Below are 941,068 nucleotides of genomic sequence, written 5' to 3' on the forward strand. Positions count from 1 at the left end.
ACTTGGAGAGGGCGTCAAAACGAATGAGGGATTGGCATCCCCATGATTTGCCAACAAGAAACTCAAGGGTGAAGTAGCAAAACCCTTCAAAGACCACCGGGATCAGCATATCAATCTCTTACATCCTGAGGACACAAGACACCCTTGCTAATCGGAGTAGGAACCCACACCTAAAATGGTATACTTTAAAAAACAAAGGCTCTGCCAGCCTATGGATAAGAACGTCAGGAACAGACTCATGGCAGAGTGCCCAGGGCCCAGGATAGAGGGCAAATTGGTCGCTCCCCTAGAATTGGACACTACTCTGATCACCTTCTTAAGTAAGCAGATTAAAGACCCCAAAGGAGGCACTAAAATATCCTGGTTGGCTTACCAGCACTAGCTCTTATCCTGTCAGGTCCCCTTACAAAAATTTTGGAATTGGCTAATGCAGTTGAGGACACAGACACAGAGGTTCTGTTGGGTTGGGCCCACCTTGCTATCTTCACCTTGGGCATTGCACCCACAGAACGTAGGCCCTCCATCTTGCTTATATTGGACTTGAAATTAGGGGAACTAGTCTCTTCAGAAGCGCGTCTCAATGCCACGGTCACTGTGTTTGGTGATTCCCTTGTCAAAGACCTATGCAAATTTCTCCAAAACTTCACGGCGTTGGATGGAGCTCAAGCCTCCCTAAAGCGAATCTGCTCCTGTACAGTTTTGGGCTTGGCCAGACATGAAAGGGGATGCTCATCTGGGTATACTTTCTCATAGAGTTCCGGGTCCAAAGAGAAACGACTTGTCAGACCAAGGGAATACACCCCTTTCTTCCCAGCCCGGACAAAGTACAAGAGAGGACGCTCACGCAGACAATTTGGCAGAGGAACCACAGCTACCACTTTCAATGATTCGATATTCTTCCCTAATAAAACTAGGGAGCAGGATGCCTACACTAATGGAAGAAAATTTCCTCCGATGCTTAGGTCTTCGAGATGGTCCAGCGAATCCAAATAGAAATCAGGTGTTGTCCGAAATTTCCAGTTCCTTTCATTAACCTCTCTCTTTTTTGTACGCATTTAGCACTCTGATATGAGTTTTGACTACTAGACGAGTACATGAAGTCCGAGGATTAGTTTAAATTGTATAATAATGTGATATGTCAATAATCCTGCTGTAAATTGCATATTCCGTTGGAACTAGACCCATGTGAGATTCTGCATTACATTTGATATATGAAATTCCCGAAACAGAATTTTAATGCACTGAGCACAGGGATGACTAGAATGCAAGCAGCTATTGCTCCTGGCACTTGTGGTTTTTGTGCTTTTTTGGCACGAAATTCGTCCTGCTTTTCACTTTGAAATGTCAGCTTTGCATTTTGTGTAAACTGTGTTTAATTCCACATAACTGAGGAAGTAGGCAAGTTAGGCGAATTTCACGCGTCCCTACGTGCATGAGCCTTTCTGTGTCTTTTGAACCCGCCACATGGAAGGAGTGGTCTAGGCCAGAGGCCAGCTACTGTTTTGCAGAGCTATATACATGAAACATACTTTAATTGTTGTGCCTGGGAGTGTCCTGAAGGAACGAACTAAGCGAACACAGGATCTGACTCCGAGACAGGTGAATACAATGTAATGAAGCTGTGCAGCAGAACATGACTGTGTACTTTGGTAAATTACACTGCCTTCTGACGGCAGTGGAAGCATATTGTGAACAGGTTGGCAGCCTGAAGTAACCGCGGGCATGCCTCCCGCCGCAGCTAGGTTCTCACTGCTGCCTCCATTATGGCAGGTTATACTGCTGTTCTTTTGTTGTCAGCATGTATAGTGGGCTCAGCTCAGGCCACCCATAGACTTTACCCACTCACTGCGCAGCATCAGTGCCAGCAAGGTGTCACAATAAAGGTTCTGAAATAGAAGTGTATGAATAGCCTATACCGAGAAATGTTTTTATGCCCTGACAAGCTATTATGCAGCAATCTAACGTGTTTAGTATTCAGACTCTCGGCAGGAGAGAACGTAGTGGGTATATTCGGTACACACATCTTCTGTGTGAGTTACTCAGATGGGAGAATTTTTTATATATTCTATGGCCTGGTTTACAGCAGGCTTCTGTTGTACTGAAATGCATCCATGGTCTTAGTTATCATAGAAGACATACTGAGGTTCTCACAGAGAAGAAAGAACCGAGACGGCACGGACGGTGCCATCCTGGTATGTGTAGACTCGCAGCCTGGAACTTTAGACTCGAGGAAGAAAGGGAAGGTCTCAGCACCAGTCTCTGTTTTTGCTCATCAGCTGCTTTGCGACCTGCCCTCCCTGCATGATAGCATTTAAAGTCAACTGTAAGGAGGGCTAGAAGAGTACCCCAACATGGTGTTTTGGGAACATAAGTGGCAAATAGCGAGTTTTGCCCATATTAGGTTTGCATGATTGATGAACTCTAAATGGAATTTAAAAGCAGTTTTTCACACGGGAGATTTGGAAATTGGAGAGGTCTATCTTATTCATTTATGAGAAAAGGTGTGGCACCTTGTAGATATTTTGATTACTTTTCCTAAATACATCAGTCAAAAATGCATGATCGAGCTTACAAACAAATAGGAACACAGACATGCATGAACAGGTTCAAGCCAACCTCATGTATACCCACCAGCAAACAACAATGGATGGTCTGTCAAAAATGAGAAGTTACTCAGACAGCCAGCAGCAAGATAAGATTTGTTAGGGATCAAGTCATTGTGTGAGCTTAGGGTGGATGTAGGTTTGGTCTGTGGCCTAGTTAGGGACTCTAGATTCATCCCCAGTCAGAGGGGCAGAAGCTGACCATACAGCAGGCCTTTCGCAAGGAACTGCCATTTAATGGCATTTTCACAAGTTGGATCCTGCCCTCTGGTAGCTTCCCTCCTTGTTTATAGTTGCGTGGTGCTTGACATTTGGCTGCTCAAGAGTGGCCAACTGTCCATGGGAAATAGACACCCTCCCCTTTTTCTAATGCATGAGGTTCCTTACAGAAACGCCTGATGGTGGCAGTCTCAAAACAATTAATCTTGCTCATACAGACATGCCAGGCCTGACCTGCCCACCTCTCCTTTTCTCCATTGTGACTGTAGAAAGCTTGGAAGACTACGACCTGTCCTGGAAATGGGAAATATTTTCCAGGATGGGATATTAACAAGTGTGGCTACAGGTGTGACTGATGGTTAGATTATGCAGAATGAGCAAAATGATAGGCTGCCAAATTGAAGTATAGATTAGGATCTCTTGCTTTCAGAGCTACAATAGAATGAACACTATTAAATATGTCTCTTATAATTTTGAGCAACAGTACCAATACTTTGCAGTGGTGCTGCTAAGAATACAGTCATCAGCGGCAACGTTTATCAGCAGATACATTTAGTTGCCAATAACATAGGAGATAAAATCTAATTTAAGTGATTTTGCAAAAGACGTGGATGACCAGTAACAGTCAGACCTTACTAGAACTTTCAAGACCACTTATCAGGAGCATATGTGGGTTGTGTTCCAAATCTATTTTTAGGTCTCACATACACAACACATGCACTGTGATGCAAGACCTATTGTTTACAATTTAGCGGGCTTCCAAAGTGCCCCCAGCATACCATTAGTTATCTTTGTTATCTTTATTTGCGTCTTTTGATTGCTTCTCTCCCTGAGGTTTCCCTCCCTTTCCTGTATTAGCTCCTTCCTGGAGCATGGACCCACTACATGTGTTCATCCTCATCTTTGTTCTTCCTCGTATTTTTGCAACACGCTATTTTAAAAAAATTTATCAGCATTTCAGTATTTCTCCTGGACACGCAAAGTACTTTCCTACTTTTAAACACAAGCATATGCCCTCTTATTTATCTTGCTTTCACTCTACTTGCTGTCTTTATTGATGGCTTACTTACTTACACCCACAACTGTAAAACTCTAATCCAGTCAACTCTGTGCCACTATACTCTATGCCATTGTACTCTACACCACTCCTCTGTACTATAAAAACCACTCTACACCACTCCACTGCACAACTCCAATTTACTCTATGCCACCTCACTCCACACAGTCCTACCCTATGACACTCTACTCTATGGCAATCTACAGTACGCCATTCTGCTCTACGTCCCTTTATGACACCACACTCTATGCAACACCATTCTACGTCATGCTACACTACGCCACTCTACGCAACTCTTTTCTCCTCTATGCCACCTACTCCACGCCTCTCCACCCCCCTCTATGCCACTCTACACCATTCTTTGCCACTATATGCCACTCCACGCAACTCTACTGTATGCCACTCCACTCTATGCCACTCTACTCCAGTCTATTTCACTCTATTCTACACCACTCTTCTCTGTGCCACTCTATGCCACTCTACTCTAGCCTACTCCACTCCACACAGTGTCACCCTACTCCACTCAACTCTACACCATTCCACTCCATGTCATTCTCGTCTACACCACTCCATTCTATGCCATGCCACTCTGCTCCACTTCACCCCACTCCACACAAAGCCACACCACTCTATTCAACTCAGCTTTGCACAATGCCACTCTGCACCACTCCACTCTATGCCACTCTTCTTTATGACACACCAATCCACTCTATGCCACTCCACTCTATGCCATGCCACTCTTTGTCACTCCACGCCACTCCTCTCAATGACACTCTTCTACACGTCACTCTACTCCACGCAACTCTGTGCCATCCCATTTTCTGCCACTTTGCCCTACTCCACTCTACTCTATGCCACTCTACTCTACTTAATGTCGTGCAACTCTACACCACTCCACTCTCCTTTACTCCCCTTTACTCTACACCACACCACACCGCTCCACTTCACACAACACTACTCCATGCCACTCCACTCTATGCTACTCTACTCCATGCAACTCTAATCTACTCCACCCCACTCCATTCTACTCTATGACACTCTACGGCATTCTACTCTATGCCAATCTACACATCTCCCCTCTATACCAATCTAATCTGTGCCACTTTATGCCACTGTGCCTGTCATTCCACTCTAGTCTATGCCACTCCAGTATATGCCACACCACTCTACACCACTTTTCACCACTCTAGGCCACTCTATTCCACCCTACTTGATTCCACTCCACACCACTCCACTCTATGCCATTCTACTCTAAGCCATTACTTTCCACTGTACATGACTCTACATCATGCTATGTCACTCCCCGCCTGACCACTGTATGCTACTCTACACTACTCCACACTACACCACTGTACTCTACATCCCTCCATTCCACTCTATGCCACTCTTCGCCACTCCACTCTACACCATCCCACTTTATGCCACTCTACTCCATTCCAATCTATATCATTCTACTCAATGCCACTCTCCACTACTGTATGCTACTCTGCTGTACTCGATGCCTCTCTACTCTATACCACTGTACTTTATTCCACTCCACTCGACGCCACTCTGCTCTAAGCCACTCCACTCTATGCCACTCTACTCTATGCCACTCCACTCCACTATATGCTACTCTACACCCCTCCACTCTACACCACTCTGCTCAACTCTCCTCTGCGCCACTCTACTCTACAACACACCACTTACTCTTAGCTATGCTGAACAGCGGCCATGGAGCTTTACAACATGGCTAAAAGACATTGGTAAAGGCAGAAGCTCTCGCATAGGTGAAACCTATTGGCTTCGCCAATTCTTGCTTAGAAAATAAGTGCAAACATTTGTATTTGAGAGTACATCAAGTCAGTTACACAGTCTCGCTCTCTCTTATTGCCCTCCAGTCCAGAATCTCTGTCTGCTTTCCCTCACTTGGACTTTGCCCCTCCACCCCTTTTCCTATGTGTCTTTGTCCTGTTTTGCAGTCTCCTTTTCTTTCCCCCCTCTTCCTTGTCCTCACCTTCAGCCTTCTTTTTTCTCCCTTTTCCTCTGTCTCACTTCAGCTGTCTCCTTCCTTTTGTTCTTTCTCCATCTCTATTATCTCTCTTTTTCTCTCCTTCTACATGTGGCAACTATAGCCTCCGGACCCTTCAACTCGCCCTTCCTCTTTCCTGTGTTACTATTTCACATTTTCTGTCTCTCCCTCTCCGTATGTGTTCTGTTCTCTTTTCTGTTTCCTCTTTGTTTTACCCGTTATATCACACTATCTCCCCCTTGATTTCACTCGTTGCTTTGTCTAGCCTCCCACTTCATCATTTTCTTCCTTTCTCCCTGTCACACTTTCTTTCACTGTCCTCCTCCTTTTCCAGGATCCCTTCTGTCTCTCTTCTCGTTCTTTAGTCATTTTCATTTCATTAGATCTTTATTTCAGCCAATAGTGACCATAAAAGCACTTAGAAACACTGGAATAGTCAATAATATACTACAAAATCAGTAAAGTTAAAACTACCAATCACAAATAACACACATAATACATATCACAAAAGGTATAAATGATAAAAAACTTTGTAAAATACAGTTAAAACAGCATTGATTCACGAAGTTTAACAGATGATTTTAAAAACAGATACCTTCTAAAACATATTTCCTGCGTACACAGTGACTGCAAGTAGAGAAGCGCTACTCTGCAATTTTTTACCTTAGCCTTTCGGACCGCTTAGACCCTTAGACAATGCTTTTTAATACTTACACAAAAACAAATAGGTTTGATCAGATCATTTATGGCAAGGGCAGCAACTGATGGTGATAGTATCATACTGACCAAGAGGGAAACACAATTCCCACCTGACAGAGCCCGGTGAAGTCTAGTGAGAAGTGATCTCTTCCAAGGGTGGTTAACCCACTCCAGATATGGCTAAATCACACAGCACATTTGGATCACCGTATAAGTTCTGAAAGAATCCAAAATGGACAAAGCCAGGTCCCTATTCCTGGCCTGTTTCAACAGAAAGTTATCCTTCAACGACCTCTTAGCCTCCTTCTTAATGGAGGTAGGATCGGTGGAGAGGCTAGGTCTGCCAAGGCCAGAGAAATTAGTCTGTATGTACTTTATCCAAGATAATGAGGGGCCCAAAGCACACGCGAAGCAATCCTCAATCACATACCTGCTAAGGGAGGCACAAGCATTACACCAGATAGAACATCAAAGTACAAGGGGAGTTAGTTTTATACCATCTTACACATAATCTAAACCAAACTCCTCATGCATCATACAATTGTTACTGCTGGGAGGTACCCCGAGTAGCCTGCAAAGCACCCTGTTTTCTTCACCCTGTAAAAAAGCCTGTGTTGCTACAGCACCAGATCCCGGCCACGCTTGTAGATCTCAATATGCAGGTGGATAGCCCTTAATGCTAAGTGTTCTTTTCTTCCAATTCTTAGGGTCACAGACTATTATGAAAATTTAGGATCTGTTGGTTTCCAAGTTAAGGCTTTCCATTAAACTCACAAAACCATCAATGAGGGCCTTACGGCCACTGGGGGTTTTAGATAACAAGACAATGTCATCTGCTTCGAGAAATGCTGGCACCAATCTATGTTACATTTTTGGAACGTTCGTACCTACACCTAGCAAAATGGAATCTAGCTTGTTGATGTATAGTAAGAACAGGAGCGGTGCGAACACGCACCCCTGCGGAACACCTTGCTGTAGGCTAAAAGGGTCAGAGAACTCGTCATTATTCCCATATCTCACTGTGGCATGGGGATTCAGATGCAGCTCTCTCAGGAACTGTAAAAAGCCCTTCTCCACCCCTATAGCGGCCATGAGATCCCACAGCTTGGATCAGTTAATGCGGACAAATGCTCTGGACAATCCATAAATGTGAGATGGATGGAACTTCGCTTGATCAGTTTATACTTGCTAAGTATGGGATGCAGCTCAATGGTACCTAGAATGGGTCAAAAGTCGAACTGAACCCCCAACAGGACCGACCTTATTTTCACTAATCCAATGCTCTAGTGTAGCTAGAATGATACATCCCACAGATGTAACAGAGGAGTCTAATAGAGAAATGGAGAGGTAACCGGACAGATCCTGCCTTTTCCCTTTTTTTAAAAAATGGGACGATAGCTGCAAGCCTCCAGGACTCAGGAAACCCAGCCGCACAAGAGGAGTTAAAAAGATCCATAAGCAGGGGTGCCCAAAAATTAATATTGTTCTTATACACGTCCATTGGGACGCCATCGGGCCTTAGGCTTTGTTAGCTGGAAAGCTGTTGTGACCTCACCGAGACAGAAGGCGATTTCAGTAGGAAAGTTATGTTCGGCAGGGTCCGGCTCATTATGAGCACTATCCTTCAGGTCATATATGTGCCGAAAATGGTTCACCCATTCCTCCAGGGCAGTATTACAGCTAAGAGCCTGCTTGGATGTATCGGCCAAGAAATAATTATTGACCATATTCTAGAAGGCCCTATAGTTTTCAAAAGTGCATGCCGAGCCAACCTGTCCCAATGCATACTTCTCACCTCAGCTTTCTGCACTACCAAAGTCTGTGTATATTCGTTCCGCAGTTGGCAATTTCCTTGATTTCCTCAAGGTGAGATGCAATTTCCTATTCAGTAACCTACAGGCTTTGTCAAACCACGCAGCCACACCCAGATCATTTGCTTTAGCCTTCTTCATGATTTTTGCTTTTATAGCAGATCCCAGAGACACAACAAAATCGACTACCAGATGACTATCGGCTTCTAGGAAGATGCAGTTCAAAATATTAGTCTAATTGCCACCCACTAGCTTAGCAAAAGTTGTGCAACATCTGCATGCGCCATACCCGTCTGCCCAGGTTGTCCTTAAACTTTAACAAAGAGTTACTCACCATGACACCACTTTTAGCTTTCAATAATTGATTAAAAGAGGGCTGAAGAGGGTTATGGTCACTAAAGATATTTGGGGTGACTCTGCAGCAAACGATTCTGGTGAACAAATTTCGAGTGACAATAACATAGCCTGCCGCTGCTGGAGAAGATCCACTTCCTAAGCACATTTTGAACTTGAAGGGTGCTCAGCACAGGGATAGATTGAACGATAGAGAACCTCTTAATCCAATAGTGGTGCTCAATTTGGGGACATACCCAAACAAAGATCACCAAAGAAGTGTGATTTGTTTAGGAATTGGCCAGTGTGGCAACACTTTCCTACCACGTTGGATATCTTTATATTTTTGACTTATAGTATCCATATGGAGAAGCGCCAATACTAGCGAAGTAAAAGTATGGCATTCCCTTATGAGAACTTTGGCACAATTCCAAATAGGCCATTGGAAAAAAGACAGATATCACAACCCTGCAGAGGTGTGTTAATGTTCTGTTCTTGAAAGTTTGCCACACGTTTAGAAATTTCTGAAATGATCCATTAAATAGCAGCTCTAAAGAGATGTCATGTGAACTTTCCACAAGTGTATGGCACTGTTATGCAAATATGCCTGTGCAGCTCCGTGAACAGTATGGCTGTTTTGGTTATAAGTGCTGCACAGTTCAGTAAAAAAAGTATTATATACCTGCAGAGAAATGCTGTCTGCTTAAAAACATAGGAGCCCTGTTGAGATGTATCCACTATAGTAGCCCTCAGGAGGCATCAGTAATGTGCCCCATGAAAGCCTCAAAACCTTGCTGATAAACAAGGCTTCTACAAGGCACTATTTTACCTTGCAGAGATTCTGCCTTCAAGCTCCAATTTAGAAGGTCGGGGCAGAAGTGGGTATACAACCAATATTAGGATGTGATTCCTACTTCTGCCCTGACAGTGATCTGCCAAGAACTGCAAAACACTCATTTTCGAGACCAGTCGGTGTTCACCAAGATGTCCCGCAAGGTTTGATCCTCTCCCCAACCCTCTTCAACCTCTACCTAGCACCACTATTTGTGATTCTCAGAAACTCTGGGATTTTATGGCAAGATAGGAGGCTAGCGATATGCAGTCATCTTTTTATTCACTACTTCCAAGCAGCCTCTTTAAAGCTCTATATTAGAGGCAATTATGACAGCATAAGCAAAAAGAACTTCCAGTCCATAAAACTCTTCAACACTCCACACTCTTTCTCCTTTTTTTTTCACGATTCTGAGCAGATAAATATAACTTCCGTTTGGGTGGTGGGGCTGGGTTGTCCCTATTGGGCTGGGTGTGGCCAATGCTAGAGTGCAATTCTTGCACACCTTTCTTTTGCCTCAAATGAAAAATCCCTGGTGTCTAGTGGGCTTTCTACACATTGGGTGGCTAATTGGGGGCAACCTCCCAAATTCTGACATACCTCCTATCTGCCCCAAATGTGGCACAAAGACACTATCGCCCCTCATGAAGCGGGGGGGGGAGGTGCTTGATCTCAGAGTAGGTCACACCTGCCTTTTGTTTGAATTGGCACCATTTGGAATCCCCAATGTCTGGTGAGCTTTCTGCCCCCACTGCCTGAAAGAGGCAGATTGGGGCAAACCTCCAATCGATCACTGGGAGGGCAGAAATACTGTTGCTTCTTTTTTGTTATGGGGTCATGGTCATGCACATGGTGGGCTGCCCCAATCCTCCTTTTACTAATTATTTATTCCCTGGTGTCTAGTAGGCTTTCTGCCCACCCCAAGGGCACATTGGGATACTCACCCTGATCGCCCCCTCCCCCCCCTCCCACGGGGATGTACAAACACTGTTTCATCCAATTTTTGCGGTTGGGCATATACATGCTCAAGATGGCCCCCCCCCTCCCCTATGATTTTTTCCCTATATTTTCCTGCAGTCCAGTGGGCTTTCTGCCCCCTCCCCTAGGGGGCTGCAAGACTCTTTCCCTTTTTGGGGTTTGGGCATAGCCATGCCCATGGTGAGGAGGCACTATCCACTCCACTTCTTTTTTGTAATTGTGTGATTATCCTGATGTCTTGTGGGCTTTCTGCCTCCCCTCCCCGCGGGCACAGTTTGGGGGTAATTGCCCCCATTTGCCCCCCAGAGGTGAAAGCAGAAAGACTGTTGAACCCTCTGTTGTGGTGAACACATGGCCATACCCATGGTTGGCAGCCACCATGTCTAAAGGTTTTTTATCTCTATATTTCCCTGGTATCAAGTGGTGTTTCTGCCCCCCCACACTCCCAGGCGAGGAGGTTTGGGTCAAACCTCCAAACTGCCTGCCGGGGGCACGAAAGAATGTTTGCTCCTTTTTAGAGTTGGGCCATGGCCATTTCCATGGTGGGCAGCCCCTACCCCTTCCGTTTTGTAATGTTTTTGATTCTCCCTGGTATCTAGCGGTCTTTTTTGCCCCCCTCAGGGGAGGGCAGATTGTGGGTAACCACCTCCATCCTCCCCCCTGGGGAGCAGAAAGGCTGAACATTTGGGGAGTACTGGGAGTACAACTCCTTGCCTAAGAGGCTGCTCCCTCGTATCCCTGGTTTCTAGTGTGGGGATTCCTGCTTGGAGATCGGTCTCCTTTGGTGATCCCCAAGTAGTGAGTACCATTCTGTCGCTAGGAGAGTCTTTGACAATGTGAATAGCTGAAATTTCACTTATGTGGGACTCACCATCTCTGCTGTAGGAATCAAAAATACTGCACTCTTTTTTTGTGACAATTTCTTAGAAGGCATCACCTAAGAGGTCTTAGCCAACTTTCTTTAAAAAATGAGTTTGTTTCTCTTAAAGTCAACTAAAGCTGGGTCCGCTTATTGCAGTGTGGATGTTTTGTCTCTAGCATGAACCACTCATTTTTACTTCCTCTTCAATCTCAGGAGCATATAGTTAGGTCACTATTGTTTTAAATTACCATCTTGTGCATGGTATTCCCGTAGATTTTTGTCTTCTGTTGCTGAACCTGTTGTTATTGGCCAAAGAGCTCTGAGCACTATCCCGTGCCAGTCCGTACGAAAGTGCTTGTGCTCTCCTTTTTAAAGAATTGTACATTTGGTCTTCACCTAATTGGTACATTTAATTTACTTATACCTTCCTGGTACATGGCACAATCTGTACTCATGGCCGGCAAATTAAATGTTACTAGTAGGCTGCAACCCTTATTGTGCCATTCACTGCAGTAGTCCTGTAAAGCACATTTCCAAGGCCTACCACTGCAGCCTAATACTTCAGTTTTTAAACTGAAAATTCGACCTCTCAAGTTCACTCTTATGACTGGCCTAAAACTTCGTTTTTAATATTAGTAAGTCACCCCTAAGCTAGGCTTTATTGCCGAATAACGCAGGGTGCATGGAATTGTAAAAACAGGACATGTAGAATTTAATAAAGTCGTTTTTCACTGTGTCAAGGCTGGCTCTCCCACAGGAAAACACTGGGTTACATCACAACAACCTAAAATGCTTTATTTCAGTGTGGGAGCTGCAAAACGATTCAAGGACTCAGTCAATCAAGAAAACTTTATTCTGCTCAAGAAACATCGCCAAAACGTGTACTGCAATCCATATATTATACAATAAAATCCATCAAATATAAAAAAAAATCCATACAATTTAAAAAACATATTTACTATTCATGCTTCAGCTATACAGTTTCCTAATTTTCAAAGCATTACTGATAAAATTAATTACAGCTATTCAATTTGATTCAGTGGCAAGCTGATATAGAAAGATCTTAGCTTGACTAAAGTGCTATATATTTAGTTTAAGGCACAAAGGTATTAAGAAGCATCACCTTGGGATGGATTAAAGATGTATAAAATAGAATAAAATGTAAAGTGCTTTATTCTGAGATATTACACACAGGCACTTGGGGAGGTTGGCAAACCAGCTGCTTGCTTGTGGAACGAGAATACAAAATGTAGTGTATTTAATCTTGAACGAGTCAAATAAACTCTGTGCTGTGAATACTTTACATATGATAAATATAATAACTATGACTTGATACTCCCCAAAGTCAACATATATGGTTCAACAATGTAAGCTTGTTCTGTCATGGCCCAGAGGTCATCATAATTATTAGAGAAAATATCTCTCACTGTGTTTTATCACAGCAGTAATACACCCTGGCTTGCTAAAAAAATAAGATACCCCAGTGTGGTATATGTGTGTTTCACCTAGGAGAGTTATGGAACAGCCTCCATATTGTCTTGAGCCATGTGGCTCAAAGTACTTCCTAAGAGAAACTAGTCTTGTATATGGCCCAAGTTGGAGTCCATAAAAGCAATGGCCACATTCTAATTTGATCCTTCATGTAACTAAAACCCAGCTCAAAATAACATATATAAGTTGGGCATGCCTGAGCCACGGCTATCAATCTGTGTAAAAATTGACTCTCTTCCATCTGCAATAGATACACGTCTGTGTATCCCCAAGATCCAACAGCATACAAACCTACTGAAATGCATTTACTCTTGTAAATTTGTAGTAATTCTCTTAAAGGTTTGTGTCTCGACTTTGACACAAATCTAAAAACAGCTTCAGCAGATCTCAGGAATTTTGCACTCTTACTTTAAGTAAATCCTCAAGCCAGGATGCAGTCAGAAGGCATACCCAAATACGAGAATGCCTTCCCCCGGCTCACGCTGGAACCTCGTATAAAATGTGATCTCACTTTTGTATTTCTCAGTCCACAGACCAAAGTGAAGGGCTTTGTTAATTTCATATCTAAGCCCAGATGCTCATGAAAACAAGTAAAATCATCTAATAATCCCAGTAATCAATTTTCAGTCCTGGATAACAGGACTACATCATCTTCATATGACAGTGGTATTGGGCACTTCCCCAATTGTGACATATCCTCACCATTGGTCAATAAGTATTTTTCTAGCCCATTTATGTACAGAGTAAAGAGAAAGGTCCTCCAGCACATAGTCCTGGTAGACCCCTCTCTTAGACTCTGTACATTTGCCTTTTGGTCCCTAGTGGACTCCTCCGGTAATATCCCAGTACAGTTGCCCAAGCATGGTTACTAAGGGCTTCTCCAACGCCATGGACAACATGATCAACCAAAGCTTTAAACCGTTTACTGTGGCAAATGCACATGATAAATCCATGAACGTCACATGTAATGCACTTTTCTTACCTTTCGGCAGGGAGACCAGATCCTCTGGGCCTGCATACGCTCCCAACATGTCCACCACTAGACAGCTCCAAAACTCTGATAGAAATATCACAGAGCCTGAGAGAGTCCAAGCGGGGGAAAAGGGGATTAGGATGGGAACAGCTGAGAAGGAGACCTGTAGGAAGCAAAAGGTTTAACAACACAATATCAAGATATTATCACTTTGATTTTCACTAGACTATGATTCTAAGCATTGTCATACTGTAACCATGGATAACTTAAGAAAGGACTATAACTAGACCTCAAGATGTCTGGGTACCTGGGAAGGAATCAAGAAGGAATCAAGAATGGTTAATACAATGTTTCATATGAACTTTTCATGAAATGTCACATACTCTCTAGGAATATAAGAACCTTCTAGAATTGTGTTTCAGAACAAACATTGCCTCTTTACATGAGGACAAAAGGTAATCTGAACATTCCCTGGAAAACAATAGGAATTATACTAAGGACTTAACATGCACATAGAAGGTAACATCTTGAATTTAACATCTTTCCAGAAAATTCAAAGGCCCTGGATAATCGTGTGCACTTCAGGAAACACTACACATCAAAGTTTTAATTGCCATGAAATGATTGCGCACACTGTAAGCGATCTGAACATCAAGATTTAAATGCGGGAAATGAATCACGCACACTGCCGATTCCAACAAGTACATGCAAATGCCATGAAATGATCGCGCACACTGTAAGTGATCTAAACACCTAGATTTAAATGTGGGAAATGAATCGCGCACACTGCCGATTCCAACAAGTATATGCAAATGCCATGAAATGATCGTGCACTCTGTAAGCGATCTGTACATCAAGGTTTAAATGCGGGAATGAATCGCTCACACTGCCGATCTCAACAAGAATATGCAAATGCCATGAAATGATTGCGCACTCTGTAAGTGGTCTGAACATCAAGGTTTAAATGCGGGAATGAATCGCGCACACTGCCGATCTCAACAAGAATATGCAAATGCCATTAAATGATTGCGCACTCTGTAAGCGATCTGAACATCAAGCTTTAAATGCGGGAATGAATCGCGCACACTGCCGATCTCAACAAGAATATGCAAATGCCATGAAATGATCGCGCACTCTGTAAGCGATCTGAACATCAAAGTTTAAATGCGGGAATGAATCGCGCACACTGCCGATCTCAACAAGAATATGCAAATGCCATGAAATGATCGCGCACTATGTAAGTGATCTGAACATCAAGGTCTAAATGCGGGAATGAATCGTGCACACTGCCGATCTCAACAAGAATATGCAAATGCCATGAAATGATCGCGCACTCTGTAAGTGATCTGAACATCAAGGTCTAAATGCGGTAATGAATCGTGCACACTACCGATCTCAACAAGAATATGCAAATGCCATGAAATGATCGCGCACTCTGCAAGCGATCTGAACATCAAGGTTTAAATGCGGGAATGAATCACGCACACCGCCGATCTCAACAAGAATATGCAAATGCCATGAAATGATCACGCACTCTGCAAGCGATCTGAACATCAATGTTTAAATGCGGGAATGAAGCACTCACACACCCGATCTCAACAAGAATATGCAAATGCCATGAAATGATCGCGCAAGCCTTTGCCGATCCGAACACCAAGATCTGAATCAAAGCAATGATTTGCGTACTCTGAAAGTTTTACGAGTAGGCCCCAAAACTCAAGGGACTCTTAGAACGGGGTTGGGGGCCCAGCCCGACCTCACTCTTACCACCCTGCTCAAGGATCACCAAAAGAATGCGGGGCAGGCCTGGAACGCCAAGGTAGGCCTCCGGAACAGGAGCTCAGGAAAATGCTGCTGCTCTGCACCGGGACCTCTGAATAGTGAGCACGTGGAACTGGGCTAGCTCCCTTATATAGAGTCTGGCCCAGCCGACAACCACCTCCAGACATGCTGCAGAGAAAGCTTCTGGAAGGCCCTAGAAAGGGACCACACCCTAACACACTCAGTAAGTCTGCAGCAATACCTTGCAAAAGGACAGTTATTGCAAACATCATTAATAGTGTTCTTCAAGGTTAAAGTCTGCAATGCAAAAGGTTAACATAAACACAATGCATGAATTATGCTCTTGCATAAAGGCTGGGTTTTTGCATTCTAGTCGGCCGTAGAGCACGCACTGCCCTGATGTTGACACCTTTGACATATTCTCCTGTTAACAGGTAAAGATTTAAGGATTATTCCACTGTTGCTAGGTCTGGGCAGGGATTACATTTTATCACCAACAAAATGTAATTTTCTTCTGCCTATACATCCAATGTGATTTATAGTACTCTACCTAAGATTGTAATGATAGAGTCGAATAATGGGATTAGGCAGTAAGGGATGGGCATATTTCTATCTCATTTTTGAAAAACTGGTATGATAATTGCCTCAAACCAAACCTGTGCATTTTTGCAAACTAGAGACCTAGGGGAATCCAAGATGGGGTGACTTGTGGGGCTCTCACCAGGTTCTGTTACCCAGATCCTTTGCAAACCTCAAAATGTGGCCAAAAAAACACGTTTTCCTCACATTTCGGTGACAGAAAAGTTCTGGAATCTGAGAGGAGCCACAAATTTCCTTCCACCCAGCGTTCCCCCAAGTCTCCCGATAAAAATGATACCTCACTTGTGTGGGTAGGCCTAGCGCCCACAACAGGAAATGCCCCAAAACACAACGTGGACACATCCCATTTTTTGACAGAAAACAGAGCTGTTTTTTGCAAAGTGCCTACCTGTAGATTTTGGCCTATAGCTCAGCCGGCAGCTAGGGAAACCTACCAAACCTGTGCATTTTGGAAAACTAGAGACCTAGGGGAATCCAAGATGGGGTGACTTGTGGGGCTCTGACCAGGCTCTGTTACCCAGAATCCTTTGCAAACCTCAAAATTTGGCTAAAAAAACACATTTTCCTCACATTTCGGTGACAGAAAGTTCTGGAATCTGAGAGGAGCCACAAATTTCTTTCCACCCAGCGTTCCCCCAAGTCTCCTGATAAAAATGATACCTCACTTGTGTGGGTAGGCCTAGCGCCCGCGACAGGAAATGTCCCAAAACACAACGTGGACACATCCCATTTTTTGAAAGAAAACAGAGCTGTTTTTTGCAAAGTGCCTACCTGTAGATTTTGGCCTCTAGCTCAGCCGGCACCTAGGGAAACCTACCAAACCTGTGCATTTTTGAAAACTAGAGACCTAGGGGAATCCAAGATGGGGTGACTTGTGGGGCTCTGACCAGTTTCTGTTACCCAGAACCCTTTGCAAACCTCAAAATGTGGCTAAAAAAACACGTTTTCCTCACATTTCGGTGACAGAAAGTTCTGGAATCTGAGAGGAGCCACAAATTTCCTTCCACCCAGCGTTCCCGCAAGTCTCCCGATAAAAATGATACCTCACTTGTGTGGGTAGGCCTAGCGCCCGCGACAGGAATGGATCACACAAGGATCAATGATAGTCCTTGCATGAGGGCTACTGTTAACCGTGGAGTGATTCATTCCTGAAGCAGGCACTAGGCGCAGGCACACAAGCGGGGTTGTGTTTTTATCAGGACAAGTGGGGAAACACTGGGTGGTAGGAATTTTGAGGATCCCTGCACATTCCTGTAGTTTCTGTGATAAAAAAGAAAGGAAAAATAGTGGTTTAAATCAACCTTTCACTTTTGCAGGGTATTCTGGGTAAGAAAACGTTGTTAAATCCAAACACACCACATTTACGTGGGCTGGCTTGGGTGTCTAGTTTTCAGAAATGTCTGCGTTTGGTAGGTTTCCCTACATGGCTGCCGAGCCCAGGACCAAATACTTAGGTGACTGTCTTAAAAAACGAGGCTGTTTTGTGGTAGGTAATTTTAATGGCTCCCTGCAGATCCCTGGACTTCTGCTCATTGGAATGCAAGGCAAATGTGTTTTTTAAGCACATTTTGTGATTTCAAGGGGATTCTGGGTGAAGGAAAACTGGTGAGAGGCACGCAAGTCCTGCACCCTTGGACTCCCCTGGCACTAGTTTGTTAAAGTTAACCCACCACTCACACTGGTTGGTTTTAGCACCTCCAGAAATGATGGTTTCAAAGTATGAATACTTATCAAAGTATCTGAATATTGAAACCAAGCCTTCTGAAGGTGGGCCATAAAGCCGCGTCCAGGCACAAACCTCTTTATGGTCCATTCACACGCCATTCATGCACAACAAACAACCCTTTCATATCGCCAGTCACTGGCCCAATCCAACCAATCACTGCACTCACATTAACTTACCGCTGCCATACAAGGGCCCATCACATTCACACGCCACAGAACGGAATAAGTTTGACTACATTTTACCGCCTGTCAAGTAACTGCCTCCTTCTTTCTTAACATTACCAAATGCATGCGTAACGAACCTTTACTAATGACTCCTGTGACAGCCACCTGAGTCTCAGGAAGACATGTTTTTCATGCGCCTTTAATGCACTCTCTGTGCTAAATCCAACTCCTTTCAGTTTATGGATGCAAGTTGGGGGTGTCCGAGTATGCCATACAAAGCGATTCCTCGAACTGAGAGAGCATATCTGCCTTTGAAACTAAGGGAGACATGCTGGGGATTTTTCATGATGTTACCTAAAGAGAAGGTCATAGGCTAACTGCCTCCTTCTTCCTTAACATTACCAAATGCATGTATAACAAACCTTTACTAATGACTCCTGTGACAGCCACCTGAGGCTCAGGAAGACATGTTTTTCATGCGCTTTTAACGCACTCTCTGTGCTAAATCCAACTCCTTCCAGTTTGTGGATGCAAGTTGGGGGTGTCCGAGTATGCCGTACAAAGTGATTACTCGAACTGAGAGAGCATATCTGCCTTTGAAACTTAGGGAGACATGCTGGGGATTTCTCATGATGTTCCCTAAAGAGAAGGTCATAGGCTATGAAAAAGGGTAGTGTTTGGTACATAGGGGAGTCCATGAGAACGTAGCATATGTCCCAGCCAACATTATGTGCAGTGATGTGACTATAATGCACTTATACAGGAAATTGAACATCTACTAAGTTCTGATGGAGGATGAACATGAAAAGCAGGTCAAACACTGACCTATACAAGTAATTCTCCTTCAGTGCTGGGATGGCACCAATGCGTTTGAATCCATAGGTGTAGATGATGTACATCTGTACTACCTTTACTATCTGCCTTCTACCTGTGCAATAACCCTGTAAAGGCACTCCTCCCATAAGCTTTCCTTACCCATTCATGTCTCTGTTCTCATCAGAGTCCTGGCTAATCCTGTATAATTGCCAAGTGAACCTATACTAGTTTGTGGATGCAAGTTGGGGGTTTCCAAGTATGCCGTACAAAGTGATTCCTTGAACTGAGAGAGCATATCTACCGTTGAAAGTAAGGTAGACATGCTGGTGAAGAAAGGGTACTCCGTGACAATGTGGCATATGTTCTGTCCACTAGTATATGCAGTAGGGGGAATATAATGCATGTTAATTGAACAGAACACCGACCACGTTCTGACGGTGGATTTAGCTCTCAAGCAGTCTAAAAGGAAGTCCATGATGAAGTAAAATTCTGTGGCTCCTTGCCTAACGAAGCAGTGGCCCATGGACATTCGGTATCCATGCACTGCCACTGAAAGGATTACCCAACGGCAGCTCAACCTCAGTCGATTTCCCAGAACTTTGCTTTAGTATGATACAACGTAAAGCAAGTAGGGATACAGAGGCCTGGTTGTGATGGACACTGGGGACAGTAATACCGACTCTCCTGCCGCTTTCCATGCTTCGAGCACACTTTACAGCGATGACATGGACGATCCTTTTTGGGTGTTTTAGGAATGCGATCAGCAAAGTGTCGCTCCTGCAGCCTTGCCACATCCTCCAGAACATATGAGGTGGAGGCTGCTGCTGCTTCTGTAACAGCAGTGAGGCTTTCAATTCCAGACAACTGGAAGTCAAGGAAAGTCATGAGTCTTCCTGTGGTTGTCTGACGGTAAACAACATACGCATTATATGTTGCCATCTGAATCAGGTGGGTAAACAGTTTCTTGTACCAAGTGCGAGTTTTACGGCACGCATTGTATGGTTGAAGAACCTGGTCGTTCTTGTCCACTCCGCCCATATACTTATTATAATCAAGTATACAGATGGGCTTGTGGACTTCGGCCATCTGACCCCAAACCGTGATGGGAGAAGTGCTCTCATCATGAATTGTAGTGAGCAAGTATACATCACGCCTATCTAGGAACTTGACTGCGAGAAGTTCGTTAGAACGCAATGCAGTACTCTGGGATTTCTGGAGCTTCTTGCAAACAAGCTCCTGCGGGAATCCTTTGCGGTTACAACGAACTGTACCGCAGGCCACAGTGCCAGCTTTGTAGAGCTCACTGAACAGCTCTACTCCTGTATAGAAATTGTCTACATAAAGGTTATAACCTTTGTGAAGAAGTGGCCTGACAAGTTCCCATACAATCTTACCTGTGACCCCTAATGCGGGAGGGCAACCTACAGGGTTTAGGGTAGAATCCTTCCCTGTATACACTCTCAAGCTGTACACATAGCCAGAAGAGCTCTCACACAGCATGTACAGCTTTATGCCATAGCGAGCTCTTTTGCTCGCAATGTACTGTCTGAAAAGCAGCCGTCCTTTGTACAGGATCAAGGACTCATCGACTGCTATATTCTTTCCAGGAGTATAGATCTCTGGAAACCTGGCAGACAAATGTTCCACGACAGGCCAAATTTTGAACAACCTGTCTGGATCTGATCTGGATGGTCCCGAGGCAATGCAGCAGAATTGTCATTGAAATGCAGCATGCGCTGCAGTAGCAAAAAACGGTCTCTGCTCAATATGGTGCGAAGATGGGAGTTACCCAAACCGTGCAAGTCGTCCAGTAAGACTGCAAGGTGGGTTTCTGCACTAACCCCATTTTGAGCGTAAGGCCCAAAAATATCTTCAACTCTGCCAGCGAAGTGGGAGTCCACTGGCGTGCCCTAGAACAGGGCCCTAGAGTGCCTCCGCGCTCCCTCAGAAATTGGTTTGCACGCAAATTTGTTTGCTGCACAATTTTCTGAAGGAAGTCAACATCCAAAAATAGATAGATGTAGTCGACTGGCAAAAAGTTAGCTGTATCGACTTTACATCCAGCGTCACCAGTAAAAGGTGGAATTTGGGGCTGCACTAAACAGGGGGGCTGCCAAGAGAGCACTCTCTCTGTGCTTGTGGCCCCAAACACGTGCTCTCTGGGTTCGGCTAACCCAATGTGGTCCCGCTGCCCAGAATGTGCTTGCGAAGGGTCAGCACGGATGTTGTCATTGTCTCCTTCAGACTCACTGGAACAGGTGTCGTCGGATGGGACTCCGCCGACTGAAAAATCACTCCCAGATTCTGCCCCATTGTCCTCTCCCTCAGATGCTGTCTCAGTGTCTGCTGTCTCAGTCTCTGAGCCTACATCAGAACTGTCCTCCATAACCCGAGTTAGGGCTTGATCAGCAGTCATCCAATGAGACGCCATCTCTGATACTGGCTAAACTGTCCCTCTAAATTACTAGCCTACGTAGAAGGCAGATAGTCACAAAATTGCTCGTGGGTATGTTTGTTGTGTACAATAGGAAATGTCGTCGCCTTACCTTCGCTTCTTCTCCAATCATGCAGATTCTCTGAAAACACTGAAAAAAACAAAAAAAGAATGTATTACTTCACCTTACCACACACCCAGTGCAACAGTCATTTTTGGTGCTCTGCCTCCCATTACCTCCTCTTCTAAGTCCCTCAGTACTACCCAACAAAAGTGCCACTCATATCTCCATAGTCCCCCTGGCATAACATTTGTTTTAAAGCGCAGGTAATGCTTGCCTTTACTAATCCACTCAGCTAAATACATATAAATGTACCTCCTTTGCAGCAGGACAATAAACCATCTGCGCTACTTTATGGCAACTGCCACTACAGAAAAGACATACATGTATGCATATATATATATATATTTTGTGAACAAGAATCTCACTGCACTCCACAAGGTTCAAATTGCCATGTTTTATTGCAAGCAACAGCCACGTACGCGTTTCGACTCTCAAGGAGTCTTGATCACAGTAAATGAGTCCCTCTTTTCTTAAATTTTTTATACTTGCAATAAAACATGTTAATTTGAACCTCGTGGAGTGCGGTGAGATTCTTGTTCACAAAATATTTTTGAGGTTGCTCTCCTCCATCATCGAGCACCGGCAGTGGAGTGTGCTGCGCAACAATCTTTTAACCAATTTGTGTTGCATATATATATAATATATATATATATATATATATGTTTAGAAACAAAGTGGTCAAAGGGTTGCTGGGCGGCGCACTCCACTGCCGGTGCCCAGTGACAGAGAAGACCAATCTCGAAATGATGTAATGCCGAAAAATTTCACCGCACTCCACGAGGTACAAATAAACGTGTATTTTATTGCAGTCAATAACCACCAACGTGTTTCGACTCACCAAGGAGTCTTGATCACGGTCCTCGTGGAGTGCGGTGAAATTGTTCGCAATTATATATATATATATATATATATATATATATATATATATACATATATATATATATAACTTTTATGTATATGTGTGGTTTCCCTGGGGGGCCAATTGTGGCTCCCAGAAAACAACACACAAAAGAAAAACAAGCATTTACAATGCAATGGGTCTCGCATCTGCTCGAGTTAGAGCTATTAGCGTTATAAACTCCTAACCCAACTTTTCTTGCCAAATAAATTGAAAATTGAAAGTTAAACACCTTTCACATAAGGGAGCAGATTCACGGTGCCACGGCCACCATGAGCATCAGGTGAAGAGATACACAAAAGGAAAAGAAATTCGCTCGCAGTTAAACGTAACAGCAAAAGTGCAATTAGCCATGTACCAGGGGCGATGGCCAAGGCGGTAACGAAACCTCCCCAAGTAGGGTCAAAGGTAAACCATTTACCAATGTAATCAAAGGATTTTTGAAGGGCAAGCCCACGAACGAGTGGTAGTGATGGGCGTGAGGTGGGCTTTATTAAAAGCCCAGATACACACCAACACGTCAGAAAAGCAGCGCATGCGCACTGCAATGCTCGACCTGACAAAAAAAAAATATATATATATATATATATATATATATATGTGTGTGTATATATATATATATATATATATAGAGAGAGAGAGAGAGAGAAAACAAGACACTCCTTTTACATAACTTTTTTTTTCATACATGTGTGCTTGGCAAAGCACTCATGTATAAAAATAAAAAAAAATGGCCCCATAGATGGTCACCCTAAGGGCTGACCACCAACAATTCGATATTTTTTATTACAATTTTTACCCTGGGAGGGCGACCCCGCCATTTTGTTTTAAATTTTTATGCTTTAAAAAAAAAAAACATTAAATGTTCTGGGATGTTGGTGTTCGATGATTTCGGAGAACATGATTAATAAACCTCAACGTTTGTGTAGCGTGCAGCTCATGCAAGCTAGTTGAATTTATCTTCTGTTTTTGGGACTTACTGCAACTTCCTGTATTCGTGGACACTTTCACCTTTGATGCTATCTTCAAACCAGCACCCAGTGGGGTTTAGAGGCACAGCAAGCTTTTCAGCTTTTGGAAGAGAGCTTTGTATGTGCCTCGATCTTACGACATTCTGATCTCACACAGCCATATGTAGTTGTAGCTGATGCCGCCCAGGTTGCAGTGGGTGGTGTTATTTCACACAGAAATAAGACTAATGGGAAGCTTCATCTTGTTGCTTATTTTTCATATAAGTTGAGTCCTGCAGAGACTAACTATTCCGTGGGTGATAGAGAGATGCTGGCAATAAAAAGGGCCTTCGAAGGATGGAGACACTATCTGTTAGGTACCCTGCACACTATCACAATATTAACAGATCATGGGAATGTAAAGTTTCTAAAGTCTGCCCAGGCCTTGTCAATGCAGCAACTTCCCTGGACTCAATGTTTTAATTACTACAATTTTGTAATCCAATTTCGACCTCATCGGTGCAATGGCAAGGCAGAAGCTTTATCCCGACTGGGGTATGAGGACTTAGAGCAGACTAAAGAATCTCCTTATATTATTCCTACAGAAATAATTCAGGGAGCTCTTTCTACTGATAGAACGTTTTCATCAAAGGTATCCATTGAACAACAGACAAATGGGGCGGCAGACATTATTCAAACCAACAAAGGGCAGAAGTTAAATGACCTGATTTATATTCGGGGATGGTTATATATTCAAACCAGTATCCGGCAAAAACAAGCATTAAAATGGTGTCACACACAGTTAATGGCTGGTCACCCGGGAGAAAAGAAGACTCTGGAATTTATCAAACAACACTTTTGGTGGTCTTCCATGTCCATCAACACTAAGCAATTTGGACATAATTGTCTTATTGACGTCCAAAGTAAAATTTCATATCAAGCACCAACTAGTTTGTAACTCCCTTACCTACTCCACCAGCACTTTGACTTAATGTTTCTTTGGATTTTGTGGTGGATCTAACTAAAACAGCAGAGGAGTATACCACTATGTTGGTTACGGTGGATCGTTTGACTAAAATGGCTCATTTTACTCTATTAAAAAACCTACATCTAGAGAGCTAGCAATTATCTCCCTTCAGGCAGTGGTTTGTTTCCATGAGCTTCTATCTTTACTAATTTCTGATTGAGGCCCTCAACTTTTCTCAAAATTCTGGCAGGCCCTTTGTAACCTGTTAGGTATGGATGTTTGTTCATCCTCTAGTCATCATCCCCAAAATGATGGACAGATGGAGAGAGTCAATCAATTTATGGAGGGATATCTAAGTTGTCAATTGTTGCATGATACCTAAGATTAGGTTGATTATCAGTGGCAGCTGAACTTGCATACAATAGTGCAGTTAACAGTTCAACTAGATTGTCTTCATTTTTTTGTAATTATGCATACTATTCTTGAATGTTAGCGATAAACTTGAAACCTGTGTTAGATGTACCAGCAGGGCAGGATTTTCTGAATCACCTACGAGACATTCAATTATCTGCACCAGTCAATCTCAACAAAGCCAAATAATCATACAAGAAGCAAGCTGACAAGCATCATCGACACATTCCATTATTTCAGGAACTTCAGGAATTATGGTTGTCACACATGTAATAATTGTATAAAAGTTCTGCGAAAGTTCCAACCACAGTATATAGAATGATAAAAAATCATTAACAAGATAAATGATGTGGTTATGAAGTTGGAACTTCCGACAACATTACAGATATGTCTTGTGTTTCATGTATCCTCAGTGAAACTTGTTACACCAGGAACATTTTCCCATAGAAACAATATTGGTGGACAGTGGACCTGAATTCAAAGCCAAAGCTATATTGGATTCAAAAAGAGTACGAAATAAGTTATATTATTTGATACACTGGGGTATAGTCTAGAGAATCGTACTTAGGAATCTTCAGGGCACCTGCATGCCCCCCAGTTGTTAAGATGATTTCATTGCAGATATCTTAACAAGGCAAAACAAGTTGGAGAGGTTCTTCGGGATGTACTGTTGAGCTTGCCTGGCATGCCTAGGAATGGAATCCTGCAGCCAAGCAGGAAACGGACATGCTGCTGCACCACCGCTGACTTGTGGCTCTAACAGCTATGTTGAATGGAGGGGTTGCACTGGAAGCTGTGGCTAGACAGCAACTTCCTGTTTTCTACCTTTTCTGATGATGTCTGCGTCCTCATGTGTTGTCGACGTCTTTGTGTGTTGTCGACAATCTTGGTGCGTAGTCGGCATCCTCGACAAGTCCGACTTTCACGGTGTTGTCTGCATGTTCAACGGTTCCTATACGGCATAGAAAATCTTCTGGAATGTTGGTGCTCAATGATTTTGGAGAAACTATAAAATAAAGGAAATTTTAATAAACCTCGACATTTGGGTCACGCACAGTGCATGTAAGCTAATAAAATGTATCTTCTGTTTCTGGGAATTCCTGCAGCTTCTTGTATTCAGGGAAACTTTTACCTTTGATACAATCTGCAAAGCAGAAAGGAAATATTACATTAACTACATATTGAAGTTATAGTTTCAGATTTGAAGAGGACAATAGAACTATGCAATTTTGATCTGCAAAATCATGTTTAAGAGTTCGTAATAGCATGAAGTAATGTTATGATCACTATGTGCAGTTGAGGACTGTTTATTGTTATGTTCTATTTACTACTTACTTTTTATCAGAACTATTGTGTGTTTATGGTATATGACCATCTACTTGTTTGTGTGATTAACAGCAAGCTAACTTCCAAGTTACAGCTATGATTCCTCATATAAATAGGAATTTGTATATTACTTATAACACATTCAAATATGATTGAATAATTGATTGAAGATAAGAACTTGTTGATATTATTTATTATTCATATGATCAGCTCCAGAAGTTTGAACTTCCACTCCTAAGAAAAATCTTCAATGTACTTATATGTGGGAGAAGGCTATATCCAGGTAGAGTTGGTTATATTTGGGAATTATAGAAATCATTGGAAGATTATTGTTAAGGCTCCCAGTTTTCCATTTCCTTGTGGATGAGTCACAGCACCCTCTGATACTGCGGGCAGGTTACTGCCTGAATTTCTTGAGATAGGAAGCGTATACAAGGCCCCAATGTCTTATCAACTTGGGTCAAGACTGTGGTGAATTACTGCCATCAATTTCTCCATACATAGGAGGCCCCACAATCTGTGGAGCCAGTCTAGTCTTGTCAGGACCACATCCGTCTCCTACTTTGTCAGGATAGTTTGTTTTGCAGCACACAAGGTGAGGGTAATGGTTCTGCCTCTCATAAACCTCAGGGGATTTGTTAGTGCAATATGGAGTGCCAGGATGATATAGCTTGGGAAGCGTGGTATGTCGGTATTGAATATGTCATTGATATCTATCATGATCTTCGACCAAAAAGTCTGCAGTTTAGGGCATTGCCCCAGGATGTGTCTAAGGGTTCCTGATTAGCCACGGTGCCACCATCAACTGTCTCCCTTGCCTCTTCTCCATTTTGCCAATCATGCTGAGGTATAATGCCAGTAATGTACAATTTTTATCAGTGCTTCTTTTCCATGGGGGCTACAAGCTGAGGTGTGTGCTCTGTGTAGAATATCTGCCCATTCCTTGGTGGGGAAGGTAAGTTCACATTCTAGATCTCATTTCTTTTGTGAAGTGGATGGTGACTTATGTGCTGGGGTATTGAGGAACATGTATATGTCTGATAGGGGCCTGTTGTCTGTGGTGCGAGTGAGGAGCCATATTTTGAAGGGTGAGAGTGGGCGACCAGCATGTGGCTTAATATGCAATTGAGTAACCCAATATCTGAGAGCTAAATACTGACAGTATGCAGCGAAGGGAAGGTCATAGTCTACCTGGAGTTGAGCACAGGCCATGAGGCCTTCTGAATCAAAGAGGTCTCCCACCCTTTCACAGCCTGCAACCTGCCATTGTGAAAAGGATTTATAATGGAGGGCCAGGGGAAAATCTGGATTCCAGAGAATAGGCGTTAGCGGTAAGATGCGCGAGGATAGTCCCTTCATAAGCTGCACCTTGTCTCAAACGCCCACCGCGGCTTGGAGAACGGAGAATGTAGACACTCGAAGGGCGATGAGACCTAGGTAGCCAGGGTACCTTCCAAATGTGGACTCCAGCTAATGCTTGGTCGATAAAGAATCAATGCCCCTCTGTCACTGGCCTGGACAATTCCACTATATATCTGAGTTGCACTGCTTGGTAATAGTGTAACAAGTTAGTGAATCCGAAGAAACCCTCCTTTGCAGGCCAATATGTCTGTTTTCGCACCATGCATGCCTTTTTGCTGCCCCATATATAGTGTTCAATTAACTGCTGTAGTTTCCCTAGCACTTGTGAGGGGGTTAGGTGGGTGGGGGGGGGGCGGTAGAGAGGCAAGGTCTGCATCACTTACAGAATTCTGGGAAGGTGGGTAATTTTGATCATGGCAAGTCGGCCCAGCCAGGTCAGCGCACCTCCTGTCCAGAATCTCAAATCTGTACAGGTTGCAGAAAGAAGCGCTCCATAGTTGCACTCCACTGTCTTCTCAAGGGTAGAGTATATCTGTAGGCCTAGGTAGGGGAGCTCCTGAGTAGCCCATGTGAAGGGAAAATTGTGTGTCATCTGCTACTGATCTATTTGTGGAATTGCAAGTCTTAATATTTGTGTTATCTGCAGATTGATTTTAAACCTGGAGGCCTTGCCAAATATTTCCAGCTCTGCTAGCGAAGGTGGGAGCGACTGGAGCGGCTGAGTAAGCAATATCATCACATCATAGGCGTACATTGCCAATGTATGTTCCCCTGCCTCCCAAGAGGATACCCTTTATAAAAGGGCTGCCTCCTATCCTCCCTGCCAGGGGTTCCATATATACAGCCAAGAGTAGAGGGGACAGAGGGCTGCCCTGTCTGGTACCATGGCCAATCGGAAAAGGCCCTGACAATTCCCCAATTACTCTAACTCTCTCCCTCACGTTGGCCTAGCTGCTCCACACCCATTTCTGGAATCTGGGTAGTACTGAATGCAAATGTGGGCAATGAGCTTGGTCAAATGTCTATTCTGCATCGACTGATAGGAGCAGAGCCGGCACTGGAGACCAGTGGGTCTTATCAATGAGGTAACAGAGGCGCTTAATGTTGTCACTACAGACTCTCCGGTATGAAGCTGGCCTGGTCGGGCGTCAACCAGTCTCTGCATATAGGGGGCTAGGCGGGCTCCCAATATACTGGTGAAAAGCTTGGTGTCTACGTTTAGGAGGGAATGGGGCAGTATGAGGCCCATTGTGTGGGGTCTTTCCCCGGTTTGGGGATCACTGTTATCGTGGTGTCTCCCACGGTATATGCAAGGGTCCCTGTTTCGCTAAAGGAATTATATAGCTGGGCCAATATGCGGGCCAGCGTCAGAGCAAAGCGCTTGTAAAATTCAGAGGGCTAGCCCGGTGCCTTGCCAGATTGGAGTCGTTTGATGTCCGTGAGGACCTCCATCACCTGGATATCGCCGTTGATGAAGCTGAAATGAAGGTTTTACATTTATTAGCGCTTAAACGTAGATTGCAATAATTAAGTGTGACTTTAACCGAACTAATAAAGATTGTACAGGGACAAAATGTGCCCTTAGAGTAGTTTGCCAACATTTATAAGCGTGCTTTATATAACGTGATGTATTAGAATTGCACTAATCCGACATAATCGTAAACGTGTGCTATGATTTGCTTGTTTGAAATGTTTTAGCTTAGCATAACTTTAGTGGAGGCTTTGGCCTAGTTGCCTGGTCTCACAGTTTAGATGCTCGTATTTTTCCAATGTGCTAATAAACGTGTATTTTTGCTTGAAGCTGTACTCTTCCACTGAGATCGTTCACATGCTTATCTTAAGGTTTCGTGCCAGCGTGGCATTTTTCTCTTTACTCCAAGGTCAATCTGCAGGTGCGGACAATGGAAGCTCTGAAAGTGAGTTAATTGGTATAAAATGTTGCAACTTGCGTACCCATCTCCAAGGATAATGTATGCTTAAGTAAAAGCTTGAGAACTGTTGTTTTTGATTGGACAATTTGAAGCTAACCTATGAACCCTCCAATGGAAGACCCTACTGGATTTGAACTGTTGTCTATTTAAACCAGGTGCACGAGAAGAAAGTAGCCATTACCCGACATCGCACCCATTTTGTAGACTTTGCAGCTATTATGGCCCACCTTGCTGCGACGCCATTTTGAAAGAGACTTTGATGCTTTCTCTAATCGAGAGAAAGAGACCTTAAATGATTCTTGCCCTAGAGACTTTAACTTTGATCCCTTTGCATGAAGTTGTAGTTTTACTTTGCCGCCGTGAGGCAACTGCCCCGTCCACCCCTGCCCCTTTGCCCCGTCCCATGCTGATCGAGAAACGGTACCTGTGAGACGAAGACTTCCTTGTATGCTGATTGTAATTGGTAAATATGAAAGGAAATTGTACAATTGCATTGTGTTTCTTTTAGGTAACCAACTGCTGATTTTTGATAAGAGCCCTAGTTAGGAGTTTTTCCAAATTAATGTTGCTAAATTGTTTTGCATGAAGTCCTACATGCCGATGCTAATTTGAGGTTAGATGAGGATTCCTTTTGTTGCACGATGCAATTTGAGACCTTGTTATGCTGACTAAATGTATGCAATTAGTTCATTACAGATTATCGTATTAGTGATTTGCATTGCTATTATCGAATGCCTTGTTATTCAAATGCTGCATAGATTGCACTTGTTTCGCCGCTATGGACAGCTATTAATGTTCATTTACGTTTATCATTTGATGTTGAGACACATTTATATTGTGCTAGCTTTGTTAATATAGGGAAATAAATTCACTAACTTTGAATAAACTGGTGTGGTTATTCCTGACTGAAAGGTCAGGGTTCGTCGAAATGTATTCTGGATTAATTGTTAAGTGTTATGTTGATCAGGGTATTGCTTATGTTCGTTATTGATTATTGATTTAATGAAATTGGCTGATTAAGGGTGTCGAGGGTCCCACTTAGCCAAAAGATTCATCGGCCTAAAGAGCGTCCAAATACAGGTAAATTATTAGTACGGAACGCTCTATCAGTAGATGGTAGCAGAGGACGGTTTCGCCTTTTGGGACCCCGTACTCTTAAAGTACATGGTGTTGAATTAACGGTTACGCCCTTTGAGACCCCATTCGAGAAGTTGAATTAGATTTTTTTGGATAAAACTGATTGACAGAATGATGATGGGCTAGGTCCACCGCGACTTTCCCGGGATCTCGGAGCTTGCGAATGAAGAGAATGGAGGTATGGAATCAGCGTTGGCGGTACTAGTGATGGTATGAGTGAAATTAGGGTTTTGCGCTTGCACAGCTTATTGCCGCAGATTGTGTGAAAAGGTTGCGAGGATTTTTTTTTTCTTTTTAGAGGATAGCGGAGGTGCGACTCCAAGTGTAGAAGTAGAGAAGTCGTCGAACTTCATAGAAATAGCGGAGGTGCGACTCCGAGTGTGAGAGTAGGGAAGTCGTCGAACTTCATGTGCGTGTGGCGCTTTGTGCATAAAAAGGTCCACGTGGTTGTTGTTGTTGAGACGGGCCCTGCGAGGTCAAGAGACTCCGGAGTATGTTGTTTTATGTTGTGGTCTGGGCGGTTTAGTAGGTTGATCGGGCGTGGTCAACGAGTCGGTACGTGTGTTAAGGGAGTGAAAGAAACTTCGACTTCGGGCTTTGACAAGATTCTAAGTGCACTAGAATAGATCATTGACAAGTTGAGAGTAGGTCTGCGGGTCAGATTTGCTTGCGAACGTGGGGACCGAGAAAGATGGAATAACTGCCGAGGCTAGTGAAAAATCCCTAAGGTCCTGAAGCGATTGTGTTACCCTTCCTGTAGTAAACCGACAGATCTGTTTTATTTTTGGTAGCTCGCGATACATGCAAGAAGTTGTTACGAGAGGAGCTGAGTGAAGGAGGACTAGCCGCGAGGCTTTGTCAGCCGCAGTGTGTGTGAGTGTGACGTCACTAGGAGCCGCGCTGGGATAGGTTGGTTGCAGAGAAGGGTCGCGCACGGATTGGACGCAGTCCGTGGGGCTCGATTGGAAGGGGAAAGGAAAGCGAAGAGTATTCCGGGAATTAAAGTCACCCATTGATTACAAATTTTGTGAAATAAAAGACGAGAAAATGAAATTTTTTAAAGCATTAAGGAGTGCGATGAAGGGGGAGTCTTACATTAAAGCGAGCGTAGGAGAGGAGACGCCACCCGAAGGTACACCAGCTTACATTGTAATGGAGGAAAAAGGGGTAGCTCCGTGCCTTTGGCTAAAGCAATGGCACAAGCTAACAGAGAAACATGGGAGCGTAGCGTTCCCGATACATGGGACATTCAATATAAGGATCCTAGAGAATTTGAGATTCGCGATGTATGACATGAAGGTACCTCCAAGGCCAGCACAGTTTGAGGCTCTAGCAATTTGGGAACTGATGGCTAGACAGCAACAGCAAAATAAGTTCGAGACCAGGATAAGGAAGGTAGAAAAGACACTAGCGGACGCTAGGTGGGATAATGCACAGAAGGTGTGGAGGTCAGATGTATTGCAGGGGATAAAATTGTTTCGCGCAATTACTAAGGAAGAAGAGGAGACAGGTAAGAAAGCTACCTGTAAGACAAACAGGAGGTGTTCCAAGGATAGAGAGGACGAGGAAAAGTTGAGAAGAGAAGAGGAGTTAGAGGATGAGGAGTTAATCATGCAATTGCTGAACGACCGTCCACCACCTTATGCAGAGAGTGGACAAGGTCCAAGTACCAGTTCTGCCCCTCCGGCATCGGTACAGAACGGTGAAACTCAGAGTTCAGGAGCATCATCGGGATCTAAGGACCCGAGTTTACTGTTCACCCCGCAGATACCGCAGGTTAGGAGAATATATCCAGATGTGCCCATGTTGAAACCAGCAGAAAATTATCAGCCGCAGATTCCAGGATACTATAGCAGTGACAACAGTGCAGGAATGATTCTAGATCCAACCGTAAGGGGAGTACAGAGTGGTCACAACCCGACATTGGCACAAGCCGAATCAACTCAGTTTTTGATGCCTCAAAAGCAGATGCAGGGGGGAAATGCACATGCTCAGATGACGGGGAGTCAGATGGGCATGCCGGCAATGATGACCCATAGTGTGGGAATGAACATGTCTCAGAACATGGGAAATGGACAGAACCCAGATGCGATATCACTACCCATTACTGTAGGTCCACCGGTACCTTTGTACAGTCAGCCTAACTTGGGTATGAGCGGCCAGGGATCAATGCTGCAGAATGGGACAGAAAGGAGGTGCATAGAAAACACTCCAGGGATAACTCCGATAGCGGCTCAGCCAACTGGATCCGGATCCTTGATGGAGTTTAGTCCCATATGTGCTCAGTCAACACTGGTGAGGTCGAGTCCCCCACTGGTGATACCGCTATCATCGAATACTGAAAAGTTGCCGCAACCCTTGATGGCAGTCGATGTGAATGCTACACTCACTGATGGGGTTGAATGCACAACAGCTGACACAGTGGTTCAACAGTCTGAATTCCACTCAAAGTTCAGCCAGTGGGAAGGGAGAAGATTATATGAATAGGATGAGGTTGAACATGGAAGCACAAGAATTGGTGGAAGGGACTATGGGTGTGAATAGGTTAGAGTCCTACTCGAAAGAAGAGCTGAGGTATCTATGTCCCAGGATAACGAAAGAAGTGAATAAGGTACATAAAAGCTTGCAGGAAATAGCTGACAAAAACGGGGTGGATATAGACAAGACAAAACACTTAAGCAGAAGCTACAGATTGGATTTTGGGACCACAGATTTTGAACACATGAGGTCAGCAGGCATGAAGGCGCACCTTAGAGAATTGCTGCAGAGTGCACAAGTGTGGAGGTGCTTAGACAAGTGGGAAAGCAGGTGGGTAAAGAGAAAGGAAAAGAGGAGGGACAGTGCTACAGAACTCAACGAGAAAAGACCACAGAGTAGTGATGCAGTAACCATGTTACCAATGAGGGAGACAGCAGGGGGAAAGTTAATACATGTACCATGGCACAGAAGCGACATTCAGTCTTTTACGGATGATTTTCCCAAACTGAGAGAGAAACCGATTGAATGGTATCAACAGACTGATAGGTTTGTGAAGCTTGCAAAATGTCTCTGGGAAGACCTGAACACCCTCTTTGAAATTGTGGTTCCGGCAGATTTGTGGGAGGATTGCAAAAGAGCTGTAGGTTGGCCGACAAGTGAACCAGAGAGAGACAGGGAGACGGGTGCACCATCACCTATGGTGATGAGCTTGTACTATAAGGTGATTGAGCATTTGAAGACGAAGGTTGCCGCGAAAAATGTGGATTGGCAGAAGATCGATCGAACGGCCCAAGAGGCTAAAGAGTCGATTCATAGTTACTATGAGAGGTTGTTGAAGGCGTTCAAGAATTACAGTGGCACGGAAACAATAGAGGCGAAGGACATGCTTCATTTTGTGTTCAGATTTGTGGAAGGGCTGAGACCAGAGATAAGCCAGATGATAAAGTCGCATTTGATTTGTTGGCAGTCGAAACCGATCGATGAGGTGTTGAATTATGCGAAATACTGTAGCGACGAAATTGAAGTGAAACAGAAAAGGTTGAAAGAGAAGGTGATGATGATGCAACTTAAAGCAGCTCAGACAGGTCTGCAAGGTTTGCAAGGGATGCAAGGGTTCCAACAGCAGGTACCGCAGCCGCAGTTGCAGGGAAATATGATGTTTCAGCCACAGGCGAGAGGCAGAGGTAGAGGAGGTTTTGTGAATAATGGTCCGGATTTGAACACTGTTGTGAATGGTGTGCAGGCAATGAAGAAGGTGATGCCGTGTCACGTGTGCGGAATTGTCGGACATTGGAAACGCGAGTGCCCGATGGTGGTGCAGGAAGGTGCAGGTGCAGGTGTTGGTCAGCAAAACAATGATGTCAATGCATTTCAGACAATGAGGGGACCGAAAATGAGAGGTCCAAACCCAAATTTTCAGACCATAAATCAGTTGCAGGGATTACAACCGATGCAGCCGCAGCAGACGCAGATGCCCCGTATGCAGATGACGCAAATGCAGCCAATGCAACAGCAGTTTCCCATGGTACCTAATCAGCAAATGCAAATACCTTTGGCACCAATGAGTCAGCAGCAAGTGATGGTTCCTCCACAGGTCTCGGGTCAGGTAATGAGTACAAATGGCACAGTACAACAGTTCCCACTACACAGTGAGAGTGGAATAAACAATGTATGGGAGAGTGAAAGTTCAGAAGAAGAAGGAGATTGTGTGCTTGCAGCATCCTTGGAAGTTGATCAAAAGGGTCCGTACGTAGAGGGAAGAGTAATGGGTCATCGTGTTTCATTCTTGGTTGACACAGGAGCCACACGTTCAACTGTTAAGAGCAGTGAAGTACCAAATTTGCCACTCTCAGGGAGAACAGTTCAAGTGGTAGGAGTAGCAAACAGGCACCTGACGAACCCAATAACAGATCCGGTACCAGTCAGCATCGGTAACTATCAAGGGGTGCATCAGTTTGTGGTATGCGACTCAAGCCCGATAGCACTGTTAGGGAGAGACTTGTTGTGCAAATTGGGTTGTTCGATTATGTGTTCGAACGAGGGAATTAAAATTCAGACGAGCAGTGATGGGGAAGAAGAGGACAGTGTAGAGGGGGATGAGATGGAAATTGTCGATGAAGAGTATCCTCTGATTTGCCTTTTCCCGATGATAACTGAAGAAGATATTCCAGACGAATTACGGGAAACAGTCGGAAAGGAAGTGTGGGATATGACAGGGAAAGAGGTGGGATTGATGAAAGGAGTGGAACCAGTGAAAGTGACCGTAAAACCCAATGCAACCTTTCCCCAGACCCCACAATACCACATGGCACAAGACACCCTCATGAAAGTTGCCCAACTTATTGACGAATTTGTAAAACAGGGAGTACTGAAAGAAGTGTTAAGCAGTCCATGTAATTCACCAATAATGGGACTAATAAAGCCAAGTGGAAAGGTCCGACTAGTGCAGGACTTGAGGAAAATAAATGACATTATAGTCAAGTGTTGCCCTGTCGTACCAAATCCAGCTGTGATAATGTTTCAAGTCCCTTGCGATGCTGAGTGGTTCTCAGTCATCGACTTGTCACAAGCATTCTTTTCTGTGCCTCTTCATGAGGACAGCCAATTTCTCTTTTGTTTCAAATTCTTAGACAGAGTGTACAGTTGGTGTCGAATTCCTCAAGGGTTTTCTGAGTCACCGTCCATCTTCAATCAGATCCTAAAGAAGGACTTGGAAGCATTAGAATTGCCATTCGAGTCAACTCTAGTACAGTACATTGATGACTTACTGATTGCATCAAAGACAGAAAGTGGCTGCACAGCCGATACCATTGCCCTACTGAACCATTTGGGAAGGAATGGACACAAGGTGTCTCCTTCAAAGTTGCAGTTCTGTCAGAAGAAAGTGAAATACTTGGGTCACCAGATAGAGAAAGGGTCACGGAGAATAATGAAGGAAAGAATTACAAGTGTACTTCAAATGAGTCCACCCAATACAAGGAGGGAGGTGAGGAAGTTTTTGGGGATGGTGAGCTACTGTCGCCAGTGGATTCCCAACTTCTCAACTCTAGCGAAGCCTTTACTGAAACTGACCCAGAACGATGCGTTGGATCAAATTGAGCTGAAAGGAGATGAGATGGATGCTTTTATTGAATTGAAAGAATGCATGTGCAGGGCTCCAGCTTTAGGTATGCCTGATTACACAAAGCCTTTCACATTGTTTTGTCATGAACGTGATGCATGTTCTCTGTCTGTCTTGACTCAAGCCCATGGTGGCATAAACAGACCAGTAGCGTATTTTTCAGCTACTTTGGATCCGGTCGCAGCAGCACTTCCAGGGTGTTTGCGCGCCGTAGCAGCAGTTGGTATCAGCCTCACTCAAAGTGAAGGAATAGTGATGGGACACCCAGTAACAGTCATGGTCCCTCACTCAGTTGAGATACTTTTGACCCGCTCCCAAACGCAACACATGACCGGAGCAAGACTCACAAGGTATGAAACGGTAATTCTGGGCTCACCGAACGTGCAGCTAAAAAGGTGCACTACGTTGAATCCAGCAACCTTGCTTCCTGGTGAAAATGCTGAAATTGAGAACGCTGAAGACGTCGAGCATGACTGCCTTCAGGTGACTGAATTTTGCACAAAACCTCGACCTGACATTAAGGATACTAAGCTCGATGAAAATGACCAAATTGTTTTTGTTGATGGTTCATGTCTAAGAGATGGGATGGGAATTTTGAAAGCAGGATATGCTGTATGTACTGTAACAGGTGTCTTGGAAGCGGGCTGGCTTCAAGGAGTCTATTCTGCACAAGTAGCAGAACTTGTGGCCCTTACAAGAGCATGTCAACTGTCTGCATTGATGAAAGTCACCATTTACACTGATAGTCAGTACGGGTTTGGGATTGTGCACGACTTTGGCCAACTATGGTCACAGAGAGGTTTCCTGACTTCTTCAGGATCCCCAGTGAAAAACGGGGAGAGAATAAGGGAATTGTTACACGCCATTCAAATGCCAGCCGAAGTTGCAGTGGTAAAGTGTAGTGCTCATACAAAAGGACAGGACTATGTTTCTCTGGGAAATGCATATGCAGATCAAGTCGCAAGATTTTGTGCCTTGAACTGTATATTACTCAGGGATGAATGGAATTCGATAAATGAACCAGAACTCGAACCAGCTGAAGCATTTGCCTTGAAGGTCTTAGATACAATAGATGAACTAAAAGCATTACAGAATAACGTCAGGGAGGATGAAAGAGATTCCTGGATTAAATCACAATGTATAAAGAGACCAGATGAGTTATGGGTTTCAAATGAGGGAAAATTTGTTTTGCCAAATAGTCTCTTATCACAGCTTGCGCGGTTCTATCATGGGCAAGCTCACCTAGGGAGAGATGCCATGATAAGATTGTTCAAAACTGATTGGTTTAACCCCAGATTTCGTCAAGCTGCAGAAGCAGTTTGCCATCGATGTGTCACTTGCCAGCAGATGAACCCAGGAAACAGTTGTGAATGCGAGCCACATTGGTAGAGCAAGTGGCCCGTTTAGTCGAATGCAAATGGACTTCATTGAGATGCCTGTGCATGGAGGTTTGAAATATGTGTTGGTGATTGTGTGCATTTTTAGTCACTGGATTGAGGCGTACCCCACACGTAGAAATGACAGCCTTACAGTTGCAAAGCTATTGTTGAGAGAGTTGATACCACGTTTCGGATTCCCGATCTCTTTAGAATCAGATAGGGGAAGTCACTTCAATAACGAGGTGATAAAGTTACTTTGCGAAGCGCTGAACATTGAGCAAAAACTGCATTGTAGCTATCGCCCTGAAGCATCAGGACTGGTGGAGCAGATGAATGGTACACTGAAATCAAGAATGGCGAAAATATGTGCATCGACAAATTTGAAATGGCCTGACGCATTGCCCTTGGTGTTAATGTCAATGAGAAACACCCCTGATAGAAAGACTGGATTGTCTCCGCACAAAATTCTCATGGGCAGGGCTATGAGACTTCCTGCAGTTCCCGCAAACGCGCTTTTGAATATTACAGATGATATGGTGTTAGACTACTGCAAGGGTCTGGCTGACGTGGTTCGCTCTTTCTCTCACCAGGTGGAAGCAACCACCTTGCCACCGATACAAGGTCCAGGACACGCACTGAAAGCAGGTGACTGGGTCGTGGTAAAGAAGCACGTGAGGAAGTCGTGTCTGGAACCCCGTTGGAAAGGCCCTTTCCAAGTGATCCTGACGACAACTACCGCTGTGAAGTGTGCGGGGGTTCCCAACTGGATTCACGCCAGTCACACAAAGAAAGTGTTGTGTCCCACAGATGAGGAAGTTGAAGCGCTGAAACTGCCAGTGCCTGATAAAACAGTGCTGAGTGCTGAGACAGAACAAAACCGAACTGAAAGCGAACAGGCAGAAACAGGAGAGAGAGAGATATTCTTGGAGGACGAAGAGACCAACTCACTTGGGGAAGACCAAGGAGAAAGTTCAGACAGCGACGAAGCAGCTGAAGGTGACAAAGAACCTGAAGCAGCTGAGGGTAGCAAAGAGCCTGAAGCAGCTGAAGGTGACAAAGAACCTGAAGGAGCTGAAAGTGATACAGAGCCTGACGAAAGTAACGGTGACGAAGGGCTCGAAAACGTGAAAAAGCAGGAGAGCCTGATCAGAGGAGGGCTTTCCCAGAAGCAGACGATACAGAAAAAGAAAAAGAGAACGTGATCGATTCCCCAGAAGGAGGGGACAAGGCAGGACAGAACGAAAAGGTTCAAACTTCCACAGAAAAGGTCGCAGGTCCAACAAATGGACATGGTGCAAAGAGGAGACTTAGGGGGTTATTCTAACTTTGGAGGAGTGTTAATCCGTCCCAAAAGTGACGGTAAAGTGACGGATATACCACCAGCCGTATTACGAGTTCCATAGGATATAATGGACTCGTAATACGGCTGGTGGTAAATCCGTCACTTTTCCGTCACTTTTGGGACGGATTAACACCTCCTCCAAAGTTAGAATAACCCCCTAAGTATATCACCAGTAAAACAAAGGACTGAAGAAAGTTTGAACGACGGAGAAAGGCCAAAAGTGAAAGAGAAAAGAAAAGAAGTGCCTGTCGTGGTACCATCCTCAAGTGAAGGAAAAGACTTGGCCAAAGAGGAAAGTACCAGTGAGGCAGAATCAAAAAGAGAAGCAAAATTGAAAAGGAAAAGGATACCGAATAGGAGATATTCCGGTCCAGAATGGGCATATGTAGTAAATGACGATTGGACTGACGAATTTGTATCTCTAAGCCTCGAGAACGAAGAAGAAGAGATACCAATAGAAAAGAAAAGTTTTATGGACACTGTTGATTGAAAGGGTGATGAATGACATTGCTTGCTACAATCTAACGTGATACAACCAGCTGAGACATTGCTAAACCGGATGAGACACTTGCTGAACTGATAAAAGACTGAGTTATTGCCGAATTGAGACAAATGCTGCTAACCGATAAGTGACTGGCCTCTTGAAGAAAACTGTGTGAACATTGCGCTCGTTCAGCCTTGTAACTGAATTGCTAAATAGTTTCTTTATAGGTGCTTCTAGCTCTCTGATTCTATACAGATCATGACGCAAAACAGTAGAAAGAAATATTGTAAATATGTGTGTATAGGCTTGATAATTGCATGTGTACTAATAATAATGGCAATAGTGCTTGCAATGCATGGAAAGGGTGAGAATGAGAAAATTGACGCTTCTACTTTTGCTCCTGTTACTGTCACTGAACTAACCGCATTGAAAAGACTAGAATTAGATGAGAGACACTTGCATGATAAGAAAGAGCTTTCGTATAACGTTTTCTATCGCTTACTAACAGAGTATGTTGAGACTATGGATGCGAAAGATTGTTATGTGTGTACACAGATACCGACATCAGTAAAGGAAGGGGTGACATATCACCACATGCCTCTTACATACGGGATTACATGTAGTATAGTAATGTCTAGATTTTATGGTCAAACTAACATACAGTATTTTTACTCAAATTATGATGTTACCTTTGCATATGTTCCTATAATAGCGCAGCTAAGCCAGATTGCTAAAGATTGGGATGCTAAAATAATGAGGGAATTTTTCGAGCCAATGCTACCTTTGGAAACGGCTCACGCTCATAGGGAAAACCTTACCTGCTCGCTCTCTGCAGTAGAAATAAGCTTTTTAGATCGCACAGATGATAGAAGGGCACAAATGAATGCGAAATTAGAAAAGGAGCTAAGTAAGAGGACTTCAGTAGATAATTATGATTTTGCCGCAATAAAGACACAAGGGAGAATAGCTTTAGATGCTTGGCATGTAGGGAAATTTTGTATATATCGAGGTGAATCTTATTATGACAACATTTTTGTAAGAGCGAGTGAGTGTAAACATACGTTTATCTTTAAGGCCAAATGGACATTCATGATGAACGGACTTGACCCTGTCATTCCAGGTGTATATTACATTTGTGGGTATAATGCCTATTATCGTCTTCCGAAAGGATGGTGGGGGAGATGTTATTTGGGTATAGTGTTCCCAAAGGTTTATCAGCTGGATGACCTATCGATGATTCAAAAGACATCTGGATCCCATCGTATCCAGAAAAGAGAGACCGCAGCTGCTGTGGTAGGAGATATATTTGGAGCCATGATTCCTTCATTGGGAGTTGTGTTGAATTCCATCAAAATAAGAAAGTTGTCTACTATAGTGGATAACATGTTGACAAAGTTTTCAGGTGCTATAATCCTGATAGATGCTGAACTTGCAGCGGAAAGAGCTATGACTCTTCAAAATAGGCTTGCTAGACATTCTTTTAGCAAAGGATGGCGGTGTTTGCAAAATGCTTGGTGCACGACACTGTTGTACGTATATTCCCGATAACAGTGTGAAAATTAAAACTATGCTTGCTAATCTAACAAAAGAGAGTGCAGAATTGAAGGAATTGAAAGAACCAGGAGTGTGGGAGAAGGTTGGAAAAGGACTTGCTTCAGTGGGAAACTGGATTGGGGGAATTTGGAATGGAATATTACTAAAAATAATACAGGGAATATTAATTGTACTGATTTGCATATTTGGAATTTGGGGAATAAAAAGGGGAATAATAATGATTATGGAAAGAATTAAAAGAAGGAAGGAAGAGAAAATGATGAAAAGAATGGCAGAAGAATACAAAGTGAAAACTAGGGGAATTAAAAGGAAAAGAGAACTGACAGAATTTTAATGGAATAAAATTTGTGGGAATAGTTTGTGTGATGACAAGTAGTCATCAGAGGAGGGATTGATGAAGCTGAAATGAAGGTTTTACATTTATTAGCGCTTAAACGTAGATTGCAATAATTAAGTGTGACTTTAACCGAACTAATAAAGATTGTACGGGGCCAAAATGTGCCCTTAGAGTAGTTTGCCAACATTTATAAGCGTGCTTTATATAACGTGATGTATTAGAATTGCACTAATCCGACATAATCGTAAACGTGTGCTATGATTTGCTTGTTTGAAATGTTTTAGCTTAGCATAACTTTAGTGGAGGCTTTGGCCTAGTTGCCTGGTCTCACGGTTTAGATGCTCGTATTTTTCCAATGTGCTAATAAACGTGTATTTTTGCTTGAAGCTGTACTCTTCCACTGAGATCGTTCACATGCTTATCTTAAGGTTTCGTGCCAGCTTGGCATTTTTCTCTTTACTCCAAGGTCAATCTGCAGGTGCGGACAATGGAAGCTCTGAAAGTGAGTTAATTGGTATAAAATGTTGCAACTTGCGTACCCATCTCCAAGGATAATGTATGCTTAAGTAAAAGCTTGAGAACTGTTGTTTTTGATTGGACAATTTGAAGCTAACCTATGAACCCTCCAATGGAAGACCCTACTGGATTTGAACTGTTGTCTATTTAAACCAGGTGCACAAGAAGAAAGTAGCCATTACCCGACATCGCACCCATTTTGTAGACTTTGCAGCTATTATGGCCCACCTTGCTGCGACGCCATTTTGAAAGAGACTTTGATGCTTTCTCTAATCGAGAGAAAGAGACCTTAAATGATTCTTGCCCTAGAGACTTTAACTTTGATCCCTTTGCATGAAGTTGTAGTTTTACTTTGCCGCCGTGAGGCAACTGCCCCGTCCACCCCTGCCCCTTTGCCCCGTCCCATGCTGATCGAGAAACGGTACCTGTGAGACGAAGACTTCCTTGTATGCTGATTGTAATTGGTAAATATGAAAGGAAATTGTACAATTGCATTGTGTTTCTTTTAGGTAACCAACTGCTGATTTTTGATAAGAGCCCTAGTTAGGAGTTTTTCCAAATTAATGTTGCTAAATTGTTTTGCATGAAGTCCTACATGCTGATGCTAATTTGAGGTTAGATGAGGATTCCTTTTGTTGCACGATGCAATTTGAGACCTTGTTATGCTGACTAAATGTATGCAATTAGTTCATTACAGATTATCGTATTAGTGATTTGCATTGCTATTATCGAATGCCTTGTTATTCAAATGCTGCATAGATTGCACTTGTTTCGCCGCTATGGACAGCTATTAATGTTCATTTACGTTTATCATTTGATGTTGAGACACATTTATATTGTGCTAGCTTTGTTAATATAGGGAAATAAATTCACTAACTTTGAATAAACTGGTGTGGTTATTCCTGACTGAAAGGTCAGGGTTCGTCGAAATGTATTCTGGATTAATTGTTAAGTGTTATGTTGATCAGGGTATTGCTTATGTTCGTTATTGATTATTGATTTAATGAAATTGGCTGATTAAGGGTGTCGAGGGTCCCACTTAGCCAAAAGATTAATCGGCCTAAAGAGCGTCCAAATACAGGTAAATTATTAGTACGGAACGCTCTATCACCGTCCAAAAGTGTAGATTCCCTAACTGGGATGTGATCCACCGGTACACGGTCAAAGTAATGAATAGCTGATTTTGTATCCAGTATTTCGGCGGCACTTAGCAAGTCATACAAGTGTTCGAATTCCCAAGCAATTTCCGAGTTCTGACTGACAGTGTTACACTGTGTCATCACTAGCTCTGCTATCCGTTGTCGTATGGCCTTGGCACGCAGCCTATGGGCTAGCATGCACCCTGCTTTGTTACCCCCAGTGCAAAAACGTTTGTCTAATGCTCAGGAGTGCATATTCTGCCTTATCAACATCTAATTCTTTAAGCTCCTTACGCACGGTAGTGAGTCGGCGACACACTGGGGAACCCGTCCTCCTCCTTCAGGGCCCTTCCTCGGATTTCCAGCAGGAGTCTATTATCCTTCCTATCTTTATTGTATCGGGCGGAGATAGCTATGAATGTTACCCTGGTCTTACGCCATACATCTTCAAGCCTCACTACTCTAAGCCATTGCAGGCCTGCAGCTATGAAAGCCCCGGCCTGGCCTGTTCTCTGAGCGGGCCGATCCATGTGAGTGTCTGGCAGCAAGGTAAAGTCCCCACCCACCAGGACGTCTATACCTGGGGTTGTTAATATTCTGACTAGTGCGTCTTGGATTAAAGGCTCTTAGTAGTCATTAGGAGCATAAATGGTGGCTATCGTAAGTGTGTAAGAGTGTATGGCAATGTGGAGCCCAAGCATTCGACCTGTTGTCTCCACCTGTGTTTGTATTACTCGGCCCGGGAAGCATGTTACCAGAAGGATGGCCACTCCAGCACATTCCTGTGGACCTGAGAAGAAGAACTGACGGTCGAACCAGCAGGAGCTCAGGTGATGCCGATCTCTCCTGGAGTAGACAGATAGCGCATTTAGCGTCCTTAAGCATGTTGAGGAGTGCCTTACGCTTCACTGGGGCATTAATCCTCTAACATTGAGACTAGGTATTGTAATCATGAGGCATAAGGTAGTGCGCTGTTAGGGGTAGGAAGGTGCGTATTGAGAGGGCCGTGTGGCGAAAGTTCTCCCAGTATGGTACCACAGCTATTTTGCCATTCCAGAAGATAGCTCATAGTGAGCGTACAGGAGAAGGGATAAACTTAATACAACAATAATAGAACATAACATTGTTCCCATTCCTGGTAGCCTATAAACTCAAATAACAAGGGTCCATGGCGATCCGGGCTCTCTGTGGTCATCTGGAACCCACAGGGGAGGGTCGGGTGCTCGTTCACTTGATACTTGTGCAGTCACCGCTGAAACGAATAGAAGGTAACAGCTCGGCCAGGGACAGAGAGGCAAGCAGCTGTTAAGCAGGCAAGGGAACTACTGCAAAGATAGTACGCTCCATGTGTCGTTCAGATGCAGTAGGTTTCACCGTACGTGGCCTAGTACTGCGTAAACGGCAATTGAGTTTGGGAGTGGATTGTGGTGTGGTGAAATTTGGGAGGCAGGTCGGGATTTCAGATCCCAAGATGGAGTGCGCCTCCTCAAGCCTGCGAACAGTGTGCATTTCTTTATTTTAGGTGAAGAGTAGGCAGAAGGGGTGACCCCATCTATACCAGATGCCATTCTCCAAGAATGCTGTGGCCAGTCTTAGCACTCTGCGGCGTTGGAGTGTAAGTGGGGAAAGGTCCTCAAATATCCCAACTTTCGCACCCTCAAAGTCAGTGATGGATCTGTCCCGGACAGCCAACATAATTAGCCTGCATGAATGGAGGAAAGTATGTCCTAAAGCATGCCAGGTGTCCTCGCAACCCTGCCCGCTCTATGGGTCTAGTGCAGTGTGAAGTGTTGGTCTCCCAGATCGGGAGTCAACTGCTGAAACATTTGTACCACATATTCCTCTAGATGCTCGAGTCTGCTTGCAGTGTTACGCCTCTAGTTTGGATGTTGGAGCGTCGGGAATGATTCTCCAGTTCTACCAGGTTGATAGCACAATTCCTCATTTCTATCCCTCAGCCCCAGCAGCTCTCGTATATGGTCATTCAGCTCCCCCTCATGATGCTTCCCAGCCTGTTCCAGTGTGTCTATGCATTGGGCCATCTCCCCCTAGCTCGTTCTTGAGCTCCTTCATGTCCGCCGTCACATCATGCTTAAGGGCTGTAATGTCTTCCCGTAACACCCCAAATAACTGCTCCAGGTATGTGTGGGTCACCGGCTCCTCAATCTGTGGAGCATCAGTCCTGATGGGGAAGGGGGGACAGAGGCCTGCCAGGGTTCTATTTTTTTTTATTGGAGGTCTTATTCCACATTTCTTTACTATTAGCCTCCTTGTAGGCACGATTCGAGGCCATTGTGTTTTGTAGGGCATTCTGGATTAGTTGTGGCAAGCCCCCTCCTGTAATGTTCCTACTCTGTCAGGGGGGAGCAGTTCCCTGTCGTTGTCAAGTTCAAAGGGTCGGTGTCCCAGGGAGGAAGGCACAGTGGTTGGCAATGCTGAGTCCTGGGCCTACGGGGCACTTCCAGTTAAGGTGCTCTGGCTCCCCTGTTCCGTCCAGCGACCTGGGTGACGGTGCGTGGGTCCCTTCAGGGCTGTTGTGGAGTGCTGTCATGCCAATTATCCCCTCTACCAGGACACAAGTGCCAATCTGCTGGCAGATACAAGTGCAGTGGATAGCCCTGAGTGTGCCTAGTTGCTTGTGGCCAGCTGTGAAGGAGACATCACTTGGGCGCTTCCTGGCCCCGTCTTAAGCAGGATTTGTGCATGATATATAGGTGGCCCTAGCCCCTGTCAACCGTGCACCAGTTCAGCCAATGTAGGCTACAGGGTCCCAGGAAAAGGCAGTCGGGAGGACCGCAAGTCCAAAGAAACGTGTTTCCTATGGGACTGCGGTGTGCTTAGTGCTGGTATCGGCGATCTCACCTCTCGGTTCTCTCAAAGATCTGCATCTGTCGCCGGAAAATAGGGAACACTCCCATCCGCGTTTCTCATGTGCCTCAGAGTGCTTCACGGCCCCCACTGCCTCAGACCATCTGCGAGCTCCTCATGGCAGCTGCAATGTTGGATTGAAGGCAGCTTTGCTGGGGGAACCGGTGCTAACAGTGTCCCCAGGCAGGCCAGTGTCCTCTCTGTGGCAGCACTGCCCCAGCAACACCATCACCGTTGTTTTCAATTGTAAGTACAGCAGAGCTCCATGTTCGAGCTGCTAGCGCGGTGCCATCTTGGCCACACCCCTGTAGTTTTTTTTTTTAAATGTTCTGGTTGTCCGGTTCAGAAAGGTCCTGGCTTGACAGTTTTGGCTGGGCTGTTCGCTAAGGAGCAGACCAAGACTTATTTGCATATGGCTCGGTCTAACCTAAGGTTTAATGATGGGCAAAATAATTATGGGTTGGAAACCTACCCTGAGCAATTGCCAGTGGTTAGACAAATTTGAAGCATTTCTCCCATCTCAATTTATGTGCTTGTCTAGCAGCATTAATGTGATTGCTATTAATGCCTGCATTGTTGTGACCATAACAGACATACCCATGGTGTGTGCACTTTCACTTACCTCGTATCTCACATCTGCCACAGGATCAGGTTCTAGTTATAGAGACATTGCCAGTATAAAAGTAGTGCTGCTTGAAACCCCTGCAGTGGCTCAGGCTCACATCAGACTAGAGGACATGGTACCATTGCCTGTAGAGTGTTTGCAGGTGCTCCACATGCAGAAATCATCCACTGAACAAATATGCCCATCTGAACCGCAGGACGTATGGAGTCTACTAAGTTATACAAGAGAGCATGAGACTTGGACTCTCTAATGTAAGGAAAGAGAATGCTTAGAGCATTTCACAGCCAACCAAGACCTTAATCAATGTATAAGTAATTTGGAACAAACATTTGCAATAGGTTTCACATTTTCTTGAGTTAGAGCTATTGGCATTGTAAATTCACAACTGGACTTTTCCTGCTACATAAATTGGTCAACCCTGCTTCATAATTTTGTGTTTTCCTGCCACATAATTCTAGTAGCCCTGCATTTAACGAAAGCACTTCCATTTACCTTCTTCCTCTATCTGCAGCCAAAAATGAAAATGTTTTCATTTAGCATCCTAATTTAAATCTGCCATGCTAATTCCAATAGAATATCACTTTCACCACCCCACCATCAGAGTTGCTGACTGGCTAACACAATTCCCCCGAAAAAGACACAAGACAGCCATGAAGGAGTAACAAGAGAAATAAAACAGAAGGATCACCCAAACATATCAATAGTGTTCAAACAGTCATAGTGTAATAAGGGTGTTGGGTTGGCCTGAATCATGGTCATAATTGCAATAAGGAGAGATTGATGAAATATATACAATTATCTTGTAAACCCAATAAAAACCTTTATCATGAATAAACGTTTGGCATTAGACTGTAATGCTCAGAATAGCCCCTAGAGAACATCACAACAAAAATAGCATTTGTAAGAAATATATTCATGTAAACATATACTTAGACCCTGGAGGGCATAACCACAAGAAACAAAAATGTTAGGCAGTATAGCACTGTAACCATATATTTAGCTCCTAGATGGCACAGCACTTTACATCTTTTTAGGGATAGAAGGCCTATTGCAATGAAATTACAAACAAGCCTTTAAAATAAAAACTCCTCCCAGCTGTAAAACAAAGGTTAGAACTATGAGAGTACTTAAAATGACACTGAACAGTAGGAGGGGTTATTATTTTGGGGTTCCCACTAACCTAGTGTGGGGACCCAGAGATGATGTAGATAGAAAAAGTACATTGTGGTGAAGGTTTTGAAGGTGGCCCATTGTCCTAGGACCACCACAGACTGAGTTACAAGCAAAAATGTTTTGTAAAAGTAATGCCCTGCAAAGCATTATGGAGCAAGTTTTCATGGCTGCAAATATTGTCGTTTGCTGACTGTAATGCTCAGAACAGTCCCTAGAGGACACCACAATAAAAATAGCACCTGTAGGAAACATGGTCATGTAACCACAAAGTAAGCCCCTAGAGGGCATATCCAAAAGAGAATGGCTGAAACTAATGCAGTATAAGCATATCATTAGCCCATAGAGAGGGTAGTGCATTACATGTTTTGAAGGCTAGCAGACCTGCTGTAACAATATAAAAAACAAGGCCCTTAAAAAAAAATTACCACAGCTACAAAACAAACGTTCCAGCCATGAAAGAACTTAAAACGTCATTGAATGATGGGAGGAGTTATTATTTTGGGGTCCCTTCTAACCTAGTATGGGGAGCCAGAGATGATGTAGACAGAAAGGCACCATTGTGGTGAATGTTTTGAAGGTGGTCCCATTGTCCTAGGACCACCACACGCTGAGCTATGAGCAAAAATGTTTTGTAATAGTAATGTCCTGCAAAGTATTATGGGGCAAGTTTCCCTGCCCCAAATATTGTACTATGTTGATATGTTGGCTGTAATGCTTAGAATAGTCCCTAGACAACACCACAATGTAAGTAGCAGTTGTATGAAACATAGTCATATAAATATATAGTTAACCCCTAGAGCATATAACCACATGAAGAGAAAATAGCAGAAAATAATGCACTGTAACCATATATATATATATATATATATATATATATATATATATATATATATATATATATACACACTAGAGAGCATAGTGTATTACACATTTTCAGGGCTGAAAAGCTTACTACAATGGTATTATAAACAAGGCCCTTAAACTACAAACTACTCCCAGCTGTAAAACAAAAGTTCCATCCATAAGACAGCTTAAACAGACACTAAATGGTGGGAGGGGTTATTATTTTGGGGTCCCCAGTAACCTATTGTGGGGACCCAGAGATGATATAGACAGAAAGAGCATGCTGTCATGAATGTTTTGTTGGTGGGACCATTATCCTAGGCTCAGTTATGAGCAAAAATGTTTTCTAAACGTAATGGCCTGCAAAACATTATGGGGCGAGTTTCCCGAGTGGAGAAAATACTGTATCAGCTCTCCCAAGGATTTCTGTATTTTTTTAGGTAAATCATTTATCAATTACGTTTTTGTGAAAGCTATGGAGTGTGAAAGGGGAGAGCCAAAAGAAATGACTCTGATTAGGTAACCGTGTGAACAATGTGACCAGCACTTCAATACTGCTGATGGAGTTCATGCTGTTTTGCGCTGTGAGCGCCATGGTGCCGAAAGGAAAAAATTATTTGCGCATGGTGAAGTATATCGGCAATCGTGCAATAATCCATGTAACAGGGTTAGTCTGCAAGGCAGTAGCAAAACCGCCCTAAGGTGGGACAAATGTAAAGCAATTACCAATGACATCCAGGGATTTTTAAAAGGCAAGCCCACGAATGAGTGAAAGTGATGGGCGTGGTTAAAAATCCGCAGAATGCTTATAACAGGTCGGAAAGTGCTTGCACGCTCAACCTAAAAAGGACAGAAAACTCAACTCACTACACGTGGCAAACAATTGGAAAGTCAGTGAACCATTCCTCCGATGAGAGACATTTTGTAAAGGGATGAGAGATTTTGCAAGGATCTAAAGGGAGCAATAATGGACCAACACACATGCATTCAACAGTCTTACATCTCCTATCGTGAGCTTACGCTGATAGATGGTAGATGGTCAAACAAACACAAGCGCTTCACCAATACACCAGGAAGGGTGCTTGAGAGGCTGAATATGTTACTGTCTCAAATGATATCTTGCAGATATGAATAATACCACTTCATCGAGTGTAGTATCAATTTCATCAACAGCACCCTCCCTTCAGGTCACACCCAGATGGTAAGAAGGTGGTCTACTCTTATTGCCCAACTTGGTAATCCTCCAGAGTAATCTTGTGTACATGCTGTAGCAGTATGGGTATCTGGTACAACACCATGACCTGTCCTAGTAGGAGGAGTTCATCTACAGTGGCATTGTGTGACATGCTTCCATAAGGGCTGTTTTTGTAAGCATTTGTTGGTGCAAATGTAGGGCCAGATTTATACTTTTTGTCGCAAAAAATGTAGCGCCGGCTTGCACCATTCCACTGCGCCAGCCTGGCACCATATTAATGCAATGGCGGAAGCTGGTGCTAAACTTGGGCTATCGCCTTAAAAAAAGATGCTAGCTGGGTGGGGGTGGCGGTAGGGAAAAGAAAGAGGTTGTGCATCAAAAAATTACGCTTGCCTCGTTAGAGGCAAAAAAATGCCTCTAACCAGACTATCGCCATTTCTTGGCACACAACCACCAAAAACATAGCTCCTGTCTTAGGAAAGACAGGAGTCATGCCCACCACCAGAATGGGCAGCACAGGGGACAAGTGTTCCCTGGGCATGGCCATTGCACCCTGTGCCATGCAGGGGGCCCCAAGTTAGGGCCTCCAATGGCAAAAAATAAATATTGAAAAATACTTACCTGAGATGGGGTCCCCCATCCTCCGGGGTCCTTCTGGTCGGGGTGGGGGTGTTCCCGGGGCTTTGGGTAGGCACCTTTAGCCATTGAAATGGGTCCACAGGTCCCCTAACGCCTAGTCTGACCCAGGTGTTAAATAATGGTGCAAAGCCATTTTTTAGATGGAAACGCCTACCTTGCATCTCATTGATGCAAGGTAGGTTCACGCATCCAAAAAATGGTGCAAACTCCAATACATCGATGTTAGACATATCTTGCGTCAAAATATAAATAAGAAGTTACGTTTGCGCCGAATTTGTGTAAAACAAAATGACGCAAATTCAGCGTAAACAGAGTATAAATATGCCCCTTGGTTGCATCCACATGTTTTTCTGATTAGTATGCGGGCGGTGGTGCTAAGAAAATTTCTTTCCAACATTTTTTTTCCAAGTGGCCAAATATCTTTTTGTTTACATTTTGATAGTGATGTATTTTTTGATGTATGTTTCACATGGCTGGCCTTGGTGCCTCTGATGAGGGAGGAAAACCGGTACAAGAGGGAGTCACATACTTACAGGCAATATCAGCATTAGGGAAGACTGAGTTCGCCACACCGACTCTTAAATGTAAAGGAACAGACCCATTAGAAAGAGGTAAAAGATAAATAGGGAAACAAGAGAAAACACAGATGTAGGCAAAGGACTCAAATTCTTCCCTTAGGTAGAAACACTCTGGTGCCATGGGTTGTGGTGTTGTCGGGTTGACATGCGCTGGCCTCCAGTATCAGTAGAGGCATCAGGGCCAAAGCCTGCGCGGTTCCCAATGAAACGTGGACCCGACTGATGGTACAAGTATTCCTTGCCACGAGGGTGAGTTCCAACTGGCTCCACCTCATTAGTTCTCGCCTTTATTTTTTTAAGACACATGACCCCCCTGGGCTAAACCACAGGGACAGAATCACAGAAGAGGCGAGCTACCCAACCCTGGTCCCTCCTCTCCTGTGCACTTGTTACATAACACGTGCAACATTACATTACTTTCTTGTTTTAGAACAATTGCAACAACTCAGAACATATTCAAAACAGACTTCCCCATACTCTAGTCCGGGGAACTCACTGGTACATTATATGGTTCCTTAGCCGAGTGGAGGGGACAGGATTGCCCCTCCGATGGCTTCTCCCACCGGGCAGGGGCCGCTTCCTGCTCTCTCTATGCTGGGCTGTCCTGGCTGTCTGGTGGGTGACTCGCCTCATGCTCGAACCCTCTCAACTCTGTCGAGGTGTCCAGCAGGGACCCTGCTATTGAGAAATTGTCTCCATCCTCTCCAAAGGATTCCTCCATTTCTGTCCCTGTGCACGGGAACGTGAGCGTATGGGATTTTTTAAAATGCAAAATATTTCTAGATACTACTTCATCCCCTCACCGAGCAGCCACTCTGTTGTGCTCTGCGGTGCTGGCTGGTGCAGGCATTTAACTGTTGGTAATTGGCAAGGACTCTTTGGTCGTCCAGTGGGGCCGGGGTCCACCCTGGATGAAGGGGAATAGAGTCTTGCACCACTGTGCCCATTAGCAGGTGTCCTGGGGCTTCTCCAGTGGTGGAATGAGGTGTATGGTGGTACTCTCTCAAAAATGCATAGTTAGCCCAGTCATATAAGAGATTTGAATTAACTTATTTAATGTCCTCATGAACCATTCTACTTTCCTAATGGCTTGTGGCCATCTCAGGGTGGTTCTATGGTGCGTGATGTTCCAGGACTTGAGGTACGTAGCCATCTCGTGACTTTAAAATGACAGGCCATTATCGGTTTTCAGTTCTCTGAGCAGTCCATGTGTAGTCATTATCTTTTCCTGCTTTGGTAGCACTTTGTGAGCAACTTGTGATGATATGGTTTCTACTTTGGGGTATTTGGAACAGACATCGATGACTACCATTGTCTACCTTCCATCAGGCAGGCTGCCAATATCTAAACTAGCACAGATCCAAGGTTGCTACAGACCCTCCTCAGTTATTACGGGGCAGGGCTGAAGCCGCACCGGTGGCTTGACACCAGGGGTAGGACCTCACCAGGGCTTCTACCTGCTCATCCATGAGCGGGAACCATACTTTTGTGCACAGCCGATTCTTTGTCTTGACCATTCCTTGGTGGCCGGCATGAGTGAGTTGCATCACTTGATCCTTGAGGCTGATGGGAATGACAAGTCTATCTCCTCGAAGCAGGCATCCTTCCAAGTCAGCAACTACCTCTTAGCAGACATGGTATAGGCTCTCCATGATGCGTTGTGCCTCAGGCGTTTTCTGGATCCATCTCTCTTTAAACAGGTGCCAATGATTGTTTCTCACGGCTTCCAAGGCCTGTTCTAGACATTCATCTTGGGCTGTGGCTTGTTGTATTTGTTCCATGCGGGTGGGTAATTGACGGGACCGGTCCACCACAAACTGGATGTACTCCTCCGACTCCCGAGCTTTGTCTTCTTTACCTGTAGTCACTGCTCTTGGGTGCCTGGACAGGTAGTCTGCTGGGTTGGTGGAACCAGGCCGCTACTTTACCTGACAGTCATATTCTTGCAGTTGCAGCATCCATTTTTCTTTTCTCAGGAGTGGCTTTGGTGCGGTCCCTTGGAAAAGAGGAATGAGGGGTTTGTGGTCAGTAGTGACCACGAATGGCCGGCCATAAATGTACAGATAAAATTGCCGGCACCCCCAGTAGATATCAATGGCCTATTTCTCTATCTGTGAGTATTGCTGTTCTGTGTCCGTGAGGTATTGGATCGTGAATGCCACTGGGGCCCCATCTCCTCCTTCTGGTTGCTGCATTAAGACCGTCTGTAGTCCTTTTGGTCCAGCATCAACAGCAATGGTGGATTCTTTTTTGGGGGCTTAATACTTTAGGGTACTGTCACCTGAAAGGGCCGCTTTAGTTGCTTGAAATGCTCAATCTGGCGTCTCCCACCAGTGCCAGGGTGTGGAGGATTTTCTTAGTTTCCAAAGAGGTTGTGTCAGTGTGGTCAGGTCAGGGATCAACCTACCAGAGTAGTTCACCCTCCCTAGAAAGCTGCAGACCTTGGATACGGTTGTGGGGGATGCGGCTTCTTTGATGTCATGTACTTTTTTGGGGTTCTGGGGCTATTCCTTCCGAAGAGAATGTATATCTGAAAAAGCTGATTTGTTGGGTTAAGGATTCACACTTGCCCTGGTGGAGAGTGAAACCAGAGTCTTTGATCCTTTGGAGTATTCCCCTTAGTCGACTGTTGTACTCTGGGAGGGAGTTTGCGTATATCCAGATGTCATCGCTGGTGTTTATTACCCCATGAATGCCCCCTAGAATCACTCCGATGGTATTTTGGAAGACTTCTGCGGCACTGGAGATGTTGAAGTTCAGTCTGCGATATCGCCGAAGGCTGACATGGGTCAAAAAGGTGGTAATGTACTGAGATTCCTCCGCCAGAGTGAGTTGGTGGTATCCTGATCGCTGGTCGACCTTGGAGAACCAGCAAGCTCCGCATATTACCCCATGGAGGCCGAATAGAATCTCTCTGATGGTATTTTGGAAGACCTCTGTGGCACTGGAGTGCCGAAGTTCAGTCTGCGATGTCGCCGAACACCGACATGAGTCAAAAAGATGGTGTTGTACTGCGATTCGTCCGCCAAAGTGAGCTGGTGGTGTCCTGATCGCAGGTCGACCTTGGAGAACCAGCATGCTCCGCTTAGCTCTGCTGGTAGGTCATCCACAGTGGGGATCAGGTGTTGTTTTCTTTTGATTGCTACTTTGGGCAGCATCATGTCCACACATATGCGCACCTCCCCTAGTTGTTTTGGTTTTCAAGTTACTACAATTGGGGACACCCACGGTGTGGGCCCTGATACTTTTTCAATGATTCCTTCTGATTCCAGCTTTGCAAGCTCTCCACTTGAGGCCTCAAGTGGAATGCAATTTGTCAGTATCTCAGGGTTACCGGCTTCACCGTCTGGTCGATGTGGAGTGTTATTTCTTTAGCTTTTAGGCTTCCAATTCCTTTGAACACCTCAGGAAATTCATCTAGGATGTGGGTCACTCCTACCTGGTAGACGCCAAGGACCACTGTGACGATCCTTAGGGATTTTGCTGTTCTGCTCCCTAGCAGCATGCCGTTGCCCTCTTCTGTCAGTTAGACAACCGAGTTGCAGGACTCTCTGTGATGGGTTTCTGGAAACTTCCTTGAATGGCTAGTGGGTGATGTTGTCCATATACAACCTTTGACCCTTGTTTGTCTGGAGGGGCAGTGGTGGTTGCAGCTTCTGGTACGTTTCTCTGGATAGTAAGTTGATGGATGCTCCGGTGTCTAATGTGGCAAGTACCGGATGGGTCCCCACACGTACTTGTCATTGGGGGACAAGGTGTTGAAGTTATATTGCTGTCCCCACAGTGAACACAGTGTGGACTGTGTATCAAGCCTCTTCGTCGACAACCATGTCACTATGAGGATCTGCTAGGGTGTTGATAGCTGCCCGGATTGGCCCTTTTTTTTTTCTGGAGCGACATACTTTTGCAAAGTGGTTGTACTTGCCACAGGCTGCATATTTCTTTCCTTTTGCAGGGCAGTCAGCATGGTGGTGTGTGAGGCCACAGCAGTATCTGCATGACTTTGGTGATGGTCCTTTCCATGAGGGTTTTCTTGGTGGAGGTGTTGACATGGCAGTGTTGACCGGTTCTGCCTTCATAGTCTTCTGAAGAGCGATCTCCAAATGAGGTGCTCGAACTTTGTATAGCTCTTTGTTTCTGCCCATCGTTAGAATATCTGCTAGGGATTTTCCACGTTCTTCCAGGATGCGCTTTCTTAGTTTTGCTGATGCACAGCCCTGAATGATTTTGCCCCGGATTTCTTCTCCTTCATCAGTGAACCCACATGTACTTGCTAGCTCTTTAAGTCTTGCTTACGATACATTGAGGGACTTGTTCTCCTGTTGTCTAGCTTGCCTGAAGATGAATCGCTCATAGTCTTGGTTGACCACGGGTGCGAAGTATGTATAGTGCGATGTTGCGAGGGTTGCATGTGTTTTGGGGTCGCTTCTGTTAGCGTCTTGGATATTCATGTAACTCAAGGCACGTTTGCTCTCGTCCTCTATCTTCATTGCATCAAAGAAGAGGCCCGCCTTTGTACCCTGTCTTTCCATCGGGACGCTTGTGTAGATGGGGTGCCTTCTATGATGAATGGTTTATTGGGAGGTATGTTGGACATCTTGGTTTCGCTTTTGGTGACGTGCATTGTGATTTGTCGCTTCCTGTGCTTCCTTTTCTTTGTTATTCCTTGCGCAGACGTGATACCAGGGGTCACTTGGTTTGTGTGACAGGAATCTGGTGGAGCGCTTGTGTTGGAAATTGAGCACTCCTTCCCCTGCCACTGGGCCCTTGCAAATTCACTGTGGGTCATGATGGCTTATGTCTGTCTAGAGAGCGGTGTCTCTCTTGCATTGTACCTGAATGTTGTATGGGCGCTTGCAGCGTGGGAGGCCTTGCTGTTCTGTGAGTGTGTCCCCAGTGGGTGGAGATGGATTTGCACACACCACCACAGTTGCATCGGAGGCTGAGTCCAAGGGCCTTTTCCCAGTTTCTCTGTGTTCTTCTTTTCCAGTTGCACTGTGCACTTGGGAGCGTGTCACTGGTGGAGCGCTCACCGCGCTGTATGCTCTTGTTTCCCAGAGCGTGGCCCATCCACCGTAAGCGAGCGCCCTGGGGTTGGAAGTTGTTTTTTGGCAAGGAGGCACACCTGCCGTTGGGTTGACGTTCACCGGCCTCCAGTTTCACTTAAGGCATCGGGGCCAACGTGCGCTAGCGCTGGCACTGGGCCAGGGCCCAGGACCCATGAAACATGGACCTGGGTGATGGTACAAGTATTAAGAGGGTGAGTCCCAACTGGCTCCACCTCTCTAAGTCTCACCTTTATTTTTTGAAGACACATGACCCCCGGGCTAAACCACGGGGACCAGCTTCACAGGTGAGGCGAGCTGCCCACCCTTGCAGATGGCAGCCTATTACATGAGTGTAACATTACAAGGGTCAGCAAGTCCAGAGAAGCACTGCTTGGCTCATTCAGGTCAGTGTCAGACTATGGGAGAAGGCTGGAGGGAGAAGGAAACAATCAAAGTTATTATTCCAGAAAGACAGACATGTTAGGTCTCAGGAATGAGGTGACTCTTAGTGGGTATTAGTCCTTTACTTTTGGCGGGTAAACACTTGTTTAATCCAGAAAGAAAAAGTTTAACTTGATTTTTATGTGTCATTTTAATTCCTTATACTCTCTAACCAAGAAAAGATGAATACGCTTGATTTACAGGAAGTACAGGGAAAGCATATAAAAGACTACAGAAAAAATGTAGAGGAAGGAAAAGCCAAAAGACAAAAGGGAAGGCGACAGGAAATGGAGAAGAGTGAGGAAGAAGCAGAAAATAAAAAAGAAAACAGGGAAAAGAACAAATACTTGTTATTTCTCTCTTTTCTTTCAGGGCATTACTGTCTGCCGGAAGAAAGTCTCTGGAAAAAGAAAAGCAAATCTGTCAAGATAAATCTTGAGAGGAAGACAATAGAAAGAAAGCAACATAAGAAGAATAAAGGACTTTAAGTTCAAGAAGTTGAAACCTTACATAAAGTGCTTTTGTTCAACCCTGGTGTATGAATTTAAGTCTTCAGGCGGACCCTGGTCCATCACAGCGCCATTTGCCACTTGCCTGGTTGAGGTATTTTTCAGGGGTATTTTACACTAGAATTTAAGCAAAATGCAGAATTGTAATAACTTTTTTTATTTCCCTCGTGCTTTAAAAATTGCATGCTCTTCTATCATTTTTGTTATTATAACTACGGCTATTTTATGTGTCCAGTAATTAGCAAATGCGATTTTCTATATGAGATCATTATCGAATGTAGTCTTATATTTCTCATGACAGGCACATTTTTAAAACATATGTGGTAACAGGGCTAATGAGGACCTTTGTCTTTATTCTAGGCCCTTACTTCAGACACATTTCAGTAAGTTTGACATGCTGAAATCTGTCAGGGAAAAAGAGTGAGAGTGCAATAATTATAGCACAACTTGGAATTCTGATCTCTGCATAAACTACTGTTTGGGGAATTCAGATCCCACTTTGTAATTAAGGCCTTGATTTTTAAAATTGTATTACACGTCTGCACTTTTTCAGAGAAATAGGTAACTGGAAATGTGCACGTGTCTCTCTCAAGAGCATTCTTAAACTGTCTACTGACAAGATTGTCATCTCCTTATGCCTTGATTGCAATAATCTTCCTTTGGAGAAAATGTAATGTTTTATACCAGTTCCACAGAATGCTGAGTATGGTGGCAGACAGATGCACTTATCCTATTTATTTTTTAAAAGCTCTGATACATCATGAGGAAAGGGTGTCTGAACACTCAACAGCTATTTTCAAAAGGATAAATATGAAATATGAACATTAGCAATGTAAACTATTTTACTTCTGGATTTGCAAATATCTTAATAAATTGATAGATATTTGTCATTTCAATTTTAGAGTAGGCACTAAAAATAAACACAGGTGAGAAATAGTTATGAAAAAACAAAAAACGCCTTTAAATGCCCCAGAGTTAAAAAGCGCATGCTGAAAGTCGGCCGGCAACACTGCCAGTTCAGGATTGGGTGGAGATGTTGTTCCTAACATCAGAAGGCTATAGGGGAAAATATGTTGAGTTGGGGGAAAAAGTATGATCTCCCTCTCCCCATTAAAATGCATTCATCAAAATGATTAATCGAGAAAGAAAAAATACGTTGACAAATGCTAGGACGCAAAATCGTGGCTTTCTACCCTAACTGAGGACATCTGTACTGTTACAAAACACACATAAAAGCACTCCCTTTTTTGAGTATTACAAGCAGCCTGCTATCTGTCATGGTGGTGGAGGTACTACTGCCCGCCATATTTAGGGATCTCTGTTGGGCCTGCAGAGATCTTTGTGCTTTCCTAGGATGGCTACTCTGAAGGCTCTGAAAGAATGCTGAGCAGCTGCCATGTTTCTGGCAGCTTCTCAACAACCTTTTTTTGTTTTTCAAAAACAAACTCCCAAAGTTGCAGTTTGTTTAAGAAAAGCAACAAACTAATGAGCCTGACACTCTGAAGGGCTTTCTCTGAGGGTGTTGAGATATTTTTTTTTTCTTTTTAGGATTGCCAGGGTTTTACTGTCAGCCAAAGAAAGTACATTAGACCAGCACCTGTCTTCCTTCACAGGTGGCAAGAAGCACTCTACAAATCAACTGATTGATTAATTGACCATCCTCTATAAATTGGGTGGACAGTCTGATGCACCTACACCAATGGCTGCACTCCTTCAGGCTGTTGGTGTAGTGTTTTCCCTGGCTGAGAAAGTGAGGGCACTATTGTAAAAACATGAATAGTCAACTCTAAAGGGACTGACTGAACGTTCTGTTTGGCAGACAGGCTACTGTACCTCTATTGTGGTGCAGTAGCCTGTCTGCCCACCTCTAAATCATGCCTTTTGTGGTTCCAGGCTATTCTGTGTGAAGAGCTTGCCTGCCCCTCACAACACACATCGAAAACCAAGCAATGAAGGCAGTATTTTGGTACACTCCAACCTCACTGTAATAGGGTCATGTGTTGTCCAGTGCAAAAGGACACATCATGGTATCACTTTTGTTGATGCAGTCACACTAGATGCTGCCATTTCTTGATGTGTTTTGACCACTCAATGTGGTGCACCACCTAGTTCTTGCCTACTTAGAAAAATAAATGTAAGGCTCCAGCACAAGTGCTAACTTAGAATAGTATCGTGCTGGAGATGATGGCACACTGCAGAAATGGAAAGCACAGGTTAACCTGCCTCTCAATATACAAATGGTAGTTCCCTCACCATGTTGAAGAGGGTGCTGAAGGCCCAAACAAGGGTAAATGCAGTCAACACTTCGATGTGTCCTTGCACAACTACAGTGGAAGGTAGTGTTTTTCAAAAGGGACAATCATGTCTCTCTTTGGAAGTGAGGGCGTGGATCTCCGTTAGATGTGCAAGCTGTAACTTGATTCTCCTTTGCGGGGCATAGCAGAGCATACCGTAAGTGCTAAGGAGAACAACTGTGCACAATTAGAGGTCACTGAAGGTTCTTCTGGGAATTTTTTTTATCACCTCTCAAAGGTCATCACACCAAATGCAAATTAGAAAACTCTCACCTTAATTGCCCAGGCAATAGGTGCTACACAGGAGACCTCACAGATATTTGCAGCCCCTTCAGTATTACCACATTACTCTAGAAGTGCAAAATGGGCAAACTACTTTTTTCCTGTGAATTAATTGAGATACAACCAATGGTGCATGTACAGAGAAGGATTCATTAGCAACTGTGGAAATGTTAAACTTCAAGTATTCTCAAAGTCAATAGGATTGGGTTTTGTGTAGTGCACACACAAAGGCAGGTATCAGAGGGACACATTCAAATAAATGCAGATACCTTGCATACAGGCACTCATCTATTGAACTGTATTGTACTGTTTTGAATTGTGGTTGCATTTATATTGTGCCCCATACCCCTGATGGGGCATGAAGCACATTAGTAATGAGTAGTACTCTACACCATTGGTTGTGCCTGGTTAGAAGGGTGTTATTCTGCAGTGTGGCCTATGTTGGAAGTGTTTTGGTGTTGAGTGTGATTACCAGAGTGAAGCTTTTATCCTGTCATATGTTGCTGCAACTAAGCATGTAGTGGAGTGAGGAAGAATTATGGTTTGCATGCTTGAACTTTATATTACTGTTGTGTCTGGGTGGAAGGATATAGATTGTGAGTGTGGCCTTTGTCAGAAGTGTTTCGCTGTCCAGCATGATGAGTAATGGATTGTTAATTTCCTTTTGCTGTGATTGTGTAGTTGCACTTATGCCTGGAAATAAGCCTAGAGTGAAAATTTAATGAATGTATTGTGCATTCCATATTTGTATCGGGAATAGTTTCTGCTTCTTGGATCTTTAGTGCCAGTTAACTACCAAGCATGATAATTTTGAACCAAAAAAACCTTGAAACAGTAACAAAAGACGAAGTAGATGTGTAACTAAGACCTGGATCACCTCGTTCGACTTATCTGCCCCAGGCTGACTGAAGTGCGTAAAAGTAGTGCTGGTTCTGCACCAATCGACAATTAGAGTGTCATTCAAAACATACCCAGGATTCCTTTCCATTGACAATAGGGCTGTGAGTGCCCCACTCCGATACACCATCAAAAGTAGTTTAGCTTAACTAACCATCTGATCAGTATTGAAGGAGGGTGGCCTGAAGCCGGCAGAGATGGCCACCGAACAGGGTAGCTCCAGTTGCTGTGAACATAATCCTGCATCAACCGCCCATCCTGCTGTCTCGGCAGGTGCTGGCTTTATGCCCTGGAACCCTTCACCCAGTTTGTATGCCCCCAGCATGGAGGCATCACCTCATGCCCTCTAAACCACTGTAAGGCTGGGGTGCAGTAAATAACCACGCCGGAGGCCTCTGCCAGCCTCCGCGCCAACATGTGAAGGGAGAGTGCTGCCTGATCTGGGGTCCTCTGATTGCCTGCTCTGAACCTGGGAGCAGAGCATGGGAGCCACGAGGGGCCGAGCCGTTTGAGAACCTTCGATCGAAGAAGTGCGGACCTGCTGCAGTGATTGGTTGGATGGGCTGGCTGCAGGGACCGCTGTGATGCTGGGGCTGCCTGACCCTACTCTGGCCCACAGGCGAGGCGAACGTAACTGCGCTAGAGGTGGGGGAGCCTGAACTGCGAGAACTGTGCCCCCCTGGTGACGGTGCCACGAGAAGGATCTGAGCGGCCCCACTTGCTGTACCGGCCTGAGGAAGCGTTCGCCTGTGCACCCCCCTGCTCGCTCGTAACAGGGCCATAGAATCTGTGGTGCCCGTCGGGTTGCTTTCACTCGGGGTGATCCTTCCAGCTGAAAAGGCGGCACGGCTTAGACACTGAAGTAGGCCATACCTGGAGGCGGCAGTGAGTCACACCCGGAATTGTTGTGAGGACATGGTCGCACCCATGAGCTGCAGAGTTGGTGCAAGTAGACACGGTCCTGCCTCTCCGCAATGATAGTGCTGATGGTGGGGTCAGGGGATGTCTTGGCACCCTCCCGCACTGGAACCAGTCCTGTGATCAACGAACTGTCAACTGTCCTCCCGCTCTGATTCCTCCCTGATGTGTATGGCTCTCTCATTGTTCTCTGACTGTTGGACACTGGTGGGGACACACAGGGGGTGCACTGGCTGTGGAACATTGCCTACAATATAACCATATGCCCACATCTGTACTTCTTGCGCCCACGGGAGAATGTTCAGTACAAGGAGGACGGTTGACACAAGATTTATCTCCCATGTGGTGGAGTTTAGGATTACCTGTTTGACCCTGTGCACAGGGTGTCTTAACATAAAGTCCATGTCGCTTATGGTATTGCCCTTGAAAACACGTGAGATTAGACACTGCGGAGCTTCCAGTAACATTGACTGTACATAAACCAAAAAATATGGAACCCAATCAATACTGCCCGTCGTGGATCTGTTGGTGGGTCAGTGGCACTGAGTGGTCACAACATGGCGAAAGATAACGGAGGTAGAACAGCCCAATCAAATAAGAGAGACAGTTTTATCCAGGTGCTTGCCATAGCGGACCAGTCAGGAACCCAGCAGGCGCCATCACTGGCATGGACAGCATAGATGGTGGCCCGGCTTGAGCTACATGTGCAGTGAGATACACAGGCGTCTATTGGAATGTTCAATGTAAAATAGCATTGTTGATGACACTTAAGAGTCCTTGTGGCCCTCTGTTGTGTTATCCCACTGACATATTGTACCGACTAATTATTCCTGGCAGTGTTGTTGATAACTGCAAAATCTTTCAGACTAGAAAGGTGCTGTCAGTCCTGGGCCAAAGCTTGACTTAATGGTGTGTCCCCGATGTAGGAATACTTTCAGTTCTCCTTTATTTCTCCTCTCCATTGTCATCATACTCTCTTCCTTGCAATGAAAGCACGACATTAAAAGTATGTAGAACATTATTTTCATGCTGGGTGGTGGGGAGACATAGGGTCTGAGGGTCCAGGCACTGGGGAGGTAAGGCAGAGGTGTCGCCTTGCGACCAACACTGGGTACTGTTCTCCAGTGAAGCAGATAGCTTCTAGTTCATAGACTTTGGTTAACTAACACACAGAAGTAGAGGTATGGGGGGAGACTACGGAAGAGTGCACTACCTACTGCATGGCAATGCAAATTTTAGTTACTGTCCAGGGGGTGGGGAGCGTTGCGGGTAATTGTTCTCTTGGGATTGCTATTGTTATTTTGGGGAAATAGCTGTTCCAAAAAAGATATGATTGTGCATGTTAAATGATGGATGTCAATGAATGGTCTTTATGCTATCTACATTTGATGTGACAGATGGCGGATGAGGTATTTAAACTCCTGACATGGAATGTCAGGGGGTTAATGCACATGGAAAAAAGACTAGTTTTTACCTACCTCAAATGTTATCACTTATCTGTGGCCTTCCTGCAAGAAACACGTGTGGGGTGAATGTGTCCCCTGAGTGCATAAAAGATAGCGAGGGCAATTGTTTGCTACATCTTACTTTGGCTATGCACGCGGTTCCATGATCTGGGTGGCTCCCATGTTCCCCTTCTTCCACAGGGGTAGTAGACCCGGAAGGCTGTTTTGTAATCCTGCTACGTGCACTTGATGGGCGTGAGGTGTGCTTTCTGAATGTATATGCCCCCAACAATGACTGCCCACATTTCTACGCTGACTTATCAACGTCATGGCCCCATACTTGACAACTGAATTGATATTGATGGGTGACTGTAACTGTGTCTAGGATGGATTATTAGACTGTGATCCTTCCCGAGATATAACAAAGCAACATATGACTGGACAATTAAAAGAAATGACACAGAGCTTAGGCCTCCTGGATGTGTGGAGAGATAGACACTTGAGCTCCAGAGTGTTCTCCTGCTACACCCCAGCAGTGGGGACGCATAGTCGTTTAGACCACTGTTTGATGACCCCTGGGTTGTTACAACGGGTCCAGGAAGCATCCTCCTTAGCACAATATATATCTGACCCCCCCCCCCCATTCTGGTGAGTCTGAAAAGGGTCTATGGTCGGCCTGCAGTGCCCCTGTGGCACCTGCATGCTGAGGCGCTGACAGACCTGCCATTTGGCACCACAATTCGCGTGGAGCTGAATTATTGTTTCCAGGAAAATTGGGGGAGCTCGAGTAGTAGGGCCCATGACTGGGACGCCATGAAAGTGGTGATAAGAGGGGTTTGTCTGAAAACCAGCTATTGGGTGAGACAACAGTTGGTCCACGACCTGACGAATAATGAGTCACTCCTGCAGGATTTAGAACAAGCCCTCCTTTCTCAGCATCACTAAATGGAGGAATGCCATCAAACTCGTGGTGAACTCCTAGAGGCCTGGCAGAGATTAGAAAACTATACCCATGCAGCACACTGTCAACAACTACATGCAGAGGGGGACAAGACGGGTTCCCTGCTGGTGCGGCTAGTGCAACAGCTGAAATCCAGAGATCCGATACTGGCAATATGTGATAAGAATGGCACGCTGGTCAACTCTCAGATAGTAAAAAACTGACAGTTTAGGGATTATCTTGAAAAGGTATATGCGGAGAAGGGCGGAGATCAGTATAACAGTGTGGAAGCTATCCTGTCAGATATAGATGCCCCTAGGTTGGATTCAGAGGGAAGGAAGGCATTAGATGGAGATGTGACAAGAGAGGAAAATAATGCGGTGATATGTCACCAAAAAACATAAAAAACACAGGGAGGGGATGGCCTACCAGCTTCATTTTATCATAAATACGTGGACGTGAAAGTAGATAGACTCCTGGAGGTATACCATAAGGTGCTTTGGTGTGGCAGCCTCCTGCACACAATTTATGAAGCACAGGTAATCATGATTCCGAAGCAGGGTAAATGTTGCCGTCAAAATCTTAAGTGGCCTCTTAGCTGCACAGCTTATTCCAAATTTACCGACTCTGAAACACGACGACCAGTGCAGCTTCACCCCCCAAAGGAACACCATGTATAATATGCGTTGTTTATTTCACATTGTTCATTCCTCGAGCTTACAACAGAATGCTTACACTCTAGCATTCCTTGATATCAAACAAGCGCTCAATTCTGTATAGTGGGATTATCTCTGCTTCGTCTTGACGTGTATGGGCCTTGGACCAAAATATGTCCCCTGGGCGAAATTATTAAATGCAGAGCCAAGAGCTAGAGTTAAGACTGGAAGGATGATAGCTCCATGATTTCATCTGCGTTGGGGAACCCGGCATGGTTGTCCCCTATCGCCCCTGTTATTTGCCATCGCAATGGAGCCTTTTGCGATACTCCAGCGTAGATATTGGAACCCCCGTAGACTACAAGTGGGTGACACTACACATGTGGTGTATCTCTACACAGACAATGCCCTAATATATTTGTGTATCCCAGCAGACGATTCCGATATTGTCAGATGCCCTGCGAATATTTGGGAACCTGTTAGAAATGGGGTCTCTGGTTGGCAGTCAGTTTGCACTCTGTCAAAACAGCACTGACCCTGTTCGTTTTAGCAACAGTCCATCCCGAACCTTGTTGATTTCACCACTTCACCTTGCAGCCCAGTACTTCTTTAACTGGGAAAATTGAGATTCACCCTCCCCCCAATCCCTAATCTCACTGACTAAATTAAGTCCCTGATTACACAGAACAAATATTCTTCCACAAATACAAAGTAATGCGAAACTTAACTTTATTTACAGCATGTGTTAAAGAAAATCTTTGCACAAAAGGCCTTCAGTTTTGGAGCTTTGGAGCTTGGAGTGGGAGAAAACATGCATCCAACAGTGTTTCTCCATCTTCCAAAATGATTTCAACATTTTTTTAAATTCTTTATAAAAATACATACATACATGGGCTTTGTATCCGCCTTCTTAATCCATAGATCTCTACAAGTGTCAGTAATATTCTACTTCCACGCACAACAGCATACAGCATGGGGGCAAAGGGTAAGCCCACTTCAGCCATTGGTATTCTTGCCCTGCGACAGACAATATTTTTCCTGCTGACTTGTGCACGGCGCCTGAAAAGGACTACAGTTCAGCGCTAGGGCTGGTGTGCCTGGTCTGTGTCTGTGTTTTATATTTTTACCAATTATTTGAGATACTAAATATGTTTGTCAAAATACATTTAAAAAAACAAACATCACGATCTTGCAAAAAGCCAGACCTATGGGCATTGCCCGTGCGTGTTCATGTTGCCCTTACGTGCATGTTATTACTTCTTCAACATAACATCTGCGCACTCTGTTGCTCTACCAAAATAGCTTATCCAGCTTGTACATAACAATTTCTGTTCTCTTACGTTCCTTAAAACGTTACTCTCTTTAATGGATGCATCAACCATGTTTCACAATTGGTATTTCTAAACACTACATTTGATCTGTCTAAAGTAGGAAGTCAACTGTTGTCGCTGGGTAATTTTCCTTTTAACGTGACATGATGTTTTCGGCACCTATTCATTTCCGTGGCTTTTTTAGTGTTGCGTGGGCCTTGTGTTTTTTGTTTACGCGGGCACAGTAATAGCACTATCCCGTTGAAAGTGGTTGTTTTGACTATTCGCTGCTCTGAGTGAGGTCTAGTAACATATTGCTTTGTAAAAGACGACTGTTTTATGGGAAAATAATAAAACCTCCATTATTTAAATTTCAGCATGGCAGTTTCCTGACTACCAGCTTAGTCAATGTCGTGGGTGGAGATGGAATTAACAACATTCTTAAAACCATTAGGTTTGACCATACATTAATTGACTAACATTCTCTTTAAATAAGAGTGGGGGTGTTTTTCTTGGTAGATTTACTCTAAGATTCTATGTGAGGAAAGGTGTGTCGTGCGTCATTAGAATGAGACGCTTTTAAGCCTTAATAAGTGAGTTCATTTGTTTAAGTAGATTTTATGCTAGTTATACTCATTCATTCAATGCTGTATTTTCTGAAACGATATTATGAATTTGCTATTGGTCTAAAAGTAAAATAAAGCAATTCGTACAATATAGTAATGTCTTGTTATTCTTGGAGTAGTAAGCCTCGTGTGTTTGATTGCATTTTCATCTAATTCAGGTTCAGTTGGAGGAAGGGTAGGTGGCTTAAAAAGAAGGATTAGAAAAGGTTGTCACTCAATATGACCATAGGATAGAAAAGAGTACACTGATAAGGAAATGTAAATCGTTATATGCAAAAAGAAATTAGATAATTACGAAATTCGAGGGTATAGGAATTCATTTTGAATATGCTTGCGTTTGGGAAACTGAGGGGAGGGTTTTAGAACGACATATTCTACTACCATATTAATAATGGGAGGTTTTTCACACAGCGTCATGGATTTTAATATTAGTATGTTGGATTAGTTTATATACATAGCACATTATCTAGTGGTATCAAATATATTGCACAGGAAACCATGAAATATGGCAACTATTTAAAAGTTCCCTTTAAATATGTTTCATCATCATAATGAGTTCCCCAAACTACTTTGCGGATGTTGAACATTGTCAGGACCACTCTCTTTATCCGCGACACTCAGGAAGTGGGCCCTCGAATTATGCAAGATGCTTTCAGATTTAAGATCAACTATAATAAATCTGGCCTGGTACCACTTAAGGGAGCAGGGAGAGAAGTGCCATGGCAGCCATGTGTCCAAATACAAATTGATAATTATAAATGCCTAGGCATGCAAATAGCCCTTCTGACACATATGACATGGACACTCAATATCCCCCCCCCCCCAACGACCGAAGTGAATGATGACCTACCAGATGGAAAACTCTCCTCCTATCAGCAATTGGTAAACTTGCCTTACTAAAAACGATTGTTCTCTTTAAACTCCTGTACACCATGCAAATCTACCCACGCACCTTCTTCAATACCATCCAAGCTAGCTTTCTGAAGTTCCTCTAGTCGGGCAAACCACCATGGGTATCATGGCCAAATGCATACAATCACACTACGAGGAAGTCCTTGGTATGCAAAATGTCCAGTTCTGTTATTGTGCTGCACCCTTAGTTACCATCAATAATTGGATGATTGGATCTTTGGGGACATGACTAACCCAGTGTAGAACTAGATTTGTTCTTTAAAGCTTACTACCAGTCCACACTTATCACTAACCTTCCTCCACCCACGACCCAGATGTTGAACATTTGGCACAATGCACTAAGACACATTGGCTGGGATGACAAACTTCATGCGAGACCCCCTTCTTGGTTGGAGACTGGCTACAGACAGGTGTTGCTTATGTTCTAAATGTGATGTTGTTTTCTGTGCAAAGCATAGTGCAGCGCAATAAATTTAGGGCAAGTGTCATGTGATATATTTTCTATTTAATCAATGGATGGGTTAATGTTACTTTATCTGTCAGACCCCCAGAAACTGCACAGTTTCTCTGGCTAAAAATATATAAAGTCTCAAAATGTTGATTTGCTTATCAGTCCATTAGTATTTCCAAGTTCTTTCTCTCCTGCGTAATTGAGCAGTTCTTATGATGCCGGCCCCCTTTTTTACCTCCGTAAAAAAATTATTGCCCAGAGATGTTCATTTTTGATTTGTGTTTTTGGATCATTAGTGAAGTAATTTAGCTGCTGATCGGCGCCAAAATTTTCTGTGCAACATTTTTTTAAATGGCTAATGTGTTGCAGTGATGATGTAATATTGAGGAACCATGAGACCTACATACTTCGTTTTGGTGTCAAAACATAGGTTTTGGGGGTCAAGTAGTCTTATAAAGACAGAAAATCACTCCTCAGAGCAACCCTTCTGCCATTTCCCAAAATAGCGGCTATAATAGAGGAAGGAGAGACATATATAGAAATGAAACAAATAAAAATGTTTTTCAATCCTTTTGTGTAGACACGAAACAATGTTTATGATCTGAATATGGAAAAAATAATGTTTATCACTCCTGTTTTAGACACATTTTCATAGTTCATTTTGTTTATTTGTTTCGACAATCGTTAGTGGTACATTTGCAGAATGTTGAACATTTGAGAAGATCATATTGACATGGACATCTTTTTGTAGCATAGGTTTAGCAAGTACACGTATGTGTAAGTTCTGTGGGTAGAGGCTTTAGAAATTTCATAGGTTTTAGCACCCCATCAATATCTTCCCAACCAAATTCAAACAGATCTTTCTCCACATATGCATGATCCAAAACACTTACACATCTTCTGATCAAATAGATTTCTCTTTCAATGTGTCCACTCACAGAATATGACATTGGTGGAAGGTCACTTAGCGGGACTGATTTCTTGAAATCACTGTACCGAAGCTCATCAAATATGTGACAGTCAGAACTCATTTTTCACACAAGGTATTTTTCCACGTCTTTAAAGTAACATTCTTCTTTTGTCTCAGCAAATTCTTTTAGAAACTTCACAGGTTCTGCAAATAAAGCTCCAAGCTTTGTTCCAATTTTGCTGATAATGTCATCAACTGTAAAAATATGTGCCTTGATAAGAACACTGGGCATCTCTGGGTCAAGTTTCTTATACAGAATATGAATCAGGATTCAGGGGGTTATTACAACTTTGGAGGAGGTGTTAATCCGTCCCAAAAGTGACGGATATACCTCCAGCCGTATTACGAGTTCCATAGGATATAATGGACTTGTAATACGGCTGGTGGTAGAGCCGTCACTTTACCGTCACTTTTGGGACGGATTAACACCTCCTCCAAAGTTGTAATAACCCCCTAAGTGTCTTTTCTTGCCTGTTCCATAACTTATCCATAACTCTTGACAAATCTTGACTTATGAACATTGCAACAAATCTAAGTATCCAATTATAACACCTGTGTCATTTGACAGTACAATGACTCAGTCAAAACCATTTTGAACAGCACACTCAACATGTGGCACAACACGAAGGTCAGCTTCCTCCAATTTGCTGTTAAGTTCTTTAACAATATGACCCGTACCTTTTGAATATATCTCTGCAGGCACCAACTTCTCATTGACAATCATTCCACTTGCAATAATTGGAAATTCATTGTTCACTGAAGCATCAGCAGTGTTTTGGCATGTTAACATCTTCAAGTTCATCTTATTCATGTTGATGACCAGAATTTCTCAAGTTGCACAGGTACTGGTGTCGAATTTTTGATGCAGGCAAGGTCAATTGTTCCACTTGTAGACATTCGTCTGACTCTCTCACACTCTTTGATAGATAGTTCAAGATAACTGTCAAAGACAATGTGAAGTTCTTGCAAGGTGCACACTGACTTTGATATCTGTAGAACAGTTTGAACGACCTCTCCGAAGTTTTGCATGGACGAAATCTTGACCATTTGCAATTGTGACATATAGTCCACAACAACAGCAGTTTTCAATGAGGACACCTTTTCGAACTGTAATTCTTCAGGTGAAAGTTTTTTTTGAGGTCTTATACGAGTTTGTGCTTCACTGGTCTAGTTGCAGCATCTCCATCAAATAATGAGTTTCTTCGAAGAAGATCATGCAACAGAATGTCCTTGATAAATTCACCCCTTTTTTTTTGCTACATCCATCTATCTACGTGCTTGAGAAAGGTGTTTTTTGTAGCCTGTTTTGTAGTGGCTGGTTCGACAAATCTCTTACTGTGGCAATTAAAGCATGAAAGTTTACCTTTAGTGATTATGTCAAACAGCTTTTCCTGTTTCAATACAAATCTCTCCTGCTTCAGTTCTGCGTGCAGTATCGATCCATATTGCCGGACATCTAGCAGACATGTCTTTATATTGTTATCCACTTATTGTTTGGTCACAAAGTTGTGTGCACAGGCTCAGTCATTTCAAAGGGGTTTCCTTGCTGCTGCATGAAATGATGAAGTCTATCAACATGTTTATTAACTCTGCTTCCCACAAGTTCATGGCGAGGAACAGTTTCAAGATGGTCTATTAATTCTGAATATGTCATCTCTCTGAAAACATTGCAAATGGAAAGGACTTCACGGTAAACTAGATGTCATTGAGCAACAAATTCACTTTTACGTGTCTGACCAACAATTACCTCGGAGCTTTTCTGTGATCTCTGGATCTTCTGTTCCAGTGTCATATCTGGAGCCATAGCATTGAAACTTCCTTCTCTGTCTTTGGATGAATTTTCCGTAGAGGTATTGTTTTTCCATCTCTAGCTTCTTCACTGTTTCCAAATACCAAGACCCATATCTCAGGTAGTTTTATGCAATCAAATTTGTGAAACACAGAAATCAGTGACTCCACAATCTTCAAGTCCAGCTTCCAAACACCTTCCCAATCAGCATGTATCAAGTTTCTCTCTAGGGCTACCATGTGTAAACCATTTCCCCAATACGTGCAAAGTTCAGATTTTTCTTCACATTCTTTGACAAACTCAATGAACCTGTTTTTCAGGTTTTCTGATTTTGAACTGAGTGTACTGAACATTGCCTGGCTTTGCATTATGTCTTTTGAATGAAGAGCAACCTGTGCCTTGTTCAAGTCTGAGATAAGATATGCAAACCTAATTTGCCATTCTTGTTCCAGAAAACATTCTGACGCAATGTTTCTATTGCCTCAGATATGATGAACATACTTTGTAACAAACAAACATAATAAGTTCCACTCAATATTGAATGGACAGTTTACTTTCAAAGATTTTAGCCTCAATAAGTGCATTGTCTATGCCACAGCCACTGAGATAACTTCCTTCACACTGCAACATAACTTTTGTCAAGTGGAAAATGCCTATCATTGGATAAAGAGCATCACATTCTACTAGAATGCTCATACAAATGTCAGCTTCAATATGGAAAACACCTTCATAGCAGAAAATTGGCAGGATCGGCTGGTCTTGAAGCTGAACATGCACATTTTGGAAATATTTTAGAGCTGTTTATACTGTTGCATAGTTTGTGACTAAAATGGTATTACTGGTAAAACCACAACCTTCTTCTGTGGGATGGTATTCTGGGAGATCAGAGCATGAATTCTAGCCCACGGAGGAACTGGCTTTTCTGCATCCTTCAGTCTGCACCGAATAAGCGATATGAAAAATTCAGTTCAATCAGCTTTGCGGGCCGCTGCATCAGGTATAAGAAGATCCATTTCCTCAGCCACTTTGAAACTTTCTGGTAGACTAGGACATGTTGATGGTTTGTAGTGATTTTGCACATGTTGGCAAGGCAGTTGGGCTATAAGTTTGCAGCTTTGTTTGTTTATGCCTTCAGCTGACACAGCTTGTTTTCATTGGTACAGTCTTGAAAAAGCACCATGACTGTATCATGTGTGCTGGATGTTCCACACAAAGAAGAGCTGTCTTCAAAATTGAAATTATCAATAGAAGCAATGGTAAATCCTTTCCTGGTAAAGTGACTTGAGAGTGGCGTGATGTTAGATTCCCAAAATTTTACAGCATGAGCTGCTAACAAGTTCTTGCTCCATACTGTGTCATCATAACTTGTTGAAACACATTGAAGTGATTAGTTCTCTACTTTTGCACTTGTCATAGATTGCGTGGCCAGTCATCATGTGTAGTGGAGTTTTCTTTTTGCCGTAATTTAATTAATAAAACGTGATTTGGAAAAGACAGTATATTTGTACAGCATAAGCCTGTCGGTCCATGGGACCGCCTTCCACTTCTTTGCTTATATCTTCAAAGCCATCAACAATGGTGTCATCTTCTGTTCCAAACTCAAGAACTTTAGTTTGTAACAGTTTTGTTTTGCTGATATTAAATAATGATGTAAAAAATGTTAAGACAATATCAGTCATTCTTGTTGACTCCCATGATTTGTGGAGCTCTGTGGGATCACAAAATTTGTCATTACATCCAAAATCTAGATCTTTCAGGATGTTTCTTAAAATGGTTCCTGCTGATTTTATTGCATCCTGTGCTCTTATTTTGGCAGCAAGAACTCCAGGAGTCAAATCAACTGAGAACACCATAAGTGGCTCATTCTTTTCATTACACTGCAAAAAACAAATCCTCTCAATGTACATTATCACCAGAAAAATCTTAATTTCATTATTATGAATTAAAACAGTTTCATAAATGTTGACCATCATTTCTCTGATTTCACTGAGTGTGAATCCATAGCTAGCACTCAAGAGTGACTTTAAAACTTTATTTTCTTTTTCAAAGGGTGCAAACTTAACTGATGTTGTTACGTTGCTTTGGGGATCTCATTGTACATTCATATTTTCAAATATGCACATATGCAGTTCAAGTGGGCATACAGATCCGCTGCAGATACATTCACCTCTCTGTTTAGATCAACTACTCAGCTGAAAACAAACTTAATTTTGGAAGAAACTAGATGCAGATAAAAGCATGTTTGCCCTTTGAGATCCACATACTTTGTACTTTGTTCTTTTGTCAGTCTCTTTGGCCCTTGTTCTGGCTTAACCACAGATAACACACTGAAGATCCTCTGCTTTCTGACCAGTTGTTGGAGGTGGACAAGGGGTAGCCATCGATCTTCTAGGTGGATGGGCATTAGGTCTGGTTGTTGTTGCTTTCTCAGCATCTTGGGGCCAGATGTATCAAAGGGTGTTGCCCATTCTGTGTCTATGGGAAATGTGTTCGTACATATGGCCCTTGGATTCTTATGTGATTCACTGGTTTCTGCTATTTTTTGACAATTTGTTTCCAGGCTTTTTTCCATTGCATATGACTTGTAGCACTTGTTGTTACAATGATAACATTTTTGATCCTCTTCAGCCATCAGTTTCAATCTTTTGTGAACTTCGTCTTGCAATATTTCTGCAGTATCTTGAACTCTCTTCTTTCCAGTTGCAGTAGCTTTTCTTTTGGATTAGTTAGGCATTTGACGCATTTTTCTTTGTTGAAGGAGTCCTCGGATTTTGTAGTTAGTAACACTGTGTCAGAGGTAAAGATCCTCTGCTACCACCAGGTTCGCTCTTGTGTACGAATCAACGGAAAACCTGAAACAAAAACAACATTAAAATAAATGACCAACATGATGGCTTAAACACATCATCATAGAAATGCCATTTTGGAAAATGGTAGAAGGGTTCCTCTGAGGAGTTCTTTTCTGTCTCTTTAAGACTACGTGAGCCCCAAAACCTATGTTTTGATACCAAAATGAAGTATATAGGTCTCATGGTTCCTGAAATATTACATCATCACTGCAGCACATCTGCCATTTTTAAAAATGTCTTCCAGAAAAAATCGGCCCAGATTAGCAATGTCTACCCAAGCTAAGTTACTTCTCTAATGATCCAAAGACATAAATAAAAAATTAAAATCTCTGGACAACAAGTTTTTTATGAAGCTATATCAAGGTGTCAGCACTATTATGACAAATTCTCCTTGATTCTTTTTTGATTTGTGCTTGACCATATTTGCTGTGGCTATCCATTAGATTAGGATTTAGTTTCCTTTGATATTTACCATTTATTTACATTTTGAGCATTTTGATACGATATGACAAACCAATACCTTTTGTTTTCTGTGTTGACTTCTTAATTTTAAAGTAAACATTCAAAGCACAAACAATGCTTCACTCTAACATATGGAAAGGTCCAGTAATATTCAAAGCTGTTTTGTTCTAGGGTTATTCATCTTATGTAGTTCCAGCTTGGAACATGCAATGGTTATTTGGTCACTTGGTTATCAATGTCTCTATCTAGTCCTGGCCACCAAAAATTGGCCCTGGTCCTCATCATGGAATTCATCCCAGACTGTCCTTCATGTTATATGTCCATTATTCTTGGCCTCAGTGTCTTAGGTACAACCAACAGCTCCTTCCGCCGCAAAACATCTTTCTGCCACAACAATTCTACATCCTCATTTTTGTAAATATGCTCTTTATAGCTCAGTACCTTCTTCCTTTTACACCCTTTTTCTAAATACTGTACACATTTACTCCATATCTCATTTTCCAATACTTGCTCACTCCATTTTTCTAGCGACTCGCACCTTGTAGTTACATTTCTCATCATTGCAATAACATACTCCTCTTCCTCCTCCACAGTCTCATTCACACTTAAGGACAACTGAGACAGTCTGTTGTCATTTTCTTAATGTCAAACATGTATTCCATATCAAAATCAAATTCTTGTAGTCTGAAAAGCCACCTGGCTATGCTCTCTTGAAGTGAAAAAATCCACCAATGGTTTGTGGTCCATACTTTTAGTAAATGTTATTACTATAGTAAATTTTATTACCATATAACTGCCTAAAATACTTGATGGCTGACATACAAGCCAGTGCTTCTCTCTCTAATACAGAATACCTGGTTTCGGCCAACCTCAAAGATCTTAATGCTTACATCACCTTTACCTATTGATACTCTTTAAACTGCAACAGAACTGCTCAAATGCCATAGCTCTTGCATCTGTCACTATCACAGAATGACACCTTGTGTTATGATCCCAAATACAGTACCCTAATTGTTTCCTTCAATGCATCAGATACATCAGATTCTGCATCACTTTCATCACACCATTCACACTTGGTGTTCTTATTAAGCAGCTTCCTCATAGTATTTGTTTTATCAGCAAAGTTTGCAATTAAGTTTGCATAAAATGTGGCAAGTCCCATGAACGAACACGATTGTTCTGTGGAGAAGGAGCTTTTTTGATTGCTTCAACCAAGCACAATTTTGGCCCCATACTATCGGAATCTATGTGATGTACCATGTAGTTTATTCCACATACCCCAATTATGCACTGTTCTTTCTTTCTTTAATTGTTAAACCACTGTCCTTCAGGAGGTACAAAACTTGCATTAGAATGTGATGATACTCTTTTCTGTCCCTTCCACAAACAAGAATATTGTCTTGGAAGCAGGTTATATTCCTAATGTTACTGTTTAGTTGTTGATGCCTCTCTGAAACACTGCTGAAGCGAAGCCAGACAAAAGGGCATTCAGCACTACCCGTATGCCCCCACAGGTGGTATAAATGATGTCAACAGTTTGAAAGCCATGTTTCAAAGCTATATGATGGTAGACTGAGGAAAGGTCTGAGGGTGAAAACACTGCAGCTCCCTTCAGTGTTCCCAGCATTTCATCAACGTTCACCAAAGTGGTGGTGATCTACTCAGATAGCCTTCTCATAATCATCCAATTTCTCTCTTCTTTCTTCAATCCCACTTATTACTGGTGGAGGAAGATATTTTATTATCTGTGATAATGCAATCCCTATGACAGAGGAATCCAACATGGCTGCCGTACTCAGCCCGTACAAAGAGAGAGGCAGCAGATTAGTGTTTAGGCCTGACTTCATCAGGATACTGGAGCTTGAGGCAGTAAAAGGGGTCCTGGATTGGAGGGCGGTGGAGATCGATGCATGGTGGATGGAGAGGCAAGGAGGGGCGGTGGTGGAAGCAGATCAGGACGAGGTGAAAACGGAGAGGAGAATGAGTGCTATCATGCGACGGACCAAAGGAAGCTGGAGATGGATCCCAAAGACCCCCGCTCAGTACCTCACCAGAGTCCAGCAGTCCTTAGAAGCAGAGGGACGCTGTGACATCGACACATCGGTCCGAGAGGACTGTGGTCGTAGGCAACTACCCGCAAAGCGTTTTGCCTTCTTTAGAAAGTGGTGGGCTGTGGGAATGCATGGTCACTCTGAGGACTTGGGTGGGAATGCCACTGAGACCTGGCTGAAAAGCTGGATAGACGAGTGTGGATAGATGAGTGTGGTGACCGTGCAGTGTATTATCAACTCTCAAGGTGAATAACACGGTGATGGTTCTTTACTGCCTTGTACCAAGCGGTGTTATTGACGTATACATTCTATTTTTCTTTTGAGGGTCATTGCCTACTTCTACTCCTGGACTGCCCAGCAGAATACCAAGAGAGAGGGAAGCCCTGCAGTATCCAAGGACAAGTGACAGAGGCAAAGAAAATGTTTTTTTTTCTCTAGAACCCTTTTTGTTTCTATCTCAGTACCGGAATGCTTTCTCATTCTGTGAGATAGCAATCATAAAAATGTACAGATAAAAAGAACATCGTGGAAACCTTCACAATGGGATTTAGTGGTCAATGTTGGCACCCAGGGAATACAGCAGTATCTTTCTGCCATCTGTTCCCAACAAAGTTTAAGGATAGCCAACTTCCTTTCCACAGTAAATATATTCCCACCTACTGTCTGCATGTCAGCTTATAAGTTCTTCCATTTATGCCTTTCTAATAATGGATGATTAAATGAGAGTACAAATGCAGGCTGGGCACCCACACCCTCCATACTCAACTAAAACTTAGACTGATATTTTGGTAATTTTTTTTAAAATTATCCTTATTTGGGTTCCTAACTGTGGCCTTACAATTGTTCTTAATAAAGATTTTAAAGAAATCGTATTGCTATAATTGTACAATTGTCTAATTGGGTGTACAAGTCACCATCAGAATGTGAACTCTCCAATGGCCTTCACAATCACCTTAAATAAAATTCTTACTCGGTGTGCACATCAATGTGTTAATGTGGCTAATGTAGTTTTATATTGGTGTGCATCAACCCCATTAGATGCTGTTCCCTTCAGTGGTGTGTTTGTCACTGTTATGACATACTTTGTGAAACACTGTCCCTCACACTGGTTTGCACATCACTGCCGTAATGTGCTCCAGGTACATGCCACTTTCCTGTGTTGAAAAAACAACAACAATAAGTTGAAGGATGGAATGTGTTCTCTTTTTTTTTTTATCATTCGGTACCGGTAACCCTCTACATACCAGGTAATGAAGTACAAAAATAGCCAGTGGATGTAATCATAGGACAGAGAGTTCTTGAGAGCTCCTCCATAATGCTTCATCGAATATCTATTTTGTGCCCTTCTTGTTCCAACCACTTTACCATAGGTGTCCAGTACTTATACTTTTTATTTTCCAAATCTGTCTTGCCCGTTCTAAGGGTATACTCAATGGACCTCATCGAATCCACCCAAAATGGGGGGAGATTGTTTAACCATTTCCTACAAATCTCCCTGCGGGCTAGGAGAATCATATAGAAAATCACCTTCAGATCGTCTTTCCTCAGGGTATGCCATCCATCCAAAATACCAAAGATAACGAGGCAGCCGTTTACTAGGACATATACCGCTTGAATAGACGTTAAAGCCTGACTTACATCCTCCCAACGTTTCTGGATTTAAGGACATTCAACAAACATATGAATGTCATCTGCTTTTTCGAATCCACACATCATGCATCATTTCCTGACTTTTCCATCTTGAGTGGTATCCAATAGGCTCAGTGTAGTGAGAAAAGGTGATTCCTCCTTAAATTGGCAGGCTTGACAGTACTATGAAGGACATTCAGGGATACTCGCCATAGATGATCTCACTGGAGCTTTGGCAAGTGTTCTTTCCACAGTTCCTCCGGCAACGTGAAGTCTCCATCTGCCATTTTAATCATTAGCCAATACAACCTTGAGATTTCCTTGTTCTTGGGAGGCCCCAAACTTAAAGTCTCTTCCAATTAATTTGAGCCACCGATCTCCATGGCTGACTCTTGTTACCAGCTCTTAATTTGAAGGTACTTAAATCTTGAAACAGTGTTATCCACCAGTTCACAGATATCATCCCAGGATATGAACCATCCATCCTCAAACAATTCGCCCCACCTTACGATGCCCACCTCTTTATACTAAGAGTTTCACTGCCTTCCTAATATTGTACCATACTTCATCTATACCCCGCAGTATCTTAAGCCTGACCTTTTTATAGAAATTGGGATCGGCAAACTTATACATAAAACCAAAGTCCCCGCCTCAAATACTTTTTAAGCTAGCTGTGAGCATAGTGCCTATCTCAGACCTGTCTGGGCTGTATAATAGCATCTTTCCATTTTTTAGCAAAAGGGCCCGGGCATAGTATTGCAGGTCCAGGAGACCCAAACTACCTTTTTTGTTTTTCATCTGCAATTTCTTCCAGGCTGTCGGTACCCCCTTTGAGGCCCAGATAAACCTGTTGATCATACCTTGCAATTTTCGTAACTCTTCAATCTTGAAAGGGAGGGGAACTACATTAAATAGAAAGGTAAATTTTGGCAAAATATACATCTTAACCAGATTTGTTCTTCCATAAATAGTGAACGATAAATGCACCAAGCTCGACATCAGGGTACACACTCTTCCGGTAGTAACCTGATATCTTGCATAATTTTAACCCCTAGATACCTCATTTCATTCTTAATCCGCCTACCCGCCCCAGGCACTATCCAAGCCATAATTTCTGTCTTAAGATTGTTTACAGAATAGCCAGCAACTTTCCAAAGCCTAGGGTCAATTTCTCAATTACCGGTAGTGCCCTCTGAAGGTTGGAGGTTTAGACCATGAGGTCGTCGGCATAAAGAGCTACATTTTTTGCCCAACCATTACATCTGAAAGGGAATATGGTTTCCTCGTTTCTGACTTTTTTAGCAGTGTAGTGATTAAATAGGAGTGGTGATAATGGACAACCCTGCCTAGTCTCACTGGTTATCCTAAATGAAGGGGTCAAGTTCCCATTTACTAAGACTTTGATGCCAGGATGTTGATATATCAAAGCTAGAGACCTACATAAGTTGTCACCTAAATTATACAGCTTCACTATATATAACAAATAGACCCAGTTAAATCGATCAAAAGCTTTTGCAGCATCCAAGGTTATAACTGCAAGGGGAACCTTATATTCAAAGGCAAGATCTATAGAGCCAATTAGACCGTAGGTTAGCTCATGGAGGGCCCCACCCTTCATAAAGCCTTTCTGGCCCTCATGCAGAAAATCCGCAATCACCCCATTGAGCCTCTCTGCCTGTACCTTAGCAAAAACCTTATAATCACCATTTAAGAGTGATATTGGCCTGTAAGACTTGCAAGCTCTAGGACGCTTTCCTGGCTTCAAAATTAATGTGATTGTGGCTTCATTCCATGATGCGGGAAATGATGACCCTTTCTCAAATATCTCACTGAATAGGTTTGTCAACACCGGCAGCAGGGGGTCTTTCAAAATCTTATAGAGCTCAAGTAGTAGGCTGTCTGGCCCTGCCGCCTTGCATAGTTTACCAAACTATATGGCTGCTTGACCGCCCCCGAAGTTATAACACTTATGAGAAAGATATTATTTTCCTCATTCAGCCTGTTTATATCTTCTAGGCCTTCTTGTCTCAACCAGGACTTCACCCACTCCTTTGAGGTCACTAAATCCTCAGATATAGATTCTCGAAAAAGCCCAAGAATGCCTTGCAGAGCTTGCATTCGTAGGAAAATATTCCTCAGTCTCAACACGAAGCACTCTTACCACCTCCTCATCCGCAAAGAAGGGTGCAATCTAAAGTCCATCTCCTGGCTCCCACTGTACGTACTAGGGTTAGATCCAGTAACACACCTGAATGTTCCGAAATATGAACCCCTAAATGTTCAATCCCTTGTACCTGGGTCTTTATAATTTGATCTACCAAGAAGTAATCAATTCGGGATTGGTGACCTTACTTTTTATTATTATGTAAATCCTCTTTTGGACCCAGCCCTCTCCCTCCAGATATCACACAGCCCCAACTGAGACATGATCAAATTGATCTGAGATAACATTTTTGTATTTATTATCGACCTACTCTTGATCGATCTGTCTAAAGTATTGTTTAAGCGTTAAAATCCCCTGCTAGGATAATGGGATCAGAAAATCCTAGGAGGTTAGCTAGCATATCTTTGAGGGGACCTGCATCATCTACTTTTGGACCGTAGTACCCCCCAAGGTTTACCTCTGATCACATCTCACTAACCTTGCAATAACCCATCTCCCTGATTCATCAACAATACTTTTTTTAATATACATTTTTGGGTTATTCTTTAACAATATAACTACCCCTTTTGTATTGCCATTGTGATTCATACATACCAATTGTTGAACCCATTTACTCTGTTTAAACAGATCAGTACACTCCCTCTCAGTCAGATGAGTGTCCTGCAGTATGAAAATGTGAGATAAGGAATCTTTTATGTATTGTAGTAATCTTGCCCTTGGCCCTTTCATTTGCAAACCATTCACATTCCAAGATAAGTTTTTAACCTGGGCTCCTTAATCTTGTACCATCCTCCCTTATCTAGGAAACAACAACACCCCCGCTGGGTATAGAACAGGATGAAAGGCAGACAAACGGGCAATGAGAATACCAGAGATGTCTGAGATTTTATGTTTTTTTTTCCCCTATTGGTTCCCACCCTATGCCCCCATTTCCACCTCCACCCACCTCCCCTGGAGCACCCACCCTAGCCTCCTCAAGACCCACAGCCTTAGGGAGCACTTCCACCATGGTAAACCTTTATGACAAAATAAAATAATCAAAAGTACACAGTAAAGGACCATTCAATTGAAAAAGGAGACATACTCAACTCTGCAAAGAGACAAAGGGGCAAAACAACATCAGCAAGACCACCTCGCCTTCCTTCACTCCTAAATGCTATCACTATTGGAGATTGTTGTGAGAAAGTCATCCACTTCCTTGTAGCACCTACAATTGTGCATCTTGTTATTAAACATCACTCTTTGAGTGGCAGGGAGTTTCAGCTGAGCTGTGGCCCCCAGCTATCTTAAAAGGTCCTTTCCTTTTCCCCAACTCCCACTGCTTGTTTAAAGTACTCTGTGAGACATCTGATTTGATTTCAAAAGTTATGCCTTCACCTGTCAATGACTTAAATTTCAGGACACTTAAAAGAATACGTTCTTTTAAGATTTAAGTATGAAAATTAATTAAAATCTTCCTCGACTTATTTCTGTTTGGGTTCATCTTGAAAGGGTCCCTATGTACCCTTTAAATGTCTTTGAAGATTTCCTGTTCAGAATCGTCTATCTGTGTTTCTGCCTTAATCGGCTCTGCCACAAATATTTTTAGGTTGTCTCCCTCTGCCTTCTACGGGACATTTAGAATTCGTAGATTAAGCCTTTTCTGATTGTTCTCAAACGACTAGCTTCCTCTGGTAGTCCTCCTCCAACACCTTCAGAAGGCATATGTCCTCTTTATTAATCTGTGCTAAGAATTTAATATCTTTAACTGCGCCCTCCAGGATTGCAGTTCTATTAATCAGGTCATCTATATTCTTCTCCAACTCATCACAAACCTCCCCAAAGTCTTTTTGGTTATGTTCAGACACCTCAAACATGCTCCTAATCTCTAAGGTAAGAGCCTGAAGCAGTGATTCAACTGATTGGCCTCTCTGTGCCTCGTCTGGAGACCAGTAAGTAGCTACTAGCCCTGAAGTACTAGGTGAAGGATTTCCACCAGACGCAGTCTCGCTACCGGGGAGAGTCTCAGTTGCCAACGGTGATTGTGCAGCCATATCTCCTTCAACTGACTCCTCTACTACTAGAGCTTGATACCTGATGGAGGTAGGCAGATCTAGGGGGCCCCCAACAGCCATATTGCCTGTCAAAGGTAGCTTATGTGGGCCCTGAAAATTCCCCTGTAGCTCTTCTCAGATGGCCACCTTTTGCGTGCCTTCCTCTTCAATCAAAATTACTGTTGTAGGCACGACTTTGAAGTAGGTTTGCAGTTAGGGAGTGATTTTCACCTTACTCTCGGATGTCCGAGACTTTCCCCGCCCTTCTTTCCTAGTGTCAATCCTCTTATGGGGGGGTGATTTTTTAATAATGGTAGAGTTTTTTAAAGAAACACTAGATTCTTTCTCAGCCCTTACTGGGTTACTTGAGTCAATACTCCTTGTATCGACACTTCTCAGCGGGTATCTGGTGTTTCGGTTAGGCACGCTCTTGTTTCTACACCCCTTCACCTTAACACTTATTTCTTTATGTGCCCTATTTTCATTTGGCAATAATAGTCTTACTCCAGAGTTGGACTCTTCTCTGTTGATTCCTAATCCTGCTCCAGAGTCTCTTGCCTGTGGGCTCTGCTGGTGTATCAATGCCGGTCCTACAGGTGCCACAGGCCCGCCAGCTTTAATGCTACTGTCTTTAGGGTTATCGCAGTCTCTAGGGATTCCTCCTCTTCCCCTCCCCTGGAAAAGATTCCTTGCTGCTGCTGCTCCACCCTCTGAGCAGCTTGTGCGTAGCCCTCATCCAGCGTACTTACCTTTCACTCTCTCCCAACCCTGAAGCACATTCCGTGACTGCTCCACAGCTCTGTGGCTCTGCTGAGCCCACCACTGCCCCATCTCAAAAACTATGGTAAGCACAACCGGGAAAAGTTTTAACCAAACCAGGACTAATCTTCCTCTCTCACACAGAGGGGAAGATTGGAAAACAAAGTTCTTTCCAGGTCCTTCATTTGTGCCCGCAGTGGTGTCAGCTCCCGCGACCTGCCTTTAGCTGGTCACCATGTTCTACTCCAGAATCCCAAAGTCAGCCCATCTTCAGGTGGATGGAATGCTTGATTTAATCTCAGCCACTGGCAATCACTCAGGCCGCATCCCAATCCATTGTTTTTCATCCAACATGCCACCTCAGTGTGGATCCAGCCATATGCAAATTATTCTTGACCCTGCTCCTCATGGAAACAGTCATGCCCGAACTGCTGAGTCCTCCCAGAACCAAAACACAAGTAACCTACGATCAGTTTTGCACTGGTTGGGCTCTTTAGCTAGATATACCTTGCTTTTAGTGGTACAGCGAGCTTGGGACCCATGTCTGGGCACACCCCTCACATTTAAGGAATCAAAACCATGGTGAAGGATAGAACACTTGAATTAATCTCAGCCATTGGCACTCGGTCGGGCCGCAACACAATCCATTGTTTTTCGCCCACCATGCCACGTCAGTGTGGATGCAGCCAAATGCAAATCACTCCTGACCCTGCTGCTCCTGGGAACAGTTCAGTCCGAACTGGCAGTCCTCCTTATGTTGTGCGTATCACCATAGCAACGTGCTTCTCTTGTTGTGGTTACGTTGTTTTGCTACTAAGGGTTTTTCCTTTAGCCCAGTTATGACACGTTCTTCCTTTTATAATGTGCACATCACCATGGCAAAGCGTTTCCTCTTCCGGTGTTGATCGTTGCCTGGGCTTCCCTCATGCCTAGTGCATTGACATCAACTACTCCTCCTCAACGGCAAACATGAGCCAAAATGCTCTGCTCATGTTGGTTTGCTTACATCGTTGTAATCCACGCACCTATGGCACATGTAGCAGTTAAGAAATGTTTTAAGATATGAACCACAAGGAATTACTGTGCTCTCAATACTTCAGAAGTAAAAATCTTCCAAGTATTGTCACAGGTGCTGCTTTCCCTCCAGGAGGCATATTCCAAGATTCCCAGGTCTGGTCATTCATCTTACAGAGCACCTTGTGTGGGTCTACTTCAGCACTCATCACCCCTGTAAACTTTCACTGGAGGAACAACTCCAAAAGTCTCCTGGTAACTAAACTTGGTTTATCCATAAAACAGGTAAACATGACTTGTTATATAAAGAACCATCCTATAGCAGTCACTTCCCGAACATAAACATTTCAGAATTCTATGGAGAATAGAACCCTAATAATGCTTGAAGGCCTGTAAGAATTATCACTAGAATGCTGATCAAAGATAAAGCATAGCGTTATACTACAGAAACGCTATAAAAACACTCTGCATGCAGCATGGACAATGTGATGTTACTTTCGTCATAAGACATAACAAAAATATGATCTCCAGCATATCAGGAATGGCTGGACCCGGGGAAGCCTTCTACACACCCCATATGGGCAGTGACAGGCCCAGAATCTGGACTCTCCCCAGTAAAAAGGGCCAATGTTGCGTACCGGCACCCACGAGCACAAATTAAGTACTTGTTTATCAGAGCATGCATTAAATTTCTTGCACTAGACATCTACCACTAGTCATACATGGCACTCTGATTCAGGAAGCACACTGAATGGTGTTTTTAGTACCATACCTCAATAAAAGTATGCTAGTTTCATGGTTGGACTACTTTCCAGAACTGACTTTTACAGGGTTTGCAACCAACAGACTAATAGCAGGAGACTGGTTTTACTTTTCACCATTTCCACTGTGGGTCATAAGTAGCACCAAGCGTTTTACTCGAAGAGCAACCATCTGCCATGAAAGTTGTTCTGTGGTTCTAGCTTAGTGTGTAACTTGCAAAACCCATGCTGAAATGTGTTGCAGAGTCTACTTTGGAGATAGGAGTTTTGATACTACTGCCAAATTATGTTGGAATTTGTGCTACAACCATGCTGAGATTGTTAACATACTATAGACTTTTGTGCATTTAACATACGTAATTGGCTCTTCTGACTCCCTGTTAAATATCCAAAATCATTGTTATGGTGCAGATTTTTAACATACTGAACTTCACTTATTATGTCTAATATACATATATAGACCCGAGGGGATGTATGAACTTTGACACCGCACTCTATGACTATGAGCACAAATACTCTTCATTTATAGGAGCAATTGGTCTTTGGTGGGAGAACGACGGAGTAGGGAGGACTTCAGCATGGTGATGCAGACACCACCATACTTAGGCCTATGTTCCACCTGGAGGCCCTACATGACTACCTGGCGGAACACATGGGTGGATCCCATCACTGCAGGGTTGCCTGTGCCCGTAGGCCCATTGGTATCACTGGGATTTCAATTACATTGCTCTACAATGCATGGTAGTGTGGGAGGATGCTCTTACTGACTCACCGGGACCGAGGACCGCAGCACTCATTATTAGAAGAATGCATAGGCTTCCCCAATTGCTGATGAGTGGTTGTTCACCCAAAAGAACAAACTGATCAGTATTGCTGAAGTATCCGAGAGTGTAGGAGTTATGGGACCAGGGTAATTTGGCCCCAAGGAGTAGGGTACAGAGGCTAATAACAGCTCAAAGCTGGCAGCCACCTCTTCCTCACCACTGCCTAGCTACGTTGTGAGTGGCTAATACCCAGACGTTTGGCAGAGGCTGAGTCAGTGACAGCACCGGGTCAGCAGTTGGTGGCAGGACAATGACTTGCTTTGCCAAGGTTTAAATCAAGGCCAGAAATGGCACCCTACACTCTAACCTACCAGTTACCCCATTTTGAAGGTACTCAGTTAAGATGCTCATCTATTAAATAAAGAATGTTCAACTTAAATGCAGAATTGTCAGTGTACAGAAAAATAATAATGCGAGCATTAAAAAATGGTTTATTGCCACAGATACCTTGTTAATGGCATGCAGCCTATAATGCTAACTGCGTAAAAATGGCAGAAAGCTTTACCAGAACAACACAAAGGCCAAGCACTTTATTCACAGTTGTAAAGACATTGTGGTCTTCTTATGTTACACAGGGGAGTCAATCTTCTGTATGCCACATATTGTCTTCTGTCTGACATGAGTTTGTCTCCAGTCTAGTCACTCATTGTTACTGAAGATATTCTGGTTAGTTTATTTTCTTCCGCTATGCAATATACTCAAATTAACTGTGTTGGAAAGTCATCTTTTTGCCATGTTCACCCCAGTTTTTATTGCTGACTGGTGCTGATGGTAACTGACTCAGACTGTGTCCTGGGCTCTGTTAACGAGACACAGGTCAGTACTATGTCAAAACACACTGTGTAATAGAGTACACTATGTGTTAGGGTACCCTTCCAATTGGCCTGACAGACCCTGTAAGTCCCTAGTATATAGTAGGGCCAGGGGGTACATTCTGGCTATAGGCCCCTAGTATATAATACGGCATGGAGATTACATACACAGCATAATTTCTTTGCTTGCATTTGTGCACTGCTGCGTGCTTTCTGTCCTTTTAAATGCAGGCTTGTCTTGCAGCCTGTCTTTAAAAGTTAAATTCATACCATTTGCATGACAGCCCCTATAAGTCCACAGTAAATAATATGGCAAGTGAGTGCCAACTACCTATAAGGCCCTAGTACGTAATAGGGCATTGAAGTAGAGGCCCATCAGAATTGCTGCCTTTTGCATGTGGGCACTGCTGGAGTTTTTCTGTCACTTTTAAATGCAGCCTGACTCTGCAGACTGCATTTAGTTGGAAATGGTGCCCCAAATCGACATTGGTGCTATGGGCACTTTAAATGTGGTGGTCTACCTTATTGTCACATATTAGGTACCCCCATGATCTCCCCTAGGTGTCCCAGGGGGAGGGAACATTTAAATATAAGCAGAAGCCTTATAAAAGATGTTTTATGAACCCTGGTGAGGGAAAAAAATCATAATTTCATTTCCCCCCATTGTAGATACTGGGCTCCATAGGCTACCATTGTAATATTTTATTTATACTAAATATAGTAACGTAGTAAGGAAAAGTGTGGAAAAGTCATTTAAGCACTTAAATGATTTGTTTTGATAAATCCAGCAATTTGACATTGGTGAATTTGTCATAACTTGTACAGAAAGTACGTTATAAGGCTTTTCTTTCTGTAAGCCTAAATCCAGCCTTCTGAAGGTCCCCTGTGGTTGGTCAGTGCTAACAGGATTAGCAAAGCTGTTTTAATTAGGTGATAAAGGGGTGCCCAGGGGAGAGGCTATCTGGTGAAGGGCAGCTCTGCAGCTACATAGGAATGCCTGAGCACGAGCTGGGTACTAAAAAAATCAAGCCTCACAGGAGAGCAGGATAGGTAGAGAATTCCAGGTCACCTGCCCCTACCCCTCAGCCAGACACTAGGCTTAAGGAAGGAATTTACAGATGTTAGGAGGAGGGAAGCTATGGAGATGAGCTACACTGGAGGTTGGTTTAGTCAGCTCTGACTGCTCTGCTGAAATTTCAGCCATCATGGATTTTGGAAGAATGGTGCTTTCTGGGACTGGAATATTCCACACTTTAGAGGAAGTGGTCATGCATTTGGGTGTCACCGGGCAGTGTATTGGTCAGAGGTGCCCCCTTCCTGATGCCCAGGAGCTGTAAATAAACCTGTGAGAGGTGCATAGCCTCTCAGAACTGCTGCCTGAAACTACAAAAAGGAAGAAGGACCGTCCTGCTGGAATCTGGATCTGCACCCTTGGTCTGCACTTCTGAATGAACTGTGTCTGCTGGACAATCTGGTACTACAACCGTGGGGACAAAGCCTTGCTTCATGAAGGACTCGTGAGAGGACTCTCTGCAGCTACAGGCTAACAAAGCTTCATCTTCATCATCTCCAGCAAGAGTTCCCAGCCAGGACTGCATCCAGTGGACATTTAAGTATTTGGCCAGGTGGAGAATTGTGGTCCAATTTTCCAAGGACCATCCAGGAGATTCCAGACCATTGGATTTGTGTTGTGGACCCTTTGTACCTGCAAGGAGGACTTCAGGAAACACATCCTGAAGTTTGGAGAATTTTTGGTAAAGTTGGCGCTTTGTGTTTCTGAGCACTAGAAAGTGTTTATACTTTTAAAATACATACTTCTGGTTCCCTACATTGGATTTTTGTTGTTTTGATGTTTATTTACTCATACAAATATGACCTATTTTTATAAATTGGTGTGGGAGATTTATTGTGTGCCGTATCTCACTTATTTACTGTATTGGAGTTTTTGAATGCTTCACACTCTTGTTTCCTAAGTTAGGCCTGCCTGCTCGGTTACAGATACAAAGGCTTGAGCAAGGAGCTAATTTACTGAGACCTTCACTGAACATATATTTGGTTAGTGGCCTTACTGCCAGTGGTAGGTTCATACTTACCACTACCAATGACCCACTTTCCAACACACTGTATTACCATATCTGATCTGAACTTGAATCTGCCTGGACCCTGTGTATTTTCAACAGGAAACCAAAGTCCAGTTTATTTCTAAAACTAGAAATATACACTTTTATTCATTCTTATGTATCAGACCCTGTGATTTTACCTCTGACAAACATCAGGCTATTGAACTGTATAAACACAGTCATCCCACCATTGTCAATAACATCATATCCATATTTCTTCTAGGAAATGAGGATCTGTCCACTTTGAAATTTTACATATAATTTATAACTTCCGAATCTGTTCACATGAACGGGTGTTTTTTGTGGCGTAATTACATGATCTTGAGAACACTGCCTACTTGTGTGATTGTGTCTCTATGTTTCAGGTTACATGCACTTTTCACTTGTGGCAAACCATTTGTAGAGATTACCGTTTCTCCTTGACGGCTGTGGCCATTCCACTTTGCTTTCAGTCCAGCAGCAAACAAAAATAAAACAGGATTGATGCCTCATCTGCAATAAAGGTGATAGGTTTACCCTTGCACTGTCCTTCATGAATTTATCAATAGGCACATAATGGCTTTGTTCCCAAAGGACTGTGCATTGAGCTCAGGAATCAGGCTCTGGGACGCAAATCATGGTACATAGAAAAGAATAAACAGATGGGACAGACCACTGATTCTTTAATGATGAGTACTCTGTTTTGAAAATGCATTAAATAGGCGCCTCTATATATTCTTAGCATGTATGCTTCAAGTACATATATGTGATCCAGAGCCGCCATCTTCCTCTGAGAATGGTTGCCTCTCTAAGCATAGTTTATAAAACCGATGACATAATGTACTATGTATATACAAGCGGCCCTGGTCCCATCTTTCTTGGGTGCCGAGGGAACGCCTTGTTTTTATTTTTATGGACAAACGGTGGTTACTCATGGTTTGCACATAGCTGTGGATGGCCAATGTTTAACTGGGTTTTTGACTGCAAATTTGACAAGGGAGTACAGAGTTAAACGTATCTTGTTTCAAGGTTTGTTTTACAAAAATGATCCTTGCATGTTCACCTGCATATTTCGATTACATTTGCAAGCATCTTTTAGTTTTGTAGCTATTCTTCCAGTGCTTTCACACACAACAATTTTTCTACCTAAAAAAGCTGTCACCTGGCCCTTTGTCATGAAACTGGCATTACAGCTTTGCCTGTCTTTCATCTAATAGTATCAAGCATAGCGTGACATGCAGGCTCATATTTATAAGCAGAAATCACATACTTCAAGTCCCAGCATGCCTCTTCAGTCGGACTAAAGACTAGAACTGGTTGAAAGCCACGCGCCTGACAAGGGGCTGGTTGACAGTTATGTCACTAAAAAGTATTTCTGTTTCTGCTCCGAAATGTAAAATAGCGGAGCGTGGTCAGCTGGAGAAAGGGATGATCCCTCGCCTCTTCTTGCTTTTCTCAGAGAGAGGCGAAAGCCCCGGTGGCTTCCAGCTTCTCACTCAATAGGCGCAGACTGCCTTAATCATCTCATAATGGAGCTAATGGCTGTTTGTCATCCTTGGAGAGATCCATTTCCTGGCGATGTCTGCTGCAGTGAGTGCACGAGCCCGTGTGTGCACCGCGTGCCAGCAGAGGTTGCGCGAGGAAGGGCAGCTGCCTCATTAGGGAGAAGGAACCGAGCCGGGGCTGCTCCTGCCGCCGCGCGCTGACACTCCAAGGGCCAGACATGGACAATGCTGCCGGTAAGTGAAGCCAAAGCGCTGCCAGCTTTTTTGGCATTCCAGAGGTTATCTGCCGCCTCCTTCGCTGCGTTCAGAACGCCTCGACAGAACCCTCGCCAGCTCTCCTGCCCAGCGCGAGCTATATTTACACTTCGCGACATGGTGCTTTTTCTGGGAAGCTGTACCATGCTAGTCCGCAGCACATGCCGTACGTTTGCGATACTTGGGCAAACACACAGGGTCCCGCAAGTTGCAAATACTGTGGATTTATTTTTAATTTCTTATCTTACTTGGTGTACACTGTCTTGTGCAAACATTGTGTGCGTAGCTAGGAAGATAGAAACTGGTATTTTAATACATACTGGGTATTAAATAGTGCATCTTTGTGAGGCAAGGAACTTGCATTTCCAATGAACACTTTGATATTGGAGCACAAAGAATGATGCGCATTGTAGATGTGCTCTCTCGGAAAAAGAAGGTGCCACGTTTATTTGTGGTACAGCATATGCCTTATTATTGCAGCAACGTCTTTAAAGCAGATTTAAACATTTTCATTTGGAGTGAAGGTGTCTGGCTTGAACAGAGGGTGAATAGTGGAGAACCGCCGTGGGAGACTTCAGCAAATGTGACTGGTAAGCTTATTTATAATTTAAGTGGGTTCATAAACAGCCTTTCCAGGCAGCAGCCCACTTATGTCCAAAGCTTGCATGCAGCACAGTGAAGACACTGGGTTCTTGGATTAGAAGTGAGTAAATGGAGAACAGCTTGACTCGGTTTCTAAATTTAGGAGCTTCTGCACAACTTGTACGTAAGAAACACTGTGCTCTGTGAGAGTGGTTACATTGGGCACGGGTGAACGGAGTCCTGTGGCAGGCACCTGGCTATCAATAGTGCAGTAGGCGCAGTAGGACCCAGTCCAATTCTTCCCAGTAAGTGGCTTATTTTGCCACCAAACCTGGAGAAGAAGCGCTATATTTTCTTGCTTGAGTTAGAGCCACTGCGTTCCTGAGACCCTACTGATGGGTGGGGGCGGACTTGGGGGGGGGGGGGGGGGGGGAGCTACGATGAGTTTTTAAAGGTCGAAATGTGGAAAACGTCAGATTAAAAAAGATAAGTATTTCAATAGTATCAGTAAAAAATGTTTTCTTTGGGTGCTACAGTGAATGTTGGTTTTGGGATGACTGGGCCTGATTTATGCTTATGGTTCACTAACCATCGATCACCTGGGATATGTATCTTTTTGATGGATTGGTTCACAAAGCCCATAAGTAGGAGGCATTTGAAAAGGTTTTGTTCTAAATGTAGAAAGGCGTACCATTTTGAATGTTTCAGCAAGCCTGTGTAGATTAAGCACTGAGCCAGGACTGCAGAGCAAGTGATATATGTGAGCTACGGTTTTGTACTATACTACAAATCATGTTGTAAAGAACTGTGACTGTGAACAAATATGATTTGTGGTGGGAGGGCCATTGGCCATCTTGGGCCTCAGTAGATAGTCTCTACACCTAAGTTGTGTTTCATGAGAAATGGCTGTAGAGTGGGAGCAAGTTAGACGGTGAGAGTGATAAGGTCAGGACCTTGCATATCTGACACCAAGGAAAATGGGGGTACTTAGAGTTTGGTGGGTGCCCAGAATCCACCAAAAACTGATTAGTAATGCGTTTCGACTGTATACATGAATATACAATTTAAATAAGGTGGACAAGATATTCCTCAATTTATGGAGGATAGTATTAAATTAATGCGACACCCGTTTGAGAAATTCTCACCTCCACGATAGGTGCTAAAGGATGAAGGCCTCAAACAAATTGGGACGTTAGATGAAGGGCTAACTGGACCTAGACAATGTTTATTGTTTTGTAAAGACGATTATCACAGACCAAATCAAAGTAGGCAAAGGTTTTTGAATATCGAGGTACATTCCCAGATAAAGGTGTAGGGCAGGTCTCTTCATCTGTTAGACATTATAAGAAAAGATGCCTCAGCCGTAATATGTAAGAGTGGTGATAGATCAGTCTCGGAGGTGATTCTGTGATACTTGCTGGAAGGGTGGACACGGATCAGCTTACTGGTAATGATGAGTTAAAGAGCCAGTGCTTCATGTAGTATTACTCGGTGTAACATTAAAGTCTTATTTTCGTATGTGCTTATATTGAGCCGACTTTCTTGCTTTGTTTAAATATGTTGCTCAGCAGTGTTGTGCATCATTATAGTTGAGGTGAATCTCAGTGTAATCAAAATATAGGGAAGGCTTAAAATGTTCTATCGCTCACCCTTAGATGGTCGCAAGAAATCATTTTAGTGTGTTCAGTAAACCAAGATCACCAGCAAATCAGCATCTGGATTGGAAGCTATGGCTAGAGTTTCAATCTCCTCTCCAAAAAAAGGATGAGGAGGGAGACCTCAGCAGCTGGCTTCTTTGAGCATATGCACCCTAACAGTGTAGAAGTCTTGGTTGTGGCAGAACTAAACTATGGGTGATCTGGATCAGGATAGAAGCAAAATGTATGTACTGATTGGTGAGTCTACCACTGTGCCCAGGAAGCAAACTCACCACTAAAGAACTGGTCACTCAGTGGATCCAACAAGGGTATTCATTTCAGCATGCACAGTTATATCTGTAGAAGACAGGTGTAATCTTAATATTTTCTTCTTGACACCTACGAGCTGCACAAACTCATAGTAGTCACAGGGACTGTGGGGACCAGATGACCATAGTCCTGTTGAATGTGAATGGAAACAACAAATAATGCTATGTGAATGGCAGAAACATGTCAACTGCGAATATGTGGAGTGCCCTACCAAAACCTCTTGGTTTACTTTTGTGACAGGGGCGTCTATAAATATCAGTTTTACCTACTGTCTCACGTTTTTCATTGCTGTTCCTATTTTCCTTCTTACCTCTCAAGCAAGGAGAGACTGTAACTATAGGTCACACTTCTCAACGGGAGCAGCCAAAGACCTCTCAAAAGGTCATTTCTTTTGTGGGTGGAGTCCTTTTAACTAAAAGTTTCTAAGTTCCTCCATTGATTAGGTTCCGCTGAGTAAAGGAGTCCATTGATATATACTTTTTTGGCAATTTGTAAATAAGCATGCAATACCATTAGTGTGTATATGGGTAAAAGGAAGGGTGCACTAAGCTTGAGAACCAATTAGGTTCTCACTCCTCTATAGCTGTAGGTAGACCCTGTTTGATTGAGGACATCATGATGCATGTGATTGAGTGAGCTAAATGAATGAAAACATGTGAAACACATGTTGAACTGTTTTCAGGCTCTGTTCAACATATTGCCTACAGTGATTAATCTATATTTTTTTAGAATAGATAAAGCTTTCAAGGAGGATGTAAATACAACAAAGGAGGATGTGAGTCTAATATTCCTGAGACGTTCATTGAAGAGTTTGGCCCAGCATAGGAAAAAGCCAAACAGCCTGGTGAGAATAACTGACAACAATCCATAGTACTTAGATATTTTTCCACAGAAGAAACTAGATCGTTCTGTTGGGTAAGGTAGAATGTACATAACACACAAGTCACAGTGACATTCATAGACCGTAACATAAGGCCTGATTTAGAGTCTGGAGGATGGGCTACTCATTCACAAACGTGACGGATATCCAATCCACCGTATTTCAAGTGCCATAGAATATAACGTTCTTGCCAGAGGGAAATATCACGTTTTTGACGGAGTATCTCATCCACCAAACTCTAAATCAGGCCTCAAAATCACATTTGTGTAACTACAGGAGCACAGTGTAGTTTATTTCAAGCTTCTCATACATAGATGGTCTCTAGACGGATGGACTGAGGCCCACATCCCCCCCAAGCAACTACATTTGGAACTTTGAAACTTTCAGTAATGTATTCAAATGTTTGTTACCAATCTCCAGACCACTGGCATAGTGAATGTGGGAGTTAGCAGTAATTTCTTTTGTAATTTTTTTTTTTATTGGTTTTAGAAATTAACAGTTAAACAGGCATTACAACCAGTCTAGCAGTTTATATTGATATTTGATATCTTCCAAACCACAATTAATATCAGGGTATTCCGTAGCACTGTCCCAAGAGGGCTCAATCCAGCCGTGTCCACCCACAGCAGTTGGGTTTCATGCCACTCCCCTTAGACTCCTCTGGTGTCCCTGCACCTTGACCCATGATCCTATTTACCATTCCCTCCCGTTGCTCTAAATCCTCTTCCAATCTTTTATCTCGCTTCACATGTTTCTTGTGTTGAGTGTCATTACCACCCGTTTCTCTTCCACCTCAGCACAAGAGGGGGCTGAGGCGACTTCCAGTGAATTGCAATCCTGCATTTAGCCAGGACCATTCCTAGTGCCATCACATGTTTCCTCTTTTTTCGTGCAGCAGAGGGAATTAATAGCTTCACCTTGGATCAGTGACTGTCATCTGCACTTTTGAGGAACCAGATGTCAACAACTACACAGATCTTCCATATCTTCTGCAAAACAGAGATTCTCCCTGGTAAATCCAAATAGGAGAGGGCCGTACCCACTCCCAAACTGGAATGTGGGTGTATCCGAATTAGAAGCACTAAAAAAGCACCAAAAAAGCTAATCGAGCATCTTGTTAGAAATTGCAATATATAAAGTGATCACTTGAAGATTTGCTAAATAATGGTGGTTATGCTCTCTGGTTTGCCCATCCAAAAACACACATCATATTTGGGGAAAACTGTAATATCCAAACACACACTGTTGAATAGGTGTCTTCCTGGTGTATGCACCCAATCACCAAGGGTGTTATTGCCAGACTGGAAAAAATCCATGTGAGGCTATAAATTCTACAAGAATACCAGGACACACTGTAGAAGTCCAAAGAATGCTGTGTTTTGCACCACAAGTACATGAAGTTCCCAAGACCTATAGGAGAAAATTGTAATTTATTCTTCAGAAGAACAAAAATTCCAGTGTATAGTTTACAACCAACACGTGTTTCGTCATCAAGACTTCCTCAAGGCTGCAAAGGTTAATGTACATATATTACAGGTTTTATATACTGATGGAAACAAGGAAATATACAAGTGTTTCAGTGACCATGAGTCCCACATCTTGGTGAGAAACAATTGTACCACTCAAAGATTTATGTGATGAAATGTCAAAATAAAGGTCCATCACCATGTGCTAAATGGTGGATATTTCAAAAGAAAGAAGAAAAAGGTTTTCATGCAAAGACATCCATAGTGTCCAAAATTCTTAAAACCAAGACGAGTCTTTTTTATGCCGTGGAGATGAAGAGAAGTGAAAACAGAGTAAACCGTGGTCTTAAGTTATAGATATGTGGTCAATATCGTATTGTGTGAATGTGTGTTATAATTTAAGATAACGTACCCTAATCAAACAATATGTGTCCTTTTGTGGCGCAGTTCCAATTTTCAATTTTTAAAAGAAGTCTGAAAACTGCAACCAATATTAATCAGGATGGTGTCCGTCAAGAAATATAACAGCCTAAGTAGTAAATGGTTAAGTAATAACGCCAAGAAAACAAATTGGAAAATTACCTCGGGCAAGGTCAGTCACTGAATAAAATTGAATAATATATAACCAATATGAGTCTAACCGGTAGACAGTATATCTGTACATATAAAAGTAGTGATGAAAAAAAAATAATACCAGCATGCGTAGTGTAATCTTTCATGCGTCACCCAGTAATAGCAATAGTTCGGGGAGCTATGGCCATGATAAGCCTGTGATCAATGAAATATTTACAAGAATCTAAGGCATTCGATGAGGAGATGCAAGTAAGGAAATCATTACGCATAATATAGATGCTGCTCGCCTCTACACTAGATACTGTACATCACTTATATCACCATGTAGCTAAGCCCAAGTGTGCAACTCAAGTGCCACAATTTCAAATTAGAAACAGGCTGTAGATAGTACAAGGGAGTGGTGATCACCGTCTCTGTGTTCCATTTGCCTCTTGGATAATATTAAAGATACCAGTCTCTACCAGGCTCTATGTGTAGCCTGTGAATATATACAAGGCAACTCACAACCATGTAGCTATGTAATCAGCATGGCAATATCCAATTCTATGGAGAATTCACTTACATCTTACATACTAGTGAGGATTCCTGCACTGAATGCTTGATTTTGGCCCGTTAGTATGTACAAGAACACGCACAATCGTATTTCTATAGTTAATTAGATATACATCTCCAATAATACAATCAGGTGGGAGTGTGAAATTACTATTGTGTAGACTATGGCAAATCCACACACGATATCACGGCCGGTAATCTATGTTCACTCAAGTTACCAAGTACTGCCAAGATAGATGCAAGCACAAGCAACATATCTCCACATCTTGGATTCCAATCATTTGTATAAGCCACTCACCTAGAATTTGTGTTGTTGAGCTTAACCAGCATGAACGTTGTGCTATGTTTGCTGGCACTGGCATGCCGGTTTAAAAGCTAAGTGAAATTGGACTAAGTCTCAGTGAAGTGGAGAGACAGACAGCTGGTGGCTGCTATCTTGTAACATTAGCGTGAGTGATCTCACCCGTGTGTATAGGTCAAAACAAAGGTGTAGTAATCCAGCCATGCGCACAAGTAAAATAGCCATGCACTGTAATAATGGCATACATATACTGTAGAGTTGTTAAATACTAGAACACCCAAAGCAGACAACCTGTTTGTATTTCTATGGTGTGATAGAAACAAAATAGGAATAGGTGTAGTTTACAAGAAAAAAGTATGACAAACAAGATGAACTGTCAGTACCATCTTAAGTATGGTAAATTACGACTCCATAATGTATATTTGTAAAAACAACCAAATACAATAATAATTAATAAAGAGTTTTCATAGATGTTTGTACGTTGCTGTGTGAATATTTCCAATGAACGCTCATGTAAAACATGTTACAATCTTGGGATTTATAGTATAAAAAATCATTACTGTTTGCAGTATGCCCTGAATGATATATTTATTTTTCAAGAAACACAGGTAGATTCTTTTCAATATTTAAGCTCTCATCAGCTGCTCTCAATTGTATGATCCATTTACTTTCTATGCTTAAAATCAAGGTCTTGTCGCCACCCCTTGATAGAGTGCTTATTGTGTCGATACCATGAAAAGGTACTCCCAGGCAGTGCTTAATTTGTGCTTGTTGTTTCTGGTGCTGAGCACCGGCACTTATTTTTGAGGGCAGGCGCTTAGTCTTCTGCCTCAAGCATTTGAAAGACGGGGGAAGAGAAAAACGAAAAAGCGTCACAATGAGAGAACGCAGAAAGCTGCAGGTATGAGCTGAAGGGGCAAGGAGTGGCTCTAAGTGGATTGAAGAAGCCCAAGATGGCTTCAGGATTACACTGCCTCGGTATTCCGTGTTCGCACATTTAATTGCAGCAGCCGCGTTTTTAAGAGGAGGGCTTTGGGCACTGGCACCTTTTTATTTACAAATTAAGCACTGCTCCCAGGATTTCTCTCTGTCTATGGAACATGTTATCATGTGTAGCAAAGGGATAGTCCCTGTTGTTGTTTCTGACTGCCCTTATATGTTCCTGAATCCTCTCTTTTAAGGGCCTTATAGAACTACACACATAAATGTGATTACATATGCATATTAGACAATAAACTACAAGTAGAGTGTTGCAGTTAATGAACTTCGCGATCTTGTATATTTTCTTGGTATTTGATTGAAAAAACAACAGTTTTATCCTTATCATAACAACAGATGTTGCAATAACTGCAGTTGTAAAACTCACTAGGTGGTTTGGGTAACCAAGTCTTTATGTCTGGTGGTAAGTAACTATGACACAAAATGTCCCTCAGTGAACGGCCCCTGCTGTGTGTGAGGCTCGGCTTAAATGTGATGCCACTTTTGAGGGTGGTATCCGCTCGTAAAAGAGACCAGTGTTTCTGTAGAATCTTGTATACCTGAGGGCTAAGAACACTATAAGGAGTAATGAGGGACACATTTCTATGGTCTCTGATTTCACCTTTAGCGTGTCCCGCTCAACTTTCCCAATCCTTTCCTTAGTCACCTCTAATACACTTTTAGAATAATCCTATATCATGAAACTATGTTCCATTTTATGTAATTTGGTCTGAAATACTAAATCCTGACTGCAATTCCGTCTAATTCTAGTAGCTTCTCCGTAGGGAATGGCCCTGATTCGAGATTAGGGATTGAAACTCTTGGCATGAAGTATGAAGTTACAGGCGGTAGGTTTCCTAAATAATTTGGAGCATATTTTATTATTCTCTCTATATAGAATAACATCTAAGTAATCAATATTGATGGTGCTGAATTGACTATAGAATCAAATGTTGTATCTGTTATTGTTGAGATGTTGTCTAAATTGGTTAAGGGAGTCTGAATCACCGGATCAAAACTTTAGCTTGATGTCAATGTATATACCCTAATGTATTTAATAAACAAAAAAAACATATATAGGTTGGTAAATGATGGAGAAAATGTTGACCCCATGGCTACTCCATGTGTCTGACTATACCATTCTCCATTGTGAATGAACACATTGTTTTCCAAAACAGTTTCAATCAAATCAATTAACATATCTAAATGCTCAAGCAAAGTGGCACCCTGTTTCTTTAATTTTTGGAGATGGCTGGTCACCTCTTTGTAAAAGATATCAATAACATTGTCAGGAGAAAAACATGAGATGAATCTAGATGTTCTTTTAAGTCCATTGTTTACTTCTAAGTTAGTCTATGTTGAGGGCCTCCAGAATATCTGCAAGTGAGGGAGCAGTATCTGAGTATGCTCTATGTATATTACAGTCTGAATAACCACTATCTCTTTTATAGTCATATTACAAGGCATAGGTGTTCTGAAGGTAGAGACAGTATGTACATCCTTTTCCTGAAAATACTTATATAGCTTACATTTGCGAATTAATCTGAATAAGTTAATATGTAGTTCTGTAAAATTTGGTAAGGATGTAGGCAAACCTTTTCTGAGAACCTTTATTTGTTGCATGTTCAAATCCAAGTTGGATAAGTTAACAATAGAAATTTCATTTAGAAAATCCCCAAGATCATAAAGAATATAACCTAAGTTTGGTTCTTCTAATTGCGGGATATTGACCTTGTGGTTACCCCTCCCTCTCTTTTTGTTATTCTCCTGTGCTTACCATGTCCCCCTCTAATACTCTTGTGTATGCTTGATGTCTTTTGTGAGGTTGTTTGTCCTTTGCGGTATCTTTCTAGTTCTAATAAAAAAGAGGATTTGTCAACACCGGTAGTAGTTAATTATCTTGTTGAGCTTGTCAATTCTCCACTGGTTAGACTGGAGATGCTGGATACTTCAGTGTCGCTAGTAGAGGCAACAGAGTAAATCAATATTGGTCTTATGATTGATATCTCCTGATACAACGACCTTAATACTGTCAAATTTAAATGCATATGTAAATACCCTGCCATTTATATAGTTCTTGTCATATCTTTGTAATTTACGCATTTTTTTCACCTTGACATAATGTGGATGATTATGAAGAACCTCCTTGAGGATTTTATAGTTTTTGTCTGTTACCTCAGGTAGGTTGACATCTCTGATCTCCTTTTCTAGTACCTCTATATCCTGTATCAGTTTGTCTCTTTTGTTAATGGCATCTCTAATGAGGATGTCCATCATACCAAAAGAGGAAGTAATCAAACATTGTTCCCATTGTTTGAGGAGGTCAGGACTTAAATTCTCAAAGGAGGAGAAAATGACCACATGCAACCCTCTAGGGATTTGTTCTCAATACATTTTTGTAGAATGGTGAAATCCTACCATCTGGATGATTCCTGTTTCTTCAAACGTTCTAATTTGACAAATTTCATCTTTAGACCTTCCTTGGTGTTGACTGATTTGATCGTAGAAGCTGATTGTGTATTCTTTTGAAACAATTCTTCCAAAAGTGTGTCCATGTCATAAAATAAAAGCAGTAACCATGCAGTAGAATTCCCCAATTTTGTTTGAAGAGTGCAGAACAGCGTATGGTAAACAATTTGCTAAATAATGGTGGTTATGCTCTCTGGTTCGCACATCCAAAACAGACATCATATCTGGGGAAAATTTTAATATTCTAACAGTGTCCAAAAGGTGCCTTCCTGGTGTGTACACCCAACCACCATGGATGTAATTGCCAGACTGGAAAAAATCCATGTGAGGATATCAATTCTACAAGAATACCAGGGCACACTGTAGCAGTTCAAAGAATTCTATGTTTTGCACCACAAGTACATGAAGTTCCCAAGACGTACAGGTGAAATTTGTAGTGTATTCTTCACAAGAACGAAGATTCCAGTATATAGTTTACAGCTGACACGTGTCACCATCAAGACTTCCTCAAGGCTGCAAATATTAATATATATATTAAGGGTTTTATATACTGACGGAAACAGGAAACAATTGTATCACTCATAGATTTATGTGATGCAATGTCAAAAGAAAGGACCATCACCGTGTGCTGAATGGTGAATATTTCAAAAGAAAGAAGAAAAAGGCTTTCATGCACAAACGTCCATAGTGTCCAAAATTCTTAAAACCAAGATGATTCTTCTTTACGCCCTAGAGGTGAAGAGAAGTGAAAACAGCATAAACCACGGTCTCAAATTATAGATATGCGGTCAATATCGTATTGTGTAAATGTGTGTTATAATAAAAGATAACATACCCTAATCAAACGATATGCGTCCCTATGTGGCGCAGTTCCAATTTTTAATTCTTAAAAGAAGTCCTAAAAATTCAACCAATATTAATTAGGATGGTGTCCGTCAAAAAACAATTATAAACGTCCCAAGTAGTAATTGGTTAAGTAATAAAGCCCAAAAAACGAATTAGCAGGGTCAGTTACACACAGACCCCTCTATCCTGACCCCCTATATACTACTTACACTTTATTTCACTCTCTGGAAACTGTGTTTTGATTCACATAATGGCGGCCCCAGCTTTTCTCTCAGGTTGCTGCAACCAAATCACAGCATTGCTGTTTGCATGTGGATCTGGATCTGCGGTGGATCTGCATCACTAGATATACATAAATCTTTTTTCTTTAATAACTCCAAACGTTCTGAACAGATTAATCTCAAATTCCAAACAGCACTTTTTCTGGACCAAGATCTAGCTTTCTGCCAAATTTGGTGTAATTCCGTCCAGCGGTCCCGGTTGAACTCATGTCTAAAATTCCAAAGGGAAATTGCATGGGGAAAAAGCATTTTGGGACCCTCCTTTGTATCAGCCCCCACTTGACAAACCACCCCAAAACTTTCCAGATAGCAGCTGAAGTTAGTAGCAAACTAGTTTTGAAAATTTCCTAAAGATTTGTCTAACGGCGCTAAAGTTATTAGCAAAACAAAAAACACTTTTCCTATGGAAACTAGGTACTAACTATAGCTACCTACTTGTGACCGCCAGTAGGTAATATTTATATATACAGTCACAGTACATTCAGAGATAGCAGAAGAAGTTGCAAGATATTGCACAACAATATATTCAGGCACCTCCACTAAAACACCTCATTATGCACATGCCTTCACAAACATATACAACTACCCTGGCTTGTACCAGGAGATAGATAAGAATTGGAAGCAAAGATAGAGCATGGTAAAATTTCAGCAATTAGAGACTTGCAGTCCCGTATTCCATAGAGTTATATAAACACATGGCTTCTAAAAGGGCACCGTACATACTCTGCATGGATAATGAGGTAAAAGAAATAAGCCAACTCCCATCACATCAGGGATTGGCCACCTTAGTGGTCATACCTATGAGATGAGCCACCCAATGAATGAGCCTCATATAGGCCAATCTGCCTACTAAACGAAGAAGTAAAAATACTGGCCAAGATATTGGCCACCAGACATTAAAAAGCTATCATGACCCTGGTCCACCCTGTTCAGGTGTGCTTTATGCCCACTAAAGGGACAAGTATTAATCTTTGGCTATTTGCATTGTTGGGATTCACTGATAGCATTCTGGGACACACGTTGGTGATCTCCCTGGACGTCACAATGGCTTTCAACACTATTGAATAGAACTATATGTTTGCTGTACTGGATAGACTGGGCTTTGATCCCTTGCTTTATGACCTGGCAGAGGCTGTTGTACAAACAGTCATTGGCCAGGGCTAGGGTCAACGGAGCTCAGTCCAGTATTTTTGAATTGCAGAGAAGCACACAACAGGTCTGTCTGCAGACCTGTTGTGTGCTTCTCTGCTGTTCATGCTGGCACTCAAGCCACTAGTTACATGGATCCAACAAGTCCTATTGGTTAAAGGGCCACGCTATGTGACAGACCTGGAACTTACTACCACTAAACTGATGCAGATTCTGAGCAATGTCAACAAATATGCAGGCTATGGTTTTAATTCCCAGATATACCTGCTGACTGGAGACACATTGAAATTGCTGTTTGACTGTGTAATGCCAATAGTATCAAATGTTTTCAAATATTTGGGCCATATATCTAACTAATGCCCCAAAGGTATTTCTGGAATGAAATCTTTATTTATTCCTCAAATAGATTAAGGCGAAACTTTCACCACTGCTAGGCATTGTTACTATCTCCTTGGCAGAACGGCCATATTAAGAGGATCGTATTGGCCTGGTTCCTGTATGCTCTACAGAATACGCCCTATAAGTTACCCTTGGAGTTCTTTAAGAAGCTGACTGCTGTGGGATGGAGGCCCCCCAAGAGAAGCTCTACACAAATTAAAGTGTGGAGTTTATGATTGAGGAATCACCTTATCAGGTATTACTGGGCAGCCCACCAGACCGCGATTAATGACTGGGTCTATATGGCGCCAACTGAACCAGCGGTGTGGATGACTTGGTATAGGATGGAAGCTGAAGAATATCCTGCAGCCCTTTATAAAATACCACCCGAGCAGGTTGCCTATCCATACCAGCACAGCGATCTCAATATGGTGGGAGTTCCAGGCATACCTGGGATATAGAGGGACGCTCACAGCAGAAGCGCCACTATGGGACAGTGACAGGCTCTTGACATTGGGACAACTAAAAGGATTTGCCCGATGGGACCAGATAGACATCTCTAAGTTGGGAGACTTGTCGGTGGGGGGAGACTTTATTCCGTGGGGCATTCTCCGTAAGGAATACCAACTGGTAGCAACTCCGACCTTCCACTTTCTACAAATCAGACATGCTCTATTGTTCCACATCACGAAGGGGGACAGAAATTCCACACTTATCGCCACTGGATGGCGGCATACTTGCAGACCTGCTAACCAGGGCACCATTTTGTTTTTTATAATAAGTTTATGAATAACTCCCAAACTGTTTTGGAGGCCCTCCATGGGGTGTGGGTGGCCACCTCGGGCCTTTGAGGAAGGGGAGTGAGAGGAAGTCCTAGAGAACCCAGGGGTGATAGAGATACATACAGTGCTAAGGCTAGTTCAACTCAACATACTACACAGCTCCTACCACTCCAGAACAGCCCTGATAAAAATGGGGTGAGGTCACTTTGACAGATGACTGAGAGGAGATGGGCAGATGTGGAAGTTTTTCCATACTGTGTGGGAGTGTCCACGAATACAAAACAATTGGAGAGGAGTTGGCGGGTGGGTAGATTACCAACATTAGAGTAATGACATGGACATTGGCTGAAAACACATATATGAAGGTAGGGGATGCACTAAGAAAAGGGGGAAGTATGGAATACACAGAATTCATACAGTGGTATGAAATATGTGTGGCCACCTAAGCGGGGACCATATCCAGGAAACAAACCTTGCTGCATAAGATTACCTGGGAGCAAAATGTAAAGGGAGGACGGAATACTGTTTTATGACCGCGAAACCACAAGTTTTATCCTATTCATGTATAATTCAGAGGAAATGCAATTAGTCTGTGTTTGGTTTTTAAAATGATAATAAACACATTTCTTTTAAAATCCTACCATGGGCGCAATTGGGTTGTTTAGGAGCTGTCTAGGTCAGAGATTGATGGAAGTGCTAAGTTTAAGTTTTTTAGATATTTTTCATAGCGCTGAGATGTATTGTTTTTGTGGCTCATTATCCTGTGTAGAAGGATAATATATCTTCTGTTATTTGTTGTGCTTGTGTGTGGGTTGTTCCTGAAGTGTCTTTTTATTTAAAGAATATTTATTATGGCTCATTTTTAATTTTAGATAAGCTGCATGCACTTTACCTGCTTTGTGTCTCTCACAATCACAGGGATTTTTGTTTCAAGATCCAGGTTTCTGCTCTAGCACTAACAATTATATTATATAAGGGATAAAGTACCTCCTGACGTATATTATAATGATATTGCAAGTCACTGAGGAGTTCCATAACCATATAGAGGAACGAGGCTGAAGGCTGAGTTCCTTTATAAAGTTATGGAACTCCCAAGTGACTCGCAATATCCTTATCGTGTACGCTAGGGTGTACTTTATCCCGTGTAATATGTGATCATACCATCACTGTTCCTACAAACCACTTAAAACCATGGTGCACAGGTCTTTCATATGAAATAGTGAGCATGTTTGAAAACATTAAGAATAAAAATAAAACAGGTAGTGAAAAATGAAACACATCAAAATCCTGTTAGATAGTTGTTGCAAACAGATATTAGAAACAGTTCATTACAAGTCAGTTTAAAAAAAACTGCAGTAACTCAAAACGTGTAGAAAATGTAGAAAGATGCTAGCTTTTCTCTATCAAAGGATTGCAGAAATAAACATATTCTCTCTGCTTGTCGTTATAAGCTATTAACCTGGAGCATAAGAAGGAAAAGCAATGTTCTGTGAGTTGCTTTAAACAGTTGCTTTAATTATGCTCTGTGACCTGACCTACATATCACCTCTGCTGTTGACCCTGACAGCGAGCATTGTGATGTCAGAGCTCAACTGCAATAACCTTAAAATAGTTGTGTTCTGATGTCTTTTCTTGATGTGTCACAAATCGCTGATTATAAAGAAATTAGGGCCAGATGTAGGAAGCCGTTTGCATGTTTTCAAATCGCAGTTTGTGCCATGCAAAGAGCCTAACGCAATGCACATTCACAAATTGCGAGTCGGTACCGGTACCAATTTGTGAATGCGACTCGCAAATAGGAAGGGGTGTTCCCTTCCTATTTGCGACTCTCATCGCAATGTAGAATTGCTTTGTGACCGCGAATGCGGTCGCAAAGCAATTCGCAGTTACCACCAGTGTCACACTGGTGGTAACTCATTCGCAAAAGGGAAGAGGTCCCCAGGGGTCCCCTTCCCCTTTGTGAATGTGGGCATAAAGGTTTTTTCCAAATGGTTTCGTTATTTTTTTCATTTTGCAAGTCGTTTTCCTTTAAGGAAAACGGGCTGCAAAATGAAGAAAAAAAAAAACAGCTTTGTATAAAAAACAGTCACTGACATGGTGGTCTGCTGTCTGCAGCAGGCCACCATCCCTGTGAGTGCAGGGACTCGCTATGGGGTCGCAAAAAGCGACCCACCTCATTAATATTAATGAGGTGGGTCTTTGCAACCCCATAGCGAGTCGCAGACGGTGTCTGAGACACCGTTCTGCATCCGAATTTGCGATTCGGAAATTGCGAGTCAGACAGACTCGCAATTTCCGAATCGCAAATTCGTACCTTCCTACATCTGGCCCTTAGTGACTGCCATTTATACAAGGATTACAGAATCCCATGTAATATATTATTTCATGTTGTTGAATATGTCCAAATGTATGTTACCCTTGCAGTGCCTAAATTACAATTCTGTGTTAATCTCATTATTCTTTTTTACCAATCATGATGACTCTGATAGTTACTTTAAAGGCATCCCTCACTTGGGGAGAGGAACAGGAATTTGTATTTCTAACAAGTAGATTGTAAATTCACCTTTGATAGCCTTAACATTCCTGTCTTTGTTCAGTAGTTTCTCTTTCAATCATCAGCCCTCTGCCTCTCCTATCTTTTATAGGCGTAGATCTCTGCACACAGAGGTATATGTTTTAGTAGAATATTTGGGAGAAACCTGGGGGAGCGGATGGAAAATGAGGATTACTTATTCCTAAATAGAATCGAATTAGTGAGAGGTAAGAAGGGGCTTAGGGAGAGGTAAGGAAGAGCTTAGGCAGACACATGCAAATGTAACCACTTTTAAGAGTAAACCCATTACTATTCAACGGCTACATTTGAACTCCAGCCCAGCCTTCAATTAAATTCAGTTACACAGATGGACGCTTTCAAATACTGCTACACACTCTCCTATAAAATAATGGAGGCAGAGAATTACCTAACATCACATAGGAAAGAATGGTAAGTAAAATCAATTATTTCAAATTTTAAATTGTATGCTTTCTTCCCCATCTTCTTAACACAGGCAGGGCAGTGCAATCCTGGTGACCAGCTCGCTGGTAATATATGCTCAGTTTCCCTCTGTGTGCCACAAAGAAAGTTGAGCACACTCCATGCAGCAAGTGCAATAAAGTATTTATTTATAGTTCAGAACTACAGTAACGCATTTCCAAACCATGTCTTCTTTGTCAGACTTTCTTTGCAGCAATGTTACTTGTTATATTCAAATGTAAAATTATTTTTTGACCTCAAATATTTCAGTTGTTTAAAAATCATTACATTTATTAAATAAGCTGTATCTCATTTCCAGTGATATTGTCAGGCTACTTTATTAGATTCCATATCCCGGTTGAGCAATGTACTCTCTGGGCCAATATTTAACAGAACATGAGACAAGAATCCAACTACCTGTTTTTATTAAAATATTTAGTTTGCCCCAAAAACTCGGAACAAATCATTGAGGAATATAATATACCAGGCTTTCAAGAATTCTTCTCATTGAAGGACTGCAATGCCTGAGACTGGGTGGAAACTCACTTCGAGGGGAACCACCATCCCACGACGACCAGCAATAATGCATTCCACCTGGGGAGGAGGAGGAAAGAATGTGGTCAGTGGTGGGGCAAGACCAGGGGGACTGCCAGAGCACCCAACCCACACAAGTTGAGACAAAGTCCACAGTCGGCCATAGAAGCACTTTGACAGTCCTCACCCCCCCCTCGCCCCCAACACACTAACTCCACCTCGGTCGCGAGCGAAGAGGACATAGCCTCAGGTAACTCCAGACACACAGGGCTGCTGGCTGGCCCCATGATCACACCGTAATCAGTGGACGACCTAATCTGACACTTTAATCCCCAGCCACAGTGATGATCTATCAGAGGGCCAGCACCTGGCCGAAGTCTGCTGACCCAGCATAGACTCTGGGTTGAAGATCGTGGTCCTCCTTCCTCCGAGGGGTCCTCCCATGTCTTTCCCTTCTTCCCCCCGCTTATGGCCACTCCATCTTTATTGAACTACCTATTGATGAACCGAGGAAAGACAGTCCGCCCATCTGTGCCATGATCTGGATTGCACACATGCAACTTCTAACCCTGACACTTTGACTCTCGACAGGAGTCTACCACCACCTCCCTCTATATGTAATGGCTTTTTGAGAAAATATTTGGGGCATGAGACCTCTAGCCGCAGGCTCTGGTTCTTGTTTGAGTTTTAATGTTTACTGTCAACTGTTCTTTGTCTTGCAGCATGAGCAACAAATGACTCCCTCCCCCACCTCTTCAGTGGACAGGAGTGGGCATTTAGAGCAAGCGGCTACCCCATGTCTCTCCCACCTCTCCCACACACACCTGACACCACCATAATGGCCAACAGGTGGACCACCAGATTTATCAATTTAAATGTGCGGTGGATGCACACAACATGCTGTTGTTATTTCGTCTACCCCTTATCAAGAGACGGCAAGCACTCGTCAGTTGCCTTGAGGAAACTCATCTCATTAACAGCAAGCTTCAGCAGCTTCGTAGATGCTGGTGAGATGCAGTTTATGGCACAACATGATCCACGTATGCTCTGGGTGCCCTACTGTGGATCCGCCCGACCCATGATATAGTCTGTGGACCCTTCCAGACCCACGATACAGTCATTGACAAGGAGGAGAGATACGTATTTGAAGAAGGCTGACTAGATGGCTACCCAGTAGTCCTGGGCTGTATATCCACCCGAACACAGATCAAGCAGCATTCTGGGCCACGCTATTGTGAGTCCCAGCCCTATAGGTTCGCATCTCCTGGATATCGGGGAGGGGTTACAACAATGTACTGGACCTTTCACTTGACCACTCCCACTCCCTACTCCTCCATGACCCCACCCTCCAACACTCACAGCAGTTCTCTCACTGGACCCAACAGTGGTCCCTTCTTGATGCATGGAGAGTACACAGCCCATGTCTGTGCTGATACTCCTACGACCTATACGTCCACCTGGATCGCTTTATGTGCACCCCAGAATTGATCTCATGGCTTGCGCACTCTGACTATCTGGACCGAGTGCTGTCCGACCACACTGCTCACATAGCAGACATAGAATGGGGCATGCCACGTCTTTCGGTTCCCACTTGGTGGTTGTCCAAAAACATGCTTGACTACCCGATATTCTGCGACACTCGACTAACCCACATTGCCCAGTACTTTGAAAATAACCACAGCATGGCCACCACCCACGCAGTTGAGTGTGATTTCTTCAAAGTAGTCACAAGAGGCTCCTGTATTTAAAGCACACCCAGTGTTCGCAGGGAATTGACCGGAGCCCTTCAAGGGTCAGATGAAACAGTGAGGGCACTGGCTACCTGCCCCCTCCAGGACAATACCACATGCCGAGCCCTGACAGATGTCAAAGCAAACCAGCCTACCCTTATTGAGCATCTCTGCTGCTATAGTTTCATGGCATACACATCCTGGCTTTATGCCATGGGCGACAAACCCGAACACCTCATCGCATGGCTAGCCGGTCAGGAAACAACCCGCCCCCCATCACGTAAATCGTTCTAGGTATCGGCCCCACTTTGCGTTCTCAGTCAGCCATCTTACAGGCAGTTAACACCTACTATGTCAAACTATACAAGGAACCCCTGCCGTGCACATCAGAGCCATTGGACGCTTCTTAGCACCACTCCCCTTACTTTCCAAAACCGCCATATGCGCACTGAACTTGACCAGTTGATAACGGTAGCATAAGTGAAGAAAACAATACACGATTTAGCCCACAACAAAACCCCTGGGTTAGATGGTCTTCCAATAGAATAATATGACTGCTTTTTTACTCATATTGCCCCTAAATTAGTTGAGGTTTATAACGAGGCCTTCACCACCAGTGCACTCCCTCCCTCCAGGAGTTTCTCCTAATTTCCATGGTGAAACCTTATAGGAATCCCACTCACCTCACCTCTTATAGACCCATAGCCATACTGGGTGCTCATTATAAGATATTTGGCAAGGTCCTTGCTGAACGATATCTACAAGTGCTACCTGCTATAGTCCATCCTAACCAGAAAGGATTAGTCCTGGGTCGTAACACATCTAATAACATCAGGCGACTCTTCGATTTCATGGATCAGGCAATATGTGCTTATGATTTGTGATTGGAAATTACTGTTTTAGGATCTTGTAAGAATTATGAATTAAGTGTTATTTTTTTAATACAATCTTTTAATAAAACACGAAAATTGACAACTTTCAATAACATTTACTAAATAGTTTTTAATATGAAAATGATAGTATGGGTGGGATTTTTATTAAATTAATTTATAATAATAATTATAAAATAAATATTGTACTTAATTATTTTAGTTCTAGGTTAATATTATTTTAAGTATTTTTTTTATTTTACATTTATATGTTTCCTTATTATTAAACCATATTATTTTTCCCCACACATCAGTGGTGTAGATCTTCATCTATGTGTGCAAAATTATCAATAGTAACTCTACAGTTTTAAATGTTTTTCTAGCAAGCTTCACATCTATTTTAAGGGTGTTGAGGCATGTAAGTCTGCCCCTGAAAGTACATTTACACTTGTAAATGGTGAACAGCAAAAAAAAAAAAATTGCTACTAGGTGCTGCAGTAAGTTTACACATGAGTAAATCTACATTTGTAAATTACCTTTTTGAATAGGTCTCATTGAAGGGAACAGACTTAGGAGTAAAGTAATAGAATTAAAAAAATAAAAAAATAAATCAAAGCCCCCCATTCCTCCTCTCTTTCACCCACCCACCATCTTGAATCAGATAGAGCAAGCTTCCTCCAACCATCGACATGCTCTAATCGAGTCATGTACCTCTGGAATTCTGCAATGGTGTATTCTCCTTCTTGAAGAAAAAATATCATAAAGTGCACTCTAGCTTTCCTCCTCCATCCTCCGAAGAAGTCCTTCTTCTAGAGCCCTTATCAAGCTCTTCTACTGATTAATCACTCTCTACCTTTGAACAACTTATCTTAGAAGAATTCTCTACTTAGTCCATCAAGTCCATCTCACCCCTTAAATCCCTGCCCTCTGCATATGTATGTTTGTGCACCCGACACTATTCTCCCCCCTTGGCAACCACTGTAACAGGTCCATACAATCTACTGCAGAGCCTGATGATTGGAAACATGCAATTGTCATTACCCTCTTGAAAAAGCCTTATGAGGACCATACTAATCCCAGTATCTGTTGGCCTATATTCTTACTGCGGTTTCCCTCCCAAAACTTTGAAAAATCTATTAACTAACACCTATCCACCTATTTCAAGACTGTTTTCTTGACCCTGCTTAGTCTGAAATTCAGCTAGTTTACAGCAGAGAGCCAGCTCTTCTTTCAGAAGCAGATGATCTAAGAATAATCTTGGACCAAGGTGGCTTTGCTGCCTTTGTCTTTTTACATTTCTCTGCAGCATTTGATATAGTATCTCACTTTCGGCTGTTCATATGCTATTTAACTTTGGCATTGGTCAATCAGCTCTTGAATGGATCTTCTCTTTCCTGACAGACCTAAAGCTGTTTTCTTGACTGCTTTTCTATCTTCCTTTAAGTATGCAAACTGTGAAGTCACACATAGATCTCCCGTAAGCTCCACTTTATTTAATTGCTAACTATTTCCTTTGGCTGTCCTCGTAATGTTTCATGTCTTTGAAATAATGTTGTATGTGGATGACACCCAAATTGTTGACTCCATATCTGATGACCTGGCCTAAACCCAACACAAATGCAACAGTTGTATATCAGATGTTGCTTTTTGGTTGAAACATAGCTCCTTTGAACTAAATGGTGGACACTGAAATCATTATATTTGAAAAAAATACCTCTATCTGGTCACCAGCTCAGTGGCCAAACAAACTTGGCCACCCTGTCTCACTAAAACCATCAGCTTAAAACTTTGGCATTTTCAGTGATCATAAATTTTCTTTACCACTCAGATCAATGATATAACAGCAACCAACTTCGCTATGCTTGGGATGCTTCGTAGCCTGATTCCCCTTACAGCTTTTGACGCCATGCAAAATGATAATTAAAGCAATCATTATCTCTCGCCTTGACCATGCAACTCTATCTCGACCTTCCTTTCCTTTCTATTTGGACTCTCCAGACTGTACAAAAATCAGCCACACAGCTATTGTTTAAGTTTCCTCTGTGTTCCTCAGGATCCAACCACCTCACCAATGTGCATTGTTTGCCTGCCTTATAACATATGTACTTTAAGTCTCCGTGCATCATGGATAGAGTGATGACTCTTTCAGGTCCTGCTTATTTTAGGCCAAGGTTTAAATTTTATCATCCATTGAGCAACTTACATTTTTCAGCATCTTAATTAGGGTTGCTCCAATCTGTCTGCCAAACAGGAAGCAGATCCATTTCTAACTTGGGTACCAAGTTTGAGAACACCGTGCCACAAAACCTCAGAACCATCTGCACTTCTGGAAAAATCTGAAAGCCAATTTGTTTACTTGTTTCCTCAGCACCTGTATGCCCTCTTTGGGGTATTTGTTGCGGTTTACAAATATCATGACTCAGCCTTCAAGTCAAACGTAAGGGAATTGACAAATGCTATACCAATGTATTACATGGGTTTGTGACACAATCAAGAACCACACTGCGGATGACATTTGCTGAACGTAATGAAATAATAATTGTAGGTGCAGCTGCAGCTCTACTTAATCTAACAACAATGTTTGTTTCAGCATCATTCTAAAAAAGTCCATTAGTCATTAGTAGAAAATAGGTATATTTGAAGTAGACAACAAAATGGCATTGATGTAGCTTAAAGAAACCAGCAACAGATAGCCGTAGGCACATTTTATTCTCCTTATTACATGTAATGTTTAATTAAACTAACTGTTAGATTACAAGAAGAAAAATACTTTAGGAAAATCTTACTACTGGGTGAGTGCTTCTGTGTCCTTTTCAGATTTCAAGATTTTATGTAGAAAATCAGATAGGTTATTGTGGTTTCGAAAGACTTGTTGTCCGTTTGAGTATAAGTTTGAATTTCAAAGTGCTGACAAAGGAAAATGACATGTTCATACTCTTCTTCCTTGGCCTGAGTGCAGGGAAGCTTTTCTGAATGAGGATAGAACATTGTCTTTAGAGTGAACTGGGGGATTTGGATCTTAGGTCACTTTTCCCTTGGATGTGTTTGGTACGTTGCATGTAGACCAAAGTAGTTTCTACGTGTTTGCAGCAGAGCGTTTGCATATGATGGTCATCAGAATTTTGGCACTCTGAGTCTTATGAATAAGCACTATGCAGGCTTTTTTCTAGTTCAAATTATTTTTCAAAGCTTATTTCTTGTGCATTCGGGAGCCATGCGTCCAAAAATTTGCCAGTATCTTCAACCTCCTCAGGAAGGCTGAAGATCCTCGGGTTAAACCTGTGGTTGAGATTCTTCAGCTCAGCTATGTCTCATTGTAGAAACAAACATTTACGATTAGGACAGGGATATCTGGTCTCTCTGCAACGGTGAGTGAGCTCCAGGAATCAGCAGCAGCCATGGGTTCTAAATGTCAACTTGATGTTGCCAGACAAATAGATTGCTCAGTATAGCAATGGGAGAGGCTTTGATCCTGGGCATCAACTACCCAAACAATATTGGCTATCGATCAGTGTAGAGAGCGCTGTATAATAGAGGTCACAATTTTGAAGTTAGGCAGCAATTGAGTAAGGATCATGACATTTTTTTACACTATAGGCTTGTTTGAAAAGGTACAAGCAGATTTATAGAGAAACTGGGCTCACCTTCTTTCAAGAAAATTCCGATCTCAACCTTCTGTGCTGTCTACCTGTTATTGTCTAGATATCTGTTATTTTCTTTGTGCTTCATTGATGATCAAATACTGTTTTCTAAGGTGGGCTCATTCATTTAGGGCAGCATGCTGTTCTAAATGTAAGGAATCTTGCAGCAACTAGGTTTTCCAGCTGTCATTTTAGTGTACTGTTTCAAGTACGATGATTTTCTGATGGGTGCTCAACCCTGGAGCTATGCTGCCATTTTCCTTCATGACCAAGCCACAACCCCCACATAGAAGAAGAACTTCAAGGGATATACGATAAACAGGCAATTTGATGTCCTCTGAAGTAGAGTTAATTTGGATTCATCGAAAAATATTTTGAGTTGAGTGCTCAGAAAATATTTTAAATGTTCCTGCGTTCCTTTGAATTTTATTCAAATTAAAAATTAACACTTTTGGATAAAACCCTTTCTTATGATGAAAGCTAAAATATAGGTTTTGTGAAGTCCAAAATCAAATCCTAGTTATCCCCTTCTTCCAAAGTTTTACAGAACACAAACTACTCATTGTGGCATACTTCTGCTAATGCTTTTTGTTGGTCCTTCAGTACTTTGATCACACTTTCCACAATGTCTTGAATGGAGTCATTTATTGTTTTTTGATACTAAGGGACTCTTGTTTCAAAATTTGGGTGCTCAAGTTTGCAGCCTTTTTGATTAGAGCTATATCAAAGCATGCCAGTTAATTTCTAAAATATTGCTGAAACATTTTCAGATTTGGCTTTGTAGTAGAAGTGTGCCTATCACTTTTCTCTATTTAAGAACTCTTCTGCTCTTCAGAAATATCATTCTGCAACTGCGTTTTTTTTACTGCGAAACAAACAATTTTATTAATTGTAAGGCATCTTTGGTTTTATTTCCAGCTGTGTGTCATAGAGTTGAAATTTTTATCTCTTGCCATTTTTCTCAAAGCAATGACTTCTGTTACTTTTTGTTGGCAGTTTGTATTGCGAAAGTAATCATCAATATTTTTTGCTTTTAACTTTATTCAGTTCTTTAAGTGAACAAGTCATTTCACTGTTACTGATGATTTGCATGCCACATTAGGACATTGTTCCACTGGGAAAGACCATCACAGGTCCTATAAACAGAGTGCAGGTGGGTGTTCCTTGACCTTTCAAGTGATAGAATGCCTAGGTGTGGGCTGGACAGTGCTCTGCAGTGAACAGACAGCTAACACGTTGAAGCAATAAGCCATAGCCCCTGACAGAGGTGGAGGCAGGGGCTGGTGCCAGCTGAGCAGTACAACAAGCTGCAACAGTGAAAGCAGACTCTGGACTGACAGGATAGATAGAGCTTAACATTTGAGAGGGGCCTAACACCACGACAAAGACTCTTTATCCTGACATAACCATGGCCAAACTCACATAAAACAGTTCAAATTGCTATAAATAAAGATACTCATCATAAAAATTTCATATAACTGTCTAAACTGGGTTATGACGCCTTAACTTGATCCAAATACGCTGCATGGCCTGCTGCCTTGGCAAAGACATCGCCCTCCAGTTCTCCCCAGCCCACTGTGGGTCTCCCAATAAGGAGTGCAATTAATGCATTCTTATCATACCTTAGCCCAGATGGGCAGGTTGAGAGCCAGACGGGACACCTCAGATTGCCCTGTGGATTGGGGTCTGAATTGGGGTTCATTATGGTCTACTCATCATTCCTTTGGGCCACGGGCTCCGTGGTAACCATTTGGGAGCCTCAACGACTGGCAGAGGTAGGTAGTAGCTGCTAGTAGGCTGCCAGGGATGTGGAATTCACTATATCCTTTCCGTGGCAGTGACTGGGTGGGCACTCAGGTTTGCTACTAGTAAAAGGAGTAAAGTGAGGCTGGACTGGCATAGGAAGTGACCAGCATAGATGATGGCGTCAGGTTCCCTTCTCTCAGTGAAACAGCAGAAAAGGGGCATGGGGATCCCCATTAGGACACATGTGACAGCAGTGACAGAGGCTGCAGGGTGACGTGACTCTAGAACTCCTTCATCAGAGCAGGTAAGCCCTGTTGGTGCATCTGACCTTATTTGGCTTTTTATCTTCAATTTATAAGTTGACGTGTTAGAGGTTTGATGGCCCTTTTGAGTGCGCTCAGAGTAATTCCCACCATCTGACCCAGTTTCAATACCAATCAATAAGACCCATAATCTTTGTAGTCAGTAATGTCCACGCACCATGACCCCTTTGGCCATGAATAATCACACCTTTATGTAAAAGTTAGAATGTTAATTTCCCTATATTAACAATGCTAATATCACATAACATAATCTCAAAATCAGATGATGAACATACAGAAACAACACTGGTTGACCAAACCTTCTAAGGAATCTCAAGTTAATCAAAGCATGTATGGTTACACATTTTAAGAATACAGTACAACTCAATAGCAAGAATAACTGCACAATATAAATAGCCTACATTTAGATTCAGCAAAGAACTGACATCAACTGTAGTCCATAATTAGCAAACATCTTTTTTGTGTCTCCTGCCTAACCTTCTGATTAGAATAGCATGTTTGGGCTTCATGCAAAACAATTTAGTCAACACAAATTTGGAAAAACAGCTAGCTATGGCTCTATCAAAATTAGCGGTTGGTACCTAAGGACAAAAGACAAATTTCATCAAGAACAGTAACATTCTGATATCCCTCTCCTCGGTATGGTTCAGCAAGCTGCGATAGTCTTTGTCAATTGGACATCTGTTTTTCTTCAACATCAGCATAGGGACTTCGCAATAAAGTTTAAAATAGAAATGTCTCCGCAATAGGAATAATCGGAATAGCACTTCTCAGTAAAAGATTAAGGAAAAGTGAGCTCTCTCCTCTCGGTGCAGTTGTGCTAAGTTAAAGTTCCCTAGGACACATTCCCATGTTGCTATTGGTCAAAGGATCGTACGTTTACAGTTGGTCCAATGAAAGTAGAACCTCAAATCTAAGAGATAACTAAACTGTCTTTCACATGTCAATGATAGGCTCCCCTTCTCCTGTTCCCATCATCAGGCTCGTTAGGTAACAGTTTTGTATCTCTCTGTATTCCAGTCAGTGCATCCATTGTTAGCTCCTGGGAACATCTCTTTCACACACACTAAACTTTACATCGTAACAATAGCTAATACAGCGTATTCTAGCAAGCAGTTCGCATGAGAACGAAAATCATCTACTAGCATCTGGTCAACACGGTGGAAAAATACAAATATTCATTCCTCTAAACAGCCATTTTGTGTGAATCATGTAAACAGTGCAGCTTAACATGAGGCTGCGCAACTAGGCTCAAAACCTCGCTAACTTAAGGCCTAGCATTAATAAAGCAAATAGAGAATAAGTAATCATTAATATAACACACCACTACATTAATCTAAACATAGGCACATCATATCATATTAATAAGCAATTAATAAGGACACTTCGTGATTCTGACTGCCACTCAAGTAGTCACATTTTCAAAGTTGTTCGTTATTTTTCTATATTAACTCATTTTCTATGCAGAGTCGATACTCAGAATACATGAATATTTATTAGTAAAATTTGGCGTTAACAGCCCCAATTGGGAAGGTCAGATACAAGAAGTTAATGGACTAAGAATGTCAATTAATTTGTGTTGAGGGTTTTCTTTTTTTATCCATTTTTACATTGGCAGTCTAAATACAAAGGGAAAACGGACATGTTCCCTTATATTCCATATTTATGAAACTTCTTGTTCCCACATGCAGATTAGTGCTTCATTATACCCAAAGAAAATGTGATTTTGTTGCTCTTGCTCTGCGTTTTATTTTTTATCCTAGAAGTGGCCACTTGACTCTTTCCTTATTCTGTCATAACAAGAGGTGCCTTTTGCTCTTCAGCTTTCTCATGTACTTCTTAACATTCCCCTTCACCTTCCAATTCCCTGGATTAATTTTATTGTGTGTATGGGGAACTGGCAGTAATTGTCTCACCAAATGTCTTCTTGAACCATGGCTTATGCTGCCCCTTCTGCAGTCGGGTAACTGCCACTAGCATCCCCAGTAAGTTATGCCTTTGAGGGAGAAGAAGGGCACAACTCTCCGGGAGCTGTGTTCAGGGCTGCATCGTCCGTCTTGGGTTCTTCTGGGAAAATTGCATTATCCTGTGCTTTAGGACTGCAGTTTGCCAAGATCCCACTTAGAATTGCATATACCTCCTGCAATAGTCCTATATAATGCCTGCTCCCACTCTACATCAATCACCATCCACACTGCTTTTTACCGGATTGGGCTTTCAAAGTCAGTAGCAAAAACCACATTTTCAAGACAAGTGGGTGGAAGGGCAAAACTGCACCTAGTTTCTGTCTCCAAGGGGCACTCTCCAAATTACTTACTGGTACAGACTTTGCTCACAGTGGCAGCTCCTCCACAGTGGCAGTGGCAGTGGAGTGTCACCATACTGGCTCAGAGCCAGCAGCCGAAAAATAAAACAATAATTTATAATTCTTTTTATTTTAGAGCTGCTGGCAGAGCCGGCCTGTGCAGGGAGGGGCGGGCTGGGCCATGGGAGGTGGGAGGAGGAGTATAGTGGATTCACTGGAGTGCATTTAAAAGGGCACATGTCAGTTTGGCTGTCCGTCTTAGGTCAGGTTATAAAAACAGCACAGACTCCCATGCACTGTCTGAGTGGCAGACTAAGCCACTCCGACCAATCCTGGCACTGCTCTCATGCTAGGTGTAGCATGTGAGCAGCATCAGTATTGTGTAGGTGAGCCTGTGCTGGTGTCCCAGAGACTGCTGGGACACCACCAGGAGCAGGAGAGAAGAGAAGCGATATGGCTGGCAGCGCCAGCAGCAGAACAAGTAAGTTTATTTTTTTATAATTACTTTCCTAATCTCCCCCTCCCTTTGAGATTAGTGGCAGCTGCCACTCAGGTTGCCGCTGCCATTTTTTCAGAAGAAATGTAAACCTTGGTTTCTCTGTAATTTCAGATAACATTCCAAGAGATTTGTGAATTTATTTGTTTAGATTTAGGCTCATGAAGTGTGCAGATATCCTGCAAATCCACGTCTTGCTCTTTATAAAATAAGTGAAACTTCTACCAGAAAAGAAAGTTGTGCTGTGTTGACGCATTTACTTCACTAGATCTAGAACGTACAGTCTTCATAAGTGTATTTAGATGTGTGGAATGACCATAACACACACTTAAACTAAGCACACTTGTTGGATGAATATGTAAAGAGGGTACTCCAAGTCTGTATCTGAGGAGTGACAAGGATTTTTTTTTTTATGTAGTTTGTTGCCACCGACTAGTAACGTTTGGGCTTTAACAAAAATCTAAGGTTGCTTCCCCGATACCTATCAAAGCATCTAAAGTACTCTAGATTGTGCGAAATTGTTTCATTTCATGAAAATTTCATGAAATTATGCTTTCAGCTCAAAATATCTTTTGCCAATTCTTTGCTTGACTTTTTTAAAGATAGGGCACACTTTGAGCTTCTCACTTGGTGAGACATTTTTTGCATTAACCAGTGTGCCACTGTCAAAAATAATAAGATTTTCCAAATTTCACAAATTTTGCGCAACAAGAAATTCAATAATTTTGCTTATTTTTCTAGAATAAATTTTCACAAAGCCCTATTGTAAACCCAATCGAAGTGTAGTAAGTTGTAATGAAAGTGTAGTAATGTAGACAAATCCAGTGGCGGCTGGTGACATTTGAATGTGGTGGGCCTAAATGTTCGGTAACCTTTCGCAAACAAGCCCGACTGTCATAAGGGTGGTTCTCCCCATGAGAAATTTTTGAAAAAAGAGTGGGCAAATGGTGCATTTTTAAGTAAATTTGAGAAAGCAAGAAGGCTAATAAGGCAATTGTGAAAGTGTAGGTATGACATCAATAAAGAGATTTCATATGATAATGATGTAGGTATTGCTTATGGGACTTCATAACAGGCTATGAGGTAACAATGCTGAGTACCATATAGATTTTCTTATTTGTTGATATACCTTCATAAGTTAAATCTACTGCGGAAATACAAGCAAACCTCTTCTTTGCAAAAGAGGTTGGATCCACAGCATACATATGATTCAGTGCTTGGCTTAATGGGCTTTTCTTTAAAGAAGTAAATCTCTCTTCATTCTTTTCATTAGGTATACTGCTGCCTGTCTGGCGGCCCCTCTTTCTGCTATAAAAAAGAGGTATTGGGGTGTGTGCTGGTGGCTGGTGTTTCATCACAGCACAAACATTTCAAATGTTATTTTGCTGGAATTTAAATGCTACAATTAGCGACAATATAATTGCAGTTTTCCTGATTTACATATCATATAAAACATTGCACAAAAGTTTTAACAGGTATTCGTTGTTATTGTTTTAATCCTCTTCAAAAATAAAACATCTAAAAAATAAAAAAAAAGTATTTTTCTTCTTTTGTGTAAAACATGGCTGACTGCGTAAGCAGTGAAATACAGCATACATCTTGGAAATACTTTCCCAGAATGCAAAGCAGTCTACAACGTAGCAAGCGGGATGACTTATTGACTTCATTAAATTAAAGACCAGGGTTGGGAACATGTATATGCCGTGTTCAGTGGTAGCAAAGCATGGCACTGCCGCACGGCACAAGTGCTGAAACCCCTGCGCTAATTATAATTGTTGTCTTTCTATTCGGAGTAGAAAAACAAAAACAGTATTTGCCGCCGACTGGGGTTACATTAGGTACTGCATATAAAATTTGAACTCCACTGCCAGTGCCACTGAAAAAGTAGACTTGTCCAAACATGGCACCGCCGCGCTGCCCGTACCAACATTCACAGCAGCAGCAAGGCGGACTTGGTGCGTGCGTGGTGCCACGGTAGCTAGCTACGGCTACTGCTACTGAAAAAGTACACGTGACTCCTGACAACGCCAGTAATACAATAATGCCATTTGCCATTGAAAGCTTCTCCTTCCTCGGAGACAGAGCACTGCAGGAGACTAAGATTACTATGTAAGCCTTGAGTCGCACATTATTAAAACCATGAACTTCATTGAGTAAAACGGATTCAGAAACCTTTTTCGAAAAACCCAGTCTGTAAAGTGTAAACCATGACACTAAAGTTGCCCTGGAGCCAGAGGATCTATTGAACATAACCATCACATGATCACTTTCTTTGTTGGTTCCGTCAAACAGTCACACTCACAGTGACAATTATTTATTTAATCTCTCGGTCAAAGTACAAATATCATCTTGAATATAATGTGTGCTGTCACTGTGCCGTATTCTTATACTGAATACTTGATGACAACATACTGTATTATTACTTAAACCAACTCATAAACTTACCCGTGGAAACTCATGACAACTCAGGTTTCAGGAATGGATCAATGGATTAGCAACCAATGCCTGGAGTGCCATGGCCTGGCCTATCTCCCCTCATGCTGCATCAAAAAGGAGGCGAGAGAAACAGCCTCCTCCCACCGCTGTGACTTTGCGTCAGGTGCACTTTAATTTCCAGGAGAGGTCCCTGGTAACAACAACACCCCATGCCTAAGCCTAGCCAATCCTGTTGCTGCTCCTGCTCTTGCTGCAGCACCAGAATTGGCTGGGGCAGGGGACTTCACCGCTCATTACTGAGACCGAGAGCTGCGGCTTTGAGCCAATGGTTCACTAATAAACGCTGTTGCTGAGACGTAGTGCGCATGTCAGGATGGCTGGAGGAATTATGCCGTCCAACCAGACATACGTGATTAGGTGCGTTGGGAATACTGAATCTACATTAACTGAGACTGACTGCCTGGCAAGTGGCAACAGTGTTTCAATTTTAAGCCCCACCCCCCTCAGGACCGCACTGAACCCACCTGGCTGCCTCAGGAGGAGGGCCCCTCGCTCCAATCGATCACAGCTACATGCTCAAAAAGTCAATGCGCTTACAAATAATTTATTGTGGGGCACAGGCAAAACTACTTAGATGGGCAGTGCCCCAACACCCTAATGGAGGCACTGCTCCTGGGCAAATCTGTCCGTTTTTATTAGATTCTTTAAAGCATCTTTACTGAGATTGGCATTACATTTAAAATTATTTTTCTAAGAAATTAAATTCCACATTTTCTATGTTCATTGTACACTTTGCACACTCACCAATTACAAGATTATTGAAATAGGCACAAGTAACCAATGTATGTGAGTAACAAGTGCGTGTTATGCCCTTACAATAATCCTCTCTTAAAAGGGCCTGTTTTACAAACACAATGAATTATCAAAATCACATAGGAAAGAGAAAAGGATACTTTTGGGTTTGGTTTTTATACATCACATATATTTTTACACATAGATCTATATGTAATTGAGCTGGGAAATGGCTGAAAGTAACAATATCTTTAAAAAGAAGTGTGGAACTTTGAAATTACATTTTTAAACTGGTTTTAATGAGTAAACAAATGGGCCCAATTCACAAAGGTACTCTTAGACTACAAGTCATAGTCTATGTCTTTCAGTATTCACAAATGTAAGTTACGTGTAGTATCTTTTTGTCTGTACTTGGGGTGGAAACTCCACACTCAGGACAGAATCTCTGCGTTTGTGGCGGAATCTCTACCCCGAGTGCACAGAGTCCACTCCTGACCCGGAGTGGAATCTCTGCATTTGGAGCAAAAAATCCGTACTTGGGGCATATCTCTGCCACGAGTGCGGCGATTCTTCCCCTAGTGAGAACATAAAGATATTACTCGTAACTTACCTTTGTGAATACCAAAAAGTAATAAAGTTAGACTTTTTGTCTAAACTTAGACCAAAAGTCTAACTTTACCTTTGTAAATCAGGCCCAGTGTGTTTTTCAACATTAAGCTGGGTGTCAATGCGCTTTTCTTAACTGCTAATGTTCTGTATCCACCTTCAAAAGCACAAAAGTGCTTCACGTTTGCAGTTCATTAAGAAATAGAAGGAGAATATAGCTTAACCCCACTTGAGTCATTCTCACATAAACTGGTTGCTGTCATTGGGATGCGAAGTTTACAAACATCTTGAAGCCAGGTTACAAACATACAATGTTTGCAAATGCAAGCAGCTGTGGTGCTGAGTTATCCCACAACCTTGTGCTAAGGGAAATGGAGTCCCCTTTGTAAAAAAAAGTTGGTGGGGAAAATGTACACCATCGTCCAAATGAGGCGAAGTTACATGCATAAAGTGTTTTCAAATGCATGCAGCTGCAGCGCAGGGGCACAAGGTGACACTTCTCAGTCTCATGCTAAGGGGAACAGAGTCCCCTTTCTAAAAAATAGTGGGGGCCTCCATACAACCACGTCCACCCCTTACATGTGCTCTGTCTAGCCTTCTTCTGTTGCTTTTTATCCCTCCCATATTATCATTCTCTCTTTCTCCTCGTCCTTCTTTTATCTGTGTTTTGGGGGGTCCAAACCCCACCCTGACAATTCTTTTTAGATTATTTTCCCGAGCCTACATCACAAATTTACTGAAATAAACAAAGTTAAAGTGACCTGATGGTTCCAGTTCAAAGTTGTCGTCCAGTTAACGAGTCATAGCTCTTGCTTCTGCGGTGCCCTGCTCTTGACCCTGAATGCCAAGTGTGGCTTACCGTTATGGATACTTGGTGTTCACAGACTTCCAAACATTGTAAGGAAGTCTAAAAGGCAATTGTCTCAGCTAAACATATAGTTGGAAGGTTGAGTGATAGCAAAAGTCAAAACAATTCATGCAATCAACATAGAATACATTGTGTATTTGCCAACAACATAATGTCCACATATTCAAGTCCTAGAATGTGGCTTGACACAATAAAAGCTCTAACCTGCACGTTCAACATTTGTGTGATGTTATGCACTGATATAATTGTGGAGCCATTTTTAAGATATCATTGATATATATCAACAACAGGGATGTTGTCAATGATGTAATTGCTTTTGTCTTCAATTATGTTTTAGGTGTCATCAGTTATGTCATCAATTATGTCAGTTGAAATGTCATCAGTCATAGCATGATCAGTGCTACTAGTATAATACAGGGTATACTAGTTAAGGTTCTTGTAGAGGACTGTGAGTCTAAGGGGTTTAAAAAGGTTTTTTTTAAACAGCAATTTTACTTTCACTGTGGTTTTTCAGTGAATTTCTTAAAGTTTTCACCCTTTGGAAGGTTAAAGTGTTGTAGTATCTGAACCATACCTTTGTCTTAACACTGTCTTTGTCAGTCATTTCTATGTTTTTTTTAAAAGAGCATCACTAGGTGGACGCAGGGCCACCATCTTCAACTGTGCACAGTGGGGATTGGATGGAGGGCAGAACTGCTTTTCATCTATCAGCTGTCCTTCTTGGAATGTTTGGAATAATGGTGATTTTTCTCATAATGAATTGCAGCACATTAGAAAGATGTGTCGTGCATGTGGAGTTGTATTTCCTGACAAATATGGTAGTTATATTTTGAGAATATGTAAGATTTGTATTGATCCTGTTTTAGAGGTAAACTTTGTTTCCTTTTCTCAAGCCAGTAGAGTAACTAATGCCTTAATTCGGGAGGTGACAGTTACGCAAAAACAGTAGAAGTGACTAGTAGTTCGGTTACGCTGTAATCAGTCATCGCTGCTAATTACTGTGACATAGGACAATAATTTCTGGCAATGATTACCAACAACCAAAGGCTGATTCAATAAAGCACAGTGAAAGCTGATGACTCAGTAATAGTCCACAAACCAGTTACCCCTCTTATCACAAGCCGACTGTGTTGTTCCCTTGCACCCTGTGCAGGGGCTGCTGCCTTTAAAGTTGGTTTGAGCTATACAAATATAACACAAATGCATCCAGTAAATATGGTGCGGCATGGGTACCTATATAGCTCTTACTACCATTGGCAAGACACTAGAACATTTTGGGGACAGGTTCCACGCTGCTCCGTTGGAGCCTAACAACAGTGATTAGTCTAGTACAGGGGCTGTAGTTAGTTATGCTGTTTAGTTTGGTACTGTGCAATTTGAAATATTCTTCTCGTTCTGATTAATACGATATTGTGCAGAATCCAAGTGTGAAACTGATTTCATGTACTTGAGTTATTAAGATGTTTTATGCTATTGATAACATTGTCATACACATAGATAAATACTGAAATTACAGTTGTTACTAATAAAAATAGTGAACAAAGCTTGAGAACAATGGTAAACCACAATATTGGACTTGAGGGGAAATTTGTCCTAACACATTGACCATGGAAGATCCCAAAACACAGAATATATATGTGAGACAAATATGCTGAAGCCTATGCAGGTTATTTCAAAGATATCAATGCACACAAGATATTCATTTAGGGAATTACGAGCAAATAACCGGGATCAAACAAGTGCAGACCAATCTTCCACCTGATTGAGGCCAGTCTGGGAGCTGTTGACACACAAGATTCACTTTAATTCCCCTTTATTAAGTAATGCAGTAATATCTGCCCCGGAGATGGTGGTTTGATGACTGAAATCACAATATCATGGTTTACCATTGTTCTCAAGCTTTATTCAGTATTGCTATTGGTAACAGCTGTAATTTCACTAATTTGTTGGCATGCAAATTTTCAACATTTTCTTTTAATCCCCTTTTCTCTTTTGTTCTGATATCCTGGTATCATTTAATATAACCTGCATATGCTTTTTCATACTTGTCTTACATTTGTTTTCTTTGTGAGGGTTGCATATACATTGTGCCATGATATATTTTTAATCAAGCCCAATATTTGGGTCTACTATTGTTTGCAAACTTTATTCCTTGTCTATTGGCAACAATTGTAGATTTTACTATTATGTTGGATTATCCTACTTCTAAACTCTCTTTTAATCCCTTTATCTCACTTGTACTTATCTTCTGAACTTTTCAGGGGGTCCCTCCCTTTCGTCCTTACCCAAACTCCCCAATTCCCCCCCAAAACCTTTCCTTTCCCCACCGACCCCTACTCCCTACATTTCACCAGAAGTCACCTGCACTGCATGACGCTTTGTGGGATCCTTTCAACATGGCACCTGCTTTCTTACCCAGTGTTAACACTGGCGCAGACCACATTGGTCGGGCATGCTAGTATCACTTCTTTATGGCCCTTTGTGGCCCGCTAAGGTAGTCTTTCAATATTTAAATTTCTTCATTTTGTTACTTTCTGCAGTGAGCTGCTCTCTTTTAAACACTAGTACTCCTCTTACCACTTTAGGATGGCAGCCCTCTTTTCAGCCGAGCATGACTGTGATGATTTACGTAGCTTACGTACTGTGCTCATCTGAGATTCTCTCAACATGGCACCTGCGTTCTTACCCAGTGATAACGTTGGCGCGGACAACCTTGGTCACGCGTACCAGTTTCACTTCTTTATGGCCCATTGTGGCCCGCTTGAGAAATTGAGGTCTCTCAATAATTTCATTATTTCAAATTAATTTGTTACTTTCCCTTGTGGACCACTCCCAACTAAACACTAGTACCCTTTTTACCATTTTAAGATGGTGGCCCACTTTTGACTATTTAACTTTGTTGTCCCTCTATGGTTCCTGCCGTGAACTGAGCTGCCTGGAATTGACCGATCATCCTCTCATCTGCTTTTCAGTAAGTTGATTTCTGCTTGAGTCCCTTGCTATTTTTGCCTTTGTGGCTCCTGGACACCCCCCCAGTTTATCAGTTTTGCCTTGATCCAGCTTGAATCCCTGATTGTTACTTTACCTAGTCGTCCCAAGATATTCTTAAGGAGATGGTACATGCCTTGGTTTTGAGGTAAAGGTTTTTTAGCCTATATGCCTGTCACACCTTTCTTTCTACCATCACAATAGTATACTGATATCTGGTTTAATTTCAGTTTTGATTAAAGGTTCTTGGTATGGGCCACTGGAAATCTGTGGTCCTACCCTTTCGCTTATGCCCTTCCTGGGTCCCTTAATTGCGCTACCATGGCATCTGCAGTCAATCACGGTGAGGGCATTGATGTTGTCTTTTGTGTTATTGCACTATCATGATGCAGAATGTCTCCCACCCAGCCACATCCTCTGGTGTGTGTGTGTATTGCATGAATGGGTTTATAGTCACTTGGTCATCTACTATTGAGTTTTATAGAACCTGTCGCTGATTTTAAATCATAGCTACTAACATAAACTTTTTATCTTTTCTCTTTTGCCTGGTCCTTTTCCACAGCACCCACTTTTTTTAACACTCCTCTGTGTATCCTGTGGTTGGTATTGGATTACAATTGGTGTAACCTTACTATTGTCTCAGGAAGATTTAACTGTCTTGGTGATGATCACTTTATCTCTTTAAGAGATTGAAATGTGGTTGACTAATGTACTTTGACTCCATTATTATACATATTTATTTATTGTATGAGCATTGGTACTTGTAGTATGTGATCTAACCATTGTGTTTTACGATGCCACTATAACAGGCCTGAGTGTGGTAAGTTTGTTTTGTTTTCTGTTTGTTTGTTCCCCCACTTTTTATCATGTTCAATGTATACTAATAAAAATCTATCCATTTGGAAACGATATGTAGATTTCATTGTATCTCTATGTATAACAAGTAGTTTCATTCTGTTGATAAGGAACAGTTGCTCCTTGTAAATATATACACCCCGGGTCCCTTTACACCTTCGGGGTTTCCCTTGTTGTAACTCAAATGCAGGCCCTCTAATAGCATTTAATTTACAGGCCCTGGCTACATGGTATGTCTCTTTACAAGGGACTTACTGGCAAATTAAATATGCCAATTGTGGATACACCAGTGTTACCATGAATTGTGGAATACACCAATGTTACCATGTTTTAGGGGAGAAGCACATGCACTTTAGCACTGGTTAGCAGTGATAAAGTGCTCAGAGACCTAAGGCCAACAAAAAGATACAGCAACAAAACAGGAGATAAAGGCAAAAGGTCTGGGGTAACACCACCCTAAGGATGTCCGGTCTAAGAGTGATAACCTACAACTGAGCAATACGGTTTAACACTGGGACGCAGAAATTTGTCAGGCTGGAAAAATCCATTTTAATTTCAAAGTAAGGGCTAGTGCCCCTGCAGGGAAAACACTATGCCATCATTAACTTGATCTTCATTACCACCCATAACCACAGCTTCACTTGACAGAAGGTGGCTATGATTTTTACCAAATTGAAGACAAGCTCGGAGCTGAAGGAATTGTGTGCACCAAATTATCACACCATATTTTAAACTTTAATGGGAATTGCTAGCAGGCTATAATTTTTTCCCAGCAAAGTGGATTTATCCAACTGTGCGTAGGGGATGTCTTGCATTTGTGTGTTGATATAAGAGGAAGATGTTTTCCAATGAAGAATCTATTGGTTATAGATTTTACCTGTGGTACATGTCAGTGTTTGTTTTTGGGTTGTTTTGTCAGATAGGGAGGGGCGCAACCTATGTGTCCCCATCTTCTACCTGAGTGAGCTGGTGCATGGTACTCTAATCCCCTGGTGTGGTATTACCCCACTATTACAAGGATTATTGTTGGGAATTTGGAATAACTCTGGAAAGTGGCATGTACTCACCAATTCCTGCCATTTTTCCCCGCATTCTGACGGTTATTCCATGGACAAATTCCTCTTGATTTACCAGGCAAAATCTTTCTCGAAGAAAAACCCAACCGAATGTTTGGGTTTCTCCCTTGCAATCCTGTTTCTTCCTTTAACCTCGGCTAACTCTGAAATCAACATTTCTTCTAGACATATTAAAGGGCTAAAATAAACCTACTTTGCATTATGGCTAACTCACCCGCTTTGGCTATGCTCCCCTCACCGCCTGGCGTCATACTTCAGGACTACTCTCACTGCGCTGCCTGCCATGCCATTATCTGCTCTGTCTCTGTGTGTTTTTCATCTAACTGGCCGTCTGGTGACGTGCAATTCTTGTTTCAGTTGAAAGTGAAGCACCTAAATCCCCAGGGTGCTAAAGCGCTGTATAAGAAGAATACTCTCTAATTTTCATCGGGACATACTTCAGTGACACCAGTCGTTAGTGTAAAAGGTCATTTATTAGGACAGGATTGTAACAATAATACATATTTAAACTTAAAACGCTTACAACCCAACTTTAACAGATCCACCCTTTAACCTTTCCCCGCTCATCTTTTAACTTCAAACCCCCCACCTTTTCCGCTGAGCACTCCCCTTTTCTTTTCATGCCCTAGTTGTTTCGTGCATCCCCCACGCTGTGATCCTTTTCCTGGTTATTTTTCTCCTGGAAGGGTGGCCAAGCCCGCATCTGACTCTCCACCCTCCCTTATCTACTGCCATCCAGCATAAACCCACTTGGCGTTTTGCTGCCCCACCAATCTCAATCTTCCTTGTGTTTTTTTTTTTTTAATTGCTGTTTGCCCTTATCCCTTCCTTTGTCCTTCTAGCCACATCTCACCTCCCCACAGATCTCCTACCAGCAATCTCAGCTCCGTCAAATAGTACGCATTCCCCAACTGTGATAAATGCACCCCGTCATCCCGTAAAAGAGCCACATCCTGTTCCTTGATATCCTCATGCTTCAAAACCTTTATCCCTTGCGACCAGCAGAAAACCCTCATGGCCCGATTGAGTTTTTTGCGAGCCCGCTCTATGGCTCCATGCCTAACTGCCTCTCTCCATGCCCTCTGAGGCACAAATTCAGTCCAGACCAGACAAGTACCATGCAACTTCTGCTTAAGGAGTTCCAAATGTCTCTGCATGTGTTGCAGCAAAGTGATTCCTTACAGTTTCACAAGGTCATTCTCCCCAAGGTGAATCAACAATAAATCTGGACAGCCCCAGTTCGGTATACTTGAAGTAATAAACGGCAGCAGGTTCTCCCACCTCTTGCCACTTTTACCCCACCAGAGGACTTCGTGTTGGTCACTAGGCAGCCCCAAAGCCCGTCCGTAAATCTGCTTTTCTGCAAACTTTGCTGCCCAATAGATAAAGGAGTGGCCGACCAGCCATGTGGTTGTCTTGTCCCTCTGCGGTCCATACACGCACCCTGCAAAGAAAAAGAGCTGTAACAATGGTCTCTACCTTTAGCCCAAAAAAAACCATCCCCTTTGCCTGAAATTGACCCCCCGTATGTAACCCTTCTCCAAAAACTCGCTAAGGCCTCACGTAGCGCTCGCAGCATCTAGACTTCCATCTCCCTATCGCCTTAATCTTTGCCCAGTCCCAACCCAGATGCGCCGCAGCAGTAGCCGCCCCAATCCTAAACGAGTGAATGCCAAAATCCATAGCCTGCCGCCCTGTTCGCCTCAGTGCCATACGTAAAACCTGAAGCAGTTGAAAACTAGTAAGCTTCGCCCCTGACTTGTGCACGAAAACCCCACTCTCCTCCGTCAAACGCCGTACCCCTTGAAAACTTATCCATTCCGTTAACGGGCATGCAGCCTGATTGCCACCTCTGTCCAACCACACCCATTTCCCTTTACCCAACTGATCTGTCTTTGAGCGCCTGAGCCAAATCCCTCAACGATGCCCATGCAAGTATACTTCATTAACCTTTACCCCAAACCCTTTGCCCACCCCTAACAATTCAGAAACTCGAAAAGCCCCAAAGAACATCCATACCATGCACAGTCTAAATAAAGCCAATTCCCATTCGGCAACACAGCAGACTGGCAAAACATGCAAGTGCTCTAGTAACAAGTCAAAAGTAATGGGCTCTCTAACTGGTCCTGCTGAACTCGACCTAACCCTTCCCCAGCCCTTTAACATCTTCCCTAGCAAATCATTGCGTGCTGGGTCACACACAAAAAAGAGGTTCCTGTAGAAGGACACCCCTGCCAGCTTGCCACCTATGGTTGCTGGCGACAAACCTCTCTCAATCAATGATAAAACAAAACACAACGCGCGTAACTCTAACGCCTTCGCTCCCTGCTACCAAAATTGGCCCGACAGGACTCAAAGGATTGAAAATCCAACCATGCCAGCCTGTAACTCCGCCGAGTGGATTCCGCTAGGGACATCTCCACCAGCTCAGTGATTGTCACGCCCTCCACTCCCAAATGTCTGCCGGGACCATGGTCTTGTTCCGCTCTGCTCCTGGTGCCAAAGTGCGGAAACGTTGCCACTGTGAACGAGACAGGGAATCCGCAATCTCATTGTACAACCCACGTATGTGTGCAGCTTTGAAAATTACATTCAATGATAGACAACGGAGCACAAATTGTCGCAACAAGCGCAAAACCCTGAGATCCCTCGCCCTCTGTCTGTTCACCAGATCAACGACTGTCATGTTGTCCACCTGAAAAAACACTGTTCTGTTTGCTAACTCATGTCCCCACACCGCCAATGCCACCAAGAGGCGAAAAAACTCCAGGAATGCGATGCTCCTCCCTTGCTGCATCCACTGTGTTGGCCATGCTTCTGCACACCATCTCCCATCCCAGAAAAGTCTGAAACCAGAAGCCCCTGCAGCATCTGAAAATATTTGCACTTGCCATACTGTATTGGTGTCGCAGAAAAACATGGACACACCATTGAAATCTGCCAAAAATGTTTCCCAAACCTTGATATCCTCCCTCACACCTATTGAAACACGTATCCTATGATGTGGCAGCACAGCTCCCGACATGGCTAGCCCTAACCACCTACAGAAAGTCCTGCCCCCCCTTACGACCCTGCACGCAAAATTAAGATAGTCTAACAGCTTCTGCGCTGACCGCAGGTCAATCATGCGGAGTACCTTTATTTTTCCCGAAAATTCCAGCATTTCTTGCACCTTAGGTCCCGGCAGTCTAGCCACCATGGTGTCCGTGTCCAGTTCTGTGCCTAAAAAAGGTTAAAACTGACTGTGGCCCTTCTGTTTTTTCTGGAGCCAAATGCACCCCAAAATCCTGTGCTAGGTTTTGAAACAATGTGAGCCCCCTCCTGCAGTCTCCCGAAGAGGCGTTTCCTACAAAAAGGAAATCGACCAAATAGTGCGTCACCGTCCGATGACCGCTCTGTTTGACAAAAACCCACTGAATGAAAGTACTAAAGGTTTTGAAAAGTGCACATGAAACTGCGCAACCCATAGGAAGCACCCTGTCTACATAAATGGCGCCCTCAAATTGCATTCCCAGCAAGTCAAAATCGTCCGGGTGTATTGGCAGTAGCCTAAACGCTGATTGAATGTCGCACTTTGCCAGTTCCGCATGCCTGCCGCACCCCCTAACCAGCTTGATGGCATCGTCCACAGATGCATACACCACGCTAGTGTCTTCGGGGTGCAATGAAATCATTAACCGAGTTACCCTCTGGCCAAGACAAATGGTGGCTCAAACGAAATTCCCCTGGGGCCTTTTTGGGCACTACCCCCAAAGGTGATATCATCAATTGTGCGCTTGGCCACTCGTAGTAAGGCCCCGCAATTCTGCCCATTGCCACTTCCTTATCCACTTTCATTCGCACCACTTGTGGCATTTCCTTGGCGGACCGCAGGTTATCCGCCCATCTCCTTATTCGCGGGCCCTGGTAGCCCACCTGGAAACCCTCCTTAAAACCCCACTCTAACTTACAAGCTGCGTCAGTATCCGGATAACTGCGTAACGAGGGCAGAAGGGTCCTCAACCTAATTGGCGTAGGAGCCCTTTGCCGCAGGATTGCCCTGCATTCCTCTTCCTTTGGACGCTCTCCATTGCTCAGCTGGGCTGGAGAGCGTAAAACATTGCGTGACTGGATGACGACCCCCGCACTTGGAGCAGTCATGTTTGAACTTACAGGGCTGTCTGGAACAGAAAACTTTATTGTAGTTCCAACATGCTCCTGTTGTGGACACCGGGGGGCGCTGTCCCCCACCCACCCCTCCCTGGGCGGGACGTGCCTGAAAAGGCTTGTAGATTACCGGCAAACCACTTGCGGTGTGCGTAGATGCCGTGGACTGTGCTGACGCCATCCACTGCATCCATAATTCTGGGTCCACATCCCCCCAGGGCTTGTCAGGATTGACGCTCACCCTGGCCCTGAATTCTTCATCATAGCTCAGCCAAGCAAAACCCCCAAAATGCATCTGAGCTTTCCTTATGATATCCATATACTTGAAAAGTGCAGTGGCCCTGTCCGGAAACTTCTCGCAGTATATGCAAGCGAAAATCAAAAAGGCTGATGTCCAGTTGTCCATCGTTATCGGCACCCTAGGTCTGCGTGCTAACTCCCATTCCTCCTCCTTGGAGCCCTCTTTGGCCTGAATATCTCTATGTAACAGCTTAAAAACATCTACGTATTCGTGTTTCCAAATTCTGGCTTTAGTTTTCTCCGCTATGTGTGAGCCCAAAGACATGGCAAGACCCATGTAAGGAAGCTTCTTCTTGTGTCCTCCCCCCCCTCTTTGTCTTCCGTCCCAGTGGCCTCCCCTGCCGTCCGATTACCAGTCTCTTTTGTTGCCGTTGTCATAGATGCCTTAACTTGACCCACTTCGCCCCTTGTATCCCTGCCCCATCTGCCGTGTCGTGCACTGAAAAGTCTCCTACCCCTATGGACTTGCTCGTGCGTGTCTCACTATTTTCGGGATTATTCCCCTAAACTGTCCACCATTGCCCCTTACCTCTGCCTTGACCCGCCAGGGGCCGCGCCACCTTTCTTGCCCCCCGACCTCGGGCCGGGCCGCGCTGCGCCTCCAGTGGTCTGCAAACTGCCATGGGATCCTGTAAAACAAAAGCAGAAACAGGGGTTGCGCTGCACTTGCGCCCTTGTACCCTCCCCTGTGTTCTGCTCACCTCCGTCTCGCGGATCTCTCCCTCTTCCCATTCATCTATGTCCTCCTCGTAATTGAGGTCAAGCACCTCGCCCTCAGCCATTTCCCCCGCATGGCCCGCACTTTCATTCATCCGCATCTTATTCGCCAAAAACTCCTCCTGGCCCTCATGGCGCATACCACCTGTGTGTTCCCCTCGTTCCTGCCGTGTAGAGAAGGCCGCCGATGACCCCTCTAGAGCTTCGGACCAACGCGCTAGGGCCGTGTTGCGCCCCATTGGCTTCGCTGTCTTCCCGCCAGCCTCTACCACTGGCATTGAATGTCCTTGTCCAATATGACCGTGTGCGCCACTGGGACCTTCCATGCCAGAACGCCCTCCGGCCGTCTTAGCCTCCTGACCCTTCCCTTCCCCTACCTGTGGCACCCAAACCCAGCTGCCAGGCCCCTTGTCTGTATACGGGTGGCCCCTGCCCTCCTTCATTCCAGCTGTCTCCCCCCACTGCCTATCGCACGTCACCGCCTCCTCCCTATCCCTACACAGTTGAGCCCAGCGTTCCTCCGTTTCCGCCACCACGCGGCACTGCTCTTTGATTCTGGCTTCTAATTCATCCACTTCGCTCTGGTCCCATTTGGCCTGCTTGGCCCCTCCCCTTTTCACCTGCCCTGTTAGCCCCATCCTGGCCCCCACTTTGACCCTCTTGGCCTGTCTGCTCACCACTTTTGCCTTACTCTGAAATCCTTTCACCTTGGCTTTAGCCTTGCCCCCTTTTTTAAATGGGGGCCCGGGGCCCGGACTGTGCTCTGTCCCCCCTGCCTGACATGACAGGTCCAAAGGGGCCCAGTCCTGACTGGGCCCAGCAAGTGTCTCCTCACCTTTACCCATACCCATACCCATGACTGGCCCTGTGACCTCCAACAAATTTAGGGGTCCCCCAGGGGCCTGCTCCCCACTACCCTCAATGTCCAACCTTTGCCCAGCCTCCTCTTCTGGCTGCTCCTCGCTCTCCTTCAATTGCCCGCCCCCGCCGCCTTTTTAAAACGTTTGCCCCCCCCCCTCCTGGGGGACGTATCAGGTGAAGAACATGCGGCAACTACAGCCACTACCCGGCTCGACGCCTTTCGCGTCGGCCGCACCATGCCGACCCAGGCCTGGTCAAGCACGCCTGAGGAGATCAGCTCAGCCGGCTTCGCCAAGTAGGCAAAGCGCGGCCCTCACGGCTTCATCGTCATGGCTTGTTGCCATGGCGCTGACGCGGAAGCGGCGAAGCCGCCGCTTATTTAACACTAAATGAGACGGAACTAACACCGGGGCAGCAAGCGCGAGCTTACCACGCTCCACTCACCGTATAAATATCCCCACAGGAAAAACCCTCCAGCCGCTCAGCCAAACTTCGCACCTAACTAGTTTTGGCACGGAAGAGGCAGAGCCCTCCCAGCGCCCCTTTTTATCCCCTACTTAAGACCCACCCCGCTTACCTAACATCCTGCCCTACTCCCCTATGTCACTTCCCCTCTGTCCCGAATATGCCCGCGGAGACTAGATCGTGTCTCATCTCCGCGGGCCCCTCCATAGGAAGCACGCCGATGCTAATGAAGATATAATCCGTGCAAATGAGACAAAGTCTCTCAACAATCGTGTCAGTGCCAGCTTGACACGTCACATTCTATGCATTCTGTACGATTACCAGGTTTGGCCCAATTATGCCTTGATTGAGGCCCACCACTTTACATAAATCTTCTGGCTGATTAAATGGGACACACATTCCAACAGCAAATACAAATTAAGGTGCAGGGCATAAACTGATCATAACCAACTACTGAAGAGGCAGTTATTTAGTTTGAACTACCAGAGGAATCCCAGAGCTACCGCTGGTGTAGTTGTGCATACAGGGGAATAGAAGACCAGTGTAATTCAGTTATTGTCCATTAATTAAAAGGGACCCGCGGGCATCTAACAAGTGGATGCTAATAAGAGACCAGCAATATGTTTGAGGTCATTGATCTGATAACGTGTAATGCCTAATTAACTTGTACTTTAGCAATTCCCCCGTTCATTGGAAAGGAGATAATTATGTGTGTAGAGTGAATACTTGACGGAATCTGCAGCAAAATAGATGTTTGTTTCTGGCATTACAGCTGCTGCTTCGGGTACTAAAAATAACTTTTTTTTAGCTCTCGGTATCAGAAAATGAGGTCCTTGTTTTCAGTTTGAATTCTGAGCCAAGCAGGCTTTTAGATCATGATTACGGAGTTTGGCGTATGTACCAGATAAGTGTAAAACCGCAGCTATTTATGGCAGCCATTGGCGTGGTAGACACCAAGCAAATTAGTAAAGCACAGAAAAAAATCCCAAAAGGGATTCTTCCTGATGTAGGATTGATTGTATGAGAGGGAAGATACAGAGGCCGGAGTTAGCAGTTCCAACCGGTAGTTTCCCCGATCATGAGTTTCTGAGCGCAGAATCGGGGAAAGCGTGTGGGTCCTGGGATTACCAGGCTGAGTCTGGGATGCGGTACTCATATTCCAGGGGCGTACACCTCACACATTTTTCATATGCTGAAAGTGAGTGGCTAAAGTGGGTAGTAAAGCAGTGTCTTTTAATGATCTCCTTCCTGCACTTGGTAAAACTCAGAATACTAAGGTGATATCAGTGCTCCCAGCCAGTGCTTAATTTGTAAATAAAAAGGTGCCGGTGCTCAAAGCCCCCCTCTTAAACACGCTGCTGCAGCAATTAAATGTGGGAACATGGAATAGAGAGGCAGCGTAATCCTGAAGCCATCTGGGGCCTCTTCAATCCATTTAAAGCCACTCCCTGCCCCTGCAGCTCACTCCTGCAGCTTTCTGCTTTTGCCCTTTGTGACGCTTTTCCGTTTTTCCCTTCCTCCGTCTTTCCCAAATGTGTCTTTTGCTCGCAGCAAATGCTTGAGGCAGAAGAATAAGCGCTGGCCCTCACATATAAGTACCGGTGCTCAGCACTGAAAACAATAAGCACAAATTAAGCACTGCTCCCAGCTAGTAATGGGACCTTAGGAAGGCACTTTACACTATGTGAACTGAAGCCTAAGCTCAAGCGCAGTGTGATCTTTTGTGTACAAGGGCGTAGATTCATTAAGGGTGTTCGGGATGTTACACCCCCTCAAATAAATGCATTCGTGGCCTGGTAGTTTGGTATTGGGAGGGGGGGGGCAGGACGGTTCTGAATCAGGTGTACTATGTCTGTGTTGTTTTTTTTCTCGTCATTCTGATTTCACTAAGAGATTTTAACTTGTTCAGTTTTTGCATCAGAAACTAAAATATGAATAAAGATATACATAGTGACCGGTTTACCCAAAAAGTAGTAACCCTACACCCCTACACATACTCTTTGATAGGTGCAAACTTACTATTTATTTGAAATTCACAGACTTTGACAGTAGTAAGCTTGTAAAGTTCTGCCGGTTTTTAGGTATACAACAGCCAGTCAAACACCCAGAAGGTGATGGAATGAATGCTTACAAATAGTTTAACTACTGCCAGTTGCATGGGATTGCTGTGCAACCCATTGTTTTCTGCCCCTGTGCCACACTACACAGGGCTTGATTTAGAGTTTGGCGAATAGATTAAAGGCAGACAGTATGCGTAGGACTTTGTCCATCATCCTCCTTCTAACAAACTAAACCATATGTACCAGCCTTGCAGACATGTCTGTGCATTGGCAGGAAATACCATCCTAGTGTTTCCTTTCAATATAAGAAAAGTTAATTATTTTTCAGAAACAAACTCCCAAAGTGGAAGTTTAAAAAAATAAAATAAAAAAATACCAGATGACCCCACACCATGGGATTTTAGTCCCATGGTGTGGGGGTTATTTTATAGCTGGTGGTGATGGATTATAAAAAAAAAGCCCTTGGGCCGTGCACTCTGAACAGAGGGGATGGTTGCATGGCTTATCTCCATTGACCCCTACTCCATCAGGTGGTTAGATGATGTTTTATGCCATTGACGTAAAATTTGCAGTCTGCCCAACTCAAAATCGACCTGGTGGACGTTGAGTTTAGGAGGCAGGGTACTCCATACCTGATAAAGTGTAGTACCCTGCTGTCAAGCTCTAAATCAGCCCCAGAGACCCACCTAATGCAAATCAGTATTGACCCTGCTCCTCACGGGAACAGTCCATCCTAGACATTGGTCGTCTTGCCCATTCACCCTGCAGCCCACTGCTTTTTTCAGTAGGACATTTGAGATTCAGATCCCCTGAATCTAACTGACTAAGCTATGCCCCTGTATGCATATTTTTAAGAGTGTACTATCACTCACCAGGATTATAGTGCTGGATGTGAAAGAGTATCCTGGTGCAAAGCAGGTGTGAGTCTAACCACGCCTTGTGCAGGAAGAGATACTCTTCAGGGAGCCAGCGTTTCAGCTTCTGGCGGAACTGGAGCACTGAAAACAGGTTTGCTCTTTTCAGACAGTGTTTTCTTATGGCCACTACGAGGCCAGTGTGAAAGGGATTCTCTTCTTCCTCAGAATGCAGTGGTGTTGTCCTGTGAATTTTGTCCTCTGAATCCTCTCTGTACATGAGTGACTGAAAGACAGAGTGTAGTACTAGATACTTGTTCAGTTGTGTGTTCCTGTAAAAGCTTTTTCCTGGAACAATCATAATAAAATATTCATCAAAGCATGTTCTGTGAAGGCAGTTTAGAAGGCTTTCATGGCATGTTTTCGACATCATGAAAATGAATCTAAAATCATCAGAATCAAATGTAACTTTTTTTTTAATAGATCATTGCGGTTAAAGGCAAAGCAAAATATTGTTTTTACATAACCTTTGTTTATGCAATTGGTGCATTCTAACACTCATCAAAACTTGTGTGTGTTTATTTCCTAGGCAGTGAGACATGATGTAACAAAATGTCATTAATCTTTACATATGTTGAACCTGGCCCTCTGCTGGGTCACCCCCCCAAACATTTTGCCTTTACCCTCCATTTTTTTGCTGAATTAATTTTTGTTGGCTCTAGGACTCTGTGCACTTTACTACTGCTAACCAGTGCTAAGTGCTCTTTCAATAAACATGGTAAAATTGGGACACACCTGGCTGACATATTTAATTTACTTATAAGTCCTTTGTAGAGTGGGTATACCATATGCGCAGGGCCTGTACATTAAATGCTACTTGTGGGCCTGTGGCTCCTATTGTGCCACTCACTTAAGTAGCCCCTTATAACTTGTCCCAGGCATGCCATTGGATCCTGAAGGCATCTTCAAAATGCTAATTCGACTTGGCATTATAACCCCCTTGACAAGCCATAAACCCCTCTTTGATTGTAAATAAGTCACTCCTAAGGTAGACTGTAGGTAGCCCAGAGGGCAGGGTGCAGTGTAATTAAAAGGTTGGACATGTACTTTTGAGTTTTACATGCCCTGTTGGTGAAAAACTCCTAAAGTCGTTTTTCACTACAGTGAGGCCTGTCTGTCCCATAGGATAACATTGTGTTGCATTTTTACATTTAATAAGTGCTAACTTTCATTCAGGAACAGATAAGCATTTCAGGTTTGATATCTATGGATTAGTAATTAAAAATCCTCGTTAATAGTAACATTGGATTTTAAATTTCAGTTTTGAAATGCCACTTTAAAAAGTTTAAAATAGGAGAATTTTGTGACCAACACATTGTTAAATAGATTATAAATAATTCCTACAGCAACACTTTTTTCCTTGTACAGTGATTTAACCAGTTTTCTGTGGGAATATTGGGTTCCCCTGTTGCGAAAGAGACTTTTAAAAAGTTGGCGATTTCCTGCCCTTACCCATTTGGTGCCTGCATCTTTCCCTGGGTCACATGACTGGGTGTAGTTGGCGGTTAGGACCTTGTGAAGTTCTTCCAGACCGTTACACAATAGAGACGTTAGATGAGCCTGAATTGGCCATCTGTTGACAGGATGGGGGGGCAGATCTTGGCACAGCCCCCCCTTGCAACTATATAGGCTGTGCTCTGCCTTCACACAAAGGACTTGTCACAAATGCATTGTCTCTGTAGTCAGCTTGGAGCCGGGCTGGGAGTAGGAAATTCAAAGCACTTCAAAGAGAAAGCTCTAGAAACTTCCTCCATATCAAAGGAGGCACCAAGTATAAAAATAGGGCCCTAAGGCCCACTATTCAGTTCACTTTCTGGACCTGCGGAAGGAAGCTCTGAGAACGTCCTGCTGCTGTCACCTGCTTTGTACTCCACAAGTGCTTTTCTGCACCTGGAAGGACTGCTTTGCTGCCTGGGGCCTTCCTTGAGCCATCAGAGGCCAGCCCTGCTTCTTCACCTGAACCCAGGACTTCCAGAGTGACAACAAGGGCTATTTTGTTGGCCTTCTGTTCAGAGCCACAGGGATACAGCAGGCTCCCACCATCTTCAACCCGCACCTGGACCAAGTCTAAGTGAGTGCCAACCCCCCCCAAGTGGTGCCCCTCCAGTCCTGGACCTTAGTGGTGGTTCTAAAGGTTCCCAAATAATCCAAAACTTGGGACTTAGAAAATGGTTGGCTAAAAACTGCTCTGAGAACAGAGGGAAGAGTAGGACCAACCTCCTTGGAGGTTTGCACAAGTTGCATTGCAGGTCAGCCTAACTTTGCAGCTGATTCCTCTACGTTCTTCTCCACAGCAGCAAGTCCTGTTCAGTGGTCTTTCAGCAAAAGGGTTTCCAGCCTCCTGGAACCTTCATTGGCTACAGCCTCCAGCCTCATCCCACTGGATATTTTCAATTTCCATAAAAGTGTCCACGTTCGAACGTCAAAACCTTCACCACTGCTTCATCCAGCGGCTCCCCGAATATGACTCTCCCTTCTCGGACACTGCCTTCAGCCTTGCCCCGCTGAATTTTATCTTCTCAAAAAAAAAATCTTGAAAATTGTTCTATGTCCGAAGATAAGCCCCAACCGGGCCCAATTCACTTCTTATCTCTGACCCAGTCTCGATCACAGTCAGTCATAGTTTTTGACCTTAACCCGATCTTGCACCATGAGATGTCTGCAGGTGACAATTTGATCTTTTAGGCACTAGATTTTACAAAAAACTTTAAAAATTCATAATTCCGGTTCTACTGATTTGACTATTGTCATTTTATGGTCCAATATTGTATTAAGATGTACTCCATTTTTCAAAATTGGTGTGGCATTTGTCTTGTGTTGTGTTTTCACTTTATTACTGTTTTTATGCTGCATAAATACTTCACACATTGCCTCTAAGTTAAGCCTGCATGCTTTTTGTACCAAGCTACCCAACGTTTATCTAGTGACTTTTTGTGGTTTCCCCTGCCAGGGACTGTGTCTTTTGCTTGACCAGGGTTAACACCCCAGCCAACCAACTACCCAGTTTCTCACTTTATATGTTGCCCTTTTGGCCCAGGACTATCGAATCCTATATCAAATTCTGTTTAAGGAACCCTAGGGGACCTTATTTTGTTCTTCTTTCCTTTCTTACTGCTTATTCTTTCCTTTTATTTAAACTCGATGTGGGTTCCAAATACAATCTTTGTGCTGTTTCTGCTGACAGGGTGCTGGTTGAGGGTGAGGCATTTAACTCAATTACTGGCATCAATTTCTCGGTCAAGGAGGCAGTGGGACAGGAAGCCAGTTCCAATTAATCAATCAATCAATTAATGAGGATTTATAAAGCATGGCAACTCATCTCTAGGGGTCTCAAGGTTCTGGAGTTGCTAGCTGCTTTGTGGTGAAGAGCCATGTCTTGAGACCTTTCCTGAATTCCTGGAGCGATGTAGCATTCTTGAGGTGCAGGGGAAGGCAGTTTCAGGCTTTGGCCACCAGGTGAGAGAAGGAGTGTCCTCCGCTGTTGAATTGGTGGCTCAGGGGTGTGGAGTATCTGCGCAGAAGAGGGAGTCGGATCACATGTGTCTGGTCGGTGAAAGGTCATTTATTTGTTGATGTATGCTGATTCTTCATCATGCAGGGCTTTGAATGCGTGGGTCAGCATCTTGAACTGGCATCTCTTCTGGATCGGGAGCCAGTGAACCTTCTTGAGGTGCCGGGTGATGTAAGTCCACCTGGGGAGGTAATGGATGAGTCTTGCTACTGAGTTTTATATTGTCTGCAGTCTCCTAAGGAGGCATGCAGTGATTCCTACATAGAGTATTACCGTAGTCCAGCCTGCTGGTGACGAGGGCTTGAGTGATGGTCCTCTTGTGTTGATTGGGAGCCACATGAAGATCTTACGTAGCATGCGTAGGGTGTGGAAGCAGGTGGACGAGACTACATTCACCTGTTTTTGCATAGATAACTTTCTGTCCAAGATGATGCCGAGGTTGCAGGCGTAGTCTGTCGTGGAGGGGGAAGGGCAGAGCTCAGCATGCCACCAAGTGTAATTCCATGGCGAGGTGTTGTTCCCAAAGATGAGGACATCTGTCTTATCCATGTTTTGCTTGACACAGTTGTCCTTTATTCATTTGGCAACGTTCATCATACATCTGTGGAAGATAGTTCTGGTGAGGGAGGGGGCTTTTGACAGCGAGAGGATGAGCTGGGTGTAATTGGCATAGGAGATGATGAGGACATGCGACCTGACAGTGTTGGCCAGGGGGGATCGTGTACATGTTGAAGAGGGTAGGTCTCAGGGATGATCCTTGTGGGATGCCGTAGATTATCTTCTTGGGTTCAGAGGTGAATGGTGGGAGAAGGATTTGCTGAGTTCTTCCATTGAGGTGATCCATTTGATGGTATCTCCCTGGATTCCGATTTGGTGGAGTCTGTTGATCAAGATGTGGTGGGAGACATTGTCGAAGGCGGCTGTCAGGCCCAGGAGGATAAAGGTTGCTCTTTTGCCACAGTCAAGGAGGGCTATGATGTCGTCTATGGCTGTGAACAGGGCTTAAAAGATGTAAGATTAAATATATATATTTAGTTGGGCTGCACAGGATCTCTGGGCCCCTGAGACCACCTCCTCACTGGTGCAACATAATAAAATTAAGGGGGTGTATGTTGACCCAGGTCCCGGGGATCACTACCTCCCTGGGACAACATTATATAAATATATGAGAGGGTCGCATGGACCCCGCCCCCTTCACCCTTGTGCCCCGGGGACAACCACCTCCCTGGGGTAACATAATAACAATTGTTAGAGGGGGCCACGTGGACCACCTCCGGGCCCTTTGGGACTATCACGTTCCCAGGGGTACATTAAATTAAAATAAGGTGGGGCGCACAAGTAACTATAGCTTGTACCCTAAGGAAATTATAATTTGGGCCCTCTCCATGCATTGCTAATTACCCCAGATATTACAGCAATCATGACATCTTTTATAACATTATTGATAATGTCACTATAACATTTGCAGTAACATTATTGATGAGAAAACTGTGCATGGTGGAGATCCAAGTTATAGTTGCCTTATGGTACGAATTATAGTTACTTGAAATAACTCTAGCTGCTGATTTTCTATGGTTTTGTATGTTTAAAATGTGAGCCTAACTATAACTTCCCTGTAACCTTTGTTTTTTTAAGTGAATATCTGTTTTTTGAAAATTCTATTTCCTAACTATAACACCCCTGTAACCTTTGTTTTTTTCAGTGACTATGTATATGTTTGTACGTGTGTGTGTATATGTATATGTGTAGATATAAATATATAGATATAAGCTAGTGGCAGTCACCACTAGGTAGTTCTGGTTAGGACCTAGTTTCTGTAGAACATCATTTTTTGTTTTGATAATAACTTTGGCATCGTTTGATTGGGGGGTGTCCCAGAATGCTTTTTCCCCATTCATTTTTCCATTGGGATTTCGAACAGCAAAAGCTCCTGAACCACTGAACAAAATTACACCAAATTTGGCAGAAATCTAGCTCTTGACCCAGAAGTGTTCTTTTTGTGATTTTGTGTAAACCCCTTCAGTAGTTCTGGAGCAATTAGAGTTTAAAAAATGTAGATATATAGGGACTCGGATCCAACTTTCCCCGTGCTGATATCTGATTAGCTGCCAACACTTCAATCGGGAAGTGTTGGCAGCCATCTTGAGACTCAGCTTTAGCTGACTCCCAGAAAAAAATGTTCAAAAAAGAAAAGGGGCCAAGGTAGGGACACCCAGACATAATTTTGATGTTTCCCTTAGCTCTGGTGCTGGGGTCCCAGAGAGAAACCGCCAGGACTAAAAACTTTTTTTTTTTTAAATTGGAAAAATTCTGCGGATCCAGATCCACAGATTTTTCTGATGTAAAAAAAAAAAAAAAGAATGGTTTTCCAACATTTTCTTTTACTGAAGCCCCCGGGTGGGCCAGTTCCCAGCAGTATGCAAAAATAAGGAGTTGGGGGCACTGCCCCCCCCTTGGACTTACTGAAGCCCCAGGGACCGACTCCTCCCTGGGGTGATAATTAGATTGCATGTGGGGGGGCTCACGGCCCCCTAGCACCCCGAGGACAACCACCTCCCTGGGCCAAAATGCCTTAGTTAATGTAGGGTGGTCCTGCAGAACCCCCTGGAGCCCCCGGCACTGTCAACTCCCCAGGTCTAATGTTTAATTAAATGCAAGAGGGCTGCCTGCCCCCGCACCCTCATGGACCGCCACCTCCCTGGGGCCCAATAGTAATGAGATGTGGGGTGGCTGCACGCCCCCCCTGCAGCACCAGGGACCGCCTTCTCCCTGGAACACAACAATAGTAATGACATGTGGGGGGACGCACCCCGCCACCCCTGAGAGTCAGCTCCTGCTATGACCCAGGGGTGCCCATCTCCGTAACATAGCTGTCTAACAGCTCCCACTGGCAGAAAGCAGAGTTTTCATCTGTGTCCCTGGAGGCAAATATACGTGCAGGGAAACAGATGACAACGTTGTTCCCGCCAGCAGGAAGCTGCTACGTAAAGCAGCTCCCTGCCTGTGGGAGCAATGCCGGCTCCCACAGGATGTGGGCAGCCGGCTAGGACCATGGAGCCTTGAGGCTCCCCCTGGGGTCCTGTCACTTTCTCTTCCTCTCCCTCTCTCTCTCTCTTCCATTCCCATAAAGGGATGGAAGAGAGAGAGAGATTGTTACTGTAATGATCTCTCCATACAATGACTTCAAAGAGTCAGACTAGCAATATATTTGGTACGAATGTTATAGTTAAGTTTGGATGCAGAGCGGAACAGAAACTTCCGCACTAATGGTCACTCGGTAGGCTGAAGGTTCAAATCCTTGTATCGCTTGACAGGGTGTTTGTTTATTTACTAGTGTTTTGACTGTTAACCCCTTGGGTGCCATGGACATAACAGTTACGTCCTCGGCTGCAGCTCTGCTGTGCCAGTGACATATCCATTACCTCCTGGACCCGACCCCTGTGGGTGACCCACCCACACCTCCACAACGGGAATGGCAGCGGAAGACCTTCCGCTGCCATCCCTGACCCCCCCCCAGTGACATCTGATGATGTCAGCGCACACTGCGCACAGAGGACATCAGAGGTCGCCTGATGCGCCAAAGCATAGCCTCCAGCACATCCCAAGGAGAAACTGATTAGTTTCTACTCGGTAAGGGGGAGGTCAGAGAGGCATGAAGGGAAAGGCTTTTCCTTTCCTTTCATGTCTCTCTGAGCATTCCTGCAGCCCTATGCGATCGTGCTGCAGGAATACCCACTAGACACAAGCAATTATATTTTTTTCACATAAAGGGAACAGTCCCTTAGGCAAGAGTCGCTCCCCAGGGGGACATTATAATTTAGGCCATCTGCCTATTTTAATTAAGCCCATATGCCCCCAAGGTGGGCAGAAACAACTGGACACCAGGGATTTTAAAACATTTTATTTTACATAAGGGTAGTGGCCCATTAGGCAAGGGTCGCTCCCCGTAGGGGCATATTATTTTAGGCCATTTCTGCCACCTTTGGGGGCAGATTGGCCTATTGTTATTAGGCCCGTCTGCCCCCAAGGGGGCAGAAACCACTTAGGCACCTGGGATTGTTGTGTGTGTGTGTGTTTTGTTTGGGGGGGCAGCCCTTTGGGCAAGGTCGCTCCCCTTTTGCGGAGGGCATTCATTTTGGCCATTTCTGGCCCCCTTGGGGGCAGATTGGCCTATTTTCGTAAGGCCCATATGCACCCAAGGTGGTAGAAAGCTCACTGGACACCAGGGATTAAAGAAAAAAAAAGAAAAAAAAAAGAGAGTGGGGTATGGCCATACCCCCTCCCCAATAAATGAGGACAAAGGCGTTCTGCCCACTGGGGGGTAGATGGGGTAATTACCCGCGATCCCCCCCCCCCAGGGGTAGAAAGCCAACTAGATGCTAAAGAATAAAAAAAACAGAGGGGTGGGGACTGCCAACCACTACGGTCATGGTTATGCCCCCCTACTCCAACTGAAGGGAGTAACAGGCTTTCAGCCCCCAACCGGCAAACCAAAGCATCTCATCCTAATGGCAAGCAAGAGGACATTTGGCTCTTCTGGGTTTTGATTATACATATGGGCCAAGAGAGCTTGGCTAACTCCAAATATTGTCCCGCCTGGAATGGTGAGCTGCTGCACTTTTTGGACTTCGGTTCGCTGCCACCTAGAAAAACCTACCAGACCTACACATCTGGGTGAGTCCAGGGTGGTGTGCTTCACATACATCCCACACCCTTTTTTTACCCACAATGCCCTGCAACCTTGCAACTTTGCTTGAAATCACACATTTTCCCTACATTTTTGTGATGGAACCTTTTGGAATCCACAGGAATCCATAAAATACCTACCACCCAGAATTGTTGTATCTATACCGATAAATATTCTGCCCCACCTGTCAGCTTAAAGATGTTTTTTTTCAAACTGCCCTTTTTGCCCCACTTTGGTTCACCCTCAATTTCAACATATTTTTGGCCCTTATCTGTCACAGGCAATTAGCCCACTTACACAAGTGAAGTACCTTTTTTATGGGGAGACCGAGGGAAACGTTGGGTAGTAGGAAATTTGTGCCAGTGCCCTGATCCCACACAGAAATGTGAGGAAAATGTGTGTGTGTTTTTTTTTTAAGCTAAATTTAAGGTTTGCAGGTGATTCTGGGTAAGAAAACACTGGGGAATCCACGTACGTTACTCCTCCCTGGACTCCCTCTGGTATCTGCTGTTCATAAATGTCAGAGTTTGGTAGGTTTCCCTAGATGGCTGCCAAGTTCAGAACCAAAAACGCAACTGCCCCCCTTGCAAAAACAGGTAGTTTTGTAATAGATAATTTTGATGTTTCCCTGTTGTGTTTTGGACCCTTCCATGTTGCCGGCACTAGGCCTAGCCACACAAGTGAAGTACCATTTTTATCGGGAGACTAGGGGGAATGATGGGTTGAAGGAAGTTAGTGGCCCCTATCAGATTCCAGAACTTTGCAGCAGCGAAATGTGAGGAAAAGTGTTTTTTATCAAACTTTTGAGGTTTGCAAAGGATTCTGGGTGTCCAAACCCAGTGAGAGCCTAACCTGGACTCCCCTAGGTGTCTAGTTTTTAAAAATGTGCAGGTTAGGTAGGTTTCCCTAATTACCCGCTGAGCTACAGTCCAAAATCCACAGCAAGACACGTTGCAAAAAACAAATTGGTTTTCAGTGGAAAAAAATGTGATGTGTTTATGTTGTGTTTTGGGGTGTTTCCTGTCACGGGCACCAAACCTACCCACACAAGTGCAGTTCCATTTTTTTGGGAGACTTTGGGAAACACAGAATAGAAGAACAAGTGTTCTTGCCAATTGTCTTTCTCTACATATTTGCCTTCCAAATGTAAGACATTGTGTTGCGAAATGCCCTGTAATTCACCTGCTAGTATGGGGACCCCCAAATTCAGAGATGTGCAAATAACCACTGCTTGTAAACTTCATATCTTGTGCCCATTTTGGAAATACATAGGTTTCCTTGATACCTATTTTTCACTCTTTATATTTTGCCAAATGAATTGCTGTATATCCGGTATACAATGGAAACCCATTGCAAGGTGCAGCTCATTTATTGGCTCTGGGTTCCTTGGGTTCTTGATGAACCTACAAGCCCTAAATATCCCTGCAACCAGCAGTGTCCAACAGTATTTTGCTTTCAAAGATCTGCCATTGCTGGAAAAAGTTACAGAAGAAAACGTAGACAGAAATGGCAGGTTTTTTAAAAACTCAATTTCAATATTTTTTTGTTTCAATTGTTACTTTCTATAGGAAAACCTTGAAGGAGCTACACAGATGGCCCCTTGCTGAATTCAGAATTTTGTCTACTTTTCAGAAATGTTTAGCTGTCCAGGATCCACCATTGGTTTCATACCCATTTCTGTCATTAACTAGGAGGAGGGTGAAAGCACAAAAAATAGTAAAAATGGGGTATGTCCCAGTAAAATGCCAAATCTCTGTTGAAAAATGTGGTTTTCTGATTCAAATCTGCCTGTTCCTGAAAGCTGGGAAGATGGTGATTTTAGCGCCACAAACCCTTTGTTGATGACATTTGCAGCGGAAAAACACATGCGTTCTTCTCTAGCACGTTTCTCACATTTGTCCCAAAAAAACACATTTTACCTGTATTTTGGCTAATTTCTTGGTCTCCTCAGGGGGAACCCACAAACTCTGGGTACCTTTAGAATTCCCAGAATGTTGGAAAAGAAAGATGCAAACTTGGAATGGATAGCTTATATGTACAAAAAGTTATGAGAGTCTAAGTGCAGACTACCCCAAATAGCCAAGACAAGGCTTGGCACAGGAAGGGGAAAGGCCTGGTAGCGAAGGGGTTAACCCTTCCTAGTGATGGAACATTCACTTTTCTTTTCCGTCACATGTGTGGGTTGACTGTCATAGGTATGTCTGGAAACATCAATGTAAGGAGTCACCTATGGCCTAAAGGTTAAGGTCAGAGACCCTCACACTGAAAGTCGAGGGGTCTACTGCAGGTGTGTCTGTGGTCAATTCCCCTTCTATAATTTATTTTAAACTTCAAAAGTATAAGGTTCATACTGAAAGGTGATCTCACTCTTTTTAATTGTCAAAAACATTTGTCTTTTCAATTTGTCCAGAAATATCTCATTCTAAGTATATCATTCATCAAAGCCTAAAAAACTCTCTCTCCCCCCTCTCTCTGTTTCTCTCTTTCAATCTTTCTCCTACTCACACACCCACTCAGACTCATACACGCTCACTCACAGATCCACTCAGACCCTTGTGCACCCACTCACAGCCCCACTCAGACCCACACGCACCCACTGACCGACACACTCACTCTCACACACCCACTCACAGACCCAGTCACTCACAAACACCCACTCACAGACCCACACAGAAACTGACACACCCACTACCACTAAGACACTCTCACATCCATGCTCACACCCAGATACACCCTCTCACACATATTCTCACACCCAGAGAGACAAGCCGCAGCCAACTCCCACCGCACATAGCCAAAGGCAGCATGGGGATGTGTGGCTAGGGGAATTGGCTGCAGGGTCTGGCCACATCCCCAGGCTCTGCAGCCAGCCCCTACCACACAAGGGCTCTGGCCATGTGCAGCACAGGGTTGGGTGGTTATAGGGGGTTGGCCGAAGGCCCTCTGGCTAAAGGCCGTGCGTGGCTGTGTTTGGATTGGTGTATAATAATGAAAATTACTAGTTTACTGAAAAAAAACAAAGGCTACAGGGACATTATAGTTTGGAAATAGAATAAAAAAAAAAAAAAAAGAAATTCACTAAAAAAAAAAAACGTTACAGGGACATTGTAGTTAAGATCACATTTCAAACATACAAAACCATAGAAATTCACCTATTATAGTTAGGGTTATCTCAAGTAACTATAACTCGAGCCCTAAGGTAACTATAACTCGCACCTTCACCATGCACTACTGTTAGAAATGGGGTCTGCTAATTACCCCACACATTTCAGCACTCATGACATCTTTGATAACATCACTGAAAATATCAATGTAATATTTACAGTCAAAAGTTTGATGAAAAAAACTGTGCATGGCTAGGGCACAAGTTATAGTTACCTTAGGGCACAAGTTATAGTTACTTGAGATAACTCTAACCATAACAGGTGAATTTCTATGGTTTTATATGTTTAAGATGTGTGCCTAACTATAACATCCCTGTAACATTTGTTTTTTTAGGTGAAGAGAAAAAAAATATATACATATATTCCAAGGCTCCGTCGGCAGTGACGGCGTGCAGCCTGAACATCAGCTGGCGCTTGCTATGGCCTGACGGCCAGCACACCTATAGTCTCCACAAACTCTCTTCAATTCCAAGAAGTAGTGATGCTCCAATGCTTATTCAGAAAATCTTTATTTCACTGACTATAACCAAGGCGTTTTGATCACCACGGGACCTTTGTCATGGTTACAGTCTGAACAATCCCACTTCCTCATAAATAGAAAAACATGCATCAAAATGGAAAAAAGGACCAACCAAATCAAGTCACTCATTGTTTCTGTGGCGGCCATCTTAAGCAAGTCTTCTCCAAAAGAGTATTACATTTCCACTGACACGTGACATCGAAAAGCATGCTTACATATAAAATACCAATTTAAATTAAAATGATCAAACCTGATAATTAATAATTATGACAATCCATTGCTTGGCTCATAATTAGAGACTTGATAGGAAGTACACTTTGTCATATTACACACAATCATACCCTAGTGGGCTTTTCTCATCCGGGTAAACCTTTCCTACCCAAATTAACTTTCATTTTCTTCACAAATCTTGCCTACTTCTCCATCTTCTCTGATCTTTCTACCCATTTATCTCATTCCTTTTTCGAAATTTCTATCTATTCTCACTATCGACAATATTGATCCTGAGGTAAACTAATAAACACAATAAACAACAAAGGTAAAACCAAATGTTACAAACCAGCATGGAGACAAGCAGTTAAAAAGTAGCAAATTACACTGTATAAATATTACACAAATACATTAAACTCATTATCGACATTTAAACCCTTCGGATCTAATGTATCTAACCTAAGGATATTCCTCGCCTTCAATTTCCTTAAAGCTTTTTCCCTCTTACCAGTTCTAGGACTTCTTAGGATAGTGTCTAACACTGAGTATTTCAATTTATTTACATCTCCCTCATGTTCCTTTAATAAATGCTTCACTACTGGATAGACATTATCCCTAGTCTTGACTGCCTTTAAATGCTGCAAAGTGTGTTTATGTACTTCTAATATTGTACTGCCAATGTACATTTGGTTACATTCACATTTGAGCATATAGACAGCATGATCAGTTTTGCAAGTCAAATGTTTGTTCATCTTTAACTCAAATCACTAAGAAGTCATTATCGAGGTCAAGTTGCTTCCATGCCTGCAGGCCTTATATTTATTACATTTGTACAAGCCCACTTGTGGTTGGAGCCATACATTGTGCTTACTTCTTATATCACTAGATACCAACATATCCCTGAAGGATCTTGCCCTTCTAAAAGATATCTGTGGTTTCCCAGAAATCTAGTTGCAGTAGCTGATTTACTCCTCAGGAGATGCCAATGCTTATTTAGCATCTTTCTTACCGAGAAGTGATCCATTTTGTAGACAATTTTAATCACATCTTTTTGTTGTTTCTTTTTTGGGGCGCTCTCTGAGGAGTACTGTCTCAAGGCTTTCTCTCTCTGGGGCTCTGGGGGGTTAGGTTGTTCATAACTCTGGGTTATCATAATTTTAAGCCCCCTGGGGATTCTTCCCACATCTGTACAGTTTTTCATTGTCCTGCATTCCCACCACTTGGAAAGCTCCAGCTTATTTAGCCTCTCCAGATTATTAAAAACTGGTTGCAAGGTTTTTTCATTACCAATTCCTCCATTTTCTGTCGCCTGTACATATCTACCAGGGCACTTAGCAAATAACTCTTCAGCTGCTTTTTCTCTCACCTCCATGCACGCAGTCATTTGTATCAAAGTCTTCCATTTCACTTAATAGCATTAGCGTATAGCTCGCTGGGCGGCAGACATTTTACTCACCGCTGCAACTCCCGCTTTCAAACCATCTTTACGGCGCCTCTCGTGGTAGAAGAAAGAGCTCTCCGGTTCTTTCTGCACTACGCATCTGGCATCTGATTCTATGTCAGGACCAGAGGCTCAGATTATGCTTCTCTTTCCATGCTTTATTTATACACAGCAGCCAATGAACATCATGGAAAACAAAAAACTACATGACCCAATATCAGTCATGACACGTGATGAACCATAGAGGAGGAAGCCTATAAAATGTTGAATCACACCAAGTCACTCCTCTTTCTTTGCTGATTCGCAGCCAGATAAGTGTGATTTTAGTTTTACTATTGTTATGTTAAATAATGTTAGGAGTGGGCTTTTCCCCTCCTTATAAGCCCCCATTTGAGCGCTTTTACTAAGTGGAGTGGGAGTAAGGGAGCAGGACTCGCGCTTGCGCGGTCCTAGTTACTGCCGTGGAGATGTTTCCCTTCTAGTTTAAAGTTTTGATTTTATGATCCGCGCTCGCCGTGAGCGCGTTTTATGGCCCCCTAGTCGGTCTGCCTTATCTTTTTTTCTTCTCTAGTCGCGCGTGCGAGACCTCTCTTTGTCTCTTCCCGCACGCGCCTGCCGGCTCAGTTGTATTTTATTGAACGCTCGCTTGGAGCGTTTTGTTTTATCTAAGATTTCACGCTCGGCTGAGCGTGAAAAAATCAATAATTCTTCCTTTTTCAGCGCCGGCTTTCAGCGCTCCTGCCGAGCGCTGGTTTCGGTCGGAGTATTTCCCTCCCCCGGGGCCTCAAATTTATCAACGCTCGTTCGGAGCGTTTCTAGTGATTTGTTCACGCTCAATTGAGCATTGAACAAATCATTTTCCCTCGCTCCGGCTCCGGTTCCCGCAGCGCTCTTACCAGAGCGCGTGTTCAGTTAATTTATTTTAGTTTTCTGTCGTCCCCATTTTGAGGGCTTTATAGAGGCTCTGCCTCAACAGCATTCAGCGCATCTGCGCCAGTTAACCCCTCTGCTAGAGGTTATTATTTGAGAGGCTCTGCCTTGTGTTTTACAAGTGCTCCTGCACTTAAGCCCAGGTTATATACATCTCCATCGGCTCAGCTCCCACTACGCCCCAGTGCTTGGACGCTGGGGTTGAAATAATTTCTATTCAGGCTGGGCCTGGTTTCAAGGACATTAAATCCCATCAGGGCAACTCCCTCCACACCTAAAAAAGTTTTTTAAAATTCTTTAAAAAATTTGTATTGCCTTGATTTGTTATTTGATTGATTATACTGCTCCTCGGGAGCTACCTTTTTACTGTTTTCAGTATGGCTGGTTATGATGACCAAGCAGAGGACTTGTACTATTTTGATGATAATACTGGCTCTTTTGACCAGGATTTGGTGTATGCTCTAGACACGGGGATGCGTCATTCAGTCAATCAGGCCTTAGTTCAGGCCATTCAACCCCTTAAGCATCATCTCTTGGGTTTGGTCGACCAGCAAGCCTGGTCAGCGCCCGCGGGCGCCCCCTCCCTGGGAGACCCTTCTTTTTCGGCAGACACACAATCTGCAAAACAAACCTCTAATCCGCATGCTGCAGATTTCCAATCCCTTCTTAGGAATATGGCTAGAGAGCATGATTACAATGCGGGATCGCTAAAGAAAGCTGTGGATGCTCCAGCATCTTCTTACGCTTCATCCGGTCATTCTTCAGAGCAGGAGGACGCTCCTCCACGTAAGCGCAAGAAGAAAGCCCACCACCAAGATGCTCCTACCCCGAAGGTGTTGACTTTCGAGCCGGAAGACATCGTGCACCCCAGATCCTCTCTGTGGTTGCCACCCCCTGAGGTGGCGGACTATGTAGAAGCCCACATCAGGCACAGGTTTGATAAAGATATTCGATCTAGACTAAGATCTTAGTGCCCCAGACCTGACTTTCCCTCCAAAGTCACAGAGACTCCAGAATTAGATCCTACCCTTGTTACGTTCCTCAAAAAATCAGCCAAGGATCCGAAAAAGGGTATCGATCGCGCCTGGCGTGGATGTCAGGACAAACTTTTAGACGTTTCTGGACCGCTAACTAAGATTCTGGAATTGGCCTTTCAAGCCAAGGAATCGGGTGATCCCATTAACCCGGATATTCTAGTTGGTTGGGCACAGAGGGTGCTATGTTTCTTGGGCAATGCTAATTGCGCTATTTCTTCTGAACGACGCAGATCGGTCTTGATGAAACTAGACCCCAAACTGGCAGACCTAGCTGTATCAGAATCTGGTCCCGTGGCTCAGGGCTTACTATTTGGTTCTCCTTTCATGAAGGAACTGGCTAAGTTCGTATCCACCTACGCCAGTCTGGATAAGGCACAAGGATCCATTCGGAGAGTGCTGCGTCCACTTTTTCAAGGGGCCGGACGCTACAGAGGGCGTGCCTTCGGCCGTTTCAATCAGCAAAGCCCCTATCGTGGATCCTTCCAACAAGGAAGAGGGGTTACGATTCCTCATCCACCTTCTACCCATCAAGACCTAGGTATGGTCGAGGTATGGTCGAGGCAGATTCCGCAGAGGAAGAGCGAAGGGACAACAATCTTTCTCCCAGGACTCGGGAGCCACAGGTGAGCTTGATTTTGAGTTCAAAAGTAATGTTGGGGGGCAGAACTCAGAGTTTTCTAGAGAATTGGCATCTTATCTCAGCAGATGCCTGGGTCTTAGAGACCGTTCAGGGGTTCAAATTAGAATTTTACGAGACTCCTCATCAAACATGCCTTCCCAGGCAGGGGTATTTTTCCCATCAAGAGCACAATCTTATTTCCGCAGAGATTACAGCTCTGCTCAAGAAGGGTGCTGTTATCAGAGCTCCCCTTCACCCTTCAGGGTTTGTCAGTCCAGTCTTTCTGGTAGAAAAGAAAGGGGGCGGATCTCGCCTAGTTCTAAATTTAAAAGACTTCAACGGTTTTTTGCTATATCGTCATTTCAAAATGGAAGGGATCCATTTACTAAGAGATGTTCTCCAAGAGGAAGACTGGTTAGTTCGCCTAGATCTAAAGGATGCTTACTAGACCTTCAGTTCTTTTGGGGAACCGAATGTTACGAGTACAAGGTCCTACCTTTTGGCCTGTCCTCTGCCCCGTGGTGTTTCACGAAGGTCATGCGTCCAGTAGTAGAATTTCTTCGCTCCCAAGGGGTCAGACTTATCGTCTACCTAGACGACATACTAATCATGGCTCAAGATCGAGATCTTCTGTTGGATCACCTCAATTGGTCGGTGTCTCTTCTTCAGAGTCTGGGTTTCATAATCAATGCCCAGAAATCTGTCTTGATCCCCTCGCATCAGATAGACTTTCTGGGTTTCCAGATAGACTCTTTGCGGTCTCTTCTGATTCTTCCTTCGGGGAAGATCCGGTCTATCAAGAGAGAATTGAAGTTTCTATTATCCAGACAGACTGTTTCCTTGAGAGCGATTGCTCGCATGGTGGGCCTGCTATCTTCTTCGATTCAGGCGATTTTTCCGGGTCCTTTGCATTACCGAGCCCTTCAGCGTTTGAAGATTTCCCATCTTCAGAAGGGTCTCAGCTATGCGGATCAGGTTCCATTGTCGGAGGAGTCACGTGCAGAGATGCATTGGTGGCTCGATCATATGGAAGCCTGGAACGGCAGAGCCATATTCAGCTCTCTCCCGGATGTAGTGATAGAGTCCGACGCCAGTCGTTGGGGCTGGGGAGCCCGGTGCGGCTCAGTGTCTACGGGAGGCAGATGGTCCAGCTCGGAGTTGAATCTCCACATAAATTGCATTTGCAATCAAGAGTCTTTCTCCCATCAGAGCGAATTGTTGCATTCTTCTTCGCATGGACAATATCTCGGCAGTGAGATATGTCAACAAGCTGGGGGGAACTCGTTCCCGCATTCTAGCAGAAATAGCCAAGGAATTCTGGCACTTTTGTCTTCAGCACAGGATTTCTGTGGTGGCGGAGTACCTCCCGGGGACCAGCAACTTAGTGGCAGACTGGAACTCTCGACACCTGAGAGATTTCAGCGATTGGAGGTTACATCCCAGAGTTTTCCGGACTCTGTCTGCGAAATGGGGTCCTTTTTCGATAGATCTGTTTGCATCTCGCCTCAATCAGCAGATGAAACATTTTTTCAGTTGGAGACCAGATCCGGAGGCATCGAGGACGGATGCGTTTCTTCAGGACTGGTCTCAGGAGCTAAGTTATGCATTTCCTCCTTTCCTGATGATTCCCAGGGTTTTGGCCCAGATCAGACGTCAGCAAGCGGAATTAGTTCTAGTGACGCCCCTTTGGAGATCGCAAGCGTGGTTCCCGATAGCAATGGAACTCAGTTGCGATCATCCGATCCTTCTTCCCTTCCAAGAGAATCTCCTCCAGGACCCTCAGGGCTTGTTTCACCCATTGATTCTGGCAGGCAAGTTGTCCCTGATGGCATGGCGTCTTTCAGGCAGAGATGGGCCATCCCAGGACTTTCGCAGGAGTCTTCCGATTTCATTGCAGGTTCCTGGTCCGCCAGCACTCACAAGAGATACGATTCGGCGTGGAAGCGATGGAGTGCTTGGTGTAGTTCTAGGAGTGCAGATCCTTCTTCAGCAGGTAGCTGTCTGGTCCTGAATTTCCTCTCCTCCTTAGCAGCGTCAGGTTTGGCGTACCGTTCTATTAATAATTACAGGTCCGCTATTTCAGCAGGCCATTTACCAGTAGAAGGTAAACCCATTGGTGAGTCTCCTCTTGTGTGTAAATTAATGAGGGGTATCAGATTAGCTAACCCTCCGCGACCACGTTATTAGTCCCTTTGGGATGTTAATGTGGTTCTTAGGTTTTTAGAATCCTGGCCTGCTAATAGATTTTTGTCTAGAAAACAGTTATCAGCTAGACTCACCATGTTATTGTGTTTAATATCATGTAAGAGAGTGTCAGATGTTAGGGCTCTAGATTTGGCGGGGAGAGTTTTTTCTCCTGATGGAGTTGTTTTTTCCATCTCCCGTAGAACTAAATGCATTTTAAAATCTGTGACTTATCCATGTTTTGTGGACAACCCCAAGATTTGTGTGGTACAATGTCTTAAAGCTTACGAGGTAAGTACAGAAGAGTTTCGTTCTGATATGGGGGGTCAATTACTCATTTCTCTGGTTAAACCATATCATCCTGTTTCATCAGCCACTCTCGCTAGGTGGATGCGTTGGTTGCTGAGTGAAGCAGGTATTGATATTTCTAAGTTTGGTGCGCATTCTGAGAGCGGGGCTATGGCATCAAAGTCTTTGGCTTTAGGTTCTCGTTTGGAGGACATTTTAAAGGCAGCAGATCGGTCTTCGCCTTCTACGTTTAAAACTTTTTATTATAAACCTATTGTTGATATAGCCTCTGTAGTTGTGAATCAGCTTTGAACAAGCATAATCTGAGCCTCCGGTCCTGACATAGAATAAAAAAAAATCTAGCTTTCGCGCTAAGAATTTTTCAATTCTATTAAGGACACGGAGGCGAGGATTATCCCACTATATACATAATGTTGCAATGGTATTATATCTGTTGATATGATGTGCAAATTACTGTACGATAGTGCTTTCCCACCCTTTTGTTTGGCAATATAAGTATTTCTTATGTTATTCAGTTATTATGGCCTGGATTTTTTCATTTATTCTAGGAAATGATGAGAAGTAAGAAGATCAGACGCGATTTCGTTCTTCCAGTCAAGTGGGATGCCGGTTCGTCTGCCTTTCGGGATTTCGTTTATAAGTTTTGGATTGAGACTTTTGTTTCTTTTTTTGCATATTTTGTTTTTTTGGTTTGAATTTTGAATTGGACAAAGAAAGAGGAGTGACTTGGTGTGATTCAACATTTTATAGGCTACCTCCTCTATGGTTCATCACGTGTCATGACTGATATTGGGTCATGTAGTTTTTTGTTTTCCATGATGTTCATTGGCTGCTGTGTATAAATAAAGCATGGAAAGAGAAGCATAATCCTTGCCTCCGTGTCCTTAATAGAATTGAAAAATTCTTAGCGCGAAAGCTAGACTTTTTTTTACTCCGCTTCACAGTATCCTTTCACGGCACTCCAACCTCGACAGCGCAGGGGGCACACCAACAGAAATAAACACCAAAGCTCCGTTGTGGTTGCATGCAACAACTGGGGATTTGTGTTTGTGTGTGTTAAAATCTGAATGTATTGCCACACATTGCTGAAAAATAATGAGATATTATAATGAAACTGAGCTGCTTATGAAGTTGATGAAGGGGCAGCATTTGTTATATTTGAAGGTACTTACTGTTTAAAGTGAAATTGCAGTGTTTTATGCATACATTGTTTGGGAGCATAAGGGTGTGACCACTTTTCTGGATGACATTGCCGGCAGTGGATGCCAGAAGAGAGATTGAAGCATAATTTGGCACTATGATGTATTGTTAAAATACTAAAAATAAGCAGCTTTCCACTATGTCAAGAAACGTATGTATTTATATAAGAGCATGTGTGATATATGAAACATGCTTTTCTGAGATGATATATTGCCTCTGCCCAGGCTACCAATTCATGCTAAATGGCAAAGCCCAACGTGTCTCATTTTTACACTTACCCAAATATTCTCAAAATTTTCATCTCAGTTTCCTTCAGAAGCTGAACAACTAAAATAGTATTACCAAAAGCCACTAGTGAAGCATTATGTATTATTTATACTAAGAATGGACGGTGCATTAAGAATTATGTTTTTTCTGCCAGTGTACTTAAAGCAACAATCACAGTGTTAGGGTGTGTTTAATGTCTATGCAACCACATACAGGATAGGTGCTGCTCTGTGCAGCTTTATGAGGATAAAGCGAATACCAGTTCCATTGAACCATGTGTAGGCAAGCAGAGCACAATATTTTTGTTATTAAGTGGGAGACTCTTGTTTACATGTGGGCAGCAGATTGATTCAATAATTTATGGGGTGTAATCTTTTAACAATTAGGGGAGGTGATAGATAACCTCTGTGAGTGCTGGTACAGTAAAGGTACAGCACATTTGACAAGATTGGCCTCTAACACACACAAGTATACATTCACTTTTACATACATTAGTGGAGGACGATATGTAGTGAATGACTGACTACTTGTTCCTTATTGTCTCGGAAAGGAATTGCAAATGAGGATGAAGTGGATGCACTGAATATGAGCAGATTTAGAAGCTTGAGTTGACTGGTTGATATGTGAGGATGACTGCAGCAAACTATGGAGAACTGTATAAGATTCAAACAGTTTGTTCTGAATTGTTGGCTAAGAGTTTTTGCCTGATGTAACTCACCAATTGAGTTTAGCAATGGATACCGATTCAGTATTTGCAAGAGGCGTGTTATAGGTGTCCCTTCTGTAGTGTCTTCATGGCATGCATGTAGAAGGTAGGCCTTGCACCACCCTGCACAATGAACAGGTCAGCACAACTACTTGTATGTTGCTGAGAGTGCCTCGAGCGGTCACCCCAGCATTTATTTATAACTTTGAGCCAAGCCCGGCCCTTAGGTTGTGTGTATACAACAATGTACTATAGAGTTCGGGTGGCACTCCACATCCCATTCAACCTTTAGATTCTTTGCTAGGGCACAAACAGATAATATGGTTATATTTGACATACAAAGTCTCAGAGTCTCTGGCTTGGTGTCGCGTTGGGGTGAATATTGTACCTTTGACTGTGGACCCTGCTGCTTCTTGGATCGCTTGTTGTCTCTCCCTCAGTGGAGGGCATCACACTGGTAACTGGGGGCCTGTAGTTCTTCAGAAGCCCAAATGTCACCCTCTTGCCTTGGCCCAGTACCATGGCTCCCTCCTACATCAGCTGTTCCAGGGTCCACCATTTCCTCTCCTTCAGTCAAGCTCGCCTCTCTTTTTTTGGCGGTTCGTCTTGAGAGAGAGTTACCTCCTTGAACCAGGATACGTTCCGTACCACTGCGGATTGCCCTCTTTTTTCAGTGACCATGGTCCCTTGTATTTCAATGTCTGTCCACACCTTATTTTCGAACCAGGTTCGAAACTTCCATCCCGGGTGGTGGTCTTTCATGACAACCTGGTCACCCACTGACAATGTTGGGGCAGTTGCATGCTGAGCCCGGCTGGCTTGGTCGTTGTTCTTCCTTCTTTTCTCTTGTGCCTCTTGCACATTAAGAGCCATAGACTGCCAGCTCAGGCCTGCAGAGATGCTGCTCTAGAGGGCTGTTGAATTAGTAGACTCATTGGTGTGCAGTTGGTGGCGCTGTGTGGAGTCTTGCAGTATACTTGCAAGAATCTGTGAAGAAGCACTCTGCATCCTCTCCCTACTCCACTCCGATGCTTAAGGCTCAGTTCAGAGTGTGCATAAAGTGCTCCACTTCCCCGTTGGCTTGAGGACACTGCTGAGTCACCTAGTGATGTTTGATATTTAGCAACTGCAAGTACTGCTGAAACTGTTTCCGTTGGAAGGGAGGCCTTTTATACTTTTGGATTTCGTCAGGCAGTCCAAAGGCAGCAAAGACCTTTTCAAACACGAGCTTCACTTTAGGGAACACTGTGGATTGTACTAGTTCCACCACTGGGTACTTGGTGTAGCTATCAATCAGTATTACCTTCAGCCTCCCATTTGGGAAACTGCCAAAGTCTATACTGAGGCGTAACCACGGTTTCACACACAGCTCCTCAGTGATGATTGGGGCAGGCTGCAGTTCTCCACTGGTGGTTGTACAGGTGTGGCAATCCCCCACCTTTTCATTAACCAGTGCATCCATTCTGGGAAATCACACCTTGTCAGGGAGCAGTGCCTTTGTTTTTGCTACCCCTTGGTGGCCTTGGTGTGCCTAAGTCAACCACAATTCTCCAGAGGCAGTGGGGCATCACGATGCATCACCCCCGCATCATCAGCCCTTAGTTACTGGCACAGAGCTCATCCCTGGCTCTCCGGAGTTGGGCCATCGCAGCCTGGTCCTCCGAGGTTAAGGACTTCGCTCTTTCCAGAAACTTTTTCTACTGTTTCTTGGAGAGTGCTTCCCTAGCAGTCGATAAGGTACAGCCTAAAATGGTCACCTTGACGACTTGTTCTAGTGACAATGCTCAAGGGCACGCATCATTCACGATCATCTGCACAAACCCCTCTGCACCTTCATCTTCCAAACATTGACTGTCACTCAGCTGCTTCTGAGGGTGTTGAGACAAATAGCCAGGTTGGTGACTCCAGGATGATACTGCACATCGAAGGAGTATGGCTGCAGTTGTACCGTCCATCTCTTAATGCGGGGGCTGTTGAGAGGTCCTTGCAAAAAGGGGAACAAGTGGCCTGTGGTCGGTGAAGACTTGGAATTGCTGAACACACAGTTATGGGTGTAAGTGGTGACAGGCCCATCTGATCCATAAAACATCACACTCGATTTGGGGGTATTGAGTCTCCGTGCCTGAAAGTGCCCCACTGGCATATGCTTTCATGACCCACAACCCTGTGCTGCTCTCTTGCAGGAGGACAGCTCCAAGCCCAACAGGGGTGGCATCTGCGACCAATTCTGTTTTGCACCTTGGGTCAAAATACGCCATTGTAGTGTCAGCCTGAACTGCTTTCTTCAACAGTTGAAATGCCTTTTTGGCCTTGTCAGTCGATTTCCAAACAGTGTCTGCTTTCGTCAAAGTTCCTAAGGGCTCAGACAAGGTGGCTAGTTTCGGAATGAAACGACCACAGTTGGTTGCCATTTCCAAGAAGCTCCTCACCTCTGATTCGTTCGTGGGGTTGCTGCATTTCTTATTGCATCCACTCTCACTCCCTCTCTTGAAAAGACATATCCGAAGAAGTCTACGGAGTTCTTTTATAAGGAACATTTGTTCTGGTGGAGCATGAGGCTGCACTTGGTTAGGCTTTCCAGAGTCGCTCTGAGCCGCACATGATTTCAGAGAAGATCAGGATGTCATCATTTATGTTTATGACATCAATGAGGCCAGAGAGGGTCTCATGGATGCTGTTCTGGAACACCACCACTGCCAAAGATATGCCAAAGTTCAGTCTGCGGTATCTCCTGAGGCCCAGATGTGTTTAAGATGTTAAGTAGCCAATTTGAAGAACCATTGGGTTCCGTTGAAATCTGCCACAATGTCATCCATGGTTTGAGTTATGTGTCACTCCCTCTTGCTGGCCTTGTTAGGAAGCTGCATGTCCACACAGAGCCTGACGGCCCCTGGCTGCTTGGGTGCTATGAAAAGGGGGAAGACCCATGGTGTGGAGTCAGAGACCTTTTCGATTACGCCCTGCCATTACAGATTCCATAGTTCTTCCTCCACTTGTGGTCTCAGGTGGAAGAGTACCCTTTGGTGATGGAGTGTGGTGGGCCTCACCGATTCATCAATGTATAACCACACCTTGATCGTCTTGAGGCACCCACGTCCTTTAAAGAGCTGGGGAAACTCCTGCATGATGGAAGCAGCATTCGACTCGTGGACTTGTCTCAAGAAGAACACTAGCCCCAGGTCTTCTGCAGTGTGACAGCCTAGGAGGGTGCCAGTGCTGCCTTTGGTGACATGGAAACAAGCTTTCATCAATCGGTCCTCACTACTGTGACTTCAATCACCCCCAGTAGGGGCAAAAACTCAGTTCCGCCATATGTGTATATTCTTGCTCTTGAGCGAGATAACTTTGATCGTGGCACTATTATCTAAAACTTAGTGGAGTACATAAAGTTGACTGATGCTCCTGTGTCAATCAGGTATTTTAAAAAGGTGTTTCCAATCTCCACTGTGCACATGGGCGGTGGATGCTTACGGTTCCCTCGGTTCCAAGCAAAGGAGATGGTGAAGACCTTGTTGTCATTGTTAGCCTCCACAATGGGGTGGGATCTTTGGTTGTTATGCAAGGATACATCCATATGCTCTCTGTCATCGATAGACAGTTGTCGCAGTGCTCCCCTCAGCTTACTGGTGTTGGCAGCCTTTGCTCCTCTACCTGAACTCCAGCACACCTTTGCGAAATGATTCATTCACCAACAGTGGGAGCACACATGCCCCTAGGGTGAGCAGACATCAGGCATCTGGTGTTCAAGGCTGCAGTTCCCACACCTGCTTTCCACTCTCCATGGGGCGTCAGGGTTCGATGGGAGGGCAGGTCAGTTTCGGATACCTCCTACCTGTTCCTCCTTCACTTTTATGGTGCCAGCCACATTGGAGGTGAATGCCTTCTTTCACCAGGGCCACTTCTATGTCATTCACTTGGCAGCTTGCCAGTTCATGCGAGCAAGCCCATACCAGAATGGGGTCTAACATGACACCTGGTTGACGCAGGATAAGCCTCTGTAAGACTGCTGACTTGCAGCCCTGTATTATCTGCGCCCTGATCTCCTCTGTTTGATCAATGTTGAAGCATGTGCTCACCAACTTCCAGAGGCGAGCGTAGAAGATGTTGATCATCTCTTCTTCAGCTTGCCTGGCCAGTCCGAGGTTAAACCATTCATTGTCCGGGTTTACCTGGAGGTCGAAAAGCTTGTCGAGGGCCACCACCATGGCATCGAAGTCTGAATCATCACTGATGTTGGGCTAGGTTTTGAATAGTTCATACAGTTCTGCCCCTCCAAAGTGTAGCAGCAGTGACCTATTTACCGCCCCATCTTTCTATCTCGTAGCATGAAATTAATGTCTGTCTTCCAACCCACGTGCACGATTCTAAACGTTTGCTCAATGGTGGCAAAGCTGTGACAGATGAGTGGGTGTTCAGAATGTGGTTCAAGGGCTGTGGATTCTGCTGCGGTTTTGACATTGTTCAACGTCTATCTTGGGCTGCAGTCAGGTAATCACCCTGTATGTCTAAGTGAGTCTGCTGGTCTCGGTATGGCAGGCAGGATGGTCACCAGGCTGGTTGTACACTCTCATGTGTCCCTTCTTGTCGCTGCGTCACGCCCACATCACCAAAATAGCCCTCCATGGCTTATCTTGTGAGGGAGGTACTGTCGTTTTTGTTTTCTCTTTGTTTGTTTTTCCAACGGTATCTCCCCCAGGTGCAGCTCCTGCACGCTCCCAGTATCACCACAAACTTGCACAGCTGGAGGGAGCACCTTGTACTCATAGCCGGTCTGTTGCTGTCTTTTTAGCTCTTCCCCAACAGCTCTTCTGAATCCTCCACATTCTCCCAGGATGAGGGAGAGGGGGCTTCTTGATGCGAGCCATGTGGGTGATGCTCCCGAACCGCCATCCATAAACTATCAGGCTGCTTGGCCTGGACACGCGTAGGCCCATGCTGATCGGAGCCTTGCAAGCTGGCTGTAGTTTGCTGCATGCTAAAGCAGGTGGCGCTGATCACGCAGCCTCAGAGGGGCTCTCTGCATAGTCCGCTTGATGCGACAGACACCTGCAGCCATAGGCAATGCTGCAGGCAGCAAGGGGAGCTTGCGCACCACGGTACATCCTATCTTGACTCTGGGGCTCACATGGCAGGAATCTGTACCAATGCAGTCGTAGGGAGGGCTAGCCCTCATCGCCAGTGTAGTGTCTTCGTGGCATGCATGTAGAATATTGGCTGCAGCAGCAATGAACAGGTGAGCACCATTACCTGGATGTCGCTGGGAGTGCCTCATGCGGTCACCCCAGCCTTTATTTATACCTTTGGGCCGAGCCTGGCCCTCAGGGTGTGTTTATGAAACAATGTAGTGGAGAGGCCGGGTAGCACTCTGTCTTCCAAATACCAAATCGTTATACTATGTATTAACGATTTGTGACCAAATTCTGATCACAAAACATTGAAGAGTTACCAAGACCTCAAAGGAGTTGATAACCCATTTGCAAAAGGGTCGTGAACGTTTAAAAACTACGGCGTAGAAAACTATACTCCGGTCCTTTGTCAACTGTCAAATAAACAGAAACAAGTAAACATTTATTTTCTTTTATTTTCTTTTTAACTGTAGCCCTGTTTCCTTTAAGGAAATTCTGTTTTAAAATGCATCTTTGGCGATCCATGAAGAGCCAAATGTCAATTAATGAGGCTTTAAGAGGCATGCTCTGTTAAGCTTTTGGTGTTGTAAACACAATGGAGATACAGTACAAAACTGTCTTCCATTGAGGCTATCTGCTTCAGCTCCAAAAGTACAGTACATTCCAGAAATGCCCTAAGAGCATGCCTGTTCAGCTCTTCCTGTCCTTCAGAGATGTCCAGGATGGAGATTTTGTGACAATGTGTGCGTATCTTCCACTCAGCAAAATGGTTTGGTTCGGTGTCCTAAGAGTGGCCAAGGCTTCTGTCACCAGCAGATGGTTTCAGGAGTTGTAAAGGTAAAACTTGTTTAATTTAGTTTAGTCCACTAAAAGCACATAAAGATTTTAAAAAAAACCTTCACCAGCTCGTTTCCCGGGGTGAATGCAGGTGTGGGCTGAAGAAAATGATATGTAAAGAGGGTTTGCATCAGTGATGATTGGATTGTTAAAAGGATCTGTAAGAGTCATGCAAGAGGCACTTTGATAACAAAGAAGCTGTGCATTCTCACATGATTGTGGCAAGAGATTGGATAATGGTGCAAAAGCCTCTTTGGAAGCAAAAGGGTATGACTAAGTTTTTCAAACTGTCTTGAGTGTGTGATAGGTCTAGGGATGCTCAGACACATAATTGCAAATGGTGGAACCCTGACCTTGTGATTGTTTTACAACATCAGCGACAGAAGCTTAAATAATGATAAGTGCACGGAGGGAGATTATAATGGCCCATTGATGATTTTGTGGCTGTGACTAGAAAAGTCTGAAATATTGGGGAAACCAGGTGTAATGGTTGTCGTGATGTGCGATCTTAAAAAAAAACCTGCAGCCATGACTCTCTGATCCCCAGACGGACACTGGACACCACTTCTTGCGCTGGCCTGGACAGGAAGAGGGGGATTGAGGACAGAAATTATCATGGCTGAGAAGGGACTGCCTGGGTGGAGGCATGATCCCCAGGAGTAGATGAATGAGCATGAAAGAAAGGCCTACAGAATACTTCAGAACCATACCAGGCTCCAGGTTTTCAGTTTTTCTCTTCATATAGAAATCGACACAATTGAGCATGTCATTGTAGCAGAATTTGTGAAACCGGGAAATAGTGGGGAGATTGAGCTGGATTACCCCTGTTGGCAATGTTGTATGAGTTGATACTAGCCAGTTAAGAGAGATATCACAATTTGAGTATGTGCTGGTGTGTGATGAAGATACCAAGGTGTTTCAAAACGTTTGCAATGCAAAGTAAATCTTCTTTTTAACAGGATGGTCATATTGTATTTCAGCACATCTCGTTGAGTGTTCCATAATAGGGTATATTTATGGAATCTGCATTTCATCTCGGTGAAACGCAGTTATTGAGGGTCTAGCTTGACTAGCATTGATCCTGCTGCCCTTTTTCTCAGGTGCTCATTAAATACATCATTATACTCACTGCTTGTGGTCGTCCTTACAGTTACATGAAGGAAAACTGTGTTGCATAGTGATTAAACAGCCACTGATTTCCTCCTGTGTGACACTGACAATGAAAAGCTGGTGCAACATCATGGTTCTATTGATCTGGATGGATATGTTTGGGGGTTACACAAAGTTGGGCCTTTTAAAAAGGATATGACAGCTTTTAAGCAAGCAAGGTTGACATTTATTTATTAGTATAGCAAGAGGACCAGCCCTTGACAGATGGTTTGATAGCTCCCTAGGACCCAACAAACTGTATTCCTGTTTTGTCGTAGGCATTGTACTTGGATTGCCAGTGCCCAAACCACTTCATAAGTACATCTTCCTCTGAGTGGAAATACTTAAGTAAAAGAGATAGAGACACAAGAAGGAACAACAAAAAATTTGAGTGCTTATTGTAAATCAATACACTTGTTCTACAAATACATTATCAAAAGGTCCAAATAGAGGAGCCTATTTCCATCTTTCCCAGGGTGGGAGTGAGCTGTAAGGCATGTCCCCTGAAACATCACCAAAAGTGAGACCACTGGAAGTGACATCTTGGAAAGTCCCAACAACGGAATTTAGATTACTAAAACTGATTTGTGGTGACCTGCATGTTAAGTTTGTGCATGATTTAGTGGAATGCCAGGGTAATATGGGTTCCTGGAAGTTACAGTTGGCAGAGTCAGTGGCAGCCACCACTAATCTTGAGGGGGGGGAGTAGGGCAGGGGATTGACAGGGAATAATAAAATAAATAGTAAATAAAAAAAAACACTTTCCTCTCAGCTGCCGGCCGCCTCACTCCTCTCACGATCATGTTGGTGTCCCAGCAGTCCCTACGACACCAGCACAGGCTCCCCACGCAGTCCTGACACTGCCCTCTTGCTATACTTAGCATGAGAGCAGAATCAGGATTGGTCTGAGCAGCTTGGCCTGCCGCTCAGACACTGTGTTGGAGTCTGGGTTTTTTCTCCAACCTGGGTGTGCAATACAGCCAGGTTAGAGAAGCCTAAGATGGCCAGCCAAACTGACATGTGCACTTAGGTGCACTCACTCCACCCCTCCTCCCATGGCCAGAAGCCCCCACATATGCTGGCTCAGAGCCAGCAGCTGAAAAATAAAATGATAATCAAATATTGTTTTATTTTTCAGATGCTGGCTCCGAGCCAATGGGGCAAAGCTCCTTCGCCATTGCAAAGGATCTGCCCCTGGGCAGAGTAAGCCTAACTGTTTATAGTGAAACTACTTTTCCTGGTTGTTGGTGAGGGGGGTGGCTCTATTAGGATCTTGCTACGGCCTCATCTCTACTTACATTTACATGCCAACAATAGACACTTTAATAAAGATACCACTGGCCTGGGAGGTGTACGTGGAACCCATGCATGATGTTGATTTGAGAGAGGCAGTGAAGGCCCCTCAAGAGTAGGTGATTGCCTCCCAATTTAGACTAATCCAATTTAAATATCTACATTGCACCTACTTTGCTTGTCAATCATTGTGGTGATTTGAGAAGAACTCCTATCTCACCTCAGATGTGGATATTCTTAGGGAGAACTCATGCACCAGTATGGCTCTGTGATAAGCTTTGCAATTCCTGGGAGGATGTAACATAACCCTAACAAGAGTAATTGGTTGGCCATTTGACCTTGCCCCATTGATGGCACTACGTGGCATCCCCTCGAATCTGTGTGCAAATAGGGAGGTCCAGGCATTTTTTAGTACAGGCCTTATCCGTGGTTGGAGAGTCATTGCAGGGAAGTGGCAGAATATAGATCCTACTGATCCAGAGAGCTGGGTTACGGAAATGAATCACACTTGGTCCTAGAAATCCCAGCATAGGGGGCTTGAGGTTTCCCACAAAAACATCACAAACTATGAGGTGGATGGAGCTTGTATAGATGTCTAGGTCAGGCACGAGAATTCCCTTCTTTCTTGGGACATGTCTACCCCTCATCTGGGAAGCATCCCCATTTTCCTCTTTCCACACTGTGAATACCAATGGAGGGTTCTTGTCAGCATTTAGGCACACTATATGTGAGGCATGCGGTTTGAAACATGTTTGAACATTGAATATGTCTGCTCTTGGATTTGTTGGTGTATGGTTTAGGTGGGTCTAAAAATCACTTTAAAATTTTTATAAAAAAAAAAAATGGTCACCGAATATACAAACCCAGGGCTATCCCAATATGACATCATAGATGCCCACTGAGCAGCAGAAAATGTGTTGTCAGATGCCCAGGTCAATGAATTAAAATTGCCACAACACCACCCATACTTTGCTACTCAGGGACAATGCAACCTCTTTCAACATGCACAAATGAACAATGATTTCTGGAAACAAGCACACAGCCACCAAGAGCACATGATCCAGAGACACCAACTGGACATCTTCACGTCTGTGTTTCATCCAAAAGGCATTGTGCTCCACCCATCTGGGAAGAAATACAATAGAAGACAACACAGCTAGACAAGGATTTGCTGCATAAATATAAAATGCTCCTGGACGAGTACTTGAAGTTTCTCATTCTAGCGATGAGCGAAGGGTCCCCAGCGCTACCCTACCTTTATATAGCTCACTGGGACTTTGCTGCTGTGGTAGAGTCAAGCCTGACATTGCTGTTGCCTCATCAGCATCCGCGAACAGCGAGACTCCGCCCTTCTGTGACGAGGTGAGAGGAGTGCTTGACAAAACATCCACTGGCTGGCCTTCAATGACACGCCCACACCGACCTCAGGCCGTACTAGTTCCGTCTTCATCAACGCCTTTATCTCTGCCCAAGGCCAGCCCCAGGGAGGAGCAAGAACACTGTACAATGAGTAGATAAATCCCCTGAAACCAAAAGAACATTTACTTACTGTGACCACTGGAGGGAGCCCAATCTTTGTACAAGTGATGTGGAACAATCCACTATACATATATTGCTGCGTGTACTAAAGCCAAGTTCTCCAATTCATCTGCTTCATTAACAGTACTTGTCAATTCCTTGTGAAATTGCATTAACATGGCAGGAATAAAGAATGCAGTTGCTATAGCCAGCTCCTTTCCATAAAAACCAGGACCACCTGCTGAAAGTTAGACCCAGTGGGTCAGATGCTTTGAAAAGCACATAGAAGCTATGAAAATAATTACAACCTTCCCAAAAAAGGCAATGATGTATAATTGTTTGGGGCAGAAGGGAAAAGGTTATTTGATCATAACCCCTGTTGAGAAAGAGGAGGAGGATCAAGAATGGAATGTATTCACTGAAGCTAAAACTAAAATGAAAAATTATTTTGATATAACTTTGAGTGTCACAATGGAAAGGTGCAATTTCTACTACCGTTATGAGGCACCTGACGAATCAATTGAGTCTTATATTGCGACAATAAGGATGATGGCCACAACATGGTCCTTTAAGTACATGGGTGAGATGATTCGAGATAAGGCAGTAATGCGCACCATGTTTGTGAAAGCGCAAGAAAACTTTTATGTCATTGAAACCCCAGTCTAGAAAAAGTGATCTCCACTCTATAAAATATTGAAAAGTCTGCCAAATGTGTACAATTCTTGCACAAACCCAACAACCATTATGCAGATATCAGTTTGATTTGTAAAGAAGGAAAAGCTTCAAAAGGCCAGTCAAGCAGAAGTAGCAAAAGTAACTTGAAGTTTTGTAGAAACAAACCTGCATGTTTTCATTGTGGGTCCAATACACACGCGGCATCAAACAAGGAATGTCCTGTATGAGACAAGGTGTGTAAAGGGTATGGTAAAACTCGACATTTTGATAAAGTGTGCAAAACGAAACACAAAGAAATTTTTCACAGTGAAAGAATTAGAATTAGAGGAAGATTCTGATGAGCATGAACTAATGGAAAATGTGGCAATGCTTGTGGCCATCATCAATAAAGAAGAAGGACTGAATCAACCTAAATGTAGTGTTCGAGTGAACAGAGAAAATATAGAAATGCTTGTTGACACTGGATCAATAATAGCTTTGCTTTCAAAGGACGCTTATAATAATTTGGAATGCAAGACTCCACTAGAAGCCAGTAGGATCCTTCCAGGAACCTACACCGGTCACAAAATAAAACAGGGAGTATTTAAAGCAGATTTATCATACAAGGAGATAAGTGTCTTTGCAACAGTCTTAGTGGTGTATAACAATGTTAACATTCTTGGGTGGCTGGAACAACAGAAACTGAGAAAGATGTTAAATACATGTCAACCTCCTTATGTGTTCAATGTCCAAGAAGACTGTAAACAATTCTTGACTAATAAAAAGGAGTATTCAGTGAAAAACAAGGATGCCTAAAGGACCCTAAAGGATACCTAAGCACACAATCTTAAAAAGCAAACAAACTGTCAAAGTGTCAGGAACATACCCTTGTCAGCCCACGCAGAGGTAAAGACGATGTTTAAAGACTGGTGTGCCAGTGGAATAATTGAGCCAATTAATGCATCAGAATAGTTATCACCAGTAGTGATACCATTCACTTGTGCATTATCCTTCTCCAACTTAAACGCCACATTGTAGCAGATTGTCATCCTTTGCCTCTAGTAAACAAAATGGTGATAGCATTGGACCATGCTAAAATCTTTCCGGCACTCAATTTTAGTACAGTCTATCACTGGATTCAACTGGATGAAAAGTTTAAGAACTATACAGCGTTCATCACTCCCGAAGGGGGCTACCAGTTTCACAGATTACCTTTCATATTATGTTCAGTGTTTGCTGTCTTCCAGCATGTGATGAATAAACTTTCTGCTTTCATGGGAGGTCTAAGAACATTTCAGGATGACATATTAATTTACAGAAAAACATACATCAGTATCAAAGAAAGTACTACAAAAAATTCAAGACAGCAATCTGACTTTGCAGAAAAACAAGTGTAAATGTTTTAAAGGAACTGTGGAATATCTAGGACACCTCTCTGATGAACATGATGTTTGACCAAAACCATCTCTGATAACTCACAAAGTCACTGACACCAATTAACAAAGAGGACCTTTGATCATTTTTGGGCATGTGTGAATTGCATTCTGAATTTATACAAAACTATGCTGTGAAGGTAGAACCTCTTCGAAAATTAATAAAGAAAGATGCAGAATTTGTGTGGGATGAGAAATGTGACAAGAGCATGAAAGACATAAAAAACAAACTTGAACTTGCACCATCCCTGCAGTCATTTAGTGAAAAATGACAAATTACTGTAACAACTGACGTGATCCAGATTGGATTAGGTGTAGTACTATGCCAGAAAACATAGAAGGATCAAAATACTACTGCTTTTGCATCACATCAACCAAGGGGTCCAGAAACAATATATTCAGTGATTGAACAAGAATGTTTGGCTTGTGTTTGGACATTAACCAAATTCAAAAGGTTTCTTTGGGGTAAAGAGTTTTCTATTCACACAGATCACAAACCACTGGTTAGCATTTTAGAAGCGAATGGATCTAGGAAAACGTCACCAACAACAGCGAAGTTGGCATGTAAATTGAAAGACTACTAAATCAGAATGGAGCATATCTCTGGTAGAGTGAATGTTTTTGCTTATTACCTATTGGGAGCTCCCTGTGACAATGAGTCAGATTGTGAGGAAACTGAGGATGATGATTTACTGGTTCATTTTTGTTTGACTCAGATGACTCCAGTGGCGTCATTGCAAAAAAAAATGGAAGATGGCTGTTAGCAATGACGATGCATTAACAGAAATTAAAAAATACATTATCAGTTGATGGCCCCTTGTAAAAATATCAAATGAAGCAATCAGGCCATATTGGAGGGGGGAGAGAGGCCATGGTGAAATTCTGTCTTTTGGAAACTATACATGACTGGCATTGGACTCTTGTTAAACTCAAGGCTGCAGGGCTACTGCCTCATTCCAATTGCTGGTGCTGCGATCATACATTCTGCAACATGGTACCCATCCTGCATGACTGCCCTCTGTTCAAAACTCCTGGGTAGATGTTGGAACCACGCTGAGTGAGACAATAGCAATCCCATCCTTGATGTCATGCTCCCTGATCATGCTCCAATCCATGATACTACAGACTCCTCTTCTTATCCCACCATGAACACAGGCTGCTTCATAGTGCACTAACAATGGCGAAGATATGTGTCCTTCAGCACTGGTACTCCCCACACCCACCCACGAGAAATGGCTCATAGAAAGTGCAAAACAATCTCATACAAACAACTCATTTATAATCTGCAAGACAAGGCTGATACATTTCTCCACATATGGTAATCCTTCCTGCATGATGACTGATGGTGGTCGGTGGGCATCTAGACATTGGTCTTGGCTGCTCAAACCCAGGCTTTGGCCTCAGCTGCTGACCAATGGGTTGACATCAGACGGCACCTCTTCCTTCCCCCGGCCTACCAGATGCCCATAATGATCTCCCCCCCCAAATTGTTTCCCTCCCCCCAATGCCTGCTTATCCTTATCCCCGTGGCCAATCCTCTTCCTCTTACTTTTCACTTTTCTCATCCCTACTAGCATGGTACCCAGGCAAAGGGTCAAGTAAACATGCTGTAACATGGACTCTTTCTTTGTTTAATTAATATTTTATATTCACTCCTGCATCAAAATTACCAATGTGGGGTGCCAAATGTGTTTCTGTAACAACTTGTTAAAAGATTAAATAAACTCCAAAAAAAGGAAGTGCTACTTGACAAAATGTGCTCAGAGGGTATAATTCAGCCAACTGATTCTTCATACTGGGTTTCTCCAGTTGTTTTGACAAGAAAACATTCTGGTGATTTGTTTTAATTTGTGAGTTTTCAGTCAAAACATTTTGGTGGATTGTCACTCATTACCGCACAGACAAGAAATACTAACAGACACTGGGGAAGCCAGATACTTCTCAACTATCGATTTACATTCTGCCTACCACTAGACTGTTTAGACCTTACAACTTTTGTGATGCTCCTGGGAGCCTTTGATTAGTTGAGATTGTCGTTTGAATTAGTATCAGCAGCTAGTGTCTTTCAGAAAACGATGTTTGTGAGCTAGACAATGTTCAAGCTTTCCAAGACGATAAATGAATATCCACAAAAGAAAGAGATGAACATTTGTTACTGCTTGAATGTGTTTTAGATATCTTGAATGATAGGGCAATGACTGTAATGCCAGAGAAATGCTAACTATTTGTTCAAACAGTTGAATACTTAGATAAACACCATTTAAGCTGATGGGATTAAGTTCATGTTTTGTAATGTGGAGGTGATTCGTAAGGCATCCCATCTATGTATATGGACTCATTGCGGTTATTTTTAGGACTTTGTGAGCACTACACTCCAGGGCATATTGTAGCTGTGCAACCATTGAGATTGTTGTTAAGAAAGGTATCAAACTTGACTGGACATCGGATGTAAATGTTGCTTTTGAAAAAGTTACAAAAATATGTAGTACATGCACCAGTTTTAAGCCCTTATGTACCTGAAGGGAAACGTTTTCTAATGGTTCATGCTATGGTGAAAGAAATTGCCGCTGTCTTTTGGGGAGTTAGTGAATGGTAAAGAAACAACAGTTGCATTTACCTCCAGAACACTTAAAGTTGCTAGAATAAAATACAGTACCATTGAACGAGAGGCTTTGGCTTGTGTATGGTTCATACAGAAGATAAAAACATATATCTGGAGTACTTCCTTTGATGTCTACACAGATCATAAAGCTCTAGTTTATTTATTGAGTGGTAATGGTCTTGTGAAATCTTCAGCACACTTAGTTAGGATTCTTTCCTAACTCCAAGACTGTGACATGAAGTTCAAGTGTATTCAAGGGGGAAAACACTTTCGAGCAGATTGCCTTTCAAGTTTGCCCAATTCTGCTATTGATTATAGTGATGATGTCGATGATGATTTTAATTGTTTTTTGCTCTTGATGAAACCAAGGGTTTAATTTCAAGAAGATGGGTGCTTCTCAGGATTTCGTTTTTAAATACATTAAGGAAGGTTGGCTGCACTCTAAAAGTCTTCCTGATGATCTCAAAGTTTTTTTCTTCATATATCAGATCTATCTTGTGAAAAGTATATTTCTGTAAGGAATCACCTCCTGTGACTTTACATCATGAGACAATAATTGGGATAACTCAAGAGTGTCTATTGGGTATGTTGGCAACTTGTAAGAAATTGAGATATTTTTATTAGCGGCCGGCAATAGACACGTAAGTAGGAGGTTATATCAAAGCCAGCACATAGTGTGTTGTTTCTGATAAACAATGAAAAATGGTGGAGAAACATTTGTGTCCTGTTTTGATACAGAATCAGCCTTGAGACAAGGTCGCCTTGGATCTTTCAGGCCCATTTCAACTATTATCTTCTGATAACAGGTATATTATTGTATTAGTAGATTGCTTTTCCAAATGGATATACTATGCCTTTGTACATTTTCCTAACATTAGTAATGTACCGAAGTTTCTGGAAAATGTATTCCATTTGGTAGGTTCTCCAAATGTGATTGTCACAGATAAGACACACATTTTGTCTCTAGTGAAATGAAGGAATTATTGAACAAACAAGACATAAAACATCTTCATATCACACTTTATAGTCCTGCAAATGGTCTGGTTGAAACTGCAAACCGTTTGCTAAATAAGGAGCTCAAATTGTTCTTCCAGTATGATTAAATGTCAATAATTTTGTCAGGGAGAAAATTTGAGCTTATCTCACTTCGGCTTCTTTCCACTACAGGAATTTCACCATTCAAGTTGTTAAGAATAAGAGATCCTAAGTCCAAATGTGTGCCGAGTTGGTTGTCTCTTAATATTTCTGAAAAGGTATTTAATGAAGATGTGAGCAAAATAGAGGAAAGGGTTATTCATAAACAACTTTAAAAAAAGGAAACTTTTGATGACAAGAAAAGTTTGAAACATTTGAATTTTAAAATTGGTGTTAGGTTCTCTTTACAAAACCTTACAGTGTGAGGAAAGTATAATCTAGATTCACTTCTCCAGTGAAAATTGTAAAGTTGAGTAAATGTTCTGTGTGACTGTATGTAAAAGGTAGGTGGAATAAAACGTTTTTGGTTCCTATTTCTAATTCACAAGCAGAAATGTACAATCACACATTCCAAGGTGTGAGAGAGTCTTTGATCCTAATCCAGGTTTGGGCAATTCTTTAATGTTCGGTTCTAGCTTTCTTCACTTTAATGTAAGAGGGGCAGCTAAAAATATATGTCAAGTGAACCTTCATAAGAGTGTTGCAGGAAGTTTGAATCAAACACGTAGAACACATAGGCCCTCATTATGACATTGGTGGTAAATTCCACTTACCGCCATGCCGACTGCTGCCAACATAACGCCGCCACGGCGGATATCTGCCAACCATATTATGACACATACGTACCAATCTGTCACCATACAGCCACACACACATGTCCGCCAGCCCAAACGTCGGTGATAAACTGGTGGTATCCAAACCCACACCATTACTCAAACAGAACTACGCCCACAACATTATGACCCACGAATCACCGCAGTGGATGTTCAATGGCGGGAAAACCATTGGTAGTACATACCGCCGCGCTCAAAATATACACACACACACAAAACATACATACAAAACAACACCACATTGGACAATTTAAATAACACACACCTGACACCCATACACACACCACACCCACACCACTATAAAACACACACCCACATTACCCCCAACCCTTTACGACTACAAACCATTGCCAACAGAGAGAAAGACAGCAAGAGCACACACACAACCAGAGCCACATACCGCCATCACCTTTACACCACCCACGCACCTTACAACACACATCCCAACACATCACCCCACAAACCCTCACCTACACCACTCACACCACACTCATGGCACCACAACAACACCCCAGGTGCTCTGAGGAGGAGCTAAGGGTCATGGCGGAGGAAATCATCTGGGTAGAGCCACAGCTATTTGGATCACAGGTGCAGCAGATATCCATTGCTAGGAAGATGAAGCTATGGTGGAGAATCGTGGACAGGGTCAACGCCGTGGGACAGCACCCAAGAACAAGTGATGACATCAGAAAGAGGTGGAATGACACCCGGGGGAAGGTGCGTTCCATTAAAGCAAGACACCAACTCGCCGTACAGAGGACCGGCGGTGGACTCCCACCTCCTTCCCCACAACTAACAATATTGGAGGAGCAAGTCTTGGCAATCATGCATCATGAGGGCCTGGCAGGAGTAGGAGGAGGACTGGTCTCTGGTAAGTCAAATCTCTATTACTATCACCCCCTACCTGCATACCATCACATACCCCCTCTCTCACTCCACCACCTCCCACATACGCCACCATCACAACCCGCTAATCCCAGTGCCAAGCCCTGCATGCAACACCAATGCATGGACACCCCTCACAGACCTCCATGGACACCTATCACCACAGCATGCACACTAGAGAGAATCACCTAGCCCACCAAATAACAACTCACACAAGGCAAAGCTGTCAGGGCAATAACAACCATAGAGGGCAACACACCCATGCACAATATGTCACACACAGAAACAATAACACTGCATTTACATCCCCACAGGTAACCCAGCCAGAGGTGCCAGCAACATTCAGTCCCCCACACAGAAGAGGCCCACGGTGATGACAGCAGCTCTGGTCGCCAGGATCTGGATGACCAACCTGGCCCATCAGAGACCTCCGGAAAGTCGGTTACCCGGGCGCACTCTCACGCCACCACAGAGCCTTCTCCCCTGAGGAAATACCACCACAGCACCCACCCAGCGGGCCCATACCTCTGTCCCCAGGACACGTCAATCAGCAGTGTGTCCACCAGTGGCAGTGGGCACACGGTTCTGGGGACAGAGGCACAGGACAACAGGGAAGCTGGGATGACTGCTGTGCGACAGGGGGAGGAAAGGCCCAGGGAACCGACTCTCCAGGAGGCACTCACCGCAATCCTGGGAGCATACCAACATTCCTAGGATACGCTGGGCCAGATTCTGGACAAGTTGCAGGAGAACATGCGGCTGCAGGAGGGATAGTACCTGGGGATCAGGGAGGACTTGAAGGCCATCAACCCCACCCTGGTATCCATTGCAGGGGTGCTAACAGACATGGCCAACAGTATGAGGGAGGCAGTGGCACACCACCGGGCCCCTGACACTAGGCAAACCACTGAACAGCCCTTCACCTCCGCTGCCGCTAGTGGACAGGAAGCCCCGCCAAAGGACCAACAGGCCACTAGCACCCTTCCCCCTGCAGAAGGAGATCCACCCGCAAACATTCCCTGTAATCCAGGCAGAAGCCAGAGACTATTGCTAAGACCCCGCCAGGAAATAAGACTCTCCTGAATGTCACCCTTGTGTCCCACTCTGTCACCCTGTCCACCTTGAACTGCCATTGCTCCCCTTCCTATGCTCCCTTGGACAATGCACCTGTGATACAAATAGACTGGACTCTAACCTGGACTTTCCTCCATCATAACCCCAGCCCATTGCACTACCCCCTCTTCTTCAGAGCACTTCAATAAACACACTTTGATAAAATACACATATGGTGTATGTCAAATGTTTTCAAAATGTATTCGTTTAACCAGGTTCAAACATTGCAATTCAACTGTACAGTAATGTTTACATTGGAAAGACCTGTAGTTGGCTGCACTGAACACACCAGGAGCAATAGTGGGCAACCAACATCTGCAAAAATAGATGCCAAAGGGTACAGTGAGTGGGCATAGACGTAGGATTACACAGCCTGCCAGTGACATTGTCACACATCAAACTGTCAATTATATGTGTATTAACAATGTCTTACCTGTGTCTCATTGGAAGTATTGACGAATAATTGCACTTCTGTTGTCCTCATCCTCTGCCTCCTCATCTTCACTGTCCACAGGATCCACTGCTGCCACACGGCCTACTCCTCCTGCCGAAAAGGCACCTGGCGACGCAAGGCAAGGTTGTACAACATACAGCATGCCACAATGATCTGGCAGACCCTCTTGGGTGAGTAGCACATGGATCCACCTGTTAGATGGAGGCAACGAAACCTGGCCTTCAGGAGGCCAAAGGTCCTCTCTATAATCCTTCTTGTTCGCCCATGTGCCTCATTGTAACGTTCCTCTACCCTTGTCCTGGGATTTCTCACAGGGGTCAGTAACCATGAGATGTTGGGGTAACCAGAGTCACCTGCAAATATCGAGGGACAACTGTTAGCCACACACTATGCCATATGGCCCACACCATACCCATACACCAACATCCACTGGGTGGGAACCAGGGCTCAACTATTAGCCACACCCTGTGCCTCTGTAGTTGGGCCATCACATTTGGGATGCTGCTATTCCTCAGGATAAAGGCATCATGCGCAGACCCAGGATACTTTGCATTGACATGGGAGATGTACTGGTCCGCCAGGCACACCATCTGGACATTCATGGAGTGAAAACTCTTTCGATTTCTGAACGCCTGTTCATTTCGCCGGGGGGCGGGGAACAAATGCAATATGTGTTCACCGATTGCCCCAATGATGTTGGGGATATGTCCCATTGCATAGAAGTCAGCTTTCACTGTGGCCAAATCCTCCACCTGGGGGAAAACAATGTAGCTGCACATGTGTTTAATAAGGACAGACAACACTCTGGTCAGCACAATTGAGAATATTGACTGTGACATTCCTGCTGCCAAACCCACTGTCACTTGAAAAGAGCCAGTTGCCAGGAAATGGTCCACTGATAGGACTTGCACAAGAGGGGGGATCCCGGTAGGATGACGGATAGCAGATATTAGGTCAGGCTCCAATTGGGCACACAGCTCTGTGATTGTGGCCCTTTCAAGTCTAGGTGATGATAATGTGCCTATTCATCTGCAGCGGTTGAAGTCTATGGGGAAAAAGAGTGAGCAGCTGGTCATTATCTCTACATTCCAACCACTACAATTCAATGCATATTGTGATTGTAACGTTATTTTGTTGGAGATGTCCCAATAGTGCATGCGTGTACTGTGATGCAGTTAGGATCCTTGGCGTGCACCTCCCAACTGAAATGGCGTCCGCCTGTCCTGTATGGAGGGACAGGTGGAAATGAGGTAATTCTTCTGACGTTGTGCGCCGTTGCGGGAGGCGGTCGAGAACCACCATGCAACTTCTCGTTGGTTATCATTGGGCCCTATGGGGTACAGTGGCCAATGGTGATGTACGCCAGCGGTAACGGTACGCACCGCCGCGGACGTGGCCGACATTTTCTATCTGTGCACTCACTTGCAACCTGACCTGCAACAGGAGAGGACCTACACTACTTGTGCTGCTGTGACCTGTGCCTGGAACCGACCATGGCTCGTGTTACTGGGAAAAGGGCCCCTGCCTTCACCTCGGCAGAGTTGGAGCGATTGGTGGATGGGTTCCTACCCCAGTACCGACTGCTGTATGGGCCTCCAGACCAACAGGTGAGTACACCGTGAGTACGATGAATGGGGCGTGAATGCATTGAATGCTGTGTGTGAAGGTCTCATGTAGGGGGGGTTGGTGGATGGGCAGGGTACAGCATGTATGGTGGGCCATGTCTGTGCTAATGGGGATGGGAATGGTGGGCCATGAGTGTAACAGGCAGGACGGTCGGACTAATACCTTTCCCTGTGTCTATTTCCCTGCAGGTCAGCGCCCATCAAAAGAAGGGTATATGGCGTGCCATTGCCAAGGACGTGCGGACCCTGGGGGTCTACGGCAGGCGGAGCACCCACTGTCGGAAACGGTGGGAGGACCTGAGACATTGGGCATGGAAGACGGCGGAGGCCCAGCTGGGGATGGCCTCCCAATGAGGAAGGGGTGCCCGTCAAACCCTGACCCCCCTGATGGCCCGCATACTGGCGGTGGCCTTCCCAGAGCTGGCTGGGCGCTTGAGGGCATCACAGCAACCACAAGGGGGTGAGTACAGTGGGCATTACTACAATAATTGGTAGGTGGCATGGGATCCGGGTGGTGGGTGTGAGTTAGAGGGTTCCCCTTAATGCCAGGTCAGACATTGCAGCGTGATCCAGCTCATGGCTAATGGGTGTATGGCAAATACAGGTCACCTAGCTAGTTAGCATTTCATGTCAGATGGGCGCTTGGGGGCATCACAGCTGCCACAAGGGGATGAGTACAGTGCCCTAGTTTACAACTTATGCCTGGTGGGGTGGTATCCGTGTAGGGGGGGCTGGGCCCGGTGGGTGCCCCTAGGCCAGGCCTGGCATTGCAGAGTAGGTCCCATGTTGGGCAGGATTCTGATGTGAAAGTCCTCCTACCAAGCTTGCGTTAGATGTTCCTATCCATGGGCTGATGACTAGCATTGTGACTGGTAGTGCATTGCCTAATGCATAGGGCTGTTCCCTGTGCATGAGTGTGTTGTGTACGCCAACAGTGGTGTTGGTGAAGCCATTGACAAAGTGTATCCTTTGTCTATTCCCCCCCTTTTTGTTTTGTCACCCTGTCCTTATGTGCATTAGCATCATCTGGACGAGGAGCAGAGGCACCGGCGACGGAGGGAGCTGCATCCCACAGGACTCCGGAGGCCGAATCCACCGACGGTGAGGGCACCAGTAGGACAGAGGGCGAGGGGAGCACCACGGCGGAGACAGAAGGGGACAGTACGGACACAATACCTCCTCCGATGGAAGCTCCTTGGTGGTGGCAGACACCTCGTTGTTCACCCCAGCTACAGGTACAGCTGCCACCCCCGTACCAGCACTGCCCTCCCAGCAGCCCCCCATCGAGTTTCCTGTGCCCGCTCACCCAGGATGGTGGGCATCTCCTTCGCCCCAGGCACCTCAGGCCCTGCCCTAGTTAGCCCTGCTTCCCTGAGTGAGGAGGCTATTGATCTCCTGTGAACCATCTCTGTTGGGCAGTCAACCATTGTGAATGCCATCCAGGGGCTGGCAGCCCAAATGCAACAGTCCAATGCGTTTCTGGAGGGCATTCACACTGGTTCGGCGGCCCAACAGTGATCAATCCAGGCTCTGGCCTCCTCTCTGATGGCAGCTATTGTCCCTGTTTCCAGCCTCCCCACTCCAGCTTCCTCTTCCCAGTCCCATTCCACTCAACCCCAACCAATCCCAAGCACACAGTCAGACGAGCATGCACCCAGGACAACACACATGAGTAGTTCAGGCAAACACAAGCACCACACTTCATCCCACAGCCACTCACACAAACACCATCCAGAATCCAACATACCAACATCCACTGCCTCCACTGTGTCCCTCTCCTCCTCGTCCTCCCTCCCAGTTGCGTCTACACTCACACCTCCTTGCGCTACATCCTCATCCATTACCACCATTACCAGCACACCTATCAGTACATACCCATCACTGACAGCCACCACCCCCATATCCATGCACACGTCCTCTGTGTCCTCTCACACTGTCTGTGCCCCCTCCTCCCAAAGTCCATAAACGCAAGCACTGAGACACGCAACAGCCATCCACCTCACAAAAGCATCCAGCCCATGCACCTGCACCCAAACACAGCAAACTGACACCTCTTACCACCACTCCCTCTTCCTCCACTCCCAAACCATTTCCCTCTTCCCGCCCCAAGGTCCCTAAGAAGCTTCTCCTCGCCACTACTGACCTCTTCCCTAGCACTCCCCTGTCATTCACGCCAGGCCAGGGTAGTCAAAACCCAGGCAAGCACCTCAGCCACCCAGTCCACGAGCACAGTAGTGTCCCCAACTACTCCAGGTGGGAAAGGATCCTGGCCACCAGCCAGCCAGACGGAAAGGGTGCCTATCCCAAGTGTGTTAAGGAAGGGCAAGGAGTTAGCCCCTGCTGCAGGAAGGAAGGGCAAGGAGTCAGCCCCAGCTGCTGGAAGGAGGGCAAGGAGGCAGCCACAGCTGCAGGAAGGAAGGGCAAGGAGGCAGCCCCAGCTGCAGGAAGGAAAGGCAAGGGGCCTGCAGCAGGAGGCAGTAGAGACAAGGGGCCTGGTGCTGGGACTCAGTCGGAACCTCAACCACCAACCATGGTGGTGCAGACGTCCGAGGCTGCAGGGTATGTGCTGGAGCCTTCCCCCACCACTGCCAGCACCGCCACCAGCACTGCCACCAGCAGCCCAGTGGTCAGCTGTCCAAGGCTGCAGGGGATGGGCTGGAGCCTCCCCCCACCACTGCCAGCCCCGCCAGCAGCACCCCCAGCAGCAGCAGCAGCCCCAGTAGGCAGCCTTCTGAGGCTGCAGGGAATGGGCTGGAGCCTCCCCCCTACCACTGCCAGCTCCACCAGCAGCATCACCACTGCCACCATTGAGCAGCCGTCACCACCGGCAGACAGTGTGTAGTCCTGCATCCATGGACTGTTGTGCGGCCTGGCCCCTGCAAATCCTGTGGGTCTGACACCCAGGTGAGAGACTGTGACCTTGCACTCCCCAAGATCTGCATCACAGGGCACGATGCCCCCTCCAGAACCAGTGGAGAAGCCATCCACTCACCCCATCCTCCCCAGGATGAAGCTCACAGGGCACAATGCCCCCTCCAGAACCAGTGTAGAAGCCATCCACTCACCCAATCCTCTCCAGGATGAAGCTCACAGGGCATGATGCCCCGTCCAGAACCAGTGGGCAAGTCACCCACTTGAGAGACTGTGGCCTTGCACTCCCCAGGACCAAGCACAGGGCATGTTGCCCCCTCCAGAGCATGTGGGCAAGTCACCCAGTTGAGAGACTGTGGCCTTGCACTCCCCAGGACCATGCACAGGGCATGTTGCCCCCTCCAGAGCATGTGGGCAAGTCACCCACTTGAGAGACTGTGGCCTTGCACTCCCCAGGATCAAGCACAGGACACGTTGGCCCCTCCAGAGCATGTGGGCAAGTCACCCACTGGAGAGACTGTGGCCTTGCACTCCCCAGGACCAAGCACAGGGCATGTAGCCCCCTCCAGAGCATGTGGGCAAGTCACCCACTTGAGAGAAGGTGGCCTTGCACTCCCCAGGGCAGAGTGATGGGCATGTTGCCCCCTCCACGACCAGTGGCGTTGTACCATCTTCCGGCTGAGGTGCCCCTCCATTCGCCGTCCTCCCGAGGTGCATGGCTATTTTCAACCTGATGCCCCTGCAGTATTCTCTCCGTGTTGTTGCAGGAGTGAGGTGGGGCCTTGGACTTTGTGATGTGGCCCTGTGGCCCACGAACATTGAGGACTGGGCAGTGTCCCTTGATTAGTAAATATGTATATACTTTTTGATATGATGCACGTATTGCTATTATATTTATCTCATTACACTCTTTTTACTCTATTGTAGTTGTCCTTGCTTTATTCCTGAAGGGTACGGGGTGAATTTGTAATGTTACTGCATCTGCTTGTGTGTATGGTGTTGGGGGGTTTTGCATGTTGCTTGTATGTATCACTCGCTTTTTCCTTCCCCCCTCCTCTGAGTGCTAGGCGGCAGTACTCACCGTGGTCGTCTTCGCTGGCGCTGGTGTTCGTAGTGGAGCAGAACGTAGAAGAACAGGGGGAACACATGCAACTTGGACTCCATGGCGACGTTGTTCTTCCTTGAGTCTCCAGAGGTGAGTTGTTTCCTTTCTGTGCAGTGTTTCCACTAGGCTTTTGATGTTCCTTGGTCCCACCCTGGAACAGGTGGTGGATTGGTGTGTCATTATAAAGAGGGCGGAACATTGTCTTCCGCCTGCCTGGCTGTAGGCGGTTACCGCAGTGGTGCCTGTTGATTTCGCCATGGCGGTCGGTGTGTTAAAGTGTCTGTCTGTCTGAGCGTTTTCCGCCATGGTCATGATTTCATAGTTATTACCGCCATTATATCACCGACCGACAGGGTTGTAATGAGGGCCATAATGTAAAAATGCCTACTAGATCATGATTTGTCATACATGTTTGATTATAGTTTCATCTCTTTTGTTTTTCTGTGTTATTAAAGAGGGGAAGTAATGCAGTGCTTGTTTGCATTACTTACATATTAACATGTTTCATTTATTCTTGTCCTGTATCTTTAATATATTACTCTCTGTCTTGGAATGTCTCTGATGTTCCAAAGCTTTGGCATGGTTAGATGCTGCTGCCCTTGGGACTGACCAGACACGTACACTATTGTGGGTCGTTATCTGGATACAAGTCCTCTTCTACAATATACCAGTTGAAATTGGTTGTGGTACTTATTGCATCGTTTTCCGTCCAATTGCTATACCCTACCACTGCCATAACATAATGTACTGCACTCAACCCTAGATCACACAGAGTCAAGCCCAATTATGTGCCCAGCATGCCATCTGACAGTGGGCAAATTGAAGCATCTCCAGCTGTAAGCATGTTCAGCGTACAACATGAGTAATGCAAAATATAAATCCATAGAGATCCAGCAATTTTGCCCCCACTTCTCTGCGACCTGCTGGCCACACTTAGACCATTACAATAGGTATTCATTCACCACAGCTATCTCCTTGGGCTTAGAGGCTTCAACATGTAGGTATCAGTTTCAGAGGCATGAGATTAAATCACCACTCAATGCAAGCCCACTCAGTCTCCCAGGCTGTCCCCATATAACAGTCTTTTCAGTGGTGGAACTAATCCCTCCTTCCAACGACACCCTTAACATTTCTTGTCTTCCGAAACAGACATTGTAAACCCTTTCCTACTCCACCCCCTGCTCTGATTAACCGGCTCACATCTCTAGTTGTCACACCAACAGTGGAATACAGCATCTGCCACTGCCCCTGGCGACCTGCTGTGCCTGGCTGCTGATTTTGACTTCCACAGATCAGATGTAAAGCAAGAGGTCCAGATCCTGCCACTGGAACACAGTGAAGAGTGAACAATGTTAGTTTTAGTTTTCTCCACTGCCTGTGTCGCCACGGTGCACTACACATTGTCCTTGAGGGTTTTATAACTTGTGTACCATACTTTTGTGAGAGTCCTGCAAGACTACCCTGCCATCTACTGTCAAAGCATAGTGCATGCTATGCCCACTCGGACCTGTCTGGATTCTCATAGCGGGAAAGACGCACACAGATAGGGAGCCAGATGGTGCAGGTCTTCCTTTGTAATGTTTTGCGAAATGGGGATGTCAAACAGTCAGAATCCAGTATGGGCCCTTCTTCACCTCCTATGGGATAGTGACCCTGAGACTTTGTAGATAGCATCTCTGGGGTCAGACAAAAGGTACATGATTTTTCCTTCTAAATTTAGAGAATTATAATATAATACAGCTGTAGTTCCTCTGCTATGGCGGAGTAGCTCCCCCGCACCCCGCCATCAGCTGCAGCTGCAAAACATGAAAAACAAAATGATAATAAACTGTGTTTGTTTTTCAAGGGTGCAGGGCTGTGAGGGATGACAGCCATGGCGAGGAAGTGGTGTGCACACTCCTCAGTGCGCATGTGTGTTTGGCCATCTCAGGACGGCAAAACACACCTGTCCACTGAACTATCTCCAACCCGAACTGCGTTGCCGGATCAGAGACAGCAGGCACAGACTCCCAGTCTGCCTGGGAGTGCAAAGCCAAGGTGCTCAGGCCAATCCTGATGCTACTCTCATGCTGCCAGCAGCATGAGAGCAGTGGTGGGATTGGCTGCAGGGCAGGCTGGGGACCTGTGTCTTGAGTGGGGTCTGAAGGCCAGCGATGCAGCGGAGATTCAAGTACGTTTATTTTTTTATTTTATTTTTTGTTTTGTCCCCATTTCCCTCCCCAGGCCGGGCCGCCACTTCACTCCACTGCCACCCTCATCTGGTAAAGTATTGTTTTTCATATCACCTGACAGTGCCTCAAACTGGAAAAAATAAGACTTCAGATAGACAAAGGCAAATCCAAACTTTATTGTAATTTTCTTGGGGGCCTGAACGACTGCATGGCGTGAGTGGCGGCTCAGTGGCTATAATGGATCCTTGAGAAGGACGTCTGTCTCAGCAATGTCAGATCATGTAATAAATAAAAGGAATATGTTAAAAAGGAATTCATCAGCAGGTTCATTATATAAAATGCAACTGTAAAATTAAAATACAACACTCGGGGTAGTCCATTAAGTCTAATATTAATATAAATAGCCAAAAGGCAAGCAAAATAATATAAAGCATTGACATTTCAACAGACCAGAGCTTTCGCCCTAAATCAGTTGGGGCACCTAATTCTAAAGTCCATACATTAGGTGGTAACTTTTTAAAATATTTTGGTATTACAAGTGAATGGAAGGGGGAACATGTAACTGTAAATGCAACTAAAAACTGATACTAACTAATGAGCGGGTGCCAAGATCTTTTCACAAAAAAGAATGTAAGAAGACCTTGACGAAACGATACTGAAGGCACAGACAAGAGCAAACTCCTCTATTATCAAACATCCTTGTTTCATGATAGGCCTATCCTTTATTTTTATGTGTAGAGTTTTCTGTCTGACTGTGGACTCTGCAGTCATTATGTTACTATTAAATTGTAGTTTATGAATCACGAAAAAGAGTAAACGTACACAAGAGTGTCAGTTTATTTTTGTGAATCAGGCGCTGAGTATAATGTACCAGACACTGCAGAGGCCTGTTCCATGACCAATATTGAGCACAAAACTATTGCTACAAAAATGTCACCAAAAAAGTATCCTTTGCATAAATAGATCTTCATGTACTTATAATAGGAATGACAAAATATACTCGAAGGAGACATCATCAAAAATAAGGTAGGAATATCGATTTCCTAATAAATTAACACTATAACACATCAGGGATATCATTATAGTTAAACACACATATATATATATATATATATATATATATATATATATATATATATACACATATATAAATACATATATATAGATACATATAAAAAAATAGAAACATGAACATTTTTTTCAAGTATATTAAAATTAAAAAAAAAAAAATTCAATAATATAAACATTTTACAACTATTTCTATGTAACACTACATAAAATATTATAGACATAAAACTATTATATATATATATATATGTGTGTGTGTGTGTATATATATATATATATATATATTGTTAGAAATGGGTTCTTTGGTTGGCAGTCAGGTTACCCCCTGTCCAAGCAAGGACCCTCCCTCTAGTCAGGGTAAGTCACACACAATCCAAATTATCCTGTGCCCACCCTCTGGTAGCTTGGCACTGAGCAGTCAGGCTTAACTTACAAGGCAATGTGTAAAGTATGCAATAACACATTATAAACACCACAAAAATACACCACACCGGTTTAGAAAATATAGAATATTTATCTGATTAAATGCAGGGTAAAATGATCAAGATTTGATAAGTACATGTTGAAATATCACTTTAGAAAATGATAAAAAGAGTCTTAAGTTCTTAAAAGCAATAAGTGTCTCTTGCAAGCACAAAGTACCTGGTTTGAGTCTAAATTATCCACAATCAACCGCAGAGGAGGAGATGCGTGGAAAACTGCAAGGTGTACGTCGGTTTCTCTGGGCGCACACAGACGATGTGCCGAGATTTTCCACGCAGCAAGGGCCTTGCATCGATTTTCGGCGCGCAGACTTGGATCCCCTTTGGTTTTTGGGGTATTTTGACGCCCCGGGGACGATGTGCAGAAATCTTGGGCGTGCGGAAAGAGGTCACTGGAGCTGCGTAGATCCGGTGGGTGATGCAGGGAAATTTGTGTTGCACAGCAGGTGCTACGTCGATTCCTCTTCGCAGGAAGTCGGGCTGCGTTGTTCCGGCTGGGCAATGCGTTGATTCAGTGGATTGTTCGTTGAGGTTCCGGTCGCAATGCTGTGCTGCGTCGATCTCCACTCGGGGAGCTGGGCTGCATCGTTCCAGTTCGGCGTTCGGTGATTGTCTCTCTGCGATGCAGGCTGTGCATCGATTTTTCGCTGCACAAGGAGTTTTTTTTTGCAGAGATGAAGTCTTTTTGGCCCTGAGACTTCAGAAAACAGGATGAAAGCTAAATCTAAGCCGTTGAAGAGCTCTTCTCAGCAGAGGCAGAGGGCAGCAAGGCAGCAGGGCAACAGCAAGGCAGCAGTCCTTCTCAGAAAAGCAGTCCAGGTGAGTCTTTTGGGCAGCCAGGCAGTTCCACTTGGCAGGTTGTAGGTTCTGGGGAAGAGCGTCTGGCCCAACAAGTATCTTGAAGTGTCCAGAAGTGTCTGAGTTGGTTGGGTCAGAGGCCCTGTTTAAATACTCAAATGTGCCTTTGAAGTGGGGGAGACTTGAAAGAGTGGCTTAGAAGTGCACAAGGTCACCTTTTAGTTCCATCCTGTCTGACAGGGTCCCAGTAAGGGGGTTGACAGTCCATTGTGTGAGGGCAGGCCACTTTCTTTTGACATGTAAGTGTCAGGCCCTCCACCCTCCCAGCCCAGGAAGACCCATTCAGTATGCAGATGTGTGCAAGTGTGACTGAGCATCCTGTGTTTGGGGCTGTCTGAGTGAAATGCACAAGGAGCTGTCAACAAACCCAGCCAGACGTGGATTGTAAGGCACAGAAGAATTTAAGTGCAGAGGAATGCTCACTTTCTAAAAGTAACATCACAAAACAAAATAAATTGATGGACGGAGTGTTGAAACTTTTTAAACACTCAGCCCCAATCACAGATCTGGGTTTAATCCATCGTTATTTTGCTCGCCACGTCACCCCAGTTTAGACCCAGCCATATGCAAATCAGTCATGACCCTGTTCCCCATGAGAACAGTCCAGCCCGAACTACTAGGCCAGGTCCTCCCTGGACAGGAAACAAGAAGGGTATGCCCAGACGTGGGTCCCATGCTCACTGTGCCACTGGATTCAAGCTAGCCTGGCTGATGAAGCGTGATACCCTGAAACCGGTCCTTGGATGCTTGTTTCCGGTCCAGGGAGGACCTGGCTTAGCAGGTCGGGCTGGACTGTTCCCATGTGGAACAGGGTCAAGACTGATTTGCATATGGCTGGGTCCAACCTGGGGTGGCGTGGTGAGCAAAAAAACAATGGATTAAACCCAGATCTTTGTGACTGGGGGTGAATGTTTGATTCTTTTCTTTTTGCACTTTCTAAAAGTGGCATTTCTAAAATAGTAATATTAAATCCAACTTCACCAGTCAGCAGGATTTTGTATTACCATTCTGGCCATACTAAATATGACGTTACTCCGTTCAGATCAGAATCTACCACTCAAACAGTATATGATGGTAGCCCTAATGTTAGTCTATGAAAGGAGCAGGCCTCACAGCAGTGTGAAACGAATTTAGGAGTTTTACACTACCAGGACATGTAAACTACACAGCTACATGTCCTGCCTTTTCCCTACATAACACCCTGCCCTATGGGTTACCTAGGGCCTACCTTGGGAGTGACTTATATGTAGAAAGAGTGAAGTTTAAGGCTTGGCAAGTACTTTAAATGCCAAGTCGAATTGGCAGTGAAACTGCACACACAGGCCTTGCAATGGGAGGCCCAAGACATGTTCAGGGGGCTACTTATGTGGGTGGCACAATCAGTGCTGCAGGCTCACTAGTAGCATTTAATCTACAGTCCCTGAGCACATGTAGTGCACTTTTACTAGGGACTTATAGGTAAATTAAATAAGTCAATTGGGTATGAGCAAATGTCAACATGTTTTAAGGGAGAGAGCAAATGCACTTGAGCACTGGTTAGCAGTGGTAAAGTGCACAGAGTCCGAAAACCAGCAAAAACAGTCTAAAAAAAGTGGAGGGAGGCAGGCAAAACGTTGAGGGTGACCACCCTAAGGCTGTCAGGTCTAACAGTAATATATAGTAATATATATATATATATATATATATATATATATATATATATATATATATATATATATATATATATATAGAGAGAGAGAGAGAGAGAGAGAGAGATAGAGAGATATAACATCACCAACATATTTTCAATTACCAACATATTCCCAAGTAAAAGATAATCCAAAAATAACATTAACAGTGAACACATTATAAAAAGTTATGTAACAAAGTTGTAGAATAAAATATAACATTTAATTACAGGAATATAATAAATATTTTTTTTTTTAAAAGGAAATCTGTTTTATAGACATAATTTATACCGTAAACAATAGAAATAAGCCTTAACCTGCATTTCCAGGAGCTACACTGCCTTGGGAAGCCGCTGTATATTACGGCAGCTGGCACTACCAGTCATATGCCCCTCTGCTGACCAGTGATTTCATACTTGCACTATTAAAGCGCGACGCAGCCCCTTGGTGGAGAGGAGCCTTAACCTGCATTTCTAGGAGCTGAACTATGCTGCCGGGTACAGCCCCTGTTCATTACCATCGCTGGGGACTATGAGTCCTATGCCTCTCTGCCGACCAGTGACATCATCCTTTTGTTATTAAAGCGGAAGGCATCCCTGCTGTGGGGGAAGCCATAACGTAGATGTCCAGGAGCTACACTACGCTGCAGGGGAAAGCAGCTGTTTATTACGGCCGCTGGAGGCTACGAGTCACATGCCCCTCTGCCAACCTGATGACTAGTGACATCCTTCTTAGTGCTATTAAAGCAACACACAGCCACACTGCGTGGGATTTGTCTGGGACGCAACCTGGCAAAGCCCAGGCCAAGGGCTGGTTCACCCTGCACCCATCAGTGCCAAGAAGAGGCCGGGCTTGGGCACCTTTCTTGGCTTTTCCTGAAGAGGTACTGCATTTTACCGTAATTTTCTATTGAGTGTTTTTCGGACATTGCCTTACATGAGCAAGGCTAATCTCAAGCTATAAAACTAGCAGCAAGTGCACTTTTCAATCATTTTCTTGTCCCTTTTGGTCATTGTGGACATTGACCTTATTTATTTGATGTGTTGTGCTGTTTTTTACAGGTTGTTTTCATAGTACTTGAATAGCTTACTCACTGTTATTAGCCCCACAGTTTCAATTATTTTTATTGTTGATTGTTAGGTGGCATAACACCTGATCTCATTAGGTTCTGTTTAGCCTTTACAAAAACCTTTACCACCATGGGAAAGCGTAAAGCATTAGAGCCCGCGCAGAGCGCTGCAAAGCATAGCAAGGCATCTCACACCCAGGTAATTGCACCCTTAATGAAATTAACTTGCTAACAGAGGAGGTTGAGCCTACTATAAGTGCTGTTTCTGCTCCAAAAGGCAACTTATCGGGCCATTTAAAAAAGCCATCTCAAACTACTGACTATTTCAAAAAGCCAGCTAAGTCCGTCATTCAGAAAATTCCACCTGCACACGATGCCATCAAACAATGCCCGGGGACTGAGCACCCAGTGAAAATGTAACTCACCCCCAGGAGTTACTGTGTCTTGCAGCAACAGGTTTCTTCCTCTGTTGGAGTTGAACGAGGAGCAATGGTCCCCTGTTTCAATAGATGTGCCCATTCTTAAACCCATACCCTTTGCCCCACCTACTGCTCACTCAGTTAATTATATTTCTCTTGTTATGGAGTTAAAGGCAGTGGTCAGGGAGCTCAAGTCTATGATAGGGCAGTTAACTGGTAGGATGGACCAAATTTTGACATCTAGAGGGCAAAAACGTTCAGGAAATGGATGTATCAATTGGAAGTCAGGCAACCATGTTGCCTGATCTACCCCATAGTTTTCAAGGGAGACTCACTAGTATGGGTCTACCTTTGAGGCACTGGTTTGATGCATTCTAAACCCCCAGGGGGAGTCTTCTGAGACTGGAATATTTATGTCTGACTAGACCCAGTAGATTTCAGGGTGAATGTACTTCTTTAAATTCACCTAATGTTGACTTAGCACAGATAATACAAACAGAAATCCATCCGTTTGAGTATCTAATGGTAACGGCCAGTCAAAAGTGATTAATCATGAAAGTAGGCACCCCTCACTCAAATTGCCATGATTAATGTCACTAAACTGCCTTCTCAGAATAGCTTTGAAGGTGAGGAGTCCATCAAAACAAAGCTATCCACTAGAAAGGGCATGTGAGGGGATGTTGCTCAGTCATTAGGGACAAATTTCACTAGTGCTAGAAGATGCTCTTCAAGTGCCTCTTACTATAACTCAATTGTGTTGAGATTTCAGGGATAGTAATATTGCTGATAATCTTGCAGAAATTAACATGAGGTCTTGCCTCCAAACTACTCTAGTATCCAGTTTTAATATTTTGGGTAAGGGGGTAGTAGGCCTACTGCCTTCCGTAACCCCCCGTTCAACATCAGGTTTCTCTGGGCTGGATGTAACGAATGACAATTGGAATGCTTTGGTAAAATCTCTCAATCTCTTTTCCAATCATTGCTGGCTCCTGAAACTACCTTTCTTCTTGAGGCAATGTGCTCCATTAGTTGCCACCAGTTGATTTGATTCTGTGGGTGGTCCTCCCAGTGTTATCAGCCCCATAACCAGCTCTCACATTCAAAATTCCTCAACACTTGTATCTAGCATTGGTGTATCATTGGGTTCTCAGGTAACATCCCAGGCCTGCCTAGCTAGTACGCCGTGTGAGAGAATTAGGATCGCTCTGTCTCTTGTACCCAAGTTCAAACTCCGGTGGTTACTCCTCAGGCATTTGACATGCTTACGGACATCCAACTATCAGCAATGATATCTCTTGTGTCTTGCAATGTGGATGGCCTGAGGGCTGAAATGGTACAACCCCAGTGATGCTAATTTATTGCTAATTATGATATTTGCCTGTTTTGAGAAACTTGGAGCACTGAACCTATATTTAAACTGGGCTATTTAAATTATCATATTCCTGGAAAGGAAAGCAAGTTTTGGAGGCCTGTGGGTTGACTAACAACATGGGTGAAGGCCTCGCTAAACTGTAAGATCCAGCACTTAAAGTAAAAATGGGCAGGGACTCTAGTGTTGCACTTTTTAATATTATGCTAGAGGGGTAGCTTGGTTTCAAAGACCATACAATTGCTTGAGGACTTTTTGGATAAACACCCTTTGTGATCAGATTTGATTTAAGTTGGGGATTGTAATACTACTTTTGAGCCCCTTGGTAATGATGACATTGAGGAGGATGAAATATGGCCACTCCCCAGCTGGAGACTGCCCCATTGAAAGATGGACTTAGGCCGCCCTAAAGCTAAATGCTCTATATTAAAATGGCTGTTAGGGCTACTAACAGCCAGATTAAATCAGATCGTGAGAGGGCATATACTTTTAATAACCAGATCTGCAAAAGTTGTAACAATTATATCCTGGTTAATTTGAGATTATGGCCTCTAGTTGATAACATGATCATCCTGGAAACGGTGAAGAGTGATCAGAACCCACTACGTCTTACAATCACTTCTATATTTGATAAGCATATGTATGATCCCTCTCCGCCTACTAGCACTGGGCTTATTGAGTCCACTGCCAACATGTGTTGTCTCAGATGGTGCCAAGTTGCTCTGAAACCAGAAATTCTGCATGCTATTAGTAACAACGTGCAAGCAGTAGTATCAAAGCTGCTGGATAGCTGCAATAATGGTGCAGATTTAGCAGTCCTAATCGATATTTTATCCTATTTTTTAATCCCCTCTTCAACTAGCAAGAAGCCCTCCTGTGAAAGCAACTCATGGTATAATAACAAGTGTAGACAACTTAGGCGTTCTTTGACAAAGACCATACAATCAAAAAATACTGCCCAGATTCCTTTTATTAGAAAGACTTATAAACTTAGCTTGCATAAAACCAAAAAGGATTGGGATGACCAAATGTGGCGGGATCTAAGTGATGCTTGTGCATCCAAAGACTATTCTCAATTTTGGTCATTGGTAGCTAATGTTTCAGGCCCTGAGCCCTCAAATCATGTTCCCCCCACTGATTGGTTCACACACTTTACGTCACTTTATTGTGATGATGTTCCCAATAACTATGAGGGAGCTATGAAGGACAGCAGGTGTGTGAATTATGCCACTCTGCTGATTGTCCTAGATGATGTCAAAGCCGCCCTGACCACTTTTCGGGGATACCAATAGATGTTTTTATGCATGACACAGTTTTCTGGTCTAAATACATATTCATTCTATGCCGGACTCTTGGCAGGTTGCTGAGGTAAAACCAGCCAGTTAAAGACCCATCAGCCTTAATGACTGTATTCAAAAGATACTCTGTTGGATGGCCCTAGCTGAAATCCAGAATTGGATCACAGGGAATGCCATTATAAGTCCCTTCCAAGCTAGTGTTCGAACAAAAATCTCTGCCATCGAGCAGGATTATGGTATGTACAATTTACTGGAAGACTGTATTGATTTGCAGGGGTAACCTATTTGTTGCCTTTGTTAACCTAAATACTGCCTTTGATTTGGTGCCTCGTCCTAAACTTTTCGCAGGTCCTTAAGGTGATGGCTATGCCACAAGATGTCTTATCTCTACTTTTGCGATTACACAACAAAAAATTTGCCAGAGTGTAATGGGGAACACAGGGTCAACTAACTGATAGGATTCCTGTACTGAGAGAAGTTCACCCAGTACTGAAAGAAGTTCACCAGGGCTGCCTTTTGGCCCCCACTTTGTTTTCCCTGTACTTAAATGACATTGTGTAGCTCCTCTATGAGATCCCTGCTGATCCCCCTTCTATAGCTAATGTGAAAATCCCTCATACTTTTATTTGCTGATGATACCTTATTGAGCTTAAAAAACGTCAAGTGAGCTCCAAAACGTCTGGAAAGCTTTGGTGATTTCTGCCATGACCATGTATTCGAGATTAATGTTGCTAAAACAAAATATATGGTATTTAATCACAGTAAAATGTTAAAAGGGAGATTAGTTCTAGGGGTAAAAACCATTGGAGAGGGTTGAATCTTTTGATTATTTGGGCATTAGAATCTTGTCCAATATGTCATGGTGGCAAAACATGAATATAGCATCTATTAAGCATTGCAGATTGTCGGTGCTACTCTTAAAGAGCATTATGCATCTTTCATCAAACCTGTTGCACCAGCGCCCCAAATGTATGAGGCCAAGGCCCTGGGTGCGGCTCTTTATGGGGCACAGCTCTGGGGTTTTGTCCATATTGTTGATCTGGAGAGATCCGAGCATAAATTCATAAGAACAATAGCTTCACTTACATCAAGCATCCCTTTATATCTTCTGTTATTGAATATGAGCCTAAAAAAGATAACATGCAAAGCAAGACTCCGCCCATTGTTATTTTGGAGAAGAATATGGGCCACTCCAGAGTTGGTGCACTATGCAGCAGCCCTTGAGGATATTAAGGCAGACAGATTTAATAATATCTCTTGGCTTACTTCTATGAAAAAGCTTTCAATTTCTTTAGGCCTAAATTATTTTTGGACGTTTACGTCCTGAGACCAAATTCCCTCCAACCAATTTCTGAAAAAACAGTATTGGTTGTACATTGTTCAAATGGAGGAACAAAGAGCTGCTTGTGCCACTCTGACTGGGGATTTTTTGTTTTTTAGTCTACCCATGCTCTTGAGTATTACTGGGACCTAATCACCATCCCGCTGGATAGGAAGTTATATTTTCAATTCAGAGTGGGGACACTACCGCTGAAATCATTTACAGCAAGGTGAGCAATGTCAGATTCTACAATCTGCCCACTCTAACAACTTGAATGAAACTATTCTGCATGTTTTGTTCATGTGTTCAGCATATGCTGAGATGCGATCCAAATGGTTAGCACCCATCTGTAAACAATTGGGCACCTTTAGTCATTGTATTGCTCTACGAATTTTAAGAGCTGATTCCTGCCCCTTGCTCGCTTGTGCAGTTGCAAAATATGTGGGTCTAATGTGGGCGAGAAGAAGAAAAGTTTGTTAAGCAACATGACCCTGTAGCCTAGGTGATATCCTAACTATCATAACCTGCCAAATTGTGCACCTTTTTGATGTTATTGTGTGCTACAAACATTTTATTTGTATTATGATACTGGCTTTTATGAATTGCGTCTTTTGTTTTGGGGTAATTGGAGTAAAATGGCAGCTAACAGATTTCAGGTTACTGGATGATCGTTAGCCCCCTTTTGTTTGGATTTAACCAATTAGAATCATGTGACACCAATACATCAACTTAATATATCAGTAACTGTGATTTTTACCTACTTTATGTATCTATTGTTGCATTTTAATCATATTTATTGTATACTTTTATAGCTTCACAGCAAAATAAAGTTATACATGACTTGACTTGGTTTGAAAAATATCAACATAAAATAATAAATAACAATTATTATGAACATCATATAAAATATTGAATTTCCCAAAAACATTTGACTATTCCAAATCCATCCTATTAAACAGCAAGTGTTGGACTTCATAGGAGTTATGTTTACTAATCCCTCTCTAATCTAAACAACAGCATGGAAAGTGTTGGACTTCCGAAGGGTTAGATTTACTATTCACACTCAAGTCTACACAACAGCAGAGAAAGTGCTGGACTCTAGAAGAGTTACATTTACTCTTCCTGTTCCAATTTATGAAACAATAGGGAAAGTGTTGGACTTGAAATGATAAAGATTACTATTGTCACTCCAGTCTAACCAAGAGTATGGAAAGTGTTGTACTACGTGGAGGTTAGATTTGCTATTCCCTTTCCAGTCAAAAATGAGTTAGGAAAGTTTTGCTCTTCAGATGGGTTAGATTTACTATTTTCACTCCTGTCTAAGTAACAGTAGGAAAGGTCTTGGTTTCCGAAAAGATTAGATTCAGTATTCCCACTCTAATCTACATAACAGTAGGGAAATTGTTGGACTCTCTGAGGGGTTACATTTAGTATTTCCACTGACAGTCTACACAACAGTAGGGATAGTGTTAGACTCTGGAAGGCCTTGATTTCCTATTCTCACTCCAGTCTAAACAACAGTGGGGAAAGTGTAGTACTCTGGAGGGGTCACATTTGCTATTCCCACTCCAGCCTATGCAAAAGTAGGGAAGGTGTGGGACTCCAGAGGGGTTAGATGTATTATTCAGACTCCAGTGTAACCAACAAAACAAAAACTGTGGCTTTGGAGGGAACTACAAAAACAATCTACCTCCTAATCATATTGTATAAAATATATAAAAACCTAAAATTTAAACAAAAATACATGTATTTGATAAATAAAAAACACACATGATATTAAAAAATAAATTAATGGTAATAAAATGTAATTCCCTACAATAAAAAAAGGAAATATCAGAAACCATAAATGACATACTATAGCCAACATTTTTCTGCAAATATTACTTTAACAAAAACAAAACGTTTAATGCACTGTACAAACATTATATTTAGAAACAGTTAACTCTAAATTATTAAATAAAACAAAGAATGTACATATATTAATACTATAATTTATATAATAATCAATTAAATAATATTAACAATTAATTTAACTTGAACTATACTTCCAATGCCTTCCTACCCTATTCTCCTATAAACCCAAGAAACAGCTACTACATTATACATTACTAACTCAATTAAAAAAAACATTTTATATTGCATATTGTATCATAAAAAATAACAATTGCACTAAAAAAACCTACCATCTGAAATTAATAGTATAACCACTAAATATTAAATTATACAGAAACAATAGTTTTACAGCAATTTTTAAGTAAACAATGTCAACCAAAGCAGTATCATTTAAGATATTTTTATAGCAAAAAACTATATTCTTAACAAAGAAATTCTGTAACACATTAGTTTTTCACTAACAATACCTTTGATACAATATTTTTCTTTCACATTATTATAAAATATCAGTATTTTGTCTAAACAATTGGAGGAGTGCCTCTACTAGTCTTAAAAAGGTTCAGTAGTCTAGTAAATTTGAAATAAATTACCTTCTGCCACATGTTATAAGGATATTGTAAGTCTCTGAGGAGTTCCACCACCACACAGAGAAACAATTCTGAAGATTAATTTTATTAATAAAGTGAAGGTACTCTGATGAGACTTACAACGTCCTTTTAGGATACAGCAGGGGTATTTTACCCCTTGTAATACTACTCCCCTTCTTACAAACCACTAAAATCCTTGCTGTCTTGCTCCTTGATACAAAGAGTTTTTGGTTGCACCTTGGCTGCTGGATCTGGTAGCAGGCATTATGACTTCACAACTCAACTGTAATAAATTAATTATAGTTGATCAGCAGCATCATCTTTGTATTATAGATGCCTAGAGATGTCACAACTCAACTGTATTAAAGAAGTTCTAAACTTTTATCTACTGGTATTATAGTTGACCATCTATTATAATATAATAATGCACAGGTAAATAAATGTTTTATATCAATAATTGGGAAACTGACTAGATGCTTGCAGATACACAAAAAACCCTGCATGCATGTAACAAGGTGAATAGCTTAGGCATTGCGACCTGGCTGGCACACAATTTAGAGTTCAATTCACCAAAATGACAGGGGTACCGGAAATGACATTGCACGAACATCATTCACCCTTTGTCCTTAAATTTCACCCTCACACATGTGCTTACATACACACACTCACATGCACTCTTGCATAAACACACACACCTGCAAGCACCATACAACATACATTTAAAAGCATTTTTTCAAATATGAGCTGCCACTGTGTTCCAGGCACTGACTTTGCCACCTGTGAGGCCAGGGGTCGCAAAGGCAGTGTTAGGGGTTGCAAGAGGCAAGCCGGGGGTCGTGGCGACCCCTAAATGGCATCCATGAGTGTTCCCTCAAGCACCTCATTGTCACATTACTTTTTTCAGAGGAGATGTAGCGTCACAGAAGAGTCCAGATGCGACACACTGTAAGCATATTTAGGGTTGGTTAATTGTCGCCTTCATGGGAGCAAGCACAGGGGTAGGGCAGATAAGTCCAGCATAGTAGTTGTCTTTATGCAGGAGGGCCACTTGCTCAGGGGCACTCTGGTTGCCATTCTTGAAGCTTCTGTGAACTCCACTCAAGTCTATACGCTACAGGAGGGACACAATCTATGAGTGCTGTATTATGCCATGCATGTTTTAGTGTTTTAGATGGCCGCAACTGCCAGTAGCAGCAGAGGTGTGAGATGGCTCTCAGATGCTATGACAACAGGGGCAATGGGTAAGGTGACCACCTGTCATAGAGGCGAATTCTAGACAGGGACGTTAGAAATTCGGTACGAAGGGTCAAAAACCAGTTCGAAAATTTAGGACAAAAGGTCAATTTTACAAACACATCTGTGCAAGCCAAGAAATAACATAACAGTGGGTAAATAAATTGCAGACATAAGTAAATTCAAAGTAGATTTATGCTGTTTGGGTTTTATAATACACATCAGTATTGAGCATCAGATGTAACTGAACTCTGGGCCTGATTTAGTGTTTGGCGGAGGGGTTACTCTGCCACAAATGTGACAGATAACCGTCCACCTTATTACAAGCTCCATAGGCCATAATGGAATTGTAATACGAAAGATTGGATATCTGTCATGTGTGTGATGGACTAACCCTCTCTGTCAAACTCTAAATCAGGTCCTTAATAACCTAATAACAATTAGAAATATTTGCAAAATGTGACACCTGACTTAAGAGACAGTTAACATATAATTCTCCCATCTTGTGGTGCAAGCAGCACCATAAATAGTGCTCTATTGATAAACGTGGATTTCCAAGTCAAAGGTAGTAATAGTAGGGATAGAGATCGAGAGAAATGTTGCATAAGTATTTGCATCATATTTGAGGGAGATGGAGTATGTGTGTGTGTCCATGTACCTGAAGCCCCTTTGAGTAAGTTTAGAAAACAGTATGTTCACCAAGAATGACAAAAGAAAAATTACACAGTTAAACCTAAAAACATGAATGAGAGATACTAAAGGAGCACACACAACATTTTGAAAAATTCCACACATACAATACTTTATCATCATACCAGAAGTGTGTCAAACAGTGCACTGCCATATGCTCTGGTCAATTCACTATTAGTAGCTGCGTAATGTACCCCCACCACCAGCATAGTACACCACCGCACAGGACATTCAATTATAACCTGAGGCACACAGTATCATCGCTCTCAGAACCATTCACCACCACCTACTTAAAAGTGCGCTACCACCCACTGAATAATGTACTCCTTCAAATGGAAAAGTGCGCCAGTATAGAAAGCACAGTGCACTACTACCATGAAATAAAAGACTGAATGCTCAGATTACAGGCAGTCCATGTAATTAGTGGACATGTGGTCACCCAATCTAAGGAAAACGTTCAAGGGAGCTAGGCTGGTTGCTGGAATATAATTGTGACAGCCAGTGCAATAAGTACTTTTAGCACAGTACAGTCTGTGTTAGTTTTTGACTTTCTTTTTGATGATTTGAGTTTTTTAAAACAAGATTTCTGGCCTTCAGATGCTGGAAGAATCTCAGCTAAATGTTACCTTCTTTTCTGATCCAGCTGAGAAGGCCGCTGAGCCCAGTACAGGAGCCCTTTGCAGAGAATCGAAGTGGTATATATGGCTTGTGGAGCACTAGGCACACAACATCCCTCAATGATATGGTAGCATGGTATAACAAAGGATACAGGAATCATTAGATTTTGTGGCCACTACATTTTCAACAGAATTATGGATTTGCCTCTTTTGTCACGTAATCCATCATCTGCTGAATAGTATGTAGATTTTAACAAACATTTTTTGTTGCTCACAAGGATCAAACGTTACTAAAAATTTAGCAAGACCTTTTCCTGAAATGTGGAAAGCCCTTCCCAAAAGCTGACTGCTCACCTTCCTGCTGCTCATTCCTGTACTTGGCTGTTAAATCAGTACTAATGAGGTGTTAGTAAATATAAAAATGAGTAACAAAATCAAGTAATACTTTTACACTATGTGCTGTATTACTCCCCATAATGTCGATTAAGCTTGCATAAGAAAAGAGGGCTGTTCTCAGTCAAGATTTGTATTATAGGGTTATACTATCGGTGATTGGTGTGTTACCTGGACTACAGCTTGTTTACCATTGGCCACTTTTTCTGTTGCCTCATGGGAGTTGTTGTTCTTAGAAATTTCCATAGAAATCATGTTTTCCATTTCCGACGAAAATTGGGGCGGATGAGGGAAGACTGCTTGAAAAGGCGCTGAATAAAGCTCTATAGTATAGCCCTGAACTGTGTTCAAAACCCAAGGATCTGCTGTGAGAGATTGCCATTTTGGAAGGAAAAAAGCAAAGCGACCTCCCACCGGAATAGTAAAGAGATGACTTACCGGGTTGGGAAGAGAAACGGGAGCCTCGGCCGCCCCTGCTCCTGAATCCTCAGTTCTTCTGAGGGTAAAGCTGAGGCTTGAATTCCTGGTAAGTGGTGGCATAAGGGCCTCGGGAACCTTGGTTGCTGTATGATCGGCTGGCAAAGCAGTTCCTGCCTCTGCCGGCCCTGGAGAAAACCCGACTGTAAAACACCTTTTTCAAGGATTGCTGTGCTTTTTCTGAGGAAGCGAACGTGGCCACATATTTGCTAAGTTCCTTGGTGAACGATTCACCAAATAAACAACCTTCTGCTTTGACCCCTGGGTCCCAAGTTGCCAAACTGACCAACTTAGGATCTAACTTGAGAAGAGATCCCTTCCTGTGCTCGTGGGTTATGGCTCAGTTCGCGTTCCCTAATAGGCAAACGGCTCGTTGTACCCACAATGACAACTCAACGGGATCCAGAGTAGTGTCTTCTAAACGGGCTGCCTCCGCCATATCAAAAATACGGGCTAAGGGGCCCACCACATCCAAGAGCTTATCCTGGCCTTGTCAACCCCCTTTCGAGGGTCTTTTTCCGAATTTAGAAAAGAAGCTTATGAGGGAAGCGTCAATGACCGGGGTAGTCGTTATCTTTGAAGTCAGGGAGGGACGTGGACACTCCGACCTGAGCTTCGACCTGACCTGTTTGTTCAGGGGAGAGCGTAATTTGGAAGTAAGATATTCTGCCACATGATCCGCAGGCAACCACTCGGTAGAGAGTGGGTGCTGAATATCATTAGGATCAAACATTAGCTCACCCTCCAAGTCAAAGACCTTGCTGGATTTGGAACTCAAAAGGGTTTGCATTTTTGCTTTTTTGTGAGGAGGAGAAGAAGTGACGGAGTCTCTATTGTCTTTGTCGGAAAGATCCGAATCCTGATAAATATCATGCGCATTATCATCATCAGAATCCAAAATTTTGGAAATTACAATGGGTGTAATGTGTTTAGTTTTTGCTGCGCATTTTTTTTGACTATTTTTTTCCCCTCTCTTGAGGGAGGCCTTTGAGGAACCACGTCCTCCGCCTTGTGTGAGGAATCCTCACTGTTCAAAAGCGTTGTTTTATTTTTAAAAATTCCTCGACGTTCTCTGCTTTCCCCCGCAGAGTGGGCCAACGTCGTCTTGGACATTAATTGTCCCACTGAATTCTCTAAAGTCTTCGATAATTTATCCATAGAAGCAGAAACTGCTTGTTGTACTGAAGACTGGATGAAATCATTAAGATTTTCCTTAATCATTTCCTCCTCCTCTGTGGCAGTATGTGAGAATGGAGAGCTGTCCATTGTAGCAGTATTTATTAAATTGAATAGGAGAAAAACTGGCTGGAAAAGAACTGGTGAGGAATGGGTTACAAATTCTCCTCAGGTCGACAAATGCACTGAAACTCCACCTCTGGGTGGGGAAAACACAAGGCACCAGGAAGTGTCTCGATAGGAAAGACGGCCTTTCAGCAGCCGTCGGAAGGACTCCGGTCAGAAAGAACTAAACGGCAGCCAAATTGAAAAACCGGGGAAGCACTCGGAACCGGTGAGGGAAAGAAACAACAGTTGACAGATTCAGCGCGATCGCCGAGCAAAATGGCGGACGCACTGAAGTTATAACAGCTTAAACAAACGATTATCAGCGCGCGCTGGAGCAAACAATACGATGCGGCTACAAGCCGACTGGTCACGGAGAATAGCACGCTAAAAGGCAACGCGCATATTTCTAACTGTCGCTAAGCGAGGAAACCACAAATAGAGCCTAATATATACCAAATACTGTATAGATAACAGAAAGGCAAATACTTATCTTGACTACGAGCAGCAAGAAAAGAGGGCTGTTCTCAGTCAAGATATGTATTATAGGGTTATACTATCGGTGATTGGTGTGTTACTTGGACTACAGCATGTTTACCATTGGCCACTTTTTCTGATGGCTCATGGGAGTTGTTGTTCATGACTGCAGCTGCTGTTTAATAAAATAAGAAAAGAAATGCATAATAGGAGCCTCCGGTCTTGTCATAAAATTTGTCTTTTCATGCCGCATAATTTATTCACCACTGCCACATTTAACTGGTCCTGAGTATAATCTTGCCTCCAGCAGGATTCAAGGCTTGTCAGATGCTCACTGTGATTGCAACAAGAGAAGCTTGGAGAGTACAGTATGTGTCTGACGGGCTCCAAGAGTATCGAACTACCTTTAGTGTTTCTCACAGATTTTCCTGGAATGGACATAGGGAGCAGCAGCTACTTTATATCATAGTCCAAGCCGCAACCCCTTTACCTCTGGCAAATTCAAATTAATTATCAAAGCACATAGTTAATTAAAGCCATTACACCAAGAATAAGGAAAAAGCAATAAAAGTTACAATTCAATAAAACTGTCCATGTTTAAATAAAATACGATTACACTTTTACACCTTATAGCAGTACTTTGACTATTAAGGTATGGTTTAATACACTATTTTATCCCTGGTTGGCTGTGACTACAGCGCATTGATGCCCTTCTGTAATTGTCAGGCTTTATAAATTTAAATCAAATCAAATTACTTATTCATTTCAAATTAGGAATAAAAAATTGAAAAGGCTCCAAAAGGAAAAAAGTACATCCATTAAACATTGGATGTATGCGCAAGTTCCTAAGTGACTTTACGTAACCTTAAATTACATTTTAAAACACTTCGGGTATGGTTCTTGGGGATTAAAGTGCCTCAAAAATGCCCATGGTGTATTCAAATAGTCAGTGCATGGACAAGATCTTCAAGGGGCTTTGCCAGTGCTATATTGTGGCCTCTGCATCTTCTGTGTGTCTTTTACTCTGGCTTCAAAAAATTCCAGGAACTTTACCACCCTGATGTTAAGCTGTATACATTTTGGATTCATTGCTGCAATGATGGCTTGTCTGCATGTTCATGCAGCTACCTGATTAACATCTTTCTGCATTCTATTAGCATTGATGGGCAGGACAGAGGATGTGAATTAAGGTTTATTTTCTTCACCACAGAGTCTGCAGTTTATATTGGCCAACTTTAGCCAGAGGTGTAGTTGATCCAGAGTGTCTGGATACCTAAGCAAAGGCCCATGAATTTAAGTTTACAGTAGTAGGAAACTCAGTGTTCAAAATATGCTTGCAGCTTTAAAATGTTGCAGGAGTTAATACTTTGCCATGCGTGTGTATGCTTTGCCAAGTTCTGTTTGTCTTCTTGCAGTGCAATGAGTCTGGTGGATCTATTTAATAATTTTTTTAACTCAGCTTTTCCAATCACAGTGCTCCATAAGTCAGAGGCTTGCAGTAGCTGAAAAGCACCACAGAAATTGTGTCTAAAAATTGATTTTGAGTTTGGCTGTTTTTTTCAAGCCAGACATGTGTTGCTAGTGTGTTGTCCTCTCCTAATCTAATTTAATCCATGGCACATTTTCAAGAAAGAGCACTTTATGGCAATTGATAATTTTATCAAGCCTAGCTCTAGGCATAGTTTGGTCTGCAGTGTATAGTTTGGGAGTCTATGTAGGGCCCAATATGTTTTTAGCAATTAGCAGATGCCACCTTTGTTCCTACCATTACTTCGCAGTCATACAAGACAGATGGAAGTAGTTTTGTGGCCATTACTTTTTGGAGAGGACAAGCATTGGTCCATGTAAGGATTTCAACCAGGTGTTAAAGCCAAATGTTAATGAGATGGCTTTGGATTTCATTATGTCCATGTGTGCAGAGAAGGTGCCTCTTTAGTTCAAGCAGATCCGAAGATATTTGTATTTTGGTTTGACTAATAGTCTGACCTGCTCTACCTGCTAGGCTCCAGCTGTTTTTGTTTTCCTACTGAACTTCAGCACTTTTGAATTATTAAAGTTGATTTCTAGTCTGTGCCCCATGGTGAAGATTGTAAGAATGTCTAGGAGCTGTTGCAGGCCTGTAGGGGTCATACTATAATAAAGCAGGTTGTCTCTCCGTATAGCATGTGATTAGTGTGGTAACCACCACATTTTGGTAGGTAGGAGTTTATGGTATCCAAGTCTGTGGATAACCTTGCGAGACAGATGTTATAAAGTATGGGGAGAACACACACCCTTGTTTCAGCCCAGAGGTTGTGTATATTTTCAGCGAATGTTTTGAGCCATCATCCAATTTAACATGCAGCCAGGTGTCCGTGTAAAGAAGTTGGATAGCCCTCTTTTCTTTTCAGCAGTGCTGCAAGGCTGGTAAGTTTTTCCCACGATAATTTTCAGGGGACCCTGTCAAATGTCAGGGAAGCAAGGTTGGATAAAGTTCCCTGGCCAGTACAAAATCCTGCTTGGTTCCGAGGGATAAACGCCATGTTGTCCACCAGTTCTTGCAGGTCTTGCAGCACTAAGTTGTGTAACACTTAGAATGGGTGCAAAGCAGGGCTATTAAGCGATAGTTTGTGGGTCACTTCTGTCTTTCTCTTTGAAAATTGGGTGGTTTACTGAGCCATGCCACAAATCTGGAACTGATTGAAGGTTCACTGCGCAGAGGAGAAGAACCAGGTTTTTTTAACCTGTAGTTCAGGGTTGGTTTTACAGAAGGCAGGAGGCATCCATTTGGCCCTGGGGCACCACTGGATTGGCTATTCCATATTATTTTTCTTTTTCTTTTAAATTCATTTTATCTGAATCTTCTTCTCTCTTATGCTGCTTCGTCCCTGATTTTGTCATTACTATTCCTGCTTCTTGGAATTGTGGCTCTGCTTGCTCGGTCTCCTCTCCAAAGGGGCCCTGCAAGTTGAGCTGTCTTGCTGAATGGTTCTGGGTCGGGAGGTTGCCGCAAGCTTGATAGAACCCTTCATCTGGAAAAGCCAATGGTTCTTCTTGCCTTGCTAAGTACAATTTTTGCAGATGCTGGACCATACCTCCTCACTTATCTTAGCCCAGAAAACCAAAGTGTTGTCTTCAAAGTGTGGATTATTTTCCAGAAGGCTCTAGGGTCACTGGAGTTGCATAAATGGAGCATCTTTGCCCAGAATATATCTGAGTGCTGTTTATTGGCCAACCACACTGCACTCTTGTACTCTTTGCACAATTTATTGGCTTTATCTTACTATTCCTTCAGCCGATGATTACATTTCAACAGGCTGTATTCCCTGATTTAGAGCCCCTTTTACCAAGATGATATTTCTTGTCATCCATGGAATGATTCTCTTTTTAGTATTTAGTAGTAGAGGGTTGCTTTTTTGTCTCCTGTGCCTTGATGTCAGGATTCGGCAGTACTGCTCCCAGTCACTGATGGCATTGGACGTTGTGATAAGATGTATGTCTAGTAGGTTCATGAAGTCTGATAGGATTTATTCTTGCCTTTGTGCCAACCAGCGCAGCCGCTACAGGTTTTCAGAATTTTGGGTCAGAAGTAAGCGTGTTGGTTGAGACATAAGCTGCAGGTTGGGAGTTCACTGCTGCTATCTATGGATTATGGTTGGTTTCCTTGCGGGTTTTGATTTTAAAATCTATGATGTATTAAAAAAAGCCAATGAAGATGTTATATAATCTTTTGTGGTAAAACTTTTTGAGATGTGTGTCCAGGCTGTGGGTATGTCCCCAGTGAATTTCTTGTTAAGGATACCTGATGCAATTAGGCTTGAGGCAAGCCATGTGCCTAGGTGGTCAGGTGAATGTTGTGGAATGGTCCATATTTAGTCATGTGCCTGGAGATTGTTGTCATTTTTGCATGGGATTAAGAGGTTAGAGTTGAAGTCCCTAAAGATTTGTATAAACTGGGTATACAAATCCCAGTTGTAGGCTGGTTTTAGGTTTATAATTGTTGCTTCCAAAATCAGAATCACTGCCAGCTTTGACTGCCATTTTAGATTAATGTAAGCAATCAATAATATCAACAGATGTTTCATCTTGAGTGCCCAGCCTTCTATTCCGCCTGAAGTCAGTTCTCCGGACATGTTATTGATTTGTCTTGTAGATTTCATTGCAGTGAGATATATATATATATATATATATATCCAGACTCCCTTTTGCTTAGCTCTTGTTACTTAGATTTGTGGAGATTTTTGGAATTCCCATGTACCCCGCCAGAGGGCACTGGGCGTTCATCCCATGTCTCTTGCAGCAGTATCACTTGGAACTGCGGGAGATATTCAATCACTTCCGGGTTTGTGACCTTTTTCTTAATGCCAGATATATTCCATGAGCATATTAAGAAGGGGGTAGCTTCGGCCCGATGTTACTGGTAACCTGCTTCTTGGTGACATGTGGTTGGGATGCTTTCCTCGTTCCTAATTCCCTCTTTTCAGACAATACTGAGGGGGCCAGTACCAGACAGATTTTGATGGTGTCCTTACTTGCTGGGACGCAGCTAAAGTCGTGTCAAGTCAAGACATGGTTTGAGTCGGTGTAATGGGTCTTGAGAAACCAATAGGATTTCTGAGTATGGAAAAGGGAAGGTGAGATGACTACTTCATTCCTGCCCACATGTCATTGTCAGTTGCTTTATGTGGTAATGGGCTCCCCAAAGCTGGATTTTGTGCAGCCAATGCAGTGCCTCATATAATTTTCTGTGGGTGTGCTGCCAGAAAAGACTCAGATGTTTGTGAGGGGAATTGGGTAGAAGATGTCATTGTAGGACCAGTTCTGGATTCCCCATTCTTGAAAAGTTCCTTTTTCTCCTAGCACTTTTCGAGCTGCATCGGATGATGCCAAGGAGGTTATACCCCACTGGTTTTTACAAATGCTACGGAGGAGATATCTGATTATTTAAAATGTTCGAGAGACTTGATGTTCTTAAAGAGTTTCATCAGGTTGCCATGGTTTAGAGTGTCATGAGGACCTATTGAGGCATATTGGGGCACCAGCAAGACTTTATTGCCAGTATAGGATGGCCATAGAACATTGGTGTCATTGGTCATCTTTTTAGGTGCTTGACAGTAGTTGGTCAGTGTAATTTTTTCTTTAGATACTCTGCGCTCTTTGGTACTCCTATCTACGTTTTTCATTAGATGCTGGTACACCAATGTTGGGGTGCGCTTTTCCAGGGTGAACTTACTCATGCCCCGCTGGGACATGGTGTTGGGTGACTGTCCACACAAGTATTGGCCTTGCTGCAATTCTGGCAACACAGGTTGATGTGCTTGACCAAGCTTGATTTGTGTTGAAAATGGGGAATAAAGTCCCTTGTGCATCCGCTGTCATTGGTGCGGCGGTTGTAGTGTTGTGTTTCTGCCATTTAGAGAGCATTTGTGCTCTCTCTTTAACAGGGCACCACCTACCTTTTTGATTTGACTAGGAACCTCTGCATCTTGCTCCCCCTGGGAATAGACCCTTTAAGGCTTCTGGCCAAGACTTGTTTGTGCAGGTCGTGTAGATAGTGGGGGCTTCTGGCCAGAGCTGCGTTAGTTTCTGCCTGTGCTGGTACATGGAGGGGGGGAGGCATTAGGTTGGCTGATGGCCTATGTATTTGCTTCTGCGGGAATTGCCTCAGGGGGCCAAAAGGGTTGGTAAGTTTGGGATAGGCTGCTGTGTGGCCATTGAACGTTATTGATTTACCCCAGCTCCCAATGTGATTACTTCGGCATAGGTGAGTGGCTTCATGGGGCAGATGTCAGACTCAGTGGAATCTTTGGCTTGCACCTCCTGGGATCTCGAAGGGACGGTGTGGGCAAATGGTTGGATTCTTTCTTCATTAGTGGTTACATGCTTCATCCAGTTTGCATTTTTCTTTAGTTCCTCCAAGAGGCTGTTTGGAAACTGTGGTAAGGTGTGTTAAAGGAAAATATCTTAATTAGAAATTATTAACGAATGTTTATGTATTTTTTGGAATAATGAAAAAGGTAGAAAATGACTAACGTAGAAAAATAATGTGCGCGTTTGAAATTGTGACCTCGGAGAGCGGTCGCCAAAATTCACGAATTATATTAAAAGAACAACTAGCATATGTGAAATATATTTAAAATTTATTAGAATAACGTAGTAGTATGTCGTATTAAGAGATATAACTTATGTTTTACGTTATATTGTAGAACTTAACTTAGAAAAGGGGTCGTGGCCTAGTTTTGCTAGGCCTCGTGCAGAAGCTGAATATTAACATTAAATGAAAAGATGCTGACAAATCAAACTAACCGTGAACTGCGTATTGTTTAGTAAAATTTGCTTAGCTGAAACCTTTGCATGAACCGACGGACAGGAGACGAGGGAACTAGAATGTATCACATACTGTGTAAGGCGCTCTGAGTGTACTTTCCCAGGACTCGAACAATAGAGACACTGACTGGAGAAGAAGATGCAACATTTTCGATACCTGACGAGCCAGATGATGAGGACATCGCAAAGTGAACCAATCACCTACATGAGAACTGTACAGTATTAAAATTCATAGATTTGGAGTAAATTTACTATTGCATAGAATCATAAATTGTGATTAACTGACCAAATAGAAATTGGGGTATAGTCTGGGTGACTTTGATATAATGCAGTGACAAAGGAGGAAAACTTCAGGTGAATGGATGGAGACAGATGAGAGGGGCAGATGTTAGATGAGAGACGAAACTGCAAAATCAAAGAAGATTCGAGATTCTGTCATTGGGCTCATGCTCTTGAGGGCCTGATGTGATACTGATCGATTGATGACCTGAGGACGAAGAGTGACTTTGCTGCTGATCCCTACCGAGGATAGGTAGATATGACAATATCACTGAATTAACTTTTGTGCCTTTTCTTTCTAGGTACCAACTGCGCTGCCTAATAGTTTTCTCTTAGCTAGATGTTTTTTTACATTCATGTTCTAAACTGTTTTTGCATGAATTCCCACATGCTGATGCTAGGTTAGGTGAGGTTCCTACCCTGTGACATTGACAACACAGAGAGAAATGATTGACAAACTAATTTGCTGAACTCTGCGACTTATGTTGGCTTATTCATTCCTGATTCGATTGTTCACTTACGCTACAGCTTTAGAATGTACTGTGATGCAAGTTTTGATTAGGTTATGTTTTTTGGCGCCTTTTAATGAATTAATACGGATTTGTTGACTCAAATAAAGTTTGAACTAATTTTCATGACTTGGTATTGAAACCAATAGGGAATAAAATTACTAAAACGTATAATAGGCTGTGGTTATTTCATGACTGGAGGGTCATGGGGTGTTATGTTCTTGATTCAATAGTGATGATGACTAATGTTTATTAAGTTGTGTATTAATCACTAGTGTACCAGCCAGTAGCCTAGCTAGGATACTTCATGCGAATCAAAAGGTTCATCGACCTATGTGCGTCCCCTTGTAAGTTTACTTACGAAGGACGAGGCTTGATAGTTAGTTTCCTTGGAGAACTAGTTAGGTGGTTATGGTAATAGATTAAGGTTGGTTAGTTATTCATTATTGAGATTTGGATTTTGTTTTCTGAAATGGCAATTGTAGCAAAGATGTTGTCCCCTTAAGCCCAGAAATGACTTTCACAGATTCTGGATCCTGCAAGTAGAGTTGGGTATGTTCTCGCGTTTCAGTGATAATGTGAAAGTGATAGGTTGCGCTTGCACAGATTATGTGAAAGGAAGGTGAATTGTGACATATGTGAGGGAAATTACTGAGTCTGCGTACTCCAGTTGAAGTTTAGTAGGAGTGTGCGTACTCCGCAGTATGAGAGTAGGGAAGTCCTCAAACTTCATATGTATGTGGCGCTTTGTGCTAAAAAATTGTCCACGTGGTTGTTGATGTACGGACCATGCGGGGTCTAAGACTCCGGAGTATATTGACAAGTGTAGGAGACACTTGGTTATATGTTGTAAACTGGCTGGTTTAGTAGGTTAATTGTGTGTGGTCAACAAGTCGGTACGAGAATTAAAGTGGACAGAAGACATTTTTGACTGAGATCTGGTGAGTCCTGTGTGCATCAGGACAGACCCATTAATCAGTTGAGAGTAAAATTTGCGGGTCGAATTTTACTTGAGAATGTCAGAGACTGAGAAAGAGGAATAACTGTATGAGCGAGAGGGCCATCAGTGAAAATCCGTAAGGTCTCTGAAGCGATTGTGTTACCTTCCTGTAGTAAACCAGCGGATTTGTTTTGGTTATTGATTTTTGATTAGTGCTCGCAATAATTTGCATTAGGTTGTGTGAACTGAAGAAGGACGAGCCGCAAGACTTTGTCAGCTGCAGTGTGTGTGAGTGTGATGTCATTGCAGCCGCGCTTGGATAGGTTGGTTAGTGAGAAAGGTCGCGCACGGATTGGCAGCCGTCCGTGAGAGGCAATTGGTTGAGAAAACGAGTGAAGGGAATCTTGGGAGTAAAAGACATTTCCTGATTTGATTCGAATACACAAAAAGTAGAAAAGATGAAGTTTTTCAAAGCGTTTAGGAGTGCCCTGAAGGGAGATACATACATTAAGGTGACTGTAGGGGAGCCTACCCCACCGAAGGGTTCTCCGGCTTATATTGTGATGGAGGAGCGACGTGTCGTGCCATGTCTTTGGTTAAAGCAATGGTGCAAATTGACAGAGAAACAGGGAGTTTTAGTGTTCCCAGAGCATGGATCATTCAATTTGAGAGTCCTGGATCAGTTGCGAATGACGTTGTATGATACAAGACCTCTTCTGAGACCAGCACAGTTTGAGGCACTAGCGGTTTGGGAGCTCATAGCGAGACAACAGCAAGAGATAAAGTTTCAGAGGAGAATAAGAAAGCTGGAGAAGTCTTTAGCAGTAGCAAGATGGGACTGGGAACAGAAGACGTGGAGGACAGTGACATTACAGGTTGAAAAATTGTTCCCTGCTATCACAGAGGAAGATGTGACAGAAGGGAAAGAGGAGACTAGCAAAAGTGATAAGAGTTCGTCAGGGAGTAAAAAGAAGAAAAAGACCTACATAGAAGAAGAAGATTCTTATGTTGAGGATCTTATTACTCGGGTACTGAGGGACCGACCTCCACCATATGCGGTGCCTGAGGGGGGGTCCGAGTACAAGTTCTGCTCCAACTGCCCCAGTACAAGTGTGAGGGACAGCGGGACCGGTGCGGGCAGATAATGGACAGGTACAAGGGGTAGTGCTGAGTCCTCCTAATGCATTATCAGCTTCAGTAGTCCAAGCACAGATGTATGTGCCACCGATACAGAGAATTTATCCTAAAGTACCGATTTTTGAGACCACATCGAACTTATTGGTACCTACGGAGCAAGTGGTTCCGAGACCATTGTTAGTCCGGACTGAAACAACACCAATATTGATGCGCCAGGCACAGCCACAGGGTTTGCTGAGGTTTAACCATTAACAGGGGACACAGTCCGATGTGACTCTGGTAAGGAACCAGAGTATGGGAGTAACTCTTCCACAGAATGCAGGAGCTAGAGCAGCTCCAAATGCAATATCGCTGCCGATTACTGTTGGTGCAGCGGTACCATTGTTTGCACAGCAGAAACCAGCCACTGGAGAACAGAGTGAAATGTCACAAAGCCTAGTGAGGAGGGGGGTAAGAGAACATGTGCAGGTAATTTCATCAATGGGACAGATTTTTGATGGATCCAGGCCACTGATGGATCTCAGTCCACTAGTCGCGCTTCCCAATACGGTAAATGGTCCAAGTGCAAGTCAGAGCTTAAAGCTCCTGACACCGCAACCTCCAGGTGCAGTGGCGCAGCAGGTGCCATCACCAAATGTGAGCAACATTATGTTACAAGGATTGACAGCACAGCAGTTGAATGAGTGGTTAGATAGTTTTGGAACACTCCACAGAATGTGTCCAAGAGTGAAGAGCAGGTTGATCGTGTTAGGTTGAGTACAGAAATAACTGAACTAGTCGAAGGGACAATGGGAGTGAATAGGTTGGAATCCTATACAGAAGAAGAGCTGAGATACTTATGCCCAAGAATCACAGGAAAAGTGGGCAGGATACATCAGAGATTTGCAGGCCTAGCAGAAAAGCACGATATTGAAATTGGAAAGGCAAAACATTTGAAAAGAAGTTACAAGTTAGATTTTTGAGGCAAAAGATTTTGAACACATGAGGTCAGTCGGAATGAAAGCGCATCTTAAAGAATTATTGCAGAGTGCTCATCTATGGGGAGCATTAGAGAAGTGGGAAGGCAGATGAGCAAAGAAGAAGGATAAACGAAAATGAGATTCACAAGAAGTGTCCGAAAGTATACAAAAAGAAAAGAATCCAGTGAAAATTTTACCAATGAGAGAAATTCCAGGAGGGCATTTTTTTTCATGTTCCATGGCATAGTAGTGATATTATGTCATTCACAAATGATTATCCGAAGCTGAGGGAGAAACCGGTTGAATGGTACCAGCAAACAGATGGATTTGTAAAGCTTTCAAAATGTTTGTGGGAAGACCTGAATACTCTATTAGAAATAGTGGTTCCAGCTGATTTGTAGGTCGAATGCAAAAGAGCTGTAGATTGGCCGACAAACGTACCAGAAAGGGATAAGACTACAGGTGCACCATCCCCTGAAGTAATGAAGCATTATTATAAGGTGATTGAATTCCTAAAAATGAGAATTTCATCTAAAAAGATTGGCAGAGAATTGACAGGACAGTGTAGGAGGTGAAGGAGTCGATACATGCGTACTATGAGAGGTTGTGGAAAGCTTTCAAGGAGTACAGTAGCAAGGAAGCAATCAAGCCGAAAGACATGTTACACTTTGTGTTCAGGTTTGTGGAGGATTTGCGACCTGAAATAGGTCAGATGATTAAAGCCACTTGATTTGCTGGCAAACGAAGCCGATTGATGAGGTATTGCAACATGCAAAATACTGTAGTGATGAGATTGAGTTGAAGCAGAAAAAGCTGAAAGATAAAGCAATGGTGATGCAGATTAAGGAAGTGCAAATAGGAATACAAGGGACTTTTGTTCAGCAGATACCACAGCAGCAGGGAACTGTCATGTTTCAGCCTCAGGTGAAAGGTAGAGGACATGGGATTAATATGAATCGTGGTCCAGATTTGAATACTGTAGTGGTTCAAAATGATCAAGGGATGAAGAAGATGTTACTGTGTCACATTTGCGGAAACTTGGGACACTGGAAGCAGGAGTGTCCAATGATGGTTCAGGATGGTGTCGTTCAACAAAATGGGGACGTCAATACATTTCAAAATGTACGAATGCCATAAATGAGGGGTCTTAATCCAAATTTTCAGAATAATGCGAAACAGATGCAGAATTTTCAACCCATGCAGCAGGTGCAAATGCCACGTGCACAGTTGACCCAATTGCAACCAATGCAGCAGCAGGTTCCTATGGTACCTAGACAACAAATGCAAATACCTCAAGCCGCGATGGAGCAGCAACAGATGATGCTTACTCAACAGGTCACGGGTCAGATACAAGACAGAAGTAGTAACACCGTGCACCAATTTCCGTTACAGAGTGAGAAGGGACTGCATAGGTTTGTAGTCTATGATTCCAGTCCAGTATCCCTACTGGGAAGGGACTTGTTGTGCAAAACTAAATGTTTGATCTCTTGCTCAACTGCTGGGATAGAGATTCAGACAAATAGTGATGATGAAGAAGAACTAACTCCAGAAAATGACAGTACCACTGAAGAGTTCCCATTGATTGAGCTTTTTCCAATGTTTACAGAAAGAGAGCTTCATTCAGATTTAAAGGGAACAGTGCAAGAAAATGTGTGGGACCTAGAAGGTAAAGAAGTGAGTTGGAAGCGAGTGGAGTCGATTAAGGTTACCATGACGCCGAATGTAATGTTTCCGCAGCTTCCACAGTACAACATGCCACAAGATGTCATGATGAAAGTAGCCCAGATAATTCGAGATTTTGTGAAGCAGGGAGTCTTGAAAGAAGTACTAAGCAGCCCATGTAAATCACCAATAATGGGTTTGAAAAAGCCATGTGGATAGGTATGAATTGTACAGGATCTGAGAAAGATAAATGACATAGTGGTCAAGTGTTGTCCTGCGGTGCCAAATCCAGCAGTAATAATGTTCCAGATTCCATGTGATGCAGAATGGTTTACTGGGTTGACTTGTGGGTTGACTTGTTGCAAGCTTTTCTTCCTGTGCCTCTTCATGAGGAGAGTCAGTTTCTCTTTAGTTTCAAATTCCTAGACAGAGTCTACAGCTGGTGCAGGCTTCCTCAAGGGTACACAGAGTCACCATCCTTGTTTAACCAAATCCTGAAAAAGAACCTGGAGTCATTGGAATTGTCATATCAATCGACTCTGGTACAATAGGGAGGAGTGTAAGTATGACTCAATTGCCCTATTGAATCATTTGGGAAAATTTGGTCATAAAGTGTCCCCATTGAATTTGCAGTACTGTCAGAAGTCGGTGAAATAGGGTTCAAGGATGATTTCCAGAGAAAGAATTACAATGATATTGCAGAGAAGTCCCCCGACGTCACAGAGAGATGTCAGGATGTTTCTGGGAATGGTAGGCTATTGTCGTCAATGGATTCCAAATTTTGTTGGGATTTCAAAGCCATTGCAACAACTGCCACATAAGGATGTCACAGATCCCATAACATTAGATCAAGAACTGATGAAAGCGTTCACGGAGTTTAAAGTTTCTGCAGAGCTCCAGCGTTGGGTATGCCTGACTACACAAAGCCATTCACACTGTTTTGTCATGAACGTGATGCTTGTTCTTTGTCTGTCTTGACACAGGTCCATGGAGGTGCTTATCGCCCAGTAGCCTATTTTTCAGCTACCTTGGACCCAGTTGCAGCATCCTTACCCGGTTGTTTGCGTGCAGTTGCCGCAGTTGGTCAAAGCCTTTCACACTGTGAGGGAGTAGTGATGGGATATCCCCTGACAGTAATAGTCCCTCACTCTGTTGAGATTTTACTGACCAGGACAAAAACACAGTATTTGACTGGTGCCAGACTGACAAGGTATGAGACGAGCATCTTAGGTACTCCAAATGTAACATTGAAAAGGTGTACAGTGCTGAACCTGGCAACCTTACTTCCAAGTGATACTGTTGAAATTGAAAAGGAAGAAGACATTGAGCATGAATGTCTCGAGGTACTGAGTTGTGCACAAAACTAAGACCTGACATCAGACATACTTGATTGGAAGAAAATGATCAAATTGTTTTTGTTGATGGTGCACAATTACAGGTACTTTAGAAGCTCCTTGGCTTCGAGGTTTATATTCTGCAAAAGTGGCAGAACTGGTTGCTCTTAAGAGCATGCCATGTGTCTGCAAGATTACTATCTATACACACAGCCAATACGGATTTGGAATTGTTCATGTTTTGATCAATTGTGGCCGCAAAGAGGTTTCCTGACCTCTTCTGGTTCACCGCTGAGAAATGGCGAAAGAATAAAAGAATTGTTGAATGCAATACAATTGCCTGAAGAAATTGCTGTGGTAAAATGCAGTGCACATCTAAAATCACAGGACTACGTGTCACTGGGAAATGGATATGCGGATCAAGTCGCAAGGTTTTGCGCATTGAACTGTATATCGTTCAAAGACAAATGGGAACTGAGGTCTGAAGAAGATACCACATGTACAAGTTATGCATTAAATGTGATTGACACAATGGAAGAATTGAAAAATTTGCAGAGTAATGTTGACAAGGAGGAGAAAAGAGGGTGGTTGAAGATGTAAAGCACGCAGAGACAGGACGAGCTATGGGTATCAGAAGAGGGTCAAATGGTTCTTCCAAATAGTTTGCTATCACAAATGGCAAGGTATTTCCATGGTCAGGCACACATTGTAGCGATCGCCCTGAAGCATCAGGACCGTGGAACAGATGAATGGTACTCTGAAATCAAGAATTGCCAAGATGTGTGCAGCTACAAATCTGAAATGGCCAGATGCATTGCCTTTGGTGTTGATGTCAATGAGAAGTACACCGGACAGGAAGACAGAACTGTCGCCCCACGAGATTCTTATGGGCAGGGCAGTGAGATTACCAACAGTTCCAGCCAATGCACTTGTCAATATTACAGATTATATGGTGTTGGACTACCTCAAAGGTCTGGCTGATGTGGTACGCTGTTTCTCTCAGCAGGTGGAAGCCGCCACACTGCCACCAATTCACGATCCTGGGCACAACCTAAGAGCTGGCGATTGGGTTGTTGTCCGCAAGCACGTGTGCAAGACGTGTTTGGAGCCTCGTTGGCAGGGACCCTACCAGGTGATCCTACAACCACAACAGCTGTAAAGTGTGCAGGACTTCCGAACTGGATTCACGCAAGTCACACAAAGAAAGTGGCATGTCCACTGGATCATGAAGAAGCATTGTTGAGAGCACAAACAATTGCGAAACAAGTTGCAGCACCTGAACCAGAAAAAGAACAGAGCGCCTGAAATTGATCAAGAGCTTGTGGAAGATGATTCAATCACCCCTGTAAGAGACAAAAGTGAAGAAGTACAGGAGGGTGCTGGAGAGTCAATCTCAACTGACACAGCAGGAGAGCCTAGCTCAGCAGGTGTTCTCCCAGAAGCAGACGGTTCTGAGAGACAAACAGAGAAAGTGCCAGACCAAGAAGGGGAGGGAGTAGAGTTGGATCAAAGTCAAGGTGACTTAACTCCTCCTGAGCCGGTTGCAGGTCCATCAAGAGAAAACACTATAGAAAAGGAAAAGGAGAAAAGTCCAATCCTGAGAAAAATATTGACAGAAGGTTTGAGGAAAGGAGATAATTGGCCTGAGTCACGAATAGAGGAAAAAAAGGAAGTGGTCATAAATGAAACAATAGAGGAAGAAGTAGATACCACAAGAAAAGAAGAATTAAGTGAATGAGAATTGAGTGGTGATCGAAAGTTGAAAAGAAAAGGAATAGCAAGTCGAAGATACGTAGGTCCTGAATGGGCATACGTAGCTACAAACGAATGGCAGCACAAGTTTGTCTTTTTGTTTTGATAGAGAAGTTCCGAGTCAGTATTTTGATGTAACCTGAAGGAGATCAAGGAGCTGAACTGTTAAACCAATCTGAAAACATTTTGAGAAAAGAGGCTGTTAAGATATAACTGGACAAGACATTGAATAACCTGATTTGACATTGAAAACGGGATGTGACAAGCTGCTAATCGATATTGACAAGGATAAGGGTTCCTGGATGTGAAACTGAACTGTTGAAAGAAGAATATTTTATTTTTGATTTTGCTGCATTTTCCAAAAGTTACTTCTGCTTTCTGATTCTTTACAGAGCATGGCTGAGTTCAATAATCAAGTTAGGGATACTAAGCGCTGTAAATATCTGAGCATTGGATTGGCAATCATGTGTGGGATTTTGTTTATTGTAATGATTGTGGGAATGTCTGTTCTTGATGCGAAAAGAGCCATACATACTACTGCTTTTGAAACTACTACACTAACAGCTTTGGATCAGTTTAAGTCAGATGAGAAATATTTGCATCATTATACTAATGCTCAATGCTTCTAATGTCTTCTATCAGTTGTTGAGTGAGTATGTTGAAACGATGGATGCAAAGGATTGCCTCGTGTGTACGCAAATTCCTTTGTCAGTGGAGGAAGGAGCTATGTACCATAGTCTTCCACTAACCTAGGGGATAAGTTGTAGTCTGCTACTAACAAGGTTCTATGATCAAGAGTATATACAGTATTTTTACTCTAACTATGATGTAGTGTTTTCTTTTGTTCCTATTAATAGGTATTTGAGTAAGGATTCTTTGGGCCTACACTAATGTTTGGAACCGCATATGCACATAAAAACAATTTTACATGCTTGCTTACACCTTTAGAGAAGAGCTTCATAGGTCATACTGCTGATAGGAGAAAAGCATTAAAGGAGAAATTAGAAAAAGGCTTAGAGAAAAGGACTTACAAGAATGATTATGCTTGCACTGCAATTAAGACACAAGGAAAATTAGCTTGAGATGCATTACATGTAGGGAAGCTTTGTACATATAGGCCAAATTCGTGCACTGACACTTTATTTGTGGTAACAAGTGAATGTAGGCATGTGTTTTTGTTTCAGAGTAAATTAACTTTTATGTTGAATGGTCAGAACCCTGCGGTTCCAGGTATTTACTATATTTGTGGACTTAATGCTTTTTACTTTCTTCCAAGAGGATAGTATGGGACGGGTTATTTGGGAATAGTGTTCCCAAAGATTTACCAGATAGAGGACTTGAAAAAGTTTCCAAAATTGAGTGAATTACATCATAAGAGACAGAGAAGGGAATCCTCTTCTGCGATAGTGGGAGATATATTTGATGCAGTGATTCCTTCATTGGGAGTCATCCTCAATTTGATCAAGATTCAAAAGTTGTCTACTATTGTGGATAACATGCTGACAAATTTTACAGGGGCAATACTCCTGATAGATACTTAATTGGCCACACACAGTTGATACATTATTATGGACTGCGGTAGCATGCTTGCTTGATATTAATTTTTGGCCCTCTGGCCAGAGGGGCTGTGGAAGATTATGTTGTCCTGACAGTAGTTATTTTATTTGTGGCTGATGCTTGTTTTTCACTGGGAGACTGGTGTCCAGAACTTAATAAGGAGGGGGGAGTTGGCTGCCTCCTCAAGGCTGCTAATTGCTCCATGTTCTTTCTTGCTTGGCATTTACATTGTGACAGGAGGTGAATTTGCATGGAGGTTGTTGCCAGCTGGCCTTCCACCAATTGGGCCTGTGCTGTTCATAAGCCAAACATGGATTAGGAGGATGGCTGGAATGATGGTTTCAGTGGGCCCTTGCCTTTGAGTTCAGAATCCAATGAGTACATGCTGTGGATGAGGACACTCTTCTCTTCCTCCTCAGGGACCTTGCCTGTGCTGAATTGGCTGGTGCTACAACTTGGAGAGGCCTCATTAGCTAAAGTATCGATTTTTCTTAAAGACGTTAAACACTGTGGGAGGGTAGGCAGCACAGACATTTATGAATTTGTACCGGGGAGGGCGTTAGGGTGACTGGGCCTGACTTAGAGTGTTTGCCCCAGGCATAATTTCTCCTTCTCCTTATTGTTGTCACTGATGTAAGTCTTCCAGATCTCATTGTTGCCAATGCTTTTCCTCAGAGCGTGGGCTTTTGTCCAGTGTGCAGGAGTGGCAGGGGCTCTGTTCCCAGGGATGTCGGGGGAGGCTTCAGTCATTCAAGCTGCACTGGTACCTGGATCAGCTGCCTCAGCCCTTTTCTGGAGCATGCAGACCACCTATGGGTAGGAAGCCGAAATGGTACCTAGCAAGGGCGGCCAGTGACCTACCTGCCTTTGTTGCCGGTCCTGCTCCTGTTCATAGTCCTGCTTATCTGCTGCACTTTCCCTTTTTTCCTCTAAATGCTGTTTGAAGGTGCAGTCTTGTGTTCATGGATTTGCGTTTAGAAATCTGTCCTAGTTTTTTTCATAATATGATGGTGTAGGGGTCCTTGCCGAGGCACTGGGTGGTGCAGTGGGAGGCACAATGATTTGTTTTGAACAGTCATGTGGATTTTGCTCTATCAATCATGGTTCTTATAGAGCCCAGCTAATCACCGTGAGAGTCTCAAGGTGCTGGGGGTAAGAGTGGATTCAGTTGAAGAGCCAGGTCTTGAGGTCCTTCTTGAATTGAGGTAATGAGGGCGATTGCCTGAGGTGTAGCTGAAGACCGTTCCAAGTTTTTGTGGCAAGGTAATAGAAGGACCTTCCTCCAGCTGAGTTCTTGCATTTCCTTGAGGTAGTGGCAAGGGCCAGTTGGGCAGATCCGAGGTGTCTGGTGGGCATGTGGTAGGTAAGGCAGTAGTTGAGATACATGGGTCCGACTTTGTGAAGGGACTGGTATGCGTGCATGTGGAGCTTGTAGGTGATTCTTTTGTTGATCGAAAGCCAGTGATGGTCCCTCAGGTGACCGGAAATGTGGCTGTGGCGGGAGATGTCCAAGATGAGTCTGGCTGTGACGTTCTGGATTCTCTGCTGTTTCATTTGGAGTGTTTGGTTCCTGTCGGCATAGAGTGCGTTGCCATAGTCTAATTTCCAGGTGAAAAGCACCTGGGTCACTGTTCTCCTGGACTCAATTGGGATCCATTTGTGCTGCATTTTGTTGCATCGCTGTTACCTCTTCACCTCCTCATTGCCATCCATCCTCCCTCTGTTGTCCTCCATTGGTTTGCGTACATCTCTGTCCATCATTGTACCTCCTGCAACCGCATGATATTCCATGATGCACAATGCTTAATATTCTACACTACCAGGGGAATTTATAGTGTGAGTACTGGTATGGGTTTCAGTGTATGCAGAGACCGAAAGGTTACAAAGTGGTGGGTCTGGCAGACTGGCAGGTCAGGCAGTCCACAGTTTGCACTCAAGCCACCCGCAGCTGTCTTTTTGAGCTTTTTGTTTACGCTGAGAGGCTGTTGCCTGTCGACTCCGGCAGCCTGGTTCGTTTGGCCCGTTCCTGCTGCTCTGCGCTGCCTTGTCTTACCCTGTCTTGCCACAAACTATGCCTCACAGTGCAAGGCAACAGATGAATGGCGGATGAATGGCAGTAGTTGGTAGGAGGCTGGCGGGTGGTGCATGCTGAGCAGGTGAACGCACTTTGGTGCAATCAAGTGTGGTCTCTGGTGCAGGCCAGAGCAGAGCTCCAGGTTCCAGTCTATGGCAAGGGAGCAAGCAAGGGCCTGAGGAATGTGGCATTCAATCATTCCAGCAACCTCCCCCCACTTGTAGCAACCTGTCAATGCCTGCTGCTGTCCAGCGCATAGTCTGGCCTAGTTGGAGCCAAGCTGGGGCAGGGGGGGTCTACAGGGCCCGTCTGATTGGTGATGGTGGCAGCAACTACAGGTCTGGACCGGTTTGGCTCGACAGCAGCTCAATGTGGCTGTGGCACAGAACAGCTGTCAGCTCACCACCCCTTGTCACATAGTGTGGTTTCCTAAGCATCAGATCCTCTTCCCAGCAACTACTAGTTACGCACCCAGGACAGCTTTTCCTCTGTGAAGTACAGTAGGATGCTGCTGATGTAATACTGCTCCTCTATGCTGCAAAAAAAAGAGAGCACATAAATAAGCAGGGACCTTAGGTAAGGTAACTCTAAAGGAACAATGGTCCCTGAATTAAAAGATGAATGCTGCACAAGCAGCCAAGACCAGGCCAGCTTTCTGCTGCATCCACAAGGGGAACTGAACTTGCTGCCCCAGTGCCTATACAATGCCTCAGCCTGTCCCCCCCGGTATCCACTGCAATTCAAGGGTGAATCTACGCCGGCACGGCATGTGGGTGACGGGACGCACGATTGGAAGAATTATGGCTTGGCTTCTATATTGACCTCTTCTTCTGCGAGGTCCATTCATATCCTTTACCTAATTCTACGAGGATTCTATCACGAGTTGGTTTAGTCATTCTCATAGGAGAACTGTACTTGCAGACCTTAACCACTGACCCTGTATCCCATCCCTCACCCCTCCCCGAGCCCCCACATACTTTATACGGTCCACGAGCCATACTGGCCTGGTCATGGCTGCTTGTACAGCATTCCTCAGTCACTCAGGCACATCCCATGTCCTGATGATGATCCCTGTACTAATTGTGGGAATGAAATATTGTTGACTAAAGTTCCCTGACTCAGTGTTGTAGCTAAGTTAATGTGTACGATCATGGCCAACATATGTATGTGACTTATTCTGTATTTCTGTCAAGTCACGATCAATTTGTCTGAGGACCATTGCTTTTAATGCTTTTGGTTTCCCAAGTTATTTGTCTATTTAATAAATGCAAATACCATTTTGAAACAATGTATTTACCTGTTTTCAAAGATTTCATTGCAACTCTATGATTATTATGTTCAACTTATTTGAGGGACCATTGTTCCTTTAGAGTAAGACAGTGTTCGGAATGTTAACAGTACACCTATCCTTTCCAACACCCACACCTCCGTCCATAAATCCATTCAGGCACCAACCAAGAGCCATTCATTCATCCAAGCACCCCATTGCCTTTCTATCCATGTGTCTATCAAGATCCATCTATCATTCTGCCATCCATTCAACCACCCAGATCCATCCACTCCCATATCTGCTCATTTACACCCATGCACACCCTCTTCATCATCCGTTCATCCATCCACCCTTTTCATAATCTACTCCTTCATTCACCCCATACTCTCCACCCATTGATTTACATTCTCTTGATTCATCCCAAACTCTATCCTTCCATCCACTATGTTCACCCTCTTCATTCACCCACAAGCTCTTTAATCCACTCATCCACACCCTCTTTATTCATCCAAAAACTCTTTAATCCATGCATTTACACCATCTTCAATCATCCCTAAACACTACATCATCCAGCCATCCATCTTCCCAAATAATGCAGCCATCTAGTCACCAATCCACTTATCAAAGTAGCTTTTGTCCATATTAAAATATTTAAGGAACTTTTCTTTGATCACAGGCCATTTGAGGTTTGGAGGGCATCGAGCATTGTGAAATTATGTAGCGCTACGCAACAAATAATGGGGTGTTTCATTGCAGTAATCATTGTTTAATTTAATTGCAACGCAAAACATAGATGAGCTGTGCTTCAAATTTTTTTATCATGTACTACCAAGCAAAGCCAAACATCAGAAGCTTAACCTAAATGAAAATAAAAATGGGCAACCTTACATAAAATTAATAAACAGTTTGTCTGTGTTTGCACACTAGAATAAAAAGGGCTTGAACTGTACTCGCTCTGACAGAGGTGGGAGGAAGGAATGGGGGAACTGGAGGAAGTTGAATGGCTGGAGGCATGTGTGGCTCCTAGGGAGCTAATGATCTCGGCCCGTCTGGGTTTGTTCCAGCTATATTACCTCCACCAAACCTACATGACTCCAAAACGACTGGGTTATGCAGGTATCCTTTTGGACCCCAGACGTGCCCGCTGACAATCTCCAAAGGCAGATTTCTATTATATGGTTTGGCGATGTCCAGCAATTGCTCAATACTGGACCCGGATTAGCACTGCCCTCTTGGCGATTGCAGACAAATCAATCTAATTGACTCCAAATCTGGCACTGCTGGGAATAATGGATGCTTTTGGGGAGACCCAGGGAGACAGAGCTCTGGTGGAGTTGGCGAACCTGGTGGCCAAAAGGGACATAACACAATCCTGGAAACAACCAGACCCACCGACGGCACAGGGGAGTGCTGGTATGGACTGGTGGGCCAAACAGGAGGAACTGATTTATATTGCCCGGGTTGTCCAAAGAAATTCTTTAAAATTTGTGGTAAATGATGGGATTGCTTTGCCTTTTAATATGGTTTGAATTTTGGTGGGTGTGGAAGAGGGGGACCGAGAACGAGGTGCCTTGTTTTGTTTATGGTATGTTGATTTATTTGTACTCCTTTTGTCAAAATCAAATAAAATCTGTTTATCAAAAAAGGTGCTGGCGAGAAAACGGTTTGCTTCCCTGGGTATGTACCACACATTGAGATGCAATGTAAACATTCATGTCTCTTTGGCAAAGTAGAAATTCGCCTTAAAACTTTAATGAACGTCTGTGCTGAGTCAGTAGTACATTTTCTAAGTGGCTAATCCACTAGACCGTGCTCAAACCAAAGAGGTGCCTACCCTGAAACCCATCACTCCTCCTCTGAAAAGCGTTTTGACCCAAACCAGACATACAATAGCCTTTGCTGAAACAGCTTCTAGCAGGTGTGGGGAGAGGCAGTAGCGACATGCACGGGGGCAAGGAATGTAGATACCTGAAAGGCATGTTACTGTTTAACCCACTTTTTTGGAATACACATACAGGGATACCACACACCAACATGTACACCATAATTACACAAACAGTAGGTTTTTCCCAAACGTGGTGTAGATATAAACCCCCTTGACTAACCATCAGATATCACCATTGCAAGTCTGCTGTGCAGCAACATCAAAATCTTAGTGCAGCACGTCTCAGGGGACTTATGCCACAAGCCTCCTTATCAGGAGAACATCCCAGGTATATTAAAACTGCTTAAATCAGGAGGAAGGTGACATGGGATTCATGTGCTCGTGGCCTTAGATCGAATATGCTCAGAACCCAGATTGTCACTATTTAAAACAAGTTTAGTAGACAACTTTCTGTGCTACTTGTCCCACGGATGGTACTACACTGCTGAGTCAACAAGGCTAGCTCATTCGTTGGGTGACTTTATACAGAATGCTCACATTGAATGCTTGGCCTTGTGAGAAGTGGATGGGTCGCAGTCGTGTATTTTTGTTCCACCCGTTTTTGATGTGATTTGTGATATCTAAGGGAGTTATAGCGGTGGATTCGGTCTCTGCATTTCGTCACAGTACTAGCTACCTACGACTATGGCCTAGTATCTTTCCACATTGCAGTGACTCAGTTGTTTGGCACCATCCTTGTAAGGCAATTTGAACTATGTGGTGGTAAGGTGGTGGGGGACATTCATCAGAAATGTTTGATTGTCACGAGGTGGGTCTTGCGTACTTCCAATGCTGAAAGACAGAAAAGTAGGTTTATTTTCTGCTATCCTTAAGGAACTAAAAGTACCATCTGTATCTGAAGACCCTTTGCTTGAATGGGGATGCTTGCGTTTGACAGGCGAAAATTTCCCATATAACTGTTCGTGGTGTATTATACGACAAAATGTTTGTGTGCGGTGTCTCTCTGTTTCTGTGCTAATTTCTGTTCCCTTTTTGAATGAGATGCATTTTTTTTATTTGTAAATAGATAATGATGAATGATACGAAATAAATTGTATAAGGATATTTTTGCCACACAGGTTACATTTTTACAGTGTAATTGTTTGGCTAAATTTCTTGGCGAGATGTTAGTTTACCCACAAAAACTACTCTGTAACATTTTAGTTTAAATAGAAGCAGTTTTGTATGAAGGGCCTTCCATATGTGATACCAAAAGGACGTACCGAGTTGGCCAGTGTTACCAGCTCAATGCAGTTTCAGACAAACACATCCAGATAAGTTCGAACACCCCATATGAAATAGTGTCAAATAAGGGAAAAAAGTCAGTGACACTGTCTAAGAGTCAACCTCAAACAATGAAAACAGCAGGGACATCAGCAGTAATCCGGCACACAGGCATTTCTGGAAATGCATTCATGCCCGGAGACAGTATAAAATATTGATAGGGGTGAGCCCTTATCAATCTAAGAGCAAGTGGGCCCTCATTCCATAAGATTTTTACCTGAACAGAGGATTTACCAGATACCTAACCAATAAGCCAAGATACATACCATGAATGTTGAATCTTGAACATATTAACAGAGGTGTGGGGCGAATAACTGCTGAGTGCACAAAAAGCAGTATTTAATTTTAAGCCATATGTGCTGGTGGCCTGATACATGTGCTGCAAAGACCGAGCAGGCCTGGCATTTTATTTAAATCCACCTGAACAATCACATTAGGTGTGGCGTTTCACACCGATTGAATATGCTGATGTAGATCACGTGGGAGATGATAGATACGTTTTTTCATGAATAGCTTGGATTTGAGTGCTCAGGAGTTTTAAATATCAGATTGTAGCTTGTGATGTAGCCTGTCTTAGTGTGTGTTTGTGTGGTGCAGACAATAGAAGATCCTCAGCACCTGATTCATTCCCATATGTTCCATCTGATTAACTGGAGCAGATCTATAACACTGCCCTGAGGATGGTCACAACTCAATTTGTGCAATTGAATCTCAGGTTCCCACGATCAAAAGTACTCAATTTTAACATTTGGAGTCAGTATTAATGGTTAATACACTGAACACCTCCTGGTTACTTGGTTTTCTGATGCTCTGATACCCTTCCAGCACTTCCCACGGCAGGATTAGTTTGGCATTCGTGGCAGCCCAGAGTGTGTCTGGCCCAAGCCTCAGACTCCTCTGCCTCCCGTTCTGAACACCTGCCATACTCAATGGGCTACCTTCTACGAGCCTGTGAGTCTGCGAGCCACAACTCACAACATCGGGCACCACACCGAGTGCAGTAGATATGTCAGGCGGATAGGTGCTTGCAGGCGACTTTCGGGCAGGTAGGCATCCTCGGTCCGTGTGCCATGAGGCACAGCTAACAAACTCGGGCAGGCGGGACTGCAAGTATCTGTTGGGGGTGCTTGTGCCTGTATGGGCAGTGTGAGAGCACAACCCCTGCAGGCTCTGCCCACGCCCTGCTGCCCGTCCGACCCTGAATGCCTGGCACCTGAGCGGCAGGAGGTTGTTAGAGTCTGCTACCTGCGCCCAGGGGGATAGTGTGAGGCAGCGCTCTCTGGAGGCCTAGGGACATACCACCACTTGAGGGGCCTCGAATTGGACCGTGGAGCCCCACAAACCTGTCTAGAGCTGTGGTAAGTGGTGGTGGGAGTATGGTAGGCATGGTAGCTGCTTAGTTGCATCACAATGGGTTGTGCCCTGGCTCATGAAAGCGGCCCGCTAGGTCGGGTGAGGCTTGTGGACCTGGTGTATGCTCCCCCCTTACTTCCTTGCCACCCTCAGCTCCTCCAAGCTGACCCAATTGTGTCCCTGATGAGACACCTGGAGGTACCACTTACATCTCACAGCCACACTCACCACTCCTGCCACGTTCACCAACTCCACAGGTTAAAAGCAAGTAGGAATACCTCAGGGATGTGGAAACTATCACATAAATTCTTTATTTTAGGAGGGCACAGGTCATGGTCAAGAGGAAAACACACATATGGAAAAGCCCTGGTAACGTCAAACACAGGGGATGGTACAAATCATTCAGACAATAGGATCCCGTGGGGCAGCACCCCACCAGCTTCAAAATACCCAAGGGTCATCTGGTCGTGGGAGACCTCGAGGAGACCCAACAGTAGTAGCAGGCAACTGCCCAACATCATTACAGCATATTTTATGAATGCTTGTTATGAGGAACAAGAAAAAGAAGAAGGAATCCCTATATTTACGCTGATTCCTACTACTTCTGCCTTGTATGAGGCAGAACAGTCATACGGGGAGCAACGTTTGAATAAAAGAAGGTATACACACTTATGCACGGAGATAGGCGGCTGAAGTCCAACACTGGAACGTTCAGCAATAGCAACTATACATTCACCCTAGAATGAGGAGCAAGGGTTGGAACAAAAGAACTGGTTGCATCATTTCCACTTTGCGAAACCCCAAACAAGGCAACAAAGAATCACAGTTACCGCACAGGTTCACACGAAGAATGGACACAAGTCAGAGAAGGGCATGCAATCTCTCAAGACAGACAAATCCACATGCCCAAAAACGGGCAGCACCCCCAGGCCTCAAATCTCTCATAGAGTTCCATATGCCATGGCCATTTTGAATCGCCACAAGAGAGCTCCAGTTATTCACTACAAGCTTGCTCCCTCTACCAGGACAAGTATTAAGGTCTATTAACTCAACATTGGTGGCTGCAACGAGCACCCTGGCATGGCAGCCTCATAAATTGGAGGTTTATATGGAACAACTAGGTAAAGGCCCATACAATGGCTGAAAAGGCTAGGAAAATGCGACAACATAGATAAAAGGGCCACAACACATGAATATCATTGCCCAAAGCTCGTAGAAAAATGGTCCACCTTACCAACAGTTCTCTCAACAATGGTCGCCGATTTGAGACAACTTCACCAGCTGGAACACAAGCCATGCGAGAAGTGGAAGGTGGAACCAATAATCTCAGGGCACAGACAGCGATAACAGAAATGAATCGAAGGAATAACATCTTGAAGGCATTGGAACAGGAAGCGAATCGGAAGGTAGATGCTACTGCAGGTTACTCACTGCCATCGGAAACAAACAGCCCTGCGCCCCAACGGATTTATAGAAGGATTGAGACGGCAAAGAAAGGACAACGCATCAAACTCCCATCAGCTGTTGCAGAGAGCAAAAAAGTGTCACAAAAAAAATGCCAAAGGACCAGCATGTGAAAAAAGGAGGGCTAAAGATCTGACCAGAGCTACAGGTGGAATCAGCAAAAATAGACGGTAAGAAAGGCTGGATAAATAGTGTTAGTTGCACTAACAGGGGCCAAAATGTGGTCCAACAAGCCCGCAGGCACGATTCCACTCCTACCTCAAATAGGTTTACATATGTACAACTTGTGTATCAAAAAGTTGGAGAGAACAGCCATTCAATAAAGAATGAGGTAACAACAGAACTCCCTAGGGGAGACAAGCAAAAACAAAGCTGGAATTATGAGGGAGCAAGTTTCCCTCTACTCAGGGCCAAATTCCAAAACTCCAAATATATAATCTCCAGACGCCAATAGGCTAACCACAAGTGACTCATCTGAAGACCCCTCAAACAGGACATCAAAAACATCAATGACGTCCACAAATGTACAAGCCTGGGGACTACAACCCAGAGACAAGGCCAGCTAACAAATGATGAAGGAAATGGCGGATGCCTCACCACAGAGACAGGTAGCTCAATTACATCAGGAGAGACATACAGTGTCCCTGGGGGCTCTGCAAATGCAACTAGCACGGATTGCATGACCACAACTAGCCGAGAGGGACCGGAGTGCCCTCGCTCTGAGGAAAATATTCATTTTACATGTACAGCACCACGACAAGCATCACACATAGCCACCAGGTGGGTCACACATGAGCCATAAGCGGGCGATCTCCAATCCATTAAAATGGCCACCTGGCACCCATTACATGCTAGTAGAAAGTCTGACGCTAGTAGAAAAGGACATCCAACAAAAGACAATATTCATCCCGCAATATGAATCTCTGGGCAACTTGGACATTCTCAATCGATCCAGCATTCTCAAACACCTACAGCATGTACCCTCACTAACTTACAACAAAAGCAAAGTCTTACTAAGTGTGAAATTTGTTTCCTCAGGCCAAGGTCAATTGAGTGAATCCACAATAGTTACTTAGACACATGTTGACGTGTCAAGAATGGTACTACTGGAGAAAGAGCATGTTGCTAACTGGGAAATCGTTGTGTATACCAAAGATGACAAACAATATCCCTATGTGTTAAAACACTCGGTTGCTGTTCACCAGTCCCAGTCTACAAAAAAAAGCATACTCATAGGAACCTCAAGCTGGCACTTTAATTTCAGCATCAGGAATGTAACCATTCTGTGTCAACCGGAGGCACACAGAAGAGAACAGAGAATACTCACGATGCCGGGAGCAGGAAAACACCAAGAAGATGACGGGAGCTGGATAGCCACAAACCTTGCTCAGGGAAAACTTAGACATCCCTACGCTGTCCCCACAGCTGAGAAGAGGGTAAATCATCAGGCCACAGCAACAAAAATTATATTGTTGAATGTAGCAGGTCACACAAATCCTACAGAGTAAGAACACAGTCAAAATATTGAAAGAAGCCGATATCGTCTGCCTTCAAAAGACTTGGTCAACCACAGCCACACGCCTTTGCAGGGATCCACAAGCCAACTCAAAAAGTTCATCTATTTGGGATCCCTCTGGCAGCATATCAATATATGGAAAACACTCTGCAAAACGTACTGTTACTGAAATATAAGTTAAATCAGAATTTATTACAAGCTGGCATCATTAAGGAATACAAACACAATGGAGACAAATGCATAGTTCAACTTCCAAATCAGAAAGAGGTTGGAGAAAACAGAAAAAATGATTGCCCTATTGGAAGAACTAATCAGAGAGCACATGTCATCGGAAATCATGATGATGATTAATTTATTGTACAGATAATAAAATCCATTACAAAAAATACAAAAAGGCAAAAAAACACCCAAAAATACAAATACAATCAAAAACTGAATTCATGCTAAAAACACAACTTGATTTAAACACGCATGACATATTAAAAGAAGACATTCCTGCCTGGAAATGTAAAACAACCCTGAGATATAAAAATAAAATGAACCACCAAGCACAGAACCCCACATAATACATAATAAGACAAAATACATAAGGCACAAGCCCTAAAGTGCGTGGTGCATTGAATAATAATTACACCACATACCAACATATACCGTTGGAACTCCACAACCTGACCAATAAAAGGCAGTATGGAAAGAGCGAGGAAAAAAATCCATTTATGCTTATCCATTGCTCGCAGTGCCACTGCATTTAGATTGTGCAATTTTAATGAATGTAATCAATAAAACATTCAGCATTGAGTTAGCTGAGTCCAGAGACTGGATGATATCCTGTCAACAGAAGCGAATTCCCAGTTCATTCCATTTGCTCCGAAGCAGAAATCTACGCTCCTTTAGTAAAGCTGGGTACAGACAAACCACATGATCAACAGTTTTGTCCGCATTACTACAGCCTCTGCATGTTACACCTTCCTCAGGAGATAACTACCATTGGGGTAGCTGTTTCAAAAAACCCCAATCGCCGATCCTTAGGGCCTTAAAGGCCTTTTTCAACCAAAACCCATAAGAACAGGAAAAAAAGCTAGAAGACATACCTGGCTTAAAAGATTCAATTACTGCCCAGGCATGCTTCCGTTGAACAAGGAGGGAAAAGTCTGAGTGATAGGAACACATTTGAATAAACCTTTTTACATCTAGTTTAAACAGAGAATAGGGGGATTACTTGCCCAAAGATCGCCAGCACCAAGTCGCCATTTGCATTCAACCAAAAAATGAAAGTAAGAACCCTTCGATTTTGATTCACTGATTTATTGCCACAATACTGCCTCCAAGTGGCCATCCGTGGCCTGACGCAGCTTATGACAAAGCTTCAAAAAAGCACCAGCTCCAGCTGCCACCAAATCCGGAAGCCCAAATTCCATCCGTACCTGTGCGGGTGAAGCAAGGTGCGGGACATGAAAGACTCTCTTGTAGATTTTATTGACCAGCCTATTTAATAGGCAAGAGCCTTTGCCCAACAAAAATTCTTGACCATAGGCCAGTGAAGGGATAATCTTTGCTCTCATATCTTCCATTAAGCGAAGAAGGGTCGGCCCCGTTAAAACTTTAGATAATCGAGAGAAGGCCGCCTGCAGTGCCACAGCTTTGAGTTCAATTTCCTTCTTATGTTTAACAAAACTGCCCCTGGAATCGGAGTGTACCACTAAATATTTGTAAGACTAGTCGGAAACAAGTTTACAGATTTTATAATACCAACTAGAGCCCAAATGTTTTTTTCCTTCCAAAGGAGACCACTTTTGTTTTAAGCAAATTAACTTCCAATTGATTCACCAAAGTATAAGATGCAAGTAAGTTAAGCAGCCGTTGAAGGCCAATCTTAGTGTAACTAAATAATGCAAGATCATCGGCATAATGCAGATGACTGAGCCTAAGGCCGCCAATCTTGGGAGGATGAGAATTAACAGCGCCAAGCGACGTTGACATGTCTGCGATGAACAGATTAAAAAGAAGGGGAGCAAGCACACAGCCCTGTTTCACACCACGAGTGGTGGGAATTTTTCTAGAAATGGAGCACCCATCACCGAGCTTAATACGGACCCAGGTGTTTGTTTGGAGTTCTATAATAGCACCCAGGAGTACTGGAGGGATGCCACAGTTTTGTGGTTTAGCACACAGGGCACTTCGGGGGATCCAGTCGAATGCTGCCTTAAAATCCACAAAACAACAATTCAACGTCAAGCCTGACAGAATCACCCTGTCGATCAGAATAGAAAGTGCTAACAAATTAGTAGAAGTGCCTGAGCCAGCAGAAAACCCTGTTTGGACAATGGGAACTAAAGCCTTTGATTCAGCCCAGGCACGAAGATCTTGCAACAAAAGGCTAGCATAGAACTTGGCCTCGTTGTCCAGCAGGGCTATCATCCTAAAATTGGCAGGGTCTGACCTTGAACTACTTTTATATAGAGGATGGAAGATGGCACCACAGCAGGACTCAGGGATTATTGAAGTCAAGAGGCAGTGCTCAAACAGATGGGCAAAATGGTTGGCCCAAAAGAGAGGATCCTGTTTGAACAGTGCCTGTGGAAGGCCGTTGGGACCAGGGGCTCCAAATTGCTTAGCCCTCGAGATGAAATGAGGGAGACCTAGTTGAAAGGACTTCTTCACTCCTTGCGAGGGAATTGAAGAACCTGTAAGCAAGGTACACGTTTTAAACAAAGCAGGAGTAGAGCTATAAGCCCCCTCATCCAACAGTTTCCCATTCTGCTTGCTAGCGGAGAAGTGAGTAGTCAAGTAAGACATCCAGACCTCTTCTGAAATGTTGACAGCACCAGTGCCCCTTTAGTTGCTATTTAAATTGTTAATAAGGGACCAAAATTTAGTAGAATTTGGATCTTTACTTGCACTTAAAAGTTTAACCCAAAACTGATTAAGATAGGTCTGATGGTCATCATAAACAGCTTTCCTATAATCTTTCCTCAGTTGTTTGTATTTAGTAAATAAACACTCAGAATAGGTTTTTTTTCTAATTGCCCTTTCTAGTCTGTTGTGTGCTTTCTTTAGATTCCTGGTTTTCCTAGAAATGACAAAAGACCGGGGTGGGGCACAAATAGGCGCAGGTTGATGAAACCTTGACCATAAAAGGCAAGAAAGTTTAACCCATAACTTCATTGGGGCCACACAACCCGATCCCTCAGAATCAAAAAAGTTAATACATTCAGTCAATACTATACTGCCAATAGAAGCATTCCATTTTATACGCCCTAGTGACTCAAAATAGACACCGCCACCCACCGCCCGCATGACATCGTGCACAGGAAATCTAGATTTGATGGATACAGTTTGTGGACAATGATCACTCTCACTCCGGGAAGAAATCAGAAACCTTTCGATGAAAGAAAACAGTTCAATATTGCAAATGGTGTAATCTAAATAGGAGTGGAATCGACCATCTGATCTTGTCCACCGGGGCGGGGGGGGTGTCATCATCACGTAAATGGCAATTCAGAACTTTAAAGCCCATGCTATTAAGGTGCATTACTAAGTACTCTCCCAACGGGAATGCAGACAACCCGAGGCCTCAGTTGTTCGTGAATTAACTGGCGATTACAGAGATCGGGACCCTCAAGATCCTCCATTGTATCCTGAAACAGGTATGAATTAAAATCACCAGTTATAAGGTAATTAGCACATGGGTTTTCCTCAACTAAGTCACCCAAAGTCTGCATCAATGGAGACAACCTGCCCCTTTTTTCCTTTGTTCCGGGAGCAATGTAGACATTAATTACTATGAGCGTTTGTTGCGCGGTCCCATTCCTGATGACAATCCCCTAGATCCAGTTATCATCTAAACCAGTGGCAAAATACTCCCATTTAGTTTAACAGTTACATAGGTGACCAATCCTCCCTTGGCATGGCCATTATTGCTTGTTCTATGGGCAGGTTTCCATATTTCTGAATACCCTGGCAACGGACAGCTGTGCTCAGCTCAGGTTTCCTAAAGGGTGATTACATCGTAACTGTTCAAAAATGATAAAAGGTCAGCTGAGGCGAACTTGTGCACAACCCCGTTGATGTTCCATGAGCATAAGGGCAAACATCCAGGTGTTTGCACAGAACCACACACCCGTAGAGGTCAATGGGGACGCCCATGCAAAAGGGTAGAGGGCAGCCAATCCCAATTAGAGGTCTCCTGGAAACCAGAACCAGTGCGAGGAGCACCATTTAAAGTAGAAGTGCCACCTAGGGCCCTTTTCAAAATTGAAAAGGGCTTCAATACTGTGGGAGCCATTGAACATTGGGATTCTGATAGCAACAAAGGATAACCGGACTCCTTATAGGTAATAATTGTAATGCCCCATGAGAGAAATAAATCTCTCTTGGAAAAAAATAGACTGAGCAGTTGCGGCAGAAAATAGCGAAACCAAGGTGGAGTCCCTTGGGTAGGACCCCCTTGAGTCCAGAAATTCAATAAACGCAATCTCCTTAGAACCAATTTTGTTAAGATCCGAGGTGGCGTTAAAGAGTCTTAAAATGTTCCCCCTATTCAGTATGTCATGAGGGCCCCTGGAGCAATATTCTGGGATGAACTCAAGTTTAAAAGTTGTGCATTCCGGTGGAGCCGTTGGGGGATGCAGGGGGAATGAAGGCTGTAACTGTTCCGCAGCATTGAATGGGCCCACAGGGCCCCCCAAGGCTGGAATATCAGCAGAAACGGACCGGAAGCTTGATGGCACAATTACAGGAAGGCTGCTTTTGTTGTCAGAAGGCAGCTCGAGGGAATTGGAAGAGTCAAAACCCAGAGCATCACCATCGGTATCCCCATAAACAGTTTTAGATTTGAACAGTGTGGCGGCGGGGCGAGCAGGTACCCAACTACCCCAATGTTGGGCTACTGAGTCCGACACACTGCCTAGGTTGCCTTTCTCAGCCGAGATCAGGAGGTCCTTGAAGAGGAGTTCTGTTGCCTGCACAATAGTACCAGCCGAAGGATCCTTAGCAGGCTCAATCAGGAGGGGAAGGCCAGGGGATGAGGTCAACAAGGGATTGGGCGGTGAAGTCTCCCTGGGGGCCACCTGCAACTGCAAGAGCTGCTGCGCCTCAGGATGAACCGACGGTTGGGCATTATTTGGAAGTCCTTGAGGGGGTTGGCTACACCTATTGTTTTGTTGTTTGCAAAGTCTTTTTTTTCCGTCTTCCTCAACGGATGTTGAGCCACTGGATCAACTCCTGAAGGCGTTGGATGAACTAAAATAGGTTGTACAGGAATGCAGGAAGAATGGGAGGAGGTAGGCACCGTGGACTCAAGTTCAGGTAGAGGGGAAGATTGATAGAGGTTGCACTCTTGACTGGAAAGAAGTAATCGTCTAATGTTTTTGGGTGAATAGGCTCCTAAACCAAATCAGGGTGGGAGCTTGAATTAGGCGAGGGCACCGGGGGCGCAGGTGCTGAAGATAGCCTCTTGATTTCACATAGAACCGAACTTAAAAGAGTGGGCAGGGATGAAAGGCTTTCAATGATTGGAGAGCAGCAGCATGTTGGTTGCACAAAGTTAGAGCTTATGTGTGCTCTAGTGATTAGCTGTTTGAGGTTTTCCATTTTTTGATCAATACCAGCTACATAAGAGGCCAGTGTATTCAGCAAATCGACTTGGACGTCCAGCTTGTCAGAGTGATAGTTCAGAGCCAACACAGTGGATTGGAGAGTTTGCAAAAGCTGAAGCCAGGCAGAGCTGGTTACCGTTATCATAGAGGAGGGCATAGGGTTGTATTCCCTGTCAGCACCTCCCATGGAATGAGATTGAAGACAGGAAAAGGTCAAGGACCAATTGGTCATTGAGCTCGCCTTTAATGAACTCAGTTTGAGGGCTAGGGGCAGCCCAGCTGGAAGACCTTATTGGTAACATTGGATGAATGCTGCCGGTTGAACTACGGGTCCATTGAGCTGCCAGGGGGCTGGATGGCAGAGGAATGCTATGATCCTGTGGGGAATCGTGGCAGCTCGCAGCCAGCCCGCCCTGCCTGTCCTGCCGATGGAAAACAGCTGGAGAGGCCGCTAAAGAAGACACCCACTCTCCTACATTGAAGGAATGGTCACTGGAAATAATAATTGGTGAAAATTTGTGTTTTGACAAAAGTGCGGCTGGCTGGCCCTCGTGGGATGGAGAATGGCTCACTTCATCCGGAGATTCTAGCTGGGAAAAAGCGGGTGAAACTGGGCGATGAACGTGTGCCGCTGTTGTCAAATAACCAGAAGCAATGGGTAAAACATCAGTGACTGCAGGCTCCATGGGGACAGCCCGGCCTGGCTGCGGCTCGATCTCCCCACCGTTTGGCAAAAGTTCCAGCTTAGGTTTTTTCTTAAAGTAAGCTAGAAGAGAAGACTCACAGAGTTTCGAGGAGCATGGATACGGCGTATGAACAACGGAAAGTTAATACTTTAAAGTTGCTGAACTGAGCGGATCAGCAGCCGGTGGAGGAGAGGCCGCTGTAATTACAGTGGGTGAAAGGGGATGAATCCACTTTTTGGGGGCTGACGGTGAATGCTGGGTCGCATTGCCCACATCGTCACCGCAGCGGCATTTCTTAAGCTTTTGAGGGCTGGGGTGCTCCTCCCCTACTTTACCAGACCTCATAGTGAGACAAGCTCCAAAAGTCCTTCCTTCAAATCTGGGGAAGCTCAGGGAAGGAAATAATGTTGCTCAGAGTCAATAAGTTCTTAAGGGGGCGGTTTGCAGCACTTGTTGTGGGGTATCTGTGCTCCACTTGAAGGCTTGCAGGCTTAAAATGAAGAAAGGGAGTAAAGGAGACTTGTTGAATTGGATTTCACAAAGGGCAGGAGAAGGCAGGAAGATCAAGGCAACACGGTCCAGACAAGCCGCACTGGCCTAACACCAGCCACCTCCATCAGACACCGGTTGCCTACAGTCTAAGCTTCAGTTTGTGTGCTCCCCGGCACCTTCACTTGGCCCTGCTTACAAGATGCCAAATACTTGCCTTAGACCACCGTATCCTGTGTAGCTCCAGTCCAGGAAGTCCTGAGAAGTGCTGAAGAGATTGATATTGGCACTGGCCCAGGCCCAGAATTCTCTCATGCGGCCCCCACCAAGGGACCGTCCGTCGTGGAATGGCTGACCCGGCAAAGTGGTCTTCGCACGGCCCCACCAGAACCTGGAGCCAGGGCCAGCAACAGCTGTGACCGTCCAAGGAGAACCTGAGGCAAGCCGGGGGGGGGGGTGGAGCAGGGGAGCAGGCAGGAAGTTCAGCCCCCCCAGCCACTGCTAAGCACAACTGGCTGACCACAGCAGCTCGGCTCAGCTCTGCTCAGCCAGACAACTGCACGGCAGAACCTCTGCACGGCCATAGCGTTCGCCCCCAGATGCCACTGCTCCAGCGAGGACGGGACTGGAGCCTGAAACCAAAAGCCAGAGACCACAGGGGGAGGCCAAGGAGGGCCGGGAGCTGTAGACGTAGAGAGCCCCATCGTGCAGGGGTCCTCGTGCGGGGGTCCGCTCTCCGCAGTTCTCTTCAGTTCACCACTCCCGCCTCCTGCACGGCATACAAGAATGACGTGCAAGCGCGACGTCTCTTCTCTCTCTCTCCGCCTCCAAGCACCATTGTTGAGTCCGTGCAGTCAATGGAAATTATGTTAATAGGCGACTTTAACATGCACAGCCTTGGAAAGACAACGCCGGCATAAAAACACCCTGCCAAGCAAGTTGGAGATTTAACATCTTCCTCCATACAGGTAAACTTGAATCAGCACAGGTTACAGCAATAAAAAACCACCCACTCATTAGATAACCTTATTCTTAAACAACTCATCTATAATCAGTTGTATATTTCAGAGCACTAATCTGAGCAAAGCATTATTAGATTTCAAGATAGCCCAGAAGGCAGAAAATGACCATGCAGGGGCGGCTCCTCAAAATGGACGGAGGAGTGTCGCCCCGCTGCCAGCAGCACAGCTGCAAACCTTTGCCCAAAAAACAATCATAAACTATGTTTATGATTGTTTTTTGGGAAAAGGGGTGGGGCCACGGGGGTGACTAGCAAAGAGGGGAAGTGCCCAGCACCCCACTCAGAGCGCATGGTGTTTGGCTGGTCGTGTAGGGCCGGCCAAACACACATGCACACAGGGCTCTCTAGCCTGCACAGGCTGCACAGGCACAAGCTGCACAGGCTTCCCAGTCTGTCCCGCCCTGGCTGGTTGCTCCCAGCCAATCCTGACGCTGCTCTAAGCAGCATCAGGATTGGCACAGGGCAGGCTGGGAACCTGTGCCTGCGTGCAGCGAGACAGGAGGAGGCAGAGGAGCGATGCGGGAGCACAGGTAAGTGTTTGTTAATATTTTTAATTTAATTTAATTCTACTCCCCCGCCACCCCTTTTAGTCAGTGTGAGCCGCGACTGCGACCATGCTGTGCTGACGGTCCTTTTGCCTCTACAAGGAACAACTTTTAGGCTACCAGCAATTGAGAAAACAAAAGGTGAGAAATGCCATAAACTGAAAGAAGGATAAAATGGAAGACCTTAAGCTTAACCAAGACAGAAACCTGGAAAAACCAGTGTGATTCAATCAAATCGCAAACTTACAATATCTTCCCAGACTGGTCAGACCTGGTCAACAATTTGGCTACCCCGACACAAAAACAACAGTCTAAACAGATATACCCTAGGTCCCATGTGTGAGGTCAAATTAAGCACCTGTAAATTAAGGTTTCTATCTGGGCAAACAACAGACTAGGAACCATTGCCACCCAGCAAGGGGTAGCAAAGGCCACAAATAAAACACAAACATCTTGTTTGAGCCCAAAAGAGAAAATATCAGGAGGCTAATTGGGTCGACATTTTTGATTTAATGTCAAGAAATAAACAGCAGCAATTTTGGCATCATTTAAATACTCTGTTATGCCAAGATTGACAGGCTCAACTCAGTAGCAGCACACAAATGGATAACACACGTCAAGACCGTATACACTGAGACATCAGCCAATCATACGGGATCATCATAGACTGAGCACTTGGCATTAGATGAGAAGACTAGCGCACAACCCGCAAAGCCATAACTCACATCACTGGATGAACAGCCAGTAATTAACATGCTGCAAAAAGGTCTGGAGGGAGGGTGCAGAGAAGATCCCCCCACCACCCCCCCCCTGGCAACTGTCCTCTCTCCTTTGTATCTAGAGTGCAAAATAAACAAAGACATCTCAGACTCATGGCAGTGTTCATTACTCCAACCAATCCATAAGAAGGGGAACAATACAGACCCCAAAAATTAAAGGTTCATCTCACTACTGGACATCGAGGGGAAGGCTTACCCAAGCATCCTAAAAAATAGTTGAATGGGTTACTGGCGAGGGTCTGCTCCCTTTCTATCAAGCTGGCTTCCGTGAGGGAGGATCAACAATAGACAACATTGTGGCCCTCTCATAAATAGCCCATGAAGCAACCGCTCCGAATAGCTTGCCCATGTTTGCCTGCTTCATCAACTACTCTGCTGCGTTCAGTGGAGTGGTGCACAACAATCTCTGGCAGAAACTCAAAAATGTAAACATACTGAACAAACAGCTGAAAAACATCATGTCACTCTACACCAAGACATGTATACGCATCAAGATTTCCAGTGAAACGACTACTTCCAAAATACTAACAGATCGCAGGCTTAAACAAGGATGTGTTCTTGCCCCCATTTTGTTCAATATGTACACAGAAGACTTGGGCCTCGCTCTATTCAGAGCCAATCTGCCAACCCAGAGGATAGGCTAGAATGAGATCTTTCTAATGTAGAATGCCAATGACCTTATCCTCCTAGACCAAAGGAAAACAGGTCTTCAGAAGGCACTGCATGCATTAAACAAATATATTGAAAAAAATGAACTTGTGCCAATGCAACCAAAAAAAAGGGCCCAGAAATGGAGGCAAGGGTCACAGAAGAGAGCGAGCTTTCAGACCTACAATTACCTTGGTGTATGGTCCAATGACACAGGGTAACCCAGCGCAAATTGACAGAAGATGAAGATTAAAGGAAAAGTGGCTGTACCCGCCCTGTGCAAGCTATACTCCAGTCTTCATACTCCTACAACAGAGGTTATACGGAGGGTGATAAAATCAAGGTTCATGCCAACCGACAGCTATGCAACACAAAAGGATGATGGACGGAGTGCTGAACAATGCAAACACTCACCGCCAGTCACAGATCTGTTGTTCTTTTGCTCACCATGCCACCCCAGTTTGGACACAGCCATATGCAAATCAGAGGGAACAGTCCAGCCCAAACTACCAAGCCAGGTCCTCCAGTCACAAAGATCTGGGTGTAATCCATCATTTTTTTTGCTCACCACACCACCCATATGCAAATCAGTTTTGACCCTGTCTCCCATGGTAACAGTCCAGCCCAAATTGGGAGGACCTGGCTTAGCAGTTTGGGATGGACTGTTACCATGGGGAAACAGGGTCAAGACTGATTTGCATATGGCTGGGTCCAAACTGGGGTGGCGTGGTGAGGAAAAAAAAGATGGATTAAACCCAGATATTTGTGATTGGGGGTGAATGTTTGCATTGTACAGCATTCCGTCCATCATCTGTTCTTTTTGCATTTGTCGCCCCAAATGGGAAGGGTATGTCCAGACGTGGGTCCCGTGCTTATTGTGCCACTGGATTAAAGCTAGCCTAGCTGATGAAGGGTGATACCCTGAAACAGGTCCTCGGATGCTTGTTTCTGGTCCAGGGAGGACCTGGCTTGGCATTTTGGGCTGGACTGTTCCCATGGGGGACAGGGTAAAAACTGATTTGCATATGGCTGGGGTGGTGTGGTGAGCAAAAGAAATGATGGATTAAACCCAGATCTTTGTGACTGGGGGTGACTGTTTGCATTGTTAAGCATTCCATCCATCATCTGTTCTTTTTGCAACCGTCAGCCATGGCCAGCAAGCATACCCTGGTCTACTTAGCACTGAATTAGACAAAATTCAATGCATGGGTTACAAGCGAATTTCACAGCTTCTTCCTTACCCACGGTATATATTTGTTCACTTGGAGTTCCACCTAATATCACAAAATTTTGAATGTATGGCCTCTCATGCAAAATATTTTGTCTGGAAAATTAAAGCTCCAGAAAATTCAATGAAAGTGGTTCTTGAATTTATTTTTACTTCTGGGAATAATCCATGGAACAACTACTTGATCATTGCTGCAGAAAAGTTGAATCGGCCACAGAAAATTTGGGCGAAGATTTGATTCCATATTGTGCGATTAAATTCTCCATAAAAAAGGAACTTCACCAACAGCCTAGTGCATTGGACAACAAGGCTTTATTGGACAAAGGGACATACGCTCCACTTGCAACAGCTTATACAACTAGTAACACTCAATCATATTTGCACCAAGCATTGGGAACACGCTGCCTAAAATAAAAATACAATGGGTCCGATTATTCTCACCTTTAGTAAAATAAATGAATATTGGCTGGAAATCTCTTACCAACACTGTACGTTGTAGTCTGTACAGCTACGAAAAAAGAGTCGCTGATCCATTTGATATGCTGCTACCCAGCCCTGCAAAACACCCGATGTTGGCTTTTAAAGCCAATCTTTCTATGTCACCGGACAAGCACGGTCGTGGAAGCGCCGAGTCTACTGTATTCCTTAGACACCACGTTGGATCCGTCAAAAATTGGCAAATACACGTACCAGATGCGAACAGTGCTAAACGACAGGCCACACGAGTATCTGACACATTACACCCCTCCGATCCTAGCTCAAAGATGTAGCGATAACGGTCGCATGGAACACATTTAGAAGGCCACGAGCTGCTCGAAGTTGAGTTTATCCTGTATTCACACGTGCAGTGGAGGTGGGGGTTTGCTTACATAGCTGGACAAGTCACCTGCACTTTAGATCACCAGAAGTGCTAAGGCATGATCCTCGACAAACTGCATTTTCTTTTTCAATACATGAGATAAATTTGCTCCGTTTCATTGCTAGTTTTTAACGGTATGGTTTTTTATTGTGTCGTCATTTCTTCATTAATGTAATGATTTTAAGCAATCCTACAATAAGCCATTCATTCATTTTTTTCATACTCAGTTTTAACTTATGGTTGACCATTCACTGCTTATTACATACAGTCAGGCACTGTTGCTTTGCAGCAATAGGTGTTGTATTTTGCTTATTTCACATATCATAGGTGATTCACTAGGTTGGACAAAAGTATAAAGACTCAAATTAAAACAATGTCGATAATGCAACGCACGTAAGGACACAAATGTTGGTGTTGGCAAAAGAGGATTAATTATGCATTAGAACGAGAAAAAAAATCAACCCAGGGGAGTGCCTGATGATGGACACTAACCTGCTGTAAGCATTGCAGCAGAACTGAATGTCCATGGTGCCTTCAGAGAAGTCCACCAACATCAAGGCAGCAAGACTGCCCACTTTCACTTCTGCTCTCAGATCGTCTGCAATAGACACAACCACTAATGCTGCACCTTTGACTGAGCAATAAGCCTTACTGAATCGAGGGCAAAATATTACTTCTCTCTGTAAATGTGTGGAGTTGCTGCCCTTTTTGACAATGTAACTGGCTATACATGTTATACATAGTACATCCGACTACGAGGCCATGTGGGTTGACTCCTGCCTTCTTGTGAAGCAGTGTTTTGGAGAACAATTAAGCTTATCAGGAGCACCACCCTGTTGTGGAGTCAGGAAATGAAAGAACCACACAACTCTGTTTGGCAAATAATATGAGCATTTATGAATATAGGCCGGGAGGGCAGCAAAGCTCAGTGACTGGTACTGCACTCAACTTTGTCATCACGAACAACTTCTTTTCTAGTTTCAAAATACCTTGAATGCTTCTTATCACTTGTCATGCATATTGATTTAAGCGCTTGCTTGGTACATTGTGATCTCCACTTACGTTAGCACAAAGCAATATTTCTCCTTGGGAAAGCATCTAATTATGCATTCACAGAAAAGCAAAGTTTACACATCTGCCATGGACACATTTGCCAATAACCACAGTGCCTTTTGATCTCACGTTCTGAAGCCTATCAGTATGTCCTTCCTCAGCTAGCTCCACGCTTGGAAACATTTCTGGTTATCCTCCCTTGCACAGCTACTGGCCTTCAAGCATCAAAGCTTATCGTGTTCCCTTTCCAAAACCACCATAGAGTACACTTTCCCTTGTGAACATGGATCAGAATGTATGCCCTCCCTGTGAGTGTGTTATCAAGTTATGGCTCAAGCTTTCATACTGTGGCCTTCTACTTCCAGTTGCATTATGAATAAATGTTTCTGCTAGTCCCGGTCCTTGCACCCCAGTATCCTCTCTATCCTTGGCTCTCTGTTTGGACATCATGAACATTCTAGGCCTGTATTCTTCTCTGATCATGTAAGAGTCTGTACATTTTCCTCCTAATTCATGCATTAGCAAAAGTTGGCCTTCTCCTTTTTTCATATTTTCAGTAACATTCCCCCCTTTAGTTGAACTTTCAACTTCTTCCTCACCTTCCCTGCTACATACATTCATTACTGTGTATATGTTGTCCTCGTCCTCCTGCACTTTCCTGACCGCCCTAATAGTGAACATACCACTCAACTTCTGGCTAACCCTCTTGCAGAATCCTACCACTACCTGGAAGATACAAAAAATCAATAGGATCACTACAAGGATCGGGAATAACCCCTTAAACAGTCCTGACAACCAGGATGGCATCCATACAAACCACCCTGAAAAACATTCGTCGGGGGCACCCCCCTCGTCTGCCATCTTCTTCTGCAGGTTATGTACCGTCTGTATGGCCTCCGTTATTGTTCCATTGTCTGCATCGTTAGCTGGCACGTACGTACAGCAGGCAGCTCCAATTCTGGCACAAACCCCACCCTCCATGGCCGTCATCAAGTCTAGCACATACCTATGTTGCATAAGCATCATCCTCACAGCCCGCATTTCTTCCTTGACTGCAATGAAACCATCTTCAGTCGCGTTGATGGTCTTCATCAGTTCCATTGGGTTATTTGCAGCTAGTGGGCAGCTGTCTTTGCTTGGACGAATTGGAAGATGCTTCTGAAGAACAACTTCGGCTGATTCGTCGCATCCGCTATGGCCTGAAAGAATTAATGCAGGCGCACCATTACATCTGCCAGAACGGCTTGTAAAAGAATGTGTGGCGGTTGATGTGGAGTCATCCTTATATGCTACAGACTCCAATGATATGGTGATTCCTTTTCCAATAAGATTACCACTATACGACATGTGGGTTGATGCCTTTAATGATCAATGACGACCAATGGTTCTGGTTACTGTCACTTGTGAGATAACTGCAATAAGTGAACTAGAAACATCGGATATGATAGGTGCTATCATTATAAAGAAATTCCCAGTCCTGATGATGACCCATTGCTGATTGATATCTGTTCCCAGGGTGGAAACGTCGACATAAATTATGTATGGCTTGATGTTTCATAATTCAGTGACTTTAGGACTCCTGGATTGAAGGAGCCTACTGGAAGTTCATGTTCAATTTCTAACCACACTTTTTGTATATCTTTGTATATATTGTACATAACACCAGCACTTTCCTTGTGTATCACAATACCCACCTTCACTTTTTTGATTAGGAGCAGCTATGACTTACTAACAATGATAATGAATCCATGAAGGAAATTTGGAAATTAAAATGGATGATTCAATAAATAGATGTGATATTGAACAATCCTAAGGATACCGGACTGAATATCTGTGGTTCCTTATTATTTTTTTACTGTTTATTTTTGCCGTGGAAGTGAAGGCATACACTTCCCCCTGTTTGGACCATAGTGTTCGTAATAGTTAATTATCCAGGTCTAAGGGTTATTGGGTTGCATCATTTTTTGAACTTCTGAAGAACAACTGGGCATCATTGAACAACATGTGCTTTAATGGAATGTCTTTCCAGGTTGTAGTGCCTAAATAATTTGCAGAACTCTTCTTCCGATAATGGTGTAGCAAGGTAGTTGGACGGCTCCTGGGATGGTCATGTAACTTTGAAACGTCTACCCCTGGAATCACCAAGGAGGGGGTGTGCACAGTAACCAAACAACAGAGATCTCTCCATCCGGAAGGTAGTCGCGTATACAGCCATTCTCTGCACTGCCAATAGTAGTCCATCAGACTGGAGGTGCCCCATTGCATGTCAGCAGTGGTGATGCAATTGATGTTCCTCCCCAGTGGGACTGTTCCATTCCCTCTGAAACATAAAAAGAAAACAATTGGTGTTCTACCTGCTCGAAGAGTGGATGGCGTTTCTATACAGGTGAATCTAGATATATTTTCCTCCCATAAGCCTGACATTTCTGTTGTGTGCTATTGTCACTCTGATTTCCCATCCATAAGGGGAGAGAGCTCTACATCCAAAATTTGCACCAAGGTGCCACTGACCATGGACCTATACTGATCCATTTACTCAAAAATATGGCCTCTCTTGACAATCAAGGGGCATAGGTGTGGCTGAGTAGTTTCTACAGAAAAGTGTAGGTCGTAATATTCTCAGGAATCCCTTCCCTAATATTCTAGTTTTCCATTTCTTACTCTTATACCTCATGACTCCTGTCTCAGCCATTGTTTCTAACTTCCCTATTAACTCTTTGTGGTCTGTCAGGTCATTCATTATATCGGCTAGTTCCTCCTCATACTGTGTGGTGTTTATTAGGAACGCTCCCTGCCTTATCTGTAGGGTTGTATTCGTGCTCGCATTCTACAAAGATACAGGTGTAACAAACATAGAGTAACATTCTGGGGTACCTCTTTTGACAATTGCAGCCTGTCTGTGTCACTGGCATGTGGAATCAGGGAACAAAAAAAAATGACTTATTAGTAGTCTGCATGCCTATCTCTGTCATATGCTGGTACTACCTATTATCTAACAAACTAACATGGATATTATGGGATACATTTTCATACTTATATACTTCTCTCTGCAAGCGCTTAGTATACTGACATTTTGTCATGCATGGGCTAAAATACCATTGAAATGCAATTGCTAACATAACAAGACATGAACAGAAGAACAAAAATGAAATACATAACTGTCCACTAGCAGTATCGAATAGGCACTCCGCTGGCATCTTTAAAGGGGATGTTGTCTTTTGTCTTTTTCTTTGCCTTTCTTTAAAAGTTCCTGTGAAGATGGAATTGCGTGACATGAAGCAGGGGCCAATCGAACGTCTGACAGATGTATCCATGGCTTCCTGCCCTCCACTTTCACTGCTGTGGGGGTGCTCTGGATAACTAAGTAGGGGCCCTCAAACTTGCTGTCTCTCCATCGTCGTACGAAACTGCTGACATATACTTGCTGTCCCACATAAATTGGACTGGTTTGCTGGGCTGCAGTAGTGCATTTCTGCCGTAACACCTGTTTAGAGAAGAATTTGGCAGACTTCAATAACTGAGATAAATAACAACTCATCTCCTGTCCTAAAACCTCAGCTGTCTTTTGAGCATCTGTCTTCTGTCTAGCTATTGTTAAGAAAGTCGGCATAGGACGCCCTGTCACGATCTGTTGAGGGGTCAGGTGATGATCACTTCCTGGTTGGTTTCTGAGGGCATATAAAGCTAGTGGAAGGCAATATAGCCAGTTTTTCTGCGGTGTGGCACATAGTTTACTGATTTTGTTTTTTAAAAGGCCGTTAAGGCATTTCACTGTACCATTACTTTGGGGATGATAAACAGATGACAATTTATGTTTTATTCCTAGAGAGGTGCAGATGTGCTGAAACATTGCATTAACAAAGTTTGTGATGTTATCTGAGCGGATCACTTCTGCAATTCCCCACCTAGGTATCACCTCTCTTTTCAGAAAATTGGCTGCTGCTTTAGCATCATTATATGCACATGGTCCTGCCTCGATACACCTTGAAAAAGGGCAGACCACCACAATAAGGTATTTGTAATTGTTACATCTCTCAATCATGTCGACAAAATCTAAATGTAGATTTTTGAATGGGCCTGTTGGATGTGGTATTGTTGAGGTAATTAATTTTAGTGTGGGTCTAGGGCTGTATTGTTGGCATACTGCACATTCTGCAATGTACAGAGTAATAATTTCAGATAATTGTGGAATGAACCAATCTCTCTGTAGCGTAGCAAGAAGATATTCCTTGGTAGTGTGTGCAGGGAGGTGTAGTTGCTCTAGGGGTGTATATAACAGGGCTTGTGGCATTACTGGTTTGCCTGTGCTTTCTTGCCTTAGATGAAATCTGTTGGTGACTGTATACACCCTCACTGTTCCCACAGCTCCCTTTCATGAGGTAGTGCTTGTTCTTGCAATTAGCTTAAATGTAATTGGGCTGTCTCTTTATATGGGGGTGGTAATTCAGCAGCATTCTGTTGTCTGCTTGTCATCATCTCTAATGTGTGTTTATCCTGTGCACTATAATCTGGAGATGTTTTAGCTGCTTCTTTTGCTGCCCAGTCTGCTAAGGCATTACCCCAGGAGACAAGGGCTTGCTTATTGGTGTGTGCTGCACATTCTATAACTGCTACCTTAGATGGTAGAATTAAAGCCTTTATCCATTGCGCCAATACATCTTTATGCATTACAGGGGATCCATCAGATTTAGGAAATCCCCTCCTTTCCCACCTGTGAATTCTTTATAATACATGGTCACACCATCACTCTTCCCTCAAACTAGCTAGGTTCATCTGAAAGAGGTAGTATGACTGCAGACATCGAAAATAAAGGTGACTTCTGGAGCAAAATTAAACACATCTTGATACACTTAGTAATTTGTTGCAGTAATATATTAAAAACAGTTTAATGTAAGTCAGATTTAAAAAGTGTTGAGGCCCAGAATGTGCGTAGAGGGAATCTATTTTTCCTCTAATGACCTTTAGTGTACAAAAAAAAAACATTTTGTCATGAATATCTCCTTTCTGCTCAGCGTTTGTTTTGGAAAATCATAGAATGACTAGTAAGTTTTAATTTTCATTACATTGTTTAAACTGCAGCTGTAAATATGCACTTTGACCTGCCTTTGACCGTGGATGCAGACCCTAAATTTAAATGTAATACTGTTCCGATGAACCAGTAAGCATCAGGGTCGCAACCAGTAGTGCTGCAAATTAAAATTAGTATGACACCCTTACAAAGGGATGCCCATGTTTCTGTTCTTTTCCTGAAGCTCAACCCTTCATACTATCTAGTCTAAAAGCATTCTCTTGGCTTGCAGCTTTGGGGTTTCAGCCCAAGCATTGAAATTATCCATTATAGCGAGTGAAGTCAAATCTGTTGTAAATTGGCAAAGTAAATAGGTAAATTTGTCATCTAACTAAGAATCAGGAGTTCGTGGTCAGTAGACTAATGAAATTTACCCCAGACAGACTTTAATGCAGTAGACAAAGTCCTGGTCTAGCTAGCTCATCACCATCTTATCTGCTGGGTCAAAAAGCTGGAAAGAACAGAAACCCGGCAGTCTTACTCTTCAAGTTCTTTAGCAGACATCCATTAAATACATGTCAAGTGGTCCATGGGACTGACACACGCACTGGCCTCCGGGCACACACTTCATATGTCCTTTCACACACACAGTCCAACAAACTAAACCCCTTCAGTTCTCACTGTTAAACTCACCATTGTATCCTAGTCCTTCACTTCTATACAGAAATTTACACACAGAATAAAAGATGCACACATAAAATTCCAGTTCAGCCACATTTAAAACAACGCATTAAATGCTATGACTATACCAAGACATCTAACTTCCACATGCTTTAGAAATTGAAACATTCTCATGGCATATTTGATGCTGATTGATAACAGTAGCACGGTATAAAATAAAACAAAGTTCCAACTCTGAGATGAATACGCTAATGTACCAGAAACTGATAATCATGCTTTGTGCACACTGTCATTTTCACTCTGCAAACAGAAACAACATGGACCTATGTACTTTGTAGCTCAGGACAATCATGTTAGTATTGTAGCTTCAACATCCACAATGACTCCAAGATAGTGGACACATCCCACTTCTTGTTGATCCAGGACTCCTGACTGCTATGCATCCTGGCCCAAGATCACACATGCAAAGAAGAAATGTTTGGTTTCCATGCTACTTTTGGCTACGTAACTCGGTGGAATGACGTATTATGTTGTGACTCTGCTTAAGATACTACAGTTATGATTATGGAATACATGACCTCTCCCATCATCTTGGGTAAACTTCCACCCTTATTCCGCAGACCTACTCTCAGGTCTGAGGCCCAAGTCTCCTCTAGTTCTTCATTCAGCTTTTATTTTCTTCCAGATTAGCATCATGCTCAGTTCCCATGAGTCCCACACATCTCCCCCTGAGAAGGACCACATAATGGCACACTGTTAGACCTGTCAGCCTTAGGGTGGTCTTCCCCCAAACGTTTTGCCTTCCTCCCTTTATTTTTGATAATCTCATTTTTGCTGGTCATAGGACTCTGCACACTTTCACACTACTAACCAGTGCTATAGTGCCTGTGCTATATCCTCTAAATATAGCAGGATTGGCTTATCCCTGTCGTAGATGGACTCTCATTCCTAGCGAGACTGCTGATTTAGGAGCAGCAGCACTTATTTTTTGTAGGCGACTGGGTCACTCTTACAACAAGTCACAACTGTCAACCAAACCCTCCCAGCTCACAAGCACCACCTCACCAAAACTCAGACAGTAAAGGTGATTTCTGGCAGCCTCACTCATGGACTCTAAATGAGACCACTCAGGGAAGTCGTTGTGGAACGGAAGTTACCCTTTTCTCTCGCTAGCAATAAGTCTCTCTTTCTCACATACACACACAATGAAGGAGATGCAGGAGACTTTTCAAAATATTGATTGAAAAAACTGCAATGTAAGGTAAAATGCATGAATTGCAATAATTAGGATAATGAGCAATAATAAAAGCAGAATAGTGAAGATGAGAGTTGTGAATATAAAAACTCTCACCATATTGCAATAAACGTAAGATACCCTGATGAGAGCTAGGAGTGATAAACCCTAATCTGCCAGTGCCATGTCCATGAGAAGCACCCGCCATCCCGCGTTACCTTGGATTGAGGTCTCCGGATCAGACTGGGAGAAGATACAAAGGCTGAGTTCTGCAGCCTGGTGGAGTGGAGTGTAGATGGCATCTAGAAGGAACTCCTCTAATGACCTTGTCCATGTGAAGTGTATTTATACAGCTTATGTAGGATCCCTGACGCAGGTATGTTCCTAAACAACTGATAATGTGGCAGACTTGTGTCTGCAATTACATACCCTAACAAGTATGCATAATTTTCCTGTCATACGTAAGTGAGAAAGAAACATGATCACAATACCTACGTACATCACTGATAATGACGTCTTCTCAAAATGGCACTAAGCAAAAGTAAAAAAAAAAAAATGAAATGTAGACAGCTGCAAAGTGCTAAAAGAAATAATAAAATGTATGGAATAAAACAGAGCATGCTGAGTGGGTAAAAGGTCAATAGGTGATGGGGCAGCAAGCCTGCAAGCCAAAGGCTAAGCTGACTCCTGTGCCCAATGGGAAACTAAAATGGATTCACCACAACCAAATTGGAATATTTAATTTACTTGTAAGTCCCTTGTAAGGTGGCACTACCTGTCTCCAGGGCCTGTACCTTAAATACTGCGAGTGGGCCTGCTGCACTGATTGTGCCGCCCACTTAAGTAGCACTTTAAACATGTCTCAGGCCTGCCATTGAACCCTGTGTGTGCAGCTTTCCCCTGCCATTTCGGCTTGGCACAATAAACCCTTCTGCCAGGCCAAAACCCTCCTTTTTAATACATATGCCAGCCCTAGGGTGGGACAACCCAGAGAGCAAGGTGCGATGTATTTAAAAATTGTGACATGTACTTTTAAGTTTGAAATGTCCTGGTATTGAAAAACTTTTACATTTGTTTCTCAATACTACAAGTCCTACCCTTCCCATAGGACAACATTGGAATTACCTTATTACCTTTAATAAGCTGTACTTTCCAAGTGGGAGCAGATAACCAGCTCATGTCCGGTGTCTTTGGAATTGTAATGAAAAATCCCAAGTTATGGTGAAGTCGGATTTTAAATTAGAATTTAGAAAATGGCCTCCATCATCCTTTTGTGTTGCTAAAGTTGCCCTAGGTGGGAAGGGTATGCCCAGACATGGGTCCCGTGCTCACTGTGCCACTGGATTCAAGATAGCCTGGCTGGTGAAGGGTGATACCCTGAAACTGGGCCTAGGATGCATGTTTCCGGACCAGGCCTGGTAGTTTGGGCTGGATTGTTCCCATGGGGAACAGGGTCAAGACTGATTTGCATGTTGCTGGGTCCAAACTGGGGTGGCATGGTGAACAAAGGAACAATGGATTAAACCTAGATCTATGACTGGGGATGAGTGTTTGAAAAGTTTCTGCACTCCATCCATCATCCTTTTGTGTTGCTAAAGTTGCCCTAAGTGGGAAGGGTATGCCCAGACGTGGGTTCCGTGCTCACTGTGCCACTGGATTCAAGGTAGACTGGCTGGTGAAGGGTGATACCCTGAAACCGGTCCCAGGATGCTTGTTTCCGATCCAGGGAGGACCTGGCCTGGCAGTTCGGGCTGGACTGTTCCCATGGGGAACAGGGTCAAGACTGATTTGCATATGGTCCAACCTGGGTTGGCACGGTGAGCAAAAGAACGATGGATTAAATCCGGATCTGTGACTGGGGGTGAGTGTTTGAAAAGTTTCAGCACTCCATCCATCATCCTTTTGTGTTAATTTTAAAAGTTGGCATTTTCCTGTCTTAGCCATTTAGGCCCTCATTACAACCCTGGCGGTTGGTGTTAAAGCGGCGGTAATACCGCCAACAGGCCGGCGGTAAAAAAAATGGAATCACGACCACGGCGGAAACCTCCAACACAGACAGCCACTTTAACACTCCGACCGCTATGGCGGTAGCAACAAACACTGCAGCGGTAACTGCCAACAGACAGGCGGAAGACAAGGTACCGCCCACCCCATTACAACCCGCCCATCCGCCTACTTTTCTGGGGCGGTACCCACGCCATCAAAAGCACGGCGAAAACAGTACACAGAAGGGAAACCACTCACCTCTCGACATTCAACAAAGAACCAGGACACCATGGAGCCCGAGCTACAGGTGTTACCCATGTTGGTGTATCTTCTCATCTACCAGGAGTACAAACGGCAGCAGCGACGACCATGGTGAGTACTGCACCTAGCACACAGGAGAGGGCGGGAGGAAAAAGAGAGTGACACACACGCAACACGCAACACCCCCACCCTCACCTCCAACACCATACACACAAATACATGCATCAACATTACAAATACACCCCGTAACCCTCTGGAAGAACGCAAGGACAAAAGGAATTGAATCAAATGAGTGTCATATTAGAAATAGTCAGATATGAGTTATAAATTTAAAAACAGTATTTGCAAAATATACAATATGTACATAAGGCGGTACAGTGTCCATTCAAAATGTGCGTGGCCCACTGGGTCAACACTCATAGGCCAAGCCCACACTTGACTCCTGCCTCAATACAGAGAGAACACTGCAGGGGCATCAGGCCGAAAACACACAGGCACCTCAGGGGGACGGGGATGTGGGAGGCACCTCAGCCAGAATATGGGACAACGCCACTGCTCCTGGAGGGGGCTCCATGCCCACAGCGATGTCCTGGGGAGTGCAAGGCTACAGTCTCTCAAGTCTCTCAAGTGGGTGGTTTGCCCACTGCCTGGTCCTGGGGAGTGCAAAGCCACAGTCTCTCAAGTCTCTCAAGTGGGTGGTTTGCCCACTGCCTGGTCCTGAGGAGTGCAAAGCCACAGTCTCTCAAGTCTCTCATGTGAGTGGTTTGCCCACTGCCTGGTCCTGTGGATGCATTTCTCCACTGGTTCTGGAGGGGGCTTTGTGCCCAGTGTGCTTCATGCTGCCAAGGATAGGGTGAGTGGATGTCTTCTTCCACTGGTTCTGGAGGGGGCTTTGTGCCCAGTGTGCTTCATCCTGCCAAGGATAGGGTGAGTGGATGTCTTCTTCCACTGGTTCTGGAGGGGGCTTTGTGCCCAGTGTGCTTCATCCTGCCAAGGATAGGGTGAATGGATGCATTTTTCCACTGGTTCTGGAGGGGACTTTGTGCCCAGTGTGCTTCATCCTGCCAAGGATACGGTGAGTGGATGCCTTCTTCCACTGGTTCTGGAGGGGGCTTTGTGCCCAGTGTGCTTCATCCTCCAAGGATAGGGTGAGTGGATGCCTTCTTCCACTGGTTCTTGAGGGGGCTTTGTCACCAGTGTGCTTTATCCTGCCAAGGATAGGGTGAGGGGATGCATTTCTCCACTGGTTCTGGAGGGGGCTTTGTGCCCAGTGTGCTTCATCCTGCCAGGGTTAGGGTGATTGGATGCCTTCTTCCACTGGTTCTGGAGGGGGCTTTGTGCCCAGTGTGCTTCATCCTGCCAAAGATAGGGTGACTGGATGCCTTCTTCCACTGGTTCTGGAAGGGGCTCTGTACCCAGTGATGCAACACTTGGGTGTGGCAGTTCACAGTCCCTCATCTGGGTGTCTGACCACGAGATTTGCAGTGACCAGGATGCATGATAGTCCATGGAGGCAGGGCTAGAGTCCATCCGCCGGCGGCTACGGCTGCACAGTGGTGGTAGTGCTGGTGGGGCTGCTGCCAGTGGTGGACGGAGGTCCCAGCCTCTCTCCTGCAAACCTCGGACGGCTGCCCACTGGGGCTGCTGCTGGCAGTGGTGCTACTGTCAGCTGTGCAGGTGGCGGTGCTTGCGGCGGTGCTTGCTGTGGTGCAGGTGGCAGTGCTGGCTACGGTGCAGGTGCCGGTGCTGCCAGTGGTGGGGGGAGGCTCCAGCCCTTCTCCTGCAGCCTTGGATGGCTGCCCACTGGTGCTGCTGCTGCTGACAGTAATGGTGCTTGTGCCAGTGCAGGTGGCAGTGCTTGCGGCGGGGCTAGCGGTGGGGCTGCTGGGGGTGCTGGCCGCAGTGCAGGTGGCAGTGCTGGCGGTTGTGTTGGTAGCCACCAGGCCTTCACCTGCAGCCTCCGACGGCTGAAGTGCCTTGCCTGGTGTTTTGTGCCCCTTTCGCACCTTGGCAGATTGTGGTGTCACCTTGGGTCTGGCAGCTGGAGTCTTTGAGGTGGCCTTGCTGGGTGGTTGTGGCTCCTTCCCCTTGCTGTATGCTGTCCCCTTCTTCACCTTGCCAGGTGGCAGAATGGTTTTTGCCTTGGCAGGGGTTGTGGCACACTGGCTGGGCTGACGGGTGCCCCCTTTGAGCCTCTGACAGCTGCAGGAACCACAGCGGACGTGGACTTGGTGGCTGAGGTGCTGGGCTGGGCTTTGGCCACCCTGGCCCGAGGGGAAGGATGGGGGGAGGGGTAGGGAAGAGGATAATGTTTGCAAGGAAAAGCTTCTTAGGGACACTGGGGCGGGAAGAGGGAGAAGGTTTGGGAGTGGAGGAAAAGGGAGTGGTTGTAGGAGGTGTCTGTCTGCTGAGTTTGGGTGCAGGTGCATGGGATGGATGCTGTTGTGAGGTTGATGGCTGTTGGGTGGGTGGGTGCTTGTGTATGTGTACTTTGGGAAAGGGGGTCACAGACACAGTGGGAGAGGACACAGGGTACTTGTGCATGGATGTGGGGGTGGTGACTGCCAGTGAGGGTTTTGTAGTGATGGGTGTGCTGGTGATGGAGGTAGTGGATGTGGATGTAGTGCATGCAGGTGTGAGTGGAGATGCTACTGGGAGGGAGGTGGACGAGGAGGAGTAGGGGGACACAGTGGAGGCAGTGGATGTTGGCGTGTCTGCATGGGGATGGTGCTTGTGTGAGTGCCTGTGAGATGAAGTGTGGTGCTTGTGTTTGCCTCAGCCACTTCTGTGTGTTTATTTGGGTGAATGCTGGTCTGAAGGTGTGCTTGGGATAGGCTGGGGTTGAGGGGATTGGGACTGGGTAGAGGAAATTAGAGGGGGGAGGCTGGAGACAGGGACAATGGCTGCCATCAGTGGGGAGGCCAGAGCCTGAAATGCTCTCTGTTGGTCCGCCACGCCAGAGTGAATGCCTTTGCAGGTATGCATTTGTTTGTTGCAAATGCCTCTTGACACCCTGGATGGCATTCAGAATGGTTGACTGCCCAACAATAAGGGATCTCAGGAGGTCAATAGCCTCCTCACTGAGGGCAGCAGGGCTGACTGGGGCAGGGCCTGAGGTGCCTGGGGCGAAGGAGATGCCCACCCTCCTGGGTGAGTGGGCACGGGAAACACGCTGAGGGGCTGCTGGGAGGGCGGTGCTGGCAGGGGGGGTGGTGGCTATGCCGGTTGTTGGGGTGGGCACAGAGGTGACCGCCAGGGAGCTTCCATCGGAGGAGGAGTCTCTGTCTGTGGTGTCCCCTCCTGTCCCCATTGTGGTGCTCCCCTCGCCCTCCGTCCCACTGGTGCCCTCACCGTCAGTGGATTCGGCCTCCAGGCCCATGTGGGATGCAGCTCCCTCCATCGCCGGTGCCTCTGCTCCTCCGCCAGATGATGCTAATGCACACAAGGACAGGGTGACAAAACAAAAAGGGAGGGGGAGAGAGAGGATACACTTGGTCAATGCCAGCAACAACACTACTGTTGGCATACACAACTCACAGGGAACAGCCCTATGCACTATTCCATGCACTACCAGTTACAATGCTAGTCACCAGCCCATGGGGTACAATGCCTAACGCCATCAGCTGCACACCTGAAACAAACAGGGCCCTGACCAGTAGTAGATGCCCACTAACACTATTGGGGTTAGAGTGCTTCAGGGCCTGCCCAACAAGGGACCTACCCTGCCATGTTTGCCCTGGCTTAGGGGCACCCAGAGTCCACATCCCCACCCAGGTAAAACCTTAACATGCGCAAAGTAATGAATCTGAATTTGTACTCACCCCCATGTGGCTGCTGTGATGCCCTCAAGCGCCCATCCAACTCCGGATAGGCCACTGCCAGGATGCAGAACATCAGGGGGGTCAGAGTACGACGGGCACCCCTTCCTCGTTGGGAGGCCAGCCCCAGCTGGGCCTCCGTTGTCTTCCTTGCCCAGCGGCTCAGGTCCTCCCAACGTTTGTGGCAGTGGTTGCTCTGCCTGTCAAAGACCCCCAGGGTCCGCACCTCCTTGGCGATGGCACGCCAAATACCCTTTTTCTGATGGGCGCTGACCTGCAGGAAAAAGACAGCAGAAAAGGGAATTAGTTAACTGTCCGGACCATCACACTCATAGCCCACCATATCCCTCCCATCCCCTTCCGCACATACATAGAACACCATACATGCAGCACTCTGGCCAGGACGCCTCAGCCCCCCCTACATGTGGCTTACACACACAGCACTCCATACATTCATGGCCCACGCATCATGCTCAGTGTACTCACCTGTTTGTCTTGAGGACCGTAGAGTAACATGTAATGGGATAGGACCCCATCCACCAGTCTCTCCAACTCCTCTGGAGTGAAGGCAGGGGCTCTTTCCCCAGACACATGAGCCATCACGCTTCCAGACACAGGTCACAGCAGCACTTGCAGTGTAGGTCCTCTCCAGTTGAAGGTCAGGTAGCAAGTGAGTGAATAGATAGAAAATGGTGGTCACGTCCGTGGCGGTGCGTACCGTCACCACCGGTGTACATCGCCATTGCCTCCTGAAAACCATAGGCCCAATTATAACAATGTGAAGTTGCGCGGTGGTCATCGACAGCCTACCGCAACGGCGAACAAAGCCAGCGGGATTACCTCATTTCCACTGATCCCTCCTCACAGGTCAGGCAGCTGCCGTTTCAGGGGGGGCACAGGCCATGGCACCTAACTTTGTCACAGCAGACATTGGCACAGCTACTGACTCTCGGATTCACATACTGGTTCTGTAAATGTAGAAATGCATCATTATTGCAATAGATGTGTGATTATGACCCTCTGCTCACCGTTTTCCTTCATAGGCTTCAACCGCTGAGGATGAATATGAGATGGAGACATCCTCCAGTGTACAGACCCCTGGTGGACCTTGCGACAATGGAGGACAGATACATTATACTAACATACAGACTTTACTGGGCCACAATCCAAGAACAGTGTGCCCAATTGGAGCCAGACATGGTGTCAGCTATCCACTAGCCCACAGGTATCCCCCCTCTAGTGCAGGTCCTGTCAGTGCTCCATTTCCTAGCAAGTGGTTCCTTCCAAACAACAGTAGGCATGGCATCAGGGATGTCTCAGCCAATGTTCTCTAACGTGTTGACCAGAATATTGTTAGCCCTGCTTAAACACATGTGCAGCTACATTGTATTCACATAGGTGGAGGATTTGGCCACAGTGAAAGCTGACTTTTATGCCCTGGGACACATCCCCAACATCATTGGTGCCATTGATGGTACACATGTAACATTTGTCCCTCCCCCAGAGAAATGAACAAGTGTTCAGGAATAGAAAAAGCTATCACTCTATGAATGTGCAGATGGTGTGTTTGGCAGACCAGTACATCTCCCGTGTGAATGCCAAGTATCCTGGCTCTGTGCATGACGCCTTTATCTTGAGGAATAGCAGCATCCCATATGTGATGGGCCAACTCCAGAGGCACTGGGTGTGGCTAATAGGTAAGCCCAAGGTCCCCACCCAGTATATGTTGGTGTCTGGGTATGGGGTTGTCCCTAAGGGTTAGTGTGTGTCCCTCAGTGTTTTCAGTTGACTCTGGTTACCCCAACCTCTCATGGGTACTGACCCCGGTGAGGAATGCCAGGACAAGGGCAGAGGAACGTTACAATGAGGCACATGGGCGAACAAGGAGGATAATTGAAAGAACCTTTGGCCTCCTGAAGGCCAGGTTCCGGTGCCTCCATCTGATAGGTAGATCCATGTACTACTCACCCAAGAAGGTGTGCCAGATCATCGTTGCATGTTGCGTGTTTCACAACCTGGCCTTGAGATGCCAGGTGCCTTTTCTGCAGGAGGATGAGCCTGGAGATGGTCTTGTGGCAGCGGTGGAGCCTTTGGACAGTGAGGAAGAGGAGGCAGAGGAAGAAGATGTGGACAACAGAAGTAATATCATACAGCAGTACTTCCAGTGACACACAGGTAAGACAATTTAACTTCACTTTACTTTTCAGTTTTCTGTTGGACATTGTACATGGCAGCCTGATTTCCATATGTCTATGGCCACTTAGTGTACCCTTTGGCATCTCTATTTTCAGATCTCTGTGGCCCACTCTGGCTCCTGGTATGTTTACTGCTGCCCACTAAAGGTCATACCAATGTATATATAACTGTACATATGACTTGCAATGTTTTCAGAATGTTGTACTAATACATATTTCAATCATTTGACAGACTCCAGATTTGTATTTGTTCCAAGGGTGTTTTTTCAAGTGCTCATAAGTAGAGGGGAATGTGCAATGGGCTGGAGTGTTGGTGGAGGAATGTCCAGTTAGGGTCAAGTCTCTTGGTTTCACAGGTGCATTGTCCAATGGGGCATAGGAAGGGGAGTAATGGCAGTTCAAGGTGGACAGGGTGACAGAGTGGGACAGAAGGGTGACAATCAGGAGAGTCTTATTTCCTGGAGGGGGTCTTGGTAATGTTCTCTGGCTTCTGCCTGGATCGCTGGGACTGTTTGTGGGGGTGGTTCTCCTTCTGCAGGGGGTGGGGTGCTGGTGGCCTGTTGTTCCTGTGGCGGGGCCTCCTGTCCACTAGTGCCAGCGGAGGTGGAGGGCTGTTCTTCAGTGTGGATAGTGTCAGGGGGCCGTTGGTGTGCCACAACCTCCCTCATGGTGTTGGCCATGTCAGCCAGCACCACTGCAATGGTGACCAGGATGGTGTAGATGTGTTTGAGGATCTATCTGATCTCCAGGTGCTGTCCCTCCTGCAGCTGCTGGGTCTCCTGCAACTTGTCCAGTATCAGGCCCATTGTCTCCTGGGAATGGTGGTATGCTCCCAGGATGTTGGTGAATGCCTCCTGGAGAGTGGGTTCCCTGGGCCTGTCCTCCTCCTGTCGCACAGCAGTCCTCCCAGCTTCCCTGTTGTCCTGTGCCTCTGCCCCCAGAACTGTGTGCCCACTGCCACTGACCCCAGGTCCCTGATCGTCCTGTGTTTGTGAGTTTGCCTGGGGTCCCTGTAGTGGCGGACACAGTGCTGATTGACGTGTCCTGGGGACAGTGGCATGGGCCCGCTGGGTGGGTGCTGTGGTGGTATTTCCTGAGGGGGAGGCTCTGGGGTGGCATGGGACTGTGGCAGGGTAACCGACTGTCCAGAGGTCCCTGATGGGTCAGGTTTGTCATAGTCATCCAGGCGTGCAGAGCTGCTGTCATCACTGTAGGCCTCCGCTGGGGGGGGACTGGATGTTGCTTGCAGCTCCTCTCCGGTGACGTCGAGTAGGGGTCCTGTGGGGATGCAAATGCAGTGTTATTGTATCTGAGTGTGCCATCTTGTGCATGGGTGTGTTTTTCTGTATGGTTGTGATTGCCCTGTCAGCTTTGCCTTGTGTACGTGGTGATTTTGTGGACTAGGTGATTCTCTCTAATGGGCATGCTGTGGTGATGGGTGTCCATGGAGGTCTGTGATGGGGGTCCATAGATTGTTGTGACATGCAGGGCTTGGTATTGGGATGGGTGGGTTGTGATAGTGGATTATATGTGAGGTGATGGAGTGATGGGGGTGAGGGTAGGGGTAGGAGATTGTGATGGCATGCAGGTAAGGTGGCGGATATAGTAGTAAAGATTTGACTCCAGTCCTTCTGCTCCTGCTGCGAGGCCCTCAGGATGCATGGTCGCCAAGATTTGCTCCTCCCATGTTGTTAGTTGTGGGGGAGGAGGTTGGGGTCCACCGCCGGTTCTCTGTATGGCTACCTGGTGTCTTACAACCACAGAAAGCACCTTCCCCATAGGTCGTTCCACCTCTTCCTGATGTCATCCCTTGTTCTGGGGTGCTGTCCCACAGCGTTGGCCCTGTCCACGATTCTCCGTCATAGCTCCACCTTCCTAGCAATGGACGTCTGCTTGACCTGTGATCCGAATAGCTGTGGCTCTACCGGGATGATTCCCTCCACCATGACCCTTAGCTCCTCCTCTGCAAACCTGGGGTGTCTTTGGGGTGCCATGGATGTGGTGTGAGTGATGTGTGAGGATGTGTGGGGTGATGTGTGTGGTGATGTGTTGGGGTGTGTGCTGTGAGGTGCGTGGTTGGTGAATGGGTGATGGTGTTCTGTGGCTAAGATTGAGTGGGTGCTTCTGGCTTGTGTCTCTCTCTGTTGGCAATCTTTTTTTTTCGTTGAAAGGGTTGTGGGTAATGTGGGTGTGTGTTTTATATTGGATTTGGTGTGTGGGTGTGGTGTGTGTATGTGTGTCAGGTGTGTGTAGTTTGAATTGTCCAATGTGGTGGTGTTTTTAAGTGTGTGTGTATTTTGAGCGCGGCGGTGTGTACCGCCAATGGTTTACTGCGGTTAAAAGACCGCCGCAGTGATTCGTGGGTCTTGATACTGTGGGCGTATTCCTGTTGGCATAACGGTGTGGGTTTTGGTACCACCAATTTATCACTGACCTTTGGTCTGGCGGACTTGTGTGGGTGTCTGTATAGTGGCGGATTTCTCTGTGTGGGTCATAATACCCGTTGTGGTATACCGCCGCGGTCATGGTACGTTGGTGGCCATCAGCACGGCGGTAGGCGGCATTTACCGCCAGGGTTGTAATGAGGGCCTTAGTGGCTGTAGCCTGTCTCTGGGTCATAGGACTGGATGTAGTTGACAGTTGGGTTTTGTGTATTCCTCCTAGACAGCCACACACAAAAGAGGGTTTTGGTGTGTCTAGATAGGTCATCACTGGCAAGATGGGAGGGGGAAGCTAGGCACAGCCCCACTTACATTTGATTAGTCTGTATGAGGGCTTCCAGGGTAACTGGGTATAAATATTGGACCTCATACACCACCCCTGCAGTATACTTCTGGACTAGTGGATACTCTACCATGAAGAAGGACGGTTGGGCTGCTGAATGGACTGCCACTCTGCTGGACTACTGCTCTGAAGACCTGCTGTCATGCTGCGTTGAGCTGCTGCCCTCTTGGCTGGGTGAGAAAGACTGGACCTGCACCTGTTGCAGGTCGGGCACAAGCCACTCACACCACAGCCAGCCCAGCCGAAGCTCCCCTGGTGCCAGTAGAACGCTCTCACGTGCTGTACGTATAAAAAAAAAAAAAAAAAAAAAATGAGGAGCTTGATATCTAAAAAAAAACGTATAGCACTCTCCAAGCTCTAGAGATGGAGGTTTGGACTGACAAGAGGCAGCAAAACAGCACCCCTTGAGAACACGAGCCCAAAGCAGGGCAGTTATGCAGAAGGCCAGCAGACAACAGAGCCCATGGTTCCAGTAGCAGTTCCTCCTGGCAATACCCCCAATGCCTTGGTGCGGAGGGGGGACCAGAGTCAGGGAGCAGTGGCAGCAGGGTAACAACTGATGATTCCTTTGTGCCATCCAGCAGACACCAGGCAGCAGGGCAACAAACAGAATGGCAGTCCAGATGAGTCCTTTGTGCAGTCTAGTAGCCCTCTGGCAGAGGTTCATTCCCAGTTCCAAAAGTGCTCTCCAAATGTAGGGGAAAACCCCCTATACTTGTAATCATTTTGTGCAGCCTCTACAAAAGGGGGGACGGGGTTCCAACCAGCACTAACTGGTTCCAGGGATACCCACTTTTTTCTCCAGCACTGGCTCCAGACATCAGCGGGGGGTAAACAAGCCCTTTGTGTGAGGTCAGGGCACAGCCCTTACAAATGCACATGTGCCCCGCCTCTCCTCTCCAAACTCAGGAAGACCATTCAATATGCAGATGTCATTTTATGACACCTCCACCCTCCCTGTGAATAAACTGTCTGAAAAGTAGGCACAAAGTCCGGCTGTCAGCCGGCCTCAGACGTGGATTGGAGTCAAGCTGCAAAACACAAGAGTCATAAGCACAGAGAAATGTTCACTTTCTAAAAGTGGCATTTCTAATATGATAGTAAACAAATTCCCCTAAACCAGTAAGCAGCATTTCTCACTGCCATTCCAACCATACCAAACATTCCTATGCCACCCCTCATAGATCATAGAATACCACTTAAACATATGTTAGGGCATTTCCAATTAAATCCTCTGAGGGATGCAGCACTCACAGTAGTGAGGAAACAAAAAGGCTGTTTGTCACTACTAGGACATCTAGTACATAAATTCATATGTCCTACCTTTTACATACACAGCACCCTGGCCATAGGGCTAGCTAGGGCCTGCCTTAGGGATGACTAGTAAAAGGGGAGGTCCAGCCTGAGAAGTAAATTTAGATGCCAGATCCCTGTGTCAGTAAACAGCGCATATAGACTCTGCATGGCAGGCCTGAGACTGGTTTGAAAGGCTACGTTTGTGGGTGGCACAAGCTTCACTGCAGGCCCACTAGTAGCATTTAATTTCCAGGTCCTGGGTTTAGGGATACCACTGTACAAGGGACTTACTGGTAAATTAAATGTGCCAATTAGGTGTAAGCCACTCATTCCAAGTTTAGAAGGGAGAGCACATGCACTTTAGCGCTGATCAGCAGTGGTAAAGTGCTCCAAGTCCTAACGTCAACAAAAAGGGTCAGAAAAAAAATAGGTAGAAAAAGGCAAAAAGTTTGGGCATGACCCTGTAAAAAGGGCCAGGTCCAACATGAGTGAAGACTGGATATGCAAAAAATCAATCTCAGTAGTGTAAGTCAACAAACACTGCTCATTGAGAATTTGCGGACATGTGACACATTAAATATTAAAAATGACAGATGGCAGTCACACTATCAAACGTAGCATCAAATAAAGGTTCGAAATGCTAAAACTTGAGCCTGACTTTGGGTCACTATTCAGAGAAATACCTTTCCATGCATGCAAAAGTACAAGAACCTTTCAAGTGCTAGAGACACAGAAGCCAAAAGAAGAGTATCAAATGGATTCCAAGAAGCTGGACACTTTTCCTTGCCATAATTGTATACACTATACTTCATCCCCACAGCGGAGCCTCTATCTGACTCAAATATTGCAGCTACTGCAACACAAACCACAGAGAGTTGCAGATATACTTTGAACTGTCCATATGTGCTTCTATAAATTGTCAACACTGAAAGAAAATTGAAGCTACACTCATGTGAACCTAAAAGCAACACCTGTAACAAGTCAGTGACATCCACGGTTGATGCACAATACAACACAACGTCACACAATTGAGATTCCAGGTGATACAAAAAATAAATATAGATCCTGCAAGAGGAATATACCAGGAACTCCTACCCAGAGTATACATGCCAATAGACCCGATTCAGGCAGCAGACTCCCAATTTTAGGAGCAAAAACTTACTTTATTCTGGATGTCTCTCTCTTGAAATTGCCTCTGCGTCAAAAGAAGTGAAGGGGTGGAAATATATTCTCCTGCTTATTTTTATAAAATGTCCTCTTCTAAAATGTTGGCATGTGTGGATTAGATATACTTCAACTCAAAGGGCTCAATGGCCGGATCGAAATGCCGTTTTTATTTAATGACTTCAACCGAGGGAGTTTATTAATTGCATCGAAAAATTCAGTTGTCCACACTGTTTATATTTCTGTAATCCTGTACCTTATTTTGAATGGTACTGCCCATGCCAATTTTCTTTGTCTATGCATTCAGCTCATATTTTGAAAGCTCTTTTGAATGAGAATGACCAAAAGCAGACTCAGTGACATGCAAGTTTGATTCTTTTACACACCTGTGGTGTACTTAGGTTTTCCTTTCGCATTACTCGCCAGACCCAGTAATAGTCGGTATTTTATTCCGTCACATCAGCGACCTATTCGTTTCATACACAACAGCAAGTCATACAAGAATACATGCGATTTCTTAAGCCAAAAATGGCTTTATTCCGTCTGTCTCCTGATTGAAATCGCCTCTGCTCCAAAAAAATTCAATGAGGAAAATGAATTCTTCCGATTATTGTTTTAAAATCTCCCACTTTCATCTTCTCAAATGTTGACGTGTGCACAAGCAATCTTCCTACATTTACTTTCAGATCCATGACTCTCTACTCCATGACCCACATCACGTAATCTACGTTTCATGTCACTACCATGTATTCTTTTACTTAGACATATTATCACGCATCCAACATCGCAGAGCTTAGGTTTCACACCCCTTTTTTACCCATTACAATATGGCTACTTTTGTCCACGACGTTCGACAAGTGGCACAGTGCGAAATAACCAAACTTTTACATGTGAAAAGGCTCAATCAACTACACCCCTAGCTAGCTTCTTTCCTCAAGCATCTACATTTGCCTTCATGCAAGAGTGATCTCACATATACACGAAACCTTTTGCCTGATTGGACACTTTAATTGTAATTAGACGTTTGCGCTTCCACTCAAATTGATTGCTTTTAATAAACACTGTTTCTCCATAGTTTTTATCAATTTGAGCGAAAGGGTACAGCACAATGACTGACAACTTTATGTGTGGAAAAGCCGCTTTAATGAGGCAGGTACACATTATATTATTGAAATCTAGGCCAATGCCTGTACAGATCTAACCTCCTCACTATACATGAGTGATTACCTACCGGTTGTCCTACCCCCACCCCTATTTAAACTCCCCTACAATTCCCCCACCCAGAGGACCTGTCACTGCACCTAAAGCTGTCAAACCTAAATTAACATCACTTACTGTAACTGCAAACATTTTGCGTCCTGCCTTGTGCATGTGATAAAGTACTCCTAGTTCTAACCTCCTCTTGAAATTGCTTCACCCACCCAAACAGAAATAAAACCGCTCCCAAACCAGAAAAACTTTTGGAAACTGCCTAATTGCACTTACTCATCAATGACAGCTACACATATTGTCCTCTTGCGCACCTGACTGAAAGGTAACCCCTTAAGATCAAAATTCTAATCTTCCTCAATCGATATATATAAGAAGGGAAGGGCAGGGTAAAAACGCCTGCCCATGCCTGGATAACCTACCAGCCGCCATGTTTCATGCCACAAAATGATGGCTGGTAACCCTACCTTTAAAGCCCCACCCCACCTACTGAACAGGGGTGGTTCCCCCATAAGGGCGGAGGAGTGTCGCCCTCCCCCCCACCACCAGCAGCAACTGCTGCAAATCCTTTCACAAGGAAGGGATGTTTATTATCCCTTCCTTGAGAAAGGGGTGGGGCATTGGGAGTGGCGAGCAGAGGGGAGTGCCCTATGGACTTCCCTCAGAGCGCATGTGTGTTTGGCTGGCCATCTCGGGCTGGCCAAACACACATGCACATAGGGCTCTTTCCATCCAAGCAACACAGTTGAGAGGCTCCCAGTCTGCCTGGAGTGCCGTGAGCAGTGTCATGATTGGCCACATGGCAGACTGGGAGCCCGTGCCTGCATGCAGCAGAGGAGCAGAGGTAAGTTTAAAAAAAATATATGTTTGTTAATTATTACCCCCCTTGCGCGCCGCCCCGCCCCAGGAATCCCCGCGAGCGGTGACTGCCCCTGAACCTAGTCAAGAAACCTACTGGCAGTCCTAAGAATTGTACAACCTGCCCAAAATGGTCAGGGGCAGACCTCAACAGTCGTCTGCTCTCCAAACCCTTATTGGGCGAGAGGGCACAGAACAAATGACTGGCAACTTTGTGTGGAAACGGCCATTTTAAAGAGGAAGATGCACATCGCATTATTGAAACCTAGGCCAATGCCTTTACACATGTAACCTCCTCACTATACATGAGTGATGACCTACCACATGCCCTACCCCCTCCACTAATTAACCCCCACACAGCCCCACCTACTCAAACAGTCTGTCACTGCATCTAAAACTGTCAAACCAAAATTAACTTAACTTCCTGTAACTGCAAACCTTTTGCTTCCTGCCTTTTGTGTGTGAAAACGTACTCCCAACCTTCACCCACCTCAACAGCAATAAAACCGTTTCCAAACCTGAGAAACCTTTCTGCAAACCGCCACTCAGGAGAAACCCACCAGGATTCTTCTGCCTCCCGTTCCAACATACTAACAAACCCCTACTGTTATGTGGTGAGTGCCTAGTAATCTGACCCTCGCTTGATCCATAGCCGGACCTCCAAACATGCCTCCAACACTTCCCGTACCTGCAACAGATATAGCTCCATACCCATCAATGACAAAGGCAAACCATTTCCATAGAAAACTGTTGCGCCTCATAGTGAAACTCCTGGTGGACTATCCTCCTTACTCCTTCCTCCCTGCAGAAATGTTGTCCTTCCCTGGTAACTATCCAGGCACGGCTTGCTGGAGGGAAAAAGGGGAGGGCGGCACAGGGCAAAAAAATTATAATAAAAATAAAAAAGTACCTTTTTTTCTGCGACACACCCCTCCATCTGCTCTGCTCTGTCATTGCAGGCACAGGCACCCAGCCTGCCCTGCATCCAGTCATACTGTTGGCAGCAATAGGCCAGTCATAGTATTGGACGGAGCGCCCAGGCAGGGTGCTCCAAGGCAGAGTGGGAGCCTCTGCCTGCTCTGTATGTTTGGCCAGCCTGAGAATGCCAGCCAAACATATATGTACACAGTGCTGTGCACTCCCCCTCTCTCCCCATCACGCCCGTGGCCCGATTCCACTTTTATAGTAAAAACATAATAAACCCAGTTTATTATGTTTTTATTATAAAAGTTTTGCAGCTGCTGCTGGTGGCGGGGAGTGGGTGGATTGGGGCGACGCTCCTCCTCCATAGCAGAGGAGCCCCCCCCATAACTATTTTCCTTGTCTTGTTTATTGCCGCCAGCCTCTGTGCTCCTCACCACTGCCACCGGAGTATCAGTTTTGTCCATAATAAGTGTGTCACCGCCCACTCTCTTTTCGCTTCCTTCATATCTGTTTTTGAAGCTTTTATCAATGCTAGCCCTTTACTTCTTACCAGATCATTCTCCTCCAAATGAATTACGAAAACATCCAGACACCCATCACAGCCTAGAAATTTGTTTAAGCTCTTCAGAAATTCTTTCCATAACATGCCTTTTTTGCCATGCCAGTGCACCCAAACATTCTGATACGCGAAACCTAGCTGATGTCCATAATTCATGCTGCCCACCTGTCTGTTTGCCATCTTCATAAAAGAATGTCCTGTGATCCATAGGGTGAGGTACTCCCGGTCTGGGCCTGGAACGGAACCTAAAACAAACAAAAATTAATAAGCTGTTAGACCCCCAGGCCTCCCCTCCTGTCTGTCGCTCGTATATCTTGTAGCAATCTGATGACCATCTCCCCATCCGCTGTATCCGATCAGGTGCCTAACCTCGCATATGTGACTCTGTCACTGCCCCAATCCTAAAAGAGTGCACCCCGTACTCATTTTCATGCAAACCTACATGAGCCAGTCTTCTATAGCACTACTAGAAATAGGAAAGCTGTCGCACGTGAGCCGTCCTGGTGTCTGAAAACTTCTGTAACAACCCCTGAGTAACGCTTTCAACACCAGAGGCCCCAATATATACCGGGCTAAATTGTAGAACTGGGTAGGCCCTCAGATATACATGTGACACCCCCTTGCCAATTGATCGGTCTTGGACCACCCAACATGAATCTGCACCACTTCCTGCTGCAATTGCATGTTCCCCACATCCACACCAGTTCCTTTTGTGCTGAACACTCAATAGGTCACAAAAAACATCCAACACCTAAGCAGCAAGAACAAAGTTGCTTCTTTGCCATCGTACCATACTGTGGTCAGTGCACCCATCACCCAGCGAAACTCCATCCACACCAATAGCCTACGTTTCCAATCCCCCTTTACTCTTCTCCCTCACCCATCCCTCCAGCAGATGCTGATGATGCATAACCCCATAGCAACTTCCCTACAAATGCAATGCCCTCTAACTTACCCACAATGGTAATCATTGACCAACCTTTCTCAATCATATCCAATATAAAACAGACAGTCACCAGTCCTTCACCACATTTCTTCCTGTATACTCCTCCTGCATGCCCATGACTCAAGAAATTCCAGCCATGCCTGCCTATTTTCCCTTCTAGTAGATGGTGCCAGGGAACCAACTACCAACTGTAACAACCCTGCACGCCTATCTGCCACAGATTCTCGGGAATTGGCTCTGAGGATCTGCCTCTGAAGCAAGCCCACGGAACCTCTGCCACTATGAACGAGATAAGGCATCCACTGTGTTACTGTCCAGTCCTGTTACAGGTCTTGCTCTGAACATAATGTCGTGCCTCAGGCAATCAACAGGAAGCTTAAGGCCAGGCCAGGCCAGGCCAGGAATAGGTCTGGAGTAGTGAGAACAGATGTCAAACTCATCTAGAAACAGATTATGAATATACTAGGGTACTAAAGATAAAGCCTGCAATCTGTGAAGAACACACAGATCTGTCGACCATAATTTTTACCCCATTTTATGTTACTCAGGGGTCATGGGATATTCTCAATAGATCTAATATCCTACGATTACTACATAATATTTCAGCATTTGCAAACTTAGGCCCTCATTACGACCGCCCGCCCAATGCGGCCGCACTCCCGCCGCGACCATTATGAGATCCCCGCTGGGCTGCCAGCCCAGCGTGTATCTCGGCCGCAACACAGGAGCCGGCTCCAAATGGAGCCGGTGGTGTTGCGGCTGTGCGACGGGTGCAGTTGCACCCGTCGCGCTATTCACTGTCTGCTATGCAGACAGTGAAAAGCTGCACGGGGCCCTGTCAGGGGGCCCCTGGACTGCCCATGCCAGTGCGACTCCCCGTACCGGCAGGCTGGCAGTAGGGGGACTCGTAATCCCCTGGGCAGCGCTGCCCTGGCGGATTAAAACCGCCGGGGCCATTGTGGCGCTTCCACCGCGGTTGTAATATCCTGGGAAGCACCGCCAGCCTGTTGGCGGTGCTTCCGTCAAAACAGCCCTGGTGGTCTTGGACCGCCCAGGGTTGTAATGACCCCCTTAATGTCAGAAGACTTAATAGAGGTAAACTTTAGCACTCTCACATGGATTAGCAAGATTGAATCAACAGTGACCACGTGGTCGGCACAAAGTAATATTGATAGAATCTTTGAATAAGAAGGTCTGTTAGAAAATTGGGGCATAAGAATTAGTAAGGAAGTCAGAGATTGGTAACCACGAGCCGCATCCGCCGGAAATCAAGCCCCATCTCTGGCAAGAGAAAATCTCAATGTATTGAGAGGTTCCTCGGCTATGAATCCACTATTCTCAGGGGAAAAAAATAACCATACATCTGATAAGGGAAACTGGTGAGCCCAACCAGGATGGGCCTAAGAATATAGGTAGGGCTGAATCTGGTGGGCTAAATGAGTGCCTTGATACTTTGAGGGGGCAAGGATAGTGTTGGCTTCCTGCAGCACTGTCTACCAGAAGGAAGAAGTGCATTTAGCTTTGTAAGCACTACCAGCAAACTTGAATCAAATCCAATTAAAATAATTAGCTGGAACGTGGCTGGCCTGGCTTCATTATTAACCGGTGCAGGCTTTAAGATTTTTGAAGACAAGGCAGACATAATGTGCTTTCAAGAAACATGGACGGTAGAACCAATGGCCATAGAGGGCTTCATAACATTTCAGTCCCCTGCATACAAAAAAAATTGTTTGGTAGATGCATTGGAGGCCTTGCTACATATGTTAAGTTAAATCCGGCCACTAAACTAGTAACGTGGGAGAAATCTACTAGTAACATGCTACTGCTAACAATACATGACTTAGCCTTATGTAAAAAAAATCACTCCGGTCACAGTGATAAACATATATATTATCCCCTTCCAAGATAAGAAATTGATGATGGACAAATCTACACTGGCCCTATAGAAAGAGTTTGTCCATGATCACCCTGGCCATGAGTATGTGTTGGCAGGGGACTTTAATATTCGGCAGCTTGGCCAGGAAGGGGGCCACTCTCGATACCCCGTACGACTGGCTTTAGAAGCTTTTTTGAATGAATATGACATAAAAACAACTGATCGTAGCAATAAAGCAGTGGGCACCTGCATCCCTACTTTTAGAGACATATCCACAATAGATTATATCTTTTTAAGCCCAGGACTCCTGAGCCGGTGCCTAAGCCACAAGGTGGTTTACAGATTTGAAAATGAAAACAACCCAGTGGTAATAAAAGTTGCTATAGGGGCTATGAGACATGACCTCTATAAAGCAAGTGGTCATCAATTCGCTGAAGGCCCCACCATAAAACGCATTAAATGGTATGCTCCTTGTAAAAAAAAATATGAGGCTGCTTCACCGGGGGACTGGTCAAATAATAGATCAATGGGGGCTGGTGCGTAAAAAACTTCAAGCTCACCTCTGCAATAGAGTGCAGCCCAGTCAAACTGGGTGTAAACAGAACAGGGTGGTTAAGCAGCTAGTACCCAAGGAATGGTCACAGTATAAAAAGAGGTATCGGCAGGCAGAAAGGCGTTACAAGAGGCTCAAAACTCCAGCCTCAGATGCATTAAAGAAGTCGACACGGAAAGACTATAAAAAAGCATTATGGATGCTGAAGACCAAAGAGACGGAAGAAAGTTGGAAACATCTGGCAACACTGCTCCCATCCACCAAAAGTAGAGAATTTGGGGATTTCATCAGCACATTGCTTTACGACTCCGAAACAAACACTAACGTGATCTCGGCCAGCGACTGGGAAAGGCATGTGGGAAATTTGTATGTAGACATAAAATATGTAGGGGACCAAGCTCACAGCGCTGGCCTTAACGAAACGGATGTACTAGATGACAAAATTGGCTCCATCACCATTAACACTGTGCAAACTATCCTTGGTAAAATGAGGCGGGATGGGGCCCCTGGACCCAATGGCCTGCCAGGGAGCATCTTCAGAGATGACCAAGCTTACTGGGACGCACCCCTGACTGCTTTATTCAATGACTGCTTACATTTTTCAGTGGGTCCGGCAGCATGGAAGGGATCAATACTTCAACCTATTTATAAAAAAGGGGACATCACTTGCTCTGAAAACTACAGACTGATAGTTTTATTGGATGTAGATGGTAAAGCATATGCAAGGATTTTGCTACAAGAGCTGGAAGAATGGATCTCAGCAAATGGCATAATTCCACCTTATCAAACAGGTTTTAGACCTAGTTCCTCTATGTTAGATAATGTCCTGGCATTTTCATATCTTGGACAAGAAGCGGTAAAACCAATGTCTCCACCGCTTTTTTCATGCTTTATTGACTATAGTGCGGCTTTCGATGGGGTTGGTGCGGCACAACCTGTGGAAGAAACTAGCGCCCTGGGGGATTCCAAGGAAATTGCTAGCTTCAATAATGGCCCTATACCCGGACACCTTGGTGAGAATAAAAATCACAAAATCATGCGTGACTAGGAAGATTTTTACCAACAAAGGCTGCGTCATAGCGCCCACTCTCTTTAATTTATATACAGCTGACCTGGGTGCTGAGTTGCTCAGAGGTAATACGTTTCCCAGGCAGGTAATTGGGGGCAATTGGTGCTCCCCATAATACAATATCCGGACGACATCGTTATGCTTGCCCGAACCCGGATTGGGCTCATAAGGGCCCTTGATATACTGCATGAATACAATGAAAGAAATGCTTAAAAGCGAATGCAGAAAAAACTAAAGTTCTGTTTTTCAGCCGTCAGTCAAAAAATCTGTATAGAAGATGGAAACTTGGTCCTGTAAGTATAGAGCTGGAAGATAAATATCACTGCTTGAGGGTCTAGTTTTCAAATATGGGGAGAATAACACATCAGGCAGCAGCATTGTCCTCTAAAGCAGTAAAAGATCTCACACGTATTAGCAAAACTCCATCAGCGGATTAAGGCACCCACATTCGAACCCCTAGGGAGGGTGATAAGAGCCAAATTATTACCTTCAATTAGTTATGGCCATCTGGCTTTTCCGGGCAAATTGACAGTGACTCTAGAGAATGCCCAGATGAGAGCCTACAAAAGGATCCTTAAGATCCCCAGATCAACAAGGCATGCAGGGATATGGTTGGAACTAGATATAATATGTATGGATTTGTTGTGCAAAATAGATATGATAAAGTTTTATCATAGTGTCAGCAGGGCAGAGAATTGTAGCCTCAGGGGGGCTTTGAAAGTAATTTTCAAAAATAAAACAAGCAACTGGGCTATCTATCTAACAAAGGCGGAGGAACAGTTCAACCTGGCTCCTTCCTACTCTACAGACCCTGCCATCACTAAAGCGGTTCTGAAGAAAAAACTGAAAGTGCTCGGTGTGCAAGCTTCAAGAGCCAAAGATATCTTAACAGTCAGGGACATTCGTGGAGCTGAAGGCCTGCATGAATCGTATGCAACGTTCAAAGGCCAGCCTTATCTAAAAGCCCCGTTAGGAGAACGAGCGTTCCAGTACATCCTTCAGATGCACCTTTTAACCTTACCTGTCTGGGAATATCGCCTGAAGTGGAAAAGTGCACAAGGGCACATGCATGAATGCATGTTGTGTAAATACCACACTGAATCAATAAAACATATTGGGGGTCATTCTGAGTCTGGCGGGCGGCGGAGGCCGCCCGCCAGACTTCCCCCCTCCAAAATACCGCTCCGCGGTCGAAAGACCGCTGAGGGTATTTTGGCTTTTGCACTGGGCTGGCGGGCGACGGCCAAAAGGGCGTCCGCCAGCCCAGTGCAAAAAACCCTTCCCACGAGGACGCCGGCTCAGAATTGAGCCGGCGGAGTGGGAAGGTGCGACGGGTGCAGTTGCCCCCCCCAGGGGCCGCGACACCCCATACCGCCATCCTGTTCCTGGCGGGAGAACCGCCAGGAACAGGATGGCGGTATGGGGTGTCAGAATCCCCATGGCGGCGCAGCAAGCTGCGCCGCCATTGAGGATTCATTAGGGCAGCGGAAAACCGGCGGGAGACCGCCGGTTTTCCCTTTCTGACCGCGGCAAAACCGCCGCGGTCAGAATGCCCTGCGGGGCACCGCCAGCCTGTTGGCGGTGCTCCCGCCGACCCTGGCCCCGGCGGTCCGTGACCGCCGGGGTCAGAATCACCCCCATTGTATGTTGTTGCCCCTGCTTGGCATCTGAATGGCATCTCCTGTTAAAACCTCTGTTTTTGAAACATGGGGTGAGAACATGTAACAAGGCCCTAAGCCTTATCTTTACCACAGTAGTCTCCATGGAACAGGCCCGTTTTGGAAAATTCTTCCATAAGCTGTTTTACATCAGGCAAGGAGCCAAACTAGCAAGGGTACCTGTGAAGAGCGGGGGGACCTCAAAGAAACAGCTCTGACAAGATGGCTCCTGCCGCCCAAGTCATCTCCCCCTGTCACCTGATGGCCTTGGATACTGGAAACGAGTCTGGGCCAACATGCAAACAATTGGCTGACGTTCGCAGAAGGTTGTATTATGGGTATTAACTTGTGTACACAGCTTGTGGTTAACATCTGTGGACACCAGGTTGGGGCAATTTTCTGGGAGTTATGGTACTTTACAGCATTCCATAGAAGGTGCCATGATCAGGCATCACTCTTGGCACTGGAAGGGTATGTCTTGCTACCTATTTTATTTATTTAATTTTATTATTTTATACATGTTGTAAAGATTTTAATTAATCAGGCAATAAAGATTCATTCATTCATTCATTCGTGCCTCAGGCAGCCATGCACAAACACACTCAGCGACTACTACATCTCTAGCAGATTGCTTGTTGACAATCTGTACCAATGTCATGTTGTCTATGTTGAAGAGCACTTTTCTGTTAGCAAAATCCACATCCCATAAAACCAATGCAACTACTAAGGGAAAAGTGTTTAGAAAGGCTATGCTTCTCCCTTCCACATACTTCCATTCCTCTGGCCATTGCTCCATGCTCTAATGCCCTTGCCAGTAGAGGATGTGCCATAGCTGGCTCCGCCTACCGCATGTGAAAATATCTGAACCGTCCACTCCACTGCATCCCGCAGCCCCTCCAAAAAAATGTCCTTGAACTGGTCCAAAAAGAAACGCTACATCAAGTCATCCGCAACCCCCACTTTCAAACCTAGCCTGTAGTGTGGTAATGACAAACCAGATAACGCCAGCCCAAGTCTCCTGCAAAATGTCCTTCCCGCTGGTACCACTCTGCATGCAGAATTCAAATGTTCCAATAATACCTGTACTTCTTTCACTGTTACTTTGGGCCATATGTACGAACACATTTTCCCATTGACACAGAATGGGAAAAACCCTTTGCTACATCTGGCCCTTTGTCCTTTGCCAACATTGTATCAATTAGTTTCACCATTACTTTTTTGTCCACTGAGAGCCCTCTCCCATGTAGTTAGTGTCTGCTGGAAATTGCCTTTCTGCAGGGTCACCCCCAATCTTTTTGCCTTCCTCCTTCTCTTTTTCTGACCTCATTTTTGCTGGCTTTAAAACTCTGCGCACTTTACCACTGCTAATCAGTGCTAAAGTGCATATCTCTCCTTATAACATGGTGACATTGGCTTATTTAATTTACTTGTAAATCCCTAGTCAAGTGCACTAAATGTGCCCAGGGCCTGTAAATTAAATGCTACTCGTGGGCTGCAGCACTGGTTGTGCCACCGACATAAGTAGCCTCCTAACCATGTCTCAGGTCTGTCATTGCAGGGCCTGTGGGTGCAGTTTCACTGCCACTTCGACTTGGCATTTAAACGTAATTGCCAGGCCTTAAACTCCCCTTTTTCTACATATGTTACCCCTAAGGTAGGCCCGAGGTAGCCCATAGGGTAGGGTGCTATGTAGCTAAAAGGCAGGACATGAATATGTGTGTTCTATAGGTCCTAGTAGTCTAAAACTTCTAAATTCGTTTTACACTGCTGTGAGGCCTGCTCCTTTCATAGGATAGCATTAGGGCTACCCTCAAATACTGTTTGATTGGTAGAGCCTGATCTGAAAGGAGCAGCCAGGTCATATTTAGCATGACCAGAATGGTGATCCAAAATCCTGCTTTATGGTGAAGTTGGATTTTACATTACTATTTTAGAAATGCTACTTTTAGAAAGTGAGCATTTCTCTACACTCAAATCCTTCTGTGCCTTCCAATCCACGTCTGGCTAGGTTTAGTTGGCAGCTCCCTTGTGCATTCACTCAAACAACCCCAAACACAGGATGCTCAGTCACACTTGCACACATCTGCACATTGAATGGGTCTTCCTGGGGTGGGAGGGTGGCGGGCCTGACACTTATGTGTCAAAGGACAGTAGCCTGCCCTCACACAAAGGACTGCCACACACCGAGTGGGACCCTGGCAGACAGGATCGAACTGAAAGGGGACCTTGTGCACATCTAAGCCACTCTTTGAATTCTCCCCCACTTCAAAGGAACATTTGGGTATTCAAGCAGGGTCTCTGACCCTATCAACTCAGTCACTTCTGCACAAGATACCACTGGTGAAGAATCCCTGAACCAGAACCGGCAACCTGCCAAGAAGAACTGCCTGGCTGCCCAAAGGACTCACCTGGACTGCTTTTTTGAGAAGGACTGCTGCCTAGCTGTTGCCCTGCTGCCTTGCTGCTCTTTGGCTGTGCTGAGAAGTGCTCTCCGAGGGCTTGGAAAGAGCTTGCCTCTTGTTCCCTGAAGTATCAGGACCAAAAAGATTTCATTCCTGCAATAGAACTCCTTGTGCAGCAAAAATCGATGCACAGCCTGCAAGAAACAACACACAGCCTGCCTCACAGTGAGAAAATCACTGCATGCCGAACCAGAACGACGCAGCCCGACTTCCCGACGAAGAGATTGATGCATTGCCAGCGTTGCGACCGGAAATTTGATGTACGGCCCTCTGGATTGACGCAAAGCCAAGTCGGAACGACGCAGCCCGACTTCCTGAGAGGAATTGACGCAGCACCTGCCGTGCAGCAGAAATTTCCACGCATCGCCCACCGGATCGACTCAGCCCTTGTGACTTCGTCCTGCACGCCCAGGATTTCAATGCATCCTCCCCGGGGCGTCCGAAAACCCCGTAACCCGAAGAGGATCCCAGTCTCCTAGCCAGAAATGGACACAAAACCTGCCCTGTGTGAAAACTCAATGACGTATCGTCTGTGTATGCCGGAAAAAATGAGGCACACCGCCCCGTTTTCCACGCCATTCCTCCTCTGCGGTCCCTTGTTGAGAATTTGAACGCTAACCAAGTACTTTGTGCTTGCAAGAGACATTCATTGCTTTTTAAGAACTAAAGACTCTTTATATAATTTTCTAAGTGATATTTCAACGTGGACTTATTGAGTCTTAATCGTTTTGGCCTGCTCCTTACCAGAAAAATATTATATATTTAATCTAAACAATGTGTGGTGTATTTTTGTGGTGCTATACTGTGTTATTGCATGATGTATTGCACAAATCTTTACACATTGCCTTCTAAGCTAAGCCTGACTGCTCAGTGCCAAGCTACCAGAGGGTGGGCACAGGATAATTAGGATTGTGTGTGAATTACCCTGACTAGAGTGAGGGTCCTTGCTTGGAGAGGGGGTAACCTGACTGCCAACCAAAGACCCCATTTCTAACAGTGTCGATGTCAATACCCAAGAATGTCATCCTCTTGTCAGGTCATAATGTCTTTTCTGCTATCAGGGAAACACCTATATCTGCCATGAGCACCCTTAAACAGTCCAACATGTGTTGGTAATCTGTGGAGCCTATTGGGCCGACAAAGAAAAGTTAATTCAAGTAATGTGTCACTGTGTTGTATCCTGTGGTGAATGTAAATAGCCACTGCAAAAATGAACTTAATTTCTCAAACAGTGCACAGGAAATTGAACACACCATGGGTAGCACCTTATCAACATACCATTTCCACACAAATTGGATTGCCAGCAATTAAAAATCTTTTGGGGCCCAGGGCAAAATGGGGAATGCCGACTTTGTCACTCTTTGCAATGTGCGCTCCAGCTGTGTTCACCAGATCTATGGCCATGTCTGCTGAGGAATATGACACTGTGGACAGGTCTTTGGAAATATAATCATTCACAGATTGTCCTTCCACCCATAAGAGGTGTTGGATTAGCCAAACTCCTCTTTTTCCGATCTACCCCAACAGGTGAAACTATCAGTCTGTCCCTAGAGGGCACCTCAATAAAAATAGCATTTGTAAGAAACATGGGGGGTTATTACAACTTTGGAGGAGGTGTTAATCCATCCCAAAAGTGACGGTAAAGTGACGGATATACCACCAGCCGTATTACGAGTCCATTATATCCTATGGAACTCGTAATACGGCTGGTGGTATATCAGTCACTTTACCGTCACTTTTGGGACGGATTAACACCTCCTTCAAAGTTGTAATAACCCCCATGGTCATGTAACCATACAGTCGCCCCATAGAGAGCATAACCACATGAACACAGAATGGTAGGATGTAATGCAGTGTAACCATATATTTAGCCCCCAGAGGACAAACCACATTACACATTTTCAGGCCTAGTAGGCCTACTAGAATAATATTTCAAACATGGCCCTTAAAACACAAACTACTCCCAGCTGTAAACCAAAAGTTCCAGCCATGGGAGAACTCAAAAAGGGGTTATTATTTTGGGGTCCCTCCAGACCTAGTATGGGGACCCAGGGGAGGCCTAGACAGAAAGAGCGCGTCATGCTGAACATTTTGTTGGTGATCCCATTGTCCTAGGACCACCACAGGGTGAGTTATGGGCAAAAACGTTTTCTAAAATGAATGCCCTGCAAAGCATTATGGGGTGAGTTTATGAGTGCAGCAAATATTGTAGTATTTTGACTGTAATGCTCAGAACAGCCTCTAGAGGACAGCACAATAAAAATAGCATTTGTTAGAAACATGGTCATGTAACCATATATTCAGCCCCTAGAGAGCATAGCCACATGAAAATCGAATGGCAGAAAGTAAGGCAGTGTAACTGTATATTTGGCCCCTAGAGAGCTTAGTGCCTTACGCATTTTTCAGGCCTACTCCAATAATAGTATAAAGAAGGCCCTTAAAAACACGAACTACTCCCTGCTGTAAAACAAAGGTTTCATCCATGGGAGAACTTAAAAAGACACTGAATGGTGGGAGAGGTTATTATTTCACCCCCAACCTAGTGTGGTGACCCAGACATGACCCAAACTGAAAGAGCGTGTCGTGCTGAATGTTTTGGTGGTGGTCCCATTGTCATAGGGCCGCTACAGGCTGAGATATGGGCAACAATGTTTTGTAAAAGAAATGCCCCACAAAGTATTATGGGATGAGTTTCCTGAGAGCAGTGAATATTGTAGTATCGGCCCTCACACTGTGCCGGGAGATCCCCGTTGAGGATTTCTGTGTTTTTTCTGTTTAAAATGTGCCAGTTTGTATATTTTTCAACTGCTAAATTTGTACATTAGTGGTACTCATGTAAAGTGCTCTTCTGATCCAGTTTGCGCTACATGAAGCTTAAAAAAAAAAAAAGAACCTCCCTCCAACTTGCAGCCTTTGGGCACAGACACCACAAACAAAGAATGTCATGCCCAAAAACAAGGAAGAGGAAGAAACAACATACAGCCACAGAATGTAAAGCGGAGAGGCAAAAGAAAAAAGTAGTGCGCCACACTACAGTATATGGCCAATCGTGCAATAATCCATGTTACAGATTCAGTCTCCAAGGTAGTGACAAAACAACCTTGAAGCGGGACAAACGTAAAGTATTTACCTATGAAATTTTATCCTTAAACGTGTAAACACAGAAATGCCTGATTTTATGATTTGGCATCATGCAGTTAGGTGATACCCTTGTAAAATGTACCACCAATTTTCTTCCACAGCTAGTTTTAGTTAGTGTTGCGAACCCCCTATATGGACCCACTGTAAAGAGGGTACCTTACATCATGAAGTAGTTGTGGATTTTCTTGTTATTAGTGTATTTTATAAGTTAGATATCCACAGGCTTTTTGTCTTTGCTAAAGGCATGTAGCTGTGTGGTAGGCCGGACGGAAACCCAGCAAGGTGGTGATTCTTAGTATTCCAGTAGCAAATAATGTTTGCAGCTGGAGTACTGCATCTTTTCCTTTTTAAGTGATTTTTTTAAGTGATCCACTATAATGCAGTATCAAGGGAGTGTACTGGTCCAATCCTGGGAATTACCATTTCACCCTGGGTTGCTTGAGAAGCCCTCTGTAGTCTTGTTGTTCACCTAAAATGTACATTTTTGTGGTCAACATTCTGGGGTTTACTTCAAAGTTTTCTAAGGATTTTCACTGCAATGATTTCACTGGCAGTGTCACTGTCGTGTCACTAATGGCATTTAGTTCCGTGTGGAGTAATTCCCATCAATAGGCTGTTTTTAAATTACCAGCTGTGCTCCAGTTTTTTTTATTCTCCACCTTCTCTATCATCATACCTTTTGTTTATTCATTGGTGCCCTTCCCCTGGAACTCATTTGTTGTTTTGGCGGAAGCACAGCAAACGATGCTGGCAGGGTTGATGATGATGGCAATGCTGGAGTTAATGGTAGAGGTGGTGATAACAGTGATAACAGGGTTATTGATGGTTGGGTTGGAGATGTTGGCAATAGTGGTGGTGGTACTGGTAGTGATAGTACGATAATGGTAACGGTAATGATTTTAATGGAGGTGGTAATGGCTCAAAGGAGAGCACAATGGGGCAACATCAGGGATGCTGCCAGATGGACTGAAATTGTTCCGAGCTGCCTGTCAGCAGTAAGCCATGGGAAGAAGCAAGGAAAATTGTAAACAAAACATGCACTGCGTGAATTAAGAGAATCCACAATGCTGGTGAAAATGTAAGCTGCAAAAAAAATAACACACAAGAAAAGAAATCATACAAAGTTCTATATAATATGCGTTTTGTGGCGTTTTCATGTAAGAATTGCAAGTCATGGAAATGTTGGTCTACACCGAAAATTCAAACAATTGCTGCCTCTGCCGTAACAATGTTGAGGACGTTTTGACCCTAAGTGAATGGACAGGCCATCATCAGGACTAGGGGCCAGATGTAGCAAAGGTTTTTACCCATTCTGTGTCTATGGGAAAAAGTGTTCGTACATATGGCCCTAAGATCAATAAGAAGAGCAGAGCAGATAACCAGTTTTGCTACAATTTAGTGAGGTGGAGGCGTTATACCATAGAGAATTAGAGAATGTATATTGTAGTTGGGGCGGAGAATGCATCCACGCTCGTGTGAGAAAGTCATGCATGAAGGCAAATCACTTTAGCGAAAGGTAAGGTCCCACGGGGAATTGTGGTGCCATAGACCCATATGACAAACATTTGACTCAAGAGAAGGCAGTTGATGAAGTATTCGTGAAATGGATGCCTTGCAATGTGCCTGTAGGAGTTCAATCAATGTGCATCGAGCAGGACAGGGGACCTGCGCCAGGAAAAGCTAAATCTGCAGACAGAAGGGCAACAAATAACTTTTGTCTTTCAGTAGAGCAGGCAGGGATTCGGCATCAGCAAGGGGAAAGAGGCATAATGTATTAACATCATGTGAACCGCCTGGAGTAATTGGGTAAATAACAACCGATTGGTGCTGCATTGACTTGAATATGATATCAAGCATAGTGTGGGTTAATGAGCATTGTAATACCTCCCTCTTTGTGCCTCAAACATTACTTTCATGTAGTAAGCCTCTTTTTAAAATACAATTAGCATCCTAGTTTTACATTATTAGTTCTAAAGCTTTTTCTTCCAATCTGTGATGAAAATCTGTTGACCATTGCAGCAAGTGTCTTTTTTGTAAATTTCCACAAAGGTAAATTTGGCTATAAACTTACGTTTACAACTGAATTTACCTCATTTACACCTGTTCGGAATTGATGAAGGGTTTGAGGGCAGACATAAGCCATTTACTTGTGGAGTGATCACCACCACAACTGCTTGTTTAGCCTTTGAAGTTTAAGAATGTCCACAAACACATATTTATGTGGGCATTAACAACTCATCTAGTTCCCCTTTTCAGCCTGAAAAGGGTAGGAGATGTCCTTCAGCCATATATTGGAGTAAATACCTTTCCAGGGTAGAAAAGGAAATCGATCCCTGCCAAACGTGGTGGGGGTGTAGGGGATTCCATAATGGAGAGCTCCACAAGGAGATAATTTAATCACAATGGAATTAATGATTTATTCCATGCAATCTGCATGAAAAACTATTCCAGGCATAGTTTTCCATTGGGATTCCAATTTACAAAAGTAATATAACTACACTTGGACTTAGATTTCAAAGTCTGAGTGTACTTTTACTACTTTCTTCTGTGAACATGTTTAGCTTTGGGGGAAACTTCTCACTGGCTGACAGAACACTCACTTGCTTTTCTTTGATATGATTTAGCACAGCATTTATATTGGAAAAAGATGGCGGTGAAAGACTACCAATATATATTACCAGGGCCTCAGCTCCTGCTACTTTACTTAAAATTATAAGGCTTACTTCAGCTTTTTCTTCCAACCACGGAACTGTGTCCAAGGAAAATCTATATGTGCTGAATTGTAGCAGGATAGTGCCATATATGGTCAAAGTTTATTTCCTGAGGGCATGCTATACAGTTATCATTTTAAAGAGTACCAGGTGGCCCATGTGTCCCTAACTGACCACATTAGTTGGGTTGGTTCAGCCCCTAACTTTGGATTCACTCAAAGTATTCTGTACAATAGCAAGGTTACCTTTATTTTTTAGCATTCAAGGTTTCTCAGGGCACCACTCCTATTTTCCCTTTTTCTCTAAAATATTCCACTCATTTTGGGTACCCATCCTTCTTCATTCTTTGGCTCCAGGGATAATAGTGCTTGCTATGGGCATATTCAAAAACTTTCACCATTCTATTCCACATAGACTCTGCTGTTGATATCATCTTCTTTCAGACAGATTGCACAGGGACATCCTTTCTGGAGCAGTCTCCTAGTGCAGTAGACTAGACGACCCGCATTAGAATATTAAGAAAGGAAAGCGACAATCCCAAAACGACCTACCACTACATATCAGAACTTCGTTCTATTTCTTGAGATCCAAAAGAATCTCCCAGGTGATAGTACGCTCTGCAAATACACATAACACAACATACCATAACAAGCATTGTCAAAGCCAATAGATCTGGCTTCGGTGTGTCATTACAGGTAAACACACGTATACACAAATGTTTATCATATAAAAGCTGACCCTAATGTCTTTGCTAATGGTGAGAGAAAAGTAGCACAAATGATTGCTTTCACTATAAAATACATATAGATGAACAGTTTAACATGACAATTGGTGTGATCATTTAGCGTACTTTTCAGTTTTAAATGTCTTCTGTACGTTCTATTGGAAGCACTTAATAAAAAGCTGATCTATATTCCAAATAATAAATAGGAACATGTGAGCAAGTAATACACCTGTGGGTGGGGCTAAAGCCCACTCTATGTATTTTTAAAACGCTAGTAACAATAGGCCAAGCAGACAATTGTGTTGTCAAACCAGACCTAAAACCCACATAGGGAAAAGGGGAGGGATTGCAACACTGAGGCAGGCCATAGAAACCAACCAATGTTTTGTATCCAGGTCGAGGACTATTTCCATGACTCTATGGAGATTTTACCACTAAAACCACCACTGTTATGAACACCATCGCTACTACAACTACTGCCCTTCTTAAAGCCAATGCCACCATTATCATTAAAAGCACCATTATGAGTGTGACTACTGATGAAGCAGAAAAAGAAAGGCTAACAAACGCTTATATATCATGTAACAAAATCGAATAAGGCAATGTGATTTTAGCAAAGAAAAATAATGTATGTGGGAAAATGTGCCCACGAAGTAGTTCGCCATTATTATAAACAAGCTTAATTAATCACGAAGAATCGATAATGTAGTAATCCGTCATAATTGCAGATGTATTTTATGATTTTCTTGTTGAAACTGTTATATGCTTAGCTTAAATTTAGCAGAGGCTTTGGCATAGTTGCCTGGTCTCAAATTTTAACTGTGTGGTTTTCACTTGTATTAACAAAACGTGATTAAAGTTTAAAGGCTGTGTTTTTCCAGTAGAAATGACTAATACACTTATCTCAAGGTTTCGTGCTAGGCAAGTTTCATCCCCTTTGAAGCAAGGTCAGTTTCTGCAGGTGCAGACAGTAAAGACACTGATACAGAAATAATTGGCAAACTTTGTTGCTACTTGTGTTCCAAAACTCCAAGGACACCTTATGCATAAATGAGTGCTAAGAGAAAGACACTATTCATTGGTCAAAGAGAAACCACCCTATGGACCCTCCAATGGAAGACCCTGAAGAATTTGGAACGTTTCTTACTTAAACCCACCGGACAAAGAGAAGCAAGCCATTTTCTTTGATGCCATTTTGAAGCAAGATTCAAGAAGCCATTTTGATGACACTTTGATGCTTTTTCTCTATCCCAGAGAGAGAGACTTAAGAAATTCTCACCCTAGAGACTTTAACTTTAGTTTTACCCCGTCTTGCCCATACGATAACTTTTGGCCCATTTTTGTTGCTGCAAGGAAAAGTTGCCATACACTTTGCCCCTTTGAATTCTGCCCCATGCTGATCGAACCGATACCTGAAGGACGAAGACTTTTCCTTGAATGCTGATTGTAATTGGTAATTATAAAATGATAAAATGTATTATGCATTGTGTTTTCCTTCTTAGGTACCAACTGCTTAATTTTGACAGAGCCTAAGCTAGAAGTTTTTCTAAATTTGTGTTGACTAAATTAGTTGTGCATGAAGCCCCACATGCCAATGCTAATCAGAGGTTAGTTGAGGTATTCATTTGATGCACCATGATGAATTGAAATCTTGTTATGCTGACCGATGTATGCAATTAGTAAAATTCAGTTACTCTTATTAGTGATTTGCATTGCTATAACCGAGTGCATTATAATCCAAATCTTGCATAGATTGCGTTTCTTCCGTCGCTATGGACAGCTAGTAATGTTCGTATACATATATCATTTGATTTTGAGACTTACTTATATTGTGTTAGCTTTGTTAATATAGGGAAATAAACTCATTAACTTTTAATAAACTGGTGTGGTTATTCTTGACTGAAAGGTCATGGTGTGTCTAATTGCTGATTTTCTGTTTAACTAATTTGTTGATTGATTACTAATCGAGTATTGGTTATTGATTGTAAATGATTATTAATTATTGATTTGAGGGATCCGACTATTTTGGATGAGGAGAACCCAACTCGGTCAAAAGGTTCACCGACCTCCGGCGTGTCCAAGTATAAGTAATTTATAAGGACTGGACGCGCTGTCACTACTCCCTGACAATTACCATCACTATTACCAGTAACACCACCACCATTCCCACCAACACAGTACTGTTACCATTTCCAAAACCACCATGCCAACCCACACTACCACTGCTATCATCAATACCACCCCTGAGCAGCAGCCGTTGCATATGTCAATGGAGGGGTACGTTTAAAAAAAAAAAAAAAGAAAACACTGACTTTGCGCCGCCCGTCTCCTGCCACCGTCTCCTGCCACCTTGCTCCTCCTGTGGTGTCCCAGCATCTGTTGGGGCACCAGCACAGGCTACCCAGCAATCCGGGTGCTGCTTACATACTAAACATAGCAGGTAAGTAGCGTCAGGATTGGTCTCAGCAGCACTCACTGCCTCTCAGACGCAAACCTGGGATCTGTGCTGTTTCTCCAGCCTGGCTGTGTATACAGCTGGGATGGAGAAACCTAAGTTGCGCACGTGTGTTTTGCCGGCCTCAGGCAGCCAGTCAAATACACATGCGCACTTAGGTGCACTCTTCCCTCCTCCCCCCTCCCTCCTCCTGTGGCCCAGCCCCGCCCCTCCCTGTACTCTCTGCTGGCTGAGCCACCAGATGAAAAATTATGAAAAATAAAACAAGAGAAGGCTATTGTTTTATTTTGCATCTGCTGGCTCAGCCAGGGGGATGACACCCCTCCGCCACTGCAGAGAAGCCACCCCTGCCACCACTGCGATGACCACAATCCCAGTATTATTACCATAACTACTAACCCCACCATTACCATTTCCACACCTATTAAGCTGACTAGCACCACCATTATCATTACCATCAACACTATCCTCCTTGCCATAACCATTACCACCACCACCACTATTACCACAACCAACATACAATCAAATCCACCCCCGCTAACACTACCATTAACCCCATCATTACTACCACAATTTTTACCATCAAAAATACTGCAAACACCATTGCCCCTACCTCCATTAACGCCACTATAAGTACCATCATCATCATCGATACCACCATCTGCCACTTTGATTACACCATTATTAATACCACTACCATTACCATCATTGAAAATTACTACCATCATTACTAATACCACCACTGCCATTGACACCACTACTGTTAACACTACGAACATGAGTATAGTCACTACTAATACCACCACCAATACCATTGCCACCATTATCACCGCCATCATCATCACCACCCCCAATATTACCACCAGTTGCGCAACAATTCTAACCAATATTACAACCAATGTCAATGGAACTGGTTTCAATGAACTGGAGCAACCAGATATAGGCATGAACAAATACTGTTTGCATTTGATAGCACATTAAAGCCAGACATTTTGGCTTGTTAGGTCTAGCAACAGTCAACGTTAGCTTCAGTGTTGTAATCAATTCTTCAAAAAGGTATGAAAAGAAGTACAGAGAGATAATGGCACATGTGTCAGCCCCTTCAGCTAATGGCTTTCGTGTGTTTTTCATGGTTTGACATTGATCGGGTAGGCTTTCAATCAAGGCTATGGCATCTTGTGTATCGTTACATATTTCCAATGTTTTTCCATTGTGTTTTGATGCTGGGGAATCGAGAATGTCGATTTCATGTATGGTTGCACTTTTGCATTTGTGTTCCCATTATCTTTTGGTGATGGGACAGCAAGTAGTCCTTTTTTACACATGGGCCGTAGTGTGTTCTTTGAAGTTTTTACTTTGCTGACACTATGACATTTTAATTGTTTGTTAATGGATTTATTTAGGAATCGGTGGCAGTTTGAATGTCTTCGCATATAATAAAGCTAAAATGCTACTCACTATTCACATTTACATGTTTATTTGTTTTATTTTGCTGCTGTGCTATTGTTGGATTTACAGCTTTTTATGTGCACAATATATTGATGTATTTGCACATAGGCTTTCTTGAAGATGCAACGTAAATGCTGGTCCTAGTTCAAAATTATCTACCCCGCAATATTTTGCAGTACATATCTTTGGATGTCAACACTCACCATGCAAAATTAATCTTCCTGCTCCTTTCCATAGCAGTCCTCTTTGAAGATGCAACTTAACTGTACTAATGCAGCTAGCTCAGCAAATGGGCGTCATTATGGGATTTTGTTTTTATGACAGCTGAGGGCAACACTCCATTCACTCGCCTGTTACCAAACACACACCCCTACAAATAGCCAGTTGGGAGACTATCTTTGGGGTCTAAGACTATATACTGGAACCAAACAACAGAGCAGCAGAGACATGACCAGTGTTTATTGTCCAAGAGTAAATAGGAGGAAAACAACTAATTGGAAAGTGTAATTTCTTTGGTTAGCAAAGTCATTATGACTATGATGTAAAATGTTTTTGATTGTTCCTTCTTTAGAAAATAGTTATCAACATCAGTTTATTTTTACTTTAGGAGGACATGTGATCAAAAGTGGCATTTGTCAGAATGCAACAGGCCATGCTGGAACAAAGGAGCAAGCTGAAGGTAAGAGTAGATCCTCCAAGTCTATGTTCTACACGTAAAATAAGATAATTTCTTGCTATGCTCATAATGAAAGACAATTTGACTGTACACGAATGTTGTAAAATATTGGCGAACAAAATCCTTCCGAAAAAAATAAATAATTAAAACAGTATTGTAAAACAGCCTTTCTTAAGGGATATTGAGTGAGCATCTACATCTAGAGTTTGAGGGAAAAGTGGCTAATATGGCTATTTCATTTGCTTTTTCACGGAGGTTGTTATACAGCATGGTTGTTTGCCTGATAAATTATCTCTGTGCTAGATGTAATGCTGGGTGGATCTGAAGTAAGCTGTGAATCAGGGTACCTGTATATTTAGTGATGGAAGGATTTAGTGGTATGGGCAGAAAACTATGCAGTGGAGGTCAACTAACTAACTGTAGAAAAGAGTGCTGGGTGTAGGTCAGCTAGATGTCAGTGTCGAATAGAGCTGCAAAGAAAGTGACGAATGGAATGCTTGAATTAATCTCAGCTACTGGTAATTACTTGGAGCACCCCAGCTCATTGTTATTATGCACACGATGCCACCTCACTTTCCACCCAGTCATTTGTAAATCGGTCTTGACCTTGCTCCTATTGGAACAGTCCAGCTCGAACTGCCAGGTCTGGCTTAGCAATTCATGCTCGATTGTTCAAATTGAAGCAGGCTCAAGGCTGATTAGCATATGGATGGGTATAACCTGAGGTGCATTGTGGCCATGGACTTAGATGTGGCTCAAGTAATTACGAGTAGCTGAGATTAATTTAAGCATCCCGCTCATCACTTTTTTTAATACTTCAGTGTTAAATAGAGCAGCAGATGATCCATGTTGTGCTGGGTGCATGAATATCACACTTGGTCTTTGATATTTGTAGAAATGACAAGGTATTTAGTACTGGAATGCAGTGCTGTGAAGAAAAATTGGAAGAGAGTTTCTAAAAATGTAATTAACTTAATCCAGTTTTCTTTAGTAACATAAGATCGATAATTATGTCACGACATTACCTCCAGCTTCATATAACAAAATGTATTATTGCTTATTATAATAAACTGAATGGGTCTCGATAGTGGACCTGTCAGAGCCACTGAATTCTACTGGGGTTTGATACATCAGACATTAGAGAACATTAGTTGTACATGACCTCATCTGTGAAAAAAGTTCAGCAGAGAAGGACAATGTGTCCAGTGTCAATGAATGCACTAGTGCGGTGTATGGATGGGTGCTGCCTTTACGTTATGTGTATACATATGAATTAATTTATAGAGGTATCAGAAAGAGTACTGTGGATAATGGTCCAAAACTACATTTGGATTTGGTGATAAAATAAACAATAAGCTCGAGGTCCAGACAGTTTGTAAATGTCACCAGAACCCTGAGATGACTTTATTGAACTAAAATATATATGTTCTCCATTAAGAACAGTAATTACTACACATTTATTTTGAGGACGTTGTGCTACATGAAAAATACACTTTATGACAGAAAAAATGTATTGAAAACTCTAATGGAAAACCAAGGCAATATTGTTTGTATGCAGTAAGGAGAAGAGGAAATGTGAGTATATTTTTAATGTGGTGGGATTTTGTATTAAACTCGCCTTGTCTGTAAATTTGAGAGGGCTTTGAAGCTTCTGACTGCAAGGTTCAACTAACAACAGTCAGTTTTCAGTAAAAAGAAACCTTGCTAATATGTAAAAAAAACGATGGTGATAGTATACATAACGCAGAAAAAGTCCTGACTTAGATGAAACTTGAATTATTTGCACAAGTCACCAAGGGGCACATGTATCAAACATTTTTTGCATTTGCAAACAGTGCAAATTGCTAAATTCCACCGTTTCTGAATACAAAAGTGTCTTTCCAAATGTATGAAAGGCATTGGCAGTCCCATTTTAGGGAATCCCAATTTTTTGCGATTCCCTAAAATTGCAACTCCAAATAGGGAATCGCAGTTAGTGATTTCCTAATTAGGAAATTGTAAATAGGGATTTCCTAATTATGATTCCCTAAGCACATGTAACAAGCATTTCCTAAATGCAAAATGGGCATTTTATTTACTTAATTTAACTTTGTTTCAAAGTGCTCCATTGCAATATGGTACTTTGGCAAGTTACATATAACAGACTTTCTCACATTTGCAGTGAATATGAAAAAAATGTTTTGCATTTAAAGTGAGAGCAAGGAGGAGGATTGTGGAAGAATGTCAGAATGTGATAACAGTTAGGTCTAACAAATTGTTAGTAATTTTGGTACAAAAAAGTAATTAGCTTGGGAAGAAGCAATTAAGGTGGTTTCCTAAGGGCTTCCAGAATGCAATGAAGGCTGTTGCACAGATAAATTATGATGTTCTGGGCAGCAGTCACAGCTCCTGTGAATGATTTCTTCTGGGAAAGAAATACTCTGATTTGTAGGCTGTTGTGACTATAAAAGCTATTAGTCCACCAGAGATGAATAATAGATTAGGCTCTAAGGATTAGCAGATTTGTATGATAGACAGCATACTTTGAGACTCATCCTTTCATTGTAGGGCAGCAAATGGACTTTATACAGGACTGGTGTAATGTGGTAAATTTTGCCCAAACTGGTTAGCACAATGGCCACTGAGCAGAGTATTGCCTCAAGTGGTGCAACAACTGATAGAGGAACACCTGCAATGATTGCATCCTGGACTCTAACCGAGAGTAAAGAAGAGTATCATCTACTATATTCGGATAATCTGTTGAAGTAAGTTGTTAAACTTTCTTTACTCAGTGGATGAGTAATGTTGTTGATTTTGCCACTCTGTTATTGTGTGTTATGAACAATAGGGTGATGTCAAGGGTAAAATCCAAGAGTTTTTTTTTACGTGGGAGAGAGTGAGGAGTAGATTGTGAGGTTCAGGAGTCCACGTTAAAAGGTTAAACTTGCATTTGTGAGAAGGTGGGAATAAAAGGAATTCTGTAAAGAATGTTTTGAGCAGCAACTTTTCTGACAAGTGCACAGGGAGAAGATGTTGATGTTTTAAGGCATATTTATGTATTATGGGCATAATGCTGGAAGTGGAAGGGCATGCCTGCATTCCCATGGCTCAGAGTCTTTAAGTACATCTTGCATTAAATATGTTCTAGGATAGAGATCTGGAGAATAATTTTAGTCACCCCAGCGTCTGAATCACTCATCTTCACCAGTTGCAGGAGTATAGGTGATGCATGCCCACCAGGAGTACCTCATGCACACAAACTTTTACTTCAACATTTATGGTTCTCATTTGTTGCCCCTAAATATTTTCTTTTTAGTGAGACTTTTTACTTATTTTTACTTTTTATTCAACCCTGATTTCGATTACAATGCTCAAATTTCATTTACATTTTATGAAGAGGATGCAGATAAAAAGAAATTGCTCTGATGAAAGTCAAAGGTGTGGTTAGGGTCCTTCATTATCTGAATGCATTATTATGCCTTGATATTAGCTAACTGATGGAAGAAAATTTTATTCAGACTAGATTTCTCAATTATGCCGGATCTGCAAATTATCAAAAGGTATTTGTGAGTGTAACATCCTTTTGATGGAAGGATTTTGAAACAATCCATTAGGGAATGGGGAAGGAGTGTGGTGCCTGTGTTTGTGTGCTTTATAAATATCCATTAGGGTAGTACAAATCAATTCTTCCGTTATGGAGAGTGTTAAACCTTAGGCTGCTCTTTCCCCAAACGTTTTGCCTTCACTCATCCTATATTTGCTGAATTTGTTTTTGCTGGCCTTAGGACTCTGTGCACTTTATCATTGTTAACCAGTGCTCAAGTGTTTGTGCTCACACCCTAAAAGATTAAAATTGGCTTACATCTGATTGGAATATTTAATTTTCTTATACTCCCTAGTAAAGAGGTATAACATATACTCAGGCCTCTAGCACTTATTGTGCCACCCACTTAAGCAGCCTATTTAAACATATCTTGGGCCTGCCCTTGCAGCCTGTTAGCTGTTAGCAGTTTTAAACTGCAAATTCGACTTGGCAACCTCCTTGCCAAGCCTTAAACTCAATTTTCTTTTTACAACATAGGGCCATAGACAACCATAGGGCAGGGTGCATTGTAATTAAAAAGTGGGGCATGTACTTTTAAGTTTAACATATTCTGGTAGTGAAAAACTTCCAAATTTGTTTTTCACTACTGCGAGGCCTGCCCCTTCCATGGGATAACATTGGGTTACCTTATTCCATTTAATAAGTGCTAACCTTTGATTGTGAGCAGGTAGGTCGGAAAGTAATGTTTGGTATCTGTAGGAAGTTGGCTCTGTATGCACTATTTCAAAGTAAGGAATAGTATGCACAGAGTCCAAGGGTTCCCCTCAGAGGTAAGATAGTGGCAAAAAGAGATAATACTAATGCTCTATTTTGTGGTAGTGTGGTCGAGCAGTAGGCTTATCAAAGGAGTAGTGTTAAGCATTTGTTGTACATACACGCAGGCAATAAATAAGGAACACACACTCAGAGACAATTCCAGGCCAATAGGTTTTTGTATAGAAAAATATATTTTCTTAGTTTATTTTTAAGAACCACAGGTTCAAATTCTACATGTAATACTTTGCATGAAAGGTATTGCAGGTAAGTACTTTAGGAACTTTGAATAATCACAATAGCATATATACTTTTCAAATAAAACACATATAGCTATTTTAAAACTAGACACTGCAATTTTCAACAGTTCCTGGGGGAGGTACATATTTGTTAGCTTTTGTAGGTAAGTAAACCACCTACGGGGTTCAAGTTTGGGTCCAAGGTAGCCCACCGTTGGGGGTTCAGAGCAACCCCAAAGTTACCACACCAGCAGCTCAGGGCCGGTCAGGTGCAGAGTTCAAAGTGGTGCCCAAAACGCATAGGCTTCAATGGAGAAGGGGGTGCCCCGGTTCCAGTCTACCAGCAGGTAAGTACCCGCGTCTTCGGAGGGCAGACCAGGGGGGTTTTGTAGGGCACCGGAGGGGCTACACAAGTTAGCACAGAAAGCACACCCTCAGCAGCACGGGGGCAGCCGGGTGCAGTGTGCAAACACACGTCGGGTTTCCAATGGAAATCAATGGGAGACCAAGGGGTCTCTTCAGCGATGCAGGCAGGCAAGGGGGGGCTCCTCGGGGTAGCCACCACCTGGGCAAGGGAGAGGGCCTCCTTCAGGTCCTGGGGGCTGCGGGTGCAGGGTCTTTTCCAGGCGTCGGGATCTGGGAGTCAGGCAGTCGCGGTCAGGGGGGAGCCTCGGGATTCCCTCTGCAGGCGTCGCTGTGGGGGCTCAGGGGGGACAACTTTGGTTACTCACAGTCTCGGAGTCGCCGGAGGGTCCTCCCTGAAGTGTTGTTTCTCCACCAGTCGAGTCGGGGTCGCCGGGTTGCAAGTCTCACGCTTCTGGCGGGAAACGCTGTTGTCTTTAAGTTGCTCCTTTGGAAACAAAGTTGCAGTCTTGGGTGAACAGAGCCGCTGTCCTCAGGAGTTTCTTGGTCCTTCTAGAGCAGGGCAGTCCTCTGAGGATTCAGAGGTCGCTGGTCCTGGGGAAAGCGTCGCTGGAGCAGTGTCTTTTCGAAGTGGGGAGACAGGCCGGTAGAGCTGGGGCCAAAGCAGTTGGTGTCTCCGTCTTCTTCTGCAGGGTTTTTCAGCTTAGCAGTCCACTTCTTCTTAGGTTGCAGGAATCTGAGTTCCTAGGTTCAGGGGAGCCCTTAAATACTAAATTTAAGGGCGTGTTTAGGTCTGGGGGGTTAGTAGCCAATGGCTACTAGCCCTGAGGGTGGGTACACCCTCTTTGTGCCTCCTCCCAAGGGGAGGGGGTCACATTCCTATCCCTATTGGGGGAATCCTCCATCTGCAAGATGGAGGATTTCTAAAAGTTAGTCACCTCAGCTCAGGACACCTTAGGGGCTGTCCTGACTGGCCAGTGACTCCTCCTTGTTATTCTCATTATTTCCTCCGGCCTTGCCGCCAAAAGTGGGGCCGTGGCCGGAGGGGGCGGGCAACTCCACTAGCTGGAATGCCCTGTGGTGCTGGAACAAAGGGGGTGAGCCTTTGAGGCTCACCGCCAGGTGTTACAGCTCCTGCCTGGGGGAGGTGATAGCATCTCCACCCAGTGCAGGCTTTGTTACTAGCCACAGAGTGACAAAGGCACTCTCCCCATGTGGCCAGCAACATGTCTCGAGTGTGGCAGGCTGCTAAAACCAGTCAGCCTACACGGGTAGTTGGTTAAGGTTTCAGGGGGCACCTCTAAGGTGCCCTCTGGGGTGTATTTTACAATAAAATGTACACTGGCATCAGTGTGCATTTATTGTGCTGAGAAGTTTGATACCAAACTTCCCAGTTTTCAGTGTAGCCATTATGGTGCTGTGGAGTTCGTGTTTGACAGACTCCCAGACCATATACTCTTATGGCTACCCTGCACTTACAATGTCTAAGGTTTTGCTTAGACACTGTAGGGGCACAGTGCTCATGCACTGGTGCCCTCACCTATGGTATAGTGCACCCTGCCTTAGGGCTGTAAGGCCTGCTAGAGGGGTGACTTATCTATACTGCATAGGCAGTGTGAGGTTGGCATGGCACCCTGAGGGGAGTGCCATGTCGACTTACTCGTTTTGTCCTCACCAGCACACACAAGCTGGCAAGCAGTGTGTCTGTGCTGAGTGAGGGGTCCCAAGGGTGGCATAAGATATTCTGCAGCCCTTAGAGACCTTCCCTGGCATCAGGGCCCTTGGTACCAGGGGTACCAGTTAAAAGGGTCTTACCTGGATGCCAGGGTGTGCCAATTGTGAAAACAAAACTACAGGTTAGGGAAAGAACACTGGTGCTGGGGCCTGGTTAGCAGGCCTCAGCACACTTTCAAATCAAAACATAGCATCAGCAAAGGCAAAAGGTCAGGGGGTAACCATGCCAAGGAGGCATTTCCTTACAGTATCTGAGAAATTCTAATATAAAATCATCTTCCATTGTAATGTCAGATTTTAAGCGACAGTTTTGAAAATGGCACTTTTAAAAATGTAGCATTTCCCTGTCATAACTAGTTGGTGCCTGCAGCCTGTTCCTGAGTCACATGGCTGGGTGTAGTTGGCAGTTGTTTTTTGTATATTCCTCCCAAACAGCCACACAATACAGGGGTAGGTGTGTCTGGATGGGCCACAACTGGCAGGATGAGGGTTGGTGGTAGAAGGGGATGGAGCTGGACACAGCCCAAATTGCTAGTCAATAGGGTGTGCTCTGCCTTTACACAAAGAACTTCCCACTAGCTTTGTTTGACTGCAAACAGACTGGGACCAGGGCGGGGAGGCATGAAATTTCTAGCACTTTTGAAAGGGGGACTTAAAAAAAAAAAGGACCAACCTGCTCATCGATCCACCTAAGGTGCATTACCAGTTGGCGTGACTTAGCGGCAGCTCCCGCTATATTCTTCTGAGCAGCTGCAAATCCTGTTCAGAGACTCCTTTTAGAAGGGGTATCTGGCCTCATGGAGGCCTCATCAGTTGCAGCCTGAATCTTCATCCTGTTGGAGATCTTAAACTTCCAAAAAAGAGAATAAGAGCCTGATTTAGATTTCAGCGGATGGGTTACTTCATCACAACAGTGACGAATATCCCGTCTGCCGAAATATAACTTCCACTGGAAATAATGGGATTAATATTTTGGCAGATGGGATATCCGTCACCATTGTGATGGAGTAACTCATCTGCCAAAATCTAAATCAAGCCCTAAGTCACAATGAAGAATAGTTAATTGCGACTTCAGCCAGTGGCTCTCTGACAGCCCCGGACACCACCAGCTGCCTTGCCCTGCTGAACTTTACCTTCTCAGTCATTTTTCTGCCAAATTTCTTCAAAGTCCGGAGGTAAGTAGAGACCAGGCCCAATCCATTTCTTGCATCCAGCCCACACTCCATCACAGCTGGTCCTAACTTTCCACTTTGGTCCACTCTGACATGACTAGATTTATGCACTTAGCGATGAGCTTTGAGGTGCTAGTTTTCATCTTAAACTTTAAAAATGTATAACTCCGGTTCTGCTGATTGGATTTGTTTGTGGATTGTTTGGGTGTCAAATAATGTATTACAATTTACAGTATTTTCCTAAATTGCTGTGTGATTTTTCTTGTGTTGTGTTTTCACTTTATTATTGTTTAAGTGCTGCATTAAAACTTTAAACATTGCCTCTAAGTTGAGCCTGACTGCTTCTGTGCCAACCTACCAGAGAGTTAAGAACATGGTAATTAAGTGACGTCTAGTGGTTCACTGTGACAGGGATTGTGGCTGTTTGCTTGAGCAGGGTTTCCCACCACGCAACCAACAACCCAATTTCTCACAGGGAAGCATTTTCTAAAGACAGCTGCTAGAAGAGGGGGTGGTGATCTAGTTTGTTGACATATTATATGAAAGTTGACATTTCTTCAGAGTAACCAAATAAGTGAATGAATGAGTTACATATTCAAAATGTAAAATGTCCAAAAAGGGCCTCATGAAGTGAACTAGTTGTTTAGTGGGTGTCAGATAATTTATTAGATCTTGGTTGTTTTATGTGGTTGTCTGTTTATCCTTTGTATCAATTATATTCTACTCCTCATAAAGCCACTACTGTTTATTGTTTAAAAGACGCATGGGATGAAGGTGCACTGTAAGTTAGGTTCAAGATTAACGTGATGGATATCCTTACTTGTCTACCCTTTACCAGCTTGTTTCTGCAATATTATTACATATTATGTATTGAGGCTCAATTCTATTGTGATTAGGTTAGCCATAGACTGTTTATTGTGTAGTAGTTGCAAAGGTGAAAGTAATTTGATCAGCACATATTATGATATGGTTCATTTATTCTTGTCAGTCCTTAATAAGAAAAAGCTTGGCTCAAACCACATAAAAACTCTGTCAGCTATGCACCACTTCATAAAACAGATTGCACCTATAATGTGAACTACCTAAGCAGGCAGAGAATGTATTTGCAAAGTTGATGGTAACTGCAGTGCAAAACCATCTTTTTGACTGGGTTAAAATCCTAAATGTCCTTCACATACTTTGCACATACAATATACTCTGTCATAACATACAACAGTATGTCTTCACATGTTCATCTTCACTCCTCCCTACATACACTTTCCCATCCTTTCCCTACTGTGATTAGATTAAACCTTGACATTGTTGGCAACTGCAGTTAGTTAGAATATTGAGATATATAGAAATGTGTGTAATATGAGTGAAATCCATGTATCTGCAGACATATAGAATTATACATGGCTAATTGAAACTAGTGGTGATGTTTTTCACCAAGAGGTTCTACGTGGCATCAGACAAATAAAGAGAGTGATGCTCAAGTTGACTGTGATGTAATAGAGAATCCACCAGTTACACTTCTCCAATTTTGTGTTATGTATTGCCCCCCCACACCCTTTTCTCCTACTCATGTTAGGAGCACTGAAGTAAAGGAATCATGGAGGGAACCACTCATAGCCAGGTGTCTGGTCAACCAACCTAACTATGTTCGGTATTAGGTTCCCAACCCTGACCACATTCTGTGCATTTCCTCTCCTTCCCCTTTGCCCCCTACAAAACAATAATCTCTGGAGACTATGCTGATGTGTGCAATTATAGAGAAGTGAGTGCTTCCCCTTATGATGTAGGAACTGTTGCTATACTATAGCAGTGGATAACAGATTTTGAATCCAGTATTCCTCTTAATGGATCTCAATAAATGCTATACACAGCCACTGTTTATGCTCCCTAAGAACCCTATGTATTTGTCTAGCTCACTTAAATAAACACAGTGAGCACTGGGATGGCAGAAATTGCTTTATGCACGTCATTGGAAGTAGGCACTGTTTGGTTTGGTGGGTAAGGCAGCATGGTGACTGTAGGAAAGTACCATCTTGCCTGGCATGTTACCCCCATATTTCACTGTATATATGTTGTTTTAGTCTATGTGTCACTGGGACCCTGCCAGGCAGGGCCCCAGTGCTCATACTTATGTGCCCTGTATGTGTTCCCTGTGTGATGACTAACTGTCTCACTGAGGCTCTGCTAACCAGAACCTCAGTGGTTATGCTCTCTCTGCTTTCCAAATTTGTCACTAACAGGCTAGTGACTAAATTGACCAATTCACATTGGCATACTGTTACACCCATATAATTCCCTAGCATATGGTACTAAGGTACCCAGGGTATTGGGGTTCCAGGAGATCCCTATGGGCTGCAGCATTTCTTTTGCCACCCATAGGGAGATATGACAATTCTTACACAGGCCTGCCAGTGCAGCCTGAGTGAAATAACGTCCACGTTATTTCATAGCCATTTACCACTGCACTTAAGTAACTTATAAGTCACCTATATGTCTAACCTTCACCTGGTGAAAGTTGGGTGCAAAGTTACTTAGTGTGAGGGCACCCTGGCACTAGCCAAGGTGCCCCCACATCGTTCAGGGCAAATTCCCCGGACTTTGTGAGTGCGGGGACACCATTACACGCGTGCACTGTACATAGGTCACTACCTATGTACAGCGTCACAATGGTAACTCCGAACATGGCCACGTAACATATCTAAGATCATGGAATTGTCACCCCAATGCCATTCTGGCATTGGGGGGACAATTCCATAATCCCCCGGGTCTCTAGCACAGAACCCGGATACTGGCAAACTGCCTTTCCGGGGTCTCCACTGCAGCTGCTGCTGCTGCCAACCCCTCAGACAGGTTTCTGCCCTCCTGGGGTCCAGGCATCCCTGGCTCAGGAAGGCAGAACAAAGGACTTCCTCTGAAAGAGGGTGTAACACCCTCTCCCTTTGGAAATAGGTGTGAAGGCTGGGGAGGAGTAGCCTCCCCCAGCCTCTGGAAATGCTTTGATGGGCACAGATGGTGCCCATCTCTGCATAAGCCAGTCTACACCGGTTCAGGGATCCCCCAGCCCTGCTCTGGCGTGAAACTGGACAAAGGAAAGGGGAGTGACCACTCCCCTGACCTGCACCTCCCAGGGGAGGTGCCAGAGCTCCTCCAGTGTGTCCCAGACCTCTGCCATCTTGGAAACAGAGGTGTTTGTGGCCCACTGGACTGCTCTGAGTGGCCAGTGCCAGCAGGTGACGTCAGAGGCTCCTCCTAATAGGCTCTTACCTCTCTTGGTAGCCAATCCTCCTTCCTAGGTAGCCAAACCTCCTTTTCTGGCTATTTAGGGTCTCTGCTTTGGGGATCTCACCAGATAACGAATGCAAGAGCTCACCAGAGTTCCTCTGCATCTCCCTCTTCACCTTCTGCCAAAGGATCGACCGCTGACTGCTCAGGACGCCTGCAAAACCGCAACAAAGTAGCAAGATGACCTCTAGAAACCTTGTATCGCTTCATCCTGCCGGCTTTCTCGACTGTTTCCAGGTGGTGCATGCTCTGGGGGTAGCCTGCCTCCTCTCTGCACCAGGAGCTCTGAAGAAATCTCATGTGGGTCGATGGAATCTTCCCCCTGCAACCGCAGGCAACAAAAGACTGCATCACCGGTCCTCTGGGTCCTCTGGGTCCCCTCTCAGCACGACGAGCGTGGTCCCTGGAACTCAGCAACTCTGTCCAAGTGACTCCCACAGTCCAGTGACTCTTCAGTCCAAGTTTGGTGGAGGTAAGTCCTTGTCTCCCCACGCTAGACTGCATTGCTGGGTACCGTGTGATTTGCAGCTGCTCCGGCTCCTGTGCACTCTTCCAGGATTTCCTTCGTGCACTGCCAAGCTTGGGTCCCCGACACTCTAACCTGCAGCGCTCAACCTTCTGAGTTGTCCTCCGGCATCGTGGGACTCCCTTTTGTGACTTCAGGTGGACTCTGGCTCACTTTTCTTCTAAGTGCCTGTTCAGGTACTTCTCCGGGTGCTGTCTGCTTCTGTGAGGGCTCCCTGACTTGCTGGGCGTCCCCTCTGTCTCCTCATCCAAGTGGGGACATCCTGGTCCCTCCTGGGCCACAGCAGCATCCAAAAACCCTAACCGCAACCCTTGCAGCTAGCAAGGCTAGTTTGCAGTCTTTCTTCGTGGGAACACCTCTGCAAGCTTCTTCACGACGTGGGACATCCATCCTCCAAAGGAAAAGTTCCTAGTCCTCTTCGTTTTTGCAGAACACCAAGCTCCTTCCAACCAGTGGTTGCTTCCTTGCACCCTCAGCTGGCATTTCCTGGGCTCCTGCCCACTCTCGACACTGTCGCGACTCTTGGACTTGGTCCCCTTGTCTTACAGGTACTCAGGTCCGGAAATCCACTGTTGTTGCATTGCTGGTGTTTGTTCTCCTTGCAGAATCCCCCTATCATGACTTCTGTGCTCTCTGGGGGTAGTAGGTGCACTTTACACCTACATTTCAGGGTCTTGGGGTGGGCTATTTTTCTAACCCTCACTGTTTTCTAACAGTCCCAGCAACCCTCTACAAGCTCACATAGGTTTGGGGTCCATTCGTGGTTCGCATTCCACTTTTGGAGTATATGGTTTGTGTTGCCCCTATACATATGTGCTCCTATTGCAATCTACTGTAACTTTACATTGCTTGCATTACTTCCTTTTGCTATTACCTTCATAATTATGGTTTGTGTACATATATCTTGTGTATATTTCTCATCCTCATACTGAGGGTACTCACTGAGATACTTTAGGCATATTGTCATAAAAATAAAGTACCTTTATTTTTAGTATATCTGTGTGTTGTGTTTTCTTATGATATTTTGCATATGACACCAGTGGTATAGTAGGAGCTTTACATGTCTCCTAGTTCAGACTAAGCTGCTTTGCCATAGCTACCTTCTATCAGTCTAAGCTGCTAGAAACACCTCTTCTACACTAATAAGGAATAACTGGACCTGGCACAAGGTGTAAATGCCTCTGGTACCCACTACAAGCCAGGCCAGCCTCCTACAGTGACTAGAGCCACAAATGTGACCTTCTCAGTGTCTCCACCAGCCTTTTAATAAGCTCCTTTTCATGAGTTCCCTTGGTAGTCGTGGTTACTCCACAGATTCTGCCTTGCAGGTACAGGAAGTTGCTGTCTGGCTGTCAAGATGAGGCCAGATCTTTTGATGGCCTCTCCCGGAGATTCCATTCTGGGAATTCTCCCGCATTTTTTTGTTTACCTGCCATTGTATGAGAGATTTAAAGGGGCCGACTTGGTGGAAGTCAGCAATGTACAGTTTGGAAAGAGAAACAAAGGTGACAAAAAGGAGAGGAGGGAGAAATAACGGAAGTAAAATAGGAGAAAGCAGAGAGATTTTAGAGGTTTTGTTTATCAAAGCTGGTTTTCCACTAACAGAAACAATTACTGCTAGTTGTCCTTCTGCTGTATCTAGTCCTACTCCTCCACCCTGTATAGCCTGGTGCAGCTAAAGAGCGACAGCAAGATCTAGGTGGTCCAGAAGTGCACAGATTGTGTTTGATAATCAGATATTTTGCCCTCTCTGTGCTTATTTTCTCCTACTACTCTTTAGGATACCTGGGGCAAAGAGTCCAAAGAGGCCCAGGAGCGAAGAGGTTCCATGCACTTCATCAACTCCCATAAAACATTATCCTGATCCTTTGACAAAGAGACCATGAGAAAGCGGCAACCTCCTTATTAGAGGTCAGAATAAACATCAAACAAACAGACCAAAGCAAAGAATCAAGGCTAAACCTCCTAAGTAAAAACTATATCACCCACCTGCACCAGTGAGATCTAGAAACATAATGAAAACTGAAAGGGCGTCAGCATGTGAAACTAAAAATATGGTGATTACGATGAAATCAGCAGAAAGGGTTGATAAGGACCTTTAGGCTCTTGTGCAACACCTCGAGACTAAGAGGAAGTTAGAGATCAGATACTAAGAAGTTGGTAAAAAGTACCTTTACAGGGCTCCCAAACTATTTATCAGACATCTTTGAGAAAAGTTACCAGAAATCCAGTCCCTGTTGGATCATGTCAGGGAAATAATGGAGCTTCAAGAGACACTGGCGTACAATTTGGTGAGCACCTAGCCAGCGTTGTGCGCCGCCAGACCAAATCACTGAAAGTGCCTGCCCCTAGAGTAAAATAACCCCGCTTTCTCCCAGGGGAGCAGCCAGGATATTTCGGATACAACAGAGAATTCTATGGTTTCACAAAACTCTTTTTAGCACTTGATTGAGGTTTGCACACTTTATATACATTTTTGTGCTTACATTTTTCAAATATCTCATGTATGCGTATACACCTATTTGTTTAACACGCGTTAGCACATTGACGCGCAAGCGAATAATATGCTTTGCTGTTAGTTTTTTGTCTATACTGCTTAATACCTTCAATAAGAAGGTATCAAAAATTTAAAATGGTGTGGCGACTGCCATCAGAGGAATATTCTTATAAAAGGGGCAAAGATTACTCCTTGATATCTCTGACAAAGGTGTGTTTCTTTCAAGGTTGTTTGGGTTAGCGGCATATGACAGTACACAGCTCACAGGGAGTAGCAAAACAAATATATTCTCCAAAATGCTGAAGTCAGTACTCCCCTGATAAACTTAATGTCATATTTATGTCTTTCATGTAGAGTGTCTCTATAATTCCATTCCTCACTCATTTCTATTATTCTTTCTTCCTCGTTTTCTGTTCTGTTTTGATCCAATTTAGTTGACTGGGTTCATTATTGTATACAATATATGTGTCTGAAGTATTATATTGCTGTATACAGATAAGGCAAACACTAAGGTGTTTATATTTTAAATTGGGCTACAGTGAGACATTCTTTTCGAAGCACGATTTGTAGCACGTTTTTTCCTATTTATCCAATTATGTTTATCAGATACGGCTTCTCCGTTTGGGTGGAGGAGTGTCACCCCTCACCAGCAGCAACTGCGGCAAATCCTTTCACAAGGAAAGGATAATAAACTCTGTTTATTATCCTTTCCTTGTGAAAGGGGCGGGGCATTGGGGGTGAGGAGCAGAGGGTAGTGCACTGTGCACCCCCCTCAGATCGCATGTGTGTTTGGCCGGCCGTCTCGGGCCAGCCAAACACACACATGAGCACAGGGATCTCTCCAGCCCAGCAACACAGTTGCTGGGCTGGAGAGAGCTGACACAGGCTCCCAGTCTGACTGGGAGCACCCTGGCTGGGCACTCCCAGCCAATCCTGACGCTGCTCTGAAACGTGGGGAAGAAGAGTGCCTGTGTGTCTGTGGGAGGGGGGGTGCTTTGTGAGACGTAACCCCACTGCACTTCATGTGTAAGTGGAGGTAATCAGTGCTCCTGTTGTCTCGACTCCACCCCCAGGCAGTTTTCAAAGACCCCCTTTGTTACCAACAGAGAGGAAGGTGCTGGAGGAGCATGTGTTTTCAGCCAGTATTGCTTGACTTTCTCCCACCCTCCCCTACTCCATCCTAACATTTAAAAAAGACAATTAAACCCTACCGACTGCCTGAGCCTGCTTCCTTCCATCCGAAATAGGATTGGCATCCTTCATTGTATGCCCCTTCCAGTACTAAAGTTAGAAAAATAGCATAAAGCCTATATTTTGCCCCTTATCAGTACACACTTATGACAGTAAATGATAGAGGCAACCACTTTAAAAATGTGTTTGACAATTGCCCTGATGACCCCTGACTGACAATTAAAGTAAAAAAAAGACAGAAACAGTATGCTAAAATGAAGTTAGTGGACTTTATATAAATTTGAACGTAAGAGTCCGGTCCAAATTCTTAAAACGTGAACAGATGGCTAGTATTTTTCTGTGGCAAAGGTGGCAACCCTCATCCCAAAGCCATTTCCACTGATCTTTGTGCGAGAGCTGATACCCGGCACAGAGCAGATTGCTGCTTCAAGCAACCTGTTTACAGGACTGATATATCTTGTCAGTCGTGGGTGAACCGCATTCCCTCAACACTCTTAGTTGTGCAATGTCCTTCTAGAGGCGAGAAAACATGGGTGAATTGGCAAACCATCAGCCACTGTGCCACCTCCTCCCCTGAGTCCCTGAAAACTGGGATAAGGTGGCAGCCCCAGCTTCAGGTCATGGTTATGCTATCCTCTCACTTCAGAACAATGAAAGACAAAACTCGTTTTCACCGCTCCCATGTCAGAGCACTGAGTAGGTGAAACAATCTGAAAGCCTAACACTATCTTATGTTTGTGGAATACTCATGTCTCACCTTCTCCTTATCTAATTTCTTTCTCGGTGAAAATGCTAAGTGAAGCAAATGTCCATTAGATCTTGAAAAAAATTACATATTGGGAAACCACACAGAGTACATTCTGCAGCCTGTGCGACAGTATTGTGCGTTTGTGTGTGTGATTTATCGTGATATTGTATTCATGTGCTCTAATCCAATTAGGTCAGACCTCACAATAGCTTTTGTAAAGCCACCAGCAATTCTGTAAAATACCACACAACGAATAAGGAGTACCCAAACAGATCGTCTATCGAGCAATTCAACAATTCTTACGCTGCACGTTTTTGCTACATTGTTCCCAAAGAAATGGGTAATATTTAGCAATAATTCACAACCTTTATTTCCAGTTATGCGTGCCCAGCTCTCTCTGATCCCTTGCGCTTCCTGGCGTGTGATGATTCTTATACATTGCTTCTTCTATGCGCACAACCTCAGTTAGCCCACTTCCCCAATAAAAATGGTCCTTTTTAGTAAAATAAAAGTTCCTTTTGCTAACATGAGAGATTTGAAACCCATTACTTGAATCTGTAAGATGTATACAAAATGCTGATGAAAAATAGAGTATGCACTATATGAGAAAACGTACAACCCAATACAACACCCAGCTGGAGGTTACCCAATTTACAGTTCAGTTAGCGGTACCTCAGCCGTTGTTTACAGCAAACTATTCCAAAATAACATGGAACACAGAGAATTTTAAGGTTCCGTAGCTAGCATTATGTTTTAGCAACCTACTTATAGTCAATGAGCTACATGAAAGACCCTGGGATTTCTCTGGGATTTCATGCTGTGGATGCAGATCTGGAACAACCATGCTGATTGAAAACGGACATCTACTGCACAGTTGTCCTAAGTGTGAATCTTCAGCAAAGTTGTCCCAGATCTTAGAAGCCTTTGATTTATTTAATTTAACATTTTCGAATATTTGTACCGGGCACTTTAAGAATCAAAATCAGTTTGGCGCTTGAATTTGAAATAATTAAATATATTTTAACCCATCAGTCACTACCTTGTTGACACGAGGTAAGAGACTGATGGTACCTATATTAACGATGGTGACAAAGATCGCAAAAGTGGAGCACACAACACAAAGGTAAATCTATGTCCCCAAGTAAGAAATGTTCTTATTAGTTCAGAGGGGTGGAAGCCCCACTCAAATAATAAACACAATCCTTCTCAGGGAGAACCAAACATAAACATCACTAAATAGCCTGTGCTTAACCCTTTGGCAGCATGGCACAAAGCAGTCAGGCTTAATTTCGAGGCAATATGCAATGTGTTTATTCAGCACACAAACAGTAATTGAGTGAAAACTACACAAGAAAAATCCCAAACCATTTAGAAAATAAAGTAGTTTTAATAATAAAATAACAATAAAATGACAAAAACCTAATCAGTGGTAGCACAGATAGGATTTTTCAAACCTTTGGTGACAATAGAGCCAATAAGCACGAAGCACCAGTCACGATTTTCTGGTCATGCTAGACCAAGGGAAAGTCACAAGTTCAGGCTTGCTGAGATAGAGCACGAGTTGGATACAGGGATCAGGTTAGTCCCACCAAAGAATTACCTTTTCAAAGTCCGCATGAAGAATTCCGTTCATATTGGCAGGGGTGGCAAGGTGGTCATCCTCAGCGTGTGAAGCAGGTCGAGAAGGAGTTCCATTTTGGCAATTGTGTGCTGTTGAAGTGAAGTGTAGGTCTCACATTGCCAATTGTTGTGGACAGTTGCTGCTGGCATGAAGAACAAGTCCCACTGGAACTTTGCATTGGCGGGCAATTCTCAGTGCAAAGGAGTCACTTTGCATTTGTGAGTAGCCCAAAACGTCTGTATCTCAACCCTTTCTTCAGGAGGAGTTCAACCTCATGCCACCCAAGCATCCAGGACCTAGAGGGCACCTCTTTGGAATCTGGACTCACTCCAGCAGAGTCCTGAGTAAGGACTCCTTGCAGGTCCAGTTGGTGATAGTCAGCTGAGCCGTTGCGGGAGGTCTGTGGAAGCTTGTTGTGTCCCTTTAGAATGCTCAACTAGGAGGTCGGCCAGCTCATCCTTGGAGTCACTCTGGAGGGCCTGAGGACGAGACAAGCAGGTCCAGTCTTCCTTCTTCAGTTCAGCAGGGTAGTCCCTCTTCTTCAGACAGGAGTGCAGTCCTTCTTCTAAATCTTCCACAGGTCCAGGAGTGTTCTGACGAGAAGTTCTGAAGGCCCCAGTTTCAAACTTGGTACCTGAAAAACTGGTCATAGCCCTTGCCCTTCCTCTGGTCCTTACTCCAAACTGTCTAGGATGACATAAGGCAGGGCTAGCCTGGTGTGAGGTTCCTTTGAATGTCCTGCAAGCAGGGAAGACCTTTTGAAGTATAATCAAGACAGGATACAACTCCTGCTCAACCATCCTATCAGGAAGGCTTCTTCCCTCACACCTAAGCTTCTTTTGCCTCACTGTTTGGAAGCAATACATTACCCATAACAGCAGAGCCAGTCACAATCATGAAACCCATGAGACTGGCAGAAAGACAAAGTTGGTTTGAGCAGGAATATGCCAACTTTCTAAAAGTGTAATTTTCAAAATTGTACCTTAAAATCTGACTTTACCGTGAACGAGGATTTTAAATTACAATTCATTTGCATGTAAACACAATTTCTCTATCCATTCCAGTCTGCCGTTTGCACTTATTAAATGCAATAAGGCAACCTAGTGTTAGTCTATGGGAATGATAACCCTACTGAAGTGAATAACAGCTTTAGGAGTTTTTCACTGCCTGGAAATGTAAAAATGAAACACTCATGCCCTTCTTTTAAAATACCATGCCCCCTGCCCTATGAGCCCTTAGGTCTTCCTCGGAGGTGATTTCTAAGTATCAAAAAGGAAGGTTCAAGCCTGGACACAGTTGCAACGCTCAACCAAAGGAAAATTGTTGTTTTAATGAAGTAGATCTGCACTACATAATCACCAAAACATTCTGGAAATGTCGTATACTCTAAAGCCAATCTTTACAAGGCACCAAAGCACCTAACGACTATGCCCACTATGTTTGTTTGTGTGTGTGCGTGTGTGTGTGTGTGTATATATATATATATATATATATATATATATTTTTTTTTTATATATAAACCCCTCATAGAATTGAAACGTTGGCACTCCATGCAGATTACTGTCCTTTATTTACATCCAAAATTCCATTCCAATGTCAAAAAATCCATAATAACACAGAAACAAAAATAGGGCGACGCGTTTCAACCATCACGGTCTTCTTCCTTGGCCCTACAAATATACAGCTTATGTGGCCCCTCCTACCCTCTATATATCCACTGACCATAGACATAGAAAAAAATATATATATATTTTTTTGTTATGTTGTATATACATTGATATTTCATGTTTCTCTTTTCCTTTCCTGTGCCGCATGTATATACATCCCATTGTAACTCTAAAATAGTAATTGTCCAATAACCTAATTTATCACTGTTATTTACTAAACTAACCTATCCAATTCAAATAATATATTCCCGTATTTCCAACATTGTTAATTAAACTAACTGGTAACCACATGTGTTGCTGTAAACAATAAAATAATGAAAAATTGAAGCTAAACATAACCAAATCTGAAACCCTGCATACATTCTCTTATATCTCAACAAAGTCTGACTAGCCAATGTGAATAGAAAGTTCTTCATCCTTCTTTAATCCCCAAGGATGTTGGGAAATTCAGCCGAATGATGTATTCCGATTCCAACTTTCTCAATTGTTTCTCTCTGTCCTCCCCCCCCCTCGGGGTACCCAGCACTCTATTGATGCCAAAGAATTTCATCTTGTCCACCTTCCCATCATGTATCAAGTTGCAGTGCCGCGCTACTGGGTATGTGGTATCCTTATTCACTATTGCTCTTCAGTGTTCAAGAATGCTTTTCTTGAGGGCAAAGATTGTACTTCCAACATACTGTAGCCCACATGGGCACTCAATAAGATAGATGGCAAAATCTGAAATGCGATTTATGAATTTCTTGATATTTTCTTTTTTGCCCGTGGTAGTATGTACTGCTTATGACTAATGCTGTATTAATGCTGTATCTGCATGCTTTACATTTAGCACATTTATAGAAACCTTGTTGTGTATCTAAAAAGGTTCCCTTCTTTTTACTCATGTAACTATGTACCAATATGTCTCTCAAAGAGCTGCTTCATTTGTACGTTATCATTGGAAGAGGACTGACTAACCGGCCAATTACTTTATCAGCCTTAATTAGATGCCAATATTTTGTAAGGATTTTTTTAACTTCCAACGAATATGCATTGAAAGTTGTCACAAATCTTGGAGAATTGCTGTCGGTATCTTTCTTCTTCGGAACTAAAAACGTTGCCCTCTGAACTTCTACCTTTCGGCAGGCATTGTTAACAATTTTGTATGGATACCCCCTGGATCTGAACCTCTGTGTCATTATCTGTTGTTCCCTTTCAAAACTTTGTAATGTGCTACAATTTCTCTTTGCTCTAAGCAATTCCCCATAGGGTATGCTCCATTTAACACTGGGTGGGTGGTGACTAGAGGCGTGTAAAATACTATTCCCAGCCGTAGTTTTTCTGAACAATCTGGTATGTAAAGTGCCTTCTTCCACACTGACCTCTACATCTAAGAATTCCATAATCTGTTTGTGTATTTTATGTGAAAAATATACATTTAGATTGTTATTTGGTAGCGAGTTCAAAAATTCACGTAATAGTGATTCAGAACCATCCCGGATCATGAATATATCGTCAATATACCATGTCCAGAAAATGATATGCTGGAACCATTTCACATTTTCATCGGCCATCACCACTTGTGATTCCCACCACCCCATAGAGAGACAGGCATAACTAGGAGATCTGGCTCCAACTGGCTACACAGTTTCCTGAGGGTCTGATGCTTCAGACGATGCGTCTATATAATGTGTCTTTCTTCCATGGTAGCAAGGTCGACTAGGGGCGGTAGACCGGTGCATTTCTCAATTTCCCCATTGAACGGTAGCTAGGCATAGGACAGAACACATTTCAGGACATCTGTTACACTGTTGTTACTGAAGTACACCATAAAAGTAGAAAACAGCATAAGTCATGTAAGGTAATTGAAACCTGACACAGGGAAACAGTTATTCACAAATTACACAACTGTGACATCCTTGCTGTCAATTCTATTGCTATACTTGTCACATGGGGTCTATACAGAGATGGAAGTCGGACACAACAAACTCGTCCATAAGTCAGATACAGGTTTCAAACGTCCACACATTGAAAAGATTTTACATCAGACATTTTGTCAGGTGACACTCACTTCACTAGTGAGTTCACATGAGTTGACATCATACATCAAGCAACTAGTGATTAACTTCATGCTATGATACACTAGCTTGACATAGATATCTTAAAAGTATGTAAAATGGCATCCGCCTGTCCTGCATGCAGAGAACAGATAAAAGTGACCTCATTCCGCCGTTGTTAGTCGTCATGGCGGAAGGCGGTCAGAACTGATGTGCAACTCCTCATTGGTAAACATTGATGTCTATGGGAAACTGGGGCCAATGATGATCACTGCCAGTTGTGACGGTCATAACTGCGGCAGCCGTGACTGCCATTTTCTATAGCCCATCTCACTTGACTCCTGACACTTGAGCAAACAGGACCTCCACTGCGTGAGCTGCTGTGTTATGTATCTGGAAGCCACAATGGCACGTCCTGCAGGAGCTAGGACCCGAGCCTTCACCCCAGAGAAACTGGAGACACTAGTGGAAGGGGTCCTACCTCTCTATGGACAGTTGTACGGGGTTTCAGATAAACAGGTCAGTGCAGTGCGGTATACTTATCAGCTAGGGTGGTGTTTAATGGCGAAAGTGTGTGAATATACACATGGCATGACTGACTGCTGGGGTTGTGTTGTATGGATGATAATGGCGTATTGTGGACTCTGTATGAGCATGTGCTGTGCATGCTGTGTGTAGGCCACTGCAGTAGGTGTACTGTAACACTACATGAATATCTCCTTTTGTCTGTGTCTCCCATGCAGGTCAGTGCCCATCAGAATAAGGGGCTAGGGAGAGCCATTGCCAAGCAAGTGAAGACCCTGGGGGGGATCGATAGCCGGTGGAGAATCCACTGCAGAAAGTGGTTTGAGGACCTGAGATGCTTGGCCTGGAAGACTGCGGAGGCCCAGCTAGGGATGTCCTCCCAACGAGGAAGGGTTGCCCATCGGACCCTGAACCACCTGATGGCCCGCATATTGGCTGTAGCCTACCCGGAGATAGATGGGCGCTTCAGGGCAGCACAGCAGCCACAAGGGGGTGAGTGCAGACTGATTAATATCAGTTGTATTGGCTTCTATTGTGTCAGATTATGTAGGTACTAATGAGGTGTGTGTATATTAGATAGGATTATAGACCTGGCTATTACTTCCACTGTTTAGAAGTGGTGTGAGTTAACTTTTAAACACCATGCAAGCAGTAATATGTTGGTGCTATTCTTCCTTGTCCAGTTACGTGTAGACACACTCCTATGTTGAGTGATTTCCAAACCTTATTTCCCTATCCCTGAGTCTGCTTTAGATAGCAAATGCAATCCAGTTAGGGCTGACATTGGGTAATACGTCCTGTGAGTAGAGAATTTCTACTGTGAAATCATTGCATTCTCAATGGCCTTCTGCACATCATGAATCCTTTACCAACCTGTCCTATATTTTGGGTGCAATGTACATATCCAGGACATTTTAAAAGCAATGTGTCAAAAGTGTCTGATTGGTAAGTATATGTGGGTAGTTGGTAGTTTTTACCATTGTAGAACGACTGATGACAGACTGCAGCATGTCCAACCTGGTCATTTTGTTGGAATTACAGCTTGCATATTCGGTTATGTCTTCATGACTCATGTTTGGGGACAATATTTCATGGCCATTTCTTGCCACGCCAAAGGAGGAGTAGATTACTTGTTGGTATGTGTTCTACATGGGTAGGTACTGACCCTTTCCTCAACCCACCCTCTCTCCCTTTCCTCTTCTATCCTTGTGTGCATCAGCATCATCAGGCGGTGTGTGGGGATGCTGCAGCCCACGGGACACAGGAGGCAGAGTCCACCGACACCAAAGGGACCAGTGGGACGGAGGGCGAGGGGCACACCATAGGGGAGACCGGTACAACAGCATCACCTTCAGATTCCTCCTCTGATGGAAGTTCCCTGGCAGTGGCGGACCCATCTGGGCCCATCCCAGCACCACCCTTGTCCGCCACCCCCTTACCAACATCGCCCTCCCTCTAGCTCCCCACCGAGTTGTCTGTGCCTGCTCACCCAGGAGGGTGGGCATCTCCTTCACTGCAGGCACTCAATGGCTATTGACCTCCTGTAGTCCATCTCTGTGGGGCAGTCAACCATTGTGAATGCCATCCAGGTACTGGCATCCCAGATGCAACAAAGTAATGCCTACCTGGAAGGCATTCACAGTGCCTTGGCTGGCCTGCAGAGATCGTTTTAGGCTCTGGCCTCCTCTTTGACGGCAGCCAGTGTCCTTTCATCTTCTGCCCCCCTTCCAGCTACCTTTTCCCAATCCAACACCCCTCTCCCCTCACCCATCCAGAGCACCCATACAGACCAGCATTCACCCACTACAACAGTCAAGGTGCGCAAAGACCAACACAGGCACCACAGGACACACCACAAGCATGCACACAGTCAATACACACCTGCAGATACTACAACAACCACTCCCTACACTGTCTCCCCACCACCTCCTCCATCACAGTCACATCACCACGCACACCTGCAATCACTACACCCATACTCCCTAATCCTGCCACCAGTCCTGTCATACCCACAGACACCACAAGAGCTGACCTACAGACATCCACCCCACCCCACATCCACACTCACCACAACCATCACGGCCACATGCAGCACATCCACCTTACTTGCAGCCACCACCCTAACGTACGCTCACACATCTTGCATACCATCTCCCTGCATCTCTTCCACCTCCCAAAAAACATAAATGCACTCACTCACCTACCCAAAATACACCCACAACACACAAGCACACATTGCACACACCTGCATTCACGTCTAGCACACTAACACCTCCTACAACCTCTACCTCCACTCCTAAACCTTTTACCCATAACCGCCCCAATGTAACTGAAAAGGTTTTCCTTGCCAGTCTTGACCTGTTCCCTGCTCCTGTCCCACCCTGTGATTCTCCTAAGCACCATGTCAGCCTGCCTCAATCCAGACCTTCCACCTCCCAGTCCTCCCACGCCTTACCTGTACATAGTTTTAATTATTTATTTGATTTCAAATACATCTGCCCACATAGCTGTGAGGGTCAAGTTTGAGAAATTGTCCTGGATTTCCTTCAACATAGTTGTGTTATATCTGTATGCTTTGATGTTTGTGTTGTATATGTATGGGATGTATCTATGTTGTTGCATGCGCTGGGTTGATGACTTGAGCCATGTGCTCATTGTGATTTGTAGTTATGGTTGTGTGTGGCATCGTTTGGTAGTGGTGTGTGTGTCTGTGTGTATAGTGAAGCATCTGTGATGTCCTTAGTATGTTGGTTGGACGTGACGTGTCACCTGAGACCTTGTTTGGATGTCTGTACTATTTCTATGATTGTGTGTTGTTGCTACGTATTGCCGACAGTATGTGTTGTGGGGTGGAGTTGTTCGATGTGCCTTTCTGACAATGCATTTATGTGTTTGTGATGTTGTTGTCGTTGTGATTGTGGGGTGTTGTGTATGGATATGTTTGAGTGACGGTGGTGTGCGTGTGCGGTATGCATTGTGAATTGCATGTGTCTATTGGTCGTAGTGTGTGTATTTGATGTATGCATTTGTGTAGTTAGTGTGTGCGTTTGTGTCTGGAGATGTGTGTGCTGGTACGAGCATTTGTTTGCATGTGTGTGTTTCCATCACTGTCCATTCCGGGTGTGTGTGTGTTGTGTGGGGGTGTGTAATACCGTCCTTCCCTCCAGTGTGTGCTAGGTGGGGGTACTTGCAGTTGCCGTCTTCGTTGTCGTCACTGGTCCTGGTGGTGTATGGCGGGATACAGCAGTGGCAAGACTTCCAGTTCGGGTTCCATGGCGGCCTCGGACTAGTCTATGTACCTGGAGGTGAGTGTCTCCTTTTATGCTGCCAGTTTTCATCAGGCTTTTCGTAGCGGTCGCACCGCCATAGAAATCCTGGCGGTCTGCTGACTCATATTATGGTGGCCAGTGAATTGGTCCCCCCGGCCTGGAGTTGGCTACCGCCATCAGTGGCGGTCCAATCTCAATGGTGGTACTGGCAGTGACTTGGCTGTGTTGCAGTTGGATCACTGCTGTGGTTGTAATATGGAGGTCTGCACCACCAGACTGGCTGCCAGTGTGGCGATCCGGTGACCGCCAAACTTGAATGAGGGCCTCAGTCTTTTGTGAGCAATTTCACTGTCACAGCTCACCTTCTGCAGTGTCTGGCAGAGGGGGCAGGGGTAAATCAAAAGTGTCCAATAACAATATAGATTCTGAGGCAAGTTACCCCACTTCATGCAGACCAAAACCACAAGCACGTGGTCTGGCAGTGCTGATGTTTCCTGGACTGCAGTGGGGCAACTTCAGTTCTTTGTGCCCAGCTTCTTATGAGCCTTCTTCGTGGAAGTGCACATACAGCACCCCTCTTTGGCAGGAAGAACAGTTTATTGGCCCTTCTCCCCATGGTAGTCTCAAGGCAGCATTTCTACACAGAATGCAGAACTTTCAAGTTCCTGTTCCTGACCCTGACAAGATTCTACCATCCTGCCACGGTCCTTTGGGAACCAGCCTTCACATCAGTGTAGGAAAATATACACTTCTTCACTTAGCATACTTAGGGCCAGATGTAGCAAAGGGTTTTTCCCATTCTGTGTCAATGGGAAAATGTGTTCCTACATGTGGCCCTTAGTTTCTCTTCACAGTCCAGTCCAGGTTTTTGTCTCACTTCCCTAAAGTATTACGGTCCTTGTAGTTCGTTCTGTTATCAGCTGCTTCCTATATCACGTCCAGTGGTGGCCGTTTGTTTACTACCTCGGTCCTGGATCCTATGGTTATTCTAACCCTTTTATAACTGCACTGTGGACCTTTCTATCACTTGGCTATAATCAGTTCTCTGTTCTTGGCTTTCCTGTCTCCTGTCATGTGTCTCCAGGTACCCTTGTTTTTTTCTTTTACAAGCCCCAGTTTAGCCATCACTTCATTGGTAGTTCCATTGTTCCTTAAACCTGTGTTATTCCTTGCACCTGTATCCTGTTGAGTCTCATTGTGCTTTGTCATGTACGTGCTGCTTTATTTCCCGGTTTTCCATTTGATTTAATTTCTATCTCTCGTTTTCCTGTCTCTGGGGTTCAGTGATCATCATTATTCTTAGTCTTGTCTGCACTATTCTTGATCTGTCCTGTTAGATGTAAAGTCCTTGCCCTATGTTCGGTGTATTTTTGTCCTGAACATGACATGTATTCCAGTCCTGCTTTTTAGAGCCCCTTTTCTGTCTTTATGTTATTCTTTCCTTTATGTTCTGTGTATTCTGGTCCTGAACCAGACCTTGATTCCAGTTCTGTTTCTGTGTTCCTTCCACTGTCCCCCTTTGTCTTCTTGTGTGTTTATATTATCATCTTGATTTTCATTGCCTTCAAGGGTACCAGTTAGACTCCAAAAAGTGTGCCTTTAGTGCAGAGAACCACTCAGAGCTTTTTCTCTGTTGAAGCTGCTGGTTGTCTCCCGATCTCTGTGGCATTATTCTTCGCCTTGCTTTCTTGTAAAATCTTTTCACCCTGTAGAGAGCTCACCATCCAAGGAGCACACAAGCTATTGTTTATGATAGTTTGTTTCCCTTGTACAACTCTCTTGTTGAATTAGTGTAATCTTTCGTTTTTCCTTTGCAGTCTTTTCAGTTTCCTTCACAATCTCTTCCAACCTGAACCAGTCCTCAGCTTCCTCCCTTCGTTAAGTAGTAAACTTACTCAAAAGATTAATCTTACTCAAAAGTGTAAGTTATCTTTATGAATCAGACCTGGTGTTTGTGAACACCGATAAACATTAAACTTACTGAAAACTGTAGGTTACCTTTGTAAAACAGGTCCGCAGTATTTAGCTTCTGACTACCGATGGCGCTCAGGAACTCGCTTCATGCCTGGGTAGTCCTCAGACAGTTGCAATTGGTTGAGGCCAAAAAGACATGGCTAGCCACCCAAAGTAGGATTTATCATTGGGCCAATAAGTCCACCAAAACCCTTCACTGATTATGCTCTAATGCTCTTAAGCGAAGGAGTTAAAAGAAGATCTATGGATCTCCCAGGAATTTGCAAAATACTACACAACCTCATACTCACTTGTGACTCTGCCTGATTTGGAAGCCCCATGGGATTTTCTGAGGTACCTCTCGATTGTGGTGCTGAATAAGGAAAAAAGACACTTTGGAAGAGGACGTCATAGGGGAAGATTTGGCAGAGGTCTTGCATGCAGCTCTGCCCTGTGAATTACAACCTCATTCCCCACCAGCCTTTTCATGGTGGTAACACCCCCATGAAAAGGCTGGCGGAGAACAGGGGCAGGGGGCCACAGGTGGGCTCCTGCACTGCCTATGCACTTGGCATGGGCAGTGCAGGGATCCCCCTACCCAGCACCATAGCAAGGTTCACTGTCTGCTTTGCAGACAGTGAACATTCCCCGGGTGCTGGTGCACCCTGCTGGCTACAGCATTGCTGCTGGCACGATTACAAGCCGGAGACAATGTTGTAGCCTGTTTCCCGCTTGGCTGGTGGCCAGAAACCGAGGTTTCCGTCTGCCAGCCTAGCGGGAATCTCTTAACGGGTCCGGCAGGGTGGTAGCCAGTGTGGCGGCAACCTCCCCATCGGAAGTTTAGCTGATGGTGCAAACTGTCCGCCGATTATGGTTCTATAGAAAGTCTTTACGCATGGAATTAATTTTTGTGACGAAAGAGTGCAAGATCCTGTATGTAAAAATGTTCTACCTATTAGAGCAAACATGACATGGTCACCATCTTGAATACTACTGAATGGCCTAGCAGAGATAGTGGAAGGGCTGTCCAGTACCTACTTTCTTCAGTCAATCTATTGATTTGTGGTTGGATATTTTTCGTCATAAGCCCTTATGATGTCCCAACTTTACATACATTTCTAGGTACCTGAACCCTTGTGTGACTACCTGGAAGTCTTTTGTCCACCACAGAGGGCCAGTTATTAGGAAAACTGATAACTTAGTTTTGTTAATCTGAAGTTCCAAGATTCTACCAAAGATAGGTTGAATCTGCAACACCCATTGGCTCACCCAGTCCAGGTGTCCCAAGAACAACAAAACATCATTGGTGTAGAGTGCCAAGTCATCCATCATTGCTCATGCCTTTTCATAACCCCACACCTGGATGTCCATCTAAACCTTGCAGCCAGAGACTATCACTATGGCAAAAAGTAAAGGGGGACAGAGAGCCACCCTGCCTGGAGCCCCGCTGCACCGGAAAAGTGTTAGAGATCTCACCCTTAATCCTGACATGTGCTGTGATATCTGTATTTAGTATTGAAAGTACTTGCAAAACCTATGCCAAAATTCAGTTTTTCCAGTGAGAACAACAGGTAGTCCTATCTTACTGAATCAAACGCCTTCCCGAAATCCACGAGGACTGGCAGCGTGCCTTAGCATCTGCCGACAAGGCAAAGCATGATATACCTTTATAATGTTGTGTTGACTGGCTAATTTTGGCACAAATCCAGGCTTGTCAGGCTTGACTAAACAGCCAATAATATATTTCACAGAACTTTGGCTATTATTTTAACCTCAATGTTTGGAAGAGAAAAGGGGCTATAAGACGAGCATCGGTCTTCCAGAAGGCCAGGTTTGTGGATGACTACTATCTCCTCTTCATGGAGATCTGGTCTGAGTGCCCAATTGCGCCTCAAAGACCACCCTAGTACAGCCCAGCCTGTCTAGACATTAAGGGCCTCATAAGGAGTTCGGCAGACACGCTTATGCCTATGATGGGAAGGACAGAGTAGGGATATTCTTCACATGGTTTGGAGCTGTGAGGTAGTTGTTGAGTTTTGGGGTGGAGTGCTCACTGGGGGAAGTGATGGGTTGGTGTCTTTCTTGGGAATCCAAGATATCTCTGTTGTATCTCACCATTGATCTAGACAGCAATCAATATAAATTAGCATTTTGTGTGGATTGGTCTCTTGGTTGTCAAACGAGACGGTTATAATTAGGAGGAACCAAAGCCTTATCACTGGATATTTGGAAAGTGGCAGTAGATCACAATATGAGCCTAGAAAGGTCTGTGTTGGTTGTAAGTGGATGCCCATCGAAGCACCAAAAATGTTTGGTAGACTGGGCACACTAAAGAGGTATTGCAATGAAATCCTTTGTTTGTAAAACCTGGTCCTTAGATACAGAACGTCTTAATTACAAGGCCTAAAACTGTAGAGTTTCTATAACTTTACAGGATGGGGTCAAAATGGAGACAGCGGGGTTCTGTAGGGGACTTTTACCATGCAAGGGAGAAAGGGAGGATTGGAAACTGTTTATGATGTGTGACAAATACCTTCTTTGTTATCAAAATCTAATAATAAACATTTAATCAAATAAACAACCTGTAAATGTAAACATAGATAAATTCACCCTGTAAACAATCGTACCACACATCAACGTTAAGAACAAATCCAAATACTTAAAAATAGTTATTATACAAACTATCTAACATCAAAAATACAGATAGGCTAAATCACATTGAGGCTTATTAAGGAACGCCAAAGTACTATGAGAAACCCCACACTAACTATAAGCTAAAACCACATACACATTAAACTACTAATCTATGTAACAATATAAAACCTTCCAGAGGCATATCAACTACAGAAAATGGATTAAAATTAAACTTACCTTCGCAGGAGAACAACAATGAGGGAACGCTAATCTGTATAGCAGCTCACATTCCAAAAACGATAATAATACATTACAAAATAAAGCAAAAGGTGCAATAATGAAAAAGAAAAAAGGCTTCCTTTCTAGGCAACTTACTGGAATAATTAAAATTTAGTAATGCACTCGTTTTATTAAAAAAATATACAAAACCTTTGAAACATATACATAAATGTCAAAATTGTTTAAAAATATTATACAAATTTTACATATATTTAAAAAAACTGTTAAAAATGCAACATAATTTAGTTGCAGTATTTTTAATACAAAGTATAAAAAAATAATCTCTACGTTTAAATTTAAATGCCTTCTGTTAAACAAAAGTTAACAAAAATATGCATGTAAATATCTTTAACCCCTTCGCTGCCAGGCCTTTTCCCCCTCAGGTGCCAAGCCTTTTTTCTGGCTATTTGGGGCAGTTCACGCTTAGGCCCTCATAATGTTTTGTCCACATAAGGTACCCACACCAAATTTGCATCCTTTTTTCCAACATCCTAGGGATTCTAGAAGTACCAAGAGTTTGTGGGTTCCTATGGAGGACACCAAGAAATTATCCAAAATACAGCGAAACTTTTGTGTTTTGTTTTTTTTTAAATGAGAAAAAGGGATGCAGAAGAAGGCTTGTGATTTTTTTCCCTGAAAATGGCATCAACAAACGGTTTGCAGTGCTAAAATCACCATCTTTCCAGGTTTCAGTAACAGGCAGACTTGAATCAGAAAACCAATTTTGGCATTTTACTGGGACATACCCCATGTTTACTATTTTTTGTGCTTTTAGACTCCTTCCAGCTAGTGACAGTAATGGGTGTGAAACCAATGTTGGATTCCGGACGGCTAAACACTTCTAAAAAGTAGACAAAATTCTGAATTCAGCAAGGGGTTGGTTTTCCTACAGAAAATAACAGCTGAAATAAATAAAATATTGAAATTGAGGTGAAAAAAACAGCCATTTTTCTCCACGTTTTACTCTGTAACTTTTTCCTGTGAAGTCATATTTTCAAAAGTAATATACCATTACGTCTGCTGGACTCTTCTGGTTGCGGGTATATATAGGGCTTGTAGGATCATCAAGAACCCTACGTACTCAGAGCCAATAAAAATAAAGGAGCTGCACCTTGCAATGGTTTTTCATTGTATACTGTTTATACAGAAATTCATTTGGTGAAATATAAAGAATGAAAAATAGATATCAAGGAAACCTTTGTATTTCCAAAATGGGCACACGATAAGGTGTTGAGAAGCAGTGGTCATTTGCACATCTCTGAATTCTGGGGTCCCCATAGTAGCATGTGAATTACAGGGTGTTTCTCAAATAGATGTCTCTTTTACACACTGGGGGTTATTCCAACTTTGGAGGAGGTGTTAATCCGTCCCAAAAGTGACGGATTTACCACCAGCCGTATTACGAGTCCATTATATCCTATGGAACTCGTAATACGGCTGGTGGTATATCCGTCACTTTACCGTCACTTTTGGGACGGATTAACACTCCTCCAAAGTTGGAATAACCCCCACTGTCTTTCATTTGGAAGGAAAAAATGTAGATAAAGACAAGGGGCAATAACACTTGTTCTGCTATGCTGTATTCCCCCAAGACTCCCGATAAAAGTAGTACCACACTTGTGTGGGTATGCCCAATGCCCGCAACAGGAAATGCAACATGGATACATCACATTTTTACATTGAAATCTGATGTGTTTTTTGGAAAGTGCCTAGCTGTGGGTTTTGGCCTCTAGCTCAGCCGGCACCTCGGGAAACCTACCAAATGTGCATTTTTCAAAACTAGACCCCTAGGGCAATCCAGGATGGGGTGACTTATGGGGCTCTCACCAGGTTCTGCTACCCATAATCCTATGCAAACCTCAAAATTTGGCCAAAAAAACACTTTTTCCTCACATTTCAGTGATAGAAAGTCTGGAATCTGAGAGGAGCCACAAATTTCCTACCATCCAGCATTCCCCCAAGTCTCCCAATAGAAATGGTACCTCACTTGTGTGGGTAGGCCTAGTGCTCGCGACAGGAAATGCCCGAAAACACCCAGAATCCTCAGCAAACCTCAAAATTAGCTAAAAAATCAAATTTTCCCCACATTTGTGTGGGATCACTGCACCAGCACAAATTTCCTACCAGCCATACATTCCCCTCAGTCTCTCGTTAAAAATGATACCTCACTTGTGTAGGTGGGCCAAGTGCCTGTGACAGGGAAGAGCCAAAACATGTCAAAAATGAGGGGAAACCAAAGCGGATCCAAAAGGGCAGTTTGAAAAAAAAAATGATTTTAGGCTGACAAGTGGGGCAGAATATTTATCCGTATAGATGCAACAATGCTGGGTGGTAGGAATTTTGTGGATTCCTGCAGATTCTGGAAGGTTCCATTGCAAAAATGTGGGGAAATGTGTGATTTCAAGCAAAGTTTGGAGGTTTGCGGGCATTTGGGGGTAAGAAAATGGTGTGGGGTGCATGTGAAGCACGCCACCCTGGACTCGCCCAGATGTTTAGTTTTCAGATGAGTCTAGGTCTCGTACATTTTTCTATATGGTAGTGTCCCAAAGTCCAAAAAATGCAGCGCTCACCATTCCAAGTGGGACGATTTTGAGAGTTAGACAAGCTCTCATGGCCCAAATGTAAAACCAAAAACCCAAAATAATCAAATGTCCTCTTGCTTGCCGTGGGATACGTTTTAGTGTGCCAGGGGAGCTGAAAGACTGTTACCCCTTTCAGTTGGGGTGGAGGCATAGCCATGTTCATACTGGTTGGTAGCCACCACCCCACTTTTTTTTTTTATTCCCTGGCATCTAGTAGGCTTTCTGCTCCCCTTCCCCCTGGGGAGTGGATCGGGGTAACTGTCCCATCAGCTCACTGGTGGGCAGAACAACTTTGTCCCCATTTATTTGGGGTGGGGGTATGGCCATAACCCCACCCTCTTGTTTTTGAAAAAAAAAAATCCCTGGTCTCTGGTGGGCTTTCTGTCCCCCTCGGGGGCAGATGGGCAATACAAAAATAGGCCGATCTGCCCCCTAGGGGGCAGAAATGGCCAACAGTAATGTGCCCCTATGGGGAGTGACCCTTGCCCAAGGGGCTGCCCCCAAACAAAATACACACACACACCAATCCCTGGTGCCTAAGTGGTTTCTGCCCTCGTGGGGCAGATGGGCCTAATAGAAATAGGCTGATCTGCCCCCAGAGGGGGCAGAAATGGCCTAAAATAAAATTTCCCCCCTTTGCCTAAAGGGTCGCTCCCCATTTGTAAAAAAATATTTTTTTTAATCCCTGGTGCCTAGTGGTTTCTGCTCCCCTTGGGGGCAGATCGGCCTAATTAAAATAGGCCCATCTGCCCCCAAGGGGGGCAGAAATGGCCTAAAAACAATGTGCCCCCAGGGGAGTGACCATTGTCTAACCCACATCTAAAAAATTAAAAAACAATTAAAAAAATTATCCCTCCCCACCTTGGGGTAGATCGGCCTAATTACCCCTAAGGGATCGCTACCCTTTATTGTAAATATGAAAAAAAACTCCCTGGTGTCTAGTGGGCATTTCTGCAGCCCGATCGCTTCTTGATCGGGCTGCAGAAATGCTCAGAGAGACATCAAAGGAAAGGATCTTATGATCACGCCCCCAGCCCGTGATCATAAGAGAAATGCAAAAGCAATTGGGGGCGGCCTCTGATAAGGTCAGTGCCCAGTCGCGTGCTGATGTCATCAGGCGACACTGGGGGCTTTGGAGGGGGACAGGGTGGAAGGGGAAGTGATTCCCATTCTATCCCTGCCCATGGGATGGGGGGGTGCGAGGCCCTCGGGGAGCGCTAGCACTTTCCCCCGAGGGCCTATACCCGGACAAGGAGATTACGTCCCTGGCACCCGAGCACCATGGCAGCGGACGTAATCACCTCATCCCAGGTACCCAAAGGGTTAAAAAGTTGTACACAAATGTATGTGCAAAAAGTATCATTTTTTTTAATGATTACTAACTTTAAAGCACTGCACTTAAAAATAAAACATATGTAAATGTCAATAAAATTGTTAAAATTAACTGTTTTTGTGTTATTTACAAAAATGTATAGAAATAAACTTGTAAAAATATTAAAATGAATTGTATATCATAACTAAATGATATAAAGTTGTATTACCTCCTGACAACCAACAGAACCAAACTAAATGCTAACTTCCATTAAATAGTTCCAATCCAAACTTAACCTCATTAGGGAAAGTGTTCGACTTTAGGTGGGATCAGATTTATTTTTGGCACTCCAATCTTAACCACATTGGGAAAAGTGTTGGAATTTAAATGAGCTAGATGTACTTATCCCACACCAAATGTAGCCACATTGGGGAAAGTTTTGGACTGGGAGTTAAAATTAACATTCACTAGCAAATGTTATCCACATTATGTTAAAATTTAAATTAATTTATAAAAATGACACTAAAAATTAAACCAGTTTCTTACAAATAGAAACCTTTAGAAACACCTTCTGCTTACTAACACTATATAAAAGAAAAACAACATTTCAGGTTAAAAAAAATACATTAGAATTCATATTTTGTTAGACGTAATTTCAAAACATAATTTCAAACTACAAAATCAGTCTCCCAAAAGTTTTATACACTTTATTTCACAAATTATGAATTACTAAAACACTGAAGAATACACATACAAAAATAAACAAACAATATATAATTTTTAAATTGTGGCAAATGTAAATAATTTTTTTTTTAAAGCACTTCCCGTCCAGTAGTCCTACTAACCCTGCAACTCGCTTCAAAATCACTAAACAAAATTATACGTTTTACTAAATATTCACAAAAATAAAACATAACTTAACAAAATAAACGCTCAATTTCTTAAAAATACAAACCTCTAAAACTGTTATGCTTACCAACACAGTATACAACAATCACCAAATGTATTTATTACTTGTAGTTTTGAAAGACAAACATATATAAATGTAATAAATGTTATTTATTGCAACATAGTTTCGAACTGAATCTTAAAATTAAAACTCCATCTCACAAAAATATTCTACACTTAATTTCACAAAAATATAATAATTAATAAAAATACACAAAAATGTAACAAACAAAAGTAACATATTTTTTTACTAATTACTAACAGAATAATTTTCAATTAATTTAATTTAGTTAAGGCCTCCCTAGTCTTGGTGAGGGCCTGGTCACTTAGGATTTTTTGTTTAAGGTCTGCCAATTCTGTTCTTGAATGTCTGTACATATTCCAGGCCTGTATCAATCCCAAACTCCACTCAGTGTCTGTAGTAGTTGCTGGCCACAGAACTTCAGCCTTCCCTGAATGTGGGATTATTTCTACAAATAAATGCTGGTTTATTTTTGATCGTGGAGTAATTTTTTTAATAAAGTCCTTTCTCTGACATAATTAGGAGGACAGGAAAATTGGTGTAATCCACACCACAATGAAAGCCCTTGTAGGTATGCACATAAAATAAACCACAGTTCAAGACTCTATGGTAACCATATATTCATCAGAACCTGGTTATAATAATCAGTGTAGGAAACAACGGTTCTTGAGGACTATCTAAAGAATATCATGTACGATATTGTGAAGAGTCAGAATATGCCCTCTCCCACGTGAAATGCCTGTGGGAAGATAAGCACAGAGTCCAAAGTATGATGGGGTACTATACTTACCATCTGTCCATAAGTTATCATTGTTTACAAATACAAACATCATTAGGAGAGGTGCTCCATGTGAGAAACACGAATCATGATGACTCAGTGCATGTGAGTTGTGAAGAAACTGGAAAAAACGGAACCAAACAACTCAGATAAGTATAACAGACGAACGGGTGCCAATTTATTAATTCAAATTCGTAGATGATTGTATAACTCATTATTCATCCATTGCTCTATGTAATGTTTGTGAAGGCAGTCCAATAGTTCCAATTAGTTGGCATTTTGACCCCGTTAATCGCTTGAACAACACAAGTTACTAGCCAAGTTCACAAACAAGACTTACAATTACTAGTTACTTAAATAGTAGACTCCACCAGCCCTCGATATGCCATTGTCAAAAAAAGAACTTGAACCCACGAAGCACAGTAAAAATGCTTACAACCAATAACAAAGACAAATGAGTTTCTGAGAAGAAAACAAGTGATACACTCTCTGACTCACCTTTAATCCTTAGTAAAAAGGGATCCATATGGCACATGATATAATGTACTCCTGTAACAATGCTGTACACAGTCACTGTTTTTGTAATAGCAAATTGAAAACAAACCATTTTCTCTTCGTTCTGTGACATCACACACAAACATATTTGTGACCAAAATGCCATCTGCACCAGAAATCTGCACATTGCCTCCTTGTCTGTTTTTTGTCCCAGTCCCAACAGCTTAAGCATTGACTTGTCATGCAGACAGAATGTACTTACCCTAACTAAAACCTTCAAACTTACTCTGTAACATGGCCACAATTCTAGGCTCATCCCGGAAGTCATGAAGTGGGCCCACTCTCTAAACTATTTCTCATTTTTTCACACACCTGATGGACATCATGCCTTTCCTCTATCCTACGGAGAGTGTTGCTTTTACTAAAACACTACTCCTGTTCTGATTTGACCCCGCAGCTGTGCTGTCACCAGTGCAAGGTGTGCTGACTCTGTCATGGTGAGAGATCGTGACAGGATGGGTCCTGTGGTAGGGATCCCAACTTCAGCCTTCATTCTCCAAATCAGAGTGCAAATTAGCTCATCAGACATTGGCTTAGGTGTCGAGACAGTGGGCATGCGGCATGCTACTTGTAGAGTTTTGCATGTGGCCAGATGGTGATTTACTCCCCGATACAGGATGTTGTACGGCACTGGCAAGCGTTCTCCTTGCTTGGGCAAGCAATCTCTCGGCCACCACCTGCATCTTAATCAAATTGGTGGCAGTCTCTTAAGTCTTTTGGGTTGTCATGTAGTTAAATTGCCATACAAGAAGATGCAGGAAACATTTGTGAGATCTCCTGGCTGGCTTTAAAGGGAAAGTTCCCATTTTGCTCAGTTGCTGCTTGATTTTCCACTGGAGCCGTACAATTTGCATAATGTGAAGAAAGTTTTCAATCACTTTCAAATGTACCTGTCCTTCTCAGATCACCCACCAGTTACTAATGAGTAAGACACCTTTAAGTATTATAAACAGAAGGAGCCCAAGTGCCTTCCTCTACATGGAGCAGTTCATAGGGTACTGCCCTGGGTATGGAAGGAGGTGGAATACCCTGTGTTTCCCAGATTCTTGAAAGAGAGCTACCTTCTTTTCATGTTTAGTGAGAAATTCCTCTTAGTTGTCCAGGTGGATTTCTTGATAGCAGGCCTTGTTCCTCAGGGACAATAATTCCTGCCAATACATATCCAGTGCACATCCTTGAAAATATATTGACCTTTATGAAAATTAACTCCTTCTCAATCTCTACTTTTGCTGTTCTGGCCAACGCTATGCTAAGCATACAGTGCAGTCGCTCGTCATGGACTTCCAGACCTTGAGGGAGGAAATTTATCAGGGACCCTATTTCTCAGGACTCTTTTCCAAGATGAATGATGAGCCAACAAGTCCAGTTATTGTCAGAAAACTCCATCCACTGTCACTGGACTGTGGCATTAACTTAAGGTTCCCTCTTAGCTGCTTGCTCCCACATCTGGCTGCCGTCCTTGAAGGCAAACAATTCACAGAAGTCACTTATGGTTCTCTTCCTTCCAGAGGGGCCCTCAGTTGGAGGACCTTATGAAGAAGTAAGCGGAGGACTGCTTGCTGATTACCCAGTTCTTCCTCTCAGGTATGGGATGAGAGCCAATTCTGTGCCGGGGCCATGGCTGAGCGATTTGCTATGCTAACAAGTTTTCATTCCAGCCTACAGCCAGACATCCTCCTCTTCCAACCCCAAAAGCTTGACTAATCCACTGCTCCTCATGTTCGTCCAAGGCTGATGGGTGATCTTCTTCAACTCTTCTGCTTTGGAATTTTGGGTGTCTATGATTATGGAGTCAAACCACTACAGTTCTGGGTGGTTCCAGGGGGGTTCTTCCTCTCCCCCCGTGGCTGAACCATCACCAGATTCTTCAGCATGATGTACAGGACTTACTGGACAAGGCTGCTGTGGTGACAAATCCAGTGATATAATGGAAATAGAGTTGCTGCTACATTCTGTTCATGGTGCAGGAACTTTCACAGTACTTCCATCCCATCCTGGATGTGAAAATGGTGAACCTCTTTCTAACTCACCTAACATTCACGGTGGTAATAATTCAGTAAAGTGGTAATTGGTCACCCCAGAAAATGTCCTGGTCTCCCTGGACTTCATAGATACCTAGTCATATGTCCATCCCAAATGACATCCCAGATATTTGTCTAATGCTCCATTCTGTGCCACCACTACCAGTTCCACGTGCTCCCATTTGGCCTGGCCTCTGATCTCAGGACCTCCACGATGATCCTGGCTCCATTCAATGGTATACTGCATTCCCAGAGAATCCCTGTCTTTTCGAATTTGGACAAGTGAATATTCTGTGCTTCTGTTTTTTCCAAAGTGAAAAGGATATGCATCAGGTCTGTAATGCACCAGGTTCCATGGTTTCCTACTCAACTTGGCAGGGTTCATCTGGTGCCTTTTCAACCCTTTCAATTACTTTGTTAATTTTCAAAAACAAACTTTGGAGAGGTGTTGCTCTCACCTCCGAGAAAGTTAAAGATGGTGACTTGTCTTTTGGCTCTGCAACTCCAATATGGGCTTTTGCTTCAGTTTAGTTGTGAATTCAGGGTGAAATGTCAGCTTGCTTCCTGGTGACTTGCTGCACACACATCAACTCCAGGGCAATGAACTATAATTTAGTGGGTCAACACCCACACCCCCACAGACACACAAATAGTGGAAGGACACACAGGAATGAGCAGTAGCAGAGGAGAAAAGATTGTGTATAGTAAGAAGAGGCGACAATGCCGAACAAGACATAGAAAGATGGGTAGAGATGTTCAACAAACTGTCTATTCCACCGGGCGATAAAACCACCAGTCTGTGTTGGACTCACTAGTGGCCCCCTTTGGAAACCAGCCAAGGTGCACTGCTCAGGGATGGCGTGGGGGGGAAGTGGGAGGATGGGAGGATGTAGGCACACATAGTGCAGAGCATAGGGACTCTCAGAGCACACAAGCACATCAGGAGAAGGTGACCCTCTAGACTTAGCGCTTCCTCCCAGCTAAAGTGGAGATACCCGGGAATTCCCTGGGCCACCTCAGTGCACGACTGAAAATTGCTCCCATTGCTTCATCCCATAACAAATTTTGCTACATGTCGATGAGGCAAAGTTTTGTTTTTTTATCTGTTTGATGCTACATGTCCCTGTACTTAATAAGTTCTTGAAAAAAGAACTAATTTCCTAAGTCACTGGAAACCATACTCAGTGATTGATTCCAGAGAATCTGGACATGAGGGTCTCTTTGGCTTCTCCCCTGCTCTGATGCTGAAAACAGATGCCAGCTGCAGGAGTTGGGAGATTACATTTGGGCAGACTCTGTTCCTCCAACTTAACAGCAGTTTATTTTCAGAGGACAGAGATTTGGCAGGCTATGTCCAGTCCTGTTTCAGTCCACCTAATATAGTTGGTCAGTAGCTAGAGCTTTTCATATAAAAAATTTGCGGGATTGGCACTCCGTCCCTTCAGCAGCCATGGTGTCTTCTGTATGCATTTCCTTGCAATCCCCTACATACACTCTGGGATAACAAGGCAGAGGTTATTTTGATAGATCCTGGCTGCCCTTGAAGACCTCGGTTTCTAGTTCAACATCAGCTTTCTGTGCAGCCATCCTGGATTATGCTCATGCGTCTCTCATACTTGAGAACTTCTAGAGTCCAGTCTCCAGTGCTTGCATCTGAAGTCTAGGGATTGAAAGGTGAGGCTTTCAGGGTAAGGGTTTATCCATTGAGAAAGCTCTTAGTACCAGCAGCACAAGCATCCAGGTGCCCATAAGGTCTATACATGCCATTAGCTGAATTTGAAGGCCTGGTGTTCCTTTAGAGGTGTGCTGGCTGCCTCATGCAAACCCGAGGGCTGCGATCTATGCTCCTAGATGTTGATAGATTCAGACAGTGGCATTACTGGCTTCCAGGCTCTTGAAGAAATGCTTTCCACCACAGTCCGGTGGTTCTTTCCCTGGTTCCTTTTACACCAGGTTCCTTTTACACCAATGGATTCTGTAGACTTGAAGTTTCTGTCTGCTACATTTATGTTCTGCTGCTCATTTCCTCTGGCACTCCTGTACCACTTTTCTACATTGTTTTCGGACAAGATGGTGCTTGTCTGGGCCGTGTGTTCCTTTCCAGAGTGCCTTCAGATTTCCACTTTTCCAACAATTTTTTCCTGCCTCTTTTCCCTCTCTTCACTTGGCTGAGGAGGTGAAGTTTCATATTGGATGTGCAGAGGCCTCTCTCATTTTGTATGGTAAAGATTGCCCACTTCCCAGAAGTTGACTCTCTGTCACATACTTGATAAAGGTTGTCATCGGTCTACGGCAACTCTGAGCCAATGGATCTGGTTGGCCATAATCTTTGGTTCCAGGGCTGCCTGTGCTTCCTTTAGATGTCCTGTTCGCGATAGTGTAATCGGAGGTTGTCTAATTCTTGGGCATCCTTCAGAGGAAGCCTGTCTGAAAAACGCATGTATTGCTGCAACCTAGGCAGTTTCATGTCGCTACTTGGGCATTGTCACAGAATTAATTAATCATTAGCAGTTACAGGTTAGCTGGGGTCTCTTTGTTGAATGTGGATCTTGATAACGCGTCCAGCCCTTATAAATTACCTGTACCTGGACACGTTGGAGGTCGGTGAATCTTTTAACCGAGTCGGGCTCTCCTCATCCTAAATAGTCGAGCCATTCAGATCAATAATCAATAACTATTGTAATCGGTAATCAATACTCAATTAATAGATCAATATAGCACATCAGAAATCAATAACAGTTGGTATTTCGGCGCACCATGACCTTTCAGTCATGAATAACCACACCAGTTTATTAAAAGTTAGTGAATTTATTTCCCTATATTAACAAAGCTAGCACGATGTATATATGTCTCAAAACCAATTGATATATGTATATGAACATTACTAGCTGTCCATAACGGCGGAAGAAACGCAATCTACGTAAAATCTGAATAATGATACACTCTGTTATAGCAATGCAAATCACCAATATGACTAACTGTATTTGACTAATTGCATACATTGGTCAGCATAACAAGATTTCAAATTAGCATGATACATCGAATGAGTACCTCGACTAACCTCTAATTAGCATTGGTATGTGGAACTTCATGCAAAACGAATTTAGTCAACACAAATTTGGAAAACTTCTAGCTAGGACCCTATCAAAATTAGCAGTTGGTACCTAAAAGGAAAAACACAATGCATAATACATTTATCCTTTCATATTTACCAAATACAATCAGCATTCAAGAAAAGTCTTCGTCCTTCAGGTACCGGTTGATCAGCATGGCGCAAATTTCAAAGGGGCAAAGTTAAGGGCAAGTTTCCTTGCAACGGCAAGGAGAATAGGGCAAAGTTACTGCATGGGCAAGACGGGGGCAAATCAAAGTTAAAGTCTCTAGGGTGAGAATTCTTAAAGTCTCTTTCTCTCAGATAGAGAAAAGGGCATCAGGGCGTCGTCCAAAATGGAGTCTGGCATCAGGCTTCAAACTGGCATCGAGGAAAATGGCTGCCTTCTCTTTGTCCGGTGAGTTTAAGTAAGAAACATTCCAAATTCTGCAGGGTCTTCCATTGGAGGGTTCATAGGTTGGCTTCAAATTGTCCAATCAAAATTGTCTTTTACTAGCGCTCATTTATGCATACACTGTCCTTGGAGCCTTGGAACACAAATTGTATCATGGTTTGCCAATTATTTTACTATCTGTACCTTCATTGTCCGCACCTGCAGAGACTGACCTTGTATCAAAGGGGATGTAACCGGCCTAGCACAAAACCTTGGAGATAAGTGTACCAGTCAGCTCTACTGGAAAAATACAACTTCAAGCAAGAATATATGTTTCATTAGTTCAAGGAAAAAACACGCAGTTAGAATTTGAAACCAAGCAACTAGGCCAAAGCCTGTACTAAATTTAAGCTAAGCAAAACAGTTTTCAAACAAGAAATCATGGCATACATTTGCGATTATGACGGATTACTACATTTTCAATACTTCATGATTAATAAAGCTCGTTTACAATGATGGCGAACTACCCCGAGGGCACAATTTCCCTCGTACATTATTTTCTTTACTAAAATCATACTACATTACATGTTTTGATTATACGATATGTATGAATATATGTTGGACCTTCTTTTTCTGCGTCATCAATCCCTCCTCTGATGACTAATTATGTCATCACATCAAATCTACCCACAAATTTTATTCCATTAAAATTCTGTATAGTAATTTGGCACTTCAGTCAATTCCCTTTTTCTTTTAGTCCCTTTTGACTTTTCTCGATATATTTCCACCATTTTGTTCTATATTTTCTCTTCCCTTTTTCTTTTGTTCCTTGCTTTTAACATTTTGAAAGCTTTCCATATTCCCCAAGAGCCTAATAAACAAATTAATATTATTAATATTCCCTTTACTATTTTTAGTAACAATCCGTTCCAAACGTTGCTGAGCCAATTTCCCACAGAAGCAAATCCTTTTCCAACTTTCTCCCAAACTCCGGATTCTTTCAATTCCTTTAAATCTACACTTTCTTTAGTTAAGTTTGTAAGCATTGTTCTAATTTTTCCACTGCTGTCTGGTATATATGTACAACAGTGATGTGTACCAAGCATTTTGCAAACGCCGCCATCCTTTGCTAAAAGAATGTCTAAGGCAAGCCGATTTTGAAGAGTCATAGTTCTTTCTGCAGCAAGTTCAGCATCCATCAGGATTATAGCTCCTGAAAACTTTGTCAACATGTTATCCACAATAGTAGACAACTTTCGTATTTTGATTGAATTCAATATGACTCCTACTGAAGGAATCAATGCTCCAAATATATCTCCTACCACACCAGAAGCTGTCTCCCTTTTCTGAACATGATGTGATTCAGACAGCCTTGGAAATTTCTTTAAGTCGTCTAGTTGGTAAACCTTTGGCAACACTATTCCCAAATAACACCTCCCATACCATCCTTTAGGAAGACGATAATAGGCGTTGAGTCCACAAATATAATATACTCCAGGAATAACCGGGTCTTGTCCATTCAGCATGAACGTCCACTTAGATTGAAATGCATAAGTATGTTTGCATTCACTCGTTCCCACAAAAACTGTGTCATAATATGATTGAAATCTATGTATACAAAATCTTCCCACATGCAATGTATCTAAAGCTATTTTCCCTTGTGTCTTTATTGCAGCAAAAGCATAATTATCTACAGACGTTCTTTCGTGTAATTCCCTCTCTAATTTCTCCTTCATTTCATTCTTCCTATCATCAGTGCGGTCTAAAAATTCTATTTCTACTGGTGAAAGCAAGCATGTAAGGTTCTCTCTATGTGCGTGAGCTGTGTGAAAAGGTGACATCGGTTCGAAGAATTCCCTCATTAATTTGGCATAATAATCTCGAGCTATCTTACTCAGGTGCCCTATTATGGGGACATATGCAAAAGTAACATCGTAATTAGTATAGAAATAATGAATGTCCTTTTGAGCATAGAATCTGGAAGCTACTATACTACATGTAATTCCATACGTAAGAGGCATGTTGTGATACGTTACCCCTTCCACTACTGAGGTAGGTATTTGTGTACACACATAACAATCTTTCGCATCCATGGTCTCAACATACTCACTCAGTAAGTGATAGAAAACGTTAGATGAAAGTTCCTTCTTATCATGCAAGTGTCTCTCGTCTTGCTCGAGTCTCTTCAGAGCTGTTAGTTCAGTAACGATAATAGGTTTAGAAGTAGAAGCATCATTCGTCTCACTCTCGTTTTTACCATGCATTCCAAGAACTATTGCTACAATTATTAGTACGCATGCAGTTATTAAGCCTATACACATGTATTTACAACACTTCATCTTACGCCCCTGTGTAGTGAAGCTAGTCATGATCTGTATAGAATCAGAAAGTTGAAGACACTTTATCAAGGCGTGTTTGCAGGTATTTACAAAGCTGAACGAGTTCAATGTTCACACAGTTTTCTTTAGCAGCTTAGTCTCTTATCGGTTAGCAGCGTTGTCTCAAAATCGGTTTCAAAGTCAATCAAGTTAGCAATGTCTTAGCCGGTTGAAAAGTCAATCAGGTGATCAATTTTAACAGAGTCCATAAAGTTTTTATTTCCAAAATGAAGTTCTGCCTCTTGCTCGGTATCCTTTTTCTTTTCAATTTTGCATCTCTCTTTGATTCTTTCTCACTGGTACTTTCCTCTTTGGCCAAGTCCTTTTCTTCACTTGGTGTTGGTACTACGACAGACACTTCCTTTCTTTTCTCTTTCACTCTTGGCCCTTCACTGTCATTCAACGTTTCTCTAGTTCTTAATTTTACTGGCGATATGCTTGGTCTTCTTTTTGCACTGTGTCCACTTGATGGACCTGCGATCTCTTCTGAAGGAGTTTGAGCAGTTTCGTTCTGTTCTGCCTTGTCCCCTCCTTCTGGGGAGTCAATCAGGTTTTCCTTTTCTTTTTCTGTATCGTCTGCTTCTGGGAAAGCCCTCCTCTGATCAGGCTCTCCTGCTTCTTCACCTCTTTCTAGCCCTTTGTCACCGTTACTTTCTTCAGGCTCTTTGTCACTTTCAGCTGCTTCAGGCTCTTTGTTACCTTCAGCTGCTTCGTCGCTGTCTGAGGCTCCTCCTTGGTCTTCCCCAAGTGAATCAGTTGCTTCGTCCTCAGAGAATATTTCTCCCTCCTCTATTTCTGCCTGTTCGCTTCTAGTTCTGTTTCGCTCTGTCTCAGCGCTTGGTACTTTGTTATCAGGTACTGGCAACTTCAGCGCTTCAACTTCCTCATCTGTGGGACACAACACCCTCTTTGTGTGAGTGGCGTGAATCCAGTTGGGAACTCCCGCACACTTCACAGCGGTGGTAGTCGTCAAAATCACTTGAAAAGGTCCTTTCCAACGGGGTTCCAAACACGACTTCCTCACGTGCTTCTTTATCACGACCCAGTCACCTGCTTTCAGGGCGTGTCCTGGACCTCGGATCGGTGGCAAGGTGGTTGCCTCCACCTGGTGAGAGAAAGATCGAACCACATCAGCTAGACCTTTGCAGTAGTCTAACACCATATCATCTGTAATATTCAAAAGCGCATTTGCAGGAACTGCTGGAAGTCTCATAGCTCTGCCCATGAGAATCTCGTGTGGGGACAGTCCAGTCTTTCTGTCAGGGGTGTTTCTCATTGACATTAGTACCAAAGGCAATGCGTCAGGCCATTTCAAGTTTGTTGATGCGCATATTTTCGCCATTCTTGATTTCAATGTGCCATTCATTTGCTCCACTAAACCTGATGCTTCAGGGCGGTAGCTACAATGCAGCTTTTGCTCAATGTTCAGTGCTGCACAAAGCAATTTTATTACTTCATTATTGAAGTGACTTCCCCTATCTGATTCTAAAGAGATCGGGAATCCAAAACGTGGTATTAACTCTCTCAAGAGTAGTTTTGCAACTGTGAGACTATCATTTCTCCGTGTAGGGTATGCTTCAATCCAGTGACTAAAAATACACACAACCACCAACACATATTTCAAGCCTCCATGCACAGGCATCTCAATGAAGTCCATTTGCATCCTGCTGAATGGACCCGCTGCTCTTCCAATGTGGCTCAAATTTACTACGGTTCCCTTCCCTGCGTTCATCTGTTGGCAAATGACGCAACGGTGGCAAACTGCTTCAGCAACTTGACGGAATTTAGGGTTAAACCAATCAGTTTTAAACAACCTAATCATGGCATCCCTCCCAAGATGAGCTTGTCCATGGTAAAATCTGGCTATCTGTGTCAAAAGGCTGTTTGGAAGAACGAATTTCCCTTCACTTGAAACCCATAATTCATCTAGTCTCTTTACACATTGTGATTTGGTCCACGAGAGTTTCTCATCCTCACTGACATCATTCTGTAAGGATTTCAATTCGTCCATCGTATCTACCACCTTTAGAGCAAATATTTCGCTTGGTTCGAGTTCTGGTTCACTTATCAAATTCCATTCATCCCTAAGCAATATACAGTTCAATGTGCAAAACCTTGCACCTTGATCCGCATATCCATTTCCCAGAGAAACATAATCTTGTCCCTTCGAGTGTGCACTGCATTTTACCACTGCTACTTCTCCTGGTAGTTGGATGGCATGTAACAATTCTTTTATTCTTTCACCATTTTTCACTGGTGATCCTGAAGAGGTCATGAAGCTTCTCTGTGACCACAATTGTCCGAAATCATGCACTATTCCAAACCCGTACTGGCTGTCAGTGTAAATGGTAACTTTCATCAATGCAGAGAGTTGGCAAGCTCTAGTAAGGGCTACCAATTCTGCTACCTGTGCAGAGTAAACTCCTTGAAGCCAAGATGCTTCCAAAACACCTGTTACCGTGCATACAGCGTACCCTGCTTTCAATACACCCAGTACATCTCTTAAACATGAACCATCAACAAAAATAATTTTATCATTTTCTTCCAATCGGGTATCTTTGATATCAGGTCTTGGTTTGGTGCAAAATTCAGTCACCTGAAGACAGTCATGCTCGATGTCTTCAGCGTTCTCAATTTCAGCATTTTCACTGGGAAACAAGGTTGCTGGATTCAACGTAGTGCACCTTTTCAGCTGCACATTCGGTGACCCCAAAATTATTGTTTCGTACCTTGTGAGTCTAGCACCAGTCATGTGCTGTGTTCGGGAACGTGTCAAAAGTATCTCAACTGAGTGAGGGACCATGACTGTTAAAGGGTGTCCCATCACTATTCCTTCACTCTGAGTGAGGCTGATACCAACCGCGGCTACGGCGCGCAAGCACCCTGGTAGTGCTGCTGCGACCGGATCCAAAGTAGCTGAAAAATATGCTACTGGTCTGTTTACGCCACCATGGGCTTGGGTCAAGACAGACAAGGAACATGCATCACGTTCAAGACAAAACAATGTGAAAGGCTTTGTGTAGTCAGGCATACCAAAAGCTGGAGCCCTGCACGTGCATTCTTTCAATTCAATAAAAGCATCCATCTCCTCTCCTTTCAGTTCAATTTCATCCAATGCATCCTTCTGGGTCAGTTTCAGTAAAGGTTTTGCTAGGGTTGAGAAGTTGGGAATCCATTGGCGACAGTAGCTCACCATTCCCAAAAATTTCCTCACCTCCCTCCTCGTCTTTGGGGGACTCATTTGAAGCACACTTGTTATTCTTTCCTTCATTATTCTCCGTGACCCTTTCTCTATTTGGTGACCCAAATATTTCACTTTCTTCTGACAGAACTGTAATTTTGAAGGAGACACCTTGTGTCCATTCCTTCCCAAATGGTTCAATAGGGCAATGGTGTCGGCTGTGCAGTCACTTTCTGTCTTGGATGCAATCAGTAAGTCGTCAATGTACTGTACTAGGGTTGACTCGAATGGCAATTCTAACGCTTCCAAATCTTTCTTTAGAATCTGATTGAAAATTGACGGTGACTCCGAAAACCCTTGAGGAATTCGACACCAACTGTAAACTCTGTCTAAGAATTTGAAACAAAAGAGAAATTGGCTGTCCTCATGAAGAGGCACCGAAAAGAATGCTTGTGACAAGTCGATGACTGAGAACCACTCAGCATCACAAGGGACTTGAAACATTATCACAGCTGGGTTTGGTACTACAGGGCAACAATTTATTATTATGTCATTTATTTTCCTCAAGTCTTGCACAATTCGGACCTTTCCACTTGGCTTTATTAGTCCCATAATTGGTGAATTACATGGACTGCTTAACACTTCTTTCAGTACTCCCTGTTTTACAAACTCATCAATGAGTTGGGCGACTTTCATGAGGGTGTCTTGTGCCATATGGTACTGTGGGGTCTGGGGAAAGGTTACATTGGGTTTTACAGTCACTTTCACTGGTTCCACTCCTTTCACCAATCCCACCTCTTTTCCTGTCATATCCCACACTTCTTTTCCGACTGTTTCCTGTAACTCAGCAGGAATATCTGCTTCAGTGATCATCGGATAAAGGGTAATCAGGGGATACTCTTCATCGACAGTCTCCATCTCATCCCCTTCTACACTGTCCTCTTCTTCCCCATCACTGCTCGTCTGAATTTTAATTCCATCATTCGAACACATAATCGAACATCCCAATTTGCACAATAGGTCTCTCCCTAACAATGATATCGGGCTTGAGTCACATACCACAAAATTATGTGTCCCTTGATAGTTACCAATTCTGACTTGTACTGGATCTGTGATTGGGTTCGTCAGGTACCTGTTTACTACTCCCACTACTTGTACTGTTCTCCCTGAAAGTGGCAAATTTGGCACTTCAATGCTCCTAACAGTGGAACGTGTAGCTCCTGTGTCAACCAAGAATGAAACGCGATGACCCATAACTCTTCCCTCCATATACGGACCCTTTTGATCAACTTCCAAAGATGCTGCAAGCACACAATTTCCCTCCTCATCTGAACTTCCACTCTCCCATACATCGTTTATTCCATTCTCGCTGTGTAGTGGGAATTGGTGTACTGTGTCATTTTGACTCATTCCCTGACCCGTGACCTGTTGAGGAAGCATTGCTTGCTGCTGATTCATTGGTGCTAAGGGTATTTGCATTTGCTGATTAGGTACCATAGGAAACTGCTGTTGCATTGGCTGCAATTGTGTCATTTGCACACAAGGCATTTGCACCTGTTGCGGTTGCATGGGTTGTAAACCCTGCATCTGGTTTATATTGTTTTGAAAATTTGGGTTCGGACCTCTCAATTTTTGTCCTCTCATAGTCTGGAATGCATTGACATCATTGTTTTGCTGACCTATACCTTCCTGCACCATCATTGGGCACTCCCGTTTCCAATGCCCGACGATTCCGCACGTGTGACATGGCATCACCTTCTTCATTGCCTGTATACCATTTGGAATCATAACGGTATTCAAATCAGGACCATTATTCACAAAACCTCCTCGGCCTCTGCCTCTCATCTGCGGCTGGGACATAGCATTTCCCTGTTGCTGCTGCTGCGGCATCTGTTGTTGAAAACCTTGCAAACCTTGTAAACCTGTCTGAGCTGCTCTGAGCTGCATCACCTTTTCTTTCAATCTTTTCTGCTTTGTCTCAATCTCATCACTGCAGTATTTTGCATAATTCAACACTTCATCGATCGACTTTGACTGCCAACAAATCAAATGCGATTTAATCATCTGGCTAATTTCGGGTCTCAGCCCTTCCACAAACCTGAACACAAAATGGAGCATGTCCTTTGGCTCAATCGTTTCCGTGCCACTGTAAGTTTTAAACGCTTTCAACAACCTCTCATAATACGCGTGTATAGATTCTTTAACCTCTTGAGCGGTCCTGTCAATCCTTTGCCAATCCACATTTTTCGACGCAACCTTGATTTTCAAGTGCTCGATCACCTTGTGGTACAAACTCCTTACCGTAGGTGATGGCGCACCTGTGTCCCTATCTCTCTCTGATTCACTCGTCGGCCAACCTACAGCCCTTTTACAATCTTCCCACAAATCTGCCGGAACCACAATTTCAAATAAAGTATTCAGGTCTTCCCAGAGACACTTCGCGAGTTTCACAAATCTATCCGTTTGTTGATACCACTCAATCGGCTTCTCTCTTAATTTAGGAAAGTCATCCGTAAAGGATTGAATATCGCACCTGTGCCCTGGTACATGTACAAGTTTTCCCCCTGCTGTTTCTCTCATTGGTAGCATAGTTATCAGATCGTCATTCTGTTGTTTTTTCTCATTCCGTTCTGGAGTATTTTCTTTCTTTTTGTCCTTTTTCTTAACCCATCTACTTTCCCACTTGTCTAAACATCTCCAGACCTGTGCACTCTGCAGTATCTCCTTAAGGTGTGTTTTCATCCCTGCGGATCTCATGTGTTCAAAATCTTTTGTCTCAAAATCTAACCTGTAACTTCTGCTCAGGTGTTTAGTCTTACCTATATCGATCTCGTTTCTGTCTGCAATTTCTTGTAACTTCTTATGTATGTTGCTCACTTCTCTTGTAATCCTAGGGCACATGTATCTTAGTTCTTCCTCTGTGTATTATTCTAATCTGTTCAAACCCATTGTTCTCTCTACCAGTTCCTCTGCCTCCATGCCCAACCTTATTTTATTCAGGTATTCTTCTCCCTTCCCGCTTGATGTACTCTGTGGGGAGTTCAGGCTGTTGAACCATTGTGTTAACTGTTGCGCGTTCAGTCCCATCAGTGTAGCAGTTACATCAACTGCCATTGACGGTTTCTGTAATGTTTCAGTCTGTGAGGTTAACGGTACTAATAGTGGTGGATGTGACCTTACCACGGTTGACGGAGCACAAATTGGAATTGGACTAAATTCCGACAAGGACCCAGATCCATTTGGCAGTGCCGCTATCGGAGTTGTCTCTGGAGTGGTTTCTATGCATCTTCTCCCTGTCCCATTCTGTATCATTAACCCTTGGTCGCTGGTGCTTGAATTTGCCTGTATGTACAGTGGTACTGATGGACCTACAGTGATAGGTAGAGATATTGCATCTGGATTCTGTCTGTTTCCCGAATTCTGTGGCATGTTAATCCCCACATTGTGGTTCATCATTGCTGGCATACCTAACTGACTTTCTACTACTCGCACTTCTTGTGTCTGCTTTTGGGGCATCGAGAACTGTGTTGATTCAGCTTGAATCAATGTCGGTCTCTGATAGTTTTGTCCTCCCTGCGCCATTGAATCAGAAGTCATTCCCACATTATGCTCATCGCAACAGAGCCTTTGAACCTGTGGCTGATAGTTATCAGCAGGTTTCAATGTTGGCACGTCTGGGTACATTCTCTGAATCCGTGGTATTCGTGGTGAAAAAGGCATATCAGAGCTGCTCGGCCTCTGAGATATTCTCAAATTTGGTGTTACATTACCCTGTATTGGTTCTGGAGAGGCAGTACTAATGCTTGAGCCTTTTTCGCTTTCCACGTATGGTGGTGGGCGATCATTCAGCAATTGTATAATGAACTCCTCATCATCTGACTCGTCTCCCCTTTTCGAGTTTCTATTGCTCTCTCCCTCTCTGGACTGACTCCTGTTTGTCTTACAGGTGGCTTTCCTTCCTTCCGTCTCCGCTTCCTCGGTAATCGCTGGAAACAATTTAATCCCCTGCAATACGTCTGATCCCCAAACCTTTTGTGTGCTGTCCCATCTAGCATCCGCTAGTGTCTTTTCTACTTTTCTTATTCTTGTCTCAAATTTCTTTTGTTGTCGGTTTCTAGCTATTAGCTCCCAAATTGCTAGTGCCTCAAACTGTGCTGGTCTTGGAGGTACTTTCATGTCGTATAGCCCAAATCTCAGATTTTCTAAAACTCTTAGATTAAACGACCCGTGGGTGGGGAACGCTACACTTCCATGTTTCTCTGTTAATTTGCACCATTGTTTTAACCAAAGATATGGCGCTACACCCTTTTCTTCAATGACGATGTAAGCTGGTGTACCCTCAGGCGGTGTTTCTTCTCCTACATTTGCTTTAATATAAACATCTCCCCTCATGGCACTCTTAAATGCTTTGAAAAATTTCATCTTTCCGTCTTTTGTTTTTCTAAAATATGTAATCAATAAGCGACTTTAATTCCCGGAATACTCTTCGCTTGCCTTTCCCCTTCCAATTGTGCTTCACGGACTGCGTCCAATCCGTGCACGACCCTTCTCACCAACCGACCTATCCCAGCGCGGCTCCTAGTGACGTCACACTCACACACTGCGGCTGACAAAGTCCCGCGGCTTGTCCTCTTTTCATTCGGCTTCACTCATAAACTAATTTCTGCAATATAACGCGAGCACTTAACCAAAAAAAATAAAACAGATCTGTCGGTTTACTACAGGAAAGCTAATACAATTGCTTCAGAAACCTTAGGGATTTTTCACTAGCCTCCGCAGTTATTCCATCTTTCTCGGTTTCCCACTTTCGCAAGCAAAATTTGACCCGCAAATTTTACTCTCAACTGATCAATGAACTATTCTAGTGCACTTTAGAATTCGTCAAATCTCAGAGTTGAAGTTTTCTTTCACTCTGCAACATTCATACCGACTTGTTGACCACGCCCGATCAACCTATTACACCTGACCAGATCACGACATCAAACAAGTGTCACATACACTTTTCAACATACTCCGGAGTCTCTTGACCTCGCAGGGCCCGTCTCAACATCAACAACCACGTGGACAATTTTTCTGCTCAAAGCGCTACACACATGTGAAGTTCGACGACTTCCCTACTCTCACACCTTTGGAGTAACACTCCTCTAATATCTTTTAACCCCTTAAATCCTCACAAACTTCTCAATTAATCTGCGGCGATAAGCTGTGCAAGCGCGAAACCCTAACTTCACTCATACCGTCACTAGAAACGCTGAGACCATTCTCATACCTCCATGTTCCTCATTCGCAAGCTCCGAGATTCCGGGAAAGTCATTGGGGACTTAGGGCATCATCATCTCTCCAACTTGTTTTATCAAAGAAAATTCTAACTTAACTCTATCTATTGTTCGGATGGGGTCCCAAAGGGCTAAACCATCAATCTCTGCTACCATCTACTGATAACGCGTCCAGCCCTTATAAATTACCTGTACCTGGACACGTTGGAGGTCGGTGAATCTTTTAACTGAGTCGGGCTCTCCTCATCCTAAATAGTCGAGTCATTCAGATCAATAATCAATAACTATTGTAATCGGTAATCAATACTCAATTAATAGATCAATATAGCACATCAGAAATCAATAACAGTTGGTATTTCGGTGCACCATGACCTTTCAGTCATGAATAACCACACCAGTTTATTAAAAGTTAGTGAATTTATTTCCCTATATTAACAAAGCTAGCACGATGTATATATGTCTCAAAACCAATTGATATATGTATATGAACATTACTAGCTGTCCATAACGGCGGAAGAAACGCAATCTACGTAAAATCTGAATAATGATACACTCTGTTATAGCAATGCAAATCACCAATATGACTAACTGTATTTGACTAATTGCATACATTGGTCAGCATAACAAGATTTCAAATTAGCATGATACATCGAATGAGTACCTCGACTAACCTCTAATTAGCATTGGCATGTGGGACTTCATGCAAAACGAATTTAGTCAACACAAATTTGGAAAACTTCTAGCTAGGACCCTATCAAAATTAGCAGTTGGTACCTAAAAGGAAAAACACAATGCATAATACATTTATCCTTTCATATTTACCAAATACAATCATCATTCAAGAAAAGTCTTCGTCCTTCAGGTACCGGTTGATCAGCATGGGACAAATTTCAAAGGGGCAAAGTTAAGGGCAAGCTTCCTTGCAACGGCAAGGAGAATAGGGCAAAGTTACTGCATGGGCAAGACGGGGGCAAATCAAAGTTAAAGTCTCTAGGGTGAGAATTCTTAAAGTCTCTTTCTCTCAGATAGAGAAAAGGGCATCAGGGCGTCGTCCAAAATGGAGTCTGGCATCAGGCTTCAAACTGGCATCGAGGAAAATGGCTGCCTTCTCTTTGTCCGGTGAGTTTAAGTAAGAAACATTCCAAATTCTGCAGGGTCTTCCATTGGAGGGTTCATAGGTTGGCTTCAAATTGTCCAATCAAAATTGTCTTTTACTAGCGCTCATTTATGCATACACTGTCCTTGGAGCCTTGGAACACAAATTGTATCATGGTTTGCCAATTATTTTACTATCTGTACCTTCATTGTCCGCACCTGCAGAGACTGACCTTGTATCAAAGGGGATGTAACCGGCCTAGCACGAAACCTTGGAGATAAGTGTACCAGTCAGCTCTACTGGAAAAATACAACTTCAAGCAAGAATATATGTTTCATTAGTTCAAGGAAAAATCACACAGTTAGAATTTGAAACCAAGCAACTAGGCCAAAGCCTGTATTAAATTTAAGCTAAGCAAAACAGTTTTCAAACAAGAAATCATGGCATACATTTGCGATTATGACGGATTACTACATTTTCAATACTTCATGATTAATAAAGCTCGTTTACAATGATGGCGAACTACCCCGAGGGCACAATTTCCCTCGTACATTATTTTCTTTACTAAAATCACACTACATTACATGTTTTGATTATACGATATGTATGAATATATGTCGGACCTTCTTTTTCTGCGTCATCAATCTCATGTACTGGCCTCGTGGACTTCTTGTGTATTTTTTCCTGACTTTACATTTTCATGAATGGCTGCATTATTTCATCTGTGTTATTTTTCTTTTATCTCTCTGCAGCATTTTTAAAGTTTCTTTCTTTTGGTACATTCTCAAGCTGTAAAGATGGGGACAAGGAAGATGGAAAGAAATGGTCTGTTAACTCACCAATAATATTATACTGAGTTATACGGATTGGGCAACTTCAGGGACTTCTTGATACTTGATAATTCAGGAGATGTTTCTGGGGGTTCCAGAGTGAAGTGGGTCAAAGGTTAGAGGCCATGAAAAAACATTGGGGGCATATTTATCAACCTTTCATGCACTGCAGCAAGTCACCTTGCTGCTCTGTGTGCAAGGGCAGGAATGCACATATATCCTGCCTTTTCTAGCGCTGCCGCACTTTTGCCAGCCTAAGGCCAAAGCAGGCTCCCTTGCAACATGTTGCAAGGGTTCCTGCCTGCATTGTAGGTAGAATTATTTTTTGCAGAAAGGGTCACCTTCCTGCACAAAAACAATCCTGAGAGGCATTTTCCTCTTTCTGTGTGCTGCAGAATGCATACATAGAAAGAGGAAAAAAACGAGGAGAAATAAAGATATTTCTCTTTGTTACTCCTTACCTGGGGAGGCATAGCATTTTGACACATTCACAGGTCAACCACTAAAGGTAAATCTGAGAATGTGCCAAAATCCATCGATGGATGCGTGGGAACACCCATGCTCCACCTATGGAACGCTTCCCTGACGCAAAGTAATGCAAGTTAGTGATTTGTGTTGCCTTACATTACTCTAGATTTATCAAGCTGTGCAGGGCCACGCAAGGTATGGCTTAATAAATCTTACTTAAGTTTTGTGTTGCACTTGCGCCCCCTTGCGGGGCCCAAGGACGACTCAAATCCTTGAAAAATGTGCCCCTAAGTTTGAAGTGTTTTTAGTCATTGTTAGTATAGGTAAATCCTATCTTCATGACAAGGCTAACGTCGAACTGTCAGGCCTGGGGTGAAGAAGAGTAGGACTTACAGTGATGAAGATTACTACTAAGTAACTGGGCCATTAACAGATTCATGCCTAAATAGCACACTATTGAAGAAAAGCTATATTATTTCAAAAGTCACAAACACTCCATTGTTTGTTCCAGTTTATTATGATTTTTCAAATTGCATCATCGCACTCCGTGAAGCTAAAGACAAAGTTGCAAACCTTTTGACTTGAAAGTGTACAGACTTTACAAGATTCAACTTAGAAGGACACATTGGTTTTACTCATATTAGTCAAATAGGGCCAAAGTTATAGTCGATTTAAAAATAAAAGGAAAAGACAACCTGACCTTGGCATGCAAAGGAAGGGCCAGCTCCAACAGTGTCTAATAGCATAATAATAGCTTCTACTGTGCTTTGAAATGCCAGTCTTAAAGTGGACAAAAGACTGCTCAGGTAATTTGTTGCATTCAGTGTAATTACTGGCAGCTGTGTTTAGTGCTTTTTGAAGGATTTTCTTTCAGTCACCAAGTCGAGTGCGCTACCCGAAATCTATGTTAAGAGTGGAATCCATACCTTTGGCCTGTCTCGTGTTCTCTTGAAGCTTATGTACGCGTGCTGACTAATAACGAAGAGGCATAATTACTCATTTGACTTTTAACCAGAACAAGTTTGCTGTATGTTGTTGCTGATTGCACATAACAATAACTGGATTAGTATTACACCTGAAACCTTTATCCCGGTGAAAAATAGCACCAACCACCTACACCTGGATACACCCAGGCAGCGCTCCGCAGTATCCAAAACATGACAGTATTTTTAGCATTGCTAAGAGGACAAGCCTCATTGGGCTGTCAGCGACTGCCACTGACTGTTTAATTGGATATATACAGTGGGAGTTGGATTACCAGCTGTGTTCTCCAGTATTACTTTAAAAAGAGCATCTGTTAAATAGCCGAAATAATTTAAAGGCTTGAGAAATTGTTTATCATCTATTCAGCACAAGCCCAAAGGGGTTGTTTAGAGTTTGGCAGATATGAGACATGCGCCAAAGATTGGAGGGTGTCCTGGCCCTCCATTTAAATGGGATACATTGATATACCCTCGAATTTATATGGACGCACCATCCGAGAAGCTCCTAATAACCACAGACGATATGGCACATGTGATGGAGTTTTAAAATTGGTCCACTTCTACTTTTGCTCCAGGCATTTATAGTAGTAAATGGAAGGGTTCTCGGATTTCAACGGGTAGGGAAATTACATCATGAATCTTTTGATCCCTAGTAATGTCACATGGTTCACCCCCAAAACCTCTACAATCGTTTATGTGCTGCTTTGTGTCTACGGGGACTGTGGGGTGGGGGAATACAGTAAGCAAACAGGACTCAAGAAGACAAATCTAAGTTCAATAGAGTTTGGCAGAAGTTGAGCAGAAAAGCGGAAATTGGATTGTGGTTGTAATGTCTTCATGACGTGTATTTCCCTACATTCTAGGCTATTACTTTTTTGTTAAATTCAGTGCTGGAATGAATGGGGATCCAACCAGAACCTTTATCTGGCAGCTATTATTGAGCCGGATCGTGGATTTGTCTGGCCTCAGTGAAATATGTTGAATTTCTCCTGAGCTATTCATGACTACACCCCTCGCGATTCCACCCCCTTTTTGTTGCCACACCTTGACCCCCAATTTATGGGTTCCCAGAGTAAAGTTTTTCCAATGCCAGCACTGGTTATATCTGTCATTTATAATGGCTGTTACCTTAAATCAACTTACCTCAAATAATAACTTTCTTTTGATTTTAAACTGAGTGTGAATCTGAAAATGGAGAAGTTTGGTGCTTGCGCATATTTCCCGCAATTAAACATCCCCCGAAGTATTTGTCTACATTTGCAAGGAGAACGGTGGAAGATTTTTTTTGGGGGGGGATGTTCGAGAAATGGCGAGCATTTTTTGCGGTATGTCTAAATATCTACTGTGTTATTGTGTGGGGCTGTGAGTCCTACTGCTTCCTTCGTGCAGTCAAGAAGTTTTCTTTGAGCCAAATATCCGCATTTCCTATAGCAGGATTCGAAAAAAAGGATCTTCATTTCTAATGACCACCAGATGACGCTGTATGCTTATAGGCTGGTCGCTAAAGGTCTTCCATTTGCCGTAATCTCTGTAGAAAACTGCAGTGAAGGGCAATCTTCCAAGTACAGGAACTGTGTGCAATGCTCGTAGAAATTAAGTACACAACATTAACAGGTTAACCTGTACTGCGATTCTTCTATCATAACCCATAATGTAGGAAGGTTATTTCTTTGCCCGTTGCAAGAAGCAAAGGCTCTGCCAAGCGACCCTACTATGGAACTCTAAGTGACTGACTTAAAAAGGTGTGAATGAATGTACAACAAGTAATCTCGTGATTTTCAGGGAAGCTACCCTAGACTGTTGTGAATTGGACACGGGAGTTTGCTATAGCTGCATAAAATCATGTCTCTAATTACCTTATTACAAGCGATTTATGAGTCACCTGTAATAAGCAAATTACATAGCTTCTCGTCTGTAGTAAATTATAGTTGGGTTGTGTGCTCACAATGCTTGCTGCCAGCAGTCAATGTGAAAGGCAGGTCAAAGGGCATCATTACAGCTGCAGTTTAAACACAAACGAAAACTGGCTTTTCATCGTTAGGATAAAAAAATTTCTCAAAGGAGCACAGCGATTAGCAGAAAGGAGCTATTTATAGAGCATGCTTAATTTTTTGCACACTAAAGGTCATTACAGGAAAACTGGAATATCTCTGCAATTATCTACATCAGGGGTCCCCAACGAGTAGTTCCGGTGCTACTCGTCAATACCCTAAAAGTAGCTCCATGAAGCACAGCCCAGCACTGAACATAATTCTGAGGGTGAAGCGATTCATAAGATTGCAGCGTTTCAAGTCCCCATATCTTTGGAGCTGAAGCAAGGCGAACCAAAGACAGAACCACACTCTTACACACAAACACACACACTGCAGTATCGGCAACATGCCTACCTGTCTCCAAAAGTCAAATGGAGATTGTTCACTCTGCAAGCCCCACTCTATCGCTCATAGAGTATCTGTGACAACTGGGCCAGAAAAGAAGTGCCAGCAATAATCAAATTGGAGTCGGTAGACTAGATTGTGGGACTGCCGGTGACATAGCGGAAGTATATGATAACCGTCTAGTACCAGCCCTTTACCAAGGAGAGCGGAGGGTGGGTTAAGAGTGGAGGCAGATAATGGCCTTGTATTTTTTCAGACGGTGGAAGTGGTATGTGCATGAATATATGTGTATTTGTTTAAATACTTATCTGTGCATATGCATGCATACGTGCACTATTATATATGTGTTGTGTATGCTGTGTTCTTCATGGAGACACTGTCTCACCCTGGAAGCCGTTAATGCTATGAGGGGACACCAAATGTATATGGTTTCCCCAATGTAAAGGTTTCACTTCAGGCAAAATTAGGACAAAGCCCATAGTAAGCAGTGACTATTTTCACTGTCTAAAAGTAGCTCGCATTATAGAAAAGGCTGGAGACCCCTAATCTACATTACAATCTCCTTAATTTGACTTACATCAAACTGATTCTAATATCTTTGTTTAACAAATTACTAACTGCTTTTTCATGTGCTTCATTTTGCAGTAGAAGTCATGGTATGTATCTGACCAAGTATTCAAGGGAGTTGTTGAGTCATGGGAAGAGAGAGAGGGATCCCGTCTGTAGAGCTGTGCCAGGCTAGTTTACTGAGGCCTGTGAAACTCATGGGCAAGTAGGTAATCCTTGTGGCAAGTATTGCTTGGACTGTCTCAAATCACTGGATCCAGAAACTACTATGAGATCACTTGCACTTTAGCACTGGTCAGCAGTGGTAAAGTGCAAGTGATCTCATAGTAACCCAGAGTCCTAAATCCAGCAAAACTGAAGTTCAGCACAGGATCATAACAGGAGGTCAGAAGCCAAAAAGATAGAAGAAACCACGCTAAGAGCTGACACATCTAACATGTGTACCCCTCAGCTGAAAGTGGGGAGACCTACACAACCTCAGCAGAGTTCTCATCACTAAGGCGGAAGAACCTGGACAGGCCATCAGCAGTAGCATGTTCCACCGTAAAGTCCATTCCCCTGTAGGGAGATAGACCACCTCAACAGTTTAGTATTCTAATGCCTCATCTGCATTACTCATTCATCTGAGGGGCCTGTGGTCTGTCTGAACACAGAACTGAGTCCCAAACGAGTAGGGTCTTAGCTTCTTCAGCCCCCATACCACAACAAAAGCCTCTTTTTCAATTGTGATCCACCTCTGTTCCCTGGGAAGTAACCTCCTACTGATGAAGGCTACGGGTTGATCTAGGCCCTCTTCCTTAAGCTGTGAGAGCCTGGCTCCCACACCGTGCTCTGAAGCATCTGTCTGTACCACAAATTCTTTGGAAAAGTCAGGAGCTCTGAGCACGGTTGCTGTGCAAAGGGCCTCCTTCAGGGTGTCAAAAGCAGCCTGGCACACCTCGGTCCAGATAACATGATGGGCCGGCTTCTTGGAAGTTAGCTCTGTCAAGGGGGCAACAATGGTGCCATACCCCTTGGCAAATCTCCTGTAATAACCAGTGTGTCCTAAAAAGGCCCTTATCTCAGTCTGGGTCTTGGGGGTGCCAAAGCCAAAATGGTTTAAATTTTGGCTTGTAGGGGTGCCACCTGGCCGCTCCCTACCTGGTTTCCCAAGTACACCACAGACCTGTGCTCTATCTGGCACCTACGGGCCTTGATACTGAGGCCTGCACTCTGCAGGGCCCTCAACAATTCTTGGAGGTGGTGTAAGTGGTCCTTCCAGCTGAAGATAGCAATGTTGTCCAAGTAGGTGGCACTGAAGTTCTCCCACCCCAGCCAGGACCTGGTTGACCAGCCTCTGAAATGTGGCAGGGGCATTCTTCAACCCAAAGGGTGTGAGACAAGACTGGTAGTGCTCCTCTGTTGTTAAGAACGCAGACCTCTCTTTTGCCCCCTCGGTAAAGGCAATCTGCCAGGACCCAGACGTCAGATCAAAAGTGCTGAGGACCTTGGGGGCTCCCAACCGGTCAATGAGCTCATCAGCTCTGGGGATAGGGTGTGCGTCAGTCCTTTTGATGGCATTGAGCCCCCTTTAGTCCACACAGAGCCTACGTTCAGGTGTGACCCCGGGTGGGGCAGCCCTGGGGACCAGGACAAAGGGGCCGGACCAAGAACTGTTGGAATGCTCAATCACCCCTAACTCCAGCATCTTAGAGACTTCCTCCTTGGTGCTGTTTCTCACTCTGACAGTTAACCTGTAAGACTAGTGCTTAACAGGCAGACTGTCCCCAGTATCAATGTTGTGAGTGCACCAGTGGGTGACCCCAGGTGTAAGTGAAAATAGGGAGACAAGACAGTCCCTCTGCTGATCCTGGGTCAGAATAGGGGAGAGGTTCACACCCTCCACTGACCCATCCTGCTCTTTGGAAGACAGGAGGTCGGGGAGAGGTTCACTCTCTTCCTCCACCCTGTCATCAGTGACCAAAAGAATGGTCAACTCAGACCTTTCAAAGTGTGGTTTGAGGTGATTCATGTGCAGGACCCTTAAGGGGTTCCTAGGAGTCTGCATGTGGACCAAGAAGGTGACACCACTTTTGCACTTGTTCGCCTCAAATGGCCCAGACCAATGGTCTTGGAGAGCACAGGGCTCTATTGGGGCCATCAACCACACCGTCTGGCCAGGCTGAAACTCAACCAGGGGGGTATTCTGGTCAGACCATCATTTCCTGTCTTCCTGGTTAGCTTCCAGATTCTCCTGGGCGAGTTCCTGGAAGTGGGCTGTCTGGTTCCTGAAGGTCAGCATGTAGCTGAATACATCCTGATGTGGTTTCTTGGGAGCTTTCTCCTAGCCCTCCTTCACCAAACTGAGAGGCCCTCTCACAGTGTGCCCATACAGAAGTTCAAAAGGACGGAATCCAACCCCTTCTTTGATACCTCCCTGTAAGCAAACAACAGACATGGTAACAAGACATCCCACTTACACCTCATGGGTTCAGCGAGACTCATAATCCTGCCCTTCAGGGTACGGTTGAATCTCTCAACCAACCAATTGCTCTGGGGGTGGTAGGGCGTGGGGAACTTGTATGTTACACCACACACCTTCCACATGGCCTTCATGTACAGTGACATGAAATTGGTGTCCGGTCAGATACCACCTCCTTAGGGAAACCCACATGGGTAAAGATCCCAATAAGTGCCCTGGACACTGTGGGCACAGTCACTGTCCTCAGGAGGAAAGCTTCCGGGTACTGGGTAGCATGGTACACAAGACCAGGATAAACCTGTTGCCCATGGCTGTCTTGGGATTCAGAGGCCCAACCGTCCGAAAGGGGTGCTCACACAAGGAAAGGGTTAAGGAGGAGCCTTGCACCTCTTCCCAGATTTGCCACTTGCCTGCCAGGTCTGACAGGTCCTGCAGAATGCATCTGAGGCCTACTTCATGTGGGGCCAATAAAGTGGGTGACAAGCCTGTCAAAGGTCTTGTCTTGTCCTGCCCTAAATGACCTGCCAGTGGCACACCATTGTCGCGTGGGCTCTCATTATCCTAAATGAGACTACTGGATTTCTAGGCAGCAGGATCGATCACGGTGTGGGGGACTGAGTCGGACCCACGTGTAAGGAACTCTGTCACCCTAAATCCGGTTTTTGCTCCGGCTAACTAGCAGTGCCTCATTTCTCCCACGGGGAAGAGATGATTGGGCAGCCGAGCGCATGACATCTTTGGAACTTCTCAGGGAAGTCGTGGTCACTCAGATCCAAACCAACTCTCTCATTTACAGTATGATCTCATATACAAATGACAAAGACAGTATAGGTTTTATATAATGTTTTAATAAAACTACTGTATTTTAGATAATAAGGCGTGAGCCGCAATAACCAGAACCATCAACACAGTAGGATTGAAATAGTCACCAGGAGAGTAAAACATAAGAACAAAGCTATCATCGTGTCTATTAGTTTCTACTCTCCCTCTGCTTGATCTATTTCGAGCACAGCATGTTAAGCTTCTAACTTGCCTTTCTGAATCACTGGGGAGACATCAGCCCTCATACCTGAGCAAAGGCCTGTGATCTTGGTTCAGCATCTGCAACGAGGCAGTCAGCGTCTAGTTGTGGTTCCCTGGTTGGAATCTCCCTCTTGCGTGTATTGGGACAAGGAAGTGATTTTATACCTAACATGTCAGCGTGATCACAAAATGTCCCTACGCAGGAATGCCAAGTCTAAACTCCTACCACGTCTATCGGCAATGTACCAGACTGTATCCTTGACTGAAGCACAGAGTGAATGTGTTATGGAGAACTCCAGTGCTGAAGTAGGCTAAACAGTGTGATATGAATAAAAAACAAAACTGTAGAACTGGCTATTTGAAAAATAACAGTACGAAGCCTAATAAAAAGCATTTAGAGCAAAGTGCACAGAGGCTCTAAGCTGCCAGCAAATTAATAAAATACATCCAGGGCAAAGTGCACAAAGGCCTAAAGCCTGAAGCTAACGCGCAAAGGATACGTAAAACTAACCACACTACACCCTCCCCTTGTCGGTAGCAAGTTGTTCCAATAATATAGAAATATGCCCCAGATATAAGCGATACCTAAAATTATATACATATTTCGACAAGGTCAGAAGACAACAAAGTCATAAATTTAGGAAACATGTGACAATAAAGCCAAATTCAATATAATGTCAATTTTGCAGGAGAGGAAAAAAATCCAATTGTTTAAACAGAAGCAATAGAAAGTAGGAGCTCCTCCACTTCGATATATGTCAATACCGGAAGATCCACGCCACAAAGTACCATGGAGCAGGTGTGTTCCAAAGCCCCAAAACCATTCAGGGCGGCACCCCGTGCAGGGCCTATGAATGAGACAAAACCATCTTCCTCCAGGAAGGGAATCTCATAAACTGCCTCACGAAGCAAATGCAACCGTAGTGCACAATTCTGGGAATGAGCCCTAATCGGGAACATCAACAGATCAGGATCGACCATTGGAGGGCGCTGCAGTGAGAGACAGAGAGCAAGTGCATGTTCAAACGAGCACCAAAGGCACCGAAACACAGGTTGCACACAATCCAAAACCGGTCGGAATGACAGAGACCAGTCACACTCCAAATGGCCCAGGAGTGTTGCTCCAAAATGCTGCATCATGCGTTCACGACACAGCTGCGCTGACGGGAGCAGCAATATAGGATCTTGTCGTGGCGGGACAGCCATTGCGAAAAAATAGCAACAACAGCAAGACCCCAGCCAATAAAGCCAAAGTAATCGGGAAACCCCCAAAAATGCTTCCGAAAATAGAGTGTATAGCCGAAGGTATCAAACCGAATATGGAAGAGAAGGTGTGAGCAAAACCAACACCAACGGCTTTGAAAAAATGTGCAATACCAGCAGTGCTGGATGCATTAAATATACGTCCCACAAGTTCACCGAAGTGACTTGGAAAGTTAGTATTCAAAAGGGACTGTATTTCCGCCGATGACCTTGCCACCTGAAGTGCGTAGGTCTCGCTAGCAGATGTAAGGGCCACATGCTTTTGAAACAATAAAGCTTTTAGTCGACTCAACTTGTCGAAATTAACCTTGGAAGTACCAATATGAGGCCAGATGTCCGCTACCTCCCTAATTTGAGTGGGGGGAAACAACACATTCCCGCAGCACGTAACGGCCTTGTTGACAACGACAACGTAAACTATTCCGGCACGCATGCCACAGCAGCGTTCGCTGTTAAGAACAATGTAACTGCCGTTAGAAAGCACCTGGAACTCCCTTCAGATAACAAGCAACGTTAGCAATCGAAGCGTTACACGCTCCGTGCAAGGACAGCTGTTTACAAACCATAGAATGGCTGACAGAAGTTTCGCATTCACTACCGCTAGGAAAAACCTCCCTCAAACCATTAATACATCTGTATTGAAAGGGAAGCTCCCACACCTCGTGTATGTAACTGTCTCCCAATAGTTCATATCAACCCACCGGAATGTGCTTCAAACAAGAAGTAAATTGCAGAGTGGAGATAGGCAGATTAATAACCCCATGAATCAACCACTCAGCTGACGGAATCTCAGCAACCGTGAAAGGCAGTTTCTCCAATTTTTCAATATTCAACATGACATACGTCGCTTCCTTCTTAGCCATCAGCTGTTGTTGACGAGTCAAATAAAGGAGACAAAGATCTCTCTGGCACGAATGTGCTGCCATGGAACGCGACCTGCCTTCAAGGTCTTAAGAGTCCAACCCAGCTGCATGATGGACCGCGTCTGACTCTGCCCATGATATAAAGAAGACATGTCTGGTTTAATAATGTCAATAGCAGAGGAAACAATGCTGTCAATCGTGTAAACACGGTCAGAAAGGATATGCATGCCATTATCAACAACAGACAAAGTCTGCATCAGGTTTTCCTGATCAATCTGCCTCAACCGGGCTGCAGCCTCCTGTTGTGAAAGCTTCCAAATCTCATTATAAACTTCATATGAAAATCTTTTCTTCCGTGGTACCTTGGGACCTGACAAAAAATCTTGTAAATCAGTATCATTAGACAGTAACGTGAGATGTGACTTAACTGCATCCAGCGTGGATGACTTCAACCATTGCTGACAAAGCTTCCCCACGCTGTATGTAGTTATAATATCAGCATGTTCTGGTGAAATGTAACAAGGGTCTGCCCTACTAGTCCTGAACCCCCCTGAAGAGGTGACAAAACGTTGATGACACTTATTAGTGTCTACAGGCTATAATAACCACCCGCCCGGATGTATCGATGAAGTGTTAAGCGTACCATTCTGGACCCAATGTGTAAATTCACTAAAAGTAGCATTCACATAGTGCTGCCAGTTGTTTAATTTGGAAGGGACAGGTATACTAGGCAAATTCAACTCTCTAATTGTTGGCAAGCCCAAACAGCTAGTCTGTTGTACTGTGTCATTGAGGAAAATCATCTGCACAGGGATAATACATGCTCTAAATAATGTGTCCGTGCCTTGCATCTGCCAATTTTTCGTACCCCAAACACTTTTCAAGTCAACAGTCTTAAACCAGTATTCATACCTCTCGACCGAAAGTTTAGATACAAACAAATTTGAATACAGTAATTTAGTATCGGTCAATAACATTTGCTTATTAGAATACGGAGTAACTTTAAAATAGTAAGACCTAGCATTTCGTTGATTATGCCCAGAAAAATATGCAAATTTATCATAATACGTTTTCGAACTCCCTTGTGGGGGAGTCGAGCAATGTTCCCATTGCACATAATTAAATATGGACTTAGGGCTACTAGCTTTATGAATAAAGTGGTGTCCATAATAGTTGTAGCAAAACATGTCACCATGATTATCTCTAAATTGGTAAGCATCTTCATCGTCATAGACAGTATAATATTGCAAATCTGTCAGCAGAGAATCTACTGTCTTCACATCCCAATCATCAGAAACAATGCCTGGTATAACAATATCATTCATTGATAACTTGATGACATACGGTATTTGAATCAATTCAGTGGGACCATTTATATCAAACATTACTTTATCCCACACAATCCCATCCGGAATCGGTATTGCAGAAATGTTTACATTGGACAAGTCTATTCGAACCATATGAGACGAAAAATGTGGTTTTAACATAGTCTCCACGTGCTCAATGTCAGATTGTTCAGGAAGAAAATGACCATGTATTACTAGAAAAAAAGTAACCACAAATCCCAACCACAAAAAAAGAGTCATTACAGCCATAAAAAGCCACAAATAGTTCCAAGGAAACACAAAATATGTGCGTCTAAGCCAACACAGCAGCTTACGTGGACCCCGGACTGAAGACATCGAGGACGAGGAGCCGGACACCGCATCATCAGTGTCGTTGAAGCAGCCAGAGGCAGTTCTTGCAAAAGGAGCAACTGCGAACAAAGAAGCAGATGGAGGCTCTCGCCTAGGCACGCTATAAACCACATGTTCAGAAACATCAGTAGAACGTACAGCAACTTGATCAAAAGATTCCATATTAATCATCGTCTGTGGAACAATCGCAAGATCATCTTCCACCCTCCCCAAGCTCGGAGAGGAAACAGCGTCGGTGTAAATCACCTGCAGCGGGACTTCATCCCCAGTAGTGAGAGGGATTCCGGAACTACTGGGTGTCCCTCTTGGTCTGCTGTGCAGAATCGGCCACATGTTGTAACTTGACATTATCAATGGAAACAAAGCGATTTCCTTTGGCCACTTGCAGCGGCGGTAAAATCACAGTTCTCGTGCCCCTAACCCCTAACACAGGGACAGGTGCTCGATAAGAAGGACCAAATTCTTTCTTTACTGCGACCTTTTCACGCACTAGATCCCCAATCCTGGGAATCCAACCAGTAGGTGTTACTGGCTCATCCTTAATTCCTGAGGAGGCAGCACTTGCAGAAGAGTTATCTTCACGGAATTGTTGTAAATCCTGCAAAACAGTGACACGATCATTTATGTCAAAGGGCGTATCTGCCGCCTCCACACCAGGACCATCTAGATCAGGAACATACATTCGTGTTCCAAACAGGCACTCATATGAAGTACGACCCCCCAGTGACCTTCTAGGCAAGTTATTAAGTGCTCTCTGTACTCCATACAGGTGGGCTAGCCAACCACGACCCGTACCTATAACCCTGGCCGTTAAGGATTGCTTTAAATCACGATTTAAACGCTCCACGACAGAATTTCCCTCAGGATGAAATGGAGACGAGAATTGGAGTTGGACCCCCAACGAAGCCATGGTGTCCCTGAATGCCTTAGAGGCAAAAGCAGGGCCCTGGCCTGAATGAAAAGCAGCTACTGCAAATGTATCGACAAAGATGCGCAAATCTTTAATAACAGTCCGAGCGTCAGCCGAGCGTTGTGGCCAGACCCACACAAATCTGAAGCATGAATCTACAGCAACCAAAATATATTTGTGTGCACTATCTGGTGTCAGCGGACCACAATGATCTAAGTGCACACACTGTAAATGTTTATTTGAAATCAGAAGGGGCGTCTGCTGCGGGCGTCTAGCCGACGAAGCTTTAATCTGTTGACAAACATCACAACAAAGGACATATTGCTGTGTCTCTTTATAGAGACCAGGCCACCAGTAACGAGCCTGTAAAAGTGAAATCGTGGCAGCCACACCAGCATGTGCAGATGCCACCCCCTCATGTGCTGCAGAAATTAATCGAGGTCTCTCAATTTTATTGGGTAGTTCACGTACGCCAATGCCTGGAATATTAACAACAGCATGTAGCGCACTACTCAAGCAGTAACTGTATTTAGAAGGAAATCCTTTAGGAAATGGCGTGCCATCAGCCGTAGCTTTTATGGCAGCCAAAATCTCTGTGTCTGGTTTGGAACTCGAACGAGTCACTGCGGCCACAGTGGCGACAGCCACTGCCGATTTCGCGGCTTCATCAGCCAAAGTATTCCCAGCAACGTGTATTCCAACGCGCTGGTGTCCAAGTGTATGTACAACATGGACCTTAGGAAGCGTCTCTTTCAGATCCGCAACCTTACCCCACAACAATTTGTGTTTAATGGTGTTGTCTTTAGAATCTCTGAACCCATTCAACTTCCAATAGTGTAGATATTCATTGAAAGACTGTACACAGTAGTAGGAGTCACAGACCAGCAAGGTTATAATCGCCGGATCCGCGTGCTCCAACGCTAACAATAGAGCTTTGAGCTCAGCCAGCTGTGCTGTGCAATCTCCCAAATTTTTAGCATAAGTATGTCGGGGCAGAACACTTCCCCCTCCATCGTGCCGCTCACCACCGCACATGCAGCAGAATACTGCTGTTTAGTCCCAAACGCTGGTTGTGCAGAGCCATCGGTATACATGGCCACCTGATATTGGTCAATAGGCAATGTGCCAGCAGGGACTGGGTACTCCATTTCATATTGAAGAAATTCTTGAGTCTGCAGTTTAGGGTCAAATATGTAATCTACATCAGTGGCCGTCAAAGACGTAGCCCATTGTATCCATCGCAGGTGTAAAGCTTTCGAATTAGGGACACTCGCTTTTGTAACAGCCTCTAAGGCCGGAATCGGGGAAACGACAATAATGCCTTGGCCCTGGGCAAGCGGTCTTTCTTTAATCACAGCCATCTGTACGGCAGTGAGTATTTTCTCAGTTTGCGCAAATCGTTGTTCTGCTGCAGAATACAAGTGGGACTTGTGTGCAATCGGGACTGTCTCACCCTCATTAAAGGTGACATATGTAAACCCAACAGCCCCAGGTATCACCCTGATGACTAAATGTGTCTTATTGTCCCGTGTGGGTAAGTGTTTAACTGCTAAGAGATCTGTTTGCACATCTCGTAGTATATGTGTATGCTCAATCGTCCAAAATCTACTCGAAAAATTCGGACGAATTAACTCGTATAAGTGTTTTATACGCGTAGCATAATCAGGAATGTAAGTTCTGCCAAAATTCAGAAACCCCAACAATGACTGGAGCTTCCGAACCGCATTAGGAGACTGCAATAAAGCACATTTCTCCAAAAAATGTGCCGCTAAGCTCTTGCCCTCACTCGACAACTCATATCCCAGGAAAATGACGATGAGGAAGGCAATCTTCGATTTCTTAAAATTAAACTTATAGCCAATTTCAGCAAACCCCACAACAATGCGCGATACACGCCTTAGATGTTGCAGAATCTCATCGTCTGTCTGATATATGTCATCAACATATGATAACGCTTCAGGGTCCAACTCGTGCAGCATTTCAGTCACACGAGCCGAAAACAGTCCTGGGCTATTCTTATACCCCTGAGGCAAACGAAAAAACTTTTTCTGAGAGCCAAACGCACTGAAACTGGTATAGTCCCGACTTTCGGGCGCTATATTTTGGCAGAAAAATCCATTCGAGATATCTAACGTAGTTTTGTATTTCTTACGCACTATATTATTCATAAGCGCTGCGCTATGTGAATTCTGTATTGCATATGTGCGTGTATGACCATTTAAATGTCTGTAATCCACCACTATCCTATATGAATGGTCCGGTTTAGCAACCGGAAATAAGGGATTATTCATCAGCGAGACACAGGGCTCAATTACACCCTGGTACTCCAATTGTGTAAGAATTTTCCTAACCGATGCCCTTGCCTCAAATTTGAAAGGATACTGCGGCTGTGGCTGAGGTTCGCCCTTTATCGGAATTACATGATAAGGTGATTGTCTATCCCACCCCATGTTATTTCTATATAGGGCGGGAGCCTGTGCTAGAGCCCATGTTTTACTATAGGACTCCGCTAGTTCTCTCGGAACAAGTGGTGAGAAGGAAGGTGTAATAACCTCCTCCCCAACCGGACAGTCGCGAACAAAGTCAGGTGGCCAATCCTGTTCGGCCAGCAGAACATCATATGATTTTACCACATGGTCCCAAAAGATGGCGTGCACAATGCAGTCAATGTCCCCTTCTAATCACAGAGTCACATTATATACTCTATCAAGATCAGAGACTCGCATATCCGCCGTTTCGACTTGTATGAAGTCATCAGTTGCTTTCACCTCCAGATGCTCTAGAAGACTCCGGCGAACTATTGTGCTCTCTCCCACGCTGTCTAACAGTGCCAACGCCCATGTCTTGTTCGTCAAGAGAACTCTCTTCTTGAGCGCATGTCTAACTGAGACTGCTGCCACTTTCTTCTTTTTAAATTGCTGTTTTTGTTGCAGCGGTTTCTCTTCTTGTTTAATAGAAACCTCCGTTGAGCGTTGTGAATCCTGTCTTAGTTTCACGTACTCCGTTCTCTGCTCTGACCGCCCACCTCTCTCACTTCTCTTCTCTGAGGAGTCCTGAAAGGAACGAGATTGGCGTGTATCAGTATATTGATATCTATCAGGCGTCTTCAAATTATCCCTATTCCTGAGATTATACCTATTCTGTGGGGTCTCCGGTTGCGGAGACTGTCCCCCATCTTTCTTAGGTGTTTGCTGTTTCTTTTCCCAGCGCTTTTTAGTACCCTCATGTTGCTGCTGTTTAGCATTATCTTTATTATTTTTACCCTGTAATTGGGGTTTTTGCGGTCTAGCCCCTAGGCTATCGCGACCAATACTGGAATATGTCTCTGCTATTATTCTCGGAAGTTCCCGCTCCTGATTAATCTGCGGAACATCCTGAAGACGCATTCGCACTACTAGTGCTACTGCCTCTCCCTTGAGATTACTCAAAATAATAGAAGAAACTGCGTCAAAATTGCCCATTAACTGCATGCCCAAATCTAAGGCAGGGGCAGCCCCATATTCATCCTGAATTTGTTTAAGCACTTCCGGTAAATTAGCTAATGTCGGTGTACCGTGTGCAGTAGTGTAGAGCGTGGCAAACACCGTGCCCCAGGTATTACAAAGGTCCACCGGAGGAACCATCCCATACGGCAAACACATCGTCAATATTCTATGTTTATCCTGAGGTCCCGTATGGGGAAACACTGCTTCCAGCGTATTAATTTTTTGCGCCAGCCAAAAAGGAGTTTCCTCACGTTTAGCCGGTACCTTACCCATAACTGAGTGTACAGTGGCCGGATTGATACCCGGAACCACCGCCTGTGGGTGCGCCGGAGCAGCTCGCGCTGCGTTTGTATTTACTGTCTGCATGACAAACTGAACTAATCGTCTATATGTAGCCGTTAAGTCTGTATATAAACGACGAACTTCAACCACTGTCAATTGAGCAGCCGCAGGATGAGGTGTATATGTAGCCAATAAAGGCCAGGTAGGACCATCATTACTCAGTGGACCTAACCTAACTTGTGCTACTGTGTGTGGGAGGGCGCCATCAAGCCAATTATGGTGTTCTTGATAAGATAAAGGTATCTCTAAGTATGCATAAGCCCTGTATTGTCCAGGGACATTCGCAACAGTGTATTCATGAAAAGTATTTGTACCCCATCAACTGCTGGAAATACGACCCAAGAATAAAAAAGTTCTGTTCTATAGGCTGCATGGGCGTCCACCACAAAAGTGACCGGACCCCCCTGGACCGTCAGTCCATGTGCTATCAGATGTCCTGTGAGCGGTTGTCGCATATTGATTGCTATATTCACTCCATTAGGATTCGCCATTTGTAAAAAATAGCTCTAGGTCAGAGAAGGCACACCAATATTGGGGTTTTTCCTCTCAAAGTTCAAGCTTGAACAACCAACCACTAAGTAATAGGATGTACCTATCCCGTGGTGGCGGAAACCCTCAGCCCCACGGACGTCTCCGCTTACGGAACCGAGGAGTCAAAATATATATGAGACCGAGAGAGTCAGTCGGACCTAAATATTAGAGCCAGACCAATCGTTGGCGGCGCCATGTCGCGCGGGCTCTCATTATCCTAAATGAGACTACTGGATTTCTAGGCAGCAGGATCGATCACGGTGTGGAGGACTGAGTCGGACCCACGTGTAAGGAACTCTGTCACCCTAAATCCAGGTTTTTGCTCCGGCAAACTAGCAGTGCCTCATTTCTCCCACGGGGAAGAGATGATTGGGCAGCCGAGCGCATGACATCTTTGGAACTTCTCAGGGAAGTCGTGGTCACTCAGATCCAAACCAACTCTTTCATTTACAGTATGATCTCATATACAAATGACAAAGACAGTATAGGTTTTATATAATGTTTTAATAAAACAACTGTATTTTAGATAATAAGGCGTGAGCCGCAATAACCAGAACCATACAACACAGTAGGATTGAAATAGTCACCAGGAGAGTAAAACATAGGAACAAAGCTATCATCGTGTTTATTAGTTTCTACTCTCCCTCTGCTTGATCTATTTCGAGCACAGCATGTTAAGCTTCTAACTTGCCTTTCTAAATCACTGGGGAGACATCAGCCCTCATACCTGAACAAAGGCATGTGATCTTGGTTCAGCATCTGCAACGAGGCAGTCAGCGTCTAGTTGTGGTTCCCTGGTTGGAATCTCCCTCTTGCATGTATTGGGACAAGGAAGTGATTTTATAACTAACATGTCAGCGTGATCACAAAATGTCCCTACGCAGGAATGCCAAGTCTAAACTCCTACCACGTCTATCGGCAATGTACCAGACTGTATCCTTGACTGAAGCACAGAGTGAATGTGTTATGGAGAACTCCAGTGCTGAAGTAGGCTAAACAGTGTGATATGAATAAAAAACAAAACCGTAGAACTGGCTATTTGAAAAATAGCAGTACGAAGCCTAATAAAAAGCATTTAGAGCAAAGTGCACAGAGGCTCTAAGCTGCCAGCAAATGAATAAAATACATCCAGGGCAAAGTGCACAAAGGCCTAAAGCCTGTAGCTAACGCGCAAAGGATAGGTAAAACTAACCACACTACACCATGAGCCAGACCCAGTAGGAAGGCTCTGAAACACTGGGGTACCACCAGCACATGTGCTGCCCCAGGCTCAGCATCCTTAGGCTCACTGTACAGGAGATCATTCACCTAGTAAATCAGGTGAGATCCAGAGGTGTCACCAGCTGCCTGGGCCACGGCCTGTTTCCGAAGGCCCTCAAGAGTGGGGCATATTTTCTGCACTGAGCAAAACTCCTCCTTGGTAGGGCCTCCTTCCTGCTGCCAATGGGTCAGCTCAGGCAGGTCCCTTAGTTCAGCTACTTCTTCCCCTGTAGGTTCTGGGATTTTCTCCTCAGATTCAGCCTCCTCCAGGACCGTGGGAATCTCAGGAGTGGGTTTCCCGTGCCCCTTGCCCCTCCTTTTTTGGGCAGGCACCAGGGCCACTGTTTTAGGCTCCAGGGACTCTTGGTCACCCTCTCGGGCAGCCATGGACTGTGTAGTCATGCACTTCCACTCTGGCAATCTTAACATTTCCAAATGAGCCCTCAGCTCTACTTTCTTCCAGGCGGTATTCTCTAGGTCATTCTCTAGCAGTCATCAGGCATGGATGGACTCACAGATATACTCAAGGAACCTAAGACCCACCCCCCATTCAAAGGAAACCTGAGCTACCAAGCATTGGCGCTCACTGTTGTCTACTGCTACAACTTGGTGGATCACATTAGGGATTACCTGTTCTTGAGACACCAGATGACAGCGGACTGTTGTCATATTGGCTCCACCCGCCTCCAATTGATGGTCACCCACTGCCTGTACTTCTTTGTATTACCAGGCATAAGGCTTCTCTAGACCACCTCACCTTTCACCTAGGGAGACTAGGGTTTTCTCAGCTGGCTCCCCACCACTAACTGGAGCCAACTCCTCCCCAAGCGCTACACTAGCCACCCCAAGCGACTGCCCACCTTTGGGGGGCTGTGCCTGCTTAGGACACTTGGGACTCCCTCTGATGTGTCCTTCCTGACTACAGGCAAAGCACTTGATGGGTTCCTTCCCTGTAGGCTTTCCTGAAGTAAACCAACTCTTTTTTTCAACAAGGGGCTGGGAATCCTTACCCTGGGAACTAGTTTGGGGCCCTTTAGAAAACTCCTTACTTTTATCTTTGCCCCCCCCTTCCTTGTTCTGTTGGGGGTCCTGCCCACCCCTGGCTGAGTCTCTCACATACAACTTCTGTTGGATCCTGGTGCTGAGCCAGTGGTCCGCCTCCTTGGCAAGCTTCCTGGGGTCAGTAAACTTGCTGTCAATCAAGTGCTGGTGCAGCTCTGGAAACAACGACTAGACAAGTGTTCCTATGCAATCAAATTGTATAGCCCCTGGTAGCCTGTTACCTTGCTGCCGTTCACCCAACCATCCAGTGCTCTGCAGAAAAAATCCACATACTCCACCCATGTTTGTGACCAAAGTTTAGCACTCTCCGTAAACTTTACCCTCTGGGGTGAGACCATACCTCCTGGTTAGGGTGTCCTTCATGGTAGGGTACCTCATCTGATCCTCAACTTCTAAGGCCAACAAGGTATCCCTCCCTTCTACTGAAAAGTACTTCCACAGGCCTGCCCCCAATCTCTCTCAGGGACCCTTGCATCCTCAGTGCCACCTCATAATCCTAGATCCACTGCTCTAAGTCATCACCCACATTAAAATCATTTACCACATCCATGGTATATGTACCTTCTCCTCAGACTGCACTGGAATACTACTGCCACCATATGTGCTGGACCTGCTCTTTAGGTCCGGCTCCTTCAAGCTCAGCTCATGAGCTAACAACATTGTTCTCTCATCCATGGCCATTGCCATTTTCTTTGCCTCTGCCTCTATCTCTCCATTTAGGCCAATTCCAGATTGAGCTTCTCAAGCTCCAAATTATGCCTTCTCTCTGCTTGTCTGTCCCTCGGTTCCTGTGTGGTCAGACCCCTAGCAGTATTTCACTATCAGGACATGAAAAACACACTAGAATATGTCCTACTTTTTAAATAACCTGCAGCCTGCCCATGGGGCTGCCTTGGGCCTACCTTAGAGGTGTCCTATTTGTAGTAAAAGGGAAGGTTTGGGCCTGGCAAGTGGGTTCACTTGGCAGGTCGACAGGGCAGTTGAAAACAGACACACACACACACAGAAACAGCAGTGGCAGGTCTAAGATATGTTTACAGGCTACTCATGTGGGTGGCACAATCAGTGCTGGAGCCCCATTAGTAACATTTGATTTACAGGCCCTGTGCAGTGGCGGCCTGAAGCTTTAGGAGAGAGGGGGTGGGCGGGGCACACAAACACACACACACACTCATTCTTTCACACACACACACGGACGCACGCACATCCATTAACAACACTCATACCATTCAAACATGCACGCACCAAACATTCATTTTAAAACATCACACACACTCATTCTTTCACACATGCACGCACATCCATTAACAACATTCATACCATTCAAACATGCATGCATGCAACAAACATTCAATTTGAAACATCACACACATACACACACACACACACACACACACACACTTACCTTTAGCCTCCAGGTCCCAGAAGGGTTGGGACTGCTGCCTTCCCTCATTGGCTGACCCTGGGTCAGCCAATGAGGGAAGGCAGCAGTCCCAGCCTCGTCACAGAGTGGGATGGGGTCAGTGAGACTGCTGACCCCACCCCACTCTGTGACGAAGTGTCACTGATTGACACTCGTCCTGGGCACTTCAGGGCTTAAACTGAAGCGCCCCGGGAGAGTGTCAATTGGTGACGCTTTCCTCGTCACCCAGGGGAGGGCCTCAAGGCACCTTTGCTGGGCTGAGGAGGTCACGCCCATAAGAGCTGTGATCTCCTCAGCCCAGCAAAGTTCAGCTCAGGCAGCCATGAGTCTGTGCAAATTGCGCATGTCTGCTCCTGGCTGCCTGACCTGAACATGAAGAGTGTCTGTCAAGCTGACCTTTGTTCAGCCTGACAGACACTCTTCATGGGGGGCAAAAGGTGGGGGGGCGTGGCCCCTCCGCCCTAAAGGACGGGCCACCATTGGCCCTGTGCACCTCTAATGCCTTAACAATGGACTTACTAGTAAATCAAATATGCCAATCATGGAGAAAACCAATCACCAAACCAGTTTGACAGAGTGCACTTGCACTTTAGCACTGGTCAGCAGTGGAAAAGCGCCCAGAATCCTAAAGCCACCAAAAACGAAGTTCAGCACAGAATCATAGCAGGAGGTCAGAAGCCAAAAAACAGGGGAAACCATGCCAAGAGCTGACAGGTCTAAGAGTCCCAAAACTCCTTTACCTAGTTGTAATGTTGATCTAATAAACCACTGTTCCTTGTGCCATTGCTGGCACATACTCCCTGTGACCATATCCTACAGTACTTACCTTTCCCACCAACTTAAACAAACAGAAGTCACTCCATTAACACTTTTACTGCAGGTATTAAGTGTAAGACGCCTTCAGATGCTCATACCTTTCAAAGTAGAAATGCTATAATGTAACAGAAAGGCCCAGAAGCCCATCTGATCGGAGCCTACAAAACCTGTTCCTCACCTTCTCATGAAAATCTGAATAAGATCATGGCTGGGCCTACCTGTTAACCTTGTTTTGATAATACAGCTTCCAACTGGCACCTCCAGGTCAAAAGGACAATGCCGCTGTTCACCATGAGCAGGAGGAGTGTGCCCCGCCCTCTTGTAGATCTGTAAGTAGTTGCTGCAGGGACAATGTACAAGGTAAACACCAAGCACATCGTTCTGAGTTACATGATAGTCCTGCAATGTATCTAATTCCGAGATGTGGAATTTGGAATCATGAGGCAATACCATACCGAGTAAATACTGTACCCCACTGTACTTCTCTGGTGCTGCATTACTAGAACAAACGACCGCCGGACTTATAATGAAACTTCTAAGGGCAGAACCCAGAGGCAAAACCTCACATCATATTTACTTGTTCCTATCAAATATTTCTAAAGTAAGATGTTCTGATATGAGGCTGAAAGGGTGACGAGATTCACTTTATGTGGAGAAGTGCATAGTCTCCCTTCTTAAATTGCCTAGATAAAAATAAAATGGATTAAAAAAAGAGATGGGCATAAGATAAAATAAAAAAGAATGTGATAATAAACCTCAAATTGTTCTTTAGAGAATTCAGCGTACTTTCTAAAATCTGCTTTTTTAATTTCTCTACATAAATATTGTACTTACATCTACAGCATGACGAGTGTTTAGAATGATGGAGGAAATTGAGCAATGCTGAGAATTAAACACATTCCTCTGACAATGACTTGCTTCTGCGTGTTTTTGCAAAACCCTCCAGATTATACGTTTGTTGCTGGTTATAAATATTCATAGATCTCCATTTAAAACACTCCAAGAACTGGAGCTAAATTAACTTTTTGCCCGTGGCCAAATGGATATTCCATGTCATGACTCCGGATAATGCATTTGAGCAGCAAAGAGATTATCATATAGATTGATTTATTCTGTTACTTCTCTCCTTCTACACACACACATTTACTGTGCTTGCAGTGGCTTCTCTTGACGGGCACACAGATTTAGCTAAATACTCTTATTAAGGGATACTACTAAGATGAAGTGAGCTGTCCCACTGTTCTTTTTCCAAATGTTCTAATTTTCTTTGGAAAATACTTCATGCTTCTCTAGAGATTATGGGAATTGTCTTAAATTCGAAGGTTATTTCTACAGAACCTCTGCAAAAGAGTTAACAAAGGACAGATTGCAATGTAACAATACAGAGTGGCAAGAACAGCGAATTAATCTGTCTGAATATAAAAATAAATCTTCAGGTTCCTGGGGAAAGACTACCCCTTAATTCGATGGCAGAGGCAATGAAATACCTAAAAGAAAATCTGTTTAGGTACCAATGACCAAAAAAACACGCTTTGAGTTTCTGTCACACGCAGCAATGATGAATTTTTGGCTTCTGTTCAATTCTTTGCTGATGAGACCGACCCTTGAAAGCCATGAAAACTGACTTTTCACTAAGCACTTCATGCAAGCATTTTGTCCTACACTAGACACCAGGGAATTTTATACTTTTTCTATCATATACTTACGTATAAGGGGAACGGCCTCTTGGTTAAGGTCCGCTCCCCAGGTGGAAAAATAATTTTTAGGCCATTTCTGCCCCCCGCCCGGGGGCAGACCGGCCTAATATAATTAGGCCGATCTGCCCCCGGGGGGGGGGGGCAGAAAACCCCTAGACACCAGGGATTATTATTTTTTCTTTTTTTCTTTTATGTTTAGGGAGGGACCCCTTCAGCAAGGGTCACTCCCTGGGGGCCAAATTGTTTCTGTTCCCCCCCCCCCGGAGGCAGATCGGCCTAAATAATTAGGCCGATCTGCCCCCGTGGGGGCAGAAAACCCCTAGACACCAGGGATCTTTTTTTTTTTTTTATTTTTATTTTTTTTTATTTTATGTGTAGGGAGCGACCCCTTCGGCAAGGGTTGCTCCCTGGGGGGTCAAAATGTTTTTAGACCATTTCTGCTCCCTCTGGGGGCAGAAACCACTAGATCCCAGGGAGGTTTTTTTATTATTATCCTTACGCCCCTTGGGCACTAGATCCCAGGGAGTTTTTTTTTATTATCCTTACGCCCCTAGACAAGGGCCGCTCCCCGGGTGGGCAAAATATTTTTAGTCTTTTTCTGCCCCCCCTTGGAGGCAGATCGGACTAATATAATTAGGCCGATCTGCCTCCGGAGGAGGGCAGAAACCTCTGGACACCAGGGATATATATTTTTTTATTTACTTTATGTTTTTATGTATGGGGAGCGAACCCCTAGGCAAGGGACGCTCCCCTGGGGGGCAATTGTATTTAGGCCATTTCTGCCCCCCTAGGGGGCAGATCAGCCTATTTTTGTTAAGCCAGTCTGCCCCCAAGGGGTGCAGAAATCACTAGACACCAGGGATTGGTGTGTGTATGTGTGTGTTTTGTTTGGGGTGGCTGCCACTTTGGCAAGGGTCACTCCCCATGGGGGCATATTACTGTTGGCCATATCTGCCCTTGGGGGCAGATCAGCCTATTTTTGGAAAGCCCATCTGCCTCCAAGGGGGGCAGAAAGCCCACCACAGACCAGGGAAGATTATTTTTCAAAATAAGAGGGAGGGCCATTCCTCTACCCCAAATAAATGGGTCCACAGTTGTGGGGCAATTAACCTCGATCCACACCCAGGGGGCATGGAATTAAAAAAAAAGTAGTGGGGTGACGGCTACCAACAAGTGTGGGCCTGGTTATGCCCCCACCCCAACTAAAGGGGGTAACACTCTTTCAGCTCTCCCCCACACACTAAAACATCTTATCCCACGGCAAGCAAGAAGACATTTGATTATTTTGGGTTCTGGCTCTTCCCTGTCACAGGCACTTGGCCCACCTACACAAGTGAGGTATCATTTTTACTGGGAGACTGAGGGGAACGTTGGGTGGTACGAAATTTGTCCCGGTGCGGTGATCCCACACAGAAATGTGGGAAGAAAGTGATTCTTTAGCTAAATTTGAGGTTTGCTGAGGATTCTGGGTAAGAAATCATTGGGAGATCCACGCAAGTCACACCTCCCTGGACTCCCTTGGGTGTCTAGTTTTCATAACTGTCTGGGTTTGGTATGACTGCTGAGCCCAGGACCAAAACGCAGGTTGCCCCCCCCAAAAACAGGTAGTTTTGTATTTAATAATTTTGATTTGTCCAGATAGTGTTTTGGGGCATTTCCTGTCGCAGGCACTTGGCCTACCCACACAAGTGAGATATCATTTTTATTGGGAGACTTGGGTTGTGAGAGTGGGGGGGTAACAGGAGAAATGTTAGTGGGATCTGAGAGTATTTTCATTACCTGAAAGAGTTGTAGGGCAGTGTTGAGACAAGATTATTTTATACGATTAAAAAGAGGCTTTAGTGATGCAACAGTTTCTTTTATAGTCCTTTAAAGCCAACTTATCCCGCTGTTTGTCTTCTTTACTATAGGATTCACAACATGCTCTTTCCAAGCACAAACATGTCTTTTTTTCGTGCAGTCATTACACCAAGAGGCTGGAGAAAGGGTTTATGGTGCTTCAGACAGTATAGGAATTAAAGAGTTGAGCAAAGACCTGAGCCAGGTATCAGTAAGGGATATGTTTAACTTCATTGAATTGCTCAGCATATCGCAGTTGGACTCTAAAATGTGATTAAGAGCTGGGACGTTGAGTCTTGCCCAGTTCCTGCCTGTGAAGACATGACTGAGTCTCCCCAGTGGAAGTCCCCAAGGAGGTAGAGTGGGAAAAAGGGATTGGAAAGTGATGTGAACAAGATAGAGGATTTGGCTGTTTAGCCTGGAGGCTCCTGAAGAGAGGTAAATAGAGGGTCCAGCAGATGTCCATCCTCATGGGTGGGAGCGTTATTGATGAGCTGGATTTCTAAGGCCATAACTTTCTCTGTCATAGAGGAGGTAATTTTGCAACTCCGTACACGCACCCCCACTCATCCTCACAACTCCATACCTGCACCCCCACAAATCCGCATGACTACCTGACATACACTCCCACTCGCTTGCTCTTACCCATGCAAACATCCCTCCTCGCATGCATCCCAATAAACACACCTACTCACTTGCACCCCGACACACCCTCTCCCCTCTGCTTCCATTCAGACACACACACCCTCCACGCACATATACATACATACATACACACATGCATTCAGACACACCCATACCACTACACATACACGCACACACCACACACATGCAGACATCATCGATCCATTTTGGTCCAAAACAGAAATGAGTTGGTTTCAATTTTAAAAGCCACATCTTGAGCTTGGTAACCTGTGTAAATATGTATACTGGCCTGTTTTCAGTGTAATAACTCTGTGTATTATGTGTGGCATATGTATAATACATAATCTCCCTGATTTATGAACAAAATATATTGATTACACAGTAATGTTGAATTTTAATTTTCTTCTTCAGACCTGTTTGCATATCTTTCAGTAACTGCAATTTGAATAGAATTATCATGCAGGATTGTGTTCACTGTCTCTCCAAAGGAAGCACTACCACTCTGAGACAAAATTTAGCATTTGTCATTTTTTCCTTCAGCATTAGGTCTCGCACCCTCTAAAATAGAAACTCCCATCGGCATTGCTTGGGGCGTCAAGGTGACAGTCGGACTCTGAGTGCTCCAGACCACTCCTTCCACCACATTCCTCCTTTCGTTATAGGAGTTCCCTGCTATGCCGGTTGGCTAGCTAAACACCTGTAATTGATCTCGCCTGACTGATGTGGTCATAGCTCATCTGATGCTTCCGGGAGAGCTGCACCATCGTGACTGCCGAGCATAGCCCAAAGATGGCAGCCCTGCATGGAATGCTCATCTGCTGCTTCCCTACAATGTAGAACCACTGGTGATCTGCTCGGGCCCGACCGTGCTTGGCTGTGTGGACTGCTGACGAGCACAATGACTGACTATGGGTGAGCAGTGCTGAGACAGCAACGAGGAAGAGGTGGCATATCTGACATTGGGTCCACGTGGCACCGGAAGGCCCCATAATGTTAAGACAGGCCGTTCAGTGCAACGCACAGAGTTTGCTTAAGTTTGCACAGCTGACTTTCACTGCACTCGGGGGCCTCCCTCCCGCTCCAAGATTGACATGACTATTGCTCCTTAATCTCCTTCTGCATTTGAGGGACCCTCCGAACTGTAGCCCACTGGGGCACGAAAAGGCCCCCCCTTTGATTTTCAGCAGCCCACCAAGAACACAGCAGGCAAAGCATCCTCCGTCCTGGGCACACGTTGGGGGCATGCAGGCTAATGAGAGACAATGGGGACGAATTGATATTCCCATCCTGGACACTGCTTACTTGCCATAAATGCGCCTTATTGCTCCACGTGCGCGCAGTGGCGAGCATCTTAGTGGCGGCGTTCTGAGTGGTGGTATGCTCGCATTGCCATCAGCACCACTTGTGACCTGAGGCTACAATTCGAGGTGAATACCTGCACAGATTGTACATTGGGGTGGATACTCCTTTCTCTGAGAAGGGCATGAGATGCCTTTGACTTGCCCTCAGTAGAGTTGGACTGCTACACCGTAACCCCGAGAGAGACCTCATAGAACTCTTGGTGTACCTGTGCTGTGGAGTTGGCCCCCGGGTCCTCCGGCCTCTAGTCTGCCAGCCTCCTCCCCTTCCTCCTCCTGCGCCTTGCCTACCTGATGGAGCCTTTGGTGTTTCTCCCAGCATCTGTCTGCTCATGCTGCTAAGATTTGTGGCAAGTGAGTTGGGCCGGGGCACAACTCCACAGTGAATCCCCATTGCAAACATGGGAAAGGACCAAAACCTGAAACCACACTCCTCTCAGCCCCACATTAACCAATGTACTATTGGACCTGGTGCGAATGGATCTGAGACAGTTGGCAAGGGGACCTTGCCTGAGGGAGACCTGGCTATGATACTGCAAGCCATACAGACATCACAGGCCGTTGTTGAGTCCAAAATGTGGGAAGTTCATGTTGATGTGGTGCTCCTCCGTCAAGACTTGCGAAAAGCCACCGGGAGAATCACGGAGGCAGAGGGGCATCTCTCAAGAGTTGAGGAAGACATGATGGATTTTAAAGCCAAAGTCGCTTGCCCCCTCTCCCAGATGGATGATTGTATCACCACACAGAAGATGCAGAAAACCACTCCTGGCGCAGCAACCTCAGATTTGTGGGGTTTCCTGAAGGAGTGTAGTCTAAGCAGCCAGCTGAGTTCCTGGAACAATCGATCAAATCATGGATTTTAGTTGAAAAAACTTTCGCCCTGGTATGCGGGAGAACATACTCACAGGGCGCTCACCCCCAAACCTCCATCTGGAGCACTGCAACAACCCATAATCGCCGGATTCCTTAATTTTAAGGACAGGGACTGCAACCTAAGGGATGCTTGAGTGCATTCCAAAATCTGCTGCCAAAACTCTAAAATTCTCATATTTCCAGACTACACCAAGGGAGTACAAACGAGACGACGATTGTATGAAGCAGTCAAGCAGAAACTCAATGCCCTTAATCTATCTTACATACTCATGTTCCCGGCTAGGCTCAAATTGATTCATGAAAACAAAATGCACTTTTTGAGACCCCAGATGCTGCTGGGGAATGGCTCACCGAAGGGAAACAGCTTCATATACCACACCACTGGCTGAGAAATCAGCAAGTACAAGTTCTGAAATGATTCTCCACAGAAAGAGGGTCCGCATCTGCACTTGCAAAGGAAGACAACAAACACGGGCCTCCTCCCCTCCATTAGCTCTGGCTCACCAGTGCCATCAACCAGGAGGTTGGCCCACTGGAATTTGCTGGAGGACAGGCTAACACTTTGATCCGAGAGAAGATTGCTCAGCAAGGAACGCCTCCCCATCCTACAACAATTGACAACCTCGAGCCGGGCTGATGCTGGGTTGGAAATACTGAGAGGCATACTTTGGGCAAGGGAACCCAGGTGCAGCCGGCTGGGCTGTACACTCACGAAAGCTATTGATCCTAAATTAAGTAGGGATCCACCACTCCATACCTGAAGATACGTTGGTTCTACGTTTTGTTACCAGTTCTAGGGCAACAGATGCTTCTGAGGGGACATGTTGGGGGGGTCTTTTGTTTATGGTTTTATTTGGTTAATGCCTGTTTTTTTTTTATCAATGCAACTACTTATCTTGTTATACTCCAGTGTTACAGCTGTACCTGATGAACTACCAACACACTGTCCCACTGAGGTGCGCTACCCCACATCAGGTACCACCACCTGTCCTTGTTAGACCACATCTCCTGGCTCTCTAATCATACCTTGTACTGCCATTGTGTCTCTCCACATTATGACGTAGAATGTAAATGGCCTCCTAGATCATATAAAATGCTCCACAGTGTTATGCTATGCCCACCGTTTCCTACCCTTTGTTCTGATGCTGCAAGAAACAAATTTGATGGGTGGGTACTGCCCGTTTCTGACTCACCAGGGATACAAGTTTATCATGCTGGCTATGTCCGGGGCTTCCAGGTAGTGTTGAACTTTCTGCAGTGTGGCTTTCCTTTGGTGGTTGCCCAGGCGTGGCTGGATCCCCAGGGTAGATATGATGCCCTAACAGGGATGCTGGAGGGATGACCACTGTGCCTCTGTGTCCCCCGAACAGCTTTAGAATCCAGCCTGGACACTCGCACAATGACACCAGCTAATTTCCCTACTGGGCCTACATATATAAGAGGTGATTTTAATGCAGTCCTCAACCCTGTTGCTGACTCCACAGGCGCTCTGTCAGAGCACTGCAGCAGTGGTGCCCGGCATCCCTCCAACTTGGTAAACTTGTTGGGCCTCTCAAATGTTTGGAGACTGTGGAACCCTTGGCATAGACAGTACAGGTACACCTCAGCCACGCACAATATGCATGCCCACATTGACATGATACTCATGACCGCCAAAGACTGCTTTTCCATCTCTCATATCCAAATCCTTGTGTGTAGAATTTTGGATCACGCCTCTGTACTGCTCCAGCTGGGGGTGCCGAAAACCACCCTGTGTCTCCCATGTGAAAACTTAATGTATGGTACCTCCAGGAAAAAACGTACTTTCACACAGTGAAGGAAGCAATAAAAGCGCACTTTCAGTCTAATGGCAGATCAGTGAGCTCCGTGAGTACCCTCTAGGTGGCCTGCATGGCCATCATTAGAGACCATGCTAAAAGTTTAATCTAACAGAAAAGAAGGCCAAACATGATCACATCATACAGCTGGAGGTTAAAGCCCTCTGAGTAGAAGCACAGCTTCCCACAGACCCTGAGGGAGATGTAACCTGACAATTAGCACTGATTCATGAGGAGATTTGACTTGAATCTCTTGTAGCAGCAAACAGCTCTGGCAAGTGGCTGCTGTAAGGTTATATGATTGGGGTGACAAAAATTTTAATTTGCATCTGGTAAACAGGGTCATACCGGAGATTATGGACAACCAAAGTACTGTACATCATACCTCTCATGCAATAGCCCAGACATTTGCTGCCTGCTACACTCAACTTTATGCTGCAGTCCCACATCCCTTGTGCAAGGTAGACTTCACCCTGTTGGACAAGGTGCCTCTTCCTCAACTCCCACTAAAAGGCAGGACTTGGACCAAACAATCACAACTGAAGAAATCAGAGTGGCTATCTCGGCGATGGCATCTGGAAAGAAGCCTGACCTGGCAGCTATCTCACAGAGTTTTATGCTAAATACAGAGAACTCCTTGCTCCTCACTTTTCGAACCTTCATGAGGAGGCGGTAAAGGCTGATTCCATCCTGCAGGAGACAAATCAAGCCACTATTGTGGTTATACCAAAGAGCCAACCTACCTCTGTCTCCTGCACGGAGTATCAAACCATCTCCCTCATCAGTGGAGGGATTAAAATCCTGGCAACTATCCTAGCCTTGCACCCTCCTCCAGACCCTCATACATGCAGTCCAATGTGGCTTTATGCCAGTGTGGAGTATGAGACAATGTCTGAAGTGTCTACAGGTGTCCTTTGCTCGAAACCACCTTCTGCCACCTCAACTGGCCTCATCAACTTCAAGAAGGCCTTGGACTAGATGGATTAGTACTATCTTGCTCTGGTCCTACGGAGAGCTGGGACTGGGCCTCTTTTTGAAGACTGATTTAGGTCCTCCACTCTAGTCCCACTGCCTGAGTACAAATTAATGAGGTGGTGTCAGACGTATTCCCCATAACCTGTGGGACCAGACAGGCTGCCCATGTCCCTCCTATGTATTGAGCTGCCAATTGAGCTGTTAGATTGACTTATTAGGTGTGATGCACAGGTTAGTGGATGGACCTGGGACAGAGACCATGAAGACTGCAAAACGATATATGCGGACAATGTCCTCCTATATCTCTTGAACCCGGAGATCAGCGGCTTCCACTGTCTTCAGCATCTCCAGCTTTTCGCTGAAGCATCAAGCCTAAATGTCAATCCTGCTAAATCGATCTTGGTACTGCTGTTGCCATCATAAACTCCGTGGCACGGCAAAAAAATATCCCTATATCCCTACCCTACCTGTATCCAAGTGGTGCTTCACCCCGCTCTAACATGGTCACTTAATATCACTCCTTTGGTATGTAAAGTCAAAGCGAATCTTAAAAAATGTCAGTCTCTCCCATTGAAAATGGGCAGAATAACCTGTATAAAATAATAATCCTACCATGATTCCTCTACCTTGTCCAAAAACTCCCACAGATGTTACCCTGTCACTGTTTTTTGGGAAATAGACTCCTGGGCCATCGCCTTTCTGTGGCATAATTCGAGACCACGGTTGGCCTACACCAAGTGTCACTGCACCCCCTATGATGGTATCCTTGGCAAGGCCAACTTATATTTGGCCCAGCAGCTATTAGAAATAAATGCCTGGCTCACTGGAGGATGGTCTGACCCAGCCTTCAGGGTTGAACTTACCTCTGTGGGATTCCACATATTGATGGTGATGCTTTATGGTGATGCAGTCCCTACTACACAGCCAGAAGTGACCTGAATGGTATTTCTTGGATGGTGAGCGGGGTTGAACCACATGAGTTGGGCTGCCACATTCACCCAACAGACTCCATTGTAGTAGGGAGGTGGCTATGGGAGGTGTTAGTGCTGGAGGGTTTCAGTCGATGGTACACAATTGGTATTACACAACTAGGAGATGTATGGTCTGGTACACATACACCCTCTTTTCAGGAGTTCCAAACTACATATGCACTGTCCACAACACAATTCCATAAGTACCTACAGTTGCACCATAGACTATATACCCACATCACGCAAGGCACATCCTTCCTGGAATTCATTCCCCTTGAGGCCAGGCTTATGATGGGTGCTCTCCCAGATCTACCATACACTTGTCATCAATGCCCCTGATGTTATAGAACCCCTCAGAGCCCAATCAGAAGGGTGGATAGGCCCCTTGGAAGACAAGGGCTGAAGAGTCGAGTTGATGGCTCCCAGAATCATTACAATATCTTCTAGAATTAGACTGATACAAACATACAATCTCCTTTGTGCATATCTCACTCCAAACAGTCTGTACAAGGTGGGTCTCCTTAAAGGCTCTGAGTGCCTATGCTGCTTCCAGACTACTGCAGACTTCTATCACATGATCTGGGACTGTCCCGTCATATAACTAATCAGGGAAGCCGTGGTTGCAGAACTGTCAGCAGTACTGGGTTGGGGGACAGACCTCTCTCTGTCATTGTTGATACTAGGAGTGTTTGAGGGTACAGGGGTCATGTAGGCAGACTGGGCTCTGCTGGGCATGGCCACCGTGGTAGCAAAGGGAGACATAGCGTTGCACTGGAAATACTCTGAACCTCCCTCAATAACTCAGTGGCTTTGAGGAATAAATTAGTGCGCCCAACAAGAGAAGCTGGTGTACAAAGCCAGGGGCTGTCCTGCCACATACCTCAAGATATGGGACAAGTGGTGGGAGGACCCAGGACTAGATTTCATGACTTAACCACAGATAAAGCACCACCTGTCTGGCTGTGCTGCTGATTCTACATAGGAGCAGTACTGCTTACCTTGATGCAATTAGCTAATAATAATTGTGATGAAATGCTTGTGACTTGCTATGTTGTTATAAATATCGGTGAAGTAGTGTAGGAGGCTGGACTGGCTTGTAGTGAGTACCAAGGGGTACTTACACCTTGCACCAGGCCCAGGTTTCCCTTATTAGTGTATAGGGTGTCTAGCAGCTTAGGCTGATAGATAATGGTAGCTTAGCAGAGCAGCTTAGGCTGAACTAGGAGACGAGTGAAGCTCCTACAGTACCACTAGTGTCATATGCACAATATCATAAGAAAACACAATACACAGATATACTAAAAATAAAGGTACTTTATTTTTATGACAATATGCCAAAAGTATCTCAGTGAGTACCCTCAGTATGAGGATAGCAAATATACACAAGATATATGTACACAATACCAAAAATATGCAGTATAGTATTAGAAAACAGTGCAAACAATGTATAGTTACAATAGGATGCAATGGGGACACATACGGATAGGGGCAACACAAACCATATACTCCAAAAGTGGAATGCGAACCACGAATGGACCCCAAACCTATGTGACCTTGTAGAGGGTCACTGGGACTGTAAGAAAACAGTGAGGTTTAGAAAAATAGCCCACCCCAAGACCCTGAAAAGTGAGTGCAAAGTGCACTAAAGTTCCCCAAAGAGGACAGAAGTCGTGATAGGGGAATTCTGCAGGAAAGACCAACACCAGCAATGCAACAACGATGGATTTCCAAACGAGAGTACCTGTGGAACAAGGGGACCAAGTCCAAAAGTCACGATCAAGTCGAGAGTGGGCAGATGCCCAGGAAATGCCAGCTGTGGTTGCAAAGAAGCTGCCACTGGATGGTAGAAGCTGTGGATTCTGCAAGAACGAAGAGGGTTAGAAACTTCCCCTTTGGAGGATGGATGTCCCACGTCGTGAAGAAGCTTGCAGAGGTGTTTTCGTGCAGAAAGACCGCAAACAAGCCTTGCTAGCTGCAAGGGTCGCGGTTAGAGTTTTTGGATGCTGCTGTGGCCCAGGAGGGACCAGGATGTCGCCAATTGCGTGAGGAGACAGAGGGGGCGCCCAGCAAGACAAGAAGCCCACTCAGAAGCAGGCAGCACCCGCAGAAGTGCCGGAACAGGCACTGCAAAGTGGAGTGAACCGGAGCTCACCCGAAGTCACAAAGGAAGGTCCCACGACACCAGAGGACAACTCAGGAGGTCGTGCACTGCAGGTTAGAGTGCCGGGGACCCAGGCTTGGCTGTGCACAAAGGAAATCCTGCAAGAGTGCACAGGAGTCGGAGCAGCTGCAAATCATGCAGTTCCCAGCAATGCAGTCTAGCGTGGGGAGGCAAGGACTTACCTCCACCAAACTTGGACTGAAGAGTCACTGGACTGTGGGAGTCACTTGGAGAGAGTTGCTGAGTTCAAGGGACCTCGCTCGTTGTGCTGAGAGGAGACCCAGAGGACCGGTGATGCAGTTCTTTGGTGCCTGGGGTTGCAGGGGGAAGATTCCGTCGACCCACAGGAGATTTCTTCAGAGCTTCTAGTGCAGAGAGGAGGCAGACTACCCCCACAGCATGCACCACCAGGAAAACAGTCGAGAAGGCGGCAGGATCAGCGTTACAAGGTCGCAGTAGTCGTCTTTGCTACTTTGTTGCAGTTTTGCAGGCTTCCAGCGCGGTCAGCAGTCGATTCCTTGGCAGAAGATGAAGAGAGAGATGCAGAGGAACTCTGATGAGCTCTTGCATTCGTTATCTAAGGAATTCCCAAAGACAGAGACCCTAAATAGCCAGAAAAGAGGGTTTGGCTACTTAGGAGAGAGGATAGGCTAGCAACACCTGAAGGAGCCTATCAGAAGGAGTCTCTGACGTCACCTGCTGGCACTAGCCACTCAGAGCAGTCCAGTGTGCCAGCAGCACCTCTGTTTCCAAGATGGCAGAGGTCTGGAGCACACTGGAGGAGCTCTGGGCACCTCCCAGGGGAGGTGCAGGTCAGGGGAGTGGTCACTCCCCTTTCCTTTGTCCAGTTTCGCGCCAGAGCAGGGCTGAGGGGTCCCTGAACCGGTGCAGACTGGCTTATGCAGAAATGGGCACCATCTGTGCCCATGAAAGCATTTCCAGAGGCTGGGGGAAGCTACTCCTCCCCAGCCCTGACACCTTTTTCCAAAGGGACAGGGTGTAACACCCTCTCTCTGAGGAAGTCCTTTGTTCTGCCATCCTGGGCCAAGCCTGGCTGGACCCCAGGAGGGCAGAAACCTGTCTGAGGGGTTGGCAGCAGCAGCTGCAGTGAAACCCCGGGAAAGGCAGTTTGGCAGTACCAGGGTCTGTGCTAGAGACCCGTGGATTCATGGGATTGTGCCAACAATGCCAGGATGGCATAGAGGGGGCAATTCCATGATCATAGACATGTTACATGGCCATATTCGGAGTTACCATTGTGAAGCTACACATAGGTAGTGACCCATATGTAGTGCACGCGTGTAATGGTGTCCCCGCACTCACAAAGTCCGGGGAATTTGCCCTGAACAATGTGGGGGCACCTTGGCTAGTGCCAGGGTGCCCACACACTAAGTAACTTTGCACCTAACCTTTACCAGGTAAAGGTTAGACATATAGGTGACTTATAAGTTACTTAAGTGCAGTGGTAAATGGCTGTGAAATAACGTGGACGTTATTTCACTCAGGCTGCAGTGGCAGGCCTGTGTAAGAATTGTCAGAGCTCCCTATGGGTGGCAAAAGAAATGCTGCAGCCCATAGGGATCTCCTGGAACCCCAATACCCTGGGTACCTCAGTACCATATACTAGGGAATTATAAGGGCGTTCCAATATGCCAATGTAAATTGGTAAAATTGGTCACTAGCCTGTTAGTGACAATTTGAAAGAAATGAGAGAGCATAACCACTGAGGTTCTGATTAGCAGAGCATCAGTGAGACAGTTAGTAATAACACAGGTAACACATACAGGGCACACTTATGAGCACTGGGGCCCTGGCTGGCAGGGTCCCAGTGACACATACAACTAAAACAACATATATACAGTGAAAAATGGGGGTAACATGCCAGGCAAGATGGTGCTTTCCTACAAGTAGTTTGCCAAAAAATAAAAAAAATGAAATCCCTTCTCTTTCTCAGATGTGGCCATGTGATCCCATAATTCACTAAGTTCAACTATGTTTTTGTAAGCTCCAGCAAATCTCCATGTTTCCACTTTTTATATTGGTTTATTTTAATTTTAACCTTGGATACGAGTAATTCCAGGGCAGACTTATTGTTCGAGCTGAGTTGTCAATGATAAGTATCTGTCACAGGCAGTGCTTAATTTGAGCAGGTGGTTTCCAGAGCTCAGCACCGGCTCTTAATTGTCAACATCAGCGCTTGTGATAGTCTGCCACAAGGCAATTTAGAGATGACTACAACAACAGTTAATTATTCATTCAATATACATAAATAATCACTATTACCTGCCTCCTGAGCTATTCTTATAGTGATGGGGGCCTGGAATAGTCTGAACTGTCACACTTGAGGGAGTGTGATGGTGTGAGCTGCTGTGGCCACCTGACAAGAGTCCTGACACTTATTTGTTTACAAACTAAGCACTGCTTGCAGGTCCTTCTCTCTGATTTCCATCTAGTGGTGGAATAACCAGCATACCAATGTCTTTGTTTCTCTCAATTTGCACAGGAAATGTATGTATGCTAAATCAAAGTTCTTTTAAATTCTTTGAGGTCTGTGGCCTGCTTAAGGCCATCAACACATACTGGTTCTGTAGTTAGTGAGGGTTTGATTACAGTCATTTTCCTGATACCTAAAAATGGTAGGTGTGAGTGAGAAGTGAATACTTTGACGTTTTCCTCTGGTCAGGCCTTGTTGATGTGTTACATTGTGATGGTCACTCAATAATGGCTCTGTCTGGAGGAGATGCCATCATAAAGAATCTAAAGCAGAATGTAGTGCTTCATGTGGACAATCTAGCTTTTGTTTGCAGATCTAAGATGAAGTAGGCAACATTTGGAGGACATAAAGTGGACACAATACCATTTGAAAAAAAGCAATTAAAGATAAAGTGGTCTATTGAGGAAGAAATGTTTATGGGCAGAGACATACATTTGTGGGCATTTCCAAACTTGGATGTATGTGTTTGTATGAATTCCCATACATAAGAGGCAACCCACACATTGGAACACCCACTTACCACTCCTTCAGTAGGATTTACTTCTGTGAGCTTCTATGCATTTGTGGCAGAGATATCTGTTGTAGTAAATGAAAAATTGATATGCCCAAGCACGCACGTTTTAGAGAGGGGCTTGGTGTTTCAAAAAGGAAGGATGCACATGGAAGCACACAGCCTAGAGGGAACATAGCTTACTATATACAAAAATATGTGGTCCGTTTTCACAAAATTCCTGTTTGGCACTTGATATATTATTTGGAAAACTACTTTGGGGCAAGAAACTGCATTAATCTACCTTTCATGTCTATTATTTACAGGTATAAATGAGGATTTAGTTTCACAAATATTGTAAGATAATGGATAATCAATTGGGGTAGGTGACTGCACACCTCAAAGAATAATCACAACTCTTGTCAGGGTGAATCCTTAAAGTCCCTAAATGACCCTAAGCTCAGACCTCTGGTAGTTATGGCACAGAGAAAGCAGGCTTCATTTAGGGCACTGTTAAAGTATCTATAAAGTACCAAAATAGTGATAAAGTCAAAAAACCAAGCAATAAAAAATCCCAAAATGAATTAGAAAAATAGAGTACATTTTAATAAATAAAATGACACCAAAACGATAGAAATGTGTAATTATGGTATAAGTGACAAAAATTCAATAAGAATAACCAGAGTTATTAATTTTTAAATTTTAAAGTAAAGATACCACTAAAAAGCACCAAACACCAATGCAGTTGACTGATTGTGACAGACTAGGTCCTAGATATGATTTCAGTCCCACAGCCATGAAGTGACAGTCAGATCATGAACCAGGTCCGACTGGGTCACAGGTTTTACCTTGGGAGATAGTCTAAAAAATGGAAGTCTAAATCTTTCAGTAGGGCAAGGTAGCAGATTGTGTCCGAGGTTTACTCCGCAATGTTGGATAGCTATTGGACCAAGGTCCTACTGAACAGTTCTATGCCGGAGAATCTGAATTTTTGCACTCTGGTAAGTCCTCTCGCCATTCAGATACTTTTGGCGATTTTGCTCCAGTCAAGATTTCTTTATTCAGACATAAGTCCTGGTTTAGAACTCGGAGGACAGGTTACTCCATCACAACAGTGACAGATATCCCATCTGCCGAAATCTAAATCCCATTCTATCATGTAGGATTTAGTTGTTGGTGGATCGGATATCTGTCCCCATTGTGATGGAGTAACCCTATCCGCTGAGTTCTAAATCAGGCCCTAACTCTCTTTTTCTGAGCTCAGAGTTGCAGGCTCTATCCAAAAGGGTCCACGGGCCATATACCTTCTCGTCAAGGTCCCACTGAATCAGATTGCTGCTCTTGAGAAGCTCTGAGTGGGAGAAACCTGTTTCTTTAGCCCAGAGAGAGCATGCCTTGGGCAAATCATCATGGCAGGTCGGTCCTAGTCCTCTGGAGATCTTCAAGACCAAAAAGGTTCTAAGTCCTAGGTCTTAAGGGGTGGTAGGAGACATCCTGATGAAGATGGACATATATCCTGAAACATGTCTAGAGATACCCAGCACTGGGTGCACCAACAATGCTGAATAACAAAGTCTTTCCAGTAAAGTTAATGTTACCATGCACTGTGTTTACCACAATGCATCTGGATCTGGGCAAATAGTGTGGTGGCATGCCAGGCATTGTGCTCCCTCTCCCGTTTTGTGATTGGCTCCTTTGAGCTATTGGGCTGACAAGTTCATTGGGATGCACCTGCAATCTGGAATTGGTAGAGAAACCAGTGAAACAGTGAGCATCATTCCCAGCACCCCCAAACGTAAGGTGTTACTCTCTACTGAATAAGGACAAATATCCTGAAACATGTCTAGTGATACCCAGCACAAGCTGCACCAACAATGGTGAATACTAAAGACCTTAAATTATAGTGAGTGTTACCATGCACTGGATTTATCACAACGCATCTGGGTGTCAGTGAGGATGAGTAAGAGTGACTGACAGAGTGACTGATAGTGCATGACAATAAGCTGGGTCAATGTGAATGAAAATAAGTGATAATGCGAGTAAGAGTGAATAGTTAATCAGAACGTATGAGTGAGTGAGAGCAACAGTGAGACTGAGTGAATGAATGAGAATGAGCGAGTTAGAGTGAGTGAGACCAAGTGAGAGTGAGTGAGCCTGAGTGTGTTACAAGTGAGTTTGAGTGAGAAAGCATTAGGAAGAGAGGGTAAAAGTCAGAGTAGGTGAGTGCAAATGAAACAGTGATTATAAGAGAGTAAGTGAGAATGATTGAATGAGTGAGCATAGAGTAAGTTATAGTGAGTGTGAGAGAACTGTAAGGAGTGTGAATGATTGTAATTGAAGGTGATTGAGATTATGGTATTATATTTGAAAGTCCGCTGTTGGCCTGGCATAACGAAGGCAATTATTTTCTTACAGAAGCAACTATGGCAAAATGGTAACACTGATATACTGGAGGCAGTTATTAGCATAAGATGCATTTAGATGCAAAACACGGCCCTGACAATATGTGGTGGATAGTACTACAAGTACCCAGATATGACAGTAACAACCCAAACTATTTATTTAAGATCGAACAGAGATGGGTTTTTCGATTGAAAACCCACAAAGAAGAACTGAATGATGACATACTGTAGACGGGTCCCGGAGGACCCGACACACTCACCTCGAGTCCGCCATCTTTCGGCTGAATCCACGGAAACGACGCGGCGTTCCCCTGGCAACGGGGAGACGCCACGTCGTCACAGCATCGAGGACTTCCGGTTTCGCGGACTAAAAAGGGAGACAGATCCGGAGAGGGGTCGCGTCGGAGCCCAAGGAGGAGAAGAGTGGAGAGCGACACGAGTGCGTAGCGGAGAGGAGGCGAGCGGAAGGGAAATCCCGGCCGGGGAGAAGAGGACGAACCGGTTAACCACCCCGACGAAGAACCAGGAAGAGACGCCCAGAGGAACCACCGAAGCGCGAGAGCGGGAAAAGGAAGAGACACCGGAGAAACGAGAAAGCCGCCACGACCCAGGAGGGTCGTGGCTTCACAAGGTACGGTCCCTCCTAGGGATGGGAGGGTCACGGGGAAGGTCGGTTACGGGGAAAGGCACCGGGGGAGTGGGAGGAAGGACGGGGAGGGTGAACGAGAGACAAGGGAAGGGGCAAGAAGGGAAATAGGCACAGTGTGGACCCCCGCAACCCTAAAACCCCACCCTGATCACCCCTTCACGAACTTGCCCGCATGTTGCCTTAAACCCTCACGAGCACCGTACCCCACTCACTATCCCAGAAGTACTTACCGATTCTTTATTTTATTTTGTTTCTTTCATTTCGGCCGGGGTCCGGGAGAGACGTCCATCCTACACAGACCGAAGGCGACCGCGAAACGAGGAAAACCCTAGAAGAAAAGAAAGAAGTCAAGGGAAACAGAAACCCAGAGACTTAGACCCTTAACCCTACCGTTAAAAGAAATAGGCTGTGACTAAACAGAAAATAAAAACTTAAATTAATCCACTCTTTTGACTCTCTTTGATCCGCTCGTAACGCAGCCCACCACAGTGGTGTCAGAAGTGGGATACCCCTTCTCAGGTGGGCTTACGAGCGTTTCATCATGAGCGAAGCCCCTTCCCTGGAGGACATAATTAAACAACTCGCAGAAGGGCAGAGACATCTGCAGTTGGTGTGGGAAGCACACCAACGCGAAGCCAAGGAAGACCGGGAGGCCTTGCAATCCGCGTTAAAAAGTCAGGCTACAATACTAGCCAATAATCAACTAGTACATGAGACTGCAATTCAAAAGCTAACCAATACAATCGCGGCTAGTAAGGTACACCCAAACGTTCCCAGTTCGGTCCTCCAAAAATACCAGGAAGGGGAAGACCCAGATTCATTTTTTACGAATTTCGAGAGGGTAGCCTCCTCTGCTCAATGGCCAGAGGAACGCTGGGGTCAGTACGTGGCCCCCTTGCTTACGGGACTCCTGCAGGCTGCCTACCAATCAGCCAATCCTGATGGTACGACATCCTATCAAGAGATAAAAAAAAGTATCCTGTGGCGGGTTGGACATGATCCGGAATATTATCGTTTACGATTTAGAAAAATAAAATGGAGCGCGAACGAGGACCCTCGCTCCTTCTATTTTAGGGTGAAAGACCTAGCTCAAAAATGGTTGGGTCCCATGGGGACAACTCGGGAGGATGTCATTAAGACAATTACTTTAGAACAGTATTTGGATTCCCTACCCCTTAACACCAAGAACTGGATCCGACAACACCCAAACATGAACACTGAGGTTGCTATTGACTTGGCTTGTGCTTTCCATCGCTCCACAGAAAGTAAACCCGTCACCCCGAGACCTTTCCAAAAAAAAACCATCCCTCCACTAAAACCAACTCCCAGGTATTTTCCTGAGGAAACGCGGTTCCCTATACCCGCAGAACATCACACTATGCAGTCCCCACAGTGTTTCCACTGTGGTGAGTGGGGGCACATTTCCAGAATATGTCCCAGGAAATCCGAAGGACCGGAGCCTATGGAAATTGGGGTCACACGACGTAGAGTATTGTGTACAGGAAAGGGGAATGAGAAATTTAGATACCTGGTCACCATAAATGGACAGGTCATTTCAGCTCTAATCGATTCAGGATGTGGACAATCTGTAATCAGGAAGGATATAATCCCTCTGGGTACTTCGGTCACCAACCGCTGGGTATCCATATGTTGTATACATGGAGACAAAGGAACTTATCCCCTCACCACGGTTAAAATAGAATGGGGGCCCTTTCGGGATATGCTTTCGATAGGGGTTATGGAGCAACTAATCGAGGACTGTATTATCGGGACTGATTATAGTCGGTTCTACGACCTATTAGATCAAGTTTGTAAGCCTGCTGGGACTCCCGAGTGGTGGACTGAAGCCCCTTTTTCCCATGTCCCTATAGAAGTACCTCCATACCGAAAGAAACTTACGCAAAAGGAAAAAAGACGGGAAAAAAGACAATATCAGGAAACCCAAAAGGCGAAGGAGGTTCCTACATTAGTAGCAGAGATTAGTAGCCGACCCATCTCTTTCCAAACGAGCCAGAGAGAAGATCCTACCCTTTCCCATGCTTGGAACTCAGCCAGAACAGAGATTACTAATGAGGTGGGTCCTTATTTTCTTATCAAGAAACACCTCCTATACCGGATAACTAGGACGGGTAAAGGGGATACCAAACAACAGTTAGTTGTTCCAGGACCATTTAGAGCTCACGTACTGTTTTTAGCCCACAATCAACCTGGGGGTGGTCACTTTGGTCGGGAGAAAACAGAAGAATACCTGATGCGAAAATTCTATTGGCCAGGAATATATGCTCAGATACGCAGATATTGTTCCCAATGTCCTAGATGCCAATTAACTGAACCAGGGATGCCCCGGAAAGCACCGTTATACCCCTTACCCATTATTGATATCCCCTTCAAACGGGTCGGTATGGACCTGGTGGGACCCCTCCTTCCCTCTTCTAAAGGTCATACCTACATCTTAGTCATAGTTGACTATGCGACTAGATACCCAGAGGCCATACCCCTCGCCAGTATGACCACCAAAACCATAGCCCAAGCCATGATAACCGTATTTTCCCGCATAGGTTTTCCCCAGGAAATATTGACGGATCAAGGCACCCCCTTTATGTCGAGACTCATGAAGCAAATATGTCAGTTATTAGGGATTACCCAACTACGCACCTCAGTCTATCACCCACAGACAGATGGACTGGTAGAACGGTATAATCGCACAATAAAGACACTGTTAAGGAAAACTGTAGATGAATCCGGTCGCAACTGGGATCAGAAGCTTCCCTTGGTTCTATATGCTATACGGACCCACGAACAGTCCTCTACGGGACATAGCCCCTTTGAATTGGTTTTTGGAAGGCAACCTCGCAGCCTTCTGGATATGGCTGCAGAAACCTGGGAGGAAGAACAGGAAGAAGGGAAACCCCTGATGGATTATGTCCATCAGCTCAGAGGGCAGTTACAAACCCTCTGGGAAGACGTTCATAGCCACCTAATCATGGCTCAAAAACAGCAAAAGGCCTACTATGATAAGGGAAGCAAAATTCATTCCTTCCTCCCTAACGAACAGGTCCTTATTATGCGACCTACATCTGACCATAAGTTGATCGCCAAATGGCAAGGACCCTATAGGGTTATTAAATCAGTCTCCCCGGTCACTTATCTATTAGAGATAAGCACCCACCCAAGAAAAACACAAATTTACCACATAAATCTGTTAAAACAATGGAAATCGACAGAAGAGACTACCGACCAGACGGATATTGGGTGTTCGGTCTCTTATGCCCAAGAACGAGAACTGGAGTTATGCCCTATGAGAGAAACCCCTCCTGAAGAAAAACCCAATATTAACAGAAAGCTAACTGATGCTAAAAAAAACCAGCTAGATACCCTAATCGAGCAACATCCCCAATTTTTCTCCAAAACACCGGGAAAAACTACATTAACCTACCATTACATTAACACACCTCTAGGACAAGTAGTGCGACTACGTCCATATCGCATCCCCGAAGCCCGAAAGCCTGTCATTGAAGCCGAAATCGAAGCAATGTTAGCCTTAGGGGTCATTGAACCCTCTAATAGTCCTTGGAATTCCCCCGTGGTGTTGGTTCCTAAACCGGACGGATCGATAGGATTTTGCATTGATTTTCGCAAACTTAATGAGATTTCCCTTTTTGACACCTACCCCATTCCAAGGGTGGATGACATCTTAGAAAAGTTAGGCAAGGCTCGTTATTTGTCCACCCTGGACTTAACCAAGGGGTATTGGCAGATTCCCCTCTATACCGAAGCTAAGGAAAAGACGGCCTTTTCAACCCCTTCCGGTCTTTACCAATTTACGGTTTTACCTTTTGGTCTTCACGGCGCTCCCGCGACCTTCCAGCGTCTGATGGATCAAATCTTAAAACCATTCCAAACTTTCTCAGCTGCCTACCTCGATGACATAGTCATTTTTAGCGAAACCTGGCAAGAACACTTAGTCCATCTGGATACAATCTTTTCCACCTTAACGGAAGCCGGTTTAACTGCCAACCCTAAGAAGTGTTTACTGGGAAACACTGAAATTTCCTATTTGGGGTGTGTCATAGGAAATGGCACCCTACAACCCCAACAAAACAAAGTTGAGGCTATATTACGAACGGCTGAACCTAAAACAAAGAAAGATCTACGGTCGTTCCTAGGTTTAGTAGGATACTACCGCCGGTTTATCCCCAATTATTCCACCATAGCTGCCCCTCTGACTGACCTCCTGACCAAACAAAACCCCACCCGATTGGCCCCATTCACCGATTTCCAACAACGTAGCTTTGAACGCTTGAAACGGTCTCTTGCACAGACCCAATACTAAAATGCCCGGATTTCTTAAACACTTTCCACCTATATACGGATGCATCGGACGTAGGCCTGGGAGCCGTACCTACTCAGCCCGATGAGGAGGGGTTTGACCACCCAGTGGTTTTTCTAAGTAGGAAATTATTTCCGCGTGAGACCCATTACCCCACGATTGAAAAAGAATGTCTCGCCATTAAATGGGCCATAGACTCCTTGCAATATTATCTCCTAGGGAGGTCCTTCGTTTTATTCACTGACCATGCCCCTCTCACCTGGCTTGCTGCTCACAAAGACTCCAACTCCAGAATCTTGAAGTGGTTCTTAGAACTGCAACCCTTTACATTCCAGGTTCGCCATATCCCTGGTTCCCTACAAGGCCCCGCCGACTACCTCTCCCGGTTCCCTCCGTCATCGGATCTCGAACAGCCCCGATCTAGGGTAGGGGATTGTAGACGGGTCCCGGAGGACCCGACACACTCACCTCGAGTCCGCCATCTTTTGGCTGAATCCACGGAAACGACGCGGCGTTCCCCTGGCAACGGTGAGGCGCCACGTCGTCACAGCATCGAGGACTTCCGGTTTCGCGGACTAAAAAGGGAGACAGATCCGGAGAGGGGTCGCGTCGGAGCCCAAGGAGGAGAAGAGTGGAGAGCGACACGAGTGCGTAGCGGAGAGGAGGCGAGCGGAAGGGAAATCCCGGCCGGGGAGAAGAGGACGAACCGGTTAACCACCCCGACGAAGAACCAGGAAGAGACGCCCAGAGGAACCACCGAAGCGCGAGAGCGGGAAAAGGAAGAGACACCGGAGAAACGAGAAAGCCGCCACGTGGCTTCACAAGGTACGGTCCCTCCTAGGGACGGGAGGGTCACGGGGAAGGTCGGTTACGGGGAAAGGCACCGGGGGAGCGGGAGGAAGGACGGGGAGGGTGAACGAGAGACAAGGGAAGGGGCAAGAAGGGAAATAGGCACAGTGTGGACCCCCGCAACCCTAAAACCCCACCCTGATCATCCCTTCACGAACTTGCCCGCATGTTGCCTTAAACCCTCACGAGCACCGTACCCCACTCACTATCCCAGAAGTACTTACCGATTCTTTATTTTATTTTGTTTCTTTCATTTCGGCCGGGGTCCGGGAGAGACGTCCATCCTACACAGACCGAAGGCGACCGCGAAACGAGGAAAACCCTAGAAGAAAAGAAAGAAGTCAAGGGAAACAGAAACCCAGAGACTTAGACCCTTAACCCTACCGTTAAAAGAAATAGGCTGTGACTAAACAGAAAATAAAAACTTAAAAACTTAAATTAATCCACTCTTTTGACTCTCTTTGATCCGCTCGTAACGCAGCCCACCACACATACCTTGGAATCTTTTAACATCTTAATCTTTGGAAGAGTAAGGGTCATTATATCCTTCTTCGATACATTATGTACATCTTTGACAGACTGATATTGACCAGCTGCCGCCCCCCCCCCCCTTTTTTTAACTGAATTGACATGCATTTCTACATATCCAGTTAAGTGATCCTAATAGACCGGGAAATACCTTCTTCTGCATTGATTATTCCTTTCTCTTTATTGCTCCTATGAAAAGGAAACACTCTTGTTGTTAACATCGTTTTTATTAAAAAGAATGGTGCCCCAGGTTATTTTGTCATTTCAGCACCATCAAATGGTTTCCGGCACTGTTTTCTAACGTAAGATGGCCCCCACTGTGACCCCTATTTGGCCTTGGCAGGAACAGTACCCTTTCACAACAACACGATGTTTTTTGATGACTCCAAGATGGCCGCTGATATTAGATACTTTGGTCCTTTCTCTATTTTTAGTATCCGGAACAACTGGCTGGTTTGTTCCGGCATGCACGCGCTAAACAGCGCCTGCTTAAATAACCTCCCGCCGCACCGGCACGTCGTCTTCAGGCGCGCGGCACGGGGCAGGTTTTCCGGATGCATCGAGGAGCAATCCAAGTAAGCACGGGGCCACGGAAGGTATTTCCTCCGTCCCCGTTTTAAGACTCTTCATTTTTCCATTCTTTCATTTTTTTCACTGTTTCCATGGTATTTTCTTTGCCATATTAACCGGGTGACCGTCATGGTGCACTAAGACCCGGCAATATACCTTGTTTTCTACTTGGAATAATGAATGGGCATGTGGTAACACATACTAGTCCCTCTAGAGCATATAAGCAATTACTATCTTCGTAACAGCGTTTTTTTGGGCCAAAGATGAATAAGGTCTGTTTTTTTGTTTTTTTGTAATATGACCAAAAAGTACTTACGAGGTGGTTTGCTTTTGAGATGATTGAGCAGTTACATGGCAGTAACACTTTAAATGTTAACTACATTGCCATAGAGCTCATAATAACCCACTCCTTTTCATATAATTGATTTTTAACAAACACTATATATATGTACATACATCTTTTTGCACCAGTCTGTTCAATATTTAATTCAGTGATCTAATCCAGACGGAAATACTAAGATTTTCCCAATGTCATGTCACTATGTACTGTTCTGCGGTGCTATATTATTACATATTATTATTTTTATCTAGTACGATCTCCTTGGTTGATGCTAGCGCAGACCTAGGGAGCCCAATCTCTAATATGGGATGGCAAGCATCAAGAAACCTATTCATTTTTATTTATTATACACTGACTGAGGGTGGTTGTCACTATAATTGTTTTTCTGTGTTGATCACTGGCACTAATTGTTTTGTGTCTTTTTGATTCTATGCAGGGCGACTGTACTGACCAACTGACTTAGACATACTCTGTCTTCTATTCTGTAAGTGACTTTGTGTGCACTTGATTAATTGTTGACACATAGGATAAGTAGTTTAATAACAACGTTTTTTTCGTGGGTCCTGAAGAAGCGTCATAGGATCACTCTGTGACCGACCATAGACGCGAAACATGTTGACCATGTAGGATTAGGTAAACTACCTTCCCTAATTAGAGAGTGTAACGGTACATTATTTCCAGTAACACTCCTATATTCTCGTTTTTTAATCTTGGCCTGGACCTAATTTCTAACACATTAAAATAATGGCTCAGGTACAGAGCTAATTTTAAGAGTTTTGTCTCTTTTTCACACTCTCCGTTTCTTAGTCAGTCTCTTTCCCAGACTTTTGTTGTCAGCAATTTAACAATGGTTGAGTGCCACCCAGAATGCTGGGTGGCCCGCCAGGCATTGCAGCAGCAGTCTGGCGAGGAGTAAGCCTGATGATGATACCTGTCACCCAAGTGGGTGCTTGAGGGCTCTCCTAAAACACTCAGTATAGACTCGCCTTCGCAGAACTTAATTGGTTCTCTTGTTTTCTCTCTCTCTTGTGGAACAGTGCACTTATATTGATATTACAGTTATTAGCATAAGACATGCCTGTGACAAAGTACTGCCATACTAGAGGCAATTTTGTGGCATAACAGAGAACCATGCAAAATGCTGGCATACTAGCGGTAATCCTTGGCAGATGGTCCCTCCATGGAAAATGCAGGTATACAAGGTTAAATTCATGGCATAAGAGGCACCTGTGGCAAAATACTGGCACTGACATGCAAGAGATAATTACTCGTATACAGGGCAGCCATTGAAAACTTTTGATGCAGGCATCCTGGATGATTTTTTGGCATATGAGGTCCCCATGGCAAAATGCTGGCGTTGGCACATTAAAAATAGCCCTTGACAGGAAGGACAACTGTTGTGGCATTTTAGGAGCAACTCTGTGGAAATGCTGGCCTGGCCATAGCATAAATAGACTTTGACATAACAGTCACACATGATATATTGACGGCACTAATTACAACAGTTCTGGCACTGGCATTCTGTATGTAATGTTTGGTATAAAGTGACACCCATTGCATATGGGGGGACACATGACAAAATATGGACCCTGGCACATTCTATGTATTTTCAGATATGTGGGTGCATCAATAGCACATTTTTTTTAAATGGCGTCAACTCCTGGGGGAAGTCAGCTTCTTCTGGCATGCCATAGCTTAAATGGACTTGAATATTTAATGAATTCCCTTTCAGACCGTACACCTTTTTATTGTACTTTAAAATGGACTATTTGACCATATTTGTTCAACCTATTTGTCCAACAGCGCAGTCCCTGGAACCTTCTAAACCTCCCTAGGAGAAGTGGGGCTGCGTTCGCTACACTTTTCTGCAAGTATTATTCCACTCACTTTGAAAGATCATCAGCTGCCACTGCTCCTCAATGAGGCCCAAGCAATCTGTCCCACACTCGTCTCTCCTCACTGCCCTTTTTTAGGGTCGAGCCTGCGTCGCTTACGCGTGCGTTTTGCTAAGCGAGATGCTTTAGGAATTAAAAAGGGCTCGGAGCCCCGTCCACGTCACGTCAGTGTCTTTCATTGGTACGTGGGCTTGCCTGTTAGGATCTGCTTGATTTCATTAGTGGAAGGCACGCATCCGTCATGCCTTTTCCAGTGGTTAGCCCTCCTCGAGCGCATCAACCAAGTACAGAAAACATACGAGGCTCGCTGTTTCCGTCCAGTTCGTGGACTACTTTTTCTCTATTTTCGCAACCTCTGCGCAGAGGTTTCTGTGTGGTTTGTGTTGATCCCTTCAAAAACATTCAGTTCTGCTGGCAGGGGACGTAACCAATCACATCCTTCAAGCAGAGCATTTTAGCTTTCAAATCATTTCAAATGAAATAGCACGCCAGGTCATCCCAAGGAAGGGGAGTGACTGGCTTTAATGCTTAGTGCAAAGAGACAATATTTTAGCTGAATGTGAGGCGAAAGGAAACACAACATGAACTACTGTAAGTCTTGCATGTTGATGCAGAGTGAGGTGCAAGCTAGACACGTTATATACTTGTTTCTGGTGATGGTCTATACATACTTAAGCTCTCTTTCGAGCACTCACATCCATAGTCACTGTACTGCCCTGTACAGTAACATATTCTAGGTCACCACCTGTTGTCAGGGCGATCACCTCTTAGCATGACCATGGAGACATGGAATTTGTAAGAACACATGTAGATGGCATTGCACCTTGTCATGAAAGACGCAATTGTGACTTGTTGATGAGATGATTATACACTCACGGATGACGTTTTTGCACTCATAGTGTAAGCAGAACACTAACCTGGAGGTTATACTTCTTTGAGTGCCATCTAGAGACCAATCCACCAATGCAGATGTGAGCGCACCCGTGAACACTAACCCATGAACCCATGCACCCATGAACACTAACATATAAGCACATAGTGATTGTCAAGCTCTTTCTGCTAGGCTTACACCTCTCCTCTTTTCTCATATTGTCCAGCACTGTGATCCATGAGGGTTCGAAGTTATTTTTTCATCACAAGCAATCTTTTTTAATATGATGGGAAAACACTTTTAGACTGGCTATCGAATGTTCAGCTTCGTGTCTGTTTTGGTAAACCTTGCGCATTTTTTAGTCATGAGTAGTACTGACAGAGGGTACTTTGCTGATCACCTTGTTTGACTGATTTTATGGGTGGCAAACTATGAAGCTTCAAGCTGCTGAGCAATTCATATTTTTGTATGTACTGGAGAACAATTAGCACCTGTCACTTTTGAGGTACTGTATTTGGATATTAAGGTAACTGGACAGAGGTAAAGCGAATCAACATAGTGATAGGTTTCACTATAGACAGAGATAGTCACAAAGACAGGCAGGCTGCCAGAAACAGCAGGCAGACCAATGTAAAGACAAAGGCTAATATAGTTATATTTACATTGAAATAAAGAGATTGAGAGACAAAAGCTTGCGCATGCGTTTTGCTAAGTGAGACGCTTTAGGAATTAAAAAGGGCTCAGAGCCCCGTCCACCTCACGTCAATGTCTTTCATTGGTTCGTGGGCCTGCCTGTTAGAATCTGCTTGACTTCATTAGTGGAAGGCACACATACGTCAGGCCTTTACAGGTGGTTAGCCCTCCTCGAGCGCATCGACCAAGTACAGAAAACATACAAGGCTCGCTGTTTTCCATCCGGTTCGTGGACTACTTTTTCTCTATTTTCGCAGCACGATCTCGTTGGGCAGAAGTTTCCAACTCTTCATCCCTTTCTCCCTTCTTTCTCCTGTCCCCTCTCTCTATTCAAACCCTTTGCAAGCTCAAAACGTTTACACTCTTCCAAGCTTCTCCAGCCGTTTTCTCTTTCCCTTCACCTTTCTACCCCTCTCTTACTGTTGCTTTCCCGTGACCTGACCCTCCACCCTTGTTTCTGCATATCCTGCTGCACAACACGGTATTTCTGCTAAGATGTTTTAACATTCTCTTTCACGCTGTAAGTATCAGCTACCTCATTCCAGTGCAAAAGGTACTTCCTCTTGATCCGTATTTTTATCACTGCTAAAACCCATGTCTTTCATCGCCGGTCCTCCTCCTCCTCGTATCCCCAGAAGACCTCTTCCCTTCCCCAATCCCTCATGTAAGAGTCTTTGTTTCCTTTCTCATTTCCTGCATCATATGGAACTGAGCTGAAATCAAAATCGCCCTCCTATCTTTTTTGTCCCATCACATAAACCCCCATCCACTGCTTTCCTTCCACTGACTTCCTCATCACTTTCACCGCTGCCTAATGCTGTTCCTCTTTCCTTCCTGCCCTTGGCCATCCTTCTCCTTTAACCCCATTACCTGCACCTTTCTTTGACCAACACTCATCCTCCCTCTTTTTCTCTCCCATGTTTTTTCCTCTCTCCCAAGCTCCCTTCTTTCTCTTACTTTGATGAACTATATTACTCGTGTGTCCTTCTCCCAGTTGACTGTCTTTCTCCCTTGTTTCCCTTCCAACTCTCTAGCCTTTTGTTCCCATGTTCTACCTCCTTCTAGGCCCTGCCAACCACTTGTTTTATCTGTCTCTCAGGTGGCTTGTGAACCTCTACTTCCCCGAGTGGCTTTACCCACTTTTTCAACACCTTGCCACAGAACGGAGTTTCATCCATCCATCCTGGAATCCTCCGTGGTCTGGATTGCACTATTTCGATAGTGGCCCAGGAGAGTCCTTTTTTCAGCAGGATTGGCACCGACTATTCTTGGTGTTGGCCATCTAGTTTTTCTTGACCCCTCTTGTTCCCATTCGCAGCTGGTATGTGCAGCGTCAGCCCCACATGAACTGAGCCATCTGGTGTTAAACTCTCCAGCTCTTCTGATTCCTGCATGGTGTTTTTTGCTTACTTATAAATTCTAGGGGACTTCCTTTACATTAGCGACCCCAAGGTTCAAAGCAGTTGTACGGTCGGGATTCCATAATAAGAGTCATGCCAACGATATCTAACTTAATTATCTTCAGGTGCCCAAAAAAAACAGAAAAATATTTGCTGTCATTAAAAATAAAAAAATTGCAGTCGACAGGCCCAGACGCAATTTCCAGTCCCACCCACTTCTAAACCCGGTGCTTAGGCTCTCATTAAGAGTGACTTCTTAATTCTGATGAAGTTGGTATCTGCTGTGATTTGCCTCATTGGAATTATGAGATATGCAGGAACATCTCAGTCATTTTTTTAATCACACGAAGATTATTTCAATTGAAATCAGCCAAAATCTCTGGGTAAACGTTTAAGGCAAAATGAAGATTTACCCACATCCCAACAATTGTTCATTTCTATAAGGAGTCTCACAGTGCTATCTTTAATTCCCGTTAATCCTGCCTCTTGAGATTAATGGTTACTCTAGTATCGATAACTACAGTTGGAGAAAGGGGATGAGGGTGGTTTAACATAACAAAATCCTGGGTTTACCAATGAGGCTCATAGTCTTGCATGTGCCATCTGTCCCAATACAATGTCAACGATGAAAACATGACCAATTTCCCAAGAAATCAGTATAGAAAAAACAACCGCAAAAAAAGCAATCAAATAACATGCGAGAAAGCATGAGTTGTCAAAAGCAACCAGGTTTTTTTTCTGAAAAGGAGAATTAATTAATTAGAGTTATATAAATGTCCCTCAAGAAACAGTTTGAACGGTAAAGGCAGTAATGCTGCGTAGACGTATCTGACAATTTGCCCGCTGGAGCGCGCCTGTCGCCCACAAAGATCTGACTCATGAGTGTAGACGGTGAAAAAATGTCAACTAATGCGGCACAGCTGATGAACAGTGATTAGCAGCAAGCCTCCAGAGACAGCAAGCTGCCTTCTACTGGAATTCAATCAAACAAGATCGGTAAGGCATGGTGCAGAGCTGCGGATCTGAAGGAACAACTCCAAACGAGAGCCAATAAGACTATGGGCCAGATGTACCACACATTTTACCAGTATTTGTGACCAGTAAAATGCATTTTCCTATGTAACCTATTACCGACTCGCAAAATAGTGTTTGCGAGTCTCTATTAGGAAGGGGCGTGTAAAGGGCGTCCCTTCCCAATAGTGTCACACTGGTATCTATGACTGGTTTGTGACTGGGAATGCTGTCAAGAAACATTCACAGATTACCACCAATTTCAATTTGGTTGTAAGCCACTCACAAATGGGAAGGGGGTCCACAAAGGACCCCCTTCCTCTTTGTGAATGGGGGCACCAACGTTTTTACAGAACAGGCAGTAGTTACACTGACCACTGCACGCTGTTAAAAAATGAAAAAAACTTTTCATTTTTATTTTTGAAATGCATCCTGTTTTCCTTTAAGGAAAACATGCTGCATTAAAAAAATGGCTTTATTTAAAAAGCAGTCACAGACATGGTGGTCCGCTGATCCCAGCAGGCTACCATCCCTGTGAGTGCCGGCCATTTCCAAAGAGTCGCAAATTGTGACCTGCCTCATGAGTACTATTGAGACAGGTCCCTTGCAGCCCATTTGGAAATCGCAAACCGTTTCTCACACCTGTTGTACATTAGTGTTTGCGACTTGCAATTTGCGAGTAGCTAAAAATTGCAAATTGCGAGCTGCAATCAGTGACGGGCATACATCTGGCCCTATATTCCTGGCATCTTGATGAAATCCTGGACAGCTATTGAATGTAATGCTGGTGGAATGCCTTGCCTCTGCACTATCTGTTGTACAGTTGTCAATTGTACAGCTCTTGTGGGTTGGGAATATTATGTGGGCTGGCACCACAAGAGTCTCACGTGTAGGTGGAAAAGCTAGACCCTGGTGTGCAAAATTTCAAAAAATTTACCAGCTTGAGTTACAAAAAAAGTGTAAATCTATCATTCTTATGCTTAGGACCTGAGTACGATGGGCCGACTAATCTCACTTAGGGTGCAGACTTCTGTTTAAGTCTAAAACAGAATTATAGTCTGAGCAGAAAACTCTGTTGTCCGCTCCCATGATTTGTTGCAGGAATACCCCCCCACACACAAAGCAAGCAAAATGTCATCTAGCATTCCCACATTGCTTAATTTGAGCCGGTGTTGCCAGTGTGCGTCACCGACACTCAGTTTTCAGTCTGATGGGGCCCACTGGCACTCATTTTTTGGGACTGACACTTATTTTTCCTCAGCCAACATTTCTCGAGCACATGAGAGGTGAAACGCACTACGGAGCAAGAATGAGAAAAAGAAAGATGAAACACTGTCACAAAGGGATAAAGTAGAAACCTGCAAGAATGAGATAAAGGGTCAGGCTGTGTCTGGAAGTTGGTTAAAGCAGCTTGGGGTTGATTCCTGACTATGCAGCCTTGATAATCTGTGCGCCTGTGCAAAGCTTTGGGTACTGGATCCCCAGTAGCGGGTGAAACACCCATTTTTATATGCTCTAATTGTACTTAGTCTTTCATTGCATATCCGTTCATTCACGCACCCCATGCTATCTGAAATCAGAACATGCATGATTTGCACCTGATTTTTGCAGCCCAGTTGTGATGAGGCCCTAAGTATATGATTTTAGTAGATTTATAATTTTTGGATTTCCAGGGGTATGCCTAATTCTTTTTATCCAGTGTGGGTATGCTACAAATTCCAGGAATACTGTTAAAAACAGCACATGTTTTTACAAGAAAAACTTGCATATGTATATGCAAATCTTAAAAAATAAGCAATTTATGTTATTTCACTGTACTAACATTGAAAGAAAAAACCGTTGCATGAAACCTATGAAGGCTTTTTCTATGAGTTGTCAGGGGAATTTTGTCTATCAATGTCAAGAAGCAATGTTAGGGCACTTCTCATACTGGATCATTAAGGTCCATGCAATAGTGTAAAATCAGGTGCACAAAGTATTGCACTAATTTTTAGGTTGCTACCTATCAGGCAGCGCAGCTGTGTAGTTTTCTAAAGTCGCCTTTAGGTCTTTGCCTACCAGCCAGTGCAGCTCTCTGGTTTGCTAAAGATATGTTGGTGACTTTCAGAAAGTTGAACTAGAAATGCATTCCGCTTGTTGATTACCATTGGCTTTGTAGTTTGCAACTCACACTTTCTGGCTTTCCATTTGCTGGTTTTATTTACTTTAAACTCTCCAGGTTCAGTTCGTCCCTCCTGTTGCCTAAACCGTGTTTTCTGTGTTCTTACACAAACCCGTTTTCTATTATTAGCCCTTAAATCTTGTTCTTATCTCATCACATTTGCTATGCATTCAAAGACTGAGGTCAATGCCATGCGCTTGTTTACTGTTCTTTCTCTACCTTCAAAGATTTATGTGACAAACTCTTTCCTACCCCCAGTGTCCAGCAAGATTTTTTCTAGCACTCAACAACATTTAAATTAACTTTGTATGTATTTCAGAATATATCAGAATAAAGAACACACAAATAAAGAACATTTTTTTTGTTATTTCTGAAGTGTGTTAGAAACAAATACTTTAATATGATCAAAAAGAATCACTAAACTAGGTGATGCAATTTCCAAATATTTTGTCTGTGTGCTGTATAGTTTTATTAGTAAAACTGTATGTCTGTGCAAATGTAATGGTAATTTTAATTGAAAATGTGTTGTCTGTATTGGCAGTGTGCTACCACACCATGAATACTCCGATCCACACCATTGCACTCTACTGTGCACCACTCCACTTTTACACCACTGCACTCAACGCCACTTCCGGCTACGCCTCCCTACTCTACTCTATGCCAAGGCACTCTTTGCCACTCTACACCACTACACTCTTTGCCGCTGCACTCTACACCACATGAGTTTAGGCCGCAACAATCTACTCTGCACAGCTCCACTCTATGCCACTGTACTCAATACCACTCTGAACACTGCACTCTACGTGACTGCACTGTAAGTCAATACACTCTACACCAATGCATTTTACTCTCTACCACTCAACTTTATGCCCCTGCACTCCACGCCAATCCACTGTGCTCCATTCTAATCTACTCTGCATCACTGCACTCTATACCACTTTATGCCATTACACTCTATGCCACTCTGCGCAACTGCACTCTACTGTGCATCACTGCACCACTCCATTCTCAGCCACTTCACTTAATTCTGAAACAATCTACTCTGTCACTGAACTCTACACCATTTTACTCCACTGTGTGACACTCCACTCTGCCACTTTACTCTACGCCACTCTACCCCAATGCACTCTACACAACTGCACTCTGTCACTGCACTCTAGGCCACTGCATTCTGCTCTGCATCACTGTACTCCACACACTGCTCTCTACGCCACTCTACTCCACTCTACACCACTCTAATCCACTCTACACTACTTCACTCTAACATTATACTCTGCAACACTCCGCTCTATGCCACTCTACTCTGCACTACTCACTCTACGCCACTGCACTCTATGCCATTATACTCTACTCTGCACCATTCTATTCTACTCTACACCACTCTATGCCACTACACTACACTTTTCACTGTACTTTACTGCACTCTATGCCACTCGACTCTATGGTGCGCCACTGCCCGCTGCATCACTCTACTCTACGCAACTGATCTGTAAGCTACTGCACTTATGCAACTGTACTCTACTCTGCACCACTCTGCACCACTCTACTCTGCCACTGCACTCTGCTATGCACAATTCTAATCTACGACACATCATTGTATGCCACTGAATTATTTAATGCCACTGCACTCAATGCCACCGCATTCTGTGCCACGATACTCAGCAACACTATGCCAATGCACTCTACACCAGTCCACTCTACTCTATGCCACTCCGGTGTATATCACTATACAGGACTACAGACTATGGGGGTTATTCTAACTTTGGAGGAGGTGTTAATCCGTCCCAAAAGTGACGGAAAAGTGACGGATTTACCACCAGCCGTATTACGAGTCCATTATATCCTATGGAACTCGTAATACGGCTGGTGGTATATCCGTCACTTTACCGTCACTTTTGGGATGGATTAACACTCCTCCAAAGTTAGAATACCCCCCTATGTCTCTCCAATACACAACACTCTCTGCCACTCCACTGTGCAACACTCTACTCCACGCTTCACCTTTCCACTCTGTGACACTACACACCACTCTCCTCTATGCCATTAACTTTTAGTTGTGCTGGTGTACAACATGGCTAACACACATTGCCAAGCCAATTGCTCTTGCATAGGCAAGACCTATTGGCTTTGCCAATGCTTGTTATAGCATTGCCTTTTAGGAAATGTGTGCAAACTGTTCTGTCTTCTGTGTTTGCATGGCTAAGCAGGCACGACTCCTCCACTGTGGCAGAGGAGCGCTCCCTCCCACCCCCCACCCCAGCCAGCAGCAGGAGCTGCAAAATGAAAACTAAAAACAATAATAAACAGTGTTTGTTATTGTTTTTTTCTTCAGGAGGTGGGGCCACGGGTGATGACAGGGACGAAGGGGCACAGCAATCCTCTCAGTTCGCATGTAAGTTTGGCCAGCCGGCTTGGGCCAGCCAAACACACATGCTCACTGGGCTCTGTCGCAGGCAAAGGCTCCCACTCTGCCTCGGAACACCAAGCCAGGGCGGTCTGGCCAATCCTAATGCAGCACTCATGCAAGAGCAGCTTTAGGATTGGTCGCAGGGCAGACTGGGAGCCTGTGTCTGCGACAAGTGGAGCAAGAGCCAGAAGAGCGGCAAGGCAGCGGCAGCAGAGGTAAGTTTCTTTTTTAAAGATTTATTTATGTTGTTGGGCCCCCACCCTGCTGCATTGCCCCTACAGGAGCCATCCCTGTGGCTAAGTACTACTTGTGTATTAATCTGAGCAAAATAATCGCTGTAACACAAGTTATTACCAATTTTGAGATCTACAAATTGAGTGCAAAAACACTGAGAGCACCCTATGCAAAAGTTATTAAGCGCCAGATTCCGGTCAGATTCTACGTGTTTCTCGAAGTCCCTTCTATCTGTAGTAGTCTTCTAAGGAGTTGTGATGTCATGTGCCTTACTGACTGTATTGATATTTAGTATATGAAAGCTGTTTGCTCAGGTCTTTCACAAAGGGAGGATGATGAAGGATGGTACAATGTACAGAAGTAGGGGGTGGAGGTATTTAAAGTGGCATCTTGGTTGAGCTCGTAAAATAGTTCCATCTGGTAGTGAAATGTCGCAAAATATATATTTTGAACAAAGAAAATATACATTTTGTTTTTCTTTCTACATTCAAAATCAATGTATAAAAGTCAAGAATGCTAGTTTATAACAGATTACTTACTGAGTTAGCAGGTAAAAAACCTGTAAATTACATGCTTATTCCTTTTGCATACTGTTGTGCTATACATTTGAGCAATAGGTATCAATTCTGTCAATCCTTGAAAAATGTGGCTGATTATATGCCAATGGAAATAACTAAAAATGATAAATGTGTTATGTAGAGTTGTGTACTATGTGACATAAACACAGAGCAAATACCATGAACTCCAGAGCCAAACAAATTGATGGCGCCAATTGCAATGAACACTTAAAAAAAAAAGTAAAAACAATAAATTAAAATTCACAAAAAACACAATGACAGCTTTAACAGCGTCCAAAATGTCGGTGTGTAATGTCCTGGCAGACAGACTATTGGAGAATAACATGATAGTAGAGAAGTGTATATAGGATAAAAATGAAAAGGCTAGCTGAAAAGATAAATGTCTTTGTGAACAATAGAATATGGACAACCGCCAATATATGTATTGCCAAACCTTCACTGATGAAATCACTGTCTGTAATAAACCTGTATGTCAAAGAAATCTTCCAAGGCTGTAGGTACAGATATAATGAGAGTAGAATACCAAAGAACATAATTCTGGTACAGATTACAGTACTCGATTGGTGTGATGCTAGAATAGTATAAGCCAAACTAGCAAACGATTTCCCATTAAAAAAAAAACACATGCAAGGACGATGTAGTCAGGGTTCTGGCCAATGCCAAAACTTTGGAGACATTGTGAAAGTCAAAGATGAAGGAGTCTAGTTTATTTCATAAGAGCACTTCAAACTTCCAGAGGATCATCTCTTTGCTCTATAACCGATAAGATCCAAACGGATACATTCGATAGCATGGGTACTCACAAACTTTTTCTCGGGGCCAAATTTGCAGTATGGTTTGCGGCCGAGGGCCGCACTGAAGTGACAGCGGGGGGCGGGGCTTAGAGGGGGCGGGGCTTAGAGGGGGAACAACCACCCCACCCCCTTTTTCAAAACAATGCCCCTACCCCAGTAACACACACAGCGCGCACACATACAGCGCCATCTGCTCTCACCCCTACCCCAGTAACACACACAGCGCGCACACATACAGCGCCATCTGCTCTCACCCCTACCCCAGTAACACACACAGCGCGCACACACACAGCGCCATCTGCTCCCACCCCTACCCCAGTAACACACACAGCGCCATCTGCACACAGCGCCATCTGCTCTCACTCCTACCCCAGTAACACACAGCGCCATCTGCTCTCACCCCTACCCCAGTAACACACACAGCGCCATCTGCTCTCACCCCTACCCCAGTAACACACACTGCGCCATCTGCACACAGCGCCATCTGCTCCCACCCCTACCCCAGTAACACACACAGCGCCATCTGCACACAGCGCCATCTGCTCCCACCCCTACCCCAGTAACACACATAGCGCCATCTGCTCTCACCCCTACCCCAGTAACACACACTGCGCCATCTGCACACAGCGCCATCTGCTCCCACCCCTACCCCAGTAACACACACAGTGCCATCTGCACACAGCGCCATCTGCTCTCACCCCTACCCCAGTAACACACACAGTGCCATCTGCTCTCACCCCTACCCCAGTAACACACACTGCGCCATCTGCACACAGCGCCATCTGCTCCCACCCCTACCCCAGTAACACACACAGCGCCATCTGCACACAGCGCCATCTGCTCTCACCCCTACCCCAGTAACACACACAGCGCCATCTGCTCTCACCCCTACCCCAGTAACACACACTGCGCCATCTGCACACAGCGCCCTCTGCTCTCACCCCACCCTAGTAACACACACAGCACACACACAGCGCCATCTGCTCTCACCCCTACCCCAGTAACACACACACACAGCGTACACACACAGCGCAATCTGCTCTCACGCCTACCCCAGTAACACACACTACATTAAAAACAAATAAATAAATAACCAAAGAGCCTTACCTGACTCAAAGCACTGTAAAGATGCCACAAATGTGGAACAGCAGGCAGGCAGGCGGGCAGCAGACGTGGAGCCGGTGACAGGAAGCAGACGACCAAAGCCCCATAAAAGTTAGCTGCAAGCGCTGACTTTTATGGGGCTTTGGCTTCCAGGATCGTCAGGGCAACGCCATAAACAATGGCCGCCGTATGTAAACATAGAGGAGGGCCGCGGGAGCATGCTCCCGCGGCCCTCTTCTATGTTTACATACTGCTGCCATTATGATGTGGCGTTTGGTGTGCGTCTCGCGGGCCGCCAAGCTAGGTCCGTGGGGCCGCTGGCGGCCCGCGGGCCGTACTTTGAGTACCGTTGTTCTATAGTAATGGTGCACGAGGAAAGACGTGAGATAAATTAGACATAAGACACCTGAAGGCAAATGACGAGATAGGATGTAGGGGCTAGGTGGGAGCCCAGAACAAAGAAAATGAAGTAAACAGGATTGCTGCAATTAAAACGTAGCTGAGAACAATACATGTTGGTCCCGTGTTGTAGGAAAGCACCCTTTTTGGCATGGTTACTGAGGTAATTTTGAATGTGCAGTGGGTCCCAGTACCAAAGCTACCAAAGCTATTTCCCCAAACTGCACAGTTGTGTTGCACAGTTGACACACTCTATAGCACCCACTGCAAGTCCCTTATAAATGGTATCCCTGGTACCTAGGACCTATGGGTACTAAAGGAAGGTCCCTGAGGGCTGCAGCACTAGTTGTGCCACACCTCACCAAACCCACACAGTGCTGCCACTGCAGACTGCGTGTGTTGATGCTGGTCAAAATTGAAAACACAACCTTTCACACACCCCTGTGTGCAAAGGTCCCCTACTACAGTATGTGCCAGGTGTAAGTCATCCCTAAGGCAGGGTGCACCCTGACACATGAGAGGGCATATGTATGTGAGCACATATATCCCTGCTATGTCTCTGTCGATTCTTAGACATAGTAAGTGAACAAGGAAGCCATTTTAAATGCATGTGCTGGTCACTACGAGTTTCCCAGGGACATGATGGATTCTCTGAATAAAGGCACGTTTGGCATCAAACATCTCAGAGTAATAAACCCTCACTGATTCCATTGAGGGATTTATTAATAACTGCAACCAGAGGGCACCTTAGAGGTGTCCCCTGAAAACCTACCAGCTACTAGTGTGTTGACTGACTGGTCCTGATCAGTTCAACCACCTTAGACATGTTTCTGGCCCCCTAAGGTGAGAGGTAGCACTCTTGAGGGCCTAAGACAAAAGCCTGCACTGGGCAGTGGTGTTAGCAGGACGAGAGCTTCAAAGGCCTAGTCGCCTTTGTAATGCCACCCAGGTCTCTCCAGATGGCGGAGATGACCAACTCCCCTGTCCTGAACCCATTTTTGGCAGCACAACAGGCTGGAAGAATAGGCGGATTAGGTGGTATGTCCACTTCATGTCAGTCCCACTGCTAAGGTGGACAAACTGAAGTGAACACCACCTTTTAAATTCCTCAATCTTTGTGGAGAAGGAATTAGGCCACTAGCGTTGGGGTTAAGCCCATATCTCTGCGGAAGTGGTCATAAAAGGGGTGTAGTCACCTTAAAGGTGGTCAGCCCATTGGCTACCTCCTGGCACTCTTTGTAACGCCACAAAATTTAGTTTTTAGGTGGCACCCCTTAACCCTAGAACTCAGATCATGATGACCCACGAAGAAAAGAACACAGAGGAGTCACACCTGCAGAGGAGGACAAGAAGCAGCAGTTGGCCTGGTACAGCCCGCCTGCTGACCTTGATGGACTATGCCCAAAACGATGACTTGTCCTGCAGCTGAGCCTCCAGAAACCCAGGAGGATTGCCTGCCTTCCACAAAGACTCAAGACTCCTGTGAGCAACAGATCTGCTCTGCAACAAAATCTCAAGAAAGGACTCTGCAGCCTCCGAAACAGTAAAGACCCGACACCCAAATTGACCAGGGCGGCTCCTCCGTGAAAGCAAAGGAGCATTGTCCTGCTGGAAAAATGCTCAGGAGCAGCTAAAAAATAAAATAGTAATAAAGTTTATTTATTACCATTTTACTTTTGAGCACCCCGTCCTGAACAGAGTGTCAGGACAGGGCAGGGCAATTGCTACTGAATGGCAGCAGGAAGCTGTGCAGTGTGTTTAAAGTGCTCATGTCCCTTTGCCTGGCCGTTTTGCGATAGGCAGCGTGACATGCGCACTTTAAACTTCTTTAACTCAGCTGTCTTAAGACAGCTGGGTTAGAGAAAGCACAGACCTCTAGCGCTCCCACCAATCCTGATGCTTCTCTTATGCGGTTTAACAGCATGAGACCAGCACCAGGATTGATTAGTGCAGTTTCCTGGGTCTGGACCTTCAAAGACAGAAGACACCCGAGCAAGGAGGACATTGTGGCATGTCAAATATATAAGGTAAGTGCCTTTTTTATTATGTTATTGTTGCCCACTATATATATATATATATATATATATATATATATATATATCCAAGCAAAGCGTTGCCCAAACACACAAAGCACGTCGGCGTTATCAAAGCAACGTACCACGACTGTTATCACCAGCGTGTTTATTCTAAATCCAGCAAAGAAAAATCCTGACGCGTTTCGGAGCCTCCGCTCCTTGCTCACAGGTTACAAAAGTGCCATTCTGATTCGGTGACTATATATAACAAACTATTACACTCTAGATGGAGACATAAACAATGGACTAAGAGAATTTACTGATATTGAATGTAATAATTTCGGCCATCTTTAAATGTACTGAGATCACATTATTCCTGCCTCAGCATTATATATACAAACAGCATGAATAACTTCTTTACACATCAATAATTAATATAGAAAACCTACTAATTAATTACTATTGATAAAACTACTCCAATTTGTACCAAACGTAATGTAAAAATGTCACGCATGATTTATATAGTTTTTTATCAAAATGTTGAGAATCGCACAGACATCATGAGATCCCCTTTGAACAGTATATCCTAAATGAAATAAGAACATCCAAATATATCAACTGTAAATAAATTCATACAAAATATAGGATTTTTTTTTAACTTAAGAATTCTATTTAAAAAACACGCTGGTGATAAGAGTTGCGGTACGTTGCTTTCATAACGCCGACGTGCACTGTGTGTTTGGGCAACGCGTTGCTTGGAGATGTAAGGGCTCGCTACTCTGCAGTGGACTTGCCGCTATCTAGAGGCCGGAACCTAGCGGTCTAAAGATGGTGTGTGTGTATATATATATATATGTAAATATATATAGCAGCCGCCCTTGGAAGTGACCACTGCACCCAAGGTGAAGCAAACCAATGATGCCAGCAAGGTTCCCCAGCTGTCCAGAGCCCAAGTCCACCCGGGTTTCACCCCTCTTGGACTCACCCAAGTTACCTGCAGCCTCTGCACGCAGGCTCCCCTCTCCAGTGGCCTTGTGGTGAGAGAAAACCCAACAGCTCCAGCAACCCCTGCACCTGACTCTCACGTCCCAGTCCAGGGTGGGTCACTGGTGCCACCAACTTCCCCTGGCTCCCATGAGCTCGAGTCCACTGTGGTTTCATCCCTCCTGGACTCCCCAACGACGCTTGCAGCCTCAACACACAGGACCCCTTGACCGCGAGTGCTCCAATACAGGGAAACTCGATGCCTAAGGACACTCCTGCATCCATCACCCCTGCGCCCTGGAGAAAAGGATCAAAGGTGCACCTATGTCACTGAGCGCCCCACTTCTACAACTTACCTGTTTGTTGTCCCCGACTAGCTTCCTAGCCAGAGCCTGCAGCCTGTTTTCATGAAGACCAACTCCCATTGAAAACCATTGCTCACCTGACACCTTACTACATCTCTGCACCAGGCTCCCCAGTGCTGCCTGGAGTGACCTGCTAGTGTGGTTCTGATCTATGCCCAGTACTTACCTTAATTCTCTGAGATTGGCTTCCTAAGTCAATATTAACTGAGTGTTTGCTGAACATTGTTTTCCTCCATAGGTTAATATTGAAGAACTGTTGATTTTTTTAAACTAAAAAGTATTTATGTTTGAAAACGTACTTACCTTATGACGATGTTCTTGGGTTTAAAGTATATATAAACAAAAGTATTATTTTTCTAAATTAGTCTTGGGTTTATTCTTTGAAGGCATGTGCCATTTATTACCTCTATGAGTACCTCAAATGCTTAGCACCTCCCCCATGGTTAGCCACACTAACACACATTAGAGCATTCGTCCTATCTACTTTTGCCTCTGCCAACCAATTGGGGCTCCACTGGACTCTCTGCCCGGTGTGCTTCTTTTTAGTGCACCAAAAAGAGCCCCAGCTTCCCACACGTTCACTGAGCCAGTGGAACCAAGCTGCACTCTGCTGATTAGGCCCCTACAGGCCGAAGTCTGTCTGGGGCTGCTTATTTTCCAGTTCAGAGGGGACCTGACCTAATCTGGCAGGTTGTGCTGGGCATTTCTTATTGGAGCAGGACCAAAGCTAATTTGCATACAAATGATCCAGAATGAGATAGCAGGGTGAACAAAAAACGATTAACTGTATTGCAGCCTGCATATTGACAAGTTGTTGAGATTGAATCATACATTCCACTTATTACTTTTGTTTGTTTTCCTTGATGCACTTTCCTTAGTGAAACAGGCATCTCCAGACATGGGTCCTGTACTTGCTGTCCCACTGGAACCAAGCTATACCCTACAGATGAGCCCCAAAGAGGTCCTAAAGTCACTTGTGCTCTGGTTCAGAGGGGGCGGGGACTTGACCTGGCAGTTCAGACTGGACTGTTACTATTGGAGCAGGACCAAGGTTGATTTACGTATAACTGCTTCCTTGTTGAGGTACTGAGGTGGCATGGGGGGGGGGGCAACAAAAAATGATGGACTGGAATGCAGCCCTGAGTAATTACCAGTGGCTGAGACTGATTCAAACATTTAACCCACCACTTTTTTGTTTTCCTCAGAACACTACCCAAGAATGTTCCCCGTAAGAAAACATAATATTAAATCCAGGTGTTATGTTGCCTGATGTATTTAACCTTCCACCTAATCTGTAATTTAACCTGTGGTGATGTCTATTGACACTTGTAAACTTGCCAACATTCCATAGCCAAAAAGAGGTAGACATTTTCAAGTTTCAAAATCGCCACAAGAGGTGACATCATCAGGAATGACATCGCACAACCTTTGCCCACAAATAACATTGCAAAAAAACTGTATAAAAACGTCTTGAAAAAGAGTGTCATTTTTCAGGTGGAACGGTTAGAAGCATGTGACTCCTCATTGTGGGCGCATGAGTGAACTCTCAGGGGTTTAACAATTTCAAATGTATGCATCACTGGTTAAGGGTAAGTCACAAATAACATCGGCCATTAGTGAAATGGGATACTTTCATCAGAAAATATAAAACATCCCAAACTACTGCACTCCGTGTTCTTGTCTGAAGGTAGGGAGACAACTTCCGGTGCGGTGTGTAGTAATGAAACAAGATGAGAGAGGATCATCAGTATCATTTTATTACATACCACACATACTCCAAAATCTGACGATGCATGGGATTACTTTTGAAAAACGAAAATGATATTTAAGACATGGGAAACCCACGGTCGACATACTCATAATAATCCAAGAGCTGTTTTGGAAGCAGAAGTTTAGCCACCCCCTGCATACCTCGCCTGACTTAAAATCTTTAGCATTATTTATGATTTGCATTTTTCAGCTCATCTCTGAAACAGAAAACTAGAGGCAGGCCAGACTCCTTACCAGTGGGACCAAAGGGTGCTAAACGTAGGTGTGTGGGAGTTGCTACAGCACCCCCAAGGTAACCTGCAGGAGTATATGAAGGGGATGAGCCGTAAAGAGGGGTGTACATTTTGTTTTTATCATGTTGCAACTGCTGTGAGTTCAAAGAAAGAGATTAAAGCCCTTATTTATTGCGAGTCTGGCGGTCCTAGGACTGCCAGACTCGCAGTGGCGGTCGTACCGTCGCCAAAGCAGCGGTCCGACTGCCGGCACTGCCAGGTTGCCGCCGTTCGACACCCTGGAAGTGCCAGCGGTCTTAATCCTCCAGGGAAGCACTTCAGGCAGCTCTGCCGTGGGGATTACGAGTCCCCTCTCTGCTGGCTTTTGATTGGCGGTTCCACTGTCATGCAAAGGCTGGCAAAGACAGGGTCTGGGGGCCCATGGGGGCCCTTGCACTGCCCATGCACTTGGCCCCGTTGCACTTTTCACCCGACGCACCGCAACATTGCAGCTGGCTCGATTACGAGCCAGCGTCAATGTTGTAGCCTGCTTCCCGCTGGACCAAGGGGCAGAAAAAACTCAGAGGGCCAGCAGGCAGAAAATCAAAGCAGCGGTTTTCCATCCCAAAGAGTTTGACAGGCAGCCTCTGCCGCCCGCCAAACTCCAAATGAGGGCCTTAGTGTCATTCACAGCCTTCTGACAAACTACTGCTTATTTAACATATGGATGAGTGTTTAGTTTTTTCCCTTACTTTTTTCTTGATGGCAAAGGTAGGGCATTTTGTAATGGGAAACAAGAGCCAACTTTACAGAAACCATGAAAAGAAAGGCTGCAGAATGTCACACAATAAAGTTTGTAAAACTAGTAGAGTAACTTTACAAAGATTTCAAAATATATCTAGCAGCAAGAAAAGTTAAAATGGCGCTCATTGTTGAATTTCTAATTCTCCAGTGTGTGGGGAAATTTCAATATGAGTTTCTCATGGAAAACTAATAAATATGTGCAGAAATGCGATTTTCACACCTTTTCATTTGTGCTTCCTAGGTTTAGCATTAGAACTACATGACTGATAAAAATGTGGTGGCAATTTCAATGGAAATATGCTCTCTGTAAAAGGCAGCTATGTAGCACACCAGACTTTAGCCATATATTTAGGACAGTGTGCTCCACAATCCACCACTGGACCAGTGCTTAATTTGTGCATGTTGTATCTGGTGCGGAGCACCAACACTTATTTTTGAGGGCCGGCACTTATTTTTCTGCTTCAGCCAATTATTGCGAGTTAAAGACACATAAGGGAAAGATGGAGGAAGAGAAAAACGAAGCGCCACAAAGGGAGAAAGCAGAAAGCTGCAAGAGTGAGCTGAAGGGGCAGGGAGTGGCTTTAAATAGATTGAAGAGGCCCAATGTGGGTTCAGGATTACGCTTCCTCATTATTTCTTGCTCGCACATCTAATTGCAGCAGCCACGCAATTAAGAAGAGAGCATTGGGCACCAATGTTAGTGCATCTGACCTTAATTAGTTTCTTATCTTTAATTCATAAGGGGATGTGTTAGAGGTTCAATGGACCTTTTGACTGCGCTTACAGTAACTCCCACCATAGGACTCAATTTCAATACAAATCACTAACAAATATCAATCAACAGTATCAATAATCTTTGGAGTCAGTAATTCTATGCACCATGACTCCTTTGGCCATGAATAACCACACCATTATGTAAAATTAGAATGTTTATTTCCCTATATTAACAATGTTAATATCACGTAACTTAGTCTCAAAATCAAATGATATGCATACAGAAACAACACTGGTTGACCAAATCTTCTAAAGAATCTCAATTTAACCAATGCTTGAACTGTACAGTACAAATCACCAACAAGAATAACTGCGCAATGGAAATAGCATACATTTTTTGATTCAGCAACGGAGTTATATCCATTAATTTTTAATAGCAACCTAGTAGCATTTTAGGTCTTCCCTCTCTAACCTTCTGATTAGCCTAGCATGTTTGGGCTTCATGCAAAACAAATGTAGTCAATTTGGAAACAAGTCTAGCTATGGCACTATCAACATTAGCAGTTGCGACCTAGAAACAAAAGACAAATTACATCAATCAATAACATTTGATTAATACCTCTCCTCGGTATGGATCAACAAGCTGTGATTGCCTTCGTCAATTTGACATCGGTTCGGTCAGCATCAGCATCGGGCCATGAAAGGAAATGGTTCAGAACAGGAGACTCTAAACTAGCTGAACCAGTTGTATAGTCTAAGGATCAGAATTCTGCATTAAAAGTCTAAGCAATAAAGTTAAAGATAGAATTCTCTAAGTAAAGGAAATCAAGGCAAGTACACCTCATCGGTGGAGAAGGAAAACAGAAATAAGCCTCTCTTCCCTCGGTGCGGTAAGGCTAAGTTAAAATCATCCACAACTCTTCCCACGTTGCCATTGGTCAAAGAATCATACATTTACATTTAGTCCAATGAAAGTAGAACTTCGAATCTAAGATCTAACTAAACTGTCTTTCACATGTCGATGATTTGCTCCTCTTCTCCTGTTCCCATCGTTGGACTCGTCAGGTAACAATTTTGTATCTCTCTGTCCTTCAGTCAGTGCATCAATTGTTAGCTCCTGGGAACATTGCTTTCTCACACACAGAATTTTACTTTGTAACAATAGCTAATATAGCATATTCTAGCAAGCAGTTCTCATGGGAAAAGAAAATATTTACTGGTGTTTGGTCAATGCAGTGGAAAAGAACAATTCAGGTATTCATTTCTGAAAACAAACATTTTGTTTCCAAAGTATTATCGTAACAGTACAGTTTAACATGAGGCTGTGCAATTAGGCCCAAGACTTGCTAACTTAAGGCCTACAATTTAATAAAGCAAATACATAATAAATAATCATTAATATAACATACTACTACATAAATCTAAACATGAGCACATCGTTTCATTTTAATAAGAGATTAATAAGGACACTTTGTGATTACTGTCGGCCACTCAAGTAGGTACATTTTTCCAAGTTGTGCATTATTTTCTATATTAAGTCAAATTCTATGCAGACTCAACATTCAGAATACATGAATATTAGTAACAATTCAGTGTTCACAATGGCACATTTTTATTTACAAATTAAGCACTGCACTGGACACATAGTACTTGCTTGCCATTGCTCTGCCAAATGCTGTGGCTCCTTTACTACATTTTGTCCAGCACATGGATATTTTCACATCCCCTACAGAAGATTAAGGGCTGCACCTCAACTCTGAAAATTGTTCCAGCGCCACTGGTGGGACAAAGTCCCTGTAGGCGGCAAACTTCAGGTGCAGGAGCCCTGTAGGAGTGGACATCTACTAACATACTTGCTAGCAGAAGCACATGGACAGTTTCTTTCTGCAGCTGTGCTCAAATATCCAGTCAGTCACATGTTTCAAACGGGACTGCTAGAACGAAAACAGTGAGAAGTCCCACCCACCCTTTGAATACTCATTGGCTGAGACCCTGCATAGCCACCAATTATTAGCTCTAAGTTCTCCTCTCAGTTCCAGGCGGTCTCCTTTGGACTGCTGGGGCTTGCTTTCAGTTTTTCAGGTATTGGTGTATGTTAGAAATGGGGTCTCTAGTTGGCAGTCAGTTTGCACCCTGTCCAAGTAGGGACCCTTACTCTAGTCAGGATAAGGGAGATACCTGCTCAGATAACCCCTGCTCACCCCCTTGGTAGCTTGGCACGAGCAGTCACGCTTATCTCTGAAGCAATGTGTAAAGCATTTGCTCATAACACACAGTAACACAGGGAAAACACTACAAAAGGACACCACACTAGTTTTAGAAAAATACCCAATATTTGTCTATTTAAAACAAGACCAAATACAATACAAATGCAGCATACAGTAATAAAAATGTGAATTCTGCAAGATTTACTCAACAATACAGTTCCTTCAAGTCAATAGCTCCACCTGGGGCTATCACAGCGTCGTGATCAACAAAACCAACAGTTCAGGCTGGCCGCGGCATCACAGGCCAGCTACGGTGTCGGAAAGACACTGCAAACAGTACAACACTGCAAACAGTACCTTGGATTTGTAGAGTGTCATGATCCTCACGGTGAGATCTGGAGAGCGGCGTCGCTGACGTTGCGGTGTCGGTTCCAGAGTCGGTGCAGGAGTTGTCGGGTCCTTGAAGTCACATGCTGATGAAGTCAGGAGCGCTGCCGTGGATGGCATCAGGGCTGCGGTGCGATCTGGGACGATGCAACGTCATCGGTAGGTCCAAAACCAGCGGTGCGGGGCGGGACGGTGCTTCGTGACCCTCACGAGTGGTGTCCACAGACCCCAGTGCAGGCAGGAATGCCTGGTGATGACACTGGAGTCGATGGTGCTGTCATCGGTGGACCGGGGTTGTGGTGCGGGACAGGGCTTCGTGCTCCTCATGAGCGCTGTCCACAGGCCACAGTGCAGACAGTGGTGCTGGTGTCAGCAGGAGCGTCGTCAGCAGGGACGCCGAGGCTGGGTGTGAGTATTCAATGCCGGAGTGCGGGGCCCACAGGTCGCGGTGCGAGCAGCGGCTAGGTGAAGTCGTCTGATGATGACGTCGATGACACCAGGGTCCCAGTGCGAAGTGGGGCAATGAGACTCCTTGCGGCATCAGCAGGTCACGGTGCAGGCCAGGGGCGTCGTTGGCGGCATTGCAGTGGTTTCTCCTCTTGAACAGCACAAAACACACAGTTCCCAGGGCTGCAGGTCGAGGAAACTGAAGTCTTTGGTGTCCCTGAGACTTCCAACAGGAGGCAAGCTCTACTCCAAGCCCTCTGAGAACTTTCTCAACCAGGGCACACAGCAAAGTTTACCCTTTGCACTCTTTTCAGGCAGAAGCAGCAACTGCAGGCCAGTCCAGCAAAGCAGCACAGCAAAGGGACAGTACTCCTCCTCCAGCTCTTCAGCTCTTCTCCTTGGCAGTGGTTCCTCTTGATTCCAGAAAGATTCTAAAAGTCTGGGGTTTTGGGTCTTCTTCTTATACACCTTTCTGCCTTTAAAGTTGGCAAACTTCAAACTAAAGTCTCAAGTGTTTGTGAGATCCTTCCTTGTTCAGGCCAGGCCCCAGACACCCACCAGGTGGCTGGGAACTGCTCTGTGTGAGGGCAGGCACAGTCCTTTCGGGTGTGAACAACCACTCCTCCCTCCCCTCTTGCTCAGATGGCTCATCACGATATGCAGGCTACACCCCGCCCCCTTTGTGTCTCTGTCTAGAGAGGTGCAAAACAGCCCAACTGTCAAACTGACCTAGACAGACAATCCACGAACAGGCAGAGTCACACAATGGTTTAAGCAAGAAAATGCCTACTTTCTAAAAGTGGTATTTTCAAACAGACAATTTAAAAACTAACTTCACTAAAATATGTATTTTTAATTTGTGAGTTCAGCTACCTTAAACTCCACATTTTTATCTGCTCTCAAAGGGAATCTGCGCTTTAAGGATATTTATGGATCAAATCTGTTTATTGTTTTCAAGTTATTAACATGTCAAGTACAACTCTTCACAATAAGGCATTCACAATGCAGCGGTGCTAGTCTGGAAGTATGGGGGTAGCCCATAACAATCCACTCCTGCTCAGCCATGTCCGAAAGGGCCACCTCCTCACCTCCTCTATGTACTCCCACCCCTAAGGGGGTCACCCACCATCATGTGCTGCACTGTGAAGCGAACTCCATGCATGGTAATATACAATGTAGAAATGATTAATAAATCATCAACATTGTTTCCCTGAAAGGCCCGCCATACAGCAATCTCTCGAGCCCCCCGCCCTACCCCCGCCAGGTCCTGGTTCTCCCAAGAATCTCTCCCGCAAACACACTCCCAGAAGCTCAGGTCAAACCCAGCACTTTCAAGTAAGCCGGGCATGTCAACTCCGTAAACTCAGTAGATAAGATCTGCAATAATGGTTGCCGCAGGTCCCTGAAATCACCCCCCTGCTGCTGTGAGGTCAGAGTAAGCTTCTCCATAGCCAGAATGAACCACAGCTTATGAAGCCATGATGTAAATGTCGGAATCCTGTCAGTACCCCACATCGCTAATATCAGCTGCAACGTCGCATTGAGGGCCAGGGCCATCTGCCGCCCTTTCAATGAGCTCAGGGGGAAGGTGAGCGGGTTGGGCAGACCCAAAAAGGTATACAATGGGAATCTGGGGATCTGAGTACCAAACGCTGTATCAATAGTGTCTATAACACTCTCCCAGTATCTATGAAGTTTGGGACAATGCCAAAGTAAATGCACAAGCGTACCCCTGCCCCCACACCCCCTCCCACAGAGGCTAGACTTAGTGGGATCCCAAAGGTGAATCCTTGCTGGGGTGACGTACCAATAGGAGGCCACCTTATATGCTGTCTCTGTGCCTGCCACATTGTAAGCCGTGTGGTGTATCCTATAAAAGATGCTATCCCAATCTTCGTCAGACAGTTCCCTTTCCAGCTCCCTCTCCCATCGCAACTGACCTTTAGATTTAGACGGGCGACCCTCCCCCTGCAATATTCCGTACAGCTCAGAGATCACCCGTTTATCATCCTTTTTCACTAGGAGCCATTCCTCAAACAGCATTAGCGGCCTATCAATTAATGCTCTATTAGCTGGTAACAGGGCCTAATGCCGTATTTGCTAGTACATCATCCTGTCTGCCTCTGTTAAGCCATATGTCTCCCTCATCTGGTCAAAGGAGATCACCCCCTGCTCATCAAAGAGACACCCCACCCTTTTACAGCCCCCTTCATACCATCGGCGCAACGCTTCCACTTGTAGCCCCGGTCCAAAGTCAAGGTTCGCACCCAGAGGGGTCATTGGGGATGGGAACATCGTCAGTCCCAGTCGACCGACCACCGCATCCCATACATGCAACGTTACTTCAGTAATCGGGGATGAATAAAGACCGCTCGCCCTGTGCCGGCGTCGGAGCCAGGGCTCCTTCCATGTATGGGAGCCCGCCACCGATTGGTCCATGAAGCACCAATGTTTCTCAATAGACGGGCGACTCCACTGTAGTAAAAACGCAGATGCGCCGCCTGAAAATATCGTAAGAGGGAGGGAACCGCCAATCCCCCCCATCCCCTTGGGGCGGTACAGAACCCGTTGTGGAAGACGCGTGGCTCTACCCTCCCAGATGAATCTCAGAACCGCCGTTTGAAGGGTTGCAGTTGTTCGGGCGGAGGCTTCAAGGGAAGCGCCTGGAACACATACAGGACACGTGGCAGGATAGTCATCTTTACCGCCGCCACTCTGCCCAACCAGGACAGCTTGAGTCTCCCCCAGGTCTCTAGATCTCGCTGCACCTCCCGAACCAATTTCGTGTAGTTCAGAGTCGCCGTTCTAGCAACGGAAGGCGCCAAATCAATCCCCAAAGAAGGAAGCCGTGAGGACGACCATATAAAATGGAATCAGGCCCTCAGGTCGCTTTCATGCTCAGCGCTAATAAACCAACTCAGGGCCTGTGACTTCTGCATATTCATCCGGAATCCCGAAACCCAGCCAAATTCATCAAGTATCCCCATTAGCGCAGGCAGCGAGGTCGCGGGCTCTGCCAGGGTAAGAATCACGTCATCCTCATACAGGGAAATGAAATGGTCATCGCCCCCGAATTTCACACCATTGATCTGAGGACTATCACGCAGCCGCTGCGCCAGTGGCTCCATATAAAGCGCAAATAAGAGAGGAGAGAGCGGACATCCCTGCCGAGTCCCTCGTCGGATTGGGAACGGCAATGATAGCGTCGCATTAACCCGGACCGCAGCACGAGGCGTCTGGTAGATACAGCGGATCCACGCCATAAAGCCCAGACCAAAGCGTTCAAGCACCCTGAACAGATATGGCCAATGGACTCTATAGAACGCCTTTTCCGCTTCAATAGAAACGAAAAGTGGCGTGAACGATCCGTTTTGTCTAGCAGATGAAGCAATTGCTTCGTATTATCGCTACACTGCCTGTGCGGTATAAAACCTGCTTGGTCAGGATCCACAAGGCCCGGCATGTAGTAATTAAGGCGATGGGCAAGTATTCCTGTTAATAATTTGGCATCAATATTCAAGAGCGAGGGTCGGCCTATAGGAGGCGCATTCCTCTGGGTCTTTCCCCGGCTTAGGTATAACCACAATAGTGGCATCCAACATACTGGCTGTTAGAACTCCCGACGCTCGGAGGAGTTGAAAATCCACACTAATATCGGTACAAGTGCCACACAAAAGGTCTTGTAACAAAAGTGCTGTGAAACCATCTGGACCAGGGGACTTCCCCACCTGCAAGCGCGAAATTGCTGATATGACCTCTTCCTCCCTTACAGGTTGATCTAATGAAGCAGTATCCCTCTCGCCCAGGGGAGTAATTGCTATACCCTCTAAAAATGCATCAGGAGCCACATTGCACTGATCATCCGCCTCATACAATCCCCGATAGAACTCCGCAAACGCCTCTGCAATTTGGTCACTCGTTCGCGCTTCCGCTCCTGAGGGAGAACGGACCAGCTTTATCATCGACGCTGCGCTCGTAACTGGCGTGTCAAAAGCTTCCCACATCTATTACTCCCAATATAATACTTGTGCTTAAGGCGTGCCACCGCATACTCCGCCCTGTCCCAATCCAGCCATTTCAGCTGCTTCCTTACCTTCTCCAGCTCCCGCCAAATTCTAGGGGCACCCGTATGTTTATGGGAGCGTTCCAGTACCGCCACCCTCTGTTCCAGCTCCTCCCTCATCAGTCTCCTTGCTTTATTATCCCTAGCGGACAACGACATCACCTCACCTCTCACCACCACCTTCAATGCCTCCCACAGCGTCGCCAAGCAGGTGCTCCCATCGTCATTAAAACTAAGGTAGTCCGCTATTGCACGTCGGATCGACTCCACCGTTGCGACACTCTGAAGCATCAAGTCCCTGAATCGCCACCGCCACGCTGTATCTACCATGTTCATAGCAACCTCTACAGTGGAGGGAGCATGGTCCGACAGGGCCTGAGGCTCAATCGCAGACTCCATAACTCGGGAAAGGAACTCTTGCGAAGCCAAGAAAAGGTTGAGCCGAGCATATGTCTTGGTCGCTGCTGAGTAAAAGGAATAATCCCTAAGCGTGGGATGCGCCCTCCTCCACACGTACTCCAAACCACACTCAACCAACCACTGGCGGTCAGCCGCTGTCAAGGACCCTGTCTGCCCATGGCGGTGACCGGAGCGGTCCAGATCACCATCCATCACCAGTTTAAAATCGCCCCCCAACCCGGTGAGTGCAGCAGCGGGGTCAGAGCCTGCTTCAGGAAGACTTCCTGCTGAGTATTAGGAGCATATAGGGAAGCAATAGTAAAAGAAAAGGCCCCCAACATCATCCTTATGGCCAAAAGCCTGCCTTGCAACGCATGTAATTTTGCCACCACTTCCCCGGGGAATGAGCGCGCTAATAGTATCGCAACCCCTGCATGCTTCGAGGAAGCTGAAGACCAGAATTGCCTAGGGAACCACTTAGAGCACATGCGGTAGATGTCCTTCTGCACGAGCTGTGTCTCCTGCAACAGGCAGATATGACTCTCTGACCTCTCTAGGGCCGACAGGATGGCTAACCTCTTAGTCGGACTATTAAGCCCCCGGACATTGAAGCTTATGCATTTAATAATCATACCTCAAGATGAATAAGGCGGTCAAGAAGGGAGAAACCTCACGGGAAAACCACACCCCAGACCAAACCATCAACCACTCCGAGCACCGGGGCCAGAGCACACCTCCACACAAAACCCAGCATCGCAGGGAAACACGCCAACATACAACCAGTACGCACAACAGGTGCTCACAACCAAAAAGTCCTCGCACGTCCATCTCCACGAGGTGAAGTCTCCACAGGACTGTAGAACCACTCAAGTTCATCGAACCAGGTCCATCGAGCCCGCCGCCCTGGGCCCTCTTCAGCGGCCACCAGGCCGAAAACGGTGCGACCCTCAGCAGACCAGCTCTCCTCGGCCACCGCTCCCCTAGGCGTTAGTCCCAGCGGCCACGCTACTCAAGACCGATTCCCGCTCCGACCTCAGCTCCGAAGCCGTAGGGCGTTGTAGTTTCCTCCTTTTCTCCTTCCGCCGCCAAGGTGGGTGATCCCCGCCAGCCAAGCCCACCTTATCGCCCGAATCCTGGCTGGCATCCTCCAAGCACAGGATCCGGTTTCCTCCGATATGGACCTCACCTGCCGGAGCTGATCCTCCCACCGGAAGACAAGGAGGAACGGGTGGCCCCAGGAATAAGTCACATCATGCGCTCGCAGGTGCTCCGTAATGGGCTTAAATTCTCGCCGCCTCTGCAAGGTCCGCACAGAGAGGTCCTGGAATAATTGGAGCTCATGACCTCTGAAATGCACCTGCTGAAGATTGCGGGCCCGCTGCAAGATGCTCTCTTTAAGCCAGAAGTTGTGAAAACAGGCTAGAATGTCCGGTGGTCGGTCTCCAGCCCCACCGGCATGGCCCACTCAATGAACTCTGTCCAAGGTAATCTCCTGGGTCTCATCCAGGCCAAGTAATGAGCGAAACAGGCCCGCCACAAAGACCCCAATGTCCTCCTTCTCAGCCCCCGCCGGGACCCTTCTGATGCGGATATTATGCCTTCTTGAGCGATTTTCTAAATCCTCCACCGCTATCTGGAGGAGGTCCTGCTGCTCCCGGAGGCGGACGACCTCCTGTTGGAGGCCCGCCACCTCCTCGCCGCGAGAGATCTCGCCACCTTCCATCTGTGCTACTCGCTCCCCCAGGGACGTAACCTCACCTCGCAGCTCTCGCACCTCTTGAGAAATGTCCCTACGAAGATCCTGAATATCACTCCGGAGGTTAGGAAGCCCTTCGTGACCGGGGAGCTCTCGTCCAGCTCCGTGTCCGCCTGCATCTCTGGGGACTTCGTCACCGGCGGTTCCTCAACCGCGCCACCCTGTGCCGGGCGGGCCCCCTTCAACATTTCTCTAACTGATCGCTCCCGCCTGGATTTGGACGCCGCCATGGCACTTGTATGTTATCACGATCGTGCAGGCTGCCCTCCTGGGCCCCTTCTCAGGCTCCCTCTGGGGCCAGACCACCAGAAGCCCCCCGTGCCCGGAACCGCAACTGGCCTTGCGCTCTTGTGCTTCCTCTTGCCAATCGTCGCCCCACTATGTCGGCAGAGCAATCACTCAGGGGCCCAGTCCTGTCTCTCCGCCCTGCGTCTTCCTACTTCAAAATCGGGGCGACCCAATGCACCCCGTACCTCTGCCGCCACCTCCAGGCCTCACGTCCATCGAGGAAAGTCCAATTGGGAGGGCGCCTCCACCTGACCCCCAAGGAAAGCCCAGCAGGAACGGCACTCCCACCTCACAGGGACGCCCGCGACACTCAGCTCCTCAGGCCTCCAGCTCCGTCCTCACCGCATTCTGGGCCCAGCGCCGTCCTCCTGGGCCTCTGCCTCTGTGGCTCCACATCCAAGGGAGCAGCCGGATCGGGGCCCACCACGTGGCTCGATCCGCTGCGTGGAGCACACTGCGGCTTCGGACGCTGGCCAAGGCTGGCCGCTCCTCGCCCGCACTTCGCGGTGCCGCACGCTCCCCGGTCTCCACTGGGCGCCCTCTGGTCCGCGGCACCACTCACCGTCCCTGGGGACCCCGGGCCATCCCCCTGCCGGGCCGTGTGTCAGTGTTCTGGGGCCAGGGCGGCAGAGCTCAGACGAACACGTCCACTCTTGGCCACGCCCCCTTTAAGGATATTTAAAGGCAGCCCCCATGTTAGCCTATGAGAGAGATAGGCCTTGCACAGTGAAAACCGAATTTGGCAGTATGTCACTGTTAGGACATATAACACACACTAATATATGTCCTACTTTAAACATACGCTGCACCCTTCCCCTGGGGCTACCTAGGGCTAACTTAGTGGTGCCTTACATGTAGTAAAAGGGAAGGGTGATGCCTGGCAAGTGGGTACATTTGCCAAGTCGAATGGGCAGTTAAAATCTGCACACCCAGACTGAGCCATGGTTACAGGGCTACTAATGTGAGTGACACAACCAGTGCTGCAGGCCCACTAGTAGCGTTTGATTTACCGGCCCTGGGCACCTCTACTGCACTTTACTAGGGACTTACCAGTAAATCAAATATGCCAATCATGGATAAAGCAATCAACAGTACAATTTACACAGAGTGCATATGCACGTTAGAACTGTTTTAGCAGTGATAAAGTGCCCAGAGTCCTAAAGCCAACAAAAACTGGTCAGAAAAATTAGGAGGAAGGAGGCAAAAAGACTGGGGATGACCCTGCAAAAAAGGCCAGGTACAACACTGTAATTAGCCTTTATTGCTCCTGGACTTAAAAGCAGTACAAATCAGACTTAAATCAGCAAGTGGTAGCGCTGCTGAAAAAGCAGATGCCTACCACCTAAATAGGTAGAGCTGACAAATATGTACTTCCATATGTATACTATCTTGTTGTGTTACTCTTCGTTCAGCTCTTTTGTACACATGCACTCCACTTGCTGTAAGAACATTTTTTCACGTTACTGTTCACTTACTTATCTTTGTACAGCACTCTAAACCTTCCATCTGGTACACACTTTACATAACCACAAATAAAAAAATAAATGTCCAAGCACGTCTAATTCTAGGCTCATGTGCATTCTTGTAAGGTGTTGCTCATTACAGAGGAATTGATGCAAGACAGCTACTGAATAGGGTTGCTAAAAAGTTGCAGAATTCCGTGGAGTTGCATTAAAACTCTGCAGTATTCCACAGAGTTCTGCCAAGAGGTGGAAATATGCATGCCATGCTGGAATTTAGTGTTTGTTGCATGAGCAGCACGAAAAAATCAGGAGCAACAGCACCATCTGGTGCACAACAGTGTGCTCCCCTTCGAATTGATTTTGCTGCTGCTCGATTAGAAAATGTACTCATGCAGCAGCTAATGTACTCGAGAAGCAGCTTCTCACTGCGACTGCTTATGACCACATGCAGTAGAAAATGGCGCTGGGGGGCACCAAATCTCATGCTTGCATTTCTGGAGCCTTGTGTCAAAAAATTCCACCACGTGGTGACTGGCAGAATTTGGCTGGAACTCTGCATCACAAGAGTAACACAAAGTCTCCAAATTCTGCCAATTCTGCCGGAGGAATGAAACACTCTGCTCGCATCAGCTCTTCCACTTGGCTCTCTGTTCGCTTTGTATTGCAGTAGTGCATTGCCACTTGAGTGACTAGCTGCAGGTGTACGGCAGGTGAAGCTGCTGGAAGAAGAGATGTTGATACTGGTGTATGGGCTCCATCTCACTGCTGTCCCACACAACTGTGGATGATAGTTGCTGACCAGTGTAGTTTCATTATTTAGCATCTGTGATCTCCCCTGATTATGTCTTCTGGCCAGGGTGTCCAGTCCATATGACACTACTTCACTGGCCACTTCTAGCCTTTGTCAACATTGGCAAAATAATTACCTTCCTCTTCCCCATATCATTGTACTTCTTATAATTTAATTCCAGGTTGGGTGTTGTTGGCTATCGATGGGAGAAGGTGCACTTCCTGGTTCACTGTAGCCAGTATTATCAGCCGCTTAGAGCAGGCCACTTTGTCTTCGGATCATAAGGGAGCCTCATCTAGGACTGTCTGTTGGACTGCAGGTGGGGGGTTGCTGTGCCCATTTATTATTCTGGACTATCATTGCCCTGTTTTGCTTCAATTCACTTCTGCTTTATTGAGGAAGTAACATCTTGCCTCGTTTTCTGTGACATCTTATGTCATCTCCACGAAATGTCTAGATGTGTGTGCATGTTTCATCTGACTTGCTGATGAGCTGGGATGACCAGACTCTTGCCACTGGCCATGGATTGTGAAGGGGTCTTTTGACACTTGAACTTAGATGTTGATGTTGTACCATCTCTCCTTTCCTTCCATTTGAAGGGCAGTTAAGAGACTGTATTGTATTCTTACATTCAGCTCACATCACTGCTGCTATTTGTTTACCTTCTTTCTTTCTTTTCACCTCTGCTCTTCTTGTATTATATTCTTCTTCTTTTTTTTATATTTGCTGCTCTTTTAGAATCATTACGTTGATCTTTCTGATCGTTACCTTAATGATGAGCGCTTTGAATCAAACCATTATACTAGATCAAATAAATACATATAAAAGGAATGATCATTCCGAGTCTACATATAAAATACAGAGGCATACCTCTAGTATAAACACTGCAGGACAATACACAGCTGCTGGGAGAGAGCAACTAATTAGATGTTCAGAAGTAATGCTTGATAACACGCCCAATTAGAACATTGGAATGTAGGGTTGATCCATTGAAAACAATGGAGTGCTCTGGGCTTCTCATGGCCGACAGAAGCACAACATTCCATTGTTTTTGTTAACAGCTGATTTCAATCCCCTCTTGCTCCTTGAGGCCTTTGTTTTATTTATTAGAACATTCTCCCCTCTAGTGGCAGAATGTTTTAATAGCCTTATAGCCCTCGGTAGCTAAGATATACCAGCATTAAAGTCCAGCTCCCTTGTTAAAGGCCCTCGCCTTCAGCTTGGGCCTTTAATGCTGGAGCAGACATTTAATGGCTGGAATAGCCTGCTAGGATGGGCTGTAAGGCTATATTGTGTTACAATTCTTAGACTTGCCACAGGAAATGTACTCTACTCATGCAAATATACCCTACCAGATGTGGCTTTGGTGAAAGCTTTTCTTAACTCTGTGCTGACCAACAACGTCGGGTGAATACCATTACAATGATATTGGTATACTATGTATACACAGAAAAAAAAGTAAACAAGCCTTTCTACCACAATGCAGAGAAACACACATCACCACTTATATAATGTTGGACTCTTGTGGAGCTCAGGAAACATTTGCCGCAAAGGCCTCAATTATGAGTTTCCCAGATCTGGATGAGGTATTTGCCACACACAGTAAGTTCAGTTACCCCAGAGTGAGGGATTCATTGGGTGAGGCAAACACCTAATTATCAGTTTCCTCAAGAAAACGTGGGAGTTACATACAAAGGGAGAGCTTTTTTACACCAAATTCTACATATATCGGAATTTGCTGGGTATCTTTCCTGATGTAAATTTTGGTAGGTTTGACTTGCTGAAATTTAACAAGGGAGAAATGTGGGGGAGTGTAGTAATGGCTGTCAGTATTCATAATTCTAGTATGAGCTGTAACATTAGTTGCCAAATGAACTAGAATTTAACAGTGTCCTCGTAATCGAGGCTTTACTAGTCCTGTTCTAACAGGAAATTTACAATCTACCACCAAACATTATACTCATGCTTATACATATCCATGCACGAGCCTTTCATTATTCACCGCAGGAGACTACAGCTTGTTTATCAAAAATGTTGCTGCAGATTGTCAGCTGCAATACGTGTCGCACAATCTTTTAGAAAGCTTTTTAATATTTCTAACTTGCTTTTTTTAGCCTAAAATCTGCTTTTCGTATATCTGTCAGACATGGAAGATCTTCAGATTCAAGTAACGAGTTTTTAGATGTATTACAATTTCTTCACGTTTTCCCATGGTATTTTACTGCTCTCAGCAGTTAATGTTTATGGTCCTCTGGTGATTCACGTGACTAATGTGTAAATGGCTGTTATTGATCTGCCTTATTCTCAAGGAGATGTGAAGCTTGCCTATCGACTGAATATGCTCGCTGTGTAAGTCTTAGTAACAACCAAAAGTACTTTGTAGAAGTGTTCGAAATGTGCATAGTATCAAGACACAAGATTTAGATGTAACAAATGTGCATGTGCAGCCCGAGGGTTGCTAATTTGTAAACGTATTTTCCTTTGCTCAGAAATGAGTTCATTGCTCTAACTGACAAGTCTGTCCTCCCTGAAAAGGCCTAAAATATTTAAAACAAGGTCTATCACTTGAAGCACGGACCCGATTTGATCAAGTTTTTCTTTTTCATCTTACTTTTTTCCGCATCCACTAGATTTTAAGGTTGTAAAAAGTGCTAAAACATTTTCACAGAATATAATCTCATTTGTCCGATCTCCTTGTGTCATTTATCTATGTAAACCGTACATTTGCTCATGCATTTTACATGCATGTAAAAGTGACGGGCTAAGACAGGCGTAAGGCTGCATATTCCGTTTAAAAGCATATGTTTGGAAACTATAAAGGTTTTTTTGCATTTTTGAATTCACATTTCACGTTAATGTACAAGAATAGTTGCCTTTTTCACAGACTTACAAACAGAAGTGAATAAGTGGGGTAAAGCTTAACCAGAGGAGATTATACATGAACCATCAAGAAATAATTAGGAACATACAGCCTGCATTCCTAGGTAATGACCTTAACCCCTTCGCTGCCAGGCCTTTTCCCCCTCCTGTGCCGAGCCTTTTTTTGGCTATTTGGGGCAGTTCGCGCTTAGGCCCTCATAACTTTTTGTCCACATAAGCTAGCCAAGCCAAATTTGCGTCCTTTTTTTCCAACATCCTAGGATTCTAGAGGTACCCAGACTTTGTGGGTTCCCTTGAAGGAGGCCAAGAAATTAGCCAAAATACAGTGAAAGTTTCGTTTTTTTTAAAAAAAATGGGAAAAAGTGGCTGCAGAAGAAGGCTTGTGATTTTTTCCCTGAAAATGGCATCAACAAAGGGTTTGCGGTGCTAAAATCACCAGCTTCCCAGCTTTCAGGAACAGGCAGACTTGAATCAGAAAACCCAATTTTTCAACACTAATTTGGCATTTTACTGGGACATACCCCATTTTTTAAAAAATATGTGGGTTCAGCCTCCTTCCAGTCAGTGACAGAAATGGGTGTGAAACCAATGCTGGCTCCCAGAAACCTAAACATTTCTGAAAAGTAGACAAAATTCTAAATTCAGCAAGGGGTCATTTTTGTAGATCCTACAAGGGTTTCCTACAGAAAATAACAACTGAAAAAGAAAAATATTGAAATTGAGGTGAAAAAAACATCACTTTTTCTCTACGTTTTACTCTGTAACTTTTTCCTGCAATGTCAGATTTTCGAAAGCAATATACCGTTACGTCTGCTGGACTCCTCTGGTTGCGGGGATATATAGGGCTTGTAGGTTCATCAAGAACCCTAGGTACCCAGAGCCAATAAATGAGCTGCACCCTGCAGTGCGTTTTCACTCTATATACTGGGTATACAGCAATTAATTTGCTGAAATATAAAGAGTGAAAAATAGCTATCAAGAAAACCTTTGTATTTCCAAAAAGGGCACAAGATAAGGTGTTGAGGAGCAGTGGTTATTTGCACATCTCTGAATTCCGGGATGACCATACTAGCATGTGAATTACAGGGCATTTCTCAAATAGTTGTCTTTTTTACACACTTTCTTATATTTGGAAGGAAAAAATATAGAGAAAGACAAGGGGCAATAACACTTGTTTTGCTAATCTATGTTCCCCCAAGTCTCCCGATAAAAATGATACCTCACTTGTGTGGGTAGGCCTAGCGCCCGCGACAGGAAACGCCCCAAAACGCAACGTGGCCATATCAAATTTTTTTAAAGAAAACAGAGGTGTTTTTTGCAAAGTGCCTACCTGTAGATTTTGGCCTCTAGCTCAGCCGACACCTAGGGAAACCTACCAACCCTGTGCATTTTTTAAAACTAGAGACCTAGGGAAATCCAAGATGGGGTGACTTGTGGGGCTCTGACCAGGTTCTGTAACCCAGAATCCTTTGCAAACCTCAAAATCTGGCTAAAAAAACACTTTTTCCTCATATTTTGGTGACAGAAAGTTCTGGAATCAGAGAGGAGCCACAAATTTCCTTCCACCCAGTGTTCTCCCAATTCTTCCAATAAAAATGATACCTCACTTGTGTGGGTAGGCCTAGCGCCCGCGACAGGAAATGCCCCAAAACGCAACGTGGACACATACATTTTTTGAAAGAAAACAGAGGTGTTTTTTGCAAAGTGCCTACCTGTAGATTTTGGCCTCTAGCTCAGCCGGCACCTAGGGAAACCTACCAAACCTGTGCATTTGTGTAAACTAGAGACCTAGGGGAATCCAACATGGGGTGACTTGTGGGGCTCTGACCAGGTTCTGTTACCCAGAATCCTTTGCAAACCTCAAAATTTGGCTAAAAAAACACGATTTCCTCACATTTTGGTGACAGAAAGTTCTGGAATCAGAGAGGAGCCACAAATTTCCTTCCACCCAGCGTTCCCCCAAGTCTCCTGATAAAAATGATACCTCACTTGTGTGGGTAGGCCTAGCGCCCGCGACAGGAAATGCCCCAAAACGCAACGTGGACACATACATTTTTTGAAAGAAAACAGAGGTGTTTTTTGCAAACTGCCTACCTGTAGATTTTGGCCTCTAGCTCAGCCGGCACCTAGGGAAACCTACCACACCTGTGCATTTATGAAAACTAGAGACCTAGGGGAATCCAAGATGGGGTGACTTGTGGGCCTCTGACCAGGTTCTGTTACCCAGAATCCTTTGAAAACCTCAGAATTTGGCTAACAAAACACATTTTCCTCACATTTTGGTGACAGAAAGTTCTGGAATCAGAGAGGAGCCACAAATGTCCTTCCACCCAGCGTTTCCCCAAGTCTCCCGATAAAAATGATACCTCACTTATGTGGGTAGGCCTAGCGCCCGCCACAGGAAATGGCCCAAAACACTACGTGGACACTTCACATTTTTTCATAGAAAACAGTGCCTACCTGTGGATTTTGGCCTCTAGCTCAGCCGGCACCTGGGGAAACCTAGCAAACAAGCGCATTTTTGAAAACTAGAAACCCAGCAGAATCCAAGATGGGGTGACTTGTGGGGCTCTGACCAGGTTCTGTTACCCAGAATCCTTTGCAAACCTCGAACTGTGGCAAAAAAAACACGTTTTCCTCACATTTCGGTGACAGAAAGTTCTGGAATCTGAGAGGAGCCACAAATTTCCTTCCACCCAGCGTTCCCCCAAGTCTCCTGATACAAATGATACCTAACTTGTGTGGGTAGGCCTAGCGCCCGCGACAGGAAATGGCCCAAAACACAACGTGGACACATCACATTTTTTCATAGAAAACAGTGCCTACCTGTGGATTTTGGCCTCTAGCTCAGCCGGCCCCAGGGGGGGCAGAAATGGCCTAAAATAAATTTGTCCCGTCCCCCCCAACCCCCCCCTCCCAGGAGCGACCCTTGCCTACGGGGTCGCTCCACCTGCGTGACATTGGCGCCAAAAAAAAAATCCCCAGTGCCTAGTGGTTTCTGCCCCCTTGGGGGCAGATTAACCTAAAATCGGCCAATCTGCCCCCAAGGGGGGCAGAAATGGTCTAAATACAATTTGACCCCCAGGGGAGCGACCCTTGCCTAATGGGTCGCTCCCCATCTCTGAAAAAACAAACAAACAAAAACAAAACACAAAAAAGAAATGTGTCCTGGCGCCTAGAGGTTTCTGCCCCCCCTGGGGGCAGATCGGCCTAATAACAATAGGCCGATCTGCCCCCAGGGGGGGCAGAAATGGCCTAATATAAATTCCCCCCCCCAACTCCCCCCGGGAGCGACCCTTGCCTATGGGGTCGCTCCCCCTGCGTGACATTGGCGCCCAAAAAAAATCCCCAGTGCCTAGTGGTTTCTGCCCCCCTTGGGGGCAGATTGGCGTACCAAAAATTGGCCGATCTGCCCCCAAAAGGGGCAGAAATGGCCTAAATACAATTTCCCCCTCCAGGGGAGCGACCCTTGTTCAAGGGGTCGCTCCCCATCTGTAAAACAAAAAAAACAAAAAATCCCTGGTGCCTAGTGGTTTCTGCCCCCCTTGGGGGCAGATCAGCCTAATCAAAATAGGCTGATCTACCCCCCAGGGGGGCAGAAATGGCCTAAAATAATTCCCCCCCAGGGAGCGACCCTTGCCTAAGGGGTGCTCCCCACCTAAAAAAGAACCAAAAAAAAATAAATGATCCCTGGTGCCTAGAGGTTTCTGCCCCCAGGGGGGGGCAGAAAAGGCCTTCCCAAAAAAATGCCCCCCCGGGAGCAACCCTTGCCCAAGGGGTCGCTCCCTTATGTCAATTTCCCCCCCAAAAAAAAATCCCTGGTGTCTAGTTGGGTTTCAAAAGCCGGATTGCAAGCAATCCGGCTTTTGAAACCCTGGGAGGGACTTCAAAGGGAAGGAAATACATTTCCTTCCCTTTGAAGCCTCTCCAGGCCTCCCCGACGTGATTGAAAGAGAAATGCTGAGCATTTCTCTCCAGCGTGATGGGGGAGACCCTGTCGCACTGACGTCACAGGGGGTAGGTGGGGGGTGAAAGGGGAAGGGCTTCCCCTTCCATCCCTGACTTGGGGCGAGAGCGCTCCCTCTGGGCTGTGTGCCGAGGACGTAGTGGTTACGTCCTCGGCACAGCAGCACTGTGCCGAAGGACGTAACCACTACGTCCTCGGCACAGAACCGGTTAAAGAATAATGACATATCAATAAACAAGCTTTAGATCCAAGGGTTGTGCCTGTTAAGTTAACATGTTCTCTCTCCACAGTCTTAAGATATTAGGGAGAAGCATCTGGGGGAGTGTCACAAATATGCAGCCAACATAGGTAAGGTGTATATAAGGGGGGGAGCATACACAACCAATTAATGATATATACATTTGTGTGCTCTTTTGCCCTTCAAGTCAATCAATACATTTCCATTGTTATGTCGTCTTGACAGCAATCCTCACTGACTCAGTAGAGCCTACTGGTGTCTCTTGGCTGTCTCATACTTGTGCAACCACGTCTGCTACGGTTCATATCTCATAAGACTGTTATTTCAGCTCTAGTTCAGTTCTGGACATCCACCAGAAATTGCATTATTTCTGATGGAAGCCTGGCCTTCTAAGCTATACCACTGGCCTGTTAACTAAAATCAGGACAAGATCCAGAAACCTGCAAGTTGGCTTATCAGCTTTTTTGTGTGTGTTCTTGTCATAGGAGACACCATAATCTGTTCCGGGGTATCACTTACCGGATACTTGGAACCATATCACTTGTGACCTATAATGAACATGCACCCCTGCCCTGAGTGCCTCACTGCACTGTTATGTGGATCCCTAATGCTGATTTTTCTTGTTATAGGTAAACAAGAATTATGCATGTGCGCCATGACATAGGCCTGGCTCATGCATTGCAGTCTTGTTAGAACGGGATGGGTGCCCAAAGCCCTATCCTCATAGAGGTGGAAGGGTACTGCCTACACCAGAATTTAAGTGGCATGAGTGTGGTGGTGGCAGCATACCATGTAGTGATCAGAAGGAGTAAACAGGTCCCTTTTAACCTGTGTCACTGGAGTGAGCCCTACAGGCTCACTCACTTTTTAAAGTCCCACTTTTGTGTGCTTCACTCACCCTTGGCCTACAATAGTTAGATGTGAAGGGCTGTACAGTGCAGGTGTGGTGACTGCGCTGGAAGTGTGTGTGTGAAGGAAGGTTACAATACAGGTATAGAGCAGTGTTGTGCAGTGCATGCATGTACTGGGTGTATGTGTAACTTTAAGGAGTGCAGTACATGAAAGGAGTAGTGTTGTGCAGCGTGCGCATAGTGAATGTGTGCGCTGGGTATATGTGTACTTGCAAGTGGCACAATACGGAGAGGCTACAGAACTGAGCAGTGCACAGAGAATGAATGTGTGTGTGCTGAGTGAACGTGTGCCGTGAGGACTGTGGGTTCCATTCAGAGAGGCCAATGCCTGCCTGGTTAAGACATGAGGAGGTAGAAAAATTCTCCCAGACAGATTTGTATATTGCTGCATTGCTGTGAGCTGGGTGGGACACACTGTATAAGGGGGAGCGAGGCTCCCTGTGTACACTTCAAAGGGTGTTTTTGATTCAGTGAGAGACAAGGAAGGGGCCTGGATACATCTCAGGAAGGAGATGGGTCTGAAAAGGGAATCATAAAGAGAGTAGCTGGGAGCCTGAGATTAACGTTTTGATGCACTTATCACTGTGGCTGACACCCAGGTGTGACCTCTAGCCACTTCCATGGCCTGTGTTGTGGGATGCTCTGCTACAGAGTCTTTCCTGCTGTGACAGATAGCATTTCAAGAGGAAGAGATAGAGGAGAAGTATATTCTTCAAAAGAGCAGAACCCCAACATAAAACTTCAAAGATCCAGACACTAAATCATAGTTGGTGTCTGGAAATGGACTATAAAAAAGAGGGAGGTTAAGACCCTAAAAACTGTCTTCTGCCAAGCAGCCAGACAGTCTCTGTGAGGAGTGGAAGTTCTGCAAGACTTCTGCTTGTGATCTGGACTGGGGGCCAAGGCCTGCTCGTCTCGTTTCTGGGTGCGTGAACATCACCCAGGGAAATCTACACCACCTGCTCTGGAGCCTGGAGCACAAGCACCTGCCTTGAGAGGAAGAGAAAAATGCCGGAGGGAGTAAGATTCAGTGGGGATCCCTGTTGAGTGAACTCCGGGTGTAAGGGGATGGCTGCTGCCCAATTGGGTTGTTGCTCATGTGCAGGACGGAGTTGGTGACTCTAGTATGACAGGAGAGGGCCGCGAATATAGCAGTGTAAAAAGATTGCCAAGCAGTAAGGGTGGAAGCCTGTTCAGCACCTTTGTGGTGACCCCAATGAGTCAGGAGGAATCGCCATGTTAAAGAGTCCATTGGGATCGGGGCAGAAGCCTGAGTAACACCATTGAGGTGACTCAGTATTCAGATGGATGCTGCCATGATAAAGATGCCATGTGGTAAGTGCGGACACCAAGCAGGGCAGTGATGCAGCAACCTTGTATGCCAGGAGGGGCTGCAGGAAATAATGGTGCCATGTGAATTGGCAGGAGCCTGTGAACTGTGAGCAGCGGTGACCCATAGGTCACCACGAACAACGAGAATTGTAACTGACTCGTCCCCATGAACCGAGTGAGTACACTCTGGTAGCATTGCCACTTCAGTGGGATCAAGATCTGCAACATCTGAATTACCCACCCTTATGTGAGGGGAAACGTATTCTGCAGTAGGAGCTTAGAAATACCTCTGATCACTGCCGGGGCATAATGACATAAGGTAAAGAGAGATCCTGCACTTGCCCAGTGCTCCAGCTAAATTTGCATGCAGCTGACTCACCTGAGCAGGACCTGAACTGTTGAGAGTGCCCTCGGATGGGGCACCCTGCAATATGCACCAGGATTCCGGCCTGCCAGAGCAGGGAAGACTTGCTATGGGTCTACCAGGCCCAGGGGGGCTGACAGCTGAAAGCACTGTGGCGCTAAGACACTTTTGACTGTATTCGAAGAGTCAGAGTGGACTTTTGAGAAAAGGCCTGCTAGTGAGCATTCCCTGGATTGGGCCACCAGTGAATGGGGAACAACCTTAATCATATTGTTAGGGACGGGTGGGACAGGGCCTTGCCAATGAAACACTAGAGCCCCAACCTCAAAGTAGATATGTGTTGTCTTTGGATGCTGTAACCTTCATTTCAATGAGTAGGGTTGGAAATAAAATACTTCTTTTGATTATAAATGTAAGTATTTTGCTAGACATTGATTTATTGCTGCTGCTGCATGCTCTTTGAGTTATGAGCCGTGTTCGCTAATCTGTATTCACACCTGCCCCCGAGGGACACTTAGACTGCTCGCTCAAGTCTACCACTGAGAGTCAGCTGCATATGGGGTAATTGGCCCAGGTGCTCAAGATTCATAGTGCGTCAGGCCCCAGGACATTAGGAGTAAAAGGCCTCAACCCCCACGGTTGGGCTGAGTAACCCCTGTGTGCCCTGTGGCCCTCTGAAAGGGGTTCGGAGTTCAGTCAAATTGAGGATATTGAGTGACTGCCTTAGTGTAAAGCAATATTCTGTCCCATTCTTTGTTCATCAGTTTCCTTGCCAGTGTTTCCTCGGATCATGTCTTTATATCTGTCAGCTCCACATGTCAAGCATTAGAGATGACAAAATAAAAGCAAGATCTCATTCGTCTGAAAGTCTTGTATGTCAACATCATCAGAATGACGTTAGTAGGTGGTTCAGCATCTCCTTGTTCCCAGGTGTTCTTAGCTGCCGTCGTAAAAGTACCATGTGTAAGAAATTGACCAGTGCCCCTGTTTGATTTGTCTACCAAGGTATCATATATATGCAGAATACCATTTGAGTGTAGATCCCGACCACCTACACTCCAGCGTCAGTCCATACGTGGTGGATGTGTATTTTGGTCACGCCTTAAATTCTGGTAGAAGCCAGACTGGAATCTCCGGCACGTACTATTCACAGGACCTTAATCGTCTCCATAGCTGTTGCGAGCACTGTCAGGCCACTTGAAAATCCCGGAGGCAATGAGGAGGGAGGAGGCCTCTACACAGAACTTCCTCATTCATTGGAATAGTTATTAGCGTGGGCCAAAGCTCTGAATATTCAGGATTGGCCCCAGGAGATAACCTTCTCATTGCTCATTGCTGCTGGGCGGCCTAATAATAGGCTTCATAGTTCGGGGACCCAAGTCCCTCACTATCCAGCAGTCTCATGAACTTACGGAAGGCTATTCTCCATCGGTCTTTGCCCCACAAGGGGTCGAGTTCCTTGAAGAGCTGTGGTGGTAACAACACTGGCAAGCTCAAGAAATAATAAAACACCCTGGAGAGTAGCAGCATTTTGTCAAGAGAAATATGTCACATGGGTGACAATGGAAGTTCACACCAAAAACTAAGCAAGTGCTAAAGTGACATATTGTACTGCATTGCAGTATTTATACAGCACTTACTTACCCCTGTGTGGTTTGAAAAATGATGAACGAATTTACACCAAACCAAGCAAAGGTGCTTCCTTGAGTCCAGTTCTATTCACATACCAAGTTGGTGTATTCCCGCTCCGGCATTTCTTTCCATATTGAGGAGCAAATAATCCTATGGGAGTAAAAATAGAAATCATCACTTTTGGACCCTCTCCCCATATTATTTAAACACCCCCGCCCCACCCCGAGAGATCTGCACCAAAGGTGCCATGAATGCTTCAAGTAGATGTATTTCTCTTGGAAAGTTCCATTGCAAAGTGGTCAAAATGCTTTTCAATGAAATATCAGACCTAAAGATAACTACAGAGATGCTATTGCGTAATCTACATATAAGTAATACATATGTATATATTTAGCAAACTGTACCAGTGATGTAATGACAGAGCATAACATGCCTGTTTAACGGGTAGCAAAAACCCTAAAATGCCTAATTTAATATCAATTAGCCATACTGTTCGACATCATGTTTTACTCCGTCTTGAGGATTCGTTAAGCTAGCCCAACGAACGATGCTTGGATTTCAAGTCTCAGCAATACAAATGGAATATCAAGGATATGTCTCTACACTGTCTTTAACAACAGAATTCTTTGACAAGAGCAGATGGCAGACCATAGTGTTCCTCTTCCAAGTTTCTTGCAAGAGATAGAAGATATTAAATTATCTATTTGTAAGTCAAACAGTAGATAAGTACGAAATGTGGATAAACACTGAGGTCTACACACGAAAAACCGACAACAAAAGGGAGGCTTTCTTACATAAATCTCTTAATAATCGGTTCAGCACGAACTATATAAGAATATACAAATGTCCACTTTGTGTCCGAGAAATGTTTTGAGGTCCCCAACACCCTGGCTGCTAATGAAAGAGAGCCGCCATCACTGGATGTCATGACCTCGGGTGCAGGCAGTCGCAAGCACCACCTCCCTTTGCTTTTACACTCATGCAGGCACTGCCCTGCCAAAAGTGGACGGATTTATGGCCTGTTCATAGGTGTTCATCCGGTGGCCGAAGAAGGGCAGGTGACACTTGTGCCAAAAGCAACCGCTTAAAATATGTAATCCACAGGTGACGAAAGAGGAAAACAGACAAATGTGTGCCCGATTTTTACTTGTGCAGGGTGACTTCTTAGAGAGTTCTGGCGATGCAAAGCAATAAGGCAGCAGCAAGCAATGATGAATGCGTGAGAGAGAGTTGTGGCAGAGAAGCCAGGAATGGTGCACCTACAGGGGCAGACCACCAGATAAGCCTTGTCACTGAGCTGCAGGCTGAGCCGCCGATCGACAGGAGGGACTGGCTTACCGATAATAAAAAGAGAAGTTAAAATAAACTCTGCTGCCGGCTGGGAAGTGTCTCACTGAACCCTAATGACCTTCAGTAAGAGAAAAGAAAGCACCCACGTGTCTTCTGAAGCAGGAACAGAGCTCTGTCGGGGTCTCTTGATTATAACTAGCATTGCGCACAGCGCTATTCAGTAGGCGTCAAAAGGGGAGCGCAGGTACTGTTCGTGCCCTGAACAGTGGATAGGTGGGGGTGACAGGTGGGTTCGGGTTTGTTATATACTGTGTGGGACAGGGCCTGTCCTAGGACTTGTGGGGCTACGGGCAGTATAGGAACTCGAGAGGCCCCTCTAATTTGCATAAGATGTAAAATCACAGGAAGTTACATTTTAGGGAGTGTTAATTGCCTATTCAGGCACTGAAAGAAGCTATTTATCTAGTATGGATATCACTGAGATGGCTCCAAATACAAATAATAACCCTAATAAAGTAAGTGTAAATATTGTAAATATCTAACATGTGTAAATGCAATACATCAAACTTGGTTGAAAACCTAGGCCTATTCTCTCAAAAATCAATGATTCCCGATTAATGCATGATTAAAATTTTGAGACAGATCCTCCCACAGATATACAGCGGGTCTTCAGGTGACTCCCTCATACTCCAGTTATGCCAGTGAAGTTCAAGGTTAAGACATTAGGGGCCAGATGTAGGAAAGCTTTAGCGACTCGCAAACGGCGAAAAACGCCGTTTGCGAGTCGCTAAAGCCCATCTGGTATGTAGAAATGCATTTTGCGAGTCGGAACCGACTCGCAAAATGCATTTCATAGTCGCAAATAGGAAAGGGTGTTCCCTTCCTATTTGCGAGTCGCACTGGTTCGCGGTCGCAAATGGACTCGCAGTTACCATCCACTTGAAGTGGATTGTAACCATGGGACCCCTTCCCCTTTGTGACTGGATCAAAAAATAATTTTTCAGAGCAGGCAGTGGTCCAATGGACCACTACCTGCCCTGAAAAATACCGAAACAAAAGGTTTCGGTTTATTTTTCAAAGTGCAGCTCGTTTTCCTTTAAGGAAAACGGGTTGCACTTTGAAAAAAAAAAAAACTGCTTTATTTCAAAGCAGTCACGGACATGGAGGTCTGCTGACTACAGCAGGCCTCCATCCCCGTGAGTGCCCTGACTCGCTACGGGGTCGCAAATTGCGACCCACCTCATTAATATTAATGAGGTGGGTCTTTGCGACCCCATAGTGACTCGCAGAAGGTGTCTGAGACACCTTTCTGCATCCCAAATTGCGACTTGCAATTTGCGAGTCGAAGGGACTCGCAAATTGCAAGTCGCAATTTGGGAAGTTGCTACATCTGGCCCTTGGTTTTAGCATTCATGGGCATCAACACAAAGGAAACCATGGTGGTTCAAGTGAGGGACTTGAGTGCTCCAGCAAACAACAGAAAGCACCAATTGTAGAAAATAAGAGGATTAGATGGCACAGATGGCATACACAGGTCGGGTGGCTAAAATATTGGCAGGCAAGAGCACCAAAGGCTGGACGCGACCCGCAAATTGAATGCCTAAACACAGCAATTAGTCTTCATCTCCGTTTTTAAGAGATACAAAGAGCTGAACTAACAAAGATATCAAGATGAGATGGCTAAAAAGGGACAAGAAATTGTATTAAAAAAATAGCCAAAAGATAAACTGGGAGCCACTCACTAAACAAACATGTAGTAAATTAAAGCAACAAAACAAAAGGGATTTATTATAGCAGACTCAATGCAGTTTTCCCCTACAAGGAAATGAAAGCTAACAATGTGGAATAGGTTATGGGAGGTGGTGTTTGACTTTCAAAATAAAGCTTCCATAATTCCTGAGATTTGCAGTTTTAAAGATTTTAGGTCACGTCCTTTATATCGGAGAAGACACTTAACAAATTGTGAAGGATCCAGACCCATGTTGTTCAACTCGTATTTAGCCTAAGAAGTAATAACCAAATTTCGCCTACCCTCAGGTAAATCCACTGGATTTCAGTTAGAGATAATTGAATGCAAGACCCTTAAAGACCATTTCCATCATCCACAAGTTTCACCACTCATTCCCCAGGCTACCTAATAATTAATTTTGGTCCTTTCAATCGCCAATACAAGATTTGCCTCCCTAATCCTACTGGCCACCTACTCACATAGGTTCAATCATTGGCTGACCACTCCATGTAAATGATGTACTCTTTAGAATGACGGCTTCACTCCTCAGTCAACTCCCCCCCCACAGCCCCGTCTCCTGTACACTGCCCCATCTCCTCACCTCCTAAGCAAGACTAGTTCAAACTGTGCTGCTGAAAAGCAGCAATTTCCCCAGGCCTCACTGTCACTCCTTGAGGTTTGGGCTAATTTGTTGTGGGAAGAGGCATGCATTATTTTGTGCTCGCCCGGGCCTGCCCATTGTCATAATGCACTTGACATTCATTCGACAGTCTTTCTGAGCATGACCAGACTGACCCTGTGTAGCAACCTAGTGAATGTTGTATTTTAATACACTTTAGGACAGTATAACTAGTGTGTAGTATAATGGCCCTAGTTTCTTGGACTGTTAGGGCCTCATTACGACCTTGACAGAGGGGTTTCCTCAATCACAAATGTGATGGATATACTGTCTCGTCTACCGTATTATGATCCCATAGTATTCTATGGAGATCGTAATACGGCAGACGAGACATCCATCACATTTGTGATGAAGGAAACCCCTCCGTCAAGGTCTTAATAAGGACCTTTGTGACAAATGATGCACAGTAAAAAATGCTGGGCAGATACCTAATAAGCCTTCAAACTACTTTTACAAGATATTTGGGCTTCTTCACCTTTCCATTTTTTCTGGGTGTTTTGTTAAATTACACCAAATGGTGCAGTTTATGCACATTTCTTTAGTTGTTATTCTACTGAAAGAGATGAATGAAAGTAGCACACCAACAGGGTATCTGGGCGCTAACGGATTTCCGAAGGAAAAGTGCAGACTGTACTAATGTAGGGAAAGGCCAGTTTTAAGTTTTTTTCCAGAAAGTTTAAGATGCACCATAGCTCAAGGCGGAAAGATTTCCTGTGCAGCTAGACAGGAGAAAGATCCACCTCCAATATGTCAATGCCACACCTCTAGCCAAGAGAACTGAGAGGAAGTGTAGTCATTGGACTGAATAACGAGAGAGCCTTCACATATAAACCGATCTTGCCTACAAACCGTGCAGGGATTGATGTCCCTCAAACAGTAGCTGCCAAAACCGTTTCCCCCGGGAGGGTCTGCCGGCTATATCCATCTTTGATATATATATATAGGAGTGTTCCTAGTCAGTCTGCATGGCGCGGTGGGGTTCTTCCTACCAATTTCCGACATATTTCCCGTCTAGCCAGGAGGGTAGCATAAAAAAGAAGCTGCTTCTTATCCTTGCTAAGCTGCTCTGGCCCCTCCTTAGACCCACAAATGATTAAAGAGAGGTCTATCTTCAAAGTTATCACCATAATGCTTGACAATGTGTTTCCCACTTCCTCCCAGAACGGCAGTGTTGCTGGACAGTCCATAAACATGTGAGTGTCTGTAGCATCTTCTAGACCACATTTTGCACAATTAGCAGGCCCCATTTTCCTTATTTTTGAAATTTGGTAGGAAGATAAATAAGCTCTATGAATTGTAAAAAGGTTATTTATTTTTAGAGAGGCAGGTTTGATGATGGCAAATAGTCCCTGCATTGATGTATCCAAATGCCCTGTACTTGATCCCTCGGAAAACATCCCCCCCTCAAGAGCTCTTCTGGCAGCGTAAAATCTCCATCGAGAGCCTGCAGAATCTCCCAATACCAGATAGTTCTTTTCTCCCTGGGGCAACCCCCACAAGCATTTGTTCTGAGTGGTTTACAGGACCCAAGTCCCCTTGCAGACTCTTCACTCAACAAGCCAACTGCAAGTGCTTAAACCTTGAGACGTTCCCCCCAGTTTTCTCACATAGGTCTTCCCAGGATAGTAGCCCTCCCACTCGGGCAAGATCACCCCAATGTTCAAAACCTTCCCTCTTTATTGGTAGGGCCAACTTATCTTCTAAACATGTCGGAGTTCCAGGAGAAATCCCAAATGGGGTCCAAATACCTATACTACCCTATCTCCAATACCCGTCTGACACTACACCAGACCTTCGCCATTGCTTGCAGCACTTTCGATTTGGTCTTTTTGAAGAATTTTGGGTCTCCAAATTTAAATAGGGAATGGTTGTCTCCCCCTTTAACCTCCCCTGACATGGCTTTAAACAAGCACCCAATCCATGCTAGTTAAAAGATTTTTGTACCCCTCCTCCAGTCTCTTACATTTTTGCTGATTCTTCACACTTACATCCACCTCTCTCCTCTATGCTTCTTTTCACCTCACCTCTTGCCCAGCCTATTAGCTTCTTTTGCTGGTTCAACCCCTCTTATATCCACCTCACTCTACATATGCTCCTGTTAACATTTCCCTCTTCCCTCCATCCCCAGGCCTCTTACTTTTTCTATCTGGTTCTGCCACTCTTCCATCCATCTTTCCCCTCATTCCTCCATGCTGTACTCTTCACCTCTCATCTTTCTACCCAGCCTCTCACATATTCTTGATGGTTCTGCCCCTCTTACATCCACATCTCCCTTACCTGTCCTGCTCTTCACCTCTGAACTCAGCCTTTATCTTCTCTCTCTCTTTTCCATGTAAGGCTTCTTGATTGTTCTGCCTCTCTTACATCTGGATCTCTCATCCATGTTCTGATCTTCACCTGTCATTTCTTCCTTCAGCCTCCAACCTTTTTTGCTGGTCTGTCCCCTTTATATCCACTTCTCCTTTTTGACCCCCCCCCCTGTCTCGTAACCTTGTTTAACTGTTTCTGCGTCTTTACACGCACGTTTCTCCCTCGTGCTCTACACTTCACCTTAACTCTCCTACTGTCCTTTACCTTTCTCAATGATTCTGCCCCTGTTACACCCACCTCTCACCTACCTGCTGAACACTTCATCTCTTATCCCCCCCCAAGTCTCTAACCTTCTCTCTCTGGTTCTACCTCTCTAAAATGTCCCTCTCCCCTGCCTCTCTCCCCCAGCCTTTTGCCTGCTCTTAGTTGTCCTGCCCTCTTACATCCAACACGCAGCATTCCCTCTTCATGACTCTTACGTTTTGCTGATCGTTCTGCTTCGCTTATATCTACCTCTCCCATCCAAGCACTGCCTTTCACCTTTCATCTTTCTCTTCAGCCTCAACTTTGTTCCCTTGTTCTGCCCTCTCTATGTTCACCTCTCCTGCCCATGCTGTACTCTTCGGGTTTCATTTCTCTCACCTTTACCTTCCATTGCTGGCTCTGCCCCGCTAGCTTCAACCCCTCCCCACGTGTGCGGCTATACATCACTCTTCTCCTCCAGCCTCTTACCTTGCCTCACCTCTTGTGCCAGGACACAATACAGGCCCCTGCATTGCGCAAATAGGCCCTCAACACTTCAGGGGGTCCCAGCCGACTAATAAATAGCTGTGAGATGCGGGAGACTCGGGGGCCTATCAGCACATTCTGCAGAGGGAAGCCCCATCATTTTGTGTTACACCACTGCTCTTTTTATTTTACATCTTTCTCTTCCCAACTCTTTTTTGTGTCTGTTTGGATTCTCCCCCCCCCCCCCCCGCCCCACCCCACATTCCTCTCTTTTGCATGTTATTCCTTTTACCAAGACTCTTCCCTTCTCTCACCGGTTCTGCCATTACACACCCATCACTCATTCCCCATCTCCGTTTCCTCCAGCGTCTATTTCTTTATGCTGTTTTGCCTCTTATGTTCAGCTCCTTGCCTCTCTGCTGTACTCTGTCATCTCTCCACCTCTTGCCTTCTTTTGTTTGCCTTACCCCTTTAGATTTGCCTCTCCCGCAATATTTGTATTTAAAGCAAAAGAGGACACCAGACCTCCTAAGGTGCACCTGGGAACATGGGAATTAGGGATATCGGATGTAAACAAACATTATGCTGCCGATTAGTGCAACCTTGTCAAATGTGTGAAACAAGGAATGGTGTGTGTCTAGATGGGTTATATGACTTGGTGTATCCTGGCGAGTGGATGTGGGGGTCAACTCTACTTCCCTTAACTTAATTTTATCATCTCTACTATTCTGTTACAAACCCAATTATTCATTATTCCTTTGTTTCATCTAAATTGCATGAAAGTAAAAAGCTCTGCCCACTTATACTCAACTGGGGTTACTATTAATGTTTAACTCTATTTATGTTAGTTTTGGATGCTCACGCCTGTCGGAAAAATAAAACAATGAAACAGAGTTGGAAAAAAAAAATTAATAGCCTCTCTCTCCACTTTCCTTTAATTGGAAGTGAGCAGCACCCATAGTGATTCAAGGTCATTCTTTTTTTTGTGAGCCCTGCAGGATGTCCTGTTTTTAAGTTTTGCCTATATGCATGCTTGCGTGCTGCTTGTGTGCTGCTGGCAAAATCTACTGTTGATAGAAAAAAACCATAAAAGGGGCTTAGGCCCAGGCCCTTACTTACTTGTATTTACCATTGGCTTAGTCCAACGTCGCTCTAATTTACGTGCTTCTGATTGACCTGCACATCGTCTACACATCATCATGCTTCACTTCCTATTGTCTTCTTCGCCGTTCTTGCCGTCGGGTTGCCTCTGGACCAAGTACTCCTTCCAGACACTTCCCTTTGTACGCTGGCCATTGTCCTTCCTCTCTGGTTACCACACTGAAGATACTTCTTTTTTTATTTCTTTTGCTTTGCGCTCCGTGGCGGTATGTTGTTTCGGCATGTCGCTGGTTCTTGTCACTGTTTCTTTGGTGTCTGCACCCATCGACTTGAAGGTATTGGAGTGCTACACTAGAGAAGTAGACATTCATTTTTGGGAGGTACAGGAGATTAAGCGATTTGCCCAGAATCACAGGATGTTGAGCTGACACTGAGACTCAAACCTGGTTTCCCAGTTCCAAAGTTGGCAGTTCAGGCTGTTAGGCCACATCCTCTCCCCTAGGGTTTGTGTGTAACAGGCCTACAATTACTGTGATTACACAATGTTTCAGAGTGGGCTGCTTTGACTCTGTCTTTGATTTCTTTCTGAAGTCTGTGTTATTACACATGGTATTGCCTCTTGTTTTGCACTTCGAGCCCCAGTGTGGCTTGCTTTGTTCTTGTATATCTTTCTACCTCAACCTCTACCTATCCCTTCCCCTAAACCTACCTCTATCTAACTCTACCTACACTACCTCTACCTATACCAACCTACACCTATCTCCAACTCTATCTACACCTACCTCTACATACACCTACCTCTACCAACCCCTACTTACACCTACAATTACCTCTACCAACACATACCTCTACCTACCTCTACCTACACCTACCTCTACCTCAATCTACAACTACCTCTACCTCTTTCTACACCTATCTCTATCTACACCTACCTCTACTTACACCTACTTCTACCTACACATACCTCTACCTACCTCTAGCTACACCTACTTCTACCTACACCTACCTACCCCTACTTACACCTACGTCTACCTACACATACCTCTACCTATAGCTCCCTCTATGTACACCTACCTCTAGCTACACCTACCTCTACCTACACCTACCTCTGCAACTACCTACCTGTATCGCTACCTAGCTCTATCTAGACCTTCCTCTACCTACACCTACCTTTACCTACAATTAGCTCTACCTCCCTCTACCTCTAAAGCTACCTTTATCTAACTCTGCCTACACTACTACCTATACCTACCTACACCTACCTCTACCTACCCCTACATACACCTACCTCTACCTACCTCTACTTGTACCTACACCTACCTCGACCTCTACCTATACTACCTCTATGTACACCTATCTCTGCCTATCTCTAGCTACACCTACCTACACCTACCTCTACCTACATCTACCACTACCTACCTTTACCGCTACCTGTCTCTACCTTTACCTACACCTACCTTTATCTACAATCACCTCTACCTACACCTAACTCTACCTACACCTGCACCTACCTCTACCTCCACCTCAATCTACACCTACCTCTACCTGTACCTACACATACCTCAACCTACCTCTACCTACATCTACCTCTACCTACACCTACATCTACCTCTATCTACACCTACCTCTACCTACCTTCACCTCTACCTACATCTACCTCTACCTACTCCTACATCTACCTACACCTTTTGATCTACACCTACCTCTACCTACACTTACCTCTACCTGTAGGTATACCTACCTTTATATATACCTACCTCTACATCTACCTACACCTACCTCTACTTACCTTTACCTACACGTACATCTACCTCTACCTACCTCTACACCTACCTCTACCTCCACCTCTCTCTCTGTCCCTCTCTCTCTCTGAAGTCCAGGCACGTACTGAGGGCACTTACAGCCTATCAGTAATACAAGGTACTGCAATACAGGGAGCCGCATATTGAGGGCACTTAAAGAGTATTGGTACTACAATACAGGGATTGGTTCTCCATCTTCTTGGCATCATGCCAATAGGTTTGGCCTTTGTTTCTTCCTTCTATTTAACTGGGATATAAATATTACAAAAATGTTGTAATAATGTTTGTTTCAAAATGTTATAAACCATTAACAGTTTATCCATTTTAAAACAAAAATTATTATAACGTTTTTCTAATATTTTACAATGCACTTTTTGCTTTGCCAATACTTGTTCAGTCAAGCATGGGCAGGGCTCACTTCACACCCCAGGCCAATTCAAGCACCCCTCTAAGCGCTGTTACCACACACGTGCAGCGATTGGACCAAGAGAAATAGGTGCCAGCAAAGGAAAGCCATGATTTTGCTCCTGTTCCGACAGCAAAGCACCATCATACAAAGTGCCCACAAAAGTCTATATTAACCCGAGAAAGACCAGGATTAAATCATCAATTTGCAGCTCTGAACTGTAATTGCAATGTTTGAAACTGCTGAGACTAATTTGTCCTACTGAGCACTGGTTCAACCTCAGGAGGTGTTTTTTTCATTTTTAGCATGCACGTTTTTACTGTTTGAAACTGCTGGATTGTTTGCTCGTTTTTGTGGTTTTGGTTCTGTTTTATTTCCCAATGTGTGTCTGCAGCAGGATTTTGTGCTCGCCTCTTGAGGATGGTCTTCAACTAAATACGATTAGACATCTCTCTCAAGGGACCAGCAGACCCACTACTGTGGTGTCTGAGGTGACCTTTGGGCAGTGCCTGCATCACATCTGGGAGGCCTGATTGGCCTACTGATTTGCTATCTTTAATTCATCCTGGGTTGCTGCATTTATGCTTCTGCATGGACTACATATATCGACTACTATAGATTCACTTATTATCATGAGCACCAAATCTAAATACAAGACCTCTATGCTGCATTTTGTGGTCTCTGCATAAATAATAGAGACCAATTGCTGTGATGCCAATAACTACTGTGATGACATCAAATTCACTTTCTACCAGCATCCTGATCTCCATCCCTCTCCTAACCATCTGCATCTCCGTTACTCTCACCTCTCCACGTTGCCTTCCTTCAACCCACCCCTCCTTTTAAATATGCATACTTCCCCTCCACTGTTCAGGCCCCCTGTCACTCGGGCATTCCTTTCATCTACTCTCCTTCTCAATGTCTGCTCCTCTTCTTACCCAATCTAACAACTCCCCGTTTCCCCCTTGAGCCACATCCTCATTGATCTAAACCTATGTCCAATCCATGTCCTCCCCGCCACACCCTACTGATTGTTGCAATCTTCAACTTTCTCCTAACCATCCCCTCTCTTCACTATTCTTGGTCATAATATTAAATCCCCCTTCTTCTGGAGGGACCATCATTGATCTGTTTTCATGTTACTACCCCAGCCTGAACAAGCACCACAAGAATAGAGACAACTATTATTACTTACAGGCAATGCCTTGACTCCAAACTAATGAAACCCTTTACCAATAAATAAACTCCAGCAATGGATCAATTCTACATCCGGTTGATCAAATGCTTCAACAAACATATTTATGCACACAAAATTCCGAAACAAGGAGTGCAAAGTCACCAAAATTCCAGGCTCTGGGTACACTGGCAAACCTTCTGTGATGCTATCACTAACAAGCTTGTCACTAAACCAAATAACTTTGAAGAAAACATCAGAAGCAAGACTGCCCAAGTCCAGCCAACAAAGAACATTAAAAATAAAATAGACCATAAAGGCAGTTTCTGATACCCTTCAAACAGTAACCTGAACGCAAGTCAAGGAATTTGTTAGGGTATGCAGACCATCTGGATCTCTCTCAGACCTTTCTCAGGAACAAATCGTCAAATAAATCTTACATAGCACAGCTGCATACTCTCCAGGAAGAAACATAGTCAATAACTAAGTAGCTCCTTAGCAACAGGAACCATCCCCTTGGAACTTACAGCCTTCTTTGTAAGACTTTCCATTGAAACAAGAAACTCAATCCATGAGACCACAACAATTACAAACCGATTTCCAGTGTCCCATTCCAAGGAATGCCTGTTAAAAGAACTACTACCTCCCAGGTCCTAGACTTCATACAGGGACACAATCTTCTCTCCAAACACCAAGCAGACTTCCGTCCAGGCAAATCACTAAATTACTCCTGATACCTACCTGGTGTGTTCTTAAAAATTGCGGTGGACAGAAATAGAGTAACTGCACCACTGCTGTTGGGATTTATCAACTGCCTTTGTCACTGTCCACCACCAGAAACCAATATCAAGACTAACAGTGCTCCACGTTCAAGGATGTATCCTATCTCCAAAGCAGGCGCAGTGTTGTTTCTCTATTGACCTGCGCATTGTTGGCAAATGACTTTGTTAATCGTACCATGCATGTGAAGTGTTTGTGATGCAACAAAATATTGCCTTACACAGCTTTTGTGCAGTGCACCATAAAAGGGCTGCTAAGTGCACCAGTATCATGAGAAAGCATGAACAAATAGTGCTTTGAATGGAAACTGCATTGAAAACGTCCTAGAGTCATAAACATTGTGCGGCACATACACCAAAATGGAAGGTTTAGACAACTCCTCATTGTTTACAAAGTAGCTTTAGTTACAGTGCTCAGTATGTGCCATAGACTGTTTAAGCATCTATGACGGGAGGGTCTCAACACTGCGAAGGACGCCATTAAACGAGCAGAGAAACGAAAACATAATAAACCACATTCACAAAAATAATTGCGTGACTTACTGTTGTGCCACTCGTGGCTTCCTGCTGAATCCCAGGAATAAGCAATAAGCTCATCTACATGGTTCCTGGAAGCCGGAAGTAAATCACGAGCGCTACATGTAAGGACTAGTCATACCAAAATCTTTGTGATTCCATCCCGAGTTTTTTGAAATAGCGAATCCTTAAGGAAGGACCATGGATGTTAAGGAGCTGAGACCTAAAGAATATAAGACTGCAAAATATGCTGATAGTGGTGACTCGTCATTATTGTTTTCTGTTAATACAAAGAGTGAAGTAAACTTGCACATTGTAAAATGCTACAAGGACCGTAGTTTGCATCTGCATCATTCAGCTTCCAGTGTGTGCTGCGACGACTCATCCCATATTCAAATGGCAAATAGCATTCGTCAATATATATTTTGAGCAAAAACAGCTAGGAAGTCAAATGAAAACACGAAAGCCGCCCTCGCGCTTGCAGATGTAGATGAAAACCAATGCCACCTTTGGCCCCCAAACCTTTACCCCCACCCCTGCACCACAGCTTCAGACTGTAATACCATTGTCTGTCTCCCTCTTTTTCGCCCTATCTTCTCGCTCCCTCAGCCCTCGTAGCCACTCTGTAAGAACCGAAGTGAAGAGCAAGCCTTCATTGCTGGCCAGACACCATATACGCAGTACCGAGCCATCTGGTGCGGGGCATGCTTTTCCACCAGCACGCAGCAAACAACTGCTTTACATGAAGAAATGTGTGAATGTTTGGCCTGGTTCTAGAAATGCATTACAAATAGCCCTGGCAATAGAGTCTAACATGCTTTAAGTTATATTTTGGAAGTGCATGACACAACACTGTGGAAAGGTGGGAAGCGCGAACCAAATATAGAATTGCAGTCTTTATTTTATTCCATTTATTGTTTTTATAGTGCACTGATATGGCCAAAGGACTCTACAGAGCGCAAGGCATGCAGTAGAATTAAGGGGGGACAAACACTTGGTGGAGAGGTGGGGTTTCAGTTGTTTGTGAAGAGAAGATGTGTCCTTCCATCCAAGGTAAAGAAGCTGCGGGAAAGAGTTCGAGGGAGGACCCCTGATGAAGCAGAACCCCCCAATCCCAAACCAGTCGAATCTAAGCGCGACCAGTGTGAACGAGAGAGCTGGGCAGCCGCTCATGGCCGGCGGATCTGCTTTTCATTAAATAGTGCTCACGTGATGATTAATGCCAACACCGAACCGTTGCAGCGTTTTCCGGGCCTGTTAATTGGCCGACATTGGTCCAAATAGCTGTGCAGGCGCATCTGGATGTGATGCTGTTAAAGACAAACCAGACGGTGAAACTTTCCTTTGCAAAGAGATGAAGTTGGTAAGAGGAACTGATGTGCAAGAGGTGATAGCTAAACATAATGCTGGGTGGGAAGTACATTTAGCCGATGGGATATGCAACAGATAATGAAATGGAATAAAAATGCAGTACAAAGGCTGGAGGAGGAGACCGACATGAAGAGGCTGCTAAGAGAGGGGAAGGGACCAGAGGGACGGCGTTACAGGACTACATAGTGGTTCGAAAAGGGCAATCTTAGGTGCAGGCGACCGTGAGAGCGACACCACCACAATGACATAATAAAGACTGCTTTAGTCAGTTGACAGGGTTGGAGCTTTGAAGTTTAGGAATGTTCAATAAAAGCAAACGTGTGATAAACAAACCAGGTGAAAAGGGCTTTTCTAAATCGTCTTCAGAAACCTGCAGGTGAGCCAGTCTGAAATGGTACGCTATTGTGGGAGGAAAGTGTGTTTTTTGATATGTAATGTCTGCACTTACTGCCCAGATCACTTTTCATCCTCAGATCTAATAATCTCATCCATATTCTAATATTGCTGCCTTGTTTGTAACACGTTTAGTTTAGTTTAAAAGATTTATAAAGCACATAGCTACCCAAAGGCTTCCCATCGCTAGAGAGGCGGTAACAGCTGTGATGCAAAATATTAACTAAACAAAGAAAGAGGAAGTTAGGTCGGAAAAAGAACAGTTTTTAGTTTTTCCAGAATGTGAGTTCCAAAGGTTCTTGCAGGAGTGCTAGAGGTAGGGAATTCCAGAGGCGAGCTGCCTTGATTGAAAAGGAGTTACCTACCCATGAAGCCATCTTGAACCGTGATATATGAACCAGCTGTGTGGTGGAGGATCTCAGCGTTCTTGTAGGGGCATAAAGAGAGATGCTTTGTCTGAGAAAATGGGGTCCTTTGTTGTGCAGAGCTTAATGTATCATGCATAGGGCTTTAAAGTGGATACGCTGTTTTATAGGTGGCCAATGAAGCGAAGCTAAGGCTGACTTGGCTGAATGGTGTCTAGGTAAATTCATCAGTAGTCTTGCGACCGGGTTATGTACGACATGAAGTTTCTTCACTACGTAGTCAGGAGAACTGAGAAAAAGAGAGTTGCCGTAGTCCAGTCGAGACACGTGACAGTGTATCTGGGTGACTGCATTGGTTTTGGAATACACATAGGTCAATATTAACAAGGAATAATTGAGGAATACAGGTAGAGAACTTTTTTAAGCAGCACAGTTAATGAAAGGATATGGATAAGCCATTTTGGAATTCTGTATGAGATGGTTTATTGAATACTTTTAAGAGCTATTGCCAACCTGATTAACCTTTTAGACAATGATTTTTATTGATGGCTGTTGGTCCACCAACGTTTTACTTTCGAAATATTGAACTCTAGGACCAGGCAAACCAGCCTGAATTAACATGAGGTTCATGCGGAGGCAAGAGAGATGCGTTATCCCTGTGCCTGTTCCTTTACATAAGCCCCCTTCCTCACCACACACCCTCCATACAAACTCACTGTTATTAACGATGGCCAACTGTGGGATGATCTCCTACCAGACCCAGGACACTGAAAGACAGCTGGCCTTAGTGGTACATTAGGGCATGCATAGTGGTTCCAAAAATAATACATATTTGGTTTGTCTCTGTCACTGATTTTTATTTTATTTATTTGGGGTTTTGTATAGTGCTAGATGGCATCTTGCAGTAGGCTCTAAGTACTTTGGGGGTAAAGATTTGTGAAGGACGAAGAATATTCAATGAAACTGGAGTTAAATGAACTAAACACCCTCTCAGCGAAAGGTTAGACTCCAAAGGTAAGATCCTTGTGCTTATGGTTCCCAAAAATGGTGACAAGCTTTGAAGGAGAACCACAAAGTCCTAGGGACCTAGAGTGGAACCGCAATGTGGGTATTAGGCATCTTACTAGCAGGACAGAAGGATCTGTACTCTAGAGGTACTTGTGGAATTTGTCACTGTCAATCTCAATTCCATCATGTTGGAATAAAGCAGTGATGAGAATAAAGTCAAAGGTAGAAAATAAATACTCTTTCGTAAAGTAGAATAAACGTAACACAATGAGGCAGTTCTATCTTAAGTCATTTATGTTATACTGTTCAAAAACAGGAAAATCTGTTTCTCAAACAAGGCTTTCAGCTTTACCAAGACAACACAATGACTATGGTTATTTTTCAGGGTCTGTCTTATTAATGCGTTTTTAGTAGTCGTATGTGGAAGTCATCTGCCAAATTCTTTCGGGGATAGAAGGTAAGGAACTCAAGTTTACCAACTGGAGTTATTGACTTCGTGATTGGTAATGCTGCCAGAGTCGTACCATGAATGGCGTTTAGACTTTGAATCATAATCTTCAAGTAGGATCTGCAATTTTTTTTGATTTGGTGCTGACTGAAAGCATGTTTTTTTAGGTCGAGCACGCAAGCGCTTTCACTTATTGTATTGTGGGATTTTAACCACACCCACCTCATGCCCATCACTTTCACTTGTTTCTGTCATTAGTAATTGCTTTACATTTGTCCCGCCTTGGGGCAGTTATATTACTGTCTTGCAGACTGACCCTGTTACATGGATAATAGCACGATTGCTAATATCCTTCGGTGTGGTTAAATGATTTTTTTCTTTTGTCTCTCCCCTTCGTGCCACATGGCAATCATGGCCCTCACAGCGCTTACAGCAAACTCCATCAGCGATATTGGAGCGCTAGTCACATTGTTCACAGTTACCTAATCAGAATCATTTTTTGGGCTCTTCCCTTCACGCTCCATAGCTTTTCCCGAAACCCTTATAATTGATACATGCTTTACTAAAAAACACAGAAATCCGCACTGCAGCTCTCCTGGCACTGCGGGAGAGACGATATTACAATATTCACTGCACTCAGGAAAATGTGTCACATAATGCTTTGCAAGCTTTCTTTTTCAAAACATTTTTGCCCATAACTCAGGTTGTGGTGGTCCTAGGACAATGGGACCACCACCAAAATGTTCAGCATGATGCACTCTTTAGGTCATCTCTGGGTAGCCACACTAGTTTAGTGGGGTCCCCATAATAATAACCTCTCCCAACACTCTGTCCCTTTTTAAGCAATGTTATGGCTGGAATATTTGTTTTACAGCTTGGAGTAGTTTGTGTTCTAAGAGCCTTAGTATGGCAGTAGGCCTGAAAATGTGTAAGGCACTATGCTCTCTAGGGGCTAAATATTTGGTTCCAATACATTACTTTGTGCTGTTCTATTTTCATGTTATGTCCTCTAGGGTCTAATAATATAGTTGCATGACCATGTTTTTTACAAATGATATTTTCATTGTGGTGTTCTCTAGTGGCTGTTCTGAGCAATACAGTCTAATGCCTAATGTTTATTTCTGATAAAGGTTTTTATTGAGTTTATATGATAATTGTATATGTTTTATTAATCTCTTATTGCAATTATTACCATGATTCAGAAGACCAACTCAACATCATTATTACACTATGACTGTTTGAACACTCTTTTTAGGTTTGGGTGACCCTTCACGTTTACTTCTCTCATTACTCCTCCGTGGCTGTCTTGTTTTGGGAATTGTGTTAGCCAACTAGCAACTCTGATGGTAGGGTGGTGAAAGGGGCATTCTATTTAAATTAGCATGGGAGATTTAAATTAGGATGCTAAATGGCAACATTTTCATTTTTGGCTGCAGAAACAGGAAGAAGGTAAATGGAAGTGCTTTAGTTATATGCAGGACCACTGGAAATATGTGGCAGGAAAAGACCAAATTATGAGGCAGGGTTGACCAATTTATGTGGCAAGAAAAGTTCAGTTATGAATTTACAACACCAATAGCTCTAACTCAAGCAAACGCGAGACCCATTGCATTGCAAATGCTTGTTTTTGACAACCTCCATTACGGAGACTTGCATTTGAAATATCAATAGGGTTGTTATGAGCTACTTTGAAGATTAAAGCCTCTCCCAATATGAAGATTTATTACACACAATCCATTATCTGATGTGAATGTAAACAAACAGAGGGTACTGAAAATGTCTTATGCCAAAATGTTAGAAAGAATTTAATGTTACATATTATATATAGTAAAATTATGCCAAAGTATGTCAGCTGGTACGAAAACAGTACAACCAGACAAATTAAGTGAAATTTACATCATAGTAAATGTCAAATGTTAGTTTGTTTTGGAAAATGAAGCTTTGCACGCATAATATGTGCACATTGCAAAGTGCAATTCGGGTTGTAAGATAGCTCCATGTTAAACACCATGGGGCATATTTAAGAAAGGTGGCGCTGCACACTTTTCTTGAGCCCCTTAGCACCCCCTTAATTATTTAAAATACAGTGTACCGTGGCGCTAGTTAGGGGACTAGCGTCAAAAGTTTTGACGCTAGTCTGACGCTTTGCAGGATTAGTGTCAAAAAGTTTGACACTAATCCTGCAAAGCATCCAGAGGCCCATTGGAACTCCTTTTAACGTCTGCTCTGAGCAGGCGTTAAAAGTGCCAAAAAATGGTGCAAGGGAATCTCTTAGATTACCTTGAGCCATTTTTTTGGCCTCCTAATGGGGGAATGCCCCCTTCGCATACATTATGCCAATCAATGCATTGGGCCACTTTGTAAATATGGCACAGCATTTTTGGCCTTCTTAAGCCGCATTAACGTAAAAAAAATTACGCTAATGTGGCATTGAAATGGCACTAGGGGCTCATACATATGCCCCCATGTTTCTAGCTCTGGGTTTTCAATTACCAAATCAGTGCTTCTGGGACATAGACTTTGGTTGCTCCGTGTGATATGAGTGGACTAACGCTTGATAAAAGTGGTTTCGAAAATTACAGACCCTTTACAAGATGGATTTTGTTCACTGTGCATAGGTGGTCTAAATGTAACCTATTCATTCTAGAGAAATGCAAGAACTGAAATAGAACACTACAATATTATGGCAAGGAGGACAACGTGAGAATGGGCCATCAGAGCGCATTGTATTGTTGCCTACAGGTGGTCACTCCAAAGAAAGGAAGGATTTAGGAGGCACAGGCATTGACGTCTTTCTTCACCCAGTGGCAGTAATTTTCACGAGGCTGAATGGAAATTGACACTGCACTGCCTTCTTCTCCTTAACCGTGATTTCCTCCGAAGAGGGGTTGGCTAAAATGGGAATATGAAGCCCAAATCTTCCCAACACCAACTAAGCATCTATTCATCCGTCGATCTATTTTTAAGTCACATATTTATTTTTGCAAGACCAGTAGACAAGTTTGCAGGAGGGAAGAATTAGTCATGGCATTTCAGAATCTGACATTCAGAGACAGACTACCAGACTATTTTGCTCATTGGCTCTCACATCTTGCTTCTATTGCCGACCCCCTTTGCTTTTTCAGAACCATTAATCCCATGCAAGTTTATATAGACACGTTTTGAACTTAATTTACTCTTTTTCTACCATTTCATATGGATGGCTACAATATGTAGTTCACTCTAACTGTTGGGTAGTGCTTTTAAGCAGTGCTTAATTTGTGAATAAAAAGGTGCCGGCGCCCAAAGCACTCCTCTTAAACACGCGGCTGCTGCAATTAAATGTGCGAGCACAGGATACTGAGACAGCGGCATCCTGAAGCCATCTCATGCCTCTTCAATCCATTTGCAGCAACTCCCTGCCCCTTCAGCTCATTCCTACAGCTTTCTGCTTTCTCCCAAATGTGTCTTTTACTTGCAGTAAATGCTTGAAGCAGAAAAATAAGTGCCAACCCTCAAAAACAAGTGCTGGTGCTCCGCACCGGAAACATCAATCACAAATTAAGCACTGCTTTTAAGTCACCACGACCGTTTTAGGTGTCACATTCAAGAGGGCCTTTAGCTGTCTGGTCACCAAAATCTTTTTGTGGGATATACCAAGAACACACAGTGGGCTTAGACCCCACCCACTGCTTCTATTGGTTGGCTTTATTGTAACTCTAATTTGGAAGCCTCTTATATGACATTCCTCCTACTTCCTTCCTCTTACTCCTAAGAAGCATGTCCTCTTTACCATCCTTTTGAGAGGCTGGCTTGTATCCTCCTTTTGCTCACTTTTATGCAACTACTTTTTTCATTCTACCCTGGAGTTAGCACTACGTCTAAATGCATGTGCTTTCCAGCTCTCTCCCTTGTGTGCTTCTCCCCTTGATAAGTGCATGTCCATCATGCTCCATTGCTCCTTCTCTTGTGTGATGTTTACTCTCGCTTATGTGCTTCTCTTCCACCCAACGCTGTTGCCACACCTGCAGGCTGGATTGCTTTCTCCCTTGTGTGCTGCTTTCCCCCACATAGGCTTTATCTTTGTGTTTTTTAATAACACCCCAGCCCACGTCCCTTTTGCTTCATCATACTTGTTCCTCTCTTGCACGTCCGCTTCTCACAGTCCTTTCTATTTAATACTTTTGAAATATTTCGCGAATGGCCTAATACCTTCCATTTGTTGCCGGGCAGTTCTGCTCCTTGAACGTACTGTAGCATAAATCAAAGTTTGTTGTTTTTATTTACTGAGCCGAGTGGCATCCACCATTGGATAATGATAACTAAAAGGTGCCTTTGTCATTCAGTAGTTGTATTCAGGTGTGGTGATGCATGAACATGCATACGTCATTACACATGGATGTGCCTACTGAATGACATTGCCACAAGTAGTGTCATGATACATATGTGCTCTGACCGCGTCAAATCATGACGCTTTTTTCTTTTCCTTTTTAAGCAGTTTTCTTTCCCCCCAATGTATGACATCACAAAAAAAAAAAGCATTGGAATGCCAATAGGTTCCAAATCTTGTTTTATTTAGCTCATGTTCCCACCATTTCTTGGTAACTTTGCCTGCTCTACGGGCATCGAGACTGCCATACTCCATCATCTACAACGTAAGGAGGGGCCAAGGACTAAAATGGCATTTACGTGTCATGAATTTCTTCAATCCAAATTGTATCTCCCCTTCATAAAACCTAGAGAAGTGTATAGGAAACCTGAATATATTTGTTCCTCCATTTTTTCGTCCATCTCTCTGTCTGCCTACCCGTAACTTTAGCGGTCTACATAAGCATCCTAGCACGCTCTTTTACTGTATGTGTGTTGTGTGGAACTGTGCATTTGTTTGTGTGCATGTGTGCGTGTGAGAGAGAGAGAGAAATGTGTGTTCTTTTGTGTGCATTGGTACTTGTACATCTACAACTGCATATATGGTGGTTTGTATACATGGATACTTCACGACAAATGCTGTTGCTTTGAATAATAGGGAGGCCTCTCGTCACAGACCAGTAAAACAGCAGGCCTCTAAATCCCCAAATTTAGCAAAACCTCATAAATTATAGAATAACATAATGTATACTTGTAAAGTGCATGTTCTCCCCTTGGAGCATTTTGGCGCTGAATATAAGATGTTCATTGGTATCCAGCTCAATGATACTCATTTTATCGACTTAGACAGGATAAACAGTTAAGTGGACCTGCTGAGATTTTAACCTGAACCTAAACATCCCTGGAGTGCAAGCATTAATTTCCTAGGCAACCAGACTCAGATGGAGGTGCTTAGTGCCAGGGCTAGTGATTTCAAAATTTCAGTTTGGCGACTTAAGACCTGTGCACACAGAACCCATTTGAACAAGCTGACCTTCTATTCTGTTATAAAGAGAAACGAAATCAACCAAGATGTAAACCTACAATTGACTGCATGAAAAAAAGCATACTTTAAAATCACAAATAACACATTTCAACTCCCTAAAGACACATCAAGGATTAACAACACTCGGTTTGTCTGTCACATTGGAAGAGATATTGATCAATTACTGGAACTAGAAGCACGCCAACATAGAAAGAAACAGCACTAACTACAGAGAAGACTTTTTGTTGATGATTATTTTCTTTAAGAATGTTTTTCTCTGGTTTGACAAAAAAAGCAAGCTGAAGAAAACCATTTTTGGAGAAATATTTGTTTATTCATTTATTGTACTGTTTAGAAGGGGTTTAGCCCTCTTTATTAAATGATCCCCATTAAACACTGTCTCCTCCCCTCCTTTTTATTAATACCCAGGTGTTATATACTCTTCCACTCTACTCCTCTTTTTTATTTTTATTACTTCCCCCACGCCTACATTTCCCATCCTATAACCTCTTTCCCTACTATCTTTAGCCTTTTTACTTCCCTTTGCTTTTCTTTAATACCTATACATCTTGTACCGTCCCACTGCACCCCTTTTTAAAAGTTTTGTACTTCTACTAATTGCCAGACACCATTTATGTTTTCCCCCACCCAATAAACCCTTCCCATTACCTTCCCCCTTTTAGTCCCCTCTACTCTTTTATCTCCCCTTCATTTTCTTTGAGACCCATATTCATTCCATCATTTTATTTTATTCCTTTTTTAATTTTACTTTTAATACTTCACCCACCCCATCTACATTTTCCTTCACCCTATACACCCTCCTCTCTTACCTTCTTGCTTTTCTCTTGATGACATATGCCTTTTCCAAGAAAGCACACTGTTTTTGTGGAAAATATATTTTGTCATTTTGGCATTTTTCGAACAGGTTGTTTGGTCAGGCTCAAATTCTCCTGGACCATTGTCTATCTGTGTTCAAGTACTGGTGCGTCCCAGTGCTCCACATGCTGTCTATATTATGAGTTCAACCGGAACAAGGGTCCTTCCCTGATGACTAGCTGTAATGATAACTAGACAGAGATGGGGCATCTTGACCCGAAGAAGAAAGGGCTATTGTTGGTGCGTGAAACTCTATATCAAATGCCTGCTCATAGGATGCTCCAACATCTAGGACTGGTGGTGGTGTAGTCCCGATAGGGACTTTGGTGCTCCCCAATTGGAACCTTCTCCATTACTTATGAAAAATACATGTAATGATGCCAGGGCATTCTCATACAAATCGCAGATAAAAAGGCTCTTTTCAATCCTTTATATAGAATTAATTTGTAAGTTCAAATAAAGTGCCAAAAGTAAATAAGCTGCGAGGCATAAAATCATAAATACAAGAACTTAGTACTGTTCTCAATTAAATCCGGCTTAGATTTGCCTTCTAAGATAGGAAATAGGGGTCTTCTCTATGGCTACCAAATTTGCTCTGTTGTATAGAGCTTTAAACAAGGAAGTTCATACATTCTGTTGGAATACATCATTCTCAGGATTTGAACCAATGAGAAACATTCTAGAAGGAACATTTTACCACAGAATATATTCAAAGATTTTCCCAGTATGTTAGGACATTGAGATTTAACCTTTTTCACAGCCATAGCTACACAGTTGAGCTGATACATTGTTAACCCAGGCTGAGCCAGTAAGAACTGTCTTTGATTCCCAGTAATACAGAAGTTTCTCTGAGAACATTTTTTTTTCTACTTATGCAAATGGAACCAGTTAAGTTTTATTTAGAACCGGAATCAACAACATTCATCATGTGTCATTTGTGACACTGCACCAAGATGGAGGTCAGTGTAAACACAAGCTAGTGTTAGCATAAGCTCAAATCGTGATGTTCTCTTTATTAACCAAAAAGCAACGTTCACACTATCTTCAGGGTTGCTACTCTGTACAGGCCTTATAAACTATATAATTCTAAAAGACACACTCCAGGACGTTTGCACATAATTGAAAATGTAGACATAATACACAGAACAGCAATCTTGTCCCCCAAACCGAACACACATACTTGTAATGTAAATTCACTGCACAAGCACACTGTGGCACAGTGCTGCACACAGAAACTCCCTCAGACACGAAAACACCCATCCACACATTCATAAACTAACACACCATCTATATTTAAGGGCTGTGGCCTCACAGAAAGAGCACAAATAGTGTACACAGTAGCACAAAACATACTGGCATTTTATTTCTCAAAACATTTTATTGTGACACACAGGCAAATACTTTTGCTCACACAAAGAGAAACCTAAGCACACTCTTCATACAGTCACTGCCTCTCTCTCACAAACGTGCACACTGTAGCATTCATAAACATCAAACAAATACACACAAACATTTCCATACAAAATCTTTTCATTAGATCAGACAAGCGGCTCTCATAAGTGCGTACACACACACACACACTTGTTCTCCCTCACAGACAGCCTCCATAAACTCTGTGATACACATCAAACATACAGACACAATGAAAACATGAGTCACTCCCTATTCCCTTGACCCAAGTGCAAAGCTCTCTCACACATGCACAGAAAAATATAAGCATTCACACAATTTGTCGCACAAACATATGCTCAAACACCAAATCACTCATACCAATCGCACACATACTCATGGTCATTTAATGCACGCTAGCATTCACTTCCTAAAATATTGTATGCAGAGACACATACCCCTGAACACACACACACACACACACACAGACGTAACATATTACCTAGATATAGAAATCTGAGGCACACAGAGCTCTGATAGACGTCTATTCCTGAAAACACAGACATACACATTCTCTGGATGTATATTCATGTGTCTCTGAGGTGTGTGTGTGCACAGTATGTGTATGTTAGGAAGTGTTATCTAAATAAGTGTAACAACAACTACTATACGCCTTCCAAAATAGTAAACGTGACAACTTTAAGCAATGCTGTCTGCATTGATTTTTTTGGTGATGATTTTTTACCTGTGATGTGGCCCACAAAACAAGCATCAGAAATGGGCTTTATGAAAATACCATGTGTTAGAGTGGAATTTTTGCTGATGCTTTAGTGTTACAGAAATCGGCATTAGGTAACTTTATATTCAAATTTGAAAGCCTAACTGAGATGCACTAAGTTGTATTTTAAAGTGTACACGTGTTGTCTTATGGTGGACATTGTGCCTACCATGGGTGGGTATCGTGTTTACCATGGCAGATGTTGTGCCCACTTGTGTTTAATAAAATGCAACCTGATTTATAACAATGTTTGAGAATAATCATTAGAGTGAATTATTATGATTAGAAAGTAATTATGATTTCTGTTGATTTCTGTGAGTAATTACTTTAAAGCTACATGTGTGCAGAAAAATAAATGTATGTCTCAGTCATATTTAGTTCATTAACAAAGATTGTAATTTTAATTGAAAAGATTTACATATTTTATGATACAATATTAATGAGATATATTCATGAGTTTTCATATTTTGCATGTTTTATTGGTGGTCATATTAATGCATTGTATTTCTTGTGTTAGCATAATTAGACCTAAAGTTTCATATTCGCAGCAGTAATGAAAAGACGGAATAATTTTTTTTCCTTTAACCTGAATTTTGTTCATTAGGTCATCTCACATGTTTAGTAAATAGTTTTATTGTATTGTGTGTAAATTCGTTCTGCAATAGCCTTGAAATGCTACCCTGAGAGAATCTGGAGATGTTGCAAACCTCAGGGGCATTCTAAATTTCATTGGACATTTGTCATTTTACAAATTATGGCTCTACACAGTGGACCAATCAAATTGCATTGAACATTTCTAGGTAGGCAGAGACTTTTGAAACTTTTAGTCAGTTCCCTTCTTCCTTTTTATGCTGTTAAGTCACCACTTAGTCGCCTCTTGATTTTCATACTGTTAAGTCCCCTCTCTATTTCTGTATTACTAGTGCCCCTATGAATCTCAAATTTTTAATTTGTCTCATGCATGTTCCTGATATGCAGCTTGTGTTCTGAATTCTGTTAGATCTGACGTATTTTGCTGCTAAACCAGACATAAATGCTGTTTCCAGGAGAGGTATAAAATTGCAATGTTTTCCTTCCCTTGCCTTATTTTAATTAGTTTAGCATGCTGGCACCTGTTTTCTTTTGATTTTTATTAGTTAGTCTAATCTAACCCGAGATAAATGATTCATTCAAATTATTTTTGTCTTCTTTTTCTTTTTGCCTGCATGTGTTAGTCCTTTCCCACACATGCTTGTCTTAATTTGTGATAGCAGTAGGGAGAACCATCTTTATAAAATCTGATGTATTGAACTTTGAATTTAGATATTGACTGATGTCACCATCTAATGAATTGAAATATGTTTCTGTTGCACAAATATTATCATTGCTTGTTTGCATAATTTTGTTGGAATGTGAAATGGTATTGATTGTGAATAGATTAAATTTGATTCACAGATTTGGCCAGCCTATGGCTTTCGTTTAGCTTTATAACTTAGTTATATGTACTATTTACATGACTTTGGCTTTGTGGTTGTAATAAAGCTTTGAAACTTTTCATTGATTGGAGTTTTGTTTCCATGGCCAAATTGGTTATGGTGTTTAAATTTATAGTCGTATTGGTTGAGATTTGATTGAATGTGTTTAGTTTTACCACACTCTTCACTGGGTCCAAAGATCCCCTCGACCTCAGTACAAGTATTTTCGAATCCTGACCTGGAGGAGAAAACACGCTCACACATATCTATCTTCACCTAGTGTGGTACTAGCCTGAAAGTCTTCCAGGGCCTCCAGCGGGCACCAGAGAGGACTGAAATAGCAATAACTAGGCCACAGTAACAGTGCAGACATTTGTGCTTGCTGCATCTTGCACCGGGTCAAAGACAGATTCACATCACCTTATTAAAAGCATTGGGCACACAAAAACACATCACCCTGACCAGTACATTTTAATAGCAGGCTAGTACAACACTAAACACAGCCCAATAATTTTGACCAGGATTTTTGTACAGTTTAAGAAACATTTTCACTGATATCAAATTTACCCCAACATTTATATCTCTAAGGATTGAGCCCTTTTATATCGTTTACATTACTGAGTGATTGCCAATGATCTCTAATCTAAAATTACCATAATCATACCATAGCAGGGCCAGCTTTAACGCTGGTGGCGCCCACTTCACCAATTTTTTTTGGAACCCCTCCTCCTCCATGACCTTCCACAGATTCCCTCACTACTATCCTCCACGATTGCTCCTCATCTCTCCATCACCCCACTCTCACATACATTTTAATTGTTTTAAGGCACTGGCTGGGATTGGCTTTGCAAATATGATTATATTTCTAACCTAACAAACTCTTTTTAGCAACGTTAGGAATAAATAACAAGAGACTGGGGAAACATAACGTCTTAACCTATGCTGTGCAGTTTCTATGCAGCTCTTTGATGACAGTTCATGAGTCACTGTGCTATAATAGAATTGTGATTATGAACTGCAAGTAACAAATAATCTCTGTGATAAAATCAGTAACCCATTGTGCTATGCACTTAAAATAGAGTTCTATGATCTGCATAGTACAGGTTCTGTCTCTGTTACTGTGTGATGTCAAGCCACCACGAGACAAAACTCCATCTCTTTCCAGCAGGAACATTAATCACTAAAGTTATCTTAACATTTTTATTGTTGCTCGAAATCTTCTGGATATACAGGAAACTGCAACATGTGTCTGTAACCCCATAAGTTATTTCTAAACACAGCGCTCCCTAAGGTCAGCGCCAGGTGCTGCTGCACCTTTTGCACTGCCTGATCGCTTGTATTTTGTTAAGGTACTCAAGACAAAGTTTTTAAAAAGTATACATTTAATCAAGTGCACAACTTTAAAAAATGTCTCAATGTGAAAAGTTAGAAGGGATTTGTGAGCAAGAATTGACAAAGCCAATAGGTCTCACCTGTTTCAAAGCTATTGGCTCTGTCAATTTATTTTAGCCATGTTGTACAGCACTGCAGCTGCTAAGCAGCGTGGCTGAAAGTTAGGGAAAAAACGAGCATTAGCAAAGCCAATAGGTCTTGCCTATGCAAGAGCTACTGGCTATGCCAATGTGTTCTAGCAATCTTGTACACCAGTGTGGCTGCTGTTCAACACGGCTAAAAGTATGTGGCATAGAGGAGAGTGGCGTAGAGCAGCATAGAGTGTTGTAGAGTGGAGTGTCACAGCATCGTAGAATGCAGTGGTGTAGATTACAGTGGTACAGAGTAGACTAGAGTGGCCCATAGTGCAGTGGATTTGTGATGCCCTGGCGTAGTGGTGCAGAATAGAATGTAGTGGCATAGAGTGGTGCAGAGCAGAGAGGCATGGTGTAGAGTTTAATACCATGGAGTAGAGTGATGCAGAGTAGAATGCAGTGGCATAGAGTGGAGTGCTGCAGAGTGCAGTGACATAGAGTGCAGTGGCATAGTGTGATGCAGAATAGAGTGGTGTACAGTGCATTGGTGTAGTGTGGCATAGAGTGGTACAGAGCTGAGAGGCATAGAGTGCATTGGTGTAGAGTGCAGTAGTGTGGCGTATAGTGTTGCAGTGCAGAGTGCAGCAGCATAGAGTCTTGTGGCATAGAGTACAGTGGCAGAGAATTCAGTGGCATAGTGTACAGTGGTGTAGAGTACAGAGGCATGGTGTAGAGTAAAGTGGCAGAGTACAGTGGTGCAGAGCAGAACAGAGTGGTGCAGAGTGCAGTGATGTAGAGTGCAATGGTGTAGGGCAGAGTGGGGTAAAGTGCAGTGGCGTAGAGTAGAGCATTGCAGAATATGTTGGCATTAAGTGCAGTGATCCAGAGAGGATTGGTATAGAATGCAGTCACATAGAGTGCACTGGTTTTTAGTAGAGTGCATTGGTGTAGAGTGAAATGCGTTAGAGTGGCGCAAAGTGCAGTAGCGCAGAGTAGATTGGTTTAGAGGGCAGTGCATGGAGTGGAGTGGCACAGACTAGGCTCACATAGTGTGCAGTGGCATAGAGTGCATTGTTTGATTACAGTGAAGTGTTGCACAGTGCCGTGGCGCCGGGCAGAGTGCAGTGGCATTGAGTGGCATAGAGTAGAGTGACAAGGAGTACAGTGATGTAGACTGCAGTGGTGCAGAGTAGACTGGAGTGGTGTAGAGTACAGTAGCATAAAGTGGAGTGGTACAGAGTACAGTGCATTGGCATAGAGTGCAGTGGCACAGTGTGCAATGTTGCAGAGTAGTGTGGCGTAAAGTAGGGTGGTGCAGTGTGGAGTGGCATAGACTGGAGTGGTGTAGAGAGCAATGGCGAACAGTGCAGTAGCGTAGAGTGGCGTAGAGGGCACCAGCAAAAAGTAGAGTGGTGCGCAGTAGATTTGAGAGGCATAGCTTGAAGTGGGGTAGAATGCAGTGGCATAGAGTGGAGTGGTACAGAGTAGAGTGCAGTGACACGGATGGAGTGCCGTAGATTGGAGTGGTGCAGAGTGGAGTGGAGGGGCACAAAGGAGAGTATGCATGGTGTGATAGCGCACTGCCATTACAGACAACACATTTTCAGTTGAAATGACCGTTGCATGTGCACAAACATACATGTTTACAGATAAAATTATACACAAACAATAAAGTGTGGAAATGTCATCACATAATGTTTGATCATATTAAAAGGTTGATTTCCACTGCACTTCACAATTACAAAAAATCTGCTTTATCTGTGCTTACTAATTCTGATATATCCTGAAATACTATCCTGAAATGCCTGCATAGTTCATTACAGACATTTAAACTGTGTTGTGTGCTAGAAAAAAAACCTTTCACAGGACGATTGTCACATAAATCCTCTCTCTTTGAAGTCAGAGAAAGAAAAGTAAACACTAAGCTCCCTTGGAAGACATAGGCTGACATTTGACCTCTGTCTTTGAATGCACATCAAATGTGAGAACATAACAATATTTAAAGGCCTGTTTACAAAAAGGGAGCACTTAGAATGATACAGTAAATATGAAACATTCTTCACGATGGACAAACTCAATCTGGAGAGCGTAAAATAAATAAAGCCAGCAAGCAAGTGTAAGTTACAAACCACAAAGCCAATGGTAAGCAATGAGTCAAATGCATTATCAGAGAAGCTTCCTGAATGTCCCCAAGATGTCTTTAGTAAACTAGACAGCTGAGCTGTCTGGTAGGCTTCGACCTAAAAAGCACTATGATGCAGCCAGCGCTAAACTTGAGAGGCAGTGATCCATTTTCTTAGTATGGAACCTTTCTCTGCCATCACAATTTTTTTTTAATTATCTTAAGTTCAAACTGAAATTTGTCATGTTGGCTTCAGTTTGCGTCAGCACCAACAAAGCCATGCAGAGCAGGGAGCACATCACTGCTAGGATCTTTGCAGCATCTTGAAACCCGTTAGCTTGACTTTTGGGCACTATTATTTCTAGTGGGACAGGAGGGGACAATCAACGAAGGGAGAGAGAGCTGGGGCTGCGGACGGGGAAGGCAACAACAGGGGCGTGGTGGACTGGACATGCAAACACGTAAGAGGAGGGTAAGGGCAGGGCAAGCCACAAGGTGAGAGGGGGAAGGGAGGAACGGGGTACAAGTAAAAAAAAAAAAAAAAAATATCCCTGGAAACGGCGAGCAGTGGGAGGACACTGGACCAGGGAAGTAGTACTCGGGCGATGCTTCAGAATAGGGACCAATGCACAAAGAAGATGTGAAGCTGGCACTTGCTGACCAAAGAGAATGAAGGCTATAAAAGTGCTGATGAAGCCAACCAATTGTAAGAAAAGGTGAGTTCTAACCCCCTGTAAGTAAACAAAATATCTTGTAAGCAACAGCGCACATACTGTTTCAGGTGAGACAAATTGTAGGATATTGGGTGAGGTGGGGGATAAACTGTCAAAGAGCCAAAAGAGCCAACCAAACATACTGAAAAGCATAAAACAACAGACAGTGCCTCAAAATATTTAGGGGCACCAGGGTGATGGTGAAAGGGTGGGATGTGTCCTGCCTGAGGCTAAATAGCCTTTACGTTGCAGCCTTTACTACACAGGCCTTTACCATGCAGTATATACTACACAGGTAAAAACCATGCAGGTAAGTATGTGCACCTTTACCATGCAGTATTTTACCATGCATGTAAGTATTTATTAAGTTAATATATTTTTTATGTTATTTAAAAAAATATTTTATGGTTCAGGGATGAGTAGAGGTAAGGGTGACTTTATGGTTCAGGGATGGGTAGAGATGAAGGGGGTGAGGGTGACTTGAAAGTTTGGGGTGGGTAGAGGTAAAGAGGGTGAGGTTGACAAGGGTTTTGGGATGGGTAGTGGTAAATGGAGGTTAGGATTAGTCGATGGTTTCGGGCTAGAGAGAGTTAAAGGGTGCTGAGAGTGATTTGAGAGTTCAGGTTTGGATAGAGGTAAAGGGCGGTGAGGGTCACTTGAGGGTTTGGGGGTGGGTAGAGGTAAAGGTGAGGTGAGATTGACTTGAGAGTTCAGGAGTGGGTATTAAGTAAAGGGATGTGAGGATGAGGTGAGGGTTCTGGAGGGTACAGGTAAAGGGAGGTGAGAGTGACTTGAAGGTTTGGGGTGGGTAGAGGTAAAGGGAGGTGAGGGTGTGTGTAGGGTAATGGGGTGGGCAGAGGTAAAGGAAGTGAGGGTAATTTTAGGGGTTAGAGATCAGTAGAGGTGTAAAGGTGGAAACTTTTCAAGTCACTGTGTAGTTAATGATGAAATAAACATCCTCTAAATTATAAAAGATGTAACCAAGAAGTAAGCAAAATGTGACACAACTACAAACGTTTATTCAGAAAAAAACACATACCATCTGTAACATTTTTAACCCTACAGTGTGGGCGACGCCCACACTACCTCCCTGGTGCGGGTCACGACCAGCGGCCGACACCAGGGAGGGGGTTAAAAAATCATTTTTTAAAATTTGAAAATACCCTGGGAGACACGGAAGATCTTCCGTGTCTCCCCCCGCCCCACACCACCCGCGCGCTGATGTCACTATCTGTTTTCTCCACCGGACCAGGAAGCGGCCTTGCGCCCACTTCCTCCTGCAGTGGGAAAAACATCCCCAAACGGCCTTCCCGACGTTTGGGAAGGCCTCGATAGAGGGCTAGGAAACCCCCACTAGACACCAGGGATTTCACTTGAGGGGGTCGGACCCCTCGGCAAACCACACAGCTATTAAAAAAAATTATATATATAGATCTATATTTAGACATATCTATGTAGATACATCTGTCTATATAGATAGATATATCTATATATAGATATCTATATATATAGATGTGTGTATATATATATATATATATATATATATATATATGTATATATATATATATACATATATATATATATATATATATATAAAGATAGATAGATAGATAGATAGATAGATAGATAGATAGATAGATAGATAGATAGATAGATATAGCGATCACTTTTGTCAATGTGTGTGTGGCTTCCCTGGGGGCTGCAGTCGGCCCCCAGGAAAACCACACACATATAAAAGTGATATATATATATATACAAACTTCGCCACCAGTTCTCTTGCAGTTGCAGTTGCAGCTTGCATCTCCAAAGCAATGCACATACTTCAACTTGCACGTTTCAACTGTAGCTTTTAGGCAGCAATAAAAAAGTCAAGTATGTCTTGAGATTGTTTCTGCTACAAAAGGATCTGACTTTTGTCTAGTGGCAGTTTTGATGCCGTAAAGTAGAGCAGAAGGTTTATATTCCTACTGCAAAGATCAAATCTGTATTTTATGTTAATAGCTTAGTAGATTAGTAAAGTCAGCCATTACTTGCGCTATAATACAAATGATATGTATGTGTGGGGGGCTATGGAGAGATGAAGGGCAGTTTTGCCTGGTGGTAGTGAGTGAGTCCGAGGAGGAGGTCATGGGAGTGGGAGCACCAATAATGATTGTTGGACTGGGCACTAGAGGCGCTAAAGACTGTGGCGATTAGTATGTGACAAGGTGAGGTAATAGTGTGTCTTTTTTTGAGTGTCTTGAAAGAACGTGCTGATTCAGGGAAGAAGCGAAGATAGGGTGACCTCTAATGTTGCACGTATCACACACCCACCAGCAACTTTGTGACTGTCTACGTAGGCTAGTCTTTTAGAGCAACAGTTTAGTCAGTAGCAGAGATGGCATCTTGTTGGATGACTGCTGCTGAAGCCCTCACTCGGGTTATAGAGGAAAGCTCTGACGTAGGATCAGAGACTGAGACAGCAGATATTGAGACAGCAACTGAGGGATAGGACAATGGCGCAGACTCTGGGAGTGATTTTTTCATTTGTCGGAGTCACATTTGATAACTCCTCCTCCATTGATTATGAGGGAGGTGATGAGGACAGTTTTGCTGTCCCTTCGCAAGCACAGTCTGTGCAGCGGGACAAGAGCGGGTTAGCCCAACCCAGAGAGCAGGTGCATGGGGCGGCAAGCACAGAGAGAGTGCTCTCTTGGGAACCCCCCAATTTAGTTCAGCCCCGAATTCCACCTCCCAAATCGTATTGTGGAGCCATCAAAATTACCTATCACAAAACAACCTGGTTTTATAAGGCAGGCACCTGGGTTTTTGGTCCTGGGCTCGGCGGCCCTATAGGGAAACCTACCAAACCCAGACATTTCTGAAAACTAAACATTCTGAGGGAGTCCACAGAGATGTGACATGTGTGGATTCCCCAAAGTTTTCTTACCCAGAATACCGTGCAAAGGTGAAATGTTGAATAAAAACTCAATTGTTTCTTGCATTTCTGTCACACAAACTACAGGAATATGCTGGGATCCACAAAATTCCTACCACCCACTGTTTTCCCCACCTGTCCTGATACAAACACTACCCACCTGAGTGCCTGTACCTAGTGCCCGTGTCAGGAATGGATCACCCCAGGGTCAACAGTTACCCTCATGTAAGGACCAACATTGTCCGTTGTGTGATCTATTCCTGTCGCGGGCACTAGGCCTACCCAGACAACTGAAGTACCATTTTTATTGGGAAACTTGGGGGAATGCTGGGTGCAAGGAAATTTGTGGCTCCTCTCAGATTCCAGAACTTTCTATCACCGAAATGTGAGTGAAAAAGTGTTTTTTTTGCCAAATATTGAGGTTTGAAAAGGATTCTGGGTAACAGAACCTGGTGAGAGCACCACAAGTTACCCCATCCTGGGTTCCCCTAGGTGTCTACTTTCCCAAAATATATAGGTTTGCTAGATTTCCCTAGGTGCTGGCTGAGCTAGAAGCCAAAATCCACAACTAGGCACTTTGCAAAAAACACGTCAGTTTTCTTCGGAAAAATGTGATGTGTTCTGTTGTGGGCTCTAGGCTTACCCACACAAGTGAGGTACCATTTGTATCGAGAGACTTGGGGGAATGCTGGGTGGAAGGAAGTTTGCGGCTCCTCTCAGATTCCAGAACATTGCAGCACCGAAATCTGAGGGAAAAGTGTGTTTTTTTTAACCTGGTGAGAGCCCCACAAGTCACCCCATCCTGGATTCCTCCAGGTGTCTAGTTTTCAAACATGCACAATTTTGGTAGGTTTCCCTACGTGCCAGCTGAGCTAGATGCCAAAATCCACAGCTAGGCACTTTCCAAAAAACACGTTGCGTTTCCTGTTGCGGGCATTAGGCCTACCCACACAAGTGAGGTACCATATTTATCTGAAGACTTGTGGGAACACAGAATAGCAGAACAAATGTTATCACCCCTTGTGTTTCTCTAAATTTTTTCGTTCCAAATGTATGACAGTGTGTAAAAAAGACGTCTATTTTTTAAATGCCCTGTAATTCACATGCTAGTATGGGCACCCCAGAATTCAAAGATGTGCAAATAATCACTGCTTCTCAACACCTTATCTTGTGCTCATTTTGGAAATACAAAGGTTTCCTCTATACCTATTTTTCACTCTTTATATTTTACCAAATAAATTGCTGTACGCCCGGTATACAATGAAAACCCATTGCTAAGTGCAGCTCCTTTATTGGCTCTGGGTACCTAGGGTTCTTGATGAACCTACAAGCCCTATATATCCCCGCAACCAGAAGAGTCCAGCAGGCGTAACGGTATATTACTTTTGAAAATATGACATCGCAGGAAAAAGTTACAGAGTAAAATGTGGAGAAAAATTGCTGTTTTTTTCACCTCAAATTCAATATTTTTTTATTTCAGCTGTTATTTTCTGTAGGAAAACCTTGTAGGATCTACACAATGACCCCATGTTGAATTCAGAATGTTTTCTACTTTTCAGAAATGTTTAGCTGTCCTGGATCCAGCATTGGTTTCACACCCATTTCTGTCAGTAACTGGAAGGAGGCTAAAAGCACACACAATAGTAAAAATGGGGTATGTCCCAGTAAAATGCCAAAATTGTGTTGAAAAATGTGGTTTTCTGATTCAAGTCTGCCTGTTCCTGAAAGCTGGGAAAATTGCGATTTTAACACTGCAAACCCTTTGTTGATGCTATTTTCAGGGGAACAAACACTTGCTTAGATCTGCAGCCCTTTTCCCCATTTTTCTGAAAAAAACATATTGGCTAATTTCTTGGTCTCCTCCAGAGGAACCCAGAAACACAAACTCTGGGTACCTTTAGAATCCCTAGGATGTTGGAAAAAAAGGACGCAAATTTGGCGTGGATAGCCTATGTGGACAAAAAGTTATGAAAGCCTAAGCACAAACTACCCCAAATAACCAAAAAAGGGCTCAGCATTGGGTGAGGGAAAGGCTCAGCAGCTAAGGGGTTAAAGGAAGGGAGCATATTTACAACTTCATCATCAATAAAAGTGACAATCGGACAAAATGTATGTAACGGATATTGGTCACATGCCTCAAAGTTTCGTTATTGCTAGTTGTTTGCATTCAGCTCTTGGAAATAAAGGGAAGTACAAACCTTAACTCTGATGGTTTTAAGTTGTCTTGTGAGGAAAACAAAAGTTTAAAAAGTTACCACAATCTGAGTGCAAGCAGCGAAGAACACCACTAATCATGAAATCAATCAGTATGTGGTCTATGCTCCAAAGAAGAAACAAAACACACAAAGACAAAGTGAAGCTTACATGGGTTGGTTCCTTTACCAGTGAAAAGGAAGAAAATAAGATTGACAATGATGCCAACCAATGTTAACTAATGGGCAGGCTAAAAGCCCATTTTGAGATTTTATTTAGACACATTAGATAGTAGCACTAGACAGCACATGTACGGTGTGACCTACCCATGCATTTCGTTCTTGGCAAAAGTCCCCTATGCTTATTTCATTAATTGTTTTTAAAACTACTTGATATGAACTAAGAGTAATTTAAATGAAATGAATGATTCATATGTTTAATTTATCAACCGAAAAATATGCATACTGCATAATTTTAAAGTATACTACAATTTCAACAACATTTTATATTCTTTTTCTCTACTAGGATGGTTCCCTGCGGACATATCTTACTCATCCAACCCTCTAATATTTTATTCTATTAACGGGGCATTACGGAATTGTTCACTTTTTAGAAATGTCTTTCAAAACAAGATTGGATTTCTTGTCAGTTCGTCTGGTCAGTTAATCAGGAACGCGCCGTCCTGCACATATATGTGGAGTGCTTAATGAGACAACAAAGTGGTTTCGAGATGGTTGCCTCGTGTCCTATTTACATGTCCAGCCAAAAGAAGCTCCCCCTGACCTTACTACATTAGCATAGGTATTCTGCTTTAGATGTAGTTCGTGCTTAGGTCCTAAATCTATGCTAAATGTAAACATCTCACATTTCTATTATGATTAGGTAACATGGCAGTAATCTATCTATATGTACTAGCCATGCCCAATATTTATTGTTCTGTAATTGATATTTTTGTAAGTAGCATTTTTTAATGATTTTACGTTTATATATATTATGCTGTTTTGACAGTAACTGTACACGCTTATATGATTTGTTATTGTTTGTTTTTATGGGTTGGAGATTAAGCCAAAATACACTGAATCTTAATTTGACTTGATTCTATTTTGAGATGATTGACGGGCACAATAAATACATTGATCCAACCGCTTCACTAAAGTGTTCCTCTGAGGAGGAAGCAGAACCGAGTTGGCATCGTTTTAGTAATTTCATGCCAGAACAAAATATTCAGCTGTCACTAAGGTCTCCTGGGCAGCCAATCCGATATTTTACATCTGATTTCACAAGCACACTTCTTCAGGTATGCAGAAAGAAAGAAACTTTAATTTTTCTGCCTTGGATTACAGTTCTGTGGATGTCTTGCAAAGGAAAATGTGCTGTATTGTAGAAAAACGTGAGCGTATCAGTTTTGTGCAGAACTCTACCTGGCACATGACACCCCAAAGCTCAGAAGACTCTTCAGAATACATATCTAGTCCACATGTTCCGCTCACCTTTTCCTGTGTGTGGGAGGTATAGACATTATTTTGAATTTTTGGACATTAGCTTCAAAAATAAAGAATGCATATTTTCTGCCAGCCAAAAGCAAAATCTTTTATCTCTCCCTCTCTAATGGGTCCAGAGGGTTAAACAAAGAGGAACTATATAGTTTTCTTATGCTTGGCTGTGGCCCGTGTCTGAAACTGGCATCAAATGAAGGTTGTGCCCACATGTTATATAATTACACACATGTACTGTTTCTGTCTTATTACTAGTGGAGACAAAAGACCTCTACACGTCTGGTAATGCTATACTCGGAACACATACAGAATGTATTATCTGGGTGGAACTTACCTATTGACATATTGCTATATTTGAGAAAACACAGAGAAATGTCAGCTTGTGTAGAATTCTTGTATCAACGCACGGAGTAAATATTTCTTTATGTCTGCTAGGTAGTTTCGGTATATCAGGGAACTGACGGTACCTTCGATAGAATCTTTAGGGTATGATTTTGCTGTTTGGTTTTAATCTTTTTACATAGGAGAGGCCTGATTCTTCTGTGAGGGGTCTTTCTAACCTCAACTTCCTGAAAGTTGCCTATTTTAGGTCCTCATTACATGTGTAGAAAATATGACACTGATGTGTTCAGAATCCATCGGGTGAGATAATGTATTGGGCCATCTGAGGGCCTATGGGTTTGTGAATATCCAAAAGCTGCTAACAACCAATGTTTGGCACCAACAAATTTAAAGATTCCAAACATTATATGATGAGCTCATTCCTCAGTACAAGCCTCTGTCACCATTAAAAACCTTCTTGTCTTGTTGAATTAACTGATCCCTCTACTGATACACCAAGAGCCGGATATAGGGTGAAATGTCACAAAATGACAAGGGAACTTTATAAGAGTAAAATATTTTTTCGTTAGTATAGGTATGCAGCTGGACTTCATGGTTAATTACACTATATAAAAAACACCTCATTCATAGATTTAAACAACCTCTCCCCTCCTACCCTTGAACCTCTCCACGATATGAAAAACACCCAACCAAACAATTCAAACAATCAGCACCATCCCTTTTTCATTTCATTCACCGCAATTCCATACCTAACCCAAGCATTGTTCTCCTGTGCGCCATGTGCAAAAGTCCACCTAGCATGGCCCCAACCCTTCTGACCTAGTTCCTAAACCCTTCTTGTCTGCCAACCAGGAAAACCAGATTATAGTCATTTTTCCTGCACCCCGCCTTATTTTTTAGGTTGAGCGTAAGTGCTCGACCACATGTATACTTTTAGTATACTTCTTATGACTTAAAGTGATTTCATTTGTTGGTTGCAGTGTTCTTTAAAAGTTCTTTATTCCAGTGCTGTCCTCGTTTACCTCCAGCTCCTAAAATAACCTTATTTTACAAAAGAAACACCAGGTCATTAAGCTCACTGCTCACGGAAGCCACAATATGCCTTTTCTGGTATAATATAGCTAAACCTAGTAGCAATGTTGTGAAATTTGGTTAGCCTTGCATGGCACCCCCAGTCTCTCTTTCCAGGGCCTCTACCTGCCAGCACTCACAACATCATACACAGGGCATGTTTATCTCCTTTATTGAGGCCATACATCTTCTCAGGCTGCTCTTCTCCTGTGAGGCAAGAATGCTTGCAAGACTTTTCATTCTGTTAAAATAAAAATAAAAAACTTTTCCAGCCTTATTTTAAAATTTCTGTTCAGATTTCTGATGTCAGTACCCGCCAGCGACCACCAAAACATGACAGGAAAAGACAAAATTATGAGGCGGGGTTGACCAATTTATGTGGCAAGAAAAGCCCAGTTCTGAATTTACAATCCCAATAGCTCTATCTCAAGAAAATGCGAGACCTCTTGCATTGCAAATGCATGTTTTTGTTTTGTGTCCGAAAAGGCTGTCGTCTCATCTGAAAAATTAGGGCTGTCGCTCCAGCTGCCAATTCCTTCAATGCTCTACTCTGAAGCAGCACTGCCAGTTTCTTATCTAGCCTATCTTTTATTTCTACTAAGTAAAACTCATTACCAAGAAATTACATGGGTACCCCATCCTGCCTGAACAATGTGAAATCCTGCTACGTAATATCACTGTGCTCAATAACTCCAATATCTCTAGTCTGACAAAAATGGAATATATCTTTGTTAACTTTTTGCCTAGCTTTCTCAGTGATGTTCTACTTCACTGCACCCCCATCAAACATGTATTTGAACCAGCTCTGTCCAAAAATTGTATGTTCTTGACCAAAACCTCCCAATTGTTGACAAGTCGCTATTTATAGCCTTTATTAAACCTAAACATGACGGCTAAACCAAGTAATTCTCACTCAGGTGAACCAATAACACGTAGGGGCAAGGCCTAACACTCATCAAATTAGTCATGGCAACAACTTTCCTCATTTCATTCCTCACTACCCCACCAACCAATCTTGAAATATGTCTCCCAGAAACCCTAATTGTTTCTAACATTTTGTGTGTCTGCTTGTTTCACAGACCACTTATGAACGAGTATCTAATAATCCAAATTGAAAACAATGCCATGATTGGACCTGCAAGACAACCTAAAAACAAAGAAAAAAACATGTTAAGTTCCATTTAACACATACCTTCCATTTGCGTATATAGCGTACGCAACAGTCTGATGACCATCTCCCTAAATGCATTGTATCCCTCAAAGAGAACGCCGGACTGTTAGCTCCAGGAGCTCCTCCAATCAGAAATATATGAGTACTAAAAGTTTCTGATTTCTCTCCTAGTCCTGTTAGTATTTTTCTCCTGACCACCAGCAACTGAGATGCCATTAACTTTTTCCCATCTTGGTAATAGAAAACTCCTCGCCCCCTGGCTGCTTTGAATTCCTTCCACGTAAATTGACTGTCCACTCAAATAATTTCTTTTATGAAAAAAGGAGAATTTATATACAAACACAAAGTGAAATACATAATGCACAAGCAATAGATAAGAGTCTACTGAGGTTGGGCTCTAGTGTTCGAAAGATAGACTCCTGGTCCCACTTTCCCCTCACTAGTGGTAGTAATTTTCTGTTTATTATAGGTGACATTCAGGTTAAGCCCCACTAGTAGTTTGAGTCTCAGAGATGCCACTCCAACTCCTTTTAAAAGTCAAACGTTTTCCAGCACTCGAAACGCTTTATGGCATAACAAGCCCCCCCTAGGGCCTTCAAGCCTTATGATCAGTCTTAACCTCTCTGAAGGGATTGCATGACTGGAGTCTCCAGCAGTGCTGTGTTCACCAGCAGTAGGGATTGCTGTGGTGGCTGCTGTTGGTGAAAAGCACTTGCGGCTCTGCAGGAGCAGTGGCTGGGCATGCATGGCGCTTTTCCTTCAGTGAGATGGTAAGTTTCTCTGATGCTTCCCACAGGTGGGAGGAGTCATCTGCTGCAGTTCCGATCCTCAATTGGTGGCTCGGGCCTGCACAGGTGACCATGGCGGCCTCTCGTTTCAACAGTAGCTTGCACCAGGCAACAGTACTTGTCTTTTCTCATGGCCCTCTTTGTCATACATGATCACCAACTTTACTCCGTACGTGGGCGATGGCACGATCGGCATACCCAGAAACAACTTCTTCATGGCGGCTCCCTCTACAGGTTGCCAACATTACTCCACATACGGGCCATGGCCCAATTGGCATGGCAATAATCTTCACGGGAGCCACCTCTGGTTTACAAAGTCACCGATTTCAGTCCGTACACAGGCTATGGCCCAGTCGACATAGCAGTAATCTTCATGGTTGCCCCCTCTGGCATATGGGGTCGCTGACTTCATTAAGAGCACAGACTATGGCTCGATCAGCACAGCAGTATTCATCACCTCTGGTGGCACCCTCTGACATACGGGAATGCCGACTTCACTCTAGATAGAGGCTATGGAGCGATTGGCACAACAATGATGCCAACCATGGCTACTTCACGGCAGCCCCCTCTGTCACAGGTAGTAGCTTCACACTCTATTCGGATGACAACCCAATCGGTGTAGCAGCCATCTCCTCACACATTGCTACAGAAATCCACTTTTTTTGTAAATAGATTGTATTGCATTTCTAAATGTGTACAAACATAGCTCTCAACCCACAGAAATATTGCATCACTTGGGTATATCTACCATGTTTAACGTTATGTTATAGTGCATAGTCTCTTTTAACAGTAGTTCTTAAGCAGTGTGATAACATATGAGCTTGGTTTGAACCTACCAGATACAAACAACAGTCCACCCCACCCAATCCCCCCTCCCTCTCACTGAGCCCCCAGACCTGATCTCTGATTCAGCTATAATGCACAGCCCTACTCCTTTCAGTGGTTCAAGGTTCTAACTAGATATTTTCCGGCTTTAACTCCCAGGATGACAAGTATTATGACAGGAATGTGTAGTTCCTCATGTGTCCTCTGGCACAGGCGTGTCAGGGGGCTACCCTGTTCTGGGTTGGTTAAACAGTCTACCAGGTGTTCCCATTCTCAGGCCTTAACCACTGAGCCGCTGCCTCATCTTGCTTCCCTAAGCAGGACTGCCCCCTCATATTCTGCCCATTTGATGAGTTCCTATTTCCATTTGGTCAGTAGAGGTCCTCAGGTAGATTTTCAATTTGTTGTAATCTCTCTTTCGCTAATGTCAAAGCTAAGTCTATGAATCTGGTGGTCATCTTACGTTTGAGGACCTGGGGAATCCTCCCTACAAACATACTACTGGGGTGTGCAGGATCTCACGTATTATCACTTCATTGATGCAGGCCACTACTTCCCTCCAGTACTCCTCCAGAGTTGGGCAGGACAATACCTTGTGGAACATCTCTGCAGCTATTTGGCCACAGAGTGAGCAGGTTGATTCATGTGCCCCAAAGTGTCTCATAATACGTACTGGGGTTAGGTAGGCTCTATATAAGAGGTAAAAACGTATCAATATGAATCTTGAATTACGGGTCACAGTGTAAGTGTTCCTAATAATTTTGTCCCAGTCAGTGTCTGCAATCGGGTGTGAGGTGTCCCTTTCCCATCAGTCCTGCAGTGTTCCTAACTGCTTGGTAAAATCATGTTGTATGGCTCAGTAGAGGTAGGTTACCGCTTTAAAGCATAGCATATGGCATCCACTATGATGGGGAGGTTCCACTAGCCCCCGCCCCAGTGGTACTTCAATGTCGCCCACACTGCTCATTGTCGTAGGAATTGACACCTTGGTAAGTCTTCAAATGCTAATAGTTCCTCATCTCCATACAGGTCACCCACACGGTTCACTCCGAATGTGGACCACTCGGCTGTAAGGCCTGTCTTTGTGCTATTTGTTCTAGGCCCTGTAATGGGTGGTCGGGTACATATGGTACCACTGTCTGGGAGTGTTGGAGGCTAATTGTCCAGCAGTGACGGATGACTCAGTTTGGATTTGTCATTCGTCAGAGGGCACCTGGGGTCTAGGAGGGCACTGTAGAGTGAACTGAGGCACAGTTTTGTTCTTGTTTCAGTGTCTCTGCACTGTCCTTCGGAATGAAGCCATTGAGCGAACCACTGGAGATGAGCTGCCAGATAGTACGTTTCCATGTCTGGCCCCACTAGCCCTGCAGGTGAGTGCTTCAATTTAGCTAATGCCACTCTCTGTCTACCTGTACCCCATATGAGTTCTGTCAGCTGGGAGTCCAATTCCCTAAAAGTCCTACTAGGTATAGTGATGGGCAGTGTGGATAAGTAATACAACAACCTGGGAAGGGCAATCTTCTTAGCTATTTCAATTCTACCTTCTAATGATAGTGGTAAGGTCTTCCGAAAATATACGTTAGCCCTCAGTTTTTTCACCACTGTCCCCACATTGCCCTCTAATCTGTCTACGGGGTCATTGTATATTCAGACCCCAAGGTATTTAAGGCATGTTCCCTCCGAAGCAAGGCCTCTCAGGTTCTGTGGTTGGTGTGTCATCCTGCAGAGGGGAAAAAGACTAGATTTTTGCTAGTTAATTTTGAGGCCCAATACTATGCCAAAGTGCCCTAGAAGTTCTATCGCATGGGCCAATTCAGCGTCTGCATCTCTCAGAAATAATAAAATAGCATCCGCATATAGGGCGGAATGGTGTGTCACTCTCCGTATTGTCAATCCCTGGAATGCCATGCCAGATCTTGCTCTACTAGCCAGTGGTTCTAACGCAATGCAGAACAGTAATGGGGAAAGTGGGCAAGCTTGTCTGGTGCCTCGTTTCACTTCATATGTCTCTCTGTCTCCCCAATCGGACTCTGGCAGTGGGCTTTGGGTACAACAGTTTGACCCACTCAGTAAATCCTGCTCCTAGGCTCATCTTTGCCATCACCCGGTATAGGAAGTCCCACCGGAGGCAATGGAGGGCCTTCTCAATATCTATTGCCACAATCATCACCTCAGTGTTATCAATGGGATTTGCATCAAGGATCTCAGATAGCCAATGAGTTTTTCAAGCTGTTTTGCACCCATTTATGAAACCTGTTTGAGCCTCATGGATTAGGGCAGTCATCTTTGGGAGAAGTAGAGTGGCAGGTATCCTACTTAAAATTTTATAATCTATGTTAAGCATAGGTAGAGGATGGTGTGCATGCACACCCTGAGGTGAGTGACCCGGTTTTAATAAGGGGATTACTGTGGCTTCCCTTGTAGTTGCAGGTAGGTATCCTGTATCCCAGGCCTCTGCATAGAGCTCCTTTAATTTGGGGGCTAATTTGTCAATGTATGTTGCATAGAACTCCACTGGGAGGCCATCTGTACCAGGGACTTTACCCAAAGCCATTGCTTTAACTGCTGCTCTCACCTCCTGTAACATTATCCTCCCCAGCCCTTCTGCTTCTTCCTGTGATATAGTGGAAAGTTCCACGAGGTCAAGGAAATCATGCACTTGTTGGGGATCTATCTCAGATGGTGATGCATATAATATTTAATAGTATTCCTTAAATTGTTCATTTATAGCTCCCTGTGTATATCAGCACTCTCCTGACTCCGAGTTCCCCTCCACAATGACAGTACCTCTAGCGGAGGGATTGGCCAGCCAGGCCAGTAATGTTCCAGCTTTTTCCCATTCCGCATGTGCTCTTATCATATACTCATGGTAATCCAAACATCAGAGTTTTCCATGCTTACCACCACTTCCTCTTTTTTGTCAAGCAACTGTTACTTCTGAGCTGGGTTCCCAGGAATTGCGATCTCTATTTCCCTAAGTGCTCTTTTGTGCTGTTTGAGGTCCTTAAACAGGGTACCTCGCTCTCCTACCACTTCTGCTGTGCATCGCCCCGGAATGAATGCCTTAAAGGCATACCATTCAATCATTGAGGAAGATGCCATGGCCCCATTTTCCATGAAGTAAGACCGTATAGCTTCCCCTAAGTTGTGATGGAACACCTGGTGCTCCAGTGTCTCTACTCTCAAGCGCCAGTCGGAGATGCGGGGTGTTCTCTAATCCAGTCCAGAGACAACAATATTGGGTTGTGAACCGATACCGTTCTACATAGATATTCTGTATTTTGGACTGCACCCTGTACCCCAGAGGAGCTCAGGAAGGTGTCCAGTCTTACATGGAGGTCCTGCATTCCTGAGAAGAATGAGTACTCTCTGGTGTCAGGGTGGGTATGTCTCTATGAGTTTATTAGTCCCCATCTTCGTTGCCAACTCTTGGACATCCAGGTTAGTCTATTGAATCAGGTGAATCAGGTGGTGGGGGTATGATCTATCTAATAATGGATCTGCCTCGCATTTATAATCCCCACCAAACAGTATGTCGTGTCACGTACGGTGCTAGGATTCTGGATAGTTCATCAAAAAACCTCCCTTTACCTATGTTCGGTGCATAGGCACCCACCACTGTCAAGTCACAGCTAGTTAAGCGTCCAGTCACTGACACATATCTCCCATCTGGGTCTATAATTTCAGGTGTTACTTGAAATGGAACTCCAGGTCGGACCCATATTAGAAACCCCCCCCCAGTGAAGGCAGAGTATGTTGTGTTATATAATTGGCCTTGCCATCTTTTTTGTAGTGCCCACTTTTCAGGCGTGGTACAATGTGTTTCATGTAATATAGTGAAGTGAGTTCCCCTCCTCATCAGGTACAATTAGACCTTGTATCTCTTGTCCATATTATTGAGGCCTCTCGCATTCTAACTGAGAAAATTATAAGGTAGGGAGGGTGCCATATTTGCAGCACATAGGTAGGTGGAAGGACCAGCCATCCATATCGAATGTCAGTTCCATGTGTGGACGATCCTGGGGCTCTAGTGTCAGCAAGGGGGTCCCAACTTCTAATTTCTAAAAACGAACAACAAACACCCCAAAGCGAGAACCCCGGGACAAGAGGAAACATCTGCACAATGTTAGTGGGAGGGAAGCTCTCCACTCAACACACTTCACATCACACCACTCATCTGTTTTTCAAGATATTAGGAGCCTGCCTAGGCCCAACCATTACTGTTCATTCTTCCCCTCCCCATGCATTTCACACTGCAATCTGGGTAGTGGGGCGCAGTATGACATAGTACTAATAAAGATACATCTATTAAATGATCTGATCAGAGATGCCCAGTGTTATTCATGGTCATGAGGATGCAGTGTCTCTGGAGGACACTGAAGCCAGTTCTGAGTCCGAGTTCTCTGATTTGTTGTCGTCTCTCAGGGAGGGGTGGCCATATTCAGCTGCCCTATTTGCTGCCACTTCTCTCACTACTCTCTGTCTTTCCATCATGGCTTGTGATCTGGAGGAGACCACTTCCATTAGGTTTGCTGCCTTTTTTCTCGGGGATTGCTTATTTGGTTTGCGAGTACCTGATCCTTGGAGCCCCATGTTTGTGGAAGGCTATCGATCCAGTCCCAGGGTGCTCTGGAGGTGGAGAGGAACTGCACAGCATTCCCATGAGTCACTCAAGTCTTGCAGGGAACAACTCTGCATAATGTATATTCAGAGAACGAAAGTGTTTTTTGCTGCTAAGAAAGAGACCCATTTTTGTTGGACATCTCTGGTGAAGTCAGGAAAGATCACAACTCTTTGATTTTCCACAAGGCTGTCTCCTTTGATCCGGGCATGAGTCAGGATGTGGTCACGGTCTCAATAATACAAAAGCTTGGCTACTTCAGGTTGTGGAGCTGTGCCAGGCCGAGGTGAGCGCGCCAATATGTGATGTGTGCACTCTAGGGCATAGTAAGTGGACAGGACTTCAGGTGCTAACTCTTCGCATAGCCATTTCTCTAGATGGGTCACCATATCTCTGCAATTCTTTCTGGTAATTAATATAATATTCCTTCTGGCCCTATTTTCGGAGACTTCTGCCCTTTTCTCTAGTTCTTTGATCCTAACTTCCACTTGTGACATCCGGTTAGTCACAGCCGTCATTTCAGGGATGATTGTTTCTAAAGACCATTCTGTAATATTTACCCTCTCAACCAATTGCCAGTGGTCATCTCTCAGGAGGCCTATATCTGCTGCCATAGTATCTATTTTCAGCTCAAGTGCTTCTTGGGATGCTGTGATAGCCTGCAGAACTATGTCCAGCATCACAGATCATTTTGAGTGGGTCCTGTGGGTATGTTCACTTGTTCTTCAGCACTTAAGTGTGCTTCTTGGGATGAGCTTGGGTTGTTCAGTCTCTTTTTTCGGAGGATTTACCCATTATTCTTCCTCACTGTCTTTGTCAGATGAAAAAAGTCTGAGTAGGATTACAGTGTCATCCTCCTACTCCACAACTGGGGAGCACAGTTGGTATTCTTCAGGACTGTCTGTGGCCCCCAGGTGTTACCAATAAGGTATCCGGTTGCGCAGCTTTGGGTCTGTATGTCAAGCAAATATGCATCTCCAGTAGATTTAGGTAGACACTTTCCACCTCTTTGTATCGTTTTGGAAGCCTGAAGGTATAGTGATTTGTTTCCTGTCTCACGCTGATATATTTTTGTGTCTCTCTTTCAGATGGGGCCCATGTGTCAGAAGATTTATGGAGTATTATAGGGTATCCAGTTGGGTGCGGGGTGTAATATCACTGAATCCTGTGTCACTACAATGTTTGTTGAGGTCTCTTGTATTTACACCCCCAATTGTTAGTACAGGAACCTTCTCCTGCCCTTTTAGGTGTTCCTTTGGTGGTCCAGGGGTAGCGACGCTCTCTTCTCTATTGTTTGGTCACGCCAGTGAGATGGGACCCCTGCGTTAGGTTACTGTGATTCGTACATGTGAGATTAATGTATATATGATAGTCTGCATGCCACTCTGCGTCTTATCTGTCAGGTGGTTTTCTGTGGCGTTCCCTGGCTCTCCAGTGCTCTGGGTGCCTCACACCCAACTGCAAGCAGATTCCCTCAGTGGGCCTTCTTTGTTTTTTTAGGCCTCATTAGGCAGTGCCTCCAATGTTTGCGTTTGTTGCCTGCCGCCCCCAGGGTGCCTTGGTTTACACCATGCCTACACACGGGGTCTGACTCCCGGCATTACTGTGGGGATGTCTATGGGCGTTCACAAGTTTTCAGTGCCCAGTTCTTCCTCCTTTCAGCCGAGTGGTGGGGTGTGCTGTGTATGCTCTCACAGTGTCATCAGTGTTGGGCCCGCCGCCGCCTCACCTCTCGCTACTTCAGTTGGCAGCAGCGTCTGTCCCACAGAGGGCTTTCAAGGCTTGCTCTAGGTCGCACCTTTGTCCGGGATTCAGCCCGCATTCTCCTGCCTGCTGCCCTGTGTCGTTGCTCTGTTCAAGGGCCACTGACATCCCTAGTTCACAGTGGCTCCGCCCCACAGTCTGCTTCAGGAGTCCTCTCCGTTTGCTGCTATTGGTAAGGCAGCAGTCTGGGTGTTACCTCTGGTTCCATGTCCAGGCTCCACGCCGCAATTTTACAAGGCTGCCGGGCGGCCCGACTCACTGTTTTGCCAAGTGCTATGTTAGTAGGTGCCCTCTGCTGCCGGTCTTATAGCATCCGGGCAATGCAGGGCAATGTGCTACTTTCTGTTGGGCTGGGGCTGGTATTACAGCTGTAGATGGTGCCCGGCGTTGCAAGGCAGCGTGCTATGCTCTGTTGGGCCGGTGCGGGTATTAAAAGAGTTCGGCCAGGAGCACCACAACTCATGCCCTACTCCACTGGAGTCTTAGCCACGCCCTGCTACAGGAATCCACTTGCTAGGATTCCCCACTGGGCCTTGCTCTCTCAAGTGCTCGCCTTTCCCTCAAAGGGCACACTGATCTTGGCAAGCAGGCAGACACTGGTGCTCCAGGCGCAGGTGGTCTTGAATTTCCCTGGGTTCATGTCCCCTCACACAGTTGGGAGACTAGCAGGCTTTAGTCCCTAGTCCTGGTCACAGGAAGAAGCCTTACAGAGTTTCTTCTCATCGCACAGCCTGATTGGCTGCCTGGCTGTTGACAATTTTGGAGGCAATGGACTCTCATTTTTATAGTCTTTTTTCAGACACAAAATATGATTTTGTATCGGAGTCTTTGAGGTTCATGTTGGGGATCTGCTTCCTTTTGAAATGCCTTCTCCTATGCCCTGCCCTTACTCCAGAAAGTAGTCTGTCACAGCAGGAGCGACTACAAATCTGATAGCCCCACACCACAGGTCATGAGAGTGGCTAGAGGTTAACTCCTGGATGTCAGCCACAGCTATATATGCATCAAAAGGATCCCCCAGTACCCCAGCCCTATATCAGCTCTATCGCATTCCAGAGAAGCCCCATGGCTACTTTCCAGTGACATCTCCCTGTATGAAAAAGCATCCTCTTAAGTGTACTGAAAAGCCCAGAATGTCTTCCTCCAGTGTGTTTTCCACCCAGCTTCCAGGAATGAAGCAATCCACAAATCTATCTGGGGGATTCTTCTGCCTCCACATGCTCCTTCAGTCAGCCCTGGGTCTCAAAAAATGGAACGCAGAGTCCTCCATATATTACATCTGTGGTTCCAAAACTTTTGATTTCTGTGGACCCCCACTTTACAATTAGTGGAAGCCAGGGACCCCCACTGAATCATTATTTGAATCCGGGGACCCCTCCATTGAATTATTACCGGAGCCGGGGACCCTGGCCGAAACATTGTTGATGATTTGCTATGCAACACAAAACAGAAAATATACAGAAACAAGCATTCATCAAACACATACACAAATGCTGACAAATTTTATTTCATTTGTTAGAAAAATATAAATACAGAGATTAAAAAAAAATAATAGGAAGGTGGTAGCTTTTCTAAATTCAATTGCAGCCACACATCGTCCATTCTGTATTCAGTTTGATGCTCCCACAAATCAATTTGAGGATACTACTTTAATTTTTTGCCTCCAATTTCAAATTCTTTGACATTAACAGTATGTTTTAAAATCTTCAATTGTACATTTAGCCACTTTATTTACATACACTTTATTAACCTGCTAATATTCTTCAATTTTCTAAGCAGTAGCGGACCCCAGGAGGAGGCCTTGAGGACCCTCAGGGGTCCCCGGACCACAGGTTGGAAACCACTGTATTACATAATTCACAGTCACACATATGCCTAGCACATGCATGCCACCACATGCCCACTGTGCAGCTCTATAGAATAATTTGATATAAGAAGAGTTAAGCACACACCAGCGGAACTTCACGAGTGAGCCTGTAGGCCTATCTCCAGTGACAGAGTAAAAAGGCTCTGTTCACTTCTTATCACTGAGATATGCTGCCACCATGGTTGTGCTGCTTAACTCCTGGTAAAGGCAGTAGTCTTTCACCATCATGAGGGTAGCGTTTTGGGCGCCGCTCCCACTTCAACAAGACCACAAGATGTGAGACACACCTGTTTCATGGAGCACAGGCATGATCTGTGTTCCCCCATGACAACAAAAATCAACACCAGAGAACCAGATATCATTGTTGCTGGGGCATTCAGGGCAGGAGTGCACGCCTGTGACCATGGAAGGGACATTTCCGTCTCAGCACTGACTCAGACTTGCCAGCAACATCCGCACCACACCACCGGAAGCCCCATTTGTATAATTTGAACATCTTAGCAAACCTCTTGGCTTTTTAGCTACCAGTTGCCTTTGCTCGTTTCACCAGTGGCGTAGCAGGGGGCCCATTGGTTCTAAAGCAAGTACACTAATTGGACCCCACCCCTAAATCTCTTAGTTCGGTAGTAAAGAAAACTGCTATATTTTGGGCCCAATAGGCCTCTCACTCCCCTAGGCTCTGGTGCTGCTGCACTTATTGCACTCTTGATAACTACACCGTCATAAATGTCGCCTACTGTACCCTAGTTGTTCTCCATTTTCCATCCTCCTACTTATACAATTATTACATGTGTGTCGTATGGCAAAGTTTCTTATTAATAAATATGGCCCCTAACACCTTCACTGCCACTTTGCACTCGGTTATGAAATATACTCACCTTGAGCAAGAAACCCACAAAGATAGGATAAATCATTATAACGAGCAATGTCTTATCTAGCAGCATAAAATGATACTGGGAGCGCGTAGAACAGTGCTCACTGGAAGGAGAAAAAACACAAACCGTGGTGGGGGAACAGATTTTAAATCATTTCAACTCCAGTTTAACAATAAGTGTCTAACAGATTTATGGAATTGACTGTGAAACAACTGCGTGCTTTCTGTATTGGTTCTAAAACTTCAGCCTCAATATGCCGAATTGCAGTGGCGATAAGGGGCACTCTCTACCAGTGGCTTTCAGATTCTCTCTTGCAAAGCGCTTTGGGAGGCAGAGTTTCGAAAAGCTTGCTACGATGTAATGTAAGTTAAACGGGAAGGCTCCCCCGCCCTGTCCCCCGGACGCAGGGGCGGCGCCAGTTCTTTTACTAACATTTGCGACCGGAGCCAGGCTTCCTGTGCGCGCTTAGGGTCCGCCGCTGCTGTCCTCTCTCCAGTACTGAGGGCCGCAAGGCCGGCAGCGAGGGGCATGTGTCCGCTGCCTGCTGCAGGCCCGTCCTCTCCCGCCCGCTGACCACGTCGAGGCGAGCGGCACACAGGCATGTAGCGGCCGAAGACCCGAGCACGAACTGCCTGTTGCGCCGACAGGAGGGAAGGGGGGAGAAGACGCCTCCACCAGCCCCGACTTTACACCCACCGCCTGGTGAGGGGAACCAGAGAGCCGCGACCCGGACCCCACGCCCCCGGGGACATGGTGGTGCCGGGAGAGCTGCTCGACTCGGAGCCTTGCAGAGCCACACCATGATCCTGGGAGTTGCCGGGAAACTTTGTGCCGGAGATGGGCCAGACTTCGGTTTCCACTCTGTCCCAGCAGCAGGAGCGCCAAGAAGGAAGCGGTGAGTACAGGCCGATCTGGGCACTTCTATATATTTACGTGTGCACCCGCACCCCCGCCGGAACTTGTGCTCTCGGTATAGCCAGTTTGTATACGAAGTGGTTTTCAGCCTCTAATAGTGGCAGGAGGGCGATTTTAGATTGCTATTCTGCGAAGAGCATTTTCTGTGCATTTTGTATTTCCCGACTGTGCGGAGGATTCTCGCTGTGCGTGTTACTTTTTTCCTGTCACTGGTGGGGTTTGTGTTTAAAGGTTGTGATAGGCGTTGACCACCACTGATTGGAAGTTTTGGGGTAGTGGGACTCGCGGAGTGTGAAAGGAGCTGCAATGCAATCCGGGAAACCCCTTGGGAACTTCTATTTGGACTGATCACGAAACGTGCATCCATGATGTGAATTTTCCCCGTTGAAACGTAAGCAGCGCCTTTCTTCTCTGCGTAGATTTTAGTGCATCTTCCCTGTCTCACCATTCGTACTCATCGCATTTTGACATAATTGCATAAGGGGTCTTGGTTCGACCTTTTCACTTTTCCTTGATTTTATGTTGACCAACGTCTTTTCGTTAAGAAAAAATCTCGAGGAAAGGTGTGTGCAATTTTAGTCTTTTTTTCGTCTTTACAAAATATAATATGCATATCTTGGATTACCCTTCCTACTAATATGATTGCAGGTTGCACTGTTTGAAGTAGCTGTTGACTCTCCTACTCCAGATGTTACTTCAGGAATGTTGTGAGATGCTGCTGCTGACGATAAATCTCAGGCGCGTAATGATATAATTTAGAAAATGGTCATCTGCTGAGACCTGCTCAGTGTTTTAGAAAGGGGTGCCTTTGTCTACTTGAAGAGCACAAGTCTGTTTTTGACAGTGTACAGAACACACTGCTGGTACTGGGCTTGGCTCCCTTGAGAGAGGAGGTAGGGCGGTCCAAACTACTTAAGAGCTTTTGACGGATCACTGAAATGCTTTCAAAAGAAAAAGTGCGTTTAACACAAACAAAAAACTGTAAACACAGTGAAAGCGTGCGGCTAATGAGCTTCAATTATTTATTGGAGTGCTCGAAGGATGATTTTTCTCCTGTTTAATTGTTTCATTGAAGTACGACAGCCAGATGACCCAATTGCCAGTCTTGAGTGCTTATTTGCGAAGCCAGTGCATTCTGGTAGTTGCAGTCTTGGTCCTTTAGCGCTAAAGAAATTACTCTTGTAATATTTGTTTGTTCCCATGTACCCCCTGAGTGTAGCCGTTTAGTGCCATTGCGTTAATGAGACCTACTACACCGAACTCGGTATAGGGTTGAGACATACACAAACACTTTATCAATTAGTAAGGTAGAGGGATTTATTATATTCCTATGTTTGAATACATTAAAATATTACTATTGGGTTCCTTAAGCCACGTCAACAATTTTCAGTGTGCATGCCCAAAGCCTCTTAATTATGCCTAAGTACAAACATGCATGCAGTATCCATTTTTATTTAGGTAACAGCCATTCAGACCAGATCACACGAGTTTATTTTTAATACAAACCTACTATAACATTTCATTAGTATGTCCTTGTTTTTATTGTTTTACAGGGAAAGAGGTACGTTGCGTTTGGGTTTATAGGTAATGGAATGGTGGACTAGAATGGAAGGAAGTGCGGATTCTTATAGTGTCAGTTGCTGCTAGTAGGGGCATTCTGAGGGTGTGCATATTATCTCTGAATAGTAGAGTCATTTTTTAATTAGTAGTTTTAAATTGTATCTTCATTATTTTGTCTCAAGTTAAAATCTTTATTGTCCTCTTACCAATTACGAAATAAAAATACTTAAGTACTGCCTAAGAGCAATTTTCAATTAGAGGTGATCCACTGTAATTCACGTTGACGTGTCATTTATTCATGCAGACAATAGCATGACACTAGTGTCGGTTAGTTCCACTTAGGGGTAGTATTACAATGTCATCTAGATATTTCAAATTATCTCTCAGTCCAGGGCGACTCGACGTCAACCGTATCCATATCTTCGTAGCTTAATGATTCAGTGAAGAAGGGCCATACTCCCAGTCCCACCTCCCATCTCCTGAGCCTTCAGCATTAGACTGTATGGTAGGAGATGTCTTCTAGGCATGCACTCCAGTCTAACAAGACCTTTGCTACTTTATGATCCGTACGGACCAATTTAATTTTTATTTTTCATTTTGGCTATTCTGCAGCATCTTTAATCCATCCCTCAATTGTTGAGGGTTCTTGGCTCAGCCAGTGTATATTTATTGTAGGTTTAGCCAGTAACGGAGTAAACAGTGCTGCTTTCTTCCCGCTTCTTAGCTTTGGTCTTAAAAGAAGATATGCCCAACAAACATGCACTCTTAGAAAATGAATCAGTAGTTTTGTATTTTAAATACCTCCGACATCTATGACCAATAATTCTGAATGCAGGGGCTTGACCACGTCATATGGAAAAATGTCACCCTCATTATATTATATTTTGGGCATTGCCCTAGCCTTGTCAGGTGTATCCAGTGGAGTGTGATGTATTAGTGATAGAACATATTTGTTTGTATTGGGCAGAATCTAGCATTGCTGGGTTGATTGCGTAATGTGTATGTTTGCTTTTATTACTCGGTCTGTGTTCCTCAGCACAGTCCTATCCCGATTTGCTTCTCACCAGCAATCTCTTTTTAGGCAGGTCCCTATAAAGTGCCTGATACTCTTGTTATTGTCCGCTTTGGACATTGTCAAACAGCATGTCGTGAGTGTAGTTGATGGCTGTGGGGCCCGAGGAAGCGTGTGCCATCAGTCCATTAATACCTTAGATATTCTGCTATATTAAAGAAACTGCCCCCGTGCCACCTGAAACATCATTCTGAAACCAATCAGATGCTAAGAAACATGTTTGTTTGTGGATCTCCCATTATTGCGCATCCTTCCCACCGCCTGCCTTGTCAAATCCTTGTCACTGACGGCCACTAGCAGTCTGCTTGTGAAAGCCAAGCAAAGACTGTATATTGTAAGGGAAATATGGGCCCATTATTAGCCGAACAGGAAAATCTTTGAACACATCCACTGTCCATTTAAAAGGAATGTGGAGCACTACCCCTCAGTTAATTTGCGTGATAGAGAAGAAGCACCCACGCAGGGCCTGGGAAGGAGTTGACCACAAGAATAGATGAGGCAATGTGTCCATCAAGAGAAGTCCAAACAGCATCTGAAATGACAGTTAATAAATAGGGGCAGATTCAAAAAGGGTCGAGGCCAGTAAATTGGAATAATCAAGGCGGTTTATTAAAATATTAAAGTGCACTACAGAAGGCAAAAACATACTCAGTTTCAATAAATTAGCCATAGGAATTAGAAATAAATTGCCATGTAGGTTGGCAGCATTTAAAAAACATGCAGCATTGAGTAAAATTGGAACAATAGACTGTCCAAAATGTGCAGCAAATCGGTAGATAAATGGGCAGCATTCCTAGTAGTGACCCAAAGAAGTCCGACTCACTCCCAAAATTAGAGACTTTTAAAATGCATTTTACAATGGAAAGCATGCCACCATCCCAGCATTTCCCCTAAATGAATACTAAAAAGTATACCTCTGACCTAATATCATCGGAGGTGTCAGAACAAATCTGCTTACACAGACAATAAAAAGACTCATTAATGAATAGTCTAGAGTGAGCAATCAAGAAGAACCTTGAAAAGTATCTAAAGGCCTCCTTTGGAGTTCTTTAAGATCAGCTTGTCATCACAAAACAAAAGTGCACATTTTGCGGTGTCAGTGATAAATAAAAGAACCCAATGAGTAATGAAAGCAACCATACAGGTAAAATATGGAGTTCAGGTCTAGATTCGCTTATGCTAGGAATTTTTTTTTGTACATCACAGCATTATTGTTTCAATTGCAGCTGGATTCATGTTAATTCTAATCAGAAATTAGATATAACAAAACCACTTTTTTATTGGGTTTCAGTTGCAGGATACAGTTAGAGGCATACATTGCTTCTGTACACTCTGTGGCTCACAGGTAAAACACATAGGTGTCTCATTGCTTTCAACAAGACATAACAGCGTCCTAAAAGCAACCATCACCCCCACCTTCCAGACCGGGACTTCCTATCCTTCCCTTCCCATCACTCCAGTTGGTAGCCTTATCAAGGTTGTGCAATAACCCTCGTTAATACCAGTCGTGCGTTGTGTTTGCTGCACCTGGTTGTATGAGCTAAGATGAGTCAGGAGGGATACTTTTCAATACGTTTGGGTACCCAGGGCGTTCTAACTCGGAGGATAGGTATTTTAAGAAGTGCATAGAATATGTCTGCTAAAAGGCCGCTCTCCACGTCAAATCCCAGAAATATAAGTCAGTTAGCCAGTGTCTTCTTTCCAACTACACAGCCTTCGAAGCAAACCTTCCAGCTACTGTCTAGATGAGGAAAAACCTCTGTTTCTCAGATTTCTCCCTCTTCTTCTCCACCACTTAACACAGTTGCTCTGCTTGGTAATATTGAAACACTCCCAGGAAACCCAAGTGCCTTTCCCTAATAGAAGTGAAAGATAAGTCTTTTGAGACACATGATTTTTTCTCAGCCCAAACAAAGTTGTTAAAAGCCTTCACATATTTTTGAGAAGGGAAACGGCACCAAAAGTGGCAAGGTCTGAAACAAGAAAAGCAGCTTCAGGAGGAGAGACATTTTGACTGCAGCCAGACACCCAAACTACAAGAAGCCATATAGGTGCCATGAGATCAGATTTTTCTGCATCACTTTGAGTCGTGTAGGGTAGTTCGCATCCATTGTTTGCTCTATTTTAAATGTAATTTGCACTCCTAGATTTGTTAATTCATCTGTGGCAAACCTGAAAGGAAAGCACGTTTTCAATGCCTCTGAAGAGATCCTGGGGTATGGCCATATCAAGGGTCTGTTATTTGTCCAGATTGACTTTGAACTCAGAAACCTATCTGAAATGGCCATCTCCCTCAATAGTGATGGAACAGAATGCTCTAGCTCAGTTAGAGTAAGCAGAACATTTTCTGTGTAAATCATCATTTTTAGAGCCCACCCCACCCTTCTGACTCCTTTTTTAATCTCTACATTCCTGCTTACCAACCACGTGAAAGGTTCCAGAAGCCAATGCAAACGAAAGAGGATAAAGTTGGCAGCTATGACTCATTCACCTCATGATTTGAAAGAGGGGCGACAAGCCTTCAATCACCCTTACCTAGAATTTGGTAGCCCATCTTTACCTACTTTGAGAACTTGGGACCAAAAGTAAACATGTTCAGTGTTTTTCCCTAAAAAGCCCCAACAGAACTGTTCAAATACCTTTCCAGCATTTAAAGATTGGAGAAGAAATGTCTCTTTGCATGATTTTGAGTCGTCCTCAGTGTATGAAACCGGACTGGTCAGAGCTGACCAGTCTGGGGAGAAGCAGTAGGAGTCTTGCAGCCAATAAACAATTTATGTCAAGGTTGGGAAGTGAAATCAGTGTGTGTCAGGTGCAATGTTTTCCTCTTGGTGATGATCTCAGTTATTGCCTCTTCCATTGACTTTGAGGCTGAGTCGGCCTCTAGGAAGGAACTGAAAAATTGTGACAAGGTAGGAGCAAGAATTTGGCAGAATGTCTTTTAGAACAGGGAACTGTAATCACCTGGAGAATAAAATTGGAGAACAAAATTGGAGTGTGGCCTGAGAATGCAATATGATGAATCTCATCTTGCGTATGTCTGTGGAGCCTGTGGCTCTTGTTAATGAAGTGGTCTTATCTAGCATAGGTCACAGGCAGACAAAGTAATAGGTGTAAGCTATCTCCCTTGTGTAGATGCCCCCATTTATCTGCCAAGCTCATAGTAGTTAGTCATTTTTGGAAGTCCTCACTCGTTGTACCCTCCATGTCATAACTTACCAGTGACCTGTCCTTCACCCGGTCTATAACCACATTAAAATCACCCCCTCCCACCATCTCTATTACCATTTATACTCTCCAATCTCTACATTTTGAGTGATTGGGAACTTAAGAAATGTATTCTTTCCACTATTCAGGTTCTCAGATAATGGGTATAGTGTACCTTTCAGATTCCACTGTAAGGATCAACGTCAATGACCTGCCGTCATGGCCAGCCACCTCCCACAAAACCACACCCTGAGAAGAATTGGCCAAATAAATGGTGACTCCTCAGTTTTAGTTGTCCCAGAATTAAATAACTAGAGAGGAAGCCACTGGGATTCGTGGTGGAAGCTATTCTTCAGCACATGGGCCTCTTGTATGCAGTAGACTTCACAATCTGACTCATGCTCCAAATTCAATATTGCACTTCATATCACAAATGAATTGAGACCCTTGACAGTTAAACAAATACATTTCAACAGCATGACATCCTCAGCGAATTAGTAGCAAATGGACAGTGCATCGTAGACACGCTGTGTAAGTCCTACCCTTCGATTGGGGCATTGAATGGTGGCGTTGAAGGCCCCAGTATTACACTAGTTATCCTCTAAAACAGAACTAGAACCATAACCAAACCAATACCCCCTTTTACAATAATGACTCAAAACCAAGAACACATGTTGGAGACTGAACTTCAAGTGAAACCACACCTCTTACGGATGTATTATCCCATACTCTAAAAGGTTCAAATGATGGTCCTCCTAGCTCCCATCATGCTACCTAAACTACCTCATGCTGCCACTGAAGTGGCTATAATTGTATCTGAGACAAGCTGCCTGTTACAATTCTTGTTGAGCTTCTTTATCCAGCCCTTTGCATCTTTGATCTCTCCTTGGGTAACTGACCACTTCAGGGGTCTCAAAACATCTTCTCAGACTGCAGCCATAACATCTGGGGATGGCATGTCATTCATTCTGGGGTCCCTAACCCTGTGCTGTTGATCCTTCATTGCCATCTCTGCGGTTGGTCAGTGTCCCACATGCTGTGGTGTTGATAAATCCCAGGAGTTGTTTGGCTTTTTAGAGTAACCTGTTGATAGTCCTCTTCCCTTACCCGGGGAAGATTTATGCAAACGGGTGACCCTAGTAAAATGATACCATTTGCCTGAACAGAAAATCTTTGATGGGTTTAAAGGCTCTTCTCTGTCCAACATGGTGGACATGAACTTCCAAAACAGCTACTCTTTGTGGCCATGATATAGCTGGTTTCTCTTTTATTGTGCAGTAAACATAATTTATTAATTATATGATAGAAATAAACTCTTGTGATAATGTGAGGAAGGGCCTTTCAGTCTGTCGCTCGATGCTCACTCAGTGAATGCAGTACAGTTGTATGGAAGCACCTCATGTGTGTCTCTGACATGGTGTAGCTTAGATTTGTGGCTTTAGAATCAGAAGCCTCAATCTGGATATTAAAATTGCAAGATTCTGGTCATAATTGTAGCAAGGCAATAAGCCTCTGCAGAAAAGCTACTGGGCATAATAAAATATAAACGGAAGTGACGTTTGTCAGGTTGCTGTGCACAGCCAAAGAGACTGTGTGGTTACAGGTACAACACCTTTCGGGTTCATAAGCAGGCCAGGCAACTTACATGGGGCCACCGTGTGTCACATGATTTCGGCACCCTTCACACAGTTACCCCACGAGGAGCTGAAATCACACTGTGGCAGGGAAAACAAGCTGAAAGCCACTGAGAACAGTGTGTTTCCAGCTCGTTTTCGGAGGCTATACGCACCCAATGTCCATAGAAGGTGTGAAAACATCCCAGGACATCAGCCACAGCCTCGATGACACTTTTTTTTTTTTTTAATGAGGTGGTGGGGTCCTGGTGAGGAGCAGAGTGCCTCTTAGTTAGCTGTTGGCTCCAGGCCCTATGCCCTCCAAGTGCCGGCCCCCTCTCACACTGTGAAAATGTTTTGTAAGTTGGCAGTTCTGCTTATACACGCCATATGATCAGGAGTGGCTCGCTGCAAGCAGGTGGGGATGGCAGCACGAGGGGAGAATTAAAATAAAATTAAAAATCATTAAAAACAAAAAACACTTACCTTAACGCTGTGAGATGCTCCGCTCCTCCGTCTCCTCGCTGCAGGCACAGGCTCCCAGCCTGCCCTGCAGCCAATCCTGACGCTGCTCAGAGCAGCGTCAGGATTGGCTGGGAGCGTCCAGCCAGGATACTCCCAGGCAGACTGGGACCCTGTGCAGGCTCTCACCAGCCCAGCATTTGTGTTGCTGGACTGGAGACAGCCTGCTGCGCATGTGTTTTTGGCTGGCCCTAGATGGCTGGCCAAACACACATACGCTCTGAGTGGGACTGCTAAGCACTCCCCCTCACTGCTCGTCACCCCCGTTGCTCCGCTCTTTTACCAAAAAATTATATTGTTTTTTGGTAAAAGGTTTGCAGCTTCCGCTTCTGGCGGGGGTGACACTCCTCCACTCTAATGGAGAAGCTGTCCCTGCATATGATGAATCTTAATGAGATTACATAGTGTCTACATTGCACCATCATGTTTCATGCATTTTTTCTAAGGTGGCGAAGGATATCCTTGAGGCAAATATATATACATATTTTAGGCAGAACTACAGTGCTGCATCTAAACCTATTCATTTGCTGCTTCTAGATGGTGTCCAGGCGGGTGTGTGTTCCGTTTACATTGCTTACACAAAGGGGATTGGAGGAATGCTTGGCACAATGGGTGAAAAACAATGGGTTGCAATGCTACTCCGAGCAATTGCCAGTGGATAGGATATTTGCAAACATTCCTTCACCTTTTGTATGATTGATGTAACACCTTAAGTGACCAAGGGTATGCCCACACATAGGTCCCTTACTCGCTGTGCCACAGGATCAAAGATATACCTCCTTACAAGGTCTAATAAGGTTGCTTAAGTTCGCTTCTGGAGGCGGGCCTATCCTGGCAATTTGGGACAGACTGTTACCGTAAAGAGCAGGGTCATACTCACTTTCACAAGGCAGGACTTTGTCCAGACTGGTACAGTGACTGAAAAACAATGGGTTGGAATGCTACCCTGAGTAATGACCAGTGGTTACCGTTCCTACTATCGCATTTTGTGTGATGTATTCCTTTTACATTGCAGCAGGAAAATTCCCACTAAACATTTTTTTCCAATTTGCCACATGAGAAACTCACAGTAAACCCATCATCAAATGATAGTTAATGAGTAATATACATCATGTTATTCTTATGATGTTTGTCCTTTTTTCATACAATAACTTAACTATACTGTCTACAGCTTAGACTTAGTATAAGGGAACCAGGGGGAATGGCTAGATCACAATTTAGGGAGCATGTTTCAGTGGGACTTTTTGTTTGGGCCTGTTTAAATATATATATTTTTTCTTCACAGAAAACACTATAAAAAGGGACGAAACGCCAACATATTTTATGATGTTTAAAACATTACTTACGTTTGAAATCTCACAAGTAGTTCTTAATTTGTAAAAGATTTAGGGGGTCATTCTGACTCCCGCCGGCCGTGGTATCCGCAGGGCCGGCGGGAGCCGCCAGAATACCGCTGCGCGGTCACAAGACCGCCGCGGGTATTCTGGGTTTCCCGCTGGGCTAGCGGGCGGCCGCCAGAAGGCCGCCCGCCAGCCCAGCGGGAAACACCCTTCCACAAGGACGCCGGCTCCGAATGGAGCCGGCGGAGTGGAAGGGGTGCGACGGGTGCAGTTGCACCCGTCGCGATTTTCAGTGTCTGCATGGCAGACACTGAAAATCATGGTGGGGCCCTGTTACGGGGGCCCCTGCAGTGCCCATGCCAGGGGCCCCACGACACCCCATACCGCCATCCTGTTCCTGGCGGCCAAAACCGTCAGGAACAGGATGGCGGTATGGGGGTCGGAATCCCCATGGCGGCGCAGCAAGCTGCGCCACCATGGAGGATTCCCCAGGGCAGCGGAAAACCGGCGGTACACCTCGGGTTTTCCGTTTCTGACCGCGGCTGTACCGCCACGGTCAGAATGCCCTTGGGAGCACCGCCAGCCTGTTGGCAGTGCTCCTGCGGTCCCCCGCCAGGGTCGGAATGACCGCCTTAGTGCTAGGACAATAGCTAATTTCTGAACTCTGCAGCCAGTGCCGCCGAATGTTAGGGTTTCTGAATACCATTCCTCATCCTGCCTTAATCCATGTCATCCTAATTCATCTACAGCCGTACAGTCCCTTCCCCTTTATTTCGCTTACAGGGTCGTTTTCATCCCTGCTTTCTCCCCTTGCCATTTTATTTTCTGCTTTTTCCTCTCGTTCTGGAATAGTGTGATGATGAAAAATAAGTCCCAGTGTCCAAAAATGATTGCTATTGGACCCCCCAGGTCAAATTAAGCATTGCTCACAAGACTAATGACCAGTTGGAATCTGTTCATCATTTTCCATGGTGCTTAGATGGGAAAGCTCCATTGATTGGGTTGACTTCAGGTTCACTCCCAATTAGAAAAACTGAATGCAGGAGATGTTATGCATGGAAGTATTTCATGGCCCAACACCCAAGGGACAACCACAGGCCCATATTTTAGTGGATAGGTGGAAATGGAGGATGTCCAGTTGCTTTTAGGTCTTGGTTGTGGTTGCTGCAGCTTCTGTTGGTGACCTCATGCTACCTTTACACTCCTCCATACACACAACATAGATAGAGTATAGCAAGTGGGCTTTTGGTAAGCCCCCTATAAGCTACTGGTGTTGGGCTGTCCTAACAGTCATGTCATCTTGTGGAAGGTATATGGTGCTTTAAGTAGTCCCTATGGTAACCTTTCTGCTGTTGCCAATATCATTCTGCCTCCTGCTGTCTCCGTGCCCCCTGTGCCATATGTGAATCCACTGCAATCTGCTGCTGCTCACTGGTGGATGCTGCCATTGCTCAGGCTTGTGTCTTTGCTATTGCTTATTGCTTATTGTCAGACCCTTTGGCAAAGTCAGCTGCATTGCACATCCATATGGAATGACAAAAAACTTATACGAGATGGCCACCATGCATACCGAAGCAAGTTTAATTTCAGAGTAGAGTATCAAGTCTGTTGGCTACGTTACAGATGTTAGAAGAATACTAATATGAAGATGGGGTGGGATAAATGCTGGTGATGATGTGGATATAATTTAGTCAGGAATTGTAATGGTAGAGATTGCAAAGGTGGTGAGGTGAGGGGATATAAACGTTGTGGAATTTGATAAGGAAAACAAAAGGCGTGTGGAGTGGTAGGTTGGACAAATGTGGAAATCAGGAGATGTGAAATTATCAGAATAGCATGAGAGGGGAGAGAAGGGGGTTAGAAGGTTGTCGGAGAGGTAGTATTCATGATTGGGTGACCAGAATGCAGTAGTTATTGCGGATATGTTGAGACAGTGTGCTGACTTACCAATGATCATGAGGATAGAAGGACTAAGAGGAAGAAAGGTGGGGGAAGATGGAAGGAAAGCACACAGTGTAATGAAAGGAGAGGGTAAGTGATGATGAGAGTCTGGGGTGGTGAGAGAATTCTGATGTAATGGACAAGGTAGAACAAATAGTTATAAAGTTATTTAGAAGTTACCGCAAAGCACTCTACAACGCCGGCCATGCTTACCTCAACGAACGACTCACCTTTTACACTCCCAACCGTCAACTCCTCTCCGCCAACCTCACCCTTTGCCACCGTTCCTCGCATCCACCGAACTACAGCCGGCAGCAGATCGTTCTCCCACCTCGCCACCAAGACCTGGAACACCCTCCCCGCCCACCTACGACAGACCCAGGACCTGCTGACCTTCAGGAAACGCCTCAAGACCTGGCTGTTCGAGCAATAGCACCTCCCCTGCCCCTCTCCCGGCCCCTCAGCGCCTTGAGACCCTCACAGGTGAGCAGCGTGCTCTACAAATGATTGATTGAGAAGTATGAAAATGGAGGTCAGATGTGGGTCAGTTATGATCCCATACTTCCACCATAAATGTAATGTTGTCTGAAGACGGAAATTAGGATGTTAGACTTGAATGAAATGGAAGAGGGGATGGTGAACTTACGGCAGTGGGACATTTTAGTAGACTGAATGCTTGAATATGACTGAATAAATACATTTGACAGACGTATACACATTTAAGAAAGCTATTAGAGTTAGCGGGAGAGGTAGATGGGGAAGACATAATACACAGAGGAAGATAGGAGATAGAGTAAATAGCCAGGAGGTAGCCATGTCAATAGAAGAGAAGTGTACTAGTAGGATGAGAACAATGAAAGAAGTGGGGCTAAGGAAATGGGCACACATGAAATAGTGGGTAGTTAGCACATAATTACAGAGGTATGGCAGTGCTAGAGGGAAATTATAAAGCTGAATTGAAAAGCTAAATAAAGAATTATAGGCTTTGTGCATAGCAGGACCTAAGGTTGCAGCTAAGAAGGAAATGACAGGAGTTGAGGACTGTAACAACAAACAAAAAGTAAACTTGAAGTAGGATAAAACAATTTAAAACAAATTTACAGTAGTTAAGCTTAACAGTAAATGTGAACCAAAACAGAATTGGTTAAACAGGATTACAGTATCTATGCACAGGAATGAAACGTAAAATTGAATTGGCCACAAGAGGAGATAAGCTTCAAAACAACAAGCGATGTAAAGACAACATTGAAATCATGTAGAGGCTTCTGTCCTCAACCAGTCTGTCTACCAGCATGGGGCCACAAGATAGAAACACTAATAATGGTAGTTAGCAGTCTGGCTCGCCAATGATTGTAAGAGAAGTTATAACACAACTAAGCTTTAAATAATCAAAAAGTGGTTGTTATACAGCAGAGCTTGAAATAACTAAAGCAAAAAAGCAATATAAGTTATCAGTTTACAAAACAGATGTGCTATTACAGATTCCTTTTATGATTAAAGACTGGGCAAGAGACACTGCTCAGCTGGCTGCCACCATTGACTGCAGCCCACACATCTTGTGAGTTGACTATAGTGGGCTGAAATCGTGCCACAGGCGATTTACGATTCTCTGCTTTCACACAAGGAGGCCTTCTTCAGTTCCACTCACGAACCAGATAGAGGTGCCCTTAAGACACTCAGTCACCTTTATTTGACGATCACCATCTTGCTGATGTAAAAGCCCCTCGTAGACTAAATGCAGTAAGTTCACCAGCCATTAGAAGATGGTGCTGGGTCCAAGGGACTGTTAGCCACTGGAGAGGGACTCCGATAGCTACAGATGTCTGATCGGGAAAAAGCAAAAAGCAAGAATCACTTGGATTTGCCAACGAATCACAAAAACAAACCACATTCAGCATCGGTTATTACAGGGCTGCCAGCATCCAGATCCTAGTACCAGACCCCTTAACTGATGTTCCCTCACTGTGCTTGAAACAGCCTTTTTAGAACACCTTCACCAACAACAGTTGCTAACACTGGCATAGGTCTTCGTGCATACCAGCCTGTGCACCTGATCCAGTGTAGAACATGGTCGGGGTGCAGTGCTTCATAGGGTTTCTCACACCAGAGCAGGTGCAGCATAATCATAAGAGTTGAACTGAGGCCCAAAATGCGAACAGGCAAAACTAAACATTGGTAGCCCGATTTCGGGTGTCGATAATAAGATTGATGCCACTTGATTCACACTGTTTTTTTCAACAGGGGTGTTCTTCACAAACCGCCTCCTCTGGATTCCATTGTATTCTCTGTTATCTTTAAGGCAGCTCATACTTATTGAGAATTAAATACTTTCTTCAGAAGGGAGGCAATTTTGTTAATGTCACAATCGGTTAATTTGTTTCAAGGTAATAATAATGTGTTTGATGCAATGTACTACTGCAGAAAATGTGACTGTTTTGGATAACATGCTTCTGATTTATTATCTTATAGTAAGTTCAGTCATCTTTATTGGAATGCCGAAAATGTATGTGGTAATTTCTCCTGTTTTATTTGTGTTTAAATTTAATCCACTCCAAGTGATTAAGGCCCATCTCTGCAATTGATACGAGTCCTGCCGTTGGTTGTTGACAAATTAGGCGCAAGGCTGGCATGGTGGAATTTTGGGGCCCGATTCACAAATTGTTTTATATTGGTTGTGCCTTATATAGCTGGATAGCGACCCAGTCACGCTCGCAAGACATTTTGGATGGAGTAGTTTCCAAGAGTAAGACATCTTTACTGATAGAGAATGAGCAAGTACGTGAATAAGCAAGCCCCATTGAAGGAAGTTCATTAGTAAGTCACAGGGTGGCCTGGAGTAAGGCCATACGCGCCAATTCACCGAAATGCCAGGGGTAGCACAAATTACATCACACGCCATTTGACTTTTACTTTGACACTCGCACACACATGCTTACACATGTACACATATTCACATACTCTTACTCACAAACACACTCTCGCCTGTAAAGCTTTTTCATTACCCAAGCTACCATAGAGTGTCATATTCGTGCTAATTATACTCCATTCTTTCTTACACATTATTCACTTTTTCTGGAAGTAAAAAAACGACATAAAACCAAGGGAAGTGTTGCCCTAACCAACGTTCATTAGGACGATCTACCCCTGTGTTCCAGGCACTGATGTTGCCACCTCTGAGGCCAGGGGTCGCAAAGGGCAAGCCAGGGACCCCTGGCGAACCCCTAAATGACGACCATGAAAAGGCGTGCTCGTAGAAAATGGTTTGTAGATCTTGCTTGGGTATTCAGGTGTAACACACACCTAAGTCTGGAGTAAGGCACACTCTGAGGAAAAGCTTTTTGTATTCGCCTGATGTCGTCTTACGGCAGCTTCACCACGAAAGGTGTGTTTCATATATACTCCCTGCGAAACCGCATTCTTAGCTTGGCGCCAGCGCTTGCTCGTGTTGAAAGCTTTAATTTCTAGCTGCATTGCATTACTACATGCCTTTGGCGAGAGCAAGAGCACGGCTATCGCTTATCTTTGCAAGAACGTGTTTCACAATAATATGCACCGCCTTTCAAAGGAAAACATCATTAAACTGGGAAGGAACAGAACGCTAGCATTTGCCCAAGAAGCCAGTTGTATCCACTGGTAATCTAGAAGTGCCGTCCTGCTTTTTATTGTATGCAAAATAACGACCATCGTGGGTTGAATATCAACCACAGTTAAATACCTTTGCCCGCTGCGGGTGGGGCAAAAAGGTTGTTTCTAAACGCGCATTCATTTTATTGTCGACATCACAGGTAAATGAGGGTGTGCCTAGCCGCAGGAGCACAAACGGGCCCTTGCTGGTCGCCCATTGTCCTTATTTACAGCTGACGCCAACAAAACTTTTTTTTTAGCCAGCAAACTAAATAAAGGGGGCAGGGAAAATGTGCTGTAAAGCTATTGTATTGTATTGTATGGTTTTACCTCCCTCCAGCTGGTGTTTTGCACCTGTGGTCCATATTACTACGAAGGGTGATGGTACTTTTTAGGGTAGTGCCTGCGAGTGCATGCGCTTGCAAGGCTCTGTTGTGTACAGTGAAGGGCTTGGAGCCCGCCTGTTGCTTACCATTTGTTGTTTTGCATGGCACTCTTCTTTCCAGCCTAGTAATTCGTCAAGACAAGCCTGGCATCATTTCCGTTTCTCTGTGTGAAGCAGGGACCAAGCACAGATTTATTCAACTTAATTAGTGCCTGTCTACTGCTCCCGGCGTGCTAGAGGTATTATTTTGTTATTTTTATAAAGTTCTAGTGCCCTGCAAACAGAAAGCTTGTGACTGGTAAAAACGTGCCCAGCAGCACAAACAGAATGGCAAACATTTGTTTTTTAAAGCTAACTTTCTTTTAATATGCTAAGTCATCTTTTCTCACTTTCCAAAGCAACATTGTTTATCATGCGGCTTTTTTTTTCATTATATCTTTAATCATTTTTTCATACAATACAAGTACTTAATCATGACTTTACCACCACGGGGCGGGAAGTGTACAGTGCAGCAATATGCATTATCAACATACAAGAGTAGAAATCCATACAGTATCAGTTTCACATGTTCTGGTAGCAAGTAGGAAGACATAAACAATTACGTCAGTCTCACAGGCCATTTGAGAGCATAATGAGTATGACCATACAGGTGAAGACCAAGCCAGAGAGAGTCATAGGCAGCTAGAGTGAGTAAGTAGTCCCTGAATGGTTGCCATATATCCTTCGACATGGATGAAGGCATTTGGAGAGATGCATACAGTTAGCTGGTGTTATCACTGTAGATGAGGCTGTTCAACCACATCTACGTTGTGGTTGGGTGCCTACTGTCCCAATGCAGGGCTATCTCCCTTTTAGCAAGAGCAGGGCCATGGCAAAGAAGTGCCTTACACGTTTAGGGACATCTCCCACATAGTCCAGTAGAGCCAGGAGTGCCCGGCATCTGTGATAGATGAGTAAACACATTGGTCCCGAATGGGGCAGTGCCCCTGCATGTCCAGGTCATGTGTGGGAAATTTGCAATGTGCGTGTGACATTTAGGGTAGTATGACGAGTGGGAGGGGTCAATACATGCCAGCGCAGTCGGCATGGTGAAGGTCCTGCAGAGGAATTTAAAATGTATAAGCTTGTGTCGGTGGTTAAAGAAAACTAACCGGGTTTGGGCACACCACCCCAGACAAATTTTATCACAAAGCGGGCGCCCAGTGTCTGCTTTCCAGGCAGTCCTGAGTTTCAGGTCAGGCACCGGGATGAGGCCATACATGTGTCATAGAGTTTGGAGGTAAGCCTGGCCCCTTGAATCCGTAGTGGTTACCAGAGTTAAGGGTGCGAATTCTGCATGGGGCCAATGGGTATGACTGGAATTGCGTGCAGAGAGCGCTTTGAAGCCATCGGAGTATCAAGTGGTCCAGGTATGTGGCATCAAAGAAGCGTTCATCTTCCGTGTGTGAGAATACATGGCCATCTGGAAATATATCACCAAATGTGTGAAGATGTAAGGCCGTCAATGCATGCTGGACTAGTGCCTCTTGTGTAATGTGTTATTGGCCAATGTTATTGCAAGGGAGTAAAGCAACTTGCCGCTTAGAAGACGGGTGAGCTTGCTCCAAGCCCAGCTAGTGGTGGATAAGATCTGAATGTCTTTGGGATCTGGGGAGACTCCCAGCTGGAGAAGCACCAGCAGTGGTGTCGGGGCAGCTCAGTCACACTCTGGAACGCATAGGGGGGCATGCATCAAGGTGATACTAATGGCAGGAAAACTGGCATTGCCCAGCAAGATAATAAAGTTGAGAATGTGCGATTCCGAATCTTTTGTGCTCCTATGAGAGAACCAAAACTTTCATCTACTGCAGGGGCACCTATCCGCCCATTTAAGCCAAAGGTATAATCCATGGAGGGTGTCGAATAAAGAAATTGTAAGTGGAAGGGAGGCATTTAAAAATAGATATGAGTTGGGGCAGCACCACCATTTTGATTAGGGTGATGCAGCATGCCATTGATAGAGGATGTTGGATCCAGCGGTTCAGTTGTGCAGTCACTTTATTGATTGCCGGCCTATAGTTCAGCCGTATGACTTGTTTTTGGCACGGTGTATGTGTATGCCTAGGTACCTAATGGAGTTGTTACACCGCTTTAGGGGAAAGTCTGTTTGCACCGTGTGATGCCTGCAAGCGGGGAAAAGTTCAGATTTTACCCAGTTGATATGCAAGCCTGAGAACTCGCCAATGTGGACAATCGTTCAAAGTACAGGTGTTAGGTTTTCACTAGGACGAAGGATGAACAGTAGAATATCTTCTGCGCATAAGTACATCAGCAACAGACCGGTAGCAAATTGCAAGCCCCTGTGCCTATGTTTTTCCTGTAGGTTAGGCACTAAGGGGTCAATTGCTATAATAAAGAGCCGGGGTGACAGTGAACACCCCTGTCTAGTACCTCTTTCTGGAGAGAAGAGTGGAGCCAGCAACCAATTCAGTCGTATGGTAGCTGTCGGGTGAATGTATGAAAGCATGACGAGGGATGTGAATCCAAGCGGAAGCCCCAGTTTACAGAGTGAGGCGTTGAGGAAAGACAAATCAAGGGAATAAAAAGCTTTGGCCACGTCTACTAGTGCAATCGCTTCCAGTGTGGTTGGGGATACTCTGTTCAGCACAGAAAAGATGGTATGGAGGTTTAGAGATTTAGAACGATGAAGGATAAAACCTGATTAAGCTGGCGAGATGATTTGGTCCATCAGGATGGAGAGATGCGTGTCTAGTAATTTGGCTAGTTTCTTACTGACAAAATTGAGGCGAGACAGGGGCGGTAGGAGCCACTCAGGTGTGGGTTTTTGCCTGGCTTGGGAAGGAGAGTAATAAATGCCTCCCGCAAACGTTGGCGGGAGCTTGCCCATCTCAAGAGCCTCGTCATATGCAGCGAGGAGGTGTGGTGCTAGCAACTGTTTGTAGGCTTAATAGCACACTTCTGTGAACCCATTAAGGCCGGGAGTTTTAGATCCATCTAGGGCCTGCAATATCTTCTCCATGGTGAAAGGCTCACTTTGTTGTTTTGTTGTTGGGCCATGGTCAGCCAGACCATTGCTATTTCTGCAAGATAGCGTTCCAGCTCGATCGATGGTGGGATAGGGTGGGTCGTGCCAAGTAGAGGTTACTATAGTAGTTGAAAAACTCTGTACCTTCGCCACACCCACAGCATGAGTATCATCATCCCTGGGCAATTCAAGTATATAGTCAGAGGATCTGGGTGGGTGCAGCAGTCTGGCCAATGTGCATTCCGGCCACTGCCCCTCACTATACTTGCAGGTTTTAGCATTTTTACCCATAGAATTTGCCTCGCGTTCCACAAGTATGTCTAAAAGAGCTGCACACTGATGGAGTTTGGAGCCAGTGACCTGGTGTACCACAGATTTCTCAAGTTCAGCCAGCTGGGCCTCTACGCGAGCCAGCCTGTCTTATGTCACATAATACCCCAGAGTGCTTGGCTACCCCTAGTGTATGTATCAAGGCATCCCACAAGGTCGCCTGGGTGCTAACTGAGGCTTTATTTAAAGTAAAATAATCTGTGATTGCATCATGGAGCTCGTTGCAGAAGAGAGTCAGGCAGGGCCATATCTGTGAAGCACCATGGTCTCTCCAGACCACCTCGTATACGGATGCGAACTGAGAGCAGCATCGGGGAGTGATGAGAGAGTGTGCGTGGCAGAGTGTGCATGGGAGGTGTGTAATAGAGGCAAATCATTGGGAGACAGTGGTGGTAAGCAGCCAGTAGTCAATACTCGTCCAAAGGCCATGGAATGCAGAATGAAAAGTAAAGGCCTGGGGCATCCGTGTTGTGTAGGTGCCAGGGATCTAATAATGTATAAGTGTCACAGAAGCCTCTAAGGATTTGCAGAAAATGTGGTTTAAGAGTAGGAGCTATAGTTGAAGCGTTGAGCACAGGGTCTAGTATCATGTTGCAATCTCCCCACACAATGATTTGAACAACATCAAAGTGGTCTATATGGGAATGTGGGGCCGGAAAAAATGCTGCTGTGTTGGTTTTAGGGGCATATACATTTGCGAGTAGGACTTTTTGTCCCACAAACTCCCCTGCGACCAGTACATATCTGCCCCCCTCATCAATACAGTCTGCATCTGGTTGAAATGAGTGCCTTTTATATATCAGAATACAGATGCCACAGGGGTATGTGCTATAACTACAAAAATAATGGTGCAGTCCCCATGCGTTAACAAAAGAGTACGTGGTATCCAAAGGGAGATGCGTTTCCTGCAGAAAGGCCACCTGGAGGATATGTATGGTCAAATACAGCAGGACAAGTTTGCCTTTATGGGGATTGTTGAGGCCACGTATGTTCCATGACATAAAGACCATGTCTGCAGCTTGCTTCCTATTGTGAGTGATGCTTGTCATCTGCATACAAGTGTTATGAAAAGCAGTTGTTGGTATGAGTAGTGTAGTCAGCACTGAGGACGATTAGAAAAACAAAGACAAACATCACAACTAGTGGCTGTTCCCCACTCCCCACCCACACGTGGCAGGAACCTGCTTGGTGGATGTCATATATCGCAATGAAACAACAACATAACCTAACAGTTAGCAATTTGGTATCAACCGTGTGAGCGTGACAACTCAACGCCGGTGAACCACATCCACAAAGGGGTTATGAATAACTAAAGAGAATGTGGATGGGCAAATTACAAGAGCAATAAGTAAGCAGGCAGCGTAGGACAACTTAGCAGAGCCAACAATATAAGATGGAAAAGTGGGGTTGTGAGTGAGCAGTTCACATCCCCAGGAGGGGAGTGACAGGTTCAGTCTAGGGGAAATAGATCCATGCTGGTGGTAAGCTGCTATATCTGGGGCCATGCAGTCTGGGGTTGTCTGCTTGGGTGCAGCACAGTTCTTGGCATTTTGCCTACAGAACGCCAGGGTAACCGTCGGATTGTCAAAGAAGCAGGATCTGCCATTCACATCCACCCGTAGCCTGGTCGGATAAAGCATGCCATAGCAAAGACGCAATATGCAAAGGGCATTGTTGGCATCTAGGAATATGAATCTGGCCTCCTAGACTGCTGGTGTGAAGTCTGGGAACAGTAAGACCATAGTTCCCTCGTAGTGGAGTGGACCCAGCTCCCGGGCAAGTCTGAGTGCTGTATCACGGTCCCATTAGTTAAGAAGCCTTGATTATGGGATGCGCATGGACTCCTGGCACAGGTCACAGACCAAGAGAGCAGTGTGCCCTCTCCACCACAAAAGTAGATGTATAGTTCAGACACCCCCAACAGTTTAGCAAGGAGGTTTTCTGCAAATATGTCCATGTGGCCAGTGTTGGTCGTTTCTGCAATGCCTGAAATGCGCAGATTATTACGGCCGCCCCTGGCCTCCAGGTGATCATTCTTTATTGCAACTGTCTTGAGTCTGGATTCTAATTTCTCCAGTCGCTTTTCCGTTCTACTAGGGCCGTGCTCTAGTCCAGAGACACTCACAGCTGTGCTCGCCAGGTGAGTTTGTTGCCTGGTCACATGCTCCCCCATTATGTCCAGTCTGCTAGTGAGGGTATCAAAATGGGATTCTATGTCGTGGAAGCCCGCACAGATCTCTGCCATCATTACAGCTGCCCATGTGCAGTGCCTCTTGCAGCATCCCCTCCATGGCTGGCACAGAGGCACTCACGTCTGTAGCTTTAGTTTTCTCGAAGAGAAGTTTGAGATGTTTCGGGTCGCTGCATACCATGTCCGCTTTAAGAGCCTACAGCCTGCCCCCCCCCCCAAGGGTGAAATGAGATGGGGTGCAGTGACCCAGGGCACTGCAGTAGGACTCTAAAACCCCCACGACGTGCAGGCAATCCAGAACAATCAAGGGGTGGAGCGGAGGGGCACAGTTTCTCCCTTGAGCAGATGCAGGCAATTGGGGGGAGGGGGCAGCGCCAAGGCTGGCGAAGATGGAGTCCTGGTAAGCCAGGAGAGGAGGGGGGCCCTATGACACTTGTTGCACGTGGAGGGTTTGGCGATCCTTTATTCCCCCCTACTTGGGGGTAGAGCTAGCATACAGTGCCCCCAGTAAGGAAGGGTGTATTTTGTGGGGTGCCCCTGCTCTGTAGTAGCAGTCACTGTCAATAGAGAAGTGGGGGAGGAGCAGGCTTGCAGAGTTTAGCATTGTCCCAGAGGTCTTGTGTAGGTATGGTGGGCACAAGCATTTGCGTGGGCAGCGTCGCCAAGGATACAATGTGGAGAGGGAAAAATGCTCCAACCTCGTACTCTTTGTCAAAACCGCCTGCTCCTTCCCATGTGGGTGGTGGCAGCCACTGTAGCCTGTGTCTGGGACCACCAGGCCGCAACACGATGCATGCAGGCCGAGACAGGTCACACGCATGCAGCAGAATCACCACCACCCGCTCACTGTCTTTAGTGGTCCCAGCCGGTGGCTAATGGAAGGTGGGGGAGGAAGGGAGCAGCCACTTGTTACTCGGGCAGCACTGCGCTGCCCGGCAGCCACAAGCTTCAGGCTCGCCCGCAGCGCCTGTTGCTGCGGGGCCTCCAAGGCGTGAGGGCCAAGGTTGAGTTGATCGTACCTCTGCTGTGGCGTGGCCGTGTGCTGGATAGTGCTTGGTTGTTGCCTCGTCTCCCGCCACAAGTGTCATTCCCTGTCCCCCCACCGCATTCCTCACGCCACAGTTATGCGGTGAATGCCCATCTGACAGGATTTTGGGGGCCTCGCTGCCAGAGCTTCAGTGCTGTGTGGCCATTATGGTCGTCAGAATGGCCACCCCCCCATTATGTGTCACTTCTGAAATGTTTTAACACATAATGATGCAGTACATGCCAATCCACCCCACTCCAATCTGCCCCACTCCAATCCACCCCACACCATTTCACCCCACTCTAATCCAAACCAGTCTCTCAAATCTAATGCTAACCCACCCACTCTAATAATCCCAAACCACCCCAGTCTAATCTGCCCCACTCCATGTCGTCCCACTCCAATCAAAAACAATCTGCCCCACTCCAGTCTAAGACAATCTACCCCACTCCAATCTAAGACAATCTGCCCCGCTCCTGTCTGCTGCACTCCAATCCAAAACAATCTACCCCACTCAAATCTGCTCACTGCAATCCAAAACAATCTGCCTGCCCCACTCCAATCCAAAATAAATTGCCCCACTCCAGTCCTCCACACTACCATCTGCCCTATTTCAATTCAAAACAATCTGTCCCACTCAAATCTGCCCCATTCCAGTCTGCCCCATTCCAATCCGCCCCATTCCAATCCAAAACAATGTCCCACTCCTATCCAAAACAATACGCCCCACTCCATCCAATCCACCTCACCCCAATCCAGTCCACCACACTCCATCCCACTTCACCCCCTCCAAACTAACCCACACCAATCTACCTCACACCAACCCATCACCCCCATTTCAATCCATCCTAATACAATCTGCCCCACTCCAATCTGCCCTAATCCGAAACATTCTGCCACACTTCAGCCTGCCTCCTGCAATCTAAAACAATCTGTCTCACTCCAGTCCGCCCCATTCCAATCCAAAACCATCTGCCTTACTCCAATCCTAAACAACCCTCCCCACTCCAATCTGCCCCACTCCAATCCAAAACAGTCTGTCACACTCCAATTGGTCCCACTCTATTCCAAAAACAATCTGCCCCACTCCAATCCAAAACAATCTGCCCCACACCTATCCATTTCACTCTGCCCCACTCCACCCTGCCCCATTCCAATCTGCCCCACTTTAATCCAAAACAACCTACCCTACTCCAACCTGCCCCACTCCAATCCCAAACAACTCACCTCACCACATCCCAATCAAATCCACTCCATCCCAATTCACCCCTCTCCAATCCACCACAGTCCACCCCACTCCACTCCAGTCCCATCCACCCCACTCCAGTCCAGCTCACTCCATTCCAGCCCACCCTACTCCACCCTACCCCACACCAATCAAGTCCACCACTACCCAATCCACCCCACTCCAATCCAATACACCCAACCCTAATACAGTCCACTTAATCCACCCTACTCCAGTCCAATCCACCCCACCCCACCCCACCCCAAACCACTTTATTCTACCCCACTTCAATCCAGTACACCCCTCTCCAATCAGTCCATCCCACACCTAACAAAACCATCTCACACTAATCCAATTTACCTCACTCCAATCCAGTTCACCCCACTCCAGTCCAACCCCACACCACTCCAATCCAATCCATCCTCCTGCAGCCCAAACCAATCTACCCCACCACATTATAGTCCACTCCAGCCTAATCCATCCCACCCCACTGCAGTCCACCACTCAGTGGGTGGATTACTCCAATCCACCCACTCTATCCTGATCTTTTCCACCCAGCCCTGTTCCAGTTCAGTCCACCCCACCCCACCCTACTACAATCTGTCCAGCCCACCCCAATCCAATCTGCCCGCTCCAATCCACCCACTCCAGTCCACCCCACTTCATTCCAGTCCACCCCACTCCAACCATTCTTATCCACACCAGTCCAGTATAATCCACCCCACTCCAATCCAATCTAGTCCACCCAACCCAGCCCGATAACTTCATTCGAACCCACCCACCCCAATCCAATCTACCCCACTCAAATCCACCCCAATCCCATCCACCTCACTCAACTCCAATCCAGTCCACCCCACTCTACTCCTATTCAATCCACTCCACTACCTTAACCCACTCCACCCTACTCCACTCTACGACACTCTTTGCCACTGAACTCTATTCCCCTCTATTTAACTAAACAACACTCTGCTCCTCATACTTCACTCTAAGACAATACAGTAAATTCACTTTGACACTGTACTCCCCCACTTCACTCTGACACTCAACGCCACTAACTTTTAGCCTTGCTGAACAGCAGCCACACCAGTGTACATCATGGCATAACACATTGCCAAAGCCAAACGCTCTTGTATAGATGAGACCTATTGGCTTTGCCAATGCTTGTTTATGTTTGGTATTAGCCAGCCAGTAAACAAATAACCCGACAACTCAATTTTCTTTAGACGATTTAAAGAAATACATGATAATAAACGGTACAATAACTAAAGCAGAGCAGAACAAAAACTTGCATTATCTTTGATTTACAAATGTGTTCTATCACATCAACAAACTACTGCACAATATCTTAATCGTTTTTGCTAACCATCACGCCTATTAACACAGTCTGCATAATTCATCGTTATTCCAAAAACATATTTTTTCATAAATTACAGTGAGTACAAAATAACTGCAAACACGGGAAGAAAATAAAATGCTGATGAAGGTTTTGGTGCACTCTCTCTTCTCTTGAGATATTTCTCGTTGGATCAGGCTTTTTTTTTTTCTTGCACAGTCTGGCTGATATATAGGCACAAAAACAAACGTGGCTAGTTGGGGTACGAGCACTCCCCTGATACGTATAGGCTTGTGTTGTGCTCTGCTTTGGTCATTGTATCGTGTTGTATAATGCATATGGTATTTATCTAAAGTAAATCGGGGTGGCAGGTTATTTGTGTATTGGTTTGAATTTCCCCATGTCCTGCGTCCCATATCAGTAATTTCATGGGCTTCTTGTAAATTTTATTACTGGAGTTAGCCAGGACCTTTTTTTATTGTACTAAAGTTATACGTATAACAAGCTTACTTACAGGGGATTTAAGCCAGCTTTCTATATCCACTGGTCTGTTATTGTCATTCACAGGTTTCTTCCTCCCACTACAGCATACAGAACTGGGGCAGTGGTTCAGTCAACTTCAGCCATTGCCCAACTTCACTGTGAGTGATGGCATTCTGCCCTCTTACGAGGAGCGTGTCCACACAAAGTAGTTCTGTTAGGTGCCAGGGACTGCTTCATGACAACGTGTGCGTTTTAAGAACAAAAATACATTTTTACTTTTAGCTATTGTTTGCGGTTTTTTCAGTTGATGAGGGCAGAACAACTTCCCCAGCTATAAAGTTTTGCAAAAACCCTAACCAAATAAAACCAGCATTGACAAAGCCAAAGGGCTGGTTGCCAATGCCAGACATGTTGATTTTAGCAGTGCTTGTTGTTGAACTGTCTCCTAGCTGGTAGGGAAGTCTGCATTCATACCACAGGACTAAACGAGCTCTGTTTTTCTTGGCCTCGCTGTTGCCGTACCTTTGAATGTATGTTAATCAGAATGTGGATCGTCTTTTATTTTATAAACAATCGAAGATGCAAACTATGGAATATGTCCAGTCTGCAGGGTTTCAGATAGTCTTCTCCGTAAGCTTCCAGTTAGTGTTGTCTTCCCCAATGTCTTATTGTGCCTTTTTACCCAATCTTTGCTGTCTCCATTAACTTCTTCATTGAGGCTTCCGCACTGCACGTCTGCTCCTCTTCGAAATTAAAGATGGAGGCCCTAGCATCTTTCTCAACGCTGGACTTTTACTAAAGATACATTTTTTTGAAAAACTGAAATCAGTTCTGTCCAGTCCTTCTAATCTTTGGACCACACACCTCGTTCCCCACTATTCTCCAAAATTCACTACCAGTATCGGCACAAATTTAAAAAAATAACATGGCACCTGGCTGCATAGAGCCCTTTATGTCGAAAACCAAAGGAGTCGTCATTGCTGGTGATTGTCTCCTGAACTTAAAGAGAAGGCTCCTTTCCTTCCTGTCTGATCCTGGAGCCTGACCTTGGCGTCAGTGGGGTGCTATTCTTCCAAGCATTTATCCATTTCTGCCCTACCCTCTCCCACCCCTTCATTTGACCTTTGACCTTTATTCCTTCTCCTTTGCCACCTTCCTTCCCTTCTTATATTCCCAGTTTCATTCTTTGTGTCTACCCCTTGCCTCCTTTTTTGATTGACTCCTTTCTTCATTTTCTCTTTTTTTACCCTCTTTCCCCGTTTGTTTCTTCCTTCCCTGTTGCCACTTGTCAGTGCCCGCCTTTCTTCTGTAACATCTATATTCTTAAACGTCTGGGGAAAATAAGAGAGGAGGAAACCGGTTTACATGTGAAATATCACAGACCGATTGCAAAAAAAGGACACAAAGGTCGAGGAGATGAGAGCTGGTTTGGAAAAATCACGATGGGGTTTTCCTGTCGCTGCCATCGAGCAGAAGCGTGGGGACTGGCCTCTCCCGCTCTGGCAAATGTCATGAACGCGCTGTGCCTGTGTAGGATGCGGTTGCGACACAAGCCATCTGGCCCTGTTCTTGTGGCACATTTCATTTGAATCGGAAAAATAATACTGCGATTGAAGACTGTTCCATTTTCAACAATAAAATCTGCTGGTAAAGCGCAGACTAATAACATATAAACTGAAAACGAGTTTTAAGAAAGCTGTTGCTTCACCTGGTTTTGTTCCATATTCGTAATTTGAGATACAGCACTTGTTATGCGCCGTGAACTCACTGAGTAGTCATTCCTTTTTTAGGGGCTCTTGCTAGGAACATTAGTTTGGAAAAAGCACTCGCTGTCAAGGGCTCAGAATGTTCACTTGTGATGCAGACGCTCATTGTTACACACCACAGACCGTTAGTTTGTGAGGAGGACGCTTGTTATGAAATTAGAATGCCAATTTGTAGGTGCACTTAATGTTACACTTTGGAAACATTAGTTTATAGTGAGGGTAGTTGTTATACGTACAGAATGGTTGCGGTAGCAACACCAGTTTTTACATTCCAGAACGTTCGTTTGTGGTCAGTGCCCCCATTGTTATACGCTCAGTGTTAGTGTGTAATTTTTCAGGTGCGTAGACTCTCTACATCTGCTCACGATGTTACGGTTTGGGGTTTGTGCTCATTGGTGGTACATGCATAGGGTGTCACCCGTTATTTGTGGTGCGCAATCTAATTGGCACGGGGTCAGAACCTTGGTTTGTTGTGAGGGCACTCCGTGTCAATGGTTTTTGTTCCCTGCGTCAAGTATAGGTGTTTTCTAGCCTGGTCACACTTCATGCTCCCAAACTAAGGGCTCAGCAGGCAAAAGTTGCATAAGGCATTTCCAATCATGCTACGTTTGCTTCCCCCAACCATAAACTGTGGCATCTCAGCTTCTAACTACTCTGTATTGCTTGTTCAAAGCAGGAAGACGCAGTAGTTGAGCACAGAGCATCTCCAAAGAAAGCTATCTCAGACGTGTCACATAACTAAGGACCTGTATTTGCTTATCTCGAGAAGCCCTTGTGCAGAAGGAAGGCGGGAGAGCATCCCACAGGCTGATATGTCTCACATTTATTAATAACTGTTAGAAAGTGCTACTTGTCCTCTTTTGGTTACTTCTGAGTGCTTGACAGATGGGTGAATGGGCACACTCGGTAGCAAGGTGAGGACGGTAGTAGACGATGTTTGATGTTCTTCACCACCCCTGTTCAGTGTTGAGCTCAGTTGAATGCAACTTGCAGTAGGTAGTTCACTTTTCAAAAGCTTTCTGTTTTTGTCGGGATCACCAGTTCAGACTGAGGGTATTCCAGAGTCTAGGCCCTTGTGTGCCTAGTGTTCTTACTCTGTGTTTTTTCTTCTTGAGTGATCATTGATTGCTCCAATTAGTAGGCATTGAACGTAGGCCTCCATTTTGTGCATGCTGTGCTGCCAGTTTAGACATAGGCCTTTGCCCCATTATTTTATGATTCACAAGACCTTAAATTCAATTCTATCCTGAAACCAGCGGGGCAGTGTATCTAAGATGTTGAAGGAAATACCCCAAAGCGGATGACCATTGAGGAATGCTGCAGGACAGAAGATGAGCGGAGAATTTAACATGTTTAATCCTGACTTTTTGGCTGCAAATAGAGAAGAAAGCATGCTCCCATTACATTGGACGTCCGGATTTGCCTGCCCACTGTTTAAGCATCTCCAGTAGGGTTGTGTGATCATATTGTCGTAGAGGACCAGACAAGTTGTGGCCTACTCTGCACTCATCTAAGGTTTTCTTTAAGCTCTAGGGGGCCTTGAGGGTCAAAAGTCTGCATTAAAAGAGCATGAAAGAGCAAATATTGGCACTTAAAATGCTTACCCATGAAAATGGTGTTATATTTCAACAAAAAATGTAGGTCTAAAGCATTGAATAAATCCTACACGGAAAGCACTATACCTGAAGAGCATGCAGACACACCAGCAAGGGATGGGTTTTATAACTAGAATGGGTATCCCATTGGCCGACATTACGGATTTCACCTTTTCCCTATACTGGTTTACTATGTAGACTACGAATTGAGTACTTGGGGCCGTATCACACATATGGCGCATTATCCTTTTTTGCGCCGGGCGCACTTTTTAAAAGGTGCAACTAGGAAAATGCCCTGTATTAGCATCAATGCTCTGCCCCCAGGGCAGCTGTGAACCCGCATTGCCCTTGGGGCAGTACATTCATGTGCAAAACAGAGTGGCTGCTTTAAAACTGCTATGTTTTTCACTGTGTAGGTGGCAACCTGCTTACACTTTTAAAGGGGATTAGAACTCTACTAGTAGGTGTGTGCAGTGAGTAGCTGTACCCACCTGCAAAGGGATGTCTGCGGCAGGGGGGGAGGGTGGGGGTTTGTAGGGTCCATGGGATTCCCTTTCCCTGCTCCATAGGGCTGACATCAGGCGGCGCACTGACAGTGTGCCTCATTTTAGGTGTCAGTACGGCTCCTGTCAGCTTCTTTGTGTCTGTAATAGGGCGCGGGTGCAGAGGCATTCCCTCCTTTGCATGGGGACACATCCACATGAGGGAACACCTCTGGTGATGGCACTGGTAATATATGTGTGTCAGCGCTATCATTATTACATAAGGGGCTGCACAATCAGCTTCAGCCTTTCTGTAATACCAAAGTTCCCAGAGGCACGCAAAGTGGGTGCACATGACCGTTGCGCCTCTATAAACGATGATCGGTATCAAATATGGGAGACAAACTAGAGTAGAAATAGACCCGATAATAAAGCATGCTTCATGTTGTAGGTGAGGGTACCAAATTGTATGAACAATAAGAACCAGAGTACCTTTGCTGTCATGACAGTATGATCAGGAGATCTCATATCATTGGTGTGTGATGTTGCAGGAGCCGCAGGTTCTCTCTCAGGGGGCAGATCAGTGTCTGCCTAAAAGCAGTACGCAGTATATATTTTTTTTGAGTGAACAGCATTCACTCACTCCGAAACTTCTAATTTTCCAGTGTTAATAAGGTTATAAAGCATCCAGGCCGCAAAATCAGCCCTTCAGAATGTAGCTGTGGGCGTCAATCATTCTTGCAGAGACATTTAACTTTCATGATTTTAGGACTTGCGAAGTTCTTAGTGCTCAATGTCGTGCTTTAGCATTCCTTTTCAACAAATATTTGCATCCTCTTAGACTCATTCTTACACTGTGCCTCTCCACTTAGGGACATTCCTTTGTGGGTAAGAGAGGGAAAATAAGAACGCGAGAAGGTATGGGTGTGCATAGATGCCTGCAGAATTGTGCTTTACCATAGATGCTTGTTTGTTATATAGGGGGTTATTCCAACTTTGGAGGAAGTGGTAATCCGTCTCAAAAGTGACGGATATACCACCAGCCGTATTACGAGGCATTATATCCTATGGAACTCGTAATACGGCTGGTGGTAAATCCTTCACATTTGGGACGGATTACCACCTCCTCCAAAGTTGGAATAACCCCCATAGTGTCATGTTTGTCTCCCTGACCATTCTCTTAGAAAGCTAAATGTATTGGTATATCTATGCTTGTTTGAGTTTGTCGCACATAAATATGCAACAATATACTCAGAAAGTTGGCCAGGCACCAGATACAGCACAGGCACTCGCCCAGGACTGCCATTCTCAAACCTGTTTATAAGTTATTTTGTACTCTGACTGATATGGAGGTGGGGGAAAATCGATGGTGGTGTTGACATCATAGATACTGAGGGGATACATCAATATCTACATCTCGCACCAGTTGATGAGCCTTAAAAATTAGAATTTGTGTTGCCACATTTGGGGCCAAAGATCACCATTGAAATTTGCCCTCATGCACAGGATTTCCATCTTTTAGTGTTAGATTCCGTATCGGTGATATAGATTCTGAACACACGGTTGGCTACTCTGCCTTCTCTCTGTAAACTTGTCTGTTCTCTTGTTTTGGGTAGTTATAAATTGTTTGCTGTGAACAATGATCAGCAAAAAGAGTTAATTGCAAATCAAACTGTATTTGTGACCTATGTACTGTAGGGGTTGAGATGAATAAATACAATTTCGTGAAATTATGATCCCTGTCATTCTGCATTTATTAATTTTGTTTGATTCCAGGGAAAGGTGCCAATGATCGATTCACACAGAAAAGGGATTCAGTCTTTAATTAATACAGGTTTTCAGATAAAAAAAAATCTGTCCCTTTCGGTCTTGCCTAAGACTGTGTATGTGCTGTCGCTTGCAAAACATATTGTTTTCGAACACTGGGCTTAGAGGCTGCCCATTGGCTGGCCTAATTGTCACTCTCACTTACGCTTCTTATTGGTCAGCTTCAGTAGGTTTCCTTCCTCTTTATCTGTCGCTCCCCTGGAGCATAGCTTGCAGTACTTTTGTCCTTCCACTGTTAATTTCTTTAGGCACTATTTTTATTCGTGTTTAAGTACTGAACCGGAGTGCATTGTTTTCAGCCTTTTCCGTTGTGTACTTCTCCCTGGTCCACCCGCAGACCCTCCATTGTCCACTGTGTTGCCCCCAACCTCCTGCTGTCCATGCTGATTTGTCTGTTGGCTGTGATGGCCACTGCATAGTGCTTTTATTTAACTTTGTCATGCTGTACAGGAGCCGCGCTGCGGTACAGCATTGCTAAAACATTGGCAAAGCCAATAAATTGCGTAAGTTAGAACTATTGAATTTGCCAATGTTTGCTTGCTTTGTGTGTCACTTTGGTTTGAAGATGGAAATGGAATAAGCTGCCTTAGTGCATATTTTCTCCTAGATGTATTATTGTAAGTGCAGTGCTTGATAACATTTTAGCTCTTCTCACAATTGTTGAAAAGTTGCCTTGTTGACACAGTTAGTGTTGAGGATCACTGGACGTGTTTCCGGGTTTTTGTCCATCAATGGAGAGTAACACTTCGTTTTTATGGTGAGTGGGGTTGTGGGCAGGGGTTCTGGGAAACTCTTAGTGTTGACCCACCTGCATGCTTATGATAATCTTACAAAAATGCTTTCATCCTGGTTTTGACAAATTCAAAGAGTTGGTAAATAGGTAGGGAAACAAAAATTAGTGAAAGAAATCAGGAAGTAAAAAAAAAGTTCCAGACAAGAAATTGGGGTGGGCGAAATTGTGATCAAAATGATGTGGATTCATGGAAATTTTGCAAAACTTCTTTCGCTGATATTGTGCTTAAAAACCGAAGCACAAGAACATTCTTTCATTTTTCACAAGTCACACAACATGCTGACAGGCACTGTTTAAAATGTCACTTGACGATGATTTCATCATTTCCACAAGGCATTTTCAGCTTGAACCAGTGTCTTGTATTAAAATTATGCGAAATTTCACACGAGTACAATTTTGTGAAATGTGTATGACGTGAATGTTGCAAGATTTTGCTGCTTCACTAACATTTTGCCCTGGTACTGACAACAGAAAGGAATGAAAGATTAAACGTAATATCAACAATGTCATGCGTTTTCTGGAGTTACTCTTGCTGCATGCAGCAATGTTTGAAAAGCCACTCTTGGGTACAAGGTTTAAAGCTTATCGGACAAGGGTCACCAAGAAATGCTGAGTTTTGCTAACTGTGTGGTGCAATAAGGACTTGCACAAAAGTGCGTTTCTTTCGTGTAGAGTCTTCCCAAAAATATGCTTTCATTCTCACCAGACATCCAATTTCTGTTTTACATTCAAACAACTAATTACAGTCTTGGCCAGATAACGGAGCCAAGTTTATCAGCAAATATAAATTTAATTGAAGCAACACATCGTCCATACTATATTCTGTTTGATGCATCTGCACTGCTCCAATGCCCACAAATCAATTTTAAGATGCTAATTTAATTTTTAGCTTCCAATTTCAAATTCCTTGACATTTACAGTACGTTTTAATTTTTTTTTCAATTGTACATTTAGCCACTTATATACACATTATTGATCTGTTAGTATTATTTAATTTTCTAAGCAGTCGTGGACCCCCTGAGGAGTCTTTGTGGACCTTCTGGGGTCCCCGGACCACATGTTGGGAACCACTGGCATACGCAGCTTGTATTTTGTTTATTTATTACATGCACTGTTTAGAATAAACCGTATCTAGTTGCGACAGTACTCAGAGAACAAACTTGTTTCATTGATGTTTGTCAAAAGTAAGTTGAACTGCAAGCAGCATTTAGGATGCTTTAATATATGGCAAGACCTCCAAAAAGGGTATTCTATAGGTGGAGTTTTGAAATTACCTATGGTCGGACCACAGATAGTTGAGTATCCTGTGGAAGAACATCACACTGTCTACAGATTTGATGCCGTAGAAATTAGCTGTCCATGACCACTTAGTTGATATGAGAGCGAAATGTCATGTGGATATCCAATAAGGCACCCATTTAAAAAAATATATATATTTTTTCTACTATATCGGACTGTGCAACCGAAGCACTAAGTAAGATTGGACAATGGGGAACCCCGAGTGGGAGATGGTCAGGTGTCCTTTGGGCCCAAGAACATCATTTCAGTTTTTTTACTCATTCACTTTCATGGCATTCAGACACTGGTACCCAATGGATGTTCTTTATCTCACAAGTTTAGTTTGACAAATGAATTCGTCCAGTCCAATAACGCCAGGTGGAACTGGATGTCCTCGCCATATGAATGAAAACTCAAGTCACCCACCACGAATCAGATGAGAAAATGGCCAAGATAAATATTACCTAGTACCAGGGAGAGAGAAGATCCCCCCCATACTTAGTTTTATTCCATTTGTGACATTTTCTGGGTGAAAAAAAGGATCCAAATGTTCACCTTTTTTGTTTCTTGAAGGCAACCCTCAAGAAACAAAGCAAACGTTAATGTCACATTGGAAGCTCCCAACGAAATTCGAAGCTACTCCATTGGAAGTGAGTGACAGACTGTTCTGAAGGCAAAACCAGAAGAATATGCCACCTTGGTCTGGCGTAGCCAATAGCTTTTTCCAGACTTTCACTGAAGTCATCTGCCTCTCATGTCTTTGGTGAAAGCCAGTGTGTTGGATCTAGACATTTGTGTTCCTCAAGATGAGCTTGTAACAGAACACTGATTGCTTTTTCATTGTGGTTTTCATATTTTATTATTTCTGCACAGTTGTGGAGCACACATTCACCCCTAAGAGTGTGTTTTGGACTTATTGACAGGTAAATTATGTTATTTATATCCCAATCATTTCACAGACCTTAAAAAGATTAAAGGCTGATTGGACTCAATGAGAATTGAACCTGTAATCATTGGGTCATACATATCTCTCTGTAATGGATGCATTACTCCACTGAACCACCAGATCTGGCTAGGCATTTTTGTATACTTAATTTAAAATTATAAATTTGCAACTTAACGATACAAGCATGCTCAAAGCAAATATCATGTCTACCTTTTAACCCGTTCTGTGCCTTGGACGAGGTGACCTCGTCCAAGGCTACAGTTCCCGTGTGCCTTGGACGAGGTCACCTCGTCCAAGGCACACGGGAACATAGGGGAACGCTAGCACGCCCCCCCCTGTGCACCCCTCTCCCCCCCAAGGCAGGGATGGAAGGGGAAGATCTTCCCCTTCCACCCCCGACCCCCCCCCCCCAACGCTCCCTGTGACGTCAGCGCGCATGCGCACGCTGATTTGTCACAGGGGCCTCCCCCATTGCGAGAAATGCTCAGCATTTCTCTTTCAATCACTGGGGGAGGCGCGAAGGGGCTTCAAAGGGAAGGAAATGTATTTCCTTCCCTTTGAAGTCTCTCCCAGGGTTTCAAAAGCCGGATTGCTTGCAATCCGGCTTTTGAAACCCCACTAGACACCAGGGATTTTTTTTCTTTCAGAAATTGACATAAGGGAGCGACCCCTTGGGCAAGGGTCGCTCCTAGGGGGGGGCATTTTTCAGGAAGGCCTTTTCTGCCCCCAGGGGGGGCAGAAATCTCTAGGCACCAGGGATAATTTTTTTGTTGTTTTTTAATGTTTTTTTTTCTTTTTAGGTGGGGAGCGACCCCTTAGGCAAGGGTCGCTCCCCTAGGGAGCAAATTATATTTAGGCCATTTCTGCCCCCCTTGGGGGCAGATTGGCCTATTTTGATGTGGCCAATCTGCCCCCAAGGGGGGCAGAAACCATTAGACACCAGGGAGTTTTTTCTTTGCGTGAATTTCACGCAATGGGAGCGACCCCTTAGGTAAGGGTCCCTCCCCTGGGGGGCAGATTGTATTTAGACCATTTCTGCCCCCCTTGGGGGCAGATTGGCCGATTTGAGGTCAATCTGCCCCCAAGGGGGCAGAAACCACTAGGCACCGGGGGTTTGTTTTTTGGCGCCAATTTCACGCAGGGGGAGCGACCCCGTAGGCAAGGGTCGCTCCGGGGGGGGGGGGGGGGGGGAATTTATTTTAGGCCATTTCTGCCCCCCCGGGGGCAGAAACCTCTAGGCGCCAGGGCAATTTTTTTTTGGTTTTGTTTTTTTGTTTGTTTGTTTGTTTTTTTAGAGATGGGGAGCGACCCGTCAGGCAAGGGTCGCTGCCCTGGGGGGCAAATTGTATTTAGACCATTTCTGCCCCCCTTGGGGGCAGATTGGCCGATTTAGGTCAATCTGCCCCCAAGGGGGCAGAAACCACTAGGCACCGGGGATTTGTTTTTTGGCGCCAATGTCACGCAGGGGGGAGCGACCCTGTAGGCAAGGAATGTTTTCTTTAAAAAAATGGGATGTGTCCACGTTGCGTTTTGGGGCATTTCCTGTCGCGGGCGCTAGGCCTACCCACACAAGTGAGGTATCATTTTTATCGGGAGACTTGGGGGAACGCTGGGTGGAAGGAAATTTGTGCCTCCTCTCAGATTCCAGAACTTTCTGCCACAGAAATGTGAGGAACGTGTTTTTTTTAGCCAAATTTTGAGGTTTGCAAAGGATTCTGGGTAACAGAACCTGGTCAGAGCCCCACAAGTTACCCCATCTTGGATTCCCCTAGGTCTCTAGTTTTAAAAAATGCACAGGTTTGGTAGGTTTCCCTAGGTGCCGGCTGAGCTAGAGGCCAAAATCTAAAGGTAGGCACTTTGCAAAATACAGCCCCATTTTCTTTAAAAAAAATGGGATGTGTCCACGTTGCGTTTTGGGGCGTTTCCTGTCGTGGGCACTAGGCCTACCCACACAAGTGAGGTATCATTTTTATCGGGAGACTTGGGGGAACATAGATTAACAAAACAAGTGTTACTGCCCCTTGTCTTTCTCTACATTTTTTCCTTCCAAATATAGGAGAGTGTGTAAAAAAGACATCTATTTGAGAAATGCCCTGTAATTCACATGCTAGTATGGTCACCCCGGAATTCAGAGATGTGCAAATAACCACTGCTCCTCAACACCTTATCTTGTGCCCTTTTTGGAAATACAAAGGTTTTCTTGATAGCTATTTTTTACTCTTTATATTTCAGCAAATGAATTGCTGTATACCCGGTATAGAATGAAAACGCACTGCAGGGTGCAGCTCATTTATTGGCTCTGGGTACCTAGGGTTCTTGATGAACCTACAAGCCCTATATATCCCCGCAACCAGAGGAGTCCAGCAGACGTAACGGTATATTGCTTTCGATAATCTGACATTGCAGGAAAAAGTTAGAGTAAAACGTAAGAAAAATTTATGTTTTTTTCACCTCAATTTCAATATTTTTCCTTTTCAGTTGTTATTTTCTGTAGGAAACCCTTGTAGGATCTACACAAATGACCCCTTGCTGAATTCAGAATTTTGTCTACTTTTCAGAAATGTTTAGGTTTCTGGGATCCAGCATTGGTTTCATGCCCATTTCTGTCACTGACTGGAAGGAGGCTGAAAGCACAAAACATTGCAAAAATGGGGTATGTCCCAGTAAAATGCCAAAATTGTGTTGAAAAATTGGGTTTTCTGATTCAAGTCTGCCTGTTCCTGAAAGCTGGGAAGCTGCTGAATTTAGCACCGCAAACCCTTTGTTGATGCCATTGTCAGGGGAAAAACCACAAGCCTTCTTCTGCAGCCACTTTTTACAATTTTTTTGAAAAAAACTAAAATTTCTTGGCCTCCTTCCGGGGAACCCACAAAGTCTGGGTACCTCTAGAATCCCTAGGATGTTGGAAAAAAAGGACGCAAATTTGGCTTGGTTAGCTTATGTGGACAAAAAGTTATGAGGGCCTAAGCGCAAACTGCCCCAAATAGGCAAAAAGAGGCCTGGCACAGGAGGGGGAAAAGGCCTGGCAGCGAAGGGGTTAAAGAGAATCGCCCAAAATAGTCATAGATGCTTATTAAATGCAAAGTAAGTGTTGCTGTTGCTAGATGGTAAGCACAATGTTGTGACCTGTATACTGATTGATATGACTCTGCCACAGGGATCCACCACACTGAAACACAAAGCTAAGATTACAGCTGACCATGTAATGAAACCTAAACGGACAAGGCTTCCTTGCTGTTGCTAATAGAGGCATGTGTGAAACTTCTAGAGATTTGCACTGACTCTAGGCAACCTAAGTCAAAAGCGGTCTTCACTTTTCAAATACATTTGTGTCCCCTGGATCACCTGAGTTCTTAGGAAAACAAAACACAGCTGTGAATTGGAGTTGAGCCTCCAATGCTCCCTGATGAATTATCCTTCAGGCCTCGCCAGTGACTTGCATGTTTCCTGAAGCCATCATGATCTGAGGAGCCCTCGGTCTCGCAGCTATCACGATAGTTAAAGGTGTACCTCGTATTATCCCACAAGTCTCGGACACCACCGCACCTCAGGAGTTTATGATTTTGTAGTTTGCAAAATAATTGTGAAATCTACACTTTTGTAAATATCCTGCAAGTTTTAGAAATGACCATCAAAATTTTACATGAAAAAAGGGGCCAACCTTTATTGCCACTGCGCTGCCACTTGGCCATTGAAAGACGTGTTAACAGGAGGTAGCAGAGGTGTTTCCTTCCTCAGTTACTTGAGGGTAGTGGCCTGGCTCCCTGTACAGCCGTGTAGTCCACCTTATCTTCTAACAAAATTAACTGCCAGAGACATTTATCAGCAAGTATGTGCACATCCCAGACCCCTTTGGCAGCACCACTGCTACTGGGCCCCCCTTCATTTGCACTCAGTCAGCTGTGCCCTCTTCCTCTATGATCAGCCGGTCATTCCCTGCCCTGGGACTTCTCTGGCCCCTCTTTCTCCGAGCTAGGTCTCCAGGTGCCCTTCCTTCCCCGTGTCTCCTCTGGTCCCCCTGTCTCCTGCCCCCCCCCCCCAACTGTCTCTCTCTTCATTTCAACTCTGGGCCCCTTCCTCATGTCTCCTGTACCCCTGCCATCCTCTAGTTGCTGCCCCCATATCTCCCCTGGCACTCACAGCGATCTGTCAGAACTGAAAAATTGAAATGTGTGGTGCCAAAGTGTGTGGTGCTTTCAAATTGAAATCTGTTCTCTCTGACACCAGACATCTCCCTGCTGCATGGCGCAGTGCTGCTGGAGACTCTGCCAGATCACAAATTGGTGAGTATAAAAAGTGGTAGCTAGCTTTTTAAGATTCAGAAGCATCTGTTTCTTTTATGGGACCGCAAATAAAAGTTTGACTTTAGCCAACTACGTTTTATGAAAAGGCAACCGGTTATAAATGAGATTGAAACCTGAAGAGAAATGTGTAGAAATCCAAGGAGTTTATGGTAACAAAACAATCATGGGTCAATTGATATTCAACTGTGGAGTTCATGGGAATGCATGTGGTTCGTTTGATGGACCAAAAAAACACCCTAAAAAGCTTGGTGGGCCAAAAGGACAGTGGGTGTCTTTCAGGGCTGGTTGGACTGAGAATTGTTTTAAGTGGGATTTTTTTTTTAAAGGGGGTTGGGGAGTGTGTGGTTAAACTTTAAATTACTAAAGGGTGCTGCCTAATACATGTGAAATACCATGCACTGCTAATTACCTCACACCTTCCCTCTCGTGACATGTTCTATGGCATCATTGATAACTTCACTGCAATATCTAAAATTACATCACTCTGCATGGTGGAGGTGCAAGTTATAGTTACTTTAGAGCTTGAGTTATAGTTACTTGAGATAATCAGTGAATATCAGTGATATTGTTTGTTTAAAAAATTATTTTTATCTGAAAACCTTACTAAAATGTCCTTTTCACCTTTGTTTTTTCTCAGGGAACATATATATAGACTGTGTGTGGCGCAGGGTTGTGCCCTTATAGAGGTTTGGCTGCAGGGCCTGGCCACAGGCCCTGCTTTCAACCTCTGCCACACACGGCCAAAGGCTTTGTGTGGTGCAGGGTTGGATGGTTACAGGGTTGGCAACAGGCTAGGCTATGCAGCCAACACCTGCCGCACACAGCATATGGTCGTGCACAACAGTGGTTGGATTACCGTAAAATAATTAAAATTACTTAATGTTTAAAAACCATAGAAATTCACTGAAAAAAACCACAAAGGTTTCAGGGACATTTATAGATAGGAAATAGACTGAAGAAAAACATAGAAATTCACTAAAAACACCAAAGGTTACAGGGACATTATAGTTAGGTTCTGAATTTACTTGCACAAAGCCATAGAAATTCAGCAGTTATGGTGAGCTGAAATAACTATAACTCGTGCCCTAAGGTAACTGTAAATCGCGCCCATGCCATGAACTGCCAATTACTCCACATATACTCGTGACATCTTTGATAACATCATTAATAATAATATCATTGTAATATTTGCAGTAAAATTATTGAGGAAAAAACTGTGCATGGCAGGGTGCGGGTTGTAGTAACCTTATGGCCTTGAGTTATAGTTACGTCAGCTAACTATAACTACTGAATTCCTATGGTTTTGTGCTTGTAAATTCATAACCTAAATATAATGTCCCTGTAACCTTTCTTTTTTTTAAGTGACTATATATATATATATATATATATATATTATTTATATATTATATATTTAAACAGCATGCAAATACCGTAAGGTGTCCTGACACCGAGCTTGCTATGAATGCCTCAGGTGATGCACTTCCTAGTTCCTAAACAAATGAGTCCTAGGTACTTAGCTAAAGTCCAGTTAGCTAGATTGGCATCAAAGCTCCAAAGGTAAAGAAATCCAGGCAGTAATTACTTGGAAGGACACCCCCATAGCTGGAGTACAAACATGTGGGTGGTTTATAACAAGAGAATATTTGCTTAATGATAAAGAAACACTATAATGAGAAGCTTTGAATCAAAGGTAGAGGCTTTTGAATACGATGCACTTCTGCATGAGAGTCAGTTCAGGGACCACGAAGTGAAGTGGTCTGTTAGGGAAACACAACAAGGTAATTTGCAAAATAGTTGAGTGGCTGCAATAGTCTGCATCAGTTGAAACTGTGATAGTGTACTTTTGGGCAGACAGAGGTATTGCACATTGATGTAATCTATTTGAGCCCCAACAATTACTTTTAGGGATAGTGTGTCATCTGTAAGGAAAAATATAATTCTCCTTAAAACGTTGAGTTGGAGAAAACATGCTGAAGAAACTTTGGCGATCTGAGTTTTTAAAAATGCATCTGCATCAGATATAACTTCTAGGTTCCTAACAGTCCAGAATGGACGGATGGGTGGTTGCCTATCCTGTCCAGCCTTCAACCTGAGGACCAAACCAAGGGATGGTCTCCGAGGTCCACTATCTCATTTCTGTCTTAGTTTAGTTTCAGGTGGTTTTTGAACATCCAGTTAGCCACCACTCACTGTAAGACCTGATCGACTTTGTTTAATAGGCCACCCCCGAGTTCACACATGATATAAGAATTAGCAATGAATAATCGGCACAGTGCATGCACAAAAGCTGCAAGACTCCAAGCTCTGCACATATAAATTGAATAGATTATAACCCCTGAAGTACCCTGATGGACTCTGCAAAAAAACATGTGGCTAAGAATTAGTACGTAAGAATTAGGTTGAGTACGATCTTTTGAAAAAATAACAAATCCAATCAAGAGCTTTCTCTGACTTCCACCCACTGTAATCTCTCCACCAGCGTATCATGACACAGTGTCAAAAGAGATTAGCAACTCCTTCCTGATCCAGAATCCACTTTAGCTCCTTGTGTGTTGCGACCAACACAACTTTTGTACCATGATATGCTGTAAATCCTGTTTGTAGTGGATCAAAGAGAGAATTCTCCTCAATAGAAGATTGAGGGTTGACACTTAAGGCAACAAGGAGATAGGTCTGTAAATGCTTTACACTGACGGGCCAAGGAGGGCGTCTTGTTTTTTTAATGTTTTAATTTTATTTTTTAGCAAGTAAGCAGAGGCCAGATTGAGAGGAGACAGCCTGCATCAAACGATGTGTAGACAAATTGGAGTGAACAGCCTTTTTTACACTGTTTCACTCTACTCTTTGCCAATATACTCTTTGCCACTCTACTGAACACCACTGCAGCCTTTGCCACAACTCTCTACACCACTCCAGTCTAGACCACTCCAATCTACTCTGCACAGCTCCACTCTTCACCACTCTGCAACACTGCACTATACACAACTGGACTCTATACCAGTCAACTCTACGCCAATGCATTTTACTCTGTAACTCTCAGCGCTATGCTCCTGCACTCTATGCTGACTTGGATGGCGGCCTGCTGACCTCACTGGGGCGCTGTGTTTAGCAATAACTTACAAAACTTGCGATTTAAAAGCACCAGCTGAAATGTTCCTTGTTGTGTCCAGCCTTCAGTAAGCAATTAATATGCCAAGATAACTCTTGTGAATAATGTTCTTGCTAGAAAGAGAGGGTCAGTTTGTCCAGTGGCAGTTTTTGACTCGATATAAAGCAGCACAAAGGGTTAATATGCCTCCTGTAAAGAACAGAACTATGTTCTATGTAGTTAGCTGAGTGGATTAGTAAAGCCAACCTTTACAGGCACGTTAAAACAAATGAAATGTATGTGAGTGGGGCTGTGGAGAGTTGAGGTGCAATTTTGCTGGGTGGTAATGAGGGAATCCGAGGAGGTGTTTATGGGGTGGGGGGCAAAAAAAGATTGTTGCCCTTGGCGCCACCAGCGCTGAAGCCTGCTCTGCCATACCAGTCCGCTGTGCGCCACACTTAGCTACTATGCACCAATGCACTCTATGCCACTGTACCCTGCAGAACTGCAGTCTATGCAATTATAGTCTATGCCACTCTACACAACAGCACTCTACTCTGCAGCACTCCACTCTGCCACTTCACTCTACTCTGAAACAATCTACTCTTCAGTACTGCACCGTACACCACTCTACTACACTGCACTTTATGCTGCTGCACTTTATGCCACTCTACTCTTAATCACTGCACTCTATACAACTGCACTGTATGTCACTGCAAACCACTGCACTCTACTCTGCAATATTACACTCTGCCACTGAACTCTACGCCACTCTACTTTTCACTATTCCACTCTACCCCACTGCACTCTGTGGCACTATACTCTACTCTGCACCACTGTATGGTACTCTACGCCACTGCACTTTATGCCACTTGATGTACTCTTCACCAATGCTCTCTACATCATTCAACTGTATGCCAATCCACCCTGTGCCACCCTAGGCCACTCCACTCTATGCCACTGCACTCCATGCTAATCCACTCTATTTTGCACCACTCTAATCTATGCCACTGCATTCTACAACGCTGCATTGTACGATGCTGAATTCAATGCCACTGCACTCTACGCCACTATACTCTGCAACACTCTACACCAATGCACTCTACACCACTCCATTGTACTCTGTGGCACTTCAGTGTATGTGTCTCTATGCAGCTTCACGCTATGCCACTCCAATACATGACACTCCCTGCCACTGCACTCTACAACACCCAACCCACTCTTGACTATCCACTCGGACACTCCATGCCACACCACTCATCTCTGGGCCACTACCTTTTAGCCATGCTGAGCAGCAGCCACACTGGTGAACAACATGGCTAAAACACATTGCCAAAGCCAGTAGCTCTTGCATAAGCAAGACCCATTGGCTTTTCCAATGCTTGTTTCTGTGGGGCTCCCTTCTCCATTTCTTTTTGGTTTCTCGCAGTTTTTCTTGGATGTTAACTTTTTATATTTTGGCAGATTTCATTCAGTATTTCAGTGGTTGAACTTTTATCGTATGGAGGGGTTGTTTATATTACTTTTCTTTTCATAACCAGTTAAACGCGAGGTCTTTTAAATTTTTTTTTTTTTTACATGTTTATTTATTGGTATTTCAGGTGGTACATCATCTAATTCACAGGATCAAAACAGCTTACGTGGCCATACAAGTCACTTTTCCATGACAATTTTGAAACAGTTAACCAGCACTGCTACCATGTTATATTACCCCCACTCTGAGGTTTGTTCCTCGTAGATCTTCGTTCACAAGTGAAAGAGTTGCAGTGGTGGTGCCGGTGGTTCCCCGGTTCAGTGTGGTGTGTCCGTGAAGCAGGGTGGTAAGCACCACCATTTTCAGCTCTGGGCTCTCAGGTACCTATCCACTCTGAATTTAACAACTAACAAGCAAAACAGACAACTTGCCCAGTGATGTGAACCAAACTACTTGGCCTGCGGGTGTGCCTGTGATTGTATGGGGTCCTACCACGGGGGGGGTGTCAGGGGGTGAGGACCACGAGTGAGCGTTCAGGGAGGTCCTGGAGCTCTGTAGCTGTTGTAGTCCTAACTCTGCTGATTAAGCATCCCATCTGCGGCATAAGCCATAGTTGCCTCGAGAGTGTCTGATGTTCCTGCCACCTCCCCTCAAAAGGGGGATATCGGTCTGTACCTCTCCCCTCTCATTTCTTCCCTCTGAAGGGCCCGTTTTTCCACCCTGGCCCAGCAGGTAACATCTGCCACCCATGTGCTCAACCTAGGCCCATTGCTATTCTTCCAGGCCATCACTACCCTCCTACGTGCCAGTCCCAATGTCAGGTAAATAAATCTGTTCCCTGCCTTTTTTTGGGGAGGGGGCTACCAAAAAGTCCCAGTAAGCAGACAGCCGGGCCATTATCCATCTGCCTGTCCAGAATGCAGTTAAGTTTATTAATAACCTCCCCCCAGAAGTGCTGCAACACTGGGCATCCCCAAGTCATATGGCAGAAGTATGCGTCGCTCAGCAGACATCGTGGGCATATCCCTGACGTTGCGCTGTATATCAGATTATTCCTATGCAGGGTAAGATATGTCCTGTGGACAAAGTTATACTGGGTGTACTTCAAGCATGTGTTTCGTGAGATTTTGTATGGGTATACCAGTGTCTGAGCCCATTCAGCGCCCGTCATCTGTCTCCCTAGATCCGTGTCCAACTTACGACTCAGTCGCTCCAATGATCGGTCTATCATCCCATTCAGGGCTCTGTAGAACCATGTTACCAGGTGGGATCCGCCCCCAAGAATCAGCATAGATTGTAAGATCACAGCCGCAGTGGATTCCTCGCTTCCGTCTCCCCCACATGGCTTCCAGGGCTCTTACGATGGCCTCCTAATTTACGAACTGGCCAGCGACTAAGCCTGTTTGGTCCGTCAAATCGCTGAAGTGGATCAACATCCCTCCCTGGTACAGGTCCCCCACCATTGCGATCCCCACCTCCATCCACTGTTGCAGCTGTCGTGCCGTAAAGGAGGAGCAGGGGTCACCATGTGGGAGGTCGACCAGTGGGAGGGCCGGGGCGTAGGGGTTTGTCAAATGTGTTCGCGTAAGGGCCCAGCGCCAGGGTGCCAATGCCACGGCCAGCCGTATATTCGATCCAGGAAGAGGCCGTTTCCCCCGAAGTACACAAGCCAGGAGTCTCACCCCTTAGGTAGCCCCCTCGTCTAGGTAGACCATCGAGTTGTCCAGCCCATTGAGCCATCTCGCCAGCCACTAAAACTGAGCTGCCAAGTGGTACAGTTCGAAGTCGGGTGCTCCAAGCCACCCCTCAGGCGGCAGGCGGAGCGTTGTCAGGGCTACTTGGCGCCCCATGTCCCACACCAGCTCTCGTAACAGCAAGTCCAAGGTGCGAAACCAGGACACTGGGATGAACAATGGTAGGTTGGCGAGTAATAAAAAAAAGCCTCAGGAGCATCACCATTTTGGACAGGGCGATCCATGCCAAAAGGCTACTGCAGACTTCAATGCCCGGTATACTCCCCCCAGGTCACCCTTGCAAAGTTCTTTCAAGTCAAGATAAATTTTAATTCCCAGGTACTTAAGGGGGTGGGGGCCCACTGGACATTCTCTGGACAGGAGACAGGGCGTGGCATCCCTGCTATCATCGAGAAGACACACGTCTTATGTTCATTGAGGCACAGGCCTGAGAGGTTGCCAAAGTCCTCCAGCATCTGCAATACCTGTGGCAGCACCACGTTCCCATCCCGCAGGTCGTCAGCATATAGGGAAATAATGTGTGGGGTTCTCTGCCTGATCACTCCCCACTCTCTGGCCACAGCCCATAAGCTCCCCACTAGCGACTCTATTGCAATGGCAAACAATAAAGGCGAGAGGGGGCAGCCCTGCCTGGTTCCCCTGCAAATGTCATAACTACTCAAGATTGTATGTCCTGTCTTCACTCTCACCGTGGGTTGGGTGTATAGTAGATCAACCCATCGTTCCCATCGCTGTCCCAGTCCAATCCGCATTATCACCGCTTCTAGATAGTCCCATTGCACAGTGTAGAAGGCCTTTTTCAAGTCCACCGACTCTATCGTAGTCACCATCTCAGGGGGATGTGGGCCATCGTAAAGTAGGGAATAGAGTCGCCATAGGTTTTGTGATGTACTACGTGTAGGTATAAACCCACTCTGATCTTTATGAATGAGAGTCTACATGTGTGGTAGTAACCGGGTCTCGAGGACCTTGCTAAGCACCTTAATGTCAGTATTTAACATTGATAATGGGTGGTAATCAGCCACCGTCATGTCAGTCCGTTTACTCTTGGGGAGAGGTAACACTAAGGCCTCCCTAGTGGATGGTGGTAGTTTGCCTGTCTCATAGGCCTCGGTATACATCTCTACCAGTCGGGGCACCAGAGTTCCGGTAAAGCTCTGATAAAATTCTGGCGGGAGGCCATCTGTTCCTGAGGTTTTCCCCATCGCCAGGGCTTTGATGGCAGTTCCCACTTCCTGGGCACACATCTGTGCCCCCAATGCCACGCTGTCCTGCTCTGTTAACGTCACCAGCTGTAGACCCACTAGGTAGGTTTGGAGAGTCCAAGTCGGCCCCCCTGGTGCGCTATACAAATATGTGTAGTAGGCCCTAAGCTCATCATTGATGTCTGTCGTGGAATAGAGCGGAGTCCCGGTTCTGGATGTCAAGCGGGTAATCGGTGTGCCCCTAATCTCCGATTGAATCAGCCAGGCTAATATTCTCCCTACCCTTCCCTCTTCTTCAAGTATCCTGCCCTAGTATGCCTTGTAGTCGTGGCATTTAAGGCGTTCTAAGGCTTCGGTGTGGGCTTCTTGCATGTATGCTAGTTGTCGAGTGGCCCACGGGTCCTTCCTCAGATTTGACTCCCACCTGTGCAGCTCTGTCTCTAGGCGGATTAGTTCCTATTCTAGTTCCTTCTTGATCCCACTGTTTGTCCAAGGCAGTGTCCCCTAATAATCACTTTCAGGGCTTCCCATTCCAACCCGCTAGAGGAGGCGGACCCTTGTTCAGGTTGAGATAGTCCGTCAGTTTAGAGACTAGTGCATTTCGGAAGACCTTGTCCTCTATGGTCCTAGGGTACAGTCATCATGTCAGTATCAGTGGGCGCCTCCCGAGTGTCTGCTTTGTCAGCAGCAATGGGCTGTGGTCAGAGACTGTTCTACCCAGGCATTTGGTATGTAGCGCATCACTCATGAGTGTCGTGGAGCAGAACATGTGATCGATCTGTGTGTGCACTTGGTGGAGGGAAAAGTAGTGTGAGGTTGTTGAGTCCGCCATGTTTCTTCCATACCTGATATCCATTGCGCCAGACCTTTCGCCACTCTAAGTGTTGCGGCTCTCTGCAGAATGGGGAGAGAAGCGATCCCAGTGTGGGTGAATGAAACTGTTGTAATGCCTCCCCACAGCAAATAGGGCCCGTCTGGGAATCACGCCAGGCGGGCTGAAAGAACCAGCCAACAGAGATTCTGGTCTTGGTTAGGGGCGTATACGCTCCCCAAGACTATCAGTCTGCCACTAAGATGCCCCTCCACCAAGACATATCGCCCTTCTTTGTCAGCATCTAGTGTGATAGCCTCAAAGGGCACCCCTGCCCACACCCATAACAGTGCGCCTCGTACATAGGCTGAATATGTAGTGGCTAAGAGCTGCCCCCACCAGTGTCTGCAAAGACTATGAGCCTCTATCTTAGTGAGGTGGGATTTTTGTAGGAATGCTACATTGAACCCTCTCCTCTTCATGTAGGTAAGTATATTGTGCTATTTTAATGTGGTCCCTATCCCGTGGATATTCCAGGACATCAATTTAATTGCAGTGCCGTTATTCAACATATTTTTGCAGTGTCCACTGATCTACCTCCCCCTCCCACCCCCCCTGCATCACCCCACAGTCCCCCACACCGCCAACCCCACACGAGCAGCGCAGAGCGGACCCCTTCATCACATAGTGCCTTCTTCACAGATAGCTATGAAGTCCCCTTCGCCTGCACCGCTGCTGTGTAATCGGGAAACATGTTGACTCTGCTCTTCTCTACTGTAAAAGGGCCTGCCTCTTATTCTCTCTGTAACACGATGTTTCGTTCCTTATAATGTAGCAGCTTATCCACTACCGGTTTGGGGGACCGGCCCGGCGCCAGTGGTCTAGGCGGCACCCTGTCCTCTCTTTCCAGTGCAAAAAATGAAGTAAACTGCTGTTCATCGAGGAGGGATTTCATCCAGGGCTCCAGGAAGGCCACCATATCAGCACTTTCGGCCCTCTTCGGGAGTCCTATAATGCATACATTATTGCGGCGACTGCAGCCCTCTGCGTCTTCTGCCCGGTATTCTAGTCTCTGCACTTTGTTGGTGAGGTGGGATATCTGTGTCTCGTGTGAACGCTGCTGGGTTCCAAGACTTGTCAATTATTCTTCTGTGGTTTTCACCCTGTCAGAAAGCTTCTGGTGGTCCTCCCAGCTATGTCAACACCTTCCCGATCTCTTGCCTAAGGGTATTTTTCGATTCCACAATCTCTTCCACTATCTTTTGTAAGGTGGCCTGCATTAGTGGGGTTGTGCAAGTGGTTGCAAGAGTGGCTCCCCCGCACCCTGTTCGCTGTCAGGGTTGAGTGGTCTCTGTGCCCGGAATTTAAGGTGTTGTTTCCCCATTGGGGGGGGGGGGGGGGGGCTCTGTGGTTGTTCTCATACTCGTCTGACTGGCCATGGTGGGAGGCGACTGGGGAGGAAACCCCTTGCATCGTTAGTCCCCCTTTAGCAGGCAGGCTCCCCCGGTATTCGGCTGGTTCCAACGCCGCAGGCGTCCTCTGCCGGTGAGTCTCTGCCACTCCCCACCGGGTGTAGCTATGTGCAGGCGGTATGCTCCAGGTGGGGCCCATCCTCTCCGGACTCAACACGTCACTGGGGGGCGCCTCACTCACCTCTCCTCAGTGGGTTTGCAGACCCCCACCGCCGCCGCTCATTCCCACGGGGTATCCAGGGCCCCCCCTGATTCCTATGCATGCCCCGCGGGGGGGACACCCGATAGTCCTAGTCCGCTCGCCAGACTCTTCAGGGGTTCAGTCGCCTTCACTCCTGCGACCACCCACAAAGCTCTCGCAGCCCTCCTCACTCCATCCGTCCCAGGGCACTAGCACCTACAGGTGCTTCTCTAAACTGCTGCCAGACAGTGTTGCGTCTCCCAGCGGCCTTTGCTGCCCATGTTGTCACCGCCTCAGACCCTTCCGGGGTGGTGGTCCCCAGGGCCCACCTGCAAACCCCCCCAAACCCCCACCCCCCCTGACTAGCACTCTCCTCCTCAACCGGCCAGGAGTGAGCCTTCCGGGTCCCGGCATGCAGAATTCCCAGGCCTCCCGGCTCTTCGGTAAGAGGGGGGGGGGGGGCAGAGAGCTGGGCCGCACCCATCACCTTTCTCCTCACCTCTCCTGTTGTGCCTTCTGGGGTCCTCTGGAGTCTGGCCTTCCCCCCCGCCCCTCGTTTGCTGGCTGCTACAGACAGGGAGGTCAAAGCGCCATGGCCTTGCCCACCTCTTCTGCGGCCTGCTCGGTGTCCTCACAGCTGCGCGGCCGCCATCTTGCGCTGTCGCCGGTGCAGGCCGCCTCACCCGCCTTTTCGGTGCCAGCTGATGGCAGCAGGCGGGTCGCCGCTCGCTCCCCCAAGTCAATACACCTCTCATGGTCTCTCGGCTGTGGCCTCGTTGGGTCAGGATCACTTCGGGCTAGTCCGGAGCTCGTCCTCTCTACGGCCGCCATCTTCGGATGGTTGGCTCCCTCCCCACCCCAAATGCCCTGTCTTTTTACCAATTGATCTTTCATATCTGTCTTTTTCTTTGCAGTGTCCATGTTTCAGAATATCGTACCAGTCAGCGGCAATCTTCTGCTGACAACCCGCATGCTGGAGAAAATAATATTTTGCCCCACTGCGCCTGCTAATGCATTTGGCTCCATGCACAGGACACCAAGTGTCCCCGAGTCTTTCAGCTGCTGGCAATCTTTACCCAAATATTTCCAGTCACCGCTCGGGTAGGTGCTAGTACTATATGTATTCTGTACCTACCATGGTCAAGGCTTTACACTAGCCCTCATCTTTCACCAGCCTTGGCCTGCTCTCCAGTTCTCTTTGCTCTACACTACCGCTGTGTTAAAACTAGGGGTCCAGTGTAAATCGTGCTTGGATCCCACCTTGTTGGTGCGAGTGAAGGGTGTGTGAACTTCGGGCCCCATCCTTCTTGTAGACGGGCATTTTCCAGCCTCAAATGCTGAGCCTCATTAAACAGTGTTGCAGTTTCAGGTGTCAAAACGCCTGTTGGCAGTGTGGGAATGTGAGCTGATGCACGGGGAAGTACTCACCATAAATAAAAAAACAAAAACTAAGAAAATGCAATCGCCAAAGGGTAAACTCCTGAGTCGACAGCGAGTCGGGGTTAGCCCCGCGGTGAAATGCCCGCAAATTAGTAGTGGGGAGTGAGCTTGCTGGTTAGATGAGAGCTACACTGTGCACGACAGACCCATATCACCAAACAGGGATATGCCGCAAGCGTCTCTGAGAAAGATCGAGGGTTGTGGCCAAAGGTCGCCATATTTTTATGCTTTTAATGAAATAACTAATGCAAAAAGGCAAACTAACTACCTTGGTATTGAAAAAAAGCATGTCGCCGAGGACACGTGGGATATTGTGTTACATACAGAATTTAGCATTAACAAATGATGAAGGACTGAGAGAACAAAGCTGTAAAATAAAAAGTCCACTTCCGAAATAAGCAAAAAGAGGCTCTGTGTGAGTAAATAAACACGAATGCCCATTAATTTCATTAACAAACTGGACAGACACGAACCTCTCAGAGCAGAATTAGCCAGTTCTGCTTGTTTTTTCCTTCTTAACTCCAAGCAGATTTCCACCATTATTCTGGCATCAGCCTCCGTACTTCTAGTTTTTCTGGCACCTTCCGTTTTTGTTCCTTTCCCTAGGCATAATTGGGTTCACTTTTCTAATTAGTTTAGTAATAGTAATTTTCCACTCTAAAAGCATTTTGAATACATCTCAACAAAAGTACTTTCTTTGCGTTGCGATCGCAGTGCACACTAAAGTTAAGAATCATATCATTTCCGCACTAGTTTTTGCTACTTAAACATGATCTGCATAAATGCCAAAACTCTCTTATTGCGGGGGTACGCAGAGAAGGCGATAAGGTCAATAGGTTCAACGTCGTTTCTATGCTTTTCAGTGCCTACGTGTACCAACGACTATCTCGTATTTCCTGTTCTTTAAATAAAGTTATTTATTCCGAAAAAAAATACCCTCACACCCTCAACAAAATCACCGCAATTGTAATTTAACGCCTGCGCTGGCAGACTGAAAAGTTTATTATATAATGGTGTTAAAAAATAAGGCAATACCTTGCTTGAAAATGTCCTGGCTCAACAGATTACCCACTGCATTCTGCAAGGCACAAGGCCTGAGCTAAAGTTCCATTATGGTGGCGTAATCGTATTTCATGCTTAATACAAAAAAAAAACACGACATTTTGCTATTAAGCCATGTTCCTTAATTACGAGCCATTGGCGGCAAAGGCATCGCGCTAGTGCCTAGGAACAATCCAAAATGTACACGAGGATTTATTTCTTACTAAAACATTGAAAACATTTGGGTTTTGCTCTTCGTGTAAAGAAGTGATTTCGCTTTCGTTATCTGAAATTTTACTTCGGTGCAGATTATGCAAATATCACACACTGCTACAGGACAATACGATATAAATCAGTGTCAAGAGCTTTTGCACCCAAATAGTAAAGGATTGCTGATTCCGAGGCCTATTGGGCACAGCGACGGGGAACATTGCTCAGAGGAAAAAACTATGGATATTGGGTGAGTCACTTATATTAGCTTTTTAACGGAGAAAAAAACTGAGAACATATATTACCCAATAGGCTGACAAGTGCATGGTTCCAAAAATATTTATTTTTATATGTCCCTCTTTACCTTCCAGCAATAGTTTTAACATTGCGGATCAGACTTAGATACGAAATGAAAATGTAAGAATATGTCTCGTTTGTCCGTTTTCCACACCAAATAGGGGTGACAATTAGTTTCATGTTAACGTCCTTCTTCTTCATCCTCCATTTCATTTAACTGAATTAGCAAGATGGCTGTCCCCCTGACTGTCATGGTCACTAACCCTCTCCATATGCTTGCACGTTTCTCCAGGTGGAAATTCAAACCCCTTCCGATCCACCGTCATTCAGGTAGACTGGACCTCTGTTGATTTCTCAAGTTCCTCTGTCCCTGACTCTCCTTCAACAAATTGACTTGCATGGCAGGTTCATGGCGCATCTCTGCCTCGCGCTAAGCATTAACCAGTGCCACTGCTCACACTTACAGCATCCATTTTAGGACATCCTCATTCCTCACTCCTCATCCCTACTTTTCATCCCTGCTTCTCTTCCATCATCCCTACTTCTCTTCCATCATCCCTGCTTCTCTTCCATCATCCCTACTTCTCATCCACCATATATCATCCCTACTTCTCGTCCATCATCCCTACTTCTCTCATCCCTGCTTCTCATCCATCATCCCTACTTCTGATCCATTGAGGCATGAGGAGTAGGAGTGGTGGAAGATGGAAGAGAAGTAAGGATGAGAAGCAGGGATGAGAAGTATGGTTGATGGAAGAGAAGTAGGGAAGATCGAAGAGAACTAGGGATGATGGATGAGAAGAAGGGATGATGGATGAGAAGTAGGGATGAGGGATGAGAAGCAGGGATGATGGAAGAGAAGCAGGGATGTTGGGTGAGAAGTAGGGATGATTGATGAGAAGTAGGGATGATGTATGATGGATGAGAAGTAGGGATGATTGATGAGAAGCAGGGATGAGAAGTAGGTATGAGGAGTGAGGAATAAGGATGTCCTAAAATGGATGCTCTACACACTACCTTCCACTGTCCCAGGTGCGTGCTTTGTATCCTTCATCCCTTGGTCATGTAAACTTCAGGGCCCTAGTAACTAGAGTATCAGTGTGACATAGTGAATACGTAGGATTCGCACAGCAGGTAGTGGGGACGGACCCAGTTGTTTAGGTGGCACTCTTGGTTCACTGCGCAAGCGATTTGTTAGAACTCTTACACTTGAATGCTCATACATTCTGTGGCCTCCTTTGTTGTAACATAAAAAGAGCAGTGCATGTGGAACGGTATGGTTGCGTAGGTAAACATAAGAGAAAGTAATCTTTCTTTTTTTTTTAGATTTTGGGTCATAAAGCTAACATCCCCTTTTACTGGTGTTTTTGAAGAAATTTTGCAAGTTATTTTAATGCTAGTTAGTAACTGGTCAGCTTTAGCAAGTGTCTGGCGAGCTTACCTTTACCCGCAGCATAACATAATAGGGCATATCTCAAATTTATTCATTGACTTTGAGCTGAATGGGGGGCATCTGAAAGGGTGTGTCCTCTGACGTGTTAGGGCCCCCCCTGCGCCAGTGCTCTATTCCACAATAACCGCTGGGGCTGAATGAAGCATATGAGTAGTAGAAATTGTGCCACATGTTGCTGTTCTGCTGCTAACTGGAACACTAGGTATAACACGTGTTTCTTAGGTGCAATACGATGAGTAAAGACATTAGAAATAAATGAAAAGCTGTTCTGTGTAGGGCTGTAGAACACTAAAGGCTTGTGGGTTCAGAATTTAAATGCAAATCAATATCAAATATTTTGGAACCTACGGGCAAGAGTTAAGAATGGACGGAGCAATGTTGTAGCTCTAAAGAGTAGAGTGCAAAGAAAGATTTTTAAATGGATGCCCTAGACATGCCAGAGACAAATAACTTGACATGATTGCAAGCAACAATTTACAGTTCAATGGGTCTCTCATATTTCGAACAACTAAATTGTCATCTTTTGACAACAGCGCCCACGAGCAAAAACAAACAAAAAAAAATCTAGTGGAAACTGAGAAAAGACGACTTAATAAAATAAAATATTGTTAGGTTTAAATAATAAAACTTTGCAATTCTGTTTGGCAAAAATGTGCCCAGCAGGACAATCACAAGCCTTCTGTTTGCAGGGCACTGTAAGTTAGAATAAAAAATAGTACCTTGATCACATCAGGAGAAGCGGATGGGCACTAATTAAGTTTAAATCAATTATTGCTTGAGCCCTGCTCCCCCCAGAGGAATGGAAATGATGCCAGACATGCCTTGATGAATTACGAGGCTGTAAAGAAGTGTGCCACGCAAACCAACAAATGGTGAGTGCCAGGCATGCCCAAGCCCTTTAATGAACACAACAGAGTCTCACATGCGAGACACATGCACTAGCGCATGCACACGCAGGCTTGATCCTAAAAGGGGGACGCAAAGGGCTCAAAAGCTTTCATTTTTTGTCTATAGGGGAGGACTTTTGCCATTACGAGCTCTTTTAACCTGGTTACTCTCCGCAGCCAATAAGCCATTCGGATTTGTTACATTTTAATTTTTCCCCTTTACCTTTGGAGTGGAAAAGTGCAGATTTGCAGTTTCTGAAGAGGAGTATTTGGGGCATATTGTGAGCGTGGATGGCACAAGATCCAAAGTGATGTTAAAGTTACTGTAAGTGATTAAATGTGAGCCGAGTCCGACAAATAAGAATCGGCTGAAACCTTTTCTGCATCTCGCTGAACATGATCGCAAGTTTCCGATTCACTTTGTGGAGAAACTGACCAATGAGACTGTTACTGAGAAAGGGTGAGAATTCTGTTTTGACCAAGGAATTTGAAGAATCCTTCATGAATGTATAGCAAAGTGTAAGAGAAGCCCCTATATTGAAGTCTTCGAAGTCTTGATTCTCATTATATGATGATAATTATTACAGATGCTGGTGCGTAAGTGCTGTTTTTTACAATTAATTCGGGAACAAGAAAGGGTGGTAGTTTTTGCTTCATGGACCCTAAATGGGGAAGAAAATAGTTATTCAGTCATCAGAAAGGACCCATTGACTCATTGGTGGGGTGCCCATCATTTTAGACCATACTTTTGAGGCATAACATTTGAGTTGAAGGCTGACCATAAATTTCTGTTTGATATATTTTCCAAGAAGGATGCTGGAAGAGCCACACCACCGATAGCAAAGTGGCTATTCAGATTGCAGGAATATTCTTTTAGCATAAAATATGCCCCTGGTGTCAGGAATGTCAGTTCTGCCTCCTTTCATGATTGTCCCTGGATGTGCCTGAGGAGGTTGACAAGGACGCATGGGTGGCTGCAGATGTTGAGTTGGCTTCCAAGGGGCTTCTGGCAAAGGTGAATGAAAGTATGAATTCCAAAGACGTGGAACTGGTTTGAATTTATAGACATATTTTTCAAAGGGCAAGGAAGGAGTTTTCTGATGTTATTGGGGAGGTATACGTCAGTTTGGTTGGAATTGTCTATCTAGGATGGAGTATTTTTTGTTAGCGGGAATAGGTTGGTTGTGCCAATGTCGTTATGCTAAAGGGTGATGATACTCCTTCATGAGGGTCACAGAGGCATGTCTGCTGTGTAGAGAAAGACTCTTATGAGTTTTTGGTGGCCTGACATTGACCATGATCTATATAGGCGTGCCAGGGATTATACAAACTATTTGCAGTGATATAGCATATGTTGTAAAAAACCTTCTATTGTTCCAGTAAGGATTTCAATGGACCAGGGAAGAAATTGTGCATGGACATTTATAGACCATTTGGTCATGATACGGTTTAGAGGTAGACTTGCAATTGCAATGGTTGACTGTTTTTCTAAACAGACAGAGGTGAAGGTAGTGAATGAAGACTTAAGAACATCATTTTATCCATGCACGAAGTGTTCATGTGGGAAGATTTACCAGAGGAAGTAGTGCCTAATAACGGTCCATAATTTCTTTTTTTGAGACATTTTTGGAGAAGTATTGCATAAAACATCATGGGATTGCATTATATCATCCAAGAGGGAACCTTGTTTGCAACTTATAATAAAGTAGTATGGGATTGTTTCCAGGTAACTGCAAGTTGTGGATTGGATTAGAAAGACAAATTAAAGAAGTTGCTCTTGAGCTATCTAACTACTACTCATTCTTCCAATGGCATTTGTTTTAGTATGGCGCAGGATACCTGCCGTCTTGGTATATTCAGGATGAATGAAAAGGTGTGGAAGGGTGAAGTGTGATGTGGATAAAGTAGCAAGGCGTGTGACAGCTAACCAGAAGCGTTACAAAACCAGACACACTGTGAGGATATGTGCCACAAGGCGAGTTTTTTTAGAATCGTGTCTGGTTGGGAAGTTGGGAGGAATTGTGAAGAAGAGAGAATCAAAATGTTCCAAACCTCGATGAATCGGCAACGCATATGGAAATACTACGCTGCTTGAAATGCTATTTTAGAAGGCTGGCTCATTATAAGCGGAATTGCGTGAAAGGAGATTCTGATGGGAAGGTTTCTGATTGGAGGAAGCATTTAATAAAGTATAGGAGATGGTGTGGGTGGATGTGTGATTATGCTGTGTGACAGCATTAATACTTAACGTAAGTGTACACTATTTATACTTCTGTCTTTATTTACATAATAGCGTTCTCCTATTTTAACTTTATAATTTAGCAAGGATATATTGTTATAGATAGAAAAGAAAGAACATTTTTGTTTAAAGAACGAGATGTGTTACGTTCTTATTTTTTCCCTTTAAGTGGAATATATATGCATCCTTTGGAATGTTATTGTGTGCTGGGATCTGTGGAGCTCTGGCCCTGGCAGTTAACGCTTTCATGATCTTCTGAGATGTACTTTTCTCCTGGAAGGAAAATGTTAATGGTGGTGTTTTATTATTTCAGGGTGGAGACACCTTTTTGACTTTTAACTGAAAGTAGTCAAATTATTTATTGTGTAGATTTTACGCCTTCCTTATTTATACAGGAAAACAAGTTCATACACCCTGTATCCCTACACTTTTCTTTACAGTCATTTCTTTAAAGGAGCCATACATTGTAGAAAGAAACTGCACCCTGCTGTTTATCTAGCTCTTCCTGCACTATTGGGTTTCTTCAGGATCCCAGCCTTCTTCTACACATCCGTTCTTGTACCAAAACCACCTGCACCGTATCAAATTGTTAGCACCGCTCCATGCAAGACTCTGATTATGTGCAACGCTTCAACGGTAAATGAAAGGTCTGTTGGCTGCTCCCAATATCTGCCGGGGTTTTCGTGCTTGTGAGGTTGTCTCCCAACTTTCAACTCTCTGTGGATGGTCACATTGGTACCAGTGGCTAATAACTATCCTTCTCTCATTCAACAGGGAGAGACTGTCACACTCATGAGACTGTTGGGGACTTCAAAAGGAATTGGAGGTTCTTCCAATTTCGCATGCGGAGCAAATCTGCCTAAGTTTTGCTTTTATGTAACTTATTACAATGTTCATTTAGTGGACAGGACTTTCACTTCAACTTGGAGATGCAAATTCCCCTCTTGCGCAGGGGAAACATGTTGCATCAAGGAACAGGAAACCCGCACCACCAAGAGAGCAAAAACACAAACAGGCTGAGAAACAAACGTGCTTTTGATCTTGTTTAATAACGTAATTTACTGCTCAAGTCGGTGACAGATGGGGTCCAATTGCCTTTCAAGGATACCGCTTCCTGTAAGGGAGCTGTGCATTTATTGACGCAGCATATTTTGAGAGCATCTGATTCAAAAGTATGAGATTTTAGTCAATCGGCCTTAATTCAAAGGTGAGCTCCATACACTACCAGCATCATTAAAGCACCTCCATTTTGACACTTGTTCGCACTGTGCAGATAGCCAATTAGATCTGAAGTCAGAGGAGCGCTGAAGGGCACTAGTGCTTTTGAATCATAGTGTGTTTTTCTGGGATTAAGGGCAGGAGCAGAAATCTAATTAAGAAAATTTTCATTACATCTGCAACATTAGAAAAATTCTACAGATTTTGCAGTTTTACGGAGCACTAGTTCATGCAAAAACAGCCTTGCCAGAGATGTATTTTCTGCTCGACCCAGTCCGTTTACCTGTTTTTAGGGTGACTTTTGAATGCAAGTATGCCCTGGCGTTCATTTTCCACGCAAGTTACTGCAAAGTGAACTTTGCACAATGTAGCTGAACAATTACTATTTGGCACATGCTTATTGTGCACCTTCTTTTGCTGAAAGCTCCACCTCACAGACATCTTGTGGCAGTCTTTCCTAGGGGGCAGCCATGCAGCAGAGCAGTTCTTGATAGGATCATTGTGGAGCAGGACAAACAGTGACGAGAGGCACTTTTGCAACATGGTATTTGAACATGGACCTTTTTTAGTTTTTAAATTGTTAATTTTAGGGTTATTTAGCCCCTCGGCCTGGATAGCTGGCTTCTGTCAGACTAGCAATTAGGTTAGAAAAACAGGACAGCAAAGTATATTCTGACCAATACGGAGACTTAACAAGGATTTTCTCCTTGCAACAGAGGCAAAACCTATTGAACTAAGTGTTACGGTTACCAAATTCCAAGAGTTGTGCTAAGACACATTTCACTTAGGCATGGACCTCCTCGCCTCTGCAACTGAACACAGGCGAATTCCTCACTGGAAAGTGTAGTGGGCTTCTATTGCATCTAGTTCTTTGCACAAGCAGCACTCGACCGTACATTGATTTTGCATGTTGAATTGCAGAGTAAAGTGTCCACATTTCATTTTGTAGCACACAGTCAGGGCTGCAGCAAAATGCCAGGGTTGCCTAATATCAAAGCTGTGTACTTTTCATTCCATCTTATTTCCTGTTCTTCAAGTGCCCTACACTCGCTGTTTCTTCATCTAACTTTGGTAGGTCCCTCTTCATTTTTTTGTCACAGTTTCCCTTTTTCTTTTCCTAGTTCTTTCTTCCTCTGCTTCCTTCCTCTCTCTGTCTTGCTCAGGGGTAAATTCAATGACGAAAAAAAATAATTGTCACATAAAAACTTGTGTTGTGCCACTCAGATCTAATGTGTACATTGGAATGCGACTCTTGATAGGACCAAGAGTATCCGAAGACACTTGCTGAATACTCCTGTTCTTTTGCTTGTGCTCAATGAAGTTCCAAGGGTAGTGCACATTTCTGGTTTACAATACAAATTTAATGCCGTTCCCTTACACCACTGCAAAATATAATGTGGGCTGTAGGACTGTTTTTATGTTTTCATACATGTAAGGTTATTCCGCTAGCTACCCACTGTGGTGCTGAATATTGTGAGTTTTCCATTTCCCACAATGTGGTCACCACCTTTTGGGGCACCTTCGTTTATTGTCGTCGATTTTGGTATACATTTTCAAACCTCATCTCAGTTTTAAATGCTTTGAAGTTCTTGGGCAATTTTGAACCTTGGATAGACATATCTCCAATTGCTCAAGCACAGACCTCCCCCAATTGGTAAATGAGCCCACTCATTGAGCTGGTCATAGCCTAGACTTACTGTTCATCTCTGATGAATTGGTGTATGAATTATCGAACACGCCGGTTACTTACTTAGACTATTTTGCATTAATCTTCCTATTGGTTTATTCAAAAAGGGCTTCTCAGCGTGAGCCCTTTGTCCCAGACTCTTAGGTGCAAATTCACCAACATCAATGTAGTAACTTGAACAAAACGCTAAACAGTTGCCCCTGTCTTCTTCAGGATGAGGATGTCAGTGCTTTGCTCCATGACTTCCTTACATACTGTCAATTCATATCACAAATCATCATCAGCCCCCCTGGTTAACTTCAAAACTGGTGGCTTCAAAACATGCTTGTAAATATTTGGAAACTAATTAGCAACATTGTTGCATGCCAGAGATCAAAGCCAATTTTGCAGCAATCCTCAGCGCTCCATTAAAGCAGAAAAAGCACATTGTAGCCACTATGCCTCCCAGCGTTTTACAAGAAAGAATGCACCTAAAGAAGTTATTTGCATGGTGAAGGTATTTACAAACCACCTAGTAGTAGAGTGGAGTAGTACAGAGTGCAGTGGCTTGAAGCGGTGCAGAGTAGAGGGGAGGGGAATAGAGTGGAGCATTCATGGTGTAGTAGCACACTGCCATTACAGACAACACATTTTCAATTGGAATGACCAATACATTTGCACCGAAAAAACAGTTTTATTAATAAAACTATTCAGTGCACAGACGGAAATGTGTGTTAATTGCATCACTTAGTTTCATGATTTGTTTTGATCATATGAAAGTGTTTCCAACACACTTCAGAAATAACAAAAAATGTGCTTCATTTGTGAATTCGTAATTTTGCTATATTCCGAAATACTTACACAGTTCATTTAAATGTTGTGTGCTAGAAAAATGAAAGGCCTGTTAACAGAAAGTGAGTTCGTGGAGGAACACAGAAAACACTGTTTAGGCAACAAATTGACAAACTGAACTTGGAGAGCACAAAGCAACTAAAGTGAGAAAAGTTAAAGCCAGAGAGTGTGAGTTACAAACCACAAAACCAATGGTAATCAACAAGCGGAATGCATTCCTAGGTTAACTTTCTGAAAGTCTCCATGCTGTCTGGCAGACTGCAACCTAAAAAAGAATTTTAAAGAAAGGTCAGAGAAAGAGGTGGGGTATTAATAGTAGCCCAAATATTGCCAGAAGTGGATAACTGCTGCAGAAAAAATATTCTGATGTGGTGCTCAAGAAAAGCAGCAGTTGAGAAATGGTGGTGGATAATCATAACAATAAAAACTCTGGGACTTGATTGGAAGCCTCTTCCAGCAAAAAGAAAGAAATTGATCTTTCAGTTTGTTCTTTGGAAAACACTACTGGAGTCCTTCAGGTTAGGAAAAGCAAAGCAGTTCAAGAGTGTGGCGGCAGAGATCCAACTTCACCACAAGCTTAATACAGATGGGGCACAACAAAGGTCTCATTATCACGCTATAGAGTTGGAAGCCTTGGGGCGGTCACATATCTAAAAGGGGAGGGATGGAATAAGTAAGAATGGTGAAGGGCAACCAGAAATGTGTGTGTGCATCAAAGGATTTGCTTTAAAAATCGGTTTGTTTGAACCAGATTTAAAATTAAGACCTTGAAATAGAACAGCGTTTTCCAACTATTCGACAAATATAGTGCTGGCACTTGATGATTGTGTTCATTTATTGGCGATAAGAAGTGTTCAGACTATACATGATGACTCATTGCTACATATATGTTCAAGTACTGTGGTTATTGTGCTGTTCATATAAAATATCTACTTGCACATAGGACAGGTTGCTTCATAAATTTACTTGTCCTGTAAAAAAAAATCCATGTGTCCTTTTGGGGACATGTAGTGCGATGACAAATTATGGCAAAAAATTTCATGATAGAGCTCTGATAATACCTCTTATGACATGACTCATACTATATTAGGGTTTGAATACTAGCATTTGCCTTATTTTGGCACCTTTCAGCAGATCTACATGCTGAGGCTGTAGATACGGGTAAGCAATAGATCTAGGGTTGGAATGCCCTTTTGACTCTCTGCAAACCTACTTACTTGCATGTTTTAAAGGTTTTCGCCAGTTCTCTAATCTTTTCCCAGAAAAAGGTTGGAAATTTACTCCCGACAAGGGTAGAAGTAAAACTTCCTCCATGGTTGGGGAAGAAGTGGTTGAAGGGAAAATAAACTTGCAAACACTCAACAGATTTTTGCATGACCAAATCTACACATGCATATTTGCTGGTGCTAAAATACAGTTCACAAATATTTTTGACAAGCACAATTTTCTGGCCTACCCCTGTAAATTATTGTGAATTCATGAAAGCCGTAAATCTACACTAATGCAAGGACATATACTATGTGTGCACTTTTGTGATTTTCTTTAAGAATTGGGACCCTAAATGGTCATTTAAGATCTTTTGTTTGTATTAAAATTCTATCTCTCCTTCTCTATCGGTTGGCTTCACTATGAGTCAGAGCATTCTACTCTTTCACAAGGAGCATATTGGTGCATAAAGTAGTTTTGATCAGTGCATTGAACTACAGTGGTAAGGTGTGTTTTTTTAGACCAAAAGTATGTTTGCTCTTTGCCAATGTTTGTTATGATGGTGAGGATCCAGCTGCTCCCACAACAATAAAGTTTTATAAAAACCATCGCAAAATAAGACACGCATTGACAAAACTAAAAAGCTGACCATCGATGTCAGACTCTTTGGCTTTGCCAGTGCTTGTTTAACTTCATGTTTCTCATGATCTTGTACGAACTGGTTCCATTGATTTTTTTTTTTTTTCCATTATGAATATTTTCTTGGAAAAACTAGCATGCATCAACACATTTTACCCAATAATGCTTTAAAGAAATGGTACCTACATTTCACAATAGTTTAGCAAAACGTTTTTCCGTACATTTTTTGTGAACATTTTATTCAGAAAGCAAAGAATAGACAATCTTTCATTTAAGCTTCTGCAAATATTTGTTTAAAACCAGAGAGCATACTGGAAACATTATACATAAACTTATATTGCTAACCTTTGCAAATGTATGTACATATTTTTATACTGAAACCACTGTCCGTAGTGCAGTCCGAGTTTACAATATTTTCCTAGTGTGCTCACCCTATTAATAAAACCTTTGCGCTAATGAACTATAAAGACAGGTTTGAAAAGCATTAACATTTGTTACCTTAACTGCAGATAATGCCCTTCCGTGATCCATAATATGGTACTGTAAATTGGCAGCCAAAGTGTTTGTGCTGCAGGGGGATGGGCCTACTTGTCCCATGGACAGGGACAAAATTAACATGAAAACGTGTTGCCCTTGACTTCAAACAATGTCCTGGGTGTTGGACTATAGGAATTCCACACCCCTGATTATGCTACAGTATCCTTGTGCTTCCTTTCTTCAACATTAAAGTTTGTTTTCCAACCCTGCCAGCTTGTGTATAGTTACTTTACAAGTGTTTACATGCATTCCTAAATTCCAATATTATGTTGTAGACCTGAGCCTTATATTCCTTGAATTTGAATCTGCGATCTTGTATTACACTAATAAATAGTTTTTAGCTCTTTTTTGAGTATCTCTGCACAGACAGATATTCTCAATTTATTTTTGCCAGTGGAAATATTTGACTGTTTAGTCAAAGGAAAAACGGTTTCGTGAGATGGGAAAAAGATAGTTAAACTGTGCTTGTTCAATTTTTCTTGAGCACGGTTTCATTCGTTCCCTACTTTTATGGACTTTTCTGATTCTGTTTTTTGGCTTTCTGGGTTAATACAGTTAATGCTATTTTCCACAGATTTTCATAGGCGATGAAAACCAATGACCTATGTCTGGTTCTTCTTCTAGCCACAACATTTAATTCTATATAACAATCTCTGGTAATACTTATGCAAACTTAATGCTGCTTTTGCCAATATGTCTGGATAGTAGCATTAGTGATTTCCCAATATAGATTGTTTCAGAAGAGCAAGGCTGCTGTGCATACCAAGCCCCATTGTTGAAGTTGGTGCATTTCCTTAGACTGAACGATTCTCTGATAGTTGGTATGATTCTTCTTTGGCCTCTCTCTGTGTGTTAGTGCAAGGATGAGTCAAAAAGTGAAAGTTTTAGAGTCCTGTAATTCTGTCTGAAGTGAAATTCTATCTCCTGCCAAAGTAGTCAGTGGTTGTAAGAGTGTGGACAGCTTCCATTGCAGGACAAATGGGAAGACCATAGATAATAACTTATTACACATGTAGCTCTTTATAATATAGGTCTGTCATTTCTATGTGTTAGAAAAAATAGGTGTTTGTGTTCCCTAGCATAGTGGTAATCATAGCACCAGAATGAGGATTCAATGAGTGACAGGTCAGACACCACATGCAGGTGTAGTTTGTTGTTGTTCAAGCACAGCTGGCAACTACAGCGTTTTGGTGGTGTTGTTTGAGTCTTACGTACCAGACAGAGCAAGCTGTCTGCAGGCGAAAAGACCTGGTGTCTGCTTACAGTGGGGTTAATGCCCTCCCATTACTTATCACTGATTGTCTGTCTCCCTTGTGTACTTCTCCCCCCCACCCCTTCACCACTCTCGTGATAGTTTCTCGCGCCTGTGTGTTTCTCCCCCTCCTGGTTCCGGGATGTGCTTCCCCTTGTGTGCTGCTCTCCCACCCCTGCATTACTTTCCCTAGCATGTGTTTCTTCCCTAGCTTCATGTCACTCTCTCCCTTGCGTGTTTGTTTTTCGCACCTCCACACTGCTCTATTTTCCCCTAGCTGCCCTCCAACCCTCCACGTTGCTTCTCCACCACACCCCCTTCCATGTTGCTTCCCCCAGTCTTCTTGTTGGTTTCCCGTACCCCTGCATTCCATGATTACATGGCCACCGCCCTCGGTGTTGCTTCGGCCCTCTTCCATGATGCACACTCCAACACGCTATATTTTTATTTTAAGAAATGTATTTACCAATCGGCGAACAAAAATGCGCCTGTGTCACTTGATAGGCATGTGCATGCTTGATGCACATGCCTACAAAATGACGCAGCCGATTATGTCATACGCTTTTTTTTCTGATGTTGCCATGCTTCACACAATCCGGGATGGTGTGCAGCCTGGCTGAAAACCATTGGGGAAACTGTTAGCTTTGCCAATACTTGTCTATTTCTTCAATGAGGGTGTGATTTCTGCTAGTGTTGAATATAAAATTCCTAGAGGCTCACAGAAGGGATAATTACTTAGACCCCATTATGAGTTTGGCGGACGGAAAACTCTGTCCGCCAAACTCCTGACAGGGTGGCCGCCGTCTATGGGTTTCCTTCTAGGTCGGTGGGCAGAAACCTAAGTTTCCGACCACTGGCCTAGGGGGAAACAGGCTATAGCATTGTCTCCAGCTCGTAATCGAGACATAGGCAATGTTGTAACCCGCAGACAGTGAACATTGCAACAGTGCTGGCCAGGTGGGCCCCTCTACTGTTCATGCCAAGTTCATGGGCAGTGCAGGGGGCCCCCTTTCGCCTGTTCTCCGCCAGCCTTTTCATGGCAGTGTTACCGCCATGAAACCACTGGCTGAGAGTGAGGTCGTAATCCCCAGGGCAGCGCTGCTTGCAGTGTTGCCCTGGCAGATTAGGATCTCCACCACCGCCAGACCGCGGGATACAAGATCCTGGCGGAACTGGCGGTTCCCTTGTGGTCCGACCGCCAGGGTTGTAATGTGGCGGTCGGTCCGCCGGATAGGCGGCGGTCCAGACCGCTACTGCAGTGTGGCGGTCTGCAGACCACCACACTCATAATGAGGCCACTAGTGTCTGGGTACTATCACAACATGTGCTAAATATTCAGAGCAATATGCTATCAGGTTGTGTGTAGTCTAGAGGATACGTTTCCAATAAGCATTGTCAAAGCCAATAGGTCTCAGCAATGCTAGAGCTACTAGCATTGTCAATGTCTTTTAGCCGTATTGTATAGCATCACGGGTAAAGGTCATGGAAAAAAGTGATGACTCGGCTATCGCTGGCTGTGCCATTTAGCTTTTCAGGGTCGAGCCTGCGAGTGCATGAAGTAGCGCATGCGTCTAGCTTGTGAGACACTTTTGTCTTGTGTAATATAACTGGTGCTCATGTAAAGTGCTGCGATACCTTGGGTCAAGTTAGCGCTATATAGAGACAATAAATACTTTAATTTAAGTGTTTAAGTGGTACATGCAATTCTTCCTAAAAAGAACAGTGTTTGTTTAGATAGGCTTGGCTTCATTAGACTTATTCTGCCCCTTGGTAACTCTTCCGCTTTTTCATCAATACTATTATTTCAGAACTATTGGAGAGGGACGTTCTGCTTTGGCAAGAGCTATTATACTTGTGAGTTTACTAGTTCTACTTAAAAAAAAATATAACATGTTAATCTGGCTATTCAAAATATTTAGCAATACTGTCCATTACATGCCATACTAAACATTATCCAATCCCAGGCACGTTTCTGATTTGTTTTTAATAGAGACACTTTAGTCTGCCCTTTCTAAAGCTTTCGCTGGGATAGTAGCACACACAATTATGAAATGCCCATTGGAAGCTTATAGCCCTTACTGCACATCTACAATATGCTTGTTGTGTTCAAACAGCCTGCAGGGTACACAGCCCTCCCATCAGAAGCCGTAAACAAAGAAGACCGTTCTAATCGATGTGGAGAACTCCCATAGCGCCATATCTCAGTACGAACAGATCACATCCCTTGAATATAACCCTGGAGACAGGGTCCATGGTTCTGTTGAAAAAGGATGGTGCAGGGTTGTACAGCTCCTTTGCAGCCCCATTTCTGCACTTTTGCTATACCGATCAGCTCCTGCTCCCTCTCCAGCCAGTCCTCTCCTGCACTGCCACACTACCTCCCTGCAACATTGTCTAGCTGACCACCTTACTGCTTTGCTCCTTTAAGTGTCCTCTTCCAGTGTCCGTCCAGATTTTCTCTTTGGGAACTTACTCTTGCACTGCAGTCGTAGCCTCCACCCTGTCTGCCCTCCTAGCCTCCACCCTGTCTGCCCTCCTAGCCTCCACCCCGTCTGCCCTTCTAGCCTCCACCCTGTCTACCCTCCTAGCCTCCGCTCCCGTCTGCCCCCTAGCCTCCACCCCGTCTGCCCCCTAGCCTCCGCCCCGTCTGCCCTCCTAGCCTCCACCCCGTCTGCCCTCCTAGCCTCCACCCCGTCTGCCCTCCTAGCCTCCACCCCGTCTGCCCTCCTAGCCTCCACCCCGTCTGCCCTCCTAGCCTCCACCCCGTCTGCCCTCCTAGCCTCAAGCCCGTCTGCCCTCCTAGCCTCCAACCCGTCTAGCCTTCACCCCCGTCTGCCCCCTAGCCTCCACCCCGTCTGCCCCTTAGCCTCCACCCCGTCTGCCCCTTAGCCTCCACCCCGTCTGCCCCTTAGCCTCCACCCCGTCTGCCCCCTTAGCCTCCACCCCGTCTGCCCCCTTAGCCTCCACCCCGTCTGCCCCCTTAGCCTCCACCCCGCCTCCACCCTGTCTGCCCCCTAGCCTCCACCCAGTCTGCCCTCCTAGCCTCAACCCCCTCTGAAGGTGTAAGCGATGGGGGAATGAGGCGCCAGATTAATAACCTGTCCTACTCTGGGGTCTGCAGAAAAGAATCACGATGTAAATGTAAGTGCTCAGGTATTTTATTCTTTATTTATGAAGGGGTACTCCTAACTAACATTTTCCATACAAAGCTGTTCAATGCCCCAAACACTGGTAGTAGCACAATAAATAATGCAGTACCATATTACAAAAGATGTTCTCTTTTGTTATCGCAACAGTGATCTTAAGACAACGTTAGGGGTGCGCACAGTCAGTGCTGCAGCCGCCACCAATATATTTGGAGTATCTCATTTTGCAGTCTCATGATAATTCTTAATAAACCAAGGGAGGAAACGCAATGAATCCCAGTTAACTATAAGTGTTTGTGTGTAACTCGTAAAGGGTATACCACAGCGTGTATTTATTCTTTGTGCCTAATCATTTTTTGCACTGTACATGTTAGCTGTACTCCTTTTCATCAACATTGGAGTAAAAGGCTGGGGACATTTGCGGAACTCAAACTTCTGACTTGCACACCCTGCGCCATAGGAACTCAACCCCCTGAGCTGTATCCGAGGGAACACATAAGTCCTTTACAAATCGAGGGACAGAGGGGGATAGCCGTTATGAATATTTAAAAATCCTAAAGATCTGTGTAAGACATATTTGGTAAGTTGTCCTTTAAGTTTTTCAAAATGATATCTCTTGTATTCTTTAGAGGATTCCTCGACCTCTTTATGGTTTATCTGTACAATGAGAGGTGGAATTCTTTTGTTTTTGTTCTCGGCACACACTGGCGTAAATGAGTATTTAAGACCTTAAAATAAAAGCCCCCGAGAAGAGTTTTCACTTCTTGGCGCAGAGGAGGGAAGCTTGCAACGGTCCACCTCTTGCTCTTTTGTACTCTCCTCCTAGTTTTTTATATATATATATATATATAGTTTTTCCTTTTAAAAATACCAATCCCCAGTAGACCGCCTCACACAAGGTAAAAAAATACCTACCAGAAGAGATGAGAACACGTAGATACTTGACAATATTATAATTTATATACTTATTACACATTCAGTCTACCTGATGCCTACGAGAATTTAGATTAAAACTTTGTTTTAGGGTGTTTGCTTTTTATTAAATTTGATGTTCCCAGCTCTTCTCTATTCTACGGTTTTCTTTCTTTATGGATATGTTTGTTTCTTATAGAATTGTGAACACCAGCAAGAGTTTTCTCCCTCAGTTTTTCAAGAATCAACTGGCATATGGCTGCTTTCTTAATAGTATTACCACACTATCTGCACAAGAACGCAGTTTATGCTCGGCTGCTGATGTATTTTATCTTGTATAAAGCACATTGATGATCTTCCATGGTTTGTCTGCACAGTATAAAGATAATAAAATAGCCTTTTTAGTTTTTTCATGCTTGTCTCAAATGAAACTCACAGATCTAGTTGAAGGAGTTAAGGTTTCAGTAACTCTTCCAAATGCCATTCCGTTTAGGTAAATACAATTACCATTATCTACTTATAATTAACATTAACTCCTGTTTGCTACAGTGTCTGTCTACTCACTTCCCTCAACACTAACCAGTGCCTCTGGTTTTTAAGTCTTGCCTAGCACAGGTGCTCTCGCTTGCAAGACTTTTGTGCTGAGTAATGGGCTTCGAGCTCACCCATTGCTTACCACTCACGGGCTTCAATGTCACTCTGTCGTTGCCTTCTAATAGGGCAGCACATGCCAGGCATTACTTCCTTTTCCTGCGGTGGAGCATGGACCAAGTACTAGTTGAGTCACATGAATTAGGTTCTATCCACTCTTGGTGCTGTGATTCAGGTCATTTTTTTATTTTTATTTTTATTGCTTCTTTCCCTGCCATTATAGCACCAGAGGCATAAGGTCGGTCAGTACTCCGGTCCTTGTTGATTTTCCCCCTCCCACTCCCAGTCTGTACTTCTTATTCCCATCCCACCCACGCCTATGTTGTTTATTCCTTTCCCACACCTGTTTCTTCCTCCCAACAAAGAAGAAAAAAAAAAGCAATATGACGCAACCAGCGCTGATTGTGTTATAGTGCGTTGTTTTAATGTCCTGCTCTCCACCGCCACTTGCTCTCCTAATCACCACTCCCACCTGATTGCCAAAGCCAATAGATCACCTGTACGCAAGACCTTTTTGGCTTTGCCAATGCTTGTTTATCTGGCAAGAGAGCCGAGACAAGCAACACAACACGGGAAGGAGTGGAGGGCAGGTGGGGAGAAGGTAAAACAGCGTTAGGATGTGGGCGGCGGCATCCGCGTCATAGCTTTTAGTTGTTTGGATGTCAGCGTGACAGTGGGAGAGAGCAGACGGACAGGGATCTGCCTCTTCATTCAGTAGAAGCTACTGTACACAAAGGAGCCACACGAACAACAAAACCGACAATATAAACGTTTTGGGGAGGGGGAGATGAAACATGGGTGTGTGATGGTGGAAAAGAAATGGACAGAGGCAGAGGGGTAGGAAGAGCAGAAAGCAACATGAATGTGCGGCAGATGGGTGTGGAAAAAAGCAACATGAATGGGGATATGGGACACAGCCTGAAAACAGAAGCCCTCACGTAGGGTGGTTGAACACAAATAAGAAAAATAGCTCAAGAAACAGGAGCAGTGGAAGAACACAAGTGCTTGGTCCATGCTCCAGGGGAGGGCCAAACACAAGAAGAGGACGTGACACACACATGCCATGATGAGCAGGAACAAAGCGAATGGGAGCGACGCTGAAGCAAACCAGTGATAAGCTATCGGCGGGCTGCAAGCCCACTGATTGTAGGCAACATGTCTTGAAGAGACAGCGCACTTGCTTTTTAGCCGAGACTTAAAAATTTGCTCATGAGTTGGTCTCTGGAGAATGTAGGACCTATAGAGTCCATGGGCTTCGTTTGTGGTGGTCCATTTTTCCCCAGCCACGTTATAATTGCACAATGATATTCATTCAGTACATATTTTGCATCCTTATGTTAAACACAAAGCATGTATTGCCAGGTGTACCATTAGAATAGGCATTTCAACCATTCCAAATGGGTTTTGCACGCAAATTATTTCATTGAATCCAAGTGAGGATTTACGGTGCAGCTTAATCCATCGCCTAACTCTCATACTTTATTTAGTGAGCAGGAACTGCTCATTTCTGAGAGGACCAAGCTTTAATGGTTTTGCATCAAATAAGCTCATAGCAAAATCAGTTGCATGAACGCGCCTGTTTTTATGCTAATCCATCATAACCCACCATTTTGACCAGTTCCTAAAATGAAGAAAGTATGCCTGGCGAAAACAGGCTGATGAAACTTAATTAGGGGGGGGGCCGTTAAAATGAGAAATACCTTTTCCACCAAAATACTTTTCAATGGAAAAGGTACTGATAAAGAAAGAAAAGAATGGCTTTCCAAAGAGATAAGCGAAAAGGGGTGGGTATATGGACAGGGTAGTTAGTGTAGAGGGGTAGGAAAGGGTTTGTAATAAATAAAAATAATGCAAAAATAAAAAGGAATAAAGTGGGAGTAGGAGAATTGTAAAAATAAATGGGAGAGGGAATACGTTGTTTTCCTTTAAAGTACAGTCAGATAAGTGAGTAAAGAGGTTTAAAAATGCAAGTGCAGCAGGGGTGGGAGTAAGGGTGTTTGGGAGTGAAAATAACTGTAGTGAAGTGGAGGGCAGGTGTAAGAGGGGCTTAAAAAAGGATAGTAGTGTTATAAAGAGGCATATGAGGGGACATCCTCCACTTCCTAAAAGCCACAGAAATCAAAATCAAAATCACACATGAAAAAAATACGAACGTTTTTTCAAGAATGGTTTTCAGCCAGTTGGTTTCGTCAACCTGGTGAAAGCCATTTAAAAAGAAAACTTTGCCAACAATGGTTCGACTAGATAAATTTGTCAGAACCATTTTTCTGCATGTTGGGTTTTCATCGAAATCACATTCAACTGTTCTAACTAATAATGTATACATCCATCCTAGAGCAGGCGAGGTACAGGTTGATTTGTTGTACAGATTTCAAAAGTATCAAAAGGACTCACAAAACCTATGATTTGGTGCATTTCTACCCACAATGTCACAAGGACACTAATGAAAGATTGGACCATGGGTAAATTATTTTAGAAATTTACTTCGGATCTGAATCTCAGGTCATTAGGCTGTTCTCTGCTGAAGCTTACAGTTAAGTAGCAACCCCTTCATGTTTTGGTCTTCATTATGAAAAATCCTCTTTGATAAAGAGAAACAAAACAATTCCTGTAGTTTTGAAGTTCCATTATGCGCCTTCTCTCTGGCCGTATAGGTTTGGTCAGCCTTGTTCAGATGGCGTCAGTGCGTTGAAATTGTTGAAAAACTGCAGCATGTGACAGGCCACACCTCTGGGCAGACACTTGAAGGAGGCGTGGCCATGAAATCCCATTCTGACATGATCCTGAGAAAATTCAAGCTGTGGCTCCCTTTACTTAAGACCATAAATCAAACACGAGGCGTTGTATACTAAGAGTAAGCTTTGTTTTTCTCGTAAATCCTTGTCTGGCGTATCTGTCCTTTCAATAGTGCTCTGAAGATGAGTAAGAGAACCACTGATTTGTCAGCCTAGGCTTGTCTGCAGAAGTTACTTTCGTTTTTAAAACTGGGGATTCTTTCAATATGCACAGACATTTGAACAGCACCAAGGCATGCTAGGAAGATCTTCCACTAAAGTAATTCAGTGTATTGTCATGTCGCCAGAGATTCATACACTGAATTATACTATCATATCAGCCGGCGAGTGGCATCTGTTATTTCCCATACAGGGGGACACATAACCGAGGTGTAATTGTAAACCGTCTTTCTCAACCGCGACTCTCTTGACTGCTTGTTTACTACTCAAGTGTTCATTAAGGGGCAGGGAGACATTTTCCTTTAAAGATGTATTTTAGTTGGAGTCAGATGGGTGACGAGATATCACACCTGTGTTGCAAGACCGCAGCATTCGCTGGAGAATCGAGGAGCTATGTATGAGAGAGAGCTTTCACCTGCTTAGAAATAGATTCCAGGAGCACAGCACCGACCCGTGCGTTTGCGCCTGAGTGTGGCTCATGGTATTTGCCTGAACCAAAGCGCCGTTGCCTGAAGCCTTTTTGTCACATTCTTTGGCTGCGAGTGTTTGCTGCACATGGTGGTACGTTGGCGATTGCATTCCAAGTTACTCGCTTTGCATACTTGTCACTCAAAGGGAGGATGGCAGGCAGTCGAGGTTCATTCCTTGAAGTGGGAGTAGTTTTGGAGACCGGTAGATACAATGATCAATCTCAAAATTCTCTGTCCATCCTACGTTGTATTTTGTAAGAAAAACAAGTCGTTACTTACATGCAGTGTTTTAAAAGGGCCGGTATTCTCCGGGACTGAGCACCGGCACTTTTTTATTTTGAAAGGGAGAGTACCGGCACTTCTCAGAAACAAGCAGGTACTCTGGTACAGGGTACCTAAACTTCTATTTTTCCATTTCAAGCACTGCTTACATGTAAGAAATCTAGGGCAATTAAAATAGTGTACAACTAAACACGCACCAGAAGACGCCCACATTCTAGAGCCGAGATAAACTTCCAAAACAGTATTGGGATTTTTAACTTGGTAAGAGTGTTCTATAAGTAGAATGCGCATTTATGGACAAAGTTGTCTATGTGGCAGGTTCATGAGTTCTCCGCATCGTTGTTTATTGTTACGATTGTTTACTGTGGTGATTGTTCCAGTCTTTTGTCAATTATGACAAGAACAAATGTGCCACTCTGAATATTAGAATGTATAAAGTGTATTCTGATACATGAGCCTCTTATCTGACTTGGTCAGCAGTATTCGGTATAAGGAGGGGGTTGGGTAACACAAAAGTTTTAACCCAAGCTTCTGAAAATACTCCAACAATGTCAGAAATCCGAGAAAAAAAACTAAACTCGAAACCCTGTGGGTGCCAACTACTGGCAGCAACATGTTAATTTAACTGGTTCTGCAATTTGGGGGTGGGTGTGTAGCTTCTTCAGTGGGACACAACCAAGAGGCCCATGGTCAGTGGGAAAACTCAGACCTGGTGTGCACCTTGGGCTAGAAAGGGGACGATGCATATAAAGTGTTCCACAGATAAGTATCATACAACCTAGGGGAGGCTAATCCAAGCTCACCATGATTTTAGTTAATCAAACAATCAATTTATTTGAGGCTCACCACATTTGCAGTTGTAGAATGTCTCCTGTGGGTTCTATACCTTCATGCGATGCAGGTGTCTTCTGTTCTGGTCAGCTGAGGTAGCCTTTTGAGTTGCTTGGCTCCTTAAGACTACCCACACAAGGGGGCTAACAACAAAGAATCAGAGTTGGTGTCCTCTCTGAGCTCTGCAAGCAGAACATGTGTTCTGCCAACAATTGCCTGCCAGATGGAATATTAGGCCTTTGCTTCTCCTTAGAGATGCCTGGGACAGGAGAGCTGCAGCTGAAGACCACAAATGAGTGGAGCCCAGAGTAACATGCGAGGAACTGCGACCCCCTGTGATCTTCCTGAGACCAGTGTGGCAGCAGCCAGCCTTCCTCCCTATGGCTATCGGGAACTGTGTTTGCAAGATCATGAGGCAGTGGATAGACCATTGTAGTGATGAGCCCAGAACTTGAGAGAGGCTCCCTGCCGAGCAAGCAGCCACAGGGGAATCTTTCTGCAACCAAGAGGACGATGGTGGTAGGCTACCTCAAATGAGCTATGCAAGACATGCTACCCTTTTTAAGGTTTTTGGTCTGGCCTATGGGCTAATAGGAGGACCGAGAGGAGTCCAATTCCAAAGGACTCGATTTGTGCTGTGCTGCTGTTGTGTTTACGTTTGCAGCTCCTGAGGTCCAGTTATCGACTTTTCTTGAGAGGACATTATTAGTAAGACCTGACTTCACCACCTGGAGAAATCCTGTGGCAGTGGTGAAACATTCACAAGGCTGCAAAACAGAGGTTGGATTACAGAGATCTGGAGAAATGAAAATGGGGAGATGCCTTGCTCCTACACTTGCTCAGTAACATTAAGGATAAAGCCACCACACTGGAAGCTGAGTTTCAGTTGCAAGGTTTTCAAAGAGGGACAGATTGATAGAAGGGAGAGGCCTGGGCGCTAGGCAGTAGTGCAGAAGGTACAGTGGTCCACGAAGATGACGTCACACAACTATAAGTACAAATGTAGGCTCCTTCTTGAAATTTGAGAGGTGCCTCTCTCAGTGTCTGTTGAATTGAGATTATGTAGGATGCCCTCCTGTCTGCCAAACGTGCTCCATCGACTTCTCCCTTAACCATATGCTCCTATCCACAGCCCCTCTTGTCAGCTGCCACCACCCATTAATCTCTCCATCCCGAGGCTGGAATTAGCCGGCAACTAACAAAATCTCATTCAGCCTGGTGACAGGATTGCAACACAGAGCTGGGACAGGAGAGCTGTGCCATCCACCATGTTCCTCCATCGCTCCAAACTTCCTCTCACGTTTTGGAGACCAGATGGTCCTCATGCCCACAGTGCTGGCACTCTAATACAAAACATTTAGTGTCTTGCCTGCAGAAAGCTGGTCTGCAGAAACTAAGAGATGTGTTCTGTCGGTGGGCTTTGTGTCTGACACAGTATGTTTCCAATTTCTGCTCATTTCTCTGCAGTGAGTAAAATGTTGTGTTTTCCAGTTACGGTGACCATCCTTCTCTTTTATAATCTAGTCTGACCAAGTATTTGGAATTGTGCAGTGTCTGCAGTTGAAATTGTGGAGGAAACAGATGGCAGACTACGCAGCAAAGCACGACTGTGATCATTGTTCACCACTGCACCTCATAGTGCAGCAGGTGCTTACTGTGGAAGATGACACAAGAGAACTATGCTTCGACCCTGTCAGCAGGTGACAAAGCCAGTCCACTTGATGTTAGTGAGGCTCTTTTGAGAGTAAAAACTGGTCACTTGTAGAGCTGTATTCAAGGAAGAGATGCTGAACCTTAAAGTAATATGTAAGCGGTTATCAGTTACCTGTATTTGACTGCTCAAACGGCAGACGTTGAGTTGTCAACGAGGCAACACGGTAGTAATGGTGCCAAAACTTACCTTAATTAGGCGCTGTATAAGCGCAAACATTCAGTGGGGTTTGCACGACGGACATGTGATTCCTGGAGGGCTGTAACTCCCCCCTGTTGAGAAATCCATAACTTTTAACCCGGGAATCACTGAGTCGTACCCGGGATAGTCGTAGGCTTCTGCAGCCTAGAAACAGCGGTGATTTTTTGCCTCTGGTAGGCGGTGATGGCCACCAGCACAAATTTTTGGGACTTATGACTTTAATATTCATCTTCAGACTTTTGCCCAGAACAGGTAGTAAAAAAAGCAGAAAATGGAGAAGGAAGGCGAAGACAAGGGGACCCAGGGAGAAAGAAGGGCCGGAAAGGAGCCTGCCAGAGTGAGGTAAAGGAAAGGGGCGTTGTGGGAACGAGAGCAGAATAAAGACGAAGCAATTGTAACTGCAGCCTTCGGCAGCTCATGCAGTGGGCTTCTAAAGAACTGAGGGCCCGGCATGTATTTCTTTAGCAAATAGTGGCGCACTACCTAAAAGGATAAATAGTCTCAGCAATTAAAAAGGTCTAGACAGGCGATACAAGAACAGAAAGAGATACTGGGCAGTGAACACAGCATTTAGGAAAAGAGGAGTCGATATTGGTCAATTGAGGAGTAAATGCTGCCAGATGATTAGGCCCTTGCCACTCAAAGCTTAATCAGTGAGCCACAGTGTTGTCGTTAAACATTATATATGGAACAATTGCCTGTGAGGCTAATAAAAGAGAGCGTACGGTAATTGAGGCCCAAATGTGGCTAATCTCGGCCAGTACTAAATTAGTCAGCAAACTTTGAGACAATCACGGAGCCTCGGAGACCAGAACCTAGAAGGAAACGTATCTGTTTCATTTGCAAGCAAATTGTATTGACTACAAGTATTACTGGACTTGATAGATCTGATTAATCTGAAAGTCTCTCACTCTTACATCCAGATCTGGTCAGTGCAGTCCTCAGTACTTGGGGGCGACGCCATCCTTAGAGAGGTTAGATGCAAGGGCACCAGGGCTCGGGATGTGAAGAGTTCAATTGTCCCAGGTAGGGGCGTTTTGTTGTTGTTGTTGTTTTTGTTTACATTCTAATGTATATGTCGTGAGTAGGGTCGTTATGTTCACCCGCATTCGGGTCCCTGGAACGCTTTGCAACCGTCCCCTAATTTACTTTACACCTTGTACCAACGTGTTATTCTTTACCTAAAGTATTTTTCAAGTGTTTGCCTGAGCGAAGTACCTCAGCTGTTCTTGTTAACCCCTTCAGTGCTCTGCAATTTCAGCACCCGTATGGCAGGAGCTGTTTCCGACGTTAGTAGGGGGCTTGTGCAAACCTGGCTGCGGCACTTGGCTCAACAGATGTGTCTGGTGCCCAAGAAGCATGTACACTTTATATCTGCGGACCGGCACATATTTTTATAACATACGCATGAAAGTTGATCACCTAGCGGGTTAAAGCGATTTCACGTGTTTATTGGAGATCTGGCGTACTTGGCCACTGTTCCTGGCCAGTTTCAGCCATTTTGAAACTTGTTCCTTCTTGACATTTCGAATTCCGGTGGCGTTGTAAAGTGGGGAAGCAATGTCGCAAGCAAGCCCTCCTCACACAAGCCTTCCAACGCAACAACATTCGGGCATAGGCACTGGAGGTTGAAGTGTGGGGGTGTTGCAAATCATGCTGGAGTTCTGAAGGTGAATGAGCAATAAAGATAGAGGTCAAAGGTTAGGCTGTGTCTTCGACAAATTACTACTTATTCTCTTAACACGGAAATTGGTGTTTTCCTTCTTTGACTGACAATGAAAGGCTTTTGTAAAATGAAGTATGTGACAGTCTTGCTGGTGTGTAAGGAAAAGCTGCAGAATGTCATTTTTCTAAGGCACACCCACATGCAAATACCTATAAATTAACTGTAAAAACTTATCAGAATATAGCAGCAGTTAGGAAAGCACCAATTAAACACTTTTTTGTAATTCTAAAGTGTGAAGAAAACAAAGATTTTAACACGATCTGAAGAAATCCACACGCTTTACTTGGTGATATGCAAATTACAAATATTCGCTGAACCCAATTTCCAGTGGTGTAGCTTGGTCACCAAGATTAGGGGGTGGGGAGGTGAGCTACAGTTTTCTCAACAATCAAGCAGGGCAAGAGGGGGCCTTAAGGGGCAATGCGTATTGTTAGACACTATATTTTCAAACTAACCAACGTTTCTTAAGACCTTCAAGAGGCGAGAGAGCGAACGTGTGTGGTGCTTTTGTCTATATGTGAGACACCTCACCATACCGACTGAAAATCCTTGTATCCAACTGTTTACAACAGCATACGTTTTTAGGGGAGGTGTAAGTAACACCTCAAACACCCCCCAAGCTACACCTCTCCCAGTTTCCACACATTATTCTTTGTGCACTATATAGTTTTATCAGTAGAACTGTGTTTTCCTTTGCTAATTTAGTGGTCCTTTCAGTGGATATTTTGCTCTGTGTACTGACAGTGTGCTGCCACACAATACTCTAGTAATATATTTGCGACAGTGTGCTCCAAAATGCACCACCAGCCACATACTGCACCCTGACAGCCCTCCTGCTGAAAGGGCGTGACTCATTTGCTGCACTTGTCTGTTGTGTGACAATTGTATTTTTCACAAACCCCATTAACTTGTTGATATAACATTGGTAGCAGCCTGGAAATTGTTCCAGCCCCACGCTGTTGCTGTGCTCATGTTCTTGTTTTGAGGATCAGCTCAGTAGGATGATGCACGCAGTAGTTTGTCAGGCTGTGGCTCACCGCATGGCAGCATTCCTGGTAGCAGAGGTTTCTGGGCTCGTTATCCAAGCAGTGTGCTCCAAATAATCCTGCTCAGAATTCCAGGTGGGTGGCTGTGACGCAGCAGAACACTTACTGCCTTTCTGTTGCCCAAGAGGATCAGGTTTGTGCTCACAATTGAAGCTCCTTATGCCTTGGTGTTTCATTGTTAACAACACGCTACACATGTCGTGCAGCACGCTTTGCAGTGTTCTCCTGTTAGTTGGACTACTTTTTGCATTGACTGCTCATATAGATTATAACTATATTCCTGCTTTCAAAATTTGCATTAAGTGGGCATACTTTAGCTGTGCCAGTGTGTGTATCCGTTAGCAGGAGCAGCTCACGGCAAGTAGAATGCGCAGGGCGGCGTGCGAGGGAGGGTGTGGGGGGTTGGGAATTAAAATACAATAAAAAAAAAATGAGAATAAAAACCCACCTCCTCCGCGCGCCACTCCGCTCTTGCTTTTCCTCGCTGCAGACACAGGCTCCCAGCCTGCACTGCGGCCAATCCTGACGCTGCTCGAAGCAGAATCAGGATTGGCTGAGAGCACCCAGGGCGCTCCCAGGCAACTGTGTTGCTGGGCTGGAGAAAGCCTACAACGCATGTGTGTTTGGCTGGCCCGAGACGGCCAGCCAAACGGACATGCGCTCTGTGGGGGAGTGCTGAGCACTCCCCCTCAGCGCATGTCACCCCCATGGCCCGCCCTTTTACCAAGCAACTATAATAAACACAGTTTATTATCGTTATTTGAAAGTTTTGCAGTTGTTGCTGCTGGTGGTGGTGGGGGAGGGGTGCGCAACACTCTTCCGCCCTAATGGAGGAGCCACCCCTGTCCATTTCTCTCCGCTCTGATGGCTATGAAGCTGGATTGTAATTAGCTGTTGGTCAGGTTAGCCTTTTCTTAGAACCTCAAGAGGTGTGCCTTCAGACAGAGGCTTGGAATGTAAAATCTTACTTAAAATAAAAGCAAGAAATTCTGCACCAATACGAGAAGAATGAGCATTCACAGTTGAGTAGTTGCAGTTGAAGGTGTTTGGGCCGTTTACCTTATCTGACAGTGCTAGATTCATTCTTAAGCGTTAGATGCTGAATAACATCTGACAAGCCGGCATGTTTGCGTCAGTAGTCTTGCTTTTTAGGTCTCGCCTACAAGACCGCTTTTAGCTGTCTGTGGACAAAAGTATAAACCATAAAAAAATTACAGTGGGTTTAGAACATGCCTATTGCTTACTATCGGTTGACATCATTTTCACTCTCATTTGTTCGCTTCTTTTTCAGTGGCCTGCCTTCCGCTTCTTGTGCATGCCCATCGCTGGAGAATAGCCTCTTTGCCATCATTTGTTTAGGTGACATTTATTCTTCCACCGCCCACATTCAGAGAGCTACTTTTTTTCCCTTTCAGCACTCCATGAGAGTCCATGTGCTATTAAGCTCTCTCCCTTGTGTGTGCAGCTACCTTCACCCCCAAATACTGGCACCCAGTGTGCGTTCTGTGTTGCCCCCATATTTTGCCCATATCTTTTCTTTTGAACATTTTCTGTTAACCTACGCTATCCCCTTAGCCTCAAGCACCTCTGTTGCTCCCTCGGCTGCACACTCCCTGTTGCTTCCTCAACAGATTATAGAATGGGGGTCCCACCCATCTGTTTGGCAAATGTGTATTTTTACAACCACTTTGCCTGTTATAGCAGTTTGATAGTATAACATTAGCGACCATATTATGTAGGATTCTACCAAGGCCTTGTACTAACAATACTCAGCTCAGAAGTTATTTGAGTAACATTACGCTTTGGGAGGACACAACCTTTAACCCATAACTCCCATCCTATCCTAGGGCCAAGTACACAAACCTCTATGCCCATTAAGAAAAACTTAAAGAGACAAATTCTACATTGTTTATTGCTCCAATATGAAGTGTTGTAAGATACCACAAATGAGAGCTAAGCAATAAAATATATAGGGCTGATTGCGACCGTGGTGGCCGGGATACTCTAGGGTATTATGTAATCTGTAGTCATAGGAGTCACTTTTGCCAGGGTGTGTATTGCCTTCATTCTTGTGTCCTGGGCGCTCTGTTTCCCCCTCAAAGCCCGACTGACGAGTCGATCCAGTGAGAGCATCCCTACCATGGCCCCCTCTGCATTTCTTGTTACAAAGTGGCAATTTGATCTTGGGACGTTCTGGTTATCAACATAGTCCCCTTGATCTGTTGCTCTAACTCTGTTGAGTCCTCTGCCATTGAGGGAGGGAAGGTGGAATCCTGCCATTAACTGAAGTCACATTTTGTAGCCCCTCCTAAGCCTCCTCTGGTTTTGTAAAAATTGCTTTTATTCATCCACAATTATCTTCCTTGTTGTGGGGAATAGTAATGAATACTGCAAGTCAACTTGTTGTAGCCCCCGTTTGACTTCTAAAAACGAGCAGCTTATATATTGAACTGGAGCCAATGCAAACAGGAAAATATTATCTACCATGACCAGTCCCCCTTCTCTGGATTTTTCAAGGAGGGTGTCTTTGTCTGTATTGTTCAGTAGGATCGTCACTATGGTCTGTGGAGGTAGCCCCGGAAATGGAGAGCACACCAGCACTATGCACACTTTACAATGTAAATCTGCAAGAAGTGTCTTTCCGTAAGTAATTTTTCTGAAACAGAGGCCTGTCTGATCCTTGGTCCATATTGTAGGCCTACGTGAAAATACCAGTGTTGTGCTGTGACCTACCTCTGTGTCCTCTTGCCTCTCAAGCACACTACTCTTGCAATGCCACTCTCGACTTTTACTACCAGGTGGGGTTACGGATTTGACATAGGAAGGTGCACTATTCTACTGTAGGTGGGAAGCTGATTTAACCTGCCAACCCATGAAACTTTTGGAGAACTTGCAAGCTCACTGACCTTTGTCTCCTCCTGTTGGTCACTTAAAACACCTGGAGTAGCAATGGGAACCACCTGCTGTTTAGTTCCAAGTTGCAATGGGTCTATATGTTGGAGCCAAGTCACACAAAAGATTGCCTTAGCCTTGAGTAATTATCCCCAGTTCTGCAAAGCTAAACTCATTTCATCTAGGCGAATTCACATACCCCATAAAACAAATTCCCACTAAAACCCAACATTTCATCTTTTACTGTGAGGCTGGAAGAAGTAGGAATTCATAACTTTACCAGACTTGCCTTTATGCATATGTATTTGTAAAAAGGTTTTGTTTGCCTTCCCTTAGCTGCAAGATGCAGATTTGCAAGAGTTAAGCATGAGGCAAGGGTGCTACCATGCTATGTTTATTGACGCCACGTAAATTGGTGATAGAGATAAAGTTCCATGTGTTTATATTCCTCTCGGTTAAAACACTAAGGATCACAATATGAGCAGATCCCTTAGTAGTAGCCTTCATTTTCACTAACACTATATGACTTTCTTAGTTGTAGTAATTTTTGCTTTGATGGTGTAGAGGACAGTTGGGCCTTATGAATGCCCATGATCAGAGTACGTTGTTTTTTTTTTTTTTGCAAGGACAGAAACATTTTGATACATGAAGTTACATAGAAAGGTTCCTAATAGCCTCACTGTCTTCACTTCTTTAGCCTTGTGCTGGGAATGTACTATAAAAAAAAAGCTAAAATAGTTTTACCTACCAACAGCCAGTTTTAACTCTATCCTTAACTCCCAAAGAAGATGGGAAACACAGTATCATACATAACCAGATGACATAAAAAGTGATTTGTGACAGAGCAGGCAGGCAACGTTTGCATTTGTACTCACCTTGGCAATAGCACAGATAGAAGAGAACTCCCGAAGCAAGCCAGTTTGCTTGGTAAAGAACAGTTCTGCATCATTTTAAGCTACAAGTAGGCTACATGGTTCTTTGCACAGGAATTTATCCTAGGTAGGAATTGGAAACTGCTTAGCAATTTGCCATTGTGCAAGGTACCTTGCTGTTAGTCCATGCATGTGGGATAGACCCAGTGCGACCCTAGTGCTGTTTGAGAAAAGATCCACGCAACAATTTGTATTAGTCAGGACATGTGCAGGAAGCATGCTACATTTTAAAATTTGCACTGTGGCCTGGTACACTATGCACGGACAGTCTCTACACAGTTTAAACACATACAGGCCTCGTTCCTGTTCAGGATGCCCAATTAAGGTCAAACTACTAGTCTTCTGCAGAAACCGAGTAAGGCACTTGTCCAGTCACATGATGAATGATCTGCAGCTGAAAATAAAATACTGTAAGAGCCTCCAGTTAGATTGTTTTAAAATATGGCTTTCCGCAGAAGAGGGTTTGAGAAGTTAAATGTCAACCATGATTTCATTTGATTAGATTGGATGCGTCAAAAGATTCTAGGTTTAAGTAGGTAAACGGTATATTAAATATTTGTTGGTTTTCTTTGTTTTTCTCCAAAATATTGGAATGCAGTACTCAGAAAAGGGGTGGATGATTTGAATGACACTTGGCAGTCCATACAGATAGGGATAAATAACTATGGGAACCGCCTGCTATAGTTCTACATTCCTTTTTTACTGACTCATGTAGTCTCAGATGGAAGAATAGCCTCTGTTAATACTCTTTCTATTTGTTCATTTAAAATAACACAGTAAAGCTCTTGTGAAGTGGAGTCACTTATATGTTAGCATTTGTTTAGCTTAGGAAGATTTAATATGCAGGATTTGCAGTTCTGCTTTCAGGGTTTGTAGCAGTCTCTAGTAGACCTTGAAACTCGGAACATTTTGGCAACCCAAATGCAGCTGACAACCAATATCTCTTCGACCCTTCTGACCGTGCAGATTCCTGCAGTCTGTTAAAAAAGAAAATGTGCACTTTGCTCATCCTCCCAGAGTTGTGTTCAGGAACACTGTAGCAGCCCCTTATATTCTTGTGAAAGACTCCTCATCTTCTCCTCACCACTATCTGTGGCACTTGTAGTGTCTTTGATATCATGCGCGCTAGGACCTCACAGTCCTGGGTGGACTGTAGACAGGAATTACATAATCTGATGAGAGGTTTTAAGGTGTGGTTATACGACGCAATGCGTGCACAGCGTCAAAGTATGTTGAGGAGTAAAGACGTCTGTTACAGAGCTTAGTGCGTGGTGTATTTATTTGCATGCTTCCAGGCTGTGGGGAAGACGCTATAACTGGTGACGAGTAAGGGGTACATCCCCCGAAGAAACAAAGCTGCTCTCTCTGAGAGTTTGCAAAGGTGCAGCAAACTGCTCGTGCATGCCACATGCGCCACAAATTGATGCATAGCGGTATGCGATTGCCGTATGTGGAGTCAAGGCCCTACCCCAGCCCATACATAGCCATTGAAGAAGTCGAAGGCCTTACAGAGGAGCAGATTCAAAAAGCCTGTCAAAACCCGCTGGTAAATTTGAAAGAAGAGATACTGCACTGCTCCATAACACAGAGCCGTCATCAGTACAAAGCAAACGCTAAAGGTAGGGGTAAGCAAGTATGAAACACAGAAACTTACTTATTAGCACAGGCAATTAAAGTGCCACATAGTCTTAAATCAGATGTGACAACTCAGACTCATGTGAGAGGCCGATACTTGCAACAGTTGCAGGTGACATTGTATGCAATGAACGCTGCGTGAACAGCATAAAGTCTCGAGGGCAGTAGAAAGGACCATGAAATATACTGTGGCTGCATTCCTGAAGCCGCTACCTTTGTTTGATACAGCGAAGAAACAGGAAATTGGTGCCAGGTGGACTGCATGGATCAAGGTGTTTGATGACTTCATAGATGCGCAGGGAGAAGAAGATGATAAGAAAATCGTTAAATATTTGAAAAACCTTGCTGACGATGGAGTGAAAGAAGTGCTGATGAAAGTTTCACAAGCTGATGTCACATCGCCCTAAAAGACAAAAGAAATGTTGGATGCCACGTTCAATCCGATGTCGACTACGAGAGGTACATCTTCAACCAAGGACGATAACAAGCTGGTGAAATGATGGATTAATTTGTTGAGAGACTTGATGCACTTCTCAAACACTGTAAATTTAGTAACTTTAATGATGAAGAAGCTATGCTCCTAACTCATTGATGGCTGCCTTTCAGATTCCTTCAGAAGATGCATGTCGAAAGACCCACTCAGTTTAGAGAAAATGGTAATGACTGCAAGGGCCGAAGAATGAGCAGATTGACAAGCTGCTGATATGGAAGTGGGAACAGCAAGTAATAAATCAGCATTGAGCTTGAAAAGAGAGGAAAAGTGCAAAACTGATGCACACAAGTTGACATCTCCAAAGAAGAAAAATGTATGCTTCTGATGTAGGTTTTCATTTCCCCATGAAGGTAAATGTCTAGTCATAGGACAGTTATGCAAAGGTTGCGGGAAAGAAAACCACTTCATAATGGTCTGCAAATAAAAAGAGAAACCAAATGCGTCACAGCGTGAACAGAAAATGAACAGCAGAAGGTTCCAGAAGCATTCTCACCACGTCCACAAGGCCAAAAGCCAACATCAGTTACAACAAGTAGAAACCAAGCACAGTCGATCATCGTCAAATTCATCATATAAAGACTCTTCAATTTCATTATCAAGCACTAGCAAAGAAGAATGTACGTTGATGATATGGACTAAGGAACAGCATGCACATGTAGGATTAGCTGCTTGGTAGGAAGATCCAAAATCTAAAGAGAACCCCCAAACGAAGCAACAAATTTCATTTAGACATTGTTCTAAAATCACGTTAAAGGTGAACAGTTGCCCCATTACCTTCATTATAGACAGTGGTACATCGATCAACATCATGTCAGTAGAAATGTTCAACAGCCTGTCTCCTGTGCCATGCCTTACTCCGTCAAATACTAATGTATACATGCGGGCTGATTCTCACTGTTACAGAATCAAGGGTCATTTAAAATTTCTTTGTGAAAGAAAACAAAATCAGTTCAAGTGCCAATTCATGTCCTTCAAGGAACTTCATGAAGTGTTTGCTTGCTTAGCTTTGCCACTGCTGCTGACAAGGGACTGATATCTACCAACTACAACATCCATGCTAAGGCTGAAATTGTGAGTGAGTTCCTGTCATCATTTCATGGTTTGGGAAGACTCAAAAATATAAAAGTGCAGCTTCATATTAATGAGGACATTCACTCTGTTGCCCAACAGCACCAGAGAGTCTTTCTTCATTTAGAAGCAGCCTTTATGAAAAAACTAGAAACATTGTTGAAGCATGACATCACTGAACGCTTCACCGGTCCTTTGCCATGTGTTTTGCCCAAAGTGGTGATGCTAAAAAAAGGAAAGTGGTAGTGCAATGCGCATTTGTGTTGATATACGCCAGGCTAACAGAGCAATCGAGAGAGAAATACATCCTGCTCCCCAAAGAGTGGACATGATCGTGCAGCTGAACGTAGCCAAATTCTTATCCCGTCTTGACCTGAAGAAAGGATATCATCAGCTCGAGCTGTAAGAGAACTGTAGGTACATTACTACTTTTTCTAATCATTTTGGTTTGTTCTGTTACAAAAGATATTGCAGTGATATTTCAGGATGTTATTTGCTCAATTATTCAACCCGTTATGCATGCTTTCAATGACATTGATGACATACTGGTATTTGGGGCAACACAAAGGGAGCATACTAAGGCTCTTACGCAAGTGTGCCAATTATTTGCTGATGCAAGTCTCTCTCTGAATGCAGCAAAATGTGAGTTTCACAAAACCAAACTTAAATTCTTTGGGCACCTATTCTTTTATAGGGAAATACCTCTTGAGCCGAAAAAGGTGAAAGCACTTATCTACCTGCCCCCGCAAAATGTAACCATGCTATGATCCTTCTTAGGCATGGGCAGTTATTGCTCAAGATACTTTCTTGACTTTGCTACAGTTAGTGCCCTGTTGAGAGACTTAACAAAGCAGAATGTCCCATTCCAGTGATCTCTCAAATGTGATCACAGTTTCATAGAATTAGATTAGATTATGTTTCTAAAGCCCAACAAATGCCCTTAGGTGTCTTGGTGCTGCCACCTAAGTGGAGGAAAAGAAACTGACTCAGTTCAGAGTTACAATGGAACAAGTTAATAGTCAGGTTTTAAGATGTGTTCTAAAGATCCGTAAGTTAGGCTGGTTCCCCAAATTCCCTGGCAATTGATTCCAGAGCCGACAAGTGGTATAAGAGAAACTTCTGGCATCCCAGGAACCTTTAAAAATGTTTGGAACCATCAGCTTTTTAGCTGTAGCTGAGCAAAGGTTTTTATGTGAGACTTACCATGTAATTTTGATTTTAAGAGGAACTGGAATAGAAGAGTGCTTTATGTGCACAGCAGAGAACCTTAAAAGCTACCCTTTTGTTCATAGGAAGCCAGTGTAAAACTTCTCTCACCATCGAAACTGATTCAAACTTCCTTATGTTCAACAGAAGCCAGACTGAGGCATTTTGGAGCGTCTGAAGTTTTTTTACAATGCCTAATTGTTTCCCGGCATATAAGGCATTGCAAATAGTTCAGCTTTGAGATAACCAGAGAAATAATGACTGTTTTCTGCAAATCAAAGGGTAGGAAAGGGAGAATTTTTTTCACTGTTCTTAGAGTGAAAAAACAGGACGACGCTAATCGTCTGTTCAGTGAAAGAGAGGAAGGGGTCAAAATAATACCCAGATTCCTCACTTTTGATACTGAAGTAGAAGGCATACCTAGGTACTGAGGCCACCAAGAAGTATTCCAAAAGAGCATATCCCGCCCCAAAATTAGCACCTCGGTCTTCTTACAGTTAAAATGTAAACAGTTGGAACTCATCCAGTTGTCTATCATTGACGTACATTCTTGAAACATGAGGCCACCTCTTCAATGTTGTTGGTGACGAGTACCACGATTTGGGTATCGTCCGCATATGAGACTGTTGCAAATCCGAACGTCCTTATCAGTTTCAGAAGGGAGGGGGGTCATATATACATTAAATAGAGTGGGGCTCAGTGACGATCCTTGTGGAACACCACAAGATAAGGAGAAAGGTTTGAAGGTAAATTCTCCTATGGAAACAGTTTGATCCCGTCCCTCATGAAAAGAGCATAACAGGTTGGGAGCAGGGCCCCAAATGCTAGTCTCGACCAGTTGGTGCTTCAGGACAGAGTGACTTACTGTTTAAAGGCTACGGATAAGTCCAGTAGGACCACTGCAGCCTTCCCGCCCTTGTCCAGAATGTCCTTGACCTCCTCATTAACTGCTACCAAGGCTGTTTTCATGCTGTGGGCTTTACGAAAGTCAAACTGGGCAACATCCAGAATATCATTATGGCCTAGATATTCTGATAGGGAAATATTAAGATGTCTTTCTAGGATTTTTGCTGCCAGCGGAAGTCAGGAGATTGGTAAGTTATTCTTATCTTCAAGGGGGTTTAAAGTTGATTTTTTAAATAGGGGAAGAATGGAGGCTTTTTTGCAATCAGAGGGAAAACAAACATTTCTCAAAATATTGTTAAATGGAAAAACCCATGGGAGGTGCAGTAACACCAGCTATCTTTTGGAGCACCTTCACAGGGCACGGATCGGATAGAGATCCGGATTTACTGAGACACATAAGTTTCACCACACGCTCTGTTGTGAGAGGTGGAAAGTCATTGAAAAAAGGGTAGCTGGGGTCCGATGGGACATCAAGTTATGAAGTGAAATCAGCATAACTGTTAAAGTTGAATTCTCTGTACACTGCCTCAACTTTATTCCTAAAAAATTCTGGTAAACTTTCACAACGATGTTGAGTGGGGAGGATTGAGTTTGGGCAGCCGGGGGAGTGGTAAGTGTCAGAACTGTTTGGAAGAATTCTCTGGGCAAATTTATAGAGGAATGGATCTTACCTGTGATATAGCTTATTTTCTCCAATATTATCAACTTTTTATATTCCTGAATCATCAGTTTGTACTTAATGTTTTCCTCTGGTGCATAACTATTCCTCCAGGACCTTTCCCATCGTCGAAATCTTTTCATATCCCTGAGCTTTAGGAGAGAAGCAGGGGGCTGAGGGGTGGGTTATATGGTTATTAATCATTTTTAACAGGGCCAGCTTATTCGCTGCTTCATTTATCCAGTTAAAATAACTAGAGGGTACTGAATGTATATCGCCGGAAAAGGACGGTTGAGAGGCCTGTAGAGTTCCTGACAACTCAGTGCTGTTTAATTTGCTTCAGGGCCGGACCCATTTCCCCAGAGTAGTCTCGGATGTCCATGATTTATTTAGCATGGCTTTAAAACTGAAACGCATTGCCATGTGATCAGACCATGTGACCTGAACAATATCTTCAGCTGTAACTCTGGATAATTAGAGAAAATGCTGTCAAGTGTATGGCCAGGTAGATGCGTCCGTGCATTCACCAGTTGATGAAGGCCAAAGACACTAAGATTACCACTAAGTGCTAGAGAGTCTTTATTATCTGAGCCCTCTAAATGTACCTTGAAATCCCCCAAAACTGTAAAATTTCCAAGGTACATGCTGCCTTCCAGGAAATCACAGAGGTATTTTAAAAACTTTGATCTCAGGCCAGGAGGTCTGTAAACCATTAACTCATAAAGCATATTGTTACAGTCAACTTTACAACAAAAGGAGAGTGATTCCCAATCAGTTATTATTTCAGGTTAAGAGGTAATGCTTAAATGCTCTTTAAAAATTATTGCCAGCCCACCACCACGCTTACTATCTAACCTGCCAATTACATAGCCAGTAGGTAATGCTTCAACTAGAACGGGAGCTGAGGAATTGTCTGCCCAAGTCAGGGCTGTGGGAGTCCAAAACGTTGCCAGCTCATATTTATGCTTGATCAGCGATCGGCATTTAGCAGTACACAGTTAAGCTCATGAGGCTAATTATTGAGGGACCCCTTTGAAAGGGGTAGTCCCTTCTCTGTTAGGGCCTTGAGCAAGGTCGAGTTGACATCTAAACTGACAAAAGTCACAACTATAACTATCCAATAAAAGATTAACATCAAAATCGTTGCATGCTAAATGCTTACCCTCATTATTTAAAGATAGTAAGAAGTCCCTTGAATAGAAAAGGCCAAGGGTCCTGGCGCATGGCATAGTCTGGTCACAAACACGCGCAGATGGGCTTGCCTTTGGCGCACCAGCAGCGCACTCGCTGCGTGGACGCACTGTCATCCACAAGATATAGCCTGCCAAGCGGAGGGACATGGTCAGAGACAGCTGCGATAAGGAAGTACCGACAAAAACAGGTATGAAATCTAAAAACACAAACCTAGGTCCAGCAACCCCTCAAGCCTCTACAGGCTCCCCACGGAAGGCAAGGTCCTGGTAACACAATTTGAAACTAAAATAATCCTAAAAAAAGTAAGACATAAAACGAATAAAAGGGTACTGGACCTATTACTATATGGCGCTCAACCTCAAAGGAGCCTGGCAACACCAAACAATGGTATGAAGGTACCTACAAGGAAACCAGTCTGGGCTGGGTCGTTTCTCTGTAGAGGCTGCGCAGATGCGCTGTCATCCCCAAGATATAACCTGCTAAGTGAGAGGGCATGCCCAAGGATCATGGTCAGAGTCCGCTGCGTTAAGCGGATAGCGGCAATAACAGGTGAGAAAACTAAAAACACAAAGAGGGGTCCAGCAACCCCTGAAACCTTTGCAGGCTCCCCAGCAGAAGGCAAGGTACTGGTAATACAAGTCAAAACTAAAATAATTGTGAGAAAATTAAAAGATAAAATGAATAAAAGGGTACAGGACCCACTAAAATATGGCGCCCAATCTAAGGAGTCAGGCAACTCCTACAAATGGCCCAGACATGCCTACAAGGAAACCAATCAGGGCTGAGTTGTTTCTCCGTAGAGGCTGCGTGGACGCTCTGTCATCCCCAAGATATAGCCTGACAAGAATGAATAAAAGGGTACAGGACCCATTACAATATGGCGCCCAACCTAAGGAGCCAGGTAACTCCTAAAAGTGGCATGGACGTGCCTACAAGGAAACCAATCAGGGCTGAGTTGTTCCTCCGTAGAGGCTGACATGCGATTGAGAATGCAACTGAAATGGCCTATTTTCACCCCAAGTTACATACTGAGATTACAGTAGATGCAACCTCGGTTTGGCTTGGGTCGATCTTTGCTCAACACAGTGGCCACCCAAATGCCCATAGACACATTGTGGCCTATGCCAGTGGAAGCCTGTCTGAAACAGGACGTGTCTACTGTCAGCCGGAGAAGGAGAGTCTGGCCACAGTATGGGCCTGTGAGTATTTTCATGTATTTTATATGGGGAACACTGAAGTATCATCACAGACCACCAGGCTTTGCTCACTATCTTTGGAAATCCAAAAGAAAAGATGCCCTCTTTCATCAAGAGGTGGGGATTGTGACTGCAAGGGTATGACTACATGATTGTACACAAGCCGGGGAAAGACAAAAACCCAGCAGATTACTTTTCACGAGTGCCGCTTCAGTGCCACAGTTATACATCCAAAGGGGTTGAAGAGTATCTCAACTTCATTGTGAGGTCCAGCATTCTGGCAGCTCTATCCATTGAACAGAAGGTAGCTGCTACCAAAGCAGATAAAGATATGCTTATCTTCAAAGACATCTTTACACTTCAGTCTTGGAAGGCAAGTATTCAGCCATTTGCTGATGATGTTGAATTCCCAAAATAAAAATTTTTACAGAATGAGCTATTTGTCACTAAGAGGGCATCATATTTAGATGCTTGAGAATTGTCATACCTGAGAGCCTGAGGCAGCAAGTTCGCCCATGAAGGACATTGTGGTATTGTAGCCACCAAAAGAGCCCTAAGAGGCATATGGCCTAATTACGACTTTGAGGGTTGGGATACTCGGTCACAAACGGGACTGATATCCTGCATGCCGTTTTACAAGTTACATAGGATATAATGGAACTTGTAATACAGCGGATGCGGTATTCGTCACGTTGATGACAGAGTATAGCATCCCTCAAGGTTGTAATCAGGCCCATAGTGTGGTTCCCTCGCCTGGATGAATGAGTGGAGAGAGAGCTAAAAGCATGTCATCTTTGTAACTGTTTATCCCGAAGGTGACGCAGCCTCCATTGACAATGTCTGACCTTCTTGTGCATGCCTGGTAGAAAGTTGCAGTTGATTCATTTGGGCCGCTAGAAAATTGACATCATCTCATGGTAGTCCTTGATGAATACTTGCAGTTTACTTTGGTGGAAGACTTATCGACAATCCACGATAAAGTTATTGAGTGACTTGATGACATCTTTGCAGCATGGGGCATCTCTTCTATTCCCAAATCTGATAATGGCCTGCCTTTCAATAGCAAAAAATTAATGGAGTTTCTTGGTCTACTCAATGATAAGCATCAAAAGAGTACACCACTTTGACCCCAAGCCAGTGATGATGTTGATGATTTATGGGCACCCTTTAGAGGGTAATTCAGTGAGCGTCAATGAAGGGAATCAAATTAAACCAAGTCCTGTGCCCAGCCCTTCATACCTGTTAATCAACTCCTCACTCCACAACTGGTGAGACCCCTACCATTTTGCTAGTTGGGAAACCCATCGGGACCAAGCTATCATAATGGACATCCAACCGATTGATGAATGCCAATAAGGTTTGTGTCACAGATACTTCTCAAAACTGCAAAATTAAAACATATGCCGATCAGTGCCGGCACGCCCAGGAAACAGTCTTTGATAAAGGAGACTAAGTACTGGTCAAGCGGAAGCGAAAAACAGACACTCCATTTGCGATCGACCCTTTGAGGGTTGTGTTGTGGAAAGGACACGTGGTGACAGCGCATCGTCCCGGAAAATCAATCACATGGGAACTCTCACCTCTTAAGCATTTACCTCAATGTTTGTCAGGTCAGGTCCTGAGATCACAAGCCTGAACGTCTAGATTACACATCTGGGCCTATGTAATTGATGCATAATGACAGTGCCTCTCAACTACCTCATACCACCCGATCTGGCAGACCACTGCAAGCACCTGGGCGACTCATTGAGGAGATATGAGGCTAATGTTGTTTGTACTTTTTAATTGAGAAAGGGGGATATGTAGTGTCTTTGATGTCATGCGCGCATGGACCCTTGGTCCTGGGTGGACTGTAGACAGGAATTGCGTAATCTGAAGGAAGGTGCTGGGTAAGACGCTATAGCGCCTTCATAGCCACCACTATCATCAGCAGCAACTCACTCCTAAACGCTCACCTCGCCATCAGCTACAGAGAATCTAGACCCTGAAAGGTGCACCTATTATATGTCTCTTTGTCTCAGTGATGGCGAGTTGTAGAAATTGAAAGCAGCATCTCGCACCATCTTCCTTGTTGCTGGATATCCCTTCTCCCACACCACATACAAAACGCTGGGTGGACTATGCATCTTCTTACGCTTCCAGTGCCACTTACCTTTGGGGCTTCCAGGTTTAAAATTTGAGATATGGGAAAGGCATAGAAAATCTGAGCAGAAGTAGTGTGTGCTCCCAGGGTGCCTGCCCCTTTGGAACAAACTCTACTTCTCTGGTAATGTCTGCACACTTTGCTGATCTTCTGTAGGCATGACTGCAGGAGAAAATCTGCAGATTCTATCTCTGCAAATTGGGATAAGAATTTTCCAGTTTCGGAAACGGCTCCATATATTAGCCCCCAAAAGTGGGCCAGTAATTATTTCAGCCTCCGACACTTTGTTCGGATTTATTTTGTATGAACTCTGTTGTGTGTAACCTTAAGCTTCGGTGCACCTGCAACCAAAACTATCAGGAAGAGGAAGCTACGACACAACGCTGATACACCAAAAGATGTGAAAAGAAATTCCAGATGGCCTGATAGAGAAAATAAGCCAAGTTGTCGAGGAACTAACGTGTTAAAACATGGTTTTAAAGCCGTTTTTATTAGAAAAAATGTGCCTCGTGTTTCAGGATGCAATAGGCGTCACTGCCTGGGTAAGGGGAACCGTGCTCCCACCCAGATAGTACCGTCTCAGTGCCGTTGCTGACTGACGACAACCCAGTTTTGCTTTCCATATTTTTCCTTGTGCGTGCTAGGGCGTGAATGTACGCTAGAGGTGAAGATTACAATGTATGAGGCCCTGCCTTCAGGCATCAGCTAATAAAAGGTTCAGGCAGATTCTGCAGTCCTACGACTCGAAGATATCACCATAGCTGGAAACGGATTTGAGTCATCCTGTGATCCTTGACAAGGTTATTCAAAAATGTGTGTGCGTGTGTTTATATTTATACATGTTCGTTTCCTGGACGAATTAGTGGTAGAGTAATCTCACCTATCTGAAAATGTTGACTTGCCTCACATCGTTTTGGCTTATTGTTTGATTCACCTGTGCAAAGATTTATTACGAAACATATTCTAACATTGCGTGTTATTGCAAAATGTGGGCTCCCTATGGAAAATAACTTAAGGGTTTTAGAATATGTGACCAAACCAGATGGTGGAAGTATACATTTAACCACTGCAGCGCCGTCTTGGGCGAAAACAAGTGATTTTCTTTTTTTACACAGCATCGGCCAGCGCTGTAAACTACTTCTGTTTCCACGTAAAACTACGCTGACACTGTTATGGTGAAACACTTCGTCACGGAGCCCTTCTGATTGGTGTCCTTCTTTATAAACCAACCTATTTATAACCGGCCCAGCTGCGGAAGCAGCGCCCCTGATAGCTCGCGTCTCACAGAGGCTGTGCCTCAGAGACATGAAATAAGGCGCGCCGGCTGCGGGGAGATTTATTTCAAGTTGTCGAGTGGGAGGACTTCATGAACAGCTGCGCTGCTCGCCTCACAGCGAGGATGAGCTCGGGAAGGAAAAACGATCCCCACGCAGGGGTTGCTTGGAGTGAGAAAGAATGAAAGAAGACAGCAGACTAAAAAAAAGTAATAATCAAAATAAAAAATAAAAAAACAATACGAGTCAAGTGGACAAGACGCCGCTAGGACAGCGTTGTTTGGAAAATAATGCCAAGTGAAGGTAGACGAAATTGGAGAGAGGGCAATAATTGAAGAAGAATCAAAGGGGCATATCTAAGAGCCCCTAGCAAAATCAGAGCGTCACTTTTCGAGATGCTCTGGTGGCGCTAACCACTAAAAAAATAGACACTCCATGGGTAACGTTAGCATGGCAAAACGAAGAGGAATGTTTTTATTTCTTCTAATTTTTTGCTTTTTCTATGTGTGCTGCGTTCTGCAGCACACATAGAAGAAGCAAAATTCCATTGATGATTTCTTATGTGCAGAAGGTTTGGCATTTTGCAGCACATATAGAAGTGCCAAATCGCCATTATAGATTGTTTATATGCAGGAAGGTACACCTTCCTGCACATAAACAATCTTTACCCTCATCGCAGACTACCCTTGCACTGTAGTGCCAAGAAGCCTGAGTTGGCGCAGGCAGCTTAATTCAGCACTGGCGCATGGGGAAACGCAGGGGTGTGCTGTATTTCTGTAAATGCTACTATTTTTAGTGCAACGCTGTGCTGCGCCAATTTGACATAAATCTTGGCCAAAGTATGTTAACACGAAGATAATGCAAAAACAGAGTTAAAGAATCTTAACCGAGAAAGGTGCAGTACCCCAGTGATCACATTATTTGGTTATGCCATGCACAATGTTTTTCCACCCTGAGAAAAATTCATTTAGTTTAGCCACAACCTGGAGCTGGTTTCTAAGCAAGATTTTTTTAATGTTTGTTTCAAGCGTTCCATTTGTGTCTTTATTTAACTAGAATAATGTATCTTCTTTGGTCCACTGGTCATATGTAGTCTCTCGTTCTAAATCCCAAATGGAATCTCCAGTGGGGTGTAGCTCACTATAATGTTGGCCATGTATACTTTGTTTCCCTTTTTATACCGACCCCTCTTTCATGATGTGTGGTGAATATTAGTCCATTCCCTTGTGGGTGCGTACCAGAGCAGGTGTAAAAGAACAAAATTAAAAACCTGAAAATATTGCTCTTGTTACCATTTCCCCTACACGGGCCACCCTTCCTAAGAATCTTCATGCCCCAGCTAAGGTTCATCTTTCCCACCAGCATGTCTGGGTACGTGCGGCCTGTGTTCTCCACAGTCTGCTCTGGTGCCTGTTGGTTGTGTTTTTAGCCCATAGTGTCCATGCGCCGCATACGTTTTTCTCTCATCCTTTCTACTACTTTTTTGCAGTAGTGGATCCGTATAAGGTTTCCTAAATCCCTAGTTAAGTACCCAGAGCCATGGGTTCCCTTAAGGGATATGCTTCTGATGGTCTATTTCATCTTAACTTGTACAGGAGCTTCAGTATGTCTACGCCTATGTACTGAAACACACAAAACAAACGTAGTGCTTCCGTCCTGGTCAGTGATCCAGGAAATTCCTTGCATTAGTGCCTCAGTGTTGAAGGAATGTGTCTTCTTGTCTTTACCACTAGGGAACTTCTGCTCCCTGGTGATGTCTGTCGAGAAATATCCTAAAACAGGATGTTATTGCAATAATTGGTAAGACATCATCTGGTACACAGAAGCAGGTCTTAGGTGGGTCTACCTAGGTGACTAGGTTCGCTTGAAATTACTAAATGGAGAGTGCAAGGCTTGTGTCTGTGGTCAAAGTCTTTCAACACATCTAGTTCCCCCTAGTTTGCGGTAAAATAAGATTTCATCTGACATCCTTAACTTAAACACGGGGTTAATGGCCTTTAGTGGTGATTCACTTCATGTCACAGACTTTTGTCTCTGTCAGCAGGTCCAACAATTCCTCTACATCCTCCTCACTAGGATGGGCAGCTGATGCGGAGAGCCTCATGGAATCTTCACACTAGTTGCCAAATTAGGGCTTTGGGGAATCTTCACACTGGTTGTGCAGTGAGGTCCAATGTCTGTCCGACGGACCCTTCGGTCTTCTCATCTTCATTCATTCCTCCAGTACCAGCTAAGTTTTTCCATGCAAGGAGTGATACCTATGTTCCAAAATTCATGGCCTTGGTGGTTGAAGAACTTAGACATTTTATATCTTGTACAGAAATAGCATTAATTGGCTTCTTATCCAAACTTGTGACTTAGATGGGCAATGTCCCTGCAGGCTATGAAGCTTTCTTCATCATGCTTCCACGTCTGTGCCTATTCCACCAGAGCCAGGACTGCTTCAGTCTCTTCAGAGTCCCATAGCTGCACTTGTAGTCTATATAGTATGGGTCAGATTTAAGAGCCCCTAGCGCCTCCTTGCACCACATTAGCGTCATTTTTTTAAACGCATATATAGCCCAACTAGGCTAAAATCAGTGCATCAAATTTACAAGTGGTGCAATGCATGCATTGTGCCACTTTGTGACCTTTTGAGCTACATTATGCCTGCACCAGGCATAACGCATGCAAAGGAGGTTCCTCCATTAGGGGGCCGAAAAAATAGAACAAAGAAATTTAAGAGATTTCTTTGCATCATTTTTTTCTGCACTTTTAACACCTGCTCAGGGCAGATGTTAAAAGGGGGCACACCATTGTATACAGTGGGCCCTGATGTACTGTTTAGGGTTAGCGCCAAAATGTTGTCACTAACTCTGAACAGCACATCAATAGTGTCAAGAAATTGGACACTATTGCCCCCTACCCTGGGCCAAGTGTGCGCCGTATCTTAGATATGGCGCCCACATGGTGGCGGTAGGAGGGCACTAAGGGACGCAAGGAAAGTGCCGCTGCACTGGGTGCTGCGCCACATTCCTTGAATATGCCCTATGTGTTTACGTTTCCTCCATGCTTCAGCTGGTAACATTGATTAGTCAGGGGTCTTCTTATTCTATAAAACTATATCATAAACTGGGAACGCAGAGGGTAGAAAAAAATTATTCTCTTGTGTATTTACTTTTGCACTTTTCCTTTGAATGTTTTATTTTGAAACAAGCCATACCATATCCTCGCATATTTTAGCAAGCTTACATGAGATTTGGGTCTGGTGGTGAAGAGAAAACGACTGCCCTGTATGCGAAAAACACATCACGCAGAGACGAGCATTCATCAATGACATCCACGCACTCTACACGGGGGATGCCTCTTGACAAATTTCCGAGGAGAGAGATCTGTGGTCCCTGAAGCCAACAGACACAACTTGAATAGTATGTTTCTTTTTCAGTTTTCAGTATGTCTTATTTCCAGAAGAACGTAGCCCATAAATCTACAGAATGGATAGTGTAAGGAAATGCCTCCTTGGCATGGTTGCCCCCTGACTTTTTGCCTTTGCTGATGCTATGTTTACAATTGAAAGTGTGCTGAGGCCTGCTAACCAGGCCCCAGCACCAGTGTTCTTTCCCTAACCTGTACTTTTGTATCCACAATTGGCAGACCCTGGCCTCCAGATAAGTCCCTTGTAACTGGTACTTCTAGTACCAAGGGCCCTGATGCCAAGGAAGGTCTCTAAGGGCTGCAGCATGTCTTATGCCACCCTGGAGACCCCTCACTCAGCACAGACACACTGCTTGCCAGCTTGTGTGTGCTAGTGAGGACAAAACGAGTAAGTCGACATGGCACTCCCCTCAGGGTGCCATGCCAGCTCTCACTGCCTATGCAGTATAGGTAAGACACCCCTCTAGCAGGCCTTACAGCCCTAAGGCAGGGTGCACTATACCATAGGTGAGGGTACCAGTGCATGAGCATGGTACCCCTACAGTGTCTAAACAAAACCTTAGACATTGTAAGTGCAGGGTAGCCATAAGAGTATATGGTCTGGGAGTCTGTCAAACACGAACTCCACAGCACCATAATGGCTACCCTGAAAACTGGGAAGTTTGGTATCAAACTTCTCAGCACAATAAATGCACACTGATGCCAGTGTACATTTTATTGTAAAATACACCCCAGAGGGCACCTTAGAGGTGCCCCCTGAAACTTAACCGACTGTCTGTGTAGGCTGACTAGTTCCAGCAGCCTGCCACACCAGAGACATGTTGCTGGCCCCATGGGGAGAGTGCCTTTGTCACTCTGAGGCCAGTAACAAAGCCTGCACTGGGTGGAGATGCTAACACCTCCCCCAGGCAGGAGCTGTGACACCTGGCGGTGAGCCTCAAAGGCTCACCCCTTTGTCACAGCCCAGCAGGGCACTCCAGCTTAGTGGAGTTGCCCGCCCCCTCCGGCCACGGCCCCCACTTTTGGCGGCAAGGCTGGAGGGAACAAAGAAAGCAACAAGGAGGAGTCACTGGCCAGTCAGGACAGCCCCTAAGGTGTCCTGAGCTGAGGTGACTCTGACTTTTAGAAATCCTCCATCTTGCAGATGGAGGATTCCCCCAATAGGGTTAGGATTGTGACCCCCTCCCCTTGGGAGGAGGCACAAAGAGGGTGTACCCACCCTCAGGGCTAGTAGCCATTGGCTACTAACCCCCCAGACCTAAACACGCCCTTAAATTTAGTATTTAAGGGCTACCCTGAACCCTAGAAAATGAGATTCCTGCAACTACAAGAAGAAGGACTGCCTAGCTGAAAACCCCTGCAGAGGAAGACCAGAAGACGACAACTGCCTTGGCTCCAGAAACTCACCGGCCTGTCTCCTGCCTTCCAAAGATCCTGCTCCAGCGACGCCTTCCAAAGGGACCAGCGACCTCGACATCCTCTGAGGACTGCCCCTGCTTCGAAAAGACAAGAAACTCCCGAGGACAGCGGACCTGCTCCAAGAAAAGCTGCAACTTTGTTTCCAGCAGCTTTAAAGAACCCTGCAAGCTCCCCGCAAGAAGCGTGAGACTTGCAACACTGCACCCGGCGACCCCGACTCGGCTGGTGGCGATCCAACACCTCAGGAGGGACCCCAGGACTACTCTAAGACTGTGAGTACAAAAACCTGTCCCCCCTGAGCCCCCACAGCGCCGCCTGCAGAGGGAATCCCGAGGCTTCCCCTGACCGCGACTCTTTGAATCCTAAGTCCCGACACCTGGGGGAGACCCTGCACCCGCAGCCCCCAGGACCTGAAGGACCGGACTTTCACTGGAGGAGTGACCCCCAGGAGTCCCTCTCCCTTGATCAAGTGGAGATTTCCCCGAGGAACCCCCCCCTTGCCTGCCTGCAGCGCTGAAGAGATCCCTAGATCTCCCATTGACTTCCATTACAAACCCGACGCTTGTTTCTACACTGCACCCGGCCGCCCCCGCGCTGCTGAGGGTGAAATTTCTGTGTGGGCTTGTGTCCCCCCCGGTGCCCTACAAAACCCCCCTGGTCTGCCCTCCGAAGACGCGGGTACTTACCTGCAAGCAGACCGGAACCGGGGCACCCCCTTCTCTCCATTCTAGCCTATGTGTTTTGGGCACCACTTTGAACTCTGCACCTGACCGGCCCTGAGCTGCTGGTGTGGTGACTTTGGGGTTGCTCTGAACCCACAACGGTGGGCTACCTTGGACCAAGAACTAAGCCCTGTAAGTGTCTTACTTACCTGGTTAACCTAACAAATACTTACCTCCCCTAGGAACTGTGAAAATTGCACTGTGTCCACTTTTAAAACAGCTATTTGTGAATAACTTGAAAAGTATACATGCGATTTTGATGATTTGAAGTTCCTAAAGTACTTACCTGCAATACCTTTCGAATGAGATATTACATGTAGAATTTGAACCTGTGGTTCTTAAAATAAACTAAGAAAAGATATTTTTCTATATAAAAACCTATTGGCTGGATTTGTCTCTGAGTGTGTGTACCTCATTTATTGTCTATGTGTATGTACAACAAATGCTTAACACTACTCCTTGGATAAGCCTACTGCTCGACCACACTACCACAAAATAGAGCATTAGTATTATCTATTTTTACCACTATTTTACCTCTAAGGGGAACCCTTGGACTCTGTGCATGCTATTCCTTACTTTGAAATAGCACATACAGAGCCAACTTCCTACAGATAGGTTAGCCAACTCGCATTCAGATAATCGGTGCTGCGTAGGTAAATGTAACAATGCAAGTGATTTTCTTAGCCATGTAACAAAAAATGCCACGTTTCTCAGTCTGCACGTTAAAATAAATCATAACATTTTTCTGCTGTTTTTCAGTAAGAGGCATATTACTTTGTTGAAACGATATCCATTAGCCCGAGGACGCACTGTTCCTCGCCCTTTTATGTTTTCGGTGAGAAAATTACTTCTCTCGCCCTTAAAAGTGCATGTAAAAACAGCCAGATGAAGACTCGCTACCATTGCCTTTGAACTCAAAAAGCATATTATTGGGAACGGACAGTGAATGTTTTCCCAAACGTACGTATTAAAGCACACCTGGGACCTTGGCTGCTGTCTGTTATGTCTACATGTTTTGAAAGCCTGGAAAGAGCTTCTTTTCCCACTGCCTTCATGGTACTTAGGGCCATATTTACAAGAAAGTGGCAGATCACTAGTGATGCATCATTTTTCTTGCAGCCCCCTTGTGGCCCCTAACACAACCATGGTAGCGCTGTATTGTAAATAGGGTGCACCATGGCGCACGGTAGGGGTTATAGGGTAACTTTTTTGACGATATTGTAACGCTATACTGGATTAGCATTAAAAGAAATTACGCTGATCCAGTACAATGTTAAGAGGCCCGTTGAAAACAATGTGAGCCGCATTTTTTAACACCTGCTTTAAGCCGGCGTTCAAAATGAGGCTAGAAATGGTGCAATGGAATCTTGTAGATTCCATCGTTCCATGTTTGGCGACCCTATAACATGGGGACGCCCCCTTTGCATAAATTGTGCATATATTATGCATGATGTGGCACAAACCTAGTTTGAGCCACCTTGTAAATATGGCGTTATGGTAGTGGCCCGTTAACGTCACATTTTGCCGCAAACGTGGCGCTAAGGGATGTAAGGGCCTTGTAAATCTGTCCCTTCATTTGTAAAAGAATAAATCCGTGTTTGAATTCAAATTTTTCTACAAAGCCTGCTGGTACTGATACTGAATGTCAGTGTGACTGAATTACAAGGTGGTCTCGTCTTTTTCACTTCATACCTCTTTCACCAACCTATATAGTCCCCTTGGCCTTTTATATCACACTTGAAAGTTTCTTTTTCTTCCCTGCTTTTTCCATTTGTCACTGTTTTTCCAGTCTTTCTCTTCCTCATTCTTTCTCACTTTTGTGTTTTTTCTCTCTTGCTCTGGGTCAAAATGAGCCCCGTTCCCCAAAAACGAATGCCAGTGGTACCCACCTTCAACCCCCAGGCTCACATTGAGCACTGCACCTTCAGGAGAGTGGAGGAAATAAAAATAATCTTTTGCAATGCAATAGGTCTAGCATTTACTTGAGTTGGAGCTATTGACATTGTACATTTATAACTGGAATTGTTTTGCCACATTAATTGGTCAACCCTGCCTCATATTTTGGTCCTTTCTGACACATAATTTCAGTGGCCCTGCATATAATTAAAGAACTAGTAGGCCTACTGGAATATTTCTTCAAACAAGGCCCTTAAAACACAAACTACTCCCAGGTGCATGTTTTTTGAAGGTGGTCCCATTGTCGGATCACCATAGACTGAGTTATGAGCAAAAATGTTTTGTAAAAGCATTACGGGGTGAGTTTCCAAGTGCAGTGCATATTGTAGTATGTTGACTGTAATGTTCAGAATTGCCCCTAAAGGACACCACAATAAAAATAGCATTTCTAAGAAACATGGTCATGTAACCAAATAGTTAGCCCCTAGAGAGCATAACCACATGAAAACAGGATGGCAGAAAATAAAGCAGTGCAACCATATATTTAGCCCAGAGTTTCCCGAGTGCATAGAATATTGTAGTATTGGCTCTCCCACTGTATCGGGAGAGCCGTTTTGAGGATTTCTGTGTTTCTTACTTAAAGCATTCATCAGTTACAAGTGTTTTTGTGAAAGCTAAGGAGCATGAAGGGGAGAGCCAAAAGAAATGAGTCTGATTAGGTAACAGTGTGAACAGTGTGACCAGTGCTTTAATATTGCCGATGGAGGTTGTGCTGCTGTTTGCACTGTTCTCACCATGGTTGCCATGGAGCACGAAGGGAAGAGGCAAAAGAAAAAAATAGTCCCCCCACGCTGAATTATATTGGCAATCATGCAAAAATCCACATAACAGGGTTGGTCTACATGGCGGTAACAAAACCGCCCCAAGGCGGGACAAACATAAAGCATTTACCGATGAAGGGAGTTTTGAAAGACAAGCCTACAAATGAGTGAATGTGATGGCCATGAGATGGGTGTGGGTAAAAGCCCACAGAAAACTTACAACAGGTCGAAAAGCGCTTGCACGCTCGATGTAAAAAATGTGTGCGAGAATCAGTTCTTCCTTTGAGTGCTTCACAGCGATGTTTTGGTGCCCAAGTGTTTCATTGGCAAGAAGTAAATCAACCAGAGATTCTGGTCCAGGAGAAGTCCATATCCCAGGTGAGCCTCACTAAAAGAGATAACAGAGCAAGGAAACGGGACAGGGCAATGGGCTCTGATGGGTCCCTGATTTCAACGTGTCCCTTGCCACCACCAGGAAAGCTGAGAGCACCTGATTTTCTCCTTGTAAACGGCTAACAATAGTTTCATAACAGGTAAAAGGGACGGTTATCGTGTGGTAGCCACTTTTAAAATTAGGCAGATACGTTTTCCTTTGCAGCAAGGCTAAGGAAAATCTTGTGCTAAGTACACAGCGTGTCTGCGCATACTGTGAGCCAGGTAAATCTAGCGCGTGGTGCCTTGTAACAGACACCTGTGACACGCTTTTTGTTCAGGAATTCATACAGCCCCATCCACCTCTTGCTCAAGACACTAACTCACCTTTGCATTGCATTATCAACTGTGAAACAGGCAGATGGAAATAAGAGTTGAAGGACCACTACCAAATCCCTTTGGAGTTTTCCATCAAACACCCTACAATTATGAAGCGCAGGAATATGCAGAACATTACTGTCTGGGACGTAAACACGCACCTAGGCTTCCTGCTGGTACGTGTGTGGTCATATACTGACAAAGCTAGTCGTCCTATGGAGTGATAACTCACACTGACTGCCCTTGTCACCTAAAAGAACAAGTAACTGTTATCCATATTTACAGATGAAAACCCTATTGGTTGCATGCTCTTGTTGTGATATTTGCAAGCAAGTAAAGAATTTTAAAACAACATCTGAAGCTGTGATTGTTTTCCTTTGCCTCTGTGTTCCTTGATTAGGTGGCTTTAGCTGGGATCTTCATGATTATTTCTTAACTGTTCATTAAATGTCTATCTGCCAACTAGAATGTGGCATTGGTCTTGCAAATCCTCAAATCAGATTTACCGAACTGAAGGAAATTTAGTGGATTTAACAAGCATATGACTTAGAGGCGAGATCATTGAGTTTTCTCTTCCTGGTTTGCAGAAAACCCTGTGCCTCAGGCGAGATCTGACTGTTTAGATTCCAGCTTTGACTTGCTGCAGCACCCCAAAATCCTAGCTATTACCTTTAAATGAATAGTGGATTTTGCGCAAGAGGTCAATGGATCGACGCGACAAAGGATTGATGGGATGTCATCAATGAGTAATGTAATTATCAATAATAACAATATATTTTGTATGCTAATCGTCAGACAATGACCACACCAGTTTATTAAAAAGTGTTACAAATTTATTTCCCTAGATTAACAATGCTAATGTCACGAAAATAACTCTCAAACATAAGTGATACATAAAGAATTAAAAGTGGCTGATTAGAACATCTTATATATCTGAGTTTAATCAAAGCAATCAAGCAAATAATCTCCAGTATCATAACACTAATGAATAAAACTAGAAATGGTAACAACAGTATAGTATACATTAGTACAAACAATCAAAGAGTGTCAATATGGATTTTGAGCTTTTGGAAGTTAATTCCCTCACTAATCACAAATTAGCATGAACATGTTTGACTTCATGTAAAAGAATTTAGAAACACAAATTTAGAAAAACATACTATCTCAGGTTCTTCTAAAAACATTATTAATAGTATGCAGCATTTACCCATATGTTGCAGCTGGTACCTGCAAAGCAAAAGAGACACATACAACAATACAATTTCATACATTACTCATAGAACAACAACATGCAGTTTACTTCAGCAAAGGGACACCATCAGGTATATCTTCAGAAGACCGGACCTATCGACAGCTAAACCCACACTGCTATTATGATCAGTCTCTGTAAAATCTGTCATAGAATTCTCCTGTCCTAGAATCTCTCCCCCTAGAAATCCTACCCAGGTTGTTATACTAATCTTCAGAAAGTTTGATTGGTCAGTACATGGGGTGGTTTACAATTCAACCAATAGATACTCTAATTGATAACCTAAAGTACTATATCATCGACGTTAACCAGGAGAAATTCATAACAGTAACTTTTCCTCTTCCGTCTCCTCTGTGACTTCATTGTTCCATCTGGTCTAAACTTCTCTTCCAAGGAATAAACTTCTTACTTTGTAACATCTACTTCCATCCTCGAGGAAGAAACCACGCATTAGTGACAATTTCAAACAATAGAACATTCAACGTACGCAAGAACTTTACCAAACTTGGCCTTGTAAGACATAATGCAGCAACCCACTAGGGGTAGCTGTGTACACATCTATCAAGCTATTTAACACACTTTTAGGTAAGCACTGAGTCACGGAAAATAACAACTTTAGTAATAATTTTGCTTAGCCAAAGAACAGAAATGAATTATGTCGGCCATTTTCAAAAGTCATCCATTTTTGCATGATAATTCACTCTTCGGTTAATATAAAAATTATTAATAAAACATATTAAAAAATTCACACTCTCACAGACTCTTGTGAACATTCACATTTTTCAAGCCTGATGAAGATCCAAAGCAGATGATTAAATTCCTTCTGTTATCAAGATTGGACTGTGGCAACTCTCTACTCATAGGAATTCCCAAGCTCCTCTACAACCCACTTTTCATGCTGCTGTCTGGCTGGCCACTGGAGTAGGAAAATGTAGATTTTCCTAGTAATTTATGACGGAAAGTCTTAATTTTATTAAAGACACGGAGGCGAGTATTATGCTTCTCGATCTTGCTTTATTTTAGATAGCAGCAGTCAAGAAAACTACATTTCCCATGAGGCTGAAGGAACAGGCAGCCAATGGGAAAAGAAAACGTATCGGCATGGCCACCAATAGTAACACTTAAACATATTATAAACACTATACTTGACTGCGACCAGCCCTCTTTCTTGATGCGAGGAGTCTAGACTGTGTGAGAAAATAACGGAATAATAGAAACAACTGTGGCAACCGCTAGAATTAGGGAACAAAGTTCTTGGCAAAAGTTCATCCATGGCTTGAGGAGCGAGAAGGTCCAGTGAGATGAGTGCAGCTTGTGATGAACCTTAGGCAGATGGGTGATCCAACTTGGAGATGTTGGAGGTATTGTCCGGCAATCAGGAAGGGTTCTGAGGTTGGTTTGTTGTTGCTGTGGGAGGGAAGAAGAGTCGACAAAGATTAGGGAATCTGAGGTGGGATAATACTCGCCTCCGTGTCTTTAATAAAATTAAGACTTTCCGTCATAAATTACTAGGAAAATCTACATTTTATGGCAAGACTGGAGGCTCCTATTATGCTTTTTTAAAGCATGTTAACTATTATTGAAGTTGCTGTATGAATTGGTTTACAATAAAAAGTTCTAAAAACATAATCATTGGACCAGTCAGCTGATCTCAGAATGTCCTCGAGTCTGGAACCTACCCAAAATGCTTTGGAAGCCATGGCACCCCTGGAAGAGTGAGCTCCGAACACAGAAGTGTCTATGCCTGCTAAGGTCATGACCCAGCGTACCCATCTGGCTAGAGTAGCAGATGATACAGGTTTATGGGGTTTGCGGAAAGAAATGAGTTGGGATGAGGACGTTCTGAGGTTGGCTGTGCGGTCTTCATACACTTTGAGACATTGTCCTACGCATAATTTGGGTTGATTGGGAAAATAAGGGTAAAACACTGAACGTATATTTGTTTTGGTACGTTTGTTGATAGTAAATAAAACACCTGTAGGGGAAAATTGGCGAGATGAAATATCTAATGCTTTGACATCTGATAAACGTTTGATAGAGACTAAGCATAGTAGCATTGTTAGTTTGGCTGAAAGCATTTTTAGAGAAAGGTCTGCATTGTCCTGCCAGGAAATAAATACGTTTAAAACAACATTGACATCCCATAGTTTGGAATATTTGGGTAACGGTGGAAAAGAAAACTTTACTCCCTTAAGCAGGCGGCATATCAAGGGGTGTTCCCGGATCGGTTTTTCGTTGATGTGAGTATGTTGTAGGGAAATAGCTGACCTATAAAGGTTAATTGTCCTGTAAGACTTACCTGTACCGGCTTGTGCAGCAAGGAAGTTTGTAATATAATTTAAATCTGTTGAAAAGGGATCGATATTCCTTCCCATACACCAGCTTGACCAAAGAGACCAAGCGGAGTTGTATGCCTTTCTAGTGCCAGGAGCCCAGGTGTTGTTAATGAAGTCTGAAGCTTCTGTCGAAATCGGGACGGGAGGTTGGGTATACCTGAAACCTTCCAGGCCAAAAGGGTGAGAACATTGTTGAGAATGAGAGGATGAGGAGAACAGATAGGGTTCCGAAGAAGGGAAGGAAAAATTGGAAGGAGAACTGGGAAGTCGATAGTTAATTCGAGGAGAGGTGGAAACCATACTTGAGATTGCCAAAATGGAGCTATCAGGATTAACGAAGCTTTTTGGCGCCTGACTTGGGCGAGAACTCTGGTAATCATTAGGAAAGGAGGAAAGGCATAATTGAGAGTGGATGACCAGTCCTGAAGGAAAGCGTCGGAAGCGAGGGCCGAAGGATCTGGGCGCCAGCTGAAAAACAGAGGAAGTTGTGAATTTAGTCGAGACGCAAATAGGTCTATTTTGAAAGGACCCCATTTGTGAAGGAGAGTTTGGAAGACTGAGGGGTGAAGTTTCCAATCGCTGGAGTCTCTGAGGTAACGAGAGTGCCAGTCTGCGACATCGTTGAGGGAACCTGGAAGATATTCTGCTAACAGGGAAATTTTGTTGTGAAGGCAAAATTCCCGTAGGCTTTTTGCCAGGTCTGCTAGGGGTTTTGACCTGGTGCCCCCTAAGTGGTTTATGTAGCGGACAGCTGGCACATTGTCCATACGGAGGAGGATGGTACACTGGATTCGGTTTTTTGCGAGGCTCTTGATTGCAAAGGAGCCCGCAAGCATCTCTAAATAGTTGATATGCAACTTGGACTCCTCTGAAGACCAGAAACCTCCAGTCGAGATTGTGCCACATCGGGCGCCCCAGCCCGTCATACTTGCATCTGATTCTAACACAAGATCTGGGGCTGACGGAAAGATAGTCTTGCTGTTCCAGGCATCTAAATGGTCTATCCACCATTGAAGCTCTAGACGGGACTCTTGGTCGAGATTGATGGTCTCTGAATAGGAAAGACCTCTTCTGAGGTGCCGGATTTTTAACCTTTGGAGGGCTCGATAATGAAGAGGGCCGGGCAAGATGGCTTGATTGAGGAGGCGAGAAGACCTACCACTCTGGCTAGGGACCTGAGAGAGATTTGAGAACTCCGGAGGAGTTTCAGGATCTCTGATTTCGTGGATTTTACCTTTAGTTGCAGGAGTTGTAGTATAGCTGTCGAGGAATCGATTATGAAGCCCAGAAATTCTATCCTTTTTGAAGGAATAAACACAGATTTTTCTCAGTTGACAAGAAAACCCAATTGGGATAAGAGAGAACATGTAATTTGGAGATGGTATTGAAGGGAGCGATAGTCCTGGTGCATTAGCAGGATATTGTCTAGGTAAATGAGTAATCTGACTCCCAGAGACCTGAGGTGAGTCGTGATTGGTTTCATTATTTTTGTGAAGCACCAGGGTGCTGAAGAAAGGCCGAACAGAAGGGAGGAGAAATGGTAAGATTGTCCTTGCCATTGGAATTGGAGAAAAGTTCTGTGAGATACGTGTATGGGTACGGATAAGTATGCGTCTTGAAGGTCTAGGCGAACCATGTAATCCTGAGGGAGAAGAATATCTCTTAAGTGAATAATGGTTTCCATTTTGAAGTGCCTGTATACGACAAATCTATTGAAATTTCTTAAGTTAATGACTGGTCTTGGGTTTTTGTTTTTCTTTTGGACTAAAAAAAGGGTACTGAGAAAGCCGGAAGAATCTGGACGGGAAATCTGAATGGCTTGTTTGAGAAGGAGTGACTGGATTTCTGATGAAATTAGGGACGTCATTTCCGAGTAGAAGAAGAGGGGCGGGGGAAGGGATCGTTGGTGTGGGACTGAATAAAGTTCTATGGTGTAACCTTGAACTGTGTTGAGTACCCATGGATCCAAAGTAATGCTTTTCCATTTTTCTATGAAATGGCGAAGGCGGCCGCCTATAGGAGGAAGGCCATAATTGGGGCTTACCTAGTTGGTAATTGAACCTGGAGCCGCGTTGTCCACGACCACGGGGGCCTCTGGTACGTTGGGGATAGAATTGAGGTTTGTAGGGTTGTGTATCGTAATTGGAGTTGTAGGAATTGTAGGCATTGAAGGAGCCTCTGGATCCTTGTGATCGGAAGGAACGGCCGGTAAAGCGGCTCCTGCCTGTACCGGCCTTGCCAAAAACCCGTTGGTGGAACACTTTTTTGATTGATTGTTGTGCCTTGTCTATAGAGGCGAAAGTGGAGACGAACTTCCCTAAGTTCTTTATGAATGAATCCCCAAAGAGGAGACCATCTGCCTTTATGCCGGGGTCAATGAAAGATAGATTGGCCAATTTAGGGTCCAATTTAAGCAGGAGACCTTTCCGTCTCTCGTGAATAATGGCCGAATTGGCGTTGCCAAGGAGGCCAAAGGCTCCTTGGATCCACAAAGACAGTACCGCAGGATCAATGTCTATGTTCTCTGATTTGGCTGATTCCGCCATATCGAAGATTCTGGCCAAAGGACCCACCAGATCTAAAAGTTTGTCCTGGCAGTTGCACCAGGCTTTATCGACACCTTTTCGAGGGTCTTTACCAAATTTAGAAAAGAAGGTAAGGAGAGATTGGTCAATAGACGGGGTAGAGGTAATATTAGAGGGAAGGGAAGGTCTGGGACATTCGGATCTTAGTTTGGACCTAGTGGGCTTGTCTAGGGGAAGTCTTAGTCTGGAGGAGATATAGTCGGCAACATGGGAGGAGGGTAACCATTCGGTAGAGTTGGGATGGTGAATGAAAGAAGGATTAAACATGGGATTACAGTCTGGGTCCAGGATTTGTTTGGCTGTAAAGAGGTTAGTGGTCAAATCAAATTTTGTCTTCTTGGGGGGAGGGGAGGATTGAGACTGGGAGCCCCAGAGATCTGTGTTGTCATCTGGATCGTCTAAGTCACACATGTCGTCATCTGTGTCAGAGATATGGGATATAATTTATTTTTGAGGCGCAGCTAAAACATGTTTAGTCTTTTCGGAACATTTTAGTCTGGGTTTCCCCTCCTTAGAAGGAGGCCTTGGAGGAGACTTGTCCTCAATCTGGGGTGAAGAAGTTCCACCAGTCAAGCTAGCGCCATCTGGGGTGACTGTGTTGGGGGCTTTATGGGCAGGCAAATCCTTAATTTTTATTTTTCTGCATTCCCCGCAGAATGGGCCAGTAAGGATTTGGAAACCATATCCTGTATAGAGGATTGAAGGTTTTTTGTAATTTTGCCCATTGAATTATTTATGGCTTTTGCCACTGAGTCATTAATAAAGTTATCAAGTTCTTGGTTAAATGTATCGTCTTCAATGTTGGAATTGTCAGTCATAATTGCTGTAAATTAGGGAGGAAAGGGTTAAGGAAATGTTGTGGGAGGCAGAAAGCTGGAAGAACGCACCCACGGGGGCGTTACCGGTGTGAGGAGGCCGGTTGTGGTCGAAGGAGAAGAGCAGGCAACTACGCGAGCCGGTTGGGAGCGAGGAAGCCTTGATTTTTGAAGCGCGGTCGTCTGAGGTGAGACGGCGGCGCGTTGCAGAGAGAAACGGCCGTTGGCACGTTCACGCGTTCCTCGGAAAGGCCGGCGCGAGGAGGGGGGCAAATAAGAAGGGGGGAGCGCTATAAGGGGAAACAATAACAAAGCCACACAGCCACGTGGCAGTAAAGCGGCGTATAGAACACAGTAAATGCACAAATTAAATATCTAGGGAAACGCGAGCACGCAGCTAATATAGAGAAATTAAAACATTTATCTTGACTGCGAGCAGCAAGAAAGAGGGCTGGTCGCAGTCAAGTATAGTGTTTATAATATGTTCAAGTGTTACTATTGGTGGCCATGCCGATACGTTTTCTTTTCCCATTGGCTGCCTGTTCCTTCAGCCTCTTGGGAAATGTAGTTTTCTTGACTGCTGCTATTTAAAATAAAGCAAGATCGAGAAGCATAATAGGAGCCTCCGGTCTTGCCATAAAATTCAACCACATCACTCCAGTTTTGATCACTAGTAAATCATTCTATCAGCACAAGAGGTATTTTCAAAATAGCCTGCAGTAGCTATAAACACTACACGACAGAACAAACTATTTTCAAAAAAGATTGAAGCAATTTTTATAAGAAAGAAAGCTCAAGATCTGCATTGCTATTCCACTGGCAATGTAGACTATCCTTTCACAGGGCATTGCAAAGCTAAATCCGTAATTTATTTCTGTATTTCTTTCTGTAAGTGTCTTGACTGAGGTTAATGTAGCCCTTCTACACTGAACCAACACCTTAATTTTTTTTTAACATTGGTTATATGTAGATGTTGGTAGCTTACACTGTGGTAATTGCCTATATGTTTTTTTCTGTATATGCAGTTTTCGTAATACCCGTCATAAACCGATCCAGTGTAAAATACAGCTACCTATTAGGTCTGGTTTACAGGATAAAAAAACTACAAATAAGTAAAAATATAAGTTTGGTTCAGCATCTGATCAGTCTAAAAGAGTAGAGTCATGATACTCAAGACTTGTTGGGCAGTGTTATGTTCCGGTCAGTTAAGCTGTTATCTACTAACCTCATTTTCACTTGCAAGTAGAATTTGCTTTTGGTCACTTTGAGATTCCACCACGAGTTGCAGTTGTTAGAGAAGGGACAGTGGTCGCCAGTAAAGTTTGAAAATGCGTTTTTTTCAAGAATTGGAACTAAAGTAGCAACTTGCTGCTATCTTTTCGCGTGAGCTATCAAGACAGTGAGCAAGGGTTTCTTTTGAAAGGTTTTTGAAACATGTTACTAACCACGAAGTGGTGCTTAACAAACTGTTTTGCACACCCAAGTTAATCTTTGGTGCTCCAAAAGGTATTCTGAATATGCAGATGCGGAAATGTTGATATTTATGTCAAGAGATCGAATTTGAGTGTGTAAAATGCCATATTAGAGCAGATTTTCGGCTTTACTAAATTTAGAGATTTGGGTTGGAAAAGGGTTTCGACTCCGTGCACGCGGCGGGTGACTAGACAAAGGGCATGGATCATAAAAAACGTGTGATTGTAGGCATTAATGAAACATTTGCGGAGTTTATGTGGACCTGGCTACTCATCAAATTAAATATTGCAAAAGGCAGAAGTATCTGCAGCTCTGTGGGGGGAGAGCGATATTAATAGGCCATATTTCTGGACCGTGTAAGGCATCAGATTTCTTTGCAGAGAGCTAAGCTATTTTTCATAAGCACAAATCTGCAAATGAGTTTGCATGAAAATCTTTGATGTACATAAATTTTTAGGCATGCTCCTGGTTATTATTGTGAATCCCCAAAAAAATGGAAAGCTACACAGATGTCCTAAATCTACAGTGTGCGCGTGACTCGTTATAAGTGTTTTATGAATCAGGGCCTTGCTCACGGGGGGAGGCATTTTGTGTGAGTCTAGTCCTGCAACGCTGGGGAAAAAATCAGTTGGCTCAAAAAGCCAAGCATAAAATGCAAGGTAAGTGTACAGCCAACCATAAAAAGGACTCTAGCACAACAGTTTACAAACACATAAATTTCTCCTTTAACTTTGATTTTATTCTGTGGTAGTATGATTAGGCTCATTGCCTTTATATGACAATGACACCAAACTCTTGACTACACCACACCCAATAGGCCCCATATATGTTTCTGCATAGTAAAACAACTGCTTTGCAGGTAGCAGCTGTTATGTTTGGAATAAGCAGCGTCATCACCTACCATGCAGCATAGCTTCTTGTTATGAGCAAGATTATTTTGTACATTTTTCTGTGATGCTTAAGCGACACTGATTTCATCCATGCTAGAGAAGAGGTGAGTACTGAATACCGTGAGATTCTATCATCTTCCAAAACGCAGAAGCAATTTTCTCCCATGAGTTCAAGTGCCAGTGGCACGTGATACCCTACTTTGGCTTCACACTTGGACCCTGTCTCGCACAGATACTTAACCCTAACTCTCTGTGTTTGGAGATTTCTCTCACAAGGTAGGTGTTTGGTGGCCAGATACATATTGTTTAGTGTTTCTCTGACCAGTTGCTTATGCAGGGAATAGACGAAAAAGTTTGTGGTCTTGTTTGTTTGGAGCGTGTCCCAGCTAATTGGCCAGTTCATCTGCACAGATGATTCCTACAGCTCAGTTGCTCCCTAAAGGTAGAGGAATGTTACTAGCCACTGTATCCCTTAGCTCAGTGGTTCCCAACCTTTTGACTTCAGCGGACCTCCACTTTATCATTACTGGAGTCTGGGGACCGCCACTGAGACATTATTGGATTCTGGGCCCCACCCACTGAGTCATTACTGAAAGCTGGGGTCCTAATCTGTTAATACTATTTAATTTTCTGAGCAGTCAGTGACCCCCTGAGGAGGCTTTGTGGACCCCCAGGGGTCCCCGGACCACAGGTTGGGAATCGCTGCCTTATAGCATTGGTGAGGAAAAAAAGCCAAATAGTTTTGTGGTGGTTGTTTTAAAGATTGATAATGTATCCATGCTTGTGATAAAACCATACGCCAACTGGGAAAGAGGCCAGTTTTATGATTTTTTCCCCCCTATTCTTCTGAAGTAGGGTGCTAGACCAATGGTTCTTAAATGGTAGTCCACGACCAATGGATGTCTGCAACGTGTGAGGATTTTGAGCTAAATATCTGTATAAAGTGGGTTCATTCTACGAGGATAATAGTTTTACCAAGTAATAATGCTATTTATTTGAGTTCTCCCCAGTGCATTTGATATATATATTAATAAATACAATAAAGTTTTTAGTGAGCAGATAATTGCCAGTACAGGATGTAGCATGTATGAATATGAACAGTCTCTGATCGCATTCAAACATTCCCAGATCTGAAGTAGCAAGACTAAAACATTCTGAATTTGCTAATGAATTTCAGGTAATCATACACATCTAGCCTGTGTTGTATCTGCTGGGTGAGCCAAGCATGTATACACCGGCAGATTGCCCAAAAGGCTCATCCAGGCTGCCCGTTGTCCCATCTGCTGCTTTACATGGTCAGGCACTTTCGGACTGCCAGTACCTACACTTGAAACGGGGCTTGCCTGTACTTTTCAGACGAGCTCAAATTCTACCACAGCCTTAGCTTATACAGCATATACTCTAGCATAATGGGCACCTGGTCGTCTAGCCCTTCCAAGAGCTGTCTGTCACCTTTTGACTCAAAGACCCCGCATGGTCTCTGGCTTTGTTTATATCATGCTCGATTGCTGTTATGTGTCTGTTCGAGACCAATGTCAATCCTCTTACTGCCTCTGCCCCATCACGTCTGGGGAGAGAGATGATTTCACATGATCACCTATTTGTGAATATGACCTGGGTCTAATAACCGTGTGTTTGTCGCTCTCATATTTGAGCCGATGCAGAGGAAAGAAGTGTTGAGTATATATAGTGCGTACTTCTTTGTGTATGTTGTGTGTTTTGCTAAGGTTAAGCTAGAAGATCCCTGGCTTCCACCTATGGTTCAGTTAGGTCCGCAGAAGTCAAACGGTTAAGAACCACTGTGCTAGATAGATCTGTGCTAGGTACATCTGTGCTAGATAGATCTGTTGGTGGAGTGCCTCGTGCAGAGAACTGTGTATAACCTTAAAAGCAGAGGATTAAATCCTTCTGGAGATGCACAGGTTTTTATTCCAAGGTCATAAGCAAGAGCATGTTTTGAGCCAGAGCAACCTGCGTGTAAAAGACATTTGCTGAATGCTCATTTCCTGACCTGGGTAACAGATGTGGCAAAATAGGACTGAAAAAAGTTCTGTATTAAGTGAAGGACTTTCAGAGTTTAATGCTGTAACCACGGTGATATTGTGGAGTGTCTTACATGACACCGGGGCTGTGAGAACGTAATGGGATGTTACTTTCTGAACAAAAAAGTCACATAAGATGCATTTGAACCCAATTTTCAGCGCAGTAGAGATGTCTGTTTTTGAGCAACTCAGTTTGTGAAAGTTTGTAGTGCATCTGCCAGGGCACCTCAGGATTTGTGCCTTATGGACAAAACGTACCAGGTACATCAGGAAATGATGAAATAAGAAGCAGGGTAGCACAGTATGGCTACAACTGGAACTTTAGTCCCTAAATTCTCTGTCTTAAAAAAAATGATTGTTGGTATTCTAAATAAGTTGTAGGTGTAGCAATGAGAAAAGTCTAAAACACATACAAATGCTTCGGGGGATAAGCCATTTCCAAAGCTTGTTGTTTACCAGCTACTGATATACTCACGCATCTTCATCATCTTATAGACAGAGAAGCAGCTTTACTATGCATTTCCATTTGCAACTGAGATGGCTAAAGAAATAGCCAAAGTCAGTCACGTCTACAAACATAGTAGTATGCCTAACCATTAACTGAGCATTTAGTATTAAAGTGTCCAACGTAAGTCCAGGAGAGGCCACACCTTTGCCAGATTTTCAGTTTAACCACTGTTTATATAAATAAGTTCAATTTAGAATCAATGTGTGTAAATTCATATTTGGCAGATATCCTACAACATGAGGGATGGATCCCCCCTTCTGGATCTACTTTTCACACCACTGAGTTCAAGACATTGGATTTATTTCCTAAGATTTCAAACAGTCCCTTTGCATTTTGCACAGTCACTGGCTATTGAAATATGGTTGCTAGTTAAAACGGTGTTGTCTCTAGCAAGTAAGGCAAAGTTAATACTCTGTTGACCACTGATACTGTAAAGCAGTGTAGCCATCAACTCTGGTGTAGGCTACGTAATAATCTTTACAGAGACAGCAAAGAGCAAGTGCGATAAAGACATTACTGTTAAGCGCAAATCTCTGTTTAAACATTGTACACATACCATTTAGTAAACCTAGCCCTATCTCAAGTCACAACTTCTCCATCCAGTGCCAAAGATATTCCCAGTTGACTCTATCAAGCTCTGCATCGAAATCAACCAGGGGCACGCATTGATCTTGGTGATGGCATGGTCTATGGCTACAGGCACAGTGTTAGTGAGGTTGCATCGTATTCAGGAATAAACCCATGCTGGGATGAGTGGTATGTGGGGGAGACTGGCAGAAAATTAACAGGAATTCACAGGCTGTGTAGCATGTGTCACTGTTGATGATAAGGAGTGATATTAAGCAACATGAAGAGTATTTTTAGGTCGAGCCTAAAAAGATCTGTTGACAATTTACCAAAAAGTTACAATGGGCTTAAATCCCGACCATTGCTTAACATTGGCTGCCCTCATTGTCACTCTCTTTTGCTTGCTGCTTATTCAGTGGCTTACCTTATTCTTCACGTGTCTCTCCCTTTCCTGGGGCATAGCTCTTTTATATGTGTCCTACTGTTGCTCAGTTTAAGAGAACCGTTTTTTTTTTGCTTAACCACTCTGAGGGTGCATGCATTTTCAAGTTCTCTCCCTTGTATGCATCGTCCACCCTGCGCTGCATGTTGCTTTCTCTTACCCCTGTGCTTCTCTTTCTCCTCTACTGCTCTCCGTGTTGCTCTTGCTTGCTTGTATACTTCTCCCCTTCCCTGTGCATGTGTTCCTCTCCTTCTTATGCTGCTTTTTCACTCCCTGCCCAATTCCTGTTGGTTTCCACATCACCCCACCCAGTACTCCTGTTTTTGAAATTCATTTCAAGTTTTTTATTCTTAAAAAAGGTTTTTCACTGTTTTTAAAAAATATATATTTACTGTCTATTTCTGATTGGTTAAAAAAGAAATAAAGAGGGAGTTGCATCATTTTATGTTAGCTTTACACAATGACATTCATCATCACACTTGCACACATATAAAATGACACATCCATGTCATCGCAACTGCTTTTTCCCTTTTCTTAATGCTGTTTGGTATACTACTTGAAAACTCAATGGCAGAGCAGCAAATAGGCCCTAAAGGCAAACCCTGTTGGCTTTGCCAGTGTTTATTCAGAATTTTTGCTTTGGAAAGGTGGCAGGGGCATTAGCATCTTTTCTCAACTTTTGAGACAAGCTTGTTTTTTCTTAATTTATGTAGTGAAAATACCTTTGGCAGCAGCTGGTTTTTATGGTTTGTATTGATAGCACAGCTGTTGCCAGACAATTATGTGAGCATCACTAGAGAGGGCCTTTAAGTCCGCCCACATTTTGGGAGTCAGCAGTACATGTTTTGATTGGGCAAAAGTTGTGTTCTTCCACAAAAAAAGTGCTTGCTCTCCACACAGCTGTAACCATTTTGTTTATTTATTCAGCTTCCTGAGGCCTAGGCTTTGCACGATGCTTGGTTGGGTGCTTATAGGGGGTAGGCCTCAAAGCCTGACCGCTGGCCAGGCCCTATGCCCAACCAGCACAGCGCATGGCTAAAGGCAGTGCGCGGCGATAGTTGGAATAACGAATAGTAATGAAAATTACCGTGCGCGGCGGTTGTTGGGATAACGTATATTAATGCAAATTACTATATGTTAAAAAAAACTTAGAAATTCACTGAAAAAACAAAGGTTACAGTGACGTTATAGTTAGGTTCTCAATTTACTCATACAAAACCATAGAAATTCAGCCGTTTTAGGGTTCTTTCAAGTAACAATCACTCGTGCCCTAAGGTAACTATAACTTGCGCCTTTGCCATGCACAGCTAAATACTCTTGATATTATATCATTGATCACATCTTCTAGCCCATGTTTCATATTAACACTGCAACATTTGCAATAAAATTATTGATGAGACAACTGTGCATGCGAAGGCGAGAGTTATAGTTACCTTTAGGGCATGAGTTATAGTTACTTGAAATAACTCAAATGGCTGAATTTCTCTGGTTTTGAATGAGTAAATTCAGAACCTAACTATAACATCCCTGAACCTTTGTTTTTTTCAGTGTGTGTGTGTGTGTATATATATATATATATATATGTGTATATATATATATATATATATATATATATATATATATATATATATATATATATATATATATATATATGTATATGTGTTCGATGGCATGTGTAGCTGCAGATACACATGCTGTGCATATCCCGCCATCTAGTGTTGGGCTCGGAGTGTTACAAGTTGTTTTTCTTCGAAGAAGTCTTTTCGAGTCACGAGATCGAGGGACTCCTCCCATTTCGGCTCCATTGCGCATGGGCGTCGACTCCATCTTAGATTGTTTTCTTTCCGCCACCGGGTTCGGACGTGTTCCTCTTCGCTCCGTGTTTCGGTTCGGAAAGTTAGTTAGATATCGGAAAATTTGACGGTATTGTTTGTGTTCGGTATCGGGTTAGTTAACGCAGATCGACACTGAATTTGGAAGAGCTCCGGTGGCCCTTCAGGGTTTCGATTCCCCGGCGGGGCCTGGTCGGCCTGACCACGTGCGTCTACAAGACTAATGGAATGGACCCCATTCCGCTTCTGCCCCGAATGCCACAAGTATCCTTACACAGATCAACATTTGGTCTGTAATTTGTGTTTGTCTCCCGAACACAAAGAGGATACCTGTGAGGCCTGTTGAGTGTTTCGGTCGAGGAAAACGCTGAGGGACCGGAGAGCAAGAAGGCTTCAAATGGCGTCGGCACCATCAGGACACCACGACTTGGAGGAAGAAGAAACCTTCTCCATTGCTGACTTGGATGAGGACGAAACGGAACAGACGCCGAAAACCGTGAGTAAAACAGCCCCGGCCAAAACTCACGTAAAAATCATCAAAGCCCAGGGGACTCCACCGCCGGCAGGCCATGGCTCAACCCAAAAAATCGGTGACTGTCCATCAGCACCGAAAAAGGGCACACATGTGTCAAAGTCATCCGACTCCGGTCGAGATACCGGCACAGAACAGACTCGGCCCGAGGCACTGGTTCAGAACAATCTCGACATCGAGATACCGGCACCGAGATGAGTCGGCACCGAGAGATCGGAACACCGAAACTCAAAAAAGTGGCTTCGGAGCCGAAAAAGACTGTTGAAAAGGTTTCGATACCGAAACATCCGGCTTTGGAGCCGAAAACAAGTTCCTACACCGAGGAACAAGGGCTTTCCGCACAAATGCAAAGCCATAAATTCGGACAAGAGCTAGAAGCAGGGGAGCCAGATTATACACAGAGAAGGCTCCATATCCAAAAGGAGACGGGAAGATAAGAACTCTCCCTCCTATAAGGATGAAAAGAAAACTTGCTTTCCAAGATGAAGATCAACAACCACAGGCAAAGGTGGCAAAACAAGTAACTCCGCCACCATCACCACAATGCTCACCGCAACCATCACCAATTGCTACCCCACCTATGATGCAGTCTCCAACGCACACAGGGATGAGCCAAGATGACCCAGATGCATGGGATCTTTATGATGCGCCTGTGTCAGATAATAGTCCCGACAGTTATCCAGCAAGACCATCACCACCTGAAGACAGTACGGCTTACACACAGGTGGTGTCCAGAGCAGCTGCTTTTCACAACGTGACACTGCACGCTGAACCGATTGAAGGTGACTTTTTATTTAATACTCTGTCGTCCACACATAGCCAGTACCAGAGTCTTCTGATGTTACCGGGAATGTTGAAACACGCAAAGCAAGTATTTCAAGAACCCGTAAAAGGCAGGGCCATCACTCCTAGGGTGGAGAAAAAGTACAAGCCTCCCCCAACAGATCCTATGTACATCACGCAGCAACTGACACCTGACTCAGTAGTAGTAGGCGCAGCACGTAAAAGGGCGAATTCACACACCTCCGGAGATGCACCACCACCCGACAAAGAAAGTCGCAAGTTCGACGCAGCGGGGAAAAGAGTGGCAGCACAAGCAGCCAATCAATGGCGCATTGCCAATTCACAGGCTTTGCTTTCAAGATATGACAGAGCCCACTGGGATGAAATGCAGAACTTTAGTGAACATCTGCCCAAAGAATTCCAAAAGCGTGCACAACAAGTGTTGGAAGAGGGCCAAAGTATCTCGAATAACCAGATATGATCGGCAATGGACGCAGCAGACACAGCTGCAAGAACTGTAAATACAGCTGTCACAATTCGAGAGACACGCATGGCTACGCACCTCAGGATTCAAGCCCGAAATCCAACAGGCTGTGCTTAATATGCCTTTTAATGGACAGCAGTTGTTTGGGCCGGAAGTGGACACAGCTATCGAGAAGCTGAAAAAGAATACAGATACGGCCAAGGCCATGGGCGCGCTCTACTCCCCACAGAGCAGAGGCACATTTAGGAAGACACAATTTAGAGGGGGGTTTCGGGGCCAAACCACAGAACCCTCAACCTCACAAACCAGGCCCACATACCAGAGCCAGTATCAGAGAGTAGGCTTTCGGGGACAATACAGAGGTGGATAGTTCCCTAAAACTAGAGGGAAGTTACAAAGTCCAAAGACCCCTCAAAACAAACAGGGACTTCAGTGTCACAAATCCCCAACACATAACACCAATGGGGGGGGAGACTAACAGATTTTTACCAAAATTGGGAGGAAATAAAAACAGACTCGTGGGTCCTAGCCATCATCCAACATGGTTATTGCATAGACTTCCTACAATTACCACCAAATGTGCCTCCAAAAACACACAACATGTCCAAACAACACATGGATCTATTACAGCTAGAGGTCCAAGCGTTATTGCAAAAAGATGCAATAGAACTAGTACCCAATCATCAGAAAGGAACAGGGGTTTACTCCATGTACTTTCTCATACCCAAAAAGGACAAAACTCTAAGACCCATATTAGATCTCAGAACTCTAAATCTTTACATCAAATCAGATCACTTTCACATGGTGACACTTCAAGACGTAATCCCCTTGCTCAAACACCAAGACTACATGACGACATTAGATCTCAAGGATGCGTACTTCCATATACCCATACATCCTTAACACAGGAAATACTTCACACAGGAAATACTTAAGGTTTGTAATCCAAGGAGTACATTACCAGTTCAAAGTGTTACCATTCGGGATAACCACAGCACCAAGGGTATTTACAAAATGCCTTGCAGTAGTAGCGGCACATATCAGAAGACAGCACATACACGTATTCCCATATCTAGACGATTGGTTAATCAAAACCAACACACAAGAACAGTGTTTTCAACACACAAAATACGTCATAGAAACCCTTCACAAACTAGGTTTCTCACTAAACTACCAAAAATCACACCTACAGCCGTGTCAAATACAACAATACTTAGGAGCAACAATCAACACAAAAAAAAGGATTGCCACTCCAAGTCCACAAAGGGTACAAGCATTCCAAAACGTAATACAAAGCATGCACCCAAACCAGAAGTATCAGGTAAAATTAGTGATGAAACTACTAGGCATGATGTCCTCATGCATAGCCATTGTCCCAAACGCAAGATTACACATGCGGCCCTTGCAACAGTGCCTAGCAACACAATGGACACAAGCACAGGGTCAACTACAACATCTAGTGTTGATAAACCGCCAAACACACACCTCGCTACAATGGTGGAATCATATAAATTTAAATCAAGGGCGGCCTTTCCAGGACCCAGTGCCTTAATACGTGATCACAACAGATGCTTCCATGGTAGGGTGGGGAGCACACCTCAACCAACACAGCATCCGAGGACAATGGGACACTGAGCAGAAACAACTTCACATAAATCATCTAGAACTACTAGCAGTGTTTCTAGCGTTGAAAGAATTTCAACCGCTAATAGCCCACAAACACATTCTTGTCAAAACAGATAACATGACAACAATGTATTACTTAAACAAACAGGGAGGCACACACTCATCACAACTTTGTCTCTTAGCACAAAAAAATGGCATTGAGCGATTCACAATCACATTCACCTAATAGCGCAATACATCCCAGGAATTCAAAACCAGTTGGCAGACAATCTCAGTCGAGATCACCAACAGATCCATGAATGGGAGATTCATCCCCAGATACTACAAACCTACTTCAAAAACTGGGGAACACCGCAAATAGACCTATTCGCAACAAAAGAAAATGCAAAATGCCAAAGCTTCGCATCCAGGTACCCACAGCCTCACTCCAAGGGCAATGCGTTATGGATGAGTTGGTCAGGGATATTTGCTTACGCTTTTCCCTCTCTCCCACTCATTCCATATCTAGTAAACAAACTGAGTCAAAACAAACTCAAACTAATACTAATAGCACCAACTTGGGCACGACAACCTTGGTACACAACACTACTAGACCTGTCAGTAGTGCCTCATATCAAACTACCAAACAGACCAGATCTGTTAACTCAACACAAACAGCAGATCAGACACCCAAATCCAGCATCGCTCAATCTAGCAATCTGGCTCCTGAAGTCTTAGAATTCGGACATCTAAACCTCACACAGGAATGTATGGAGGTCATCAAACAGGCTAGAAAACCTACTACAAGACATTGCTACGCAAATAAATGGAAACGATTTGTTTATTACTGTCATAATAATCAAATTCAACCATTACACGCGTCCGCTACACACATTGTAAGCTACTTACTACACTTACAAAAATCTAAGTTAGCTTTTTCATCCATTAAAATACATCTCACAGCAATTTCAGCTTATCTGCAAATTACACATTCAACTTCACTATTTAGGATCCCAGTCATAAAAGCTTTTATGGAGGGTCTAAAAAGGATCATTCCACCGAGAACACCACCAGTTCCTTCGTGGAACATCAATATTGTATTAACAAGACTCATGGGTCCACCATTCGAACCCATGCACTCTTGTGAAATACAATACTTAGCTATTAGGAAGGCTACTTTCCAAGTTATCACATCTCTTACAAGAGTAAGTGAAATACAAGCCTTTACCATACAGGAACCCTTTATACAAATACACAAACATAAAGTGGTTCTACGTACAAATCCCAAATATTTGCCAAAAGTTATATCACCGTTCCACTTAAACCAAACTGTGGAACTCCCAGTGTTTTTTCCACAACCAGTCTCTGTAGCTGAAAGAGCATTACATACATTAGACATAAAAAGAGCTCTAATGTACTACATTGATAGAACCAAACAGTTTCGCAAAACAAAACAATTGTTTGTAGCTTACCAAAAAACTCATACAGGAAATCCAATATCCAAACAAGGCATTGCCAGATGGATAGTGAAATGTATTCAAACCTGTTATGTTAAAGCTAAGAGAGAACGGCCTATTACACCAAAGGCACACTCCACTAGAAAGAAAGGCGCCACAATGGCCTTTCCAGGAAATATACCAATGACAGAAATCTGTAAGGCAGCCACATGGTCTACGCCTCATACATTCACTAAACATTACTTCGTGGATGTGTTAACAACACAACAAGCCACAGTAGGACAAGCAGTACTAAGAACTTTATTTCAAACAACTTCAACTCCTACAGGCTAAACCACCGCTTTTGGGGAGATAACTGCTTACTAGTCTATGCACAGCATGTGTATCTGCAGCTACACATGCCATCGAACGGAAAATGGCACTTACCCAGTGTACATCTGTTCGTGGCATGAGACGCTGCAGATTCACATGCGCCCTCCCACCTCCCCGGGAGCCTGTAGCCGTTGTAAGTTGATTAAAATTAAACTCGTACATTTGTAAATTTGTAAATATAATACTTTTAGTCACATTATGTACATACATACTTACTCCATTGCATGGGCATTATTACTATATACACAACTCCTACCTCACCCTCTGTGGGGAAAACAAAGATGGAGTCGACGCCCATGCGCAATGGAGCCGAAATGGGAGGAGTCCCCTGATCTTGTGACTCGAAAAGACTTCTTTGAAGAAAAACACCTTGTAGCACTCCGAGCCCAACACTAGATGGCGGGATATGCACAGCATGTGAATCTGCAGCGTCTCATGCCACGGACAGATGTACACTGGGTAAGTGACATTTTCCATATATATATATATATATATATGTATATATATATATGTCTTTCACGATCTCCAATGCACTACTCTGTCTCACCCTATACCTCTCTCAATATATTCTCAACATCCACTCACTAACTCATCCCAAACCTCATTCTGCCACTATGATCTCCAAAATAACCCTTTCTAGACTCTTCCCTCCTCTATCCTTCCTGGCTCACTCCAAACCTCAGTTTACTACTATGATCTCCCAAGCAGCCCTTTCTAAATTCTTCCCACATGTCTTCATTGACTTGCCTCAAACCACATTTTACTACTGGGATCTCCCTAATCCCTTTCTAGAGACCCTTCCCTCCTCCATTTCTCTTTTTTACTCATCCCAAACCTCATCTGACTCTCACATCTCACATTTTTATCCCTACTACAATAATATTACAAACAAGGCCCTTAAAACACAAAAGTTCTAACCACGAGAGCTTAAAAAGACACTGAATGGTGGGAGTGGTTACTGTTTTGGTGTCCACCCCAACCTAGTGGGGAGCCCAGAGATAACCTTGACAGAAAGATCATGTCTTGCTGAACATTTTGATGGCGTCTCATTGCCCTAGGACCACCACGCGGTGAATTATGGGCCAAAATGTTTTGTAAAAGAAATGCTCTGCAAAGCGAGTTTCCTGAATGCAGTGAATATTGTAGTATCAGCTCCTCAGCTATGCTGGGAGAGCCGCCTTGAGGATTTCTGTGTTTTTTTCTGTTTAAAATGCACTACTTTGTATAGTTTTCAACTGCTAAACTTGTATGTAAGTGGTACTCATGTAAAGTGCTCCACCGATCGAGTTTGCGCTATATAAATCCGCACGTACATAAGTGGTACTCATATAAAGCACTCCTCAATCAAGTTCATGCTATATGAAACTTCCCAAAAAATAAATAAATAAAAAAGACCATACAGACACAGAACGTGAAGCGGAGATGCAAAGAAAAAAAAATAGTAGTGCGGCACACTAAAGTATATGGCTGAGTGTGCAATAATCCATGGAACAGGGTCAGTCTCCAAGGTGGTAATAAAGCAGCCTCAAGGCAGGGCAAACGTAAAGCATTTGCCTTTCAAATCAAGGGAAGTTTGAAAGGCAGGCCAAGGAACGAATGAAAGTAATGTGCATGAGATGGGTGTGGTGAAAGCCACAGAAGTACATTACAGCATGTTGAAGACAACGCATTTGTGCTGCCTAGGCTCTTCTGAAAAATGGATACAAAAAGTAGGAATGAAACTAGCCAACACAAAGAGGATCACACATAATGAGCTTACTAGGACTCCATTAAAATGAAATTTGTTTTTTTGGCCACCTATGGCACCATACATGTATGATGATAAACAATATGAGAAAAAAAGATGGATATAAAAATTAGGAATTGAGACAGCAACACTCCAAGGGGATGAAACACATATGGCCAGCAGTACATAGATACAATTTTGCATTTCCTAAATGCCGACTTCATAGAAAAAACTATTTAGGAAATGCAGAATGCTATCTATCAAGATACTGTTTTCGTAATAGCGATTCCTACAAAGTAGGAATCGCTATTAGGAAATCGCAAATAAGAAATCCCATGTAATTTGTGACAATGGGCCGGGTTCGCATTCCCCAAATAGCGATTTCCTATTAGGAAATGTATGTTTGGGAAATACAAAACCAAGGAAGGCTGTGGGAAAATGACTCCCCAAATGCACCACAAAAATAGTGGTGCACATGTAGAGCACACATATGCCCAAGGGGTATGTGTGTGCTGTATTGCACTTTTAAAAAGGCATTTTGGAGTGCTTTTTTTAAAATTACACATGGTTACCATGGACTTGAAGTCTATGGTAATTGCATATCCGACGAAGACAGGCAAGCACAGTAGATGCTAATTAATGTAAAAGGCAAAAATTTCTGTTTTCAGTACAAAGAAGATACTGTACTGTAGCAAAGATATTAAATAAATAAGAGTGTGGGCCAAAAAATGAAAGGAAGAACGTGTGTACTTGGTCCATGCTCCAGGCAGGACCAAACACAAGAAAGTAAGGGAAGAATTTGGGAACTAAGGAATAGAAAGCTAGCATATAAGACAAAGTGAAAACAACCAATGGTATGCTCTAGGTCAATTCTGTACAAAATACGCCTAGAAGCAACAACATGTGTGCTGTTGTAGGCAAGATCTCAATGTCAATATGTTCGTCCGTCGTTATCAACGATGACCAAGGACATAACCTTGAGGAGGTTGACTAGGTACGGTGTGTCTGGCTGTGGCTGATCAGTCTGATGTGGGCTGGAAACCTCTGCCGGACGTCAGGCACAAGTGGTCTGCTGGATTGGTTGGCAAAGAGTTGGCTATGAATTTGCGCAGCTCACGCTTCTTCTGCAATCCTGCTCATAGGAGGTAGCGCCTTTGCTGATACATCTTCGCCAGGCAGGACGGTCTTGCACTAGGATTACCCAGGAATCCTAGGCAAGACCTAAAAAGCATGCAAAAAGCTGAGTTTATTTTCTGCAGTATTCAATTCATGTCCTTCCCGGGTCTTGCAGCAGTAAATAGGAGCAAAGGATAGGACAGGGGGTTAACCCGGGTGATGTTATTGATAGTAAACTAGTGTGTGATGTAAATTCCACTGCACTGCCATTTTGGTGAATTAACATCCATGCCTTGGTCTGTTACCTGTCCTGGTTTATGGTTGTGAAAATGTGTCTGTCCTCCTAGGAATCCTTAAATGTGGTTTCTTCATACTCATCTGACAGCAGTGGAACCCAATAAAAAATCCAGAGACATTATGTAAGTGTTTATGGGATAATCACGTAAGCATTTCTTTTCTCCCCATGGAGAAGGGGAAGGGATGTTGAAATAAGAATGTTCTAACGTCATACAGAGTCATTAAGTGACACCGAGAAGAGAGCACATTTTAACGAGCATAGACCTGAAAGGCGTAGTTTCTCACAGCAAACTACATTTTAATTAAAAGTTTTAGGACAACAAATTCTGTCTCCGGTGGTAGATGCTCGGCCTTTAAAGGCTCAAGCTAATTAAAGAAATTGAACTTATACACCCAAATATCCTCCCACAAAACACAAATCCTGTTTCAAAGATGCCCTACAGGTGAGAGACAAAGTGCTGCACACGAAATAGTTATCAGACTCGGGAGGAGGCTACTCGAGTAAAAATACAAGCATTTGAAATATAATGGATTTGGCATTTGCTCGAGTTAGAGCTATTAGCGTTGTAAATTTCTAACTGGACTTTTCTTGCCACTTAAACTGAAAATGAAAAATAAATCAGCTGACATAAGTGAGCCGATTCAAAGCACCATGGCTGGCATGAGCACGAAGGAGGGACACAAATAGAAAAATAATTTTGCTTGCAGTGAAACGTATCGGCAACCATGCAATTTATCCATGTAACAGAGCCAGTCTGCAAGGCGGTAACAAAACCGCCACAAGAAGGGACAAAGGTAAAGCATTTACCAATCATGATGCAGGATTTTTGAAAGGCAAACCCACAAATGAGTGAAAGTGCTGGGTGTGGTTAAATGCTCTTGTGCGCTCGACATGTAAATAGACTACCCCTAATAAAAATGAAAAAAATGAGTTTTTTAAATTTTATTTTAACAACCATACAACCATGCTGAGAAGATGGTGCTTAGCACAGCTACGCTTTTGGTGATTCAATTAAAAATAAATACTTACACAGACAGCACTTTTCCTAATTTATTTTTTAGAAAAAAATCATCCCTAAAACATTTTGCTGTATTTTGGCAATTTTCTCGGTTAACTCCAGAGGAATCAACTAACTGTAAGTACATTTAGAATCTTCAACATGTGGGGGGAAAAGGGATATGATTTTGGTGTGGATATACCTTTGTGGAGAAAGAAAAAGCTACGAAGGCTTATGCATAAAGTGCCCAAAGTGTGTAAAAATAAAATAAAAAAATGCCTCGACTATTCTGGGAGGGAGGAAACCTCATCAAATTGGGGGCTAAGACATATTACTCTCTCAAAGTGAGCCCTAAGCTCTTGATCATGTGCCTCATTTTCTGCCTCCGTACAGCTCAAAACCACTAGCAAATACATCGAGATGAGTCCGCTCTTGTGTGCCAATAGTGCTATGATTTGACATCCCAGGACCGTATGCTTTGCTGGATCAAGAGTCTAAATACATGTAAAACCTTACATTATTTTTAAACAAGAACAACAGTTTTGTTCTTGTTTATCTGTTTAAAATGAGACTTTTATGCTCCATAGTTTTTTCCAGTTGCACTTTCGTTCAGTCTGTTTTCACTTTCACTGCTATTTATTTTTGTCCCTAGTTGTTTCGTTATCTTTACAACTATTAGTATTTTGTGTTTCTCTCTTTGATATTTATTTAATGCTCCCCAGATAGTTCTCTCACAATTTTCCCGATTTGTGCACCGTTCTCTCTTCCCCAAACCCGTTTTTTTATCCCTATTTAATTTCTGTTTTCATATTCCTTGTTAGTCTTTCCCATCCTTCCCCAAATTTTCTCTAACCTTGTTTCATTTCGCTGCACATTTTCGTACTCTCTGTTTCACAGTTGTAGACATTCCCCAGTTCTTTCTCTCTATTTTTAGGTCTTATGTGCAGACAACTTTATATATTCTCTGCTGAAGTCTTCTTGTCCTTAAGACATTAAAATATATACATATAGTGGGCTTAGAGCAGATATCCTATAGCCAGGCACACACACTCAAAATAAATGTTTGTAAAGGATAAGTCTACAGTGAAATAAGTTAGTCCACACCAGTTTTGTTTGGAGGACGTTTTATGCTACAGGTTTATTTGTAAGGTAATGGGTTAACTTACGGGAGATCCAAGGACAGCCAGTTATGGTATGACCTAAGCTAGCTTCCTGCCTGATTAGCCAATGAGGACCAGGAATACATATCTGCTGCTAAACCTGTGGGGGTACACCTCACATGTGGACTCCGTAGTCCAGGAAAAGAACTTGCGCAGAGGTGGAGCCTTTCCAGGCAAACTCCCACACGCCCCCTCCCCCCAAGTTGCTCAGGCTTGCAACTCCCAGTGGGAATAGCGGGGTGCCTTTTGCTTTCATCCTGGGGTCCTGCCAGAAGGGCTCCCAGAGTATTGGCATGAAGCTCCTATGAGCTTTTTCTTGTGCTTGCTATTTGCACCAAAGATCTTTATATCTTCCTGTAACTCCGCCAAGCCTCGGAGGTGGCACCCAGGAAATACGTATTGCTTTTTCTTCTAGCACTTACATTTGTGCTCGTGTGCGGTGAAGTATGTGCATGTATTCATTGTCAGGGTGGGCCGCATGAAGCATAAGCATGCGTGCATGTACACATCATCATGCTTGTTCATTATTTTTACAATGCTGTTTCACATCAGCAAAAAAGCTTTAGCTAAGTCAATAGGTCCGCATTTCTTTTAAAAGTCTAAACTGATTTACTTGTTCCCTGTGTGCCTACATCGACATTTCTTCTTTTTCTTAAAGTGACTTGTGATGGTTTTATTTTATTTTTTTCCGTACCTGCGCAATAAAACCACTTTTAAAGTGCTTCACTCCGGACTTAGCTGCCCCGGACCCTTTTAAGAACCTGAGAGGTGCCCTCCGGGCCGGCTTTTGGCACGGACAAGCTGGTCCCAGGTCGCCAATCCTCCGAGGTGCGAAAATAACGGTCTGCCTAAATGTCCTCTTTCAGTGAGTCTGTTTAAAGTGCTTCTGGTTGTTTTTAATGTGCTACAGTTGCCGTTTTAGCAGCATATCAGCCCCCCTACCTTAGCTTCCCACCTATCACTCAAAAACTGCCCCCACACATCAACACCGCATCCCCTCCCCAGCAGACACTTTGGAACCAGTCTGAGGAAGTTAAGTTGTGGGTGATTCAGGGGAGCTGGGGAGGTGTGGAGACGTGTGCTCTGAGGTAAGTGTAGGCAGCCAAGGAATAACCCGTGAACGAGGGCTACTGCCTCATTTTATGCACCTGCACTGGCTGGCTCGACATATCTTTCTGCCCATGGCGCTTTCAGAGCAAGGCCGGCTCCGGGTGCCGTCATCACAGGATCTCAACATTATACATTATACAGCGTATTGGCCTAAGAGGAGTCTTGCTTCAGGATCGAATGACTTTCAATATGCCTTTTAATACCTCGCCATTTTCAGGAGTTTAAAGAACCGTAGTCTGTGGTTCTGTTGCATAGATTGATACTCCCCTTGCTTCAGCTTGAATTATTTATGTATTGTTAATTTTAGAATAAAGTACCTTATCCGGAAACTTGTTTAAATAAATCTTGTAGTCCTGGTGAACTATAAAAAGCACGTCCAGAGTGCTTCAGTGCAGGAATATCCTGGTGAGTGTCGCACTCCTCTCTGACGCGCCATCGTTGGCTCTGCCTGGACAGCCTTGTACTTGTCTGTGCTCTGTGTAACTGTGCGACATTCTGGAGTTTTTAGTCTCATCTAAAGGACTCTGCAAAGAGTGCCTTCCTTTAGGCTTTTCTGTTTGAAGCCAGAGTTAATGAGGTATGTAAAAGCTCTGTGGTTTGGATATGCTCACTACCACTGGGACTGAATCAGCCATGTGTACAGTACAGCTTCTTCTGTGCTTTGCGTTCTAATGCACTCAACCACAATTCCCTTAACAGCTACTTGGTTTTTGCTCAAGGTTTGAGAAACTGTAACAAATGGTGGTGTGTGTTTGTTCACCCAACCACACACACACTCCATTGTCACAAAAAGATACTTTTTATTTTTTATTTTTAGAAAACTGTCTAAATCTCTGCATATGTCGATTCTGACCACCTCCATCCATTGACAGATGAGGTGATTTCTGAGACACCTTCCAGTCATGCTCACTCACTAACTAAATTTAGAACTCTGGAATGTTGAGAGCACCATTGAAGACAATGACGAGGCTCAGGGCCTGCAGTGGCTGGTACAGACCTTCTCATCCTACATTCCATTGTTTTGCTTTGTGCTATTTCATATTTATTTTATAACATTCTATCCTCAGTGGGTGGAATATCCTAATAGCATTGTAGAACTTCTGTCTTTGTCTATTCTGGTTGTTAAAATCCCTCTCCCTAGTTATGAGGCACATGCTACTATTGTTAAAGCGCTTGGTAGTCGGCATCCAGCTCAGTCCTCATTATTCCACCACCCTAGACACTTCCAGCCTTTCTCACTCTTGCAGGTTATTTTACATCCCTGCTTTTTCCTGTCCTCAATGTCATTCTATGTTTCTCTTCCTGATTTGTGCCTTTATGTAGTTCACTAGGGATCAAAGTCTAATGAGTAAAAGTCAGTCACAGTCACTAAAATGAGTGCTGCTACCAAACATGAAAAGACACTGGCACAGATTAAGCACTAATCTTGCCAACTACCTGTCTATTGGCAAAGCCAGAATTCCCTTCACCTATTTTCTGTCTCTATAACTGCAGACACCATATGTGAGCCTGAACATGTGATAACTGCTCTGACTGCCCACTGGCAAGACTCTCCAGTTAAGGGCATTTAGGCTAGCTCTGAAATCCCAGGTCCTAGTGCTTACTTTGCCACCAAGACTTATTTAAGGGCCCGGAACTCTCTGTGCCCACCCACCTGGACACAGTCCAGATTGTTACCTGAAACGGCTGCATCCTGTTCTGCCTGCCATCTCAAAGTACCAGGCATTCATGGCATATTCTGGGTGGTGGTGCATGTGTTACATGTTTTTGTTTCCTGGAAGCGGAGAGCAACATTGCATGTACGAAGTGCCTGCTGGAATGAGAAGGGGTGTGAGTGCACTCACTTGCCATGTCTGTGGCCACCTCTCCGGGTATTTAGGCTGGCCAATTCATAAGCAAAGGTCAGAGAGCACTAGCTCCTTGATCGCAGCCCTTGGCCTGTTTGTGCACGAGGTCGTGCATAGTTCTTGGGGGCAGCATATCCCCCAAGTTCTCAAAGAAACTGCCTCCTGTGCAGCTAAAGGCAGGTGGGATCAGAAGAGGCCACTCTTCACAAGGGGGACTATGATGGTATCCCTGGATTTGGATCTGAAGCAAAGACATGGGTCTGGCAAAAGAGCGACCTCAGTATTCTAGGATGGACATGAGGGTTCACCCAGGGCCTAGTGTCTGTAGCCAAGGGTCCACTGCCTGCCTGGTACCTACCGCCACAGGGCGAGAACCAGACCATACTGCGCCCTGCCTTGCTTGGTCTGCTGTTTCTCTTCAAGGGGTCCGTTGGCAGAGCTTAGGCCTCCCCGGTTCAGTTTGGGGCCTGCAACTCTGTCTGAGTTGGTACTGTTGACCTCTTTGCTATTGTCCTCCAGGGTCTGTGGGATTCTTTCCCCAGGACTCGAGGAGAGAGCGTTTTTTGCCGCACCTACTGCCCGCCCGTCATGGAACTTAGACCACTAGTGAGAACGTAAGTAAAAGAAGGCATGCACCGAAGACTGGAGGAAGAGAAGTGAAAGAGGATCATGAGCTAAAAATGAAAGAATGTAGGTAAAAGAAGGGATGGAGGTGGGAATAAAGACAAGGGGCGATACTGTAGAAGAATGGCAGGGAAAAGGAGAGAGAAAAGCAAAGCAGGGAGAAAAGAGAAGGTAAGAAGAAAATTGGCGAGAAAAGTGGGTGAAATAAAATGAAAAAAGTGGAGGATTGAAGATAAAGTATGACATGTCAAGTAAGGAAAGTAGGTACGTATAGAAAGAAGAAAGAAATTAGCCAGTAATTAACTGCAGGTGAAAGGAGATGCAAAAATGGAACATGCACATTTTCAATTCTAGTGCTGTTTACTCGGTTATTTCATAAGTGAAATCAACGAGTGCAGAAAGGGGAGTAGGGAACAGCAGAGATCATCAAGAGATGAACAGAAGTTTACAGCTGCAGAATTCAGGAAAGGGACATTGGAGAGAAGTGCTTAGTAGGACTGCACCAGTGGCAGAATTGAGTGGTGGCTGCCTGAGAATAATTTTTCAAACAAATTAAGCACTCCTGGGCCCAACAAAAAATGAGTTTTGTCAATGACACTGCATCATCTTGCTTACAAAGTCACACATATTTGCATGACAAAAACTGTGCGCTGAATTGGGGAGAGGATAACTTTGAAAATCACTATCTTGCAGCCATTTCACAAACTCTTCCAGTGTATCGTGATTCCAAAAAATCATCCACTCTCAATCCAAGAAAGCCAAAATGCGAGAGATAACTAGAGTTCGGGCTCTGTGGGACACGTCCTATTTAAAGAACCAGGGGCCAGATGTATCATCCATTTTTGCATTCGCAAACGGTGCGAATGGCTGTTTGCGAATGCAAAAATGCCTTTCAGTAATTATGAAAGGAATTTGCAGCGCAAATTTAAGGAATCGCTAAAATAGCGATTCCTTAAAATTGCGAGCCCATTTAGAGAATCGCAAATTGCAATTCTCTAAATAAGAAATCGTAAATAAGGAATCCTTATTTGCGATTTCTAAACCACATGTAACAAGAAATTCCTTAATGCGAATTGGGCATTAAGGAATCGCTATTACCACCAAGTTGAACTTGGTGGTAACCATGTGCACATTTTAAAATTGCATTAAACATGCATTTTTAAAATTGACATGTAACGCACACATCCCCTTTTGGCATGTGTGCGCCTTACATGTCCTTAAAAAAATTCTTGGGGTGCAGCAGAGGGGGCCTTAGGCCCCCATCAACCTGGGGTTTGCATTTCCCAAATTTGCAAATTTCAGTTAGGAATTCGCAATTTGGGAAATACAAAAAATTTGCAGATATGGGCCTACAGGCCCATGGGTGCGAATGGGGCCGGTATCGCAATTTGTGATTCGGTAATAGCATTTGCGATTTTTAAGGAATCGCAAATATGATACATAGCATTTTGCGACTCAGAAATAGCGATTTCTTAAAAATCGCTATAACCGAATCGCAAAAGGCTTTTTTGATACACCTGGCCCCTGGTCTCTAAAGATTAATCCGTTCCATAGCTTACAGAGTGTTTTTTAAGGAGTTTGGTGTTGGAATCTGAGACCCGTTCGTGAGAAACCCAGCTAGTCTGAAGGCGTCTAGGTGTGTGCTACCCCTGGATTGGTTGTAAACGGTGTTAAGGAAAGAGTGCAGGTGCTTGGCCCACTTCCTTCTGCTATTTAGGAGGGGTGCGCGATCACTTTTCATGGCCACCTTTTTAAGCACAATCCGTGGAGCCTTTTAAAGAATATTAGGTCTGTGCCTGCATTGGGGACACAGTTTGGCAATCAGACAGTGCTTCAGTAAGGGACACATCACAGATGCTTATGATACTTTATTTGGTGTGCATGAAGACATTCGAATTAAATGGCCCACCGTCACCCGTGGGCTCCTGTTTCTAAAGAACATTGGCGTAGTGTAAATGAGATGATTCGTAAACTTCTAAGGAGTGCTATTCTAAGGCGTATCCTGTATTTTGTATACCAACTATATAATAATGCAGAGGGGTTGAATACGTTTTCGAGTACATTTTGAGATTTGTGTCCACTCCCAAACCTGAGTCCATACCTAGGCCCATGTGATATGGCACTGCCCTGTGCTGGAATAATTCTGGCATTTTATCTTTTCAAGTTGGATGAATTTATTCCACCTACGCTGGATATTTCTGGAACTTGTTGCAGATTGGATGGACCACACAGAATCTTGTGTTATTTGGTAGACCTGTGTTACAAATACTGATATGCCTAGAATTGGGGGTCACTGGTCCTGCTGGGGTGGCCGAAATGGTCAATTATGCGACTGTAACGAACATAAATGACAAGGCCAATTGAAAAAGTCTCTACATGTGTGAAGACAACGTTTCTGCTACAGTGACTGGCAAGTTAATATAGCCAGCCCCTGTTCGTGTGGTAGTCACAACTACAGTTCCCTTCCCTACTTATAGTTTTATAGGGATTTTTAAAACCAATGTAGTTTTCCTCTTTCCTGCTCTTTCTACGTATTTGAGTATAGTGGTATACAGTGTATTGTCTAGTATGGATGTTTATGCGTGCTTGTGTTAATATTGTAGGTAGATTTTTGTACTTTTCAGCCTCCATTGTAAACTGCACTCGACAGCCTGGACCTCTGCCAATGACCCGTGCAAGCCAAACCCCACATCTCTGTCACCAAAATGAGACCTTTTAGTTGTCACCAAGTTCAAGGCTTCTCAACATCTACCGTGAGCACATTCTTTCTTGGCCTCTGCTCTCCTGTCTAATCACCTTCATCTCCATTTGCTAAGCATTTCAGATTCACCACCACAGCTTTATTTCTTGCCACATCTATCACGTCACCAAGCCACCAGTATCACTTGTTCCACTGCCAAAACAAGGCATGTTAAGCTTCCCCCACTATTTCTCAGTGTCCACCAGGCACACATGAAACTGTAACTCTTATCACTGCCCTTAGCCATGAATCCACCACCCAAACATTTATCTGTTACATCAAAACCTTCAAACAGACATTATCCTGCCTCGTTCCAGGATTGTGGAACTCTGCCTTGGATTATTTCAGGCTAAACCCAATTCTCCTAGCATTCTGGAAGGATTTAAAACAGCAACTCGTCAGACTTCGTCTTGGACTAAACTGCCACTTGAATTCTCTACCTTCTCCAAACCCGTTTTTAAGTCTCAACTACACAAAGCTTTTAGCTGTCTGTTGTCGAAGACCTCTTGTCTACAATACAGTAACCCAAAGAGTGGGCTTGTGTCAGCCCCTTCTTCATGATTGGCTAGCTTTTGCCTATTTTTCTTTCTTTCTTCTTATTCAGTGGCTTTCCTCCCTATTCTTATGCCTTTCCCAGCTCTGGAGCGTCTCCTCTTTACCATGTTTCAGATTAAGTGTTTTTAGGTCGAGCACAAGTGCTTTGACCTGTTGGTAGTATTGTGGGCTTTTAACCTTGCCCATCTCACACCCGTCACTTCCATTTGTTCCTGGGCTTGCCTTACAAAATACACTTGATGTCATTGGTGAATGCATCACGTTTTTCCCGCCTGGAGGCTGTTTTTGTCATGCCTTGCAGACTGCCCTTGTTACATGGACTATTGCACGATTGCCGATATACTTCAGTGTGGGCGAACTCTTTTTTTCTTTTGTCTCTCCCCTTCATGCTACATGGTAGCCATAATTTTCACAGCACGAACAGGCACAACAGCTTAAACTCAATCAGCGGTATTGGAACACTGGTCACATTGTTCACAGTTCGCCAATCAGAGTCATTTCTTGTGGCTCTCCCCTTAAAACACTTGAAATTGGTAAATGTTTTACATAAAGCAGAACTCCTCAAAATGAAAGCGGCTCTCCTTGCACAGTGGGAGAGCAGCTACTACATTATTCACAATATTTACTGCATTCAGGAAACTCGCCCCATAATGCTTTGCAGGTCATTACTTTTACAAAACATTTTTGCTCATAACTCAGCCTGTGGGGGTCCTAGGACAATGGTACTACCTACAAAACATTCACCATGACGTGCCTTTCTGTCTAGGACATCTCTGGGTTCCCACGCTAGGTCGGGGCGGGGCAAAATAATTAACCCTCCCACCATTGAGTCTCTTTTAAGTGTTCTCATGACTGGAATTTTTGTTTTACAGCTGGGAATAGCTTGTGTTTTAAGGGCCTTGTTTGTCATATCATTGCTATAGGGCTGCTACTCCTGATTATGTGTAATGCACTAGGTCCTGTAGGGGCTAATTATTTGGTTATGCTGCATTAGTTATTGCCATTTTCTTTCTATGTGGTCATGCCCTCTAGGGGCTAACAATATGGTTACATGACCATGTTTCTTACAACTGATATATTTGTTATGGTGCCCTCTGGAGGCTGTTTTGAGCATTGTAATCTAATGCCAAAAGTTTATTTCTGATTAAGGTTTACATGATAATTGTATGTGTTTTAATAATCTTTTCTTATTACAAGTATGACCATGATTGAGGCCAACTTAACATCCTTATTACACTATGACAGTTTGAACACACTTGATATGTTTGGGTGATCCTTCAGGTTTATTTCTCCTCTGTGGCTGTTTTGTGTCATTTTTTGGGGAATGTGTTAGCCAGACAGCTACTCTGATGGTGAGGTGGTGAAAGTAGTATTATCTTGGAATTGGCAGGGCAGATTTAAATTAGAATGCTAAATGACAACATTTTCATTTTTAGCTGCAGATAGAGGAAGAAGGTAAATGGAAGTGCCTTAGTTTTATGGAATTATATGGCAGGAAAAGATGAAATTATGAGGCATGGTTGACCAATTTATATGGCAAGAAAAGCCCAGTTATGAATTTACAATTCCACTAGCTCTAACTCAAGCAAATGTAAGACCTATTGTTTTGCAAATGCTTGTTTCTTTTCTTTCTACTGCTCACATATTGTGTCTTAGTTTGAAGTTGGACTATACACGATTTTACAAACTTCTCAAAAATATTCCTGCAATATCCTTTCTGTGCCACTGTGAAAGGATTGGAAGTTACTCTTCTGCACAGAAGTTTAAATATCTTTTATTTGGTGCTCATACATTGATTGTATGCCATCTTAGGGCATCCTTGTAAAAGAGAGCATGACATTCTAGCACCAGTGACAATTGGCTTTCATTTGAACATGGCACCAGGGATTTGAAGAAACATTATGACACCAACGTGCTCTGTGGCATGACAAATAGTAATGGCTGTGCAGTTTTTTATCAGGAAGTAGTTGGGAAACTAATCGAAGTGGCAGGATCTAAGGGACATGCGTCCCCACACTCTTAACTTAGGAAAAACAGTTCCCATACTTTTTTGAAAAGTCAACCAGAGCGGTTAATTCCAAAAGTTGAAATTTCTTCAGCAGACGTGGCAGGGAGTCTCATGTGCTGTGAAATCGAGGGAGGGGAAGATTACAAAATGGGCATTTTTGCCAGGATGCCTGCTTTACTGAAAGAAATATAAATGTGGAGTGGTTAATCTGAAAATGTAAAAGGGGCTTGAAAGCTGTTATTGGCCTTTATTGATTACTTGAAGCTTCCTGATGACACAGATTTAGTCTTTTTGAGTAGTATTTCAAGGGTGTTAGTCACTAGCTTAGCTGTGAAGTGTGTGCCTTTAAACAACAGTTATAAAAATATGTACTAAATACAGTCTAGGTATCACTACATCTATAATTTGGAAGCACTTTCCTCTCTTAAACCTTTTTGCACATTTTGTAGTAGGATATCCTATACTGAGTGTAATGGAAGTTTAAAATAATGACTTACATATTCACAGTACTTTTTGTCACAGACTGGGTCCTCGTGGCACTAAACATACACAGGCCACTATTTTCCACTCCACTAACCAGGATTCATGCCTGTGGGTCTCTGGTTACACACATAGACCTCAGCAGTGCATTAACCAGTAGAGGCTTCATAATGTATAATAATGGATTTCCCACTGTCTAACTTGCATTTATTTTTCTTTTAAGCTGTATTATTTTATATGTTAACGATGCAAGACCGAAAATAGTTACTGGATATTTTGTTTTTTAGCAATGCCTTTGACCCCGCCCCCACACTCACTCATTCCGCCCCCACTACGCACAGCATTACAGTTCCCAAACTTTTTTTTAATGCAAATCAACTGGTTTTGGAGAGTGATATAGTGATGCGGTTTCTCTCATTCTTCCTGAAACATTTGCCCACGACTGGCAATAATGCAACGCTATGTGCCAAATCGAGCACAAAATCGGTGGGAAATACACTGGATAAAGATCACTTATGTGATTTCAACATTTCTCTCTGACTTAAACTAACACGTTGTCACAGGGAATACAGGCAGTTGTACAACATGTTTTAGTCGAATTCGATTGTTCAAACTAAATTTGGTGATGAAACAAAAATTAAATTTCCCATGCAGATCTGCCAACTTATAAATAAGCTTCACTTGTGAGGGGGTAAGAGGGTCTAGGAGTGGGTGGGGCCTTGTGTCTAGAGGTACCTAACTCTGCCCACCACCAACCTCCCCAAAAAAATGAAACAAAACGAGGGTCGTTGAGGATGTCATCGATGACCTTGAGCGTTTTCTCACCCCTCAATGGACATCATCTGGTTACAGCCTCAAGAGGCTAGCTGGAAAGCCCCTTTATGCAGTGGTTTCCATCTTGTCCTCCCTGCCACAGTGTGATTTCAGCTCCTACCTGGTAACTATGTGAAGGGACCAAAAACTCTGTAGCACACTGTGGCACCATGTGAGTTGCCTGATTTTCCATTGTAGTTGTCTACAACTATCGGTTGACAGACAAAAATAGACAACGCATAGATGTATTGAAACAGGGTCTTACCGAAATGATAAAAAAAAGAATTTGAGCTCCCAAGCCTCTGAATCGGAAATATGCAGAAAGTAGACAACCTGTATTGAATTACATTTTGTAGCAAAATGACCTAGTGTAAATATTCTGAACGGTGCACTTGGATTTGATTTTGAGAGAGACTCTACTGAGCATAATATTGCAGCATGTCACAAAGAGGTCACGTTTCTTAAGGGCTTAAGAACAAAGAGCTGGGAGCCAAAGAAACTTGGCTTTCTCATCTCTAAAAAAAAAAAAAAAAGAGATTTAGCGCTCATTCATGTGTAGTATGACTTTAATAAATTATGCTGCTCTAGGAAAGTTACCCTCTTAAGAGAACAAAGCAATTGAATGCTGGCACAAAATTGTGAATTTATCAGGTTGGCTTAGTGCATGTTAGAAGAAAAGGCTAGTCGGTTGTATTAATTACATGCATGGTTTGAGTTACACAGAAACTTTTTACTATTAGGACGCAATAAATATATACCCGCTCCCCAGCCCTGCAACCGCTTTCAGTAGGTACTAATTCCATGTGGCATCTCACTGAAATATTAGCCTGCAACTTAGAGCCTGTTTATTTTTCTGCTACTTAATGTTCTCATTAATTCCATATTCTCTCCACCACTAGCCCTTATTTTAAACTAAGGTTAATTTGTGTCTGCAGTCTCGTTGTCATCTCTTTGGCCTCGCCTTTTTATTTGGTGCTGATTTTTCTCTCCTTTCATTCAGTTGCACCTGGTTAGCCTTGCCCATTTTGTTTTATGTTCGTTATGTCCCTTCATATGTCGACTTTTCTTAAATGCTTTTTACTTTTCGCATTCCTCTCATTTCCCTGCACCATTTTACATCGGTGTTCTTTTTATTCAGTTTATTGATGTCTAATTTCCTTACCCTTTTTGTTGTTTTTTGCCGCTGTTGCTCTTTTTCTTCTCGCATTCTTGCTCTGTCTGCTTTTCCTAACTTTCCCTCTCTTCCGTTTTCTCCTCCTCTTGTTTCTTCTGCTTGTGTCTGGACTCTAGTGTAGTAATGAGTGTAGCTAAACTATATTTTTGGTGCTGCTGGTTTTGAGCTTGTAAAGACTGCTGCGTGAAGTGCACGGATCACTAATATTATACCAGAGCCCAGGGGGAGCTAAAAAGGTGCGCCTGGAGGCAGCTCAACCATCAAGGCCCATGGTTTATGCTCAGCTCTTCCTATTGAAAGCTGCCCTTGGTGTATTTTCGTGCAATTCAGAGCATCTGGTTTAACTTACACAGAAACTCCTGATAAGCCGCCGCTTACTGACATCGGACAGGAAGGCTCGGTTAACCAGACCAGTTAGAGAGTATAAGGTCGCTTTATTAGGACAGGTAAACAGACTAACAAAGCATATTTGCATAAACACTATTCAAAAACCCCACCTCACTCATACAAAGACCAATCTTAACACCCCCACCCATAAACATCCCCCCTCAAACAATGAAAACCGTTGCCCCATCCACCATTCTTCAAACATACATTCCTTGTCATACCCTTTCTTTCCATTCACTTTCATTCACACTCACCCGTCTCTCCCTGCATTCCCTCTGCCATGCCAACTGTGAAAGTCCCCCAACCCTTCCGACCTGTCCTCCCTTTCTACCACCAGGAGAAACCCTGTCAAGGAGTTTTTCCTGTTCCCCCTTATTCTTGACTGGCATAACGAAGCTTTGAAAACGATGGATAGGCTGTCTCTCCAACAGCCGCACATGAACAAACTGAACAGAAACATTCGTAAATTGCTGTCGCTCCAGCAGCCACTAATATCAACCTCAATAGGCTAATATCCTGGATAAACGGTCCCTGATCTCTAATAAATAAAGTTTAATCCCCACAAAGGAAAGATGGACCCCGTCCTGCCTAAGAAACTCAAAATACTGCTTCCTGATACCCTTGTGCTCTATCCAACCGAAACACCGGGCCTTGCAAAAGTGCAGCAGGTCCCGATTTACTTTTCTCCTGCCCTTTTCTATTGCTGGATATTTAAGAGCACCCCTCCAAACTCTCTGGGGAACTAAAGCAGTCCAAAGGACCGCAAGACCCGCCCAAGATTTCCTAATCAAGTCAAGATCACACGTCATCACTTTCAACAAACCTAACCCCGTCTCCTGTACCAGGTCATTCTCCCCTAAGTGTAGGATCTAAGCATCCAGACATTGTCTCACTAAAATCAGATCAGACAACCAAGAAAGCAATTGACCCCACTTTATTTCACCCTTCCCCCACCAAGAAACATTAATATCCTTGAAGTGAAACCGCAAATTCATCCTTTATGGCCTCCGTTCTGCATGCTTCGCTGCCCACTTTATGAACAAATGGTCCACGACCCAAATGGAAAACGTCACAGTAAGAGGTCCCGCCACACAACTTGAATTGAGAAAAAGAAGTTAAACACCATAGTCATTACTATCTAACTCTGTGATATATCTCAAACAGCAGTCTGATGCCCATCTGTCCAACTGTTGCAGTTCTTGCAGCGAAAAACCCATCTTGGCAGCCTCAGATGCTACCCCAGTTCAAAATGGAGTATGTCCCCAAGCGCTGGGGGTCTTCTCCCTCCGTTGCTATCACCTTCCTTATGACTGCCAGCAATTGCTCGACTGCCAACCTCAACCCATCCTCCTGTATAAGAACAAATGCTCTTCTTGCCCCACCCACACTTTAAAAGCGCGCCAAGCACCTAATTGGCATGCTGCACCCGGATCCTGTGAAATATAATCTTTGCTCCTCTACCTGCCTGATCCGTTTTTGACCTTGCAAGAAGAATATTCACCCTCAAATTCTGTGGCAACCACATGGTCCACTCTTTAACCCCTTCGCTGCCAGGCCTTTTCCCCCTCCTGTGCCAGGCCTTTTTTTGCCTATTTGGGGCAGTTTGCGCTTAGGCCCTCATAACTTTTTGTCCACATAAGCTAACCAAGCCAAATTTGCGTCCTTTTTTTCCAACATCCTAGGGATTCTAAAGGTACCCAGACTTTGTGGGTTCCCCTGAAGGAGGCCAAGAAATTGGCCAAAATACAGTGAAAATTTCGTTTTTTTCAAAAAAATTGGAAAAAGGGGCTGCAGAAGAAGGCTTGTGGTTTTTCCCCTGAAAATGGCATCAACAAAGGGTTTGCGGTGCTAAACTCAGCAGCTTCCCAGCTTTCAGGAACAGGCAGACTTGAATCCGAAAACCCAATTTTTCAACACAATTTTGGCATTTTACTGGGGCATACCCCATTTGTGCAATTTTTTGTGCTTTCAGCCTCCTTCCAGTCAGTGACAGGAATGGTCATGAAACCAATGCTGGATCCCAGAAACCTAAACATTTCTGAAAAGTAGACAAAATTCTGAATTCAGCAAGGGGTCATTTGTGTAGATCCTACAAGGGTTTCCTACAGAAAATAACAGCTGAAAAAGAAAAATATTGAAATTGAGGTGAAAAAAACATAAATTTTTCTCTACTTTTTACTCTGTAACTTTTCCCTGCAATGTCAGATTATCGAAAGCAATATACCGTTACGTCTGCTGGACTCCTCTGGTTGCGGGGATATATAGGGTTTGTAGGTTCATCAAGAACCCGAGGAACCCAGAGCCAATAAATGAGCTGCACCCTGCAGTGCGTTTTCATTCTATACCGGGTATACAGTAATTCATTTGCTGAAATATAAGGAGTAAAAAATAGCTATCAAGAAAACCTTTGCATTTCCAAAAAGGGCACAAGATAAGGTGTTGAGGAGCAGTGGTTATTTGCACATCTCTGAATTCCGGGGTGACCATAGTAGCACGTGAATTACATGGAATTTCTCAAAAAGATGTCTTTTTTACACACACCCCTATATTTGGAAGGAATAAATGTAGAGAAAGACAAGGGGCAATAACACTTGTTTTGCTATTCTATGTTCCCCCAAGTCTCCCGATAAAAATGATACCTCACTTGTGTGGGTAGGCCTAGCGCCCGCGACAGGATATGCCCCAAAACACAACGTGGACACATCACAGAAAACAGAGCTGTTTTTAGCAAAGTGACTACCTGTAGATTTTGGCCTCTAGCTCAGCCGCCACCTAGGGAAACCTACCAAACCTGTGCATTTCTGAAAACTAGAGACCTAGGGGAATCCAAGGAGGGGTGACTTGTGTGGCTCGGACCAGGTTCTGTTACCCAGAATCCTTTGCAAACCTCAAAATTTGGCTAATAAAACACATGTTCCTCACATTTCTGTGGCAGAAAGTTCTGGAATCTGAGAGGAGCCACAAATTTCCTTCCACCCAGCATTCCCCCACGTCTCCCGATAAAAATGATACCTCACTTGTGTGGGTAGGCCTAGCGCCCGCGACAGGATATGCCCCAAAACACAACGTGGACACATCACAGAAAACAGAGCTGTTTTTAGCAAAGTGACTACCTGTAGATTTTGGCCTCTAGCTCAGCCGCCACCTAGGGAAACCTACCAAACCTGTGCATTTCTGAAAACTAGAGACCTAGGGGAATCCAAGGAGGGGTGACTTGTGTGGCTCGGACCAGGTACGGTTACCCAGAATCCTTTGCAAACCTCAAAATTTGGCTAAAAAAAAACACATGTTCCTCACATTTCTGTGGCAGAAAGTTCTGGAATCTGAGAGGAGCCACAAATTTCCTTCCACCCAGCGTTCCCCCACGTCTCCCGATAAAAATGAGACCTCACTTGTGTGGGTAGGCCTAGCGCCCGCGACAGGATATGCCCCAAAACACAACGTGGACATATCACAGAAAACAGAGCTGTTTTTAGCAAAGTGACTACCTGTAGATTTTGGCCTCTAGCTCAGCCGCCACCTAGGGAAACCTACCAAACCTATGCATTTCTGAAAACTAGTGACCTAGGGGAATCCAAGGAGGGGTGACTTGTGTGGCTCGGACCAGGTTCTGTTACCCAGAATCCTTTGCAAACCTCAAAATTTGGCTAAAAAAACACATGTTCCTCACATTTCTGTGGCAGAAAGTTCTGGAATCTGAGAGGAGCCACAAATTTCCTTCCACCCAGCGTTCCCCCACGTCTCCCGATAAAAATGATACCTCACTTGTGTGGGTAGGCCTAGCGCCCGCGACAGGATATGCCCCAAAACACAACGTGGACATATCACAGAAAACAGAGCTGTTTTTAGCAAAGTGACTACCTGTAGATTTGGGCCTCTAGCTCAGCCGCCACCTAGGGAAACCTACCAAACCTATGCATTTCTGAAAACTAGAGACCTAGGGGAATCCAAGGAGGGGTGACTTGTGTGGCTCGGACCAGGTTCTGTTACCCAGAATCCTTTGCAAACCTCAAAATTTGGCTAAAAAAACACATGTTCCTCACATTTCTGTGGCAGAAAGTTCTGGAATCTGAGAGGAGCCACAAATTTCCTTCCACCCAGCGTTCCCCCACGTCTCCCGATAAAAATGATACCTCACTTGTGTGGGTAGGCCTAGCGCCCGCGACAGGATATGCCCCAAAACACAACGTGGACATATCACAGAAAACAGAGCTGTTTTTAGCAAAGTGACTACCTGTAGATTTTGGCCTCTAGCTCAGCCGCCACCTAGGGAAACCTACCAAACCTGTGCATTTCTGAAAACTAGAGACCTAGGGGAATCCAAGGAGGGGTGACTTGTGTGGCTCGGACCAGGTTCTGTTACCCAGAATCCTTTGCAAACCTCAAAATTTGGCTAAAAAACACATGTTCCTCACATTTCTGTGGCAGAAAGTTCTGGAATCTGAGAGGAGCCACAAATTTCCTTCCACCCAGCGTTCCCCCACGCCTCCCGATAAAAATGATACCTCACTTGTGTGGGTAGGCCTAGCGCCCGCGACAGGATATGCCCCAAAACACAACGTGGACACATCACAGAAAACAGAGCTGTTTTTAGCAAAGTGACTACCTGTAGATTTTGGCCTCTAGCTCAGCCGCCACCTAGGGAAACCTACCAAACCTGTGCATTTCTGAAAACTAGAGACCTAGGGGAATCCAAGGAGGGGTGACTTGCGGGGCTCGGACCAGGTTCTGTTACCCAGAATCCTTTGCAAACCTCAACATTTGGCTAAAAAAACACATGTCCCTCACATTTCTGTGGCAGAAAGTTCTGGAATCTGAGAGGAGCCACAAATTTCCTTCTACCCAGCGTTCCCCCAAGTCTCCCGATAAAAATGATACCTCACTTGTGTGGGTAGGACTAGCGCCCACGAAAGGAAAGGGCCCAAAACACAACGTGGACACATCACATTTTTTTATAAAAAGCAGTGCCTACCTGTGGATTTTGGCCTGTAGCTCAGCCGACACCTGAGGAAACCTAGCAAACCAGTGCATTTTTGAAAACTAGAAACCCACGGGAATCCAAGATGGGGTGACTTGCGGGGCTCTGACCAGGTTATGTTACCCAGAATCCTTTGCAAACATCAAAATTTGGCCCAAAAAACACTTTTTCCTCTCATTTCGGTGACAGAAAGTTCTGGAATCTGAGAGGAGCCACAAATTTCCTTCCACCCAGCGTTCCCCTAAGTCTCTCGATAAAAATGGTACATCACTTCTGGGGGTAGGCCTAGCGCCCACAAAAGGAAATGGCCCAAAACACAACGTGGACACAACATATTTTTTCACAGAAAACAGAGGTGTTTTTTGCAAGGTGCCTACCTGTGGTGTTTGGCCTGTAGCTCAGCCGGCCCCAGGGGGAAATGGCCTAAAATAAATTTGCCCCCCCAATCCCCCCCCTTGCCTAAGGGGTCGCTCCCCACCTCAATAAAAAAAAAGGGAAAAAAAAAAAAAAAAAAAAAAAAAATGGTCCCTGGTGCCTAAAGGTATCTGCCCCCAGGGGGGGCAGAAAAGGCCTTTTCAAAAAAATGCCCCCCCTGGGAGCGACCCTTGCCCAAGGGGTCGCTCCCTTTTGTCAATTTCAATTTCAAAAAAAAAAATCCCTGGTGTCTAGTGGGGTTTCAAAAGCCGGATTGCAAGCAATCCGGCTTTTGAAACCCTCGGAGGGACTTCAAAGGGAAGGAAATACTTTTCCTTCCCTTTGAAGCCCCTCCGGGCCTCCCAAGTGATTGAAAAAGAAATGCTTTTGCATTTCTTTTTCAATCGCGCTGGAAGCAGAGCTTCCAGCGCGACGAGGGAGGCCCCTGTGACACATCAGCGCGCGCGTGCGCGCTGACGTCACGGGGGGGTGGGGGGGGGGGTCGGGGGTGGAAGGGGAAGGTCTTCCCCTTCCATCCCCGACTTGGGGGGGAAGGGGGGTGCACGGGGGGCGCGCTAGCGCGCCCCCAAGTTCCCCTGTGCCATGGACGAGATGATCTCGTCCAAGGCACAGGGGAACTGTAGCCTTGGACGAGATGATCTCGTCCAAGGCACAGAAGAGGTTAACCCCCACTGACCGCACTACCCAGTAACTCAAAAATCCTGAATGCCCCAAAAAACATCAACAACATATGCAGTCTAAACAATAAAACCTCAAAAGTGGAATAGCAACAGTCTCCCAAAACCATTGAGCTACTGCCACATTGTTATTGGTGCCCTATCCAGCCTCCTTCTCTTACATTCTTTCAGCCAGCCCGCAAAAAATCCTCCTACCCATCTCACCTGCTGATGACTCATAACCCCAGAAGAACTTACCGTAGAAACTAACCCCTGCCAGCTTTCCTGCAATGGTTGGAAGTGAAACCTTCCTGTCTATGTTAGCCAAATGAAGCGTACCACATCCTTCTGCCTGGCTGCAATACCTGTATCATCCTGGTCCCTCCATCGTGCCCAACATCGCAAAAACCTTTCTTATGCTCTTCTGCAGGCAGTCCTCATACTCCGTTTGATGGAAGTTTCTTCCTACTCCAAAACTCTTAATCCGCTAATTCCCAAACTTCTGGTGAAACAGGAGTCTTAAACAAACCTGCTCTGGGCGCCAAACTACAGAATGTCTGCCACTGCGAACAAGAAAAATCGCCCGCAAGCTTATTGTCCGCTCATGGCACATATTTGGCCCTAAAGACAATGTTAAACATCAAACAACCCAACATGAATCCTTGAAACAGTTTCTTTTCTCTGGTCTTCTGGCCACTCACCAAATCAACACCCGTCCTGTTGTCAATATGAAATGTGACAGTCTTGTTTGCCAATCACTTGCCCCACATAGATAAGGCTATCAGCAGTGGAAAAAACTCAAAGCAATGGTTCTCCTCTCTAGTTTCATTGCGATGGACATTTCTCTGCACACCACATACCTTTGCAGAAAAGCCCAAAGCCCTCGGAGCCAGTCACATCTGAGTAAATTTGTTCCATCCAATGAAAGTCCTCATCCATTGACAACAAGACTCCATCAAAACCTCTCAGAATTATCATTGATACCTCCAAATCTGCCCTCAAGTCCACTGTAATCCTGACTCTGTGATGTAGCAACTGTGTGCCTGGCATAACAAATCCCAGCTGCCAACAAAATGTGAGACCTGCTCTTACCATTCAACAAGCGAAATTAGGATGACCAAGCAATTGTTGTCTCAACTGCTACTTGTTAGCCGACACTGACCTTTCCAACAACCACACCAACTCTTTGTCTTTCTACTGAGGTAACATTGCCTCCGTCCTGATTGTGTTTAATTCAAATCCCAAAAAGACCAGACTAGTACTAGTCCCTTCTGTCTTTGCGGAAGCTAATGGATCTCCCATTGCATGTGCCAATGTCTCAATTTTTGTTAATGCCACCCGACATGAGTCCTCACCACCTGCACCAGTGAACAAGAAATCATCCAAATAATGAGTAACTAACTCATGTCTTGTCCTGAAGAAGAAACACCATTGCAAAAAAGGGCTCGAATAATCTACAAGAAATGGCATATCCCATGGGAAGCACTTTGTCAACGTACAAACCATTCTGAAATTGAATGCCTAACAGAGAAAAGTCAGCAGGATGGACAGGAAGAAGCCTAAAAGCAGACTTAACATCACATTTCACCAATTCAGCACCCGCACCTACCTCCCTTAACAAAAGAATGGGCACATCCAAGGATGCAAATTGAGCTGCCAAATCTGCTCTTGCAATAAAGGCATTAACTGGTGCACCTTAAGGCCATTTAAAATCCCATAAGCAGTAACCTCTTTAAAACTTCAGTTGTGCTTTTTGCAGTATTTTCCACATGCTCTTTACCTTACCTCCTTCGGATCCCCCTTGTCCTCCTTCTTATCATCTGTCTTAATCTCCCACTTTTTTCCATTTTTCCCAATACCTCACACTCAGATTCGCTTACCTTCAACCACTGGAATCTGTCTCCACTCATTTGTTCTCCGTAGACTTCCCCGCCCCTACATCCACCCTACTGGCTTCTTAGTCATTTTCAAATCCCAACTATGCCACCAGTGCTTCTCACTTTGCATCAACCTCCGGCCCTCCACTTCCGATGTTCTCTTCTCACCTCCCCCTATGCTGCGCTGCCACCACCTCCCGTGCTCTCCATCCACTGGCGTCCCCAAGTGGTCCTGCAATACTCTACTGGTACGAACAACATTAGTATACCGCCCTCCCCAGCCTTGACACTTGCCACCCCTCGTTGCTCATGCCAATTAGGTATCTCCCCGTCTAATTCCTCGTCATCATCCTCATAGTCCAACTCACACTCAATATCCGTAATAGCATCAAGGTCACTTCCACCTGGTCTTTCCCCGTCTCCCACACCCCCATCAAATGTTTTCCATTCAGTCTCGGGTAGGCTAAACTCCTTTATGCCACATGTTGCATCCTCCCTCGTTGTTGGGATGGTTGTCGCAAACCTCTCCCTCACCTCAGGCCGAGTGACCCAGGTCGCCTGTAACCTGGCTGGGTTAAGCTCGCCGCAGCTGTCTTGACTCTGCGGCATTCTCTCCATGTTGCCCTGCAGGTCGCCTTAACTTGAAGGATCTGTGGTCCTGGTCCCCAAGTTAACCCCCTGCACAACCTTTGAGATACTGGCCTCCTGATCTACCATCCATATCCATCTGCCTTTTGCTCTGCTTAATCGTTGACCCCCACCCATCTGTACATGTTCACAAGCCTAACCCACGTGTTCTCCATATGCTACCATCTTTTTTACGACTACCACAGTTGCATCAACATTAGCCATCAATAATTCTTCACCTACAACCTCTTCTTCACCTCTTTATTAACTGCATCATCCTGTGCTGATGGTGAATCTTTGGCAGGCATTTTTCACTTTTACTTGTTAGTGAATGCACTGTGAGCTGCATTCTACTTACTGGGACTCCTCCTCTCCCATGGACAGTCCTTCGTCGATTTCCATGCTCCTCCCATGAGCATTTGCGCTGTCTGAAGTGCGTGAGCAGTCAGACACCACCTGGTGTCTTGTAATTGCCACTGCACTCTGCGGGGGAGGAGCTGACGCAGTCCACGTATGTTCTGCATGAAGTACCAGCTTCTCTCCTTGTTGCCTCACACTGGCTGACCTATCATACTGCACGAGGCACAACTGTACTCTCCCCCGGCCCGCCATCACATTGGCCCCCTCCTGAGCTGAAGTAAGCGCACTCTCTTTTCTGCGCATCTTCGCAGTCCCTGCCGCTCCCGGCATGGTCTCATTAGCTACTGCCTCTTGTGTCATTTTGATTTTTGGCAGTGAGCATGCTAGAATAGCAACAGCATCACCAGCTGAACGCTTAGGGCGATCAATTCCCTCTCATGCATGCGAGAGAACCCCTGGTTTAATGAGGTCCTTGGACCCTGCTTCACAAAGCACCCTCAGCGTGTTTCGCACTGCTTTCGCTTTATCTGTCATTCTGCCTAACCCCTTAATAAACCACAAACCTACTTTGACAACTCTCCTTTATCTCCACTAACCACTATATTAGGACCTGAATCACCAAAGGCAAACTAGTTAACCTTGGGCTTACCAAACAGACACAAAAAACCACTAGGCTACCTCCAGGACCGCATTGATCTAACTGGTACGTCACAGTAGTGACAAGGGACACAACTACCATTCCAAACCCCACCCCTGACCTAAACTAACTAATTGGGGACACTCCTGGTCTGGAAAGCACCACCCATCCAAAGAACCCCGGGATTGGACACCTTTGGGTGCCATCATAGTTACTTAACAAATCTGTGAGACGTTAACGATATGAATAAGCATAGCAGAGAACTCAGGCAGACAGCATGAAGTATGCTGTTTTATTCTCAAACTTACGTTCATATTGTTTTTTTTTTTTTTTTAACATTATGGAAAAAATCACCTACTGATTGCATTATATTTGATTCAATTTGGTGGTCAGAGACTTTGTTTTAAGAGCAGCAAAAGAAACTGCGATTTGACAAATTTTGTTAACGACGTTTGCATTTGTGTTTTGGGCATGTCTCGATTCGGGAGAATGGAGGTGGTGTGTAAATAAAAACTAAGACAATGTAATTATTAATGCACTTTTTTGTTATTAGACCTTTTCCTGACTGTGATATGTTCAGCTGTGTGATATTAAATTGATGCCACTGTTTCTTTTTATTACAATACTTTATAGCTTCAGATACCTGTACCATACTTTCAAACACTCAATTTAATATCTAACAAACATGTCCTTGGCACTTCCAGTTGTTTCCAAAATAAATTTAAAAAACCTACTATTTTCAGTTTTTCACTTTTGTCTTTTTTCCCTTTTTAAACAAAATCTCTCCATCTATCTTTTCTCAGCCTCATTATAAGCATTTCTGTTTCTTAAACTGAGCTTCAGTTGAGGACTGCATGCAGCCCATCAGCCAAATATTAGCCACTGCCCTTACTGTCATCTTCTATAATTTTCCTGTGTCAAAAAGTTAAAGGTTGATCACAACAGGGGAGGACAGTCTAAATAAAGATGGCTTACAAAAATAAAATATAATAGATGGAATTTTGATTGTTAGATTGTAAGTCTGGCGGACTTTAAAACAAAAGTCGAGCAAATATTGTATTTATTGTATTTCAACTGAATTATGAGTAATTGAAGACCAAATTATGTCAAGGGCTGACTAAATTGTGCCACAAAAATATGTAAATTGAGCAGCATAATCCGGCACATTTCGTATCAGCACTATTTTGATATTGTATTATTTTAACACACATTAATACTGTCTGGTGGTATCAGTTCAGCAACTAATAAAGCAGTCAGCAGCTGAAAGGTGACCAGTTAACCGTGGCAAATTGCCTGCCACTGTGCGCAGCAGGTGTGGCTGCAGATCAACATAATTCCTATATTCTTTTCTTTTGTTGATTGTATTTCCTCGGACACTTAGGATTTATATATGATTAATACAGTTCCATCCATGAATAATAGCTTCTATAAATCTGTAATCCAGTCCTCTGTGATAGGATCATGTTTGATCGTCTAGCTTTGTTTTTGAGATTCTCCTGCTCACCTTTCTTATGGCAGACAAATTATATCAGTTGAACCATCCAAGCCTCAGCATTAGTCAATATGATTGTTAGTGATTTTAGATCTTAGTTAGATACAGCCTTATGTATTTGATTTCCTTAGAATGCAAAGTTAATTTGATTCTGTTAAGGTAAATTAATACATCGGCTCTAACACCTTCATAATCACTTAGAAGCTAATGGGCATCTGAGTGTGTACAGTGTGCTGATCAGTTGAGGTTATCTGAACAACTAGGTCTCCACAAGTTATCTGAAAGGAACTAGGGGCCAGATGTAGCAAAACAAAAAATTGCGACTCGCATTTTGCGAGTTTATGCGACTCGCAAAATGCGAGTCGCAATTTGTAATGCAAGGAAAAAAAAGTTCCGAAATAGCGACTCGCACCCGGACTCGCAACGCAGTGTGCGAGTCCGCAGATTGCGAGGTCGCTTTTTGCGAGTGTGCAAAAAACGAACTCGCAATTAGCGAGTAGGTGTCGCAAATTGCGATTACCTTGAAAATTGCTTACAGGTGCAGCAGAACACTCCAGAAACCACACCAGAACACTCTGGAAACACTTCCTGGCACATGATGATGATATCACAGCCAGGAAGTTTACAAATACACCTGGGAGGAGGGAGGACCACACCCTTTTATAACTGCTGAATTTTACACAGGACAAACAGCAGCTGCCATGGAGGGAACCCCAAGAAAGAGGAAGTTAAAATTTTCTGAGAGGGAGCTGGAGGTGCTGACAGAGGAATGCTATCAGCACTATGATGACTTGTTTGGGAGAGCAGCCCACAATGTTCCTGAGGCCACAAAAAAACAACTGTGGCAGGACATCCAGGACAAGATCAATTCCCTGGGGGTGAGCCATAGGACCATCGACGACATCAAGAAGAGGTGGTATGACCTCCGCTCCCGGACCAAGGAGAGGGTGGCTGAAAGGCTCCGGGAGATGAGAGGCACAGGAGGGGGACCATCGTCTGTGCCACCAACCACACCCCTGGAAGAAAGGGTGGAAGAAACCTTGGAGCAGGAGGCAGTGTCTGGATTTGGGGACCTGGACACCTCAGAGCCCAGCACATCAACCGGTGAGTACCATGTGATATGCCTGTACCCCTATCAATGCCATACCCCCACCCACCATGTACTCAGGGGCATGCACAACCAAAATAGCTCCATTACAGGGTAGCAAATGCCAGAATGATGCATTATGGGAAATGTAGTCAAGTAGGCAGTTCATAGGCAAATGTTTATTAGGAAGTGTGCAATAGATAGTAGACACTGACAGTCTGTTCCCCATGTCCCACAGGTCTCCAGCAAGACACCACCAACACTCCAAGCACCCAGGCCCATGAGGACACCCCAGGACCCCCCAGCACCCCCACCTGCACGGTCAGCAGCATCCCTGCAGTAGCCACACCTGCTGCAACAATTCCGCAAGAGGCTGCCCCAGCAACAGGCAGGGAGGAGACAGGTGGAAGCACAGGGCAGCCACCGCTGCGCAGGCGTCGCAGGTCAATACCATCTGGGCTGCAGTCTGCATCCGGGCTACTTCCTCCAACCACCAGTGAGGCACATCTGCTGCGTGGTCAGCGCCTGCAGAACAGAATTTTGGGCAGAATTAGTGGTGTGCTGCACCGCTTTGTGCGCAACAACCATGCCAGCATGCAGCACCTCAACACACGGATGGACATGATCTGCAGTAACACTGGGGACCTTGCCCTTGCCATGAGGGAACTGGCGGGAGGACTACTGGCCCAGGCAGAGGGTGGGCGGCGCAGGGATCGGCAGATCATGCACAGACTCGACAGGATGGCCACATCCATCGGCAGGCTCGCCATGAATACCACAGGCCTGTCGAGGAGGACAGTTGGGCTGCAAGTGGAGATGGGCCATTTCGCTGGGGATGTGGCAAGGGGCCTGGGACGTCTCACCCACATTATCGAACTGATGGAGACACGGGAAATGTCGAGGGCCACAGGGGAAACACCCCAGGACAGTGAGGAGGGCTCAACAGTGAGCAGTGTCTCTGTCACTGACAGCAGGGTGCTCAGGAGTGGCAGGCAGAGCACCACAGAAGCAGCAGGGACCAGCCAGGCTGGCAGGAGGGGCAGAAGGTCTTAGAGATCACCCTGGACCATTAAATGTGGCACATGACGTTAATGTGCCACATGCCTGGTTGGCATTTTACTGCCCATGGACAATCTTCACTTGTGAATAGTTTATTTAATACACTAATAAAACAGTTATTTTTTTGCCACTTAACAAATGGAGTTTTTGGTTAATAGGTGAGTATGGTTGGAGTTGACACGTACCGTCCAAAATATTGTGTTGCAATGTGTTCCCGTCTCAGTCTGCCTTGATTTGCCAAACTCCTATCCCCATGATGGCGATGTGGTTGTTCTTGCTCTTCATCATCAGGATCTGGGTCTGCAGGGGTGAGAGGTAGCCCACGTCGGGTGGCTATGTTGTGGAGGATGGCGCATGCGACCACAATTTTAAATGCGGTAATGGGGGTGTATTGGAGGGCACCTCCACTGCGGTGGAGGCATCTGAATCTTGCCTTCAGGAGTCCGAAGGTGTGCTCAATGAGGTTCCTGGTCCTCTTATGTGCACTGTTGTATTGCCTCTCTGAATCATTGCTGGGTGTTAAAAACGGAGTCATGATCCAAGGCCTGAGAGCATATGCACTGTCACCTGTTGGGCACAAAAGTACACTGTTAGGAAGTCCAGATTGTCGTGCACAGTGACCTGTGTGTATGTCTGCAAGTGTCTGTGGCTCTACCTAGGAGGTAACCGTCTCCGAATTCCCCACGTTCCAGGCGTTGATGTATCCCACTATGCCTAAAAATGTATGAGTCATGGGTACTGCCTGGAAACTTAGCTACAATGTCAGTGATGACATAATGGGCGTCACAAACAACCTGAATATTGAGTGAGTGGGTACACTTTCTGTTGCGGAAAATGTGTTCTAGATTAGCAGGGGGGCATATTTGAATGTGTGTCCCATCTACACACCCTATGACATGGGGAAAGTGGGCAATGCGGTAAAAGTCCAGCTTGGTGCTGTTCATTTCTGCCTCATTCCTTGGTAAGTATATGAAGTGGGACATGTGCGTGACTAAGGCATCTAGGAAGGCCCTGAGGAACCTTGACACTGCACTTTGGGATACCCCACCTGCCACAGCAATGACCCCCTGATAGCTCCCTGAGGCCAAGAGGTGCAGTGAGCATAGCACTTGCACATGCGTAGGGATGGCGCAGCCACGCAGAGTTTGGTGCTCTTGCTGTGGTTTGAGTAAATCTATTAATTCTAGGATGGCTGCGCTGCTAAGGCGGTATTTGTCATAGATCTCATCCTCAGTTTGCTGAAAAAGAGTCTGCCTTGTTCTATATATCTTCTCCTGTCTGTGGCCCCTCCTCCTCCTCTGCTGGGCTGCGTGGACTCTCCTTCTCACTGCTACCAGGTATATCTCCGCCATCTTGTGTAACCCAGATGCCTTCTGGGTCTCCTTTTATACTTTGGTAATGGTTACCACCTGCTCTGAGTTAGTGGTAAATGGGACATGCAAAATGGCCTTTTTGCGACTAGTCGCAATTTGCGAGTTGCAATTGCATAAGGTTTGCGACTCGCAAATTGCGACTTGGTATTTGCAGGTCGCAAAATGGGGTTGCAACGGATGCGACTCGCAAACGGGTCCCATCGCTTTTTGCGAGTCGGAAATGGGCTTTTTGCATCCCATTTCCGATTTTGCACTGTCGCAAATTGCGATTCTGCCCGTTTGAGAGTCGCAAACCTTTGCTACATCTGGCCCTAGATTCTCTGTCACCTGCATTGAGTCAGTAAGTGAATTTGAGAGGCAACGGCCATAGAAATTAAAATATGTCTGACTAGCAAAAGCCAGAAGCATCTTAAGGACCAAGAAGGGAGTGCTGTCCGCAGGAGTGAAGAGTTCTAGCTGGGATTTGTGATTAAAATTGTTATGCGGACCTAATGAATACCAAGCACAGCTTTCATGATTTGGCCTTTTAGGCAATTTGTTTGAGGCATGTCTAGGTACGAGGTTACCAGAGTATTTTATAGCCACTAAGGACTATGATGATGTCTCAGTACTTTTCAGCTAGCCAGTGTGTAGTAAATGGGTGAAGTCACAATTGCATGAGTAACATTCTTGATAGACCAGGATGAATGAGAAGTGGCATCCAAATTTTTTAAATCAATCCAGAGTAAAATGACCTAGTTTGATTTATTAATAATCAGTTCTGGGTTTTTGTTTCTTTTTTGCAGTGAGACTAGCAGTAGGAATTAGGGGCCATATGTACGAACACTTTTTCCCATAGACACAGAATGGGTAAAAGCCTTTGCTACATCTGGCCCTAGGTTTTAAACAGATTTAATCACTGAAACATTTTATTCCTGAAGACATTCTTGGGGAAAGATCTGGAAATTGTTAGACCTGGCATCCTTGGTGTGATTGTCCCCTTAACTTTTTGCCTTCAACTGTCCTGTTTTGCTGACTTCTTTTTTGCTGGCTGTAGGACTCTGCACACCTTACCACTGCTAACCAGTGCAAAAGTGCTTGTGCTGTACCCCTAAAACATAGTACAATTGGCCTATACCCAATTGGCATATTTAATTTACTTGTAAGTCCTTAGTAAAGCGGCTCTACCTGTGCCCAGGGCATGTAAATTAAAACTACTAGTCTGCCCGCAGCACTGATTTTGCCACCCACTTAAATAGCACTGTAACCCCTTTGCTGCTAAGCCGCACCTCCCATCCCCCGCTTAAAACTCTTTTTGACTATTTGGGGTAGTTTGCACTTAGGCCTCCATAACTTTCTTCCACATAAGCTATCCACGCCAAATTCACATCCTTTTTTCCCAACATCCTGGGGATTCTAAAGGTATCAAGGGTTTGTGAATTCCCCATTGGGAGGACTGAGAAATTAGCCAAAATACAGCTACATTTTGGGGTTGTGGGGAAAATTGGGTGAAAAGTACTGCAGAAGAAAGTGTCTGTTTTTTCCCCCCGCTAATGGCATCAACGAAGGGTTTGCGGTGCTACAATCACCACTTTCCCAGCTTTCAGGAACAGGCAGACTCGAATCGGAAAACATTTTTCATCACAGTTTCGGCATTTTACTGGGACATACCCCATTTTTCCTATTTTTTTGTGCTTTCAACTTCCTTCCAGTTTGTAGTAGAAATGGGTGTGAAACCAGTGGTGGATCCTGGAATGCTATTACATTTCTGAAAAGTAGACAGAAGTCTGAATTTGACAAGGGTTCATTTGTGTACATCCTTCAAGGTTTTCCTATAGAAAGCAACACTTGAAATACAAAAATATTGAAATTGAGTTGAAAAAAACAAACATTTGTGTTTAGTTTTCATCTGTAACTTTTTCTAGCGAAGGCAGATTTTCAAAAGCAATATATCATTACGTCTGCTTGACCCTTGTGGTTGTGGGGATAAATAGGGCTTGTAGGTTCACCAAGAATCCAAGTTACCGAAAGCCAATAACTGAATTGCTCATTGCAATGGTTTTTCATTGTGTACTTGGTATACAGCAATTAATTTGGTAAAATATAAAGAGTGAAAAAGTGGTATCAAGGAAACCTATGTATTTCCAAAATGGGCACAAGATATGGAGTTTAGAAGCAGTGGTTATTTGCAAATCTCTGCATTTCTGGGTACCAATACTAGCATGTAAATTAGAGGGCATTTCTCAAAATTACTTCTTTTTTTCACACTGTCTTACATTTGGGAGGCACAAATGCAGAGAAAGACAATTGGTAATAACACCGCAAGTCTGTGTTTCCCCAAGTCTCACGCTAAAAATGGTACCTCACTTGTGTGGGTAGGCCTAGTGCCCGCAACAGGCAACGGCCCAAAACGCAAAGTGGACACATCACTTTTTTCCACTGACAACTGACTTGTTTTTTGCAATGTGCCCAGCTGTGGATTTTGGGCACTAGCACAGCTGGCACCTGGGGAAACCCATCATACCTGTACAGTTTTGAAAGCTAAACACCTAGGGAAATCCAGGATGGGGTGACATGTGTGGCGCTCATCGGGTTCTGTTACCAAGAATCCCTTGCAAACCTCAAAATTTGTCTAAAAACACATTTTCCTCAGGTGGTAAGTTCTGGAATCTGAGGAGAGCCACAAACTTCCTTCCACCCAGTATTCCCCCAAGTCTCCCGATAAAAATGGTACCTCACTTGTGTGAGTAGGCCTAGTGCCCGCAACAGGAAACGGCACAAAACCCAAAGTGGATGCATCACATTTGTCCACTGTAAACTGACTCATTTTTTGGTATGTGCTGAACTGTGGATTTTGGGCCATAGCACAGCTGGTACCTAAGTAAACCTAGCAAACTTGTACAGGTTTGAAAACTACACACCCAGGGGAATCCAGGATGGGGTGACTTATGTTCCTTTCACAAAATTTGTTTACCCAGAATCCCTTACAAACCTCACAATTTCTCTTAAAAAAACAAACTTTCTACACATTTCTGTGAGGGAAAGTTCTGCAATCTGAGTGGAACCACAAATTTCCTACCACCTAGAGATTCCTTCAGTCTCCTGATAAAAATGATACCTCACTTGTGTAGGTTGGCCTAGTGCCTGCTACAGAGGAGTGCTAAAAACGTGTAGAGTTTAAGGGGGGAACAAAGTGGGTCCAAAAGGGCAGGCTTTTTAAAAATATGTTTTTAGGCTGAATCTGCTTTGGGCACACACACAAATAAGGTATCATTTTTATCGGGAGACCGAAAGGGAACACGGGGTGGTAGGATATTGTTTGGTACATCACAGAACTAAGAGACTTGGTAGCATGCTCACTTCTTGTGATAGTAATTTGGGAAGGTGAGCTCTCTCTCTCTTCTCACTCACTTTATTGGTACACATGTGTACTGGTTGGATTTTGGCACAAGGGTGAGTGATGGTTCAGTATATAACATTTTATTAACAAGAGATTTCACAAAATGAAATGTACTGTTAATAATTGATAGGTCAAAAAACTGAACCAGTGGCTCACAACTCGTGAGCTATAAAGCTGCAACAAGGTACCCACCGCTTTACAGACCATTCACACTCCTTTCTTACTGATGCACACAAGACCATTCACACTGCCAGCTGCGGGCCTAGCAAATTACAACAAGAGACAATATAGAGAAAATGTACACCCTGGCACAGAAAGACAGAAAAGACAATTATTACTGCACAACCATGTATTCATCAAGTACATACACATACTGTTTGGATTTGGCACAAAGGTGAGTGATAGATCAATGTCAAGAGATTTCACAAAAATGAAATGAACTGTTAATAATTGAAAGGTTAAAAAACTGAGCTAACAACTCACAGCTTGTGCACTGTAAAGCTGTGTCAAGGCACCAACTGTTTTACAATCCATTCACACACCTTCATATGTGACAAGCACAAGACTGTTCATGTTGCCAGCCGCGGGCCCAGCACATTACAACACTCACATCAACAGACAGTGCCATTCAATGGCCCAGCACTTTCATACACCCACATGCCTGACACTGCAATCACACCAGCTGACGGAGTGTGTTAGCTGGCGTTAGGCTAGCAGTGTGTGTAGTGACCATCAGCAAGTCACTACTCACACACTGCCAGCCAAGCGCCAGCTCACACACACCGCAAGCCAGGCACCAGTCCACACACATCGCCAGCCTAGCTCCAGTCCACGCACACCGCCAGCCAAGCGTCAGTCAACCCACACCACCATCATATTTTTTTAACAAAAGAAGAAAACACAAAACAATTGTAAAAAAAATATACAAAACTGCAAATGCAGCCGCTCTTACTAACTACTACTAATCACACTAATGCCAACCATGAAACTGAACAAAAAATATAAAATGATACAGACCAGGCAATGCTCACGGGCGGCTCCCAAAAACTCTTTTGTGTGTGGTACAATATAAAACAGGTGAGCACACACAGTTCAGGTTTAAAAGGACATTCAGGGCATTGCATACAACTCGCCTTCCTCCTGCCTCTTCGCATACAGACTCTACACCTATTACAAGGATTGCTTTTATGGCGTGGGAGGAGTTTTCTTCCCAAAAACATGCAACTACGCAAACTGCAGATCTACCACTGCCTGAACCGCAAGCTGGAGTCACGGCAAAAGAATCAAAAGCTTTGCACTAGAACAAAAAGGAGAAATAAAACATTATGATCGCAAATGATGGGCCACAACAAACACACCCCTCCAGGCAAGTGCCACTCTACACCTACCGCCAGGCAATCGCAAGTCTACGCAAAACGCCAGGCAAGTGCCAGTCCACACACACCTCCAGTCAGACATTCAGAAAACTTTCCCAGGTTTCTAGTGGTTTTCTGCCCACCCCTCCTCCTGGGGCAGATAGGCCTAAAAAATGTCTGTAGAAACAGCCAAAATAAATTGGCCCCTAAAGGGTAGCGACTCTTGTCCTAGGGGGCTCCCCCCCCCCCCCCCCAAACAAAATGGCCAATATTAAATTGCCTGGTGTCCTAGTGGATTTCTGCCCCCCAGGGCGGATGGGCCTAAATAAAAGGCTGATCTTTTCCCAAGGGGGGTAATAACAGGGGGGGTATTAACGGCCACAATAAATTGCCCCCTAAATAGGAGCGACCCATGCCCAAGGAGTCGCTCCCAAAAATGGCCAAAATTGAATTCCCTGGTGGTCTAGTGGATTTCTGCCTTCTTGTCCTGGTAGTGAAGACCTCTTACATTTGTTTTTCATTACTGCAAGGCCTACCTGTTCCATAGTCTACATTTTAAGCTACCTTATTGCATTTAACAAATAATAATTTCCAAATGGGAGCAATAGCCAGTTCATGTTTTGTGTCTTTGGAATTGTATTGAAAAATTCTCTCTCATGGTGAAGTCGGATTTTACTTTACAATTTTCAAAATGCCACTTTTAGAAAGTTGACGTTTTCCTGCTTTAACCATTTAGAGCCTGCAGCCTCTCTCTAGGTCACATGACTGGGTGTAGCTGACAGTTGAGCTTTGCATATTCCTCTTAGAGGGCCACACATAGTAGAGAGCTTAGGTGTGCCTAGATGGTCTATCAGTGGCAGGATGGGAGGGCGGAGTTGGGCACAGTCCTACTTAGACTTGAATAGGCTGTGCAGTGCCTCCACACAAAGGGCTGATTAACCACTATTGTTAGTCGGGAGCCAGAACAGGGAAGGCAGAATGCCTAGGGACTTCAAAGAAAAACCTCTCAAAGCTTTTCCTGCTTCAAAGTAAGGCACAGGTATAAATATTGGACCCCAGACACCCATTCTTCAGTACACTTCTGTACCTGTGGATACTCCGCCACAAAGAAGGACTGTTGTGCTGCTAAAAGGACTGCCACTCTGGAATCTACTCCTCTGAATGTCTGCTGCTTTGCTTTGCTGAGCGTCTGCCTGCTGCCCTCTTGCCTAGGTGTAAAGGACTGGACATCTCTGGAAACGAGAACCCCAAAGTGACTCCATGGGCTACTTGGCTGGCCTCCTGACTAGAGTCTCAGTCACAGAAGGACCCAACCATCTTGAACTCAGCACCTGGCCACTGCCATCTGTGAGTCCTACCCTGCCAAGTGGTGCCACCCAAGTCCTGGACCCTTGGAAGTGGGCCTGAAGGTGGTCTACCAGCCCATCTTTGGATCCAGCAGAACCAATGCATCTCCTGTCATGTGCAGTGAAATCCTAAGCAAAATGGATGCATTGTCTCTGTTCGGAGGGTTCTTCCAGCACAAGGACTCTGCAATGACCGCGCAGCCATATTGGAACAGCCTCTGTGCGAAGCTTCACCAACACAGGCCATCGCACTGCATATCTCCTGTCAACGACCGCCTCGATGATGACGCAGTTTCTTGTATCGCAGACTCGCAGCTCCTTGAAACCAATGTATCACTTTGACTGCATGACACATCATCAACACCAAACTTTGCGTTGCAAGTCCTCAACAACGACGCAGCACCTTGTGTCATCGCAGCTCCTTAGAATCAACGTATTATCTCGGTTGCACGATGCATCCTCAAAGCGAGACCTCAAAACATTCTGCAACCAGGTTTTAAGGTATTCTCACTCACGAGGCCTAACTAGGTCCCTGTAGCTGGCCCTAGCTCCATCGCGGTTGGCATGAACTTGTGACTTTGTCCCAGTCCGGCGCAACCAGTTATCTACAGTTGGCATTTTCTGCTCTGATTTTTGGTGCTATTTTCACTGAATTTATAAAATTGCATCTATCCCGTTCTACTGATTGGATTTTTGTTGTTTTCTTCTTGATATATTTATTCAAAGGCACAAGTAAACCCCAAATTAACCTATTAACCTATGCTCAACCCTCTGGTAGCTTGCCACAGAGCAGTCAGGCTTAAATTATAAGCAATGTGTAAAGTAGCTATGAAGCATTTAAAACAGTAAAAGTGAAAACACAACACTAGAAAAATCTCACACTAATCAGGAAAAATCGAGTGCATTTGAATAAATATATCAAGAAGAAATCTATGGAATATATTATATATAATATATTAAACATGTTAGAACGACACAGTTCGATATAGACAATAGAAACTTGTTTTCTGCTCTGATGTTATTCTGCAGATGGCACACCTCAACTTCTGCTGTGATTATTATCGACTTCCTTTAGTTGTATCTCTGAAATCCTCGATTTTTTTTCAGGATCATATGTAGAATCGATTAATGCAGCGCAAGATTTAAAATCAGCACCTAACTACCACAAAATACTGAGAGCACAGCAAGTTGACCAACATTTCATACCTGTACCAAGTCTGGCTTTCATAGCTCATGTGCTATGCAGCATGAATATATGTATAAACCTATGTCCTCCTCACTTCAGTCATTTATGATTCATGAGGTATATCATCTGACCGCAGTTTAGTGCTGCAACATTATTATTTTATTAGGTACAAAGCTGAAAATGCACCTCTCAGGATAACTGTACAGAATCGTCAACGGGGCATTGAGAAGCTTTTATAAAGCCTAATAAGGGTTTATAGATTTTTTCCTTTGAAATTTTGTAAATCATATATTTTATTTAACCTCTTAAGACTTTTACAGAATTTTGTCAAATTCTATTATATAAAACCTAAAAGTTTCTTTTTTTATGTAACTAATTGCCGCTTTTAACAGCATCACACGTGGGTGAAAACTTTGAAATGGTTGTGACACACGACACGTCACAATAATTGAGTGCTCCTGGAATCACTTGTCCCATGCCTCCAGCACGCTGCTGCTGGTGAGCGCACCTGGGAGGTGCTTCCATTTGCACACAGACATGGGCAGAGCTAATGGACGTAGCCTGTAATCAGTGGCGGCCCGTCCCTTAGGGCAGAGGGGCCACGCCCCCCCACCTTTTGTCCCTCATGAAGAGTGTCTGTCAGGCTGAACAAAGGTCAGCCTGACAGACACTCTTCATTTTCAGCTCAGACAGCCAGGAGTGAGACATGCACGATTTGCGCAGACTCCTGGCTGCCTGAGCTGAACTTTGCTGGGCTGAGTAGGTCACAGCTCCTATGGGCGTGAGCTCTTCGGCTCAGCATAGGTGCCTCGAGGCCCTCCCCTGGGTGACTAGGAAAGCGCCATCCATTAACTTCGACCTGGGCGCTTCAGGTTTAAGCCCTGAAGCGTCCAGGGCGAGTGTCAATCAGTGACACTTCGTCACAGAGTGGGGTGGGGTCAGCAGTCTCACTGACCCCATCCCACTCTGTGACGAGGCTGGGACTGCTGCCTTCCCTCCTGGAACCTGGAGGCTGAAGGTAAGTGTGTGTGTGATGTTTTAAATTGAATGTTTGGTGCGCGCGTGCATGTTTGAATGTTATGAGTGTTGTTAATGGATGTGCGTGAAAGTATGAGTATGTGTGATCTTTTAAAATGATTGGTGCGTGCGTGCATGTTTGAATGGTCTGAATGTTGTTAATGGGTGTGCGTGTGTGCGTGAGTGAAAGAATGAGTGTGTGTGTGTGTGTGTGCCTCCCACCCGCCCCCCTCCCTCCTAAAGCTGCCGGCCACCACTGCCTGTAATTCATACTGCGAGCCAGGCATGTTGACTTTGCCAGTGCATGTTTTATTAACTTTCGTTGCTCATCTGAGTGCTGAACATGACTGGCAGTCTGCGCTTGTTGCAAGTGTTCCTTATATCTCAAGATAAAAGATGCTCACCGAACACGGAACTGAGTAGAGCTTCTAAACCAGCAGCACGCGCCACAGCAAGAGCATGCGCCAAACACATTGCACCGCAGCAGAAGCTCACGCTGTGACAGCTGAACTTAAACAGCAGAATATCACCTATACAACAGCACCGTTGGCCGTCTGTTGAAAATATCCATTTGTTTCAGGCGTTCAAATTCAGAGGTTCTCATTAGTCTCTCATGGATGTTTCCCGCCGTCTGAACCAACTTCAATCCTACCATCCAGTATCTTGAGCATGTGGACATTGAACTGATTTAATCTCTATCTGTTGAACTCCATTTAGACTTTTATTGTGCGTGTTTTGTTTGAAACATTATATTTTGTTTGGAAGAAAAACCTCAGCATATGGAAAGGGGATGGTAACACGTCCTAAAGCAGTCCTCACTAACAGTGATACTTTGGCCTTAAAATTGAAGTTCTCCATTCTGCTTTACAGCTGCCAAATCCTTTCATGATCTCTCTAATCTGTTACCTGGAATTTGTCCTCCCATTCCTCTCTTCAGAAGATACTTTGAAACTTGATTTAATTCAGAGCATTTATTCACATTCAGTTGATACTTTGGCCTTAAAATTGAAGTTCTCCATTCTGCTTTACAGCTGCCAAATCCTTTCATGATCTCTCTAATCTGTTACCTGGAATTTGTCCTCCCATTCCTCTCTTCAGAAGATACTTTGAAACTTGATTTAATTCAGAGCATTTATTCACATTCAGTTGATCTGCCGTCCTGATGTGGTCCTAGTGTTCAACATCGTATTTCTGATAAAGTGCTGTTGGCTCTTCAGCACCTTTTGGGAGTCCCAGTTACACTATTAAAAACTGGTGTATTGAATTCTCCAGGATTCATTCCCTTTATAGTAGGGCCTTGTTTTCCGTGATAATTCTAGATCTTTATTGTACTGGACAGTTCTGAATACTCGCTCGCTTATTGCTTTTCCTCCAGTTCCACTTTGCTCTGAATGTCATCACCCTCCTTGCTTGCAGACTGGCCCATCCATTTAGTCTACTGGACATTGCTGTCTGGTCTGGATATACACTTTTCTATTTTTCCTGTGGCCACTGGAACTGGCTCAGAGATTGATGATTTGGGGCGCTAAGTGGACTGAAATATTATTCTAATTAATACCTTTTACCTATTACTGAGGAAACAATTGTTGAGACATGTTTGCCGGTGTCAGCAGTAAGCTTACTTGAAAGTATGTTTAATAAATGCAAATTTGCCATTAAAATGGACAGAAATATGAAATAAAGGATATACTCCTCGATGTGTTTCCCACCTTTTGCATTCACACGGTCTTAAAAACAACCTTAATTCTATGTATTGAGATTAAGTGCCAGTCCCATGAGATGCCAAAATAAATGGACTCAGTAAATCTGAAAGGAACACGTAGTACACTGAACAGAGAAAAAAAAATCCATTATAGTTGGCACATAGAAAATAATAATAGAAACTGCTTGCCTGGAATATGCACGGACTTCATACCCATGTTTAGCATTACATAGTACATGCTTATTTAGAGGCTTTAAGGATTGGGGTTGCAATGCTATAGGAAACCCACATTTGTGGTGCTACTATTGCGAAACTGATAGAAAATGGAGAGAGCAGTTGTATGCTACATATTCTTCCTTTTCTAGAGCGATTTTTATGTGAATAGCACTTGGGTTGCCTTTTCGGCACAAAGATAAATTATATGCTCCAGATGTGGATTCTGGGGAGTTCTTCGCATGACTCTTAAGGGTATTAGCTCCCTGCTTGCAATCAGAGATTATTTGGACTGTTGACCTAAGTTCTGTGCTGGATGGAACACTTTACCGGCATTCCCCGAAACTTAATACTAAACCTAACATGACGAATAATCTTAATAACAGAGGGAATTAAACTTGTTGACGTCTGGCATCTGCTAAACTCTACAGAAATAATATACTTCTGTTACATGCCAATAGCTGAATTATTTGCTTATTCAATCCCATAACATTTATAGTGCACAGGGGTTTCATATTTGGAAAGATATGTTGGACCACCTTCCGTTACTAGCTGTCTAGAGCACTAGATGTGCAGTTTAGAGGATTCTGGTCTTGGGGATAAGGGTTAAGGCGTTAACAAATACCCTGCTCTTGCAATGGCTGTGGGAGAGACTGTTGTCTTATTTTGATACTAATAAGAGAATGGCTAGAGCCGGATGGAGGAATTGGAGGTCATGAAAGTAGTATTATGGGGGAAATTTCTGTCCAAGACCTATGGCATTACAATGCCTCAAAAATGCTCTCTACCCTGTTAAAAAAGCTAGAAAAGGTGGACATGGGCCTCCCTGGGCATCTGGAGAAATTGCCAGAATGGACAAACCTTAGGCTGACATTTAGATCACATTGAGTGGGGGATAAGTCGGATAGTCTTCTATCATGGCTTATAAAAGGAGAGATACAACATTGCCAGATTCTCAGAATTATAGATGATTAGGGTGATGAAATCCTGCAACAGTTATATAGACAACCTCGGGATGAAACTTGAAGCATATGGGCTCCCTCTTGTTGGTACTATATCTCTGCAGTATTACGCTTGAGCAGTAGGAGGCGCTCAGCACTCCACTGAAAAAACAGGAAGTATAGCAGCTATACAAGCTATGACCAAGATAAAAACATCTGGGGTGAATAAGTTGCCTGCTGAACTTTTATGAGGCTGGCAAGGATCTATTAGCAGACAAGTTGTTGAGGTCTTTACATGGACATATGAATCTGTCATACTCTACAAAATAAGCGGGAAGTGCTAATAGCACTCATTCCTGAGCCAGAAAGGGCCCTATCAGAACTCTCTGTATATCACCCCTATTGTTGTTTAATGTTGATGGGAAAGTGCTTATTAAAGTGTTGGCACAAGGCTGATTGAGGTAGTTCCTGGAGTGGTACACGATGACCAGTACAGATGTATCTGTAGAAGAAACACAATTGTAATCAGCATGCACTGAATCATGTGATCTGTGATCATGTGTGTTAACTGGAAGAGGATGAGTTTGTCCTTCTCCTCCTTGACACTGAACAAGCATTCAATATTGTTGACTGGAAGTCTATGTGGGAGGTCCTAACAGGGGTGGAACTGAGTTGCAGTTACATTAGATGGGTTAAATTGTTGTACACATACCCCTGGTTTAGGCTGATACAGGTTAACTGGTTTTAGTGCGGTTTGAATTGGAGTGGGAGACACAGCAGGGATGTCCCAATTCTACTCTGCTGTTTGCTCTTGCATTGGAGCTGCTGACTTGCTGGCTCAATATTGTATTGCAGCTATGGGGAATTCAGATGGGAGAATCCACCCATAATGGGGCCCATTCATGCGGGTGACACACTAATTTATATTCAGCAGCCTACTTACTTGATCCTTTACTTGTGGCTGGAATTCATCTCGCTTATCTATACATTTTTGGAGCACCCTGCGGCTGTCTGTCATTGGCGGAGTAGCACTAGTTGAAATGGTTTCCTTACAACTGCGCCTTTGTTTTTCTAAGGCGAATTGACCGCAGTGCCACAAAGAGTGTTTACAGAATTGGATTCACTGCTGGTGGAACTGATATGGACAGGAAAATGGAACAGAGTCAAATTGACTAATCTAAAGAGAGATTGGGCCAAAGCGAAAAGAAGATACAAGACATGTAACTATATTATATGGCAGCACAGCTTCAGCATGCTGTGTATTGATTAGCAGACAATGATAATTGGGAAAAGAGGCTGCTCCAGGGAACTTATGGAGATCACAAATTAGTTTATTGATGCAGGGCAGAAAGAACATCCCGCACCTCCCTTATATCATAAGTTAGGCTTACGGGGTATAGAACAAAGCTAACAAAAGAATTATTAAACGTTTTTTGTTTGTGCCGGATATGCGCATCTGGGGTACGTACCAGTTTGCCTGAAGTGCTCACAGAATGTCAGCGAAGAGTTCGAAGCAGGGGGGAGGGAGTTCAGACTCTGGCAGATTTGTACTCAAGTAATAGATGTTTAACTTATACTGACGCACAAGAGACTTCCCATACAGGGACAGGTTGTTTTCTGCTATGTGTGAAAGTCGCGCATACAGGAAACTATAGCCTACATTCCCAGAGACCCTTGCAGATACTTACGAGACTCTTGAAATCTTCACTCTGGTGAACTGTAGGAAGCTGACTACTTACTTGTATAAAGATCTCTTAGCTGACAGACCGTGAGGTTGAGAGTCTGTGATAGAAGGCAAAATGTCATTCCAGACCTTACCATGCATGCAAATTGGGACAAGATGTGTATGGCAGTGAGGCACGTACCTAGTAATTCCTGTTTTAGACGTATCCGATACAATTATGGTCATATCACATGTCTGAGCCCTGTCAAGCTCAGTACGATTTACCAGATGTGCTCTTCCAGATATCCGCATTGTCACGAGGAAGGTCGGGCTTCTTAAACCTTGCATGGATATGACGGTAAGTGGGAGGCTTCTGTACGGATGTGCTGACTAAACTAGTGCATTGTACAGGTCATGAACTACAGCCAACAATCCGACACTGCCTTTTGGAGCTTCTGCCTGAGAAAAGAAAATGGGAAACTGGATAGAAAATGTATTTCCGGTATTGGGGTAGTGCTTGTAAAGAGGAGACTAGCTATGCACTGGCTTCGTGTGCAGCCACCAGAAAATAGCTAACTGGATGCAAGACATGATAGAATGGGCCGTATAATCAGAAATATAGTTGAGGCGCACTAGGCAAGATGAAAGATGAGCAGAAAACCTAATGCTGTGGTCTGACATGATTAGATAACTGAACAATCCTCTGAATGGAAGGCTACCATGTCTCCTTCGATAATTAGTTTTGGTGGGTTGAGAGTGGCAATAGGATGACTAAATGAGGATGACAGTCTGAGGAGTACATGGTGTGGTGTACTACCACATCGATGTCTATTAAAGGCCCATCATAATGATTATCGCTTGAGGGGGATTATTGAAAAGGGTGACTTTAACTTCACCCCCATTATGATGAATAGAGCAGGTACAGCTAGTTGTATAAGTAGTCATGTGCAGGATTGTTTCCCATGGCCCACACCACATGTGTGATTGTCTGATGAAGAAATGTTGTAATAAATTCTAAACATACGGTGGTGTGGAGCACAGAGGTGGAAGAGTATTGTGTGCAAGGGTTTAAGTTGTGGAAGTTTACTTGAGACTTGCTATAGAATGCTGATATCAACAGTGAATATGCTATATAAAACCATTATATTTGAAAATGCTTTGAAATAGTATGGCTTATAAGTTCAGAAAAAAAAGAAATATATATATATATTCAATTAGAAAAAACAAGGGTTAAAATTATACTTGGGAAAACTTTATTTTATATTCATGCCAAACTTAAACAACACAAACAATAGAAACTCTAAAGTTATAGTTATGCCTTAAGTTTTTTATGTACGCTCCACTTTTAAATCACTATAACTTTATTTCTTTTTTTTATACAAACCAAACTCAAAGTACACAAAATACAAATTTGAAAGATATAGGCCCTCATTCTGACCTCAGCGGTCTTCACGAAAGACCGCCGAGGTCCTGCCGGACCGACTGGCGGTCTTCCGCCAACCATATCATGACTGTTGGTGACCCTCTGCCATTTTCTGGTCGGAGAGCCGCCAACAGCCATACTGGCGGTCGGCGGTGCAGTGGAGGTTGCTCCTACGTCATCAGAACACCGCCCACCGAATTTCATGCCAGTATTCGGCGTGGCGGTGTTCTGGTGACGGGGTGCTGGCGGCGGACCAGCCCCCATGGAACCCGTTCCCTCCCGGAGGACCACTGAGGCAGGTAAGGTGATCATCCGACAGGGGAAGTGGGTGGGGGTGTTGTGTGGTGTGTGCATGAATGGGGGGGTGAGTGTGAGTATTTAGAGGGGGTGTGTGTGTGCGTGTATGTTTTGCGAGGGTGTGATGTGTGTAGTGGGGATGTAACGTGCATGTATTGTGTGTGAGTGGTGTGTGCGTGGGAGGGTGGGGGGTATTTCACTGTAGTGTTAATTGTTAAGATCACCTAACAGGGTTCATACCAGTGCTCCTCAAGGCAGTTTTTCTGCATATGTTTTCAGACTACTGTCTTATCCCCAGGGTTTAGTACATGACATAGTACCTCTTTTGTTGCTTCTGTTGCCACATTCACCCGATGAAAGACAAATGTCACCATGTCAGCCAGCCCTTAGCAGTAATCTAGCACAGTATCATCAGTTATTGAAACTAATGCATCTGATGGAATATAAGCAAATCTCATTGCTCTGCCCATGATCACCTCATGAAGTGACAGACCAGTCTTTTTGTCTGGGGTACTTCTGATGCTCATCAAAATAAGGGGAAGTGTCCGGCCATTTCAAATCAGTAGATGCACAGACTTTTGTCAGTTTGACGAAGATGTTACGGGTATTGAGAGAGAGTTTTTGCAATGCACCTTCCCTTGGAATCCTTGACTATAATTGACCTTCTTTTTGTACTGCCATCAGAAAGGTGGTATGCATTATCAATTGTATTGTGATCACCAAATAATGTACTAAACCAAGACCTGATATTAAAGACACTCCTTTATAAGTGGCTGATCAGACTTCGTTGATGGTTCTTGTTTGAGAGATCAGCATGGAGCATTGAAGGCTGCTCAGGAAGCATGTTCCATTTCTGAAATTCTTATGGCATCCTATCTGCTGAATATAACTTCAGCACAAGTGGCAGAATGGGTTACATTGCAAGGGCTTTTTGCTTGTCAGAAAATGTAAATGTTACAATCTATGCAGACAGCCGGTATGGTTTTGGTGTTGTGCTTAATTTTGCTCAACTGTTGTTGCAGAGAGGTTTGATGACATTTTTTGGAGCTTTCTATATACTTGATCTTTTGAAAGCAGTTCAACAACCAAAAGAAATTGCTGCTGTTAAGTGTGCTTGCCATAATGCTGGAAAAGATCTATATCTAGATACTCTGGAAATAACTATGCTGATCAAGTAGCCAGATATTGTACATTTGAAGAAGAAACAGTGATTCAGGAAAAATAAATGATATATTGAAAAGAAATACTATACAAAATACAGGAAATGTATATTGTTTTCTATTAAGTTGAGTTCAAGCCTCTTTGTTAAGTTAAGAGAATCTCAAGAAGATACTACAGAAGATGATTAAAGGAAATGGAAAAAAATGGGTTCAAAGAAACTGAAAATATGCCACGTTGTCTTGGTGCACTGGCAGTGATTTTAAGCTTGTGTCCTGATGTACAGTGGAAACCTGTGGGCAACATCTGCACAAGACGAGTAGAATATTTATGGTCATAATCTAGGCCTCACCCATGACAGCAGCTTTGCATGCCCACCAAGTAGACTAATTTGCAGCTTTGAAGTTGTTGCAATAAGAGGTTGAATACCCCAATGTGTTACCAGTGACTAACGATGAGCAGCATAGCAAGGCAATCAGTGCATAAAGTATGTGTAATATATGAATGTTGTTCCTGTGCCCATCCTCCATTGTAAACTGACTTTTCTAAATGAATGCTGAAATTCACCAAGCTTGATTTAACCTGTTGTGACATGTGGTCACTGTCTAGTCATAGCCATTCTACTGATTTATTTGAGTTTTCTGAGTCACATCATTGACAAGGCAAGCTTCACTCTTATCTATTTAATGTCTCTCAGAATCTCTCAATGAAAAATATTTCTGTTATTCTGTTACCCGTCCACAATTCTATAAATTTCACGCTTTTAAGGGCCTGGAGGTAATGAACTGTGTGCAGAACTGCAAAACTACAGTATTTTGTGAAAACAACCTTAGGAGGATCCCCATGAGGATCTTCTAAAGTTATCTGCTATGTTTGTATCAGGGGAGTTTAAAAGGCTGTGTTTATGGCTAATAGAGCTGGAATGATTTCAAATGGTTCCCCCCCAGCACCATCCTGCAATTCTAAAAGCAAAACGTGAATAGGACACTTGTACAGGCCTTGTCTTAATGTGTGCAGATTCACAAAGTGGTTACTCACAAGCAGCAGCTATTCTTTACCTTTAAGAACCCACACTTCATAGGATCGACCAAGCTTTACCGACCTCCACCACATAGTGTTCAAGAGGGCTGGTGATGACATGCTTTGATAACTGGAATGTGATATAGACTGCTCTTCCAAAATAAAGTCTGACAAAGTCACACTGTCAGGTTAGTCCTGTGCTTGCAGAAACGAGGTCACGGTATAGAAGTCCTGCAATGACAATTGTTGGAGTCCAATACTACATTTATGTTTAAGTGCGTCAAGCACAATACCTTTTGGAATAAAGAACACAATTACCCATGGAAAAAACACTCTGTTATCCATCACGGATCTGATTTTCAATAATCATTGAAAAACAACACGGGGTGTGGAATTCCCATAGCCCAATTGAGGTCAAGGACAACATGGGGACATGTTTATTTATTCCTGGGGACAAGTAGCACAAACCCTTTGGCTCCCTGTTTACCGTACCACATTATGGATCAGGGAAGGGCATTGTCTGCCGTTAAGGTAATATTTGTGTCCATAAATTAATGTGTTTTGAACTTGTAGTTATAGTTCATTAATGCAAAGCCTTTATTATTAGGATGGACCCTCTAAGGGAATGTTGTAAGCTCGGACTGCATTGCTGAGAGCGGTCCTAGTATTAAAAAATAATTTCAACCAGTTTCAAAAAGATTGTGGAAACGTTAAAATAAACAACCATAGGCAAAACCAATAGGTCTGCATTGGTGGTCAAATTTCTGGTTTTGTCAATGCATGTCTTGTATTGACATGGTTTTTGTAAAACTTTATTGTTGGTTGAGCTGTTAGGCCCTCAGCATTTAACAAATATTGGCAAAAAGCAATAATCGTTTTTGGTCTCTAAAAGCACACATTGCCACAGTAGTCTCTGTTTCTGAACAAAACTACTTTGTGTCCCAATATGCTCCTTGTGAAAAAGCAGAATGCTGTCACTCACAGTGGAGCCACTTGATAGATAGAGGGAGAGACAGAATTTTAATAAAAACAAAAGGTCTCAAAATCTAATTGTGTTCCAATTCTTAAATACAGTTACAGAAGTGCACGCACCCATGGTATGTGCCCCTTCATTAGCTCAGATTTACAACTTTCATGAATTCTCAATAATTTACAGAAGTAGGCCAGGAAATTGTACTCCTAGAAAATATTTGTACACTGCATTTTAGCACGAGCAAATATGCATGTGTAGATTTCATTCATGTGAAAACCTGTTGAGCGTTTGCAAGTTCACTCTTCCCCCAAGCACTTTTTTCCCAGTGTGGAAGAAGTTTTGTTTCTTCCTTTGTCAGGAGTAAATGTCCATCCTTTCTCCGTATGGGAAAATATTAGGAAAGAGCTGTTGAAAATAACTAGAACATGCCAGTTAGTAGGTTTGTACAGATTCCAAAGCGCACTCCAACCCTGGAACAATTGATTAAAAGGATAAATGCAGAATAACATACTCAGAGTAAAAATGTGTGCAATGTACCAGCAGAAGACAGTGGTAGGTCATCAGAAAGTCATTTATTTTCTCCTACTAATTGCACATTTTAAGAAAGAGCAGACAGAACAGCAGAGCGCAGGACAATTCAATGATTAAAAGTACAGCAAGGCCCCTGCACATTTTCTAATGCCACAAGCTCCAATTAATGGGACCAAAAACGTTTTGGAAAGGGCCCTTTAATATTTGCAAAAAAATTTATAAAATGGAGCAAATTTGGGGATGGTGAGACGTCTCATCAAAGGGACAAATTAACACATTAGATAATTAAATTGGCCCAATGGGAAGCTTAAATACCACCTTACTGAGCCCAGCCTAAATCTGGTTAACGGGACCCTATCGCAGGTGGAATCCATCCGGAAACAAATAAGGTTTCAGTTGCTGGGTAAATTGCAAACTATCATATTCCCTAACGGAAAGTTTGGCTGCTTTATGTTCCTCTCTGCGTAGTCTGTTCCTTGTTGTGAACACCTTCTTAACCCAAGAGATATCAGCCTTGGATGTACAAGTAGGAGCAGAAAAAAGCTCGGGTCTCCCCAGATCAGTCAATTCCCGTTTGAAATAGGACAACCAAGGCCTTTATCACAAGCAAGGCAATCCAAGATCACCTTCATGTTCAAGCCTGTGTGTTGGATTGCCCAGATGGCGCACAAAAGTGCCAGAGGGGGCAGTTTGATAAGATCTTTGACGAACCAAACACCAAGCTCCTGATGGACAATAAAAGAGGCACATGATGGAAATACACCCTGGAGATAATCAAGTGCCCTATTCTTTTCTATCAGGAGAGCAGAGATGTTAGAATAGCTCCATATGCCAGTCCCATAAGTGAGGAAAGGGAGACATTTGCTCCTAAAAGTTTTATTACATTTTACATCCCGGGGCTAAAGTACAGTAGCCTTCCAGTTGATGTTCAGGCATTAAACAGGGCAACACCCTTAATTCAGACATGAGGGCTTCTAAAAGGTATTCAAAACAAATTTAGACATACATTTGACTGATGTTACCCCCTCCAGCCGGCCAACATCTTAGCAATGTAGGGGATTTTTGTCATATCTTCCACAAACTGACCTTGAAATCTGATCTATATATACCTCATAAATAAATAACCACATAATCAGTAGGAGTGTGTTGTTTTGTGTGTGCAGGCAATATGATTTTGTGAGTTACACGCTCACTGCTAAAATATGGTATGAGCTGAGGCCACATGTTCAAATCCCAGTTGACTCAGCTTCCGCCCATCCAGGGTCAGTAATCTGTGCACCAGTCGAATCGGTGATGGGGTAACCACTGCCATTTAGAACCCTCCGATATGGCATAAGTGCATGATGAAGTGCCGTATAATAAATAATACTTTTTAATTATATCGTGTTATTCTAGGAAGGTGGATAGTGCTTGTTTAGTGCATAGTACATCAGAGCCACATTCTACACATTTTAGTGGAACCCAGCTAGGTAGTCTGTTATTACACATTCATTAATATATTTTAGCACCATACACTTACAGATCGCGCAAGTAGGTAAACCTTCTTACGCGTATGAACTCTAGGAAAGCAGCAGTATAAACGCACTTCATCGGTACGGACAACACAACCTACTCAAACTCGACAAATCTCCCACCTTTGTCAGAAGAAAACGTTTTGCCCTTCAAACCCTCATCATTGTTCAGTCACTTCTTGTAAATCACAAAAAATCTGTGCTATTTGCTGCTGCCTTCCTTTGGAACCCTGCGCTTCCATTGTGTGGCCAGAGAGCAGCATTCCCAATTTAAATATTTTAATGTTTTCTGTTTCGTGTCCACTTTACCCTGTGAATATGGATGGGACCCAAAGAACGCGACCAATTTAACATGCAGAAAAAGCTAAGGGACACAATCAGTGAAAGGCCGAAAAACAGCTGCGCTTAAAGAAACATTTGACGTAATTTCACCCAAGCTTGTCAGTGGAAAAGTTGAATAAACCTTTGAAATAGCCTCATCCTGTAACGCTAATCCCGGAAAAGAAATATTTTCATTATAAGATCACAATTGACATCTGTGACGGGAATATATGGTTCTAATCAGTCTTTAATCTGGATTTATAACAAAAGACTGTCCAGTGTAAGCTGCTTTAGATAGGAAGGTGTCAGCCTGACGAAATGCAGTTTTAGATAACGGTTCTGAATAAATACAGTGCCAGTTTTTCTTCTGTAATTGAACTCTTTGCGGCGCAACATATTCTAGCCTGTTAGTTTTCAGGAAACTCCTTGAGCTCTTGGTACATAAGGAAGGCCTTTCATACACCCGGAATGCATAGTGCAACAAAGTCCCGCTTTGGCATACTCCGTTGTGATTGAAAACACTGTTTTTGTTTCAAATTTTCGGGTAAAAATTCTAACATTCCTGGCCAGAAAGTGCGTGCGCTAAATGGCAGTTTTAGTATAAAGTCACCCCCCCCTTCAAAACTCCCCAACGCCTTCATACTGCAGAACATCTGCCATCACTGGGTCCGCCTACCAACAGGCTGGTGTGTTGCTCTGTTCCATACTTTACATAAGAGCACCACTATAGCTTCATAGCCCGGCATAGCGGGCTATACCGGTCATTAAAGATCCACTCCAGTGTTAAAGGCCCAAGACGAGGGCCTTTAACAAGGGAGCGGGACTTTAGTGCCTCTATAGCTTAGTTATGGAGGGCCACAAGGCTATTAGAACATTCTGCCACAAGAGACCAGAATGAATGAAACAAAATCGTCAGGGAGCCCATGGGGGTTGAAATTCTCTTGGGCTTTGTGAGACCTTTGTTTAAAGCAATAGCTTTGAACAAAAACATTGGAATGTTGGCTCTGGGCTTCTACCAGCCATTAGGGGACCTGTGCACTCCATTGTTTTCAGTGGAGCTCCCAACATTCCAGTGTTGCTGTGGACAAAGGCCTCAGGAGCCTGAGGGGATTTTAGTCCCCTCAGGCTCTGTGAGGCCTTCGTTTTATTTATTAGAACATTCTGCCCTCTAGTGGCAGAATGTTATAATAGCCTTATAGTCCTCCGTAGCTGGGCTATCCCAAGTATAAAGTCCCGCTGCCTAGTTAAAGGCTGTTGCCGAACGCTGTAGCGGGCCTTTGATGGCTAGTCTAGCCCGCTACGGCGGGGCTATAAGGCTATATTAGATGTAATGAAGATAGATTCTTATGGATTTGCTCTCGGTCAGCAGGAATCATGAAAAGTGTATCTTAGCATGGCATGCAATAGGTGTCTTGACAACTGGTGTTGGAGTTCATTTGCTTTCATGTGTCAGAGTAGTCCAAGGTAGAAGAGTGGTGAAACATTGATTCAGATGTGAGGTTTAGCTGTAGGTGTTTGTCAAGTGTAAAGAGAGGGGCTTGGTGGTGTTTCAGTGTGATCCAAGAGAAGATGTCCAAATGCTTGTGGAATTTATCCTTCTTCAGGCCCAGTTTCTAAGTGATTGAGGTTAAAGAGGGTGGTGGGGATGAGAGGGGCTGCAGAATGTGGTAAAATTCTTAGAAGACTGTTTCAGTAACTATAAGGGGCTGAATATTACCACAATGTGTGTTAAATGGACCAGTAATTATGATTTTAAGTTATGCTCCTCTTTGAAGAACAGCTGATGATAATTGATCGAAGCAGTGTAGTTGAATGCAAATAACTGAGCTGAAACATGAACCTTTGACATGGCGGCACCAAGGCTTCCTCTAACAGCGCAGCACAGGTGAAGCAATGAACTAATTCGTTTCCTCCAAAAACTGCTGGCGTGTATCATCATTTGTTGCGGTGTGCATTGTAGAAGTAGATTTCAAACACAAGTTTAAAGCCAGATGCTGTCCATTTTCACCTTCTTGTCGAATGCTCTTACTTATTTGAGAATGCCTGTTTTTTTTATTAATGCAGAGTCAAACTGAGAAACCAATGAAGAAGGCAAAACACAGTCCAGTTGGTGCGGTTATATTTTGGCTCGTTTTGATTCAGTTTCTTATCGTATATACTTTATTTTTCTGCAGTTGATGGACCAGACAAACCCCATATTGCCATTTCAGATGGACCAAACACAGGCGGTCAGTCACCACCTCTCAAAAGGAAGGGCAAACTCTCGACCATCGGGAAAATCTTCAAGCCTTGGAAATGGCGAAAGAAGAAAGCCAGCGAACAATTTAGAGAAACATCAGCAGGTAAAATACTAATATAACATTTTGTTAACAATTGGAAGTTAACCAAGTTGCATCGCTGCAAAATAAAACAATATCAGCTATGTGGACCGTTCTACTGTAACAAGCAGGGATCTGAAGTTGTAGTGATCCTTGGTCTTCTACCAAATATGTTTTCTTGAGTACAGTGTGGTGATACAAGATCTAGCCAGGAGTTTTGTAAAGATTCTAAAAATAGAAGGGGAACTGTTGAGCTGTGTTCTAGGTGGATGTCAAAGATTACATTTTTGGTACCAATGTACATCCATATTACATTTTAAAAAATGAGATTCTTGTCTTGGGGAAGGAGGCAAATTGGCATTTGGTAGTACTTTTATGACTGCTGGTACTAAGAATGTTGGGACCGAGTTGACCAATTTATGTGGCAAGAAAAGTCCAGTTCTGAATTTACAATGGCAATAGCTCTAACTCAAGAAAATGCGAGACCTATTGCATTGCAGATGCTTGTTGCATTTGTCGCCTTAAGTGGGAAGTGTATGCCCAGATGTTGGTCCGCGCTTGCTATGCCACCAGATTCAAGCTAGCCTGGCTGATCAGGTGTGATACCCAGAAACCGGTCCCAGGGTGCTTGTTTCTGGTCCAGGGAGGACCTGGTCTGGCGGTTCAGGCTGGACTGATCCCTTGGGGATCAGGCTTAAGACTGATTTGCATTTTGCTGGGTCCAAACTGGAGTGGCATGGCAAGTAAAAAAAAAAAAAACACTGATGAATTAAACCCAGATCTGTGACTCGGGTGAATGTTTGATTTGTTCTGCATTCCATTCATCATCTTTTGTTTTTGCAATTATATTTTGGCATGAGCATTTTATATGATCATAGGCGCAAAGATCTCTGTATCAGGGATGTAATATCAAGGTAGAAAAAGTTCATGATGTCAAGCGCTAAACCTGCCTAGTATGTTACCTTGGGTTATCTGTATCAATACCCACACACACAAAAACTGCATCGGAAAATATGCTAAAGCTGACATACCTGGTTTGTATAGAAACAGGTTTGCGAGGGACCTAGTAAGTAACCTATCTATGGTGATTGATCACAACTTGTATTAAAAGGTTGTGGCCTACCTTTTAATACAAGTTCTGATCAATCACCATAGATAGATTTCTAAATGTAGATCAATACCCAGAATGGTAAACCTCTTACCCGGAATACAAACAAATAAGGTCAGTGAGGGATTAAGTATTTCTACATGACTTGCTTGAATTAGAGCAACATTTGATGATATCTTCAACTTTGGGGGAGTATACATAGTAAAGGATATAGATGAAAATAAAACTAGTAAACTTGCCAGCGAGTGAAGAAATATGGAATTAGAGTTAGTTCTAAGGGAGGATTGTTAACAACTACTAATATTGTATCCCTGAAATTACATTTCCCGAAGCTGGACAAATGTGGCCTTAATGGCACTATGATCCTACGTCTTTGAGAATCTTGAGTATTAACTTTGCTTCCTGTCCAATGTCATTGCAATTTTGTGAAATTGATTCTGAATCAGATACTTATAAAGAACATGAAGGGAAACAGTGTGTTTCCTATGGACCTTTTTTGTTTGATTTACACTATCAGTGTGGAGTTGGTCACCATAATGGCCTGGCATGGCTCTACCCAGAGAATACCAGAAATCCCCCGCTATTATGCCAAGACAAGCATTTTACTTTCCAAATAAAAAGAAATTCTGTTTATTATGTATATCCCAGGGAAAAGATAGTGTATATTTATGTCAGAGGTTGTGGGGAAAATATAATTGAGTTGAAATGGGATTATTATTTAAAAGTAGAGTGATACTTTAATGCACACATTTCGGTGGTTCCTGTGAGGTTTGTTATGGACCAAGTTCAAGAATTGAGCTGATCCATACACAAACCAGTCCTTTTGAATAAAAAACCAAAGTAGTGTTAGATTATGCTGTTTAATATATTTCTGAAATCACTGAGTTTTTGTGTTACTAGTAGCGTTAAAGTGCACACTCCTACAACAAATAATAGAAGTGGGGATATTTCCAATTTATGGAATTATGTATTTCTGAATTTCAAAATATCCAATAATATAGAAACTTTGCAAATTTCAAAAAATAATCAGCCACATAGAAACTTTGGAAATGAAATCTGATCAATTAAAGAATATTGTCCCAGCTAATTAAATTTATCTGTTAGAGACATCTATTTGCAGATTCCTTTTCTTAGCATTTCCCCCAGGCATCAGTCTGGATCCGGAGATTTTTTTTTAGTAGTACCTCTGTTGGCCGTTAGGTGGCACTAATCTGCTCTCCGTCCATGCTGCATGTGACATTGTGGGTCCTATATAGGCACCACCCCGGTGCGCTGACATCAGTTCTTCTCTTTCTGCACCAGCCTAGCGCTGATCTAAAGAGCTACCCCTCAAGTTGTTTTTTGACTGATCTTTTTTTACTTTTTATTGAAGATTTTTTAGTGTTGACACTCCTGGTGCATCGAGGATGTCTTTGCGTAAGACAGCCATCAGGCGATATCCGTAACTGATCCACACCTCATGTGCCTTTGGTGTTTGTAGTGCAACCACAACCCGATGTCGTGCTCTGAGTGCCGGGCCATGAATCTGAAAGCTTTGAGGGAGCGGGCCCTAAAGCTCCTTGTGGGCCGGCGCTCGGCTCCACGTAGGTCTCAATCTCGGTCAAGATGAATGTTCCGAGGATGGCTGTGGAGCCCCCCTTCATTGTCGTCCCATTCCAAATCCCCCTGGACGATCAGGTAAGTCGAGGCATAAAAAGCCAAGAATAACAAGCATTCTTCGACTTCACCCCGTTTGACGGTCGATGAGATGGGGGACAAGGAGCATCGATGTTCTCAGCCTCCAACCTTGGAGCATGCGTCTGGATCGGCTCCATGCCTCAGAGTTTCCGGGAGCCGGAGTGACCCCTGCCCAAATCAAGGAGATTTATGAGGCAATGCGCCTCATCTTTTGGCTGTCTGACTCTGGTGGAACACCTTAGGGCCCGCAGGGTCAGAAGGGGCCCCCTCAGATTTCGTGCTAGTGGCTTTGGCCTCGGCTCCAGGGGGTACCCATGGATCCGTTCCTGGATCCGTTCCTGGATCCGTACCGGTATTGGTCGTACCACCTCGACCTTCCCCGACACCGAGTCTAACGTTGACGCTGCCGTCACCGCATATGCCCCCCAAGTGGTGTCAACCACATCCTCATTGCCGATTCCGACACGGAACTGGACTGGCGTCAACAGGGGCCTTGCCCCCTATGTCAGATCCTGACCCTTATTCCTATGGGTTGGGGCTCTGTGAAGAAAGGGATGGGTCGCTGGACCCTCTAGAATACTAGCTACGAGACCCTTTGGGCTGATGTGCGACCTGGGTGAAGCCAGTGGTCTGGATACTTTCCTGCCACTGGCATGCTTTCTCCCCCGACAGTGGCTACAGAGGGGGGACCATCCTATTCCATGGTGGTGCAAAGAACGGCCAAGGTCCTGGGCTCGAGCTGTGTTTGGTGGCAGTCAGGACTAACCTCCTGACAGAGGTGCTTCAGCCTGTGGCTTCATCCTCAGAACCCATATTGCCCTTCAATGAAGCCTTTACTTATGTCCTGCTGGCTTCTTGTGAAACAGGACTATTGCCCACTGCCATCGACCTGCTCCAATTGACCTAACGTTCCTGACGCAACGTCCCACCCCTGAGAGCTCGGTTATCCAAGCCTCTTAATTCCAGGGTGCGTTCGATTCCAAACCCCCATATAAGGAATCCAAGAGGCTGGACTAACTTGGGAAGAAGATAATGTCATCCTCCAGCCTGGCATTACAATCTGTGAACACTGCATTCTTTTTGGGCTCTTACTCCCACACGCTGTGAGTGATGCAATAGGTCCCGGAGAAGGGCCGGGCCGTACTTTCTGAAGCTGTTGCTGATGGGAGAGATGCAGCAGAGTTTACATTCAGATGTGAACTGGACACGACCGACTCACTGGACAGAGCGGTAGCTTCGACGGAGGACCTGAGGTGCCACGCCTGGTTGAGGATGTCTGGCTTTTCAGGGGATATACAAGCCAGTCTTCTGGACATGCCCTTAGATAGTACCCGTCTCTTCGGAGACAAAGCAGACGTGGCGCTTGAGCGCTTCAAGGATTCTCGTGCTACAGTCAGGTCCTTGGGCCTTGTAGCTGCCCGCTCCTCCCTCAGTCTGCTTTTCACCCCTTTGGTGGCTATGGAAGGGTCATCCCACCACGTCCGTTCCGTGCCGCACACGCTGCCCAGCCTCTGCATAGCCGGGGACGTGGGATCCACAACCGTCATGGGTCAGGGCGCCAGTCGACCGGCCAATCTGTCCCCCCACCTCTCTCAGCAGCCTCCAAACCTTCTTAGTCTGATGATTCCCCACCAGTCAGAGGCAGGATTAAATTTCACCTGCTCCCCTGGCAGTCCATCATGTCAGACAGGTGGGTTTTGCAGATAGTCCGATCTACCACCTTTCCTTCAAGACTACTCCTCCATCCATGCCACTATCCTACGATCGGATAACGGAGGATGCCCCAAAAAAGGACCAGTGCTTCTGCCTATTCTAGACCTTCAGTCCATCAGTCTCTTCCTCGAGAAGGAGAGGTTCAAGATGTTCACTCTGGCTCAGGTTCTATCTGCCCATGGATCCAGGAGACTGGATGGTAGCATTGGACTAGCATGACACTTACTTCCACATTCCTGTCCGCAGACTTTACTTGCGCTTCACTGTAGGCCACAAGCAATTTCATCTGACCGTACTCGCCCTTTGGCCTTACCAGTGCCCCTTGAATATTCACCAAGGTGATGGGCGGTGGTTGCAGCTCATCTGCGCAGACCAGGGGTTTCAGTCTTCACCTATCTCGACGAATGGCTGTTGAAGGAGGTTCACCCCAAGCAGTTGCCTCCCACCTCCAGACTACGGCAAACCTCCTGCATTTGCTGCATTCATACCTGACTCCTTCTCAGACTCTCTCGTTCATCTGAGTTGTTGTGGACACAGTATAGTTTCCGATTTATCCTCCCGAAAAGTGAGTCCAGGATATTCAGGCTATGATACCAATATTTCAGCCTCTATCCTGGATTTCAGTGAGAATGACTCTGAGCCTACTGGGCCTCGTAGCCTCCTGCATACTGCTGCCTGATGGCATATGCGGGCTGTACCTTAGGACCTGAAGTTCCAGTGGGCACAGTATCAGGTGGATCTTTCCAATATGGTCCAGAGCTCAGAGGGAACTACGCAAGATCTGCAGTGGTGGCTAATGAACCACCATTAGGTCAGAGGGAGAGCCCTCTCCTTCTCCCATTCCCTACCAGATGTGACAGTAGTGACAGATGCGTCATTCCTGGGATGGGGCAGCCACCTGGGAGAGGCAGAGATCAGAGGCATCTGGTCCCAGCAGAGATGGGCGCCATATCAGCCTGTTGGAGCTCCGAGCTATCAGACTAGCAATGAAAGCATTTCTTTCCTCTCACAAAGAGAAGGTAGTGCAGGTGTTCGAGGACCACCACCATGTGGTACTGCAGCAAGCAGGGCAGGTTGGGGTTGTGGACTCTTTGTCAAGAGGATTTGTGCCACTGGGCTTATCTGGAACAGCAGGGCATATTCCTGGTGGTTCAACATCTGGTGAACTCTCCGATCGTCAGAGCAGACAAACTCAGCCGACAATGCTTAGTCGATCACTAATGGCATCTGCATCCGGAAGAGGCGCAGGATCTCTTTTAGCAGTCGGGAAACCCTTGTTTAGATCTGCTTGCCCAATCAGAGAACTCACAATGTCAGCATATTACGTGTTGGCGTTTCCAAGGCGGCACTCGTTCATCAACGCTTTTTGTCTCGAGTGGAGCTCAGGCCTCCTATATGCCTTTCTACCCATACCACTTCTTCCTAGAGTTCTCAAGAATGACTCGGCCCAAGTAATCTTTGTGGCTCTGGACTGTCATGAAGAGTTTGGTATCCCGAACTAATGAGCGTGGCCATCGATCTTCCGATCAGACTGGTTCTTCGGGAGGATCTTCTGTTGCAGCAGCAGGGGAGGGCTGTCCATCCAAACCCATCAAGTCACTGCCTCCATGCGTGCAGATTGAGCAGCGGCAGTTGCCAGCTTTTGACCTTCTCCCTGAAGTCTTTAACGTTCTCTTGACAGCCAGGCATCCCTCCACCAAAACAGTATTCGCCGGTCATTGAAGGAAATTTGTGGCATAGTGCATAGACAAGTCTGTTGACCCCTTTTCTGCCCCTCTTTCTGAGGTTCTATTTTTTATTATTTTGTTGGCAAGCAGGGCTCTGCTTTGGGCACTCTCAAAAGTTATTGGTCTTCAATCTCTACTTTCATACGGCTGCCTGATCAGCCTTCTTCTTTTTTTTCAACCTCTATTGTAAATAGATTCCTTAATGGCCTTACTCATATGTTTCCTCCTTCCCCATTTGTTATGCCCCAGTTGGACATGAATCTGGTTCTGACATTTCTGATGTGTGTGCCTTTAGAGCCTCTCCACAATTATCCTCTGAGGCTTCTCACAGCTTTCCTTGTGGCCGTTACATCGGCCTCAGGGTGAGTGAGCTGCAGGCATCGTCATCTAAGTCTTCCTGCCTTTCCATCTACCCTGACAAAGTGGTGCTTCGCGCATGGGCCCCCTTTCTTCCAAAAGTGGTTAAGCCCTTCCATGTAGGCCAGTCCATCACCTTACCTACTTTTCCACGTACCCATCACACCTTTCTAAGGAAGAGGAAAGACTCCACCTCCTGGACCTATGAAGAATGTTGGCGTTCTACCTTGATAGTAGCAAAGAGTTCTGAGTGGATGATCAACTCTTTGTTGGTTATGTGGTTGCGAACAAAGGTTCGGGCAGTGCAGAAGAGAACCATCTCCAGATGGGGTATACTCTGCATTAAAATGTGCTACAAACTGGCTAAAAAGCAACCCTATGAGAGTTTCGTGCTCATTCTACCAGAACTAAAGCTGCAACCACGCGTTAGCACATGGAGTTCCGGGCCTGGATATCTGTCATGTGGCAGCATGGGCATCTCTGCACACGTTTAGCAGTCACTACTGCCTGGACAGTCCGGTCTGTAGGGATGGTCACTTTGACCGTACGGTCCTGCAGGACTTTCTGGTATGATCTTAGTTCGCAGACCCACCTCCGGGGATGGTATTGCTTGGGTATCTATTCTAAGGTAAGGAATCTGCAACTAGGTGTCTCTATCAGATGGACAAGTTACTTACCTTCAGTACCTATCTGGTAGAGACAATATCTAGTTGCAGATTCTTTACCGACTCACCCACCCTCCCTGTCCTGCGATCTGATTTCTAGGGACAGGGATTCCCCTTTCAGGTCCCTAGTTTTGACACACCAGTGGTCAGTGTTCTTCATGGCCCTGCGCTTCTGGCGTGGAAAGTCGTGAAAAGAAACTGACAGCATGCCGGGGTGGCGCCTGTATAGGACCCACAACGTTTTATCCGGCGCTGATGATACTGACGATGGACTTGGAGCCGATCGACGCCACCTAACTGCGCAGGGGTACTGCTTGAGAAAAATCTCTGAACCCAGAGTGACGCATGGGGAAATTCTAAGGTAGGGAATCTGCAACTGGATATTATCTCTACTAGATAAGGCATTACTGAAGGTTAGTAACTAGTCCTTCCATGACTGGTGTTGTCTTCTAGATCTACTGAAAGATTGCTTAGAAAACAATAGTAATGAAAAAACAAGGCAAGCTCATTCATTTCCTTTCAAAAAAGCAGTTCCTGAAAGTACTGATTGGCTTGCTTGGTTTGAGCAATTGCTGATTACTTGTCAGCTAGTTGTACCTACCAGAACTTCTACACGTCGTCCAGCAGATTATGTTGAATGTAAGGATCAAAATACAGTTGTCTGTGAAGTGAATAGTAAAATGAAGATGGGTAAAAAAAAAAATACGTGATATGGAAACAGTGTGTAACTAGATTTAATGGCAAAGGTGGACCCATTAAAATGATTTCTTAAGAAATTTCATTTCCGAGAGGAGAAAGAGAATGAAGATTGTACATGATGTACTGTCACACAAAGTATTACGATTGGACTATGGCAGTGTGTTGCTGAAGCGTCTGGTTCAAGAACACCAGTCACAGGGAGGGACTGAATAACTTGCCTGCAAACGCATTATGCAAATATAACCTCTTTTTCTCAGGCCAAAATGATCAAATGTGACAAAGATCAGTTAGTGTGTGTATATATAATATGTGTGTGTGTGTGTGTGATCCACAAGATCCCCCTTTTTTCTTCTGTTTTTGGGTAATCCTCATACCCTCCCCTTATTAAAATGAACCCTTTACCTCCCTTTCCTCAACCTGTACCCTACCAAACTCTTTTTCCACTTACCCCTACCCACCACAGTATCCTAAAATCATCCTTACGTCCCTTTACCCCTACCCACCACTAAACCTTAATATAGCCCTTTCCTTTCTGTATCTCTGCCCACCCTTAACCCTAAAATCACTTGCCTCCCTTTTTCCTCTACCCACCCCTTAACCCCAAAATCACCATCAGCTATAGCCAGTCGTAACCCTAAATGCAGTTACCCTCCTTTACCTCTACCCACCCTGTAACCCTAAAATCACCCTTACACCCTTTTACAACTAAACACACCTTAAAGCTTTAAAAAAAAAAAGAAAAACATATATTATAATATAAAAAATAAATACATATATATATTTAGCTGCGGAGCAAAGTACAGTGTGGTAAAAGATGCTGATGAAACCCATTGGAATCACTTACCTGCTTGAGAAAGACTGCAGGGGAAAAATCATGTGGGTTAAAGGTTACATGCCACTTATACACCTAAGCCCCATATTATGCTTTTTTCGTTCAGCCTTCTTCTGTAGGAAATACCCTAAATTCCACAGCTTAAATTTCAGAAACAATTCAGAGGTGCTTCATAGACTGTAATCCGTATAGTTTCTATTATGAAGAAATACCACTTATGATGTTTCTAAACACTGTAACAGTTGTTACTGTTACCCAATGTAATGACATTCAATTAACTGACTGGGAGGATTGAGTGCAGAGTTGGGCTTATTGGGATTCTCCCCTGGCACAGTGCTCCTACAGATTGATTAAGTGAGCTCCTGTATAAATGAGATGTCGTAATCAGGTACTCTGTTGTCGCAAGATTTGCATGTGGTTTTTGTTTGTTCAAGTTTAATTGAGAACGGGTTTAGGCCTATTATGTGCACCCATAGTGCAAGGTGCACACAATATATTGACTGATATTTTAGTGTTTGTCTTGAATACTGTAAGATTTAGGATTATTAGTTGTGAGTGTAATTCATGCACAAGTAATAAATCCTCAATTGCCATTTTACTGGAACCAAGTACCCCGTTGTAGCACTTGACTGTCTCAGGGTAGTGAAGGAGAAAAATCGAAGGCCTTCTTGGGAGAAGTGGTGTGGGCTGGCAATCCCAGTTCACTAGCATGCAACAACAACGCTCAATAAATTATAGTCCAGTCAACGCTTTTGAGGAAGATTGACGAAATAGAGAAGCGAAAGAGAGCAGGAGGAAATGTCAAGGCTACTGCAGTGAGCAGTAAGGAGGGATAAAAAATGATCCAGAGACATCTTAAATGTAAGAGAAACAGTAAAGAGTGAGGAAAACAAACCAGAAAAGTACATGATTAATAGACAGACACAAAGAAGAGAAGTAAATAAAGAAATGATTGGCCGATTTCAGAGAATAACGTGTCGGTGGATCAAGGAGTGGCAGTCATGCAGTTAGTAAGGAGAGCAGCTGTTGGTTCGAATGCGAAAAGTGACTGAACAGGCAAAAAAGGAACACAGGTGTGAGAGATGTATAAAACATGTTTGTAAGTATTAGAGGTCGAAGTGGGCGGGATCTCAGGGGCACGATGTGTCCATACTTTAATAATTTGACAAAAACACTTCCCCCACTATATGTTAACAGGCAATCGTCCCAGAATGGCCCATTCCGACATTTGAGATGTGTCTTCTCTACAAATCCCACTCCATCTGAAAACCTAGGCCTGTTATTTGGTACTTTGTTCTCTAATGTTCTGCCACTCCTTCGTGAAGGTTTACAGCCTGTGAACAGTCTGGAAATATTGTATTGCACTCACACATGAATGCCGCTTGGGTTTTAACACTGTAAGTGGTTACATAAAACACAACAATATGCAAAGAAATTCACCTGAAGGTGCAAATCCATAAAAACATCTGCAGCTTCTTAGGAAAATTGCATCTCTTTTTTGACTCCCCATACTGTAAATCTACAAATATATTTTCTTGTCAACATATTACCAACATAAATATACATTGGTTTATTTCTCTATCCGTGTAAAAACTGAAAATTTGTAGACCTAATCCATTATTACAATGTGATGAAAAATCAGGATCTAGCAACTATGCTGTCCTGGTTATGTAGGCCTGTTTAATAACCAGTCACCTGTCCATTATCCAGAGGGCGCATTTGAGGCGGGAGACAGTAAGATGGAAAGAGTAGTAAATTAGTGATGGTGGAAAACGAGCCAGTTGCTCCATTTATTTCTTCCATGACCTTCCTGCCGTGAGAGTGCGGAAGGGAAAGAAAAAAGTTGTAGAAAATAAGAGACATTTTTATCTCAGAATCCGGTAGAAAAAATTCTCGGACTAGTGGGGCGGTGCGTGGGGCACTAAATATGAGCCACATGGTGAAACTGAAACTTGGAATAAGTGAGCGCAATTGGAGATAATCCAAAGGCAAAAGGGGTGGTGGTGGTGGTGGGGGGGGGGGGTGTACATCATGCTTTGGAGAGTTTCTAGTAAATCCACGACGGCAAGTCCTGGCCGAGCACTGCCAGGCAAGGGGGGTATATATGTATTTCAATGACAGGATTCATATTGATAAATATGTTCCTTCCACACAAAACGCATTAGAGGCACATTTTTCTTTTCTTTTGCATACTGTCTCCGATTTATTGCTGCTGTATAGACAATCCTCTTGATACTTTTGGAGACTCGTGGCCCTTGTCTTGTTTGAGACAATGGCGGTGTTACAGCGGTTCTAATAATTTAGATGCAGTTTAGAATTAAGAGGCCACTCGCAGTGAGGGGCAGTAGAGGTTTATTTTTCCAAAAGTGTTTCACACACTGAACATATAACACTTGTCCTCATAGTACATTCTGTTGGGTGCCGCTCAATCAATCCATTTTACGTACATTTTACATTAGATATCATAGGATTACACAAAGTAAAAATAAAACATCAAGGAGAAAATTATCTACTTGACGTAGTTTTGAATGTTGAAAACACTACTGTACCTCCCATTTTCACATTCGTGGGGTGCACGTCATCACAAGGCTTTCCGTGTGCCAGTTTTAGCGGATGACTTTGAGTTCCTTACCTACGTCCTTTGTCAACTCTCAAAACTGTGCAGTTAGACTATATTACTTAATCGTAATTTTTCAAGCTGTGGATTTTACAACCACTGCTCAGGTGGCTGTGCCTGTGGTTTGATATTATTTTAGCAGATAGTTGTAATTCTGCAAATTAACACTAAGACAATCATTTAGATTTTTGTACAGTGTGAACTGCTATAAACAGGCACACCGAATTTGTGGTTCTTGCTCCTCATTTATAGGTGATGGACCCACCAACCTTTGAAATAGAAGAGATCCAGCTTGCACTATCTACCAATAGGAAAATTTTACCCAGCTGCCTGCGTCACTAAAGCTCTTGCAGCGGGCCTGCGTCCAATGAGTTTTCCCACCCAGGTCTACCAACAATGACCCTCATGAGCAAGGAGTTAAACTGCACACAAGACACTTTGATTGTTTTTTAACGTGTTTTTCTCTAACACTCTACTTTGGGAGTAAAAAATAAAGAGAAATACAGAGCGGCTTAAAAAACAAAGGGCAAAGATCCATACTAAGTAGGTGAAAATCTTTAAGTATGGTGAATAGTTCTACATTAGGGTGCAAAAGTAAAGCCTGCTACTGATGCGGCGGGTTGGTTGGAACCCATTAAGATTTAAGTAACCCTCCGTCTCTTTTCTGTTTGACTTTTTCAGAAGTGGGTTTTAAGTTGTAATGCCTAGGGATGTCTATTGCAGTGTCTATTGGCTGCTTCCTGAAATTAATTAATTATGCACATAAAAATAGAATTAATCGACTTGGGAGAATTTAGATTGAAGGACACTCCCTTTTCCTGTAGAGGGCTGCAGTCTCTTTACCTGCCAGTGCTCGCCATGAAAAATTTGCTCTTCTCCTGGCTTCTCAGAGACTAAAGCGGCGTCAAGGATTCTCTCTGCTTTGGTAAAAGATTGCAGTGGATGGCCAAAAGATAAGTAAAGGATAAATTACACAGTATAATAAGGATGCACCTTTACAGTGCACTGCTTATCCCCTTTCATATTACATCACCAATAGCATGTTCATAACAAACACTTATGCCATCTCAAAGGGTATCGTTTATGGCAGTACTGTTATGGTAGCAGGACAAGTTATAGATGATTTAGTATGTCAAGCAAGTTTATAGCACTCTGTACAAAGGTGTGCAAGTTCTAGATAGTTTTGGTTGGGGTGGAAATCATAACTTTAGGTTTTAACTATAACTTTTTAAATTTCTAATTTTTGTGTAGTTTAAGTTATTTTTCTATAGAAATAATATTTGTCCTAACTATAACCTATCTTTAACCTTTATATATATATTCGCCTTTATATATATATTCAATGAAAAAAACAAAGATTAAAGGAACGTTATAGATAGTTGAAAATGTCAGTTAAAACTCACTTTTTTAAACGAAGAAAACTACTGAAATTTACTAGTTATGGTAACCTCAAGTAACTAACTCATGCCCTAGAGTATCTATAACTGCTCTGCCATACACAGTGTTGTCATCAATTATGTCATTTAACATGCTGCAGTGACATTATCAGTAATGTCCTAGAATCTGTCTTAAGAGATGTGATAAATGAATGAATTAACTGTGCATGGCGAGGGCACACTTTATAGTTACTTTTTAGCAACAATTAGTTACTTGAGATAACTGGTGGATGTTAGTGATTTTGTTCGATCAAAGCAGTATATTTTAAGTGTCATGTTCACCAAACAGAAACGTCCATTTAACCTTTTGTTTTGTCAGTAAATTTCTATGTTGTTTGTTTTAAAAAAAATGTAAAGTAAGATGTCCATTACTGTGTACAGCCGAGCATAGCGTAGGGTTGGAGCAGGACCTGTCCTTTGGCAAGGCCCTGCACCCAAACCTCCCCGGGTACCCAGTGCTCCCCTACGCGTGTGGTTGGCAGAAGGGCCTGGCCAACGCCCTGCTGGTGCACATGGCTGTCTAAATGATGTAACAAACAAAGGGTGTCATTTTAAGTAAGAAAAGACCAACCGACTGGCTTTGTTAAAGGGTCAGAACACCAAAATATAAAAAGCAGGTCTAGTGGCTTTATCAGTTTTATCGGTAGCTCAGCAAATCAACAGATATATTGCAGACCTGTCTTTGTCTAAAAGTCACCAATAACCATAATCAAATGTATATTTTATATATACACACACTGATAGCAATGTTTAATAAAACTGAGTGTCACGAAAAAAAACAATAAATACTTTTATGAATAAAAGTTTAATATCTGTTTTTTAAAAACATTTTTCAAGCCACAAAGTCCAGCCATAGAACCAACCCCATGGGATCCCTGCAATCAAATTGATGGGCTAGGAGTGCTTCAAAAAATAAAGTAAGATCTCATGGGGTTATGGATTTTTTTAATGTTACTTGGGGACTGCAACTGATGCAGTCCTGCGACCCCCCAACAACATTAAAAAAATGCTTGGAAGTGTCCTTTGCCCCCTCTAGGGGCACCACCAGGCTACAAACAAATGATTAAAAAGCCTTTGAAAGGCATTATAATGACTCTGTTGTCGAGCGAGAGCAATTCTGTGTTTTCCTCTCCGAGATCGCAGGCAGGGAGAAAAGTTTGTCCTTTCTGCTCCCACCATTTGAGAGCACACGAAGACTTCGCTTGACATCATCCCTGAGTTGGCCCTGGGAGATGGGGTCCCCTGGACCACACCATTGCTCGTGGAGGTGGACTGTATGCACCTTCACATTTTTAAAATACAGAGGGATGCTGCACGCCCTCTTCCACATTTATAAAATACCGGCTCCTAAATGGGATGTTCCTCCTTAGTGCCAGATTGTGGAGCATGCAGCAGGCCTCCACAATCTGGCACATCTTCTGTGGTGAGTACTGCAGGTAATCCCCAGAGATGTTCAGACATCTGAACCTTGCCTTCAAGAGACCAATTGTCCTTTCAACCACCCTTCTTGTTCTCCCATGAGCCTCATTGTACTGTTCCTCAGCCCTGGTCCTTGGATTCCTCACCGGTATCAGCAGCCAGGAGAGATTGGGATAACCAGATTCACCTGTGGATAGGGTAAACCAAAATTGACATTCCTCAATGTCACAAACAGACTGAGTAGTAAGGCTGGGGTAACAGTGATGACATATACACTCATCATACTCACCGATGAGGTAGGCCCTCAGTCTTTGTAGAGGCGCCATCAACCATGGGACACTACTATTCCTGAGCATGTACGAATCATGGACAGACCCTGGAAACCTTGTAGTCACCTGGGAGATGTACTGGACAGCTAAGCAGACCAGCTGCACATTCATGGAGTAAACGCCCTTACGGTTCCTATACACTTTCTCATTAGCCCTGGGTGGTATTAATGCAATGTGTGTGCCATCTATGAACCCAATCACACGAGGGATATGTCCCAATGCACAGAAATCAGCCTTCACACTGGGCATATCTACAGGTTTGGGAAATTGAATGTAGCTGTCCATATGCTTGACTAAGGCAGACAAGACTTTCCCCAACACATTTGTAATAATCTTCATGCAGGGCTCGGTAATATTAAATAGCGTTTATTTCCATTTGAAGATGACATGTCTAATTCCCGTCTATGCGTCCTCCGAATGCCTAACCCTCAGTTTTTCCTTCTCCACATTCTCTCCCCCGGCATTCTAAATTCCCACACAATAGTTTCTTAAAGAGGACATCAACAATTACATTACCCAAATACAACAACATTGCTGAACATAGGATGAGACATGTCTGTTGCCATTCCCACTATCCCCTGGAATGAACCAGTGGCCAAGAAATGGAGGACGGAGACAATCTGCACAGTTGGAGGAGTGGCTGTAGGTTGGCGAATGGCTGGCAGCAGCTCAGACTCCAACTCGGTACACAGCTCCCTCATTGAAGCACGGTTTGGGCAGGGAGGCCACATGCCCCTTCCCCATAAAAAGCCATGCCCCCCACACGGGCCCTGGTTTTTGGGGAGGGGGTTTGGGGGGAAATGTCAGGAGTTTGCCACATTGTATTTTGTTTAATCAATACCAGGACCCACGGTGCCAAGTGAATAATAAATGTTTTCTGCCTGCAGGAAATCCCTCTGGGATCTCATCTCCCCACTAGGCCCAGGGGGGTAGGGTATCCCTTTACTTTTTTAGTTCGTATGACAGGGGATTGAGTCCATGAGTCCAACAATGACTGCCATGTCATCTTTATTGATGTGGTGGCAACCAGTTAGATCGCATTTTGAGAGCTATTGGCTCCGCAGAGCCTCTGCAGTGTGAAATATCTTTTTTTTTTTTTTACTTTAATAACTATGAAATGACTGAAAATAATTACACCAAATCACAAAAAGCACATTTTCTGGACCACAATCTTGCTTTTTTGGCCAATTTTGGTGTAATTCCATTTAGCTGTTTGGGTTGTAGTCTTTTTTTGCCGTGGAAAAATAAATGGGGGGAAATGTGTTTTAGCACCCTACCCCTTTTTTCCTTGCCCTATGCTTGACTGATCACCCTAAAACTATCCAGGACAGAGCTCAGATGGAAGAATATTTTTGACAACATTATGAGTTTGGCAGTCCCTTTGGCCACAGGCTAAGCTATGTGTCAAACATTTCCCATGTATGGCTGAAGATCGTGTACAGTAGAGACTTGAGACTTGCTAAGGGTTGGATGAATGGCCTTCCTGTAGCCTCAGCACTGAGTTCATGTCCCAATAGATTGGATACAGTGTCTGGACAGAAGCTATGACTGGGATCTCATGATTGATGTCAAACATGATGTCATTTAATATGTCATGAGGGATGTAATATATCAAAGCATAAGTGTATGATAGGGGTCCAAGTTTTTGTTAGTTCACTAAAATAGAAATGGCTTATTTCAGTGATGGTTGGTTTATTTGTTGGCTCTTAGCTCTTCCCAACTCCTAACTATATCATCACTTTAACAGTTTTTTCAGTGAATTTCAAATTTTCTTTTAACACATTAGCACATAACTATAACAGAATTTTAACCTTTTTAAGTGGATATATAAAATATTTGTTTACCAAATGTTAATATTTTGAAACTAGGGAGCAGCCAATGGGTAGGTTAAGTAAAGAGATGTAGAAAGGGGATGTTGTACTTATGCAGATGTCTCTAATAAACTACTTTTAACCCATTTAAAAACAGCATGCTTCGGATTACTAAAACCCCACACATCTCTCATATTGTAACCCTTTGTTTTCATGCCTGCATTAATGTTTCAATGCTCATTTACTCAATCCTGCTCTTTAAGAATGCTTTAAATTCAACAACTCCTATTATAACTAAATGGCGTTCAAGAGTGCCTCACTTTTGTCTTGAATGCAAAATGTGAGAGCTCTGGTTGTTGCCTAGAACTATGTGGGGATGCTGCAGTTGACTACTAGGAGTTAACTGACAGAATGTTTCACTGAATGGATGAGGAAGATATTTGAGAACTCATAGAAAATGTACCTACTTTTAGTTTCTAAAAGCACTAACCGAATTTCTGTGACAAAAGGACAGCCCTCATTTTGTTAATTTCTAGAGGACATGCTCTATTTTTGAGCTTTGATTCCATTAACATGGCTTCAGATGTGCCACACCTGTGCCATAAATAAGAATGTTAGTGCAATAGTTGCTCTTTACAATTGTTGGAAACTGCAGTTGAACTAGGGAGTTAGCTGACAGAGACTGCTGCTGGTGTTTCACCCTGAATCTCAAAATGCTTCACTGACAAAGATGAGGAAGCTATTTGAGAACTCATAGAAAATATGTTCTCTTTTTTAGCTTTCAAGAGCACTAACCATAATTTATTACAGAAAGAACCACCTAATGTGTTCAAGTGTTAACACTGTAGTCATTAATGCACTAAGGGAAGCGGCAGTAGAACACTGGTGAGTTACCTAACACACTGCCGCAGCTATTGGAAGTAAATGTACTAGAGTATCAGACTTTTGTTCTAACATGGCTGAGGAAGATAATGTGAACTTCTAAAGGAAATGTGCTGTCATTTTAGCTTCTGGAGTACCTTCCATAACCTCTATGAGAACATCAGGAGAGAAAACAGTTTTAATTTAAACATGGTTCCTCAAATCCCAGCAGTTGGTCAGCATTTTTCATAGGGCTAGAATGCATCACAAATCCTAAAGCTAATATGTTACAACCAATAAATGTGCTTAAAATCTGTTGTCATTCTTTATATGTGCTCCTTTCTGTGATCCTCAGAACCTGGCCTTCACTACAATGTCAGTGGGGACCAAGTCCCTGCCCTGAGTGCATTTTACAAAATGTCCAAGTTCTGACTAGCCAGTCAAGGGTGGGTCCCTTTGAGTTCCCCTGCATGCTCCTTTGTTATCATTGGACACATGTCCACGAAAGATTGAAGACCTATTCTTTTTTCTACTGATGCAGTTTCGTGGTGATTCATTAAGGAAATGCAAAGAAAAAAGGGGGATCCCAAAACACATTTTTCCACCAATGCATTTTCCATAGACTTTTTACAGAGACGTAGCAGCAATATTACTGAAGGGAGTTCCATGAAATTTGGCAGGAATATAGATTATAGTGTGGAAAGTTCTTTTCTGTTACTTGATCTAAATTGGTTCAGTAGTTTTTAAGTATTATAGGACAAAAACTTACTGATATATTGTGCCATGGTATACCACAATACTTTCCTCATCGCCAGGTACAGCGGTACCTGGTGATGAGGGAACACAATCTTATTGGTTAGTGAAAGCCCTTGCATAGTGAAAAGACAGCCATATTGTTTAGACCACAGTTGCCTTTGATCTGTGGTTTAATGTGAAATATAGGCTATTACTCGTGTTTTAATGTAGAGGAAGGCATGAGGCAATTTATTTAACTATTCAGAGGTATGGAAAATAGTTCTCTTGATTTATATATATATATTTTAAGTTTACAGGGTACCGTAGTACTCTCATAAAAGTATCTATAAAGTACTGTTGCACTATTTAAAATGTAAAAAAAAGAATTGATATACTACAACATACAATTGGACATATTTTAGGGCGGCCCTTAAAAGAGCCTTTGTTTTTTGTTTTTTTAACTAAGCACATTTAAATATGTTTGTCAAGCCAGGTTTTTGGTTTAAAATGAAAAGATGGCTTCCATAGGCAGTCAAATGTACACCACCAGGACGATACAGTGCTGAATTGAGATATTTTTTATTCAAATGAAAAATGGAAGACATTTGATAATCTCAAAGTAATGCTGGCTCTGTCATGTTGACATGTCTTTGAGTCTTTTCAAACTTAGTTGCATTTAAATTAGATCACTTCCACTTTTGTCTCTGATAAATATTTGAGAGCACAAAATATGTGTTTGAAAACAGAAATGAAGATGGAAAATGTCTCCTTCACCTCAGTTTCCAGCCTAACTCCAGTTAAGTGTCCTATATAATTGCCACCACAGTGGGTAGCTTTAATGTGGGGATGGTCACATTTTCTAACAGAGGAAAGTACAGGGAGTAACTGATTCCATTTCAACATCTTTCACCAGTTTCTTTTCATACCTAAATCATTTTCAACATCTACTTTCTTGGCATGCTCTCTGGTCCAAAAATAAAATAAGGTGCCCAACAAGCTGAACCCTAGCCATCTTGCACTTACACTGACGTACAAGATTGAAGAATACAAAGGCAGACAGACTAATATATACAGAGTTAGATGATTGGCCTTTAGAATAGTACATATTATGAAGGACCTAATTTTGTAAGGAGGACAATGTTTGGCTTAAATACAGTTTGGACTCCTAATTTTGCACAATACTCCCCCAAACCAAAATGAGGTAAGAAAATAAACTAGTCTGCAGCAATTAAGTATAACTAGTATTAGAAAGGCATTTGAAATGCACGTCTGGTCATAAGACCAGAAAAACCAATAGAAAGCTAGATAAGAAATACAATTAAGAATTACAACCTTATGTGGTAGGTTATTAACACAAAGTGGGCTGTAAACACAGCCCAATACTACTAAATAACACAAACAAACATAGGGACTCTGTTTACTGTTGAAAAGCAATACAGATGTATTTCATCTTCAGAGACATTACAAAGATATAAAAAATTAGTGGGCAGGGAAACCTGTGTTTGCTCTAGCATGGCGGGAGCAATTTTAAATCTCACGCCAAGCAGGAGCTAACACCAAGTCTGCTCCCAGTGGGCAGGAGCTTTGAAAATGCTCCCACTTGCTGAAACAGATCTAAATATTACTCCCGGAGCTAATTACCCCACAGATTAAGGCACTCATGACATCTTTGATAGCATAACTTTTAATATCAATGTAATATTTGCAGTACATTTTTTGACTGAAAAAATGTGCATGGCGGGGGCGCAAGTTACCTTAGAGTTACCTCAAGAAACTATAACTTGTGCCCTAACATGTGAATTTCTAAGGTTTTGTATGTTTAAAATGTGAGCCAAATAGTATATATATATATATATATATATATATATATATATATAGTTTCCATTGGAAAAGCGTTTTTGTTTTACTAATAATTTTACATTGTTAGATGCATCTTCACAAAATGTTCAAACCGTAAGCAACAGTCAGTTGAGCTGCTGTGTTCAAAGTTTTGGGGTGATCCATCAAGCGGGGGCTGTGGGAAAAAATGGGGGAGGGCAAAACACCTTTTACCAATGCTTTTTCTCATAGGTGCTTTAGACACAACAAGAGCCTTAACTGCTGAACGGAACTACACCAAATTTGGAAGGAAGCTAGATCTTGGTGCGCAGATCATGACTTTTGTTATTTGGTGTAAATCTGTTAAGTAGTTTTGGAGTTATTAAAGGAAAAATAAATATATATCAGGGCGGAGCCTAAGCACATATCTCATGGTGAGATCTGATTGGCTGTCAGCACTTCAACCAAGAAGTGTTGGCAGCCATCTTGGGACCAATCTACATGAAAGTACCCCATTGAAATACGTTGTAGTGAATGGCATATTTTGAGGGTCATGAGGGTATTGAGGGTCACAAAAAGGAGAACATAAAAATGGTGATAACAGATTTTAGTTATAATATAAATAATTTCTTGATGGTACCATACAACTTGTAAGGATTGTGGTGTGTTCTAAGGTGATTTTACCCTGTGAAAAAGCCTTCTGCTGGAATTTCATGAATCATGTTTAGAGAAAACGGTTTTCTCGTGATTTTCCCATAGAGGTTATGGAAGGTGCTCCAGAAGCTAAAATGAGATCATATTTTCTGTAAATTCACACTATCTTTCTTAGCCACATCAGTATAAAGTCTGACATTCTCAGTAAAACATGTACTTCCAACAGGAGCAGCCTGTCAGTTGATTCCCTTGTGCTCTACTGCAGCCTCCAAAGAGTGGTCTCAATAACAACTAGAGTGCTAACAGTCTTACGTATTACAAAAGTGGGGCACACCTGAAGCCATCTTGATTGAATCAAACTGGTAAAATCTATAATATTTATTTTAGTATGGGCAGGCAGCACCATACCAAGCCTGGTCCTGATTCCAACCCACCCCCCACTGTACATTGCAATGGGCATCTTACTTAACATTACAAAAAAAAAACATAGAAATTCACTGAAAATAAACAAATGTTGCATGGATTTAATAGTTAGGAAATATAATTTACAAAAACATAGAAATTCACTAAAAAATCTAAGATTACAGAGATGTCATAGTTAAGTTCAGATTTTACAGGCACAAAACCATAGAAATTCAGCTGTTATAGTTATTTCAAGTAACTATAATTTGTGCCATAAGGTAACTACAACTCACGTCCATTTTTTAAAATAAATTCAGACAAGCAACAGATTGTTTTCTGTCTGTATTTATTTGCAACAATCAGTAAAAACTGGGTGTCTCAATTATAAATATAGTACAATTTCAACATGATCTTGATCAACGGCAGACAGTTTTAAATGACAAGATATTGATGAACTAATTTATACTTTTCTATGAACTGTTCTGCATTACTTAGTTCCATCGTTGGATTATACAGGAAATTGATACATAGAACTATTTATGCAAGTGACTAGTGCCAAAGGCATTCATGTACACATACATGAATCAAGCTTTTAGTTTTTTAAACATATTCTTTAAAGTACTAATGCTTAATAAAGTACATTGTGTGTAAATATATATGTTAGATCTCTTCACCGCACTGGACCTTTGATTTATATGATCAATACAGCGAATATGAAGAAGGTGCTGGTGCATTTTATAAGGAAAAATTACTTATTTTCTCTCTTAAAGTGCTACTAATTAATGAAGTGCATCAATATTTCTGGCATTATTTATGAACATAAGTCACTGCAAGGTGCTTGTGCATGTATATTACAAGGGACTTTATTGTGCCACCCAGTCAGATCTCATCTTGAGATCTCTCTGCTTTGTGGACCACCCGTTGCATGAAATATACAATGTTTTTTTAGCCTTAATATCTCAAAAAATACTGAACGGGTTCACACTAAATCACAAAAAGCATGCTTTTGAGATCAAGATCTTGGTGGAGATACTGGATTTGTCTTTCAAAGAAGAGAAGTCTCAAGGAGTCGGCCAGGAGTATTTCTTATTGTTTGCTCTGGAAATTTGACTGCACAGCCTTATACGCTTTCAGCATTTTCTCGGTTGTTCTAGGCCATAGAAAGGGATTTGCAAAAAGACAGATTATGTCCATATGTATTAAAAAGGGGTAGAGGTTAGATGTGATATGCGCAATGGTATTTTAACCACGTTATGCAGCCAGAACGCATGCAGAGATTCTGGTTCACCCTCTTTATATATAATCTTTCTGTTGGAGGAAGCTTGTCAACTCATCACTTACAAGAAGCCATGTGTTGTAGCCCAATGAAAATACAACATATGTTACAGAATTAGGTACACAGCCCCTATATACCACCTTGTAAGTCAAACACTGGGTTTTACTGGTGCCAAGGATACCTGTAACTCTCGGGAGGGAAAGTCAGTGAACAATTACAAGTGGGATCACAAAGGTTTCCTTGGAAATAAGGAATTAGCAATCAAATTAACAATTGTGGGCCAGATTCCACCAGCAGATCTTCATTTTGCCCCAGATTTTCACCTGGAAATTTCGGCTTCTTTCAGCAGGTGAATTCTCTGGGTGAAATTAAAAGGATGCACTATGTTTGCTCATAATGAAGTTCACTTTCATACACAGCTAGAATTAATTTAGTGAGAATAACGTATGCCAATTTTGTGATGTAATGACTGCTGAAATGTTCTTATAAAGATAAACAATTATGGCTGGTAGTTCATGAATAATTTAGAATAAGACACAGTGCCATATTGTGTGGAATTCAAAGGGAATAGAGCAGACCCTGTGTTTGTCATGACAAGTCTGTGCGCAGATGGCTCATAACAAAATTTAGGAGGGCCACCTAAATGCAAATAAATCAAGCCCTATGTCTTCTTCCTACTACTGTTATTAGCCGGTTGACCTATTGGGAATGATATAGGGCCTTCTTATGGCATTCTAAAGTGCTTATATTAATTATTTCACAAGCATGTAAACACACACTCTCCGGGGGTCTTTGCTGCAATGTATTGTCATGTTACGTATGCATCCTTGTATTCAATTAGTTAACGTTGTTTTCTTTTTATCAAGTGTTGGAGAGGAAGATATCAACAAGGCAGAGTAGAGAAGAGCTGATCAGAAGAGGGCTTCTCAAGGAGATACCTGACCAAGGTGAGAAACGGACACATTTTAATCAGAGATCCGCCTTTTAGCCTTGGCATAATTGTTAGCTTCTTCAAGAGAATGAAATAGTCCAGTTTGAAATTCATTCTCTGTGATTTTTATGTCACAAACGTATGAATTACATACGAATGGTTATTTATGTATTTTCCCAGAATGCTGTGTCAAAATACTTTCACTCAGTACGTGGCAGTTAAAGTGCTTCTTTAATTACAAAGCGTATAGAATAAAAAGGATAGTGAAAAGCTAAGTGTGATTGGTTTATTTCTCAACTATGAGCCGTGACCTCTTTTTCAGGTTCTTTAGTGGAAAGAGCCGTGGCACTTTATAGACTTGCATCTCCCACAGTTAGTACCACTTCCAAATGATCTTCTCAATGTTGAAACTGTCAGATGATTGCCTGTTGTAGATCTTAAATACTTTAATGAAAAATAACGAAAAACGTTGCTTCATAGGTAGATTGATCATAGATCATGTTTGTAATAAATCTGTGTATATGTTATTTCTGTAGCACGAACGAAGCAAAAATACATCGGTGCACTGAATACGGTCGAAAGCATCCTTAAAATCAGGCAGCAATAGAAGAGGAAGCTGAGTTGTGGACAGTTAATGCATTGTGATGTAGTAATCAACAGCCTTTGAGATAGGATTACTATTTTCTGTACCTAATTAATAGACGACAAGAGCTCTCTAGCCTAATAGAGATGTCTTTCCTTTGCAGCTGCTTCTGCTTCATATTTGAAATGATCACTAACCTGAAGTAGAGAGAGTGCCAAGTATGGAACGTTTCAATAAGTTAGTCCTGTGGTGATATTTACTAAGACTATTTGAATAGTGACTGAAAAAGGCAAGAGTTTACCAGTAAAAACATATAGCAATTTGCTTGCGATGTAAGTGGCAGGCCCTTCATTGAGGGGCTTAAATATGCAAACACAGGTTTTTCACAGAGCCTTGATTTGGAGCATATGTACCACATATGGATAAATGTAGAGGCTCTCTCTGTCTCGAAGATGGAGGGTCACCCAGAAGATGTAAGATTTGCATAATTGATTCTGTTCTGTTCCCATGTGTAAATACCACTGGCTATAGGTCCTGTATCTGCAGTGTATTGCTCAAAGAAGGCCCTCAAGCTTCCTGTGAGTAACTGAGAAATATATTTAAAAATGACTGGAGACAGTCGAGATTCAGTTGTGTGATACTTGTTAAAATTATTGTTTGAGCAGGCATTTGCCCCACTACCATCTTAAACCTAATAAATCTATGGGTCTGATAACTGGATAAGGAGTACCATTGAACTGAAGTGTATCTAAAACGTAAGAAAGAGCTATTCTTCCTCAGTGAACCGAAAGTCAAGCAAGTAAGTCAATGACCAGAGCACAATGTGGTCCATTTGCTTGAGAATGAGTATCTAGTTTTATATTGGATTTGCTTTCTTGATTCATTCAGTTTGATTGGGTACGCAGTGGGTATCACTTTAGCTGTATTGGTGAGGTCCTTAGCTCTATTTAGTGAGATCATGTGGATTAGAACCAGAATTGATAACACGGCAAGGGGTCAGACAGTATTTTCGGCATGTTTAGGCGACCCAACAATAACTTAATAATTTTATTTTGAAATGTAGACTTTTTGGACATCATCAGAACATCTTTCTGCCTTGAATTTTCTGCTGTCTGCATTTGTCTGGCCTTACTATTTCAGCATGAATGCTGTCATTCCTTTTGTTACTCCAGCACTTGTACCAAGTGACAACCATTGTGTAGTTTCAGTGGCTACTTTCATCTCAGTCAGTACTGATGAGCAAAGTATTCCTGTGTTGTCAAAAAACAATACACAACCGTTGCTAAATGACTGGCTGTTTGGTAGTATTCAATAATGTTTGATATGTATGCCTTTCTGCTTGAGTTTGAATGTGATATTTGGAGCACAAAAGTAACTTTTGTGGAACAGTTTGGTTTAGGTGCTTAGTAACATTAGTTAACATAGGTTTGTTATGTTTTATGCTTTGATGTGGTTGAGACATTTGTAGCACACATTCTGCCAGTATATCACGTCCTCATCTGCCACGGCCAGACCTTGGGTGTGTGCACAGTTTTTCTTAGTATCCCTTGTATGTGCCTTCTCTATAATTGCTCTTCCACTCGATTACTTAGTGATGCATAAATATGCCCTACGTGAGCGTTGCTTGGCCTGACTGAGGGGGTGCACACTCTGGTTTAAGGTGAATAGAGATTAAGTGTATTTTCTTGGTGGAAATTATTAACCATGAGGCTTGCCACAGACGGCAGTCGTTCGTGACTAGAAGCAAGATAAATGGTTTCCTTGTGACGATAGAGTACGTTTATGGTGAGGCTGGACAGAAACAGTGAGGGCAGAACCTATGCGAGGGCATGTACTCTACAGTGAGCGGGTACAGTGAGGAAGTAAGATGGCGTACAGATTTTGGCTGAGAGTGCAAAGTCTTAATTTCTAACAATTACATTTGTTTTTGCTCCCTGTAGTTGAGTAGCAAAATATACTCTTATTCTCTAAATACATAAAAAACAGCAGTGCCTAATACCAAGGAGTAACATAGCCCGATATAAAAGCTTTAAAATTTACTACGTTCAAAAAAGATCCATGATCAAAATAAAACTGCTAAAGAGCAACTGGTTGTAATGATTGCAATAAAATAAATAAAAACGTTTCTATAAAAATAAAAATAAAAGTTAAACTAAAAAAATAGGTCGGCAGAGATCATAAAAACAAAAAATAAATAAAATGGAAAGTCAGAGACGTAAATTATTAATAATTTAGCCGCATAACCCTCATACAACAAAGAAAAGAAGATGAGCCTAAAGTGATTCGTCTCTCCGACCTTGCCAAAGGTCATCAGGTGAGGAAGAAAACAGGAGAAGAGGGGACATCGAGCAGTTGTGTTACAGGAGTAGTGGACTCCTAATTTGAAAATTTCCTTACCAAAATTTTAAAATATCAAGTTTCAAAATAGCTTGGGTCCGAGTGGATGTCAAATCATCAGAGACTTGGAACTTTGCAGAATAGTTTGAAGTGAAGATGACGCAGGTGAAGACAAATGAAAATGTGCTTAAACTTTTGCCAAAAAATGAGTCTAAGTGACTTGTCGAGTGAAATTCAGCTTTAAATAAGGCACTTATGGAAGAAGGAAGCCCAGCAGTGCACACATTTTGCATTTATTTGCATCATTGAGGGACTGCTCTCTTTGCTACAGTGAAGCTTGTGAACAGTGTAGCTATCATCACACACATCATTGCTAGAACGGCATAATAAAAAAAAAAAAATGTGTGAAGTGTAATGCTTATTCTGGAATTAAAGGTTTGAGAAATATTAGGCAGTGTTCACAGTTCTCTCCCTGACTGAAGGGTATTTTTTGTTGTCATTAACTGTTAGTGCTTCCGGAATATATTGTAGTATGTGGTAATGTCATCAAAGGACGTGTGTTACTTTCTTACTTTCTTCTCAGCGCTTGTGACTTGCTGCTATGCTGTTGGTACCAGTTATGGACTGAACTGGTCTCGCCGTTGGTCTTTAGTACAGTAGTAACGGTGGGTACTGAAAGTCCGCACTCTCTGTAATGCTCCTCATGTGTATTAAAGCTTAAGGGCCTGTATCTCCCATGGACCAGTTGTGACCCATATATTACAGCATTATTAGGACTGGTATTGCCCACAGGACCAAAAGACTTAATAAAGAGTCTCAATGATGAACTTAACCTAGGACTATACGGTCTAAGTACAATGGGTAAACAGCAGTACCTATTGAGTCATAAGAACCAGGAAGACGGTTCAAACGATGTACGAATCTGCATTCTCTGCTACCATGGGCGCATCTTCAGTGGAAGGGGGATGAATGAAAGACCGGAGTTTCCTCCTGGCCTGGAAAGGGAGATACTGGCACCATATGGGTGCTTGCTGGATTGGGAGCCGTGCTACTCAAGATAGATGATCTGAAAAGTCCAGAGGGTCATGATACATGCCGTTAGGCTGGATTCACCGGAGCGAGGAGTAATAGAGACCACAAAGCTCTCAAAATGAGATACAGTGCAGTGCCCTAAGCAAACAACACTCAAGGTGCACAGCCCTAGACTAATTGGGGATTACTGAAGACTCCTTGACTCTCTGTGTAAAGGTGGGTGAACAGCCCAAGATTTAATTTGAGTGCGTGTGTGTAGGACGTGTCTAAGTGCAACGCAGTACAGCAGTCCAAGCAGCAAAAAAACTATCCAACCAGTAGTTGTGTTCATCCAGTGATTTTAATAACAATTCTGCTATACCTAGATATTTACAGTATATATAGAATGTAGGATTAAACATTTGAAAAACACCATTCAAGGCATGCAACCTTATACTAAATGCAATACCAATGTGGTGCAGTATGGATACGCTCGGCCACTCCCTCAGTATAGGAATTGACGTCTGAGGTTTGTGGTCACTGGACCAAACCAAACCAAAACAAAGAAATCACAACACTTCATAAAACCAGTGCCCCTCACTTAGTACACTAGACTACACTTAAGTGGTTTTAATGCTCGCAAACCCAAGGGTGAACTTCTAACAACAAGACACAGGAAAGGTACAGCACAATGCACTAAAGAGACTGTATTCCTTGTTCACAAGCGGTTACTGTTAGCAAATGCTAAGGGATATGGATGGAATCTTTTTCAAAACGACGGATCCTAAAACGTACCTGTCAAATGGAATACTTAGGGCCTCATTATGAAGGGACCAGTAAATTGTGATCCCTCTGCCAACACCTGTTTGTGCAGATGACGCTTATGCCCATTTACCGGCCTCTCAAAGTTAATCATCAGCAGGGCAACAAGCCAAAATTGAATGTAGGAAAAACTCCAGGAAAATATCGACATGAGGATTTTGGTGCTGGAAGCACCAAAAATCTGCATATTATGTCTCATTTTGTAGGGCTGAACAACTCGGAATTGACTTTATTTTTTCACCTGTTAAATTCTGATCTCAAGGGTCAGGTTTTAACAGGTGTGATAATTACCGTATCCCCAAAGGGGCACTCTTGACAATGGCTTTTGTATGTCTTCAAGTTGCTTACAGATGTTGGCAACAGTAACAAGTGCAGCAGCAGTGTCACATGTTTCGGTGTGGCTAGAGGGCAATGTTTCGGAGGGGTTACAGTGTTGGTACATAGACTTCATGGGTGCCAGAGGTCACACAGGGTTCCAGATGGACAACAAAGATCCTTGAATTGGCCTGGCTGACTAGGCAATAGGGGCTCTGGACCGTCACACATAATAGGTCAAAGGAAGCAATGAAAAAAAAATACCATAATAAAATGTGGTGCAAATAAGGTCATGCTTGCCAGATTGAGTCACCATCTCCTCAGCTACACTTACTGGATCAGTCTCGAGTGCAGAAGGGTCAGTCACTGGTGCTGAGGTTCATATATTAAGCAGATATTCACCAACTTTGGTATCTGAGGTTGAATTCACAGTTGTCCGCTTCTGTTACATGGTGAGAGGTACAGCTGTCTCAGGTCTTTAGGAGCCCCAAAACTGTACATAAGCCGACCAGCCCTGTCTCTCTTTAGGGGGCTAAGTGGTCCACTGACTTAGATCAAAGCAAGGGGAGACCAACGGGTATCTCCTCTCCCCTGGCTCAATTACAGGCTGATCCTGAAGCACCAGATCTGCAATTTGTAGGATTCCCTTTGTATTAGGGGCCTCTCACACAGTTGTCAAAAAGCAAAGGAACTTTTTATGGGGATGCCACCTACATGGGGATGCCGAGGACTTCTGCCTTTAATCAGGCAATGGCAGTAGCGGCCCGTCCTTTAGGGCGGAGGGGCCACGTCCCCCAGCCCCCACCTTTTGCCCCTCATGAAGAGTGTCTTTCAGGCTGAACAAAGGTCAGCCTGACAGACACTCTCCATGTTCAGCTCAAGCAGCCAGGAGCAGACATGCGCGATTTGCGCACACTCCTGGCTGCCTGAGCTGAACTTTGCTGGGCTGAGGAGGTCACAGCTCCTATGGGCGTGACCTCCTCGGCTCAGCAAAGGTGCCTCAAGGCCCTCCCCTGGGTGACGAGGAAAGCGTCACCAATTGACACTCTCCCTGGGCGCTTCAGGTTTAAGCCCTGAAGTGCCCAGGGCGAGTGTCAATCAGTGACACTTCGGCACAGAGTGGGGTGGGGTCAGCAGTCTCACTGACCCCATCCCACTCTGTGACGAGGCAGGGACTGCTGCTTTCCCCCCATTGGCTGACCTAAGGTCAGCCAATGAGGGAAGGCAGCAGTCCCAACCCTCCTGGGACCTGGAGGCCGAAGGTAAGTGTGTGTGTATGTGTATGATGTTTTAAATTGAATGTTTGGTGCACGCCTGCATGTTTGAATGGTATGAGTGTTGTTAATGGATGTGCGTGCGTGTCTGTGTGTGAAAGAATGAGTGTGTGTGTGTGCGTCCCGCCCGCCCCCTCCCTCCTAAAGCTGCCGGCCGCCCCTGGGCAATGGATTGTCTCTTGGCCTTTCTCTATACCCAGGCTAGCTGGGCTGCAGGGATCTCTTGGCTTCCGAGGACCTCTGTTTGTCTGCAGCTAAGGAGCGGCGCGGTGGTGGCGGAACGAAAAAGGTACATTTTATTATTTATTAATTTTTGCTTGCTCGCACCATATCACTGTGCTGCCCCTTTTCCCTCCCACAAGCTGCTACTGATAATAAATACCCTCCTAGTATTAGGAACCAATTTTAAGGACACCCCATGCTCCTGACGAGAGACCGTAGTGAACTGTGGAGCACCACCTGTGGACTTGCAGGTTGAATACAAGGAAGGAAAAACGAACCGAGCAGGGTGGCACTGATTAATGAGAAGGCACCTGTCCTAATCTCCATCCCCAAAGGGTATGGTAATTTCTAGGCACAACCAATAGGCCTTACTCCGAGGATCAATGAGCATACTGTACCCACCACTAGCTTGATGAGTGGGCAGTCTTGTAACAGTTTAGTTGCAGTGGTTGCAAGATGGTGAAGCTTTCACTTGTGAAACCACGGATTGGTTGTGCTGTCACTTAATAAGCAAGTTCTTGTTTGTGGAGGACAGCCTCAAATAGTGTCTTCAGCTTTTCCATCATGGTAATGCATGATATGTCCGTCTTTGTTGAATGTTGCCATTGGAAATTACATCCGGCTTGAAATATATTGGTTGACCTGATTGTTAAAAAAAAATGTATTTCTATTTACCAAAATAGCTTTTGTTGGCAGCAACTATAAATAACCCCTGGCCCTTTTTGTTCTTCGTTCTGAGTGCGAATTGTGTTCTCAATATGCCAGTGGACTAAAGCATGTATCACATTCACAGCCAGGAGTCTTACACCACCAAGGAGGTAGTGCTGCTCCACTTTGGCTGATGTATGTCGTCCCATAAATAGATGTGACCCGGCCAGGCTGTCTGTGCTTTCCGCGCCAGTTAGTGAGATCCACATTTTGTCCTTCATAGGTGGGATGCATTAAGGGTTGGCTTTCCTCACCAGCAGAGGGCCCCCTTATGCCTCAGGTAGCCACAACACATTTCTATAGACTTGGAAAGAGGTCCTTAAAAGCTTCTCTCGTGCTTGGTAGTTTCCATAAAGGGCGAGAACGCTTTTATTTAGACATAGTGATACAGTTAACCCCAGAACATGGGCTTATCTTTTGTGTAGTGAACTCAGTTGAGATCACCCACTGCTGTTTGTTAGACAATCTCCTCCTGATCCGACTCCAGCAGAAGGTTTTGATACAGAAGAATGTTCTGCCGTACTGGATGGTTAAACATGATGCTTTCACTGTGGTCGGTGGGTATTAAAGCTTAATTTGTGAAGAGCTTAAGAATGACTTTTGGTGAGACGTTTCATGTCCATGCAAGATCAGTAATACCCAGATCCTTCAATGCTTTGCTGCATAAAGGCACGATTCCCTCTTCATCCCACTGAATCAGCCCTTCAACTTTGTTGATTATCTGAAAAACATAAAAACATTAAAACCGTCTTTGATATTCTGCTGTAGTCGAGCTACATATTATTATGCATGAATCGCGCAGCAAACTGCCCTTTCCTTCTGTTATTCCCAAGTTAAAATGTACTTCTTTCTATACCTGTTCAAAATGTGTTGCTTAGTATTTTGCTTTTTCAGTGTTAAGGAGGAGGCATTAAATCTTTAATGTAGCTCTGAAATATATCTAAAACAGATATTCTGCTGGGCCTAGGGAAGAATCTGTATCTGTGACCAGAAATAAGTTTAACCTGTCTCCAGCAATACCGTACAGACATAGTTTGTCAATAAAAAAAAGTTAAAGTAGTGATACGGTGATGCCATTGTGCATTGTCTACTCAAGGGTCCTAATTGTCCTAATTGATCACACTCACCACAGCTTAGTTTCCGTAAAGGGTATTGTCTGAGTTTATGGCTTACTTTTGTGGTGAGCACATAAAATTGTGTATGTGAATGTAATTTTTTTTCTGTGATGGACTATAACAAATAGTGGAGCGCTTTTCTCCTTGTTCCCCGCATCCACTTGTTTTCATTGAGATTTGTGAGCGCTATAAAGTGGCCTCTGACAGCAGTATCGCCTTGAAAATTCCAAGTAAAAGCTGTCACTGTATACCTCAGGCTTGACAAACTTTATAAATACAGATGTACAATAAAGGTACCTCAAAAGATTTCAAAGCGTTTTCTTTTCCTGGCTATTAGATACAAATAATTTGTTATAAGTGGGACAAGTATAGCACAGTACTGAAGCAACAATTCCTTCGTCTGGGTTGTAATTTCACAGACAAACAGAGCGGTAGTTTTTGTAATTCGGCCACCTCATGGGTATCCCTCTGGTCTGTTCGCCATTAAAAGTTAATTGCTTTGTCTTTAAATCTTGGCGCATGAAGTTAGAGTGATGGCAGGGATGTGGAATTCCTATCGCCCGACGCCCGGGACATCTTGTTTGGGGTCAAGGGCTACAAGTTTTTATGTTTACTTTGTCCTTGGGACAAGTAGGCCCAACCCTCTGCAGCACAAACCCTTTGGCTGCCTGTTTACAGAGAGTGGAACTCTCTGCACTTGAGGTAATGTGTTTCCAAAAGATAATGCTGTTCGAACTTGTATTTATGGTTCATTATTTGAAATCCTTCATTATTAGGGTGAGTGCTGTAAATACATTTTTTAAGGTCACACTTCACTACTGACGTTGGTTCCAGTTCAAAAACAAAAACCTGTGTACACATGTTTGAAAAGTTTAGGCTATGAGGCTATGTATAATGCTCCCAGAATGCTTTCTGATTAGATGCAAATGAAGTGTCATTTAGTAAAATATGTTGGTGCATGCTAGTATTTCCCAAAAATATTTCTAATGGAAAATCAGTGTAACGATTTTCAACACGATTATGGGAAGCATGAAAATAAACAAACACTGACAAAGCCAACTGATCTGACATATTTTTATAAGTCTTTTAGTTTCATCAATGCGTGTCTTGTTTTGACATGGCTTTTGTAACACTTTATTGTTGTGGGAGCTATCAGGCCCTCAACACTGTAACAAACACTGGCAACAAAAAAAAAAAACATTTTTGAACTCTAAAAACACACGTTGCCACCATTGGCATAACAAAGGCCCCGCAGCCGCCCTCCTGGGGGCCCCTTCAGCACAGCACCTGGCCTGAGTGAGTCTGGAGAGGGGGCTCCTCCATGTTCTTTGCAAAGGGGCACCCTCCAGTTTCGTTACGTCACTGATTGCCACTGTAGTTCCTGACACTGAACAAAACTACTTTGTGTGCCAATATGCTCCTTGTGGAAGAGCAGAATGCGATCGCTCACAGTAAAGCCAGCCGAAAGAGAGAGAAATAGAAGATCAATAAAAAAAAAATGTTTTGTTAACACCAGACCTAATTAGGGACCAACACCCACATGTAGGTAGCTTTTTGCATGTCGCAAACAGCGACTTTCGCTGTTTGCGGCGTGCAAAAAGCACATTGCGATGCACAAACCCAGTTTTGCGATTCGGTAACCTGGTTACCGAATCGCAAAACAGGTTTGCGACTCGCAATTAGGAAGGGGTGTTCCCTTCCTAATTGTGACTCGCAGTGCAATGTATGATTGTTTTGTGACCGCGGGCGCAAACCAATCGCAGTCTGCACCCATTTCAAATGGGTGCTAACACTTTCGCTAAAGGGAAGGGGTCCCCATAGGACCCCTTCCCCATTGTGAATGTCACTGTAAAAAAAAATTCAGAGCAGGCATTGGTCCTGCGGACCACTGCCTGCTCTGAAAAAATGAAACGAAAACGTTTCATTTTTCGTTTTTGTAATGCATCTCGTTTTCCTTTAAGGAAAACGGACTGCATTACAAAAAAAAACAAAAAAACTGCTTTATTAAAAAGCAGTCACAGACATGGTGGTCTGCTGTCTCCAGCAGGCCACCATCCCTGTGAGGGCCGCCATTCGCAAGGGGGTCGCAAATTGCAACCCACCTCATGATTATTCATGAGGTGGGCATTTGCGAAGCCCTTGCGAATCACAGATGGTGTCAGGGACACCATCCTACATTCGGATTTGCGACTCGCAATTGCGAGTCTCTCTGACTCGCAATTTGCGGGTCGCAAATATGAACCTACTGACATGTGGCCCCAAATTCTTAAAGAAAGTCACAAAAGTGCACCCATGGTATATGTCGTAACCCTATAAAATATTTGTGAACTGTATTTTAGCATGGGTAAATACGATGTGTAGATTTGCTCATGTGAAAATCTATTGAGCATTTGCAAGTTCATTTTCCCTCCAGCCACTTTCTTCCCAACCCTGGAAGAAGTTCTAATTCTGCCATTGTCAGGAGTAAATGTCCAACTTTCTTATTATGGGAAAATATTAGAGAGAAGCTGGTGAAAATCTTTAAAACATACAGGTTAGTAGGTTTGCAGACTCAAAGGCATTCCAGCCCTGGAACTATTGCTTACTGCTTCCTCCAGCCCCAGTATGCAGATCTGCAGAAAGGTGGAAAAATAAGGAAATTGCTACAGTAGGGATTGAAACTGCAAGTATTCAAGCCATACTAAGGTAGTAGCCCTGGCATAATCAGAGACGCTATTATCAGAGCTCTTACATAATGAGATTGCTGCCATAATTTGTCGCCACACTACATGGCACCAAAGGGACAAGTAGATCTTTTTACAGGACAAGTAGATTTGAGAAGCAACCTGTCCCCTGGACAAGTAGATATTTTAATAAATTCCACACCTCTGGATGGATAGTGCGTGAGCTTGTGACAAGTACTCGACTGATATTTTCAGAGGAAAGGGGGGTGCATACAAGGTCAGAGGATAGGCGCTTTACGTGAGAGAAGAGGAAATGGAATGCATACTAAAGGTGGAATAGTGGAGGAAAGATGCTGAAAACATAGGGTGAAGGATAGGAGCTGCATTCATGGGTCAGAGGGTGAAGGGGCTGCATACAGTGGTGGAATAAAGTGACTACATAAGAGGATGGAGGTCAGACAATGAATACACTGGGACCGTGGCTCAAAGAGAGGACACAAGGGGCAGAGGGTAGTTTCATACAATGGTGGCAGACAGCAGAATGCATACGACTGCGGAGGAGAGAGGTAATCATACGAGGGTGGCGGACAGCGTAATGCATACGAAGGTGGAGGATAGAGGAATGCCTTGGAGGGCGGAGGACAGAGGAAGGCATACAATAGAATAAGGTGGCTGCTATATTCACGAGGACCATGGAGGAGTTCTCGAACATGACATAATGTGTGGTTGAGCGTAGTTTTTTTACTGGTTGTGAAGATGGGGTCTAGGGTGTGGCCTGCGGTGTGTGTGTGTGGGGCTGGTGACTAGTTGAGTCCAATGTTGCTTAGGTTGTCCAGGAGATTGGTGGTATTGTGGTCGCTGGGGTAATCTAGATGGAATTTCAGGTCTCCTAGGAACAGGCAGTCTGTCGGGGACCATGAGGTTGGTGATGGACTTACAGAACGCAGGGCAGGGGTCTGGGGTTCTGTATGCCAGGGTTCCTCCGATGGTTGTTTTGGCGCGATTTGGATAAGGAAGTTTAGGTGTTCCGTGAGGTGGCATGCCTCATCTTCAGAGATGGCGCACAGGAGGTTGTCCTTATGCATGAGGGAGATGCCTCCTCCGTGCTTGTTTTGGCGGCCTTTGTGGATCAGTTTGTATCCTTGCAGGGGGGCACAGGTGATGTCTAGGGCCAAGGTGGGCATGAGCCAGGGCTTGGTGATGAACATCAGGTCCAGTGTAAGTGTGGAAACATTGTGCTACATTTCTGTGGCGTGTTTGCAGAGGGATCGTGCGTTGAGTAGCAGGCAGTGGAGTTGTTCCGTGGGATTGGAAGGCGAGGGTGCGGGAGCGGTGAAGGTCTTATTGTTGCAGGTGAAGTGGCATTGGAAGCATGAGAAGGGTCCGATTGGGATCCGGACGGAGGAGATGCAGCAGTTGTTGTCCGGTTCCTGTGGGCCAGGGCCCTGAGTTTGGTGGCGAAGAATCAGAGGATAGCGGGGGAACCAGGTTTCCTAGTGGTGGGCGTGGTCTGGACACAGACGGGCACAGATGGGTTTCGCTTTGGCGTGTCTTTGGTGTATAAGCGGCACACTGACGGTGCAGTCGCACAGCCACCGCCATTAAGTAGGTCCTGGGGTGGGAAGGGGCGGTCAGGCAAAAGCACAGGCAGGACAGCGGGAAAGGCAGCAGGAGAGGTGGGGGGGCAAGGGGCACTGGGCAGTGGCCAAAAAAAGGCTTAAAAGGCAGCAAAATGCCCTGCAGCACCCTGCACCTACTCAGCAGAGTGAGCAGCAGAGGCAGGCAGAGGCAATCTGGCAGCAGGGAGAGCTGGCACAGGACCTGCTCAGTGGGTCACACAACAACCGCCATTAAGTAGGTCCTGGGATGGCACATGCAGAACGGCAGGAAAGGCATAGAGGGGGAGAGAGGCATGGGGCACGAGGCAGCGGCTGAAAAAGCCCCAAAAAAGGCAGAAAAGGCCCTGCAGCACCCTGCCCTCAGCAGAGTGGGCAGCAGAGGCAGGCAGAAGCTGTCTGACAGCGGAGGGAGTTGGCACACGACCTGCTCAGTGGGGTTGCACAGCTGAAGTCTGTCAAACTGAGCAGTGCAGCTGAAGTCTGTCACACATTAGCTGGCCTCACCACCATCCAGCTCTCAGCGCTTCCTCTAGTTCTTTGAATACGGTCATGTTGGCAGACACTTCATGCTTCCAGGCACACACACAGAGATAGACAATGGACAACAATCCTAGAGCTGGAGCGTCATAGACACAAAAGTACCAGTTTGTCATCCTCTGCAGGTTTCCACGCAGCTCAGCCTCTCGTGCTGCTACCGAGCCCAAGGCAATCCACGCTGTTTTACATAAATGACCTTTATGAATATGGGATGGGGAAAAGTAGTGTTCCACTGCCAGCTTTTGTTCACACTCACGTCAAAACACCTGGGAGGAGATCCTTAGCTGCTCATTCACCCCTGGTAGGATGTTTACAATCTCCGTCGGAGTCGGTGCCTAGTGCTACACAAACATACTGTGCGCATGTTCCCATTAGAGGAATGACTTGCAAGCAATGCATCCATTGACATGTACATCAATGCTACATGCATAATTACAGAACTTGAAAGAATCGCTCTGGTAATACCGATAAGTAAATAACTTACATAACTAAACAAATACATTAAAAAAAATGCCACAAACTGGGAACAGAAACGTAGATCTGTAAATCTGTTGTCAGTCTCTTTTTGCAGTTTTATGTAAGCGCAAGCTCGACCCAAAGGTATTGGAGCACTAGTTACATTCTGGTTGGAAAGAAACTAAAAAAAAAAATACACGCCTTGGCAAAGAAGCCAAGGGGTGTGAGATGAGTTGTATAAATAATTACTGCATCTCAGTCGCTGGGCAGTAGTAATCAAGAGAAATTAATCTGTACTTGGCCGGTGCTCCTTAGCTAAGAAGGGAAGTGATATACTGGGTGTGCAAACCAGATAGGAGGCAGCAAAGAAAAGCAGCACTGGAGTCAACCTATGGTAAGCAGCAGGTGGGATCAAAATCCTTTTACTGAATACACCATGGCATGCAGACAGTGCATGCGCACTGCGTAGTCACGACCTAAAAAGCATAACTTGTGCAAATAACAACACCCACAACTGTCTGATAGATGGTTACACTTTGTCCCTAATAAGCCACCCTATATTTACTTTCTACTTTCAAGACTATTTTCAATATCACACATAGACATAAGCTGATGTTGCTTTTGAAAGTTTTTCTGTAAGAACAGTTTTGAGCCCATTTATTGCAATGTTGAATTCTAGATGTTTTTGTTCATTTAATTTTAATAAAAAATGTTGATTGGCAGGCACATAGAGAGACTAAATCATGTTTTGGGGCTTAGATACGTCTCTAGGAAAATTTTGCAAGTTGGTCAGTTTTGTCAAGTCACTTATACAAGTACTTCGCCTGGGAAGTTTAAACATCATCCCCAGCTCCTACCATTTTTGCTAACCAGGTGAATTCACTAATAGCTTTATGTTAAAACCATGTGACGAATAGGCTGTCCTAGGATCTCCTCTTCAGAGTTGAAGCCCTGAAGTTCGTTGAAGGAGTTCTTATAAACTTCAGTTAAGTAGACCTTATGTTTGTTGGGTGAAGACACATATTCCAGCCCTTTGGATAGCACATAGAAGTTGACTGATGTTGTAAAGTCTTTCAATTTAGGGGCATAGCCAGGCAGTGGGCATTTAGGATTTGCCTGCCTGGAACTCCCTGTAAGAGAACGTTCAAGAAGCTAATGGGATGGAATTTTCAACAAGCTAATGGACTCGGAATGACTCTGAATGTACCCCCATACATGTGGTAACCTAACAGTACCAATAGCTCTAAGTGCCACTATCTAACTTTTTCCCTCTTGTTTGACTTTACACCAGTTTTGAAACTGCAAACACGAGGTTTGATTTGGCACCCCCCTGCTGCTGTAAAGCACTGTAGAAACCATACTAGTAGTCAGGGTAAGTTCCATGAGCCATGAAGTAGCGGATAGAGAATAATGTCTTCTGCTGCACCCCTGGCTGTTGCTCGAGGCAAATACCAAGGCTGTCCATGATCAAATGAGCTCAGAAGTCTAGCTGTGAGTTAGATTCCATGCCTCTGTGCATCAATGAAGAACAAACTAGAAGGGAAGAGAACAATGGAGGAAATCAAGCTAGTAGACGGTAGGGAATACAAATCACGTGGATTGGGTGAGGAGAGAAATCTCTGATGAAATAGAGAGTACTGGAGATATTTGCTTCTGATGAGCTAGGAGGTTGAAACGGATCACCTGGACATTTGTGTGTCGAACTACAAACTATGAGTTGTTGAGTAGAGTGCATAGTATACAAGGTCCTCTCTTGGTGATTCTCCTCAAAGTGGAAATGGACGCCCCTGCTGGCTGCAAAATTTGAGCATAGTTAATGAATTCAGTTTCAGTATATGCTTGAGGGAATTTGTGGCACAGCAAGTCGATGAACTGCAGAAAGGTGTCACTGATTGGACTATGAGCCAATACCTGAGAAGCTAATGAGAGTAAAGAGATCCAAAAATACGGGGGGGGAATCTTTCTCCCTGCACCCAGCTGTTCCACTTTGTCATCCCTCAGACTTTCTGCACACTTTCTTCCAAACTGTTCACTCTCATGTTGTCTGTCTCCAATCTACAGTCTTTTGCACTCACCTCAGCCCATCATGACAGTCCATTTGCCTCTTTTCTTGGCGGGGCAAGTAGCCATACATAGGTCTAACTATTTGAGGTTGGGGTGCTACAAAGTATAATGCTTAATCATCTCAATAAAATGTATTTCTGAAGGCTACTTTTAACCGCATAGTCTTCACTTTTGGAATCTCCCCGGGCACTAGTCTGATATGGATTTCTTTCTGCAGTAGATCCTGCATGCCAATTTGTGGGACCCTTAGGCTCGATGGCGGCTTTTCCTTGCCACCAGAAATTATGATATGGCCCCATATATAGCTGTCACCCCGAGTGCTCACATTGGTCCTTTTCTCCAACCCCTCCGATAGGGACTTTCTGTGGGATATGTTACACGGTTGGACGAATCTCTCCTTCAATATCCTTGGCAGAGCAGCTCTATAACATGTTAGAATTGCCCAGATTTATTTATGCACTATTGAACTTCCCAACTGCGAGCCTCCAGCCATGGTTTGACATTCTGTGCTAAAATAAGAGCATTCCTATGGGTCAATTTTGTCCCATGCGTAATTTTTGAGAAATTCACCCAATCCGCATTTGATGGGGTCATGGCAGCCGCAGATCTATGGCTCCTCTATTAGGCCTCCCATCTTGTCGTACTCAATGACTGGCTCCCTGGAGGGTGGGGCAATTTGGCTTTTAAAGTCAAGCTGGGGCATATTGCTGTTGACAATGTGCTGCATATGCTTTATGGGGTACCGCTCCAGGTCTCACTGCTGGAGCTGTCAAAAGTGGCAGTCTAGGCATGGAGGTTATCACTGCGCAGGCTCGGATGGGACAGGAAGGTTACCCAGTAGACCCCATTGTAGGCAGGGAAGTGGTTGGACCAAGTTGTGTAGCTGGAAGGTTTTGTAAAGTGGTACCTGATTGGCATTGTTCGACTGGGAGATTTCTGGAAAGGCTCCCACATGAAATGTTTTCAAGACTTATGGACACAGTAAAACATGCATAAGTCCCAATTTCACAAATATCTTCAGCTCTAACACATTTCCCAGGGGAATCCTATTGTGTAGGCCCCAGAAATCATTCCTTTGAAGGCCTAGCTACTAAAGGGGACGCTGCAGCGGGTTGATATATCTAGAGTGTACAGAACTCTAGTTTTTAACTCGTCAGATCTGTTCTTGACACTGAGGGCCAAATAGGAATCCTGAGTCGGAGCCCTGGATGACAGTAAGTGGAGAGAGGCACTAATGGTTCCAAAAGAGCTAGCAATATCTTTCAGGCTCCATTTGATTCAATCAAAATATCTACATTCTACCTATTTGACGCCGATGAAGCTCTGACAGGCCAGAAAGCAACCAACACATGTCTGCGTGCCATGTGGGAACGGGGAAGCTCACTTTTCCCACTTGGTATGGTCATGCTCAGTAATAATAAAATATTGAAACTCTTTTTGAAAGTGTTGGGACGCCCTGTTGAGAGTTTGAGATTAGGTTCCTAGGTCTACTGGAGGACATGGGAAAACAGAGAAGAGTGGACATTGGTTGAACTGGGGACACTAGTAGCAAAAAGAGATATTGCTCTTAGATGGAACTTGACCACCCCTTTGTCAATAGCCGCCTAGCAGATGGACTGGTGCGCCACAATGGAGGAATCAATATATATATATATATGGCAAGGAGCTGCCTTCACGGACATACAAGAATTTAAGACAAATGGTTGTACTCCTATGCGCTGGATAAAGGGTTTCTTTGTGATTGTGTGTAAATTCCAGACAAATGATGTATTAGAGTCTGGATGCTGTCCAAGTTGATGTTTTTTTCTGATCATAAAATCAATAAAATTTTGATTATAAAAGAAACCAGAGTGGTAATATTCTCAGAGTCTTTCTCAGTCTCTGACGTTTCCAACCCTCAGGAAGGTGCAAATGCCGGCAAGATTGTATTCGTTCAATCTTTTTTTAGCCATATGACAGAGGAAAGCGAGGCAGAGACAGATTCCAGAATCAAAACCCAAGAGACAGATAGACTAGGAAGAAATACTATAGATGGAATCATAGGAATCATAGAAGTGAGTCAAAATTTTGAAAGGACAGTGCAATCCGCATCAAACATCCTCATTTTTTTTTTCTTTTTTTAAATAAAATATCTTTATTTAGTTTTTTATCATGACAAACAGCAATGAGGGTGCAAACTCGCACCCAAAACAAATACACAACAGTAGAGGAGACAAGTGTACACAGGCAACTATCCACCCAGGAAACATCCTCATTTTCAATCTATAAAAACAAGATGCCATCCAGTGAAATTTCTCTACTTAGTAGCTGCCTATTTTTGTGTTCACTGATGGGACACATTTTCTCCAGCTTCAGACTGAACTACTACAATTTCCTTGTAACATACGATTGAAATTCAATTTTTCCTCTTGTGAGTAAGTACAGCAGAATAACGCTATCAAAATGAGACCATGGTCTATGTCCCCCACCACCCAATTTAAGGATACTACCTGAAGTAATTTTGAAAATCTGGTGTTCAAATATGTATTTATCCTTATGCATACTCTTGCCTTAACCTCTTTTAATATTAGTCTCCAGGAACAACAAGCCCTCTATAACCGTATAGGCAATACTAACATAATAATTAAGCATACCTACAAAGGCTGAGGTATTGTTATCCAAGACATGTATAACTAGAAAAAGGAAGTTTGCAGACAACTAATGGAGATTCAGACAATGATTTCAGAGGTCACAAAGAAAGGGAGAGGGAATTGTTTTTTGGCCATAACGAGCTTACTTTAATAAAAGAGGTTCTAAGGACACCGTCCTCTAGACATTGCACACAGTCCATAAATATATTGATAACCCCCCAGGCAGACCAATGCTGTCCGGATGTGGTTCAGTATTAGAACTCTTTATCAAATATATAGATTTCTTTACTGGATGCTTTGTTCATTAAAAATACACATGTAAGCGACAACACCTATATGATCAATCTAATTGAGAATGTTGAGTTTGATCGCTTCACAGAAATCTTGGTGACTCTAGAAACAGATAATTAAACACTATTATATCCCAAATATAAATTATTATGGTCATAGCACAATTTCTTAACACCAGTTTCCAACTGACCTTAATTTACAACCACTAAAAATTGCCTTTACTATGAGTAACTTCATTTTTGATGGCCAGTAATATAGGCAGTGCAAGAATATGTAGTGGGAGCAGTTTCTGCACCAAATCTAATGAATCTGCATGTAGATTCCCTAGAGTGTCTGTGCTTTCCATTACTAACCCTTTTCGAACATGTATTAGGTATTGGCAACAATACATTGGCAATATTTTCATCATTTGGACAGAGACACTTAAAACACTGCTTCATTTTATGTAATATCTGAAAAAAAAAATCAAAGTAGCCTTAAATTGATGAGCAGCAATGATAACTGGTGAACACCTTTCTTAAATGTAATTCTCAAAAATTACTTGGGCAGATTGATCCAAACTTTTATACTCAGGTTTAAAAACTATAGAAAATCTGCCTTTTCTGTGGGGTAACCCCATATTTTTCACCTTTTGCTGGGTCCTATTTTTGCTGGCATTAGATTACTGTTTACTTTAACCCTGCTAACCAGTGGTAAAGGGCTGGTGCTCCCCCTTTAAATACGGTCAAATTGGCATATGCCTAATTGGTCATTTAAAATACATATAAGTCCATAGTAAATGTCCCTACACTTATTAGTGTGCAAAAGCCACCTTTAACTGTGGCTAGCTGTCCTGTGTAGGAAACCAGAGTACAGATTACAAATCCTAATACTATATCTCAGTAATGGGACTTGCACGAAAAGCAATTGAACAATTATTTTTAATAGCTATTGAAATTCAGTTCAACTCTGAAATAAATTTTACAGAAAAGTAACTTTTAGAAAGTTCCCTTTTCCCTGCTTGAAGTTCCTGGAGGATAAATCTGCATTTGCTCTCCCACATCTGCCATCTGGTAATTAGTATTAGAATTGATGTGAAAAGGTGCGAAGGGCCTCCCAGAGATGACTCCTCTGAACTTGACAGAATATGCAGGCTGTGAATATCCTTTTTGACATTATAGTGTCAAATACTTATTGAATGCCATTCCTTCTTAACAGGTCTCCTGCGTTTTACATATCACACTGGGGGCACTCTTTAAAGGAAGGGAAACGCAATGCATGAAACATTCTTGTGTTTCCATTGTCTGGTTGTTGAATACCCTACTTCAGTTCTACCAAACATTTGTGTCTGGGTTTATTGTGGGTACAGTGACTGCCCCAAACTGGATTTTAGTGTTAGATGTGGGAGGACACTAGAAGTACAATAGTACACTCCCCATACCCCTAGCCCGGCATCCATTTTTAGTGTGGCAGAAGACTTTCACTATCTGGAAAATACCCAAACTGGGTAGGGTTTGTCTTGGGTACTTCCCCCCATTGGTCACAGCATGCTCAGGAGTTATTCCCACCCACTAGATTGTGTCAGGCTTATATGTGGCACCTCACAGCACCCTCTTTAGAACACTTCTTGACCTAAGGAAGATCACAAGAGGTCAGGACCTGCTGCCTGCAACAAGAGAAGATCCTTGGGTGACTGGACCTGCGCTGTCATGTACCCAAGACAAAAAGGGGACTTCACAGGTCATAAGGCTGACCTCCTATTAAAGCTACCGGGACACAACAAGCAACAAGAGGTCTTTTCCTGCAGCTAAACTGACCACTGGCAGCTAGACTAAACACTGCTGTTTGGCTTCTGAAACCCTGTGAGTCTCCAGGTACATCTCCTCAGTTTCTGGGGGGCTCTTGAAGTGTACTCCAGTGCTGGATTGGGACTTATAAGATTAAAGTCAAAAGTTAAAATATTTGACCAGGTTGAACCTGGTTGATTTATCCGTTCTGTACTCCATCATGGTCAGCGCCAAATTACGCCTAGGTTCTGGTCTATTGCGAACATTGACTTTCATTGGCACTTCATGCTTCTTGGTGCTATACCTACTTAAAACTTCACAAATGCATATCTTCAGTTCCCCTTATTGGATTTTTGTCATTTTGTATATTAAACTTAACTCAGTATTTCTAATTCGGATTGTTTTTTTATTTTTGTGCATTTTGCCTTTCTTACTGTTTTAATGGTGCATAAATACTAGCCATATTGCCCTGAGTTAAGTCTGTCTGCTCTGTGCCATAGCAACCAGGTGGTTGAGCTCAGCTCAATTTAGTGATTGTGAAGGTCCACTCTAACAAGGGTTGTAATTATTCCTTAAGGTAAGTAGTCACCCATCAAACAATAATCAATTTCTTACAAAAACATCCTAGTAAAATACCAGAGTTTTTGTCTAAGGGTGTGGAATATCAGCCTCCCTTTTGGACAGTTCTACCTCTAAGGCATAATTGCACACACAAGCTAGACTATTTCACCAAAGATAAGGTCTTGCTAGCTCTTTCACTAGAAAGAAGTTACCCTAGTAAACTGGTCAAAGTATCTGCAAAGCAAGCATGGTTCCTACCGAGACAACACTTATTAAGACCACAACCCAAGGAAACTAACAAAAAGCTTGTGCGTGTTACCACCTTGTGACTCCACACTAGTCGGCTGGTGAAAAACAGTCAAGTTATAATGAGAGAAGCCTGTGGTCTCCGATCGAGCAGAAGTACAGTTTCTAGCTGCAGGCCCTTACTGAAATCTGCCTTCTGGAGCGGCATCCTATCTGGCTGTCCCTTAAGACTTTAGTTTCTTCTCTCAAGGGTAGCCCTGTTAAGGTTCTGATGAACAACACAACCACCATCTAGCAGGGTGGAGCGTGTTAGTGTGTGTGCTGTGGTGATAACTGGACCTTCTGACGATTTCCCCTGATGGTGTGTCACCTGGAGGATGAGCTCGGCAGATGTTTTCAAGCCACCCATGAGTGGTGTCTGCACCTAGAGGTAGCTCAAGGTGTATTGGAGTAGTGAGACATGCCCTGGGAAGATATTTTTACCACCATCAAATGCTCATCGACACACCATTTGCACCTTGACGTTTACACCTCAGAGTTCCTGGGAGATTCATTCCACTTTGTTGGGACTCTGGTCTTTGGTCTCCTCTATGCATTTACGCCTCTTCTGCTGCTTCCCTGAGCTCTGAAGAAGGTCAGAAGAGACTGGGCTCAGCTCATCTTCTGAGATGTGGACTGGGCATGGAGTGTCTGTTTTTCTGAGAGGTGGAGGCTCTGCATCTGCATTCCACTACATCTGCCTCTGTGGGAGGACTTGTCCTGACAAAAGGGTAGGCCTGTATTTCCATGCTTGAAGATTGAACAGAACTAGGTGAGCGTTTTTGATGTTCTTTGCGGCTCCTAAATTGCTGCTCGCCAGGCCAGTGAGTTGTCCATCCTGCCAGTGCAGCTGATGTTTTCTACTTTCTTTCTAGATAAGCTGTTGCTCTGACATCCTTTCTTCTAAAAGTGGTGCTGTATCCATGTGGAGCAGCTACATCCATCTAAGGAGGAGGAGAGGCTTAATGGTTTTGATACAAAGAGTACGATTTTTATTTTATTTTAATTGAACTATGGAGTTGGGGGTGGGGATGACCATCTCTTTGTCACCTTCACCAGTGCAAAGATGAGAAGATGCAATGAAATAGATAATCCTCTGTTCGAAGATTTGCTGTACTTTGTCCAGAAAGAATTATCCAGGGGTGATACCTCTTAAGACTTTTGAGCTCTTTCCACCAGAGTCAAGACCCCTACTGTGGCTTTGGCAGGGTTGATGCAGTGCTAGACATCTGCCAGGCTATGTTCATCCACACCTTCATCAGCCTTTGATGTTTTGATTCTCATGTCTGCGAGGAGGGCTGTTTTGCCGGTTTAGTCCTGCAGGTCGACCTGGTGTAAAGTCTAATTCTCAGATCCAATATCTTTGGAGGAGGTACTGCAACAGTATCTAATGAAAAAGTGAAGAATCTGCACTTCAAAGTATCCATCAAAAGGACAGGTTACTTAAATTCAGTAATGCTTTTTCTGGTGGGTAAATTAACTAACCACAGATTCCTCTCCGATCCACCCTCTTCCCCGCTGTGTGGCGTGGGCTACTGATAGGTCATAATATCCAATTTTTGATTCCGCACACTAATTACTAATTCATCTTTTACTCTGACTCTGACAGGGGGCGTGGAAGTTATTTTAGGTTTGTCGTCTGTATAGGATACTGCTTTGTAATTTCCAAAGGCCAGATGAAGCCGCCGCAGAACCCAAAAGCACCACCTTTGGCCTGCAAGAGCTATTGCAGAAAGACATCCTGCCTCCATTATTGCTCCTGTTGGAATTCAAACTATGAGAACGCTGCGCTTAGATAGAGTTTCACCCGAAGGAGCATTAAAAAAGGCAATTAACTTGTTTGTCTCTCATTCCTACTGATCAGACTAAATAGTGTCTTATGGCTTAACAGCCTATGATCGAAGAGAAGGTGGGCATATGCAAACAGCAATAAGGGGTTCTCTTTGCTCCAGGGACCGCTGGGTACTCTTGCACTCTCCTTAGGTGTCTTGTTAAACCAATTTCAAAAGCACTGTTTCAAAATCATTACTTAACAAGCATTTGCAACGCAATGGGTCTCGCGTTGGCTGGAGTTAGAGCTATTAGCATTGTTAATTCCTAACTAGACTTTTCTTGCCACATAAATTGAAAAATAAGTAAAACAGTTGACATAGGCAAGCCAATTCAAAGCACCACAGCTGCCATGAGCGTGAGCAAGAGACACAAAACAAAAAATAAGTTTGCTTGTAGTCAAACGTATAGGCAATTGTACAATTATCCATGTAACAAGGTCGATTGCCAAGGCGGTAACAAAACCGTCCCAAGGAGGGACAAGTGTAAAGCATTTACCAATGGTAACAAAGGATTTTTGAAAGGCAAGCCCATTAACGAGCAATAGTGATGGGCGTGAGCTGGGCGTAGCTAAAAGCCCACAGATAGATTACAACACATCAGAGCACTTGCCCGCTCGACCTAAAAATGTTGACTTATTCATGTACGGTTGATATCTTTGATGTGTGGGACTCATTTCCAGCTCTTCAGTCTGTTCATAATTACCTATTTTGTAATCCAGCAATCATTTTTACTTTGCTATAATACATCTTGTGGATAAATTAAAAAGTGAGCTTCCCTTATTCCTGTACGAAGTCAACGCAGTCTGTCTACCCATTGGAGAGAATTTTGGAGAAACTTTTGCCAGAACCAGGACAGTTAAAAGCAACTCTGCAAAGCTAGACAACCAATACCCCCCCCCCCCCCCCCGCCACCCTTTCATCCTCTGTTCAACCTCCAGGTGGTTTCGCACGCACTACTTCGTTCCGACGGTTATGAAAGAACAGGTGTATATCTCCATACCACAGACTGTGAAAAGGAATGTTTACCTCATAACACAGTGGAACGTATCTGGGAACAACATTAAACAAACCTCTGTTTTTTACAACTATTCCCACCTCTGGCAATACCACAAAGTGGTATACCACTGTACAATTCAGTTTTGTGTTGACTGACGGTCCTTTTCGGAGCCTCCTAAAAACATATCACAGCCATTGGCCTCCTGGCGACGTGTGCATGTGAAACAGGCATACACACTGTTACTGAATTTCTACTGTGTACGAAATATTGCCCTCACAACTTTTATCTCGCAGCAGACTTTTTTAATGCTGCCCCTCCCACGTCTCATGTAAAAAAAAATCTTCAGAACTTCCAGAATCTCGCAAGCACTACACATATTTACATGCATATTTAACAATTAAGACCTTGCAGTTATGTTTAGTTATCGTTAGTTATTTTTATTTTTTAATGCAATATAATACACGAGTAGCGACATTCTTTTGGCAGGCAAGTTCCCCTAAAAGTGTAAACGTATCCTCTGGAACATCAAGGGTATTTAGATCCCTGCCATCCACATCAAATTCCCTCCTCCCCCACCCTCCGGCAGTCCTGCCTGGACACCAATAGGACATGGACTAGAAACATATTGCAGACTGCCCATTACCTAGTAGCTTGTTGCCACCAAAAACACAGCACTGTTTCCACCATTCACCAACAAGAGTATAGTAAATCCATCTCCCGGCCAGGACCTGCCGACCCCCAACCTGTTCCCCTCCTCACCCGCTCCCAGAAATCAGTTATCCCCCTTCCCAACAATTTGAAGAACTCAGGCTTAGTGTATGCCTCTCCTTGTGCGTTTTCTTCTCTCAGACCTGTGGCAGATGCTCTTTAGGGTTCAAACGCCATGTGTAGTTGACACCTGTGCTCTTGTTTCAGATTATGGTTGCGACTTCCTCCTTCATGTAACTGTGCTCTTTCTAATTGGTGGCCAGTCATGCGTCACCTTCCTGTATCCTCCCATCACAGTAACACCTTTCGAAATTCATGTAAATAGAATGCTAGGACACACACGCAATGCACTCCCGAAATATCTTAAAATATTTGGGTATGAAAATGCTCATTTGTTAAAAACTGGAATTTATGATGGAATAAACTATATCACCAAGTACCTTATGTCTAGTAATCACTACTTCAGGAAGCTTCTTTTCTTCCAGTCGGAAAAGTTGTGGCCATGGTTTAGTTGAGTAGAAGTGTAAAGAAGCGTCTCTAGGTCTTCTTTAGCGCCTTACAATAGGGTCACCTAATTTTACCTAGATATACCGATGTTCATGAGTAACTGTGACTTCTTTTAAGATGCACTGCTGATACATTTCTAAAATTAATGTTTGTTTCCTAGCTGTTCTGGTATAATTTGTGCGTGGGTCGAGAATGATGACAGTACATACACTTTTTATGCACTGTTTTCTGTCAGCAAGAAGACAAGCGACTCTTTTGTTGTGCATATTCATGGCTTTTACAGAGCTGGACGCACCCAGATGTTCCTAGAGATAAAAAGTTACAGGCGAGGGCAGCAGGATTTTCAGCATGTTTCCTGTCCTTCCAGTACCAAACAGTAATGGTATTCAAAGCATGTGCAATGTGCAGTCAAACGGACACATTCTCCATGCTAACCTACAAATAACAGGGCTCTGCTTCCGTTCGGGTGACTTCCCCACTGAGTGTTTCATAATGAAATTTTGCATAACGATAGATTTCGCTTATACCTTGTTTCCGGAATAATACGTAATGGTGTACCAAAGTGTAATGTCGCTGTTACTTGCCCAAATCCCCCACAAACCAATAACTTTTCACAATGTTAGCACTCTGTACTGCTAAATCAACTGACAGTTCGTGGTCGTCTGACAGCCACCCCTACTTTTGGTCCTCTTAGTTGAGTTCCCTGCTGTACCAATCTCTAAAAGAGTTCACATGTATGGTGTATATTTGTGTGTGTGTATATATATATATATATATTTCCTACTGGCAGCCTGTAAGTAGTTATAGATAGTACCTAGTTCCATAGGAAAATACTTTTTTGACTTGGCTACATCTCTCTCGCTTTTTGATGAATCTTTATGACATTTTTCAAAAACAGTGGCTTTTTGGGTCTTGTTGTGCATGGAAAGATTCAGGGTGATCCACCAAGCGGGGGCCCAGGAAAAGGAGGGGGTCCAAAAAGTGTGTTTCCAATGTTATTTTCCATAGAGATTTTAGACACCACCGCAGCCCTAACCGCTGAACGGAATTACACCAGATTTGGCAGGAAGGTAGTTCTTGGTCCAGAAACCACACTTTTTGTTAATTGGTGTAAATCCGTTCAGTAGGTTTCAAGCTATTAACGGAAATTCAAATTTGGACATCTAGGTGGAGCCTAAGCACAGATCTTATGGTGAGATCTGATTGGCTGCCACCAGAAAGTTATGGCAGCCATCTTGGGACCAATATAAATGATAGCAAATTCATTGTAGTGCACAGCAGGTTTTGAGGGTCACAAAAAGGAGAATTTATAAAGGGTGACAGCAGATTTTAGTTACAACATAAATCATTTGATGCAAAGGTGATTTTCCCCTGTCAGAGAGCCTTCTACTGGGATTTCATGAATTATATTTGAGAGAAAACTATTTTCTCATGATTTTCCATAGAGATTATGGAAGGTGCTCCAGGAGGTAAAATGAGAGCATATTTTCTGTAAATGTAGACTATCTTTCTCAGCCATATGAGATAGAGGTCTGACACTCCCAGTAAAACATGTACTTTCCACAGGAGCAGCCTGTCAATTAATTTCCTTATGTTCTGTCTAAGTGTTCTAAAAAAAAACTAAAAAAACAACTAGAGTACTAACAGTCTTACTAATGACAAAAGTGTGGTACACCTGAAGCCATTTTGATTTAACCAAACGGGTAAAACCTAAAACATTTAATTTAGAAAGGAACAAAATGAGGGGTTTCATTTTGTCACAGATATAATGGGTAGTGCTGTAGAAAGAAAAATAGGACACGTTTTAAGTGAGTTCTCAAATATCTTCCTCTTCTACTTCATTAAAACATTCAGAACTGTAGACAAAAACATGCACATTTTAACTCCTTGGTGATCAGCAGTTTATTACAGTGGTCTAATGAGCAACTAGAGTGCTCACATTCTGAATTTATGCCAAAAGTCTGGCACATCTGACCGCCAACTTGATGGAATCGAAGTGGAAAACTGAAAGGATTTTCTACTGAGGATACTGCAGTAAATGTGGAGACTACGGAGCTTCATAACAAATAATTCTACCAAGATGGCCACCAGAGAAAAAAGAGCCCAAATATAGCACAAATATCACCAAAATGTACCCCAAGTATAGCTCAATGACAGAAGTGTGCAAGACACTTAATTGTTTTGTTTATTGCAGTTTATATAGCCCAGACTTGACCTGAAGGTATTAGAGTGCTTTACATGCGCATCATTTACATTACACAAGGACACATTCCTTTTGGACTTTAGCCATGGGGAGATTAAGTGATTTGCCCAGAATCACAGGATGTAGAGCTGACGGTGAAATTCAAACCTGGTTCCTCAGTTTCAAAGTCTGCAGCTCTGACCGCAATGCCACATTCTGTCCCCTAACTGCAACATATAGTCAAGTGATCAACTGGATAAATGAACATCAAGACAGCAAATAATTTAAAAGTGCTTTGTCGTAGTTTATGAGAACACTACCCATAATAAATAATAGGAAATGCTTTAGGTATTACAGTTTTTATGACATCAGGATGACGTTATGCATGCCACACTTTTGTAATAAATATGGTATGTTAGCAATCTAGTTGTTCATTAGAATACTTTGGGGAAGCAGATGTTGGGGGCACAGACTTGAGTAATTGAAGGCAGGGTGCAGAGGCAACAAGTTGACCATGCTGGGCAGGGCGAAGGGGCTGTGGCAGGACAACAGACCATGGAGGGCTGGGTAAACGGAGGCAGGGGCAGCAAACCAACCATGCAGGACAGGCAAGAGAAATTGTGGCAGTGTTACAGACCATTGAGGGCAGAAGCAAGAGGCAGTTGCTGTACAGCCATACATTCCAACAGACCCTATTCAGGCAAGAGACTCCTGATATTTTTAAGCCCAAAAGGACTTTATTTTATCTGCTGTCTGGCTAAAATCTCATTTTAAATGTAAGTTTATGGGGAAAATATGTTCTCCAGTTTGTTTTTCAAAATCTCCCTCTTACCAAGTTGAAAATGTTGGCAAATAATGTACCTTGGCTCACTGAGGGCAGGATGAATGAGGTAGGAATATGGACTTAGATAACAGAGGGCAGGAGAGAGATGGGCAGGGGCACCAAACTGACCTTAAATGGCTGGCGTCAGGGGTTGCAGCAGTACAATACATCACACAGTGCAAGCGGGACGGCAGTGCAGCCCAAAAGGACCATGGAAAGCAATAGGGAGGGGGCAGGGCCTTGCACATGGACAACAAAGACCAGAAAGGAAGAGGCAAGGGCAGCAAGCACCATTCTGGACAGACAGGAGGGACACTTGCAGGATAACGGACCATGAAGGGCAGGAGGGAGGGGGCAGGGGTACGACAACGCACCAGACAAAGCAAGTGGGAGGAGATAGGGGCCTTCACATGGAAAACGGAGGTCAGGGGGCAAGGCTGGAGCAGCAAGCTGACCAGGGCAGGCAGAATGAGCACTGGAATCACAACACAGACAACAAAGGGAAGGTGGGAGGGTGCCAGGGCCAGCTAGTTGACCATATAGGGCAGGTGGGGGGGGGATGTGGCAGCACAGAAGGCCATGCATGGAAAGCAGGAGGGTTAGTGGCAGTACAACTGCGATGGTAAGTGAGAGGGATGGGGCATGTGCGTGTGCAAAGGACCATGGGATACAGAAGGGATGGGTAGGGCCTGGACGCAGGCAAGAGAGGAAAAGGGCTTTACAAGAGACCACACAGGGTAGGCAGGAGGAGCAGTTGCAGCATAGCAGAGCATGGAGGGCAGAAGGGAGTGGCAGCAAAATGGACCATGGAAGACAGGAGGGAAGGGGATAGGGGCATGGAACTCGGACAGGCAGGGTGCAGGTGGCAGGGGCAGGGGGCAGCCATCTGACCATGATAGGCAGGTGGGGAGGGGCAGTGGCAGCTCAGAAAGAGCACTCAGAGTAGATAGGAGGGGCAGTAGCAGGTCCATGGAATATGGTGAACAAAAACAAGGGAGAAGGAGCAAGCACACAGACATCGGAGTGCAAGGGTAGGGGCAGCAAGTTAAGCACAGAGGCTAAGCAGGAGGGCAATGATTGGGCATAGAATTGGGCAAATGAGGGCAGGATGAGTGGGGAGGGACATCAGGCTAAATGGAGGGCAGTGGCAGCACATCAGACCATGCAGGGCAAGAGGAAAGGGTCTTGTGCATGGACTCTGACATCAGAGGGTAGGGAGGAAGTGGATGGGACAGCAAGCTAACTGCTCAAGGCAGGCGGGAAGGGCAGTGGCAGAATAATGGCCACACAGGGCTGTAATGAGGGAGCAGGGGCATGAACTTGCACAATGGATGACAAGGTGGAGTGGGCAGGAGCAGCAAGCTTGGGTGGGGACTGCACAGTGCCAGACACTGCGTCCAACGCCCCCACCTCCTCCACCCTCCACCATGGCTTGCAATGGGCATTTTACTTAACAGGAAAAAAAACTCTAGAAATTCACTGAAAAAAACTACGTTTACAGGCATGTTATAGTCAACCAAAGGTTACAAGGACGTTATAGCTAGGGTCAGATAGATTATACACACACAAAACCATAGAAATTCAGCTGTGATAGTTATTTCAAGTAACTGTACCTCATGCCCTAAGATAACTATGAATGACACCCTTGCCCTGCACTAACTACCCCAGGTATTACATCACTCATGACATCTTCTATGACATCGTTGATAATATCACTGTAACATTTGCAGTTAAAATATGAATGACAAAAATGTGCAGGGCGAGGGTGCGAGTTATAATTACCTTAGGGCATAAGTTATAGTTACTTGAGGTAACTCTAACTCTAACTGGTGAATTTATATGGTTTCGTACGTTTAAAATGTGAGCCTAATGTCCCTGTGAAAGTGAACATATATATATATATATATATATATATATATATATATATATATATATATATATGTTCGATGGCATGTGTAGCTGCAGATACACATGCTGTGCACATCCCGCCATCTGATGTTGGGCTCGGAGTGTTACAAGTTGTTTTTCTTCGAAGAAGTCTTTTCGAGTCACGAGACCGAGGGACTCCTCCCATTTCGACTCCATTGCACATGGGCGTCAACTCCATCCTAGATTGTTTTTTTTCCGCCATCGCGTTCGGACGTGTTCCTTTTCGCTCCGTGTTTCGGGTCGGAAAGTTAGTTAGAATCTCGGAAAAATCGTCGGTATTGTTTGCGTTCGGTATCGGGTTAGTTACAGCAGATCGACACCGAATTAAGAAGAGCTCCGGTGGCCCTTCGGGGTTTTCTTCCATCCCCGTCGGGGCCTGGTCGGCCCGGCCACGTGTCTCTTCAAGGCTGATGGAACGGACCCCATTCCGCTTCTGTCCAGAATGCCATAACAAGTATCCATATACAGATCAACATCTGGTCTGTAACTTGTGTTTGTCACCAGAACACAAGGAGGATACTTGTGAGGCCTGTCGAGCGTTTCGGTCCAGGAAGACACTCGGGGACCGAAGAGCAAGAAGACTGTAAATGGCGTCGGCGCCGACAGGACAAGAGCATTTCGAGGAGGAGGAAGAAACATTCTCCACCCAGGAGTCGGACTCTGAGGAGATCGATCCCGAGGAAACGCCGAAAACCGTGAGTAAGAAGTCGAAAACAAAAACTCACGAGAAAAGCGCTAAAGCCCAGGGGACGCCACCGCCAACAGGCCATGGCTTAACCCAAAAAAGCGGTGACCGAGCCAAGGCACCGAAAAAGGGCACGCTGGTGTCGAAGTCATCCGACTCCGGTCGAGATACCGCCACACAGCAATCTCGGACCCGAGACATCGGCTCTGAGAAATCTCGGCACCGTAACAGCGGCACCGAACAAATTCGGCACCGACACACCACCACGCCGAAAATTACAAAGGTTTCTTCAGAGCCTAAAAAGACCTCCGAAAAAGTTTCGGTTCCGAAACATCCAGCCTCGGAGCCGAGAACAGGTTCCTATACAGAGGAACAAGGATTAGCCTCACAAATGAAAAAACATAGATTTGGAGAGGAACTTCAAGCTGTAGAGCCAGACTATACTCAAAGAAGGCTCCACATTCATCAAGACACAGGGAAGATAACCACTCTTCCTCCAATTAAAACAAAAAGAAAACTTGCCTTTCACGAAAAGGACAAGGAGCCACAGGCAAAGGTGGCAAAGAAAACAACTCCACCACCTTCTCCACCACCATCAGTGCACACATCACCAGTAGCAACTCCTCCACTGATGCACTCACCGACTCATACTGCCATGAGTCAAGATGATTCCGATGCATGGGACCTTTACGATGCTCCAGTATCGGACAGCAGCCCAGACTCGTACCCTACCAGGCCGTCCCCTCCTGAGGACAGTACATCTTACACACAGGTGATCGCAAGGGCAGCTGCTTTCCATAACGTCACCTTGCATTCAGAACCAATTGAGGATGACTTCTTGTTTAACACGCTAACCTCCACTCATAGCCAGTACCAAAAACTACCTATGCTCCCAGGAATGCTAAAACATTCAAAACAAATCTTTCAGGATCCTGTTAAAGGCCGAGCCATAACTCCAAGGGTGGAGAAAAAGTACAAGCCACCGCCAACAGATCCTGTTTATATTACAACGCAGTTAACTCCAGACTCAGTAGTTGTCGGGGCAGCTCGTAAGAGAGCAAACTCTCATACCTCGGGAGACGCACCACCTCCAGACAAAGAGAGTCGCAAATTTGATGCTGCGGGCAAAAGGGTTGCAGCACAAGCAACAAACCAATGGCGCATTGCCAATTCACAAGCGCTTTTGGCAAGATATGACAGAGCTCACTGGGATGAGATGCAACATTTGATAGAACACTTACCCAAGGAGTTCCAAAAAAGAGCACAAGTGGTGGAAGAAGGACAAAGTATCTCTAATAATCAGATACGGTCTTCAATGGATGCAGCAGATACGGCTGCAAGGACAGTAAATACTGCAATAACAATAAGAAGGCACGCATGGCTCCGCACGTCAGGTTTCAAGACGGAAATTCAACAAGCCGTGCTAAATATGCCATTTAATGAACAGCAGTTGTTTGGGCCGGAAGTTGACACTGCTATTGAGAAACTCAAAAAAGACACTGATACGGCAAAAGCCATGGGCGCACTCTACTCCCCGCAGAGCAGAGGCACCTTTTGCAAAACACCTTTTAGGGGAGGGTTTCGAGGACAACCTACAGAAACCACAACATCACAAACAAGGCCCACTTACCAAAGCCAATATCAGCGGGGAAGTTTTCGGGGGCAATATAGAGGGGGACAATTCCAAAGAAGTAGAGGAAAATTCCAAAGCCCCAAAAGTCCTCAAAATAAGCAGTGACTCACAAGTCACACATCCCCATCACATAATACCTGTGGGGGGAAGATTAAGCCAATTTTACAAACATTGGGAGGAGATAACAACAGATACTTGGGTACTAGCAATTATTCAGCATGGTTATTGCATAGAATTTTGCGAATTCCCTCCAACAGTCCCACCGAAAACACACAGTATGTCGAAACAACATATAAATCTTCTAGGATTTAAAGTTCAAGCATTGCTCCAAAAAGAAGCAATAGAATTAGTACCAAAACAAGAACTAAACACAGGAGTTTACTCACTGTACTTTCTGATACCCAAAAAAGACAAAACACTAAGACCTATACTAGATCTCAGAATATTAAATACATACATCAAATCAGACCATTTTCACATGGTTACATTACAAGAAGTAATCCCACTGCTCAAACAACAAGACTACATGACAACACTGGATCTAAAGGATGCATATTTCCATATACCAATACATCCTTCACACAGGAAGTACCTAAGGTTTATATTCCAAGGGATACATTACCAATTCAAAGTGTTGCCATTCGGAATAACAACTGCGCCAAGAGTTTTTACAAAATGTCTAGCAGTAGTAGCTGCACATATCAGAAGGCAGCAAATACATGTGTTCCCGTACCTAGACGATTGGTTAATCAAAACCAACACGCAAAAACAGTGTTCACAACACACAAATTACGTCATAGAAACCCTACACAAACTAGGTTTCTCAATCAATTACTCAAAGTCACACCTTCTGCCGTGTCAAACACAGCAATACCTAGGAGCAACAATCAACACAGTAAAAGGAATTGACACTCCAAGCCCACAAAGAGTCCAAACATTCCAAAATGTCATACAAGCCATGTATCCAAACAAAAAGATACAGGTCAAATTAGTAATGAAACTCCTAGGCATGATGTCCTCATGCTTAGCCATTGTCCCAAACGCACGGTTGCACATGCGTCCCTTACAACAGTGCCTAGCATCACAGTGGTCACAGGCACAGGGTCAACTTCTAGATCTGGTGTTGATAGACCGCCAAACATACATCTCGCTTCAATGGTGGAACAGTATAAATTTAAACCAAGGGCGGCCTTTTCAAGACCCAGTGCCACAATACGTAATAACGACAGATGCATCCATGACAGGGTGGGGAGCACACCTCAATCAGCACAGCATCCAAGGACAATGGGACATTCAGCAAAAACAGTTTCATATAAACCACTTAGAACTGTTAGCGGTATTTCTAGCTCTTAAAGCATTTCAACCCATAATAACCCACAAATACACTCTTGTCAAAACAGACAACATGACAACAATGTATTACCTAAACAAACAGGGAGGAACACACTCGACACAGTTGTGTCTCCTAACACAAAAAATATGGCATTGGGCGATTCACAACCACAACCGCCTAATAGCACAATTTATTCCAGGAATTCAGAATCAGTTAGCAGACAATCTCTCTCGGGATCACCAACAGATCCACGAATGGGAAATTCACCCCCAAATACTGAACACTTACTTCAGAATGTGGGGAACGCCACAAATAGATCTATTTGCAACAAAAGAAAACTCAAAATGCCAAAACTTCGCATCCAGGTACCCACAACATCAGTCTCAGGGCAATGCACTATGGATGAACTGGTCAGGGATATTTGCGTACGCTTTTCCCCCTCTCCCACTTCTTCCATATCTAGTAAACAAGTTGAGTCAAAACAAACTCAAACTCATACTAATAGCACCAACATGGGCAAGGCAACCTCGGTACACAACACTACTAGACCTTTCAGTAGTACCTCATATCAAACTGCCAAACAGACCAGATCTGTTAACACAACACAAACAACAGATCAGACATCCAAATCCAGCATCGCTGAATCTAGCAATTTGGCTCCTGAAATCCTAGATTTCGGGCACTTAGACCTCACACAGGAATGTATGGAGGTCATAAAACAGGCTAGAAAACCTACCACTAGACACTGTTATGCAAATAAGTTGAAAAGATTTGTTTATTACTGCCATAATAATCAAATTCAACCTTTACACGCATCTGCAAAAGAGATAGTAGGATACTTACTACATTTGCAGAAATCTAAACTAGCTTTCTCTTCCATTAAAATACATCTTACGGCAATTTCAGCTTACCTGCAAATTACGCACTCAACTTCATTATTTAGGATATCAGTCATAAAAGCGTTTATGGAAGACCTAAAGAGAATTATACCACCAAGAACACCACCGGTTCCTTCATGGAACCTCAACATTGTCTTAACACGACTCATGGGTCCACCTTTTGAGCCCATGCACTCTTGTGAAATGCAATACTTAACGTGGAAAGTTGCATTTTTAATTGCCATCACATCTCTAAGAAGAGTGAGTGAAATTCAAGCATTTACCATTCAAGAACCATTTATTCAAATACACAAAAATAAAGTTGTTCTACGGACCAATCCTAAATTTTTACCAAAAGTAATCTCACCGTTCCACTTGAATCAAACTGTAGAATTACCAGTGTTCTTCCCACAGCCAGATTCTGTAGCTGAAAGAGTACTACATACATTAGACATCAAAAGAGCACTAATGTACTACATTGACAGAACAAAACTAATTCAAAAGACAAAACAACTATTTATCGCCTTTCAAAAACCTCATACAGGAAATCCAATTTCAAAACAAGGCATTGCTAGATGGATAGTTAAGTGCATTCAAACATGCTATCTTAAAGCTAAAAGAGAACTGCCTATTACACCAAAGGCACACTCAACCAGAAAGAAAGGTGCTACCATGGCCTTTCTAGGAAATATTCCAATGAACGAAATATGTAAGGCAGCAACATGGTCTACGCCTCATACATTTACCAAACACTACTGTGTAGATGTGTTAACTGCACAACAAGCAACAGTAGGTCAAGCTGTACTAAGAACATTATTTCAAACTACTTCAACTCCTACAGGCTGAACCACCGCTTTTGGGGAGATAACTGCTTATTAGTCTATGCACAGCATGTGTATCTGCAGCTACACATGCCATCGAACGGAAAATGTCACTTACCCAGTGTACATCTGTTCGTGGCATTAGTCGCTGCAGATTCACATGCGCCCACCCGCCTCCCCGGGAGTCTGTAGCCGTTCAGAAGTAGATCTTAAACATTTGTACATTTGTAAATATATTACTTTAAACTTCATTATGTACATACGCATTCACTCCATTGCATGGGCACTATTACTAGCATACACAACTCCTACCTCACCCTCTGCGGGGAAAACAATCTAAGATGGAGTCGACGCCCATGCGCAATGGAGTCGAAATGGGAGGAGTCCCTCGGTCTCGTGACTCGAAAAGACTTCTTCGAAGAAAAACAACTTGTAACACTCCGAGCCCAACACCAGATGGCGGGATGTGCACAGCATGTGAATCTGCAGCGACTAATGCCACGAACAGATGTACACTGGGTAAGTGACATTTTCCATATATATATATATTATCACTGAAAAAATACAAAGGCTACAGCAACTTTATAGTTAGGAAACGAAATTTAAAAAAATATTGAAATTCACTTAAAAAAATCAAAGGTTGCAGGGGCGTTCTATTTAGACGCAGATTTTAAATGTACAAAACCATAGAAATTCACCTGTTAGTTATGGTTAGCTCAAGTAACTATAACTCGTGCACTAAAGTAACTATAACTCACGCCCCCGCCATGCATAGTTTTCTCTTCAGTAATTTGACTGCTAATGTTTCAGTGATGTTTTTATTGATGTTATAAAAGTTGTCATGAGTGTTCTAATATCTTGGCTAATTAGCAGTGCTTGGTGAGGGTGCGAGTTATAGTTACCTTAGGGGCACAAGTTATAGTTACTTGAAATAATTAACTATAGCAGGTGAATTTCTATGGTTTTTTACATTTAAAATGTGAGCCTAACTATAATGTCCCTGTAACCTTTGTTTTTTAAGTGAATTTCTATGTTTTTTTATTCTACTTCCTAACAATAACGTCCCTGTAACTTTTTTGTTTCTTTTGTCAGTGAATTTCAGTTTTTTTTTTTAACGTAAAGCAATTTTAATTATTATACGGTAATCTAACTCTGTTCCTTGCACAGCCTTTGGCATCGCACGGCAGAGTTATGCCACAAGGCCTGTCAATCCCCCTATAACCACCCAACACCCCACCGTTCACGGCTTTCAGCCGTGTGTGGCAGGGGATTTGCCACAGGGCCTAGGCTGCGGCCAGGCCTTGATGCCAACCCACTATAATCACCCAACCCCTCCACCAAGGTTTACAGATAACTTTTCAAGGTGAAAATGCAGAGAAAAAACACTTGCTTTGCATTGATCATGCACAAGAAATGTGGATGATTAGTACTCTACAGATGGGAAGCTTCAACTTGGGCACCTGCTTTGTATATATATTTAAATGCTTCCCATTGAGGTTTAATTTTTGTGAAATGAGCATCGTGCCAGAAGGAATACTGCCCTGCCTACTTATCCAAGAAGAGGCCAACATTTTGTGCTGAATGTGTACTTAACTGGAGTACTTTCTACTGACTAATAAGTAAGTGCTACCTCTTTGGGTAAATGCATAGTGTATCTCCTACACTACAGCCGGATAAATGAAGCTGAAGTAATGTCTCCAGTGACCTTGTGTGTCTTTAGCTTTGCCAAAGTGATTGTTCCTCAAGTGTCTTCATCACATAACTTTACAGGGCAGAACAACAGAGAAAACACCAAGTTGTTTTCTCGGCAGATGCACCTTGAAAAGCTTGATTTTTACTTATGACAGGGACTGCGGGTGGAGCCTCAAGGCCCACACGGTCCCAGACTGCTCCCTGACTCCTGCAAAAGGGAAAGCAGCTCTGTACGTGTTGGAGCAATACTTTAATCTCTTTACCTGTTTGCATGTTTGCAGGAAGGGAAAGAGATGAAATCTCCGCTTTCAGAAAGCGGGAGCATTCTCAAAGCTCCCTCATGCTGAAAGGGGAGTGTTTGCTTTTGCTTGGCCGGAGCTGTCACAACTCCTGCCAAACAAAAGCAAACACCCACCTCCTGAGGGTGGGCACCTCAGGGGATAGCAGGAGCTGGGATGGGGGGGGTGGTCCCCAGGGCATATGTAGCTCCTCTAAGGGGTGGATGTTCCCCCCCTCCTTGACATTTATCCTGGCCCAGGGGGTCTGTGCAGCCGTCCTGACATCTTCATTAGTGTTGCCTTGGGATGTGGCGGTCCTCGGGCCCGAAGGGGGTAATTTTATTAAGATTGCCCCCAGGGCCTGGAGAGGAAAGATCCGTGTGCCCTGCCCCTTAATTTTAGTAAATGTTGCCCCGGGAGGTGGCAGTCCCCTGGAGAGGGGGTTGGTGAGGGGTCCGTGAGGTCCACCATCAAATTTAATAATGTAGCCCCAGGAAGGTAGTGGTGCCTGGGGTGTCCACTCGGCGCCCCGGATTATTATTAAACGTTGCCCCGGGAAGGTAGTAGTCCCCTGGGGCTTTTGAAAGCCTTTGGAAGGGGGGTCCGTGCGCCTCGTTATTAATTATTAAAGGCCCACCCGGGGGCAATATAAATAAAAAGCGTGGGAAACCATGGTCTTTTTAAAAATGTTTTAATAAATTCACTGCAAAATTCTCAAATATTCACAAATTTCGTGTTAAATTTTTTTTTTATCCTTTTTTGCCTTTCTGGGCACCAGAGGTTCACCTGCACCAGTGCTAGGGGGTTTAGGGTAAACATACTCTGCCCTCTTTTCTATTTTTTAACGTTTGTTTTTGAGACTTGGCTGAAGCCGAGTGTCAAAATGTCTGCCAACGCCTCCTAGTTGGAGCCAATCAGATCTCTGCATGAGCTTGGGACTATTCCCAAAGTGTTCACGCTTCTAGATATACAAATTTGCATTTCCTTTCATATGTTGAAAACTACTGAACGGATTTGCACCATATTACAAAAAACTTTATCTCTGGACCAACTGATATCTTTCTATTAAATTTAGTGTAATTCCGTCCAGTGGTTTAAGGTGTCGGCTTGTCTAAGATGTCTATGGGAATTAACTGGGGAAACTTACACTTTTATTTGACCCCACCCTTTTCCTCGGCCCCCACTTGACTGATCATCCTGAAACTTCCCATGCACAACCAGACCCTATAGGGCATTTTGTTTCAAGAAAAATTCTTGAAGATTCATCAAGCGGCGCCTAAGAAATAGGCAAGTAAAAAACACTTTTTCTATGGAAGCAAGGTCTCAACTATAACTACCTTGTGGTGACCACCAGTAAGATTATATATATAATTTTTTTCATGAGCCAAGATAGACAAAACCATTAACGCTTCCAAACTTCCCCTGCACCTCCATTTCATATATGGTTACTTTAAGACAAATGTGAAGTAATAATGTTGTCATTTGTACAGAAAAAGTATTTATCTGTTGTCTACAACACTCAGAATCGGAGTCGGGCCACTTGCTCTAACTGACTTTTTAAAGGTTAATCAATTAAACATATTGGACAATCCTAAGAGTGAAATTTGCCAAAGTCATGAACAGAAGAACTGCACTGTGAAGTAACAGTTGCTTTTGCATTTTTTCAGATGGGGATGTGCCAGCTAATGTGGAAACCTCCAATGGGCACATGATCATTGTCGGCAACGAGCCCCCAAGCGAAGAGAAGGTTTTAAATATTATTGGAGCTGGCAATGGATCTGTGCCTACGAAAGCAGCAAGTGTTGAAGAAAAGGCTGAAGGTATGGATGGTAAAATCACAACCGGTACCCCCATGTGGCACATGGAAAATTAGCATGCAGTTAGCGCAGTAAATATAGACTTTGGAGCTAATGGTGCCCAGTTACTTTCCTTCCTCTGTGCTGTTTTTTCACCAGTCACCTTTATACCTTTGAAGTCAAAGGAAGCAAATCACCAAAACAACCCTTCTCCTTTCTAGCCACCAGATATCGCCTCATGGTCCCAGATCACAGTAGACTGAATTCTGATCTCTTTGCATTCAGAAAGGATATAAAAACACATTTTTTCAAACTGTACCTTCAGATTGTTTACTGCTTTACCTCACTTCTATATCCTCTGTTCATTGTTACTAGTGTTAATTTTAAATTGTTTTGGTTTCTCTATGCCTAGGCCCACTCAATACAAATTCTTCAAATAAATATCGTATCCCCTCATTACCTTTACACTTTTGAAAGTATAGTCCCTACACAGCAAAGAATGATGTCCGATCAGGACCATAAAACTGTCTATTGTACTTTTCACCTGCCTACTATTGACACTCATGATCTCCAAATGTTGTAACTACCTATGCAGGCCTTGAAAAATCATAAAAATGTTACTTGACCTGCAGGTCGAGTAACTTGAATAATCTACTCAACCCAATTGTAATGTACTTGACCTGTAAACAGGTCTCAAATTCTGTGAGCCTAGGCAAATATTATATTTTACAGAGTTGCTATACAAAAAAACCTCTTTTGTTTGATTAAATAGACTGAGGCCCTCATTATGAGGGTGGAGCTCTGACTGCCACGGTCCCAGTGTTAAAGACTGCCACATTACGAGATCAGCTGTTTGAAAACGCCGCCGGTGCGGTTGGACTGGCGCGGCTGGCGTTGAACCCTTCCGGGTCGGCAGCATGCCTAAGACCGCAAGCTGTATTATGAGGCAGCAAACCGCCACGCTTTTCACAGCACTCGCTGTAGGAGGCTGGCCTGGCTTGTAGTGGGTACCAGAGGTACTTACACCTTGTGCCAGGTCCAGTTATCCCTTATTAGTGTAGAAGAGGTGTTGCTACCAGCTTAGACTGATAGAAGGTAGCTATGGCAAAGCAGCTTAGGCTGAACTAGGAGACATCCAAAGCTCCTACTATACCACTTAAATCATATGCACAATATCATAAGAAAACACAATACACAGAGTTAATAAAAAATAAAGGTACTTTATTTTTATGACAATATGCCAAAAGTATCTCATTGAGTACCCTCAGTAAGAAGGTAACATATATACACAAGTTATATGTACACAAACCAAAATTAGGTAAGTAAGAGAAAGAAAAGTAATTCAAACAGTGTAGAATTACAATAGGTTGCAATAGGAGCACATAGGTATGGGGCAACACAAACCATATACTCCAAAAGTGGAATGCCAACCACGAATGGACCCCAGACCTATGTGAGCTTGTAGAGGGTCGCTGGGACTGTAAGAACACAGTGAGGGTTAGAAAAATACCCCACCCCAAGACCCTCAAAAGTAGGAGTAAAGTGCACCTACTACCCCCAGAGAGCACAGAAGTCGTGATAGGGGGATTCTGCAGGAAGAACACACACCAGCAGTGCACTGACAACGGATTTCCAGACCGGAGTACCTGTAAGACAAGGGGACCAAGTCCAATAGTCGCGACAGTGTCGAGAGGGGGCAGGAGCCCAGGAAATGCCAGATGAAGGTGCAAGGAAGCTGCCACCGGTTGGAAGAAGCTTGGAGTTCTGCAAGAAAGAAGAGGACTAGGAACTTCTCCTTTGGAAGACGGATGTCCCACGTCGCGATGAAGCTTGCAGAGGTGTTCCCATGCAGAAAGACCGCAAACAAGCCTTGCTAGCTGCAAGGGTCGCGGTAGAGGTTTTTGGGTGCTGCTGTGGCCCAGGAGGGTCCAGGATGTCGCCTTTTGGAGGAGGAGACAGAGGGGGCGCTTAGCAACTCAGAGAGCCCTCACAGAAGCAGGCAGCACCCGCAGAACAGGCACTTAGAAGTAAAGTGAACCAGAGTCCACGCGAAGTCACAAAAGGGAGTCCCACGACGCCGGAGGACAACTCAGAAGGTTGTGCACTGCAGGACGGAGTGCTGGGGCCTCAGGCTAGGCTGTGCACGAAGGAAATCCTGGAAGAGTGCACAGGAGCCGAAGCAGCTGCAAATCACGCGGTAAACAGCTTTGCAGTCTGGCGTGGGGAGGAAAGGACTTACCTCCACCAAACTTGGACTGAAGAGTCACTGGACTGTGGGAGTCACTTGGACAGCGTTGCTGTGTTACAGGGACCACGCTCGTCAGGATGAGAGGGGACAGAGAGGACCAGTGTTGCAGTCTTATGGTGCCTGCGTTAGCAGGGGGAAGATTCCGTCGACCCACTGGAGATTTCTTCTGAGCTTCTGGTGCAGGGTGAAGGCAGGCTACCCCCAGAGCATGCACCACCAGGAAACAGTTGAGAAAGTCGGCAGGATTAGGCGCTACAATGTTGCTGGTAATTGTCATGCTACTTTGTTGCGGTTTTGCAGACGTCCTGGAGCAGTCAGCGGTCGATCCTTGGTAGAAGATGAAGAGGGAGATGCAGAGAACTCTGGTGAGCTCTTGCATTCGTTTTCTGAAGAATTCCCCAAAGCAGAGACCCTAAATAGCCAGAAAAAGAGGTTTGGCTACCAAGAGAGGTAAGAGTCTATCAGGAACCTCTGACGTCACCTGCTGGCACTGGCCACTCAGAGCAGTCCAGTATGCCCCCAACACTTCTGTTTCCAAGATGGCAGAGGTCTGGGACACACTGGAGGAGCTCTGGGCACTTCCCCCGGGAGGTACTGGTCAGGGGAGTGGTCACTCCCCTTTCCTTTGTCCAGTTTCGCGCCAGAACAGCGCTGGGGGATCCCTGAATCGGTGTAGACTGTCTTATGCAGAGATGGGCACCATCTGTGATCATCAAAGCATTTACAGAGGCTGCACACCTATTTCCAAAGGGAGAGGGTGTAACACCCTCTCTGAGGAAATCCTTTGTTCTGCCTTCCTGGGCCAGGGCTGCCTGGACCCCAGGAGGGCAGAAACCTGTCTGAGGGGTTGGCAGCAGCGCAGCTGCAGTGGAAACCCCGGAAAAGGCGTTTGTCAGTACCCGGGTTCTGTGCTAGAGACCCGGGGGGGGGGGGGGGGTCATGGAATTGTCCCCCCAATACCAGAATGGTATTGGGGTGACAATTCCATGATCTTAGACATGTTACATGGCCATGTTCGGAGTTACCATTGTGACGCTATACATAGGTAGTGACCTATGTATAGTGCACGTGTGTAATGGTGTCCCCGCACTCACAAAGTGCGGGGAATTTGCCCTGAACGATGTGGGGGCACCTTGGCTAATGCCAGGGTGCCCACACACTAAGTAACTTTGCACCCAACCTTCACTAGGTGAAGGTTAGACATATAGGTGACTTATAAGTTACTTATGTGCAGTGGTAAATGGCTGTGAAATAACGTGAACGTTATTTCACGCAGGCTGCAGTGACAGGCCTGTGTAAGAATTGTCAGAGCTCCCTATGGGTGGCAAAAGAAATGCTGCAGCCCATATGGATCTCCTGGAACCACAATACCCTGGGTACCTCAGTACCATATACAAGGGAATTATATGGGTGTACCAGTTTGCCAATGTGAATTAGTGACAAATTTGGAAAGCAGAGAGAGCATAACCACTGAGTTTCTGGTTAGCAGAGCCTCAGTGAGACAGTTAGGCATCACACAGGGAACACATACAGGGCACATATTTATGAGCACTGGGGCCCTGCCTGGCAGGTTCCCAGTGACACATAGACTAAAACAACATATATACAGTGAAATATGGGGGTAACATGCCAGGCAAGATGGTACTTTCCTACACTCGCCCCGCCACAAAAACCCTGGTGATAACGCACCCGTGACAGGAATCCCATCACACACATCCACACACTTGCAGACACACACGTCCACACACTTGCAGACACACATGTCCACACGTCCAAGCACTTGCAGATACACACCCCACCTGACCTCACGCATAAATCCAAACACTTCACCCCAGCCGCACGCATACATCCAAATACCCCCACCTGACTGCAACCATACATCCAAACATCCCCACCCAACCGCACACATACATACAGACACCCTTACCGGACCACACTCATACATCCAAACTCCCCCACCCAACCTCACGCATACATCCAAACATCGCCACCCAACCGAACACAGACACGCACCCCACCCAACCGAACAAAGACTTGCACCCTCACTCAACCAAACACAAACACGCACCCCCACTCACTCGCACACAAACTTGAAAGCACACCCACTTGCTCACACACAGACACGCACCTCCACTCACTCGCACGCATACGCACCCCCCTCCGCATACATTCATACATACACACAGACCCCTCCTGGTCGGTCCACCTACCTGTCTGGGCCTGAAGGGGGTGGATGTTGTCGGTTCCACCGCCAATGCCACACGGACGTGACATATTACTGCTCATAATATGGCGGGCGGAGTACTTCTGCCGTGGCGGTGCTGGCGTTGGAACCACCTCTCAGCCGCTGACAGTGTCGGATTTCCACCTGTTTATGGGCAGAAATCCGTTGGTGACACGTAATACGCGGGCAGGAGCGTTTCTCTGTTTATGTTTAAATACTCATTTTTATATATATATGTTCAATGGCATGTGTAGCTGCAGATACACAAGCTATGCATAGTCTGCCATCTAGTGTTGGGCTCGGAGTGTTACAGAAGAAATGTTTTCGAGTCACGGGATCGAGTGACTCCTCCACTTCGGCTCCATTGTGCATGGGCATCGACTCCATGTTAGATTGTTCTCTTTTCACCATCGGGTTCGGACGTGTTTTTTTTCGCTCCGATAGTCGGAAAAGTTCTAAAACTCTCTAATTATCGTCGGTATTGTTTTGATCTCGTACCACCTTCCAACGACACTTCGGTACCGTCGGGTCAAACATCTTTACTCGCCCTTCGGGGCACCCGTGCCCAACTCAGGCCTGGTCAGGCCGACCGCGCGGAAGCCTCATGGACCAGACCCCATTCCGCTTTTGTCTTCGGTGCCATGCAAAATTTCCCTCCCTACACAGACCAACATCTCGTCTGTAATCTCTGTCTTTTCCCAGACCATCGGGAAGAGAATTGCGAGGCCTGCAGATCCTTCCGTTCGAAGAAAACGCTCCGAGACAGAAGAGCACGGAGACTCGAGATGGTGTCAAAGAGCACCGAACGTCTCGACGTCAAGGAGGAGGAGATCATGCACACGGCAGTCTCCGTCCAAGGGTCCGACTCCGAACAGGAGTCCGAGGAGGACAGACCGGTCACGGCAGGACAGCACATGAGTACGCCTGCCCCTGCCCCAGCCAAGCCCAAACATAAGGCCTTGGGAACACCACTGCCGGAAGGCCATGGCTCGACCCGTAAAAAGACCTTCGGTGACCAACCAAAAGGCCATGCCACCTAAGCCTTCGGACTCGAGCCGAAGCTCTGTGTCCGAGTCTACCAAACATCGATTCTTCGAGTCAAAACCTCGAAAATCGTTCTCAGAGCGAGGCCATCATCCACTCCAAACCTTTCGATACCTAAAAAAACAGCTTCAGAGCCCAAAAGGACAATTTATACGGAGGAACATGGACTTTCGCAAGCACTCAGTGAAAGCCATAAAATCACTGAGGAACATTCACAAATGGAGGCTATAGTTAAAAGGCAAGCCAGGATTCACATCCACAAGGACACTGGCAGAATTAGAACAGCACCTCCTCTAAAGCCTAAGAGGAAATTAGCCTTTCAAGAACAATTGGACACTGATCAGCCATCAGCTAAAGTGCCAAAATCTAAAGAGAAACCTCCTCCTCCTCAATTTTCTCCACCTCAGTCTCTTCCTCACTCTCCTCATTTACTTATCTCTCCCCCTACCAGTCCCACACCTGTGCAATCACCTGTACATTCATTTGATTCACAGCACGACAATGTGGATCCATGGGATCTTTATGATCCAGATCCCATTCCAGATAACAACCCAGACTGCTATTCCTCTAAGCCATCACCACCAGAGGATAGTACAGGATATACTCCGGTCATAGCTAGGGCGGCATCCTATCACAATGTTGCCATGCACACTGAGCCATTAGAGGATGACTTCCTTTTTAACACACTCTCCTCTACACATACCACCTATCAGTCGCTTCCCATGCTCCCAGGCATGTTAAAGCATGCTGATCAAATATTCCATGAACCAGTGAAAGCCAGAATAATTACTCCTAGGGTGGAGAAAAAGTATAAGCCACCACCCTCTGATCCTGCCTTTATCACACAACAATTGCCCTGCGGACGTTGTAGTGGTATGCGTAGCTAGGAAAAGATCAAACTCGCAGTCATCAGGGGATGCACCCCCACCAGACAAGGACAGCAGAAAGTTTGATGCTGCTTGCAAAAGCGTGGCATCTCAGGCAGCCAACCAGTGGAGGATAGCCAACTCCCAGGCATTGTTGGCTAGATATGATAGAGCCCACTGGGATGAGATGAAAGATATAATACAATATCTCCCCAAAGACCAACAAAAAAGGGTGCAACAAATAGTCGAGGAAGGGCAGGCTATCACAAACAATCATATCAGGTCAGCCCTAGACTCTGCAGACACAGCAGCTAGAACAATCAACGCTGCTGTCACCATACGGAGACATGCATGACTTAGGTCTTCAGGATTTAAGCCTGAAATTCAACAGGCGGTCCTCAATATGCCGTTTAACCAAAAACAGCTTTTTGGCCCCGAGGTTGACATGGCTATTGAAAAAATGAAAAAAGATTCAGACACAGTTAAAGCCATGGGTGCTTTTTATAAAACGCAATACAGGGGATCCATTCGTAAGCCTCAATACAGATGTGGATTTAGAACCCAAACACCTGAGGCATCCATCTCACAAAGTCCACCTACCAACCTCAATATCAAAGAGGTGGGTTCAAAAGCACTTACAGAGTCCAGTACCCCAGAGGCAGGGGAAAATATCAGTCAACAAAGCAAGCCTCACAACAGCCAAAGCAGTGACTTAATCCATCCCTTCCCAACTCACACCTCACCTGTGGGGGGAAGACTGCAAAGATTCCATACCAATTGGCTACCCATCACAACAGACAACTTGGTATTATCAATCATCCGCAATGGCTATTGCATAGAATTGGCACAAGCTCCTCCAAATATCCCACCAAAACCACACAACCTCTCCACACAACATATCGCCCTGTTGCAAGAGGAAGTAAAATCTCTATTACTCAAACAAGCCAGTGCCCCAAAATCAACAAGGAACAGGAGTTTACTCACTGTATTTCCTCATTCCCAAAAAGAACGGAACCTTAAGGCCAATATTAGATCTCAGAACCCTCAATCTTTACATCCTGTCAGAACACTTTCACATGGTAACACTACAGGAGGTTGTTCCACTACTTTAACAGCACAATTTCATGACAACATATCTCAGGTTTGTAAACCAGGGAAAGCATTACCAGTTCAAAGTGTTACCCTTCGGAATAACAACAGCTTCCAGAGTATTGACAAAATGCCTGGCGGTAGTTGCAGCCTACCTAAGACGGCAACACATTCATGTCTTCCCATATCGCGACGATTGGCTAATAAAATCCAACAGTCATACACAGTGTCAAAAACATACGCATTATGTAATGCAAACCCTACACAACCTAGGGTTCTCCATGAACTATCAAAAATCACATCTACAACCTGCACAAATTCAACAGTATTTAGGGGCCACACTAAATACGCAAACAGTGCTTGCAAGCCCAAGCCCACAGAGAATACAAGCATTTCGCAATATATTGTCACAAATACAGCCATCCCAACAGCACACTGTCAAATTCGTCATGAAACTGTTGGGCATGATGGCATCCTGTATCGCCATTGTCCCACATGCAAGATTAAACATGCGGCCTTAACAACAGTGCCTTGCACAGCAAAGGTCACAGGGTCAACTTCACGATTTAGTGTTGATAGACCGCCAAACATGCATATCACTTCAGTGGTGGAATTCCAGAAACCTAAACAAAGGGCGGCCATTTCAAGACCCCGTGCCTCAAACCATACTTACAACAGATGCATCAATGATTGGCTGGGGGCACACCTCAACAATCACAACATTCAAGGACAATGGGACGCCAAACACTAACAGTTACACATAAATCACCTAGAATTGCTAGCTGTATCCCTAGCACTCAAAGCTTTTCAGCCTCTTCTCACTCACAAGAACATCCTTATCAAAACAGACAACATGACAACAATGTATTACCTAAACAAGCAAGGAGGGACCCATTCATCCCAACTCTCCCTCCTAGCCCAAAAGATTTGGCAATGGGCAATCCACAACAACATTCACCTGGTAGCACAGTACACACCAGGGATACACAACCAATTAGCAGATGTTCTCAGCCGAAATCATCAACAAACACACGAATGGGAGATTCATCCTCAAGTGCTTCAGCTATACTTTCACCACTGGGGAACACCAGACATAGATCTACTGCCAACAGCAAAAATGCAAAATGCCAAAACTTCGCATCCAGGTACCCACATCCCCTATCCAAGGGCAATGTTCTATGGATGAATAGGTCAGGGATATTTGCTTACGCTTTTCCCCCTCTCCCGCTCATTCCATTTCTGGTCAACAAACTACGTCAAAACAAACTCAGATTCATACTCCTAACGCCAACATGGGCATGTCAACCCTGGTACACAACACTATTAGACCTGTCAGTAGTACCACATGTCAAACTCCCAAACAGACCAGATCTGTTAACACAAAACAAACAACTGATCAGGCATCCAAATCCCAACATACTCAATCTAGTGATTTGGCTCCTAAAGTCATAGAGGTTGGGTATCTACAACAACCAACTGAATGTATGGAAGTAATTAAACAAGCAAGGAACCCCACTACCAGGCAGTGCTATGCAAACAAATGGAAAAGATTTGTGTATTACTGTCAATCTAAACAAATTACCCCTCTTTCAGCATCAATACAAGACATTGTATGTTACTTGCTTCATTTGCAAAAAGCAAACTTAGCTTTTTCATCCATAAAAATACATCTCACTGCAATCTCTGCGTATTTGCAAAATATACAACATAGCTCTTTATTTAGAGTTCCTGTTATCAAAGCCTTCATGGAAGGATTAAAACGCATCATTCCACCTAGAACGCCTCCAGTACCTTCGTGGAATCTAAACATATTACTCACACGACTTATGGGTTCACCATTTGAACCTATGCATTCATGCCCAATTCAATACCTAACATGGAAGGTTGCCTTTCTAGTCACAATTACTTCATTAAGAAAAGTTAGTGAAATCCAAGCTTTCACAATTCAAGAACCGTTCATACAAGTACACAAACATAAAGTTGTACTTCAAACAAACCCAATATTTTCCCCAAAAGTTATATCACCGCTTCATATCAATCAAATAGTGGAACTACCAGTCTTCTTCCCACAGCCAGACTCTGTAGCAGAAAGAGACCTGCATACATTAGATATTAAAAGAGCCTTAATGTATTACATAGATAGAACAAAATCATTTAGGAAAAACAAATTTATTTGTGGCGTTCCAAAAACCATATACTGGTAACCCTATTTCAAAACAAGGTTTCGCAAGATGGATAGTAAAATGATTCCAAACATGTTACCTTAAAGCTAAAAGGCAGCTCTTAGTTACACCTAAGGCACATTCCACACGGAAAAGAGGGGCTACAATGGCTTTCTTAGGAAATATACCAATGGCCGAAATTTGTAAAGCAGCCACTTGGTCAACACCGCATACATTTACCAAGCATTACTGTGTAGATGTGTTAGCAACACAGCAAGCCACAGTAGGTCAAGCTGTACTAAGAACACTATTTCAAACAACTTCAACTCCTACAGGATAATCACTGCTCTTATGGGAGGTAAAACTGCTTTGTAGCCTATGCATAGCATGTGTATCTGCAGCTACACATGCCATTGAATGGAAAATTTCACTTACCCAGTGTACATCTGTTCGTGGCATGTTCTGCTGCAGATTCGCATGCACCCTCCCACCTCCCCAGGAGCCTGTAGCCGTTTAAGTTCAACATTCATTTGTACATATGTATATATATTTATATTCCATTTGAATGGACAACTCTTTTCTTTATACTCTATCACTCCTACCTTACCCTCTGCGGGAAAACAATCTTAACATGGAGTCGATGCCCATGCGCAGTGGAGCCGAAGAGGAGGAGTCACTCAATCCCGTGACCCGAAAACACTTCTTCAAAGAAAAACAACTTGTAACACTCCGAGCCCAACACTAGATGGCAGACTATGCACAGTAATTGGGTAATTGACATTTTCCATATATATATATATATATATATATATATATATATATATATATATATATATATATATATATATATATATTGCTAAAGCATGATGTGGTAGCACACTGTAATTTACTGACAGTAAATTTCAATGAAATGTTCAAAAACATTCCCACTAGCTTACAGCTTTACTGTTAAAACTATATAGTGTATTAACAATCATCTGTGAAAATTGGGTTTCACAAAACATATTTATAATTTACACATTATCAAGTAAAGTGTTCTGATTTGTTTTTATCCTACTAAATTATTTCTTTCATTATGCTTGTACAAAAAATGGGCTTTCAAAACTACTAAAATATATTTTGAAATATTTGTACAGCTGACTTATTTAAATGATGTGACCCTCTACAGCCTTTCATTTCACACTCTTTGTACATTAAGGCAGACAGTTCACCTTACAAATTTGTTGAACTCAGCAGTCAGAAGAAAAAGTAATTTTAAGAAGACAAACTGACTTTTGACCTGTCTCTGAACACAAAGCAAATGTGATAAGATAAGAACAAGATTTAAAGGCATCTTTATTTTTCCTTTCACTTTCTGATTGAACAGAACACCTGTTCTTTGTCAACTCTGTGTAAGGGGTGAATAGGTCCTAAAAATAGCTCGACCTGATAAAATAGGACTCGCCCCAGCAAGTAAATTATTTGAGGCATGCTATGCAGTACTTTAGTCCCCCTCTTTTTTGTACGAGGTGTCCTTTCATTGTTTATCATTCTGGTCTCCGCTGATTTGCGTGGTCACTAAGAAGAACACACTTTAAACTTAAGTGCTCTGATGTTGTATCTCATGTGAACTGTAGTCACGTATCCAACTTAAGCGTTCTTGCCACCATGGATCCGAAGGTACTCAACTGTGGATGTTACTACACACTTCAATGCAGATATTTACAAGTGAGGACCGCATGGCTATCACCCTGCATAACACCCACACAATGAGCATCGTAATTAAACAAAGCCACAGTATGAGCCTTTTTAAAGTAGATCACTGAATAGTTTATGAGACAAATATTTTAGTGAAACCTTCAGCTTTTCATACGAATCCAGTGGATTTCATTGGTTACTTTCAGAAATATTTAAAGGTTGGTTGAGGGCACAATTGCTGTGATGAAGTGGATTTCTGTAGCACTTGTGTCAGCTTGAGGGAACTTCAAAGCAATGAATGTCAGTTCTAATATTTAGGGTTTGGTAAGGAAGATGCTTAATTGCCATGCTGAGGTTCGCTCGATGTCTTCAGGACACGCAGGGTGATAAAGGCTGAGAGTTAATTGAATATTTGCATGCGTGGTTTCTGACAAATTAATTGTTACTTAACTTGTTGCTCAGCGTCTCAAGGTGCAACTTCGTGTAGCAATAAAGTCTAAAACAATAGCAAATGACCACAAATCACAAAGGTGTTAGAGTACACAGTTACTCTACAATTGTTTCTGGTGGGTAAAATTGGCCTGCCCGTTGGACCGCTGTGTTACAGTTAATGTCTGTGCAAATCATTGACTTTTTAAGTGTAGGAAGAAACTGTGAGAATCTTCCATCTTGTAAGGAAAAATCCATGAATTCAACAAAATACGCTGCTGCTTCGTTGTTACCTGTTTCTTTATAAAAAATGATCATATACATTTGTTGGAATATGCTCAAATTTAAAGAGATCTGTGCTGCAAAGTGTTTTCCAGTTAAGGAATGTAATATTTTACCTCCATTTTCCTGTGCTCCATCACACTTAATTTTATCATTTGACTTTTGTTCTTTTTGCTAGTCCTCTCTAAAAGGTACAAACCGACCCGCCTAGGGGGCTTTTCCTTGAGCCCTAGTTGGGTGTGCTGTATGACTTATTTTCTCACTTCATATTATAAATGATCCTTTACTCAGGACTGCACTAAAGTTAATGCTTGTTGATGCTGGTAGTCTGCTTCAAGTGTCATTCTGCCTCATTATGCACTGCGCAGGTAAGCCGCTGTATACAATTCAGCGTTTATCCATGTGGAATAAAAAAGTACTTGTGGTATTACGAGTCATGTAACATATAACATCAACATTTAACCAATCAGACCGCAAATTATAATCACGTCCTCATACCCACAGATGAAGGCACATGTAGGTACCACACAAGGTCCGTATGTATGATATGCTTAAGAAAACTGGATGAACATCTCACGACGAATGCTGCCACACATAGTGGAAAAAGATTAAGAGGTAGGAATATGTAGAGGATCTTTGGTAGGTCCTGACGAAAGCCGCATTCCCCGTTGAGGTGTAGGTGTGCTGGCTGAATCCTGCTGACCCTGGGATACTAGAGATAATAACGCTCTCACCAAGTGTCCCCACCTGGTTGTAACCTTGCCGGGGTGTCATTGATACAAAATAAACTTATGGACACCTCAGCCAGCTCCCACGCAGAACGCCTCCTCTCCACCATAGTCGTAGTAGAAATGCATTGAGATGTAAGCGTTCGTTAACTCATTTGAGCCTCTCTAACACTAAAAATGCATGTTTGTGACGTTAAAATGATGGAGGTATATGTTAAATATAATACTGCGGAGCAAAATAAAGAACTCAGTCCGTTACTTAAATGCTGTGAAGAAGAGTGGACAAGAGCTTTGCTCGCAGATAAGGGCTAGGTGAGGACAAGCGCACACTAGTGTTAAAAAAAAAAAATGTATCTTTGGTGTCTCAACTACAACTGCTCTAAGGCGTGTCCGTGTTTTCACCGTGCCCCTTCCATGCAAAAATACTTTCTGATGTTCACTGCGAACAGAGGAAACCCTGTCGTCTTCTCGTACCTTGACCTCTTCTAGTGGAAATATCTATGGCCCGATGGTAGGATTTGAGGATTCCAGATGTTTGGCTGTTTTTCTAGTTTTAAACATTGCTTTTGGTCGAGTACAGTGTTGATATAGTGACGTAAGAAGCAGAACAGGTCACGCAGGGCTTCGGCAGGCATTCATTGATTGTTCGTTCAAGCGGTGCTTGTGGAGGGATATGGTTTAAGAAGCGCCATCTTGAGTCACTGTGGTTAAGCATAGTGGGAATAATTGACTCGGGTATCTCTGCAAGGTTAAGGTATTAAATCCAGAATTCAGGGGTAGATACCTGTCAACTTCTTTAATAAAAAAAATGTGTGTGAAGTTGGGCGTTTAAAAAGGTAATCCCAGTATGTGAATGGTAAATACACGTGAAAAAGCAGAAGGCACCTGCCATGTGCGGATGAGTTGACAAGTATGAGGGTTGGTGGAGCCTGCTGATAAAGTGCATTGAGGCATGAAATGCGAGCTTTAATCTTTCCCCTTTTTGTCTGCGTGTAAAGCGGAATAGAAATTGAGTCAAGTACTGGAAACAGGAAATGTACATGATTGACTATGCAGTGCATTTTAAAGCAGGAAGGAGAAGCAGGCCATTTCAGAAATCGCCTGCACAGCAGTCTAGATAATTATCCTTTGTGCAGCTGTTTATTCCTGCTGACCCATCGAGAGAAACAAAAATTGAAAGTTGGAATGTTTGAACTAATCTCGGCCACAAGTAGCTACTCTGAGTAGTATTCAATTACGTTGGATTTACTGCTAAATGTACCACTATCGGTCTGTTCTCCCCCTCAAGAGGGACAGTCCAGCTTACATTGTGAGGCCACTTCACCTCTGCCTGGGAACATGAACACATCCAACACAACATCATTGAACCTTGGCAGCTGGTTTGGAGCCATTTAAGGACAGAATTCGCAGGCAATCTCTGATACATCTATCATAATTATGTTTCACCATTTTCAACAATAACATTATTGTGTGGTAAGCCCTGTGCAGTATCTTTAACTGGACCAGTCTAAGCCCAGCCCTTATTTGCCACCTACCGAGGATGTCTTCATGCCTTCACCCAGGATACATCATACATATACCCGAGGTCCTGGTGTGCAAGTGTTGGGTGGTTGCTTAGAGTTGAAGAATGTCACCGCTTGTGTCCCTGACAGCTGTAGTGTGGTCCTTTGGTGTGATCTTCACTGACATTACTCTGTGGATTTTGCAGAGGTCCAGTGCCACTAGGGTCTCATTCCCCATCTCCTCGCGGGGTGGCTGTCATCTCATTACTTTCCGTTGAACTGCTGCTACAAAATAAGTATTTATCCAGTCTGTAGGGTTTTGTTGGCTTGTTGCCCTTCTCTCGAACTATCATTGTTTCACTAACAGACAAGGCTTTGCGCAGTCATGTCAACTGCCCATTTGGTACTCCAGATACACCCTCTGTTTATAACTGCGATCCAGATTGCTACAGCTTTAGCAGGAGCTACGCTTTAGAGTGGCATGTTACTTCGGCACATACTAGCCACAAGTTGAATTTGTTTATTAGTTTTTCAAAGAGTACCACTATGATAGTTTGAGTACTGTAGTCTGTACATGTTGGTCTCTCGCTTTGCATTGACTGAACTAGCTGCACAAGTTCGGATCATGTGCTAGTGATTACTGAATACATTTGGACGGTGCAGGGTGGATGAATGACTGGTTATTTTCGGAGGTAGTGGGAGAAGGCACCATTCCTGATGTTTAGATAGGGCCGAGCTTGTGATTTACAATGCATTTGTAGCCATGCAAGAATGGTGTGGTGATCAGCAATATCGACTGAAAACCTCCGATCATGTTCTGCTGATGAATTGTTCTTGAGAGCAAGGAATAGCTCTTTACATGCAGTGAGATAAGGAGAGCAGTTGCTGTACTGCGGCATGGACAAAACCTGACTGGCAGGTGTCCAGGAGGTATTTGTTGGTTTATTTTAGTACTTTGGCGGGGTTTTTACTTTTGTGTGAAATGTAAGAAAACCCGGTGGGCATGAAGGTATGAGATTTATTTGCAAATGTAATCTTGGAAGATTGATGAAGATTATAACTTTTTGACGCTCTTCACCCCCTACCCTTACTCTTTCTCCCCTTCTTCCTCGGTTTTTAAGTTCTTGCCTATTTAGAAAGACATATTGTGGGCAGTAGCAATACTTGAGGGTACTTTGGGTGAGCCCATTGCCTATCAGCTGTGACTTGCTTGTCCATTTCATTTGCTTCCTTCTTATTCAGTGACTTTCCTTCCTCTTCGTGTGTTTGTTCTTGTCCTTGAGCATAGTTTCTTTGCCAGGTGATTTTCAAAGTATGTATTACAAATTGTTTTTTGTTACATTTAAACTATACAGCAAAGTAGACAGATTCATTTTTTTGCATATATTTGATGGTGTTTCCTTGCAGCTTGCATAATTTATAGCACAGTATGGCAGTACGTGTGTGTGGGCAGGTCTGGCCCAATTGTCTTATACAGCAATATATCTGTATAGTACTGAAAGGAGAAGCATCAGCCAATGTTAATATGAGCATCAGAATCATGCAACTGAATAAAAAAATACAACAACGACCAACAATATCATCAACCTCGCTTGCCTCCCTGCATCCACCATCCACTCCCCAATTGCCAGGAAAATTAAAACAATATCTCTCAAGCAGCAGGCTACAATGCCTTAGGGGTCACAACACTGAGTGTCATGGCAGGGTCTCTACAGGTTGCTCAGGAGGGGCAAGTATTGCATTCAGTTAAATCAAATAATCGTTCCACTGCTCAAAAAGATTACATCTCCCATCCCTTGCTCTAGTATCCGCCCGATCTGAAAGCTCTGCAGATGCCCAGTGAATCACATCTTCTGACATGTGATAATCAGAGGAGCATTCTCGCCTTCCAGGACAAGGCAATAAAGTAGACAGAATCATAGAGTGGAACTGTAGTTCTTTTTTTTATCACTCGTGGCAGTTTCATATGCAGGAGGCTTATCATTAGCAATTGTGTCGCAGTAGGACTAGGTGAAGTAGCATACCAAGAAGGTTAACCAATAATAGTTTTGTCTTTAGGTATGAGCAGACCGTCCCTTCGAAATGTTTCCCCTGCATAAAATATGTAATTTATTTTTTCAAAAATGTGTGCGAAACAACACGTATTATGCTAGGTGCACTTGGCCGTTAACTCGCTTGGAGATTGAACGTGAGGGCATACCTCATTTACAAAAGTCACACAAAAATTGAGCTTAACATATCTTGCAGCCTCGCTACGCATCAGTTTCACAGTTCCTGCAAGTCATTTTCTACTCAAACCGACAGACTTCTGCGAGTCTCCTGGAAGAGAAAATTAGTCTCAAGGGTGTATCCCTAGCCCCAGGAGAGAATTAGTATGCTAAACAAACAACATTTTATAAAATGGAATTACGCCAGATTGAGTTTGCATAATAAACAATTCACCACAGGCGAGCCTGAATGAGGAGCTGCAGAAAAGTATGTTGTTTTCTCAGGCATCATTCTCATGGGATGTTTATTGTTATTTCTTCTAAATATGTGACTAAAAAGAAATACTGTAAGTGTTCCAAGAGTTTACCTCTATTGCCACAGCTTATTCCATCTAAAATCAAAGTCTATTGAAGTTACACCAACTGGCAACTTTTTGCTAGACGGAAATGCCTGTGTTATTATGATGTTCTTATTTCCAAAGGTGAGGTGTGAAAACTTGAAATTCCTAGAAATGAGCATTTAAAATAATATCTTAATAACCTTAAGGACGGAGAGAAAAGGATTCTTAAACATGCAGGTTAGTCACTGTGAACCGGAATGCATCATTCGAAGGAGGGCCTCTTCGAACTATGGGCCTGATTCTAACTTTGGAGGACGGTGTTAAACCGTCCCAAAAGTGGCGGATATACCACCTACCGTATTACGAGTCCATTATATCCTATGGAACTCGTAATACGGTAGGTGGTATATCCGCCACTTTTGGGACGGTTTAACACCGTCCTCCAAAGTTAGAATCAGGCCCTATGTGTTCCAAATTCCCCTGTTACCTGAAATTCAGGCTAAACAACAAACTAGGCAGAGTAACAGTTTTTTTTCCTGGATCCACTGTATCTGTTTTATACCAAGAACATTAACCAGAAACAGGTTTTCTGCTCTGGTTAGTTGGAGACAAAGTCCTAGGAAAGTGAAGAGTAGTTTTCTTCTTTTTTAGACAAGAAATGAATTCACAGTATTGTTTTATGTAAGACAACCTGTTCCTGCTACATCTACATTCCTATAGTCCTCAGCAGAATGGCATTTCCAGGTGATGGCTAAAATATTCAGTCTTCTTTTGTTATCCCAGCTCATTATTGACCTTTCGTAGTCAGGTATGTTTCATGGCATCTGTAATATCATATTTATATCAAATGATTTGTTTTGTACCATTATTTGTTGACTTGTTCCGTCAAATTGTTATCATTGTACTGATTTGTTTCAAGGGTTGGGTAATTATACAACCTATTTCAATATGTTCTTTATCGCTCTGTTTTGAGCACTGCAAAGCGGTACAACTTTGCTGATTTGAATACAGCTCAGTCACAAAGAGCACCTGCTAGAAATGGCTTTTCTGCAAGGGAGCTTCTTCCTGGGTGCATACCTAAAGGATCCTAAGCTATTCAGAAATTACATGAAAAATGAATACCATATGGGCAGTTTCCAACAAATCAGCATGCCAATATCTCCAATACTCTTCCTCATAAGCATTCCATCAACACCTTCTCTCTTTTATGACATACCCTACTTAATTGAATTTTGTTCTTTGGGTTGATTTATTTTGTTCCAGATTGAATGCATTTCTTATTTCAACAGTTGTTTCCATGCACCTGCAGGCATGTGCATTATGAAGTTTCAAAGATTATAAAAATGTACTGATGTGTGGGTCACTTGTGTAGTTCTTAAAGCCATCATGATATGGCATCAACTGGTTGTGGGTGTCCTGGAGATATTGATATTGGATGTGAGAAGAGGGGTGAATGAGCCTTCTGTATGGAGTGGTCTTACTCAAATTAATGGTATCTCAAAGGACCTTGCGATTGTGAGTTTGGTGGCAGTGGGGTACCTTGCCATAACCAATCAAATGGTTGGAAGAAGAGGAGAGAGCTGAAGAGGGGAGGCTTAAGAGAGAGTTGAATTTTACAATGCCAGTTATGAAAACACTACACTGAAAGATTTAGGGCCTGATTTAAAGTTTGGCGGATGGGGTTAAACCGTCACAACATGACAGATATCCCGTCCGCCGTATTAAGATCTCATTATATCCTATTGGAATCGTAATATCGCAGATGGGACATCGCTCACATTTGTGATGGAGTAACCCATCCACCAAACTCTAAATCGGGCCCTTAGTGTGGACATGTTAATAATATGCATGTAACTACGGCATTGCTTGATTGTCTTAGCAATATTGGTTGACCCTTTACTCTTTCGCAAATAACAGTTTTACCTCACACACCCATTTTAACGCCAGGCATCTCTGCCAAGAACAAAAACTGACTGTCTTGTTTATGCATTTTATTAAACCTATTATATTTATGAAAGGTGTTTTTTTAAAAATATTTTTTTTACCAGCATACTTAACATTCCAAAAGCAGGTAGAAAAAAGAAAAAGCCAGATATGCAAACAGTGAGCACATCTAGCTCAAGTGTTCAGTATGATGTGTTATTATTGTACCTCTGCGGCTGATGTCCTTTTATAAGGTCATTGCGACCTAAAATTGAGGTTCCTGATAGACAAGGAAAGGGCATGCAATATTCTATCTCCCTAGAATGTGTCTCTGCCCTTGTACTAGCCCTGTATACTCGGATAACCATGTTTCCCTCCCTGGGTAGAGTTTATCTGACTGACTTTGGGCTCCCAATACAAATAGCCAGAGCCTGCTTAGCAACTGGACAATCTGGGCCCTTTGGAGGGCTTTATGCTGTCCCCAATCTTTTGGACACTGATGGGGCTGGAAGATCTCCCCAGCAACAGGAATCTGGACAAAGGACCATCTCATTTGTAGATCCAGAATATGTCCCAGAGCATTTGGTGTTCTCACTTTCCCTCTTTCTGTTTCCTGTTTTTTCAATTTATTGGGTGATTCCTGATTTTCAGTAGTAGCTTCTGTGATTTGACCCTGGTTTCCTTCCTTTGACCACAAATGTGCATATATAATAACACTCCTGAGCCTGTTTTTGTTTCCCTTTGACTTCTGCTGAAGCTCCCTTTACTCATGTTAAGGAAGTCATGGACCATTTGCTGACCCTATTATTCTGTAACTCACATGGCTGTGAAAAGCCAAAAAATCTCTATTCCTGTGCCCTATGATGAAGAGACAATGGGCTAGGATATATTATGGGATCTGAGATTAATAAACTGAGAGATCAGCTGAAGCCCACAGATGCCAATGTGAAAGGGGCACCTTGGGACATTCAAGATATGGAAATTCTTCTCTTAGGCTATACAGGGGCCTTGTGAATATACTTGAGGGAATGTTTCACTTTTTACCTCCTGGAGTCAGCCAGGTGGCATATTTTAGGGTGTAGCAGAAGTTTGGTATTTTGTTACATTATTATAAACCTGTGTAGCCAAATAGGTTTTAACATTTACTGGCCTGTGCAGTTAATGTGACCTATTTAACCAGATAAGCCCTTTAACCATTTACCCTAAAAACCTCGGATAGATAACCCATGTGTAAATATGTGATCTCATCTTCTCTCAAATATGACATTTTTATAATTATAAAGGGGAGCACCTCAACAAAAGTTCAGTTCCTGGACGGTATTTCCGTCTTCGGTCAACCTATTTTCTTGGATTAAAATTTGGATTTCATCCAACAGGTGCGCTGTCAGTGAAGAGCCCTTTGGAACATTCAAATTAATCCATATTCATTCCATGAAGGTCCTCCCCGGCCTCCAAGACCAAAGGGAAGAGACGAGTGAAAGAACTGAAACACATTTTTCATTTCTAACTCTGTCCTTGTGCCTTTCACAGGAAATTCAAAATATGGGATATGTTCTGGTATGATCTCAGTCCAACATTCGTTTTGCTAAGTAAACACACTGCTGAGCAGCACCAGTGGGTCAGTCCTGCCTGCAGTCATTGCTGTTCACAGTCGACTGCCACAGGGGGTGCTCTGGGTGGTCTGTTGGTGTTGTCCGTTTTGTGCTACAAGCATGTACAGCGTTCCTACAGTGCATTTTGGAGTGGATGGAGCAGGCAAATGCCCTGTGGTGAGTCCATTTGGACTGCTAATGGCCAAGAATGGGCACGCTGCGCTGAGGGCTTGACTAGTGGGCCCTGGGAGCTCATGCAGCAGCTCGTTTTCTCCATGAGTCTCTCAGCTACTTTAAAGTTCTGTAGTGATAAAGTGGTAGGCAGGCTGTACTGGATCACCAGGATCAAGTCAGCCAGAGCATGAATAACCCAACACTACCAGGAAGCTGTGTCAACTCAGCCCAGCCCTCTTTGGAGCAATCCAAGTAAAGGTTAGTGCTCAACCAGCTAATCTATGAATTTCACTCACTTTATCAGTCATGTCAGTCACCTGTGAGTTGGAGATTAAACACAGTAGTTCAAAGGTTTGTGACCAACCTTGATCCCTTTGGTGATATAAGGAAGATTATTAAATATTTTTGTCTAAAATTGATTTGCGACTGTTGCAAGAGCTTATCCTAGTTTTTAGGACATAAGCACGTCTTCATGTTGTGCATGTAAGAAATTACACCTCCTTTATTTTATACCAGCAGTTTATTTTAAGAAACGCAGACAAAATAGAAACACAATATGAACGATGTAGTGCAAACACTAATCTTCAGATAAAGGGCCCTCTTCCGATTGACATTCCTGGCTTGAAGTGATCAAAGGAGTGACAATTTTACTGCTTCAGCATGTGAATTACTACATTTGTAACAATCCAGTGAGCTACACAAATCTTCATTTCCAGTTACGGGCACTGTTGAGGAATCACTTGGTTATTTTTATTAACTTAGGGTTTATTATGAAAATATGTGGGTATAACGGAAGGCAGGTCAGCGCGTCCCACAGAATCCTGCATGCGTCACCAGAGGAAACATTCTTTATTAGAACAATAGTAAAGCCCATAACACATTTCTTCCCTTCTGAATAAACCAAAAAGTAACATACAGAATTACTATCTAATTAAAAACAGAATAAAGAAAATGTTAAAACATAGAATAATGATAATCAACATACCAACACTAATTACTACTCCTTCCTCTCTACAATATAATCAACCAGGTAATCTCCTTTCCCTCCTAGTAACAGAAATTCCTTGTTCTTCATTCCCACATTGTGGAACTTCACTTGTGGTTGTAGGTTCTACTCTTCCTGGTATCTCATCCATTTTGTGAGAATTATCATTAACCGTAATGTTTCCATTTGCCACAGTATCATCGTTTACCACATCATTACCATTCACCACAGTATCACAACCAGAACTTTCCATCTCTGGCAAGGCTCTGACCTCAAGATTTGAAAGTTCCAACCAGTCGAAATCTCCTCCATTACTCACCTCCCAATCTTTTCACAGTTCCTGTGATCCCATCGCTATCCTCTTCATATTCTGCACTTTACAACTTTGTACTCTTGCAGCATTTTTTAATACCACCACCACCATCTCAAGATCAAAGAACAGACTCTCACCTTTCAGAACTTTATAAGGCTTCTTGATGCGAACTCAATCCTCAACTTTTACCGTCACTGTTTTAGTACCTTGCTTGTCATCATAGTAGTATGTACTATTGTCAGGAATTTCCAGTAACATATCCCACACTAATTCAGGTGACCAGTTCTTTAACTTAATATCTTTCAACCATCCAGGATTAGCTTTTGTACTAATATTTCTCCCTCTCATCATTACAAAAGGTGATAAACTGGTTATATCATTAGTGGTGACTCTATAAGCCCATCGGACTTCATTATCTGCACTTCCCAATCGCTATTGCATGACACTGCTGATTGAATCACTCCCTTGATCACTCGGTTGAATGTCTCAACCATGCCATTTCCACTTGGATTGTTCAGCTATGTGGTCTTGTGAATAATTCCAACTCTGTTTTGAAAGTACTCCTTTCTGGGCACACTGGCTAAGAATTGCACACTATTATCACTTAGCATGGTGAAAGGAATTCCTTCTGAAATGAAAACTGCATCCAAAAATTTCTAAAACCGAATCATTGTCTGCCCTGTAAACAAAATCCATCACTGGCCATCTTGTAAAAGGATCTCTTAATACTATAATATATTTTTGAGATTCCTCAATAAGTTCCATCAAATGAATTGCAACTGATTCCCATGGTTGTTTAGGGATACAACAATCACTCATCAGAGGCCTTAATGTGCGTAACGATTTGTCTGCAAAAGCACATCTTGGGCTCTCCCTGACAAATCTCTAAATGACCAAAAACATTTCAGGCCACCAGAACAATTTCTTCACTGCTGATTTTGTCTTAACCACTCCAAAATGGCCTTCATGACATAACTCCAAAATGACTTGTTAGACCCCTTTTGGAGGAACAATTCTGTCCTCTCTGAAAATTAACTCGCCACCCAGGAGACAGGGCTGATCTAAGTTCCCAAAATGGTTTCACCTCCTTATCAAGGTAATACTTCCTTGGCCAATCTCTACAGATGAATCTAGATACTTCCAGCAGCACACTATTTGTTTGTTACTCTTCCTCCCAGTCACCTCTCCTTAATGCTAGTGTGCCACAATCATGAACTAACACAACTTGAGAATCATCTGACACATCATCCATACATTCCTCTAACGGAGCAGGCCTGCATGAAAGACAGTCAACTACATTATTCTTTCCCGGTACATATGCAGTTTTGTTAATATAGTCTTGCATTTACATGGAAAGCATTGCCATTCTACCTGATGCATTGACATTTCCTTCTGTTGTTAATAGTTTATCTAAAGGCTTATGATCCCACTGAATGACTAACGGATCCTCCAAATACATGCCCTATAATGATCTAACGTCCATGCGCATGCCAAAGCTTCCTTCTCAGTATGGGGTATTTTTCCTCCACTGGTGACAAAGATCTTGACGCAAAAGAGATAACTTTCTCCACACCACTCTTGTTTTTTTGCGTTAACATGGCTCCTAGGCCCCTATTACTTGTATCCGTTGTGATAACATTGTTCAATTCTGGATCTAAACTGCTGAGTGAAACCACATTGCTAACACTATTTTAGATTTTTCTGAAAATCTCCTCAGATTCCCTTGACCACTCAACTTTACTTTTATTTTTCAACAGCTGTCTGATGTTATAAGTACTTTCTGCATATTACGGGATACATTCAGCACAGTACTTCGCCATCCCCAAAAGCAACCTTACTTCCTCTTCATTGCTAGGTGCCGGAGATTTTTCAATTGCACTCATAAGAGATGGTTTGAGTTTGATACCCTCTCCATTAATCACATGGCCCAAATATGTGACTCTGCATTCAGCAAATTTACATTTGATGTGTTCCACAGTTAACTTGTGTTCTTCCAGAATTTCCAAAGCTCTTTTTAATCTTGCATCATGGTCCTTCCAGTTTTCACAAAATTTCAAGATGATTTCCTGAAAAAATAACAATCCTTGTTCTTTACTAAATAATTTGTACATAGGACTCTGGAAGACCGCTCCTGATGAAGCCAAGCCAAACAGCATTTTCTTTAATTGAAAGGAGCCAAACAGTGATATGAATGTGGTTATGTGCTTGGATCGTTGAGATAACAAGTCTTGATGGTACGCATATAAGTCCACGGTTGAAAACCATGTTGCTCCTTTCAGACTTACAACCATCTCATTAATCTTTGGTAAGAGAAAACGGTCTACTACAGTTTATTCATTTAATTGACGGAGGTCAACACATAACCTGATTTTTCCATTACTTTGTCGCACCACCACCAGTGGAGAAATCCATTTATAGGATTCTATGGGCTCTATAACATCAGCTTTTACCAATTTTTTGAGTTCATTAGAAACCTCCTCTCTTACCAACAAAGAAACATTCCCCACTTTGTGAACCATTGGCATTGCATTACGTTTAAGTACAATGTTGTGCTCAAAACCTTGTAATTTCCTTAAGGTTTTACTAAAAACCTCAGGAAACTGACATAGTACCATCAGATAATGTGCAATTATCCTTGGCCTAACAAACCTAAAACAGATTGGCCTTTGAGAGAGATAAAGTTTCCTTCTGTCACTCTGCTCTATAATCGGAAGGTTAAGCATCCGTACCCAAGCAATTTTATCTTTTCTCCACTGTAACCATCTGGTTGTATATCTGGCTCCTGTAGATGTGCGCTAATAGTGTTGATTAACTTTTCTTTCCAAACCTCCTCGTTCACAATTATGTAGGGTGATCCTGAATCTGCATACATGTTGACACAAACTTATCCGATAGTTATGTTGCATATCGGTTTATCTTTCATTCCTTGGTCATAAAATTAGAAGATTTATTTATGTCTGCATGTGAGTCACTGTCATCTGAACTATTGCCCTTACCCATAGCATATTTAACATTACTTTTCTTCTTTTTGCAGACTTTGGCTTAATGTCCCAGGACACCACAGTTACTCCATTTCTTTTTTTTTAAAGCAGGGCAATTCTTGCTGTATGCTAAATGTTCCTTGCTCTCACACCGAAAACATTTGAGACCTTCCTTCCTCCCGTCCTACCCTTGGTTTGTTTGAAATATTTTTTGTCTTTACCATGAATTGTCACAGTGTTCACAGTATCATGTTCTGTATCACTCTTTCTCAAAACATTGGCACATCTTCAAGACATCTCAGCCTTACTCACTATAGCCAATACCTCATCCATTGGGGTGTCACCATTTACCCACAGTTGTTCTTGTATCGTAGTGTTACTAGCTTGCATTACTATCTGGTCCCGTATGAGATCATCATGTTTAACACCGAATTTGCAGTCTATTGTAAGCCTTTTTACGTCTGCAATGAAATAGTCTGCAGATTCATCCTTCGCCTGTTTTCTTTGGAAGAACTTATACCTAGTTATACCAGTGCAAATTTTAAGTGCAAAATAACTATCAAGATCTTTAACTGCTGCTTGGAATACATTGATATCTCCAGCAGTAATTGCTCTAGGCATGTGGTTGTACGTTTTTAAACCAGGTGGGCCCAACAAGTGCAGCAAAATCCTTTTCTTTTGTTCAGGAGGCATGTCCTTTTTTTAATTAGTAGCCTCAATGTAGTTTAAAAAGTAGTCCTTCCATTCTATCCACTTAATGGAAGGCTCCGGTCCCGCAGGCCAAAATATATGAGGAAGGCTTATAGAAAAATATTGCTGTGCCATAATTATATTTATATTGCTGAAATCAATGCAAAGTCAATGTATTCAAACAGTCACAAAAAAATAAGGATACAGTTGATGCCACAATCCGTGACTGACATCACCTTCCGTTATGTCTTTCCCTCACTGCGAGTCCATTTCTTTTCATATAAGTGCGATAGAGAAGTTCCTCAAAACTGTTGTGGACAAGAGCCACTTCCTGGCAGAGAAAGTGCACACAATATGGCGCTGACGTCCCTTAACCTTTAATGCGTGTGTCCATCATAGGGGTCACACCCCATACTTCAATTCTCCTTCCATGGATGCGCTAGCCCAAAGCGTCCAATAAAAACAGCTGAAGGTATGCAGCCTCAATATATTGTTTTGGTCCAAAAAAAAAAAATTGTCATCTAGTAGTCACTTTCCGCTTACGGGTTTTACAGATCTCCAAAAAGTGAAACGTTCCTGAGCGGCCAGCAAGGCTTTTCTTTATTCTTCTTTGTCTACACCCATATATGCTGAAGGAACATGGCACGCATAGAAGTTCCACTCGTCGCCAAACTGTTGAGGAATCACTTGGTTATTATTATTAACTTAAGGTTTATTATGTAAATATGGGGGGGAATAACGAAGGCAGATCACCGCCTGCAGTCTTCTGTGCTCCGACTGAATCCTGCATGCATCACCAGAGGAAACATTATTTGAACAATAGTATACCCCATAACAGGCACCATGTAATTCCGAAGCCAGTGTGACTTTTTTTAGTCTGCCTGAACAGCTTACTTATGTTCTAAAAATTGTTTGCTTGCAAACATGTAGTGTCCATGGAAACTGTTATAAGCCTGCTTCGGTCTTGTGTGCCTTGTTGCATCCTGTGAGTCAACTGCTTTGTCAGAAAAACTAGTTCTTCTGATTTCAGGCTTTTTAGAGTTCAAGGACCGTATAAATGGAAAAAAAGAGCTTGCCGCACAACTCAAACCTGTTTAGTGAAATAAAGAAACTTGTGAAATGCCTCAACTTGAAAGAAGACATGTTTTAGTTAAAAAAAATTTGCAAAAGGGCCATGTCATTGCAACCGTTTGACTTTACTGAAAAGCTATCCCAGGTGTGTATTATCCCGAAGGAACAGAACACGATACTTGAACTTGTAATACTAAAACAGATACACATGGAAATATGCAATACTTTCACCATTCTGGAAGCAAAGAACTGAATCATTTTAATAATAACTAATTTAAGGGTAAAGAACAACATTAATAGAAATAAAACAAAAATAGCAGGTAAAGTGATGATGTACTAGTGAAACAAAAATGTTTATTTTTCAAGATCCTACATACTTTTACTGTACTAAACATACTGCTAACCTCAGTTTCACTATGGTTATGTAAACAGAACCACATGGAGAGGAAACAACCATTAGCAATGCCAACAGGTCTGGCTTTAAAAGAATGTTGCATGGCAATGTGGAACATTATAAGTAAATATCATGGGAATGGATATGTATTTGTGTGGAAGCAGAGAACTGTAGATTAATATTGGTGTAGGTTAGAAGGTCAGGTGACAGTTGTACTGTCCTCATATCTGTGCTGGTGCCAGAGAAAAACACACAAAACTATCTAGTTATCTAATCCAGTGCTTAATTTAAAATAAATAAATAAAAAATTAAAAACATTGTGCAGAGCCCTTACTCATTGCCTCTTTAAATGACAATACCAACAGAACAACTAACCATCACACTCCTACACGTGTGAAAATTCACACTATTCAAGGCCACCCAGAGCTTTAAGGATGGCATGGGCTGCAGGTGTTACTTATTTTTAATGCATATTACATTGTAAAATATTCTGCTGTGCTCGTCTCAAATTTAGCCAGGCAGTGCCACCATGTGGTGAACTGACTTAAGTGCTGGTGCTCAGAATTAAGTGCCAGTGCCGAGCTCCAGAAACCACCAGCCCAAATTAAGCACTACCTCGACCATATTAATACCATTAGAATGTGCCCCTGAAAGTTCAAGCTTAGGCAGCTGGATAAATAAAATGATCACAGCTTTGTGGAGAGCAAGCTCTTTTTTTTGTGGAAGCACATAAGGTCTACCAAATAAAAACATGTACTCCTGTCTTCCAGTGTGTAGGCGGAGCTAAATCCCCTCTCTAGTTACGCTCATGTAATTGCCTGACAATAGCAGCTCTGTCATGCCAGAAGCAGACCCACAGTTTAACAAAGTCACTGACCGCTGCAACCACTCTAGAGCTCCCCCACAAACCAATACACAGCTTCTAATTTAACCATACAAATCACCCAACAAATAGATAACTTACTGAATCTTTTGCATATAGATCAATGCGAGTTTAAAAAAAATGTTTTACAGTTTGTTGATAAAACAAACAAGAGACTGGTTCTTCCAATGTGACTATGTCCAAGTTTTGCTGGCGAGTGCATTTTGAGGTTGTGTTCTAGCAGCACTCTTTCTTCACTTTCTCTCCCATAGAGAACACTGAAAAACATACAGGACCATTGGCATCCTCTGCCGCCCCTCATTCCAAACCAAAGAAGGTCACAGTACCTTCTAAAAATGCTGCTGCGGGCAGTCAAAAGAAAGCTGATGTCGCCACAAAAAAGCCTGTCAAGGGTTCTGGCAAGCAGCCTCCCGCCCCTCCTCCTAAGCCAGCAAATAGGGGTGTGTCTCGAGAAGCTGGTGAGTATTTGCCAGTTGTCCATTACTGCATGAGCACAATTTGCCAGACCGGTGTTGCTGCATGTTTTCGTGTTGCATGTATTCCGTGTTACACTTTGACGGTAACATATCCTAGCATGCAGTAACTTCTGTCTCACTTGTTGCTGATGACGTTATGCGATGTGTGAGTTAGTAGGCCTTTCTGTTCACTTTCTTCTTTCTAGCGAACAATGACGGCTACCCTGGAGCGCAGGCACCCCACTCTAAACCCAAAAAAGCAGGGACCTCTTCTAAAAATGTTGCCGCTTCTGCCAGCCATAAGAAAGAGGATAACCCTACAAAAAAAACTGCCAAGGCTGTCGGCAAGCAGCCGCCTGTCCCTCCTCCAAAGCCAACCGGCAGAGGCGTCACACGGGAGAGCGGTGAGTATTTTCCAGGCTACTAGCGCTAATGCATGCTCAAGTGGACTCACTGCTGGTCTGTTTTTTCCTCCCTAAAAGGATGTGTCAGAAAATGTCATTATTAACAGCAAGCGATGACAGGCAACACAAGCTTGGAAGATGATTTCAGGTGCATCATAACGGAGAAATCCTTTTACCCGCTTTGCAGTGTACATGGCCATAATTAGTTTTATTCAAAATAGTTTAATATGTTTCAGTAGAATTGAGAGTTCTCATAAGGCGGTGACGTGATTTTACGTAATCTTGTTAATTTCAGTGAGGCATACTAGCTGTCCCCTCCAGGGACATTAGCACCAAAATTACGAGTACTCTTCATTTAAGGAAGGCTTGGGTAATCTTAAAAAAGCCAATTTAGTCAGTAGTTTGGTCTTTTTGAATGTTGATGAAGATGAATCGAAAATACACTTGCATGCTTTCCTGATTACGAAATGCCCTTGAATTTCTTTAAATTGAAGACAGCTGTTAAACGTTTGTCACAGAAGCTTTCTGCTATGTTCAGTCAGCATATTTCGTGAATCAAGTGTTGATAGTTTGCAAATATAGCTCAAAGTGCACCATTGAGTTATCAGGCATTGTGCAGATGGCCCTTTCCCACGAATCGTGTTTCCCCTTGCTCCATTTTCTGTGAACGATTTAAGTATTTCGATTCCTCATTTGATACTCAACGGGCTTCTGGTAAAAGGAAAGGAAATTTCTCAAGAAAATAATAGTTGACAGTATGGATCTAGATTGCTCATTATAACTTTTTTTAAACTCTTGGACAGGCATTTGATTACATGCTTTGCTGTTCTCATGTTTGTTTCGTGTTCTGTGATGATTATATTCTAAATGTACATAGAGTTCCTCATCATTAGATGAGTTAGTCCCATAGTGCCATGGTCCTGAGACTGATGATATACTTGGATTCTAATTCATGAAATTTCTTTCTGTGTGGCCACGTCTTATCTGTTTTTTAACTTGATCTATTGCAGAATGACTCATCAGTTTCCAGTCACTCTTATGCTTTAATTTAATGTTCTGCAGTTGCATAACATATCTTTGTCACTGCTTACTACGAGTTCCATTATCCTCCTCTTTAACTCGCAAGTCATGCTTCCCACATACTTCATACTGCAGGGGCAAGTGATACGTAGATGAAAAACTTACTCTTGCACATGATCCTCATATGAATGCTTCTCTTTTGTCCTGTGGGTGTTCTGTGGTTTCAATGCCAATTTTAAATTTTTTGCAGGTATGCATGTCCAAAAGCCTACTTTTTATCCATATTTCATTTTTGTTCCTTTGTTTCTTGAAAGTGATTATGTACTAGTTTTTCCCTTATGCAGGCAAATCAAACCAGCCCTATCCAAAAAGTTATATTTATCTCGGAATAGCTATATCACATCTGATTGATAATAGCAAGCATCCTCGGATGAACTTGTACATCACTAGTCTTAGTCAGGAAGGTATTGCTGTAGTCTCTAAAAACAGAACAGTTGATCCATGTGTTTTTTTTTAGCCCCCAGAGGTCTAGAGGGTGTGCATGTATGTATGTCTACATCTTTGGTCAGTGTTCTTCCAGATGCAAGATAAGTATATATGTGCTTTTTTTTTGGTGCAGGGTGGGGTGGAGCAACCTGCCATAGAATGAGGAGCGGCTCTGGCAAGCTCTCCATCAGTCCTGAGAATTACACCATTGTCCTACAGTATTGACCAATGATTTTAGGTGGCAGGGAGCAGCTCTATGCCCCCGTGAACAGCCTGAGTTCACTAATTGATCCAGGTGGTGCTGAGACCTGACCAAGACCAAAATCTGCAGAGCAGATGGGATCACTTGATATATTGCACAAGGCCGTGCTTGCAGCCACCCCGATAAAAATGTGAACGATGCCATGGCTGTCTGCTGAACAGTGCGGCAGGGAGTGTGGCATCCTCACATTGTCCTTTGTGTTTTGTGGACCTGGGTGTCTTGGTTCGTCAGGCAGAGGGCTGTATAGTGGCAGAATTCGGCCCTAGGGTGTTACCCTCCCTCCCCAGGGGAACCCGAGGCACGTCAGTGCTGAGGCTTCTTTTCCCCAAGGAGGGTCTTTGGCTGTTCTGGATCAGGTGCTTCGAGGCTGGATTGATCTGCTGGGACCGCTTTCTCTTTGTGCTACAGCATGTTGGAACCCTTAGCAGCCATCAACATAAGGTACAACATGTTGATACCGTATCTGGTACTTATGTGTCCCGGATCAGGGGCGTGAACGTTTTCCCATTTGTCACTCTGGTAGTGATGGCATACTCACCAAGGGATTAGAGCTGATTCCTGATGGTCTGGAGAATTAATGGTGCATTGGTTATTGGGCCTCGGACATCCACAGTATAGGGCTGTGTGACTTATATTGTGTTGGGTGGGCAACCTCTGGAGCCTTACTTCCCCCCTGTGGTGGGCGTGGCTACTACCTGTTCGCTGGTTGCTATATCCTAATCTGTTTTGATACACACAGACATAGGGAGGGCATACGTATGGCTGCCTCCTGCCAAAAATATTGTTGAGTTGGGCAAATGGTCATCGGATGCGCCCTCGGACCAGGCGTCGGGAGATAAACTGGGTGCCATACTGGCTGCATTGGCTCTACTAGAAATACACTTGAGAGCAAGATGTATTCCTTGGTGGTAGATATGAGGCTATTGCTTGATGATCAAAGAAAGATGGCCTAACTTGTCCCCTCCGCCAAGCACCACACAGCCAAATTTGCAAACTTGACAGGTCGGGTCAGGGCTCTGGAAAGCTAAAGTGGAGAACCAGGAGGACTGCGCCAGATGGAACAGCATTAGGTTGGTGGGCTTACCTGAGAGAGTAAAGGGGATATCAATGATATCCTTCCTGGAGTACTGGCTGCAAGAGGTGGTGGCACCAGCAGGACTATTTAAATTTTATGCACTTGAAAGAGCGCATGGAATGCCTGCATGTCCTTCCATGTCTGGTGCGCCTACTAGGCCAGCAGTGGTGTGTCTGCTACACTACTGGTATCTTGACTTTATACCACACCAGGCACCCAGTGCCGGCCTCTTCACAGTTGAGAATGCACAAGTGTAGATATTTCTGAACTTCATGGTAACAGTGCTGCAGTCATTGCTGCAAAAAAGAGGCTCTGGGAACTTGCAATATCCTACGCTCTATTAGTCCTGGGAAAACAAAGAGTTCAAGTAGACAGGAAGTCCAGTTTTTTTCACTGATGCAGACTGAGGTTTGGAAATAGATTGATAACTGATTCTGGGGGACGAACTCACCCGTAAAATGAGACTACCAGGCCTTGGGGGCATAAGAGACCTTGCCTGCGGACAGGGGGAGATGGGCTGCACGAGGCAGCAGCAGGTCCAGGCTGGTAGGTACAAGTCTGGGAATCCCAGACCTACAGCAATAATATAGAGCAGTTCAACTCAGCTATTTGGTGGAGTGGTCCCAGCTGGAGTCGGACAGGCAATGGCTGTTTATGGACCGGGCAGTCACCAGTGTCCCTCTTTGGAGGATCCCCATGCTGCCCCATCATCATAGACTATGGAGATTGTACTCTTCGAACGTCACCAGAGCGACCCTGAAGGTTTGGGTACCCTTCGAAACCCTAAAGACCACACATTTACTGCCAGAGACGGAGAGGATGCACTATCTACAGGTCCGCAATTGGGTTATGCAGCCTGCGAATCGGACACAGGCAGGTAGACCCCTCACGCAATATGAAAAATGGCTGCTGAAAAAAACGACAGACCGGCACAAAACCTCGGACCTATATGACTTACTTCAGCAAGCGACCCCGACAGCTAGGGCTCCAGGCCAGGCCTGATGGGAGGCAGATTTGGATAGACCATTGGCACCCCGGGATTGGGAGGCGATTTACTAAAGAGCACGACACACAGCATAGAGTACAAACAGCATAGAGACGGCAGTGAAGATTGCTACCTACTGGTACCTCACCAAAGTTCGACTTCACGAGAGGGACTGGTCGCGGACGTCCCTGTGCTGAAGGGGATGCAGGGCATTAGGCATGCTGACCCACTTGCTATGGGAATGCCCGAGGTTGGCGACCTATTGGGAAGACATTCTAAATGATATATACCAAAACTTCGACACTCAACTCCAGAGATTCCTGACCTGCATCATACTGGGACTACCAAACCCCCTGACGTTCTCGCTTAAGATTGACCTAGCTTTAGGATCAGTCCTACAAAACATACTGACCCACTGGGAAACTGCACAAATCCTCACACAGCTAGGTTGACCGCATCGGCTATGGCAGATCCTTGGGATGGAAAAGATTACACTCACCCTCGCGTCACAGGGAAACATGGCACCCATTTGTCTCACTTCTCTCCGGAGACTTCCGGGGGCTAACCTGCCCAAAATACCTGCGACTTCTACAGCTATCAGAAGGGGACGAAACCTAAAGGACCCGGGTGGGAGAACACTAAGGAAGCCGGGTGGCTCAAATACAGGACTGGACGGCTTCATTGTGAACCTGGTGGTCAGGGGGGATTGCTTGGATGTACGTTTTCTCAGTTCTAGAGTGCTGCGTCACTCTCTGTTTTAATAATACTTGATAAATCAATAAAAACATTTGAACAATAAAAAATGCATGTTTGTGGATTTGTATAGCAGAGACCTCTCTTCAAGGAACGGAGAGCAATGCAGAACAAAAACAGAAACAAATAGCTTGGGTTCCATATCAGTGGCACTGTGGTACCAAAAAATGGCCAGGGTAAAGAAACGGAGGTCATAGTTTAGGGTATTTCAGTCACTGAGAAGAGCAACATAACGTCATGTGTGGGATTGCATGTCCTCATGCGTAAAAGAGGTTGTCTTGCATGTCAGTCTAGCTTGCTCAAAAGCCACAAAAGTAATGCCCCTAGTTGGTGAGAATCATTGGCTGTAGCTTTTTCCATCCTTTCCTTATGTCAAGTGTGGTTGTTAAGCACTCAGCCTTAAAAGCGCAACCAAATGCTGTATGAGATACCCAGTGGAGCACGAGAACAAGTAGGTGTCAAGTATTTGACTTTTAGCAGTCTGAGGAATATCACTTTTATCACTGGCTTCCTGGTCTTGCTTTCTTTGTTTTTTTTGTGCTCTGTTTGTGTAATGGAAACAAAGGAGTGCCTTTTGGCATTCACGTGTCTTCATATAGTTGAACAGGTGATCTCTTTTGTGGAATGTTTGCTCTTTATGATGGTACACAATTTTAATTTGTAAATCAAATATTACACCAGATTTGTTGGGTCGCCTGTACAGTTATTTCCTTTTTTTATTGTAAAGCACTCAAGACAACCGTCTTTGTAGGTGACTGCAACCAAGCTATTATGAGAACTGCCTTCTGCACTCTTTTACACCCTTGATTGGCTTGTCAGTTTGTGTGTTAAGTACCTGAAGCTCACCTTGACGAATGCAAACTACGCTCATGTGTGAGTTAGTGACCCATTTTGTTAATCTCAGTATTTTTTAGCTTGCACTGTCTAAATAAGCATGGAAGGTGCCAGTAGCTTTGGTGTTTGTCTGGTTGAAAGGTTTTCTCAGTCAGGAACTGTGTTGGTAGTAGCAGAGCAGACAGTTTGAAGCTACGGAATGGGAAATGGAGGGCAGGTTGTCCTGAGAAATCGAGCAAAATTCTGTAGGCTCTTTTGTTTAGTTTTTTTTTGCAATTCTGTTTTTATTATTTTATAACAATAACAACTACTACACAGCCATGGAAAGAAGAGGGAAACGAGGAAAGAAAAACCCCATTCAGGTAAAGTCAACAGTCACATTGCACAGCATAAGTAGAACTGCGGGTACAGTATGTATAAGACAACAGGTTTGTTACAGTCCAACATGTACGTATCGGACAGACAGTCTTACAAATTGGGAACAGTGGAGAGCAACTTTCTCAGGATGGACAGGTGAAATCTTTAGCTTCAGTGTTTACTACAATAATGTCCCAGTTCCCGCTGCCCACTCTTGTCATTCCCCTGTCTCAGAGGGAGCACAGTACACCTACCTCTGCCTGTGCCCTTTGTAGTAATGCGTTGAGCCACTTAGCAGTGTCTGGTGTTGTGGGTGCCTTCCATTGTATTGCAGTTTACCTTTTGAATAGTACAAATGCCGGGTAAACCTGTGTAGATGTTTATCCCCTTTGTCTTTGGTCGGATTCCAAGGAGGCAGGATTCGGGAGTGGAGGTCAACGAATGGCTCGCCAGTTCAGCTATGGTGACAGTAACAACTCGCCATGTGCGTTGTGGTGGGAGGCAGTCTCATACCATATGGTGGAACCCCGCCTTTGACAACTTGAACCATGGGCATTCACCTGTGGATGTAGGGAACATACACTTAATGCTTTGGCAGGATAAATATGCCTGGTATAGGTAGTTTAATTGGGTGAAACCGAATTAAAGGTTGCATGATACTAGTTTCACTTGTTGAAGGGCTTGCACCCACACTTTCGGTGTTTAATGGTTGTGGGAGGACTGTGTTACAGCGATTGAGTGCTCCCTCCATATCTGTAAAGGTGCTTATCTCATATAGTATAGTAATGAGATAGCTCGTTTCTGTCCATCTCCTGATAGAAGCACATGGAGGAAGGACGGTTGTGGTGGTTCCACATCGCTGGCTCCCCAAGTGTTTCTCACCATTTGTTGGAAGGCATAATAAATTAGGAAGAGCCCGTGTCTCATGGCATAGGTGTCCATGATGTCTGCATTGGACATAAGAGACCCCTCATTAAAAAAGTCCCCCACACTCACCACTCCGCCATGGTCCACGGGGTCATGTTGTGGCACACAGCCAATGCGTGTTTGCCCGGTAGTTGGGCTAGGTGAATCAGGGAAGAACAGGGTAAAATGAGAGATTTTCCATGTACAAATTGATGGCAGCACATTTGAGCCATTGTCATCAAACTGGAACCCTTCAATGGGAGAAATGTACGGTCGGACAACCAAATGTACACACTGGTCGTGCCCTTTCTCATTCACATTGGCTGACCTACTGAGCCAGCGCAACGACCACTGTAACTGTGCAGCAGCATAATATAACTCAAAATTAGGTGCGCACCGCCACCCCTCAAGAACGAGACGTTGTGTTATTGTCAAGGCCACACGGCTGCGGTCCTTCCCCCACACTAGATCTAGCAGCAGACCGTTCAGTTCACAGAAGAACAGTCTGGGAATCATTATCAGCAGTGCGGCAAAGAAATATAGCAGGCTGGGGAGTATCAACATCTTAGCTATTGACACTCGACCCAGTAGGGAGCACAGCAAGGAACACCAGATGGGGAGCAATCCCCGAGTGGAACGCAGAGTTCGGCCCAGAGTGCCCTCTTTAAGGGCTCCATTGGAGTGATAAATTTGAATCCGCAGGTACTTGGATGTTTCATAACACTATTGAAGTTGAGGTCCCGAGGGGGCAGGAACCGAAAGGGAGAAAGGAGGAACAGGCAAGACTTCAACCAGTTCACTCAGAGACCGGAGATGTCCCTTAATGCGTCTGAGATCTATCAATTCCGGAAGTGAGGCACGATCATTTGGTAGAAAAATCAATGCATTGTTGAAATAAAGCGACACGATGTGGTGGGTGTCCAATTCCTCAATCCCCCAATGCTGTGTGTGGACACACAGACGGCAGGTGAGGGATTCCATGGCAATTGCAAAAAGTAACTGTGAGAGCGGACACCCCTGTGTGGTACTCCTGTGTAAAGGGAAGATATCAGTTATCAGCTGTCCCATTTTCACTGTAGCTAACAGGTTGTAGTACAAGGTACGGGTCCACCTCAGGAATCCCGGTCCAAATTCCATGTAGCACAGGGTCGTTAGTAGAGACTCCCACCTAAGGGTATCAAATGCTTTTTCGATGTCCAGGGATACTTCAGCCCTCTTGTGCTGCCTGAGCGGTATCGTGGATAATTCGCAAGAGGCGTCTAATATTGAGTAAGGTGCTACAACCTGGAATAAATCCAGACTTGTCCTTATGGATTAGTGACCCGATCAGTGGAAGGAGCCTGTTCGCAGTGACCTTACCCAATACCTTGCAGTTGAGATTGAGGAGGGATAAGTCTGTAGGATTGCACATCCAGTGGATCACGTCCTGGTTTGGGAAGGACTACAATCAGCACTTTGCGTAGTGAGTCCGAAAGTTAACCATGGGCTTGCACTTCTCTGAATACCTCCAGTAAAGGCTAAGCAAGGATCGCGGAGAATGTGTCTGTAATTCTCAACCGGCAGTCCATCCGCACCGTTGTTTTTGTTACAGGCTATCTGAGCTATGGCAGTCGTAAGTTCCTCGAGTCGGATGGGCCTGTTGAGTTCGGCCTTTCGAAGTGGGGAGAGATGAGGCAAAGGGAGGTCACTCGGAAAGTTCTCCAACTGAGCAGGGGCCAGAGTCACAGCATATAGGGTACGGTAATAGTCATGGAATAGCAGATTGCGCAGTGGCCAAGGAGCTGTCGCTTTGTGTGAAAGCTCCAATTGGGATGCGTTGGAGACACTGTGCCATTAGTCTGCCTGAGCAATCACCTTCAACGTGCTGTTTAGCCAGTTGGTGCCTATAGTCATGTCTGCTTAGCCGTGCCTCCGCCTCCTTATGTTTCTCCTGAAGATTCCGGAGACGTTCTGATTTAATCGTCTGGGCCGCCACTGCCCGCTCCAAGGGGCCTAGCTCCCCCTTCAGTGACATCAGTTCGTCATGCAAAATGCTTCTCACACCCCAGGTAGCCGACATTTGTTGGCTCGTCACCACCACCTTCTGGGGATCCCACTCTGTAGCCCGAAGGGGAGTAGATTCCTTGTTGTAATCAAAGTATTGTGTGATACACCTAGAGAGCTCTTCTCGATACAGGGGGTCAGACAGTGCCTCAGTCTGCAGGTGCCACGTGGGAGTACGTAGGCACAGTCTGCCCCATTGTAGTTCTCCTTGTAATGGGCAGTGGTCGGATAAGGTATGGGCCAAGTACTCCGGCCGAACAATCAGTTGCCCCAGACAGGCAGGACCTAGGATCAAATCAATCCTAGTATGGCGATCATGGTCCGGGGAATCAAAGGAGTACTCGTGGTCCACAGGATGGCCAACTCACCATAAGTCATGTGGGCCTCTGTTTGTGAGCCAAGTGCAGACATAATGTGATACTGTTCTGCTCGACGCACCTAGTAATGGGGGGATAGATCGATCATAGTCTACATCTAGGACACAGTTAAAGTCTCCACCCACAGGAAGGGCACTGCTTCGTCACAAAAAAGTGCAGGAGTAAGCGTATCAAAGAATTCTTCATGGTTATGTTTGGGTGCATGGATCCCTACTAGTGTCTGGGGGGACCCCATTTAGTTGTCCCTCCAGCACTACATATCTGCCCCCTACATCTGCTTTGTATTGTTCCATCACAGAGGTGACCCCCCCCAGTGCAATCCAAATCAGTGCTTCACAGGCAGAAGCTAATGAGGATGTGCTGTATATTTGTCCGTGCCACTTGGATTTGGTTTTCCGGAGCTCCATGCCAGTAAGGTGAGTTTCCGTGAGTATAGCAATATGCTTATGGCGGCACTTGAGATACACACTAATTCAATAGCGTTTGGTAGGAGTCACCATGTCTCGCACATTTCAGGTCATTACATGATAATGTGGGGTATTGTTGTCAATGCGTTTACTCATAGTGATTAAAGGGATTACAGGTATCAATAAAAGAACAGCGCACCCAAAACGGTCCCCACTCCCCACCCTCAATAATGTGCATGAAAATAAAACAGGTGCCCCGTCCTCCTAAGCATCCCCCCTCTCCCCATCAGCACACCAGGGCCTCACACAAACAAACATGAAACAGCAAGCATAACAATGCTAAACACCCCAGGGTCAGGTGATATTAGAGCCTCCCGCCAAGCAACCGAGAACAACAACATGTACATTAGAAACAATACATGGGGTAAATTGTGTCCGTATGGAAGTCTTTTGTTGGAGCGCTGTAGTTCTGAAGTTTTTTTACCCCATTACTTTGGCCCAGTGTAAATAGTTCTACATACAGTCCAGAGATAAAGTCAACAACTTACTCATGGAGAGCCCATGCTCCACACCAGTTCGGGAACATCTGGCCATGCACTCCAGAGCCCATTTAATCTACGGCATAGACAAATGGCAATTCACAGCAGACACGCGTCAGCTGTGCCTTAATGCTTATTGGACAAGTCAGGATCAGTTTGTATTTTAAGTGTTGAAGAGCTGAGAGTGTTGTATGTGTTCATGTAGAACCTTTATCCGCAAGGAAGTTTTTTGTCCTTGCGATGGTTCGCGTGGAGCAAGTTAACATTGAGGGAAACTGTGTCGATCTTGGCTTCCATTGAAGTTGTGGTGTCCAGTATCGCCTGCAGGACCTTCTTAAACTAGGTGGAATGTGTTCAGAGGGTTGCTTCCAGGTGGTGTACAGCAACCAAAGTGCAGTCCGTGTGACCAGGGGAGGGCATTGAGTCTGAGTGTTCCTGCAACAAGGGCTTGGTGACTTTGGGCTTTACCATCATGCTGTGGTGTGGTGCAGTGCCATGAAAGCGTTGAAGAGGGTAATTGGTGCCACTACTGACGGTCCTGCACCTGTCGAGGGAGCCACCACAGCAGAAGCCAACTGTTCAGAATAGCATGTACCTATCGCCGTGTGTTGATGATGTACAGTGTTGCCCAGGATGAGGCAGTCGCGAGGAGAGGCCTCCGTGGATTCAAGGAGAGCAAGGGACTGCTAGCGTATGACAACAGGGAGATAGTTACCGGCAGTGGAATTAGGCCACATGGGAAGTAAAAAGGTCAGACACAGTACATGCATGGGCAGCGAGACAGCAGTACCGTCGCCTAAATTGTGTTGCTCTAAGGTAAAGGCGAACCCTTGAGTGACCTCTTCGAGGTGCTTCCAGACCTAAGCTTTGCGCCAATCCAGCAGGAGTGCTTCAGGCAGTGGGGTCAGCTCTCCCCTCAAGCCACTACCAAGTAAACATATTCTAGAACTGCAGGAAGGTGCAGCGAGTGTGCATGTTCAAGTATCTCCCAGGTCTGCAGCACAGAAACAGATGACAGAAGAGTCCTGAGTCCAGAGGACAGAGATTCTCCAGTGTTGGTGGGGTGGGGGGCCCAGGGCAAAGGGAAGAAGAGGGGGCATAATAATAGACCTCAGCCACCAAGGTACTAGATTGCAGTATCTGCTGCAGTGTTTCCTCAGAGCAAAAAAGGGCGACGCAATGCCCCTGTTCAATGTGGGCCCTTTCCTGCACTGCCACTGGGGTACCCTGCCCATAGCTAGATCTGAGTTGTGGGCTCCAAATGCACTTTTGTCTTGCAGCACCCACTGTATATGTGGGAGTGATGGCTGGCAACCGGCGGGGCAGGGAGTGGAGCACAGCTGGGAGGGAATGGGAGGCAAACAGTCCATGCTGTGCAGTCAGGTCTGTGGAGGCATCTTAGTGTCCAATACGCACTCACCACAATATTCCCCCGTCCTTGGGGCTGCAGAGTCCAGCTCATGCTCTCGGAGGGCAGTGATCAGGATTCCCCTGTTGATGTCATGTGGGGACTGTTCAGTATTGAGCCTTGCACACATCAGCGCCTCCTCCTATGCACCTCAGCCGTCACTTCAGTGGGCAGTTTCTGCAGTGCCGCTTGTGAAATTCCGCCTCCGCCAGGTCCAGCTTTAACGGCGCTCGGTCACGTAGGCCACAAGTTCCTCTGGGCCAGGCACATGATCGAGAGAGTGAGACGGAGAGATGCAACCACCTGGAGACTTGCATTCCCATGCGGCAGCCTTGTGAAACAATGTACGCCTTGCCGAGAGGGGGCAAGTCTGCAGTCCAGTCAGGGCATCCCTCTGCGTCGCCAGAAAACATGTTTAGCCTCCGCAGGAGCCCCCCGCCTCCGGGTTGGGCAGGCAGTGTCCAGTATCAGGCACCACCAAGGTTTGGGCAAGGTTGCAGGGCCACAGCACCTGAGCTCATGCCACCGATCTGCCCACCCCCTCCTGGGCACCGCCGGTGTTGTTTCCCCACCTGGCAGGATAAGCAATTTTCAGATGTTTGCACCCTGCCGAGGGGGTCCGGGCAGTTTTCTCTGTGATGTGCTGGCTGGATGAGCAGGATTTTACAGGATTAGTGGTGGGCCAAAAGCGGATCTCTCCACAAAGCGCCCAGTTTGGCCGCTATCTTGGCACGCCCCCTGACTCTTTTGTTAATTGCCATTCCCATGGTAAACAAGTATGAAGTAGCCCCAGAGTGCTGGGGTTCTTGGGCCTTGTGTTTTGCCAAACATCTGACACACTCCTCGATATCTGAAAGAGTGAGCAATGGGTTTTGCTCATGACTACTGTCACTCTTCCCCACAGTGTTCTAGCAGGACCACAGTAACTGAGTGGTTATAACAATAACACCATTCACAGTGCTTTCCATACACAGAGTTCTAGAAACATGTCTAATCATGGTTGGCTATAACAGTGCTTTGGTTTTTAGGCATGCTGTGACTGACAAAATTCAAGTCAATGGAGACTAGATTAGGGCTTGCATGCCAATTCTGTGAAAAGCAGCTTTTTAGCAGGCTCTTGCCATCTTGTGGTTGTCAATTTCAGTTGCTGGTTTCAAGTGGTCGCCTGGTAAAATATTGCAATTCAAGAGTGATTTTAGAACTCATTGATAGATTATATCTGTGGTATGTTAGTACCATGTCTTGCAAAGGACGCCCCCATGTCCAGCATATTTGAGTACAAATGCCATGTGGAGCATCGCTCAGGTGTCTCTGGTTGGGAGCTCCTAGGGAGGAAGACACAATGGGGTCATCCGAAATTTGGAAATTGGACTCAGGGTAATACCATTCAGCTACGCTAGGAACATTCAGCCTTCTTCCAGTGTGAGCAGTGAAAACGTCCCAGGCAGTGCACAGAGTGAAAGGGCAAGGCGGTGTAAAAAGGTTGTAGGCAAGTGTGCCTAGAGTGGGGATTTGTAAGTAGGTCCAAGCTTAGAATAGATAAGTATGTGTTAAAGGAAACAAGTTTGCAAGCTTGGGAGTTGGCAGCATTGTGAAAACCGGGATCTTAGAAGTTGAGAACTGTCAAGAATGTTCCAGATGGAAACCGTCAATTGTGTGCAGATGGAAAACTAGCAGACTGTTGCAAACACTCAACTGCCATGAGTTTGAAGTCTAGGATTCCGCATTGGCAAAGGATTGCAGATGTGAAAAAAGACAAGGGTGTTGAACCGCGAAACTTTAATGGTGTTGGATGCTGGTGCGGTGTGAAGAGTTTGAACTGGAAAGATGCTCAGGTTTAATGGCATAGTTTGCAAACTGATTGGCAGATGTGTGCCAATAATGGCTGAAAGGGGCATGCAAAATGGGAACTGACCGAGGTGGTGTAATGTGGAAACTGACCATTTTATCAACCACTAGGCTATAGAGAACATATGAAAGTCTTGGATTTTTAACAGCTGCGCATCCCAAAGAATCTGTTTGTGGGTGGGAGGCTTACTCGTCTTGATTGGAAAACTGGGAAACCACATGGAAAGTGAGTGTTTTTAGAATTTGCTGTAAGAGTTCCTAACACCTGCAGAACTTCAAAAACACAGGTTTTTAACTGAAGCAATGAACAACTCACAAATGCCTTCCCTTGGATCTCTTGAATATCAGGGTGCCTGATATATGAAGAGGCACGTAGGGTTTTGCAGCATGAATCCTTTTCTGGGTTCACATGCTGTGCATCATTCTGCCATCTAGTGGTTGGGTCCGTAATTGTCTTTTTTTCCTTTCTTTTTTGTCCGTCCCCTGTATGATGTCAGATGGCACGTTGGAGGTTCCTGTGCGTGGTAGCCATCTTCAGATTCTTTTTTTCCGTCATTGGGTCTGGAAGCAAAGGAGGAGCTCCAAATTTTTGAGACAACGCCAAAAAGAGCAGAAGAAATTCAAACGTTTTTCAAGAAGATAACGCCGAAATCAGCGACAACCCGAGACAAGGAAAGAACCGTACACATTCCCAGGCGGGGGACGCAGAAGGTATTTGCACAGGCCAAGAGAATGAAGCAAGTAGGGATCACGGAAAACACCCCATTTAAATTCTGCCCGAACTGCCACCATTAATTTGCCCAGTGCGACCTGCACAAAGTCTGCAACCTCTGCCTTCCAAAGGACCACAGAGACGAGGGATGCAAAGCATGCGCCAACTTTGTACCCAAAACCCTCGGGGCACGCCTAAAGCATAGGGAAAACCACCACACAGCAATGCAGAGCCAAAGATACCAGGAATTGCTGAAAGAACTAGCCCTATCTAGGGACGAAGAAGAGAGGAAGAGTCGACCTACATAGGGTCAGATGTCGAATTCCTCGAGTGGGACGCAGAGGAAAAACGACCACCGAAGAAGACAAAGGACGTCGTAAAAGGGCCCAAGAAGGTAAAGAAACCGCCGAAAATCCTCAAGAAAAAAACACCACAAATCGGCCCGACATCCAATAAAACGGCGATCAAGGGCCAGCCATGAAAAAAGAGCCCTAGGATCCCAGGCCAGGGATACTGAAGAAGGCCGGGATCCGAAACAGTCAAAACCCTCCACAGGGAAAGAAACACCAAAAGCATCAGAGGAACAAACGCCGAAAAAACGACCATCGACAGCACAAGATGTCATAAAGTCATCAGAGGTGGAGAAAAATAGGCATCGTCTAGAAGCTGAAATGGCAGCGCTCCTTCAAAGAAACAAAGATTTAGATGACACACTAAAGCAATTCCGAATCCCACCAAAACTATCAACTACCACAGATGTCGAAGAGGATGAGACTGGGCTCGAGACACCGGCAACCCCCGAGCCTCACAAAGAAGAAGTGGGAGAGGAATTCTACAACCCAGTTTCAAGGACGATTTGAATACCCTTGAAATGGAGAGTCCAGAAGAGGAGTGTGATGGCTACCCCTCGAAGCCTTTGCCCCCAGACATCACATGCTATAGTAGCTTAGTGAAGAGGGCAGCAGGCACATATAGGGTGCCCCTGGAAGAAGAGAAGGGAGACTCATGTTTCCTTCTGGAATCCCTCATGCTATCAAGCAAAGGAAATATCTGTCTCCCCATGCTATCCAGCATTCTGGACCAGGGTAAGGAGGCCTACAGAGAACCTGTGGCAGCAAACGTGTGACACAGAGGGTGGATAAGAAACACAAGCCCTCTCCAGAGGACCCCAAATATATTCAAGGGAACACAGTAGCGGACTCCCATCATCATCACAACATCAAGGAGGAGGAGCAACGCACACACCTCCACAGGCCCCTACCCTCCCGAAAGGGAAAGCAAAAGGCTGGACATGATGGGGAGAGAAGCCGCAACACAGTGGCGTATAGCGAACTCAAACGCCCTTTTTAATAGATATGGTCACCAACTGTGGGCTGCATTTGAAGAATTAATGAAGAAACTCCCAGAAGGAGATAAGAAAAGAGCAATGTTGATCATACAGGAGGGGAAAACCATCGCCAGTGGCTGCCTAAAATCAGCTATGGACGCCGCAGACATAGCCAGCAGGCAAATATGCACAGGCACATCACTGATGAGGCATGCATGGCTCAGGATATTCGGCTTCAAACCCGAGGTACAGGCCTCCATCATAAACAAACCCTTCACTGGAGAGGCCTTATTTGGCCAAGAGGTGGATGAGTCCTTGTAGAATATCAAAAAGGACAATGAAACGACTAAAGCAATAGGGGCACTCCAATACAGAGGCAGTTTCAGAAGAGGAAACACTCCCACAAGGCCCACAGGAAGGGTAGCCTTTACGACAGGACAGCAGCAACTACCCCAGGGGACTACCCAACAAGGTGGCTGTGACCGGGTGGCCCCGATCTCCGTGTCGGATCAAGAGGCCTCCCCCATGCCGGAGGAGGCCGGAACATCACTTCCGCGTTCCCACGTCACCATGGGAACGCGTTCACAGCGAGGCACGCATCGGGAGGTTACCGGGGCAACCTCCGATGACGAGGAGAGTTCGGATTGGCCAAGAGGGGAGGAAGGAGGCCAAAAGGGGCGGAATTCCCGAGAGAGAGGAGAGGAAGGAACGCGAGGCGGCGGCGAGGAGAAGCAGAGAGACAGAGAAAATTACCAGAGAGAAGAAAAGCCCCAAGAAACCCAGGACGAAGACAGCAGACCTCGGAGGAGCAGATCCGGTCTCGAAGACGGGAAGCCTGGACCGATCGGCAACCATACCGGAGACCGACGCGAGGAACTCCCCAGAGCCAGCCACGACCCCGGAGGGTCGTGGCTCTGGCAGGTACGGTCTTTGTGGGCAAAACGAGGGGCACTTTAATAGAAGAGAGCTGGGGAAGGGAGGGAGGAAGGGTGAGGGGAGGACAGGGAGGGAACTAAGGGACACCTAAGAGCACGTGGAAACCACAAAACCCCACCGCGCACGAGTGAATAAGATAATAAGCACTTACCTTCCAATCCTCACGGACACAGAATCACCCCCCCTTCCAGTATCCCATTCCCCAGTAGTTAGACTAAGAAAGGACGTGAATGCATGTGGTCATCCCACTTACAGTAGATATTTGTTCCTTTTCCCTTTATGGTTGACGGCGGGATCCTACGAGGACGACCACACACAGTACCAAAGGAGAAGAAGAAAAGGGACATACCATTAGAAGGGAGAAACTCACCACTCAAAGGAGAAACAGAACTTAAACCATCTAAATATCCATAGTACCTTTTTTCCAATAACCAATAAAAATACTTACCGTAAAACCAAACATACCTCTCCCGAGTATCTATACTGTGGGGACTGTTACAGTGGCTAACAGACCAGATACCAGCAGTGGCAACATCCTGCGAGGCAGCCCTTTCAAGGTAGAGGGAAAGCAAGGGGCCAGCCCCGAAGGGCAGGAGAAACAGCCAAGTGACTCACAAATATCCCCAAGCCCTCTCAACACTGGTATGGGGCAGGATAGCGCAGTATCCAGAGCAATGGGAAAGGATTACTAGAGACAACTGAGTTTTAAATGTGTTATGCAGTGACTAATGTATAGAACTCTCAAGCCTACCACCACCAAACTCACCAAAGAGGAAAACATATCAAAGAACAGAACTGGTACAACTAAGGAAGGAAGTGAAAGAACGCCTTGAAAAACAGGCAATCAAGAGTGGCAAAAAATGAATTAAACAAGTGAAACTGCTCACCTTACTTCCTAGTACCAAAACAAGACATTATATTAAGGCCGGTCCTGGACCTCGGGTTCATAAACAAGTTCATTCACAGCCAGCATTTCAAAGGCAACCCTGCAGGAGGTAATCCCACTCCTGTAAAAAGGGGACTACATGGCAACCATAGACCTTCAGGACACCTATCTGCACGTACCAATGAACCAGGCACACAAAAGATACCTCTGATTTGTACTCAAAAGAGTTCACTACCAATTCAAGGTCTTACCCTTTGGAATAAGGTCAGCACCAAGCGACAGTGGCAGCATCCCTAAGAAGGAAGGGAATTCATGTGTGCTCCTACCTGGATGACTGGCTTATAAAGGCACACTCAAAGGAGAAAATGTCAAAGGGATACCAAAACAGTGATCACAACCCTACAATAACTAGGGTTCAGCATAAACCACACAAAAAATCATCCCTAGAACCACAGCAAGAAAATATCTTCCTAGGAGCCAGACTAAATGCAAGGAAAGCACATGCGTACCCTGCCCAGAGGAGAATACAAGCAATCACAGAGCAAACTCGCCTTTACCAGAAGGGATAGTCTCTGACAGTGAGGACAATCATGAAGTTGATGGGCATGATGGCATCGTGCATTCCCCTTATACGCCATGCGAGACTCTGTATTCGGCCATTCCAGGAATGGCTGACCAACAGCTGGCCAAAATGTGACAACTATCCCATCCGCTGTTTTACAATCTCCACAGGCTATTATAGGGTTATAATACGGTGGACAGGATATCCGTCATGTTTGAGACAGAGAACCCCCCTCTGCCAAACTCTAAATCAGGCCCAAAAACTGTAAAAACATCATGTTGTTAGCAAAAATGTTACATTCCCAGCAAATCAGAGGATAATGTATTAAATATCATATTGCCTTACCATGTAAGCACTATTCTGCTACATGGTTATTGATTCCATCTACTCTATGCTAATGTCATCCAGACATGGCAAGACAAACTAGTTACATGAATAACAGCAAATTATTATTATGAATGAATAGGGTACGGTGGGCTAGCAGAGGGTCCTTGTGGAAAGAAACATTGTGATCGCAGTGGACAGTTTTCTTCAAGAACAGCGCCAATGGAAGTAATTAAAGATGACGCTGCTTGATGATGTGCTGCAGACATGATGAACAGTAAATAGTGCAGGGGAAGACATCCATTTTGAACAACATGACGTTTGGGTGTAAATGTAGGCCTAATTAACAATAGTCAGAAAAACGCGCTTTTACAAATGTCCGCAAAATAGTTTTAAGTAAATTCGCAGTAAGTCAGTGTACACATATGAAATGGAGAGTAAATCCATATTCTGCATGTTATTAATGATTCACAATAATAAGAAATTCCAAAAGCTCCAACACGTTTGTTAAAGAAACGTGCATCATCTGGTGAGTGAGTGAATTATGTTGCAAAGCTGGCCTTTCTGTTATTGTCTTCAGGTTTAGGTGTAGGAATGAAGTCGAAAAACTGTCTTACTGATCTCTTCTCCTGTTCTCTCTTTTGATTATGAATTGCTAGCTTGTCGGTACCTTACCTGTAACCGTGTTCTGTGTTTTCTCCATTCCATTTTCGACCTTATTTTTAATCGGCCGGGGAATTTGAAAGAAGCAGTAATTCAAGTTTGTAAAAATATCAGTGGAAGCCAGGTTGCACCCCCACTTTCAGCTTGTGAGCCTGCACTTCTTTTCTCTCACTTGCCTGCTTTCTGTTTGAATTGTTCTGAAATATCCAGCAGTTTGTTTGGATATGAGGCGTCTGCAGATCATAACGGTGGCTTGATCCCTCCTCCCACTAATGACTGCTCACAGACAGCCACTTCACTCTTTTCAAATATGCCTGCAGATCTGTGAAATATTCTCATTTTTTAAATCTGTGTTTCTGCAGAGTTACACCAGTGGGCGGCACGGCCGCTGCTCTGATGGCTCGTGCGTTAATGTGCTTACCTCTTGGCGCATGTCTCACGGCCGCTGCTCTGATGGCTCGTGCGTTAATGTGCTTACCTCTTGGCGCATGTCTCACGGCCGCTGCTCTGATGGCTCGTGCGTTAATGTGCTTACCTCTTGGCGCATGTCTCACGGCCGACGGTGAGCCTCACTTTCAGTGGTGAAGGTGGGCGCTTGTCCCTCACCATTAGTTCTTTGTTCTGATGGTTTTTTTCCTATGGCACACTGCTTTCCCGTGGAAGAAGCTGTGTTATGTTTTTTATTAAAGACTATAACTGAAAAATACTCCTAGGAGTCTTAGAAACTTTATTCCCCGATATATTCAATTGGAGAAAAAACATAATTGTTTTATTAAAGAATTCACAAGTGAGGACAGATAATGTTTTACAAAAATATTTAGACTTTTATTTATAAATCGTTAAAAAATGGAGGATTTTTTTTATTTATTTTTTACTAAAACCAGACAACGAGAACAACCAAATACTAAAACATTGATTAAAGAAATCGGCAAACATGATATTAAACCGTATACATTAAATGATAATGTACTACGATAGCACAGTCAACCCATGTATACGCTTCAGGGCAGTCATCAGGATAGGTGTGCTTACATAGTGCATTGATGCCTCAATTCTACGATGTACATACAACTATAAGTTAGAATCTCCACACAGATAATTCTAAAATAAGTCAACACATACACAGGACTTCAGATTAAATAAAGTCTATTCCCCCAAACCACTTTCAATGTATTTCTTATTTAATAGTTAAGCAATCCGTTTACTGATAATGTAATTCAACAACTGATGTAATGGCATTGATTCACCTCACTCCCAACAGCCTTAATTAACCCACTACAACACATTTTTATATTTAATAATCCTATAACATGAAGATTTGAGTATAACCTGTATTTTATCCAAGGCTACTAGTTCAAAACTGTTTAAGGCCAGTTAAACAAAGAAAACTATATAACTATTTATCTTCTTATTTATGTAGAATTTTATCGTTCAACGTTAATTGTTATTATTGTTGTTAACCAAGTGAAAATATCTGTGGATATATTTTATTATTATTTTTATTATTATTACTTTATATTTTGGTCTGAGGATAAATGGGTTTGCCTGGTATTTTTGAGGTTTATTTTATTAAGAGCAGCGTCTTTACAGTAAGTGTATCAAACTTGATATTGTTGTCATTGCCTTTTAAACTACAACAGGATTTCTCCACCTGTATAAATTATTTCTTTCCTTTTTGTTGCTTCCTAAGCATGTACTGTGATTCTAGATTTTTTTCTAGAGCTGTTTCACAAAGATGTCTCTTTTATCTTTTAATCAGGTGCTTAGCATTTCTGATAGAAACATCAAACTGCACATTCCTCATCTTGTGAATTTCTCCCAGATACCCGACTGGATCTGATAAATTTAATAGCAGATCTCTTGCGCATCAACAGATGTTGTGTGGCTCTGTGCCGGGATCTTCAGTTCTGTATGTGACGCCAGGGCCACTACGAGACTGGCACCTCTGTGTGCTGACATCAGTTCCTTTGTTTCCACGTCTTCTAATGCAGATCTGGAGTTAGCATGGCTGCCTTCTACAGACTTTGTACCTTCAAGGAGAAATTTCTAAATTTGTACACAGGGTGCAGATATGGCCCCTAAACCAGCAGGTTTCCAGCCGTGTCATGACTTATCACCACAGATGTCGGTGACAGCAACCCACAACTTCTGCCTCTAGTGCCTCAGCACCTTGTGCAACATGAAGTAGTGCTCGTGCTGCGCTAAGGTGAACCACAAAGCAATCCTACAGCTAAAAGCCAATTTCACCATTGCCGAACTCCAAAGGAAGTAGCGGAAGCAGCCTCAATACCAATTGAAGTCAAAAGCACGATTGAGCTTTCGTTCCCAGGGTCTTTTCCAAGACCTTTCACATTGAGTTCCAGGAGCTCAGGTAGGTCATGGAAGTCACACAAATTTCAGAAAAAAAACACAGGAACGTCTCCCTGATGCCCTGTCATGCTCTTCGTTCTGAGTCGTGAGACGTGCCACATGCTTCTAGACCCCAGAGCCACTCCACAGAACCAACTCCGGCATTGGTTCCACTCCAACCTCCCATCAAGTGGGCTGCTACTCACTTGCTGAGAGTGGTTGCGGAAGGAATTTTTAGTGCCCCACTGGATCTTGCTTGAGCGCATTTGGGCCACAAGGATGTGAGGTGGCAACATGTCAGAGACCAATTGACAGATTAATCTTCGATGTCGACTGTGCCACTTAGACTCCATCCGAGGTCTGTCCCCTATTGAGCACGATACCACGGGCTCCCGCACTGGCACTGTCTGACATCTCTCATGGCACAGAGACTGACACCACAGGTCAAAGCTTATGACACAATCACCAATCCTATAGTTTTATTGGATACAGAGGCTCAACTCATATTAGAACAGCATCTTATCTGAACATGACCCACAATACTGTGATAATGAAGACAATGGGTATTTTTATGAAAAGCCCAATATTTTCAAGGACTGAAGGGTGCCAGTGAGTTGGACATCTCGTCTGACATTGGACTTAATTCTCCAAACGCTTTTGCCACTGAGGAATCGTCATCTTTTGCCACTCCCATTGAAAGGGCAACGAAAGTGCCTGATTTTACATGGCCCATAAAGGAAAGTAAAACCAATGTTTCAAACAAAATCCTCAACCTAGCAGCCACAACCCAAGGGCCTCTGCTACATTTTAACAAGGCTCTTACACACATACTGGTGGGCAACTGGCCAAAGCTAGAATATTGCCCCAAAGTGCTTAGGTACCATGCTTGGATTCACTCAATGGACTATTTGTTTTTCTTCTAGCAATCTTTGATGGATATGCTGCTTAATGGTACGAAATGTTTCGGAGCGAAGGCTGTCTCGGCCTTTTAGAAATTTAAGGAGAGCTAGGCTTCTACTAGCCTAAATCTGCCTGTTCTGCAATTCAGTCAACAACACATCTCTTTTCAATGCTTTGAAAGAGGTTATCAGCAGAGGCAACACCAATATCCGACTCCGCAGCAACAACAACAACTCTTTTCAAGGCTTCGAAAAGAGGTATCAGCAAAGCCAACACCAATATCCGCCTCAGCATCAAAAGGGCCTTCTCTTAGGGTGAGGCTGGTGAGCCTACTGACAGCATTCAGATCCCCAGGGCCAACGATCTACCCAGACCCCCTTTCATCCCCCCGCAGCTGACCCAAAACAAATTTAATTTTCCCTTAGCTAAGGATAATCACCTGGTAGGTGTCAAGTCACCTTTCACCTCCCTGGATGGACGAGAATCACATCAGACCAATAGATGCTACAGAGCGTAGGACATGGATACTCCCTGACTTCTCTGTCTTATCCCTTGGGCATGATATCCACACTACAACATCTCCCGGAGGACAACTTGTTCATACTCCACAAAGAAGTTCAAGCTTTCTTGGACAAGGGAGCGATAGCGAGGATGCTAGCACCAGAGATCACTCCTGTTACTTTCTGGCGCAGGAAAAAGCCTTCCTACCACCCTATATCTTAGCTCTCTGAATTTCTTCCTCCGGAAGGACAGGTTCAAAATGCTAACAGTAGCCTAATTTCTGTCTGTCCTGTATCCAGGATACTGGATGTTGGCTCTCACCTTCCAAAATGCATACTTCCACATTCCTGTCCTGCAGCCACACAGATGCTATTTGCAGTTTGAAATAGTCCAAGACACTTTCAATTCTCTGTGCTCCCTTTTGGTCTAACCATTGCAGCTCTGGTGTTCATGGAGGTGATGGTCACAACCCATCTGCTGAGGTCGGGTGTACCAGTTTTCCGATGCGTCGACAACCGGCTACTAAAGGTGGCTTTGCCTCCAGTGACTGTAAACCACCTTAGTATTATAAACAATCTGTTAACATCATTGGGGGTTCTCCATAAATGTGTCGAAGTCACATCTGACTCCTTCACAGTGGCTCGCCTTTATCAGAGCCATCCTGGATATTGTGCTTTTTCAAGCTATTCTTCTGCCTCAACAAGTCCATGACAGTTGGGTTTTGATTTGGATATTTCAGCCACTGAGCTAGGTCTTCGTGAAGATCAGCTCTGAGGCTCCCGTGCCACTTGGCCTCTTGCATCCTGCTGTACCATGCAAGAAGACACATGCGGGCTCTGCTGAAGATTATGAAGTCTCAGTTGACTCAGCCTCAAGGCAACCTATCGGACTCCATCCATGTTTCGAAGGAGACTGCAATAGATCTACAGTGGTGGCTGCTGGACCTCAAATTGTCTGACAACAGACCCCTCTCTATACCACCCAGTGCTAACGGTTGTGACAGGTGCTTCGTTCATTGTTGGGGGGGCATCTGGTAGAGGTGGAGATCAGAGGACTCTGCTCTCTGGCAGAAGCTCAAATCCACATCAGCTTGGCGGAGTTGCAAGCGATTCTCTTGGCACTGACATTTTTTCTCCCCACCATCAAGGTGGAGTGCGTACAGGTTGTCATTGGCAACACGACAGCCATGTAGTACTGTAACAAACAGGGCATCGTGGGGTTGTGAGACCCGTGCATGGAGGCCTTGCTCCTCTGAAAGTAGCTGAACAATAAGAGCATCTGCTTGGTGGCCCAACATCTTCCAGGATCTTTAAATGCAGGGGCAGACGAACTCTGAATTGCTGCCTAGAGAACCCTGACTCAGTCTATTAGCCTCGGAACATGAAGTGTCAAAACTTGCTTGTCCATATATTTCCTACACTTTAATCAGATTTAAAGGTAGCCCCCATGTTAACCTATGAGAGGGGCAGGCCTTGCAACAGTGAAAAACGAATGTAGCAATATTTCACTGTCAGGACATATAAAACACATTATGTCCTACCTTAACAATACACTGCACCCTGCCCTTGGGACTACCTAGGGCCCACTACTCAACCTCATGGAAGTTCTCATCACTGAGGCGGAAGAACCAGGACAGACCATCACCATTGGCGTGCCCTGTACCAGGACGGTGTTCCACTGTAAAGTCCATCCCCTGAAGGGAAATAGACCACCTCAACAGTTTTGGATTCTCACCCCTCATCTGCATTAACCATCTGAGGGGCCGGTGGTCGGTCTGAACTCGGAAGTGAGTCCCAAACAAGTAGGGTCTTAGCTTCTTCAGTGCCCAGACCACAGGAAACGCTTCACTTTCCATGGCACTCCACCTACGTTCCCTGGGTAGTAACCTCCTGCTAATGAAGGCTACGGGTTGATCTAGGCCCTCTTTATTAAGCTGTGAGAATACTTCTCCAATACCATGCTCTGAGGCGTCTGTTTGCACAACAAACTCCTTGGAGTAGTCAGGTGCCTTCAGCACAGGTGCTGTGCACATGGCAGCCTTCAGGGCATCAAAAGCGTTCTGGCAAGCCTCTGTCCAGATCACTTTCCTCGGTTGCTTCTTAGAAGTCAACTCAGTTAAGGGGGTAACAATGGTACCATATCCCCTAACAAACCTCCTGTAGGATCCTGTGAGACCTAAAAAGGCTCTCACTTCAGTCTGGGTCTTGCGAGGCTCCCAAAGCCTGAATTGTATCAATCTTAGGCTTTAGGGGTGCCACATGGCCACTCCCCACCTGGTGTCCTAAGTACACCACAGAACCCTGCCCTATGTGGCACTTGCTTGCCTTAATAGTGAGGCCTGCCTTCTGCAGGGCCTCAAACACTCTCCAGAGGTGTTGCAGGTGTTCCTCCCATGTGGAATAAACACAGCAATGTCATCCAGGTAGGTGACACTGAACTCATCCAGCCCAGTCAACACCTGGTTGACCAACCTCTGAAAGATGGCAGGGGCATTCTTCATCCCAAATGGCATCACTTTAAATGAAAGTGTGTATCTGGGGTAGAGAATGCTGACCTCTCCTTGGCCCCCTCAGTTAAGGCAATCTGCCAGTACCCAGATGTTAAATCAAACGTCCCGAGGTACTTGGCAGCTCCCAATCGGTCAATGAGCTCATCAGCTTGGGGGATAAGGCATGCGTCAGTCTTGCTGACCGCATTGAGTCCCCGGTAGTCCACACAGAACCTGAGTTCTGGAGTGGCACCAGGTGCAGCAGCCTTTGGGACCAATACCATGGGCTGGCCCAAGGACTGCTGGAGTGCTCAATAACCATTAGGGCAAGCATTTTGGACATCTCATCCTTAATGCATGCCCTGACCTTGTCAGTCACCCTGTAAACCTTCTGTTTAATAGGTGTACTGTCCCCAGTGTCCACATTATGTGTGCACAAGTGTGTGACTCCTGGATCAGGGAAAACAGTGAGGAAAACTATCTCAACACGTGGTGACAGTCACCTTGCTGCTCCTCAGTCAGGGAGGGGGAGAGGATCACCCCCTCCACTGACCCATCTTTTTCTCCTGCAGACAGGAGGTCAGGAAGAGGCTCCCTCTCCTCTACCCCATCATCTGTTGCAAGGAGCATTGTCCGCTCAGTGCGCTCAAAATGTGGCTTGAGGCGGTTGACATGCAGGACCCTTAAAGGGTTCCTTGGAGACTGCAAGTCCACCAGGTAGGTGACTTCACTCTTGCGCTCCACCACCTCAAATGGCAGAGTCCACTTATACTGGAGCGCCCTAGGCTCCACTGGTGTCATCACCCACACTTTTTGTCCAGGTTGAAGCTCGACCAGAGTGGCATTCTGGTCATACCAGCATTTCATGTCCTCCTGGCTTGCTTCCAGGTTCTCCTGAGCGAGACTCCTGAAGCGGGTAGTCTGGTTTCTCAAAGCCAGCAATACATCCTGGAGGGGTTTACTAGGAGCTTTCTCCAAAGCTTCCTTAACCAGACCCAAAGGTCCCGTCACAGGGTGGCCATAAATCAGCTCAAAGGGACTAAATCCAAGTCCCTTTTGAGGCACCTCCCTGTAGGCGAACAGAAGGCATGGCAAGAGGACGTCCCATTTCCGCTTCAAGGGCTCTAACAGGCCCATGATCATGCCTTTCAAGGTGCGGTTGAATCTCTCAACCAGACCATTACTTTGGGGGTGATAAGGGGTGGTGAACTTGTAGGTTTCCCCACACTCCTTCCACAGAGACTTTATATACGTGGATATGAAGTGAGTCCCCCTATCAGATACCACTTCCTTGGGGAACCCCATGCGGGTGAAAAACCCCCATCAAAGCACGACCCACCACAGGGGAAGTGATTGATCTCAAAGGAATGGCTTCTGGGTACTGGGTGGCATGGTCCACCAAGACCAGGATAAACCTGTTGCCCATGGCTGTCTTGGGATCCAGAGGCCCCACAGTGTCAATGCCTATCCTCTCAAAGGGAGTACTGACAACAGGCAAAGGCTGGAGGGGAGCCTTACATTTCCTCCCACTCTTGCCACTTGCCTGACAAGTCTGACAAGACCTGCAATATGCATCTGAGTGCCTGCTCATTAGGGGCCAGTAAAAGTGGGTGACAAGCCTCTCAAAGGTCTTGTCCTGCCCCAAATGTCCAGCTAAAGGCACATCATGAGCCAACCCCAGTAGGAAGGCCCTGAAGCACTGGGGTACCACCAGCACACGGGCTGACCCAGGCTCAGGAACCTTATGCTTGCTATACAGGAGGTCATCCTCCCAATAGATCAGGTGTGATCCTGGCTCCTTGCCAGCACCCTGGTCTGCAGCCGCAAACCCTCCAAAGTAGGGCATGTCTTCTGTGTTGCACAGAATGCTTCCCTGGTGGGCTCCCTTCCTGCTGCCACTGTAACAGCTCAGGGACCTCCCCCCAGTTCAGCCACCTGTTCCCCCATAGGCTCTGGGGCATCACCCTCAGGCTCCGCCTCCTCCCGTACCGCAGGAACTTCTGGGGCTGGTTTCCCATTCCCCCTGCTCTTCCTCTTCTTGGCGGTCCCCTGGGCCACTGTTTCAGGGTCCAGGGGCTCTTGATTACCCTATTGGGCTGCCCTTGACCAGGTGGATACGCATACCCACCCAGGCATACCCAACATCTCCAAGTGAGACCTGTGTTCCACCTCCTTCCAAGGGGAATCCTCCAGGTCATTGCCTAGCAAACAATCAACAGGCATGGTTGGACTCACAGCTACCTTCAAGAAACCTGAGACCACCCCCCATTCAAAGGGAACCTGTGCCACTCTGCACAGGCGCTCTGAGTTGTCCACTGCAACTACTTGGTGAAGTACCCGGGGGTCTATCTGCTCTTCAGGCACCAGCTAACTCCTCACTGTAGTCACACTTGCTCCTGTGTCTCTCAGAGCTTCCACCCTTTGTCCATTAATGGTCACCCACTGCCTGTACTTCTTAGTGTTTTCAGGCACTAGGGTTCTCTGGACCATCTCACTGTCCCCTAGTGAGACAAGGTGCATCTTAGCCGGTTCCCGCCCACCTGAAACCAACTCCTCCCCAAGCGCTACACTGGCCAAACCCTGAGACGGCGCACCAGTGGGAGCCGGTGTACCTTTGGGGCATTTGGGGTCCCCCCTCACATGACCCACCTGGTCACATGCATAGCACTTACGTGGGGGAACCACCTGCCACTGGCTTCCCTTTTGAGAATCATGACTTCTTTTCACTGTGGGGGTTGAGAATCCTTACCCTGGGAATCAGTTTGGGGCCCTTTAGAGAACTCCCCCTGTTCACCATTACCCACCCCTTTCTTCTGAGAGGGACCCTACCCACCCTTGGCGTGGTCTCCCCCATACCTCTTCTCGACCCTGGTGCTCTCCCAGCGGTCCGCTTCCTGCGCAAGCTTCCTGGGGTCAGTCAGCTTGCTGTCAATCAGGTGCTGGGGCAGCTCTGGAAAACATAAACTGTACAAGTGCTCCCAAGCAATCAGATTGTAAAGCCCCTCATACGTAGGTACCTTACTGCCCTTCACCCAACCATCCAGTGACATGCAATAAGAATCAGCACATTCCAGTCATGTTTGGGATTCCTTCTTCTTGTAGGACCTAAACCTGTCCTTGTACTGCTCAGGGGTAAGACCATACTTTGTAAGCAAGGCATCCTTCATGCTAGAGTAGGTGAGATTCTGAGTATCCCGTAAGGCTATCAGTGTATCCCTCCCCTCTACCTCAAAGTGTTTCCACAGACCCGCCCCCCCAATGAGCTTCAGGGACCAGATTCATGTGGAGAGCAGACTCATACCCCTTGAACCACAAGTATATGTCATCCTCCCTCTTGTAATCCTTCACAAGATCTTTAGGAATGTGCACCCTCCTTTCAGGCTGCACTGTGATGTGGCTGCCACCATCCCTACTAGACTTGCTCCTCTGATCTAGCTCTCTCAAGCTACGTTCATGAGCCAACAAAATCTTTTTCTCTTCTAGGGCCATCCTCATTTTCTCCAACTCCCTCTGGTGCTCCCTCTCTGCCTGTCTGTCCTGCAATTCTTCAGGGGTCAGACCCTTAGGTGAGACACTGCTACCTGCCCTGGAGACCCTCTCCCTGGACATAACAGGCCCACCCACAATAACATTGTGTATGGAGTGCACTTCGTCATCCTCATCCTCTGTGTGCCCCCCAGTGCTCTTGGCTGTCACCTAGGCCCTCAGCGCCTTTTGCAGCTCCTCCTTCTTGGATGAGCTCTTAATGGGATAGTCAAAGCTTTTACCGAACTCTTTTAACTGAGCCTTGGTATGGCTATCCAATTTCTCCAGGTCAAAAGTAGCTCCATCTGCTGCATCTCCAGATTGGGACATGATGAAAAGTCAACAAAAGTGCAAAGTTCCAAAAAATCAGAAAAGTTTCCAAATGAAGTTCAGAAGTCAATCAAAGATTACCACAAAAATGGATGTATGGAAAAATCCACGCAAAAGAGAAAAATCAAAGATCACCAAACAAGTAGTATGTGGTCACGTAATGATCTGAACTCAAAACAGTAGTGTACACTTAATTACTGTATGTCAAGTACAAATACAAGTCGAAATCCCAACCGCTGATCACCAATGTTAGAAATGGGGTCTTTGGTTGACAGTCAGGTTACCCCCTGCTCAAGCAAGGACCCTCACTCTAGTCAGGGTAAAAGAGAATCACCCTCCACTAACCCCTGCTTACCCCCTTGGTAGCATGGCAGAGCAATAGGCTTAACTTCAGAGTGCTAGGTGTAAAGTTTTTGTACCAACACACACAGTAACATAATGAAAACACTACAAAATGACACAACACCAGTTTAGAACAATAGGAAATATTTATCTAATGAAAACAAGACCAAAATGACAAAAATCCACAAAACATAAGTCAAGTTATTAATTAAAAATCAAAAAGAGTCTTTAAGTAGTTTCAAACACACACTAACGCTGTTGGAGTGAAAAAGTACCTTGGGTGCGTTAAAAATAAACCTGCACGGGCGAGTGTGCGTACAAAACGGCTTGCGATGCGTTGATTCCACTCATGAACGGGACCTTGCGTCGTTTCTCCTTTCGCCGGGTCGGGCGCGTCATTTCTTCTCTCCACAGGAGAGCGATGAGTCGATCCGGTCAGCACACTCGGGTCCGGGCAAGCCTTGCGTTGTTTTTCCACATTCAGCAGTACTTGAGTCGGAAATCTAGCCGCACGATGATCTGATAACTGCGCATTGCGAGTTGTGATCTTCTAGCCTCTATCAGCGATGCTGCATGTTGTTTCTCCTGCTCTATGAGTCGACTCTTCGGTTGCGTTTCCTGCGAGCGTCGATTCTCAGCTGAGTAGCCGGCGGCACGTTGTTCCTTCAGCCGCAGATCAGAGTTGCGATGATCTTTTCCCCGCACAGCGCTCTGTGCGTGAACTTCCTTGTCTTTAGGCTGCCAGGTTCTCCTTTCAGGGTCCCAGGAACTGGATGGACACCAGAGGGCAGAGTAGGAGTCTCTCCAGAGACTCCAGGTGCTGGCAGAGAGAAGTCTTTGTTGTCCCTGAGACTTCAAACAACAGGAGGCAAGCTCTAAATCAAGCCCTTGGAGATTTCTTCTCAAGATAGAAGGCACACATAGTCCAGTCTTTGCCCTCTTACTCTGGCAGAAGCAGCAACTGCAGGATAGCTCCACAAAGCACAGTCAGAGGCAGGACAGCTCTTCTTCCTCAGCTCTTCAGATTTTCTCCAGGCAGAGGTTCCCCTTGTTTCCAAAAGTGTTTCTAAAGTCTGTGGTTTTGGGTGCCCTTCTTATACCCAATTTCTCCTTTGAAGTAGGCCTACTTCAAAGTAAAGTCTCTTTTGAATGTGAAATCCTGCCTTACCCAGGCAAGGCCCCAGACACTCACCAGGGGGTTGGAGATTGCATTGGGTGAGGGCAGGCACAACCCTTTCAGGTGTGAGTGACTACTCTTCCCCTCCCTCCTAGCATAGATGGCTCATCAGGATATGCAGGCTACACCCCAGCTCCCTTTGTGTCACTGTCTAGTGTGAGGTGGAACCAGCCCAACTGTCAAAGTGACCCAGGCGGGGAATCCACATACAGGCAGAGTCACAGAAATGGTATAAGCAAGAAAATGCTCACTTTCTAAAAGTGGCATTTTCAAACACACAATCTTAAAATCAACTTTACTAAAAGATGTATTTTTAAATTTTGAGCTCAGAGATCCCAAACTCCACATGTCCAACCGCTCCCAAAGGGAATCTACACTTGAATCAGATTTAAAGGTAGCCCCCATGTTAACCTATGAGAGTGACAGGCCTTGCAACAGTGAAAAACAAATTTAGCAATAGTTCACTGTCAGGACATAAAAAACACATTACTATATGTCCTACCTTAACCATACACTGCACCCTGCCCTTGGGGCTACCTAGGGCCTACCTTAGGGGTTTCTGACATGTAAGAAAAGGGAAGGTTTAGGCCTGGCAAGTGGGTACACTTGTCAAGTCGAATTTACAGGTAAAACTGCACACACAGACACTGCAATGGCAGGTCTGAGACATGATTACAGAGCTACTTATGTGGGTGGTACAACCAGTGCTGCACGCCCACTAGTAGCATTTGATTTACAGGCCCTGGCACCTCCAGTGCACTTTACTAGGGACTTACTAGTAAATCAAATATGCCAATCATGGATAAACCAATTACACACACATTTTGTAAAGGAGCACTCACACTTTAGCACTGGTTAACAGTGGTAAAGTGCCCAGAGTAACAAAAACAGTAAAATCAGAGCCGAGCACACATCAACAACTTGGGGAGCAGAGGCAAAAAGTTAAGGGAGACCACGCCAAGGATGAAAAGTCTAACATCCACCAACTCTGTGATTCTACAGTGAGACCTTAATCTGGTCCTCACCTACCTGATACACACTCCTTTTGAACCTATCCACGGTTGTACTCTTCAACTTCTTACCATCAAGTTGGCATTCCTTATCACCATAACATCGGCCAGACACAAAAAACATCGTCCAGATGAAAGTAAAATTCATGCCCGTCCACATAGAACAATCCATCACCCTACCTACCTTCTGCGCACTGTGACAGCTCTCCAGAGACAAAGAACAGCTTAATTGCCTTGACCCAAAAAGGGGCCTCACCTTCCACGTAGATCAGGCCAGATATTTCTGACAGTATAACCAACTGTTTGTTGATTTCTGATGATAAGAAACACAAAGCAGTGCAAAAGAGGACCATCACTATATGGATTGTTTTATGTGTTTGGAATCGTTACAAGTTAGCAAAAAAGCAGCCTCCAGAAGGGTTGCATGCTCATTCAACCAGAGCAAAGGCTGCTACCACTATGCAGGTGTGTGGTGTGCCTGTTATGGACATTTGCCAGGCTGCCACATGGACATCCTCCACACATTCACCAAGCATTACTGCCTGGATAGCCAGGTTCGGTGGGACGGGCAGTTTGCCAAATCTGTCCTGCAGGATTTCCAGGTCTGAGACATTCCATAGACCCACCACGAGGAAAAGTGGACTGCTTGTAATCTATTCACAAGTGAAGAATCTGGAGTTAGAAGTCTCTATCAGAAGTACAAGTTACTACCTTTTCTGGTAGAGGATCTATTTAACTGCTGATTCCTCGCTGTCCCTCTCTGTTCTGTGGAACAGACTCGTACTGTCTGTTAATAAGATCCCAAGCTAAAACATATGTACATTGTACTTCTGATATCAATGGCTTCACTCCCAATGTGATGAGTGGAAATAAGAAAGAAACGGACGTCAGAGCGCAGAGGTAGCAGTCTTATAGTGGCCCTAACATCACATCCAGAACCGAGGTAGAGCCGTATGACTACACCTGTCAGCGCACAAGGAAATTGCTATAAAAACCTCCGAGGCTACTCTGGAGCCTGAGTGAAATTCACAAGGTGGGGAATCTGCAGTTAGAGTGTCTACAAGAAATGGTGTTACCGACAGTAAGTAACTTGTTCTTCTGGGAGGAATAGGGATAATGATATGTGAAATATGTTGAGGCTAATAACCCTCCCTTCAGTTTCTTGGATTCCCACTTTTATGTGCTCTTGTCTTCACCGATACTCCTCTTTTGCTGAGGTTTGGCGTAACCTTTGTGAAGCTGGGTGATGGAGGCAGGAGTTTTAAGGATGATTCATTATTCTCTTGCCATCCAGCAGTCATATTTCCTCTACAGCATCCACTTTTCCTTCCCTACTTGTAGTCTGTGAATACTTTGCTGTGCTCTCAGTACTCCACCAATTGAATTCTGGCTGACTGATAAGCTTAAGTGTGAGCATATGGGCCACTTTTTGGCAAACCCGTTGCACTTAGTGTGTAAACTGCTACAATAAGATGATGGATAGAAGTTTCTAGAGTGGCATGTAGAGTGAAAAACAATGGACTGGAATGCAACCCCGATTGATTGCCAGTGGCTGTGATTAATACAAGTCCTCCATCCATCACCTTGTTATTGTTGCTGTTTATGCCCTAGGTGCAAAAGGTATGCCTAGGTGTGGGTCCCGTGCTCACTGTGCCATAGGACTCAAGGTACATTCTACTGATGAGAATTCCTTTCCCTCCCCTCCCCGCATGCCCCCCTCACATGAAACCTCGCAGCAGTCTATGTTTAACTGATGACCTCTACTATTCTGTTACTTTTTAGATCTCCCCTTCCTGATAACAAATGCACTGCCTGATGTGAAACGTATTGGTAGATTACAGTGGGCTTAGAGTCTGCCCTTTGCTTCCCATGGTTGGCTTCACTGTCACTCATTTTTCTGCTTCTTATTCGTTTGTGTGTATGGGCTTCCCTTCCTGTTTCTGTGCCTATCCCTTCCGTGGAGCACATCCTCAAAATGCGTGTCCTTCCAGAGCTCACATTGAGGAACTACTTTTTTTTTCTTTTTGTATAAGCACTCAACGAGGTGCCTTGTATTTTCCAGTTGTCTCCCTAGTGTGCTTCTTTTCTCCTCTCAACACTGCTTTTAACTCTTTGCTTCTCTCTGTTTCCTCTGCGATGCACTCTCCCTTGTGTGCTCCGTGGTCAGTGTTGCTTTCTTGTCCGTGTGCATTCTCAACTCTCCTAGCTCCACATTGCTTCTCTTTCTCACCCTGCTTTTCTACCCCAACCTCTGCGCTCCATGTTGTTCTCTTTCTTTCGACCATGAGCTTTCCTCACATCCTCCAATTTACTCCTGTGTTGCTTTTGTCTTGTTAGCCCCTTTTGTGGCTTCCTCTATCCCGCACCCCTCCTGTAATGCTTTGGCGGACTGATTTTCAAAGCAAAAACGCTTTTGCAGATTATTTTGTTCTGAGTTGGATCAGCAAACAAAAAGAAAAAAATCTGCTGGGTCATGTTATAGGCACACAAGTGTGTGCTTCATGCACCTGCAGAATGATGCTAGAGGCTTTTTTTTTTACTTTTTAGTCATGCTGCACTGCTTCGAGGATGCCAAAGGTATTGACAAAGCCAGTAGGTCTCAAAGGCAAGACCTACTGGCTTTGCCAGTGCTTATTCTAGAGAGGTATTTTGCAGTTCAGGAGCCCAAGTACTCTTAAATCTCGTGGGACATGTCAAACTTTTGTAGTCTTGATTTAAGTAAATCATCACCAGTTTCTACATCTTAAAGAACTTGCATTTCATATCCACGGTAGAATATGCCAGACTTTCATAGGTTAGCTACAACCACAATCATTCAATCCGCAGGTCCGCTGACAGAAGCTGATCCTTTCCCAGTGTTCACAATTTCAGTTGTTGTGCCATCAGTAGCATGTGGAGAACATTCTTCTGTCTTCTGCAGTGCAAAGGAATACCACCGAGTGACGAATGAACCAACAGTACCACCAATTGACAATATTCTACCTGACATATAAAATATGGGAGATCCCACCCGTACTACTGTAGCCCCTCCAGCACATCTCCAGCATGTACCTTGTTTATTGCATGTGACCTAGAGGGCGTATGGTGCCACCTGTAGAGTATTTTATATATTGACTCTCGTCCTTGCAAGTGCTTGGTATATAACTGGTGTGATAACCAGCTCATTTTCCGATTAAAGCTGAAAGGGAGACTTGAGATTAAGTGTGTTGAGAGCTCAAACTTCGATACAGCTTAGAAACTAAATGTTTGCTTGAAGTAAGTGATGGTGGCAGTTTCTCAAATTCGATGGGTTCCCTTGCTTATCCCACTTTCACCCTGGGCTCCACAGCCCAACGTCTCAGTTGGAGGTAATTACATCTTTTGGACTCGGGGAGTGCAAACTCTTTGAAAAACTTCAAAGGATTTACTCATCTTTCATTTCCTCAGAACAGGTCACTCAGCTTGAATCACCTATCTTCTATACTTTTAACTTTTCTCTCTTTAAACTAGTCGTGGAATTTGAGTTTCTAAAGATGAAGCGTGAGTGGCAAAGGAAGATAGTCAACCCTTTCTCATGTACTTATTGTCCAACACAGGTAGTTCAGGGATTGGTGAGCAATATAGGTTCTGATTTGCTCTGCCTTGATTACCCACAGGATCTCCCTCCGGGAGCTAATGGCTGGTCTTTGAAGAGTAAAGCAACCCATAGTTTCTAAATACGACACCCAGCCCCACCTCCTGGCCCCTGGGACCACTCCATCAAAAGCTGGAGTTGAGTGGACTAATTGAGGTACCAGCATTCCATGCTCTCTAGTAGGGGCAGTTCTGTCTATGGCTCATTCGGGGCCTTTTTATCCCCACACAAAGAGACGTCATCCAATGAGTCCATTAGTTTGTTTGATAGTTCACAGAGTGACTGGGTGAGGAAGGCAGGAGTTGCAAGGATATTACTTTTCTTCCTAATTTTGTTCAGCTAGTGGACGTAAGTGCTTACTGTACACATGTGCTTCTAATGCCTCATTACCGTGTAGAGGTATTGCGCATGTTATAAATATTTGTATTGAAGAGTAACTCTGTGTGCAGATGACATTTGGTGACTTGTGTCCAGGATGTCTCACACATGTCTTTTTATCCTTCAAAGAAAGTTTTCTACAGGACAAAGATTCTACGCAGGGGAGGGGAGGGGCTGTGTGGCCTCCTTTCCCAAGCCTTAAATGGCCCTGGGGACCCTATCTCATGAGGCCTAACACAATTAAACAGGGGAGTTGGTGTGCAGCCTCCCTCCCCAAGCTGTAATAGGCCCCCGTGACTACATCCCCCAAGGCCAAATGCAATAAAAAAAGGGGAGAGGGCTGCATGCTTCTCCCCCTTCCAAGCCTTCTTGGGCTCTGTGGACCCGTTCCCCAGGCCACATATAATTTTCAAAAAAGAGTAGGTGGCCATGCGGTGGACCACCAAGCCATATTAGGCCCCGGGGATCCCATCCTTGGAGCCGAACCAATAAAAAAGGAGAGGTGGGCCATGTTGGCCCCCCCAACTGTTTGTTTGATAGGTTAAGGGTGGGAGCATAATCAGGCCCAGGGACCACATCCCCTTGGGCTAAAGCCATTTAAAAAGAGAAGGGGATGTGCACTAACACCCCCCCACCACCTAAGCCTTCTTCGGCTCTGAGGAGCTCATCCCCTGGGGGTGGCGGGGGTGCAAGCCTAATTAGGGCCTGGGGACCCCATCCCCTGGGCCTGTACCCTTTTTTAAAAGGGGTGGTAGGCTACACAGCTCCCTTCCCCAGGATTATTTTGGCACCTGGGACCTACTATCATCTGGGGCCCCCCTCTCCCCTCATGGGGCCTATGGTGGCAGAGTATCCCTACCCTGCCCCCTTAGATCATATTTTTTTTAAATGTTCAGGACAGGGGACTAAGTCCCTGAGTCATGTAATGCGTGCCAGCAAAAGTTTTTCTTATGTTGCTGGCAGCCAGCCAGAGCACGCTGTCCTGTGGAAGTCTTATGGCCCAAGTTAAAAATGCTTCCTGGGCCAATCAGAATGCTCTAATAAATTGGCCGACCTGCGAGAGACTCTCAAGCCTCTCGCAGACACAACTGTCCAGATATTTTAATTTTTAAAGTAATTTTAAACCGTAATTTCTCAAAATCCACTGCACGGATTTACACTGAGTCAAAAAAAAAAGGACAATGTGTAGTCCACGATTTAGCTTCCTGCAGAATTTGGTGTCATTCAGCTTAGCGAATTTTGCGATAGCGCATTTTATAGATGTCTTTGGAAAATGCATAGGAATTTTGTATTTTGGGACCCCACTTTTTTCTCAGCCCCAGCTTGACGGCTCTCCCCGAAAGTTTCTGTGCACAAACTAGGCAAAAAAGAGCACTTTTTGGAAAGTTTTGGGAAAATTCATCAAATGGTGCCCAACACAAAAAAGGCATTTCCTATGGAAAGTCTGACCTAACTATAACTACCCTGTTGGGATCGCCACTGGGTGAAATAAGTGTATATATTTGGAAGGAGCATCATTTGCGGAACTGCTGTCAGCTCACCCATATGATAAGGTCTGACGTGTCATAATGAGAGTTCGACCTTGACTGCTCTTAGTAAGTATGATTGGTTCTCTATAGCGCTTGAATTGGTGCTTAACCTAATTCCCAGATAGCATATCCCAGAAGTCAACCATCTAAACATCGTGTTTTCTTATAAACTATGAAGCCGGTTGGTGAACCCCCCAAAGCTACACGTTCACTCATTTTCTCAACATCAAAAGATGGCATGATTGCGTTTTTCTCCTTCCGTCATGCTATGTCGATGAGGTGTAAGGCCTTATTCATGTTGCTGCGCATGCCACATCCTTGAATCCGCCCATAGTCAGATTTGCATGGATCTACGAAAGCAGTGCAGTCTTGTCAGTTAGCCAGTATTTTCTCAAAATTCTTGCCATTCAACTTAATTGGGGGTTCGAAGGATAGCTTTGGCTGCTTTTTCGGTTTAAGATTTGGCGATATTGGTTAGTCCTTAGAGGGTGGTTATTTCCTGTGACTCTCCAGAACTATTGAAGGTCTCTGTAAGGAGAGTCAGCAGTTGGGGGCAAATATCCTATACAAGGTTACCATGAAACTATATGGCCCCATGGCTTTAGCCACTTTAAGGCTTCTGATAGTTTGGAGAAACTTAGCCTTAACTAAGGGCTCCTTTAAGTCGGATTTATTCATTTTGCTAAATTGGGAATGTTAATGGATCTCATATGTGACAAACGGGTCAGGCAAACTGGCATGTAGAGAAACTGGTTGAATATTCTGAAGTATTCCAGCTTTGCGGCCTCCTCTGCATGGCACACCCCCATGCTTGTCCTTTATATCCAAAGTGTGGGTATTAGCGGATGTGCAAGCAATTTGTTAGCAAGTCATTTACATGCTTTATTCCTTCTTCCTGATTACACATGCCTAAACGTGATAGAATGTTTTTTGCTCTTGCTCCCTCACAGTATTTTGGCCCCCTCATCACTGTAAATTTACACCAGCTCACCCTAGTATAATATGTCTGTTTTCAACTTCCACCTCCAAAGTATATGCATGAGCTTAGCTAGTGAGGCTTCCCTCCTTTTCTTGAGATGGGCCACTTCTTTTTGAACGTGCCTGGTACGAATGCTTTGATCGTATCCCACACCATCTCTTCCTTAACCTCTTTTGTACCATTATGTGTTGGGTATTCTTTATCCGCTTTTCAGTCGCATCAAGCACGAAGAGGCCTTTCAGCTGGGTGTGTTTAATTTTCAACATCTGTTGCGAGGTTCTTTCTGTCAGATACACCAGTCATGGGTCCCCATCGCAGGGCCATGGCTGGAAAGCATCTGAGGTTGCTGCTCTACTGACTCCAGCATGACCAGTAGTTCCTTGTCTATTAGAAGGGAGCCAGTTATAGCATATTTGTGGTGTACTGCAGAGAAGGTAGAGCGGTCGGTTCCTAAGGCATATCTGTGCCACTAAGCATCCACTGGACCAGGCTTCTCCAACAAGTAGCTTATGAATAATGGTAGGTCTCCAACTACCTGTAAGTAGCTCTTCTGTGTGCAGTCCAGCTTACTAAATGTGGAGTTTTACTTGGTTGAATTAAGTATGTATACCGAAATGAAAAAGTGTGTATTTGAAACTAACACGTGTGTTTTTTCAGAGCTCCAAATATGATGTTGGCGAAATATCTTTGGATTTCCAAAATGTATTTGAAACTGATAATTGAGTAATAACTCATGTGGCTGTTGGGAGACTTATTATTACCAGTATTACCTTGATGCTTCGGCCATTGCAGATATGGCTGTCAGGTATTACCCACATAACGGCATTCCAAATTGACAAGGGTTTTTTACATTACTGCTGGTAACTCTCCTGATGCACTGAGGTCATCACTGCTGGTAATATAACATAGAGTGGTCACTAAGGTTATATTATCTGAAGTGGTCACTATTACAACAGTAAAAATGAGTAACTTGTGATGATTTTCACTGAACAAAAGTAGCTCTTATTACAGAATAGTTTGTAGGTCCCTGCCCTAGACCCACTTATTTTAACCATTGTCTCCCCCGAGAGACCAGCACTTTTCTTTTCACTTCCCCTTCTTCAGCTCAAAATCTGAGTACAAGTTTTGGAAATAGTTTCATCTTTGATTTACAGCCTTTCGAAAGAGGAACATTTGTGATAGCAGTATTTTACAACAGTGTTATTAGCTGTTATTTCCTACCTGAATGCACCCACCTTGCCACTGGTTTTCACCATAAAACATAGGTAAAGTAGGAGGGATGGCATCTAAAATATTGACACAACACTCCCACCTTTAAGCTGTGTGGTTTTTGAACGTCTCCGAAAGATCCCTGCCTGTTGCTGACAATGTGATGCTGAACGCAGTACTGGCTTCAGATTAGGACATGATTCCACCTTTTGGTACAAGCCAGTGTCTGAATTGTGTGGGTTGCCTTGGGGATTGTTTTCATACTCTGTTTTTACTTGTGTCCCTATTAGAATAAGAATCCTTTTAATAAAAGTTAGCCATTTTATTTTAAACTTGCTGTAAAATTCTGGCATAGAATAATATAGGAAAGAAAAAGCTCAAGATGTGAGTTTTCCTAGTTCAAAGATCTTTTTTTTCTCAAATTCATTGAATAGGTGCTACTGATGAGAACATCTTCTGTGCTGTTATGACTCATTGTTAAAACTTTTGCCTACCCCCTTATTCTGTCTGGTGTCTTAACATTTACATTGCACACATTTTAATCAGTTTTGTCATGTTCTTCCGTTTTAGCCAATTCTTCCCATGCCAAGAAAACTCCTGTGGGCAAGGCCTCATCATCCTCGCCATCATCTTCGACTCGGACAAAAGCTTCCAAGGATCACACTTCGAGCAAAGCAGGCACCTCAGGGACTCCAAAGACGAATAAAAAACCTGCAAAGCAAGTTTCTCTTCCAGCAGAGGACTCCAACCTGGCTGTGCCCTCGGGTGCTGTGACACCCACAGTAGTAGTTGTTGTAGAAGCACCAACAGACAATCCTACTGTACACGCTGCCGAAAGTAACCCTGAGGAACCTCATCTGAAATCAGAATCACGTGCCTCAGACGAGCAGCAGAGTCTGTCTCCAGCTGATCAGCCTGGTCTGGCAGATGATGTTCAATCCTTTCCTCTGCTAGACAATCAACTCAGTGCTTTGTCAGATGCACACGACAATCCACAGACTAGTAATCATGCATTCCTTCTCACGCCTGCTCTGGATTCTGGACACCTACTTCTATCGGAGCCAGAAACTGATACCCACAAAATTAATTTGCACCAAGAGAGTTATCTGACAGTCAGTGGAGAAATCACAATATGGTAAGAATCCATTTGAAGGGGTTTCCTGTTCCAATACAATTCTTTCCTACAACTTTGCATCCCAATGTAATTCACCCTGGGGATTGTTCGGTGCACAGGTTTCCTCTGCAGATGGTGTGGTGTGATGTGGCAAGGCTCTGAAGTTATGATTACATTGAAGAAACTGTAAATCACAAGGGTAGAAGGAAGTGAGAAAAGGAATGTGTTTCGTTGTCTGTTTTTGTGATATCTACAGGATTTTAAACTGAATTCAGCTGTAACTCTTACAATAGGTGAGACACTCTGAAAGAAAAAAGTTCCCTAAGATTCTGAGTGTTTCTGATTGCATCATTGTTTTCCTCAAGAAAATACTTTCTTCTTAAGCTTTCTCTGTCGATCTAATGTCAGGAGGTGATCTTTGCTGAGGGTGTAAACGCATCAGGTAGCAGAAGTTCAATTTAGAAGATCATAGCAATGCACCGTATGTGTGAATGAAGAGCATGTAATCTGTGAAGCATGAGCTCTCTCTCCGGTTTTCAAGAATGTCCAAAAAAGCACTGTGATGAGTAATTTGAAATCGAGACTCAAATACGATGAGCAGTTTAAATAAGTAAATCCCTGGATCCTCTTTTGGGGATGGAGAGAGGGTGTGCTGTGTCCAGGCAAGCCTAGAGTCCTCGAGTTATCCCTGGAGGTTTGTGGATCAGAGAAGTCACTGTATAACTGAAAGCCATCTCTGAATTGCCTCATCGTTCGTGAAGACACATGGGAGACCGTAGGTCAGTTGAACTCCAGCTGGAAGGTACATGCGTTGAGGTCCTCCAAGATGCTAGAGTAAGGATAGAGCTGGACATTACATAAGTATGGTTTTCCTTCAGCCTCACATATCTTGTGACATGTGTATTGCCATTCTCTCCTTTACACCTTCCTGATGAGGTGAAAATAACACATGCACGGAGATATTGGGAGGAGAGGGAAGAGAGGAGGTAAGAGATAGGAAGAGCATAAGTAAAGAAGATGAAGACACGGAGAGAAAAGAGGCCTGGGACACAAGGGAGAGAAGGAAGACACAAGAAGTGGGAGAGAAGTGACCAACATTATATAGCAGAAATGCAGAAATTGATGTTTTTCTCAAAGAGGTGGAAGAAGCAGAACTCCTTGATTATGTTCAAGCTGCCCTTGTACTTATCTCCTTGGTTGCATGATTCATTCCAGTAAGTCCTGGTTAACAAAGGCGAAAATAGAACTTTGAGAGAAGAGCCACTCAATTCAGATCTTGTGCTGAAAAGGCAACAGTAGTTTTATGAGTGAGATACCCATCGAGCCCATATGCTGTAGCATCCAGGCATCTTGATCTACAGTAACAAGCTTTATTATTCTAATGACCTATACTAGTTACAAGGCAACGTAAACATAGTGATGGAAGTTACAGTGCTTGTGTAAAGTCAGGGGTCTGTTTCTAGGGTGTGTCCAGCTATCATAAATTACTTTGCTTACCCCAGTAAGTAGTGATGGGCTTAAATTGTCTTGCAGGAGAAGACCAAAGTGTTCATTGGAAGGGTCAGAGAAAAGCCCCCTAAAATAGCCTTCACTCGAAGAATTCAATTAGAACGACATACTGCAGATAAAAGGGATGCTTGGACAATAGAGCGCCAAAAGCTGGCACTATGGACAAACATACCATTTTTGACAGCGGCAAAGACTATTTCCTCATTCTCCGAGAATATCCATCACTGTGCATTTATTTAAAATTGGCTCTGGCTTTAATCCACCAAATGCCTCCGAAGCCCACTTGCACTTTGGTAGAGAAGCAGATTCATCACTCCCTTTTCCTTGCCCTTCTTCATGCCCAGCACGTGCCTATGCCTTTACTGACTTCTGATGCTGACACAAAGAGTCATCTTGTACCCCCCAATCAACATGTCATACCGGCTGATAGGTGTTGAAAGAGAATGGAATTCACCACCCTCTATCGGTTGCTGGCTGGTGACCATAGAGCATGCCACAGCACTGACAAACTTTGTCCACTTGTTGCAGTCATCTTTCGAGTCCGTTCTCAGGTGCCATCCCTCACTCACATGCCATGTATGACTAATATTATGGGGTTGCCAACAGAGTGAATGATTATAAATGTTTGCATTGATGACAATTGGCTCCTAGCCTGATGTTATTCTGTAACATGAAAGGTGCAATGGCATGCTAGAAGGAGCTGGGTGGGCGAGTGAGGCTCTGTGAGGGCGTTATTCATTGTGTTCCGGGCGAATGTCAATAAGCTGAGATACCAAAAATAAAAGGTGAAAATACATCTAGTGGAGTGTGAAAGTAGCCAAAATATGTATGTGGCATTCCTGTCGGGATTTCTCTAGCAATAGTCCTTATGCAGAGCTCCTCTGCGAACATCCTTAAGAAGGCGGACGAACCCTGTGGCTTACCCAACATTGTTACAAACTCAAAAAGAGAGAGACTCCACAATGCTATTATTTATATATATATATATATATATATATATATATATATATATATATATATATATATATATATATATATATTGCAAAATAATATATTATCTTAGGAAGGTCGCAGCCTATGTCTGCATTCCTAGGATTTTACATTGTGACTGCTAACATACGCAAATGTAAGCAACAAATATTGACTTATTCATCCATCGAGTAAGAGATTCGGGTATGGGAAATAAATGCTGCAAATGACAATCGTTTCCCTTTAAAATTGTCCTTGTTGAAAGCAAAGAGGGTATTTGGCTGACAACCTTAAAAATGCTACTGTAGAAGAGATTAGATTAGAGGCTGAATTGTGCTGAATGGTTTTACAATGTTCAGCCCCTCATATATGCCTTTTTAGAACTATGGCTATATAATAACTCCATTGTAAAATGTGTCCACATCAGCCTACTTTCTCCATAGTTTTAACTTTTTGAAAAATATTTGTTCTGTCCAGTAACCCCCAAGTAATTTTCAAGGATCAGTTCTGTATTTTGTTTCTCAGATTGCTACGAATGATGATGATTATAACGTTTCAGAAGTGGCACACATACCAATTTCAATGGGATAAAAAGTCGCCTCACCAGTATCCGTGACAGAGGGTCTGATTAGAGGTCGGTGGATTCAGGCTATCTGCCAAAAAGCGGTGTTTGTCCAATCTGTACTATTTGGAGTGTATAGATGTCCATGCAATCCAAAAAGGTGTATTAGACATCTGCCGCTTTTTGGCAGATTTTCCACCTCTGCCAAACTCCGTTTTTCGGTTTTTTTATTATTTGAGTGCGCTAGCTTTCTTCAGAGTAAATGAACGAGAGAAGTCATTATAAATCCCTTCCTGTTTAAACCTAATTGGAAGATGCTTAGAAGTGCACTGCACTGACTGCCACAAGTCACATTTGTTTCATTAAGTAGAAAGATATCCATTGCCATAAAAATCTGCGCCCTTTTGGCAGTGCCCTTTGTTGGAACCATCTGAGCCTATAATGTTCTGCCTACATGGTTCTATGTGTAACATTATGTTGCCGAATCACTATGGGATTATTTAGCAATTTCAGTGACCTATTTTTAATTTTTTTTACAAAAATCTCAGATTGTTTTGGGAATTCCTTATAGTTTTCTTGTACTAGATTTCTTTTTCTGACGAGGGTTGTGACCCCATTTACTACGTATTCCCTATTCCATCTGTCATTTCTATAGATAGTCCTTATGTGGACATGCCACTCTCGTGAAATGCATTCACGGTGCTGTTCGCCAATTTAGTGACTATTTGTGTCAGTCGCCTGGTGCCTGTGGCATGTCGGCTTTTACAATCTACCTTTACGTCTCCATATGTAATTTAGCCCCTTCTAATTCGAGGCATTGTTTTATTTAGCTTTTCCATTTTGCTATACTACGGGCAATAGTAGCCTTCCAGCTCATGGCAATGTTAGTTTGCTAGGGTTACCGTTAAATCAACAAACCTATAAGCCTATTGCCTATTTTTCCTAATTCAGTCATAGCATTACACCCAAAAAGCACACCTCTGGTGTAATGATTTCAGCCCTCAGTTACTGTTCTTAATATGTCGCTCCAGTATGGGGTCGAGGAATTCCATGTCTGGTGGTAAAAGCCAGCCTCTGTATGATTACACCTCTGGCATACTGTGGTGGAATGCATTTGCATTTTTGCCAGTTTTCTAGGTGTAATATGTGCCCTGTGGAGGTAATTAACTTGAATTAATTCAGCCGTGCATTTTATAGTCACCTTAGAGGTGTTCCTCAACAGTGTGTCAAGGTCAGGTTCAGCGATATCGTGATTCAGGTGTTCTCACTTTTCTTTAATCTATGTTACAAGTTGCTTTGCTCTGTTCAGTAATCCATGATTCTCTGGTTTCCTCCCCGAACCCATTTGAGGATGCTTGTCATAACTTGATGTAGGAGAGGCTCATAAGTGCCTTCTTTCCCGAAATGTTGTATTATTACGATCAGCTTCCGGTAGGTCATAAATTGACCCATAAGCAGACAAGCTTTGTCTACGAGAACCTCAAATGGTCTAAGTGCCCCCATTCATACAACTCCCCACTGTTGGCTTATGCAGGTGTACTCCAGATTTCAAAAACTCGCTTTCATTCTGCAGAATTGAAACCTGCGAGTGCCCTAAGTAGTATGTCTGGTGAGTAAGCAACTCAACTAGTGCAGGTTTCTTTTGAAAGTAACTGTTCGGTGGCATGTGTAGCTGCAGATATACATGCTGTGCATAGTCCGCCGTCTGGTGTTGGGTCGGAGTGTTACAAGTTGTTTTTCTTCGAAGAAGTCTTTTCGAGTCACGAGACCGAGGGACTCCTCCTCCTTTGTTTCTATTGCGCATGGGCGTCGACTCCATCTTCGATTGTTTTTTTTCCGCCATCGGGTTCGGACGTGTTCCTTTTCGCTCCGGGTTTCGGGACGGAAAGATAGTCAAAACTTCGGAAAACTACGTTGGTATTGTTTCGTTCGGTATCGGGTTAGATAGAATCGACACCGAATCGTGAAGAGCTCCGGTAGCCCTTCGGGGTAACTTCGACCCCCCGTCGGGGCCTGGTCGGCCCGACCGCGTGTAACATCAACACCGATGGAACGGACCCCGTTCCGATTCTGTCCTAAATGCCACAGCAAATATCCATATACAGACCAACATTTGGTCTGTAACTTGTGCCTGTCGCCGGAGCACAAGGAAGAAACGTGTGAGGCCTGTCGTGCGTTCCGGTCCCGAAAGACGCTCCGTGACCGAAGAGCCAGAAGGTTGCAAATGGCATCCACGCCGACAGGACAACGAGGGTTCGAGGAACAAGGAGAAGAAGAGGAAGCCTTCTCCATCCATGAATCGGACTCGGAGGAGTTCGACGTCGAAGAAACCGTGAGTAAGACGTCGAAACAAGCACCACACGGGAAAACAGACAAGGCCCAGGGGACGCCACTGCCAACAGGCCATGGCTCAACCCATAAAATAGGTGACCGTCCATCGGCACCGAAAAAGGGCGAACTGGTGCCGAGGTCGTCCGACTCGTGTCGAGACACAGGCACACAGCAATCTCGGGACCGAGAATGTGCTGCCGAAAAGGGTCGACGCCGAGACAGCGGAACCGAAGCTGCTCGACGCAGAGACAGCGGCACCGAGGATGATAGACGCCGAGAAAGCTCGACTACAAAAAAGAGAAAATTCTCCTCGGAGCCGAAAACAAGCAAAGACACAGTTTCGGTGCCAAAACGCCCAGCAACCGAACCGACTGCCAGCTCGTATTCAGAGGAACAATCACTGTCCTCTCAAATGCGTAAACACAGATTTGAAGAAGAGTTACAATCCACTGACGTAGACCACACCCATAAGCGGATCTTCATACAGAGTGGGACAGGGAAGATCAGCACTCTTCCCCCAATCAGGAGGAAAAGGAGACTCGAGTTCCAAACACAAGAACAAACACCACAAGCAAAAGTGGTGAAGAAAGTAACTCCACCACCCTCTCCTCCACCTGTAACTCATACATCACCGGCACAAACTCCGTCACATTCACCAGCTCATACCACCATGAGCCAAGATGACCAGGACGCTTGGGACCTATATGACGCCCCAGTATCAGACAATAGTCCTGAGTCGTACCCTACCAAGCCCTCACCACCTGAGGACAGCACAGCATATGCACAGGTGGTAGCTAGGGCAGCAGAGTTCCATAACGTGTCGTTACACTCAGAACCTGTCGAGGATGACTTCCTTTTCAACACCCTCTCCTCCACCCATAGCACCTATCAAAGCCTGCCTATGCTCCCGGGAATGCTAAAGCACGCAAAACAGATCTTTAAAGAACCTGTCAAAAGCAGAGCGATAACTCCACGGGTGGAGAAAAAATATAAAGCACCGCCCACGGACCCTGCTTTTATCACATCACAACTGCCACCAGATTCAGTTGTAGTAGGGGCAGCTCGCAAGAGAGCCAACTCGCACACATCAGGCGACGCCCCACCTCCGGACAAAGAGAGCCGCAAGTTCGACGCAGCTGGAAAAAGGGTTGCTGTACAAGCTGCAAACCAGTGGCGCATCGCGAACTCTCAGGCGCTCCTAGCGCGATATGACAGAGCCCATTGGGATGCATCTACCCAAAGAATTACAGAAACGGGAAAAACAAGTAGTTGAGGAGGGACAAAATATCTCTAATAACCAAATACGCTCCTCTATGGATGCAGCGGATACAGCTGCAAGAACAATTAATACCGCGGTAACCATAAGAAGGCACGCATGGTTGCGCACATCTGGGTTTCAACCCGAGATACAACAGGCAGTGCTCAATATGCCGTTCAACGAACAACAATTGTTTGGACCCGATGTGGACACGGCAATTGAGAAATTGAAAAAGGACACTGACACAGCCAAGGCCATGGGTGCACTCTATTCCCCGCAGGGCAGAGGCACTTTTGGCACATTTCGCAGAACACCCTTCAGAGGGGGGTTTCGGGGTCAAGCCACACAAGCCAGCACCTCACAATCAACACCGTCTACCTACCAGGGACAGTACCAAAGGGGAGGCTTTCGGGGCCAGTACAGAGGGGGACAATTCCCTAGAAACCGGGGAAAATTTCAAGGTCCAAAAACCCCTACAACCAAACAGTGACTCACAAGTCACTCAACCCCTTCACACAACACCAGTGGGGGGAAGACTAAGCCAATTTTACAAAGCTTGGGAGGAGATAACAACAGACACTTGGGTCTTAGCAATTATCCAACATGGTTATTGCATAGAATTTCTCCAAATCCCTCCAAATGTCCCACCAAAAACACAAAACATGTCAAAACAGCATTTAGACCTTCTGGAATTAGAAGTTCAGGCATTACTGCAAAAGGACGCAATAGAATTTGTACCACGTACACAAAGGAACACAGGAGTTTACTCACTGTACTTTCTAATACCAAAAAAAGACAAAACACTGAGACCAATCTTAGATCTCAGAACACTAAACATCTACATCAAATCGGAACACTTTCACATGGTCACGCTACAAGACGTATTACCACTGCTAAAACAACAAGACTATATGACAACCTTAGATCTCAAGGACGCGTATTTCCACATACCGATACATCCCTCGCACAGGAAATACCTAAGGTTCGTATTCAAGGGAATACATTACCAATTCAAAGTGTTGCCGTTCGGTATAACGACCGCACCAAGAGTATTTACAAAATGCCTAGCAGTGGTAGCTGCACATATCAGAAGGCAGCAAATACACGTGTTCCCCTACCTAGACGATTGGCTAATCAAGACCAACTCCCTAACAAAGTGTTCACACCACACAGAGTATGTCATACAAACCCTCTACAAACTCGGTTTCTCCATCAACTATGCAAAATCACACATTCTGCCGTGCAAAACACAGCAATACTTAGGAGCGACAATCAACACAACAAAGGGGATAGCCACTCCAAGTCCACAAAGGGTTCAAAATTTTTACAAGGTTATACAAGCCATGTATCCGACACAAAAGATACATGCAAAGATGGTATTAAAACTCCTAGGCATGATGTCTTCATGCATAGCCATTGTCCCAAACGCAAGACTGCACATGAGGCCCTTACAACAGTGCCTAGCATCGCAATGGTCACAGGCACAGGGTCACCTTCTAGATCTGGTGTTGATAGACCGCCAAACATACATCTCCTTTCTGTGGTGGAACAGTATAAATTTAAACAAAGGGCGGCCTTTCCAAGACCCAGTGCCACAATACGTGATAACAACAGATGCTTCCATGACAGGGTGGGGAGCACACCTCAATCAACACAGCATCCAAGGACAATGGGACGTACATCAAACGAAGCTGCATATAAATCACCTCGAATTGTTAGCAGTATTCCTAGCGTTGAAAGCATTTCAACCCATCATAACCCACAAATACATTCTTGTCAAAACAGACAACATGACAACAATGTATTATCTAAACAAACAGGGGGGAACACACTCAACACAGCTGTGCCTCCTGGCACAAAAGATATGGCAATGGGCGATTCACAACCACATTCGCCTAATAGCACAGTTTATTCCAGGGATCCAGAATCAACTAGCAGACAACCTCTCTCGAGATCACCAACAAGTCCACGAATGGGAGATTCACCCCCAAATTCTAAACACTTACTTCCACATTTGGGGAACACCTCAAATAGACCTATTTGCAACAAAGGAGAACGCAAAATGCCAAAACTTCGCATCCAGGTACCCACACAGGCAGTCTCAAGGCAATGCTCTATGGATGAATTGGTCAGGGATATTTGCATACGCTTTTCCCCCTCTCCCTCTCCTTCCATATCTAGTAAACAAATTGAGTCAAAACAAACTCAAACTCATACTAATAGCACCAACATGGGCAAGACAACCCTGGTACACAACACTACTAGACCTGTCAGTAGTACCCCATGTCAAGCTACCCAACAGGCCAGATCTGCTAACACAACACAAACAACAGATCAGGCATCCAAACCCAGCATCGCTGAATCTAGCAATCTGGCTCCTGAAATCCTAGAATTCGGACATTTAAACCTCACCCAAGAATGTATGGAGGTCATAAAACAGGCTAGAAGGCCATCCACTAGACACTGCTATGCAAGTAAATGGAAAAGATTTGTTTGCTACTGCCATAGTAATCAAGTTCAACCATTACATGCATCTCCAAAGGATGTAGTAGGATACTTACTACATTTGCAGAAATCAAATCTGGCCTTCTCTTCCATAAAGATACACCTCGCAGCAATTTCTGCATACCTGCAGATTACCCATTCAACTTCACTATTTAGGATACCTGTCATTAAAGCGTTTATGGAAGGCCTAAAAAGAATTATACCACCAAGAACACCACCTGTTCCTTCATGGAACCTCAACATCGTCTTAACAAGACTCATGGGTCCACCTTTCGAACCCATGCATTCTTGCGAAATGCAATTCTTAACGTGGAAGGTTGCATTTCTCATTGCCATTACATCTCTAAGAAGAGTAAGCGAAATTCAAGCGTTTACTATACAGGAACCTTTTATTCAAATACACAAAAATAAGGTAGTTCTAAGAACCAATCCTAAATTTTTACCAAAAGTTATTTCACCGTTCCACTTAAATCAAACAGTAGAACTACCAGTGTTCTTTCCACAGCCAGACTCAGTAGCTGAAAGGACACTACATACATTAGACATCAGAAGAGCACTAATGTACTACAATGACAGAACAAAACTAATTAGGAAAACAAAACAACTGTTTATTGCATTTCAAAAACCTCATACAGGAAAGCCAATATCAAAACAGGGTATAGCCAGATGGATAGTTAAGTGTATCCAAACCTGCTACCTTAAAGCAAAGAGAGAGCTGCCCATTACACCAAAGGCACACTCAACCAGAAAGAAAGGCGCTACCATGGCCTTCCTAGGAAATATTCCAATGAACAAAATATGTAAGGCAGCCACATGGTCTACGCCTCACACATTTACTAAGCACTACTGTGTAGACGTGCTATCCGCACAACAAGCCACAGTAGGTCAAGCCGTACTAAGAACTTTATTTCAAACTACTTCCACTCCTACAGGCTGAGCCACCGCTTTTGGGGAGATAACTGCTTACTAGTCTATGCACAGCATGTGTATCTGCAGCTTCACATGCCACCGAACTGAAAATGTCACTTACCCAGTGTACATCTGTTCGTGGCATTAGTCGCTGCAGATTCACATGCGCCCACCCGCCTCCCCGGGAGCCTGTAGCCGTTTGGAAGTAATCTTCAACATTTGTACATTTGTAAATATATTACTTAAACTTTATTTTGTACATACTTATTCATTCCATTGCATGGGCACTATTACTAACATACACAACTCCTACCTCACCCTCTGCGGGGAAAACAATCGAAGATGGAGTCGACGCCCATGCGCAATGGAAACAAAGGAGGAGGAGTCCCTCGGTCTCGTGACTCGAAAAGACTTCTTCGAAGAAAAACAACTTGTAACACTCCGACCCAACACCAGACGGCGGACTATGCACAGCATGTGAATCTGCAGCGACTAATGCCACGAACAGATGTACACTGGGTAAGTGACATTTTCATTCCTAACAGTGTATATTCACTTTAATGAATCTCCAAAGTTTTACCTAAGGACCTCATTCGTCAAGCATTTGTGATTATCTTTAAGCTTTGCAGGGAAGAGCTGCTCATAGTTACATGTTCATTTCTCTCAATCTTTTCTTGACACTGACTAACGCGTCACTGTTGTACTGCAGCCATGAAATGTGGAAACGTTACCTTGTTATTTTCCAGTGTATAGTTGCTTGATTTCTTGGCTCTTTGCAGAATTGTACCCCTTTCTCGAACATTTAAAATGCAGGCTACCGCTGGTCCTGGAGGTGCCCTCCAGAGGAGGGAGTGTTGCTGAGTCTTTGCAAGCTCTCTCCACTGCATATTGTTTGGGCTGTTCTCGAGTTACTGCTGTCTATGCTGACCATGACTCTATGAAGGTCGTCATTTCTGAGTTGGGGATGGTTTTGGATGACCTATTATTCATACACGGTACGTCTGGATCCCCTGCCATATCTTCATCCCATATTCCAGGAATCTGAACATATAAGTCCGTTTGTTTATCATTGTTTGCATTTTGTCGTTTTGCGGTTGTAGCAGTAAGATGGAAGTTTCAGTGTTCTTGATCCTTTCAGCTGTTTACATTGATCATCTCTGAGTAAATTCACATCAATGATTACAGATTCCATTTTGCTTTCGAGGGCTGCCCTAGTAGCCTCAATTGCCTCTAGTATTTGGAGAAACCACAAACACTTCTTGTGATTGTGGTGTCTCTAAATCAGATATAGTTGCTTGTTCTAGTGAGGCTTTACCTGCACCTGGATATTTGGTCACCTTCATTTTCCCCATGTCTCTGGTGCTACTGAATGGGCAATTCTCAGCTTCTCTCCAGCATCAGGATAGTCCTCACACTTCAGCAACCGGTGACTACTGATTCCTTCTAGTCTGGAAACCCATTTAACACTTATCCTGCTTCTGCTTCTGAGCCAGAAGAGTCATGTATGGTTTGAACATGTCTCTTCTGCCAAAGGTGTCCCGTGTCCCTTTATGCCTCCTGGCACTGGTATCAGCAGCTGTGCCTTGCATTCCATCAATAATATCCTACATCCGGCTGTGATGCATGAACTTGGTAGATGCCTCCCCTTTTGTCCAACACAAATGTGTTGCATATATTATTATTATTTTTTTAATAGTTCATTACTTCAAGAGCACTTCTTGCCTATATAGTCATTCTCTTGGCATTCCCATGTTTTATCTTACCTTCCAATATTACGTATGTAACTGGCCTGCAACTATATATTTTGGTGTTGATGTGTTTTTCTCTCACGTCCGCTTATCAGAATATTGCTGTTAGTGTCTTTTCATTCAGCTAGTTTGGTGAAGTACTGGTGCTCCGAGATCAGCCATCCATATAAATACATTAATGAATAATGCAACAAATTAATTAATAACTAGGTCAAAACTTTTGCTTCATCCAAATGAAATTAATGGGAGATCGAAAAATCTGGGGAAATCCCTCTTCTTTTCTGCTAGAACCGAACTTAACTTGCTAAATGTCAATCTATGTCCTCAGTCTTCCACTACCTACATTTAAAGCAGGTCGAGGGAGTGGACCCCTACCTTATATGGGTTACAAGCTCTGAATGTAGATTTCTTTTGACCTACTTTAGATTAGGCTCCTACACTTTCTGGCAGCCCATCCTAAGCAGAGCCTGTGGTTTGCCTCCCTACTTCTTTGTCCCTGCGATTGCATTTCCAAGTAAACTTTGGCGCACTTTGTTTTTTTGTGGCTTTTATTTTAGGCCGAAGGCGCATTTTTTAGTCTCCTGCTGCACACCTTTGGTTCTAGCTCTTTTACCATCTGTCTGCAACGTCTTCAGTTCTTTGAATCAGAATTATGCTGCACTTCTGTCTTAGGTTATGTTCCTCAAGCTGTTAAAATTAGAAGCGCTGTGATTTATATTAGCGCCTGACGTTTAGGTCATATTTCTTTTTTTATAAACAATTTCATGATGGTAGGCACCAAACGCCTGAGGTAATGCTTCTCAATAATGCTGTATTTTTTCGGAATCTACAGGAAGTGACAATGGAGTTGCTGGATTGTATTGTGATTTTATTTATGAATTGTTTTATCATGTTTCATCTTTAGTAGTATACATGGTTAATGTATTTGTCATTTATCTTTTTTTGGCATTGTGCCGAATAAAAGCTCTTTGACTGACTGACTAAAAAAATAGCAATTAATTAATATCATATAATATATATATATAAAGTAATATTCTATATTCTGTTAAACCTCATCACAACGTGTACAAAAGGTTATTCTGTTAAAGTTCATCAAAACGTGTACAGAAGTTTTAAAACACTTGTTTAAAAAGTGTTTATTTAGCTCATTGAAAATTAGTGCATGATCTCCACAGCCTAAATCATCATGCCGTGCCATTTAAATATGAATGCAAGCCTGGGAACAGATTTCTGAGTGTACATGTATGCACTAACAAGCTAACCTGTCCGTTGAGCACTCTTGCTACCAGAGACCTCTAAAACTGTTACCCACATTCTGCCTGTCAAGAGTGACTGTGTTCTATTTCTCTGAAATCCATAATCTACACCAGTCGCTCTGCATAAGAAAGTTATTTTCCAGTAGCAATGGCAGGGTAGCGCTTGGTACTCTTTTTACTCCATGAGCATTGGCCTGCATTTGCAGTTGGGTTGCTGGAGCTGCTGGGGGATGATCTAAAGAAAATGTCTCATGAGGTCGGGCTTCTCTGCGTAGAGTAACACAGACGAAGCAGACACAATACTGTTACTCAGACTACCTGACATCCGAAAGACCAGCTGTTGTCTACTAGGCAGAACCAAACATCGGTAACAAAGCCAGTGCCTAAAAAAGGCTGCTCCACTGCCCAGGTTTATGCATGCTGGTCTGAAGGACTGAAATAATATGTCAGATACTCTGATGTATAACTGAAGTGGGCTTACCTAAAGTCCATTTTCACTAAGTAAAGTTATTTTTTTTTTTAGAACACATGAGGCTTGTCAGGCAGCTAAAACAGTTTTTTGGACTGAAAACACACAAAAAATAGGTTGAGCACAGGGAGCAGGAGTGCAGAGGGTCCTGGGCTCACACGCAAAATAAATATGGCACCGGTACATCACAATCTTCCCTGAAAGACATGGAAGACATGCGGTATTGCAGGACCAGTGCAAGTTTCCTTCAAACACATGTAACAAGAGTGGCACTGGGGGGCCTGTACAAGCTTCCTTCAAAGACCGGAACAAGTGTGCATTTGGCAGAAGTGTAAGTTTCTTTCGAACACAGAACAGGTGAATGTTGGTCATCAGATGTGCAAGGTAAGATACCCTCACATACGAATCCGGTATCACACTAGCCGCAGCATTTAAACGTATTTCAGGCACAAAATACCTAGAGTGAAGCATAGATGTGGGTGAGCCACTGAAGGCTTGAGCCAGCTGCTAGGCTTTGGTTCAGTTTGAGGTCTTCTTGAGCCCTCGACCCCAAAATGACGTGAGCTTTTTTCTGGCTGCTGTCTACTACCCACACTCTAACGTCATGCACTAAGAATGAAAGACAAAACATTAAACTTTGATCTCAAACCTGAGCGAGATAGGGATACCACTCCAGTAGCTGAATTACTTAATGTGAGACCAGAAAACCTGGGATCATTCCCAGCTTGGCCACAGAACCAAATTGTGTGATCCTGGCAGTTATTTTATTTTATCGTGCCTCCTGCTTTTCCATTTTTGCAAATGAGAAAACCTTGAACTATGTGAGGATACGTGCTGTACAAAAATCTCTCTTGTGTTTGACCTAACGGACTATAATGTTGGTCCATCTAAACTAAGACTATATCCCACATGTAGAGTGCAATGGTCAACTGACATGCCTCTTAGTTCACTAATAATATAGTCTTCGGAGGGGAGGTGGGGCGTGAATATTTCTAAGTTCATGTTTTAAAACTTTCACTTTTAATGAATGCCTGTCAATACAGTGATATAGTCAGATGTACTAAGGTGAAACACTTGTCAAAGAAATCAACGTTTTCAAATTTTGAAGATAATTTATCATATTTTTACGTAATAATTGTTGCACAATTTCCATGATAAAGGTTCCCATGGCTCAGCTCATGCCTAGGCTCTTAGAACCAAGGCAGACCCTTAACTCACCTTTCTCTTTTAATTTGTTGGCTCGACCATCTATTCTGCAGTACTGGGTATAATAGTTGCTCAAATTCCCCCTTTCTCAGTATCTAGCTCTTGAGAGCAACATCTTTTTTTCTGAGATTCTGGCCAGTTTCCACGCGTCTCAGAAGGATAACTATTCATACTTCTGGCTAATAATTGTGCATTAGCAACACCAAGAAGTTGTTTAAAGTTACTTGTGCCTTTTTTAGCATAAGATGAAAGAACCAGCACTCAAATCATTTATTTTCCCTATCTGTCCTAAGTAATTATGCTCTTTTACTAATTGCCATTGTCTGCCATCCACCCTTCAGGCTGAATGCAGTGATTAACCTGACTATCATGTCTTCAGAAGCCTCCCAGCAGCATGGGCACAACTTCTTCTATGATTTCTGCTGGCATCAGGCAGCCAGGGTCGGATGGTGCACTCTGTATTTACAAAAGTGAGCAAGAGCATTGCTCTGCCATTCAGTGCACTTGCAATGAGGTCTTCAGTATTTTCTGCTGCTCGGGGTCTGGCTTTTGCAGCTGAGCAGAGCAGAGAGCATATATATATATATATATATATATGCGTGTGTGTATGGTGATGGGATGACCTATTACACACGGGAGACGTACAATATATTTAGAGAGCAAACAAATATTGAAATATCTTGTGATCAAAACTGTTATTTGGATGCATACCAAAATGACCTATAGGATAGTTAAATGGAATTGTAAAATGGAGGCAAAGCCACTTTAAGATTTGAGTATATAAAATAATTCAATAAGCACTTTGCAGGAAAGGATGTTTAACATTCATCCAGGAATTTGTGTATGCATATGGCATTTCTGTAGCACAAACCTAGTCATAAGGCAGTAGACATTGCACTGGCCCAACGACAAGCCATAAAAGTCAATGAGTAAATGGAGAGGTAGGAGGTTTGTGGTCAGTTAATGTATTGTCATATAGTGTTCTTAAGTGAGGTGAGTTTTAACTCTTCCCTAAGTGGGTGCAGCATTTGGGTGGTCCTGATGAATCCAGAGATGTTGTTCCAGATCATGATTGCATAGATGGAAAAGGCAGGTTGCCTTGTTTTCCATTTTTACACTTCTTAGTCTCTGTCTGATGGTGCCCTGGCTTCAGGTGTGACGGGAACCACCAAAGATGGGGAGCTTGTCGGCAAGGTAAGCGGGGTCCTGGTCATGATCGTTGTGTCCCACAGTGCAAAACAGAGATAAAGTACCTCTAACTTGTGTATGTGTAACTTTTAGTAGTCAAGTGAAGAACAAGCGTTGACATGAAACTCATTTCACAATATAAATATAAAGCAGGATCTCCTGAGTGAAATCGGTCACCAGCAGAGCATTTTCGCTGAGACAGTGCACATTCTGTCAAGCATTACTCTATAGTAGTCACACTAAATAAACAGCAACCAGTACATCATTGTATTCTTCAGTTAAATGGACTAAACATTTGTTTTCATATATGCATAAAAATATGAAAAGAACCAAACTAGTGAAAAGTGCAATAGTGGCAAACACATCCCAAGCGAAGCAAACCAAAAGAAAGTCGGGGAAGAGTGACTGATACTGTGAGAATAATCGGTATTTGGTATCAATTCCAAAGACAGACACAATTATTTGATACAAATAACATGGGGTAAGGTCCCACCGTACAATGAACATTATAAAGGTCTGTCTTATTCGGTGTCGACCCTTCCTAGGATATGAGGGTCCCATCAGGACACAGAGTAACCTGAGGGATGTCTACAGTAAACAAGGGCAGAATCGAGTTGACACCTTTTCTTAAGAGGAGTTATTTAAAACAGAGAGATATCAAGTAACATTTAGGACTCACATTAGAAACTCACATCCCACAAACTACCTCCGATGTGTACTGGTCTTGAAATAAGGAATGCAGCCACATTATCTTAATTAAACTGGAAGACTATAAAGACTATAGCTGGCACATTTGCTTTGTCATAGCCATGTTACTGGCATGTGTTTTTTTTCCTTTTTAAATGTTTTGGAAATTATGATGTATAGAATAAATGGTTTCCGCAAAAGAGTTTTCAGTAATACCAGTGATAATTCATGTAATCACTTTGATAACAATATATGCAAGTTTGGGTATGGTGCAGCAAGGACAAATTCTGTTTTGGTTGGATTGAGATTGACGTAGGCTATTGCCATTCAGGCTTGAATGCTGGCAAGGCAGTCTCCTTGAGTGTTCTGTCTTCAGGGGCAGTTTCTCCTCTGGGGCGTAAGGGCTTTGCCCCACCCCCAGTGAGGCACTACCCAGTGCGTAATTAAAATTTTAAAAATCCCCTGACTGCTGATATCCAAGGAATGGGCTGCCGGGGGCAGTGTAAAGGCAGAAGCCTTGACCAATCCTACTGATTGACAATGCCAGCTTCCGAAGTGCTGTGCACGTGTCAGGTTGGACAGGTCTCAGGCTGTGGCCAACTCGACATGCGCACATAAGGCCTCCAACCCATGTTCTGTTAGGGACCCGGGGGAACACATCACAGCCCTCCTGGTCTTCTTTTGAGCGCTGAGTTCACATGCCCCCAATCAATCCTTGCTTTGCTTTCATGCAGTTTCATGTATAAAATGCATGAGAGCAAAACTTAGATTGGTGCTGGGTAGGCTAGTTTGCCCCAGCGGGCCACGCTTCCAAGGCGGTACTGGGGGGGGCCATTAAAGGACATAACCAATCACAGTTGTTTTATTTTAAATCCACACAGTGATTCGTCATTTTTTGTAAATGTGATGCTCAGTGACAATGCTTTTTGCCTTTTCCCCTAATGCACAGCTCCAATTACAGAATTGTGCATGAGGAGAGTTGAGAAAAGCAGTCGCCTGCTTCTAGTTGGCCGCTCTTACCACGTGCAAACATGCCTGGAGTGCGTCACGTGCAAACATGCCTGGAGTGAGTTTGTGTCCGTCCAGGCCTGTTTTGAGGACTCTGCGCTATGTGCAGCTGCATCATATTGAAACCCGCCTCTGTCACATGCTTCACAGTGAATTGTGAATAAAATGCATTCCCTCCCTGCGAGTCTGAAAAATTGGTATTGGTTTGTCAAAGGTATATGATGGTTACTGCGAAATCCAGAACTGTGAGTCAGGGTACAAAAGTAATGTTAATAACTCCCAGATAAGTATGTTGCCTAACTTTATAGCGCGAAAAGCGCGTTCAGCTCTTTCTAGTTGCTTGGTTTCTTTGCCTGCTCCAAAGTGACAGGTTAAGCTACTGAAATCTCCATGCACTGTCTGTGAAACAATAGGCTGGTTCTAATGGCTCGGTAAATATGTGTATTGTAGTGCCCCGAGTCACCGACACTAAAACTAGGGTTTGAGGTACTCTCCTCGTTGGAGCAAACCTGTAAAGGGAGTAGCTATATTTTACAGTACAAGGTGCGTAAATACAACATCCTATAATTCTCTGCAAATGAGGTAATCCCCACGTGCCTTAAAAAAGGAAAAAAGGATTCCAACCTTTCCGTAATGCATCTGGTGATCATATAAAGTGTTCCACAAGCAGCTCTACTGTTTGTCATCTCAGCCGGCATAACTCAACGCTCTGCTTACATGAATAGAAAGACAATTGTATTGTATTGTATTGTAATAGTATTTATATACATCTCCAATATATTTCTCTTGGACATGGGAGAAAGGGGGGTACATCAATGATCATATATTCTGCGATAAACCAACATGGGCTCTGATGTATTGAAAAGTCTGCCACTGTCCCCCGCCTACACTTCGAATTACCTCAAACACAAGAACATTCCAATACTACTAAGTTTCAAGTCTCAAAATGTAGGCCAGGAAACTGTGTACAAACATCACGGTGAAGCAAAGTTTAATTTCCAGGCATGACATATTGTACAAAGATATGCAAAAATCAAGAGGCCTTGGGTAGTTGTGGCAGAAAAGGTCGGACTCCATATCGGTCAGCCTTAGAGTCACAAAGCAGCTTCCCATGCAGGGACATACATTAATCCGTCTGTGGTTAAATGCAATGAAAACGCAAGACATGCTGAGATGCATTGACAGAGGGGCACTGATAAAGTGGCTGACCTGGAAATGGCGAGCTAAACTGCAGTGGAGGTTTGTGCTGTAGATGGATGGATGGTGTCATTGTGTTTAGGGGGAAACTGGGTTATTTTGAAGAGAGGAATTAGCGATGTTTTATGTGAGCGAAATAGGGTTGTATTGGAGTCACAGTCTGTGCCGAAATGTAATGCTTTGCTGAAGAGGACATAATGCCAAACGTACTAAGAGATGCCAGTCTTGTTGCTGAATTTCACAGTGCGATCAATCCAGGGTCCCTGCTTCACCAAATTGTTTAAACATTATTTCACCAACATCTTTTTTGTTTAGCACAAACGAGAGATGTTTCATATGCTTGAGTTAAGGATGTGCTATGTACACAAAACCTGTCTTGTGTTTGATTTTTTAGCCTGTACAGTTGCTCCTCCTATAATAAAAATCTAAGCCACGTATACTATATACATGACAGCTGACTCCTGTTTAACTAATAATGTTGTCATCAGGGCAGAGGCAGGACTGTTTCAAATAATCTGATGTGCTAAGGTGAAATCTGTGTTAATGAAATAAAGTTCAGTGTATTTTGAAGTCAATTTATCATACTTCAGTAGATGTTGGGCATATTTAATGCACTAAAATATGGGATGATATTTAATGTTTTTAAATATTTCAAGATTACGCGTTCAGAATTGCTTTGTTAACCTTCTGGCTTTCCCACAAAGTTCGTTGTTAAAATTTACTTTAAATTGTGCCATTTGCAAATCTTTTTTTTTAAATTGCTCTGGGGGAACACCCAACCCAGCTTTTGATAGGATCCCTAACTTGTTGTGTTGAAGCCATGCCCAGCTTTTCCGCCACATCACTTCGAAATCTCACCAGTCGCCACTGTCTGTCTTTTGTTTCACTAGGATGGGCAATGACACCGCATGTTGTGCTCTCTACATGAGCTAACCTCAAGCCTGCGCTGTGTGACTGCAGCAGCTTGAAGGATGGAGGGTGTGTGCCTCTTTTTTAGCATCTCCTCCTGTCCACCAGGGCCTGCGGTACTGGACAACCTTTCCAACCTCGCCTGCGGTGGATGAGCCAGTGTTGTGTTTTTTATCATATTGGCTGGCCCGCCATTCAAGACATGCAGTTCTTTTGGTCTTGGTCACCTCCTGAGAAGTGGCAACAGTAGTTGAACCATGTAACAGTAGTTGAACCATGTAACTGATGTGTCTTTCTCTGAGTGATTCCCCCTGTATTAAAAGAAATGCCGGTGGGGTGGCAGCAGTCAAGACTGCGCTCAGCGTAGTAGAGGAAGCCATTTCTACACTCTACCAAGTACATAAGCATGAGGGGGGACTTGTATGAAGTTGTGAAGCAGATACCCAGGAAGTTATATCAGGAAGGTTGGAAAACCTGGCTAAAATCACATGGAACCTGAAGGAAAGTCATCCTCTGGTCTCTCTGCGACTAGGGGCAGCCCACGTTATGTGTTAGAAACTAACACCAAAGGAAAATAAAACTGAAAAAAAACTTTACATCTCATAAAAATGTGTTAGAAATCATCTACACACAGTCCCAAACTACTAAACTAATGCTAACATGTGCCTTGATTCCCAGACTATGAATCATCCCAACCATGAAAGAGATTATCCTTGCTCCCGTCTGGAGAGAAGACATGGAACAACAGCTTAGAAGGCTGGAGGATATTAAATTTGATCATAGCCTTTAGGTGGACTTTTCACTAGAATAAGGACTCGTATTAAAAGATTAGCTGAGAATAATTCAACGAGAAAGATGCTTATAAGAAAGACATCTTAGCAACTAGTATTCTCCTATGATTGTGATTTTTGCATGTGTGCAGTTTTCTAATTACATTTACTAAACTCTGTCCAAGAGCCAGCCTACTGTAGCATAAATACGTTCTGTTGAAGGTGGGTATCATTATTTATCATAGTAGACACCTTATTGTCATCTGCATGACATTTGTTATCCCTCATAAAACAGAAGGAACTTGAGTGCTCCAATGACTTCAGAACAGTTTAGAGAATAAACATGTGTATGGTAGAAAGACAATAATATGTTCTTTTGAATCCCAAAAACGCAGGGGCTTTTTACAGATCTGTTAAGACTACATTAGTGTTGCTAGGATGACCAAGCTGGGACGAAGCTCCTGGGCTGTTAGAGTACTGGTTCATGAATGTATGCAGTGTATCCACCAGTGAATTACTGGGGCATGCTGAACTCTCTCTCTATATTTTATTCTTGTTAACCTGAAATATAGCTGGGTAGCGTCTAAATGAGGAGACACGCATTGGTGTTTATTTTGAATCTTGACATGATTCTACTCCAAGAAAGCTGGGTGGACCAGGATATAATTTTTAGGGTTACTCCATATTTTCAAACAAGCAATCACTGTTACAAGCAATGACTAAGCCTGCAACTATTGTTGATGAATTTGAAGAATTTGTCAGCCTTATCACCTGGCTAGCATCTACTCCAAATGTACCTATTATTAGTTTTAATAAACATTGTGAGTCTCCTCAGGAAGAACAGTAACAGCGAAGCTGTGCTGCCAAGCAAAGAAAGCAAACTATTGGGTTAATCCTCCTTCGACGCAGGTAGCAGAGATGATTATACTAGTAGTAGAGGCGTAAACGTTAGTAAAAAACATTGCTTAAAGATAAATGCTTACAATTAACCTTAAAAAAAAATGGGATTTACTTTTGAACGCAGATGACAACAAACACTGGCAATGCCAATAGGTCTGACCTATGAATGAAAGTGCCCTCTGACTCTAAGTCATCCTACATGCACTCTGTCTCTCATCTTTGCACTCATGCATTGGTGCATCAATCCACTGACTCATCCTGCCATTCACCCTCTGACACAAATAACAATAAAACGCATGCAAACTCAACAACGTATGCAAGATAAATTAAAATAATACAAGTAGAAAAGAAAACTTACTGCATTCTAAACACTGCAGGTGTATGCTTGAAATAAAACTGAATGGAGCTGCGGTTGTCCGTCTTGCAAATGTATTATAAATAGTCTTGATGTTTTAAAGTTCAAGCATAGCCGCCAAATTCAGAACCGACATGTTAGCTATCTTGGGATGGTAAAACAATGATATACTATGGACAACAGACTTCTATATTGGTCTCCTTATTTAGAGGAAGTGGTCATGTGAGATGCAGCACACAGCAGGTGAAATGAGCAGAAAGCAAGGAGACCATTAGCATGGCTTGAAGAATTGGAGTAATCTTATAAGAAACTAACATTAAAACAAAAAGAGGAGACACAAAGAAATGAAAGGAGAACAAAAAAAAAGAGAAAATGTTAAATGAATGGACTGGACAATGAACTATGCCCTGACACTGAAGCACACTCATCTTCTGGTGGATCTACACACGTAATCCAAAAATGTACACATTCACAGGGCAAGAGAGTCAATGACTGATGCAGAGCAGACCATTACCACATGCAGTTTATGGTCATGGGTGGAAAAGAGTGTAAAAGACACTCAGAAAGATTAACAACAGAACAGTGCTGACCCAAAGGCCCCCTATGTATCTATATGGATATATATGTATATATGAATGTATGTATTATGCATTGATTTTTTCCTGCCAGACATCTAATACGAGGTGCTTGCAAAAATAATTACAGTACAAATCTTCCCCCCTTAAGGTTTGTCAGAGGCAGGAACAAAACCAAAATCCTTCCTTACAAAGGAAATCTGTAACATTTCAGGTAGCGAAATAACTATCTGTAGGCTTTAACACAGCGGAAAATAGCCACCCTTAAATGGCTATTGAGTTTAACACATGCATTTTACAATCACTAGGTAAGGCATGCTGCATTTATCAAAACTATTTATAATTAAACAGATCAGACCTATGGCATCGGAAATATGTATTTCTATTGAACCAGTCGAATGTCTTGCTGTTATCATTGGCTTGTCACCATACCCAACAGAGGACTTCAGTACTGAGTCTAAGTTTTCCCACAAGGCAACCATAAGACATAGCCATAAAATTACATAGTATACAACGTTACAGTTGGTGAGGCAGAATACTATCTCTCCTAAGAGTAGGGCCTTACAGATTCTGCCTGCAAATGGTGTACACCCATGATTTGTCATAAGGGGTAAGCAGCACCAAAACCTTTGCCTACCATGGAAATCGGTGAAATTCCATGTAAAAAAAACCTCTTTGTAGGCTTTAATTTAGAGTAATAAGAATATGCCCTTGAATAACAGTTACATTGAACATATGCACTTCACAAAGTCAGGGCTACTGCCTTAATCTCAACTTTTCATTATAAGCAAATAGGTCTATAACGTTTAGCTTTGGTTTGTCACCATAATCAACTTGAGTCTGCTGTACTGAGTGTAAGCTTTACACTGGGCAACTATCTGGCATACAGTCGTAAAAGCAAACCACTATCCTCCCAAGAGAACCTAACAAAGATTGTTTTAGTGCACATCTTCTATCCCACGGTTTTGTTTGCATGGATAAACCACACAAAAACCATCACCTACTGTGGTAAAATGTGAAATTTACATCTAACAAAATAACTGTGTACAGGTCATCCTCACAATCTATCCTTAAAGGCGTATTTTCTTTACCTGTTGCTTTTCACAAGAGGTAGGGCAGACCTACTGCCTTTGTCAAATTTATTTAGAATAAACAGGTCAAGCAGATGAAGCCTTTACCACTGGCTTTACACCATTCCCAACACCTACTAATTCAAGAGATCATAAACTGGCAACCATCATGAATAGATGGCCAGTGCCAACCCCTTGGCTACTATTGTATTCTGTGAGACCACATGTAACAAAATACATGTCTGTAGCTTGTAACGCAATCTGATAACAACCAGCTGTTAAAGGCTTACGAGCTTTGACAAATATGTTTCACAATTATTAAGGAAGACCAATGGCCTTTGTTATAAAGTCTCCAGTGCTCTAAACAAACATATTACTTTTGACCATAGCCAACTTGGGCCTACAATTGTGAGTGAAAGCATTTCCACAAGGCAACCATCAAACACCAAGTGATAAAATTGGAAATGTATACTAACTTACAATTGACTAAGCAAAATACCACCTTTCCTAAAACAGTCTAACAAGGATTCTCACAGAGCTAATATTCTAAATACTCAATTTGTCACACTGAGTGACCAGTAACGAAAACATTGCCTACTACGGTTATTTATGAGATACCATGTCATTAAATACCTATGTTTAGGCTTCAGTATGAAGTAATTGCAGTCTCACCTTAAATGCCCATCATCTTTAACATATACTTTTCACAATACATATGTCAGGCTTAGTGTGTTTATCATAATGGTCCATCATAATCAGATCAGGCCTATAGCCATGATCATTAGCTTGCCACCATAACCGACTCCATCCAGCTATATCGCATATAAACTTTTCCACAAGCCAAAAAGTGCATTTTAAGTATTCTTTTTAGTGGAAATATACAAACTCAGCCTAATCAAATCCTCTTGTCAGGAGAACCAACATTGGAGTGGAGCCTAATCCCTACTCTCAATTGGGCTCTGTAAGCCCTTTTCGATGGCATCTGGTTAGAAACAGTTGCACTGTCCAGAAAGACCTCAAATCCATGTAGAGTAGCCCTGGGCTTACAAACACAAAACTGCGCTCTGAAGTCTAAAGTTAATGACTGCCTTCCTTCTATTTGTGCTTGTGTCAAAACACACCTGTCACCGGAAATTATCTAGATATTTAAAACTCTTTAATAGCATTAGATTACCATGTATGTGCCACTGAAAGTTCAACTTCAGGCAGCTGGATAAAAAAACAAAATGTTTACAGCTGCCTGTAGAGAAAGCACTTTTTGTGGAAGAACACAACTTCCACTCAATCAAATCACGCATTCCAGACAGCCAACATGTGAGCTGAGACAAAGCCTCTCTCCTGTTAGTGCTTCTTAAAGCCCTTTTGTAGGTCAATCACATAATGTGTGGCAGCAACTGGCTGTCAAACAGGGGCTTAAAAGTAACATTTCAATTTAATTACCTTACAGTAGGCCTCTCCCAACAAGTAGCTTGTGAGTTAAGCTTTTGCTTGGTTGAAATAATATATGCGCAACAAAATTGTAAATCCTGTATCGAGTCAAAAATGTATCTATTTTCAAAGCTCACAAACTAACATTTGAAGAAATATTCTTAAATTTCCAAAAATTAATTTAAAGTTGAAATTTGAGTAATACATCATGTGGCGTTCAAGAGACTTGTTACTAATATCATAATCTTGGTGCCAGGGGCATTGCAGCTGTGCCTGTTATGTATTACCTATGTAAAGGCAGTCAAAATTGAGAAAAGCCATTTTTGCATTACTAGTAGCAGCCATGCCTGACACACTGAGGGGATCAATGCTGATAATCTTGCATATCATGGCCTTCTCTGATGTGGTCACTTTTATAACACTAATAACAATACTAGCTTGGGGTCATTTTCATTCATCATAAGTAGCTCTTACTATACAAAAGGTTGGAGATCCCGTCTTATAGCCTCTGGCACTTGAGGGACCTAATTTTCTTCGGTTTTTATGAATCCCCTTTAGCCAGCAAGTGTGTGACCCCATGCCCCGTCAATTGATGTTGAACCACCTGTGGCAGATTATCATGAATATTTTTCATTATTAATACCTGGAAAAGGGGTGGGCCAACCAAGCATCCAGTTGTTTTTGAATGTATCTGTTATGATGGGCTGCCATAATGACAAGTCTTACAAGATATATTGCCCTTGGGAAAATAGGTGCCTTTTATAACAAAGAAAATTATTATGCCAGTTGCTAAAAAGATTACAAACTTGATCGACATGGACCCTTCGACCTATTGGACACCATACAAAATATTTATACTAAATCCATCCTGAGCAGTGCAAGGGGTGTGGATTTCAACAAACATTATAATACCGACTTGTCAGAAAGGAGGGATGTGCCAGCCAGTGTCCAACCCAGTCTCCTGCAAAAGGTACTTCCAGCTCTGACTGCCCTGCAAACAAAGTTCAGATGGACTAGGAGAACCTCTATGTCTTTTACCTGCACTTTTTCTTTGACCAGCATCCTGACAAGCAGATCAATACAGCACTTCTTCTCCTCTTTGGGCAGTCTAATGTCCATCGTGATGGAATGCAACTCAATGCCCAAAAACCTATGGTCCTGTACCCAGCCTACTGTTTTCTCCGGCGCCACAGGAACACCCAGATCTTTCATCTCTCCTGAAACAGCAATAAACTCTCCTGACATTCAGTAGACTGCACCCACCATGAAGAAATCATCAAGAAAGTTTTTCATAAACTCTTTCCCTGCCCTGTGCACAAAAATCTACTGCAAAAACGTACTGAATGCCTCAAGCAACAGCCCATGGGAAGTCTTGTCCCGGATTTTTTTTCCCCCTGTAAGCCCAAAAGCTCGTAATTCACTGGGTGAACTGGCAATAAGGGAAAGGCCGACTTCACGTTGCATTTTGCCATCACTGCACACTGCCCCATTGCATTCAGCTGAGCAGCCATATCCACTGATCCACTCATGCACGATGCTGCATTGCTCCAAGAAGAAATTGTTCACTGACAAGCCCTCTGGCCAAAACAGGTGATCAGTCGAGCAAAATTCACCAGGATCTTACTTGGGCTCACCCCAAACGACACCCTAAAGTTTTCCAGATGCCACTCATCAAGCGGCCCTTTTATCCACCCTTCATGCACTTCCTTCAACAGCTTGTTCCACACCAAAGCCTTGTGCCCCTTAACTGACTGCCAATTGTCCAGCCATTGTTGTACCCTGGGACCACCATAACACAAACGAAAACGTAACTGAAAACCAGATAACAAATTATTTTATTGTGCTGATCCCAAACCTTCCAGCCAAAAGCACAAACTCTCCACATTAGCTAGTGTATGTGCTTTTTCCAGGGGATTCTGGCCACCTCTGCCCCGACCGTGATCCCTAGTACCGGATCAATGACCTGCTGTGTTGCCCTGTTGTGCTAACACATTCCCCTGGGGGCCGCACCAGGTAAGCATGCTTCCTGTCGCAATTTGAGCATTCATGACAATATTTGCAGTAGTTCCATAAACATTGCCCCCTGTTATAAGACCAGTTCACACCTCCAGTCCCTCCATGTCACCCGGCCTGCAGTACCCACCCCCGCCATGGTGGGACACCCCCGAATGGTCTTGTAAATGACCGGCCAACTGCTCGCCGTATAAGTCGATGGGGCTGGCCGTTCAGGCATCATTGTCTGCAAAAACAACTCATTATCAAGCTGTCCCCAAACCCCGTCCTCCTCTTCCACGAGGCGGGCTCTTAATTCATCGTAACACACCCATGTCCATCCTCCAAAAGTAACCTGCGCCGTCAGCACTACATCTAAATACTTAAACAACGCTCCACGCCTTTCTGGGTACTTTTCACAATATACACTTGCATAATTCAAAAAGTCGACGGTCCAGTTCTCTACGTTTACTGCCACCTTAAATCTGCGTGTTGCCCGCACCTCCTTATGCAATAACTTAAAAATGTGTACATATTCCCCTTTTCAAATGTGCTGCTTGCTAGCCAGCATCAAATGGGCCCCCAAAGGCTTTATGATGCCCATATGGGGGAGTTTTTTGCTCTTCACTTCCTTGCTCTCTTTTTTTCTCCCTCCAGTCCTTGTCCTCCCCACCTGTCAGTGAAGCCACAGCATCCTGCGCTTTTTCCAGCACATCCGTACCTTGATCGTGTACATACTTGCCTTTCACCAAACGAAGACCACCATCCCTTTGTGTCTGCGTCAGGGACCCCACCACCTGTAGCCCCACTTCCACCCCCATCTACCATGCATGCCACGCTGGGAGTCTTACCTGTCCTCAAGGCCGGGGCCTGCCCTGAAGTCATCCGTCCTGACAACGATCGTGCTTCCTGTTGGCTGGGCACCGCCTGCCTCGACGTAACCACAGTATACTGCAAGACACCAACAATCTGCCTCCTGTTAGCATTCCCCTGACCCCAGTGCACATCCTGAAGTTCTTCCCACCACACATCTACAAAGTCCCCCTCCTCAAGTTCATCCTCACCAAAATCAGGCTCCCATTTGGGCTCTTTGTAATCCGGACTTGTACCTGACACTTCTCCGTCCCACACACCCCAGTCACCAAGCTGTGCATCAAACAGATCCTGCAAAGTGTCGAAATCATGCAAGATGGGCACACTGCCCAATCCCTGCCTCTCCCAGAGTTGGTCCAACACTGTCCCAGAGCCGCTGCTCAGGCACTTCCGACTGGGATTACTAGGCCACACCCTCCCGACTGTCCAGATACTACCACTGCCGCTGGCCCTACCTGGAACCCCTGACAGACACTAATCTGACCCTGTCCTGCCAGTACCATGCCTCTCGGGGGCCCATCATAGCACCAAACCCACCTGCCAGGACCCCCATCCAGAAAAGCCTACGGCCCCAACCACACCACACATCGTGCTACTGGCCCAGGGTTCATCAACCTCTCACCCCCGCACTGGTAAGAAACTCCCCCGACTGCCCAAGAAAGCCCTGTATGCTCTCCCCACTTTTGAAACTTGTGTCCTACAGTGCCACCCAATTCCACATTATTAAAACTGCTCGTGACTCCTGGTGTCAAAACTTGCATGACAACCCGGGCAGCTTCACCCTCACACCTGTCCTGTGACATGAGGCTCCCGTGCTGCACAGCCCCCATTGTATCCCTTTCCCTCCCATCTCCCCTGCCTGCCTGCCCATATGGTCTCACAATGCAGGGCCTGTCTCCACGGACTAGATCGGTCTATTAGCACACTGTGGGTCTCCCCAATCCTGCCACCACGCAACTCTTACCTTCCAAGCAGCCAAGAGGTGACACTGCATGCTCAGACCGCACTCCATCATGTACAGGCACCACTTGTGAGTGCCTATTGCCTCATCTCCCACCAAACACAGCTAGCTCAACACTGCAGGGGCACGTGTCTCCTCACAACCTGCACCCTGTGTCCACACAGGCTGCGGTGCGGCCTGCCGGGGCTGCGCTGCCTCTACGGCTGCCCTGTCCAACAGTTCCTGGCCTCCCTCCCAGCTGCGCTGCAGACAACAAGGTTCTATTTCCACCTCAAGCTCCCTGCGCACCATAACACAACCCCCCTTCCACCTGGCCCTGCGTGGTGGGGCATTGTCGTCGGAGACCATCAGCCTGCCAAGCTGTGCGCATCCTGCAGAGGACTCACCCTCTCCTGTTGGCATTTTTATGCTGGCGATGAGCAGGCTATGACAGCTGCCGCCACACCGCTTGGGACCCGCCTCTTCGGGTGCTCCGTCTGGGGGCCCATTGCTTGCTGCAGTGACCTGCAGGACATGGCTCACCCTGTCAGGGAGTGCCCGTCCTCAAAAAACACCTACTAACCAAGTACGTAAAGCCTGAATAGAAAATCTCAAGAGTGTCCCTGTCAGCTAGGGTGTACCTCAATCTAAAATGGCGCCCTACCCGAACTGCCCTTACACTAAATTTTAAAACCAAAGCTGTCCCCCCCCCCCCCCCCCTCCCCCCCAACCCAATCCTGCCGCCCCTCGTTCTGTGGACCCAACCACCTGCTTGAAGATTCTGTGGGGGGAGGGGTGGGGGAGCAGGGCATTCTGCCCAGTCCCACCCACCAAACCCCCAATGTGGCTAAAACCAGGCACCTTGTTGTTCATTAAGGCACCTTTCAAAAATGACATCAAAAGTAAGATAGAGACAGTGAAAGATTATAGATTATATTTACAGCTGGTATTTGTCAAAAAATGAAACTGTGACCTCCCAGATTAAAAAAGCATAGTCAAGTTTTGAAGCATTACTCTTCTTTTTCTATAAATATGGCATGTGTATCCACTTTAAATGAATAGAAGTCGTTTTCTGTAAAATTGTCGAGCCCATAGGGCAGGAGCCAACGCATTGATTTGTGGTTATTTTCCGTCCTAACTGTGGGGAAGAGAACACTGCGTCACCCGAGTGTGAATTTATAACGGTTGTGTTATATTATGCGTGTATGTTATTTATCAGCGCTCGTTATCAATTATGTGAAAACGTTTTGTATTGAGGGTCAAACTGCTTCAAAGTTTTGTTTAGTTTATGTATTTTGTTTAATTATTGTTTGGAAAACTTAATAAAAGATATTTAAATCAGATTAGTTACACGAAGCATGGTTTTGAGCCTGAATTTGGGCAGAGAATGGTTGTCATCCAGAATCAAAGCAGCTACACCTCTAAGCTACAGGTAAAAAATAAAATACATTTCCTAACTATTGTACCGGAAATTATAACGTCTAAAGGAATCCCGCCGTTCTCCTTGTTAAACCATACAAAAAATATTAAAAACATGAAGGAATGATTTATTCTTAAGCTATAGATCAAGACCTAGTTATGAGGCCCGCAAAAGTGCATCCCTAAGGCAGCAAACCAGTTTAATAAAACGTGGTTGAAAAACCCTGAGTTGAAATGCAACTCTGTGCGATTGTCGGTGGTTATATTTTTTTCTTCAAGTATTCCACAATCACATTTTGTGTGATTCATGTTATGACTTAAGTGGCCAAGGGTATGCCCAAACATGCATTCCCGTCTCACTGTGCCATAGGATCCAAGCTGTACCTCAATGAGGAGGCCTAACTAGGCCAAAACTGCTCTGGGGCTGCATCGGTTCCTTTTTAGACAGGGCCTCGTCTGCTATTCCAGAATTAGCTGTTCTCACGAAAAGCAGGGTCAGTATTGAGTTGTAGAAAGTGGGCCTTTGTCTAGAGTGACACAGTGGACAAAAAACAGTTGGTGGAAAGCTACCCGAGCGATTGCCAGTGCTTACAGTTTTTGAAACCATTCCTCCTTTCAAATTTTGTGTGAAAGAAAACATGTGCCTTAATAATAATTGGGGGTAATCTTTAAACGTGGCCACCTTTAATTTGTGTTCTACAAAAGAACACCATTTTGGAAAAGTACATGCTTGCGTGGGATAAATTCTTCAGATAGTCGTAAAAGCCTCTGTTAGTTAAACTGAATATTTTACCCACGATTAGGAACTACAATGGGCAGGGTGCAGAGGGAATGTCCCCAGCTTGCAAGTGTATATCTGATAGAGACTTCTAGTTGCAGATTCCTTACCTGAGAAGTTTCCCCAAGCGTCAGACTGGATCCGGAGATTTTTTCCTCGAGCAATAACCAACTGCGTCAGTAGGTGGCGTTGGTCGATTCCGCAGGCATCGTAGTCGCCGTGATGACATCAGAGTAGAACATAGATGCCCCCAGCGCAATGACGTCAGTTCTTTTCTTTCCATTTCACGCGCTGATCCGGAGAGAGCTACCCTAGTCTCTTTTTGACTGAGTTTGACCATTTTGTCGAGTTATTTGGTGAGTTTTTGGTGCTTCGATATGTCCCTGAAGACTGGTTTCAAGCCATGCGAGGACTGTCACCGCATGATGTCAGTGACTGATCCGCATCGGGTCTGATTGTGGTGCTTGGAGCACGACCACGACCTGAAGTCATGCTCAGAGTACCAGGCCATGCTCCCGAAGGCCTTGAGGGAGCGGTCCCTCAAGCTCATGGCGGCCCGGCGCTTGGGTCCGCATAGGTCCCAGTCTCGCTCGAGAGGAAGGTCTTGAAACCGTTCGCGGAGCCACCACCATTTTTCTTCCTCCAAGTCTTTGGGCACAGGTAAGAAGTCATCGAAGAGGTCCCGTTGCCCTTCGGTTTCACCCCGTCACTCGGCTATGCAACGTGGGAGGAGCGTCGATGCTCGAGGCCTCCGTCTTCAGAGCCTGCTTCTGGGTCCGCTCCACGCTTCCCTGAATTTCCAGGAGCCCGGAGCGACCCCCGCCTAATTAAAGCAGTCTTATGAGGCTATGCGCCTCATTTTTGGGCAGACCGACTCCGATAAAACGCCTTCAGGCCCAAGGGGTTCGGACGAGGGGCCTTCGGGTTCCTCACCAGCAGCTTCATCTCCAGTCACGGAGATCCCTTCCGGATCCGCTTGTGGATCCGCACTGATGCCGGTCGTACCACCGAGACCTTCCCTGGTGCCAGTTCGATTGTCGACGCTCCCGACGTCGGTAGTCCCCACCATCGACATCGAACATATCCTTATCCCCGACACCGTCTCTGTCTTCGATGTGGCCTACTCACCCCAGGTCAGATTTGAACCCTTTTCCTTATGGGTATGAATTTGGCTAAGGATTGAAAGGGTCCCTGGACCCATATGAATATCAGGATGACCCATCTTTGGACTGGGCACAGGAATTGGGTGAGGCCAGTGGACTGGACACTTATCCAGATGCTGGCATGCTGTCTCCTCCTACTGTGGCTATGGTGGAGGGAGCGACTTATGCTGTGGTGGTCACGAGGGCGGCTGAGGTCCTTGGCCTTGAGCTACCTACTGTAGAGGTCAGGTCCAGTCTCCTGACAGAGGTGCTTCAGCCAGGGCCTTCCACATCTGAGCCCCTTTTGCCATTCAATGAAGCCCTCACTGATGTCCTTTTGGGTACTTGGTCCAAACCCAACACAGGGGCTGCTGTGAACAGGACTATCGTGCGCTGCCATCGGCCTACCCCGAATTACCCCAAATTCCTGTCCCATCACCCCTCACCTGAGAGTCTTGTCATCTAGGCTCCCTCTTTCTCGGGCGCATTCCCTTCTGCACCCCTGGATAGGGAATCAAAAAGGCTGGAACAATTTGGGAAGAATATGTTTTCTTCCTCCAGTCTTGTGCTGCGGTCCGTGAACACCGCATGCCTTTTGGGCCACTATCCCCACTATCTGAGGGATACGGTTGTGCAAGTTCTGCCGCAGATACCCAAGAAGGCCCGTGCTATCGTCTCCCAACCTGTCAACGATGGGAAAGATGCGGCGAAGTTCAAAATCCAGTGTGGGCTGGACACAACTGACTCTGGGTGGATCGGTTGCTTTGACGGTGGCCTTGAGATGCCACGCCTGGTTGCGTAGTTCTGATATTTCGGGGAGTTTCCAACAGTCTCTAATGGACATGTCCTTTTATGGCTCCCGTCTCTTTGGAGACAAGGCGGACTAGGCCTAGGAGAGATTCAAGAACTCCTGGGTTATGGCTCGGTCCCTTGGCCTTTCTGCTGCCCCTCGCCCCCAACAGTCCGCCTTTCGCTCCTACTGAAGGGGCTCCCTGTCGCGTCCCCCACCCAGTCACACATGCTGTTCAGCCGCTGTGTCACCGGAGATGCAGAATCCCACATGGGCATGGGACAGGGAGCCAGAGGTCTGCCTAGTACACCCCTGCCCCCGCTGCAGCCTCCAAACCTTCCTAGTCCGTCCCCTCACTACGATCCAGCTGGCGGCAGGATTCACCATCACCTGCCCCACTGGCAATCCATCACTACGGACAAATGGGTTTTGCAGATAGTTGAAAAGGGCTATTCCCTTCCTTTCAAAACTGCCCCACCAGCCATGATTCCATCAATCAGCCAACTCCCGGAGGATCATTTGACACTTTTCCACCATGAAGTCATGGCTCTCTTGGCCCAGGGAGCATTAGAGAAGGCCCCTGTGCCAGAAGTAGGTTGTGGTTGTCATTTCCGCTACTTTCGGGACCGATAAAGGCCAAGGACTTAAATTCTATCCTAGACCTTCGGGACCTCAACTACTTACTCAAGAAGGAGAAATTCAAAATGCTCACCCTGGCTCAGGTCCTGTCTGCCTTAGACCCAGGAGACTGGATGGTAGCATTGGACTTGCAGGACGCTTATTTCCACATTCCCATCCTGCCTGCCCACAGACATTACCTGCAATTCATGGTAGGTCACGAGCACTGTCAGTTTACTGTGCTCCCCTTCGGCCTTACCAGCGCCCCTCGGGTGTTCACGAAAGTGATAGCGGTGGTTGCAGCTCATCTGCGCAGGTTAGGGGTCTCAGTCTTTCCCTACCTCGACAACTGGCTGTTGAAGGCGGACTCGCCCTAGAATGTCGTCTCCCTCCTTCAGAATACGGTGAGCCTCCTGCACACTCTGGGGTTCACTATCAACGTGCCAAAGTCACACCTGACTCCCTCTCAGACACTTCCTTTCATCAGAGCTGTTGTGGACATAGTGCAGTTTCCGGCTTATCCTCCCGAAAAGCGAGTCCAAGATATTCAGCCTCTGTCTTGGGTTTCGGTGAGACTGACTCTCCGGCTGCTGGGCCTCATGGCCTCCTGCATCCTGCTAGTGACACATGCCAGATGGCATATGCGGGCTCTGCAGTGGGACTTGAAGTTCCAGTGGGCGCAGCATCAGGGGAATCTCTCCAGCATGGTCCAGATCTCGGAGAGGACTGCAAAAGACCTGCAGTGGTGGCTTTCGAATTCGCATTTGGTCCATGGCGGATCCCTCTCCCTTTCCCAGCCAGATCTATCCATAGTGACAGATGCGTCGCTTCTGCGTTGGGGCGGCCACATGGGAGAGGCGGAGATCAGAGGCCTCTGGTCTCCGGCGGAGTCTTGGCTCCATATCAATCTTCTGGAGCTCCGGGCGATCAGGCTTGCGTTGATACCATTTCTTCCCTCTCTCAAAGGGAAAGTAGTGCAGTTGTTCACAGATAATACTACTGCCATGTGGTACTACAACAAGCAGGGCGGAGTAGGGTCCTGGACCCTTTGTCAGGAGGCACTATGCCTCTGGGCATGGCTGGAACATCAGGGCATTACCTTGGTGGTTCAACATCTGGCGGGTTCTCTCAACGCCAGAGCAGACGAACTCAGCCATCGATGCACAGCCGATCACGTCTCCATCTGGAGGTGGCGCAAGGTCTCTTTCAGCAGTGAGGAGAGCCTTGGTTAGATCTGTTCGCCTCCACAGAAATCGCGCAATGTCAGCTGTTTTGCGCGTTGGAGTTTCCAAGGCGGCACTCGCTCGGAGACGCTTTTCGCCTACACCACTTCTGCCCAGAGTTCTCAAGAAGATCAGGAGCGACCGTGCCCAAGTCATCTTGGTGGCTCCGGACTGGGCACGGAGAGTATGGTATCCAGAGCTGTTGAGCATGGCCACCGATCCTCCACTCAGATTGCCTCTTTGGGCGGATCTTCTGTCGCAGCAACCGGGTCCACCTGAACCTGTCCAATCTCCGCCTTCATGTGTGGAGATTGAGCGGCGGCAGTTTATGACTTTTGATCTTCCACCCGAAGACTGCTATGCTATCTTGGCAGCCAGGTGTCCTCCACCAAAATGGTATAAGCCTGTCGTTGGCATAAATTTGTGGAATGGTGTACCACCAAATCTGTTGATCCCCTCTCTGCCCCTCTATCTGAGGTTCTTTTGTTCGTTCTTTCTTTGGCCCAGAAGGGCTCTGCTTTGGGCACCCTTACAGGGTATTTATCTGCCATTTCAGCATTTCTTAGGCTACCTGATCAGCCCTCACTCTTTAAATCTCCTATTGTGAATAGATTCCTTAAAGGTCTCACCCATTTATTTCCCTCCAATCCATTTATCATGCCTCAGTGGGATCTCAATCTTGTCCTTACTTACTTAACATGTACTCCCTTTGAGCTGATGCACAATTGCCCTTTATGGCTCCCCACTTTAAAGACTGTCTTTCTTGTTGCCATCACTTCTGCTTGCAGAGTGAGTGAGCTTCAAGCCCTTTCTTCCAAACCTCCATTCTTGTCTGTGCACCCTGACAAAGCGGTGTTGCGCACTAAGGCTTCCTTCCTTCCCAAGGTTGTTACGCATTTTTATGTAGGCCAGTCATCACCTTGCCTACTTTTATTCACCTCCACATCCTTCCCATGAGGAGGAGAGACTCCACTGTCTGGACCCAAAAAGAGCGTTGGGGGTACTATCCTAATCGTACCAAAGATTTCCGGGTGGACGATCAACTCTTTGTTGGGTATGTGGGTGCGAAGAAAGGGAAGGCAGTGCAAAAAACTTACCATCTATTGATGGGTTTTTCTTTGCATCAAAATGTGCTATGCTCTGGCCAAGAAGCAACCCCCTGAGGGCTTGCATGCTCATTCCACCAGAACGACTGCTGCTTCCACTGCATTAGCATGCGGAGTTCCTGTGCCAGGTAGCTATGTGGGCATCCCTGCACACGTTTGCTAAATATTACTGCCTGGACAGTCAGGTCCGTCGGGACAACTACTTTGGTCGTTCTGTCCTGCAGGACTTTCTAGTATGATCTTGGTTCGCAGCCCACCTCTGAGGATGGCATTGCTTGGGTACCTATTCTAAGGTAAGGAATCTGCAACTAGAAGTCTCTATCAGATGCACAAGATACTTACCTTCGGTAACAAAATATCTGGTAGAGACATATTCTAGTTGCAGATTCCTTACCGAGCCACCCATCCTCCCCACTTGCGAACTGACTTCCAGGAACAGGGATTCCCCCTTCAGGTCTTTAGCTCTGGTGCACCAATCTCAGTGTTCTTAGCGGCTCTGCGCTTTGGCGTGGAAAGTCGTTTAAAGAAACTGACGTCAATACGTTGAGGTGGCGTCTATGTACTACTCCGGACGTCATCACGGCGACTGCGACGCCCGTGGAGTCGACTGACATGCAAGGGTATTGCTCGAAGAAAAAAATCTATAGATCCAGTCTGACGGCTGGCAAAAATTTGAATGTAAGGAATCTGCAACTAGAATATGTCTGTACCAGATATTTCACTAGCGAAGGTAAGTAACTTGTACACTAGGAAGAGTAAAGAACCAAATGCATTATGCTTAATTTTGTAGGCATTGTGACATACCTAGGCACAAATAGTATCTCATTTTGTTAAAATCAAATAAAACCTCAAGACAGGAAGCATTCAAAATGTTAAGCATTTTATTGACTTTTTTTTTTTAAAGTCCTTTCTGTCTATTTTTAGAAAACATTCAAAGAAAATTGCACATACATGCATTCAGTTTGTGCCACTAATTTTGACTTAATATTTTTTAACAAGAATTTTAGGCTTGAAAGCGTAGACATCTACGCATTAAAACGCCATGCAATTTAAAACTTAAAAGGCTGTGAGCGCAGTTAAAGCTGTCGGTGGTGATGGCACACACATTGTATTGTATTGTATTGTAATCGTATTTATATAGCGCTTACTACCCCTGACGAGGCGTCGAAGCGCTTTTCGATGAGTAGCACGCTACTCTGGTACCCAACAAGAATTAGTGATGGATTAGTATCGTTAAATAATGAGTACAGTTTTAGTATTATTATGATTTAATTTGAGCCGCGGATATGAGAGTTTGTTAGTTAGATTGACTGGAGTAATGGAGGGGTGGAGGAGGAAAGAAATCCAGAAGTGTTAATTGGGAGTATATCCCTCATTTACTCAACCCAAAGGCTTGGGATGAGTAAAGGGGGGCGGAGGGGGAAGAGTATGTGGAAGGGTTAGGGAGAGCATAGTAGCAGGGTGAGATGAATGCAGGAGAATTTAGTAGGGTTGTGTGGGAGGTCACAGAGGTAGAGTGAGGTTTGGTGAGTTAGATGTGGAGGTGGAGGGAAGAGCTTAGGCAGAGATATTTAGGAGATGAAAGTGGTAGAAGGGATTTGGGATGAGTCAGAGTGAGAATGGAGGATAGTTTGATAGAGACATGACATAAGAGTGATGAGTAGATAAGTGTGATAAGATGAGAGCAGGAATTCATAGATATCTAGTATAACAACCCAAAGAACCAAGAGCCATGCAATGATCCACGAACATGCCAAGCACAGAAACAACATATACACATACATATATATATATATATCTATATATACACACACACACACACACACACACACATATGCACATACAATACATAATTAGAATCATGGGTAAAAAATACTTAGTCAGACTGGTTTAAAGAGTGTGTGTGTATTTTATTGTTATGACATAGTAGCAATACATATTTTCCAAAGAAACTATAAATAAATAGAAATATATTTATAATAATAAAAAATAAAAAGATTATCCACATAGGCATATGCAGTTCATAGTTGCTTGAAAAAGGTGGTTATGAAGGAAAGAGCCAACTCTTGAGTAGTTTTCTGAAGACAAGAAAGTTATCTGTGGCTCTTATAGTTGGGGGTAATGAATTCCATAGTTTGGCTGCTTGGACGGAGAAGGATGTACCACCTATAGTCTTTTTCTTGTATGGTGGTGTTCTAAGGCGGGGTGCCAATCTTGAGCGGAGGGTTCTTTGTTGGATGTATTTGGTAATTTTCTTTCTGATAAAAAGCGGTCCTGTTCCATGTATAGCTTTGTGGGTGATACAAAGCAGCTTGAAAGTGCATCTTCTGGCAACGGGTAACCAGTGTAGTGTTCTCAAGGCAGGGGAGATGTGGGCTTGCGGCTTTATATGTAGTAGTAGCCTGGCTGCGGAATTCTGGATACGTCGTAGTTTTTTCATAACAGATAGAGATGATCCATGGTAGAGGCTATTGGCATAATCCAGTTTGGATAGTACAAGCGAGATAGTAGCTTGCACCTTGTGTGGAAATCCGAGGTGGGGGAAGATGCGTCGTAAAGTCTTTAAGGTGATGAAGCTTGTGCGTGCTAATTTGTCTACTTGGGCATTCATAGTTAACTTGGAATCCATGGTGATTCCTAGGTTTTTAACTTCCTTGGATAATGGAGGAGGTGGTCCGAGATCGTCAGGCCAGACGCACAGAGGGTCATAATTTTTCCAGTCACCGCATATGAGTATTTCTGTTTTGGAGGTATTTAGTTTGAGATGACTCCAGGTCATCCACTGATCAACGGCTCTGAGGCACCTGAAGATTTGTGAGTTTTCAATGTTTTTGGGGTCTTCTAATTTAAGTAGTATCTGTGTGTCATCTGCATAGTTGTAGCATGTGAGATGGAAATCAATGATCAGTTCTGGTAAAGATATCATGTAGATATTGAAAAGCAAAGGTGAGATGATTGACCCTTGGGGGACCCCTGCTTTTGTGAAGTAGGGTTCGGACGAGAAGGGGGGTGAGTGGATGATATTTGCTCTTTTTTGAAGATAGGAAGTAATCCAGTCGAGAGCAATCCCTTGTATGCCTGCTTCGTTGAGTCTTTGAGTTAGGGTGTCATGGTCAACCGTATCAAAGGCAGCTGAGAGGTCCAAGAGAAGTAGTGCAGCAACTCCATTTCGGTCGACTGTGTTTTTAAGATCGTCCCAGATTGCCATGAGTGCCGATTCAGTGCTTCTTCCTGGGCGGAATACAGTTTGGAAGTCTGAAAGTATAGAATTGTCTTCAATGAATTGTGACATCTGGGCGAATGCTGCTCTTTCTATCAATTTGCCCAGGAAAGGTCCATTTGTGATTGGTCTGTAGTTGTTGGGGTCTTGCGGGTCTAGGTTTGTTTTCTTTAATAATGGTCGTATGTATGCCTTTTTCAGGTCTGCAGGAAAAGTTCCTGAAGTTAAAGATTTGTTGATGATTCTTCTTACAGGTGTGGCAGCAGAAGTAGATAGCAGGATGTTCTTGAAGATTTGTGGTGGGCAAGGGTCAGAAGGGCAACCAGAAGGTCTGCTTGCTTTGACCAAATCCATAACTTCATCCTGGGATATTTGTTTGAAGGACTGTAGAGGTTGGGATGGTTTATTCTTAAAGGGTATTTTAGTAAAGAGGTTGGTGCTGAGGATTTTCTTCTGTTTTAAATAGGAGTCCAATGTGTCTGCCTTGGTTGTGTAGTGAGTTGCCAATTTGTTTGTAAAATCTTGAGTGGCGGGATGACTTCCTTCCATGCATGTAGGTTTTCGAAATTCATTGAGAATTTTATAAAATTCCTTGGTTGTAGATTGAGCATTTTGAATTCTGTCTGAGTAGTATCTTTTTTTTAGCTGTTTTGATTGATGATTTGTATATCCTGTTAAGTGTGTGTAGCTGCAGTTTGTTGCATGTTGTAGACAAGTGTGGCTGCTGTTTATCATGGCTAAAACTTAGTGGCAAATAGGAGAGTGTTATGGAGTGTCTTAGAGTGGAGTGGCGAAGAGTGGAGTTGAGTGAAGTAGGGTGGAGCAGACTGGAGTAAAGTGGAGTGGAGTAACCTGGATTTGCACAAAGTGTAATAAAGTGTCATAGGGTGGAGTGTCAGAGTGGAGTAAAGTTGTGGAGTGGCAAAAAGTGGAGTAGAGAGGTGGACTCAAGTAAAGTGACAAAGAGTGAAGTAAAGTGTAGTGTTGTGGAGTGGCGTACAATGGAGGGGCATGCAGTGGAATAAAGGGGTGTAGAATAGAGTAAAGGGGCGTAGAGTGGAGAGCATGGTGTGTTATCAAACTGCCATTGTAGACGGCAAATTTTTAATTGAAATGGCCATTACATTGGAACATATAGTTATACTGATAAAACTCTACAGCGCACAAATGATAATGTGTGGAAATGCCATCACCTAATGTACTGATTTGTTTTGATCATACTCAAATATTTGTTTCCATCACACATCCAAATTACAAAAAAGGGCTTTCTTGGTGCTTTCCTAATTTCGGTTATATTCTGAAATATTTGTACAGTTAATTTACTGTCATTTAAATGTTGTTGTGTGCTAGGAAAAAAACCTTTTCACATAAATCTTCTCACTTTGAAGTCAGAGAACAAAAAGTAAACACCAGACTCCCTTGGAAGACAGTGCCTGACATTTTACTTCTGTCTGAACGCACAGCAAATATGACAAGAACAAAATGTAAAGGCCTGTTTACAGAATGCAGTACCTTGTGGAAGAATACAAGGAGCGATGGTGAGCAAGCTGAGCTCGATACAGACACGCTAGACAGCCTAAAATAAATAACGCCAGCAAATAGGAAGCAAGAAGTACAAGTTACTTACCTTCGGTGATGGAATATCTGGTAGAGACATATTCTAGTTGCAGATTCCTTACCTTAGAATTTTCCCCCAGGCGTCAGACCGGATCCCGCGATCTTTCCCTCGAGTGAAGAGGTAATTGTTATTAGTATTAAATATACATACTGACTGAAAATGTCAGGTATAAAGAAGATGGTGGACTTCAGTTGCTTTTCAGTCCTCTTAAATGGGGGAATCATCAACCTAAATATGTGGCTGACAGCGAGCAACCTCCGTGTTTATTTGGAATAATGTGGTTCTGCTCAAATATTTCTCAAGATGTGTCGCTGCAGGAAAGCTGATTTCAGTCAGCATGCTGAAAAGTAAATTAAATGTTAGATGGTGCAGGGTAGAGCGCCACGCAGCGACTTCTCTGAGCACATAATGAACATGTGCAGCACGGTGATTTCTGGTTCATTTTGCGCTGCTGCGCCAGACTCCTACTTTCTCCGGAGTCTGTCGGGCAGGGAAGTATAGACGAGTTTGAAGTGAAAAGTGTGTATTTTGGGCTCCCTTTAAAATACTCTCCCGACTTCATAGTGCAATAGCTCCTTAAGGAACGAAACACATTTTTCAGCTCATGCAAACACGAAAGAATCCCTGCAGATCCCAACACTGTTACTTCACTGATCCAGACGGGAGGGTCAGGGGGAAGGGGGTAGGTGTGCTGTGGGGTCCCAGTAATGGTGAACCTGGACTGACACAGCCGTCTGTGGGATCGGACGATGCCCTGAACACTAAAGAAGCGGGTTTGCAATACATGGACAGGACTGCATCATGCATCTGCCCCCCCCGTGTAGATCTCCCTTCCACCACACCTGCTATTCATGCACAGTCATTGTAGATGCCACTCCTGAAAAGGTACATTGTGTGCTCCTTTTTGTGCGTATAACAACGTGTTATCCGCGGTAAGACTATATGGACGGGGAGGGAGTTAAGATTATTACAGGATTGTGATGACTAAATTAAAGACAGAGCCATAACTGATGAACTTATTGTTTTTTCAGGGTCTGTGCTGTAGCCTCCATTGATGCCTTAACTTTCCTTTAGCTTCATTTTTCCAGTGATATTTATTTAAATATATGTATTGCTCCTAATTTTTGCGGGGGCTCAATTATATGTTTTCAAACATACTCTATATATATATATATATATATATACATACACACACACACACACACACACACACAGGGATGAATGAATATATATATAAACACAAAAGAGTATACTATAGGTAATGGTGGTAAAAAATTTATCAAACACCATATCACCTGTAAGAGTCGATTGACGGTATATGTCATTGAATGCCCCTGTGTTTTGAAATATGTGGGGAGTACCATCTGTGAGACCAAGAAAAGGATACTGGAACACATTCGTGCAACCATTAATGTAGACAGAAGCTATGCCACGGCCAAACACATGGAACAAGCACATGGCAGTCAATGGGAAACTATGACATTTTATGCAATCGATCAAGTACCCATTAATGAACGAGGAGGGGACAGGGAAAGGAAATTACGACAGTTAGAGTCAAGATACATTCTAGAGATTCGCACCTTGACCCCTTGGGGAATGAATCTGGACGAAGAATTATTTGTACATTTGTGAATGGTCGTACAATTTCTAGCCAATAACATAGACTCCATTTATTTTTATTTTTACCTTGATACATGTGTTTTTTCACATATGGCCTTTTTGATATAGGTTTTTATGCATAGTGTATAATGGACCCTTATAACCATAAAGTGTGTCAGATACGGTGAAAATTTCCCCAAAAAATGCGTTGGATATCTCCCTTTTGTGAAATAATATTGTGAAATATAACATAAGGTGTTATTGATAACAAGCGCATGAAGAAATTTGGGGTAAAAGATAAACAGAAACACATAAACATAGCTTATGGTTGGCAACTACTAAATCCACAATGCAGTGGGAAACACAGTGCTCACTTATGGTTAATTTTGATTTGTTATTACATGTTTTTTAGGGTTTAGAAAGCAATTTATTTGCCTTATGTGTAATCTCTATAAACGTGCATATGCAAATTTAGGTTGAAAAGAGGAGTGTTGAGCATGTTTAAATTCGAAATTGTGGATATAAAAACAGAAGTAAGGGGCCATAACCGTAAATGCCTGTGAACAAGGTCTTGGCAGACGGAAACTCGTAAGGCAGCATTAATTGCATGTAATCGAATTGAAGCCCAGAAAATAAAGAAGCAGCATATACGGCAACATTGGAGTGCGGTTTATTCCTTCAACTTGATAAAGGAACCTGTGTTTCATATTCATATATATATATATATATATATATATATATATATATAAATGGGTGTGTGTATGTGTATAAATATATATCCTATACATAGTGTGTGACATTGTCAGGTAGTGCTTGCAAGCATAATTTTGAATGATATATCCTCAAACTGATGCCTCACATTATTGTGATATGATTTAATCGAAGTTTGTAAAACTCTTCGTTCGTTGTTGGCACAAATTGAAATATGTTTGATTTTTTTTTAATTCAATCTAAGTCATCGCCTGTATGTTTTTGTGACTGGTGTTGACAGTTGAGCCCACGAAGACAGGCGCTTCGCCCCAGGAGAGTTTCTTGATGTTTTGTTGGATATTTGCCAACACTGAAGTTAGTCTGTTTTTTCAATGTAAGTTGTAGCACTTGCAGGTTTCTGCAGGAGGTCTGACTTACGAGCCGAAGCAGGCCAGGGCACTCCCCAAACGTAGTTTCTACATGGTGTTGATTGTGATATTTGCTGCCAATAATGTTTGGAATATTAGGTTGGGTGTAGGAACATGCACGTGCCGACTGTGTGCATGGGCAATTTCTGTTTCTTTTCTTCAAGATGGATTATCAGTGGATATTTACAGACATGCTCAGCTCTGGGGCATGTGCGCTGGACACTCGGTTTTTACTCACCAACTCAAAAATAGCTGGACAAAAATTGACTGAACCAAAAATGACACTAAAAGGAGCCAAGTAATATGTACTGTAAACGTAGAATTACACATTGTAACTTATATAATAGCTTTATCATGCCTTCTGTGAGGGGGAAAACGTGGAAGAACTGTCTGACAGGACCAGAGGGTGAATGCCTGAATTCCCAGAGAAGGAGGTAGTATTGCAGGGATCAGGCAAGCATAGGCAAGAGGCACAAGAAGAAGAAGAAATGGTTTGAAAGGTAGTACGAGGATAGAAAAGAACAAATATTGTCAGGTATGTACGCTCAGGAGTGGGGCCGAGGGAACATATGGAGGGGGGGGGTAGGGCCGGCTTTAAAATGAAGCAACTTCAGGAATTGAATTGGTGAGGCAAAATATTCACAAGCAGCAAACATAAAGTTTAAAAATATATTGTAGAGCATGGTGTGTGCACTGGGGTGAGAAACAAATAGTTATGGTTTGCATGTAGTAACTATTGCAGTTTAGAACATGAATAGGTTGTAAATGTTAACGGGTGTGTGTGTTGGCATTATCTACCAACCGAATATCACACCATTCGTTGTTTGTCAGTTTGACTAACAGAACAACAAGTAACATCCGAATGAATAGTCGTGTTATTTTGTTGTGCCAGCATTTTGTTTTCCTAGTGCAGTGAGCTGTTGGGTTTGTTCCAGTTGAGGGAAGAAATGTGTTAATAGTGCTCCTCACAGAAATATTTGTTGTAAGAGTGAATGCCGTTTGAATTGCACTTGCTTGTTGTGCAACATCACTGGGGTTCAAAGAATGAGGATAGACCTGTCTGTCCTTTGTGGCCCTATGGGTGAACTTGCGGAAGTAGTCCAGCCTGATGAGATCTGCTTAGCAGCACAGTGGCCAGATGGAGGCAGCCTACATGCCCCTGCTTGCCAGTATGTTGATGAGTGTTTTAAATGGTTAAGTTGAGTGACTGTGTCTGCTTGACAGATTGGAAGTGGTTGAGTTGGTGTTAGGAACAGAGATGGGCACATCGCACGCCAATGTTAGCGCGTCGGTCCTTAATAAGTAAACTTACAAGGTGACGAGCATAGGTCGATGAACCTTTTGATTCGCATGGAGTATCCTAGCTATGATATGACCAATGTTCTCAGTAATCACATCACATCAGGCTCTCAATCAGAGAATATGAGCCCAATGACAGAATCTCGAATCTCTTCTCTTCTCAATATCAGAATAAGGTCTGAAGTCTTTTCCCTCTGTCACGTTGTTATATCAAAGTCACCCAGACTAACCCCCAATTTCCAATTGGTCAATTAGTCGTACGTTATTATCCTAACCAATAAGGTCCACTTACCAAATCTATGAATTCTAATATTTCACAGTTCACATGTCGTTGATTGGTCCACGTTTCGATGTTCTCATCATCCGGCTCATCAGGTATCAAAAATGTTGCATCTTCTTCTCTAGTCAGTGTCTTCATTGTTTGAATCCTGGGAAAGTACATCTAGCACGCATTACACTCTTTTCGATACTTTCAGGAGTCATCATCCCCTGTCCGTCGGTTCTCATAGACGCTCTAGTTAAGCATTTTATTAAAATAATGAGAAGTTCATGGTCAGTTCATTTTGTCAGCATTTTTCCATTAGACATTAAGAAATTCAGCTTTCTGCTTGAGGCCTGGCAGGACTAGGCCAAGATGCTCGCTAAGTTAAGGCCTATAATTATACAGAACCTAGGTTATAACTCAATATGACATTACTAATCTAGTACATTTTCAATATTTCATGTATGTTAATCACACATTTAGTACAATTCATAAATACTGGTGGGCATTCTCCAAGGTCACAATTTTAAAAGTGCCCATTATTTTTCTACGTTATTCATTTTCTACTAAATTCATTATTCAGAACACATAAACATTCATTAATAATTTCTAATTAAGACATTTGTGTTAACACCAGCCTGTATATCCCTAGTAGGGAGGGTGGTGAGCTCCCATGTCTTGAGTGAAGCTCCAGGGTAATCAAAGACCCAGACAAATCCAAATGGCCCCACTGGGGATTAGGGCCATTAGTGCTGCTAGAGTGCTCGGATTCCTGTTCCTCCTGACCAGTCAAGTCACCTTTCCCTTAGCTGGTCCCATGTCCCTTTCTGAAGCATGAGGGTTTGCTTACCAAGGGATGTGGTGATCTGCTCACGTAGTTAAAAAGGAGAGACCCCCTACAGACTACATACATTATGACAGAGCTCTGTAAGTGTGCCGCTAGCATGATTAAGTGGGCTTGGAAGTGAGTCCTCTGGGATTGTTTCTCAGCATTATCCTACGGATATAGGGATAGAAGATGTCTTTCTGTGCAAGTTTGGGATATATCTGGATAATCATAATAGGTTCTATGTAATGTAATGCTTTAATGTTTTTTTTTCTGTTTGTGTTCTAGCCAGTATGATCCAGAGACTTGTTTTTTCTAGAGTTTCTTTGTTTTATCGCAGACCAAGGAAATGTTCTGTTAAACCTTGCACAGTAGAGCTGGGGTCTGGGTTGAGAGCCCAGTGGCTGGGAAACTAATTTGCACCATACACAAGCACCCATTATCCAGCACTTTAGTATACTGAATGACCCGGGCCCGTATTATAAACAGGGCACACAATCCCTGTTTACGCCATAGCGTACTTTTAAACAAGGGCACTGGTTGCAAATAGACAATGTGCCTTATTTCAATTACTGTGATGCCCTCAGGGCCACTGTGAACCTGCGTCTGATCTGTGGGCAGTGCATTCCGTGAAATATGAAGGTGCTGCTTACCAGCCACTCTGCGTTTCACTGTGCAGGTGACAACCCAGGTGCACTTTAAAGATGTTGCAGAGATCCCCTGCAGGCCGGTACAGTGAGTGACTGCACACACCTGCAGGGGGATGCATTGGTGGTCTGTGGGACCTGCTTTCCAACCTCCAGAAGTATGCCTTAAGGTTAAGGAGGAACACTGATTTCCTCTTTTGCATGGGACTCCACCCTAATACAAAAGAAGGAATGCCCTCTCCAGATAGCGTGGGCAGTACATGTGCGCCAGCGCTATCAGTATTGCAGAAGGGGACGCACAGGCATCTGTGGCCCTTTTGTAATACCATAGTATTAAAAGCTGCTTTGTATCACCCACAAAGCTATGCATGGAACAGGACCACTTTTCATCAGAAACAAAATAACCAAATACATCCAACAAGGAAACCTCCGCTCAAGATTGGCACCCTGCCTTAGAACTATAGGTGGTACATCCTTCTCCGTTCAAGCAGCCCAACTATGGAATTCATTACCCCCAACTATAAGAGCCAAGATAACTTTCTTGTCTTCAGAAAACTACTCAAGAGTTGGCTCTTTCCTCCATAACCACCATATTCAAACAACTATGGACTGCATATGCCTATGTTGATAAATATTTTTACTGATTATGTGACTATTTCTAGTTAGGTATAGTTCTTTAGAAAATATGTATCGCTACTATGTCATAACAATAAAATATACACAGACTCTTTAAACCCGTTTGACTAAGTATATTTACCCATGGTTCTAATTATGTATTGTATGTACATATATGTGTGTGCATATGTGTATGTATTCATGTGTGTGTATGTGTGTGTGTATATATATATACATATATATATATATGTATGTGTGTATGTTTTGTGCTTGGCATATTCGTGGATCATTGCATGGCTCCTGGGTGGGTTGTTATACTTGGTATCTATGAATCCCTGCTCTCATCTTATCACACTTATCTACCCATCATCATATGTCATGTCTCTATCAATCTATCCTCCATTCCCACTCTGACTCACCCAAATCCATTCTACTACTTTCATCGCCTAAATAACTCTGCCTAAGCTCTTCCCTCCGCTTCCACATCTAACTCACCAAACCTCACTCTACTACCATGACCTCCCAAACAACCCTACTAAATTCTCCCTCATTTATTTCACCCTGATCTCCCTAACCCTTCCTCAGACTCTTCCCTCCACCATCCCCCTTTACTCATCCCAAGCCTTTGGGATGAGTAAATGAGGGATATACTCCCAATTAACACTTCTGGATTTCTTTCCTCCTCCACCCCTCCATTACTCCAGTCAATCTAACTAACAAACTCTCATATCCGCAGCTCAAATTAACTCATAATAATACTAAAACTGTACTCATATTTCCAGATACTAATCCATCACTAATTCTTGTTGGTTTCCGGAGTAGCGTGCTACTCGCCGAAAAGTGCTTCGACGACTCGTCAGGGGTAGTAAGCGCCATATAAATACTAATAAAATTACAATTACAATAGTGCCCTTAAGGCACACAGAGCAGGCTATCATCTCTATTTCGCCCCTGGGACATAATCTATAATACAGCCCCTGAATGTGTACCACAGAACAGTGTGATAAGCTGTAGCAATTGGATCATTGTTCTTAATGGAGCCAGGCTGCGTCAGAAGATTTTAGTGAAAATATGAAGATAAAGAACATACTTTGAGAATGTTATGCATATATGCATTTGCACTCTTTATGCTGCAGGATGGCTCAGTGAGTGAAGTACTCGCTAAGTTTCAGTCTTAGCAAAGCCAGGTTTGCCTCTCAAACATAGATAAACTGAGTACCGTTAAGCTATGTGGTAGCACCATCTGAAATTAAGGATGCTTAGAAATGGCAAAAATGTGGCTTGAAGCATTACAAAAAAAAAACAAATTATTATACAGCCCCGCATTTGGATTGGTTCATCAAAAACAATTGTATTAACTTTATAACATTCAACTCGGTGGTCTCAATCAGTTTTGTGACTGCCTGGCATGAGAACTTATTTCAAATAGAAACTTGCTTACTAGACATAAAAACTGTAAAACAGAAATATTGGCAGCACTAAGGGGTGCATTGCTTAGGGTTGATTGCTATATAAATGATTGCTCTCCCTCCCCATGTGATTTGAGACGGGGCCTGCACATTACAGAAGTATCGGTTATCACCATTATTTTGGTTTTGAAATGTTTGAAATGTTCACAAAAAAATTATCTATAGGTCTGGCATTACTGATGACTTATTTTACTTAAATTATATTTAAAATATACTTATAGGAGCTTTCAACCACCCCAAATCATACATTCGTCCTTTTTTCTTTTAAATGTAATTCACATTTTCCTTATGCCCACTACAGCATGGGTGTAGTGTGTCAACCCACTTCTCTTTGAGTTATAGCATTCTGCCCTTTCACAAAGAGAATAACCACACACAAAAGTATCCACACGCAAAAGCAGTTTCATTAAGTGCCAGGGACTACTGTGCCAGTGTGTGCTTTTTGAAAACAAATAAAAATATTTTTTCTGTTAGCCAGTGTGTTTTTTTTAGATGGATGTGGGCCTGGCAGCTTCCCTAACAATACAGTTGTGTAAATATCGTGACAAACAATGGAAGCATTGACAAACCCAAAAGGCTGGCAGCCAATGCCAGCCTTTTTGGCTTTGCCAGTGCCTGTTTTGTGTCTTGTTACATTTTGTACAGCCTTTTTGGCTTCTTTATGTGATAAGACTAAGATCAACTATGGTGGCTTTTCGCAGTGGAGGGTCTTAATGCTGAATATAAGTGAGGAAGGGATACGGTCTCTCGGGCCAGGTAAGTATAGCTGGTTTGGCTTGAATGCTGACGTTGTTCCCTACCCTGGTGCTAGATAGGATCTTATGGGATTGTTTTGTCTTTTTAATAGGTTTTATATATTATAAAGTGCACTGTAAACTCTTTGGGTTGACGAGCGAATGAATAATTGAAAAGGTTTTGTATTCCGTTGTGGTTTAGTTTCAGTGTAGCGAGCTTCATGAATTTGAGTAAAACTCTATTGTTTACATCTGTAACATGTTTGTACAAAGCCTTTTTGGTGACACCTCATGCAAGGATGTCACAGCCTACTGTTCTCTGTGTTCCCACTTCAGTTGCTCCAGCACCTCAGATGAGGAGATCCTAATGGAGGATGAAGGCCTGGTGAGTCAGGAGACCACGGATGAATCTTCTGACGCGTCCTTGCCACCAGACAGTGAAAGCGAAAGTAGAGATAATGTGACCAACGACTCTGACTCTGATGGGCCCATCCTGTACACAGATGACGATGATGACGACGATGATGATGGAAGTGCACAAAGTAAGCGATTGTTGGTGGGATAGGGATACCATTAAGTCTTATGCAAGATCAAAAGCTTAAAGTCTCTGAAGTCAGTAAGGGGGGTTGCTCTAACTCTTTAAGGGTCGGGGGTGATAGATTGTGGGTTAGTTATTACTGAAATTTGCATTCTCTTACAGTTTGACCAGTTTGTATCCTTGCCAATTTCGAAAACATTGACCCGCAACATATGTCCCAAATCCTGCATTTTTCAAATTAAACTTGCCAGCAGTGAACGTGCATACCTATATATACTATTTGTATATATCCTGGCCATCGCCTTTTAGGTGCATGTGGAATTTCTGTGGGGCAATGGTAATATTCACTATTACAAAAATGAAAATATATGTCATGTTATCGAGGGGACTGCACCTTGTTAGTGTCTATCCTCTGCAAAAAGAGGTACAGACCAACAAGAAAAATGTCAATCCTCGTTTTGCTTGCTAAACTGGCGACACGGAGGGTGGTACGGAATAAAAATATGGTTGAGAGGGGAAGAGATGGGTTTAACAACATTAACATAAAGTATGAACTCCAGTGCTCAGTCCAGCCAAAGAAAACTGGAAGGCCTAGCCTGATCCTCTAAATTTGAGTCAGTGTCTTTTACTGGAAAGTTCAAGATGGTGGCAAATCCTGCCTCCAATTAAAACGACTCCTCCCATCACCATGTTTGACAGAGAAATTTAAAGTTACTACTTGAAGTGGATTGCAATGGGAGGAAGCAGCCAAATCAGTCCAACACGTTCTCTTTTGCATGAATACCACCACAGGTTGCTTATTAGCTTCCTCTTCTTGATGGTAGCAAATATGTATGCACAGCACGCCCAGGTATTGCAGGATTCCCCTCTGACATCTAGATCCCTCTAGGCAACCTTTACAATCTGAAGCCTCCTCCATTCAGCCAGGAGGCTTTCACATAGTCCACTTGATGTTCACATCAAACGGAGCCTCAGAGCAGCATGAATTGCAGTCAAGATCCCATATTGAGCATACATTCCAACAATGCAACTTAGGTTCTCGGTTTAAAAGAGGCACCTTTTAGGAACAGTCTTGTTGAAGCAGGGTGCTAGGGGAGCCAGACCCTACCTGATGGAAATGCAAATTAAAATTTCAATTTGTTCAGAGGGACGAGTTATGTTAAATGATGTCCCATGTTTGCAATACTATTTTAGGGGACAACATAGGTACAAGAAGTCCTCAAGAGTGTTTCATTCCAAGTCCCAGTCGTTCAAAATATATTCCTTTACATTAGTTAGCTAGATACAATTGCAGTTGTTCTTGTTCTTAGGTCCTTTATCCAGATGTTTTACAACAATGTTTTCAGCTTGAAATGGCAAGTACAGTTTGTATTTGTGTTTATGAGGAGCTCCATTTATAGCATTGAAGTAATGAAGCGCCTACAAATGTATGCCTTTTCAGATTTTCTATAGTTGTGGTAAAAAAAAAATGCCAAGATTGCTTTAGAACTTTGAGTGTTTAAATTCTGTTCCGCTGGCAATACAGCATTCACATAAAGACTATTATATCCTATGTGATTTCAATTTCGGTGGATGGGATATTAATCACAGTTGTGATGGAGTAACTCATCCGCCAATATCTAAATCAGGCCCTAAGTCTTGATAGAAAGCTCCCCGTCTTTGCCGTTGGTAGCTAAGAAAATTGTTTTGCAAGGATGAGTCACACCATGTCCTGTTTCTGATGTGACTTATCACAGTGCTCCCCTCTACCAGTAGCTTTCAGTGATGTTTAGAGAGTGTGGACTCCTCTAAACACCTGGTTCCCAGGAGCAACCTCCTCCCAACTCTTAAAAGCTCTGTTTTAGGTCTCGCCTGAGGCAGTGCAAACAGTCGCTTGCAATAATGGATTGTTTTTAAAAAAATAAAGCACTAAAAAAGGCTCCCCATTGGTTACCATTAGTTGGCTCATTGCTAACCATATTTTCTTCATTTCCATTGGTGAGCACCTGTCAGCCACATTCTACTTCACTTTGTCTCTATTTGTTTTCTCCCCTGGAGCATGAACCAAAAAATACTAATTGATTCCTTAATTAGTGCCCCTCTGCAGTGGGGGACCATTTTTTCTTGCTTTTGCTTGCAAGACAGCTTGATGCGATCAGAGTTGAAGGTTGCGCTTCTCTGTATTTCAAAAGCTGAATGCAAACAATTAGCAATAACAAACCTTTTTGGTACGTGACCAATTTCTGAAAAATACATTTCAAACACCTATTATTTCTATTGATAGGTAAGCTATAAATGTAGGCGCTTCCTTTAAGACTGTTGCAGTCATGATTTTTTCTAAATTAATGTTTGCCATTGTCTCACATATATTAATTTGTTGGTTGCCTCTTTAATAAGGACATTCTATTAATCATGAAACATGCAGTGATTTCTAAAGATGTATCTTATACCTTTACCTCTACCCATTTCTAACCCCTAAAATGACCCTTGCCTCCCTTTACCTCTACCCACCTCTGAATCCAAAAATCACATTTATCACCCTTTAACTCTGCCCACCAAAACCCTAAAATCACCTTTACCTTCCTTTATGTCTGTTGAACCCAGAACCCTAAATTCAGCCTTATTGCTATAGGTACATATAGCAAGCAGTACTTTACCAAGAAGGTTAGTATTTTTTAAATATTTTTTTTAATGTTATTTAAAAAAAGGGATTTTAATCTTTCGGGATGGGTAGAGGTAAAGACAGTTAACAGTGGGTTTAGGGTTCGGGTAGGTATAAGTACCTGCGTGGTAAAGACTGCATGTAAAGGTTGTGTGTGGTGAAGGCTGCATGGCCAAGACGGTTTCCCCTGTGTCAGGATACATCCTCAACCCTTCCTTAGATACTCTCCTGCCCTCACCCTAACTTCTCTAAGTGATATGGGGCCACTGTCAGTTGTTTTATGCCCGTCAGTATGTTTGGTGGGCACCTTTGCCTCTTCGACAGTTTCCCCCTCTTACCAACGCCTACTCACTCTATACTTTAGGTCTTGCCTAAGACAGCATATGCACTGTTGCTTGCAAGACATTTTCTTTACTTACAGGGGGCTTAGAGCCCACCCATTACTCACCATTGGTTAGCTTCATTGTCACTCATTTCTTTTTTACCTCTTTGGTCAGTGAATGCTGACATCACTTCCTCTTTTGTGTTTGTTCCTGACCTGGACCATGACCCAAGTACGGCTTTCCTTGGTCAGTGTCCTTCCATTGCTTGACTCTACCCTTTCTACTTGCACCCTCTTCCATCCTCCCCCTTCCTGTATTGTTGCTTGCCCTATCCCCTCACTCCACCCTCCTCTTAAGTTGTTGCTTTTCCATTCCACCTCTTCCTTGTTGTCGCTTGCCACATCCACCCCCACCCCTTCGTTGATTGCCCCCTCCCACACGGCCAGAAAAAAAAGTGGCCAAAAGTCACACCAAAAGTCACACCAGCGGATTTCAAGATACTACAAAGATGCAGACTGTGCTGCACTTTCTGTTCTGCACACCCTTTTTGGTGCTGTCTTCATGCAGAGCCAATACGGTGAACTTCACCTTGGAAGTAAGAGAAATATTTCTTTGGGGGTGAAAGCAGAGAATACTTTCCTACTAGGAAAACAAATCACTGTCCATTGCTGTTAGTGCTTGCCACATCATGCAATTTATTTTCTAACTTTCAACCGTGCTGCACAGCTGTAGAACATGGCTAAAAGAAAATTGACAAATCCAATAACACTCCTATGTGCACGACCTATCTGCACTGCCGATGCTTGTTCCTTCACCATGCCTTTTGTTTTATCCAGACACCTTGAAACGCCTCTAGTCGTTCTTTGAACTTTCGAATTCCAGTTATTCCTGTAGCAAGCAGTCTGCCTTCATGGGCAGGGTCTCTAGTGGTCTGTGCTGAGCTGTTTTAAATGGATGCACTTTTTACCGGCTTTTATTAAAAAAATACATATTTACTATAATTCACTACATACTTTAAGTGCAGTTTGAGGATATTGAAAAGGACGCTTGCACAATCAATCTTACTATTGATCTAGCAACATTGGTATTGTCTGCACTGATTCATACGGTGTAATTTAATTCAAACACCTGATTAGTATCCAGCAACCAAAAAAAATCCAGATGCTGCACTTTTCCTGTAGGCAGCTGTATTACTGGATCAACAAGTACACGCTTCTTGAACAAAGATAGGTTTCTATTTAATTACATGTTCCATATTCACACTTCACCAAGAGTAAATATTGCTCATTGGTCAGATCTGCATAGACTGAAGCCTCAGCTGGCAGAAGACTGTGTCAGGAGTCCACCATTCTGTGGCATCACATACATTGTAGTAACCCAGCACTTAATAGATCTCCTGATGATCTCCAGATACTGAAGTCCCTCAGAGCAACGCACGGACAGCTCATCAGATCAGCCAAAGCAAAGTGCCATATCAACACCACCAAGGAAGCCAAAAGCAGACGGAGAGCACTCTTTAAGAGCCTGCCTGACCATCCTATCACACAGACAAGTGCAATGCTATCAACCTCTTACAGGGAAAAGGAGAGCATACTGGAGGCTGGGATTGCACAACTCCTTCGTGACCTCTCAGTAGGACACTCTTTATTTTTGAACAGCCAGGGTAAAGTCTGGGAAGAGCATCAGTCTAGAGGAGTCTACCAAAATGGGTTAGAACTTTCTGGTCTGACTGAGTATGTAGTTTCGGTCCCAAGGGAAACGCTTTACCGGTACACTATGCACCCGTTCCGCTGTATACATAGATGATAGACTAGCCAATTCTACTAACGGAGCCAGGATTCGACATAGGTCATGGCATCTGGGCCCTCTACACCCTCAGGAAGTAAGAGGTGCAAAGGCACCCTGTGAGAGGTAATTGGGAGACACTTCGGTATACTTTTCTACGCTGACAATATGGCACTTATGGATTGCACATCTTTAGGGTTGCAGAAGCTTTGAAATACAGGGAGTGCAGAATTATTAGGCAAGTTGTATTTTTGAGGATTAATTTTATTATTGAACAACAACCATGTTCTCAATGAACCCAAAAAACTCATTAATATCAAAGCTGAATATTTTTGGAAGTAGTTTTTAGTTTGTTTTTAGTTTTAGCTATGTTAGGGGGATATCTGTGTGTGCAGGTGACTATTACTGTGCATAATTATTAGGCAACTTAACAAAAAAAAATATATACCCGTTTCAATTATTTATTATTACCAGTGAAACCAATATAACATCTCAACATTCACAAATATACATTTCTGACATTCAAAAACAAAACAAAAACAAATCAGTGACCAATATAGCCACCTTTCTTTGCAAGGACACTCAAAAGCCTGCCATCCATGGATTCTGTCAGTGTTTTGATCTGTTCACCATCAACATTGCGTGCAGCAGCAACCACAGCCTCCCAGACACTGTTCAGAGAGGTGTACTGTTTTACCTCCTTGTAAATCTCACATTTGATGATGGACCACAGGTTCTCAATGGGGTTCAGATCAGGTGAACAAGGAGGCCATGTCATTAGATTTCCTTCTTTTATACCCTTTCTTGCCAGCCACGCTGTGGAGTACTTGGACGCGTGTGATGGAGCATTGTCCTGCATGAAAACCATGTTTTTCTTGAAGGATGCAGACTTCTTCCTGTACCACTGCTTGAAGAAGGTGTCTTCCAGGAACTGGCAGTAGGACTGGGAGTTGAGCTTGACTCCATCCTCAACCCGAAAAGGCCCCACAAGCTCATCTTTGATGATACCAGCCCAAACCAGTACTCCACCTCCACCTTGCTGGCGTCTGAGTCGGACTGGAGCTCTCTGCCCTTTACCAATCCAGCCACGGGCCCATCCATCTGGCCCATCAAGACTCACTCTCATTTCATCAGTCCATAAAACCTTAGAAAAATCAGTCTTGAGATATTTATTGGCCCAGTCTTGACGTTTCAGCTTGTGTGTCTTGTTCAGCGGTGGTCGTCTTTCAGCCTTTCTTACCTTGGCCATGTCTCTGAGTATTGCACACCTTGTGCTTTTGGGCACTCCAGTGATGTTGCAGCTCTGAAATATGGCCAAACTGGTGGCAAGTGGCATCGTGGCAGCTGCACGCTTGACTTTTCTCAGTTCATGGGCAGTTATTTTGCGCCTTGGTTTTTCCACACGCTTCTTGCGACCCTGTTGACTATTTTGAATGAAACGCTTGATTGTTCGATGATCACGCTTCAGAAGCTTTGCAATTTTAAGAGTGCTGCATCCCTCTGCAAGATATCTCACTATTTTTGACTTTTCTGAGCCTGTCAAGTCCTTCTTTTGACCCATTTTGCCAAAGGAAAGGAAGTTGCCTAATAATTATGCACACCTGATATAGGGTGTTGATGTCATTAGACCACACCCCTTCTCATTACAGAGATGCACATCACCTAATATGCTTAATTGGTAGTAGGCTTTCGAGCCTATACAGCTTGGAGTAAGACAACATGCATAAAGAGGATGATGTGGTCAAAATACTCATTTGCCTAATAATTCTGCACTCCCTGTACATTTAACAGATATTCCAAGTTAAATAAATTAACAGTCAACACCTTAAGACTGCAGGAAATGGATTTGGGAAGGAAGAAATACATATAGCAGTGAACATTTGATTGTGATTTTGAAAAAGGTTTTATCACATAAATATTTGGGTGTTGCCTTAAATGTAAAATAGTCATTTTAAGAGCAGTAACAGTTGTTTTAGTCAGTGAATGGTGATCACGAAGGGGCTTAGTTTCTTTAACAGGAAATTTGGAAGATTCACATCAAAGCTGATGCCAACAGCTTATTGGGCAAAGGTTCCATCCTCTTAATGGAAAACTGTCTTTACTGTATTTACCTCTTTTGCAAATATGGGCTGGAATTTGATCATGAAATAGTAATTAGGAGTAATACACATTTTGTGCAAAAAGAAAAAAAGAACCTGCGAGATAAAAAGAGTGGAGTTGGTGTTTAAAACATCTACAGATGTTTATTAAGATACATTTTTCTTTGACGCACTTTTAAAGGATCATTTAGAACCGCAGACTAGCAGTTGTGTGTGTCAAATCCCCCCAAATCCCCTCCCCCATTTTTTTAATCTTTTGCTGTAGCGAATGGGACAAAAAAATCAACAAAAAAGAATTCAAAATTTGAATATCTTTACCCAAGTGTATGTTTTCACAAAGAGTGTCTCAAAATATCTTGTGTATTTTGGTGCTTTGTCCTGATGTGGTTGTGAGGAAGTGATATTTAAAGTCAATATTAGTTAGGTATACAGGTGGTGCCCGAGGCATTCATTTCTATGTTCTCTCTGTTTTGAAAAGGAGTCAGTTATGTTTACCTTATGTGAATTAGTTAATGCAAACTAAATGCTCTATTTCTTATGTTTGTAACATTAAATCATTTGTTTTGAGTATTATTAGTTATATTTTAAATGGGATAATATTTAATATTTCCATTGTTTTGAAAATGAAAAATGTTTAATGGACTTGCGATTCTAAATAAATTGTAGTTGATAGTGATAATATTCTTTAAAATTACTAGTGGTCTGTTCCTTAGTAAAGAGAAACCAATGATTTAGAATTCAAAAGGAAGTCCAGTCTTTGACTTTATTATTGTAGGATGCTGATGAAAACATGTATGTGCATTATTTTTTTTATATTTTATATTGAAATGCGGTATTTCATATGTTATGTGTCATATAGTCACAAATGTTTTATTATAAGAAATGCATTAGTTTAGGGCTTAGAATGACCTTAGCTGTTAAATATTCTTTGTTATATTCCTGGCTTAAAACAAGGCAAAATCTCAGTTTTGCTTTTGGAGTAAATACAGTTACTGTAAGGTCCAATTATTTGAAACATGTAACTTGAAGTTCTGCATGATTCTTTTTTTTCTGAAGGCTCGCTAGCAAGCAAAATTCGTCGAAAAGACAGTCTTGCAATCAAACTTGGCAACAGACCCTCCAAGAAGGAGCTAGAAGATAAAAACATTTTGCAGCGGACTTCAGAGGAAGAGCGACAGGAGAAGTGGCAACAAATTGGAACAAAGCTAGTGAGGTATCAGTTTATGTACAAGTTCATGGTAAAATGTTTGATCGCATCCAAATCATCTTTAAGCCGTAAACTGGGTGGCTTCAGACGTATTGGTGCTAAAGATGGACGGGAGGGTCCTGTCCCAGCAAGAGCATAGAAATATGACACATGAAATCCACCTTTTCACTGCTAGAATTAAACACTGTACTCTCTGCAGAGGAACCTTGGTGGCTCCACTGCATGCACCATCTTGCTCCAAACTAGTGGTGAAACATCCCTAGGAATGGCACTGAGAACTCTGTGCCACACCTGTGCTAAAAAGTAGGCAAATCAGGCAGTAGTATATTGCTTACAGAGCAAGCACAGAAAGCACTGCTGTTGGATACTGAGACCTGACAAGTTCAGGTGTTGTGGATATGGGTTTCTTTATGTGCTGTGTTCTTGAACAGTCGTTCGTCCTTCAGATACTTTTAGGAAGAGTGGTTCTTGGAGGTGCCGGACCGCATAAACACATTTGAAAATACTCTGGTCTAGCATCAAGATTTACATATATGTGTGTACTCTGGTGCAATGGCCAGGTGCATCCAGAATGAGAGGGCAAAGCCTACATGCTGAAGATTTTGATTCAAATTACTCAGATGTTTTCCTGGCTCTGCACTTGCTTTTGATGGGATTCATGTCTCATACACCGCTATCTTGTTTGCCAACTGCTATTAGTAGTCAGCTGACTTCCGGTGAGGGCAGGTCTCCCAGCCCCTTTCCCACCAATTCTTAAATAACTGATGAAAACTCAGAGAAGGTATGGTACTAGGATATCCCCCCAATTTTTTTTATTATTTCCAATATATTGCTCTATTGAAGGTAATAATAGAATAACTTAACCCAATGGGATATAGAACCCCACAGACACAAATATGCTGGATAGTAAACAGGATTCTGAATCCTGAGACAAAGAAGACTACACCATCGGTTGCACAAGAAACATGTGACTCAAGTGGCAGTTCACTTTTCCACACACAAACTTTACAATGCAAACATCTTTCTATGAACTTTAAAATGGAAACATCTTTCTATGAACTATAAGAAGGTAAAAAATGACTTACCGAAGACGTAGGAGATATTAACCAAGTCGGAAATGATGTACAGATTCAGGTTCTTCCTAGCTTTGTCCCTGTAATATCTGAAGAGTGAATAACAGCGGTTGTTATTAGCCACCCTTTGACTTTTCCTTTGGTATGTGCCCCCCCCCACGTTTATGAAGGAATTCTCCCAATTAGCCCAGTTAAGGACTGGCTTCTGAGTCGTGTCTATCATGACTGGAAATATTCCTCCTGAATGCAAAACTGCTATGGTTGTCCCTCTACTAAAAACATTAGGCAAACCCTCTTAGATATGCCCAGTTATCGTCGTCATTGAACGAAGGGAGAGTAGTTACAAAACAGCTGCACCTGTAAGAAGATAAAGTCCTTTGTATACATAGGGCAGGTTTCCGTCCTGCTCAGGGAATTGAGACTGTCAGGACTGTTCTGTTGGATGCAACTGGATTGAAGGCAGGAATGGTGAGTTACATGACAGCGATCCGATTAGGCCTGTCAATGGTGCTCAATACAGTCGGCCACGACACCTTGATAAAGAGGCTACAGAAGTGCCGGGATAAAGCAGGCTTGCATTAAATGGCTGGACGTTTTTTTGAAGGGTAGATAATAAATAATTCACCTACAACCGTTTAAATGGAAACCTCACGCACTGACCTATGGAGTATCACTTGAGTCAGTCCTAATCTCGGTTTGGCTCCTTTGGTGGAGTTACTACTACATCTTGGTATTTTGTTTTGCAGGTATGCTGATGACACTTATGTTGATCAAAATCCATCCTTTATCTGAAGAACATAACTGGCATTTCTCTTCTCCTTTAGTCTTGATTTAGAAATGGATGTGCAAAACGTTTTTAAACTAAGTCCAAGTAATACAGATTTTGGTGTGAGGAATTCAGACGAGCTCTCCTGACAGAAATTTGGCCTCAACAACTTGGTTCTCTCCACCACTAGTTTCTGAAGATGAAAGTGTGGGTGCAAAGTGAACAGTGGGTTTTACATCCGTGCATTCAGATTTTATTTTATTTTATTAAAATTACACAACAAATAATAGCTGATGTGGCAGTTCTTATGTCATGGATTGATTATGTAAAGAGCATATATAGTTTGGCTGTCCCAAATATTAAAATGCCGAACTACAAGGGGGTTTTATTTTAATTCATGGTTAGAGTCATGCTCAAGTGGCTCTGGGTCCATTTTGTGTGGGATGCAATATCCACTGAGGGAAATGTGAAGGAGTGCAAAAAACTAACATTATTCTATGAATAGCTAGAGTTGCAATTTAAAGTAGTTCTTAGTTCTGAAAGTAAAAATAATTACAAGAACCAAAAATATCCTTGTCTGTCTGTTTTTTTAAGACCAGGCAATTTGATGTGATACCTACACAATGATACAACCTTTTTGTGTTTTCTGTGGCTGGTATATTATGTAATAATTATACACCGTGACCACTGTTACTTTTTTTAACCACAGGAGACTCAGCCAAAGGCCCACAACTGAAGAGCTGGAGCAAAGAAATATCCTGAAACGTAAGCTAATGTACTACGTGAAATTCATGTTGCTTGTACATCCGTTTGAGCAATAGTGACCACTTTCACAGACCCTCTCATCTCTAAATTTGCCCCCTTTTACGGCCAAGTGACCAAGACCTTGCCCTCTGTTTCTCTCTTCCGCTCTAACCTTGGTTTGCCTCTCTCTCATCTTTGGATGGTTGTATCTCTCCTCTCTGATTGTATAGTTAAAGAATGTATAGGTTTAGAAAGTCTTCCGGTTGTGTCTTCCCTATTTGGGCCTTTTACTGCAAGATAGGGCCTAGGTCTAGCATTTGTCCCCTCTTCTCTCCTGTTGCCCCCCCCCCCCCCCCACCCCCCCTGACCGTTCTCAGAGCTTCTTGTTCATTCTAGTGTACTGCTTAATACAGACCACTCTAACCCTGGGGACTATGCACATGTGCAACTCTTTATTCTCACAATTTGCTCTTGAGCAGTCTCTGCCAAAGCCGCACAACTCTAAAACACTTCCCACATAGACCACACTGCCTTCGGACACTTCCTTGGATCCAGTGCTTTAAATGGGGAAAAAATAAGTGCAGGTACCCATTAAATTGAGCTAGGGGTGTGGCTAGTGGGCAGGGTTAGAGGCGGGGCAAGACATGATGATAAAAATACATATCAATTGAGTATTCATTTTGCCCTTGCATTGCCCTTGAAAGTAGTCTCAAACTTCCCATTTGTGCAGATTAACAGCTACATATGCTAACATGCTAATAAAGAGTAGTGTGAAGACCTGCTGGAAACAGGCCCTTTTAAAGCACGAATGCAGCCAAGCCATCTACTGCACTATTAGCACTTTCAGGCTAATAATCAGTGTGCGCCAAGACAAAAGACTCTGGAATAGCAGCATTAATAGTGAGTTCCATACCAGTTGCAGGAGATACCAAAACATGTGAGACATGTATCAATATAAACAGAAAGTGTTAACTCATTACACAAAATGAAGGACAAACATGACATGTTAATGTTTTCTTTATCTGCAATATTTGTAGCTTCTTGTACTGTTCCTACTTGCTTGCATTTGGCACAATACTTTGATATTCTTGAGTGCTCACACATATACACGGAACAAACAGACATGCACACACCAAGTATTTCAAGCATTTCTTGGAAACTTTCCCGAGAGTGTCCTGATTCTCTTCCTCCCTGATCCCGCTTCTTTCTCACACACAGACACGTACTCACATAGAAGGTTCACTTAGGGTTATTCCTGAGTTACTGCACAACAACAGTGTGAATGTGATTGACAGACAGTCCCTCGATGGGCCCTACTCTCTCAAACACAGCGGGACGGTGACCTTCCCAACACCCGGACATAACTGGCGTAATGCAAGGAGCCGCTGCTGAAAGGCTCAGCAGAGGCCTAGAGAGGCGCTCTGGCAGAAGGGAGTGCGGACTCCACTCTGACAGCTTCGAGCTCAGCAGCACTAGTACAAGTATCTTTCATGAGTACCGGTACTCCTTGTCAGTGGAAAGGTGCCGGTGCTCGGGTCGGTAAACATATGAAGTGTCGGTACTTAGTACTGGCCCATTTAAAGCACTGCTTGGATCCCTGTATTAGCATCTAACGCTCAAGCACCTTCTCTCTCACTGCTCTTCACGTGAACTCACGTAAAGGCGTAGTGACAAAAACAGAATAAACGCATGACTGCTACAGAAACTACCCATGTAGACCACATGACAAACACACGCTTCCATCCAAAGCACTCCCAGGGAGTGGTGTGCTACCCATGTGCGGCTACATTTAGGCACCTCATCACAGGGATGAGACGATATTTAAATGCAACCACAATACAGTACTACTTCACCACCTGTTGTGGCGCTGAGCAGTGTATTTATTACCCGTTGTATTGGATGGCAGTAAACTGGCCCTACGTATCCCATGTTTGCCCTGGAAATGTAGAGTGCTATCTTCTGTTCATTCTTCCATGAGTGTCAATTCACAAAAATGCCAGGGGTAGCGGAAGTTACATCACATGCCACTTGACCTCTAGGGTGACCAGGTGTCCCGGATTTGCCGGGACAGTCCCGGTTTTTCACCAGCTGTCACGGCAGACTTTGGGAAATATAGCTTATGTCCCGGTTTTTAGAGAAAGCGCCGAAAAACAATGAGAGGTGCCTTTATATGTTTTCCAAAGCAGAGATAGTCTGCAGCTGTTATAAGAAAGCGTATGAATTAAAAGGCATTATACTGGCTGTAAAAAATGCATTTTATTTATGTTGTTAGTGCTATGCTGATGACCGCTTTCATTCTGCGCGCTCAGTTGAAGAAAAAGTGTAGTTCCTTTTATATTTTCATGAAATGTCCTGTTGTTTTACTTTAAAATTCGGGTCACCCTACCTTCACTGTGACACGCACATGCGTGCACATACACACACATGCCCACCCTCTCTCTCTCTTCCGTAACACACACTCACCCGCATGCATGCATACCACACATAGTTTAAAGCATTTTTTACTTGCCTTAGCTGTCAGATATGGTCATATGCTAACGAATTATACTCCATTTTCATTACATAAATCACTAGTTGTGTAATAAGAAACATTGACAGAAAACCAGGAAAATGGAGTCCCAACCGACATCCGTTAGGACGAGCTGCCCCTGCGCTCAAGGCACTGATTTTGCCACCTCTGAGGCCAGGGTTCTGAAAGGCAGTGCCAGGGGTCGCAAGGGGCAAGCCCCTTAATGGGGTCCATGCATGCTTCCAACACAGCATCAGGTGGCAAACAGGCAATCAGAAATGAACAAATGCGCAAGTACACGGGAATAAGCGTTATACTGAGATGCGATGCGTCACTGCCATCCTAAATCACCACCTTAATTTGGATTGAATACCAGAGCCCCAAGCAAAACAAACTATCCGAAATGACACGCTGGAGAACGATTTTTTAAATGTGGGCACAAAATGCATTACGTGCTGTTGATTATGGGCAGACGTGCAGACTTCTGTCTGCAGCTTATAAAATAAGTTACTGTGTGGCAGCATTGTGCCCTGTGCTTATGAAACGCTCATCCTTTTGGATTTCATGATTTTTTGCCCTCCCCTCTGGCAGCAATTCTTTAAAATTAAAGTCATTTTGAGGTATCGACATTGTACGTGGAGACAGATGTTGAGCTTAGATATACCAGGACATCACTGGTAATCTTGCCAATGCATTTATTTAAGACATCAGAAGTAACAGTGTTGATGCATGTACTTTGGTCTGCCAAAACTTGCCAAAACTGATAATATCACTTACAACACAACCAATAACAGTTTTGTTTACGAAAGCATCAGCGGCATCGCACTTCTCATTTATTGATTTATGTTGGCGCTTGAGATAATGCTGCTATCTCCTCACACTTCCTGCAGAGCACTGGAATAAGGGGAGATAACGATGGGCAGTTGAGTGGTGGAGCATCCAGTTATTAGTAGAGGGGAGACTTGGATTGAAGTCATTATGGCAACGCTGAAGTTCACGGCCAAGGCATTTCCAACATCGGGCCCCTATTCCTCCTACGCTTTGCAGCTTCGCTACAGCACGTGCCTCTGTCAGCCCAAACCCCAACCTCTTCATGTAATTCAGTTGATGTTGGAGCTGTGCGACTCTTAAAATAGTTGAGGGGCCCACAGCTTCCAATGAGAGCCCGTCTGCCATTGCCAGAATGACACAGGAGGAGCTGTTGGTTGTTCAGGCCCTCCTCCTTCCTCAATTTTTAGCCTCCTTGCCCGTCAAACCAGCAATCTCAGTTCAATAGTTTAATTGATGGCTGACTTCAATCCATGACAGCATCCGAACGGAGCAGTCAAAACTCCCATCTGTGCCAGAAGCCAGCTGGATGACGCCAGAGCTCCAATTACCCGTAACAATAAAAGATACAAAACATTCGGAAATCTATCACCAAAGGCAAGCACAGACTAAGCAAGGTATTATCAAAGTTTTAAATGTACTGTGGCCCAGAACAAGAGTTTTTTTTTATTCTAATGTATTTCTAGATGTGAGATGACTGGGGGAGGGTCCTGGATTGTTTTGAGTGCTGAAGATATGGTTCTGTGTTGTAGCATGCACAGCAAATGATAGAGGGGAGAGATGAAAGACCGTGTGATTTACTTAAATAGTGGGTATGCCATGCAGCCTAGATCCTTCCCTGAAGGATGCATGTGGACGCTACAGACTCTTCCCTCAGACCTGTAAATTGGCGCTACAGGGGCCAGTCAAATCTGTCAACTATCATTTTTGATTCTCTTGACTGCTAAGAACTAAATTCCCCTATCACACTGGCGGCCATACTAGATGGATTAAGCGGAATGCGTCCATCTAACTGTAATGAACGGTAAGGCGCCAAGCGTCGGCCATCTTACCATTGAAATGGATGTCTGTCACTAGAAGTGCGCTGCCTGTGTAAGATGTACGTTCGTAGTATCTCAAGTTAACGTATTAACCCCAGGGTGAAGACATGTGTGTATCCCTTCTGTTGTCACGCCGCGGCAATCTCGACTGCTCTGCGGACATGGACTTGAAAAGGCAGTGCTGAACAGGGCCGCCGTATTCTCCTGCAGCATTGAGTTCCAGTACACTGTACCCACCACGGGACTGCGGTGTTGGATTGCAGTGAAGCTATCCGAAAGCCTGCTCAGCTGTCAAAATACTTTAGATTTACCGTTTGCGCATTTTATGTGATGTAAACGGAGACTCCCAGTCTGTCCTCCGCGACCAGGACTTTGTTTAAGCGGCTGCAACGCCTGGCGTCCATTGGAGGAAAGTTAATAACGTCTCCGTAACATTGCAGGAGACACGTGAACGTAGTCTTTCTTCCGTTTTCCACAAGAGCCCGGAATCTCAGCTCTTTGTTTGTCCTTTCCCGTTAATTTCCGTCGCGGGGTTAGAAAGTAATCTAAACACAAGCCTCCCCCGAGGAACATAGTGAAAAAAATGATTGTGTATTTTGGAGAGAGGAAAATTCCATGCCAAATCCTCTTTCACCCGTAGGCCGCGAGCTGCTTTAGTCGCAAAACTTACCAGACTTCCACATTCCTTATTCTGCACAGAAAGGTGTTTTTTTTAACGCCATCTTTGTCAGATCACGTGTTGAAGGATAGCCCAAAAATGCATTGGCGGTTTCTTCCGCAACACTGCCCACACGGTTATTTTGGAAATTTATGAAAAACAGAATCTGTATTTGTACCTTTAAAACAAGTATTTTGTTCTCTTACTAGGCAAATCCATTTAAAGCAAATGGGAAGCCGTAGAACATCACACATGTAACGTAAGGTTGTGCTTCACAATTCTCTAGTCCCTCCTCTTACAGATCCTCACTTACTCCCAGTAAGTGAGGTAATCTCCAGTTAGGGTCGTCTGATTTCGAGTCCCACTGGAATCCAATTTGGGTACAAATGGGAGTTTACACCTGATACGGGATGCGAGTTTTCTCTAGACACATTTCATCTGGAAAACCTTGGCGAAGTGTGTCAGATTTTTAAAAAAAAATGGTTTGAAAGATGCAAAACGTTACATGTTATGCCGCATTGTGATGTGTGAAGCCAAGAAAGGTGTGGTAACGTGCACTGTTCCAATGCTGTATCTGCAACAATAGTATTTACAGGGTGCTTTGTTGCTGCTCAAAATAACACATTACTTAAAACTAAGCCTTTAGCATCTGGAACAGAAACTGGTTCAGAAACTGGTTTTCACTCGTTTTGTAAACAATGTGTTGATTGGAACCTGCTTTTTCACGTGCCCAAGGTTTTGAGAATTTCCTTCCGTGTTACACAATCTTTTGATTTTTCTCACTGTACTTTTCCTTCCAGTTCATCTAAGTCACTTTAATGCACTGTCCTGATGGCCTCAAACGTGTTGCATCGTCACATCGAGTTTATCCTGCCATCTGAGCATAGCAGTCTTTGTACTGTGGGACTGATATTGATGTTGCCCCCCCCCCATGTGCAGTGGCACAGATATGATTGTACGCAAACATCATATTTCTCCCTGGGTGTTTTTCAGTCAACCAAGTTCCTAGGCACTCCTGTGGCATGGGGATTGCACTAGAGATCCAAAGTAGCTTCCTCCTGTGGGTGCCAACTTGTTGATTGAATTTTGGCCTGCCATGTCCTGCTCAAGAGTCTTCCGCCCCGTTGGATACGTCCCACACTATCATCATGCAAAAGAGTGAGAGGGAGGAGGCTGCTGAGAGGAGGCCTGTACCACAAGAAATTAGAAGACTCAGACTTCTTACAGGTTTCGACCAAAGTCCGGTCATTAATCAATTGCCCACAGCAGTTTGTGCTGTTAATTTTTTAAGACAGCATTCTCAGACTTAGGAGTACATGACCATACTTACCTCTCCCCTTCACCTGACTCTCTTGGTTGAAATTAATGCCTTAAAGATGGCCTTCCTCCTTCACCCCTTCTTCAGGACCCGTGGTGCGTTACAATCAGACCTCTTTAGTACATTTTTTCATACTGGGTGTCCCTCTGTCAGTGAAGGTTGAATCCATTCTAGTTGTGTTGCAGTTCTCTGACGATTCATAGTAGAATTCAGAGCATTGAGACAGGTCCAGAGACACAGGCTCTAGTTGGAGCAGTTAGCAGCTATGCCACCTTTTTTGTTCCCTCCTAGCGTCAATTTTTCTCTTGGATCTCTTGAGTTCTGTGAAAAGGGGGAATGTGCAGTAGCAGATTCTTCAGGTTCAGGCCCTCCTCATACGTATCAGGCACCAGTATTACGGTTTGCACTGACTGCCTTATTTGAGTAAAGCATTTTAGGAGTTTCTACTACCATTGCTTTCAGCATCAACCTTGTTTTTGATGCTCTCCGCACTGACCCAAAGCCCAGTCTTTTGGCTGGATGTTTGTAGAGGATGATTCATCTCCTCAGCCACGTTCTCACCAGAGACCATGGTTGGCTGGTCATAATAGTTTCTGGGACACTGATGATCGATGTACTGATGGCCACAAGGATTCATACGACCCTTAGACAATTACTGTCCTAGAACAGGCACTTGATGGGCTATCTAATCATGTGCTGAAAGCTACCATGGTACACCATTAAACCAGCCCTGCCTTATAAGGCACAGCCCTTAAATAGGAAGAGCGATTGAGGGAAAAGCCTCTCTCTTAGTTAGTAGTGTGTAAGTCTTTGGACAAAAATTATAGACCTCACAAGGATAATACCATATTTGACTCTATGTCCTCCATCTCCTGCTTGAGCTGGAGGGTCCATGGAGACATGGCAACCTCCTTAAATGGCAAAGCGTTTCCCTCCTATATGGACAATGCGGGATGCAAACAAAAGCCAGTTCAGTAATGGCAAGCTGTGGTATATAACTTTGATATGGTTTTCAATATTATGCCTCTTTCCTTCATCTGTACATAGAATAGAAGTATATCTTTAGACAACTCAACACTGAAATTCTGCAGCTTTTAGCCTAGAAACAGAAGGCCTGGTGGAAACATGGAGAATCTTCCCGGCTTGAGCTTTCTAGGAACTCTGATGACAGAGTTTGAATGCTTCAGGAATAAGAGGATGCCCAGGATATAATTATGGCACCTTTCTTTAGGAATAATTAATTTGATCCTGCAATGGAAGAGGTGCTATAGTAAGGGAAGAGAGTAAGTAGCTGCCACATGACTGAGTTTCATTCAGTCGGTACAGATCAGACCACCTTCCAGTTAGGCAGGGCTTCCCCGTCTTTCAAGGCTAGGGCCGCTTTTCAAGCCAAGCTCTTGACAGTCCCTCATCGCCTTTAATCTCAATATGGGGGATATGTTTCAAAGGAACGTTTAAAACTACTGAGGCTAAAAAGTCATAGTGGCTTCCCAGGTAGTTAAGTCACTAGCTACTACTCATTGCTGATGATGCAGACATTCAAAGAGAGGGTGATGTGGCATGTATAATGACTATCGTTTAAGCCATGACGCAAATGTTGCAGTTTCTCCTCGCTGAACCCTGAGATGATTGTCTGGGCATGCCTGAATATAGATTTTTGCAACACAGCATGGCAAAGGCCCAATATTACTAGGAGGGACGCTCGTCCTGAACTGGTCAGAAAAAGTTTCTGTGTCCATTCCTGCTCTCTTTCTCCCAGGAGCCCCTCAAAGACATTCATGATAGCCCAGTGTGTTCATTTATCCTGCTGGTCTTAGCCTTTCCCTGCCTTAGACAGTTTTCCCTTATTTTCTTAAGAATGGTGTCATTTTGAGGCATAACTGGCTGACCATAATTGAACTGAGAATCCTCCATTCCCCCCTCCCATTGCTCATTTGAGTGACTAGCTCCTTGGGGTCTAGACTTCACTCACTGTGGCTCCTCTAGATGTTCTGGGGAAAAATCCAGCACAAGGACCAGAGGTTGTGGCTTTGGTATTGGGCTTTACACAGAAGCTTTAAACCCCTTTCCTGTTAATTTGGTCATCAAACGCCATTTGATTGGCTTCTTAAATATGTTCTGCCGGCCCCTGTTGATTGCTCTTCTGTGAACTGGGACACTGACATACTTTAATCATCTTTCACACGCAGTCCTTAAGACTTTATCTTTCTGTTACATGAAAGTTATGTTTGCAAGTACAGGGTCCTTCTGAAACATACCTTGTTTTACATCAACTATAGGATGTGTGCTTAGTACAAACCTACCCATCATGAAAAGGTGCTGAATTTACTCTAAAAAATTGAGATTTATCTTTCTGTTCCCAAACAGCTCATTGGCTGAGGAGATGCTGCTCAGCATTACTTTAGGTGCATTTTTTGAGTCCACCTCATCTAGCCAGAATGAGCGATTTATAATCTGGGCATCAGTTCTTCGTGGCCCAAGGTGACCGAGATGCAGACAAGTCTGCTTTGAAGGCCACTGTTGCCATATCACCACCCGCATCCCCCATATTTATCTGTTATTTTCTATAGGGTCAGTGTCTTTCATCAGATTGTCTTGATGGACACCACCCAGGTATTCTCCTGTTACCTTCCCGTTGAAGAGGTCTGCAATGCACCTACATTAGCCACTATGCAAGCTTTGCGTTCTGAATGCCTTTTCTGGAATTAATGCACAATTCAGCTGTAGAAAGCTGTTTTTTTTTTCTTTTGCTGTTGAATCTACCCATGGGTTGGAAGTATTAGCGACGCAGGAGACAGAAAGAGCATAGGCTTTTGCCCCAGAATCGTAGGGCCCAACATCATCTTGATTATACTTCGTTCATCATTCAGATCCTTCACAACAGAATACGTCTCCGAGAAGGCAAAGTGGAGAGAAAGCACACCAGTGCAAGGGACAGAAGTGCAGCTGGACTGGTGTTGGCCGCATAAAACCCTAAAACTTTAGATTTCAGAAGCAGTTTCTGGTCCCAAACTGAAAGACCTGCTAAGCAACAGATTTTGCATAGAGAAACCCTATGGCCTTAAAGCGATTGAGTCACCAAGAAAATAACGAATACTTCTGTCTCGGCTCTCGTCTCTGTTTCTACCTTAGTTCTTCTTTTTCTGTTCCCACATCTGTTTACGATCCTGACAAGTCGATTGTGTTTTTCTCATCCATTTGACTTCCGTTTCTGCCTCCGGAAATATTTTAAGAAAGTGTCACTCCGGGAGCGTATCCCTCAATTTCACTTTCGTTTAATTAGAAAATTATATTTTCACCGTCCCTCTTAAGAACATAGACCCGCTTTCAGTTCTGTCAAACAGAAAACACATTTAAATATAAAATAGGCTATTGCAACTTTGCAGTATGGCGACCTTTCCATTTATTGTTCTGAGTTTACGTTCCCATCCTTGCTTTTATGTCTCCTGACCTTCTTGCCTCCTTTTTGACTTGGCTCCTGCCGCCATGATATGTTTTTTTTTTTACCTCTGTGCTAACAGTGCACACAGGTTAAAGGGCCCTTGAGCAGTGTCTGAGGCTTTGTGGTGAAACAATGGTTACCGCCATGGTGGAAACTGTCTTGAGTATTTGGAAGAGTGTACCTTTGTTTATATTATTGAGTATTGTGCCTACATTATAATGGAATGTAGACACATCATTGCACCTGGTTACTAGAGTGCCCCGTGTGGACCTGTATTTAGAATGAAGTGGGACTTTTTTGTTTGTGACGATGTTTATGCTTCGAGTCATGCTTGCGCCCCATTTACTTCCTTTTTACAACCCTGACAGCCAGTTTTCTCATTATTCCGGATAGGTTGTATCCATTTCCTTCCAACATAGATGCCCCCCCCCCCCCTCCATTTAAACGGGAGACCACCAGTTTGAAGGCTAATCGCCCACCTTCCAATTCCTGCATGCAGAACCCCGATTAGGAGTTTTGTAAAACTGCACGTTTTAATCTCCCCCTCCATGAATTACATTTGACATAAAAAGTTACAACTTTGTGTTCTTGGGTGGGGGAAGATTAGAGCATGCGACAGGCCTCCACGTTTATTTTTGGCAGCTTTGCGTAGCACAAACAAAAACATAGTTTAGGACTCTTTTTATTTGCGCTGTGATTAAACGGCCAAGAATACTGCTCGTCTGTCGGCGTACACACCAATAGACCCGATTCAACAGATCGTCTCTGCTTCAGTATAAGTCAGCGGGGGAAATATATTCTGCCCCCCCTCACGTTTTTTAAAATCTCCCACTTGCCTGCTCGAAAATGTTCCGTATGTTCCAGGAACAACATTTATCCTATCGGGGGGCCGCGTCCTATGACAGGTGACTTCCTGTGCTGTCACTGATCACACTAAGTACTTCTTTTTTTTTAATGTCTCTCGTTTCAGTGGCTCACATATGACATTTTTGCAATGTCAATGAACTGATTAGTTTTTTTTGGTTGACTTGATTTATTAGCACAGTATCCTTCCTCTTGGAATAGTGTTTCCAAGGTGCTGCGTGCTAGCTGATAGCAGAGTTTTGAGAACAATTTTCTTTTTCTTTTGGGCATCTGCTCAAATTGTTTGGCACTCAGATTTACGTACCACGGGAATATCAATATTTGCTACTATTGCTGTCCCTTCTATGGAAAACCTACGGTACATGTGATTGCGTAGTGTTTCCATCCCATATATTGTATTTTCATGTTTGCCTACCCTGCCCTATTCTCCAGCTGGCCTATGTAACCATCAGTCATACAGGGGTCTGTGCAACAACGACATTAAATCACATTGAAGCAACCACATCAATGAGCGTTTCGTACTCAATCCCAGTCCCACTCTTTCAGGCAGTAAATCAGAGGTGGGGAGGGAGTGCATACAGGTGAACGTGAACCAGAGGGAAGAACACAGGCCCCGGTGAGGATGAACAAATATGACGTCTGGGAAGAGGGGCACCAGGCTCTTGGTGGGAAAGGGGTAACAATGTGGTGCGTTTTAGGAAAGGGGCGTGTACAAGTGTCTCCTCACTTACACAACGTTGTGCCAAATTAGTTTCGTCCATAATTGTTACGAAACACGCCACAGATACAAGGCATGCAGCAGTGCTGTAACAAAGGTCCCCGCGATGCTGGGGTCCCCGAGCTCTAGGGGACCCCCTCAGCACTGTGCACAGGCAGCAGGCCCCTGACTGGGTCCACGGGGGAGGAAGGCCCCCATGTACTTTGCAGGCCCCCCCCTGAAGTTTCATTACGCCACTGGCATGCAGGACACCTTAGAACATGGGTACTCACAGTCATTTTCAAAGGGGCCAAAAAGTTTGATTGGTAGTGTGCTCGAGGGCCGCACTGATGGCAGCGTGGGGGTGTACAGCGCAGGGGTTACAGCGGGTGTACAGAAGCAAAGCATGTGCATCTAATGGCTGAATTGAATTGTACAATTTGGAACCTGGAATCAATCCTGGCTTCCCCACTTGATCAAATTGTATGATCCTAGGCGATTGTTTTATTTCGCTTGCCCTTCTTTTTCTTCATGATCAAATATGAGGATTTCAAAATACATGACTTCAGGACGTGCACTGTAGAAAGCCTTCTCTTGTGTTTGATTTAATAAACGATTATGTTGTTCATGTATAACAGCCACCCAAAGGCTGCACATAACAACTAAGTTGCTTTTTTGTTCACTATTGGCATTGTGGGGGTAAGCATGACTGTTTTTACAGTCATGATTGAAAATTGTCACTTTAAAAAAATATATACTTTTCAGTGCACTGATATAATCTGATTTACTAAGGTGACACGTTTCTGCATGCTAATGAAATACACTTCTTGAATTTTGAAGAGACTATCATAATCTTACAGGTATTAAGCCAGGTTTCTTTATGAACGAAGTTCCCAAAGTTAAGTGATGCAGAACACCCTAGTTACTTCCTTTAACTGCAATTAACCTTTAAAAAAAATGCCAGCCCATTTATTTAACCTCTTTTTGTTTTCGTGCTGATTGTAGTAAATAGCAGCCCAGTGCTGCTGTTAACCAAGGAGCCGCACATGGGGGGGCGCACATAAAGGTCAGGAGGGCCGCATGCTGGCCCCGGGTCATACTTTGAGTATCACTGCCTTAGAAGGTGCAAGGCCTGGTATTGAGCAACACTGTGCACTTAAGTGGTCACCACTGCTCCGCCATCTCGGCCCTTACTACTCAGTTCTTGACTTAATTCTTCATTGGCTTATCCAGGAGGTGGACATATCATGTCCAAGGTGTGCAGCTCCCCTTGCCTGTGGCTACTTCCTTCAACTCTCCAGGGTGACCCGAGCTTCTGAGGCCTTGGGGAGCTTGCTGCAGTACAAATGGGCCATCGGTGACATATTTATTCTCTCATCACAGAAAAGAACGAAGAGGAGGAGCAAGAAGCCAGGAGAGAACTGAAACGCAGGCTTACAAGAAAGGTAATTGACTCATGTTTGAGTTAAGACGCGTGTTAGATTTCCTGACTGATGAAAGCAGATACCATTTTTATTTTTGGATAGTATTTAGCACCTGCGATTGGAAGGGCCATGGTAGATGCTCATTTGCTTTCAGCGTTTGTTCATTCGGCTGAGCTTCTTTAACTGTCCTCGTCACTGTTTTGTGGAGTCATGTGGTTAAACGGCTCCTTCCTCCTCTCCTGGCTATGGCTAGCTTTAATCCAGACTGGCGGTATTCATTATTTGAAATGTTCGATGCCAGTAAATGAGTAACCTGTGTAACCAGTATTGTCACTGAATGCCACCACAAAAACCCTTGTTTGGTTTGGGATGTTGAGATTATGTATTTGCATAGATTTATTTTTGATTGGGTGATGTTTCTAAATTATGAAACTGTCATTGAAAGAGTCTGATCTGTACAAGAGATTCGCAGTGTGCTCGCAACCTGCCAATTTGCTGAAACTCTCTCATACACAACCGCCCCATCCTCCAGACGAGCGAGAGTCATACTCTACCAGAACATACCTGTTTAAGCAAACAGAGGCCATCAAGGCATGAATGTCAGCTACACAGAAGTTAGACATGAGAAGCAAGGAAACAAGGAAGGCAAGACACAGCTCTCACAGCAAGTCAGACTTTAAATATACGAACTCCACGAGTCCTCAGTCCAGTGATATTCTGCATGAGAGATTCATTTCACAGGCTTACGATCTCCTCCAAATCCACGTGTGAAGGCAGTCTATGAAATATGCAGAACCCTGCTACAGAACTGTTTACTTATTGTTGGAACGTGAACCAGTCGATTGACCATTGTCATTGCATCACAGCAATTGCAGTAGTTTGGAGATTATATTACAAACAGTAGACTCTATAAGGGTGGGTTTAGAAAGGATCCTGCCAGCCCACTGCACATTTTTCTTCCTTCTTTAAAAAGGTATGCAGTGACCCTTTTTATTCAATGGTGTTGTGTGGACAGACAAATTTAAAATGCTCAGTGGTGTCTTTAATGCTTATTTTGGGGGGAAACTCATAGTAGGGTAGATTCAGGACGTAGCAGAATCTTGTATAGTGCGTGAACTAAAACAAGTAGTCGGGACAGAGAAAAGATACGATCCAGTGATAGTGAAGAATAATCTTATGAGGACATGCTGTAGAGGCCAGGGGGGAGGGGGCTGATTCTTTTGTTTGCTACATCAGCTGCAACTTGCGTATGGCTGAGTCCAAACGGGGGTGGCATGGTGGGCAAAAAAAAACCAATGAAATAAACATAGATCTTTGCGCCTGGGGGTGAATGTTTGCATTGTTCAGCATTCCGTCCATCATCTGTTCTTTTTGCTTTTGTCGCCCTAAGTGGGAAGGGTATGCCCAGACGTGGGTCCCTTGCTCACTGCGCCACTGGATTCCAGCAAGCCTGGGTGATGAGGAATGATACCCCAAAACTGGTCCCAGGATGCTTGTTTCCGGTCCAGGGAGAACCGGACCTGACATTTTGGACTGGACTGTTCCCACTGGGTGCAGGGTCAAGACTGATTTGCATATGGCTGGGTCCAAACGGGTAGTGTGGTGGGCAAAAAAACAATGGATTAAACCCAGATCTTTGTGACTGGGGTGACTGTTAGCATTGTTCAGCATTTAGTCCAGCATCTGTTCTTTTTGCTTACATTAGCTGCAGGAGGCATGATTTGTCGTTACACTACCATTTTGAGAAGTTCTTATTTAAGCATCTGTATGCATCTTCTGTGTACTATGTTAACAGGCAACAGCCTCATTCATGAACACTGTGTAGCCTTTTCATAAAAACTGTACCATGGTTTAGTCTAAATGCCAGCCTTTAGTTCTAAAGAACACATGGCCCGCACTGAAAAGATCAAAGCCACCCATCATGGCTGTCTATTGCCCTCTTCCAGTAGCACTGAGGAAGTCTCCACACTCACCTCTTCATTCAAATCTATGAACAGTGCCTTTGACACCTATCTTTAGTTATATTTTGGTACCTTGACCAGTTTTCTGCTTTTCATTCTGATAGGTACACCACAGTACCATTCGTTTACTGTCAGAAACTGGAGTACACAGTACAGCAATCCATTTCACACAAGGAAGAGTTATTTAGGGGCACAAACTAAGTATCTTGTACACATACATTCCTAATACAGATTAACAGGATAAACAGCAGCGAAATGTCACCTTCCTGAGGTGCAGTTGGGATACAGAATGGAGATATATTTTAATTTACATGTTTAGGGTTAGTGGTAGGATTGAGGGTGGTGCAGCCCTGCTAATTTGGTGGCACAGATGATAACCCCAACTTGTTATTCACATTCTTCTTGCACAGATGCTGACCCCATAGTGGTGTTTTTTTTAATTATAAATTACAAGCGATTCTGCTTGTGTTTGTTATGCCAGCAGCATTTTTCACCTGGTGGAAATTCTGCAAACACAACATTTCTTGCATTAGAGTAATTTTGAAAAGCTATGAATGTCTTCCATTTCCTGAAATACTTCTTTGATTTCTTTGTAAACGCCTAAAAAGTTATACATCTGCTCTTCGGTTAGAAGAAACCTAATTGAACAGATTTCCAACGTTTGAACGTGGCTCTTTGTAAATACAGCCCACAGCACATCTTTCTTTTTTCGTCACTGATCGACTTCATGTGTTTCCCTTCCAACTGCTCACAGCTCAGTCTGAGACCGTCTGTGGCAGAATTGCAGGCCAGAAGAATCTTAAGGTTCAATGAATATGTGGAGGTGACAGATTCCCTGGATTATGACCGTCGTGCAGACAAGCCCTGGGCAAGACTGACTCCAGCAGATAAGGCAAGGACCTATGTCGAGATTTAACATTTTGTGCTGTCTTTTAATTTTGTATTTCCTTTCTAACCAGGAATGCACTATGATTCCTAAAACGTTTGGCTGTCTTTGTTATTAAATTGGTCTAATTGTTTCTTTAAAGAGCATGCTAATTTAGGTTTTTCCAATTGTATGCTGTAATTTGTAGCGAATTTAAAAATAATCACAGTCTTCTGGGCTCACTTTTTGTCCTCTATCAAGGATATGCAACTGACACATTGGTGTCTGGCAGTGTAGTAAGTGGGTTAAACATATTGCCCTGTAAAATATGTTATTGCTCGTCTTCACTTGATAAGCCTTCCACGTCACCATAGCCCACCTGCACACAAATGATACAACTATACCTCAAGTTGATATCCTCACCGGATTATTTCATTTCCGTCCTGCTACATATTGATAGCAGAGCCATTCCACAGTACTCCGCACCACTGCAAACTTCTTTGGCTGCCTGCTTGAAACATAAAGGCCCCACAGAAGCCAATCAGAAATAAACTCGATGTCCAGTACACAACTGGTGTGGGACGCGATGAAGAAGTGCTCTTCATGTCCCATAATAGATAATCCAGAACAATTGTTAGAACTTTATCCCATTAACCAACACGCCAATGAAGAAGATAAAGAGTCCGGTTGTGGGGGTGACCACAATTGGTGAGTTATTTCCTGAAGGACATTTCTTTGACAACTGAAGGACATTTCCATGAATACTGCCATTGCAGCTAGGATTGCTAACTCCACTATGGAGAAGTTCACATAGCATGGATTTAGGACATTATGTAAATCTAATTACCCTTCACTCCCTCTGTAACCAAATCCTTGTAAGACATTATCCCCACTTCTGACACATTCATCTAATGGGCGTATAGTCACTAGACTATACACTACAACTCAGGCAGAAGCCCTGGTAAGACAACCTAAAACCAAGGCAAGGTGGGAATCTGATCTGGGGCATACTTTGTCTGACTAAGGCTGTACTGCTGTGGCTAGATTAGAATGCTATACCTAAATGGCAGACTAAGACTACTTTGCTACAGGTTTTTCTACCAGACATATAGGACACCCCTTAGATCAGCTAATTTAACTTACAAACTTAAACCAGTTGTGCACGCTGTCTGCACCCAGAATGTCGACTACCTACAGCTTGCTTAGACATGCCCCAAGATCGCAGAATATTGAACTAAAGTGTTGGATTTTGCTTCTGTTATGATTGCAACTGAATTAATGCCATCTCCTAACTCAGCTTAGCTGAGTTATACACCCCAGTTATCAACATCAGGCTGCACGTTTACATCTGTGGTCCTTCTACCAGCCAAAAGAAGGGTGCTGTGTGTCTGGGGGAGATATAGAGTTCCCATGATTAAAGCTTGGTCATCTGACCTTATATACTGCAACACAAACAGACATAGGTCTCTACATTACCACCCCCCCCCCCAAATAGCAGACCAAAAGACGTATGGTACCATTACAGGCCCACCTTATCACTGCTGACGCTCACTTGTGAGGACATTATATTGGTTTGGCCATACGTACAGAGGGAGGTAAATGTTGGAACACGTTAGTGTGATAACTGAGGGAAGAGTAAACAGATTCTAAGTGAACATCATTAACTGAATGAGTAGATCGCCCAGGTCTAGCCTGCATCCTTATATAATCCTAGTCACTGATTGTTAGAAGTTCTGCAGGGGTGAAGCGCGCTCGCAGCCACGAAGTGGGCAATCATTTCAGTGTGGCTCGTTTCGGATAGACAAGTGCATATAGATGAATTATTCATTCTCATTGTCTGGTTATCTTGAGGTTCGGTTGAAAATGATTAATAAATACATCAGAAAAAGAACACAAAGGTCCATTGAGCTCCACATTATAACATTATTTTGAGAAGAGTACCTCATGTCCTGCGGCCTTGCCGAGCTCCCTCGCTGCCTCTCCTCCCTGACAAATATTAAACTCTCCTCCTGCCATTCTGCTGTGCACCCCCGTCCTATCCCTCAGACCTTGGGAGACATCTGGAGGCGCCTGTGACTCCCCCGCCTCCCTGAGTCCATGAAGGCCCAGGAAAGGCAGGCGGAGGAAGGAGGGTGGTGGTCTGTCATCTACAGTTCACTGCCACCCCCATGCTCTGGAGACCCAGTGAGGGTGTGCCGGGTCACCTGCGCGCCGTCCACTTGCTTAGAGTCTCTGAAGACTGAAGAAAAGGGGGCGGGGGGCTGCTGGCACAGCTATTTCATTGAATTGCGTCAGTGTAGGTTTCACTGCTGTGACATACAAGAAATTAATAAATGGGCATTAGATTTGGTATTCTGGCAGAAGACTTTCTATAGAAGTCCTAAACAATGGAGGAGTGTCCCCACCCGTCCCAGTGACCTTCGTGCTGTCGTGCAGGAAATAGTTTTATCCAGAATATATGGATTTCCGATGATCCCAAACGTAAGTATCCCGGAACTGACACCCTTTAAAGCAGTACAGCATGCTGCTTGACATCCGAACACAACTCCAGGCTTGTGTTCACACATTCGGCTTCCAGCCTAAGTACAATCTGTTTCTCAAGACAGTTTGCTTGAGTTGTAGTACGAGTCAGCGCAGCACCCTCCGTGATTAGGCAGAAAATGTGCACTTTGCGTGCTGCAAGAACGTACTTTGTCGAAACCCAAAAAGTCAGGTAGGACCAAACGTTCGAACAATTGTTCTCCGTTTATGCCCCAAGCAATGTGAAATTCATTGGCTCTTCTTAGTGCCTGGCCTCACACGTTTGGTGAAAACGTTCAAACTTTTTGTCCTTGGAGATAATCTCACAAATACCGTCTGCAATCTCCTCTACACAGATCTACTCATTGCAATAGATATATTTCACTAAAGAGTGCTAAGGAACATACATGGCACGAACACTGGGCTGAACCATCTTTTAACTGGAGCTGTGCATGGTGTGGTGCTAGCAACTTTATGTGTTTGCCCACTAGTTGGAACCTTTCCAAATAATCCTTTAGTGGAACATGCCTAGTGTTTTCTTTCGAGGTGATGACGTTATTCCAGGTAATAAAAAAACGGAAGAGATTACAGTAGGTGTGATGGTTGTTTAGTCAATGATCACTTTAGGAGTAATTCCTCATGGCTCCAGATTCCTCATTTTAAAGAATCCGCAGGCAAATACTACCTGTTGTTTAAGATAACAAAATAGTGTCATGTCAGCAGTGAATTTGTCATCTATGGCAAGAAATAATTTGGTAGAATTCATTATTTTAGGGAGACTTTGGCACTTGTGCTGTCAGGATTCTCATGAATACGTGTCTTTTCATCCAAGGGAGACTATCACTGCCACTGGTGAAGCAATGATTACACCAGTTTAGATCAATATTGTTGAAACCTTGAAGCAGTAAAAGCTAGAGTCAGTCACTGCAAAAAAGAAAGGATACCCGTGTAGCAGAGTATATATTGATAATGTTCCAAAGGGGTGGTAGAAAGTGCAGACATGTACCTAGAAAATATGTTTTAGTTGGGTCTGTTTGAGCTCCACCCCTCCCTCCACCATACCTGTGAGCCCATCTCGGCATTAGAAAGCATGAGTCAGGGTCACCTTCAGGGGAATCCACCAAGTCATAGGGTAGGCCCTGATCTGATGGAAAGTATGTGGATGAATGGACAACGCCCAAAATCGTAGACCGGGATTCCCGAGCTGGACTACCAATGCTCATGCATAGTCCTTGAGTAGAAGCACCAGGGGCATGACAGAGGTACCCCTCCATTAAGCGCACTCATAGCTTTCCACAACGGAGTAGCATCCCACGTGCTGCAATCAGGGTTTGCCACGAAGGCTGATGGGCAGGCCTGGAATTCATTGTTTGGCTTGAGTTGGTGTTATAACTGATGCATTTCATGCTCTTCAACATCTCTTCCTTAAAAAGAAGGGTGAGTCATGGTGGTAATGTTGGCAACAAGAAAAGGGTGTAGGGTGTACTTTTGCGTTTTTTAGGTGATCAGGATGCCTCCCTTTAGATATTGTGAAAACAAAATCCCTGCTGTAAGGACACAGATCCCTTAGGAAGCCATATTTGAACAGTTGGTGTGTAATAGTTTTCGAGTCAGATGAAGAAGTACGATCAAGACAAAAAAATCATTGCAGGTTGGAAAGCGATAAACAGCCATTGAGGAAAGAGAGGGCAATGGCACCGGAGATTTAGAGACAGCCTAAGGCCAAATTGTATAACTTTTTTTTTTTAAGAAGTACAGATTGCTCTACCCCAGCTGCTCATGGTACTGAACACAAGTACAAGTAGAAGGTAGAAGTAAACTATTAAGCTACAGTTTCACTGTGGCAAAAACTCCATAGTCCAATTAAAAGCAGCCGAACTATGCTCTTGAAGATTCTCAGCAAGACCTTTTCCTCTATGGTTGTGTTACGTACATTTTAAATCCTCGACCTTCACTGAGACATTATGGAAAGGGCACTCGGTTTGGGAAGAGCTAGTTATGAGAATGATGAATCCAAAACTGAGCCGAATAATCAACATTTTCTGCATATTGACGTCATATTTACAAGTCGAGAGCTCATGGTATGTAAGTATCCATTTATTTAAAAGTTTATCTCATACCATAGTTGCAGTATGAGAAGTTATTTGCTCTGCAGTAATGAGTTTATCGATGGGCCTAATGGCCAGGGCTGACGACTTTGGAACAGGAGAACCAAGTGTGGGTCCTGGTGTCGGCTCAACATCCTGTAAAAAGTCTGACTGTGTGTTTTGCGATCTGGTGCTCTTGCAAAGTAGTCCAATGCCTGGGGGCCAAGTTAGCGCTATTTAAATTGCAAAAAATAAAATAAAACTCGATACTCAAAAAGGTGGATAATAATGGACCACTGGTGACACTTGCCATTTCACTGATGCACTCTGGAGCTCCGGTTTGTGCAAAAAAAGAAACACCAGGAGCCCATCTCTGAGTATCTTAACGCTGCATTACTGGGAGTGCCCTAACCAGTGCTTTCCAATTCTCTTCCTCAGGCCGCCATACGAAAAGAACTCAATGAGTTTAAAAGCACAGAGATGGAAGTACACGAAGAAAGTCGACAGTTTACAAGGTACTGTGCATTGCTTATCTTTTGACCTGAGAGCATCCGAGTAGAAAGCTGCTTAGGTGTTCTGCATACAGATTACTCCGCTCAGCCCGCCCCATTCCAGTGTTCCCCTTGTTGCGTAAACACTATGTATTTTGTCAAGTGACAAGTTAGAATATGCAGCTCTCAAGATTTTTATAATTAGGGCCTATAATGTACATGTTGTTATCTTATCCGCGGACTGTCTCAAAACTGTCTGTGTCCACGTAAGAATTCGACACAGTACCCTAATAGTAATTTGAACAATATCAAAATCTCCCTTTCACTGCCGCCAATGTACTGTTCTGCTCCAACTTGCAAATTCATCTAATTAAACTTCAAAGATTGTACTTGCACAATTTAGAATACGTTATTATAATGCATTTACACACAAAATCAAGCAGACAAGTTATTCTAATAAGACAAAATTGTGGTGATCTTGTATTAACAAAATCTCACCACACTATTATTGTGTACAACACTGCTGCATAAAATGGTAATCTTGACACAAGTCATGATTCACTTAACAAGGAGGACTGGGAGATTAGACTGGTCCAGTGTACTTACTCCCTATACGTGAACCTATAATAAATGTGTACACTGTTCCAAGGAAAAGAATTAAAGAGGGCGAGGAAGAAAGACTGTAAAGCCGGTGTTGTAGGAGTGCCCTCAAGCATCACAATAGGATGCTAGGCATCATCATCGGGCTAACTCCTCGCCAGACCGGCACTGCAATGTCTGACGGGCCACCACACTGAGGTAGTGGCTCTTCAACCGTAAGATGGTTCTACAGATCAACTTAAATCCGCAGAATGTGCTGACAGAGGAGAAAAAGGAGAGAGAAAAGTAAAATTGGCTATGAGCACCTGATAACTAAATTTAATGTTAATAATGAGGGTCAGGCCAAGGTTAAAAACTGGTAGGAGTATTCAGGGAATAATGTCTCCTATACTCCTAAAAGAAGGGAAGGAGGGAAGAGTCTTCACTCCTAACACTGGGTCGACATGTTTCGCGCCTATTCGGTCAAGGATTGATCCACTGGCGCTTCATCAGGACCGTTTAGTTGTAACTTCTCCTTCATATATCAAAAAAACAAAATAAACCAAAAGATAAGTAAAGAGCGTAAATGCTGGGAGGTCACTTACAGTCTATGGACCATTCGTCACAGTCAGTCTAATAGAAAGTCGCCCTGTATAAAGGATAAAACACATATGTAAAACAAAGTGCAATAGGTAGACATTAATTGGTGTCTAAATGGTAAGTAGCAAGTGTGATAGGCATCAGATCCCAAAAAGAAATAAGTGGAGACAAAAATAACAATAACATAGAAGGCTTACCATCCCATGTGAGGATGGGGCATCATAGGGACGCGTAAACCTAGTAACCACGATGAGTTCACTAAATAAAAAGTTGTACAATAAAATCAAATGTGACTGGAACATCTATGGATAATTAAAGTAATGTTAGCACAAGGTTAACACATTCAGATTAATCAAAGTGAGAGAATTCCATGTCTGAAAAAGATAGTCATATCACTATAACAATGTAATGATATATGATCTTATAGTGTTCTCTATACCCAAACTATCAGGTCTGTTAGTATTATACGAGACCGCTTCTCAATCTCTTGCCGAAATAGAGGGAACATCCCAGTTCCTGGGTATATGGGTATGTAGCCCATCATTCATGTTAAGAGGTGGGTGCTGATGGCAAACGGTTAATAGTGAATAGAAGACCAAGTTCTATCTGGTAACAAGTAAAAATTGCGAGATAAGCGCATATTCAGAGCGCCTCTTAGAGTGCTGACCGCTCGTTAGCTGGCAAACTTAGTCTTTAATCAGGCTGTGCACACGCTTACGGCGTGTAGGTCGATCACTTACTTGAACCTTGTGTTGGTCTGCCGTTCGCCTACCCCAGGACGCGTACCCTGAATGACAGGTAAAGCGCGCTCTGGACGCGTTTAAATAGTGTGAGATTAATTAGGGCAATTAGCCCTGAATACGTCGCGTCGTGTTCGGTGTCGGAATAGACATCGACAAAGGACTCACGCGAGGGCTGGTGATGGCGGCGGCCATCTTGGAACAGGAAAACATCATGATAAAAGTATGGGTACATGCTCCCAGTAATGTGTGGGTCAATCTAAATGTCCTCGAGGATTATTAGCTACTAAAATGTATTCCAGAATCCTTATTTGTATTCGTCTGCCAAGGAAGGTAAATTTAGGAGCACAAGGAGTGATCCGAGTGCATGGGATTCAACATAGGGTGTGAAAAAAGAAGCCGTATCCTCTGTCCTCTCAATTAAAATTTAGTGCCCAGAGATTTCACAGATTCGTCAGTTTCTGGGTTTAAGGATCTTTTCCCTAAGATAAGAATGCATCTGTACACCAGATCTCCATCTTTGTGTGCAGCACTGGGAGTGTAATGTCGGTATCGGGGAAACTGCCTGCTAGTGGCCCTTGCCAGCGGTGCAGCAAAATGTTTATCTGTGTGAAAAAACAATCCGGAACCAGATTATTACTTATTTTAAAGGCATTGTTATTAACTGGAGTTGAATGGAACCATTATTATCAAGATATACAGGCTACTTTTTTAGACACAAAGTTAGTAGTTTATATGTGTTTTATAATTATATTATATGATGCTCTCAAAGTTATGAGGCCGGTGCACTTTCAATCAACGAGACACAAAAGAAAGGTCCTGGAAATGAGAGGCAAAAAGACAAAACATGAATTGTCTTAACACCAACTCCTTTGCTGAGTCTGACGTCCCATTTGACCACAAAAATGTTCATTTTAAACTTGAAAACTGTGGATAAAAAAAATCTACTTCCAAGTGTTAAATTCACTCCCCACCAAAAACTGTAAATAAGTTGAGATGAATATAACAATTGACAAATTAGAGAGTACGTGGAAAGGTGCCAGAGTTATCACAACTTAAAGAAGTGGGAATATGAGTGGGAAGTGCAGCACCAGAGCAAGAGTCCATAATGTTTTCGAGATTTTTAAAATAGGGGCTTTACCTGATATAATTTACTAAACTTAGAGGGCTGATAGGTTCTTCTAAATACCAAATGATACATAGACAAACCATTTTAAAAATAAAGTTAATAAAAGCGAAAAAGAGAATTGTTTTGCCATTGGTGTACTACATGTTTATAAACTCAATTTTGTTTTTACTTTTTTTTTTGTTTTTTGTTTTTTGGCAGGTTTCACCGTCCATAGCGTGTTGTAGAATTTTACCCAAGTACTGACCAGCATGGTCTTGAAATCTCATTTCCTAAAGACATGAGGTTGCACTGAATCTTAAACAACAATTTGTGTGTATGTACTGCGTCTTAATCTGTAAGTAAAATGGAATCGGACACTGTTGACCTTACTTGAAGAGGAGATCTTTCGGAATTGAAGGGCAGATGTTGATTTTCCGAATAAAGAGGAGCTAGTTCACCATGATGTTTGTGCTCCCACCCCTGCGCATTAGCACATGGAAGGTTCGTGCTGAATATGAAATGGACGAAGACGCGAGGGTACGGAGCTGGGAATAGACCTTGGAGAGTCAACTAGGCTTGTAGGCCTTGGACACTGGTGATGAAGGTCGTGGCCAACACAAGGAATGCTTCGGAGGCAAAATACCTCTCAAAACAGTTGGCCCAATCGAGGAGAGGCCGCAGCCTCTGGAGGAAGGTTGCTCGATGGAAGCATTTTATGTTTTATGGAGGCATTTAATTTTGTATAACGTAAAACTGCTGACAATCAAGGCGATTAAGTAGTGCAATATATGTGCATCAAACAGCTGTTGTTTATTGCCCGTGACAGAGTACTACTGCTTGTTTGTGGCCTCTATCCGTCAGTAGTATTTGTCGAGTATCCCTGCGTGGTGCCAGTGAACGCAGTGTCAGTACTGGGTGTCGTTGCCTCAACTTTTTGCTTTTAATTCCTAAGCACGAGGTCTCACGTGGGTGGTGAGTGGTCGCCAGAGGCTGCATTATGACTCTTACCAGACTGACTGCGGCATGTCTGCCCAGTGCACTGCAGAGCGAACTGTTACTGTCAAGCAAAGAAGGCTGCGCTTGGAGCAGCGACGGACACCTTGTGACAGTCCGGTGTGTGTCGTAACTGTGACGTGGTCCACGTTTGATTTGGTGACTTCTTTTTCAGGGCATGCAGACCTCAGAGCTAAGACTAACTGCATTGACAATCTGACTTTTATCTCTCTCTAAACATAACAAGGAGGCCAGTGGTCCTGTCCTTCGACCTTTTCCTTAGCTACAGTTCAAGTATTACAAAAGGCCAGTCATTGTTCATTGGCAGTCTGGAAACAATTGCAGAATGTCTCCCATGTTTGATATTCCTGAAACAACAGTAAGTTGTCAGTGAGTGATTGTGGATTCTTGCTTGACTGCATGCGTAGACTTACTGTAAAGGGCGCTGTCGGCCTCCCACAAACACGCAGCGCTGGACAGGTCGACTTATGTCTCCTGGTAAGGAAAAGGAATGGCCTTCTGCTAAAGCACTTATTGTTAAGCACGTATCTAGCTCACGCTCAAGCCGCAGTGCGCGTCGATGCCGCCTGCATTGAGCCTCAGCCTCAGAAGCGCTGTGCACTGTGGAAGGGAAGAGGGTTGATTTTTTCCAGTTCCCAATCTTAGTGTGTCACTATCAGAAAGATCTCAAGGTCTATACAAAGATTTTGTGATTGGAGTTTTATGTACTGTGCTTGCGCATTTTGCTCTTAGAACTCCAAAATATATTTTAAGTTACATTTTCAAGCCTTTCATTACTTGTACAGTTTATAGCTCCTATGAGCATAGAACAAAATTGAAATCACACGCATGAAAGCAGTGAGCCAGCCCTTACAGGCGCTTTGTTTACACTTGTGACGTCACTGTGTGAAGCTGCTATTCTCACTTGCTTTTGTAGGGAGCCAGCAACTGCACCGTAGTCAAAGGGTAATCTTGCTCTCGCCTGGATCCCTTCTCTGTTGCCCTTTCCTGGACGTCTGAGCTTGCAGGACCTGCAAGGTCACTGCACGTCACACGTGCTCGGCCTGGTTTCTGAAACTCGAGAGCTTGTGATGTTAAATGGCCTCTGCATGACCGTGCTTTGCAGCCATTGGGTCGGTGACTTGCAGCACATGTTTGAAAACAAACATTGCAAACCTAACAGATGCTGTGTTCGCGCTGTGCTGTTCTGTGGAATAATAATCATTCCTTCTGAAAACAACCCCCCCCCCCCCCCCTACATCGTTTCCATTTTGTGATGCAATGAAAGGAACCGGTACTTGTCCCACATTTGCAATGCTGATAAAAGTATCAAGAAGGGGATGGGGTGGATTTCACCGTTCAGTTAAACATTCCCTTCGTTTGAAAATACTTCACAGGGAATTTGAAAACTTTTTGTTTCAAGAGAATCCCCTCACCAATCTCAACCTGTTCTATTTACGTGAATTCTAGAAGCCTGTACCAGTGGTGGTAGCTTTTACTGGAGCATGGAAGTGGAAAGGAGTGGAGGGGGTGAATGCCAGTGGGCATGTCCCCAAGGCGTGCTTTACCCCGGCAAGCGTTGTTCTGATTGAAAATACATCCCAGCAACTGGGCCACAATGCTCTTGTTAATAAAACATGGCGGCTGAGGTCAGAGTAATACGGAGTAATACAGAGTTACACGGTAAAAAGGTCAAGTTGGCGCAGAGATGCATGAACGTTTCTGCAGCTGCTCACAAGTTAGTAAGTTATCGTTCTTCCGTGCTGATTGTTCCGGGTGCGAATACAAGCATTAGTAAGCGTTAAGAAATCAGCTCATGTTTAAAAAAAAAAAAAAAAATTCAACTTCCTCCACAGACGTTACAGTGGTCCTAAGTGCAGCATAGCAAGGTTAGCATCTTAAAGATACTTCAAAATCTGTACACATTAAGAGAGGCTGTCAAGGGATGTATTCTGCCGAGGTGTGTCCCTCTGTATCCACATGTCCACTGCAGGCTGTTCCTCTGTTGATAGAACCGCTTCCACATGATCAGGACATGTGATTTGTCGTCCATATCTTCCCAGTGATGTACATGCAGACAGTGGTGAATCAGTGTCTGCACCAAGTTGACCAAAACATTGGATTGATCCAGTGACCTGAAACAAATGTCCTACTAGTGTTATTGGGGCGCAATAACTACAGGGTTTCCACCACACACAAAGGTCTCCTCATACTGTGCCAAGCTCCACTGTCACCGCAGAAATTAGTGTAAAAAATCTTTTGCGCGAGGGTTTTGAAGAACTGCACAGGCTCTACTTGAAAGGGCTCCAGTGTAATGTCAACGCATGCTCACTCCGACTGTTGTCATGTCCTGTCGGCCTTTTGCAATTCCCCAGACCCGCCAACACACAGGGGGGTGGATCACACGGTGGGAGATACCATGAGCTGGAAACCCTAGTTTAATGTGTGTTTCCAGCTCACGTTTGGAGCTTGGGCCCTAATTCTGTTCATAGGGGGGTTTGCAAACTACCCACGACATCAGCAACAGCTTCAGAAGCTTTTGTTTTGGGGTGCGAGCGCCGCCCCCTCTGCATGACCTCCGCCCTCTCATGCCACATTGAACCAAGGGCCTTGCTCTTTCGCAGCTTTAAGCTCCCACCTCCTCTCACACAGTGACATTTATCTGAAATTTTCTAATGTGTTAATGCTCTCTAATAATTGTACATTTATATAAGCATATGGATTATATACTGTTCTCGCCAGGACCTACCTTAAGAGGACAAACATGGATTTAAAAATGCTGGCAATTAGTGAATTGCAAGCATTACTCTATGCTTGGCTTGGAACATGGTAGATAAAAGTGGATTTAAAGGTTGAAGGATTGAAATAATGACAGAAAGAGATGGGGATTTTAACAGGCTGATCAGGTGAACCGGAAGTAAAGCCTGCACCAATGTCTGTGGTCTGGTATCAGTTTGCACATTAATTAAATACACAATTCCATTTAACAATTCAGCGGTGCCATATAAGTACGGGTTTGCATTTCCCCCAAGTATATTCTGGACCTAGAGTTTTCAGCTGTATATTAAACACGTCTAAAACGTTCAGGAGAACAGTGTTGTGTAAATTTGCCTTGTGGACTGAAATGTTGGAAGAGCTGCTTAGTTCGCTTTGCACAGTCTTAAAAGTGGGCACAGGGTTTAGGAAGGAAATGCTGTGTCCTATTTCTTGTGAGGATATTATGGTAAAATAATGCTTTTGCCACACAGTGTGCAACACTCAGGCTGTTTCAGGGCGTAGGGCATAGCACTTCGTTTCCTACTAGATACTGGGGAGGGAGCCAGGTTTGGGCAATGTATTCTACTCGCAGTGTTGTAGATGCGCTTCTCTGCCTTACCATTGCACCGGTCGTTTGCTGATCTTCTGGCGCCCTCCTGTGGTGGGCATTGTTTTATAGCTAAAGATAGCTGAATACGCCTCTACACGTTGGGGTAAAGGCGGGTGTAAACAGGGTGAACTTATTTATGGTCTGTGTTTTAAACATATGTAGAAGTGCATTAAAAAGAAGTATGATAAAAAGCTACCTAATTTCCGACATCTGGAAAAATGAATAGCTGTAAACACAGAAAAGTCTTTGATGGTCGGACAGCCTAAGAGATTAGTTTGTGCCATTGTCACGCCTTGTTCGTTCTCTGCCACAAAATATATAAAACCCTTCTGGTGAAGAGAAGGAAAAGCCGTGGCGGGATGTGACAAGGAGGGCCGAGCAGCAAAGAATAAGTAGTGGAAAGGCACGCTCAAGTTGGGGTTTTAACAGGGTAGTACATGTTGTTCTTAAGCCTCTGGCAGAAGGGTAAGAGCTTACAGACCCTCCCCGTCAATCTTTGCTAAGGGGCGAACATTCTGGTGTGTGAATACAGGTTTAAAGTTGTACAGTACTCTCTCTCTCTCTCTAAAGGTGCAGATTTCTTCAGTTAGATGCCTGAGAGTGCCTCGTAGACAAGCACAGAAGGTATTTCAGAAGAGCACGTGGCTTCTCGCAGGGGAGGGCACGCCATGTGAAGCAGCGCCTTTGAACCAGCTGCTCATTTGTCAAGTTACACGTCATCGATAAAGGGACATGCCGCTCAAGTTCAGCAGTCCTTGCAGTGGCCAATTGCTGCTTTATGTAACTAGTGTCTGATTATAAGACCTAATGGCCCTTTCGCTAGAGGGCACTTCGAGGATTATAGGAGTTTATTTTGCCACAGTTGTCTATGGTCATATATTACGTTTTCAAAAAAAGACCTAACACTAAAAATAGGAGTCTGCCCCAGTAGAGTTCCCATCAGGCAGATCATGTTGACGCACAGCCGATGACATCATGGTTTGTTTCAAGTCTTTTCAAGGCAAGGTGTCATTGGTGTGCGACAGTAGGGCCCAGTTTCATGGCTTGCTTTTGACGGTATGGTTTGGCACAGAACATACCTTTCTCTAAATGTCCGAGAGGGCAGTGCAGTTAAATCGTCTTTGCTTAGTAACAAATTAATATTTTTATTTGCACGAATATAAAAGTGTCTATTTGCTTGATTGACTGAGGAGACGTTCTGTGCTTGCACACTCGGTGTTAAATAAAGAAATATTATTTTTTGGTTAGGGAAAATGAATGCTGCAGTTAAGAAAAACTAAGACACAGCTCTCGGCCTACAAGGTTTAAACGGTGTCGATAATGTTGATTAGTTCCCCAAGAGTGAAGACAGATCGAACAGAGAACGAACAAAGACCTAACGAATTTTATTGTTGTAGACTTTAATATTATATTCGACACAGAATCCAAACACACGATTAGCAGGACATATTACGTATATAGCGTTCTTTAAAGCTTTATGGTCAATTTAAAAGCAACATGAAAAAACATGTTTTCTTTTTCAAAACAAGGTGGACACCAAATGTCCGATTAGTCGAATTTGGCTGTAAAAGGGCTACTATATCTATCCATAATCAACGTTGTTCATAAACTGTGAGCAGTTTGCCATAAAGAATACGCGTTGTTTTAATGCAAAGGAAACACTTGGCTATCCTGGGTATCCTATGTCAGCTGTTCTTGCTTTTCCCTCATTTGAATATTTCGATTTGTGTTTCCTAAGGCAGCGAGTATTGTTTGTTTCCCCATGCCAACACATTTCTTTTGTGCCAGTATCGCATTTTGTTGCTTTCGATTGGTGCTTTTTGATATGTTTTTATGGACATTCCCAAGCAAGTTGAGAGCCAGTAGTCACTTTCATATCTATCCCCGAAACTTTCTGATGTTTGGGTGAAGAAATAACCCATGAAGATGGCAAAGAGTCAGTATTGCTCACCACCATCTCTGGCTCTGTACCAGGGTAATGGTGACTGAAATTAGCTCTCTTTATTTTTAAAGAAAAGATAAAGCGATTTTACTCTTTATTGTGCACGTTAAACGGCAAGCAACAAAGCAGAACAGGGAGATGGGCATGCAAGGGCAGTTGTAGTTATTTAATCTGTGTGCATTTGGTTGTTTTTTATTTTTGTTTTAAAGAGATTTGCTTAAAAACAAACACGGTAAATATTTCAGATGTTGTGAACATTCCATCCAGGCTTCTTTTTCAAATCCTAAAACTGTTTTGTTTAATCTTTTTTTGCTGTATTATTGGAGGGGCAAAAATTAAAAAGCAGAGGACTGGGAATAACAGGGCCCTGCAGACCAAATGTTTTTGAAAGCCTACGTTCATGTGCCACGTACCTAATTGGTTTTAAATAGGTTTGTTTTATGTATCGAGTGGTTTTTTTATTATTATTAACGGCAGCATCGTATATTGTGAATGCCAGTAAGTCCTTTTCTGGTCGTGCAACAGAACCTTACATGCTGGGCTTCTGAGAGCTTTGGGTTACTGAGAAACGCCTTCCACTTTCCTGCTGCTTTAGTAACTAAAAACAGAAATAAAGTCAGAATCTTTTCAGGGCGAAGCAAAGATGAAATTCCATAAAACAGTGGCTGGAGGGAAACAGCCGCCAGTCTGCAGTGGCTCTTTCTTTCAGAAACACAAAGGGCCTGATTATACCTTTTTAGCGCCGCTTTTGCATCATTTTTTTGACGCAAAAGTGGCACAAACGTACCAAATATAATTGAGTTTTTCTAAGTTTGTGCCGCTTTTGCGTCAAAAAATGAGGCAAATGTGTCCCTAAAAAAGTATAAATGAGGCCCAAAGTAATTCAGGAGAGGCGCAAACCCTGACCGCGCTGGCTCATTGTGCCTCCGAATTTTAAGTTGCATGGAAAACAAAAGCATAGTTGGGATTCGTATTCGCACCCCGCATTCTACGCACATGACATTCAAAGCAGTACAAATTCAGCTTAAATTCACTTTAAAAAATGTGATCGCTCAGCTCTAGAAAGCAATGTAGGCCACACTTCTGCCACTCTTCAGCGGGTAGCTATAGCATCTGAGATGAAAAGGGGACATGATGCTTGATATGTGATTCTAATGCTCTAGGTGTTTCACAGGAAGGTGAGTGCTTGCAAAGTGTAATTAACTTCAACCATTAGTGCACATTGGTAGATATGAGATAACATCTTTTTCTCTAAATCTGTACTGCAACTTACTGCGTGTGTATATGTATATGGGTACCCATAAACTGTACATAGTTTTCCCACTATTACCTAAAAGAACATCGTTATCTTTTTTACAATGTAACTGTGCTTTATCAATGTGTATGTTGTGTTAACCTTATTTAATAAACAAAAAATGTGATATGAGTAGTTATACATATATTAAGATACTTTTTGATGTGCACAATTCTAAAGTGCCTTAGAAAATGTTTAGGTATTTTAACTGTATATTGAAAAACAATTACCTCAATAAAACCGTTGGGAAAACATGCATAATTATTTGTTTCCACAAATCTCTATCTAATGTCATGATGATGGTCTGTACGTGTGTGCAGAGGCATTAACGGACAATTGAAGCACCAATTTAGACCACTGTGACATGGGTCAGCCCTAACAGGAGGAACAACCATAATTCTTTCGTGACGGAGACCTGCGTGTGCCATTATGTACTCTTAATTTGCTTCTTCAACAGTTACATAAGGGGTTCCCCAAGGCTTCGCTTGGTCTCTATACCTGTTTAGCATCTACTTAAATCCTCTCTTGAACATCAGAAGGAAGCAACCCTTGAAGTTTCAGTCGTAGGCTGATGATGTGCATATTCTGTTAACGGAGAAGAGGAATAGCCCACAATCCAAAATACTCTTCCTGTAATAGACCAAATAAATTTCGGGATGAATTATAACACTGTAACTCAATCGGAGCGTTCCTTCATTTTTATCGCAATCGTTTTGTCTCTTGATATAAAGTTAAGGTTTAAAAAACAAGGGATATGGCAAAATGACAACCTTTCCATGCAGGCCAAAGTGAAATACACAGTCTGAAGTATACTTTCTGACGAATACTTCTACCTGCAGATTCCTTGCCTCTTGAATCTATATCATCTAGGTGCCAGACCAAGTCTTGAAAAGTTGCAAAAGCTTTCCTGTTCCAGTAGGTGGTGCCCCACCTCAACAGTTGGTTCCACCCTGCACATAACATAACCAGAGACATTTTTTTCCTTCTGCGAGGAACAGAAGTAGCTCTCCTTGAAACAAAAAAAAAAACAATTTTCGGCAGTTTCAGGTAGGGTATCTCCAGACAAATGTCAGGTTTTAAACCCATTGTCTGTTTTGAAACCTTGCGGGTTCTGTCTGTAGTATCTGGGGCCAAAGCAAGACTTGTGCAACCAGTGTGGTCACTTTCACTCATATCGCCACTAAGGAGCGTTTGACAAAAATCTTTTCACAGTTGTGGGACTGCCGCTGCGCTTGGTGTCGTTGCCACTCCAGGTCCCTCACCAAAACCCTTTCCACATCCCAGTCCTCACACTCGACAGGCAGTCTTCAAAGCAGTCGAAATTGTAGTCAAGAATTAGACTGAAAGAAGCACAGGAAGTCCCATGAGAACGATTACATGGTTTTAGGATGTAGATTCCGCTCCAGTATTAGGTCTCTGGGTCAGCAGCTTCATACCCCGACTCCAGCTTTAGGGTCCTCACCAGAATCCAAATTCGTGGATATCACCCTGGTACTGCCTCCACCACGGAACCTTGCTCCAGCACCAGGAACAGCTGCGCCCTTGGCATACAAAGAGTTCCTGGTGCCTTGTGCCAACCTTTTCTCAAGCCATGTTGATGCTCTTCCACCATGTTCCAATTGTCTCTGGCACACCCCTTGGAAATCCTTGGGGCCTCTGACTGGACTTCTGCTGGGGGGCCCTCCGTTGGCACCAGTCACCCCCTACCTTCGGATGTCAGTCTGGTTCTTGGTGGGACCACCTTGCAGTTGAAGGCCCCCCCATTGGTGCCCCACTGATCTCAGCCCTGGTGCTATCTTCAACACTTGTGCGTGCTTGGGAGCCAATTCCAAAGGCCAAGGCTATTCTATTGCACTCCCAGAGATAGGCACAGAAGCTGAAAGAAGGATCCCAGTCTCATTACAGGCCGTTGCCTAAAGCAGGGTATTTTAAAAGTCTGGACTACGTTTGTGCCCCGATGCTTACCACATGCAAATGCAAGAGATTATTAAGATGACAGTGAGGTGGCCAGTTTTCTTCCTCCTATTTGGATTGAGGGTGGGGATTATCTTTCCCTCCAGAATACTAGTGGGCTCAATACCTAGCCAGATGTGGACTTGGAGTGGCCTTCAGGGCTTGCATCAGCTTAATTAAGTATTCATGCATGGTATAGTTGTCACATGTAATAAACCATCTTCTACCTCTACAGTAACCCGTCAGGTGCATACGGCCATCATCCAGTGCTGAGGGACCCCAAATTTCTATCTGCTTAGTCCTCCCCATAGAGTCCCATAGTGCTGGTTTCAATATGCTCTAAGGAGATCCAACAGTCCCTCCCCATTGCTCCTCCTCACCAGTAGTCAAAACAGATAGATGCCATTTGGAAAAAAATTTCTTCCTCTGGGAGTCTTGTCCTCGAGTCCACTGATGGGACCTGTCTTTTGGCAAAGAATTCTCATGCGTTGTGGGCGATGGAACAGATTGCTGTGCCAAACCTTCCTGACCACCTCTGGGACCACAATGCTAAGGTTGTTTTGAATGGGCAGGACGTGGCCAAGTAGATCCTACACTCATGCTGGACTCTGTAGAGTATAGCATAGTCATTTGGGTCATTGTCATCTGCCACTATACCTGACTTTATTTTACAGACTTTTCATTAAATGCTCAGGTAGATTTGATGGACTTGCCTTCTAATGGCTCCTCCTTGTTCGGGGAAAAAGCTGACTCAGCCCTGGAGTGCTTTAAGCTGGAGGAGGCAACAGCTTGTTCCCTTTTTCATTGGCAGTACAGCATAGTTAGAGGCTATTGCTATTTCTCCCATGTCAACCCTCCTATTCGCCGAAACAATTTCTCCACCAATACATAGGACATGATGAACTCAAGGGCTAACTTAGCCAGCACCAACCCCACCCCTATTCTTCTTCCTCCTCTTCCACCAGCATCACCTAGAGACTGCTTTAGCTCCCCCTCGAGGGAGTATGTGTTGGCTCTAGGAGGAAAGTTATGACATAGCCATTACCATGGACCAGTGGGTCCCACAGATCTCTGAGAAGGGAATACCCTCCCTTTCCAGGGACCCCCGTCCCTCTTGTCCTACCCCCATCCCTTTTGTCCTCTGTTTCTTCAGATGATAACACTAGCATCCTTCAATAGGAAGTCTGGCCCTTCTAAGCAAAGTGGCAGTGGAGCCAGTTCCAGATCAAGAGATCTAGCAGGCATGTTACTGCTTCTGTTTTCTTGTGGCAGGCTTTGTCCAATTTTCGATCTTCGGTCTTGAATGCCTCCCTTTGCAAGGTGAAACTCAATATGCTGCTGCTTGCCAAGGTACTTTTGGTTCTGGAACTGGGAGACTGGATGGTGTGCCTCTACTTTTAGGACACCTGGTTTCCACATGCTAATCCTGGAGTCACATAGGAGGTACTGGTGCTTTGTGATGGCTTCCGCCTACCTTCAGTTTGTGGTCTTCCTGTCCAAGTTGATATCAGTGACTCAAGCCTTTGCCTAAGTGAATGTGGTGCTTGTTGCACATCCTTGCATGGTGAGCATGTCTGTATTCTCCTACCTGGATCAATGACTGCTGAAAGCAGGATCACCACAGCTGATTTTGAGCCACCGGAGGGCCACAGTCTCACTTCAGTTGGACTTATATTCTGCCATCCTGCCTGTGTTGCACATACAAGCAGCACAATGACTCCTCAGCATTGGAACAGTGTTGGACACATGTCTCATGGTCTTCCCACCTCCCCAACAAATTCAGGATATGATCCTAGAGTTTTAAGGGGAACAGTACTTTGTCTGTTGGGCCTCCTAGCTTTCTACATTTTGTTGGTCACCCATGCCTGATGGCACATGAATGCCGTCCAGTAGAATCTCCATTCGCAGCGGTTCAGCATTGGGGTGAACTGGCAAACAACTTTCAGATTTCCCCAAAGGCTACAAAATATCTTCATTGGCAGTCAGTGACAGGGATTCTCTTCAGTATGAGACCCTTCTGCCATCCATCAGCAGTGGCCATGATGGAGATAGATGCCTTCACTTTAGTGCGGGGTTAGATCTGGAGGATTTGGAGATCAGAGGACTGTGGTAGTTTCTGGAGCAAATGTGTCATATCAACCTGCTCAAACTTCACGCAATCCACTAATCTGACTGACCCTTTGTGGTCCATCAGTTTACGTACTCACAAACAACATAACTGTGATGTGGTACATCAACAGACAGGGCGTCATGGGTGTAATGATGTAACATGGCTCCATGCCAGAACACTGGGCATGGAACCAGCTTGTTCTGAGGTTCTGTCATGCAGGGTTCTCTGCATGACAGTTGATATGCTGGCTGTTGGTTGAGGCTGTAATAAATACCTCCTACCACATATCTTCATCTGTTGTGGATTCACTTTATTACACTGGCGACGCTTGGGCGGAGAAAGGAACACAGAGGAAGGGACAGCCTCAACAACAACAAAGAAGGAAGAGCTTGGATTATTTAAGAGAAAAACTGAGATAACTTACAGAGACGTGCTGGGAGAGGATCGAGCGTCTTGCAGCATGTTCTAGCGGAGAAAAGTGTGAAATTGCGGTTGTAGGGGCTTTGTGGAAAGCTGTTTGTGCATTTACTGAGGATCAAAGTGGTCTCTGTATGCTTCACGACGTCAGAAGGTCAGTGAGCAATTGGAAAAGGACTGAAAGCTGTGGGAATTGTTGGCGGCCATCTTGAGTGTGGTGAAAGGAGAAAAACAAGCCAGATTGACTGAAGAAAATAGACTGGATGTTTGGTTGCGGCCATTTTGAGTGAGGAAAACGATCCGAGATTGCTCAAAGAGAAAGCAAGCCCAACTGCCTGAAGAAAACGGACCAAATGTTTTGTGGCGGCCATCGCAATTGTTGGAGGACATCGAAGAAGAACATCGACGGTCTATTGGAAGTTGAAACTTAGACGGAGACTGGATAAGGATCACTATATTGGTTTGTGGTCACAGGAATATACATTTCTTTGGAAACTTTATTGCACTTGTGGAATACAAGTATTGGGCGTTGTAAAATGAATTAAACTGAAAAGGTCGTCTCTGCGGTGACAAACACACCTGAAGACCCGTGTTTGATATAGCGGCATCGTGCTGGGACATACAGTGACTGGCACACCTTTTGGACTTTAAGTACTTTTAGCAACTAGTAGGGTTTGGAATATATTGTGGGGAAGAAGTGTTTTACACCTCTTGTGAGTATGCAGAATGTTACGGCGCCGCCGTTTTTCTTGTCAGATCCAGGAGAACCGGTTATTAAGTGGAAGAAATGGAAAAAGATTTTTGAGAATTATGCCAGGGTGTGTGGTACGAATTTGAGTGGTGAAAGGAAGCAGGCACTTTTGTTACATTGTTTAGGGGGTGAAGGACAGGAGGTGTTGGAAAATCTACCTCCATTGTCGCAAGCTGATCAGAGGGGGTTGAATGAATATGAAATATGTGCAAGACAACTAGATTTACATTACTTGCCAAAGATTAGTACTATTATGGAAAGGTACCATTTTGGTTTGCGGGAGCAAGGGAAAGAGGAGAGTGTTGAAGAATATATTACGGCTTTACGGAAGTTGGCTTCAAGTTGTAAATTTGGGGCGTTGGTAGAAGAAAGGATTAGAGATCAGTTTGTGCTGAGGTGTTGCAGTGATAAAGTGAGGGAAGAACTCTGGCTAAAGGACGAGCCACCGTTGGATGAGGTTGTTAGTATTGCAAAAAGGGTAGAGCATATGTTAAAGTGTGTTGGAGAACTAAGTAAAGCACATAAAGAAGACAAGGTCAGTGTAAAAGCACAAGAAGTGGAGTGTCAAGTCATACAAAAAGATGAGAAGGAAAAAAAGTATGAGGGTGTCCGTGAGAAAGGTGTTGTAATAGAAAATAGCGCAGGAAAGACACAGGGGAATAGGAGGTTTGCAACACCTTTTCAAGGAAATTGCTACAGATGTAGAAGATTTGGACACATGGCTAATGCAAGTGAGTGTCCTGCTAATAGGATTACTTGTAATGTTTGCGGAAAAAGAGGACATTTTGGAAAAAATTGTAGGATGAGGAATAGGAGAGATTCTAGATCAGAAATAAAGGAAGTCAGTTTTCAAGTTAGTGAGAGTGAGGTGGAACATCCCTCTGAGTGGGTTTTGGTGGGGGATGTTAGAGTCAAAATGAAATTTGATTCGTGCTCTCACATCACGTTTCTCTCAAAGGATTTTTTTATGAAGAATTTTCAAGGAAGGAAGAAGCTGTTCAAACCTAATATTAAACCTACGGGTTATGGTGGGTTGCCAATTAAGTTATTAGGTTATTTTGATGACTGCATTGAGTACAATGGTAGGTTCACTGATGCTAGGATTTATGTTGCTGAGAGGGGTGATAATTTGTTGAGCTGGAGTCATCAAGCACGCTTGGGTGTCATTCTCAATCCTAATGCACATCCATCTGTTCAGGTACAATCTATTGAGGGTGACGAAAACAAGTTTGTGAGAGCTTTTGGTGAATTGTTCAGTGACACCTTGGGGTGTTTAAAGGGGTACAATCACCATATTAAGTTGAAACAGGGCGCAGTACCAGTTGTGGCAAAAGTTAGACGCATTCCCATTTGTGTCCAAGACGCTGTACAAAAAGAGATAGATAAATTGTTGTCCACTGGTGTTATACAGCCTGTAGAGGCAACGGAGTGGTTAGCTCCCATTGTTGTGGCACGTAAACCAAATAATGAAATCCGTCTATGTGTGGATCTTCGTGCCTTAAATAAAGAAGTGGTGGTTGACAAGTTCCCACTTCCCAATATTGAGGAATTAGTATCATCGTTGGATGGTGCTTGCTATTTTACCACTCTGGATATGGCATCAGCATACCATCAGGTTCCGTTGAGTAAAGAGTGTCAAGAATTAACGGCTTTTATTACGCCAATGGGGGCCTTCAAGTTTTTGCGTATGCCGTTTGGGCTGGTTTCTGCGGCCTCAGTATTCCAGAGGATTATGGAAGATCTTTTTAAAGGCATTTCAGGTGTAAAGTGCTACCAGGATGATGTATTAATATGTGGGAGAAACGTGAGAGAACATGATGAGAGGGTGCATGCTGTGCTTAAAAGGATGCTTGATGCTGGGTTATCTCTTAGGCGAAGCAAATGTAAATTTGGAGTCACTGAACTGGACTATTTGGGTCATCATATTTCACGGCAGGGGGTGAGTCCTAAAAAGGATTTGGTGGATACTATCGAAATGTTAAAAGAACCGTGTACAAAAGATGAGGTTTCTTCATTCTTAGGTATGGCAGAATTTTATAACAAATTTATATGAAATTTTGCAGATAAGACAGTAAATTTAAGGAAGTTGATGTGTAAGAATGCAGAGTTTGTTTGGACGGAAGAGTGTGGTACAGAATTTAAACAAGTAAAAAATGATCTCAGGAATGCACCAAACTTACAAGCTTTTGTACCTGGGAATCCCACTTTCATTGTTACTGATGCGAGTATAAAGGGGCTGGGTGCTCTTCTTTTTCAGATCAGGAAGGGCCAAGAGGTGCTAATAGCTTGTGCTTCAAGATGCTTGAAAGGGGCAGAGATATGTTATTCTGTTATAGAGAAGGAAGCGTTGGCAATTTTCTGGGCCATAAACAAGTTCAAAAAATTTGTGTGGGGATCTTCTTTCGTAGTCAGGTCTGATCATAAACCCCTGAAAGAAATTTTTGAGAAGAAGGGTTTGGACTCGATTTCCTCGAGGATCAGGAGATGGGTAATTTCCTTACAGGAGTATAACTTCATGTTTGAATACATTCCGGGAAAGACAAATGTAACGGCAGACTGTCTGTCGAGATTGGTGGAGGTGGTAGAGAATGATAAATCTCAGGATGAAAATGATCAATGTGATGCTGAGTGTGGCATAAGAGTTTGTGATGTTACGCTGGGGGCTGTAAAGGAAGATGAATGGAGGGATGAGTTGCAAAAGGATAGTGAATTGTGTTCTGTGATGTCTCTGTTGGATCAGCATAAGTCTCGAAGTCTGGTTAAACCTTGGTCGTTAGTTGCAAATGAGTTAGCCGTTGTTGATGGTGTTCTAATGAGGGGCACAAGAATGATTCCCCCATTGAGTTTGAGAGAAGTCATCGTGAACATGGCTCATGAAGGGCATATGGGCATTTCTAAAACCAAAGAGCGCATCCGTCAGGATTTCTGGTGGCCTGGATTAGATTTGATGGTGGAACGTACTGTTAGGGAGTGTACACCTTGTCAAGCTAGTGATAAGATACTCAAACCAAGATGTTCACCTATGGTTTGTAGAAGTTTACCAAAAAGTCCATGGGATGAATTAGCTATCGATATTGTGGGGCCATTGCATGGAGAACATCAGACTCCTTACCTGTTGGTGTTGCTGGATTTGTATTCACGATGGGTGGAGGTGAGTTTGGTGAGAGAGATCACTTCTTAATCTGTGATCAGTTTTTTAGAATCTGTGTTCAAACGCGAGAGTTTTCCTAACTCTATTCTTTCTGACAATGGTCCGCAGTTCTGTTCTGCTCAGATGGAGGAGTATTTTGTAAAATGTGGAATTGTACATAAAAAAATTGCGTTATATCATCCAGAGGCGAATGGTGCTTTGGAGAGATTTAACAGGACTTTAAAGGAGAGTATACAATTAGCAAAGGTAAACTGTTTAGATTGGAGAAAAGAACTGCAGGGTCGTATAACAGCTTACAGGTACACTCCTCATGCATCAACGGGGAAGACTCCTTTTGAACTGCTCAGGGGAAGGTCTCCAAATACTTGTTTGTGTCCTGGCTGGATGGTTGCTGGGAAGGGTTTGAAAAACAATGGTATTGGGGAATGGAGAGACAAAGAAGTGTCTCTGCAAAGCAAAAGGAAGATTTATGTTGATAAAAGGAATAATGCGAAAGTTACACATTTTGAGGTTGGAGATAAAGTAAAGGTCAAAGCTCCTGTTGGGTGTCAAAATTGGTCAAAATATACCTCTCCAAAAACTATCATTAAGCTGTTTAAAAATGCTGTCAAGACGGATGATGGTCGCATCTGGAATCATAGTCGTGTATCACATTTTGGGGGGTGTGGTGTGGCCAACAGGAGAGATGATACTTCTTATCGTTTTCCCTCTGACATTGATTTAAGGTCTGATAATACTCGTAGGAGTGTCAGAACACGCAGGTTTCCTTTACATTTGCGTGATTTTGTGTAGTTCTTTCTACCCTCTTTTTCTTTCTGTTCAAATGTGTTTTTTGTTCTCATGTTATTTCTGTTCTAATGTAAAGAGGAAGAAGTGTAATGATGTAACATGGCTCCATGCCAGAACACTGGGCATGGAACTAGCTTGTTCTGAGGTTCTGTCATGCAGGGTTCTCTGCATGACAGTTGATATGCTGGCTGTTGGTTGAGGCTGTAATAAATACCTCCTACCACATATCTTCATCTGGTGTGGATTCACTTTATTACAATGGGCTCACAATCTCTGTGTCATAAAACATAGAATTTTGGACTCAGATTCACCACATCAGGTTGGTGATCATCTATCTGGCAAGCTTCATAGAAATGAGGGTTGATGAGCTAAATCGGCTTCACATACGCAACCACGTGCAGTGTCTCTATCCAGAAGTGGTTCAGTCCAGCACACCTTTGGTAGACCTCTTTTGCACCCCAGAGAATGCTCACTGCCTGCTGTTTTGTGCCCTGCAGTTTCCACTGCTGGCAGCTGTGGTCAACACATTTAATTTGAAATGGGATTTTCCTCTCCTTCACCCGTTTCTTCACAGCCCTTAAATATCTCAGGTTCTGAAAAAGGTTATTGTTTAGCCTTTTCAGCCCCTCTTTGTTTACCCATCGTCATAGGGTTTATCAAACAGTCAACTTTCATGCTTCCTCTATCACCGTTCATAAAGCCTAAGAGGGACCGTAAGTTGGTTTTCAATTTCCTGATGGGGTCCCTAATTGAGCCCATGCATAGGTGCTCATTGTAGCTATTAACTATTAAAACAGTGTTTCTGATTGCTGTCATTTCAGCTGAACATGCTAGAGATCTCGTGGAGCACTTTCACTTTTTTGTTTCCAAACAAGCTGTTGCTCAAAATGAAGGCTCTGATCTTGCCAAAGCTTGGTTCTCTGTTTCTCATGGGTCAGTCAGTCAGTCACCTTCCCACCAAGGAGGAGGAGGTTTCTCTGTTTGGCTCCACACGGTACTCTCGGCATTTACGCAGGCAGGACCTGGAAATTCTGGGCACACCACCAGCTGATCATTGATTATGTTGCTTCTAGTAAGGGCAAGGCTGTCCAAAAAAAGAATGATGCTTTCCAGATAAAGTGTACTGCACATAAAGATCTGTCATGCACTTGCCAAGAAGGATCCCCCTGAAGTTATTAGGACCCTTTCCACTAGGATGAATGCCACTTCTATGGCTTTGTCCAGGACGATCAATAGTGTAGACATTTATCAAGCAGTGACGTGAACTTCAGTCCACACCCTCAATGAACAATACTGTCTTGACTCTGAAGCCAATAGGGATATTCATTTTGCCAGTTCTGTGCTACAGGATGTAACCATCTCCTCAGACCAACCACTTGTGCTTTTTTTGGGCAGTGATTCAAGAGGGGAGGAATATACAGGTGCAAGTGTCTATTAGTAGGACAAATTATTTACCTTTGGTAATGATGTTTCTGGTGGGTAGTCTATATATCAGCATATTCCTCACTCATTTTTCATGCCTCCCTGTTCTGAGGACGGTGTTGAGTAGAATAATAAGGTCCCAATTTATATTGTGACACACTGTCCAACATTTTGTCAGTATTGTTGACTTCGTGTCCATCTTTGAGGGTGTGGAACAAATGGATGAGGAACTGCCGTCATGGTGCTAGGATAGCACCTTATGGCACTAGCAATGTCTTATCTAGCATGTAAACTGGTGCTGAGATGAAGCCAAGTTCTACCTCCTTGTGCAAGAGAATTGTTTGAACTTTTCTGGCTCCAGTCTGGCACGTGCAGATTTCACGAGTGAGAAATCTGCAGGTCCATATGTATATCCACCAGAAAGATCCATAACAAATGTAAGTAATTTGTTCTTTTCAGCTAATGTGTTGAAAATAATATTGAATGTTCCAACAAGGCTTGAGCCATTCTCATTGGCATTGTAGTCAATTCTAGTATAGACTACAGTAACAACCTATAACCAGGCTTTATGGAACAAAGGATGCTGAATATCAAGTAACAAAATGAGGAAGTCTGGTTGGCAGCATACTTTAGCAAAAAAGAACTAATGGCCACATGTACGAATATTAGATTTTGTGACAGTGAAGCCTGCATGTGGTGTAGACTTTTATACAAACACAGAATCTCTCTTTGAAAGATTCATTTTCTTCAGTAGGTGGAGTTTACAAAACCATTCTCTTTTGACTTCTGCAGTTTTTTCAAGTTCCTTGTAAAACAGATATCATATACTACAAAAAAAATTAATGCACAAAATTCCACAGTTCAGAGCGCCCTCTATATAATTCTTCTTTTTTGTAACGAATTTTGAAGTGACAAGGTGCATTTCTGAATTTGCAAGTCGTTTTTATACCCTGGCTTTACAGCCCATCTGTCGTCAAACAATTATGCAAGCATCGCTACAGAGAGACTTTGGCTCCGTCAGTGTTTTGGAGCAAGAATTATGTTTTGATTAGGCAGAAGTTGTGCGCTTCCACAAAAAAGTGCTTGCCCTCCATACAGCTGTGATCATTTTGTTAATAAATCAAGATCCCTCAGCTTTCAAGGGCACACACATGCCACTGTAATGGTGTTAAAGTGTCTTAGCTAACTAGCTAATTTATGCCGTTTTTCTCTAGCAGCAGCACAGATGGAAGGTAGGCAGTCATTAACCTAAATGGGTGTTTAGATCTGGCTTGGTAGTGCAAATCTCACCCTACCTTTTAACCTCCATCAATATTATTCTATAGTTGTTAGCTGCAACACAAATGCATATTTATTCCCGTGCTATTTACTTGTAATGCCTCATATTACCATACAACATTCCTTTAAAGCCAGACCTATTGGCATTGCCAATGCTTGTATCACCTTTTAGTTGCTATATGCTTATATTTATACCTCTACAGGATATGTTCTTGTGTTTTTTTCTTTTAATGGTTGTACAGCCAGGACTTATTTTTTTCCACGACACACTATTTTCTACCTACAAAATGTCGAACTTTTTCAAAGTTCTGCAACATCTGTATTGAAATACCAAGCTCAGTGCAGAGCAAATAAGTTACAGCCGCTTTTCATCCAGACTGTGACTGCAGCGCTAGTAGACTAGTGCCATGGATTACCCAGAGGAAAAGAGAGCATTGAGTTATTCACTATCTTTATGAGGATTAAAGGTGTTGCACCTTCGTGCGTTCTAAGTCTGCCTGTAAAAACACCCAGTGGCAGGCACTTCAAGCCCACATTCTGGGCTAGCAGAATATATGGAATTTGGTTCTGGTTAGGATGTTAGTTTTCATATTATTTTAATTACAACATTTCTATTAGATTTTGAATTCCACCACATACAGAACAGTTACATCTGCAAAGCACCTTCACACTACAGTTAACCACGTGATAAATCACATTCCCAAACCATAAATGCCCCCCACCTTTCTTATATCTTGTCATGTTTTGTGGACAGTCTCGTGAAGTTTAGATTGGCTTCCCCAATTGGGTGCACCAGTCCATTCCTGCCCTCTATGCCACCAGGGAAGGGACATTTGGCGAATTCCATTTATAAGCAATATCACACTTAGCGACCACAGTAGCAATACCCATGAGTGTTCAGTCAGCCCAGGGGCCGCCAATATCATTGACCATGCTCAAGATGGCCACCCTTGGAGTTAGTTTAGCGTCTCGTTCCAAGACCTTGGAGAGTTCACGCCCTAATAGGTGCCAGTAAGGTGAGAGGGTCAGGCAGACCCAGACCATGTGGTAAAAATTGGCTGGAGTTGCTGAGCAGCAAAAGCAACCAGGGTGGGCGATCTTGCTGACACGATATAGGCGAGTCTGCGTGAGGTATATTGTGTGCAAATAATTTGGTTGAATTAGCTGGAGGCATGTAGACATGGCTGTCATGCATGGGGCTAACCTACCTTTCCTCCAGTCTGCCTCATCCAGTTCACCAGTCCATGATTCCCAGCGATGTCTAAGAGTGTCAGGACTGTGAGGGGCATTTGCGATGAGATCAGTAGATTTGGGATAGGGTGCCCTTACCAATGGGTCCCATTAGTAGTTTGACCTTGAGGGTGCTAAATTGAGGGATGTCGGTGTCAGGAGGAATGTTGGCTGTGAGGGCATGGCACAGTTGCAAGTATTTGTGGAATTGTGTCCGATTGAGGTTGTAACGGTCTTGTAAGTCCTGAAAAGTCAACATGTGTTTCCCGGCTCAGACATCGCCTAGGTTTGTAATGCATATCAAATCCCCTTTACGAAATCTTTTTAACTCTGTTGTATGGTAGAGCCATAGCCCCCTTCCCTTCAGTCTACGGTTCCAACCCAAAAATCTTTGTGCGGATCTCCAACAAAGAAAGACAATGCAGGTGGTGTCTGGCAGGGTCCGGGGTATCGGAGTGCCCTATAAAATATCTAGGACGTGGTCAAGCCCCAAAGGAGAGAGTCCCCCATGATAGACTGGATCATCCCACCACCGCTAAATTAGTCGTTTAAGGCAAACATTTCAATATTGGTACCACAGCACACATATCAGTAAGTCCAAGCACAAGTATAGAGATAATTCACATAAGGTTGAGGATGTGAGTGCTGCAGGTCAGTAAAGGACCTAGCTTATCAGCTTTTACATAAACTTGCGTGGAGGCTAGTAGCCCATCACTTACAAGATTACCTATGCCCAGAAGTTATTCGGATTGCACTGTTGCTGCCCACCAGCAGAACCTTTTCATTCAAAAGACACTTGCTGAGACACTGTTATGCTTGCTGTAAGAATACAGTGGCTCCAGTTTACAAGATTTACGACAAGTTGCAATTTTCATGGACTAGTCAAGATTACTATTTCGCCAATCTTTCCAAATAAATGGTGGCATAGGTTCACTCGCTGTAACTGCACAGTATCACTTGATCCCCAAAGTAAAAGGATCACCTCTAAATTGCTCATCTTGTTTGTTCGACGCAACTCTTTAGCCTTGGTAAAGTCACTTTTTGTGACAAAACACATGTTCGCTGGCTGTCTAAATGATGTGACGCATTCTGGAATACACTAAGGATTGTGCTACTATCCAATAAACCTTGGATGAATTAACTATTGTCTACGCAACTTTGTGAATAATCGCTATACTTGTGCTTGGATTTACTGATATGTGTGCTGTGGTACTAATATTGAAGTTTTCTAACAGTGGGGCTGGACTCACTGTTAGTGGTATCTTGGGTAGTAGGATACTGGTTACCACATTAGCACCACCCTAGATATTAAGTGTTACTTTGTATATTTTCCCTTCCACAATCTTTAATTCAGGAGGTGCAATATGTATAATACTACTACTCTTCAATTTTGTTAATGAAAAGCAGTTGGGAAGCATAGTAATAGCATTGGCGGTCCTCCATCCCCAGTCCACCATCATATGGGGATTGCCTACCATTGGGGAATGTGATTCCTGATTGATGACCGGACCAAGGGAAGGATCAAATGGTGGAGTTAAGTGTGCTGAACCAGCAGGGGTAAATCGGGAGTGGGAAGTGCTGAAATATATACAGAAAGCGAGGGAGAATCGTCATTGTAAAGAGAACGATGCGGCCTATTACATGTAGGGGAAACTGCGCCCACCTCTGGATGTCTTCTTTCATCTTGGACACCAATGGGATCAGATTAACGTGTCTCGTGAGTTCAGGGAGTAGGGAGATGTGAAACCCAAAGTATTTCAAGGAAAGGCATTTCACCTGGATGGCGGATCGCTTGCATTGCCTCTAACTGGGACTAATTGAGATTTGGCTGTATTCACCTGAAGGCCCAAGGCCTCGCCAAATAATGTGAGGAGTTCAAGACACCTGGGCCTGGAGGTCTGCCTGTTAGGGCCAGGGGTCTTGTCAGAGGACATAGCAGAGAGAGGGCTGAATCAATCTCATCAGAGTTAATGAGCTGGTCTAACTCATGGGCCAGGGAAGCACGGATTGTAGGGAGCAAGATATCATGCAGCAGTGGGTGTTCTACCTCCCGGGGTTGTTGAGGTCTATATGCATAGAGGTCTTGATAGAAGGCTGCGATGGTCTGTAAGAAATCGGGGTGGTGGTGTAGTTTGTTAGATGGGGCACTATTCTTAAGATTGTGTTGTGGGTGGCAATCCAATAGAGCAGCCTCCCCAACTTATCCCATTGTTTATAGATGTTTCTCAATCATATCGCCAACATTTGTGGCATCCTCAATAGTGAGCTGCCATAGGTAGCTTCTGGCCATGGAGAGCTGCTGCATGTGGGTATGGTGTTCAGGAGCCTGACTTTCCAGGCCGTGAATTTGGGTCTCAAGGTCAGTAATTTGTGTTAGTTTCTCCCTTTTTACTCCTACGGACAAACCCTTCCACCAGACCACGATCACTGCCTTGACACCCTCCAATAATGTGGTCGCCGAAGACACAGACCCCTCATTGGTTTCGAAGTAAGCCTGGATTTCGGGCTCCAAGGAAGCCTCAAAGTGTGAGTCGTTGAGATACCAGATGTTGAGACTCTAATTTGTCTCTTAGTTTGGTCTGCGACACCAAAGTTCATAAAAAGGGGGGCATGGCCAGGGTTACCCCTCAGAAGGATGGCCACAGAGTTCATTTGGCCTTCATCCGTGGCTGGTAGCAGGAAGAGGTTGATACAGGAGTCTGTGCTGTGCGCCACCGAAGTGTGAGTTTCTGGGGGTGCCAGACCCTCCACACGTTGCAGAGGCCCAGTGCGTCCATCCAGGCCAAAAACTGGTGCATCCGGGAAATGCCCCCCCTGAGTGGGGGGAGCGGTTGCATCAAGGTCAGGGTTGGGTACCACATTGAAGTCGCCAGTGAGCATCAATACAGCCATTGGCAGGTCTGCAGGTAAGGAGGTCAGCAAAGCTAATGCTGCTGCAGGTAGACTGGGAGGAAATCTTAATGGCAGCCCTCAAGGAGGCCCTCCACCACATGTCCTCCCCCATGGGTCTAAGTGTGAGTTGATAGCTGCTAGCTGAAACCCCCTGTGCAGCAGGATGGCCACCCCTCTGGAGCACCACTTGAATCCTGCGTGGAACATCCTTTCATACGAATAGCGCTGAAGGAAAGGACATTGTGTACCTAGAAGGTCAGTTTCCTGGAGCATGAGACCGGCAGGGTGGAAACATTTAGCGAAGTGTAGGACAGCAGTGCACTTAATGTGGTCTAGGAGGCCAGTCACATTCCAGGACATCAGTTTAAGGGATGGTATGGTGGTCATCCATGTGGTTGTGGGGCAGTGACAAGGCACGATGCGGCTTGGAGCTCAGGCAGGGTGATGAAGGGGGGGTGCCTGGTGTATCACTCTGAGGCGTAGCACAGGTGTGAGATATCATTGTGGTGGATATAACGTAAACTAAAAAAAAAAACAATACAACAAACCATTTCCTTCATTTTCCCCCTACACCCTCATCCCCATACTGCCACCCACAAAGCATCCATCACCCAAACTGGACCTCAACGGAGGTGGAAGAAAAAATGAAGAAGAGATAGCAAACACAGGGAGAGGCACTTCGTGAACGCAGGAAGCTGGGTAGACCGCCTCCATCAGGACACAGTACTGGAAATAGTCACGGTAGGCAAGATATACAGTTACCAGGGAGTACTGTGAGACAACACCAGGGGCAACTGCTAGTGCTCCATCCTTGAAAGCCTTGGAGACATGCCTAGATAGTTTCAGGCAAAGGCGTCTCAGCCCCGGGGGCTTGCTCCTTTGGGGCTGCATTTGGCTGTCCGCCTTACCCGTCACTCCAAGTGTGGGTGGCTCCAAACCTCAAGCGGACCTCTGAAAATGAGCAGCAACATTATTGGACAACCTTAGTATTATTAGGGAAGAGCATATTATGTGCATTTTGGAAGCGGAGGTTGGACTGCCCACAGGCCTTCCTGAGGATTGCATCTCTGTCACAAAATTTTAGGATCTTGGCTATAAAAGGGCACCCTGGTGCCCCAGATGGGGAGTGCTGGCCCTAGGATCTGTGGGCTCATTCCACTACAAACCACGGTGAGAAGGCTACCTCTGGTACCCATGAGAGAAACCAGGTTTCCAGGAATTTTGCAACATCCAATGACGGAGCCTTCCGGAAACCCCACTATCCATGGATTATTGCAACAGAAGTGATTTTCTGCATCCTCCACCCTCTCTTCTAGGGCGGAGGAGTGACACATCCATTTGGACTTCACCCACCTTGTTTTCTAGGCCAACTTTTGTGTCTTGTATGACTTTGAGAATGATGGCCAGATCGGGTTGGGCTTGTCTTGGAGGTTCTGCCATCCCCGAGTGCCCCCTGGAAACTCCGGGGCCCATCAAAATGGTGAAGCGGTCCATGTTAGTCTGGGCTGGGGCGGGCAGTTGGGCCTTGTCCTTGGCCACTGCAGCTGTCATGGGGTCTGGTGCAGGGGTCAATGATGCAGCAAGGACTCAGCTATGGCAGGTTTAGCGGCAGCACAAGAAGCCAGACGTCCCCAGGAATATGGTCAGCACCAGGCAGTTGTTTAGATGAGATCACAAATTGGGGGGGGGGTTTACAGAGGGGTCTCCTGCTGAAGGGCAGTCCCAAATTGCAGCACATGGGGCACAGATGGCGAGGTACACTACTCCCTAGGGCCTCCACAAGACCACTGCGTAAGACGATTCTGCTGCATTCCCATCGCCCTGTAGGACAAAGCAGAAGGAGGCACTAGCACGACGGGTCCTGGTATTCGACCCCGACAGGAGACGGGAGCAGGGCCGCTGGGGTGGCACACTACTGTTAGCGCCTCTATCCTTATCTGGTCTTCTAGATTTGATTCATAAGGGGATGCGTTAGAGGTGCGATAGACCTTTTGGCTACGCTTAGAGTGATCCCACCATAAATCCCAAATATGACACAGTGACATCATTATAATCAATAATCATCATCAAATTTCTTCTGGAGTCAGTAATCTTCACTCACCATGGCCCATTTGGCCATAAATAACCATACCTTTATGTAAAGTTAGAAAGTTTATTTCCCTACATTAACAATGCTAATGTCACGTAAATTAATCTCAACACCAAATGATAAGCATATATGAATAACACTGGTTGATCAAATCTTCTAAAGAATCGCAATTTAGCTAATGCATTGACAACTAAGCATTCAAGAGTCACAGTACAAATGAAAAGCAAAAATAACTTGGCACTAGAAATAGCATACATCTAGGTTTAGCAAATGAGCAACATCAACTTTTATTAATAATTTGTTCGCATTTTCTGGGTCTCCCTAACTAACCTTTTGATTAGAACAGCATACTTGGACTTCATGCAAAAACAATTTAGTCAAAGTTAATTTGAAAAACATCTAACTATGGCTCTATCAAAATAGCAGTTGGCACCTAGAAACAAAGAACAAACTTGCAACAAGAACAATAGCATTTTGTTATACCTCTTCTCATATGGATCATCTGTTCTGTCAGCATCAGCAACAGGGAGCAAAAGGGGATGGTTCAGACAAAGGGGTCTCTAAACTACCTGAACCATTTAAGAGGCAATTTCTAAGGGGTCAGCATTAGAAATTTAAGCAATAAGGTCAAAGATAGGAAATAAATCATCAGGAACTGTTCAGCTCCCCAAACAGAATAGAATGACCTTCTCCTCCCTCTGTGCAGCCGAGCTAAGTTAAAATCACCTAAAGAACTTCCCATGTCGCCATTGGTTAGAAAATCGTACGTTTAGAATTAGTCCAATAAGAATAAAAACCCAAATCTAAGATATAATTAAACTGTCTTTCAAATGTCGACAATTGGCTCCTTCTGCTCACATTGTCCGACTCATCAGGTAACTATCCTCATTGCCATCCATGCTTTAGTCAGTGCATCCATTGTTAATGCCTGGGAACATCGCTGTCTCATGCATCAAACGATACACAGTAACAACTCCTAACACAAAATATTCTAGCTAGCAGTTCTCATGAGAAAGCTGAAGACATTTGAAAAGAGTGTTTGGTCACCACAGTGTGAACATTAGGAACATCAAATTTCAAACTGTACTTGTCCGCATTGTTTTATTCGTCCTGCAGCTTAAAATGAGGCTGTGCAGACTAGGCCCAAACCTCGCTAACTTAAGGCCTATAATTAATAAAGCAAATACATAACATGAAACCATTAATATAACATATTACTACAATTTTCTTAATGCATGCACTTCAATTAATATTATTATTAATTTAATAAAATCATTACATATTATATGGCGGCCACTCAAGTGGGCACATTTTCCAGGTCGCACATTGTTTTCTATATTTGTCAAGTTTTATGCAGATTCTTAATCCAAAAATACATAAAATTCATTAGTAGTAAATTCAGCATTCACACCACCATCTGGGTATTATAACAGCAGCAGACTGAGTCCCCCTTGGGCAGTGTGGGGGAAGGGGCAGAGGCCCCTAATGGTGGTTCCTGCCATGTTGCAAGGTTGGCTTAAGTCATGGGGGGCCACCTCTCAACTCACTATCCCCCTGGGGGGTGCCACATTACTCCAATTATCTTGGTGACAATCTGACTCCCCCACTGCTGACTCAAGCCCTATAAGGGCCTCACCCAGGGGCCCAGCAAGCCAAAAGGAGGCAGCCCACAGTCATTGCAAGGGGGAGAGTCTGACCGCAACCATGAGGTATCTCTGGCAGGCTGGAACAGTAGTCTGTTTTGTCCCGAGGGGGGTCATAGGTAAAGGTGGCCACTGGCCGCTATAGGATAGGCTGTTTGCAGGAGCAGGACAACCATTTGTTCGTTAACCCCCATCCCACCCAAAGACCAGCCCCCCCCGCTCACCAGTAAAGCTGGGGCTTGGTAGGCCGTGGCTATTGCTGCCGCATGCCGGTCGTGGGTAGCATCCCGAGGACAAAGGAGAGCCTTGGGTCTCTGGTTGTGTCACAGCACCGGTCATGATTGTTACGGATAGTGAGGAGGGCAGGAGCAGCCTCAAACTGAGCTGCTGTGGCCATGCCCCATTAGTTTTCAGATTTACCTAAACTTTAAGATACTGACTGGGTCGGCATTTTTCATACTTGCTGCTTGGAGATATCTGCCTTTGATAAATAGTATAAATTTACTCTCCCATGATTCATGAATCCATTCTTTTGGATTTGATACCCCAGGGGTGCCACTGCCCTGCAAGGCTCAGTTTGTTTGGTTGAGTCCTGTCTTAAACTCCTACAGCAATGCTTCCAACTCCATCTCCATTAAAGCCTGATCTTCTACACCCAGACAAAAATACAAGGTCTTAATTGAGACCTATTGGGTACAGGAGTTCAGCTGCCTGCTTTGATTGACATGCGGTCTGCATTCTGTAACGCATGGTGCCTCCTCAGTGGCCAACGAGGAGAACAAGAGCAAGCATACACACCTGATGACAAAGAACAGGTGAGTGCCATTGATGCTGTGGCTACGAGACCATTGTAATTGTGAGTCATTCAAGAAGATGTGCCCTTTCCCTTCTAAGGAGGAGCATTTTCCTATCTGAATTATTAGATCTTAAGACTTAAAGGTGCTGGTGGTCATGGATATGATGCAAGGAGTCTAATCAAATTTTGGTATGGCTAAGACTGACTGGGCTTCATTAAAAATATTCTTGACGTTCTGTTCTTAAGAACTGCCAAGGTCTTCTTTCCAAAGAAGATGCTGCAGGATAGAATTTACTTCGGCATGTTGCTGCCCAGACTATCCTGTGGGCAGTTTCTGTTAATGTCCAAACTCCCTATTACTTTTAAAAGCTAAGCCAAACTAATCATGCTTAATGATTCTTAGAGAACAGTCATTTGTAGTTTTCGGATGTTGCCATTCACCTATTATACATTTGAGAGTAGATGTGATTAAGGGCACTGTTTTGTTAATTATTTACTAACTTGTTGCTAATCTAAAACTACCTTAAAAAATTCTTAGACGAATCAAACTTTCACATTACTCTTGTGCTTGTAAGGAATTCAGTGATAGTGAAAACATGACTTTCCTTTATTATAACTGTTGAGCAGTAATGATATTTTCTTGATGCAAGGGAACGTCTGTTGAAGGCTGTTTTTTCGTTCTAAGGGCCCAAACCAGCAACTCTTTAGAGAATTAGGCCCATATTTATACTTTTTTAGCACCTAATTTGCGTCATTTTTTTGACCTAAAAGTGGCGCAAACATACAAAATGTAATTGTATTTTGTAAGTTTGCACCAAAAAATGACGCAAACACAGTGCTAAAAAAGTATAAATACGGGCCTTAGTGTCTCCTCATTACTAATGTGTACCAGCCACCAAGGTTCTGTCAGTGCTCTCTGAAGGAGCACTTATCCCTTGCAAAACCTGTTATCAGCATTCACCATTTTATATTTCATTTTGGCATTTATTTTACAGTGCTTTTCTATAGTGCTTCTTTGCCAAGTGATCTTACAGCACTGTACAATAAACAAACTTACATATTACTTAGAATAACTTATATACAATTAACGTTCATGGCAAACTACAGGGTTAATAAGTAAAGTGTCAGGGGATAATGGAATAGACTGATTTCATAGCTAGCGGTATTTAAAGGAGAGGATGAGGAGGGAGGTTATGCAACTTGGGAGGTGTAGTTTCCTCCTAGGTGATGTGGGACAAGTAGTTTTTGAAATGGAAAGTCTTGAGAAGATTTCTAAAGGAGAGTATTGTAAGGTGAAACTGTGCTGTGCGACCTGCGTATTTTTCACAACCACACTTTTAAACTGGAAGACTGTGAAGAGAATCGGATCTTCAAATGATGTGGAATTAGTTTATTCCTCAACTCGAAGTGACAACGAAGCACAGGGCACCAGAAAAGACTTAACCAGAAAAAACACAAACTACTTCATACTAAAATTTTAAAACTTCTCAGGAATCCTACACTCCCCAACAGGACATTTTTCGAGATTTCCCACCATCTTACTGGTCCCAGGTACACCATGCTTTGGAGACCCTCGGGAACTCCCACATCTTGTAATCCAGGATTAAAAAACACATTATTATTCCCACCCTCATCACTTGCTTCCTTATGTCCATCTGTGCTGCCATGACTTAGGAACCCTACTCATGTTCCAAAGTCACTCATCCTCTACTCTCACAGCTGACCTCAGAACACCATTAGCTTTTTGTGGATCACGCCATTTGGCATAACCCTTCTGTGCACTGTAAGGTTTCTTGATCCTTGGCAATTCACCAATGTTTATAATTGATAATGCTCTTTCTGATGCCTTGCTAAATCTGTTATCAAAATTCACCATTATTATTTTCCATGTTGCCATCTCACGCAGGTTCTGTGTCTTCCCCAGCCTGCCTCTTTTTCACTAATCTCTCTCCCCATTAAGGGCTTTTATGGTCGTAGGATCTTCTGCCAGCAAGTTCATCCATACAACGCTCTCAGCTATCAGTCCTGGACCAGTCACAGAGCTCTAGATATCACTCCTTCACCAGATGTTGCTTTAGAAAAAGCCAAATCCAGAACATCAGCCTGGAGCAATTAATAATGACTATATCCATTGACAATCTCGACATGATGCACCTACAGGTTAAATATGTTACATTTCACAGTGGCTGAGGGAAAGTCCAAGGTATCAGTGGGTTTTAGAAATAGCAACACGTCAGAACCCATTAAAATGCCTACTTTGCTCAAGTAAGATGGCCAGGCTATTCAACTACTTTTAGAGGACTGGTAAACTGATTCCCAGAGAAAAGTAGTGGTGCAGGAGTAGGGTCTACTCCAGGTGATTTTAGTGCAGAAATAATTACAAGTCTGACACCTAGTGATTACAGGGATGGAGGGGGAGTGCACATGTATGTTTGGCTGGCCTTCTCGGGCCAGCCAAACACACATGCGCACTGGGCTCTGTCCAACTCTGCACTGTGTTACCGGGTTTGAGAGAACAGGCAAAAGCTCCCACTCTGCCTCAGAGCGCCAAGCCAGTGCGCTCCGGCCAATCCTAACGCTGCTCTCATGCGAGCACAGCATTGCGGCAAGTAGAGCCAGAAGAGCAGAAAGGCGGTGGAAGTAAGTTTCTTTTTTTTTTAAATGTCTAGAGGAGCCACCCTTGTGTTCATTGTGTATGGATTGTGCTGTTTATCCACAAACGTGTTGTTGGTGATATTTTGTATTTCCAGGCTTTTTTTTGAGGACCAGGTTCTGCTCCAGATCCTTGGCAGCAAAGGAAAATGGCAACAAAGGAAAGTTGAAGATACAAAATGTATGGACTTTAATACCTGACCTCATACTCAAAAGTTCCAACCCAAGCTGGTGCTCAAGAGAAAAGGATCCCATGACTATAAAAGAAGTGCTTGAAAATCACCTCATGGCAGTTGTTTGAGTAATTAAATCAAAACCCAGTAACAATCCCAAAGGCCTGTCCCTACAGACCAGGTGCAGAAACATTGTCAAGATGCTACAGCAATATATAAGCACCTTATCATTAAAGTTGAGGCATCTGAGTTTGAATGTGACATCTGAGTCAAATGTGTGAGGACAAATTAGGACACTTGAGTAGACTATTGGTATCCATGCCGTTGACAGACCACAAACTCAGTGCTGTGTCACCTGATCCCCAAAGTATCTCCCAAATACAGAAGGGTCACGACCTGGTGCTGTGGAAGCAGACCCTATACCTGCTACAGAGGTCAGATAGAAAGCCGAAGCTGTGCTTTTTGCTCACTCACAACACACCTCAGACCTCTGCCTCCGCTCCCTTGGTGGCTGTACATAAGAATGTCATAGTGGGTGATATGGTGTAAGTCCCCATTTGACTTGACAAGGCTAAGAGGCAAATGCATGTGCAACACAGAATTGTTTATCTGTAATCTCGATGGCTAGTTCTGGGTTAGGTTGTGTAATCAGTTCAGATATTTGTTTTTGTTTGATCAGTAGAACTGTATTCTTAATCATTTTCAGGCACATGGTTGAATTGTGAAAAGGAGCTGAGATGGGTGCTTCCTAATGAGCCCACTCAACAGGTGAGGGACAGACCATGCTCTGGTGCACTTTAAATTGTCATCCATACAGCATCGGACTCATTCATGCCCCTCTAAGATAGCTGCCTGGGCTGGTAGGCAACCCTAGTCTTGGAATGTTACAATTCATCCAAACAGTTGTTCCCCAATGAAGTCTTTTTATTCATTATGCACGCCAAGGATTCCTCGCCTACATCTGCATTCAATACTTTGGATTTCTGGTGTAGCTAAATATTTCAACAAGTAATACTTTCTTTCACCTACACCTGTGATTAAATGGAGAAATATGAAAAATACAGAATTCCAACCACTTTCATTAATCTGATATCAACATATATTTCTTTGTAAAATGTTACTTATTAAAAAAAATATAAGTGCAAACATTCAGTTACTATAATCATGGAAATCAATGCTTTTCTATTCCAGTTGTACATGATTATGATCTCCCAAACCTCCAACCCACTTTATTCAACACACTTTACACAGCCTTAACATACTGGTCGTTTAAGCATCCATCTAAAGATTAGAGTTAAACCCCAAAATGTCTATAATTATTATTCATAAGGTAATACGGATTTGTCAAATCATATCTACAAGTTTGTTAAGCTGAGAAATCCACTGAAAGCAGCCTTCAACAGGACATTATTAATAAATTCAGAAATTGTCCTAACATCTAGTGTCAGCATAGTTTGTAGAACATGTGGACTAACTAAAATAATAATTGGTATATATGTAGACCATTATTAAAGTTGTATTTGATTTATCTTGCTTAATCATTTTAATTCCACCAACCATTAATATAGGGGGTGCAACATATTCTGCAGTTCATATTTCAGTAATATTTGGAATATGTTGATTGGTACATTTCAACAATCATCTCAATAGGTACAAGACATGTGAGTCAAATCTTTTTAGAAAACCCTGCTTTTGTGCTTTGGTGTTGCCAAAATTCCATCAAGTGCCATTTGTTCTTGCCCTCTTTGGGACTGGAGTCAGCGAAGACACTTTGATTTTCCTATAATTCAAAATACATAATATACTTTGTAATTAGGGATCTCAGTTATCCATTGGTCTGTTTTTTTACAACTCTTTGTATAGGGCAGCAGTGGTTGTGAGGTAAGTTGCTTTGCTCTTATCAAAAGAGTGTTTCCGGTGTCACCTAGCAGGGCTCTCGGACAGGGCACTAACATCCTAATTCAACTCCTGATCGAATGTTCCAATGAAAGGTGGGACGGCGTAGGGAAGGATAGGGTGAAAGTGGGAAGGATAATACAACACACATCTTTCCACCAAAACATCACAGGAAAGGGATATGAATGAGATTCAATATGAAAAAACATGTTATAGCATTACGTTTCTGAATATGGTTATAATACATAATCATTATGAAGGGAAAATAAATATATCAATTATCCGATTTTATAATCAGTGTGCCATTTGGGTGGTGGAATATTTCTGTTGCTTCTTCTGAGATTATGCCCATCACTTAATTGGTCACTATGCGATGAGTATTGATTGTCAATTCTAGGGATCATCATGCATTTAGCTAATTTATCCATACTCCATAATTTACCATCTTTTAAGATTACTGCATTGCATTTAACCTTTAAAATTCTGTGAGGTTAAAACAATTGTTGAATCTATTTTGGCTTGAATAATGGATCTTTACAACAAACCATAGTCCTACCCTCCATGTCTGTTCTTTCGCTTCCAATTTTTATCATACCAGTTTTTCTAACTGATTAAGAGGTCTTTGGTTGGTTTGTCTATGGGTTTTCCGTTGACCCAAACTGGTTGTCCTCCATTCAACAAATTAGGAGTAAGTTTGGATCTAAATTTCCTGCCTTTCAATGAAATGAATGGAGGTACACCTGTTACAGAATTAGGTGTTGTGTGGTAGGACCACACAGATCTTGAGTAGTTTCCTGAACCATTTTCTTGTGGTGTGCGCTAACTGAATAGTTTATATTATTATTCTGTTTAGTCTCTCAAATAGTTTATTTGCTTTAGGACAGTACAGGGACGTTCTTATATGATTAATTGCCAGATTCGTTAAAAATGTTTTCATTTCATCCGACGTAAGTTATACAAATACATTTTTGAATTGTACTTCTTGTACATTCATTGGACCTATGATGTTTAATCCTATTTTGTCCCAAGGTTTGGACAGTACACCAGTGGGGGAGAGTAGAGCCTTGTGGGTAACCTTAGATTGGTCACTTATTCCACAAGTATGGAAATCTTGTACCTTGGTTTCTACCGTTCTATCCAAGTATGGGAACCAATATCGGTTCTTACTTTATTTTTTGTCAGGTTTCTTCCTAAATGCCCTTCATGAGCTGCCTATGATGTTTTCTCTGGAGGTATATTTTGTTGTTTTTAATAAGAACTCTCCATTGATGGATGATTCATTTCTCACGTTCCAGTATGGCTGTAGGTTCTCAGTTAGCATTTTACAACTTTTTGGCCAACATTGTCGGATTTTTTCTTTGAAAGATAGGAGTGTCTTGTCTCTCTCTCTCTCTCTCTCTCTCTCTCTCTCTCTCTCTCTCTCTCTCTCACACTCATAGAACAGTGGAAATAATTACAGATAATACGGTTTCTTAGGTCCAAAACCACTTGGAGATCCTTGGAGTTGTGTTATACTAGATTTTGGTGGACAGTACTAGAACCAGTAGTTTATTGTCTAAAGAAAGAAAAGGAAGAGTCCAAAAATAGAATTTAAAGTGGTGAATTACCTAGGACCATGCCAGAGATTTTTTTTCTTTGGTAGAATAGTTTAAATCTGCTCCCTTAAGTGCTCTCAATACAAATACTTTACTGTGTTCATCTCCTTCTCCAATTTGAGACAGTGTGGCTCCTAAAATGGCCTTGAGGTTCACATTGAATTTATCAATGTTGGGTGCATTGATTATGGCCTCTTTTACTGTAGTGAAAGCCTCTGTGTGAGTAGTATTCCATTCAAATACTACATTTTTCTTTAACAATTCTTGTAGAGGTTGAACTAAGTCTGCAAAAGTTTAAAAAATGTGTGCCTTGCATTCTGCTGATCCAAGAAATGATTCATCCTTGTTTGAGGGCGGTGAGGCATTTTTCATGGAATCAATTAGACTGATTTTAGGTTTTATGCCTTCATTAGAAATTGTGTGGCCCAAGTAATCAACTGAAATTACCTCATTTATACACTTCTCCTTTTTTATTGTTAACCCTGCCTTCTTGAGTTTGGTCAACACTTTTCTTAATGTGTTATCATGTTCGAGTTTGGAAGATCCATAAATCAGAATCTCATCTTGGAAGCACATGACGCCAAAACAGTCTTTAAGAATGTGTTGCGATACCCTCTGGAACACCGCTATTACAGACGTTAGACCAAAAGGCATTCTGCAGTAATCATAGGTCCCAAATAATGTTGTAGATGAAGTGAGGGACTTCGATTCAGAGTGAAGCAATATCAGGTGGTACGCTGATGAGAGGTCAAGTACTGTTAAGTATTTAGCATTTTTATTAGGCTCAGCATCTTGTTAATTATCGGAAACAGATACCTATCCCCCAAGATATTGGAGTTAAGATTCCTCAAATATACACAGAACCGGATCTCCTCTGAATTGTTTTTTCTGGCTATCACAAATGGGGCTAACCACTCTGAACTTTCAATCTTTTCGATTACCCCTTGCTATTACAATTCATCCAGTTCTTTGTTTAAAGGCTCCCTCACAAGTAAGGGAATCGGGCGAGCATTATGGACTTTTGGTTGTACATTGTCATTTAATTTGCTTTTATGTACAAAATCCTTAAGTAAACTTTGCTTTTCAGAAAAGACTTCTGGGAATCCTTTGCAAACACCCTCACCTGTCATTGACCTGTCTAAGAATAGTACTTGTCCTTTAGTATTTGGGTCTAGCTTAAAGCCCAACTTCTTTTGATATTTCCAACGAAGTAATTTAGATGTTTTTTTTTCGTTATGTTTCCCACCGTGTTTCTGCCTTTAAATGAATCATGCATGTTAATCATCCCTTCTTAGGGAATAGGGTCTCTATTGCAACTTCCCAGTTTAATATTAGGAGATTCCAGAATATGGGCCCTCATTATGACATTGGCAGTAAATACCGAATACCGCTACGGTGAATGCCGCCAACATACTGCCGCGGAGGCAAACATCCGTCTGCCAGATTATGACACATACACACAAAACCAGCCACAATCACAAATCCGCCAGACCCACTGAATGCTAAACTGTCGGAACTACCACCCATACCTTTGCGCCACCAAAACAACGCCCTCCAAATAATGACCCACAAATCACCACAGTGGACACTCAATGGCGGTAAACCATTGGCGGTGCACACCGCCAAGGCGGGAATGGCCACCCAAATACAAAACAATACAAAATTGGCCCGAACAAAACAAAAAAAAACGGACACAATTACACACACCCCACACACCCACCGACGGCACTATAAAACACCCCCCCCCCCACAACACCCACAAACCTTTGCAAGCATGAGGAGACCACCACAACTTGCCACCTCAATCCCAGAGACAACTGCAAACACATACCACAACTACCAATTCATCCATCACACATCACACTCTGCACAACACACACACCACACAACACCCATGTCCCCACAAAGGCACCCTCATTTCACTGATCAGGAGTAGCGGGTCATGGTGGAGGAAATAGGGTAGAGCCACAGCTGTTTGGAGCACAGTTACAGCATATCTCCATTGCCAGGAAGATGGAGATATGACGGAGAATCGTGGACAGGGTGAACGCCTTGGGACTACATCCACGCACAATGGATGACATAGGGAAGAGGTGGAACGACTTACGGGGGAAGGTGCATTCCATTGCAGCAAGGCACCAGCTGGCCATCAGGAGGACTGGCGGTGGACCCCACCTTCTCCCCCACAGCTGACAGCATGGGAGGAGCAAGTCTTGCCAATACTGCATCCTGAGGGACTCACTGGAGTAGCCAGAGGACTGGACAATAGTGAGTCACCATTTACAACCTATCACCCCCCCAAATACCTGCATGCCATCTCATCCCCTCACCCTGACTCCCTACTCTCCAACTCCATCTCACACATTGCACCACCCCAATGACCAACCCTAAATGGCAACCCCTGCATGCCATACCCACTGCAAGCACATCCCTTTCAGCTCTGCATGCACACCTACCACCAATGCGAGCACAGCATGTAGAACTACCAATCCCACAATCCATCACCACACACTACCAAAGGTGGGGGACAACACCAATATCATTGGGAAAGTTAGGAATGTGGAATATGTCACAGACAAGTACCCTAACACATCACTAACATCCCCACAGGTGCCCCAGCCAATTTCATCGGCTAGGAGGAGCCACGGCTACCCAGTCCCCTACCAGAAGATGCCCCCAGTAATGAGAGCAACTCAACGGGTCTGGATCTGGATGAACTGCCTGGCCCATCTGGGACCACTGGTCAGTCGGCTACCCTATCCTACAGCCAGTCCAATACAGAGCCCCCCCCGAATCTAACACCACAATAGCCAGCCAACGCCCCTGGACCTCTGTCCTCAGGACACGTCAATCAGTAGTGTGCCCAGCTGTACAGGGACTCGTGTCCCCACCACACAGGCAATATAATGAAGGTCCTGGTGTAAGTGGGAGACGGCACACCTTTCAGGGGACACAGGCACAGGGGGCCAGGGACAGTCGGAGGACAGCTGTGGGCCAGAGGGAGGACAGGCCCAGGGAACTGACTGCCCAGGAGGCACTCATAAATATCCTGGGGGCATAACAACAATCCCAGGACAGGATGGATCAGGTTCTCAACATCATGCAGGTGAACCAGCGGATGCAGGGGGAACACCACCAGGAGGTCATGTAACAATTGCAGGCCTTGAACACCCCATGGCCTTCATTGCAGGGGTGCTGGGTGACATGGCCAACATCATGCAGGAGTGCACAGCCCACCAGCAGGGCCCTACCACTAGCCACTGTACTGACCAGCTCTCTACATCTACTGCAGCTGCAGCTACTGGACAGGAGGCCCTGTCACAGGACCCACAGGCCACCAGCACCCCTCACCCTGAAGAAGGTGAACCACCCCGCAAATGTTCTCTGCGACCCAGACAGACACCAGAGACAGTTGCCAAGACCAAGACCACCGCCAGGAAACGAGCCCCTCCAGAATGTCCCCCTTTTGTTCCACTGTGTCACCATGTCCACTTTGAACTGCCATTGCTCCTCTTCCTATGGCCCATTGGAAACTTGACCTGTGCTACAAACAGACTGGCCCACTACACTGGACTTTTCCCAACCATCATCCAACCCTATTGCACTTTGCATTGTATACCTAATTTATTAATAAACACCCTTGGACACAACTTGAGTAATAGTGCTTTATCTGAAGGAAATGTACTATTTATTGAACTGTGTTGAACTGCATGATCCTGTGCAAATGTCATGTAATGTGTTCATCCATCCTACATGTGTCTCAGCAGTCTTTACACATCACAGTCAGTTGGGATGCAAAGGTAGTGACTGGCATTATACTACAGCGACACAGCACAACACGTAAATGGTGAAATGTATAGTTCAACAGTCTTACCTGAGTGTCATTGAAAGTACTGCTGTATGATATGTGTACTGTTGTCCACATCATCCTCCTCTTCCGCCTACTCACTGTCCTCAGTGTCCACTGCTGCCACAGGTGTTTTGTCACCCCCTCCTCCTGCAGATAGGGCACATGGCGCCTGAGGGCCAAATTGTGCAGCATGCAGCACACCACAACAATCTGGCAGACCTTCTCAGGGGAGTAGCATAGGGATCCACCTGTCAGATGGAGGCACCTGAACCTGGCTTTCAGGAGACCAAAGGTGCATTCAACAATCGTCCTGGTACGCCCATGAGCATCAGTGACCCTATTCTTAGCCCCTGTTCTCGGATTCCTAACAGGGGTGAAGAGCCAGGGCAGGTTTGGGTAGCCGTAGTCACCTGGAAGAAGTGAGGGACACACATTAGCCTTGCACAATGGCATGGGGTGTGACTCCTCTAGGCATACACTGACGTACATTTTGTGGGGACTCAGGCTCACCTATAAGCCACACTCTGTGCCTCTGTAGTCATGCCATCAGCTGTGGGACGCTGCTATTCCTCAGGACAAAGGCATCATGCACAGACCCAGGATATTTGGCAGTGACGTGGGAGATGCACTGGTCAGCAAGGCACACCATCTGGACATAGAGTGAGTGGAAACTCTTCCTATTCCTGTACACTGTTCATTGGCCCTGGGGGGGTGCTAATGCAATATGAGTACCGTCAAAGTCCTCAATCACATGTGGTATGTGTCCCATTGCATATAATCCCACCTTCACAGTGGGCAAATCATCAACCTGGGGGAATGCAATGTAGCTTCACATGTATTTGAGCAAGGCAGCTAAAACCCTTGCAAAGTACAATCGAGAACATTGGCTGTGACATTCCTGCAGCCAAGCCCACAGTCACCTGGAAAGACCCTGTTGCCAGGAAATGGAGCACTGATAGTACCTGCACAAGAGGAGGTATTACTGTGGTGCAACGGACAGTGGTAGCAGATCAGGCTCCAGTTGTGCACACAGCTTTGTGACTGTGGCCCTTTCCAGAAGATAGGTGAGTATTATGTGCCTGTCCTCCAGTGTAGCCAAGTCCACAAGGGGTCTGTACACAGGTGCTTGCCTCCTCCTCCTATTCCTCTGCAGTGGTTAGTACATAACACGGGGCTCTATGTAGTACAGGAATCAATGATGATCAACGCCGGCGGTGACTGTGTTCACCGACGCGGACTTGACCGCCATTTTCTTCCTACTACTTCACTTGATTCCTGACTTTCCACTGGACTACATCTCCACTTCATGTGCTGCTGTGACCTGTGTTTGGTACCTGCCATGGCCCGTGCTACAGGGGGAACGGCCCAAACCTTCACGTCAGAGGAGTTTGAGAGGCTCGTGGATGGGGTCCTACCTCTGTATGGGCAGTTGAATGGGCCTCCAGACCAACAGGAGAGTACATCATGGGTATGTTGCATGCAACATGGCTGCATGTAGATGTATGTGTGTGCTGGCAGTGTGTCATTTGGGGGGGGTATGGCTGCAGGCAATGTGAAAGAAGAGGTACGGGTCATGTGTGCTTGATGAGGGGCAAATGCTGAATGTCGGCCATATGTGTGACAGGCTGGATTGTATGGTTCATGGTGTCCCTTTGTCTGTGTTTCCCCTGTAGGTCAGTGCCCATCAGAAGAAGGGGTTGTGGCGTGCCATTGCCAAGGACGTGCGGACCCTGGGGGTCCATAGCCAGTGGAGCACTCACTGCAGGAAATGGTGGGAGGACCTGGAAGACTGGGGATGCCCAGCTAGGGACGGCCTCCCAACAAGGGAGGGGTGCCCGTCGGAGCCTGACCCCCCTAATGGCCCGCATACTGGCGATGGCCTAGCCAGAGCTGGATGGGCGCTTGAGGGCAGCACAGCAGCCACAAGGGGGTGAGTACAGTGTGTGTGTGACATTCATCATTTGTTGCCTGGCATGGGATTTGGATGCAGGTTTCTAGTCAGTGGATGCCCCAATATGGCATTTTAGACATTGCTGCGAGGTCCAGCTTAGGTATGTTGGATACTATGCATATTTTTATTTGCTAGGTAGCTGGCGTTCCATGGCAGACAGGGCTTAGTTGGTCCCAGTAGTCGTATCTGCTGTAGTACCTAGCCAATGGTATGCCAGTGTGGTCCATGCTGCCCATTCTTAGTCCCAGTGAGTGATAGTGATGTGTTTGCCATCTACGATGTTGGTGCTGTGGTTGACCCTGTGCTCCCTTTTTTTCTCCCCCGCTCCTTTTGTCATCCTGTCAATGTGTGCATTAGCATCATCTGGCGAGGGAGCAGGGGCACCGGTGAGTGAGGGAGCTGCAACCCACTGGACCCAGGAGGCTGAGTCCACTGACACAGAGGGGACCAGTGGAACAGAAGGCAAGGGGAGCACAATGGGGGAGAGGAGCTGATACAACTAACTCTGATTCCTCCTCTGCTGGGAGTTCCCTGGTGGTGGCAGACCCCTCCGGGACAAGCCCAGCTACTTCATCTTCCGCCACCCCCATACCAGCACCGCCCTCCCACTAGCCCCCATCTGAGTTGCCTGTACCCACTCATCCAGGAGAGTAGGCGTCTCCTTTGCCCCAGGCAACTCAGGCCCTGCCCCCAGTCAGCCCTGCTACCCTCAGTGAGGAGGCTATTGACCTCCTGAGATCCATCTCTGTAGGGCAGTCAACCCTAGTGAATGACATCCAGAGGCTGGCATCCCAGATGCAGCAATGCAGTGCCTTCCTGGAGGGCATTCAAGGTGGCTTGCCACACCAGCCCAGTACCTCCAGAACAAAATCGAGCCCTGTTTCTCCCCCTGACACTTCAGCTGCCACTAAGGAACACAAGAGTGGCACTCCGGCCCCCCGGCCCAAGCCACACCTCCGCTACCTAAATGGAAGGGCAAGGACCCGCTGTAAAGAAATGGCTCCCTGTTGCAGTTACCCCCCACTTTTTGCCTGATACTGATGTTGACTTGACTGAGAAGTGTGCTGGGACCCTGCTAACCAGGCCCAAGCACCAGTGTTCTTTCACCTAAAATGTACCATTGTCTCCACAATTGGCACAACCCTGGCACCCAGGTAAGTCCCTTGTAACTGGTACCCCTGGTACCAAGGGCCCTGATGCCAGGGGAAGGTCTCTAAGGGCTGCAGCATGTCTTATGCCACCCTAGGGACCCCTCACTCAGCACAGACACACTGCTTGCCAGCTTGTGTGTGCTGGTGGGGAGAAAATGACTAAGTCGACATGGCACTCCCCTCAGGGTGCCATGCCAACCTCACACTGCCTGTGGCATAGGTAAGTCACCCCTCTAGCAGGCCTTACAGCCCTAAGGCAGGGTGCACTATACCACAGGTGAGGGCATGGGTGCATGAGCACTATGCCCCTACAGTGTCTAAGCAAAACCTTAGACATTCTAAGTGCAGGGTAGCCATAAGAGTATATGGTCTGGGAGTCTGTCAAAAACGAACTCCAGAGCTCCATAATGGCTACACTGAATACTGGGAAGTTTAGTATCAAACTTCTCAGAATAATAAACCCACACTGATGCCAGTGTTGGATTTATTAAAAAATGAACACAGAGGGCATCTTAGAGATGCCCCTGTATTTTACCCAATTGTTCAGTGCAGGACTGACTGGTCTGTGCCAGCCTGCTGCTGAGAGACGAGTTTCTGACCCCATGCGGTGAGAGCCTTTGTGCTCTCTGAGGACAGAAACAAAGCGTGCTCTGGTTGGAGGTGCTTCACACCTCCCCCCTGCAGGAGCTGTAACACCTAGCAGTGAGCTTCAAAGGCTCAAGCTTCGTGTTACAATGCCCCAGGGCACTCCAGCTAGTGGAGATGCCCGCCCCCTGGACACAGCCCCCACTTTTGGCGGCAAATCCAGGAGAGATAATGAGAAAAACAAGGAGGAGTCACTGGCCAGTCACGACAGCCCCTAAGGTGTCCTGAGCTGAGGTGACTCTGACTTTTAGAAATCCTCCATCTTGCAGATGGAGGATTCCCCCAATAGGATTAGGGATGTGCGCACCTCCCCTCAGGGAGGAGGCACAAAGAGGGTGTAGCCACCCTCAGGGATAGTAGCCATTGGCTACTAACCCCCAGACCTAAACACGCCCTTAAATTTAGTATTTAAGGGCTCCCCAGAACCTAGGAACTCAGATTCCTGCAACCTAAGAAGAAGAGGACTGCTGAGCTGAAAAACCCTGCAGAGAAGACGGAGACACCAACTGCTTTGGCCCCAGCTCTACCGGCCTGTCTCCCCCCCCCCCCCCCCCCTTCTGAAGAAACTGCTCCAGCGACGCTTTCCCCAGGACCAGTGACCTCTGAATCCTCAGAGGACTGCCCTGCTCTAAAAGGACCAAGAAACTCCTGAGAACAGCGGCCCTGTTCACCAAAGACTGCAACTTTGTTTCCAAAGAAGCAACTTCAAGACAACTGCGTTTCCCGCCAGAAGCGTGAGACTTGCAACTCTGCATCAGACGCCCCAGGCTCGACTTGTGGAGAACAAACACTTCAGGGAGGACTCCCCGGTGACTACGAGACCGTGAGTAGCCAGAGTTGCCCCCCCTGAGCCCCCACAGCGACGCCTGCAGAAGGAATCCCGAGGCTCCCCCTGACCGCGACTGCCTGACTCCCAGATCCCGACGCCTGGAAAAGACCCTGCACCCGCAGCCCCCAGGACCTGAAAGATCGGAACTCCAGTGCAGGAGTGACCCCCACGAGGCCCTCTCCCTTGCCCAGGTGGTGGCTACCCCGAGGAGCCCCCCCCTTGCCTGCCTGCAGCGCTGAAGAGACCCCTTGGTCTCCCATTGATTCCAATTGAAAACCCGACGTGTGTTGGCACACTGCACCCGGCCGCCCCCATGCTGCTGAGGGTGTACTTTCTGTGCTAACTTGTGTGTCCCCCCCGGTGCCCTACAAAACCCCCCTGGTCTGCCCTCCGAAGACACGGGTACTTACCTGCTGGCAGACTGGAACCGGGGCACCCCCTTCTCCATTGAAGCCTATGCGTTTTGGGCACCACTTTGAACTCTGCACCTGACCGGCCCTGAGCTGCTGGTGTGGTAACTTTGGGGTTGCTCTGAACCCCCAACGGTGGGCTACCTTGGACCCAAACTTGAACCCCGTAGGTGGTTTACTTACCTGCAAGAACTAACAATTACTTACCTCCCCTAGGAACTGTGAAAATTGCACTGTGTCTAGTTTTAAAATAGCTTATTGCCATTTGTGTGAAAACTCTATATGCTATTTTGCTAATTCAAAGTTCCTAAGTGAAATACCTTTCATTTAAAGTATTGTTTGTAAATCTTGAACCTGTGGTTCTTAAAATAAACTAAGAAAATATATTTTTCTATACAAAAACCTATTGGCCTGGAATTGTCTCTGAGTGTGTGTTCCTCATTTATTGCCTTTGTGTATGTACAACAAATGCTTAACACTACTCCTTTGATAAGCCTACTGCTCGACCACACTACCACAAAATAGAGCATTAGTATTATCTCTTTTTGCCACTATCTTACCTCTAAGGGGAACCCTTGGACTCTGTGCATACTATTCCTTACTTTGAAATAGTGCATACAGAGCCAACTTCCTACACCCGCCCCCTCTCAAAACCAAGCCTAAGGCCCCCCCCCTGCAAAAAAGAAACCCCTTACACCCCCCTCCCTGCCCCCTGAAGTGCCTGCCTACCATTACCATGATGACCCTGCCCAGCGGAGTGCTGGGCTGTCAGGAGTAAAGTTGGGCCTTAGACGTTGCCCTGTGGCATTGGGCTTCACTTGGACTGGCCCGTGGCCCTAGCTGTAGAATTTTGTATTTCAAATCTTGAGTTCGCTATACCTAAAGTACTACAGTGGTTGGACCAAAGGTATGAGTCCTGGCATTCTTTCCTTCAGGATTATGTTGGTGTGGGATTTCTGTACAGATGATTCTGGGTGTGTGGTATGTGTGTGTAATGTGTGTTGTGTGTGTGTGTGTGTGTGTGTGTGTGTGTCACTCTCCTCTCCCCTTTGTGTGCTTGGTGGCTGTTCTCACCATCGTCATCTTCGTCTGCATTGGTGCTCCTGGACTGCCATGGCGTGGTACAGCATCGGGAAGACTTCCAGTTCTGGTTCCATGGTGGCCGCGGACTCCTCTGTGTCCCTTGAGGTGAGTGTCTCATTTTATATGATGTGTTTTCGACAGGCTTTTGGTGGCGTTGCTAACGCCCCGGAAATCCTGGCGGTCTGCTATGTCATAATATGGTGGGTGGATCCTTGTCTTAGGCCTGCCTGGAGATTGCTACCGCCGTGTTCAGTGGTCGTACAGCACTGGCGGTTGGGGTGGTACATTGGCTGTCTGTGGGAGGGATCACTGCCATGGTCATAATTTGGCGTTAATTACTGCCGGCCTAGTGGTACGACTTGAGTATCAATAGGGATTTGCTTGTATGCAAATAATGATTAAGTTGTGGAGGGGTGCATGTTGGGAGCTGTAGTAGGTGCAGTGTGGTGGAATGCAGTGGACAGATTTGGAAAGCAATTATTATGTGGCTTTGATCCTTAGATTGTGGGTGTGGTAACTGTTGTATTCCTGACGATGGTCTTACATTTTTGAAATTGATAAATGTACAAGCTGTTATATATATATGGTATAGCACTAAAGAGAGGTACCTTGAGTTAAAAAAATTAAACTGTTGAACTTGCCCGCTAAGGTGAGATGTGCTGTGAGGTGTCCTGCCTCCTCTTTTTTTTTTAAATGTTTCAAAATAAAAAAAACGTTTAAAAATTATCCAAATGTCCCAAACAGTTCCATGCAGAGCAAAAGAAACTACTGTGTAAACCTGACAATCAACACAGTGCAGAAATGTATTTTCAACATAAAACTACAGCACACCTAGAACTGCGCACGCTTGACAGCAAAGGGCCTGATCCACTTCTTCACACGCACGCGGCACAGCGCATGCTGAAAACTGAAGTTCCGAGGAGTTTAGCCGATAAAATGGATGGATGTTGGTTATGTTTTTTATGAGTTTATTTCAATCAACATAGTTATTAAAATAATAAACTATGGCTTCCGGTAACATTTGGAATATTTCAGCACCTGAACCTTTTATGCCTAAGAACAGAGAACCTACTTTGAAATGGGAAGAGTGGAGAGAATATTTTGAGAATTATTATTCTACATTTGAGGATGAGGAGGAACTCACACCGGGGAAGAAAAATAAAATGTTGTTACATTGGTTGGGAGCAAAGGGTTTAAAAATGTATAACAGTATACATAAAAAGGATAGAGCACCAGATCAAGGTGATGTTTATAGTCACGCTTTGGAAGACCTTACTGAGGTGTAGCTGTGGATCGCTCCAAATTTTTCCATAGGAAGTAACAACAGGAAGAATCTGTGGAGGATTTTGTGGCAGCACTTAAATATGTGTCACTTTTCTGCAAATTTGGAAATGTACATGATGATTTGATTAGAGACCAAGTGATTATGCACACAGTGAACCCTCATATACAAGAGAAATTGTGGGCAAGAGGGGAAGCATTGTTACAGGTTATTGAAATGGTTAAGACTGCTGAATTAACAGGAAGATGTGCCAAAGCACAATGTGTTGCGCAATGAGGATAAGCCTGTGTCAAAACCGGATGATAACACTACCATAAATTTGGTGAAGAAAGGCATCACAATCCATAATAAATTAAGTGGATCCTTACGCAGAGATAGAGAAGATGTGAACTTGAAGGACAAGAGATGTTGTTTTAGATGTGGCAGCAAGTTTTATTTGGCTAATGACAAGAAATGTCCTGCTCGCAATCAGAAATGTTCAAGCTGTGGGGTTTTGGGGGCATTTTGCTAGAGTGTGTGATAAAAGGAAGTTGAGTGTTCATGACACATACGTGAAGTGTGTGAATGAGTGTGATTTGAATGAAAATAGTTCTTCTGAAGATTCTGATTCTAACTTATGCATTTTGAATGTGATTGAAATTGGGCAAAATGTAAAAAGTAACAGCAGTAGACCTTTATGTCAAATTTCGATTGAGGGTATTGACATTTCTGTGGTTGTTGCTGATTTAGGTTCTCCTTACACTATTGTCAACAAAGAAGTTTGGCGGCAATATTTTGAACCTGTGTTAGTATATTGTTTTTGAAATTGTCGACATTTCTCCTAAAACATTCACTGGTGAATCCATTAATATAGTGGGATATAAAAAACTGTCAGTTAAATTCAAACATAAGCATGCTATGTTCAAGGTGTATATGGTTGACACTGGGCCATCTGTGTTTGGGTGGAGGGATCAAGGAGAACGTGGTATAGTTTTGGATCCCAGTAGTGCAACCCCGGTATCTGTGGTCCAACAAAATGCAGAATTTATAGAAAGAATTGCAGAAAAATTCCCTAAAGTTTTTTCGGGTAACATTGGGAAACTTAATGGTTTCCAACACAAAATACAGTTGAAAGCAAATGCTACCCCTTGTATACATAAGGTCAGATGTATTCCAGTCTCTGTAAGGAAACAGGTAGAGGAGGAGTTACATAAGTTACATAAGGATGGTATTATCGAGCCTGTAGAGTCTTCAGAGTGGGTTGCACCTTTGGTGGTTGTTAAGATAAAGAAATAGAAAACTGAGATTATGGTGGTCATTACAACCCTGGCAGACGGTGTTAAAGCGGCGGTAAGACCGCCAACAGGCCGGCGGTAAAAAAAAATGGAATTATGACCGTGGCGGAAACCGCCAACAAAGACAGCCACTTTAACACTCCGACCGCCACGGCGGTACAGACAAACAGCTTGGCGGTCACCGCCAACAGACAGGCGGAAGACAAAGTACCGCCCACAGTATCACAACCTACCAATCCGCCACCCTTTCTGGGGTGGATTCACCATGGACAAAAACTCGGCGGAAACAAGATCTCGAAGGGAAAACGCTCACCTCTACACACCCCATGAGGAATCCGGACGCCATGGAACCAGAGCTTCACATCCTGCCAGCCCTTATCTTCTTGCTCCTCTACCAGGAGCACAAACGCCGGCGGCGAAGACAACAATGAGTACTGCACCTACGACACAGGGGAGGGGGAGGGGGAGGGAGAAAACAGGGACACACACACGCAACACCCCCACCCTCACCCATGACAACACACACACACCAATACAGCATGACACCCCCCAACCCGCCCGGAAGAATGCAAAGACAAAAGGAAATGAGTGTAACCATTGTAAAATTAAGTACGCAAAAATATATATATATACACCATAAACAAAATATACACCAAGCTTAGTAGTCCAGGTAGTGCTCCAATGAAGTCCGTTGAACACTGGACCCACACGGTATGGGCGAGGCCCACAAAAGATCCCCGACCATGACGGAGAGAACACTGCAGGGGCATCAGAGAGCAAGAAAACAGGCACCTCAGGGGGAAGGAAAAGGGGGGCACCTCAGCCGGTTGAGTGCACGATGCCAAATCCACGAGAGGGCCACATGCCCACTGTTCAATCCTGGGGAGTGCAAAGCCACAGTCTCCCAAGTCTATACAGTGGATGGGTTGCCCACTGTTCCATCCTGGGGAGTGCAAAGCCACAGTCTCTCAAGTCTATACAGTGGGTGGGTTGCCCGCTGTTCCATCCTGGGGAGTGCAAAGCCACAGTCTCTCAAGTCTATACAGTGGGTGGGTTGCCCACTGTTCAATCCTGGGGAGTGCAAAGCTACAGTCTCTCAAGTCTATACAGTGGGTGGGTTGCCCATTGTTCAATCCTGGGGAGTGCAAAGCCAGTCTCTCAAGTGGATAACAGTCTCCACTGGTTCTGGAGGGGGCATGGTGCCTAGAGTGCTTCATCCTGCTAAGGACAGAGGTAGTGGATGACAGTCTCCACTGGTTCTGGAGGGGGCATGGTGCCCAGAGTGCTTCATCCTGCTAAGGACAGAGGTAGTAGATGACAGTCTCTACTGGTCCTGGCGGGGGCATGGTGCCCAGGGTGCTTCATCCTGCTCGTGACGGACTCGGTAGCGTCAGTGCCCTTGCCGCTCATGGGCCAGCGGTGCTTGTGGCGGCGGTGCCCTGTTCAGCGGTGCTTGTGGGGGCGGTGCCCTGTGCAGCGGTGCTTGTAGCGGCGGTGCCCTGTTCAGCGGTGCTTGAAGCGGCGGTGCCCTGTTCAGCGGTGCTTGAGGTGGCAGTGCCCTATTCAGCGGGGCTTGTGCTGGCGGTCCTCTCTAGCCCGGCGGGGCTTGTGCTGGCGGTCCTCTCTACCACAGCGGGGCTTGTGCTGGCGGTCCTCTCTACCACAGCGGGGCTTGTGCTGGCGGTCCTCTCTAGCCCAGCGGGGCTTGTGCTGGCGGTGGCCTCCTGTCCTGGGCAGTGGGGATGATGGCGGTGGCCTCTTGGGCAGCAGGGCAGGTGCTGGCGGTGGCCTCCTGGGCAGCGGGGATGATGGCGGTGGCCTCTTGGGCAGCAGGGTAGGTGCTGGCGGTTGCCTCCTGGGCAGCGGGGATGATGGCGGTGGCCTCTTGGGCAGCAGGGCAGGTGCTGGCCTCCTGGGCAGCGGGGATGATGGCGGTCTTCTCCACCATGCTGCTCTTCCCAGACTTGCTGGGGTTTCTTGTGGCCCTTTCCCACCTTGGAAGGTGCCGCAGCTGACTCCACACTCCCACCGGCACCCCTGGGAGCGGCTTTGGTGGCTGGAGTCTTCCTCCACTCCCGCCGGGCACTGGCCAACTTTGGATGCTTGACAGGTGGGGGACTGTCCGTGCTGTGGCTCCGTGCCACATTGGCTGCCCTGGTGGCCGGTGCACTCCAGATTCTGGTGCCTACAGGTACCACTGGTCCCGGAGATGTTGTGGCTGAGGTGCTAGGTTGGGACCTGGAGAGTCGGGCCCTAGGAGACGGACGGGGTGGGGGAGGTGTGGGAAAGAGGTCAAGGTTGGACAGGAAAAGTTTTTGGGAGACACTGGGACGGTTAGCTGGAGGGGGTTTGGGAGTGGAGGAAGAGGTTGTGGTTGTAGGAGGTGTTCGTTTGGTGACCTTGGGTGAAGGTGCATGCGCTGGAGGCTGTCGTGAGGTGGATGGCTGTTGGGTGGGTGTGTGCCTGCGTTTGTGTATCTTGGGAGGTGGTGTCACAGACACACTGGGAGAGGACACAGGGGACGTGTGAATGGTAGTGGGGGTGGTGACTGAACATGAGCAGGGTGTGGTGGTGTGTGTGCTGGTGATGGCAGTAGTGGCTATAGATGTAGTGCATGCAGGTGTGAGTGTAGACGAGACTGGGAGGAGGGAGACGAGGAGGAGGGGGACACAGTGGAGGCAGTGGATGTTGGTGTGTCTGCATGTGTGTGATGTTTGCATGAGTGCCTGTGGGATGTGTGGTGCTTATGTTTGCCTGAGCTTCCCTTGTGTGTTGACGTGTGTGCATGCTGGTCTGAAGGTGTGCTTGGGATAGGTTAGGGTACAGGGGATTGGGTCTGGGTGGAGGAAGTTGGAGGGGGAGGCTATAAACGGGGACAATGGCTGCCATCAGTGCTGAGGCCAGAGTCTGAAAAGCTCGCTGAAGGGCCGCCTGACCAGAATGAATGCCCTCCAGGCATGCATTTGTTTGTTGCAACTGCCTTTCTACACCCTGGATGGCATTCAAAACGGTAGACTGCCCAGCATTGAGGGACCTGAGGAGGTCAATGGCCTCCTCACTGAGGGCAGCAAGGGTGACTGGGGCAGGGGCTGAGGTGCCTGGGTCGAAGGTGATGCCCCCCCTCCTGGGTGAGTGGGCACAGGGCAAAGGCTGAGGGGCTGCTGGGAGAGCGGTGCTGGTAGGGGGGTGGCGGCTGTACCTGTAGATGCGGGGGGCACAGATGTTGCCGCCACCACAAGGGAGCGCCCATCAGAGGACGAGTCCGTGTCGCTGGTGTCAGCTCCTGTCCCCGCCGTGGACCTCCCCTCGCCCTCTGTCCCACTGGTGAACTCTGAGTCCGTAGTGTTGCCCTCCAGGGCCATGTGGGATGCAGCTCCCTCGTGCTCCGGTGCCACTGCTCTTCTGCCTGAAGATGCTAATGCACACAAGAACAGGGAGACTACAAAAAGGGGGGACGACGACAGAAGAAAGACATGTTGAGTGCATGCATTACCGCTACCGTTGGCGGACACAACAGACACAGAAGCCCCCTGCACTACGCCGCGCTCTTGGGCACAACTGTTCAATCGCTGGGAAATGGCCTACAAGGCTATGGACGACATCTGCACACATGGATGACACAGGGGCATGACTAGGTGTACTTGGCACTCTACAGAGGTGGGGCGGGGTGCCACATGACCTGCCTTACAGAGAGACCTTGCCTACTAAACTCGCCCTGGCCTAGGGAAACCCACAGCCCACCTCCCCCACTCAGACACCTCCACTGCGCACAAAATCAGCAGGATGAGAGTGTACTCACCCCCTTGTGGCTGCTGTGATGCCCTCAAGCGCCCATCCAACTCCGGGTACGCCACCACCAGGATGGTGCGACGGGCACCCCTCCCACGTTGGGAGGCCATCCCCAGCTGAGCCTCCGCCGTCTTCTTGCTCCAGCGGCGAATGTCCTCCCATCGTTTCCGGCAGTGGGTGCTCCGTCTGTGGTAGACCCCCAGGGTCCAGACGTCCTTGGCGATGGCACGCCAAATATATTTTTTCTGGTGGGCGCTGACCTACATGAATTGTACAGGGGGAAGAGAAACTTTATTACCAACTGCACCGTCACAGTCATTGGCCCCCAACCCTACCCTTGCCATGTGGCACATGCATTCATCGTCGTTTCATGCACGCCTCAATCTCCCCCCCCCCCCATCTTTCATCCACCCCACTCCACTCAGGCATAGCCCATACAGCCTCCCAGTGTACTTACCTGTTTGTCTGGAGGACCGTAGAGTAGTGCGTACTGGGGGAGGACGCCATCCACGAGTTTCTCCAACTCCTCCGATGTGAAGGCAGGGGCCCTTTCCCCAGACACTCGAGCCATTGTCTCTTACAGACCGAGGTCACAGCAGTACTTGCAGTGTAGGGCCTCTCCTGTCGAAGATCAGGTATCGAGTGATTGAACAGATAGAAAATGGCGGTCACGTCTGCGGCGGTGCGTACTGTCACCACCGGCGTACATCGTCATTGGCTCCTGGGACCCATAGGGTCCAATGTTAACCAATGCAGCATTGCGCCGCGGTCTTCGACCGCCTACCGCAACGGTGTACAGTGCAGTTATCTCACATCCGACTGTCCCACTTTAGAGGTCAGGCAGCCGCCATTTCAGGGGCCCACATGGCTTACTTGTTTAACTGCGTCACACTGACCTAGGCCTAGACTCAACACACATACAGGCCACTTTTCGGATTAGGATCCGTGTTCTGTGTAAGCTGTGGGTACGTACCTCTGAGTTGGTTGACTCTGTGCTCGCTTTTGTCCTTCATAGGCACCGTCTGATGGGACATGTGAGGAGATAGCGGCATCCTCCGGTGTACAGACCGCTGGTGGACCTGTCAACAATGGAGGAAAGACATGTGATCATCACCTACAGGCTTGACTGTGCCACAATCCATGAACTGTGTACCCAGCTGGAGCCACACCTGATGTCAGCTATCCTCCATCCCACAGGAATCCCCCCTCAAGTGCAGGTGCTGTCAGTGCTCCATTTCCTTGCAAGTGGGTCATTTCAAACAACAGTGGCCATAGCATCAAGGATGTCCCAGCCTATGTTTTCCAAGTGTTGTCCAGAGTGTTGTCTGTCCTGCTGAAACACATGCGGAGCTACATCGTTTTCCCTCAGGTGGAAGATTTGCCTACAGTGAAAGGTGATTTCTATGCCCTGGGACATATCCCCAACATCATAGGTGCCATTGATGGGACACATGTGGCTTTGGTGCCCCCCGCAGGAGTGAACAGGTGTACAGAAACCGGAAGAGTTATCATTCCATGAATGTGCAGATGGTGTGTTTGGCAGACCAGTACATCTCCCATGTGAATGCCAAGTTCCCTGGCTCAGTGCATGATGCCTACATCCTGCGGAATAGCAGCATCCGTTATGTGATGGGTCAACTCCAGAGGCACCGTGTGTGGCTATTAGGTGAGCACCTGGAAGCAAGACAGTGGGAATGGTTGTCTAGGTCTGGGGATATCTCTACAGGTTAGTGTGTGTCTAACAGTTGTTACTCGCCATTTGCAGGTGACTCTGGTTACCCCAACCTGTCATGGCTACTGACCCCAGTGAGGAATCCCAGGAAAAGGGCAGAGGAACGCTACAATGAGGCCCATGGGCAAGCTCGGCGGATTATCGAACGGACCTTCGGCCTCCTGAAGGCCAGGTTCAGGTGCCTCCGTATGACAGGTGGATCCCTGTTCTACTCACCAAAGAAGGTGTGCCAGATCATCCTGGCCTGTTGTATGCTTCACAACTTAGCTTTGCGACGACAGGTGCCTTTTCTGCAGGAGGATGGTCCAGATGGCGGTGTTGTTGCAGCTGTGGAGCCTGTGGACAGTGAAGACAAGAAAGCAGAAGAAGAGGACATGGACAACAGGAACTCGGAGATCCTGCAATATTTCCAGTGAGACACAAGTAAGGGTACAGACCTGCCTACTACATGTACTTTAACACTACTACCTCTCTACTGTCTGTCGTTTTCACCCAGTGTATGGTCACTGAGTTGTCACTTTCGCTTACGATTTCACAGATGTGGGTCCCACTGTGTGACATCTGCTTTGTTTCCTCATGGACTAGAGCTGTGTGACATAGGTATGTTGACATTACAATTGTAAGAGCATTTTGTCACTATAATTGCTAATACACTATTTCGAAATCACAGGCTGACTCCAGTTTGTTTTGTGTTTCAAGGGTGTTTATTTAAGTGCTAAATATTGGAGGGGGTTGTAAAATGGTGAGTGGTGATGGTGGAGGAATGTCCATGGCAGAGTCCAGTCTATTAGTCTCACAGGTGCATTGCCCAAATGGGCATAGGAAGTGGAGCTGGGGCAGTTTGAGGATGGACAGGGTGACAAAGTGGAACAGTAAGATGACATTCAGGGCGGTCTCATTTCTTGGCGGGGGTCTTGGCATCATTCTCTGTCTTTGTCCTGGATCTCAGGGACCGTTTGCACGGTGGTTCTCCCTCTGCAGGGGCTGGTGTGGTGGTCCTGTGGCGGGCGTCCTGTCCACTAGCGCCGGCGGAGGTGGTGGGCAGTTCATCGTCCATGCTAGTGTCAGGGGCCCCTTGTTGTACCACATGGTCCCACCTGGTGTTGAGTACTTCCTTCAGCACCCCTACGATGGTGCCCAGGGTGGAATTGATGGTTCTGAGTTCCTCCCTGAAACCCAAATACTGTTCCTCCTGAAGGCGCTGGGTCTCCTGAAACTTGGTCAGTACCGTTGCCATCGTCTCCTGGGAGTGGTGGTAGGCTCCCATGATGGAGGAGAGGGCCTCGTGGAGAGTGGGTTCCCTTGGCCTGTCCTCCCCCTGTCGCACAGCAGCCCTCCCAGTTCCCCTGTGTTTCTGGCCTCCGTCCCCTGGACTGTGTGCCCACTACCACTGCCCCCAGGTCCCTGTTGTTGTTGGGGTGGTGGGTTAGCCTGGGTTCCCTGTAGTAGTGGACACACTGCTGCTTGACGTGTCCTGGGGACAGAGGTATGGGCCCGCTGGGTGGGTGCTGTGCTGGTGATTCCAGAGGGTGGAAGCTCTGTAGTGGCCTGTGACTGTGTGATGGGAACCGTGTCCAGAGGTCCCCGATGGGCCGGGCTGGTCATCTAGATCCAGTTGGACAGAGCTGCTGTCATCACTGTGGGCCTCTCCTGTTGGTGATGTGGACATGTGTGGACCCTCCTGTCCGGTGACGTTGGGTAGGGGTCCTGCAGGGGTATAAAAGGATGTTTATTACATCTGTGTGTGCCATGGTGTGCAATGGGTGGGTGACCGTGTACCCCAGTGCTTGCATTCCTGTGTGGGACCTTGTGTGATGATGGTTTAGGGGGGTGTATGGGTATGTGCAGGGGGCATGCTTTGGTGAAGGGTGTCCATGCTTTGGTGTTGCATGCAGGGCTTGGTGTTGGGATGGGTGGTTTGTGAAATTGGGACATTTGTGAGGAGCTGGAGTGATGGGGGTGAGGGTGGGCGTATGTGGTGGCATGCAGGTAGGGTGGGGGATGTAATAGTTAAGATTTGACTTACCAGAGTCCAATCCTCCATCTACTCCTGCAAGGCCCTCAGGATGCAGAATCGCCAAGACCTGCTCCTCCCATGTTGTTAGATGTGGGGGAGGAGGTGGGGGTCCGCCGCCAGTCCACTGAACCGCAAGGTGGTGTCTTGAGACCACGGAACGCACCTTCCCCCGTAGGTCGTTCCACCTCTTCCTGATGTCATCCCGATTTTTTGGGTGCTGTCCCACTGCGCTGACCCTGTCCGCTATTCTTCGCCATAGCTCCATCTTCCTAGCTATGGAGGTGTGCTGCACCTGTGCTCCGAATAGCTGTGGCTCTACCCGGATGATTTCCTCCACCATGACCCTGAGCTCTTACTCCGAGAACCTGGGGTGTCTTTGCCGTGCCATGGGGTGGTATGGGTGATGTGTGGGGTGGTGTGTGTGGTGATAAGTGTGCTGATATGTAGTGGTGTGTTGTGTGAGGTGCGTGGAAGTTCTGTTGGTGATGGTATTTTGTGCCTGTGGATGCTTGGTAGTGGTTTGTTGTGTCTCTCTCTGGCCTTCTCTCGGTAATTGTGGTCGTGGGGTTTGTGGGTGATGTGGGTGTGTGTTTTATATTTTATTGGGTGTGTGGGAGTGGTGTGTGTATGTGTATCAGGTGTGTATATTTTGAATTGCCCAATGTGGCTGTGTTTTGTATATGTGTGTGTATTTTGAGCGCGGCGGTGTGTACCGCCAATGGAATACCGCGGTTGAAAGACCGCCGCGTGGATTCGTGTGTCGTGATAGTGTGGGCGTGTTTCTGTTGGCGTGACGGTGGAGGATTTGTTTTCGCCAGTTTATCACTGACCTTTGGTGTGGCGGACTTGTGTGGGTGTCTGAATTTTGGCGGATTCCGTGCTGTGGGTCATAATAGCTGTGGCAGATTTCCGCGACCGCGGCGGTGTGTTGGCGGTCTTTTGCACGGCGGTAAGCGGCTTTTACCGCCAATGTTGTAATGAGGGCCTATGTGTTGACCATAGGGACCTCAACAAGAGTATTGTGGTGGATCAGTTTCCTTTACCCAGGATTAATGAAATGTTAGCTAGAACCAAGGGTATTAAGTGGTTCTCTAGCATAGATCTTAAAGCTGCTTATCACCAAATTACATTGCATGCAGAAAGTAGGAGTTTGACAACTTTCATCACACCATTTGGTTGTTTTAGGTTCAAGAGAGTACCTTTTGGATTGGCCTCTGCAGCAGCCATGTTTCAACGATTGATGCATAAGGTGTTGTCAGGCATGAGAAATATGCTGATTTTTCAGGATGACATTTTGATAATGGGAAAAGATAAGGAGGAACATAACTGGGTTCTTGATGAAGATTTGTAAAGACTAAGGCGGTCATTATGAACATGGCGGTAAAGACCGCCGTGGCGGCGGTGAGCAGAATCCCGCCGGTGGTGGCGAATGGAAACCCGCCATATAATGAACAAAAAAACCAACACCGCCAAACATTCCCACACCACCACTCCCCGCCAGGACCCTGGTTGTGGGAATCGCTGCACACCCCACCCCACCAACGCCAAGCACACCCACATCCTGTCCTCCAAATAAAGATGCACAAATCACCTTGGCGGACAGTGGAGGCTGGACGACCATTGGTGGCTGCGACCACCACACGCAGCAAGTGGGCCCAACAGAAACCACTGCACACATTGGCTAGGCTAGGCACAGGCACACTATGTTACTCAAAACAAATGAATCATGGACTGAACCAGGAAACATGGCATTCACATGGGATATGTACTAGTCTGCTGTAAATACCAATTGGATGGTCATGGACAGAAAGTTCTTCCTGTTTCTGTACACCTGTTCACTCACTCTTGGGGGGGATGATAGGTATGTGGGTTCCCTCGATGGCACCAATAACATGGGGAATGTTTGCAAAGGCATAGAAGTCTGACTTGATGGCAGGGAGCTCAGCACTTTGGGGGAATCACACATAGGATTGCAGATGTTGTACAAATGCATTTAGAAATCTTGTAAGTACCTGGCTGAACATTGGCTGTGAGAAACCAGCACCCATGCCCACTGTCACTTGAAAGGAGCCTGTGGCCAGGAAATGGAGTGCGGAGAGCACCTGCACCTCAGTTGGAATTGCATGCTGATTACGATTTCCGGGAGTCAGTGCAGAATCCAGTAATGCACATAGGCGCTGAATAGTTGCACGTGTGACTATGATCCCCATATCCAGAAGTGGTCTGTACACAGAAGGTGCCCTTCCTCGCCACAAGGGTCTGTACCTGTGAGGGGTAAGAACAAGGACTCATGTGCACACATACACAGGCATATTTCCTAAACACATTCACTGCATTCTTCATAGTAGTGTCTGTACAATAACTGTAACCTGACAGATGTACATTGTCATCACTGAGAGGGAACGGAGTAAATCATGTGTGATAATATACTCTATGGATAGAGACATATGTGAATCATATGGCTAGTAGGCCCAGCATTGTGACTAAATTGAATTTCAAGATGCGTAGGTGATGGCGAAATGTGTGCCCACTGTAGTTCTGCCCCTTCGTTGTGGAAGTGACCTAAGACCGCTAGCCGTTGACGTCACAGCGTTCGCCGGTGCTTACCGCTGTTTGCACCCTCATTGGATAACATGGATGCCAATGGGGAATCTTGCCGTATCATGATAGCCACCGGCGGTGACGGTGCATTCCGCCGCGGAACGTACGCGCATTCGTCATTGTGTGCTCACTTGACTCCCTGATCTTGTGCGGACAAGTACTCCACTCCGTGTACTACTGTGGCCTGCCTCTGGCTATGGATGTTCCATGTGGTGCAGGGGAAAGGGCCCCGGCCTTCACCCAAGAAGAACAGGAGAAACTGGTGGAAGGGATCCTGCCCCTGTACGGCAGACTCTACGGCCGTCCAGAGGTACAGGTGAGTCAGGGTTTGGGGGGCACTGTGTGTGTAATGGATGGAGTGGATTGATCTGATGTGCATTCCTGTGAGCCAGGATGGGGCTTGGTGCATGGAATGCTGCGTGCCACTGTCCTGCATGTCTGGGAGTCCTGTCTGTCCTATGTCTAACAATCAGCCAGCTATTGCCATTGTGCAGGTGCCTGACCTCTGTGTTTCTTCTCTGTGTCTCCCTACTAGGTCAGTGCCCACTAGAAGAGGGCACATTGGCATGCCATCGCCAAGGAGGTACGGACCCTGGGGGTCTACAACCGGCGGAGCACCCACTGTCGGAAGAGGTGGGAGGACCTGCGGCGCTGGGCGCGGAAGATCAGTGAGGCCCAGCTGGGGAAGTCCTCCCAACGTGGTAAGGGTGCCTGTTGGGCACTGACCCCCTTAATGTGAAGGATCCTGGCGGTGGCATACCTAGACCTGGATGGGCGCTTGAAGGCTGCACAGCAGTCACAAGGACACCCCACTCACAGCCCATACTTCAGCCTGGAAGGATGTGTGCGATGGGGCTCATGGGGCTTAGAGCAGGGTTTTGACTGGTGTCCAGCTACTGTCTGCTCCCCAAAGGGTGTCGGGGTGTCTCTGTCAGGTTTCACCTAGCTCAGCTTCAATGCAATGACAGGATATGGGTGTAGGTCAATATACTGCAGGCCATGGTCATGGGCCTAGTGCACAGTGCTGCCTGTTGGGTGTGTCTGCTGGGTAGGTGTATGTCTGGCCATTGTGTATCAGCATTCAGCTACTTACAAGTGTCTCTCCTATTTTGTCTTCCCATCCCTGTTCTCTTTTGTGTGTCTGGTACAGCATCAACATCAGGCGAGGGAGCTGAGGCACCGGCTAGTGGGGAGACAGCGACCCATGGATCCTCTGAGGCAGAGACAACGGACGCCCAGGGGACAAGTGGGTGGGAGGGCGAGGGGACTTCCACAGGGGAGGCTACTACCACTGGTAGTAGTGACTCTACAACCTCCTGCGATGGGGGTCCTCCGGCGGTGGTGGACAGTAGTGGACATATCACGACCGTGACATCTTCCGCCACCACCCATACCTTCAGTGCCCTCCCTTCTGCTCCCCACCAAGTTGGCCGTGCCCGCCCACCCAGAAAGGTGGGCGTCTCCTTCGCCCCAGGCACCTCCTCCCCTGCCCCAGTCAGCCCTGCTGCCCTCACAGAGGAGGCTATTAACCTCCTGAGAACCATCTCTGTAGGGCAGACAACCATCGTCAATGCCATCCAGGGGCTAGCATCAGAGGTGCAGCAGACTAATGCCTATCTGGATGGCATTCACACTGCCCTGTCTGCCCTACAGAGATCTTTTCATGCTCTGGTCCCCTCTTGGATGGCAGCCAGTTTCCCTGGCCATTCCGTCCCCCCTCCAACCTCCTCTACCCCTTCCAGCACCCCACTCTCTTCACTCCTCCAAGGCACACATTCAGACATGCAGTCAAGCACTTCAACACACAAAAAACACACTTCCAAACACAAGCAACACACCTCCCACCACAACCATTCACACAGCCAACATACACCTGCACACACAACGTCCACTTCCCCCAGTGTGCCTGCCTCTTCCGCCTCCCTGTCTGTCCCCTCTACATGCACACCCTCATGTACTGCACCGTCACTCACTGTTACTGCTCCTCTTCCTGCACTCACCACGATAGCAGACAGCCACACATGCATCCCATACACCACACCTGCACTCACCACCTCCACTGTAGTTGACACATGCAGCACACTCACCCAACTTGCAGACACCCACCCAACATACATTCACACTAGCTGTCTGTCTTCTCCCACTGTGTCCACCCCCACCACCAAAAACACTCAAACGCAGGAAGACACCCACCCATCAGATATCCACCACACCACAGCATACTGAGCAGTTACCAGCACCCACTACATGCACACCTACACCCCATACATCAACTCCCTCTGCCTCCACTCCCGCGCCTTCATCCACGCCCACCCCAACTGCTCCTAAGAAACTTTTCCTCTCCTGTGTAGACCTGTTCGAACCCACTTGTCCCAAAACGTGCCCACCTCCTTGCCCTTTCTGCTCCTTCCACATCGCAGCCCACCCCGGTCCAGCCTTCCCATTCCAGTGCCCCTTCGCCACTTAAGAAGAAGGCCCGCTCTGAGCCTAAGTCATCCAGCTCTGCCTGTGCCAAACAGCCCCCACCCCTTCTAAGGAGTAGCCCACCCCCCTCCAACCTCCTCACGCAAGTCAAAGTCCCACCCCGTCGTAAATCCCCACCCCCCTTTTCCCCCATTCCGTGAGGTGCCTGGATCACCCTATGGTGCCCTGTTGAGTGGAGTACCCAGCACTTGTGGGAGTCAGGTGTGGCCAAGGAAAATTGACTTTTTATGGACTGGCCATTGGCCCTGTTTTCATCATTTCACTCAGTGAGCTTCATAATAAAGTTTTGGTGTGGCCTGTGTTTGGGCTGCACGCAGTTCCACCCTAGTGTTTGTTTATATGATTTATGGCTGTGGTGCTATTGTATGTTCTATGGCCAAGTTGCAGTGGCCTTCAGTCGGGTACGTCCCTCTTGGTGAGGGGGGTCTGACTATTGCTGCTGGGTAGGGTTGGGGGGACTTTGCGGGGTGGGTGGAGTGGGTGGGTATGTAACTTTGCCCTTTCCTCCCTAGTTTTGTAGGTTGCGGTACTTACCGTCGTCGTCTTCGTCGGCGGTCTCAGTCGTGTAGATATATGGCAAGGAGCAAGGATGGCATGATCTGCAGGTCTCTGTCCATGGCTGCTGCTGTACGTTTTGTTGAGCTCCAGTGAGTGTTTCTTTCTACTTGTTTCATTTCCGCCTGGCTTTGTGTGGCGGTGGTTCCCGCCCCGGAACTGGCAGCGGAATGGTGGTTCATAGTTTGATGGGCGGGTTGGGCCTTTCCGACGGCCTTTCCTGGCAGTGGGTGGTGCACGGGATGCGTGAGTTTTGTTTGGTTCATTATTTGGCGGTCCGGACCACTCCTCTGTTGGCGGTTTCTGCCGCCGGCAGTGCGGAACGGACCGCCATGTTCATAATGAGGGCCTAAGTCTGCATGACCTAACAGCTGAACTTAGCAAGTGCAAGTTTGCTGAAAATAAAATTAACTATTTAGGTCACAAGATCTCAGAAGTAGGCATCAAACCCAAATCAGAATTGCTTGAAGCAGTGAGGAATGCACCAAGACCTCAGTCTAAGGATGATGCGCAAGCTTTTTTAGGTCTTGCTGAATGTTATGCCAAATTTGTACACAATTTTTCTAAAAAAACATTTGCTTTGCGTCAACTTCTTAAAACTAGCAACACATTTGTGTGGGATGAACAGTGTGATAATGCTTAGATCAAAAATGAGATTGCTAGCGCTCCACCATTGCATGGTTTTGATCCTATGTTGCAAAGCATTGTTACCACAGATGCCAGTTCTAAGGGTATTGGTGCAACTCTATCTCAAATTGACTGTGGGGGTGTTGAGAGAATCATAGCTTTTGCCTTGCATCCAATTACTCCCACAGAAGAAAGATATTCTGTGATTGAGCATGAAACATTAGCTTGTGTATGGGGATTGGAGCACTACAGACACTACATTTGGGGGTACCACATACTGTTGAGGTGTGATCATAAGCCTCTTACAAAGGTTGTGACCATGAAGGATTTAGATACAGCTTCACCTCGCATAGCTCGCATGTCTGGCAGACTTGTGGATTTTAATTACAACATACAATATGTTCCTGGCGTCAAAAATGTGGTTGCAGATTTTTTAAGCAGAATCCATTACCTGCGCAAGGTGATGTGGATGTTGATCTTGACTTGTTTACAGTTGCTAATATTGTGGCTGATTTATCTGGCATTTCTAAAGAGGAGTGGGAACAAGCACTATTTCAGGATGATTTGCTGATTGTTGTTAGTGAGTATATTAGGAAAGGATGGCCTAAAAAACTCATGTTAGATCAGAGGATTCGTGTTTTTTGGGAGTTCAGACATGAACTTTCTTTAGAGGGTGGTTTAGTGGTGAGGAATGGAAGGGTTATTCCCCCAATTTAAGACAAAGAATTGTTGATTTATGTCATGAGGGACATTTAGGTATTGGGAAGACCAAAAACAAGGAAAAATGTGCTTATTGGTGGCCTGGCTTGGATTCAGATATTTAAAAGTAAGTTAGGGACTGTCACACTTGTTTTAGTTCTGATAAATCCCAGGTAACGTTAAAACCACCTTTGCATCCTTTAATATGTCCTGATGGACCATGGGAACGGACTGGAATTGATATTGCTGGTCCGATAATGTATGCAGACAAACAGAAGTTTTTACTGGTATTAGTTGGTCATTTTACTAAATGGCCTGGAGATTGTTAACAAGGCAGATGTTGACTCCATTATTTGTTTTTTGGACAAAGTGTTTTTGAGAGAAGGTTTACCTAAATGCATTGTGAGTGACAATGGTCCACAATTTGTTTCACATACATTTAAGGAGTATTTGGAAAGGGAGGGTGTTCTGCATAATACCACTTCTTTATATCATCCGGAGGGTATTGGTGCAGTTGAGAGATTTAATTGAGTGATTAAGGGTGTCATTCAGTTGGCCAACAACAGTAATTGGGATTGGAAAAAAGAATGAATGAGGTATGTGTGGTCCTACAGAACAACGCTGTGTGATTCTACTGGATTTTCTCCATTTGTATGAATGAGAGGTAGGATTCCAGTGGGGAAAGATAACGTGGGTTGGTTGACTGGGGATAAGAAAGTGGATTGGACTTTTAAACAAGCTACACGGAATATTAAGTGTTCTCAAGAACGGAGTAAACAGCATTTTGATGCAAAACATAATTGTAAAGAACAGAATATCAAAATTGGTGATTTGTTAAAAGTTAAGAAACCTGGTTTCATTGGGAAAGGTTGAAATCGATTTTCAGACCCTTTGAGGGTTGAAAAGATTTACTGTAATTCAGTTTTGTTGAGCGATGGAAAAGTCTGGCATATGTCGTCTTTGTCTGTTTGTAGTAATGTTGGTTGCATTCCAGATGAGAAGAAAAAGAAGGAAATTGGTCCGGAACACAAGGAATGCAAATTTGACTGACTGTTGGACTGGAAGAAGACAAGTCCTTGTAACTCTGGACATTCGATCAATGAACAGTCTGTCACCAATGGTCAGATGGTGAGTTCTGCTAAGAAAACTAACAAATGTGGTCGTCTGGTCAGGAAACCAAGCAGATTTCGAGATTGTTTGTAATGCATGATTAGTTATGTTGGTTATGTTTTTTTTTTTTTTTTTTTTTTCCTGGGCATGTGAGTTGATTGAAATGTCAATGTGCTTTTGTGTTTTTTGTTTTATTAAGGGGAAGATGTGTTGTGATGCTCATGCTTGGTGACATAGGTCCTCCGCCTATTGTTCGTCACTATGTTCGAGCATAGCAACTGGGGCAGACATTCTGGTGAGACGGTTAGTGTGATTGCCGGTGTCGAGATGGCTTTGTGTGTGGGGGTCTCAAGTTACGATAATAAACCTATTCTATACTTATTGGAACCTGTCATCTTTACACTATCCTCATAAAATATAGTTCTTTGAATATGCATGGTTCATGTTCTTTGCAGCAGGGGTACTAACCCTTTGTACTACTTTATGATGAGTGAAAACTGCCAGTAAACTCAGTGCTGATCTCGCTCCACAAGGAACATTGTTCACCAGAGTTTTCTTAACATTTTTATTGTTGTCTGAAAACTCCTAGACACACAAGAATTCAGCCCCACTGTCAGGTGGTTTTAAACCCATTTTATACAAAGTACCGTCCACCCCTCAGTGCAAGAAACAAAAGAATCTCTGTGAGAAAAGCAGTAACTCACAGCTATCTGATATCATAAAATGCAGTTTTGCGAATATGCATGGGACACTTTCTTCGCAGCAGGGTTATTAACCCTTTTACTGTAGTAGTACATCATGGCAAATCAAATTTGCCAGTAGTTGAAACTCCAACCTTTAAGGAGGAAAATTTATAACCAGAGCATTAATTTTGGACTTACCAAAAGTCTCTGAGTCACAACAGAGCTGCAGCTGGGAAAATAAAGCTTGCTGCCGATGGGTCGCTGAAGTGTCTCTGTGAATCACACTCCCTGGCTGCAGGCAACTGATGTAGATAAGATAATTCTGTCAGGTCAGTGACACCACTGTCTGGATTATATGTGCCTTTTAAAAACACTCAGGCCCTGATTTATACTTTTTCTGCGTCGCATTACCATCTTTTTTTTTTACGCAAAAGCAGCGCAAAATTACAAAATTCAATTGTACTTTGTATGTTTGCACAGCTTTTGCGTCAATAAATTATGGTAATGTGGCGCAAAAAAAGCATAAATCATGGCCTTAGTACCTGCTCTAAGACTCAGCCATGACTGGACGCAACCACCAGGTATCCTCCCAAGACAGGGCAGAGCCACGTTTGTGAGGTCAGGAGGTCGGACATCATCTTCCTACAGTTTTAGTTGGCGCTGGGTGACAGCAACAGCTCCTGGGGGCCGGGCAGGGCGGGCAGGAAATTGATATTAAGAACACCCTGCATAATGGTTGAAGTACACAAGGAATTAAAATTTTCCTAGCTAACAAGAAGGAAAGTTTCAATTCTATTAAGGACATGGAGACGAGGACTATGCATTTCTTCTTCATTTTATTAACATGGCAGCCTTCAAAGAACTTAAAGAAAAAACATTAAAGACTACATACCCCATGAACCACAGGGGATGAGTGTCCAACAACATAGACCAATCACAACACAGGACAATGTATATAAGTGTGTGACATCCCTTCCTGTTCCTCTTTTTCGTTGGAGGAAGTTAACCTAGAACGCTATTCCTCCTCAAACCTTTGATCACTACCTACAAAAATAAAGATGTAATCCACGTTATCCAATTCTTTAGATCATTTACCAAGAATGTTTGACATATCCAAGATTCCATAATATTGAATTCATTAACATCGAGGTTGAGAGAAAAAATACATATATATCACAATAGATTCATTATATCCATGAGAGCAATTATTAACTTTACTTACTGATAACAGAATTATCCACGGGAGGGACAGGCTCACATTGCATGATGTGCCTGGGTGGGATAATCCTCGCCTCCATGTCTTTAATAGACTTTCTTTCTCGTTAGCTAAGGTGTTTTTTCATTCTATGCCCAGACTGGAGGTGAGGATTATGCATGTTACCTTACATACCACCAGAGATGCAGCCTCCAATATGGGTTCAAAGTAAAACTTTTTTAAAGTGGATTCAGATGACCAATCCTCTGCACTCATAATGACCTCTAATCTGCCATCTACCTGTATGGCCTTAGACACCATGGCCCCTCTTATGGAATGAGCTCCAAATCTTCGAATATCCACACCTGCATCCGCCATGATCCATCGTACCCACCTGGCAATGGAAGGAGAGGAAGCTGACTTGAACGGTTTCTGCATGGCAATGAGAAGTTGGTTCTCAACTGCCGGTCTGATGTCTGCCGCCATACGCTTGTATGCCTCAATGCATCTTACAACACATAATTTAGGGTGGTCTGAAAAAGCAGTATAAGAAACTAACCTGGTATTAGTTTATTCTCCTGAAGATTATAAAAGTGACTTCTTCTGGTGTGAAAGCTCTAGCTGAGCTATCCAATGCCCTAATATCCAAGACTCTATTGCATAATATAAGGCATAATAGTATGGCTTGTTTGGCAGAAAGCTCTTTTGGTGACAAGTATTGATTGTCTTCCCAACTCAAGAGTAATCTCAATATCACATTAACATCCCATAGTCCTGAGTATCTGGGCTCTGGGGGACTAGAAAGGTGAATAGCTTTCATTAATTTGCGTACCACAGGGTGTTCCCCAACTGACTTTTTGTCAATGGTATCAGGTCTGGCTGAGATGGCTGAGCCAATTCAGCTAAAAGATGTAATATATGCTTAACTTTTGCCCCAGGATATACAGGCATTTCTCTACACACCAACAACGCCGCTGGTTCCAAGCCGACTGATATCTCTTGATGGTGTCTGTAGGCCAAGCCTGCTGGATGAAGTTTATAGCATCTGTCGATAGGTGGTCAGTTTCCGAACTTCTCCAGAAATCCTCCATGCCATGAGGGAGAGATGCCCCTGAAGGACCAGTGGATGAAGACAACCCTGATGGTCCCGGAGTATCGAAGGGGATGACAGCAGTTCTATCCGGTGATCCCATGAGAGTTCCATCAATGATGGGAACCATCCTTGTGACTTCCAGAATGGTGCCACTCATACCACTGATATTGTTTGTTGTCTGACCTGATCTGTTACTCTGGGAATCATCAGAGAAGGTGGCAAGGCATAAGGTTGATCCTTTGACCAATCCTTGAGGAAAGCATTCACTGCAACTGCTTCCGGATCCGGTCATCAACTCACATATCTTGGAAGTTGATAGCTGGGAGGCATTCTGCCATTAGAGAAATCTGTTTCTGCAGGCAATAGTGCCAGAAGACCTTTGCCATATCTGACAGGGTCTTCGACCGAGTTCCCCCAGTCAATTGACCTATTGGACTGTCAAGATGTTGGCCACCCTAACAGAATGAATCAAGTTACTGTGTCCTTGGTGAGAGATTTGATTGTGAAGGATCCGGCCAGGAGTTCCAAGCAATTGATGTATGGTTTCAGTTCTTCCTCCGACCATCTGCCCCCTATTGACACATCACCATATCTGGACACCCAGGCCAGGAGGCTGGCATCCGATTCTATTATTATGTCGGATGTAGCCCCGAAAATCGCTCTTCTGTTTCATGTGGTCGATCCACCATTGGAGTTCCGTCCTGGCATCGTGAGAGAAGGAAATCAGATCTGAGTAGGTTAATCCCCTCCATAGGTGCGTTGCTTCCAGTCCCTGTTAGGCTCAGTAGTGTAGAGGCTCCAGGAATATGGCTTGATTCAATGAGGATAGGAGTCCCACTATCCTGGCCAATTGACAAAGTGAAACCTCAGAAGCTTTCTGAGTTCTTTCCGAATTTTGGGGAGTCTTGAATTTGGGAGGCTCAATGACGCTGTGACTGAATCGATGAGGAATCCCAAAAAAATAATTTGTTGGGATGGGATTAATTCCAACATTGATTTGTTGATGACAAATCCCAGTTCCTGGAAGAGCGCAATAGTCATGTTCAGATTGGGTCTGAATTGTGATCAAGTCTGATACTGCAGAAGGATGTCATCCAGATAAATGATCATCCTTACCAACCTCCCCCTCCCCCCCCCCCCCCCCCCCCCCCCCCCCCCACCATGCGAAGAAATTCTGTGCTGGTCACGGGAGTTTAGTGAAACACCACTGGACTGATGAAAGGCCGAAGGGAGAGCCCTGAATTTGCACATTTGTCCCCTCCACACAAACTGAAGAAATCTTTGATGAGGAGGATAAATGGGCACTGAAACGTATGCGTCTTTGAAATACAGCCTGACCGTCCAGTCTCCCGGAAGGAGGATCTCTCAGATGTATACCCTCCATCTTGAAGTGACGGTAAACCAGCCACTCATTGAATTCTCTTCAAGTTTATGACAGACCTGAAACCCTTGCACTTTTTCTCTACATATCTTTGTTGGAGAAAAACAGGGGTCTCCGACGTACATGTTGAACTGGAGACGCCTAGAATTCGATATGCGTGCCCCGGACTGTTTGAAGGATCCTTGGATCCAATGTGATCTTCCACTTATTGTGAGCATACTTTAGAAGTCTCCCCCTAGATTTTGAGGGGAAGAAGGGGGTAATGCTTACCCGAATTTCTACCTGGTGTGTTAGTTTCATCTCCAACGGCCTGGTTGCCCTTGTCTCTGCAGAACCTCTGCTGGGATTGAAGGTTCCCTGTCGACCGTCATTCCAGCCATTGTTCCTCTTAAATTAGCCTCTAGAGGGACCCTGGTGATAAGACCGGCCAGAGGAGCAGCCCCTGCCTCGCCCTGCTATGACAAAAACCTTTCTGGGATAAATCTTTTTAATGGAGAATTGAGCCTTGTCAAGGGCAGAGAAGGTTGCCACGAATTTACTGAGTTATTTTACAAAGGGATCCCCAAAGAGTTTGCCCTGAGCCATGGCTCCTTCTTCAGATGTAGCCAGTTCCCCAAGCATGGGGTAAATTTTTTCAAGGAGGGATCCTCTACGTTCAGCCGCTAACATACAATTTACATTGCCTAGAGACACATGGCCTTTTGTGCCCAACCAGCCACAATCTCCATGGACATGGGAACTCCTGAATGTTTAGCCCACTCTGCCAAAGGAAAAATCTGAGTGAGAGGGCCCACTACATCCAAAAGGTTATCTTGGCAGCTCCTCCAGGATCTATCAATGCCCTTCTTAGGGTCTTTCATATATTTGCCAAAGAAGGTGCATACTTAGGCATCTATATCTGGAGTTGCCACCACTTTGCCTTGTAAAGAGGGTCTGGGGCACACAGCTCTGGGTTTCACCCTGACTTCTATATCTAGAGATTGGCAAATTTTATTAGCCACATACTCCCCTGCCTTTGGATCTGGAGTCCATTTGGATGATCTGGGGTGATAAATATCAGCAGGATCAAACATGTCTGAATGTCCTGTGTCCCCGTCTGGGGAATCAGAAGGAAAGGAAACTGAACGCCATTGTCTGCCCGTGTCCTGATCCTCGTTGGTGAAATCTCCATCCGACACACCCTCACCTCCATGGGGGACCCCGCTATCAGGGTCTAAAGTCTGGGCGTCAGCATTGCTATTTTCTCCGGGTTCATCTTCTTCCTGGTACGGCAGATTTCTAAGCGTGAATGCTCTCCTACGGAAGGTCTCTATACGTTTATTGAAACCTTCCAGGTGACCCGCATCACACTTAATGGCCTTTTTACCCCCTGCCTTATTACCACTAGGACCTGTTTTACCTTTGTATAGTCACTGAAAACCCTTGGGGATACTCTTAGCCAACTTATCTGCTTGGTCTCGCAGAGTGGCCTGCGCCCTAGAACTTGCCTAAGAAAGCTCTTGCTCCTCTCTGCAGGAAGGTGTTGAGGAGGCCACTCTTGCTCTGCATCCTGAAAGGATAAATGCTCCAGCTCATTTGAATGATCCTTTTTAATTGAGGGTGAAAGCACAAATAATGACAAAATACCACACCTAAAATATATATACTAGGCAGCCCCTCGCTAGTGCGCAAAACCCTAAAACGGTATTAATATTGAAAACAAACTGCCACTAGCAGGTATTCAGGCACGTTAACCACAGTAATGATACGACCGCAAGAGTGGCGTAAAAATGTTAGAGTTGGTTGGGTGAAAATAATAGACTCTGAAGGAATCCAATTGAAAGTCAAAAACAGGGTTTCCCCAAATGTGCATGTGAGGCTGCAGAAAGCACTGTGGAGAGCTGCTTCAGCAGTTCACAAGGTACCTTACAAGACCATTGATGGCGCGCAACAGTGCCTCCACAGGAACTGCGAGGTACCAAGAAAGCATGCTCGGGAAAAAGCCTACTGCATGTCTGGGGATAATAAATGTTAGCAGGGAAAAAACAAAAATTATTTTATACGAGCAGTTTGAAACAGTAAATATATATCACATAGAATGAATAATCGAGGCAATTACTTAACTGACGAGCAGTGAAGAAAGTGGAAAAGGAAAGGGCATCACATACTTATATACATCGGTCTGTGTTGTGATTTGACTATGTTGTTGAACACTCATCCCCTGTGGTTCATGCTAAATGCAGTCTTTAATGTTATTTATTTATGTTCTTTGAAGGCTGCTATGTTAATAAAGTGAAGAAAGAAATGCCTTATCCTCGTCTACAGTCCTGCCTTAGAATTAAAAGTCACATGCCAAATCTATAATTGACAAGTGGAAATTGAGTGAGCGCTATACAATTTAGATGTTGCCACAAGAGAGCTGTACATGACGCATTTTCTTTCCACACTTTCTCTAAACTTAGGCCCATATTTATACTGTTTTAGCGCCGCATTTGCGTCATTTTTTGACGCAAAATACAATTGTATTTTGTAAGTATGCGCCGTTATTGAGTCAAAAAACGGCGCAAATGAGGGGCTAAAAAAGTATAAATACGGGCCTTAGTCTTTCGTAGTGAACTACGCCGCTGCTTTTTTGTCTAAAATGGAAGCTACACTAGTCACCAAGTGGGCGTATCTGCTCAGTTTTCACAGTGTATAAAGTGAGTCTCAAACACCGCAATACTATGATGCAGTGCTACTGCCGCAGTAACTTAAAAGTACTTGCTTTAGTTCACCCAGGCTCGGCACGCAGGGGGTCAAGACGTTAAAAATATGTGATAATGCATTGAAACGCGGTGATGCGGACACCACATTAAAATGTGTTATACGTGGTACGTGGTAGGGCTGCATGCAATTTACACCATTTACTTCTATTTCAGGAGAGAACATTTCAGGCAGGAGACAGCCAAAGTAAAAAAAATTAGACTTTAAAAAATCGGAAGTCTCCCAAAAATACAGGTCGTTATGATAAAAACAGGAACGGAC

General features: G+C 44.2%; 1 protein-coding gene across 5 annotated transcripts; it reads left to right on the forward strand.

Moving 5' to 3' along the window:
- The first annotated feature begins 89,043 nt into the window (after nucleotides 1-89,043).
- On the forward strand, nucleotides 89,044-875,267 carry PHACTR2 (phosphatase and actin regulator 2). 5 transcript variants are annotated; one of them, XM_069235123.1, is made up of 15 exons: nucleotides 89,044-89,452; nucleotides 284,900-284,971; nucleotides 655,806-655,973; nucleotides 678,952-679,032; nucleotides 718,241-718,393; nucleotides 746,426-746,632; nucleotides 746,836-747,033; nucleotides 786,644-787,208; nucleotides 836,621-836,826; nucleotides 844,727-844,883; nucleotides 847,426-847,481; nucleotides 860,200-860,261; nucleotides 862,956-863,093; nucleotides 868,112-868,188; nucleotides 871,411-875,267. In XM_069235123.1, the coding sequence occupies exons 1-15, from the start codon at nucleotides 89,437-89,439 to the stop codon at nucleotides 871,424-871,426; spliced, it is 2,172 nt and encodes a 723-aa protein (XP_069091224.1). In that variant the 5' UTR covers nucleotides 89,044-89,436; the 3' UTR covers nucleotides 871,427-875,267. The 5 variants fall into 5 exon arrangements, with proteins under 5 accessions (XP_069091224.1, XP_069091227.1, XP_069091228.1 ...); XM_069235126.1 differs by lacking the exon at nucleotides 746,836-747,033 and having other exon boundaries at nucleotides 89,332-89,452; nucleotides 871,411-874,006; XM_069235125.1 differs by lacking the exons at nucleotides 89,044-89,452; nucleotides 284,900-284,971 and adding an exon at nucleotides 480,179-480,647.
- The last annotated feature ends 65,801 nt before the right edge of the window (nucleotides 875,268-941,068 follow it).

This window comes from Pleurodeles waltl, chromosome 5 (assembly GCF_031143425.1).
Source record: "Pleurodeles waltl isolate 20211129_DDA chromosome 5, aPleWal1.hap1.20221129, whole genome shotgun sequence".
NCBI classification, from domain to species: Eukaryota; Metazoa; Chordata; class Amphibia; order Caudata; family Salamandridae; genus Pleurodeles; species Pleurodeles waltl.

Bases quoted from the DNA above. Each gene is read 5' to 3' on its own strand.
- PHACTR2 (XM_069235123.1), top strand. The intron at 747,034-786,643 runs GTGAGTATTTTC...CTTCCGTTTTAG, and splicing joins AGGCGTCACACGGGAGAGCG to CCAATTCTTCCCATGCCAAG. The intron at 836,827-844,726 runs GTAAGCGATTGT...TTTTTTCTGAAG, and splicing joins TGATGATGGAAGTGCACAAA to GCTCGCTAGCAAGCAAAATT.